Here is a 1,153,433-nt window from a genome sequence, read left to right as displayed (position 1 = left end):
AAATAATTGAAAGGCTGACATGAAGTCTGAGAGAGAGAAGATTTTCTTTAACTCCAGGGGCCAACTAAGATTAGGATGGAGGATTTCACCTCATTATATAACATTTTAACAAAAAATGATAGAATCAACTCTCTCCATGACACATGGGGGAAGGCAAGGCCCAAAGAGATGCTGGGAGTCACCTGAGACGACGTAGACAGGAGCAAAGCCAAGCTTAGAAACCAGTTGTCCAGATTAATAGTCTAAAACCCTACTGTGCTGAGAGGTTCTGAGCTCCATATCACTAACAGTGTCCAAAGAACACATAGGTGACCCAATGTCATGCTACTGGCATTTGAGTGCATCCCCACAATGACAGAGACTGGTCCAAGTCTCAAAGGTGGTCCAGTCTCCCCCACCCCATCAGAGATGCTACAATACCACAGTTTTGATCCCAAGGAGAATATCTATATCCACAATCTCCAAATATGGTATATACTTTGAAAGAATTTTGAAAAATTGTCTCCTTTCACACCTTTTAAAACTGACACCTAAAACTTTTGCTATATTATAAACACCACCATTTTAAAATAAAACTTTTATGCTACTCTTTTAAATGTGTACTCAGTGGCTTATAAACACCATAACAATTTGATAGCAATCATCACCTATTTAAAAAAAACCTCATGAACAAGCTCTTCAGTCAAATCATATTCCTTTCTCTACTTGAAAATGTATGTCCATTCTACTGCTCCATAGAAGTTTATCTTAATATATTTTCCTGTTTGAAAGTTTTTAGTCATTAGCTTTTTCATACTTCTCAGGAATAGTATGTCTTTATTGCGTATAAAGTGACTTTTAATGTTTTTATGTCCTGTGACCTTAAGGTTTTAAAAAAACAAAATTCTGGATTGTCTTATTGCAGCTAATAGTATATAAGTGATCAATAAACATACCACAAATAATTATTAAAGACAGGCAATTTTTCATTGGTTTCCTATAGACAAGTGGGACTTATGAAGCTTTTAAGACAGTAACATTTTCAAATGGTCCATTTGTTGATGCCGTGAAAGTTTCTACATGCTGGGGAAGCACCTTAAAAGATTCAGGTTGGTGAGAAGCAGGTCCTCTTACAAAGAGGATGGAGGGCAATCTTGACCAGAAGGGTAGGAAAAGAGAACTGGTGAGATCTGCCTTCAGGAAACACAGTTTTAGAAAGCAACAGAGGGAAGCCAAAGATGTGGAAACTGATTTTTCCCCAAATGCTCTCTGCTGTCACATCCCTTGGAAAGTTCCTGTGAACCCCAGGGCCAGCTGTCCTCTGGTTTTAACACTTTGCTGAAACAAGACGTGGTGTATACACAGAACATTTATTAATAAGTAATTTGGCATTAAAACCTCCAATATTAGGGTGCCAAGGAAAACAGCCAAAAATATTTCTGATATGGCTTTAACTGCTGTATCCAAGGGGCCAAATGAAACACACACACACACACACACACACACACACACACACACACACAGAAATCATAATTTAGTATTAACTGATCTTTAAGAATGCTTGCATCTAAGAGTGTATCTTCCACTCTGGAAGAAAGCAGTTCCTCATGGTGACAACAGTGACACCCGCCACAGAAGCCAGGCACCACCTCTGTTACTCTTTCTTGTCCACACACGCACTGTGGCTCAATTATATTTTTTCTTTACTTGCTTGTCTAAACATATTAAAAAAAAAAAGAAAACTAGTATTACTTATCATAGATGGTAACCATAAAATACACTTTCAAAGTTTGTCTGTATAACACATTAACTTTGCAAACCACCAGGCATACGGGGGCCCTACTGGAATGCTAGGCTATTTACCTGTTGCAGAGAACCAGGAGTCTTGCAGTGCTGTTGGATGGAAGGCCCTTGAACGCTGGCCCAAGACTTCTATGATGTTCAGATCGACTTCTAAGAGCCCAGTGTATCCTTGATTCCAGAGAAGCTATATTTCTTTTTTTTTTTTTACTTTTATATTGAAACATAGCTGCTTAACAATGTTGTGACAGTTTCAGGTAGACAGCAAATGGACTCAGCCACACATATACATGTATTCATTCTCCCCCAAACTCCTCTCCCATCCAGGCTGCCACACAATGTTGAGCAGAGTAGGGGAAGCAATATTTCTAAACCATGACCATTCCATGAGCCAGACCTGAAACCCCAGGAAAACCCAGAGGGTTCAGGGGACTAACGTGGATCTGTTCAACCTTCGTTGGTCTCCAGGCCAAGGCAACTTCCCCCATCTTCCTCAAGGTCGCACAGTGCTCCAACATCCTTAACAAAGGAGATAAATAGGGGAATCGCCAACTCACATACATTCATAATCCATAAAGTGTGTCAACATATCTACTATAGGACAAGAATGTCGCTGGCTATTTTAGAATGCTGGCTAAATGGTATCCAAACATCATTAACTGCTATCATCTCTGCTCAGAATAAGCAATTAATAAACTAGAGGAAGATGTACTGCTGCCGCTGCTGCTAAGTCACTGCAGTCGTGTCCGACTCTGTGCGACCCCAGAGACGGCAGCCCACCAGGCTCCCCCATCCCTGGGAGTCTCCAGGCAAGAACACTAGGGTGGGTTGCCATTTCCTTCTCCAGTGCATGACAGTGAAAAGTGAAAGTGAAGTCGCTCAATCGTGTGTCCGAATCCTAGCGACCCCATGGGCTGCAGCCTACCAGGCTCCTCAGTCCATGGGATTTGCCAGGCAAGAGTACTGGAGTGGGGTGCCATTGCCTTCTCCAAGGAAGATGTACAGCATCTCTCAAACACTTTAAAATAATCAAACACCTTTCTGACTCTCTCCACAAAGCCCCTCCATCATCCTACCTGTATAGATTTTATACCCCCAGAGATTCTATGTGCTATAGCTTTCAATGCTGGGAGCTGGGATATTATGATAAACTCTTTTGTTTTCTGTTTTTTAGGTAATATATAATCAAGAAACTTAATGATGTTGAATCTCATTGATTCAGTAATTCTATTTCCAGGAATTTCTGGAAACGAATCAGACTTGTGCAGAGCTTTGTGTAAAATGATGTTCAAAGCAGTGTTCTCTGTAAGAATAAAATATGCCACAACCTAAACATTCAGAAGTAAGTGGTACATAACACAATGAAGCGCCAGTTTACAAAGAGAACCAAATGACAGGAACATAGTCACAATATCATATGAAATGCAAAAAGACTCACTAGATTCACTCTAGCACACACAGTATTTCCTCAATTTTATTTTTTAACAAAAATAAATATAAAACTAGAAGTAAACAGATCAAAATGTTTCAGTGATAGGAATGTGGGCATTTAAAATTTCCTTTGTACTTCTCTATATTTCTCTAAATTTCTAGAAGGAATTAGTATCACCTTTATAAATTATGACACACACACAAACACTGTTACACCTTTTGACTCAGAAATTCTACTTCTAAGACCCTATTCTAAGAAATAATATAAACTCCAAATATAGATTTATATCTAAAATTATATATAAATTATCATACTATTTATAAAATAGAAATGTATACAATCTAAAAAACTAAACAATTAGAGAATGGTAAAAAAAATCATATTGTAACTTTATGATAAAATATCACAGTTATTAAAATGCTGGCTTTGAGGCATTTTTATGATAAGTTATGATAATGTGATGCTGATGACTTACATACCATTAAGTGAAAAAGCAGAACACAATTCAGTATCTTGAGCACATAAAAATACAAGTGCCTTGGAAAAGATGCTAAAATGTAAACAGTTGCAATTTATGCACGGTCAGATTATGGTGACTTGGAAAAGAAAACTTTAAAGAAGAAAATAAAAATTCCACAGGGGGTATGTGTTACTTTAAAAATTTGAAAAGTAAGCATAAGAATAATAAAACATATTCCCAGTGAAAATGTGAAATTACTCAAAAAGGGGGGAAGGAAAAGGAAGTTTTCCTACAGTTACAGAATTCTGATCTAAAATAACTGCTATTAACATCCTGCCATCTGCCATTTTGGTCATAAGTGAGTGTGTAAGTGTGCTCACGTGTGTGAGAGTTCATGTAAGCGGAGGCGAATGTGAATGTGCGTGCGCGTGCAGTCGTGTAGGCATCTCAGGCTCAGTCCCCGGGAATCAGCGGCTAAGCCTGGTGCTACCCACACACACTCGCCTGCTGAAAAATTAGAGCTGACACATAGGGCTGTGTCTGGAGAAAATGTTTAGCAATTTGGGAAAATCAAGGATTCCTCTCAAATCCAGAGATGTCTCAAGCTCTACACAGAAGATGAATTCAAGGCACACTAATTAATTCTGCCTGGGAACCACCTTCAGGTTCAAGTTAGGAGAAAGTCAGACCTAGAGACACTCCCCAACACACACACTGGACTGAGGTTTGTGACTGCTCTCCTTGCTCAGGGCAATTCTCCTGATGGTGAGAGATCTGGAACCTTCCTTCCTATTGGCTCCAATACAATCCCTGGCTGGGTTATAGACAGTCAGTGTCACTTCAGCTAAATGTTTGAGTGTTTCTTCTATACAGTTTATGTAAAAGGAGCTTCTCACAGTGCAAGGCAGTTAATTCTAGCAGAGAGGGGGCTGAGGGAGCTCCCAAACTTCCCTTGAGGTCAAAAAAGTCAAGTCAATTTGCAACTTTTGGGAAATTTTAATTCTTTTTCTATGACAGATCTGTGCAACAAAGGGCTCTCCTTCAGTCAAGGAGTGAGGAGTAGAGACCAGATTTTGACTGACTGATAAAGATCCTCCTGAGCTGGGCTCAGGGACAAGGGAAGGCAAGTGGCGAGATGAGCGATGGCTGAGGGGACCCCATGGCTATGAGACTGCAAAGGAGTGAAGCACAGGAAGCTCTGATCCCTGTGTGAATGAGGGCCTGTCTTCATCCTGAGAGGATTATTTCAGGACTTGGGCCTGAGAGATCATTTCAGGACATTCACTAGACACCCAGGAATAGCTCTTGGCTCTAGTCACAAGATTTGCCACCCAAACTCATCCCTTTTCCTCATGGTACAATCCTCCTCTCTATCCCACCTGGGAGACTAGGTCAGCATAGAGAAAAATGCTGATCCTATGAGAACCCACGCCATGGGGTGGCCAAGTGGAGAGAGAATTCTCAGCTCAGGAAAGGGAGAGAAGAAGGGGCCAATCAATCACACAGCATCCAGTAAACAACGATTGGCCAGACTCTGCGCCCGGCTCTGTGGGAACAAAGAGCCATCTAAGACACAGACCCCGGGCCTGGAGAGCGATGCACACACCACCGCTTGAGAGGCCTCAGGCCCAACACAGGCCCTTTGAGAGAAGGCCGGGTTGTATGGCTCCAGTGTGCGTCACGTTGGCTGGGGAAGTGAAGCAAGCTTGTTCTCTCCCTGGCAGTGCTACAGACTCACTGCTGTGACCACGGTGTGTGCGTTGTGGGGGGAGCCCCCGTGGGAATAAGTCCAGCCCTCTGCAGGCTCTCACCCAGGGGCATTCCAAAACAGTGAATGCCGTGTGTGTGTGCGCGTGCGTGCGTGTGTCTGTGTGTCAAGGCGTCAAGGCCCTGGGCATGGAAGGAAGGTGCTGGATCCCCCACACAAAGTAGACATAACCTGAACACTGACGTGACCTGGGTGCTGGCTCAGAAAGAGGCAGCACGTGCAGACGTAGCCCCAGTGCTGCTCAAAGAAACAGACTCCCTCTGCTTCTGAACCTTGTGGCTCTAGCTGCCTTGTTCTGCCTCATATTCTTATGAATTGTGCCAAGCAGGGAGTGGAGTGGACAGGGTAGGGATAGGAGAGAGAAAACATGCTGGGATTCCAGGAATATGTTCATGGCTGGATGTCTTTTGCCAAGTGCTTTGGAATTTTAGCTTTATGTCCCTCCAGGGACAACTGAGGCTTTTTAAGTCTGATGTGAAAGATGATTTCCTGGTGACCAGGGGACTTCTGTGTGCCTGCTCAGCCAGGGCTCCCAAACTCCTGAGAACCACGTGGAGGGTACTGCAGCGGGGGGTAACCAATGAGACAGTCGCGCCAGGAGGAGGAGACAAAGGGGGCTGATGACACGCCTGGAGCGGCTTTGTGAGCAGGGGCTTGAGGGAAAGAGAGCAGAGACACATGCAGGAACCCCAGCCTGTCACGGATTTCCACACCTGCACTTACACAGGAGGGAACAGGAGAGCCAGGCGCGGGGGTCCCATCAAGAAAGGCCCAGTAGACAGGTGAGTGACAAGCAAGCATTTCTGAGCCGCTGTCTGATTGTAGAGGTTCAGCTGAGCCTGCTCTTTGAGACAGAAGTTGCTGCTTCTGATGAAGAGTGAGGAGGGGGAGGAAAGGGAGTTGGCAAAATGCTGGCCTTGGAGGTGGAAGAGACAGAGAAAGCCTGACCCAGGAGGGGCCAGGTCTCAGCCAGCCCGGTGCTTCAGACCTGTCCTAATGCAGAGCTGAAAGAGAGGCTCAGACTGCAAGAAGCAAATGACAGGACTGTGGCAGGAAAAGGTCACCCACCACTGTCCCCCCTCCCTGTCCTACAAAAGCCAGGACATCCCTCCCTCCCGTCTCGGGAAATGCAGAGGAAGATGCAGGAAAGCTCTCAGCGCTGAGGATCAAAGGGAAAGCCCAGCACACGAGGCACTGTGGTGCATACAGAATCAGTGCTCCCGTTCACGGCGCATCCTCCCTGGCTTCCCTGAGAAGGAGGGGAGTCCGCTGCTCCTCTGCCTGGTGGGTGGACGTCAAACGGTAGGAGCATGAAGCCAAGAACAGCAGGAGGAACACGGGCGGCCAGGGAAGGACGGGGTGATGATCAGAGGGGAATTTCAAGAGCCTAGGAAGGGTAAAAGTTATCAGATCTTGGTCCAGTTGCTTGAGAGGGGGTAGATTTAAATGAAGACCGAAGAGCCATATCTCTGTCTAGAACTCAGCAAAGGGGATTAAAAACTGCAGAAGCCTCAGCAAGCTGTGCTGGGGAAGCTGGGTGGCCAGGCTGAAATGCACAACCTTTGGGTTGCAGCAACATCCATGACCAGAGGTGAACGCCCAGGACCCTGCCCTATTCAGGGCCCAGACCAACTCAGGCACAGCACAGAAGAAGATCCGGTCAGAGAGGCATTCCAAAATGTCACAATCAGTGGGGTTGCAGGGAGCCTGCAAGGCAGCCACTGACCTGCTTCCCTGAATTAGAGAAAGTAGGAAGACATTAGGCAAACATCCCTATCCATCTATCCATCGAGCCAGAGAGCAAAAAGCTGACAGATGCAAGGTGGGGAGGGAGCTGCAGCCCAGCAGGGACAGAACCCCATCCTCCTTCTGAAGACCCTCCCACTCAGCCCCCTGTGTGCTGGCCACCACTTTCAGCCCTGCCCAAAATGTACTCTACTTTCTATTAACTGTTCATTCACCTACCTGGGAGGGTGAGATAATTCATGCCAAGTGAGAAAGCAGATATGGACTGCACATATTGAATTGACTCTCTAAGTAAATGTTAAGATAAAACAGGGTACTGGCTCTGTCAATTTTTATACATGCTCATAAAACAGCACTAACTCCCCAAGCACAAGAGATAGGGCTTCCCCAGATCTCTTAGGGTATAAAAAGACATCTGTCTGAGCCTGTGTAGGGGATGCAGGTTTGAACCCTGGATGGGGAGGGTCCCCTGGAGGAAGAAACAACAAACCCACTTCAGTATTTTTGCCTGGAGAATCCACATGCCCAGAAGAGCCTGGTGGGCTACAGTCCATGGGGTCACAAAGTGTCAGATATGACTGAGCAGAGAGAGATTTGAGGCTGAGGAGGCCCTTTAAAAATTCTAAAGCAAAAGTGCAGGTGAGCAGCTTTAGAATCAAGAGACTCAATTTTACTGAAACTACCACCATTCACTTAGCACCTGCTTTGTCAAGGCCCCAAGCCAGCAGGCACCTCAGTTTGGGGAGGCCTACTGGAAGGGTGATGGGTGATAGGCACAAAGAGGGAATAAGGCATCCTCTGGCCTTGGAGACCTGGGCAGGGAGAAGGTTAGGCAGGACCACGGCAGCATCATTTAAGCTCAAATGCCACAGGCACTGGAGAAGAAAGATGCCACATCTGGGGCAGAGAAATCAGCAAAGCTTCGTTCTGGGGAGGTCTGGAAGGTGGGGGGAACAACTGACAAATTCCAGTGCGCCTATTTATTTTACGACCTTATTTCAAGGTCAAACCACAAGTCTGAGATTCTGTTTCAACTGCTAAGTCGAGATTGATGTCTCCATCCCACTTTTAGTTCCTGGGAAAAGCAGGTCGCAGTAAAAGCCATGTACTATTATTACCCTCGGGAAGAATGCCAAGAACAGAGCTCAAAGCTCTGCTGCCCCCAAATCCAAGCCCAGCCTGAGCATGTACAATGGACAGACCTCGGCCAGTCCCCAGAGTTTTGGTGGGAATGTGTTTAATTGGATGGCAGTGGCTTTGAGTGGACCCAGAGAATACTGGTTAGGTGACAATTGTCAGACCAACTAGCTGCAGAGCCCTAAGCCTGGCCCAAACAGGGGCAAGCCAAAGGTTTGCCTACAAAATTAGAGATGGAAGTGTCCTCTCAAAGTCTTAATTTTCTTTCAAGGCCCCAGTCTGACTTTCTCCTCCCAAGCCTTCCCACTGCCACACATCCCCAGACTGACCATAGCTTTCCAACTGCTCCACCAGATGGCCTGTATTCCAGTTATGTGCATGTTGGTCTCCCCCATAAGCCTTGGACCCTCCTCACAATGCCCAGCATAGCATGTTACATACAGCAAGTGTCCACTAAATGCTGATTGGTTGAAGAGAACCACCACTCCCCTCTCTCTTCCCCAGGAAGACCTTTCTGAAATCTTGTGATGGACTGCACTGGAGTTCAAGGTAAGATATTTTGGAACTGGGCAGTAGTCTGCTTCAAGGTAGCAGGAACAGATGCCCTGAAAGGCTGTAAAAACTGGGCCCTTAGTCTAGCACCACAAGCGAAGCTCTGAGGGCTCTTTGCTTAGGCAGCATTGCGTTATCTCAGGAGCCCAGAAGCAATTTTTTTTTCCTCCAGCCCGCAGCAGCCCCAGCTGAGCTGTCCTCAGCCAGCACCACAGCACCTTCCTCTGTCATTACCTACTCTCCCTCAGATTCAACAGAGTAACCTGAAGGTCAAGAAAACTGCCCTCTAGGACCTGGCCCTTTATCCTGGGATGTATTCAAAAGGAGAATATAGAAAGCACACATAAGACATACCGACGACTGTGTCTGGAAAGGTTCTGTGATGGAAATCTGAAACCCAGAACGAAACAAACAAAAAAAACCCTCACCTGTAACCACAGAGAGATTCAGTCTGATTCAGCGACTTGGAAACTGGTATCCAAAAACACCCCAGCCAGTGGGTCAGGAAACTTCTGCCCTCCCACAGGCTGCGGGGCCTGCAGTTGTCTCTTACAGACCCTCTGAGGGTGGAAGATAGAAAACCAACCAGGAAAGGGTATTTCCACCCCCCAACCCCGAACCCCCTCAAGCTACCTGAAGACTTCTTTCCAGCCAACAGAAGAGGCTTGCCCATATCGACACACAACAAAGGGGGCCTTCTTGAACCTCCCAAGTGTGTCTGAGGAGCCCCCTGCTGTCACCTGCCAAATTACCTAAGCCAGCCTCAGCTTTCATCTCGGCTCTCTTTGATCACCCTCCCTCCATCACACCCACCCAGCTTTCTGTTTTCTCTTTCTTCACAAAAAACAAACCTAGAATGGTTCTAAGGAGTGACTAGCCAGAGCAAAGTCTCAGTTCGAGCCAAGAACCAACCCTAAGGCACAGACGTATGACGCACCAGAAGAGTAAGGCTTTGGAATTCGAGACCCAAGTCATCCACTCAGTCTGAGCCTGTTTCCTCATCTGTGAAACAGAACAATAATTCCCACCTCAGAGTTATAGTCAAGACTGAGCAAGCACTGTTTGTAAAGTGCGTGGCCCATAGCAGCGTTCAGCTAGTATCTGCTGAATGAGCCCACTGCACCCCATTCATTTTCCCCATTCAGGCATGCCACAGTTTCCAAGATCTTCCCTTAAAAACAGACTCTTTCCTTCCCCATATGTAATGACCTAGGCACTCTCCTCAGAAATCTGAAAACAGTTCACTGCCCTGAAGGTATCTGAAGGTCTCTGCAGTGGGCCAGGCGCAGTGGAAAGCATATGGTAGGCCAGAAAGAGCACGGGCCTGAGAATCTGAAGGCATTACTCAGACCACCCTTTCGGTCCTTATATATTCTGGATCCACCACACAGGATAATCTCTGTGCTGGATGCTGGCAATCACATCCTTGAGAGAGCTACCCTTTGGGGAAAGGTCTCTTCAACTCTAAGTAGTTTGAACACTAACCGTGTTGGAATCAGTTGATCAACCATCAGCCAGAGGAAGAGAGCAGCATTTGACACAGCAATTCCTCCACCAGACCATCCTTCTTCATAAGATGCCCCTCACAGCAATGTTACTACTGCCCAAGGCTTCCCTGGGGAGGGAAGTTCTGGTCTGAACTGACTGCACAAATCACCTCCCCCTTTGCCACCATAAAGGGAAGAGTTCGCAGCAGCCAGGATGACTAATTAAGAACTGGCTCACGCTTTCTGAACACTTACTGTGTCCCAGGTACTGTGACTGCCTTACCCATGTTATTTCATCATGTTGAATCTTCACAATTCTATGAGGTAAGAACGACTGTTGTCCCATTTTACAGATGAAGAAATTGAGGCTTATTGGCATTCGGGAACTTTCTCAAGGGCACATAGATCTTACAAACAGCAGTGGGATACAGAACCAAGTCTACCACCAGCCCCAGCAAAAGCCACTAGGCTCTAAGAAGCCAGAAGGGAAGCTGTACTGAACTCACCTGGTAGGAAAGGCCATCTTTTCGGGGGTTGAGGCCAATTTCTTCCATGGATGGGGTGTTCATCATCACTTCAGTCATCTCGGCTGATCTCAGATAGTCAGGGCTGCCAAGAAACCCAGAACAAAAGTCAACAAACATACACACTTTCACATTCCTCCTCTCGTGCCTTCTGCTGTTAAATCAGGAAACTGTCTGGAAGGAGGATGAGAGGTGTTCAAAACAGATCTCACAGAAAAACAAGCTCATACCCTGAGGAAGCGCCTTACAAGCCCAGAGCATCAGGGCTTTCAAAAAAGCCCATTGTCTGAAAACCACTCTGGCAAACCTCCTCTTTCCTCCTCTCCTGTACTAGTCCCCACTGGCACAAAATGACTCTGAATTTTCTTTTAAGTGACAGAACTAGAAAAAACCCCAAAACAGTAAGTAGCGGAGGCCGTCTGTCTACATTAAAACCAATTCAACCCATCTCTATTGAAAACGAATATTGCTATTACATAATGATAATAGGCCAACCTCAGGGAAACCAAGTCCAGTACTGCTGCCTTCCTAAATTTCTATGTCTCTCTAGTGTTCCTTTTTGCAAAATGTCCCACATAAAGCCCCAAGGGGTCAGCTTTCCCCAAGCTTCACATCTGCCATCCAAGCCCTTTCTCTAGCCCTTGCCACAGCAGCTGAAAGCTCACAGCTTGAAAAACATCCCCTGGATTAAAAGCCTTAAGGATGCCCGGACTCTGATTGCAAAGGAAATTTCCAGAGGGGCCAAGTTGGCCCACCAATGGCTGACATGTGAAAGTGCTTTGTACTCTGTAAGCAGGATACAAGCGTTCCATTATCCTCACACAAGCCATGGGCACGTACAGGGTCCCGAATGTGTAATGCCAACGTACTCGCTACACAACACTCAACATTTTCACCATCATGCCTTTATACATGGTTAAAAATAAAAAGTAGGGTAGGCTTTAGAAAGACCACAGCTAAGGAAACAGGGGTACCAAACTCGTTTTCACTTTACAGTTTCTACATAGCGTAGAAATGGCACTGGATTTGGAAACAAAAGCAATAGATTCTGGTCCAAGGTAAGCCACTCAAGTGCGGTGTGATTCTGAACAAGTCATACACCCTCTCTGAGCCACAGGTGCCCTGTTAGTTACCATGACACTAATGCAGAGCTCACAGTTTCACAGTTATGCTCACAGGGCTCCACAGGGTGGGGGTGGGGCACTACAACCATGAAATGCTAATCAACTGTAAAGTGAGGCCCAACCTTCATCTCTCAGGGGACAATAACCCTGATGGGCCTTGACACACAACTCGGTGAGTTTTGAGTGGTCAGGGGAACACAGCCTCCAACGGCCTTTCGAGTCTCACCCATATGGTACCTGGATGTAGGACGGAAGGGGTCCTCCGCAGGAGGGCACAGCAAGCCTCAGGGGTGAGGGGATTTTCACTCTCTTTTGAGAATGCAGTCTCTTTTCTAAACAAGCAGGCTGGGTTGAGGGAGGGGAGACTAAGAGAGGATGCTAGGCTTCCGGGCAAGTCTGAGGTCAGGGACTAGGACTCCAAAGTCAGTTTCCTCCTAGGTTCGGGTAAGGCTAGTGCCCACCCGACTCTCGCCGGGCTCTCAGCCTGATGTCCCAGCGTTCACTCCTCTCTCGGCGCCGGGCCGAAAAGTTGAAGCAAGAAGCGTGAACTTTCCGGTTTCTGAGCTGAGCAGGACTGCGCGGAGCTGGAGCCTGCGGGGCCGGGCTCTCTGCGCCCGCACCTGAGAGAGCGCTCGGGGCCGCCAGCGCTCGCCCCCTGACCGCTCTTCCTCTTCTCAGCGCAGGAAGGAAGCAGCAGCCGGCACGCAAGTCCCAGCGGCCAGGGGCTAGCTCTTCAACCCGCCGGGCGCCTAGGACGCATCCCTCCCAGCCCCGATCTCAGGTTTGGTGCAAACCTGCGCCTTCCGCTGCCCGGCCCGGGCTCATCCAGGCGAGCCCGGGGGAGCGGGGAGGGCGGCTCCTCCCCAGCCTCGGCCCCCAGAAAGGCGCGTCGGGTTAAGGAGCTGTGGAGAGGAAAGGGATCGAGAGATGTAGCAAGTGATTGTGCGGCTGCTTGTGGCTTCAGTCGAGTTCTGCGTGGAGAGGGCGTTTTCCCCACCCCTCGGAGCTCTGCAAACACGGCCGCTGCACCAGCTCAGCCTGGCGGCCGCGGGCCTCGACGCCAAGACTTGCATGCAAACAAAAAGGAGAAGGGGAGGGGCCGGGAAGAGCTGGAGCCCCCTGCGCCAGGCCGGGCGCAGCCCTCCGCAGAGAGGGGGTTTTATTAGTCGGGTTCAGCCCTGGCCTCTGGTTCTTCTTCCACCCCACCGCGACCGTACACACACCCTCCCAGCCGTCACTTAAGTGAAGGCTGCGAGTTCACTTCCTTTGTCTGGATGCTCTCAGCAGCAGCACCACCACCCCCACCTAGGCAACCTTGACGTTGACTCCTGCACGGGCTTGGGCGGCTGGTTAGTGCCCGGTGCCCGCATGCCGCCCGCTGCCCTCCCAACCCAGCCGGTACGAGCAGACGCCCCGGGGCCCAGCAGCCACGGCCGCGAGACGGATGCCCGCAGAGAGTGCAGAAGATACTCACCAGTGAATGGGGAAATAAACAGACATGAAGTCCTAGGGTAGCCTGACCCACGCCCTTGTGATTTAAACACAGTCACTGCGTCCTGGGTAAGGATGTCAGGGGCGCAGAGAGGGGCGCCAGGCTGCCGGGCGCCGGCACTGGGCGTTCGCTGGTCCGCCTCCGGGAGACAGCCCCACTACCAGCGATGTCGGCAGCGCAGACGAGCTCGCGGCCCCACAAAGAGCCCGGGAAGCGGTATTTATAGGGGCGGGGGCGGGGCTCGGCTCCAGGAGGCCACGCCCTCCCTCTCCCACTCCTGGAATAACGTCACCAAAATCATGAATGGCTTCAGCGCTCGCAGCTCCGGCTGGCGGCGGCTGGGGGGCGCGCTCGGCTCCGCTCCGCAAGGGCCGTGGTTTGCTGCAGCTTTCTAGCCCGGCCCCCACCCCACCACTCACACACGCAAACACGCGCGTGGACATGGGCACGCGCACACCCGCACGCACGCACTAGGACCTGAGTTCAATGTCAACGCCGCTACCCGCTTAACAATCCCGCAGGCGTCCGCGCCCCTCTCGCTGCACACACCCCAGGGTCTTCTGGGCTGAGGACTGTGGCGTGAGGAGGGCGCCGGGGCCCGCTCTGGACACTACCGCTCCGCGGCCGCCCTGCCCTGGGGGAGGGCGCCATCCCTCAACCAGCGCCCTCTTTTGCACCCACGCGCCGTCCCCAGCCCACACCTGGGGTTCACCCCCGCTCCCCCAGATTAGGCCTTTCCCTGGCATCCTCTCCCGCAGCACCTGGATCGCTGCGCCCGAGGCGAGGCGCGTCTCTTTTGTCCCCCGGGAAGCTGCGTGGAAATGAGAGCACAACTCCAAAAGAGGCGGTGGGAAGGTGGGAGGGTGCGCGGAGCTGGGGCGACCGCGGCGGGTCACGTTAGCTTGCAAGGGGCTGGTCTGCAGCGCTGGGAGCCGTGGAGGGTTTGATCTGGGTGAGAAAAGATGTGGTGTCGTCGTAGGGTTTTTTTCCATTGGACACATACACACTCGGCCGGCGGGCGGGGGACCGGGGGTGCTGCGGAACGCGCCGCACAAGAACACACCACCCACCAGCCTGGGCTCGCAGATCTGCTCCAAGGAGAAGAAACAAAAGAGCTTCAGCCGAACCCTCCCACCCTGCCCAGGAATTGCGGTGCCGCCGCCGGGAGGCTCTAGGGCTCTCAGGCTGCAGAGCAGCCCCCATAGCAGGGGTGGAGTCTGCCCCTCTGTGGCTGGAGTGCGTTGCTTCACACCTCTGCCTCAAAGACTCCTGTGAAATAGCTTCATAACCCTGACAAGTGTACAGAGGATGTCTGTGGGGCGGTAGGGGGAGGTGGGGAAGGAAGGTATCCCAAACTAGGTAAAATGAAGTGTATGTTGAACTCAGCTCTTTGCAAGATAGTGAATGTATTGGGTCCATATGTTTGTACTTAAAAGTAGAAACATCAGGTTTATCTCGGGTAAAGGAGGATAGGATTAACGGTGAGGTTTTGACAGTGGCAGTGTCATGAGGGGGCCCTCATAATTTGATCAACTCTCTCAAACCAACCCAAATAAAAATAATCTATAAGAATGTACAAGAATAACTACATGAAAACCAATTTTGCTCTTTTTAGTCATTCATATATATAATCTGAATAAAAACAAAGGACTTCCTGTGAAAATGTGCCTCCAGGCCAGATCCCTAGTTGCTCTTCCCAACCAGAGAAATTCAGGAGCTTCTCACCAACTTGTCCTCCACGCCTACCCCACAAGATCTATCAGAAATTGATTTCAGCTGCCAAGTACCACCTTCATTCTGCTCCTTTGACGGTAGTATCCTGCTGAGGGTGATGATGCTTCTCTGGGCAGGTGTCATGGGGGTGGGTGGGGGTCAGATTCCAAGTGTGCGCTTTCTGCCGACAGGGGGCGCTGTTTGCGCCTTGTCTGCAAGGTAGGGAAGCTTCTCAAAGGATGCCTGTGAGGGTGACATGTCATCTACTCTGCCCAAGTAGAAGCCGGTGATTGGAGACCTGGTTTCCAGCCTGGACTTTCTGGGCACCTAAACAAGAGTTCCTGAGCCAGGGCCTGGGTGCTCTCTGCCATCTCTCCTCAGTAACAATCCGTGGCAAAGCCTGGCATGAAGGGCTGTCTTACCACTTACACAACCAACAGCCCTGTGTTGAATCTTTGTCATTATTGCTTTATGAAACTCTCAAAACTCAGAAAGCTACCCCCCCCCCACCCACACACACACTTATACACTCCTTAGTGTCAAAATGGCTTCATTTGGAGAAAAGGATGGGAAGTAAGGCCCCCACCAGCAGATATCTGGCCTATCTGGTCTCTGGAAAATTTTCCTGCATTGGAGAACATTGAGGTAATTATCTTATGCTCCTCTTGGGGAAACTTTGTATTAATACCAGTTTTAGCTAAATTTCATCCATTTCTTAGGATGGAGTTGAAAGTAGTCTTTGGGTTGGGACCTCAAATCTATACTTTCCGTTTCTCCTCTGGATCCTTGTGACATATTCCTTCATTTGAAAATATGGGAAGCAGGGGGCTAAACTCTGATACAAGTATGACAGCCATGCGTGCATGCATGTGCATGCTAAGTCGCTTCAGTCAGTATCTGACTCTTTGCAACTTTATAGACTGTAGCCCGTCAGGCTTCTCTGTCCATAGGATTCTCCAGGCAAGAATACTGCAGTGGGTTGCCATGTCCTCCTGCGGGGCATCTTTCTGACCCAGGGATCAAACCAGCATCTCTGTCTCCTGCATTGGCAGTTGAGTTCTTTACCACTAGCGCTAACTGGGAAGCCCATAACAGCTATACTGTTTCTCAATTAGAATACTCTATATAGTACCTTGCAGGTTTTCAAAGCATTTCCATGATCTCAACTCTCAAGAGAACATATCAATAGAAAGATTACCACAGCACAACTTTACAAATATTCCAACTGAATCTGAAACAAATGAAGGGGTTTTCCAAGGATTACACAGCCACTCAGCTACACTGCTGTGGGTAGAGACATAGGTTATTTTAACCTGCAGGCTGACCATTTCTTCCCAATATCCCATGTGATAGGTTTCTATCGCCTTTGAATAAATGAAGAAACAGGAACACAAATGCACGAAGTTGCGTAGAGGCCCGAAACTTTAAAGCTGAAACAGACTTTCCAAATCACCGAGTCCAGTCTCCTCATTTTACAGGTAAGAAGACATCGAAGATTAAGTGGCATGTCCTAGGTTGCCAGGCTGTTAAGGGGGTATAGATGGAAACTGAACACAGGCCTTCAGAGTGCTGGTCAAATGTTCTTTCCACTACAACCCCACACCTTGCATTGCACTTGCCAGGAAGTCAGCAGCAGAAATCAAACACATAATCTGGTCTCTCAAAACCCTCTCAGTCCACCACCAACATTTACCAAGCATTTACTATGTGCAGAACAGGGAATTAAATACTCTTCCGTATTCCCCTTCTCCTGTCTTTATCCCCAGGAACTAGAGAGGTGAATTGCAATTATGCTTCGATAAAGCATAATCAGAACTGCCTTGCTTTCCAACATTACATAAATCCAGTTTCCCAGCTCTTTCTCCTCTTGCCTAAAATAAGAATTGAAAAAAAAAAGAATAAAAGTACTTAGCTTTATTTCTCATTAGAGCTATCTCAGGCAGCACTGTGCCATGTATGCAGGACACGTAGCTGATTATTCATTGAGGAGAAAAAGTCTCCATCCACATTCATTTAGCAAAATACTTCCACACATTATCTCCCTCTAGCTTTGCCAAAAGGCAGTATTGCTTGTCATTTGCTAGAAATGGTGGAGCTGGTCCTTACTGGTGGAGTTAGAAGGGACTTCACAATGTAAGCATGCTGCTGCTGCTGCTAAGTCACTTCGCATGCTGAGGTACACTCATCTGTTAACACCCTTATTCTTCATAAACAGCTTGAAGACAGTGGCACTATTGCTTCATTTTATAGCTAAAAAAGAGAGGGTCTGAAAGGTTAAGCAACATGACTCTCAAATGGCTCAACTAAAATTTGACTTTGGGGCTTGTCGGTTCTAAAGCCTATGTTTTCCCCACAATACAACGTTTATTCTGGCCTCTGTGATTTTATTTGTTTTAACTACTAATCTATAAACTGAATACAAAAGTGTTGATTCTAATAGCAAAGATCAGGACTACTTTGTGTCCATCCAGTGGGCTACAGCTGGCAGAATAAACAAATTTCCTACCCTGGGGATCCAGGAACTTCTCAAGGTATCCATCAAAGGCTTAGGGCTTAAAAAAAAAAAAAAAAAAGTGAGTGGGAGATGGGGAGTTTCTAGCCTTTTTCAGTGAAACTCATTTGAGTGTATAAGAAATCTGAAAGGCAAGAATGTGTGTGGGTTGATGTGAGGATGAAATGAGATAATGTTATGAAAACACTTGGTGAGTTGGAAAGCCCTGAGCAGATGCGCAGCTTGTTTTTAAGGTGTGGGGCGGGCAGAGGAAAGGGGTGTTCAGCAGACATGATTGCATACGCTTCATTTTCTCACTTAGTTCAACCACAGACTGCCCCATTTTCCCCTGGAGCCCCTTGACTGAAATTTCCAGCTTTGGGGGCGGTGGGGGAGGGCAGACATCAGAGGCAAGCGGAGAAGCTCTGCCTGGTGGGCATTGCTGTGGCCCCAGCAGCACAGCAGCTCGCCTCAACATCCCCTGGAGTTTTTGGTGCCTCCCAGCATTCAGCTGGGTTCTGGGCACACGATGAATGAGCAGGCCTGAGAGTGTGGACACACTTTCCCACCTCACCCACTAGGGACTTAGCAGCCCACCATGCAGAGCAACCCTAACCCAGCAGACAGCACCCTCTAGCCTTCCTCTGACTTTGCTGTAAGTCCTCAGCACGTTGTGTGAACTCTTGGTCTCAGGCTCTTAAAGCAATAAAGCAGGGAATAGCGTCTCTTTTTGGCTCTCAGGGTGCTAATAAGGCCGAGAGAAATTGCTTCTATAAATGCTCAAGAGGGAAGTGCTTTGCATCCTCCCCTCAGAGCTCTGCAGCCCAGTATAAAGCCCGTGGATGCTCTTGCTGTGTGCCATCGTGAGAGGAGCCTTCATTGTTCTGCCCAGATTGCTCTCACTGCCCCCACCCTCCAACCAGAGAAGCCTGGGGTCTGGCAGCCCGTGAACTCTTGCCTTCCTAAATATCAAAGACATTCAACCCTGGCTTATTCTTTATTTCTATCAAGGGGCCTTTGAACGAACCAAAGGGATTTTTCAGAGAAAGAAAACTCTATGGAATCTTTAGGGTCCAGGCTCTTAAAAGAAAACAATGAAATTGGAACCAGTTCAAGGCTCTTATGTCCAATTAAGGAAATAGTCACATTCCTGTCCTGGCTCTGGCCCTAGCTTGCTTTCTCTCTTTCCCCATCTACACAGGAATGCATTTTAACAGCCAGAAAAGAGGTTACTATCACCAGGACGCAGATCACAGATCATATAGCTGAGGGCTCCTCAGGGTGGGCTCCGGTAGGCTGATACCTCTCTCAAATCAGACAAAGAGCACGCACCACAGAACAACCCAGATTCCCTTCATACCACCCTACACTCCACCCCCCACCCCTCACTGTTTCACCCACAACTCTGGACCCCAGAAACTCCGTGGTACCTGAGGGGTTAGGAGAAAAAGAGGAAAACACTTACAATGGTTTCTTGTGAAGAAAAGCGCTTTCAGTTTTCTTTTCGAATATACAGGATGTCAGCTAGCTTCCTCCAGGGGCAGCGGCGTCCCTGTTGAATTCACACCCACTGCTCCTCCTTGGAGGAACAAGCAGTGAATTATGCACAAGGAGCAGCTCCTTCGGAAGGCCCCTGCCAACTCAGTAATCCGAGCTAACACCAGAACACTGGAGTCCCTGGTGTGCTTCACACCCACATGGTGCCCAGTCTCGGAATCAGATAGCTGGGTCCATATTACACCTTCCTGACCTTTCAACAACTCCACCAACAGGTAGAATTAGGAGGTAATGAGCACTTACTATGTGCCAGATGGTGGAGTTCTAAGGAATTACTTCCGGAGATCTTCAGTTCTCTCCCACCTCCATCACCCTTGAAAACCATCCCAAACAGACACACAAACTACGTGATAACAAAGGATCTGACAGGCCAACACAGCTCTAAGACAAATCACTAAATTGCTTTCAGTTCAGTTCAGTCACTCAGTCGTGTCTGACTCTTTGCGACCGCATGGACTGCAGCACACCAGGCTTCCCTGTCCATCACCAACTCCTGCAGCTTGCTCAAACTTGTGTCCATTGAATTGGTGATGTCATCCAACCATCTCATCCTCTGTCACCCCCTTCTCTTCCTGCCTTCAATCTTTCCCAGCATCAGGGTCTTTCCCAATGAGTCAGTTCTCTGCATCAAGTGGCCAAAGTATTGGGGCTTCAGATTCAGCATCAGCCTTTCCAATGAATATTCAGGATTGGTTTCCTTGCAGTCCAAGGGACTCTCAAGAGTCTTCTCCAGCACATTTCAAAAACATCGATTCTAAATTGCTTTAGTGATCCTCTAAACAACGATAAAACTGAATAAAAACAGCACACGAGCTATGCAAGTACAGTTTGCATATAAGACCCCTAGCCTCTACCCTTCCTACCAGATTTTCTGTCCCTGAGTTCCTTATATAAAGAAATCAGGGGCTGCCTCTGGTGCTTGGCATGGTGTCTGTCCTTGGGGAGATGGGGCGAGGCCAGCACCTTCTAGAACCATCTGATAGGGTGATAGAGATGTGAGCATGGGGGGTTGTTGTGATTGCTCTTGTCTTGGGAAGATGGGTGCTGACCACCAGAACATAAGCTCTATAAGGGTAAGGATTGAGTCTGTTTCATTTCCTTCTGTACCTTCACTACCTGGAAAGGTACCTGGCACATAGCAGGCACTCAAGAAAAAGTGGTTGAATGATCGACTGAATGTTATCTGGAGAAGCTAAAGGGAAAGGATGCTACTGAGTCAGACACGACTGAGCGACTGAACTGAACTGAACTGAACTGAGCTGGCCTCAGAAGTGAAGTCGCTCAGTTGTGTCCAACTCTTTGCCACCCCATAGACTGTAGCCTACCAGGCTCCTCTGTCCATGGGATTTTCCAGGCAAGAGTACTGGAGTGGATTGCCATTTCCAGGATGGGGAAAAGTCAGAGAAGGGAAATCCTAGCAAAAGAGTGGCATAAGCAAAGACTAGGGGTGAGAAAGTGGCAGCATGTGCTGGGAACCAGGAATGAGCCAAAGAATCGAGATCTTGGGAAGGGGCATTGGAGGCCCCTGGGACCCCAAGTCTGCATGCTAATCGGATGCTTATTTGTTAGGAAAGGGCCGTGTGCTCTGCAGAGTGGACTGTGCCCGGAATTTCTGGCAGAAAAACAGTCTGTCACTTCTACTAGCCAAACCAGTCTGGTTTTCCTCGCCTCTCTGTTATTTGAGTTAATATCAGCATTTCTCCTCCAGCTGCGTGGGGCCTATGTAGAAGTGTTAAGTAGGTCAGATTGAGTTTATGTGAAATTGGGTCTTCTGAGACTTCCCCTTACATCTCCTCCTGTTTCTCACCTTTTTATGACCCGCCTCGGACACCCACTGATCTTAAGAAACCCATGCTCCCTCCTTCATAACAGCCTCCAAACTCCAAAACCATCTTTTTATTTTCCATTGAAATGTCTGCCCTTCACCTCCTAATCTCAGGCAGCTTCCAGGCAAGCAAACTTGATCTGCCAAATAAATTCACACTATTGTGAGAATGACATGCTCGAAGTACCTCCAGGGTCTCCGACTAATAGTGTCATTTCAGGCGGGCTGAGTGAGGGAGAAGGAAGATCTCTGTGGGCTCGAATGCTGGATGATGGTTGCTGGTTGAAGGCTGGGAACAGAGAAGGAAGTGCACCCCTCAGAGAGTCTGGGCGGGTGCAACCACAGGCACATATGGAAAATGATTTCCATAGTCGGCCACAGCCCTTCTGGAAGGATCTGATGCGAATCCTAGTCCCCAGCTCTAACCTGCCGACAGCATAGTAGCAGATTAACGCCAGCGAGGAGGGGTCAACAAAAGGTCTGGACAGATCATTTTCCTCCTTCCTTTTTACTAAGAAGGGATGGGATGGAACTTCAGACCAAAGGGAATTTCTCCAAGTGGACCCCAGGCACCCAGTGCCTCTGGTCAGGCCCAGGCCAGGCCAAGCAGCTCAGGTGTGCACCAGGATAGAGGTGGCCCTGACGTCACTGCTGAAATCCTGCACCAGCCTGAGCAAAGCCGATGACAGATCGGGATGATGAGAAAAACAAGTGCCCTTTCACCTGCTTGCTGAGGCCCCGGGGTAGGGGGGGTGGTGGGGGCAGAGGCTTCTGTGAAGGTTTCTAAGCCTAGCCAGCAGACAGTGTGGCACGTGAGCTCAGGCAAAGCAGGGAACAGCGCTGCTCACCAGCTACTGGGTACAGTGGGCAGCTGGCCTCCATGACCCCAGTCCTGATGTGTGACACCTGAACTCCTGCAGGAGTCTTGCCTTGCATCTCCGTTTGCCCTCTGAATAACCACCTGGCTGTCTTGTTGCTTGTTACCCTGGCCTTCTCTGAGGAAAGGAAAACCAGAAAGGTGGAAAGAGATTCTTCGGAGGCTATTTTCTAAATTTAATATCCTTGATGTTACTATTGAGGGCAGCTGGAGCATGAGTTGTGTTTGAGTCCTTCTGAAGGGTGAGGGGAGGGTGTGGGAGTGGGGTTCCCTACCCCCAGCCACGTGCTCTTTTTTTATTTAGGAGTAGGTGGAGAGCCCAGCAGTGAAAGCCCTGATCCACTTCACATCCCTTTCCTCACTAGAGGGGTCCCCTCCACACCTACTTCCCAGGGTTATTCTCACATTATTGCCTCCATCTGCGGGACCCTAATCTTCCACAGTAATTACTAATTTCCTCATTAAGCAGAAAACATAAAGACTAACGAATTACACACCAGATATGATGTTGTCTGACATTCTTAACAAGAGAACAAATAGGTCTCTTCACTAGCCTGGCCTCAGTTTGCCCCTCTGTAAAATAGGCCTGATATTCGCCGTCATCAGCTCCTCACACGTAAGGGTACAGTCATGGCAGACATGGACTTCCCTGATGGCTCAGTGATAAAGAATCCACCTGGTGTGCAGGAGAAACAGGAGATGTGGGTTCAATCCCTGGGTCAGAAAGACCCCCTGGAAGAGGGCATGGCAACCCACTCCAGTGTTCTTGCCTAGAGAATCCAGTGGATAGAGGAGCCTGACAGGTCCATGGGGTTGCAAAGCATCGGACACGACTGAAGCAACTGAGCATGCATGCAGGGGCTGACACTCAGCTTCCTTGGTGGGGTGGTGTAAATTAGCCTCTACTGGATCTGCTTAAAGATGAGCAGGAAAAAGAAGGGAAAGTAAAACCTGCATCAATTATTTCATTCTGTTGCTTGTTAACAGGAAAACATAGTAAAGGCAGCAACCCTTTTCTTATTTCCTGAGACAGAAAGGCCAAGGCAGTTGTCTTAGAAGAGAATGATGCCAAATATAATTGTTGATAACCCATTTCTCCTTCTTCCCAGCACATTTCATGGAATATTTGCGCTGGTCTCACACTTGCCAGTTCCTTAGCTAGAAGCGCATGGTATATGAACTGCTGCATTTCCATCAAAGCCCAGGGAGGTTCCACTGGCCTTCATTGGCAGGCAAATGGCTTCCCACCTTCACAGCCAGCCTGCCCTTTGGCACGCAGGGACATGGGCAGATGAAAGCTATTCATTCAACAAAGAACATTAAGAAATACCCTGGTATCGAATGCCAGCAAGTCACCCAGCTCTTCTTTTGTTCTTGGGACCTCCACATGTCCACACAGGCACATACACTTACATGCCAGGGGCACCTCAGCTGTTGAACAAATGCTCTGTTTTCTGGGTCTAAGGTAGGGAAATAACGCTGACCTCAGTCCAGATAGAAACAGAAACTTCTTATCCAATTCATGTTGTTTAACCACCTTTGTTTGTGTCTGAGTCTTTGTCACAAGCAGCAACAAATACCTCCCAGTGACTTCAGGGGAAACAGGTGTGAAGGATCAGTGTGACTCCGCTCTCTCTAATGTTCTCTCCCTTCTGTAGAGCGATGATGGGGAGCAGCCAGGGCTGTCTTCTTGACAGGAGCCCGCATGGGTATAACCATCCAACAGTAAGAAAGGAGGGGCAAGTTGGAGAAAGGGAGGTCAGAAGGAGATCTGGTGTGATGGCCCAAGAGGGAGGTTGTGTCCATGGGAGATGCAGATGACAAGGTGAGAGGCCATACAAAGATGAAGGCTTTAGAACTCAGTGATTGTTTGGAGGTAGGAGCAGAAGGCAGAGGGAATTGGAAGAGTCTTGGAGTCCTTGAGCTTGCATGACTGGAAAACTGTTACCATCTGCTGGAAAAGCAAAGCCCAGAACGGGCTGGTCTTGGGGGGAAGAGAGTCATGTTGGTTTTTAGATGGGTGGGGTGTCCATGTGATGACTGTGTGTTGAGATGCAGCTGTGGCTGCAAGTGCTGTCATACCATCAACGCTAGCTATTTCTCTCCCTCTGGTCCTTGGTGACTAAGGCTTCTGTTCTGAAGGTCAAGTGCCTGGCAAGTCTCTATGCTGTGAGTGCTTTGAACGTGTTTCTGATTAGGTTCTTCAGAGACAGCTGTAGAGAGAGGGCTTGGGACCAACACTGATGAAAGGAGGGGGAAGAAGTCGACTTGGGCTGAGAAAGAAGTCTAACATTGATGCAGCCTCAACAGATCTCAGCCAAGCCTATGGGGAGCTTTGGGGCAAATATTACCTGTTAGAGTATCCTGTGCTGTGCTGCGCTTAGTCACTTCAGTCCCGTCCGACTCCTTGTGACCTCATGGACTGAAATCTTCCAGGCTCCTCGGTCCATGGGATTCTCCAGACAAGAAATCTGGAGCGGGTTGCCATGCCCTCCTCCAGAGGATCTTTTTGACCCAGGGATCGAATCAGCGTCTCTTGCTTCTTGTGCATTGCAGGTGGATTCTTTACCTGCTGAGACATCAGGGAAGCCCTTAGAATGTCCTACACTGGGACAAAACTTACCTGGGCCTTTTTCCTCCTGCATCTGCAGTGTGAGTTGTCCTGAGGAGGGCCTGATCTTGGGAGAGGAGGCTTGGGGCTGACCTTGAAGGAGTCAGCAGCTGGCGAGAGTCTGCTCACCCCGCTTGCAGCAGCTGGCAGCAGGTCCTTTCCTGAAGGCGATCCAGGTGGCACGTTTCCATTTCCACCACAGACCCCAAAGCTAGCAGCCCTGCTTTCTGACTGCTTTTCAATCTGCCGTGCATCACATAGAACAGCGGCTGGGGGAATCCTCCGGGAAGGGGCAGATTAGATGCCAGCCCACCTTCTCCGTTTTGCTGGCAGCAGAGCTAAGGCCCAGAGAAAGGAGCTGACTTTCCTCAGTTCTGACAGCATGAACTCAGGACCAGCCCTGGCCCTCGGCTCCTCAGCCTGTGCTTGCTAGGAAAAGAGACTGCTCCGTGCCCAGCGAGCCATGGGGGCACACCACTCCCAGTTCAGGGAAGGGCTCCATCACCTTCATTGTCTGCAGATATGCCGGGAATGCTAAGGACTCACACGCCAAGGCATTGAGTGAGGTGGGCAGAAGACCTGGAGGACAGACAGAATTCATTTTCCCAGAGAGTCAGGCCTGGGGAGTGCTTAGAAAGCACACTGTCAGATTCCCAGAGCAGTTCTTTGCCTCTGATTTTTATCCTGGGACTAAGCCAACTCTGAAGGGGTCACTCTGGAACCCTTCACAGTTGCTCTCAATGGATTAGGCACTGGCACAGCCATCAGCCCACACTGGCTGCAGTAGAGGAAACGTCCCCAGGAAACAGCCTGTGGGATTCCCCATAGAGCTGGTGTTGAGGACACTGTCTATGACATTCTGCTGTGTCTTGATTCTCCATCCTGAAGCCCCATGGGGGAGCCTCAACACCAGGAGCAGCCACTGCTTCATTTTTACAGCGTAGGTATAGTAAATACTGTCGGTGTTTTTCTATTTTGCTTTGTAGGTTAGGATGTCACAGCTGGATTTAAGATACCTAAGTCCTGAGCATGGGACCTTAAAACATCTGTTAAGTTATTGACCACATTAGACTTAATCCTCTTTTATCTTTTATTTTCCCTTCCTCTCATAGTTCCACTGCTTTTTCTTTTCCTATTTTGTTCTATTTTATATGGTTTCTGAAAACTCCTTCAAATATCATTTCTTTCTGGGATGATGTAATATGTAAATAGCCAAATTAAGTATGAATTTTTCAGTTCAGTATCTCAGTCGTGTCCGACTCCTTGCGACCCCATGAACTGCAGCATGCCAGCTTCCCTGTCCATCACCAACTCCCAGAGCTTGCTCAAACTCATGTCCATCAAGTCCGTGATGCCATCCAACCATCTCATCCTCTGTTGTCCCTTTCTCCTCCTGCCTTCAATCTTTCCCAACATCAGGGTCTTTTCCAATGAGTCAGTTCTTTACATCAGGTGGCCAATGTATTGGAGCTTCAGCTTCAGCATCAGTCCTTCCAGTGAATATTCAGGACTGATTTCCTTTATGATGGACTGGTTTGATCTCCTTGCAGTCCAAGGGACTCTCAAGAGTCTTCTCCAACACCACAATTCAAAAGCATCAATTCTTTGACACTCAGCATTTTTTATAGTCCAACTCTCACATCCATACATGACTACTGGAACAGTCATAGCTTTGACTAGACAGACCTTTGTCAGCCAAGTAATGTCTCTGCTTTTTAATATGCTGTCTAGGTTGGTCATAACTTCTTCAGAGGAGCAAGCATCTTTTAATTTCATGGCTGTAGTCACCATCTGCAGTGATTTTGGAGCCCAAAAAGATTGTTTCTCACTGTTTCCATTGTTTCCCATCTATTTGCCATGAAGTGATGGAACTAGATGTCATGATCTTAGTTTTTTGAATGTTGAGTTTTAAGCCAACTTTTTCACTCTCCTCTTTCACTTTTATCAAGAGGCTTTTTAGTTCTTCTTTGCTTTCTGCCATAAGGGTGGTGTCATCTGCATATCTGAGGTTACTGATATTTCTCCCGGCAATCTTGATAGACTTTCCAGCTTGTGCTTCTTCCAGCCCAGCATTTCACATGATGTACTCTGCATAGAAGTTAAATAAGCAGGGTGACAATATACAGCCTTGACATATTCCTTTCCCAATTTGAAGTCAGTCTGTTGTTCCATGTCCAGTTCTAACTGTTGCTTCTTGACCTGCGTACAGATTTCTCAGGAGGCAGGTCAGGTGGTCTGGGATTCTCATCTCTTTAAGAATTTTCCTCAGTTTGTTGTGATCTACACAGTCAAAGGCTTTGGCATAGTCAATAAAGCAGAAGTAGATGTTTTTCTGGAACTCTCTTGCTTTTTTGATGATTCAACAGATGTTGGCAATTTGATTTCTGGTTCCTCTGCCTTTTCTAAATCCAGCTTGAACATCTGGAAGCTCACGGTTCATGTATTGTTGAAGCCTGGCTTTGGAGAATTTTGAGCATTACTTTGGTAGGTTGTGAGATGAGTGCAACTGTGCGGTAGTTTGAGCATTCTTTGGCATTGCCTTTCTTTGGGATTGGAATGAAAACTGACCTTTTCCAGTCCTGTGGCCACTGCTGAGTTTTCCAAATTTGCTGGCAGATTGTGTAGCACTTTCACAGCATCATCTTATAGGATTTGAAACAGCTCAACTGGAATTCCATCACCTCCACTAGCTTTGCTCGTAGTTTGGAGGGCTTCAGTTTGTCTTGGGACTTGTTTCTCAGAGTATTTTCTTCTGTGATGGAGTTATAATAGCCTCCCAGAGGGCCTGAACCTGGCCTTCTGCACCCTGCAGTACAAATCGCGGTTGCCTCTTAGAACCACCATGGGTGAGGTTCAGATACTAATGGAGTCCTACAGCAGTCCGGTTTCCTGAATGGTCACAGAATATAGGTCTTCCAAGGGTCTGGGAGAGAGTTTCATGTTTTTCCTGCTTTGCCTGTGTGTGGTGGGGACGAGTCAGACTGCCTTGCTTCTTGAGATGCAGACGTGATGCAAGTGCCTACCAGGAAGCTGTCTAGGTTTTACAAGGGCACATCACAGTTCTTCGAGGTATTTAAATATCTCCAGGTGGGTCAGTCAGTTATAATTGCCTTCACTCTGGTGTTTCCACAAGCTGGGGCATTTTTTTTCCCCTCCTGCAGTACTGAATGGCCCTTAAGAGGCATTCTTTCCAAGCTGACACATCAAAGCGTCTCCTCCTGGTATTAAGAATCTCAAACCGCATGTCCTAGGGGCAAACACATCAATACCAGAGGGATCTGAAATCCAGACATGTCCACCTTTCTGAGCAACTGTCTCTACTGAGACCAGGGATTATGGGCCAAACATTCATTCCAGGATTCCTGAATTCCCGTACTTGGCCCTGTTGACTCTGAACAAAAAGTATTACTCATTCTTGTCAAGAGGGCCGATCACCACAAGCAGACAACGCCCGGCCCTTCCATGGGGTGTTTGTTATCCTTTGTCTTTGGGTTATTTCAGATGGCTGCGAAGGGGAGGGAAGGCAGCAATGAAAGCTCTTGGAAATGACACTTACATAGCAGGAATTAACCTCTCTTAGACCTCAACTTCCTTGCCTGCCAAGGAAGGGGTAGGAATAACAATGCCCACCTTGTAGAACTGGTAAGAAGATTAAAAAAGCCTGAGGACAGAAAACACCTAGCATAGCACTTGTCACAGAGTCAGACAGAGCTCCTTAAATGGTAACTATTTCGACTGTAAAATGTACAGTCATTGAAACATTCAGGCTTTGCTAGCTCACCATGTGGTCCACAGGCCAGCACTATCAGCATCACCTAGCAGCTTGTTAGACATGCAATTTCTGAGCCCTGCCCTTACCTGCTGCATCAGAAGCTGCATTTTAATGAGATCCCCCTGGGGAGCCATATGTACATTACAGGTGGAAAAACATCAAATTAAAGGACATCAGTTTTACCTTTGAATCTGGTGGAGTTGATGGCATTTCTCTTGGCAACCGACAGTCAGTAAATGAGTCCGTCAGTAAAATCTAGGCAATATTTACTTAACATGGCCTGCTCGGGGCCAAGCTGACTCTGCACTGACTCCAGCCAGCCCATGGCTCACCTTGCTCACCTGCCTGCCGCAGTCACCTGCCCAGTGGCCAAGGCTCCGGGGAGCTGGAAGGCTCCCTGTTTACAGGGCAAGCACAGATAAGGTTTCTCACAGCCCCACCTGAGCTCCTGTGCCAAGGTAAACTTGCTCTCCAGAATCGCTCCCTGACTGGAAAATGTGTCAGTCTATTTATTTCTCACTCCCACTGGAAAAAAGGTGGGGTGGGGGGAGTGGTTGGTCATGATGTCATTCTTTCCACGGAACTTCTCAAAGGCATCGCATTTCACGGTGACTTCCAGGCACCACTTGGGTTTCGCTGCATGGTACAGGGCAGAATTGTCCAGAAGCACAAGTTTCTCTTCCTTCTGCCAGTATTCTGTCCCCTGCCCCCACCTCTGCCTGGGGTTGTCACTCCCTGAGGGTTTTGGAGGCAGCCCTGAAAAGCAACCTGGGAGCCACAAAGTTCGGGAAAGTTCTCTTAGCCTTTCTTGCAGAGATGACCTGCGTCTGGGGAAACAGTTGCTGATTGGTGGGGATGGAGCGCAGGCGTTGGGCTCTGAGGGGGTAGGGGAAGGACTCCCTGGGGGCAAGGTTAGCGTTTTCTGACACATCAGAGAATTAGGAACAAAGGGTGAAATGATTTTTCTAAAACCAGACAAAGAGTTAGCAACGGTTGGAACCATTGCATTCAGCATAATTCTTATTTACATTTCGCTGGAGAAGAGCTGAGACTTTCTAATTGAATTTCTAACTCCCACAAGCTGATGAGAGATGCTCTAGGCTACCAAACAGAGCTGCAGGAACTCTGGACTCAGGCTAGGAAGGCAAGCCCATCATTCATTCCCCCTGTCAAGGGATCTAGATCTCCTGTCATTCAGCATTGCTTCCGTCCACAGTCTGAGACACTAAGAAAACAAGCATCGATAAAATAAGAGAGGAGACCTACACAGACCAACAAAGATAATGTCATGAACTGAGAAATGTGATTAATCCAGTCCAATTTTAAAGCTGTTTTTAAAGCTGTCTTTGTAATATTTCAACATGTAGATAAAATCAGAGACTAATACAGTGAACCCCTGTGGACATACTTCCCAGCTATATCAGTCAGGACAGAGTTTGTTGTGCTGTGATAGCAAACATCCCCAAATCTCAGTGACTGAAAGGAACAGAAGTTCATTTCTCACTCATCTACCTGTCCTTCACAGGTTACCTGGAGATATCATGTCTGCTTAGGGCCTGAGGCTTTGCCCCTAGGCTACCATGTTGGGCAACACTTTCATGTGTGGGCTCATGAGACCAGAAATGCAAGTCACTTCCACTCCAGTTCATTGGCCAAAGGCTCCAGGCCACCCCTAACTTCAAAGTGAATGGAAAATGCAATCTGACCGTGGGCCTGGAAGGCAGAGAGCCAGAAATATTTGGTAGACAGCATTAATGATGGCCACATCAGCTTTAGCAAATATTAGCATATTGTCTTATTTGCTTCAGGTCTTTTTACTTCAAAGAAAGTAAATATTAGAGACACAACTGAGTTTCCCTCCGTACTCTTCCCCACCCCATTCTCCTCCCACATTTCCCAGGCTGAAGCACCATTTTGAATTCAGTGTTAAATCATCTTCCTGCATGTTTTTATATTTTTTACTATATTTATTGCATTTTTATGTATACATAGACATTATAAACTGTTATTATGCTGAGCCAGCTTTTAATATATGTATGTGTGTGAACATATATATTATCATAATCTTCTGCAATGTGTATGTCTCCCCTAGCAATGCAATTATGAGATTTTCCTCTATGCTGACACACACTGTATTGTATTCCATTGTATAACTATAATACAATTTTTTCATCCATTCTCTTGATGGGCATGCTGCAGCGAACATCTCAATGCATATCTCCTTGTGCACACATACAAGACAATACGCCTAGAAGTGGAATTTCTGGACGTGACCACCTACAACTTTACTAGTCACTGCCAAATTGCTCTCCAGCGTACTTGTATCAGTTTACAATCCCACTGGCAGTGAATGAGGCTCCATAACTTAGCATCTTTGCCAGCACCTGGCATTGGCTAACATAAATTTTTGCTGATCTGGTGGGTGTGTATGGTATTACATTACTATTTTAATTGGTATTTCTTTGATTAATAGTGAAAGCAAGCATCTTTCTGTATTTTTATTGACCTTCCAGAGTTCCTGTCTGCAAATCGATAGTTTATATTCTTTGCCCATTTCCCTCCATGTATTGTTTATCTTTTTCTAATTAATCTTAGAGATTTCTCTACATGTTATAGTCACCGTGAGTATCTTCCCCCAGATTATGGTTTGTTTTTCCCTTTGTTATAGTGGCCTTTTGTTATAGAGAAGTTAATTTTACTGTAGCAGCCAAGATTATCCTTTTTTTTTAATGGTATCTATTTGTATGTGTATGTTTCTGAAAGAAATCTTTATCTTAAAGTCATGAAGAATTTTTCTATACTTTCATCTTGTATTTTAAACTTGTGCTTTTTGTTTTTAGTTCCTTAATCTACCTGGAGTTGATCTAGGGTAGAAATCTAATTCTGTATTTTCCATATGGGTAACAGTTGCTCCTTAGACTCATTGATTAAATAGATGTACACTGATTTGTGACATTTCTGCCTTGTATTGTCTCTAAGTATGGGTAAGGTAGTGGCGGGGCTCTCTATTCTGCTCCACTGGTGTATCTTTTTTGCCCAAACAATAGTGTCTTCATTACTAAATATTTTGATAATAAGTCTTGATATCTGGTAGGGCAAGTTTTACCCTGTACTTTTTCAAAATTGCTTCTCCATTATTCTTGGCTCTTTCCTCTTCCAAATAACTTTTGGGATCAGATTGTCTAGTTCCAAATGAAACAAATCACCCTGTTGGACTTTGATTAAAATTCCACAGATGAATTTGACATCCTTATGATTTTGAATGTTCCTATTTACTCATTTCATTTTGTATGACATGTGATTATGATTCCAGACTCTCCATAAGACCCCTCATTTCCTCCTTCGCTCCCCTCTCTAACCTTTCTCACTTTGATTCAAACATTGCTTACTTCTTATTGCAGCTTCATAATTTGCACTTGCAGTTCTTACCTCCTTCGAAGGTCTCCTAGTTCTTCCAACTTTTCCTGGTGTGCAAAAGCTAAAACCCATACACAAAATGACAAGAGGCAAAGGAAAGGGTTCCAGTAGTCCCATATGAGGAAATATAAGAGCATAATTATATACAGGGGGTGCACAATAACCTCTTCTGAGCTTCAGGAGGAACTATGCATAGTGGGAAAGAAGCCATTCTGCTAAGCTGAGTTTGAATCCCCCAAGTCTATCATTTACCAACTTCAATTCTGGGCAAATGACTTAACCTTACTTGGCCTGTTTTCCCTTCTGTCATGTAGGGATGAAAGTATTAATTATCTCAAAGTATTATTATGAGAAATAAATAAGTTAATGAATGCAATGTACTTGGGACAGTGCCTGGTTTATTGTGTGTTATCTATGGTTGTCATTACTAAGAATTTCCATGGCACACTAGGAATGTAGTCAGTTTAAATATTCAACCTAGATAATGTCAGAGAAACTCAATAATCTTCAATTCAGTTCAGTTCAGTCACTCAGTCATGTCCGACTCTTTGCGACCCCATGAATTGCAGCATGCCAGGCCTCCCTGTCCATCACCAACTCCCAGAGTTCATTCAAACTCATGTCCATCTAGTCGGTGATGCCATGCAGCCATCTCATCCTCTGTCGTCCCCTTCTCCTCCTGCCCCCAATCTCTCCCAGCATCAGGGTCTTTTTCAATGAGTCTGCTCTTCGCATGAGTTGGCCAAAGTACTGGAGTTTCAGCTTTAGCATCATTCCTTCCAAAGAACACCCAGGACCGATCTCCTTTAGAATGGACTGGTTGGATCTCCTTGCAGTCCAAGGGACTCTCAAGAGTCTTCTCCAACACCACAGTTCAAAAGCATCAATTCTTTGGCGCTCAGCCTTCTTCACAGTCCAACTCACAACCATACATGACTACTGGAAAAATCATAGCCTTGACTAGACAGACCTTTGTTGGCAAAGTAATGTCTTTGCCTTTGAATATACTAACTAAGTTGGTCATAACTTTCCTTCCAAGGAGTAAGCATCTTTTAATTTCATGGCTACAGTCACCATCTGCAGTGATTTTGGAGCCCAAAAAATAAAGTCTGACACTGTTTCCACTGTTTCCCCATCTATTTCCCATGAAGTGATGGGACCAGATGCCATGATCTTCGTTTTCTGAATGTTGAGCTTTAACATTTAACTCCAACTTTTTCACTCTCCACTTTCACTTTCATCAAGAGGCTTTTTAGTTTCTCTTCACTTTCTGCCATAAGGGTGGTATCATCTGCATATCTGAGGTTATTGATATTTCTTCTGGCAATCTTGATTCCAGCTTGTGCTTCTTCCAACCCAACATTTCTCATGATGTACTCTGCATATAAGTTAAACAAGCAGGGTGACAGTATACAGCCTTGACGTACTCCTTTTCCTATTTGGAACCAATCTGTTGTTCCACGTCCAGTTCTAACTGTTGCTTCTTGACCTGCATATAGGTTTCTCAAGAGGCAGGTCAGGTGGTCTGGTATTCCCATCTCTTAGCACCAGATAAATAACTTACTGGTTAGGCTTGTTTCTTCTCATCAAGTAGATGGTTACCATCCACATCACTGTGGTTTAATCACTAGTGGTCCTCAGTGGTGCTGGTTTAGTGTTAACCATGTTGCAAATTTCAAAGAATCATTGAATTCAGGGTTGGATGGTGCCCAAGAAAATCAAATCCAGTTTCTTATCTCATGCTTGAAACCTCTTAAAGCTATAGAAGAGGAAGACATTTATGAAAAAAGATTAGAAAAGCAGGAATACTAAAAGGGCATCAGATCTACTTAAAAACTAAAACTGAAGAGGACTTTCCTGGTGGTCCAATGGTTAAGAATCCTCCTGCCAATGCAGGGGACATGGATTCTATCCCTGGTCCGGGAAGATCCTACATGCCTTGGAGCAACTGAATCCGTGCGCCACAACTACTGAAGTCCATGCCTACGGCCAGTGTTCTGCACCAAGAGAAGCCTCTGCAATGAGAAGCCTGAATTTCACAACTACAGAAAGCCTGCGTGCAGCAGTGAAGACCCAGTGTAGCCAAAAAAAGGAAAAAATTTTCTGACGTTGGCCACTCAGAGAAGTTGAAAGTAAGGGCATGGTTCTAGAGAGCTGATAGCCTTGGTCCAAAAGAAAGAATCTCATTCAGAAAGATGTCTGTGCCTGGGAAACCAAGGGCGTATTCTCAAGAGCCCACATTATTGCCTAACTGGGTTAGTTGAAGGGCTTGGAACAACCCTCTCCTCTCTTCCTGCCACCAGGCTGCCGAGAGACCTGGTATTTCTACCTTTTGTGTTAAGACTTTGGGTCTCCTATGGAAATAAAATATATATGATTTATGAGGAGTAAACCCATGTCATCCAAGGAACTCTTAGATTGAATTCCTCAGCTTAGGCCTACCTGAGAGCAGGTCATAAGGTATATACATAGCAAAGGCAGTTCTTCTGGGCAGAGGGGAAAGAAAATGCTCAGAACGTGGGACCCTCTTACAAGCAGGGAAGGCCAGAATGGAAACTCAATGAAACCAGAGCAGGACGGTGAGGGGATGGAGTTAGGGTTAGGGGTATGAGTGAAGGTGTAGAAGGGGAGGGTGAAGAGTGATTAGAATCATCCACCTGGAGTTGGCTCTAGCTCTCAGAAATTTCAAGTGATCTGGAAAGCCACAGACCTGTGGGGAGGCTTGCTCCTCTCCAAGGAAGCAGGATTTTATCAAGAACTATGTAGCACCATGTGGGCGCTCCCTTCAGAACACAGGCTCCAGGGTCAGAGATTTTTTACGTGCACTATGCTATGTCCTTGAGGACAGCAGCACCCTGTTCACAGACACTTAAACATCTATTTTGCTGCTCCTTACTCCCCTGGAAGCTCAATAGGATAGTGACATTATCCCCAAATTATGAAAAAGAAAACTGAGGATCAAAGAGGAGGGCAGTTTGCCATAGATCCCACAGCTGGACAGGGAGGACTCAGACCAGCAACCCATCGGGATCCCCATGGCTGTCTGAAAGGAGCTTTGGGCCGAGTGGAGAGCTGCTTGAAGATATGCTGACTCTTATCCCAGGTCATTATCTTAGAGAGTGACTGGGCTGTGCTGGGTGCTGCAGGTGTTTCCTCCCAGAGGGAGGGGTCTGCTAAAGGGGCTGCCACCCTGTAGAGGTGATACAGCCGGGTGTGGGCACAGTGTCACGAAGCTTGGTTGCTGCCCTGGCCCCACAGCAGCTCCTACTCCAATCCTGCGGCCACTGCCACTCCTCTGTTCTCTAAATTCATTCATTCATTCAACACACAGTGAGCACAGATGCAATAAGAATACTGAGGCAAAACAAGCCCCTACCACTGCCTTTCACGGTGTCGGGGAGGGAAGCCGCGCCTAAGCAGACAAGAGCAACAAAATGTTGGCTTAATTTTCAGAGAGGGAGGACACTGTAGTGGTTAGTATCCCAGGCTTTGAAGTCAGAATGAGAAATGAATTAAGGGGAGAGGATAAATTTGAAAGTATAATAACTGAGGATTTTGTATAAATAAAAAGCTTCTGTTGAAAGGATTCAGTGTATCTAAACAAGGTAGATGAAAAAGGAAGTCACACCTAGAAATATTGTAATGAAATTTAAGAATATTAACAACAAGGAAAATTCTCAAAGTATTTATAAACAGAAAATAGATGAAGTAAAAAGGAAAAAGAATCAGAATAACATGAAGCCACAATAACGAAAATGGATATAAGAAAACAATGAAGTAATATTTTAAATGTTGATGGAAAAAGACTTCAAACCTAGAGCTTTATATCCAATGAATATATCATTCAAATGCAAGTTTAAAAGATGCAATTAAAATCATATCAAGTATATAATTATTAAGATAGTTTATATCCAAACCCTTTTTGAAACATTCTTAGAGCTAATTTTTCAATGCAGGAAACTAGAAAAAAGCTCCAAAATAAACCTAGAAGAAGGAGGAGGAGAGGGAAAGAAAACATACATATAATGTCAGAAATATGATAAACAAAGAGTGCAGAAACAACAAGACATAGGACAAGCTGGTTTCTTTAGAAGGTTATAAAATATACAAATAATACGTAACAAAATTAGCGAAGGAAAGAAAGAGAAGATGTAAATATGCAATTAATATCGAAAGAAGCATGGACGTGAAAAATTTTGGATTAACAATGTCATGAAGAATTATAATTTGGAGACAGTAAAACTGATACAATTTTGGAAAAATATGAAATTCTAAAATTGCAACATTAAATAGCAAACTGAATTGTCAAGGGTTAATTAAGAATTACAATATAATCAAAGATGTCCCCTATTCCTGAAAAGCCCTAGGCTCCAATGATTTTATAGATAAGCTCTATCCACTTGTAAGAATGAGATAATACTGATATATACAAATTGTTCCAGAAAATAGAAGTCAGTTTCTCCTTTGCTATAACATAGGTCTAACCTTCATAGCAAAGTGAGATAAAGATGTTAAAAACAAACAAAAAACTATATACAGCTATTTCATGTTGGAATATAGATACAAAATTATAAATAAAATATTAGCTAATTTTATCCAACAATATATTTATAAAGTTATGTCCAAAGTAAGGTTTATTTTTAGAACATGGGAAAGTATGGTGTGAGAAAAAACTATTAATGTAATTTTTACCATTAATGTGCTGAAGAAGAAAATTCCCATGATTATCTCAATAAATGTTTTTAAAAATATTTGAACTTTTAATTTGAAAAGCATTTATATCAAATAAAAACTTCTGAATTTTTTTAAGTCTCTCACTAAGTTAGAATAAATGTATATTTTCTCAACTTGATGAAGACTGTATATTAAGTATCTGGGGCTTCCCCGGTGGGTCAGATGGTAAAGAATCTACCTGCAATGCAGGAGGCCCAGGTTAAAGATGTTACATGAAGAAAATTAGATTCATCCCCACAACCAAGGGTGGTTATTATAACTATTATGGTTCAGCTGAGTACTAGAGACTTAGCCAAAGCATTTATCAGAAGAATAAAATAGAGTTATAGGAAGGAAAGAGAGAGAATGATGACCAATCACATTGAAAATCCACTATATTATCAGAACTAATTAGACAGCTCAGCAAGTTTGCTCGATAAAGCTATCACAAATATCTTTCTTCTACATCACCAAAAATTATATTAAAATAGAAAATATATGAAAAGCATACTGTTTTCTTCAGAATAGCCAAAACAAACAATGGAGTATTTGAGTATCAGTCTTACAAAAAAGCATCACACCTTTAAAGAGAAGAAAAAAATTAAACAAAAAAATTTAAACCTATAGAACAGGAGAAAATATTTGCAAATCATGTATTTGATAAGGGGCTGGACATGACTGATGTGACTTAGCAGCAGCAGCAGCAGCAGAATCCCAAAGTGTAAAGAGTTCATACAACTCAATGGCAAAAACAAACAGAAGAACCACTCTTTTTTTTTTTTTTCTTTTTTTAAAAAAGACGTCTTTCTAGAGAAGACACATAAATGGCCAACAGGTGAAAAGGCATTCAACATCACTAGTCATCAAGGAAAGGTGGTAGTTTAGACACCAAGTCATGTCTGACTTTTGCAACCCCATGGTGGCCTGCCAGGTTCATTTGTCCATGGGATTTCCCCAGGTAAGAATACTGGAGTGGGTTGCCATTTCCTTCTCCAGGGGATCTTCCCAACTCAGGGATTGAACCTGGGTCTCCTGCATTGCAGGCAGTCTCTTTACTGACTGAGCTATGAGGGAAGCCCCAATCATCAAGGAAATTCATATCAAAACAACAGTAAGATATTACCTCACTCTTGTTAGAATGACTATCCTCCAAAAGGCAAAAGATAGCAAGTATTGGCAAAGATGTAAAGAAAAAGATATCATTTTATACTATTGGTAAGCTTGTTAATTGGTGCAGCCACTATAGAAGTTCCTCAAAAAAAATTAAAAATTGAACTACCATATGGTCCCAACAACCCCACTTTTAGGTATATATCCAAAGGAAATGGAAATAGGCTTTCAAAAATAAATCTGCATTCTCATGTTCCTTTCAGTATTTTATTCGAAATAGCCCAAATTGAAAACCATCTAAGTGTCTATCAACAGACGAATGGATAGAGAAGATGTGATACAGAGATAATCTCACATCTCCTCTAACCATTTGTATGTGAAATACAGATCTATGAATGCTACTTGGCCATGAGAAAGAGGGACATCCTGTCATTTGTGACAATATGGATAGGACTTGGGGGCCTTATGCTAAGTGACTAACAAGTCAGATGGAGAAAGACAAATACTGTATATCACTTATATGTGGAATCTAAAGAGCTGAACTCATGGAAATAGACTACAGTGGTGGTTCCCAGGGCTGGGGGTGAGGGAAACGGGGAAATATTGCTCGAAGAGTACAAACTCCTGGTAATAATATGAAATGGTTCTGCGAATCTAATATACAGTATGGTGATTATGGTTAAGAATACTGTATTATACACTTGAAAGTTGCCAAGAGGGTAGAACTCGAATGTTCTCACCACAAAAAAGAGATGGTAATTATGTGACATGATGCAGGTGTTAGCACTCCGGTGGTCATTCTCAATATACAAGTATATCAAATCAACACCATTGTATATCTTAAAAACTTAGACAATTATATGTCAATTATATCTCAATAGTTCTGGAGGAAGGGCAGAAAATTGCATGTGCATAGAAATCACATGGGGAATCTTGTTAAAATGCAGAGCTAATTCAGCAGACCTCAGTACGCCTGAGATTCCGCATTTCTAACAAGCTCCCAGCTTCCAGATGGCAATGCTTCTGGTCTGGGGACCACATTTTGAGTAGTAATGCGATAGGTCTGTGTATTCCACTAGGTAGTCACATGAGGCTATTTACATTTTAATTTAAATTAATTAAAATTAACTTTTAGCTCCTCAATCACAGAAACCACATTGCAGCTGCTTAAATAGTCACACATTGCTAGTGGCTACCTATTGGACAGCACAGCAGTATAAAACATTTCCATTATCATGGAAAGATCTACTGAACACCGCTGTTCCAGCATTCAACTATTACGGGGTACGTGAAACTTATAAAAGGATCAAGATCAGAGCAAGAGTTAAGTGATTTACTGTCAGCCTTGTAAGGAGTTTATGCAGACTTTAGGTGATGGTGAGGACTGACTAACGTGGCTGACTGTGGACATCACCATCACCAATGTGGATGCAGGACTCATAAGCATGTATAGCAAATAAGCAAATAATATAAAACGAGCAGAGAAATACCTCCGAGGTGATAAAGTTGAGAATAGTACAAAAAAAATTAGAAGCCAGTAAAAATAAAGCAAATTAAGTAGACACAAGTAGCAGGTAATACAATTAGGGATGGCAGGAGCAGGGAATGAGTAAAGCATATACATAGAAATGGGAAATGACTAGGAAAGTAAAAAAAAAAAAAAAATTAGAGTCCACGAGTTGTGAACAATACTAACAAAAAATGCTTGTTTTAATAACATCATAAACACAGTATTAAAAATGTTTCTGACTCAAGCCTACAAATGAATGAATGAATGACTCAATCAATCAATGAAAGAACCAATCAACCAAATGGGATGTGGTGCCCGTTTGGCGGGTAAGAAGAGGTGTTGAATAGGAACACATATTGGGGATGATGAGAAAATTAAATCAAATAAAACAAGAGGTCTTTGCCTAGCTTGACAAGTTGAGAATGACGATCTTTATGTCTACGTTGTTTTTGTTGCTCAGTTACTAAGTAGTGTCAGACTCCTTTGCAACTCCATGGACCGTAGCCTTCCAGGCTCCTCTGTTGGTGGGATTTCCCAGGCAAAAATGCTGGAGGGGTTGCCAGTTTCCTTCTCTAGAGGATACTCCCGACTCAGGGATCGTACTGTGTCTCCTGCATTGGCAGGCGGATTCTTGACCACCAAGCCATTTGGGAATCCCAGGAGTTTAAAAAGAGGGAGAGCAGACGGAGAGAGATGGAAGATCTCTGGTTTGAATCATTGGCACAAGGTGGTATCTTTAGGGCCATAAGACCAGATTCTGAGTTTGGGATTTTCTGGGTTTTGTTTAACCACTGCATTACTTTGGGCAAATCATTAAGCTGGCTGAGAATCTCTTTTATCTTAAAAAAATGGGAATTAAACCATATCTGTCCTATTGTCTTCTCAGGACTGTTGGGCTGATGAACAAAATCACGAATGAGACAGGAGGTTGTGCTCCTGGGAAGGACTGTAAAGTGCTGTTACATGACAAGTGCCGGGTTGGGGGTGAGCAGCCATGGGGCCCTTGGTCTGCTGTACTCAGCCTTACCGGCGGCATTTCAGTTCTGAGATGTCTGGCTGGGAGGGAACTCTGCCCAGCACCCGTGGGGCTGAGGGAGTTGGGCCACATCATTGAACCCAGCTGCTACCTGGGAGGTTCGGGGCTCTCCTCTGAGGACACAGGACCCCAGGGACAGGCAGCCCATGTGAAGCATGCCAACTGGAGAGCAGTGTCCTGAGGTCAGAGTGACGTAAACCAGAGAATGGGGGCAGTGGCATCCCCTCCTCTGCCTACCACCTCGTGCCAGCCCCGCGTCCCTCACCCACCTCCCACCACAGGTGTCAACCTGGCCTCCTTGTCAACAGCTCACGTGCTAGTCAGAGACTAGAGGGAGCAACCTTCCTTCAAACCCACCTCCACTAACCTGTCGGCACATTTAACAGTTTTCTTAACGCTTTAGCTGATTGTCCTAAGACTCCTACGAGGCAGTTGTCATCTTCTTTTCATGGGTGCATAGGCAGGCATCCAGAAGAAAAGTGACCCTAGCTAGACTCAGATCCAAACCTTGAATTATTCTCATTAGAATCCTGCTCGTGTTCCAGTGTCTTTTGCTGCTGCAGGCCTCTTTCCTTCTGGGTGCAGGGGACCAGAGTGGGGAGGGATTTTCTTTCAGTGCCCCTGGCTCCCAGATGCCATCTGAAATTACAGCAGTCCACACTGGCGCTTTTCTGCTCTTTCTTTGGGTGCCCTCTCAGTGAAAAATTCTTGCTACACTCATTCCCAGGTGCCCGTGGGCTTTCAAGGATGTAAGCATCTAGAATGGCAGGCTTCTGCCCTCTGCTGGCGACTCATGACATTGCCTTGAGCTAACCACCATTCCATTCCACCAAATCCATTTCTTTGAGATCATTTTCTTTCTTAAATAAATACTCGGGGATTTTTCCAGCTCTTACTGTGTCTGAATGGAATAGAGATCATGATATTATACTATGAACATCAGATTAAAAGTTAGGAAACCTGGGTTTGAACTGCTTGTCTTTTGTGGGATATTGGGCAAATCTTTCAGTTTTTTAAAGCCTCAGTTTCCTTATTTGTAAACTCTGGTGCTGCAGAAGACTCTCAAGAGTCCCTTGGTCAGCAAGGAGATCAAATGAGTCAATCCTACAGGAAACCAGTCCTGAATATTCACTGGAAGAACTGATGCTGAAGCTGAAACTCCAATACTTTGGCCACCTGCTGCAAACAGCTGACTCATTGGAAAAGACCCTGATGCTGGGAAAGACTGAGAGCAGGAGGAAAAGGGGACGACAGAGGATGAGATGGTTGGATGGCATCATCAACTCGATGGATGTGAGTTTGAGTAAACTCTGGGAGATAGTAAAGGACAGGGAAGCCTGGCGTGCTGCAGTCCATGGGGTGGCAAAGAGTTGGACAAGAACAACGAAAAACGGGTATAACATTTGCCCCCCGAAGAGACTGTGAGGGCTGAGATATAGGAAATACTTGACGTCACAGAATGAGATTCAAGGCAAATCCCAGCTCATGTTTATTCGTGCTCATTGCCGTGCAAGCTGTCCCTGCTCCTCTGCTTGCACAGAGCTGGAAGGAAGCTAAACACAGGTCATGAAGTGCTTTTTAGAGGCTCCCTGAAAGGCTCATTAAAAGTAGCCAACACCCTATTCATTGTTCAAATAGTCCTGCCCCCAAACCTCACCGCATATCCTCAGAAAAATTTTCCAATGCGGAAATTCAGCATCTTAAGAAGCAGCCCATTTCCTCTTTGGCCAACTCTGCCTGGAAGCAAGCTCTGTTTCGCTTGTGGGAGAGGACCTCACGAGACCATTGTTAGGATCAAACAGATGCCATGACAGGCTTCAGGGGGCCAAGGTAGGCCTAAGTCTCCTTCATAGAGGGGCTGAGTTATTCCCAAGGAGGAGCTGAGATCATCCTCCACTGGCACCAGAACTCGACCAATCAGTATACTCCCTGTAGCCTGGTTCAAGCTTATCAGGACAAGGACGAAAACCCCCTGAGAAAGCCCGCATGCGCGAAAATCTAGCCAATTAGTAGATGCTAAGGAACCCTTGCAACCAATCCGCCCCTGCCAATTGCCTGTCTTTGTCTTAACCCTATAAATACTGCTGTAATTCAGGGCTCGGGGCCCTTGTTCCACTCCACTGCGTTGGATGAAACTTGGGCCCTGGCTCGAGCTAGCAATAAATTCCCTTCTTGCATTTGCATTGCTGTGGATGTCTTGTTCTCTCAGTTCTGGGGATTGGGACCTTGGGCATAACATTTGGGGGCTCGTCCGGGATCCCCTGACTGAGAAGAACAACACTTTCCAGACATAAGGGAAGCCTTACTAGTAGGAAGTATATCTGGACGCTGGCATCAGGTCAGGGGGCGAAAGAGTCGCCCAGCCAGCATAAGTCTGGGGCCCAGCACTCGAGCTGGAAGGCAGCTGGTTCTGTGAGCCGCTCTGTAAAGGAACGGGGGAAAACGTTTCTCCTGATCCTGAGTCTGGCGGGCAGTGAACACCCTTCGGTAAGGTAACTTTGGGGAACAGGACAACAGCAACACGGGATAAACCTAGTTCAGTGTTTTCGGGCGATATTTGTTTGTCTATCTGTCGCTTGTCTTTGTGTGCTGGTGCTGTGCTTTTTGTGTGTTTATTGTGGGTGTTGCTGCCATGGGTCAAAGGTATTCTACACTGCTATCTGTAATGACTGACCATTTTTCCGATTTTAAGTCCAAGGCTCAGAATCTATCCCTGCTAGTAAAGAAGAGCAAGCTAAAAACCCTATGCTCATCTGAGTGGTCGACATTTCAGGTTGGCTGGCCGCTGGAGGGAACTTTCGGCCTGCCGGTCATCCAGGCTGTTAAAGAAAAGATAATGGCTCCTGACCCTTTGGGCCATCCGGACCAAGCTCCTTACATCCTGGTCTGGGAAAATCAGGTAGAAGACCCTCCCGTCTGGCTGAAACCCTTTATTCACAACCCCCCCAGTGCTTCTGTTCCACAGGTCCTGGTCATGGAGAGCTCTAAGGAAGAAAACCGGGAGGCACGGGAGAGCCGGAAGAAACCAATACCCCAGGAATCTTCTCTATACCCTAGTCTGATTGATTTAGACACTGAAATCTCGCCTCCCCCGTATATCCCGCCACCCTTGCTCCCACAGGTACCTCAGGTGTCCTCCGGAGAACAAAGAGGGAACTCAGAACCCTTGGCTCCTCAGCAGGAAGCGGGGCCAGCCCAGGGAACTCGCGGAAGGACCCGAGGGGGCAGGGACTCGTCTGACTATGGGAGCCGAGAGGCCCCTTCGCCTGCCGTTTGAGCACTTCCTGTCCGGGTCGGGCTGGCAAATCCTGATGGAGAACAGAATTACCAATATTGGCCGTTCTCTACCAGCGACTTATATAACTGGAAAGCTCAAAACCCCTCTTTTTCTGAAAAGCCCCAAGGCCTTATTGATCTTTTAGACACTATCCTGTTTACTCACAATCCTACTTGGGATGATTGTCAGCAGCTGTTACAGGTGCTTTTCACCACAGAGAAATGGGAGCGAATTCTGTCGGAAGCACGGAAATATGTTCCCGGAGCGGATGGGAGACCGACCATGCAGCCCCACCTAGTGGAGGAAGGGTTCCCTTCTATGCGGCCGAACTGGGACTTTGACCGTGCGGAAGGTAGGGAGCATCTTCGGGTCTTTCGCCAGACTCTAATGGCCGGTCTCCGGGCAGCCGCCAGGAAACTGACAAATTTATCTAAGGTGAATCTGATAAGACAGGAGCCCAGCAGCCTTCTTAGAGAGGTTAATGGAAGCCTTTAGGCAGTATATGCCCATGGACCCCCAGGCTGATGAGTCACACGCAGCAGTTCTGTTAGCTTTCGTGAACCAGGCAGCTCCAGATATCAGGAGAAAGTTACAGAAGATAGAAGGGCTGGGGGAACTGTCAATACAGGATCTGGTGAGGGCAGCTGAGACAGTGTTTAATAACAGAGAGACCCCTGAGGAGAGGGAGGAACGGATTAGACGGGAAGAAAGAGAATATGAGGAATGGATTAGACGGGAGGAAAGGGAATATAGGGCTGAAGAAAACTGGAGAAATCAGAAAGAGCTGGCTCAGATCCTTTTTGTGGGGATGAGAAAGGGGCCCAAAGCCCCAAGAACTAAAGACACCCGGTTGGGAGGAAAGAAAAAACCAGCTAGACCTGCCCTAAAGAGAGACCAATGCGCTTACTGCAAAGAGCTGGGACACTGGAAAAATGAGTGCCCCAAGAGAGATCTGAAGAAAAAGACTGTAAGAAAGGAAGAATCTTCCTCCGGGACCCACGTCTTATATGCAGGGGAAGATAGTGATTAGGGGGGTCAGGGCCTGGCACCTCTCCCTGAGTCCTGGGTAACTATTAATGTGGAGGGGAAACCGGTCAGCTTCATGGTGGATACGGGAGCCCAATACTCAGTTCTCAACCAAAAATTTGGGCCGATGTCCAAAAAGACTAGCTTGGTCCAGGGAGCCACCGGGACAAAGAGATATTACTGGGCTACTAAATGAAAAGTGGACTTGGGAGCCCAACGGGTGTCCCACTCATTTCTGGTGATCCCAGAATGTCTGGCCCCTGTATTAGGAAGAGACCTATTGGCCAAAGTCAATGCGCAAATTCACTTTGACTCTGGGGGGATATCAGTCACAGACGGGCTTGGACAACCAATTCATGTTTTATCCCTGGCACTGAGAGATGAATACAGACTATATTCACCAAAACCCCCTGCAGTGGTGGATCCTGCTATGCAACAGTAGATTCAGAAATACTCTCTGGCCTGGGCAGAGATAGCGGGAATGGGACTGGCTAAACAAAAACCTCCCATTGTTGTTGAATTAAAAGCAAATGCTATTCCTGTGAGGGTGAAACAGTATCCCATGAGCCAGGAGGCCCGGCAAGGAATTATGCCACACATCCAGCGCCTCCTAAAGGCAGGAATTCTCAAAAAGTGCCAGTCCCCATGGCATACTCCCCTGTTGCCTGTGAAAAAGCCCGGGGGAGCAGACTTTAGACCAGTCCAAGATCTTTGTGAAGTCAACAAATGGGTGAGTGGCATTTATCCCACTGTCCCTAACCCATACACCCTCCTGAGCAGCTTGCCAGCAGACTATGTCTGGTATACAATTTTAGACTTGAAAGATGCCTTTTTCAGCTTGCCTTTGGCACCCCAGAGCCAGGAAATCTTAGCATTTGAATGGGCTGACAAGGACAGCCAAACTGTGGGGCAGCTGACCTGGACTCGCCTCCCACAGGGGTTCAAAAACTCGCCGACGTTGTTCAATGAGGCTCTAGGCGAAGATCTCTGTGAGTATCGAACCAGCCACCCCGAAGTCATTCTGTTGCAGTATGTAGATGACCTAATGCTGGCCGCTACGACTAAGGAGGTATGCCTAAAGGCCACAGGCGATCTCCTCCAGACTTTGGGGACATTGGGGTACCGGGCAAGTGCGAAAAAGGCCCAAATTGCTAGACAGGAAGTCATTTATTTGGGATATAAAATAAAACAGGGACAAAGATGGTTGACTCAGGCTATGAAAGAGATTATTCTACGGATCCCCGAGCCAACAACTCCCCGGCAGGTGAGGGAGTTTTTAGGGATGGTTGGGTACTGCAGGCTATGGATTATGGGGTTTGCTGAAAAGGCCCGACCTCTATATGAAGGAAGCAGAGAAAATAGAGACTGGACTTGGACTGAGCCAATGAGGCAGGCATTTCAGGAACTTCGACAGGCGTTACTGGAAGCCCCAGCCCTTGCTCTTCCGGACCCAGCTAAGCCATTTCAACTGTTTGTGGATGAAAAGCAGGGAGTAGGGAAGGGAGTCCTGATGCAGCAATGGGGACCTTGGAGACGGCCTGTGGCATATCTCTCTAAATGACTGGATCCAGTAGCTGCGGGATGGCCACCCTGTCTCCATATCATCGCGGCCATTGCTCTTCTTGTCCATGATGCTGACAAGCTGACTTATGGACAGCGTCTCCTGGTCTACACTCCTCACGCCATAGAGGGGATCCTCAAACAGCCACCGGGTAAGTGGATTTCTATTGCTCGCTTAACCCATTACCAGGCCCTGCTGCTGGATACTCCCCAGATACACTTTAAAACACCTTGTTTTCTGAACCCTGCCACTTTGCTACCCATCCCAGAGGAGGATGGGCCCCTCCATGACTGTGTTGAAGTGTTAGCTGAGGTAACTGCCATACGAAAAGACCTCAGCGACTTGCCATTAGAAAACAGTGAGCTGAAAAAAAAAAAAAAAAAAAAGGAAACAGTGAGCTGGTATGGTTCACGGACAGGAGCAGTTATATAAAGGATGGACAGAGAAAAGCGGGGGCAGCCATAGTAGATGACACTGGAAGGACCATCTGGGCTGAGGCCTTGCCCCCTGGAACATCAGCCCAAAAAGCAGAACTGATAGCTATGATACAAGCACTAGAGAGGGCAAAAGGAAAAAGAATCACTATTTACACTGACAGCCGATATGCATTCGGCACTGTGCACATTCAAGGCCCCATATATAAAGAGCGGGGCTCTTGACGGTGGAGGGAAAAGAGATTAAAAACGTGCCTGAGATTCGCAGACTCTTGGCAGCGGTCCACTTGCCCCGGGCAGTGTCCATAGTGCATGTCCCGGGACACCAGAAAGGAGAGGGTGCCAGGGCCCGAGGCAACTGTGCTGCCGATGCAGCAGCCTGTGAGGCAGCTGCTGGAGACCACGAAGCCCATATACTGACTGTGGGATTGCCACCGCCGGGGATGGGAACACTCCTCCCAAGCCCCATATACTCCCCCTCTGATTTATGCTGGGTGCAAGATAATACCACCCGTCCTGCTGGCAAAAACGAATGGTATCAGGACCAAGATGACAACTTGTTGCTTCCTGCCAACCTGGGCAGGCATCTCTGTACCCATTTACATCAAACTACCCATTTGGGAGAGAAAAAGACTTCGACACTCCTATAAACAGCGCAGCTGCAGTTTCCCCAACAGAAGAAAACCATCCAGGATATAGTCCGCACCTGCAAGGCCTGCCAGATGATGAGACCAGGAAAAGGACAGCACGCAGGTGTAAGATATCGGGGGGAAAGGCCAGGACATCATTGGGAGATAGATTTCACTGAGGTAAGGCCAGGCAAGTATGGGACCGTTACCTGTTAGTTTTGGTTGATATGTTTTCTGGGTGGGTAGAAGCTTACCCTACTAAGAAGGAGACAGCGATAGTAGTAGCTAAGAAGCTCCTAGAAGAGATTATACCTAGGTTTGGGCTGCCGGCATCTATCGGCTCTGATAACGGACCTGCATTTGTGAGTAAAATTGTTCAGGGACTGGCCTCAGCCCTGGGGACCAAATGGAAGTTACATTGCGAATACAGTCCCCAGAGCTCAGGACAGGTAGAAAGAATGAATCGGACCCTAAAAGAAACTTTAACAAAACTGGCAATAGAGACTGGTGGGGACTGGGTGACCCTCCTTCCCTTCGCACTTTTTCGGGCACAAAACACCCCCTATAAACTGGGTTTGACTCCCTTTGAAATTGTATGTGGAAGTCTGCCCCCCGTTTGTCCAGCATTTGAGGGAAAAACCAAACCACCTCTCCCGCTACGCACTTTCCAACAGGAGATGCTAGCCTTGAGTAAGGTGCATAAACATATCTGGTCATTGGTACGGGAAATTCATGAGGGCCAAAATGAAGGAAAAATCCCGTCTCATAATATAGGCCCAGGAGATTGGGTTTGGGTTAAAAGACACCAGTCAAGGACCTTAGAACCAAGATGGAAGGACCCTTATGTTGTTCTTCTTACCACCCCTACTGCCCTCAAAGTAGACAGAATTGGACGCTGGGTACATTGCAACCACGTGTGACAGGCCACTCCAGAAGAACAAGAGAGGGCTCAAAGAGAATGGAAGTCAACACTGCATCCTTCCAGTCCCTTAAAATTGAAGCTCGTCCGATAGCAGATCTTGGACGGATCACTCTGACTCTCCTGATGATGACTGGCCTCCTCGACCCCGGAACTGCCAGCACTGACCCACATCAACCTGTCAAGATCATCTGGAGACTTCAAAATGGGCTGACGTGAGAGGTACTCAATACGACCACCGAGATACATCCTCCGAACACCTGGTGGCCTGACTTATATTTTGACCTCAAGGACTTAGTGGACACCCCTTGGTCAGTGCCTTTGATCCAATTTAGAGGTGGGGGCATGTCCTGGTCGTAAAAGTGACGAGGAAGCTTGTGGGGGTATACAACATTATTTCTGTAGGTCATGGAGCTGTGTGACTTCAAATGATGGGGTAAGGAGATGGAAAACTAGCAACTGAGATTTAGTCAACTTCTCCTTCACTCAGCCTATGTCAAGAGATGAATTCTATGAATTCTATGATCAGGAAGATGAGATACCTAAAGATGAGATTGCTCAGGTAAAATTAACGTTTAACCAGATGTTGGCTATGCAGGAAAAGTCTTGGGTGTCTGGATTATCTTGGGGCTTCCAGCTACAGGCCGATGGGTTCAGTGTAAACCCTGGGGGAATCTTGATTGTGAGTCAGATCATAGAACCTATCCAAACCCAAAGTGTAGGCCCCAATCAGATTGAAAATCCAGGCCCACAAAGGGTGTTTAAGGCAGATCCAACTCAGAGGGCTACAATTCTGAGCCCTACGCCCTCCGTTTCTTGACCAGGAGGCCAGCCTAATATAGCAGAGGCCCTCGACGCCTTGTCCTCCACCTCCAACCTAGAAACGTCGGACCCGTTATGGGATCTAGCTAAAGCAGCCTTTAAAGCGAAACCATTCTAATCCCAGAGCAACTCAATCTTGTTGGCTCTGCTACACTCTTTACCCTCCCTTTTATGAAGCAGTAGGCTTAGATGTTTCTTACAACCTGTCCACCAGCTCAGGTCCACCTCAGTGTCATTGGAGAAAACATAGGGTTGGTCTCACTATGAAAGAAGTTTGGGGAAGAGGACTTTGCTTAGGTAAAGTTCCACTTAAAAAGACTCCCTTGTGTGCCTGAACAGTCAGTCTCACAGAACTGGACCAAATAAAGTGGATTGTGCCTGAGGCAGCGGGATGGTGGGTCTGCTCACATACCAGGCTGACTCCGTGTCTATATGCATCGGTCTTTAATCCGAATAGAGAGTTTTGTGTATTAGTGACCGTAATGCCCAAAATCATATATCACTCAGAAGAAGCTATGTATGACTATTGGGCCAAGGAGACTATAGATCAGCTGGGGAAAAACAGAGTTAAGAGAGAGCCTATCACAACCATCACGCTAGCAAACATGTTCGGTCTCGGGATTGCCGGGGCAGGGACAAGAATAACATCCCTGACTATGCAAAATCAGGGATTCACTTCCCTACGAGCGGCAATAGATAAAGACATTACCTGTATAGAACAGTGAATCAGCCACCTTGAAGAATCCCTAACTTCACTGTCAGAAATGGTTTTGCAAAACTGAAGGGGCCTAGACTTGATCTCCCTACACCAAGGCGGATTATGTGCAACTTTGGGAGAAGAATGTTGCTTTTATGCAGACCACACTGGGGTGGAGAGAAAGTCTATGGCAAAAGTGAGAAAAAGATTAGCACAGCAGAAGAGAGAGCAAGAAGCCCAGCAAGGGTGGTTCAAGTCCTGGTTTCATCAATCTCCTTGGCTAACAACACTAATTTCTACCCTACTCGGACCGCTCATTATACTCCTACTCATTCTAACTTTTGGCCCATGTATTTTAAATAAATTAATAACCTTTGTAAAAGAACAAATCAGTACCGTTCAGGTAATGGCACTGAGGCAACAATATCAGGCAGTGTCTCAGAATGGAGAAGAAGATTCCTCTCAAGGATAAAAAGACAGGGGGGAATGTTAGGATCAAACAGACGCCATGACAGGCTTCAGGGGGCCGAGGTAGGCCTAAGTCTCCTTCACAGAGGGGCTGAGTTATTCCCAAGGAGGAGCTGAGATCATCCTCCACTGGTGCCAGGACTCGACCAATCAGTATACTCCCTGTAGCCTGGTTCAAGCTTATCAGGACAAGGACAAAAACCCCCCGAGAGAGCCCGAGCGCGCGAAAATCTAGCCAATTAGTAAATGTTAAGGAACCCTTGCAACCAATCCACCCCTGCCAATTGCCTGTCTTTGTCTTAACCCTATAAATACTGCTGTAATTCAGGGCTCGGGGCCCTTGTTCCACTCGACTGCATTGGATGAAACTTGGGCCCTGGCTCGAGCTAGCAATAAATTCCCTTTTTGTGTTTGCATTGCTGTGGATGTCTTGTTCTCTCAGTTCTGGGGATTGGGACCTTGGGCATAACACCATACTGACCATACTTGCAAAGACCCAGAAGTGAAGTCAAGGGAAATGCTTGCGGCATATGCTACTTTCTGCCAAAACCCATTTGCTTTACTCTTCAGTAGATTAATTTAAACTAGGGGTTACCTGGTTTTGCATTTATTAAAATATCCCATTCTTGAATTCCTCCATATTGGAGTGACTTTTGGAGGAATAGACTCCCTATTTTACACCACCAGAGTTTTTGAGTGGGTCTTTTGGCCATTCACAGCACCATACAGAAGCCAGCCCAGTTCATTGACACCTGCAGCATAGGAGTCAGAACCACCATTGGTGCAAGGTTATTTGGGGACAGGTAAGCCTGGATGGGGTGAGGAACATAAAGCAGCGAGGGGATCAGGGGAGGCCATCTGGGAAGAAGGGCACTCAAATCTGGAGGTTGGGCACTATTCAGAAAAAGAGGTAGAGAAAGCAACTTGAATTTCTTGGTAGTTTCTGCTGATACGCATCTCACACTCTTTGCCACTTGTGGGCAGGTTTTGCATTCCTGCATTAAGAAATCATCCAGTTTGGACGACTACACACCTCAGCCTCCCAGAGCCCTGAGCACTCACCCCAGAACTCAGATATGATTGCCAAGCGTCTGCCCTGTAGCTCATTGTGTTCCTACTTAATCCATCTTCTATTCCTTCTGGGGGGAAGGGAGAGGCAGAGTAACAACGATGGGAGAGAAACATACAGGCTCGCCTGTTTCTTCATCTTTTATTTGTGTATTACAGACAACAATTCCCTGTTTCTCTGTTTGTGGGGCCTCCAGGTAAAACTAATTCTGTATGCTTTATCTCCCTTGCTAGACTGTGGGTGCCTTGAAAGTAGGAACTAGGACTGATTTACTCATATATCTGAAGCCTCACACAGTGCCTGGAACTCGGCTGCTGTACAGAAATGTGTGCTGAATTTAAATGAACAGCAAGTCACCTGAAGAGTTTAAAGGTGGAAGCTTGACATCATTTAGGCTAGTAGCTCTTAAACCTGGATGTGTATTACAATCACTCTTTGAGCTTTAAATATAATTAGGACCCTACTTCCTCCTTAGACCAATTAAACTAGAATCTCTGAGAGCAAGATTTTCACAGTTAAATGACCAGAAAAGAGCTCATCACCTGATGGCATGCTGTAGTGATTCTATGAAACCAAGATCACTTTCTAATGCACAATGAATATCCATTGTATTATGTTTGTTTTACCATATAATGCATTTCCTTAAATTTGAGCCTATGTGCTCTAAATATATAGAACATGAATTTTTATATAAGCAACTAGCAAATACAAAAGGAGAAAGGTAATTTTCACTGGGTATTCAGAGACTTGCCCATTTGCAGAATAGCAAAAGGTTCAGCTTAATATCATTATTGTTGAGCCAAATTTCATTTTTCAAAAGGTGAATAACCCAAAGGATAGAAAGGAGTGAGAGAAAGAAGACCCCAATCTCCCATAAGAGTCTTTGTGTGACCTATGGGAACAGATTCTGGTCCAAAGACACCTTTTTTGGAAATGTGTATATCTGAACACCCTATTTATACAGAGCAGAACTGATAAGAATCTAGCGTGGGTTCTAACTACATTAAAGTGTCTGCTGAGAAGAGCTTGCTTGGTCAGCACTTGCCCATACAACTCCAGCTGCATGAAGATGGCAAGGAGGTTTTTATAGGTCACATAACTTCAGAACTGAAGCAGGGTAAGAGACAGGCAGTACATCAACGTGTTTCTCTGAGCGTGGTCCTGGAACTAGCAGTATGGACTTCCCTCATCCAGGTGCTTGTTAGACCTACTGAATCTGAATCTACATCGTAACAAGATTCCTGGATGGTGTACAAATATATGGAAAGTTAAAAACACTGTCTCTACGGGTGCTCCCCTCAGCCCTCATCTGATGTTTGCTGTTTCAGTTGCTCAGTAATGTCCAAGTCTTTTGCAACCCCATGGACTGTAGCCCGCCAGGCTCCTCTCCATGGGGTTCTCCAGGCAAGAATACTGGAGTGGGTTGCCATGCCCTCCTCCAGGGGATCTTCCAGACCCAGGGACTGAACCCATGCCATGCCTCCTGCAGCTCCTGCATTATAGGAGGACTCTTTACTGCTGAGTCACTGGGGAGCCCCCCTCTATCTGGGGACCAAGTCTATCTGGGAAGCAGGAAAGGGATGTAGAGTTTTGAGCTTTCTTTTCAGCATTCTGGTCAAGTTGTTTCTCTGAGAGAAAAGCCAGATCATTGTAATCAAGCAGCCAGCGTGCACTGCGGGGGTGAAACATGATGCAGGGTGGGAGGTGGTCAGAGAGTGGGGGGATTTGCCCTCAACTTAAGTCTCCCAGAAATCCCCGTGATCCATACCTGGATGGCTTCCCCATCAGGGTTCCCAGGAGAGATGACAGAGGCAAACCTGATGAATGTTACAGCTGTCTTCAGTGAGCTGCCCTGTGGGCCAAGCCTGATACCAGGTCCTGTGCACGCATTATCCCTGTTGCTCTGAACAGGAACTCTACAAGCAGGCAGTCCCCTGTCATACTGACAAGGAAAGCTGAAGCTCAGAGGGCAGGAGTACCGTCCTTATGTTCAAAGAATTAACACACAGCAGAGCTTGATGAGACCCTGACGTCTCTGGTCTTCTCCCTACTGTGCCTGCCTCTCTATCCAGTTCTAGTCCCAGCCCTTTAATAATTAGCCCTGTAACCTTAAGCAAGGCCTTCCATTTCTCTTGGCCTTGGTGTGCTCATTTGTAAAAATGGGGATTAATAGACTTCCCTTGTGTTGTAAAGTGCCTGGCAAACAGCAAATCCCCAGTGGATACTAGTTTTCTTCCTTTCAAAATGAAGGGATGGCTTTAGCACTGAGTCATAAGTCATGGAGGTTTAAGACTGACCACCCACAGGCAGGGCCACTCTCTCAGATGGAAAGGCTCCTCTGGCTGGGTTCCTGCATGAGCCAGCATCTTTGCTCCCCTTCACCACCACACCCAGCTTGATGCTCTGCTTGCTCTTGTCTTCCGCGGTAGCCCTGGGACCTCCAACCAGACAGGCTCACCTTGACCCAGAGGCAGTTCCCTTTACCCTGCTCTCAGTTCTGGCCAAGAGCAAACCTCGGATACAATTGGCCTTGGCATCATTGAATCCTGAGCCCCTGCTGGCACTCCCAGCCTGGAGGGCTGCAATGAGGAGGCTGCTGAGGAGCAGAGCTAGAACGGCTCCTGCGCTCGGCATCTACTCTCCACCCTGCATCCCGTCTCCACCGTCAGAACACATATCAGTCCAGCAATTCAGTACCGAGGGACCCCGAGCCAGAGTCCCCCGGCATCCTGAACAGGGTGCTCTCTGTTGCCTGGGATCGTGCCTTAATTACTCAAGAATCGGAGGTGGGCATCACTGAGCCACTCTTCATTCCTCACCAAGAAGTCTCAGGCAGACCATGTAATTAGGAAGCATTCCTGTCTTGGGGGTTGAAAGTAGGAAGAAACTCCTTCTTGGGATCGTTTTTCTAAATATTTGGGTTATCGTTTCTTTGGGGGATAAATGTTGGTGCTCTTTAACCAATAGTTCCAGGTTCCTGAAGACATATTCTGGGATAGGAACTAAGATGTATATAGATGTTCAAGACATTTCATTATCACTAAAGATAGTGGAAAACTGAAAATAGCATAGATGTTCAACAATAGGGAAAAGGTTAAATAAATTATGCTACAGCTTTATGATGGACACAGAGACCCATTAAAAGTGGTGTTTTCTAAGAATTTTATAGAAGAAACATGTTAAGAGGAAAACAAGTGGGATTCAGAACTGTATAAACAAGTTAATTATAGTTATGGAATTAAAAATATAGATGTGTGTGTATAGTACGTAACAGAAAAACATATAAAAGACAAAATCCTAAATGTTAACAGTACCTTCTGTGGGTTATTTATGGCTTTTTTGGGCTTCCCTGGTGGCTCAAAAAGACTCTGCCTGCAATGCAGGAAACCCTGGTTTGATCCCTGGGTTGGGAAGATCCTCTAGAGAAGGAAATGGCAAACCGCTCCAGTATTCTTGCCAAAAATCCTGTGGACAGAGGAGCCTGGTGGGCTACAGCCCATGGAGTCGCAAAGAGTCGGACAGGGCTGAGCGACTAACACGTTCACTTTCTTATTTGTTTGTTTATCTCCTTCTCCAGTTGACTCCCTGCCTGAGAACTGAGTGGAGAAACACTTAGCTCCTGCCCGCCGGATGGCTTTTCCCTGTTGCACGTTGCCTTCTGTGTCCTTTACCCAAATGCTCATGGGTCAGGGCAGTTTGGTTATGGTATATCCCCTGCTCTGAGGTGTCTGACTCCTGTTGCCCCAGGGGCTCCAAGAAGAGGAGGCTGAGCGAGCTGCTGCTGGCTGCACAAGCGGGGCCTAGTGTCCAGGATTCTCTGTGATCTACGTAGAGCCGCAGTTTTCCCTTCATCCATTCCAAGAGCAGCTGCTGAGAATCTTGATGTACAAATCCATCTTGGTGTGGGTTTAAGTGCAGAAAGGCCTAGGTTTCTGCAGACCAAGAGTCTGAATTCTATACCTGCTGTGCTTAGAGCCATGGCAGCGAGGTGGGTGCCCTGTGCCCGAACTATGAGCGGCTTTTCTCAGAGTCCCAGCAAGTGAACGGCTCCATTCTACCCCCTCACCCCACCATTTACAAACATTTATTGAATGTAAGGGCTGGAAGTGACCTTAGAAAAACAGTAACTCTCCATCTCACAGACATGGAAACAGACCTAGAGAGGTGCGGTGACCTGCCTAAAGCCAGGTGGGTGGGAATTTGTCATTTTAGCCAGCTGCCAACTGAATACTTCCCTAAGTGGGGAATTCCTGCTATAGCTTGGAAGCAGGGACTCCCTGCATCTTGGAAAATGGAAACTTCAGGAGGCCAGATAATCCCTATCTCAGCCCTGGCAGGTGGGGGATGGGCTGATCATCACCCATGGAGATTACTCCAGTGTTGCTGCCTTGTGGCTGAGAGGAGTGAGATGAGGCTGGACCAGGCGGCAGCAGCACAGCCCCCGGGCCACGGGGCCCACCGAGTTAGTGGTGAGGGTCCATCAGGGATAGTGTCCTGAGCAGGCTGTTCCTGGGGCAGGTGTCACTTGCACCTCGCTCACCTGGGCCAGATTCTCTAGCTCCCCATTGGTTCTCTGAGCTGCCTTCTTCCTGCTGTAGAAGTCTCTTAACTCTGCTGTAACAAATCACCTTAGTGACTTAAAACAACATGAACTTGCTAAAATTCTGGAGGTCAGAAGTCTGAAACAGGTCTATGTGTATGTATGTGTGTTCAGTTATGTCCGACTCTTTGCAACCGCATGGACTGTAGCCCACCGGGTTTCTCTATCCATGGGATTTCCCAGGCAAGAATACTGGAGTGGGTTGCCATTTCCTACTCCAGGGGAATCTTCCTGACGCAGGGGTTGAACCTGTGACTCCTGAGTCTCCTGCATTGCAGGCCGATTCTTTACCTCTTGAGCCAACAGATCCATTGGGAATAAAATCAAGGTGTTGGCAAGCCTGGTTCCTTCTGCATTAGGCTTTTTTTTCTTTTTACTTTTTGGCCACCTTGCATGGCATGTGGGATCTGTTTCTCTACCAGGCCTTGAACCCTCTCCCCTTCTTTGGAAGCGTAGAGTCTTAACTGCTGGACCAAAAGCAGGGAACTCCCGGGCTGGTTCCTTCTGAGGCTCTCAGGGAAAATCCATTTCCCTGCCTTTTCCTGCTTCTGGATGATGCCTTTTCCTGCATACCTTGATTCATGTCCTCTCTCTGTCCATCTTCAAAGCCATCAGACGAGTATCCTCAAATCTCTCTCTGACTTCCCCTTCCAATGTCACATCGCTTCCTCTGACTCTGACTTTCCTGCTTCTCTCCTGTAAGGACTCTTGTGATTGCATCAGGCGTACCCAAATAATTAAGGGGTACGCTCCCAACTCAAGATCCTTGATTTACTCACATCTGGAAAGTTCCTTCTACCAGGTAAGACAACATATTGACAAGACCAAGAGATTAGGACATGAACATCTCTGAGTACCATTATTCTGCTGACCATACTCTCCAATAATTCTCACTCAGTTACAGAAAACCAAGAACAGTTTCAATGGTTTACAACCAAAACCTCTGATTGACAGTCACAAAACTTGCAAGTGTTTTAGCTTGGTAGAGCTGGAATATGCTTTCTTTGAAGAAAGCAGGACCTACAGAGATTCAGCTCAACAGTAAAGAGAGTCTTTCCCATCCAATATCTTGCAGACCTGTTTGCTTCCAAAATCTTGAGTCATTCCAGCTGGAAAGGGAATTTTCTTGCCCAGTGTATAACCACAGAGCAGGCATGAGATCAGGGTTTCTGGTAAAGAAGCATCCTCAGGGATCTTCCCTGGTGGTCTGGTGGTTAAGAATCTGCCATTCAACACAGAAGATGCAGGTTTGATCCGTGGTTGAGGAACAAAGATCCCACATGCCAAGGAGCAACTAAGCTGTAATTAGAGAGCCTGCATGCTGCAACTAAGACCCGAAGCACCTAAATAAATTCGTATTTTGAAAAGAAAGAGAAGAAGAAACACCTTCGGATTCTATGACCCCACTTCCAGGAAACTATCCCGAGGAATGAGAGAATAGGGGTGCACGGTTACACTCCGCCGTTGAAGTCATTGGGGTCCAAGGCAATGGAGGCTGCAGAAGGCAGGATTTCTCTACCAAATCCAGGCAGGCAGTTACAAATGCAGATTCCAGGGCCCACCCCAGACCTATTGAGTCAGACTCTCTCGTGTGTGAGGTTGGAAATCTGAATTTTATACTCTGCCCAAATGTCTCCTCTACACCCTAAAGTTTAAGAAGCCTAACAGAGAAGAGTTGGCCTGCCTTTCCCCTCACTACTTGTTCAGATCTGTTCTGTATCTCTGACATCAATGCCCTTTGGAGGACATGCTTATCTCTTGCTTTTTCCCATCACCTGGGCTCCTTCCCCTGGAATGATTGACATCATTGGGTCAATGGGTTGACATCTGAAGGTTGGACTTCCAGGCCAGTTGCCTGCCTTCCAGAGATTCTGGGCAGGCCACCCATGCCAGCTCTGATGGAGGACAGCTGGTGGCAGCTGCACCCTGAGATGTTCTGGGGCAGGAGGGGAGTATGTGTCTGACCATGACCCTCCCCATACCTGAAATCAAGTCCTCAGGGGTGTTCCTGCAATGAGACCCCCTGGGCAGAAGATGGCAGTGGTTGCCAGACAGGAGTGGGGAGGGGCAGGCAGGCAAGGCCTGGGGCCCCAGGGGCCAGAAAAGAGCATTCTTAGGAGGCAGCAAGGGGAAGGACCATGAATGAAATCAGGATCCACTGTCCCATCACACTTCACTCAAAAATGCAAATGCAGAGAGAGAATTATTAAGAATTTCATGACAGCAACTGTAGAGCACTAAAGCAAGGGTGGGGAAGCCTCCTTGTAAGTGTGGAACCCTGTGTGGCTGCACAGGCCACACGTCCATTACGCTGGCCCTGCGCAGGGGGCCTTGCCTGTAGCCCTCACTTCCGTCCTAGAGCGCTCCATCCCAACTATTCACTAACGACAGTCAATGCCCAGTGAAGAGGGAATGGAAGACGTGAAGCGGGGAATCAGTGCCGACGCTCACAGAGGAGGCAAAGCCGAGGGAAGCCAGTGCAGACGCGGGAGAGGGAGGCAGAGACAAGACTGCATGTGGCAGCCACCGGGCTGGAAAGAGGTGTATTTTTTTACTGAGTAGCTTTCACACAGGCTAAATGATGTCCTGTTGTTGTTAACAAAAAGCTCTATTTTTATTTTCTGTCCCAGCAGACTGTCATTTGACATTCAAAACTACATCAGCACCATAAAAATTAATCTGTGGATGCTTGTTAGTAAACAGTTTGGGGGAGCTGTAAAAATATTTTCCACTGGTGAACGTTTTTTTGTAATCTTAGTCTAAATAAGGTTATTTGCAAGAATACATTTGTGATGTTCTCCTGGTTTTAAATGTCAAATTAAAAAATAGTTCTCTTTTTTTAAGCTGCCTATATTTACAAAGCACTGTTTTCCTTGTGTTGTTTACAAATGTCTCGTTATGTGATTCTTGTGTCAGCGCTGTGAGTTAAGGGTCAGGGCACTAACGGCTCCGAGTGCCTGCTGTCCTGTGGATGCTTATCCTAAAAAGTGCACTCCAGCTTGGCTTGAGGGTCAAGTTTTGGGACTTAACCCATCTGCCCTTGGTGTCTTAATCTGTGAAATGGGAACAGCTTAATCTCACACACGCCATCATTGGGCACTACGCTAGATGGCTGTGTGTTGGAACCATGGCATGATGGCTGTTCAAATGGCAGCTCTCCATTAAGTTCTTTAAATTCTCCCCTAAATCCTATGCAGGAGGTATGATTATCTCTGAGTGCAAGGAGAGGAAGAGACCTGGGGAGAAGAACATCAAGAGCTGCCCCACTCAGAGCCTGAGTTGTCTCCACTACTCCACACCCTCAGTAACCCTGGCAGGTGCTAATGTCCCCACTTCAGACATGGGAACTGAGCTGCAGAGAGTGTAAGTGATAGGCTCAGGGGTCCTTTCACTTACACATACAGGGAAAGGGGTCATCTCTAGACTAAGAAATGCATGTGAAGCAGACACTGAGAACAGACTTGTGGTTGTCAAAGGGGAGAAGGAAGAGGGTTAGAGGGAGTTTAGGGTTAGCAGATACAAACTATTTTATATAGAATGGATAAACAAGGTCCTATTGTAGAGCACAGAGAACTATATTTACTATCCTGTCATAAATCACAATGGAAAAGAATATGAAAAAGAATGGTATACATATATATTTTTATATATATGCTATATATACACACACACATATGTATTCACTATATAAATAACTGAATTAGTTTGCTGTACAATAGAAATTAACACAACATTGTAGATCAACTAAAAGAAAGTAGCAAGACACACACACACACAAATGCATGTGAAATGCTTGGCACAGCTCCAAAATGATGAGGAGGAGGCAGGAAAGGTGGGGGGCGGGGAGTAGGCAACACGCCTCTGCCACAGCTGCTTCCCTCCCTCTGGCTTTACCACCTTTAAGACACAGGGTATCTTTGGTGGGGATGGAAACTGTGACATTTCCCCTCCCTCAACTCTGGGTCATGCTTTGTCATCCAGTCCCACGGCCACAGCCCTGGAATGACTGACCCCCTAACCCCCAGCAGGATGTTCTGCCACCATCCAGGCACTTTCACTTCAGGGTGAAGGTCACACACAGCTCTGCTAAAAATATCGTGCTCCTATTTCAGTGGGTGTGCTTCTGCTAAAGAGCGCGCCCTGCTGGCCCCTCATCAAACAACACACAGACAAAGCACATTTCCTGTTCTTTCTTTCTTAAAATACTTATTTGACTGTGCCAGCAAGTGAGATCTTTAATTGAGGCAGGCTAACTCTTTGATATGGCATGTGGGATCTAGTTCCCTGACCAGGCATCAAACCCCAGCCCCCTGCATTGGGAGCATGGAGTCTTAGCCACTGGACAACCAGGAAAATCCCTCACCTTTGTGTTTTCAAGCTAACAAGTGAGGAAGGCAGCCAGCATGTTTCTTTTCCTATACCTGGACTCAGTGTTATCCCACCCACTGGCCACTGCTAACAGGAAACACTTTAGTGACTAGAGACAGAACTTGGAGAGGCATTTTTCAATTTGTCAAGAGATGAGCACTGGCTTCTCCCTCTCTCTCTCTTTTTTTCAAATAGACTATATGTTTTAGCGCAGTTTTAGGTTCACGGCAAAATTGAGCGAAAAGTACAGTGAGTTCCCATATCCCCTATGGCCCCCATATGCTCAGAATTCCCCCACATCAGCCTACCTGCCCCCACCCCCAGTGTAATATATTTGTTACAATCAATGAACCTACATCGACACCTTATGTTCACTCAGAGTCCATAGTTTGCATTAGGGATCACTCTTGGTTCTGTATACTCTGTAGGTTTGGAAAAATGTATAATGACATGAAACCATCATTATGATATCACACAGCATTTTCACTGCCCTAAAAGTCCTTTATACTCAGATTATTCAGCCTTCCCTCCCCTCTAACCCCTGGCAACCACTGATCTTTTTACTGTCTCCATCATTTTGCCTTTTCCAGAATGTCATACAGTATGTAGCCTTTCCAGATTGACTTCTTTTACTCAGTAATGGTAGTAGGTTTCCTTTATGTCTTCTCCCTCTACTTATAAGGATACCATTCACTTTGGACTTAGTGAAAGGGGCTTCTCCACTGGCTCAGAGGTTAAAGTGTCTGCCTGGAATGCGGGAGACCCGGGCTCGATCCCTGGGTCGGGAAGATCCCCTGGAGAAGGAAATGGCAACCCACTCCAGTACTCTTGCCTGGAGAATCCCGTGGAGGGAGGAGCCTAGGATACCAATCACTTTGGACTTAGGGACCACCCTAATCCTGTATCACCTCATTTTAACTTGATTACATCTGCAAAGATTCTGTTTCCCAATAAGGTCACATTCATAGATTTCAGAGGTTAAGACTGGAACATACCTTTTGAGGGGACAGAATGCAACCTATTGCACCGTGTTGTCCCCATTGTATCAGCTGCCTCATCTGAAACATGACTAAAATGTCAAGTGCTTCACTCGGGTGTTATTTGTTCTCAGTTCTGCTTGAGGATTTCACACTATGGCAGAAAGAAGAGTGTTATAGGCGTACTGTAATTTATTCAGCCATACCCTGGCAAATGGGCTGTATTTGATTTATTGATCACTTGTTCTTGAGGAAAAGTGGCTGAGAATTCTCTGACCTTACTGACAAATTATGCTGCCCTCATTTCCCACCCTCCCCCGTCTCTGCCCCTCAGCTGTCCACACGAACCTGCTGGTACTTGGAGTTCTCACTTCTCCTATTGAATTGGAATCCACGTGGTTCTCAATATGTCATCTTAACGGGATCCAAGGCTTTTAAACACGGAATCCAGACTTTCTGGTTTGTTTCCAGAGGAGATGACTTTTTACTTAATGACATCAACCCCACTTATCCTGTCTGAAATCTAATCAATACATCAGACAACGGAAGAAAATGCTGTTCCGTGAATGAAATAGAACCAATTTTCCACAGTGAGAAGTGTCTCCTCTTGATCAGGAGCCCTGAAATGTGTGAGGGCCAATCTCCAGGGGCCTTAATGAGCTGAGGAAGGAGGTGAAGGAGGTGGTCCTTGCCGGGAGGGGCAGGAGAGCCTGACCTGGGAGCTGGCCCTCCCTCCGAGCTGATGTCACTCTGCCTGGGGATGGTCCCTGCCAGTGCCCCAAGTCTTTAGCTGCATTAAGAGAGCAGCTTCTCAGTTGACTGTTGAAACTTTTTTTTTTTTTTTTAATATCCAACAAATTAGAGCCGGTTTTTCTTCTGTTTGCAAGGAAAGTAGTCTAGAGAAAGGGTTGCAGACTACAAAAGCATCATCTGTTTTTGTAAATAGTTTTTTGGGGGGAGAACACAGGTACATCCATTGTTTACTTCTTTTTATTTATTTATTTATGGCGGTGCTGGGTCTTCGTAGCTTCACACAGGCAAGCTGGGGCAAGCGGTGGCTCCTCTTCATTGCAGTGTGCAGGTAACTTATTTACAAAAACAAACGCCTAACTTAAGTAGATCCGGAAAGTGATATATGCCTTTATTAAAAAAAAATTTATGGAGCCAAAGAGAACAAAATAACAACCTCTCCTTCAGCCCAAAGGAAACGACTATTCATAGTGGCTTGTGTTTCCTCCAGAAGTTTTCTATGCAAAAGCATACGCAAATGGAATCAAACTATACCAACAGCTCTGAGCCTTAATTTTAGTTAAAAATATGTAACATACACTAAACTGTTTCCACATGGTCCAGATTCTGAGCAGTGTCCTGATCAAAAAATATCCCCAACAACCAAAAGTTAATTAAAAATGAACTCTAGTTCGTAATTGTATTTTTTGAACCACGTGAAGGATTTGTCTTAGAAAATCCTCCTTTTTTCTCTCTCTCTTCTCCTATATCTTGGTTTACACTCCTGAACTATCCTGAATTTCATTCCTCAAAATTCCATGAAAAACTTCTCCCTCGGCGTTGAGTCCTGGTTCCTATTCTCTTTTTCATGGTCCTTCTTTCCTCTTACAAAGGAAAAGCACATAGAAACCTCCCTGGCCAGACAAGACTCCTGAGAGCTTCAGAAAGAGGAAGAAACTGAGTCTTCTTTAGAGATGGGAGGGGCCAGCCTGGCGAGAGGACAGCAACAAGCAACAGTGAGGTGTCAGGCACTGTGGGTTTTAAATCTCACACAAACCCTATGAGCTGGGTGATGCTCTCATTCACATTTTACCACTGAGGAAACCAAAGCTCCTAACAGCTAAGCAGCCAGGTTAAGGCACTTATAATTTAAATAGCTACTGTGTTGCAAAGGCCAGGGTCAAAACCATAATACTAGAAAGATTCCTGCTCACATGCTAAGAGGTTTTGTCCATTTCCCCTTCCCTTCTGTTGATTCTTTGTGGACTTTCCCAAAGGGATGTCCCATGTCTAGCGATGCCTCCTATTAATGCCCTCTGTTTACAGGCTAGAACCTCCCTTTCTTACATCATAACCTTCTTCGGACCATATTTAATTCTTTTCTGAAGATTCTGTGGGTACTGCTGGCTGGAGCTGAGCAAATCTATCTCACCTCCTCCTCACATACTAGGCTGGAGATGGAATGGCACCATCTCCATAGCAAAAGTCTTAATGATACCTTTCAATTCCTACTCCCTACAAGCTTCAACACCTTAGTTACAGTGAGGAAAAGGAGCTGTGGGGAGCAAGCTGCTTTTCAGTCCCTATTTGTCCTAATCCATGTAACTCTGGTTGGTTTTTAAATAGATCCACAAATTCCTTGACCCGCCTCTTGTCAGAAGATGGAATCTAATCCTCCCTTTAAATACAGGTGAGACTTAGTGACTCAATTCTGACCACAACAAAAATGTGGCAGAAGTGATACTATGTGACTTCCAAGGTTAGTACATAAAGAGGATACGGTGTCTGCCTGGCTTTCTTGGGGTCCTTGTTCTTGGATCCCAGACGCCGTATTCTGAGGAAGCCCAAGGCACGGAAGAGGGTTCATGCTGGTTTTATGGGCAATAGCCCAGTAAAGGTATCAGCCTCTAGTCAGCCTCAAGAGTCAGCTGCGTGAGTGAATGAGCCTTTCTTTTTTTCTTTTTTTTTTTTTTTTTTTGATGAGCCTTTCTTGTCATCCCAGTCCCAGCTGTGGCTCCTTCCAGCTAAGGCCACAGAGAGAGTGGAGCTGAGGCAAGCTCTCCCCACAGTGCTTAGTCTGAATTTCTGAACCATGGAACCCATGAGAGATAATAAATCATTACTGTCTTAAGCCACTAAGTATTGGGCCACAGTGTTACACAGAGATAGACAAGTAATTACAAAGCCACTTCCAAGCTCATGGTGAAATATCTGAAGGTGAATGACGGGAGTACAGTGTTCCCACTTCTTATTCTGACACATGGAAAGCAAATTCAAGACTTATATTCCGTATTTGAGAGTGCTGGTCAGGGCAACCTGCTTGTCCACATGCCTTGAGACCTGGAATGTCAGGGATTGTCCTCAAAGGGTGGAGTCATCTCAGACTGGCTCTGGTGGAGGCCTGCCTGAACATCTCAGTCCTGCTTCTTGCTAGCTGCTAAGGCAGCTTCTCTTTCTTCTTCAGCTCATGGGCACTCACATTTAATGGCACCTCAGAATAACAATGAGGGCTAAAACACTGTGGTTTGCTCATTTTTTGGCTGCATATCATTGCCCTAGGAACCCAGGCAGAAAGCGCACTGCAGATGTCTGGGGAGATGTCAACATTCCCCAAGCCCTGGCTGTTAAGTTTTGAATTTGAAGTATCCATCCCAGTTGCTATGTGTCCTGCCATATGGCCATTTCCGAGAAGCAAGGGTGACCCGCCTGCCCAGAAAGGCCCTCCTGCCAACACTTCTCTGGCTGGGGGCCTTGGAAATGTTCCCACGGGTGGGCGGTGGCATCTCCCTGCTCCCATGTCTGTTTATCCTTGTCCTCTTTCTGTAGCATGTTCTAACCCCTTCTCAAACATTTCCTTTGCTCCCCAGCGCTGGGCTCCCCATGCATCTTCCCAGTGGGAAGAAGTTAGACCCTGTGCTTCCCAGATGTTCAGTCCCCGAGGTAGTGGCTGGTGGGCGAGCAGGTTGCTGGCCTTGAACCAGCTCGACCAGCTGATGCTGATTCCACAAGGGAGTCTCACAGACTTCCTCCATTTAGTGACTCACATAATCGCTCTCCCCTTGGAACACCCAGTTCTGAACTATGCCATCTCCCAGAAATTGTAATTCCAGTCTCAGGCTCATCTTTACAATGTCCCTTTGGCTTTCCAATGGTGTTCCAGGAAACTTGTTCATGCCGGGTCCTGTCTTGTTCCCTTTTTGGGAGGCCAGGATGCAAATGCAATGTCGGCTCACATCCAGGGGTCTGATTTTAATTCAAGATGCAGCTGAACTACTTCTTAATTCCAAAATTCTTAACAACAACCCCCACCCACAAGTTGCAACACTCACAAAACCACCCACATGGTACAGTTTTAGAGCCGTGTAACCATTAATGAAATACAGTGTATTGTTCTACTCCATTTAATTTAATGGCTGCATCATGTACCATGGATGTACCATAATTTGTTTAACTAATTCCCTATTGAAGAACATTAAGGTAATTATTATTGTTATTAGATGAGCAGCTGAACCTTGGAAACACACTCTTAAATGCTTTCCCTCTGAGGAAAATGAAGAAGCTGACTGTTTCTTATCAACCCACCAAGCCCTTAGGGATTATTATACCCGTGCCTAAGATTCACTGGCAGCCTCAGAGGCTGTTATTGACAGGAGTGGGCCACTCGGGGTGTTGGGGCTGAAAAAGGTTGACAGCCAGCACAGCCTCTGAAGACTAAAACTTCAAATCAAGGAGAGTGAAGGACAAAGTTCTAAAAGATCCACCGATGAAAAAGCCACCAAACTTCCTTGTATTTTCCTCTGATTAGAATCCTCAACACCTTCCTTTACCCGGTTATGCAATATGTCTTCTTGGATATGCTTATGGCTGGATGTCACTTCCTGTTAGATGTTCGGAAAGGGCTGCTTGCTGTCAAGGAGAAAGGCGGAGAGACTCATGGTGTGTGCACAGCCACAGCCCTCCTCAGGGCTGAAGATGGGTTCCTTACTTGCAGTGTGCCCTTTTGTGTCCTGCAGTAGTGCTTTGCAGCCAAGAGCAGCCATATAGAGGCAGACGAGAGGGAAGGCCTGTGAGAGCGCTCCGTTCAGGAGAACCGCTGCCCTGGACTGTGACGGAGAGACCCAATCAGAGCCCAGGCTTGGCAGGGAGACCACAGATAGATGGTGTCAACTGCAGGCCCTTGCCAAGGGCATCTGCCATCTGCCTCTGCAGGGACTGACTCCTGTGCTGCTGCAGCTGGTGACCTTCAGCCCACCCTGAAGGGAGCTCTGGGTGGAGAATGAGGCACTTGGTGTGCCAGGGAAACTGGTGAAACAGGTCTTTAGATAGCTGGGTATTTTCAGGAACTGATTTCGTGATCCCAATCCTGGCATCTTCTCATATTGAGAAAAGCACTAAATCCCTTCATGGTGACATCAGCTCCTCATGACTAGCAGAAAACCTTTTGTAAAATAAGCATTTGATTGGATTGAACTCCCTCTTCACCAAAATCACATATATTGATCTTCCCTCCCTACCTCTTTGGAGCAGACTCTCAGAGCCATCTGATGTGCTGTCTCCCAGGCTGCAGTCCTCATTTTGCCCCAAATAAAACTTTACTCACAACCTTCTATCGGGCAACTTTTTTAAGTTGACAGTGGTATAGAAGCAGGACAGCTATCAACAAGGAATTGTGGGCTAGATACTCTTCTAAACATTTGACATGTTCCAACAATTGGAATGTCTTACCAGCCCTATGAGGTAGGCGCTGTGATCCCCGTTCTGCAGTTGAAGAGACCCAAAGCCTAGAAATGTTACATAACCAGCTCAACGGAAGTCCCCAGTGGCGCAGAGATCTGGGCCCCTGTCTGACTCGGGTTCCTGCCGTGACGTGCAGTTTTTTATTGTAGTTGAAGCAGAAGTGGCCACAGTGACAAGCCATCAAGAGTAGATAATAAAACACACAGAGAGAACTTTGTGACTATTGGTGGGAAGTGGGGGGACTAGACTCAGAAACTAAGGGCACCCATGTCTGAGGGGAAAACAGGGTGACCAGGCCACCAGGACAGACATAGGTCCCAAAGGATGAGGAATCCTTGTTCCTGTGCTCCAGGGGTGAGTGGCACTCAGCTCTGCATTTTCTCAAACTCCCTTTCAGATTCAAGTAGGGCTCAAGAAACAGGAGCCGGTCATTTTTCCTTAGTGCTTGAAAGAGCGTAACTGACTTGCTTTATTATGTTAATTGTGCAGATAATCATTACGAGCTAAATGGTTGGAGAGAGAAAAAAAAAAGACTAGAGTAAATAAACCAAGGGCTCCAGGGCCCAGCTGAGCAGCAGATCAAAAGACAAAAGAACACACACGGGTCTTGGGACCTTAAAATCAGACAAAGCTCCTCTGTAACTGCAAGAGTCTGTGCATCCACACTCCTGCCAATTTACTCTCTGTTGTTTCACAGGCTCAATAGTTTTTCATGTTCTCTGTTTATTTCATTGTCACATCAATCCTATGAGAAATGCCAGATAGGTGCTACTACAGATGAAGAAGCGGAGGCCAGGGAGGGTGGGAATTGCCCAGGGGCTTTTGGTCAAGAATCTGCCTGCAATGCAGGAGATGTAAGAGAGGTGGTTTCAATCCCTGGGTTGGGAAGACCCCCTGGAGAAGAAAACGGCTACCCACTCCAGTATTCTTGCCTGGAGAATTCCTTGGACAGAGAAGCCTGGTGGGCTTCAGTCCATGGGGCTTGACTGAGTGACTAACACACACATGCAATTTGATTGCTGCAGGGCCAGAACTGGAACTCACGGTTTCCCAGTGGGCCTGGAACCGGGTCACACCAGTTCTTGAGAGATGACTGCATCGTCTTTTTCCCAACTCCATGTTGAGCAACATCATGTTGGTAGCCTGAGATCAGTCATGGCGGGAGTATTTACACCATGGAAATCAGGAAGCACTGCAGATCAGGGCCCCTTGACTCCCCTGGCCACCCAGAGCTGGTTAGTAAAGGTTTACCAGCACACCACTGAGCTGTCCCACTAATTTATCAAGTTATTGTTGAAGAAATTTTTATGACCCTTAAGACCATAGTGCGGTAAGAAAGGCCTATATTCCCCAAACCTTCAAGTTCTCCCTCCGTGGCAACAGAAGTCACAAAAACTAACATTTACTTCTGGGCTTGCTAAGTGCCAGGCTCTGTGCTTTATGCATTGTCTAATGTACTCCTCATTACAATCCTTTTCTATAGATGAAGACATTTGAGAACTTAAGTAAATTGTTCAAGGTCATACAGCTAGAATGTATTCAAATCGAGGTTTGTTGGAACTTCTTAATCATGGTACCACTGTCTTAGTTCCTATTATTTCTTAAGTAGAACAGATTTTTCTTAGTTCTACAGCACTCCTCCTTCTCCCATGCTGTAAACATATAATGGAATTATAACTAAAATCAATCAAGACAACTAATTTCTAACACACAGTGAGTATTTTAAGGGCTGTCTCAAATCTCAATAAAACTCCATAAGCTATTAGACCATTCTAGCCATTTATAACCATGGCCTATAGAGACTGTCAGAATTAATATTCTGCTCTCTTATTATTTCAACCATCAGAGATATTTCACATGATAATTGGCTCTTAGCAGCCATAATCTAATTTAATTTATTTATGAATACCTTGTATTTATATTTCATGGATATTGTTTTAATTATTAAATCACTACATCTTAGAAAGAAATGTAATTTTGTTATAGAGCAAATGTTCTTCCTGTGGACATCTGTAATGCCATTTTAAAAGTGTATGAGGATAAAAAGACTGCCTAGGCTTCAAAGACAAAATGTGTCACACTGTGCTGGAAAAAAGTTTGTTAGAAAATAAACACTATATGTGCAGAACTAATAAGAGTTCTAAAGTAATTACCTTGATGATTAAAGGGGGGAACCCACCTGATAATGCACTTTAACCTGTAGGGTCCAGAATTAATATCTTAATTCAGAGAGATGAGCCAACTTGAATTAGACAACCAAGTCCAAGGGGCAGCATCACTGAAACAACAGAGCAATGATTTGGTGTTGGTAGCAGGGACCTGACTTCAAATCCCCACTCTTCCATTTCCCACCTGACGTTGGGTGATTTACTGAGCCCACTCTGAACATTTGTTTCCCTGAGATCAATAATGCCCACCAAACTGAGTTATGGTGAAGATAGAACTGGTTATATAATCTGCGGGGTCCTGTGCTAAGGGAAAATCCCTTGCTCAAAAGTTAGTAAGACTCTTGTGATGGCAGCAACAGCAGAGCAGTAAACCAAGGGCAGCGGCCTTCCTGAGAGTGGGGCCCTGTGGACCGTGTGGGTCATATGCCCATGAAGAGAGCCAAGGGTAAGGATTGTATTAAATGCCACATGTCAACTGCATTCCACTTGGGTGCCTGAAGATGTCAGCTATTTATCTTTTGGCTCAGTGTGTCGCTTTATTTTTATATTCCATGGAAAAGAAATCTAGTAGTCACTCTATGTTTTGAAAGACAGGTGCCAGTCAAGCTTCACAGAATAGGCTTGTAGCTATCTAGCTCTGAAAAGGTTCAAAGGTTCAGGGTATAGTGGGGCATATCACCCAGGAGAGCCACGCTGCACCCCAGGCTGGTTCCCCCACCTCCCCACTCTACCTACCCCTACCCAACCCTCTATCCCCTGACTCCACCTACCCCTAGTCCACCTCCCCTGACCCCTGCCACCTTTTTGGCAATTTTTGGATGAGGAATAGAGAACGTAGGATTCCGTTTCCAAGCAGAGGTCTTGAAACCATAAAGTTAATCTGATTGGGCTTTGTACTACATTGAATTAAACGCCTAATTCTAATGTCACCAAATAGGGTTACTGGGAGACCAGGAAGTAAAGTTCAATAACTGAGTTCCACTGTTCAGAGGGAGTCAAGAGAGAACAGAAAATCAATTTCCTAACTGCACAGAAGTTCACAAAGCTATGCCGATCTGTTGGGAGTAGATTTTTTCTTTGTAAGGAGGCATGCATTTCTGATAGACTGTTCAACTGTTCACATAGAAGGGACACATATGGTTTTCTAAGCATTTTTCTTTGGGGATCCCCTTCAGCACAGGTTGATGGAGCCTCTGCTGATTGTCTTTGCTCTTAACCTATTGCCGGTAAGAGTACCCTGATGAAACTACGGATTGGAAAGGTGAGTGTCCCTGGAGTCAAGGCAGTCATCGACCTGATGTAGATAACTTCAGGGTTTCCTTTTTGGATCATTTTCCTAAAAACATGTGTTCAGCTTCTCCTCAAAGCCTACCACTCTGATTCTCACAGCTCCCTACTTTTTCCGTTGGGCCAGAAGGTGCCACCTCAACTTTTCCATGGTTTCAGGATACTATCCATTTTGCACACTACTGTGCATTTCTACTTGAATAACAACCTAGAATTGTATTGAGCTTCAGTTTCTATAGACCTCATCTAGCTGGTCGGCCCAGGTCTCCACTTCATTCTGGGTGCCTTCAAAGTGGAAATAAGGCCAAGTAGTTTATGTACATATCTGTTGTTTATTTACTCTAGGATCTTCCACTGCACTTGGCACAGTGCCTTACATGTAACAGCTGTTTAATCATCTATTGAATGAATATATTCCTATGGCACCATTTCTTTCTATCTATTTAGTTTATCATGTCACCATGACCATAAGCTCTTTGAAGCATTCATTTATAAAATTATTCACATGAAAAGATGCTCAACATCACTAATTATTAGAGAAATGCAAATAAAAATTATAATGATGTATTATTCTTTTTATGTATTATTCTTTTTATTATTCATTCTGACTGACATAATGGCCAACATCAAAAAGTCTACAAACAATAAGTGCTAGAGAGGGTGTGGAGAAAAGGGAGCCCTCCTATACTACTGGTGAGAATGTAAACTGGTGCAGCCACTATGGAGAATAGTGTGGAGATTCCTTAAAAAACTAAAAATAGAATTACCGTATGATCCAACAACCCCACTCCTGGGCATATACCCAGAGAAAACCATAATTCAAAAGAGATACATGCACCCCTATGCTCATTGCAGCAGTATGTACAAAGGCCAGGACATGAGAGCAACCTAAATGTCCACTGACTGATGGATGGATAAAGATGTAGTACATATAAATAATGGAATATTATTCAGCCATAAAAAGAATGAAACAATGCCATTTGCAGCAACATGGATGGACATAGGGGTTACTGTACTAAGTGAAGTAAGTTAGAGAAAGACAAATATCATATGGTATCACTTATACGTGGAATGTAAAAAATCATACAAATTAACTTTTTACAAAACAGAAACAGATTTACCGACTTAGAAAACAAATTCATGGCTACCAAAGGAGAAAGTTGTGATGGAGGGATAAATTAGGAGGTTGGGATTAACATTAACACACTCCTCCTACATGTAAAAGAGATAAGAACAAGGGCCTATTGTATAGTACAGGGAACTCTGCTCAATATTCTGTAATAACCTATGTGCGACAAGAATCTGAAAGAGAATAGATATAAGTATATGTATAATTGAATTACTTTGTTGTACACCTGAACCTAACACATCATAAATCAACTATATTCCAATATAAAGTAAACATTTTTAAAAATTTACTGAATGCCAGCTATGTGACAGGAAACTTTTTAAAAAAGGAATGAACATGATTAACTCTATTAAATATTAAAACATATGCTCTTGCACAATAATAATATGGCATACCTGGAGAGGGAAAGTGACTCACTGGGCAGAGAGTGTGTTCAGTCATCTAGTCACAGATCATTCCAGGGCCTGGAGTTTCTCTCACCACTGGGACTGAGATCTAGGAAGGGCAAGGGTCCCAGCGCAACATACAGGATGGAGATCAGATTTGGGACACTTTGTGACAATAACTACAGAATCAGACTTCTTGTCAACTGTGGGCTTCCCCAAACAAGTTGGAACTTGGTGTCTTAGTCCATTTGGGCTGCTATAATAAGAATATCATAGAGTTTGTAGCTTAAACAATAAAAATTTATTTCTCAGAGGTCTGGAACCTGAAAAGTCCAAAATCAAGGAGCCAGCAGATTTGGTGTCTGAGAGCCTGCCTCTGGCTCATAGGTGGCTGTCTTCTTGCTGTGTCTTCATAAGGGGGAAGGAGCCAGGGAGCTCTCTGGGGTCTCCTTTATAGGACACTAATCCCATTCATGTGGGCTCCTCTCTCATGACCTGTGTTCATCCCAAAGGCCTCACCCCCAATACCATCATATTGGGGATTGGGTTTCATATATGAATTTTGTAGGGGTGCAACCATGCAGCCTATAGCACCTGTCAAGTACAACTTTGCTCTTAGAAGCACCAGGGCATGCTGGGAAAACATGGCCTTCAGATCAAGCAGGATGATCTCTTTTATCACTTACTATCTGAGCTTCCACTTCTCTGACCTGCAGAATGAAGGCACCTAAACCTGTGTGTTTGTTAGTCACTTAGTCGTGTCCAACACTTTGTGACCCCATGGACTGCAGCCTGCCAGGCTCCTGTCCGTGGGATTCTCCAGGCAAGAATACTGGAGTGGGTTGCCATTTCCTCCTCCAGGGGATCTTCCTGACCCAGGAATCAAACCTGGGTCTTCTGCACTGCAGGCAGATCTTTAACCATCTGAGCCACTAAGGAAACCTCTCCATACATGTTGTTAGTGTTTAGTTGATAAGTCATGTCCGACACTCTTGAGACACCATGGATTGTAGCCCGCCAGGCTCCTCTGTCTCTGGGATTGTCCAGGCAAGGATACTGAAGTGGGTTGCCATTTCCTTCTCCAGGGGTTCTTCCTGACTCAGGGATCGAACCTACATCTCCTGCTTGGCAGGCAGATTCATTCTTCACCGCGGAGCCACCAGGGAAGCGCTCCTAAGCCCAGAGGACACCTAATAAGGAATAGCTATCACAATGTCTCACAATGTCTTGACAACGGGGTTGATACAAGGCTACGCTCAAAATGTAGTTAAAGGTTAAAGTACTATCTCTGCCTTTTCTTTCTTTTAACATTGAAGTATCCACTTGCATTTTCTGCTCTTCCCCTTATACGGCTTTTTGTTGTTGTTTTATTTTTATTTATTTATTAGGCTGCACCATGCCGGATCTTAGTTCCCAGACCAGGGATGGAATCTGTGGTCCCTTCATTGGAAGCATGAAGTCTTAACTATCTGGGCCTCCAGGGAAGTCCCCTAGCTCTACTTTTTCTAATCAGAACTTCATAAGGCTAAATGATAGCATCGTTTTGGAGCCTAAGAAATGAGTGCCTATTATAGAACCAAACTGTCAAGGGACGAGCTAAGGCAATAATCAATCCCTTTACTGCAGTGCTTCAACCATACCCATTTGTAATAACTATTTTAATGCTCTGTATTAGTCAAGGTTCTCCAGAGAAACAGAATCAATAGGATATATATAGATATACAAGAGGAGATTTATTATGGGAACTGGCTCATGTGATTATGGAGGCTGATCTGGAGAGTCAGAGCAGCTGGTAGGATAACTCAGTCCAGGTCTGGAGGCCTGAGAACCAGGAGCACTGATGCCTGGGGACAGGAGAAGATGGATGTCCCAGCTCAAGGAGAGAGAGGAAATTGCCCTTCCTTCACTTTTTTTTTTTTGATCTATTCACACCCACAAGGGATTGCATGGTGCCTGCCTGCACTGATGAGGGTAGATCTTCTTCAGATGCTAATCTCTTCCAGAAACACCCTCACAGACACAACCAGAAACCAGCTAACTATCAGCTATCCTAGACATCCTTTAGCCCTGTCAAGCTGACACATAAATGATTATGTGCCTCATTACAGTGTTGAAACTCGTAATTACTAAAACCTATCTATGTGTATAATTTCAAAGAATTCAAAATAATACTCTGCAATAAAAAGGAGAAATAAAAAGCAACATGTAATATTACTTATATGTATGTAGTTCAATGTGTAGATGCTTAAGCACACTACATCAGAAGAAAAAAAATGCCTTCCCTATATTTTCATAAGCCCCCAGGAGGGTGGTTCTGCCTCCTAGCCAGTTCTAAGGGCAAGTGAAGTAGGTATTAGGGGTCAGCCAACTCCTGGTACACAAATCTTCACCCTCTCACCCCCTCACATAGATGACTTCCCATCCCCAGCCCCTACCTTGACCCCAACACTAACAAGGAATGAGGTGAAGCATCCAGGATATGTTCTAGTTCTTTCTACCCTCCCCCACAAAGCCTCTCCAGGGCTGGGAAGATATAGCAGAAGATGTGGGAAGACCTTTGATACTCTGGGTTTCAGCCTCAGAGGAGAAGAGGGCCAGCAGGGCTCTCTGCTCTTTCTTGAGGACAGAAGAGAGCAGGGAGGTGGGCTTAACTGTCTCACCCATCTCTCACCACCCAGAAGGAACTAGGGACCTGCATTCTGACCCTAGCTATCTCCAGCTTGCTGGGTGGCTCTCTTGGGTTAGCTGGCTGTGTGGTCCTTGGCTTCCCAGCTCTTCTATGGCTGGGGCAGACCCAGTTGACAGTTCCTTACTCCTTGAGGCTGGGCCTGGGTCTGCAAGTATGTGATGCGGTGGTTTAGTTGCTAGTACGCGCTGAGGGGTCCCAAAGCCTCAGGCACAAGGACAGTGTCGACTGCCTTCTTGCAGCAGGACTCTCTCACTGGCTGACCATGAGGCCACCACAAGGGTGCTCACTGGCAGGGCGGGGCGCTGGGGTGCACCAGCACAGTAGAGGGAGCGAGGCCTATCACTTAGGACAGGCTCTCTTTGGTCCTTTCTTCTCAGGAGCAAACGAGTCACTTGGATAAGACTACAAACATTTCCCCAAAAGAGGCCTCATGGTCAGAGCAACCCTGATCAGGGTCTTTGCTCAAGTCCAAGAGCCGGAGCTTCTCTGGCCACTGGGGAGCTATATTAAAGCCTGCCCAGGACTTGCTTTAAAGCTAGGGAGCAGGATTCTGAGCTCTTCTCTGGGGTTCCTAGCTACAGGGGCAGGGGCCCTGCTCTGAGCTGATTCTTGGGGCTGGCTGTTCCGCAGGGACCACCATCAGCTCCATCCCACAAGCAGGGGCCTGAGATGGCTGGCATGCTTCCTGGGAGGTCTGGCATTTCCTCTGGCCCAACTTTGGTGTACCCACTGCTTGAGTGGGGGAAAAAAAATGCCCACATAGCCAGATAAGAAGATGGTCTAATGGTGTCCCCTGCTGGTCCTATGGAAGACTGCATGGATTTGAGCCAGAAACACCAACGAGTTTCTCACTTGGGAGAGGAGACTGACTTTTTTTTTTTTCTTTAAAGCACTGTATTAGGTAACTATTGCTGCAGAACTAATGAGTGGTTTAAAACAACAATGCTATTTCTATGAGTCAGGAATTTTGTTTGGCTGGGCACTTCTAGCTCTGAGTCTCCCAAGAGGCTGTCATGAGATGTCAGTAAGCAACTCAGGGACTCACTTCTGAGGTGGTACATTCACATGCCTGGCAAGCTAGTGCTGGTTGTTGGCAGGGGACCTCTCCACAGCTGCTTGCCTGATCTCACAACAAGGAGACTGACGTCCCCCAGAGCGAGTGATTCAAGAAGCTGAAGAGGAAGCTCAGATGGCTTTTATGACTTGGCCCTGGAAGTCAAACACTGTCACTTGCACAATAGTCACATGAACTCGCTGTGATTCAGTGTGGGAGTAAACGACATGAGGGTATGAATTCCAGAAGGTGAGGATCCCTGGTGCCATCTTGGAGGCTGGCTACAACAGAAACCCACCATGTGCTAGGGTGTATGCAAGTAATACGTAACAACTAGAGCATATGCATTGCAATTACTGCATCTTTTAATTTTGCTTAATTTCATAGCCGTAGTCACTATCTGCAGTGATTTTGGAGCCCCCCAAAATAGTCTCTCACTGTTTCTATCGTTTCCCCATCTATTTGCCATGAAGTAATGGGACCAGATGCCATGATCTTAGTTTTCTGAATGTTGAGCTTTAAGCCAACTTTTTCACTCTCCTCTTTCACTTTCATCAAGAGGCTCTTTAGTTCTTCTTCACTTTCTGCCATAAGGTTGGTACCATCTGCATATCTGAGATTACTGATATTTCTCCCGGCAATCTTGATTCCAGCTTGTCCTTATTCTGGCCTGATATTTCACATGATGTACTCTGCATAGAAGTTAAATAAGCAGGGTGATAATATACAGCCTTGATGTACTCCTTTCCCAATTTGGAACCAGTTCATTGTTGCATGTCCGGTTCTGTTGCTTCTTGACCTGCATACAGATTTCTCAGGAGGCAGGTCAGGTGGTCTGGTATTCCTATCTCTTTCAGAATTTTCCACAGTTTGTTGTGATCCACATAGTCAAAGGCTTTGGCCTTTGAAGTAGATGTTTTTCTGGAAAACTCTTGCTTTTTCTATGATCCAGCAGATGTTGGCAGTTGATCTCTGGTTCCTTGTTCTTGTCTAAATCCAGCTTGAATATCTGGAATTTCATGATTCACGTACTATTGAAATCTGGCTTGGAGAATTTTGAGCATTACTTTGCTAGCGTGTGAGATGAGTGCAATTGTGCGGTAGTTTGAGCATTCTCTGGTATTGCCTTTCTTTGGGATTGGAATGAACACTGACATTTTCCAGTCCTGTGGCCACTGTGGAGTTTTCCAAATTTGTTGGCATATTGAGTGCAGCACTTTCACAGCATCATCTTTTAAGATTTGAAATAGCTCAACTGGAATTCCATCACCTCCACTAGCTTTGTTCATAGTGAGTCTTCTTAAGGACCACTTGACTTAACATTCCAGGATATCTGGCTCTAGGTGAGTGATCACACCATCGTGGTTATCTAGGTCATGAAGATCTTTTCTCTATAGTTCTTCTGTGTTTTCTTGCCACCTCTTTTTAATATCTTCTGCTTCTGTCAGGCCCATACCATTTTTGTCCTTTATTGTGTCCATCTTTGCATGAAATATTCCCTTGGTTCCTCTGATTTTCTTGAAGAGATCCCCAGTCTTTCCCATTCTATTATTTTCCTCTATTTCTTTGCACTGATCATTGAGGAAGACTTTATCTCTCCTTGCTGTTCTTTGGAACTCTGCATTCAGATGGTTATATCTTTCCTTTTCTCCTTTGCCTTTAGCCTCTCTTCTTTTTCAGCTATTTGTAAGGCCTCCTCAGACAACGATTTTGCATTTTTGCATTTCTTTTTCTTAGGGATGGTCTTGATCCCTGCCTCGTGTACAATGTCACGAACCTCCGTCCATAGTTCTTCAGGCACTCTGTCAGATCTAATCCCTTGAATCTATTTATCACTTCCACTGTACAATTGTAAGGGATTTGATTTAGGTCATACCTGAATGGTCTAGTGGTTTTCCCTGCTGCTGCTACTGCTAAGTTGTTTCTGTCGTGTCCGACTCTGTGCAACCCCATAGATGGCAGCCCACCAGGCTCCTCTGTCCCTGGGATTCTCCAGGCAAGAACACTGGAGTGGGTTGCCATTTCCTTCCCTAATGCATGAAAGTGAAAAGTGAAAGTGAAGTCACTCAGTCATGTTGGACTCTTTGAGACCCCATGGACTGTAGCCTACCAGGCTCCTCTGTCCATGGGATTTTCCAGGCAAGAGTGCTGGAGTGGGTTGCCATTTCCTTCTCCAAGTGGTTTTCCCTACTTTCTTCAATTTAAGTCTGAATTTGTCAATAAGTTCATGATCTGAGCCACAGTCAGCTCTGGGTCTTGGTTTTGCTGATTGTATAGAGCTTCTTTATCTTTGGCTGCAAAGAATAGAATCAATCTGATTTCTGTATTGACCATCTGGTGATGTCCATGTGTAGAGTCTTCTCTTGTGTTGTTGGAAGAGGGTGTTTGCTATTACCAGTGCTTCTGTTTGCTTTTGCCCTGCTTCATTTTGTACTCCAAGACCAAACTTGCCTATTACTCCAGGTAGCTCTTGACATCTCCAGTAGCATATTGGGCACCTAATGACCTGGGGAGTTCCTCTTTTGGTATCCTATCATTTTGCCTTTTCATACTGTTCATGGGGTTCTCAAGGCAAGAATACTGAAGTGGCTTGCCATTCCCTTCATCCTACTTTTGCATTCCAGTTCCCTATAGTGAAAAGGACATCTTTTTTGGATGTCAGTTCTAGAAGGTCTTATAGATCTTCATAGAACCATTCAACTTCAGCTTCTTCAGCATTACTGGGAACTTGTTAGAAACGCAAATTCTTGGGCTCCATCCCAGACCTGCTGACTCAGAAACGCTGTGCACAGTATCAGGGCTCTGTGTCTTCACATACCCTGCAGTTAGTTCTAATATTAACATGTGCTGAAGTCTGAGAAACACTGATGTATGTTAACTGCATCATCCCTGTGCTTGCTTTTCTGGAAGCCTACATTACTCCTGAGAATAGAACAATCCAACTGGCCACTGAGCTCTGGCCTCTGCTCTGGCCCCTCTTGTTCTCCTTCTCGTCGGTCACTGCAGATGTGAGGCTCAGGAGGTCAGGTTGTGAAATCAGTATGCCTGAGAGGGAGATCCACGCCAGCTTCGTGTGTGTGTGTGTGTGTGTATGTGTGCCGATTAATGTGCATGCAGATTTCTGACCTCTAGTAAAGCTGTGTGACCTTGACCTGTTAGCAGGTGTTTCCTTACCTGCAAATGGAGGTGATGATACACAAGTCACAGGTGTAAGCGCTTTCCACATACTACCTCACTTTATCCTCAGCACAGCCCTATGGAATCAGTACTATCATTATCCCCTTTTTAGAGACAAAGAAGCCAAGGCACAGAAAGGTTAAGAAACTTGCTCAGGGCACAGTTCTTAAGTGTTAGAACTGGGATTCTGGCACAGGCCCTTTGGCCATGGAGTCCTGGCTCTTAGGCAGTCAGCCTCCCAAGGCTCCTCCTATGAATAATACACGCGACCTCTAGCTCATTCTGCAGTGCTCTGTTGTGCGACATGCCTCACCTTAAATGTAACCTCTCTGCTACTTACAATGAGAACGTGCCTTAGTCACATCTCCTCTCCTGGTCCTAGTTTCCAAATGTTTAAAATGAGAGGATGGACTAGGTGAGGGATGTAAGCAGAAGCTCTGAAGGTACAAAGGATAAGCTGTGTTTGGCCAGTTACTCTAAGGTGACTTAAACCAAACATCTGTCTGTAAGTGGGGTATGCGCCCACTCTTCACTCCCTTCAGTAGTACCACCACCTTCAGTAGTCTTATACCCGGCCCACTTTCCTTATTTTAACGAGATATCTGGGATCCAAGGGCATCTGAGTTTGAGCTCACTAATTAGATAACGCCTAAATCGGAGTTCCTATGAGTTTACAATTCTTTCACTTTCACCTTTCTTACCTCAATCCAATTTAAAGAGCAGTTTAAGTTTACTTGCGATGTTTCTTGTGCAAAGGCTCTGAGCCTTGGTCCTGCCTTTCACTGTGATGGAAGTCCTCTACTTGGCATAGAGGTTGTCAGAGGTAAGCTGGTGTTCCTTCTTTTCTCCATGTGCCCTGAAAATGCTGATTTACATTTGTTTCTGGAAGGGAGACAGATGAAGCTTTAGAATGTAAGGATAATCCAATTTCAGAATCCGTTGCACATGGAAGGATGATTTCTGTTATTCACATTTAATATGGGAGGTTTCCTCTTTTTCAAACTTAGAACTTAATCAATTGGAAGAATGAAGGCCTTTTATTCTGCTTTATGAGCTTGTGCGTCCCTATGTCGAATGCCTTCAGTTCCTGCAGCAGAACACATCCTGTACTGATAGAGTGGCTTTGAGGCTTTTTACTGGGCTTTGCAAACATCCTTCATAAGGCTTCTGGCAAGTGGGTGCCAGGTGTTGCTGACTAACAACTAGCATACTGCCTGACACATGTAACAGGCAAATATTGCTGAATATGGAAAAATGTATGAGCAAATACTTTCTAGCAACTGGAGCCTACACTAGTTAAATAATCCATTGAACCTCACTCAGTTTATAGGAATATATTTTATTTTTAGAATACTGCATGGCTTACAGTTTTCACACATGTTCTCTGGAAATTAGTTTCCATATTTTAAAGTTGGGGAAATGAAGCTTCAAGAAGTTAACTAACTTCAAAGTCACACTGTGATGTTTCTATGACCTCAGGTTGTCAAGACCAAAATAAAAGCCATTATAAAGTTAGTTGTCGGAAAAATTTCGAAGTTGTATAAGCTAAAACTTTAGATACTAAAAGAAACACAGCAGAAAAAAAAAAATCACTTATCAACACAAAAACAGGAAACAATATTAGTTTGTATGCTGCTGCTAAGTCACTTCAGTTGTGTCCGACTCTGTGTGACCCCGTAGACAGCAGCCCACCAGGCTCCCCCGTCCCTGGGATTCTCCAGGCAAGAACATCGGAGTGGGTTGCCATTTCCTTCTCCAATGCATGAAAGTGAAAAGTGAAAGGGAAGTCACTTAGTCGTGTCTGACTCTTTGCGACCCCATGGACGGCAGCCTACCAGGCTCCTCTGTCCATGGGATTTTCCAGGCAAGAGTACTGGAGTGGGGTGCCATCGCCTTCTCCAACTCTTTGTATAGTAATTCATAGTTTCTAGGGTATTTCTCACATATAATTTGATTTGACCCTCCCACAATAATTCAGCTCTACCAGAGTAAAATCTCTTCTTGCTTCAATCCAGCTGATTATTAACGACAATAACAGACTGCCTCCTGTTACTCTTCTCCAAGGCAGGTCAGGCTGGCACGTAAGTACTGAATATCCTGTGTACTCCTGCCACCTACTGGTGCTTTACTGGTAGCATGGATTTCAGCTGATTTTATGTTAACGTTTTTTATTCAGTGGAACCACTGGACTACTTTACACCTTATTACTCAAGTCCTTAAATATACCCCACCCCACCCCACCCGCCATCTTTGAAACTCATTTTCTAAGGAGTCTACTCAGAAACAGGACCTAAGACTTAGGAAGGGGATGGAAATACTTGACTCCTTTTGGCATACTGACAGCTTTCAGAAATGCCTCTGAGCTCCTTCCAGCTGGCTTGGAAGCTGGGGAAGGGAGGGGGTTTAGTTAGGGACATAGAATACTCATGGATTTTCATGCTTTCATAGTGTTGCCTCCACTTGCCCAGCATTTTCTGGGATGGCTACAGGTAGTCAGCAGATTAGCTGAGAAGGTGATGTGCCAGTTGTTGACAGCTTACTCCATGGCTCCTCAAGAGTTAACGGAAGAAGAATGAAATTCTGGGGACAGCTGAAGCCAACTTCCTGACTCACCCGCACACCAGTGGAGTTTCTCAAACTGCACCAATCCCTAAAAACTTCTGGTCAATACCTTTTTCAAAGCCGGGCTTTGCTCTGGATACAAGTTTTTAAAATTAGACAAAATTTGTATTTTGCTAGAAATCTGGGGATGAGAGACAACTTGTTCATCTGTAGAGCATATTGCCAGAGTAGGATTGAAACAAGATGATTTCGTATATGAACGATTTCTCACAATCTTATTATAGCAGTAGTGAGAGACAGGCTGAGGCAAACACTGGAGAAAGAAAGTTGGATTTGAAAACTAACTAGTGGAATTTTAGTGAATATTCTTGTAGTACTCTTTTCAAAAAGCAACGTTGTCTGACAGGGGTTGGGGGTGGAAATGGGAAGTGAAGTTTTAAAATTTTTATCATTGAGGCTGTATTTAATGAACTTTTTACCTTTTCTTCCTTCTGTTCCATGGTGGGAGAAAAATAGCTTTGATGATTTTTCAAAGTAAAGTGTCTATTGTAGCAGATTATAAAAGATTTCTTACGGTGAAAGGTCAAGACAGTAACATTTGATAAATAGCAGATTTCATGCCCTAATTTGCTTAAAGGTTTAGGAGTACATATCAAGACCAGGAAGGAGTTATAGCTTTGAAAGCATTCCAGTCATTCATTAATTTAGGGTAAAGGTTGGGAAGTGTTGTTCAGGATTATTGAAAACAAACATATAGCAGTTATTCTAAACATCTGCATGATACTTTACAGGTTTTTAGGCCATGTATCTCACTATTTTATAACCAGAATCACTTAAGATAGGGCTTGTTTTCATAATCCATACTTGAGAAAACTAAGGTTCAGAGGTTAAGTCACATACTTCCCAAAGTCACACAGCCAATAAATCACAGCATTGATGGCCAGTCCTTAAAGTCCAGTGATCTTTCTAGAAACTCTTTCCCAGAGACTTTTCCTCTCCTTATATGTTTATCTATTGTACTTAACTGTTTTAAAAAGCCACTGTTTTCAAAAAAGCAGGTGGAAACTGTAATTATCTGTTTTTTATTAGTCATACTTCTAAGTCTGTGGGCCCCCTGTGATAAACACCTACTTTTACCAAGTGGTAACACAACTATACACTGTTTGGATAACCCTTTGAGATTAGTGATTCTCATGTAATAGGAGATAGGTTATCTTTGTGGTTTGGTAAAATATCAGATTTTTTGGCTCCAGCTCAGAGACCAATCCAGTTTCATGGGAGGGAATGAAGACATAATTCACTGTTAACAAGCCCCCAAGAGGTCAAAATGCAGATGATTTTAAAAAACAAATACGTAAAGCGATGCCCAGGATCACAGAACCCTTAACAGTGCTTTGAAATGTATGTATTTTTTCCCTTAATATGGAAGTTTCAATTTGGGAAATACAAATATTTTAAAATATAGAAGCCATACAATTCATATCCAATTTACAATAAGTATCCATGCTAACTTCTCTTAGTTCTGCTTCTAATAGATACCTTCATATCATTGTAATGTGCTACCCTAACAGGAGTCTTTCAGTTTAATCTTGCTCTATTCTCAATTCACATCTTTCTAAGATTAGAATTAAGAGTTTTGGTTTTATATGGCTCCTGGAAAGCCAGTGTTAAAGACAGACATGCAATTAATTACTAGATCTGTTTCAACTGTGAGGTATTTTTAACTGTTCTAAAAATGATAATATCTCTGAATATTTTACAACGGGTACCTTTTATAACCTGCCTGACCAAAAATTACCTGTGAACTGATACAGGTCTAGGCTAGGGCCCAGACTTTGCATTTAAACACCCCATATGACCTTTATGAATATGTAATTTAGAAAAGTTAATGGTATAGCTATTTTCTCCTCCAGTATCAAAATAGCCACTCGCAATTGTAACTTAGATTATTACATAATTACTAAAAATTTTTAAACCTGGAATACTCACTTTAGGATGTAGTCACACTTCAGTAAGCCACTCATTATATAGTATACTCACCTGTATCTGGTTAACCTTCCCCCTTCCCACAACAAAATCATCCCCATTAGCGGTTTCCCATCTCAAGTCAACAGTGTGCTTACTTTTCTGTAAACAATCCAATCTGACTGGATCCTCCACATTGCTCTTTGTTTTTGCTTTTTTTTTTTTTTTTTTTGCCAAAGGAAGTTTTTAAAAGGAAGGGCAGAGAGAAACACGCTCTGGTGCAGTCACCTAAAAGTTAACCTGGTCCTATGACACTTTTATTTGTTCATGTACACTACAACTATAGTTGCTAGTGTCTGAGGCAAAAATCATCTCAGAGAAGTTAATATTGGTAAATTCAATATTTCCAGTTGTAAATTAGGTAGAATTAACTAAACCATAATGTCACCTTATCACTGCCTACTGAAAAAAGCAATAGCTACTCAAAGGTATGATGTATGTGTTCATAGATTAAAAATTAAGATGATCACTAGGAAAAAGGTCAGTGGAAAATAAGTAGCAGTTTTGCACCAATGCAAGACAAAATATACTTTATTGTGACAGCAAATGCACATAGTGCTAAAGGTAAGGCATGCTACTAGCAGTCTGCATATAATCAAAGGCCAGTATGGAAATGAATGGGAATCAGTGCTATTTCTTAATGCTTGAAGATTTAGTCCATTGTGAAGGAAAGAGAAGAATTTGTGTCCACATATCTCAAATGCAGTATTATACACCTACCAAATCAAGAGACATATGCCTCTAACCAAGAGCCCAAAGGCAAATAAGAGAAAATCCTAACTGTACTCAGAAGTCACTTCTAATATCAATGACAGGATGATTTTGCCAATTAATTTAGGACAAATTTCATCTTCAGACAGAGACTATATTTTTAATCATAACATTCACTGCTATAGAACCTAGAAATTGAGCAAGCAGCCATTCATTCATTCATTGAAGTATTTAGCCAATTTTAATGCCATTTATTCCACCAGAAACAAATACTAAAATACCTAGAAATGGTTTGGATAAAGAAACATTTACACTTTAATACTTCTTAATGCTGTAAATTTTGGGCTCAAATAACCCCTGAGTCAAATTTGATCCCTATCAACTTGAAGGGACCAAGTACAGTTTCGATTTCAACACCTAAACTTCTGAAGGAAGATCTGAGAAAATAATGCTAGGAGATCTAAATCCTTTGATGTAACTATCAGGCTCTACAGACTTGTCAAAATCAATGCAAAATTGAAAAGGATATGCTGAAATGCTTTGCAAAGCAGTATTTTTAGATAGGCTGCTTCACTTCCCTCCATTTAAAACACATGCAGAAGAAATGCTTTCTGCATGAATGCACAGACATTCTGTTCAGTTGTTTTCTAAATACAATACTGTGGATTTAAACAGTATGCTTTAATTTAAACGAAGAAGTATCTTATATACAGTCAATTTGGTTTAAGAGATGAAAAGAAACACTACTATGACAATTACTTATCAAATACTCTGCTCTTTCGAAAGGTGATTTTAAAAGCAACACAGGACCAAAAACATCCAACTATTACTTTATTTATATTACTATGCTTAAGTTACATGGAAAAGACAACCAAGCAGTTCTGCCCCATATCAGGAAAAGTTTCCAATCAACACCAATTATGTGGTGACAAATAACTAGGAATGGTGACATCTTTGGGTCAAGACTGACAAGGAAGAATGGGCTCTGATGCTACGGTTCATCTCCAACAAGAATATGGCACAATGGCCAGCACAAGCAACACTAACACTGAACCTTTAGCGCTGGTCACAAATTCGGATCTCTTCTCTGAAGCTAGCAAATCAAGTGAAATAACTGGTTTTTTTTAAAAAGTCTTAAAATGAAGCCCAAATAAATTTAAAAAACCATGCTCTTGACACATTTTCCTTTCAAAATTTACATAAAATACTTTTCACTCTTAATAGCCCAGATTTTTTTCCTCACATAGCCCACCATGTAGCTGCAGATAGACTATTCTGCCTCAAGATGTAAACACAGGGGGGAAAAAAAAAGGCATCTGCATAATATTCTCTCTACACACTGCTGTTGGATGGAAAATAGAAAATTAAAAAAAAAAAGGAAAGAAAGGAAGGTTCCATCATAGATTCTCACAACCTCTTGTTCCGCAGTTCATGAATCCGACTCTGATGCTAAGGTGACAGTGTATGTAAGTAGATTTTTGTTTTCAGTGAAGGAGACCTGGGAAAAGATGGATTTCTCTCTTTTTCTTCAAGAGTTATCAGATGGTACATGCTCCTCAAAGCCCTCACTTTCTCGAACTAGAGCGCGTTCCAGGATCACACGACCTTCTTTATAACGCTGGCTGTCTTCAGTGGCAAACTCATAGATCCATCCCAGTTTGCTATTGCAGTTTTTGCAGCTCACATCTCGAACCATGTGGCGGCCAGTGAGCATGACCCGATCTTGAACTTCACTATACTGTAGGTTAACTACCTAAGAAACACATGAAAACAGAATTGCAAAGGCATGTAAGTTATCTGCCCAAAATGGTACATAATATTTCTGTTGGTGAAAGAACAGCAACTTCAGAAAAGCAGATAGTTGTTTGTCAAATCTGCAACACACTTTCCAAGAGCTATTTTGACAAATTGCTGGGACAGATAAACACCTGTGCTGAACCGGATATGTAATGCAATCATGTATTGTATTGTTCTAAGTCACCCTATTTATATACATTAGTTACGCTTCTATGTTATAGTGAAGAGCCCTTAACTTGGAGTCATAAAATGTAGGTCTTGGTCCCACTGTTATAATTAACCATTCAATGCTGAGTGTAGACAAGGCTAGCAATACAGAAGAACCTAGTGCACAACAGGTATTCCTTAAAGAGACGTTTGTAAAATCTGTTTCTGAAACAATTTTATCTACTAACAGCCTGGGGGTAGGTTGTAATATACGGTTTTCAAGTGGGTTCAAAGAATCTATGGCAGAATTTCCAATGACTCTGAACATGGAGGATTCCAATAATCCTCCATGCTTCATTTTTCTATAAAGAGCCAGATATCTTTGGCTTTGAAAAGGGCTATCTGGTCTTTGTTATAGCTATTAAGCTCTGCTGTGGTAGCACAAAAGCAGCCATAGATAATACACAGATGAATAAACATGGTTGTGGTTCATTAAATTTTACTTACAAAAACAGCCTGCCATGGTGTGCCAACCCCTGCTCTATACCTAAATAAAGACCAAGATGTATATACACTATCAATTCTTTCAGAGAAAACACTTGTTTCTAAATGGTAGAGAGGAGTGTCCTCTGGGGAAGTTTAAGTTGAATATCTAAGAACAGTACCTTGGACTAGTTCTGTAGTTCAAGGATATTTGGAATATCTAGAAATTCAACTTTGCGAGTACCCATTAGACTCCAGGAGGCAGAATCACATCAACCAATTTGAAAGCAAGCCAGAAATGAGAGAAAGAGGCAGACTATACATTAATCTGTAAGTCAGGAAACACTTCGGTTAGCAAACCTATTAGCCAAATCATAATCAGAAAGATGACTGGTAAATTAGAGCAGGAAGTTAGATAGATGATCCTTATTCCCTTGCACTGTCAAACTACAACAGCTTAATGCAGCTATCTCCCTGTAAGGGTAAATTAGTGCTATGGGGGTGTTTCAGCCTCTTCAATAGTCTGTGAAGTCACTACCACATTCTTACCCTGAGTGTCTCCTGAAGCAATGGAGACCACCCTTATCATCACATAATCTTTAAAACTCTCAAGCCTAAAAATCACAGTCTAGTAATGCTTTCCTGAAGTCCCAAAGACAAACTAGCAGGCAATTTCTATGGAGTGCAGCTCTCATTCTGAATCTTCTTGGCATCTCCATGCTCTAAGGGGTATTCTGGTATTGCTATCAAATATTTCCACTGAACCCAGTGAGGAAATGAAACCAGTTTTCCCCACAAACCTTGTTAAAAAGAAATGCTCTGCCAGTGGCGCCTGTGAACCGAGTGGAGATGAGTTCTGAACGGTTGGTCAGGATCGTATCGCAGTTTGCACAGGAAAACAGACGGGTACCACCAATATGATCAAGGAAAATCCTGCCCATTTTTATAGCTGAAGCTCTAAAAACCTGGGAACAGATAAAAAAGGACAAGAAATGCATTATGATTTTTTAACTTGTTAGGATCTACTTGGTGGTGTCACAGAGAACCATTTATATACACATATATGATCTCTTCATAGTACTTAATACATGTATGATCTCTTCATAGTACTTAATACATGAAATAGCTGACTCTGAATGAAAGGATCCTAAGTTCACACATGGACCAAACAAATAGGCAAACTCAAGCTAAGAACACTTCAGAAGCAATGAGTCAAGAAAGTAAATATTCTCACTAGGAAGGCCAAAGAATATCCCTTCTCTTTTGATTGATATGAAAAAGGCAAGAAGACAGTGTACAATATCAAACCAAATGATCAGAAACACCAGCAGAGAGGTGAGAAAAAAGGTTTAGTACAGAGTTAAGTATACATTCTGGAGACGTGGCAACCCAATCCAGTATTCTTGCCTGGAGAATCCCATGGACAGAGGAGCCTGGGGGGCTATAGTCCATGGGATCGCAAAGAGCTGGACACGACTGAGCAACTAACAAGTATATACTCTGAGTATCTGAAATTTGAGAAAGACTTACGGGTCGAGAGTGTGTGACCTGGCTTGAGAGCACGGGTGCCTGGTTTCTCTGGTCATCGGTGCATCCACAACCATGCAGGGTGACGGCACTAAGCTGGTAAGCCTGAGGCTGAGGAGCACTATACTAGGTACTCTGTTGCGGTTTAGTCGCTAAGTCGTGTCTGACTCTTTTGTAACCCCATGGGCTATAGGGCACCAGGCTCTTCTGTCCATGGGATTTCCCAGGCAAGAACACTGGAGTGGGTTGTCATTTCCTTCTCCAGAGGATCTTCCTGATCCAGGGATTGAACCTGCATCTCCTGCATTGGCAGGCAGATTTTTTAATCACCAAGCCACCAGAGAAGCTTTACTTATTTCAAAATCCACATCAACTCTGTGAGGTTGTTGCCTCCAGTTCATAGATTATTCAAGGTTACTAACTGATCAAAGGTCACACAGCTTTCAAGTACAGAAAATCATGATCAGAATATGGCTCACTCAAGTCAAAGCCAAAATTTTTCTGTTACTCTAACACTGACTCCTCTAAGAAAAGTACATACAAGATGGTCTAGGCTGGCATAAGGCTAGAAAAATAAGAACAAAGAGCAAGATGAACTGTTATTATATAACTTACTATATTTAAGAAAGTCTTTTGATTCAATAAATCACAGAAGCGCTGAAACATTGGGGAAAAAGCTCTGAATCCAACTTCTGAAACAAGGATAATCACATTCCAATATTTTAAAAGTTGAGTTAATACATGCAACTTCTCAAATTCACTGCAGTTAATTTCCCAAAACAGCACGTTTTTAGAGATCTAGGTATAATCAAGAATACACTGTAGCTTTTCATTTTGAAAAGAATTTATTCCTTCATGTAGTGATCATCTCCTGTGTTTCAAATATTTAATATTATTTGTCTTTAAAACGCCATACAGAGCTGATACAGCTACTGCTACGGAAAAGAAAAATGTAGAATCCATGTGCAATCCAGTGTCATCTTAAACTTGGGGAAATTCCATTACAAATTAAAAAGAAAATCCCATTTCTTCTAACATCTGTCAACTTCAGCCATAAGGCAGTTTTAATGCCATCAGAAATGTGACATTTCTGTCACCAAGATAATTATGACTCCTACTAAATACTATGATATGAAAGTTTAATAAGTAATGAAAAACAAATAGTAAATATACTACAATTTATAGCTAGTAAACAAGGGTGTCAACGAATAAACCCTGGGTAAAAACATAAGACTTAGAAAATGACATTTAGCTTTCTTGATTATATTTCTGCAAAACAATAAAAGACTTGCTGCCTATTGTTTTAGTCTTTAGGACAGCATTACTTTTCCCAAATGCCTAAGAACACAGTATTTGTTACACAAAGCTCAAAGGGTACAAATCTGAGGCCTGCTGGCTGAATTCATTTGATGGCATAGGAACACAGCAGTGAACAAAACAACCCTTCCCACACCAAAACATTAGTGTTCAATTTGGCCCAGGGTTTTTAATTTTTAATAAAAAACAGTTGAGAATCATTTAAAATTTGAGAGATTTCATTAACAGCCTGTTCTGAGCCTTTCTTTTTAAACAATGGGGAGAGCTGGCAACACAGGACATATATTCTCATACGGCAACAACTGGCTAGAGTTGAGAGGTGCCTTCAACGCTTCCCACAAGGCCATTTCGTTTGCTTTTTATCTGTTTTGTGCCACATAATTACTTCACCTGTAAGACATCTGAGTTGATGACTCCTGATCCAAATTAAGCATTCAATGAGCCTGTGAGTAGTTGGTTTTGGTCATGTTTCTTACTACCAGTCGTTTACAGAAAGGAATCACCAGCAGGGTTTTATGGTAACACCTCTGAAGACGTACTCCTCAGTCTTTATTTCTCTAAAAATTAGTATTTGTCCTGTCATTTATCCTCCAGCTTGGGCTTCCAATGTTTCTTCAAACTTTTAAATATAATATTCATCTAAGTTACTTCAACAATAATTCAGGAATAACCAGATATTTTTGACTTGACTGATAGTAGATGCAATACTACCGAGGAAAATATTCTGAACTTCAAAACAAACTCTCCCTATACCTTCTGCCTATATTGTTCTATCTTTGGTTCAGTATTAATAGCTGTGACCATTTGCTCACTACTGGATACATGAAAACTATTTCTAAATGGGGTAAATAGACTTAACATCATGCTTTCTCTTTCCTGCTTCAAATTCAGACGATTTTTAACTTTTACCCAACTATTTTTACTGAATTCAGTTACATGATTCATTACAAGACCAAAAATATCTCTACAGACTCACTATTCCTAGCTGTGGTTGCCATGTATAGAGTTCTATATATGTATATAGAACTGTAAAATGTAGTTCTCATTTGCCAAAAGAGATAAGCTACAATGCCAGAGAATCTATCAGAAGTGAGCAAAATACCGCTTACTGTCAAAGGTCTCTGGAACACAGAAAAACCTTCGCAGGCCATTGAATTTCATATGTTAGGCCTTCACTTCGCCAGGCCAGGAGTGCAACCTGGTGCTCATTTCCCCCGTGCGTACTCAGGAGACTGACGGCAAGCACACTGGCACTGCACCACAGAAGGGGAAGGTCACTTAAAAGCTATGGCAAAACACCTGAATTAGGTTTCTCTGGACCTAGGCACTCCAGTACTCTTGCCTGGCAAATCCCATGGGCGGAGGACCCTGGTAGGCTGCAGTCCATGGGGTCGCTAAGAGTCGGACACGACTGAGTGACTTCACTTTTATATTTCACTTTCATGCATTGGAGAAGGAAATGACAACCAGTGTTCTTGCCTGGAGAATCCCAGGGACGGGGGAGCCTGGTAGGCTGCCGTCTATGGGGTCGCACAGAGCCGGACACGACTTAAGCGACTTAGCAGCAGCAGGCAATATATTGAACTCTGCCTGAGACTTGATATTTAGTATCAACATCATATGGGATACTGCATTCAGTACTTCATGTATCACATTCAACCTTAACAATTTCTTAGTAGGTATGTATTACCCTACTTTTGTAGAGGAAGACATAAAGGCTGTAACTTTATGAAACTGGCCAAGCTGGGATCTGAACTAATTCTGCTCCAGTTCTTTTAACCCCACCTACTCTCTAGTGACCGGAAGAGACAGCCAAGTTCAGTCTTTCTTCCTCAGCTTTCTCACACACCGCTCCTGCCTCCATGCTGAGCCGCCTACCTTCCCTAACTTTGCTGGTGGCAACTCTAATCCCTCTCCTAAACTAGAAACCCTGGCAACTTCTTTAAGAAACTGCAAAATTGAGAAGACCTCCTAAATCACTTTTCAAGGTCTTTCTTCCCCATTCTTCATCAATAACTTAGTTCACATTTTCATCACTTCTAGAGCTACGAAAGTAAGGTACTTCAGCCTTATGTACTTATGAAAGGCATGTACTTCAGACACCCCTTTCTAAGAGCTTATACAGAGCTTATCCTGTCAGAAACTTTTGACCTGATAGGATAGTATATAGCTCATTCTTTAAAAACAATTTTCTTAAAGGAATAATTGACATAAAATTTGGCCACTGTTGTGTACAAATGAATGATTTTTAGTAAATTTACAAAATTGTGCTACCATCACCACAAACCAGCTTTTTAGAATATTTTCATCACCTCCCCAAATCCCCACAAACCCTTCCACAATCAATCTCCTTCTAATTGTTTTTACATCCAAATTATTTCCCAGGTTATGTACACACTGCTGTGTTCAAAATGGATAACAAAGACTTGTTATATAGCACATGGACCTCTGCTCAGTGTTATGTGCCAGCCTGAATCAAAGATGGGTTTGGGGGAGAATAGATACATGTATATGTATTGCTGAGTTCCTTCACTGTACACCTGAAATCACAGCATTGTTAATTGGCTATACCCCAATACAAAATGTTTAAAAATAAATAAATTTTAAAAAAACTAAATTACTTCCCAGGTATGCTAATCACCTTGCTTGGACTTAAAAGAGTAACAGTATTTTCAGGGACACATTTGTAAAATATCTTAAGTATGAGCTGCTTTCACAGATGACTAACGCTCTCTGTGTTGATTCTGAGAGCACTTATTGTGCTTAAGTAATGTCTGTTTTGGAATCAGTGTTGAAGTTCAAGTTTATAACCAAAATTCTGCCAAATCTTTGGTTCTGTATTAAAGTCCAGTTGACCATATTTATGTGGGCCTGTTTCTGGGCTCTCTATTCTGTTCCACTGATCTATTTGTCTATTCCTTCACCAACACCATACTGTCTTGATTACTGTAGATACTAAGTCTTGAAGTTGGGCTTCCCTGTGGCTCAGCTGGTAAAGAATCTGCCTGTGAAGAGAGAGACCTTGGTTTGATTCCTGGGTTGGGAAGATCCCCTGGAGAAGGGAAAGGCTCCCACTCCAGTACTGTGGCCTGGATAATTCCATGGACTGTATAATCCGTGGGATTGCAAAGAATAAGACACAACTGAGCGACTTTCACTTTCTTTCTATACTAAGTCTTTAAGTTGGGTAGTGTCAATCTTCTGACTTAATTCTTCTCTTTCCATATTGTGTTGCCTCTCCTGGGACTTCTGCTCTCCATGAACACACAAATTCTTTCCACTTATTTAGTTATTCTTGATTTCATTCATTAGTTTTATATTCTTCCTCACATAGATCTTGTACACATTGTTAGATTTATACCTAAATATTTCATCTTGGGGGGAATGCTAATGTAAATTGTACTGCATTAATTTCAAATTTCACTTGTTCACCACTGGTGCCGATTTACACATCACACACACATATACACATTAACAAATATGACACCTTGTTCATTAGTCTGGCTTATTGCTGAATATTTTCTTTAAAAGCAAGGGTCAGAAAACTAAGGCCTACAGGCAATAATCAGCTCACCACCTGTTTTTGTATGGCTCGCAACATAAGAATGCTTTTTATATCTTAAGATGGTTGGGGACACCAAAAGACTATTTTTGTGACACACGAAAATTACATGAAATCCACATTTCAGTGACCATACATAAATTTTTATTGGAACACAGCCAGACCCATTTGTTGATACTTGGCTGCTCTTTCAGTATAATGGCAGAGTTTGAATAGTTGCTACTGAAACCTTACGGCCTACAAAGTTCACAATATTCACCATCTGGCCCTTGAAAGAAAGTGCACTGACCCTTGTTGAAAAACTTGTTCAGACAGCAAAAGAGCTCTTCATTTAGAAAGCAGGCAATCTTAGAAAAAAAGGAAACTTGGTTGGCATTCAGGTTTAAGGATCAACAGGAATATTTGACATAATCAATTTAGTCCCACTCCCATTTTCTTCATGGGTTTTCTAACTAAAGTCTTCAACTTTCAGTAGCAAGTTCAGCATGTTGAAGATTAACAATACATAGATTATAAAAACAGATAGTATAACCAACTGCTGCCTCCTCCTCTCTCCACCCCCAGGATTTAAACAATGTATCCCAAATACTGGAACTCTGGGTTCAAATCTTAGCTTTGCCACTTAAAAGTTGTGTAAACTTTGGGTAAGGTATCCTCACTTCAGTTTCTTCATCAATAAAACCGTGGTATCTGTATTCATCTCTGAGTTGTGGAAATTAAATAGCACTACACTGAGAACAGTGCCTGGCACACAATAAATGCTAAATAAAGGTAAATCTAGTAAAACTAGATTATCTTCAACATTCTCCACCCTAACCTCCCTCTATTACAGATGAAGAAAGCAAGATTCAGAAAGAAAATCAAATCAATAACAATTTAATTAACTAGCTTCATTTCTTGTTAACCATGTTAACGCTAAAGTGACCAAGTGACAGAAATGACATGCAGAAGGAAAGCTAGAAACTTCTGAAGCATCTCAAATTCTTAGTATCATAATTCTAGGTCTTAAAATAGGCACTTACCCTCCCTGTAACTAATAATCCAGTTCAGATTCAATCCTGGCAAGAAGAATTTACAGAAGGAAGAATCACACTTCCCAACCCTAAAAATACCAGGGAGGGATCTCTAAGAACCCTCTGGTAGGAAAACACCCAGTTCACAGACTTTATGGGGTTTTTTTTCCACTTATTTCCTCAGGGCAGTGCCACAGACAACAGAACACCCACTCCACCCAACTCTATCACTGGACAGGTAAGACGGGCTTTCCCACTACCATAGGAGTTGGTGGGTAAATGCAAGATGCAAAGATTCTCTCCTCCAGGGACTTGAGTGTGCAGGAGCCTAGTGCAGAAAAGGTTAAAGGAATCTGCCCTTCCAGGAGAGGCTGTGTGTTGCAAAAGTCTGGCTAAAACTGAAACTTGTGAAAACAAGCTGGTATATCTAGTTTTCAGTCTCCTCCCTCTCCAAAACAAAAGGAACAAAACCCAAAGGCAGCCCTTGGCTGATTACTATAATTAACACTTAATCTCTACTGTAATCTCATCAACTATTTCATACTGATTTATGATAAGTTCTATTGAAAACCTACAAGAGAAAATAATAAATTGAGTTTGATCCATAAAACCAACTCTCCAACTTTTGTACAAAATATTCAACAAGCCAAGGTTTTGTTGAAACAAGCTATGCTTTCCTCTAGTTCTCTTCTAAAACGTGACCAGTTTAGTTGGCTATTTCAAATGACATTCTAGTTGTGGCATCAGGTCTTCATTTGACAGTAACTTATATTTTTCTTTTTGCTCTCTAAATAATGTCTTGTTGTTAGACGTTTTCCAAGTTTATTATGTTTCTACAATTCTGTTTAGTCATCACTTGAAAATAAGACTAGTCATGTAACTCGGTGAGTCAGCTAAACAATCTGAGTTGGTAATCTCCCCAAAACAGTTTTTGGCAAGACAAACTCAGGATCTCTCTACTTTGTTGTGATGCAATACCATGAGTCAAAAAGTCTCTAATTGGATGGACTGGAGTGTAGTTCAACTGTCTGGTTTCCTGATTCACGTGCGAGGTAGCAAGCTTCATGTCACTACTAACGTTCAGTTCCTACACCAGCACCATTACTACACAGGATTACCAGAGAAACTGATACTGGTTTATACAACCATTTAGGCACTACGATACTCTCAGCAGGATTATACTCAGTAGGACTATCTTCACATCTCAATATTTAGGACTAGCTTCACGTCTCATGGACTGTTTTTTGGAGGGTAGTAGCTAGTTTAATCTCACATTTAGACTTAATTTTGGCCTTATTTCCCTTCCTTTTTTATTTTCTAAACCTTTTTTTATCTTCTCCTACCACTTAAATAAAGCAAAGGCAACTAAACCTAGGCAAAGGTCCTCAAGGATCCAACCAGATATTTCAGATGTAGCAACATATATTTTGTATGTTGTTAAAATCCAATTTAGGTTCCTGTATAGAGTTAAATAACTTACTTAAGCACATTTCATCAACATGCTCTCCTATACATAAGATGGCTGCCAGATATAAACTTAAAACAAAACATGCCCCGCCCCCCCCCCCCCCTCCAAAGCACCCCGCCTGTATTGGGCCTTGAGCTGGGTGAGAATGTGCTAAAGGAAGACACTGGTCACTTCCAAAGAGCATGACATTTGCTTGGTATTCTAGTACAAAAGTGAAAGTCTCTTAGTTGTGTCCCACTCTTCACAATCCCATGGACTATACAGTCCATGAAATTCTCCAGGCCAGAATACTGGAGTCGGTGGCCTTTCCTGATAGCTCAGTTGATAAAATCTGCCTACAATGCAGGAAACCCGTTTGATTCCTGGGTTGAGAAGATTCCCCTGGAGAAGGGATAGGCTCCAATATTCTCCGGATTCCCTTGTAGCTCTGCTGGTAAGAATCCGCCCGCAATAAGGGAGACGTGGGTTCCATTCCCGAGTTGGGAAGATCACTTGGAGAAGGGAAAGGCTACATCTCCGAGTTGGGAAGATCCCCTGGAAAAGGGAAAGGCTACCTGCTCCAGTATTCCGGCCTGGAGAATTCCAAATACAGTCCATGGGGTCGCAAAGAGCCAGACACTTCTGAGCGACTTTCCCTTTCTAGTACAAAGTACCAAATTCCTTTAGCTCCACCTTCTCACTATTTGTAAAGCCTCCAGGCCTTTTTTTCTCTCCTAAGCCTCTGTTTGCCCAATAGCAATCCAAAGCCTCTTCATTTTCTAGGTCTAATCAATACCAATCCACTTTATATAGAACGCTTCCTATTTCATTTCTCATTGTCCCATTTTTGAACTCTCATAACACTCATTTCATAAATTACTAATATTTAGCTGTTACCCTTCATTTCCCTAAGGCTTTTTACTAAAAATCATTAGTTTCTAGAGAAAAGTTGGCAATTTCTTTTCAATTTCCTTCTCATCTGACACACAGTACAAGTATGCAATGAACTTTTAGAAAAAGATTACACCAAGACACTTCACATCTGGCACAAATATGTACCCTGGATACACTGCATACATTTTGGGTCATCTTTGTTGGAACACAGGATCTACACTGTATGTGCGACTGCGCAAAGTTAGCTAATACTCTATTATCCTCAGTTATTTCACTAGCAAGTCTAACTTTCCGAAAATACAAGGTCGGCCTAAGATTACTTTGTTTTCCATCTGTCAAGGAGATCTGCAATAAAAATCCTCAGACTACCAACAGGGCTCTGTAAACAGAAAAAATTTAAAAATAAGCTGTACGCCTTCCCAGACCCTCCCTGAAACAGAAGACTAATAGATGTCGGGATAAAACAGATCTTTGTAGTATTTCAGTTTTCCAGCTTCCGCTGTCCTCAACACTCATTGTCCTACCTACAAGTGCAAAATAAACGAGCCAGAGCGTGCCTACCGCCCTACCTACGAGGAGAGGAAGGATGTAGCTCGCCGTGGGGACCGCAGGCGATCCCCGCGCCGGGTGTGAACAGCCGCAGACGCCCAGGCCCCGAAGCCCCGGCTGGCCCCAGCTGATTGCCGGCACGTGACGCCGCGGGCCAATCGGGAGGGGACGGGGCCCGAGCGCGGCGCGGCCCAGCCTCCTCCCGCACAACAAACAGGGGCCGGAAACAGCTGAGCGGGCCGCCCCGCGGCCAGGGTCGCCCGACGGCCGCCCAACAGTCGCGCCACGCCCTCCAGTCAAGCGGGCGCGGACCCCTCCCTCGGCCTGGGGTCTCCTGGGGCGCAGGAGGGCAGGGTGGCGGGCATCCAGCCTTTGCGGGACAGCAAACAAAAGCCACCACAGCCACACTGCCGGTGGCAAGTGCCAGCCGACTGAGGATGTGGCCCTTTTGAAGAACGGCCCACGCCGTGGCGTTATTATGGCCGCATATTTCAGAGTTTAGACTTCACTTCGTGGCCCCCGCGGCGACCTCCGCGACGCGGAGCCCGGGGCGCGCCCCCGACGCTGCGGCGGGGACGCGGGCCATGGGGGCGGGGCAGCCGAGGCTGTGGGGTCGCCGGCCAAACTGCCCGCGGACTGCGGGCCTGTGGCCCCGGCCGCGATGTGCAGGGCCTCCGAGGCTGCGCCGGGGCTGGAGGGCGCGGGCGCCAAGCTGGGGGTCGCGGCTGTTGCGATCGCGCCAGTCGCCCGGGTTGCGCGGCGGGGGCGGGCCGACGGCGGCCGCCGCGCCTGGGCCTCACAAAGAGGAAACAGGCCAGCTCGTCCGTCCGCAGCCCCGGCACCAGGGCCCGCCCTGAGGGGCGAGGGTCGGTCGCGCTAGGACCCCCGAGGGGGCGCGGCGAGGAAGAGGCACTTCCTGCCTGGGCCCCCCGCCCTGGGCCGATCCCAGAGTGTTTCGAAGCCTCCGATCCAGAGAGGAGCCTCAGCCCCTACCCGGCCCCGAACCCACCCCCCGCCCGCCGCACTCACCCCGAGCGGCTGTGAAGTCGGCGGCCGCCTGCGGCTTTCGCTTCTCAGCTGGGATGAAGCCCCTTAGCCACCAGAGTCTTCAGGTTTAGTCAGGCCCTGGCCTTGGCCCCGCCTCTCCCTGGTTTGGCCTCAACGTCAATCACCCGGTGTAGCTCCGCCCCTCGAACAGTCGGCTCTCCGGGTTGGCCCAGAACGCCTTTCATTTCTAGGCCCCGCCTCCCCCCGGGTATCCTGCCCCTTCCGCTAGGCCCCGCCCCTTCTCTGGCGCACCCTCCCCCACTCCCGCTCCAGTCTGCGTCGAGGCCCACCCCTCCCAGAAGCCGCAAGACCTGGGGCAATCTCCCTGAAGATTGCCCCGCCCCTGATCCAACTCCCAGGACCCGGACAGCCAATCAAAGAGGCTAACTCTGCCCACTCTCCCGAGGCAGCCAATGTGGAGAGACCTAAGATCCACCCCGCTTCCCAGCTGAGAGCACACAACATAGCGTCCACGTGAGTCAGCTTCTTAAAGGAGACTGCCCAGCCTTTTTAACAGAGGCAGCTGTGCGACATCCCGCGTCATCAGCGTCACCAGGTGGTGGCTAGGGCCTAGTTTCCTGAGGCCTAGTGATGACAAATGAAAACACTGTTTTTCTAGGCCAAGCAGGTACCCAGATAGCTTAAATGCACCATGTAATTGATTTTTTTGAGATTGTTTACTTTCTTGCCTTTATAGTAGGCCACGTTTTACTTATAAACCCCAAACCTTTAAGTGTGGGCATACAGAAACTCCTGAAGAAAGGATTTTCCCAAGTATGGCTGAACTTGATTTAAAACTACCTGAGTTCTTTCTTCGAGAAGGCAATGGCACCCCACTCCAGTACTCTTGCCTGGAAAATCCCATGGGCTGAGGAGCCTGGTGGGCTGCAGTCCATGGGGTCGCGAAGAGTCGGACACGACTGAGCGTCTTCACTTTCACTTTTCACTTTCATGCATTGGAGAAGGAAATGGCAACCCACTCCAGTGTTCTTGCCTGGAGAATCCCAGGGACAGGGGGAGTCTGGTGGGCTGCCGTCTATGGGGTCGCACAGAGTCGACACGACCGAAGCGACTTAGCAACAGCAGCAGCATTTGATTCTTCACCAAGCCCCAAAACTCACCAGTATTTTCCTTCAGTTCAGATAAAAACCTGAAAATTAAAGGCAAAAACAAATTAATGAGAAAAAACTTTAGAAGTTTAAATTTTCCTCATCTCATGAAAAGCTCACTTATCAAAAAAACCACCAGGAAAACCCCAGGTTTAGAAAGTTGATTTAGGGTAAAACCTGATGGGTCTGAACTGATGGTGGCCTGCCCTTTAGAAATAAAGAGTTTACCATTGGAGATAATATAATGAATATGGAAGAGAAATAAAAAGAAAATTTGAGAGATTTGATATTTCCTTGTTTGATTTGTGTTATATCTTTATTAACTTGAATTAATTGACAGTTCATACTATTGAAACTTTCCCACCAAGAACATGGTATGTCTCCCCATTTATTCAAGTGTTCTTTTAGGTCTTCCAGTGAAGCGTCATGATATAGCTATCTTCCTTTAGCTTGTTCTTATCTTCTTAGATTTAAATTTAGATATAGTATATATTTCTGGGGATATTATGGACTGGATTATGCTCCCCTGATTCTTATGTTGTAGCCCTAATCCCTATCTCAGAATATGACTGGATATTGAGATAAGGCCTTGGCCTTTAAAGAGTTTATTAAATTTAAATGAGGTTGTTAGATTAGGCCTGAGAACAGTCTGACTGGTATCCATGTGAAAAAAGAGATTGGGATATACAAAGAGACACCAGGGTGTGTGGGCACAGGGAGAAGATGGCCACTTGCAAACAAAGGAGAGAGGTTTCCACTAGAAACCAAACCTGCTGGCTCCTTGATCTTGGACTTCCGGTCCCCAGAACCCTGAGAAATTGATTTCTGTAATTTAAGCTACCCAATCTGTGGTATTTTGTTGTGCCAGCTCTAGCAATCTAACACAGGGGGTTACTGTGAATAGAAACTTCTCCTATTAGCTATTATAACGCTAATGGGTCATTTGTTATTTTTATAGTAAAGATAATGATTTTGTAGTTTATTTTTCCTGAATTTTCTGTGTAGAAATTTGAATATTTCTGTCAAACAAATTCCTAGAAGTTATTGCTATTTTGTAAAGTTTCTTATTTTAAATAAAGGATGGTCCTCTCTCGCCTCCGCGCTTCCAAGATGACCAAGAAAAGAAGGAACAACGGTCGTGCCAAAAAGGGCCGCGGCCACGTGCAGCCTGTTCGCTGCACCAACTGTGCCCGATGCGTGCCCAAGGATAAGGCCATTAAGAAGTTCGTCATTCGGAACATCGTAGAGGCGGCAGCCGTCAGGGACATTTCTGAAGCGAGTGTTTTCGACCGCTACGTGCTTCCCAAGCTGTATGTGAAACTACATTACTGCGTGAGTTGTGCCATTCACAGCAAGGTAGACAGGAATCGCTCTCGGGAAGCCCGTAAGGACCGAACACCTCCACCCCGATTTAGACCTGCGGGTGCTGCCCCACGTCCTCCACTAAAGCCCATGTAAGGATCCAAGTCCTTAAAGACTGAAGAAATATTGGTGTCTCTGAAAAGACAATAAAATGGAAATTATACTTTATGTAGCATGTTGAATATATGTTGCCAGATGGAGTGGGGGTTGTGTACATTTGGTCTCCCCAGTTTGCGTAGCTTAGGGGTGGGGGTGAGGAATTAGGGCATCTGTGTTTGATTAATTCAGCCTGGCAAATGGTTTAAGTTGGTGTCTTTAAAATGGGGAGGAAACTAGCAGAGTGAGGAGTGCATCAGGAAGTCACTTAGGCTAAGGTGTGCATTCCTCTTGTGGCAACATGAAGACTTTAATAAACGTCCGCAACTTGCATAAGGGGATCTGTATTCAGGTCCTTAACCTCAGGTCAAGTTTACATGCCTACCTTGGTCTGCTGCTAAGCTAATCACCCAGCCTTCATCTTTCTGTGGTACATTGCTTTATGGGGTGACAATGCCCTGAATGCCAGGCATTCGTAGAAATTTGTGGAAGTCCCATACGAGGGGGGTTTTGCAAAAAGTCTGGGAAAAGGCTGTAGTCTGTGTGATAATGGCTCATTTGTCTCAGAGTTCAGAAATTAGAGTTCCCAGCTAGCAATACACAGTTGACCCTTTAACAGCATGGGTTTAACTGCAGGGGGCAGGGGCGGTTTTGTTTTTAGTAAATACTACGCGATTCACAGTTGGTTGAAACCTTAAGTGTGAAAGTACAGACAGATTCAAAAGGCTAACTCTAAAATATATGGATTTTTGAAGAGATGGTGCCCCTAACCAGTGCTTTGTTCAAGGGTCAAATGTACACATATATTTGAAAAATTTATATGTAAATGTTTGCTAAGGCCTTTGCTGGTTAGGTTATATGATTTTTTTTCCTTAAGCTAAACTAGTAGCTTGGAAGTTTTGATTAAAGTACACATTGTTCTGGAAAAAAAAATAAATAAATAAAGGATGGATATGTAATTTTATCAAATACCTTTTTACTGTATTTTGGGATAAACATTTCCCCCTTTATTATATTTCTTTATATATTACAATTACCAGCATTGTAACCCAACGTTACACCAAATGTACATTTCTTGAAGAAAATTAATCACTTGACATATGCTAACTCTGACATTCTTTGAGTCCAGAAAACAAGAAACAGGAATATTCCAACATACACCAACATACCATGATGCTTTATTCTGGTTGCTGATTATACTTTCTGGCCTAAATTGTCTGATATTCCCCCAAATGGGTGAGTCAATATAACTGCAAACCCTGGGTCAGGCTTTCAGAATTCCCCTCTGTTGCTGTTTCCTTGGACCTCTCCTTTGCCCCAGTGTGACAATGGCAACCCACTCCAGTACTCTTGCCTGTAAAATCCCATGGACGGAGGAGCCTGGTAGGCTACAGTCCATGGGGTTGTTAGGAGTTGGACACAACTAAGTGGCTTCACTTTCACTTTTCACTTTCATGCATTGGAGAAGGAAATGACAACCACTCCAGTATTCTTGCCTGGAGAATCCCAGGGATTGGGGAGCCTGGTGGGCTGCCATTTATGGGGTCGTACAGAGTTGGACACGACTGAAGTGACTTAGCAGCAGCAGCAGCAGCAGCAGCAGCAGCAGCAGCAGCCTTCCCTTACTGTGACTTCCCTGGCTACCACACTGGAGCTACTGCTTTATAGGTATGACCACTTTTCAAGTGTGTGCTTCATGCGCAGTCTCCTATTGCCTCCTCATACTTCCCAAGACCTAGTAAACCTCCTTGCTCCACAAGCTTGAAACATGTGGGCCTCCACCCACCTGTCTTATTCTCTGCAGATAGTTATGCTTCATAATAAGTCAGATGAAGACTTGGAAGTGAACTACTTCAAAGTTTCTCCACTGTGTTTCTTCCTACATCACCTATTTTCTTGGTACTTTCTTCTGTGTTGGATGAAAACAGTTTTTCTTCTTTTCTAAAGTCTGATGGACATCTATACCTGGATAAAAGTCTGAAGCTTGACTTTTATCTCAGCTTGTCCTAAATAGAATCCATATTTCCTCTCTCAAGAGCAGAGACAAAAAAAAATTTGCTTAGGACTAGGATGGTCACTCCCTTCTCATGTCTGTTAATGGACCACAGTCCACAACAACCTCCAACATGCACAACTTCTACAATTGCTCTAAGTATTCATTGGACTCATATACATACATACAAGTGCCTTGTCCTCACATCTAACACTATAGTTTGTGGGACACCTTCTGTCCCACAAAGTTGTCTATTTTTATCTTTCCCCTTGCTTTATATTGATATCTGAGAGCCAAAGAATTGATGCTTTTGAACTGTGGTGTTGGAGGAGACTCTTGAGAGTCCCTTGGACTGCAAGGAGATCCAGTCTGTCAATCCTAAAGGAAATCAGTCCTGAATATTCATTGGAAGGACTGATGCTGAAGCTAAAACTCCAATACTTTGGCCACCTGATGCGAAGAACCGACTCATTTGAAAAGACCCCGATGCTGAGAAAGATTGAAAGCAGAAAGAGAAGGGGACGACAGAGGATGAGATGGTTGGATGGCATCACCAACACGACGGACATGAGTTTGAGTAGGCTCTAGGAGTTGATGATAGACGGAGTTCTGGTGTGCTGCAGTCCATGGGGTTGCAAAGAGTTGGACATGACTGAGTGACTGAACTGAACTGAACTGATACTGACATCACATTCATTTCCCCCCATCCATCCTGCTTCCCACAAAGTGAATGTGCCTAAACCATAAGGACCAGGACTCCATCCTAGGGAAATGAACACAGATCCTGAATGCTGCATAAAGTAGAGCTGCCAGACTAGCCTGGGATTACAGAGTTTTTACTTCAATGGCACCCCACTCCAGTACTCTTGCCTGGAAAATCCCATGGACAGAGGAGCCTGGAAGGCTGCAGTCCATGGGGTTGCTGAGGGTTGGACACGACTGAGCGACTTCACTTTCACTTTTCACTTTCACGCATTGGAGAAGGAAATGGCAACCCACTCCAGTGTTCTTGCCTGGAGAATCCCAGGGATGGGGGAGCCTGGTGGGCTGCCGTCTGTGGGGTCACACAGAGTCAGACAGGACTGAAGTGACTTAGCAGTAGCAGCAGCAAACTTATGAGAACTCTGGGTAATTTAAACAGAATAGCTCCTCTGGGAAGAAACAGATATATATAAATATAATTTCATATTAGTAGTTAACATAAAAATATTAATAACATTTTGAGTTACAATCCTGCCACTTTACTAAAAGCTGTCTCAAAGGTCACTGATCATAAAATTCTTTTTTTTGTACCTGAAATCATCAGCCAAACATCCTTCTTCAGACTTCTTATTCTCTTGGCTTTGGCAGTAGAATGATGATACCTTCTGTCCCACAAAGTTGTCTATGTTCTAATCTCTTGGATCTGTGTATGTTACCTTACATAGCAAATGGGATTTTGCAGGTGGGATTATGTTAAGGATCTTAAAATGGGGAGATTATTCTGGATTATCCTGGTGAGCCCAATATAATGACAAGGGTCTTTATAAAAGGAAGGGAGGATGACCAACAAGCATATGGAAAGATGCTCAACATCACTAATCATTAGAGAAATATAAATCAAAACAACAATGAGATGTCACTTCACGCCCATCAGGATTGCTATTCCTAAAAATAAAACAGAAAACAAAAAGTGTTGCCAAGAATGTGGAGAAATTGGAAGCCTGGTATTCTGTTTTAGGGAATGCAAAATGGTACAGCTGCTTTGGAGAAAAGTATGGAGTTTCCTCAAAAAATAAAAAAAATAGAAGTACCATATGGTCCAACAATTCTACTTCTGGACATATTCCCCAAGGAATTGAAAGCAAAGTCTTGAAGAGGTGTTTGTATACCTGTGTTCATAGCAGCATTATTCACAATAGCCAAAAGGTGGAAGTAACCTGAGTGTCCAACAACTGAATGTTTAAACAAAACGTGACCTATCCATACAGTGAAATATTATTGAGTTTGAATGAGGAAAGACATTTTGACATATGCTATGACATGAGTGAATCTTCAAGACATTATGCTAAGTGAAATAAAGCAAACACAGAAAGACAAACATTGTATCAGTCCATTTATATGTGGTATCTAGAGTAGTCAAATTCATAGAAACAGAAAGTAGCATTGTGGATGCCAAGGTTACAGGGAGGGGATATGAGGAGTTGTTGAAGTGGAGTAGAGTTTCAGTTTTGCAAGATGAAAAAGTTCTGGAAACCAGCTGCACAACAATGTGAATATATTTAATAAAACTAAACTGTACTTTTAAAAATGGTTAAGATGATAAATTTTATGTTGTGTGCTTTTCACCAACATTTAAAAAATAAATGTCTTTCTAACAAGAGAAAGACAGATGAGGTAGGAGAGTCAGAGAAGGGGATGCGAGGATGGAAGCAAAGATTGGAGTGAAGGTGAACCATGAATCATGAATGCAGCGTCAAGAAACAAGAAAAGGCAAAGGAAAGATTCTCCCTTAGAGCCACCCAAAGGAATACAACTCTGCCGACACCTTGATTTTAGCCACGTCAGACCTGTTTTGGATTTGTATTTTTCAAAACATGAGATAATTGGACTTCCCTGGGGGTCCAGTGGTTAAGAATCTGCCTGCCAATGCAGGGGACATGGGTTTGATCCTTGGTCTGGGAAGATTCCACATGCCACAGGACAACTAAGCCTATGTGTTACACTGTGTGTTACAACTGTGGAGCCTGTGTGCTCCAACTATGAAGCCTATGCACTCTAGAGCCCACACTCAGCAACAAGAGAAGTCACCACAAAGAGACGGTTGAACACCACAGCTAGGGAAAGCTGGTGCACAGCAATGAAGACCCAGTGCAGCCCAAAAGTATTTAATTAATTAATTTTAAAAAAATGAGATAATACACGTGTGTTGTTTTAAGCCACTGTACATGCCAAGTTGCTTCAGCTGTGTCTGACTCTTTGCGACCCTATGGACCATAAACCACCAGGCTCCTCTGTCTATGGGATTTCCCAAGGAAGAATACTGGAGTGGGTTGCCATTTCCTTCGCCAGGGAATCTTCCTGACCCAGGGATCAAACCTGTGTCTCTTACATCTGCTGCACTGGCATTGGCAGGCATGTTCTTTACAACTAGCACCACCTGGGAAGCCCCTTTAAGCCACTAGCTTTGTGATAATTTGTTACAGCAGCCATAGGAAACTAATACTTCATCTGATTTTCCTAAAGTCATATTTTGTATTGATTTCCTTATAAATTACATGGTGCTATTCATAATTAGTTTTAATTTTCTTACTTCATATATTATTTCCATAAATCTGACTTAGCAAAAGTTGAAGTGGTCAGGGAACAGAACCTCAACCAATAAACCTCCAACCCTTGTTTACACCAGGTTGTGTCAACCAAGAGGATATTATAATATCCTCCTCTAAATTTATCTTAAACTCAGCACAAAAGCGTTAGTAAAATTTCCACAAACTTTCCTAACAGTAAAAATGTTTACATTTCAAAATCTGAGTTTTGAGGTAACAATAGATAAACATTCCAAGTCAGGTGCTGCGGGGGAGCAAATTGGAGAGCAGAATAACTGGTGATGAGGAACACAGGCTTTAGGGTTATTTAGCTCAAGGTCAAATACCAGCGCTGACACTTCCGATCTGTCTGACTATAGACAAAAGCTTCAAATTAATTACTGAAAATACTGATAATTTTCGGAGAAGGCAATGGCAACTCCAGTACTCTTGCCTGGAAAATCCCATGGATGGAGGAGCCTGGTGGGCTGCAGTCCATGGGGTCGCTAAGAGTCAGACACAACTGAGCGACTGCACTTTCACTTTTCACTTTCATGCCTTGGAGAAGGAAATGGCAACCCACTCCATTGTTCTTGCCTGGAGAATCCCAGGGACGGAGAAGCCTGGTGGGCTGCCATCTATGGGGTTGCACAGAGTCAAACACAACTGAAGCGACTTAGCAGCAGCAGCAGCAGTGATAATTTTAGAGTTACTGTAAGGATTAAATAATACATCTGATGTCAAGTGCTTAGCCAGTGTCCCTGGTACCTATTAAGTACTTGATAAAAGTTGCTGTTGTGTTAGTTGTTATTATTTTCATAACTCCTGATTATGAATGTGAGTCCAGAGTGAGCAGGTTTTGTTTTCCCTGTACTGTTCACCTTATAAGCTCACCTTGCAAATTGCCAGGCAAGTGTCTTATAGCTTTGTCCCATGATTCAACCCTGAATCAAAAGAGTACTTGAAATACTGCCAACAGCCTGACATGGAAATGAGAAATCAACCATTCAACTTCTTGCAAAACCTGTCTGCACACAAAAAGTCGATTGCACAGGTCTCCTGGCTCTAATTTAGAATTCCATCAGTGAAATAGCACATACCCTCAGTGACCACCATTACCAATGATAGTCATTTAGGAGGACACATTTCAAACATAAACATTTAAAATACCACCAAGCACGGCTTCACAGCTGAATTCTACCAAAAATTTAGAGAAGAGCTAACACCTATCCTACTCAAACTCTTCCAGAAATTGCAGAGGAAGGTAAACTTCCAAACTCATTCTATGAGGCCACCATCACCCTAATACCAAAACCTGACAAAGATGCCACAAAAAAAGAAAACTACAGACCAATATCACTGATGAACATAGATGCAAAAATCCTTAACAAAATTCTAGCAATCAGAATCCAGAAACACATTAAAAAGATCATACACCATGACCAAGTGGGCTTTATCCCAGGGATGCAAGGATTCTTCAATAGCTGCAAATCAATCAATGTAATTCACCACATTAACAAATTGAAAAATAAAAGCCATCTGATTATCTCAATAGATGCAGAGAAAACCTTCGACAAAATTCAACGTCCATTTATGATAAAAACTCTCCAGAAAGCAGGAATAGAAGGAACATAGCTCAACATAATAAAAGCTATATATGACAAACCCACAGCAAACATTATTCTCAATGGTGAAAAATTGAAAGCATTTCCCTAAAGTCAGGAAAAAGACAAGGGTGCCCACTTTTACCACTACTATTAAACATAGTTCTGGAAGTTTTGGCAACAGCAATCAGAGCAGAAAAAGAAATAAAAGGGATCTAAATTGGAAAAGAGGTAAAACTCTCACTGTTTGCAGAACCTTGATCCTCTAACATAGAAAACCCTAAAGACTCCACCAGAAAATTACTAGAGCTAATCAATGAACATAGTAAAGTTGCAGGATATAAAATCAATGCACAGAAATCGCTTGCATTCCTATACACTAATAATGAGAAAGTAGAAAAGAAATTAAGGAAACAATTCCATTCACCATTGCAATGAAAAGAATAAAATACTTAGGAATATATCTACCTAAAGAAACAAAAGACCTATATATAGAAAACTATAAAACACTGGTGAAAGAAATCAAAGAGGACACTAATAGATGCAGAAATATACCACGTTCATGGATTGGAAGAATCAATATAGGGAAAATGAGGATACTTCCCAAAGCAATCTACAGATTCAATGCAATCCCTATCAAGCTACCAGTGGTATTTTTCACAGAGATAGAACAAATAATTTCACAATTTTTATGGAAATACAAAAAACCTTGAATAGCCAAAGTAATCTTGAGAAAGAAGAATGGAATTGGAGGAACCAACCTGCCTGACTTCAGGCTCTACTACAAAGCCACAGTCATCAAGACAGTATGGTACTGGCACAAAGACAGAAATATAGATCAATGGAACAAAATAGAAAGCCCAGAGATAAATCCACACACCTATGGACACCTTATCTATGACAAAGGAGGCAAGAATATACAACAGAGAAAAGACAATCTCTTTAACAAGTGGTGCTGGGAAAACTGGTCAACCACTTGTAAAAGAATGAAACTAGATCACTTTCTAACACCCCACACAAAAATAAACCCAAAATAGATTAAAGATCTAAATGTAAGATCAGAAACTATAAAACTCCTAGAGGAGAACATAGGCAAAACACTCTCAGACATAAATCACAGCAGGATCCTCTATGATCCACCTCCCAGAATACTGGAAATAAAAGCAAAAATAAACAAATGGGATCTAATTAAAATTAAAAGCTTCTGCACAACAAAGGAAACTATAAGCAAGGTGAAAAGACAGCCTTCGGAATGGGAGAAAATAATAGCAAATGAAGCAACTGAAAAACAACTAATCTCAAAAATATACAAGCAACTTATGCAGCTCAATTCCAGAAAAATAAATGACCCAATCAAAAAATGGGCCAAAGAACTAAATAGACATTTCTCCAAAGAAGACATACAGATGGCTAACAAACACATGAAAAGATGCTCAACATCACTCATTATCAGATAAATGCAAATCAAGATCACAATGAAGTACCATTTCACGCCAGTCAGAATGGCTGCGATCCAAAAGTCTACAAGCAGTAAATGCTGGAGAGCATGTGGAGTAAAGGGAACCCTCTTACACTGTTGGTGGGAATGCAAACTAGTACAGCCACTATGGAGAACAGTGTGGAGATTCCTTAAAAAACTGGAAATAGAACTGCCTTATGACCCAGCAATCCCACTGCTGGGCATACACACGGAGGAAACCAGAACTGAAAGAGACACGTGTACCCCAAGGTTCATCGCAGCACTGTTTATAATAGCCAGGACATGGAAGCAACCTAGATGTCCATCAGCAGACAAATGGATAAGAAAGTTCAGTTCAGTTCAGTAGCTCAGTCATGTTCAACTCTTTGTGACCCCATGAATTGCAGCACACCAGGCCTCCCTGTCCATCACCAACTCCCGGAGTTCACTTAGACTCATGTCCATAGAGTCAGTGGTGCCATCCAGCCATCTCATCCTCGGTCGTCCCCTTCTCCTCCTGCCCCCAATCCCTCCCAGCATCAGAGTCTTTTCCAATGAGTCAACTCTTCACATGAGGTGGCCAAAGTACTGGAGTTTCAGCTTTAGCATCAGTCCTTCCAAAGAAATCCCAGGGCTGATCTCCTTCAGAATGGACTGGTTGGATCTCCTTGCAGTCCAAGGCACTCTCAAGAGTCTTCTCCAACACCACATGATGCTTTAGTTCAAAAGCATCAATTCTTCGGTGCTCAGGCTTCTTCACAGTCCAACTCTCACATCCATACATGACTACAGGAAAAACCATAGCCCTGACTAGACAGACCTTAGTCGGCAAAGTAATGTCTCTGCTTTTGAATATACTGTCTACGTTGGTCATAACTTTTCTTCCAAGCGGTAAACGTCTTTTAATTTCATGGCTGCAGTCACCATCTGCAGTGATTTTGGAGCCCAAAAAAATAAAGTCTGACACTGTTTCCACAGTTTCCCCATCTATTTCCCATGAAGTGATGGGACCAGATGCCATGATCTTCGTTTTCTGAATGTTGAGCTTTAGGCCAAGTTTTTCACTCTCCTCTTTCACTTTCATCAAGAGGCTTTTTAGCTCCTCTTCACTTTCTGCCATAAGGGTGGTGTCATCTGCATATCTGAGGTTATTGACATTTCTCCCGGCAATCTTGATTCCAGCTGGTGTTTCTTCCAGTCCAGCGTTTCTCATGATGTACTCTGCATAGAAGTTAAATAAGCAGGGTGACAATATACAGCTTTGATATACTCCTTTTCCTTTTTGGAACCAGTCTGTTCTTCCATGTCCAGTTCTAACTGCTGCTTCCTGACCTGCATACAGGTTTCTCAAGAGGCAGGTCAGGTGGTCTGGTATTCCCATCTCTTTCAGAATTTTCCACAGTTTATTGTGATCCACACTGTCAAAGGCTTTGGCATAGTCAATAAAGCAGAAATAAATGCTTTTCTGGAACTCTCTTGCTTTTTCCATGATCCAGTGGATGCTGACGATTTTATATCTGGTTCCTCTGCCTTTTCTAAAACCAGCTTGAACATCAGGAAGTTCACAGTTCACGTATTGCTGAAGCCTGGCTTGGAGAATTTGAGCATTACTTTACTAGCATGTGAGATGAGTGCAATTGTGTGGTAATTTGAGCATTTTTGGCATTACCTTTCTTTGGGTTTGGAATGAACACTGACCTTTTCCAGTCCTGTGGCCACTGCTGAGTTTTCCAAATTTGCTGGCATATTGAGTGCAGCATTTTCACAGCATCATCTTTCAGGATTTGAAACAGCTCAACTGGAATTTCATCACTTCCACTAGCTTTGTTTGTAGCGATGCTTTACAAGGCCCACTTGACTTTACATTCCAGGATGTCTGGCTATAGATGAGTGATCACACCATCGTGATTGTTTGGGTCGTGAAGATCTTTTTTGTACAGTTCATCTGTGTATTCTTGCCACCTCTTCTTAATGTCTTCTGCTTTTGTTAGGTCCAGACCATTTCTGTCCTTTATTGAGCCCATCTTTGCATGAAATGTTCCTTTGGAATCTGTAATTTTCTTGAAGAGATCTCTAGTCTTTCCCATTCTGGATAAGAAAGCTGTAGTACATATACACAATGGAATATTACTCAGCCGTTAAAAATGATACATTTGAATCAGTTCTAATGATGTGGATGAAACTGGAAGTCGATTATACAGAGTGAAGTAAGCCAGAATGAAAAACACCAATACTGTATACTAACACATATAAATGGAATTTAGAAAGATGGTAATGATAACCCTGTATGCGAGACAGCAATAGAGACACAGATGTATAGAACAGACTATTGGACTCTGTGGGAGAGGGAGAGGGTGGGATGATTTGGGAGAATGGCATTGAAACACGTATACTATCATGTAAGAAATGAATCACCAGTCTAGGTTCGATACAGGATACAGGATGCTTGGGGCTGCTGGACTGGGATGACCCACAGAGATGATATGGGGAGGGAGGTGGGAGGGGGGTTCAGGATTGGGAACTCATGTGCACCCATGGTGGATTCATGTCAATGTATGGCAAAACCAATAACGTATTGTAAAGTAAAATGAAAAAAGAGAGAGAGAGAGAGGAAAAAAAAATATCACCAAGCTGATCTATGTAAATTAATGTATCATGATATCCAAAATACATTATTAAGTGGAAGACATAAGCTATAGGATTGACTCAAAGTCTGATCTAAGTTTTGGGAAGACAATTATTATATGTATTTATATACATACAGACAAAAATCTGAAATAGTCACTTTGTACACTAGCTTTCATAAACTTATTTTATAATACGTATGTTTAGCAACCAGAAAACTGATAAAGATAAATTTGGTTGCCGCAAGCACTTTTAAGTTTAGTGTGCCCTCAGCTTTTACTGAGGATTGATTTTTGTATCATGTGAAGAATTTAAATGATCATGTGAAGAATTTACATCTTCTGCAAAACTGTCAGCACCAGGTCACACCAGTAATCCAGGAATCCAACCTGAAGTAACTTAGGCATACAAAGGGAATGCCCACATCACCAGAGAACAGAACAGGAAGGGTGGTCTGATCTGGCCTAAGAGAACTTGGATGTGGCCAAGAATGATTAATTCTGTCTCTACTTCCTTTTCTCTTTTCCCTTCCCTGACATGGCCTCATGGTGCTCCATGCCTACATTATTATGGGTTCCTGACTGGAGAGGAAAGTCTTTTCCTTGCAATCTCCATTTAGGAAAGTCCTAGAGAGGATTCTGATTAGCCTGCCTAGATTTGGGACCAGTCACTGTAGCCAAATATGTGAGGTCTTACGATTGGCAACTCCTATACCTCCCTCCCTTGGACTGCAAGGAGATCCAACCAGTCCATTCTGAAGGAGATTAGCCCTGGGATTTCTTTGGAAGGAATGATGCTAAAGGTGAAACTCCAGTACTTCGGCCACCTCATGCAAAGAGTTGACTCATTGGAAAAGACTTTGATGCTGGGAGGGATTGGAGGCAGGAGGAAAAGGGGACGACAGAGGATGAGATGGCTGGATGACATTACTGACTCGATGAACATGAATCTGAGTGAACTCCGGGAGTTGGTGATGGACAGGGAGGCCTGGCATGCTGCGATTCATTGGGTCTCAAAGAGTTGGACACGACTGAGCGACTGAACTGAACTGAACTGATACCTCCCTCCGAGAAGGCGATGGCACCCCACTCCAGTACACTTGCCTGGAAAATCCCATGGACGGAGGAGCCTGGTAGGCAGCAGTCCATGGGGTTGTGAAGAGTTGGACATGACTGAGCGACTTCACTTTCACTTTTCACATTCATGCATTGGAGAAGGAAATGGCAACCCACTCCAGTGTTCTTGCCTGGAGAATCCCAGGGACGAGAGACCTTGGTGGGCTGCCATCTATGGGGTCGCACATAACTGTAACAACTTAGCAGCAGCAGCAGCAGCATACCTCCCTAGTTCCATGGGGTTGTAGTTGGGGAAATGGCTGTTCTAGTACATAACAAAGTCCCATAGATTAGATGGCTTATAAACAACAGAAAGTTGTTCCTCACAGTCCTGGAGGTTGGAAGTCCCGTATTAGGGGTGCTGGCACATGGTCAGGTTCTGGTGACAGCACTCTTCCAGGTTGCAGACCTGCCAACATCTGGTATCCTCACATGATAGAAAGACAGTGAGCTAGCTCTCTGGCCTCTTTTTTTAAGGGCATGAATCACATTCATTAGGACCCACCCTCATGACCTAATTACCATCCAAAGGTCTCATATCCAAATATCATCACATTGGGATTAGGGCTTCAACATATGAATTTTAATAGGAGGACACAAACATTCAGTCCATAATAATGGCATTTCCCCAAAGAAGTGTGGTCCTGTTCTGGGCAGATGGAGCCACATATTTTTATTGCTGAGTACATTGCCAGGTTGCATTCTAGCATCTGTTATAAAAGTTCCTTGGTGATCAATTTGCCCTTAAACTATGGCTCAGAGATAGGAAGTGTTAGTATTCTTGGGGAAAATGGAAGACGGAGGGACTCAGTTTTACAGAATAGCATCTGTAATGAGCAGTAGCCAAGTATAAGTTTGGAGACCTAAACTGACAATAGATTTAATAAACAGACCATAAAAGCCAGCCTAAAAAATTTGTCTGGACCAATACATTATTTTAGAGTATAATTAGAGGTACATTTGTTTTTAATCCCAAGGTCTGTAAGATCTTGATATCCTCAATTTCAAAATTTTCAAAACCTAGGTTTTTAGGAACAGAAGCCACACTATTTGAAAGGGAATGTGTGTGTGTGCTAAGTCACCTCAGCTGTGTCCAACTCTTTGTGACCCCATGGACTGTAGCCCGCCAGGCTCCTCTGTCCATGGGATTCTCCAGGCAAGAATACTAGAGTGGGTTGCCATGCCCTCCTCCAGGGGAACTTCCCAACCCAGGGATTGAACCCAGGTCTCTTATGTCTCCTACATTGGCAGATGGGTTCTTCACCAATAGTGCTACCTGGGAAGTCCATTGGAAAAGGAATAGTATATGCAAATTTGAAAATGAGTAAACATGTATTGGTGACAGGACTATTCTATCAAGGAGTTCTGTTAAGAAGCCTGCATTAGTCCAGAGAATCAGAACCAATAGAATGTAGGTGGATAGATAGATAGATAGATTAATTTATCATAAGGTATTAGCTCATGCAATTATGGAGGCTGAGAAGTACAACGTTTGCAATCTGCAAGTGGATGTCTAGGAATGTGGTGTAGTTCAAAGGTCTGAAAGCCAGATTGCTAATGATATAGATTGCAGTCTGAGTCTGAAGGCCTGAGATCCAGAAATGCCAAGAGCAGAAGATTGATCTCCCAGCTCAAAGGTTGAATCCAGTCTTCTTCTGCCTTTTTATTCTATTCAGGCACTCAGTGAACTGGATGAGGCTCAGCCACTTTGGGAAGGACAATCTGCTTTACTTAGTCTACAGATTCAAATGCTAATCTCTTCCAGAAACACCTCAGACACATCCAGAAATAATGTATAGCCAGATATCTGGACATCCTATGATCTAGTCAAATGGACACATAAATTAATGATCACGATACCTTTACATCCTTACTAAAATTCTGAACTTTAACCTGTGCCAGCTGAATAAGCTTTAATTGGAAAATATTTCATCCTACAGAGTTCATAGAAGTTCTTTTGTTTTGAAAAAGGTTGTAATTTTGTCAATAATCTTGGAAGTGGCTTAGGCTAGCACACTTTTGACCTCTGCAGAAATGTTCCCTGGCTCCAAAATGGACTTTGGAGAATGGGCAAACTTATCACTTCTTGGAAAAACAAAAGGAAAGAAAAGAGAGGCATGTGCTGGAAAGAAAGAAGATTTCAAAGATAAAAAGATAATGACACATAGTAGATAGAAACATAAATCAGTGCTTGTTTATCAGATTATAAATAGTCTTGTCTTTCCCCAGTGCCATGGCCATTGTGTTCCTGGGAAACCTCATGTCATTTAATATGTTCAAGGCAAATAGGGTTAACTGTACCTACAGTGACGGCTCTGTTTCACTACTGCAGCTGAGCTCAGTGGGAATTCTGCAGAAAGACTTCAAGCAGGGCTGAGCTTTGTCTTTCATGGATGTGCCATCTGTATTTCAAGAAGAACACACCATGAATAATAATCAGTGCCTTTTGGTGATGGTAGATGGCAATACAATACACTGGCAGATTAAAAAAATTTTTTTCTCAGAGCAGCACTATATTATGTTATTGTAATTTTTCCCCCTATAAATCATTGAGAAGTATTAGCGTTTCTTTTTTTTTTAACCCAGTTTTCGAGTTAAATATGTAGAATGTAGGTCATATGTAGTATTCTATATGACACATGAACAAGTTGAAAAGGACAACAAATTTAATAAAGGGTGAGAAAGCTCAAGTAAGGGGAAGCAGATGGTGAGAGAGATTTTCATAATTTAAGAAGATGTGAGGACTTCTTTTAAACCAAAAGAAGTATCAAGAAGTATTTGGTTAGCTCTGCTCTTCATGAAGTAATGCTTTGTATGGTCTCCAATAAATCACAGTAATAATAAGAATGATAGTATTTAAATTGTCTTCAGTTCAGTTCAGTTCAGGTGCTCAGTTGTGTCCAACTCTTTGCGACCCCATGAACTGCAGCACACCAGGCCTCCCTGTTCATCACCAACTCCTGGAGTTCACTCAAACTCACGTCCATCAAGTCGGTGATGCCATCCAGCCATCTCATCCTCTGTCGTCCCCTTCTCCTCCTGCCCCCAATCCCTCCCAGCATCAGAGTCTTTTCCAATGAATCAACTCTTTGCATGAGGCAGCCAAAGTATTGGATTTTCAGCTTCAGCATCAGTCCTTCCAAAGAACACCCAGGACTGATCTACTTCAGAATGGACTGGTTGGATCTCCTTGCAGTCCAAGGCACTCTCAAGAGTCTTCTCCAACACCACAGTTCAAAAGCATCAATTCTTTGGCGCTCAGCCTTCTTCACAGTTCAACTCTCACATCCATACATGACCACTGGAAAAACCATAGCCTTGACTAGACGGACCTTTGTTGGCAAAGTAATGTTTCTGCTTTTGAATATGCTATCTAGGTTGGTCATAACTTTCCTTCCAAGGAGTAAGCGTCTTTTAATTTCATGGCTGCAGTCACCATCTGCAATGATTTTGGAGCCCCAAAAAAATAAAGTCTGACACTGTTTCCACTGTTTCCCCATCTATTTCCCATGAAGTGATGGGACCAGATGGCATGATCTTTGTTTTCTGAATGTTGAGCTTTAAGCCAACTTTTTCACTCTCCTCTTTCACTTTCATCAGGAGGCTTTTTAGTTCCTCTTCACTTTCTGCCATAAGGGTGGTGTCATCTGCATATCTGAGGTTATTGATATTCTCCCGGCAATCTTGATTCCATCTTGTGATTCTTCCAGCCCAGCGTTTCTCATGATGTACTCTACATAGAAGTTAAATAAGCAGGGTGACAATATACAGCCTTGATATACTCCTTTTCCTATTTGGAACTAGTCTGTTCTTCCATGTCCAGTTCTAACTGTTGCTTCCTGACCTGCATACAGATTTCTCAAGAGGCAGGTCAGGTGGTGTGGGATTCCCATCTCTTTCAGAATTTTCCACAGTTTATTGTGATCCACACTGTCAAAGGCTTTGGCATAGTCAATAAAGCAGAAATAGATGTTTTTCTGGAACTCTCTTCCTTTTCCATGATCCAGTGGATGCTGGCGATTTGATGTCTGGTTCCTCTGCCTTTTCTAAAACCAGCTTGAACATCTGGAAGTTCACGGTTTAGGTATTGCCTCTTAGTATGTGTTATTCAATATTCTAGATATTTTACCCATATTTTAATTTACTTAATATTCATGACAACTCTGCGGGATGGCTACTATTGTTATCCCCATCTTATAAAAATATGACAATACTGAGGCATAGCAAGCTTAAGCTATCTTCCCAGGGCATACAGTAAACAGTGGAGCTTACATGAGCACTCAGGCAGTCTGGCTCCAGATCCCATTCTCTTAACTATGCCGTGTGCTGTACTGTGCTTAGTCACTCAATTGGGTCTGACTCTTTGCAACCCCATGAACTGTAGCCCGCCAGGCTCCTTTGTCTATTGGGATTCTCCAGGCAAGAATACTGGAGTGGGTTGCCATGCTCTTCTCTAGGGAATGTTTCCAACCCAGGTCTCCCGCATTGCAGGTGGATTCTTATCCATCTGAGCTGCCAGGGAAGCCCGAGAATACTGGAGTGGGTAGTTTACCCTTCTCTAGGGGACTTCTCGACCCAGGAATCGAAACAGGGTCTCCTGCTTTGCAAGCAAATTCTTTACCAGCTGAGCTACCAGGGAAACTCTGCTATGCCATACAACCTGATGAATAATTTTTCCATTTGTACAGAATTTTGTTTTCTAGAAGATGTTTACACGCTCATTATCTCTTATGTATAAACCCTCAATGTCACAGAGTGCTAGGCACATGGAAAAGGCTGGATTCATATACAGACCTTCTGAGCTGAAGTCTATGCTCATCCTCCCAGCCCACACTTTCTTTAAAGTTTGACTTTAGGTAAGACTCTAGACCAACAATTCCACTTTTGGAACTTAGTCTGTGAAAACACTTATCCAAGGGTATAAGAATATATGTAAAAGAGAGTTCATTCAAGCACTATTTGTAGTACCAAAAGAAGAAAAAGAAAAAACAAAAACAAACACCCAGGAAAAGATCTAAATGTCTATTAGTAGGGAAATGGTTCAATAAATTATGGTGCAAATATGATATGCTATCTTGTGTTAGGATGTAGGTTTACAATTTCAAATTTCACATAGTTGATTTCAGCATATAGTTTGGTAATATGCTTAACTCCCTTTGTCAATCTCCATTTTTAAGTTGGCGTATTTAGATTATTTGCATTTAGTGTAATCATTGGTATGTTAGGACTTAAGTCTGTGTTTTACCTTTTTTTTCTCTGTATTTGTTTTTTGTGTTTTTTCTCCCCTTCATTCCTGTGGGTTACATGAATATTTCTTTTAGAATTCCTTTTCTTCTATAGCACTTTTGAGTATTTGTCCTGGTTAGCTTTTTAAGTGGTTTCTCTAGGTAGTACATTATATATGCCTAACTCATTACAATCTATTATTGTCAACATTTTACCCTTTCAAATGAAATACAGAAATTTAAATTCTTTGCCCTCCCCACTTGTAATACAAATGTCTTAAACATTTCCTCTACATAAAGAGCCATATCAGATGGTGTTATAATTTTTGCTTTAGTAATCAAACAATTTAGAAAACTCAAGAGAGGGAAAAACTATTATATTTATTCATATTTTTGCTTATGTGCTCTTGTTTTCTTTCCTAATGTTCCAAGATTCCTTTAAAAAACATTTCCTTACTGTTAGAAAATTTTCTTGGCCATTCTTTTAGTGTAGTTCTGTCTATGAGCAAAAAAATTCTCTTAGTTTTCTTTCACCTGAGAATATCGGAGAAATCAAATAACTTGATTTCTCCTTCATTGCTGAAGGACATTTTCTCTGGGAGGACAAGTCTTTTCTTTTAGCACTTGAACAATGTCATGTTACTTTCCTTTTGGATTCCATGTATTATCTTCTGAAATCTGCTGTCATTTCAAATTGTTTTCTCCTATAAAGGGATGCCATTTCATATTAGGATTTTCTCTTTGTCTTTACTTTTCAGAAGTTTGATTATGACATGCCTTAGTGTGAATTTCTTTTTTAACTCTTTGGGGTTTGCTCACCTTTTAAAATCTGTAGGTTTATGTCTTTCACTAACTTGGGGCAACTTTTCAGTCAATATATATTAGGAGACTCTTTTAATTCAGTCCTCTTTCTCCTTTTCTTCCAGAACACTAATGTTAGATATTCTGTTTTTGTCCCATAAATATCTAACACTCTGCTTATTTTTATTTTTCAATATATTATCTCTCTGTTGTTCGGGCTGAGTAATTTCTATTGTCCTATCTTCAGGTTCACTGATTTTTTTTTTTTTTTTTTTGGTCTCCTATATTCTGCTGTAATCCCATCATTAGGATTTATTTCAATTCAGTTACTATGATTTTCAGTTCTAAAATTTCCATTGTTTACTCTTTGCAGCTTCTATTTCTTTGCTTTTCTCAGGACTTTATACCCTTATATCATCAGTCACAGGATGAGACTCATTCCAAAAAGATTTCGCAAGACAGTTTTCTTCACTGAGGTCACCCCTGGAGAGGGCTGACAGCTAAGGATGATCTGCTAACAGCACTCCAGCAGCTGGGAAACTAGTCCTGTATCCCGAAGGGAACTCTGGGTGACACATGGCAGCTGTTGCTACATGTTCTTTCCTGCACTGGGCCAGTGATACAGAGCTCTGATCACTATCCTTAAGTTTGTGGCTAGACATAGGGTTTGTTGGCTCCCATTGATTTTCTCTTTTTTAGACCAACGTATTCAAGGGTAAGATTGAATATGGGACGTCTTCTCTGGACACACAAGGCTAGATTCCACCAAAAAGCACAGAGTTCTCACCCTGTCCTATCCCACTGTGTCTGGCTCCAGCCAGCTTGCTCAATTTAAACTCTCTTGCTTTAAAACTGAGCTGCCACCAGTAAAGACATTATTGCTGATAGTACTAATGATATGACTCTAATTTATTGAGCATCACCACTTTTCTGTTATTTTACATATTTTATTTTATTGAATGCTCACAACTACTCAATGTGGTAAGAATTATTATATGGCTAAATAACTTGCCCCAAATCTACAAGTTACCAGAAAGCAAAGTCAGAATCGAACTCTTGGGCTTTTTCCACCATTCTGTGCCATCTGCCTCCTGTTCACTAGGGTCTCATTCAGATCAATAGAGCCGTTATTATGTAGCACATTCACTCTATATGCTCTGTACAAAACGAAACTGTCAAGTGCAATTTCAATTTTAAAAAAGAATTTAAAGGAAAATATTTAGAAATATTTACTTTGGTTATCTCCAGAATGCTAGGGGTATAGGTGATTTTGTTTTCTTCTATACTTTTCAGCATTTTCTAAAAAATTTTGCAAAAACATACAGGCGTAAATAGGAGAAAGCCCTCTTAAAAAGAGAAAATAAACAGGAGAAAAAGATTGTTCAAAAGTGAAGCCAGCTGTCAGTGGGCAAAGTGTTAAAAGGTTCCAAGAATAGACACAATTTATATACTCTGCCCTCTTTTGTAGAAATGATTTCACTTATGTACTAGATGAGTTTCTGAAATGTTGATTCTAAATCAATGTTTTTCAAGTTGAAGCCTATTTTAAGTGGTTTAGGGAAAGTACTTATATAAGTAAATATTGTAGTAGTTCCTTTTGTAAAGTGTGGATGAAAAGTGGTACCTGCCGAATCAGTAACAGAGGGTGCTGCAGTCATCAAGCCATCAGCCACTGGTGCCCCACTCCCATCTGTAAATGTGTATCCTGAGTGGATTCAGGACGCAGAAAAGCAGGATACTGGCCCTAGATAGTTAAGGTGCATATCAAAGGGATGATTTCTGAGTCCAGACTCTTGCATCTTCCAATACATAGAAAAGCGCTAACTTCATTAACTTGAGATGTCTGGTTTTTCTTTAATTAACAGTAATCTTTTTTTTGGAAGACTTTTTAGATGTGAACCATTTGAAAGTCTTTATTGAATTTGTTATAATATTGCTTCTGTTTTATGTTTTGGTTTTCTGGCAGCAAGACACGTGGGATCGTAGTGCCCCAACCAGGTCTCAAACCCATGCCCTCTGCAATATAAGTCTGGTGTCTTAACCACTGAACTTCCACAGAAGGCCCAAGAAGCGATTTATTAGAATAGGATGTTTGTGAGATTTACAAGCAGGTGGGCAAGAGGATGCCACCCCAAGAACTTAGTGGGCTATGTTTATAATCAAAGGGAGAGTGGAGAGGGGGAGAAGACTACTCTCTTCCTCATTCTTGAGTAGACATCAAGCTTCTATCATCAGTTCCTCTTCCATGTCAAGTGGGATAGTTTTCTTGTCCCTACTTGGTCAAACTAGGATTGTCATGACAAATGAAAATGAGTAAAAAGGTGGTAACATGTACTAAAGAATGATAAATCATCTCACGTTTCAGTATAATGTCACCTTTTCCATATATATATATATATATATATATATATATTTATATATATATTTTTTAAGTGTGTACAGAGTAACATGTCCTAGGAATCATTAACTTACTGACCCCACTGGGCAGGATGTGGGTCTCATTCCACTATTGCTTGGGGTCTGTCCCATGTTTCTGTGGCACAGTTTTGTTGCTAAGCAAGCCTGCCTGGTTTTGTGGTTAAGCAAACCTGCTTTCTTGAGTGACCATTAACTTTAAGGAATCTCCCATACGTTTTCTTTACTTATGATTCCTTAGTGGGATTAACTGTTTAATCACCTACTTTGTCCCTATCATTATCACTGTTCTACTCTCCTACTGAATTCACCCGACTCTGTCCCAAAACAAGATTGTAAGTTCTGTGAAGACTGAAAAGAGATCTCTCTCTCTCTCTCTTTTTATATACAACTTCTCTATACTCCCACCCCATCCATCCACCCACATTCAAAAGCACTGAGGCTATTTTTGTTAAATCATGACAGATCAACTGATACAGAAGGTAGGGGTTTCAGAAACACATAGGGGTTAGAATAAGCTGGGTTTGTCAAGTAACTGTAAAAACTAGCAGTAAGATTAGCTATAAAAAGAAAAAGGAGGCATGTGTAGGCCCTGCAGCTGGCTCACTGATACATCCCCACCAGCCCTCACCATCTGGGGCTTGGGGGCAGAGCTCCACATTGATGCTCTTGCTCACTTGCGTGAGTTGCTGGGAAGAAATGTGCAACCTTGCCTGATAGGCTCTATGAGAGTCTGGTTTCCTAGTCTGGAAGTCTTCTGGGATGAGATTTATTTGTCTGAATGGTCTGTATTTCTTACCAATGGTCCCACCCTAACTATATGCCAGAAAATTTGGAAAACTCAGCAGTGGCTACAGAACTGGAAAAGGTCAGTTTTCATTCCAATTCCAAAGCAAGGCAATGCCAAAGAATGCTCAAACTACCGCACAATTGCACTCATCTCACATGCTAGTAAAGTAATGCTTAAAATTCTCCAAGCCAGGCTTCAGCAATGCGTGAACCATGAACTTCCTGATGTTCAAGCTGGTTTTAGAAAAGGCAGAGGAACAAGAGATCAAATTGCCAACATCCACTGGATCATGGCAAATGCAAGAGAGTTCCAGAAAAACATCTATTTCTGCTTTATTGACTATGCCAAAGCCTTTGACTGTGTGGATCACAATAAACTGTGGAAAATTCTGAAAGAGATGGGAATACCAGACCATCTGACCTGCCTCTTGAGAAATCTGTATGCAGGTCAGGAAGCAACAGTTAGAACTGGACATGGAACAACAGACTGGTTCCAAATAGGAAAAGGAGTACATCAAGGCTGTATATTGTCACCCTGCTTATTTAACTTATATGCATAGTACATCATGAGAAATGCTGGACTGGAAGAAACACAAGCTGGAGTCAAGATTCTGGGAGAAATATTAATAACCTCAGATATGCAGATGACACCACCCTTATGGCAGAAAGTGAAGAGGAACTAAAAAGCCTCTTGATGAAAGTGAAAGAGGAGAGTGCAAAAGTTGGCTTAAAGCTCAACATTCAGAAAACGAAGATCATGGCATCTGGTCCCATCACTTCATGGGAAATAGATGGGAAACAGTGGAAACAGTGTCAGACTTTATTTTGGGGGGATCCAAAATCACTGCAGATGGTGACTGCAGCCATGAAATTAAAAGACGCTTACTCCTTGGAAGAAAAGTTATAACCAACCTATACAGCATATTCAAAAGCAGAGACATTACTTTGCCGACTAAGATCTGTCTAGTCAAGGCTATGGTTTTTCCTGTGGTCATGTAAGGAATGGAGAGTTGGACTGTGAAGAAAGCTGAGCGCTGAAGAACTGACGCTTTTGAACTGTGGTGTTGGAGAAGACTCTTGAGAGTCCCTTGGACTGCAAGGAGTTCCAACCAGTCCATTCTGAAGGAGATCAGCCCTGGGATATCTTTAGCAGGAATGATGCTAAAGCTGAAACTCCAGTACTTTGGCCACCTCATGAGAAGAGTTGACTCATTGGAAAAGATTCTGATGCTGGGAGGGATTGGGGGCAGGAGGAGAAGGGGACAACAGAGGATGAGATGGCTGGATGGCATCATTGACTCGATGGACGTGAGTCTGAGTGAACTCTGGGAGTTGGTGATGGACAGGGAGGCCTGGCGTGCTGCGATTCATGGGGTTGCAAAGAGTTGGACACGACTGAGCGACTGAACTGAACTGGACTATATGCCTCTGAAAAATTCAGTGAACAGAAGAGGTAGATGATGTTTGCTCAGTTTTATCCTTAGGAATAAAAGCAAATGTTCCAAATTAAAAGCTGATCATTTACTTCCAGCTCTTCTGGGGCTCCCCATCACCCTCAGAAGGAAGTCCAATGTCCTTATTAAGGTCCTGTGCTTTCTAGCTCCTGCCTCTTCTCTCTGTAGCGTCACCCCACACCACCCTATTCTGTCTTCTCTCCTTCTCTGAGCCCTGGTATCAGCCGTCCTGACTTTTCTCTCGAGGCTGGGAATTCTTTTCACCTTTCCCACTGCCCTTTTCTCATTCTTATCCTCATCTTTCACGTGTCAGTTTGAGTATGACTGCCATAGGAGATCCTACCTGGGACACAGGTTCATGTGTTCCAAGTTCTTTCCAAGTCCCCCTGTCTCTTGCATCACACAGTAATTTGCCTTTAATGACCAGTCTTCCTGAAGGCAGGGGCTGTGTTTATTCTGTGGTCTTCCTGCCTCACCCATTGTCTGGCACAGGACACACAAATCTTTGCTGAATGAAATGGATGAACAGCTGAACCAGGAAGGCCTTTGAAGCTGCAACTTAGGGGATCTCTAAGAAAACTTTGTTTTCTTTATTTCCGGCAATTGCTGAAATGAACAGGGCCTATGGCTGGGAAGGGGAAAGGCCAGATACAGTAACAATGACAGGAGTATTTTTAAGCTCTTAGCCTCAGGCTCTGCTCTAGGCTCTTTCTATGAATTATCTCATTTAATCCCCACAATTGCTATTATTATCTCCACTCTGCAGCCAGTCATGGGGAGGGGGAATAATACTATTTGGGAAGGAAATCAAGATGTAAAGAAGTTGCTGAAAACTTCAAATAGAAAGAAATGCAGGCTTAATCTGAGGTTTGCTGGAAAAAAGGGAAAAAAACCCCAGACTCTGGCTTCAGGTCTGGGAAGTGACTCTGGGATGCTTGGTCGACAATAAGGTTTACTCAGTGCTGACCAAATGCTGGCTGAGTACGATATGTGCATTCTCCATCCAATCTGCACAACAGCCCATTGAGGAGAGGAGCTTCAGAACAGTTGTCACCTGCTCAGTGTCATACTGCTGGTTAATGGCAGAATCATAGTTTGAGCCCAGATTGACTTCTGTCTCGGTCACCTCTGGCTGATATAACAAAATACCATAGGTTGGGTGGCTTAAACAACAGACATTTGTTTCTCACAGTTCTGGCAGCTGGAAAGTTTGAGGTCAGGATGCTAGCTAGTATGGTCAGGTTCTGGTGACAGTTCTTTTTCCTGGCTTGCAGTCAACTGCCTTCTTGTCTTCTTGCTGTGTCCTCACATGGCCTGGGGGTGGGGTGGATAGAGAGAGCTCTTCCTTTGGGGTGGAAAAGAATCTCTTTCTTTTCTTTAAGGACACTAATGCCGGGAAGGGGACTCTATTTTCATAATCTCATTGAAACAATCATCTTCTAAAGGCCTCACCTCCAAATACCATCCCATTGAGAATGAAACCAGATATGAATCTTGGAGGAAGCAAACATTTGGTCCATGACTATCCTGAAGTCCACATGCTTACTGAGGGATTCCCAAATGGTCAATAAAGCACCAGTTCTGGTTTACTTCTTGAATTACTTGAATGCATTTACTTGATGCATTAAAATTATATTAGGAATTTATGGGCTTCCAAGGTGGCGCAGTGGTAAAGAATCTGCCTGCCAATGCAGGAGATGTGGGAGACGCAGGTTTGATCCCTGGATCAGGAAGATTCCCCTGGAGGAGGAAATGGCAACCCACTCCAGTATTCTTGCCTGGAAAATTCCCTGAACGGAGGAGCCCGGGGGGCTACAGTCCATGGGGTCACAAAAGAGTCAGACACAGCTGAGCATACACACACACACACACACACACACACACACACACACACACACACACACACACACACATAGGGATTTACACAAACAATATACAGCTCAGATCAACAATTCCAAGTCAGTCAGTCAGTCAGTTCAGTCGCTCAGTCATGTCTGACTCTTTGAGACCCCATGAATCGCAGCACGCCAGGCCTCTCTCCATCACCAACTCCTGGAGTTCACTCAAACTCACATCCATCAGGTCAGTGATGCCATCCAGCCATCTCATCCTCTGCTGTCCCCTTTTCCTCCTGCCCCCAATCCCTCCCAGCATCAGAGTCTTTTCCAATGAGTCAGCTCTTCGCATGAGGTGGCCAAAGTACTGGAGTTTCAGCTTTAGCATCAGTCCTTCCAAAGAACACCCAGGACCGATCTCCTTTAGAATGGACTGGTTGGATCTCCTTGCAGTCCAAGGCACTCTCAAGAGTCTTCTCCAACACCACAGTTCAAAAGCATCAATTCTTTGGCGCTCAGCCTTCTTCACAGTCCAACTCTCACATCCATACATTACTGGAAAAACCATAGCCTTGACTAGATGAACCTTTGTTGGCAAAGTAATGTTTCTGCTTTTGAATATGCTGTCTAGGTTGGTTATAACTTTCCTTCCAAGGAGTAAGCGTCTTTTAATTTCATGGCTGTAGTCACCATCTGCAGTGATTTTGGAGCCCCAAAAAATAAAGTCTGACACTGTTTCCACTGTCTCCCCATCTATTTCCCATGAAGTGATGGGACCAGATGCCATGATCTTCGTTTTCTGAATGTTGAGCTTTAAGCCAACTTTTTCACTCTCCTCTTTTACTTTCATCAAGAGGCTTTTAGTTCCTCTTCACTTTCTGCCATAAGGGTGGTGTCATCTGCATATCTGAGGTTATTGATATTTCTCCCAGCAATCTTGATTCCAGCTGGTGTTTCTTCCAGTCCAGCATTTCTCAGGATGTACTCTGCATAGAAGTTAAATAAGCAGCTTGACAATATACAGCCTTGACATACTCCTTTTCCTATTTGGAACTAGTCTGTTGTTCCATGTCCAGTTCTAACTGTTGCTTCCTGACCTGCATATAGGTTTCTCAAGAGGCAGGTTAGGTTGTCTGGTATTCCCATCTCTTTCAGAATTTTCCACAATTTATTGTGATCCACACAGTCAAAGGCTTTGGCATAGTCAATAAAGCAGAAATAGATGTTTTTTCTGGAACTCTCTTGCATTTGCCATGATCCAGTGGATATTGGCAATTTGATCTCTGGTTCCTCTGCCTTTTCTAAACCAGCTTGAACATCAGGAAGTTCACGGTTCACGTATTGCTGAAGCCTGGCTTGGAGAATTTTAAGCATTACTTTACTAGTGTGTGAGATGAGTGCAATTGTGCGGTAGTTTGAGGATTCTTTGGCAGTGCTTTTCTTTGAGATTGGAATGAACACTGACCTTTTCCGGTCCTGTGGCCATTGCTGAGTTTTCCAAATTTGCTGGCATATTGAGTGCAGCATTTTCACAGCATCATCTTTCAGGATTTGAAATAGCTCGACTGGAATTCCATCACCTCCACTAGCTTTGTTCATAGTGATGCTTTCTAAGGCCCACTTGACTCACGTTCCAGAATGTCTGGCTCTAGGTGAGTGATTACACCATCGTGATTATCTTGGTTGTGAAGATCTTTTTTGTACAGTTCTGTGTTCTTGCCACCTCTTCTTAATATCTTCTGCTTCTGTTAGGTCCATACCATTTCTGTCCTTTATCGAGCCCAGCTTTGCAAGAAATGTTCCCTTGGTATCTCTAATTTTCTTGAAGAGATCTCTAGTCTTTCCCATTCTGTTGTTTTCCTCTATTTCTTTGCATTGATCACTCCGGAAGGCTTTCTTATCTCTTCTTGTTATTCTTTGGAACTCTACATTCAGATGCTTTTCTCCTTTGCTTTTCACTTCTCTTCCTTTCACAGCTATTTGTAAGGCCTCCCCGGACAGCCATTTTGCTTTTTTGCATTTCTTTTCCATGAGGATGGTCTTGATCCCTGTCTCCTGTACAATGTCATGAACCTCATTCCATAGTTCATCAGGTACTCTATCTATCAAATCTAGGCCCTTAAATCTATTTCTCACTTCCACTGTATAATCATAAGGGATTTGATTTAGGTCATACCTGAATGGTTTAGCGGTTTTCCTACTTTCTTCAATTTAAGTCTGAATTTGGCAATAAGGAGTTCATGATCTGAGCCACAGTCAGCTCCTGGTCTTGTTTTTGCTGACTGTATAGAGCTTCTCCATCTGTGGCTACAAAGAATATAATCAATCTGATTTCAGTGTTGACCATCTGGTGATCTCCATGTGTAGCTATCTTGTGTTGTTGGAAGAGGGTGTTTGCTATGACCAGTGAGTTCTCTTGGCAAAACTCTATTAGCCTTTGCCCTGCTTCATTCCATATTCTAAAACCAAATTTGTCTGTTACTCCAGGTGTTTCTTGACTTCCTACTTTTGCATTCCAGTCCCCTATAATGAAAAGGACATCTTTTTTGGGTGTTAGTTCTAAAAGGTCTTGCAGGTCTTCATAGAACCATTCAACTTCAGCTTCTTCAGTGTTACTGGTTGGGGCACAGACTTGGATTACTGTGATATTGAATGGTTTGCCTTGGAAACGAACAGAGATCATTCTGTCGTTTTTGAGATTGCATCCAAGTACTGCATTTCGGACTCTTTTGTTGATCATGATGGCTACTCCATTTCTTCCAAGGGATTCCTGCGCGCAGTAGTAGATATAATGGTCATCTGAGTTAAATTCACCCATTTCAGTCCAAGTGTGTAAGGGCAATATAGGATCCACCTTTGTCCAGGTTTCCCTTGTAGCTCAGTTGGTTAAGAATCTGCCTACAATGCAGGAGACCCAGGTTTAATCCCTGGAGAAGGAAATGCCAACCCTCTCCAGTATTCTTGCCTGGAGAATCCCATGGACAGAGGAATCTGGCAGGCTACTATCCATGGGGTTGCAAGGGTAAGACATAACTTAGCAACTAAACCACCACCATTTATCCAGGTTGGAGACTGATGATTTTAACTGAGATTCTTCAGTCTGGAGGACCCCAGAGAATCCCCTGAGTTCAGTCTAGTCTCCTGATCCCAGATATTTCTTGCTAGTGCGTCAGGTAATTTTTCTGCTCTTTGGTTGAACCTCTCCCCTGTGACATCCACAAAGTCTCTTCTATAAAAGCAAAAATTCTCTTTCTCAAGCTGAGTCTTCTCTCCTCAGTCAAACGCCCAAAGTCTCTTCTTTTTTCCAGTTTCTGACTCAAGGGCCATTTCATCTCTCCAGATAGGGTGACCAGATGGTCAGTTTGCCCAGGACTTTCTTGATTTTAGCATGAAAAGTTCTGTGTCTTAGGTCTCTGAGCAAACTGGGATGTTTGGTAACTCTATAACAGGAGAGGGCAGAAGAATGTTTTTTCTCAAATGCATACCATTTCTTTAGCACTTAATGAATACAGCCTGTCTCTGTGACAAACTTTTATCCTTGTTCCCAGAAATTGGCAGAGCAATGCACTTTTGCAGAAGTTGGCTAACTTCTTTCATGTCCACATGTCCCTTTTTGGACACTAGATGGCAGCCTGTCCTCCTTGTCTGAAGAAAGACTGTGACTATCACTTAATAGGCCTTTGGGAAGTGTGGGGGAAAACCATGCGGGAAAACTAAGGGCCAGAGGATTAAGAGAGAAAGAGAAGTGAAGTATATTTGTTTGCAAGACAGACTGGAATAAACAGATCAGTGTGAAACGGCAAGTGGTAAAAAAGCAAAAATAATCAGGTTCAGCTCAAAATCCTTCAAGCATTTAGAATTCAGAATGGGAAGACAGGCTTGCTGTTCTACTGCAGAGTGGGTCTACTTTTACCATCTCATCTGAATAACATGCCCACTGTGAACAGAAAGGAGGAAAAAAGCTAACTGGAGTTAGAGAAAATAAACGCAGGGAACAGAACATCTTCTGGGTCGATTTAACTACAATTACTGGTTCTCTGAGTGAGAGAGCCACATGGTACAGGAGACATCCCTTCCGGTATGTGTAAGCAGGCCCTGGTGACTGGCTGAAGACAAGCTGGCAAGCCGGGGGAGAGAGGCCCCTCTGGAGGCTGATGACTCATCCCACTTGCAGAGATCACACTTGCCATGAGCCTTGCTCATCCTCCTGCAAGCTCAATTTGTATTCTGAGAAAAGAACACAGTAGTGCTGAAGCTGGCAGGGGGGAGAAGGGGAAGGGATGGGAGGGGAGAATGGCATCATCTTGGGGTGGGTTACAACTGAATTTAAGCGGATTCACAATGTAAATGGAGAAATGGAATCTTCCCTGCCAGTCCTTCCTGTAACACGGATGTCACAGTTATCAGTGATTGCAGCCCTCCAGTATGAGTTGGTGAGCCCTAAGGGCACTCAGGAAGGAGAAGAATATCTGTGATCTAGCAGCCACCAGACTGCAGCCACTTCCTATGGTGAGCTCCAAGGGAGCCCATGACGAGAAAAACACAGGATACTGGCCCCAGGTAACTGAGATGCATGTGAAAGGAATGATTTCAGTGAGCCCAGACTCTTGCATCTTCTCATACATACAAAAGCACTAAATTCCTTAACTTGAGATGTCTGGTTTTCTTTAACTAACAATAATTTTTTGATGTTCAGACTACCTGCCCTTTGTTGCAAACTTCTATATAAACTGGCTACTTGTCCCTCTACCCTTTTTTTGGAGCAGTTCTCTCAGGGTTATTTCAGATGCTGTCTCCTGGCTTGAAGTCCTAAAAATTCCCACCAAATAAAACATAACTCTCAACTTTTAGGTTGTAAATTTTTTTTTTTTTTAAGTTTGACAAGGGTTTTGTGAGTCCAGGGAATTTTGTTTTTCTTTCATGGAGAAAGTAGTATATGAGCAACTCTGGTTTTCTCTTTAAGCATCTGCCCCCTCCCTTTAAATCTCAGTAAATATTAATAATGAATGCATGAGGCCCATAAATTATGCTACTGACACTGCCCATCCCCCTTGCCTTCAAAACCTTATTTGAGTTAAGCATTAACACACTGCTCTTCACAAGTCATACTCATTAACCCAGAGGATGGTGGTGCTGGGCAGGTGCCCAGTGGCCCAGTGATCTAGGGGCTTTTCAAACTGTTGGAGAGCCCTAGCTCTCCAGTTTCCCTAAAAAGTGATACATTTGATTCTGCGCATGGAATAACTTTAAACTGTCTAAAGAAACTGTTACCACTTTTATCTCTTTTATTATGGGCTCTGGAAAAATTTGGCTTGGAAAAAAAATCCTATTAAAAATAAAAGTTTGAGGAGTGTGGATCAATTTTTCAGGCCCAGAATGATGAATTCAAATAGCAGCCTTTCCCTAGAGCTGATCATGCAGGGGGATTAAACCCAAGTGGACAGGTTTGCTCCTGGAAGAGCCCAATCAGAAGGCACTCTTTTCCCATACTGGATCCCAAGTCCTTTGAACTCAGGGGAGTAAGTCAAAAGAAGTCTCCAGAGTGTGAGCCTGGAGTGGGGTTAGAGAAGTTGGAGATGAGACGGTTGTGAGGAGAAAGTTCTGGAGAGGCATCAGAGAAGGTGCCTCAGCTCAGATGCCAGAGCTACTCTCTGTCCTGTAAAGATTAGGAATTTGATACCTGAAGAAGTTGTACCTGCTTTTTCTTAGACTCCTTGTAGCTGGAGGAAGGTCTTTGCTCTTGTGCTTTAGAGGTGGGAGTCTGGTAGGGCATGAGTTGGGAACAGCCCAGAATTGTAGGGCTGAAGAATCGATGCTTTTGAACTGTGGTGTTTGGACTGTAAGGAGATCCAATCAGTCCATCCTAAAGGAAATCAGTCCTGAATATTCATTGGAAGGACTGATGCTGAAGCTGAAACTCCAATACTTTCGCCACCTGATGCAAAGAACTGACTCACTGGAAAAGACCCTGATGCTGGGAAAGATTGAAGGCAGAAGGAGAAGGGGATGACAGAGGATGAGATGGTTGGATGGCATCACCGACTCAATGGACATGAGTTTGAGCAAGCTTCGGGAGTTAATGATGGACAGGGAAGCCTGGCGTGCTGCAGTCAATGGGGTCACAAAGAGTTGGATATAACTGAGCAACTGAACTGAACTGAGATTGTTCCAGACTGGATGGAGTGTGACATAAGTGAAGGAGTAGCAGAGCGGAAAGAGGGATGAACAGGAGGAGATGCCCGGGCTCCTTCACACCCCTAAGCCTCAGTTTCTTCACCTGTAACATTAAAGATAATAATGGGGGTTCTATACCCCAAAGGTTGTTTTGCGAAACAAATCAAATGCTACATATGACCAGGAGTTTTAAATTTTATTTTTACTTTATTTTACTTTACAATACATGTCAATGTATGGCAAGACCAGGAGTTTTAAAACATAATGTTGAATATTGAAAGTAGCTGATAGTTTTTGAGCACTTACTGTATTAAACACTTGCCACAGCCAGTTCTCACAGAAGGGCTTGTCAGAAGCAGTGCCACTTTGATACAATGAATGTAGATGTCCTACACTGTATCACACTAGCTGAGAGCAGGGATTTTGGTATCACACAAAGGCCTGGGTTTGTTTCAGTTCCCACATATATGTGAGGCTGAATTTCAGTTTCCTCAAGGTAATACCCAGCTTATAGGATTGTGGTTATAGGGATCAAATGAGATAATGCATATAAAACATTTAGCAAAATGTTTATCAAGTACCTACAAATACAGGCTTAAAAATGCTACTTCTCTTTGAGCTTCTGTTGAGATTCTGTCCTAGTCACCAGGGGTATGTTCACATTAATAGAGCATTGTGCCTGCATCTGCCTCGAAGTGTTTACAACCTAATTGGGAAGTAAGACATAAACATGAGCAGATCACCAACATGAAAGGCAACTAGTAAAATATAACAAACAAGTAACCCAAACTTTATATGTTTAGAGGAACATAGAGTAAGGGAGTAGTAACTTTAAGGAGTCAGGGTAGGAAGAGTTTTTGCGAAGCCAATTATATGTCCATATATTTGACTTCTTGTCACCCTCAAAGCAACCATATAAGGTAAGTCATAGGTAATCAAAAACATCTTGTCCTTGTTTAATCAGGTTTCCTGCAGGCCTCTCGTGTTGTGGATATAGTTGACATGGGTGGACCCAGGCTATTGGGAGTAAACAGTGGGTATAGGATGGAGTAGAACAGAGCCTTTTCATACTGTTCATGGGGTTGTCAAGGCAAGAATACTGAAGTGGTTTGCCATTCCCTTCTCCAGTGGACTACATTTTGTCAGAACTCTCCACCATGACCCGTCCATCTTGGGTGGCCCTACGCAGCATAGGTCATACTTTCATTGAGCTAGACAAGGCTGTGGTCCATGTGATCAGTTTGGTTAGTTTTCTGTGATTGTGGTTTTCATTTTGTCTGCCCTCTAATGGATAAGGATAAGAGGCTTATGGAAGCTTCCTGATGGGAGAGACTGACTGAGGGAGAAACTGGGTCTTTCTGATGGGCGGGGCCATGTTCAGTAAATCTTTAATGCAATTTTCTGTTGATGGGCGGGGCTGTATTCCCTCCCTGTTGTTTGACCTGAGGCCAAACTATGGAGGAGGTAATGGAGATAATGGCGACCTCCTTCAGAAGGTCCCATGCACGCACTGCTGCGCTCAGTGCCCCCAGCCCTGCAGCAGGCCACCATCAACCCACGCCTGCACCAGAGACTCCTGGACACTCACAGGCAAGTCTGGGTCAGTCTCTTGTGGGGTCACTGCTCCTTTCTCCTGGGTCCTGGTGCACACAGGGTTTTTTTTGTGCCCTCCAAGAATCTGTTTCCCTAGTTCTGTGTAAGTTCTGGTGGTTCTATGGTGGGGTTAATGGCGACCTCCTCTAAGAGGGCTTATGCCATACCGAGGTCTGCTTCACCCAGAGCCCCTGCAGCAGGCTGCTGCTGACCTGCACCTCCACGGGAGACACTCAGACACAGTTCTGGCTCGGTCTCTGTGGGTTGGGTGTGCATTTTGCGCCCTTCCCAGGTCAGAGCAGCTCAGGTGACCAGGTGCTTGGCAAGCGCACTGTCCCAGGTGGGCCATGCATCTTAATCACCTCCCTGGTCCCTGCTGCTGGGTTTCCCAGGTGTGCTGTGAGAGCACCGTCTCAGGTGTGCCGTATGTCTCCTCTGGAGAGCTGATATCAGGCTGCAACCCTCTTGGTGGATGCCAACCATCCAGGATCTCAGGAAGATGTGGTTAGCGGCTGGGAGCCTGCTCACAGTTTGGTGGAAGATGCAGTCTCTGGGCTGAGATTGTAGCAGCCCCTTGCCTTCAGGCTCTAGCTGTCGCAAGCCTGCCTCTCTGCCTCTGGGTGGGGAGGGGCCAGTGCGCAGCTAGTTAGCCAGTAAGCAGCCAGCTAGCTCTCCACTGGTATTCACTCAATCCTTTGTTCTGTGAGCAGGCCAGGTTGTGCATTAGGTTGTTAGGTTAGAGGCTTTTGCAGCAAAGTTCTCTTTTCCGCAGTTGTGCTTAGGTGTGTATTCTATGGGTATTTTTTTTTCTCCCAGTTATGTTGCCTTCTGAGATTCCAAAACACCCCACAGACCTGCCTGTGAGAGGGTTTCCTACAGTGTGGAAACTCCTCCTCCTTCACGACTTCTTTCCCAGGACAGGTCTCCATCCCTAACTCTTTTGTGCCTCTTTTTGCCTCTTATATTTTGTCCTACCTATTTCGAAGAGAATGGACTGCCTTTCTGGGTTCCGGTGTCCTCCACCAGTGTTTGGAAGTTGTTCTGTGGAAGATGCGCAGCGTTCAAATGATCTTTTGATGAACTTGTAAGGGAGAAAGCGGTCTCCCTGTTCTATTCCTCCACCATCTTGAAGCCTCCAGAAAGAATGAAGAGATGGAGCCAAAGCAAAACCAGCACCCAGTTGTGGATGTGACTGCTGATGAAAGTAAAATTCTGATGCTGTAAAGAGAAATATTGCTTAGGAACCTGGAATGTTACGTCCATGAATCAAGGCAAATTGGAAGTGGTCAAACAGGAGATGGTAAGAGTGAACATCGATATCTTAGGAATCAGAGAACTAAAATGAACTAGAATGAGTGAATTTAACTCAGATGACCATTATAGCTACTACTGTGGGCAAGAATCCCTTAGAAGAAATGGAGTAGCCATCATAGTCAACAAAAGAATCTGAAATGCAGTACTTGGATGCAATCTCAAAAATGACAGAATGACCTTGATTTGTTCCAAGGCAAACCATTCAGTATCACAGTAATCCAAGTCTATGCCCTGACCAAGTAACACTGAAGAAGCTGAAGTTGAATAGTTCTATGAGGATCTACAAGACCTTCTAAAACCAACACCCCAAATAGATGTCCTCTTCATTATAGGGAACTGGAATGCAAAAGTAGGAAGTCAAGAGGTACCTGGAGTAACATGCAAATTTTGCTTTGTAGTACAAAATGAAGCAGGCCAAAGGCTAACAGAGATTTGCCAAGAGAACACACTGGTCATAAAAGGTTGTTGCTGAACCATGAAAGAAGCCAGGATTCTTGGCCTCTGGAGGAGAAGAATTCAATCCAGGGCCAGAAATGAGGCTTGATTGCTCAGAGCCTTTGTGTAATATAGTTTTATTAAAGTATAAAAGAGATAGAGAAAGCTTCTGACATAGACGTCAGAAAGGGGCAGAAAGAGTGCCCCCTCACTAGTGTTAGCAATGGAGTTATATGCTTTTTTATTAGTAATTACAGTGAATCAAAAGAATGTCTGGAGGCTGTAAAGACCTTACTAGACCCACTCCAATAATTTACATTTTAAGATTACAGGATTAGCCAGAGGTTTTTTTTCCAGAAACTGTCCTCAAGCAGGATACATTATTGTTATATAATCCTAAGGAATGTAGAAAAAAAAAAAAGTTTGTTCTTTCCTCCTCGAGAACCCCAGACCCCTATCTCCTCCTCGAGAACCCCAGACCCCTCTCTCCTTGGGGACCCCCAGACTTCTTATCAACCTGCCTAGGAATTGACTCTCAGTCACAGCAAACACCCTCTTCCAACAACACAAGAGAATACTCTACACATGGACATCACCAGATGGTCAATACCGAAATCAGATTGATTATATCCTTTGCAGCCAAAGATGAAGAAGCTCTATATAGTCAGCAAAAACAAGACCAGGAGCTGACTGTGGCTCAGATTATCAACTCCTTATTGCCAAATTCAGACTTAAATTGAATAAAGTAGGGAAAACCACTAGACCATTCAGGTATGACCTAAATAAAATACTTTACAATTATACAGTGGAAGTGACATGTAGATTCAAAGGATTAGATCTAATAGACAGAATGCCTGAAGAACTATGGACAGAGGTTCCTGACATTGTATACAAGGCAGAGATCAAGACCATCCCCAAGAAAAAAAATTCAAAAATGCAAAATGGTTGTCTGAGGAGGCCTTACAAATAGCTGAGAAAAGAAGAAAAGCTAAAGGCAAGGAGAAAAGGAAAGAGATACCCATTTGAATGCAGAGTTCCAAAGAATAGCAAGGAGAGATAAGAAAGCCTTCTTCAATGATCAGTGCAAAGAAATAGAGGAAAACAATAGCATGGGAAAGACTAGAGATCTCTTCAAGAAAATTGGAGATACCAAGGGAACATTTCATGCAAAGATGAGCATAATAAAGGACAGAAATCGTATGGACCTAACAGAAGCAGAAGATAGTAAGAAGAGGTGGCAAGAATACACAGAAGAACTACGCAGAAAAGATCTTCAAGGCCCAGATAATCATGATGGTGTGATCACTCACCTAGAGCCAGACATCCTGGAATGTGAAGTCAACTGGGCCTTAGGAAGCATCACTACAAATAAAGCTAGTGGAGGTGATGGAATTCCGGTGGAGCTATTTCAAATCCTGAAAGATGGTGCTGTGAAAGTGCTGCACTCAATATGCCAGCAAATCTGGAAAACTCAGCAGTGGCCACAGGACTGGAAAAGGTCAATTTTCATTCCAATCCCAAAGAAAGGCAATACCAAAGAATGCTCAAACTACCACACAATTGCACTCATCTCACACGCTAGTAAAGTAATGCTCAAAATTCTCCAAGCCAGGCTTCAGCAATACGTGAACCATGAACTTCCAGATGTTCAAGCTGGTTTTAGAAAAGGCAGAGGAACCAGACATGAAATTGCCAACATCCGCTGGATCATGGAAAAAGCAAGAGAGTTCCAGGAAAACATCTACTTTTGCTTTATTGACTATGCCAAAACCTTTGACTGTGTGGGTCACAACAAACTGTGGAAAATTCTGAAAGAGATGGGAATACCAGACCACCTGACCTGCCTCTTGAGAAACCTGTATGCAGGTCAAGAAGCAACAGTTAAAACTGGACATGGAACAGACTGGTTCCAATAGGAAAAAGAGTATATCAAGGCTGTATATTGTCACCCTGCTTATTTAACTTCTATGCAGAGTACATCATGAGAAATGCCTGGCTGGAGGAAGCACAAGCTGGAATCAAGATTGCCCTGAGAAATATGGGTAACCTCAGATATGCAGATGACATCACCCTTATGGCAGAAAGTGAAGAAGAACTAAAGAGCCTCTTGATGAAAGTGAAAGAGGAGAGTCTTAAAGCTCAACATTAAACAAACTAAGATCATGGTATCTGGTCCCACTACTTCATGGCCGATAGATGGGGAAACAATGGAAACAGTGAGATACTTTATTTTTTTGAGCTCCAAAATCACTGCAGATGGTGACTGCAGCCATGAAATTAAAAGATGCTTGCTCCTTGGAAGAAAAGCTATGACCAACCTAGACAGCATATTAAAAAGCAGAGACATTTCTTTGCCAACAAAATCTGTCTGGTCAAAGCTATGGTTTTTCCAGTAGTCATGTGTGGATGTGAGAGTTGGACTATAAAGAAAGTTGAGCGCTGAAGAATTGATGCTTTTGAACTTTGGTGTTGGAGAAGACTCTTGAGAGGCCCTTGGACTGCAAGGAGATCCAACCTGTCAATTCTAAAGGAAATCAGTCCTGAATATTCAGTGGAAGGACTGATGCTGAAGCTGAAACTCCAATACTTTGGCCACCTGATGCAAAGAACTGACTCTTTGGAAAAGACTCTGATGCTGGGAAAGATTGAAGGCAGAAGGAGAAGGGGATGACAGAGGATGAGATGGTTGGATGGCATCACCAACTCGATGGACATGAGTTTAAGTAAACTCCTGAGCTGGTGATAGAGGGAAGACTGGCCTGCCAAAGTCCATGGGGTTGCAGAGTCGGACATGACTCAGGGACTGAACTGAACTGAGAGTAGAGCTGCTCAGACTTGAGTGTGCTCAAGACCACCTGGAAGGTTGTTGAAAACCCCAAAGACTTCACTCCAAGAGAGGTCTGGGGTGGGGCCCATGGGTTAGTATGTGGGTCTGGGGACCACACACTGTGGGCAGTGCTGGAATGAGAGGAGTCAAGGGCTGCCCTAGGACCAGAGTATGCTCACCCAGGTCTCTTACTTACTGGTGTGACTTCCATTTGTTCCTGGAACTTCAACTTGTCTCTATTCAAACAGCCTTACTGCTTACCTCTTAGATGAATTTGGGAGAATTTCTCAGTCTCTCAGAACATCCATCTCCTAATTTGAAAATAGAAGTCATATCTGTATCACAGGGTTGCTATGAGAATTAATGAGGTAATATATGCAGAAGAATGCTGGGCTTGCCCACTTGTCATGGGCCTCGCTTTTTCCCCCACAGAACCCACCAACTTTCTCTTCCTGGCTTCTCTGGACTCTGCATCTCGCCTGCCATCCCCAAGTGTGTGTCCACCCTGTCCATCTTGGCTGACTCTTTCTGGTCCTGTAACCTCTTCCAGGACTTGGTCTGACATACCTGACTTACAGGTCTGTCAGAACTCTCCTCACTGACTGAACACCTAGTCATAGTTCCTCCTTCACTGGTCTTTCTTGTTGTGATTATTCAGTCAGTTCAGTGAACCCTTCTTGATTAGTATAGCTAAGACTCTGGTGTCCAGAATGACCAAAACATGGGAAGTTCTATTTTATAGTGAACGCTTGTCATTTGGCTATTTCCCTAACCAGAGGCAGAATGAGCATTAAGCAGGCGAGGCTCTTCATTGCAGTTCATCCTCCTGGCCACCATAACTGGTCAATGGAGTGAGCACTGACCGAGGCAGGTCAGTCAAAATTCTTCCCTGGGATTTTTCATACAATGATTGAGAAGATCTGATATCTCAGGGGATGGACTGTGGTAGATTGTATTTTTCAAAATGCTCACAACAATGTCTCCCAGACTGTAGCTCTTTTTACTGTGTGATTTTTGATTCCTCCTATTGAGAAATGGGGTTTATGTTGCTTCTTGAATCTAGGTAAGCTCAGGACTATGGTAGAAATGACTTTTTTTTGGATATCTGAGGATATGTAATAAAAGATAATGTGCTTTCCCTCTGATTCTTTTGGAACACTTACTCTGGGAACTCAGTCACCATACTATGAGGAAGCCTGCAGCCACATAGAGAGACCATGAATAGGTGTTCTGGCTGATAGCCTCAATGAGGTTTCAATCAGCAGCTAACATCAATCTCACCAGACAAGTGGGTGAGGGATCCCTTAGATGGTTCCAGATCTCAACTCTCAAGTCACCTCTAGTCTTTGAATCCCAGCTGATACCGCAAAGACTAAAGATGAGAACCCTGCCCAAATAGTAGGTAATAGTAATAATTATTACAGGCTTCCCTGGTGGTTCAGTGGTAAAGAATCTGCTTGCCAATGCAGGAAACACGGGTTCGATCCCTGGGTCGGGAAAAACCCCAGAAGGAAATTGCAACCCACTTCAGTATTCTTGCCTAGAAAACAGAGGAGCCTGGCAGGCTGCAGTCCATGGGGTCACAAAGAGTTGGATGCACTTAGTGACTAAAACGACAACAATAATTATTTTGGATTCATGAGCAAAATAAATTATTGTTGTGTTAAGCCACAAAGTTTAGGATGGCTTGTAATATAGCAATAAATAACTGAAACATGGATCCCCAAGGTCGTCAGAATTTCACTCACTTCTGCAACTTTTCCACTTACGCTGTGAATTACCTATTCCAGTATCCTTCCAACAAATCCATTTTCTTACTTAAGATGGCCTGACTTGGATTTCTACCACCACTTCTGCAAAAAGGTTTTAGTAATATATTCTACATAATTTCTCCTCAAGGCATGGTGCAAAGATCAGCAGCACCAGCCTCAATTGAGAGACTGTGAGGAAAGCAAATTTCCAGGCACCATCTCAATACTGAATCTGTGGAGATGGGGTCTGGGAATCATATTTTAATGAGCTCTTCAGGGGATTCTTACCCATATTAAAGTTTCAGAAACTCACTCTACATTTTAGCAGTGACTTATTTTATTATTACTTTTTACCTTCCCTAAAGTATGGACTAGATCTGATGACAGAGTGCCTGATGAACTATGGATGGAGGTTCGTGACATTGTACAGGAGACAGGGATCAAAACCATCCCCAAGAAAAAGAAGTGCAAAAAAGCAAAATGGCTCTCTGAGGAGGCCTTACAAATAGCTGTGAAAAGAAGAGAAGCAAAAAACAAAGGAGAAAAGGAAGGATATACCCATTTGAATGCAGAGTTCCAAAGAATAGCAAGGAGAGATAAGAAAGCCTTCCTCAATGATCAGTGCAAAGAAATAGAGGAAAACAATAGAATGGGAGAGACTAGAGAACTCTTCAAGAAAATTAGAAACACCAAGGGAAAATTTCATGCAAAGATGGGCTCAAAAAAGGACAGAAATGGTATGGACCTAACAGAAGCAGAAGGTATTAAGAAGTGGCGAGAATACACAGAAGAACTATACAAAAAGATCTTCATGATCCAGACAACCATGATGGTGTGTTCACTCACCTAGAGTCAGACATCCTGGAATGTGAAGTCAGGTGGGCCTTAGAAGCATCACTACGAATAAAGCTAGTGGAGGTGATAGAATTCCAGAGGAGCTATTTGAAGTCCTAAAAGATGATGCTGTGAAAGTGCTGCACTCAATATGCCAGCAAATTTGGAAAACTCAGCAGTGGCCACAGGACTGGGAAAGGTCAATTTTCATTCCAATCCCAAAGAAAGGCAATGCCAAAGAATGCTCAAACTACCGCACAATTGCATTCATCTCACATGCTAGTAAAGTAATGCTCAAAATTCTCCAAGCCAGGCTTCAGCAATACGTGAATCATGAACTTCCAGATGCTCAAGCTGGTTTTAGAAAAGGAAGAGGAACCAGAGATCAAATTGCCAACATCCTCTGGATCATGGAAAAAGCAAGAGAGTTCCAGAAAAACATCTACTTTTGCTTTATTGACTATGCCAAAACCTTTGACTGTGTGGATCACAACAAACTGTGGAAAATTCTTTAAGAGATGGGAATCCCAGACCACCTGACCTGTCTCTTGAGAAATCTGTATGCAGGTCAGATTAGAAGCAACAGTTAGAACTGGACATGGAACAACAGACTGGTTCCAAATAGGAAAAGGAGTACGTCCAGGCCATATATTGTCACCCTGCTTATTTAACTTCTATGCATAGTACATCATGAGAAACTCTGGGCTGGAGGAAGCACAAGCTGGAATCAAGGTTGCTGGAGAAATATCAATAACCTCAGATATGCAGATGACACCACCCTTATGGCAGAAAGTGAAGAGGAACTAAAAGCCTCTTGATGAAAGTGAAAGAGGAGAGTGAAAAAGTTGGCTTGAAGCTCAACATTCAAAAAACTAAGATCATGGCATCTAGTCCCATCACTTCGTGGCAAATAGATGGGGAAACAGTGGAAACAGTGGCAGATTTTATTTTTGGGGGTTCCCAAATCACTGCAGATGGTGATTGCAGCCATGAAATTAAAAGACGCTTACTCCTTGGAAGGAAAGTTATGACCAACCTTGACAGCATAGTAAAAAGCAGAGACATTACTCTGCCAACAAAGGTCCATCTAGTCAAGGCTATGGTTTTTCCAATAGTCGTGTATGGATGTGAGTGTTGGACTATAAAGAAAGTTGAGTGCTGAAGAATTGATGCTTTTGAACTGTGGTGTTGGAGAAGACTTTTGAAAGTCACTTGGACTGCAAGGAGATCCAACCAGTCCACCCTAAAGGAGATCAGTCCTGGGTGTTCATTGGAAGGACTGATGTTGAAGCTGAAACTCCAATACTTTGGCCACCTGATGCGAAGAACCGACTCATTGGAAAAGACCCTGATGCTGGGAAAGATTGAAGGCGGGAGGAGAAGGGGCCAATAGAGGTTGAGATGGTTGGATGATATCACTGACTCAAGGGACATGAGTTTGGGTAAACTCTGGGAATTGGTGATGGACAGGGAGTCCTGGCAATCATGGGTTCACAAAGAGTTGGACAGGACTGAGCAACTGAACTGAACTGAACTGTAGGTTTGGGTTATAGAATGGTACAAATGACAGGATTTTATTTATTTATTGTTTCTTATTGTTTTTACCCATGCAGAGTTGTTTGTGGGGTCTTAGTTCTCTGACCAGGGATTGAATCCATGGAAGCATGGAGTGCTAACTACTGGACCACCAGAGAATTCCCACAAATGACACAGGATTCCTGTGTCTACTCTTGGAGCCCCCCCAAAAATTCCTGACTCTACTTCTCCTCTGTCTCACTTATATGAGCTGTATCCTAGGGGTAAGGTGTTCACAGAAGAATAGATAAGTATGTGTGGATGATGGTGATACTATATGGGAATTATTTTCCCACAGAAATTATGAATTTGGAGTTATTTATTCATTATCAGTTTTTTGATCTATAGCTCTACCTAGGTGTCCGGAGTAAATCTAGGTATTGATATAGTGACTCTTCCCAATGAAATTAAAGCTGAGTTTGGGAAAAATAACATGGATAAAAGCATTTAATAATGCACTGTATGTAGCTCATACCAAAAGCTGAAGGACAAATACAATCATGCATCCTGAATGCCCTATCCTATCACCATTTCAAATATTCTGTTTGCTGGCCCCATTAACTATCAAAACAGTCTCCAGAGTCCAATTTTTGAGCATTCAAGCAACATTTCCCAGACTGTCTTTCACATCTGTCAACAGTAGAAAATTCCACATCCACATGTCCCCATTTTGGGTTCAGAAATATAGTCTCTATAGATAGGTTTTTAATGAAAGGAAAGATAATTTATCATCTAGTGGTGAAGCCAAGAATGGATTTGCAGAGGATGTGAAATCAAGTTGGGTCTAAAAGGATGGGCAGCTTGGATTCGAAAGGAGAAAGGAGAAGGACAGCCATGGAGTGGAAAGGCACGGTGTAACCTCGGGATTGCTGAGGACGTGCTGGGGAAAGCCAGTGGGCCTGTTAGACTGGATAGTAGAGGAGAAAAGTTGGGGACAGGCGAGGCAGGTATTGTACTCATCCACATACGACATGCAGGACCACAGGAAATGGGAGAGCTCATGGTGAAAGTGATCTCTGAGAAAAACGATTCTGACAGCAGTACACAGGATGGGTTAGAAGTGACTGTGAAACGACTCCTCTTAAGGATTTGTTGTGTTTCAAGTCATTTCTGTCCCATTCTCTGGGGGGATGGCACTTTCTTTTAAAGGCCTTTAATCCCATATAAAAATAGTTCCAGGTTTATTTTAACAGCAGTCCTGATCAGTCACTTTCCTAGGAGATTTATTCCTTTTACCATGTCCTTCAAAATTCTGACACTCCTTCTAATCTATGCACATTTTATCCTACATTTAATCTCCTACCACCCCCTCCCCTTGTACCCCCACCCCATATATGGCATTCTTTACCTGGATCAGTGTTAATTGATATACAATAGATTGTGCCTATTTAAAGCATATAATTTGATGTTTTGACATAGATACATATAGACTCAAGATAATGAACTTATATATGATTCCTGGAAGTTTCCTCATGCCAATTAGGGGGAATTTTTAGCTGCTTTTTGCAGGAAGAGTATCTTACTGATGGGGGAGTGATGATCAAAATTGAAAATGGATCCCCTCTGGGCAGAAATGTGGACTCCATGCCATTTCATGGGCTATTCCATCTACTATTCTCTTATGCCCCACAGCCCCTGCAGATTTTATGGAATGGTTCTGAATAACCATTTCATTGCAATATTAGGTTGGCAGCAGTGGAAATCATATGTTGAAACAAAATGCACAATGCCTCCCCAATGGCTTTTATTATTCCTTCTTTTTTTTCTTCACTAAAAATAAAGAGAGTCATAATTTTTGATTGCCTACCAATGCAAGGTACTGGGCTAAAGGTTCACATACCATTTTCCACTCAATTCACTTTTCTGAGGTGTATATTTTTTTTCTCCACATACTCTTTCCAAGGTAGATAAGTTAATGACTTACATAGAATCCTATAGTAGGTAAGTAAAAGCATTGGCATTTGAACTTTGCTTTAGTGACCATAAACAGGGCCCCTGCACAGGTTGGGCACTGCAAAACTCCAGGGAATCTTATGCCCATGGACTGCAAGGGCCTGCTCCTTAGCCCTTTCTCTTTGTTGTTTCCTCCTTCTACATGAGCCAGGCAAGATAGCAGCTGTTGGTGCAGAAGAATATTTCTTGGGCGAGTCTGGCTGACCATTAGGAAACCTCTTGCAGTTGTATGTACTGTGATGAATTCACCAAAGTCCAGAATCTGGGTTTCCATTTTGTAGGTGCAGCCAAAAGTTTTCAGTCTGGAGCATTCTGACCTACACTGCTTATGTCATAATATTTAATGTGCACCAAGTATACTAAATGTACACCAAGGAACTAAAAATCCTCTTGATGAAAGTGAAAGAGGAGACTGAAAAAGTTGGCCTAAAGCTCAACATTCAGAAAACGAAGATCATGGCATCCGGTCCCATCACTTCATGGGAAATAGATGGGAAACAGTAGAAACAGTGTCAGACTTTATTTTTTTGGGCTCCAAAATCACTGCAGATGGTGACTGCAGCCATGAAATTAAAAGACGCTTACTCCTTGGAAGAAAAGTTATGACCAACCTTCATAGCATATTCAAAAGCAGAGACATTACTTTGCTGACTAAGGTACATCTAGTCAAGGCTATGGTTTTTCCAGTAGTCATGTATGGATGTGAGAGTTGGACTATGAAGACGGCAGAGTGCTTAAGAATTGATGCTTTTGAACTGTGGTGTTGGAGAAGACTCTTGAGAGTGCCTTGGACTGCAAGGAGATCCAACCAGTCCATTCTAAAGGAGATCAGTCCTGGGTGTTCTTTGGAAGGAATGATGCTAAAGCTGAAACTCCAGTACTTTGGCCACCTCATGTGAAGAGTTGACTCATTGGAAAAGACTCTGATGCTGGGAGGGATTGGGGGCAGGAGGAGAAGGGGACGAGCGAAGATGAGATGGCTGGATGGCATCACTGACTCTATGGACGTGAGTCTTAGTGAACTCCGGGAGTTGGTGATGGACAGGGAGGCCTGGCTTGCTATGATTCATGGGGTTACAAAGAGTCGGACACGACTGAGCGACTGAACAGAACTGAACTGAACTGAACTGAACTGAAGTATATTAAGTTTTCGTGCTGGCGAGACCAGTGCATTTCCTTAAAGATCACTGAAGGCAAGAATACTAGAAGGTGGCTTGGGGGGCAAGGGCTCTGGACACAGAAAAATAGTTGTCTCCTTTGAATACTTAAGGATACTAGGCTGAGGTAACCCAACCCATCAATTCCCCCACTACTAGGAGCTGAATTGTGCCCCCCACCAGTCAAATGTCAAAGCCCTAATCCGTAATATGACTTTATGTGGAGATAGTCATTAGGAGGGAATTAAGGTTAAGTGAGGTCATAAGGGTGGGGCCCTAAACCAACAGGACTGTAGTCTTATAAAAGAGGAAGGGGACTTTCCTGGTGATCTAGCAGCTAAGGCTTCACACTCCCAATGCAGGGGGTCTGAGTTTTCTGCTTGGTCAAGGAACTAGATCTCACATGCCACAACTAAGAGTTTGTACGTGGCAACTAAAGATCCCACGTGCCACAACTGAAGATTCCACATGCTCAACTAAAGATCCTGCATGCTGCAACCAAAAGGATCCAGCATGCTGAAACGAAGGTCAAAGATCCTGTGTGTTGCCAGCACAGCCAAATAAATACATAATAAAATATTAAAAAGAAGATCTATTTCTCTCTGTGTCATGTGAAGACGCAGCAAGGAGGTGGCTGTCTGCAGGCCAAGAAGAGAGTTCTCACAAGAACCAGACCATGCTGGCACCCTGATCTTGGACTTCCAGCCTTCAGAACTGTGAGAAATAAATGTCTATTATAGAAAGTAGAAAAAAAAAAAACACAACAAAAAAGGAAAATATCACAAACTGGATTTTGTAAAAAACAAAACTTAGAGAACTCACCATTGGGTAGCTCCTTGTGTCATGAGGTCTCTAGTCTGCTTGTCTTTTCTGAGTCTACGGTTTTATTTGTACTTAGCAGAAAACATAGGGAAAAATATGCCTGTTCCTTTTTCTGGAAGTAGTAGCCCTAGGTCAGTTTTAACTATGCAATCTATGGGTCTTTGACCCTGGAGCCCTATGGAGTTTGCTTGGATTCAGTGCCCTACTGGTGCCTCATGGCTGAAAGTTCAGATCAGTTCAGTTCACTTGCTCAGTCGTGTCCAACACTTTGCGACCCCATGAATCACAGCACGCCAAGCCTCCCTGTTCATTACCAACTCCTGGAGTTCACTAAGACTCACGTCCATAGAGTCAGTGATGCCATCTAGCCATCTCATCCTTGGTCGTCCCCTTCTCCTCCTGCCCCCAACCCCTCCCAGCATCAGAGTCTTTTTCAATGAGTCAACTCTTCACATGAGGTGGCCAAAGTACTGGAGTTTCAGCTTTATCATCATTCCTTCCAAAGAAATCCCAGGGCTGATCTCCTTCAGAATGGACTGGTTGGATCTCCTTGCAGTCCAAGGGACTCTCAAGAGTCTTCTCCAATACCACAGTTCAAAAGCATCAATTCTTCAGGGCTCAGCCTTCTTCACAGTCCAACTCTCACATCCATCCATACTACAGGAAAAACCATAGCCTTGACTAGATGTACCTTAGTCAGTAAAGTAATGTCTCTGCTTTTGAATATGCTATATAGGTTGGTCATAACTTTTCTTCCAAGGAGTAAGCGTCTTTTAATTTCATGGCTGCAATCACCATCTGCAGTGATTTTGGAGTCCCCCAAAATAAAGTCTGACATTGTTTCCACCGTTTCTCCATCTATTTCCCATGGAGTGATGGGACCGGATGCCATGATCTTCATTTTCTGAATGTTGAGCTTTAAGCCAACTTTTTCACTCTCTTCTTTTACTTTTATCAAGAGGCTTTTTAGTTCCTCTTCACTTTCTGCCATAAGGGTGGTGTCATCTGCATATCTGAGGTTATTGATATTTCTCCCAGCAATCTTGACTCCAGCTTGTGTTTCTTCCAGTGCAGCATTTCTCATGATGTACTATGCATAGAAATTAAATAAGCAGGGTGACAATATATAGCCTTGACATTCTCCTTTTCCTATTTGGAACCAGTCTGTTGTTCCATGTCCAGTTCTAACTGTTGCTTCCTGATCTGCATACAGAGTTCTCAAGAGACAGGTCAGGTGGTGTGGGATTCCCATCTCTTTCAGAATTTTCCACAGTTTATTGTGATCCACACAGTCAAAGGCTTTGGCATAGTCAATAAAGCAAAAGTAGATGTTTTTCTAGAACTCTCTTGCTTTCTGCATGATCCAGCAGATGTTGGCAATTTGATCTCTGGTTCCTCTGTCTTTTCTAAAACCAGCTTGAACATCAGGAAGTTCACAGTTCACGTATTGCTGAAGCCTGGCTTGGAGAATTTTGAGTATTACTTTACTAGCATGTGAGATGAGTGCAATTGTGCAGTAGTTTGAGCATTCTTTGGCATTGCCTTTCTTTGAGATTGGAATGAAAACTGACCTTTTCCAGTCCTGTGGCCACTGCTGAGTTTTCCAAATTTGCTGGCATATTGAGTGCAGCACTTTCACAGCATCATCTTCCAGGATTTGAAATAGCTCCACTGGAATTCCATCACCTTCACTAGCTTTATTTGTAGTGATGCTTTCTAAGGCCCACTTGACTTCACATTCCAAGATGTCTTGCTATTGGGCACTCTATCTATCAGATCTAGGCCCTTAAATCTATTTCTCACTTCCATCGTATAATCATAAGGGATTTGATTTAGGTCATACCTGAATGGTCTAGCGGTTTTCCCTTCTTTCTTCAATTTAAATCTGAATTTGGTAATAAGGAGTTCATGGTCTGAGCTACAGTCAGCTCCTGGCCTTGTTTTTGCTGACTGTATAGAGCTTCTCCCTCTTTTGCTACAAAGAATATAATCAATCTGATTTTGGTGTTGACCATCTGGTGATGTCCATGTGTAAAGTCTTCTCTTGTGTTGTTGGAAGAGGGTGTTTGCTATGACCAGTGAGTTCTCTTGGCAAAACTCTATTAGTCTTTGCCCTGCTTCATTCCGTATTCCAAGGCCAAATTTGCCTGTTACTCCAGGTGTTTCTTGACTTCCTACTTTTGCATTCCAGTCCCCTATAATGAAAAGGACATCGTTTTTGGGTGTTAGTTCTAAAAGGTCTTGCAGGTCTTCATAGAATCGTTCAACTTCAGCTTCTTCAGTGTTACTGGTTGGGGCATAGACTTGGATTACTGTGATATTGAATGGTTTGCCTTGGAAACGAACAGAGATCATTCTGTCATTTTTGAAATTGCATCCAAGTACTGCATTTCGGACTCTTTTGTTGACCATGATGGGTACTCCATTTCTTCTGAGGGATTCCTGCGTGCAGTAGTAGATATAATGGTCATCTGAGTTAAATTCACCCATTCCAGTCCATTTTAGTTCGCTGATACCTAGAATGTCGACGTTCACTCTTGCCATCTCCTATTTGACCACTTCCAATTTGCCTTGATTCATGGACCTGACATTCCAGGTTCCTATGCAATATTGCTCTTTACAGCATCGGACCTTGCTTCTATCACCAGCTGGGTATTGTTTTTGCTTTGGCTCCATCCCTTCATTCTTTCTGGAGTTATTTCTCCACTGACCTCCAGTAGCATATTGGGCACCTACTGACCTGGGGAGTACCTCTTTCAGTATCCTATCATTTTGCCTTTTCATACTGTTCATGGGGTTCTCAAGGCAAGAATACTGAAGTGGCTTGCCATTCCCTTCTCCAGTGGACCACATTCTGTCAGACCTCTCCACCATGACCCGCCCGTCTTGGGTTGCCCCTCGGGCATGGCTTAGTTTCACTGAGTTAGACAAGGCTGTGGTCCTAGTGTGATTAGATTGACTATATTTCTGTGAGTATGGTTTCAGTGTGTCTGACCTCTGATGCCCTCTTGCAACACCTACCATCTTACATGGGTTTCTCTTATCTTGGGCGTGGGGTATCTCTTCACGGCTGCTCCAGCAAAGCACAGCTGCTGCTCCTTACCTTGGATGAGGGGTATCTCCTCCCACCACCCTTCCTGACCTTCAACGTGGGATGGCTCCTCTAGGCCCTCCTGCGCCCGGGCAGCCTCCACTCCTGAAAGTTAGCTTTGCACAAATGGTGATTCTGCCCCGACTGCTGTATGACTCTGCCTAAGTGATCATCTCTCTCAAATTTCCTACATGTACTGACCTGGGTTGCTAGAAATGTAAGGTCCTTACTATCAAAACGTTCTGCTCTTTCCTTCTTGCTTTCCTTGACTATTAACCATGGCCATGTTCCTTTATTGTTTGCCAGCCTCTTTTGTCTTTACCCTTCTTTCTTTTCCTTCTTATCTCATTTCCTTCCCTCCTTCTTTGCTCCCTCTATCCCTCTCTCCCTTGCTTCATTTCTTTTTTTCTTGTTTCTCTGCCTTGACTTGTAATGTAGGAACCAAGCAGCAGGTCAGCACCTGAAAATACACTTTTTATTTTCACGGGGTTAGGGGAGTTGAAGGACACTTTTATGTTGTGATATTCATCTTTGTTCTCCCCAGCATATTCCAGGGTACTTATCAGTGAAGGGCTTTTCCTTGCAGGAGCTTGACAAAGATGAGGGGTTGATACCCTCAAGGATCCCTGGTAAATACATCGCTTTACACCTAACTTTGCTGAATACTGCCACCTTGTGGAGTGAGTGGAAAATTCAGATGAGAGAAGGAGATTCAAGGACAGCCGGATATTCGAAAATAGGAAAAAGCTGTCCCTTGAGTAAACTACCCTTCTTGGATGATGTTTCTTTCCTTGATGTTGTATAATCATTTAAACCAGTTTGTGATTCTGATTCATATGCATCCTTTTGAAGGGAAGAGCTGTGGAAAGCATAAAAGTAGACTCGAATTCCAGAGAAGCAGGGTTGAATCTCAGCTAAGCCTTGCAGGAGCTATGTGACTTTGAGAAAGTCACCTGACATTTCTGAGCCTCTGTGAAAGAGAGAGTCATCCCAGGGTTATTCTGAGAAGGGTCAGGTAAGAGGAGAGTGCCGGGAAATGTTAATTTCCTTCCTGCAGTGATGAAGGAAGAAGGGTCCACAAGTAAAACATGGGAAAGTTTTCCATCTGGGTCTGGGGTTGTGGCTGCAATTGGATGTCTTGAGTCAGGGGAGGACAGAAACTGACGCTGACTAAGATATAAAGTGCCAGGTGCTGTGTTAGGTACTTAAATGATTTCTGTTATCCATCCAACAATCCTGTGCAAAAGATACTGTAATCTTTACTTTTTAGGTGGTAAATGGAAGCTTGGAGACATTAAGCATCATATCACTTGGCTAATAGGTGGTCTAAGTGGTGGCATCAGCTTTTGAAACTTTTTTTCCCCTTTGTCACATTCACCTGAGAAATGTTGGAAAGGATAGTATTCTGTTGAATTTGTCCTGGATTACTCTAGGGTTACCCATGACATAGCTTTTAGAGTTGCTAAAAAGTAAAGGTAAAGGGGCTAATAATTTGGTTGCTGCCACTAGGTTCCACTTCTTCCTCTACCAGCTGCCAGGAGGGTTGTTTAAAGAGACTGGAGTCCTGGGCTGAAATGGGGATAAAAGGGGGCCGAGAAGCTAGGCTGAGATGGAGAAGGTGAGGTCTTGAGTGAAATTTGTTTGACTAGGGAGGGCTCTTGGTGGACCAAGTTTATTAGATATCCCTGGAGGTCTGCAGAGGGGAGGGTTCTGTGCAAGGGGTGGCCCTGGGAGACTGGTATGTTCAAGATGTTGGGAGCACTGTGACTTAGGTGACCTAGGAGAGCTCAGCTGTGCTGGGGATTGTTGTTCTTGATTATCGGTTGGCTGATTGGATATTTGGAGATATCGAATTGGCCAGGGAGGCCTGGGGAAAACTTTTAGGTTGAAGCGTGGTCCTGTTACAGGGGCACTGTCTAGAGCAATACCAGTGTGGAGAAAGAAGAATGTATAAGTCAGAAAATGAATGCAGATTCTTTAACATTTGTGTCATACTTGCTAGTTTAAAAATGTTCTCTCATATTTATCATTTGCTCTATCATTTAACCATCAATGTTGGTTGAGTTTACTATGAGCCCAGCACTGTCCAAGATACAAGGGTTCAAATAAGTAATGAGATAGACATACCCTCTGCTTTCCCAAAGGATTGTCGTTATAATTCTGTTAGATGGGCAGATCAAGAATGATCCCATTTTCCAGATGTGGAAACAGTGGCTCAGCAAGGTTAGGAGACTTGCCTGTTAGGGTACAGTACACCGGAACCTGAGCCTAGGTTTACTTGTTCAGGGGACGAGTGCTCATTCTAGTGTTCTATGTAAACTCTGTCAACATTTGTGTATGTTGTGACTTTTTGTTGTGGAAAATACTTAGTTCAGGCCATCACAACGTGGTTCAGACCACAACAGACCTCCTGCAGTGTGTATTAACACACAAATCCATCCTCTTACAGCTTGAGGATGAGCAGTAGAGAATGGCAGAGAAAAAGGTGGATATGGATGAGTCCATCCTATTTCTTTGCTGAATTCCCTTCAAATATGTTTGAATAGCCTTTCTGGAATGTCCCAGAGTCCTACAAATAAACCACCCATTCTCTCTTTTTCATGTCTCTTGGCATGAACTAAGAGCTTAAGCTGACAGTTTGGTACGGAAAAAGATTGAAGTATATACACTTGGTGTGTATATACATGCATATATATATACACATACACATACATACTGAGATTATAGTTACAAAATTATCTATATATGTGTGTATATATACACACATGTATATATACTTGAACACAAACACAGTCAAGTCCTTCTCCAAACTTGAAGGCCAACCAGCATCCTTCCTCTGTTGGATGCACTCTCAAATATCTTGCCCCCCTTCTGCCTTGAAGTATTCTCAGAGAAAAACTTTAACCTTGGTTAAATGTAACTCTGTCTTTATGCCTATACTCATGCAGCTGAAGATGGCTGGAAAGATACAGAAAATCATGCTGATTGGCCTTACTCTAAGTTCATACTACAAACTTCAATGGAGCCTTTGCACCTGTTCAGCAGTCTTATCATAGTCTCATAGTCCATTTGCTGTCTCTCCCTTTCACAGCTGATATTTTGCTCATATTTTTTATTATAACTATTAAAGAATATTCACAATAGCTTTATTGTAATAGCCCAAAATGGAAACCATCAGAATAGTCGTCAATAAGTTAAAAAATAAATGCTGGTGCATTCATATAAGAAATACTACACACCAGTAAAAGGAATGAACTGCTGATACAGTTCATGCAAGGACATGAAAGAGTCTAAAATCATTATGCAGAATGGCAGAAACCAGACAAAAATAATAAATAATATAGGGTTCTATTTATAGAAAATTCTAGAAAATAAAAGCTAATCTGTAGTGTCAGAAAGTAAATCAGTCACCTGACTGGTAGGGGGAAGCCAAAAAGGGCAGAATGGAGGTGTTACAAAGGCACACAACAAAACTTTTAGAAGGGCTGGATATACTCACTCTTTCCATTGTAGGGTTAGTTTCACAGGTGTATGTGACTACATGTCAATTATACCTCAACTAAACACTTTTTAAAGCCTTTATTGAATTTGTTACAATATTGCTTGTTTTTTTTTGAGGCATGTCTGATCTTAGCTCCCTGAGGAGGGATAGAACCTGCGTTCCCTGCACTGAAAGGTGAAGTCTTAACCACTGGACCACCAGGGAAGTCCGTAAAATCTTAAATTTTAAAAACTATATATATTAAAAAAAAAAATCTGACCAAGGTAAAGCCTGCTTTATATTGACTCTGTTTTCCTTTTGCATCTGAACAAGGAGCTACAAAACTTGACTTACAGTTTAAGTATCAAAACACACTTAAGTCTTGGATCTGAGGTCCTCTGGAATTTTCTACAACTTAAACTAGGTGCACTAGAAAGGAAATTTCACATGATTTTGATAAGACACTGGAGATTGTTTCAAAAGGAAAGGGTAAATGGAAGACATTATGAAAATCATGGTATCTTGGGACCTGCGCGTCAAACACCACGTGACTACTGATGTATCCATTTCACCAGTGAGCAAGGAGTGTGCAGGGGACTGCTGTGTTGGGTGGGGAGGGGTGGGCAGGGTGTGCACTCACACTAAGACCTCCTCAACCAGCCTTACCGAGTCCACATAAACAAACTTCCTAAGGCTTCTCATTTTCCTGCTATACTGTATGTAGGTCCAAAGTCCTCGTGCATTCAGGTTAAAGTTGCAGGTTTCCTCCCCGCTCCTCTCCTTGTTCCCCATTTGACCAATCCCCCATCTATTTCTGATCATTTCTCCACCCGAGGCTCAGTGAAATAACTTCCGCTGCCCACACTGCCCTGGCTTGTTCGCATCGAAGGGTTCCGGGGAAGCCTGGCCCAGGCTGGCTCAAGCGCGGACACTGGAGTGAGGTTCATTGTACCTAAGAGAGGAAGGATCTCTTTCTGTTTCCAGAAGAGACAGAAGCCTGGGTTTTCAGGATGTCCTGCTGCCCGCCCAGGATGGCCCGTCAGCGGAAACTAGGCGGAGGTTACATCCCAGGGCGGGGGAGGGGTGGGCGCCGGTCTCGCGGGTCTCAGCGGTCTCGTGGGTCTTGGGGGTCTCATGGGTCTTTGAGTGGGAGAGGGGTGTCTCGTTGATTCTTGGCGGTGGGTGGCGGTCAGCTGAGGGCAGGACCCCGGGGAGGAGATGTGGCCCCCCCAGTGACGGATGGATCCCCAGCAACGTTGCAACATCCCAGGGTCTGAGTGGAGGTGAGTTTCCCTGCTTGCCTCAGAGAGAACCTGCATCTTCTGAGGCGTGCAGGTTGCTTGAGAGGAACGTTCTAGAACACAAAGCTGTTGCGCGGGCCCGCGTAGCTTCTCTGTATCTGGCCAGAGGACCCGGGTATCTTCCTTTGTGCCTGGCCAGGCACGTCTGAGGGGAGGCGGTCCGCGCGGGGCGTTGGGCCTGGTGGGCCTCTGCAGTTTGCAGGGGCAACCCTGGTTTGTGGGGGCTCCGGAACTCTCTCTTGTATGGACCAGTGTTCCTCTTGAATAAGTGGTGTCATACGTACAAGCAGCTTCCCAAAGCTTCAGCTCCCGCTCCGCAAGGCCTGGCAGTGGCCCTGGCCTTGGCTACTTGGCGCTCCCCTCTGACCTGTGACCCTTGAGAGCTCCTGGCCTATTTTTCTGAGACAGTGGAAGCCGCTAGGAGAGAACCTGCAACCCCACCCACCCCTGCCTCCGCCCTTCCACCGTATCTGTCCCCTTCTGCTCCCTCTGCCTTCCTATTATTCTCAATTTAATCCTCAGGCTCCTAAATTTGGCCACCTCGCGTCTACTGGGAGGCATTGCTTCTGCAGTCGCCTTCATTTCCAATCCAGTTCCTGCATCATCATTTTCCTCTTCACTGGGTTTTCCACTTCTCATTAGCATTGCCAGCCTGCTCTTTCCCATCCCACCCTCCTTACTGCTTTTTAAAAACCTTCTTTTGATTGCAGTTCTCACTTCTGATACTGCCCCATTTCTCTGATTCCCTTAACAGCAAAACTCCTTGAAAGGATTTTTCTATACTCACTTTCTCCATTTTTCATTCCATTCTCCCCTCAACCAATTACCAAGAGAACAGTGTAAGCTATTTTCTGAATTTCAGGATTAGTTTTCCTCATCTTACTTAATCTGCTATCAGCATTCCCCTTGGAATGATTTTCCCCCCTCTTGGTTTCCAGAACCTCACACTCTAACTTGCCTTCAGCCTCACAGCCTGTTCGTCAGTGTCTTCTCTCATCAGTCTCCGTGTTGGTACACCCCACAGCTCAGTCCTCTTTCCAGACTCAATCTTCATGGTTTTCCAGTCCCAAGTATTAAAATCTATTTGCTGGTGATTTACAAGTTTTAATCAACAGCCTAGAGCTGTCCCTTTAATTACATAGTTATATACCCAGGTGCTGTCAGAAATATCCCTACTTGGATGTCTAACAGACATTTTAAGTTTAACATGCCCCAAACAGTCCTCCTGTCCTAAAACTGCTTTATTTTCGGTCTTCTACATCATAGTTAAAGACAACTTCAGTCTTTCAGTTTCCAGATCAAAGTCCTTGGGGGGAATCATCTCTGATTGTTTCTCACATTGCATATTAACTGTCAGGAAATTATATTGGCTCTACTTTCAAAATAAATTCAGAATTTGACCATTCTTACATCTGTACTGCAACCACTCTGATCTAAACCTTCTTCATCTGTCATTTAGATGATTGTAACAGCCTCTGAGCAGGTTTCTCTTTGGGTAACCTTGTGTTCTTACAATCTGTTCTCATCAGAGCAGCCTAAGTGATCCTTTAAAACATGGGTCAGATGATGTCATTCCTTTATTTAGAATTCTATAGAGGTCTTCCTGGAGAAGGCAGTGGCACTCCACTCCAGTACTTTTGCCTGGAAAATCCCGTGGATGGAGGAGCCTGGAAGGCTGCAGTCCATGGGGTTGCTGAGGGTCGGACACGACTGAGCAACTTCACTTTCACTTTTCACTGTCATGCATTGGAGAAGGAAATGGCAACTCACTCCGATGTTCTTGTCAGGAGAATCCCAGGGACGGGGGAGCCTTGTGGGCTGCCATCTATGGGGTCGCACAGAGTCGGACACGACTGATGCGACTTAGCAGCAGCAGCAGAGGTCTTCCAGTTTCTTTCACTGTAGAGGCCAGTGTCCATACAGTGGCCAATAAGACTCAATACCATTTGGCCAATTTTACCTTCCTCCCTTCATCACCTGAGCTTTCCTTCTTCTCTGAACTCATCCACACTGGCTTCTTTGCTTTCCCTGAAATGTGCCGGGAAAGGTCCTGTGACTGAGCCTTTGCAGTGGCTGTTCCCTCTGCCTAATATGCTTTTCCCCAGATATCCCTGTGGTTCAGTTTTTCCTCATTTAAATCTTTGCTATAATGTCACTTCTTAGTAGACCTGAACACTCTATTTAAAATTACTACTCTTTCCTCAGCCCTGACTTCTGGTACCCCTATCTTCATTGTCTACTTTATTTTTGTTTATATCACTTACACCTTCTTTAATACTAAACACTCTACCTATTTTGTTCTTTTTCTGTCTCTATTAGAATATAAGCTCCAGTAGGACAGGATTTTTGTTTTGTTTACTGTTATACCCAAGACTGTCACTTATGGCACGTGGTCTGTGCATTGTAAAATCCTAGGTAGCCATTCTGATAGATCACCAAGCACTGGAGTGGTTCTATACGGCATTCCTGGCTGTATTTCTGTTAGATCACGATGTGAATGGTTGCCTGAGAACTTGTGCCATGTAGCTAGCCCTGTGGCTGTATTCCCAGGGCTAGAAAAATGCCAAGACACATGTTAGGTGCTCAACAAATATTTCTTGAATGAAAGAATGATTAAATGAATGAATTTATAGAGGTTTCTTTTATGGCCTAATACAAAATCTGTTTTTGTAAATGTTACATGTATGCTAAAATTTTCTGTTGTTGAGTGTAAAGTTCTAAATACATTAAATAGCCAGCATGATCTATAATTTGTTGTCCAAACTATGACAAATTGGAGAGAGATACTATTAATAATTATCCAGGGTAATAGGCATTAAACCAGTACTGTCTGGGGACAAATTGGGGCATAGAGTCATTCTATTGATAGTCCAGGTTTATTAATTGTGTTGTCCTAATCGTCAATATCTTTGCTTATTTTTGTCTGGCTTGATTTATGAGCTTCTGAGAGGCATATATTAAAATCTCTAATAGCAAATATTAATTTATCTATTTCTCCCTATTTTGATATTCTTATGTATCACTATCATGTTTGCTGGTCCTTGAACCCTTTCAAACTTGTTAATTTTCTTTCATTATAGGAAATTTATTTTTGCTTTTTTCTTCAAATAGTTTCTCATTTTTTTTTTTCTTCTGGAGCCCCTACTTTCTTGATGTTTGGCTTCTACCACTATTTGGTAGATAATTTATTTTTTTATTTTGGGCTGTGCCACCAGGCTTGCAGAATCTTAGTTCTCTGACCAGGGATCAAAACCTTGGTCCCCTGCAGTGGACGCAGAGTCCTAACCACTGGACCACCAGACAATTCGCATGGTAGATATATATATATATATATATATATATATATATATATATGTAAAAGTCTTCTATATATTTAATTTTTTTCATGCTTGATTTTGGGACAGTTTATCAATCTAATTTTCAAATTTACCAATTCATTTTTTTAGTTGAATCCATCCTTCTATTTATTCCTTTATTGTGATTTTTTAATTTCAACAATTATAGTCACCAAATCTAATAGTTCTACTGTGTTTTCGAAAAGTAATTTCTGTTTTGCATTGTTAATATTTTTTTTATTACTTATACTTTTAATGCTTATTAAAAAAACAAACCTTGGTTCATCTGCTCTGCTCTATTTCAGATGGGTATATGTTTCTTCAGTTTGTTGACTTTCTTCTGAGGCTGTTATAACTCTCAGGTGTCTAGTTATTTTTGCCTCTAAGTTTGAGCACCACTGGAGATATCAACTACTCTCTTTGGTAGTGTGCATTTTTAATGCGCAAATAAAAGTGGTTTTGTTCATTTTTGGTTTTTCTGAATTAATTGCATTGTGATGAGAAAATGTTAACTATTTTGTATATATTCCTTGAACTTTATAGAGACATGCTTTGTGGTCTCCCTACTGTCAATTCATGGTCAGTTTTTTGTAATAGTTCAACAACAGATTGAGAAAAATGCATATTCTTTAATGGTTGGGGGAAGGGTTCTACAACAGTCCATTAGGTCAAGCTTCTTAATGTATTGTTCAAAATCTTCTATAGCTTTATTAGCATTTGAGTTTTTGATCTTTTCAGTAACTGAGAAAGGTACATTAAAATATTTTTATTGTGATAATCAGTCAATTTTTGCTCGATATGTTTTGTAGATAGGTTATTAGTTGCATGGAAGTGTAGAATAGCTCTATCTTCTTGAGAATTGAACTTTTACCACTAGATAGTGGACTTCTTCATCTTTAACAGTGTTTTCTGTGCAATTATATTTTGTCTGATATTTCTAGAGAGCTATCTATCAGTTCTGTCATTTAATGTGTGCGTGGTACATCTTTCTCAGTCTTATTTTCAGCTACTGTGTGTCATCTTTTAGGTATATCTCTTATAAGTGGCACCTAGTTGGATTTTGTTTGTTATCCAAAATGACAGTCTTTTTAAGTTTGAGTGTAATCAGTTTTTCTTTTTTATAGTCACTATTTTTTTATACTATATTTATATATAATTTTGGGGCTTGCTGTTTGCCCATATTTTCAGTGCATTTCTTAGCAATCTTAGGATTTATTTACTTTTTGTTGGATTCAATTTTGTCTGTACTGTTTTGGAAGTTATATAATTTTATTTTTGTTTTTACTCATTTAGTTTTTTTAATTGTTGCTCTTCATATTTTAATTATATTTAGCTTAAAATTGAAAATGATTAAGTATGTTAAAGATTTTCCTGAAATATGCGAAGATATATTATTTTACCTCAACCCCAATTGCCCTTTCCCATGTTAGATGTTTTATGTAGTATTTTTTAAAAATCATTTTAAAACTCCCAAAACTAGATATTACTGCTTTTTACACAGATATTGCATATTTTTATAGAGTTACACACATATATCAATTTCTTTTCTCACTTTTTCTTTTTTGCAATGGTTTCTTCTTCTTGAAATATTCTTGGAGAGTCTTCTAGTGAAAATAGTTGATAATAAAAATTCTTAATGTTTATTTATCTGAAATTGTATATAATGTCAGATCCGGGTTGGACTTTTTCGTGTTACTTTTTAATATGGTTGTCTAATTGCTCCAGCACCATTTGCTGAAAACATTGTCTTTTCTCTGTTGAATTGCATTGATACTTTGTTGAAAATCAATTAATCATATATGTGTGGGTCTCTTACCTGTTCTGTTCCACTCATCTGTATGTCTTTTTTTTCTCTAATATCAAACTATTTGATCACTATAGCTTTATATTGTTTTGAAAACAGGTAGTGTGGGCTCTCCAATTTTGTTCTTCCTTTTCAAAATTGTTTTGTTTAATTTGATTCCTTGTGCCTTTCTATGTAAATTTTAGGATCAGCTTGCTAGAAAAAAAAACCTACTAGGATTTTGGTCTGGATTGTATTGAACCTATAGATGAGTTTGGGGAGACCTGACATCTTAACAATAATGAATCCTTAAATTCTTATTTCATTTTAAAAGTACCATTTAAAAAAATAAAAAATAAAAGTACCATTTAATATAGTACTCCAAAATGAAATATGTGGTCCAGGTCTATCAAATTATGTGCAAAGTTGCATTCCTTCAATTATACAACAGTGAAGAGAAAGTCAGAAAAGACCTAATTGATTGGAGAGATATACCAGTTATTTTAACATGGAGAATTGTAACTGAAGAATTGTTAATCAGGTATAAATTTGTTGCCTAGCTTTCTGAAAAGAAACCAAAAATGAGGGCTGTTCAACAGGTAGCAAGTGCAGACACCATCCCTAAAGCTGGGGGAGCAAAGGTAAGAAGCTAAAATTACTAAAATTTGCACACTTAGAGGAGGGGTCTCCTGAAGCTAAAGTGTAGGCCATTGGAGAGAGGGTATTGCTCATCTCCTGCTAGTGGACCAGAGAGGTAGGCCCTTATGAGTTTTGGATCTAGACCTCTCTGATGCTGGTGTTTTTGAGGGTATCCAGTGAGTCTTGTTGTGCTGCAGCTGAGAAACTGCAAACCTAATGCAGCTGCTGCTGTGAGAAAGAACTCCTGCTGCCTGAATGAAGGTGTGTTGCTAAGGTGATGCTCACAGGAACAGGAAACAGATAAGAAACCAACAGGAGAAACTCCCTTCTTCCTCCTGTATCCTTGTACTCTGCCTCTGGCACCTCCTATTGGCAGAGCTCAACAGGAAGCCAGCTGGTAAGGCAGAAATGTGATTTACAGAGTCTCAGCTGCAGCATCAAAGAGCAAAATATTGAAGGCTTATCTTAATAACTGGAATAATCAGCAAAGGAAACCAGGTACTAGAGTATTTATAGTATAAAAATACATGATTTTGTAGCAGTTGAGATACTGACATCAGTATTAAATAAAGGCAAGTTTTTGTAGCAACTTAAAAAAACTCAAGGGAGGAACTATGCATGAGAAAATTAAGGGCAATTCAGCAAATTTAGAAATATATACAAATCACAAAAATGGAGACATGTCATAATACAAGCCTTTAGCTAAGTTAATAATAGTTGTAGATAGTAAAATTAGATGGCACTCCACTCCAGTACTCTTGCCTGGCAAAACCCATGGACAGAGGAGCCTGGTAGGCTGCAGTCCATGGGGTCGCGAAGAGTCAGACACAACTGAGTGACTTCACTTTCACTTTTCACTTTCATGCATTGTAGAAGGAAATGGCAACCCACTCCAGTGTTCTTGCCTGGAGAATCCCAGGGATGGGGGAGCCTTGTGGGCTGCCGTCTATGGGGTCACACAGAGTTGGACACGACTGAAGTGACTTAGCAGCAGTAGCAGCAGCAGATAGTAAAATTAGATTTTGCAAACATTTCCTAGGTAAGTTTCTACCTGAATATCCATTTTTAAGGAAGATATCATTTGTTGATATGTACAAGAGTACAAAACTCTTGGTTTGTGCACAGACTTTTTTTTTTAAAAAAATACTGTTTTGGCAGTGAATTCTTAAACCTTTTACACAATTTTGATCTTGAATATGGTGGCTCAGTGCTAAAGAATCCTCCTGCCACTGCAGGAGATGCAGGTTGATCCCTGGGTCAGGAAGATCCCCTGGAGAAGGAAGTGGCAACCCACTCCAGTATTTTTGCTTGGGAAATCCCATGGACAGAGGAGCCTGGTGGGTTACAGTCCATGGGGTCATAAAGAGTCAGACACAGCTTAGCGACTAAACAATAACAACAATTTGGTTCATTTAGCAATTTCTGTATTCCTAATATGATATGTTTAGTTGTGACTGCTGGACTATAGTCCTACATCCCTCTAAGATAATCAGACACTTTATTCCTGAAGGAGAGCATTGTGTGAAATAATGATTTATCTTACGGTAGTGAGAATGGAAAAATTATCCCTGAGAAATGTAGTTGGACCAAGTCTCTTTTCAGTGGAATCTCTTTCCCCTCTTTCCTGGAATGGCACTCTCCCAGTCCATGAAGCTGATCCAGTCATCTGGAATTTTTGGAGATACTACCACAAAACCAAATAAGGGGTCAAATTTTTCTCTCCTGAGAAAAGTTTTCTCTCCTGAAAAACATTTCCATCTTATGAGATGATTCCTGTTATACTTAGAGTTCCCCTTTCTTCTTTTGAATTGTAAGTTTCCTAACCTTATTGAGCACAGTGAAGGTGCTCGAGGAACCAAGTAGGCATTGAAGTGGTAGCCAGCTGTCTTGGATGCCCTCTGGGACCTTTGCCCCATTTTTCAAAGAATGAAAGACATTGTATTTGAAAAATAGTGAAAATAATTTGAGGCTGTGGATAGTATCTTCCCCCAGAGGTGATTTCCTTTTGCTTCAGTCAGGCGATTGTGCTAGGTGAAGATTTAATCCATTTTGAAATTCACTTGATCTTTGTGAGGGCTGTTACTCTTACTCTGAGGGTATACCTCTGCTAGGTGCCCTCCTGGGAATACTTTACAGAGTTCCTGTCTCTACTATTGATTTCACTAACTCTCAAGACTACCAGAAGCTTTGCTTAGTTTCTCAGCTTCTTTGTTGTCACTTCCAGTAAGTAGTGTGGGAGGAAAAAGCATCTGTTTTTCTGATTCCCATCTCTACACTTCTTTTCTCTCTGAGTTCTAGGTTCAAGTTCTGACTGTTTTGGTAGCTCTCTGATGTTTGGAAACATCTTTTTAAATAACAGATGTGTTCTCCTGATTTTTGAGTATTCCTGATAGAACACTTGGTTTGATATAAGCCACAGCTTTAAGCAGAACCTGTTCAGTTTTTTAGTTCGGTGATTACATTTTTATTTCTAATTTCTTTCTGAATCTTTATAAAATATTCTACATCATTTTTCATAGGTTGGAACATGATTCCCATTTCCCTTTTCATTACATGTTTATGTATATTTTATCACAATGTAATTAATATACAATAAAATGTATAAATCTTAACAGTATAATTTAGTGAATTTTTACAATTGTATATCCTAACCTCTCTCCTACTCTATCCTAATCAACATATAGAATATTGTCAACATGTACAATATTGTCATAGTTCCAGAAAGTTCCCTTGTGTATCTTTCTAGTTAATTTTCCTCTTCTCCCTGAAATCCTCTGATTTTTATCTGCCATAGATTAGTTTTGCCCTTTTTTGAACTTTGTGTAAGTAGAATCGTATAGTATGTACATGTGGCTTTTACATCTGCCTTCTTTTCCCCAGCATAACTTTTTGAGATTTATCCATGTTGTAGTTAATTCCTTTAATTCATTTCCTTGTTATTGTTGAGTAGTACTTCATTGGATGAGTACACCACAGTTTGTTTATCCATTCTCCTATGGATGAACATTTGGGTTGTTTCCATGTTTCACCATTATTAATAAAACTGCCATGAACATCACTAGGTAAGTGTTTTTGTTAACATATGTCGTCTTCTATTTTCACTTATTTTATATTTTCTTTCTGATAATTTAAATATTTGAGTCACTTGGGATCTAAATCTTTGCTTTGTTTGTTTATTTTTTCCTGGTGGTTTGTTTTTGTGTTTTTGGTCATTTTGATTTGATCATATTTTGCTGACTGTGGGAATCCTGAGAGATTCGAGCAATTTTGTATTTGCACCTGTCAGGGACCCACCCAGGGTGATTTTTTTACGAAGAAGCACTTGAAATTTAATTTTCCCTTTGGGGTTCCCTGCATATAGATAGTATATTTTCAAGTTCCTCCTCTGGGAGGGAAGACTTCTGCTTATAAATTCCCAGGGGAATTTATAATTCCCCGGAAAAAAACTTCCTTTTTTTCCAACTCTGTGCTATGGCCTGAGACAGACAGTTTTCCCTTTCAGCTCTCACATTAACATTTCCCTCTAGCTTACCCCTCTGCAAGGGTGTAGCTCTTCAGAGATCCTGGGTACGTACTGAAGTCTCACTTCCAGCCCTCCATCTTGGGTTTCTCAGTGCTGGTCTTGGATCTTCCATGGGACTGTTCAAACAGGGCTTCTGAGTTCTGTGTAGAAAATCCAGGGCAAGCCTAGGTTTCTCTCGTCAATCTGTTTTCAGTTAGCCTTCCATTTTTATTTATTTATTTTAAAAATATTTTTTTATTTATTAAAGATAATTTTATTCATTTTGGCTGTGCTGGGTCTTCATTGCCTTGTGGACTTTTCTCTAGTTGTGAGAGTGGGGGCACTACTCTGAGCTTCGGTGTGCGGGCTTCTCATTGTGGTGGCTTCTAAACTGTTGTGAAACACAGGTTCTAGGTGTACGGGCTCGGTAGTTGTGGCTTCTGGGCTCCAGAGCACAGGGTCAGTAGTTTTGGCTCAAGGGCTTAGTTGCCCTGAACCAGGGATTAAACCTGTATCTCCTACGTTGGCAGGCAGATTCTTTACCACTGAGCCACTCGGGAAGCCCATACTTGCATTTTCAGACCTGTGATTTCCCCCTTACTTTCCTGTGAGCTTAGCTATGCAATCAAAAGATGTTTGTTACACCTATCCCATACTTTTACATGTTTGTAGGACAAGCTCCTCTCCCCCACAGCCTGTTCCCTGCCCTGGAGTGTGTCTCTGCTTCATGTTTTCCATTTCCAGTATTCCTGTTTTCAGAGTAAGCAGGTTTGCTGCTTACTCATCATAAAATCCTGCATCGTCACAGGACTTTTTTGGATAGCATTTTAGCATTTAATTCTTGTCATCTGTCTCCAATCAGAAATAGCATAGCTGTTTGCTACCTGGCCCCACGGAGTGCTAGTTTTTATGAAGAGTTTTGAATTGGTCTAGTTTCCTGCTTCCCCTCTCCCTTTGTGGTGTTGAGCTGAGTTCTGAGACGCCTCTCCTTCTTCACTCAAGTTAATGGTTGATGGTTTGGCCTTTTGTAATGTTTGCAGATTTCACCAGAACTGTGTACCGTCCAAAGGCGTTCTCTTTCTCCTCCCTTGGCTTGGCTCGGATAACAGTTACTCCCCTCCACTAGGCTTTGGGATTTTGGCTCTTCTTAATTTTGTTGAAGGCAGATTTTCTTCATTTTCCATCCTTTTTGGAAAGAGGTGGTTTGATGCCCCAGAGAGAGCCCTTGTTAAGCTGCTGGTGGCTAAGGCCTCCTATGTGTCTGGAACAGAGGCTCACCCTTCCAGGCTTTAGTCCTGCTCGTAAAGCTGTGTTCTTGCTGTACCCTGAGCCCCATCCCATTTCATCCCTTCCCATTGTGCTTGTCTGCTTCCCTGGCTAGATTAAAAATGTCTTTAGGACAGAACTGTTTTTTGTTTTTGTACATACAGTGCCTGGCACATAGTGTGTGCACCAGAAGTATTTGTTTACTAAAAGACTTTGGTATCACTCAGAGAATATGTCTTAGCATTTAGAGCTCCAGATGTGGGACTGTAGATCGCGACCCCCACATCTAAGGAATTTCCCTGGCCAAGTCCTGATGATGTGATGTTAAGGAATGACCACCTGCCTTAGGACCAGGAAACCTGGGTTTGTACATAAATATGTTAATTTCTCTGTGGCTTAGTCTTCCCTTAAAATGGGACTGTGATGGCTTGCTCTGCCTGCCTCGTGAGTTTGTAATAAGGATCAAAGTGAAAGTGAAAGCGCTCAGTCGTGTCCCACTCTTTGCGACCCCATGGACTGTAGCCCACCAGGCTCCTCTGTCCATGGGATTCTCCAGGCAAGAATACTGGGTTGGGTTGCCATTTCCTTCTCTAGGGGATCTTCCCAACCCAGGGATTGAACCCAGGTCTCCCACATTGCAGGCAGATGCTTTAACCTCTGAGCCACCAGCTCAAATAAGGATCAAATGTGGTCACAAATGTGAAAGTGCTTTAGAGATTGTAAAACTCTCTCTTTTCAGCTCTCATCATGGCAGAGGGTCTGTGTGTTTCAGAGTTTAGGTAATTTACCCACTGTCACCTAATTCTAATCACCCTTCAGCCTTACACGCACATGTTACATGCACATGTCACCGGAGAGCAGCCCCAGCTTAATGTCTGGGAGTAAACTCTCTTGTGCCCTGAACAAAAGGGAATGTCGAGAGCCTGGAGTGATTGCCGTGACCACTGGGTGTCACTCTTGTCCTTAAAACAGTGTATTATCCCCCACCCTATAAATTTTTCTCTTCCTATCAGCTTCTGGGTATTGAGCATGGCAGATCTTATATATCCCATATATTTTGAGTATGTGTTCTTATGGTTTTAAAATTCCTAGCAGCAACACTTCAAGCCATCATCCAGCACATATTTCAGGCTTTACTTTTAGGTGGCTCAGACGGTAAAGGATCTGCCTACAATGCAGGAGACCCCAGTTCAATCCCTGGGTTGGGAAGATCTCCTGGAGAAGGAAATGGCAACCCACTCCAGTATTCTTGCCTGGAAAATCCTGTTGTTGGAGGAGCCTGCTAGACTACAGTCCATGGGGTCGCAAAGAGTCGAACACGACTGAGCGACTTCACTTTCACTTTTCATGGGGATATCTGTGCAATTCTGATTGACTTGTTCAGTCGCTCAGTGTCTGACTCTTTGTGACCTCATGGCTGCAGCACGCCAGGCTTCCCTGCCCTTCACCACCTCCTGGAGCTTTCTCAAACTCATATCCATCGAGTTGGTGATGCCGTTCAACCATCTCGTCCTCTGTCATCCCCCTCTCCTCCTGCATTCAATCTTTCCCAGCATCAGGGTCTTTTCTAATGAGTCGGCTCTTCGCATCAGGTGGCCAAAGTATTGGAGTTTCAGCTTCACATCAGTCCTTCCAATGAATATTCAGGATTGATTTCCTTTAGGATTGACTGGTTGGATCTCCTTGCAGTCCAAGGGCCTCTCAAGGGTCTTCTCCAACACCACAGTTCAAAAGCATCAATTCTTCAGCACTCAGCCTTCTATCTGGTCCAGCTCTCACATCCATATGTGATTACTGGAAAAACCATAGCTTTGACTAGATGGACCTTTGTTGGTAAAGTAATGTCTCTGCTTTTTGATATGCTGTCTAGGTTGGTCATAGCTTTTCTTCCAAGGAGCAAATGTCTCTTAATTTCATGGCTGCAGTCACCATCTGCAGTGATTTTGGAGCCCAAGAAAATAAAGTTTGTCACTGTTTCCCCATCTATTTGCCATGAAGTGATGGGACTGGATGCCACGATTTTAATTTTTTGAATGTTGAGTTTTAAACCAGCTTTTTCACTCTGCTATTTCACCTTCATCAAGAGGCTCTTTAGTTTCTCTTCACTTTCTGCCATAAGGGTGATGTCATCTGCATATCTGAGGTTATTGATATTTCTCCCAGAAATCTTGATTCCAGCTTGTGCTTCATCTAGCCCAGCATTTTGCATGATGTACTCTGCATAGAAGTTAAATATGCAGCGTGACAATATACAGCCTTGACATACTGCTTTCCCAAATTTGAACCAGTCTGTTGTTCAGTGTCCAGTTCTGACTGTTGCTTCTTGACCTACAAACAGGTTTCTCAGGAGGCAGGTAAGGCGGGTTGGTATTCCTGTTTCTTTAACAATTTTCCACCATTTGTTGTGATCCACACAGGCAAAGGCTTTGGTGTAGTCAGTGAAGCTGAAGTAGATGCGTTTCTGGAATTTTCTTGCTTTTTCTGTGGTCCAACAGATGTTGATCTCTGGTTTCTCTGCCTTTTTGAAATCCAGTTTGAATATCTAGAAGTTCTCGGTTTCTCTACTGTTGAAGCCTAACTTGGAGAATTTTGAGCATTACTTTGCTAGCATGTGAAATGAGTGCAATTGTGTGGTAGTTTGAATTTTCTTTGGCACTGCCTTTCTTTGGGATTGGAATGAACACTGACCTTTTCCAGTCCTGTGGCCACTGCTGAGTTTTCCAAATTTGCTGGCAGATTGAGTGCAACACTTCACAGCATCATCTTTTAGGATTTAAAATCACTCAGCTGGAATTCCATTACCTCCATTAACTTTGTTCATAATGATGCTTCTTAAGGCCCACTTGACTTTGCACTCCAAGATGATGATCACACCATTGTCTTGTCTACAGTGAGACAAGAGAGACACCCAGAGGCAGGACCTACTGTTAGTTAGAGAGCAATCTCTGAGTCAGTGAAATGTTAGAGCAATTTAATATCAGATTTGTGTTGAATATTAGAACTATGAGCTCCCTAAAGTCTTAATGTCTTCTAGTTGCCCAGCTGGGGCAATTGGCCAAGGAAACTTTTGATTAGCTGGAGTTGTATGGGATGAAACATTTCCTATGACTGTTTTTTTTTCATGAAAGAGGACATAAATGATTATCAAAAAAGAAAAATAATAGTCATAAAAAGAAGCATTTTTCTTGCCCTTCTTTAATAGATGTTCTTGTGTTGCTGTGCTGTGCTTAGTTGCTCAGTCGTGTCCGACTCTTTGTGACCCTATGGACTGTAGCCCACCAGGCTTCTCTGTCCATGGGGATACTAGAGTTTGCCATGCCCTCCTCTGGGGGTCTTCCCAGCCCAGGGATCGAACCTAGGTCTCCTCCATTGCAGGTGAATTCTTTACTGTCTGAGCCACCAGTTGGTAAAGAGTCTGCCTGCAGTGGGGGAGACCCAGGTTCAATCCCTGGGTTGGGAAGATCCCCTGGAGAAGGAAGTGGCAACCCATGTCAGCATTCTTGCCAGAGAATCCCCATGGACAGAGAAGGCTGGTGGGCTACAGTCCACGGAGTCACAAAGAGTCAGACACGAGTGAGTGACTAACACTTTCTTTTCTTGTGTTAAATAATGTTGAATCTCAATACTGTATATTATTACAACATGAAAATTTTGTTTTGAGTGGAAGATCAGTGTTTTTCTTAGTCTATATCATGATAGAAAGATTGAGAGCACAGACTCTGGCCTCAGACTGCTTGGGTTTGAATCTTGGCTGCAACACTTACTAGCTATAAGATCTTGGGCAATGTGCTTTGTCCTTCTGATCCTAGGATCTCTTCCTACCTCATAGGCTTATTTAAGTATAAACTGATACCAGTAGAAAGCACCTAACATTCTTGAACTTTTTAAAGCCCTTTTATTTCATTCTTATAAAAACCCTATGAAGTAGGCAGGATGGGGATTGTTGTTGCTTTCTTGACAGAGGAGGAAATTGCAGTCCAAAGAGGTTAGGTGATTTGTGAAACTCCAGAGTACTAATAAAGGACAAGTCTCCTGGATGCCAACCCAGGCTGCTTCTCTTTAATCCATTTTTTAAAAAATATAAATTTATTTATTTTAATTGGAGGCTAATTACTTTACAATATTGTAGTGGTTTTGCCATACATTGACATGAGTCTGCCATGGGTGTACATGTGTTCCCCACCCTGAGTGCTCCCTCCCCTCCCCATTCCATCCCTCTGGGTCATCCCATTGCACCAGCCCCGAGCACCCTGTCTCATGCACTGAACCTGGACTAGTGATCTGATTCACATATGATAATATCATGTTTCAATATTTCAATGCCATTCTCCCAAATCATCCCACCCTCGCCCTCTCCCACAGAGTCCAAAAGACTGTTCTATACATCTGTGTCTCTTTTGCTGTCTCGCAGTAGAGAGTTATCATTGCCATCTTTCTAAATTCTATATATATGCGTTAGTATACTATATTGGTGTTTTTCTTTTTGGCTTACTTCACTCTGTATAATAGGCTCTGGTTTCATCCACCTCATTAGAACTGATTCAAATGTATTCTTTTTAATGTCTGAGTAATATTCCATTGTGTATATGTACCACGGCTTTCTTATCCATTCGTCTGCTGGTGGACCTCTAGGTTGCTTCCATAAACAGTGCTGTGGTGAACATTAGTGTACACATGTCTTTTTCAATTCTGGTTCCCTTGGTGTGGATGCCCAGCAGTGGGATTGCTGGGTCATATGGCGGTTCTGTTTCCATTGTTTTAAGGAATCTCCACACTGTTCTCCATAGTGGCTGTACTAGTTTGCATTCCCACCAACAGTGTAAGAGGGTTCCCTTTTCTCCACACCCTCTCCAGCATTTTTTGTTTGTAGACTTTTGGATCACAGCCATTCTGACTGGCGTGAAATGATACCTCATTGTGGTTTTGATTTGCATTTCTCTGATAATGAGTGATGTTGAGCATCTTTTCATGTGTTTTTTAGACATCTGTATGTCTTCTTTGGAGAAATGTCTGTTGAGTTCTTTGGCCCATTTTTTGATTGGGTCATTTATTTTTCTGGAATTGAGCTGCATAAGTTGCTTGTATATTTTTGAGATTAATTCTTTGTCAGTTGCTTCATTTGCCATTATTGTCTCCCATTCTGAAGGCTGTCTTTTCACCTTGCTTATAGTTTCCTTTGTTGTGCAGAAGCTTTTAAGTTTAATTAGGCCCTATTTGTTTATTTTTGCTTTTATTTCCAGTATTCTGGGAGGTGGATCATAGAGGATCCTGCTGTGATTTATGTCTGAGAATGTTTTGCCTATGTTTTCCCCTAGGAGTTTTATAGTTTCTGGTCTTAACATTTAGATCTTTAATCCGTTTTGAGTTTATTTTTGTGTGTGGTGTTAGAAAGTGTTCTAGTTTCATTCTTTTACAAGTGGTTGACCAGTTTTCCCAGCACCACTTGTTAAAGAGATTGTCTTTTCTCTGTTGTATATTCTTGCCTCCTTTGTCAAATATAGGGTGTCCATAGGTGCGTGGATTTATCTCTGGGCTTTCTGTTTTTGTTCCATTGATCTATATGTCTGTCTTTGTGCTAGTACCATACTGTCTTGATGACTGTGGCTTTGTAGTATCGCCTGAAGTCAGGCAGGTTGATTCCTCCAGTTCCATTCTTCTTACTCAAGATTACTTTGGCTATTCGAGGTTTTTTGTATTTCCATAAAAATTGTGAAATTATTTGTTCTAGTTCTGTGAAAAATACCACTGGTAGCTTGATAGGGATTGCATTCAATCTATAGATTGCTTTGGGTAGTATACTCATTTTCACTATATTGATTCTTCCAGTCCATGAACATGGTATATTTCTCCATCTATTAGTGTCCTCTTTGATTTCTTTCATCAGTGTTTTATAGTTTTCTATATATAGGTCTTTTGTTTCTTTAGGTAGATATATTCCTAAGTATTTTATTCTTTTCGTTGCAATGGTGAATGGATTTGTTTCCTTAATTTCTCTTTCTGTTTTCTCATTGTTAGTGTATAGGAATGCAGGGGATTTCTGTGTGTTGATTTTATATCCTGCAACTTAACTATATTCATTGATTAGCTCTAGTAATTTTCTGGTGGAGTCTTTAGGGTTTTCTATGTAGAGGATCATGTCATCTACAAACAGTGAGAGTTTTACTCTTCCAATCTGGATTCCTTTTATTTATTTTTCTACTCTGAGTGCTGTGGCAAAAACTTCTAAAACTATGTTGAATAGTAGTGGCGAGAGTGGGCACCCTTGTCTTTTTCCTGACTTTAGGGGAAATGCTTTCAAATTTTCACCATTGAGGATAATGTTTGCTGAGGGTTTGCCATATATAGCTTTTATTATGTTGAGGTATGTTCCTTCTATTCCTGCTTTCTGGAGAGTTTTTATCATAAATGGATGTTGAATTTTGTCAAAGGCTTTCTCTGCATCTATTGAGATAATCATATGGTTTTTATCTTTCAATTTGTTAATGTGGTATATTACGTTGATTGATTTGCAGATATTGAAGAATCCTTGCATCCCTGGGATAAAGCCCACTTGCTCATGATGTATGATCTTTTTAATATGTTGTTGGATTCTGATTGCTAGAATTTTGTTAAGGATTTTTGCATCTATGTTCATCAGTGATATTGGCCTGTAGTTTTCTTTTTTTGTGGCATCTTTATCTGGTTTTGGTATTAGGGTGATGGTGGCCTCATAGAATGAGTTTGGAAGTTTACCTTCCTCTGAAATTATCTGGAAGAGTTTGAGTAGGATAGGTGTTAGTTCTTCTCTAAATTTTTGGTAGAATTGAGCTGTGAAGCCGTCTGCTCCTGGGCTTTTGTTTGCTGGAAGATTTCTGATTACAGTTTCAATTTCTGTGCTTGTGATGGGTCTGTTACTATTTTCTATTTCTTGCTGGTTCAGTTTTGGAAAGTTGTACTTTTCTAAGAATTTGTCCATTTCTTCCAAGTTGTCCATTTTATTGGCGTATAGTTGCTAATAGTAGTCTCATATGATCCTTTGTATTTCTGTGTTGTCTGTTGTGATGTCTCCATTTTCATTTCTAATTTCATTGATTTGATTCTTCTTCCTTTGTTTCTTGATGAGTCTGGCTAATGGTTTGTCAATTTTATTTATCCTCTCAAAGCACCAGCTTTTGGCTTTGTTGGTTTTTGCTATGATCTCTTTTGTTTCTTTTGCATTTATTCCTGCCCTAATATTAAAGATTTCTTTCCTTCTACTAACCCTGAGGTTCTTCATTTCTTCCTTTTCTAGTTGCTTTAGGTGTAGAGTTAGGTTATTTATTTGACTTTTTTTTCTTATTTCTTGATGTATGTCTGTATTGCTATGAACCTTCCCCTTAGCACTGCTTTTACAATGTCCCATAGGTTTTGGGTTGTTGTGGTTTCATTTTCATTCATTTCTATGCATATTTTGATTTATTCTTTTATTTCTTCTGTGATTTGTTGGTTACCTAGCAGTGTGTTGTTCAGCCTCCATATGTTGAAATGTTTAATAGTTTTTCTCCTGTAATTGACATCTAGTCTTACTGCAGTGTGGTCAGAAAAGATGCTTGGAATGATTTCAGTTTTTTTTTTTTAATTTACCAAGGCTATATTTATGGCACAGGATGTGATCTATCCTGAATAAGCTTCCATGTGCACTTGAGAAAAAGGTGAAATTCGTTGTTTTGAGGTGAAATGTCCTATAGATATCAATTAGGTCTAACTGGTCTATTGTATCATTTAAAGTTTGTGTTTCCTTGTTAATTTTCTGTTTAGTTGATCTATCCATAGGTGTGGGTGGGGTATTAAAGTCTCCCACTATTATTGTGTTATTGTTAATTTCCCCTTTCATACTTGTTAGCATTTGCCTTACATATTGTGGTGCTCCTATGTTGGGTGCATATATATTTATAATTGTTATATCTTCTTCTTGGATTGATCCTTTGATCATTATGTAGTGTCCTTCTTTGTCCCTTTTCACCGCCTTTGTTTTAAAGTCTATTTTATCTGATATGAGTATTGCTATTCCTGCTTTCTTTTGGTCTTTATTTGCATGGAATATCTTTTTCCAGCCCTTCACTTTCAGTCTGTATGTGTCCCTTGTTTTGAGGTGGGTCTCTTGTAGACAACATATATAGGGGTCTTGTTTTTGTATCCATTCAGCCAGTCTTTGTCTTTTGGTTGGGTCATTCATCCCATTTACATTTAAGGTAATTATTGATAAGTGTGATCCCATTGCCGTTTACTTTGTTGTTTTGGATTCTAGTTTATACACCCTTTCTGTGTTTCTTGTCTAGAGAAGATCCGTTAGCATTTGTTGGAGAGCTGGTTTGGTGGTGCTGAATTCTCTCAGCTTTTGCTTGTCTGTAAAGCTTTTGGTTTTTCCTTCATATTTGAATGAGATCCTTGCTGGGTACAGTAATCTAGTAATCTGGGCTGTAGGTTATTTTCTTTCATCACTTTAAGTATGTCCTGCCATTCCCTTTTGGCCTGAAGAGTTTCCATTGAAAGATCAGCTCTTATCCTTATGGGAATCCCCTTGTATGTTATTTGTTGTTTTTCCCTTGCTGCTTTTAATATTTGGTCTTTGTGTTTGATCTTTGTTAATTTGATTAATATGTGTCTTGTGGTGTTTTGCCTTGGGTTTATCCTATTTGGGATTCTTTGGGTTTCCTGGACTTGGATGACTATTTCCTTCCCCATTTTAGGGAAGTTTTCAACTCTTATCTCCTCAAGTATTCTCTCATGGTCTTTCTTTTTGTCTTCTTCCCCTGGAACTCGTATAATTCGAATGTTTGGGCATTTAACATAGTCTTAGAGGTCTCTGAGATTGTCCTCATTTCTTTTAATTCTTTTTTCCTCTCTGCTTCATTTATTTCTACCATTCTATCTTCTACCTCACTTATCCTATCTTCTGCTTCTGTTATTCTACTGTTGGTTCCTTCCAGAGTGTTTTTGATCTCATTTATTGCATTATTCATTTTATATTGACTCTTTTTTATTTCTTCTAGGTCCTTGTTAAACCTTTCTTGCATCTTCTCAATCCTTGTCTCCAGGCTAGTTATCTGTAACTCCATTTTGTTTTCAGTATTTTGGATCATTTTCACTATCTTTATTCTGAATCCTTTATCAGGTGGATTCCCTATCTCTTCCTCTTTGGCTTCATGGGCATTTATCCTGTTCCTTTACCTGCTGAGTATTTCTCTGCCTTTTCATCTTGTTTAGATTGCTGTGTTTGGGGTGGCCTTTCCGTATTCTGGCAGTTTGTGGTTTCTCTTTATTGTGGAGGTTCCTTGCTGTGGGTTTGTTTGGATGGGTGGCTTGTCAAGGTTTCCTGGTTAGGGAAGCTTGTGTTGGTGTTCTGGTGGGTGGAGCTGGATTTCTTCTCTCTGGAGTAAGTTTTGAGATGTCAGTGGGTTTGGTGTGACTTTGGGCAGCCTGTATATTGAAGCTCAGGGTTATGTTCTTGTGTTGCTAGAGAATTTGCGTGGTATGTCTTGCTCTGGAACTTGTTGGCTCTTGGGTGGTGCTTGGTTTCAGTGTAGGTATGGAGGCTTTTGATGAGCTCTTATCGATTAATGTTCCCTGGAGTCAGGAGTTCTCTGGTGTTCTTAGGTTTTGGACTTAAGCCTCCTGCCTCTGGTTTTCAGTCTTATTCTTACAGTAGCCTCAAGACTTCTTCATCTATACAGCGCTGATGATAAAACATCTAGGTTAATGATGAAAAGTTTCTCCTCAGTGAGGGACATCCAGAGAGGTTCACAGAGTTACATGAGGAAGAGAAGAGGGAGGAAGGAGATAGAGGTGACCAGGAGGAGAAGAGGGGGAATCAAAAAGGGAGAGAGAAAGCTAGCCAGTAATCACTTCCCTCTGTGCTCTCCACAGTCTGGACCCCTCAGAGATGTTCACGGAGTTACACAGAGAAGAGAAGAAGGAGGAAGGAGACAGAGGTGGCCAGGAGGAGAAAAGGGGGAATCAAAAGGAGCGAGAGATCCAGCCAGTAATCAGTTCCCTAAGTGTTCTCCACAGCTTGGAACACAGACAGAGATTCACAGAGTCGGGTAGAGAGGAGAAGGGGGAGGGAGGAGATAGAGGTGACCTGGTGGAGAAGAAGGAGAGTCAAAAGGGGGACAGAGCAGTCAAGCCAGTAATCTCACTTCCAAGTAAAAATGGGTACTAAGATTAGGTTCTTAAAGGTACAAAATTGATAACAAATACCAAAAAGCAAAGATTAAAAATTTCGAGTAGAGGTTAGATTCTCAAAAACACAATATTAAAAGAACAAAATAAAGTCACAAAAATTAGAAAATATATATATATGAAGTTTGCTTTAAAAATAGGGTCTTTTTTCTTTTGCAAGGTAATAGTGGGCTATAAAAATAAAAATTAAAGGAGTAATAGAGGACTTAAAAATAAAAAAAATTAAAAAAATGATAATAGTATAAATATATCTAGGATTTTCTCTGGTGCTGTTGTGGACAGTGTGGGGTTAGTTCATTTTCAGATAGTTCCTTGATCCAGCTTATACTTTTCAAAATCTATAGGCCTCTTCTTATGTAGTCGGTGCTAGCTACAACATTTTAATCTGTTGCACCTGTCACTTCCAAAGCAGTTCCCTCTGTTTATTTTAGCTTCTTCTGTTGCTGGTCTCTTCAGTGTCTCATTTCTGCCCTGACACAATGGGGCAATGGTGGTCACTTTTTTAGGCTCAGTCGTGCTGTGGGGAGGGAGGAACACTGCAAACAAATATCACTGGCGAAGTGCTCGCAGTGTCTCGGCTGCACTGGGTTTGCCCTCGCTCACGGTGTGTGTGCTTTCATGGTCTACACTTCTCAGGCTGTAGGTTGCTCTGCTGGGAACTGTCTGAGGCGGGCCCTGGGCTGTGCACACTTTCCAGGTCTAAGCCGCTCAGTTTCAGGTTCTCGGGTATTCCACAAAGCGCAGACTCAGTGGGCCTGCGTTTGTGCCCTTCCCAGGTCTGAGCAGCTCAGGTGACCAGGTGTTTGGCAGGTGTGGTCACCCCCAGGTAGGGGGTGCATCTTGTCGCCTCCCCCATCCCAGCTGCTTGGTTTTCTGGGTGTACAGTGGGCGCACCTTCTCAGGTGTGCCGTGTGTCTGTTCTGGGGAGCTGATCTCTGGCTTCAACCCTCCCAGCGGATGTCAACTGTCCAGAATCCCAAGAAGTCTTGGTTAGGAGTGAAGCCTGCTTGCAGTTTGGTAGAGGATGCCTCTCTGGGGCCGTGATTGCCTCCTTCTGACTCTGGCTTCCCTCACCTGCCTGTCTCTGGTGGGGAATGGGCCGGTCTGCAGCCAGCTAGCTCTGCTCAGTCCTTTGTTCTGTGAGTGGGCCTGGCACTTAGGTTAGGGCTTTTCACGGGATAGTTCTCTCTCTGTCTTTCTCTCTCTCTGGCTATCCCACAGTCTAGGTTACTATCTCAAGTTAGTTCCCTCAGATTGCCCTCGGGGCATTCAGGCCCCAGTCCTTATCCTAAGCAATGCAGCCAGCGCCCCCCTGTCCAGCCTCTGCTTGCAAGTGCCAGATGCAAGCATCTGGGCTGCTTCTCTGCTGGGAGTTGCCGTTAGGCATGTAATCTGTGGGGTTTGTTTATTTATTTATTTATTTATTTTTCCTCCCAGTTATGTTGCCCTCTGAGATTCCAAGACTTGCCACAGATCTGCCGGTGAGAGTGTTTCCAGGTGTTTGGAAACTTCTGATCCCTACCTCTTTTGTCTCTCTTTTTATTTTTTATAGTTTGTCCTACCTCCTTTTGAAGACAATGGGCTGCCTTTCTGGGTGCCTGATGTCCTCTGCCAGCATTCAGAAGTTGTTTGGTAGAATTTGCTCAGCTTTAAAATGTTCTTTCAATGAATTTGTGGGGGGAGAAAGTGGTCTCCCCATCCTATTCTTCTGCCATCTTAGGACTGCCCCCCTCTTTAGTCCATTTTTTATGAAGATAGTGGAATTGGAAATTACTGCTGGAGAGTGAAAAAGTGGGTATGATAGGGATTTTAGTCCTTCTCTCCTATTCTTCCTGGTTTGGAGTTTGTCTTCACTGGGCTCTAGATTTTGAGTAAGAGTCTGAATATCAGTTGAGGCTCTAGAAATTAGATTGTTATGTATCAAACCCTACTGGTTTTACTGGTTTTATGTATGAAGCCTTTGTTATTTTTATTGATTTATTCTTTGAAGTGTTTTGTATACATTTTATTCTCAAGTTTTAAGTATTTACAGCTGGAGTTTATTCCGGTCTTTCAATAAATATTTGTTGAATATCTCCTGTGTACCAGGATATGGGCTAAAGGATTTCACATTGGTTTCTCATTTAATTCTCAGAACAACACTATACATTATGGTGAGTTGTCTCCATTTTACAAAGCTATTAAGGTCCATTGCAAGAAAGGAAAATTATAGGTAAATCACTCTTGGATAATGATACAAAAATTCTGACAAAATATTAGCAAACTGGTTCAACAACATAAAGAAAAGATAATATATCATGACCAAGTTGGATTTATGTAGGAAATCAAAGTTGGTTTGACATTAAGAAATTAGTCAATGCAATTTACAAAATTGACACGATAATGGAGAAAAATCATATGATAAGTTCAGTAGATGAAGTACATTTGATAAAATTCAGCATTCATTCATGATAAAAAAATCCCCCCAAACTCTTAGCTAATGTGGAGTGAAGGGAAACTTCCTTGCTGCTGCTGCTGCAGTAAAGGCTATAGTAAACATAATGTGAAATTTTGAAAAATTTCCTGAAAGATCAGGCAGGAGACAGTGATGTCCCCAATGCCACTTCTGTCTTACATTGTGGTGAAAGTACTAGCCAGGGAAATAAGGAGGAAAACAAAATGAATGGAAAGGAAGAAATAAAACTCTCATTATTTGAGGAAGATATGATTGTACACACAAAGTTCAGAAGATCCCACAGATGTGGAATTTGAATTGTTAGATCAAATTGGTAAGGCCACTGGATACAAGGTCAGTGGTGAATAGCAACAAGTGATTAGAAAATGGAAATTAAAAAAATACTTTCAGTACACCCTGTGTTAGGAATAAATTTAAAGAAAGATATGTAAAACTTCTATTTTGGGTCTCTCTCCTCTGTATATATAATTTTACTTAATGCTACTGTTTTCACAGAGGTACCTAATTTTTATTTTCTGATAAGTCTTATGTGCTCAAGAGAGAACTGGCAAAACCTCCAATCTTCTACCACAGTAGAGAATTGTAATCACTTGGGTACTTGAGTAGGCCTCTCTGCAGCTCTTAATCTTGTTTTCATCCCCATCCCTTGCCCCAGTCATTTGAGTTTTCTGTTTCCTGCAAATTCAGAGCTTTTGTGTGGTTCTGAGGGATAGATTGGTTTGCTTCTTAATGACTTCACTTTCTTCATGCTTAATTCTCAGCTTTGCTTAATTTCAGCTTTCTGTGTATTATTATTAAGTCAGCTATCACTTCCATTTTCCGAAGCCTTGCTGATATCTTTTGACTGCCGTCGTCCTGTTTTCCCTCTTTGTCCTTTCAGATTCACACTTAAATTCTTTCATTGTCATATCACTAGTGTTGGAGGAGGAAGTAGAGATAAATGCATGGTTTCAATGTGCTATGTTTAACCAGAAGTTCTACACAAAGTTATAAAAAGCAAAATCACTTTGCAGTGTTTGTTGTGCTTGATTCCTATACAGGCCACTTCACACCTGCTGTCCCATACCCTGCCTACTTCCGCAGTTCTCTTAGCTGCTCTCCTTCACAGGCCTTTGAGTTTGTTGCTGCTGGATCAGGAGATCTCTGGGGCCCAATTCAGCCTTGAAAACCTGTCTTCATATTGCATCCCCAGCCATGTTTCACACCATGAGGATCTGGGGTTGACTGACAGGAAGGACTGCAATCCTTGAGTCGTCAATCCCCTGGTTCATGAAGTTTTGGGCTTGAAAGAACACAGACCAGCTTGAACAATGCCATTAATTAAAGCATATTCTAATTGATTGGATAATCCCAAGGTAGCTTAAGTTTAAGGGAGCGAAGGGATAGAGGAAATAGGAATAGATGCAGAAATTTAGAGAGAAACCTCTCCTTCTCTTAGGCTCATTCCAGCTACAAGTACCTGATAAAAAAGGTCTCCTTATCCTGTTGTTTGCTGAGTGAGTGGCTTTCCTTTCTACCCTCTCTTTGCCCTTCCTCTGCCCCCAGACATCTATAGTGTCTCCTAACTATGAGGCTGTAGGAGTATAGTGACCAGGTGTGGGAATGTCAGCAATTCTAGTTATGCTTCCACTGCTTACCAGCTCTGTGGCTTTGGGCAAGGAACTTTACCTCCTTGTGCCTCAGTCTCTTCATCTTCAAACTGAATCAAGAATAATGCTCACCTCATATAGTTTTTGCGAGAATTAAATACATTAATATGTAAAAGTACTTAGAATTGTGCCAGCCATGTATTAAGCACTTGGTGCACAGCTGTTTATTATTATCATGTGCTTTTCTCTATACTCAAGAGATCATGGTCTACATGAATAGGCAAGACAGATTAGTATTTGCATGCAGGGACTTCTATGAGGGCAAAGAAGTATAGTAACAACTCAGTGGGGATTGCTGACTGGTGGTTATGGAAAGTTGATGTGTAGAGGACATTTGGGAAAGAATCCTAGAGCTAGCGGTGATACTTGAATTGAGCCACAGAGGGGAGAGTAGGAGTTAGCCATCATCAGAATGTAAGCTTCATGAGGGTAGCAACTTATCCTTGGTACCTGCCCCATAGTAGGTACTCAGTAAATATTTGTTGAATGAATGGATTGAGTGATAAACTGAAAGAGTGGGCCAGGGGAATAAAGAATTCCATACAGGAGAAGCAGTATATGGGAAGGCACAGGGTTCAGAGAATGCATGGCACACAATTGAGGGGAGTGTAAGGGCATAGTAGAGCATGAGCTCAAGGTCTGTGTCAGAGGGAGGAAGCCAGAGAGGAGGCAGGCCCAGGACCAGTGAGAACGTGGAAGTGCTTTTCGTAGGACACAAAACCAATGAACTCATTTTCTTAGATAATGTCTCACACAATTGATAATGTCTCACACAATCCCAAATAATATCAACCAAGTGTTTTTTCTTTTAAGTCGCTCAGTCGTGTCTGACTCTTTGTGACCCCATGGACTATAGAATCCATAGAATTCTCTAGGCCAGAATTCTGGAGTGGGTAGCCTTTCCCTTCTCCAGCGGATCTTCCCAACCCAGGGATCGAACCCAGGTCTCCCGCATTGTAGGTGACTCTTTACCAGCTGAGCCACAGGGGAAGCCTGAGAATACTGGAGTGGGTAGCCTACCCCTTCTCCAGCAGATCTTCCTGACCCAGGAATTGAGCTGGGGTCTCCTTCATTGCAGGCGGATTCTTTACCAACTGAGCTTCAAGTTTACTCTTTTATAATGCTTTCATTATAAAAATGCTTTCATTTGTTCATTGCTCTACAATGAACAAAGCATTTTCACATGTATTATCTCAAGAATCATTGTACCTTGTGATATCTACATTTTACATATAGGAAAACTGAGGCTTAGGGTTATAGGATTTACCAAGGTTACTCCCACTCCAGTATTCTTGGGCTTCCCTTCTGGCTCAACTGGTAAAGAATCCACCTGCAATGCAGGAGACCTGGGTTTGAACCCTGTGTTGGGAAGATCCCCTGGAGAAAGGAAAGGCTAGCCATTCTAGTATTTTGGCCTGGAGAATTCCATAGACTATACAGTCCATGGGATCAAAAAGAGTTGGACACGACTGAGCAACTTTCACTTTTCACTTTCACTTTCAAGGTTACTCAACTGATAAGTTGTAAACCTGAGATTCAAATTAGGGCTTTGGAGTTTAGACCCAGTACTCTTTCTCTCCCATAACAGTGGTTGCATTGATTTGCATTTCTTTGGAGAGCATAGTGCTTCACTGTTGTTGCAGAAATGCAAATTTATAGTATACTGAATAGTATAAAACACCCATGTGTCATCTAGCAATAGAAACATTACCCACCATCCCAGAAGTTTTTTATGTCCTCCACTCTGGTCTCAGCCCCCTTCTTTCCTCCCTCTAGAGGTAATCACTCTCATGACTGGTACAGTAATAACTTTGTTCCTTTTCTTTCTAGTTAAAGCATCTATGAATGCAGACTGTTTTTAGATCAGTCAAATAAGCATTTATAATCTGGGCATATTTTCATTAGCCTGTAATAGAGGGACCACTTTTGTGGCTTAATGCATAATTATTCTTTTGTTAAATGTTTAGTGAGCATCTCCTAAGAGCCCAGAAGTTGGGTTCTGAGGTAAAAGTAGACCCTGTCTTCAGGTTGGAACAACTTTACTATCACTGCTTTAATAATTGGTTTGGTTTTTAATTAGAGATAAACAATAGCAGGAACAGTAACTAACCCACAACTGTGGAATACGAACACTTGATGTCACTTGAGTTTTCACAGGTGTGCCTTCACCCCACCTGGCTAGGTTATCCGTCTGTGTTCTGTGATTGATGGCAGGGCAGTCAGAACACCAGCTCCTCATTTTGACCACTTGCTATCATGTTGGCAGTTGGAATCTTTGGAGAGAAATTTATTTTACAGTGTTTCTCAAATATGAAAATTCATAGCCTCTTGAGAATACATCTGCATATTTCCACTTTGAGAGATCCTTTACTAAAAGTTAAGCACTTGTAGTTCTGGGTAATCACGTGGTATCAGTATGTCAGTACCCAGTTATGACACTAACATTGAAATCTCATGACAGTATTCAGTTATCAGTGGCCATCCATGAGATACAGAATAAACTTAGATTGATATGTAAAGGTTATCATAAAAAATGGAAATAGAAAAAAAATTCTTAGAGCTTTGAATTCCTGAGGCTGTCTCTACAAGCCCCAGTTTGAGAAACTCTTTTATACTTTGTTAATGAAGAGCCGTGAACGTCCGTGTTGACTGGAATTATAGATAAACCCATGACCAGTCTGCTTTTGCACTTTGATATCATCAAAGTAGATCTACCATCTGGTTGTGTTTAAGTTTTGTTCTTGTAACCCTTTTTTTTTAAAAATTATTGGCACATAGTTGATTTGCAATGTTGTGTTAGTTTCACGTGCATAGCAAAGTGATTCAGTTATACACATAGCCATTCTTTTTCAGATTCTTTACCCATATAGATTATTACAGAATAGTGAATAGAATTCCCTGTGCTATACAATAACACCTTGACTCCAAGGGAAACTGCTCAGTGCAGAGGGTGGATGACTCAGGGTTGCATATTGTTCCTAGATAATCTGTGAGTAATCAGTAGCAAACTAAGTCAAGAGACCTGTCATTGTATCCCCAGCAGATGTTATTTTAAATTTCCACTGAAGAACTGGGAGACGATCTGTTTTTCTAGTCTGGTTACTTGTTAAAGTAGATGTTTCAGGTTTTGCTCTGTTTGTTATTTCTCTGACTATCAGCCCCAATGGATTAAATAACTCACTGTGCCAGTTTGACCTATGTTTGTTCTGACATATGGAACAGAGTTAATGAGCTTGTTATGATTACCAGCAGGATCCGACCCAGAGGGTAATGGAATTTCTGAACAGAACAGAAAAGAACCAGCATTGATTAACTGACTGTTGCAGTAGCCTCCTATCTTGTTTCCCTGTCATCACTCTTCGTCTGCTCCAATCCATTTTCCTCACAGCTCACCTATTTGTGTCAGGTTCCCTAGAAGCAAAGCCTGAGCTGGGGTTTGAGGATGCTAGTGTATGAGCTTTATTGAGAGAATGCTCTCTTGAGAAGGAGAATAAGGGAAGCAGGACATAGGAGGAAAAAAAATGTAAGGATGTGGTCTCAGCTAGAGCTCTGCTTCAGCTTGATCCTGTGGGATGTTCTGGAGTAGAAATGGCACCACAAAAGTGGTCCCATCTTGAGGCAAAGGGGCCATTCCTTTGCACCCCATGTCAACCATTCTGTGGCTAGTGGAGATGGGCCAAGGACAGTTCTTCAAAGAGGAGGGGCAGCTGTGAGCATTAGCAGCCAGTACTCACAACAGTGGGACATGGGTGATGTGCTAGAAAAGATGATCTGGCTGGGCTGGAGCTGGGCACATGACACTAGGTAATCTTAAAATGCAGATTTGATGCTGATAGCTGGTAAGTTGACTTGCTTAGGAGCACACATCTAGTGCTTTGCAGATACAGCCTGCATTCCTTAAAGTTTAGCCTAGCTTCTGTGGTATTTAGTGATTTTCCCAAGGCCATGTAGCTTATAGTTAAAATGCTTCTTTTGAGATTGTTTGGGGTGGAGCTATAGCAACAACAACAGAAACCCCTCCACCCTCCAAATATTTCTCATAATTAGGACAGGCTTGGTGGTGAGACACTCTGGGACTGGACTGGCCCTACTGGAATTGACTAGTTACAGCATAGTCTAGGGAGGAGAGTAGCCTGTGACATCCAAAAGACACTAATCCAGTGAGTTGGACAGCATTGGGGTCTCTATAAAATGGTGTTCTTATAGTCAGGTGGGTAACAGAGAAATTCTGACATGAAGGGCCCAAGCATCCTCCCAAACCTGTGTCAACATAACTATCCTGTCCACTGAGGGTGATGCCCTTGTTTTTGTCAGGGTTAGCTTGGGGACTCTGTGGGGCTGATCCTTAAAGACTTTGTTGAACAGGGGCTAACAAAGGGAAAAAAAATTCTTAGAGCTTTGAATTCCTGAGGCTGTCTCTACAAGCCCCAGTTTGAGAAACTCTGTTACACTTGGTTAAAGAAAAGCCATGAACTTCCATGTTGCTTGGAATTATAGATAAACCCATGACCAGTCTGCTTTTGCACCTTGATATCATCAAAGTAGATCTACCATCTGGTTGTGTTTAGGTTTCCTTCTTGTAACCCTTTTTTCTTGTAAGGCAGGGGCTAACAAGAACTATACTTTGATTCAAATCTTTAGTAAAATAAAGAATTCTTAAATTTCCAATTTAAGACGCTCAAATGAGGAGCTGGGTCCCAGAGGGAACGATATTATTTTGTTACAAACTAGTTGTTGCTTCGTTTTCGTGACAATTAAGCTTCTCCCTGAAGTCACTGGATGGCTTGATGATCTTCATAGCAATTGAAGATGCAATTTGGAAGCTGGTGCCGTATGAGAGGAGCTTTCCCTATGGTCCATATCCCGTGTGCTCTATTGACTGGCAAATATGACACAGAGAATTTCAAGCATAATGACTGCTTATTCAACTAGATCAAATCAAGTTTCTGAAAGCTTTTTTTTTTTTTTTTTGAGCTAATACGTTTGTTTCTGACTCATTCTGATTAGTGGGGCATTGAATTGTAAGGAACAGATTGGAAATTATTTTATTGATTTTTTAATCTTTTTCATTTACCAAAGATGAGAGTGAATTTCTCTTACCTTAGTGTTATTCAGCTGTGAGTAAAGCAAAGGATGTTAGGAGGTTTGGGTACAGTCAGTTTGGAAACATTATAGTCTGACTTAGCTGCCCTGGCCCATAAATACTCAGGGAAGTGCATTGTGGAGCAAAAGAGAACTTCACTCTGCTGTCTAAAGGGCAAAGTCAACTTTTTTTAATGGCCCTGGCTGCAGTAGCCATTGGGAGAACTCAATGGCCTGTGTAAGCAGTGCTCAGCAGAGGTCTCAGAGCTTCCCAAGCCCTTGAGATCATAATGTGGGACAGCAAAGGCCATTCTCTTGGCTCAGATTCTTTGGGAATTGTCTGATTCAGGTTATTCCTTTCTGCCCTGGCCTCCAGTCTTTTATCAGGAGGGAGAATGAGAAGAGTTTATTTCTGTTGGGTCCAGGAGAAACAGTTTTTTTTCACTATTTACAAGAAGGAGGCATTGGGTGAGGGACAGGAAAACATTATTTTCTTTCAGTTTTTTCTTTCTCAAGGACTCTCTGTATTTCCACTTCTAAATTGTTTAAACAATTAATAATAAAAAATCATGTTTAGGATGTCTTTAGAGTGTCCTCTGTTTTTTGTTCTCCTAAATGATTTCTAAAGTTATGCAAAGTGGAAATTGTTATGTGCACTAGTAGCAAACAGTAATGAGTTACTTACATCAGTTCAGCTCAGTTTAGTCACTCAGTTGTGTCCAACTCTTTGTGACTCCATGGACTGCAGCACGCCAGGGTTCCCTGTCCATCACCAACTCCCAGAACCTGCTCAAACTCATGTCCATTGAGTCAGTGATGCCATCCAACCATCTCATCCTCTGTCATCCCCTTCTCCTGCCTTCAATCTTGCCCAGAATCAGGGTCTTCCAATGAGTCAGTTCTTCGCATCAGGTGGCCAAAGTTTTGAACCTTCAGCTTCAGCATCAGTCCTTCCAGTGAATATTCAGGACTGATTTCCTTTAGCATGGACTGGTTGTATTTCCTTGCAATCCAAGGGACTCTAAAGACTCTTCTCCAACACCACAGTTCAAAAGCATCAGTTCTTAAGCACTCAGCTTTCCTTATGGTCCAGCTGTCCCATCCATACATGACTACTGGAAAAACCATAGCTTTGACTAGATGGACCTTTGTTGGCAAAGTAATGTCTCTGCTTTTTAATATGCTGTCTAGGTTGGTCATAGCTTTTCTTCCAAGGAGCAAGAATCTTTTGATTTCATGGCTGCAGTCACCATCTGCAGCAATTTTGGAGCCCAAGAAAATAAAGTTTGTTACTGTTTCCATTGTTTCCCCATCTGTTTGCCCTGAAGTGATGAGACCAGATGCCATAATCTTAGTTTTCTGAATGTTGAGTTTTAAGCCTACTTTTTCACCCTCCTGTTTCACTTTCATCAAGAGGCTCCTCAGTTCCTCTTCTCTTTCTGTCATAAGGGTGGTGTCATCTGCATATCTGAGGTTATTGATATTTCTCAAGGCAGTCTTGATTCCAGCTTGTGCTTCATCCAGCCCAGCATTTCACATTATGTACTCTGCATATAAGTTAAATAAGCAGGGTGATAATATACAGCCTTGACATACTTAGTTACATAGACACTTTGCTACATAGATGATGCTGTGAAAGTGCTGCACTCAGTATGCCAGCAAATTTGGAAAACTCAGCAGTGGCCACAAGACTGGAAAAGGTCAGTTTTCATTCCAGTCCCTAAGAAAGGCAATGCCAAAGAATGTTCAAACTATCGCACAATTGTACTCATCTCACATGCTAGTAAAGTAATGCTCAAAATTCTCCAATCCATGCTTCAACAAGATGTGAACTGTGAACTTCCAGATATTCAAGCTGGTTTTAGAAAAGGCAGAGGAACCAGAGATCAAATTGCCAATATCCGCTGGATCATCAGAAAAGCAAGAGAGTTCCAGAAAAACATCTATTTCTGCTTTATTGACTATGCCAAAGCATTTAACTGTGTTCAGTTCAGTTCAGTCACTTAGTCATGTCTGACTCTTTGCAACCCCATGAACCACAGCACGCCAGGCCTCCCTGTCCATCACCAACTCCCGGAGTTCATCCAAACCCATGTCCATTGAGTCGGTGATGCCATCCAACCATCTCATTCTCTGTTGTCCCCTTCTCCTCCTGCCCTCAATCTTTCCCAGCATCAGGGTCTTTTCAAATGATTCAGCTCTTCGTATCAGGTGGCCAAAGTACTGAGTGGATCACAATAAACTGTGGAAAATTCTGAAAGAGATGGGAATACCAGACCACCTGACCTGCCTCTTGAGAAACCTGTATGCAAGTCAGGAAGCAACAGTTAGAACTGGACATGGAACAACAGACTGGTTCCAAATATGAAAAAGAGTATGTCAAGGCTGTATATTGTCACCCTGCTTATTTAACTTCTATGCAGAGTACATCATGAGAAATCCTGGGCTGGATGAAGCCCAAGCTGGAATCAAGACTGCTGGGAGAAATAGCAATAACCTAAGGCACGACTGGGTGACTTCACTTTCACTTTTCACTTTCATGCATTGGAGAAGGACATGGCAACCCACTCCAGTGTTCTTGCCTGGAGAATCCCAGGGATGGGGGAGCCTGGTGGGCTGCCGTCTATGGTGTTGCACAGAGTCGGACACGACTGAAGTGACTTAGCAGCAGCAGCATGCATATGACACCACCCTTATGGCAGAAAGTGAAGAAGAACTAAAGAGCCTCTTGATGAAAGAGGAGAGTGAAAAAGTTGGCTTAAAGCTCAACATTCAGAAAACTAAGATCATGGCATCTGGTCCCATCACTTTGTGGCAAATAGATGGGGAAACAGTGGAAACAGTGGCAGACTGCAGATGGTGACTGCAGCCAGGAAATTAAAAGACGCTTGCTCCTTGGAATAAAAGCTATAACCAACCTAGAGAGCATGTTAAAAAGCATAGACATTACTTTACCAACAAAGCTCTGTCTAGTTAAGGTTATGGTTTTTCCAGTAGTCATGTATGGATGTGAAAGTTGGACTATAAAGAAAGCTAAGCGCTGAAGAATTGATGCTTTTGAACTGTGGTGTTGGAGAAGGCTCTTGAGAGTCCCTTGGACTGCAAGGAGATCCACCCAGTCTATCCTAAAGGAGATCAGTCCTGAGTGTTCATTGGAAGGACTGATGTTGAAGCTGAAACTTCAATACTTTGGCCACCTGATGCAAAGAGGTGACTCCTTTGTAAAGACCTTGATGCTGGGAAAGATTGAAGGTGGAAGGAGAAGGGGATGACAGAAGGTGAGATGGTTGGATGGCATTACCAACTCAATGGACCTGAGTTTGGGTACATCCAGGAGTTGGTGATGGACAGGGAGGCCTGGCGTACTGCAGTCCATGGCGTTGCAAAGAGTCGGACACGACTGAGTGACTGAACTGAACTGAACTGAAGTAGCCTTACATGCATTACTTCATTTAATCCTCTAAAGAACTCTATGAATTAGGTTACTATAACCATCTCCAGTTTACATAGCCAGAAAGTGTTGAAGCTGGAATTCTGACAGAGGCATATTACCTGAGACTTCAGGGCCAATGCTCTTTACCATAAAATGGTACCACATTCCATTTCACTGAAAGTGAAGACAGTTAATCAGTGAACCTGCTCTGGGGTCCTGGCTTCGTGGTATAATGACACCTCTCCATTCCAGCCAAGGTCTTATTGTGGGGCTAACACAGTGATAAGAGTCAGGCAACCTCACAGAGGTGCTGTGAGTTCATTTCTGACTATTTATACTACCCCATATGACATGCCCCATTCATTGAGAACAGGTAGTAGAAGACAATTCTTAAATATATAGGTTGGCCTGCAAAGAGCACTTCATCATCATGATGGAAAGAAGACAATTTATTGCATTATTGAATGCATGGGTTATCTCTTGCTTCATGTTGACCCAAACTATGTAAATAGATTTTTAATTGTAGCTGCTAAGACCTCAGAGTTCTGGGAACGGTAGAGACTCTGGAACTAGTGTTGAAAGACGTACCCAGCTTTGCATCCCCTGGGCACTCAGACTATGAGCACTATAAGAACAGTTCTTCAATGCTATAAACATATTAAGATGTGCTGACATACTCCGTTAAGATGAGTCAGTATCCTATTAACTTGTGTTTGATGTGGCCTGTTAAGTTGATAAGCGTCACCCATGCCTCTCATATAGGTAGAGACATAAAGGTAATAAAGCAGTAGTTCTCAACCCTGGGTGCACATTAGAGTCACTTGTAAAGCATAGCCATACATGGGCCCTACCTGAGACCAATTAAAGCCTCTCTGGGCATGAGGTCCAAGCATCAATATGTTTTCAAAGCTCTCCAAGTGATTCTAATGTATCCAGGGCTGAGAACCACTAGAGGAAGGTCAACTGTGAAACTGTGTTAATAAACCGTGTCATGAGTAAACTATGATACATGTGGGAATTTGAGCATTAGTGTGCAATCAACTGACTAGCCAGGAAAAGGTCTCGGTGATGGCAGTGGAGTTGCCCACAATGATAGCTTTGTGGAAGTGAGGTAAGGGAAGAGTAGGGTGTGAGGGATAAAATGATTATCTGGCAGACAATGCTACAGCAGCTTGGAGCTCTGGTGGAGTAACTGGCTAAGACTATGCAGGAGATGGAGTCAGTTAGCTATAGTTCTAGCCAGGTGGTGCCATTGATGGAATTATTGAGTGAAGATTTGGGGTGTAAGGGTGCAGGTACATAAGGGTGTAGCAGCTGTTGGAATTATGGTAGCCTTATTGAACAAGATTGCAGGCCTTGGAGCCATATAGGGCAGTGGCAGCAGCCTCGGACCAGAAACAGTCAACATGGATCTAGGAGGGATCAGGAAGCCCAGGCCTCACAGGTTTCCAGGCTGGTCAGGCAGCTTCAAAGATTGCTGTCCTACTGGAATCCCTGTTGGATGCCACCTTTTGACATTTAATGATATGGCTTACTTTACAAAAGCATCTCTTAGGAACATTTAAAATTGTGCATGTACAGGTTTATACAGTGTTAGTGAAGTGAGGACATTGTAGAGAATGTTATATTAAAATTGTTTGTTTGCTTACTCTTCATTATTTATGTGCAACTCTGTGTTTGACCCTCTCACCTCCCCATCCTCAACATGATTAATAGTACATTGTAATTAACCCAGAATTTAAGACTACAAGGTGGCAGAGGTTTGGAGACTCCTAGAGGGAAAATAGGAGAAAAAGCCTCCATCCCAGAACCTAGACCTGTGTCTTATGAAAGTGAAAGTGAAGTAGCTTAGTCGTATTCGACTTTTTGCAAGCCTGTGGACTGTAGCCTGCCAGGCTCCTCCATCTGTGGGATTTTCCAGGCAAGAATACTGGAGTGGGTTGCCATTTCCCTCTCCATGGGATCTTCCCAACTGAGGGATCAAACCCGGGTCTGCCACATTTCAGGCAGACTCTTTACTGTCTGAGCCACCAGGGGATCAAAAAAAACCTCTGATCTGAGCAGGAAGAGGAAGACTCCTGTGAGTGCAGACACTGGAAGAAAGAAGGTCTTCCCTAACCAGGAACTGAACCCAGGCTGCAGCAGTGAAATCCTAGCCACTAGACTGCCAGGGAACTGTACACAAAAAGAAAAGGTCGACCCGCTGTGTTGGCTGCTACGTGTGTCTTGTGGAATCCTGCTTATTCAAGCAGTTGCAAAGGAGCTGGAACTGAGTGCAGAGATGTGGCTCAACCCATTCTGCATTCTGCACATGAATGGAGACTGGTCATCCAAGTACTTGCTGTGCTTGGAATCTTCCAGATCTGAGGCCCAAAAAGGCTAAGGCGGGATCCATTGTCATTTCATAATGTGATGTCATCTCCCATTACCATATCACTGTTGCTCAATGGATGTCCCTTAATGGATTCCAGATCCTCCCTTCAAGGAGCCCGCAATCAGGTTAAGAGGACATATAATGCACACAGCCATCTATAGGACAATGCAAGTTTAAACAACTGGGTAATGCATCTGCCTGCATCCCCATGGTGTCATGAGAATCCATTAGCTAACATAAGTATAATGTACAATAACAGTTAAGGTATTAGTATTATCAAAATTCAGAAGATTAAGCTATATTTCAGCTGTACTGCTATATTTTTCATGTCAGAACCTGATGTTTAGTGCAGAATCACTTACACTTTAGAAATAAGGAACAGGAAGTTCTTGAGCATTATGCCAAGAGGATGGCATTGCAATATTTATATATTCTCTGGGTTAAACTATCTCCGTAACTATAGTGTTCTTCCCTGCCTTCCTTCCTCCAACCAAAATGATGAGACCAACTTTGACATATGGAAGAATTTCTGCAGTACAAATTATTCTGGAGGAGAAAAACAAAACCTGACTTGCAAATGCTGTCAAGGAAATGTTTCTTTCCAAAGACTACAAGCAGAACAAAGAGTGTATTGGTGTGTGAGGGTTGTCCTGTGGCTATGAATGCGCGGACCGTGGTGATGCGTGTGCCAGAAATTTCATCCATGTTCTCCACCTAGATGTTTTTCTATAGTACTTTTATGATGCCAGTATTGTCACCTTGAAATCCTGAAGAAATCAAATATTCCAGGGAGTGAAATTCCTACACTTCTGTTGTCATTGTACATAGGATGATTTACCTTGGTCATGCAGTTCCAAGAGTTCTCTATTCTTGAATGCTACACTGAATAGCCTTAAAAACATCCTTAGAAGGAATGTTTAAATTGTGAAGACTGTCTCGTTTTTGCTGAAGGCTCTTTTTGAGTGAATGTCTTCACAGTCTTACTGAGTGGGAAATGGCATGGAGCAAAGGAGAAACAGTGATGCTTTTTCTCTTAGAACACTTATGCATATAGATAGACGATATGTGGGGAAAGGAGTTATTGCTTTGCTGACAAAACCCCACCTAGTGTGGTGCAAAAGCACTGAAACAGGAAACATACACAGCAGAACAATTTTGCTATGAAGTAGAAGCAGAATAATGTAGTGGATAGCACCATAAATTTTGAAGTCTGACGAAACTGACCTCCTCATTTACTAGTTGGATGATTTGGGATGCAGTATTTAACCTCTTAAGGCCTGAGTTTCCTTAGCTGTAAAATGGAGGGTAACAGCATCTACCTCATAGAGTTGTTAGGATTAAGTGTAATAACGCATAGGAAAAGGCTTTAGCTCAGAGTGTGGTGTATGATGAACACTTGACACAGGTTAGTCAGGTCCTACTGAAGATCTAAAAATAGTGAGCCTAGAGAATTTGCTTTATGAACCAATAAAATAAGTACCATTATGTCTATAGCTGGATGGGAGGTTATAATAGATAAATATTTTTGTGTGACTACAACATGGTATTCATCTGATTTAAATATTTCTTTATGAAATGAAGAACCTCGCTTTTGCCTTCCCTGGTAGCTCAGAGGTTAAAGCATCTGCCTGCAATGTGGGAGACCTGGGTTCAATCCCTGGGTTGGGAAGATCCCCTGGAGAAGGAAATGGCAACCCACTCCAGTATTCTTGCCTGCAAAATCCCATGGACAGAGGAGCCTAGTGGGCTACAGTCCATGGGGTTGCAAAAGAGTCGGACACGACTGAGCGACTTCACTTTCACTTTATGAAATGAAGTTGGGAATTCTCCAAGTGATATATATAGGTGTACAAAGAGTGATACAAACATGTAAAACTTCTAGTTAACCGCTTGAAGCTGTCTTCCTACAATAAGAGCAAAAACATTGGGTAAAATAGAAATTAAAAGTTCTTTTAAACAAACAAATAGTGGCTTCTTAGAAACATAATTTTAATTTTTGTCAAATTAATACATATATATAATTTTAAAAAATCAACGAATACTGCAAAGTTTATGTTGAAAAACTGTAGTTCTTTGTTTACTCCACTCACCTTAGAGTTCTCACTGTTGGTAAAAACTTCCAATTCTTTAATTTGATTATCTTCTATTTCTCTTCTGTTTATATTAACATACAATTTATGGCTCTTAATGTGTTCTCAGTTTTATATGCTATCTATTGACTTTCATTTCCTCAAGTGACTGGAAATTTTTGGCCAATCATTTATGTTGAATGAGGTCTTAGAAAGCAAATTTGATATACCTCTCAATTAGGGAAAGTAGACAAATCTGAAATCCAGTTTAGGATTTAAAGACACTGGTTGACTTGCTTTTCATCTTCAGAGAACTTTGTTGATATTGTTTTCTTTGTCTTTGTGGGCCACTGTCCTTTTTATTCCTTTAGTCCAGTGGCCTTTTATTCATTTTAGTGAGGCTTGAGATGAAATCAGAAATAAATGCTAGGACTCCATCTACCTGGAAAAATCATGCCCAAAATTCTCCAAGCGAGGCTTCATCAGTATGTGAACCGAGAACTTCCAAATGTTCAAACTGGATTTAGAAAAGGCAGAGGAACCAGAGATAAAATTGCCAATATCCATTGGATCATAGAAAAAGCAAGAGAGTTCCAGAAAAATACCTACTTCTGATTTATTGACTGCACCAAAGCCTTTGACTATGTGGATCACAACAAACTGTGGAAAATTCTTCAAGTGATGGGAATATCAGACCACCTGACCTGCCTCCTGAGAAACCTGTATGCAGGTCAAGAAGCAACAGTTAGAACCAGACATGGAACAATGGACTGGTTCAAAACTGGGAAAGGAGTATGTCAAAGCTGTATGTCGTCACCCTGCTTATTTAACTTTCATGAAGAGCACATCATGTGAAATACTGGGCTGCATGAAGCACAGGCTGGAATAAAAATTGCCTTGAGAAATGTCAATAACTTCAGATATGCAGAAAGTGAAGAGGAACTGATGACCCTCTTGATGAAAGTGAAAGAGGAGAGTGAAAACTGGCTTAAAACTCAGCATTCAAAAAGCAAAGATCATGGCATCTGGTCCCATCACTTCATGGTAAATAGATGGGGAAACAGTGGAAACAGTGACAGACTTCATTTTTTGGGGGTCCAAAATCACTGCAGATGGTGACTGCAGCCATGAAATCAAAAGACACTTGCTCCTTGGAAGAAAAGCTCTGACAAATCTAGACAGCATGTTGAAAAGCAGAGCCATTACTTTGCCGACAAGGTCCATCTAATCAAAGCTATGGCTTTTCCAGTAGTCATGTATGGTTGTGAGAGTTACACCATAAAGAAAGCTGAGTGCCAAAGAACTGATGCTTTTGAACTGTGGTGTTGGAGAAGGCTCTTGAGAGTCCCTTGGACTGCAAGGAGATCCAACCAGTCCATCCCAAAGGAAATCAGTCCTGAATATTCACTGGAAGGACTGATGCTGACGCTGAAGGTTCAAAACTTTGGCCACCTGATGCGAAGAAAAAGACCGTGATTGGAAAAGACCCTGATTCTGGGCAAGACTGAAGGCAGGAGGAGAAGGGGACAACAAAGGACAAAATGGTTGTATGGCATCATCTACTCTATGCACATGAATTTTAAGCAAGCTCTGGGAGTTGATGATAGACAGGGAAGCCTGGCGTGCTGCAGTCCATGGGGTCACAAAGAGTTGGACACGACTGAGCGATTGAACTGAACTTGTTAGTAGACTTTAAGAGGCTACTAAATAACAATTTTTAAATATTACAAATAGCAATCAATTTTTTGTTTGTTTGTTTGTTTAGGCTGTGCTGGGTCTTCATTGCTGCTTATGGCTTTCCCTAGTTCCAGTGAGCAGGGGGTTCTCTTTGGGTATGTGGGCTTCTTATTGCGGTGGCTTCTCTTGTTGTGGAGCACAGACTTTAGGACACTTGGGCTTCAGTAACTGTGGCATGAGGGCTCAGTAGTTGCAGCTCGCAGGCTATAGAGCTCTGATTCTAGAGCTCTGACTCAGTAATTTTCCTGTGGCATGTGGAATCTTCTTGGACTAGGGATCGAATCTGTGTCTCCTATATTGGCAGTTGGATTCTTTACCACTGGACCACCAGGGAAGTCTGCAGTCGAATTTTAATCAGTAGTTTCCTCTGGGAAATGACAATTTAGGTAATGTGAAGGGAGATGATTTTACTTTTCTTGCCACATGCTTAAAAATACATATTAATAGTAGTATATATGCATATATATATACACACATACATATATATTAAATTAAAGTACTCATGATTAATACAAGGACACATCAAACAAGTTAGTCATTTACAATAGTTGTTGTTCAAAAATTAACACTATACCAGAGGATCAGATTGTGGTTAGGATTGAAATTTCCATTATTTCATTCCCATTTTGAGTTGTTTAAAGTTCTGAGGAGAAACTTTTTTAGGCCATTTTATGCCAGCTTAAAATGGCTTTTGGGATGTGAAAAAATATTTTTACTCAATTTGAACAAAAATTTATCAGGCCTTGCAATGAAAAATAGTATTTTGTATGATGATATCTTTTGGACTCTAACCACATACTAGCTACAGAGTGACTGAATAGGTATTCAAAAGGTACTGAAGAGAGTAAAGTGAAGGCATAAAAAGTAGTTTACCTTTATCTGCTGTAGTTGTCTTGAGTCCAAGAGTGAAAGGCATAAAGGCAGTTTTATCAGCTGTGCTGCTGCTGCTAAGTCGCTTCAGTCGTGTCAGACTCTGTGCGACCCCATAGACCAGGCTCCCCCGTCCCTGGGATCCTCCAGGCAAGAATACTGGAGTGGGTTGCCATTTCCTTCTCCAATTGTATCAGCTGTAGTAACACACTAAAAAACCCAGAGCAGAGGAGAATCAAGGCCAAAATTTTGACCTCTATAGTTCCATCTTGGTTTTAGCCACTACTCTAAACATAAGAACTAAGTTCTTTGGAACAGAGATGAGAAGTCAGAGGGTGTCATTCTGCCTGGGATGTTTGGGAAAAGCTTTATCAAGAAAAGGACTTCTAAACCAAGTAATACACTTCATTGTTTATATGGGCAGGGTCTCCTCAAGCCTTTGTGAGTTTTAGAAGAAATATATGATTGTAGGCGGAGAAGGCGATGGCACCCCACTCCAGTACTCTTGCCTGGAAAATCCCATGGATGGAGGAGCCTGGTAGGCTGCAGTCCCTGGGGTCTTGAAGAGTCGGACACGACTGAGTGACTTCACTTTCACTTTTCACTTTCATGCATTGGAGAAGGAAATGGCAAGCCACTCCAGTGTTCTTGCCTGGAGAATCCCAGGGATGGGGGAGCCTGGTGGGCTGCCATCTATGGGGTCGCACAGAGTCGGACACGACTGAAGTGACTTAGCAGCAGCAGCAGCAGCAGGAAGCAAAGGACTTGCTAGTACTTGTCCTATTCCTTGTAACGATATTCTTGTTTTCCATGTAAGAAATGACTCTCTAATTGGAAACTTAAGACTCACTGGATTGTAAAGTTACAGTGATCCCATCAGTATGGAATTGGCATTAAGATAGACTTGTAGATCATTGGCATAGAATTGACAGTCCTGGAACAGATCATCCTTATATAATCAATTGTTGTTCAGTAAAAGTGTCAGGTAATTCAGTGGTAAAAGGAGAGCCTTTTCAATATGTGGTGTGGGAACAATTGGTTATTCTTGTTGGCGCTCCTCCCTTTTCTCATTGCATATAATAAAGCTATTCTTGATTTCCATAAGAGAAGTGACTCTCTACTTAGAAACTTAAAATTAGTGGACCACAATGGAATTAAATTAGAAATCAACACTTTGCGTATTTGAAAAACTCCCCAATATATGAACATTTAAACAATAGACTTCTAAATCATATGTAGATCAAAAAGAAACTACTTAGGAAATTAGGGAATATTTTGAACTTAAATGAAAAATGAAAATACAATATATAAAAATTTGTAAAGTGCATCTAAAGAAATGATTAGAGGGAAATTGATAGTTTTAAATGCTTGCATTAGCAAAGCAGAAAGGACTCAAATCAATAAACTAATCTACTATAAGAAGTAAAGGGCAAATTAAGCCCAAAGAAAGTAGAAGGAAGAACAAAGATCAGAGAAGGAATCAATGAATTTTTTAATGGACAAGTATTTGTGAAAATTAATGAAATCAGAAGCTTATCTGTGAAAAGATTAGCAGTTGATAAAACTTTTGTTTTAGCACAGAGAGGGAGAGAAAGAGAGAGAGGAGAGGGAGATTAATGAGACATTGAAAGGGAGAGAACAGAAAGTCAAATTATTAGTATCAAAAATGAAATGGATGTCACAACAGATTTTACAAGCATTGAAGGATAATGAAGTAATAGTATGAAAAACTTTATGCCAGTCAACTTGACAACTTAGATAAAATGGATAAACTTCTTGGAAGACATAAATTACCAAAGCTTATTCATAAAGAAATAAATTGTCTCAAATCTATTTGAATATATTGAATTCATAATTAAAACCACAAACCTTCCAAGCTGAGAAAACTTTATTGGTGAATTTGTTCAAGCGTTTAATGAATAAGTTATCACAATCCTATGTAAACTCTTGCAGAAAATTGAGGAGGAAGGACTACCATGCGACTCATTTTATGAGGCCAGTATTACCAAACCTAGATCAGTTATCAAGAAAGAAAACCACAGATTAATATCCATCATGGACACAGACTTAAAAATCTTTACAAAGCATAAACAGACTAAATCCAGCAATATGTAAAAATGTCTGTATATCATGACCAAGTGGAATTTTTTCTAGAATTGAAGATTTGGTTTACCATTACCAAATCAATCAAGGCATGCGCCATGTTATTAAGATAAAAGGTAAAAACCATTTAATCATCTAAATAAATGGAGAAAATACCTTTGAGAAAATTCAGCAAACATTTATGATAAAACTGTCAGCAAGCTAGGGCTAAAAGGGAACATCCTTAATTTAAGAAAGGACATCTGAGAAAAACCTGCAGCTAACCTTGCACTTAATGGTGAGTGTGTTCCACCAAAGATCAAGAATGAAGGAAGAATCTGCTGTCATGACTTCAGTTCAACATTGTAATTGAGGTCTTAGTGTAGTATGGCAAGAAAAAAAAAAGCATAGAGATTTGAGAGGAAGAAATAAAATGTTATTTGATAATAAAGTTAGCACGTATATAGAATATTCTAAGGAATTACAAAAAAAAAATTAGAAGTGAATTTAGTAAGATGGCATGATATAAAATCAATAAGCCAATATTAACTGTATTTTTGTATACTAGCGAATAACAAGGCAGAAATAAAATTTTAGAAATTATGCACACATTACACAAAATACCCAGAAATAAGTTTAACAAAAGCTTTGCAAGACCTCTACACTGAAAAAATATAAAAACATTGTTGAGAGAAACTAAAGAACAGCAAAATATGTAGAGAGCTATGTCAAGTTTATTGATTGGAATACCCAATATTGTGAAGATGACTACTCTCCCAAAATAGATCTATAATTTCAATGTGTTCTAATTCAGTATTCCTGTAAGCTTTTTTTTTTTAAATGAAGTTGACAAGCTGATTCTAAAATTTATGTGGAAATACGGAGGACTCAGAACAATCAAAATAGTTAAAAATAAGTTGAAGGATTTACATTTCTGATTTCAGGAATTACTCTCAAGTTACAGTGATCAAGCCAGTATGGTACTGGCATAAAGATAGACTTGTATATCTTTGGCACAGAAATAAGAGTCCTGGGACATAGCACTCTTATGTGATCAGTTGATTTTCAGTAAAGGTGTCAAGATAATTCAGTGGTGAAAGAATAATTTTATCAGTGGGTGGTGCTGGAACAAATGGTTGTTTATATGGAAAAATGAACTTTGACCCTTCATGCCATACACAGATATTAATTAAAAATGAATTAAGAAGTGTAAAAATAATAACAAATTTATAAGCAAACATAAAATCTTTTAAGTAACATGGATGCAGCTAGAAATTATCATACTAAGTTGAGTCAGAAAGATAAAGACAAAATACCATGTGATATCACTTTTATGTGTAATATAACATATGACACAAATGAAACTATCTGTGATACAGAAACAAAATCAGAGACATAAAGAACAGACTGGCGGCTGCCAAGGGGGAGGAGGATGGGAAAGTAGGAGTGGGAGTTTGGGATTAGCAGATGCAATCTATTATGTATAGGATGGATAAACAGTGAAAACAGTGTCAGACTTTATTTTTTGGGGCTCCCAAATCACTGCAGATGGTGATTGCAGCCATGAAATTTAAAGACGCTTACTTCTTGGAAGAAAAGTTATGACCAACCTAGATAGCATATTCAAAAGCAGAGACATTACTTTGCCGACTAAGGTCCGTCTAGTTAAGGCTATGGTTTTTCCTGTGGTCATGTATGGATGTGAGAGTTGGACTGTGAAGAAGGCTGAGCGCCGAAGAATTGATGCTTTTGAACTGTGGTGTTGGAGAAGACTCTTGAGAGTCCCTTGGACTGTAAGGAGATCCAACCAGTCCATTCTGAAGGAGATCAGCCCTGGGATTTCTTTAGAAGGAATGATGCTGAAGCTGAAACTCCAGTACTTTGGCCACCTCATGCGAAGAGTTGAGTCATTGGAAGACTCTGATGCTGGGAGGGATTGGGGGCAGAAGGAGAAGGGGACGACAGAGGGTGAGATGGCTGGATGGCATCACTGACTCGATGGGCGGGAGTCTGAGTGAACTCCAGGAGATGGTGATGGACAGGGAGGCCTGGCGTGCTGCGATTCATGGGGTTGCAAAGAGTTGGACACGACTGAGCGACTGAACTGAACTGAACTGATGGATAAACAACAAAGTTCTACTGTGTAGCACAGGAAGTATATTCAATAACCTGTGATAAACCATAATGGAAAAGAGTCTGAAAAAGAATGTATGTATGTATAACTGAATCACTTTGGTGTACGGCAGTAATTAACACAGAATTGTACCTCAACCATACTTCAATAAAAATAAAAAGCACAACAAAAAAGGAAAAATTTTAATTTTTATTAATTTTTATTTTTTTAATATAAATTTATTTAATTGGAGATTAATTACTTTACAGTGTATAGAACAGTCTTTTGGACTCTGAGGAAAAATTTTTAAATCTTAGGTTAGGCAAAGATTTCTTTAATAGGACAAAAAAGCTTAAATCATAAAGAAATTATAAATTAGATTTCATCAAAATGTAGAACTTTTATTCATATAGAAACTAGTAAGAAAGGGAATGAAAAGCCATGCATGGGGAAAAAATATTTGCAAAATATGTATTTGATAAGGCACATGCAAAAGAGCAAGGAACTTTTATATAACTCAATAATAGAAGACAAACAATTTAAATAAAAGATTAAAACATATTTTACAAAAGAAAGTACAGAAATGGTTAGCAAGCACACGAAAAGATGCTCGACATCATTAGTTATTTGGGAACTGGAAATAAAACCTCCATGAGATATTTTTCATATTGCCAAGAGTGGCTGAAAAGATTGACAATAGTGAAGTATTGAAAATAACATGGAACAACTGGAATTCTCATATTGCTAGTGGAAATGAAAAATGATACAGCCTTCTTCAAAACAAGTTAGGCAGTTTTTTTTTCCTAATCAAGCTAAATATACACTTTCCATATGACCCAGAAATTCTGCTTGCTGTCTATCCAAGAAAAAAAAACAAAAACACATGATCATATATAGAGGCATTATTCATAATAGTCTAAAATTAGAAACAACCCGATGTCAATCAGCTGGCGAATGGGAAAACAAAATATGAAGTATCCAAAATATGGAATATCTATACAATGGAGTATAACTCAGCAATAAAAATGAAAGAACTACTGATACACACAACATGGATGAATCTTAAAGCCATCATGCTAAATTGAAGATGTCAGACACAGAAGACTCCATATCACGTAATTCCACTCTGGCAAAGGCAAAACAATCATTGGAGAAAGTAGATAAGTGATTGCCTAGTGCCCCAGTGCCAGGCATTGGCTGCAGATAGGTAAGGGAACATTTTAAACTACACCCTCTAAATGGATGAATTACAGGACTTCCCTGGCGATCCAGTGGTTAAGACCCTGCACTTCCACTTCGGGGGCCAGGGTTCCATCCCTGGTCAGGGAACTAAGATTCTGTATGCCTCACAGTAATTCACAGCCAAAAAAAAAAAAACAAAAAAAAACCAAGTGAACAGAAAGAAATAAATGAATTATAAGTAATTTATACTTCAGTAAAATATAGAAAAATACTGGTTTTCTGCAGAAAACACACAAGTAGTTGGCTTTTATTCTAGGACTTTTAAAAAGTGTTTTGTTTTAGCTGTGATTGTTTTCCTTCCTTCATGGTGGCAGTATGTGGTGGCATGAATTTTTGTGGCTAGTTTACAGTACAGGACTCTGAGTAGTTCTGCATGTGAACTCTTAGATGTAGTTGAGCACACCTTTCCTGGAAGTATTGGAGGTAAAGTGGGATAAAAGCCTAAATCCAGATCAGATTTGATTATTTTGAAAAACACTTGAAAAACAACCCTAGTTTAGGTCACAAAAAATTTATCTGAAATTTTTGACTAGCATTCTTTTCAGCAAAAATTTGCATGCTTGTTTATTTGCATTTTTAAAGATGCTATAGTACCCCATTCTCCACACCCCCTGCCACTCCCCACTTTGCCTTTGTTTAATGTGTTGGTGAGGAAAATGATTTTTCCATCTGTTTCCACAGATGGCAACATCTTATGCTTCTGGAGAATGTAAATGTTCCTTATTGAATGACAGTATTTTGCTTACTGTGGTTGATGATTATTTTTAAGGAATCTTCTAGAGGTCTAGGGCTCCACATTGAGAAGAAATAGCAAACTTTTCCTATGCTGGGCAAATAAAAGTTGGAACAGAATAGGAGTTGGATTAATGCTTATGAGAAATAATATATTTCTTGATTTCTGTGTCTTTCTTCTTTTCTTTCTCTCACTATCTTCCCTTCTATCTTTTTTACACACAGACACATCCCTTTATAACAGCTGTGACATTTGGAGCTAGAAATGAAGAGGACAAAATAGAAGTCAAAAGCATAACATTAAATGAAATATTTCCACTTCCATGATTTTATCCTAAGGAAAAATTAAGTACATGAACAAAGTTTAAGTTGTATTTCATTTTGTATGTAATAGTGAAAAACAAATCTAATATTTTTAGTGTTAACCACTCTAAATGTCATATAGGGATTTTATTAAATAAACTAATGGAAGAAGCACAAGCTGGAATCAAGATTGCTGGGAGAAATATCAATAACCTCAGATATGCAGATGATACCACCCTTATGGCAGAAAGTGAAGTGGAACTAAAAAACTTCTTGATGAAAGCGAAAGAGGAGAGTGAAAAAGTTGGCCTAAAGCTCAACATTCAGAAAATGAAGATCATGGCATCCGGTCCCATCACTTCATGGGAAATAGATAGGGAAACAGTGGAAACAGAGGCTGACTTTATATTTTTGGGCTCCAAAATCATTGCAGATGGTGACTGCAGCCATGAAATTAAAAGACACTTACTCCTTGGAAGGAAAGTTATGACCAACCTAGATAGCATATTAAAAAGCAGAGACATTACTTTGCCAACAAAGGTCTGTCTAGTCAAGGCTATGGTTTTTCCTGTGGTCATGTATGGATGTGAGAGTTGGACTGTGAAGAAAGCTGAGTGCCAAAGAATTGATGCTTTTGAACTGTGGTGTTGGAGAAGACTCTTGAGAGTCCCTTGGACTGCAAGGAGATCCAACCAGTCCATTCTGAAGGAGCTCAGTCCTGGGTGTTCATTGGAAAGAATGATGCTGAAGCTGAAACTCCAGTACTTTGGCCACCTCAGGCAAAGAGTTGACTCATTGGAAAAGACTCTGATGCTGGGAGGGATTGGGGGCAGGAGGAGAAGGGGACGACAGAGGGTGAGATGGCTGGATGGCATCACTGACTCGATGGACATGAGACTGGTTGAACTTCGGGAGTTGGTGTTGGACAGGGAGGCCTGGTGTGCTGTGATTCATGGGGTTGCAAGGAGTCAGACACGACTGAGAGACTGAACTGAACTGAATGTAATTTTATACAGTGGAATAGCATGCAGCCATTAAAAACCATGTTATAGAAGAATATTTATTCTACTACATGGGTAAATGTTATTTTGCTAATAAGCATAAGGTCAGTGACTGGTGTGGGACCAGTAACTCTGTAAAACACAGAAGAGAAAACGTCCCACTGTGGTGCAGCAGGGATTTCCTTTCATGGTTTTAGAATGAACCTGTGAGTGCTGGCAGCCCCCGATGTCAGAGATGCTCTCACACTTGCTTCTTGAAGTGATATCTGTGGACTAACGGCATCCTTACACCTGAGTTTTGTTAGGCATGCAAAAATCTCAGCCCTACCCACCCTACGCCAGACCTAATGAGTCAGAATCTGCATTTTAACAAAAGTCCTAGGTAATTCCCATGCACGGTAAAGTTTGAGAAGCCTTGCACTAGCCTGATTCTGTAAGGCCTGCACAGGTCATCAGACTTTGGGTGCCCATGGAGAGCTGCACTAACTTATTTGTGCCCTTAGTCTTGTGAGTAACTGCACTGCACGATTTGCTGGTTTGGAAGGTCAGTCTCAGTGGAAACATCAGTGGAGTTCAAGACCCTGATTTCTCCTATCCTTGAACCAGATCAGCCTTTGTCATCTGGACTTATTGGCTCTTATATATGATTCTAGATCCTAAAATGATTCTAGTTCCTAAACTTTGTTCACTGAGACACTAGTTCATTCATTTTCTCATAACCATTTATTAAATCCAGCTCTGTTATAGGCACTGGTGTTACAGTAGGGAACCAAACAAAATCTGTACTCTCATGGGGTTTATGTTATAGTTGATTTAGTATGAACAGGTTAAAAAATAGGAGATAAGTGGGATTTATGGCCATATATATTAACTGAAGTTTCTCACATGCATTAATATACTATTGTATATTTCTAAGTTACTAGGGGGTGGAGGCAGTAGGGTGGGCAGAGGTTGAAAATATTCTATATAGCATTTTAAAAACTGATTTGACTGGAGCTTCTTTATTAAGGGGATCCTGGCACGATTCATGTTTTGCAGAAAATGCTTTGACAGATGTAATTCCCAAATCTTAAGAGTGAGAGTATTTCTCATAGTTGTTATTGTTATTCAGGAGCTCGGTAGGGTAGAAATCCATTTTTTTCATGAAATTTGGAGATACTTATTTCTTCTCTCCTTCACCTTCAAGTAATGATATTTTACACTTATTTAACAACTAACTCCACTGATGCTTAAAACCTGCTGACATTATTCCATAATGATGTTAAGGGCAAATGAAGTGAGAGAGACTGGTATCCTTACCCACATGTAATAGATGAGAAATGGTGAAAAGAGAAAAAAGTATTGGATTAATAACAACTGTAGTAGAGTGTGACAGCCAGAATTCTAAGATGGTCCCTATAACCTTCACTCCTCATGCTACTCCTGTGATAACATATCTTACATGGCAGAAGGGATTTTGCATATGTAATTAACAAAGCTAGTCAGTTTACTTTAAGATAAAAGATTAGGTGGGTCTCACCTCTAATCACATGAGCCCTGATTTTAAAAGCAAGAGCTTTCTCAGGCTGATACATTGATTTCAGCCTATGATACCCTGAGCAGAGAATCCAGTCATACTGGCCTGGACTTTGAACCTTCAGAACTGTGGGTCTTGTTTTAAACTGCTAAGTTTGTGGAAATTTGTTCCATGGCAGTAGAAAAGCAAAGCACAGAGCTAGAAAGTGACCATGAGCAATAAATGAAGGAACTGAATGAAACCTGTGGAACTGAAGTGGTTTACCTGATGTGAGTGTCTTAGAGGGCCTTTGTGGTTACCTCCGGCAGTCACTTCAAACTTAAGATGCGGTAGTTTTGTTTTCAATTTATTTTACTGAAGTATAGTTAACTATAGTGTTGTGTTGCTATACAGCCAATGATTCAGTTATACCTGTGTGTGTGTGTGTGTGTGTGTGTGTGTGTGTGTATACATATATATATAGTGTCCCTGTGTGTGTGTATATATATATATATATATACACACACACACACATACACACATATGTATACACATTCTTTTTCATACTCTTTTCCATTATGGTTGATCACAGGATATTGAATATAATTCCCTGTGTTATACAGTAGGACCTTGTTATCCATTCTGTTTATCCATTCTATAATAGTTTGCATCTGCTAATCCCATATTCTCAATCCACTCCTCCCCACCCCTCCCCCTTGGCAGCCACAAGTCTGTTCTCTGTGTCTGTGAGTCTGTTTCTGTTTTGTAGTAGGTAAGTTCATTTATGTCATATTTTAGCTTGCACATATAAGTGATATGTGGTATTTATCTTTCTCTTTCTGACTTAGTTCACTTATTTTTAAAAAAATAAAAAAAAAATTGACTGTACCATGTGGCATGTCGGATCTTAGTTCTCCAACCAAGGATTGAACCCAGACCCCAACAGTGGAAGTCTTAACCACAGGACTGCCAGGAAATTCCTCGACTTACTTCACTTTGTGTGACAATCTCTAGTTCCATCCACATTGCTGCAAATGGCATTACTTTGTTTTAATAGCTGAATAATATTACATGTGTGTATGCACCACATCTTTATCCATTCATCTGTTGCTGGACATTCAAGTAGTTTCATGTCTTAACTGTTGTGAATAGTGCTTCTGTGAACATAGGGGTGCATGGATCTTTTTGAAGGATAATTTTGTCTGGTATATGCCCAGGAATAGGATTGCTGGATTCTATCACAGAATTGCACTCATCTCACACGCTAGTAAAGTAATGCTCAAAATTCTCCAAGCCAGGCTTCAGCAATACGTGAACCGTGAACTTCCTGATGTTCAAGCTGGTTTTAGAAAAGGCAGAGGAACCAGAGATGAAATTGCCAACATCCGCTGGATCATGGAAAAAGCAAGAGAATTCCAGAAAAACATCTATTTCTGCTTTATTGACTATGCCAAAGCCTTTGACTGTGTGGATCACAATAAACTGTGGAAAATTCTGAAAGAGATGGGAATACCAGACCACCTGATCTGCCTCTTGAGAAATCTGTATGCAGGCCAGGAAGCAGCAGTTAGAACCGGACATGGAACAACAGACTGGTTCCAAATAGGAAAAGGAGTACGTCAAGGCTGTATATTGTCACCCTGCTTATTTAACTTCTATGCAGAGTACATCATGAGAAACGCTGGACTGGAAGAAACACAAGCTGGAATCAAGATTGCCGGGAGAAATATCAATAACCTCAGATATGCACCTCAGACACCACCCTTATGGCAGAAAGTGAAGAGGAACTAAAGAGCCTCTTGATGAAAGTGAAAGAGGAGAGTGAAAAAGTTGGCTTAAAGCTCAACATTCAGAAAATGAAGATCATGGCATCTGGTCCCATCACTTCATGGGAAATAGATGGGAAACAGTGGAAACAGTGTCAGACTTTATTTTTCTGGGCTCCAAAATCACTGCAGATGGTGACTGCAGCCATGAAATTAAAAGACACTTATTCCTTGGAAGGAAAGTTATGACTAACCTAGATAGCATAGTCAAAAGCAGAGACATTACTTTGCCAACTAAGGTCTGTCTAGTCAAGGCTATGGTTTTCCAGTAGTCATGTATGGATGTGAGAGTTGGACTGTGAAGAAAGCTGAGCCCTGAAGAATTGATGCTTTTGAACTGTGGTGTTGGAGAAGACTCTTGAGAGTCCCTTGGACTGCAAGGAGATCCAACCAGTCCATTCTGAAGGAGATCAACCCTGGGATTTCTTTGGAAGGAATGATGCTAAAGCTGAAACTCCAGTACTTTGGCCACCTCATGTGAAGAGTTGACTCATTGGAAAAGACTCTGATGCTGGGAGGGATTGGGGGCAGGAGGCGAAGGGGACGACAGAGGATGAGATGGCTGGATGGCATCACTGACTCGATGAACGTGAATCTGAGTGAACTCTGGGAGTTGGTGATAGACAGGGAGGCCTGGCGTGCTGCGATTCATGGGGTTGTGAAGAGTCGGACACGACTGAGCGACTGAACTGAACTGATAGCAACTCTGAGTTTTCTGAGGAACCTCCATGCTGTTTCCATAGTGTCTACACCAATTTACCTTCCCACCAACAGAATGTTTATTCCACATCCTCTCCAGCATTTGTTATTTGTAGAGTTTTTAATGATGACTATTCTGACCTGTGTGAGGTGGTACCTCATTATAGTTCTGATTTGCATTTTGCTCATAATTAGCATTATTGAACATCTTTTCATGTGCTAATTAGCCATGGGTGTGATAACTTTTTAACATTCACCTCTGTCTCTCCTGGGAATTTATCTAGCAAAGTGTTTTCCATCCTCATATGGTATGCATTAGACACAGCCCCTCCCTTCAAAGAGCTCACAAGTCTGATGAGGGGAATAGTCAAGTGCACAGAGCTGGTGTATATAGAAAGCCACACAGAGCTATGCATAGGAAGGAGAGGGTGGCCTCTGCAGTCCTTTGGTGGAAAAGTGTTTGCTTTTTACTAGGATTTTGGTGATTTATAATGAAACCCTATTATTACCTGCAAGGACCTCTAGGATGAGTTCATGGGTATCAGTCTGGGAACCATTGTTCCTTGTATTGATGAGGAAACTGATACCAGGAGAAGGGTTGTGACTTGCTCAACATCACATTGTGGAATAGTTTAGAACCTGTTTATGAACTCTGACCCCCTGACTCTAGGATAGCGTTTCTTCTGCTGTACTTCCCTTCTTTTTCCCTAAAAGGAAGCCATTTCTTCCCCTTTATCTGCAAGGCTCTGCAAAGGACAGCAGAGGACTGTTAAAAATTTCCATAGCAGTGTACTGATTTAGTAGGCTTCTCTTCAGCAATTCATGAATTGGGCAGCATCCAATCTAGCAGATAGAAAGGAACTCTGAAAAGCTATACAAGGTGACAGATTCTCACCAAAGTGAGACCAAAGTGAGCGGGAACAATGAAGTTACACTGGGCATTCATTGAGTGGTTAAAGCTGGGTCAGGAGCAAAGGGAATCTTGGAGCCTGGTCAGGTAACTTGTGCTGATCAGACAAGCACTGATTGCTTGACTAGGCCTGCCTTTTCTGAGAGAGCCAAGCATAGAAACTTGGTTAAGTTTTGATTTGCTGACTTGGGGCTTAGCATGAGGGACTCCATCTTGGGCCTAATCTGGCTAGTTTAACTGGACAAAACCCTTTAGTCCAGAATTGGTCCATTTCAAAGAAGAGAAACTCATTCAAACAAACTAAAATTGTAGAGGGCGCTCCTGATAATAGAACTTGGCTTCTCAATGGAGTCAGAGGAACCTATGTTGTCAGCCTAGTCTTTCTCTGCCCTTCTGAGCATCTGTTCCTACATCTGTTTGCTCAGAGTCCATCCTGGCTTCTACAGAGTGGAGCCTCTGAACCTAAACACTGCCCAGCTTGACTCCTCATGGTTGACTGGCTCAGTTTCTGATTGTCCTTATTTGGTATTGCTGGTCATTTAGGGGCAGAAATTGAGGCATCTGGAGTCAGGTATCTACTTTTGCCCTGTGGATGGGGCAATCTTGAGGAAGTCCATTATGGAGATTGCTAGTATAAGTGCCAAATGAGGGTGGCTGTCACCTGGTTCTGTGCAGCTCTTTTAAGAAACTGCCTCTGTCCTGGCAAGACACACCATATTATAAAGATTCCATTTTCTTCCCTTCTATTCTCTATGAACCCTGTTATTCAGAGATCATTTATGTTATTTCCTTTATCACTTAAATCTTTACTTCAGTTTTTTCTTATTGATGCTTTTGTCTCTCCTTTGATTAGACTATCTGGAGGGCCTTTAGGGGCATACATTTTATGATTCCACATGGTTCTTGGAAACTTCCCTTTCTTTATCTGTTGTAAGAGCAGCCCCAGCCTCCGTGTATCCTGGCTTTGAGGGCAAGGACCAAACAGGCATGGCTGGAATGATGGTGACCAGATGGATTAACTCTGGTGATATATGTTCCATAGGCCCAGCTGCTAGGCTGATGTTAATGCCAGGTGATGTCCATGAACATGACGACTATGTGGACTCCAGGGTCATATTCAGCCCTCTAGCTCTTCCTGTGATTCACCCTCACTGGGGGCTGTTGAATCACCACAATCAGGAAAAGGTACTAATACTTGGCACTGAAATTTAGTAGCTCTACCAGCCTAGGGACTTCATTAACTGGAGGGAAAATCAATGACAGGCTCTTTAAAACCCGGGACTTCCTACTTAGTGCTCCCTAGGCCATTCCATCCAAGAACAGGAACTGTGTCATCTTAGAATGGATGTTTGAGAGATAAAAATTTCTTTTTGTGGTTTTATATTGAAGAGTAACTAAAGAGCCTCTTGATGTGGGTGAAGGAGGAGAGTGAAAAAAGCTGGCTTAAAACTCAATAAAAAAACTAAGCTCATGTCATCTGATCCCATTACTTCATGGCAAATAGAAGGGGAAAAGGTAGAAGCAGTGACAGGATTTCCTCTTCTTGAACTCTAAAATCATTGCAGATGGTGACTACACCCATGAAATTAGAAGATGATTGTTTCTTGCAGGAAAGCTATGACAAACCTAGATAATGTTTTAAAAAGCAAAGACATAATTTTGCTGACAAAGGTCCATGTAGTCAAGGTTATGGTCTTTCCAGTAGTCATGTACAGATGTGAGAGCTGGACCATAAAGAAGGTAGAGTGCCAAAGAATTAATGCTTTTGAACTGTGGTGCTGGTGAAGACTCTTGAGAGTCCCTTGAACAGCAAGGAGATAAAACCAGTCAATCCTAAAGGAAATCAACCCTGAATACTCATTGGGTGGACTGATGCTGAAGCGGAAGCTCCAATCCTTTGGCCACTTAATTAAAACACTGGACTCATTGGAAAAGACCCTGATACTGGGAAAGATTGAAGGCAGAAAGAGAAGAGGGTGACAGAGGATGAGGTGGTTGGATGGCATCTCCGACTCAGTGGACATAAGCTTGGGCAAACTCAAGAGATGGTGAGGGACAGAGAAGCCTGACATATTGCAGAGAAGAGTCAGACACGACTTGGTGACTGAACAAAAACAATGATATCCAAAATATTTATTCCTCTTCTCTACAACCCAGGTATACATCCTATATATCAAACTGATTATCATCTGGCCTTTGGAAAATGGGCAAACAATTGATTATAGATGTTTGGGAATGTCTAACCTTGGCAAGCTAGTAGCTATGATGTTGTTTGACTCCTCATTCTGTCTTTGGGTAAGTATGTGTTTAGTAGCATTGTCATTCTATGTTTGCTTGCTTAATTGCATCTCTGTGCAACCCAGTTTGGGGCTTCCCAGGTGGTGCTAGTGGTAAAGAACCTGCCTGCCAATGCAGGAGATGTAAGAGACACCCATTCGATCCCTAAGTCTGGATGATCCCCTGGAGGAGAGCATGGCGACCCGCTTCAGTATTCTTGCCTAGAATGTGACACAGCTGAAGTGACTTAGCACACATGAAACCCAGTTTATGGTGTTAAAACTGCTTTTTGCTTTCTTTGAGTCCATTCCACACTTGTTTTTAACTTTTCTCAATTCCCATCAACTCCTCAAAACATTTTTTGCTAAGAATTCTGTTGGATTGCTGTAGATTAAATGTCTGTGTTTGGCTTCAGACGATATGGATTCTAAGTCTTGCTTGTCTGGTAACTCAGAGTGAGCTTGGGCTAGTCCCCCTGAGGAGGTTAAAGATAAATAGCTTTGGCTCTCTTGGCATTAAAAGAGAAAACTTATTGGAAATCACTTCATTTTTCTGAGCCGGTGCGCTCATTTTCAGGAGTTGTTATTACAAACAAGAGCTTTGGAACAGCAAGATGTGGGTTCAAATCCCAACAGAAGCATTGATTAGCCATGTCCTCTTGGGTCAGCTTGTGAGTCTCATTTTTTTTTTTCATCTTGGAAGTGTTGTTGTTGTTGTTTAGTCATTAAGTCCTGTCTGATTCTTTGTGACTCCATGGACTACAGCAGACCAGGCCTCTGTCCTTCACTATATCCTGGAGTTTGCTCAAATTCATGTCCACAGAGTCGGTGATGCTATCTAGCCATCTCATCCTCTGCTGCCCTCTACTCCTTTTACCTTTAGTCTTTCCCAGAATCAGGGTCTTTTCTAGTGAGGGAGCTCTTCACATAAGTTGGCCAGTGTACTGGAACTTCAGTTTCAACATCAGTCCTTGCAATGAATATTCAAGGTTGATTTCCTTTAGGATTGACTGGTTTGATCTCCTTACAGTCCAAGGGACTCTCACAAGTCTTCTTGAGCACCACACCACAATTCGAAAGCATCAATTCTTTGGTGTTCAGCCTTTTTTATGGTCCAACTCTCACATCCATACTTAACTATTGGAAAAATCATGGCTTTAACTATATGGATCTTTGTTGGCAACGTGATGTCTCTGTTTAATATGCTGTCTAGGTTTGTCACAACTTTCCTTCCAAGGAGCAAGTGTCTTTCAATTTCATGGCTACAGTCACCATCCACAGTGATTTTGGAGTCTAAGAAAATGAAATCTGTCATGGCTTCCACTTTTCCCCCTTCTGTTTGCTATGAAGTGATGGGACCAGATGCCATGATTTTAGCTTTTTGAAGTTTTAAGCCAGATTTTTTCACTGTCTTCTTTCACCCTCATCAAGGGGCTGTGTAGTTTCTCTTTACTTTCTGCCATTAGAGTGGTATCATCTGCATATCTGAGGTTGTTGATATTTTTCCTGACAAGCTTGATTCCAGATTGTGATTCATCTGGCCTGGTATTTTGCATGAGGTACTCTTCATAAAAGTTAAATAAGCAGGGTGACAATATATAGTCTTGTCATACTCCTTTCCCAATTTTGAACTGTCTGTTGTTCCATGTACAGTTCTAACTGTTGCTTCTTGACCCACTTACTGGTTTCTCAGGAGACAAGTAAGATGGTCTGGTATTCCATTTCTTTAAGAATTTTCCAGTTTGTTGTGATCCACACAGTCAAAGACTTTAGCATAGTCAATGAAACAGAAGTAGATGTTTGTCTGGAATTCCCTTGCTTTCTCTATGATTCAGTGAATGTTGGTAATTTGATCTCTGATTCTGCCGCCTTTTCTAAATCCAGCTTACACATCTGGAAATTCTCAGTTCATGTACTTCTCAGGCCTAGCTTGAAGGATATTGAGCATTACCTTACTAACATATGAAATGAGCACAATTGTATGGTAGTTTGGACATTCTTTGGCATTGCCCCTATTCAAGATTGGAATGAAAACTGACTTTTTCCAGTCTTGTGGCCACTGCTGAGTTTTCCAAATTTGCTGGCATATTGAGTGCAGCACTTTCTCAGCATCATCTTTTAGGATTTGAAGTAGCTCAGCTGGAATTCCATCACCTCCACTAGCTTTGTTCATAGTAATGCTTCCTAAGGCCCCCTTGACTTCACACTCAGGGATACCTGGCTTTAGGCGTGTGACCATCGTGGTAGCACCATCGTGGTTATTCGGGTTGCTGACCTTTCTTGTATAGCTCTTCTATCTCTTGTATAGTCTTGCTATCTCTTCTTAATCTTCTCTGCTTCTTTTAGATCTTTACTGTTTCTGCCCTTTATCGTGTCCATCCTTAGGTGATATGTTCCTTTGATATCTCCAATTTTCTTGAAGAGATCTCTAGTTTTTTCCACTTTATTGTTTTCCTCTATTTCTTTTCTTTTTAAAATTTATTTATTTTAATTGGAGGCTAATTTCTTTATACTATTGTAGTGGTTTTTGCCATACATTGACATGAATCAGCCATGGGTGTACATGTGTTCCCTATCCTGGAACCCCCTCCCTCCTCCTTCCCATCCCATCCCTCACTGTTTATTTAAGAAGGCCTTCTTATCTTTCCTTTATGTTCTCTGAAACTCTGCATTCAGTTGGGTGTATCTTTCCTTTTATCCCTTGCCTTTTGCTTCTCTTCTTTGCTCAGCTATTTGTAAAGCCTCCTCAGACAACGACTTTACTTCTTGCATTTTTCTTGGGGATAATTTTGGTCACTGACTCCTGTATAGTGTTACAAACCTCTGTCCGTAGTTCTTCAGGCACTCTGTCTACTAGGTCTAATCCCTTGAATCTATTCATCACCTCTACTTTATAATCATAAGAAATTTGATTTACATCATACCTGAATGACCTTGTGGTTTTCCTTACTTTCTTCAATTTAAGCCTGAATTTTGAATTAAGATGCTCATGATCTGAGCCACTGTCAGCTCTAGGTCTTGTTTTTGCTAACTGCATAGAGCTTCTTCGTCATCTGCTGCAAAGAATATGATCATTCTGATTTCAATGTTGACCATCTGCCCTTACGGCAGAAAGTGAAGAACTAAAGAACCTCTTGATGAAAGTGAAAGAGGAGAGTGAAAAAGTTGGCTTGAAGCTCAACATTCAGAAAACTAAGATCATGGCATCCGGTCCCATCACTTCCTGGCAAATAGATGGGGAAACAGTGGCTGACTTTATTTTTCTGGGCTCCAAAATCACTGCAGATGGTGACTGTAGCCATGAAATTAAAAGATGCTTATTACTTGGAACGAAAGTTATGCCCAACCTAGACAGCATATTAAAAAGCAGAGACATTACTTTGCCAACAAAGGTCCATCTAGTCAAGGCTATGGTTTTTCCAGTGGTCATGTGTGAATGTGAGAGTTGGACTGTAAAGAAAGCTGAGCACTGAAGAATGGATGCTTTTGAACTGTGGTGTTGGAGAAGACTCTTAAGAGTCCCTTGGACTGCGAGGAGATCCAACCAGTTCATCCTAAAGGAGATCAGTCCTGGGTATTCTTTGGAAGGACTGATGTTGAAGCTGAAACTCCAATACTTTGGCCACCTGATGAGAAGAGCTGACTTATTTGAAAAGACCCTGATTCTGGGAAAGATTGAGGGCAGGAGGAGAAGGGGGTGATGGAGGATGAGATGGTTGGATGGCATCACTGACTCGGTGGACATGGGTTTGGGTAGACTCCGGGAGTTGGTGATGGACAGGGAGGCCTGGTGTGCTGTGGTTCATGGGGTCGCAAAGAGTCGGACATGACTGAGCTACTGAACCGAACTACTGAACCGAACTGAACTGATGTGTAGGGTCCTCTTTTGTGTTGTTGGAAGAGGGTGTTTGCTATGACCAGTGCATTCTCTTAGAAAAACTCTGTTAGCCTTTGCCCTGCTTCATTTTTGTACTCCAAGGCCAAACTTGCCTGTTACTCCAGGTATCTCTTGACTTTCACTTTGCATTCCAATCCCCTATGATGAAAAAGACATCTTTTTGTGGTGTTAGTTCTAGAAGATTTTGTAGGTCTTCATAGAACTGGTCAATTTCAGCTTCTTTGGCATTAGTGGTTGGGGCATAGACTTGGATTACTGTGATGTTACATGGTTTGCCTTGGAAACGAACCAAAATCATTCCATTGTTTTTGAGATTGTGGAGAAGGCAATGACACCCCACTCCAGTACTCTTGCCTGGAAAATCCCATGGACAGAGGAGCCTGGTGGGCTGCAGTCCATGGGGTTGTGAAGAGTTGGACACGACTCAGTGACTTCACTTTGACTTTTCACTTTCATGCATTGGAGAATTAAATGGCAACCCATTCCAGTGTTCTTGCCTGGAGAATCCCAGGGATGGGGGAGCCTTGTGGGCTGCCATCTATGGGGTTGCACAGAGTTGGACATGACTGAAGCAACTTAGCAGCAACTGCATTTTGGACTCTTGTTGGCTATGGGGGTACTCCATTTCTTCTAAGGGATTCTTGTCCATAGTAGTTGATATAATGGTCATCTGAATTAAATTTGCCCATTCCTGTCCATTTAAATTCACTGATTCCTAAGATACAAATGTTCACTCTTGCTGTTTCCTGCTTGACTACCTCCCATTTATCTTGATTCATGGACCTAGCATTCCAGGTTCCTATGCAATATCGTTCTTTACAGCATCGGACTTGACTTTAATCACCAGACACACCCACAACTGAGCGTTATTTCTGCTTTGGCCCAGCTCCTTCATTATTTCTGGAGCTATTAGTAATTTCCCTCTGCTCTTCCACAGTATCATATTGGACACCTTTTGATGGGGGGTGGGCGGTGTCATAACTTTTTTCCTTTTTGCACTGTTCATGGTTCTTGCAGCAAGAATATTGGAGTGGTTTGCCATTCCCTCCTCTAGTGGACCACGTTTTGTCAGAACTCTTCACTATCTTGGGTGGCCTTGTGTAGCGTGGCTCATAGCTTCATTGAATTAGGAAGTAGGGAGAAGATTACATCATTGCATAAATGTTGTGATTCAGTGGAGTGATTTAGATAAAGCATGATATGAATTATACTATAACCTCTCCCCAGCTCCCCAGTACATCCTGCCCTTTGTTCACCTTCATTTTTTTGCATAGCACTCATCAATTTTTAGATTCTACATCATTTACTTATTTGTTTAGTATATATCTCCTCCCTCTAGCTCCACAAGGATAGAGTTTTTTGTTTGCTTTGTTCACTGCTATACCCCCCAAACCGAAAAAATCATTCCATAAATACTTGTAGAATGAATGTTAAATGAATGTGATTCTTGTAGAAAAGAAAAAGAAAATAAGACTTTTTCTGCAAAGGACCAGATAGTAAATATTTTAAACTCTGCAGGCAGTACAGTCTCTATCCTAGAGACTTAACTTGGTTGTGTAGCCTGAAAGCAGCCCCATAGACAATATATAAACAAATGAGTGTGGCTATGTTCCTATAAAATTTTATTTGCAAAAAAAAAAAAAAAGGACTTAAACTGGATTTAGTCTGTAGGCTATAGTTTGCCTATCCCTGCTGTAGACTCATTGAATAGTTCTGAATTCTGATGCCTTTCCTGTAAGTCATTAATTCGGGAACAGCCACATTTGGCCTCCTGTGGTAGGAAAGCCCATCCTGGCTATTTTCTGCTTGCCCTCCAGATGCACTCTCCTCACTTGTCGCTACTGCCCCTGTCCTAGCAGGCTAACCCTAGGTAGCTTTATCAACTCCCTTTGCGCTCTTGCCTCTGGTTGATTTCAGTATCTTAGAAGCACTGGCAGGTATTCAGAGCATGAGAAGGGAGGGGGTGGGGGATTCAGGGTGCCTGTTTCTCAGCTCCCTCTCTGCTGCAGTGGACTGGAGAAATAGTTCCTTTCCTATAGTCCCAAATCTTTGCAGCTTCCAGTCCCATTATTTCTTGACTCAGGATTATCGTTTTTCTGTGGTGTGGTCTCTAAGCTCTTTTCACACTTTTGTGTAAACTGTGCCTTTATTAAACTTGCTTTTCTTACCCACTTTAGAAGGAGCTGCCTGTTTTCTGCCAGGTCCCCGACTCATGTACTGTCCAAAGGAAGAAACACATAGTGGGAGCCAACTACAGCCTCCCTAATTCCCCATCCATAACTGCAGGGGATCTCAACTCTCTTGTGGCAGCTTCAGAACTTTTTTTTTTTTTATAGAGACTTTGTGTTTTCTCTTCTTTTCCTGCCAGCAAAGGCAGATAAAAGAGGAAATGACTTGCCTGAGGTGGTAGATTGACAAGTGAGAGATTCAACTTATTTCTCAAATTCATCAAAAACTAGAACAGAGTATCTGAATTTTTTAGTTCTAGACCCAGACTTTTCACTCAGTAGCTCTGTCTCTTTGGACAAATTATTTAACTGCTTTGAGCCTCAGATTACTTATCCTCAAAATGGGTGTGATAATCCCTGATATGCATATTTGTGTATTTACTATGATTAAAGGTTAATGAAAAACTCAACAGAACTCTTAGAATGTGGTATACCTTTAAAAAATGTTAAGCATGAAAATCTATGGGTAGTTTTTTCCTTTCCTGTATTTTCCCAATTTCATGAATAAGTATTTATTATTTTTGTTTAGAAAAAAAGAAAAAAGCATAGTCTCTGTCAACTATACAGAATTTTTCAGTAAATGAAACAAAATGTATTTAGATGCACTTTGAAAACCATAAAGTGTCATGAGGGTTACCCTTGTGGGTTTGAAGCACTGTGATTCAGTGGGTCTCCCTTCGCTTGTTGAAGGGGTACTTTTTTGGCTAGGCCCTTTACCCTTGGGTCCTCAAAACTCAAGGAGATGTTATAGGCACATCTTAGCAATATTGTGGGTTTGGTTTCATATCATTTCAATAAAGCAAATATTATAATAAAGTGAGTATTGCCATAAAGCAAGTCATATGAATTTTTTGGTTTTTTAGCATGTATAAAAGCTATGTTTATACTATATTGTAGCCTATTAAGTGTGAAGTAGCATTATGTCTAAAAAAATTATACCTTAATTAGAAAGTACTTTATTGCTAAAAATTGCTCACCATCATCTGAGGCTTCAGCAGGTTGTGATATTTTTGCTGGTGAAGGGTCTTGCCTTGCTGTCGATGGCTGCTAATTGACTGACTGATCCAGGTCATGGTTACTGAAGGTTGGGATGGCTTATTGCTCAAAATAGAAATGAAGTGAAGAAGAAGTGAAGTCGCTCAGTCGTGTCCGACTCTTTGCGACCCCATGGACTGTAGCTTATTGCTCAAAATAAGACAACATTAAAGTTTGCCACATTAGTTGACTCTTTCACAAATGACTTCTGTGACATGCAATGCCGTTTGATAGCATTTTATTCACAGAACTTCCTTTAAAATTGGAGTCAATCCTCTTACATCCTGCTCAGCTTCTCAGCTAAGTTTATGTAATATTCTTAAATCCTTTATTGACATTTCCAGTCTTCACAACTTATTCACCAGAAGTAGATTTCATCTCAAGAAGCCACTTTCTTTGTTCATCCATAATAAGCAACTCCTCATCTGTGAAACTTTGGTCATGAGATTGTAGCAATTCAGCTATATCTTCAGGCTCTACTTCTAATTTTAGTTCTTTTGCTGTTTCTACCCCATCTGCAGTTACTTGAACCCCTCAAAGTCATCAATGAGGATTGGAATCAGCTTCTTCCACACTTTCATTAATGTTGGTATTTTACCTCTTCCCATAAATCATAGATGTTCTTAATGGCATCTAGAATGATAAATAGATTCTAGGAAGTTTAAAAGTTGATGACCATATTCATCAGGGGAATCACTGTATATGGCATCTATAGCTTTACAAAATATATTTCTTAAATATGACTTGGAGGTCAAAATTACTCCTTCATCCATGGGCCGCAGAATGGATGTTTGTGTTAGCAGGCATGAAAACAACATTAATCTTATTGTACATCTCCATCAGGGTCATCAGGTGCATTGCCAGTGAGCAGTAATATTTTGAAAGGAATCTTTCTCCTGAGCACCAGGTCTCAACAGTGGGCTTAAAATATTTGGTAAACCATATTGCCAGACGTGCTCTCATTCAGTCTTTGTTGTGCCACTTAGAGAGCACAGGTAAAGTAGATTTAGCGTTCTTCTTGCGGGCCCTAGAACTTTCAGAATGGCAAACTAGCATTAGCTTCAACTTAAAGTCACTAACAGGAAAGTCCGTGCCTCTCCTTTGAAGCCTGGCATTGACTTCTCTCTAGCTGTGAAAGTCCTAGATGGTATCTTCTCCAATATAAGGCTGTTTTGTCTACATTGAAAGTCTATTGTTCAGTATAGCCATCTTCATTTAGTGACCTTAATTAGATCTTCTGGATAACTTGTTGCAGCTTCTACATCAGCACTTGCTGCTTTACCTTGTATATTTGTGTTGTGGAAATAGCTTTTTTCCTTAAACCTTATGAACCAACCTGTGCTAGCTTCCAACTTTTCTTCTGCAGCTTCCTTACCTCTCTTAGCCTTCATGTAACTGGAGAGTTAGGGCCTTGCTCTGGATTAGGGAATGTTATGGCTGTTTTGATCTGCTCAGACCACTAAAACTTTCTCTGTAGCATCAAGAAAGTTGTTTCTTATCATTGTGTGTTAACTGAAGAACTTTCCCTCTGCATTTGCTACGTGGGTGTAAGAGGCCTAGCTTTCGGCTTAACTTTTGACCTGTCTCAGCTTTTGGTGTTCCTTACTCACTAAATTTAACCATTTTTAACTTTTGATTTAAAATAAGAAACATACGACTCTTCTTTTCACTTGAACACTTATTAGAGGCCTTTATAGGGGTATTGATTGGCCTATTTTCATATTGTTTTATCTCAAGAAATAGGGAGACCTGAAGAGGGAAGTGGGCAGCCAGTCAATGAAGCAGTCAGAACATACACGTTTATCATTAAGTTTATCACCTTAAATGGGCATGGTTTATGGTACCCCAAAACAATTACAGTAGTAACATCAAAGATCCCTGATCACAAATCAACATAACGAATATAGTAATGAAAAAGTTCGAGATATTGTGAGAATTACCAAAATGTGACATAGAGACACAAAGTGAGCAAATGCTGTTGAAAATAGAACATTAATAGACCTGCTTGACACAAAGTTGCCATAAACCTTAAATTTGTAAAAACAAACAAACAAACAAAAAAAACACACTATTTTTATAGTGCAAAAAAAGCAAAGTGCAGTAAAATGAGGTATGCTTGTATTAGAGGTTGGCAGAGACCCTGATTCTGTTTCACTTTTGCTGTGGTACCTGCTACCTACCCCTCAGGTTGCCCTTTCCTTTGGAGTGTCCTAAGGGATTTCCAGAAACACCTTCCACAGTTTCAGGCCCTAAGGTCTTTTTGCCTTCTGCATGAGTTTAGACCCTGCTAGACAGGGGCAGCTTTATCACATTCCTTTCCCTGAGCTCATCCTCTGCATGTGCCCTAGTCCTCAGGATTGAGGGAGAATGAAAGAATGGGGCACCATGGGCATTTTTCACTGATGCTATTTCCTTGTGTGTTTTTGGATGAATCCTTTCCTTTGGGCCTGTACTGCATGATTGATGGTGTCTGCCCACACTTATTCATCCCAAAGAAATGACTTTCATGTAGGTGTCCCTTTGATCTGAATTTTTTTTTTTTGTTATACATGCACACCTATAGATAAAATTGAAGTTCCATTTTCTTCCCTTCTTAAAGCCAACCGCTGTCATGAATTTGGATTTATATTTTATATTAATGTTGTCTGATTTAGAAATGATAGATTATGTTTATGTTCTTTTAATCGTTGCCTTTAAAATTCTAAATAAAAATTTTCTCGAAATGTGTAACAGAAGTTGTACGAGTTCTAAGTGTACAGCTTGGTCAATAGTAGTGTGGAGGGGGTAGTGGGAGCAGTTCATTGCAGCTTTAGGTGATAAAGAGGGGTTCGTGTCCACAGAAAATTAGAAAACAAGAGAAAAGCAATCAGTCTGCTTTTTATTATCACTGTACGTTGGCTGTTCTAAACAATGTCAGTGATAGAATACTCATCTTTGCTGTGATAGACCACCCTCATGGTCCCCCTTCCTTGGGATACCTCTTTAGGTTGATAAATATCACACAGTGAGCACACTCATGAACCACCACCCATCAGCGCCCTGGAAGACTCGCCTGTAATACTGCAGATTTGTTTTGCCGATATTTAAATCTCATATAAACAAGTTTGGCTTCTTTTGCCCAGTATCATGTTTGTGAGGTTCACCCATATTGTGTGTTGCAGTAGTTTGTTCATGTCCATTGTTGTTCATATTTCATCGTGCAAGTGGACTGTATTTATCCATTCTTCAGTTGATGAGCATTTGGGTTGATTCTATTTTTGAACTATTCTGGATGCTGCTGCCCAGAATGTTATTGTGCATTTCTTTTGCTGCACATATGTAGGCATTTTTATCAAGCATATACTGAGAAGTGGAATTGCTTATAGAGTCTACAAATGTTCAACTTTAGTTGATATTATCTCTTTCTTAAAATGATTAGACCTATTTTTACCCCCACCAGCAGTATCTGAAAAGCTCAGGTATTCCACATGTTCATCAATGCTTCATGTAGTCAACTCCCCAAATTTTAACCATTCTGAAAGAAGTGTAGTGGTATTGTATTGTGGTTTTAATGTGCACTTCTTTGATCCCTAATGAGTTTAAGAAACCTTTATGGTTATTGGCCATTTGGATACTTCCTTTGTAAAATGCCTGTTTAAGTCTTTTGCTTCAGTTTTAATTGAGTTGTCTGTGTAACTGATTTGCAGAAGCTATTTATATAGTTTGGATAAGCTTGTTTTTTCAGTTATATGTAATGTATTTTCCTCTATCAATGTTGTGATTTGAAGCACAGCAGTTCTTAATTTTAATGTATATCAACTTATCAATTTTTAAATTATGTTTTGTGCTATTGTATCTTGTTTAAGGAATCTTTGCCTACCACTAAGGTTTATGTTATTGTCTAGAAGCTTAATTGTTTTGCTTTTTATATTTCCACCTGTAATCCACCTGGAATTGATTTTTATGTGTAATGCGAGAGGGGGTCAATTTTTTCCCCAGGTGAATATCCAGTTTACCCAGTAATTATAAAATGAAAAGAGTAATCATCTTGGTTTTGCTCCTAGTCTCAGAGGAAAAATTTTCAATGGTTCAGTTAAATGCAGCGTTTGCTGTAGAATTTTTGGTAGCCATTCTTTCGTAGTAGGAAATGGCAACTCACTTTAGTATTCTTGCCTAGGAAATCCCATGGACAGAGGAGCCTGGTTGGCTATAGTCCATGGGGCCGCAAAGAGTCGGACATGACTGAGCAACATCCTTTATTGGATGAAGAAAGTTCCCTTCTAATCCTTGTTGGCTAAGTTAGTTTTTTCTTTTAAATCATGTGTTGATTTTCATCAGATGATTTTTTTCCTTGTTAAACTGATTTTTAAAAATTATTTTCTATTACATTGGAAAATTTTATTGATACATTTTCAAAATGTTAAATCAGTTTTACTTTTTGGAGTAAAACTGCCTTTGTCTTGATGTCTTATATTTTTCTTGTATATTGTATTTTAATTGTTGCATAAATGTGAGTCTTGTCCCTGTTGCTTTGAGAACAGGGGTTTGCCTTGCACAGATTTGATAGCCCTCTCCCAATAGTGCTGGATGCCCAGTGAGCTGTTGTGGAGGTAAAGGGCCGTTAATCCAAGTAGAGTCAGTCATTTTTCCTTCCTGCAGACTGGTGGATTTGACAGTTTGGATGGTGTGATTCTCCTAGTGGCTAATGAGCAGCTCAGGAATGCTAATGAAGGGTTTCCTTTGGTAGTCTCTTGTGAGTAAGCAAATGAGCTCTGTAACTTGGAGAGCCAGAAGTTAATTAGTGACCCAGTATAGATAGACCCTGATGAAAATAAGGTAATTTTGGTCTGTTAGAGCAGAGCACTAAGAAGCTTTGAAGACGAGGCCAGGGTTAGGGACGTGAGGAGAAAAGTGAATGGAAGCCAGAGCTAGGGTTTATGAATAAATATCAGTAAGGAACCTGGAGAGGCCAGAACATGAAACCTACACAGGAAGAGGGAGGGCCCAAAATCTGGCTATCACTGACATCAGAGTTGTTATTGATTCACATCTCTCCCTGGTAACAGAATAGAAGAGAGAAATGCAGGAGTTTTGTGCTGTATGAATAACTGAAGCAGATCACCTGCCAGTGGGCAATGATGGATGAGGGATTGTAGGTGTCTTGTGTTCCTTGTCCATTTTTCTTTGAGACAGGATGGAAAATCTAAAACCCCTCTGCTTACAAGTTTACTACCGTAACCCGAAGGATGAATAATTTGGCAGGTAATACCATGGATAATGTTCTTCAAATGAAGTCCAATAGACTATAGATACCAGGTGAAGATGAAAGATCGGGGCCTTCCTAGTCAAGCTACATAAACAATGTCCACTGTAAGTGTTGAACTTGGATATGCTGGGCATGCTTATGATCCTAGAAGGAACTTCAGCCAGAGAAAGTGGCACTTCCTAGGCAGTTCCCTAATTAGGTTGGGAGAAATGGCCAAAAGCAACCTATTAAAAGCTAAACTGTTGCAAGGCACTGTCTATAAAATATGCAAAATTCCATGGAGGCAAAAGGAAGGAGGCCTGTAGAACAGGTGCAACAGAGAACTAATCTGCCAACGAAGTTTTAGTTCTGTTTCCTCTTGAAATGAATATAATCTTTTTTTTCCCCTCCTGTTTGGAAGCTCTGTCCTTTTTACCAGAACTCCCCATTCTCTCCCCACTCAAATTTTCATAGTAGGTTGAAAACGGAAAGGAGGCTCCTGGTGGTTCCATGTCCAAGTCAGGTGTTCCAGCCATTCTATGTTCCCTAGGAAATGTGCAGAGTGGAATGGCGAGGTATTAAAGTTCTGCCTGGTTTAAGCTGGTTTAAGCCCATTCTTTAGAAGTTTAATTATTTGAATGAAATGTTCCTGATGTGCTATACCCCTTTCTTACTGAAACCACAATAATGCAACAGTGATGTCACCTGGGGCCTCTGGAGCCCAAGGAAGGCCTAAGCCTCTCCTCTCGGTTTATGCAGATTCATGGTCCTAAGTTGCACGGGATTGGCCAGATGTAAAATGCAGCCTCGTGACATACTCACACCCCTCACTTGTACCAAGGTTTTTTATTGGTAATTTTCCTGAAGATTTGAGGCATGATGGAGTGGGGTAGGAAGGGGGGTCAGGAGGTTGTGTTCTCCTGTCAGAGCCACTGGCCATCTTCCTAGCTTTCCCTGTCACGCCCTCATGCTGTTCTTTGCCTTTTCTTTTAGAAATCTTTTTTCTTGTCACATGCAGAGAAGTTTCACTCCCTTCTCTGAGCTCTTGGTACCAGCGATATCCATGCTTTACAGGTTATGTATAACCCAGGTGAGCTTCTCAGGGCAGCTTTCGTACAAAGGAATCTCTCCCTAAGAGATTTGGAATCAGCTTCTTTTAAACCCTTTGAAGTGGGCGTCATTATCCGCTTTTACACTTGAGGAGACTGAGGCTTGGAATGAGTTCGTGAATTGCTTAACACCACAGGGCCACGATCCTAAATAAGGTTGCTTGATCTCAAATCCTGTGCTGTTTTCACCGTTTCATGCTGCTTTTAAGGTCCTCATAAGGATTTCAAAGTCCTTTACCTGCATGACCTCTCTCATCATCAGGTAGGAAGAGGGTGCACTTAGCCTTCATACCATATTGTTGTACCTTAAGTCACTTTGTTTTATTAAAGCCCGTGAGTAATCCCTTTTTAAAGAGGTTAGCTCCTTTTTAAAAGAGGAAGCTGAAGGTGGAGAGGAAAATGACTTGGCTAAAGTCCCACTACTGGTAAAGAGCATATTTAAGTCTAAATACTGGGCCTTTAACTTCAAGTCCACCGCTTCCTATACTCCCACTTGGCAGAAACCCAAGGGTTGGAAGTTTGTAGAATACTGCTGATTTCCGCTTGTTTTTTCAAGATAATGTTTAGGCTAGAACAGAAAAGATAATTGGCTAAGTCACACATGTGGGTTTATCCTATACCTGACCCCAGGGCCCAGCTCAGGTCTGAAGCTGTGTCATCTCTAGGAGTAGCAGTGTGTATTGAACCTTGGGAAGGCCAGAGGAGACCTGAAATGGCTGGACTTTCACACTAATTTTCTTTCCTTTCCTTGGCTTTTTGTGAAGCTGAGTCTGTCATTAATCAAGCTGTGAAGTATAGGAAATTAAAAAAAAATGCCGTGGAAAAAAGCCCTTATTTATTTAAATTGAGGAAAAAACCAACTCACAAAGACTGAGCTGTGTTTCCAATGTATGGATTTGATTATCTGGCTGTGAACAAGGGGACCTAGTCATTTAAAATTGAAGTTTAGGTATTTGGTGAGTTTGTCTTGGTCAGTCAGTTGTTCTGGGTGGGGCCCCATGATCGTCAGGCTTCCTTCACCTTCTGTCTGTACATTCTGAGATGCTTAATTGTTTTAGTTGTTTGATGTCACTTTTTCAGGAGGGCCAGGGTAGGGATGAGTCAGAGAAGCCCTCCGTGTCTCTCCTCCAGGTTTGAACATGTCTGTCCTCATGATTTTAGAGCACTGGTGAAATGATATCATCCGAGCAAGGGAGTCCTGAGTGTCTCTCTGCAGGAGTGGCCATTAGACCGCCTTCCTCCTGGCACCCAAATGTGCCAGTACATTCGCTTTTGCCTTTTGATGGTGAGTATCCCTCAGAAACAGGCCTTATCCAGCTGGGAGCAAAGATTAATGCTTCGTTGAGACAGTGGAACAGAATGGAGGCCATAGGAAGCTATGGATATCATTATTGTTCTCTAGGGCAGCTCATAGAAGAGAAAACCTGGCAATGAATGCATAAGAAGTAGTAACTGGCGGATATAATTCTGGCAATATGAACACTGGGACATATTGTTCAGCGCTTGCAGTTGAATTGCAAAATAAAATCCGGGTGGACGGAAGACCCCTCTTCCCATGAACTCATGCCCTCTCCTCCCTCAGGCTGCTGTGTTTACAATAAGATTCTCTATTCCTCTGCTACTGATTAATTTTCCTCAAGTGCAGTTCTGGTCACATCCTTCTCTTGTTTAAAAACCTGGAGGGGTTCTCTAGCATAGAGTGAATTTGGCACTCAAGTTTACCATTCTCTGCTTGATTTTTCCACTTCTGCCTTTCTACACGTCACCCATACTTCCCTTTTTGTGCCCTGCATTTCAGCCACTGTTTTCTGCATAACTTCTTTCCCTGCTTTTTTAGTTCATGTCTTTTTTTTCTTCTCCAAATGCCCCAAATCTCATCTTTGCATACTGCCATTTTCCTCATGATTTTAGAACACTGGTGAAATGATATTTCCTTCTTTAATTCCTCTTCTCAAACTAGACATGCCTCTTCCTCCTCTGGGCTCCCACAGTATTGTGTCTTTCTTACCATAATACTCATCATCTTCCACTTTGTGTTATAGTTTCTTGGTACAGTTTCTTTCCTGTATGTCTTTACCTCATATATTCTTTGAAGGCAGGAGTACAGTGATTCCTTATTGTGTCTACTCTAGGGTCAGGCAGGATGTCTTGGACTGAGTGGTCCTCCTAAAATGTTTGACAAATGAATGAGAGGTTTATTGAGGCAAGGGTTAGCAGTCTTTGGCCCATCCTGGCACCCAGTGGTTGCTTCTGTCTATCTTTCCCTTCCTTCTCTATTTAACTCTTACTTTTCCCTCTTCTTTCTTTACCTTCTTTTTTTCCTCTCTCTCTCTCTCTTTTTTTTTTTTTCCTTTGTGACACCTGCTTCTAAGCGTTGGTCTCTAAATAGTTCTGCTGGGCATACCTGATTTCTCCAAATGGTGATTCCTTCTATATGGGGAGTTTTTGATGGTTCTAACAATATATTTTTGGAGTTTTAAATATTGAAGTGTAATTGACCTGTAGCACTGTGTTAATTCCTGGGACATAATGTAGTGATTCAGTATTTCTATATATTGCAAAATGATCACTGTGATAAGTCTAGTTACCATCTGTCACCATACGAAGTTACTGAAATATTATTGGAAGTATTCCCCATGTATATTTCATTCATATGACTCATATTTGTACCTGGAAGTTTGTACTTCTTAATCTTTCTCACTTATTTTACTCATTCCTCCACTATCCCCTCCGACAACCACTTGTTCGTTTTCTGTATCTATGAGTCTGTTTCTGTTTGTTATGTATGTTCATTTGTTTTTTTAGATTCTATATCTAAATGAAATCATATGATATTTATCTTTCTCCTTCTGACTTGTTACATTTAGCATGGTTTTCTCTAGGTCCATCCATGGTGTTGCAAATGGCAAAGTTTTCATTCTTTTTTATGGTTTAGTAATACTCCTAGAGCCAGGCATCCTGGAGTGTGAAGTCAAGTGGGTCTTAGGAAGCATCACTATGACCAAAGCTCGTGTAGGTGATGGAATTCCAGCTAAGCTATTTCAGATCCTAAAAGACGATGCTGTTAAAGTGCAGCACTCAATATGCCAGCAAATCTGGAAAACTCAGCAGTGGCTAGAGGACTGGAAAAGATCAGTTTTCATTCTAATCTCAGAGAAAGGCAATGCCAAAGAATGTTCAAACTACCGCACAATTGCACTCATTTCACATGCTAGCAAAGTAATGCTCAAAATTCTCCAAGCCAGGTTTCAACAGTACCTGAACTGAGAACTTCCAGATGTTCAAACTGAATTTAGAAAAGACAGGGGAACCAGAGATCAAATTGCCAACATCTGTTGGATCATATAAAAAGCAAGAGAGTTCCTGAAAAATACCTACTTCTGATTTATTGACTGCACCAAAGCCTTTGACTGTGTAGGTCACAAAACACTGTGAAAAATCCTTAAAGAGATGGGAATACCAGACCACCTTACCTGCCTCCTTTGAAACCTGTATGCAGGTAAAAAAGCAACAGTTAGAATCAAACATGGAACAATGGACTTGTTCCCAATTGAGACAGGAGTATGTCAATGCTGTATATTTATACCTGCTGATTTAACTTATATACAGAATACATCATGAGAAATGCCAGCCTGGCTGAAGCACAAGCTGGAATCAAGATTGCAAGGAGAGAAATATCAATAACCTCAGATACGCAGGTGACACCATCCTTATGGCATAAACGGAAGAGGATTTAGAGAACATCTTGATGAAGGTGAAAGAGGAGAGTTAAAACGCTGGCTTAAAATTCAGCATTCAAAAAATGAAGATCATGGCATCTGGTCTCATCACTTCATGGCAAATAGATGAGGAAACAATGGAAACAGTGAGAGACTTTATTTTCCTGGGCTCCAAAATCACTGCAGATGATGACTGCAGCCATGATATGAAAAGACAGTTGGCTCCTTGGAAGAAAAGCTATGACCAACCTAGTTCAGTTCAGTTCAGTCGCTCAGTTGTGTCCGACTCATTGCCTAGACAGTGTATTAAAAAGCAGAGACATTACCAACAAAGGTCCATCTAGTCAAAGCTATGGTTTTTCCAGTAGTCATGTATGGATGTGAGAGTTGGACCATAAAGAAGGCTGAGTGCTGAAGAACTGATGCTTTTAAACTGTGGTGTTGGAGAAGACTCTTGAGAGTCCCTTGGACTGCAAGGAGATCCAACCAGTCCATTCTAAAGGATCAGTCCTGGGTGTTCTTTAGAAGGAATGATGCTAAAGCTGAAACTCCAGTACTTTGGCCACCTCATGCGAAGAGTTGACTCATTGGAAAAGACTCTGATGTTGGGAGGGATTAGGGGCAGGAGGAGAAGGGGACGACAGAGGATGAGATGGCTGGATGGCATCACCGACTTGATGGACATGAGTTTGGGTGAACTCCGGGAGTTGGTCATGGACAGGGAGGCCTGGCATGCTGCAATTCATGGGGTTGCAAAGAGTCAGACACGACTGAGTGACTGAACTGAACTGATGGTAGTTATATCTTTAATTTTTTGAGGAATCTCCATACTGTTTTCTTTTTTTTTTTTTAGTTTTTTATTTTTAAAATTTTAAAATCTTTAATTCTTACATGCATTCCCAAACATGAACCCCCCTCCCACCTCCCTCCCCATAACATCTTTCTGGGTCATCCCCATGCACCAGCCCCAAGCATGCTGCATCCTGCGTCAGACATAGACTGGCGATTCAATTCACATGATAGTATACATGTTAGAATGTCATTCTCCCAAATCATCCCACCCTCTCCCTCTCCCTCTGAGTCCAAAAGTCCGTTATACACATCTGTGTCTCTTTCCCTGTCTTGCATACAGGGTCGTCATTGCCATCTTCCTAAATTCCATATATATGTGTTAGTATACTGTATTGGTGTTTTTCTTTCTGGCTTACTTCACTCTGTATAATCGGCTCCAGTTTCATCCATCTCATCAGAACTGATTCAAATGAATTCTTTTTAACGGCTGAGTAATACTCCATTGTGTATATGTACCACAGCTTTCTTATCCATTCATCTGCTGATGGACATCTAGGTTGTTTCCATGTCCTGGCTATTATAAACAGTGCTGCGATGAACATTGGGGTACATGTGTCTCTTTCAATTCTGGTTTCCTCGGTGTGTATGCCCAGAAGTGGGATTGCTGGGTCATAAGGTAGTTCTATTTGCAATTTTTAAAGGAATCTCCACACTGTTCTCCATAGTGGCTGTACTAGTTTGCATTCCCACCAACAGTGTAGGAGGGTTCCCTTTTCTCCACACCCTCTCCAGCATTTATTGCTTGCAGATTTTTGGATCGCAGCCATTCTGACTGGTGTGAAGTGGTACCTCATTGTGGCTTTGATTTGCATTTCTCTAATAATGAGTGATGTTGAGCATCTTTTCATGTGTTTGTTAGCCATCTGTATGTCTTCTTTGGAGAAATGTCTATTTAGTTCTTTGGCCCATTGTTTGATTGGGTCGTTTATTTTTCTGTAGTTGAGCTGCAGAAGTTGCTTGTATATTTTTGAGATTAGTTGTTTGTCAGTTGCTTCATTTGCTATTATTTTCTCCCATTCAGAAGGCTGTCTTTTCACCTTGCTTATAGTTTCCTTTGTTGTGCAGAAGCTTTTAATTTTAATTAGATCCCATTTGTTTATTTTTGCTTTTATTTCCAGTATTCTGGGAGGTGGATCATAGAGGATCCTGCTGTGATTTATGTCTGAGAGTGTTTTGCCTATGTTCTCCTCTAGGAGTTTTATAGTTTCTGATCTTACATTTAGATCTTTAATCCATTTTGAGTTTATTTTTGTGTGCAGTGTTAGAAAGTGATCTAGTTTCATTCTTTTACAAGTGGTTGACCAGTTTTCCCAGCACCACTTGTTAAAGAGATTATCTTACTCCATTGTATATTCTTGCCTCCTTTGTCAAAGATAAGGTGTCCATATGTGTGTGGATTTATCTCTGGGCTTTCTATTTTGTTCCATTGATCTATATGTCTGTCTTTGTGCCAGTACCATACTGTCTTGATGACTGTGGCTTTGTAGTAGAGCCTGAAGTCAGGCAAGTTGATTCCTCCAGTTCCATTCTTCTTTCTCAAGATTGCTTTGGCTGTTCGAGGTTTTTGTATTTCCATACAAATCTTGAAATTATTTGTTCCAGTTCTGTGAAAATGTGGCTGGTAGCTTGATAGGGATTGCATTGAATTTGTAAATTGCTTTGGGTAGTATACTCATTTTCACTATATTGATTCTTCCAATCCATGAACATGGTCTATTTCTCCATCTATTAGTGTCCTCTTTGATTTCTTTCATCAGTGTTTTATAGTTTTCTATATATAGGTCTTTAGTTTCTTTAGGTAGATATATTCCTAAGTATTTTATTCTTTTCGTTGCAATGGTGAATGGAATTGTTTCCTTAATTTCTTTTCTACTTTCTCATTATTCGTGTATAGGAATGCAAGGGATTTCTGTGTGTTGATTTTATATCCTGCAACTTTACTATATTCATTGATTAGCTCTAGTAATTTTCTGGTGGAGTCTTTAGGGTTTTCCATGTAGAGGATCATGTCATCTGCAAACAGTGAGAGTTTTACTTCTTCTTTTCCAATTTGGATTCCTTTTATTTCTTTTTCTGCTCTGATTGCTGTGGCCAAAACTTCCAGAACTATGTTGAATAGTAGCGGTGAAAGTGGACACCCTTGTCTTGTTCCTGACTTTAGGGAAATGCTTTCAATTTTTCACCATTGAGGATAATGTTTGCTGTGGGTTTGTCATAGATAGCTTTTATTATGTTGAGGTATGTTCCTTCTATTCCTGCTTTCTGGAGAGTTTTTATCATAAATGGATGTTGAATTTTGTCAAAGGCCTTCTCTGCATCTATTGAGATAATCATATGGTTTTTATTTTTCAATTTGTTAATGTGGTGAATTACATTGATTGATTTGCGGATTGAAGAATCCTTGCATCCCTGGGATAAAGCCCACTTGGTCATGGTGTATGATCTTTTAATGTGTTGTTGGATTCTGATTGCTAGAATTTTGTTGAGGATTTTTGCATCTATGTTCATCAGAGATATTGGCCTGTAGTTTTCTTTTTTTGTGACATCTTTGTCAGGTTTTGGTATTAGGGTGATGGTGGCCTCATAGAATGAGTTTGGAAGTTTACCTTCCTCTGCAATTTCTGGAAGAGTTTGAGGAGGATAGGTGTTAGCTCTTCTCGAAATTTTGGTAGAATTCAGCTGTGAAGCCATCTGGACCTGGGCTTTTGTTTGCTGGAAGATTTCTGATTACAGTATCAATTTCCGTGCTTGTGATGGGTCTGTTAAGATTTTCGATTTCTTCCTGGTTCAGTTTTGGAAAATTGTACTTTTCTAAGAATTTGTCCATTTCTTCCACATTGTCCATTTTATTGGCATATAACTGCTGATAGTAGTCTCTTATGATCCTTTGTATTTCTGTGTTGTCTGTTGTGATCTCTCCATTTTCATTTCTAATTTTATTGATTTGATTTTTCTCTCTTTGCTTCTTGATGAGTCTGGCTAATGGTTTGTCAATTTTATTTATCCTTTCAAAGAACCAGCTTTTGGCTTTGTTGATTTTTGCTATGGTCTCTTTTGTTTCTTTTGCATTTATTTCTGCCCTAATTTTTAAGATTTCTTTCCTTCTACTCACTCTGGGGTTCTCCAACTCTTCCTTTTCTAGTTGCTTTAGTTGTAGAGTTAGGTTATTTATTTGACTTTTTTCTTGTTTCTTGAGGTATGCCTGTATTGCTATGAACTTTTCTCTTAGCACTGCTTTTATAGTGTCCCACAGGTTTTGGGTTGTTGTGTTTTCATTTTCATTAGTTTCAATGCATATTTTGATTTCTTTTTGATTTCTTCTGTGATTTGTTGGTTATTCAGAAGTGTGTTGTTCAACCTCCATATGTTGGAATTTTTAATAGTTTTTCTCCTGTAATTGAGATCTAATCTTAATGCATTATGGTCAGAAAAGATGCTTGGAATGATTTCGATTTTTTGAATTTATCAAGTTTAGATTTATGGCCCAGGATGTGATCTATCCTGGAGAAGGTTCCATGAGCACTTGAAAAAAGGTGAAATTCGTTGTTTTGGGGTGAAATGTCCTATAGATATCAATTAGGTCTAACTGATCTAATGTATCATTTAGAGTTTGCGTTTCTTTGTTAATTTTCTGTTTAGTTGATCTGTCCATAGGTGTGAGTGGGGTATTAAAGTCTCCCACTATTATTGTGTTATTGTTGATTTCCCCTTTCATACTTGTTAGCAATTGTCTTACATATTGTGGTGCTCCTATATTGGGTGCATATATATTTATAATTGTTATATCTTCTTCTTGGATTGTTCCTTTGATCATTATGTAGTGGCCTTCTTTGTCTCTTTTCACAGCCTTTGTTTTAAAGTATTTTATCGGATATGAGTATTGCCACTCCTGCTTTCTTTTGGTCTCTATTCGCGTGGTATATCTTTTTCCAGCCCTTCACTTTCAGTCTGTATGTGTCCCTTGTTTTGAGGTGGGTCTCTTGTAAGCAGCATATAGAGGGGTCTTGTTTTTGTATCCATTCGGCCAGTCTTTGTCTTTTGGTTGGGGCGTTCAACCCATTTACGTTTAAGGTAATTATTGATAAGTATGATCCCGTTGCCATTTACTTTATTGTTTTGGGTTCGGGTTTATACACCCTTTCGTGTTTCCTGTCTAGAGGATATCCTTTAGAATTTGTTGGAGAGCTGGTTTGGTGGTGCTGAATTCTCTCAGCTTTTGCTTGTCTGTAAAGCTTTTGATTTCTCCTTCGTATTTGAATGAGATCCTTGCTGGGTACAGTAATCTGGGCTGTAGGTTATTGTCTTTTATCACTTTAAGTATGTCTTGCCATTCCCTCCTGGCCTGAAGAGTTTCTATTGACAGATCAGCTGTTATCCTTATGGGAATCCCCTTGTGTGTTATTTGTTGTTTTTCCCTTGCTGCTTTTAATATTTGTTCTTTGTGTTTGATCTTTGTTAATTTGATTAATATGTGTCTTGGGGTGTTTCGCCTTGGGTTTATCCTATTTGGGACTCTCTGTGTTTCTTGGACTTGGGTGATTATTTCCTTCCCCATTTTAGGGAAGTTTTCAACTATTATCTCCTCAAGGATTTTCTCATGATCTTTCTTTCTGTCTTCTTCTTCTGGGACTCCTATAATTCGAATGTTGGAGCGTTTCATATTGTCCTGGAGGTCTCTGAGATTGTCCTCGTTTCTTTTAATTCGTTTTTCTTGTTTCCTCTCTGATTCATTTATTTCTACCATTCTATCTTCTATTTCACTAATCCTATCTTCTGCCTCCGTTATTCTACTATTTGTTGCCTCCAGAGTGTTTCTGATCTCATTTATTGTGTTATTCATTATATTTTGACTCTTGTTTATTTCTTCTAGGTCCTTGTTAAACCTTTCTTGCATCTTCTCAATCCTTGTCTCTAGGCTATTTATCTGTGTTTCCATTTTGATTTCAAGATTTTGGATCATTTTCACTATCAATATTCGGAATTCCTTCTCTGGTAGATTCCCTACTTCTTCCTCTTTTGTTTGATTTGGTGGGCAACTCTCCTGTTCCTTTACCTGCTGAGTATTCCTCTGTCTCTTCATCTTGGTTATATTGCTGCGTTTGGGGTGGCCTTTTTATATTCTGATAATTTGTGGAGTTCTCTTTATTATGGAGCTTCCTCACTTTGGGTGGGGTTCTATCAGTGGCTTGTCAAGGTTTCCTGGTTAGGGAGGCTTGTGTTGGAGTTTTGGTGGGTGGAGCTGGGTTTCTTCTCTCTGGAGTGCAGTGGAGTGACCCGTAATGGGTTATGAGACATCAAAGGTTTTGGGATAATTTTGAGCTGCCTGTATATTGAGGCTCAGGGGAGTGTTCCTGTGTTGCTGGAGAATTTGCGTGGTATGTCTTGTTTTGGAACTTGTTGGCCCTTGGGTGGAGCTTGGTTTCAGTGTAGGTATGAAGGCTTTTGATGAGCTCCTATTGCTTAATGTTCCCTGAATTCAAGAGTTCTCTAATGTTTTCAGGCTTTGGGTTTAAGCTTCCTGCTTCTGGTTTTCAGTTTTATTTTCATAGTAGCCTCTAGACTTCTCCATCTATACAGCACCGATGATAAAACATCTAGGTTAAAGATGAAAAGTTTCTCCACCTTGAGGGACACTCAGAGAGGTTCACTGAATTACAAGGAGAAGAGAAGATGGAGGGGTAGTTAGAGGTAACTGGAATGAGATGTGGTGAGATCAAGAGAGGAGAGAGCAAGCTAGCCAGTAGTCACTTCCTTATGTGCGCTCTATAGTCTGGACCGCTCAGAGGTATTTACAGAGTTATACGGGGAAGAGGAGAGGGAGGAAGTAGACAGAGGTGACCAGGAGGATAAGAGAGAGGAATGAGTAGGAGAGAGACAAATCCTGCCAGTAACCAGTTCCTTAGGTGTTCTCTACCGTCTGGAACACACAGAGATTCACAGAGTTGGATAGAGAAGAGATGGGGGAGAAAAGAGACAGAGGCCACCTGGTGGAGAAAAAGGAGAGTCCAGAGGAGGAGAGAGTGGTCAAGCCAGTAATCTCGCTCTCAGGTAAACTGGGGTAGTGAAGTTTGGGTTTTAAATGTACAAAATTGACAACAAAGATTAAAAATCTGGAGTAGAGGTTGGATTTTCAAAGATACAATATTAAAGAAAAGCAGAAGGAAAAAGGAAGAAAGAAAAAAAAGAATTATTAAAAACAAACAAACAAACAAAAACCAAAACAAAACACCAACAACCATCCAAAGAGTATATATGGTGTTTGCCTTAAAAAAAAAAAAAAGTCTTTTTTTTTAAAAATAGTAATACTAGGTTATAGAAATAAAAATTAGAGGAGAAATAGAAGATTTAACAATTAAAAAAAGCTCGGAAAAAAAGAAAAAAGAAAAGCAAAAGGCAAAAAAAAAAAGAATGATTTTAAAATATTAAAAATTAAAAATATATCTGGCTCTTCTCTGATGTTATGGGCTGTGTGGGCTCACTTCCAAGGTGGTTCCCTCTGTTTAACTTCTTCTGTTTGCTGGTTTTTAGGCTCACTAGTTCAGTCGCGCTGTGGGGAGGGGGGATGCTGCAAACAAATAGCACTGTCGTGTGTACACAGTATCTCTGCCCCGCTTGACCTGTCCTTCCTCGCGGCGCACAAACCGCTCCGGCTCTATGATGCTCAGCCGGGAACCGTCTGGGGCCGGCCCTAGGCTGCGTGCACTTCCCCGGTCCAAGCCGCTCAGGTTCGGCCCTCAGGCAGCCCTCAGAGGCACAAATGCGGCTGGGACTGCGCTTTGTGCCCTTCCCAGGTCCGAGTAGCTCAGGAGTTTGGCGAGCGCGATCGCCGCGGCTTGTCACCTTTTCCGCCGCTGCCGCTCAGCTCTCTGGGTGGACCGCTGGCGCACCCCGTGAGGCAGACTGTGACTGTCCAGCACCCCCAGAAGTCTTAGCAAAGGAGCCTGCTTGCAGTTAGGTAAGTAAAGTCTCTCTGGGTCTGCAATTGCCCCTTTCCAGTCCTTACGGCTCTGGCTGCCTGTCCCCGGCGGGGGATGGTCTGCAGCCGGCTTTTTCCGTTCCGTACTTTGTTCTGTGCTCGGTCCTGGCGGTGTCTTATGTTCGAGCTTTTCGCGTGGTAGCTATCCCACAGTCTGGTTTGCTAGCCCAAGTTAGGTCGTTCTGGTTGCGCGTGGGGCGTTCCTGCCCGATTCTTACAAAGCTCTGCAGCCCGCGCCTCCCGTGCGTCCCTGCCCTGCCCCCACTTCCCAATGGCGGATGCAGGCGTCTGTGCTGCTTTTCCGCTGGGGGAGTTACTGGTGGGCTTGTAATCTCTTGGTTTTAATTATTTATCTATTTTTCCTTCCTGTTATGTTGCCCTCTGTGTTTCCAAGGCTCGCCACAGACTCGGCAGGGAGAGTGTTTCCTGGTGTTTGGAAACCTCTCTTCTTAAAATTCGCTTCCCGGGACGGGCTTCCCTTCCCGGGACGGAGCTCCCTCCCCACCTCCTTTGTCTCCTTTTTCGTCTTTTATATTTTTTCCTACCTGTTTTTGAAGACAATGGTCTGCTTTTCTGGTTGCCTGATGTCCTCTGCCAGCCTACAGAAGTTGTTTTGTGGAGTTTGCTCGGCGTTGAAATGTTCTTTTGAGGAATTTGTGAGGGAGAACGTGATCTTCCCGTCCTATTCCTCCGCCATCTTTCCCTCCCTCTCTCCATACTGTTTTCTACAGTAGCTGTACCAATTTATATTCTACCTACCATGTGTAAATGTTTACTTTTCTCCATATCCTTACCAGCACTTACTGTTTGTGGTACTTTTTTTAAATGGAATTTTAAAATTTATTACTTTTGGTCTAAGGGTTTAAAAAAATTTTATTCATTTATTTGGTTGCCTTGGGACACCAGATCTTCTGCTGTGTGTGGACTCTCTAGTTGTCCATGCACAGGCTCCGGAGCACATGGGCTCAGTAGTTGCCCTGCAGTGTGTGTGTGTGTTAGTCACTTAGTCATGTCTGACTGTTTGTGACCCCATGGACTGTAACCTGCCAGGCTCCTCTGCCCATGGGCTTCTCCAGGCAAGAATGCTGGAGTGGATTGCCATTTCCTTCTTCAGGGGATATTCCTGACCCAGGGATCAAGCCCAGGTCTCCTGCATTGCAGGCCCTGCAGCATATGGTATCTTAAATCTCTGACTAGGCATCAAACCCGAGTTTGAGTTTTTTTCAAACTCAGTTTTGTTACTGGTAATCTGTCCATTCATATTTTCTTTTTATTCCTTATTCAGTCTTGGAATATTGTATGTTTCTAAGAATGTATCTGTTTCCTCTTGGTTGTCTAATTTATTGATGTACAGTGTTTGTTACTTTCTTTTGGTAATAATCTTTAATGTTTTTCATTTCTGTAGATCAGTTATAATATCTTATCTTTCATTTCTGATTTTCGTTATATGGTCCCTGTCTCTTTTTACATTTTTCTGGCCAAAGGTTCATCAATTTTGTTTATCTTTTCAAATAACTAGCTCTTAGTTTCATTTTTCTGTGTTTTTAGAGTCTGTACTTCTGCTATGATCTTCATCACTTCCTTCCTTCTACTAACTTTTGGTTTTATTCTTTTTTCCTAGTTTTTTAGGTGTAAGATGGTTTATTTGAGATTTTTCGTGTTTCTTGAGGTAGGCTGTATTGCTCTAAGCTTTCCTTTTAGCACTGCTTTTCTTGTGTCTCAGAGAGTTTTGGTTTGTTATGTTTCCATTTCCATTTGTCTCTAGATTTTTAAAACATTTCTGTGATTTTTTTCAGTGACCTATTAGTTTTTTCAGTGACATATTTTTTAGTCTCCATATATTTGTGGATTTTTGCAGTTTTTTTGGTAGTTGATTTCTAGTCTCATGCTATTGTGGTCAGAAAAGATACTTGGTGTGATGTGCTTGGTATGATTTCAGTCTTCTTAAATTTATTGCGACTGATTTTGTGGCATACTTGTGATTTATTTTGGACACAAATAGATCTTCTTTTTTCTGTACATGAAAAGAATGAATATTCTGCTGTTTTTGAATAGAATGTTCTCTATCTAACCATCTATCTTAACTCCATCTGGTATAATGTGCTTCTTTTTAAGGTCTGTTTCCTTATTAATATGTGTGGGTTTGATGTAAAGGGGTATTTAAGTCCCTTACTGTTATTTAGTTATGTTAATTTCTCCCTTTAGGTTTTTGCTTGGTTTATGTATTTAGGTGCTCCTTTGTTGAGTGTGCATATACATTTACTACAGTAGGTCTTCTGCACATGAACAATTTCTATTCCAAGAGTGCATTTGTAAGTCCAATTTGTTCATAAGCCCAACAGATTTGGCTTAGGCACCCAGCTAACACAATTGGCTATGTTCAGTTCAGTTCAGTCGCTCAGTCGTGTCCGACTCTTTGCGACCCCATGAATTGCAGCACCCCAGGCCTCCCTGTCCATCACCAACTCCCGGAGTTCACTCAGACTCACGTCCATCGAGTGAGTGATGCCATCCAGCCATCTCATCCTCAGTCGTCCCCTTCTCCTCCTGCCCCCAATCCGTCCCAGCATCAAAGTCTTTTCCAGTGAGTCAACTCTTCACATGAGGTCGCCAAAGTACTGGAGCCTCAGCTTCAGCATCATTCCTTCTAAAGAAATCCCAGGGTTGATCTCCTTCAGAGTGGACTAGTTGGATCTCCTTGCAGTCCAAGGCACTCTCAAGAGTCTTCTCCAACACCACAGTTCAAAAGCATGCATTCTTCGGCGCTCAGCCTTCTTCACAGTCCAACTCTCACATCCATACATGACCACAGGAAAAACCATGGCCTTGACTAGACGGACCTTAGTCGGCAAAGTAATGTCTCTGCTTTTGAATATGCTATCTAGGTTGGTCATAACTTTTCTTCCAAGGAGTAAGCATCTTTTAATTTCATGGCTGCAGTCACCATCTGCAGTGATTTTGGAGCCCCAAAATAAAGTCTGACACTGTTTCCACTGTTTCTCCATCTATTTCCCATGTAGTACTATACAATAATAGGTTTATAATACTTTTCACACACACACACACACATATATAAATAGAAACACAAAAATACAGAAAACATCTTTAATTTTACAGTTTGGTACCTGCAAAGTACAGTACTGTACAACAGCTGGCCTACAGGGTCTGACATCAAGTGAACAGTCAAGAAGAGTTTACTGACTGCTGGGTGGAGAGGAGGTGGGAGATGGCAGAGCTGAAGGATCATCAACAATCAGGAGATGGAGGCAAGCCACAATCTCACCCACACCTGACATTGATGGCACAGTTTCTGGTTCCTTGATGGATTTGATTCTATCTACTCTCTTAAAAAATCAATTCAGTGGTGTCTGGGTAGTGGCTCTTCTTTTCTCATCATAAATGACAGGGTCATACTGGATTGCATTCTGAATGGCTACTTTAACCTTCATGTACCATTTTACCTTCAGGTCTTGTTCCTAAAAAACTACCAGTGTCTCCTAAAATAAAGAACATCCTCTTGTCATTTCCTGTGTTGTGAATCTCTTTGGTTCTTCAGTTCCTTCTTCTTCCTCTTGTTTCTTTTCGTCCTTTCTCTGGGCCTCCAGTTCCATCAGGTCTGTATTAGTAAGCTTCCTGTGTTTTACAGCAGGAGTTCAGTTAAGTTGTCCTCTTGCAGATCTAGCTCCAGCTTCTTGCTGAAGGTCACTAAGTTGCTGAAGACCTCTTTAGACTTCTCAATGACCTTCTCAGAGCCACAAAAATCATGAACAAACTGCAGCAAAGATCCTTCCAAGCCCCATTCATGGTGATGACTGTAACCTCACACCAGGCAAAGTCAGTGTTCTTTTTTATGGCCTTGTGGATGTTATAGTCCTTCCAGAATTGTCACAAGATTGTTTGTTCCTGATTCATCACTGCCCTTACTGCCTGATCAAAAGTGTGACATAAGTAATATTTCTTGAAAGTTGCTATACCTCCCTGGTCCCTAGGTTGGATGAGTGATACTGTTATGTGGTAGCAGATGTACTATTTTTACAATGAGATGAAAGCTGTCCATGAATAGGGGTGGCTCAGAAAAGAATGTTGAATGGGATGTCCTTCTCCAAGCAATATCTCTCTACCTCCAGGATAAAGTGGTGGAAAAACCAGTCTTAGAAAATGACCTGTGTTACCCAGGCTTTGGGGTTAATCTTCCACACAACATGAAGAGAGCCCTTGGTTGTTTTTAAGGACTCTTAGGTTCTCTGAATGATAAACTAAAAGAGACTTAGCTTCATTTCACAAGAAATATTGTCACCAAACAGCTGAGTTAGCCTATACTTTGCTGTTTCACGGTCTGACATCAAATTTTCCTCCTTAGTGATATAATTTCAGTCTGGTATCCTCTTCTAGTACAGTCCTATCTCATCCACATTAAAATCCTGCTTGGGTAAACTTACACCTTCATCAATAATTTCTTGAAGCATTTTAGGAAATTCCTAAGTAGCTACTGTATCTGCACACATGGCCTCACTGCTTGCTTTTGTATCGTGAAGGTTGGCTGTAGCCTTGAACTGATGAAACTAGCCATGGCTGCCATTAAAAGAAATGCCCTCTGATTCTTCCCTGTATTTTTTTTTCAAGTCATCATAAAAGTTTTTAGCTTTCTCTTGAATCAACATTCAGTGCAAAGAAATAGAGGAAAACAATAGAATGGGAAAGACTAGAGATCTCTTCAAGAAAATTAGAGATACCAAGGGAACATTTTATGCAAAGATGGACTCAATGAAGGACAGAAATGGTAGGGACCTAACAGAAGCAGAAGACATTAAGAAGAGGAGGCAAGAATACACAGAAGAACTATACAAAAAAGATCTTCATGACCCAGATAATCACGATGGTATGATCACTCACCTAGAACCAGACATCCTGGAATGTGAAGTCAAGTGGGTCTTAGAAAGCATTACTACATACAAAGCTAGTGGAGTTGATGGAATTCTAGTTGAGCTATTTCAAATCTTGAAAGATGATGCTGTGAAAGTGCTGCACTCAATATGCCAGCAAATTTGGAAAACTCAGCAGTGGCCACAGGACTGGAAAAGGTCAGTTTTCATTCCAATCCCAAAGAAAGGCAATGCCAAAGAATGCTCAAACTACCGCACAATTGCACTCATCTCACATACTGGTAAAGTGATGGTTAAAATTCTCCAAGCCAGGCTTCAGCAATACATGAACCATGAACTTCCTGATGTTCAAGCTGGTTTTAGAAAAGGCAGAGGAACCAGAGATCAAATTGCCAACATCCGCTGGATCATGGAAAAAGCAAGAGAGTTCCAGAAAAACATCTATTTCTGCTTTATTGACTATGCCAAAGCCTTTGACTGTGTGGATCACAACAAACTGGAAAACTCTGAAAGAGATGGGAATACCATACCTCCTGACCTGCCTCTTGAGAACTCTGTATGCAGGTCAGGAAGCAACAGTTAGAACTGGACATGGAAGAACAGACTGGTTCCAAATAGGAAAAGTACATCAAGGCTATATATTGTCACCCTGCTTATTTAACTTCTATGCAGAGTACATCACGAGAAACGCTGGGCTGGAGGAAGCACAAGCTGGAATCAAGATTGCCAGGAGAAATATCAATAAACTCAGATATGCAGATGACACCACCCTTATGGCAGAAAGTGAAGAAGAATTAAAGAGCCTCTTGATGAAAGTGAAAGAGGAGAATGAAAAAGTTGGCTTAAAGCTCAACATTCAGAAAACTAAGATCATGGCATCCGGTCCCCTCACTTCATGGGAAATAGATGGGGAAACAGTGGAAACAGTGGCTGACTTCATTTTTCCAGGCTCCATAATCACTGCAGATGGTGATTGCAGCCATGAAATTAAAAGACGCTTACTCCTTGGAAGGAAAGTTATGACCAACCTAGACCGCATATTCAAAAGCAGAGACATTACTTTGCCAACTAAGGTCTGTCTAGTCAAGGCTATGGTTTTTCCAGTGGTCATGTATGGATGTGAGAGTTGCACTGTGAAGAAAGCTGAGCACCGAAGAATAATTGATGCATTTGAGCTGTGGTGTTGGAGAAGACTCTTGAGAGAACTTGGACTGCAAGGAGATCCAACCAGTCCATCCTAAAGGAGATCAGTCCTGGGTGTTCATTGGAATAACTGAGGTTGAAGCTGAAACTCCAATACTTTGGCCACCTGATGCAAAGAGGTGACTCATTGGAAAAGACCTTGATGCTGGGAACGATGGAAGGCAGGAGGAGAAGCGGATGACAGAGGATGAGATGGTTGGATGGCATCACTGACTCAATGGACATGGGTTTGGGTGGACTCTGGGAGTTGGTGATGGACAGGAAGGCTTGGCATGCTGCAATTCATGGGGTTGCAAAGAGTCAGACATGACTGAGTGACTAAACTGAACCGACTGACTGAATCAACATTAAGCCGAGCAGAACTTGGCACTAATGCTGATCCTGTATCCACAAATTGATAAATTTCTCTATTTTCTCTATCACTTTTCCATGCTCCTTTGATATTATTGTTGACATAATCAGCACAGCAGACTTCACACTTTACATGATATTATCCTTATTATTTAGAATTAGTGCCCATGGTTGTGACAATTCATGTTATAAGAATGAGCAATATCTACCTTCTTTTTGCCTTGCTCTGCTCTCTCAATTATTTTCACTTTTGTTTCTATCATTATTGTTTGGTGCTTGTTAGCAGAACCAGCTGCATTACCACTGCTTTTACACTTGCTTGCAGACGTCCTGGACTTGACCTAAAGATACTATACTGTTGTACTCTATATAGTACTGTACAGTAAAGTACTCAAAAGCGCAACCACTTCTAGAAGATGCATGCACATGATAATGTATGCCAGACACGTAAACTCACATGATTGGACATATGAATGCATGTTTGCATCTTTGAAGGTTTGCAACTTGAAGATTTGTATAAAGGGACTTACTGTATTGTTATATCTTCTTGTAGGATTGATCTAGTTATCATTATTGTAATGTCCTCTTTGTTTCTTTATATAGTCTTTGTTGTAAAGTCTATTTTGTCTGTCTGTCTATACGGTTATTTTATTTTATTTTTTTACTTTACAATACTGTATTGGTTTTGCCATACATTGACATCAATCCACCACAGGTGTGTACATGAGTTCCCAACCCTGAACCCCTCTCCCACCACCCTCCCCATATCATCTCTCTGGGTCATCCCAGTGCACCAGCCCCAAGCATCCTGTATCCTGTATCGAACCTAGACTAGCGATTCGTTTCTTACATGATAGTATACATGTTTCAATGCCATTCTCCCAAATCATCCCACCCCTCCCTCTCCCACAGAGTCCGAAAGTCTGTTCTTTACATCTGTGTCTCTTTTGATGTCTCACATAGAGGGTTATTACCATCTTTCTAAATTCCATATATATGTGTTAATATACTGTATTGGTATTTTTCTTTCTGGCTTACTTCACTCTGTATAATCGGCTCCAGTTTCATCCACCTCATTAGAACTGATTCAAATGTATTCTTTTTAATGGCTGAGTAATACTCCATTGTGTATATGTACCACAGTTTTCTTATCCATTCGTCTGCTGATGGACATCTAGGTTGCTTCCATGTCCTGGCTATTATAAACAGTGCTGTGATGAACATTGGGGTACACGTGTCTCTTTCAATTCTGGTTTCCTTGGTGTGTATGCCCAGAAGTGGGATTGCTGGGTCATTCGGCGGTTCTATTTCCAGTTTTTTAAGGGATCTCCACACTGTTCTCCATAGTGGCTGTACTAGTTTGCATTCCCACCAACAGCGTAAGAAGGTTCCCTTTTCTCCACACCCTTTCCAGCATTTATTGCTTGTAGACTTTTGGATCGCAGCCATTCTGACTGGCGTGAAATGGTACTTCATTGTGGTCTTGATTTGCATTTCTCTGATAATGAGTGATGTTGAGCATCTTTTCATGTGTTTGTTAGCCATCTGTATGTCTTCTTTGGAGAAATGTCTATTTAGTTCTTTGGCCCATTTTTTGATTGGATCATTTTTTTTTTTTTTGGGAATTGAGCTGCATAAGTTGCTTGTATATTTTTGAGATTAGTTGTTTGTCAGTTGCTTCATTTGCTATTATTTTCCCCCATTCCGAAGGCTGTCTTTTCACCTTGCTTATAGTTTCCTTTGTTGTGCAGAAGCTTTTAATTTTAATTAGGTCCCATTTGTTTATTTTTGCTTTTATTTCCAGTATTCTGGGAGGTGGATCATAGAGGATCCTGCTGTGATTTATGTTGGAGAGTGTTTTGCCTATGTCCTCCTCTAGGAGTTTTATAGTTTCTGGTCTTATATTTAGATCTTTAATCCATTTTGAATTTATTTTTGTGTAGGGTGTTAGAAAGTGTCCTAGTTTCATTCTTTTACAAGTGGTTGACCAGTTTTCCCAGCACCACTTGTTAAAGAGATTGTCTTTACTCCATTGTATATTCTGGCCTCCTTTGTTGAAGATAAGGTGTCCATAGGTGTGTGGATTTATCTCTGGGCTTTCTATTTTGTTCCATTGATCTATATTTCTGTCTTTGTGCCAGTACCATACTGTCTTGATGACTGTGGCTTTGTAGTATCGCCTGAAGTCAGGCAGGTTGATTCCTCCAATTCCATTCTTCTTTCTCATGATTGCTTTGGCAATTCGAGGCTTTTTGTATTTGCATACAAATTGTGAAATTATTTGTTCTAGCTCTGTGAAAAATACCGCTGGTAGCTTGATAGGGATTGCATTGAATCTGTAGATTGCTTTGGGTAGTATACTCATTTTCACTAAATTGATTCTTCTGATCCATGAACATGGTATATTTCTCCATCTATTAGTGTCCTCTTTGATTTCTTTCATCAGTGAAAGAAATAGTTTTATAGTTTTCTATATATAGGTCTTTAGTTTCTTTAGGTAGATATATTCCTAAGTACTTTATTCTTTTCATTGCAACGTTGAATGGAATTGTTTCCTTAATTTCTTTTTCTGCTTTCTCATTATTAGTGTATAGGAATGCAAGGGATTTCTGTGTGTTGATTTTATATCCTGCAACTGGTCTTACATTTAGATCTTTAATCCATTTTGATTAGCTCTAGTAATTTTCTGGTGGAGTCTTTAGGGTTTTCTATGTAGAGGATCATGTCATCTGCAAACAGTGAGAGTTTTACTACTTCTTTTCCAATTTGGATTCCTTTTATTTCTTTTTCTGCTGATTGCTGTGGCCAAAACTTCCAGAACTATGTTGAATAGTAGTGGTGACAGTGGGAACCCTTGTCTTTTTCCTGACTTTAGGGGAAATGCTTTCAATTTTTCACCATTGAGGATAACGTTTGCTGTGGGTTTGTCATATATAGCTTTTATTATGTTGAGGTATGTTCCTTCTATTCCTGCTTTCTGGAGAGTTTTTATCATAAATGGATGTTGAATTTTGTCAAAGGCTTTCTCTGCATCTATTGAGATAATCATATGGCTTTTATTTTTCAATTTGTTAATGTGGTGAATTACATTGATTGATTTGCAGATATTGAAGAATCCTTGCATCCCTGGGTAAAGCCCACTTGGTCATGGTATATGATCTTTTTAATGTGTTGTTGGATTCTGATTGCTAGAATTTTGTTAAGGATTTTTGCATCTGTGTTCATCAGTGATATCAACCTGTAGTTTTGTTTTTTTGTGGCATCTTTGTCAGGTTTTGGTATTAGGGTGATGGTCGCCTCATAGAATGAGTTTGGAAGTTTACCTTACTCTGCAATTTTCTGGAAGAGTTTGAGGAGGATAGGTGTTAGCTCTTCTCGAAATTTTTGGTAGAATTGAGCTGTGAAGCCATCTGGACCTGGGCTTTTTTTTTTGCTGGAAGATTTCTGATTACAGTTTCAATTTCCGTGCTTGTGATGGGTCTGTTAAGATTTTCTATTTCTTTCTGATTCAGTTTTGGAAAGTTGTACTTTTCTAAAAATTTGTCCATTTCTTCCACGTTGTCCATTTTATTGGCATATACTTGCTAATAGTAGTCTCTTATGATCCTTTGTATTTCTGTGTTGTCTGTTGTGACGTCTCCATTTTCATTTCTAATTTTATTGATTTTATTTTTCTCCCTTTGTTTCTTGATAAGTCTGGCTAATGGTTTGTCAATTTTATTTATCCTTTCAAAGAATCAGCTTTTTGGCTTTGTTGATTTTTGCTATGGTCTCTTTTGTTTCTTTTGCATTTATTTCTGCCCTAATTTTTAAGATTTCTTTCCTTCTACTAACCCTGGGGTTCTCCATTTCTTCCTTTTCTAGTTGCTTTAGGTGTAGAGTTAGGTTATTTATTTGACTTTTTTCTTGTTTCTTGAGGTATGCCTGTATTGCTATGAACTTTTCCCTTAACACTGCTTTTATAGTGTCCCACAGGTTTTGGGTTGTTGTGTTTTAATTTTCATTCATTTCTATGCATATTTGGATTTCTTTTTTGATTTCTTCTGTGATTTGTTGGTTATTCAGAAGCGTGTTGTTCAGCCTCCATATGTTGGAATTTTAAATAGTTTTTCTCCTGTAATTGAGATCTGATCTTAATGCATAATGGTCAGAAAAGATGCTTGGAATGATTTCAATTTTTTGAATTTATCAAGGCTAGATTTATGGCCCAGGATGTGATCTATCCTGGAGAAGGTTCCGTGAGCACTTGAGAAAAAGGTGAAATTCATTGTTTGGGGGTGAAATGTCCTATAGATATCAATTAGGTCCAACTGGTCTATTGTATCATTTAAAGTCTGTGTTTCTTTGTTAATTTTCTGTTTAGTTGATCTGTCCATAGGTGTGAGTGGGGTGTTAAAGTCTCCCACTATTATTGTGTTTTCCCCTTTCATACTTGTTAGCATTTGCCTTACATATTGTGGTGCTCCTATGTTGGGTGCATATATATTTATAATTGTTGTATCTTCTTCTTGGATTGATCCTTTGATCATAATGTAGTGGCCTTCTTTGTCTCTTTTCACAGCCTTTGTTTTAAGGTCTATTTTATCTGATATGAGTATAGATACTCCTGCTTTCTTTTGGTCTCTATTTGCATGGAATATCTTTTTCCAGCCCTTCACTTTCAGTCTGTATGTGTCCCTTGTTTTGAGGTGTAGACTGTATATATAGGAGTCTTGTTTTGTATCCATTCAGCCAGTCTTTGTCTTTTGATTGGGGCATTCAAACCATTTACGTTTAAGGTAATTATTGATAAGTATGATCCCATTGCCGTTTACTTTATTATTTTGGGTTCGGGTTTATACACCCTTTTTGTTTTCCTGTCCAGAGAAGATCCTTTAGCATTTGTTGGAGAGCTGGTTTGGTGGTGCTGAATTCTCTCAGCTTTTGCTTGTCTGTAAAGCTTTTGGTTTTTCCTTCATATTTGAATGAGATCCTTGCTGGGTACAGTAATCTGGGCTGTAGGTTATTTTCTTTCATCACTTTAAGTATGGCCTGCCATTCCCTCCTGGCCTGAAGAATTTCCATTGAAAGATCAGTTCTTATCCTTATGGGAATCCCCTTGTGTGTTATTTGTTGTTTTTCCCTTGCTGCTTTTAATATTTGGTCTTTATGTTTGATCTTTGTTAATTTGCTAAATATGTGTCTTGGGGTTTTTCACCTTAGGTTTATCCTGTTTGGGACTCTCTGGGTTTCTTGGACTTGGGTGATTATTTCCTTCTCCATTTTAGTGAAGTTTTCAACTCTTATCTCCTCAAGTATTCTCTCATGGTCTTTCTTTTTGTCTTCATCTTCTGGGACTCCTATAATTTGAATTTTGGAGCTTTTCATATTGTCCTGGAGGTCTCTGAGGTTGTCCTCATTTCTTTTAATTCGTTTTTCTTTTTTCCTTTCTGATTCATTTATTTCTACCATTCTATCTTCTATTTCACTAATCCTATCTTCTGCCTCTGTTATTCTATTTGTTGCCTCCAGAGTGTTTCTGATCTCATTTATTGCATTATTGATTATATATTGACTCTTTTATTTCTTTTAGGTCCTTGTTAAACCTTTCTTGCATCTTCTCAGTCCTTGTCTCCAGACTATTTATCCGTGATTCCAGTTTGATTTCAAGATTTTGGATCATTTTCCACTGTCATTATTTGGAATTCTTTCTCAGGTAGATTCCCTATCTCTTCCTCTTTTGTTTGGTTTGGTGGGCATTTATCCTGTTCCTTTACCTGCTGGGTATTCCTCTGTCTCTTCATCTTGGTTATATTACTGCGTTTGGGGTGGCCTTTCTGTATTCTGGAAGTTTGTGGAGTTCTCTTTATTATGGAGTTTCCTTGCTGTAGATGGGGTTGTATCAGTGGCTTGTCAAGGTTTCTTGGTTAGGGAAGCTTGTGTCGGAGTTCTGGTGACTGGAGCTGGATTTCTTCTCTCTGGAGTGCAATGAAGTATCCAGTAATGAGTTATGAGATGTCATTGGTTTTGGAGTAACTTGAGCTGCCTGTATATTGAAGCTCAGGGGTGTGTTCCTGTGTTGCTGGAGAATTTGTGTGGTATGTCTTGCTCTGGAACTTGTTGGCCCTTGGGTGGTGCTTGGTTTCAGTGTAGGTATGGAGGCATTTGATGAGCTCCTATTGATTAATGTTCCCTGGAGTCAGGAGTTCTCTGATGTTCTCAGGATTTGGACTTAAGCCTCCTGATTTTGGTTTTCAGTTTTATTTTTACAGTAGCCTCAAGACTTCTCCATCTATACAGCACCGATGATAAAACATCTAGGTTAGATATGAAAAGTTTCTCCACATTGAGGGACACCAGAGAGGTTCACTGAGTTACATGGAGAAGAGAAGAGGGAGGGGGGAGTTAGAGGTGACTGGAATAAGATGAGGTGGGATCAGAAGAGGAGAGAGCAAGCTAGCCAGTAATCACTTCCTTATGTGCACTCCACTGTCTGGACTGCTCAGAGATATTCATGGAGTTAACAGAGAAGAGGAGAGGGAGGAAGGAGACAGAGGTGGCCAGTAGGGTAAAAGAGGGAAATGAAAAGGATAGAGACAGATCCAGCCAGTAACCAGTTCCTTTTTCTCCACCGTCTGGAACACAGAGAGATTCACAGAGTTGGGTAGAGAAGAGAAGGGGGAGGGAGGAGACAGAGGCAACCTGGTGGAGAAAAAGGAGAGTCCAAAGTAGGAGAGAGTGGTCAGGCCAGTAATCTTGCTCTCAAGTAAAAATGGATACTGAAGATTGGGTTTTTAAAGGTACAAAATTGACAACAAATACCAAAAAGTAAAGATTAAAAATCTAGAGTAGAGGTTGGATTTTCAAAAATACAATATTAAAGAAAAGACGAAGAAGAAGAAAGAAAAAAAAAACCAAGTCACAAGAATTATTAAAAAACAACAACAACCGCCACAAAAAATATATATATATATGGCATTTGCTTTAAGAACTTAAAAATTAAAAAATGTTAAAATTAAAAAAAAGAAAAAAAATCAAAACAAAAAAAGAATGATCGTAAAAATAGTAAAGGTATATCTGGGACTTTTTCTGGTGTTGTTGTGGGCAGTGTGGGGTCAGTTCGTTTTCGGATAGCTCCTTGGTCTGGCTTATATTTCTCAAGATCTATACATCCAAGGCAGTTCCCTCTGTTTTAGCTTCTTCTGTTTGCTGGTCTCTTCAGTGTCTGTTTTCTGCCCTGACACAAGGGAGGCGGTGGTGGACACTTTTTTTTAGGCTCAGTTGTTCAGTCGGGCTGTTGGGAGGGAGGGGTGCTGCAAGCAAATAACACTGGCGTGTGCTCGCAGTGTCTCAGCCCCGCTGGACCTGTTCCCTGCTCATGGCGCACACTGCTCAGGCTCTAGGTTGCTCCGCCGGGAACCGTCTGAGGCCAGCCCTGGGCTGCATGCACCTCCCCGGTCTAAGCCGCTCAAACTCAGGCACTCACGTAGTCCTCAGAGGCGCAGACCTGGTTGGGCCCTGTTTTGTGCCCTTCCCAGGTCTGAGCAGCTTGGGAGTTTGGCGAGCGTGGTCGCTGCGACTTATCGCCTTTCCCGTCCCTGCTGCTCAGTTTTCTGGGTGTACCACTGGTGCCTCTTTTTAGGCAGATGGTGACTGTCTGGAACCCCAAGAAGTCTTAGTTAGCAAAGAAACTTGCTTGCAGTTTGGAAGTTTTTCTGGGGCTGCGATTGCCCCCTTCCGGCCTTTCTGGCTCTGGCTGCCTGTCACCGGAGGGGGATGGTCTGCAGTGGGCTAATTCTGTTCTGTCCTTTGTTCTGTGCGCGGTCCTGGTGGTGTCTTATGTTAGAGTATTTCGCATGGTAGCTATCCCACAGTCTGGTTTGCTAGCCCAAGTTAGTTCGCTCTGGTTACACTTGGGGCATTCCAGCCCGATTTTTAAAAAGCACTGTAGCATGCGCCTCCCTGCCCAGCCCCCACTTGCTAGTGGCGGATGCAGGTGTCTGCGCTGCTTCTCCACTGGGGGAGTTACCGTTGGGCTCGTAATCTGTTGCTTTTAATTATTTATTTATTTTTTCCTCTCTGTTATGTTGCCCTCTGTGCTTCCAAGGCTTGCCACAGACTTGGCCGCAAGAGTGTTTCCTGGTGTTTGGAAACTTCTCTCCTTTTAAGACTCCCTTCCCAGGATGGAGCTCCCTCCCTACCTTCTTTGTCTCTTTTTTCCGTCTCTTATATTTTTCCTACCTGTTTTTGAAGACAATGATCCGCTTTTCTGGGTGCCTGATGTCCTCTGCCAGCATTCAGAAGTTGTTTTGTGAAGTTTCCTCAGTGTTGAAATGTTCTTTTGATGAATCTGTGAGGGAGAACGTGGTCTCCCCGTCCTATTCCTCCACCATCTTAGGACCGCCCTCTATATGGTTATTTTAAATTGATCTCTTAAATGTGAATGCATCCTAACAACCCTGCATTTTTACTTCCCCTGAGTGATGTTTAAGTGTTTTACACTATTCAGTTCAGTTCAGTTCAGTCACTCAGTCGTGTCCGACTCTTTGCGACCCCATGAATCGCAGCACACCAGGCCTCCCTGTCCATCACCATCTCCTGGAGTTCACTCAGACTCACGTTCATTGAGTCAGTGATGCCATCCAGCCATCTCATCCTGGGTTGTCCCCTTCTCCTCCTGCCCCCAATCACTCCCAGCATCAGAGTCTTTTCCAATGAGTCAACTCTTCTCATGAGGTGGCCAAAGTACTGGAGCTTCAGCTTTAGCATCATTCCTTCCAAAGAAATCCCAGGGCTGATCTCCTTCAGAATGGACTGGTTGGATCTCCTTACAGTCCAAGGGACTCTCAAAAGTCTTCTCCAATACCACAGTTCAAAAGCATCAATTCTTCGGCGCTCAGCCTTCTTCACAGTCCAACTCTCACATCCATACATGACCACAGGAAAAACCATAGCCTTGACTAAACGGACCTTATTCGGCAAAGTAATGTCTCTGCTTCTGAATATACTGTCTAGGTTGGTCATAACTTTTCTTCCAAGGAGTAAGCGTCTTTTAATCTTATGGCTGCAATCACAATCTGCAATAATTTTGGAGCCCCCAAAAATAAAGTCTGACACTGTTTCCACTGTTTCCCGTCTATTTCCCATGAAGTGATGGGACCAGATGCCATGATCTTCGTTTTCTGAATGTTGAGCTTTAAACCAACTTTTTCGCTCTCCTCTTTCAGTTTCATTCTCCTCTTCACTTTCTGCCATAAGGGTGGTGTCATCTGCATATCTGAGGTTATTGATATTTCTCCTGGCAATCTTGATTCCAGCTTGTGTTTCTTCCAGTCCAGTGTTTCTCATGATGTACTCTATCCTTTAACTATATCATAGATATAGATAATTTTATTACTTTTGTCTTTTAACCTCTCTGTTAACTTTGTAAGTGGTTGATCTGCTGTTAGTGTTAGTTGCTCAGTCGTGCCCTACTCTTTGTGACCCCATGGACTGCAGCCCACCAGGCTCCTCTGTCCATGAGATTTTCCAGGCAAGGATACTGGAGTGGATTGCCATTTTCTTCTCCAGGGGATCTTCCCAACCCAGGGATCGAACCTGGGTCTCCTGCACTGCAGGCAGATTCTTTACTGACTGAGCTTCAAGGGAAGTTGTACTATATATTTGCATTAACCAGTGGGATTTTTCCTTTCATAAATTTTGTATTTGTGTTTTTGGTCTTTACTTTTCCACTTAGAGAAGTCCCTTTAATATTTCATTTAAAGCCAGTTTAGTGCTCCTAGCTCTTTTAGCTTTTGCTTGTCTTAAAATTCTTTATTTCTCCTTCAAATCTGAATGATAGTCTGGTTCAACAGAGTACTCTTGGTTATAGGGTCTTTCCCTTTCATCTCTTTAAATATATTGTGCTATTCCCTTCTGGCCTGCAAAGTTTCTGGTAAAATGTTGACCAGCGGTCTTAACAAGAGTTGCCTTATACATAACTAGTTGCGTTTGACTTCTGCTTTTAAGATTTTCTCTTTAAGTTTTGCCACTGTAATCGCAGTGTTTCTTTGCATGGATCTCTGGGTTCATCTTATTTGGGAGACTCTCTGGGCTTCCTAGATCTGTAAGTCTAGTCCTTTCCAGTTTAGGAATGTTTTCACCTATTATGTCTTCTAATAAGTTCTCTTCCCTTTTCTCTTTCTGGAATACCTATAGTGTGAATGTTAGTATGCTTGATATTGTCCCAAAAGTCTAATCCTCATTAAAAATTTTTTTTTCTTTTTCTTTTCAGATTAGGTGATTTCTATTATACCTTCTTACAGTTTGCTGATTCATTTTTCTATATCCTCAAATCTACTCTTGATTCCTTATAAATAAAAAAAGTATATGTATTTGTTTCAGTTATTACATTCTTCAGTTTTATTTGGTTCCTTTATATATTTTCTAACTCTTCATTAAACTTCTCACTGTATTCATCCATTCTTTTGAGTTTGTTGAATATCTTTATGATTATTACCACGAACTCTTTATTAGGTAGATTATCTCCCCTTTGTTTAATTCTTTTGTGATTTTATCTTGTTCCTTTGTTTGAAATATACTCCTCTGTTTCCTCATTTTGCCAACTTGCTGTTTTTATTTCTATGTGGTAGGTAGATCAGGTATGTCTCCCTATTGTGGAGAAAGGGCCTTATGTAGGAGGTGTGCTTTGGGGCCAAGCAGTGTATTCCTCTCTGGGGAGGGTCATATGCTCTGGGGCACCCTGTGTGTGGCCTGCATGGGCCCTTCTGTCTTGGTGGGGACACTGTGGGTACACTGGCAGGTGGGGCTGGCCTCTGGCCCAGTTAGCTGCTAGACCTGCCCCATGTGCAGGTTGCTGGGCTGCTGCTAAGCAGGGCCAGGTTCTCGTTTGGCTGCATATGGAGCTTTGGGGGAGGGGGTGGGACTGGCGAAGGCCCACTGGTGGGTGGGTCAGGCCCTAGGCATGCTGGTGGGAGGGCCCTGTCCTAAGGTATCCAGCTATAGGGCCCAATGTAGGGTCTTTGGGCTGGTGTATCCCTGCTGGTAGGGGCTGGGTCCCCAAGTGGCTGGCTAATCAACCTGGGGCATCTTGGGACTGATGCTTACTTACAGGTAGGCAGGTAATCCTTGGTACTTTTAGGCTACAGATAGGACTCCAAAATAGTGTGTGTGAGCAGTAGTACACTTGTGTTAGAATGGTCTCTCCCAGGTGACTGGCACCTGGTTATGTCTCCCGAAGAAGGCCTAGTTGCTTCCCGCCTCTCTGGGAGCCTCTGTAAGATCAACAAGTGAGTTTGATCTAGGCTTCTTTAAAGTCACTGCCTCTGTGCTGGGTATTGGAGTATGTGAGGTTTTGTGTACACCCTTTAAGAGTAGAGTCTGTGTTTCCTACAGCCCTTTGACTGTCCTATATTTAAGCCCTGTGCACTTCAAAGCCACATGTTTTGAGGGAGTTATCTTCCAGCACAGGACTGCCAGGCTAGGGAGAACCTCTGCAATTGTGATTGTTTTCCTTTTTGTGGGTTGCTTACCTGGGAGTGTGGGTCTTGACTATACTGTCTCTGCCCCTCCAACCCATGTCACTGTGGTTCCTTCTTTATATCATTAGTTGTGGAATTTTTTTTGCTTGTCTCTAGGTCTATTCTCATTAATAGTTGCTCTGTAAATAGTTATAATTTTGGTGTGACTTTGGGAGGAGGTGAGCTCAGTATCTTGTCCATACTCCAAACAAATTTTAAAGGAGAAGAACAAAGAAACTGTAAAGTCAACAAGGTCTGGTATCAGGAAGATAGAACCTTTTTCTATAGGATGTTGTTTGCTTTGGAGAGTAAAATGTGCGTTTGTGGAGCATTCTCTACTCTCCTCTGGAAAGCAGCAAGCACTCTTTGTTGGCCAGTGTTTGTTTCCCTCCAGTAGAAGGTTAAGCATGGAGGAGGCAGATGGTTACAGCACTGAATAGCAGCCAGGCTGCTTTTCTTACAAAGATCATTCTACAAACCTCACCTGCCGCAGCAGTCAGGGTTACTGGATATAGTGGTTTGGCTTAAAGAAGCTGGAAACCTGCAAGGTGCTTAGGGAAAGCATTAGGTTGGACTTGACTGTGGCTTTGCCACATATTAGGGTGCATGTGTGGGAGCCTGGCAGCATCTAAGGGGCTTAGTTTCCCCTTCTGCATAGTGGAAGAAGGGATTGGATAATCTCTGGGGTCTCCTTTAGATCAAACTCTTCAGAATTTGTGATTTGAGATTCCAGATCCAAGAAAAGACTGCCAATGGCTGGCTCAGACTGAGCAGGGGCCACGAGGTGGCAGCATCTGCCCTGTTCAGAGCCCATTGCCTCAGCTGCAGCCTTGGGTTCTGGGCAGTTACTGCTGTAGAGCTTTCTGATTGGACTCGTCACTTAAGTCCCACTGCAGGTTGTTTGTAGTTTCCTGGGTCATGACTGCCAGCAGACTGCCAGGCCCTGAGTACAGGAAGCACTGATTGCTCCCTCTCTGCTTGCGTCTGACTTCACCTGGCATGACACACACAGACCAGGGCACACTCATCCCCACTGAGGCCCTGGTGATGGGCTCATATCCGGGCAGCTCTCTGGAGCTCCTTGACGCAGACTGGGATCTCCCCAGGGCAAGTGAGAGCAGCATCCATGAGTAAGCGCCTGTGTTCGCCCACACCGAACTTATGCGCCTATCTCCCAGGGACCCTTGTGCCATTCCTAACAGATGTATTTGCTCATGGCAGAAGTGGAAATGCCTGATGCCTGGCATGATTGATCCAAGCACAGAGAAAGTGACTTGGAGCTCCCTCAATTCATGGGGGAGCTTTTACTAAATGAGGATGGATATAGACAGGGAAAATACAATGGAATGTTTGTATTGCAAGGGACCTATAAGATGATCTAGTTCAGTCTGCTGGGCATCACTCAGGAAGCTTTTTAAAGATAAGTAGCTCCAGCCCCACTGAATAAGGATCTCTGGTGTTGGAACCCTGGAATATATATATTTTTAATAAGCTCCTCATGTCTGTCTAATGTAGCTGGTCTATAGAAAGGCATTTAAAAGCCTCCATACCATCTAGTCTGTAACAGTGCATGCAGAAAGCTAATTAGAAACACAAATCTAAGGGTGAGGCCTAGCACTGTTTTAACAAGCTCTTCAGGTGTAGAGGTGATCAGGTCATCCTGGTTTGCCTAGAACTTTCCTGGTTTTAGCACTAAAACTCCGATGTCCCAGGACCTCCCTCAGTCATGGCAACACCAGATGGTTGGTTCCTTCATGAGGTGACTTTTGTGCATGCTAACGTTTGAGCAGCACTGGAAGCAAAGTTTATTTCCCAGTTGAGGAGATGGTGGCCAGAATGGAAGCAGTTTGCTCGTGGACATGCAGTGAGCTAGTGGAAGAGATGGGACAAGGCCTCCAGGCCAGCATCCTTGCTATTCTTAGAAACACTTTGCTGTAAGTTTCTGCCTCCCTATTTCCTACTTTCTGCTAGGAGCTAACCCTGGAGGGGCTCATTATGGAGTGGCCATATTCAGGGTGAATAATCTGCATTCTGTGGCCTAACTAGAGTGAGATGTGCAACAATGACAGGTTCAGGTGCCATCAGACTCTAATGAATTCTTCTAGGGCTTCTCTTGGCTCAGATGGGGAAGATCATTTACAATTTAATGCATTTTCATTTGACCATAATCCCTGGCATATCAACATTACTGAGATGGAGAATCTTTGAGAAGGGATTATAATCCAGGGGCTTTGGTCCAACCGAGTCAGGGTCCTTGACTACTCTGCTACCTGTAGGGTCCCCCCAGAAGCCCTGGGATAAATCCTAGATGACTCCCTTTGTTCTGTCACTTTTGGCTGACAAGACATAACAGGCTGTGCCTGATTATCAACACCAGTTTTGATTTGTTTATTCCAGAGTGCCTACTACATTGCCAATTAGCTGGGAATGGAGTAACAACAGTCCAGCAGGCTCTTGTGATACAGTGGTTTTCAGACTGGAGCATGTGGCAGACTCACCTGGATGGCTTGTTAAAGCCCTGCTGCCAGATCCCACCTCCAGAGTGACTGGTGATTGGCACATTATTAGTATTTCTAAGTGACTTTGTCCTGTGATACTCATTATTGGTGTCACCAGTTTGGTCTTAACTGTATAAGGTAGGGCACTAGATAATTTCTAAGGAGTCTCCTGGCAGCAGAAATTTTTACTTATGGACAAAGAATATATGTCTTGATATGTGATGTGCTTGCATTATCACTATTCCCCCTTCCCCTCAGCACCTGGTATGTAGGCTAATATTTAAATCTCACAAATAGAGAACAGTTCTTTTGATGTAAAGGTTTAGCATATAAGTATTATTAACGTATGAATATCTAAGTCTCGGGAAGAAAGAAAACTAACATCTATTCAGAACCTCTTGTTTCAGCTATCACAAGAACAGAAATATTAAGCCTTTTGTAAAACCTCTTAATCTTGGTGTGTCGTGCCAGAGTCTCCTGATATCTTTCTTACCTCCCTGGCCACCCTCCTCAGCTCCCTTTACTAGCTTCTCCTCTTCCTGACTTCATGCTCAAAGCTTGCTTGTAGGCTCTCTCTCCCTGGGGAATCGGAGAAGGCAATGGCAACCCACTCCAGTACTCTTCCCTGGAAAATCCCATGGATGGAGGAGACTGGTAGGTTGCAGTCCATGGAATCGTGAAGAGTCAGACACGACTGAGCGACTTCACTTTCACTTTTCACTTTCATGCATTGGAGAAGGCAGTGGCAACCCACTGCAGTATTCTTGCTTGGAGAATCCCAGGGACGGGGGAGCCTGGTGGGCTGCCGTCTCTGGGGTCACACAGAGTTGGACACGACGGAAGCGACTTAGCAGCAGCAGCCTGGGGAATATCATCAGTCTCCTCAGTTTAAAATCCTGTTAGTATGCTTCAGGTTTCTCAACTTACCTGGAGCACAAGATCTAGTCATGAGCCTGCTTGGGAACATCTCACAGACCTTCTTATTGGGGATCTTATTCTTATTCCTGAGTATCTCAGTGGTTTCTCTTGTGGTCCTACATGAGGTGGCAGTATTTTAGTCCATCACAGGTCTGTGCCTTCTGGAATGAGTTTAAAGAAAGGAAGACCTTGCTTGTGCTGGAGAAGTGCCCATGCAGAGTGGGCAGACAGTTCCTGTCTCTGCTTGACTTTCTGCCTCTCCTGTGCCTGGAATACTCAGCCAAGAAAATGTTCCATATCTCAACAACTAGTGGGGTTGCACAGAGTTGGACAGGACTGAAGCAACTTAGCAGCAGGAGCAGCAGAGAGGGTAAGAGATATGAAAGTTAGTATTGTGCATTTGAGGAGCAATAGGAAGAAGCAGCGGAGAAGGCAATGGCACCCCATTCCAGTACTCTTGCCTGGAAAATCCCATGGACGGAGGAGCCTGGTAGGCTGCAGTCCATGGGGTCGCTGAGAGTTGGACACGACTGAGCGACTTCACTTTCACTTTTTACTTTCATACATTGGAGGAGGAAATGGCAGCCCACTCCAGTGTTCTTGCCTGGAGAATCCCAGGGATGGCAGAGCCTGGTAGGCTGCCGTCTATGGGGTCACACAGAGTCGGACACGACTGAAGCGACTTAGCAGCAGCAGCAGCAGGAGGAGGAAGCAGTGGGCTTCCCGGGTGGTTCAGATGGTAAAGAATCCACCTGCAATGCGGGAGGCCTGGGTTCGTTCCCTGGGCTGGGAAGACATCCTGGAGGAGAGCATGGCAACCCACTCCAGTATTCTTGGCTGGAAAATTCCGTTGGCAGAGGAGCCTCATGGGCTACAGTCCAGGGGGTTGCAGAGTCGGACACGACTGAGCGACTAAGCACAGCACACAGCACAGGAGGAAGCAGTAGGTTCTGACTGTGAGGGAGTAAGAGAAGATTGAGGATGCAAAGTTCTGCTTTGAAAATGACATGTCAGCTCTTTTAGCTAGGTCTGAGCCTGGGTATGAGTACCACAGGGTGTCTTGGTGTCTGCTTATCATTTATTCATTCCTGTATTCCTGTAGTCATTCATTCCTTCATCACATATTTATTGAGCACTTGTGATTGGCACTTTCCTAGGCACTGTGGAGACAAAGAAAAATTGGATACAATTCCTGCTCTTGAGAGTCACAAAACTCATTACAGTCATTATGGTAAGAACAAGCATAGCTGTATGCATAAGTCCCTGTGGGAACACAGAAGAGGAGTCCTAACTCAGCCTGTATGGTCAGAGGAAGCTTCTGGAAGGAATTAACACTGAAATTGAAACTTGGAGCAGAAGTTAGCTAAATGGAGAATAGGGGAAGGAAGTGCAGAAGTGTATTTATTCACTCTATAATTATTGATTGAGCCCTGCTCTTGGCCAGGCACTGTGATAGTATCTCCTGCTTTCAGAAATACCCAGTAAACAATTGAATGTGTAAGTACTAAGCTTGAGGGGTGGGGAACAAGGACCTGTGGGAGAAGTGTAGTGTAGTGACTTAAAGCATGGATTTAGATCAGACAGAAGTGGAATTGGTTTCAAACCTAGGCTTTCACCACTCACTGTGTGACATGAAGTCCCTTCACTTCAGGTTTCTTATCTGCACAATGGGGGCAGTGATAAACACTTACTGTTGTTGTGAGGCTACAGTGAAAATTTTATATTAGTGCATTTAACATGAAGCCAGCACATAGTAAACAATAAATGATAACTGTCACTGTCATTATTATCATTGTAGTAAATTATACAATTAACCTCAATTTTTCCCCTCACTTCCGAGTAAGAGAGTTCAATGTCATCTCCTGTTTCTTTGTCACTTACTGTGTCTCTTCATGGGAGGAGTATACATCTCAGTCTAATGACAGTGAACTTGTCTATGTGACATAGTTTGGTCAACAAGTGTTAGCAGAATGTCATGTGTACCATGTCTGAGCAGAAGTTTATTAGAAGCATTCTATATTTCCAAAAGAATGTCATGTTATAGATTGGGACTGCTCCAACAGTCTGGGTCTTCAAATGAGAAGACTCAGGGAAGAGCATGAAGCCACTGTCATGGGAAAAAAGTTAAGAGTTAGTCATAAGTCATTAGATTTTGCAGTTGTTATTGTAGCAAAGATGACTGATAATATTATCATCCTTTCATAGGAGAGGAGAATTAAGGAAGATTCTTTGGAGAGAAGTATTTCTAGGTTGAGCCCTGAAGATATTCTGAATACTCTTTTGACGTAGAGAATCTGGATGGCGAGTATCCCAGGAAGAGGGTAAAAACCTATGATGATCTTGAATTCAGGAGGAGTGTTGCTCATTAGAGGAATGGAAAAGAACTTGAGAATGGCTGAAGAACAGGAAAGGGAGAGTGGAATCAAGTACATTGAAGAGAGAGTTGGGGCCACTTGAAGTGCCTTGTAAGCCATGATAAGAAATTGGCACTTTTTTCCTAAAGATAATGAAAGACTATTTCATGATATGCTTTTGCATTTTAGAAAAATCATGCTGACTAATTGCAAAGACAAGGTTAGTGAGGCAAGGAGACTTAAGTCTGGCAGAAGTCCAGGAAAAGGATTATGAGCATGAGGGCACAGAGGGAAGTGGATAAATGTGAAGTGTGTTTAGAAAGACATGACAAGTTCTTATGTGAAATTTGAGGATAAGGAGTCAACGATAAAGCCCAGAGTTAGACGGGTGGTGTTGATGGAGAACATAGATAGGAAAGGAGCGTTATAAGGGAGGCACATGAGGGATATGTTTTGGCCATTTGGGTTGCAGGTACCTGAGAAACATGGATATTCCTTCTAACAGCAGCAGTGTGCCCAGGTGAAAACTACACTTTACCACTTTCCTTATAGCTCAGGAAAGGGGAAATGTCAAAAGGAAGTGATGGTGCCAGTGATATACGAAAATGCAAACTTGTTCTGAATTCTCCAGCAGATTTCAGCTTTTCACTTACTGGCACGAACAGCGTTGTATGTCATCTTTGGTTTGTGTTCTCCACAAACATTTTTCTTGTGTGATGTTACTTTTGTTATGCTGTAACTTGCTCTTTTTTTTTTCTTCAGTTCAGTTCAGTCGCTCAGTCGTGTCTGACTCTTTGTGACCCCATGAATCGCAGCACGCCAGGCCTCCCTGTCCATCATCAACTCCCGGAGTTCACTCAGATTCACGTCCATCGAGTCAGTGATGCCATCCAGCCATCTCATCCTCTGTCGTCCCCTTCTCCTCCTGCCCCCAATCCCTCCCAGCGTCAGAATCTTTTCCAATGAGTCAACTCTTCGCATGAGGTGGCCAGAGTACTGGAGTTTCAGCTTTAGCGTCATTCCTTCCAATATGTATTAGAATCTATCCATGTTGTCACATACAGACCTAGATCATTCTTTTTAAGAGGAGCATGGTATTCCAGTATGAATGTATTACTGGTCATCTGATCATTCTCCCATTGATAGATGTATATAGAGTTAGGTTTGTTTGTTTCCAGGTTTTGCTTATACAGCCAATGTCGTGAGGGCCTCTTTGTACTTGCCTCTGTTTTCTAAGAACTTTGTAAATGTTTCTTAGAAAAACAATCTAACAAATAATGCTTGAGACAAATGGAATTTTGTTAGATTGTTTTTGTAAGAAATATTTACAAATAATGCCTGAGACAAATGCAGTAAGGGCCAGCAGATAGGCATGTTTTTAGTTTTAACAGACGCTGTCAGTTGACCTTCAGTGTTGTGTTGACCTGTGTCTCCTCCTAGTGATGCAGCGGAGTACCCGTTTCCCTGTATTCTTCTCCCACATGATATTGTACTACTTACCGTTTAGATCATCTGTGAGTTTACCTTTTCATGTCTATTACCAAGATTGTTCATTTTCTTTTTATTTATTCCTCATTTATAAATCACCTATGAACTGTTTGCTCATATCCCCAGACAGTACTTTTTAACTAGGCTGTATTTTTCTTGTTGATTCTCCAGGGTGTTTGAATACTCTGGATGCTTGTCCTTTTTTGTATTTACAAATGCTTTATTGCAGTTTTTAAATAATTATTTAGTGCTGTATTTTAGTATATAACATTTGAAAAAGTTAGATTTATTTATCTCTATGATTTTTACTCTTGGCATCCTTATTCTCAAGGACATCAAAATATTATCTTATATTTTCTTCTACTTGTTTTATGGCTTTCTGTTTTACATTTTATTCCATCCAGAAGTTATTTTTATTATCATATGACATAGGTATATAACTGTTCTCCCTCCTCAAAGAGAGTGCCTCCTGCTCTAATACCACTTTTTCAGTAACCCATCTTTCCTCTACTTACTAGAAATGCTCTATAATTTATCAAATTTCCATACCTACAAAGGTCTGTTTCTGATTCTCTATGTGTTCCATTGATCTATTCCTTACAATAATAGATGGGTAATGTTTACCTCTTCAAATCCATTCCCTACACTTTTTCACCCTGCCAATTGCCCTGCTTCCCAGGTGGTGCTCGTGGTAGAGAACCTGTCTGCCAGTGCAGCAGATGTAAGAGACGCTGGTTCTGTCCCTGGGTCTGGAAAATCCTCTGGAGAAGGAAATGGCAACCCACTCCAGTATTCTTTCCTGGAGAATCCCACGGACAGAGGGGCCTTGAGGGCTACAGTCCCACGGGGTTGCAGAGAGTCAGACACGACTGAAGTGACTTAGCGTGCACATGCATAACTGCCCTGGGAAGCTGTATGGAGTACATGGACTATATTAAGAGATACTACTACACTTGGACTTCCAGGTGGGTTTGGCCAATAAAGGGCCTCCAGTAACGGAGGGAGTGAGCAAGATGAGGTTGGGACATTCTCCTGGCTCTCTTCCTGCCGGGTTGCTCTTTGGGCTGGCTGTGTCCCGTGCTATGGAAGGGTGCACATCCTCACAACTCCTTTCTTCTAGATTTTGGATTATGGATTATCTTCCTATGAGGTAATGGCCCCATTGTTGCATGTTCTGGCATAGGGATGGCATTCTTCTTTGTGATTTCCCTAGACCTGATCTATATTGTGTGAATAGCTGGTGTGTAAATAGTCCCTTTATCAACATCTCTCTCCTCTGCCCAGAATCATCCTAATTCAAGTGTGCTCTTAGTCTCTTACTGGGACCCTGAATGATACAGTTACTTTGAGATTCTGATTGGGATTGAATTGAATATATAGATTGTTTTGGAGAGAGGTGAAATACAGTATTAAATCTCTACATAAACATGATTGGTCTTTGCTGCTGCTGAGTCGCTTCAGTCGTGTCCAACTCTTTGCGACCCCATAGGCGGCAGCCCACCAGGCTCCCCCGTCCCTGGGACTCTCCAGGCAAGAACACTGGAGTGGGTCGCCATTTCCTTCTCCAGTGCACGAAGGTGAAAAGTGAAAGTGAAGTCGCTCAGTCGTGTCTGACTCTTTGTGACCCCATGGATTGCAGCCTACCAGGCTCCTCCATCCATGGGATTTTCCAGGCAAGAGTGCTGGAGTGGGGTGCTATTGCCTTCTCCGGATTGGTCTCTATTCATGGCTTTAAAAACTTTTCAGTAAAGTTTTATGTTGTTTTTTTTTTTTTAATAAAAAAATGCTTTGCATTATTTTTGTTAGGTTTATTTTTAGGTAGCTTTTTCTGTCATGGGTAAGATTTTTCTTCTAAAATATTTTAAATTGATAAATCCTAGTTTATAGAAAAATCATTGATTTTTGTGTAGTGATCCAAGTACTTTGCTAAAGTCTCATGAATTCCAATTATTTTCCAGTTGATTTTCTTCAATTTTCTAGGTATATAATCTAATCTGTGAATAATAGCAGTTTTATTTTATTTACAATTTTTAAATAACTTTCTTTCTTTGACAGTTTTTCTTCTTTGGCACTGTGTTGAATAATAGCAATGATAATAAACATTCTTTTCTTACATGATATTATTGTTAAGTGTCTTCACCTAATTAAGAACTTTACCATCTGTTTTTCATTTGCTACAAGTTTTCAGAATAATAAACAGCTGTTGACTTGTATTAGCTGCTATTTTTAAAATCAGCATGCTTTTTATTAGTCCACAAATGCACTTTATATACTTTTGAAAAGTATTAGTACATAATAGTAGAAGAGATATTCTATTTAAAGACAGTATTTGAAGTGGACTTTCAGAAAACAAGTTAGGAACCATGGAGTCGGAAATGCTCTCAAATGTGACTTCCAAGAAAAACCCATAATAGCAACAACCATATAGTGAGTGCTTACTTTGTATTAGGCACTGTTCTAAGTGATTAAAGAAAAACTTTTAATGTTTATATAATTTTGGGTGTGTAGAAAAGTTGCAAAAAATAGTACATAGAATATAGAATATTAGTACGATCTTCGTCAAGCTTTTTGTAAATGTTGACATCTTACTGTAACCATAGCACAGTTCTCAAAACCAGAAAATTGACACTGATGCAAGACTAATAACTAATCGACAGACCTCATTTGAATTTCATCAGTTTTCCCACTAATGTTCTTTTTCTGGTCCAGGATCTAATCCAGGATTTCACACTGAATTAGCACATGTCTCTGACTCCTTCAGTCTGATGGTTTGTTGGATTTTCTTTGCCTTTCATGACCTTGGCACTTTTAAAACATCCATGCCAATTACTTTGTAAAATATATTTCATTTTAGGCTTATCTGATGTTTTCTTTTGAGTAGACTGATGTTAATCATCTTTGTCAAGAATACCACGGAGGTGATGTGCCCTTTTTAGTGCATCGTATGTGGGGACATGTTGTTGGTTTGTCATATCACTGGTAATGTTAACTTCAACCATATAATTGGGATGCTGCCTGCCAGGATTATCCAACAGAGAAGTCATTCTTTTCCTCTCATAATTAATAAGAAATAACTAGTTTATTAATTTGCAATTAATTATAATTATAATTAAGTATAATTTGTAATTAATTAATTATCTCCTCTCATGGGGGAGATACTGTCCTGTTTCTCATCATACTTTTTCATCTACCATACTCTTATATTTTCTGTTCTTTGTCTTTCATTGAATTCTGGATATTGTTACAGATTTATCTTCAAGTTCTCTAATTTTCTCTTCAGTTATGTCTCCTTTACTGCTAAACACTTACTGTATTTTTAATTTCAAAATCTCTTACTGGTTCTTTGAAGAAATTACTCATTTGAAAACCTTTAATTCCTATTTTATTGAAAAACATGTATATTTAATTTTTATGAAGATTTTAACTGCATCTTTGAAAAGTCCTTTAAATTTTTTCTATTAATATTTCCCCCACATGGAACTTCTTTGCATTATTGGAGAGTTACCTTTTATGTTTACCTTCATCTGATATTTAATAGTTCTTGGTTCTCATTCATTTTTAGTGAGAGCATTCTTCCCTGTGACCCTGGGACATGCTGACTTCTTTCCAAGTATCTAGATGCCCTCTCAGCTGGTGTCATCAGGTATTGGCATGGCGGGTAAGACAGCCTCCTGTGCTTGCTGTTGTGGTGACCCACCAGTTTCCCATGTTAGTCTTGCATTGTCTTCCCAGGTAGTATTAGGATACCCTGTGGAATATTAGCTTATAACATGCTTTCCTTTCTACTTTTTTTCCCCCAGTATGCCTCTCAACTTCAGATTTACCAGATTTTTTCTGTTTGATGTATTTATTAAAATAAACTTTTAGGGGTTTAAGATAGAATGATAGGGAAGTTAACAGTTACATGACACTTATTTTGCCGACAAATGTCTGTCTAATCAAAGCTATGGTTTTTCCAGTAGTCATGTATGAATGTGAGAGTTGGACTATAAAGAAAGCTGAGCAACGAAAAATTGATGCTTTTGAACTGTGGTGTTGAAGAAGACTCTTGAGAGTCCCTTGGACTGCAAGGAGATCAAACCAGTCACTCCTCAAGGAAATCAGTCCTGAATATTCATTGGAAGGACTTATGCTGAAGCTGAAGCTCCAATACTTTGGCCACCTGATGTGAATAACTGACTCATTTGAAAAGACCCTGATGCTGGGAAAGATTGAAGGCAGGAGGAGAAGGGGACGGCAGAGGATGAGATGGTTGGATGGCATCACCAACTCTTTGGACTTGAGTTCGAGTAGGCTCCGGGAGTTGGTAATGGGCAGGGAAGCCTGGTGTACTGCAGTCCATGGAGTCACAAAGAGTAGGATATGACTGAGCGACTGAACTGAACTGAATGTATGCTGTGTACTTACTTAACATGCACCAGCTTATTTATTCCTTGCAACATTGCTGTAGTGGGTATTCTTTATCTACATTTTATAGACCAGGAGAATGAGGCACAGAGATAATAAGTGGCTTCCCCAAGATCACAGATCCAGCATATCGCCAAACTCAGGTCTTTAAATCAGATAGAAAGCTTCCTCTTGCACTTCTCTCCTCATCAGCCAGTGGGGCCAGCAGCTTCTATAGCCTGACTGTCCCAAGGCATCATCCTACCACTCACTTAAACCCTATAACCATAGAAGGTGGAATTGTAAGAGCTGCAATTGGTTCTGCTAATATAACTCACATGACCCTTAGGAATGACAGATGGGATTTCGGACCTTATTTTTCCTGCCTCTGCTTCCCTGCTTCAACTACTGCTCTAGGACTGTGTTGTTGAAATAAGATTATTGTAGGAGTCAATTCCTTGTGAGACCTTAGGAAAGTAATTTTTCCTCCTCTGAGCCTGTTTTTCTCATCTTTTATAAATAAGTAGAGGATTGAGGGTGAAATGCATAGCGTGTGCATGCATGCTCAGTCGTGTCTGACTCTTTGCCGCCTCATGGACTGTTGTAGCCTGCCAGGCTCCTCTGTCCATGGGATTTTCTAGACAAGATTACTGGAGTGGGGTTGCCATTTCCTACTCCAGGGGATCTTCCTGACCCAGGGATCGAACCCATGTCTCTTGTGTCTCTTGCACTGGCAGGCAGATTCTTTACCAATTGAGCCATCTGAGGTAGAAGAGGGAATTTTAAGATTTTTTTTTTTCTTCTCTAGCTCTAAGAATTCTCTGATTCTAATTCATAAATACTCATTTTTTACATTGTGTTTTGATTTTTTAAATTAATTAATTAGTTGATTTTTGGCTAGGCTGGGTCTTCATTGCTTTGCATGGGCTTTCTCTTTTTGAGGCAAGCAGGGGCTACTCTCTTGTTGGGGTGAGCAGGCTTCTCATTGTGATGGCTTCACTTGTTGCCAAGCACAGGCTCTAGGTGTGTGGGCTTAAGTAACTGTGGCATGTGACCTCAGTAGTTGCGACTCCTAGGCTCTAGAGCACAGACTCCATAGTTGTGGCACACAGGCTTAGTTGCTCCACAGCTTGTGGGATCTTTGCAGACCAAGGATAGAACCCATGTCCCCTGCATTGACAGGCAGATTGTTATCTACTGTGCCACCAGGGAAGTCTGTGTTTTGATGTGTTTTAATCTTCCTTTATTTACTTATCTTTTTGTATGAATCAGTCTAAAAATTCAATTAATACATTAAATTTTTGAATAATATATAAGTGCTTACAATGAAAAAAGTGTCTGGCTTCCACCTGTTATCCTCCCAAATATTACTCCCTGAAGATAACCATGCCTGACTGTCTCTGGTTTTAGAATTCCTGGAGGTTATTTCCATATCTCTTAATAATGTATATATTCCCATTACTTGATTTATGAGCTCCAGAAGTAATCTATTGGGCCCTTCTTTGAAAGATAAGGATGTACCTCCCCTATGAGGTGAGAACCAGCTCTGTGATCTCAGGTAAATCCCAGAGGTGGTGCGTCTGCAAGATGGGAAATTCCCCACGTTTGGCTACTGAGGCAATGTGGGTACCTTATTCAGGTTTGCAAAGATGCAAATGTTACCACAGCGAGACACTGGAGGCAACTTATGACTGAAGAGGGGCTTTCTACCCTGGGATAGTGGCTTGATTTTTAAAGAAGTTAATCAAGGGGAAGTATAGTGATTGTCTCAGATCAGTATACAGTTTATTGCTCTCGAGAAGGCCTTGTGGCACTGGGGAGCCAAGGAATAGGAGCTACTTCACTACATTCATGCTCTTGTTCCAAGCAGTGGGAAACAGCAAGGTTATCTGAGATAGCAATAGCTGAGCTTCCGGAAGTTCTCTGGCTATGCCCAGGGACTGGTACGGGAAAAGTTTTGACCTATGCCATCACAGTAGGTCGAGTTTCCTCCTTCCTGCCAGGGACCAGGAGAGCATCCTTTGGAACCTTTGGACACAGGGACTGTGTTTGGGAACTGGGAGAGGTGGCTGCTCTCTGACAATTAGATTGTGCCACAGGAGACCTGGGGAGGAGTAGGAACCACAGAGAGGACAGTTCTACAGCTCTGATAATCTTTCTTACCTTGGTGGTCTTAGTAGTTGAGACAGTTGTCACATGCCTGTCACCTGTCAAGCTCTACCCGTTTAAGGGTCATAGCTGCCACTGAATTTTACATTGGTATTCACTTCTCTGTGAGGCAAGGGCCTTCATCCCTCAGAGTTCCCTCACTAGTCCCTTCACCTCACTGCTGTCACCACCTATAACTCAAGGACTGCTATCACACACAGTGTGATGCTGGGACAGTCCTGCGGACCTCAGCAGAAGGGAGACTGGGGGAAGGCCACACACTTCCCTGCATCTTCCATCCTCCAACCCACCTCCATACAAAGCTGAATGGCTGGTAGCAATAAATTAAGGTAGTTAGGCTATGGTTTTTCCAGTGGTCATGTATGGATGTGAGAGTTGGACTGTGAAGAAAGCTGAGTGCCGAAGAATTGATGCTTTTGAACTGTGGTGTTGGAGAAGACTCTTGAGAGTTCCTTGGACTGCAAGGAGATCCAGCCAGTCCATCCTAAAGGAGATCAGTACTGAGTGTTCATTGGAGGGACTGAGGCTGAAGCTGAAACTCCAGTACTTTGGCCACCTCATGCGAAGAGTTGACTCATTGGAAAAGACTCTGATGCTGGGAGGGATTAGGGGCAGGAGGAGAATGGGACTGCAGAGGATGAGATGGCTGGATGGATCACTGACTCGATGGACATGAGTTTAGGTAAACTCTGGGAGATGATGGACAGGGAGGCCTGGCGTGCTGCGATTTATGGGGTCACAAAGAGTCAGACACGACTGAGTGACTGAACTGAACTGAACTGACCGAGTTAGAGGTAAAATGGTGATGAACCAATGCTTGCTTTGACTTTTTCCATAGTCCAAGGGGGGAAAACTCAACCAGGTAATTAAACTTTTCACTGGAACCCCCCTGATACCTAGCCTTGCCTCCTGTGCTTCAGTATTCTTCTTCAACTCCTTTCTGAAAGACTTTTTCCGTTATCCAACATAAAACTTCCACCTTTTGAAAACATAGAACTCATACGCTGTATCACAGAAATTGATCTCATCCCAGAATCTACTTGTTTCACTGTACCTCAAATCAGGGACTTGATCTGTAACAGCGTAAATAGGATGGGAAAGAGATACTTTAATGGGATATTTCAGGGTGGAGTTTGGCAGTGCAAGGTCTGATGCCCACTGGAGCTCCATCATTGCGACTGTAGGTCCCTTCTTTATTCCTTGTCTTCAAACCTGCACACGTGTGCATGCACACACACACACACAGACATCTCACAGAGACACACAGTATTTCTCTGAAGCAGTGGTGTAAAGGAAAAATGACATCATCTTTTCTGCAATATCATCTGCATAGATTATGCTGTCAGGAGCAGAGAGTGCTGTATCAGTTGTTCTTTCTTCATCCTTCCATGCATCCCAGGTCCATTGCTCTAAAGAGAAAGGTGGTCAAAGACCTTGGATATTTTATTTTTAAATAATAATATCAAACTATAATATTAGTGATTTGATAATGATGTAATAATTATTTAATAATCTTTTAAAGTAATCATTTGACCTGAATGAATTCTTAGATATGGTGTCTTCCTCCCTCAGTCTGTAGCAGTCATCTGGAAGTGATGGATGTGGTGAGAGCAGTAGTATTCCACCTACACATACGAGCTGCTCTCATGGTGCAGCACTCCCTGATGACTGGGGTATTACCTCGTTTTATGTATCAGAAAGAGGAGACTCATAGAGGCTTTCTGGTACCCCCAGAGTCAGATGTGGTAGAGCTAGGACTAGAATTTTTTCTACCACATTAATGTGGAAGACAACATCACTGAATATGTATCTTGTTAAAATAGATTATGACTCCAGTAAAGAAGAAATTAGTGTGAGAATATACAAAACAGGGGAATCTAGAGTTTAAAATAGATCAAGATATCATTAAACTTTATTTTCTAAGAGAAACTAAGGAAGAAGGATCTTGTCTGTTAGCTTGGCTTAGGAGGAATTGTTCACACTCTTCAGCCAAATGTTATATCAGGTACTTTGAAGATTTTAGTTTATCTAAAGACAGGAAAGGTCGGATTATGATCCCAGTATTCTGCGATATAAAATTTAACAGAACACATAATATGAAGTATAGAAAGTGCCTTCCTTGTTACCTGGTGACTCAGGAATGATAGAGTCAGGTAGCAACACAACTGACCTTATTGCTGCAGTGTGTCCAAGGTCATTGAGCTAGCCTAGCCTTGCAGCCACAGTGAAAAGAAGTACTTCATTTCATGATTGTAGGAGATGATTGGCCATTATTAGGAACAGAGAACTCATCAAATTCTCTGTGAGGTTAAACAAATGTAAAAGGAAGCTTAAGTGGGTCGAGAAAAAGAGCTGTTGGCTGACACTGAAGAGTCCAGAAAGGTCAGATACACCTGGGAAGTGAAGGCTCATCATCTGCAAGGCTGACAAAAATTTTAAAAGGTTGGAAGTTTGGTTTGTACAAACAGACAACTATCTGTAAGAATGATGGTTGAGGACTTAAACTAAGATGATAGATTCATTTTGAGAGAATGCTCAAGGAAGAAAGTTTCTGTGACCATTGTGCTGTGCATTTGATTAATGATCAGAAATAGCCAGGACCTGGCATTCATCTGGATCTCTCAAGGGAAGCCAGATACAGCAAAGGATTTTGAGGAAAATAGTGTCTGGTCAAGCAGTACCTTTATCTCTGACTCACCTCTCTAGTCTAGTCATAGTCACAATTCTTGATCTGGAAGCCCTTATCAAAAACTATGGTAGTATCCATCTCACAGGTTGTTGTGAAAATAAAATGTATATAAAATATGTATGTGTATGACAGGGTGTGGCAACCTGAAAAACCGTCAACTAATATCGTTACTATGCTTTGTGGGGACTCTCAAGGAAAGGAGGTGAGGAGGCAGTGTGGTATTTTGGTGAGAGCTGTGACTTTGGTATCAGGCAGTGTGGGTTCTGATCCTTGACCTATAGATAAATCACTCAACACCTGGAGTCTCATAGTCCTCATCAGTAGAATGGGAATAACAGATCTTACTTGCACAGGTGTATGACTTAAAGCCAAAATGAATAACTTAAGGGAAGACTGCAAGTGCTAAAGCACTGTATGAGTGCAAGGAATTATAAATATGATTATTACCACTTGGGTCCCTGGTTTATGGGTTTAAAATTCAATGCTGGAGGAGAGGAAATACATAAATGATTACCTTCAAATTATACTCTTTCTTCTTGCCATCTATCACCAATAAATATTTGATTTACATTTGAAATCTTGCAACCCTGAAAGCCATTAATCCAAATAAATACTCAACACTCTGTAAGGCAAAAGGTTTCCCAACCAGAGCCTCTACCTGCTCTGTGACATTTGCCTGGCACAGTCTCATTTGCTGCTGGTGTGTCTGTAACGACCCACCCCTCAGACAGTCAACAGCCTGGTGTTGGTGGTCACTGTGCATGCAGCAGCTTGCAGCAATCTGTAGGTAACCACAGAGGAAGGACAAGCATTGTCCTTTGTTGTTGTTCACTCAGTCATGTCCAACTCTTTGCGACCCCATGAATGGCAGCATGCCAGGCTTCCCTGTCCTTCACTGTCTCCCAGAGTTTGCTCAAACTCATGTCTATTGAGTTGATGATGCCGTCCAACTATCTCATCCTCTGTTGCCCCCTCTCCTCCTGCCCTTAATCTTTCCCAGCATCAGGGTCTTTTCCAATGAGTTGGTTCTTCACATGAAAGTACTGGAGCTTTGTTTTGGACATGCTAAATTTAAGGTACATGAGGGATGACTGGATAGATAAATCCATCAGGCAAATGGATATATGAATTTGTGGCTTGATAGAGAGGTCTGGGTTGGAGAGAGACATTCAGCAATCATCATATAGTTAAAATGATTATCTAAGGAGAAAAGTGGGGAACAAAGAGTCGCACGTTCGAGAAAACCCCTGAGTATACCAATACTGAAGCATTGTGCTGGAGTTAAAAGAGCTGTCAAAAGAGGCCCTGAAAGAATGGTTGGAAAGATAGGAGACAAACTAGGAGTGTGTGGTCTCCTAGAAATCAAGGAATAGGACTTCAAGATGGAGAGGGTGATCATCAATATCACATGCAGTAGCATAGAGGGGGAAAAAAATTCCCAACTGCCTATGGTATGTGAGTCATCTAGTGGTCGTAGAGTTGGTTCAGTATAGGAAGGATGGGAGTGGGAAAGAGAGTAGAGGAAGTTGAAGTTCATAGAATAACTGTGACCATTCTTTGAGAAGTTTACCTAAAAAGAGAGGGAAAAGATGAGATTGTAAATGGAAATGGATCCAGTAGCAAGGAAGATTTCCTCTTAAGGACTTGAGCCATCTGAGCATATTTTCAGTATAACAAGAAAGAGAGATATACCGGAAAGGGAAGTTGGAGATACAAACTGAGAAGGTTTGGGGATATAGCAAGACTTTAGAGCCTGGAGGGTGTATGGCCACCAACACCATGGATAGATTGGCTTTGGAAAGGAGGACATATTATGTATGATAATGGAAAGAAAATTTTTAAGGGGGGTATGAGTTTTAATTGGATTGGGAGATCTTTGGGAAAAATACTCATTTAAGCTTGGTTTCACAGAAGTAGGAAAGGGCAGGGGCAAGTTTGGAAAGTTGAGGACATAATACTAGATAACTATTTTTTCTCATGTGGCCAGTTATTTCTAGTTGGCCAGGAATAGACTATGACAAAAAGGATGAGTTGCTGAATGGCACATGGCCCAAAAGCCTTACCTTTGGGTAAGGCCCAAACCTTTCCTATTCTTGAGATATAATTTACTTGACATAAAATTTACCTTTTAAAAGTGTTTTTAGTCCATTCACAGTTGTGCACCTATCACCACCACTGTCTAATTCCAGAACATTTTAGTGACCCCCGCAATAAACCTGTGCCAGCTAGCAGTTACTGCCTGTTCCCCCATCACCTGATTCCCTGGCAGCTGCTGATCTATTCTCTTTCTATAGATTTGCTTGTTGTGGACATTTCATGTAAATGGAATCGTGTGATATGTGGTCCTCTTTGTTATCAACTTCTTTCACTTAGCATAAAGCTTTCAAGGTTCATCCCTGTTGTAGCATGCTTTATTTCTCTTTATTGCTGAATAATCATTCATTGACAGATTCTCCACATTTTGTTTATCCATTCATCAGTGATGGATATCTGATTTGTTTTCATTTCTGGGGTACTGTGATAAAACTCTTATGAACATTTGCATATAAGTTTTGTGTTGCACATATATCTAGGAGTGGAATTGCTTTATCATATGATGTTTAACTCTTTGAGGACATGCCAAACTGTTTTCCAGAGAAGCTGTGTACCATCTTATTTTCCCACTAGCAGTATAGGGTTCCAATTTCTCTACATCTTCACCAACACTTGCTATTATTAATTTTTCAAATAATGATCTTTAAAATTGTATATTGAAGTGGCATTATATTTCTATGAACAGCACCGCACAGGGTCCCTCCCATTCCCAGGGTAAATTGGGGAAAGATGGTTACTCATTCTATTCTCATTATCATGGGGACAACCACTGTAAAACTCATAGGACATGATGGGACTGTTGTGAGGGAAATAGCCAGGACAATAAATGTCATACCACTTCAGACAGTTATGCCTTTAAGATAGGCAAATACATGCCTGTGGAGTGGCCACTGTACCATTAAAGGAAAAGCAGTCTCAGGGATAGCTGCAGGCTGGCTGCATTTCACAGATCCATTGTCATTTCCTTTTATTTGACCTCTGACCCTGGCTTCTACCTCTCCTTACTTTCTCAGGATCTGGCACATATTTGGGATTGAGGACTTGAGAAACATTTTGAATAATAGCCTTTTTTTTTCTTTTTTTTCCCATGCAGTCAATATAGAACTGAGCCAAACACTGAGCATGGACGAGCAGGTTCAGGAATGAGAGGGTCCTTCTGTCACTTTATGGCCAGAGCACCGGCACTGGTTCCTACTTTCCTGGCTGGTGTTGGAGGCTGGCTGGTGGCCCCATGCACTCGGCCTCTGGTTGAGAGATTTATATTCCCTTGGACCCCTGACAGAAGGTAGGAGTCTGTTCACTGCACCTCATGGGCCAAGCAGTATTGGGAGGATATCAAGAGAGGCAAGAAAAACCTAGCACTGAAGAGTATTCTGTCCTTTGGGAGTATGTGCTCAACATGAGTGTGGAACCCTGAGTATGACTGCAGGAATTTTAGCAGTAGGAATTAAAGCAGTAGGGATTAGGGTGCAAGTGTGGATTCAAAACAGTAGAAATCACTTTTAAAAACACTGTGCTGCATACTACCACCAGCATGACCACAGAAAGGCCCATTCTTCTTCCTTCTTTTTGCTCTCTTCCTCCTCCTCTTCCTGTTTCCATCCCTCCCTCCCTTCCTCCATCCTTTCTCTCCTCTCTTTTCCTTTCTTTGTTCTGGGACATGAACCTGCCAGCGTATCTTTGCAATCTATCAGAGCCTAGATTTACACCACTCAGAAGTTTTGCATGGCTGTCACCTCATTAAGGTATTTATGTCCTGGCAGAGGCTGAACTTGAATCTACCTTGAAGGTGTAATTGTGTGTTGCTAATGTAATGGCTAAAGTTGCCCATGCAAAGAGTAACATGGAAAAGGTCACGGGAGGAATGCAAGGTCACAGAGCCACCTGAAGTGTGCTCAGGGTTGATTTGCTCATTTCCTCCAATCCCTGGGAGGAGAAGTCTCATGATGTCAGGTAGGACTGGTAGAGGGAAAGGTTTGTAGTTTGGCCTATGCAGATGGGAATAGAGAGGAGGTTATTGTGCTTTCCAACTGGCTGAAACCTCACTGAGATTCTGAGCACACGCAACAATAGCCCCAATGCAGAGGCCCATAAATATGGATGAATATAGGGGAGAGTTGCCTCTCCCCTGAAGATGACATATTGTTTCCCCAGCATTAGTAGATTTATCTGCAAAACAATATAAGAAGATTTTTCAGAATAGATACAAAATCCAAGCTTGCTCTCCAGTGTTCAGTCTACTTCCCAGGTTCTTTGGGGGTGTGTGGCATGAGAGCTGTGGCTATATCCAGCACTATGATGCTTTTCTTTTCCTTTCACCCAGGAGAAGGTAGCTGACAGGGGTCACCCTGTCACAGGGGCACTCTGCTCCCTTAGATTACATCACATTTATGGATTCAGTGAATATTTATCTCACCTGCCATGAGATGTATCAAGGGGCTCCCCAGGCGATGTAAGAGATGCAAGTTCAATCCCTGGGTTGGGAAGATTCCCCTGGAGAAGGACAAGGCAACCCATTCCAGTATTCTTGACTGGAGAATCTTATGGACAGAGGAGCCTGGCAGGCTACAGTCCACAGGATCGCAAAGAACCAGACATGACTGAGGTGACTAAGCAGTGGCAGCATGAAACGTATCAAGTGCTGGGGGTGCTGCAGGGAACAAGGCAATCATGAAGCCTTCCTTGGTGCTCATCCGCTAGCCCAGGATACAAGCCATTGCAGGGTAGTAAGACCCCACTCCAGTACTCTTGCCTGGAAAATCCCATGGATGGAGGAGCCTGGTAGGCTGCAGTCCCTGGGGTCTTGAAGAGTCGGACACGACTGAACGACTTCACTTTGACTTTTCACTTTCATGCATTGGAGAAGGAAATGGCAACCCACTCCAGTATTCTTGCCTAGAGAATCCCAGGGATGGGGGAGCCTGGTGGGCTGCCATCTCTGGGGTCACACAGAGTTGGATATGACTGAAGCGACTTAGCAGTAGCAGCAGCAAGTGCTGCCATGAAGGACTGAACAGGGTTCCAGGGCTGCACAGAGAAGGGATATCTCACTCAGAGCAGGTAGCACAGGGAAACCTTCCCAGAGGCAGATGACCCTACAAATCCTGCATTATGAGAATCATGAAAGAAACTTTAAAATTCATCTTGTCCAATTCTTGCAACAGTGAAGAAATTGAGTCCCAGAGAAGTAAAGTAAAACCTCAAGTTTATAAAAGCTGGTAAGGGGAAGACCAACCAAACTCAGGCTTCTTTTCTTCACCCCGTTATTCTGTTCCAGAAGTAGATGTTCTTCTGGAATTCTCTTGTTTTTTTCTATGATCCAACAGATGTTGGAAATTTGACTCTTGATTACGCCAAAGCCTTTGACTGTGGAGGTCACAATAAACTGTGAAAAGTCCTTAGAGAGATGGGAATACCAGACCACCTTACCTGCCTCCTGAGAAATCTGTATGCAGATCAAGAAGCAACAGTTAGAACCAGACCTGAAACGAAAGACTGGTTCCAAATTGGGAAAGGAGTATGTCAAGGCTGTATATTGTCACCCTGCTGATTTAACTTATATGCAGAGTGTATCATGCAAAATGCCAGTCTGGATAAATCACAAGCTGGAATCAAGATTGCTTGGAGAAATATCAGTAACTGCAGATATGCAGATAACACCCCTTTATGGCAGAAAGTGAAGAGGAACTGAAGAGCTTCTTGATGAAAGTGAAAGAGGAGAATGAAAAAACTGGTGTAAAGCTCAGCATTCACAAAACTAAGATCGTGGCATCCAGTCCTATCACTTCATGGCAAATTGATGGGAAACAATGGAAGCAGTGAGAGACTTTATTTTCTTGGGCTCCAAAATTACTGCAGATGGTGACTGTAGCCATGAAATTAAAAGATGCTTGTTCCTTGGAAGAAAAGCTATGGCCAACCTAGACAGCATATTAAAAAGCAGAGACATTACTTTGCCAACAAAGCCCTGTCTAGTTAAAGCTATGGTTTTTCCGATAGTCATGTATGGATGTGAGAGTTGGATTATAAAGAAATCTGAGCGCCAAAGAATTGATGCTTTTGAACTGTGGTGTTGGAGAAGACTCTTAAGAGTCCCTTGGACTACAAGGAGATCAAACCTGTCAATCCTAAAGGGAATCAGTCCTGAATATTCATTGGAAGGACTGATGCTGAAGCTGAAGCTCCAATAATTTGGCCACATGATACGAAGAACTGACTCATTGGAAAAGACCTTGATGCTGGGAAAGATTAAGGCAGGAGGAGAAGGGGACGACAGAGGATGAGATGGTTGGATGGCATCACTGACTTGATGGACATGAGTTTGAGTAAACTCCTGGAGTTGGTGATGGACAGGGAAGCCTGGTGTACTGCATTCCATGGGGTCGCAGAGTCGGACATGACTGAATGGCTGAACTGAACTGCTTTTGTTCCATTAAAGTTGTGTGATTCTCTTTCCATAATGTTGGGTGTTGAGCCAACTGAATTTTAAGACATCAGATGAAAGAGTTGATGGGGACCACAATATTGCTATTAATCACATAATTGACATTAGAAATGATGATTGTCCTTTAGGTGGAGGCTGAACTCCATTACTAGGCAAAGCTGTTCACCCTGTCCTAGAGGTACTGGAACCGAGAGAATGCATGCACCCATGGATGCCTCACTTTGAAGAGAAAGAGGAGAGAAAAGGGCTAGGCTACCCTACCCAGGTTTGTCTTCCAAATGCAGCGATTGGATGGGCCATTCAGTATACCTCCCAGGGCACAGTGAGTGATGGGACAGGAGGAACCAGTACTGCTGTGTTAATGGGAAGAAGGAAGAAACACAGAAAAAAGGAAGAAATACTCTCTCCAAACTCACCTTCCATACTCAATTCATTTGTCCATCAAATGTTTTTAAGCATCTTCTCTTTCTCTGTGCTATATGACAAGGATTTAATGATGTTATCTTGGCTACTAGAGAAATTATGACCTTAGTAATAAGTAGTATTTTCTTTGAAATCTAACATTGTGTGAGGAGGGGTTATTAAACATGAATTCTAAGCAACTCAATCAGTGGTTCACACAGTGCTTTCTTCTGTCGTTTGAGTTTCGAAAAGAAATCCACGTGGGGCATCACTTGCTATTTTAATGCCCTCATCTCAGCTTTGTGTAATCCAAGTCACCACAAGGTGGTGAAAAAGGAACTGAGTTCTGTCTTTCTATGATGAGAGTGAAACAATTGTTTTCCTTCTTCCCTGTGGCTGCCGGCTGCTCCTGTTACGCAGTCATGACATCATTCCCTGTTCCATCCACCTCCCCTCGTACTCCTCTTCCAGTACAAAGCTTCTCTCCTCATCACTCTCCACCCCATAAAGAACGACCACCAGCCTTTGACTCACTTCTCTTCCAAAATTTCAGTGACTTGTCTCTTTTTTGGAGTATATAACTGATGTCACAGACTCCTCATTTTGGAGTTGTCTCACTATTATGTATGTTGACCTTAATATAAGTGAGTTTTCTATGGTCTTACTTTTGCCTCCCCCAAAAGGAAACTCTGAGATAAAAATATAAATTCAAGTTATTTATTTGGTGGGGGGGAGCTTCAGGAAGCACCAGTAGGGGAGTGAGAAAGCAATAGAGGGAAGGGAACCAAGCCAACCAAGTGTGGGGTAATGAGTAAGTCGTTGCTGTGGAACCTGGGGCTCTGTTCCCAGACCCTGAGAAAGCCTGTGTGCAGTGTGCCTCAGAATTATCTCCGAAGGCTGAGAAAGTCAGCATATTTATCCACAGCTCTCAGCCCTTACTTGGTAAAGATTGTTCCTAGGGTACCAACTGCCAGAGCAGACTGGAGGCCAGAAAATGCTTTGAAGCAGAGAAACAATGCAGAAAGCCATCCACATGGGAAAAACTGTATGGTGACCTCTGGGGTAAGCTGGGAATGTGGGCAAGGCACTGACCACCTAGGCCATGTCTTTGCTAATCTCTTAATCCATCCTTTCTTTCATTAAAAAATATTTACTACACTTATTGCACTTCTCAATTTTCTATTAATTGGTCAGTTCATATGTCTAATACTTGTCTTATTTGCTACGGTATACCCAATACTTAGCTCAGTGTGTGGAACCTGGTAGAGCCTCAGTAACTATTTGTTAATTCAAAGACTAAATTAATGAATGAGTCCATGCCCCTGTCTTAGGTTTCTGTTCTTGGGGCATGTATGGGACTACCTCTGGGGCTTTAATTACTGGAACAAGGGAAGAGGGAGGTTTGAAGCTATACCAATGTCCTCTTAGGTAGTTTTTTCCCTGAAAATCTCTATGGGAGTTGGGCATGGCTGTCATTAAAAAGATGTGCCTTCCCTACTCTTGTACTGTAAATCTGTGCTTAGTCACTCAGTCGCGTCCGATCTTTGTGACTCCATGGACTTTAGCCCGCCAGGCTCCTCTGTCCACAGGGATTCTCCAGGCAAGAATATTGGAGTGGGTTGCCATGTCCACCTCCAGTTAAAATCTATAGGGAGAGTCTAAGATCACTTCAATAGCTCACTCATTTGACAAGTATCAAGCAGCCAATAAGGATAATATACCATATTCAGAGCTATAACATTTACAAGGAAGGTACGGATACAAGTCTTTTCCTTACAGAAGAGCTTACGGTCGAGTTAGGGGTAATAATGTAACCAATGTGAATTACAGAACACCTTATAATCAAGAGATGGATTGCATATCTCAGACTAAGAATTAAGTAGTTGTAGGGTTCAGAATCTTCAGGGGAATTCACTACATCCAGGGGAGTGGAGCAAGCTCTTAACTTGTGATGAAGTGACGTGGGTTTGGGTTCCTTCTTTATTACTAGGCTCTAAGACTCTTGAGGACACAGACTAAAGCTGATCCTGGGAGAACTACTTATATTTGGAGCCCACAGAAACCACCTCATTCTCTGCCCCAAGGCTGAGGTGTATGGATTACATTAATGGTGCTGATGCTGTCTGGTTTATAGTTGGCTTTGACCAATGGAGAACCCAGTTGGTGGGAGGAGAGAGAGGCCAGGGTATTGGCCTACCATGGCTCCTTTTCTGTGGTTATCTTGGCTCAGCTACTGACTCTTTCTCGCTCTTTCCTTCTGGGATCCATTTGCCTGGCCTCCTCTCTTTCCTCTGAGTTTCTGCTAGCTCTGGATTTCCACACTGTCCTTTAGGTTTCCTGTGTCTTTCCTGCATCATGGTAAATAAACCCTCTTTGAATTATCCGGTTTCAACATGCCATCTGTTTTCTTTTGGGACCTGTTACAAAAACTCAGACCCTGCTCTTAAGAAACTCTCAGTTTAGTAGGAGAGAGAGTTCCAGACAAAACCATTCTTAATCAAAGACAGACGGAAGGCAACATGCTAATGGCTGAAGAAGATGTGATGATTCAGATTATAGGTAGCTGGAGGACCTTTTCAAATTTGCTATGGAATGTACGGGTGATTAAAAACTGTTGGAACAGACATTATTTCCTATAATTGCACTTATTTAATAGTGACAGCATGATTTTTGGTACCATTAGTACCAGCAATGGTAATTGGGGCTTTATTGCTAAAGCTATACAGTGGACATTTTCTGTAACCCACCAAGGCCTCTTTTTCTTCATCCCAGGAGCTTCCTACTCCTCAGAAGACAGTGATTCTCCTGGCTTTTGTTTTGCCAAAAGCTGTGCTTCAGAGGGAAATGTGTTGAGCTTCAAGAGAAGGGAAGACAGTAGAGGCAAGTGCTTGGCACTCAAGAGGCTCTCGATGTTGAAACTGCCAGAGGAGAGAGAAGATTTTTACATATCCCTGAAGGCCAGGAGAGAAAGGAAAGTTCTTGGGTTCATAGGAGAGTAGGCACCAGTGCATGGCCCTGGAGGGTACTTCAGGGAGGAGGGGGAGTCTCAGAAGAGAGGCTCATGGGGCACCAAACAGGCAGGATGTGGCGCTCTGGACACTCAGCCTCGGCCATGAGCCCAGGAAAGAGGAGATGCTCACCTTTGTGAGATTTCATGAGCGTGTTAGTGATAGACCATGGGCCATAGAACATTTCTCAATGATGCACACTGTGCCAGGTCCCCAGAAACTCTGCCAACCCTGAGTGAGGAAACTGTGCCACAGTTGAATTTGAAACTGTGGCACAGTTGACACTATGTTGAATTTCCTACCAACTCAATGGGATGGGGGCTCAGAAAAGATTAGTTTTATTTCAGGAGATAAAAGTAATGTGAAATTTCTTATGTTCTATTTTGTGGAATAAATTCATACACATGGGATCCTCATCTAGGACTACTAAGAATCCCAGTGTAAAACATATCTGTGCCACAGACTGTTACTGCCATAGCAGTGAGACCGGTTGGTTTTGAGGAAATCGTCATTTCTCTATTGGAAAACTGGTAAGCACAGATGTTCACATTTCTGAGTGTGAACTCTTAGAAGTCACTGCTGATTTGGGGAACACCATTCACTAGTGATGAAACACTGTTTGAAGGGTGCCATAGAATGCTTTAAACCTTTGGGTTGATATAAAGTGGCTTATTCAGTGTTTGGAAGGAAGATAATACTAAGTGTAGCTTTGTTAAATTACACCGACAATTTCTCTGAAATTTCCTGGAGGATACAGAGACATTTGAAACTCATAGAAGGAGAAATTTAAGGCCCTATCTCTGATTTAATTTTTGAAAACAAAATTTAATCTCTTTCTAGGATAAAAAGACATCAGAGACTGATATCACCAGAGTCCTTAATAAGAAAACTATCTCCCAAGGGTTATGATAGGCAGAGAACAGATGTCTGGGGATGATTTTACTGGCAGTCTTTCCAGCCAGGGCACACGGGGTCTTAAAACGTGTGCCAGAGAGAGAAGAGCTTGCACCTTATTTGATAAGGCTGCTAACAAGAAGTGGGCTGAGTATGTATATGATAGGCTACCCCATGCTGTACTCCTTAATGCAAGAGGTTATAGTCTCAGACTCCAAGTTCCATCAGATGAGTCCAGAGAAGTCCAGATGAGTATAGGGACCGCCACACCCAGGTTTGGCCCAGAGCCTAGAGCGGGGTGATGATTTAAAAGATGTAGAATGAATGGTTGGATATTCTATTGGGATGTGCCTGGTGGTTCAGTGGCTAAGATTCCATGCTCTGAACACAGGGGGCCTGAGTTCAATCCCTGGCCAGGAAACTAGATCCCACATGCCACAAATCCCACATGCTGCAACAAAGATAGATTCTATGTGCTGCAGCTAAGACCTGGCACAGCCAAATAAAAAAATATTTTAAAGTTGATGTATGGCAAAACCAATACAATATTGTAAAGTAATTAACCTCCAATTAAAATGAATAAATTTATATTTAAAAAAAAAAGGAAAGACTTATTAATGAATAAAAATATCTGTTGAGCACTTATTTCCTATTAAATGCTTGTCTATATTTTGGGGATATAATACAAAAGAGGCAAAATGTCCCTGCCTTCATGAAGTGTGGCAAATTGTATTTTCCAAAAGTGACTCAATATTGTTAAGATAGCATTTCTTCCCAACTTGATATGTATATGGAAAATATGTGAAAAGATGCTCAACCTCAGATATCATCAAGGGTTACAAATGAAAACTATAATGAGATATCACTACACACCTATTAGAATGGATAAAATCCAGAAACCTGACAACACTGAATACTGATGAGGATGTGGGCTAATAGGAACTCTCAGTTATTGCTAATGAAAAGGCAAAATGGTACAGTACAGCTACTTTGGAAGGCAGTTTGGCAGTTTCTTACAAAGCTAAGCATAGTCTTACCATGTGATTCAACACTTGTGCTCCTAGATACTGACCCAAATGAGTTGAAATCTTATGTTCACATGAAAACCTACAAGTGATTATTTATAGCAGCTTTATTCATAATTACTCCAAACTGGAAGCAACCAAGGTATACTTCAGAAGATGAATGGATAAACAAATCATAGTACATTCGTACAATGAAATATTGTTTGGTGATAAAACGAAATGAGCTATCAGGAAGGCCAAGAAAAGACATGGAAGAAATTTAAATGCATTTTACTTAGTGAAAGAAGCCAGTCTGAAATTGCTACATATGATTCCTACTGTACAACATTCTGGCAAAGTCACCATTTGGAAGGCAATCCCAAGTCCATGGAGATGTTGTATGATGGTGTTCCAGACAACAGTGCCAGCTAATGTCCCAGTTGACAGCATCAACTACTGGACACATGAGTAATTCTTCAGGTAATTTTAGCCCCTTGATGTCAAGGCATTCTCAGCTTTCTAATCTTATAGCTGGGGACCCACATACTGTGAGCAGAGGCAAACCATCCCCACAATGCTTTGTCTGAAATGCTGACCCACAGAATCCATAAGCATAATAAATGCCTGTTTTGTACCATTAAATGGTAGACTAATCTGTAATGAATGACTGGAATATCATATCTCTTGTATTCTGGCTACCATTTCATTAATTCTTAGATGGTGGCTATGAAGGAAGACTCAGAAATAAAAATATTAAGAAAAGAAATTTAAGAGAAGTACATTTGCAGAGAAGAAATTTGCAGAGAAGTACAAGATGATAAGAAGGACTGTCTCTCCAAATTATAAGAAAATAACAAACTAAATTTTCTGTTTGTTTCCTATGGCTGCCATAACAAATTATCAAGAACTTAGTAACTTAGAACAACATCAATGTATTATCTTGAGCTCTGGAGGTCAGAAGTTCAAAATGGGTCTCAGTCTCAGTAGGCTAACATTAAGGTCTCAGCAAGGCTGCATGCCTTCTGAAGGCTCTGGAGGAAAATCTATTTTCTTGTCTTTTGCTTGTTCCCCAAGACAGCTCACATTCCTCAGCATGGATACATTTTCCATCTTCAAAGGCAGCAATATTGGGCCCAGTCTTTCACATGCTGCTGTCTCTTTGGGCCTCCTTTATGCTTCCCACCTCCATTTATAAGGGCTCTTGTGATTTAACTGGAACCACTCATAAAATCGGGGCTTCCCTTGTACCTCAGTTGGTAAAGAATCTGCCTACAATGCAGGAGACCTCAGGTTAGATTCCTGAGTTGGGAAGATCCCCTGAGAAGGAAATGGCAACCCACTCCAGTATTCTTGCCAGGAGAATCCCACAGTCAGGGAAGCCTGGCGGGCTACAGTCTATGGGGTTGTAAGAGTTGGACGTGACTTAGCGACTACACCACCACCACCTATAAAATCCAGGAAGATCTTCCCATTTCAAGGTCAACTCATTAGCAAACAATTCCATCTGCAACCTTAATTCTCTTTTGCTCTATATACTTACATATCATAATTTCTGGGGATCAAAACAGATATTATTGGGGGCCATTATTCTGCCTTTGGGCAGACTTGGCCCAAAGTTTCAAACTAGCTTTATAATTGGTGGATGGGTAGGTATTTCCATTCCCTAAGGTAGTTGAGAGTGTTTTCACACACTTTTGTATCCATCTACAGACTCTCCCTGTGATAGGTTCCCAATAAATGTTGATTGCTTCCTGCTCCAAAAGAAGTACAAAAGCAAGCATATTCACATATAAATTATATTGTTCTGTGGAGAAAGAATAATTAAAATGACATGCAGTACAATCTGAAACCCACGTGGGATGCAGAAACCTGCTCTTCTTGTTCTTATTTTTCTGTGAACTCTAGAGTAACTTTGTGAAGTAGGTGGGATGGATCTGTTACCCATATTTTACAAATGGGAAAGGAAGTTGCAGGGAAGGTGAATGACCTCTCTACGGTCACCCAGGGGTCACTGTAGAGCTATCCTTGAATTCTGTCTCATGTTTCCAAATCTAATGCTTTTCTTCTATACACTCTGATGCCCAAGGATCCCCTTGGTCTCTTTCTAAGAAGATGGATTCCCTGCATGTGTCAAAATCTTACATTTGCTTTTGTTTTCCCCTTTTCATCCTTTTGTGGCCTAAGGGATTTCTATTTCCCACTCTGTTCTATGATTTAATTTCCAGCCTGTTCTTCATATGAAGCTTGTAAGTTTGGGGCATTGTCAGGGACCTGCCAAGAAAAGTCAGCACAGAGCAGCTGTGTGTTTTATCTTTCCACTATTACTAGCAGATGCTCTAAATTTTATGCCTTTATACCATTGTGTTTGGACTGGCATAGATGATGAAGTCTGAACTTATTCTTAAGTCATGACCAAACTTCTAGTTGTCTTTTAGAATTGTCAAGGGGCAGAGAAAAACAAAGTTACCAACAACTTCCTCATTTGAGCATTTACTAATATAACCATCCATCTAGCTATTTAAAAATATTTATTGGACATATTTGGAGAAGTAGAATTGTTCACAGTTATTCAGCCAGTTAGCAGCAGAGATGGAATTAAGAGAAAAAAGAGATGGAATTAGAACACGGTCATCTTCCCTAGTTGTACTCAGCACCATCACTAGACCATTAACAGAACATTATTCCAAGATGGTGTGGTCAGGCTGAGAGAGCTGCTCATCTCCATCAGTATTCAGAAGCCATTTTCTAAACACTTTGAAATTCAGGCATTTGTGACTTTGGAAGGTCATAAGGTACAGAGCAAAAGACAAAGGTTGGGGTGATAGTGGGGTTTGAATCCCAGCTCTACCAGATATTAGCTGTGTGCAAGTAAATAATTCTGAATCTTACTCTCTTCTTTGTTTAATGAGAATAAGATAACTATCTTTCCAACACAGTTGTGAGGAATAATGATATGGTTCACATGTAAACATGAAAAGTATGTGATACATATCAAGAACTCAGTAAATACCTGCTTCCTCCCTTCTTTCTGTCTGCAGTGCGTTCCGCTACTCCTCAGCCCTGTCCCTGAGGAGGAAAACCCTGAGAGTAGGTCAGGCGTAACTGTTAACTGAAATTGTAGTCTTGGTTCTGCTGTTGATAAGATGCAGCCTTATTCTGTACATTTTTTTTTTAACATCCTTAAAAATGTGAGTGAAGTGAAGATTGCTCAGTCGTGTCCGACTCTTTGTGACCCTATGGACTGTAGCCTACCAGGCTCCTCTGTCCATGGGATTTTCCAGGCAGCAGTACTGGAGTGGATTGCCATTTCCTTCTCCAGGGAACTTCCCGACCCAGGGATTGAACCCCGGTCTCCCACATTGTAGACAGACGCTTAACCATCTGAGCCAACAGGGAAGTCAAAAATGTGAGTAGTCAAGCCTATTCTTCCCAACCCCATGAGGTTTGGTAAATGTGTTGAGCTCCTTGGACTGAAAAGTCTGTAGAATGATTAAAAAAAAAAATCAACAGGAGGCTCGGCTTCTAACATCTCTATTGCAGTGTGTAGAAAACAAGCAACCAGAGCAGCTTGCCAGTGACTAAAAACTGTAAATATTGTTGTCTAAAACAAATTTAAAATTGGTCAAAAAGCATTTGCTGAATAGCTCCAGGAACTGAAATCTCTTATCAACCTAGTTACTCTCATTAATAGACAGCTACTGAACCACAGCCATGCTCTAGACAGGCTACGAATAGGAGTACTTAAACACAGCTCCTTCCCAGATCTACGATTAAAGGAGATTGAAAAATAGGACCAGCATGCGTAAATGAGAAATGTACTAAGGGGAGAAGGGGTGTAGGATTAGACTCAGTGTGAATCAGGGTATCCTCTGAACACTGCATATGCCATGGGACTCAATGTCCCAGAAAGAGAGGGGGGCACTGATCCAAAAGAAAGCAGTGAAAATGATAAAATGAGCTTTGAAGGAAGGTTAAATACCTTGGGTTGATTCCAGTGCAGAAGAAAAGGTTAATGAGACTTTGGCTGTCCATTGTACACATACTCATTCATCCAACTCACAAATATTTCCTTCTCTATTCCTCTGCCCCTGTTGTGGTCAGTTTCCAGTTTTACCAGACTGCAAGTCCTCTGAAGACAAAAATCGTGTTTGTCTTTGAATGTCAGTCTTCTGGTGCTTGTACAGAGTAAGGTTTTTATTGCATGTTATTGGACTGCTAAGTCACTTCAGTCATGTCCGACTCTGTGCGAACTCATAGACGGCAGCCCACCAGGCTCTGCCGTCCCTGGGATTCTCCAGGCAAGAGTGCTGGAGTGGGTTGCCATTACCTTCTCCAATGCATGAAAGTGAAAAAAGAAAGTGAAGTTGCTCAGTCGTGTCCGACTCTTAGCGACTTCATGGACCGCAGCCTACCAGGCTCCTCTGTCCATGGGATTTTCCAGGCAAGAGTACTGGAGTGGGTTGCCATTGCCTTCTCCGATGTTATTGGACTAGTGAGTTATTATAAGGGAGGGTGAATATAGAGTGGTGAGGCCCACAGCTTGCTCAGAGGAATGAGAAAGAGCTTTGGTTGCTCATGTAACACATACTACTGCCTTCCCCACCTTTCTGACAGTACAGTTTATTTCTGTGCTGAGGTGGGGATTACTTCACCTTCAGCCAGTTACTTTAATCCCATCTTCCTGGGTGTTGATCTAAGTGAAAGTCGCTCAGTTGTGTCAGACTCTTTGTGACCCCATGAACTATACAGTCTGTGGAATTCTCCAGGCCAGACTACTGGAGTGGGTAGCTGTTGCCTTCTCCAGGGGATCTTTCCAACCCAGAGATCAAACCCAGGTCTCCTGCACTGCAGGTGGATTCTTTACCAGCTGAGCCACAAGGGAGGTCCAAGAATACTGGTGTGGGTAGCCTATCCCTTCTCCAGGGGATCTTCCGGACCCAGCAATTGAACCAGGCTCTCCTGCATTGCAGGCACATTGTTTACCAGCTGAGCTACCAGGGAAGACCAGGTGAAAACCCAGGATAATCATCAGTGTGTGATGTACCTTGGCTGCTTTGATTCTTTCAGGTTTGTCTAAATCAGTGAAGATTATTAGTCTGCTCCAGGTTTTGGGAAAGAAGTGTTTCAAGTCTTGTCTTTTCCCTCTGGATGATGTAGAACATGAATATTGTATTGGAATGACCATAATCACTTTGCTTCCATCAGAGATGAAGCAAGTACGTGAATAAGGGTGAAACCTGAGAAATGGAACACAATTCTGAATCAGATGACCCTGAAGACAGCTCTACATTGTGCTTCTCTGTATGAATCAATACATTTCCTTCATGCTTAAGTCAATTTGATTTGGATTTATATTAATATTTATAACATAGTGCATGCTAAGTGATGCAGCTGTAATCCTGCCATCAGAGTTGGAAGCTGAGTGGCAGTGGCATGGTGGTTAGGAATTTGGGTCTGGCTCCACCACTACTCCATCACCAGCTCTGATACTGGAGGAGTTATTTGCATTTTCTGAGACTCAGTATTTGTCATACATAGAATAGGTAAGGATAAGAAGCTTGTGAGGATTAAATGAGATAATGCATATCACTACTAAGCATATACTAAGAGTTCAGAGTAAAGTAGCATAATAGTACTGATATAAACTACACCACTTTGAAGGATCCTACCTGGGATTTTGAGTTTCAATGACATGTCCTGAGTTATAATTGAACTTCCTTGTCACACTTCTCTTAGGTTCACTCACCTAAAGTTTTTGTGTCTACCTCTAAGAAGGTCAAGTCAACTCAAATGGTTAATTAATAACAACACGGTCCATCTTACTGTGCTTTATTCATTGTCTTTAAGTTAGCATTGCGAAGTTTTTTGTGTCTACCTCTTAAAAGGTCAAGTCAACTCAAATGGTTAATTAATAACAACATGGTCCATCTGATTGTGCTTTATCCATTGTGTTTAAGTTAGGTATTGAAGTTAGTTAACAGAACCAGTGAATGGAGTAGAGACATGGGGCTCTCTCTCTCTGTTTATTTATTTATTAAGGAATTGGATAACACAATTACAGATGCTGAAAAGCCCCAAGATCTGCAGTAAGTAAGCTGAAGTCCCAGGAAAGCTGGTAGTGTTAGTTCCAATCTAGGCTGAAGGCCAAAGAACTCGAATTGCTGATGGTTTATGTTCTAGTCCAAGGTCAGGAGAAAACTGATGTCTCAATTTAAGCCAGCAGGAGGCTGAAGTTCCCTCCTAGCTTTTTGTTCTATTCAGACCTTCAACTGGTTGGATGAGGTCTACCCACATTAGGGAAGGCAACCTGTTTTACTTAATACATCATTTCAAATATTTTAATCTCATCCAGAAACACCCTCACAGACACACCCAGAATAGTGTTTGACCAAATATCTGGGCACCTTGTACAGTCAAGTTATATATAAAAGTAACAATCATGTAATCCAAAAATATTTATTGAATATCTGTATGTTAAGTGTTGTTCTGGGCCCTAGGAATATGGGAATAGAAGAGTGAGAGGAAGAAAGGATGGAAAGCGAGAACGGAAGCAAAGAGTAGAGAGAGAGGAAGGAGGGAAGGAGGGAAGGAAGGAAGGAGAGAAAGGGAGAGGAGGAGAAATGCAGAAAGGAAGGAAATCCCTAGCCTCATAAAGGTTTTTTTTTTTTTTGTGAAAGTTTCTTCATAGTTTAGCAAGTTCTTTCTCTTTATTGTCTCATTTAGTCCTCATAATAATCCTGTGAGTTGTTTTGACAAGTTTTATATCTTCACCATTCAAAGGAAAAGATAGAGACAAAGAGAGATTAATTTGTTGACTTGGTCAAGGTCACAGAGCTGCTAAGCAGTAGAAACAAGACTTGAATTGAAATCTTCTGAATCCAGTGTAATGTTACTTTCACTATACTGGATTTTTATATACCTATTTAGCCACAGAAGTTGCAAAGTTGAGAAGAGTCCCTTTACAGAATGTCCTGTCTCCATTCTGCAGTGTGTTTAGGGACAGACAGTGCAATACAAAGTGTCAAATCATGTGTAATTACTATTATTACTCTTTTGCCAACACACTGTAACAGGCTTTCTTGCCTTTGTCCAATGGGCAAATGCACTTGAGAAACACACTTGGGTTGGCATCAGTTGACCACTTAATTCTCAACTGAAGACAAGCTCTTGCTTTGTTTAATGGCTCTCAAAACATTGGCATGCATGGGAGCACAAACTAGCACTCTTTCTTGTTTTTCCCTCCTTCCTAAACTACAAGAAATTATTTAAGGAAGTTTTAATGAAATGCATCTGTCACTTATTAAGATGGATGGCTGGAGTGCAGCTTTCCATTACTGGAAATGGCAGAATCAAATTAGGAAATAACAGTCCTCAGCATCTTCTCCAACTGGCTTTAGCATAATGTGTTGGGAAAAGTGCCATCTCTGCAGAAAACTGCTATTGTGTGGGCCAGGGTTTTTTCCCCAAAAGGGTTGTGTTTACCAGTGAGGTTCCTCTTCTCTTTTGCAATTGAAATGGCTGGGTTTGAGAAGCAAGATTCCTTGTCTAGGACACCTTGCCTTGGCGTTTGGAGACTGGGGCCTCTATTTAACAGCACCCATTTAACAAATACTGGATGTCTACTGTGTGGCCAGCGCTCTTGACCTTGGGGTTTCCAGAGAGCAAAACTATGTTCCTGTTTCATGTTGCTACTACACATGGTGAGGACACAGTTAATAAAGTTCAGAAAGTGTTTTTGCTGTCAAGGTAATAAAGCCAAGCCACAAAGGTAAGAGTGGGTGGAGGAGGGGTTTATTAGGAAGAATAAAATCTCTTTCACAAGTCATGAAATCTGGGCCCTTATTTCAGGATAACTACTGTATTTTATGTCTCTAGAGGAAAACTGCAGGTAGCATTTGTTGTTACCATTGTTGTTGTTAAAAGAATTTTTGAGATCATTTAACTCATCTTCCATCTAGATAAAGGAGTCTCTTTTTCAACAACCTGATAAATGATAGTGGACTTGTCACCTTTTCCTAAATACATCTAGACTCAACTTGTATTTCACCAGGAAGAAGTCAAATCAACTCACAATATCTGTTGATCCTTATAGTCTTTCAGCAGATAGTTACTGATAGTAACTATCTACTTTCAGCAGATAGTTACTGTTTAATGCGCTGGGCCTTGAGGAGGAAACGGTGAACAAGGTGCAGGCCATCAGCACACTGTTCATTTTCATAGCACTTTACCCCTACGAAGAATTTTCACACGTGACTTTGTCCTCTAATCATCCTGCAAAGTAGGCAGGGCAAGTACAATCAAGACATGAAGTGTATGCCTATCCTTACTTAGTGCTAGTCTCGAAATGTTGGTGGCTTTCTGTTTTCTGAGCACAGCTCTTTTAAGTAGTTGTGCTGGTGTGACATGCTCTGGCCAGTGAAAGTTGAGGAAGGATCATGTCATCAATGGAGAGGTTTTAAGGGGACCTTTCCCTTCCCACTTTTGTGGTGATCAGGGTGCCTGTGTTCCCATCGCTGGCTCCTTGAGGAACCATAGTGAAGAAAGATCCCTTGTGCCCCACACTGGATGAGTAGTGTGAGCGAGAAACTAAACTTTTGTCATATTAAACCGCTGAATTTTTCAGTGTTACAACTGCCTCCTAACCTGGCCCCAACTAATACAGGGTTTCATCTGATCACTTTTCCTCACTGTGAGCTTACTCTCTTGTGGAACAATTTAGCGTCTCAGAGAGAGTCCATTCCATTGCTAACATTTCTAAGTGTTGGGAAGCTCTTTTATCAAAATTGAAATGAAATCTACTTTCCCATTATTCCCCCCTAACTCCTCACTCTTCCCTCTGGCACATCAACAGAGAAACCTACACCTCCTTCTACATGGCTGCTCTGCATATAATATGACAGCTGTCATGTCTTCTGTCAGAGCTTAGCTCTCCAGGAGAAATTAACTGATCCCCTCAAACTGGCTCTTTGATGACGTGGTTCCCAGATGCCTCATTATTCTTGTTTCCAGTCTTTAGATTCATGTAACGTAACACTGTAGCTTTTAAATGGGGAGATCATACTTTCAGGTGTTTTATGTTCACATCTACTACAATGAAACCTCTTTATTTATTTTTATGCTCAGGTACTATAGCTAAAAAACTTTAAAAAAAGATTTAGTAAACTTTTAAGACAAATTCAATCAAATGCTTTCTGTTTAAAACCCTTCAATAGCCCCCCATTGTGTTTAGGATAAAGCACTTACAAGACTATAGGCGATCTGACCTTACCTTCTGTTTTCAATTTTCCTTTTACTGTGATAGTCTTTTTTCTCTTTGCCCTCTGATCTGTTCCTTCCCCTCTCTGCATTATAATGGGGCTGACAGAATGCATTCCAGGGCCCTCGTTTTGGCTGGATTTTACCTCGGTTTGGCCTACCAAAGACACTGGTGAGGGATGAGGGGTCAGCAGAGTTCTTTCTACTCTCCCGCCACCCCACCTCAGATGGTGTCTCCAGAAATGGCTGTTTCCTCTTCTTCTGGCTCCAGTTCCCACCAGGCTGTCGTGACCGCCATAGCCCTGCTCCTGACATTGTGCCGTGGCAGTTAAGACCTTGCCTGCACAGACTGAGTGAGGTCGCAGCACTGTACGAACATGCAGATGGGACACATGATCGGCCAGGGCATTCTTTAGTGCTAAGGTGGCCACATGACAGTTAGCCAGTTGTGCTGACCTTGGGGATGACTTTGGCTAGGGATGTCCTGGATGGGGGATACAGGCTTTATCATGTGTGATGGTGCCACTGCCACCCATAAGTGTATAGACTCCCCTTGCTGGTCACTCAGTTGATTTCAAGGGACCCTCCATGTGGCTGTGGGGTGTGGGAGAGGGATTATCACCTTTGGTGCCATTGCATCTAGCAAGGTATTGAGGAAAGGAGACTATCTCCTCTTGTAAGTAGGATATTCCAGAGGGCCCAGGTTTGGCCCTAACCTTTAAGTACTATTTCCATCTCAATAAGGAGGCCTCTGTGGCTATGCTGAACCTGTAAGATGCTGCTTTGGTGACTCAAGACATAATGGGCAGCTGGATAAAACTTGGTCTGGTAAAGCGGAGTAGAATCTGGGCCCAGGGCCTGTGAGAGCTTCCACACATCCCAAGAGGAATCCATTATGTGGCCAACAGTTGCTCTTTTACTATTGTATAGTATGAAGCTGAAGAGTGGCTTCCGCTGGAAGCCCATAAGCAGTTTATGGCCATCATGGGTGGTCCAAAACCTTCAGGAAGGGGTTGCTAATGCCTGTATAGTGGAGGAGTCTCCAGAGGGCACTAAAAGGATCGCCTGTTGCATTGCAGTTTGAATAGATTCTAGAGACTTTGCTGATTTGTGAGTAACAACATAAATGGGATTTAGTAAAATTTGTAAGTGAGCAATATGTTGCCTCCAAATTTGAGTAGATCCAGTAACTCTTGGGTCTGCCTTAAATCAGTGGGTACAGATAAGTGAGGAGTTGATTCCTTGACCAAATAATGCTCAGAAATGTTGTTGAAGTTGTAGAGCTTTGAATCTTTTGTAGAACAATGACTCAGCCCTAATTGGAAAAGTCTGTGATGTATGTTTATATCTCCTGTGTGAATGTGTCCTTTGAATCTCTTCAAAGGAGGAAGTAGTCAGTGTGGTGTCATACTTGAGTTCTGGAGAAAATGGAATGCAGTTAAGATCTTGCCTACAAAGAATGAGTATGATGGCAGGGCTGTAGAAACACCCTATGGGGAGGCAAGCAAAACTATTTTGTGTTCCTTCAAAGAGGAGGGCATATTTCCATTGAAAGGCTGTCAGAATGAGCAGTGAAGAGAACATATTAGCCAAGTCTATAACAGCATAATACTTTGCAATTTCTGATTGAGTAGAGTCAGTAATATCAATGATATTAGATATGGGAACCTTAATTGAAGGAATTATGATATTAAGGTTAGGGTAAACCACTGCTGAGTGTCATTTGTTTTCATCAGGTTTGAGTACTGGCCAATTTGGCTTATCAAAGAGGGAGACAGTGGAAACAATGACCCCTTCCTTCAGTAAGTCTTGTATAATGGCTATTGATTCCAGTAGGTCTTGTTTCAGGAGAAGGCAATGGCAACCCACTCCAGTACTCTTGCCTGGCAAATCCCATGGACAGAGGAGCCTAGTAGGCTGCAGTCCATGGAGTTGCTAGGAGTCGGACACGATTGAGTGACTTCCCTTTCACTTTTCACTTTCATGCATTGGAGAAGGAAATGGCAACCCACTCCAGTATTCTTACCTGGAGGATCCCAGGGGCAGGGGAGCCTGGTGGGCTGCTGTCTGTGGGGTCACACAGAGTTGGACACGACTGAGGCAACAGCAGCAGGTCTTGTTTCAAAATATATTACTCTATGTTAACCACTTTAACCAGGTTTAGTGGAGGTGTGGAGAGGTCTATGGGATCCTTTTTTGTGAGACCAACTTCAGGTGCCAAAGACTGTTTTATTCAAACTTATTGCTTATTGAGTCAAGTGTCCTTGCCCACTATGGGATATTTTAGGAAAATGAGTGCTATGACCTTGGGGAATTTAGGTAAGACAAATAATACTGATGGTTAAGGTGAGTCATTGCTATTTGCCCTATATTTTAATGTCCTGTAACTTCTTTAAGTGCATAGGTGAGACCTTGTTTAAATTTCTTGGGACCCCTGGTATTGTTACTTGAGCCCAGTGTTGACTAAGGCCATAAAGATTTGCCAATTGTGGGGATACCAATGAACCACTAGAGAGAGATAGTGGCAAATTGTCCCCAGCTGGTGGCTTATACCTCTGGGAGATGCTGAGTATCTAGCAGGTTTGTGGCAGTTGCCACTGCCTAAAATCAAGGCATTGGGCAGTGGGCTCTTGGGGTGTCAGGGGCATGAGAGTCATGGAGGTCTGGAGGCAACTTGCTGTATATCTGTGAGGCCTGGCATTGGATACCCTGTAGCTTTTACATAGTTTGCTATAATGAAACTTGTATCTCCTCAGGGGTTGTGCCCAAGATTAAATGATTAAGGAGATCTAGACTTCAGAATCTCTAATATTAGGCCTTTTGATGAGGTTGTTGTTTAGGGGGAGGCTGATTGCCTGGAGGTCCTTTGTGAGGCAACAAATAATGCTAGGCCATCTATTGCTTTCTTTCTTTTTATAAAAAATAGTGGCAGCCTGGTTAAAAGGCATAAGTAGGTCTTCTTGATTCTTTGGGGGTGCTGTTGAAAAAAAAGTCTGATACAGAATCAAGAGGCCCTGCTTGTGAGTGGTTCTGGTTAATTGGGATGTTTCACAAAGTAATAATAAATACATTGCACCATGCCAATTTTCCATAATAACGATTATTATTCTTTCAAGTTTTTCCAGCTATTGAAGGCAAGAGAATTTACAGTGGTGGCAGGGGGATGGAGTCATTTCCCTGGTGTGAAGACCCAGTAGATGGGAGGAAAGACAGGGAGATAAGTTCTATTGTGCTGTGGGAGGATGCATAGTATGGTCCTTTTCAGTAGATCAGTAGGTTGCTCAATAAATTATTAACTTGGGGGTCATGAAGTATGCCTGCCAATGAACAAATCTCAGCAAATGTTAACATTAATTCTTAGCTATGTTCAGTCTCAGTCTCAGTTCAGTCGCTCAGTAGTGTCTGACTCTTTGTGAGCCCTGGTAGCACGCCAGGCTTCCCTGTCCATCACCAACAAACGGAACTTGCTCAAACTCATGTCCATTGAGTTGGTGAGGCCATCCAACCATCTCATCCTCTGTTGTCCCCTTCTCCTCCTGCCTTCAATCTTTCCCAGCATCAGGGTCTTTTCCAGTGAGTCGGTTCTTCGCATCACGTGGGCAAAGTATTGGAGTTTCAGCTTCAGCTTAAGTCCTTCCCATGAATATTCAGGACTGATTTCCTTTAGGATTGACTGATTAGATCTCCTTGTAGTCCAAGGGACTCTCAAGAGTCTTCTCCAACACCATAGTTCAAAAGCATCAATTCTGTGTTTGATATAACAATTAATTGTCTTGTAGAGGCACAATAGCCAACTTTTCATCTTCCCATTGAATAAATTCTTAGAGTTACTTTTGAATTTCCAATAGGACAAATCACAGACTTCTGTTTTAGTTTCTCTTTCCTCCACCCTGAATAAAAGATCTTTGAGTAGTTATATGGAACTCTTTGGGGGAGGTCTTGCCCTGTCCTGTCTTTAAGTTTTTCCATCCGGGGAATTCTAGCTGGTGTCAGGAATTTCACCCGCACACATAATCTTACCCACAAATACCACTTGATTTGTTGACTTACAAGGCTGTGCTCCAAGGTGGGATTGGAATGGTTGCCGAGCATGCTGAAAGATGGTGGTACCCAGAGTCTTTGGTGATCACTTTTCAATTTTCTAGTAATGTAGAGTTTCCTCTGGCCCCTTCGGGAGTTGGGATGACATACTCTGGTATGCTTTCATTAGTATCACAGAGCATCACTCATTTTCCTTCTCCAGTGCTGAGATTCAGGATCCTTTTTTCTGACAGAAGCAAAGCAGCAACAGAGGTGCTTTCAGCCACACAGAGACCTGGTGATCCAGGTGCCCTGTGGGGCTTGTACCTCAGTGCGCCACGTACTTATTTGTTCTTTCTACATGAGTAACCACCAATGGCACAGTTTATCCCTGAGTGTTCTCCCGATAGTCATTCTGTGAGCCAAGAGTTGGTTAGGCTCAGTTCAGTTCAGTTCAGTCGCTCAGTCGTGTCCGACTCTTTGTGACCCCATGAATCACAGCACACCAGGCTCCCTGTCCATTACCATCTCCCGGAGTTCACTCAGACTCACGTTCATCGAGTCAGTGATGCCATCCAGCCATCTCATCCTGGGTTGTCCCCTTCTCCTCCTGCCCCCAATCCCTCCCAGCATCAGAGTCTTTTCCAATGAGTCAACTCTTCGCATGAGGTGGCCAAAGTACTGGAGCTTCAGCTTTAGCATCATTCCTTCCAAAGAAATCCCAGGGCTGATCTCCTTCAGAATGGACTGGTTGGATCTCCTTACAGTCCAAGGGACTCTCAAAAGTCTTCTCCAATACCACAGTTCAAAAGCATCAATTCTTTGGCACTCAGCCTTCTTCACAGTCCAACTCTCACATCCATACATGACCACAGGAAAAACCATATCCTTGACTAGACAGACCTTAGTCAGCAAAGTAATGTCTCTGCTTTTGAATATACTATCTAAGTTGGTCATAACTTTTCTTCCAAGGAGTAAGCGTCTTTTAATTTCATGGTTAGGCTCAGCTTATGGTAATATCAAGACACGTGGTTCACTCTGAGACACAAGGATAGATCTGGGCCGTGACATACCGCCCCAGAGTAACTTTGAAGAAAGCACTAGTCCCATTTAGGGATTCCTGTACTTAACTGCCAATTATCAGAGCTTCTGATGTAGGTCAGTTAAATTTTATAACAGAGTCTTAGTAGAACTCAGCCTGTGCAGCACCAACTAGCCCAGCTCAGAATGTAAGCTTATCAGCAGGCCACAGCAGAGCTCAAAGGTCACAGCAGCCAGCAGGCAGCAGTTCCAAATGCTACTTCTCCACAGGCAGCCTTCTATTTTGTCTCTGGTTATGTTGGCATTTATCATTCCTTTCTGCCACCTCTGTCACCAGGTGCTCTGGACTGCTGGTTTGCTGTTAGGGTCCTGGATAGCCGGCTTCCTGAATGCTTCCATTCATTCTCTGCATTATATGGTACTATATGGCACCCTTTTATCAGCTGAATGCTCAATACAGACAGCTTTGTACCATGTAATTTTTCTCTTTTGACTTCTTTTCTTCTCTCTGACCTCACACTGAGAATGTGAGGTCTTTGAGGGTGAAAACATCTCTTTTCCTCTCTGTATCCTCAGAGTCTCTACATAGTGGTGCCTCCATGAATTCTGGTCTTTGTTTTGGCTGCGCTGGGTCTTCAAAGCTGCACAGGTTTTCTCTAGTTGCAGCAAGCCAGGACTACTCTCTAGGTGAGATGAATGGGCTTCTCTCCTTGCAGAGCCAGAGCTGTAAAGCACTGGCTCAGCAGTTATGATGGACAGGTTTAGTTGGCCAGAGGCATGTGGAATCTTCCTGAACCAGGGATGGAACCCATGTGCCCTGCATTCACAGGTGGATTCTTAACCACTGGACCACCAGTGCTGTGCTTAGTCGCCTAGTTGTGTCCAACTTTTTGCGACCCCATGGACTGTAGCCTGCCAGGCTCCTCTATCCATGGGGATTCTCCAGGCAAGAATACTGGACCGGGTTGCCATGCCTTCCTCCAGGGGATCTTCCCAACCCAGGGATTGAACCCCGGTCTCCTGCACTGCAGGTGGATTCTTTACCATCTGGGCCGCCAGAGAAGTCCTCAATTCATGTCCTTTTTAATGCTAACGAAGGTGGCATTGAAGTGTACATTGTGCCCATTGCCTGCAAATTGATATCTCTTGGGGTTTCTTTTCTTCCTGTATCCACTCAGCCCCTCCCTCCTTCTGCCTTAAGATAATCAATGAGCTGACAATGTTTACTCATTTGTGAGCTCTGCTTCTAGGGCTCTAAAGCTGGAAATGACTTATCTTTTTCAGACCTTTTTTCAAACCTGATTCTCCTAAAATCCCTAAAGCAAGTACAACCAGTTCTTAAGCATTTGCAAGGTTTTTCTCCTGCATGAGAGCAATCATGTTGCTGAGTGAGTTCTTCCTTCTGCCTGGAGGGGCTTTGTATGAAGTGAAACACCACAAAATGGGGGCTTTTCCATGTGCCTTGTCCAGGTGTGTGAAAGAGCAGGGGACCCTCATCCATGCAACACTGTGCAGAATGGGAGTTTAACAGATGATCCTTATTATTTGTGTCCAACTTTTTCTAGGAAGAATTCAGGATAGTTTACAAAGAAAAATAAGTTAATCATGAGAAGTAAAAGAGGCAAAGAAAAAATGTAAGCTGAAAAGACATTAGTGCAGAAATGTGCACTGTGATCCCGTACACTTGCAAGGGCGGACCATTTATTTGCTTCTTGCTTTCTTGCAGGACACTATAAATTGGAACTGTCACAGGGTCACAGTTCCCAGAAGTTAAAATAATACAGTCAACTGTGAAGAACAATTGTTGTTATGGAATTCAGAGAGAAACATCTCCCAAGGATTTCCATAAAGAGAATCCCTATAGTAAACAATGTCCTCAACAGAGTTCTTAAAATAGATTCAGTAGTGGGTTTCTTAGGGTTATATTTTATCATGGCCCAAATGTAGCCTTAGAAAGGGAGGAGGATATTTTGGGGAAAAGAGACTTCTTTGAGTCAGGGGGTGAAGGGGGTTGGTGGCAGCAGATAGTGGTGAACTAGACCAAGGCAGGACTGGGAAGGGCTAGGCCAAACAGGGCTGGCTGGGCAGGATTGAGCAAAACACGAACTGGTTTGGTCAGGGCTTAGCTGGGCAAGACAGATTGGACAGGACCACACAGTGCTGAGCAGTACTGGCTGTGCTGTGTTCAGCAGGTGCGAGCAAGGATGCCTAAGCTAGGCAGTTCAGGGTAGACCTGGACAGGACTTCTAGAGCTGAATGGAGCAGGGCAGAGTCAGACAGGGTTGGGCAGAACAGAACAAGACTGAGCAGGTCTGGGCAGGGGACAAAAATATCAGAGGACTGGGGCTCAGACTCTGGAAGGAATTGCTAAAAGGAGGAAAATGTCCTCTGTTCCCAGTGGTCTCTAGAAACTGCAGCCGCAGAACTCATCCTCCCTGCAGGAGGGAGGCTGCTTGCCTTGTTTACATTATGGATTGTTGATCCCTAGCAAGGGTAGATCTCCCTGAGGATACTGGCTGGATTGTCATGCTCTGAATGAATAGTATCATCATGGTTGGGGAAGACAATCTGAATCTAATATGTCCTCTCCGTGGAAGGCCCTTCTTCCCTGGAAAAGTCCTTGTCCTTCAAGACCCAATGTAAATGGCATGCTCTCTGTGCCACCTTCCTGATGCTTCAGCTCTGTAATTTTCTAACCGTTTATCTATATCAACCAATATTGATGCATTTGTGTCATTACTAGTATTGGTTTAAGTTCATCCTTTCTTTCCTGTTTGTTCATCATAGTGGAATGAAAGTGATGTTATACAGATGGTCTCTAATTTGGCACACTTAGTAACAAACTGATTTGTAGTATGCTTCACAATTAATATGTTAGGACATTTCTATTACAGGAAATAAAGTGGGGTATGAGGCCTGGTCATGTCCCAGGTCTCAATCTAGTCCCTGTGAAGGCTACCAAGTGTGGGTTCTTGGCTTCTTGTAGGAAAGAATTCAAGAGTGAACCATAGTGAAGTGAAAGAAGGTTTACTCAGGGAGATACACTCCATAGACAGAGTGTGGGCTGTCTCAGAAGGCAAGAGGCCCAGGGTATGGGGTTTCCAGTTTTTATAGGAGTGGTTAATTTCATAAGCTAATGAGTGGAAAAGTTATTCCAATTATTTTGGGAAAGGGGCAGGGAATTCCAGGAATTGGGCCACCTCCCACTTTTTGGCCTTTTATAGTTGGCCTCGGAACTGTCATGGCACCTGTGGGTGTGTCATTTAGCTTGCTGATGTGTTACAGTGAGCATATACTGAGGCTCAAGGTCTAGGGGAAGTCGACCCATCTGCCATCATGGACCTGGTTAGTTCTAACCAGTTTATGCCATGCCCTCAATGGCTGTGTCATTCTTTTAAAGGTTGTGCCCTGCCCTCTTCCTGTCTCATTTCTACTGGGATCCGTTTTCATGGACTAAGATAGATTTGACTACAGGATCAGGAACTAAAGCTGGAAGGATCATTAGGAAGTCTTATTAGGAAACTGAGACTCAGATAGGATAATTGACTTACTGGAAGTCCCGAGAGACTTCAGGAGAGAACCTGGGCAAAATTCTTTTGACTCTTGGCCTGATGTTTTCCCCTGAAAGACTTTTCAAAAATATGTGACTTTATATCTCAGTGTGCTCTGGATTAATGGCTCTGAAACCAGATTTTCAAAGTGCGCACCAGTAATGCCCAGGATCTGGGGTTTTGTAGAAACTTCTCTGGAATGATACTTCCCAGCCTGAACTTCCAGTCCTTTCCCCTGTAATCCTGTAGCTTCTCCAGGAGAGGCTTCTCTTTCTAATGAGGAGCCACTGAAGTTGAGTGAGAATCCCAAATAAAAACATCCAGATGAGCCTCATGGAAAGGGGATAGACTCTAGAGTCAGACACATGTGGGTTTGAATTCCAGTTTCATAACTTGAGTGAATCATTTACCATCCATGAGTCACAGTTTTCTAATCTGTAAACTGGAGGTAAGAGTACCTGCCTCATAGGACTGTCATGAGGAATACAAGGTAATAAATGTAAAATGCCTAGCACAAAGTCGGGGCTTAATAGATGCGTTTTGTCATTCTCCTTCAAAGAGCCCTCAGATATAATTTAGTTTCTGTTCATGTCTGGGAGTCAGTTCAGAACAGCAGGCTGCTTAGGAGTATAGACTCTAAAGTCAGACCCCAGCCCTAGTTAAAGCTTTGTTGTCACATAATGATAGGGTGTGTCGGCTTGCATAGGTGAGCCTCAGTTTTCTCACTGTCCTTCCTTTCTAGAATCATTTTGAAGATTAATTGAAATACTGCATGCACATGGTTTAGCAGTACAGTGCTTAGTATTCATCAATGCCAGCTATCACCAACAGTATTATTACCCTATTAAAACACTTTAGACAGATGACAGTGAGAATCTTCCAAAGACTCGGGCTCCCTACAGCAGACTGGCAACTCCTCCAGCTCTATCACCAGGCCTACTGAACCCTACAGATGCCTCCTGTCTCTGGGCTTGATCTTCTAGCCATTATGAAACTGGAGGGGGCCTCCTAGCAGGTGCCTCTCCCTCCCTGGATGTGGTGAACCTCACTTCTATAAAGCCTCAGAAGCACATTTGAAAACTTACACCAAGTGCAGACAGCCTCTCCTGCCCCATTTCCTAACTCAGGGTGTCCACAATCCTCAGCCTCCTCTTTATTCTCCTAGGGCTGCTGCTCTAATGCTGGATCCAGGATGGCTTCTTAATCCACCCCACCCCCAGCCCCTGCTTGGCTGTCCCTTGTTAGTGGTGCAGGTTTTCCCAGCCAGGAACTGCCTAATCCAGGGCTTGAAGCTTTACCCAGATAAACATTTAATGAGCATAGAATGCAGTGGACTCCATCCAGAGGGGTCAGGAAGAGGGGGAAACAGACCCTTGGGGCTGGGAACAGGAACTGGAGGAACAGCTGCTCCTCACATCTGTGCTCGTTGCACACCGCCCCTCCTCTCAGTCTTTGCTGCTCTAGCAGGCTCCATGGGGGCATGTGCTGGGCCAGCTTCTAGCACCTCAGAGCAGTGGTAGTGGCTGTGGCTCTCATTAAATCAGGTCATGAGCTCCCCTCTGCACCCCCACCAATGATTGAGGCAGAAGCACGTGGTGCAGGGGAGGCCAGATCCATGATGTATTTGGGGAGCCACTGGCAAGGCTGTACCTACAGGGCAGGAAGAGCCTCCAGGAGTAGTCTCATTGACCACCCCTGGGGGAAGGTCAGGGCACCAGCAATGCACTTTCTTTCCCCTGGCTGGCCCCTTGGGGGCTTGCAGTGACTGAAGGATGATGTCATGTCCCAAGCATGACATAGACTTTAAAAGAGGGCATCTCCAGGGGCCTGTGAGACACAGTGAAATGAAGCCACTGCCTTGGAAATAATTTTCATATATGTTATATATGTATCATGTGGACTTCCATAGTATATGCCTATGAGGTGCTCAGAGCACATTTACATCCCTAATTTATAGATGGGGAAACTGAGGCCTAGACAAGATGAGTGAAAGGCCTGATGTTGCTAAGTGAGTTAGGAAGGGCCAAGACTAGAACCAGAATTTAGGTCTTCTGACTGTAATCAGTGCTTTTTCTAAGGGTCATCTTAGAGTCATCTGCTCCAGGCACCTTCACCAGAGGTCTCATCTGCTCCTGGGGAAGGTCCTCAGGGAGACCCTAGAAGGTGGCTAGGCTGGGATGTCAGCGCCTGATATGATATGAGTGCTGGGAAGACTGGTTGGGGAGCAAGAAAAGCAGCCCGGCAGCTTGGGTAATCAGTTACTCCATGGAGCCTGTTTCATCCTCTGAAGAATGGGTACAAAAAGAACTGTCCTCCAGATATGCTTGAGAGATGAGTGCAAAAGTGTTTTGTAAATTGTAAACAGTCATAAAAATGAATATCATAACACGGAGTCAAGGAACCAGGTCGGCAAAACTTACAGAGAAAAAACATGATAAGAAGAAAGAATGTTAAAATAAGGCTGGTTTTCTTTCCTTATCTCCTTCTATCTTCTGACTATAGGCTGTCTACTCTTTGTGTGTGTGGGGGGGTGCTGATATTATTTTATTTGATCCAGATATTCCAAGACTAACTTTAAGATAAGAATGGTTTTATGAGATAAAACTCCAACATATATTCATAACTTTCCTTGAACTTCAGATTTTAAGCATGCTATTATATTGATAGTTTTAATACCATTCTTTCTACCCCCAAGAATACAAATTAGGTATTTATCTGTTTGACACTATGCATTAAAATAAAAACAATTTAATTTGGAAATGCTAATAAAATTTGCACACAAATACCCCGTAAAAATCATGCCTTAAAAATGTCAGACTTACCTTGAACAAGTTTCAGTGGGAATATATTGCAAAGCAGAGGGAATAAATGCATCATATAGAAAGCTGTAAAATACAGACACCATAATCAATTGCAAATGCAAGTTTAGACTCCAATAAAGGAGAGTAACTATGTGGTGGTGAATAATTAGTTTAAATATATGTATAATTGGGATTACCTTTGGCTTATACAAAATGTTTTAAAACAGCAAAGACATTTTGTCATCAAAATGAATACTTGTTAATACTCATAGAATACTGTTGGAGGAGGAAAGACTTTTGCAGTGACTGCTTAGAAGGATGTAAGGGAATGGACCAATATCATTAACCGTTACCTGAAGAAGGAACTGAAGCCTGAAGAACTTAAGTAACCTGCCACTGTCATTCACTAGCAGGGGGATTGTGTAGCCCAAGTGCCCTGACTTCCCAGTTTATGCACTGGCTGTGCGTGCTTGATAAGTCACTTCAGTTGTGTCCAACTCTTTGCGACGCTGTGGACTGTAGCCTGCCAGGTTCCTCTGTCCATGGAATTCTCTTGCTCCAGGCAAGAATACTGGAGTGGGTTGCCATGCCCTCCTCCAGGGAAATCTCCTGACCCAGGGATCAAACCCATGTCTCTTGCCTCTCCTGCATTGGCCAGTGGGTTCTTTACCACTAGCACCACCTGAGAATCCCTCAAGTTAAAATGTTACTTTTCACTATTTTTTAAGGAATGTCATCATTCCTAAATGGTGCTACAATCTCCCTTTTTTCTTTTTAAATCTCATTTGTAGAGGTAAATATTTCCTCCTGTCCAATTAGTTTCATATTATGTTGCAAGGAAACCCAGGGTTCTGTGACTGTGACTTCTCCTTGGAATGTGAGCATAGAAAGGACTGGGGGCGGGGAGTGGTGGTAAATCAGCAGAGTCCTTCATCTGCAATCCCCTCTTATCTAGAACTTCGTTGTTTTTGTTCAGTCACTTAGTTGTGTCTGACTTTTTGCGACCCCATGGACTGCAGTATGCCAGGGCTCCTTGTCCTTCACCATCTCCCAGAACCTGCTCAAACTTGTTCACTGAGTCAGTGATGCCATCCAACCATCTCATCCTCTGTCGTCCTCTTCTCCTCCTGCCTTCAATATTTCCCAGCATCAGGGTCTTTTCTAATGAGTCAGTTCTTTTCAGCAGGTGGCCAAAGTATTGGAGCTTCCGGTTAGCATCAGTCCTTCCAATGAATATTCAGGACTGATTTCCTTTAGGATTGACTTGTTTGATCTTGCAGCCCAAGGGACTCTCAAGAGTCTTCTCCAACACCAAAGTTCAAAAACATCAATTCTTTGACACTCAGCCTTCTTTACAGTCCAACTCTCACATCCATACATGACTACTGGAAAACCATAGCTTTGACTGACAGACCTTTGTAGGCAAAGTAGTGTCTCTGCTTTTAATATACTGTTTAGGAGCAGCTGTCTTTTAATTTCATGGCTGCAGTCACCATCTGCAGTGATTTTGGAGCCCAAGAAAATAAAGTCTGTCACTGTTTCCCCACCTATTTGCTATGAAGTGATGGGACCAAATGCCATGATCTTAGTTTTTTGAATGTTGAGTTTTAAGCCAGCTTTTTCGCTCTTTTCTTTAACCTTCATCAAGAAGCTCTTTAGTTCCTCTTAGCTTTCTGCCATATCTAGAACTGCTTCACTACTATTTGTCATGTAGCCTGGATATCAGAAAAGATTTGAATTTAAAACGAGGATTCCACTGCCAGAAAAAGAAAAATATGAAAACCATCACTGAGGGGAAACCATGCCCCTTTTATTGCCAGTTCCAGGGCTTGGGGGTCAAAGGTAATAGTGAATAGTGAATAGGTGGCAGTAGCTGTTGTTTCCAGTTGATAGTAGGGAGAGGAGGTCTCAAAGAATGGGACTGCAAATATTCACACTCCAGGTGTGAATCTGGAGGAGTCAGGATGCACCTGCTTCTCCCAGCTGCTCTGGGAGGTTCTGCTTGGCTCAGGGAATCCAGAGCAGCAGCCAGGGGCTGCCTCAGAAATGAGCAGGCTGTTTTCTGAAAATAGGACATTTGGTGTCTTTAAGGCAGTATACCCCAGCTCCCCACTTTGAAAGGGAGCAAGATTACAGAGATGTTCAGAGCTGAATAAAGGTTCAGAGATAATATACTGTCAAGTGGTCCTAAACTGGAGAAGGCAGTGGCAACCCATTCCAGTACTCTTGCCTGGAAAATCCCATGGACGGAGGAGCCTGGTAGGCTGCAGTCCATGAGGTTGTGAAGAGTCGGACATGACTGAGCGACTTCACTTTCACTTTTCACTTTCATGCATTGGAGAAGGAAATGGCAACCCACTCCAGTGTTCTTGCGTGGAGGATCCCAGGGACAGGGGAGCCTGGTGGGCTGCCGTCTATGGGGTCGCACAGAGTTGGACACGACTGAAGCGACTTAGCAGCAGCAGCAGCAGCAGGTCCTAAACTCCATGTTTGGGGGTCCAAGCCTTTGTCTTAGGATCTCAAAGCACCTCACCTGGCATTAAGTGTGATTACTTCAGCTGTGCAGAGTGAAAAGAGAGACAAGAATGAACAGAGCTTGAGGGATGAAATAGGGAATGGAGAGTCATGAATAAATCCTGGGCTACAGGACGCCTTGAAATGTTGTTGGAAATTTGATGGGATTTCTTCCTACCTCCTTTTAGAGCTTGAAATTAAGACGAGGGAGATTATGTTTTGGATCTGAATTTTATTTCTTATTCCTCAAAATATTGCCAATGAAATAATCCTAAAGTGGGTGTTAGATAATTATTAGGAAAACTGAAAAGCAAACATTGCACCCTTTGAATAGTTTCTGATACAAAATATTAAAAAATACATGTGCTTCATTGTTTATGTACCAGTTCTAACCCCACCAATTTATTGATAAAGTGTCGATAAGAGATCCAGCAGATGTTGCTGTGAGGATAAGCAACAAGGAAATGAAAGCTCAAAGTCCAAGAAAAGGGGGGTGGTGGTGACAAGTTTATGTGCAGTTTATATGGACTGTTTTATTTTTCCCTTACAATATCCTTTAGAGGGTAGATTTCATCATCTCCATTTTATAGGTAAAGAATCTGAGGCTCAGAAAGGTTATGATTTATTTAAGGTCATGTGGTAAAAGAAGAAAAAGGGTCAGAATTTGAATTCCAGTTTAGCTGACTCTGAGGTCCATATTTTTTTTTAATCACATCATGGATGAGTTTTGAGGCTAAAGATCAGTGCTATTAGAATTTTAAATGTTATTAGGACAACAAAAAAAGATATATTCTTTTGGAATAAGCTTAAAAAGATATGTGCAAATGTTATATGAAGAAAACATGAAACACTTCTGAGGGACAAAAAAGTAGATTTGAGTGAGTAGAAACACATCCTTTGTTCTTGGATAAATATCTCAATATCATCAGTATACTATGTTGGTTCTCCTTAAGTTAACATATAAATTTGATGTAACTACAACAAAAATGCTAACATACTTTTTTTTCCTGTAGCTAGACAAGCTGATACTGAAAGTTTAAGTAAAAAATAAACAGGAAAGAATAGCTGTGTGTGTGTAGTGAGAAGAGAAGAGAGAAGGAACCAGGCTTATTGGATATTAAGCACACTACAAAGTCTCTATAATTAGAATAGTACTGGAACATATATAGACCAGTGGAATAAAATAGAAAATCCAGAAGCAGACCAAGTATGTACAGAAAGTTAATATACATGATAAATGTGGCATCTAAAATTACTTGGGAAAAGACAGCTATTTTAATGAGTAATATGAGGCAGTTGGATAGCCATATAGTGAAAGATAAAATTAGATTCATACAGTATGTATTAATAAACTAAAGATGGTTCAAAGGAGAGCAGAACTTCTGGCTATGGTAGCATCAAGAAATCAACATATCTTTTCCCCTCAAAATAAGTATAAAACTGGAAAAAGTTTAAGCAAAATAGTGTCAGGAATCTAGAGATTGACCAAAGGCAGAGAGAAATTGAGGTGCATTTATTTGTGAAAAACTGCAAGAGATTTGGATGAAAACATTAGAGTCTGCAGCCTGTATTCCAGGATCACTATCATCTTTCCACCATCATCCCCACCTCCCCACATAGATCTGTTGGCAAGAATTGTGGTTTTGCCATTGGAGAGTTGGCCAGCAAGAACAGACAGTTTTGCTGCCAGAGAGATTGAACTTAATAAGGAGCAGAGGGCAGGAAATCTGGGTATTTTCAGTAAAAGTACAGAATTCAGTATAAAATGAATTGTGGAAATCTATAACTCCACTAACTTAGGTATGTTGTGGTTGCAGAGAGAGTCTGAACAAATGGTGTATCATCAGATATTTAAGAAGGAAATTCTGGAAATGAGAGTCCACAGTTTGAAGGGCTCGGTAACCTCTCCACCTACCCTTGACTCACTGTGAAACTAGGTGCAGACTAAAGACAGTCTCAGGAGAGTCCAGTGGAAAGTGAAAGTCAAGGCAGACTCGAGAACTGGCTGAATGTTTAACTCTTCTTAGCCCATAGGTAGGTAAATTGGCAGAGGGATGGGTGGACACTTTCAGAGATCAGAGTGTTTGAGAGCAACCTGTACTCAAATTGTTGGTTGTCCTCAATCTATATAAGCCATAGAAAGCCAGATTAAAAAATGAGGAATAAAAACTGATGAGAGATATTAGTGTTTGTTCACCATGGCAAAGAGGAATTTTGCAGCTCAACTCAAGGCATGTTAACTGCTTTCACTAAAAACAAAAGAAAATCATTCCTCAGGGAAAAAAATCAGAATTGAGAGTTGTTATAAAATACTATCTACATATTTTTTAATGAGGCATGCAAAGAGACAGGAAAGGATGATCCATACTCAAGAAAAGAAGAAGCTGATAGAAATGGATTCTGAGTGGGCCCAGAATGTTAGTTTAGCAAACAAAATCTTAAAGACCTATTATAAATACATTCAAAGAAAGGAAAATAAGATGATAGTGACTCAGCAAGTAAAAATTTCAAATAGAGAAAGCAATAAAAAGAACCAAATGGAATTTTGAGGATTGAAAAGTACAATAATTTTAAAAATCACTAGGTTTGCTCAAGAGCAGAGATGAAATAGAAGAATGGATCGATGAAGTAAATCACTTAATGAAGTTATCTAAGCTGAAGAGAAATTAATGGAGTCTCAGATACCTCTGTGACAATATGAAATATACCAAATTATCTGTAAAGGATTTCCCAAAATAAGAGAGGAAAGAGTGGAACAAACATTTATGAAATAATAATTGAGAACTTCACAAATTGGATTTTAGTGATGAATTTATGGATCCAAGAGGCCAAACTAATCCCAAGTAGAATAAACACAAAGAGAGTCATATCTTAACACAACATAATCAATGACAAAATTCAAAGACAAAGACCATCTTGTAAGCAATAAGGGAAAAATTGCTCATCATATACAAGGGCATAATAATCTAATTAATGTCTAACATAAAAATGAAGGTCATAAAGTATAATGACATAACACAAAAGTGCAAAAAGAAGAAATAAGTATAAACCAAGAATAATCTATCCAGCAATACTATCCTTTCAATATGAAGACAAAAATGAAGATTTTCCCAGATAAGCAAAAATAGAGAATTTATTGCTAGCACATCTTTCCTGCAAGGAATTCAGAGGAAAGCTCTTAGGACTGAAAGACAATGATACTTGATGTTAATTGAATATATAGGAAGAAATGAAGAGTGCCAGAAATGGTAAATGTGTGTATAAAGTGTAAAGAAGAGTAGAGAAAATTAAACTATATTGAAGCAAACTTGCTACATTTTCCTGGGTTAAGATAGTATTAACTTGAACTAGATTATGATAAATTAAAGAAATATAATACTACCATTAGAGTGACCACAAAGAAAATAGCTGAAGAAAGTATAGCTGAAAAGTATTGGTACACAAAAATTATTTGTTTAATATAAAATCCACTAAATGTGGAATAGAGAAGACAAAAGATGTAAAGATAAAAATAGCAAAGTGGTAGATATAAATACAAATGTATCAATAATTGCATTATATATAACTAGATGAAAAACTCTACTTAAAAGGCAGAGGATATCAGATTGGATTTAAAGAGTAAGTTCAACTCTATGACACAAGAGAGCCACCTTAGATTTAAAAACACAAGATGTAAAGAATATATCATGCAAACTATAACCAAAGAGAACTGGAGTGGCTATGAATAATATCAGACAAATTAAGCTTGTGTGGGAAATTTCATAATTATACAAGGGTGAATATATTAGGAAAATATTACAATTATAAACACCGTACAACAGAGCTCCAAAATACCTAAAAGTGGCAGAATTGGAAGGAGTAATAGACAATTTTTAAAAAAATACTGATTTTAATTGGAGGATAATTACTTTACAATATTGTGGGTTTTGCCATACATCGACATGAATCATCCATGAGTGCACATGTGTCCCCCATCTTGAACTCCCCCTCCTACCTCCTTCCCCACCCTGTCCTTCTGGGATGTCCCAGAGCACTGGCATTTGAGTGCCCTGCTTCATGCATCAAACTTGTGCTGGTCATCTGTTTTACATATGGTAACATTCATATTTCAGTGCTCTTCTCTTCTATCATTCCACCCTTGCCTTCTCCCACATAGTCCAAAAGTCTGTTCTTTGTGCCTCTTTTGCTGCCTTGCATGTAGGACTGTCATTACCATCTTTCTAAATTCCATCTTTTTATTCACAGATTCAGCAAACATTTGGTGAATATTTCTTATTAAGTGGTTCTAAATCAAATGGGGAAAGGGAGTTATGAAGTAATAATCACAATATAATAAATGTGTTCTGAAGTTTTCTGAACATAGAATCTGACAACTAAACAAATAAGTCTTCACCAAAGGGGATTAAATGCCTACTATTTGTCTGCCCCCTCTATAGATTAACTCAGTGGATTCTCAGAATCTTTTGTTCACCTTACAAGTGTGCCTGGGTTCCACAACCAGTAAGTGACAGAGGCATCACTTCATCCAGTTCTTCTGACTTTGGACTCTTCTGCTCTCTCAAGTGTCGGATACCTGCCACAGGTAACTGTCTCCTAGAGCTTAACTCTGCTCATATATAAGACTGGTGAACAGTTTGATTTAAAAATGTTGTTCTGATTATAACTAATACCCTGGGGGCCTTCAGAGGAAAACAAGCCCGTGTTTATTGGCCTCACATGACTCTCTTAGCCTTAGAAGCTAGCTTCTGTTCTAAGGAAGCCTGATTTCCCCATCTTGCACCTGTGGGGCCCAGCCCCACACAGCCAGACTCCAGCAGCTGGCCCTAAAGGAAGGTGCAAACACAGGCTCCAACTTGCAGCTTACCCATGCTCTGGACATTGGCTTTGCATCAGCTGCAGGGCTTTGTTTAATTATTGCAAACCTGCTGACTTTTTTTTTTTTTTTTAAGTACTGGATACTTAAAGTTCAGTAAAGAATCTGGAAGAAGCAGTAAAACTTTTATCCATCACTGCCCATGTCAGTACAAAAGCAGTTGATAATTTCTAAGCCAAGATTGTGCTGGAGCTGGTCTTCATGGAGTCTAGAGCCCAGGGGTCCTAGGAGCTCTGAGAGACTGCGGAGCTACCTGTTGCGTTAGCAAGCATTCAGACATCGAGGTGTAAGGCAGGGGCCTAGCAGTGGTGGGGTGAGAGACACAGGCCCCAAGAGTCAGTCTAAGGGGCCCTGCAAAAATGCTAACTTTGCAAAGTGTGGCAGAGAGAGAGCACACAAACCCAGTACCTTGCCCTTTAAAACCATGTGCCTTTCTTACTGTGCCACCAAGTACCTCTGGAGGGAGATGCCAGTGGGAAGGCACAGTTGCCCATGCTGTTCCTGGCAGTTTGCCTCCGGGGTTCATGTAACCCTTCTGAGCATATTCAGCCCCCAACTTTACCTCTTATAAAAGCTCCCAGTGAATGATGGGTGAGCATGTCTCAGGTTGGAAGAGAGAAGCTCACACTGTTCCAGGAAGAGAAGAAGTGTATGTAGAGATCAGGAGCATGAACTTGAACATCAGAATAAGCACTTTCCCAGTTTCACCTGGAGTCACTTATTATCTGCCCAAGCTTGGGCAAGGAACTTAAGTTTCTCTAAGCTCCACTGATCTATGCCTGCATGTGTGTGCTCATGACTCTTTGCGACCCCATGGGCAGTAGCCCATCAGGCTCCTCTCTCCATGGGATTTTCCAGGCAAGAATACTGGCGATGGGGCTAAATCTACCTACCTAGTAGTTTGTTGTCGGAGAAAGCAATGGTACCCCACTCCAGTTCTCTTGCCTGGAAAATCCCATGGACAGGAGCCTGGTAGGCTGCAGTCCATGGGGTCACTAAGAGTCGGGCACGACTGAGCGACTTCACTTTCGCTTTTCACTTTCATGCATTGGAGAAGGAAATGGCAACCCACTCCAGTGTTCTTGCCTGGAGAATCCCAGGGACGGGGGAGCCTAGTAGGCTGCTGTCTGTGGGGTTGCACAGAGTTGGACACGACTGAAGCGACTTAGCAGCAGCAGCAACAGTTTGTCATAAAGAATTAATGAGATAACATTTAAAAGGCATAAAATACAGTGCAAGCGCTTGTTGAATCATGGCTGTTATATGAGTAAAGGACTCAGTCTTACCCTAAGAATAGACTCAAGGGATTCCTCTGTCTTCAGTGGATCCCAGACTAAGCATCCATGCACATTAGATCTTCTACATGAACCCACACCTTCTTGCTCTTCTTGGGTTTGGATGCGTCTTAATGATCCTAAACTACTCAGATTAAGCATTTTTCTTTGCCTGGAATTTTCCCTGAACCCTACCAGGCAATAAACTCCAGGAAGGCATGGACTATATTTTTCTTTTTTGCATTCTAGCATCACTTACAGTGTGTGATGTAGGAAGGTTTAATACGAGCAGAACTGAATTCAGGGTACAAGTTTGTCCCTTTCTAAGTCAGGGTCAGGTGCCTGCTGGAGGAGGTAGATTCAATAGCATCATCTGTGCCTTTAGCAGAGTAGGATCCAAAGGAAAGGAAACACTTATTCCTTCAAGCTTTGTCTGAGCTGAGAATACCTTTGGGTGCTTTAGGTAGATGTAAGCCATTAAAGGGAGAAGAAAAAATTAAACGAGAGAAAAATAAGAGGAGAAACAGGAAGAGGAAATGTAGATTTGTAATGGGCCCATTATAGATCTTTGCTGACTAAACAAAAAAATCATTGCTTGATTGTATATGAAAATGGAAGAAGAGAAAGTAAAGAAGAGTATTAGGGAAAGGACGATCAAGCAGTGCCTCTCAGGCTCAGGTCTGTCTCTGTGGAAACACCTGGCTCTGTGCCATGCAGTAAACAAGCTCCAGTGAGGCTTTGACAACAGGAGGAGCGGAGTATGGGGCTGTGGGGCTCCAGCTCTGGAGTCAGATTTTCTGATTGTGGGCTCCCAGTTCCAGCAAATGGCCGCTCAGGTGTTATTTTAAAAGCCGGTTTTCTGAGTCATACAATGTGGATAATAATAATTTCCTTTTGTTGTAAGGATTAAATGAGATGATGAGTGTAAAATAAGTTGTGAGACTTCTTGGTACATAATAAGTGCTCAGTAAATTATATCAATTATGTGAATGTTGATTTTTTTTTTTTTCTGAATGTCCCAGACCTGACTCGGAGAGTTTGGGGAAAGTGGGATGAAGGGGAATCTTTGGATATAGGGTAATATGGCCTAAAACAGATCTTCTCCTCTCCTAGGTTATGTTCATTGAGATACCCAAAGCATTTTTCACTATGGATCTAAGGAAATTAGTCATATGGAGAGACAGAAATAGAAATGGCAGTGGCAAGAATGGTTGTGGAGTCATAACACCTGTGTTTTCATCTAAATCCCACCGCTGCTCAGTTTTGTGACCTTGGAAAGTTCCATAAGCTATCTGAGCCTCAGCCCACTCATCTGCAAAGAAAAGAATTGGTCTGTAAGGCCTTTTTTTCTATAGCAGTCATTGACTCTCATATCCAGCCAAACTGAGCTGAAGCATTTTTTTCCCTTCTCTTCTACACTTGCTTGTTACCCTATCCACTTGGCTGGGGGCTACAAATTGACTAATAGACAAAGCAAACCTCACCAGACAGGCTCTTTGTAAAGGGACCTGATGGCTGAATAAGTACAAATTATATGTAACACTATGTGTTTAAGTACTTAAGTCTAATAACCCAAAGATTTCTGGGGCAGAGGTAGCTGAGAGGTGGGAGTAAGCATGAGAAATACAGAGCTTCCTTAGAATGCAGAGCTTGATCAGGCAGGGGTGTGTACTGGCTCCCTTCTAAAATACCAGCAGTGAGTGAATAAGACAGGGGTTTCCATCTCAGGGAAGAGAGAACCAAGAGCAAACCACAATATTGATTATACGTACCAAAGGATTGTCTGATGGAGGACAGGGGTAAGCTGTCTGATGAAGGAGGACTTAGCCTCCCATGGTACTCCAGGGGAGAATGACAGCCAACAGGGCAGATTGCAGACTTCAGGGTAATGTAAGAAAACTCACCCATTTCAATAAAAGCAGGATTTGGAAAACTTCTCAGTAAAGGGACAGACAGTATTAATAGATATTCTAGGCTTTATGGGCCATACAGTCTTTGTCATAGTTACTCAACTCTGCAACTGCAGTGTTAAAGCAGCCATAGACAATACATAGTAAGCATGACTGTATGACAATAACATTCTATTTACAAAAGCAGATGGCGGGTCAGATTGGGTCCATGGGCCATAGTTTGCTGACCCTTCCCTACAACCTCTCAGGGAGGCCAGTGCTCCAGTAGAAGTTGAAAGACTGCCTTAATAGTGCCAAGGTGTATATCCTGATTAGCTGGCCGGCAGGGTCCCTTTTAACAATAAATCCTATGCTTCTTGGAGGGCAGACATAAGGTGAGACCATGGGGTCCCGAGTGTCTGAGAGGAGGCAGAAGATCTTGGAAGGAGAAGCTGGGGCTCAGAAGGCAAACCACAATTAACCTGGAGCTGCTGCAGTTTAGGTTTTGACACTTCAGTTTTTATTTTTTTCCTCTTCGAAAGAACATTGGAAAGAATTTTTATATTCTTATGATTTGGACAGATTTAAAGGGGATCTTGTAGAAATGTTCAATTACTAATATTGCAGATGAGAAAACAGATTCCTCTTTCTGTCTTCTGATGTTTTGGTTCTTCCCTCACTCCGTTTGCCCAGCACACACAGTAGTTGTATTCACATTTCCATGCAGACCAATTGGGTATAGAACAGGCGTCTAAGAACCCAAAAGGAGCACAGCCTGAGCAGAAAGCTGTGCTTCTATTTTACCCCATGGCCTCCTTTTCATATTTTGCTCCTCCAGAATACCATGCTCTTCACTGATTTCCTTAATAATCTGTTTGATGTTCCTTAAAAAATATATCATGCCTTGGAAGCAGAAGGAAGGTTTTGGGGTTGCTGCAGGGACTGTTAAGGGTACGTACACCAGGCTGCTATTATCTGATTCCAGGCCGCTAGGCTCTACTCCATGTGGAATGTTAAGACACAGCATCTCTTGTGGACCCTGTAACAAGCCACTGATAATCCTAGTCTTTGTAAAGCCCTGCTCAGGTGGAGCCACACAAGATTCTAGCACTTTACATGGCTGTCCCTCCAATCAGGAGTCAGCCAGGCATCCTTACAGAGTTGCACTGAATTGTCTTTCAGTCATGTGGCATGGCTGACTGCACGTTTCTAACACCTGGCCTGCTGGACACTGGCATTTCTGTTATTTTAGCATCTGCAGTGTTTCATAGTAGAAATATGTGGAAATTGGGGGCCACGCCATTTGGCTTCAAGTTCTGGCTCCATCACTTAGTAAATATGAGCCTTGGGCAAGGGAGCCTTGTGAGACTTTAGATTCCTGCGTGCATGCTCAATAGCTCCTGCGTGTCCAACTCTTTGTGGCCCCATAGACTGTAGCCAAGACTCCTCTGACCGTGGTAATTTCCCAGGCAGGAATACTGGAGTGTGTTGCCATTTCTTCTTCCAGGGGATCTTCCTGACCCAAGGATTGAGCCCGTGTCTCCTATATTGGCAGGCGAATTCTTTACCACTGAGCCACCTGGGAAGCCATTTTGGTTAACCATTTGGGAAATGCAAATTTAAAAGTGAAATGAAACAAAACTGTGCCAAGTACAGTGGATTCTTTTTATTTGTGGTAGTTATGTTCTATAAAGTCACTGCAAACTCTGAATTAGTGAATACTGAACTAGTACTCCTAGGGGAAATGCAGAATTAGGTTCCTGTGAGCCTCTGGCCACAATAGTTTAATTAATATATCAATACATAACCTTGTTTCATTTGTTTTTCTATTTCAAAACATTTAATATATATTGTTGATGCATTAACATTAAACTCATGACAGTAGTACTGTAACTCATGCCAGAGTGCAGCCCATCTAACACATTTATTTCCTCTGTCTCTTGCTGTGCAGCACAGTAGCAGTACACTTGGGGACTGTTTTAAACAGTGAAATCACTAATACAGAGCACAAAACATGAAAAAGGTGACTCTAAATAGATAGCAGAAAGGGCACTGGTTTATAGTATGAGAGCTGAAACCAAAAGAACATCTTCTTGTTTCACCTCATCTGGAAATGTACATAAAAATATCTGCTGCTCTGCAGGTCTGTGAGTGACAGAGAAAGTCCTGCAAGTATTGTTTTGGGTGTTACAAATAAATTTTAAAAAGTAGGACAGTTTGCAGATATCAAATGTATAAATAATGATGACTGACTGTACTTGAGATTTATCATGAGGATCTATTGTGATAACATCCAAAGGACCCCATCTAGTGTGCAAAGCCCTCCACGTTCTGTCTTCTGTCTGCTTTTCCAGTCCTTTCTGTGCATGCCGTCTGACCCCATTTTCCAGTCATCCTTGCTGTTCTCTGGTCATGGAAGGCTGTTTCTTGCTTCTGTGCCATTGCACACACTATTTTCTGTCTAAAATACCCTCTTTGTCTCCACAGAGGTAAACCATTATTCTACTCAAGGGAGGTTGATAGGTAGGAAATGTGGTCTTCACACCCTTCACACACTTCTGTATATTTGCCTCAGAATAAAAGCATTTGACTTTTTAGATATATTTTTAAAGTCATATGTAAATCATGGGACAAACACATGAAAATTTCCTTTCATTAAGTACCAGTTTCTTCTGATTCTCCTAATCATCAGCTGTCACAGAACCTCAGTCCGGTGCATGCACTCAGTATCAGGGGTTGGGAGGAAATTCCTGCTTCATTTTCCTGGCTTTTATGCTCAAGATTTGGGAACTCTTACTCTCAGCCTGTGGTTTCCACCCTTGATCTGAGCTTTTATCACTTGAGACCTTTTAGAATGGTAAGGTTTGAACAGGCATAATCAAAATAGCATCAGAAGTCAAAGTCAGTCCTTTTATATCTCAAAATGATAGTCCAGCCCTCAGTCTTGGTCACTCCAGGTCAGAGCTGGACTTCCAACAGTGTTTTGGAATCTGTAACACAGTGAGTCCCATGAGTCTGGATCCCAGGTAATTGCCTCTAAGCAGCTTGGCTCGATGTCCCTGCCAGCTGGGTTTGGGCTCCCATCTGTTCTCCCTACTCTTTGGATAGGTCTGCCCCATTCTTGCCTTGTTTCATGCCTGCCTCTATCTGTTCCTGGGGCTTGTTTTGTGTTTGTTTCATCTTCAGTATAGCCAGCTATTTTCCAGCTGCTCCTGGCTTCTCCCACGTGCTCAGGCTTCCTTTCTGCCACTCTTCCTGCCAAGACTCTGACCATGCCATCTGACCGCAAGAAGAGGTTGCACCGGGTAGTGAAAGAACACTGGATTGAGAGTTAAACAGACATGGGGTCTGGCCCTGTTCCCACCTCTTATTATCTTGGTATTGTGCAAATCCTTTCTTTTCCTTTGCCCCAGTTTCCGTATCTATAAAACGAAAAGATTGACCAGATTGCTGAGGGCTTTCCGACATTCACATTCTATGATGGTGTGAGGTTTTTGGAAGAGAGATGGGTAAGATGGACCTGATTTGTCCACAGGTGGCAAAACTACCTTTGACTAGCTCCAGGGATAATGAAAATATGCTCCATGACTGGTTGAAAAGGTCCATCCTCCTTTCCACATTTCCTAGGCTTGATGGTGACAATACCAGTATGAATGCTGTTGACAAAAATAAAAATTGGGCAAAAGCAATAACAATATGGAGAGTACATTATTTCGTTTTCAAAGTAACCTCACATTCATTCATTGTCTTTTGAAAGAGAAAAGCCTCTCAGGGTGTCAGTAGAAGCCTTACTTATCACTTTTCTAGTGCTGTTCGGTGGTTTAGAGGTTGGCTCAAAAGGAAACTCAAGCAGCCAAATTCTCATGAATCAAAGCAAGAAAATGTTCACTAACTGGGAGCATTTATAATTTAAAATAAATGCAGCATGTTGATAATGATGCTGATGGTGGTGGTGGTGATGATAATGATAACAGTATTCAGCATATACAGAGTTTACAGTATCTAGCACATACATTGTATGCTAGGTCCTGTGCTAAGTCTATATACATAGGAACTCATGTAACCCTCAGTCACATTGTATTTTCCAAGGTCACACTAATATTGTATAAACAAAAATCCAGATCTTCTTAGGGGACAACACTATGTGAGTAATAACAGTATTTTACATTTACTCTTAGTTCATAAGCCGTTGCAAATAGATGATACCATTTCTGATTTGACTTTTGCAACAACTCTAAGACATGGAGAGGGTAGATGTATCTCATGTTATGGATAAGCTTGTAAGCTGAGATTCGCAAAGGTAAAGTGACAGGCCAAGAATCTCCTCAGAAAGAAATGATGAAATCACTTCAGGGGACTGCATTGGTGATTCAACAGGGACAATTCCATCATTGTGATTTGCACAACAGCAAAGAAAATAAAGTGTTCACTGTTATGTGGCAAAAGCAGTTGCTTAATTGCATGTCCTTTGGCTATGTTGAAACCTGATTTGAAAATATCTGAGACTGTGAAAAGTTCTTAAAATTCTTTTAAAAGAAAGCAGAAAAAGAAAGCAGTTCCAGGTACTTCCCTGGTGGACCAGTGGCTAAGATGCCATGCTCCCAACGCCAGGGGCCCAGGTTCAATCCCTAGTCAGGGAACTTGATCCCACCTGTCTTAAGTAAGAGTCCACATGCTGCAACTAAAGATTCCACATGCCACAACAAAGATGGAAGATCTGTGTGTTGCAAGTAAGACCTGATGCAGCCAAATAAAGAAAGAAATAAAAATATTTAAAAAGAAAAAAAGAAAGCAGTTCCCCATCTCTTCCATGACCTTAGGCTTGGTGGTGGTGGTGGTGGTTTTTTCCCTGGTGGGACTCTGGCCCTGCCTGCCCAAATCCCTTGGGTCAGCAGAGCGGGGTTTATAGTATGATTGCAGATACTACTGCTCTCTACCCCTTAGTGATTGCTGCTTTTTCTACTGAGTTTTTCTTTGAAATCACTGACCTTGGAATTTTTAGGCCTGCTTAGTCTTTAGTCTGTCTTGCCTTGGCTGCAGCCAACCCTTAACTTAGGTGCTGTGCAGAGCGGGGTGATGGGCAGTGGAATGAAGTCTAGGCTGGGGTTCTTCTCACCACACTGCTTTCATTCCCCCGGAGGTCAGCCAGAGGGCTGAGGCAAGAATAAAGGATGATCTCAGTGCGCTTGCTTCCAGTGTCTACATTCAGGAACTTTATGAACTCATTCTTTTCATCTCTCTTCACATTTCTGCTTTGTCTCAGCTTGCTACCATGTGCTTTTCTGAGTGACTTTCTTATTATTTCATCTTCTAGGTCATTCAAAAGGATGTTAATCATTTAGAAGGATGGGAGCTTTACCTGCCTGGAGAATGCTTTTTCCTGAACTCATTGAAAGTCTCTTTGATTTGCCAAAGAAGCAAGAAAATAAAATCTAGACTAAGTGGGAAAATATTCTGTGTGAATAACATATTTATAAGCTCTGGGTGTTTTATCAAAATTTCCACATTGTGGAGAAGCCTGCTGCCTGCTCCCATTGGCAGAGCATGTGGTTACCTATATAGTGTGTTTTAAAGTTTGCTAGAAAAAGCTTCCTGCCTCTAAATATGTTGCCTTGGACACTGCCATTATAAATACATGCTTTAATATTAAATAGTTTTGCCCTCTGTGTTCTTGTGATGGGGTGAGAACCTTTTTTTAAAAAATCAGAATACTCCTAAGGTGATTTCAGCTTGAATTGTGTTTGGGTAATAGAGTCTGGATTGAGTTTACCAGGTGTAGCAGATCCCGCTGGTACCACATTCATGTCAGTCTGTATGCTTCTCACTGCCACTGAAAATACCCCCAGTCTTGATCGCAGAGCTTTTTCAGGCTGTGGGAGTATGTTTGACCTGTATGTAGGGCAGGCCAGTGTTCTGGAGAATTAATGCCCTACATGGCTTAATTCTCCCCCTGCCCCCAAGAGGGTGGGACTGCCTGGGTGCATTAACTCTCTACCCTCTTGGCGGGATCTTTCTGGTGTGCTCTGCACGGTGTCCTGGACTTCCCCAGTGGGACTAAGATTCAGTTCCCCGCTGAATAGATGACATACCATTTTTGGCTTCCTTCTCTTCCCTGTGTCGCTTCCCATCCCCCTACTGGTGTTTCATGGGATTACTTCCTAAATAAACAGCAGGCCAGTTCTTGTCTCAGGGCTACTTCTGGGCAAACCCAAACCTAGACACCGAGAAACGGCAGAAAGGCACAGTCCACAAGGGATGAAGGATCCAGGCTGCTTCCTCCAGTTCCATCATCATGACTGTGGTTTTCCATGTCATGGTGGCAAGAGAGCTGCTGCCCCTTCAGGCATTAGGTCCGTGTTTCAGGCAGGAAAAAGGAGAGGGAAAGGCAAGACAGGAATGAAGACCTTCTCTATCAGAGGTTTTGCCTTTTTAAACAGGAATGGATACCTTCTCCAGAATGTTCTGTTTGCACTTTTTTTGTCCAAATTGTGTCATCTCCTCCAACTCCCCACTACAGTGAATACCGGGGAACTAAACAGTTAGCTGAGCATATGAGCCTACCAAACAAAACTGGGATTTCAGTGTGAAATAAAAGGAGAAGATGTTGGGTAGGCAAGGAGCAGTATTTGTCACAGAACTTAATGCCTTATAATGTGTCATTAGCATCTGACTGTGGCGTGGATTTTTAGATCCCACAGCTCAATGCTGACTAGCAGCATTGGAATCACTTAGGAGCTTTTTAGAAATGCAGGATCTGAGGCCAGTCCTGGACCTACTGTATCAGAATCTGCTTTTTAACAAGACTTCTCCCACCAACCGATAATTTGCATGCACAATCAAGTTTAAGAAGCCTTGTCTTAAATCACTTTCCTTGGTGTTGAGGTGAATAGGGGCATCCCTGGCTGTGGGTGTCCTTTCCTTGGCCTTGCCAAGTGCCTTCACAGTGGTAAATTTCTGCAGAGTGATTGACTAAGTCCTGCCAACCCAGGGTTGGGGGAGAAGCCTCCTCCCTCATCCCTCCCCGTGATCCCTCTCCCCAGGCACTTTGCATCTCTCTTTTCTGTATCATAGTCAGTTTTGAACTTCTCTCATTGTTCTCTTGGACCAAAACTATCTAGGATCTTATCTCATTCATCTTAGTGGCATTCCCACTCCATTCTCTCCCAACACCCAGCTGAGTCCTTTGCTAGGTTAAATTGAGCTGAGTGAAACCTTCTTTATCTAGTTCCACCTTTGTTTTTTCTCATTGCTTTGACTATTCATTTACATGTTCCTTTTCTTAAAATAAAGCAACTCCCATGACTAACAAGGTAGTATTTTCTTTCTGGATTTTTCTAGCATTGTTTTAAGTGACTGTGGTATTGCATAAATAGAAATGTGTAGTGCAGAGATTTCAAACATTTTTTGGCAGCAGGATTCTTTCTGCAAACATAGAAACTCAGTGTGTGCTCAGATTCTAGGCAAGCTGGTGGTGCTTTGGTGGGCCTTGACTCCCATCCATGGGCCTTCCAACTTCCATAGTCCTTAAGTGTTTTTCATCGTAGTCCACTTGTATGAGGCAAAAGACTCCATGGCCCACCCAACCCCTCTTTTGATGATGGATAGAAGTTGGAGAGGATAAAAAAGAATTGGAGATGAACAAATTGTGATAAATTTGTTGCTAGTGAGAAATACTTCTTACATATTATTCACATTATAAAAGAAGAAAGTGAGAATATAAAGTCTATATATGCTTAAACAGTACCTTGTAATTTTAAAACAACTTAGTGATTTTATCACACTTTCTTTGACAGAAGTTCAAGTTATTCCAGTGGCGCAAATTCACAGGCAGCACATAACGTACTGTGTCCTTATAAAAGCAAATTAGCCCAGGGATGTGGATGATTAATGTTAAACTTTAATTATTGGAAAAATTATAGGCCCCAAATACTGTTAATGCAACCATATATCACTACACACTGTAGGGTTAACAGAATAATTGATAATATTCTAATATTAATGAAGAGCTTTCCAGGTGGCTCAGTGGTAAAGAATATGCATGCAAGGCAGGAGATGTGGGTTTGATCCCTGGGTTGGGAAGATCCACTGGAGAAGGCTCCAGTATTTTGGCTTGGGAAATCCCATGGACAGAGGAGCCTGGTGGGCTACAGTATGTGGGGTTGCAAAAGAGACGGATAGGACTTAGTGACTGAAGAACAATAACAATATTAATGGAGCTAAATGAGCAACAATTCATATTTTGAAAAATTAAAAGTAGCAGCTCTTGAAAACCTCACCAGCTCGCAACAGTGTGGTAATCTTGATGCTAGTAGAATCACCTGGAGTATTGTTTGCATTCAGTGCAATTCACAGTGGCACTGAGTACCTGGTGATAAGAAAGCCGACTTCCTGAAGATTATTGGAGTACAATTTCCTCTAAGGCATTGCACTCATAGTTAGCTGGAGTTGGGAAATGGGGCCAGGCTTTGCAAAGTGTACTCACTTTTTAGTGGATACTGAATTAAACTCCCCTGCAAACTCTAATAATGAGCCATTTTTAGTTTATGAACGCCAACATTTAATAACCTCGATAACTCAGTTTGTTACTAAGTACCCCAGAGTCCCATGTCATGATGAAAGTCTACAGAACAGCTCATCATTCCCTGAAGGAAGGGAGACCTCTTGCATTCATCAGGCTTTGAAACTCACTGCTGTAAAGAAGTGGAGAGACAAGTTGGAAAAATGCTTTGCTTCCCTCAAAGGAGCTTCCTTCATTATGTCATGCTGCTGAAAATAGAAGCTAAACTTACCAGATGGGCTCCCTCAATGGGCCAGGCATGCATTCACGTCCCTGCAAACTCACCTTGATGTGGTGTGACTTGCAGGGAAGTAACTGGTGTAGCTGCTGGAGGTTCGTTAGTGGAGTCCCTTAAGGCCCTGGGAAGCATGTCAGTGGGACAGCTTCTGAGTGAGGGTTCCTTAATGGGCTGAGCTGCTTTACTCTTTTGCTTAAAGACCAATTTAAAAGCAGTTCAGTAGTGCTGTCGCTTCTCACCACCTTTGACTCTAACCACAGGAGTTGCCTATGGGTCTTCTGGGTGTTCAAAGACCACTTTTCAAAGTGGCCCTGGCATGGTGCGTGAGAGCAGTAGACAGTGTGTAGATAAGCCTGTCCATCTGCAGGGCTTCTTGTCTTTACCTGTGACCATAACTCAGGTGGGCTGCCGGTGAGACTTGCCCAGCTTAAGCAGGCTCTGGAAAATAGAGGAAACAGGAAGAGGGCAGACCTAGGTCAGGTATGGATAGCAAGGTGAGTAGTGTTGGGGTCAGGTACACCTGTGCTTAGAGAGCAATGTCTAGGTAGGATCTCAGTAAGGAGTTAGTGCCAGGAAGCACTAGTGGGAGAGAAAGGGCAGTGTCCCAGCTTGTCTTAGTTTGATTTGTCAGGAACAGAGTCCATCCCAAATTTTCTAAGTGAGATGTTCATTTAAGACCTGTTGGAAACCATCAGTTTTTAGGGGGCATTCTGATGCCCCACTGTTAATGATTCACATGTCAGTTGCACATAGTCTGCTTCCTAGTTGGAGAGGAGAGGTGATTGGCTCCACCCAGCCTGAGGATGGGCCTCTCTGGAGTCAGGTGTTCACTTCTTTTCTAATCAACCATGGTCATGACCTGTGTCCCATAGTAATAAGCAATGCTTACTCTTGGTTGTGGGTCCAATCAGAAGAAGGAGGAAATAGAGGAAGATAGCATCTCTAGTTCACATCCATGGGAGAGAAAACTGAGAACTAGTATACACACAGTTGGGCTGGCAAGAGACTGGCTCAGAGCAGCCAGTCAGTGGAGAGAGGAATTCAGAGAGAGGGTATTGATTAGGGGGAGAGTCCTATAACAACAGGCTAAGCTTAGCCCTTTAAGAAATTAGGAATAAGGTGTGGCTTGGTCGCTGGACAAGACAAAAGAAGCAGTTATTTGAATAGGATTCAAAGTGATTAGCATGAAAGGCAATTGATGATAAGCCATCTGAGCTAAGCCATTAAGATTCCTCTTGTTGTTGTTATTCCGTCGCTAAGTCCTGTCAGACACTTTGCCACCTGTGGACTGTAGCACAGCAGGCTTCCCTGTCTTTCACTATCTCCTGGAGTTTGCTCAAACTTAGGTCTATTGAGCTGGTGATGCCATCCAACCATCTCATCCTTTGTGGCCCCCTTCCTCCTAAGTAGAACCAAAATTTGTCTCTCCATCTGGGTAGGGCTCAGTCAAAGGTGTTTAGTCACCCCTGGGTCTGAATAAGGAAGAAAGTCAGGGAGAGAAGACCAAGCAAGACAATGCAGATGTGAAATGATGAATCAGATAGGACTGACAGCTGGGGCAGGTCAGCTAGATGTAATCTGTTGCTCAGAGATTGATCTGCCTATGATTGATCTGATCTGTCACAGAGATGTGATTAGGATCTAAGATACCAAAGGCGGCTTCTTGATGTCGCTAAAAGTCACAGGCCAGGACACTAACCTGTGTTGGCTGAAAGTCAGAAAAAACTAGATGGAATGGATACTGTGTTGATTTGGAGCCCCTGAAAGGTTTTCTAAAAGGACTGCATTGATAATCAAATTACCCCAAAAGTTTTACTTTCATCTTCCCTGGCCAAAAAGGATATTTAAAAAGACAAGAAAATATTAGGCCAGCAGCAGGTGATAAGACCAGCACATGCAGTTGTAGTAACAGCTCACGGCCTTCTTCCCTAATGTACTGTGCTTCAGCAAACACGGGGATTGCTGTGAAATACATAGTGGTGAACTGTTTGCTTTGATTTCTCCTGTTGTTTCTTTTCAGTAAATGTGAGATTGTTTATAGTTTCTGGGAGAGAGCTGTCACTCTCTGGTGTTTGAGGAGGGCTTTTATTGTGTCTGTGCAGCCTCTTATATCATGCCTTGTGAGGATGAGAGCAGACCAAGCTTTTCTGTTGTTCCACAATGACATATGGACACAGTGAGAGGCCGTGTGGCCTCATGTGGCTGGGCTCTCCCATTGGCTGTGGATCTCAAGCAAATTAAGATCATATTTTCTCTGGGTAACACCAGTCTTCTAGACCCTACCTGGTCTGAGTCATCTAAGGCAACACTTCAATAGGTTTTCCTTGGACATCACTGAGGTTGTTTGCTGGATATTTCTGACTCTCCACCTTGTGGACTTTCTCATGACAGAAGAGGTCCATATGGTTGTTTCCAGCCAGAGTCATGAGTAAAAAGGATGTGACATTTCCAGGTTGAAATTTTTTCGTTCAAAACCCTCCAAGTTGACAATAATAGCTCCTCCATAGCCTGGATCTGATTATGACAATCAGAGCTCTCTGCTGACCTGAAATAGATATGGATTATGAGATTATATGTCATCATTAGTGAGATTTTTGTTGTTTTTGTTGTTATAACAGCATAACCTAGCTATCCTGACTGATATATTTTCTTTATGAGAGTTAAATTCTATTATTATTTATTTTACAAAACTGTTAAAAGGTAGTTGTAAAAAGAAAAAAAATCACCCATAATTTGCCATGCCCAATAAGTTTATTTATAAATAAATCTATTTATGTTTTCCTCTTTTTTTTGTTTTATATTTGTAATTTTTGCTTAGGTATAGCATAGGCATGAATTCAATTTTGCATTCTTGATTTTTTCACTTAATTTTTATCAAGACCTCATGCTAATAGGAACTTTGTTTTATTCATCACAGTATCTCTCCTTGGCACCCCATGTAAAGCCAAGCAAATAGTAGGTGCTTAGTAAATAATGATTGAATTAATATTTCTAACTACTTTTCTCTTAGTATGATGATTATTAGAAAATATCATGTATGACTGGTCAGTAATTGCAGATATAGTTTCAGAACTGAACTCTATTTACTAGTAGAGATACATTTTTGGAAATAAATCTTTATTTTTCCTCTTTTCAGCATTAGGTTCAAACTCTTTCCTTGGTTCCCTTGGAAGTTCATTTTCTCTTTCTCTGTGTGTGTTAGTTGCTCAGTTGTGTCCGACTCTTTGTGACCCCGTGGACTGTAGCCTGCCAGGCCCTCTGTCCATGCGATTCTCCAGGTAAGAATACTGAAGTGGATTGCCATTATCTTCTCCAGGGGATCTCCCCAACCCAAGGATCAAGCCCAGGTCTCCTGCATTACAGACAAATTCTTTACCGTCTGAGCCACCTCAGCTCTGGTCCTCAGTCTTGGATGAGACCTTTTTGGCCACTTGGAGAATCTCACACAGAATTCAGAGTGGTCAGTGTCTTAAAGCTATACCTGGTTCTTCTTCTAGTTTGATGTATTAGCCAAGAGAAATCAAGGAATTCCCCAAGATTCATAGAGCCTCTGAGAAGCAAGATGGTGATTAAAATCTGGTTTCCTGAATACAAATCCACATTCATTTGAATGTTTTTCCTAGATCACACTCCCTGCTCTTGTCCCAGGGTAAGATAACTCTGGCTGTGAGTTTCCAAATGTCTTAGCAGTAAGCATCTTCTAATGACTAGCTTCAGCTCAACTTACGATTTTTCTCCTACCTTCTTTTCCTTCTCTTGCTCCTCCTGCTCTTTTCCTTCCCCCTCTCTTCTCCTATTCCCCCCTTCTTTTTGACCAACTGAATGCTTGACTTAACTCTGTAGGTCTCAATCAGATTTTCCAGTTTTGAGGTGTTATGTCACACTGCCTAGATTTGAAATGCTGTTTTTATTACTGCTTTTCTTATAGAGAACTCAAACCCCTCCTTTTCAGTGTTATTTACTTTACCATTACCAGAAACTGGGAATTTCCAGAGGAGGGTCTTGGTGCTTTCAGTGTCCATCTTGGCCCTTTCCTTTCTTCCTTCATGATCTCACTTTCCTCCCTCCTCAACTTAAGTGCCCAAGTTATCAGCAAGGTGACCCAGAGCAGCCCATCTTATCAAATGTCTTCATGGCTTCCATTGTCTCCTGTCCGCTCTCACTGTAACTCCCACACCTTGTATCTCTCTTTTTGAGTTGAGTTTTCAGTTTTTTCCTTGTTCACCTCTGTCCATCTCAGTCTATTCCACCATACTCCATCTTCTGTCTTGTGAGGTCATCCAGGATTTGATACCATGGACTTGTTAGTCAGATATCCAGGTTCAAATTCTGTAACAAATTTTGTTACCTTTTGTAGTCTGTTGTTGGGAATTTACCCTCTCTGAGCTTCCATTTGTAATCTGTAAAATAGAGATATTATTACTTCCCCTCATAGTGTTAGTGTGATTCCTAAATGAGATAATACATGAAAATTATTTGTATCTGACTCTTTGCGACCCCATGGACTGTAGCCTACTGGGCTCCTCTGTCCATGGGATTTTCCAGGCAAGAATACTGGAGTGGGTTGCCAGTTCCTTCTCCAGGGGAACTTCCCAACCCAGGGCTCGAATCTGGGTCTCCCACATTGTAGGGCAGACGCTTTACCATCTGAGCCACAAGGGAAGCCCCATATTTTGAAATATGCTGGTCCATAATACGTGCATCAGACCATGTTAGTTATCATTGCTGCCACATTTTAAATCTTTCTATCTCTGTTTTCCCCCACTTGTTTTTAATTGCTCTTTTCCATCTGCTGTGCTCTAGATGGAAATGATATAAGGTAGAATAGATGTGCTTGCTCAGTTGTGTCCAGCTCTGTGCTACCCACAAACTGTAGCCCACCAGGCTCCTTTGTCCATGGGATTTCCCAGGTAAGAATACTGGGATGGTTTGCCATTTCCTCCTCCAGGGGATCTTCCTGACCCAGGGATTGAATGCATGATTCCTGTTATCTGCTGCATTGGCAGATGGATTCTTTACCACTGTGCCACTGGGGAAGCTAATGACATAGGGGAGAAGTGGCAAAATTATAACTGTATACATGAGCAAGAGGTCAAATTTATTTCAGTGAAATGTGTTAATTTTGGAGGGAAAAAAATCACTGGTTTGAATTCCAACTCTTATTTATTTGCTGTTTGACCTTGGGCAAATTATTTTGCCTCTCTGAGCCTTAGTGGTTTTGAGCCTTAGTTGTTTTGTCTCTGTAATGGAAATAATAATACATACCTTTTCTCAAAAGGCCACTGTGTGATGTGATACACACACACACACACACACACACAGATGCATATGTATATGCATATACATACATGCCTCATATGTGACTGATAGACTATCAATATTCACTTCTGCCTCTTTTTTCTAAATTATTTAACAAGGGAAAATTTTTTGGATTCATTGTGATTTAATCTATACAGAGATGCACTTGTCCTTCTTTTGGGGATATTGGAGAAAATTTATAAAAGCATGAGAATTGAGACCTTGTGTTCACTAGGTGCAGAAGTGGCAGTGATCTTGGTGATTACCTGGGAAAATGTTCAACCCTGGCAGATATCTCAAGTTGAAAGTCTCTGCAGCCCCCTAGTGGCTGTTGATTGTAGCGGATTCTTAGTTACTAACAAATGCCTGGAGTCAGTTTGACTTTGGACAGAATTAAACAGAGAAATAAGGAAGGGCTGGGGTGGGGAATGAAAGGACCGGTGTTTTAGTCTTTTTAATATGTCACATAGAAAATTATTCTCTCACTAGTGTGCATGCCAGTGAAATATGATGAAGATCAAAACATATATGCTCACATACTAGGAAGCTATTAACCTTCATACCCTTCCCTTCCTCTTCCCTTTTCTACCTCTTTCTCTTGCTCCACCAAGGTAAGAGCATCATTTCTTCGATAAGTCAGGTCATTCTTTGTTGCTCAGTGAGGGAGAATCAGCTCCACTGTGTGCATCAAAGATTGTAGTTTGTCTGCGATTCCAGTGAACCACTTGTTATAAACACAGCCATTATCCAGGTTCTGTGATAGCTGCTCAAGAGAAATGAAGTGAGAGACTGGAGATACAGCCCTGACTTCACAGGGCTATAGAAATGGCCTGCAGTTTTGAACTGTCTGTCACTCCCAGGACTGTGAACAGGAATGCCAGATCATTCTTTCTAGCTAAGTCACTTCTAGACTTCTTAGCCTGTTACTCATAGAAGGGTATGATTAAGAGCAGTGGTTAAGAGGCATGAGTAAGAGCTCGGGAGGCACGTAGGACTCTGTGATCCTAGGAAAATCAGTTAAGATCTCTGTGACTCAAGTTTCCTCAAAAACTAGAGTTTAAAATATTTACCTTGCAGAGAGTAAAGGAAGTAACACATATTTAAGCACCATTCTGAGAAAACACGCCGTGACTGCGGTCTGAAATATTTGTTGTAGCTGAATCGCAACTCTGCAAGATCGCGAGCCACTTCCACCCTCCCCCTTAACCCCCCAAAAATGCTCCCTCCGACCTCCGCACCATTTTGTCCTGTGTGGATGGTGGGATCACCAGGTTCCCCAGGAATGCGTTCAAATAATGGAAGAGTCAGAGAAGACTCTGTCTAAGGGCCCTAATCCAAGCCCAGAGTTGGCAGTGTCACGCTGCACCTCCCTTCTCCCCTCCCCTGGCCTTCAGTTTTATTCCAGAACTGCTTTTCCTAAGTCGGATTCGTTTACTTGCCTTAAATGCTAAATTAGAATACTTGATTACAAAGGCCTCTTCCAGTCCTACTATTTATCTAATACACGATCCTGGTCACAACAGAAGCGACATAGGGCAGGGAATCTGGCAGAGGTGGAGCGAGAGAGGGAAGAGGGGTGGAGGGAGGGTAGGGCGGGCTCTGTGCTTTTCTCAATGAAAGCGGGGGGGCCTGTGCAGATTTGCATAAGAAGTCGACCTCGCCGCACCATTGGCTGGCGGGCGAGCGGGGCGGGGCTGGGCTGCGTGGGCCCAGCCGCGGTGAGGAGTTGGTATTCGAACCCCGCCCCTACCTCGGCCCGGCCCCCTTCTCGGCGCGCGCTCGCGGCTCCGCCAGCTGCAAGTGGCGGGCCACCAGGCAGATGCGATAGAGCGGCTCCCGGGGCTGCAGCGGCAGTAGCAGCTGGCACCCTGGCTGCCGCAGCCCAGAGGGTCGCGGGGCACAGAGGCGACTTCCGGCCACCTTCTGCCCAGTCATTGAAGCCGCAGGAGCTGCCGATGAGTGAGGAGGGGGCAGCAAGATTTCGGGCTTTTGGTCCCTGAATGCTTTCACTCCCTTCTGCCGCTGGGGCCGGTTTGGTGCCCGAGAACTCTGAGACCAGACGCGGGAGGATAGCAAGGACGGTGTAAACTTGCGCGGCGGCGGCCTGAGCCTCTGCTCCGCAGCGCGACGGCTCGTTTCAGGTCCAGAAGTTCAGCTAGTAGTGCAGACCAAAGACCTCCCGATGCGGAGGGTCGCAGGAGGGTGCGCGAGAAAACAGCTGGTGCCCTCGTTTCCCTGCTAGACGCGGAAGAGGAGGTCAGAAGAGCCGAAAGCAGCTCAGGAGGTGGCCGGGACACCAAATACCAGCTCGGAGCCACCGTTCCTGGCACAAAAGTTGCAGAGGGTTGGAGGCCGCTCAAGAGTGGACAGACCACAGCTCAGGCCGCGAGGGGCAGGAGAGGACGGTACCTAATTGCCATCTCCCGTCAACCATAGTAGTCTCTCTCATTCCAAAGCGCGGCGATCAACGGACGGGGGCGCGGCATTCTGCGCGGCGCGCGAGAGGCATAGGGTCCCAGCTGCTGAGCCCTTCGCGCTTCAGGGTCTCTTGACACGCCCCTGAGCTTCCAGCCCCGTTTTATTGAGATTCCTGCTCTCCTCCTTGCAGTTGGAGGAAAGGAAATCTAGTGCACGGACAGTCCCCCGATATCTGGTGGAAGGAGCCTGTCAGGACCAACGACTGTTAGGAACCCCTTCTCATCTGAGGGGGAGCGGAGGGTGAGGCTGGATCCCGGGGAGTCGGAGCTCTAGCATAAACAGTCATCCTTTGGCGGGATGGGAGCCATAGGGCTTCTGTGGCTGCTGATATTGCTGCTGCTTTCACCGGCAGCCTCAGGCTCCGGGACTGGGATCGAGACCGGCCAGCGCATGGGCTCTCCGGCCATGGGGCCGGCCCTGCAGCCCCGGGAGCCGCTTAGCTACTCTCGTCTGCAGAGGAAGAGCCTGGCGGTGGACTTTGTGGTGCCCTCGCTTTTTCGCGTCTACGCCCGGGACCTGCTGTTGCCGCCGCCGTCCCCCTCGGAGCCGAGGGCTGGCCGGCTGGAGGCGCGCGGTTCGCTGGCTCTCGACTGCGCCCCACTGCTTAGGCTGGTGGGGCCACCACCTGGGGTCTCGTGGACAGCAGGCTCCAGCTCTCCCACCCCGGCTCAGGCACGGACGCTGTCCAGGGTGCTGAAGGGAGGCTCAATTCGCAAGCTTCGGCGCGCCAAGCAGCTGGTGCTGGAGCTTGGAGAGGAGGCGATCCTAGAGGGCTGCGTCGGGCCTCCAGAGGAGGCGACTGCGGGGCTGCTTCAGTTCAACCTTACTGATCTGTTCAGCTGGTGGATTCGACACGGCGAAGGGCGGCTGAGGATCCGCCTGATGCCGGAGAAGAAGGTGTCGGAAGTGGGTAGAGAGGGAAGACTGTCCGCCGCAATCCGAGCCTCCCAGCCCCGCCTTCTCTTCCAGATCTTTGGGACCGGTGAGCAGCTCCCGCTTGAGTGGTTCTGGATTTGTTTTTGTTTTTGTTGTTGTTTTAACACATCAATTTACAGCCACTGTCAACTAACCCCGATTTCCAAAACCTCAGCCCATGGTTCTTAGCTCTTTTTTCTCCCTCAAATCGCCTTTACCAGTTAGACTATATTTAATCCTTGAACTCAGTCACTCCCCAAGGGACTCTCCCTTCCTTCTCAGCAACCAAGTCAGGGGGGAAAAAGTTTCCTGTTCTTGATAGAATGACTCTTTCTACTGACAGACACAGGGTTGCAGCCAAGATTGGATGTCCTTTATTTGGGGCTCCTAGGACAGTTGAAATCCCTCTATTACTTTTGCATTCTGAGAGCTTAGTTCTAGATCTCAACTGTTACCTTTCTTCTTTTCCCTTTGTTACTCTTCCTGGCCTCCACAAGTTTAGGGAATGTGATACACTTTCTCAGGGAATATAGAACTACTTATTATTGAATCCCACCCAGCTATCCTCTTCAAATGTTGTCTTACCTAGGAATGGCCTCTTCTTCACTAATTCATTCTGCTCTCCACCTAACCCCAGTTCCTGTCCACTCACAGACTCTTGTTCTTCCTCTCAGATGTATTGGGAGAGCCCCAGAGGAACTAAGGGACAGGCGACAGGGAAAGGGTGGGAGATGTGGAGAGAGGGAGCAAAGCAGCCAAGATTATTTTCCTCTGGGGGAGTCACTCTGAAGCCAGGGACAGTAGTTGATTTCCCTTTCTCTCCCTCTCCCAGTTCCTTCACTGCAGTTCTTAGCTTGAGTATCTGTGTTAGCAAATCTGAATGCCTGTTTCTGGAAGGCCCATTTCTCTGCAGATCTCGCTGCTGGAGACTCCTGAAATGAGGTTTATATTTCATTTACTCTCATTTTCTTCCCATATTCACTGAGTTGGGGTTGTGTATTTAGGCACTTACTTCTACTCTTCCCATAATATCCTTTGACTGGGAAAACCAGGTGGTTTTGAATGGATGTTTCTTTTGTAAGACCATTGGGGAAAGGCTTGTGAATAAAATATAAAATGTAAATGAATGAGAAAGCATAGAAGAGAAAGCATGCCTTTTAAATGCCTACACTAATTTCATTGAGTAAAACCCGGCATCTTTTCTATCATTCCTGTTGTCAGAAATAAATGAAATTCTCATGCTCCACTGGTTACTAATGTCTCTGTATTAATTGGATGGAAAGCATTGAAAAACAGCCTAATATAGAGCTACAAGTATCCCCCATGCTTATCCCAACACACTCACACACACATACACACACACACACACACACACACACACACACTCCCACATATACCCAGTAGTCTTGTGAAGGGATATTCTGAAGCTGAGATTTCTCAGTCATTGCAGAGAAAATATACCAATATGTGATCCCCATGGAAAACATGGATGAGTTGAGTCTGGATGCATATTTCAGCATTAGCACTAGTGGTATTGACACCTAAAATGACCCCTTTATGTTCAGTGTTGGAATTTATACTAGCCTGTGGCAAGAGCCAGGATCTGATGAATTTGATAGTGCTTTCTGTGAACTGAGGTAGAGACCAATACTGTTGCCTCGCTGCAGATACTTTTGTAAAGAACAGCTGTGCTTTAATGTTGTCTCGGCTTCCGTGGTTTATACATGCGGCATTCTCTTTTAGTGCCTAATGTTTGTGTAATGGATATAAAAATTACTTCTCTGGGAATGCAGATTTTCTCCCACTTTCTGTCTCTGAGCATCTCTGAAACTTTCCTCTCATTTCTTGTTATATAGGCAGGCCCTAGCAGTCTAGATGCTGATGATACAGGCAAAGGGGTCCTTTCTACAGCTCTGAACTTACCTATTATAAACAAGCAGGTTGCTTGAAGTTATCACTGGTGCCTCTGGAGAGTCACATACTTAATGCTTTTGAAGAATATACTCCAGTCAAACATTAGATGAGGAGTTGGAGCTGCTGAGTGAGGGAGTTTCATCTAGAGATTAGTGTGCTCTGGGAGCTGCTCTGCTACTGGCTATAGGGAAGCACAGTGAACATCCCAAATCCTCCCTCAGCAACACAGTCCATTTGGCAGCAGGACGAAGCCCTTATGCATCATTTGACACGTCTAGCAATGCTAGTTTTAGAAAGAGCCAGGATTCTGCCATTAAAAGGCTAGAAATTTTAGCCAAGCATTTTTCAGCAGTATTGGGATCAAATGATTATTGATGGGATCAAATAAGACACTAAGTGTAACTGGATGAGCTCCCCATGACCTCCAGAGAGACAGACAGCTTATTGAAAAGCACTTCAGGCCTTGTGGTGATCACACTTGGAACAGACTGGACTCTTCTGCTCTGAGACATATGCTGTCTGCAGTTAGGCAGCTGGCCATGCAGGACTAGCTTCTCGCCTTATCACTGCTTCCCCAGCCTCATTTAGATAACAGTCTCTACTGCAGGCTTCCTGTGGAGGGACTGGGCACACCCTTCTGTATCATGTTTTATGTTTGGGCCAATATATATTATTGTGGTTTCATTCATTTTCTTGTATCAAATTTTATTGTATCAAAATTGAAGTTTAGGTTCTCATACTTGGAACAATTAGTCACACTTGGACTAATTTTGCTATTTATCATGTTTGAGGAAATGGATTTATTCTTTTATATAGACTCTGACTTACAGAAAAGGCATTTAACTCTTCTGTGACATAGGATCTTTAGTTAAGTGAAGAATAGGCAGAGCTCAGTAAATTTCTCCCTGTTTCTGCTTGAGTAACTGATGGTCTAATCTAGAGGGGGATGGTCTTGCTGGTGGGGCTGTCTGTGGGGAAGAAAGTGGAGAGGATGGGTCTTCTGCCAACCCTTGTTTTGAGGGGCCTGGGGTAGCCCATTTGTCTCAGACTAAAGGTAGGGTACCAAACCTGAGCAGACCATGACTAGCAATGTGGTAAGAAATAGAAAAGCACGTAGTTGGAACAAAACGATACCTTCATATCACTTGCAGTTTGGGCTATCTGAGAGAACAAAAGGATGTCTGAGAGACTTTATAATGCATGCCATGTTAATGGTGTTTCTTTGAGGGTTATTGTGAATTCATAAATGGGATCAACATATGAAAAGTCTGAAGTAGTTCCCCAGGACACCCATTCATTGAAAAGAGGTACAGAGAGTTACTGGGGCTATACAAATGGTGTAAACTGTCTTGGGATACCCCAAACCTCAAAAATGATGTCTGCCTGGAGGCTACCACATTGCCCATAGCTCTACTTTGTAACCTCTTGTGTAAATGTCTTGACATCTTGCTTCTGCCGTCCTTCAGGCAGAAGCCTAGAGGATAATGATCTGTGGGATAAGAGGGCTTGTTTCACTGTTAATACCTGCCTTCTCATTCCAGGAAAGGGGATATATGACTTGGGACTTTATATGTACTATGGAGAGGCCTAAGCAATTTAGAGTAGGTATATACAATGCAATATTCCTGACCCTTGACCTCACATATCTGTTGGTCCCTTCCTATTTCATTTCTGGAAAGAGCAAAGAGAGGGAAGGAAGATAGAAAGTAAATTGGAGCTCCCAGAAGGGATATCAGTTATTGGAGGTGAATTGGGAGAGTTGGAGTTAGTCCAGAGAAGAGCAGAGAGCTGATTTAAGAGTTGAATGGACTGATTTATGACAAAAGATGAAAAAAATTAAATATATATGGCTGGTCTAAGTGGTGATGAAGGGGAAGCCATGGTAACAATCTACAAATCTCTGGAGAGGGAGAGTGGCAGTGAAGGGAAAGAGTTATTTAGTGTGGCCCACAGAAGTAATAGGATGAGACTTGGAGAGGGAAACTTCAGGTTAGAGATCAGGGAAACCTTATTTTCTGAAATTGATATTCCTCTGACTATGGACTGGAATTCCAAAGGAGCAAAAGAGTAAGGTGAGATGTGGGTCAGACAAGCCACAGCATTCATAATTAATCAGTTCTATATTTTCCAACGTTGCGAAGCTGCAGAAGTCAGGAGAGCTGGGATGGAGAACAGTGTCAGGAGTCGGGTTATTTGGGATGCAGTTCTGGAGAGCCTCTGGGTTTTGATGTTGCCAGGGAGAAGAGAAAATAATTGCATATGTATCTTTGAAGTTTGTGGGAAGTGCTTGCAAGAACATTGTTGGTATCTTGAAAACACTATTTTGAAATTAATGAGTTTATTCTTCTTTGTCCCTAGATTCAACAGAGTGTTCTCTGGGGTTTTTGTATATTCAGTAGGGGGAGTCACACTCACCCAGCACTATACATTAAAGATATATTTATTCACGTGTGTGGCATCAAGTCACTGGGCCAGACAAAAGGTACTTGGATCTTGAGAAGATGAGATCAGTTCTAGATTTGGTGAACTCTTACTGGCTACTGAAAACCTTTTGAAATGCTGAGAATATATACAGCTATTTGAAAAATGTGCTTCTTCTAAATCCTATTGATCCTTTCACAAATTTACAAAAGAAAAAGAAGGTTCATGGGAGGTTTTACGTGGAATGTGGGAGGAGAGTAGTATCATTAATAAAAATGAAAGCTTCTATAAGGCAGTTTGTCTACAGAAGATAGAGGGACTGGCCTGTGGGGAGGAGAAAAGAAGGAGTTGTGTGAGCGAAAGTTGCAGCCTGTTGCCGCTCTCAGGATTACTGCCTGACAACACTCCATAGAGATTTGCCCAGCCTGATTTGGAAAGGATATTTTGCTTTTTAAAATAATCATTATTAATGTCCTATTACAGTTGTATGGGACTTTATAATTTATAAATCATTTCAACATTTGTCATTTTTACCAATCATACAGTAGGAAGGGCAAATATTTGCTTTATTTTGTAAGTAGAGTAATTGGAATCCAGAAATTTGATAACATTGTTTCAAGGTCATTTAGGTAGAAAGTTTTAGACCTGGAAACTTTCATTTATATGTTGAAAGGTTATGACTTGCTAAAGGATGTGTTACAATACTAACTGGGACCACATATCCTGCCTTCAAATCAGAGCTCTTTCCACTAAGGGAATCATTTCAAGGTGCATACTACAAATAACCCAGACATGTAAATAGACAAAAAGCTTTACATTATCTTTTTCAGAAGGTCATACAATAAATATTTGGTGGGCAATAGCCATGACTTGGAAACATTTCTTAAAATCTTTAAGGCCTGGTTTGATCATTTGAAAATGGTTATAGTAAACAGTTCCTATCTCAAGATCATGTCCCGAATATTAAATTAGGTGATGTATGTAAATCTTAGGGCTTTCCTGATGGCTCAGTTGGTAAAGACTCTGCCTGCAGTGTAGGAGACCTGGGTTCAATCCCTGGATTGGGAAGATCCTCTGGAGGAGGGCATGGCAACCCACTCCAGTATTCTTGCCTGAAGAATCCCCATGGACAGGCAGGCTGCAGTCCATGGGGCCTCAAAGAGTCAGACACGACTGAGCGACAAAGCACAGCACATGTAAATCTTAATCCAAAACCTGAAACATCATAAACTGCTCCGTCAATATGAGCAATTATATTTTTTCCTAGAAGCAGCAACACTCCAGCATCTGGTTGTGCACTCTGCAATTACAAGGGTCCTATATACATTTTAGCCTATTTGAATGGTGCCATCTGGAGTTGTGCAGTCCTCGTATGTGGCAATACATGGCAGCCCTGGCAGCAATTGTGATACTGTGTGTTCCCCATACAACTAACTTCTAACTCCTAAGAGATGAGAGGTGAGATCCGGAGGAAATGGGGAGTGACCAGGATGACAGTTTCTATTGTTCCATCACGGAAGACCTGTCTTTGCCAGAAATGTAGATGAAAAGAGGCGTTGAGGGGTGGCGTTTACTTTATTCCTATCAACTATTATCCTCTTATAGGCCTTTTGACCTTGGATTCAGTCCAGAGAATCAAGTGGCATATTTACAATCCAATCCTTTTTTTTGTTTGTTTAGAAATAAACAAAGTCTTATCTTTGTGAAAGTAAGGAAACAAATGCTGAGAAAGAAAAAGATAGAGGCATTAAGAGCAATAGTTTTCAGATGGTGGATCTTCCCTCAGAGTGATCTGTGCAGTCCAGGCCTTACCATGGCCATAGACATGCTGGACCACTGACCTCTGGCAACTCCTTTACTGTAATTAGCTGGAGCTGTGCCCTTCCTGTACATTTCTAGCCTCATCATTCATTGTCAGATGTGTACTGTGCTTAGTCGCTCAGTCATGTCCCACTCTTTTTGATGCCATGGGCTGTAGCCTGCAGGCACCTCTGTCCATGGGGATTCTCCAGGCAGGAATAGTGGAGTGGGTTTCTTTGCCTTCCTCCAGGGGATTTTCCAACCCAGGGATCAAGCCCAGGTCTCCCACATTAGATGGATTCTTTTCCATCTGAGCCACCAGGGAAGCCCCCCATTGTCAGATGCAGTTCGGTTCAGTTCAGTGGGTCAGTCGTGTCCGACTCTTTGCAAACCCATGAACCACAGCACGCCAGGCCTCCCTGTCCATCACCAACTCCCGGGGTCAACCCAAACCTGTGTCCACTGTGTTGGTGATGCCGTCCAACCATCTCATCCTCTGTCGTCCCCTTCTCCTCCTGCCCTCAATCTTTCCCAGCATCAGGGTCGTTTCAGATGAGTCAGCTCTTCACATCAGGTGGCTAAAGTATTGGAGTTTCAGCTTCAACATCAGTCCCTCCAAAGAACACCCAGGACTGATCTCCTTTAAGATGGATTGGTTAGAACTCCTTGCAGTCCAAGGGACTCTCAAAAGTCTTCTCCAACACCACAGTTCAAAAGCATCAATTCTTCGGCGCTCAGCTTTCTTTATAATCCAACTCTCACATCCATACATGACTACTGGAAAAACCATAGCCTTGACTAGAAGGACCTTTGTTGGCAAAGTAATGTCTCTGCTTTTTAATATACTGTCTAGGTTGGTCATAACTTTCCATCCAAGGAACAAGCATCTTTTAATGTCATGGCTGCAGTCACCATCTGCAGTGACTTTGGAGCCCCCCCCCCCAAAAAAAAAAAGTATGCCACTGTTTCCACTGTTTCCCCATCTATTTGCCATGAAGTGATGGGACCAGATACCATGAGGAAATGCAAAAACCTAAGTGGTTAATAGACATGAGCCCATGAAAAGCAATTAACTCTTTGAAATTCCATGGAGACACATAGCCCAAGGACTTGAACGGGAGGCTGTCTTAGGAAATTCAATTCAGTTCAGTTCAGTCACTCAGTCATGTCCGACTCTTTGTGACCCCATCAATTGCAGCATGCCAGGCCTCCCTGTCCATCACCAGCTCCTGGAGTTCACTCAAACTCATGTCTATCAAGTCAGTGATGCCATCCAGCCATCTCATCCTCTGCCGTCCCCTTCTCCTCCTGCGCCCAGTCCTTCCCAGCATCAGGGCCTTTTCCAGTGAGTTAACTCCTTGCATGAGGTGGCCAAAGTACTGGAGTTTCAGCTTTAGCATCATTCCTTCCAAAGAATACCCAAGACTGATCTCCTTTAGAATGGACTGGTTGGATCTTCTTGCAGTCCAAGGGACTCTTCTCCAACACCACAGTTAAAAAGCATCAATTCTTCAGCACTCACCTTTCTTTATAGTCCAGATTTCATATCCACACATGACCACTGGAAAAAGCATAGCCTTGACTAGAAGGACCTTTGTTGGCAAAGTAATGTCTCTGCTTTTTAATATGCTATCTAGGTTGGTCATAACTTTCCTTCCAAGGAGCAAATGTCTTTTCATTTCATGGCTGCAGTCACCATCTGCAGTGATTTGGGAGCCCAAAAAAATAAAGTCTGACACTGTTTCTACTGTTTCCCCATCTATTTCCCATGAAGTGATGAGACCAGATGCCATGATCTTCATTTTCTGAATGTTGAGCTTTAAGTAACTTTTTCACTCTCCTCTTTCACTTTCATTAAGAGGCTTTTTAGTTCCTCTTCACTTCCTGCCATAAGGGTGGTGTCATCTGCATATCTGAGGTTATTGATATTTCTCCCGGCAATCTTGATTCCAGCTTGTGCTTCTTCCAGCCCAGCGTTTCTCCTGATGTACTCTGCATATTAGTTAAATAAGCAGGGTGACAATATACAGCCTTGACATACTCCCTTTCCTATTTGGAACCAGTCTGTTGTCCCATGTGGAGTTCTAACTGTTGCTTCCTGACCTGCATATAGGTTTCTCAAGAGGCAGGTCAGGTGGTCTGGGATTCCCAGCTCTTTCAGAATTTTCCACAGTTTATTGTGATCCACACAGTCAAAGGCTTTGGCGTAGTCAATAAAACAGAAATAGATGTTTTTCTGGAACTCTCTTGCTTTATCGATGATCCAGCGGACGTTGGCAATTTGATCTCTGGTTCCTCTGCCTTTTCTAAAACCAGCTTGAACATCAGGAAGTTCATGGTTCATGTATTGCTGAAGCCTGGCTTGGAGAATTTGGGGAATTACTTTACTAGTGTGTGAGATGAGTGCAATTGTGCGGTAGTTTGAGCATTCTTTGGCATTGCCTTTCTTTGGGATTGGAATGAAAACTAACCTTTTCCAGTCCTGTGGCCACTGCTGAGTTTTCCAGATTTGCTGGCATATTGAGTGCAGCACTTTCACAGCACCATCTTTCAGGACTTGAAATAGCTCAACTGGAATTCCATCACTTCCACTAGCTTTGTTTGTAGTGATGCTTTCTAAGGCCCATTTGACTTCACATTCCAGGATGTCTGGTTCTAGGTGAGTGATCACACCATCGTGATTATCTGGGTGGTGAAGATCTTTTTGTATAGTTCTTCTGTGTATTCTTGCCACCTCTTCTTACTATCTTCTGCTTCTGTTAGGTCCATACCATTTCTGTCCTTTATCGAGCCCATGTTTGCATGAAATGTTCCCTTGGTATCTCTAATTTTCTTGAAGCGATCTCTAGTCTTTCCCATTCTGTTGTTTTCCTCTATTTCTTTGCATTGATTGCTGAGGAAGGCTTTCTTATCTCTTCTTGTTATTCTTTGGAACTCTGTATTCAAATGGGTATGTCTTTCCTTTTCTCCTTTGCTTTTCGCTTTGCTTCTTTTCACAGCTATTTGTAAGGCCTCCTCAGACAACCATTTTGCTTTTTTGCATTTCTGTTCCATGGGGATGGTCTTGATCCCTGTCTCCTGTACAGTGTCACGAACCTCATTCCATAGTTAATCAGGCATTCTATCTATCAGATCTAGCCCCTTAAATCTATTTCTCACTTCCACTGTATAATCATAAGAGATTTGATTTAGGTCATACCTGAATGGTCTAGTGGTTTTCCGTACTTTGTTCAATTTAAGTCTGAATTTGGCAATAATGATTTCATGATCTGAGCCACAGTCAGCTCCGGGTCTTGTTTTTGCTGACTGTATAGAGCTTCTCCATCTTTGGCTGCAAAGAATATAATCAGTCTGATTTCAGTTTTGACCATCTGGTGATGTCCATGTGTAGAGTCTTCTCTTGTGTTGTTGGAAGAGGGTGTTTGCCAGGACCAGTACGTTCTCTTGGCAAAACTCTTATTAGCCTTTGCCCTGCTTCATTCTGTATTCCAAGGCCAAATTTGCCTGTTACTCCAGGTGTTTCTTGACTTCCTACTTTTGCATTCCAGTCCCCTATAATGAAAAGGACATCTTTTTTGGGTGTTAGTTCTAAAAGATCTTGTAGGTCTTCATAACACCGTTCAGCTTCTTCAGTGTTACTGGTTGGGGCATAGACTTGGATTACTGTGATAGTGAATGGTTTGCCTTGGAAACAAACAGAGATCATTCTGTCATTTTTGAGATTGCATCCAAGTACTGCATTTTGGACTCTTTTGTTGACCATGATGGCTACTCCATTTCTTCTAAGGGATTCCTGCCCGCAGTAGTAGATATAATGTTCATCTGTGTTAAATTCACCCATTCCAGTCCATTTTAGTTCGCTGATTCCTAGAATGTTGATGTTCACTCTTAACCATCTCCTGTTTGACCACTTCCAATTTGCCTTGATTCATGGACCTAACATTCCAGGTTTCTATGCAATATTGCTCTTTACAGCATCTGACCTTGCTTCTATTACCAGTCACATCCACAGCTGGGTATTATTTTTGCTTTGGCTCCATCCCTTCATTCTTTCTGGAATTATTTCTCCACTGATCTCCAGTAGCATATTGGGTACCTACCCACCTGGGGATTTCCTGTCTCAGTATCATATCATTTTGATTTTTCATACTGTTCATGGGGTTCTCAAGGCAAGAATACTGAAGTGGTTTGCCATTCCCTTCTCCAGTGGACCACATTCCTAATTTCTTAGGAAATTACCTTAACCTAAAATAAGTTGTTGAGTATCCACACTGCATTTTATAGATGGTGTTTTTTTGTGAGCTGTAGATAAGCTGCTGCCTCCAAAAGATGCACATGGATATCATCTCTGCTTGAGAGTAGTTGAACGTGAGTTTTGGTGAGGATGGTTATAGGTCCAGGCGTTATGTAGAGAGAATAGCAAATAGCTAGTAAGGAGCCCTGTGAATGCCTTCTTTCTTAGAACCTTTGCTTTTTCCTCCAATCTAGGGTATGCCCAGTGCTTCTTAACCTAGTGATTACCTGGGTTATTTCACACAGTCAAGGTGTGAGATTGGAGCAGTTCAAAGCAAGTGTTAGCCTGGTGGTGAGATAGTAAGGGGGTGGGAGGTACCCCATATATTTTTGGGTGAGCCAGATTTCTCAGAATAGGTTTTTTTTTTTCTTCAGCAAATATTATGATTATTTTTTCAGCAGAACTGTTCTTAGCTTAGGCCCTTTCCCAGGGAAATTTTATCAAATCCATTTGGTGATATAACATAGACATTCCAGAAAGTGGGAAGCCCAAGAACATGTCAGAAAGAGAGCTCCTTTGAGGCAGATACACCTAACCACATGGTTAATTAAGAGACTTTGTTCCTTGAATCATCCCTTTCTGGCTAACTGACAGCAGGTGCGTGAAGAGGTAGGTAGTCTGAATTCCCTTGAGTAAGGAAAAGGCTAAAGGGTAGGTATGAAAGTAAAACAAAGCAAATCTAGGCAAGCTTAAAGGAAATCAGGCAAATAACCAAAGGAAATCAGAAGGAAAATTTAAACCATTGGTTATGGTTTTTTCTCTCATTTATATTTTATTCAGTTTTCATCAGAATATGGATTTGTGAACTTGGGCATGGGTGGAACTTCTTCGTAGATCTTTTTTACATTCTTAGCCCACATAATTAAAATAAATATTTTTTTGGTGACTAGAACACTGGATTAGGAGCTAGGAGGCCTAGATCCTTTTATGATATTAGTCTTCATTGGATTTGAAATCTTGTGCAATCCCTTAAAAACCTTAAGCCTCTGGGTTTTGTTTTCCTAAAGGAAATAACACAGATCTTGTCTTGACTACCTCACAGAGTTGCTGTTGCATTGTATGAGATAACCTATGTGGAAGGCTCTACTCTAGATTATTCAGAAATAAATATATAAGGCAGTAGAAAAATGAATATATAAGAATCATGACAGGTGCTAAGATTCTACTTCATCCATACGTAGTTCCCCCAACCTTTGGCATTCAGAGCAACTATGTAATGCCCCAGACTTTGATGCAGGCCATAAGGTTCAGTTAACAGCTCAGAAGCATTGAAAAGTGTTTGTAAAGCCCCTCCCCAAGGTTCCTAAAGTGAGGTTGTTTCATTGAAATCAGTTTGCTCAATTTCAAACTTTTCTGGAAATGGATCTCTGGTAATGGGACATAGGACCTGTGTTTTAGCATCAGAAAATGATTTGTTTTTTAATTGAGGGATGACAAAGTGGATTGAGTGTATTGATCTTGTGTACAGCTTGATGATAATTCACATGTACAGCATCCACATAATTATTACCCAGATGAAGATACGGAACATTTCTAGCATCCCCAGAAAGTTCCCACCTGTCTTCTTGCAGTCTGTATTCAACCCCTAACCAAGATAACCATCCTTATCATCCATATCAATTAGTTTTGCCTATTTTTGAACTTCATGTAAATGGAATCATATAGTATATATTATTTTATGTCTGACTTTTCTTACTCAGCATGATTTATGTGGGATTCATCCGTCATTTTGTGTGCCAACATTCAGTCTTTCTTTTTCTTAATTTGCTGTGTTGTATTCCTTTATATGAATATAACACCATTCATTTATATATTTTCTTAATGAGGAATTGGACTTCTGTAAAGTCAAAGGTAAAAGGTCCTATTCTAAATAATGGATTGTTGTTGTTCAGTTGCTCAGTCGTGTCCAACTCTTTGCAACACCATGGACTGCAGCACACCAGGCTTCCCTGTTCTTCACTATTTCCCAGAGTTTGCTCAAACTCATGTCCGTTGAGTTGATGATGCCATCCAACCATCTCATCCTCTGTCATCCCCTTCTCCTCATGCCCTCAATCTTTCCAAGCACAAAGGTCTTTTCCAGTGAGTTGGCTCTTTGCATCAGGTGGCCAAAGTATTGGAGCTTCAGCTTAGCATCAGTCCTTCCAATAAATATTCAGAGTTGATCTCCTTTAGAATTGACTTATTTGATCTCCTTGCAGTGCAAGGGACTCTCAAAAGTCTTCGCTAGGACCACAGTTTGAAAAAATAAATTCTTTGGTACTCAGCCTTCTTTATGGTCCAGCTCTCACATCCATACATGACTTTGGATAAACCATAGTAGAATAAGTAAAAGATCTGGGATTGAAGCCCTCCTATACCATTTATTGGCCCAAGGCTTCTTTGAATTTCGGCTTTCCTTATTTGTAAAATGAGAAAAATAATACCCATCTCCTGAGTTACTGTAAGAATAGGATAAGGCATATAGTAAGTCCTGACACACAGTTGGTATTCAACAAGTATTAGTTTTTTTCCCCAGTTCTTGATTGCATTTCTTCCATTGGTGTCCAGAATGGATGCTTCAAAAGCTTCCTAAAGCAGGGAAAGGGAGCCCTGTTACAAGTGAGGTCATTAACTCAAAGAGGGAAACGTATCAACCAAAGACTATGTAATAAATTGTATAATAACTCTTAATAATTCCATTTTAAATAAAATAATTTAAATAAAACACAAATATTTCTTGCACTCAGTCTTAAATTTAACAAAATATTCAAGTAATAAATCAAAATTTCAAAATTCTTTGGTCGTACATTCAAGTGAGTTAAAGAAGAGAGAAAGAGTTTAGAGGGGACGGAAAAAAGTGGGCAGAAACACAACTATATTTATATAAAGATAAAAATGAGAATGACAGAGATATAAGTGGGAAAACAGAGAGGAAAGTGGAGAAGAGGTAACCCAGGAAAATAGAAGACAGAGATTATTTTCTGGATATGGAGATGCACAGATATAGTAAAAGAAACCGAAAGAGTGACAGAAAGAGAATAGGGGTAGGGGGAGGGAAGGAAGTGAGAAGGAACACTTGATTATTTTTGGCCTGGAAGGATTATTTTTGACCTGGTATCTGAACTTATGACCAACATTATGTAATGGTTATTTTCCATTTTATTGAAGTAGAATTCACATACAATAAAATGCACCTATTTTAGGGGTTTTGTTTGATAAATGTGTACACCTGTGTAACCACCTTCCTAATTAGTATACAGAACATTCCTATCAATCCCCGAGTGTCTTCCTTGACCTTTTGCAATGAACCCAATACTTCCTGCTCTAGGCAATATCTGATTTGATTTCTATTGTGGTAGATTTGTTTTGTCTGTTCTGTGGATGAAAACATACAGTATATTCTTTTGTATCTGACTTCTTTCACTTAGAATTCTAATGCTTTTAAGATTTTTTTTGTGTAGTTGGTGTGTATTATAATAGTAGTTTGTTTCTTTTTATTCATCTCATTGTATGAACATACAGTTGATTCTTGAACAACATGAGTTTGAACTTAGAGGAGGTCCACTTATGTGTGGATTTGTTCAACAACAAATACTACACAGTCCACAGCTGGTTGAATCCACTGATGTGGAACAGCCGGTATGGAGGAATTAAACCCTGTATTGGAAGGGCCGAATATAAATTATATGCAAATTTTCAACTGCAAGGAGGGTAGGTGTCCCTAACTGCTGCATTGTTTAAGGGTCAGCAATTTGTTTATCCACTCATCTGTTCATGGACATTTAGATTGTTTCCAGTTTGGGTCTCTCATGACTAAAGCTGTTATGAACATTGCGTGTATAATTCACTTTGTGGACATATGCTATAGATGATCTTAAATCCATTATAGAACTGTTGGGTTGTGTGGTGAATGCATGAAATTGAAAAAACATTTCCCCAAGGTATATGTATTGTATTTTGCTCCCGTCAGTAATGTATGAGAGTTCTACTTGCTCCATCCACATCCCTCAAAATATTTGGCATTGCTAGTGTGTGGTGGCATCTCATTGTGGTTTTAATTTGCATTTCTAGGTATTGGTTATCTAACATTGCATAGGAAATCACCCCGAAAGTTAGTGGTTCAAAATAATGATAAATAAGTATCTTTTATAGTTCCTATGTGTTAGGAATTTGGGAACAATTGACTTGGTGATTTTTGCGTGGAGTCTCTCATGAGCTATCAGCCAAAACTGTAGGCATCTTAAAGCCTGACTTACTAGGTGCTTTACTCACATGACTGGCTATCTGATGCTGGCTATTGGTGGGGTCTCAGTTCTTCACCAGGTGGTCCTCTCCACAGGACTATTGGAACATCCTTGTGTCCTGGTGTCTGGCTTCCCTCAGACTGAGCATCTATTGAGATGATCATGTGGTTTTTCTTTTTCTTCTTTGATAAATGTGAACTGCACTATTTAACTTCCAAATGTTGAATTTGCTTTAAGTTCCCTGGATAAATCCCACATGGGTATGACTTATCATACTTTTTACATATTGTTGGATCTGCTTCCTAATACCTGGTGAGAATTTCTTCATGTTCATGAAAGTTATTGGTATAGTTTTCTTTTACTATCTTTGACAGACTTTAGGGTCTAGGTAATCCTGGAATCATAAAATGAGTTGGGAAGTGCTCCCTCTTCTTCGTTTTTCCTGGAAGAGAATTGTAGGTTTTTCTTTCTGAAATTATTTTTGGTAGAATTCGGTACTGATGCCATCTTGGCCTGGTATAGTCTTTGCTGGAGGGATTTTAAATACTAAATATATTTATTTAATACTAATTAGAAGATTATTCAGATTATCTGTTTATTTTTTAGTGAACTTTAGTCATTTGTATCCTTAAAGAAATTGGTTCATCTAATTTGTTGAATTAATACAAGTTAGGTTGTTCATAATATTCCCTTGTTTATTCATCTTTAATGTTTGTACGCTCAGTGGTGATGCCCTTTCTTTTACTCTTGATGCTGGTAATTTGCATCATCTTTTTCTTTTCTTTTTCATCATTCTGGGTAGAGAATACCAATTTACCAATTTCATTGAATTTTAAAGAAATGACCTTTGTGGCATTGATTTCTTCTGTTATTTTTCTTATTTAAATTTCACTGATTTCTGCTCTTAATTTTATTGTCTTTCTTTCATTTTGTTTGCCTTGGGTTTAATTTGCTCTAATTGTTTCTAGTTTCTTAAGATCATTGATTAAATATTTTTTGCCCTCTATTTCAAATATAATCATGTAATGTTAAAATTACCCCCTAATAATTACTTAAGCTGCCTTGTACAAATTTCATTATATTGTAATGAAACGTCATTTACACTCAGTTAAAAATATTTTCTAGTTTTTTAACCTGTAGTTATGTATAAGTAGGTTTTATTTCTGAATACTTGGAGGATTTTCAAGATATCTTTCACTGATTTCTAGTTCAATTCTGAAATGGTCTGAGAACATACTGAGTTTGATTTCAATTGTTTAAAAGTTTTTAAGGTTTGTTTTATAGCTCCTATCTTGCTGAATATTCCATGTATACTTGCAAAAAACACATTTTCTGTTATTGTTAGGTGGAATGTTCAATCAATGTCAGTTAGGTCAGTTTGGTTAATAGTGTTGTTTGGTCTTTTATATCCTTGATTGTCTCTCTGTTTGTTATGTGTATTGCCGATAGAGGAGTGCTAAAGTCTCCAGGTTTTTGTTTGCCTCCTTCTCCTTTCAGTTCTATTATGTTTTGCTTCTCTATCTGAAGCTCTAATTAGGTGTCTGCATATTTAGGATTGGTGGAGAAGGCAATGGCTACCCACTCCAGTACTCTTGCCTGGAAAATCCCATGGACGGAGGAGCCTGGTAGGCTGCAGTCCATGGGGTCGCTAGGAGCTGGACACAACTGAGCGACTTCACTTTCACTTTTCACTTTCATGCGTTGGAGAAAGAAATGGCAGCCCACTCCAGTGTTCTTGCCTGGAGAATCCAAGGGATGGAGGAGCCTGGTGGGCTGCCATCTCTGGGGTCGCACAGAGTCGGACACGACTGAAGTGACTTAGCAGCAGCAGCAGCAGCATATATTCATGATAATTTGACTCTTTGATTTTATGTAATAGATGGGGGAACAGTGGAAACAGTGTCAGACTTTATATTTGGGGGCTCCCAAATCACTGCAGATGGTGACTGCAGCCATGAAATTAAAAGACGCTTACTCCTTGGAAGAAAAGTTATGACCAACCTAGATAGTATATTCAAAAGCAGAGCCATTACTTTGCCGACTAAGGTCCGTCTAGTCAAGGCTATGGTTTTTCCAGTGGTCATGTATGGATGTGAGAGTTGGACTGTGGAGAAAGCTGAGTGCCAAAGAATTGATGCTTTTGAACTGTGGTATTGGAGAAGACTCTTGAGAGTCCCCTGGACTGCAAGGAGATCCAACCAGTCCATTCTGAAGGAGATCACCCCTGGGATTTCTTTGGAAGGAATGATGCTAAAGCTGAAACTCCAGTACTTTCAGCCACCTCATGCGAAGAGCTGACTCATTGGAAAAGACTCTGATGCTGGGAGGGATTGGGGGCAGGAGGAGAAGGGGACGACCGAGGATGAGATGGCTGGATGGCATCACGGACTCGATGGACATGAGTCTGAGTGAACTCCGGGAGATGGTGATGGACAGGGAGGCCTGGCGTGCTGCAATTCATGGGGTCACAAAGAGTGGCACTTGACTGAGCGACTGAACTGAATGGAATGTCTTTTTATCTCTGATGGTATTCATATTTTGAAGTTTACTTTGATATTAATATAGCCATCAGCTTTCTTTTGATTAGTATTTGCATGGTATATCTGTTCTGTCCTTTTACTTTTTTTTTTTTTTTAAATCAGCCATAGGTATACATATATCCCCTTCCTTTTGAACCTTCCTCCCATCTCCCTCCCCATCCTACTCTTCTAGGTTGATACAGAGGCTCTGTTGGAGTTTCTGAGCCATACAGCAAATTCCCACTGGCTATCTATTTTACATATGGTAATTAAGTTTCCATGTTACTCTTTCCATACATCTCACCCTCTCCTCCCCCCTCCCCATGTCCATAAGTGTATTCTCTATGTCTGTTTTTCCACTGTTGCCCTGTCAGTAAATTCTTCAGTACCAATTTTCTAGATTCTGTATACATGTGTTAGAATACGGTGTTTATCTTTCTCCTCCTGACTCACTTCACTCTGTATAATAGGTTCTAGGTTCATCCGCCTCAGTAGAACTGACTCAGATGTGTTCCTTTTTATGGGCAATATTCCATTGTGTATATATACTACAAGTTCTTTATCCATTCAAGTTCTTTATCCATCCATTGTGTATATATACAAGTTCTTCATCCTAGCTGTAGATGGACATCTAGGTTGCTTCTGTGTTCTAGCTTATTGTAAATAGTGCTACAATGAACAATGGGATACATGTGTCTCTTTCAATTTTGGTTTCCTCAGGGTATATGCCTAGGGGTGGAATTGCTAGGTCATATGGTGGTTTTATTCCTAGTTTTTAAAGGAATCTCCATAGCGTCTTCCATAGGGCTATATCAATCTACATTCCCACCAACAGTGCAAGAGTGTTCCCTTTTCACCACACCCTTTCCAGCATTTATTGTTTGTAGACTTTTTGATGAGGGCCATTATGACTGGTGTGAGGTGATATCTCATTGTAGTTTTGATTTGCATTTCTCTAATAATGAGCGATGTTTGTCCTTTTACTTTTAATCTATGTATTTATTTAAAGTGAATTTCTTGTAGAAGACGTATTGTTGGATTTCATGTGTCTTTTTAAAATTCAGTCTCACAATGTCTATCATTTACTTGCTGTGTTAGACACATCTATTTAATGTTATGTTTGATATGGTTGGATCTGGTCTACCATTTGTTACTATTATTTTCTCTTTCTGTTTTTTGTTCTTCTGTTATCCCTTTCCTGGCACCTTTTGAGTTGTTTGAATGTTTTTTTGTTTTAATTTTTGTCTTCATTACATCTTTTTATATTATGATTTTAGTGTTTGCTCTTGGGATTTTATTTATGTATGGGCTTTCACAGTTTATTTTGAGTTGACATTTTAATACTTCAAGTAAAATATAGATGGCTTACAACTATGTGTAAGGCTTCCCTGATAGCTCAGTTGGTAAAAAATCAGCCTGCAATGCAGGAGACCCCAGTTTGATTGCTGGGTGGAGAAGATCAGCTGGAGAAGGAATAGGCTACCCACTCCAGTATTCTTGGGCTTCCCTTGTGGCTCAACTGGTAAAGAATCTGCCTGCAAATGTGGGTAACCTGGGTTCGATCCCTGGGTGGGAAAGATCCCCTGGAAAAGGGAAAGGCTACCCACTGCAGTATTCTGGCCTGGAAAATTTCATGGACTGTCACAAAGAGTCACATATGACTGAGCAACTTTCACTTTCTACAACTATGTATGTCCTTTTATCCTCCCCCTTAGTGTTACAGTTGTCATATATGTTTTATCTACATAATTTAGAATCTTGCTAGACAGCAGTTTTAATTTTTTCTTTCAGCAGTTATTCATATTTTAAATAAGAGGAGAAAACTCGTCCTTCATATTTACTCAGATATGTAGCATTTCTTTGTTTTCCCATCTTTATTAAAATTCTAATTTTCCCTATTTTATCATTTTCTGTCAACCTAAAAAGCTCCCTTTTGCATTTCTTTTAGAGCAGGTCTTCTGGTGACAAATTCTGTTAGTTTTTCCCTTATCTGAGTGTCCTTATTCCATCTTCACTTATAAAGAGTATTTTTACTGGGCACAGAATTCTGGGTGGAAAGTTTTTTTTTTTTCTCTTCAAGAATGATGTTCTTCTCTCCGCAGTTTCTGTTGAGAATTCTGTCATTAAATTGTTGTCCCTTATATGTAGCTATTTTAAAGATTTTTCTTTGGTCTTTGGTTTTCAGAAGTTTGATTATAATGAATCTGTGCATGAAATTTTATTTGATTCTGTCCTCTTTGTGATTTGTTGAGATTCTTGATCTGTAAGTTTATGTCTTTCATGATATTTGAGTCTTCAGCCATTCTTTCTTCATTTTTCCCTTTTCACCATTATCTTTCTTCTCCTCCCTGGTACTCTAATTGAACACTATTTGACCTTTTGCTACTGTCTCACATGCTCCTGAGGCTCTGCCCAGTTCATTTTTCAATTTTTTTCTTCTGGTTCTGCAGATTGGACAGTTTCTATGATCTGTCTTCAAGTTTACTGAATCTTTACTCTGTTATCTCCATTTTATGATGATTTTTTATTTTAGATATATTTTTTAGTTTAAATTTTCCGTTAAAATTTTTCTGTTTACTTACTAACAATTACCTTTCCATCTATTTTTCAGATATGTATGTTTAACTCATGGAACATAGTTATAATAGCTTCTTTAAAGTCTTTGATAGTTTTAGCATCTTATCATCTTGTTATTGGCATCTGTTGATGATCTTTCTCCTTAAGACTTTGTCCTTTTTTTGGTTGTTGTTCTTTATATATTGAGTAATTTTAGGTTGTTTTCAGGAAAATTTGACTAAATGTTCTTAGGTCTGAGACTTGAGTATGGTTTAAACCTTAGTCTTGTCCTTAAGGCCATTGTTGTGTTGCGTTGAGTCTGTCCTCATGTGTGCTGCTCACAGGTGAGCTAGAACCTGTGGCCAGTTTCTTTACAGAATTAGCGTATTTCCTTCTCCATCTCTCTCTTCTTTTAGATTTTCCTTAAACTCACAATTTTACCCACTTGTACTGCTGCAGCACAACTCATTTAACTAAGGTTACCTTCAGGCAAAACAAAGAGCTAATAAAGATAAACAAAACAGGGATTCCCTCCATACTCTTAGGCCTGAAGGGGTCCCTTCTTGAGCCCTAGCGCCCCCCCCACCAACCCAGTCTTCTGGTCTGAATGATAACGATTATTATAGGATTTCTATTAGAGTTTGGCTGTTGACATCACCAGGCAAGCTAACTCTCCTGAGGACTTATCATGAATTGAGAGAGAAAAAAAAGAATGCCAAAGATACATGTTCTCTGGATCACAATGCCCTTTACCTGGCCTCTTGGCCAGAAAGAAAGGATTTCTCCAAGAATCCTTAGGAGTTGCTTTTCCAAGTTTTTCCTTTTACTTGCTTCCTCAATATTCCTGGTTTTATTTATTTTTCAGAGTCCCTTGATAGTTGTTTTTGTATTTTGTCCAGAGTTTTTGGTTGTCAGCCGCAGGGTAATAGGATTCTGTCTTGGCTGCAGAAGCTCCTTGTTCTTTTTTGAATCACTTTCCATCTACAGTATTTTTCTTTCATCCATTAATATTTAATGTTGTGCCATTCTTCTGTATTTAAATTTTCTCAGATTCTGTTTGCTGAAAGTATCTTTATTTTGCTTTTATTTCTGAAGAGTTTCACTGGATATACTTTTAGGTCGACAGCACTTTAGTATTGTTCTGTTGTTACATGGTTTGTCTTGTTTCTGATCAGAAGTCAGAGAAATTTTTATCTCTATTTCCCTTTTTGTTTCCCTTCCCATCATCCCATGGTTGCTGTAGGATTTTTTGTTTATCAAGGAATTTCCACAGTTTGATTATAATGTATCTTGTGGTTTTTGTGTTTTTCTTGCTTGAGATTTGCTTAGAGACTCTCAGTTCTGCAGGTTTATATTTTTCATCATATTTGGAAAATTTTCAAGTAGTTTTTTCTGTTCCCTCTTCCTAAGAATTTAATTATAATTATGTTATACAATTAATGTATTCCCACATTTAATTAAGGGTCTGTTCACTTTTTTCCAGCCCTGTTTCTCTCCCTGCTTCTGTCTGGATAGTTTTTTTGCTTGTCTTAGAGTTCATTCCCTTTTCTTGTACAATGTCTAATTTGATGATAAACCAGCCCATCTAATATATTTTTAGTTTAGACATTATATTTTTTAGCTCTAGAATATGTATTTCCATTTGTGTTTTTTTCCTCATTATGTTTTTAAAAAGTCCTTGAATGTATTTATAATAGCTGCTTTAAGTTTCTTTCTGAGGCATTCTGGTACTATGGAAAAGAGGATAGCCATTAGAATCAGATTTTCTGAGTTCAGATCTTGGCCTTAATATCTGAAAGCTGGATTGATCATAGGCAAGTTGCTTACGAACCTTACTGGGCTTTAGTTTCCTCAAAATGGTACAAAGAGATTATCTCTCTTAGAGGACTATTTTGAAAATAAATGAGATAATACCTAACGTTAAAACAGTAGTACCTTGCACATAATAAGCACTCAATAAACATTGGCTCTTATAATTTTTTAAAGTTTCTTTCTGTTACTTAAGTTATTTTGTCATTTCTGTGTCTGTTTCTATTGATCAGTTTTTCTCTTAGTTAAATGTCACATTTTCTTTCTATCTGGTATACCTAATAATTTTTTTATTGGATGGTGCATATTATAAATATTACATTGTTGACTGCATAGATTTTGTTGTCTTCATTTAAAGACTGTTGACTTTTGTTTGCCAGGCAATTAACTTTTCTTGCCCGTCAATTTGATACTTTCAAGGATTATTGTCAAGCTTTGCTAAAGGAGTTTAGATGAGCCTTTATTCTTTTGTTAAGTTAGTTCTCATTTTAAGGTTTATCTTTCTAGGGTCTCCACTGAAAGTCTGAAGTGTACAGTGAGGTTCTTCTCTCTGGTTAAAGGAAGGATACACTCATCTGCATAGGAAATGGCAAAATTTCACTCCAGTATTTCACTCCAGTATTCTTGCCTGGAGAATCCCATGGACAGAGGACCCTGGCAGGCTACAGTCCATGGGGTCGCAAAGGGTCTGACACAACTGAAGTGACTTGGTGCACACATATCCATCTGAATGCAAAGTTCCAAAGAATAGCAAGGAGGGAGAAGAAAACCTTCTAGGGTGAATAATGCAAAGAAGCAGAGGAAATAGAATGGAAAAGACTAGAGATCTCGTCAAAAAATTAGTTACATTTCATGAACATTTCATGCAAAAATGGGCACAATAAAGGGTAGAAATGGTATGGACCTAACAGAAGCTGAAGACGCTAAGAAGAGGTGGCAAAAATACACAGAACAATACAAAAAAGATCTTAATGACCTGGATAACCATGATGGTGTGATTACTCACTTAGAGCCAGACATCCTGGAGTGTGAAGTCAAGTGGGCCTTAGGAAGCATAACTATGAACAAAGCTAGTGGAGGTGATGGAATTCTAGCTGAGCTTTCAAATCCTAAAAGATAATGCTGTTAAAGTGCTGCATTCAGTATGCCAGCACATTTGAAAAACTCGGCAGTGGCCACTGGATTGGAAAAGGTCAGTTTTCATTCCAATCTCAAAGAAAGGCAATGCAAAAGAATGTTCAAACTACTGCACAATTGCACTCATTTCACATGCTAGCAAGGTAATGCTAAAAACCCTTCAAACTAGGCTTTAAACTATGTGAACCAAGAACTTACAGATGTACCAGATGTATGAGCTGGATTTAGAAAAGGCAGAGGAACCAGAGATCAAATTGCCAATGTCTGCTGGATCATAGAAAAAACAAAGCAATTCCAGAAAAACATCTACTTCTGCCTCATTGACTACACTAAAGCCTTTGACTGCGTGGATCACAGCAAACTGGAAAATTCTTTAAGAGATGGGAATACCAGACCCCTTTACCTGTGTCCTAAGAAACCTGTATGCAGGTCAAGAAGCCACAGTTAGAACCATATATGGAACAGTGAACTGGTTTAAAATTGGGAAAGGGATATCAAGGCTGTATATTGTCACCCTGATTGTTTACATTATATGCAGAGTACATCATGTGAAATGCTGGGCTGGATGAAGCACAAGCTGGAATCAAGGTTGCTGGGAGAAATATCAATGACCTCAGAGATGCAGATGACACTACCCTAATGGCAGAAAGCAAACAGGAACTAAAGAGCCTCTTGATGAAAGTGAAAGAGGAGAGTGAAAAATGACTTAAAACTCAGCATTCAAAAAACAAAGATGATGGCATCTGGTCCCATCACTTCATGGCAAATAGATGGGGAAAAAGTGGAAAGTGAGAGATTTTATTTTCTTGAACTCCAAAATCACTGCAGACGGTGACTGCAACCACAAAATGAAAAGACAGTTGTTCCTTGGAAGAAAAGCTATGACAAAGCCTAGATAACATATTTAAAAGCATGGACATTACTTTCCCTACAAAGGTGAAGCTGTGGTTTTTCCAGCAGTCATGTATGTATGTGATAGTTGGACCACAAAAAAAGGCTGAGTGCCAAAAGAATTGATGCTTTTGAACTGTGGTGCTGGTTAAAACTCTTGAGAGTCCCTTGGACAGCATGGAGATCAAACCAGTTGGTTTTAAAGGAAATATAGTCCTGAATATTCATTGGAAGGACTGATGCTGAAGCTGAAGCTCAAGTACTTTGACCACCTGATGCGAAGAGCTGGTCATTGGAAAAGACCCTGAGCTGGGAGCAGGAGGAGAAGGGGGTGAGAAGATGAACTCATTGGAGAGCATTGTAGACTCAAAGGACACGAATTTGAGCAAACTCTGGGAGATAGTGAAGGACAGGGAAGCCTGGCATACCACAATTCATGTGGTCACAAAGAGTTGGACAGGACTATACGGCTGAACAACAACAAAGCATTTTCTAATTCAGTGTGAGCTACAGAAGTTGTTCAGATTGCAGTTCCCTCATATGTTCTTTTCCCTTTAGCTATTGTTTACCCAGCTTTGTGTAATCTCATCCTATGAATGCAACTTAATGCTCAGCCAGAGACTCAAGGGGACTCCTGTGCAGTTTTATGGAGTGTTTTATGTCTTTCTCTAGATGCCTCTTCTCTGGTTTGCTCCCTCATAATTCAAGCTGCATCAGCTTTCCCAAACTGCTGTTACCTCAGGCCTGTGAGACCACCATGCTCTACTTGGATTCTTCCTTCCTGTATCAAGGGCTTCCGTGGTGACCCAGATGATGAAGAATCTGCCTGCAGTGCAGGAGACCCAAGTTCGATCCCTGTGTCGGGAAGATCGCCTGGAGAAGGGAATGGCTACCCATTCTAGTATTGTTACCTGGAAAGTTCCATGGACAGAGGAGCCTGGTGGGGTATAGTCTGTGAGGTTGCAAAGAGTCAGACATGACTGAATGACTAACACTTCAGTTCACTTCCTGTTTCAGAGTGTAGTAAATTCCTCCAGACAGAAAATCAGGGCAATGCTAAGATCTCCCACATTTTATTTTCGTTCTCTCAAAGATTATAATTCTTTGCTACTGAGTATCCAAGAAAAATAGTTTTTTCATATATTTTGTCTAATTTTATTGCTTTTTATGATAGAAAGGCTAGTCTGGAAAGGCTAGACAACAGCGCTTGTTTAGTACTCAGTCATGGCTGGGAGTCTGTGTGATGGATTTGGAGATCAGAGTCATAATGGCTTGTCTCTAGAGACACCATATATGTATTTATGAGAGAGCTCACCAAAGTGAAATAAGACAGAGGGATTCTTTTTTGGATATCTGTAAATTTGGACTTTTGCCTGAGGAAATGCTATTTATTGGTTTGGTTTTTATTGAGCACTTACCGAGTTGAATGAAATACAATCTCTTTCTCCAGGGGAGTTCACAATGAGTTGAGGGGAAAAGGCAGACAAGGCATGCTAATAAATAACTCCAGTGAAAGGTAGCACTCAAATGGTGAACAAATGATGCAAATGGTTGTAGTGGTTCACTGGAGGCTTGGAGAGGTCACTTCCTGCCGGGGTGATTGGGAGCAGGTTCATTCTGAACCTCCAGATCTCAAAAACCATTCCTTTAAAGTCAGATGAGCTCCAGTTGCTCAGTGTATGATGGGAGTGGTGAAGTTCCTCTGAGACAGGAAATTATATCTCTGAAATTTTAGAAAGAATAAGCTTATTACCTTTTGGCAGGAAGTCAAGGCAAAGGATATCTGCTGAAAATGATGGTTTTCTTTTGGGACTACAATAGAAGTGAGTTAGAAAATAGTCTAGAAGGAGGTGATTTGAGACATCTTAGAGTGAATACAGGGTTTCTCAGGGCTTCCCAGTGAATACAGTCCTCAGTGATAATCTGCTTGCTAATGCAAAAGCTGCGGGAGACGTAGGTTCGATCCCTGAGTTGGGTAGAGCCCCTGGAGGAGGAAATGGCAACCCACTCCAGTACTCTTGCGAGTATAATCCCACACACAGAGGAGCCTGGCAGGTTACAGTCCATGGGGTCTCAAATAGTCAGACATGACTTAGCAACTAAGCACTCAGCAGAGTGAGTAAATAATTAGACTTGGAAAAGAGAATGGCAAAGGACTTTCAAGTTGGGAAGATGGGACCTTCCTCATTTTCTGACAGAAAATAATGCCCAGAGGAAAAACAACTGGTTAGGGAGAGAAAGAGAGACAGACTGATTCTGTGTGTGTGCGTGTGTGTGTATGAAAGTAGGACTAGCCAGAACAGAAAACTCTAAGGAATATTGGGAGTTGAGAGGATGGGTGCTGAGTCAGATACTCTGAATTAGAGGTGGGGCTGGCTTATTGAGTCAGGACTTTACATTTGATGTTGAAGAGTCAGAAAGTGTTTAATTCGTGAGTAGGGGTGATGCATGTTGATTGCCTGTTGACTGCAGATTCTTTAGGAAATGTAGTTTGGGCATGCATTTCAGGCCTGGACCACTGGGAGAGCTAGTAGTTGGATTTGAGCCCTGAGAGGCTGTACCCTGGCTCAGGAGTTGGGGACTCAGAGGTGCCCAGATATAAGGGAACAAAAAGGAAGAAGTCAAAGGTCTACAGTTTGGGGCCAGGGACCCTGCAGACTGGTAGTGTTGCTGATAAAGCAGTCAGTTGGAATGAGGATCTGATCTAGGAGAGAGTGACTGGCATGATAATAGTTGTAGTGGGCATCCATCTGAGGATCAGGTTATCTTGTATGCACATGAAGATATAGAGTAGAAGCAGGAACAGGTGAGAGGTCCAGGCAGAAGATATGGATATGGGAGCTATTTGTATGGAAGGAAGGTCACACCTAAGATTTAAGAAAGTTCATAATTAGGAGGTGGAATGGAGTCAATGATGTCACCCCAGAGAACCTTCTTACAAGAAGGAGGAGAGGCTACTGGATCCACCGGTGTGATGGAAACTGAAGGAGGAGGATGTTCCATAGATGGACTGGAAAGGTCATTGGGTTTGGCCAAGAGCTTTCTGGAAAGCAGGCATCTGCACAAGGAAGTTTAAGGGTAGTGTTAAAGAAATCAGAGCACAATGTGCTTAGTAGTTCAAGAAGTCTATCATCTGTGAAAGGAAAAAGGGAAGAGAGAGAGACTGAGATATCAGTGATGCTAAAAGGTTGAGAAAATGAATAAAAAGTGTATTAAAGATGAATGAACCTTCTTTATGTTGAAAATCATAAGGGTAAAAGCTAAAGAGAAAGGAGATTTCAGATACCAGAAACAAGGAATAATTTACAAAATTATTAAAGACCACTCACCCTAGGCATTTCAGCCTCTTATACAGGCCTCAGATGCCACTCCACTCACGCTTTGTCTGCTCCTGCAGTCTATTCTTTGATAGTGTTCCTGCAATCTCATCTTTTAACATATTTCTGGAAGATGGGGAATCACTGTTTTATGAGGCTGCCCTATTTTTTCTGGGCAGATATGTTGAAAAAATATTTAATAATGGCTAAATTCTACTCCTATGTAACTTAATACTAATGGTAATAGCTACCATTGAACAATTTTCACAGATTACAATAGTTAGTCCTCACTATTACAAGGTTGATTATATTATTATTCCTATTTTCAGATAACTAAGACTCAGAGAGATTAAAGGTACTGGCAAAGATCACATAGCTAAGGAGAGAAGGATCTGGTATTTAAGTCCTAGCCAGTTTAACTCTTGTCCATCATTCTACTTGATGACTGTTATTCTTTCCCCAGTATGAGGGCCCTTTACATCAGTCAGTTATCCTACATATGCTGGATAATTTCCTTTGTCTCCTCCTTCTTTTCTTTCTTTTCCTTTTTCTCACCTTATGTTTCTTTTTTTAACAGTTGTTAATTCAATAAATAATTATTGAGCAGCTTCAGAATATCAAACACTGTGCTAGGTACTGCACAGACAGCAATGAATAAAACAGACCAGGGCTCTGGCCTCATGCAGTCTGTAGACTAGAGGGAAGCATTTTAAGTATGCAGAGTAACAAATGCATAAAATAAGAAATGATGATGAGTGCTATGAAGGAACCATACATCCTAGCTTCCCTTGTCAGCCTTCTTCATAAACTGGGTTCTGGAGTGCTCACTGTGTTTGCTTATTTACTCCTGACATCTTCTCCTTTTAAGGGGTCTCCTTCAAAGGAAGACAACTTCTGCTGTGATCTGACCATTGTTGAAGCAATTAACTAGGAATCCTTGCGTTACTGCAGCTTAGAGGTAGGAATGGGCAGAATCGCAGGCCAGGGTGACTAGAGAGAAGACAGATATGCAGAGGGCTATGCAGAGATGAAGGATGGAGAGCCCAGGAGTGGGGCCAGATGGTCTCAATCCATTCCATGAAGTATGAGCAGAGGTCATGCCGAATAGATCATGAAACCATGCGTCCCCTTCCATTCCACAGATCCTGCCTTTCCTTTCATGCTCCAGCCTCTCTGTACCCACACGTATCTGCTTGACAAATGCGGCTGAGGAGGAAAGCACTGAAAACACAGGTGTCACAGTGGGCAGCTAAGGTTGGAAATGTGCTACAAGGGAAGTTTTTCCCCCTTCCCCCCTTCCCTCTTTCTTTCCTTCCCTTCTAGTCCCCTCCTTCAGCTCTCCCTACCCCTCCCCTCCCTCCCTTCCCCCTTCCTTCTTTCTTCCTTCCTTTTTTTCTTTCTTTCATAGTATTAGTCTTAATACCATAGTTTGGAAAACTGTAGTTGAAGAAAAATGTCAAGAAGTACAAATGCAGATTTGATACATCTGACCTTTCTCTTCAGAACAATAAATGTCAAATAGCTTAAAATGACAGCAGGATGGATAGGGATTTTTTATGTCCTTAAATATTTAGAAACATAGTTTAGATTTACGTCTAATTTACATGAAGATTCTGGCCTATGAGAATCATAAACATTTTTAAGAAAGCAATATATAAGCCGTGATGTTTACATTTCAGAAAACAGAAAATGTTTTGAAAAAGCATTCTGAAAAATCAGAAGAGAATGAAGTGGTAAGTGATTCCTGGTAGGTAATGAGAATGCTTGATAACATCAAGAAAGTATTTTGTGACCCAAAATTGTGTTTGTGTTTTTTTATATCTGTGTGGTGTGGTTTGGTAGCATGCCAGGGAAAGATCCACAATCCACATGGCCTGTTCTTTGATTAAATGAAAAGTATTATATATATGCATTTTTACTTGAATCACTTATCCCCATTTTACTAAAGACCTTTTATTGTTAAAACAGAAGCAGGGAGAATTATCTTGCTCCAGCTGTGTAATTCCTGATAGAAGTATACTCCTTCCGCCTGGAGTGTCATTCTGTAGTCCACCTCATACTCAATTATCATCAGAAGCAGCAGTATCTCTTTCAGAGGGTAGGCTCTGAAAGGTGGTTTTTTTTTTTTTCTTTTTTTTAAAGAATGTTAGTTAACCCATTCACTTCTGAAATGACACAGTATTTCAGTGTATTAAGAAAATGGAATCTGAACTTAATTCTGGGTCTGGTACTCAATTCCAGAACTTATTATATAAAAGTTCTTAAAATAATGAGACAACAACTTACTTTTCTGCTCTTGGAAGTCTTATCTATAGAATAGAGATTATGAAGTAACAGAGATTATAACACTTGCTTTATAGGGTTCTTATGGGAGTGACTTCACTTTCATGCATTGGAGAAGGAGATGGCAACCCACTCCAGTGTTCTTGCCTGGAGAATCCCAGGGATGGGGGAGCCTGGTGGGCTGCCATCTATGGGGTCGTACAGAGTCAGACACGACTGAAGCGACTTAGCAGCAGCAGCATGGGAGGCAAATGAGATAATTTTAAAAAGTTTAGTGTAGCACCTGCCACATGGTTAAAAGGTTGAAAATATTATTTGTTATCTTCTATTTTAGCATTATTGTTGTTTTATTAATAAAAGCATCCCCTAACATTTTTGTGTTTTTCTTTATATCATCTTTGCTGAAATTTAGCTATATTCAAAATTAGAGTTTATCCTATGTAAAATACAATTAACAAAGGACCCAAAAGAAATCTTGAAATGTTGTAGACTAAAGCAGTCTGTTTGCTCAAAGAACTAAAGTCATCAGAAAATCAGAGCCATCGCATTGTGCATTTCCTAAGAGTTGCATATGGATCCAGCAAGTCTTTTCTTTATTTATGTTTAATGTCAAATAATTTTAATTAAGTCATGAAGATTATTTTTAAACTCTTTAAGATATTCATTGTAAGATCTTTTACTTTCATAACAGAAAAAATTCTTAACTATGAAGTTTGAAAACCTTTGTAAGTTGAACCAGTAGAAGGTGGGAAGAGTTTTGGACCAGGAGTCATGGGATTAGATTTTTATCTTAGGACATGCTGACTTGTCCTGTTTGAACCTAGGCAAATCACCTAAACTTTCTCAGTCTTTGTTTCAGTCATGTGAAATAAATTAATTCTAATTTCTACTATCCCTTTCCTGTTAAAATTATGTGATTCTAACCTATTTCCAGGGCTGGTTTGGAAGTGATACTGGAAAAATCCTATTTCTAGAAACAGTTGCAGGCTTAATTAGAATTTCACAGAGCAGTGGTAGGAAAGGATAACGTTCTTTGATTCTTATGTGTTTGGTAACTAGCAGATTAAGCGATGTTTACTGCTAACTAATATGCCTAGAAACTATAAGATTAAATAAATTTATTTTCATTTCTACCCCAAAGGAAAACCCAAGTGTTTTGGATGCTTTTCTGAATATGCAGAATATATCCAAGATACTCTGTTCTGGTTTTCTGTTCTATTAGCGACCAGCTGTGGTGGACAGAGGTGATAGATAAGAAGCTAGATAGACAGACAGATAGAGCGATAACTAGATTGATCAATACTTATTATTTACCTACCTTCATGTATTAAAAGCTGAACTTCTTCCTTATTTGGATAGGGATAATGTTAGAGGCAAAATTGGGAAATAAGGGACTACTTGATTCATCTATCTCAGTGTGAAGGACAGGAGGTATGGTACATTTAATATGCTATTAAGAGGACTACTTAAACAGATCCTTTCCATCTTTAATTACCCATACCCCAATGAACACAGTGTGTGTCTTACAAGGTTATTCACTCACATTTAATTTTTTTTTAAATTGAGGTATAGTTGATTTACAATGTTTTACTAATTTAAGGGGTACAACATAGTGACTCCTTTTACAGATAACACTTCATTTATTGTATATTTTTGCCTCCTTTGTCCTAGATTAGTTGACTGTTAAATGTGTGGATTTGTTTCTAGGTTCTCTATTCTGTTCCATTGATTGATGTGTCTATTTTGTGCCAGTACCATAGTGTTTTGATTACTGTAGCTTTGTAGTTGGGAAGCATGATACCTCCAACTCTGATCTTTCTCAAGATCATTTTAGTAATTAGAGTTCTTTTATTTTTCCATCCATTAAAAAAAATTTTTTTAGCTATGTGAAAAATGCCATTGATATTTTGATAGGTGTATTGCCTTGGGTAGTGTGGTCATTTTATCAATATTAATTCTTCCAATCCATTAACATGGTATATAATTCTTAATGGCTTATAGACTCTTTCCTTGACTTTGTTCTCCATTCAGTAATTATTAATAGAAACTTGTGTGTTTAAAACTTTGTAAAGTTCTACAGGGTAAAAGATAGTAATTATAAAACGTGATACCTGACTTTAAATAACTTATAGTCTAATAAGAAAAACCAAAAATATGGGACTTAGAGTCAAAAGGTGGAGATTCAGTGCTTGAATGTATTGTCAATGCTTGAATGTATTGTCAATGCTTGAATGTATTGTGAAAGGGTCTTGGGGCAAAGAATAGTGAGTATGGAGTTAGTGAGTTGAGACTTGATGGAGCTGAGGCTTGATGGCTCCTGGAGATGAGTGGGTTCTGGATAGTCAGAATGAAGGACACCATTCTAGGTGGGAAGAATAGAATATGGAGCTTGAAGTGAAGGCTGCTCAATTCAGTTTGGTTAACTCAGCCAGTTCTCCTGGATTACCTAATATGAATGTCATGCTCTGCTGGAACCTTTCCATTTGGAGAAGAGATGTGTTGGAAAGAACAAGATGGGATCAAGTCATGATAGGAGAGCCCTGGAGAGCAAGCAAGAATGTTTAACTTCCTCATAGCAAGAAATAGGCTGCCATCAATAGGTCTGATATGAATAGCATTTTAGGAAAATGAAACTGGTAAGAATTCACAGTCTGTATTAGTATTGCAAAGACTAGAGTCAGTATTCTGGAGTGGAGGGTGGGGAAATATTTTGAAAGTGGGATGGTGGAGAAAAGAATGAGTCCAGAAAAACTTAACAGATTTAGGTGTCAGAGGCAAGAGGGGGGAATCCAATTGTTTTTAAAGCTTTTTGCCAGTAAGATTAGAATAACAATGATTCGTTTGATAGGAAAGAAGAATTGGGAAAGAAAAGAAATTTGGAAGGAAGAGTTGAGTTCTTTTGGCACATGGGGAGCTGAGATGAGAGCTCACTCAAGGCAGCAACATTCTGTAGGAAATTGGAAATATGAGACTAGAACTCATGTAAGAAGTCAGGGCTAGGCATGGGGATTTGGGAATAATCAGCACAGAGACTTATAAATTATGCACTTTGCTTAGAACTTAATTTCATGGTTATTTTTTTAGAAGATAAGAGAAATGAAAAGCTTGCTGAATTATGGATTATGCAACTGTATTAAAAGTAATTCTCCCCGTTCCTCCATCTCCCTGATGATTTTTGTGTTCTGTTTTTCTCTCTGATCCACTAACCCTCCCCCTAATACTTTATAAACTGAGGGGCACAATAACCTCTATTTCTATCAGATCAGAAGATTGTCAGTGAAGAGATTAAGGTGATTGGGAATGTTCACCAGAAAATGTGCGATCTTCCTGGCACCTTCTCCAGTCCTTCAGAGATCAGAGGGATACAAATTTTCTCTAGAGGAAAGCAACCATTTTTATTTATTTATAGGAGGAAATGTTTAAATAGCTAAATTTTCAGTTCCCTGGACAGCCCTGTTGTTTGATTTGCAGCTTTTCATAAGTAAAGCAGTGATTCTCAGCAGAGACAGAGCTGCTTGGCAGATAATTTAATCAGATGAAGTAGGGTTTTCAGACCTGGTGGATGGACTTGAAGTTGGGACTCCACTCCTGGCATCCAGATTTCATGTGTGGTTTGAATTAACTTTGCACAAATAGCAGGTATAGAACTCAGAAGTTGAGTTTACTTTATCCTCATCATCCTCCCCTTCAAAGAAAAAAAATTTTTCAATAATTTGCTTAAAAGTTCTCAAACATTACCTGACACAGAGAGTATCAGACTTGACTTCAGAAAAGGTATTGAGGAGGAAGAAGTTGGAGAAATAAAACACATGTTGCTAACATTTATTGAACATTTATTATATGCCAGACATTTTATAGTCATTCTCTCATTTAATCTTCAGGACTGCAAAGGATGGATATTTTAACCTCAGTTTCACAATGAGGCTCTGAGAGGTTATATAATTTGCCTAAATCATGCAACTAGTAGGTGACTGAACTGGAATTTGGATCCTGTAACTGGGATTAGAAAAAGCAGAGGAACCAGAGATCAATTGCCAGCATCCTTTGGATCATAGAAAAAGCAAGAGAATTCCAGAAAAACATCTACTTCTGCTTTATTGACTACGCCAAAGCCTTTGACTGTGTGGGTAACAACAAACTGTGGAAAACTGTTAAAGAGATGGGACTACCAGGCCACCTTATCTGCCTCCTGAGAAATCTGTATGCAGGTCAAGAAGCAAAAGTTAGAACTGAACATGGAACAACAGACTGGCTCCAAATCAGGAAAGGAGTGCGTGAAGGCTGTATATTGTCACCTGCTTATGTAACTTATATTCAGAGTACATCGGAGAAGGCAATGGCACCCCACTCCAGTACTCTTGCCTGGAAAATCCCATGGATGGAGGAGCCTGGTAGGGTGCAGTCCATGGGGTTGCTAAGAGTCGAACAAGACTGAGTGACTTCACTTTCACTTTTCACTTTCATGCATTGGAGAAGGAAATGGCAACCCACTCCAGTGTTCTTGCCTGAAGAATCCCAGGGATGGGGGAGCCTGTTGGGCTGCCGTCTGTAGGGTCGCACAGAGTCGGACACAACCAAAGTGACTTAGCAGCAGCAGAAGCAGAGTACATCATGCAAAATGCGGGGCTGCATGAAGCACAAGCCAGAATCAAGATTGCTAGGAGAAATATCAATAACCTCAGATACACAGATGACACCCCCCCCTTATGGCAGAAAGTGAAGAAGTACTAAAGAGCTTCTTGATGAAAGTGAAAGAGGAGAGTAAAACAGCTGGCTTAAAACTCAATATTCAAAAAATGAAGATCATGGCATCCTGTCCCATCACTTCATGGCAAATATATGGGGAAACAATGGAAACAGTGACAGATGTTATTTTTGCAGGCTCCAAAATCACTGCAGATGGTGACTGCAGCCATGAAATGAAAAGATGCTTGCTCCTTGGAAGAAACGCTATGACCAACTTAGACAGTATATTAAAAAGCTGAGACATTACTTTGCCAACAAAGTTCTGTGTAGTCAAAGCTGTGGTTTTTCCAGTAGTCACGTATGGATGTGAGAGTTGGACCATAAAAAAGGCTGAGCACTAAAGAATTGATGCTTTGAACTGTGGTGTTGGAGAAGACTCTTGAGAGTCCTTTGGACTGCAAGGAGATCCAACCAGTCCATCCTAAAGGAAATCAGTCCTGAATATTCATTGGAAGGACTGATGCTGAAGCTGAAACTGCAGTACTTTGGCCACCTGATGCAAAGAACTGACTCACTGGAAAAGACCCTGATGCTGGGAAATACTGAAGGCAGGAGGAGAAGGGGACGACAGAGGATGAGATGGTTGGATGGCATCACTGACTCAATGGACATGAGATTGAGGAAGCTCAGGCAATTTGGTGATGGAGAAGGAAGCCTAGGGTGCTGCAGTCTATGGGGTTGCAAAGAGTCAGACACTACTGAGAGACTGAATTGAACTGGGATTAGGTTTCTAAACCTGAATGTTTCTTTCTTGTTCCAAGCTTATGCTTCCTTTCTATCCCTATTATAAGGAAAAATTATTTTTTAGAGAACACTTGATTATAATTTTACAGAGGGCTGTAGGGTAGGATGAAAATCCAGTAGTGCTCCGATCCACATACTCCTCAGCTAGTTTGCTTGATTCGCTTATCCCTCTAACGTTCCTGCCTTCTCTTTTGTTTATTCTCCACCTATCATAATGGGATGCCCTCTTCCCTCCTTATAGTTCTCCATCTTGAGATGAACAGGCTGAAGGATGAAGTAGAACAGTAAGGAAATACAGCGCCAAGTTCTTCATTTCTCAGGGTATCCTGTGTATTTTTCATCAACCTTCTGTGGAGCCTGGTCAAGGGCATGTGGCTACTATAGTTTGGCTGTATTATAGCTTCTGATTTTCATGTTGACTGTGGACAGACATTGATAGAAATACCTACCATATACAAGGTACCATAGTGGGTACTAGGAAAATTACTTTTAAGTGACTAAATTGAAATTTCCTTAATATTAAAATAAAATGTGTTTAGGTATTGCATTCTTTGGGATTGGAATAAAAACTGACCTTTTCTAGTCCTGTGGCCACTGCTGAGTTTTCCAAATTTTCTGGCATATAGAGTGTAGCACTATCACAGCATCATCTTTTAGGACTTGAAATAGCTCTACTGGAATTCCATTACCTCCACTAGCTTTGTTCATAGTGATGCTTTCTAAGGCCCATTTGACTTTGCATTCCAGGATGTCTAAATCTAGGTGAGTGATCATGCCATCATGGTTATCTGGGTCATGAAGATGTTTTTTGTATAGTTCTTCTGTGTATTCTTGCCACCTTTTCTTAATATCTTCTGTTTCTGTTAGGTCCATGCCATTTCTGTCCTTTATTGTGGCCATCTTTGCATGAAATGTTCCCTTAGTATCTCTAATTTTCTTAAAGAGCTCTGTAGTCTTTCCCATTGTGTTGTTTTCCTCTGTCTTTGCATTGGTCACTGAGGAAGGCTTTCTTATCTCTCCTTGCTATTCTTTGGAACTCTGCATTCAAATGGGTATATCTTCCTTTTCTCCTTTGTCTTTTGCTTCTCTTCTCTTTTCAGCTATTTGTAAGGCCTCCTCTGACAACCATTTTACCTTTTTGCATATCTTTTTCTTGGGGATAGTCTTGATCATATTTCTTAAGGCACTCAATCAGATCTAATCCCTTGAATCTATTTGTCACTTCCACTGTAGAATTGTAAAGGATTTGATTTAGGTCATACCTGAATGAATGGTCTAGTGGTTTTCCCTACTTTCTTCAATTTAAGTCTGAATTTGGCAATAAGGAATTCATGATCTGAGCCACAGTCAGCTCTGGGTCTTGTTTTTGCTGACTGTATAGAGCTTCTCCATCTTTGGCTGCAAAGAATATAGTCAATCTGATTTCGGTGTTGATCATCTGGTGATGTCCATGTGTAGAGTCTTCTCTTGTGTTGTTGAAAGAGGGTGTTTGCTATGACCAGTGCATTCTCTTGGCAAAACTCGGTTAGCCTTTGCCCTGCTTCATTTTGTACTCCAAGGCCAAACTTGCCTATTAGTCCAGGTATTTCTTGACTTTCTACTTTTGCATTCCAGTTCCCTATAACGAAAAAGACATCTTTTTGGGGTGTTAGTTCTAGAATGTCTTGTAGGTCTTCATAGAACTGTTCAACTTCAGCTTCTTCAGCATTACTGGTTGGGGCATAGACTTGGATTACTGTGGTATTGAATGGTTTGCCTTGGAAACGAACAGAGATCATTCTGTCGTTTTTGAGATTGCATCCAAGTACTGCATTTTGGACTCTTTTGTTGACTATGATGGTTACTCCATTTCTTCTAAGGGATTCTTGCCCATAGTAGTAGATATAATGATCATCTGAGTTAAATTCTCCCATTCTAGTCCATTTTAGTTCACTGATTCCTAAAATGTCAATGTTCACTCTTGCCATCTCCTGTTTGACCATTCCAATTTACCTTAATTCATGGACCTAACATTTCAGGTTCCTATGCAATATTGTTCTTTACAGCATCAGACTTTACTTCTATCACCAGTCACATTCACAACTGGTCATTGTTTTTGCTTTGGCTCCATCACTTACTTCTTTCTGGAGTTATTTCTCTATTCTTCTCCAGTAGCATATTGGGCACCTACTGACCTGGGGAGTTCCTCTTTCGGTGTCCTATCTTTTTGCCTTTTCATACTGTTCATGGGTTTCTCAAGGCAAGAATACTGAAGTGGTTTGCTGATCCCTTCTACAGTGGGCCACGTTTTGTCAGAACTCTCCACCATGACCTGTCCATCTTGGGTGGCCCTACAAGGCATGGCTCATAGTTTCATAGAATTAGACCAGGCTGTGGTCCATGTGATCAGTTTGATTAGTGTTCTGTGATTGTGGTTTTCATTCTGTCTGCCCTATGAGGGATAAGGATAAGAAGCTTATGGAAGCTTCCTGATGGGAGAGACTGAATGTGGGGGAAACTGGATTTTGTTCTTATGGGCAGGGCCATGTTCAGTACATCTTTAGTCCAGTTTTTTGTTGATGGGTGGGGCTGTGTTCCCTCCCATGACCTGAGGGAACTTGATTGTTTGACCAGCTTGATTGTGAGACCAAACTATGGTGGAGGTAGTGAAGATAATGGTGACTTTCTTCAAAAGGTCCCATGCATGCATTGCTGCACTTAGTGCCCCCGACCCTGGAGCAGGCCACCGCCGACCCACGCCTCCGCTAGAGACGCCTGTTCACTCATAGGCAAATCTGGGTCAGTCTCTTGTGGGGTCACTGCTCTTTCCTCCTGGGTCCTGGTGCATACAAGGTTTTGTTTGTGCCCGCCAAGAGTCCATTTCCCCAGTTGTGTGTAAGTTCTGGCAGCTCTGTGGTGGGGTTAATGGCGACCTCCTCCAAGAGGGTTTATGCCATACCCAAGTCTGCTGCACCCAGAGCCCCTGCTTCTGCGGCAGGCCACTGCTGACCCATAGCTCCACAGGAGTCACTCAGACGCTCAAAAGCAGGTCTGGCACAGTCTCTGTGGGGTCTCCTGATGTGCACAAGGTTTTGTTTGTACCCTCCAAGCATCTTTGGCGGGTATGGGGTTTGATTCTAAACATGATTTTGCCACTCCTGCCATCTTGCTGGGGCTTCTCTTTTGCCCTTGGACATGGGATATCTTTTTTGGGTGGGATCCAACATTCTCCTGTCAATGGTTGTTCAGCAGTGTGGTGTAATTTTTGAGTTCTCGCAGGAGAAGATGAGCACACGTCCTTCTGCTCTGCCATCTTGAGTCATCTATACTTTTGCAACTCAGGGGTCTGTCTGTCAAGCCAAGCAGCCATCATGCACAGTACCATCCTCTTTTGAAAATTCCTGTATCCAGGCTTCAAACTTCCTGTATTCAATGCTCAAACTTCTCCAAGCCATGTATCAACAGTTCATGTACTGTGAGCTTCCAGATGTTCAAGCTGGATTTAGAAAAGGCAGAGGAACCAGAGATCAAATTACCAACGTTTGTTGGATCATTGAAAAAGCAAGGGAGTACCAGAGTGCTACTTTATTGACTATGCCAAAGCCTTTGACTGTGTGGATCACAACAAACTGGAAATTTTTTAAAGAGATGGGAATATCAGACCTCCTGAGAAATCTGTATGCAGGTTAGGAAGCAACAGTTGGAACTGGACATGGAACAACAGACTGGTTCCAAATCAGGAAAGGAGTATGTCAAGGCTGTATATTGTCACCCTGCTTATTTAACTTCTAGGCAGAGTACATCATGAGAAATGCTGGGCTGGAAGAAGCACAAGCTGGAATCAAGATTGCCGGGAGAAATATCAATAACTTAAGATATGCAGATGATACCACCCTTATGGCAGAAAGCAAGGAAGAACTAAAGAGTCTCTTGATGAAACTGAAAGAGAAGAGTGAAAAAGTTGGCTTAAAATTCAGCATTCAGAAAACTAAGATCATGGCATCCAGTCCCATTGCTTCATGGCACATAGATAAGGAAACACTGAAAAAAGTGAGAGAGTTTATTTTCTTGGGCTCCAAAATCACTTCAGATGGTGGCTGCAGCTATGAAATGAAAAGACACTTGCTCCTTGGAAGAAAAACTATGACCAACCTAGATAGCATATTAAAAAGCAGAGACATCGCCGACAAAGGTCTATCTGCTCAAAGCTATGGTTTTTCCAGTAATCATGTATGGATATGAGAATTGGACTATAAAGAAAGCTGAGTGCTGAAGAATTGATGCTTTGAACTGTGGTGTTGGAGAAGACTCTTGAGAGTCCCTTGGACTGCAAGATCAAATCAGTCAATCCTAAAGGAAATCAGTTCTGAATACTCATTGAATGGACTGATGTTGAAGCTGAAACTCCAATCCTTTGGCCACCTGATGCAAAGAACTGACTCACTGAAAAAGACCCTGATGCTGGGAAAGACTGAAGGCAGGAGGAGAAGGGGACGACAGAGGATGAGATGGTTGCATGGCATCATCAACTCGATGAACATGAGTTTGAGCAAACTCCGGAAATTGGTGATGGACAGGGAAGCCTGGCCTGCTGCAGTCCATGGGGTTGCAAAGAGTCAGACATGACTGAGTGACTGAACTGAACTGAACTGAAATACTGAGTATTAAGAACCATGGCCCAAGGAGAAAGGAGTGGTGAAGAGAGAGGAGCAGATAGCAGTTCTTCTTAGAAGCTAACAAGTTCCTGGGATAGAAGGCAAGGGCAGGTTGATGTGTGGCCCTGGCCACCTACCTTGGTTCTACTACACAGTCACTTTTTTGTCCACAGTTATCACGTGTTCATGACTGTCTATTAGGAAGCCCATTTCCACTGATATCGCTCGGGTGGCATTTCATGCAGATGCTTTACTTCCCTTCCTCTTTCCCTTTCCTCTGTAATCTAATACATGAATCAATGGATGAATTGACCTATCCTTAGGATAGATGGAGGTGCAGAGGACCTGTTATCTGGGCAAGACAGGGAGATTGGACTGGGCCAGGGCTCTTCAAAGGACTCCTAGGTTAGTCAGTGCATGTTGACTACAGCCTTCCAGAGAAGTGTTGTTAATGGTCAAGGAGGAGGCAAGGCCAGCTGTGACAATGAATTGAGAGGATGCACATGAGGCAGACTTGGCACATGATAAGTGCATCCTAGATGTTATCTGTATTGTGATTATGCTTGTTCTCATTGAGATCAACTAAAATACTTTTGTCTGAAAATAACAAAGACCCACCTAAAACTAGCTGAACAGTCTTATATAATGAGAATTCAAGAGCTGGTGTGTCTCTAGGGTTTGTTAATTCAGGAGCATTTGATAATCTAAAGGACCCAGATCCTCTCTGTCTTTCCACTCTGCCTTCCTCAGGGTGTGTGGTTGCAGAAGCTCTAGGTACCTTCACATGAATCTGAAAAAGGGCAAGCGTTTGTCTTTTGTTCTTTCACGAGAAAAAGGAAAACTTTTCCAAAGAGTGCCTAAATCAAAAAGAAATCTAGAGGAAATAACATCATTCCTATGGTCTCAAACTTGACCTTGTGTCAGAATCACTGGGAGGGCTTGTTAAAACAGACACTGCTGGCCTGCATCCTCAGAGCTCCTGGGTCAGTATGTCTAGGGTGGGCCTGTGTACTTGAATTACTAAGAAGTACTCTGTTAGTGGACCATGTATGCATGCATGCATGCAGGCTAAGTTGCTTCAGTCGTGTCCAATTCTTTGCAACCCTATGGACCATAGTCCACCAGGCTTCATTGTCCCTGGGATTCTCCAGGCAAGAATACTGAAGTGGGTTGCCATGCCTTCCTCCATGGGATCTTCCTGACCCAGTGATTGAACCTGTGTCATGTCTCCTACGTTGGCAGGTGGATTCTTTAGCACTAGCGCCACCTGGGAAGCCCCTGTTAGTGTACTAGTGTAGGGGCCTTACTTAATAACCATTGCCTTAAACTGTTCAGCACTCATGTCTCAGGTCTAAAATAGTGCTCTTGAAGTACATAGGTGTTCCAAACCTGATCAGAGTTGAGACCCTGTTAGCAAGAAAGAAGGGGAAAAATGCCTGATGGGTAGTCAAATCATCATTTTTAATTTTTGGAGTTACAGAAAGGGCAGAAGGTTTCATATAAAGCTTTTGTTTCCCTCTGGGTCATATCTTGTAGGGGGCTTTCCTTTCATTTAGGACAATCCCATATAGTGTCTGAATTACCAGTTCAACTCAATTGAACATGGGATAAAATTAACTGTCAGGTTGTTACATAAGCTCTTGGGAAAGCAAATATTAAGATTAGCAGACCCCTGGAGATGGTGGTGGCTGCTCTTCTTCCCCTTCTTCCTCATCCTTGTCATCTTCCTCTTTGTCTCTACAAACTTCGGCATCATATGAAACATCTATATTTCAGAGGACCAAATTGTTCCTTGTCCTGGATGTGTCCATTCCAAGCTTCCCACTTTGGCGCTGTGCGGCAGCAAAGGCTGAGGGTTTTACAGCTAGTATCTGAGCAGTCACAGGCTCAGTCATCAGGGAGCTTGACGCTGTGGTTACTTCTAAATGAATGCTCATTATTGATGCTAATTGAACTTGAAGTTAATGAAAAAGGATTATTTTATAGGGCTTAAGTTGAGGCCAAAATTGTTATTACAGGTTAATTATTCTCCTTAAAAGACACTATTAACAGCCATGATTGTTTTTTATCAGCTTTTTCTCTAGCGCTGAAAGAGATTTCTTCGAAGGCAGATTCCTGATATAATTATTCACCTCATCTAATTCTTAATCACCAATCATTTCTCTCCAGATAAAGGTTAATCAAAGGTGTATGAATTGGATATTCTACCTTAATTGCATTTGATCAGTTTCAAAGAAATCCTTTTCTCTTCCATCTTTGGTTAGAAATGTGGCCTTTCTCTGCGCTTTTAAACATTAACCTCCAATTAAAATAAATAAATTTATATTAAAAAAAACACCTAAACCTGGAAGAAGGAATCAAAATGGGCTCACTGAATAAAATGGACCTGTTCTAGTTCTGGTGTCAGTAGGAGATGGACAACTCTGGGTGTGTCTGGGGCCAAGGGAGGGTGCAAGAGAGAGTGTGTCTCTATGGGTCTGTTGTTGGGAATCAGCAGCATAGAAATGAGGTCTTGTTATTCTTTTCCCTTACTTTCCTTCCCTCTTCCAGATCTTTTTATATGGGGTTTCAGTCTTCAGCATATGAATTTGGGGACAACACATTTTGATTCATGTTGACACTCAATTCACCATCACAGCTCTGTGCTTTTGTTAAATTATCTCCTCTTTTCGGTGCCTTTCCATTCTGTTCCTACTGGGGAAATGCTCTTCATACCTCAAGTCTCTATGTAAATTTCAGTTCTTCCAAGACATGTAGTGACTATAGCCCCCTCCCTGCCTCCTTCAAGAGAGATTTACTACTTCAGAGCTGTGAGTGCATGCCTTGCCTGGTCATTTCTATGGCAGTGTCTGCTTGCATCCCCTCTGCCATTCCCATAATCCCATTGCAGGAAACAGTTTGTGCCCCCTCAACCCCGACCCCTGGGACATTTAGTATAGTATATGTGCCTGTCTTCAGAATGGAGAGACATATGCCAGAATCTTTTGGCACCAAACACAATGCCTGTGAAATGCATGGAAGGCCAGGAAAAGCCACAGGTCCATAACCTAGAGCTAGCCCCTGTTTTCACTCCTGCCATTAGCAATTCCGGAAAGCCATTGGCTCACTCCTGTCCTCCTCTCAGATACCCATTGATCATAAAGAAAGTCCTGTGTGTTAGTCACTCAGTCGTGTCCGCCTGTTAGCGATTCGAAGGATGCAGCCCACCAGACTTCTCTGTCTATGATAGTCTACAGGCCAGAATATTGGAGTGGGTTGCCATTCCCTTCTCCAGGGGATCTTCCTGACCCAGGGATTGAACCTGTGTCTCCTACATTTGACTGTGTGGATCACAATAAACTCTGGAAAATTCTGAAAGAGATGGGAATCCCAGACCACCTGACCTGCCTCTTGAGAAACCTATATGCGGGTCAGGAAGCAACAGTTAGAACTCCACATGGGACAACAGACTGGTCCCAAATAGGAAAAGGAGTACGTCAAGGCTGTATATTGTTACCCTGCTTATTTAACTTATATGCAGAGTACATCATGAGAAGTGCTGGGCTGGAAGAAACACAAGCTGGAATCAAGATTGCTGGGAGAATATCAGTAACCTCAGATATGCAGATGACACCACCCTTATGGCAGAAAGTGAAGAAGAACTAAAGAGCCTCGATGAAAGTGAAAGAGGAGAGTGAAAAAGTTGGCTTGAAGCTCAACATTCAGAAAACTAAGATCATGGCATCTGGTCCCATCATTTCATGGGAAATAGATGGGGAAACAGTAGAAACAGTGTCAGACTTTATTTTTGGGGGCTCCAAAATCACTGCAAGATGGTGATTGCAGCCATGAAATTAAAAGATGCGTACTCCTTGGAAAGGAAGGTTGTAAGTTACAACCTAGGCAGTATATTGAAAAGCAGCGACATTACTTTGCCAACAAAGGTCCGTCTAGTCAAGGCTATGGTTTTTCCAGTGGTCATGTTTGGATGTGAAAGTTGGACTATAAAGAAAGCTGAGCGCCAAAGAATTGATGCTTTTGAACTGCAGTGTTGGAGAAGACTCTTGAGAGTCCCTTGGACTGCAAGGAGATCCAACCAGTCCACCCTAAAGGAGATCAGTCCTGGGTATTCATTGGAAGGACTGATGTTGAAGCTGAAACTCCAATACTTTGGCCACCTGATGCAAAGAGCTGACTTATTTGAAAAGACCCTGATGCTGGGAAAGGTTGAGGGCAGGAAGAGAAGGGGACGACAGAGGATGAGATGGTTGGATGGCATCACCGACTGAATGGACATGGGTTTGGGTGGACTCCGGGAGTTGGTGATGGACAGAGATGCCTGGCGGGCTGCGGTTCATGGGGTTGCAAAGAGTCAGACATGACTGAGCGACTGAACTGAATAGAATTCCTGCATTGGAAGCAGATTCTACTGTTTAAGCCACCAGGGAAGCCCCAGAGAAAGTCCTAGGAGAGTCAGTAACTTGACTGATAAACTAGTAATTAACCAAATTGAGGCTCACAATTAACTATTGAATTGAGATGGTGAAGGGCCTACTGAATTAAGCCTCTGGAAATACTGTTAAGCTGTAGATATTATCTAGAAGGAGAAACTGTGGCCAATCTTGCAATACTCATTTACAGAGTCCATGATTTCTTTTCCACGTTATTTAATCAGTCACCTAGTCGGTTTCCAAAGGAATGGTAAAGGAGCTGGACCACAGTTTAGCAAGGTTAACAGCCACAGCACAGACTTTTCTGGAGCTGCAGCTTCATTTTCAGTTTTTGTCTCTCTGCCAAGACTTTCAGTCGTGTAACTTTCAACTCCTAGCCCATTCTCTTTTAGAGCAAAGCTTTGTCTTTTAACCCTTGTTCACACTGTGTCTTTCAGAATGAAAAAAAGATCTCCTAATGGAACCCTGATTCACTCCAGTGTGGTCTGCCTCCCCAGGTTGTCACTAATTCACAGAACAAGATGGCAATGAGGAGGCTATCCTGAATAATTACTTTCAGGGCTAATTGAGGTTTTAAATCATCCTAGAGAATTAGAATCAACCAACAGTCCTCATGTGTGCCACTGTAACATGCCAACCCCAAATCCCACCTTATCTCTAGGCATAAAAGCCACATTAAGTTTTAAGACCTGATTCAAAAACGCATTATGGATAATGATGGTTCCTGGATATTAAGTTTTCAGAAAGGAGTCTGGGCATATGATTTGACATGTTGAGGTTTCACCACTGATAGAAATGTTAGTTTTTATAGGTTCCATTGATTATTAAGCAAATACTGTATCTTTCTATAGAAAATATTTTCTCAAAAGTGCATTTTAAGAGGAGTGTGTGTAAATGGTATGTGTGTTTTGGTGTGTGTATGTCTGTGTGTGTTTGAAATATTGTCACACTTAGATACTGGCATTTTCCCTGCCTTCCTCCAAAGGGAAAAGAAAAATACTTGAGAATTTAAAAAAGTTGAAAGTCAAAGAACATACTGCATTAAAACAAACACTTAGGAATAAGAATGAAACATTAGATAACATTAGAGCAACCTGATTTTTTAAAATTTTAGAAGAAAATATCCTGACTAGAAGTCATGCTACTTGGGTTCTCACTGGTCTCTCACTACTTAATTAGGTGATCTTAGGTAAGGTATTGAGAGTTTAAGTGCTAACATTTTATTGGTCATTTTTTTGTGTGTGTTGTGTTTTGAGTTGAGTTCTGTTTCCATTTCTTATATCACCCTCCTAAGCAGCCCTATGAGGGAAGTGTGCATGCTTCTCCCATTTCACGGAGGCTTAGAGAGGTTAAGTCACTTGCCAAAGTGGTAGAACTAGTCTCTTGCTCGGGCTCTCAGGCCCTCAACACCCACCATCAGCCACCATGCTGTGCTACTATCTTGAGTCTGACAACACCGTCCACAGTGCCATACTCACCAGGTGCCTCCTGTGAGCCAGGAACGGGGAAAGGATGGAGATGGGGTGACCCCTGTTCTCAAAGCTTGCAGATCAAGACAGTCAAGGCAGTTAAATTCTCTCTGGGTTTCTTGATCTTCTCTCATAAGCAAAGAGTTCTGGTCCTTGATATCCCTTCTAACCTGAAAGCTTCTGAGCATTTAAACTACTTGCAATGACTCTAGTCTTCCATTCCTTTATTAATATTAATAACATTGTACTTTTATTGGTGGGTTATCATGTGCCAGACATTCTGCTAAGGATTTTTATAGGATTACTGAATTTAGTCCTCATACCAAAGTCCAGGGAGAGACTGTGGATGAAGAAATGGTGACTCAGAAAAGTCACTTCGGCCAAGGTCATTTCATTTATGAATGGCACAGCAGAATTTGAACCCAGCTCTATTAGTTCCATGATCTTTCCCATGTAAGCAATTTCTTGAGCTACTGTTCTGAAAATTTAATAAGCTGCATTCTTATGACTACAGATACCATGAAAACAAAATTCTAGATAACTAAGCAAGCTGGAAGCCTGGACCACGGCCTGCTTATTATAGGCAGCACTGTACACCAGAGAATTCAGACCTAAACAGCCTCAAATGTGGGGTTTGGTTTGTTTGAAGCTGAGAATGAATCTGGAAACCTTTACCGCAGTGAGAGTTAACATTTCACCATGATGAATTGAATTTGGGAAGTTGTTAGTTATAAAAACAACAACAACAATAGCAAAGGACTAATATTTATACACCTTCTTATAGGTTCCCAGGCCTTTCCGCATCTATTATATCATTTGATAAGAGGAAAGGAAGAATGGAATAAGTTGGAAGCCTGCAAATATATAAAATGATATTGAGTTTGCCAAAGAGAAACTCAGAACAGTGAGAAAAAGGAGCAGGGTCACTTGTCAGAAGTAGACAGGCTTATCTTTAAATACCTGATCAGGATGGTGGCTGAGCAGTAGATAAATGTAAAAAGACCATGAAGCTGAGAATAAATGGAGCAATCTTTTTCTGAATGGAAGGCAGCTGAAATTCCAGAGCCAGGGAAGGGGAGGGGTGGAAACATTCAGAAGTTATGGCCTGAGAGGAATCCCTAAAGCTGTCAGACAGCAGGGAATGAGAAGGCCCATCAGGAGTGGCCCAGAATAGATGGAGCTGTAAATCAAGGAGAAGCGCTACAGCCGTCACAAGGCACTGCAGTGCCTTAATGGGGAATGGGCTGGAGGACTTTATAAAAGCTGGGTCTCCTTGGCTCTGGGGCATGATGGAATTGACCGTGTCAACCTTGGGAAGGCTTGCAATTCAACTCAGTTTTTAAAATGGACCTGAGGGGTTGCTTAGATTATTCTGAAGATGCACAAGTCACTTTTTCTCTTACCAAAGAGCCTATTTAAAATAAAAAGATTATATTCTGTTGGGAAATAACGTGTGTGGGAGCAGAGGAGAGGTTCTGAGCATTTAGGCTTATGTGTGTTTGAATTCCATCAGTGCCCATAGAAGCAGTCTGGAGTGGTGCTGGTGGCAGGGATGGTGTTTTTCCAAGTCCCAGATAGGCCACCAGTGACCAATCCCTTCAGCTCTCAGCTCTCATTTTCCAAACCTCAAATTTATCATCTGTAAAATGGTGACAATAATATCTCAATTTTAGTTCATCATGAGGATCGAATGAACTAAGAATTATGAAGCACTTGATACAGGGTCTAGTGCATAGTACATTACTAGAAGCCATCATTGGAGAGGGAATTAGGCATATCTCTCCATTCAGAAATCACAATTAACAAATGAAGAGTATAGCAGAAATCTTTCTCTGAGTTATGCTGCATAAATAACCTCAGAGTCTTGTTGCTTTACAAGATTGCTGTATTTCTCAATCATGCTGCCTCTTGGTGCCATGGGTGGCTACTGTCTGCTCCAGGCTGTCAGTAGGTTCAGATCTACTTCATGCATATTCTCATTCTGGCATTCATGATGAAGGGGCACCTCTTATCTGACCCTCCATATTCTCATGGCAGAGGAAACAAATGGAAGAGAACTCTCAGACCTTCTGCTTGGATCTGGTACCTCGCCACTTCTCCATACATTCCAATTGCCAAAGGAAATACTAGGCCAAGGCCAACACTGATGGCAGGCAAGTATATCCTCCCATAGTGGATGGGAAAGGGAGAGTGAACATTTGCAGGACAATAATAGAGTCCACCTCAGGGGGTATGCTTGGGACCATGGCTGTGTGTTTAAAGTCACCTGACTGGATCAGGAGGAGACTGATTGAACTCAGTCAAGCCACTGTTTACCTAAGAAGGTAAACAGTGGATGTGCATTCAGAGAATGGGCTTTTGTGGACTCTTGCTCTTGGCTTTGGCGTTGTGTGGAGAGAGGCTGGATGTCAGGAGGGCTGTGCCTGGTTACCCTCACCACTATTGCCCTTAGGTTTTACTGCATCTGTGGCTCCATCTGTGACATGGCAGTGACTTCCCTAACTTACCCTTCAGCTCTCAGCTTTCTGATGGCAGTTCCTGGTCTGTGTGAGTTGTTGGTGAATCAGTGTCTCCTAAGCAGTTGGATGTAAGTGTTCACACTTGTTCCCAGGCAGCATCAGAATCCAGTGATTTTTTATAGTTTTCCCCAGAATCATAAACTATCCTTCTTTATGGGCCTCAGACTTGTCATTTTAAGATGAGAAATGGCAGAGTGATCTCTAAGGCCATTTCTAGTTTCTATGGCTTTTGACCATGATGATTTGACAAGTGTTTAGGAGGCATGTATGAAATGCTTGATCTGAAACTTCCTAATACTGATGTGTTAATGGCAACATTATGCTCACTAAAGCTGTGCTATACTACTCACATTACTATAAAAAGAGTAATTGTCACCCAACACCCTTCCCAGGTTGCCTGTTACCCTGGGGTGCTGGTTTCTCTTACATCCTGTTTCAAATCTGCTGAAAGGCTTCAGGGTGTCATGAAAATGTACATGATTGGTCATTATGTCCTCTTGACCTCCCAAGGAATGACTTTTAAATACCATGATGTGACAAGCTTGAAAAGGAAGACACTTAGGCTTTATTGACTATGCCAAAGCCTTTGACTGTGTGGATCACAATAAACTGTGGCAAATTCTGAAAGAGATGGGAATACCAGACCACCTAACCTGCCTCTTGAGAAATCTGTATGCAGGCCAGGAAGCAACAGTTAGAACTGGACATGGAACAACAGACTGGTTCCAAATAGGAAAAGGAGTATATCCAGGCTGTATATTGTCACCCTGCTTATTTAACTTCTATGCATAGTACATCATGAGAAATGCTGGACTGGAAGAAACACAAGCTGGAATCAAGATTGCCAGGAGAAATATCAATAACCTCAGATATGCAGATGACACCACCCTTGTGGCAGAAAGTGAAGAGGAGCTATAAAGCCTCTTGATGAAAGAGGAGAGTGAAAAAGTTGGCCTAAAGCTCAACATTCAGAAAATGAAGATCATGGCATCCGGTCCCATCACTTCATGGGAAATAGATGGGAAACAGTAGAAACAGTGTCAGACTTTATTTTTGGGCTCCAAAATCACTGCAGATGGTGACTGCAGCCATGAAATGAAAAGACGCTTACTCCTTGGAAGAAAAGTTATGACCAACCTAGACAGTATATTCAAAAGCAGAGACATTACTTTGCCGACTAAGGTCCGTCTAGTCAAGGCTATGGTTTTCCAGTAGTCATGTATGGATGTGAGAGTTGGACTATGAAGAAGGCTGAGTGCCAAAGAATTGATGTTTTTGAACTATGGTGTTGGAGAAGACTCTTGAGAGTCCCTTGGACTGCCAGGAGATCCAACCAGTCCATTCTGAAGGAGATCAACCCTGAGATTTCTTTGGAAGGAATGATGCTGAAGCTGAAGCTCCAGTATTTTGGCCAGCTCATGCGAAGAGTTGACTCATTGGAAAAGACTCTGATGCTGGGAGGGATTTGGGGCAGGAGGAGAAGGGGACGACCGAGGATGAGATGGCTGGATAGCATCACGGACTCGATGGACGTGAGTCTGAGTGAACTCCGGGAGTTGGTGATGGACAGGGAGGCCTGGCGTGCTACAATTCATGGAGTCGCAAAGAGTCGGACACGACAGAGCAACTGAACTGAACTGAACTGAACTGAACTAGGGAAGGAAAGCCCCTCTTCTTCTTTTCCCTAATTTGATAAATATTTATAGAGCACCAAGCCCCATGCTTACATTTATGTTCACTTATTTAACCCTCAAAAACACCTTCTAAAGGAAGTATCACCATCTTACAGATGAGAAACCTAGTTCCAATGAAAGGAGCTTACACAGTCATACAGCCAGGAATGGCAGATCTAGGTTGCAAACTTAGGTTTATTTGATTGCCGTTTCCATTCCCTTTTATTATGTTTTGATGAGATGTGACACCGAGCTAAAGCTGGGGGTCTCTTTCTCAGACTTGAGTCTGCTTCTGGCCTGTGTGGCCTGAGGCAGAACTCTGATACTATAGAATTGAGGCAAGGGAACATTTAGCTACTAGGAGACTTCTGTTTTCAAATCCAGTTGATAGTTTACTAATTCAGTGACTTTAGATTTGTTACATTTATATAACAGGATTTATGATACCAGCTGTGCCTACCCCACTGAGATTCTGGGAGAGTCTGAGGAAATAATAAATGTGAATACACTTTGTAAACTGTTTAATATTATTCAAATATAAGCATTGATGATGGTTCTTCTTAGAAGGAAATGAGAACAAAGCTGACTACCACTTCCCCTCTTAAAGAAGGTTCTGCCTGAAAAGGAAATCCTACCCTAACCTGGTCATAGCAAACACCCTCTTCCAACAATATAAGAGAAGACTCTGCACATGGACATCACCAGATGGTCAACACTGAAATCAGACTGAGTATATTCTTTGCAGCCAAAGATGGAGAAGCTCTATACAGTCAGCAAAAATAAGACTGGGAGCTGACTGTGGCTCAGATCATGAATTCCTTATTGCCAAATTCAGACTTAAATTGAAGAAAGTAGGGAAAACCACTAGACCATTCAGGTATGACCTAAATCAAGTCCCTTATGATTACACAGTGGAAGTGAGAAATAGATTTAAGGGACTAGATCTGATAGAGTGCCTGATGAACTATGGATGGAGGTTCGTGACATTGTAGAGGAGACAGGGATCAAGACCATCCCCAAGGAAAAGAAATGCAAAAAAGCATAGTAGCTGTCTGAGGAGGCCTTACAAATAACTGTGAAAAGAGAGAAGCAAAAAGCAGAGGCGAAAAGGAAAGATATAAGCATCTGAATGCAGAGTTCCAAAGAATAGCAAGGAGAGGTAAGAAAGCCTTCCTCAGTGATCAATGCAAAGAAATAGAGGAAAACAACAGAATGGGAAAGACTAGAGACCTCTTCAAGAAAATTAGAGATACGAAGGGAACATTTCATGCAAACATGGGCTCAATAATGGACAGAAATGGTATGGACCTAACAGAAACAGAAGATATTATGAAGAGGTGGCAAGAATACACAGGAGAATTGTACGAAAAAGAGCTTCACGAGCCAGATAATCACAATGGTGTGATCACTCACCTAGAGCCAGACATCCTGGAGTGCAAAGTCAAGTGGGCCTTAGAAAGCATGACTACAAACAAAGCTAGTGGAGATAATGGAATTCCAGTTGAGCTATTTCAAATCCTGAAAGATGATGCTGTGAAAGTGCTGCACTCAATATGCCAGCAAATTTGGAAAACTCAGCAGTGGCCACAGGACTAGAAAAGGTCAGTTTTCATTCCAATCCCAAAGAAAGGCAATGCCAAAGAATGCTCAAACTACCGCACAATTGCATTCATCTCACACGCTAGTAAAGTAATTCCCCAAATTCTCCAAGCCAGGCTTCAGCAATACGTGAACCGTGAACTCCCAGATGTTCAAGCTGGTTTTAGAAAAGCTGGAGGAACCAGAGATCAAATTGCCAACATCTGCTGTATCATCGAAAAAGCAAGAGAGTTCCAGAAAAACATCTATTTCTGCTTTATTGACTATGCCAAAGCCTTCGACTGTGTGGATCACAATAAACTGTGGAAAATTCTGAAAGAGATTGGAATCCCAGAACACCTGACCTGCCTCTTGAGAAACCTATATGCAGGTCAGGAAGCAACAGTTAGAACTGGACATGGAACAACAGACTGGTTCCAAATAGGAAAAGGAGTACATCAAGGCTGTATATTGCCACTCTGCTTATTTAACTTATATGCAGAGTACATCATGAAAAACGCTGGGCTGGAAGAAGCACAAGCTGGAATCAAGATTGCTGGAAGAAATATCAATAACCTCAGATATGCAGATGACACCACCCTTATGGCAGAAAGTGAAGAACTACTAAAGAGCCTCTTGATAAAAGTGAAAGAGGAGAGTGAAAAAGTTGGCTTAAAGCTCAACATTCAGAAAACGAAGATCATGGCATCCGGTCCCATCACTTCGTGGGAAATAGATGGGAAACAGTAGAAACAGTGTCAGACTTTATTTTTTTGGGCTGCAAAATCACTGCAGATGGTGATTGCAGAAATGAAATTAAAAGATGCGTACTCCTTGGAAGGAAAGTTATGACCAACCTAGATAGCATATTCAAAAGCAGAGACATTACTTTGCCGACTAAGGTCCATGTAGTCAAGGCTATGGTTTTTCCTGTGGTCATGTATGGATGTGAGAGTTGGACTGCGAAGAAAGCTGAGTGCCGAAGAATTGATGCTTTTGAACTGTGGTGTTGGAGGAGACTCTTGAGAGTCCCTTGAACTGCAAGGAGATCCAAGCAGTCCATCCTAAAGGAGATCAGTCCTGGGTGTTCATTGGAAGGACTGATGCTGAAGCTGAAACTCCAGTACTTTGGCCACCTCATGCGAAGAGTTGACTCACTAGAAAAGAACCTGATGCCGGGAGAAATTGGGGGCAGGAGGAGAAGGGGACGACAGAGGATGAGATGGCTGGATGGCATCACCGACTCAATGGACATGAGTCTGAGTGAACTCTGGGAGTTGGTGATGCACAGGGAGGCCTGCTGCGGTTCACGGGGTCGCAAAGAGTTGGACACGACTGAGCTACTGAACTGAACTGAACCATGCAAAATGTTTGTTTTGAAGTTTCTAGGATGCAAGAGAAGGAGTATGACATCTGTAGCTACTTCTGAGAGATGAAAGGTAGAATTTTTAACTCACTTGTAGAAAATCCAATACACAGCAATTCATATTTTCACCAAAGGCATTCAGGGATTCAGGCCCAGGCTTTTTTGGCTTGGAAACTCCCACTTTTTCATCCCAAAACAGTGCTTAGGCTAGAAATTAACAGATTTTACCACAGATAACACGGTCTCTTGATTCTAGTGACATAGAGTCTGATTGGTCATGGGGAAAGGCACACTTACACAACACAGTTCAATCACAATACAGAATGGTATGGGGTATTGGGTTTGTCACCAGAGTGAATGTCTTGTTAAGAAAGAGGGTGGAGCTTGCTTCTCTCCTACTCTAGGTAGGTGCTCTGTATCCTACCTCAAAGTGTAATGGCCTAGAAATACTTGTTTAGAGGACTAAAAACCTCAGGATGAATATGTTTTTGGAAACATTGCTCTATAGTATTTGTAAAGCACCCTCTTGTCTTCTTTTATCAGCTTATTTGCACAATAGAATACAGTAAGAGCTGATTAGCTGGTTGTTGTTCTTTTCCCTTAAGAAGCTGGATCATAAAGAGGTGAAATGACTGCTTGGTCATCTACGTCTAGGAGTACTCGAGTCCATTTTCATCGGAGAGTCTTTACCTTGCCTGACTGTCTACCCAATGTGTTCCCTCTTTCCCTCTCTTTCATTCTTTCTCTTTCTTGATAGATCTTTCTTTCCTCCTTTCTCTGCGCTCTCCCTTCCACAGAGAAACCATTGTACAGCTCTGCAATCTTTCGTTCTATTCAAATGTGCTTTTTTGTGTTAACAAAGTAAAAAGATAGAACTTTTTAAAAAGAGGCTGCCAGATTATTGTTTATTCAAAGTCACTTTTTGGTTTAAATAAACTTTTGAACATAGATGCAAAAATCCTTAACAAAATACTAGTAATCAGAATCCAACAACACATTAAAAAGATCATACATTATGACCAAGTGGGCTTTATCCCAGGGATGCAAGGATTTGTCAATATCTGGAAATCAATCAATGTAATACACCACATTAACAAATTGAAAAATAAAAGCCATATGGTTATCTCAATAGATTCAGAGAAAGCCTTTGACAAAATTCAACATCCATTTATGATAAAACCCCTCCAGAAAGCAGAATCAAAGGAAAATACCTCAACATAATAAAAGCTATATATGACAAACCCACAGCAAACATCCTCAATGGTGAAAAATTGAAAGCATTTCCCCTAAACTCAGGAATAAGACAAGGGTGCCCACTCTCACCACTACTATTCAACATATTTTTGGAAGTTTTGGCCACAGCAATCAGAGCAGAAAAAGAAATATAAGGAATCCAAATTGGAAAAGAAGACGTAAAACTCTTACTGTTTGCAGATGACATGATCCTCTACATAGAAAATGCTAGAGACTCCACCAGAAATTTACTAGAGCTAATCAATGAATATAGTAAAGTTGCAGGATATAAAATCAACACACAGAAATCCCTTGCATTCCTAAATACTAATAATTAGAAAATAGAAAGAGAAATTAAGGAAACAATTCCATTCACCTTTGCAGCGAAAAGAATAAAATACTTAGGAATATATCTACCTAAAGAAACAAAAGACCTATATATAGAAAACTATAAAACACTGATGAAAGAAATCAAAGAGGACACTAATAGATGGAGAAATATACTGTGTTCATGGATTGGAAGAATCAGTATAGTGAAAATGAGTATACTACCCAAAGCAATCTATAGATTCAATGCAATCCCTATCAAGGCTACCAACGGTATTTTTCAGAGAACTAGAACAAATAATTTCACAATTTGTATGGAAATACAAAAAGCCTTGAGTAGCCAAAGCAATCTTGAGAAAGAAGAATGGAATTGGAGGAATCAACCTGCCTGACTTCAGGCGCTACTACAAAGCCACAGTCATCAAGACAGTATGGCACAAAGACAGGACTATAGATCAATGGAACAAAATAGAAAGCCCAGAGATAAATCCACGCACCTATGGACACCTTATATTTGACAGAAGAGGCAAGAATATACAGTGGAGAAAGGACAATCTCTTTAACATGTGGTTCTGGGAAAACTGGTCAACCACTTGTAAAAGAATGAAACTAGATCACTTTCTAACACCATACACAAAAATAAACTCCAAAGGGATTAAAGATCTAAAAATAAGACCAGAAACTATAAAAGTCCTAGAGGAAAACATAGGCAAAACACTCTCGGACATAAACCACAGCAGGATCCTCTATGACCCACCTCCCAGAATATTGGAAATAAAAGCAAAAATAAACAAATGGGACCTAATTAAAATTAAAAGCTTCTGCACAACAAAGGAAACTATAAGCAAGGTGAAAAGACAGCCTTCAGAATGGGAGAAAATAATAGCAAATGAAGCAACTGACAAAGAATTAATCTCAAAAATATACAAGCAACTTATGCAGCTCAATTCCAGACAAATAAACGATCCAATTAAAAAATGGGCTAAAGAACTCAACAGACATTTCTCCAAAGAAGACATACAGATGGCTAACAAACACATGAAAAGATGGTCAACATCACTCATTATCAGAGAAATGCAAATCAAAACCAGAATGAGGTACCATTTCACACCAGTCAGAATGGCTGTGATCCAAAAGTCTGCAAGCAATAAATGCTGGAGAGGGTGTGGAGAAAAGGGAACCTTCTTACACTGTTGGTGGGAATGCAAACTAGTACAGCCACTATGAAGAACAGTGTGGAGATTTCCTTAAGAAACTGGAAATAGAACTGCCATACGACCCAGCAATCCCACTGCTGGGCATACACACAAAGGAAATCAGAATTGAAAGAGACACATGCACCCCAATGTTCATTGCAGCACTGTTTATAATAGCCCGGACATGGAAGCAACCTAGATGTCCATCAGCAGACAAATGGATAAGAAAGCAGTGGTACATGTACACAATGGAGTGTTACTCAGCCATTAAAAAGAATACATTTGAATCAGTTCTAATGAGGTGGATGAAACTGGAGCCTATTATACAGAGTGAAGTAAGCCAGAAAGAAAAACACCAATACAGTATACTAACGCATATATGTGGAATTTAGAAAGATGGTAACGATAACCCTGTATGCGAGACAGGAAAAGAGACACAGATGTATAGAACAGTGTTTTGGACTCTGGGGGAGACGGTGAGGGTGGGATGATTTGGGAGAATGGCATTGAAACATATATATTAACTTATATGAAACAAATCGCCAGTCCAGGTTCGATGCATGATACAGGATATCCCGGGCTGGTGCGCTGGGATGACCCAGAGGGATGGTATGGGGAGGGAGGTGGGAGGGGGATTCAGGATTGGGATGTGTACACCCGTGGTGGATTCGTGTCAATGTATGGCAAAACCAACACAATATTGTAAAGTAAGTAGCCTCCAGTCAAAATAAATAAATTTATATTAAAAATAGATAAATAAATTAACTTTTACCGAATGGTTTTCAAACTGTGTCTGGAAACGGAAATGTCCCCTCTTTTGATTCTGTTATAGCTACTGATTTTCATTAGTTTTATACACTGAGATTATCTTAAGACTTCACTTGACAAAATGTGTACCAACAAACAGACTGCATGCAAACCCCTCTTTTATACCAATAAGTGAGTTTCCCAGGAATCAGTAGGAAATGCTAGAATAGGAGGTTAGCGTTAAGATTTTTCTAATGGTAATGAAACCATTTTAGAAATTGACATGTAACTTGGTATTTTTTCCAAGTGCTTTTCAAATGAAAGTATAAAAGATGTAAAGATTTTGGGTATAGTAAGAGGAAATCCTTTTTGGGAAATTAATAGGAAGTTTTGACTTTGACTTCTGTGAAATTAGTGCTCCAGAGCTACTATGGCAAACTGAAATAAGCATTCATGATCCCTTTTGTGTAAATTGCAACCTGTTTCAAAACATCCAGAGCCCTGTGCTTCTGAGTTCTGAATTACTCCAGGTTCAGTAACTAGAGCAGCACCTGGAAGTTCTAGCACAGGATAAAAATCTGTGCTTAATTTGGTTGAACAAAGGGCAAAGTCCATTTCAAAATAGGTGTTACAAGATGTTAATTCGTAACAGTTGAGAATTAGTCCAGAAATTGCCATATTCTATCTAAAGGTTTGTATTTCTTTGAACCCTGGTTTGAATTTATCATTCCTTAAGTAAGAAAACATTAATATAGTTGTGTTAACTTAGAAACAAAATTGATTGAACTGTGTGCTCAATGCCTCCAGGCCCAACCCTTCACACCCAGGAATAACCATGATAACTGGGACATTGACTTCTGTGACCAGAACCCAAGGCATCAATACTTCTTAGTCAGCAACTAGCTCAGTCACAGATATCGTCTGAGTCTCCAAGAGGTGGTAAACCACCAGTGAGTCCTCTTCTCGTAGTCATCTTTTTGGATGTGTCTGTATTCAAATGCTGGAGAAAAACATACCCCAAATTCTTTATGGTTACCTGACCTGACATCCTCATTTGCCAGAGGTTTTCCTGTTAGCCATTTTAAGCTCCCTGTGAAATCTAAACACAAGGATGTTTGTTTCTTTTAAGGTAAAGGTCTTTGAACATAGTTGCCCTTCCAGTAAGTCTGAGAAAAGATTGGCTGGATGAGTTCTAAATTAAAGGAAGCTACCAGAGCATAGTAAAGAATCTGACTGCCAATGTAGGAGACATAAGAGACGCAGGTTCAATCCCTGGGTCAGAAAGATTGCCAGAATAGGAAATGGCAACCCATTCCAGTATTCTTGTCTGGACAATTCCATGGACAGAGGAGCCTGGTGTGCTACAGTCCAAGGGGTCACAAAGAGTCAGACACAACTGAGCATAGGATAGCACCAAAGAATGAGACAGTAGAAACAGGATTTGGATATAACAGGAGAAACAACATAATGGTTGTCAAAACTGTTTCCTCTCAAGAGTATAATATATGAAGAGCAGTAACTCCTAACTTGGGAAATTGTTAAAATGTGGAATCCTAGGCCCCACCCCACCTCTGCTAAACCAGAATCTGCATTTTTATAAGATTCTCAGAGTGGCAGTTTAAGGCTTGGGCCCCAAATCTTGGATACTTTCATTGAGAGAGGAGGAGCCTATGTTCTGTCTCCTTGAATCCAGGCAGATTTGGGACTGTCTTCACCAACAGTTAATTTTGCAGAAGTGACCCTGTGTGATCTTCTGAGAGTAGGTCAGAAACGGCCATGTAGTTTTCTCCTGAGATGTTCACTGTGAGAGAAACTAGTGATAATGTAAGAAATCTGAGCACCCTCAGAAATTCAGTAAGGCACTTTGGTAATCTGTCTCTGCTAAGCCTAGTCTTCCAGACACCCTTGCCGAAATGCCAGATGTATGAGAGAAGCCACCGTGGAACCCTCCAGACTAACACACCCACCAGCTGAAAAACCACCAGGTGACTCTAGTTGGTGTCATAGGGATTGGAAGAGTCACCTAAGCCAAGTCCTGCCTAAATTTCTGAATCATTTAATTTGTGAGATGTAATAACATGGTGGTTGTTTTAATCCACTACATTTTTTGTGGCAATTTGTTATCTAAAATGTATCTGTGTCAGATGTACTGTATGCCTAATAAAATTTTGAGACTAGACAAATGACAACAACTAATCACTCAGAGAGGCATTAAAAGACATGTCAAATGCTAGGGTGGGTTAAGATGTTCCTGATTTCAAGTGGGAATGCTGCTTTTTCAGTCTCTCTTGTCTTTACTGTGTAAACCACAGAAAGTCTTATAAAAAGAATTTGAAAACTGACATCTATTAAGTGTCTACACTGACATGCATTGAGCTAAGTGCTTTACTGGGTTGTATCAGCTATTCTTCGTGAAACCCTATGAGTGAGGTTCAATTATTCCTATGTCATAAATGATGGAACTAAAGCAAAAAAAGGTTATATAACTTGTTCAAGATAAACTATCATAATTTAAACGTTGGTCTCTCTGATTTGAATTTCCCTTGATAGTACATGGTTTTCTCTTCATGGCCATGGTTGAGATGTATTTGCCCTCAGGCCAGACAATGTACTGTGAGCTAAAGGCACTCTTTTTCCCTCCTGGGAGGAAACAGACATGGCTGTAAATAGCCTGAGTTTTGAGTTTTATCTTTTTTAAAATCCAATATCTGATGGAAGGGCTAAATAAAGACCAAGATGCAGGTAACTAGAGAGATATAGGACTAGGGTGCTGCAAATGTGTTGAATTGTTCTCAGGCAACAGGTTCAAATGAACTTAATTGGCTTAAGAGAAAATTCTATCTTAATCTTTGATAAGTAAGTAGATCTGAGCCTCGATGTTAGCTCTGTTGAGTTGGAGCTTCTCTGTATTCATCTCTTAGGAGAGAAAAGTATTTCAGTTCAGCATCTTCTATTGAGTGCCACTGTGTGCTTGGTGGAATTCTGGCACTGTTAGAGGTAACACTGTGGGGATGAAAGAGATTCAACACCCTTGTCAGGAATTCCTCATTATGCACTAATGAATATCACTGGGCAGAGACCAGAGGATGGACAGTGTGGGAAAAGCAAGGAAGGTTTTCTAGAGAAGTTGGCCTCAGATGGGCCTTTGCAGATTTCACCAGACAGAGATGAGATTAAGAGCATCCAAGGAGGGGGATACTTACAGCAAAGCCCTCAAATGAGGAAAAGGCCAGAAAGGATTGGGAAATGGCAAAGAGACTTCAGTGGCTAGAGTTAGCTTCAAGCTTTGCATTGTGTATATGGATGGGGGAGGGTGCAGCTAGGACGGGGAACCCCCATCCTATTGACCTTCCTAACAGGGAGATTAGGGAGGCTTTAAAACTTTTTATAATGTTTGGATATTAGCTAGAACTGCCAGATTCAGCAAATAAAAAAATACAGGATGCCCAGTCACATTTGAATTTAAGATAAACGTGTACCATAAGATATTTGGGATAGTTTAGTTCAGTTCAGTCACTCAGTCATGTCCAACCCTTTGCGACCCCATGGACTGCGCACTCCAAATGTTTCTGTCCATTACCAACTCCCGGAGCTTGCTCAGACTTATGTCCATTGAGTCTGTGATGCCATCCAACCATTTCATCCTCTGTCATCTCCTCCTCCTGCCTTCAGTTTTGTCCAGCATCGGGGTCTTTTTCAGTGAGTCAGTTCCTCACATTACATGGCCAAAGTGTGGGAGTTTCAGCTTCATCATCAGTCCTTCCAGTGAATATTCAGGACTGATTTCCTTTAGGATGCACTGGTTGGATCTCCTTGTAGTCCAAGGGACTCTCAAGAGTCTTCTCCAACACCACAGTTCAAAAGCATCAATTCTTTGGCACTCAGCTTTCTTTACCGTCCAACTCTCATGTCCATACATGACTACTGGAAAAACCATAGCTTTGACTAGATGGATCTTTGTTGGCAAAGTAATGTCTATGCTTTTTAATGTGCTGTCTAGGTCTATCATAACTTTCCTTCCAAGGAGCAAGCGTATTTTAATTTCATGACTGCAGTCCCCATCTGCAGTGATTTTGGAGCCCCCCCAAAATAACATCTGTCACTGTTTCCATTGTTTCCCCATCTATTTGCCACAACATGATGGGACCAGATGGTATGATCTTAGTTTTCTGAATGCTTAGTTTTAAGCCAGCATTTTCACTTTCTTCTTTCATCAAGAGGCTCTTTAGTTCTTCTTTGCTTTCTGCCATAAGGGTTGTGTCATCTGCATATCTGAGGTTACTGATATTTCTCCTGGAAATCTTAATTCCAGCTTGTCTTTCATCCAGCCTGGCATTTCACATGATGGACTCTGCAGAGAAGTTAAATAAGCAGGCTGACAATATACAGCCTTGATGTACTCCTTTCTCAATTTGGAACCAGTCAGTTGTTCCATGTCCAGTTGTAACTGTTGCTTCTTGGCCTGCATACAGATTTCTCAAGAGGCAGGTAAGGTGGTCTGGTATCCCCATCTCCTTAAGAATTTTTCACAGTTTGTTGTGATCCACACAGTCAAGGGCTTTGACTTAGTCAATAAAGCAGAAGTAGATGTCCTTATGGAACTCTCTTACTTTTTCAATTACTAGTGCAATTGTGCAGTAGTTTGAGCATTCTTTGGCATTGCCTTTCTTTGGGATTGGAATGAAAACTGACCTTTTCCAGTCCTGTGGCCACTGCTGAGTTTTCCAAATTTGCTGACACATTGAGTGCAGCACTTTCACAGCATCATCTTTTAGGACTTGAAATAGCTCAGCTGGAATTCCATCACCTCCACTAGCTTTGTTTGTAGTGATGCTTCCTAAGGCCCACTTGACTTCACACTCCAGGATGTCTGGCTCTAGGTGAGTGATCATATGATCGTAGTTAGCTGGGTCATGAAGATCTTTTTTGTATAGTTCTTCTGTGTATTCTTGCCACCTCTTCTTAATATCTTCTGTTTCTGCTAGGTCCATACCATTTCTGTCCGTTATTGTGCCCATGTTTGCATGAAATGTTCCCTTGGTATCTCTAATTTTCTTGAAGAGATCTCTAGTCTTTCCCATTCTATTGTTTTCCTCTATTTCTTTGTATTGATCACTGCTGCTACTAAGTCGTTTCAGTCGTGTCTGACTCTGTGACCCCAGAGACAGCAGCCCACCAGATTCCCAGCCCACCAGTCCCTGGGATTCTCTAGGCAAGAATACTGGAATGGGTTGCCATTTCCTTCTACAGTGCATGAAAGTGAAAAGTGAAAGTGAAGTCGCTGAGTTGTGTCCAACTCTTAGCGACCCCATGGACCGCAGCCTACCAGGTTCCTCCGTCCGTGGGATTTTCCCGGCAAGAGTACTGGAGTGGGTTGCCATTGCCTTCTCTGATTGATCACCAAGGAAGGCTTTATTATCTCTCCTTGCTTTTCTTTGGAACTCTGCATTCAAATGGGTATATCTTTCCTTTCTCCTTTGCCTTTCGCTTCTCTTTTTCTCAGCAATTTGTAAGTCCTCCTCAGAAAACCGTTTTGCTTTTTTGCATTTCTTTTTCTTGGGAATTGTCTTGATCACTGCTTCCTATACAATGTCTTCAAGCACTCTGTCTATCAGATCTAATCCCTTGAATCTATTTGTCACTTCCACTGTATAATTGTAAGGGATTTGATTTAGGTTATAATTGAATGGTCTAGTGGTTTTCCCTACTTTCTTAGGTTTTAATTTTGTAATTAAGAGTTCACGATCTGAGCCACAGTCAGCTCCTGGCCTTGTTTTTGCTGACTGTATACAGCTTCTCCATCTTTGGCTTCAAAGAATATAATCAATCTGATTTTGGTATTGACCATCTGGTGATGTCCATGTGTAGAGTTGTCTGTTGCGTTGTTGGAAAAGGCTGTTTGCTGTGACCAATGTGTTCTCTTGGCAAAACTCTGTTAGCCTTTGCCCTGCTTTCTTTTGTACTCCAAAACTTGGAGTACATTTTGTAGTCCAAGGACAAATTTGGGATACAGATATGCTAAAAATGTATTATTTCTTTCATCTGAAATTCAGATGTAATTGAGTATTCTGTATCAGACAACTTTTCATCAGGAAAACATAAACAGCCCCTTGGATGCCTCATGTCTATTCCACAAATGAGGTGAAACCTACTTGGTTTAATTTAATTTTTCTAATAAATTTAAAAAATTATATTATTTTTATAAATAAAAGAAATTTCTGTTTAACCCAGTGTAATAGTTTATAGCAAGACATTGTTTTCTTCATACATTATTTATTTCTTTTTAAAAAATGACCTATTTGCAACCTGTCACTTAGTCTCCTTATGTCTGCCTTTATTCTCTTTATTTTAAGACTTTCAAATGTGACAGTTTCAGAAGGTGTTTTCCTTCAAGCTAAGATTTGCTGTTGAGGGACACCGAGGCTCTCATATTGATAATCCTTCATTGTCCTTTGCATTTCCTGGAAATGTTTATGTATTTACACAGCCTCAGAAAGTGTCCCTGCGTGCAGATGGAGACATAGAGTGGGAGCTGTGGTGTGGTGGGGGGGGGGGGGGTCTTCACCAGGCTTCAGATCAGGTAACACAAAAGGACATACCCTATCCCAGAACTCACGGGACTGAGGAGCCTCTAGTTTCTCTCTCCAATTTGACAGCATAGAAATTGTAGAGAATTTGAGGTTTGAGACCAGGGAAAGGGGAGGAGGACATGCAATGAAGATAATGATGAGAGTGATACATTTTGACCTGGAGAAGGTAAAGGAGAAGAGGGAAGGTGAGGAAATAGGAAAAGTTTCATGGAAGAAATGACATTTCAGCTCAGCATTAAGAAGTTAAGCAGAAGTTTTACCCTATCCCTTGCCTGTGGAATCTTATCCACTCCCAATTCCATTGTGTTACTCTTGTAAAGACTACAATTTGGCCCAACTTGTAACAGGACATGGAGGAGTCAGGGAGACAGCCAGCAGCCTGTTGTGTCTGGATGAGCTGGCAGGGGACCCCGCCCCATGGACACAAAAGTTTGCTGTGCCCAACAATGGCACTGTGGCCTTTGCTCCAGGGTCAGAACGGTTCAGCCCCATGTATCTCTCTTGCTTCCTATAGCATACAGAAATGCTGCTCTTTGAAACTTGATAAAAGCACCGACCTGCCAATCCGAAGTTGGAAGATCATAATTAATGATAATAGCCCTGTTTTAATTATAGCTATTTAGCAAGTTAGCAGAACAATACCAGTAACACAGCTTGACACTGAATGGGTCGGGAGCAGCCTGCTGTTCTTCTCAGCATTCATGCGGTGCCCCTGAAACTTGCAAGGTTCAGCTCCCTGTAACTGGAGGGACTGCAAGAGAAGACTGAGTAGCCTGCAACTTTCTTTAACCCAGTGAGGTCGTTCTTCCTTGCTCTCTTCCACACTACTTGCATTTCATGCCAGGTGCATCTGACTTGAGTCAGTGGCCTCTGAGGCTTCAAGGTTGAAGACAGACCCACATTACATTCTCTGGGGGGTAGAGGCAAGAGATAGTGTATATAGATCCCAGTGAGCCTTCTTTTAAATCATCCATTCTTGGCTCAGCTCTCTGTCCTGGCCAGACTGAGCATCCTAGAAAGGTAGCCCTGAAAGGGACCTTAGAGCACCTCCAATCAAGAGACTTTCAAATTTCTTAAGACCAGAAGAGCTGCTCTAGTTGAAGGGGAGGGGTAAGAATGCCAAGAAACCCTTGCTCACCTCACTTCCGTCTTGGCTCTCATAGTCCCTGGTTGCTCCATGGAACATTTAAGACACCTTGAAGAAGGTGTTCATTACCTTCATTTTTAAAACTGCGGGCCTAGAGGAAATACAGCTTTCTTTTGTTTGTGTGTGTGCTCAGTCATGTCAGACTCTGTGACCCCACAGACTGTAGTCCATAGGCTCCTCTATCTATGGGATTTCCCAGGCAAGAATACTTCAGTGGGTTGCCATTTCCTCCTCCAGGGAATATTCCTGATACAGGGATCAAATGTGCATTTCCTGTGTCTCCTGCATTGCAAGCAGATTTTTATTTATTTTTTTCGCACTGAGCTACCGGGGAAGCCCCACAGCTTTCCTACATCTAAGCAATTAGATTCAGGAAGAATTAAAATGCAGATCTCCTCCCTGTCAAGCATGTGCTCTTATAATAAACCCACCTAAGTTATTGTTTCAGTGCTGAAAGTCCAAATCCATGTTTCCATAGATCCCCAAGGACCTATAATAGAGGAAAGGAGGAGCATAGGTAGGTCTTATGGTGGAGGGAGCCCCTATGTCAGTGACTCTTAAGCTGTGTTTCACAAGCAGATTGGAGAATCATTTTGTGTGTATGTGTGTATGACACTTATGGGTGCCTTTTTTGATTTGTTGAGACGTCTGTAGTTTTCATCAGATTTCAGTAAGACTGATGACCCCCAGTATTTAAAAACTACTGCTTGAGGTTTCTCTGCAAGTCAGTGAAGGGCTCTGACAAAACCCAAGCTGCTGGAACTTCTCTGATTGTCCAGTGGCTCAGACTCTGCACTCCCAAAGTAGGGACTCCAGGTTTGGTCCCTCATCAGGGAACTAGATTTCACATGCTGCTACTAAGAGTTTGCATGCCTCAACTTAAAAAAAAAAAATCACACAAAAAAACCCAAAACCCAAGCTGCTGCTTCCCTTTTACATCATATCAGCACACCCTCCTGCCCTGGGCCACATCAGCCTTCCTAGTGGGTTTCTCCTACTTCACAACTAATTCCAAGTGACCACAATCCAGTTGAGACAGAACCTGACAGGCAACAAAGGTGTGGAGCAGAACGGAGAGGAGCAGATTCTTCCCCAAGGCAGCCAGGGGGGAGTTGGCTCTGAGAGATGACTAAGTGACCTTGTCATTAATGAGGCAGATACCTCTGCAAGGGTGGGTCTGCAGAAAATACAGCATCTCCTCAATCTCTTATGACAAGATCCAGTCTTTAACAGACGCTGAAGACTTCTATAGGATTGGGTTTCTTGGATCTGCTTTGAATCTACCATGGCATGTTGATGGTCAGAGAAAATCATCACAGGTGATAGAGAGTTGATTAGCATCAGATAACTGTGAAGCAATAAACTGTCCCTTTGAGATGATTCAGGTGGGCTTTCTTCCCTGACAAATTCAAACTTGAAGTTTCAGTCTTGTTAGTTACCAGATTTACAGGAAATGTACTGGTTGTTTCTTACCAAAGGGAAGAGAAATTTCTCCCTAAGACTGGTCTGGCAATCTTCCTTCCTCCTCTAGATTCATAAGTGGGCCTGTGTTTGTTTCCAAGGAATGATAACTCTGTTGCTTTTCAGAGCGAAAGGACAGAATAAGCTGGTGCATTAGAGCCACCCCATCTTTTGAACCGAATGAATACACCATTGTCCTCGAAACCCCAACTTTCTATGTTGTCAGTCTCCTGGGACCTGGTTTGGGAGGGGAGGGGAGGGAAGGCATTAGACCAAGGAGCTGGAGCAGAAGAGTTTAAAACAGGCTGTCCAGTCACACACCATTACCAGTCATTGATGAGGTAAGGATCTTGCAGCAGAGTATAAATCACCTTCATCACTGAGTTTGCAGGTTAGTTCAGCTGATATATACATATATATATATATATATATATATATATATATATATATATATACACTTTTTTTTTTTATTGCAAGACCTTCTTAAAGGAGGATGCAATGTGTTTCTGCTTGCTTGGTATACACTTCTTAATCCATCATGGACTGGCATTTTGAGAAGCACTGATTGAAAGTAAAAGTATTTCCTCAAACTGCTTTATCAAGAGGTTGGAAGTTTGCCAGGCCAGTTGCTCTCAGGATCCAGGAGAACTGATTGGAGTAGGACTTCTTGTCCACTGGGTCAGGTCTGTGTGTCCTACTGCTACCATGCAGGCCTGAGCTACCTGTGAATAGTAGCCCTTCAGGACCATACATGGGAAAGCTGAGTGCCCTATCATCGAGTGCAAAGGACCTCATAGTCCTGGAGTCGTTGTTGGCAAAGGATGTTGAGTAGAATTACCTTCCTTGGGGTCACTGGGGCCCATTAGGGTGACACTACTTAGCATCAGTCCTGTTTCTTGCCTATTCTCTGCTTAGCCCCTCTGCCTAGGCTCTGCCCAGCCAGCCTGCTGTGTTCTTGTGGAGCTCCTCGCTCTAGCCTCTCTTCCTGCTCCATCTACCAACCTTGTCTTCTTGACTCTGGATTCCTGGCTGATGCTGTCTCCTGATGCCACTTTTCTCATCGACCAGTGACCTGGTGCCCCATACCCTTGCCAACTGTAATGGTTCCCAGTCTCTCAGCCCAGCTCTCTACTGGGCTTGGTGCCCTGTGTTGGCTTAGCTCCCCTACTTTGAAATTCTCTTTACTCCCTAATCCTATGGCCAAAGAGTTCATTCATCATAGTTATTAGCAACTGCTTCATTCTCCGGAGTGGACTGGAAATTCCAAGACCCCTGTTAAAGACCTGGATCTGTGGGTAACATCTAGATCTGAGCTGGGCAAAGATTATGTCAGAAAACGCCCCAGCAGGACAGTGAGCTGGGCAAAGTTGTGTTACAAAATGCCCCAGCAGGACAGTGAGCTGGGCAAAGTTGTGTTAGAAATTGCCCCAGAAGGACAGTGCAGCAGACTTGCCAGAGAACAAAACTGAGGCTTGGAATTAAATCTGAGGTTAATGCTGTTGCTGTTGCTGCTAAGCTTCAGTTGTGTCCAACTCTGTGCGATCCCATAGACGACCGCCCACCAGGCGCCCCTGTCCCTGGGATTCTCCAGGCAAGAACACTGGAGTGGGTTGCCATGTCCTTCTCCAATGCATGAAAGTGAAAAGTGAAAGTGAAGCCTCTCAGTAGTGTCCAACTCTTAGTGACCCCATGGACTGCAGCCCACCAGGCTCCTCCGTCCATGGGATTTTCCAGGCAAGAGTACCGGAGTGAGGTTAATGGCTTACCAGCTTTTGGAGCTTAGTCAAGTCATGTAACAACCAAATCTCAATTTCTTAATCTGTAAACTATGGACAGTCACAGGGACATGTTAGGACAATAGATGCAGTGAACACACACTTAACACAGGCTTGGCTTATTACAGTTTCCATTATTATCATTCAACCTCCCAAAGATCTAATTTCCCTAAAGACTCACAACTTTCTTCTGTTTTTCCTCTCTAGTTTCTGTACCTTCTATACTCCTCAGTGGGTAGAAAATTGAAGCTCCATGCTAATATTTCTCAGAGGCAATCAAGTTCCTTTACAAATGGTAAACAGGTGGTTTCCTGGTAAACAAAAAGCTGTGTACTTGATTTATCCTGCAATCCAACAAAATGAAAGAGATGGCTTTTTATTCTGTACAATAGCAGAAAAACCCTTCTCACCAAACAATACTCTCCTCAATTTGTCTCCCAAGTTGAGGTGGATGGGATAATTGCCCATACAGACTGCAGTAACCATTAAGTAGGTTGCCCCCCAACCCCTGCCCTCTGATCCAGTGGTCATGTTTCTCCTCTGGGCCTTGGAAGGAGACCAATGTTCTGGTGTTGGGTAGGAAGAAGAGGGGCTTCCTTGCCTCTGCTTCACTGGGAGCCCCATCTGGTCATGCCTCAGGAAATGGCAGCCTCCAGGGCAGTCTGGCACATCCTCCTACCACTGAGCCAGGGGCAACCACAGGAGTAGCCTCTGTGTAGAAAGAGTGCTGAAGTGCCCATAATTTGCCTCTACGTTCTGTGAGATTTTTGGCCAATTAAATTAATGGTGGACTAAGGCCTCAGGAATCAACCGGATAGTTTAAAGAATGAATGAACAAATGAGGAATTATTTATTTAATGTCTACTGTGAGACATCATTCTAGGCACTAGGAATACGATGGTGAACAAAAAGGGAAAAAGTTCCTGCTCTCATATTCTAGAGGGGAGAGCAGGCAATAGACCAAGAAATACATAGCATATCAAGGGGCAGTAAAAGTTTGGGAGAAAGTGAAACTGGGAAGAGGGTGGATAGTGATGTTAGTACTCATTTACATAGGATGAGCAGGGCAGGCTCTGTGACCAGTGATGTTAGAGTAGGAATGGGAACAACGTGAGAGATGGAGCCGTGAGCATGCCTGGAGGAAAGATCTTTAGGTAGAAGGAAGAGCAAGCATGAAAGTCTGAGGTGGGAGTGTATTTTAGTCCATATCAGCCTCTAACTTCAGCTTTAAAAGAAGCAAAAAATTGCATATTTATTTCCAACATGTAAGTATGATCCCACATGGGTCAAAGGAGGCCCTGATCTTTGAGCAAATTATTTCATTGGACCTTAGTTTACTCACTTATGATGTATTGATAAATGCGCTAGATTAGGTTTGCTCCTTCTATAAGATGGAGTTTAGAGACTGCTTTTTGTTATGGGTACTGGGAGGCTATAAAAGCAGAGAAAATCTGGGATCAAGGCATTGTACATAGGGGTGGTATCTTTGTTGGCTTCCACCCTTTAACCTTCATATCTGGTAAAGGGACACTCAGTAATAATATTTGCTGAATGACCTTGAAGTCAGGAAGACAGATGAGGGATGGGAAGAAAATCTAAACTCAAGAATGAAGCAGGCACTTGGGAAGGAAAGGGCTGGGTGGTTAGATTTGATGACCTTTCAGGTCACGCTCAGTCCTGAGAATTTAGTTCAGCTCCAGGGCTTGTTTGATACAGGTTTTGATGTTTATCAAATTATATCAACATTTAGCAGCAGCTTAAAGCAGCAAACATTTATCAACTCACGGAGTTTTTAAGGGTCAGGAATCCAGAAATGACTTAGCGGTGGCTCAGACTCCCCTGAGGTTGTAGTCAGCTGCCAGTCAGGGCCGAAGCCACCTCAAAGCTGGAGCGGGGCTGGAAGACCTGCTTCCAAGATGGATCCCTCGTGTTAGCGGGGCCTTCAGTTCCTCACCATGAGGGCCTCTCCATAGGTCTGCTGGAGTGTCCTTCCCAGAACAAAGACCAAGATGAGGGTTGAGACTAGGGCGAGGCAAGCTCTGGCTCTGCACCTCATGATGGCAGCTAGCTTCCCCCAGCAGGAGTGACTCGAGGGAAAGAGCAAGCTGGAGGCAGCAGCACTTTATCCTATTAGTTGAAGGCCAGTCCTTAGGGTCCCACTCACACTCTAAGAAAAGAGTGTGTACGAGTTTGTGGACTTTCAAAAATTACTACATCCACTTTTTAGCCATGGGTGCCTCCTCAGGTTGTTATCTTTCCATCCTTGGAGTGCTCATTTTTAGCTCTTAGCATACTGTTCAACATATGCAAGGCATTCAGTTAGTGCTCATTCGTTTATCTAGGGGAAAAGGCTAGACTGGGTGAACAGAAGGCTGAATGGGTGGTCAGATGTTTAAAAACACCTGCTGCTGCTGCTGCTAAGTCGCTTCAGTCGTGTCCGACTCTGTGCGACCCCACAGACGGCAGCCCACCAGGCTCCCCCATCCCTGGGATTCTCCAGGCAAGAACACTGGAGTGGGTTGCCATTTCCTTCTCTGATGCATGAAAGTGAAAAGTGAAAGTGAAATGGCTCAGTCGTGTCCAACTCTTAGCGACTCCATGGACTGCAGCCTACCAGGCTCCTCCATCCATGGGATTTTCCAGGCAAGAGTACTGGAGTAGGGTGCCAGTCCCTTCTCCAAAAACACATGAACCACACCTAAGAAATCATAATTCAATTGATATTAGGTGAGATTGGAACACAGATACAATTTAAAAAAATATTTCTTATTGTGGTAAAATATAAATAACATAAAATTTAACATTTTAATCAATTTTAAGTGTACATTGACATTTAATGCATTTGTAACATTGTGTAACCAACACCACTCTCCATTTTTAGAAGTTGTTCATTACCTCAGACAAATTCTGTGCTCATTTAACAATAGCTCCTCATTCTTCCCTGCCTTCATCCCTGGTAACATCTGTTCTATTTTATGTCTCAATGGATTCACTTCATCTAGATGCTTCATATCCATGGAATCATGTAACATTTGTCATTTTGTGTCTGTATTATGTCTTAGCAAATGTTTTCAAGGTTCATCCATGTTATAGCATGTGCTGTAATTTCAGTACTTTCAAAGCTGAATAACATTACATCGTATGCATATACCACATTTTGTCCACTAATCCATTGATAGACATTTGGGTTGTTTCCACCATTTGGCTTCTATGCACATTGGTGTACAAGTATCTGTTTGAGCCCTTACTTTCAGTTTTGGGGGATGTAAAGCCAGAAGTGAAATTGCTGGATCATATAATAATTCCATGTTTAACTTTTTGAGAAACTGTTGTGTGTTTTTCAAAAGCTCCTCAGGAAATCCTGATGTGCAGCAAGAGTGATAAAGACTGATTATAAGTGAGGACTTCTAAGGAGGTTCATCTGCTGGAAGGGGAAGGACAGAACTAGGAGTCAAGGCAGCTCTTGGTAGTTAAGTCCATGGTATTTGTATCTGGGCAAACTCACCTCCAATATCACTTATGAAGTTGCCCCTGATATTAGAATAACGCTATGCAAGTCCATAATCCACTGTTGGCTTCTGCCCTTGGCTTCTTGTCGAAATTTCTGGAATGATTTCTGCATATGTGTCTCAGCTTCCACATGTAAGAACGCATGTCATGCCTGCTTTCCTTCTCTCTTCCTGGCATGTTAAAAAATGACATTGGTAATTTGGAGACACACTCTCTGAAGCTGCTTGAGTATAAACAGTTTTCTCCAGATGTGTGTGGGCCATGAGTTCCTGACCATGATGTGGTAACTGCTTTAGGTAAGCATTCCAGCAGTGTCCCTTGCTGTACACATCTGAGTTTTCTTATCAGTTTTTGAGTTCCTCTCAAGAGGGAGGGAAATGTCTGATATGATATGTCCGATATTTCACTTAGTCCCTTTGGATTCAGCTTGTCATTGCCAAGTTTTCTTTCAAGTATGTCAGCCTTTGTCATACCAGGAGAGCATTTTTTGTTTTTGTTGTTCTGGGCTTCAGCTGACAGATGTCAAGTGATGCTCTGTTCTGGGTGATAGGGGTGGAGACCAGTGAAAGAAACCATATGAGGTTTCCAGATGAAGAAATAATCTTACAATTTTTTAAAACCACAAAAGCAATCACACCAAGTGTGTTTGAATGCCCAAATCTTGGGGCAGGGAGACAGGAGGATTTGTGCATACATTTCTTTGCCTCATAAATTTGGTCAGTGGTTAGTGGGTGCTTTGAGGACAGAGCAATTTCTATTCACAGTTGAGGAGGTCATTGTGGAATGGCCCTTTTTGGTTCTTGTGTTTCTCTACTGCTAAATTTGGGCCATGCAGAAAAAGAGCTTCTAGAACAAACCAGGTTTCCATGACACATGAGCAGATAGCTGCTTTATTGGCCAGAGGCCATACTTTGTTGGGAACATTTAAAGAATCAGGCTTTTGAGGCCCAATGCAGAGTGGAAGTGCTTCCCAGGCAACTGTGATCTGGATGGTGAGGAAACAGTGGGGGTTCTGAATTATTCTGGCAATGTTTCCATGTCACAGCCACCCGAGAAGAGCAACTCTAGTCAGTTGGCTGCTGCTCTGCTTAAGACGTGGCCCCCGGGAGGCATCTGCTTCTTCCTGTCTGGCTTCCATTAAGATGCTGCTCTGACTCCTGATGCTCAAATCTCTTCCTAGAGTTTGGCTCTAGGCATCATCTAGTTTCTGCCTCTGGGCAGATTTCTAGCTTCTTGGTTTGCTCCACTGATTTTAGTTGCCCCTCTACTTCCTATCTGAGCTGGAACCACCACGTGAACACAGTTATTATTTCTGTCTCCCCATCATCACCACTAGGTTTTCCTTTCTGAGGGCCTGGATGCGTTAACTGTCAGAGTTCTGGTTGCGCTTCAGCTTTTGTTGCTCCCTTGGCATATGCTGGCCTGTTGTATTGATAAAACATCAGGGTCAGTGGCAAGGGCTGCAACCTAGAGTGGACCCCAGCCATGCCCCAGGTTCCTGGAGGGTGTATGGATGGGGACACAGCAAGTTGAGGAGCCCACATAGTCTAAGTCACTTCCAAAGTAGACTTTGGAAATCCTCTGGAGCTCTTCCAAGGAGAGATATTGTGTATCTCTTAAACGGCTTACTTTAAAAAAAAATTTAGAATAATTTTATTTCTTTATTATCTTCAATCATATTCAAAGTCTTGAAGAGTGGATATTTGCTGGTATTAAATAGTAGAATTTCAGTGTGTTGCATTGTTGACCATTTATACATGGATCATCTGTGTCACATGTTATATTTTCTATTGAAAATATGTAAGGGAATTCCCTGGTACTCAGTTGGCAAAGAATCTGCCTGCAGTGCATGAGCTCCAGGTTCAATCCCTGTGTTGGGAAGATCCCCAGAGAAGGAAATGGCAACCTATTCCAACACTCTTGCCTGGAAAATCCCATGGACAGAGGAGCCTGGCGGGCTACAGTCCATGAGACAACCTACTTTTGACATTTAAATGCACTAGCCAACTTGAAAGTGAGGAGAAGTGCTGGTTTTGAACAAACCTATAGCAAAGATGAAGAAAAATTTAAAACCACATAGTTATAAGAGACCTTACTGAGTATCTAGTTTGTCCACCTGTGTTGTCTCCTCACCAGATGAGAAAACAGGCCCAGACAGATCACAGAATGTCCTTAGTGTCATACAGCTTTTTACCAGTCAGCTTTTTCCCCTGGCTGGTTCTGTTCTTAAATTCTTTGGTCTTTTAAGGTCTTCAGGTCTTCTGAATTAGGGATGTTCTGGAGAGACCAGTTCAGTCAACCTCCTGTCATTATTTAAATATTTTAGAGGCTCTTGTATGAAAGTATCTAGAATTTTATATACAAGAGAGGCAGCTAGAGAGTGTCATGTTTCCTGAAGCTTGAGGGTCATAGGATTGTTATCAGCCCTATATGTAATGATATAAAACTTGGGGCTTGGAGGGCAACAGGCTGCATGATTTCTTTGGCAAGGAGGCGGTGTTAGAAGTCAGGCCTCTCTACCAGATATGCATGGTTTTTCTCCAGTCTATTGAGGCGGGTACTACTATCATGATTCTCATATTGTGATTGCTTTCTTTAAAACGAATTCCAAACTTCTGTCAGGGTTGGTCTAGGTCTGAACCAGGGCTTCCCTAGTGGCGCAGATGGTAAAGAATCTACCGGCAATGCAGGAAACGCAGGGTTGATCCATGGGTCTGGAAGATGCCCTGGAGAAGGGAATGGCTACCCACTCAAGTATTCTTGCCTGGAGAATTCCATAGACAAAAGAACTTGGTGGGCTACAGTCCATGAGGTCACAAAGAGTCAGACACAACTGAGTGACTTTCACTTTTTTACTTTCACTTTTTGTGCTGTGAACAAGTTGTATGACCTTGAACAAGTTGCTTTCTCTCTTTGGGCTTCAGTTTTTCTCCTCTGCAAAACAAGGAGAATTGTTTGTTTGGGGGTCCATGATTTTTAGGAGTCCATGATTTCATGACCCATGCAATATCAATAGCATTTACTGTAGAGTAACCTCAAACCCTTTTTAAGCACATCTTCAATTTCTACATGTCTCACAGCCTTTTTATGGCCAGGAATGTAACTGGAACCATTGGTTAAGAGTTAATTTCAGAATCAGAGGTTTTATTGCTCTTAGATGCTAGACCTACTCTGATTTTACTTTTCCCTTTTCTTGTTGCCTGTTTCTAATGGACCTAAGCTTCTCACTGCCATGTGCTTAGCGGAAAGAAAAAAAACAACCAGTCTTGAACTTCTGTCTTTGGAGGACTGACTGGGCAACAGTGGGAGGATCTCCATAAGGGAATGTAGTGGCTGATCCCATGAAGCCTGTCCAGGACATTCTGTCCAGTAGAATTTAAGGGGTCAGTGCACGAGAGCTGCATGGATATATTATGGTCTTCAGTCTATTTGGAGTTAACACCAGAGGAGCCTGGATTAGTCTAGATACAAATTTCTGCTAGACCAGAGGAAGCCTGCAGGGGTGTTTGGCTGTAGGCTTGGTTTCGCTGGTATCTCTCATCCGCAGTCAGGTCTCCTATTCCTCACCACTTGGCTTCTACAAAATTCCGTGAAACCAATGAGCTCTTTACTCACTGAGCAACCAGAGAAGCCTAATGAGGTCTGTACCAAGGTTCACGTGTGTTGACTAGTCACACCTCTCTGTTCCCACAGTGGACTGGAAAAATGACATGAAATACACCTATCCAAAAAACTGAAGGCTGAGGTGCGATACAGTCCTGGAGTCATTATAGTTGTTCTCCTTTACTCCAACAGTGGTCATGTGACCTGCCCGATGATTTGGCACAGCCTTGTAGTTCTTGTGAGCAATGAGGGTTGCTCTTCATCACAGACCTATAGCACTTAACTCCTCTTACAGGGGAATTGGGAAACAAATCTTAATCAGTCTTGCCCTGATTTTTTTTTTCTGTAATGTTCTACCAAAACAGAAACTTAAGAAATAGATCAAGAAAATTCATTAATAATCCCTAGAGCTAATCAGAACTATAAGTTTGAGGCACATCTTAGGTTTATTTCTTTGCAGAAGTATACATATATTTGCATATTTTTATTTATTTAAATTTGATTACATTTTCCACATCTTTAAAATATTTTTATAAACATGATTTTAATAAATGCATGATATTTTATGAAATAGATATGTCACAATTTGCTTAACTATTTCTCTAATGGTGGATGTTTACCCTGAATTGTTTTCAAGTTACTCTTGTTTAATTTGCTGGTATACATATTGCCAGTTTACCTCACCAAAGGTTTTTTAAATGTACACTTCCACCAGCAGTGTATGAGAATACTCAGCTCACAGTACACCATTATTGTCATTTTGCTATTATTGCAGATGAAGATCATTATTACCTCATTATTATTTTAATTTGAAATTCTTTGATAACCCATCAAGTTGGGTATTTACCATTTGAATCTTCTCATTTAGAATTTTTCTGTTTGCATTCTTTGCCCATTAATCAATTGGGATCTTAGTGTGTTTGTTTCATTTGTTTGTTTCTTGGTATTTGTTCTTTGCTTATAATCTGTTACAGATATTATTCCTTATTTATTGTCTTTTAATATTATAATTTTTGGCATTCAGTCTAACAGTATTTGCCTTTGTAATTTTTTGCTTTTAAATTTAGAAAGTCTTTACCCTCAAGAAATAAAGTATTGCTTTATCCAGATTTTCTTCTTTATTATTTTATTTTTAACATTAAGCTCTTTGATCATATTGAATTTCTTTAAGTGTAGGATCTAAATTGATTTTCCACTGAGTAGTTAACCAGTTCTTCCAATATCAATTTTTAAATAATCTTCTCCACTGATTTGTGATACTTCTTTTGAACTTTTTAATAAGGTTTGTTTCTGGCCTATTTGTTTTTGTTGTCATTGCTAATCTCTCTAAGGGGTAATGTTGGGATCAGTATGCAGTTAGGAGGTCAAGGGACAAAGAAACACATTAATCTTCCCTGTTAGCTTAACCACTTTTCCTCCCTTGTGGGGTATCTAAGGAAGGTATAGGCACAGAGGACAAGCAAATTAATATTTTATTATTGGCTGGGGTAATATACTCTACACCCTAATATGGATGCTCCAGTTGTCTCTTGCTGTATAAAAACCACTCAAACTTAGAGGCATGAAATAGCTACTTTATTATGCCTATGGATTCTATGATTCAGGAATTAGAAAGGGCACTTCAAGGATGTCTTGTTTTTCTTCCATGATATGGAGACTTTAGCTCAGCTTCAGCTTCAGCTTAGAAGACTCAAAGGCTGGGAGAGACTGATGGCTGGAGATGGAATATTCTGAGTGATTTGTTCACTCACCTGCCTACTGATTGAAGATGGCTGTCAACTGGGATCTCAGCTGGAGCTTCCAGTTAGAATACCTACTTGTGGTCCCTCCAGGTGCCTATGTGGGCTTCCTCACACTGTGGTGGCTGAGTTTCAGGAGTGAGCGTCCCTGGAGAACCGGGCAGATGTTTTACTACCTTTTATGGTTTTGCCTCAGAAGTTATTGCCATTTCTGCCATAGTCTCAAACCTGTCCAGATTCAAGGTGATGGAAAGAGTGTCAAAGTTGCATTGTAAAGAGAGCATGTGGGATAGGAGATCCTGCTGTGGGCATTTATGAATGAGGTGCATTGCCATAGCAGGAGACTTTGACAGGCTGGGCTAGAATGTGAGGCTTAGGGTATCTCTCCTGCTTGATACTCTCTTCTCTCGGATACCCACATGGTACATTGCCTCAATAACTTTAAATATTTGCTCAAAGCCACTTTCTTAATGAAGTCTCTCCTTATCACTCTATTTAAATTTGACCTCACCCACATCTTGGAACACTTTTTTTACCCTTCCTTGATTTATCTTTTCCTCAGTAATGCTTATCATTATTTAAATGCAATCTCATTAACTAAGTTATTATGTTATTATTTTTTAGTTATCTCTTCTGCATAGAATATTGCCTTGACAAAGGCGGAATATTCATCTGTTGATGTTTATGGGCGTCTCATAAGTGCTTAGAATAGTGACTGGTACTTAGTAGGTGCTCCAAATTATTGAGTGAATTAATAGATGAATGAAGGGCAGGGGCTCCTCATCCTTCTCCTTTTTCCGGCCATCTTACTTCTTGGGGCTCCTTTTGAAGCCAAAGGAAACAACCAACCCATCTGTTTTCCTTCCTTTCCCTGGCTCCTGGAATACATACTGCCGCCTTCCTGCTGTAACACTATAACCGTTCTGCTCACTGCTCCCTCCATAATGAGTAGTCCTCAGTCTGTTCCAGCTGAAGCATGAGGAGTACTCTCCATCTGGGCCTCCCAGGTCTCTTACCTGCTTCCGCCACCCTTGCTCTTCCCCTCAGGGCCTATGCCTTCTCTGTCCTCACCCCTCAGTGGGAACTAAAGGCACTGCTGCCTGGGTAGCTGCCTGTTCCTCCATCCTCACCAGCTGTGACTGTGTCACCTCCTCCTTCCACACTCCGCACTCAAGCAGCCCTAGGATGCTTTGTCCTCAGGACAACCCCGGGAGGCGGGAAGGCCAAGTTTGGAAGCCTTCATTTGTAAACGAGGAAATTGAAGAGCCAGTGTAGTGAAAGAGCTTGCCGAGGTAACAACAGTGGCTAGCGCTCAGATGCTTTCACCTGGAGTCCTTGTGCCTCCACTTCCCTTTGGTGTGGTGATGGTTTTACTCTGTGACTCTGGGTCACTTCTCAGGCTCTTTGTGTTTCAGTTAGGGCTTCCCTGGTGGCTCAGCCCGTAAAGAATCTGCCTGCAATACAGGAGACCCAGGTTTGATCCCTGGGTCGGGAAAATCCCCTTAAGGAGGGAATGACTACCCTACTCCAGTATTCTTGCCTGGAGAACTCCATGGACAGAGGAGTCTGGCAGGCTTCAGTCCATGGGATGGCAAAGAGTAGGATACAATTGAGCATCTTAACACTCCTTCACCTTCAAAGGGAATTACAAAACATCCTAAGTCATAAGACATTTGTAAGCCCTCAAGTTGTCAGGGACGAAACAGCATTATTGCAATTCATCGATCAGCTGAATAGCACGAGCAGAACAACAAAATGGTTGAATACCTCTTTAGGATAAGTGAACCTTGTAATTTGATCAGATCACCTTGCAGAAATATCATTCTGACTATACTTAATACAGAAGCTACATACCAAGCAAACGATGCTTTTGGTGATGGTACTTCTCCTCCAGCTACCTTCAGTCTGGACAACATTTCCTTAGAGTCTCTCTCTTTTTTTTTAAGGACTAAACTTTTTTGAAGGGATGTAAGGACACAAGAAAATAACTTTATTTTGCCTTCTTTGATGTTCTCATCTGAGTTCTGGGCCTCAGTGAAACGGGGACTATTTTCTAGAAGGTTCCCCTTCGACCTATCATTCTGCTGCTGTTCAGTGGCGTGTCCTGCAGGATGTAGAGTGGGCTGCAGGCTCTCTCTATGTAAATATATTAATCTTTCTACTGCCCTGGAAATTGTCATGTAGTGCCAGCCAGATAATGAATTTTGCTTTCAAATATTGAGCCAGTGTATGTATTTTCGCCAAAAGGTAGAAACTGGCTTGTTTGCAAGTGGCAAACATGCCTAGGAATGCACAGTTGTGACAGGCACCCTGGGTTTCCATTACACACTGCTGCCTATGAACCACGGATCAGGGAGAGCAGAAGCAGAGAGCTCCCAGGAACCACACCAGGGTGCCTGGTACACTTGTTTTGCCCACAGAGCTGTTGCAAGAGTTTCGGATTTTCAGACAGGTGACTTGTACTCCACGTGGCATATTTTCGATAGGTCTTTAAGAACTTTTTCTTCAGTCCCTTCTTTGTTTCCATCTTTGTTGACTGCTTTAATCAAGTAGTTCTTTTCATCTGCAAACTAATTCCTCTGCATGTAGATTCTCCCTAGTCCCTGGTAAATCTGCATATCATAGTGATCAGCCTGGGGTATAGGGATGTAGCTCATAAGTTAGCCTGTAAATAGAACTGGAGTTTAAGCTCCTTATTACCATAGAAATTAAAAATTCTTCCACTCCCATGTAGTTTTGGTCCTTAGACAAGGTCCGCTAAACCTGCCAACTCCTAGTGGGCTGTGAAAGCCTTGTGCATGCCACACACTGAGCTGGCATCTCTCTGAAAGGTGGAGATGCTGCCAGCTCCCCCTGCTCCACACACCCACAGTGTGTTGCTCATCACACTGTCAAAAGCCGCTCTGTAGACATGAACAGGTTTTGCTGCCCTTCCTTTCACTCCAGTTACCAGAGAGTTGGAGTGAGTTCAGTTCCTGGAGCTGAGATAGAGATGGGAGATGACATGGAGGAGGAAGACCCCATCTCCTGAGAATCCGGGTGACCTCTTTCCACTTCCTGAAGAGCAGGAGTGGGAGAACACCCCTACAGCCTCCAGGCTGCTCAGAGTCAGGCTACATTTTTTCCCCACATCCTTGTCTTTCTATGCCCTGAGAAGAACTTTGATGTTGCTGTGTTTCCAACAATAGTGGAAACAATTGTTTATTTTTCAAAAAGTAAAGAACTAGTTTACTGCCAAGCACTAGGCTAGATGCTAAGGATACAATGCTGAATAGATTGGTCCCTGCTCCCAGAGAACTTTGGGCCCTGGGGAGAGACACCTTGATCATCCAGAGACCTGGTTTCAAGTTCTGAGTTCTCTCTTACTGGCAATATGACTTTGGACAATGATAACTATGTCAATAACAAATTTAACTTGTATTTTGGAGCAGTGGCATATACTAGGAAGAATAATAGGTGATTTCACACACATTATCTATTTAAGTGAATTTGTCCCTGCAACCCTCAGTTTCTGTATACTAGACAGACTTTTTGCCAGCCTAGGTTTCCCTTCACACAGTCCCCACCCTCACGCTCCCAGGGCCATGGTCGTGATCTAGGGGTGGATATCTGAGCAAAGATGGGCCAACAGTTTCTTATCCTGGCACCTGGGGGTAGGAGTGAGTTGTGTCAGGAGCGAAAAAAAGAATGTGAATGAATCCATGAGTATCTGGATATGTGAATTGTTACATATCAAACTGAGGAGTCGCTGAGGAGCAGAGGAAGTCAGTTCACAGATGAAAAAGAAATAAAGCAGATTGGCAGAAAGGTGGAGATGAAAGAAGGTGAGAAGGGTTGTGGGAGTTTCCCAGGCCCAGGTACCAGTATGCTCTGGTACCAGTGTGCCCAGCTCTTTGCCTGTTCATGAGCTCTCTGAGATAGCCTGAGTCCTAGCAACATCTTCGCTTTTTGGGTGAAGGTAGTAAGAACTAGCACTCTAGCCATTGTAACAAAAGTCCTAAATAGTGCATTTTTTTTATGAAAGGAGAATTATTGTCAGAGTTAAATGATACCATGTGCCTGAAGACACTTTAAGGATATGTTTGAAATGCATGGGATTATTGGATGATGAGGATGACCATGACGAAGGCAGTGATGAGGATGGTGATGATTACTGTCATACAATCTAGACAAGTGAAATTCTCTGTAAGGTGTAAGATGACAGTACCAATAGAGGTCAAATAATGCTGGTATTACTTGATGTTGGGTGGAATAGATAAGAATTTGGTGCTGGACCCAGTGGCTTCCAGGATGATGTAGGAGCTGATCTAGGTGTTTGAGTTCAGTGAGGAAGAAGCTTGCTCCAGGGAAGCAGCTGCATTTCCTCTTGAAAGTCTCAGGAATTATTGTCGTAGATCTAACAGAAAGGGTCTCCCTCCCAGCTAGGAAAGGCAGGGTGTGTTTCCTCCTTCTACCTCTGGCAACCCTAACTCTAACCCCACTGCCTTGAAAGAGCTCTCGCCAGCTGCTCAGTAAGAGTGGGGGCTAAGTAGCAGGCCCGCTGAGTGCACATGCCCTGAAAAGGTCACTTTAAAGTGGTAAAGAGGTCACAGTCATGTTGAGTAGATGTCATTGAATTAGCCACCAACTCTGCCAATTTAATTGTCAGCAGCGGAGTTCTGTCCTGGACTGTCAGGCAAACCCATTGAACTTAGTAGCATCAAGCCAGAGTGTGGCTGAGAGGACTCGGCTGACATCTCTGACATTTTTGATGGATATCAGCCCTGCTTGACCTCCAGTGTCCTTCAGGGTTGAGGATTAGGAGGTGTTTGTTGGCACAATGTGACTTGCATGAACTGCTGGCTTTATATATATTCCTTCCAGGAAAAACACTGTAATTTCTCCCAAGATGGACTTGCCCTCTCAAGCTACAGATTCTCCCATTATTAGAGACACCCTGGCACCTGGGACCATTAGAGAAATGTGAAGCATGATTTTTTTCTCCCAATCCAATGAATTTAACCTCTTCTCTTTTTGTTCTCTTTGCTTTTTAAAGTGAGAGAATATATGTGGTAAAGTGCTGTGCAAATATATTGCTTTATTCAGCACACATATGTATTGATAGACTGTGTGCCAAGCTCTGAGTTATGATTTATCAATGCACTAGAAAGAGAAAGACATTTTACTTAGTATCATGAGACTTGCATTCTAGGGGCAAAAACAGAGAAAAACACTATGCAGAAAAGCAATGAGAATAATCGTATATTGAAGTGAGTGTTGTGGAGGAAATAAACCAGGGGCAGAACTAGAGAAAGGCAAAAAAGATCAGTGCTTAATTCAGGAGGTCAGGGAGTACTCCTTTGCCAAAACCCAAAAGAGAAGAAGGAGCCTGTTTTCTAGAGAAGAGGAACATTTCAGATAGAAGAAACAGTGTGGGCCAAAGGCCAAGGCAGACTAACCAGGTGTGTTCAAGACATGAAATATGGCCCGTGTAGCTGCAGCGTGACAGATGATGGAAAGACTGGCAAGAGTGGGTAGCTCGGGAGATGAGCACAGACTCTTGTCCGGCGCACATGGTTTTGTTTGAATCTCAGCTCTGCCGATGAACTAGCTAAATGATCTTCTGCAAGCACTTAATTACTCTGTGCCTCAGTTTTCTTATCCGGAAAATGGGAACAATAGTATGTATATCTTGGGTTATCATAATTGCGGAAAGGGATAAAGCATTGTTTCTGTCCAAGTCTTCTGAGAAGCAGATGCCAAGACAAGATTACATGTGTAACAGATTTATTGGGAGGAATGCCTTGAAAGAAAAAGTAAAGGAAGCCAGAAAAAGTGGTTGGTTTTCAGATCTTGATGCAGGTCTGACATCTACAAAGGCAAGCAAGTGGAAGGAAGGCATTCCAATAAAGATTTGGCCAGGCCAGAAGGGAGCCCTTGAGCCAAAGCTACTTGTTGGTAGACTCTCACCCCTCAAAGGACAGGGCTGATAGTAATATTATTATATCACTGCTTTTCTCAGTCATTGTCTGGCTGAAGCATGACCTTGCTATGGAGCCAGAGGAATGGCTGTGAGGCTTTTGGTCAGCTGTACTCCTGTAACAGGAGATCTGAGCAGTGCATTTTCATGGCTGCCAACAGTATATAGGCCTTAGTAGACCCTCTAGTGCATAATAGATGTTAAAATTAAGTGTAGATTTTGCTAATAAATTATTACTACCAAGAAATCTCAATAATAACTGTTGTTATCTTGTTTTCTTGATTTTTTTTTTCTCCTCTGCCTTGACTTTTCCATAGCCAGCTGGTAGAACTTCTGGACGTTATCCATCCTCATGGGTGAGCAAAGGCATTCCTAATAAGAGAGAGCCGGTAGTTGCCATATGGTGGGATTTGAGAGACACTAATAAAATTGTTTGTTGTTATTTAGTCACTAAGTCCTATCTGACTCTTTTCCAAGCCCATGGACTGTAGCCCGCCAGGCTCCTCTGTCCATGGGATTTCCCAGGAAGAATACTGGAGTGGGTTGTCATTTCCTTCTCCAGGAGATCTTCCCAATGCAGGGATCGAACCCAGGTCTCCTGCGTTGGCAGGTGGATTTTTTTACCACTGAGCAACCAGGAAAGCCCTCCAATAAAATTACCTTTTCTTAGCAACAAAAAACCCCTCACATTACCAGAAGTTCCATCATTAAAATTTCTTCCTTTGGATAGGCCACGGCTCCCAAAGGGGAAGATTTCGAAGGCTTATCCTTGTCATTCTTTCTCTCTTTTTTCCTTTTCCACTATTTGGAATATTTCTTAACCTCTGCTTGAAATTCTCACCTTCCTTTTCATGAGTCCATGTTGTTTTGAGTCCTTTGTTAACCCTTCTCCCTATCTTTTAGTCCATATCTCTATTCTCTGCTGTCCTTTTTTTCCTCATCCTTCTCAAAAGAACGTTATGGCTCTCTTAACACACTTTCCCTCAGGAATCTTCCCTGACTTCAACTAGTTACAGTTTTACTTTTTCCTTTCTGATTTGGATGCCTTCTATTTCTTTTTCTTGCCTAATTGCTCTGGTTAGGACTTCCAATACTATGGTGAATAAAAGTGAGGGTGAGTATCCTTGTTTTATTCCTGATCTCAAAGGAAAAGTTTTCACTTTTAACTGGTGAGTATGATGTTTGCTGTGGGCTTGTCACATATAGTCTTTATTGTATAGAGGTATCTTCCCTGTATACCCACTTACTGAGAGTTTTTATCATAAAAGAATGTTGAATTTTGTCTAATGCTTTTTCTGCATCTATTGAGATGACCATTTGATTTTATCTTTCATTTTGTTAATGTGGTGTATCATACTGATTAATTTGTGGATGGTGAACCCACATTGCATCACTAGAATGAATTCCCACTTCATCATGGTGTCTGAACTGGGAACATGATTGTCAAAAGCAATCTCTTTTATCTCTTCCAAATTTCATATCACATCTTTCAACTTCCTATCACATCTTTCAACTTCCTATGGTCATTTCTTCTAAAAGAAGCCCTCCTACAAAGTCAGTCTTAACATGACCAAACCATCTGGCCCTCCCCTTAGTCTTTTCCCACTTCTGGATTTCCTGTTCACTCAGGCTGAAACTTTGGTCACTTCCATCTTCTTGTTCACTTGGGCTTGAAATTTGGGGTAAGTCATGTATGACTTTCCCCTCATATATGACTTTCCCCTCCCTTTCCCCTACATTTCTAGTCACTCTTGAATCTTCTATTTATTTTCTCACAAGTGATTACTCTCTTCTTGCCAGCTTCTCTGCCATTATCTTAATTCACGTTATCTTCTTACTACTGTGGCCTCCTCCCTGGTCTTTTTGCTCCCTGCCTCTCTTCCATTTATTTGGAACTATCTGTTGTTTATTTAATACATACAGTGAAGTCATGTATTTAAAGGTTTTGAAATGGTTTGTTTTCAACAACTTCAACCTTCTTTACACACATCTCTAATGCATAGGTCTGGCTCTTGAGTGAACAGAGGCCGATTTCATCTCCACGGTCTTTCTTGCAGTCCCAGCCTGGATCCTACCCAGACTTGACCACTTGTTGAACAACCTGTTGTCTACATTGGACCCTCCAGACCCTGCATCTTCTTGTCACTCCAGTTACTGTCTATAGGGCTGTCCTGTCTCCAGTACATCGCCCCTCTAGTGAGACATGGATGCTCTGCATCCTGCCCCATCCACTCAAGTTGTTAAATAAAACAAAGTGGGCATTTCCTGTGAATGTCAGAAAGTTCAACTCCATAAGACCTATTGTTTCTATGTAACCCCCTGTTAACACATAAGAGATACTTTGTGAAAAGGATAGTTCAACTTTGGTTTTGAATTATTACCTCAAGGGATGTTCCTCATCTTTAATTATATGCTGTTATCCATAAAATGTTAGAGCTCCTATGATTCCACTTATGTAACATTATTAAAATGAAAAAATTATAGAGTTGGAGAACCAATTAGCAATTGCTGGGTGTTGGGGATGGGAGTGAAAGAGAGGTGGGTGTTATTATAAAAGGGCAACACGAGAGATCCTTGTGGGGATGGAAATGTTCTGTACCTTGACTAGTGGTGGTGGCTACAGGATGTGATAAAATTGCATGGAACTAACCGCACATACATGTTCACGTACGCACACACGAGTATAAGTAAAACTGGCAGAATCTGACTAAGACGGCTGGATTGTATCATTGTCAGTATTCTGGTTGCACTGTTGTTAGTTTTACAAGATATTACCACGAGGGCAACAGGGTAAAAGGTACCCAACAGGATCACTCATTATTTCTTAACAACTACATGTGAATCTACATTTACCTCGAGATAAAAAGTTTAATTAAAAAAAATGTTAGCACTCCTAATTCTAATTCTCAATGGTATTTGTTGAACTGAACCATTTATTCTTTCAGCCAGTTCTGCCTCGTGGGAGTAATAGGTTTCATGGGGTTTTGTTCACTTAATTAAAGATGTTTCCACTTACTTTCTAAAATATCCCTCTGCCTTTAGTTTCTTCAGTGTTCTTATTTTTATAATTTATAATTCTGTAGACATCACTTATACCTCCCCTAGTGCTCTTGCACATGGACTGAAGAATCCCAATAATTTAGAGTAACCCCCGTGTTCCTTTTACTGTTGAAACTGCTTGTCTCTGGTTTCCCACCTGTGAATCTTTTGCTTTCTAAAGTGTCAGGGATCAGATCACACTCAGCTACAGCCCAATGGTGTTTGTACCATGATTTGGTACAGTCAGAATGAGATCTTCTGTTTGGTTTTTATTTTCCCTTTTCCTTTTTTCCTTTCCTATGTTTTTGGCTATAGAAACACATTACATAGAAGCCTTTGGGGTCCAATCAAGGAAAGACCCCAAGATGAATTGCATGGGTTTTAACTGAGAACTCTGAATTCTTAAAGTTGGGAGAAAACTCCTCCTCCCACTTTCCCCACCTAATCACATAGTCTCAGAGGATCCTGTGATTTCTTCTCATCCATTTGCTGATTTAATACCCCAAAACCATATCATCTGCAGTATGTGAACATGTATTACACATCCATATTCTCGGTAATTTATAAACAAGTAAATAATCTTGAACCCAGTTCTAATCCCACAGAGATGCACATTCACACCTTCTAGATGTTTCCTACCTCAGGTCAGGGTTCTGAGTTTGCTATATACCATCCACACAGTTCTCTGCCCAGCACGTGCAGTTACATGAGAACAGTTACGATTACCTGGCTGAAAGGTAAAACTAAGAAATGCAGTCTAACTTACTATAGAATCCTAGAGGCAGAAAAGACGTGAGGTCACCTTATTTCCAGTTAAGCATTCCTTCTAACTCATGAACTTCACTTGTTAGACATTCTTTCTTGTACTGAGTTCTCAGCTGTGTGCCCTCAGGAGGGACACAGGCCCTTCTACCTATGATGCATCTCTGCAAATTGAAACCACCGTCAAGGCTGTATATTGTCACCCTGCTTATTTAACTTCTATGCAGAGTACATCATGAGAAACGCTGGACTGGAAGAAACACAAGCTGGAATTAAGATTGCCAGGAGAAATATCAATAACCTCAGATATGCATATGACACCACCCTTATGGCAGAAAGTGAAGAGGAGCTAAAAGCCTCTTGATGAAAGTGAAAGAGGAGAGCAAAAAGTTGGCTTAAAGCTCAACGTTCAGAAAACGAAGATCATGGCATCTGGTCCCATCACTTCATGGGAAATAGATGGGGAAACAGTGGAAACAGTGTCAGACTTGATTTTGGGGGGCTCCAAAATCACTGCAGATGGTGACTGCAGCCATGAAATGAAAAGACGCTTACTCCTTGGAAGAAAAGTTATGACCAACCTAGATAGCACATTCAAAAGCAGAGACATTACTTTGCCGACTAAGGTCTGTCTAGTCAAGGCTATGGTTTTTCCAGTAGTCATGTATGGATGTGAGAGTTGGACTGTGATGAAGGCTGAGCACCAAAGAATTGATGCGTTTGAACTGTGGTGTTGGAGAAGACTCTTGAGAGTCCCTTGGACTGCAAGGAGATCCAACCAGTGCATTCTGAAGGAGATCAACCCTGGGATTTCTTTGGAAGGAATGATGCTAAAGCTGAAACTCCAGTCCTTTGGCCACCTCATGTGAAGAGTTGACCTATTGGAAAAGACTCTGATGCTGGGAGGGATTGTGGGCAGGAGGAGAAATGGACGGCAGAGGATGAGATGGCTGGATGGCATCACGGACTCGATGGACATGAGTCTGAGTGAACTCTGGGAGATGATGTTGAACAGGGAGGCCTGGCGTGCTGTGATTCATGGGGTCGCAAAGAGTCGGACACGACTGAGCGACTGAACTGAACTCTCCCTTCTGTCAAAGGGAGACAGATAACATCACCAGTCCTTCTTTACCCACTTAAATGGGAGGTGTGATTTGGTGAAAGCAGCCTGATGGTGGATTAACATTCATCTGGGTTCAATATCTGTTCCTGTACCTACTAGCTGGTGACCTTCAGCAAATTACTAACTCACCCTCAGACTGCTTCTTCACATGTAAAATCCATCTCAATAGATAGGGGAGAAGTAAGTGAGGACCTGTATGTAAAATGCCTGGCACACAGTAGATGCTTTCAGTATGACAACTTACATTACTAGCAGTAGCTGTAGTAATTTACTGAACACTTATTATGAGCTAGATGCTGTACCGAACACTTTATATGCAGTATTTATTTTACTCCTCACAACAATCTTATGATCAGTTCAGTTTAGTCACTCAGTTGTGTCCGACTGTGACTCCATGGACTGCAGCATGCCAGGCTTCCCTGTCCATCACCAACTCCCAGAACTTGCTCAAACTCATGTCCGTCGAGTCGGTGATGACATCCAACCACCTCATCTTGTGTCATTCCCTTCTCCTCTAGCCTTCAATATTTACCAGCATCAGGGTCTTTTCTAATAAGTCAGTTCTTTGCATCAGGGGGCCAAAGTATTGGAGTTTCAGCTTCAGCATCAGTCCTTCCAGTGAATATTCAGGACTGATTTCCTTTAGGATTGACTGGTTTGATCTCCTTGCAGTCCAAGGGACTCTCAAGAGTCTTCTCCAGCTCTATTATAATTTCCTACTTTACAGATGAGAGATCTGGGGCTGGGTTAAGTCACTTACCCAAGGCCGCATAGCTGGAAGGTGGTAGAGTCAAAATTCAACCTCAGATTTTCCTGATGCTAGAGGAAAGAGTCCTGACCTACAGCTCCATGTCATCCGTTTTCGCCCTACCTCTATCAGAGAAGTTCAATATATTAATCAGGCAGTCTCCTCACATCTTTCTTGGAATGAGACGGCATATCAGTAAAGAGAATATGCATATTTTAACTGGAAGGAGTCACAATACCTCTCACTTGATGTCTGTGTAATCATGAATTTAAATTAATGTCATCTGAATTAATGGGGTCACACAGTAAAGAAACAAAACATGATCTTTAGGGTACTTTTGATTTTAAAATTTGATGATTCTACACACATAGAAAATTACAGGCAAATAAACAACTAAATAATTGAAGAGCTGGAAAGACTAAACAGTTTTGATGAGGATTGGCCTAGGACCTGTAGAGCCATGGACATGCAAAATAGGTGGGGCCTCTATTTTTTCCAGTCCACTTAGAGCGAGAACCAGAACTTGTAAACTCCTGCAACCACTTATTTAAGGGAAGCAGGGAGACTTCTGTCAGTGTGTTGATTTCTACTAATTAATTTTTAGGAGCTCTTCTGTTAATTTTTTCAAAAGTTCAAGGATGTGATCCTTGAATATTGACCAATTAATTAAAGGTTATATATGAGCCTAATTAATCAAGATTCTTATCTTTACATTTCCTTTTTCCCAGCAGCGTGAGGCAGCAGTCTCTTCACAGCAGAAAGAAGAGGGTAAATCTTCCATTGTTCTCAAGAAATGAGGATGGCACTGCATAAACAGATGGGTCACTTGGGCATATAAGTGCAGCTTGCGCGACGTGAGCCCAAGATTCAGACTGACTTAGGCATAAGTCTCTTTAACTGTGGGCCTTGCTGTGTTCAAGTGTGGAGAGGAAATGATGATAGCCTTACTATAGGGTGACTGTGAAGAATAAACGTCATAATGTATGTTAAGGGCCAAGGTGCCTGCTCCTTCATTGGTTCATTTCATAAATATTTATTGAGCCCCTTGTATCCCAGGCCCATGACATGCACCAGAATTAGAGTGAGCTACACTGTTTACAGGGAAAATAAGGTAGGTTTTTCCTGTCCTCTCAAGGACTTCCAGTACAATGAAGAAGACAGACCAAAAAAAAGTCACAAATAAAATAAATAATTACAAAATATGATAAAGGGCATGGAAAAGAAAAAGAACTATAAAAATGAATATGCCAGGGGCTAGAGGGAAAGGGAAATGGGAAGTTGTTGTTCAATGGGTATAAATTTTCAGTTACAGACGATAAATTCTGGAGAGCTGCTGGACAGCACTGTACCAGTAGTTAGCAATCATGTATTGTGCTACTGCTGCTGCTAAGTCGCTTCAGTCGTGTCCCACTCTGTGCGACCCCATAGACAGCAGCCCACCAGGCTCCCCCATCCTTGGGATTCTCCAGGCAAGAACACTGGAGTGGGTTGCCATTTCCTTCTCCAATGCATGAAAGTGAAAAGGGAAAGTGAAGTCGCTCAGTCGTGTCTGACTCTTTGCGACCCCAGGTACTGTAGCCTACTAGGCTCCTCCGTCCATAGGTTTGCCAGGCGAGAATACTGGAGTGGGGTGCCATTGCCTTCTCCTATGTATTGTGCAGGACTGTTAAATTTTGTTAAGAGAGTAGAGCTCATGTTAAGTGTTCTTAGAACGGTAAAATTATATATATGTATATGCTTAGTCGCTCAGTCGTGCCCAACTCTTTGCAACCCTATGGACTATATAGCCTGCCAGGCACTTCCATCCATGGGGATTCTCCCAGCAAGAATACTGAAGTGGGTTGCCATGCCCTTCTCCAGGATATATATATATATGTATATGTATGTATGCATATGCGTATATATGTACATACATACGTACATGATATCAGTTCAGTTCAGTCGCTCAGTTGTGTCCGACTCTTTGTGACCCCATGAATTGCAGCACGCCAGGCCTCCCTGTCCATCACCAACTCCTGGAGTTTACTGAAACTCATGTCCATCGAGTCGGTGATGCCTTCCAGCCATCTCATCCTCTGTCGTCCCCTTCTCCTCCTGCCCCCAATCCCTCCCAACATCAAAGTCTTTTCCAGTGAGTCAACTCTTCGCATGAGGTGGCCAAAGTACTAGAGCTTCAGCCCAACCATTATTCCTTCCAAAGAAATCCCAGGGCTGATCTCCTTCAGAATGGACTGGTTGGATCTCCTTGCAGTCCAAGGGACTCTCAAGAGTCTTCTCCAACACCACAGTTCAAAAGCATCAATTCTTTGGCACTCAGCCTTCTTCACAGTCCAACTCTCACATCCATACATGACCACAGGAAAAACCATAGCCTTGACTAGACAGACCTTAGTCAGCAAAGTAATGTCTCTGCTTTTGAATGTGCTATCTAGGTTGGTCATAACTTTTCTTCCAAGGAGTAAGTGTCTTTTCATTTCATGGCTGCAGTCACCATCTGCAGTGATTTTGGAGCCCATATATATACATGTGTGTATATATATAAACTAGTGTCAGTTCACTATACATATATACGTCACTATACATATATATGTCAGTACATAAATACGTACACATATGTATACATATATAAACTAGTGTCAGTTCAGTTCAGTCGCTCAGTCACGTCTGACTCTTTGAGACTCCATGGACTGCAGCACGCCAGCCTTCCCTGTCCATCACTAACTCCCGAACTTGCTCAACTCATGTCCATCAAGTTGGTGATGCCATCCAACCATCTCATCCTCTATTTTCCCCTTCTCCTTCTGCTTTCTGTCTTTCCCAGCATCAGGGTCTTTTCCAATGAGTCAGCTCTTTGCATCAGGTAACCAATGTATTGGAGCTTCAGCTTCAGCATCAGTCTTTTCAATGAATATTCAGGACTGATTTCCTTTAGGATTGACAGTTTGACCTCCTTGCAGTCGAAGGGACTCTCCAGAGTCTTTTCCAACACCACAAATCATCAATTCTTCAGCATTCAGCCTTCTCTATGGTCCAACTCTCACAGCCATACATGACTATTGGAAAAACCATAGCTTTGACTAGACAGACCTTTGTTGGCAAAGTAATCTCTGCTCTTTAATATGCTGTCTAGGTTGATCATAACTTTTCTTCCAAGGAGCAAGCGTCTTTTCATTTCATGGCTGCAGTCACCATCTGCAGTGATTTTGGAGCCCAAGAAAATGAAGTCTCACTGTTTCCATTCTTTCCCCTCTACTTGCTGTGAAGTAATGCTATTGGATGCCATGAGCTTTGTTTTTCAAATGTTGAAGTTTAAGCCAGCTTTTTCACCCTCCTCTTTCACTTTCATTAAGAGGCTCTGTAGTTCCTCTTCACTTTCTGATATAAGGGTGGTGTTATCTGTGTATCTGAAGTTATTGAAATTTCTCCCAGAAATCTTGATTCCAGCTTGTGCTTCATCCAGCCTGGCATTTCTCATGATGTACTTTGCATATAAGTTAAATAAGACGGATGACAATATACAGCCTTAATGTACTCCTTTCCCAATTTGGAACCAGTCTGTTGTTCCATGTCCAGTTCTAACTGTTGCTTCTTGACCTGAATACTGGTTTCTCAGGAGGCAGGTCAGGTGGTCTGGTATTCCCATCTCTTTCAGAAATTTCCACAGTTTGTTGTGATCTACACAGTCAAAGGCTTTGGCATAGTCAATAAAGCCAGAAGTAGGTGTTTTTCTGGAACTCTTGCTTTTTCTGTGATCCAATGGATGTTGGCAGTTTGACCTCTGCCTTTTCTAAATTCAGCTTGAACATCTATAAGTTTTCAGTTTGCATACTGGTGAAGAATTGCTTGTAGGATTTTGAGCATTACTTTGCTAGTGTGTGAGATGAGTGCAATTGTGTGGTAGTTTGAATATTCTTTAACATTAAATCTATTTGTCATTTCTACCTTATAATCATAAAGGACTTGATTTAGGTCATACCTGAATGGTCTAGTGGTTTTCCCTACTTTCTTCAATTTAAGTCTGAATTTTGCAATAAGAAGTTCATGATCTGAGCCATAGTCAGCTCCCCATCTTGTTTTTGCTGACTGTATAGAGCTTCTCCATCGTTGGCTACAAAGAATCCAATCAGTCTGATTTCGGTATTGACCATCTGGTGATGTCCGTGTGTAGAGTCATCTCTTGTGTTGTTGAAATAGGGTGTTTGCTATAATCAGTGTGATGTCTTGGCAAAACTCTGTTAGCCTTTGCCTTGCTTCATTTTGTACTCCAAGGTCAAACTTGGCTGTTACTCCAGGTATCTCTTGGCTTCCTACCTTTACATTCCAGTCCCCTGTAATGAAAAGGACGCCTTTTTTTGGTGTTAGATTTAGAAGGTCTTGTAGGTCATCATAGAACCATTCGGATTCAGCTTCTTTGGCATTACTGGTTGGGCATAGTCTTAGATTACTGTGATGCTGAATGGTTTGCCTTGGAAACAAACAGATCATTCCGTCATTTTTGAGATTGCATCCAAGTACTCCATTTTGGACTCTTGTATGAGGGCTACTCCGTTTCTTCTAAGGGATTCTTGCCCACAGTAATAGATATCATGGTCATCTGAGTTAAATTCACCCATTCCAGTCCATTTTAGTTCGCTGATTCCAAAAATGTCAATGTTTACTCTTGCCATCTCCTGTTTGACCACTTCCAATTTACCTTGATTCATGGACCTAACATTCCAGGTTCCTGTGCAATATTGTTCTTTACAGCATCCGACTTTACTTCTATCACCCATCACATCCACAACTGGGTATTGTTTTCATTTTGGTCCTGTCTCTTCATTCTTTCTGGTGTTATTAATACACTCTTCTCCAGTAGCCTATTGGACACCTACAGATCTGGGGAGTTCGTCTTTCAGTGTCATTTCTTTTTGCCTTTTTATACTGTTCATGGGGTTCTAAACTTGTGTATTTAACTATAAAAAAAAGTGTGCACATACCACTCGTGAAGGAGCTCATATTAGTAAAACATTTCAAATATTGCCTGGTACAGAGAAAGTGGTAATCAGTGGGTGTCAGGTAAAATAAATGTGTATGAATATAGGGCTTTATTCTAAGAAAATAATCATGGGATGTGCAAAGATTTAGTTGCAAGGATATTTAACTCAGGGTTATTAATCTGAAGTTGTAAACAACCTAAATGTTAAACAGCAGATGACTAAGTTGCTGTTATTTGTTGTTCAGTCACTATGTCATGTCTGACTGCTTGTGATCTCATGGACTGTAGCACACCAGGCTTCTCTGTCCTCCACTATCTCTTGAAGTTTTCTCAGTTTCATGTTCATTGAGTCAGTGATGCTGTTTAACCATCTAATCCTCTGCCACCCTCTTTTCCTTTTGCTTTCAATCTTTCTCATTGGAAAAGGCCTGGATGCTGGGAAAGATTGAAGGGAAAGACTAAGTAAATGATATTAATTTGTGAAATAAAAGAGAACCCAGGGAGTGTTAATATAGATTTTGCATGTAGTGAAGGCTCTGAGGATATGAAAACTGATATATGAAAGCTGAGAAAGACCCATCCTGTTCAGGTTGAGTGGGGGCTTGGGAAAAGAGGAGAATTTTCTGGTCGAGGGAACAGTATATACAAAGGCTGAGAGGTGGGGAGAAGCCGAACAAGTTTGAAATATGACCCCCAAGCAAAGGGAACACAGAAGAGGCTGGGGAGCCAGGCAGGGTCTGATATTGCCTGATCTTCAGGCTGTAGGACTGAGTTATTTAAATGAGTTTATTCCACACAGTATAGATGAAAAGCCATTGAAAAGCTTCAAAGTGGGAGGATGGCACAATCTGATATACATGTTAAGAAAACTGCATAGATGGTTGCGTGGAGGATGAATGGGGAGGTGGGTAGGGGTGTGGCCAGGAAGCCAACTGAGAGGCCGCTGGACCAGCATAGGTGAGACATGATGGCAGCTGGGCTGGCGTGGTCCAAGTGCAAAGAGTGAATGGGTGGCTCTGAGATACTGTTTGGAGTCAGAACCAACAGGACCTGTGACAGACTGGGCATCCAGTGAGAGCAGGTAAAGAGTTAAGGGTGAAGCCTGAATTTCTGGTTTAAATAATAGGAAGAACCAAGGTGTCATTTACAAAGATGGGGAAGACTGGTTTGTGAGGAGAAAAAAAATTCAGTCTGAATATGTTGGATTTCTTTGAAGTATCTAAGTGGAGGGATCAGACAGACTGTGGAAGCATTAGCATTGGAGGTATAAGTTTGGAAGTCCTCAGTCATATTGACAGTGCTTATAGTCTTCATCAGTAAAAGTTGCTTAACATTCCCACTTAATAATAGCAGCCACAAGTTTATGCGTTTTCTCTATTTTGTTCTCAGTTCCAGCTGTCAAATATACCCATTAGATTGTGTACCATTAGGAACTGTAACTGAGTGACTTAGGACAGGGAGAGTATTTATCGAGGAAGGTTCCAGAACTGTTGGAAATCTCTGCTGGGAGTCTGCTGCTCCAGTCCTGACTCCTACAGCTTGGATTTGAGACATCTGTCCTATGGTGTGAGAGACTTTCTCCACATTTCAGAATGAATCAACAGGCACTGTCACACTCCTTGACCCATCTTGGGTGGCCAGTCTTGGTGAACCTAGGTGATGGTCATTGAGGCTGCCAACCTGATTACAGCCAGATTTACAGCCTGATTTACAACCAGAGGTTAGGAGGCCACATAGATCTCACTGCAAAGAAGGTTCACAGCTTCGCCTCTGACACACCCCATCTGCCTGTCTTATTGTCACCTGGGTGGAAAGCTGTGATGCTGAAGGAAAGGTGAGAAAGTTTATGAGTTATTAATGCATTACTATGTTAGCTAGCTTAGCATATGCCCCTCCATGGAATCAAGCTTTGTGCCACAGGTCATGGGATTAACACTACATAATGGGCTGGTGTTCTTTCTGCTGTAGAAGCACCTAAGTGAAGGAAAGAGAAAAATCGATAATAGTTTTTGCTCTGTTCTCTGTGTTCCCCCACAGGCAGATATGGCCAGACCAGAGTAATAAAGTGAAAAAGTTCTCCAGGTCTGAAACACAAGACAAAGCAGGTTTTAATTCATATTCTCCCTCTTATTTCCTCTCTGCCTGTTTACTTCATGTGCCCTGAGCATCCTGAACCTCAGCTGGTCCATCTGAGGAACAGGAGCAATCTCCTCCTGATCTGCCCTTCTCCAGAACTGCCTTAAAGGTCAAACGAGGCAACAGGTGAAAGTGCTTTGTTAGAGTGCCACAGAAATACGCGAGTTCTGTTTTCATTTATTCAGGTACTCCCTTGTCTTCATGGAAGTGATAGTCGCTGAGGAGGCTAAACACTGAACAAACACTAGCAAGTACAGACAGAAGGGCAAGAAGAGATGTCCTTGGAGACTGTAACATGGGAGTGGGGCACTTCGTCTTGACAGGTGGTTCTCAAAGTGTGGTATCTGAGCAAGAATCACCTGGGAACTGGTTAAACACGCAGATTTCCATGTTGAACCTAAGAAATCAGAAAGACTAAGGGCCTGTGTTTTAGCAAGCCCTTCCAGGAGATTCTGACCCCTGCCAAGGACTGAGAACCACTGGTCCCAGGCATTTAGGGAAGGTCTTCCTGAGAAAATGAGCTCAGTGAAACCTGAGAGAGAATTAAATTTGGTCAAAGGAGGGGAAAGTGTGGGGTTAAGAATACTGTTTCAGGGGAAGGTCCTGGCACAAGTGAGAATGCGGTCTTTTTGAAAAACTGAAGTCAGTGCAGTGTGGTAGAAGCAAAGGAAGAGCAAGTGGAGAAGGACAGGAACGGAGTAGCCAGGTGGAAAGGCCCTTGTAAACCTCGGGAAGGATTTTGCAGTTTATGTTCAGGTTAATGGGGAGCCATTAATGGGGTTTGAGCAGGGAAGGGCTTTTTCTGGTCAGTAAGTACTATTGTAATTTTAAAACATTTCCTTACAATCCAATAAGGCAGTCAATTGTCTTAATTAGAATTACCACTGTAATTCAGGAAAAGACACAATGTAACTACCAGGCCAACAAATGGAAATATATTCACCTCTAACTGTGTGTTTGGCACTGTGCTAGACACGACAGAAAGGATGCAGAAAAAGATATCTCCTTTCAAAGGATTGAGAACCTGGGTGAGAAGACAGATGAACGCACACACAAAGCTCCTAGTGAAGAATCTCTTCACATTAAACCACTGATGGCCTGGGTTAGCTGTGGCAGGATTCCAGAGACTAGGTAGTTAAGGAAGTGCTGGGGCAGTGAGACAAAGCTTCCTGGAGAAGGTGGGTGTAATGCGTGGCAGGGCAGAGGAGGAGGAATTGGGAGAAAGTGTAGGGTCAGGGATTGGCAAGGACTCTTTCCGTATCCTGAGGAAACAGCCTTGACAGGAGTTTGCAGTTCCCATTGGGAAGGACTGGGAAACATGCTTGGGGAAGCAGTCTGAGACCAGATTTTACTGCCACGCCCAGAGAGGGGAAGCCTCTAAACCATCCTGACCCCAGATGAAGCCATCCTTGGGGTTGTGGGCAAGGGCCCTGCTGGGAGACCTCAAGCAGGGAATTATGGCCATTTTCTGCAGTCACCACTGAGAATGTCTTTTCTCTCTTTCTTTCCCAGGCTCTTGGGCATCCTTGATAGTTGACTGCTTCACACTTGTTTTTAAATTCTTTTATTGCAACAAATTAGTCATAGAAAAAATTAACAACATAAAGAATTTTACCAAATGAACATACCTGTGTAACACCCACCATGATCAAAAGCAGGACATGGCAGCACCCTGAAATTCCCTGTTCCCATTATTTCCCTTCCAGGTGTGTCTCTGTCCTAGAGAATCACTGTCCTCTTTTTGTATCTTATGCACTCTTTGTTTCTGGCTTCCCTAATGTCATATTTGTAAGATCCATCCGGACCATTGCCTGTAGTCATAGATTATTCCTTCTCATTGCTGTGTGCTCATCTGTTGTGTGAATGCATGGCTGTTCATTCATTCATTATACTGTTGATGAACATTTAGGTAGTTTCTGTTGTGAGGTTAAAATGCAACAAAATAATACCTCATATCAGAGCTATCAACTATACTTCAGTTTTGAAAAAAAGAAAAATGTTTATGGAGAACTTGGTCTTGTGCCAGGCACTTACAAGGTGTTTTACATCCTTTGCCTTCTGTAATTCTTTCATAGCCTTGTGGAGATAGGCACTCTTCTTGCCCCCATGTGCAGATGGGAAACTGAGACATGACTGGCCCAAGCCACCTCCAGGTCCATGCTCATGATTCATGAATGTGTCATGGGTGACATGGAAAGCCAGGAGGCCAGGCTCTGATCTGTGCTCTTTGCCACCACACGGCTGGCATCAGATGAGCACAGCCAGTGGTAAGGGCTGTGGAAGGATGGGCAGACTGGGAGCCATTCCCAGGTGGGCTGTAGCGGGAGAGGTGGAGTTTGGGTGGGACCTTGAAGAAGGGATGATACTTACGCAGGTGGAAGAGAGCAAGCTGATCCTGGGATATGGGTGACCAACCTGAGCGCCCTCCTAGGGTGGGCAAGGAGCAGGACTGATGGGGGTGTGGAGAGACTGCCAGAGGAGGTGAGACCCTGGGGAGAGTAGGCATATCCTGGTTGTACTCAGAATACAAACCCTAGGAGGATATTGTGGCAGATCAGTCCACCCAAGTGCTGCCTGAGCTGATATTGCCCAGCCCAGGTCTCTGCCACTTGGCCACTACTTGGCTGTTTGGTGGCCAAATCTCTGTGGCCCTGACTTGTGCCCTTACTAAGAGTTCAGGTGCGGCCCACCACCCCCAGGACCGGCCTCCCTTTGGAGAGGCTGCCCCATTTTGTCCTCCTGCACCTGTTGTAGAATCCCATCTGCAGGCAGCTCAAAGCCTAGACCTGCCTGAGCCTTTTCCTCCCCACAGACCTAAGAGCTTAACCTTCTCTCCATCCTGGGGAGCCCTCTGGACAACAAACAAATCCATTAACACTTACTGAGACTTTAGAGGCTGGGTACTAAAGCACTGTGCAGAAAGCCCTGCAGGCTAGCAGAAACACTTGAAAATTCTCTGCTCATCCCCTTTTCACCACTAGCAATTTAATAATTATCATGAAGACCATATGGTTTGAAAGTCCATCATCTGCATAGAGATGATCCTTTCCTTCTTCCCTGTATATGTAGCTCAGTGGTTCTTAAACCATCTTGTGAAAAAAGCCTTTCTGAACCAGGTGGTAAATATGAAGCAGAGCATGTATGCTGCACTTCATAGACAATTTAAGGGATTTTCAAGTATAGTTTTTTCTCAATGCAATTTGTACCTTTTGTGCTGGCTTCAGAATTGAAGTCCCACTGTATTGCTGACTTGGCTGGGAAGAAAAGCTTCCTCCTGCCCCCTCCCTGGGGAACCAAGGCACACTCATGCTCTGAGTGTGAGTCCACTCTGTCTCTGAGTCCCTAGGGACCCTGGCAGCTACATACCCAGTCTTGCCAGCAGCCAAGAGGACACTTCTTGGAGACTTGGAAATTCTTGCCACTTATGGAGGGATTTAGATCCAGTTGGCTCCTGAGCTGAGCCTACAGTTTTGGAGCCAGGAGTCTGTCTCCCCCACTAGATAATACACTCATCTGAAGGCAAGACTGTTTCTTCTTCTCCACCCCTTTTTTTCCCCCTTCTCCTCTTCCTTCTCGTCACACCCCCACCCCCTGCAGTCCATATTTCCACCATGGAGCCTAGTGCCTGGCACAAAACAGTTATTGTATGAAGTCTGATAAATGAATGAATGAATGTCATTATTTGGCTTCAGAGGAAAGTTCACTCTTTTTTTTTTCAGTCTGGGATGTTTGGAACTGTATTGTCATTCACCTTTCTGTCTTTTTCATTATTCCCTGAAAGCACAAACTCAATTTAGGCTTCAGTGAAAAATGAAGAGCATTAGACCAACCTTTTAAAATTGCTTGGTCAGTACTTCCTGCTCGCTTGTACTTCATAGGGCTGTCATCGCTGGGTAATTATAACATTAAGTATGTACCTGATCAGCAAGTTGCTTTTAATTAAAATCCCCTGTTGGTTTCCTAACACCTCAGGGCTCCTGGAACATTTGTTCAGCTCCTTGGGCTGCTGGCAAAGTTTCAGCTCCAGGGGGGCAAGGAGTAGGCATCCAGAGGTCCTGGTCAACATATTCCCCCTACTTCCAGCTGCAGTACATTGCCTGCTGTGGTGAGCAGCTCTATTCACCTCCAGAAGAGGGATAACTATTCATAAGGGAGTTCTGAGGCCCCCCGAGAGAATGGGAGGGGACCCCTGGAACCAGAACTTTTCTGGGCAATTCCTGAACCACATCCAACCTGAGTGAGGTTCTCCCTTGTGGCTTAGCCGGTGCTACTGGCTTCTCTTGGTTTCTCTTCCACTTGGCTTCTCTTCCTATGTCCTGTGCCGGGGAAATGACAAGGATGTCAGAGCTGTTTCTACTCCTACTCCCTTCATGTGTGTTTATAGATTCTATAGCTCAGCAAGAGTAGTTCTAGAGGTAGGTTGACCTGCTTATAAATCCTAGAGCAAATGGTGTTTTCCAAACTTCATTTCCTCATCTGTAAAATGGAAATAATAGAGTCAATCTCTTGGAATTCTTGTGGTGAGTAAATGATATATACAAAAAGAGCATCGCATAGTTGCTGGCATGTAATAGTATACTCTCACTAAGCGGTGTCTGTGACTGTCATGACGAATGACTACTACTTCCATCACTACAACCACCGCCAGTAGTAGCAGAAGTAGTACTCTGCCTGGTAAAGAGGTTGCCCAACTTTTGGCAGTCTTCAGAGGAACATGGCATCCCTTTCTTGCAGTGTTGAATGTCCTTTAATGCCAGGGAGAGGAAGTGGCTGTTGGGCCACTCAGAAGACCATGAGTGGAAAAGGAAGCCACTCACCAGGGTAGACAGAACAGGCTGTGGAGACTGAGAAAGTCTAAATATGGAATAATGTCAACTTTTGGACACCAACATACGTGTCAGTAAAATTCACTAATACTTAAAGTAAATGCCTATTTCTTTTTGCCAAAGGATTATGTCCCCCTTACAATATAAACTCAGACGGTAAAGCGTCTGCCTGCAATGTGGGATACCCCAGTTTGATCCCTGAGTTGGGAAGATCCTCTGGAGAAGGAAATGGCAACCCACTCCAGTACTCTTGCCTGGAAAACTCCATGGAGAGAGGAGCTTTGCAGGCTCCATTCCATGGGGTCGCAAAGAGTCAGATACAACTGAGTGACTTCACTTTCACTTTACCATATAAACAAAGAATGTATTGTGTTACTGTTTTATTCAATAAATATTTATTGGACACTCACCAAATATCTAGTAGATGTGATAAATGCTTATTCATTCACTCAATGACCTACTGTGTGCTTACTCTAATTTGGGTGTAGGTGTACAATGGTGAGTTGCTATGCAGAAGCAGAAACTGAGGCACGGAGAGGTCAGGAGCCTTCCCTCAGGGGACACAGCGGCAGGATACGATTCATTACAGGCTTCCTCTCACTTACCTTGGATCCCTTTCTGCTGTAGCGTACTGATATGTCCCCATTTTCAAGAGGATTGTAATACTTCTTATGAGACAAAAGTTATAAGCCACAGATGATTGAAAGCAATCATTCATTCATTCAACAAATATTTATACCCCTACTATGTGCTGGGTTGTAGGTGACAGATGAGACAAGTTCTTGTTTTCATGGAGCATATATTCTAGAGGGGAAGACAGGCAACCAAGAAGCATATGTATATATGTGCAAGGCAATTTTTCATAGTAGTAAATATTGTGGAAAAAATAAAACACAAGAGACTATTAGGACCAGACCGTAGAATAAGACATTACATTTCCCAAGTCCTGAATTTCTTACAAACATAGCCCAGAATGTATGATCCAGTATACAAACACTAAATGTAGACTAGAGCATTGGCGAAGGTTTTCTTCATGAGGTAGCATTTCATACAAATCTTGAATGGGAAATAGGGGCTCTCCATTGTGTTAGAGATAGTCCTGAAATGGTCAAGAAAGCCAGGGCAAAGGTCTTTTAAGAGAATTTGGAGAGCCAAATTTCCCCAAATCTGTCTTATAGTACATGTTTGAGATGCTTCTCAGTCAAAGGCTTCTGGGAAAGTATTTTAACAGTTTCAGGAAATTAAAACTAGAATTCCTTCTCCAGGGTTGAAAAGATGCCATGAACAGCTGGGGACTTCCTGCAAAACAGATACCTCTCTCACTTTTTATAATCCAAAGTGTCCCAAGCTTACTTGACCATTAGTTCAGTCGCTCAGTCCTGTCTGACTCTTTGGAACCCTTGGACTGCAGCATGCCAGACTTTTCCGTCCATGACCAACTCCTGGAGCTTGCTGAAACTCATGTGCATTGAGTCCTTGATGCCATCCAACCATTTCATCCTCTGTCATCCCCTGCTCCTCCTGCCTTCAATATTTACTAGCATCAGGGTCTCTTTCAATGAGTCAGTTCTTTGCATCAGGTGGCCAAAGTATTGGAGTTTCAACTTCAGCATCAGTCCTTCCAATGAATATTTAGGATTGATTTCCTTTAGGATTGACTAGTTGGATCTGCTTGTTGTCCAAGGGACTCTCAAGAGTCTGCTCCAACACCACAGTTCAAACGCATCAATTCTTTGGCTCTCAGCTTTCTTTAAAGTCCAACTCACACATCCATATGACTACTGGAAAAACTGCAGCTTTGACTAGATGGGCCTTTGTTGGCAAAGTAATATCTCTGCTTTTTAATATGCTGTCTAGGTTGGTCATAGCTTTTCTTCCAAGAAGCAAGCATCTTTTCATTTCATGGCTGCAGTCACCATCTGCAGTCACCATCTGCAGTCACTTTGGAGCCCCCCAAAATAAAGTCTCTCACTGTTTCCACTGTTTCCCTGTCTATTTGCCATGAACTGATAGGACCAGATGCCACGATCTTCATTTTGTGAAGGTTGAGTTTTAAGCCAACTTTTCGCTCTCCTCTTTCACTTTCATCAAGAGGCTTTTAGTTCCTCTTCACTTTCTGCCGCAAGGGTGGTGTCATCTGTGTATCTGAGGTTATTGATATTTCTCCTGGAAACCTTGATTCCAGCTTGTGCTTCATCCAGCCCAGCATTTTGCATGATGTACTCTGCATATAAGTTAAATAAGCAGGGTGACAATATACAGCTTTGACAGACTTCTTTCCCAATTTGGAACCAGTCTGTTGTTCCATGTCCAGTTCTAACTGTTGCTTCTTGACCTGAATACAGGTTTCTCAGGAGGCAGGTCAGGTGGTCTGGTATTCCCATCTCTTTCAGAATTTTCCACAGTTTATTGTGATCCACACAGTCAAAGGCTTTGGCATAGTCAATAAAGCAGAAATAGATGTTTTTCTGGAACTCTCTTGCTTTTTCAATGATCCAACGGATGTTGGCAATTTGATCTCTGGTTCTTCTACCTTTTCTGAATCCAGCTTGAACATCTGGAAGTTCACGGTTCACATACTGTTGAAGCCTGGCTTGGAGAATTTTGAGCATTACTTCACTAGTGTGTGAGATGAGTTCAATTGTGTGGTAGTAACATTCTTGGGCATTGCCCTTCTTTGGGATTGGAATGAAAACTGACCTTTTCCAGTCCTGTGGCCGCTGCCGAGTTTTCCAAATTTGCTGGCATATTGAGTGCAGCAATTTCACAGCATCATTTTTTAGGATTTGAATAGCTCAACTGAAATTCCATCACCTTCACTAGCTTTGTTCGTAGTGATGCTTCCTAAGTCCCACTTGGTTTCGCATTCCAGGATGTTTGGCTCTAGGTGAGTGATCACACGATCGTGGTTATCTGGGTCATGAAGGTCTTTTTTGTATAGTTCTGTGTATTCTTGCCACTTTCCTTAATATCTTTTGCTTCTGTTAAGTCTATACCATTTTGTCCTTTATTGTGCCCATCTTTGCATGAAATGTTGCCTTGTATCTCTTACTTTTCTTAAATCTCTAGCCTTTCCCATTCTATTGTTTTCCTTTTTTTTTTTTTTTTTGCAACAATCACTGAGGAAGACTTTCTTATCTGTCCTTGCTATTCTTTGGAACTCTGCATTCAAATGGGTCTATCTTTCCTTTTCTCCTTTGCCTTTAGCAAACTCTCTTCTTTTCTCAGCTATTTGTTAGGCCTCCTCAGACAACCATTTTGCCTTTTTGCAGTTCCTTTTTCTGGAGGATGGTCTTGATCACTGCCTCTTTATACAATGTCACAAACCTCTGTCCATAGTTCTTCAGGCACTCTATCAGATCTAATCCTTTGAATCTCTTTGTCACTTGTACTGTATAATCGTAAGGGATTTGATTTAGGTCATACTTGAATGATCTATTGGTTTTCTTCAATTTAAGTCTGAATTTTGCAATAAGGAATTTATGATCTGAGCCACAGTCAGCTCCCAATCTTGTTTTTGCTGACTGTATAGAGCTTCTCTGTCTTTGGCTGCAAATAATATAATCAGTATGATTTCAGTATTGATATCTGGTGATGTCCATATATAGAGCCATCTCTTGTGCTTTTGGAAGAGGGTATTTAAGCAACTTCACTTTCACTTGTGTTTTTGGAAGAGGGTGTTTACTATGACCAGTGCGTTCACTTAGCAAAGTTCTGTTGGCCTTTGCCCTGCTTCATTTTGTACTCCAAGGCCAAATTTGCCTGTTACTTCAGGTATCTCTTGACTTCCTACTTTTGCATTCCAGTTCCCTATAATATAAAGGACATCTTTTTTGGGTGTTAGTTCTAGAAGGTCCTGTAGGTCTTCATAGAACAGTTCAACTTGACCACACAATTGAATTTATTTTCAGAACTCCTGTTAACATCCCCTAGCATTAAGGTACCAAGGAGCACTATTTGGGAATCATTCCTGAAATAAAAACTCAGGTTTTCATGTGAAGGAATGATCAGTAACTTCAGCCCTGGGATCCCAGGGTGGATGATTCACCACTTGTGCCCACGATGGCCAACCCTGATGATCCTCTCCAGTGACTCAGATCACTGAGTGTCAACTGTGCCTTTTTCTTCCTTGATCCACTTGCTGTTAATTTCACTTTGTTAGTAGATCAAGCGGAGAAGGCAATGGCACCCCACTCCAGCACTCTTGCCTGGAAAATCGAATGGGTGGAGGAGCCTGGTAGGCTGCAGTCCATGGGGTCACGAAGAGTTGGACATGACTGAGCGACTTCACTTTCACTTTTCACTTTCATGCATTGGAGAAGGAAATGGCAACCCACTCCAGTGTTCTTGCCTGGAGAATCCCGGGGACAGGGGAGCCTGGTGGGCTGCTGTCTATGGGGTCACACAGAGTCAGACCGACTGAAGCGACTTAGCAGCAGCAGCAGATCAAGGAAGAGTCTGGAGAGAGGAAGTGAGTAGACATGCATTCATAATCCACCACCCCCCTGCCAACCCCCCCACCCCAACCCCCGCCCCCACCACACACACACTACCACACAAATGCACCAGCCTGGCTGTGACTGAGCTGGTTATGAAAATGCTTTTGGGCCTTAGACAACAGCCCTGGGAACCTCCAGTGCCAATGTTCTGAAGGGGTTGATATCTATAGCCTTTGAGAGGCCTTTCCTTGGGAGGGGCAGCATGTGTGTGAGTGTGTGTATGTGTGAGAAACAGAGAGAGTCAGAGAGGCAGATAGACAGAGACACAGACATGGAGGCAGAAACCAGTGTGAAGATGAGTGTATTCTTTGTTATACTTTGAGGCTAAGTTCACTGTGGTTCGTTTTTCTACAGGGCCTTTGCATATGCTGTTCCCACTACCTAATATGGTCTTTCTTCTCCATCTAGAAGAAGAACTAGTGATCCCTCAGGCCCATGCAAACCCTGATAAATCCTTCTTATCCTTCAGATAGCTGCTCCTACTGCTGCTAAGTTGCTTCATTTGTGTCCGACTCTGTGCGACCCCATAGACGACAGCCCACCAGTCTCCCCCATCCCTGGGATTCTCCAGGCAAGAACACTGGAGTGGGTTGCCATTTCCTTCTCCAATGCATGAAAGTGAAAAGTGAAAGTGAAGTCGCTCAGTCATGTCCAACTCTTTGCAACCCCATGGACTCCAGCCTACCAGGCTCTTCCATCCAAGGGATTTTCCAGGCAAGAGTACTGGAGTGGGGTGCCATTGCCTTCTCCATCAGATAGCAGTTCAGGGGTTAGTTTCTCTAGAAGGTTTCTTTGACCTTACAGGTCCTATATATTAGATTGTCCATTCTGTGTTCTCATAGCACTTGCAGATTTTTTTTTTTAAGTGCTTGTCACAGTTGAGTTTTACCTTTCTTTGTGAGATTAATTGGTTGATGTCTGGATCCTCACTAGATAGTAAGCTTCATGAAAGCAGGAACTGGGTGTTTGGTGCCTAATGATGTGCCTGGCACACGGTTGGTGCTTCATGGTAACTGTGTGTGGGATGAGAGAATGCTGTTTGGTCACCAGTGTGCATTATATCTCTAGACAGCACATTCCATGGTCCCAGGGTTTCTGTTGACTTCTGGTTTTGGTTAATGACTATTGCTTGTGTCCATTATATTGACAAATAATGAGAAGTTTTGTTCTTCTCTAGGTAAATCAATGAGCATTTTAGTTTTTACGAAGCTGTTGGCCAGGTCTCTACAATGTGAATTTCTGTCAATAATTAAATCTAAAGACAGAACTTAAACTTCGCTCTGCCCATTCTTTGCTGTAAGAGTGTGATAACCGCATCCGTCAGCAGCCGTCCACACAACCCCATTTGCAGCTTGTTCCTTCCTTCCTTCCTACCCTTTTTCTTTCCTTATTTCCTCTCTTCTTTCTTTCTATCTGTCTCTCTCCTTTCTTATAGAACTTGCATAGCCACCTTCAGGAGATAGGGAGTTGTACACACATACAACTCTTGGAGGAAATTGTGTGTGTCTGTGTGTACCTTTTGAATGGAAGTAGGTGCAGAGTAGGGTACAGTTTCACTACCAGTAATTCCAGTTCATAGTTGAAACCAACTCTGTGTGATGGTGGGGCACTAAAGTCCTTCTCAAGGACAAGTTCCTTGCCCTCCACCCTCAGTCACATTCCTCTTCTCTCCACCCAATGTCAGTATTTCAAGTCTCAAGTCCTGCTTTCTTTAAAGCTTAGTCATCCTTACTTGTTCACCCTTCACTGGCCATTTGGTCAATCTATGTCCTTGGTATTTCACACAGTGCAGAGGACAGATTGTGAACCTAGCCTCCCAAGAGGTGAGAAGTCAGAGGATTTCCCTTTTATCATTTTCTCCACCTTTAATGTTAGAACATTCACTAAAAGTTTCCATTCCCCTCCTCATCCCACTACCCAAATATCTATGGATTTTGAGCCCAAAGTTCCCCAGATATAACTTATTTCCCCACTTGCAAGAGAAGAGTTTGCTTGGAACTAGATGTGAAAAGGGATGTTTCCATAGCGCCAGCTGCTCAGGGCACACTGTTGTTGTTGTTGAGTCTACCAGTCAAATATGGCACTTGGCAGAGCTGCTGTCATGAAAATGAGCCCTGCTTACTCAATACTGCCTCAGCTTCTTCTTTCCCCAGTGACTGGTCCATGCTCTGGAGGCCTGGAGGGTGGTGGTAGTCAGATCCTGCCCTGCTGCTGTTGGAAATGTCTGGAGCCCTTACTGCCCCTTACCTGCAGCTGCCCTAACCCAGAAGCATGAGTGTCTATCCTTGGAGAGTTGAATGGTAATTGTGTAGTGGGTGAGAAAATCCATTGTTAAGTGAGAAAAAAAACCAAAAACCAGACACAGAGGATGTACCTGTGCACCCTGGTGGTGAGCTCCTAACCACCCCCCCACCCCGCCCCAGCCCTGCCCAGTTCAAATTCACCCTCCAGTTTCTGCTTTTTCTGAGATGTGATTTTAGGGCTCTTTTGAATTCTTATGCTCAAGTTTCCTTCCATTCCTTCCGGTAAATCCCGTGTTACCTGAGGTAACTCATTGCAACCACAAGAGTCTGTCTAGATAGAACCTTTTCTGTGCGTATTCTGTTGTTCAGTCATGTCCGACTCTTTGAGACCCCATGGACTGCAGCCCACCAAGCTCCTCTGTCCATGGAATTTTCCAGGCCAGAGTACTGGAGTGGGTTGCCATTTCCAACACCAGGGGATCTTCTCAACCCAGGAATCAAACCCTTGTCCCTTGTGTCTTCTGCATTGGAAGGTAGATTCTTTATCACTGTGCCACCTGGGAAGCCCCAGAACCTGTCCTAGGATTCTTAATATATTCTTTGTCATAAATATAACTGTCATGTTTTTCCTTTTAGACTGTAAACTTCAAGAGGCAGGTTTCAATTAATAGTCATCTTTCTAGCTTCTGATTCAAATTTGTTAGAATAAAGAGAAAGAGATGGAGGGGTGGAAAGAAGAAGAGGAGTAGAGAGAGGAAGAGAGGGAAAGAAGAGAGAAGAGAGGAAGAAGAGGGAGAAGAGAGGACAAGGAAAAAGAAGGATGGAGGGAGGAAGTGGGGGGAAGTGGTTTTAGGAGTCACGTGACGTTTACAACCTGCATGTCGTCGTACTGTACACCATGGCTGGGCAAGAGTGAGGAGGAGGTTTGATGAAGGTGAAGAACAGTTACTGGCTGAAGAAAGGCTTGACAAGCCCTTGATTCAGAGCAGAGTTTTATTTTTGGAGAAATTAGTTCTGATGGATATTTTTGGAAGTTGAGAAAATGGAAGTCTATTTCACTGCCAAGTCTGTATGTTTCAATTGGCAAACACAGATTTCTTCCCCGTGTTTTGTGTTTCAGATGGTGCTGAAATGAGCAGCGCTGGTTGGGCTGTACTGACTGGGCTGGTTGCTCAGTAAAGCTGTCTGAGACTCATCAAGCACAGTCCCCAACAGAGGCTGCCTGCTATTCCCCAGAAAGCCAATAGAGGGCTCTCAAGAATACTGAGCAAAATCGGGTGGAAGTCATCACCCAGAGAGGTCTATAAGGGCAGTAATTATTATGCTTAGAACTGGATTCAGATGGTAGAGGTGCAAGTGAAGAAGAACCTGTCATGAATGCAATAGAGTAGGTTGCTACATTGGAGGGAGTTCAGATTAGATTAGCTGGTATACAGAATGCATATAGTATGCTAGATGTGAACTGTTGTCTGGGGAAAAAATAATCACTGAATTCCTCTAGGCTTTACTTCAAGAAAATGATAAGGTGCTACTGAGATAGAGCCTGGCTTTCTAAGACTTTTGCAGGTGTAACCTTAATGTTGTTATATTTGATGGAAGCCACATTCAAGAACAATCCAACAAAACATAGCTTGCTGTTTTGTTAAAGGAACGGGGTTAATGCTGACCCCCAAAACAGGCCTAACGAAATGGTCCTATTATACATTTAGGTTAACAGTTGAGTGCAGTAATGAGCTAGAGACGATATGGTGAGTGGTGAGACTGAAAGATGATGTTAATTTTAACCAAAAGAGAGCTTCCCTGGTTGCTCAGATGGTGAAGAATCCGCCTGCAATGCAAGAGACCTGGATTTGATCCCAGGGTTGGGAAGATCGCCTGGAGAAGGGAATGGCTGGATTGTTGACTTTATTTGGTAGCTAATCACTTTATTTCTCTGAATCTCAGTTCCTTCACCTCTGAAGTTGGGTTAATACAAATTTCCTTGCCTACTCCAAAGTGTGAAGATCAGATAAGATGGTGCAGCAGAAGTACTTTGCCTATTACAGTGTCACACAAGTGTCCATTTATTACTAGGTAATGTGCATGGTTCCAATTTAGTGACATAGTATGTGTGGAAGCCTCGAGTCCTTTCTTTCCTGAGCTGAAGATCTCATACAAACTACACTATTGCCATAGTTTTCCTTAGTAATATTCTTTCAATAGAAAATGAATTAGGAAGGAAATATTTCTGAAGTGCAGAGGAACAGGAACTAGATTTGCAGATCTTAGAACTGGCCAGGAGACCAACCAAAATCATGTGATTTATACCCAATCTTGAGACTGTGATTGAAGTAGGAAATAAAATTTTGGGGGATCTGTTTATTTATTTATTTATTCATTCATTTTGGTTGTTTGACACTCTAGGAATACAATTTTTGAAATTAGGGAAAGAGCTAGAATCTTGCAATGGGCTTGTCTGCCTTTCCATCCCTTCAAGCATGTTGAGATCTGCCTATTTGCCAGAAACCATGTCAGATGCAAGAAGCAATACAAAGATGTCCTAACCATGCTTCCTCCATTCAAGGAAAGCATAATATTCTGTCTGTTACTTAGTAAATGATGTAGAAATAGAGATAGATTTTGTTTTTGTTGTTTTAGGATTAAATGAGACATGGATGCCAAGGAGATAATATAGTGATTAAGAACAAAACCTATGGAGTTAGACAGCCCTGGTTGTAACCCTGAATCTGCTTAGTAGACTGACTTTGTCCTTGAGCAAATTATTTGGTTTTTCTAAGTCTTTGTTTCCTCTTGTGTAAATCAAGTTAATGCTGTCTCTCTTGAAGAGTGGTTGTAGAAATTGCATGACCTGATGTATGTAAAGCACAGTGAGTAGCATATAATAAACTACCAATACATAGTAGTTATTATCGGAATCGTTGTTGTTGTTGTAGAGAGTCACAATACCAAGCCATGCTAGATTTCGTAAGACAGACCCTGGAAACCTTGGAAGTTCAGAGAAGGGAGCGTTCAGTGAAGGACTTTTCGGGAATGACCCTTGGGACACGTAAAGGATAAAAGGATTTTCCGTTGGCAGATAAGCAAAAGGTCATTCCAGAGGAGCAAAAGCCCATCCCTTTGAGAGGGATATAAGCAAAGTAGGGAGGCAGGAGAGAACTTGGCAAGTTCTGGGAATGGCGAGACATTCATTTTGCCATGAACAAAAGGCTCATGTTATGATCTACTTAATGTATTCATTCCGACTTTGAAATTTCCATAAAGATAGCTTGTCATGTTTCTCTATGTAGGAAATTGCCTCAATTATCCTAATGTTTTGCTGGTCTGAATTGGAAGGCAGTTACTTGAAATCTTGAAGATGATGTCATTTTTCTTCTGGAATTCTGAGCTACTTTTTCCTCTGCCAGTTTTCCATCTTGCTGGGCCACCCACCCTACCCAGTCAGCTAGGATCTTCATTTATTTAAAAAAACTTCATTCATCTTTATATATAAAATATGTTTATTGAGGAGAAATTAAACACAGAGAAAAACTGTCTCTTATAACCCCCATGGTATTTGTTTCAGCCATCCCCACAAAAACACGTTCTTATACTATAGGTGCAAATGGTTTTCAATGTGACTCTCATTTAAAGGCCATTTGATTTTTGAAGAGGCATAGGGCCTCAAAGTAAATTACTTGGAATTTCAGGCATCCATAGGCACACAATGGAAGTCATTTTGGGTGGTAAAAAATGGTACCAGATACTTAAAAAAAATAAATAAATAATGGTACTAGACCACTTATATGCAGATTTTTATTTTTACTTTTAATATTTTTATTGAAAAATAATATATATTCCATGAGATGCACATTTCTTTAGTGTACAAATTCGTTTTGACAATTGCATATACCTGTAGAACCCTTATGCTTCTCAAGATGTACATTACCATCATCACAGAAAGACCCTTCTTTCCCCTTACCTGTAACCCCTCCTTCATAGGCGACCAGTCATATTTCTTTCACATAGACTCATTTTGCCTGTTCCAAAACTTCATATAAGTGAAATGATATAATATGTGTTTTTTTTTTATGTCTGGCTTCTTTCATTTAGCATATCTGTGAAATCCATAAGTTATATATATCAGTTTATTTCTTTTGATTAGTAATATTCCATTATATAACTATATCAAAAATTATTTATATATTTTCCTGTTGACAGACATTTGAGTTATTTACAGTTAACTCAGTTATTTAGAGTTATTATAAAGTTCTTATGCACATTTGTATACAAATCCTTTATCTATCATTAATTTTTAGCAACTTGACTATGATGTGTCCTGGTGTAGCTGTCTCTGTGATTATTTTGCTTTGGGTTCATTGAACTTCTTAGGTCTATAAGTCAATATTTTCCGTAAAACTTGTAAAATTTTTTTTTATTATTCCTTCATGTATTTTTTTCTTATCCAGCCTTTCTTTCTGTTAAGCCTGTTGCATATATGTTATAATACTTAATATTTTCCCATAGATCACTGAGACTGTGTCCATTTTTTCTTGTCATCTTTTTCTCTCTACTTTTTAGTTTGGTTAGTTCCTATTGCTTCGTTTCAAATTCACTGATCTTTTCTCTTGCAGAGTGTCATCTGTTATTAAGCCCATCCAGTGAAATTTTCATTTTGGATAGTGTATATCTCTATTCTAGAATTGCCGTTTGGTTCTTTTTTTCACTTACTATTCCTCTATTGTGATTTCTTCTTTGTTTTCTCATTAAATTTATCTTTTCCTTTTAATCCTTGAACAAATTTATAATATCTGTTTTAGAGTCATTGACTACTAACTTATTCTTCTGTATCATTTCCAGTGTGTTTCTACTGACTGACTTGTCTCCTGAAGATGTATCACATTTTCTTGCTTATCTACTTATTTATTTATTTATTTTTTATTTTATGCTGGGCCTTATTGTTGCTATATCATTGACTGCCTGGATTTTTTGTTGCCTTCCTTGATAGTTTTATTTTGTTCTGGTAGGTAGTCAATCAGTTCAATCTTTTTGAGGCTTATTTTTAAACTTTCCTAGTAAGGACCTTTAACCTAAGACAAGCTTAGGCCCACTGTTAAGGCATGAACTTTCTGAGGTCTATGCTGAATTAACTCAGGATTTTCCAGTGTGTTTGGTGAGGACTCTAATGTCTCTTAGTCCTGTGCAACCTTCATTAGACTGAAATACAATCTCTAAGATACAAGGGAATAGTTATCCTCTTGTTATCCTCTTGTACTTTTTGTTTCTCTGGTAGATGTTATTTTCCTGGCCCTGTGAAGTCTTTTCCTGCACAAGTGCAGTGTAGTGTTCAGCCAAAGACTAAAGGAGACTTCTCTGCAGATTTGTGGATCACCTTCTTGGTATAGTTCCCTCTTTTCTGGTACTATATCCCATGATTTCCAATGACTTCAGTACCCCTGAACCTCAATATCTGTCTCATGGGCTCCGCAGGATCATGTTTGAATTTCCCTGTGGCAAGTGCCTTTAGGTAGAAAACTGAGTCTGTTGCAGGCCTATCTCATCTGCTGTCCTTTTCCCAGGGATCACAGTCTTTTGCTGCTTGCTGTCCAATTTCTGTAATAGTGGTTTCATATGTATTTTTCTGGTTTTGTAGATGTTTTCATTAACCATATAGCTCCATACTAGTTATTCTATCCTGACCAAGTAAAAGACCACACAGAGTAGTTCATTTTGAATATGGAGAAATAAAGAATCTGCCTGCAATGCAGGAGATCTGGCTTTGATCATTGGGTCAGGAAGATCCCCTGGAGGAGGGCATGGCTACCCACTCCAGTATTCTTGCCTGGAGCATTCCATGGAGGAGCCTGGAAAGCTACAGTCCGTGGGGTGTTGGGCACAACTGAGAAACTAACACTTGCACTTTTCACTTTTGCAAGACACTCACCATGGATTGTCAAAGATCACTATATTACTATATTGTCACTGTATTACCAGGGAAAGCTGGAATAATAGCAACATTTTTCATTTCTGGATTTCCCTAAACCTACCACAAAGTCTTTTGTAGAAAGTATCTGTAAGCAGATTACAGCGATAAATTGCTGCTCATGGACACCAAAGCATGTTTCATAAACAGGCAACAGATATCAGGGTTCTAAGCTTTGATTTCCTATCATAGTCATTAGTAAAGTTCATCCCTGGATGCTTTTGGTCAGGTGGGGCCATGAAACTAGTTCAGGACAATGAGTTGTTAGCAGCAGCAACGTGTGTTAATTCTGAGTGAACACTCACTGCTTTCTGAGTCTCCCAGTTTCTCTTTTCCTTATGTTATGGTAACTGGCAATGTTCAAGATGATTCTTCTGCAAACCAGTGTCTTTGAGTGATTAAGATGAGCAGAGACAGCTTAACTCTCAGCGGACAGGTGGCATGAACAAGAAATAATCCTTGTTTTAAACTACTGAAATTTGGGGTGTTGTGTGTTTTCATGATATAACTATCCTGAATGTTAGGGCACAGTTCCCTCAGATGGTACTGCAGCCTGATTTTACAGGGGAATCCTTGAACTTAAGTTATGTCTTGGTGTTTTCCCAACTCAGAGCAAGGGAGTTAGGCTTTATTATGCCTACACACAGCCAAAGTTGGGGAGGGGAGGCTGCTGCATGTGGATTCGGTAGAAATGTACCTAGGTGAAGCAGCACTGGTGGGGTCCATAGTGTGATCACAAGGGAGGAAGAAAAGGCTGCGAACCTTCATTTCCAGTTTTGTACAAGAAAACTCATAAATTTATCTTCTAGGAATGTGGCATGGAATAAACGCATGGTAATACTGCTTGAGGATAGAAATGCTAGTGGTTGCAGAATTCTCAGATGGAAAGGCCATTTCTTCCTGATGTCAGTATGTTTTGACTGTCAATATATATTCCATAGCAGAGTCACTGAATTTTTCTCCTAAATATTTCTAATTTCTCCTACTCTCTCAGCTTCTGAATCAATTTAGAATAAAATAGAGTTCAAGATTTGCCTTCAGCTCATGTTATTTATTATTTGCTGACTGCCAGCAGGGTACTTAGACCTTTTTCCTATACAAAAAGACATGGTCACAATTGCTTGTTTCCTTGTCAACACTTGATTTACCCCCTCACTACCCAGCCTGAGTGATGGCTGCCTTTTATTTGGCTTAGATCATGATTTGGGGGAGCTTGTCTTAAGGGGAAATTTTTCTTAACTAAGAGAGTTGAATAAGTTACAATGCTTTTTCTGCTCTTTTGAAAGGTAGGGCACACAAAAAGTTGTGTGCTTTTTTAGCTGTAGTTGATGGTATAGTTAGTGCTCAAGGTGGATTGAGGAACTCTGATCTTTGTGGTTTTGGTGTGAGTGATGTGAAAAGACTTCTCAATTAGGTGCAATAAAGTGATTTGGGATCAACTGCCAATTCTGGAGTATAGAATCATAGCCCTCTTTTTCTTTCCCTCCTTTTTCTGTGATCTCCCCTTCCATATCTGGACAGAATATTTCCTTTTGCAATCTCAGTTCTTCATCTTAATCTCTAACCTGATAGGATGTTTATTATGTTGGCATTATAGCTGATATCTAAACCAACTTCACAATTAAATTTGGTAAATATCTACTGTCCCTTCCCACTTTGTCTAGTTTCTACATGTTAGTGTTGCCCTAATTGTTTAGAGTTGATCCTTACTCTAGAATTTTCTGCCTTCAGCTCTGTCAACCTATTTATCAAGACAACCTATCAAACGAGTTGAGAAAATTGATGAGACTGACTATTTGGCATTGTGTCAAGTCCTCAAAACCTGGCTCACTCAGCCGAATTTTTCGCTGTTTTGCTAACTGGGTGGGTACCGTATAGACCATAGACATACCACATTATTAGAACTCTCAGTTGGTAAGAAGCATTCTTCTCACATTGTCCCCAGACAGCATTAGCTGAGAAGCCAGTGGTTTTGACCTTACCAGATGTGTGACCTTACTGGACACATTATCTAATTTTACTAGCATTTTGGAATCTCACATTCCTGATGTGTATATTAGAACACTTTTAATAATATATCAAATATTTGCATGGCCTTTTGCAGTCTACAAAGTGCTTTTGACTGGACTGGGGCATTTGTGTAGGTCCTAGAATCCACATGCCTCTCTCTCACGTGCATTTTACATATTCCACCCCTCCACAGGCAGCCAGTTTTGGGTTTCTTGGTTGTTATTCTGTTGTGTGCCCCTTTGAGAGATCCACCCCTTTCTCTTCACCTCCATTCCCTGGTTCCGATGCATTGAGCGCTGTCTCTGCTTCTTGGACATGCTCATCCTTGTGGAACCTCCTGCCAGAAAGTGCCCCGTAATCTTGCTTTGCCCTCTCTTTTGCTGTCATTTGTCCAGAGTCCTATGTAATTGACTTCTGAGCATCCAGAATTCCAACCCAGTCTTTTCATGATGTTGAGCAAGGTGTCTTACATAACAGTCCCTTGCTTGTCTATTTCCGCAGAGATGACAAGGCAAACAAAGGACCTCACCTCTCAGTATAATAGTGAAGATTCACCCTTACTCAAGGTTCCTTTCCTGTTGCTAGAGGTTCTTCAAATAGCCTGTTAAGTACATTGAAGTATCTGAATGATAAAACATTACCCAGTTGAGAAGCCAAGTGAAACCACAACTTTTCCAGCAGTCTCAGAATTAAGCATGCAATGAAGATGGTTAGCTTTTTCAGGAGATAGTGGCCATTAACCCAGACAGATGCTCAAACAAACTATCTTGCACTTGCTGTATAATAATGAGCACTATTAAATATGAATGACCCCATTTGTCCTCCTGGCATGTGTATCCCATAGAAAGTGACACACATATATAGGGCCATTTAGCATCTGGGGAAGCCACAACATAGACAGGTTAAGTGATTTTTATAAAAAACCAAGGTTAACCATTAGGTCTTGAACCTTGGGAAGGCATTGTGTTTGGTAGACTTGTGCTGCAGAAGCTGTAAGTTAGAGTGAGTGTGGGATGAGAAGTCAAACATGTAAACTGACTTAGGTCAACAGTGTTGGGACACAGTGCACATGGTCAAAACAGAAAAGGAGCTGATTAGGAATTAGGGTTAAACTTACAGTGGAGTTGTCATCCTTAAGGGCACAGAGGAAAGGAGATCTAAAGCATGCTTCTCAAAGTTTAATATGTCTAACTGATCTCTGGGGATCTTGCTAAAATGGAGATTCTGATTCAGGAAGTCATTGTTGAGGCCTGGGACTCTGCATTTATAACGAGCTCCCAGGTGATGCTGCCAGTTACTGGATCACCTTGAATAGCCAGGGTCTCAGGCCCTGGGCTTGGGCCTGGAGAAGACCTTGCTTAAAGAAGTCCAGTGGGATTCCTGTTGAAAGCCCCAGACCTGGTTCTAGGGTTGGAAAGTAACGGCTGTCAATGGGGCACATTAGCTTATGCCACATCCTGGGAACTGGCTAGTGATCTTTCTCTTAGACTACCTTAGCAGCAACCCTACTGTTTGAAGAATTTCCCCCCACCCCCTGCAGTTATTAATTCAGTTGAAAGGAGAGAGAAGTTTTTGCTGTCAGTGTCTTTGTGAAGGACAGTGTGTGTTTGTTCACAGAGTTGAAAGAAATGACTGAAAAAAAAGGTTTCCTGAAGGTATTTACAGCCAAAAGCCCCACTAAGACATCCACTACACATTGAATAGAGGGGGTGATAGGCTACACAAACACTCTGTCTCAGCAAATTGGAGCCAAGTCAGTGTTAAACTTCTCAGCAGCCAGTGGCTCCATGCCACTTCAGTTTGCCAAGGAAGTGATGAAGGATGCCCAGATTGGAAAGCAGAGCCTTGGGAGAGACAGCAAATCATGGCATCAACTTAATGGAAATCTCAAATCTTCACCCAGAGGCTGACAGCTTCTATGCTCCCATCAGCCCAGAGTATTTTCTGAGACTTGTAGCTACAGAGAAGAGGGATCAAATCGAGGAATGGGAAAGAGCCTCACAGATCCGGGCCATACCAGGCTGAGAAGTAGGTATATACACTCATAGCTTGCAGCAATAGACTTCAGATAATCTAGATAAGCTTTGCACTGGTACCCAGGGATTTTCCTAACATGAGAACTCAGTAGTAAGTAGTAGGATGGATCCACTGTTCACTGAGAATTAATCTAATGAATAATATATTTCCTTCTGTAGGTGGAAATGATCTTAATAGTGGACTCACCTTCTTCACAGAAATGTAGATCTGTAATCTGATTTTAAATAAACTGTACCCAGAACAACCAGCCTCAGGCACGTACAGCCTTGCTTGGTAATGATCTCAGGCTCTATACAGTAAGACTGAGGGTAGGGGTGTTCTTGCTCTCTGATCTTATAAGCAGACATCTGGTCTGCTTCTTATCTAGCTCTCTGGTCTTGCGAGGAACACCAGAATTTACAAGCTCAGCTCCAACAGGCGCTAAGGATAGAGCGGGTTAGTTTAGCCACATACACCCTTCATCCCAGGGCTCTTTGCAAAGCCAGTGGTGGGAAGCTTTCTCAGGCTTCTTCTTTCTGTGGAGCTAGCTTCTTAGAAGGGATATTGAGTCATCTCAGATGGAATTCGGGGCTGGCAATTAAGTCCCTGACCCTGCCCTCAGCCAAGAGAGCTCACTAAACAAATTAGACTGGAAATAATATCTAAAAACATCTCTAATATATAAATTCTGCAAAGCACTCATCATTTGATAGCAGTTCATAGGCAGAGAAGACCTATACATCAGAGAACATCACATCATTGCAGCGAACTCTGTGGAGAAAGTGTGTTTTCTATTGGAAATGTTTGGCTTGCTCCTTCTTAGAAGGTCAGTGTGTTTTGCTTTAGACAGTGAATCACAAATTAGGGATTTTGAACAAATTCCTTAGCCTCTCTGGATCTTGACTCTTTACATATAAAATAATCTTAGAAGCCTACTTTTTCAGCTCTGATATTTTAATTTTCCTGTGCTGGACAAAAACTATAAAATAAAAGCTGCTTCTGAACTGTATACACTCCTGAGACTGTTACCTGACATCTCTAAGTCCCTGTTTTCCTTCTAGCAGTATTTCCCCCATCATATATCTCATGCTCATTGGTTGAAAGATACTGGATTGAGACCAATTTCTCTGTTAGTCTCCAGCACTTGGATTTGAGTTCATTTATTTGGAAATCAATCTCTGTAAGAAAATAGCAGCTGAAGGCAAACCTTTCTGAAATGTCACACCATTAACATGACCCCTTAGATGGTTTAAAGTTTGACATCTGATTAATACCAGCATAGCATGTGCCTGAAGACTTGAAGCTGTGAACTTAGTTAAAAGCATTCTGACTGGCAGCCCAGTTCTCTGTTTCTTACAACAAAGTAACCAGTCAGTGCCCTCTCCTCAGTGTTCAGTCAATGCTTGGGGTCCCCAAGAGGTGGCAGGTAGCCGGGGAGAACGAGATCTGACTTATTGCACTGATTAATCATGGAGGGCAAGGCAGGCATTGCTCTGGTGTTGAGTTTTCTCTCAAGAGTGTGAGAACATTATTCTCCTCATTCCTTGCACACCAGGAACATTTGCTGCTGCTTCAAGCACAGAAAGGGTTGCATAAACATTTTAATATTGCATGAGGCTTGTATAAGACTGACTGAGTATGTGAATGTTAAACCCTGACACATAAAGAGACAGAGAAAGAGAGAGAGAGAAAGAGAGAGTGAGCCTGGTAAAGACTTAAGATTGCCTTTTTTATCAACTGGAGAGACGGTCTGTAGTTACTCAGAAGGTTTTGATGATTCTTATTGTAGAATTTGGTATGGTGATATATTGAAGCCCATGATAAATCAAGCCCCAAATGTCACAAACTAAAAATGTTTCTGTTTTTGGTTGATTTTTTTCACACCCAAAAAAGATCTTATAAAATCCCAACCACTCTGTCTTCCTTTTCCTTCAAGAGTTTGGAGGTTTATAGTTGAATTTCAGAAGAAGGCTTCATATAGATGGTGAAACTGTGGTGTGTTTGTCCTCCCTACAAAATTATAGGGCCATGACAGAGCTTCTGGGGAGGATGTGATAAGGCAGCACAGGGCAGGCCAGTCGCAGGTGGGTATCTGTCACCTGAAAGGGCCTCAGGGAGGGCAGCTGTGTGAGGAAAACCTATTTTGTTTGATTTAGCATTCACTGAGTCACAAAAGCAAGCCATGGATCACCAGGCATCCTTAGAAATGATTTCTCAGCCTCCTGAACATCTTCCTTTTAATCACTGTCTTTCAAGCTCCACCACCTCCACATCTAACTGCTCTTTTTTGTTGTTTTGATTTTTCTAGCTTGTAACTATTTGTCGGATGCTTCCATGTTTCTTCATCTCCTTCCTAGTCCAAGTTCAAATCATCTCCTGCCTGAACCATTCATTGGCCTCATTTTCATCTAGTCAATCCCTGGTACACAATAGTGATCTTAAAAAATTTAAACATAAAATTATCTTTTCAAGATAAAAACCTATTTCCATTATAATCATGATTAAAATCACCCAGTGATCTCTACTAGAATTCCTTTACACAAAAATGATCTTGAAGCTGAAGTATATGGTCCTTCAGATCTGGCTCCTGCCAGCTCTTTAGCTTCAACTGCCACCATTCCCTACCTTGCACTTCATTGTAAAATCCTATTGCTTTACATTCCTTGAAGTACCAAGGTCCCTTATTCCTCTGGCTCTTGGTACACACATTGTGATATTTGGTTCTCTGCTTCTCCTTCTCAAATGTAATTAGCACGTGGACTGAGCCGTGTGCATCGTTCTCATTGTTGTTACCAGTGACTAACAGAGAACGTGGCCACATGACAGTCACTCAGTACATATGTGACGAATTAATGGATGGACAGATGAAGAGATGAATCAAAGGAGAGTCACTGTCTGGAGAAAACCTTCTCTACTATAGCTCCTTCCACATACAGTCACTGAATTTAGAGATAGATGCCAAACTGGAAGGAACCTCAGGGCGAATATAGCTAACCATCTCACTATATAGGTAAGGAGACCAAGTCAGATGATTCACTCAACATCAGACAACCGCTAGTGGGCCGAGACTAGAATCAAGGTCTTTTGCTACCTGTTCTGATAATCCTATATCCCTTGATATATCTCTAAAATGTTCATATTTGTCAACTCTTAGAACTTTAGAGCTGGGAGGAATTTCTTTGTCATTTTATGAGTGAGGAACATTGCTGAGGATCAGAGAGGTAAAGAGACTTCTTCCAGGCCAGTTTTTGCAAATTGCACAAGTCCTAGAGAACAGGCTGGACACCAGTCAAGAAGAAATGAGCCAGTTCTTGAGCCAACAGCACATGACTTTTGACTACTCATTAGGCAAGGATGGTACCCCTAGCAAATAGAGTTAAGATTCAGCTATGCTGGTTTCTCATTTCCTCTGCCCTCCCCTAGCTGAGAGCTGGTTCTGCCTTTGTCTTCCCTTTGCCTAACTGTTATGGCACTGTAGTACTCTTGGCAGGTCCTGTAAATTGCCAACAGATTCTGGGTAGTGGTTCAGAATTCTGGTGGATTTCAGAATTCAGAACTCAGAATTCAGGTGGAATTCCGAATCTACTTCTTGGGCAGTGGGGAGCCTTGTAACCACTCACCTTCCTGTGCTTTGATTCCTCCCTTGACTGAATCAGGAGGCATCCAGGGTCTGGGAGGTGACTTTACTGGATTACTATGAAAATGTGCATAAGAACCTTTGGGCTTATTAGGGGAAAAGACAGTGTAAAGAAGACGCAATGTAAGGTTTATAAGCTTAGCAAATAGGGACTGAGAAGCTTTCTGAGATTCTTTTGCTTACTAATAGACCATGAGGAATGTCAGGAGAACATGGAGAATAGTCACTTTGGAGTGACCCATTAGCCTTCACATTCCCTGCCTGTGCTCATCTTTGGGGCGGGGGCAGTTCAGACAAGATTGATTTTCCTTTGCTAGAACTTAATCTGGCCGGCAACAGGAGACTGAGTTTTCCTCTGTTCCCCAAGGTCTGAGGAATGGTAACGACAGAGGGAGGTCAGGACAGCTCAGTTTGTGAGATGCATTCCAGAGGTCTTCCCATCAGTGCTGGGACGATGTCAAGACCTGAGTGGTCTGGAGCAACTTAACTCCCCAGGACTCCTCCAGATGTACCTGATCAGGATTGGGTGGCCAAGACTGGGGGTGATGATTACTTCTTTTCATTCTCATTTGTAGGGGCTAGTCTTGGCCCTTTCAGGGAAAGAGGACTGAGGAAATTCAGGGATCAGAATTTCTTATTGAGAAGCCCCAGGGTCCTAAGTTCAGAGTTTCTTTGCTTTTATCTCCTATGCAAGATAAACCTACCCAGATTACTTCTAGTCCTCCCAGTCTTCCTAGGAGGTAGATTCTTAGGTAGAAGGGTACAGTAACAGAGAAAATGAAAACCAAATAGGGTGGGAGAGGGCAGAAGGTGGCGCCAGGGTGAGTACCTTCCATTACTCTCATGATCTGGCACCACTGGGTGGAAAAACATAAGGTGGTCTCTACCTGGTGCCACATATGATCTGCTTATCATATCACAGTTTTTTTGTGGGTCAGTTGTCCAGAAATGGCTTGGCTGGATGGTTCGGGCTCAGGGTCTCTCCTGAGGTTGTTGGTCAAGGCCACAGTTATCCATAAATTTGACTGGGGCTGGGGGGTCTGCTTCCATGATGGCTCATTTTTGGCTTCAGTCACTCCATATGCATACCTCTGAATAGGGCTACTCGACTGAGCTCATGACATGGTAGAGTCATATGCTATCACTTCCACCACATTCTATTCATTCACAATGAGTTGCTAAAAAAGAAAAAGGAAAATAAAGAAGTGAGTTGCTAATTCCTGCTCACTTTCAAGGAGAGAGGAATTAAACTCCATCTTTTGAAAAGAGGAGTGTTATTGAACTTGTGAACAGCCTGTTATGCAAGGCATCTCAATCTTAGGGATAGATGTTTTCCATCTTCATGCCATGAATGTGGGCATTGGAGTTTTCTGTTCCTTATCTGCAATAAGGAATTTTTTGTTCTTCACCAACCCCAAGAAAGACACATTGTGTTGTGGCCCACTGAGTTAACATCATGGACCAGGGACGTGGATGATGTAGAGCAAGCCATCGCTTCTGGTAACATCTTTCTGTGCCCGGCTGACTGTGGAGAGTCTGCCTCTCAGAGTGAATGTTCTTTTAGCAAAAGAGAACAAAGATATAGTGTTGTAAATCAGCTATACTATAATAAAAATGATAATAATTATTAAAAAAGAACAAAGGTACATAAATCCTCATGCTGCATTGACTTGTTTTAGCCCTTTCCTAATACCTTGACATAAGTGCTGCCAATCAAGTGGTAGCATCAATGTGGCATGGCAGTGAATTTTTCTGTATACAATAGGGGGATGTGAAAACATCAGGGTGGGTAGGAGTCTAGGACTTCACCCAGTCATCCCTGTCATGGTAATAATTGATAATGCTCTGCTGCTGCTGCTGCTAAGTCGCTTCAGTAGTGTCCGACTCTGTGCAACCCCATAGATGGCAGCCCACTAGGCTCCTCCGTCCCTGGGATTCTTCAGGCAAGAATACTGGAGTGGGTTGCCATTTCCTTCTCTGATGCATGAAAGTGAAAGTGAAGTCACTCAGTCATGTCCGACTCTTAGCAACCCCATGGACTACAGCCCACCAGGCTCCTCCGCCCATGGGATTTTCCAGGCAAGAGTACTGGAGTGGGGTGCCATTGCCTTCTCCAAGAGAACAATTAAAATGAACCAGGCACTGTTTTAAAGTGTTAACTAATTTTCTTCACTCAGTAATTCTCTAAAATAAATGCTGTAATTCATTTACAGATGAGGAAACTGAAACAAAAAGAGGGCATATAACATCCAAAGTCAAGTAAGCAGCAGAATGGTTTTGAGCCCAACAGCATTTGGTTGCTGAATCTGGGCTCTTACTTTTAAGTCCTAGTGGTTTTACACATAGCCTTGAATGAAAACAACAACAAGGGAAGAAGACAATGTTTCTGGATTTGTAATGTGAGTATGCATCTCTTAAGAGTCCTGGGAAATCTGTTAAAATGCAGATTCTGATGCAGTAAGTCAGCTGGGAGCTGAGATTCTGCGTTTTTAACCGATTCCCGGGCGATGCTGATAGGGGCTAAAGAGGGTGGGAACATTTTGAGTGACAAGATGTCCCTTCCCTTTCTCAGTTCCTTTGGGATAAAGGTTCTTCACCAGATCTGGACTTTAGAATCACAGGGGTGGAGTGGATGGAGGAGGGAGATACTAAAGAAAACAGAAATGAAAACAATTCTGCCCATGTTCCACCTTTAGAGATTCTGATTCACTTAGTCTGGGGTGTCTTCCTGGGGAAACAATATTTTTAGAAGCACTCCAGGTGACTGTCATGTGCAGCTAGGATGTAGAACCAATACTGTGGGGATAAATCTACAGTCTGGGACAAGAAAAGACTTTTTTTTTTTCGTCAGAAGCTGTGGCACAGGGTCCCTAAGATGAGGGCTGCCCTGTGCTGGGCCAGGCATTATTAAACCCTTTATCTGCTCTGGAGCTGCTGAAGGGGTTAGGAACAGAGTGGCTCAGAGCTGCATTTCTTATGCAACAGAATATTCTTGGAGCAGAGCGCTAATGGGCTGCCTTGCTTTGGGGGAGAACAGCAGGTCCCAGGCTGGAAAGCCTGTGCACTGTTCTGGCCAGCACACACTGGGGATGCAGCGCACGTGCCAGGCTGGGCTTTCTCTAACGCCTCATTTTGCATAACACTTTTTGTTTTCATTATGCCTAAATTTGGCCTGCCCAGAGTGCGTGATTAAAATGAAAACCTTATTCTAATAGGGCTCAGAAAACGGGAGAAGGAATCTAAAAATAGGCCATGGAAAAGGGGAAAGCTCAAATGGTATAATGGCCAAGTGGGTTCAAATGCACACACTTGCAGTAATTTTTCTTGAAGAGACAAAAGAGTGGTGACATCCATGCAGGTGTTTGTATAATCCAGGTCACATCCGAACTCCTATCTGTTTTACAAATTCAAAGCCCTGGACAAATGGAAGCAAACAGTAATAGGAGATAATAAGAGGAATAATAAATCTTACTCCCTGCTTCTTGCACAGTGGAGTTTGGTGTGCCACGTGGGTGCCTGTATGCACTTTCGTTCTCTGCAGAGAAATACTAGATGTTGGGAAGAAACAAGTCCTTATCTTTTTAACACAAAGCCTGAGGAGAACTGTCCATGGGCACCTCGTTTCTAGTTTCATTTCTTGCTTTCTATCTATAATTAAATAACTCACTCTTAAGAGCTCAGCTTAAATTCTTGAGTTAAGTTCCTTAGCTCCACGTTCTCAACATCCCCTCCATTTCCCCGTTAGGAGACTTGTTTCTTGTTTAATCTGTGTTTAGCTCAGCCCTATACCTTCATGGCCTTGTACAATACAAGACACTTATTAGATGCTTAGTATGAATGAATGAGTGAAGTCCTGAGAAACACATTTAAGCTCCCTAGGCTTCTCTGTTCAAGTCAGTAAAATAAGGTCAGTTTTCAATCCAATCCCAAAGAAAGGTAATGTTAAAGAATGTTCAAACTACAGTACAGTTGTGCTCATTTCACATGCTAGCAGGATGATGCTCAAAATCTTCAAGCTAGGCTTCCACAGTAGGTGAACTGTGTTTGGGCAGATGACTTCAAAATGCTCTTTTTCTTCTGACTCTCCACTTAAAAGTCTTTACTTTTTTTGGCCTCAGAGTTCACTCTGCAGGGACAGAGTGGTTGGCTGGACAGAGTAGTGGCAGAATGCATGATCTGGCCTTGTTACTAAGAGGAGCAGGAAAGATCCCTAGAAAACATACCATCTTGCAGTCACATTGTGTATTCATCTCACAGCTCGTCCCCTCACCAGATTCATGCTATGTGACCTATTATTTATTCTAGTGGCTTGTTGTTGAGTGTGTAGGCTCTGGGATCATCAGTTCAGTTCAGTTCAGTGTCTGACTCTTTGTGACCCCATGGACTGCAGCACACCAGGCTTCCCTGTCCATCACCAACTCCCAGAGCTTGCTAAAACTCATGTCCATGGAGTCGATGATGCCATCCAACCACCACCTCATCCTCTGTTATCCCCTTCTCCTCCTGCCTTCAGTCTTTCCCAGCATCAGGGTCTTTTCAAATGAGTCAGTTCTTCACATCAGGTGGCCAAAGTATGGAGTTTCAGCTTCAGCATCAGTCCTTCCAATGAATATTCAGAAATGATTTCCTTTAAGATGGAATCCCTTGGATTGCAGTCCAAGGGACTCTCAAGAGTCTTCTCCAACACCACAGTTCAAAAGCATCAATTCTTTGACAGCTTTTTTATAGTCCAACTCTCACATCCATACATGACTACTGCAAAAACCATAGCTCTGACTAGATGGACCTTTGTCTGCAAAATAATGTCTCTGCTTTTTAATATGCTGTCTAGGTTGGTCATAGCTTTTCTTCCAAGGAGAAAGTGTCTTTTAATTTCATGGCTGCAGTCACCATCTGCAGTGATTTGGGAGCACAAGAAAATAAAGTCTCTCACTGTTTTCATTTTTGTTTCCCCATCTATTTGCCATGAAGTGATGGGACCAGATGCCATGATCTTACTTTTCTGAATGTTGAGTTTTAAGACAACTTTTTCACTCTTTTCATTCACTTTCATCAAGAGGTTCTTCAGTTCCTCTTTGCTTTCTGCTATAAGGGTGGTGTCATCTGCGTATCTGAGGTTATTGATATTTCTCCTGGCAATCTTGATTCCAGCTTGTGTTTCATCTAGCCTGGCATTTTGCATGATGTACTCTGCATATAAGATAAATAGACAGGGAGACAGTATACAGCCTCGATGTACTCCTTTCCCAATTTGGAACCACTCTGTTGCATATCCGGTTCTGACTGTTGCTTCTTGACCTGCATACAGATTTCTTAGGAGGCAGGTCAGGAAGCATGGTATTCCCATCTCTTGAAGTATTTTCCACAGTTTGTTGTGGTCTACACAGTCAAAGGCTTTGGCTTAATCAGTAAAGCAGAAATATATGTTTTTCTGTAATTCTCTTGCTTTTTCTATGATCCAACAGAGGTTGGCAATTTGATCTCTGGTTCCTCTGCCTTTTCTAAATCCAGCTTGAATATCTGTAAGTTCGCGGTTCATGTACTGTTGAAGCCTGGCTTGGAGAATTTTGAGCATTACTTTACTAGCGTGTGAGATGAGTGCAATTGTGCAGTAGTTTGAGCATTCTTTGGCATTGCCCTTCTTTGGGATTGGAATGAAAACTGATTTTTTCCAGTCCTGTGGCCACTGCTGAGTTTTCCAAATTTGCTGGCATATTGAGTGCAACATCTGAACAGCATCATTGTTTAGGATTTGAAATAGCTCAACTGGAATTCTGTCACCTCCACTAGCTTTGTTCGGAGTGATGCTTCCTAAGGCCCACTTGACTTCACATTCCAAGATACCTGGCTCTAGGTGCGTGATCACACCATTGTGATTATCTGGGTCATGAAGATCTTTTTTGCATAGTCCTTCTGTGTATTCTTGCCACCTCTTCTTAATATCTTTTGATTCTGTTAGGTCCATACCATTTCTGTCCTTTATTGTGCTCAACTTTTCATGAAATTTTCCCTTGGTATCTCCAATTTTCTTGAAGTGATCTCTAGTCTTTCCCATTCTATTGTTTTACTCTATATGTTTGCATTTATTACTGAGGAAAACTTTATTTCTCCTTGCTATTCTTTGAAATTCTGCACTCAAATAGTGTCTTATTTATCCTGGCTCAAATCCTAGGCCTTACTCTGCCAAGCTGTGTGACCTTTGGCAAATAACTGCTTACCTCCCTGTGGCTCCATCTTGCTCCCTGTAAAAGAGGGAGGATAATTTTTCTGTTTTATAAAGTTCTTAATGAGGATTCGATGAGTTAATACACAGAAAGCACTTAAAATGATGCAAACAAAGAATGGTAAATGCGAGCGATCTCTTCAAGAAAACTGGAGATACCAAGGGAACTTTTCTTATAAAGATGGGCATGATAAAGGACAGAAACAGCAACGACCTAACAGAAGGACAAGAGATTAAGAAGAGGTGGAAAGAATACACAGAACTGTACAAAAAAGGTCTTAATGACCCAGATAACCACAATGGTGTGGTCCCTCACCTAGAGTCAGACATCCTGGAGTGTGAAGTCAGGTGGGCCTTAGGAAGCTCACTACAAACAAAGCTAGTGGAGGTGATGGAACTCCAGCTGAATTATTTCAAATCCTAAAAGATGATGCTGTTAAAGTGCTTCACTCAATATGCCAGCAAATTTGGAAAACTCAGCAGTGGCCATAGGACTGGAAAAATTCCATTTTCCTTCCAATCCCAAAGAAAGGCAATGCCAAAGAATGTTCAAACTCCCATAAAATTGTGTTCATTTTACACACAAGCAAGGTAATGCTCAAAATCCTTCAAGGTAAGCATCAGCAATTCATGAACCGAGAACTTCCAAATGTGCAAGATGGATTCAGAAAAGACAGAGGAAGCAGAGATCAAATTGCCAACATCCGTTGGATCATAGAAAAAGCAAAAAAATTCCAGAAAAACATCTGCTTCATTGACTACACTAAAACCTTTGACTATGTGGATCATAATAAACTGTGGAAAATTCTTAAAGAGGTGGGAATACCAGACCACCTTACCTGCCTCCTGAGAAACCTCTGCGCAAGACCAGAAGCAACAGTTTAGAACCAGCTATGGAACAGCAGACTGATTCAAAATTGGGAAGGGGATATGTCAAGGCTGTATGTTGTCATCCTGCTTATTTAGCTTATATACAGAGTACATTATACAAAATGCTGGGCTGGATGAATCACAAGCTGGAATCAAGATTTCCAGGAGAAACATCAGCAACTTCAGATATGCAGACGATACCACCCTAATAGTAAAAAGTGAAGAGGAACTAAAGAACCTCTTGATGAGGGTGAAAGAGGAGAGTGAAAAAAGCTGGCTTAAAACTCAACATTCAAAAAAGGTCATGGCATCCAGTCCCATCACTTCATGGCAAATTAAGTTAAGTCGCTCAGTTGTGTCCGACTCTTTGCGACCCCATGGACTGTAGCCCACCAGGCTTCTCTGTCCATGGGATTCTCCAGGCAAGAATACTGGAGTGGGTTGCCATTTCCTTCTCCAGGGGATCTTCCCAACCCAGGGCTCGAACCCAGGTCTCCCGTATTAGAGGCAGACGCTTTAACCTCTGAGCCACCAGGGAATGGGAAAAAATGGAAACAGTGACAGACTTTAATTTCTTAAGACTCCAGAATCACTGTAGATGGTGACTGCAGCCATAAAATTAAGACATTTGTTTCTTGGAAGAAAAGCTATGACTAACCTAGATAGCATATTAAAAAACAGAGACATTACTTTGCTGACAAAGGTCTGTACAGTCAAGGCTGTAGTTTTTCCAGTAGTCATGTATGGATGTGAGAATTAGATCATAAAGAAGGCTGAGCACCAAAGAATGGATGTTTTTTAATTGTGGCACTGGAGAAGACTCTTGGGGGCTTCCCAGGTTGTGCTAGTGGTAAAGAACCTACCTGCCAATGTAGGAGACATAAGAGATGTAGGTTTGATCCTGGGTCAGGAAGATCCCTTGAAGGAGGGCATGGCAACCCACTCCAGTATTCTTGCTTGGAGAATCCCATGAACAGAGCAGCCTGTTAGGCTACAGTCCATAGGGTTGCACAGAGTTGGACATGACTAAAGCAACTTAGCATGCATGCACAGATGATGCTTGAGAGTCCCTTGGACTGCAAGATCAAACCAGCCAATCCTAAAGGATTTTCATTGGAAGGACTGGTGCTGAAGCTGAAGTTCCAATACTTTGGCCACCTGATTCAAAGAGCCAGCTCATTGGAAAAGACCCTGATGCTGGGAAAGACTGAGGGAGGGGGAGAAGGGGGCAACAGAGGATGAGATGGTTGGATGACAGCACCAACTCAATGGACATGAGTTTGAGTGAACTCCAGGAAATAGTGAAGGACAGGAAAGCCTGGCATGCTGCAGTCCTTGAGATTGCAAAGAGTCGGACCCAACTTAGCGACTGAACAATAGCAACAGAGTAGGCAGTCAATAAGTACCAGCTTTTTTTTTTTTTTAAACTCTCTTTCTCTTGTATATTCCTGTCTCTGTCCCTGAATATTTATTCATGAGCTCCTACTCCTCTACTAAATTCCGATTCAGCTTTCAAGGCCCAGCCCCTCATAGACCATAGATCACAGCCTGTCAAGCTAGGAGGAGCTGTGCAGATAATTAAATCCAAATAACCTCATTTTACAGATGAGAAATCAGAGGCACAGAGGGGCTCAGCCAGTTGCTCAAGGTCTCAGAGTTGGCTGGTAGAGCACCAGCCCCGAACCCCAGGGACCAACCCTGCAGTCCTGGTTTTTCTTCTGACACCAGGAAGCCTCCCTCTTTGGAACTCAGGGCTCTTCATTTTGGTGTCTTTCCTTTTGCTTGTTTTCTTGTGACATCTTTTTTAGTAGGATGGGATTAGTAATCACTTTTAGAATACACTTTCTTGCTTAATCTTACATGCTCATGTGTTAAGCAGGTTGTTTCGGTCCATAGTTGGTATCACTAATAATAAGAATAAGGTATATTGGATTCAGTTCAGTTCAGTTCGGTCGCTTAGTCGTGTCCAACTCTTTGAGACTGCATGGACTGCAGCACCCCAGGCTTCCCTGTCCATCACCAACTGTCTGAGTTTACTCAAACTCATGTCCATTGAGTTAGTGATGTCATCCAACCATCTCATCCTCTGTCGTCCCCTTCTCCTCCCACCCTCAGTCTTTCCCAGCATCAAGGTCTTTTCCAGTGAGTCAGTTCTTTGTATCAGGTGGCCAAAGTATTGGAGTTTCAGCTTCAGCATCAGTCCTTCCAATTAATATTCAGGACTGATCTCCTTTAGGATGGACTGGTTGGATCTCCTTGCAGTGCAAGGGACTCTCAAGAGTCTTCTCTATCACCATAGTTCAAAAGAATCAATTTTTCAGTGCTCAGCTTTCTTTATAGTCCAACTCTCACATCCATACATGACTACTGGAAAAATTGGATGAGGACACTGTTATTTATAAAGTACTTCCTGATAATGTTGCTATCGTGATGTAACAATGCTAAGAGGCAGGGATTAATTTTTATCTTCTCCAGAGAAGAGGAAGCAGGTTTAAAGAAAGGAATAGGATTGCTCAGAGCCACCCAGCCAACACAGGGGAACTTGTCTGTCTGCAAATGGCCCTACTTTGCCTGTTTGCAAATGAAGGAATCTGTTACTTAACATTTCATGTGGATTTGTCATGTTTCCTTCACTAGTAGGCCTGGGCCATGTGTTAAGAATTATTTATATTTTCAAAGCGTCTACAGTAATCACAACAAACTCAAAATATGTGTTTGTTGAAGAAATAAGTAACAGTTTTCACTGCTGCTTCCATCCCTAAAGAGGTAGAGTCTGTCCAGATACACACATATTGTTGGCTGTGCAGTGTTAATCCACTTTCTGTACTTCCCGATCTGTGATCTCTCTATTCTTCTGTACAGTGTGGTTAAAGCTGTTTGCCTTCTTTCAAATTTTTGATCATGCTTTAAGATCAGGCTAACAACTAAACTTTTGTGGACTCCACAAGCTGTTTCAGCATAATCCCAGGAGAAAGAGCATGTGTGGGCGCCTCAGAGGCTGTCATTGGATAGTCTTTCAGGATTGTGTCAGGAAAAAGTTGGGGGGGGAGGCATGGGTAGGAGGTGGGAGGGAGGCACAGGACTAACCCACTCCCACACCCTGTTCCTTCAGTCTTTAATTACATCCTTGTTTCATGAATTAATGATGACACTGCCACCTTAATATTATTCATTAAAGCTGTTGATTCTATGCAAGTCGGCACGGCCTCCTTTCTGAATCCCACAAGAGGGACCTCTCCACAGTCTAACAGCAGAAAGCTTCCAAGAGCAAACCTCTCCTCTCTCAGAGCACGACCAGCCCAGGAGGGGGCCAGTGCAGCATCCAGGTGCCTCCCTCGCCTCTGTGGTCCCCACAAAGAGGTCTGTTTACATTAGATGGATGGTGGACCAAGAGTACTGGGGTAACTCAAAGACTTGAATGAACAGCCCCTACCTCTTCCTTTTTAAATAAATTAGGAAGATCTGTAGTAACATGGAAAATTTTAATTGAATCCAATGGGGTCACAAATTTCAGTGCCTATAGGTGTGGGTGATTATGCAATGAAAGAATGAAAAAAGCTCAGCCAGATAAAATAGGACAAGCTGACTTCAGTTAAAGAGATCAGGCTTAGGTAGACTCTTGCCCTATGGGCATCTGGAGCCGTAAATGAAGACTCTGCTGTTAAGTGTTGGCAAGTGATGTGAATAAAAACAAATTAAAATGACCAAAAGACTGTAGGATAAGCAAGACTTTGGGGGCAGGATGCAACCTTGACTACTAGTTTGAGATATTGGATGGGGTGACCACATTCATGTGACTGATACCAAAGGCCCTAGCCTTGGGAGGGAGAGAAGCTTTTGAACATGTTTTGGAGGTCAGAAAGTTTTTACTATGCACTTCTTTTTTTAAAGTACACACTTAAGTGGTGTTTAGTGGTGACTTTATAAAGAAATGTAGGTACTCTGTTAAATAATGTCCAAAGTTCGACATCCTCATGGCACAGCAGATTGGCTATTATCATCCACATTTGATAGAGAAGAAAATAAAGGCTAAAGAAGCCTAAGTTACTTATCCAAAGTCACCTAATTATTGTGACAAAGAACTGCTGTGCCAAAAATATCTCTGGTTCCAGACATGGTTTACAAAGTACTCTGGATTTTTATGGTTCTCTGCTTATAGCCTGTAACATGCCAGAAAGTATGTTATAGTACAGCTGGATCTGCTCATGTATTATCTTTTCATTCATCCCAGGTTGGATCAGAGGGTCTCTAAGACTTGAAATTCTGTGGTTCCGGGACATAACCACCACCACTAACCACTGCCACTAATGTTTCCCTGCATTGACAGCTTACTAGTTGCCAGGCTCTGTTATGTGCACTTAATTGCATGTAATTCTCACACCAGTCCATGACATAGGTATCAGTCCCATTTCACAGAGGAGGAAACTGAGATTCAGAGAAGTTGAATAACCTGCTCAAGTTCATACAGTTAATAAAGCAGACCCAGGATTGGGCCTAAGGTATGTCTGACTCTTAACCCCTGAGCAAAGGTGAGGTACAGGGTTGGAGAACGGGTGTGGTCTAACTTCCCAAGGGCCCGGGAAGAGCACTACTGAACCACAGCTCCAGCACTTACATTAAGTACAGTGTGACATGAGCAAATTACTTAGCCTTACTAAGCCCGAGTGCGTCTTCCGTAAAATGAGGTAATAGTAGCACACCCACCTCTTTTACTGCTCAGTTCACCTGTCGAGGGTGTTCAGAGCCATGCTGGACAAATACTGAAGTGTTCCATGTTGTTTCCTTTTCTTTTTCCATAGCCCAGAACCTTGCTCCCTCTCCCGAGGAGGTCAGCTGCATGTCTGTTCCTCCCTTGCACCACTGGGAGGGGAGATTCAGCTCAGACTTGTGAAGAGAGGCTTAAAAGATGTTACAGAAGCGTTAACTTATCCTTTCTTCCTCTCCTTAAGTTTCTTTCAGCCATGACAGCCACAGACTTAATAGAATTTCAGTTCACTAAAGTTCTATTAGTTCTCGGTATGAGTTATAGAAGGAGGTTTCCCAGGCAGCTGTTTATGAGACTGGCAGGGTAACAGCTATTTGCCACACAATTATGGATTAAAGGATTCTGCAGAGAGAACATGCTCAGGTAGTTTAGATGGGGGCTCAGGGCTGGCAGGGCAGGTGTGGCTTTCAAGGGTGTGCTGTAGAGTTCAGCACGGGTCTAGGTAACAGGTTGTCAAACTACAATGGAGCATTAAACAGGGCCTCCCAGTTTTTGAGGGGACATAAACCATAGCTCTGCAAGTTTTGGGAGGTTGATTTTTATGCTTTTTTTTTTTGAAAATCTAAGTAATGAATTCAATACACTGTCTTGAGGGAGACCTTTCCTCCCATTTGTGATGTAACAAGAATGTGTATTCAACCTTGAGTCCTTGATAGGTTTATTTCCTTAGCCTGCTTTCCTCCTCCTCTATTTACTCCCTAATTCTTCTTACACCTCTATCTTTAGTGCCAGAGATTCTAGCTTGTGAGATCTCTGCTGTGCCCTTTTTTGAAGCTTGCTGGCCAGACTGAAAGGGATGATGGCACCTTCACCTAAATATAAGAAGGAGTACACCATCAGAGGGTGGGGGGCCCCAGAAGAGACATCTTTGTATATCTCCTTTGACATCTGGAAGTGTGGAAATGTAGTCAGTGCTCAGCACATGCTGGCTGGAGGAAGGCATGAATGTGCTCTGCTCAGAATCAGCCGCATTTATGAGATACTTGTCCGTCCTCCATCACCTCCCCTAGGAAGTCTTTCCTGGTTGCATCTTCATTAGAAATAATGCCTTCCAATCTAAAAATCTCATGAAGTTTTTTACCTCTTAAGAGAGTGTCACACTTTGCTTTTGTCACAAAAATGTCTTGTTTCCCTGGCAAGACAGCAAACATCTTCAAGTCAGGACCAGTTTGACCCCATCTTTATTATCTATATGGTACTCACCCTACAGGCCCTGTTCCATTAATTCCTATTAGGGCTTCAACCTATACCTTCTGGGGGAGTAAAATTCAGTCCATAACAGACCCTTAATATAAGGCCTGAGCAGTAGGATAGGCGTTGTGACTACCATTTTATCAGCATAGGATCTGAAGCTCAGAAAGCTCACAGTGTTATCAGGTGACTTGCATAGGTTGCCAGGCTGGTCAGTGTCAAAACTAAGGAGAGAACCTGTTTTCTAACTCTTCCCATTGTTCTCTGAAGCCCTTCAACACAATTTATCCCCAATACAAAACCCAGTGGTCTTTTCTCAGTCTTTAACTCCTTGACACCATCAAACAATATGACTGCATGCCCATTATTTTTTAATGATGAATCTTTTTTAAATCATAAAAGGAGAAACTGTACTCCAAACACCACCATCTTGACATCATTGCTCTTCTTCGTCTGTATTACCTTTCAAGTTTTGTCTATTTATATTCATTAGACTCAATTGTAATGAGTAAATTGGAACAGGAAATCCATGGGCTTGTCAAGCTCTTCCAATCAATGACTTGGGAGGATTCCAAAGCCCCAGGAAGATCCAAGTCCAAGTAGTAGAAATTGGTTGCAGATAGACTGGTCCTTTCCCATCAGGCTGGACTATCCGGCAGTTACCTTGTTGCTCTCTTCACAAACCAGCTGGCCAATACTGGTTGCTCTCAGGAATTTTCTGGCCTTTTGTATATCTCTGGGAAGTAATCATTTGAATTCAGGACAGGGCAGCAGAAGACACACTGAAAGCCCCATGAAGCCTATGAATATGGATAGAGTCAGACCAAGTATCGTTCACATTCTGCCATGCACCCATTCGTTCTTTCATATCCTTTCTTGTTTCGGGGAAGATTTAAAAGATCTTGCTGCCTTGCTACTTGCCAGGGTGGTGACATTTATAAGATACTTAACTGACTTCTGACTCTCTGTATAATGGAGATACTAACAGTCACTTTGCAAGGCTATTTGGAAGATTAAACAAAATAGTGTGTAAAAGTTCCAAGTACAACACGTGGCACATAGTAGAAAACAGTATCTATTATTTAAGAAATGGATGTGTGTGCTAGGCTTATGTTTGCAAATCCTTGTATAAGAACATGTCCCTCATCCGTATTCTTCTCTAAAACTCGTATGCTCTTGGATGCACTTAAGCTTCTGCATAAAGTTTATGCTCCCCTGGCATCATCAATAAGGGACTCATTGGTTTGGTAAAGTAACCCCTGGAAAGGCTTTAGGATTTGAGAATGGCAGGTGATTATGGATGGGGCTAAATTATTTACTTCATCAAAGTATCTCTGGGCTTTATCATGCAGACCTGTCATAGGAAGCTGTACATAAAGATGAATAATGGATCCTTTAACTCAGGGATCTGAAAGGTCACTGGGGCCGTGGCAGATATATAAAGTTGTGTTTGCTGCATCCATCAAGGTGCAATTGTGTATGGATGTGATGCATGGCAGGCAGCGTGAGGCTGGACTTTTGCTTTCCACTTTGTATTCTGGCCACACTGGGCTGCCACGTAGAAAGGCGGTGGCGATCAGCTCTCCAGAGTCTCACGATGCTGTACTCACACCATTCTTTGCAGCCACTACCTCCTGCAGTGGCGCATTCAGGACAGCAGGGGTTTTGGAGAATGGGCCAGGGAGTGTAAGATAATGCTGTGTCTGTTTTTCCATCTGAGAGGTATCCTGGTTTGAGCTCACTTTTTATCTCTCAGTGATCTAAGAGACTGATGGAAAAGGAAAAGAAAATGAGGCAAAGTGACTAATTCTGTCACCACCCTGTGACGCACCCAGTGCATCAGTTGACTGTTGGTTGTATGCCTAAAAAGGAAAGACTGACTCCTGCTCCAACTCCTGGGACCCAGAGCTTTAGAAAAGTCATGTGGCTTCTCTGAGCTCCACACGCTTTTTGGACGAAGGTGACTTTCATCTTCTCTCTCCTTCATAGAGGCCGAGCAGCAGGAGTGGATGACATCAGCCACATATGCCATTGTGGGCAAGTCATTCCTGCTCTGGGCCCAACTTCCTTGTTCTCTGAGCTCCAGTCACGTTAGTGCCTCATCATCCATGTCCTGTCTGTGTAACGTGTACTTAATATTTTTTTAATGGACTAATTTTTTACTTTAATAAACTTATGTTTAAAAAAGAAACTTTATATCTTTGTAGTAAAGTATATGGAAAATATTAGAATAGATAAAATGAAAACCAAGCAATGAGATTGATTTCTGCCTAGATGCTTTGACTAAATCAAAGTTTCTACACCTGAATCTTGCTCACTTTTTGTTAAAAAGGGAGCATGGTAGGGCTTCCCTGGTGGTCCGGTGGCTAGGACTCTGCACACCCAATGCAGGGGGCCTGCATTTGATCCCTGGTCAGGGAACTAGCTAGGGGTTTGCATGTCACAGCAAAAAGATCCCGCATGATGCAACTAAAAAACACCCTGCATGATGCAGTGAAGATCAAAGACCCTGCATACTGCAGCTAAGACCCAATGTAGCCAAATAAATAAAACCTCCTTTAAAAAAAAAAAAAAGCTTGGTAAGTGTTAGAGACATAATAGCACCCAATTGAGACTTTGTTTCTGAGGTACTCAGAGGATAAAGAGAACTGAAGCAGGAGTAGTTTTCTCACAATGTAATTTAATGATATTTAATAACTTGTCCTTGTGTCACCTACAGCATTTTCTGGCCCATCTAAAATCCTAAGATACTAACAGTGGTATGAGTCCTATACTTGGGGGAAAACTGTGCTAGGAACCTTTAGTTCCCTTTTAACTCCAGATTTTTATTACTGCCATATATTATCCGTAATGGTCACCTAATCAACTGTTTCTACTTCCACTTTCACTTGCTTACTGGCTGTACTAAACTGATATTTGTTTGAACCACCTACCCAGCACTTTGCACCTTCAAAAAAACCTCCCACGTGCTAATTAAAAACTATTGACACTTAAATAGCAAATTACTGGAACCTGGCAGCAGGCCAAGGATGGAGCCCCTGAGAATCCCCCCTGCACGCTGTTCCTGCTCCCAGCATGCCTTAGGCACTTGAGTGCAGAGCCCTCCCTAGCGGAAGGAAGCCTCTGTTCCCTTCCCGAGGGCTGCTGCCATTCCAGTGAGTAATGTTTTGAGACAGATGCAGAATCGATAGCACTAGACTCACACTGCTCCAGTTATCTTCCATTCTTTTTCATTCAACCTCCTTTCGCTTCCCTAGAGGAGAGTCTGGGGAGAGATTCATCTCCTCCCTTGTTTCTTATTGTATCACTGTTGTAACCGCATGAGGAGAGTGACAGATATTTCTAGGTTGTCAAGGGAGAGATAAGAGAGATGAGCCCTTTGTCGCACCTGACAACTCACCATAAAGACCCAAAGTGCTATTTGTGGTTTTTTAAGAAAATTAATGTTTTAATTGTCATCTTCAGTCTGCACACATTGTAATCCTTGCTGAGGATTGCTCCCGAGTGAAGTTTAAAGCCTGAAAGTGCTTTAGGTGATTGAATTGTCTGAGATCTCTTTAATGAAGGGGAGTGTGTGTGTCTTATGTTTTCCCTGAAAACTATCTAATATGGACCTAAGTAAGATCTTTTCCTTCAAGACCCCTGCTTGTTGTTTTTACCACCATCTAACTTGAGACCTTCCTCTGTGATTCCCTCATTTTGCTTCATGGCAACCCACTCCAGTGTTCTTGCCTAGAGAATCCCATGGACAGAGGAGCCTGGCAGGCTACAGTCCATAGGGTTGCAAAGAGTCGGACCCAACTGAAGCATCCTGGCTCCCTGTCCAAGCCTGGATGTTCCTTCTGTGGTGGGAAAGTTGTCGTGAATTAGTCATTTTGGCACAATTATTAACTTATTTTATAGGTAATGGATCTCAGAATCAGAGAGGATAGGCATATTCTGAAAGATCAAAAGTAGGACTAAAATGGCACCCCGACTCCTGGTGAGCACCCTAAACCCAATGCTGGCCTTCCTCCAGAAAGTGGAAAGCTCCAGAGGTCTGGTGGGAGCCATGAGCCCTACCTCCAGGTAAGGAAGTTATTAGCTTGAGGACCTCTCTGAACTTCTGTCGCCTTATCAGTCAAATACAGACCATCTTCCAGGCTCTACTTGCCTCACCTCATAGTCACAGTCACAAGCTGCATATGAGGTGAGGGTATGAAGGTTCTTTGTGACCTAAAGAATGCTGGGCAAAATGTGGGGCTTCAAGGATCAATACATACCCTACCCCACCAGACCCTCTCTCGTTCCTAAAACCTCACTAGTTCCAGGTGGATTGAAATGGCATGAAGGGGCCACAGCACTGGCTGCTTGTGACCCTCACTCGCCTGTCTGTGGGGCCAGGATGGCAGGCATGCACGCTTAATGTTCATTTAAAAAATTCATCTGTAAATACAGTAGTTAGCTCTTGCAGGATGAAATTACTGTTCTGAAAATATTCTAACTGCTAGCTTCACACACAGGCAGTCTTTTACATTTGCAATACAGTAATGAGAAAATAAAAGAGATTTCGTTTTCCTGGTTTGCCTCTGAGTATTGTCTAATTGTCTTAAAAAACAATTGACTTGGTGTTTCTTACTCAGCTTCTAATACTCAGCGTACATATATTATGTCTCCCAGCTTCCTTATCTATTTACCGCTGTTGCTTGGGGAAGGTTAATTTCCTCAGTCTAAGTTGTTTGTTCCCTGAAAATGCTGCCTTCAGGGGACACTGAGGCTGAGCCCGTGGAGATGGAGAGGGAAATGGAGAGCTGTGTGATTTACTGAGGCACAGATCCACGCAATGGTTTGGGCCCCCTCCCCTCACGCCTGCCCAGCCTCCAAGCTTGGGATCTTTGTACCTGTCTGCATAACTGTCTTAAATCTACGTTTCACTATAGACAACCTGAAACGATGTTTTTTTCCTCCATGAGTCAATGCTGGTGCAGTCAGTTTATCTTTCTTATTTTATTTTTTAGTTTTTTATTTTTTAAATTTTAAAATCTTTAATTCTTACATGCGTTCCCAAACATGAACCCCCCTCCCACCTCCCTCCCCACAACATCTCTCTGGGTCATCCCCATGCACGAGCCCCAAGCATGCTGCACCCTGCGTCAGACATAGACTGGCGATTCAATTCTTACATGATAGTATACATGTTAGAATGCCATTCTCCCAAATCATCCCACCCTCTCCCTCTCCCTCTGAGTCCAAAAGTCCGTTATACACATCTGTGTCTTTTTTCCTGTCTTGCATACAGGGTTGTCATTGCCATCTTCCTAAATTCCATATATATATGTGTTAGTATACTGTATTGGTGTTTTTCTTTCTGGCTTACTTCACTCTGTATAATTGGCTCCAGTTTCATCCATCTCATCAGAACTGATTCAAATGAATTCTTTTTAATGGCTGAGTAATACTCCATTGTGTATATGTACCTCAGCTTTCTTATCCATTCATCTGCTGATGGACATCTAGGTTGTTTCCATGTCCTGGCTATTATAAACAGTGCTGTGATGAACATTGGGGTACATGTGTCTCTTTCAATTCTGGTTTCCTCGGTGTGTATGCCCAGCAGTGGGATTGCTGGGTCATAAGGTAGTTCTATTTGCAATTTTTTAAGGAATCTCCACACTGTTCTCCATAGTGGCTGTACTAGTTTGCATTCCCACCAAGAGTGTAGGAGGGTTCCCTTTTCTCCACACCCTCTCCAGCATTTATTGCTTGCAGATTTTTGGATTGCAGCCATTCTGACTGGTGTGAAGTGGTACCTCATTGTGGTTTTGATTTGCATTTCTCTAATAATGAGTGATGTTGAGCATCTTTTCATGTGTTTGTTAGCCATCCGTATGTCTTCTTTGGAGAAATGTCTATTTAGTTCTTTGGCCCATTTTTTGATTGGGTCGTTTATTTTTCTGGAATTGAGCTGCAGAAGTTGCTTGTATATTTTTGAGATTAGTTGTTTTTCAGTTGTTTCATTTGCTATTATTTTCTCCCATTCCGAAGGCTGTCTTTTCACCTTGCTTATATTTTCCTTTGTTGTGCAGAAGCTTTTAATTTTAATTAGATCCCATTTGTTTATTTTTGCTTTTATTTCCAGAATTCTGGGAGGTGGATCATAGAGGATCCTGCTGTGATTTATGTTGGAGAGTGTTTTGCCTATGTTCTCCTCTAGGAGTTTTATAGTTTCTGATCTTACATTTAGATCTTTAATCCATTTTGAGTTTATTTTCATGTGCAGTGTTAGAAAGTGATCTAGTTTCATTCTTTTATAAGTGGTTGACCAGTTTTCCCAGCACCACTTGTTAAAGAGATTGTCTTTACTCCATTGTATATTCTTGCCTCCTTTGTCAAAGATAAGGTGTCCATATGTGTGTGGATTTATCTCTGGGCTTTCTATTTTGTTCCATTGATCTATGTGTCTGTTTTTGTGCCAGTACCATACTGTCTTGATGACTGTGGCTTTGTAGTAGAGCCTGAAGTCAGGCAAGTTGATTCCTCCAGTTCCATTCTTCTTTCTCAAGATTGCTTTGGCTATTCGAGGTTTTTTGTATTTCCATACAAATCTTGAAATTATTTGTTCTAGTTCTGTGAAAAATATGGCTGGTAGCTTGATAGGGATTGCATTGAATTTGTAAATTGCTTTGGGTAGTATACTCATTTTCACTATATTGATTCTTCCAATCCATGAACATGGTATATTTCTCCATCTATTAGTGTCCTCTTTGATTTCTTTCATCAGTGTTTTATAGTTTTCTATATATAGGTCTTTAGTTTCTTTAGGTAGATATATTCCTAAGTATTTTATTCTTTTCATTGCAATGGTGAATGGAATTGTTTCCTTAATTTCTTTTTCTACTTTCTCATTATTCGTGTATAGGAATGCAAGGGATTTCTGTGTGTTGATTTTATATCCTGCAACTTTACTATATTCATTGATTAGCTCTAGTAATTTTCTGGTGGAGTCTTTAGGGTTTTCCATGTAGAGGATCATGTCATCTGCAAACAGTGAGAGTTTTACTTCTTCTTTTCCAATTTGGATTCCTTTTATTTCTTTTTCTGCTCTGATTGCTGTGGCCAAAACTTCAGAACTATGTTGAATAGTAGCAGTGAAAGTGGACACCCTTGTCTTGTTCCTGACTTTAGGGGAAATGCTTTCAATTTTTCACCATTGAGGATAATGTTTGCTGTGGGTTTGTCATATATAGTTTTTATTATGTTGAGGTATGTTCCTTCTATTCCTGCTTTCTGGAGAGTTTTTATCATAAATGGATGTTGAATTTTGTCAAAGGCCTTCTCTGCATCTATTGAGATAATCATATGGTTTTTACTTTTCAATTTGTTAATGTGGTGAATTACATTGATTGATTTGCGGATATTGAAGAATCCTTGCATCCCTGGGATAAAGCCCACTTGGTCATGGTGTATGATCTTTTTAATGTGTTGTTGGATTCTGATTGCTAGAATTTTGTTGAGGATTTTTGCATCTATGGTCATCAGTGATATTGGCCTGTAGTTTTCTTTTTTTGTGGCATCTTTGTCAGGTTTTGGTATTAGGGTGATGGTGGCCTCATAGAATGAGTTTGGAAGTTTACCTTCCTCTGCAATTTTCTGGAAGAGTTTGAGGAGGATAGGTGTTAGCTCTTCTCGAAATTTTTGGTAGAATTCAGCTGTGAAGCCGTCTGGACCTGGGCTTTTGTTTGCTGGAAGATTTCTGATTACAGTTTCAATTTCCGTGCTTGTGATGGGTCTGTTAAGATTTTCTATTTCTTCCTGGTTCAGTTTTGGAAAATTGTACTTTTCTAAGAATTTGTCCATTTCTTCCACGTTGTCCATTTTATTGGCATACAACTGCTGATAGTAGTCTCTTATGATCCTTTGTATTTCTGTGTTGTCTGTTGTGATCTCTCCATTTTCATTTCTAATTTTATTGATTTGATTTTTCTCTCTTTGCTTCTTGATGAGTCTGGCTAATGGTTTGTCAATTTTATTTATCCTTTCAAAGAACCAGCTTTTGGCTTTGTTGATTTTTGCTATGGTCTCTTTTGTTTCTTTTGCATTTATTTCTGCCCTAATTTTTAAGATTTCTTTCCTTCTACTAACTCTGGGGTTCTCCAATTCTTCGTTTTCTAGTTGCTTTAGTTGTAGAGTTAGGTTATTTATTTGACTTTTTCTTGTTTCTTGAGGTATGCCTGTATTGCTATGAACTTTCCTCTTAGCACTGCTTTTATAGTGTCCCACAGGTTTTGGGTTGTTGTGTTTTCATTTTCATTAGTTTCTATGCATATTTTGATTTCTTTTTGATTTCTTCTGTGATTTGTTGGTTATTCAGAAGTGTGTTGTTCAACCTCCATATGTTGGAATTTTTAATAGTTTTTCTCCTGTAATTGAGATCTAATCTTAATGCATTATGGTCAGAAAAGATGCTTGGAATGATTTCGATTTTTTGAATTTATCAAGTTTAGATTTATGGCCCAGGATGTGATCTATCCTGGAGAAGGTTCCGTGAGCACTTGAAAAAAAGGTGAAATTCATTGTTTTGGGGTGAAATGTCCTATAGATATCAATTAGGTCTAACTGATCTAATGTATCATTTAAAGTTTGCGTTTCTTTGTTAATTTTCTGTTTAGTTGATCTGTCCATAGGTGTGAGTGGGGTATTAAAGTCTCCCACTGTTATTGTGTTATTGTTGATTTCCCCTTTCATACTTGTTAGCATTTGTCTTACATATTGCGGTGCTCCTATATTGGGTGCATATATATTTATAATTGTTGTATCTTCTTCTTGGATTGTTCCTTTGATCATTATGTAGTGGCCTTGTCTCTTTTCACAGCCTTTGTTTTAAAGTCTATTTTATCGGATATGAGTATTGCCACTCCTGCTTTCTTTTGGTCTCTATTTGCATGGTATATCTTTTCCAGCCCTTCACTTTCAGTCTGTATGTGCCCCTTGTTTTGAGGTGGGTCTCTTGTAAGCAGCATATAGAGGGGTCTTGTTTTTGTATCCATTCGGGCCAGTCTTTGTCTTTTGGTTGGGGCTTTCAACCCATTTACGTTTAAGGTAATTATTGATAAGTATGATCCCGTTACCATTTACTTTATTGTTTTGGGTTCGGGTTTATACACCCTTTTGTGTTTCCTGTCTAGAGAATATCCTTTAGAATTTGTTGGAGAGCTGGTTTGGTGGTGCTGAATTCTCTCAGCTTTTGCTTGTCTGTAAAGCTTTTGATTTCTCCTTCGTATTTGAATGAGATCCTTGCTGGGTACAGTAATCTGGGCTGTAGGTTATTGTCTTTCATCACTTTAAGTATGTCTTGCCATTCTCTCCTGGCCAGAAGAGTTTCTGTTGAAAGATCAGCTGTTATCCTTATGGGAATCCCCTTGTGTGTTATTTGTTGTTTTTCCCTTGCTGCTTTTAATATTTGTTCTTTGTGTTTGATCTTTGTTAATTTGATTAATATGTGTCTTGGGGTGTTTCGCCTTGGGTTTATCCTATTTGGAACTCTCTGTGTTTCTTGGGCTTGGGTGATTATTTCCTTCCCCATTTTAGGGAAGTTTTCAACTATTATCTCCTCAAGGATTTTCTCATGATCTTTCTTTCTGTCTTCTTCTTCTGGGACTCCTATAATTCGAATGTTGGAGCGTTTCATATTGTCCTGGAGGTCTCTGAGATTGTCCTCATTTCTTTTAATTTGTTTTTCTTGTTTCCTCTCTGATTCATTTATTTCTACCATTCTATCTTCTATTTCACTAATCCTATCTTCTGCCTCCGTTATTCTACTATTTGTTGCCTCCAGAGTGTTTCTGATCTCATTTATTGCGTTATTCATTATATTTTGACTCTTTTTTATTTCTTCTAGGTCCTTGTTAAACCTTTCTTGAATGTTCTGAATCCTTGTCTCTAGGCTATTTATGTGATTCCATTTTGATTTCAAGATTTTGGATCATTTTCACTATCAATATTCAGAATTCCTTCTCCAGTAGATTCCCTACTCCTTCCTCTTTTGTTTGGTTTGGTGGGCAACTCTCCCGTTCCTTTACCTGCTGAGTATTCTTCTGTCTCTTCATCTTGGTTATACTGCTGCGTTTGGGGTGGCCTTTTTATATTCTGGTAATTTGTGGAGTTCTCTTTATTATGGAGCTTCCTCACTTTGGGTGGGGTTCTATCAGTGGCTTGTCAAGGTTTCCTGGTTAGGGAGGCTTGTGTTGGAGTTTTGGTGGGTGGAGCTGGGTTTCTTCTCTCTGGAGTGCAGTGGAGTGACCCGTAGTGGGTTATGAGACATCAAAGGTTTTGGGATAATTTTGAGCTGCCTGTATATTGAAGCTCAGGGGAGTGTTCCTGTGTTGCTGGAGAATTTGCGTGGTATGTCTTGTTTTGGAACTTGTTGGCCCTTGGGTGGAGCTTGGTTTCGGTGTAGGTATGAAGGCATTTGATGAGCTCCTATTGCTTAATGTTCCCTGAATTCCAGAGTTCTCTAATGTTTTCAGGCTTTGGATTTAAGCTTCCTGCTTCTGGTTTTCAGTTTTATTTTTACAGTAGCCTCTAGACTTCTCCATCTATATAGCACCAATGATAAAACATCTAGGTTAAAGATGAAAAGTTTCTCCACATTGAGGGACACTAAGAGAGGTTCACTGAGTTACAAGGAGAAGAGAAGATGGAGGGGGTAGTTAGAGGTAACTGGAATGAGATGTGGTGAGATCAAAAGAGGAGAGAGCAAGCTAGCCAGTAGTCACTTCCTTATGTGCGCTCTATAGTCTGGACCGCTCAGAGGTATTTACAGAGTTATACGGGGCAGAGGAGAGGGAGGAAGTAGACAGAGGTGACCAGGAGGATAAGAGAGAGGAATGAGAAGGAGAGAGACAAATCCTGCCAGTAACCAGTTCCTTAGGTGTTCCCCACCATCTGGAACACACAGAGATTCACAGAGTTGGATAGAGAAGAGATGGGGGAGAAAAGAGACAGAGGCCACCTGGTGGAGAAAAAGGAGAGTCCAGAGGAGGAGAGAGTGGTCAAGCCAGTAATCTCGCTCTCAGGTAAACTTGGGTAGTGAAGTTTGGGTTTTTAAATGTACAAAATTGACAACAAACACCTAAGAGCAAAGATTCAAAATCTGGAGTAGAGGTTGGATTTTCAAAGATACAATATTAAAGAAAAGCAGAAGGAAAAAGGAAGAAAAAAAAAAGAATTATTAAAAAACAAACAAACAAACAAACAAAACCCACCAACAACCATCCAAAGACTATATATGGTGTTTGCCCTAAAAAAAAAAAGTCTTTTTTTTAAAATAGTAATAATAGGTTATAGAAATAAAAATCAGAGGAGAAATAGAAGACTTAACAATTTAAGAAAAGTTAGAAAAAAAAGAAAAAAGGAAAAAAAGCAAAAAAAAAAAAAAAAGGAATGATTTTAAAAATAGTAAAAATATTTCTGGCCCTTTTCTGGTGTTATGGGCCGTGTGGGATCACTTCCAAAGTGGTCCCCTCTGTTTAACTTCTTCTGTTTGCTGGTTTTTTAGGCTCACTAGTTCAGTTGCGCTGTGGGGAGGGGGGATGCTGCAAACAAATAGCACTGTCGTGTGCACACAGTATCTCTGCCCCGCTTGACCTGTCCTTTCTCGCGGCGCACAAACCGCTCTGGCTCTACGATGCTCAGCCGGGAACCGTCTGGGGCCGGCCCTAGGCTGCGTGCACTTCCCCGGTCCAAGCCGCTCAGGTTCGGCGCTCAGGCAGCCCTCAGAGGCACAAATTCAGCTGGGACTGTGCTTTGTGCCCTTCCCAGGTCCGAGTAGCTCAGGAGTTTGGCGAGCGCGATCGCCGCGGCTTGTCACCTTTTCTGCCGCTGCTACTCAGCTTTCTGGGTGGACTGCTGGCGCACCCCGTGAGGCAGATGGTGACTGTCCAGCACCCCCAGAAGTCTTAGCAAAGGAGCCTGCTTGCAGTTAGGTAAGTAAAGTCTCTCCGGGTCTGCAATTACCCCTTTCCAGTCCTTACGGCTCTGGCTCCCTGTCCCCGGCGGGGAATGGTCTGCAGCCGGCTTTTTCCGTTCCGACCTTTGTTCTGTGCTCGGTCCTGGCGGTGTCTTATGTTCGAGCTTTTCGCGTGGTAGCTATCCCACAGTCTGGTTTGCTAGCCCAAGTTAGATCGTTCTGGTTGCGCGTGGGGCATTCCTGCCCGATTCTTACAAAGCACTGCAGCCCGCACCTCCCGCGCGTCCCTGCCCTGCCCCCACTTCCCAATGGCGGATGCAGGCGTCTGTGCTGCTTTTCCGCTGGGGGAGTTACTGGTGGGCTTGTAATCTCTTGGTTTTAATTATTTATCTGTTTTTCCTTCCTGTTATGTTGCCCTCTGTGTTTCCAAGGCTCGCCACAGACTCGACAGGGAGAGTGTTTCCTGGTGTTTGGAAACCTCTCTTCTTAAAATTCCCTTCCCGGGACGGGCTTCCCTTCCCGGGACGGGCTTCCCTTCCCGGGACGGAGCTCCCTCCCCACCTCCTTTGTCTCCTTTTTCGTCTTTTATATTTTTTCCTACCTGTTTTTGAAGACAATGGTCTGCTTTTCTGGTTGCCTGATGTCCTCTGCCAGCCTACAGAAGTTGTTTTGTGGAGTTTGCTCGGCATTGAAATGCTCTTTTGAGGAAATTGTGAGGGAGAAAGTGGTCTTCCCGTCCTATTCCTCCGCCATCTTTCCCTCCCCCCCAGTTTATCTTTCTTAGTAGGATAAAAACATAATTTCCAGTTTTCAGATGGATCTGAACAAATATACAGCCATCTGAATTAATGGTTAAGAAGATGAAGAGCAGCACCCTGACGGCCCAGTGTTATTTTTATCTCTAAACAGTTAAAACTCTCTATTCAGTTTTCCACACTTGACTATGAAGGATACCCTAAACACGATAGTAAGGGTGGTAGACACTTGCAAACAACCAGTTGCTATTTTTAAAAGTTAATGAAGTTGCTAGTCATTTAATGATTGTTAAACAGCCAATTGAATTCAACAAACAAGGGTTTGCTTGTCCATATGCTGCTCTTCAATACTAGCTTGAGTGAGCTGGACCATCTCTGGCCCACTCCCTGCCCCAGGTCTCCTGCCTAATGAGCTAAGTTGTTCAGAATCTCAGGTTAATGGAGTTGTGGCAATGGCATATTTCTTTGATCTGAATTACGTGGACATTTGCCCAAATTACCACTTTGTTTTGCTGGCAACGACACAGCTCATTGAGAGCAGCTCATTGAGGTTGCTTTAAAAAAAGATTTTGCATTTAATAAAAGCAATTCCTTCCTTGTGTTATAGTTCAAGACATTCAGATAATTAAGAAAGAATTTCTTTGAATACATCTTAACTACTTTTAAAAATTCACTTATTTTTAAACACCCCATTTAGGTTATTTGCACATTCAAAGGGAAACAGAGAAACTGGACATAAGCCAAAATGCAGGTTTAGGGATTAGTATAGAGGAGTTGGCTATAATTGTCTAGAATATGTGTTGGACTTTAATTTTGATTTTCAACCTTCTCCTCTTTTGTCATTGTTGCTATAAACCCAACTGATAACCAGATTAGTTTCAGTGTTTTGTTTCTTTCCCCCTTTGTAGTGTAGGTACAAGGAAATAGAATAAAGATCTGAAAATCATGTTGACAGAGAGTAATGGGAAAAACAAAGATCCTGAATAATCTGCCGACTTGATAACCAGCCCCTGAATGCAGAATTGGTTATAGAGGGCCCACCCCCTTTCCCTTCAGTGATAGGCTAGACCATGGCCTTGCCCACTGCAGTCAGCTGTTAAGTTTCTCCTCTCATTCAGTCTCCATACTTGACTGAACTGAAATGCATGACTATTTGGGGAGACATGAATGGGTTTCTTTTGTGACTGAGCAAAACATATTTGTACTTAATTAGGTTTAGGAGATTTCATTTCATTTTGTTTTGTTGTTTAAACCAAGTCAACATTTGAAACAGGACTATTTTGATAGTACAGTTTACCTCATAGAACTAAAGGTAGGTTTTCATTTGGACTTTATTATTATTATTGTCATCATTATGATTTATGCCCTTCTAGACCTAGGGGTTAAGAAATTGTTAATTATACCATGTCCCAAACTGACTTGCCCTGAAACTGCATAGCAGTGCTGTGGGAGAAAGAATCTTAACATAGGAGTTAAGCAACCTGGGATCCTAGCCTAGAGCTGACTCTTCAGTCAATGCCTATGACTCAGGCTGTGATTTCTCAGCCTCAATTTCCTCAATATGAAATGATGGGTTCCTGGAAGATTTCTAGAGCCTCTTTTAACTTTAATGGTCTGTGTACTCCTGGCAAATTGAGAGATACATTTCGTTCCTCCTAGAAAAAGAAAGAAGTCAGAGATTGAGAAGAAGGAAAGAAAGCAAAAATGAAAACATTAAAGGGAGACAAAAGGAAGCAAAAACAGACAATAGAGACCAGTTTCTACTGTAGCAGCTGTGTCATTTCTCTGATCTTTGAAGGCTGAGGGCAGCACCGCAACGGCATACACAATGCAAGAAAAACTTATATGTCTTGGAGCTGAATTTACAATCATTAAAAGTAAATGAGAAAACCGAAGTGTTGCTCAGTACAGGTAGCAACTAGAATGATCTCGTTCTCTCTCTCTCTTTTTTTAAACAAAACAGTCTCTGGAACCGAGCGATAGATGACTAGTCATTGAGCTTAAAAAATTCTATGCATTTTTCAAATTAGATGCAATGAAGGGGAACTGCAAATTGGGAAAGCAAATGGGTTTTTGTTTCCTGTGTTTCCTGTTTTCTTCTCTTTCTCTTGGTAGTAGACATTTCTCACACCACCCACTGGTTATTACATATAGTTTTTCTTTCCCTCCATTAAGTAGGTATGTGGGGGGGGAGTCTCCTTCTGCTCCATGATCTTTCCTAAGTTAAATGTTGTACATGTCTTGCTATCTGTGAGTTCCTAGGAGCCTGGGTTGACTGCTTCAACTAATCTGTTCCTCTCTGGGGAAGGAGTAGTCTGTGCCTGTTTTTAGGGCTGATGTAGGACACACTGGAATCTAGATGAGAGAGAAAGAGAGCACACATAGGAATCAACAGCATGGATACCTTCAGCCGGAAGGCTCTGTTCTGTTATCGTCTCTCAGAGTTGTGAAGTGACTAGCCTGTGAGTTAGCTCCCCAAATTGTTTTGCTTAGGACCTGGAGGGCCCGAGCCTTGGAAAGGAAGTCAGTTCTTCCTTTCTGCCTGCATTCCTTAGTGGAATAGATTTGCACCAAAGGACTTTTCTTGGGTCTCAAAGAGAAAAACTGGCTATCAAATCCAATGTGGGGGAAATTTGAATGCCTCAGAGCCAAAGCCCTTCTAAAAGATCTCCAGTTGCCAGCTAGACACTTCAGGGCACTTAATCTCAATGTTTTTTTTTTGTTGTTGTTGTTTTTTTTGGCGTGGGTGGACGGTTGTTTTAAGGGGTTGTGAGCAACCTGTCCCCACTGAACAGCTGCACCTAAAAGGTATCCTATTCCGTAGCAATTTATTCTCTGTGTAGACCTAAACTTTTATTTCCAACTCACTTTTATATAACCATGTTAGATTGCTTTTAAAACAAGGCAGGGTGTAAATAACAAATAAGTTAAAGAATGGCTTCAGAATTCCTGGAATGATGAAGGTACATGCAAGGATTTATTGGCGCTGAGGTCTGACCTGTAGCCTTTCCTCTGGCAGCGTGGTGGTGGCTGCACCTACCTTAGGTCTTTCCTCTCTGAGAGATTGATCCTGCTGTCTTTTGGCCGTGAATTTCCTACCCTACCTTTCTCCCTTTTTAGACTCAATTCAGGCATCACCTCCTCCAAGTGATTTCTTCCCTCTCCCGTTTTTCTCCCCACCACTTACCTCTAAGCACTACAGATGTCCCTTTTGTGGGCCATCATTCTTGAAGTTTCTAATATACCACAGTGAATTACTGTTGTTACTCTGCCATTTGCCTCCTCTATTTGGAGGCAGGGCCTTTTGTCCTGCTCTGCACCCTAAAAGCTGCGCAGTGCCTGGTACAGAGAAAATTCCGAACACAGATGCACTGACTGAATATATGAATATATAACTGTTGACGTCATGCCTTTTGGAGATCCACTTTCACACTCTTTGTTCAGTCAAATTTGATTTGTTAATGATAGTACAATAGTATGTCTCTCATTTTGAAATCTTTTATCGTGACTTTTTAATCCATTTTTCTTTGGGGCCAATTATTCTCTAACGTATACGAGACAGCAAAAGAGACACAAATGTATAGAACGGACTTTTGGACTCTGAGGGAGAGGGAGAGGGTGGGATGATTTGGGAGAATGGCATTGAAACATGTATACTATCATGTAAGAAATGAATCGCCAGTCTATGTTCGATATAGGATACAGGAGGCTTGGGGCTGGTGCACGGGGATGATCCAGAGAGATGATATGGGGTGGGAGGTGGGGGGTGGGTTCAGGATTGGGAACTCATGTACACCCGTGGCGGATTCATGTCAATGTATGGCAAAACCAATACAGTATTGTAAAGTAAAATAAAGTAAAAATAAATTTGTTTTTAAATGCAAAATTCTAAGGTTCTAAAGTGACACCTGGTTATTCTCTCCAACCCATTTCTTCCCCACGCCCCGTTCAGAACCAACTCAGCATCCTTTTTTCTTCCCTGGCTGGATCTCAGTGGATCATTCAGGAGGGTTTTTGTTTGTTTGTATTTTAAGTTAGACTAGAGGTTTCTGAAAATGTTTCTTCTTTGGTCAAAATAAAAATGAAGTTAAAAAAAAATGGAAAGAAGATCTCTGGAAGTTTTATTGATTCTATTGCTATCTATCTGGTAAGAACTGCCATGTTAAAAATAACTAGCTGGGACTTTCCTGCTGGTCCAGTGGTAAAGAATCCACCTGTTAATGAAGGGAGCACAGGTTTGGTCCCTGGACCAGGGAAGATTCCACATGCCTCAGGGCAGCTAAGCCTGTGTGCCACAGTTACTGAACCTGTGCTCCAGAGCCCCCAAGGACTGCAGCAACTGAACCATGGGCTCTAGAACCCATGCTCTGCAAGAAGAGAAGCCACCACCACGAGAAGCCTGAGCACCACAACTAGAGAAAGCCTGCATGTAGCAGTGAAGACCCAGCACAGCCGAAAAAACCAAAAAGCTAGCTGGTGCAGCCAGGGTTTTAGATTTCAGGTATTTTCACATCCTCACATCCCACTTGTTGTTCAGTTGCTCTGTCATATCCGACTCTTTGTGACCCTGTGGACTGCATCACGCCAGGCTTCCCTGTCCTTTACCATCTCCTGGAGCTTGCTCAAACTCAAAATCCATTGAGTCAGTGATGCTGTTCAAGCATCTCATCCTCTGTTGTCCCCTTCTCCTCCTGCCTTCAATCTTTCCCAACATCAGGGTCTTTTCTAATGAGTCGGCTTTTCATATCAGATGGCCAAAGTATTGGAACTTCAGCTTCAGCATCAGTCCTTCCAATGAATATTCAGGACTGATTTCCTTTAAAATTGACTGCTTTGATCTCCTTGTAGTCCAAAGGACTCTCAAGAGACTTCTCCCACACTGCAGTTCAAAAGCATCAATTCTTCAGCATTCAGCCAACTCACATCTATATACATGACTAATGGAAAAACCATAGCTTTAACTATACAGACCTTTGTCAGAAAAATGATGTCTCTGCTTTTTAATATGCTGTCTAGGTTTGTCATAGCTTTTCTTCCAAGGAACAACCATCTTTTCATTTTGTGGCTGCAGTCACCATCTGCAGTGACTTTGGAGCCCAAGAAAATAAAGTCTCTCACTGTTTCCATTTTTTCCCCATCTATTTGTCATGAAGTGATGGGACTGGATGCCAGGATCTTTGTTTTTTGAATGTTGAGCTTTTAAGCCAACTATTTTGCTCTCCTCTTTCACTTTCATCAAGAGGTTCTTTAGTTCCTTTTCATTTTCTGCCATGAGGGTGATGTCATCTGCACATCTGAGGTTATTGATATTTCTCCTGGCAACCTTGATTCCAGTTTGTGCTTCATCCAGTCTGGCGTTTCGCATGATGTACTCTGCATTGAAGTTAAATAAGCAGGGTGATAGTAAGCAGCCTTGATGTACTCCTTTCCCAATTTGGAACCAGTCTGCTGTTCCATGTCTGGTCTAACTGTTGCTTCTTGACCTGCATACAGATTTCTCAGGAGGCAGGTAAGGTGGTCGTATTCCCATCTCCTTAAGAATTTTCCATAGTTTGTTGTGATCCACACAGTCAAAGTCTTTGGCATAGTTAATGAAGCAGAAGTAGATGTTTTTTCTGGAATTCTCTTGTTTTTTCTATGATCCAACAGATGTTGGCAATTTGATCTCTGGTTCCTCTGCCTTTTCTAAATCCAGCTTGAACATCTGGATGTTCACGGTTCATGTACTGTTGAAGCCTGACTTGGAGAATGTTGATCATTACTTTGCCAGCATGTGAAATGAATGTAATTTTGCAGTAGTTTGAACATTCTTTGGCATTGCCCTTGTTTGGGATTGAAATGAAAACTGACCTTTTCCAGTCCTGTGGCCACTGCTGAGTTTTCCAAATTTGCTGACACATTGAGTGTAGCACTTTAACAGCATCATCTTTTAGGACTTCAAATAGCTCAGCTGGAATTCCATCACCTTCACTAGCTTTTTTTGTAGTGATACTTCCTAAGGCCAACTTGACATCTCACTCCAAGATGTCTGGCTCTAAGTGAGGGATCACACCATCATGATTATCTGGGTCATTAAGATCTTTTTTGTATAGTTCTTCTGTGTATTCTTGTCACCTCTTCTTAATCTCTTCTGCTTTTGTTATGTCCATACCATTTCTGTCCTTTATTGTATCCATCTTTGCATGAAATGTTCCCTTGGTATCTCTAATTTTCATGAAGAGACCTCTAGTCTTTCCCATTCTATTGTTTTCCTCTATTGCTTTGCATTGTTCACTTGGGAAGGCTTTCTTACCTCTCCTTGTTATTCTTTGGAACTGACATTCAGATGGATATATATTTCCTTTTCTCCTTTGTCTTTCACTTCTCTTCTTTTCTCAGCCATTTGTAAGGCCTGCTCAGACAACCATTTTGCCTTTTTGCCTTTCTTTTTCTTGGGGATATTCTTGATCACCACCTCCTGTACAATATCACGAACCTCAGTCCCTATATCTTCAGGCACTCTGTCTATCAGATCTAATCCCTTGAATCTATTTGCCACTTCCACTGTATAATCTTAAGAGATTAAAGTCATACCTGAATGGTCTAGTGGTTTTCCCTACTTTCTTCAATTTAAATCTGAATTTTGCAATAAGGAGTTCATGATCTGAGCCACAGTCAGTTCTGGGTCTTATTTTCGCTGACTCTGTAGAGCTTCTTCATCTTCATCAGCAAAGAATATAATCAATCTGATTATGGTATTGACCATCTGGTAATGTCCATGTGTAGAGTCATCTCCTGTGTTGTTGGAAGAGGGTGTTTGATTGTCTTGGCAAAACTGTGTTAGCTTTTGCCTTGCTTCATTTTGTACTCCAAGGCCAAACTTGCCTGTTATTCCAGGTGTTTCTTGACTTCCTACTTTTGCATTCCAATCCCCTATGTTGAAAAGGACATCTCTTTTGGGTGTTAGTTCTAGAATGTCTTGTAAGTCTTCATAGAGCTGTTCAACTTCAACTTCTTTGGAGTGGCATCTCACTGATTCCTTGCAATAGCTCTGTGATATAGGTGAGCAAGTCTTGATATTCCCATTTTCAAGCTGGTAAAGCAGATGCTCAGAAATGCTCAGTGTCACAAGAAATGCTTGTGAGCACAGAGGCATGACTGGAGCCAGGCCCCATGATGGAATGCAGTGTTCTAGTCACTGTACTCTCCAGTGCTGTCCTCCTCCCTCCACCCCCTTTTTTAAGGAAAATTCTATAGCAAGATCAGTATTCCTCCCCCTTCAGGAGCAAACTTTCTGTGCACATTTGCCTCAGGGGCAGGATAAAATCTTTGCTACCTAAGTGGGATTTGAAGGATGAGTAGAATTGTTTGGGTTATTATCATCCTACCTTTGGATATTCGTGGGGACATGGCAGGTTCTAGATGTGGTGGCAGTTTATAAAACGTGGCCAAGCTTCTTTTCTTTTTTTGATTGTACCATGTGGCATCCGGGATCTTAGTTCCCTGTCCAAGGATGGAACCCATGCCCCCTGCATTGCAATTGTGAAGTCTTAACCACTAATCCTCTCTACTTCTTGAGAGTTTCACTATCCCTTAAATGCACATGAAACTACCTTTGCTGAAAAAACCTAGACACTAGGAGCGGGGAGTTTGTAGTTTGTGATGGGAAGACTAAATTCTATATATTTTCTATCCAACACAAAACCTATATAAGGTATTATTTTTAACTTCTGACTGATGATTCTCATTCCAAAAATATTTGAAAACATAATTTTCCAGCTGCAATAAAAATAATTCTTGGTTTCTTAGATTTCCTTTCAGGGGACAAATGTGGATAATTTTTTCCCTGTGGATGAACCTATGGATGAGAGTACTTGGCTATATCAAAGTGGATACAATCTGATGAAAGTACTGATTTCATAATAAAATACCCCAAATACTTTCATGCACATAGAAGAGGAGGATTTGGCTGCCTTATAATTACCAAAATGGTGGCAGTTATTCCCCTTCTGGATTTAGATTTCTGAGCTCATTTCCTGATTAGCTAATGTAGTAAAGGATACTGGCAGTGTGCTCCTCTCACCTTCCCAAATGAGTGCTTGGTGACAGTTCCAGTGCAGTACTTCCCTTGGTCTTTATCAAGCAGTCTCACCCCTCCCACCCACCAACTTGCTTACTGACCAGGGAGATCTAAAGTTCACCACCCACTCTCACTTACACATGGATCCACCCACTCATTTATGCCTTCCTCTTGTGTCCTTTGGATGGCCAGGGCTAAGCTTACTTGACTCAAGCTCTCGGATCAGTAGCTGCATGAATATACAAGTCTAGTCCTTTGGTGAAAGTGAAAAATTCCTCACATTTCCCTCTCTTTTTAAATCTTCAATTCAACAAATATTTATTGAATACCTACCTTGTGCATGGTTTGGACATGAGTAAGAAAGATCTTAAGGAGATTTAAAATTCTAAGAGTAGACAAATTACCAGTGTGTAAGTAGTTGGTTCATTTAACGAATATTTGGTGGTACTTCTATGCCAGGCCCTGTGTCAGCATTTTGGATATATTGATAAATGAGGCAGACAAAGCCCCTGCATTCAGGAAACCTATAGTCCAGAAAGGCAAAGAGACAATTAAACAAGCAGTGGCAGTAAGGAGTAATAAGTGATTTGATAGGGGTGGAGGATGGGCTGCCCTGAGACCTTCAAGCCAAGAAGGCTATTATAATCAGCTGGGTCTTAAGGGAGATTCAAATGAAAGAAACCAAGGAGTGTTTGGGAAAAAAAAAATCTATGAAAGATTGGTAAACCATAGCAGGAAGAGGGGGATAGCATGAGCAAAGGCACGGATGTGGGGAAGCAAGAATGTGCTCAATAAATAGAGTTATCTGGACTTGTTAGAATACAGTTGTTGTTATAGAATACAGTTGTTGTTATTTTTGTTTAGTTGCTAAGTTGTGTCTGACTCTGTGACCCCATAGACTGTAGCCTGCCAGGCTCCTCTGCCCATGGGATTTACCAGGCAAGAATACTGGAATGGCTTGCCATTTCCTTCTCCAGGGGATCTTCCCAACCCAGGGATCGAACCCACAGCTCCTGCTCACAGGCAGATTCTTTACCACTGAGCCACAGGGGAGCCTTATAATAACAGTGCATACCCCCAATTAAGAGGGTTACATAACGAATAGCTTATAAATTTAATTTATTTTATAAATCTTTAAAAACTGATTAAAATCTAAAGAAAAGTGGCTAGAGTAGTATTATAAACCTCCATATACATTTCCATTGCTGCTGCTGCTAAGTCGCTTCAGTCATGTCTGACTCTCTGCGACCCCATAGATGGCAGCCCACCAGGCTTCCCTGTCCCTGGAATTCTCTAGGCAGGAACACTGGAGTGGGTTGCCATTTCCTTCTCCAATGTGATTTTTCCAATTCTTGGTATTTTGCTACATCCTGTGTGTGTGTGTGTGTGTGTGTGTGTGTGTGTGTGTGTGTGTGTGTGTGTGTGTAAAGATGTGTGTATATATATGTATATACTTATATATTTGAAAAGGAAGACTCAGCTTTTTCCCTTTCTATGTAAGGAAAAACATAGTTCTTACCTACTGTGCCTTCCGTCATCATGTGTCTCTTTTACCTTCACAGAGAACACTTTGCTTCTCAGAATATATGTGGAAGATTTCCCCCTCAACATAATTTAACATGATTCTATCTACACAAAGACAGCATCAGATCTGACACGTGAAGGGCTCAGTCCCACAAGCCTGCCCGTTCAGCGCCCCCACGCATAGTTAAGACCACCAGTCGCAAGCCCAGGTTATCACCTGAGTTTCTGTTCCCCGCTTGGGTTCAATCAGTTTGCTAAAGTGACTCGCAGAGCTCAGGGAAACATTAGCTAACACTTGCCAGTTTGTTATAAGGGTATGATAAAGGATATGGATGAACATGCCCATGGAAGAGACACGTACGGCAAGGTGTGTGTGAAGAGTTGGGCGCTTGCGTTCTCTCCGTGAGTGTGCCACTCTCCTCACACCTCCGTGTGCTCACCAACCCACAGGTCCCCCTAGGCCCACTGCTATTGGAATTATGCAGAGGCTTCGTCACATAGGCACAGTAAATAACTTTCATTTCCAGCCCCTCTCTTCTCTCTGGAGGAATGAGGGAGATGGTGAAGCTGTAAATTCTGAACTTTTAATTATGGCTTGCTCTTTCTGGTGACCAGCCACCCACCATTCAGGAGCCGTACAGGAGCCCACTCAGAGTCACCCCATTAGAACAAAGGATGCTCCTAGAGTTCCTATCAATCAGGAAATTACAAGGGTTTTAGGAGTTCTGTGCCAGGAACTGGGGGAAGAGACAAATACATATTTGTGAACCTCTATATATAATTTTTTGTTATTATTGCTGTCATTGAACTGAAAGTTGTAGATACCATGACCCTGTGTCTATCTCCTAAAACCAAATAAGTAGGATTTTATTTTTACTTATTATTTGATATTAGCAAAAATAACTTATTAAAAGATAGCTCAGCTGCCCCCACCCCATGACATTCATCATGCACATTTCACAACCCACCCCCGCCAGCCCCAACTTTCCTTTAGGGTAGTTTCATCTCCCCCTGCATCTTTTTGAGCCTTGAAATGAACAGCTGCCCAGTAGCCAGGTTGCTTGGAGAAAAGGAACAAGTTTAAACAACTCCAAAGTCGTTTGCAGTCTCTGCTGGGTTGGAGCAGACAGGGCCATCTGTGCTTTCTGCTCATACCTCAGGACCTGAAAGAAAGTATTCTGAGGCTTAGGAGAAAATGACATAAAATGAATCCATTCCACTGTCATAGATCATAATGAAACTGAAGAAGAGGTACAAAATCAATTCATTCTTATTATAATTTCCAGATTGCCATCTTTCTGTTTGTTCAGATGTAAGTCTGATGGCTCAAATTGGTCTTTGGAATATTTAAGGAGCTTTTTTGGTCCCTTAATATTGGCTTATCAGTTCCAGTAATTTTACCTCCTAGAGTGAAATTGGCTGCTAACACTTGGAGGAAATCCATGCTGTATTTTTTGGTAAGTTTTGCTGATCATCACCTACCAGGTTATATAGTAAATGTGCTTCTGGTTTATTTGGAAGACAGCCTTGGAGACTGAACGCTTTATCACAAAACCTCTGGTCATTCCAGGAGCTCTTCCCCAGCAGAGAGAGCCTTTGTCAAGCGTTTATCTATTTTTCTTCCTGTACAATGCCTTAGACCTCCTGTTTAGAGGCAGTTTTCCCATTTGGCCGCTGGGATAAAAGAAAAATCAGGCCTGCAACAAGCAATCATTTTATTCCTCCTTCAGGGCCATGTGTGTGGGCTTAATAGAGAGAGATTAAGACGCAAGAGAATGGTAGAAAGAAAGATCGACTGAATTTGAAGACCCATCCCATTTTTTAAGTGTTGCAAAGTAATAATTGGAATGTGCATCTATGTTTATAAAACTGTTTGTAAAAATAATATGTATTATTTTTGAATGATGGAAAATACAGAATAAAATAATAGTCCATAATTCTACCAACTAAATATAATTATTTTAACAACTTAATATTTCCTGTCAGTCTTTACTTTGTGAATTTTAAACATAGAAGTGAAAATATATTACATGTAACCTATTAAAGATTATATTTTCACTTAACATTGCATAAACTCTTCATAAACATCTTTTTTAGAGGTTATATAATAGCATACCTTGTGGATGTCCATAATTTACTTTGTCATTTCTTATTTTAGGCAGCTAGTTTGCTTCCTCATTATTCTGATTTGTGTTTTCTATAAAGATTGCAGCAATGAATATTCTTATGCAAAAAGCTTTTATGTGTACATCAGATCATTTTCTTGGGATGGATTTCAATAAGATACTGGGTCAAAAAGTAGGAACATTGTAAGACTATCTATATTTGCCTTCAAAGAGTTTTTAAAAATGCTCTACCAGAACAATTTGTACTCCCACTAGCGTATTAAGAACGCTTATCTCACTGAACACTTGCCAGAACTGAATATTACTTTAAAAATATTTTTAATTTAATAGGTAAAGAAAAATGCAATCTTACTTTAAATTGCAATTCTTAACTTACTTGTAAGTTTAAACAATTTTTCATGTTTGTTAGTAATTTGTATGTGTGTATGTGTGCTTTTTGTTAATGTCCACAGACTTTAAACCTGCTAGTCTGTGTTTTTCTAAATTATTTGAAGGATGTCAGGAGTAACTATTGTTTGCTGTAAAATTTCCCAGTTTGAAAGCCTTTTACATAATTTTTATGCAGTTTTAAAATTTCATGTTGTCAAAGTTTTTTCCTTTTTCTTTTAATTTTTTAAATTGCTTTTAATCTTAGAAAATCCTTTCTTTTCTAGAGATCCATAAAATACTACTTTGTAGTTCCATTTTTTTTTTTTGCTATAGATTCATTTTCTAAACTTATTTCATTCTATTTGCCATTTATTATGGTGAAATGATTTGGATTGAGATGCCAAATGAACTTTTTCCCAAATAGTTAACCAATGGCTCCAGCATTATTTATTAACTAATCCTGACCTCCCAAATAAACTGAGACACTCTGTTTCTCATGTGTTCAATTCTTACATAGACCTGAGTCTGTTCCTGGGGTCTCCATGCAGTTCCACTGGTCTATTTTTGTTGTCAGCATCACGTTTTTCAATTTTCTTTTTCAAACAAGTTTAAAACCCTTTTAAATTATTTGTTGTAACAGAGGGATTTTAGAATAATTTTTCCAAGTTCCAAAGAAAATCTATTGGTGTTTTTATTGAAATGATTAAACCTATGCATGAATCCAGCCTTCTTCAAGATTCCAAGTTAATTTTTATTTCATCAGTTCATGTTATGATCAGAATTACTGATTCATAAATAAAGCAGTAAGACAAATTTTCAGATCACTTGCTGCATCCCAATTGTTTGAAAAAAACTCTAAAATGGTGTGTTTCAAATTCCTTAAAATGTCAATTATTAATTGATTGTTAATGATTAAGTCAGTGTCTGGGTCTATATTAGACAAAACATAGAAACTAGTTGAATGTAAGTTAATACAAGGATGAATTTGAGATTGTAGATGAGCTATGAAAAACAAAAGATCTGGCTTACCAGAGGCCTTCAGTGCCATCTGGGCAGAGTGACTGTTACTTGGAAATCCCTGATTTCAAGTCTGATAGTATCCACCAGTGGTTCCCCATGTATGACGCAGAGATTGGAAACTAAGTATTTATTGAGCTATGCTAGGCATTTTTCTAGGTGCTTTCCATGTGTTATCTAAGAGAAGAAAAGAAGCTAGAAGAACGTAAGAGACTTGCCAGAAATCATGGAGTTTGTAAGAGGCAGAGCCAAACATAAATTCACATCTCTTGGTCTCTAGTCTTTTCAGTCGTATGTAGTGTATGCATGAGCAGGTCAAATGAATCAGTTTTTTAAGAAGATTACTTCATCTCTTCTAACTTTAATGTGTCAAAAACAGCAGATAATAACATCTTAGATATAGAGTCCCACTGATGATTATTTATTCTTGGACAAGACTCACAAGATTAATCTTTTGTCCTTATTACATGGAAGTATTTCCACAAAGATGCAGGTCAGAAAGAGGTCTACTAGGGATGTGCTTGAGGACCAGAGGACTTTGCATGGATTAAAGTCCAGTCCATATCAATTGTGATTGCATAGACATGTCTCATGAAGTCTTGACCTGGCATCTAGTCTTAACAAGAGCAGACCTTCTTAATCTACTTTCCACTCTGCCTCTCTCCATGCAGGCAAGATAGTCTAATTATGGCAGACACGGGGTTGTGAACTGTGGTTTACTCTTCCTTAAAAAAAAATGACATTAATGTTGCTGTAATCATTCTTTAGCTGCATATATTAGAGATTCCTTCCCTAGAGCCCCAAATGCTTTGCAAATATGATCTCATTAACCCACATGCCAGCCCTCTATGGTAGGTCAACCATCTTGGCGGCATTTGGGAATTGAATTATGCAGACAGAAAGTGGGCTTTTCAGAGCTGCCTGCCAGCTGGGATGGGACCACAATTAACAAGGACTCTTAGAATTGTGAGGGCCCCAGATATCACCTGGTCTAATATCCTCATTAAATAAATAGGAAACTGAGGCCCAGAGGGGACATATCACTAAAATCCAGGGTTCTCAATCATGGCTATTTATTATCATCACCTCAGTCTCAGTCTCAGTTCCGTCACTCAGTCGTGTCTGACTCTCTGCGACCCCCTGGACTGCAGCATGCCAGACCTCCTGTCCGTCACCAACTCCCGAAGTTTACTCGAACTTGTGTGTATTGAGTTGGTGATGTCATCACCTGGGAAGCCTTAAAAACATGTAGTCTTGTCCAGGTTCCACTCCAGATCAGTTTAATCAGTGTCTTTGGGACCTCCCTCCATGAATGGTTTTAAAAGCTTTGTAGATGATTCTAATGAGTGGCCAGTTAAGATTTAGTTGGATAAAAGCAAACCCAGGAAGAGAAGCAGTGTTGTACATTCCAGCCTAGGGATCTACCCATGACGTCCCTTTGTCATTCTGTGTCGTACAGGTTGGTGTTTGGCAAAAGTTCTTCAGCTTTGACAATCTAGGCTGGCATCTTTGAAATAGGAAGTATTTGTAGTAATTTCATTGCTTTTTCACTTCATTTCATCAGCAGAGGTGCATTGCAAAGCTGTGGCAACATGATGCTGAAGTAACTGTGTTATTAAAAGACTTAAAGAGATAAGTCTTTGACAAAATCAGTCAAATCAGTTGGTGGTTGACTTAGCCATTTCAGGTAGAATGGTCTGGTTAGTGGTCTAAGTGTAGACATTATTTTCCTAGACCTTGCCTTTTACAGGGAGGTGTGGTGATACTATATTCATATATTATATTATTTTCTATAATAAGCTCAGTTCTGGAGAGCACTGGAGAGGTTCAGCATTAGCCTTGTAAAGGAATAAATGAATAAATGCAGGTACATACATATATAGTGTACAGTATGGAGCATGTTTTTAGACTTACCTCTTTGCAAACTTGGCTAAAGTTGAAAGTGGGAAGAAGAAACAACAATCTATTCATTCTTTTACCTCCAGGAAAAAGTAACAGCACAGAAAGTGGCACTGATTGGGGAACTGGAAACACAAACATCTAAAGCTCTGTCTGAATAAGAAAAAGCAGTTCTTTTTAGCCTTGTGTGAGTTACACCTCTGGTGGGTCCCGTGGCTCCTGCTCCTTAGCCCTTGGCTCCTGAAGCCAAAGTCCCTTGACCCCAGAATCTGGGATCACTGTCCCTCAGCTCTGTAGTTCTGAATGCCCTTTTCAGTTTTATTGTCTTTGACAATAAGCCAGTCTCGTTGAAGTCCTGCCCAGTGATTTGAGTCTCACTAGGTTGCCTGTGTGCTATCTCCTCTCTTACTCCAAAACTGATCTCTGGTCTAGTTCTCTCCTTTTGCCTTTCTTATAAGTCCCTGAGTCCCTGTGCAACCTCAGGTCTCACCAGCGTGTGCATCACACAGCATCAAAAATGAAAAGAAAGTGTTTGATGTTCTCAGGTCCCAAGGCAGGCTGTTGGGAATCTGTCTAGACTTCTCTGGTTTCAGCGTCTAGACCTCTCTGGTTTCAGTAGCTAGACTTCTCCCTTCCTTCCCTGATGAAGTGTGTTATTTCACTTGTCCACTGGAACATCCCCTCACTGTCTGCCTCTCACAACCCACTAGCTCTTCTTGTCTCAAAACCTGTCTTTGCAGATGCTGTGGCTATGTGACCAGGTCATGAGCCATATCACTGAGGCACTCAGCAAGTTATCACACTAGGCTCCTTAAACTAAACAGCTATTTCACCGCCAGATGGTTGGATGAGCTAAATAACTGAACTAGCTGTCCATAAACATAGGTCACAGCCTAAAGGCCAGACAGAGGCTCTGGAGCACGTCTTATAAACTGTAATCAGTGTTTGCTTTCAAGAAACTCTCTTACCTTCATAGAAGTCCTTAATGTCTGCAGCAACTGATGATGTGTTTCCATTTCTAAAACTATGCTTACATGCCTTGGCTAACCAGTATTTTCACATACCAGTTCTTTCAATAAAGGCATGGACTCTTGTCTCACTTTAGTGGAATTAATGTTTGCAGGAGAGTACCAAAGATCTTCGGTGACTTTGATTCCATTCTTTGGTGTAAGGCAGAGTTGGTTATGTAGTCCCAGATACCTTATTAGCATCATTTCCTGCCTGTTCTTCAGCATGCATGCATGCTAAGTTGCTTGGGTCCTGTCCAACTCTTTGCGACCTTAGGGACTGTCCAACGCTTTGTGACCCACCAGGCTCTTCTGTCCATGGGATTCTCCAGGCAAGAATACTGGAGTGGGTTGCCATTTCCTCCTCCAGGGGATCTTCCTGACCCAGGGATCGAACCCACATCTTTTGCATTTCCTGCATTGGCAGGTTGGTTCTTTACCACTAGCGCCATCTGGGAAGTCCCTCTCTTCTTCAGAGAACTACTGAGATGTTTCCCCTTATGGAATTCACCCTACTCTCTCAAAGCTCCATATCTTTACACTTGTTGCTTCCTCACTCTTGAATGTCCTTTTTCCATTCTCTTCCTGGCAATTCTTACTCATCCTTCAAACCTCAACCCTAATATGAGCTCCTTTGTAAAGCCTTCCCTGAACTATCCTTCTCCATGTCTGAGTACCTTACATGATGTATACAGTATGAGTGAAATAATTGTTTGGGCACAAGTGAATACATTTGAATGCAAAGTAACAAACATGGAGCCTTGGATTGCCATCTGTTACTTCTTGATCAATCCGTAAGTGGCTTAAGGAATGAAGCCCTGATTAATTCATGTTTGTATCTTTCACCCAGCACCTAGCACTGTGTCTAGCACATACAAATATATAATATATATTTTCCAGATGAATAAACAGTTGCCAAATGGCTCTTGTTATGCCAGTATGCGCTATCTAAAAATGGTGTTTGTTTGGGTTAGATTGAACTGGCATAGAATATGCAGGAAACTGGACTTCAGGAAACTGGACTTCAGGAAACTTTTTCCGTTGAGTCAGTTTCAGTCCCCTTTCAAAGGCTTTCAGAGCAATCTTAGGGACATCTGTTTCTGCAACCTCAAGAAATAGAGGGAAACTTTTTATTTGCATTTACTTTTTGCCTTGATTTTGGGCTCCCACCACCTAAACTCCAGTCTGGGGACTGTGTATTATTTTCCCTTGAACTCTAATTTCCTAGTTTAGTGCCTGGTACGCAATCAGTGCTTTATAAATATTTATTGAATGAATAATCACATGGTGATCTCTACATTTTTCAGCAAACCCTTTAGCACCATCTCTCCTAACATACGTTTATTTTGGTTTAACATCAGTCATTATGAATGCCTCTCTATGCAAAGTTATTTGTTCAAGTGCAACTTGCTTGCCTTTGAATTGTGCTCAGAAAAGAATCTCTGTTGTTTGTACTGATGTTTAATTAAATGGAATGAGGTGCTTCTATTTTCATAATATTTGAACTGCCACTTGTGTTGGCTCATGGGTTATGGTGAGGGCCAGGGAAGCCGCACCTGTCCTTTTAGGGCTCTATGGAAGTTGCAGATAATTCAAGGGAAAGAAAATATTAGATGGAAGAAGGGGAAAAACTAAGTTAGGTAAAGAAAAGGAATATGAAAAAACTTACCAAAGGACACAAAAATTGGTGGCATTCATCATTAAAAAGAGCAGCATCAATCATTCTCAGTCTCATTTTATTTTCATTGTGTGTGTGAGTGAAGGCGCAAGTGGAAATGACAATGGTGAATAACGTTTAAAAGCCACTTTATCCAGGAACAGTGAATAAGAAGGATATTTAGTTCCAACCTTGCAGATAGGGTAAAAAAGAAATCTATCTACTCGAAAATGTTCCCAGGTAGATAAAATTCCTCTGAATCTTTCCTGTGCTTCCTGATCTCAAGGCAATGGAAGTAGTCAGAACCCATAAGGAAAAGCTAATGGGGAAATCAGAGTAGGGGCCAGCGGAGGTTCATGGCTGTGCTTCACAGTAAATTCTTTTTCCTGCTACAGTATTTGTTTTCAGTCTCATCTGTTTTCTTTCTAGGTCCTAGCCTCATGGCCTGCACAAATTCACTTGCCTTGCTTCTTGTTTTACACGTGTTTCCATATCACATGGACTCATACCCGTGTAGCTCTTCTTTATTAATACAAGACTGTGTGAAAGGTTGTAGACAAATGGAACTTTTGTAAACCTAATCATCTTTCACATGTATTCAGGAACGTTCCATTTAACAGGAGCCAGGCTTGAGTCTTGCACAAAATGAAAAAGACTTTAGCAATCCCACTCACATACCAGTTTGTCTTCACTGAAAAGTAGTTTTTTTGTTTTTTTGTTTTTTTTAAAGGTGAGCCTGCCTCTCCTGAAGCAATGAATAGGTGTCTGCAGTTTGTAGGACCTCCCTGTACTCTGCTAAAAGAGCTCTGATCTCCCCTCTCCCCTCACCTACCCCCTTTGCTTGTATCCAGCCCCTCGTATCTAATAGCACACGCACCCAGATGTTCTGCAGTGCTTGGAGTATGTAGGGCAGGTAGGGCTCATGCACAGCCCTTCAGGAAACTTGTAGCAAGAATCCAGACCTTGTTCTCCTGATTTCTAAACAAGCGCTTGTCCCTCTCTTTGCTATACCATCTCCCTATAGTAGGATTCATCCCACGATGTAGTACTTCTGGTTGATTTCCAGAACGCTCACCTTGATCCTCCCTTTCTCTGTCAGAGGCGCATTCAGACCTGCTCTTGGTTACAGATGCTGCCTTCTTGGATTCTTCATGAATCCTCTACTTGAACTATGCTTTATGAACTAAAGCAGAAGAGAGCACTGGATCCCTTGCTAAACAATTGAGAGAATGGTTTAGGAGGTAGTGTAAGATAGTGGAAAGGCTGGCTTGGGTTCCTGGGTTCACTTATGTATGGTCTGATTAAATTAATTATTAGCAGTGTGAACTTTAAACCACTCTGAACCTCAGATTCCTTATCTGTAAGATGGATATATTAATACAACCTCAGAAAGCTGGGAATATTAGAGAAAATGTATATATACCTTGGTAGATGTTGAATGAATAGAAACCATCACTATCATTAGTGTTTACTGGAACTAAATAATTAAAGTTGTTTTGACCTCATCTTTATTTTATCCTCCCCTGCCCACTTTGTCTCCCCTTCTGTTTCCTGTTATAGTACTCTTTTGGTTTTTTATTTCCTGTCTCCTAACTTCCTGATTTCTTCCTCTGTCTTACATCTAATATTAGGTATTCCTATTCTCTCTTCCATGTAAGGGTCATAAAATTTGAAATCTAAATAATCTCTTAGATGTTCTTGGATCCAGCTCCTGTGTGTCAGATGTGACAACTGGAGCCCAAGGGAAGAGACATTTACGCAGGATCACCAGACAGTGGGATCCTGGAGCACACAGGGGGCTCTCAGCCTCCCTGCTTCCTTATGGCTCTGTCTCTGGGGTGAACATGTGCGGGGCGTCTATCCCCAAGGAGCCTCTCTAGGACAAGGATGTTACAGAGCTCAGTCTCCCTGAAGGATGGTGTTTTTCTTCTTTCCTTTCTAACCCCTCAGGAGCATTTTATATTTCAAAGTTCTTTGATAAAGCAGCTAAACCAGCTCATCTCCTGGGGCAGCAAAGCTCAGCTGAGATTTCTCTTGAAATTTTCTTGTTGTTGAACTTAGGGTATTTAAAAATTTTTTTGTCATTAAAAAAATCCACAGTTGCTCAGCAGGGGTAGTACATCATGAATGAAAAGTAGAGGGCCTTTGATCTAATTTTTGTGTGTGTCTGCTTTCTCAGTAGTAAATCGGCTTTTGTTATGAGACAGGTTGACACTTATTGAGTTTGCTTTTCATTGGTCCATGGTGAGTTGGGAGCAGCTGAGGCTGTGTTCTCTTTTCTCAGTCCTATAGCAAGACTGTGACTTGACACCTAATTGGACATTGTTGCTTAGATCCTTTCAATATTCCAGGCATTGAAGACGGAGAAAATTGTGTTCCCTCTGAGAGACTAGCATCCACATTAAATGTCAGGTGACAGTTTAGCATAGTGGTGCCCGATAGGATCCATTACAAAGGAGAGATGAACTATTGATTATGATGCTGAAAAGAGAAAAGCACATCCCCAAGGAAAAAAAGCAGGAAAAGTGGGGAGCCTATAATGTAGCAGCTATCTTTAAGTCAATGTCCTTGAGTAATGACATATGTCTTACATTGGCTCGGATTTCTTGGACTCAGACAGGAAGTCGAGCCCAATGCCTCCACCATCAAAGGCAGCAGGAGTTATGCTGTTAAAGCTGTTTTGAGTAATGTTAATGTTGAGGAGAATGGCTTACACAACAGCACATCCGTCTAGAATGCGGTCAGAGGGCACTCTGCAAAGGGGTCTGAGAGTAAGAACAGGGGAGGGAGGGGAGAGCTGGCATAAACAAGTCAAGAAGGCTCATTTATCTGTGCTCTCAGATGGATGAGGTGAGAGGCAAAGGCACAGGGAAGGCTGCCCTGGGGAGCAATAATGGTGTTTGGAGCCTTTCAGTTCAGTGCAGGTCACTGGTTCAGTTCAAACCCAAACTGCTGGAGTTGTTACGGCTTGATGGCTGATGAGAAATCAAGTCCTGACTTTCACTCAGCTTCCTAAAAGTAGTCCCTCTAATTGGTCTCCTTTCCTGGAAGACTGCTGAAGTCTGGGAAGGGCGACAGGTACAGAGCTGTCCTGAGGCCAAGGGAGACACTGCTGGGATGGGGAGGGAATACATGACGGGCGGGCACGGAGATGAAAGGCAGTGCAGTGGAGGGAGGAATGTGCTTTACTCCTTTGGCCCCTGAGTGTGCAAGGGTTGCTAGGATTCTGAGGCCAACCTGTAGACAGACCAGCTTGTGAACAGTGGGCAGAAAGTTGGACTGAGTCCCATGAAGAAACTTATGTCTGATCCACCGGCCTATTTCTCTCTCTCTAATTCATCTTTAGCACAATTCCAGAGAGTCCAAATCTTGATTTCAGGGCGTGAGAGTGTAACTTGTGAGCCAGCTTCTGAATCCCTTGTGTAAGCCTCCAGCCTTTCAGATTTAGGCTATTGTAAAGCCTAGGCTCTTGCAAAGCTCAAGATCTGGCTCTTGGATTTCAGCTGTTTTTCTTGGTTTTTCTACTCCTTTCCTGATGCAGTAAATGGGGAAGGGAGGTGTTAATAGGTAAGCAGAAATATATGAAATAAAAAACCCATCAGTTATTATCATGAACTGTCACCTGCTCCACTTCATATGTGTTTCTTTCAACAATGACCCTATTCCTGGGCTTTTGAAGCCTGTACCCAGATCAGCCGGTGGACCCGCACATGGGTCCATCAGCTTCTTGTCAAGGAGAAATTCTCCCTGTGGACAACTCACACATCCCAAAGTCCTGCCATGGTCTATTTTGTAGAGTGAGATAGGGTACAGAGGAAAAGGCCCATGAGAAACGTGGCTGAGTCTAATATTCTGTGGTTTACAGCATTTTGGTCACATGATGGGAGATGAGAGGGAAAAAATGCAACTCATTACCCATCATAATGTATGCAGGTTAGGAAACAACAGTTAGAACTGGACATGGAACAACAGACTGGTTCCAAATAGGAAAAGGAGTACGTCAAGGCTGTATATTGTCACCCTGCTTATTTAACTTCTATGCAGAGTACATCATGAGAAACACTGGCTGGAGGAAGCACAAGCTGGAATCAAGATTGCCAGGAGAAATATCAATAACTTCAGATATGCAGATGACACCACCCTTATGGCAGAAAGTGAAGAAGAACTAAAGAGCCTCTTGATGAAAGTGAAAGAGGAGAGTGAAAAAGTTGGCTTAAAGCTCACCATTCAGAAAACGAAGATCATGGCATCCGGTCCCATCCCTTCATGGGAAATAGATGGGAAACAGTAGAAACAGTGTCAGACTTTATGTTTTGGGGCTCCAAAATCACTGCAGATGGTGACTGCAGCCATGAAATTAAAAGACGCTTACTCCTTGGAAGGAAGGTTATGACCAACCTAGACAGCATATTAAAAAGCAAAGACATTACTTCGTCAACAAAGGTCCATCTAGTTGAGGCTATGGTTTTTCCAGTAGTCATGTATGGATGTGAGAGTTGGACTATAAAGAAAGCTGAGCGCCCAAGAATTGATACTTTTGAACTGTGGTGTTGGAGAAGACTCTTGAGAGTCCCTTGGACTGCAAGGAGATCCAACCAGTCCATCCTAAAGGAAATCAGTCCTGGGTGTTCATTGGAAGGACTGATGATGAAGCTGAAACTCCAATCCTTTGGCCACGTGATGTGAAGAGCTGACTCATTAGAAAAGACCCTGATGCTGGGAAAGATTGAAGGCAGAAGGAGAAGGGGATGACAGAGGATGAGATGGTTGGATGGCATCACCGACTGAATGGACATGGGTTTGGGTGGACTCCGGGAGTTGGTGATGGACAGGGAGGCCTGGTGTTCTGCGGTTGATGGGGTCGCAAAGTCGGACATGACTGAGTGACTGAACTGAACTGAACCCATCATAATAAGTAGTCAGTGTCATTTTTATATAGATGAGAAAATTTATTTGTTTGCTTTGTATATTGTAATGATTTTATGTCACTTTGCAGATGCTCTGTTTCTGAAGCATGTGCCGAGCCTGTCAATTGTGTGATCTTGGTCACATTCTCTCTCCTTCCTGGAGGTGGGGATCCTGGCTTCTGATCTGGAAGGCCCATGGGAAACTGTGTGCTAGGGCTAGTGGTAAGCATGCAAGAAGCCCAGAGAGTGGTTTCCAGGTGTCTCTAGAACATAGGATTTGCACAAAAGCTTACATGATGGGATATATTTCTTTGAGGGGCTGGCCCTGCCAAGGCAGAGAGTAGGATGGAAAACGAGGTCTATGTTTTCCAGATCAAGCTGCTACCCTTGTGCCCAGTCCCAGAAGAGGGTGGATATGCTTTAAGTGTTTGTGTATATGTTTCTCCTTCATTATACCTTGAACTCCCTGAGGTAGTATCAGAATCACTTCTGTCTCCTTCATCCCTGGCAGCTGCCAGACACATAGCAGATACACAGAAATTACTTTGTTAAAAGAGTGCGTAAAGGGGGAGAGCAGAGCGTGGGGTAGTTCTGTCGTTTCTGAAGATGATGCTTGGCTACCTTGGCGTATTTTTAGTCAGTTCCTACCTGGCCTCCTCTTCAAACTACACTTAAGTGTCTAGAAAGTCATCAAAAACATTTTGCTGAGTAGGCAAGAAACAGATCTTTAAAAATTAGAACTTAGGCTTCCATGTGATGATAAGGTTAAAGCTTTGACAACAGAAAGGATGTTGGATGTATCTGAAGAACTTCTCACCAACATCACATTTCAAGTAACGTAGACTCTTGCTTGTGGCGTCTGTTCCCCATAGAATCCTTGTGTTGTGCTAACTGAACCATTCATTTCAGCCAAGAGTGGAGCTCAGACCTCCCTTAGGTATCCAGAGATTGGCTTTCCACACCTGGCTTCCTCTGCAAGCTCCTGACCCCATGTGAGCTTGTCATGTTGCAGTTAGGTCCAATCAATAGTCATTTAAAGTAAGCTTTGCCCTTTGAAAACCATCCCTAAGCACTTTGCATTCCTTCCCTGTTTGAAAAGTTCATTTTTGTTCTATGTTCAGTTCTAAAAATATCCAAGCGAGTGGGAGGCCCAAGCAGCAAGCAGTTCAAAGCTGTTCCTGTAGGTAAGGGTCTGGAGAGCCTGATGTTGCACTCATTGAGATGATTCCATACCTCTCATGGCTTCAGGAAATGAGCTTTGTGAAAGACAGAATAGGAAGGTGGGCATTCCGTCACTTGGCAGTCTCAGCTCAGTGGAAGACAGGAGGGCACGAGATAAGATCCTGAAAGTTGTTGAGATGACTGAGTCAAAGAGGGCCGTCACATGTCTCGAATATATTTTTCCAAGATAGAGCAGTGTTTAGACAGTATTGACTGCAATTCTATTGATAATCTTCTGTGGTTTTGAGTGTGTATGTGGGGATCAGGAGTCAATATCCATTGTCTTCAGGGCTGGGATGCTTTATCCATAATTGATGCTGGTTATTTGTTTCTCAGCATTCCCAAGATCAAGGAGTTTTGTCCAAAAGCCCCATGAATAAAATAGTGTTTCTGGGTGTGAGTGAAGTAATATACTTGTCCCCTTTACTTCTTAGTTGTCTCAGAGTGGGTAGCAGAGGCCTAATCTCCGTTTTGACTCTGTGTCTTTAGAGAATAAAAGCACAGTGAGATACATGCTGTTCAAACACTAGGCTTTTTACACTCTGTTTATCTGATTCTTTGGTCTAATTAAAGTTACTTTCAACACTTGATTGGATTTTAAAGCCCAATATTTAGCAATGAAACCATCTTTATTCTAACAACTGGGTGGCACTTGCCTGAGTGATTTAGCACATGATGTTTTATCTGCTAAACGAAGAACTGGCTTCTTGAGAAGAAGAACTTCTTTTGCACAATTTAATGTTTCAGTGGCCACTATGAATGCCCACTGAAGAATCTGCGGAAAGAATTGTGTGGATTCAACTCAGGCATCCATGCAGCAAGTGTGGGGAAATCCTTGATTGAATTATGGATTGGGAGACCTGGTTTAATCCCCACTGAGACCAATTTTCTAGAGCTTCCTCAATGTCTTTGAAGGTGTGCTTTTATCCACGTCTATGAGTCATAGCCAGAGAAGCTCAGTGGGTGCCGGAAGGAAAGCTAGCCTGCCTCAGGATGCTGGCCAGTCATCTCCACCTGCTCGTTCCTGAGAGCCCAGTCCGACCACCACAAGGCTTTCCTTTATTCCCTATCCTTTCAGATAGGAAGACCTGTGACAGGATAGGCAGGGAGTTACGGGGCGGCGGGGGGGCGCGGGGGGGGGGTTGGGGGGAGGGTGGTGGTGGTGGTGGTCAATGTTATAATCATAACCTCTCCTCTCATCTCACAAGAGTACACTCTATTTCCTCTTCATGTTTGATAGATTTTTGAAGGACAGAGTTTTGGTGTCATCTTTTCTAGGGAAATAAAGAGGAGGATGTTAAGGAGATGGCAGCCGTTTACAGAAAAAGGATCAGTGTGTTTACCTCTTCCTCCCAGCCTTGCCCCTGCTGCCCTCCCAATAGACACACACACACAAATGTAAGTGCATGTGTACACCCACGCATGCAGGCACACGTGCACAGACGTACAGCCTTGCATCTTCAAAGCCATCCAGAAATGCCCATGTGCTGTCCTTCTGGCCTGTTCTCACCCTGGTGGCAGGACATCTTCTCCAAGTCTAGCATTCCTGCTGAAGTTTTCTCAGTGACCGTGGCCCTTCCTGGGATCCTGGTCCAACCACAAAAGGCATTCTTTATTTGTTTGAGAGTGTTTTCAGTCTTTTATCCTCATATGTGAGTCCACAATGATGCTTAAGGGAGGCTAAATTTCTGCCACCAAGCTGATCAGAGAAATGAACACCATCCAGGAGCTTGGTAGTCTGCAGAATCGCAGCCTGCAACCTAGGCATGCTGAATTAGAATCTGTATTTTCACAGGAGCCCCGAAAGATCTGTAGACCCGTAAGAGAAAATGGCCAGTCAGCTCCCTCTTCTTATGGGCTATTTCTAATAACTGTCCCTCTGAGACATATTGTATTGAGAAAATGTCTACATGGGGAATGGAAAAGAAGAAAGCCAGCCAAAATCTGTAGCATGGATCTCTGACTCTGGGGTCTCTAGGTGGCAGAAGGACCAAAGAACCCAGAGGTAGGCAAAGGGATAGATGGTGGCATGAAAGGATACAGTGGGAAGGTTTGAGTGGACACAGACTTCCCTGACATCCCTTTCTCCTCCTTTTACTCCCCATAAACCCTCTGCAACTAACCTCGTGGGTGCCCACTTCTCGGCTAGATGGTGATTTTAAGAGACCTTGGTCTCTAAGAGTGTTACAGTGTGCTTATTTCCTAACTCTTGCCATAGAACTAAAAATAACAGTAAGCTGAAATCAGGTATAAAAAATCTAATGACGTTCTGGTTCTCCCATTAATAAATAATTTGATCTTTGCTTTCAAATAGCAAATTGGAGCTTCATGTGTGAGCCCCACCTTTGCTGGTGCCCCAGGCACTTGGCTGGGGAGTCAGACCCCTGTCCAGTGCACCCTTGTCTTGGCCTTGCTATGGTTTGAGGAGACTCATTCCTGACACTAGATGAGGAACTAAAGTCTCAGCTCCATGACTCCCTCCCAGTGACAGAGCCACTTACCGGTACACTGGGGGGCCAGAGCCTAGTTTCTGGGCTCCACTTGTTGAGGTGCTTCTACTCAGGTCACCGATAATCCTGTCCACCTTGGCACAGCTGGCAACTTGTATGGATCATGAAAATAATGTTGGTTTCCAGGGCTTGACACTAACTAGGACCTGTTTTGACTTAAGCCACAACTTGGTATCTGGATGCTGATGAGAAGCAGAACTGACTCAGACTTGAAATAAGGCAACTAGTCATTCAACAACCAGCATTTCACTCTATGTTTGAGAAGGATCAGGGGGACACACTAGCTCCCTGCCAGATCCATTCAGGTCAATGTAGCCAGGAGAGAAAGGGGTAGCTGCCCTACCAAAGGCCATCTTTAACCTCTAGTTAGCCACTTCTCTCTCAACACTGACTCTAGGTTGGGATTGGAAGGACTGTGGAAGTGGTTAAGAATCGTGGCTGCTTGTGACTTGTCAGTTTTGATGAACATCCTTCTTGTTCATGCTTAAAGGGCCAGCTTACTTGTCACAAAGTCTTACTAGCAATAAACTCTTTTCCTGAATTCCATTGTGTTTTTGTTTTTTCAGCAGTAAAGCTATTATGTATCTATTTATCCATCTGCATACATGCTTCTTCAAAGAGGCACTGAGTATAATTAAGCTTTGTGTGTGCCTAGCACCATGCCTGGCAGGAAGAGGATCAACATATGTCTAATTCAGAGAAGGGTTTGTTACACCATCAGTCACATGGTTCACTGCTTCAAAAGTGGAAATTAGAAAATGTCTTTCTCTGCTGCCTTACAGCTGTTACTCTAGTGGACCTGGATGTTCTCTATTCTTTGAAAAGTCGTGTAACCTTTTCAAAATGATCAAGACTTTGTGAAGCACCCCATGATACCAAGACTTTTCTTGCCATGAATGTTATGGTTCTCCTTCAAGGCAACACTTTCTCACCAAAACTTTCAATTACAGCAAATGCTCATTCTCATGTTCATTGGATTGTTACTATATTTTAGCCAGGAGGCTAAGCAGCTCTAATTAAATTAATTTAATTGAGTCAGTACTATTATTATCCCCATAAATGCCTCAAAGTCACCCAGTTAGTAGGTGGGGACACAGAGATCTGAACACAGAGAATTTTATCTAGTTGAGCCCAAGCCATTAACCACTGTGTTATCATCTGTTAAAGGTATATGGAGCCCCCCTTTTTTTCTCTTTTGATTTTTCACCTCTGCTTTGACTTTTTTGCAGGGGAGACTACTCATATCCTACATGGTGGAAGTGGTTTCCAGGTATGAATAAGAGGTTTGGGATATGACATCTTGGTCCTCCATCTCATTTTTCCAGTATTCAGCTACTTGGGAGAGGTTTCCTTCTCTCCTGCTGGTAACTATGTTCAGTTTCTTTGGTTAGCAAAATAATAAGACAGTGTCACTTTCCTTTAGGTGAAGTGTTTGGGTAACAGAAATAGTTTCAGTGAAGCATGACCCTGACGCCCAAGTTAGAGAATGGTTTTACTCAGAGTTAATCAAGACCTGAGTGTTAGAAGAGATTTTAAAGGCCCTTTTGTCCAAATTCCCATCTAATTTATGATTCCCCTTTATAACTTTCCACCAAGCATCATGTTGTAATTTGGTTTATCTTTTAATCAGTCAAAGGTTGCCTTGTGCTTGTTGACACTTCCAGTGATTAAAATAAAAATCTTTTCTTTTGCCTTTTTCTGAATTTTCAGTCTGGCTTTCTTTTCTTGTCTCCCTCTTTTCTTAGAACCTATTTGTCTGCTTAACATGAATATCCAGGTTGATTATTTCCAGAGGAAAGAAATCCCTATTTCAATCATAGAATGATTAACTATGTAAATTTAAATTAACCCATCCCAAAGTCAGTATTTTGAAATCATCTTTTTGGCAACTCTTTGGTGAAGCTTGTTTCAGGTAATGATTTTTCTTGACAGTGTAATTAATACCATCCATTTTCAGAGAGAGGCCATATACACACAACCAAAGTCATTTAATTGTTGTCTCCAGTTTTTATTTCTCTTCTGGCTTAAGGAACTATACCTTTTGTATTTTATTGGAAGAAATTTATCAGACATGTGGCATTCTGTTTTTATGTCTTAGGTTCACCTCAGAGTCCAAATGTCAGCATTTTATGGAAAAAGCACTGGGCTAGAAGCCAAAACAACTGAGTGAGTCCTAGGTTGGATTCTGCCCTGACACCTCGGTCAAGGCATTAACCTTTGGGAATCCCCAGGAAAATGGGCATTCTGCCAGCTCCACTCTTGTCATAGGATTATTGAGAGGCTCAAAATAGGGAATCTATGTAAGAGCACTCAGTAAATGGTAATACAGAATGGAAAATACAAGGCCAAAGCCCTGGGTTCACAGAGTGGTTATGAAATAGATAAGTATGGAGGAGTGGAGGCAGAGAGCATGAGAACCTCAGACTCTCAACTTGACAGTTGATTCTTATCTACCTGGAGCATGTGCCTGCGGATGTTAGGGAGGGGTTGAGATTAAGTTGGCTCAGAGCTGAGCATTCCTTTCAGTAAGTAATGTGTCAGTCAGGGTGTTGCCAAGTAGCACTGAGAGAATGAGCTGACAGCCGCTTGTACCAATTTAATGAACACTAGTTAAATATCCTGTTTGTAAATAGCACTGAAAATAGTATAACAGAAACTGTACCTGCGCGTTTCAGGAGGCGGCGTTAACCAGGGTTGTGTTGCTCCTGCCACCACTGTTCATTGCTTCCAGTGGCTCTGAGCACTGTCAGGCACCATGTATCTTTTAGACATTTTCCTCAACAGGATTAGCTTTCAGTTGAATATTGTCCTGCCAAATTGTATTTTTTTCCCAATATTTTTATAACTCTGATGTCACTGTAGTTCCAAGACCTTCTCTTTAAAGAAGTCTTCACATTAAAGGTATCTTCACAGAATCTGTTTCTTCTCCTGTTCCTTTCAGGATTATAAAATAATTTTTTTCTCCTTTAAGTTCTTTTTTTATGATGCTTTTTAAAAATAATATAATTTTATGAGGAAATTCATGAAACAAAATCAGCCCAAAATGCATGTAGTGCTTAATGCAATAAATAGTTCAACTGTCATTTCTTTCATCCATTCCAATGGATAAATGTTTTACTTGTCTTTCTTTGAAAAATAATATCTTTAAGTTATCAATAATTCTTAATTTTATTCCAAAGAAACCCATCCTTATGTAGTAAGTTTTGCCTTCTGTGGGCATCAATGACAATGCCCTTGGGGGAAATCTATAGGTGGTGCTAGTGGTAAAGAATCTGCCTGCCAAGGCAAGAGATATGAGACACAGGTTTAGTCCCTGGGTTGGGAAGATCCCCTGGAGCAGGAAATTGCAGCCTGCTTCAGTATTCTTGCCTGGAGAATTCCATGGACAGAGGAGCCTGGTTGGTGACAGTCCACAGAATCACAGAGAGCTGGACATGACTGAGCATCTGAGCACATCAGCACCAGGGTATTTACTAATCTGTGAAGTCAGAGCTGACCCTCGCAAGAGGCAGAGACTTCCTTCCCCCAAGTCGTAGAGAACAGAGGGAAGGGTAAAAGTCACTGTAAGAGTACAGGCTCCTGAGGGATCATTTGGCTAAATTTCTCTAGTCAGACTTCCTTATTCCTAACTCATTCCTGAGCAATAGCTGTAGGTCCAGTGGTGTGCCCATAAATGTTTGTTGACACTCTGTAAAGAAAAACTTGTGTGTATAGACATACGCATGCATACAGATGCACAGACTCATTTAATATATATTTTACTGATAAAAAAGATATGTAGTGCACAATTTACAGATAATAATAAATAGTTTTTCTTTATAAATTAAACTTAATTCTCACAGAATGCTTCTGTTGATTTTCACCCATTGGGAGGCCTTACAAATAGCTGTGAAAAGAAGAGAGGCGAAAAGCAAAGGAGAAAAGGAAAGATATAAGCATCTGAATGCAGAGTTCCAAAGAATAGCAAGAAGACAAAAGAAAGCCTTTTTCAGCGATCAATGCAAAGAAATAGAGGAAAACAACAGAATGGGAAAGACTAGAGATCTCTTCAAGAAAATTAGAGATACCAAGGGAACATTTCATGCAAAGATGGGCTCGATAAAGGATAGAAATGGTATGGACCTAACAGAAGCAGAAGATATTAAGAAGAGGTGGCAAGAATACACAGATGAACTGTACAAAAAAGATCTTCACGACCCAGATAATCATGATGATGTGATCACTAATCTAGAGCCAGACATCTTGGAATGTGAAGTCAAGTGGGCCTTAGAAAGCATCACTACGAACAAAGCTAGTGGAAGTGATGGAATTCCAGTTGAGCTGTTTCAAATCCTGAAAAATGGTGCTGTGAAAGTGCTGCACTCAATATGCCAGCACGTTTGGAAAACTCAGCAGTGGCCACAGGACTGGAAAAGGTCAGTTTTCATTCCAATCCCAAAGAAAGGCAATGCCAAAGAATGCTCAAGCTACTACACAATTGCACTCATCTCACACGCTAGTAAAGTAATGCTCAAAATTCTCCAAGCCAGGCTTCAGCAATATGTGAACCATGAACTTCCAGATGTTCAAGCTGGTTTTAGAAAAGGCAGAGGAACCAGAGATCAAATTGCCAACATCCGCTGGATCATGGAAAAGGCAAGAGAGTTCCAGAAAAACATCTATTTCTGCTTTATTGACTATGCCAAAGCCTTTGACTGTGTGGATCACAATAAACTGTGGAAAATTCTGAAAGAGATGGGAATACCAGACCACCTGACCTGCCTCTTGAGAACTCTGTATGCAGGTCAGGAAGCAACAGTTAGAACTGGACATGGAACAACAGACTGGTTCCAAATAGGAAAGGGAGTACATCAAGGCTGTATATTGCCACCCTGCTTATTTAACTTCTATGCAGAGTACATCATGAGAAACGCTGGACTGGAAGAAACACAAGCTGAAATCAAGATTGCCTGAAGAAATATCAATAACCTCAGATATGCAGATGACACCACCCTTATGGCAGAAAGTGAAGAGGAACTCAAAAGCCTCTTGATGAAAGTGAAAGAGGAGAGTGAAAAAGTTGGCTTAAAGCTCAACATTCAGAAAACGAAGATCATGGCATCTGGTCCCATCACTTCATGGGGAATAGATGGGGAAACAGTAGAAACAGTGTCAGACTTTATTTTTTTGGGCTCCAGAATCACTGCAGATGGTGACTGCAGCCATGAAATTAAAAGACGCTTACTCCTTGGAAGAAAAGTTATGACCAACCTAGATAGCATATTCAAAAGCAGAGACATTACTTTGCCGACTAAGGTCCGTCTAGTCAAGGCTATGGTTTTCCTGTGGTCATGTATAGATGTGAGAGTTGGACTGTGGAGAAGGCTGAGTGCCAAAGAATTGATGCTTTTGAACTGTGGTGTTGGAGAAGACTGTTGAGAGTCCCTTGGACTGCAAGGAGTTCCAACCAGTCCATTCTGAAGGAGATCAGCCCTGGGATTTCTTTAGAAGGAATGATGCTGAAGCTGAGGTTCGAGTGCTTTGGCCACCTCATGCGAAGAGTTGACTCATTGGAAAAGACTCTGATGCTGGGAGGGATTGGGGGCAGGAGGAGAAGGGGACGACAGAGGATGAGATGGCTGGATGGCATCACAGACTCGATGGACGTGAGTCTGAGTGAACTCTGAGAGATGGTGATGGACAGGGAGGCCTGGCGTGCTGTGATTCATGGGGTCGCAAAGAGTCTGACACAACTGAGCGACTGAACTGAACTGAAAAAATTTGTAGTCAACATATGGTTGTAATTAACAAATGTGCAGAGTTCATGCATCAATGTTGGTTGATATTTTTATTTATGTTAACAAGTAAGATAAACATGAAACAGCAAAGATATCGGTTGGAAGTCCATCCATTCCATTGCTATGTGAGTCCCTTTCCCCATGTCTAGCCCAAAGCCCTCATGTTGCTCGTTAAGCCAGTCCTCTGCTTTGAACACAAAAACAGATAGGAAAACACGATTATGATCTGGGAGAGGAAAGGGCACTTGGAGAACTGGGATTCACTATTTCCTTACGTTTTATTATTTTATCAAAATTTGTGCCTGCCTGTAGTTTAAAATAGCAAATAGTGTATAAGACTTGTTAGTGAACACATCAGTCCTCTGCCCTGCTCATTTGTTTACTAGGCAAGCCAAGCCATGCCTTTCTTTCCCTCCACTCTCCCTATCATGTTACATTTTAATTTTGTTCAAGTCAATATTCAGTGTTTATTGTATATGGCAATGAAAATTAGATTCATGGCTAAACCTTTACTTTTCCTTTCAGGCACAATCTTTTGTTTTCCCTAGGGGTTTGTTTTATTTTATATTTACATTTAGATTGCATTATACCATTTTATATTCCCTTAGTTTCCTCTGAATGTATCACTGCTTCAACCCCAAACTCTGCCAGTTGTCTAAATGTCTTTCCACACATCAGATGTGTTCATTCACCTGCCAATCACATCTTCTTTAAGAAATCTCTTCTGGAGCCCTCTCCCCTGCTCTCAACTGGGGGCCTTACCCTCTGGCATCCTGGGTCCTCCCTTCTGCCTCATCCCAGGAATTCCCTTTGCCTGCCCTGTGTTCCACCCTTCTCTGCCAGTGTGCTGCTGAATCGGGTGGAACGCATCCCCGTGTAGCATCCTGAGAAACAGTACCAGAAGGTAAAACACTTGAGACCTTGTATATCTGACAGAGCCATTAATTTATCTTCAGATCTGATTGGTAGTTTCTCCTAGTATAGAATTCTAGGTTGAAAGTCATTTATCTTCAGATTTTTGAAGGCATCACACCACTGTTTTCTATCTTCCAGCATTTCTATCTAGAAGTTCAAAGCCATTCAAATTCACAGTCTTCGGAATGGGATTTGTTTTATTTTTCTCTCTCTCAGTTATTTGATTGTGTCTTTGCCCTCTGTGTTTTAAAATTTCATGACACTGTGCCTTTTGAGTTTATTTTAACATTGCTGTATGGACACCCTTTAATCTGGAAAGTCAAGTCTCAACTGAGAGACATTTCCTTGAATTATTTTGTGGTTGATTTTTTTCTCTCTCTTACTCTCTGTGTTCTTCCTTTCAGGAATGCTTATTATTTGCATGTTGGGCATCCAACATGGATTTGTCATTACTTTTCTCCACTTTTCTGTTCTATGTTCTGTCTCTTTATCTTGTAACCCTCTGTTGACTTTTCCCATTTTTACCATAATATTTTTAATTTCAATAATTCTTTTTTTTTGCTCTCTTAGTGCTCTTTTTCTAAATTATCCATTTATTGTTTGCATAAATGCAGTATATCTTCTTTTGTATCTTGTAGGACATTAAATATATTCTGAATATAAAATGTTTTCTTTGAATAAGTCCTGTTAGGTTGCTTTTCGCCTGTGTGTTTGTTTGATTTCCATCTTTCACATTAGAGGTTTTTCTCACATGTCTGTGAACTCTAATTTCTGCTCTTGTTAAGAACAGAGCACTCAAGTGCTGTCTGGAGGCTCTGAGCTTGCCATTGAGGCTTGTCACCTGTGGGCTTCACTGAAGAGTGTGGCTGGGCTGTTTTGTTGGAGAAACTCAGTGTCAGTGTTTTTAGGTCTTTCCTCTTACCCTGTTCATATCCCCCTGGGAAAGCCCTGCCAGTCCCCTGCTTACAGGTATAGGCCTGGTAGCTACATTTGGGAAACCCAGTGAGGAAGAAGGTTGCAGGTCTCAGCATTTAAGATGCGAACACTCACTCTTTCCTGCATGTCCAGTACTCTGCTCTCTACCTCTGGTTTTGCCCTGTATCCCCTGGACCCAGTGGGTCGCCACCTCTCCTAGTCCGGAGAGCAAATGCACCTCTCAATCATGCTGTGGATACCACTGCTTCTTTTTTTATTTTAATTAATTTATTTTTAAATTGAAGGATAATTGCTTTACAAAATTTTTTTGTTTTCTGTCAAACCTCCACATGTATCAGCCATAGGGATATGTATAGGGATACATATATCCCCTGTCTTTTGAACCTCCCTCCCATTTCCCTCCCCATCCCACCCCTCTGGGTTGATACAGAGCCCCTGGACTTTGACCAAGCTTCCTGGCTTAGCTTCCCTTCTGTCCCATACCTGCAGAGGCAGTAGAGTCAATTTCTCATTCTTTTGAGGAGTTCTACTGGGAAAATGGGGCTGCTTCTAGGCCCCCATAATGTCAGCTGAGGATACTACTGTCTCAGATCTGGTTAAATATTAGTCTAGTTGCCCATTTGCTGCCCAGTTTCCAAGTTGTTGCTGCTGCTGTCCGCTTTCTCATTCTCTTTGTCCTTGTATATTTATGCCCCCAACTCTTTCTTGCCATGGCATTTCAGTGCACATTCATTTCAGGGGACCTCTTTTTGTGTGTTATAGTTCACTGTAAACCTGTTTAATCTCTCCTCTGAAGACGGAGCTCCTTTGAAGGAAGAGATGCATCCCACATATTCAGTAGCCTTCAGTATTTAGCAGTGAGAGACAGCGTGTGCTGAAATGTACCTACACTGAGGTCACTTCAGTGGCCTGGCCAGCACAGGCCTAGCTGCTGAGGCCCAGGCTGTGCCCTCAAGGAGTTTATGGATGAGTGCTATTTTCCTCCTTCCAACCGTAGGAGGTCTGGTTCTGACTGTTGGCCTCTTAGTGGCTAAAGAAAGAAGTCATGGTTCTAACCACAAGCTTTCCTTGCTCTCTCCTTATAGGAAAAGAAACATGGATGGATGTGAAAGAGAGCCTAGAAACAGACACAGTGTCTGTAGATGGTTAAAAAAGAGAGGAAGGGCTAGTGTGAGAGTGAAAATCAAGAGACCCCAGCCCCTTTCCATACTCTTCTTTGCCTTTTTTTGTATGAAAGAGTATTTTCTGACTATGCAGTAATGCAAGGTCATTCCGTATTTGATAACTGTTGTTGTTTAGTCACTGAGTCATGCCCAGCTCTTTTGCAACCCCATGGACTATAGCCCACTAGTCTTCTCTGTCCATGGGATTTTTCAGGCAAGAATACTGGAACGGGTTGCCATTTCCTTCTCCAGGGGATCTTCTGGACCCAGGTATTGAGCCCATGGCTCCTGCACTGGCAAGTGGACTCTTTACCACTGAGCCACCAGGGAAGCCCCATATATACAAATATGCACACACACAATTTAGAGTCATACTGGCTACAGTATATTTACAGCTTTTATGCTCAGTATTACATTGTGAGCTTTTTTCACACCACTAAATTTCCTTTGAAAGCATGATTCTTAATGATTGTAAAATTCTACTTTGTAGATGTATTTTATATTTTAAACTATTTAGGCTCCTTAGATTTTTCACTATGATAAATAATGCTTTAATTGATAATCATCTACAATATCATTTTACCCATTTCTAATTATAAGTTTAGAATTTATGCAAATGATTTGCTGGGCTATGGAGAATGGATTTTTTTAGAGACCATAATGCCTATTATCAAGCTGCTAAACATAAAAGTTGTTCTCATACTTAGTACCACCACCCAAAGATAAAATGACTGTTTCTATAGTCCCTCACGCTGTGTGTGTGTGTGTGTGTGTGTGTGTGTGTGTGTATTTCAGAATCAAATTTCAATTTTTAGGTTTGTATCTCCATATTAAACTTTCCCCTTCTTATTTTTTTATGTTACTTATTTACTTATGCTAAGTATCTATTTCAAATCACTATTTTACTTTTGCCCATTTTATTGTTCTCAGGTTTATAATTTTTAATTGATGATCAAGAACTTTATATGTCAATGTAATCAAACTTTTGTTGTATCTTTTCCTTTGGTTTCTTGTTTCTGTTTTTACTTTTGACACCTTCTGATGTATACCAATTAGTAGATTTTTATGTAATCAAAGCTGACTTTCTCTCTATGCAATTTCTACTTGCTTTATACTAGGAAAGTATTCCGAGTAGATGTCCGAAAAAGGACGTGAATAGGTTTATTTCTCAAAAAGCCATCAGACTTTCCTGCAGTTGCTCAATTACCATTTATGGGACTCACATTTACTTGGAATCTACCGGCTGGCTCAGATAGTTGTGAAAATTAGTTTGTATGGGGCTCTGGCTCCCTTTGCTAAATGTGTCCGTTGTTCCTTCTGCCACTTTCACAGAGAAGATGTGCTGGCTGCTGGCAGAACCACAGACATTGCCACAACTGTCATCAGTTCTCTAAACCATGAAAATTCCCTGGGTAGCCCCTGGAGATATCCAGTCTATAATCCACCTCAATTTAAAAGTCTTGGTACCCTCTCCAGAAGACTTGCTTAAACAAGAAATAGCAAAGGCTGCTCCAGGCACCAACTGACAGCCGGACGGTAACCAGTCATTTTTCTCTCTTTGTAGCTATCTAATGAGTAATCGTTAGAACTTCCCCCAGACTGGGGCTAGAAGATGAGCAGTGTTCCTTGGAGTTACGTCCTTTCATCTTGCCTGCTTGACATCCGTGTTGACAGGACACGAAATGCTGGGCCAGATGGCTCTAGGAGCATTATACACATGAGTGGCAGGAGTCCAGGTGTGCTGAGCAGAGGGGAGGAGGCAGGGGAGAGACTGGGCATTTCATCACTAGAGTGTACGAGAAAGAACAGTTCCAGCTGGGGTCTGTCTCTTCTTGAGAGCTAAAGTGATTGATGTTATAAACAGATTCTGAAATGCCTGTTTCACTGAGGGCCCAGAAAAAATGAATACATGCATCCTAATGACTTCATCTTTCATTATTAAGAGAGAAAGTACAGTTTGTGATGGAAAGAGCACTGTACTAGTACTCAGAGATCCTGGGTTCTACCCTCTCATAGGATGACCAACTGTGCTAGTTTGCCTGGGACTGATGGTTGGCCCAGAACACAGGATGCTTCATTTTAAAATTACAGTAGTCCTAGGCACACTGGAATGGTTGGTCTCCTAAACTAGCTATGTGGCCTTGGCCATGTCATTTATCTGACTGAGCCACTGTCTCCTGATATCTATCCCCGCTCTGCCTTTAAAAAGTTGAAGTAAGAATCACCAAGGTATTGGGAAGCAGAGCAACATTAAGTTGGGTGACCTTGATCGGGTTACTTAACCTTTAAACTAGATTTTACTTCCTTATCTCTACAGTTAGAGTAACACTAGTGAATACCTCATAGATTATTCTGAGAATCAAATGAAAAATGAAAATTATATGAACATTTCTGATCACAGTGTTTGGCACAAAGTAGACCCTATTATATGTTAGCCATGGTTGTCATTATTAATGCATGTAGACCACTGTCAAAAGTAGATTAAAATGATGTCATTATTACTGGAAAAACCCTTGAATTTAGGGAAGTCTCTTCTGCCCTTTTTGAGTTGGATTGCCCTCATCTAAGAGCCAGGAGTCTGAGGATGTACAGTGGCTTCCAGAAAAGCCTTCTGGAAGCTGGACTCTGGGATAGTTAGGACCTACACCCAGAAGCTGGAAGTAAAGATCTCTTCCTCTTCCCCTGGACAGGTGTTCCAGTTTTGTCAAGGACACTTGCATGCTTCTTATTCAAAAGGAGGGTGAAGTTGAGGTCTTGCAGGTTAGGTATATAAAGTATTCTATTTAACAATAACTTATTAAGTCCCAGCTCTAAGCCTGGTACTAGTGTTAGTTGCTCTGCTAAGACGCTTCAGTCGTGCCCGACTCTGTGCGACCCCAGAGACGGCAGCCCGCCAGGCTCCCCCGTCCCTGGGATTCTCCAGGCAAGAACACTGGAGTGGGCTGCCATTTCCTTCTCCAATGCATGAAAGTGAAAAGTGGAAGTAAAGTCGTTCAGTCGTATCCGACTCTTAGCGACCCCATGGACTGCAGGTACCAGGCTCCTCCATCCATGGGATTTTCCAGGCAAGAGTACTGGAGTGGGGTGCCATTGTCATGTCAAACTCTTTGCAACCCCATGGACTGTAACCCACCAAGCTCCTCTGTCCATGGAATTCTCCAAACAAGATACTTGACCCTTCTGCTACAGCCTGTGACCTGTCAGGCGAGGCCAACTGGTTTCCTGAAGCAGAGGTGCTGTGAGTGCCTCCAGAGGCAGCTGGGTCTCCAACATCCAATAAATGTGGGGGCTGAGCTTGGTTTGATGGGGAAACTGTTAATTTCCTAGTTCATGAAGCACTCATTTTTATTAACTCTCCTATTTCATTAGGTCTCTTTCATGGTCTGGGAAAATACCTATCCTTAAAGCTATCAAAGCCAGGATTGCCATACAGACATAGAAATGCTCAAGGGTCACACCTCCGGGGGAAAAGCTGACTTTCAAAATGACTAGAAAGAGATAATAGCATTTATAATCAATGTAATAATACTAGTTTGGTGCCTACTAGGGGTCTGATCCTAGACTGATACTTTATATGTCATCCAGTCCTCAGAGCACCCCTATATAATGGATATCATTACCCCTGTTATACAGGTGAAGAAACAGGTTTAGCAAGGGTATACAACTTGCTCAGTGTCATACATCCTGATAGTGGTGGTAGAAACCTATACTCAAGTCACCTGACTCCAGAAGACATTGTTGAGGCACTGCCATAGATTCCTGGACATAGGAAGGGCCTTAGAGCTCCCCCACCCCAGTCTCCTTTTGTGGCTGGATGCCTTCAGCTATTTGCTTAAGCCTCCCTATATCCCCGTGTCCTCTTCTGCTTCACAGTTTAGAGACACAATAGGGTACATCTGCAAGAGCTGGTATATTTTAAGCACTGACATCATCTCAGTCATAACTGAGTTCTAACCAGTCTTTTACTCTCTCTCATGCAACATGGATTTGGCATGGTGCCATCTCTTGTCGGGTAGATCGAGGGCTACAAGTTGCTCCACAATATATACTCGAGGGGCGACTGCAAAAAGCAACCCTCTGCTCAGCTATTAAAATAACCTTCCCTCTGTAATGGATTAGTTATTTCAGCAATGAGGCCCATTTGAAGGGAGATCATGAGATAATTGACTGTCAAGCAGTTGAGCAATGTTAAGGTCAATTGTAGTGGAGGTCAATTCGTTTGAACAATGGGCTTGCTTCTGTCAGGCCTCATAATGTTGATAATAATAACTTTGGTTTAATGGAAGTGTTCAATGATGTTAGAAAAGAATGAACTATTAGACGTCCAGATTAAGTATTGTCTAAACTTAGAAGATTTTGGAGCTGGTTTGGTCATAGCAAATGTAAAATCCTCGGCTAGGGAAAACCGACTTTAAAAGAACAGCTGGATTTAATGTCAAAGGCAAATGATTTTCTTTCCCCCTTTACCGATTGACTTGAATTTACACTGTGCAGACCGTGATTATTCCCTGACTCTATATTTATAGCTTCTCATTTGCATTTTCCAGAATAATTAAGAATTTAACCTAGAATGGGCCATTTTTGAGTAGAGGTGAATGCTTTCTGATTTTTAAATGAACCGTCTAAATTAGATACTAAATATACATTGTATTCTCATTGCCTCCTATTTAAAGTCCTTCTAAACTTCTGAAATCATTACTGGAACCCAAGGGAAGAGACTGCTCACCCCATCCAGAAGTCTGTTTTTTTGTCGAAAGAGTGACTCTCATCCACAGAGGGCAAGCTGTTTCACAAACATTCCCTTCTACCTGATGTGTGGAACCAGAGGACAAGCTCAGTGGTTTCTTCACTGGGGGCACCTAGGGACTCCCCAGTGAGTCCCCAGCAGGCAGCAGCAGGGAAAGGCAGTGCTGTAGTTTTTGCTTAAATTCCTTTAGAAATCATTTCTAATCTATTTCTGTCTTGTTTGCCAATGCTGGCTCATCCTTGTGCCTTTAAAGGATTTACTTCTCCAAAAAGAGTGTTACCTGCACTCTCCCAAGTAAGGCTGCTCTCCAGGTCAGCTGAGAAGGAGAGAACTACTCCTCAGGAGTGCCTGCCTTTTTGGTAGGGAGTCCTCATCCTTTTCATCGCCTCCATTTAGACAGGAAGGCTGAGGCTCCAAGGATTTCTAAACCACTTCAGGAAGTGGCTGGAAAAACTAGGAGTTCTACCCACATCTGTCTGCCTTAGACTTCTGCTTACTCTTCCTCTCTACTATGCTACTTCCCACAGTTATAAACAGGGCCTGGTGTCTTGGTTCTTCAGTAGTGAAGCCCTATGTCTGCCCCCTAAGCTTATTCTCTGTTAGTGGCAAGAGGCCCCTAAGTCATGTTACCCTGCAGTTGCCAGATTCTACAATGTAACAGTAGTTCCTAAGAGAGGGATGTTCTCTCTTTGGTGGGCTCTGTGTCCCTGGAAGGCAAATCAGAGGGGCAGAGATAATTCACCAGAACTTTCTGGGAAACCTGTAGCCACAATCAGTTGTTTCTTTCCTTAGACAACAAGGGAAGGAGGGGGGAACCATCAGGCTCTGGGGGGCGGGGGTGTAGGCATGAAAACAGAGGCACCTTCAAAGTTCCAGGATGGAGACAAGGGCATGCTGAGGCATGCTGAAGACAGCTCACTGATCTTTCTGTCTGTAGATTAGTGAGTTGTCTGCAAAGCTCCTTGCATTCCAGGGTCTCAAACACTTCTTCCACACTAAACAAAAATTAGCAGGGATCCCACATTTGTGTCTATAATGTCTGTTGCAGAAAAGGCAAATGCCCGTCAAACAAGGGCAACTTCTGAAATCCATGGCACTCACCTGGACCGGACCATAGTTAAGATTAGTTAGCAAAGATCACAGGCGAGGTCTCTATGGAATCTGATAGGTCTATTTAGTTTTTGAGGTCTAGTGTTGGGATATCCCCTGAGATTCTGCAGTGGGGGAGCTTGGCCAAAAATAATAATATTGGCTGCTATTTGTAAGCCCTTACTATGTGCCAGGTGTGGCAGCCACAAGTATGACATGCATTTTCTTACTTCATCCTTACCCAATAAGGATGCAAATACTATTATTATCCCCCATGTTCAAATGAAGAAACCAAGACTTGGAGGGTTGATTAGCTTGCCTGAGGTCACTCAGATAATAAGTGTGGGAACCAAGAGTCTCATGCCAGTTGGTCACTCAAACTCCGGAGACAGGCTAAGTGTCTGTGCACTTGCACACACACATGTGCACAGGGCTGGGGGTGGGGCAGTGATGAAAGGGGAGATTTTATGGAAAAAACCAAATATGTATATAGATATTCACGAAATGAACTGTATTTACCATCCCTTTCTTTCCCACAGTTACAGATATCAGACAAGATTCTCAGTATAAATGGTGATCAGTCATTGCTATATGGACCTCTGTTTATCTGGAAGGCCAATATAAAATTCATAGCCAGAGTAAAGTAGTTATCAAAGCTAGTCCTCTAATATCAACAAGAAAAAAAAAATCATACATGACTGCTGACTAGAGCTGTCCTGAAGATCTAAGTAACTCTACTTTAGAATTCATCCTCCCACTTTCTGGCTAGACAGAATGAGGCCAGACATCTTGCCTGGTCTGAAAGCAAGAGTAGAATGGTAGCTGAGTAAAATACTTCTAGCTTAGTCACACTTCCTGTGGCTTTCCCTCCATGAGAATGATAGGCAGCAGTTAAAAAAAATCCTATAATACTTCCTTTGTTTTGTCTTCAAACATGCTGTTGATAACAGCTGTTACTAGTGTACAGTGTGTTTATTGTTGAGTAATTATGTTTTGCTTTCATATTGGCAAAGCTATTATTTGCACTCTTAGGAGCTGTGGACATCTTCTGTGCACAAATGAATTAATGTGACAATGGCTTTTGACTTTGGAAGCAGTGACTTATTAGTGTTTTCATCGGCACTATTGTTAAATAGTTATTCAGATCTGTTCAGCATGGCACCCATCACTAATGGGTTTCTCCAGCTCCATATTCCACAGGATGAGGTAACCCGAGGGACCAAGTTATAGAAAAGAGAGACAGAAATTATGGTCATCTTTCTTATTATTTTTAAATCCTGTCCAAACACCATAGAGTGTTTCTGATTTAAAACAGTCAGATTGGTCATAGCCAGACACTGAAGTTCCCCAGAGAGGATGTCCAGGGGAAGACCTCCTGTGCTATATCCTGTCCCTAGAAGATTAAATCGAAATGACATCCCTTTCCATACGCACTTGCATGCACACATACATACATGCACACACATGCTCACACACACATGCATATGCATGGATCTTTTATTTCTCTAGAACTTTCTAAGTCCCTGGTGGAGGGCTCAGTCAGTAGTATTGCTTGGCTATTTCATTATTACTTACCAGTTCTGGTACACCAGGTCCCATAGAGTGAGCTAAATCACCCACTAAATTGGATAAATGGAAAGGCAGATGGAAAACCTAAGTTAGATGAGGGATGATGAATGTTTTCACGGAACAGGAAAGTACAATAATGAAGAAAAAGATCTTGTGTGAGGATCCTTCAGACTTGCATTTAAATTGGTTAACTTCAGAAAAGAGATGGGGCTGGCAAGCAGTGAGGAGACAGGTTAGAAACACAAAGAAAGGGGATGGGACATGAAAGAATTCCACTTGGAAAATAATCTAGTGCCTTCATTATGTACAAAGTGAAGTGTGGATTGCAAAGAGAGAGAAAGATAGCTTTTAATTCTTGGAGAAGTTAAATTGTAGGACAGTGTACACCAAGCATATAAAGAGGCAGTGGTTTCCACACACACAAAGGGACTTGGTAGGACATAGTGAGAACAAAAGGAAAACAAGACTTTAGCTTTGAGACTCTTCCAGGCAAATCTGAAATCCAGGAAATGGGAAACTTGAAGGTCTAATGGAGTAGGAAATGTATTTTGAACTGAAACCTTTTTAATAAGGAGAAGAAAAAGAAAGAAACAGTAGAGGCCTGGAGGAGGTCACCCATGGGGATGAATAAGACAGACGCAGAGCATGGGGAGGGAAGAAGTTGAGGTAAGCCCATGGTCCCATTTGCACACACACACACACACACACACACACACACACAGGGATGGGGAGCGGAAAAGAGCCCAAGGAGACTGGTCCACAAGGTACAGATCCATGACCCTTGGCATGGAAGCCCTGGGGCCATATCACCAACCCAGACACAACCAAGACACCCCTGATCCTCAGAAAAGGCTTGTCCAGTGCCTCATTAGCAGGAGCCATGGTTGCACACTAATGCCAAATCGAGTCCCAGCCCTGAGGCCACCCGGCAGCCAGTCCTCCAGCCAATGCTGAACCAAAAATTAGCAACCCTTCCACGCTCCCCCAACAAGAGTACTGTGGGTAGGTGGTAAACACTTTCTCTTAGGAAGGTGTGAGTTGATTCTCGAGCGCACAGAACCAAGGCCTAAGTAAGATCATGTCTGTCTGGTACTTAGAAGCTTCTAGATCAAGGATCAGAAACTGCAGAGGGCATGCCCTATGTGCTGAGAATGTTTTTTTATATTTTTAAAGGGTTGTTAAAAACAAACAACAGCAACCAAAAAAAGAAAAAAGCAAGTGAAAAATGTGAGACAGAAGGTGTATGTGGCTTTCAAAGCCCAAAATGTTTACTTTCTGATCCTTTGCAGAAAAAATTTGCTGACCTCTGCTCTAAAGGATTTTGGAACATTTAGGAAAAAATCCAGGTAGTGTTGACAGACCTGAAAAGAAAAAAAAAAAAAAAAAAACCACACACACACACACACACACACACACAGAAGCAAAATACCAGTAGCAACAACAGCAAACACAGGATGCCCACAAAATATCTGAGATATTCTTAAACTAAAAAAGTGCCTGTTGTTTATCTGAAACTCATATGTGACTAGGCATCCTGTATTTTATCTGGCTACCTATGTACGGGGCATAACGGGATAGTATAAGATGACCCTGTCCTCTGGAATCAGATCACCTGGGTTCAAATCTCAACTCTGCCACTTATATCACTGGACAGGCAGTTGACCTTTCTATACCTCTGCCTCATCATCTGTAAAATGGGGATGATGGGTTCTCATAGGGTACCTGGAACAGTGTCTGGCACCAGCTGCTGTTGCTGTATCATTGTGCTCCAGGCCACCCCTCTGAATTCACCTCCTAATTCTCTCCCCTCCCAGTCTTCACTTCAGCCACAGTGGCCTCATGGCCTTCCCTGGATCTTGTCACACAGGCTCCTGCCTTAAAGTTTTTGCAACCGTAGCATCCTCTGGTGCAGAACTCTTTTTTTTTTTCTAGATGTCACCTGCTGTTTTTGACCTTCATGCATATAAGATTCTGATCAACTGCAGTCTTCTTGGAGGTCTTCCCTGGCCACCGTGTCACTCTTTAACCTCGGATCTACTTTGTCATAGCTTTTACCTTACCCTGACATTATACATATGTGCTCTTTGCTCCTGATCTGCTCTCTCACTTAGAATGTCAGTTTCCTGGGCAGTGGGATCTTGCTGTTTTTATTTGTGAAGTTGGTGATGGACAGGGAGGCCTGGCGTGCTGCGATTCATGGGATCGCAAAGAGACACGACTGAGCGACTGAACTGAACTGATACCTCTAAAGCCCAGTACAGTATCTGGCATTTATCTGAAGAATAAATGAATGAATGAGTGAATGATGGATTATACTTCCATACTTCGTTGAGAAGTATGCTTCGTTCAGAGTCCTGAGGCAGTTCTAAAGCCATCAACACATGTTTTCAAGGGTCTACTATGTGGTGGGAATAAACAGATGGGTCTCGGTCCCCTTTTGAGTTCACAGCCTGGCTGGGAAGGCAAATATTACACAAGCCCTTAGGAACAATGAAGTAGAAAATCTGAGAAGGACCATCAAGGAAAAGTCTTAAAGGCCTTGGGAGCATTTGCCAGGGACGTCAGGGAAGGCTTCTTCCAGGACAGGCCTCTGAGCTGAGTCCTGAACAAGACCAGAAGTTAGCCAGGTAAAGTGGGGAAAGAGTTCTGGTGGCCAAGGGAACAGCATGTACAGAGGCCTAGAGGCATGTTTGCAGAGCACAGAGGTGGGCTAGGAGGTTGGCAGATGTGGGCTGGGTGTCTCATGTTCAGCAACCTATCTGCCCTGTGTGTGGCATTCAGATTTCTTTTTGTTCTGATTCCACGCTCTGTCAGCACTGCAAGGATGAATCTGGGCTAACAGAAGCCTCCTAGCAAATATTTTAAAAAATTTGTGCATATTATTCTTTTTGAGTCATTTTAGCACTGGTGGAAAGGTAGGAATTGGCACATCTGAAGATTGATCCATAGGTGGACAATGTGGCATAGATCCTGTGAGGGCCCCAAACACCCTTCATTGAAATTTTCTTACATCTGTTAAGAAGAGCACAGGCTTCCAGCCATGACTATGTTCTTCTGTCGATCAGCTAATGACCTTGTGCAAGTTAGTTATGCTTTCAGAGCCTCAGTTTCCTCATACACAAAATGGGGAGATGGGTGTTAATTTGTGCCTCACAAAGTTAATGAGAGAATTACATGAGAAGGGATGAAATGTGCTCAGTTTGTTGCCGGGCACAGTCAGGGGACCCAGGCATGGCCAGCTCTCGTCTCCTACTTCTCCCTTCTGAAACTCAGCCCTGTTCTATAGGCAGGATCCATTTGAGGAGAATGAAGATGTCAGGTTAGCATTTTCCACCACGTGCGCTTTGAATCTTGGTCCCCTGAGACAGTCTGCAGACATAGATACCATAGTAAAATTGGTCCCTGGAGAACACATACTCCAAACATCAGGGTTCCTTCTCAAAGCACCAACCAATGGCTTTGTCTCAGAACAGACCTGAGGATATTTGGATATTTGACCCTGGGGCTTCTTGGCCAGTTAGAGAAGTTAGTGTTGTTAGAGAAGCTGATGGAGAAGAAACTTCATAACCATTCCTTCATAGGAAACTGAGCTCAAAATCACCCACTCATACATGCTCCACACCAGCTCTGGGAAAGAGCCCATCTCATGTCCATGCTGGCTACTGTCAGCGCCTTAGGCTGAGGGGCTATTTTGTCCTGCATGTTTTATACTACTTTTCTTCAAATGAATTTAGAAGCTGTGCTAGTTAGAAAAATATTAACTCACTCAGAATCATTTTTCTTGTTGATAAATAATAATATCAGTGGCTACTCAGGTACAACTAACATGCATAGGTTGGCAAGTGTTTAGCCTGAAAATAGATCTTCATTGTCATATAGTTCTGGAACATCACTTTAGAATATCCGGTATTCCCTCATCAAAGGTGAAGAAACTGAGTCAGGGAGTGGCTAGTGTCCCACCTAGTCATAAAGGTGGGTGGGGTGTGTGTGAGAGAGAGACAGTGCTGGGCCACTCCTAAAACTGCCCTGTTCTTCTCCAGATCTCCTTCTACAGAGAGATGTGTCTGGGGGAGAAAGGATGTTATATCCTGCGTTCTGCCACGCCTGCTCAGGATCACCCTGGACAGCCTGGCTGTCTTATCTGATAAGCCCACTCCCATGTTAGGGCTGGCAGCATCCTGCAAAGGAGCATGGCAGAGCAAAAAGAGGACTACATTCCATTCAGTTCAGTTCAGTCCCTCAGCCGTGTCTGACTCTTTGAGACCCCATGGACTGCAGCATGCCAGGCCTCCCCATCCATCACCAACTCCTGGAGTTTACCCAAACTCGTGTCCATTGAGTCGGTGATGCCATCCAACCATCTCATCCTCTGTCGTCCCCTTCTCCTCCTGCCTTCAATCTTTCCCAGCATCAGGGTCTTTTCAAATGTGTCAGCTCTTCCCATAAGGTGACCAAAGTATTGGCGTTTCAGCTTCAACATCAGTCCTTCCAGTGAACACTCAGTGCTGATTTCCTTTAGGATGGACTGGTTGGATCTCCTTGCAGTCCAAGGGACTCTCAAAAGTCTTCTCCAACACCACAGTTCAAAAGCATCAATTCTTCTGTGCTCAGCTTTCTTCACAGTCCAACTCTCACATCCGTACATGACCACTGGGAAAACCATAGCCTTGACTAGACGGACCTTTCTTGACAAAGTAACGTCTCTGCTTTTTAATATGCTGTCTAGGTTGTCTAGGTTATGGCAGAAAGTGAAGAGGAACTAAAAAGCCTCTTGATAAAAGTGAAAGAGGAGAGTGAAAAAGTTGGCTTAAAGCTCAACATTCAGAAAATGAAGATCATGGCATCTGGTCCCATCACTTCATGGGAAATAGATGGGGAAAGAGTGGAAACAGTGTCAAACTTTATATTTGGGGGGCTCCAAAATCACTGCAGATGGTGACTGCAGCCATGAAATTAAAAGACGCTTACTCCTTGGAAGGAAAATTATGACCAACCTAGATAGCATATTCAAAAGCAGAGACATTCCTTTGCCAACAAAGGTCCGTCTAATCAAAGCTATGGTTTTTCCAGTAGTCATGTATGGATGTGAGAGTTGGACTGTGAAGAAAGCTGAGCGCCGAAGAATTGATGCTTTTGAACCGCAGTGTTGGAGAAGACTCTTGAGCATCCCTTGGACTGCAAGGAGATCCAACCAGTCCATCCTAAAGGAGATCAGTCCTTGGTGTTCTTTGGAAGGAATGATGCTAAAGCTGAAACTCCAGTACTTTGGCCACCTCATGCAAAGAGTTGACTCATTGGAAAAGACTCTGATGCTGGGTGGGATTGGGGGCAGGAGGAGAAGGGGACGACAGAGGATGAGATGGCTGGATGGCATCACTGACTCAATGGACATGAGTCTGAGTGAACTTCGGGAGTTGGTGATGGACAGGGAGGCCTGGCATGCTGCAATTTATGAGGTTGCAAAGGGTCGGACTGAACTGAGGTTGCAACTGAGCGACTGAACTGAAGTTGGTCATAACTTTTCTCCCAAGGAGTAAGCATCTTTTAATTTCATGCCTGCAGTCACCATCTGCAGTAATTTTGGAGCCCCCCCTGCCGGGGTCCAGCTCCGGTGGATCCAGGGAATTCGAAGGGTGGACGGTGTCGGCGTGGAAAGACTTGTTTATTTATTAACGTAAGATTAGATTAAGAAACTATAGTGTAGTAAGAAGATTAAGTGGAGGAAGAGGGCTGAATAGCTTGGTTTACGCAGAAGACCAATAAAATTCCAGACAAGGAATTTGCACCATCTACGTTGGGCCACCTGTGCCCGCTTGAATATCTAAGGGTGCCTCGCCTTAAGCTCCCTTTCTCGTGGGTCTTAACAGCCAGGGCAAGTAAGTAGACCTGGCAAGCCTCCGCGCCCCAGGTGGAGATTCAGCCTGAAGTTAAAGTAAGGAACAGAGAGAAGGAAAGGGAGAGAAGAAGAAAGAGAGAGAGAGAGACACGGGGGGAGCCAGAGCCCCAAGAAACCAGGCCGGGAGACTAGTTAGAGAAGCTGGTCCAAGAAGCTGGCCCCAGAAACTGGCCCCTGGCCCCTGGCCCCATCCTTTATTGTTCAGAAGGCCTTTTATACTTTTGATAAAACACAGAGATCAATGGGTAACACAAGATTATGTAGCATTCGCAGCTCAGGCTCTTTCTATACATCATTTGGTATACAAAAGGTCTCAGGTGATTTATATTATCTTCTGGCCAAGAGGCTTGTTAACACTTTTGGCTCTCTTCCTTAATGAATGTTAATCTTGTTTCCCCTGAAGTGTTTTTCTTTAATCTACATCTCCTTAAAGCATTAACATTAAAGTTACATCTCTATAGAACAAAGGTGCAGTGGGATATAACAAAGAAGGTACTTAACTCAAAGATCTAATGTTGCTAATACCAGGTCTACTACTTGTTTTTCTGTATACCAGCTATATCTACCAATAAAGGATGTGAAAATTTGGCAGCAAATATTGATTCAACAAATGAAACTTTTAATCAGTCCTATTTTAAAGATTTTGGCTCCTCGGAAGCTCCTACATTCCTAGGATGTTTTAAGCTTCCTGTGCCTCCTGCAGTCAGGAAGCCTCAAACAATCACAGGCGCAGCTGTAGGAGTCCTGCAGGCAGGCTAGAAAGCCATCAGAGGGTTTTTTGGATTGAAACACTCTTTCAAATGCAGAAGACTAAAGCCCTGAATTGACTTTTTCCAGAAAATGTCAGAAGAGTAGAAAAGCAGAGCACAAAAGCCGGCAGATTTTTGTTGGGGTACATGCTTAGGAATTTCCAGAGGGGTCCCTGAAGTCTGAGCACGCCTTGCGTATGTCAGCTTCCTTCCTCATGACCTTGTCACGGGCGGGATTCCTCACACTGGCTCCCGGCACCCCCCAAAATAAAGTCTGACACTGTTTCCACTGTTTCCCCATCTATTTCCCATGAAGTGATGGGACCATATGCCATGATCTTCATTTTCTGAATGTTGAGCTTTAAGCCAACTTTTTCACTCCTCTTTGACTTTCATCAAGAGATTCTTTAGTTCTTCTTCACTTTCTGCCATAAGGGTGGTGTCATCTGCATATCTGAGGTTATTGATATTTCTCCCAGCAATCTAGATTCCAGCTTGTGATTCTTCCAGCCCAGTGTTTCTCATGATGTACTCTGTGTATCAGTTAAATAAGCAGGGTGACAATATACAGCCTTGATGTACTTCTTTTCCTATTCGGAACCAGTCTGTTTGTTGTTCATTGTCTGGTTCTAACTCTTGCTTCCTGACTTGCGTACAGATTTCTCAAGAGGCAGGTCAGGTGGTCTCATATTCCCACCTGGATTCTAATCCAGCTTAACCACTTATCCTTGAGATTTGGGGGTCAGTCAGTTCATCCTTCTTTTCTTTTTGGTTTCAACACACATGTCTGTATAATAGTGGGTAAAACTCTCCCTTGCCTTCCCTACAAAGATGCCATAAGATAACAAGAAAGTAAAACACTTTGAAAACATTTAAAGCAATTCAGCCATATTCAGGTTGCTGATTGTGTTTAGGTGTTAGTGCCAAAAGTAAATGTTTTCTTTTGGCATGTTTAGGATCACGTTCATGGCCTGGGATTATAAAAAACTGACCAGAAAAAGTTTCTTTCAGTCTTTCAAGGGCACCCCGTTATAGTGCAGTCCAGTTTAAACCTTGGGAATTTGCAGTCTGAGATTGGAAATCGCCCTGGGTAATGGAGAGCCAAATTGGGCCTTAGAGTAGAGAGCAGGGTGAGTTATTTTTTAATGTTTCCAACATGAAAGAACACAATTGATTTTTTTTCCTCCTTAATCCCTCCAACTCCCTAGCTTTTATTGTTTCTAAAATAAGATAAACCAAGCAGGTGTTATTTCAGCTCTGTAAACAATCTTTATTTTTCTGGCCGATAAGAATAGAAATTGAGATGGAGACCAAGCTTGTGAGAGGGGGAAGCAAGATAATCAAGGAAATCATTGATCTTAACTTAGTCGACTCCTACCACTTCTGGAAATGCTCACGGTGGTCGCGCTCCCCCACCCCGCCCCCCCTATAACTCACCCTCCAATCTTTGTCGATAACATCATGAAAGTGTAGAGCCTCCGGCAGCAAAATCTTCCAGTGCTCTGGTTCCTTGCTCAGATCAAATCACATTCGTTATTTTTTTTTTTAAGATTAGTGGCTGCTCTGAAAATGACTTCACTTTCTCGATCCAAGCAAATAATTGTCAAATGATTTTATTTTAATGCCTCAGTGCTGGGAACATGGGAAGGGTTTCCGTTTTATTGCACATTCTGAAGTTCTCAACCTGTTTCTCTTTCCCTTTGTGGGCAGAACCATGTTAGCTTCAAAAGCCTTGTCTGAGTTGGCAGACTCTTAGCAGGATGTTAACAAAAGGAGAAATGAGACTGATGGGCCTAGCAGAGGAGACAGGCACTTATCCTGGATTTGGTATGAGCATAAGGGTGGGAACGCACACAGCTCCACTCCCTCTAACCTCAAATGCCCGTGGCAGCTGGACATGTGCAATGCACAGGGTATCTCCTTTGGCTTCATTGCAGACCCTGGCAGACACTCAGCTAGCTGCTGCTGAAGGTTGGCCATCTAGCCAGATGAGCCACAGTCCTTGTTCTCGCTCTGAATCCCCTTGCTCAGTCTTAGGTGGGTCCCTTGAATACTTGGAGAGCAAGGTTGGCATAAAATAACAAAACTGTTTTTCCTTCTTCCTACCTTTGAGGGCCATTCTATGGTGTTGGTGTAATTTTGTTTGTTTTTGCTTATGAAAAGTGTTTATTAACTGCATGTAATTGAATTTTCTTGAGAAACACAGTAACCTCGATTTAGGAACTCTCTGCCCATATATATAATATGAATTATGATAGGGAATCTGTGATATGAATTATGGTAGAAAATCTAACTCTACATTGTCAATGGACAAAGAGTTGAACTATTTACCCGTCTTTGAAAATAAAATAAAAACATCCTCTTCCTTAGACCTAGACATTTGTAAAGTATAAATGCTTTTGTAAATTCCACTGTGTGTGATCCTCAGTGTGATAGCTACAATGGAAATTTAGTAGCCTTAAGATCACTCAGATGGTCAGATGACAAGACCATTTTTCCTTCTTTCTACCTTCCAGGACCATTCTACCAAGTTAGTGTCCTTAGTGAGGGCAGAAGCAGCAGGGTATGGAGGACTAGGAAGGTCTTGATGACAGATAGACCTGGGTTAGACAGTGGTAGCTTTATGTAATTACCTTTGCTTTTTGAGTCTCTGTTTCCTCATCTCAGAAGTTGGAATGACATTACCTATACCACATGAAATTCCCATATATTTCCTTGCCTCTTTTGTGCTTTTAAGAGTTGTGTTAACCAAACCCTGAGATTTTGTATTCAGTGTTTTTGGTTCTAATTTTCAGAGAAAGACAGTTTTTTGCTAACAACATTATTTAGGTTCTTAACATTTGAGACATTTACCATAAATGAGAAATATAAGTACAAAATATCTTCAAATTCTTAATTTCTTAAAAATTTAAAATTTCTTATTTTAAAGCATTTAGTATTTCCAGTGGTGGAATTATCTTTAACAGAATGAATTGAGATATTATGAACCAATAACTGAGAACCTACAGCTCATTAAAGAATATGTTCTATCTCAAAAAAACACAAAACCTGAGTTTCTAATATGATACCCAGGTGATTCATACACATATTAATATTTGAGAAGCATTGCCTTAGACCATATGCCTGGAGCACCTGCTATATGTGGGCAGCTGATTCTTAAAGTCTTGAGTGGGAAGTGCCACTCCAGAGTAGACCAAGGACTCACGCTACCAGCGTCTTGTGTTTCCTGACTCAGATGTCATGGAGCATTCTGTGATGTGTAATTAACAGGATAATAGATAACCTTGCAAGCCATTGGAGAGCTGGTCACCTAATGAGTATAGGATTGTGGGTCCTGCATCTTTTAAGAAGGAAAGTTCACTCAAGCATTCTTGCAAGCTACTGTTTTTCCCTCAGAGAAAAGAGGAAATCCCAATTCACTCATTATGACCTAGCCCAGAGAGGCAAGATTTAGGACTCACTGGACTCATTCTTTTGTTTGTAGTTGATTTCATGTACTGAATAGCTTTCTGGAAAATGCCTGCCAACAGTTCTTTACACCTTAGTGTGAGTTAAGATGAATTCATCTTTTCTTTGGGTCTTGACACTTTTGAAGGGAAGGCTTGACAGTGTGTGCTGGAACTGGCTACTTTTCTATTCAAGGAAATTTAGGTGACAATAGCAGATGGAAAGATGTTTGGAGGAGGGGACATTCAAATAGTGAGCCTTTCAAGAACTCCAAGGTCATGTTCAGTACCTAGACTTAACCTATGAGTATTGCTGAAGATTTGTTTCTGTTCTGTATTTCCAGAAGGGAAGTAGTTGGGTTGAATGGTCCCTGAGGCTCTTGGGGCACTTTCTTTTTTTAGAAATTCTCTGGAGTATTTGTTGAACATTCATTCTGTGCTGGGCCCTGTGCTGGATATTGAGGAGATGGGAAATTGAAAATGATGCTTATTCTGTTCTCCCAGACTGGGGTTGGAGATGGGGACAGAGATTCTGCTTCTCTCACTTCTGACTGGATGTGCCTGGAGTGACCCAGTAGTATCTCCAGAGAATATAATGAAAATTTCCACATTTTTGGGTGTGAAGAAACTCATTTATTCATTCATTCATTAGTTCAGCAATTTTTAAAAAATATCTACTACTTGTAGGTAATTCTTCCTGAGATTTGTTCTTGGGTTTGATTATAGAAGCAATCTTTTTTAAAAGCACCTGCTTCCAAAGATAAGTTTTAAAAATTTCAGACTAGTTGGAACATATTATAATGAATAGAGCACTGATTAGAAAAGAAAAACTATTTTCTCTCCAGTTTCCCAAAGGGCAATTTGGGAGCAGTCAAATTGTAATTCTGAATGAGGAGGACCTTTCCATCAGTCAGTATTGGCCACTCATGGATTAGTGACCACCACCCCCCCCCCGCCAACACACACACACACACACACACACACACACTCACACACACACATGAAACTGGTGGAGGAGAGACAGAAGTGTCAGCCATCATTGCTAAGGGCTTTGAGAGGAGACATGTACTTTGTGGTCTCCTAAGCAACCCACTCCAGTATTCTTGCCTGGAGAATCCTAGGGACGGGAGAGCCAGGTGGGCTGCCGTCTATGGGGTCACACAGAGTCGAATACGACTGAAGCGACTTAGCAGCAGCAAGTATCTTCCGGCCCTGAAATTTTGTGAGAAATACAGGACTGGATGAGATTCATCTTAAGAGCTGTAGTTTTTGTAGCATAACACATGTATATGGCTTATTCCATTATGTTTCTGCAGGATGAATAGAAGGGCTGGCAAATGCAAGACAGATTCTATTTTTCTCTCCCAAGTGAGATGATGTTGGGAATATGGTTCAAATATAATGAACTGAGTAGAACACATAAGAGAATTAGAATTAAAAACAGCATAAAGGGCAATAGACATCTCAAAACTGGCAGCTGATAAAAATTATAAGAAATTTTCCTCCTAAATTGGCCTAAAGTACTATAATTGTGGAGAAGCCCAGAACGCTTCAGGCTTCTTTCACCAATGGGTCTCTAAGTTACTTCAGTATGTCTCTATAGACCCAACTAGGGAGTTGGCATGGGAGCTGATTTCTGCATAAAACCTTATCAACTCAGTAGAAAACTGAGAGTTTGGTGTAATTTGGATCAAGTTGTCCTCTTATTTAAAGGGTCCCAACAAAGCCAAATCTTATCATATCACTCTCTATTTGTCTTCTAAAGATCCAGGCTTGAAGATAAATGGTTCTCCTATAATTTGGGTACCTATCACCAGCATGCAGAGACTCAGTCCAAATTCTACCTTTGTGTCAGGAATGCATTTCCAGAGAGTTTTGTACACAATTCTTATTTTTCACAAAAGATTTTAATGGTTCAAAATTGATTTCCAACTGCTTTTTAAAAATAACATCTTTAAATAAACCCATACTTAGTGGTCAACCTGAATATTCAATATTCAATATCAACCCTGAATATTCATTGGAAGGACTGATGCTGAAGCTGAAGCTCCAATACTTTGGTCACCTGATATAAAGAGCCAACTTATTGGAAAAGACTCTGATGCTGGGAAAGATTGAAGGCAAAAGGAGAAGGAGATGGCAAAGGATGAGATGGTTAGATAACATCACCAACTCAACAGAAATGAATCTGAGCAAACTCCACAAGGTAGAGAAGGACAGGGGAGCCTGTGTGCTGTAGTCATGGGGTCGTAAAGAGTCAGACATGACTTAGCAACTGAACAACAACAGCAACATTCTTAGCAGTGTTGCCCACTAGGTAAGGGATCAGGCTATAGAGTCAAACAGACCTCAGTGAGAATCTTATCTTTGATTCTCTTTAGCAGTGTTAAATGAGGGCAGGTTATGTATCTTCTCTGGACCTCAGTTTTGTCACCTCAAAAATGGAAATGGTTCTACTATCTATGCCATAGGGCTGTTGTAGGACTAAATAAGATAATATTCACAAAGTACTGGCAGAGTGTCTGACTCATAGCAAGAAGTACTTCATTAAGATCACTTTTCTTAAACTAGATTGTTTCGTAGTGGGGCCTGAGGATGTGGACTAATGTCCTAAAATCCTAGAGGTCATAATTGATCTCAAGATTTGCACAGTCTAGGATTCCTTCCTTCTTTCATTTCTAATAAATATTTATTTAGCACCTACTCTCTGCTAGATTCTATTCTAGCACTTGGTATAGATGCATAAGATAGATACTATCCCTGCCCTCAGTGGGGTTTGTACTCTGGAAGGGGAGTCAGACAGTGAGCAAGTGGATAAACAAATATGTGATTATAGATTGGGATGAGCAGCGTGAAGAAAGCAAATAATGGGCAGTGATGGATCATAACAGTATAGGATGATCAGGGGAGGACTTTTTAAGGAGGTGACATCTAAGCTGATCCTGAAGGATGAAAAAGATTCAGCCAAACAAAGAGCTACTAACCTCTCCAGTAGCATACAAGGTAGACAGAGTTTCACCAGGAGTACTCGATACAAGCTGGTAGTCCCAGCTTTCTTCTGATCTGTAAGGAAGTGGACTTTGCAGCATCTAAGAGAGTTTTTGTAATTTTATTGCATATGATGAAAAGTTCAATCATATTGCAGTTCTCTAGGGCTTAACTATTATTCATATTGTTTAAAAACGTTATAAAGCCATCATTTTAATTGAACTGTTTACTGGAGATTAAATTTTCCTGTGTCATCAGAAAATTTTGGAATCCTTACTCTGAGTTGTATTGCAGAGAGAACACTGCATTTGTAGAGTTTTCCAGGCATCATTATGCTTTTTAATAGATGAAAGATTTTCTGACTTCTTGTAATTCTGCCTCCTTATTTGAAAAAAATGTATTTTCCTTTCTCCCATATCCTAGTATAGAGAAGACACGAACTTTGGATTGGTTAGAATTGTGTATAAATCCTGATGTGCCTTCAAAGCTGGTGACCTTGAGATTATTTTCCAGGGCTTAATTTCTTCATCTATAAAATGAAAGGTTTCTACTAAATCATCTTATAGGGATTTTCTAGGTCCATAACTTTGTTTCCGTCAATAGGAATATTTTTATAAACTTTTTTGAATATTATCTCTTTATAGATCAAATTTTTTGTTTTCAAGTTCATGGGGAATGAAATATTTAAAAGTTATCTAGCATGTCATTTTGGAGAAGGCAATGGCAACCCACTCCAGTACTCTTGCCTGGAGAATCCCATGGACGGAGGAGCCTGGTAGGCTGCAGTCCATAGGGTCGCTAGGAGTCGGACACGACTAAGCGACTTCACTTTCACTTTTCACTTTCATGCACTGGAGAAGGAAATGGCAACCCACTCCAGCGTTCTTGCCTGGAGAATCCCAGGGATGGGGGAGCCTGTTGGGCTGCTGTCTATGGGGTCACACAGAGTTGGACACGACTGAAGCGACTTAGCAGCAGCAGCAGAGAAACAGAACCAATACGAGATATATGTGTATGTATATACATATAAAATGAGATTTATGATAAGGAATTGGGTCATAAGAATATGGAGGCTGTGATATCCCATCGTCTGCCTGAGCTGCAGACTCAGGAAAGCTGGTGGTGTAAATTCTAGTCCAAGTCTGCAGGCCTGAGAACCAGGAATAATGCTGATGGTTTAAATTCCAGTCCAAGGGCAGGAGAAGACTGATGGTCAGCTTAACTAGTCAGAGTAACTTTTCTCTGCCTCTTTGTTCCATTCAAACTCTCAATGGATTGGATGGTGCCCACCCACATTGGGGAGAGCCATCTGATTTATCTAGCCCACCAATTCAAGTGTTAATCTCTTCTGGAAACACTTTTACAGAATACCCAGAAATAATGTATAACCAGATGTCTGGGCATCCCTTGGCCCAGTTAAGTTGACTCGTAAAATTACCCATTACATATCACCAAGATACAGTTCTTACCCACTGCTGAAGAAATGTAACTTGTGAAAAGAGATTTAGAACCAGAATATAGCCTTTTTGTGCCACTTGCTAGTTGAGTGAGCTTCAGCAAATTAATCTCTGAGTCTTAGTTTTCTCATCTGTAAAATGTGAGTATAGCTTCTTTTGTTGTTAGAATTGAAATGAGATACTGCATATAGAGTGCTCAGTATAGTGCCTTAAATATGTTAGTCATAGAGTAAAGCAAATTTTCCTGTTCAGTTCAGTTCAGTTCAGTCACTCAGTCATGTCCGACTCTTTGTGACCCCATGAATCGTAGCACGCCAGGCCTCCCTGTCCATCACCAACTCCCAGAGTTTACTCAAACTCATGTCCATCGAGTCAGTGATGCCATCCAGCCATCTCATCCTCTGTCGTCCCCTTCTCCTCCTGCCCCCAATCCCTCCCAGCGTCAGAGTCTTTTCCAGTGAGTCAACTCTTCGCAAGAGGTGGCCAAAGTACTGGAGTTTCAGCTTTAGCATCATTCCTTCCAAAGAACACCCAGGACTGATCTCCTTTAGAATGGACTGGTTGGATCTCCTTGCAGTCCAAGGGACGCTCAAGAGTTTTCTCCAACACCGCAATTCAAAAGCATCAATTCTTCAGCACTCAGCTTTCTTCACAGTCCAACTCTCACATCCATACATGACCACTGGAAAAACCATAGCCTTGACTAGACGGGCCTTGGTTGGCAAAGGAATGTCTCTGCTTTTGAATATGCTATCTAGGTTAGTCATAACTTTCCTTCCAAGGAGTAAGCGTCTTTTAATTTCATGGCTGCAATCACCATCTGCAGTGATTTTGGAGCCCCCCCAAAATTTCCTGTAGGATTGTTTAAAATGGTGTAAAGTCAAATGAAAGTCTCTCATTTGTGTCTAGCTCTTTGTGACCCCATGGACTACTTAGTCCATGGAATTCTCCAGGCCAGAATACTGAAGTGAATAGCCTTTCCCTTCGGCAGGGGATCTTTCCAAGCCAGGGATCGAACCCAGGTCTCCTGCATTGCAGGTGGATTCTTTACCAGCTTAGCCACAAGGGAATCTCTAAAACAGTGTAAACTACCCCTATTTTCTACCTCATGTGGTTAAAAAAAGTCTTTGGCATATGTGGTGGCTTTGAAAAATGTTTGCCAACTCCTTTTATCAAAAGCTGGGGTCTAATTCCCTTCTTAAAAGTGGACTTATCTGAGTGACTCACACCTAACTAACAGAAAGCAGCAGAAGGCACACTGAGTGACTTCTGAGGATATATCAGAAAACATACTAGCTTCCACTCGGCTCTGTCCCTTTTGGGGTGCTTCCCTACTACCACCCTTGGCACTCAGAAACCAGGCTGGGATGAAGTCAGGAATCTACATGGAAAGTCCACTTACAGATACTCCAGCCACTGCCTTAGATAAGGTCCCAGCTAAGAGTCAATTATCAACTCCCAGACGTGTGACTGAGTAAGACTTCAGGTAATTCCAGCCCCCTCGCAGCCTTCTCACGGCCCTACTGACCCTGAATGGAGCAGAAATGAGCTGCAGCTGCCAAGCCTTGCTCAAACTGAAGATTTGTGAGCGAAATAAATGTTGTCATTGTTTTAAGCCCTTTGTATTGTAGTGGTTTGATCCATAGCAACAGGGAACTGAAATATCAGTCTTCCCTCTCTTGGTCAATCCTACGCCCTACCATAGTGTCTTTCCTTCCACCGACCATGGGTCCAGAGTGGCAGAAATAATTAGGAAGGACATTGTATTGTAATGAGATCTTGTTTCTTGTACCAACACCCTGCCAAGTTTTGGGCATGTAGCGTCTTCTCTGTGGGCTTTAGTTCCCTCCTGCATGTGGTGGCTTTAGACTTAGATACTCTCTCAGGCATGTGCTAGTCCCAGGGTCATGCAGGAAACCACTATGGAAATAGGAAAAGTTACAGTCTTTAGTCATTTTGGATTGTATGTCTAGGTTTTGCATGTTGTAGTATAGAAACCCAGTGTTATCCAAAAGCCTTCGTCATGAATTTTCAATTAAAGAAAATATAATCTTACCACTTTTGATTTGAGAAGATTTTATGTCTCAAGACCTCCAAGTGAATCATGAATGGGCATGGTTGGAGCCTTGCAGGTCTGTCTTGATCTGGTTGTCTAGTAATTTTCACAGAGTCCTCTTTGGAACCTGTGCCCTGAAGAGGCTTACAATCCTGGAGGGCCTGTTTAACACCTGTAAATTTTCTTAAAGTTTAAACAAAGACTGGCAGGCTACAGGCTGACAGAGTTTTAAGCCCCCGTCTATTGAATGGTTTCTGGCAGATGGTCTCTAAAGGGTGCTATGTGTTTTATCATTTCAGTTTCTTCTGAGAAAAGATTTAAAATCAATTTAGGGGTCATGTTCGGGGACTTTGTCAAAACGCCAGGCTCCAGCTCAAACAGGAATCAGTCCTCAGGGACTCTCTAATGACAAAGTGAAAGTGATCTGGGCCCTTCTGCGGCTCCTTGTTCTCATCTCCTTCCTGTGTTGAAGGGTTGACTTTTCTTTTGAAGTCTATTGCCTCCTTCATTTATTCTTTAATTTCATACCACTGAGGTGATTCCCACTCTGTCTTGTGTATGTAACTAACTGTCACTGGCTAGGCTTCTCTGATGAACAAAAGCTTAGCCTGCCTGAAAGGAGTTGCTTTGAAAACCAGGTCTCCAAGTCAAATATCACACCTCTAAATGAAACAGGAGAAACTCTTCTAATTAAAGAGAACTTCTGGGCAAGCTTTGGAGAAAACAAAAAAAAGATTGCAAAGGCTTTAGAGATCTCAGATAGCTATGGGATATCAATATGGAAAAATGGATTTATTTGTTTATCTAACCCCCCAACCACGCATAGGCAGATCACGAAACTCAATGTCAGAAAATCTTAATACTGAGAGCCCAGCAGGAATGTGGCTTGTTTCTCTTGGTCTGTTTAAGACTGCTGAGATTGGATTATATCCCTGGGATGTTGGATTTTCTCTCCTTCTACTGCCTGGAACTTTACCATTATTGCAGTATTGGCAGAGATGTTGCCAAAGTGCAAGAAGTGCTTGGTGTTATAAGTCCATAACTGAGGATGGCTGGCACACGAAGAACCCTGTTCCTCAGCTGGGCTTTGTCCTGGTTGCAGCTGTATGTAAGGCTGACTCTCACTCTGGGATGCTTTATCTATCTTAGAGCAAGGGAAAGGGAGGGATAAGAGGTTTGGGGTTGGCAACTTAATTGAGATTGAAACCTAAGGCATCTTTGCTCACCTGGCTAGAATGGGCGAGTAGGTCACGTTCGACATGCCAGAGGTCTCCTGCCTGGGCATCTCTGGCCCTGAGCTGCAGTCGTTGGTTTCAGTTGGTTAGAGCACTAGACTAAGGGGCTGACATCCAGGGCTGGATCCTTAGCTGGGTAGAGGATCTAAAATGTGTATATAAAGGCTGTAGGTAAAATAAGAGCCAGGAGGGACTTTGGAAAACAATTAGTCAAGCCTCTTTGTCTTATGAATGCAGAAACTGAGACTCACAGCCAGGGAGTGATTTTCCCAAAACCTGTAATATAGGCAGGACTGCCCATCTCTTCTCTCAACTCCAGCCCAGGTATCAGTCTAAGTTGGGCAACCTGTAAACAGAGGCCATTGATCACAAGAGTGATCAGAGAAAGTGTTAGAACTAGTAGCCTATGCCTGCTATGGGAAGAGCAGTTTAGAGTGCTTGCCTGATGGGTACTTGTCACCAGTACCCACCTTAGGGTTAAAGATGGCACCTTACATAATGAACTTGGCCTTGAAGTCTCCTCTAGCAATAGGGACCCGGGCAAAAGAAGCACCCTCCCCAGTTCATCCGTAGTCATTCAGGCCCTGCCTGAGGAGAGGCCAAATGAAAGCTCAGGCCATGTCAAATGACAGAGACTGACTGTCTCCAAGCCCCAGGGGAGCCTTGTGGCTGTGAAGTTGTTGGTGTGGAGGAGACCAGTGTGCTCACTGATAGGGGAGGCAGATTTCAGTTTTGTGGTGAAAATATTTAACTTGTTTTTCATGAGTGTCTGAGACCTTGAGTGCCAGCACTTTGGCTGAGTGACTCTCATCCCTACCACAGCTCCTCCTCCAAACTGCCTTTGGACCCCAGTCATGTAATTGCCAGGCCTTACCAACCAAAGTCCCTCATAGCTATGCAGGACCCATGCAGCTTGAGCCCAATTCAGTCTACATATGTGACTACTTCAACTTGCCCCAGGGAGTTTGTAAGGGAATGGAGGCCAAAGAGGCTTTTGCCTTGAAAGAATCATCAGAATGACTCTCTAATTTTAATAAGGGAGTAGAGCTTTGTCCCTGCGAGCTTCCCAGTGACTAGATGAATGTCACTGGGGGAAATGTGTGCTGGTTAGATTTATTAACCAAGCAGCTCAACCAAAAAGTTTAGAATGAATTTGACCTCTTCTTAGATTTTTTGAGACTATTGATTGGCTTCAGTGCTCAGATTATAGGAATTTTAAAAATCAAGCATTCTTATGGTAGTGTGATTTGTCTGTTTTATTTGACATTTAATATTGACCCTCTGCTTTCTCTCATTTTTAAAACGTTTGTTTCAGTAGCCCATGGAATAGTTAAGAGCTGTCATGATCAAAAGATAAGAGAACAAGAGGGTAAATAAGAGTCTCTGTAAGTCTGTTGACTGTCCCTCTGTGTGTCTAACCAACTGTCCATCTATCTGACTGCCCTTTTTATCTCTCTTTCTGACTGCCTTCTGTATGTTTGTGACTGACCAAGTTTCCCTCTTCCTCTCTCTTTCAGAATGTCTTCCCTTCTTCCATCCTTTCCTTTTTTCCCTTTTTTTTAAATTGAATAAGTGTTTGATCTACTATGTGGGAAGCATTATTTTTTGTTAATTCATGAAGCTGGTAGAACCCAAAGTAGAGCTTAATGGTCAAATAAACTGGCCCTGCAGAGTTGGGGCTAGGAAAGTTCTCAGTGTCAGAACAGGAGATGTGAAACACCAGTCTCTGACCTCACAGAGAGATGCAATAGCTCTTTGAAGTTCACTAAACTAGAGAATGAATATGGATGGTGTAGGCATTCAATAAATGTTTGCTGAATTGAATGCAATAAAAATGATAAAAGAGACATTACAAATGCATTTTTTAAAACTTCATTACATGCACTGAAAGATGTTTTTGACATTTTATCTACATTCCTAGTTATATCCTGAGTGCCAGGCACATATGATGATAGACTCCCTTGCATTGTTACCTTGTGAATCAGTGGCTGCAGTCAAAACCCATGCTGGCCTCCTACAATTTTGATTCTAATAGAGGGTGAGAAGGAGATTTAATGACATTAAAGCAGTCATTAATATATGCTTGGTATTCACAATACACATCTCATGAAATCTTTTAGTAATGACAGAAGGTGAAATTTTCATCCCCCTTCTGTTTTTTTAACAGATGACAAAATTGAGACTCAGATACGTTCGTTAATCTGACTCTATCACATACCTAATAAGTGGTAGGATAAAGATGTAAATCCAGGTTTATCAGGCTTTGCAAAACATCCAACCATGTTCTTTCCACCCTATTCGGTGCACCCTTCAAGTCACATGTCACAGAAATTATTTTTTGCTATGTTGATATGTAAGTAATCAGTAACAGCTATTCTCCCATGTTCTAACTTGTAAACATTTAGTTTCAAATGAAGCTTTTCATAGAGCTTCAAAATATTGGATAGGGCAAATGATATCCTTATGTCAGCTTACTCTTTAATGAATCAGTTCCAATCGGGGTTAAATGAGTCTATCTCCAGTAGTCCTTGTCTGACCATTTCAATTTTTCATTTGACACCCTTTTCCCATGTTGAAAGTTCTAAGATATGTATATCCAGAGCATGTCTCAAAACTTTCTTAGTCTTGAAAACCTGGGCAGCCTCCTCTAAATATGAGCAGGGACTGCTTCATGAGCTGCATTATCACCACCCTGTAATTCTGGAGTGACGACAAAATAATACATGACTGTGCAAGTGAAAGAATTTGCCCCGTGGGCTAATATGCTAAATTATGCTGTCAGGACATAAACATGAAAGCCTAGTTTGTGATAAAAAGTAATGATACATAGAATTTGAGCATGATTCTTCTGCAAAAAGAACATGTAAATTTGTAATGTGTCATTTACTTCTCAACAAAGTCCATTTGGTTGCTCTTTTACTATTGACACACGCGCCAACCTCCATGAGGGCTAGGGTCACTTGGGTTTTAAACTTAGTTTTATGTCTATAGCACTCAAATCCTACAATAAAACATGAGCTCCTCCCTGATCTGAGGCTGTCCAAGCTATCTTTCTGTCTTCTTTTTGCTGGCATTCTTTCTGTTTCTCAACTCTTCTCACCCCAGGCTTTGGGTCTCTGCACTCTCATTAGCCCCACCAGGCTTGTATTTTTACTCTTGTCCCTTCTTGTTCCTATCTTTTTCCTTCTCAGTTTAGCTCAGATATTCTCATCAGGATTATTCTGTTCCTCCTGGCTCTAAATTCCAGGGTCTAAAGTTCAATTCCAACCATTGCCCGACCTCCTTGAAGACATAGTATGTTATGCTTGGGAATCAGCCCAGGATGGTTCCTAGTGGTAGATACTCAAGGAGGATTATGTAAAACAAAACAGATACCAAGCTGGGAAGGGTGGCAGAGCTAACACCTCTCAACAGACTGCTCTTTCCAGCACAAGCCTTGCTCCCAGCAGATGTTCCTGCCAGCTGCTTCTTCTGCTCTGGACTCCGTGGCTTGTTGGGTTTTTCCCTAAAACAATGTAAGAACTGAATACAGTTATTATCAATGTGCTTTGCTCACTACAGAGCCCGAGGGAGTGACTGCTACCTATAGTTTGGAGGTTTGTCTTCTAGTGGTGTCAGTTAAGATTGGAATTAACGTCTTTTTAGCTACCGTGCTGCCTTGCTAGCTGTGTAAGAGCTTAGGGCAATCATACATCCAGGCTTTTTTTTTTTTTTACATGAAATATTGTAAAATCAGCACCAACTACAACACCCCAAAACACATTCTATAGTTGTATGAGGATATTTTTACTTAAAAGTAACTCACATTCAATAGAGCAAGATGAAAAAAAATAGTATATAAATTACCCATAGTTATACCATGCGATGAAGCTTCCTGCTAACATTTTAATGTATAACCTTCTGATGTGTATTCTTGCATTTATCTCTAGCTATCTATCACTTATATAATAATATATTAATATTATTACATATTATATATTAGTAATATATTACTAGTAATAATGTTAATAATATTACTGTATCTATCACATTATTATAGTTATCTATAACTGAATTAGAATTACACTGTTTGTTATGTAATAACTTGCCTTTCTTACTTAACGTATTATGAAAATATTTCTAAAACAACAATTTAAATTTCTACAATATCCTGTTATTGAATAGTGTTCTATTTTAAGGAGGCCCACAGGATATGCGACAGATCATCACTATTATATATGTTTCTAATCTCCAGGTGTTTCCAGGTATTACCAGGGACATCTCTCAGGCTAAGTCTTTGTGCATATTCTTCTCTGTGTTCTTGGGATGTTTCTAAAGTTAGAAGCAAATCAATGGCTAAATCATTTTAAGACTTTTGATACATCAGCGATTGATATACCGGAAACTTCAAACGAGTATTGCATTTCCTCTTGTATTTGGCTTAGATAATTTCAGATCTTGACTCTGCTTTCTGTTGTGTCAGTTGTCATTACAAATTTCATAAGCATTTCTTCCCTGCCTTGTCACTGATTTTTTAAAAAAATATTAAACAAGACACTATCACTCACTTGGCAAATATTTGCCAAAAGTTAACACTATATAAGGCATTCTGTTACATACTGGAGTAAAGGGAGTAGAAATTCAAGAGTGTGTAAGTTTTAATCTTGATCCTCTTTTATTTACTTAATATAAGAAGTATTGTTCCATTAATAAATAATTCAAGATATCTCATGTTGTGCTTGTTCCCTTTCTTAATGCACTAAATATGTTACTTTGTCAAATTCTAAAATACATTGTTCAAATGGAAATAAGAATTATTTGGCATGAATATGACTTCCTTTTTCTTCACCCTAGATTTAAAAAAAAAATAAAAATATAAAAAGCACAAGCTTATTTTAGCAAATTAGAAAAATTCATAAAAGTATAAAGAAGAAAATAAATGACTCATAACCAAACCATTCAAAGACAATTACTGTTAATTGGCATATTTCCTTCCAGGCATTTTCTTTGTATATTTTTTACATAGCTAAGATCATACTATATAGGCAATTTTTCAAGCGTATAATGTAAATATTTCCTCTTGCTATGAAAAACTCTCTGAAAACATTATCTTTAATGAGTTTGTAATACTTTATCATGGAAATAAATGTATAGAATTTGACAGTTAGTAGTGAAAACTCTGGAGTAAAATTGCAGGGGTTCTAGTCTGATGCTGCCATGGTTAGTTCTGATCCTGAGGAGTTACTTTTCTCTGGCTCAGTTTCCTTATATGCAAAATGAGGATAATTAGTACCTCTATTTTTTAAAGTTTCTTTAGAGAATACATGAGACAATTCAAGTAAATCTTAAACAGGTGCCTGGCACATAATGAACATACAATAAAAGTTATTATTATTCCTATTGCTACTTAATCATTCTACCTATTGTTATATATTTAACTTGTTTCCCATGAGATAGCATTTACTATTATAAAATTACTGTAGAGTATAATTCTTCACAAACCTTTTTATAACCTGAGAATGTTTTTGTAAAACAGAATCAAATTCAGAGAGGAACACTGTAAGGAACACTGTTAAGATTCTAAATATTGCCCAAATTGCTTAGGTACAGTGTGATGCTTTTGAACTGTGGTGTTGGAGAAGACTCTTGAGAGTCCCTTGGACTGCAAGGAGATCCAACCAGTCCATTCTAAAGGAGATCAGTCCTGGGTGTTCTTTGGAAGGACTGATGCTAAAGCTGAAACTCCAGTACTTGGGCCACCTCATGCGAAGAGTTGACTCACTGGAAAAGACTCTGATGCTGGGAAGGATTGAGGGCAGGAGGAGAAGGGGACGACAGAGGATGAGATGGCTGGATGGCATCACTGACTCGATGGATGTGAGTCTGAGTGAACTCCGGGAGTTGGTGATGGATAGGGAGGCCTGGCATGCTGCAATTCATGGGGTCTCAAATTGTCGGACACGACTGAGCAACTGAACTGAACTGAACTGAACAGTGTGATGCAGTATTGTTATTCTCATCAGAGAGATAGTTAGACTTTTTAATCTCTCCTCTCATCCTCTCTGCACCCATCTGTATCCTTTCTTTGTCGGATGACATGTGAAATCAGAATCTCTGGGGCATCTGGAAACTCTTATCCTTTTCATTTCTTGATATGCAAAATGAGGATATCAGTATCTATTTCATAGGGCTATTGTAATAAATAGCAATGCATGTGTATAGGACTTTGGAGAAGGGAATGGCAACCCAGTCCAGTATTCTTGCCTGGAGAATTTCATGAACAGAGGAGCCTGGTGGGTCACAGTCCGTGGGGTTGCAAAGAGTCAGACACGACTGAGCGATTAACACACACACATAGCACTTTATATATAGTAAATACTCAGTGATAGCCATCATTAAATTATTATTACAAATAACATTAAATTTATAATTTATACTCCTATCAGTTCAGTTCAGTCTCTCAGTTGTGCCCGACTCTTTGTGACCACATGGACTGCAGCACACCAGGCTTCCCTGTCCTTCACCCACTCCAGGAGCTTGCTCAAAATCATGTCCATCAAGTCGGTGATGCCATCCAACCATCTCATCCTCTGTCGTCCCCTTCTCTTCCTGCCTTCAATCTTTCTCAGCATCAGGGTCTTTTCCAGTGAGTCAGTTTTTCACATCAGGTAGCCAGAGTATTGGAGTTTCAGCTTCAGCATTAGTCCTTCCAATGAATATTCAGGACTGATTTCCTTTAGGATTGACTGGTTTGATCTCTTTGCAGTTCAAGGGACTCTCAAGAGTCTTCTCCAACACTACAGTTCAAAAGCATCAATTCTTCGGTGCTCAGCTTTCTTTATATATATTTCTATCAGGAAAGTATAAAATTTTCTGTCTCCTTGCCCAGTGTTGAGCATAATTATTGTAAAATTTATTTTAAATTTAGTTTAACTCAAACTATTTAAATTATTGGTGTCTTTAAATATTTTCTACTTCAGTAAGTAAAAGGTAGCATTTCACTGTTTTAATTTGCTTTCCTTTCATTACTGTTGGAGTGGAACTTTCGTCAAATATTTGTTAGCCATTTGTGTTACTATGTGTGACTGTAGGAAGAGGAGGGACGGGGAGACAGACTGACACGACACAGGGAAGGAGGGAGTAAGGGAAGGAAAGAGATCAGGATCTATTTATTTTACAGGGGTCTTAGTTTTATACTTCTTTTTTATTTTTGTGAGGAGGAGATGTGTTGTTCTTTGGATAGTAAGAATGTTATCCTTGGTCTGACCATGGTTTATCCCTACTGAATTAGTTTTGTTTCCCTATGATGAGTATATGTTTCTAAAGTTTTCCAAGCCATCTGTTTAATTACCCATTTTAGAATTGTGCCAGAAGAGCATTGTTAAACTTTTAAGTCTATGGTCTCTGAACTCCGTTCCTTTTTCTCAATTAAAAAAAAAAAAATCAGAAAAGATTAGCCAGTCTCCTATTCTCTAGCACAATTTGACATCTCTGTGATTGCTCAGAGCTCCCAGATGGTTATGGAGACTGTCTGCAGCAGAACTGTTTGTCTGGGCCTGAATGTGGGTGAGGGGAATGAATGTAAAGAGCACAGATGACTCAGTTGCAGTCAACGACTCCAGGGAACAGGGTCAGAAAGAGGCTGACACCTGGGTTGAGGGTTGGTTCTGTGCCCTGTCACACTGCTTATTCTCCAAGTCTCCTTCATAATTGGGTACCTAACTTGGTTTTCCATGCCTGAGTTCTCACCTTGGTAACCTAATTTATGCTTTATTGGCTCTCAGACTGACAATGTGTCTGATCCTCTCCACTCCCTGTAAGCATCAGAACTCTACATTAAGGCCATCGACTCTTGGCCTTTCTGACAACGGTCAATAACCTGCCAGAATCTGCAGGCCCAAGCTCTCATCGCCATGTTTTCCGGAGACCATCCCTTCAACCCTCCTGTCACTGCCTACACAGTTCTGAAAACCTGTCCTATCCAAGTGGCTGTGTATGCATTCCATGTCTTTGCCTGCTGCCCTCAAAACTCATGTTCTCCCTCTGAGGCACCATATGGACTCTCCCTGAAAGTTTAGAACTCAGACTTAATGGATGGCCTCAAATTTTGTCCAGCACTTCCTTCATTTACTCTAATAATAATACATTATTGTTTATGGTGCTAGAAGTAGCATTTACTGTATGCTTACTCTAGGCAAGGCATTGTGCTAAGAGGTCCATAAGCACCTTCTCATGGAATCTTCAAGGCAAGCATAGAAGTCTGGCTCTATCATTGTTTCCACATCACAAGTGAGGAAAGCAAAGCTTAGGAAAGTTGAATAAGTTGCCTGAGGTCACCCTGGTGGTAGTTTAGTGCTGAGGCTGTGAATTAATTTCTGGTCAGTCTGATGTCTAAGCCCATGCGCTAAACTCCAAGATGATCCGGTACTATCTGGGATTCCCCATCTAGCCTCCTCTTATTAATCTGGTATATAGCCCATTTTATAAACCTGCACCTCCTATCACATATCTCTATAAATAATGACAGTTTCAAAGCTGGGAGAGGCCCTGGGTGCCATTTCATTCTCCTAAGGTGACATCAGGTTTTTGTCCTCCCGATCATGCTTGTTGGTTTCCACGTGACTTCTGGGGAGCCTGGCTGGGTTATTCTTCTTCAGGTCCCCCTTGCACTAGCAGGGTGAGGGCCTCCTAGTCAGTCGTATGTCTCTCTCTTTGCTGTCATGCTCTCCTATTTGTTCTGTGAGTAGATTTTCTTCCACTCACTTCCTAGCTTTTTTCTTGCTTTCGCTGGCAGACTGCTTCACATTCTAGAGCTTCTTCCTGTTGGTCTGATACATTCCACTTATATCCACCCTGAAAGGTCAGGAGCTCAATGTCTTTGTTTCAGGGGTTTCTCTAACAATTAGCAACCCACAAGCATGCCTTCCTTCAGTCTTTTCACCTCACGAGTGAGTTAGCCCTATTGTGGATATAATTGCTTCTTGTCTTAGACAAAAAACTGCAGAGATCTACAAATCTGGACGATGAGAATGCCACAGAGAGAAGTTCTGTGTGCTAACAATTCTTGCCTCCCCTTGCTTGTTTCAGGGTCTGGAACCCCAGCATACCCCCAAGGTACCTAGAAAAGTAGCTTTTGGTCATGTTTTTCCCCCCATAACTTTTATATTCTGACTACAGCAACTTCTTAGTAGTGGCAGATTTTAAAGTCACAGTTTCTACTGTTTGCAAGTGTCTCCAAATTCCACTCTATGTAACAAATCATTTTGTTGAGGTAAGAATTTGAAAGCCTCATACTCTTAGGCTAAGTGTGGTTATAACTCATTTAGACCTGTGTGATTTGTTGTTTCCTATTTATTCTGGCAGTACATTTTATGAAGGAAATGATATGGTGCTAGTTGACAAATGTTGGGATTCTAGAAGTCTCTGGATGCCTCCAGCACCAAAATGCAGGAGTATATTTACCGTGTGTGCAAAGTGATGTGTAAAGGCCCAGGGAAAAGTGGTGCCTCCTGCCCTCCCACTGCTAATCCTATTGCTGTGTGAGCAATTGGTAGGGAATTGATTTCACCTGCCTACAATACCTTTCCAGGTCATGGACAGCGCCTTGCTAGAAGTCAGGCATCCTCTTTTTACACAGTTATAAGTGATACAAGTAAGATTACCCATTTAGCTTGGGTTTCATTCATCTGGTCCAAATACTTTTAATACTCAATCCCAGCTGCTCTCTCAGGTTGGATCAATATAAGGCACGCTATCCTGATGAGAATAGAAACCTTTGGTTTACATTTGGAGACAGGGAACCGAGGAACTATTTTCATTTCCCATCCAGAAGCTTGATGTTGTGTAGACGCTGCCTGGGTGTAAACCACTCTTATTGAATATAACCTTCCATTCAGCAGGATTTTGTTCACAGGGTTTAGATTCTCATTTGCATGGTGCTGGTAGCCATCATGTCCCAGTGCTGCCCAGCATCTCCACTGACAGCAAGACCCAGGAAGTCTTGGGGAGACAGAGTTTCACTTATAGAAAAAGAGTCCATTATCTTAGAAGCCACTCCTGGAGTCATTGAAAGTGAAAGTGAAGTCGCTCAGTCGTGTCCGACTCTTTGCAACCCCATGGACTATAGCCTACCAGGCTCCTCCATCCATGGGATTCTCCAGGCAAGAATACTGGAGTGGGTTGCCATTTCCTTCTCTGAAGGCAATTTCTCAGAGTTTATGCTCAAACTTTAGAAAACTCTTCCTGCCACTTTGATTGAAGGGGCAAAGGAGGGAGCCAAGCCAGCTTGGTCGGCAAATGTCATCAGTTGTGATGAGCCACTAATCCTGACGAGGCTTCTGATAAGACTCTGGTATGATGACAGATGAGGCCATGTACAGCAGTTAACGCAGTCATTTGTAATCATTACTTCTGGGCCATTCAGTAACCATCCTGCGAAATTATTTTCTGAGTTTCCCAGGGTACAGAAAGGAGCTAAGTTTTGCCCCTTTCCTTTGGTGAAGCATCTCAGCACTTATAAACGCTTAATGCGAACTTTCTACAGTCCTGTCAGATCCAACTTTAAGACCCTCATTCGCCCGAATCACCTGCTTCATGGAGGTGATGATGTAGTGTTGGGCACACTTGCTCTTTTCCTGACTCTGCCTGAGGAGTCGGAGAAGGCAATGACACCCCACTCCACTACTCTTGCTCGGAAAATCCCATGGATGGAGGAGCCTGGTAGGCTGTAGTCCATGGAGTCGCTAAGAGTCGGACACGACTGAGTGACTTCACTTGCACTTTTCACTTTCATGCATTGGAGAAGGAAATGGCACCCACTCCAGTGTTCTTGCCCAGAGAATCCCAGGGACGGCAGAGCCTGGTGGGCTGCCGTCTATGGGGTCGCACAGAGTCGGACATGACTGAAGCAACTCAGCAGAAGCAGCAGCAGCAGCAACCCGCGGAGTAAGCCCTGGATCCCTCTGTGGCTAACATCTCTGATTTTGTTTCAAGACGTCCCAAGGACGCTGCTGTCTGTCACTTCTCCCAACTGTGACTGTGGCCGTATGTATTGGCCCACAGCTTTTCTTCCCCAGCAGTGTGCCATGTCATGTATGTGCTACAGAAGCTCACCAGCATGCAGAGATACCAAACTGTTGAGGCCCTAGGCACTCTGGGAGGCTGACATGGACCAGCTATGGCTGAAGCTTAACCCCTACCCGAGTCAGTTGCCTTCTGGTTAACCCAGATTATTAATATCATTTTGTCTGTGTCATGATATAGAAAAATATTAGGAAGCACTGACTTAACTTCTTTGATTTTCATTTTCTTCCTCAGTTGGGATTTTAAAAATTATCTTAACAAGATCATTGTAAAGATCAAAGGCTTGAACACACATGAAGGGGTGTTGTTGTTGTTTAGTTGCTAAGTTGTGTCCGAACTCTTTTGTGACCCACATGGACTGTGTGGCCCACCAGCCTCCTCTGACCATGGGATTTTCCAGGCCAGAATATTGGAGTGTGTTGCCATTTTCTATTCTGGGGAATCTTCCTGACCCTAAGATTGAACCTGTGTCTCCTGCATTGGCAGGGGGATTCTTTAGCACCGAGCCACCTGGGAAGCCCTGTACAAAGAGGCTTTGAGAGCTACGATATGTTTGTTGGGTATATCACTGGTCACAGAGAGATAAGACTGTATCTTTAGTTCATTGATTGTCCCTTTGAGAATAGGATGGAATTCCACTTTTAAAAGATCTTTTCTAAGTTATAAAATTAAAGTAGTGCATCTATCATTGATGTTCAAGCCCTGAAATACATTTTATACAATCTTTGGTTCTTGTGACTTCTTTGAAGCATCTACTGGAACAGAAGTTCTTTGCTTCTCTGCCCAGTGAGCTTACACAGCATCTCCTGACTTATTGACATTCACATCCCAGCTGCTGTTGAGTCTACCAGGCCAGGGTCCCGCATTCCCACTAAAGACTGGCTTGTGTTGCCCTTGACTGTAGGCCCATGCTCTGGGCAGAGAGCATCTCAAGTTTTTGTGGTTTTAGCATCTGTGTTCCAGGGTGTGAGCTGGCTGGTGATGGTCCACAGGGCTTCTAGAGATGACTTCTCTCAGTCCTGCAAGCAAATATCTCACAGGGAGGGAGGAACTCTCCTTCTCCTCAACAGAACTTAAGCCAAACGCTACCTTGATAAACCTGTGAAAACCAAGTCACAAAACAATATACCATAAAACGTTAACACTGGCTTTCTGGATATGGGATATGGGTCGTATTTATTTTCTTCTTTAGACCTTCCTGATTTTTTTTTTCAGATTTTCTATAGTGAAACTGGAAGAGTATTTTAAATTATCTTTCTAAAAGCACTCAAGATGTGCTGCATGAAGGCAAATAACAGCTCCAACATTCCTTCACACTTGCTGGCTCCAAATTACTGCCTCTGTCTTCAGAGCCAGGCGATTTGGAGGCGATGGAAGCCAGGAGGCAGGGGGAGGAGGCAGTAATGTGGGCCATTGAATTTCCTCTTTTCAGACATTGCTCTGGCAGCTAATTCCAGGGTGCTCATCTGTATGGTGGCAGCATGACTTTCATGTTTTCCCCAAGGTGCTTTATGGCCTTTTCACAAAGGTGCCTTGAATAACTTTCTCTCGGTTACTTCCAAATAGTGAAAATATCAGGTGAGTTCTCTCTCTCCACTTTCTTCCCTTTTTTGTTTCTGCCCATTCCTTATTCCTTGTCTCTTCACTGTCTTTTGCTTTACCTTCCTCCCTCTTCTTCACTCTCTTCCTGCTGCACCAGCCCAGTCCCCCTGTTTCATCTCTCTTCATTTAATATTTAAAGAAAAATAAAACACAGTAGTGAGAAAAAAAAAAAAAAGATTTGATGGTATTGCCCAGGTTGTGGTGAGGGGAGAGTAAATATGAGTTTATCATTAGGAGGTCAATGGCTTCAAGACTGGTTCTAGAAGCAGTTTCATCCCTTTACTTTTCAGTTTTCAGACCTGTAACTAATACATCTTAATTTGCTTTCACCCGTAAGATCAAGGGAAGATTGCCTGGGAAATTGATGTTTCAGTTGTGGCCCTAAAGTGAATGAGGGGAGTTAACTAGTTAAAGAGAGTGGGATGGGGTGGGTGGCCAGAGAGGGTAGGGGTCTCGATGGGGCCAAGTCTGTCTCAGTCCAGAGCATTTGCTCCTTATTTGTCACCAAGAAAGGACCTACTGTATAGACCAACCAGCGATTCTACAGTCCCACTCAGAATCTCCTGGAGATGATGCTGATTATCCTGGAAAACAAGGACCTTGAATTATGTGCAGCAGAAAGATTGATCAAATCACAGACACCTGCAGCATTCTCCCAACTGAGGACAGGACTTCCTTCAGGCCACCCAGGGAGGTCCCCTAGAATTGACACTTAGAATGACTTCATCCCTTTGGCAGGACTACCCTGTACCATTAGTCATCCCCCTATCTTTTATCTATTGCTTGACCTGTTAGCCAACCTTCCTGTAGAGAGGGAGCCTGGAATCCAGACACCAGGTCCCAGCCCTTCCCTTTGGTGAATGATGGTGTGTTTGAGTTCTGAGGGTCTACTCCACTGTGTTTCCTTCTCAGCATCTTCCATCAGACCGCCAGGCCTCTGACAGATTTCACACTAAGCATCCTCCTCCTGGGTCAGGCAAGGCCCTATCTCAAGGGGCAGGCATCAGGCCTGGTGTTGGTGTCCATAGAAAGAGTGCTGTCTGAGCTTGAGGCCTTGGAGAGGGCTGACATAACCTATACCTGACTACAGGTGTATGTTTCTAGGTGACCTTCCTAGATGATCTTATAGGAGAGACAGTGAAGAGGTTAGGGGGCCCTCTCTGGCTCCCCACCCCATCTCACTCGCTTTCACTAGTTAAGTCTACTTATCTACTTTAGAGCCTTGGCTCAAGTGTCAGTTTCTCAGGGAGTCCTCTCCTGGCCTTAAGGATGAGTCAAGTCTCTCTTCTGTACATTCTCTTAGGGCCATTTATCTCTCCTTTATAACACACACCAACACTGAGTTGTTATAAGGATTTGTGAGGTTGTTGGACTGTTGTCTGCTGCTACCTCAGCACACTCAGTTTACGAGCTCCTTAACCTGTGAGATTTAAAAGAGGGGTGTTTAATTCTGCTCACTAATATATCCTAACTATCAAGGGTAGAGCTTGGCACATAGGAGATACTCAATAAATATTCATCAAATGAAATGAATCTTAGCTGCATCCCATTTGGCTCCAAGACCTTGGGCCATTTACTTAATCTCTCTCTGAGCCTCAGGTCTCTCATTAGAAATGGGGATAATAATCCCCCATTGAGAAAATTGTGAGATTTACATGGAACAGTGGTTATAAAATACCCAATATAGAGAACAGTGTAGAGATTCCTTAAAAAACTGAAAATAGAACTGCTGTATGACCCAGCAATCCCACTGCTGAGCATACACACCAAAGAAACCAGAACTGAAAGAGACACATGTATCCTAATGTTCATTGCAGCACTGTTTACAATAGCTAGGACATGAAAGCAACCTAGATGTCCATTGGCAGACCAATGGATAAGAAAGTTGTGGTACATATACACAATGGAATATTACTCAGCTACAAAAAAGAACACTTTTGAATCAGTTCTAATGAGGTGGGTGAAACTGGAGCCTGTTATACAGAGTGAAGTAAGTCGGAAAGAGAAACACCAATACAGTATATTAGGGAAATCAGAAAGATGGTAATGGCGATCCTATATGCAAGGCAGCAAAAGAGGCACAGATGTAAAGAAAAGACTTTTGGACTCTGTGGGAGAAGGTGAGGGTGGGATGATATGAGAGAACAGCACTGAAATATGTATATTCAGTTCAGTTCAGTTGCTCAGTCGTGTCCGACTCTTTACAACTCCATGAATCGCAGCACGCCAGGCCTCCCTATCCATCACCAGCTCCTGTGTATATTACCATATGTAAAGTAGATGACCAGTGCAAGTTTGATGCATGAAACAGGATACTCAAAGCTAGTGCTCTGGGATAACCCAGAGGGATGGAGTGGGGATGGAGGTGGGAGGGGAGTTCAGGATGAGGGGACACACATGCACCCATGGCTGATTTGTGTTGATATATGGCAGAAACCACCACAATATTGTAAAGTAATTAGCTTCCAATTAAATTAATTAATTATAAATAGCTAATATGGGGCCTCTGAGCATAATAGGCACTCATGAAATATTGGTTTTTCCCTTACTTACTTTTTCATCCTTGAGTATTGCACAAAGCAGTAGTTGAAAGGCTTAAAGGACAAAAATATATGTTTCTGTATTTCTTTTCCTTCCTCCTCTCTTTATTACTTTCTTTCATGGTTCGGTGAGACACAGAATGAAGGGTCGGAAGATCAGAGTCTTGAGTTTTCACTAATGAGATGACTTTGGGGAAAGCACTGGCCCTGTGTTTCAGTTGCCTCATATATGTGATGGGAAGACATAGATAAATGGTCTTTACAGTCCTTCCCAGCTCTCACCATGGGTCTCTGCATAGGAGTCAAGGGTGACACTGACCGCTGTTGTTCACAGTGCAAGATGAGTGGGAGTAAGAGGGAAACGCAGCACCAGAGACAGAGAAGCAAATCAGGTTATTGGCCAATCTAGTTTACTGTGAACTGAGTTTATTTTAGTAATACAAGTGAAGAATGTTTTTAAAATATATCATCATGACAGTGCCCCTCGGTAACAGCACAGGATGGCTAGTGTATTTTTCTTCAAAAGAGCCTGAAGGCTTTGTAGGTACTGTTGCAGTAATTCTCAGAGCATTCCTAAAGTTGGAAGGGAAAGCATGATGAGTTCAGTTTTAAATGCAGAGAAAAAAACTTCAAAAAATGTTAAGTAGCTAGCCCAGAGTTGCACAGTAACATCACGGTTCCCAGAAACCCAGGTCTCTGTCTAACATACCAACCTGTTAGAGCATTCTGCTTCCAGTTTCCAGAAATGTGTCCAGCCATGGGTGAGAGGTCTTTGTGCTGAGCAAATGGTACTTAAAGTGTGGTTTCCTGGAGGATAGACTCTTTTTTGCTGAAATGAGTGGAGTGATAAGTAGATAAAGATGAGTTGAAAGGCATGCAAGTTAGTAAAAAGTGTTCTGTCCCTCTCCATCTCTCCATCCCAAACATCGTTTCTCTGGACCAGCCAAGGCCCCAATTCAAGGCCAAGCATCAGATCTGGTAGTTGTCATGGAAACAGTGCTAGCTGAGCTTGAGGCCCTGGAGAGCCAGCTTCCCTGACTGAAGTTGTGTGTTTCTAGGTCACCTTCCTGGCTGACCTGAAGGGATTCTATCATCCTCAGGAGAATGCTTCAGGCACCTGCAATCTGATGAATCTTTCTGCTGTATTAAACACAATGTCACTATTTTCCAGGGAAGTCAACATCATCTCCAAGAGGTTGTACTGAAGAGTGGCATTTCCGGTTGGTCCATTTATCAGGGTCTTCAGCTGAATGTCCTATCTTGATTCTCCCTGTGTGACCTTGGGTAGGACAGTTGTGCTTTTGGAATTTCAGTCTTCTCATCTGTAAAAGGGGTTAATCCATAGGACCATTGTGAGGATTATGAGAGTGAATGACTCTAAAAGGCGTCAGTAAGTCATAAATCACAGTGATTGTGTAAATAGTTAGGATCTACTCTTCTATGCTGGAGGCCACGTCTTCTGGTAGAAGTGGGCCATGCCTTCCCCAGGGGTCACCCTGGTAACTGTTACTTCCTAAATAGAAATATCAGGTCAAGAGAAGACTTGTTTCTGGATAGTCTGTAGCTTCTTGTCCAACTTACCCAGAGACTACTGGACCTGCCGGTGGGTGGCTGTTCCCACAGGCATGCCCTCATTTGGAAAGAGAAAGGTCCTTCATTGAGGGACTGGTTCCCTCCGCTGCCTGGGCTTTGTGTCACTTGCAGTACGTTAATTATTTAGTGCCTGGTAAAGCTTTCTGAGATCACAAGATAAAAGGCCTAGTGGTAGTTCAAAGTCTTCCTTTTGATTATTATTCTAGTCAATAGACTTTGAGGCAAGAAGATAGGATTGAAATAACAGTGGAGTAAGTGTCGTAGAGTACAAGCAAGCCACAGAAATGGACCCAGAACATAGAGTCCTGTTGCCCTGCTAATGGAAGCGCTCAGACATGGTGTGTGTGTGTGTGTGTGTGTGTGTGTGTGTGTGTGTGTGTGTGTGTGTGTGTGTGTGTGTGTGACACACACACAGAGAGAAGCATCAGGCTACTCAGAGAGTGGTATCCTCTTCATTGCACTCTTGGATTAGTAGAAATGCCAATGAGCCTTCCTCCACTACTGAAAGCCAGAGAGTCCACCTGGGCTAGGTAAGTAGGGCCAGTAACCAAGCACACCTGGAGCAGAGATTCCAGAGCAGTAGATATAGCAGGGCTCACAGGCCAGTCAGGAGCTCTTCCTTGGAATGCTGAGGTCATCTCCAGAAAGGTCAAAATGTAGCAACTTGGGACACAGATTCTAAAGGGCAGCATTGAATGTCTTATTACTTTCATTATCTGGCTTTGGCTTGATTTATGAGTTACTGGTGGCCTGCACAGATGTGGTATCCCTGGGGTCTATGCCCCTGATCTGGCCTTGGCCTTGACCTTGGAAAGCATGTCAATATGTCCCACATGAGACAGAATAGCAGCCCCTATGAAAAGCTTTTGCTAATTTCTTCTAAATCTGTGCACTTGAAAGTTGTGAATTAAATTAATAAACTAGTTTACTTCATTGTCGTGAACAACCAAGGTAGTTTGAACAACGTGTTTGGTAAATGGTCTAATGGCACATTCTGAAGTGACAGGTGGTTAAGAAGGCCCAGTCACGTTTTGCTTTGGGCCACTCTGAATCCCAGCTCAGCTGCTCTGATGAGACTGCAGCTCAGAAAGATGGGAAACCTTGGAGAAGGAGGGATCTGGTTTGCCCCTTTAAGAAAGGATAGGATTTAAGAAAGCTGCAGGTCAAGAAGGACATTCTAGGTAGAGATCAACTTGGGCAAAGGTTTGGAGACTTAAGTGTGACAGAGATAGAATATGAAAGGATTCTGTTTCGAAAATAAGAATGAAAAAGCAAGTAGTGGCCAAAGTGTGTTTGTTGGCTTCACATTGACACATTTCAGCCATTTCTGCCAGAACCTCTTTGTAATTCCCTTTTATGTGTGGGTCTAGTATACCTTGCAAGTAACCAATCCCCAAGAGCTGGGACCATGCTGACAATTTCCTTTGTGTTCCATCGATATTCCTTAATGCCTTGCCTTGGGAAGGAATGCCTGCTTTTATTTGACTGACAGATGAGGTTCACCACTGGATGAACTTAGTAGTTACACACAGGTCCTTTTGGGCACTGGGGAGAGAGACAAGGAACATGTGTTGAAACTATGACTTTCAATGGTACAAGAGAACTTTATGAGAAATAATAATTTTGCTTCAGGACTTGAGCTACCAAGAAAGAGCACAGACCTTCCTGGCAGAGGGGGAGTGGAGTTTAGTGAAAGGTAAGGTGAAATGGGGGGCTTTTAGTTCTATTCAAATTCTGCCCTGACACTAATAGCGGCTCTCTGAATGAGCCAACTGGAAGGAAATGTGAAAGCAAACTGCAGAAGAGTTGATTCCCTGAACTGGAGAGGAGCTGACTGAACCAGAAGTTCAGCCCCCTCATGTTCCAGGCCTGGAGAAGGTGTGGGGGGGGTCTGTGTGTTTAGGACAAAGGGCATAGCTGCTAATTCTCCCTCTTGCGTCTGAAAATCACATCTGTTTTTCAGACTAAATGAACTGCCTGTCACCGCTCCAACATCACTGCTGACTCTAGTAGTCATGTAAATTCACTGAGGTTTCTTTGGCTGCACAGGTGTGGGCTCAATCCTGTGAATACGGAAACGGTTTCCCTGGGCTGCCAATCCCAGGCGGGAGCCCTCCCCTGTGCCCAGCCTTGCTGTGCCTGCTCACCACTGTTTGACATCTGGATGGCTATTTATTTGGCCACATTAAGCTTTGTTTTGTGTGACACAAAATCATTGTTAAAGAATGCATTATTAAGTGTGTTTTCAAATAAGGGGGAAAAAAACTAGCAGGCAGTCACTGATTGTTTTATTGTTGGGAGGAAAATAAATAAGCAAAACGTGTGCAAGGCAAGGCAGGAGCCGTTCCAGAGAGCATCTAGAAGAGAAGCATTTTTACATTTTATTGATGGAGGTTTGTAAAACATGCTTGATAGTGAACCCAGGGCATTCATGTAAATAACCATCACACACACATAGCTCTTTATTATTTATGCCAATGCAAGTATGATATATTCATTGTATTATGTACATTGGCTTAGAGATAAATAGACACACAGTAAGACGTATAATAATAAACACTGAATATAGAGACATTGCCAGTTGGCTGAAATTGGGGTAGTAGAGACTGTAGACAGTTGGCAGAGTTAATAATTAACTAGTGAGTAACAGAGAAACAGCGCTTTTGGAGCACTTTTGATTTTTGGACATTGTATGTATCCTAGATCTTCAGATAGAAGAGGAACCAAGACTCTCATTCATTTTGGATTCTGAAACAGAAATAAAAGCATAAAATTTCAATAGTGGTGTGACTGATACATCATGTGTACATCATTTCATCTGGCCTGTCCAAAATCCTGAGAGTTTGCATCCATTATTCTTGTTTTTATCATTTTTTCAGGACATTGAGATTTTACTGAGTATGTGATTGGCCTGAGTTAAACAGCTAATAAGTATCAGAGCTAATAATTTGCTCCAAAACTCTGGTTTCATTATTTAACAAATATTTACTGAGTGCCTATTATGTGCCAGGCATGGGGACATAGCAGTGACTAATGCAGGAGAGACACAATAAACAGGCAAATATAAATATAAGAAACAATAAATGCAGATCAATGTGATATAGAGTTATTAATGGAGTGTGTGGGCTTCCCTCATGGCTCAAATGGTAAAGAATCTGCCTGCACAAATATATGTATATATAAGTAAAGGGTATTGGGGAAGCCTCTGAGTTATCTTTGCAACTTTTTCTGTCACTTTAAAAATATTCTAAATAAAATTTAAGAATAAAAATGCACAGCAAGAAAATTTAAAGTTGATAATCAAATACTAGCTTTGGAAAAAGATGTAATAAAAATATAACTTAATAGCTACAATATGTAATATATAACTTTCATGATAGCTATAATATATATCTTTATTGCAATAAAGATATCTTTCAAACTGACAATGAGAAAACAACTCAAAAAATAGGCAAAAATATTAGTCAATTTAGTGAACGGCAAATTAATATCACTATTCCCCTCCCCTAGTAAATAGAAGGCCACACAAAAAGATGTACAAATTCACTCATAGTCAGGGATATGAAAAATCAAGTAATAGATATTCCTTTATACCAAACATCCTTGCAAAACCATAAAGCTCCTAATATCTATTATTCGTGGAATACAGGGGAAAGGGGACTCATGTATTATTAGTGGAATTGGAAATTGTGACAGCCTTTGGGGAAGGCCATTTGATAATCCTATTAAAATTAAAAATACATTAAGAAAAAAAGAATCTGCCTGCAATGGGGGAGACCTGGGTTTGATCCCTAGGTTGGGAAGAACCCGTGGAGAAGGAAATGGCTACCCACTCTGGTATTCTTGCCTGGAGAATTCCATGGAGAGAGAAGCCTTGCAGGCTACAGTTCCTAGGGTTGCAAAGAGTCAGACATGACTGAGCGACTATAGAATGACTAGGAAGATCTCTCTGAGGAGGTGACATTTGGGCAGAGACCTGGGTGGAAAGATGGGATGATTTCGTGCCAGTAAGGCAGAGGAATTTTTAGGCTGATACCCGCCAGTGCAAGAGCCCTGAGATGGGAGCCTGCTTGTCGAGTTTAGGAATAGCAAGGAGGCCTGTGAGGCTGGAGCTCTATGAGCAAGGGAAAAGTGGTTGGAAATGAGGTCAGAAAGAGACCAGGAGCCAGATCATGTGGGACCTTAAAGGACTAGGTCCTGGCAAGAAATGTTAACCCTGTTTCAGGGCTGAAGTGCCAATCCAACTGCTGTGTGGAGAACGTATTGAAGGTGAGCAATAGGAGAACCAAGGGACCAGCTGGGAGCTCATAGCGGTCGTCAGAGTGAGAGGTGATATGGGGAGAGAAGAGAGGGACATAACGTAGGTGAGCCACTGAGATTGGCTGATGAATTGGTGCGGGCCATGGGGGAAAATGTCGAGGATTCCTCCTTGGTTTTGGCCCAAGGAAGCAGGAGAGTATTGCCACCGCTTTCTGAAATAGAGAACACCTGGGGTTTAGATGGAGAGACATCACATGTTTATTTTTGCATGTGTTAAGTTTGTAATACTTACCCAGGAATAAAATGAAGATTGCAGACCGGCAGTTGGATATATGTTCTGCTGTTCAGGGGAGTGCTTGGGCCTTGAGATATAAATTTAGTGGCGTTAATATATAGATGATATTTAAAGCTGTAAAACTGGATGAGATCATTTTGGGGAGTGAGTTTAGATGGCGATGAGACATGTCCCAAGTTACCCAACTTTCAACACCTGTAAAATAATAAAACAGAAAATCCCTCCCCCATCAAGTTTTTAAAAAAGAAAAACAGCTGAGCCTATTTACATGTCAGGCAAGAAATTCACTGAGCAGTTCTCTAAGGAATAAAATTCAGAGTTTTTAGAGCCCTAGGAAGAGTTTCATGGTGGTCATGCTAATTCAGAATTGAAAATCAGCACTTTAGATAGGAGAGAATGGATTCGTAAGTCTGAACATGCTTGGTTAAAGCAAATCCCTTGTTCATGGGTCAAGAGATTTTAGTGAAGTTTAAGGGTCTGGTGTCCTGGGCTCACTTGAAATTCATGGTCAGAGTTTATTGTCAGCTGGTTAAAACTACTGTGATGAAATTGAATATTCAGCCGTGAAATCTCCTGGGCAGTTACTGCTAGGAAATGGAGAATGTTCCTTTTGTACAGTCTGGAAAATGGGGAAGATCTGGCGAAGAGGAGTAGAGAAGACCTGCCACTGAGGTAGGAGACAAGGGCTATGGCAGCCAAGGGCTGCGTGTCACTGAGTCTTGAAGAATCTCAGAAGCAGTGAAGATCAGCGTGATCCAGTGCTGCTGAGTGGTCCAGTAAGAGAAGAACCAAGACTCATTCACTGTAACCTGGGGTCTTTGGTGACCTTGACCCAGCCAAGTGCAGATGATCCTCATTTAATTTAACTGAAGAGGAATGAGAGAGAAAAGTAGAGACAGAAGCACAGACAGATCTTTTTAAGACGCTTAGCTGTGAAGGAGAGCAGGAAATGGGAGGATGGCTGAAGAAGAGTGTGCAGGTTGTTTTTGAAAGATGTATATACACTTGCTGCAGATGAGATTGACTTGGGGGTGGGGGGGACTGTTGATACAGAAGAAAGGGCAAACTACTGCACCAGTGGATTTCTTGGGACGTGATGAGATTAGCAGCTAGGTGGAGAGGCTGCCACTGCTTAGAGTGTGGTCAGCCTGTTTTAGCAGGAGAGAAGGTAGTATATAAAGTTACTGATACCTCTGAGTTGGTAGATTTGTTTCTCTTTTTTCAATAAAATAAAAAACAAGTTCACTAGCTGAGAAAGTGGAGGAATGAGGGTCAGGCATTGGAGGCTGGAGGGGTAAGAAAACCTTGGAATTAGTGAGACTAGAAGAGCGAGGGTGAATTGAGCCCATCAGGGAATTCAGAAGAATTCCTGGGCAGTCCTGAGGGTCCTCCTCAGGTTTGTGGTCATAATTTTAAAGTGAAACTTTTAAGCATCTGGTATACTCCTCCCCTCCTCTCCTACTACCACATTCAGATGCTCAGGACAACTGTGAAGAACGGAAGGACAGGATTGCAAGGGGATTATTGTAGTGGAATTATTATTGTGATGAATCCTGGAATCTAAGTTGAGGATGCAAGGGGGGGACACATGGTTGGAAAAGAGTAGAGTTAAGAAGTTAGGGGTTTCGCTGTGCCTAGATAACCTGTGGTACCTGGAAAGTAGATCCCCCTAATCCCCTCCAAAACCTAAAACAATCTTATCTGTAGCCAATCAAAAATGTCCTCAGTCCAGAGTACATTACTTTTCCCCTCAGGTGGTTTTGGCTATTACTTGGACTCCTGGAAGCCCTTGCTCCTACTTTCTCCTCTCCTTTCTTTTCTACCCCTCTCCCTCAGGGTCCAAGATACACTCCATTTGAACCAGAGGGTCTCAGTTCATACCTTCACCCAAAGCACCAAAAACCTAAGCTTCTTTCTTGCTTAAATGGATTACTTCTTATGCATAGCTTTTCTCTATGCTGGAAACCCCCATTCCCATCAGGGCTGAAGGTGGGTAGGAGGTGGAAATGAAGTGTAAAGGGAGCAGAGAGCTTCTTCCCTGCACTTAAATGCAATGCTTTCTTCTTTCTCGTCTACGTTTATGCATATTCTATTAACATTAACTAGAACCCACTTCTGTGTCAGTGCTTCTGATTTTGACAAACAACTTCTTTCTTGTAGACTGTGCTTTTTCTTAGTCTTTATGCTTTCAGGTGAGGAGACCCATCGTTTTGGTTGACCTCCATCAGTTCCTCCAGTCTCATGCAGCAAATCATTATCCACTTCCCTCTGGGGACCATGTGTGACCCTGGCCTACTAGCAGAAATTCTGAGAATTCCTGTAAGGGTGGGCTAAAAATGCATGCTTTCTCTCCAGTATTCAACTTTGAAAGTGCTCAGTTATTTATTGGCATTTTTGGTAGCTCAGAATCTGCCCACAATGTGGGAGACCCAGCCTTGATCCCTGGGTCGAGAAGATCCCCTGGAGAAGGGAATGGCTACCCATTCCAGTCTTCTTGTCTGGAGAATCCGTGGACAGAGGAGCCTGGCAGACTACAATCTATGGGGTCACAAAGAGTAGGGCATGACTGAGCGACTAACACTTTCACTTTTGGATGTAAAATGGTTTAAGTTTACGTATTTAGGAGTGACCCACAGTGAGGTCCATGGCTCCTTGTTAGGCCATGACTCAGCCCTCGGAGCCCTCCTTTTGAATTATTTCAGATATTTTTTATCCCTGAGTATATAACCTGAGACTTATCCATATTAACTTATCCATATTAACTTAATCTGCCATCCATGCCCACGCACAGATTCAGAAGTGCCTCCTGATGTCTAGCCCCATCCGCTTGGTGCTTCACATCCAGGAAGAAGTTAATACCATTCCCAAACTGTATGGCTAAGAAAAATGACATAATTCTGAAACTGGGAAATATCACCTAGACTTGATCTTCCTGTTGCTTCAGAATTATTTAAAATTTGAGCTCTGCTCATGACTCAGACATAGAGGTGCCAATTTTTATTCACATGGGGTTCTTTGCAAGGAGTTGATTGTCAAAGCCTTCTCATAACCCTCATCCTGTTGACCCAGTCTGGAGCAGACTCTTATCTCTGATCTTGGCCATTGACCAGTGGGGACGCTGAAGGGCCCTATAGAGAACTGATCACCATGGAGTAGTTTGTGGGAGCCCCTGCAGGACGGTATGAGGTGCGAGGGCTATAGCATCAGGCCAGCCTGATCTGTTGACTCTGTGGTCTCCTGCCTGCGGGTCACGTGGCCACAATCAGGGCCTCTAACCTCTCTCAGCCTTTGTTTCCCTGTTCTCAAAATAAGGCCCAATAATAGTGTTGATTCACAAGGTTGTTGTAGGAATCGAGTGCAATCACACATTTAAAGCACTTACCACAATGCCTAGTCCATGTGTGCTCAGTTAGCGTTATACTTTAATAACCTCAAGCCTGCTCTTAAGTAGACCTGGGTGATCTTGGACCTCAATTCTCTCAGCCCCATTGCCCATCTAAAAAACAGAGTTGATATGAGGGTGAAATGAGGTGGCTGCTCTCTCAAACTTACTAGTATAACATCTGACTCCTTCCAGTGCATTCCTCTGAGCCATTTTGGAGAAATGCTACAAAAGATGTATCTAGGCACCAACCAATTCAACTCGTTTCTGTTTAGATCACGTGTGAGAGAAAATTCAAAAAGTCTTTTCTAGGTACTCAGGCCAGCACTTCCAACTCCAGTCTTCGGAAGGCAGAAAGAAGAATGTTTCTTTGGAAGGAGAGTATAGAATGCCCATTCTGTTCTAGTTATAGGGACAAGTGGGCTTCACGAAAGGGCAGCACCTGTAGATGAAACAGTGGAGCAGCCTGGAAACAAAAGGCTGCTGGGACCACTCAGAGCAATGATTTCCTTAAAGCATATGCAGAGGGACTGGTACTGTAAGGGGACTGAAGGCATAATAGGGCCTGGAGGAGAACATGCTGGAAGTGATGTGGGAGAATCTGCAAAGCAAACAGGCTGCTGCTACTGTTGCTTCCTTTCCTTTTTTCTTTTCTTCCCCTACTTCCTCTTTGTGAAATCACTCCAGGTGGTTTAACACTTTCTGTTTGAGTAGCAAGCCAGCCCACTCATGGTAGAGCATGGCTTCTTGAGGTCAGGCAAACCTGGCTTCAGTTCCTGATTCCGTCATTTGCCCTCTAAGCCTCAGTTGTTGCATATGTAAAACTGAGATGGTAATGGTTATCTCAGGGAGTCATTGTGAAATTATGTGAGGTAAGAGCCCAGCATGGTGCCTCATCCATGGAAGCTGCAGAAGAAATTCTAGTTCCCTTCTTTGCCTCCTGCCCACACTCAGCCTATCTCCTAAACAGATAGGCTCAAACCGGTCAAACTGGTGCTTTAATAGAAAAAGTTTTACCTGTCTTAAGACATTAGCAAATAGCAATGGGTTGGGGATTTCTGGGAAGAACTGCATAAGAGCATGCAGCCTATGTTCGTTTGATTTGTAGATATATTATAATTACTTTCCACCACATGAAACCCACTTGAGGTACTTTTAAGCAAAGGAATAATGGTGCTTTTACTCTTTTTCTCTCAATCCTTCTTTCTCTCATGCAAATCAGAAACATTAATCCTTTGTGGCTCCCCTGGACTCTCAGCTATAGGAAAACTCATCACCTAGCATTTTCCCCCCGAAAAGAGCATAATTGTCAAAACTCATAACTTCTGAGTGCGGTTTCAACATTCTTATTGATAAGTCAATAACCCAAGCAAACAACATTAGATGAAGTTACAAGTCTGAACATAAAGTAGAGTGGAGGCATTATTTGAATGCAATGAATTAAAATTCTCTGTAAAGTTGCTCAAATTCTCATAGGCAGAACAGACTTTGGATAGGACTATTAGACCAAACCAGGAAGTATCCTGGCTTCTAGTTCGTCTACTATACATTTTTGGCATGGCCTAGTCACAAGATTCAGACTTCTTAGATCTTACTGCCCTTGGTAGAAAATGTGGATTGAGGTCCTGAGGTCAATTCAATCTACTAGTGGCTCAGTCTTTTTCCCGCTCATTTTCTAACTGATGTCATGAAAGCCTCCTCTGAATTTTTTCTTATAAGCCATATGAGTGACAGCTAAAAGACACATCCCAAGCACAAAGATCAGTATTCTCTTTGTCTTTTTTATGTTCAGGTCAGAGCTCCTTGGAGTCACCAACAAACCTGCCTTCTGTTCCTCCCGATTCTTTTGCATGGAATCTGACCTGGATAATGAAAGATTCCTTCCCTTTCCTGTCTCATCGCAGCCGATACGGTAAGTATATTTTGTTAGTTATTTGTAATGTATAGTCACCGTCTCATAATTAGAGAAGCTGTGAGTTGCAATTAGTGATGTATGGCTGGTCTTTCTGTGCCCTTAGTCTTCCCTTGACAGCCACCTCCATTGGACCATTGCCCCCAGGCCTGGCCTCTCTAGACTGTCAGCCGTCTTCTGTATCCGAAGGAAGCCAAAGGCTTTGTGGCTGCCACGTCTTATCCCAGCTCCCTTTATGTGTGTGTGGTATTCCTGACTGCCCCTTACCCACCATGAGATGTAATGCTTTGACTTAATTACATCAAAATGTAATGTTTGCGTTTTGACTGTGGCTTTCTAGATACATGGTTCTAATCCATGAGTGTCTCTATAGTGATCTCTTGAGAGAGGATTATTATGAGGGTCACGGATCTTCTGGGGCCCCTCAAGTGATTCCCTGACATTTAGGTACTTCCTTAAAAGTACCCAGACATGTTCCTAGATATTATTTCAGTTCATTTGATTCTGCGACAACTTTGAGGGTAAGGAGGCCAGGTCCCATTTCATTTTTACAGATGCAGAAACTGAGCATAAGATCATACAAAGTGGATTTTCTAACTACAGAAGCAGAATTCTTCCCTTCACTTTTTCTTCTAGGGAGCTACCTACTCACTCTGTTAGGCTGAGGCCAGAATTACATGGTATAGCATTCCTCATCCTCTGTCCTTATCCTGCTAGTTCACAGAAGCTGGGCCTCTGCAGAGGAAAGGGAAGGTTTGGAGGAGAACTAATGTATTTCTACTTGGACACTTTTTTCTTCTCTTGAACTCCTCTAGGGTGGACTCTGTGAGGGCAGGCACAAAGCTCTGTTTGCTTCTCACTTTAACCTATCACAAAGAAGAAACTCATAGAGGCTGGTCCCTGATAAATGAATGCAGAGGCCTTCCGGGATGGAATTAACTCATCAGGCCTGATTCAATTAAATATTTATGAACCTAGTACAACACTGAGTTCTAGATTCCCTTCTGGGCATATTTGCCTATTCTTGCCGCTCGGTTTCTGCCCCTGGGCTTGAGCTTTTTAAAGTGCACCTAACAGAGGTCTTCCATGTGCTAGTGTTTCCATTTGTAAAGCAGTAAGTCTGGGTTCAGATTAACTGTAACTTTCAGTTCAAACTTAAAAAAGAAATGCATCAAAACCCCTAGGGCAGTTTAGAATGGTACTCTTCTAGGATGTTTTCAGCTACTCCTAAGCCGCCCCTGGTAGGAGGGGAAGGTCATTAGTTTTCGGGAGATTCCAGATAAAAATTACTTCTTGATTTTATTTAGGCCAGACACTGAGTGTTATCTTAGGATAAGAAAAGGTGTTTATAAATAATTGAAATCTGGTCCTTTGTACTGTTATTGCTTCATAAACCCAGATTTGTGATAGAAGCAGTCTTTGGATAATGTTTTTGTATTTGCTCTCAAAGTCACTCAGTATTTCCATAACTTTTATAAAACGTAATGTCCAAAAAAGTCAGGTCTGCCTCTTGCATGACACAGAGCACTGCATTTATTCTCTCTGAAACATCCAAAAAGAGGTTTCAGGTTAAAAGAAGAAAACCACTGGAGCTTATTTAGACTGCTGGCGCTCCACTGCTTGACTCTAATATACCTACTTCCCCTTCCTGGGCCTCCCCTTTCTCATACATAGAATCAGGGTGAGGTGGCATGCTCCAGAGGGGAAAAGAATAGATCAGGGCGATTCCCAAGATTCCTTTCAGATGTTCCTTGAGCCTGGAATCCTCAGAATTTCCCTTCTTGGCAGAGGAGAGAACCAAAACCATCGGTCAGACATTGCCCAAATGCTCAACGAGGTACCGAAGTCAGCACCATCATTGCTATCGATTCACAGGGTGAGAAGAGATGATCCTTGGTTGGTGGCTCCTTGACTAAGTGCGGTGGTAACTTCACAGCCTTTTCGTCTTCTTCCTGTATTTAATTCAGCTGAGACCATAGAACTTAGCTGTCTCCACCACCACCTGTGTGAGCTTGGTCCCGTGCCACGTGTTAGAGGTGATACAAAAGCAAACACGAGCGAAACTTACTCTTCCTCTCTTTGAGTTCACTGGCCAGAGAAACAGTTCTGTAGGCAGTTCAACCCGGAGAAGGCAATGGCACCCCACTGCAGTACTCTTGCCTGGAAAATCCCATGGATGGAGGAAGCCTGGTAGGCCGCAATCCATGGGGTCGCTAAGAGTCAGACACAACTGAGCAACTTCACTTTCACTTTTCACTTCCATGCATTGGAGAAGGAAATGGCAACCCACTCCAGTGTTCTTGCCTGGAGAATCCCAGGGACAGGGGAGCCTTGTGGGCTGCCGTCTCTGGGGTCGCACAGAGTCGGACACGACTGAAGCGACTTAGCAGCAGCAGCAGGCAGTTCAACCCACTGCCACAAAGAGCACCTCTGGGGCATGGAGGTTGAAGACTAGTCCCGAGACACACAGCAGAGAGAACTGAAGGCTGAGACTCCTGTCGCCTTAAGGATGTTTGCAGGGCTCAGCCTGTGTCTATGAACCAAAGAGGCCAGCAGGCTCACTGGTCATAAATTCACAACTTTCAACTGCTATGAAAGACATTTTAAGAAATGTTAACAACTTCATTAATTTTAAGACCTCAAACTTGGGTAGAGAAATTTGACTGGAAAATTGCTGCCCAAAGGGATAGTTCTTCAGACAATAAGAAGTAACTAAGACTCGGCAAGTCAGTGTGGGCCTTGAGTGATGGAGCTTGGTGCTGGCTGACTGTCCTCACCTGCATTCTGGGGTGAAGGTGGGAGGGAACGGCTGGTGGGGAGGTAGGAGAGGGCGGCAGTGGTAGGCTTCAGCAGCACAACCACAGGCATCATGATAGACAGTGGCGGCCAGCCCTCTCAGGCAAGCTGTCCAGGACTGAATTGAGTATGGCTTTCTTCTCCACTGGTGTTTTATGAGAAGAGACGAGGTGGATAGAGGCTAATAAGATTTACTCACCCCAGCCTGTAATTATCTGCTTGAGGAAAATGTTTGACCTACCTTTTTGAAGTCTCCCCATATTTCTTCTAATTTACGTTGGGGCCTTTTATGTTGTGTAAAATATATTCTTTTCAATGGCATTTTGTATCAGATTCTAGCTCTTTCTCATCTTGTCTTGAATGATGGGAGCCTGCTAATTTCATCATCAACAAACAGAGCTGCACATTCTTCCCTCAAGGCTTTGAAGAAGGGGGGGGGGGCTGGTGTATAAAGAAACAATTTTTTTTTTTCCTTTTATCATCCAGCTCTGATGCCTTAGGACTTATTTATAGGCTTGGTTAAAGGACTGGGCTCCAACTCCCTACCCAGATAAAAATCTGTTTCGTTTGGAAGCTCCAGGTAGTAAGAGATTACAGGGTTTTGATCACCTTGAGTTCTAGAGCCACAAAAGCAGATCGTATTCCCCCCCTCCCCCAGCTTTAATTCATGTTTGCCATTCTGGGTTTAGGAAGAATCAGATCATGTTTTAGAGCAAAGTAACCAAAGTTTCTGCCCAGATGAGAATGAGAAAAAGAATTTTCATTTATTGGGAAAAGAAGTTTGATACTTTGCCAAACTTTTCCACAGCCCCCTTTCTCACTTAAGTGTGTTAAAAAATTGTGGTGGGTGAAAATTATTTTATATCCCACTCTGTAGAAATGTAAACTGAGGGCTCAAGATATTTGTTAACCATGTTACCAAGTTACTGAGCTGGTGAGCATTAGAAAAGACTGAAGTCAGATTTTCTGACTGCAAGTTGGGTGCTCGTTCTACCACATCAAAAAGTTAATTCAAAGGTAAAGTCCTCATTCTATAGAAAGGGCTCTCATTTCCTGAACAGCCTGACCACTCAGTTTGGACTAAATGACCAATCAGATATCCAAGATCTGGGCAGCTCTAAGACCAAGACTCGATGTCCCCAAATTGAGACTATTCCAGGGAAGCTAGGGTAATTCACCTCTTCCTAGATGTGAATGTAACCGCCCCCAACCCAGGAGCATGGGCAGTCTTGCCTCCCCTACTATAGACTCTGGTTCAGTATACCAACAAGGTATATGGAAGTCTTTACCCCCACTCTCTGTGAGTATAACCTTAGTTTAAAATAGGGTCTTTGTAGGTGCAGTTGAGTCCGCACTGGATTAGAGTGGGTCCTAATCCAATATAACTGATGTCTTTGTAAGAAGAGAAAGCAAAGATACAGACACAGACACAGAGGCTGAACATCATGTAATAATGGAGGCAGAGATTAGAATGATGCATTTTCAAGCGAGGAATGCCAAGGATTGCCAGCAACCACCAGAACTAAGGGAAGCCATTGGACAGATTCTCTCCTAGAGCCTTCAGAGCATGGCCCTGTTGATGCCTTGATTTCAGACTTCTGGCCTCCAAAACTCTGAGAGAATAATTCTCTGCTATTTGAAACCAGCCATTTTGTACTATTTTGTTATAACCGTCCTGGTAAAATAATGTAGTGCTTCATCCCTCCAGTCCTCCAGTGTCCAGAAAACCGAATCATGGAAAAGAAAGGTTCCTCTCAACATCTCAACATCAGAGCACAACAAAGTCATTGTTGGACTTTAAATAAAAGTTCTGTTAAAACTTTGTCTACTTTCAAGCCCATTGGGACCTATCCAATTTAGGTACTGGTGTTTTTGGAAACAAAGAAAGATTAGACTTTTTAATTACTTCCCTTGCTGCTGCTACCACCATCACCAGTCTTGTTAATGTATCAATTTCTTTAAAAAGACTGGGTAATTTAAATCTCTCTCTCTCTCTCTCTCAAAAAAAAAAAAAAAATCAACCTCCCACAGAATAAAGAATGGTAAACAAAAAGCCCTCCAGCCCCCTGTGGGATATACTTCATAGCTCCGGCAGGAAGTCAGTCTGATCACGTTTCTGAAATTACACATGTGATGTGGCTGGCCATGGTCTGACATACTGCCCTCAAGAGCCTGGCGCTTCCAGTGAAAAGCAGCTCCACAAGGGAGTCCTAGTGGGCCCTTGTCACAGCTGAATGCTTTCTTACCAGGTCCTCTGCCCTGATAGGCCAGGCCTTTTCCTGTTCTCTTACCGGTCCACTGAGCCAGGAAGCCAAGTTCGTCCCTTGTCCATGCCTCTGTATGTTTCTCTATTACATGATAAGCCAAGGCTCTGGATGTAGTCTCCAGAAAGACTGAGTCCTGTGGGGAACAGCAGTACCAGCAGTCATTCAAGACCAAGAGCAGGCAACGTTTGTCACCATGAGGACCAGTGGCCTGCTGGGAACCAGTGAGCTCAGTCTGTGGAAGTCAAGTGGAAAGTAGTTGGCTTAGATGTTTTGAGGAGAGATTTGTTTAAAATGCTCTACTCGATCATATCCCTTGCCTTTAAAATAAAGACACATGGATCCACTCAATAAATACCAACGAATTACCTCTATGTTAATGGCAGACTGAAATGGAAAGGAATCAAGTCAGATTAAAAGGAAATAAAAAATGATAATAAAAGAATAATTGACCAACTGACACAAAAGCAAGAAAGGCAAATCAAAAGAGATCCATTTAAAATGACTGTCACAGAGAGAGCAGGAGAGAAATTAACAAAAGGGAAAGAGTGAGATGGGTGAGGAACAGGGACAGACTGACGGATAAGCAATGTGGAGAGCATCACTCAGTGTTGTGTGGTCTCCTGGTCATGCATTCATGCTCCTGTTAACATAGTCTCAGCTCTCACGCCTGGGAAGGTGGCTCCCCAAAGCTTTCTCTGATCTTGAGCATCATCCTCCTGAGAGCTGTTTCTGCACCCCTACCTATCTGCCTGCATCATTTCCCCCTTAGTGTGTCTCTGACACACAGAGAATGGGATAATGGATATAAACACTCTACAGTTGAGCACTAACTGTATGCCTGGTTCTGCTCTAGGCATAGCCATGCTAAATGCCAATAGCACAAGAAGTCTTGAGGATGAGGCAGACCTGCATGCTGTAAGACAGGTGCAGTAACAGGCGCATGTCCAAATCTCCCTGAAACACAGGGAGGGAGAGCCAGTTCTATGAAGGACTTCGGAGGGTAGACGTTCAGGAGACAGGGACTGCTGAGCTGGGCCCTGGACCCTGGTGCCACTTAGATCTCTGGGAAGGGCTTTGCAGGCAGAGGGAATGAATGCGCAGAGGGGTGATGAGAAGCAGGTCAAGCCCAGTGACTCAGGGTAAAGATGGTCTGGGAGAGAGGAGCCTGGAGAAACAGTTAGTTCTGGGTATACTAAGTGTTCAGTTATGATCCTATGTGTGAAGCATAGGCTGGAAAAGGAAGGGCAGGCGGGGAACCTGGGAGAGATTCCAGCCATAAGGTGAGAATGACTAGGTTGCCCTTGTAGGAGATCCAACTTGAGTAATTGAGTAGATGAAGATCCCACCATCAGAGTACAGAGGAGGAGAAATATTTGACAAGGAGAGTTGGTGACTATGACATCTAGAGAGAGAGGAGACAATGGAGAGACTATATTGAACCAGTTACATTTGAAGTGCTTTCAGGACACCCAGGTAAAGATGGTCAGTAGAGAATTGTAAATCTGTCTTGGCTTTGAGGAGAGAGGTGTGATAGACAATGGTTAGCACAGACTATGATGGATGCTGTGATTGAAGAGGAGCATGACAAACAGTCACAGATGGAGAAACTGAAAAGATAGGAGGGGAACCAGAAGGTGGAACAGCCAGAGAAACCAAAGGGATAAGAATTTTACATGCGGGAGTCACCAGCAATGTCAAAGCTGCCTAGAGAACTGCCATTCTGGTAAATATCCTTTCTCTTTTACATCCCCCTCCTTTCCCCATGTTTCCTGCTTTCTCATTCCATTTTGTCCCTGGTTAATTTGTTTTCTTTTCCTTGAACCTGTCTCCCTAGATCCCACTGCTCTAGCTTGCAAAGCCCAGCTCAGTCCCTGCTTCTACCTCAGGCCTTTTTCTGAGTACCCAGGCTATCCTGATGTCTCTTTCTCCCTGTAATTTTTTTTTTTTATGGAGAAAGTTAATGAAAATGTTTGATAATACTAGGGTTGCATCATCCCCCTCTTGAAATCTGAAAAGAATCTGACTTGTACAGGGAATGGTTATTTCCTGAGCATCCCAAATTCTCCAAGAATCCCATCACATGATACCCTCTCCACAAAACCTGGGGCTTTCCTGATAGTTCTTATGAACCAAATTATTTTCCTAGTTTGTATTTCATCCTTTTTATGGTCCAAGTGTAAACTAGGTCACCTGATAAAGCAGTCATGGATGGGTCTAATTTATTCAGCCCAAGGTAGAGATGTTAAATGTCACTTTTCATCTATCTATTATACATTCATTCATACAGTGGGTATCTACAGTTTGCCAAGCTCTTTGTTCCTGCCCCTCATAGAGACTCTAGCCTACTTTTAAAATTTATTTATTTACTTTTTAATTAATTTATTTTTAATTGAAGGATAATTGCTTTACAATACTGTGTTGACTTCTTTCCATACATCGGCATGAATCAGTCATAGGTATACATATGTCCCCTCACTCCTGAACCTCCCTCTCACCTCCCAGCCTATACCGCCCCTCTAGGTTGTCACAGAGCACCAGGTTGAGCTCTCTGTGTCACACAGCAAATTCCCACTGGCTATCTGTTTACATATGGTAATGGTAATATGTATGCTTCAATGTGGAGAAGGCTATGGCACCCCACTCCAATACTCTTGCCTGGAAAACCCATGGACGGAAGAGCCTGGTAGGCTACAGTCCATGGGGTCGTGAAGAGTCGGACACGACTGAGCGACCTCATTTTCACTTCTCACTTTAATGCATTGGAGAAGGAAATGGCAACCCACTCCAGTGTTCTTGCCTGGAGAATCCCAGGGATGGGGGAGCCTGGTGGGCTGCCTGTGCATCTACGGGGTCGCACAGAGTCGGACACGACTGAAGCGACTTAGCAGCAGCAGCAGCATGCTTCAGTGCTGCTCTCTCGACTGGCCCCACCCTCTCCTTCCCCCACTGTGTCCACAAGCCTGTTCTCTGTGTGTGCGTCTCCACTGCTGCCCTGCAGATAGGTTCATCAGTTAGCCTAGTTCACTTTTATCATAGGTCACAGGTCTAAGGTGTTTCTAAATATCCGTCTGAATGGTGCTGCTTAAACACTTGTTGTATGATTGTTTTGTATCTGTACCCCTGGGTCTGATGAACTGTCAGACCCGTAGGAAGGTTTACTTGGGAAATAAGACTTTCCGCTTTAGCAAAGATACTGTCTGCCTATTAGATTTAGTAGCGCTTCTTTTTGAAAACCATGTAGTGAGCATTCATACCCCACAGCTAGTGACCAAATTAACCCCAGATCAGGACAACCTGCCAAGTTGTAGACCTCACTGTTCCCATCTTCTCAGCAAGAAAGGTAATATAATGTCTTTCTGGAGCACTTGCACGTCTGTGCCACACTCTCTTCATATCTTAGTTATGTATGGCCCCGAACCATCCTGATTCCTAAACTGGAAGTTCTGAGGGGTTAGTAATCCACATCTTATTTCCTTTGCATCCCGAGTGTTTTGTACTTCGTTGCATTCTTAAACATACACTGGATGAAACTTCAACATGTGCTGAATGGTCCAGAGGTCGACTAGGAATATACTCAAGTCCCTCAATTCCCAGTCTTTTCTGCTCCTGGGGATCTCTATTTTAGTAAAAGGTACGGATGTTCCCTTAAGCCCTGTTACTCCTAATGTCATATTAATCAAGAAAGACATGTGTAAGGCGAGAATAGTTCCTAGGCTGGACATATTTTCATTTAGAAATAAAATCTGTGTCTTTAACTACTTTGAGCAGGCTTTTTTTTAAAAAAAAAAAATCTCAATCTAAAAAAGCACATTCAGCAGACATGAGTGAGCTGAGGAATTTTTGTTTTGACAGCTTTGGGACATCTGAGATATTGTATACAGAGCATTTCTAACCAGTCTATAAAGACATGTGTCCAAAACATATGCAGGAAAATGACTGATCAACAGTGAGAAAAATGAGAGGAAATCCTCTTAAAGTGAAATGTTATGGGAAGAGCTACCTCAGGGGCAGAACTTCATGACAGAATGGACTTCAGATTAACAAGACTTTAACCAGCCCATTTGAATAGATGACTAGAATAATTTGGTCTGTGAAAAATTCACAGAAATGGTGAGCTTTCGGGGCCCACAGCAGTCTCATCAAATAGCCTCATCTTACAGCGGGTAAATTAGGCGGAGAGGTCATTGATCTGCCCAGGGCTAGTAACACAGCTGAGATTCAGACCCAGGCCACCTGCTTGTCAGACCCTACAACTGTCCCCTGCTCCTGCCCCCTGGGTGGTGGTTCATATTTTCTCAGTACTTGAGCCGCAAAGTATTTCCTCACATGTTACTCCCAAATATTGCTTTACTCATATTATCACTTTAACTCTGTGGGTCTCTGTCAGCCTGGCGGTTCTTGCTGCCCTGAAGCTTACATCAGTGTAGGGTCAGTACCATCCTGATGTGGGTAAGCTCACATACAAGCTCAGTCTAGTTGCTTCACCATCACCTGGAGAGCTTCTTTTTAAAATAATTTTTTAAATATTTGTTTTATTATGTATTTGGGTGTGCCAGCTCTTAGTTGCAGCAAGTGGGATCTCTGATCTTCGTTGCATCATGAAGGGTCTTTTAACTGCAGCTGCAAACTCTTAGTTGTGGCATGTGGGAGCTAGTTCCCTGCCCAGGGACTGAACCCAGGCTCCCTGAATTGGGAGTGTGGAGTCTGAGTCACTGAACCACTAGGGAAGTCCCCTGGAGAGCTGAAAAACAAGATTCTGGGATGTGGGGACTGTAGGATTAGGTTTGGAAGCTATAGATCTTTCATTCACCTCCTAGTTGCCAATGAGAATCTCCTCTGTGACATGGAAGCAAGACATCTTCCAGCCTCTGTTTGAATGATGGGGAAGAAGCTCAGTTGGGATCGAGATGTGAATTTCATTCTCAGCTCTGATTCTTAAGAGTGATTTCACTGTCAGTGACAACCACTCTCCTTGATTCTCTTTGTCATCTGAAGAGTGGGAATGGTCATGATTCCTAATTGAGAGCATCACATGGAGAAGGAAATGGCAACCCACTCCAGTATTCTTGCCTGGAAAATCCCATGGACAGAGGAGCCTCTTAGGCTGCAGTCCATGGGGTCGCAAAGAGTCAGACACGACTGAGCGACTTCACTTTCACTTTTCTTCACTGTTGTCTTATGCTTAGGCTGCCATAGACCCTCCAGAAATATTTGTTGAATAAAGAATTAAATGATAAAAAAAAAAAGAGAGAGCATCACTGTCAGGATTAGCTATGGGGACAGAGTTCCATGTGTTGGAGCATAGGTACTTCCCTAATGCTCTCTGAAGAGGAATGAGAGCTGCTCCAGTGAGAGGCCAATAGCCTGCATTTTGGTGGCATGATTCTATTTGCTAGAATATTTTTCCTTAAAACTCTTAAGTCCCTAGTTTTTTCCTCTGGAACCTGAGAGCACTTTGAGCTGGGATTTAATGCTGAGCAGTCCAGCTTCAAAATTCACATGATTGCATGAAAATAAGCAAACTATTCCTCACCCTCCCTGGAATAACCTCATTCCTTCCTCTATTCTTAAACTTCCTAGCTAGATCTTTATCATCTGCCAAAATCCTTTCACCCTTCAAACTGCAGCCCCAAAGTTGCCTCTTCCGTGAGCCCGTGATCCTTCCAGCCAGGTCTCTCTCGTTCTGAGTTCCCATGGCTTCCGCAGGTCTGCTTATGGTGAAAGTCAGGTGTGAGTAAGTCTTTCTCTCCCACCGGATTAGGAGTTTCTGAAGGTCACAGAGTCTGTGTTAGGGAAGCCTGTGTTTTGAGATTGGCACCGGAGAGGAACCTCATGATCACCTCCAACACTCAGGAGGTCCTCACCGGCAGATACAGATGAGTGAGTGGGGAGGGCCATCTTGCATGAGGTCGGGACTTCCCAGGACCCTCAGCCTTCTCCGGTTGTTGGGGCTGCCACACTACTCATAGATCTCCTCCAACCATCTAGTTTCAGGAATGATCCCATTTGGGTGGATGCCATGCTGAGCAGTGTACAAAGAACATGTTTTCACCATGCTCTCTAGATCTGGCCTCATTCTGCTAGAGATACCATGTTCTGCATAAACGCTTCCTGGAAATTGCAGGCAGAAAACTGGCCTAGAAGCCCAATTTGGACTTTAGTCTTAGCTTTCTGCTCCTCCAGAACCTGGGCTATGCCACTTTGACCAAGTTATTTCACCTTCCTGAGCCTTAGTTTTCCTATCTGTAAAATTAAGAGGCTATTAACTTCAGAATTTAAATTATTTCTAATTTTGTGTTCTGGAATGAAGAGCCAAGTCCCATTTCTTCAATCTGTAATATTGTTATGGCCACAGATAAGGGAAATGAGAATTGAGCTTTCTGTGCTGATCTCCCACCCTTGTGGGCATGCATGCACACACACTCCCTCCTCTGAGACTGTCTTCTGAGGCTGTGTTTATATAATTGATTGATTGAAGGAGACTTGGCCCTTTTTTGCTGCATCTTGATTATAAGTGAGCCAAGCAGATGTCTTAAATTGGGTGGTTGGTTCCCAGATACATTGTAGGGAGGATGCTGGTGGGGAGGAAGTGAATGATTTTAGTTCTGGGGTCCCTCCAAGTGAATAGTGGTGGGGGAGTGCAAGCAGGGGGCAGGTCTCATAAAGAGTGTGACCAGAATGTTGACGGTAGCTGGTGGATTAACATAGAAGATGACTGGTAGGCTAAGTGCTCCTTAAGAAGAAAACCCAGAGGAGAAAGGAGAATGGAGCCTGAGCTGGAAGTCAGGACTCTTGGGATTCTGCTGACCAGCTGGCTAGCGCCAGATTAGAAAGCTTGTTTCAGCCATGCCCAAAAGGTGAAATTAGTCTTAGGAGGATGGAGATGGATGAGATCTGAGGATCATTTTATTCCACTACCTCGTTTTTCAGATGAGGAAACTAAGGCCTAGAGAGGTTAAAGGACTTGCTTGAAGTAATATCTCAAGCCAGGGCTTGAACCTAGCTCTTCTTAGTCAAGATTTAGCGTGACTTCACTTCCAAAGGAAAGCTTCATCAGCCTGTCAAAGTGAGGAGGAGCTTCAACAAGGTTTTACATAGTTCTGCCTTCATTGCTGAACATGCGCCCCTTTATTTCTGCTCAGTGGGGACTGAGCCTGGAGCCAACTGGAGAGCAAGAACAAGGCTTGCCGTCATTTAGTAAGAATCAGACTGTGTGTGAGTCCCCAGTGCCAGGTGCTTGATGTGTATATTGCATTTAATCTTCCTCATAATTCCCTGAGGTGGCCCCTGTTTTAATCCCCACTTTAAAGTGAAAACAAAATCGAGCCACACAGAAATTAAATAATTTGCCCTGAGGTAACAGCTAGTAAGTGACAGAGTCAAGCTTTCACCTTGAGCAGTCAGACCCCAGTTAGGAGCTTATGTCTCTGTTTACTCCCCAGACACCCTGGTGCCCCTCTGAGGTTTTCATATAAAACAGGACAAAAGAGGATCTTCCTACTTCACTCCTAGACCACCCTTTTCTCTTCCCTTTGTTTTCACATAGCTTCTGGCCTGCGCACAGACTTGCTGTCCAGCAGGAGCTTCCAGCAACCACCAAAAAGCAGCTTGTTGGCAGAAGAGAAGCCAGGAAGCCTTATTGGAGATTATTTTAGCCATTAGATCATTGTGGAATATTTGAAACCTAGCTATGTATGCTTTTGCCAGCTTATTCCAGAAAAATGCAGTATGGGTTTTTTAGAATTTTAAAAATTGTTTTAAGGTATCATTTAACTTGTTTGTCACTCACAGCTTTGAGTGATAATAGTAAAAGTTACCAGGTTAGGAACTGGAATTTAGAACAATTCTAAACTCACCCACTGTGCATCCTTTGGCAAGCTCCTCTATAGCTCTGGATTCAGTGTCTTCCTCTAAGATGGTCCTCAGGGTCTTTCATGATCTTGAGGTCAACATTTGGAAAGTTCTGGGAAATCTCCTGAGAAAAGGAGACCCCACCTTGTGCCTCAGGATTGGTGGCAGCCAAGGGAGTTCTCTTGAGCTGGATTCAATTCTTAAGGCCTGACAGTATTTCAAGACTGCTGGTTCCTGGAGCTTTATCTAATGAACTGAAGTTTCAAATATGAAGCTCTATTTTATGACCTCTAAAGGTCACCTACAAGAAAATTGCCACATGTGTATGGTGCTTCATATGGTTCTTTATTGAATACACAAATCAAGCTTGTCAGGAATACATTGGCATTTGTAATGCCACCCATGAATCATTACAGCCTTAGCTTAAATGTGCCAATAAGCCAAGCCTGAGGAGGTGAGAGCTGGTGATTCAGTAACTAATTTTCAACCTGGCTCAGGCCTGGTGCTGCCTGGAGAGGAGGCCATTCGGAAAGGCCTCCACAGCCAGGAGAGATGTCCTCCACTCTGTATGTGAAGGACTCCCTGACCAGCCATATGATCCTGGGTAAATCTTCCCTGGCCTGGGTCTTGATGTTTTCACCTGCCCAATGGGAAAAACAACCTCAAATGTTGCTTCAAGTTCTAACAGCTGACTGCAAATATCACCTTAAGGCAGAAACACCAACCTTCCTGTGGTACAGCAAAATACTAAGGAAGTGGTCATGTGCTATTGGTTGCCTGCCCCATGTAAATACTGTTTCTCATGGTGAACAGAAAGCTGTGTTCAAAAGGGCATGGGTAAATTCTGAACCAGCTAATGTGCATTGGGGATTTCTCCATTCCAAAGACATGCATCATTCTCATTGAGTGCTGCTCCCAGTCCTGGGAAGCTAGCCTTATCACTGAGATGGCTAGGACTCAGAGAGAAGGAGAGAGTGCCCCACACTGCACAGCTGACAAGTAGCAGGACTGGAGTCAAATCTCAGGACTTGTGCTCTATCCCCGAGAAACAGTCCTGAAGGTGTTAAGTTGCTTAATAAGACCCATGGGCAAGTATGCATAGGGAAAGACTGCAGAGCTGGGTGGGGCCATAGAGACCACCATTCAGGAAATGAGAGACTTCAGGCCCCATGTCAGGCTTTCTGCATCCTGGCAGCTAAGCACTGGATCAAGACTAGAGGGAGGAAAATAACCCCGAGGCAAAAATCACAATTATGTTGCTGTATGTTAAACTAGTAGCAAGCCTGTTAATTCTGTTTTCAAACGCAGATCCCAGGGCTGAGTATACAGCTGAATAAACTCTCTCATGGGCCCCTGATAATCCAAAAACCTTGCCCATCCCACTCTCAGTTCCCTTAATGGAGACCCTTAGCCTGGCCAAGAAACGCAAAGGACACCGCAGAGGATATCAGGAAAAACAGACATGAACATGGAGTCCCAGACTTTAATGCCGCTGTAGGTTTGACTTTCTGAGTCATGCCCACTGGGAGTAAGACTTGGCTCTTGGGGATGGACACACTGGCTCGGTCCTCGCCTAGGGTATCCCAGGGCTGGCTTTGTGAAGCGGGGAGCAGGACACTCTTCAAGGACAGCTTAGGTGCTTTGGTTCCTGTCTGGCCTCTATCTTGACCCTGCCTGTCCCAGCTCCTGTCTTGCCTCACTGCAGGTCTTGACTGTTACTGGTGTCTGTGGCTCTGAACAAGGGGAAGTCTTTCTACTGCCTTTTCAATTCATAATTTCCTGTTAGTGAGCTACTGATGTCAAGGCCTTGGGGTCCCATGGAGGAAGCAGGTAGGTGGAAACCAAGTCAGTCGCTTCCTATGTGAGTAACCTCAGATGTGACTTTATTTCTCTAAGCTCCAGTGTCTTCCTCTATCAAATTGAGATACGAATCCCATTTAGTTCATAGGAATTCAATAAGATAGTGATATAGGGTGCCTGGCATTGTGTCTGACCATGTTAAACTCTCAGTACATGCTATCCATTATGAGGAATTATTCTCCATCTCCCGCAGGGAGAGATGGACTCTTCTATAAACATACACTCCTTGCTACCAGAGTCGAGAACATAAGTCCAAGCTTGACTCCTGGGACACTTGTAATAAGAGACAAATGAAGAAGGGTGAAGTATCATGGGGTTGATAAACATCTTGTTTCTCTCTTTTTCCTGTGACTCTGCTTTTCACTCTGTGGTTTTGCTTTCACTCTTTGTGCTGGGTTGAGGCTGGGCAACATCATCCAATGGGCTCTTATGAACCTGCCCAGGCTGGCACCTGCCACCTGTGGCCTCTAAAAACCAGCCAGCCTCAGAAGACATGTCTTAAAGTCTAAAGGAGGCTGTTGGTCCCTTAATTTGGGTTGTCTAAAGGAAACTTAGGAAACTAGTGGGAGGTCTCTGCATTTATAGGGTTAGGGTGAAGGAGGTACAAAGGATCTTGATCTAAGGGATTTGGGGAAGCTTGAGGTCAGTCTGGATATAAAGGAAGACTGTGGGATTTTCTAAGTACACCCAAGAGAAGACTCTAGAGTCCAAAGTACACCTGCTATCCCTGTTATGCTTGGACAGTGCCTGAAACTTCCATGCAGTCTCCTTCCTGTGGCTCAGGCTGGGAAGATTCCCACCTTTGCCAGAGTAGCCACGGCTGGCTTCCTAGGCTCCGGCCTTGAGCGTGATTGCTGTGGTAGTCACACACCTTCCCAGAGTCCAGATTCAGTCTCAAAGTGCTTGGTCACTGCCAGCTCACCACAGCCAAGGGAACTGGGCATCTCTCTGGGAAGGGCCACCATAGGGCTTTTCTCATGGGTTACTGAACAATTCTTCTGAATGGCTGTGTTTTATACTAGAACAATTTCTTGAAGCTGTTAATTCAGTTTTAGAAATATAACTCATATCCTGGAAGATTTAAGAATATGGGTACAGACAGATAAAAATGTGTGAATACACACACACACGCTCACCCTGGCAGTCATCTGTAAAATCTGCCTGAACTCTCCTTCTTAATTCTCTGAGAATCTTGACACAAACTGAGTGCCTGTGGAGTGTGCTGCACATTGCACCTCCTTTCCTGGGGAACCCACTAGAGATAACGGCAGGCCCTCATTTAGAGGCAGACAGAGCGAGGGGACCAACAGTCTGTAAGTCTGGTTGTGTTGGCTCACGGTGAGCTCTGTAGAATCACCGACTTCAGAAATGGAGAGCATCAGAGAGGGGATACGCACCATCATTTTCAAATTGCAGAAAGCCAGGTGCAGAAAAAGGAGTGGACATGCTGAGGCCCTTCAGCTGCTGTGTGCAGGACTGAGCCTGGAGACACCCTCACTGCTCTACCAAGACCTTTGCCTTGGTAGCATTTGATACTCCTCTCAGCAGGCCAGTTATTTCCAGAAGATTCCATTACTTTATCTTTCTTCCATGATGGAAGTGACTTTCTGTTGGTCGCAGTGATTTCAACTATGTGATTAGCAGGTTCTGGAAAGTCTTTTTCTCATTGCTCTTTCTCAGTGGTTAGATTCTCCTGGTTCCAAACGGATATGTGAAAAGTACAGTCTTGGACCTGACACAGATGAAATATAGATCTGTCCCCTTAGGGTAGTATAGAAGCCTTTATGGATATGACAAAGTTACAGACACAGTATCTAATAATAACCAAAACATAGCACTTCATAGCTTTCTCATATATTATTTAATTTGATCTGTTGGCCCTGGATTAAAATTCTGAAGCTGTGGAGGTGTGAGCTCTTCAGCATTAGTTGGCCCTGGGTCACATTCTGGCTCTGCCTCAGGGCAGTCCTTTCATCTTTGTACAAGTAGAGTAAACTTTCTGAGTCTCAGTTTCCTCAGCTTTAAAGAGAAAACACAATTCACTTGTTAATTTGTTCAGCAGATTAAATATAGTGATATAAGAAATCTCTTTAGCACAGTCCCTGGCGGACAGCTGGGGTTGGTGAATGTTTGTTTCTACCCCTCCCCTTGGGCATGGGCCTGTTCAGCCATTTTGGGTTGCTTAAGGCTGAACACTTCACTGAAGCCCTTAGTTCTTCTGAGTCCTATTTGTAAGAGGGGCTCTATAGCGCCCATCTCCTGGGGACAGAGTCAAGGAGGGCTAAAGAGAGAGATCTAAGAAACACCCTAGATCTAGAAACTCAGAAAAGGCCTAAGGAAAATGAGCCTTAATCTGCCATTTTTAGGGAAGACAAGTCCCAGATATTATTGCTCAAAAGGCACTAAAGCTAGGTCAGAAGAAACCTGTGTTGAAATTTTATAAGAAATTAAATCAGAATGTAGAAAAGCCCAATCTAATTTCACCCCAAATAAGCAATAATGTTGGCTCCATTTCTATATAAAGCACAAAGTACATCTTTGACAGCTAAAGAGAAGCTGCCTCAGAGTATGAATTTCAAAATGAACCTATTTGATAATAGGAGTATCTGCCTGGCCTGTTTTACTAGGCAGAATCTGATCCATACACAACCGATCGTCAAGTCTCTCCAGAGGTCAAAGATTCAAGGACTGATGATGCTTGAGGCTGGGACTGCACGTTCTGTTGTCTGTTTGTGTATCATGCGCACAGGGCATTGCTAGGCAGCGTCTGAGCTGGCATGCCGCCCTTCTGTCCTATGTGGAAGCAGGATGACTTTAATTGGAGAAGAAAAGTCAGGATGGAGGATGGGCTTCAGAAGTTGAAGCTCTGGGAAAGGCGCCGATAGTTGTCGATGTGGGGTGGAGGTGGCCACCTTCTGACTTGATCTTCCGCTAATGTGGTTGGGTCTTTTTGATCGACAGAGGAGCCAGGCTTAATGGCTCTACTTTTCATTATAAGATACATTTCATTAAAAGGATAATTTTGTGCTACAAAGCACAAAGTGTTGGTTTTTTTCTTCTCTTTGCATTCTGTTATTGAAACTGGGGACCTAGCAAGCAAGTCTTGAAGATAAAGGCAGCCTACAATTCATGGACACTAGCTCATAGCAGTAGCTCAGCCCTCAGAAGCATGTAGAAAGTCTTCAAGGCTGATAAAATATGTAGGCAGCAAGTGGCATGTCAACTCAAACAAGCCGAGCTCTGCCTGTTTCAGCTTGACATTATAAAGGTGAATTGTTTGAATCATGAAAGGGCGAGTGGTATTAACCTTAGGACCAGGAGGATGGCAGCTCTGGAGAGCAGCTGGTACATAAATCTCTGCTGGTTGAGAAGTAGAAAGATACTTAATAGAAGGATAATTGAAGAATTTTTTCCTTCCCCCCTAAACTTAGTTTGGCCAGTGTCAATAGGAATTATTTTACTCCCAGTCCAGGGCAGGGCCAGCTTCTCTGGTGTTACTAAAGGACATACCAGTGACTGGCACTAGATTTGGCACTACTTCTCCTCTGCCTTCTGAAATTCCCAACAGAGAACTTGTCTTGGAGATCAAGGTAACAGTAGCTCCAGAAGCAGCTATTACAATGCACAGTGATAATTGGGAGTTAGTACCCATTAGTGGCTTGCCTGGTGGCTCAGAGGTAAAGAACCCCCCTGCCAATGAAGGAGACGCAGGTTCGATCTCTGGGTCAGCAAGATCCCCTGGAGAAGGAAGTGGAAACCCACTCCAGTATTCTTGCCTGGGAAAGCCATGGACAGAGGAGCCTGGCAGGCTACAGTCCATGCGGTCTCAAGAGTCAGACACAACCTAGCGACTGAACACTACCCATTAGCACCACCAAACAGATTGATTTAATAAATTAGATATAATGCTTTAAGACTACGGACTTTGGAATCTTAAAAAAGTCAAATCAAGAAGGAACTTTAGAAGACATCTAGTGTGGGTCTCACTCTGTATTTGAGGAACTTAAGGCCCAGAAAAGTAAAGTGGCTTATTCAAGGTAACCAGCAAATCAATGGCAAAGTTGGAGCTGGAACCTAGGTTTCTCTGGGTAATTGTTTCTAGAATCATTGAGTCTAAACCTCTTATTTATGAATGAGGGCACCAAGTTCTACATGTGAGAAGAAGATACCAACCAAATGTGAGAAGCCTGGATACCAACAAAATTCCCCAAAGTCCCATTCAATGGTCTTTATATCAAATTTTCCCTTTCTTCACATCTCCAGGGCTAAAAGAAGATGGAGATGATGAAGTAAAGAGTAGATGACTAATTTGCTTTTTGGCACATATTCTGTTGATCCATGAGCAAGCATTGAGAGCCTTCTAGGTGTACAAACACTTCAGCCACTTTGGGTAGAAAATAATGAGCAAGGCAAGGGAAATAGAAGGTGAGTATATCCTAAAAGTAGGGTAGCAGATGTGAAAGGATTGGACCCAGTGATGATTCTTGCAAAGAAGCCTAGAAAAGATGATACAAAGTCCCAGAGCACAGCCTCTTCTTGCCTCTTCTCTCTCTCCCTAATCAGTGACCTTCCCTATTCCCTCCCCAAGAGAGAATAGAACTCAGATTAGCTATCCTAGCCTTGGCGCTCCTCCCTGGAGGGTGGTTGAAGAATAGATGATATGGTTGGCAAACAGGGCTGTGAGAAGCCTAAGTTCCCTTTGGCCTTCTCTTCTTATTTAGGAACCTGAGAAGAATCTTTGGGGAGCATCAGTTGTGCACCAGTTGTGTGTGTAGATGTTGTGTTATCCTGCTGGTTCTTAGAACAATCTCCAGAGGTAGAAATGATCATCTCTAATGTACAAGAGAGGATGGTTGAAGCCAGAGAGGTTAATTTTCTTGCCTGACTTAGATTCACACCTTTCTGGGTGCAAAGCCCAGCTCTGACCAGTTGACCTCAAGCCTTCTTCATGTCACCAAGTAACTTGACAGGATGCAAATCTTTTCATGGTTCAACCTCTTAGCTCTTTTTTCCTACTTGCCTTCTCTGAAGACATCTCTCATAATCTGAGTTATACAAAGCACACTATTTCTCTCTCTTAGTCTCCTTCTCATCCATATGGAGCTAAGCTGCCTGTGAAATTTATAGCTCCTCACACCTGGATCAGGTGAAGGTTGTGGATGAGATCGAGGCCAACTTCCCGGAGTGGAGGAGTGGGGCTGGAAGGTCACATCTGGGAGACAGTTTGCCCCACTGACCGTGGACTGCTCCTTGCAGGTCTGGAGTGCAGCTTTGACTTCCCCTGTGAGCTGGAGTATTCCCCTCCACTGCACAACCTCGGGAACCAGAGCTGGTCCTGGCGCCATGTTTCTTCTGAGGAGGCCTCTCAGATGGACCTGTTGGATGGGCCTGAGGCGGAGCATTCCAAGGAAATGCCCAGAGGTAAGGATAGAGGACACTGCAAAGTGTCCTGAGTGGTCCAGGATGTGGATGGGATGTCTATTTCTTTTGAAATTTGTGAATTTTCCATCCCTGTTCTATCCTGTTTCCTTTGAAACCTGTTTTTAATATCTGTGCCTTTCCATGCCTTGGACTATACAAGGGAGAGGAGGCTACAAGTTCAATTTCAAGATCAATCCAACCCTTTGGAACAGGGCTCAAGGAAGCTCATGAGGACTGAAAACTAGTAACTAATGCTCCCAGGCTTCCCCCTCAGCCTGGAGCCCTGAACTGTGAGGCCTCTTTCTTTTATTCACACTCTCCCAGGATGACCTTTTCTATTTTTATGACACTTCTGACATTTCTTGACTTTGATTTGTATTTAAAGCTGCTTTCACCTGGATACTGATGTGTAATGTGTGTGTGTGTGTAAGTGAGTGGCTCTTACCCAAAAGTGCATCCAAATCTTCTGGAGAACTTATAAAAATACTGTCTAAATGCTATAACCTAAGATTCTGATTCAGTAGATGTGAAGTAGAGCCTAGGAATCTGTAGATTTTCAAACTTTATTGTAAAATCAAGCATGTACAAAAAAGTAGACATAAAATATATGAGTGGATTAAAGATTACAATATAATCAGTACTTGTATTCTCATCACCAAGTGTAAGAATTTGAATGTGGTCAGTTCCTTTACAACCTTTTCTTCTCCCACCTAGATAAAAAAAATCTCTCCTTTTCCCCAGAGGTAACCATTACGCCACACTTTGTGTTTAATCATGCATTTCCTTTTCTCTATGGCCTTACCCCTTATGTATATAGCCTCAAACAACATATTGATTAGATTTGCAACCTGTTGGATAAATGGAATAGTGTTTTGTGATTTGCCCATTTTAATACATATAGCTGTGGTTCATTTTGTATTGGATCCATAACATGAAAATACCACAGTTTGTCTCTTCCACTGTTATTAGATATTTGGGTTGTTTCTGAGTTTATGCTATTACCAACAGCACCACTACGTGCCTCTTGGAGTCTGTGCATGTCCAAGGGTTTCCCTAGAGCATAGAACTTGGGGTGGAATTTCTGAGTCACATGGTTCACCTTCCATTTCAATACATGATCCAATGTATTTTCCAAAGTTGTGGCACCAACTTATATTCCCTTTAGTGATGTATTAGTACATCCAGGATTCTACGTCTTTACCAGTATTGGGTTTTGCCAGGCTTTGTCATTTTTGTTCATCTGGCAGATGAAATACAGTATGTCACTGCAACTTTGATTTCCATGGGGCTCTTATTTTATGATTGTATAAGTTTCTCAGGTGATTCTTAGGTTTCTTGTACTATTGATGTGGACCCTTTTTCAAGCTTACTCACATTCAGCCACTGCTAGTGATGTCTCTGGATCCCAATGCCTAACCTGTTGAAACAGTCCTGTGTATACATGCATTTTTGATCATAGGTTTTTTATTTGATAACTGTTGAATTATGATCAAAGTTGACTGAGATGAGGAGAGAAGGGCAAGTGGCAATTATCCGCAGATATGGTGGTGTCAGACTTTATAACTTTGAAAATCAATGCTTTTTACATTTTTAAACAGTTTTAAAGCAGTGCCAATAGATTGTGTTTTGCCACACTCTGACCTATTTCTCCTCCCCTATGCTCTGTCTTATGATTTTTAGCATCTGCATGTTATGCTGAGTATCGTGAAAGGGGGGAAAAAAGGAAGGAGAGGAGGGGAGGAAGAAATACTGACTTTGCAGTGGTCCTGAAAGTGGATATATGTTGAGGGCTTTATGTTTCTAAAAAGCTAGATCCCAAGGCCAGGACATGCACTAAATGTGAACTTTCCCATCGTATGAATCACTCAGTTCAGTCCAGTTCAGTTGCTCAGTCGTGTCCAACTCTACAAACCCAGGGACTGCAGCATGCTAGGCTCTCTGTCATCACCAACTCCTGGAGCTTGCTAAACTCATGCCCATCGAGTCGGTGATGCCATCCAACCATCTGCTCCTCTGCTGTCCCCTTCTCCTGCCTTCAGTCTTTCCCAGCATCAGGGTCTTTTCCAATAAGTGAGTTCTTCACATTGAGTAGCCAGTGTATTGGAGCTTCAGCTTCAGCATCAGTCCTTCCAATGAATATTCAGGATTGATTTCCTTTAGGATTGACTGGTTGGATCTCCTTGCAGTCCAAGGGACTCTCAAGAGTCTTTTCCAACACCACCGCTCAAAAGCATCAATCCTTTGCCATTCAGCTTTCTTTCAGGATCAGTCAGGATTTGAATATCCACTTTTTAGCAAGTGTTGCCAACTTTCATCTCTCTAATTTCATCTCTCTTTCATTGCTCTTCCTAGTGTGGTAGGATCTCACATCTCTGAAGATACTGATGGAACAACCGTGACAAAAGCTTCTGTGGATGCACCAGTTTACTTTATCAAGTTTTTTAGTGAACAAACACATCCAAATGTAATCTGGGGGACTCTCACCGTTGTCAGATACTTGTGTTTATTTTTCCTGAGGTCTAGTAGAGGGATCTGTACTCTGTCTTGATCAGTCTTAGAAACAAAAGACCAGCCTCCCAGCTTTTGCAGGGCTGCCTCTGGCCTCTGGAAGGTCACTGAGAGGTGCTCAAAATTTCAAGTAATGGACCACCTGTTGTTTTTAAAGTCAATCGATTACATTGCTGCCTGTTTGTTCCCTGAAGTAGGGTTGCTTCTCGTGACGCATTAGTCCCTTGACCTTCAGGAAAAGAGTAGAAGAAGGTAAGGGAAGAGAAAATGACATGTCCAGTCCAGACAGGAGCAGAGCAAGGACCTAACTCTCAGCTGTTTAGAAGCTTATTTCTCTGTCATTTGGACAGAAAGAATTGCTGTTGATGGAGATAAGGGGTGATGGAGTACCCTTCAATAGAGGGTTTTCCCCTCCCCCCCCCCCCGCCTTTTTTTTTAACTCAACATTTATTGGTTGGATGGTATTTAGACTCTATTGCAATATTTCTTGTCAGGGAATATAGAGGGGCCAGAGAAGGTGGTGAGATAATACCAATCATAGATAATGAACTGTAGGAGTATAAATTCTGAATGATTTTAATTTATGGCCCCTGTAGCTGAGAATAATAAGGGAGATACAATGCAGAGCAGCAAGATAATAAAAAGTGATGATCTTGATGGAACATAATATTATAAATTAATAAAATCTTGAGGAATCATCAGGTTGAGGCGTTCTATGACTTTTTAAGAAGTGCCAGGGGCATGTTCAATGTCTTCTCCTTCCGGTATTTTGGAATGCAGTCAAGGGAACATATTTTTCTTCTTCAGCAAGATAAGATTTTGATCTCTAGCAAAATCCTAGCTTTAAAATGGGAAGCAGATTAGCAGTCCCCCTCCCAAACGCCTCCCCAACCCTTCACGCAGATGCACACACAGTAAGACCAGGAGTTGACTCAGCTGGGAGGGGCTAACATTCTTCCTGTATCAACTGAATTCTCGTCCAGGGCACTGATTCTCAGGTTTTTGCTTTGTTTTGTGTGGGGGCCTGAATGAAACTCTGCTCCTGAGATTTTTCTGTTTATCTGGGTGGCATAATAGTTTTCAAAGAGGTTGAGAAATACTGTTCTGGAGCTCTGAAATGCCTAGCGAAGCTGCCACGGGTGATAAGGGGACCACAGTGGTAGAGTGGGGTCATTTAGTCTAGGTTCACTCCTGTTTTACCCTTTTGTGTTAGTTTCTTGTAGCTGTTGCAACAAGTAAACACAAACTGGGTGACATAAAACAACAGAAATTAATGTTTTCTCAGTTCTGGAAGCCAGCAGTCTGAAATCAAAGTGATGGCATGGTTGGCACCTTCTGGAGGCTCTGCAGGAGAATCCCTCCCATGCCTCTTTCCTAGCTTCTTGTGATCAGTAATTGCTCCCCTCACTTCGTCTGTATAGCAGTCTTTAGCAAAGACCTCTGGTTTTAGCAGTTTGTTGAAGCTGGGAGAATAGTCAAGAGAGATAGGCAAACTGGAATAGAAGAAGAATGTAATTGGAATCACACACATACACTCCAGAACAGAACGATGTGTCTTTTCACGTGTGTCAAATGGGGTGGTCCAAACTGGGACTGTCTATGTCAAGTGGTTCCCAGAATCTCCCTACCTGTTCTGTTCCCTTTGTCTACTATGGAGCTCCTGTTTCAAGGCAGTGGTTTCTAAACTTTATTTTATTGTATTCCTCACTAGTAGCATATTTCTGAGCACTCTTGCTATGTGTGTATTTATCAATTATATGCATATATATTTTTTCTAGCTATATAATATTATTGGTAAAGCTTATTTTGCTTCTTACTTCTTTATTTTTTTTTATTTTACTTTACAATACTGTATTGTTTTTGCCATACATGAATCCGCCACGGGTGTACATGTGTTCCCCATCCTGAGCCCGCTCCTACCTCCCTCCCCATACCATCTCTCTGGGTCATCCCAGTGCACCAGCCCCAAGCATCCTGTATCCTGCATTGAACCTAGACTGACAATTCGTTTCTTACATGATATTATACATGTTTCAATGCCATTCCCCCAAATCATCCCACCCTCTCCCTCTCCCACAGAGTCCAAAAGACTGTTCTATACATCTGTGTCTCTTTTGCTATCTCACATACAGGGTTATCATTACCATCTTTCTAAATTCCATATATGTGTGTTAGTATACTGTATTGGTGTTTTTCTTTCTGGCTTACTTCACTCTGTATAATAGGCTCCAGTTTCATCCACCTCATTAGAACTGATTCCAATGTATTCTTTTTAATGGCTGAGTAATACTCCCTTGTGTATATGTACCACAGCTTTCTTATCCATTCATCTGCTGATGTGCATCTAGGTTGCTTCCATGTCCTGGCTATTATAAGCAGTGCTGTGATGAACATTGGGGTACACATGTCTCTTTCAATTCTGGTTTCCTCGGTGTGTATGCCCAGCAGTGGGATTGCTGGGTCATAAGGCAGTTCTATTTCCATTTTTTAAAGGAATCTCCACACTGTTCTCCATAGTGGCTGTACTAGTTTGCATTCCCACCTTCAGTGAAAGAGGGTTCCCTTTTCTCTGCACCCTCTCCAGCATTTATTGCTTATAGACTTTTGGATCACAGCCATTCTGACTGGTTCTTACTTCTTTAAAATAAATGTAATCATGCACATACTTTGGAGCCTCTGCAGGACATGTGTCCTCTATAAATGGAACTGAACTTCAGGATTTGCTAAGACATGTCACCCAGCCCCAGAGTCACTGATGAATCTGTCCCTTTCCAGTCCTTTAGGAAGTTGCCTGGGCAGATTTCTCCCTGTCTGTTCACTTCCTATCTCCTGAGCTATGCTGCCTGGGTACTCTCCATCAAGAAGGCCTTACAGATAGGGTTAGCTCTTGTGGTCTCTCTGAGTTTCAAAGACCATTTAGTCTCTTTTTTCAGAATTAATATGGTTTGAGGAGGAAGAAATCACTTCCTGTCTAAATACTATTAACATACTAACTCACCCTCAAGAATAAAAAAATATTTTTCTCTAAGATTACCTGACAGACCTGAGGGACAGGGTTGCAACCAAATATTTTCTACCAGCTTATCTAAAAAGGTATCTTGGCAGTGAAAAACTAGAATTCATTTAAGTGCTCACACAATAAGGATTTAGTTAAATAAAATATTATTGTTTTTTAATTGCTAAGTCATATCTGACTCTCACAACCACATGGACTATAGCTTTCCAGACTCCTCTGTCCATGAGATTTCCCAGGCAAGAATATTGGAATGGGTTGCTAGTTCCTTCTCCAAGGGATCTTCCCAATCCAGGGGTCAAACCTGAGTCTCCTGCATTGCAGGCAGTATACTTAAATATACAGCCATTATATGTATGCCATGTAAAGACAATAACATGGGAAAGTATTTAAGGCCTATTACTAGATTTTTTCAAAAGATTAAACAATGTATGTTACTTAAATTGTTTTGTAAAAGAGAAAAATGTATATGTATGTAAAAAAAGTCTGTAAGGAAATATACTAACATAGTAGCAGAGGTTATTCTAGATGACTCAGCTTTCAGTGATTTTTATTTTCTTCTGTGTACTCTTAGTATTTTCAAATTTGAGTCCATTATTATGTATTACTTTTATAATAAGATAAAGCATCATTATTTTTTAATATAAGGGGATAAAAATTCTCATTTGAAGGTATGTCTTATTGAATTATTTTAGACTTTCCTGGGGAAGGGAACATATTAGGTATTTTCTGCCACAACAACCACGAAAAAAGCCTGTGGTACTGGCTGGAGTGAGAAACAAATGGGCAAGCGTGCCTTCCTGGGTATGGTACAGGGCACCAACAGTTCACTTCAGCTCACAAATCCAGAGCACCCCTGCTGGACCCTATTTGTGCTTGATTTATGCTTGGAGGGTTACAAAAGGTAATCACTTGTGCATAAGGTTCAGGAATCCACCCAGGGACTAAGGGCAGCACGTAAGTATGAATGACGTCAACACATTTCAATTCAATTCACATTCGTATTTCAGTTCAATCTTTGCCCCTTCAGATGTATCAGAAGGATTTCGGGTGGTTGTGCCGTGTGTGTGTGTGTGTGTGTGTGTGTGTGTGTGTGTGTGTGTGTGCTTGTTGTTTTTTTAATTGAAGAATGATTGCTTTACAATGTTGTGTTGACTACTGCCGTCGATGGAGAAGAGGGAAACCTGTCGCAGTGTAAATTGATACACCCACTGTGGAGAACAGTGCAGCGGATTCCTTTCATTTTTTTCTAATGGGATTTTAAACTTTACTTTTAATTAATTTATTTATTTGTTTTTATCTGTGCTGGGCCTTCATTGCTGTGTGTGGGCTTTCTCTTATTGCAGTGAATGGGGGATACTCTTTAGTTGCAGTATGCAAATTTCTCTTGTTGTGATGCATGGCTCTAGAGTACACAATTCAGTAGTTGTGGCATACAGGCTTGGTTGCCCTACAGTATGTGGAACCTTCCTGGACCAGGGATTGAACCCATGTCCTCTACACTGGCTGGCAGACTCCTGTCCATGGGACTATCAGAGAATTCTCATGTGTTACATTTGAACACACTTCTCATCATACTAAAGTCAGTGGTGTTGTTTGTGGCCTCTTACCCCTGCCCTTCCCCTGGAACTCACCATGAGAGGCCACATTGGTTCCCTGATTCTGCCTACAGAAATGTAACCCTCGTCTCCCGAGAAGTGAGGTCACCGAGCTGTGACTTGTGATTATTTCATCCTAATGAGATTCTGGTGCCAGCCTGGCAGCTGGAACTTGAGCTCCAGAGAAGAACTTGCCTTAATGAGTTGGCATGCTTTCAGGGTATCTAGTGAAGTATTTCTTGCCTCCTCATCAGTATAAGCCTCTTCCAGGGTGTTTCTTCTGCCATCTATGGAAAGCCTTCAGTGGCAAGGGATGAATTGTGGTTGTCTGGTGATGATTATGCCCTTCCTTAGCTGAATCTAACAGTCCTGCCCATGGAGCACGTGGAGTAAGAAAGGAGGACAAGAATTGGAGGGAAAAGGGACCTGGACTCTCATCGCAACTCTGCCATTGGGGATGTCACTTTACCTCTCTGGGCTGTAGGTTCCTCATTTGTAAGGTCAATGTCTTACACTAGATTACCACTAAGGCTCATTCCCACTCTGATACATGACTGTGTGTAGGCATATCCGACACGAAGGACAGCCATGTACCTGACACAGAATCTGTGAGCCACAGAAATCCTCATCAGCCTCAACAGATATACCCACTCCCCAAGATTTAGCCATGACTTCTGGAATCTGGACCGTTTCACGGCTCAAGTCACTCTTCAGACCACAGCATCAAGATGGGGCACTGCCTCTGGAAACCTATATGGCACCCTGGATGGATGAAAGAAGAGCTCCTTGAGAGGCTAGGAAGCCTATGGGTTGGTGTGGCAGATAAAATGGAGGCCACCAAAAAAAGTCCTAACCCCCAGAATTTGTGAATATGTTGCCTTACATGGCAAAACTCAACATCAGAAAACCAAGATCATGGCATCTGGTCGCCTCACTTCATGGCAGATAGATGGGGAAACAGTGGAAAGAGTGACTGACTTTATTTTTTAGAGCTCCAAAATCACTGCCGATGGTGACTGCAGCCATGAAATTAAAAGACACTTGCTCCTTGGAAGAAAAGTTATGACCAACCACATGCTAGTAAAGTAATGCTCAAAATTCTCCAAGCCAGGCTTCAGCAGTACGTGAACCGTGAACTTCCAGATGTTCAAGCTGGTTTTAGAAAAGGCAGAGGAACCAGAGATCATATTGCCACATTCACTGGATCATGGAAAAAGCAAGAGAGTTCCAGAAAAACATCTATTTCTGCTTAATTGACTGTGCCAAAGCCTTTGACTGTGTGGATCACAATAAACTGTGGAAAATTCTGAAAGAGATGGGAATACCAGACCACCTGATCTGCCTCTTGAGAACTCTGTATGCAGGTCAGGAAGCACCAGTTAGAACTGGACATGGAACAACAGACTGGTTCCAAATAGGAAAAGGAATACGTCAAGGCTGTATATTGTCACCCTGCTTATTTAACTTATATGCAGAGTACATCATGAGAAACGCTGGACTGGAAGAAACACAAGCTGGAATCAAGATTGCCAGGAGAAATATCAGTAACCTCAGATACGCAGATGACACCACCCTTATGGCAGAAAGTGAAGAGGAGCTAAAAAGCCTCTTGATGAAAGTGAAAGAGGAGAGTAAAAAAGTTGGCTTAAAGCTCAACATTCAGAAAATGAAGATCATGGCACCTGGTCCCATCCCTTCATGGGAAATAGATGGAGAAACAGTAGAAACAGTGTCAGACTTTATGTTTTTGGGCTCCAAAATCACTGCAGATGGTGACTGCAGCCATGAAATAAAAAGATGCTTACTTCTTGGAAGAAAAGTTATGACCAACCTAGATAGCATATTCAAAAGCAGAGACATTACTTTGCCAACTAAGGTCCGTCTAGTCAAGGCTATGGTTTTTCCAGTGGTCATGTATGGATGTGAGAGTTGGACTGTGAAGAAGCCTGAGCGCTAAAGAATTGATGCTTTTGAACTGTGGTGTTGGAGAAGACTCTTGAGAGTCCCTTGGACTGCAAGGAGATCCAACCAGTCCATTCTGAAGGAGATCAGCCCTGGGTTTTCTTTGGAAGGAATGATGCTAAAGCTGAAACTCCAGTACTTTGGCCACCTCATGTGAAGAGTTGACTCACTGGAAAAGACTCTGATGCTGGGAGGGATTAGGGACAGGAGGAGAAGGGGGCGACAGAGGATGAGATGGCTGGATGGCATCACTGACTTGATGGACGTGAGTCTGAGTCAACTCCAGGAGTTGGTGATAGACAGGGAGGCCTGGTGTGCTGCGATTCATGGGGTTGCAAAGGGTTGGACACGACTGAGTGACTGAACAAACTAATTAACTAGACAGCATATTAAAAAGCAGAGACATTACTTTGCCAGCAAAGGTCTGTCTAGTCAAAGCTATGGTTTTTCCAGTAGTCTTGTATGGATGTGAGAGTTGGAATATAAAGAAAGCTGAGTGCCAAAGAATTGATGCTTTTGAACTGTGATGTTGGAGAAGACTCTTGAGAGTCCCTTGGACTGCAAGGAGATCCAATCAGCCAATCCTCAAGGAAATCAGTCCTGAATATTCATTGGAAGGACTGATGCTGAAGGTGAAACTCCAATACTTTGGCCACCTGATGTGAAGAACTGACTCATTGGAAAAGACCCTGATGCTGGGAAAGATTGGAGGCAGGAGGAGAAGGGGACAACAGATGATGGGATAGTTGGATGGCAATGCTGACTGAATGAACATGAGTTTGAGTAAACTCTGGGAGTTGGTGATGGACAGGGAGGAATGGTGTGCTGCGATTCATGGGGTCACAAAGAGTTGGACATGACTGAGCGGCTGAACTGAACTGAACTGAACTGACATGGTAAAAGGGACTTCACAGGTGAGATAATCCTGGGTTTTCCAGATACATCTAATGGAATCACAAGGATCCCAGTGACTGAAAGAGGGAGACAGGAGAGCCAGAGTCAGAGGAAATGTGATGATGACTCCAGATGAATCAGAGAGAAACAGATTGAAGATCAGTTAATTACATGCTATTTGTATCATCACAGCACTGTTTATAATAGCCAGGACATGGAAACAACCTAGATGCCCATCAGCAGATGAATGGATAAGAAAGCTATGGTACATATACACAAGGGAGTATTACTCAGCCATTAAAAAGGATACATTGGAATCAGTTCTAATGAGATGGATGAAACTGGAGCTGATTATACAGAGTGAAGTAAGCCAGAAAGAAAAACACCAATACAGTATACTAACACATATAAATGGAATTTAGAAAGATGGTAATGATAACCCTGTATGTGAGACAGCAAAAGAGACACAGATGTATAGAACGGTCTTTTGGACTCTGTGGGAGAGGGAGAGGGTGGGATGATTTGGGAGAATGGCATTGAAACATGTATAGTATCACGTAAGAAACGAATTGCCAGTCTATGTTCGATGCAGATACAGGATGCTTGGGGCTGGTGCACGGGGATGATCCAGAGAGATGATATGGGGTGGGAGGTGGGAGGGGGGGTCAGGATTGGGAACTCATGTACACCCGTGGCGGATTCATGTCAATGTATGGCAAAACCAATACAGTATTGTAAAGTAAAGTAAAAATAAAAATTTAAAAAATAAAAATAAATAAATAAAATTCCATTTACTCTTTGAATTGTGTATTTCTTCACTAAATCAATAATTGGTAATTCCCTATTGTAATCTACAATGCAATGCACTGTAGACTGAAATCTAAGTCAAGGGAACATCCGAAATCATGGCGGTGGCCACAGTTCCGTGTAAAGTGGCAACGTGGCAGCTGATGGTGTTGAAGATGTAGGAAGAGGCTGTGAGAGAAGGAATGCAGGCCACTTCCAGAAGCCAGAAGGGGCAAGAAAAAGGATTCTTCCTCAACTTTCATCAAGAAGGAATACAGGCCCCAACTCATTTTAGGCTTCTGACCTCCTGAACTGTTCAATAATGAATCTATGTTGTTTTAAGCCATTGCATGCTTGCTAAGTCGCTTCAGTCATGTCCAACTTTTTGTAATCCTATAGACTGTAGCCCTCCAGGCTCTTCTGTCCATGGGGATTCTCCAGGCAAGAATGGTGGAGTGGGTTGCTGTTTCCTTCTCTAAGAGATCTTCCCTCCCCAGGGACCGAACCCTCATCTCTTAACATCTCCTGCATTGGCAAGCTGGTTCTTTACCACTAGCACCACCTGAGAAGACCTTTAAACCATTAAGTTTCTGTTAATTTGTAAGAGTAGCCATAAGACACTAATACTGCTGGTCCTGAGCAAGTCTGGAGGAAAACTGATGCTCTTTAAGGCCCTTTTCTAGAAAGGGCAGGGCTCAGAGGACTGACTAGGCCTCAGAGACACACTTCCTTATAGTTACTGTAGGTGTCCTTTGACTTATTGCTAGGAGGGCAGTCTGTAGATTTCCTCCTGCATGGGGAACAGGCAAACAGGACCAGAAATAGAACAGAAAGAGCAGCAGTAGGAACTGAAGCTAGAAGTATGCAGCTGCATCTGAGGGTCTGGCTCCTGTGGATAAGGAGGACAGAAAGCACCCAACAGGGCGGTCTGGGGAGGATTGGGGGAGCTTGGGTGAGGCGACGTCACCTGTGGAAGGAAGCTGTGATGCTGCCCAGTACAGTATCTATGAAGTTCTTGTCAAAGGTGGCTGGATGATGCAGTGAAAGTACACGTACAGGGCCTGTGGTGAGCGGCTGCCAGTCAGGCCCAGCAAGTCAAACTGGAAAGAGCTATAGTCTGTGAAGTGTTTTTCTATTCATGATCACCTTTGATTCTCATAAAACAACAGACAGATAGTGTTAGTGTACCTAATGTATAGGTTGGTAAACTAAGGCTAACCAGTAGGCTTTGAAAAGAGGAAGCTGGGTCTTTCTCATTCATTATGATGTCCCACGTTTACTCAGAGGAGACTGATCTTGCATTGTGATGTCCCAGGAGCCTGGCCCAATGCCCAGTATAAAATAGACATTCACTAAATATTTATTGACCCACAGATGGAAGCTTAGAGAGATGAAGTAAGTTACTCATCTATAGAGTCTACAAAGCTGGAATGTGAGAGTCAAATCTTGAATTCTAGTTTTTGAATAACAAATTTTATGTTCTTTCCATTACATCAAACTCGTGAAACACAGTGTTTCCCAGGCTTCTCCTACATAAGACTCATTAGATGTCTGGCAGTATTCAGAAATTCAGGGCATCGTCCTCACACCAGTAATGCTGGGGGACTCCTTCTGTTCGATAACACAACCGAATTATATCCACTGTGGTACCTGTGGGGCTTCCCTGGTGGCTGAGATGGGAAAGAATCTGCCTGTAATGCAGAAAAAGCCAGAGACCTGGGTTCAAACCCTGGGTCGGGAAGATCCCCTGGCATCTGTGAAGGGCAGTGTCTTCAGATGGAGCCTGGGAAGCCTACTCTCACCCATGTCTTCTCGGCAGATGGCAAGGTCAAGGAGCGCTTCCTAAGGCAGCCACAGCGTGAAGCTTGCCATCTGGGCTACATAGTAAGGCAGTTGGTGTGGAGTCAGGTTATTGAGACTCGGATCGCCCTTCTAAAAATATAGGGAGCACTGTTCTGAGAGTCGGGAGTGGTGCCCATGTGAACCCAGGCCTCAGTTTTTCAATTGGTAAATTGAGTGGGTAGGGACCAGATGGGCTCCAAGAGTATGTGAAGTTGTCTTTCTGATTTCCTACTTCCTCTTATTAATACCTTTTATTACTGTTATCTGGATTTTTTAGCCTCACTGATTTCTATATATCAAATGGTTCAGATAAGACACATCTTAAAGAAATATGGGTTCTGTTTAAGAAAAGCTATGAACCGCTCAGAATTTATGTTTGAAGAGCATTGAGGGAAAGCCAGGACCTTGCAAAGAGGAATAAAATAAAATTCTCTTGAGTGGAGATAAGTACAGTGTAATTCTCCTTAGAGTGGAAAGATAATCTTTACTCATTTAAGATGGAGAAAGACTGGTCTGATATAAGTTGAAGAGAGATCTGGGGGTCATTTTACTTCTGTGGTTTTTTTTTTTCCTGACTTGTTATAAAAATGAGTGGAAATAGTGCACAAGAGGCCACTCTGTAAACAGGGAAACGGCGTAGTAGAGTAACACGAGGCCCAGCCTGATGGTGGACTTCCCAGCCATAGCCGTCTGAAGCAGGGGCTGCTGCTCTGGCTTGATTTAAGAATCCTGACCCTCTGGGACTTCCCTAGTGGTCCAGTGATTGAGACTCTGCGCTCTGAAGGCAGAGGCCCTGGTTTAATCCCTTGTCAGGGAACTAGATCCCACTTGCCTCAACTAAGGGTTAGCATGCCACAACAAAAGATCCTGCATCCCACAAGGAAGAACAAAAATCCCATGTGTCACAACTAAGACCCTGTGCGACCAAATACACAACTATTTAAAAATAAATATTTTTTTAAAAAAACTTAAAAAATAAGCAGTCTTGACCCTAAAAGACAGGAGGCTTACTTGGCCCAGGTATCCATGCATAACATATTTAGGACTTTTGGGATATGACAAAAGAATTTCCTGAGAAGAATTGAGCACATTTACATGTGGAAATACATCAGGTTCTAGAAATTGCATGGGGGTTCAGATCCAGGGTCCAGCTCTCCCGTTGAAGAATACGTAAGGACCTTTTACCTGGTGCTATCGTGGTAGTCTAGTTTTTCTTACCTAAAGCATTATGATCAATTTTGACTCTTTCCAATTCTTGCTTTATAATTCTTAGTACTATTTGCTAGTCATACTTAATAAAAACACATTATTGGATATCAGGTCTTAGTTAATTTTTATGGAAGCTGTTATTATTTGGAAGTATGCTGGATTTACTCGATTTACTAGGCTTACTTTTAATGAAACTGGCTGCATACATGGTGTGGAAGCTCCTTGTGTCTTTGTTGTGGTACTCTGACCTGAACTTGTATTTTCTTCAGCAACTGTCTTCTCTCTGATATGTTGGTATGCCTTCACCAGGAAGCATTGGACAAAGTAATAAGAGATATTATGCTGGCAATAAGGAATTATTTCTTTATTCCTCGTAAATAAAACAAGAATGGTCTACAATGAGAATGTCTCAAATAAGAGTGGCCTGTTTATTCTGAAGTAGATAGAAATTAAATTCACTTTTGTAGCAATGGCATAGAATGCTCCTGTTTAATATCTTCACCTTCAATATTGCTTGTGCTACACAAATAGAAAATATTGTTCGAGTATCATTCCTCAGATCATATACTCTGCTTTGCCTAAGAATGATTCTTTTTCATTGACTAAGACACTGTGTTTATACCCCAAAAGAATCCATCCCAACAGTGGTGTGTATTCAGGGAGCTGCCGAGTGTGGGAGGAGTCAGCGCATTTGCTGCTGCTGCTCCTTCATCCAAGCTTTTAACACTGATTCTTCCCTATTCATTCCTTGACTGTAAATTATATCAGAAACATTGAGCGTATTAAAAAATAGTGTAACCTAAATAATTAGTGCTTTCAAAATGAAGAACTGACAGAAGGTAAGAGTTTCAGTTCTATGGGATCGGCAACCCTCCAGTGCAGTTGTCGAGCCCTCACACAAGTGCTTCATTCCCTTCTCTTATTTTTTCTGTCTTTGCTTTTCCCTCTGTCTTCTGTCTTGTTTTAGTGGCCCTCTTCCCTCCTCAACCTCTATTTTCTCCTTAAAAGCAAATGCATCCTTCCCATCTATAACTCTGGACACAGAATAGGCATGAAGAGCCAGCACACAGACTGGAAGTGGGCTTCCCCTACCAATAAAGATTAATTCAGACTTACTGTCTTTCCTGTGACACATGTACAAACATAAATTTAAGAAATATTGCTTGCTAGAGAAACAAGAAAGTTTAGCAAATTCTGGAAGTCTTGTGCTCCATGAGGAAATGATTATAATTGAAACCTCGTGTAAGAAAAGAGTAAGCTGAGTCAATTGGCTTCTTTACCCCTGAGGTCAAAGTCAAGATGGAAAGTCAGCTTTCTTCAAAAGGCAACCAGGTGCTTAGATGGAGTGGAAGACTGATTCCTAACGACTCCTGTCTTTCAGAAGGATTTAGAGATTAAGTTTCTGCAGGAAATGTAATTAGCAGTACTTTTCCCAACACCTCTCAGCAGCAGGAGCAGCCCACAACTTTTTAAAAATTCATGTTCCCATAAATGCATGAGTAAAGTCATTCAAACCTTTTACCCTGAAAAAGGAAAAGGGAAAATAAAGTGAAAATAGGGGAGAAACAACCAAAAGGCATGAGATTGATAAGGAGCTTTCCTGTGAACATGTTGAGCCAGCTCAAGAAAAAGGACTTAGCCTGCATCGTGAAGGACTAAGATTGACGAGAGGGAATATGACGACCCTGAGACCAACTAGACTATATGGCACCTCTGTGTGAGTCTGAAAGCATTACCTCCTCTGGGTGAAGGAACTGGGAAAAGATGCCTCTTCTGGCTGGGTGCAGCCAGTGCTAGAGCGTGTAGCTTGGCAAGCAGAACATGAACTGACGCTCAGCCTCATTTCGCCCCTTCGCTTAACACATCTGTACGGGGCACAATCCACCCAACTGCATACAATAGTTCTATCAGTGTTTACCAAGAACTTACTTTATGCCAAGCACTTATCATGAAAAGAGTGAAAGTGTTAGTCACTCAGTTATGTCTGACTCTTTGTGACCCATGAACTGTACCCTGCCAGGCTCCTCTATCCATGGGATTCTCCAGGCAAGAATACTAGGGTGGATAGCCTTATATTATGCTTTATATGATTCTCAAAATAGCTCCATAAAATAGTTTTAGAAAGATGAATATCCATCTTTCAGACTAATAAAATAAAATTCAAAGAAATAATGTGAGGTGGGATTTCCAGCTATGACCAAATGAAAAAAAGAGTTGCTCAGTCTTGTCTGACTCTTTGTGACCCCATGGACTATAACCCCAGGCTCCTCTGTCTATTGAGATTTCCCAGGCAAGAATACTGGAATGGGTTGCCATTTCCTCCTCCAGGAGAAGGAAAGAAGATCCAGGAGATCTTCCCAACCTGGGGATTGAACTTGGATCTCCTGCATTGCAGGCAGCTTCTCTACTCTCTGAGTCACTCACTACTTGCAAATTTTCTCCCTCAAAAGTAACTTTTAAGCTGGAAAACAGGGCTTCCCTGGTGGCTCACACAGTAAAGAGTCTGCCTGCAATGCAAGAGACCCAGGTTCAGTCCCTGAGTCAGGAAGATCCCCTGGAGAAGGAAATGGCAACCCACTCCAGTATTTTTGCCTGGAAAATCCCATGGATGGGGGAGCCTGAGGCTACAGTACATGGGATCTCAAAGAATAGGACACGACTGAGTGACTGAACAACAACAATCAGGAAAAAGTGAGTGGTCTCATAGTGTGAGTTGAAATGTTCATTCCTCTATTTTCTGAAAGAGTATATGAAAAACTAACAATACTTGCTCTCTAAACATTTGATAGAATTTACCAGTGAAGACATCTAGGTTTGGGCTTTTCCCTGATACTAAACCTAGAAAGAGGCATCACAAGGAGAAAACAAAAACAAAACCCCACTATCCCTCATAGACATAGATAGAAAAAAGCCTTCACAAAATAAGCAAGCAAATTTAGCAACATATGAAAAGGATGATGCTGTGATCAACTGGAAATTATCCAAGAATATAAAACTTAACATTCACAAAGAAATCAATATAATGTATTAATAGGATAAAGGACATGACTATCTAAATAGAAACAGAAAAGGAATTTGAGAAAATCCAACATCCATTTATGATAAAATCTCTCTACAGAATGGTAGTAGTAGGAAATTTCCTAAATTTGGTAAACAGCATCTATGAAAAAACCCACACCTAACAACATACCTGATGAAAGACTCAAAGCTTTCTCCCAAAATTGTGGAAAAGGCAAGAATGTCTGCTTTCATCATTTCTGTTCAACATTGAACCTTACCAGTTTAATAAGGACATGAAAGAAAGATGAAAGAAGGAGGGAAGGAAGAAAGGGATGGAGAGAAGGGAGAAATTAAAGACAAACAGATTGAAAAGGGAAAAAAGAAATTTTAGTATTACCAGGTGACATGATCCTTTATTTAGAAAAACCCAAGAGAATTCACATGAGAAAGCAAAAACTAAAAGAACAAAAAAAAAAAAAAAAAGAATTTGGGAAGATCACAAGATATAAATTGATATACAAAAATTAATTATATTTCTTATTTCTATGTTCTAACCAAAAACAATTCCCCAAAGGGAATTAAGGAATCAATTCAAATGATAAAAGTGTCAGAAAAACATAAAATTCTTAGGAATGGATTTAACAAAAATATAAGCCTTGCACACTGAAAATTACAGAGCATTGCTGAAAGAAATTAAGGGATAATATAAATAAAAAAAGAGACATATTTTCATGCATTGGAAAACTCAATAGTGTAAGATAGCATTACTCTATAAATTGCTCTGTAAATTCAGTGCAATCCTGATCTCTTCAAAAACCCCAGCAGGCTTTCTTCCCCCCTTTCCTTTCCTTCCTTCCTTTACTAAAAATCTATATGAAGATGCAAAGGACCTAGGATATATAAAACAGTTTTTTTTTTTTAAAGAAGAAAAGAGTGGAGGATTTACATTATCTTCTTGCAAAACTTTTTGTAAAGACAGTGTGATATTGGGGCGAGAGGGATATATATCAACAGAACAGATTGGAGAGTCCTAATGTTTATGAGCAGTTGATTTTTTACAAAGGTTCCTAGGCAACTCAATGAAGGAAAGGTAGTCCTTTTAACAAACAGTGCTGGGATAATTGGATATCCATACTGAAAAAAAAAAAAAAAAAAAACTTAGACCCCAGCCTCATACCATATACAAAAATTAACTCAAAACAAATATAGACCAAAGTATGAGAACTACAACTGTACAGTTTCTAGATTGAGAGAATAGATTTTCCCTGTGACACTAACATCACAATCAATTTTTAAAAATTGACATATTGTACCTCATCAAACTTTAAAACTTTTGTGTTTAAAAGACACCATTAAGAAAAATGAAATAAGCCCCAGACTGGTTGAAAATATTTGCAAATTATATATTACATAAAAGGTATGTATAACAATACAATTCAATAATAAGCCTGAAAATCCAGTTAAAATGAGAGTCATATAATCTACTTCAAAGGGATTTAGTGAAAATTAAACAAGTTATGCACTGAAGCTCTCTTTTGGTACAGTATTTGGCATATAGTGAATAATATATGGCAGTGATAGTTATGATTAGAAAAGTTATCACTATTTCATAAATAAGCAAGTTGAACTCCAGAGATGGTAAAGAACTTGCCCTAGGACACTCAGGGTATAAGCAACAGCATGAACCAGGTTCTACCTGGCAGTACCCAGGAGAATTTAGAAACTTTCAGAGTGAGCTTCACATTAGGTGATTAAAAGGTGTTCCTTTGTACCATCCCATCATTCATGGTGACCAGGGATGCTCCACCTCCAGTATCCCTGTTCCATCAGTTCTGCTATTAGGGAAGCTTGTGGGGAGAGGAAGAGGAAGAAGCAGCTTGCCTTTAGTGGGCAGCCCTCATGGTTTCACAGTTCTCACTCATTCCCTCAATTCTCATGAATTGTTTAGACATTATTGTAGTTTATTATCATTAGCATTTGGAATAGAGAAAACTTTGGAAGCTACTTTAAATGTCTGTTAGTAAGGACTGGCCAAATTAACTATGATTTAACCATAACAAATTTAATTACAAACCTAATAGATACTTATTGTGAAAAAAATTTGGATAGGTGTGTGTACTGTCATAGAAATATATTTGATATATAGTTAAATAAAAAATGTAAAGCAGTCTGAATATTATGGCCTTATTTTGATTTATATGCATTTATTTTTTATAGAAAATATCCTAGAAGCATGTATGTGTGTGTGTGCTTGCTAAGTCTCTTCAGTCGTGTCCAAGTCTCTGCGACCCCATAGACTGTAGCCTGCCAGGCTCCTCTGTCCATGGAATTCTCAGCAAGAATACTGGAGTGAGTCACCATGCCATCCTCCAGGGGATCTTCCCAACCCAGGGATCGAACCCACATCTCTTATGTTGCCTGTATTAGCAGGCAGGTTCTTTACCTGTAGCATCACCTGGGAAGGCTGGAAACATGCATATAGAACCATTATCACTGGTTACTTTTACAGAGTAAGATCTTGATTGTAGAGCCAAGGGGATAATACACTTCTGTGTCATTAGAATTTCTCATATATTTATTTTGTAATTAAAGAAATATAATATTTAAAAATGTTTTTATTTTAAAATTCTCATTTTTGTCTCATTTAAAAAGAGAAAGTTACTTAAAGTCACACAGCTAGTAAATTGCACATTCAGGATTTGAACTCAGTATCAGATCTATGCCTTCTTCACCATAACTTCCTCCTTTAGAAGGATATTGGATGAGAAATTTGGAAGTGCTTCCTAAGCATAAAGTTGTGAATCACTGATTCAGGTACCAATAGAGATCTCAAATTCTCCTATTTGGGAAATGCTAAAAAATGTATAGTGTTCTGGAATGGTTCAGGAAGGTGATGAGAGCCTGTGTGTGTATGCATTGACCAAATGACTTCTGAAAGGCCCTTTCGTATTCTTTTGTGATATAACAGAATAAGGAAATACCCTTATGCTGATTGTATCAAATTAGGTAGCAAACTTTCAAAATAGCAAGGTAGCAATCCTAGAAATGGCCATCTAGTAATTCAATCCCTGTTAAAATAGTGGAACAAATATTAAGAGGAAAAAAATACTATCTAAGATAATGGAATTATGAGCAATAAGCATTATGGGTTTTAAAAGAACAAATCATGCCAGACAAAGTTGATTGCTTTTTTGATTAGTTGACTAAGGGGATAGAGTAGATGTAATATATCTTGATTTTAGCAAAAGGTTTGATAGTGTCTCATGAAATTTTACTCAGGAAATTAATTGAAAATGGCCTAGAGATGAGCACTGTTGCGTGAACTTCAGAGTGGTAGCAGGACAGCAGAAGGGAATGAGAAACGGCGATGTATCATAGTGGGGAGACGTGGGGCGGGGAGGTCCAGGTTAGGGGTCAGTTCTATTTAATTATTTCATTACTTCTCAGGAAGAAGGGGAGGCAGCTCTTACGTGAGTGAAATTTATATTATATCTTATCTCTGTGCTTTCATGAAAAAGATCCATTGAAAGCTAGCAAGTTTACCTGGTTTCCATTCCCAGGTATAGCCTTGGTCTGGATCCCAGAAGAAGCCTTTTGTATGCAAGCAATACCATACAGTGTAGTCCCGTAATGAAATTTAGTTCTAATTCTGAAAAGTGAAAGTGAAGCCACTCAGTCAGTCCTACTCTTTGTGACCCCCATGGACTGTAACCTACCAGGCTCCTCTGTCTGTGGGATTTTCCAAGCAGGAGTACCATTTCCTTCTCCAGGGGATCTTCCCAACCCAGGGACTGAACCCAGGTCTCCCACACTGCAGGCAGATGCTTTACCATCTGAGCCACCAGGGAAGCCCTTCTAATTCTGAATGATGAATTAAACATAACAGTCTTAGCCAAGAGCCCTACCTATCTTTGTCACCATGCCCTTATCCTACATAGGCTTCCTCTCAACCCCTAAATACCTGGGAACCCCCTAATATCTTGGAGCCCAGCATTTAACTCTAAAATCAACCCTCAGTACCTACTGTTTGCCAGGACCATGGTAGATATAAAGGATAAAGAATGTCATAAATGCAAAAGACAGAAAGGATAGTTCATGGTTTACAGTAGGTGACAGACACATTATACTGATAATAATCACTGCAGTAATCAAATGTAAAGAACATTCTATGGAAAAATAGAGAAGTCTAAGAGTAACGTTAGATGGAGGAGAAGGGAAACTAGGGAGAGCCAAAAGGTTGTTGAGGCCCACTTCTAAAAGGAGGTGCTATTTGACCAGAGTCTTAAAAAATATGTAAGATGGGGAAGGAAAGGGAAATGCAGGCTGAAGATAGAGACAAGTTACCCAGCCTCCGTAACTGATCTGTGTAATTCTAACAGTAATCATTTCAGCCCTAAGTGTTGTGGGGAGGATAAAGTGAGAGGTCTGTATAGAGCATAGCACTGTGCAGAGCACAGAATAGAGGTTCAACAGTTGGAAGTATTATGCTGCTGCTGATGGTTAAGGGTGGGGTTCGGCAGGACACAAGGATGGAAAGACAAGTTTAGAATCAACTTGTAAAGAAGGATCTTGAAAGTCACATTAAGGAATCCAGACTTCATAAGGTAGACAATAGGAGGACATTGATGGGCTTATAAACAGAGGAGGCAACTTGGCCAGAACTTGTTTTACCAAGATCAATCTGATAGTGATGGAAGAAGAATATAAGGAAAGAGTGGCCAAAACAAGGCCAGGTAAGAGGCTACTTACTCAAGTACAAATGAAGACCCAAACTGGGGCAGTTCCATTGGGAGCTGGTAAAAGGCTGTGAATCTGAGGTCTGTCTTAATAACTGAATGAAAGAGAATCAATATTAACTTGATCATATGATTTCAGCAACTAGATATTTTGTAATGCCATTATCTGAAAAATGGAGCTTAGAAATGGAAAGAGTGGATCATGAATTTGATTTTCTGTCATCCCATGGAAAGTTTCTGTGGACTTATGCAAATTGTGTCTCAGAACTGTGGTGAGAATGCCTTTCCATCATTACAACCTTTCGTATAGAAGTGAGATTTTAATAGGCTGACACTGAGCTATCTCTCCCAGGTCTCAGTATTTGACAATTGGGGTGGTGTTATAAGAGAAACATCTCAGGAGGTTTTACCTCGGGAAGAATTGGAAAAACTATACTAATCAAGAGGAAATAAATGAGGAACTAAGAAAACAAAGGAGTTCCCAGAGATATTAACCTTCTCTCTTTTTTCCCCCTCTAATTTTTTTGTTTCAACATAACAAAAAAACATTTTCAAAAGTCCCTCTCAGGGTGTTTTTAGCATAGAGCCAAACATTTCATTGTTTCTCCATTTGACACATAGGCAAACAAAAGAGAGAAACATTATATCCTGACCTGAAACATGTAAGGTTATATATAGACTAGGTCTATTTGCTGTAATTTCTCTGCTTTGTTACCTATGGAACCAAGTCTAAACTTTCACAGCCCACGAGGTGAAATCCAGTGTTAGATTTTGTCCTATGCTTTCCTTTAAACATTAAACAGAAGAGGATGAAAACTAGCAGAAGAGATTGTCTGATTCATTGAACCCTGTTGTGAGAAGATATTCAATATGCCTTAGACACGTGACACGTCTGTGAGTCACCCAAAATATAATCCAGTCCTCTGCAGATGGACCGCACGAGGTTTACCTCCGTGAAGGGAAATTGCTCCAGCACAGCTGTCATCACGGTCTGTGCTCTTCTTTGGGTAAAAGTTGCTGCGAGAACGGGGGAGGGAATGAAGGAAGATGATGAGAAGGAGAAAGAGAGGGAGAGCAATCATTTTGGGACCAAGAATTTTCTTCCAATTTCTTCTCTTAAAGCCTTGACTGATTATGTTTACTTTAACTCACCTGAAGTGATTAATAAGAGCATGGCTTCATGAAAGAATTTTGTGTCAGCGTAATCAAGACATTTATGCTTAAAGTTTTTTCAGTGTCCTTAAGACATGACCACTAGGTCATTTTAGAATCATGTTTTATGGTTTCTTAGGAAGATGAATATTATGAGTTTCAAGGGGAGAAGTTAGGCACACAGTTTAGTCTGCTCTGATTTATGAATTGCCCTTTAAGGAAATACAGTGATAGTTGAACATGGGTTTATGGAAAGTCAGTGTTGTTCAGAGAATGTGAAGTGCATATTAGTCAAACTAACAGTCAAACTTTTTGAGTCCACATTTCTTTGAATATGTGAATCTCGGTTTTCTTGTCAATCATCAGACAGTTCTTAAGCACTTAGTATCTACTAAACACTGTTCTAGTCCTGGTGGGAAATCCATAGCAACAAGGTATGTAAAGGCATGTAACTTTCTCCAAGGAGCTCATACTTTGATGAGAGTGATGTCACGAACTCATGGCAAGGATTCCAGTGTATTGTAAAAGTTGGCACACAGTTTCCTTTGGGGAAGAAGCTCTCTTTATTTGGAAAAAGAAATATCTTCATATAAATTGCTTGACAGGTAAGCAGCAGACCCCTCAAGCAATTTATACAAAGTCATGGATGTCTGTGTGTCCTGATGAAAATAATGAGGAGACATTTCCTGAAAGGAGAGAGAGGGGCGAGGATCGGTGAAACCGCCTTTGATAGTTTCTACTGAAGGAGTGCTTGAAGGACTGTGGGGCTGGCATTGCTGATGTTCATTTTGAGCTTATTCACGTTCCTCTGACGTAATGCTTTCTCCGAAGTTATTGTTGTCCTTGCCAGCAAAACTAGTTTTATAGTAAATACACACATTGCCCTATCTTTTTTTTTTAAATTGGAGGATAATTGCTTTAGAATGTTGTGTTGGTTTCTGCCATCCAACAATGTGAACCAGCTATAAGTATACATATATCTCCTCCCTCTTGAGCCTCCCTCCCACTTCTCCCATCCCACCCCTCTGGGTCATCACAGAGCACCAAGATGAGCTCCGTATGTTATATAGCATCGAAATATATACATTACCATGTTTAAAATAGATATCTACTGGGAAATTAGTGTATAAGTAACCTTTTGATAGATTTCAAGGAAGGGATCAAGTTTCACCTTGGCGACAACTTGTTACAAAGCAGGCATGGCATTGGCACAAATGGACAATCCAATTTGAAACCAGAAATGGTCATGAGCACCTGGGAATTTTGGAAATCTTAATGAGAATTTGAAAATTTTAAACTTCCACAAGGTGTGGAATTGAAAGTTTAATCTCATCTTCCCCAAACCTCAAAGGATGGGAAAGATGGCCCTAGTTGACTTTTTTATGGTATGTGCATTGAAAAGGCAGCTACAAAAGACATCGTATGAAACCTGCTGCATAAATAAGAGCTTAACAGATAAGGTCTTTTCTTACATTGTCCTCTGTTAAAGCAAAGGCCTGTTTTCTGTTACGCAGAGTCTAAATGATGTAGAACAGCTATTTCAGTAAGTGTGTAAATACAGAGTGGATACAGGGACCATGGAGTCAAACTACTTGAGTTCATGTCTTGGCTCCATATTTATTAGCTGTATGACCTTGGGAAGGTCACTTTACTTTTTATATGCACAATGCAAATAAAGAGTCTCCCTTACAAGGTTATTGTGAGGATTAAATGGTTGTTACATGGCAAGGCCTTAGAATAACACCTGTAAGTCCTAAACAAGCATTGTTCTTTCTGTTGTTAGAGTTCAGAGGGATTTCATATTCACGTGTTCTCACAACATTGCCATAAACTTTTCTTATCTCAATCATAGAAATGGAAACATTAGTTTGTTAATTTATTTATTAGTTGATAAAACTGTTTTTGCTGACTGTATATAGCTTCTCCATCTTTGGCTGCAAAGAATATAATCAATCTGATTTCGGTGTTGACCATCTGGTGATGTCCATGTGTAGAGTCTTCTCTTGTGTTGTTGGAAGAGGGTGTTTGCTATGACCAGTGTGTTCTCTTGTCAAAACTCTGTTAGCCTTTGCCCTGCTTCATTCTGTACTCCAAGGCCAAATTTGCCTGCTACTCCAGGTGTTCCTTGACTTCTGCTTTTGCATTCCATTCCCCTATAATGAAAAGGACGTCTTTTTGGGGTGTTAGTTCTAAAAGGTCTTGTAGGTCATGAGAAACACTAGGCTGAAAGAAGCACAAGCTGGACTCAAGATTGCCGGGAGAAATATCAATAACCTCAGATACGCAGATGAGACCACCCTTATGGCAGAAAGTAAAGAGGAACTAAAAAGGCTCTTAATGAAAGTGAAAGAGGAGAGTGAAAAAGTTGGCTTAAAGCTCAACATTCAGAAAACTAAGATCATGGCATCTAGTCCCATCACTTCATGGGAAATAGATGGGGAAAGAGTGGAAACAGTGTCAGACTTTATTTTTTGGGCCTCCAGAATCACTGCAGATGGTGATTGCAACCAGGAAATCAAAAGACACTTACTCTTTGGAAGGAAAGTTATGACCAACCTAGATAGCATATTCAAAAGCAGAGACATTCCTTTGCCAACAAAGGTCTGTCTAGTCAAGGCTATGGTTTTTCCAGTGATCATATATGGATGTGAGAGTTGGACTGTGAAGAAAGCTGAGTGCCGAAGAATTGATGCTTTTGAACTGTAGTGTTGGGGAAGACTCTTGAGAGTCCCTTGGATTGCAAGGAGATCCAACCAGTCCATTCTAAAGGAGATCAGTCCTGGGTGTTCTTTGGAAGGAATGACACTAAAGCTGAAACTCCAGTACTTTGGCCACCTCATGCAAAGAGTTGACTCATTGGAAAAGACTCTGATGCTGGGAGGGATTGGGGGCAGGAGGAGAAGGGGATGACAGAGGATGAGATGGCTGGATGGCATCACTAACTCAATGGATGTGAGTTTGAGTGAACTCCGGGAGTTGGTGATGGACAGAGAGGCCTGGTGTGCTGCAATTCATGGGGTCGCAAAGAGTCAGACATGACTGAGTGACTGAACTGATAAAATTAATTTATCATCTGTAAAATAGGACTAATAATAATAATACCTACTTGTAGGACTATGATGAGATTTCAGAGTCAAAATATATATTATATATATAATAAAGATATAGATCTATATTATATATAATATATATTTTTAAATATATATTATATAGATATAGATGTATATCTATATCTATATAATATATAAAATATGTATTTTAAAATATAAAATCCCTAGCCCAGTGATTAATCGCAGTGCATATTGATGTCTTCCCTTCTTTCCATAACTGTGTTACCAGGAGATAAAGAAGATCGAGGGGAAATGAGTGCATTTGATCACATAGGAAGATGCCTACCATGAGGGGTTCATGGGAGAAGTCAACCAAATGAATGAGTAGGGTGAGCACCATGGTTTTAGTCAGGGCAATGTGCAGTCTAATTCTTCTGTGCCTTTATGGTCAAAGCAGTACTTCCAGGTTGGGGCCAGGGGGAACACTGTGTAATCATATTTAGGAGGAGACAAGAAATGCAGAAAATAATGGAAATGAAGCTCTCAAAGAGAAGAGCAGTGCACTTTGGAGCAGCTGTGCACACTCTTGGCTAGAAGGAAAGTTCCAGCCTTCCTGACTTTCTGCAGCTGTCGCTATCCATACTTCTTACCAGCCCTCTTTGTCCTCTTTCTCCCTTCCCCCTTGGCCTTATCTCTATTTCTCCTCTTTTTCTTCTTCCCAGTTTTCTCCTGATTTTCTTTACCCCTTTTGCCCTCACTTCCTCCTCTATATCTTTCCTTGTTCCCTGCCTCATCACACACCATCTGTTGGAAAGAGGGGCCAGCGTTAAGCACTGGTATGAGAGTTGACAGCTTGGTAGCTGGCATCCAGGGTGGCCCCAGCCTCATAGGTGGCTTCCAGATGAGAGTGACCTACAGGGGAACGGCTCAGACCCACCTTGGCCACTTTTCTTGGACTATTTGTTCCCTACTCCTCTGAACACGTTGAACACAGAGGACTCAAGTTTTAAAGTGTTCTTTGGTCTGTGTTCACAGTTAGTCCATGTGCTTTCCTCATTCAGCTGGCACAGCATCTCCTGGACCAGAGTTTAATCACATAACCAGTCAGCCAGCACGTCTGAGAGTCTATGAGTGCAGAGCCCTGTCTGGGCCTTGGCCTCAGAGGGACCCATCTCACCTCCATTTTCCACCTTACACCAGGGACTTGCTTACTAAGGTCAAGGCTTCCTTCCAATATATTAATATTAAAGGGTTGTTTATTTTATGATGTCCTGGGAAGGGTGTGTTGATCTTTTCAAAAGATATATTCTCGCTAATAATACAGAAAATGAGGATATATAAGAAAGGGCCACATTAGGGCAAAGAATAGGGCAGAAGATAGGAGAGATGAGACCAAGTGAGAAGATGGGAAAGAATATAGAGAGTGCAGATAGGAAGAGAATGGAAGGGAAAAGCATATTCCTAAGAGACTGGTTAGATTACTCACATAAAATTTGTTATGAACACCAAGACTCCCAAATAAAAATAGATGCACCCATTCATGCATACATACATAAATACATGGATTTAATTTTTTAAAACTATACTCACTTTCCAGGTAAATATTGAGTTAGAGTGAATTGTTAGACGTTCCTGGTCCCTGATGACAAATATTATAAATGTGAAGATGGGTTTGCTTTTATTTTGGCATCTGTTTGCCTGGAAGATTTGTGCAGTTTGTTTGCTTGCTTTTTTAATATATTGAGTCTAGTCTCAGACCTGAGAGACTAGGTAATTTGCTTTATTTCCCTTAACTTTCAGTCTCCTGATGTAGAACACAACTTGAATGTTTCATCTTCCTGCTCATATAAAGTGTCTGGCAAGCTTTTGAGTAGTCCAGGTACTATGACGTGCTAAGTCACAGTAGACATCAGTGGCAACTCATAGAGGAGACTCCATCCCATCTCTTCAGCCCAGTTGCCCAAGGCAGAGGAACCTGCTCCCAGTTGCAGTGATGTTAATCTTACGCACTACCTACCTGGGACCCTCACCAGCTAATTTGCCACGGGGCATGAAGTGCTCTCTGTAAATGCAATGCTTCTTTCTTAAGTAGCATTGTTCCTGATGAAATTGCAGATCTCCTTATCAGCCACTATTTCTTTTGTTTGAATGGGTTTGTTATTCTTGTTCAGTCACCAGGTTGTGTCCGACTCTTGCAACCCCACGGACTGCAGCATGCCAGGCTTCCCTGGCCCTCACTGTCTCCTGGAGTTTGCCAAGTTCATGTTGGTGATGCCATCCAACCATCTTATCCTCTTTCACCTTCTTCTCCTTCTGCCTTCGATCTTTACCAGCATCAGGGTCTTTTCCAACAGTGGGTTTAGAGGATCCCAAGCATTCCTATTAACTACTTGCAGTAGGCTTAACAGTGAATGTGCATGCTGGGAGATGGCAGGAGGGGGACTCCACAGTTCCTGAGCACCTAGATAGACATTAAAACTTGGGCTTTATTTATAAAAAGATACCATTATTTGTCAAATAAACAATGACGCAAAAAACTTAAAACAAAACAAAAACTTTGGCTTTAACTTCAGAGCTTGGTAAAATGTATGTGAGGACTTGAGATAATTAGCCCCTCCTCAGTTTGATTTTTTTTTTTTTTTTTTTTAGTGAAAACTTTATAATCTTAAAATATAAGAGATTTAAAAACCACAGAAGCTGAACAGTAGCTTCTGGCCTAAGGAGGGGACTAAACTTATGGGCCCTGCTTCAGTGTAGTTTATGAGCCTCTTTATCTTGGTCTATTCTGGGGGTGAGTGTACAATAAATATTTTATATGTATATTATATATTATGCAAAGCATATAATTAAGAAAATTTGTATAACTTAATCCACCCTAGAAAGTAAATATACTAGCATGAATATGCATGCTCAACAAAATAGCTTCCATTGTATTTGCATATCACATCTTTAAATAAAAAATTGTTAGTATTTTTTGAGGCCAGGTCAACTTCTGTACAAATACATGGTTATTTTATTCGAGCACTTTCTTCACCCTCGTTTGCCCATCTCCGAAGAGGGGCTCTACCAAGCCGTTGTCTTTCTGAAAGGGTATTCAGCAATATCTCCCAAAGGCTTGACATTTCTTTGAGAAAGGATGTGTTTATTAACTCAAATTTCCTAACACTAGAAGAGATGCCAAAATGAACATCTCTGCATGCAGCTGGGCAGTTCAGGTGAGCTAAGGGAGGCCTGGAGAAGTTAAGCAACCTTATCCTGGCTCTAAAGCTCTTTGGTGGGAGAGGAGGGCCTGTAGTCTGGACTAGAACTTCTGCTAGCACTCTGTTCCACATTTAAATGATGTATTGAGGCAGGAATAACCTCATTCTAAGTATTTTTGTTTCTTTTGCTTCTCGTGGAATTACTGCAGTCTTGACTCGCCTTGAGTGGATCATGGAGCCACGGAGCGGTGGCCAGTGGCGGGGGCTGGGAGCAGGAAGAACCCCAGAAGCTCTTGTTTTTTCAGCCTTGTGTTTGGCCACACCTCCTACTCCCAGAACCAGGACAAATGCATGTCTTGGAGACACGCCTGCCATCCCTCCAGCTGTTCAGTTGAGTGAGACAGATGCTCTGGCCGGCAAGTGACCTGAAGTGACTGGCAAAAATTAATTAACTTGCTGTGGAACTAATAAGCTGCTGGTTTGTTTTCTCTTTCCCTAACACCAGTTACCAAAGATTTCTTCATTAGGGGGCTGAATGCTTCCTTTGTAATCAGAATAACCTCATTAGTTACAGTCCCATTGTGGCTGGGAGATAGACAACAAATCACTGTCTCCTCCTCAACCACCGTGACCTAACTTGTCATCTTTCCTTGTCTTGCTGGGAGGAGTTTCTCTCCACCCCCAACATCCTCCATCCTTTATTCAAGGTCTCTTTCAGAAATGACTTTCAAATACATCTACTTATAGTTGTTGTTGTTGTTTTTCTTGACAGCAGAGCTTTCTTGTGTCTGTTAACCCAGGCATGTGTTGGAAAGACTGTAATTCTGGCTGATCCATGTCCATACTTCTGACTCCCCTGGCCGCTTTATCCAGCCACCTTGGGTTGGTACTCTGCTATTTTAATTCAGATTTGCTACGTGATTTACAATGTTCACATCAATTTCAAAGACATCTTTAGTCTTCACAAAACCTTATGTGCTATCCCCATTTTACAGATGAGGTCATTGAGGTTCATGGAGGTAAAATATCCAGAATTATACTTCTATAGAGAGATGCAGCTGGTATAAAGACCAAAACTTTTGACTCCAAGTCAAGTGTTCTTTCTAACCTACCATAGCTATCTCTTTGTCCCTTGTTTGCCTCTGTTATCTTTACGGTCCAGATTTTTACATTCCCCTCCTCCCACCTTTAGCCCTATCACTAAGAAACTTGACCTCTGGCACTAACTGAGACTTTACAACACAAGGTGAAGATGGTAGAGTCCAGAAATCTATAGACTAGAAACTGAAGGGTTATCTTTCTGCCCAATTTGTTCATTTCTGAGCCCTTCTAGGCCTCCCTGGACATAGCTCAGAATAATCAGAGGGAGAACTTGAAGAGTTTCTCATGGAATCTGTTTTTACTGAGATTTCAGTGTTAGTGTACATCTCCTACAGGTTTCCCAGGTGGTGCTAGTGGTAAGAACCCACCTGCCAGTGCAGGAGATGGAAGAGATCTGGGTTCAATCACTGGGTCAGGAAGATACCCTGGAGGAGGGCATGGCAACCTACTCCAGTATTCTTGCCTGGAGAATCCCATGAACAGAGGAGTCTGGTGGGCTCCAGTCTACAGGATCGTAAAGAGTTGGACACAACTGAAAAGACTTAGCATACACACACATACATCTCCTAAGATACTGTTTTCAGTATCTTTCCAAGCACCCAGAAGATTGGCTTGGAAAAACACCAACATATGGTGTTTCCCACCATATTCAGTCTCTACCAACATTTCTACAATATTCCAAACTTGCCACTTTTCCACCAGCAGGAATATCTTGAGATCACTTTTCTCCAGTCCAGACACACAGAACTTTCTTAGATTTTGAAGGACGATAAATCAGAGAAAAACATGACTCGTTCTCTTTGGTTTTTGCATATTCCAAATAGTATTTTTGGATAGTTCTCTGAATTTTTTTTTCTGGAAATCAATATCTGATCTTCAGCAGCTCTGATCCATTTAGCTCCTTGAAAATGTCTCTAGTTGGTAGAACAAAAGAACTTGTTTTATTGGCCTACAGTAAGTTACCAATGACAGAAACAGCCGGTTTATCATCTTTTCTTTATTAACAGACATCAGAGTAATTGATGAGGACTTTTTTTCAATCTCTGGTATATTTTTTGAAATGGATTGAGTCTAGGGCATTTCAGTTCATTTACTGACAATGTCTTAAGGAGTAGAATGTGACTGTAATCAATTTTCATTATCATTGTGTAGCTAATAGGGCTAAAAATAAGAACTCTTAATTTGCTATGGCATGATTGATTATCCAAGAAGAATATGGAAATAATGTCTTTTAATATGCCTGGAGAGTTATATTAGACCTTTAAATTTTTCATCCTCAAAACATATCACTTCCTATAATTTTCTAACCACTAATATAACAACTCAGGACCTATAACATCACTTTTATCTGGCTCTTAATATCAAGTGATCTCCAGTTTCAATTTTCATATTCGGTGTTCCCCTGCAAACAACCTCATGGCCAAAGCTTTTCTTCTTCATAGGTTCTCTTCATCTTTGTGTCTCTTGAAATAATTCTCTGAAGCCATGCTAGATTTGGAAAACCCAAAGCAGCTTCCTCGACTCCCAATTCTGCTCATGTGTGTTGTCCTTAAACCGGAAGTAGGCCGTCTGGAGTATGGGAGTCATCACAAAATCCCCAAGGTGGTGTGGTAAAGACAGAAATTTGGAGACTGTGTGGACTCATGAGCAAAGTATTAGGCTGGGAATAAGGAGACATTGGGTCTAGTTCCAACTCTTTTCTGACTTAGTCAACTCATACTCTTTGGGACTGTAGCTTCCTCATCTGTAAAATGAGTACTAATGCCTTTCCTGTCTCACAGGGTTGTTGGGATATGCCACTGATGGTGGTGGTGGTTTAGTCACTAAGGCACGTCTCACTTTTGCAATCCCACGGCCTGTAGCCATGGGACAGGTTCCTCTGTCCATGGGATTTCCCAGGCAAGAAAACTGGAGTGGTTTGCCATTTCCTTCTCCAGGAAATCTTCCCAACCTAGGGTTGGAACTTGCATCCCTTGCATTGACAGGTGAATTCTTTTACTGCTGAGCCAAGGAAGATGCCTATACAGCGTGCATAAATATGCTCTATAACTGTAAAATTTTGTATATTATTTCTACCACTCCTTCTCATGTTCTTTCTCTCTATATTTTGAATCTTTGGTTTCTTATACCTTACATCTTTCCCACTTCCTTTACTTTCCAATAAAATGTTGGTTACCTTTTGCTCTTGCCTAATAGTTACTTAGCATCTACACATTTCTGGTCCCTTGGCATACATTGAAGCATTTAATCCTCACATTACCTTGGTGGAGTACTTATTGCCATGACCTTTTACAGACTGATGTTCAAATTAGGTTAACTTGGGTAAGCAGGTGGTAGAGTCATGATTTGTACAGAAGACTGTCTGATTCTAGGGCACTTTTCTTTAACAGAGTGTTTCTCAGGTATGAATAAGTTGCTATTTCCTGGTCTGATCTGATTAAAAGACATGGTGTACTCAAAGGCTGAGCCAAAAGAACAGGAATTGGAGAATGTCTCAGATGGATAAACTGATGACTTTCTTCCTCTTTAGAGATCCATGTTTCTTGTGATCTTCAAACTGTTCAGAAAACTTATTATGGTAAAGGGTGGCTCATGGTAGAATACTTTTGTCCTTCTCCCCATGACTTTAAATCACTGTTAGACACAGAGAATTTCTTACCACTGTATTAACCAGCCTCAGTCATTCTTTACTATGGGCAGGAAACTCTCAGCCAGGGAAGGCGGTCCCAACCTGAGGACTGTTCTGCTGAGGAGCTATGATAAGGAATCCCAAAATCCATTTGTAGAGTAAAGAGGTAAAATGTCTCACCCCTGTAGATGGTATTTTTCAAAAATATGTAGAAGGAAAAGTAGAGAACAAAATATAAATTCATTTAAGAGCATCCCTAAATTCACAGGACAGTAGAAGCTCTCTTAATTAACTTTCACTTTTACCAACCCGCTATACGAATGGCTCCCTCTGTAAAACATCCTGATTGATGCGCACAGTGTCCTGAATACTCGAGGTCAACAGGCTGCTCTCTAGCATACCTGCATTTCCTTGTGGCCATCAGTTAAGATGTTAGCTTCCCAAGAGTCCCCTGTTGTATTTGTTCTCAAAGATATTTATGGTAATTACAAAATTCAATTACAATGCTAGAAGAGAGCTATTGTTTCTGTAAAAATTCAGTTGAAAAGAGTCAATAAAGGCAAGCCACTAAAAAAGAAGTTGCTGTCAAATGATGCAAGGCCACTGAGAAAGGCTCTGTAGGTTGTCACAGTACAGTTCTGAGGGACATTCTGAATGACACCCCCTCAGATTGCATAGGGCACAACAGCAAGGCAGTGCACAGAGCCTTTGCATTGGGAGTAAGAAGACTATAAAAGTTTGAAGGAAGAGCATGAGTATCTTTAAGAAGTCTGCATTCAAAATTTTCTGCAAATCCTTTTAGGTTCCTGTTCTTCTTTATATAAACCTAAGTGGGAAATTATAAGCAATAAGTTATGGATGTGGTGATTGTAAGAAAGATGACATGGAGGACCCAAAATTTTGGCATTGGCCCTACATCAAGATCAGTATATGAAAATCTGTACATGTTTTCTAGTTAAAACAGAATGTTTATGGTATCCTGTTTTACAATTCTCTGACTAAGCTGCCTTTTGGGATTAATATATGAACTGCTAGTCCTTGGGGACTCTAGCCTTTACTTGCTTTACAAGTTTTCAACCAGAAGATACTCAAAGTATAGACATGATTAGGTCATGAAGGGTGGTCTGTGAAAAGTTTTGAAGTTAAAAAGATTTATTTTAGTGGCACTCAGCTTACTCTTAACTGAGCACAGGACTGAGTAATGCTGTCTTTGTCAGAGAGAAGACCTAGATTCCTACAAACACCCATATCAATTTCTGTGCAGGCCACACACTCTCTGAACAGCCCATACCACTGTTGTTTCAAAAGCTCCAAGTCACTAGCAGACTCTGCATTCTCCATAATTACACCCAATTTTCCAATTGAATTATCACATGATTTAATTCGTTGGCTGCATCTGGAGAGCATCAGCATTGTGCAGCTGTTGCAGCTTCAAGAGCTAATTGTTGCTAAGCATATTAAAAGTAGCCCTATTGCAGTGCACTGGAGTCAGAAAAGGAGGGGGTACAAACTTTCACTTCCCATTTTCTCTTTGGTTGAATCATCACCCAAAGAGCCTGAGGGGTAGAAAACATTTAAGCCCTGTTAGCATGGAGACCTCATTGGGTATGGTTACTGTCACTGGATGAAAGCCCTTAAGTGAGTCAGACATATCCAGATACCAAAATACATAGAGACCTGAAAGCTTTATTTGGCATGTCTCAGAGAATCATGACAAATAAGATTAGGTTAGAAATAAAGGCTCTGTTAAAGGAGAGGCAGTGCATCATCGAAAAAGGAAGCCAATTGTTGATGAGGCACCAAGACATCTGAAGACCCCAAATCTTAGTTTTGGTAAGAAGCTACCATATACCTACCACCCTACATGTGTTAAATTCACCTTAGTATGTTTCCATAGACCATCTACTATGTGCATCGTCACTTGAAAACTTGCTTCCGTCTAAATATTTCCTAATGATCGTCTTCAGTCTCTTGTTGTTTGGTATCTTAGAGTCGGGGATCTGAAACTCTGAAAGAAATGAATTGGGTATTTTCCTTTCTACCTTCCCTTCCTTGTTATTCCAAGCATTTTGAGTTTGACTCCAAAGAATCTTCATCCCCTGCCTAGATTTAGGGGTATACACATAGGCTCTATTTTTATGTGAAAGATAAGAACTGAAGGCTGGCCGGGGAGGAAAACAGGCCATGGGGGAGCCATATGTAAAAGCTGAAGGGTGGAAATGGGTGACATGAGGGAAAGAACAGAGGGACCCGAAACAGAATCTAAGGAGAGTCCAGGAGACAGGCAGAGGTGAGGTCATGGGTTTATACCATACCACCTACTAGAGGATTAAAGGAGAGTCTGTATCCTGAGTGGTGAGATTCCCTAGCTTATTCTGTATCCTAGAATGGTAAGATTTAAGAAGAGTGGGAGTCAGGCTTATGGCTTCTTAGCCAGGCAAGAAAGCAGAAGGTGACAGGAGGATTGTTTACACAATCCTGTGAAGTTCACAAGGCAGTGGCCCCCATCTATGCACACAGAGATTCCAATTGGCTTTAAATTTCCCTCAATCTTAAGTTAGATAGGACAGCCAAAGACCAAAAGACTTTTGGTGATAGAGTTCTAAAAGAAAAAATAGAGACCAAAGCCAAAACCAAGAAGCAAAATAAAGAGGGGGAGAGGATTGTCAGAATCAATGTGGAGAGCAGGAATAAAACTTAAACACACACACACACACACACACACACACACACAAATGATAACTGTAGATAGTATCCAGGACAATTAGCTCCAAGATATAAAAGGTATACATAATAGCACACAATTGTGAAATTTTTAAAAACTAGAGAATAAGGAAAGATTGTATATCTTTCAGAAGAAAAAATATAGATCATATATAAATAATAAGAAATCAGAATAGTATCTACCTTAACATCTGCAATTGGACTTCACAATATCAAGAAGTCAATTGATAAATGCAACCAAAATCCCAGGGGAAAATAATTTTCAACCTAAATTTTCATACCCAGTCAGTTCAGTTCAGTTCAGTTCAGTCGCTCAGTCATGTCTGACTCTTTGCAACTCCATGAACCGCAACACGCCAGGCCTCCCTGTCCATCACCAACTCCCAGAGGTTACCCAAACTCATGTCCATTGAGTTGGTGATGCCATCCAACCATCTCATCCTCTGTCCTCCCCTTCTCCTCCTGCCCTCAATCCTTCCCAGCATCAGAGTCTTTTTCCAGTGAGTCAGCTCTTCACATCAGGTGGCCAAAGTATTGGAGCTTCAGCTTCAACATCAGTCCTTCCAATAAACACCCAGGTCTGATCTCCTTTAGGATGGACTGGTTGGATCTCCTTGCAGTCCAAGGGACTCTCAAGAGTCTTCTCCAATACCACAGCTCAAAGGCATCAATTCTTCAATGCTCAGGTTTCTTTATAGTCCAACTCTCACATCCATACATGACCACTGGAAAAACCATAGCCTTGACTAGATGGACCTTTGTTGGTAAAGTAATGTCTCTGCTTTTTAATATGCTGTCTAGGTTGATCATGACTTTCCTTCCAAGGAGTACACGTTTTTTAATTTCATGGATGCAGTCACCTTTGGCAGTGATTTTGAAGCCCCCAAAATAAAGTCTGTCACTGTTTCTACTGTTTCCCCATCTGTTTACGATGAAGTTATGGGACTGGATGCCACGATCTTCGTTTTCTGAATGTTGAGCTTTAAGCCAACTTTTTCACTCTCCACTTTCACTTTCATCAAGAGGCTCTTTAGTTCTTCCTCACTTTCTGCCATAAGGGTGGTGTCATCTGCATATCTGAGGTTATTGATATTTCTCCCAGCAATCTTGATTCTAGCTTTTGCTTCTTCCAGCCCAGCATATCTCATGATGTACTCAGCATAGAAGTTAAATAAGCAGGGTGACAATATACAGCCTTGACGTACTCCTTTTCCTATTTGGAACCAGTCTGCTGTTCCATGTCCAGTTCTAACTGTTGCTTCCTGACCTGCATACAGGTTTCTCAAGAGGCAAGTCAGGTGGTCTGGTATTCCCATCTCTTTCAGAATTTTCCACAGTTTATTGTGATCCACACAAAGGCTTTGGCACAGTCAATAAAGCAGAAATAGATGTTTCTCTGGAACTCTCTTGGTCTTTTGATGATCTAACAAATGTTGGCAATTTGATATCTGGTTCCTCTGCCTTTTCTAAATGCAGCTTGACCATCTGGCAGTTCACGTTTCACTTACTGCTGAAGCCTGGCTTGGGGGAATACCCAGGGTGAGTTGCAACTGTAGCATGTTACAACACAGATGAACCTCTAAGTCAGTATGCTAAGTGAAATAACTCAGGCTCAAAAAAGACAAATACTGTATGATTCCAGTTCTATAAGGTACTTTGATTAATAAACTCATAGAGACAGCAAGTAGAGCGGTGCCTGGTAAGAACTAGGAGGATGGGGAAATGGGGAGTTACTGTTGGATGGATATGGAGCTTCCGTTCGCGATAAAAAGAAAACAGTTCAGGAGATAGATCCTAGTGATGGTTACACAACATTGTGCCACTGAACTCTACACTTAAAAATAGTTAAAATGGTCAGTTTTATGTTATGTATATTTTACCACAATTTAAAAATAATTGAAAGTGTTTGTTTTGAATAGTGGGAATTAGAAGGAGGGGAAAACTGCTTTCTGTTGTATGGGTGTGTAAGAAGTTAATAAAAAATGTTTTAACTAAAACCACTCCAGTACTCTTGCCTGCAAAATCCCATGGACAAAGGAGCCTGGTGGGCTACAGTCCATAGGGTTGCAAAAAGTCGGACATGACTTAGCAGCTGAGCACACACGCAAGTATTAAGGCAGTAGGGTTTCTAGGCAAAGGGAACTGCATGAACAAAGTCAAGAAGGCATGAGACAGCATGGGAAGAACCACAGGAAGTCGTGTCTTCCTGGAAGGTGTTGAAGAGGCCATGGGGAGGAACTGCGGCTTTATTTTCCAGGGCAATGTTTCCACAGGGTCATGCGCACTTACCTGATGATCTTTGTCATTTGAATAGTTACATATTTACTTTTAAAGTACCTTCCATTCATAACAAATGACATTAACTGTTAGTTGACGGTGGTGATAATAGTGATACAACTTCCCGAAACTAAATTAATTTTATAAATATGAGTTGGTTTTAAGAAAAATGTTAATATTAATAATAAGAGACACACAGTTGTGGCAAAAAATCATGAAGGTGACGCGTGGGTGATCAAAGTAGAGGAAACACTTTTTGAAGTGATAGACAACCCTTGATTATTTGAATGAGGCAGCGTGTCCAGGCTGAGTTTTGAGTCCCATATCAATTCAGGGAATATGAACTGCCTTTTACAGCTCTTTAGGACCTAGAGACATCTTCAGAGGTGGTCCTAAGGTGAAAGTTAGAGCTTCAAATAACAACTCTTTGTTCTTGAAGCCTTTCTATGAGTAAAAAACTAAAGAGTTGCCATTAAAAAATAGAAGATTGAAGACCACTGAAATAGATCATTCTGGTTGGAGGTGGGGCAGGGAGAGGATTAAAGAAGAAAGCCTGAAGAAGAGGAAGACAAACAGCAGCCTCTGCAAGTGACCCAAGAGGAGACTATGGCCTGGTCTAAGATAGTGTGTAGGGAGAGGAGATAGATTAGAGAGGTAGAGCTCCTGACTGCAGGCCCAGCGTTCTACCTGGTAGCATGCCATCTGAATTGCAAGTATACACTTACAAAGAAATGCATAGTTCTTAGAGAACAGACTTTATCTTCCCAAATAAAGAAGTTATAGAAGAAGTTTATTGCTTTTTTTTGAATCTTCCAATATTAATTACAGTATTAGGAGCGGTGGTATTAGAAACTGATTTTTCCAAGCCCAAAAGAATATGAACGTAGAAGAGGAACCATATGCTATAACAGCAGACTAGACTTGGAGCCGTTCATTCATTCACTGCTTCACTTGTTCATTCACTCTGTCCATCCATCCATACCACAGCTGTTTATTCAATACGTATATGTGAGGAACTGTTCTATAAACTGGAGAGCTAGCAGTGAACAGACCTGACATCAGTTCCTGCTTCCTGGTACTTATATTCTTGTAGAAAGAAACAGAAAAAATAAGTTAGTAAAACATACAATGTGTTAGAAGACAATAAATTTTTAATGACAAAACTGAATTCATGGTATGAGTACATTAGAAATTTGAAACCTCTGTTAGATATTCAAGTGGTGATCTTAAGAAGGCAGAGAGATAAATGGACCTGGAATTCAGGGAAGTGGTTTGGGCTGAAGATACAACTTGGAGTCTTTAGTAGGGAGATGGTATTAGCCAAGAATACATGTAGCAAGAAAAGAACTCAAACAAGAGGATCCAAAGGCTGAGTTTTGGTGAACTCCAACAAGTTGGTGGTGTTGGAGTAGACTCTTGAGAGTCCCTTGGACTGCAAGGAGATTCAACCAGTCCATCCTAAAGGAGATCAGCCCTGGGATTTCTTTGGAAGGAATGACGCTAAAGCTGAAACTCAAATACTTTGGCCACCTCATGCGAAGAGTTGACTCATTGGAAAAGACTTTGATGCTGGGAGGGATTGGGGGCAGGAGGAAAAGGGGACGATAGAGGATCCAGCGTTCTTGCCTGGAGAATCCCAGGGACGGTGGAGCCTGGTGGGCTGCTGTCTATGGGGTCGCACAGAGTTGGACACGACTTAAGCGACTTAGCAGCAGCAGCAGCAGAGGATGAGATGGCTGGATGACATCATCGACTCGATGGACGTGAGTTTGAGTGAACTCTGGGAGTTGGTGATGGACAGGGAGGCCTGGCGTGCTGCGTTTCATGGGGTTGCAAAGAGTCGGACACGACTGAGCAACTGGACTGAACTGAACTGAACAAGTTGGGGAGATAAGGAGCAACTGGCAAAAGAGACTGTAGAGAGGACAGTGAGTCAGGAAGACACCAAAAGAGGTCCTGTGTCCTGGAAGTCACAGGAAGAAAGTGTGGGAATGGGAGTGATCAGTCACGGTAATGCTTCTGATGGTCCAGGAGGAACATCTGAGGCTGAGGACTGACCGCTGGGTTTAATCACAGGGAGGTGACCAGTGACCTTGACAGGAGCATCTTAGTGGCAGGTGGGGACAAAAGCCTGATTGGAATCATAGCTGCTGAGCTCTGGTTAGAATCAACGTGCTGGATGACTTTGGATGAATCATGCAACTTCTCTGGAGTCAGTTCTCTCATTTGTCAAGTGAGGGTGTCTGAAGATCTCTAAAGCCTCTTATCACTCTAAAATTAAAAAGATTTGTGATGACTCCAATGAAACAGGTTATTCTTTCCATAAAACTGATACCCCAAAAGTATTTGGAATCTGAAACTTACATATGAGGCTTCTCTTTCCTCAGAGTACAGAAAATGTGTGTGGAAATTCAAGACATTCAGCAAACTGACCATTGGGTCTAATGTAATAGAAGCCAAGTTAATTCGTAGTTTATTTCAAGATAATGGAACACACCTGCACGCACACGTTTTCTGACTTTTCCTGCAAGGAAGGACACCTCATTTGCATTTGTGTGTTTGTTTTTGTTCTGTGTGTAATATTGATCCTATTTAATTAAGATTTTCAGACTCTCATTAAACAGAGCTTGTTTTGGTAATTTCCTGAAAGAGAGCATCTGATAGCTCCACCTTTGCCATGGATACACTTACCTACTACCACCTGGTGGTAGCAAAAATATTACAAAATAAAGGAAAAGAGGAAAAGCAGAGTCTTTCTTATTTCACTGCTCCCAAGGACTGGTCCTCGGTCTTTCCAGGCAGTATTGACTTCATGAGGTCTTAAAGGCCCTCAAGGCTGTGGGAATCTGCATGACCCTATGGAGCCCTGACACCTGGGACTTGGTGTGGGTTCCTTATATCCAAAGCCAGTGAAACCTAGACATGTTGAAGAATCAAGAGTATTCCTGAGGAAATGAACTGAGTAAGTGAAGGCCTTCAAAATTAATCCTGGTTTTCTGAAACCACTTCAACTCCCTATTTAAGAACTTATCTATTCAAGCATTGTTTTTAAAATTACCTTTTTGAAGAAGTACTCTTAGAAAACTGTTTTTAATGGAAGTTGAGTTTTGTATATTTAAGGTCTTCCATTCATGTCAGAGACAAACTGTGAGCATACCTGGTTGCTAAAGGATATAAACTTCTTTAAATTATCAGTAAACATAATAGCTAACAACTGGATTCCTGCATGAATGGAAAAGATTCTGCTATCCCTGGAGAGTCAAAAACAAAGCAAAACAAAACAATAACAACAAAACCCTTTAATTTGAAAAAATAGTTACTGGCTTTTATTCTGCTAGTACAAGGACACACCCAATGTGGCTATAATCTCTGAGTCTATGAAACTGCAGGGAAAGCGGAGAGCAACTTTAAGCAAGGAGTAAAAAAGATAACAGGGGACTGCAGGATTTCTATCACTATCGAACCTCACTGCCGCTCCTCCCCTGATTTTTCTGAGTCAGCTCAGAGAAGAGAGTCTGAGTTATAAGACAGAGGATGCCAGAGTTGTGGGTGACACCGAGAAGATAGATTCTCCCAGAAGAAGTCTGTATTGCTCCTGAACAACCCTAGGATTCAATAACCAATCAAATGAGTAAGATAAAAATGCTGGAGTTTCTGTAAATAAAGCAAAATTAAATATCATATGAATTTAAGATCACTTGAAAGGATAACTTTATGTGGATGTTTATTTCTTGAAATAGTTCTGCATGAATGTGTAGAGTAAGGGAGTTAGAGAAGGCGAGGTTCAGAGTAAGAACGAGATCGGCACTTTACAGGAACAGATCACCTTTAATGAGGCGAGAAGGGGCAGTAGTCAGATTAGTGAGCAGCTTCGCTTACCCAAGAAAAGAGTAAGTATATATAGGCATGTTGTGGAAAGCTACTGTCTTAAGGGGGCCTGTTCTTCTGCAAGGTTGTTCAGAGTAGTTATCTCTTAAATGGCTGGGGCAAGGAATTCTGGAGACTGGCCAGAGGCTGGACCGGCTGGGAGCTGGACATAATCAACCTAATGTCCATTTTTTTCCTTCGGGTGAGAGAGTTCTTTGTTTTGCATAGAATGGTGGGGAGGACCCAGAGGGGAGTTTTAACTCCAGGCTATTTTGAGCCGTGTAACTTTCCTTCAGAATGTATAGCATAAATTTTAAAATTGTGCTACTTGATATCATGGTAGAAAATGGGAGGAAACAGGGACGACTCAACTAATGATGGGTCATTATTAACAGACCTACTACATACTACAAATCAAATTTTATAGTTTGATATAAATAAGAAATAAGTCATAGGAAACCTGAAATGATCTTAGTTGAAGCAGTGGGCAGGCCAAATAAATTTAGTGATAGAAGTGTCAAATGATCAGTGACTTGGCATTGGAAAGGAGAAAATGTGGTATATACGAGTGATATCACAGAGAGTGAAACATCTGGTCTTCATAAACTCCTTCATGTCACAGTGGAAAGATTCATAGACTGTGGATCTTCTGGTTTATTCCTCTATATTTTAGATGCAAAGTCAAGATCAGAGAAGTAGAATTATCTACTCAAGCCTCAAGGGAATTAGAGCAGAACCAAGACCAGTGCTTCAGTGACATCTTTAAGCCCTCTGTGAAGTTTAAACCTTAAGGGATGTTTCTGAATGAGGAACTTTGGTGGAGATGGACAAGGAAAGCTGCTGTGAAGGGTAGAGGGAGGGTAGGAAGGGCTCTTTAGCTTTGTTATCATATTGATTTTAGAATATCCAACTAAACACCCTTGGTACCTTCCTCTTTTTTCTCCAATCTTGTTCAATCCTGTGGCCTCAACTCCCATCTTTAAGATAAATGATCCCCAAATCACTTCATTCAGTCTCTTCCAGTCTCCAGTTCCATATTTCCAATTGCTTGTTGGATATTTCCTCCTGGATTCCCAGTAGGATCTTAGACTGAAGATGCTCAATATGAATTTATCACCTTTCCTTCAAAACATCTGTCTTGGTTCCCTAAGTAGTACCATTCTCCTCCCAGACATCCAGATCTGAACTTTTAACATTATTTTTACTCCTTTCTCTTCCTTGAAAATCCCAATAAACTGCAATCTAGTTAGATGCCATCAGGGCTTCCTTAGTGGCTCAGACGGTGAAGAATCGATCTATAATGCAGGAGACCTAGGTTTGATCTGTGGGTTGAGAAGATCCCCTGGGAAGATCTCACTCCAGTGTTCTTGCCTGGAGAATTCCATGGAAAAGGGGAACCTGGTGGGTTACAGTCCATGGGGTCCCAAAGAGTTGGGCATGACTGAGCGACTAACATCCACCTTTCTTAGACGCCACCATCACTGCATCTCTTGTGGCTGCCCCTCCTTCTCTGCCTGCTCTTAGCTCATGCCTTCGTTGGCTGTACCAGGACTCTGATGATGCCCTTCCTCTGGACTTTCAATGTCTGATACTCTTTTATCAGGATTTTACTCCAGAATCTGACTTGGTCGTGTCACTCGTCTATTGAGAAAGCCTCAGTGTCATTGTTTCAGGATATTTTCCCATTACTTTACACTGACGTTGACTTTGCTAGATTCAGTTAACCCCATATATGTGTTAAACCTTTGCCATATGCTGTTCTGTTTGCTGGTGATGTCTTTCTTTCTAGTGCCAGCCCGGAACATTAAATATGTACCCATATTATTGTTATTTTCACTCTTGAATATATGTTTCAAACCCACTGTAACTCTTAAAAAATTTTTTATTATTCTTCCCCTAGAGAAAAGGATTCTCTTCCTTGGCTTTCTCACCATTTTATCTCTTTTGCTCTTTAGAAATCTTTACTTTTCACTTTCTGTTAGCTATTACTATTCCTGAAGTTTAAATTCCTACTAAATTATAAACCCCCAGAGGGTAGTGATGGGTTTAACTTAATCTTACCTAGTAAAATACTTAGGGTATCATGCTAAGTAGGTGCTCAATAAATGTTAATTGAGTGAATGACTAAGTGAATGCTAATAAGTAAATTTCTGAAGACAACAGGCAAATTGGATTAGAATGAAGTAGAGAGGTAGGAATGGAAAAAGATTTGGGGTATCTTCAATTCTATTGATGGTGAGAATTACACAGGTTTTTATGGTTGCTGCTGCTGCTTTATTTTTTAAGAGTAGATGAACAGGTGAGATCCAGGTCTGAGTCAGGGAAACTGCAGAACATAGCCCAGGATGAGAAGGGTCTAGTGAAAAAGGAAGCTGAAAGGGGAAAGGATATACGGTACCCCTGAGAAGAAATTTATGCAGACCCAGATCTGGAGTCAACCTCCGATTATCTACTATTTATATATTTTTGAAAAAATGTGCCCCAGATTTTAGTGCTGCTTTGTTGGTCTCCCTATATATGCATGAGCCAGCACAAATCCTGGACTTGATTTACCTTTGCTGATTCGGCTTCTTTTCTCTGAACTTATTTATGGCTGTGAGAGAGGCATTGTGTCCTTGCTGATAAAGGACAACTGAACTGTATTCTAGGCTTAGCTGCCTAGTTGCCGTACAACTCTTGGAAAGTTGCTTTCTTACCTAGCTGCCAAGTTTTCTGAACTATAGCAAATGAGGACCACGTTATAGCAAATCTATAGCAAATCTAGACCACTCTAATCTAGAGTCCTAGACCAGAGATCTCAAAATTTAATATTAAATATTAAATATTCTGTCTCTAGGATACTTGTTTAAAAAGTCTTGTTTCAGTAGGTCTGGGCTGGGGCCTGAGACTTTTATGTCTAACAAACTCACAGATGGACCACACTTAATAACAAGGTCCTTTTGAATACAGGAGAAACCCTAGAGATCAGCCAAGCCAGTCGTTCACAGCCCCAAGTCATCCTCAGAGATAATCTGAGGAGCGTCTAAGAATACAGATACCAGTGATAGCTTCCAGTGAATGATGTCAGATTCGTGATCTCCAAAGAAGATTTTAGCTTTGGGACCAGGGACCAGGCTTGATCACTCAAGAGCTTTTGTGTAGCAGAGTTTTATTCAAGTAAGAAAAGGGACAGAGAAAGCTTCTGACACAGACATCAGAAGGGGTACGGGGAATGCCCCCTCACTAGTCTAAGCAAGGGGGTTATATACTTTTTAAATTAGTTATTACAATAAATCAAAAGAATGTCTCAAGGTTGTAAAGATCTTACTAGACCCACTCCCATAATTTACATTTTAAGATAACAGGATTAGTCAGAAGGTTTTCAGGAGGGAAAAACTGTCCTTAAGCAGGATACAATGTTGTTCTATAATCCTTAGAACAGAGTTGAAACTGAGTTGTTTATTGTGTGATTATCAGTTCTGGGCTTAAAGAAAAAAATGTTTTTTGTGATTAAGTAAGGAACATAGAGAAAAAATAAGACATTTGTCCTTTTCTCCTCCTTGAGAATTCCAGGCCCCTATCTTCTCCTTGAGAGACCCAAATCCTTTTCTCCTCCTTGGGGACCCCAGACTTCTTATCAACCTGCCTAGGAATTGACTCTCTCAGCAGGCTTTCCAGCCAGAGGCTTGTATGGGGCCCAAACAGCTGAGTTTTTAATAAGCTCCCAGCTCATTCTGATGTAAAGCTAGGTTTGAGAACTATAGCTAGGTTTGCGAACTACAAATATTGTCTGACCTACATTACCCATAGGGATGGCAAAACTGAGGACCAAAGACTGTTTGAATTCCATGAAGAAAGATTTTGTTCATTTGAAAGGGGTTTTCCTGAAAACCTGCAGCCTGGTATGCTGCATTCTACAGGGTCACAGAGTTGGATACAACTTAGCGTCTGAACAGTAACATTCCTGAAAATAGTTACTCCTATGCATTTTGTTACTGCTCCCCTTTAAAGCCACAGAAATAACTGGATCCTGTATATAATTTATTTCTTAGATGCTACTAACATAGAAAACCAATGTTTTCAATCATTTTTAGAGTGATAAATACTCTAGATTATTTTAGTTTCATCCTAATGGTAGGGGGTGGTGGTGGGTGGTGGTAAGGAATGGCCATTAAGCAATTATGAAATTCAAACACATCATTATTATTATTACCCTGATGAGTGGGCTCATTACAATCGAACAATAAAAGCGTGAATGACTTTGCATCATTATTAGTGTCTGTCTCAGGGCCCCTGCCTTTCCCAGGGGCTATTGCATTCAGCAGACTGATTGACCATGTACGTTCTTGCAGTGCTCAACTTGTAAACTACTGGATTAGTTTTCAGAATCCAGTGTGGTCATCTTTTCTTTCCTGGTGCTGACCTGTTGTTCACTCAAGATTCTTGCTTCCTCCACCCACAAGTAACCTAATCTTAGGAAGCCCCTGGTCTCCTTGTATTCACCTTTGTTGTTCTCCCATCCTTTCTTTCTCTCACACTGCAAGTAGTGACCCTCGGAATCTGAACCAACATTATAATCCCCTTGCTTAAAACTTGCCAATTGTTGCCTGTTTCTTCTAGGATAAAATAAAAATCTTTGGCAATTCTTCCCAGACCCTTAATAAACTGTCCCACTTCCTTTCAGCGGCCTGATTACCAGCCAGTCTTCCTCTCCCTCTTGCCACACTGTTTTGGGCTTCTGGGAGATTCTAACATCTCCAGTTTTTGGAAGCTTTTAACATCTCTCGTCTAGGAACTCTATACATGCTCTTCTCTCCGTTTGCAAGATTTTACCCAGCTACACTGTCCTCATCCTTCAGCTCTCAGCTTAAATTTCTGTAGCTCAGGGAGCCTTCCCTAATCCTCTGACAAAATTAACACCCACAGTCATTCTCTCCCTTAACACCTGGTGCTTCTCCGTTGGCAATAGTGATTATACCAGTAATCACTTGTTCAGTATCTATCTTCCCTCACTCATGATAAACCCCAAAAGGACGTGGCTGTCCTTTCAAAGCTAATTCCTCATTGTTCAACACTTACCTGGTTTAATAGTTGTTGGAGGAATGAGTGTAAGAATCACCAGGCATAGGACTTCCCTAGTGGTCCAGTGGTTAAGAATCCACCTCACAATGAAGGGGACACAGTTCCGATCCCTGGTTGGAGAATTAAGAACCCACATACTGTGCAGCATGGCAAAAAAAAAAAAAAAAAGAAAGAAAGAAAGAAAGAAATCACCAGGCGCTTGAACTGACCATGCAGAATCCTGGAGATCTAAGGGGAAACAAAGGCACTGGGCCTCCTCCTGTCTAATTCTCTGAGTGAAGGACTGCCCTCCCTTTCCCAGATTCATATCTACCCTGCCCCTCTCAGTACATTTTTGAATGCTCTAATTGAGTAGAATATTTTGTTCGTAAATTGAACATCAAGTCCAGCATGTTGGATCTCACTTACTAGAGCCTGTGCCACAGGGTCACTCTCAGAGGATCTGTGAGTGAAGCTCTGCAGAGCCCAGAACTGGACTTTTGTGGAGATATTGTGGTGGATGCCATTAGCTACAGCACTCTGTGTCCCCTATGGAAAGACCTACTCAAGAAATGGCTCATTTAGATGTAATATCAGGAAGAGCTTTGCATCCTTGGGAAACTGATGAGTGTTTTCCTTATGTCCACTGGATTTCTGTACCACGTTTTTCTCTCTGCCAAGAAGCTCAAAGTCACACTCTCAGCTCAGCTTTTATTAAGTGTGGAAGTCTATGGGGTCACAAAGAGTGGACACAGTTGAGCATGCGTGGTTGCGGGCGCATGTACTTTCAGTATAACTTTGCCCTGGGGTTGATTTTCTATTCTAAATATATTTTCTCTGCTCTTGATTTATTAAATATTTATAGCTTTCTATTTTAAAGTATGAAGTCTTCTAAGGTTCCTCAAATCCTTAGTGGAATGAGGCAGGGAGATATATGAAAGAAAGAAATTCATGAGGCTCTGAGATACATTCCCTTTAAAGTCCAGAGGGTTCCTTTCTACAGGTGGTATTGGCAGGAGCCATGAATAGCGAGAGTCCTGCAGGTAAGGGTGTTCCTTGCCATGCAAAGACATGGCAGAGCTTCTGGGAGAGGGAACCCTTTTGAAACAGCTTATTGAGGTGATTTTGCTTCTGATCTCTTGCCAAAGCTATCCTCAAATGACCCAGAAGTGTGAGTGGCCCTGTCCTCCCCTTGGAGTCTGAATCCTTTTGGGGAGAGTGGCTAAATAGAGTGAGCCTTGTAATCTGTTCTGAAATTCTATATGAGAGCTAGATTTTCATTGGCATAAGTCTTCTATTATGAAGTCAGAATTAGAATACTTTTGTAGGCAAGACTGTAATTTCACCTACTTTCCAATTCTACTTAAGTGTCCAACATTTTCTATAAGAATCCATTTCTTATAGGAAGGGAACCAGGAATGAGCATATGTTCCATGTGTGCTGTATGCCGGATACTATGTATGTACCTCATATGAGCTATTTTAACTCTTGTATCCACCCTGTGCACTAGGCTCATTATCTGCTTTTTGTATGTGGATAAAACAAGGCTTGGAGCGACTTGGCCAGTGTCACCTGGATAATGGAAGATGGTGCCAGGATTATAGTCATACCTTCTGAGCCCAACAAGGCTGACCTTCTACAGTCTACTGGGAAGATCACATGAAAGCAGAATATGTTTAGGGCAGAAAAAAAGACTGCTCAGTGGGTGAGTCACACATAGATCTGAGGACTCAGAGGCAGGCAGAAAAGAGAACATGCTGAGACCCTGACCTCAAGACAGTGCTCCAGCCCAAACCCGCTTCCATCTCCTTCCTCCATTCTGTCACCTTTGGTATACTGCTATTGCTGCAAACAAGTTCCCCGATACTCTAGGCTATCCTGGCTGTAAGCATTCTTGCCTCTTAGAAATTAGATAGAAATAGATATAAACACATAGATATATCCACAGCATTCTTCTGGGTAGGAGATGCATTTTGAAGGTGAATACTAATCACTGACTCTTGATACTGGCAAAAGTTGCTATGTATTGAGGTACTGTCATGTTCTGGATCCTTTAGAGGTCGTATCTCATTTAAGCTTTACGAAAACCTAGCATGGTAGACATTATTATCTCTGCATTGCAGGTGAGATTTTAATCATGTACATGGTTACATGGTTACAACATTACACGTTACATGGTTACAGAGGTTGTCCATGGTCATGCTATAAGCAAAGAAACTGATGCCCCAGTTTCCTGCCTTCACTTTCCATCATTGCTGAGATGCTAGCTATGATCAGGAGAGTTCTCTAAGTATTAAGGATGAGGTATCCCGTTAGGGAAAATGGAGTCAGTAAAGAGGAATGAATTTCACAGACCTCCGTAAAGCTCTGATTTGAATATAAGTTCTCTCCGCTCACTTCATTGACATGCATATTGAGTTTTAATAGCAACTATATATTTTTAATTAAACTTTTAATTTTGAGATAATTATAGATTCACATGCAGTTGTAAGAAATAATGTAGAAGATTCCATTTGCCTTTTACCCAGTTTCCACCAATGGTAATATCTTGTAACACTGAAGTGTAATATCACAATAAGGATGATGAGATTGATAAAGTTAAGACAGAACAGTTTCAACATTACAAAGATGTTTTATAACTGTCCTTTTATAGCCACAGCACTTCCCTTCCATCCCCGTTTTTTCCTTTACTCTGGCAACCACTATTCTCTTCTCCATTTATATAATTTTATAATTTCAAGAATACTACATATGGACTTCCCTGGTGGTCCAATGCATGGGATGTGGATTCGATCCCTGGTTGGGGAACCAAGAACCCACATTTGTTATTGTTGTTTAGTTGCTAAGACAGAGGTTAAAGCATCTGCCTCCAATGTGGGAGACCCGGGTTCGATCCCTGGGTCGGGAAGATCCTCTGGAGAAGGAAATGGCAATCCACTTCAGTATTCTTGCCTGGAGAATCCCATGGACGGAGAAGCCTAGTAGGTTACAGTCCATGGCGTCACAAAGAGTCGGACACGACTGAGCAACTTCACCTTCACCAGCAATTCCAATCCTCAGTATAAATCGGGAAAAAATGAAAACATTAATTAAAAACTTCCATCTAGTCAAGGCTATGGTTTTTCCAGTGGTCATGTATGGATGTGAGAGTTGGACTATAAAGAAAGCTGAGCACTGAAGAATTGATGCTTTTGAACTGTGGTGTTGGAGAAGACTCTTGAGAGTCCCTTGGACTGCAAGGAGATCCAACCAGTTCATCCTAAAAGAGATCAGCCCTGGGTGTTCATTGGAAGTACTGATGTTGAAGCTGAAGCTCCAATACTTTGGCCACATGATGCGAAGAGCTGACTCATTTGAAAAGACCCTGATGCTGGGAAAGATTGAGGGCAGGAGGAGAAGGTAATGACGGAGGATGAGACGGTTGGATGGTATCACCGACTCAATGGACATGAGTTTGGGTAACCTCTGGGAGTTGGTGATGGACAGGGAGGCCTGGCGTGCTGCAGTTCATGGGATCGCAAAGAGTCGGACATGACTGAGTGACTGAACTGAACTGAATTAATTAAAAAAGATGTATGTATCCCAATGTTCATAGCAACACTATTTACAGTAGCCAAGATATGAAAGCAATCCTAATGCCCATCAACACATGAATTGATAATGATGATGTGGATGTGACAATGTAATATTGCTCAGCCATAAAAAAGAATGAAATTCTGCCATTTACAGCAACATGGATGGACCTAGAGAATATTATGCTTACTGAAATTTGAAAGAAGTCAAAGAAAGACAAGTACTGCAAGATATCAATGATATGTGGAATCTAAAATATAATACAATTGAATGTATTTGCAAAATATAAAGACTCACATTTATAGAAAGCAAACTAGTGGTTACCAAAGGGGATAGATAAGAGGAGAAAGACAAATTAGAGGTGTGGAATTAATAGTTACAAACTACTATGTATAAAATAAATAGCTAGATATACTGCATAACATAGAAAAGTGTTATAATAACTATATTATGTATATATAGCTATGTAATAACATAGCATAGTTGTTATAATAACTTGCAATGAGGTATAATCTGCAAAAATACTGAATCACTATCCTATACAGTTGAAACTAATAAAATATTGTAAGTCAAGTATTGTTTTTGTTGTTTAGTTGCTAAGTTGTGTCTAACTCTTTGTGACCCCATGAACCGCAGCACGCCAGGCTCCTCTGTCCACGGAATTTCCCAGGCAAGAATACTGGAGTGAGTTGCCATTTCCTTCTCTAGAGGATCTTCCTGATCCAGGAATCAAACCCACCTCTCTTGTATCTCCTGCATTAACAGGGGGATTCTTTACTGCTGAGCTACCAGGGAGGCCCAAATCAACTACACTTTTTAATAAAAGTTCCATTATAAAAATAAGAACAATATGAACAACTGTATTTCTTCCTCGTTGATATGTATTCGATTCTACCCACCCCTACTTTTTTGTGCTTTATTGTCCTTGCTGTAGCTTTCAGTACTGTATTAGTTAGCAGTTGTTAAAGCGGACATCTTGCCTGTTCTTAACTTGTAAAGCATTCAGCTTTCTTTTTTAACCATTAAATATGGTATTAGCTATGGGATTTTTGTAGACTTCTTTTATCAAGTTAAAGGAGGTCCCCTCTGTTCTTAGTTTCCTGAGAGTTTTTGTCATGAATGGATGTTCAGTTTATCTACTGCTTTTTCTACATCAACCGATAAGATTATGTGATTTTTCATTTTTAACCTGCCAATATGATGAGTTAAATTGATTGCCTTTTCAGTGCTGAATCAGCTTTGTATCTCTGGAATAATTCCCACTTGGTCATGGTGCATAGTTATTTTTATATACTGATTTTTTTGCTGATATTTTTGTTAAGGATTTTTGCACATATGTACATATATATGCATATATGCAGGAGGGACTTTGGTCCTCAGTTTTCCTTTTTTGTACTGACTCTGTCAGTTTTTGTATCAGGGTAGTTTTGGGTTTATAAAATGAATTGGGAAGCGAACCTCTTCTATTTTCTAGAAGAGATTGTGTAGAGCTGGTAGTAATTCTTTAAATGTTTGGTAGAATTCTCCAATGAAACCATCTGGGCCTGGAGATTTCTTTGGGGGAAGTTTTTAGATGGTAAATTCAATTATCTGCATAGTTATAGAGCTGTTCAAATTGTTTCATATTGGGTAAGTTATGATAGTTTGTGATTTTGATATTGGTCCATTTTATCTACATTGTTAAACTGATATATGTGGAATTGTTTGTAATATAATCTTATTATTCTTTTGATGTCTGTGGAATCTATAGGATCTTTTGATTTGGTCCTCATATTGATGATCTGCATCTCGCCTTTTTTCCCTGTTTTTCTACTGGAAGTCTGTCACTTTCATTGATCTTTTCAAAGAACTAGCTTTTTGTTTTATTGATTATTCTTTTTTTTTTCTGTTTCCAATTTTATTGATTTCTGCTCTTAGATTTATTATGCCCTTTATTGTGCTTGTTTTTGTTTTTTTCTTTTTAATTTCTTTTTTTGGTTTCTTGACTTAGGATTGAAGATAATTGATTTGAGAATTTTATTCTTTTCTAATCCAAGCATTTGGTGATATATAATTTCCTTTCAAATATATTGGCTTTATCTGTGTCCCACAAATTTTGATATGTTATTTTTGTTATTTTGTCCTTCATTTTTGCTCAGTTCAACATATTTTTAGGCTTCCTTTGAGAATAATTTTTTGACTCCCCTGGTAGTTTTTGACATGATAAAGCTACCCCACACCTTCTGATCACATATTCAAAATGGAGCCTCTTCATGTTTGAAAGATAATTTTTGACATGATCATTGTCATGACTATGATGAAACAGATTCTACCAGAGAAAGAAGTAAGAAATGAAGCCCATTAAACTCATGAAGTAGGTCATCGTAGACTCAGTTCACCTCCAGCCCAAGGTATGTATGTATGTACTCCTGCTGTTTTCTGCTAAGGATGCCATAACAATGCATCATTGACAGGGGGGCCTTAAACCATGGAAATTCATTTTCTCCTAGTTTTGCAGGTTGAAAGTACAAGGTCAGAGTGTTAGCATGGTTGGTTTCTGCTGAGAGCCCTCTCCCAGGCTTCTCAATGGTCATCTTTTCACAGTGTCCTCACACAACAGAGAGATTCTTCCTCTTAAAAAGACCACCAACTCTATTGGATTGAGGCCCAACCCTTCATTACCCTTTTAAACCTTACTTATTTAAGCTTCCTTGGTCTTCTCTATCTTAACCCTATTCATCCTTAATTGAAACTTTATTATTTAGCATTAATTACTTCCTCAATCACCTAAATTTGACCTTAATTGCTTTCTAATGTTAACCTTATTTATCTCCTAAATTACTTGAATTTAACCTTAATTACCCCTTTAAAGCTGTATCTCCATATATACGCACTGGGGTGGGGGTGGGTGGGATTTCAACATATGAATTTGGGGTGAGTGACATAAGTGCGTGACCCCTCCGTTCCCACCAGCCCCACACCCTGGAGATAACCTGTGCTCTCAGCTGTCACAGGTTCAGGTCAGCATTACTCATTTTCACTTTTTTGTTAATTTTATGCAAAGTTCTGCACTAGACAGCACAGAGGTGGAGAAGGAGGAGTTCAGCCTTTAGGGATTTACTACCTACTCCAGGAAGAGACTTGCAGAAATTCTCTACTGCAGGCAGCTCAAAGAGACAGACTCACCTCATGACTCCACCGCTTACTAGTGGCGTGAGACCTTATCTGCTAATTAGAGACAATCCCTATTTTATCTGCCTCAAACCATTAGGCTGATCATGCATGGGAAACAGAATTAAATACTTTGCAAAGTTGCCACTGGGTGAAAATGGAGATTTTTGAGGGTATGTTCTTCAGTGGCGAGGAAACTGAGGCAGGGTGCGTGGGATGGGACTGGATGGCGTAGGGCATTGGAGGCTGTGTTGCAAGATCTAAGTTTTATTCTTTAAGCAGCTTTACTGTGGGGTTCAGTGCTTGTTTTACAACTTTCAGAAGATCTTCAGACATCCATTTTCATTTGATGTACAAATGATCCTTTGAAATGTGCAGAGCAGATACTATTTTCTCAGTTTTAGTCATTAAAAAAAAAATTCAGAGAAGTTAACTAATTTGTCAAGGTGTCACATTGGCAGAGCTGGGATTTCGGATTCCTCTTCTAGTCGTTTGTCTGTTGTCCTGCCAGCTACCGTAGAAATGCACAACCAGTCCCTGCGTGGGATCTGGAATTAAAGCCCATTATCATTCTCAGAGATTCACATTTATTAGCAGAGCCAAAAGTAGAGGCTAATCCTTGTTACCAAGATTTCCCTAACTGATCTCAATTCACTTGAATGTATGAACAGCTTAGACTTCTACCTGGAATTATGATAAAGGCTAGGTTTACTTTGATTTGTTTTAGAGTTTTAGACTTAGTCTTTATCACCCTCATCATGAGATATGGCCCAGGGGCCAAAATCATCACTTGTTCAATGACAGCTATTAATGAAAAATTTTCTTAAATGAATCTTAATAAACATTTGTGATGCAGAGATTGCATCAGTGCTTTATAAATCTTAAAGCTCTCTATATAGCTGTAAGAGCTTGATATTCTTTTATGTAGTTTGCATATATTTAGTACAGTTTCACTTTGATCATTTTATCTATAGACCCACTGAGTTGACTTTATTTGGCTAACTTGAAACTGTTCATTTTTATATCCTCATCTTTCATAAAGAACCTAAAGTGGCATGCACTACACAAATCACACTTTGGCCAGTGTGATTCTGCGGCTTGAAAAGTTAGCCCACAGGAAAAAATAGATTATCAGTGTGTAACTAGGCTATGAGTCGTGTGGGGTGAATGCTCAAGTTTCCTAAAGAAACCAAATTTCAAAAGATCACCTACGATAACTATTGTATATATTTCCTCCTCTATGTGTTTACTAAGATAGCAAAGCATTAATCTAGGATGACTGCATACTATAACACTTACTGTGATACCCTTAAGAATAACATTTTAAAAATTATATTAAAATTGTAAATACCTAGTACACTCAGGTACTCAATAATGACAACCTTAATTCCACCCCTCTTTTCCTTCTCTGCTTTCAGTGAAAGCATTTTCTTCTCATTTATGGTAGTTTGAGTGTCAGAGTCCCTGAGCTACTATATAACTCCCCAGTGTTTGAAATTAGAGACCCTGTGCTTAGGTAATATCACTTTCAAAAAAATTAAGTAAAACTCTTTATCTGTGATGGCTCTATTACTAGAAAATCCCTAACATCCCCTTTTAGCTACTGTTTTATTTTCCTCCCTCTTTGAGAAGAGATGCTTTCATTTTCTCCCCACTGGCTTTGATAGAAGCCGGAGGAGGAGGAATATCTATGATCCACTTAGGGTACCTTCCTGTGCGTCCACAGCTACTGTTCTACCAAGAGCCTTCCATCTCACCCTCTTCCGTGGTGTTGCTGGCACTCTAAGGTACATGTGGCTATTAACATTCAATCAGGTTTCTGTCTAGACTCTGAATTGTAGCTGTGGTGCCTGGGGAAGTCAACTGACATAAACTACCTAAAAAATAATGTTTTACTATTTATTATTAAAGAACTTTCATAGGTACTGGTGGAGCACTGAATGGGAGCTGCATTTGTTGGGTACACTACTGCCTCTAGGGCCCATCATTTTATAGATTTAGAAATACGAAATGACCTCTTCAGAGTCAGCTTGTTTTCAGTTAGCTTAATGGTTAAAACTATGGGTGTGGGGTCAGGCTGACCTGCATTCAGTTCCTGTCCCATAACCTGCTGCAGTGTGACTTATTGCTCTAAGACTCCATCTATAAAATGGGAATAATCGCAGCACTCACTTCAGAGGGTGGCTATCAGGATTAACAGAAATCACATATGTAAAGGACTGCACAGGGCCTGGCAACTCCATAATGTTAAATGTTGCTGTTGAGAGATAGATAGTGGTTATTAAGTGGACAACAATGCCTTGGACTGTGATTTCTTGTAATCTCTGCTTGATGTAACAGAAAGAATTACAAGAACAATTTAAGATTATTCAATTTAAGATTCTCCTGTATGCAATACCTTAGCTTTAAACATCCTAAAAGAAAACTCTGACTACTATATAAGGCAATTCAATACTCCACTTAAAGAAAGATTCAAACAAATAAAACTCCTGTTGTAGGCCATTGTATATCTGTTCATTATCATAGATAGCAATTTTCTGTGATAACTGGTTAGAAAGCAATTTCCACTTGTTCCATTCTTTCCTTAGACTCTTGAACTTTCTAGCATTTGCATATGGTTACTTTGTTAAATATAATGACAGATATTTTAACCATAGTTAATAGGCAGTAGTCTTGTGGGTTGACTTTGAATGTGAGGCTTCTTAAGCACTCAGAAACAGGGGTGGGAGGGAGATTCTCCCACGGTGCCCAGGTCTAGATCAGATCCCATTGCTATAGCACACATATAACTGGGCAAGCTCTGTGCGCCAAGTTTACATAACAATTTGCCGCTTATAATAGAAAGCATGTAGCTTTGCCTTCTGAATGCTGTCATGGCAGGTGTCATCCCAATTTTTAAGCTGGTTCCTTGAATCTTCATTAGAGAGAATGACATCCCTGTGTATGGGGTCATTCTCTGGCGGTGCGCTCCAGCATCTGTGGAGAGGCAAATCATAGAGTCTTGAACATACTTAAGCTGTATTATATAAGTCTTTTATTATGGTCTTTTTTTTTCTTACAATTTTTTTTATATGGATAGCTTCTTCAAAGCTTCCTTAATTTAAAAATTGTTTGTATTGAATTGCTTGGGATTATACAAGAACTATTCAGCAAACAGGTTTTGCATCCTGGTCTCTGCCAAGGGTTTGGTTTTAGTTATTAAGGTAGCCAGATATATTTTTCAGGCTCAAGCACTTTAAACAGAATTCTACAAAGTTTTTTTTTAAATATACATTTATTTTAATTGGAGGCTAATTACTTTACAATATTGTATTGGTTTTGCCATACATTGACATGAATCTGCCACAGGTGTACATGTGTTCCCCATCCTGAACCCCCCTCCCACCTCCCTTCCCATACCATCCCTTTGGGTCATCCCAGTGCACCAACCCTAAGCATACTGTATCATGCATCGAGACTGGACTGGTAATTCATATGATATTATATGATATCATATAATATTATACATGTTTCAATGCCATTCTCCCAAATCATCCCACCCTCTCCCTCTCCCACAGAGTCCAAAAGACTGTTCTATACATCTGTGTCTCTTTTCCTGTCTCGCATACAGGGTTATCGTTACCATCTTTCTAAATTCCATAAAAATGCATTCGTATACTGTATTGGTATTTTTCTCTTTCTGGCTTACTTTACTCTGTATAATAGGCTCCAGTTTCATCCACCTCATTAGAACTGATTCAAATGTATTCTTTTTGATGGCTAAGTAATACTCCATTGTGTATATGTACCACTGCTTTCTTATCCATTCATCTGCTGATGGATATCTAGGTTGCTTCCATGTCCTGGCTATTATAAGCAGTGCTGCGATGAACATTGGGGTACACGTGTCTCTTTCAATTCTGGTTTCCTTGGTGTGTATGCCCAGCAGTGGGATTACTAGGTCATATGGCAGTTCTATTTCCAGTTTCTTAAGGAATCTCCACACTGTTCTCCATAGTGGCTGAACTAGTTTGCATTCCCACCAACAGTGTAAGAGGGTTCCCTTTTCTCTACAACCTCTCCAGTATTTATTGCTTGTAGACTTTTGGATCGCAGCCATTCTGACTGGCATGAAACGGTACCTCATTGTGGTTTTGATTTGCATTTCTCTGATAATGAGTGATGTTGAGCATCTTTTCATCTGTTTGTTAGCCATCTGTATGTCTTGTTTGGAGAAATGTCTGTTGAGTTCTTTGGCCCATTTTTTGATTGGGTCATTTATTTTTCTGAAATTGAGCTGCAGGAGTTGCTTGTATATTTTTGAGATTAATTCTTTGTCAGTTGCTTCATTTGCTATTATTTTCTCCCATTCTGAAGGCTGTCTTTTCACCTTGCTTATAGTTTCCTTTGTTGTGCAGAAGCTTTTAATTTTAATTAGGCCCCATTTGTTTATTTTTGCTTTTATTTCCAATATTCTGAAAGGCAGGTCATAGAGGATCCTGCTGTAATTTATGTCAGAGAGTGTTTTGCCTATGTTCTCCTCTAGGAGTTTTATAGTTTCTGGTCTTATGTTTAGATCTTTAATCCATTTTGAGTTTATTTTTGTGTATGGTGTTAGAAAGTGATCTAGTTTCATTCTTTTACAAGTGGTTGACCAATTTTCCCAGCACCACTTGTTAAAGAGATTGTCTTTTCTCCATTGCATATTCTTGCCTCCTTTGTCAAAGATAAGGTGTCCATAGGTGCTTGGATTTCTCTCTGGGTTTTCTATTTTGTTCCTTTGATCTATATTTCTGTCTTTGTGCCAGTACCATACTGTCTTAAGTCAGACTGTACACCAGCTTCTTTATAACAACATAGTAAGTATTTGCTATGCAATAGCAAATAAATATAGTACAATACTTGTGGAGTGGTACAACTGAATTCTGGCCAAGAAAATTCTGCCATATGGTTCCTCTAGCTCATAAGTTTGGCTGAAATCCTGAAGCATTCTCCTGGTAACTATGGCTGTTTATACACTTAAGTCCCATGGAGTCATGAAAAATTGCAATGAAGTGAAAATTAGTTATATAACATGCTTTAATGGGGAATACATGTGATTCATCCTGAATGTACTAAGATTATATAGAAAAGCATATGTTTTTCTTACGGTTTTGTAGGACGATTTAATGCTCATAGATTGCATGTTGACAAAGGTAGAATGCTTGCAGTGAATCATAAGAGGACTAAATGATGCTTTTATTGTATTTTGGGGTCTCAAGGAAACATATCTCTGAAATCATAATGGAAGTCAAAGGGAAAAGAATATAGCTTAATACATACTTTTTAACTTTACACATGGATGTTTGGGGACTGCCTGAGATGCATAAAGTAAGATGAAGCTTCACTGAATTTACTAATTCTTCAGTTGAAGAATTCTTAAACTAAGCCCTGTTGATTTCTCCACTGAATGCTGAAAGAGAATTAATGATATTTCCCAAGCCAAATCAAAGTTTGATACTCTGAAGATTACTTCACTCCTTTTCCCTTTTTCAGCACTTTCTTTCAACTTGGGCCCTTTGCAGTGCCATCAAAAATGGAGCACACTAAACTTTTCTGTCTTTAAACACATAAGCTCTCTTTTTGCTTAAATGGTAATGAATAAATTACTTTCTGCCACCTGACAGAAAGATGAATTGTTTAGCACTTATTATGCAGCCATCTACTTTAAGCCCTGATTACAGTTCAATTCATATTTGATTCATAGTTGAAGTATTCATCATTCCACCCTCTTTCCTACTTCAAAAGGTCCTGGGACATTTTCGTGTTGTAACAAACAAGACGTGACTCATGCCTTCTCCTTCCTCTCTCCTGCTGGGGTCTTAGCAGTAAACCAGCCAGAGACACGTTTGCAAGAAACGCGACTTAAGTTGGATGAATCAAATGCTTCACAGTTCCCTGGCCCACTGCAGTTCACACAACCTAAATGCAATAATCATCTTCATTTGCTAAATTAGGGAACGGAAATGGGCTACCTGCCATGTAACGGAGAAATTTGCAGCATCAACAGTGAGCAGTGTTTGGGGAGAAGGGGGAGTGGAGAGCAGGCAAGTGTTCTTCCTTGCAAACAGCCCTGCTTTAGAATGCTTGAAATGATGTGTTATTCTCTCCGGGTTCTGTGTAGAGGGCAGCTGGGGCCGGAGAACAGAAGAGAATTTTCTGTTATAATTGGGCTAGAGAGAAATCTTTTATGATACAGGGCTGTGGTGGTCTGGAAAAGCCTGCTGTTAGCCTTCCGGAGTGTGTTGCGCACAGTCGAGCCTCCTTGCGTCAGCTGGGCCTCAGAGCCACCTTGGCGCCTGGCATTAAGCATCATTAGGGGATGATGAGCACGATTGCCTGACACGGGTATCTTTCTCTTTTGGAAACGGCAGCCAGGCTCCTAAGAAGCAGGTCTAATAACTGCAGTGGGTAGATTGTGGGTGGTTTAGGGGAGGCCCTGGGGAAGGAATAAGCAGAGGTTTCTTTGCACTGCAAGTCTCTCCTACTCCTTGGGCCTCCATCATCCTCTTTGCAGAGATAGAGGCCTGTCTTACTAGAGGCAACTGTGGTCGAAACAGGAAAGTACAGTGAAAACAGCATACTGTCACGGTCTTCTCGAGCTGCTATAACAAAATGCCTTAGATAGGGCGGCTAAAAATTTATTTCTCACTAATTTGGAGTCCATGAAGTCCATTATCAGGGTGCCGGCATGGTCAGGTTTTTGCTGAGGACCCGTTTCCTGGCGTACAGTGGTTTTCTTCTTGCTATGTCTTCACATGGTAGAGAAAGAGGGAGCTCCCATTTCTTGTACAGACACTAATCTTGTCATGGGAGCCCCACATTCATGACCTTATCGAAACCTAATTGCCTCCTAAAAGCCTCATTTTCTAATACCATCACATTGGGGGTTAGGGCTTCAATATATGAATTGAGGGGACGCAAATATTCAGCTCCTTACACGTGTCATTACCTGTTGTTCAGAGCCCTGTGCTGCTTCTCACTTCTTTGCCTTTGTAAAGGTTTCCTCTGATGGAAATAGCTTCGTCTATCTTGCCTCTCTTGGCAAACCAATGTTTAAGATGCAGATTGAGGAGTCCTTGAAGTGCTTCCCAGCCTTATCCTAGCTCCCCAGGTAGACCATAAAACCCGCCAGTACATGCCCCAGCCCAGCACATGGTCTAACTTCCCCACTGGAGCACAAAGTGCAACCCTCCTTACAGGGAGGGGTGTGGAGAGTTGGGGTCTGGGAGAGGGAGGGAAAGTCAGATAACTCTCTGTGTCTCCAGGGTCGGGCCCTGCCTGGCCTACCAGCAGCAGTCAGAGAATCTTGGTGGCTGAATGAGTGAGTGTAGTAAGCATGGGTTTACTAGTAAGAAAAAATGGGTTTACATGTTTACTTTGCCACTTAACCAAATTTACTTATTCCTCATACTCTTTGGTTATCAGTTTTCTTATCTGTTGAATTGAGGTAATTAAAATTGCTGCTTTTCTGGGCTATTGAGAGGATCAAATTAAACTCCTGGAGGAGAAGATCTTTGTAAATGGTAAAATATTGTTTGATTTAAAACCTTTGAAAGGCTTTTTTGGAATATATATGTACATATACACACACACACACATACATGAAGGGGTATTCTTCCACCTATGGATTTGGAAGTCAAGCAGTTAATTTTGAAGTTGAACTCTAGTCCCTTTCTAACTATGTAATCTTTAATAATTAGCTTTCTCATTTGTAAAATCAAGAAAATAAAAATAAGCTGTTGGTGAGGATAACACAATATGAAAAAGTGGAATCGTCCAGCATGGTGCCTGCAGACTGTCTAGAGCCCGTCCTGTTTCCCACTCATGCCCCAAGTGTCACTGACCTGGCACCACTAGTGTCTGCACTGCTCAGGCATCGTGAATCCCACACAGCACGGGATTGCCACTTACCTTTCCCCTGGGTCTTAATCTTACTTTCCCAACGGCTGGTAGACTTCTGGAGATGAGGCACCCTAGCTCACCTAGCCCCAGACTCTGCCCACAGTGAGTACCTCCCCCTAGATATCAGCTAAATAAATGTCCTTATTTATAGTGCCTGGGGCAGAACACAGAAGCAGCGAATCTTAGGTGTTGAGTGACCCTGTCTTTGATGTTCCTCCTTAGGCTAGTCCATAGGAATAGTTCCTCCAAATCAAGATCTGTTCACCTTTCTTGCAGATGTGAACACCACAGTGGAAGATGGGCCTTCTTTCCCTACCCTTCATGTCTATGTTTCCCCTCTCTTCATGTCCTCACTCTCCTTAGAATTGCTGTTACTCATCTACAGACATTAAACCTCTCTTTGTTACCCAGAAATATTTTTGTGCAAGACCTCTGCAGAATTGATGTTGCCTTTATAAAAGACCATAAATCAGATGAACCTGGAAGGAAGGTAAGGCATCCTTAATCTCTAGCTGCATCCTTGTTGTTGCAAATGGCATTCTTTCTTTCTTTTTTATGGCTGAGTAGTATTTCATTCGGGGAAGGCAATGGCACCCCACTCCAGTATTCTTGCCTGGAAAATCCATGGACAGAGGAGCCTGGTAGGCTGCAGTCCATGGGGTCGCTAAGAGTCAGGCACGACTGAGTGACTTCACTTTCACTTTTCACTTTCATGCATTGGAGAAGGAAATGGCAACCCACTCCAGTGTTCTTATCTGGAGAATCCCAGGGGGCAGAGAAGTCTGGTGGGCTGCCGTCTATGGGGTCGCACACAGTTGGACACGACTGAAGCAACTTAGCAGCAGCAGCAGCAGTATTCCATTGCATACATGGACCACATCTTCTTCACCCATTCATCTGTCAATGGGCATCTAGGTTGCTTCCAGGTCTTAACTATTTTCAAAGTGCTGCTGTGAACATTCAGGTGCATGTATCTTTTTGGATTAGAGTTTTGTCAGGATTTAAGCCCAGGAGTGAGATTGTTGAGTCATATGGTGATTCTATTTTTAGTTTTCTGAGGAACCTCCATACTGTTTGCCATAGTGGCTGCACAAATTTACATTTTGACCACCAGTGTAGGAGGGTTCACTTTTCTCCATACCCTCACCAGCATTTGTTATTTCTAGATTTTTTAATGATGGTCATTGTGACCTTTGTGAGGTGGTACCTTACTATAGTTTTGATTTTCATTTCTCTAATAATTAACAATGTTGAGCATCTTTTCATGTGACTGTTGACCATCTGTATGTCTTATTGGACAAATGTGTATTTAGGTCTTCTGCCCATTTTGTGATTAGGTTATTCCATGACTTTCAGTGGATGGAAAACATTGCATCAGACTGCAGTTTAACCTCTTCTCTGATAAATGGACGTTTAAGTTTCCAGGTGGTGCTAGTGGTAAAGAACTCACCTGCCAGTGCCGGAGACATAAGAGACCAGGTTTCATCCCTGGGTTGGGAAGATCCCCTGGAGGAGGGCATGGCAACCCACTTGAGTAGTCTTGCCTTGAGAATCCCATGGACAGAAGAGGCTGTCAGGCTATAGTCCATAGAGTTGCAAAGAGTCAGATACAACTGAAGAGACTTAGCAAGCATGCAAGTTCATTCCAGATATTTTCTATTTTAAATAATGCTGCCCTGAATGTCTTCATGGTGGTCGCTTTTTCATAGTTTATATTATTTTCTGAAGAGAGGTTCTCAGAAGAGGAGTGTCAGGGTCAAATGCTATGAAGTTATTATTGTTTGTGATATGTCTTGCCCAATGGCTTTCTAAGGGCCTTGAGTCAATTTATATTTCCACCGCAAAGTAGAAGATGAGTGCTTCAACTCATTCTCAGCAGAGTTGAGTTCTGTCTTTTTAAAAATCATCAAATTTGGCAGGTGAAAAAAAAAAAGGCTCATTCACAGTAAATATTATTCACCATTTCCTAGGTGCTAGGAACTGGGTCTCCCATCAGGGATGTCAGGAGGGAGACCATTGGCTATGCTCTCAAGAAGGAATTGAAAACTAACAATTACAAGTGCTACGGGGTGCAGGGAAGTGACCCTCACCTAGCCTGGGAAATCAGGGAAGACTTTCTGGAAGGGGTGGGCTTGAGTTTAGTCTTGAATAAAGAATAATGGTTAGCCAGGTGGCAAGGGCCATGAAGGGGATTCCATACCAAGAGAACAGCATGTGCAGGAGAGGTGTGAGGGGGCTGGCTTATTTGAAGAACTACAGGAGATTGGATACAAGTATTTAGGATTTTAAAGGGAGTCACTTGGAGATAGAAATTCTTGCAACCAAAAAAAAAAATCTCTAGTGTTGGAATATCAGGTCAGAAGACTGGCCAGGGAAGGAACGATTTAAGGTTGGGCTGAACAAGCTGTGTCTCCCCAGCCCCTCCATCATCCAGCATAGCAGAGGGTCTTTGTACAAGTCCAAACCTGGATATAACCATTTGTCTCATGCCCAAAGGCTGACTTCCTTCATTCAGTTGCCTGCTTCATCTTGCCTTCTAGGTGGAATATGGGATCAGTGTCCTGGGATAGAGGGTACGGTCAGTTATCTCTGAAAGCTGGTCAGAATCAGGATGATGGCCAGTAGCTGGGGTTGGGGGGGGGGATCTGTGAAATGGCCACATTTCCAAGTCTCAACCTCACCTACCTTTTTAGCCCTGTATAAAAAAATAGCATCTTTTTTCCACCTTCTAGGAAGCAAAAAAAAAAAAAAAAAATCATCTAGGACAGTGTTTTTCACAACTCAGGAAAACATTGTAATTCCCTCCCGGAAGATTTCCTAGATCTTAAATATCAGCTCAAACCTTTATGCATGAAAAATTAGAGGCCATGAATGATGCATGTGTTCTGGAAACTCTGCTCGTAAATCTCCCCTCCCTCCTTTGGAAAGTCCCCCAGGATGGCAGCCAAAGCCTCATTTCCAACCCCTATTCTGAAGCCACCTGAGATGAAATCTCCTATTTGTTTCCAACTTGCATGGCCTTTGAATATTCAGCCCTCTCTTGCGGCAGATGAGTCTGCCATTATCTTGTCTGAGATATTGTTCTTTTACTTGACCAGATTATAGCACAATTGTCAGTTTACTCTTTAATAATACTGCTTCACAGGGGATTTGTAAGGATTAATGAAATAATGTTTGAAAACCACTTTGAACTTGTCTGCACTTTTTCTATGGAGGCTCCAGGGTTATTATTTCTTAGTGTTTATACTGTATCTTCCACGTGAGAAGTTTTAAATGCTTTGTTAACATTTGGATCTGTTTCAATTAGATGATGAAGCTATTCGCTGTTAGAGCTAGAGGGGCCTTTGAGACGGTCTGGTCTTAAATCTTTAGACTAAGGGGATGAGGAAGAGCCTGAGGCCTAGAGAACCTACTCAGCATACCCTGTACCACAGAGCTGCTTAGAAAAGTTGGTTCTAGAATCCAGCTTCCCTGACTGCTTGTTCAGTTCTTCAAGTCTGTAATGGAGTGAAGTATGCCCCTTCAAATATTCATATATAGACGTCCTCACTCCACGGTACCTCAGAATGTGGTCTGATTTAGAAGTAGGGTTACTGCAGTTGTAATTAGATAAGATGAGGTCATTCTGGAGGAGGTTGGGACCCTCATCCAACTGCCTGATGTCCTTATAAAAGGGAGAGATCTGGACACAAGCACACATAGACACAAATTCGGACAAACTCATTTCTCAACACCAAGCAGAAAGGCCTGGAAGGGATCCTTACCTCACAGCTTTGGAGGAAATCAACTTTGTCATCACCTTGATTTTGGACTTCTAGCCTCCAGAATTGTTAGACAATAATTTTCTATTTTTAAGCTTGTGGTACTTCTTTATAGCAGCCCTAGAAAACTCCCGCAAAGACTTTCCTACTCTTAATACTAATTATTGCTGGTTAGCACATTAGGAGATTGAGACAGGAAGAAAGGGAATCACTTGGCCCTGTCAAACCCAGAAGCCCATCTGCTTATCCTCACTCTCCCCAGGCTTCTCTTGGGGCTGCTGCAGTTGGGTAGCCACCCTTGCTTGATGTCCCTCGGAAGCCCTCACTGTGGGTGCAGGCACCTGAGTCAGCCTGTCACATAAGCCCCAGGAACTGCTTCCTGGCATTCCTCCCACATCCTTCACCTCATCAGAAGGCAGCAGCGGTGCCAAGTGAGGGCAGAAGCCCAGGAACCCTTGCTGCATGTTGTTTGACAATCCAGGAGGGGTCATTAAACGCAAATGAAGGGAGATAGGTTCTGAAAGTCTTCCTGTAAATGAGATGCTGGCAGCTCAGAAATCATCCTCCTGGGATAGAGTGATTGTGCATTAGGATGGGTTCCTAAGCCTGTCCACAAAGTTTGTTTGAGTTGTATTGTTCCAGAAGCTGCATGCTAGCAGCCCTACTTTTGAAGTCACAGTAACATTGAAGGGCTCTTTCAGTGGAGTTGTCAGGCTGGCAGGCAGATTGTGGGGCTTTCAAGAAAGGAAAAGGATGAAAAATACAATACCTCAGAATTCACACAGTAAAACAGGAGGGAGAGAACCCAGAGAGCTAGAACTTGAGGGTTCAGCACGCCCTAGGAACAGTTTGGGGAGACTGTTTGTAAACATACTGGGAAAACCGAGTACATTTGAAAATCAGGAAAGGAGCCAGCCCCAAGAAATGACGTACAATCCCAGTGGAGGCCCAGAGAGGTTAAGGTATGTGTTTGAGGCCACATGGAGGATGAGTGGCAGAGAGGGGACTCCTGGCTGCCAGCCCAGGGCTCTCTGCTGTGCAGACCTGCAAACTTCAGCCCATTGTTTCCAAAGCCTCATATCACTCCCACTGTCATTTACTTGGTATTATTATAAGTCAATCTGCCTTTTTAAAAACGTACATATATTTAGCTTCACTTAAAGCAGTAATATCTGCAAAACTGTGTTTGATGTGCTAGTTATATAATTTTTTCTTAATACAAATTCGAATTAAATGCATAACTATTTTGAAGTGTTTATTCTTAATCATCTTGACATTACTGGTAGTAACCACTTGTTCAAAATTTGGGCAACTCTGCACCAGGAGATGGCAGGTGATGGGAAGAGGAGTACCAGGGGCAGGGCCAGTACCTTCAAATCCTGGAGGAAGAGAGAGAGTGGACAGGTTGATAGCACACAGGGAGGGGGTTATCTCTGGAAAGAAGGGACCTTCTTTCCCCGAAATGAGGGCTAGTGGGTTCAGGGACAGAGCAACACTGAAATGGAGGCGAAAGAAGAGGACAAAGCTCATGCCCACTCACCTTGAGTTTTTTCAGCAAAGCAGTGTGGCAAACTGATGACAGCTTGAAAGGAGCACAGAGCTTTAGACTTTAAATTAGAATTGTATTATAGTCCCCTGAGACTCAACCCTGTTTGTCAAAGGGTGGAGGCAACTTGTTTTAGGAAAAAGAAAAAAAAAAAGGTTGAATTTTGAACCTCAACTGTGATTCTTAAAACACTGCTATAATTGTTTCTGGATTGGATTTTGAGGTTGACCTTTGATCAGAAACATTGGTTTTCTAAGATGAAGGCTTTCCCTGAAAAAAGGCTGATTTGATTACAATGAACTAGGTTGAACGTGGTCAGAGACTAGGAGCATTTCTAAAGAACTGCCCAGCCCCTCCCAGGAAGTGTACCATACTGAACCCCAGGAGAGGGATTGAGGAATGTGCTGATGCAGGCTCTGTACCTGCCCCTCTCTTTGAACCCCAAGGCACCTACCTGTAGTTATCATATCAAGGTAGGTCTCCCCAGTCCAAAAGTGATGCCAGGAAGGTAGAGTTTCCACATGATTGTGGAAGTGCTGCTTTTTAAACTAGGAACTAGATAGAAAAATTCCACAACCTCTTGATCCCTGGAAAGGAGGAAAGATAATGGCAGTAATCATTGGCATGTACTTTTAAAGAGGAATGATTCTAACACTTGTGGAAAACGGTGAAGAAGACTTTGTTCAAGACTATTGCAATAGGGAAGAAAGATCAGGCTCAACTCCAAATATGGGAAAGAGAAGGGGAGACATATAGTCAAGGAGCAGGGTGTGGGGAGGGGTTCAGTGAATAAAAAGTTCTAAGAGGAGACATCAAGAGTAGAGGAATTCTTGCTTACTTAGCATGATTCTTGCTAAAGCTGAGCTTGGCAGGCTGTAGACAGGAAGGGGTTCAAGGTGGAGGCTGAGTGGAGAAGTGGACTCAGGGGAGCCTGACCAAAGTTTGGTCAAAGAGAGTCTTTGTCAGTACTGAGCGCACACCCAGTGCCAGGCATGGGGCTATATCCTTTGATATCAATCATCAGACCACCTTATTAAATAGGAAGAGGAAACAGGCACATCCATTGCCCATGGTCCATAGCCAATCAGATGTTAGATTTGATTTCAGTGTCTTCTGATTACCCAAGCCCAAAGCTCTCACCGCATAATGGTCCCTCACATCGTGGGTGGACAGCTCCTTCCTCAGAAATGTTTGTAGAAAGAGAAGACACATGTTTGGATTGTTCAGTGCAGACAGGAGGGATGACCTAATACATTTGTCTCACAGCTTCTTCAAACCCCTCCATCCCTGACTCCAAAACTGTCTTTGAGTAAAAGTCATTTAGGTGAGGCCCAAGCCCTGGCATTCACATGGATGATGCAGTCATACAGTAAATTAGATTTGGAGGTTAGGCTCAAAAGTGTCTGCCTCGTCCTCCTCAATATTAGATAATTTGACATCTGAGGTGACTTGCGAAAAGTGTTCCTAGTCGTGCAGGCACTGTTTGAAGGCTGCTATTAAGCTGCACATAAACTTCTGCATTTTAGATTTTAACCGCTCATCAGATATATAGTTTTCAGATATGTTTTCCCATTCCATAGGTTACCTTTTCATTTTGTCGCTTGTTTTCTTTGCTGTGCAGAAGCATTTTGGCTTCATGTCATCTCATTGTGTTTGCTTTTGTTTCCTGTGATTTTCCTGTCGCATCCAAAAGATTGTTGCCAAGACCAATATGAGCCAACGGTCCCACATTTGGATATATATCCAAAGGAGCTGAGCTCAGAATCATGACGTATTTGCACTCCCGTGTTCTCTGAAGCATTATTTACAGTAGCCAAGATATAAAATCAGCCTATATTTTGGCAGATGAACTGATAAAATGTGATACAGAAATAAAGGGAAAATGTATATACACACACACATACATACACACACAGTGGAATATTTTCAACTTTAAAAAAGAGGGAAATCCTGATATTTGCAACACCATGGATAGAACTGGAGGGCATTATACTAAGTGAAATAAGCCAGACACAGAAAGATAAATACTGCATGATCTCACTTGTAAGGGGAGTCTTAAATGGTCCAACTTACAGAAACAGAGAGTAGAATGGTGTTTGCCAGGGACCAGGAGAAGATGGAAATGGCCAAATAACACAAAGTTTAAATTATGTGAGATGAATAAGTTCTAGAGATATAACGTACAGCATGGTGATAGTATTTAACAGTACTGTATTGTATACTTGGAGAAGGGAATGGCAACCCACTCCAGTATCTTGACTAGAAAATTCCATGGACAGAGCAGCCTGGAGGGCTACACTCTATGGGGTTCTAAAGAGTTGGACTGGAGAAGGAAATGGCAACCCACTCCAGTACTTGCCTGCAGAATCCCATGAACAGAGGAACCTGGCAGGCTACAGTCTGTGGGGTTGCAAGAGTTAGACATGGCTGAGCAACTAAGCACAGCACAGCGCATTGTATACTTGAAATTTGTGAAGAGGATAGATCTTAATCTCCTCACCACACACACACATACACAGTGGTAAATATATAGAGGTGATGGGTATGTTAATTAGCTTAATTGTGGTGATGTTTTCACAATGTATATCAAAACATCAAGTTGTATACCTTAAGAATATACAGTTTTTATATATCAAAGATATCTCAGTGAAAGTGTTGAAAAAAATACAAATAAACTGCCAGAGAGATCATTTTTGCCACCCATCAACACTTGCTATGAATCCTTTATCCAACCAGTTGTTGTCAGCCCAGGGGCTTAGTGATGTATTGTGAGCCATGGTGATGTGAAACTGGAAGGAAAATGCAAAAATAAGTGAGACCCACATATGCTATTAAGGAGCTTCCTTGTCAAGGATCGAGGGTGGGGCAGGGCAGATAGTATTAATAACAATGATCATCATAAAACATGAGAAGAGATAATAACAATGGTAAAATTTATTGAGCACTTGCTATGAGCCAAATACTATATCCAAGCACTTAATAGAATTAATGCAACAACAGTCCATGTGGTGGGTAGTATGGTGGCTCAGACGGTAAGGTGTCTGCCTGCAATGTGGGAGACCCGGGTTCGATTCCTGGGTTGAGAAGATCCCCTGGAGAAGGAAATGGCAATCCACTCCAGCACTCTTGCCTGGAAAGCCCCATGGATGGAGGAGCCTGATAGGCTACAGTCCATGGGGTCGCAAAGAGTCGGACATGACTGAGCAATGTCACTTTCACTTTCACTTTCATTGATGGGGGAACTGAGGTACAGACAAGTTAAATAACTTTCCCAAGGTCAAAAATTAAAGAAAGGTAGAATTGGAATTTGACTCCAGGCTGTCTGGTTCCAGAGTCCTGTACTAGACAGGATGTGGCAGTAGAGGTGGGGGTTGTCCAGTGAAAATTGCACAAGGAAGCTGACATGTATAAAAGTGAATATCGTTTCACCAACTAGGCAAAGCAAGAACAGGGAGCCGACTTTCTCAAAGTCACAAGTGAGAACACAGATACTCGAGGTCTTGTTAAAGAAAAGAATTTTTCATGACACTTTTAAAGAATGGTAGAGCAGGCCTTATCCAAGACTATTGTAATAGAGAGTTTACAGTACGAGAGAGACTGGGCCCGATCCTGAGTACAAGGAGAAGTCGGAGCTTATGGCCAAGGATTGGAGGGGTGGGTATGGAGAATTAGAAAGAGGAACTATCAGGATGAGGAAGCATGAGGAATTCTGACTAAATGGGCATAACAGGAGTCTTGCTGAAGGCAGGCTAGGGTGATCAGATATTGAGAATGAACGATTCTGGATAAACCATCTTGACAGAATTCTTGCTAAATTGGGCTCTTAGAGGTTGAGGCCTCATTGAACTTAGAGGTCCTGACTACATTTTGGTCAAGAAGAGAATATGTGTCAGTCTTTGAATCATTTGTAGTGGATGGATTATACTGTCAGTCTAGAGGGGAGAACCTTCAAGAAGAGAGACAAGCTAGGTGAGTCTGCAGGGAGTGAGGGCTGGAGGATAGAGAGGGAAGGAAACTAACCATAACTGACCCTTTACTAGTGCCCCAACATTTTGTCAGTCACTTGAAATAGGTTAAATTAAAAAAAAAAATTCCCAGCTTTATTGAGATATAATTAACATGAAACATTGTATATGTTTAAAGTGTACAATATATTGATTTTATATACTTATATAATGCAAAATGACTACCACAATAGCTTTAGTTACCACCTCCATCCTGTCACAGTGTTATCATTTCTTTTTTGTGATAAAAGCATCTGAGATCTACTCTCTTAGAAACATTCAATTATATGATACGGTGTTATTAGCTAAAATCAATCACCACTGTACATTAGATTTCCAAACTTCTTAATCTAATAAGTATGAGTTTGTGTCCTTTGAGCAAAATTTCCCCGTCCCCCCCGTCCCCCAGCCTCTGGCAACCACCGTTCTACTCCCAGTTCCTCTGAGTTTGCCTCGCTTAGTTTCCATGTATAAATGTCATCGTACAGTATCTGTCTTTCTCACGTGGACTTATTTCACTTAGCATAATGCCCTCAAGGTCCGTCTCTGTTGTCACAAAATGGCAAGATTTCCTTCTTTCTCACGGCTGAATAATGTTCCATTGTATGCATGCGTATACACACATATGTGCATGCATGCATACGTACCACAGCTTTATCCATCCATCCATTGACAAGCACTTGAGTTTACACATCTTGGCTATTGTGAGTAGCACTACGACAAACCTGGAGGTGCTGATATCCTTCTGACATTCTGTTTTCATTGTGAAATGCATTCAAATTTAATCATGAGGTGGGGATTATTCTCACCGTTGAGCAAATTGAAGTTCAAGAGGTCCAGTGTTACAGAGCTACAAGTGGCAGAGCTGGAGTGACAAACCAAGTCCCACAGGTGCCAGCACCCCTGGAACTAGCTGCAGGGGGGTGCTGTCAAGGGGAGGGTAAGAAGGCTAATGGAGCAGGCCATCGGGTGTCCAAGGGCCCAGGGATCCAGGAAGAGGAGGGCACTGGTTTAGGGCAGGAATGACGGGAATGGTGGAGCAGAAGGAACCCTTCCTTCCCCTGGCTCCTCCTCACTTTTTAAGCTCCTTGGCATCCCTGGTGAGTGTCTTACAGTCTGAGCTGCCTGGACCGGATCTGCTATAGTTGGAAGCAAGATGATGGAGCCAGGGAGCACACTGGCTCTGCTCTGTTGCCCATTAGGCCCTATGCTGTGGAGCTCCTCTTTTCCTTGACTTGCTGGAAGTGGCCCTGTCTCTGCTTAGCCAAAGAAGAAACAAGTCCAGCTGAATCTTCACAAAGCTAAGTAGCTAGGTTACTATAGGGCAGAAGTAAATCAGTCTTGATAATCACATTTGGCAGTATTCGAAGCCATTCTGCTGGACAGTGCAAGTTCACTTAATGGTACAAAATGCTATTTATTTGTTATGGAAAAACACTGAAATCAGGCCTACTAGCTGGTGTTCAAAACCTCTGTTCCATAGAGAAGAGGGTTTATTTCTTTGGTGGAGGAGATACGGATATGTAAGATGCATGTATTCCTATGTGACAGTCGTCCAACTGGAGCCCAGGTGTCTACTGGTATCCACAGCAGGGAAGAGCAGTGTGCGAGCCCGTGGATTGTGTTTCCATTTACCTTCTGTTTCCAGAGATGATTTCTTACAGGAAGGGGTTATCCTCTGAAAGAAATGTCAACATCTGAAAATATTAGCTAATTTGACTTCCTGAGTAGAAATGCGAAAGGGATTGAGGCGATTTATTATGTTAAATTTCAAATAAACCTTGACAATTAAAAATGGAAAGGAAGCCAAAACTAATTAAAAGGAGAGGAGAATGAGAAATGCCAGGCATCTGGGATAAATTTATGATTGCGGTTGAACACTAAATTTAGCTCCAGGCTTCCTTTTGGTGCAAACATTCAAAAAACAATTTGGGTTAATAAAGTTTTTTAGGTTCATTTACAGAAAGCTACTGATGATGACCACAATTGTGGCAGAACACTTATGACTAGACATTTAATTTGGGTATTGAAATGTGAATAGAACTAGAATTCATGAACTTGCTCTCCATTCATGTACCTTAGCATGTATACGCACTCCAACCACCCCTTATGTGAGCACACCCAGAGTGAGAGGAGGCCATGCCTTCGAAGATTTATGTTTGCTTTGAATTCTTTCTTCCCAAACTGGTCTGGCATTATTCTGAGGGAGGTGAGTATTTGTAGACACATCAAGGAGAACCAGAGCTGGACGGTGGTGACAGCAGTAAAAAACAGATTTTACTCAGGAAGAATTGCAGTAGGATAAAAGAAACCTCAGTACAGAACCGGGCTCGGTTCTGACTACGACAAGGAAAGGTGGGCATTTATTGCCACAGAGTGTCTTGTGAATGGAGAATTGCTAGGAAAGTAGGTTAACTCCTATTAGGTTTTAACAAGATTCTAGCTGCAGGCAGGCTGGGGTGACCAGATATCACCTAGATGGGGAGCAGTCATGAATAATTTGATCAGAAATCAAAGGATCAAGGGTAAGGATCTGGATAAGCTGACCTGGCAGGATTCTTACTAAATGTGGGCTATGTAGGCAAGACAAGGAGGGACAGTGAAGGTCAAGGTGTAGGAGGATTGAAAGTCTTTTTCAGAAGATAGGAGGGGAGACAGCAAAACTGCCTGTTCCCACATTCACCTCCTCCTTAACATTAACTCTTGCCTGGAAAATTCCAGGGATGGAAGAGCCTGGTGGGCTACAGTCCATGGGGTCACAAAGCGTCGGACAGGACTGAGTGACTTCACTTTCACTTTCACATTAATAGCCCAACCCCTCAGTAAGCACCATGTGGCCCTGCCACTCCCACCCCGTCCCCTTGGTGAGCTAAAATACCTGGAGAAGTCACCACCCTGGATTCCTCCACAGCAGGTCAGTCTTCAGGGCTTGAGGCTGAGAGAAAAGAAGGAGGAGGTGAGAAGAGAAGTGGCTGAAAAGAGAATGACCTCCAGGGAACTCTCCTCAGCTGACTCAGCGCTGGTTGATCTCATGATAACTCTGGGGACAGGAGAGGAGTTATCCATGTTGGGAGCAGAATTCCTACATTTGTCTTAAGCATGAAACCCTGAGACGTGGGCATGACTGTCAGAAATGAGTGAGACCAGGAAAGCAGAGTGAGAGGAAACTTATCAGGTAAAAATGGAAAACAGACTTGGGAAAGGCTCCTGGTGGCCACGTGATTAGGATTCCAGGGTTGCACAGTCATGACCAGGGTTCAGTTCCTCGAAGGAAACTGAGGTCCCGCAAGCTGTGCAGTGTGGTCAAAGCCAAACAGCAAACTTGAAGTTACTTTCTTCACATTTAAAATTGAGACATTGCTAGAACACTACTGAGATGGGATTACAAGGGTACCTCTTAAGTACCCAGGTGTTAAACAGATCATTAACATGTAAGGTGGCGGGCTGGGAAGAAGAGGAAGTGTGGGTCCCGGTGCCTGCCCTGGTGTGAGGTCCCAGCCCTGTCACTTCCAGGTCATGTGTTGGGCAAGTCATCCTGCCTGGGTCTGCTCTGGTAAGGATTCATTTTGTAGAGGAGAACTTCTGTGTCTGTCTGCTGTTTGTTCACTTGTTTATCTACCCTTCCTCCTGGTAAGATTTAGGATGGCTGACATAGCCATTTAATCAAATCACTTAATAGCAAACAAGCAGAGCAAAACGCCCCCAGACCAGGACATTACAACTCCGTCTCATTCACAGGGTTGTAATGAGGATTAAATGAAGACCTGTTTATGAGAATGTTTACTTTTTTTGGATGGGCACATAGTATATACTCGGTAAATGTTTGTTGAATCTGAAAATGTGCTTCCACAGCCCAGGGAAGCAAGGCATCGTGGGTATTTGCCCACAACAGAGCCCAGGAGAGCTAGAGAAATAAATACCCTCTACGACTTCCTTTCCCTGTACAACGTTGCACACCTTCCAGCCCCTCAAGCCTGCACCTGTGATGGTGGTGGTCTTGCTGCCATTCCCCTGCAGCCCAGCCATCTCTTAGTGACCCAGATCATGTGGAGGAAGCTTCTGTCCTTCCTTAAGAGCTGAAGCCTGAGAAATGGACTACAGCAGGGGTCTGGGAGAAGAAATGAATGGTCCCTCAAACACATTTTTCAGTGGGGTCCTAAAGAAACTACAGTGTCAGCAACTCCAGACTGATTTCGGTATAAGCGAAATGTATTCACGTAACGAAATACACAAGCAGACCTACAGCATGATTTCACTGAGTCATTTTTTTAATTATTGTTGAGAGGCAGAATCTAGTTACAGAGAAATGATTTGACGCTGATACCCAGACTCCAGTTGAAAAATGAGATACAAGGTACCATTTGCCCAATGACCTTTTCCTTCCTCAGGACAATTAATAAATCTTATTTTTGTAGAGCTATGATCTTGTCAGTTTAAATCCGGCTTGCTGACCAAACTGGAGAGAAACCATTGTCTCCAACAGACCAAGTGCCCCTGTCTGCTGCTGCCTGGAGTTGAGTTTGCTGGCTCGTGTGAGTGGAATTTTAGCTTTAGCAGGCCATCACTGGAGCAGAAATAATAAACATGGAATTTGAATGAAGGGAGAGCAGAAAGTAGAACTCATCTAAGGAGAATGAAACCCTTTAAATGAAAGTACATCTTTCTCAGTAATAGGAATTCTAATGTTCTTGGAGTTGTTATTATAATAGCTTTCTCTGGAGTATGTACTACATTAGGGAATCCAAGTCAGAGCAAAGGACAAGCAGTCTTGAATCCTGAATCATTTGTCCACTGAGCCTACAGTGAGTCATCTGCCATCCGTATGCCTTGGTTTCTCCATCCACACCATGGTAATGGCAGTACTTTTAACTCTCTTACTGCCTGAGGGTATATAGAAAGATTATTAACCTTTATTTATTTTAGTAGCCATTCAACACAAATGGATCAGATGTATTTTTCTATACTCACAGGCCTATTTGAAAACCTGGCCAAAAAAATGAAAATGAGGTTTATATGAACTAGGTCTAAAGACAAAAACCATGACCAATGTGTGGAGGCTTTAGGAAGGCTGGTTTTGACTCAACCTAAGGAAAGTTGTATGAGAGTAAAAATATTTTGTTGATACAGGGGCTCAAGCAGAGGTGCCCTTCATGTCGCAGATGTTTCAGGGGTCACTGGATTGTTGCTAAATGTTGGGACACTATGACATTTGAGATTCCATCCAGATATAAGATTCTGGATTATAAGATGTTATTCACTTTGAAAGGAAAGATGAGTAAAGGAAGACCTTGAAACAATAATTCTTAACATTTTTCTTATGTGGGCCACCAGTTTGGACTAAAGATCTCACAGAGCCCCTGCCATTTCCCACTTGCCACCATATAGAAGGGAAGGGCAAAATCACAGTATTTTGGACTAGACTCTGGTGAAGGTAACAACATTAAAACCATGCACCTTGATAACCAATGAACATTAAAAAACTAGAAGTACAAATATGAGAGACGAGCCAGGAGACACAGGGACTCCTCACAAACCTCATAAAATGAGACTCAACACTTAGTAACATAGTTTACAGAGATGAAAAAGTTCTCTTAAATGTGAGGTAAAAATTCATTTCATGCATCAGAATCTTGTAAGATTTATACCTTAAGAAGGAGTAATGGCTGTTTAAGAATAAAGACCTTGGTCTCAAAGGATCATTTTGATAGTGATAACAAGAAGCCAATGGAAAGAACCTGGCCTAGAGGTCAAGGGGTGAGTTGCCAGTGCCTGTTCAAAGTCAGACTGAACAGCTCTGAAAAATTGAAAAACCACTGAAAAGCTCCATGAGAGCAGAAATGGAACCTGTGTCTACCCCCCATCAATCACATGACCAGGATTCATATATCAGCTTTGCCACTTACAAGCTATGTGATTTGAGGTCCCCCAGGAGGAGATCAGCCCTGGGATTTCTTTGGAGGGAATGATGCTGAAGCTGAAACTCCAGTACTTTGGCCACCTCATGCGAAGAGTTGACTCATTGGAAAAGATTCTGATGCTGGGAGGGATTGGGGGCACCAGGAGAAGGGGACGACTGAGGATGAGATGGCTGGATGGCATCACTGACTCGATGGACGTGAGTCTGAGTGAACTCCGGGAGTTGGTGATGGACAGGGAGGCCTGGCATGCTGCGATTTATGGGGTTGCAAAGAGTCGAACACGACTGAGTGACTGAACTGAACTGAGCTATGAAATCTAGCTCCCCCAGCTATGAAATCATGTTGACTCCTAGAATCCCAACATAGACAACTCACACCTCTATTCATTCATCCTACAACGTTACTATGTGTCTTCCAGGGATCTAGGCCCTTGTATTAACTCTTTTGGAGAACAAAAGAGTACCTGCATTCATAAAGCTTATGTTCCAATAACTAAATATTTCTGGTATTAATAAGTTCTGAGGAGAAAAAAAAATATGCTAAGGGAGCACTGGCAGGCAGGAGTGAGGGGTGAGGGTGTTATTTATACATATATTTGTAGAGTGGTCAGAGAGCACTGTATGGATACTGTAGTAGTTTAGCAAAAACATGAAGTGAGCCAAGCAAATTTCGGGGTAACAGACATTCCAAACTGAGGATAGAGATAGAAATGTGGGAGTCATTGGCATTTAAAGCTGTGAGACAGGATGAGCTCATGTAGAGACCATGTAGATGGAGAGAGGCATTCTAGTGGGGGCCTTGGGGAATTCCAGCATCTAGAGGTCAGGGAGATTCTAGTGACCCAGGGAATGGCCGAGAAGAGGGGCCAGTGAGGTAGAAGGAGAGCCGTAGGAGAGCAGGATCCCGGAAGCCTAGAGGAGGAAGTGTTTGGGGAGAGGAGTCATTATCTGTATAGAATATGCAAATATTACGAGTACAGTGACTGAGCCTTGACCTTGCGTTTAGCCTCACAGAAGTCATGGTGGTCTTGACAAGAGCCATGTTAGGGGAGTGGTGGAGAAAGTCTCACCAGAGTGGATTCAAGAAAGAGTAGGAAGAGGGGATTGGAGGGGGTGAGTATAGACAATGCTTTAGAGGAATTTGGATGCAAATGTCAGCAGAGGCATGGGTGTAGTGGCCTAGGGATGGCATTCAAGAGAGGGTTGGTTTGTTTTTTGAAATGAAAAAACTATGTTCTTTGCTTATAGAAATAATCCAATAAAGAGGGAAAATAAGATGACATTGGAGGGGGACTCCTGCAGGCCACTGAGGGTTCTCCCCAGTTTCTAGTGTTGCCACTTCCTCGGACTGAGAAGCATTACTCACTGTACCACTCTGGCCTAGAGGAAACACCTCAGCCCTCCCCTCAGATCTCATCAACATAACTGTCACTAGACTGGAAAATCTAAGCAAGGTGCATCCCTGGGCTTGGGGAAAAAATAGAAAATCAATTCAAAGAACAGTAATAAGCAACAAGATTGGTATTTTGCGAGTGTGCTCCTATGCTGCAATGGAATGTTGATAGGGTCAAGTGAGTCTGAGGAGTGCTGAGTTAAACAAAGTTAAACAGACATGTGTGCTGCAGGGCTTCTTGAAGCCTCTACTCAATTAGTAACACCATGAATTTTCAAGAGGGGCACCTAGTGTGAAGAATTACCCCCCAGATTTGTTGCCTTACCGCATTAGTCACTCAAGACTAATGCGGTAAGGCATTCAATACTGGAAATACTGAACTGTATCACTGGTGGCAGACTTTTTCTGTATTTTTTTTTTTTTAACTAGGCACTCAGTCATGTCCAGCTCTTTGTGATCCCATGGACTATAGCCCACTAGGCTCTCTGTCCATGGGATTTTCCAGGCAAGAATACTGGAATGGATCGCCATTCCCTTCTCCAGGAGATCGTCCTGACTCAGGGAATGAACCCAGGTCTCCTGCATTGCACGTAGATTCTTTACCATCTGTTCAGTTCAGTCCAGTTCAGTTGCTCAGTCGTGTCCGACTCTTTGCGACCCCATGAATCGCAGCACGCCAGGCCTTCCTGTCCATCACCATCTCCTGGAGTTCACTCAGACTCACCTCCATCGAGCCCGTGATGCCATCCAGCCATCTCATCCTTGGTTGTCCCCTTCTCCTGGTGCCCCCAATCCCTCCCAGCATCAGAGTCTTTTCCAATGAGTCAACGCTTCGCATGAGGTGGCCAAAGTACTGGAGTTTCAGCTTTAGCATCATTCCTTCCAAAGAAATCCCAGGGTTGATCTCCTTCAGAATGGATTGGTTGGATCTCCTTGCAGTCCAAGGGACTGAGTCACCAGGAAAGCCCTTTTTCTGTGAAGGACTAATAAATATTTTAGGCTCAGTGAGCCTTAGTCTCTGTCACAACTACTAGGCTCAGTTACTGTAGCACAAAAGCAACCATAGTTAATAGGTAAATCACAGGTATGACTCTGTTATTCATAAAAATAAGCAACAAGTCAGATTAGGCCAACCATCGCACCAGACAATCTGCATGGAGAGGTAGACTCATTCTCCTGACTGCCCGCAGGGATGCCCAGTCTCTAGCCATCTCTACATGGCAAGGGCTGTTGTTTCTTTTCCTTATATTTAAAAGTGCTCTCAAATACACTTACATTCTTTGAAGTTTGGCACAGGGGCCCAAAACCTGTAATGGCCCATTTGGTTTCCCATTTCCTTCCTATGGTCTTGTCCCTTTTCTCCATGACTGACACCAGGAAAATCCATTCTTTATGCCATTTTAACTAGACAACCTTTTGGGTCTAAACTGAAAGCAGCTCTTCATGATCCACATTGTAACTTACCCAGTAAGCCTTTGATTTACTTGCAGCTCATTTCCTCACTCCTGGGGAGGAGTCAGGGCACGGAAATGAAGTGGGCATTTACCATATCGGCTGCTTATTTTCTAACGTTGAAAGCTTCAGTGGAAAAACAAATTTTGGAACCATGTCATATAAAGAATGATCAGGAAATATTAGCTTGTTGGGCCTAGAAAAGAGAAAGCTGGTACAGTTATGGGGATGTGGCAACGGGGGTGAGAGTTAGGAACACATGGCTTGGTCGTGGGGCTGTTTCATGGAAGGGAAATGTAATCCAAGGGAGGGAACCAAGAACATGAGGTCAGACTTAGAGGGAACAAATTACCACTGATGGTCTGCCATTTTGATTCTGGCAGAGGGGTGGGGGGGTACCATCACAAACATATTCAAGCAGAAGTGGTGGAGAGGACGCTCAATATTCAGATCGTGGATGCGCTGGCTTTTTAGTCATTGTGGGCTGCTATAACAACATCTTGAGACTGGGAGGCTTTAACAGTAAACATTTATTTCTCTCAGTCTGGAGGCTGAGAAGCCAAGATCAAGGTACTGGCAGATCCAGCTCTGAGTGAGAGCTCTCTTTCCGACCCATAGGTACATAGTCTTGCAGAGCTTCTCTCTCGGATGCATCACATGTTGAAGAGAAAACTCTGGTCTCACTTCCTCTTCTTCAGTGCAGTTCAGTCAGTTCAGTCGCTCAGTCGTGTCCGACTCTTTGCAACCCCATGAATCACAGCACACCAGGCCTCCCTGTCTATCACCATCTCCTGGAGTTAACTTAAACTCATGTCTGTCGAGCTGGTGATGCCATCGAGCCATCTCATCCTCTATCGTCCCCTTCTCCTCCTGCCCCCAATCCCTCCCATCATCAGGGTCTTTTCCAATGAGTCAACTCTTCACATGAGATGGCCAAAGTATTGGAGCTTCAGCTTCATCATCAGTCCTTCCAATGAACATCCAGGACTGATCTCCTTTAGAATGGACTGGTTTGATCTCCTTGCAGTCCAAGGGACTCTCAAGAGTCTTCTCCAACACCACAGTTCAAAAGCATCAATTCTTCGGTGCTCAGCTTTCTTCACAGTCCAACTCTCACATTCATACATGACCACTGGAATACCCATAGCCTTGACTAGATGGACCTTTGTTGGCAAAGTAATATCTCTGCTTTTCAACATGTTATCTAGATTGGTCATAACTTTCCTTCCATAAGGAAGCTAATCCCATCATAGGGGCCTCACTCTCATGACCTCATCTAAACTAATTACCTTCCAAAGGCCCTACCTTTACTATCACTTTGGGGTTTAGGACTGCAAAACATGAATTTTAGGAAGACATAAATATTTTGTCTTTTACAGCTAGACAATCTTTTAAGACCTCTTCCAATCCAGAGAGTTTATGAGATTGAAGCTATCAGTTCAAACATGGTTTCCTCTGGGCTGTAGATTATTCTCTTCCCCCTAGCTTCTTCCAACAATTTTCATTGTCTTTAAACATCACCTGTATTTATTAGTTGGGATGAAATATGCCTGAATGTTCCAACAGCAATGATTGAAGGGAGGATTCATTGACTTTCAAGAGACTGAAATTAATACCAGTATTGCCATCTTAATACAACTGGCTTGAGCAGGGCACTCTAATCCAGGGACATTTGTTTGCACAAGCCTGTGGCTTTGTTCCCATGTCGGAAATGTGAGCAGGAACAAAAGCAAGATCTGAAAGCAGAGCGATGTGGCATCAGAACATGAAACTCCTGGGGTTGTTGCGTTTTGTAACAGAATGGAAAGAAACCTCAACTTCTGCATAAACAGAACACATCAGGCCTCTTTTCAGCAGAAATGCTTTTATCCCTGTAAGTATCTTTTCTCAGGGAGGTATTTAAAGTGGCTTTTAACAAAGCACCTTTTATCCCAGGTCCTCAGGGATATTTACCTATCATGGATATCTAGAAAACCTCCTGCGGGGCCCAGGTTAGATTCTGGGCCATGGTTTTTGCAGTCCCTGTTGTCAGTTTGGAGAAATCCAATAAGTGGAAACACTGCAGGAGTTTGAAAGGTCTGAGTTTAATCCCTGACACATGTCTGAACTTTAGCATGGCCTTTCTCTGCTTTTCTTCACTGTTGTAGCTACTCTCATGTTACAACTCTGCCACTGTAACTTGAAAGCAGCCAGAGTTGATACATAAATGAAGGAAAATGGCTGTGTTCCGATAAAGCTTTATTTATGAATGTTGAAATTTGAAGTTCATATAATTTTCATATCACAAAATACACTTCTTTTGATATTTTCCCCAACTATTTAAAAGTGTAAAAAGTATTCTCAGCTCTTGGTTCATACAGAAACAGGCGGCAAGCCAGATTTGGCCCACAAGCTGTAGTTTCCCAACCTCTGTGCTTGACCTTGCAATGATGGACAAAGTCCTGGCCTCATGGCACTTACTGTTGATGGGAGAAATGGATATTGAAGAAATAATTTGAATAGTTTTGTAATTGCTAATTGCATAGGAAGAAAAATATAGGGTTAATTAGGAATTATAACAGGGAAATATCATTTAAATTGGTGAATCAGGAAATGAAATGAGAACAGAGACCTAAAGATGAGTAATATCTAGCCAGGGAAGAGTGGCTTAAAAAGGAAGTCTTCCAGGAAGAGGAGAATTATAAGGTCAGACTGATAAACTGAATGGTGGGTTTTATCCTTCGCAGTCCTATTAGGTAGGCAAATGCTCCAGGAAGTTTTCAGAGAGAATGTGGCGCCTGGTGTGCTGGGGACAGTGTGAGGGAACCACCTCCTCTCCGAACGTGATGTGGGAGGAGTTCCTTGTAACTTCCTTGCTGTCATTCTGTGTTTTCACAGGAGTTCTGGCCTCTTCATGCTGCTCTTCTTCCTCCGCTGGGAGGCAGGTGAGAGGCAGTGACATTATGAAGCAGAACAGGGACTCCCCAGCTGAGAGTCAGGCCGCCTGAGTTCTGGATTCAGTGCTGTTACCCCTTGTCATGTGGTCCAGGGCACATTGCTTAACCTTACTTAAACCAAAAGACAACGTACTTTTATACATCAAGAGTCCACGCAGGTGACTCCAGGCCCCTTCAGAGCAGTTCATTCAAAACTAGAGTTCCATGAAAGGCCACTGGACTTGGTGACTGCAGGGTCCTCCCCAGGCCTGGCTCTCAGTGATTCTGTGAGAAGAGTCTTTTTCTCCAGACCTGTCCATGTTGGATCCTGAGGTAGGAGGGAACCCAGGTCTGGCTGCTGCCAGGCAAATGGAATGTGGAAGTTTCCATCCCAGCCCTCCCTAACAAGAATCAGGGGAAAATCAAGCCCTTTTCTTCAGGAAAATGGTAACTGCATCTTGTTGGCACACTATCAGGAAAAAAGCAAAAGTATATGATTCATATCGAGGTTGTTTCGGATTTGTATCGTTTCAGTGGCACCACAGGCAATTGGTAACATAAACTAGGTAGCAGGCCTTTAACTTCCTGGTAAATAAGCATCCTACTGTGAGAGGCTCCCACTCCAGTATTCTTGCCTGGAAAATCCCATGGATGGAGGAGCCTGATATGCTATAGTCCATGGGGTCGCAAAGAGTCGGACACGACTGAGTGACTTCACTTTCACTTTGTCAGAGGCTCACACCCTAGAGAATGCTGAGCCAGGCTGAGTTCCTGTCCCCTCACACCTTCAAGTGTCATAGGAGGCAACTTCAGGGCCTCTGGCCAGCCCTGTCCAGCTTCCTTCTGTGTCACCTTAAGGCTGTTCCCATCAGAACATCTAACTGCCCCTCGGCTCTGGTGATCTGGTAAGCTTTGCATCTGGGTCTGCTGAGGGCCATCCAGGCCACAAGTGCAATGACAAGGTTCTGGACCCTTTTTGTTGGAATTTGCCCAAACTGTATTCTGAGTCACCTGAACCCAACACTGCTCCCCTGGACGTGTTCTTCACACTTATTCTTATGACTTTCCTGCCCCCTTTGTTTTGTTTTGTTTTTTACTTCTGGTAATCTCTTTCTGTGGCTCTCTTAACTCTACAGGACACTCAAAGAAGCTGAGGGAGCACCATTTTTCTGTCCTGCCCTCTCCGTATAGCCATCACACAAATCTACAGTTACTCTTGATGCTCCCACTGAGAAGAATGGAGTCTATAATCTAGGCCTTGAGTTATAATTCCTCCTTCCCCTGGGAATGTTCCCCCAAGTCACTACCCTGATTTTACATCCCAATTAATAAAGTCTTTTCATTTATATCCTTGCAAAGTGAAAGTGAGAATCGCTCAGTTGTGTCCAACTCTTTGCGACCTCATGGACTGTATAGTCCATGGAATTCTCCAGGCCAGAATACTGGGGTGGGTAGCCATTCATTTCCTTCTTCAGGGGATCATCCCAACCCAGGGATCAAACCCAGGTTTCCCTCATTGCAGGCGGATTCTGTACCGTCTGAGCTACCGTGGAAGCCTAAGAATACTGAAGTGGGTAGCCTATCCCTTCTCAGGGGATTGTCCCGACCCAGGATTTGAACTGGGGTCTCCTGCATTGCAGGTGGATTCGTTACCAGCTGAGTTATTGGGGAAGCCCTATATCCTTGCAATAGATATTCCAAATACCCTCATAGGTAGGTGGAGGAGTTATGATTATCCACTGGGACCCATGGGGAAGCTGTACACCAGGACTGAGTCATTGAATCAGGATGGAACTATGACTGGTATCCAAGATCTTGATTAAGTATGAAATTAATATTTGTAAAGTACTTAGAACTAGTCTGGGGGCTTGTTTCAGCTCTAGGCTCCCCATCTCTGGTCTTCCCTGATATTTCTGTACTGTTCACAGAAGCCATTTGCCAAGCTCTGAATTGGCTAGTTTGAAACTACTTGTAGAAGAAGCATCAGACAGAATAAATTTCTCTGCATACAGGCAGAGCTATGTGCAAATGCAATTTGGTTATTTTTGACTATTTTACAGCAAATTTGAGCTCCAGAACTGAGTGATTTCTGAGGAATTATAAATAAGTTACAAATCCAATTTTGAAACCTTTAACCAGATATAGTCAGTGACCCAAGCAGCCCTCTCCATTTCCACCTAGATGGATGTCCCCTGGGCTTGCCTGTTAAGGAATTTTCCAGTAAGCTTCAGTGGAGACATTTAGCCCTTTCTTAGTTCTCCAAGCTAAGCTGCCTATTTCCAAATATATGACCTGAGTTCCTTCCTACCTCACACTAACCCAGCACCATGCCTCTGTGCTCTAATTTCTATTTTATAGTTTGTTCACTAGCCCAGCTGTTAAAGTGCCTCCAGCCCCTCCCTTTGAGTCATCTCTTCCTACCATCCACCTCTCACAAATTTCAGCCCTACCCTAATCCAGTGAGTTCTCAGGGCCACCGCGTCACGCCACCAGCACAGCATACAAGCAATGCCTTGTGCCCAGGCAGCTCCATGGTCTCAGCAGGACATCTCTCCTGGTCCCCCTGCCTATATGAGAGTCTACTTCCTTCATCTCTATCTTCTTCTTTTCTTCTCTCCTGATGCCAGGAGCTATGTCTTCAGCTTCAACGTTTCATTTTCCACATAAACAATAATTTAATTTCTTTTCTTGCAGCCTTCATTTCCAAAATTTCTAAGGGTTTTCTTTCTTGAAACCCCCTCGTGTTATCCCATGTCTTATATTCTTTTCCACGAATGCTCTTGCCTCCTTTATCTCTTTGAGTTTCTTAAAGATAGTCAAAATCTCATCAGGGTATTCTAGTATCTCTATTCACTTCAGATAAGTTCTTCTGTTTGTTGTCTGCCTTTCAAGGTGTTATTCTCCCACACAGGCTGGAGGATTTTTGCTTTGTGAACTCATCTTCCACCAGAGATTTCACTTCTTGAGTATTTTAAGGTGATACCGCAGGAAAACAGTCTTGCAGAGTCTCAGCTCCAGGCTTGAAAGGAAATGGCTCCAGGTCAGGCCTGTACTGGTTACTGGTTTAACCCCTTCCTGGATGGGTGGTGTGGTTCCAAGCCCATCCTCACTGGTGCAAGGCAGCTCTCGGTTCTGGTCTCATATGACTGAAGATTTCCTAACCTTGACATTGATGAACAGCTCACCACCACCCCAGCCCCAACCTTTGGATGATGGCAGGGATGCAGAACAGTTTAGTTCTCTAATACCAGTGAGCACCACGACCAAACTTCCAGACGCCTGAGAGTGGTCTTGGCTTCATTGTAGGTGAAGAGCATTGGCCCTTTTGCCCATTAAGGATTCCCTTTTTTATTTACCTCTTTCGAGGTTTAAGGAATCACTATTTGTCTAGTGAGAAGTCTCTTTTTTGGATTTCAATGTTAGATACATGTTAGTTAACTCTGATTATTCAAAGATTGTTTTATCTTTTCCTATTTTCAGTGTGCAAAAATGAAGTGCTCAATTTCCCATCTTGAACAGAAAGTACAAATTCAAATACTACTTTTATGGTCCCAGCAGATCCCTGGGAGCCTGCATTTTCCTGCCAACAAAGCACTGGTCACATTCTTATACCCCAAAAGCAGACTGATTCAACAGCTTAATCTAAAAGCCCCCTTGGTACCTGATGGTTGAGCCTCTAGCTTCCTTAATGACAACTTCTCATCTCTTGCTAAGGGATTTTTCAGCTTAAAAACATATTATCAAGTGAAAGAGCCACCATCCTATTCCTAGCAGTCAGTTCCTCTTTGCCTTTGAAACATTAAAAAGTACTTAAGAGCTCACATTTTTGTTTTATCACATTTGGGATTGTCCCTTATACTAAGGATGTTCTTGTTACACCATAGGCTTTTCAATTACATAGTACTCCTCTAGGACAGAGTGTAATATTTTTTTTTTGCAGAGTCAGATATTTAAGTGAATTTTATTGTCAGGTTTTCTTTTTAGTCATTTTAAAGCCAGCCACTGTTTCTTAAGTTACCTCTGAGGGTATCTTATCTGTTGATGACGCAGCTATATCTTTTTACAGTGTTCCACACCATACAACTTAAGTGCCTGGACATTGTTATTTTAAAGTAGAGATTTTTTTTTGGTCTGTGATTTTCTATGTGTCCTTTTACTTGTAGTTTTAGGGTTCCTGTATTTTGTTCCTGTATTTTGAGAACAGAGGTAAGGCTTAAGTTGCCTTATAATTTGAAACAATGCTTATTTGAATAATAGAAGTGATATGTTTACAGTATTTTCAATTCATACTCATTGTAGACTATTAATTGAATATTTAAATGTATAAGATAAGAAAATAAAATTGATTGATACTCCTATCAACCAAAGGCTTTTAATCACTATTAACAATAGGTAGCATTTCCTTCTAGCTTTTTTTGAATGTATGTAAGTGTGCGTGTATATTATATATATGTATATTCCATATATATCTATATGGAATCAGTACATGTATATATACACTATGCCCATGTATACAGATGTATCATTTTTATTTTGCACTATTTTCACTTAGCATCATATAATTTAAAATCAGAAGCTAGCTGCCTTTTGCTTTCTAGATCTCTTGCAGGTCTCTTCCTTTTGTAAACTTAAAATAATTTTTTAATTCATTTCTTTTGGCCACACTGTGCACGTGGGATCTTAGTTCACTGACCAGGTATCACATCCATGCCTCCTGTAGTGAAACCGTGCCGTCCTAACCACTGGACTGCCAGGGAAGTCCCTCCCTTCCCTTTTTTATGAAGCGATGAAGCCATGCACTTTCATGGTGTCCCTAATGCGAGGTATTAGGATGAGAGCAATCTGCTTTAGGGTCAGGCGCTGCCTGGTGTCACCCCTAGGTCTCTGTACTGAGTCCTATTACACCGATCCAGGTGCAAAGAAAACAGAACGAAAGCCGCAGGAGTGTGTGTCTTTAAGAGTACTCTCTGATCCTCCGTTGTTGTTTTTTTTTCCCTCCATTACAGTGAGGAGATAGGAGAGGGGATAAAATTCGGCCCAGCCTCCTTTGGCAGAAACTGGCCTTGGCACCAGCAGAGCCCTCATGTGAACACTGCTTGGCCATTCTCCTCTCCACCTTCCTCAGCCCTGCATCCCCTACCTGCCTTGTCCTCTTCCTACCCTCCGGAGGCATTCTGCATCTCCTTATCTGGTGAAGAGGAGAGAGAGCTCTCTAGGAGCTTTCAAGGTTTTAATTAAACATGACACCAGCTGAACAGCAGTATGTATTAAAACTTTTATTAAAAACACTGCTAAGGTTCCACGTTAATCAGGAAGCCACATCTTCCCTTAATGGACAGAATTACTCATTAGATCATTAGAACCAGTGAGACCTCTTGGCTGTCAGATTTTTTTTCCCTAATGTAAAAATCTGTATGAGTCACTCTCATGTTAGGAATTAATAAATTTATTATTTGATTGGTTATGTAATTTTAAGAAAAGGGCACCTGGCTTTGTTGAGGTATTTCTGACGATTCCACGGCAAATGGAAGGACTCAGCACCAAATTAGCAGCATCAATTCATATTCCTATATGATTTATCATCTTTCACATGCTCTGAAGCACAACAGATATGATGGCTCTGGGAATGAGCACTAAATCTCCTCTCCCTCACCACCCTGTTGACAGTAGCTACTTACGTACAGTCTGATTTGTGAGGCTGGCCAGGCTTGCTGTCCACTACCTCTATCACTGCCAGTTAGGGGATTGGATTTCCAAAAGACTGTCGCTTTTCTTCAGATTTTCTTCATTTAACTTTTTATTACTAGTCTCATATTTCCCAGGTACTTTTCTGTGGCCTCCAAGAATTTCACTGACTTTATCTTACTCCCAGTGTTGGAGTGGGTAGCATCTTCATGTCTACTTTGAAGTCTGGAGGTGCTAAGACATATAGGTACTGACTGATCCACAGATATGCAAACTAAACCCAATGACACAGACTGGAATGTTCTCACTGGGGAGAAATTCTTTACCAGCGAGGCTCCTTTGGCTCTCACCGAAAAGAGTAGTGATGAAAGACCTCATGGACCACTTTATGAGGTCTGACGTCATTCAGGATGCACTAGTCAGTATGCGCTCCAAAAACGTCCCTGGGAGGCTCCATACATGCTCTTGATGCTCCTTATTAGGAGTCAGATCTGCCCTAGTGTGGCCAGGGAAATTTTCAGGTGGCCAGAGTCCTTGCTGCCATGCCAATACTCCTCTGGAGTCTGTTTTCTCAGATTCTTTTGTCAGTAGTTAGCTTCTTACTGTTAAGAGGTCCCCACTAGGTTTCATGAGCAACTCATAAATCCTTAATGTGGCTCCAGGATTTCAGAATCTGGTCCTGATCATCCCTTCCAGGCTCTGCTTCCCGTCTCCATCTCCCAGTCATCCTGAATTTCTGTCATTTCTTTAGACATACACATTCCTCTCTTCTTTCAGTCTTCAGATATATTTCTTCCTTTGCCTAAAAGATGTTGCCTAGAAAATAAAAGATGGTTTGGAGAAAGAGATAATGAATTGTTTGGGACTTTTAAATATGTTTGTTTTTGGCTTCATCAGGTCTTCATAGCAGCATGCAGATCTTTCATTGTGGTGTGTGGGCTTCTCTCTAGTTGTGGATGGGCTTAGATACCCTGCAGCATGTGGATCTTAGTTCCCCAACCGTGGATCAAACCTGCATCCCCTGCATTGGAAGATAGATTCTTAACCACTGGACCACGAGGGAAGTCCCTGGCACATGTTGGATGAAGCTGACAGCAAAATAGTCAGGATTCCTAGAGGCTACAAAAAATACAGGACACAGGGAATGCAGGAGACTGAGTCTCAAGCTGTGGATCTAAGAGTCATTTTCAAAGAGAGGGTGATTAAACCCATCAGTGGGAATATAGGGAGAAGTGCATAGGTCTCAGAACAGAGCTTCTAGTGGGGCTTGAGGAAAGAAGAATCTAGCAAAAGGGTGAGGTAGAAACAGGTTCAACTGGTGACATCAGAGGTGAGAATAAAATAATAGTGTGTTATTAGAAGTGAGAGAGGAGAGCTAACATTTGTTGAGTGTCTTGTAAGTGCCAACTCTATTTTGGGTGATTTGTACACTCGTAGCTAAAACTCAAACCTAAAGTTCAGGTTCACCCCAGAGATGATTCCAGTGCCAAATATTGCAGAGACCAGTAGGATGAAGGTTAAGAACAGTCATTAAATCAAGCTAAGGAAGTCACTGATAATTATTAACAGATGGGACCCTTGATATGAGGTCTAGTTTTTATTAGTATTTATCATCTTTGAAGTATAATAGAAGATGGACTGAACTAGAAATACAGAGGATCTTTTCTTAATTCTTCAATTAACTAACTAAATCACCAATGCATTTGACTTCATTTTTCATCACTATGAAATGGGATACATTATTAAAGGATTTGGTCCACCAACTCTTTCTGGAATCCATAATCCTATCCTAGTGAATTTTACAGGAAATATACATACCAGATATACTGCTATATTAGGCAGAAACATTGCCGATTTTGTTCACTGTTGTGTCCACAGAATGTAAAACTGTACCTAAAACATAGATAATAAATATTTATCAGTAGACAATAAATAAAAGATAATCTAAAACAAAAATATAGGCATTATCACATTTCAGAACTTGAATAGTTAGGACAGTATATTAAAATTCAAACTTCAAGAATAACAGGTAAAAATTACTGATCTGCAGTATAGGAAACCCAGGTTTGACTCCTAGGTTGGGGAGATCCCCTGGAAAAGGGAATGGCTACCCACTCCAGTATTCTTACCTGGAGAATTCCATGGACAGAGGAGCCTGGAGGGCTGCAGTCCATGAAGTTGCAAAGAGTCAGAGATGACTTGGCAACTAATACTTTCATACACTTTTTCACTTCATTCAAATAAAGTGAATATTCAAATATATTTTCATTCTAGTTAGAAAACAGTGGGAATTAGAGTTGAAATTGAGGAGCTGGGCAAAGAAATGTGAGAATCACTGGTCTAAATTGCTCTGCCTTTGAGGTATTAAAATCAGGTAGATGTAAGTCAATCTGAGTCTTTACTAAATAACCAAAGTATCATTACTTACAGTGATCATGAAATTAGGGAAAACAAACCCAAATTGCAACAAGGACAATTCAGGGCTGTTTCAGGCTGACCATCTTGGATTATACTACAAACTGGAAAGACATACGTGAAAAGACACTTTTACATATACTGACTGTGTTCACCTTTTCCTTTTAGAACCAACTTTTTTCTTTTTGGTTATAAATTAGCCCCTGTTGTATGCAGGTCAGGAAGCAACAGTTAGAACTGGACATGGAACAACAGACTGGTTCCAAATAGGAAAAGGAATACATCAAGGCTGTATATTGTCACCCTGCTTATTTAACTTCTATGCAGAGTACATCATGAGAAACACTGGACTGGAAGAAACACAAGCTGGAATCAAGATTGCTGGGAGAAATATCAATAACCTCAGATATGCAGATGACACCACCCTTATGGCAGAAAGTAAAGAGGAACTAAAAAGCCTCTTGATGAAAGTGAAAGAGGAGAACGAAAAAGTTGGCTTAAAGCTCAACATTCAGAAAACGAAGATCATGGCATCTGGTCCCATCACTTCATGGGAAATAGATGGGGAAACAGTGGAAACAGTGTCAGACTTTGTTTTTTGGGCTCCAAAATCACTGCAGATGGTGACTGCAGCCATGAAATGAAAAGACGCTTACTCCTTGGAAGAAAAGTTATGACCAACCTAGACAGTATATTCAAAAGCAGAGACATTACTTTGCTGACTAAGGTCCGTCTAGTCAAGGCTATGGTTTTTCCTGTGGTCATATATGGATGTGAGAGTTGGACTGTGAAGAAGGCTGAGCGCCGAAGAATTGATGCTTTTGAACTGTGATGTTGGAGAAGACTCTTGAGAGTCCCTTGGACTGCAAGGAGATCCAACCAGTCCATTCTGAAGGTGATCAAGCCTGGGATTTCTTTGGAAGGAATGATGCTAAAGCTGAAGCTCCAGTACTTTGGCCACCTCATGCGAAGAGTTGACTCATTGGAAAAGACTCTGATGCTGGGAGGGATTGGGGGCAGAAGGAGAAGGGGACGACCAAGGATGAGATGGCTGGATGGCATCATGGACTCGATGGACGTGAGTCTGAGTGAACTCCGGGAGTTGGTGATGGACAGGGAGGCCTGGCGTGCTGCAATTCATGGGGTCGCAAAGAGTTGGACACGACTGAGCGACTGAACTGAACTGAGCTGAACTGAACTGAACTATGATAGAACATTTTAGAAATACAAAACTGTAGAAAGAAGAGAATAGGAGCTACCCATAGCCCCAGCTAGTGGAGATGCCCTGTTTTATATTTTGTAATGGTCCTTCCTGTCTTTTTTCTAGGAAACTAATTTTTCATGTAGCCGGCCCCTCAAGGTGAAGCTGACTTGACCACTGGTAGCCTAACATCTCAGACGCCCAGCAGGAACTGGTGCGCTCTCCACCCACTTCCACCTTCTGGAGAACAAGGACTAGGGTCAGTTATCTGCGTTCACAGGATCTGAGTGGACATTCTCCTTTACCCACACCTCCTCAAACACAGTCCTAGCCCCATTTCCTCACTGTTCGGCCAACTCCCAGCTCCTGGACTGCAAGATACCTCATCTTTGATCACAGTCCACACCTGTCAGTGTCCAGGGCCCTCCTGGCTCTCTGCCAGGAGTTCAGAATTCTCTCAGCTTCAGAGAAACTTCCCCCAGGCTTTGCTCTCAAAGCCACCACTTTATCTCACCAGACTTATTTCGTTCACGTACTCAGTTTTAAAATTCATACAAATTTTCCTTTACTTTAAAATGTTTTCTTTTTTTTCTTGTTGTCTTCCCCTGTCACCCCATCATGTTTTCTTATTGAAGGAGGCTCTTTAAGTCTGTTACCACGCAGAGTAATCTCAAATTCTACATGAGCCACATAGGCAAATTTGTCTAGTGCCCTCCCTGGTTTCTAGTTTGGGTCATCCTGAAGTCAAGTTCTACTTTAGTAAAAGTGAAACTGCTTTCACATATCTAAACAGCAGGAAAAAAAAGTGGAAACTCATCTTACTATTTCCTAGTATTTAGATATTATGCTTCATGGACTCTGAATGTTCAAGTATTCGTCTACCGGTATCACTCAGAAAAGATATCTGGGTGAAAGATTGATTTTTCAGTTTTCACCCAGATGTTCTAATAGTGTAAAAAGATAGATTTACATGCATGACTTACTTTCCATTAACAATTGTTTCTTGTAAACACCTTATTTCTTCCATTTCTTTCTTTTGCATTTTTATATGAGACTTCATTTTTCCAGCCACCTTTGTACCCCCTCCCAGTTTTTGTTTAGAAAAACGGAGATCTCCATTTCACTGTGATCTTTTGAGAGAAGTGAAAAATGAAGGAGGAGATCCCACCACAATTCAGGTACACTATACCTATATATATATATAGGAGAAGGCAATGGTAACCCACTGCAGTACTCTTGCCTGGAAAATCCCATGGACGAAGGAGCCTGGTAGGCTGCAGTCCATGATGTCGTAAAAAGTCAGACATGACTGAGCGACTTCACTTTCCCTTTTCACTTTCATGCATTTGAGAAGGAAATGGTGACCCACTCCAGTGTTCTTGCCTGGAGAATCCCAGGGATTCTCCTGGTGGGCTGCCATCTAAGGGGTCGCACAGAGTCGGACATGACTGAAGCGACTTAGCAGCAGCAGCATACCTATATATACCTGAAGTGGTTTACTGTAGAATACTTAACAACTGGATCTCCAAAAACAAGGGGAGACCTAGTAGGTAATGTTTGCCTATTCCCTTGGTGTAAATCCACCCACCATGGCTAGTTTGAAGGTACTGACATGATTTACTGAATGTGGACTTGGGAAGAGAGACACAGTTCACACCATGATAAAGTGTTTCTCCATGCACATGCAGTACGTGCAGAAATCTGTAGCCTCAAATGATAGATACTAATAAATAATTAGGAAGTGATGAATTTGATGTGCCGTTTACCTGTTTTTTATTTAATTGATTTAATTCAGGATTTCTCACCCTTGGTATTGTGGATATTTGGGGCTGGGTAATTTTTTATTAGGGATCTGGCCTGTGGTTATAGGATGTTCAGCAGCATCCCTTAGCCTCTACCCACACAGACTAGTAGCCTTATTCAGTTGTGACAATCAAATACCTCTCCAAACATGGCCAAATGTCTCCTGGGTTACAAAATCACCCCCCAGCAAGAAGCACTGATTTTAATTGTAAGCTTTATGCATTAATTTTAATAATGGCTGTACTGAACAGCATTTTCTCAAAATTCCTGAAAATTAAACAGTCAGCTGTTGCTCGCTCACTGCTCTGTCTCCCATAGAGAAGCTTGTCCAGACAATATACTGCTTCTCCATGGTCACATAGTGTATCAGAGGAGATAAAAAGAGGAGTATTCAACTACACTTTCTGACATTTTTGGTTTCTGCATTTAACCACTAGGTTTGTCCCATACCAACAAGCATCACAACATCTTTCTTTCATTTCTGTGAATTAAAGAGTGTCTTGGTTGACTGTCTAGTTTTCTTCCAAAGTGGACTTTGCTTTGCACAGAGCCCCAGAGTTCCCTCTAAGTGAATGTGATTTTCTGCTCAGCCAAACTCAAGAACCTCGCCTAGATTTTTATATGCTTTCCAAGGAAGCCAGCTTTGGAGTGGCGGGTAAGGAGTAGAGAATGAAGGGAGAATGAGCCGCTAAGGCAGTGATAGGCAGTGATCTAGGTAAGGAAGGGCCTGCTCTCCCAGTCTTGGGAGAGACTGTGTCCTGGAATAAGAAATTCTAGTCTGTCTCCATCTCTCCACTCCAGGACAAGGGGGGAGTTGGAATGTGAAAATGTGACTGAGAGCTCTGCCAATCTATGGGGGCTGAGCAGGGGGCACGGGGATTGAGGGAGGGGACCCTTCCTGTCTCTAGGCAATCAGTTTAGCCATTGTAGTTATTTGAAGTCATCTCCAACCATCTCCTTTTCTGGGATTTTCCTGACCTCATGATGCCCTCATGGGGTTTTACTCTAACCAAATACCCAATGACTCTTCACAGGCCAAAATCACCTTTGGGTAAAACCTTCACTGTACATGCCAACCAGGCACAGGGGTAGCATAACCTGTGAGTTAATTCATCCCAACTTGTGAGAACCAATTTGTAACCCACTGTCCGTTTTGTATCAAGAGAAATTATTCTACTCTTGGTAGAGTTTACCTAGGGAGATATATTAGTTTCCAAGGGCTGCCATAGCAAATTACCACACACTAGGTGGCTTAAACGGAGAAGGCAATGGCACCCCACTCCAGTACTCTTGCCTGGAAAATCCCATGGATGAAGGAGCCTGGTAGGCTGCAGTCCATGGGGTCGCTAAGAGTCGGGCACGACTGGGCAACTTTACTTTCACTTTTCACTTTCATGCATTGGAGAAGGAAATGGCAACCCACTCCAGTGTTTTTGCCTGGAGAATCCCAGGGACAGGGGAGCTTGGTGGGCTGCCATCTCTGGGGTCGCACAGAGTCGGACACAACTGAAGCGACTTAGCAGCAGCAGCAGCAGGTGGCTTAAGAGGGGCTTCCCTGATGGCTCAGAGGTTAAAGCACCTGCCCGCAATGCGGGAGACCCCGGTTTGATCCCTGGGTCGGGAAGATCCCCTAGAGAAGGAAATGGCAACCCACTCCAGTATTCTTGCCTAGAGAATCCCATGGATGGAGAAGCCTGGTAGGCTACAGTCCAACAGGAATTATTCTCTTATGGGTCTGTAGGCCAGAAGTCTGAAATCAAGGTGTCAGTAGGGCCAGGTGTCTTCTGAAGTCTCCAGGCCTTCCTTGTTTCTACCAGCTTCCTGTGGCTCCTGGTGGTGTTTGGCGCACATCAGTACTCTAATCTCTGCCTCCATTGTCACTAGTCTTTCTTCCTATGTCTCTGTGTCTCAGATTTCCCTTTTCTGTCTCTTGTAAAGAGACCATCACTGCATTCAGATGCCATCAAAACTAAATCATCTGCAAAATCCTACATCCAAAAAGGGCACCTTCACAGGTGCTGGACTGTAGGACTAGGACACATCTTTCTGAGGAACACTATTCAACCCACTTCCAGGAGATTGGGTATGAGGGTCCTTTCTTCTGCTCCACCCAACACTCAACCTAGCCAGGAAGTGAGCAAAAGAAAGCCGTGGCCTCCTGTGATCCTTCTCTCTGGGTGTAGGGAGAGATGAAACACCTTTGCACTGCTTCCTTCTTCTGCCAGCTTCATGTCAGGGAACAGCCCTGAGACCTCAGCCAACAGGGACCCTTTCCAGCTCCTAGCTGTCTGCTTAAACAGAGCAGATTAAGGAAGCAGAGAAGGCTTGCAGTGTTACTGGCCTGACCTGCAAGAATCAGGAAACTAGACCCCAAGGTACACGCTGTTTCACCAGCCAGTGCCCAGATCAGCAAAGAGACTGGGTGATGTGGCCAAGACTGGAAAAGAGCCTGTGGTAATACAGAAATTGGGGATTTGGAGGGATATAAGGAAACGAAGGGGCTTCCCAGGTGACTCAGTGGTAAAGAATCTACCTGCCAATGCAGGAGGCTCTGGTTCAATCCCTGAGTTGGGAAGATTTCCTGGAAAAGGAAATGGGAGGAGCCCTGGAGGGGGCAGAAGGTGCTCTAAGATCCCTCTGAGCACCCAAGGAGCCATCAGCTGTGGTGACTCAGGGAGGCCTGGGCCCTTCCCCATTCTCATTCCTTTCCCTTAGGCCCTTAACTGAGAATTTGTCATCTGAGCTTGCTTGGGGTCAATTCCCCAGTGACAGTTTCCTAATCCTTAAAAGTTGGTAGCCTTGGCTTTGTACCTGAGGTAAAAAGGGATCTTAAAAAGACAGGCAAAAAGAGATCTTAAGCCAGCAGGCCAAAGACGGACCTGTGAGAAGGACAGCGGAAAGACTAAACCCCAGAGTGAGTTCAGGCCCTGAAAAATGCTAGCGACAGCTTGTGTTAGCTCTGATAACTGAAAATGAGAGGGCGTGGGCCGCTGCTTGGGGAAGATAATGTAACATACGTACCTAAGGTCCGGGGCACTGATTCCTTTTTTCAAAAAAGCCTTCCTCTTTCCTCCCTTCTCCTGCCCCCTTCTTCCTCTACTCCCTGTTATGCTACTCTGCTGCTTTCCTTCCTTGCCTCCCTTTTCCATCTGACCGTAAGGAGGAAAAAGCCAGAACACAGTCTCCAAGGGGTTGCTTTAGTGCTCTCTGTTTCTATCTCTTTAAATTCTGACAGAGTCCATCCTCTGCCTCTGCTCCTCTGGTGTCTTATACTCCCCTGTCTCTCCAGCCAGCAGCATTAATGATTCATGGCGTTGTGGTTCAGTGGAAGAGGCCCACTTGCCGAAGTCCAGCCCTCCTGCATGTGCCTGTCTTGTTTTCTATGCTTCCCTTTGTTTACCATACTGGCTGTGGCTGGCTGGATGCTTTCGTGAGCCTGATATTCTCGGAGATCCCAAATTTAAGAGGAGCTGTAACTCTTTGAACTTCTCTCCGGTGACAAAAAGGAATGAGAGGAACGTTTAGTGTCAGAATGAGGAACTTCAAAGGACCTAATAAAGGAAAGTGTTTATGTGGCATTGGACCATTTGGTTTTAATATGGGGGCTGCTGAATAGGAACATGAGCTTGGATGTAGAAAATTCAGCCTTTAAAAGTAACCAGCTGAAAACAAACTCTGGAGCCACGCGTGATTTGGGTATTTCACTGTAGACTAATTGTTTAAGTCATGTCCGACTCTTTGCGACCCCAAAGACTGCAGCACACCAGGTTCCCTGTCCTTCACTATCTCCCAAAGTTTGCTCAAACTCATGTCTATTGAGTCAGTGATGCTATTTAACCATCTTATCCTCTGTCGCCCCCTTCTCCTGCTTTCAGTATTTCCCAGCATCAGGGTCTTTTCCAGTGAATCGGCTCTTCCCATCAGGTGGCCAAAGTATTGGAGCCTCAGCTTCAGCATCAGTCCTTCCAATGACTATTCAGGGTTGATTTCCTTTAGGATTGACTGGTTTGATTTCCTTGCTGTCCAACAGACTCTCAAGTGTCTTCTCCAGCACCACAATTCAAAAGCATCAATTCTTTGACCCTCAGCTTTTATGTTCCCATGCAATGCAAATTAGTGACCAATTTTCAAGGAATTAAAACATAATAAAATTATCAATAACATGATGTTTAGAAGAATTAAATGGTTTCATGGTTAAGGATACATGTGTCCTTCTTAGAGTGCTCTTAGTCATTATGCACATGGTCATTCTTACCCTGTAGATGTGGGGGCAGGTTGGCTAGGAAGAGTCCTTTGGATGACAAGCTGACAAAGCGGCTTTGGTTGGATGGTGTTCATGGATGACTCTTCCCTAGTGTGTTTAATAATGTCCTGTTCCCTGGGACATAGAGAGTTTGACATGGGGACCCCAGAGTCCTTCCAGACTGGCGATTTGACAAGCCTGCTATAGGGTCCTTTACTGTTCACTTTCCATTCTATCGAAGAGCTTCCGCTTGGCACAGAGGTAACCACTCTTTGGTCACCAATTCTGTCTTTGCAGAAGTACTTTATACCAGTTTTCTGAATATCAATTGGATTCTTTTGATCTAGGTCATGTGCTGAAAATGTTTACTTATCCATAAAATGGGAATAGTGCAACTTTCCATGTTAGTACCAGAGGTGAGAAGGCCCAGACTCTGTACAATAGGGGTAGAATTACCCAGTGCTTTGGAATATTGTTATTGCAATCAGAGCCTGAAGACAGCAGACTGAGTTTTTGAGGTTTCTCTGACCCCTGTGATACTGAAAACTGTGTGCTGTAGCAAAGCCCACAAAGTTTAGGACTCTAAAGACCAACATTAGAGTTCCAGGTCTACTGCTGATCAGCTGTGTGACCCTGAGCATTTTGCTTTGCTTTGCTCCTCAGTTGCTCTGTGTGCAGACTCAGGCCCATGACATCTTTTCCTGGACCCTTTCTTATGCAGGGCTGCTGTGAAGACCTTCACCCATCTGAAAAAGAATGAGGTTGGACTAGGTCAGAGGTTTTCCACCTTCACTTGTCATGCGGCTGTGGAGCATCTCTGACAGTTGGTCCTGCCCGTGAACTTCACCTGTCATTCATGTGTCGGCAGAACCCCTCTTAGAACCCTAAGAGAGCAGATCAGGATGAAGTGAGAGAGAACAGCACTCTCATAATGAAAACGTCAAATGTGCTCTAATTTATGAGTAGGCATTAATCACTTGCAAGCTTTGGTAGTTTATTACTGGTAGCAAATTATGATACACTTCACCTATCACCATTCCATGTTTGAAAACTGAAGAGATAATAAGATTTTTCCACCTCTTAAGATCTCAGACCTCATCGTGTGTCCAGACGATAAATGTTAATTCTTGACTATGATGATAATAAATGTATACAGACAACAGAGCCAACAGAGCCCTTCCCAGAGCAGAACAAGGGGCTTGTCTACCAGGACCCAAGTATGTTCACACAGGTGCGAGAATAGCTCAGGGAGTGGCTATGACCTGCAGGCCAAATCTGTCCCTTGACTTAAGAATGACATTTACATTCCAAATGGTTAAAAAAATACATCAAAAGAAGAAAAATATTTTGTGACAGGAAAATTATGTGAAATTGAGGTCTTGGTGTCCATAAATAGTTTTATTGGAACACAGCCAGGCACATTTGTTTACATGTTGTCTGTGACCACTTTTCCTGCAAGAGCCAAGTTGAGTTAGTTGTAATAGCAACTGTCTGGCCCATGAGGCCTAAAATATTTACTATGTAATCCTTTACAGAAAATGTTCACCAACTCCTAAAACAGTGTTCACTAATTTCTGGAATGGTGTGTGACTTGTTTTACCTCAATCCCAAATCTAGAGAGAATGAGAGTTTAATTCATACATAATCTCTTTCTCTACAAATAATTAGGGTAACTATATAATTTATTGTCCAAACTGAGACTTTGTGAGAGTGCCTTAGTCCATTCAGGCTGCTGTCACAAAATGCCACAAACTGGGTAGCTTATAAACAACAGAAATTTATTTCTCACAGCTCTAGAGGCTGGCAGTCTGAGATCAGGGTCCCAGCATGATCAGGTGAGGGCTCCACCCTTATGATTTAAGCACCTCCCAAAGGGTCACTTCCTAATACCATTTGTTGTTGTTCAGTTGCTGAGTCATGTCCAACTCTTTGTGACCCCATGGCCTGCAGCACACCAAGCTTCCCCATCCTTCACTATCTCCCTGAGTTTGCTCAAACTCATATCCATTGAGTCAGTGATGCCATCCAACAGTCTCACACCCTCTTCTCCTCTTGCCCTCAATCTTTCCCAGCAATAGGGTCTTTTCCAACGAGTTAGTTCTTTGCATCAGGTGACCAACGTATTGCAGCTTCAGCTTCAGCAATGGTCCTTCCAGTGAATATTCAGAGTTGATGTCCTTTAGGATTGACTGGTTTGATTTCCTTGCTGTCCAAGGGACTCTCAAGAGTCTTCTCCAGCACCACAGTTCAAAAGCATCAATTCTTCAGTGCTCAGCCTTCTTTATGGTCCAACTCTCACATCCATGGGCTTCCCTGATAGCTCAGTTGGTAAAGTATCCACCTGCAATGCAGGAAACCTGGGTTCAGTCCCTGGGTTGGGAAGATCCCTGGGAGAAGGGAAAGGCTACCCACTCCAGTATTCTGGCCTGGAGAATTCCATCGACTATATAGTCCATGGGGTCGCAAAGAGTCAGACATAACTGAGTGTCTTTCAATCTCACATCCATACATGACTCCTGGAAAAACCATAGATTTTACTTGAAGGACCTTTGTAGGCAAAGTGTTGTTGTCTCTGCTCTCTAATACACTGTCTAGGTTTGTCATAACTTTTCTTCCATTACACAGGGCATTAGAATTTCAGCACACGTTCAGACCACAGTAGAGAGTGAAAGGAACAGTGGTGTAAACTGAGACAGACCTGGGAAAGCTGGGACACATGGACACTCTACTTAAAATCCGTGTGAAAAAACTCTCTAGAGTAAGTTTGTCTGGGGTGGGGACAGAAGGCTTTGGTGACCCAGACTCTAAGGGATTTGTTCTCCGGCTTCCTGAACTAGAAGAAGCATCTCTGTTCAGGATTGTAGAGTATGACTGGACCTGGGACAGCTGACTTCCCCTCACTCTGCCCACCTACTTCTTTCCTCTCTCCCACACCCTCATTGTTTAGGAGATATTTCAATATTTCTATACATTCTTGCTTTTGGAGGGATAAGCTACTTATTTTCTTCTTCTTCTTTTTTTTTTTAGTACATAAGAGAATATTGAACACAACATAAATGCAGTCTCTCACCTTTATTCATTTTTGAAATTAATAGCTATCACACATCCTGTAGTTGTTTGAGAAATCTGGAATGAAAGAAGTTAGAGAAAGAAATATGAAGCTGCTGTCACTTAGGCTTTTTCCAGAAAACCAAAAGCAAAATGCTAAGTCTTTGCCCCAGGCCAGAGAACTGACACAGGAGCCTGTGGTTGAACTAAAATAGGAAGTGGTTTTCAGGTGCTGAGACCTTTGGTTCCTACAACTAATCCATCTCAGGGGAGAAGGAAACCTGATTGACTCTGGTAGGGGCAGAAGGAGAAGTGATCTCTCGAGAAAGCCAGGGCCATATCACTTGGGACTTCATATTTCACTGTGAAATCTGTGCTTTGAGTTGTGCTTAGAAATAAGCCCACAGCCTCAGCCTGTTATGAAAGATAGATATAACACATCAGGGAGCAGCCAGGGGTCACGGGTCTGTTGTACAGGAGACCAGGGACTTAGTGTCTGTGGCTGGGCCTGAAATGTGGGAGCATCCCATCCCCCTTCCACATACAGGGGAGTTATATTACCTTCCCGCCAGTTGCACTGGGATGACTCCTAATTCAGAGTGGAAAAAGGCCCACTGTAGGAACAGAGCTAACTCTCAGGCTAAGGGGACTAAGAAGCAGGAAGACTCAGATACAAAGACTCAGATTTAGGCCCCACCCTCACAAGCAGGTAAGGCTGTGCCCAACCCCATCCCAGTGCTCCTTCATCCTGGATTTTGTCCTGTTGAATCTGGAACTCTTAGCTAAAATTCTTGGAAAACAATCACCCCTATCTCTGGGAACCGTCTCAAGGATTTTATTTCCCTGGTTTTGGGGTTTTGTTTGTTTGCTGTATCCTACTAGAGAGAAAAGGAATATGTGTATAATGGGAAAATTCGGGTTTTGTCCCTGGATGCTAAATGTACTGTATGTGACAATGAGTTGTGTGGGGGAGATCATCCTTCTAACCACAATGATTCACTTCTAACCACAATGTATAAGTTGTTACCTGCATTACTTTCTTCAAAGAGGCCAGCTTAAATGAATATTAAAAGTGTTCTCATTTGCCAGGTTAGATAGCAAAACCAGTAACTGAGAGCATCTTAGAGAGGACTGATGCACTGCTGTGGCTCAGGGCTTGAGTCTTCAACAGAAGCCCAAAATATACCAAAATAAATTCTAAAATTTAGCTAAATTTAGTTAAACTTAAAAGAGCAAAACACTTTTCAAAACTTAAAAAAACAATGTGTGGATAGTTATTTTGTCCTCAAATGTAGGTAAGAATTAAATTGAACAGATCTGTTGAGATAATTACATAAGAAATAAAAAATGGCAATCAAAAATGAGAAACAAAATACAAACACAAGCATATTTTCCAAAAACACATTGGAAAATAGTTGATGTATTAGATATATGTAAAAAGCCTCATGTAAATAAAAATGAAAAGTGTTAATACCCTAAAAAGAAATATGAGCAACAATTCAAAGAAAAACACATGGAAAAGATTAATAAAGAGATGAAAGATTATTTAGATTCTAGTAAGCAAAAGTAAAAATTAAATTTTTTAACACTGTATGGCAGTGAATGTTAAACAATGAAAAAATGCAAATTAAGAAATTATTTTCAACTATAAAATTAATAACATTTTTTTAATGATAATAACATAATTCCAGTGAAGTCAGGATGAAATAGGCGTGTTTCCTATGCTGCTAGAAGGAATGCAGACTGATGCAATATTTTTGGAAAGCAGTTGTATAATATTTATCAAAAACATTAAAAATGCTTATATTCTTACAGAGGACAAACTAATGGTTACCAGCTGTAAGAGGGAAAAGGAGAAGGGGCAGGATAGGGATTGGAAATTAATAGATTCAAACCATTATGTATAAAATAAATAAGCTATTGGGATTTATTGCACAGCACAGGGAATGTAGCCAATATTTTATAATAACTTTAAATGGTGTATAAGCTATAAAAATTTTGAATCACTATGTTGTACATGTCAAACTAATATAATATTTTGAATCATCTCTACATCAGTAAAAAACATTTTGTATCCTTTAGACTACTAATTCTCTTAGGAATTTATCCTAAAATAATGATTTAAAACTTGAACAGAGATATGTTATAGAGAGATCTTAACACAGTATTATTTATAACATCAAAAAACAAAATAACCCCCTGAAAATGTGCTAAGTGCCTGCAAATAGGGAACTGTTAAATATAGAGACTATTTAAAGTAATAAGAAAATGCTCATGATTCTATCAGTGGAAAAAGCAAGATACAAAGTTGTATATGGTATATGATTCTAATTTTGTAAAAATGATTGACAGAAAATACATCAAAATATTAGCAGTGCAGAACTTTATCTAGATGTTAGGATTACAGTTGATTTTCTTGATTTTTTTGTATCATCACTTAAAGTGAGCTTTAAAATTTTTTAATTATGCATTTATGCCTTGCCTTATTCCAAAAAGAACTTAGGTCTTAAAAATATGAATAACTGAGCTAGACAGAATACATTAAAAATGAGAAATTAAGATGAAGGAGAGAATGTGGATAAAAATGTTACCATGTACCTTAGAATACCCCCAGTACAAAATCTATGCCATATATATTATAATATACTGATAGAGGAAACCACAGATTTGGCTGTAGGCTTCTAGCAGCCCACATGAAGCATGAAATGCTTTTAATTACAGGTTCACAGTGTGTCTAGAGTAAAATCAAACCAATTGCTAGTCTGAAACTATGACCAGAGAGAAATGTTTTACATGGGTTCTTAAAGAGAGATGAAAACACTCAACATCATCTGAATAATAATCAAAGAGGTGCATTTTATGCAGCATTGCTTACATTAACCTTTAAATACAAGCTGATGTCACCATACCAAGATGTAAAGCAGAAAAGCAATTCTGATCATTCAGCGAAATCCCTGAGTAGACTCCAGGACGTGCACCAGCCATTCTAGAATGAGTTGTGCAAGTTCTTTTTTTTTAAATTGGGGTACTGTTCATTTGAGTGAAAAAGTTGGCTTAAAGCTCAACATCCAGAAAACTAAGATCATGGCATCTGGTCCCATCACTTCATGGGAAATAGATGGGGAAACAGTGTCAGACTTTGTTTTCATGGGCTCCAAAATCACTGCAGATGGTGATTGCAGCCATGAAATTAAAAGACACTTATTCCTTGGAAGGAAAGTTATGACCAACATAGATAGCATATTCAAAAGCGGAGATATTACTTTGCCAACCAAGTAATGAAACTATGACCAGAGAGAAATGTTTTACATGAGTTCGTAAAGAGAGATGAAAACACTCAACATCATCTGAATAATAATCAACAAAGGTCCGTCTAGTCAAGGCTATGGTTTTTCCAGTGGTCATGTATGGATGTGAGAGTTGGACTGTGAAGAGAGCTGAGCACCGAAGAATTGATGCTTTTGAACTGTGGTGTTGGAGAAGACTTGGGAGTCCCTTGGACTGCAAGGAGATCCAACCAGTCCATCCTAAAGGAGATCAGTCCTGGGTGTTCATTGGAAGGACTGATGCTAAAGCTGAAACTCCAGTACTTTGGCCACCTCATGCGAAGAGTTGACTCATTGGAAAAGACCCTGATACTGGGAGGGATTGTGGGCAGGAGGAGAAGGGGACAACAGAGGATGAGATGGCTGAATGGCATCACCGGCTCGACAGACATGAGTTTGAGTGAACTCCGGGAGTTGGTGATGGACAGGGAGGCCTGACGTGCTGTGATTCATGGGGTTGCAGAGTCGGACACAACTGAGCGACTGAACTGACTGACTGTTGATTTACAATATTACATTAGTTTCAGATGTACACCATAGTGAGTCAAGAGTTTTTATATATTATACTCCATTTAAGTTATGTAAAATATTGGCTATATTCCCTCTGCTATACAATATACCCTTGTAGCTTATTTATTTTATCCTTAGTAGTTTGTATCTCTAAATCTCCTGCCCATATCTTGTAGCTTACCCACTCCCTTCCCACACTGGTATCCACTAGTTCTCCAGGTCCGTGAGTCTGTTTGTTTTTTGTTATATTTATTAGTTTGTTTTATTTTTTAGGTTCCACATATAAGTAATAACATACAGTATTTGTCTTTCTCTATCTGATTTACTTCACTAAGCATAATACCCTCCAGATCCATCCATGTTGTTGCAAATGGCAAAATTTCATTCTTTTTTATGGCTGGGTAGTATTCCAATATATGCTAAACAGCATATTAAAAAGCAAAGATATCACTTTGCCAGCAAAGGTCCATATAGTCAAATCATTTTTCCAGTAGTCACATACAGATGTGAGAGGTATACCATAAAGAAGACAGATGCTGCTGCTGCTGCTAAGTCGCTTCAGTCGTGTCTGACCCTGTGCGACCCCGTAGATGGCAGCCCACCAGGCTCCCCTATCCCTGGGATTCTCCAGGCAAGAACACTAGAGTGAGAGCCAAAGAATTAATATTTTCAAATTGTGGTGCTGGAGAAGACTCTTGAGAATCCCTTAGACAGGAAGGAGGTCAAACCAGTCAATCCTAAAGAAAATCAACACTCAGTATTCACTGGAAGGACTGTCGCTAAAGCTGGAGCTCCAGTACTTGGCCACCTGATACAAAGAGCTGATAAAGACTCTAATGATGGGAAGATTGAAGGCAAAAAGTGAAAGGGGTGGCAGAGGATAAGATGGTTAGATAGCATCACTGACACAGTGGACATGAATCTGAGCAAACTCCAGGAGACAGTGGAGGACAGAGGAGCCTGAGATGCTACAGTCTATGAAGTTGCAAAAAGTCGGACACAATTTAGTGACCAAACAACCAGAAGTATTTCTCTATCTATCTATCTATCTATCTGTCTCTATCTGTCTGTCTTTATCTACCACATCTTCTTTATCCATTCATCTATTTATGGACACTTAGGTTGCTTTCATATTTTGGATATTATAAATAATGCTTCTACGAACATGTGGGTACATGTATCTTTTCAAATTGGTGTTTTTATTTTCCTCAGATTACTCTCAGGAGTGGAATTGCTGGATGGATCATATGGTAGTTCTATTTTTGGTTTTATGAGGAACTTCCATAATATGCCCACAGTGGCTGCAGAAATTTACATCCCCACCAACACTGTACAATGTTTGCCTTTTCTCCACATCCTCTCCAGCATTTGTTTCTTGTGGTCTTTCTGATGATGGCCATTCTGATAGGTGTGAGCTGATATCTTTCTGTGGTTGTGGTTTGCATTTCTTTGATGATTAATGATGTTGAGCATCTTTTCATGAGTCTATTTGCCACCTGTATATCTTCAGGGAAATGTCTACTCAGATTTTCTTACCCTTTTTTAATTGTTGTTTGGTTTCTTTCGATATCAAGTTGTATGAGCTGTTTTGACATTGAATTATATGAGCTATATTTTGGCAATTAATTCCTTATCATTCCTATCATTTGTAAATATTTTCTCCCATTCAGTAAGTTGTCTTTTGGTTTTGTTGATAGTTTCCTTTGCTGTACAAAAGAGTTTGTTTGATTGGGTCCCATTTGTTTATTTTTGCTTTTGTTTCCTTTGCCTTAGAAGACAGATCCAAAAAAAAAAAATCATTGCTATAATTTATGTCAGAGTGTTCTGCCTATGTTCTCTTCTGAGAGTTTTATGGTTTCCAGTTTTACATTTAGATCTTTAATCCATCTTGAGTTTATTGTTGTATATGGTATGGGAAAATGTTCTAGTTGCATTCTTTTACATGAAAGCTGTCCAATTTTCCCAGCACCACTTTTTTTTCCCATTGTTTTTTTTTTTTTTTTTGCCTCCTTTGTTGTAGATCAATTACCTATATAAGCCTGGGTTTATTTCTTGGCTGTTCTGTTCCATTCTGTTCTATTTCATTGATCTGTGTGTCCATTTTTGTATCCATACCGTACTATTTTGATGACTGTAGCTTTGTAGTCTGGAGTTAGGGAGCATGATACCTCCAACCCTGCTCTTTTCTCTTAAGATTGTTTTGGCTGTTCAAGGTCTGTTGTGTTTAAATAATTTTAAAATTATTTGTTCTAGTTCTGTGAAAAATGCCATTGGTATTTTGATAAGGATTACGTCGCATTTCTATATTGTTTTTGGTAGTATGGTCATTTTAACAATATTAATTATTCCTAACCTTAACCTAAAGGAACTAGAAAAAAGAAGAACAAACAAAATCCACAGCTAGTAAAAAGAAAGAAATCATCAAGATAAGAGCAGAAATAAATGAAAAAAGACAAAAAAAAAAAAAAAAGGAAAAGATCAAAGAAACAAAGCTGGTTCTCTGAAAAGCTAAACAGAATTAACAAACCTTTAGCCAGACACTTCAGGAGAGAAAGAGAGAGGGTCCACAGTAGTAAAATCAGAATTGAAAATGAAGACGCTAAAACCAACATCACAGAAGAATAGGAATCATGAGAGATTACTAAGAACAACTATTAATATATGCCAATATAATGGAAAACCTAGAAGAAACTAAGAAATTCAGTGTTCAATCTTTCAAGACTAAACCAGGAAGAAATAGAAAATGTGAACAGGCCAATTACCAGTAATGAAACTTAATCCATAATTTAAAAACAAAAAAAAAAAACTCCCAACAAACAAAAATCTAGGACCAGATAGTTTCACAAATGAATTCTTTCAAACATCTAGAAGAGCGTTGACACCTATCTTTCTTAAATTATTTAAAAAACTTACAGAGGAAGGAATGCTTCCAAACTCATTCTCTGTGGCCAGCATCACCCAGTTACCAAAGCCAGACAAAGATATCCAAGAAAAGAAAATTGCTGGCAAATATCACGATGAACATAGATGCAAAAATCTTCAACAAAATGTTAGCAAGCAGAATCCACAATACATTAAAATGATGATACAACATGATCAAATGGGGTTTATCCTACGGATGTAATGATGGTTCAGAATCTATCAATGTACACTGCAGTAACAAGTTAATGAAAAAATCATATAATCATCACAATAGATGCTGAAAAAGCGTTTGACAAAATGCAGCGTCTGTTTATGATAAAAGCTCTCAACAAAGTGGCCTTAAAGGGAACATACCTCAACATAATGAAGACAATTTGTGATAAGCCAACAGCTAACATCCTCAATGGTGAAAAGGTGAAAGCATTTTCTTTGAGCTCACAAATAAGACAAGGATGCCTACTCCCACCACTTTTATTTAACATAGTATTGGGTGTCCTAGACACAGCAATCAGATAAGATAAAGAAATACAAAGAGTCCAGATTTGAAAGAAAGAATTAACACTATCACTCTTTGCAGATAACATGATGCTAAACATGGAAAATCCCATAGATGTCATCAAAAAACATTAATGACCTCATCAATTTTCTATACATAGAAAATCCTATACATGTTACCAAAAAAACAACTAAAGGTCATCAATGAATTTGATAAATTTGCAGAATATGAAATTAATATGGACTCTATTGTATGTCTATACACTGATGACAAACTATCAGAAAGAGAAGTTAAGGAAACAATCCGACTTATAAGCACATTGAAAGAATAAAATACCTAGGAATAAACTTACCTAAGAAGATAAAGGGCTTCCCTGACTGCTCAGTTGATAAAGAATCCACCTGCAATGCAGGAGACCCCAGTTCGATTCCTGGGTTGGGAATATACCCTGGAGAAGGGATATTATCCTTGTATTCTTGGGCTTCCATTGTAGCTCAGCTGGTTACGAATCCACCTGCAGTGGTGGTTGGGAAGATCCCCTGGAGAAGGGACAAGTACCCACTCCAGTATTCTGGCCTAGAGAATTCCATGCATTGTTTAGTCTATGGAGTCGCAAAGAGTTGGACACAACTGAGCAACTTTCACTCACTCACTCAAGGAGGTAAAAGACTTGTACTTGGAAAAGTGTAAGACATGGATGAAAGAAATTGAAGGAGACAAACAGATGAAAAGACATACTGTGTTTATGGATTTCTGCAGATCCTTGATTACCACATTTCTCTAAGAAAAAGAATCATTTCCATGATAGGAATATAAAGACACCTGTGTACTCCTTGTGCCTTTCTGAGAGTCCTGGTGCATGAGTACTACACCAGATTTTGTTTAATTCAGGTTTGCCCAAATTTATTTGACTAATATCTTTGCAAAATCCCTGTTGAGATCCTGATGAACCAGCCATTAGTTGTCATATTTTGCTTTGGAAAAATTCCCAGGGAACATTTATTGCTTTTAAAAGTAGAGGAACAACATTTAACAGATAATGAAAGCAGAAGCTCCCTATATAGATGGAGTAACTGTAAATGTGGTTTCTTACGGATTTACTACCTCCATGACCTTACATTAAATCCTACTGGATTTGACTCCAGGAGTCTTCCTAGAGACTCATTCTCAACAGAAACCCCATTCAGATTTGGTGAGTTGGTGCCTTTGGAAGAATGGGGGCGGAAATGAGCTCTGTCTTTTGAGCTTCCACCCCCACTCACTCGTCACATCTTGGCTTTGCCTTTAGCCCTCTTCTTCCTGCTGCTTCAGAGCCAAGATCCAGGGAAGACAGAGTTCATTTTCCTCGTTGCGTGCCCTGGCTAGAGTGGCCAGAATGCAGAGCTGGAGAAGGTGGTGAGACCCTGATAGACACAGAGTAAATACATCAGGCCTCTAATTAAATTTGCATGATAAATAAATAGGTTGTCTCATTTATTTAGTAAACAAATTTAGGCAGATAATGAGATTTCTACTGGAGGCCGTGCAATGCCCTAGAGGCATATGCCAGCTATCACCCTGTTAACATTCCAGGGTTTTCTATAGAGGGCTTATCTGGCTCATCAAGTGGTTGTGTCTATAGGAAAAGGGACAAGTGACAGCAAGCAAGCCACATGCTGGTACTCATGGGAGTCTGTCTTTCCATTTATGGCCACAGAGGAAACCAGAGAAAAGCACCTAAGAAAGGTGTTTTTGTTTTTGTTTTGTTTTTTAGGGCAGAAGGAAGCAGATTTGCCATGGTAAAGGAAGAGAACAGATTTTTATCTCAGTGTTAAAAATCAGGAAACTGAGGTCAAGAGAAACTGGAATTAGAATCAAGACCTATTCTCTGCTCAGGGCTCTGGGGTGACTGGAGATCTACAGAGGGCCAGGATGTTTGGTTTCATGGGAGAAGCTTCCCTGAATTAGAGAGACAGGAGGTGGAGTTTCCTGTTGGCCAGTGGTGTTGCCCTAAGCAGATCACCCCATGTCTGTGTGACTTAATTTCTTTGTCTCTAAATAGAGACTAATGGTGGTGGAAGAACCACCAAATGATAGTGAGATTAGGAATGTTTTACAAATTGCAAAGCATGATGCAAATGTTTCATTTTATTATAACATTATGTAAATAACAGCAGGAAGCAAAGTGTAGTGGAAAAAACGATTTCTCTGGATTAAGAAGAGTGCTGGCCTTGAATTCTGACTTTTCATTCTTTTCTTTGTGTGAAGACGATGTTGGAAAAGATTCTGCCTCTCTCTGATTCAGCCTGCCTGTCCTTCTTTGTATCCATTCTTGTACTCTATTTCTCTAGTTGTATCTATGAAACAAACGTGGCCACTCATTGGAAGGGAGTCTTGATGGCAGACGTTGGAGAAGCCTGTTCCCTAGAATTACTGTGCAAGTGAACGTTCTTTTGAGCATCAGCATAGGAACCAACAAAATGAGATGGCATTGCTGTGTCCCTTTAATTTGTGAGACTCTCTAGCCCTGGAAAAACTGGCAGTTACAAGACAGGTGAGAATGTCTAGGAGTGGTTTCTGAACAATCGGAAATGTTCATGGCTCTTACCCAAACCCAAGGCCTCAATTTTAGGTCCTAATGATGAGACTGAGCCTATAAGCTTTCTGCTTCAAATTCCCTCTCTGGGCCTTGTTGTTTAAAATACAGAGGGAAAAAAAAATCCATTCTGCATTTAGAAAAAATAAAAACACATAGAAGGAAAGTGAGTGAGATTCCCATTTTTTTCAGGGTTTGGGATGGAGTTCCTAAGCTCTAGTCAAATCTCCCTCCTCCTTGAACCTTAAAGATTGCCTTAGCTAGAAAGCCATTCCCCTTGGTTTCACCTGCATGGTATATTGCTTCTGACACTCTTAGGCTCTTGTCCATCTCTCTCCTCCAGATATGGTTCTGTCCATGCAGATCTTCTCCTGTATAAACAGTGCAAACAACAAAAGATCAGGCCTTGCAAACAGACAGAGCCTAATAAATGCTTGCTGAGTCAATGTTCAGCTTGAGTCTACACTCAGGGACAGGGGAGAGAGAATTGTGCCATGACGATTACCTTGCAGTCCACTCTGCAGAGGTCCCATATATTCACCTAGGCCCACACTACCCTTATCCTGACTCTGCTTTCTCTTGGCTTTAGAGATGAGGAGATGAGGCAGGATGGGCATTTAAGCCATCACTGGGCGAAAACTTAGAGCCAAATGCCAATCTTCTCAAAAGTTATTCTAATTTGAAAGGAAGTAAAAAGAGAAAAGATCATGGCATCTGGTCCCATCACTTCATGGGAAATAGATGGGAAACAGAGGAAACAGTGTCAGACTTTATTTTTTTGGGCTCCAAAATCACTGTGGATGGTGACTGCAGCCATATTTCGCCTTCTGCCTGTCTCCTCCTCCAGTGCTCTGACTATAGGAAGTGCTGAGCAGAGCCTGGTGGGATGTGGGCACAGTGAAGGGGTCCTTGCAACTGTTCCCCTAGCTCTGGGACTCCAGGTGGGTTCCACCAGGGCAGGCCCTTCCTCTGAGCTGTTGCTACACACAGGCTCTGCACCAGGCAGTTCTTGGTAAGGACTTAGAGCTGCGGAGAAGAACTCGACCTTGGGGAAAGAGACACCATATGTTCACCAATACTAATTCACCCCTGAGTCCTGGCCTTGATACTTGTTTCTCTCTGCCTGAGATGTGAGGAAACTAAGACAGAAAGGCCATTATGCCATCACTCAGCAGAGCCTGACAGAGCTGACCACTGCAGAGCCCATGGGCGAGCACTTTGACTTGCTGCCACTGGGCAGCAGGATGGCGTAAATAGCCCCAAACCACGTCAGGGGCTGTCTTTGTTCAGGCTGAACTAAACTGTCATACGGATGGCAACTTTCCCCTCCACAGCTGTTTAGCGTAATTTAAAAATCACAGCCCTTGCACCTACACGATCGGCACCACATGTTGTTCATCTTCCTTATTATCCTAAATTAAAGCGTTGCCTGGTGTCTGGATTTCCTGCATTGACCGTAATGATGGAGCTCTAGTCTGACTCCCAGTCTAACTTTGGGGGAAGGCGTATTGAATCAGAGGGGAGTTATGTGAACCTGATATCCAGTGGCCGCAGCAAAGGAGACCTCCATTGTGACTGGGCCTAAAATCTCAGGCTTAGGCTATAATGACTTTCAGATGCCAGTGCTGGCCTTGCGGTTTGGCTACTGTGCGTGACAGAGAGAGGGAGGGCGAGAGAGGACACGGAAGCAAGTACATCTGGGCTTCATTAGTGCAATGTAATTTACAAAAGGCAGCTTTTCAGATGTTGGGATAATCAGCAGGCTGTTATCGAGGTAGTGCACGGTAATCATGGGTTGACATGAGCAATCCATGCTCAGTGAGATAAATGGGTTTGACTGGCAGGGCAGCGGTTGGACTTTAATAAAAAACAAATTGAATTTTTTTTCCTGCAGCTTAATATAAGAATCATCTGGATATATGCATAAAACCCACACAGTCGCAAAAACCCCTTCAGAAAGAAAAATGCCACATCACTGGGTCTCAGAGCCAATTCCAGTGTTATAAATTCTGTGAATGTTTAGGCAGTGGTTGAGATGGGGGTGGATGGGGTGAGGAGGAGAAAGCAATGCAGGGACCTCTCAGACTGATCCCAGCATAAATCACAAAATAATGGACAAGTAATTTAATACCATCCTGAAGCCTCAGAGTGAATCAGTATTTTTCCTACAATGAGGCCGGGCTCTTGTGGGTGAAGAACTTGAGGCTGTTGAACCCTAGAATTATGCCTTCTTCGGGAGCCATATATCCATGTGCGTTGCTTGGTCAAGACTGGAGTCTTCGCTGAGGGGTTTGTTCGCCTTTCCTCTGACCCAGTATCCAGAGCGCATGGAACTGCCTTCAGTCTGTGACATGCACCATCTCCACAATCCTAAGAGCTCCACAGGGGCCCTCCGGTGCCTCAGAGCAGCTGGTTCATAGTTTGACTAGTTGGGGGTATACACAGTTTTTCAAGTCTGGCACGTAGCAGGTGCTCTTGGACAAGCCTTGGGGGTGGCTCACATACCCTGAGTCCGTTTTCAGGGCACAGAGGAGAAGGGCAAAACTTCAGCAAAGAGCACTGAGGACATGGAAGAGGCTGGGCAGGAGGCCACTGGAGTTTCTGTGCAGATAACAACACAGGTTCTCATCAGAGCTAGGCTGAGCATTTTCTCTCATGTCACCCCCATGTGGACCAGAATGTCACCTTTTTAAAGGTCAGAGTAAATAAGCCATGAGCATCTTTAAGACACCTAAAGCTTGTGAGGACAGAACGGAGGAATAGACTTATTTTTCATTGCAAGTTGATCTTAAATATAGACATCGGTACAAGCATGAGGTCATCATTAAAGATCAGAGAAAGCCTAGAATTCTAAAGCTGGAATGATATTAGAAATAATCCATCTGTAGATGAGGAGACTCAAAGACAAAAGTACTTGTCCAAGGTCACACAGCAAATTGGCTACAGAGGCAGGGCTAGAACCCTGGATGTTGGGCTCTCTGGTGCTTCTCCATGTCCCATAGAGTCCCAGACCCATTCAGCAGGGCTACCTACAGATGCTATAGAAAGGGCCTGGCAAACCAAGAACTCCCCAGAGTAGCTCACAGCAGATAGCTGCTGCTTCCTCCAGACTGTGCAGTTCCCTGTCGATGCCGTTCAGACCCCCTTCCACTTCCCACATTCTGCTGTCCACGACTGGAGAGCACAGAGACAGCACTCAGATTGCTTGCAGGGCAGGCCAGGGAAAGAGCTCGACTAACCAGCCAGGATGTGTACTAACCAGCTGGGGGGCCTTGGGGAAGTCAGGCTCCTTTGCTGTGAAATGTGGAGATGAAATAAACTATCTCTGGGAATTCCGTGGCAGTTTTTGTTTTGCTGCAGTGGAATCCTTTTATACCAGGTGAACCCTTCATTGGCCATACCCCCAAGCACTAAGAAAGAGATGGGGTTGAGTGGTTCTGTTCAAAGGTGGGAAGAAACACGTGCCTTCTTTCTACTCTCTGCACACCCCAGCAAGACCCCGAGATCCCTTCTGAAGCACAGGACTTTGCAGAGCATGGGTTAAAAAGCACTGGAATAAACTGCCTCAAAGGCCCTTTTAGCTTTCACAGTTTATAATTTTATTAATGGTCAGAACTCAGGGGTCTGAACAGAGACCATATTAATATAGGGCACGATACCCTATGGGCCCTCCCGGAGCTATTACAGATCAAGATCCTCTCTTGCTTTTCCTTGACCAGGCGAAAGAGCCCAATGCAGCCAGGGGTTGCTGCCCTGGGCCTGCCTACCTCCCTGGTACCCAGTGCATCTCTCTCAGCTTTTCCCTGATCCCAGAAGCAGCATAACTTCAAGGACTGAAGATCCTATCCTGCAAGAAGAAAGGCCTGAGGTGTCTTGAAAACGGGACTAGGCTGTCCGTTTAGGTTGCTGGGAAAGACTTGTCCCCTGCCAGTTCCCTTGAAACTGGAGCAGAGGTTCACCAGGTACACGCACTGCTCTCGCATCAGTGTTCAAAGCCGTCTGGAAACAAGGAGGCTGTGAGCCACGCTCCTGTATTTGCAGAGCTGAGGGCGGACTGCACATGCTAGAATGGTGGTCCCATGATGGGCAGGGATCACAAGCTGCAGCGTCCCCTCAGACAGGACCCTCATCACCTCTCTTTGCTTTTACTAATTCTTCACTGTCTCAGCCCCAAAGTCCCTCCATGTGGACTTAGCAACCCAGCCCCTGCACCCATATTTGTTATCCATGTGTTGTTATCTATGTCAGGCAGTTAGATGCACTGCCAACACCGGACTGCTCACCAAATCCCTTCTTGCTTTTGTTCACACCTCAGGAAAGGAAGTGCAAGTTATACAATGACTGCTGGGTGCCAGCACAGGGCATATAGAGACTGCTATGAAAAGTCCTATGTTTTAAGCTCATCTGATGTGGATATCTTTATTTTCAAGTGAGGAGACTGAGGCTCAGAGAGATATAATGACTCAAAAAGAATAAAGGGCAGGCCCAATATTTGAATCCAGACACACCAGACTGTATTTGATGAACTTCAGGGTCACTTCACCCAAGAGGATGAAGTCTTGGGCTCTGAGGAGTGTCAAAAGGGCTGACAGGTAGCTTGGAAATTCTCCAAAGGACTGGAGAAAGGATTGCCAGGGGCATCTGCAATCAGCAGGTTGCTCTCCTGAAGGCACTAGGTGCACAAAAAGAGATCTGAGCCAGGAGGTTTCGAGGGCTGGGTCCTCCTGGGCAAGCCTGACAGAGCACCTGCTAAGAACACCAGCTCCTCCCTCACCACATTGGCACTGGCATAGAGAGGGGGGTTCTGCCAGGCTAGCCTGCAGTCCCAGGGGGGCTGAGGGGGCGGGTAATGGAGAGCACTGTCCAGACGGGGACCCGCAGCCATGGCCCTGGAGGAGGCAGGCAGGGCAAGTTGGAGTTCTGCTCCTGGCTTCTGAGATCTTGAAGATCAGGTGAACCTAGGGCAAAGCACACTTGTGAACCGGGCCATTTCTGAATACACTTTGATTATTTGGGAATAGATAGGCCACCCCCGCTTTTTATCAATGCAACATATTTCTCCATTTCATTCATTTCATGGGAAATGAAATTCATTAATTTCTCTGAAATGTACTTTTAGAGAATCAGTCAACCACACCCCTGTGCACCTACCTTTTCACAGAAGAAGGGACTGCTGGCTCTTGCCTGCAGCTCCTGATTCTTTATTCAGCAGTGAGACGGGCAGGAAAATATAGGCAGTCTTGAACAAGGAGGCTGCAAAAAGGTGTTCTCAAATAAAAACACCCTCGCCGCCCCCACGACACTCTGTAGCTCCCAGGGTGCGCCTTTCAGGAGCACATCAATGTGCCCGTCACCAAAGCTCCCTGCACTCTACTCTACCTATGTTTTGGGCGAGCCTGGCACTAGGCAGACTTGGCTGACAGAAACACCACTCCAGGGCCACTGCACTGTAAAAGAGCAATCTTCTGCCCAGAAACTTTCCAGAAGGCTGGGAACTCACTTATCTGCTGGCAAAATTGCCAACTTGGGGATTCAGCGCCGCTTTTCTGCAAAACAGGCACTGAATTACCCCGCACTTAACAAATGGTTGCCCTGCTCTCCTAAAGCTGCCAACACAAATTGAATTGTATTTTTTCATTGGTGTATACAATGGGTGTGCTCTCGCCCCGGCACTAATTTCCCCCAAGCAAGATAAATGCACAGACACAAGCCTTCCTGCTTACATCCTGTCTCATTCCAGCAAATTAAAATGTCACAAAGCTCCAGGATTCTTTAGGAGACCCAGTCTGTTGGGAGTGGTGCAGTAGGGGTGGGGAGGCTCTCATTTGGTGTCACACCTCAGCCACCACTTAGAGGAGTAAGAATGAGCACTGATCAAAACAGTTAAAACACTCACTGCTTACCTTGAAATGAGCATCTGAGGAAGGCGGTGTCGATGGAATCTTGCAAGAAGCAAAAAGCTATCATTTGGGCAGTTTTCTTAAGAGTTGTTTTGGCATTACTGGTGTCCTGTCGTGAATTTTCCCCCCGCTCACTCTTATAATGAACGACAATCAATTTGGCTAAATTCAGTCCTATAAAAATTTTCACCTAGAGTGGCCACTTTGTGAATCGAAGTTCATCAGCAAACAAACTTCACACAATGAGAACTGGAATTTGATTTTGAGAGGCTCTCAGAGGAGAATTGCAGTAGGAAATGGAATTGCATTTGCAGCTGAAATGCCCCTGGTTGTGCCCGCCTGGATTCTCTGAAGTTGTCAAAGAACGGGTATTAATAATGTAACACCTGGTTTACGCATTCTCCTTTTCTCTTGCATTTCCCATCAAAGGGCACTGCAGCAGCTCACTTTTGTCCCTCAGGCATCCTTTTAGGAAAGGGGGTATGTAAGCTTGTGTATCATCATCCCATTTCCCAGAGCAGAAAACACAGGCCCATAAGAAGCTCCTGAGTACCTGAGCAGTACCTGAGAGAAGAGTGTAGCACTGCCCCCCACCCCCTAAAACAATGGTGGAAGCACTGACCTCAAAGCAATTCTAGGGAACTTTTCCCTATTCCCTGCCCAGAGGTCAGGCTGTTCGCACCAAATTTTCATTAACAAGGGTCTGCAAAGGGGCAGGCACTTCATGTGAGAAGCAGTCAGGAGATGTAGTTTGGAGGCTGAAATATGAGACTTTCTGGGACATTTCAATAGTTTATAGAGCCAGTGGGACCACACACATGAAATCAAAGCTGTCCCAGAAAATTCAAGATAAATGGTAGCCAACCCAGGAGGGCTTACAATCAAAAGCAGGGAACACCAAAAAGGCAGGCAGGTATAATAGAAGTCCGTGGTAAAGATACTTAACCCCCTCATGTGCATTTCCATTTAGAAAGAGACTTCATGTTCATCTTATTCAACATGGGGCAGGGGTGGAGGTGTCCACTCCACTTTACAGGTGAGGCGGCTCAGGAAGATGGACTGGCAAGAGCGAATCCCTGAGCACAGCTGAGGTCCTGTGACCACTGCACCACACTCCCTCTCCCTCAAGATGAGAAACAGAAGTGCTTGCTGGCTCTGCACCAGCGTCAAGGGTGGCTGTAGGGAAGGTACCCAAATGGAAGGTTCTGGCCAAGGACTCTCCTCCCTTGAGGCCTTGACACTTGAGTTTCTCACTGTCCGAAATCCTCTCCCCCATACATCCAGATCTTCCTCCTATATATCCCTCAGGTCTCTGCTCCAATGCCAACTCACCAGGGAGGTCTTTTCTCAAACCCACCCTTACCCATCAAATTTATCCTCCTTACCATCGTAAACTTTTCTCCATAGCATTTCTCACTTTTTGTCAGTGTCCTGTCTCCTTCCTCTAAGTCCAGCCATGAGAGCTGAGACCTCATCCTGCTTTTGCTTTCTACCTCTGTCTAGATTAGGAGTTGGCTATTTCTATAAAGGGCCACAAAGCAAATACTTTTGGCTCTGGGGACTGTACATTCTCTGTTGCAACCATTCAGCTCTGTCACTGTGGCATGAAAGCGTCCACAGACAAAGCGTAAAGGGGCATGACAGTGTCCCAGTAAAACTTTATTTATGGACAAAGAAATTTGAATTTTATATAATTTTTATATGTCATAAAATATTCTCCCTGCCCCCTCAACCATTTCAAACTATGAAAAGCATTCTTACCTTTTCTATGGGCTGTACAAAACAGATATTGGCCTGGATATGGCTTCAGGCCATAGATTGCTGCCCTCTGGTCAAGAGACAGGATGATTAAAACAGACTCACGGGTATAGAGAACAACTGGTGGTTACCAAAGCGGAGAGGGCAAAGAGAGAGAGGCAGATTAGGGGTATGAGATTAAGAGGTACAAACTACTATGTATAAAATTAATAAACAACAAAGATATATTGTATAGCACAGGAAATTAGAGCCATTATTTTATAATAACTTTTATTAGTGGAATATGATCTGTAAAAAAATATTAAACCACTATGTTGTACACCCGAAACTAACATTATATTGTAAATCAACTATACTTCAATAAATACTTTAAAAAATACTTAAAAAAAAAAAAACAAAAAAACAACAGAACTGGGTAGCCAGGGCCTGAGGGGGGCAGTGTTGTCTTGGAGGGCTGGTTCTTTAAAGGAACACTGCTGAATGCTTGCCCCTAGAGACCCAGACAACTATAGTAGTGTGTGTTTGGTTTGGGGAAGGAATGCACTGGGAAGGCAGGGAAGAGGCCCCTCCTACAGGTGGGGAAACAAGGTGGATCAGAGACAGTCCTCAGAGGAAATAGCAGAGAAACACCTTCATTCATATATTCAAGTACCAAATGTTGAGAGGTACTAGGGTAGGAGCTCAAGATAAAGACAGGCATGACCTTTGCATTTAAAGTGTAAAGTGAAAGTGTAGTCGTGTCCAACTCTTTGTGACCCCATGGACTGCAGCCCGATAGTTCCTCTGTCCAAGGAATTCTCTAGGCAAGAATATTGGAGTGGGCTGCCATTTCCTTCTCCAGGGGATCTTCCCGACCCAGGGATCAAACCCAGGTCTCCCGCATTGCAGGCAGATTCTTTACTGTCTGAGCCACAGCTCAGCAATTGCAAGGGGTTCATCAGTTCAGTTCAGTTCAGTCGCTCAGTCGTGTCTGACTCTTTGCGACCCCATGAATCGCAGCACGCCAGGCCTCCCTGTCCATCACCAACTCCCAGGGTTCACTCAGACTCACGTCCATCGAGTCAGTGATGCCATCCAGCCATCTCATCCTCTGTCGTCTCCTTCTCCTGCCCCCAATCCCTCCCAGCATCAGAGTCTTTTTCCAATGAGTCAACTCTTCGCATGAGGTGGCCAAAATACTGGAGTTTCAGCTTTAGCATCGCTCCTTCCAAAGAAATCCCAGGGCTGATCTCCTTCAGAATGGACTGGTTGGATCTCCTTGCAGTCCAAGGGACTCTCAAGAGTCTTCTCCAACACCACAGTTCAAAACCATCAATTCTTCGGCGCTCAGCCTTCTTCACAGTCCAACTCTCGCATCTGTACATGACCACAGGAAAAACCATAGCCTTGACTAGACGGACCTTAGTCGGCAAAGTAATGTCTCTGCTTTTGAATATGCTATCTAGGTTGGTCATAACTTTTCTTCCAAGGATTAAGCATCTTTTAATTTCATGGCTGCAATCACCATCTGCAGTGATTTTGGAGCCCCCCAAAATAAAGTCTGACACTGTTTCCTCTGTTTCCCCATCTATTTCCCATGAAGTGATGGGACCGGACGCCATGATCTTCGTTTTCTGAATGTTGAGCTTTAAGCCAGCTTTTTCACTCTCCTCTTTCACTTTCATCAAGAGGCTTTTAGTTCCTCTTCACTTTCTGCCATATCTATACTTAGGGCTGAGCAAACCCCAGTCCGTTCTGTGATGTCAGCTGAGATAGTCTAAGCAAAGTAGCAAAATTTGGAAATGATACTCTAACACAGACCTGATTTTCTTTAAAACAGGATGTGATTCTACCCATTTTGCAGGATGAAAAGTTCAGCGTTGTCTCCAGAGAAAGTGAGGATAAAGTGATTTCCCTCAATTGGTTCTTAACCTGTTATCAGTCACTCTGACACATTCTTCAGCTAGATTTTCTTCGTGTTCGCAGGTGTCCTGGTTTATCAACCACCCCCTTTGCATGACTGAGCCACTGTGGGTCTCTGGATACCTCTGAGTATGTGGCTCAGTCTAGGACTCCTTGGTCCTTCTGCAGAGTATTCATTTCCATCTTTCTCCCTGAGTGGAGAAAGGAAGCCTGTGATGCCCTGCTGCTCCATGCCCTCTGGGTCTGTAGGCTCCTTCTGTGGCCCCCTGTTTCCATTTTTCTCTCCAACTGTCTCTTTCCCCTCTTTGGCCCCCCACCCCATCCCCGCCTTTCTGTTCCACAATTATCCATAACAGAAACAGAAGATTTTATTATTTTGTTTTAATTATTTGAAAAGATTTTTTTTAGGTTTCCTGTTTCTCTTTTAAAAGGCCGATGAAAGAACAGTCTTATCCCTCAGAAACCAGTAAATAAAAGTTTTTCTTTGTGGATGAACCCCCACTGGCTAAAATGTTGGCCATCTGCTCTCTACATAAGATTGCCCCAGGCCAGGGAACTCTGTCCTCATAAAAATCACTCCTGAGGAGCCAGCTTTACTGTGGAGAGAATGCAAACTCTGAGAGAGAACACCAAGGATCCTTCCCCTGGAGCTGCAGTCACCACGTTCAGAGGAAGAACTTTCTCCAAGGACTCAGCCTTGGATTCCTCTCCTTATGAGACTGTTCCCAGTTCTGTGTGAGATCCAGGGGTCTGGACTGGATGCTGTGACCCTGTGGGCCTTTCCAACCCAGAACACTTTCTCAGACCCGCATACTTTCTTCTGTTCAAATGCTTCCCTCTTCCAAGACAGCATTCCCAGAATTTTCACAGTCTTGAGCACCTTCAGTCCTACCTGAGCAAACTCGCTCCCTTAGAGGAAAAGTCCTGAAAATAAGCTGATTTCACATTCAGAGAGGGTCTTCCTGGGTAACTCATACCGTAAAGAATCTGCCCTCAGTGCGGGAAACCGGGGTTCAATCCCTGGGTCCAGAAGATCCCCTAAAGAAGGGCATGGCAACCCACTCCAGGATACATGCCTAGAGAATTTCATGGACAGAGAAGCCTGGTAGGCTACAGTCCATGGACTTGCAAAGAGTCAGACACAGCTGAGCGACTAACACACACATATAGAGACAACTACATATGGCATCACTGACTCGATGGACATGAGTTTGAGCAAGCTCCAGGAGTTGGTGACGGACAGGGAAGCCTGGTGTGCTGCAGTCCATGGGGCTGCAAAGAGTCGGACACAGTGACTGAACTGAACTGCACATACGCGCGTAACAACTCTTTTCCTTAGATCATCTTTCAGGTCTAGTGTCTCTAATATCTTGAGAATCAATCTTAGTTGTGTTTACCTTCTCTTCGTTTTTAGAAATCCATTAGAATCCTGGGTTTTAATAGTTGCTTCCTTGATATAAGGAGTTTAATTGTGCAGCTCTTAGCATGCCCTGGAGAGTCCGATGAAGATAAATAACCTTAAGTAGCCTCCCTTGGGGATGAGAGATAAGCTCTTTACCCAGAGGCTCTTGTTAAGGAGATTTGCTAATTGTTTCAATGGTGGTAGACTACTCCCCAACTAGGTAGGAGGCTCCTTCAGGGCTGGGATCATTTCTTAGCCTCTGAGATTGTTCCCCTGGAGAGGCAAATGGCAACCCACTCCAGTATTCTTGCCTGGAAAATCCCATGGACGGGGGAGCCTGGTGAGCTGCTGTCCATAGGGCCACACAGAGTTGGACACGACTGAAGTGACTTAGCAGCAGCAGCAGCAGAGGTTGTTCCCTTAAGTCCTAACACAGGGCTCAGGCATAGGATGGATTCCAGACTGTCCCCAGGAGTGCTTTTGTGCCCTCGGATTGTTTGAGCAATGGCTAAGGAACCCTATCAATTTTTTTTGCTGCCTTCTTGTCCTCATCTGTGAAAGGAGACACTCTCTCTCAACCTCATTTAGGGGAAGAAAAGGGAAAGAAAGTCACATTTACTGAGCATGAGTGACATCCTGTGTTTTCCCTTCTGCTATTACCCCTGATTGCTACGAAGCACATTTTAGTATCCATCTCACTGTACAGACAAGGAACTCAGGTTCAGTAAGGCTTGTGTGTGTGTGAGTCGTATCTGACTATCTGCAGTCCCTGCTGCAGACTGCACTTAGTCGTATCTGACTCTTTGCAACCCCATGGACTGTAGCCCACCAGATTCCTCTGTCCATGGGATTCTATGGGCAAGAATATTGGAGTGGGTTTCCATTTCCTTCTCCATCAGTAAGGCTTAGTGACTTACCGGTAGAGATGGGACTACTCTTCAGTGATTTATTCCAGGTAAGGACCTAAAATAGCAATGGTAAGGGGTCAGTAGGTGGTGATCACTGTTGCCATCACTGCTGTAGTTACACAAAACCAGGCTGTTGGGTTTCCAAGCCCATGCTGTAAGGGTGAATGAGAGGAAACATTCAGAATTCGCTGGGTTAGGATGAGGAGCCTCATTCATTGGATGAAACTCAAGTAGTTTAAGCCACATGCAGTTGCAAATTAAGTCAATATCCAGAGGGTTTGCCAGTGTGGCTGTATGGGTGGAAGCCTCCCTCCGTAGGGTCTTTTGTCTCCTTCCTCCAGTCCAGCCTCCTTCCTTGGGTGGAAAGAGGGCCTCTACATAAGGCCCAGGCTATAGTCTCAAAAGAAAGACTCGTTTTCTCCCCCATGGCAAGACGTGGAGAGATGCATCATAATCTTGGAGCATGCTCTGTCAGTCCCTCCTGCAGACTGCACACAGGAGTCCGGTTGATGAAATGCTATTGCCCACAACCACTCCAGTGCCAAGCAATTGCTTTTCCTACCCAGTCCCACTGAGAACACACTGGCAACACATACCAATTTTACAAACAAGGAAATAGGACCCAGAAGGAAAGAAGGGTTTTCTCCCAAATTCAAGTTAGTTCTTTCCTCCCATTTTTACCATTATTTCTGCTGGCCACGCACTCAGCTGCATTTTCCCTTTCTTCACTTCAGAGGCTGTGGGATCAGCGAGCAGGTGGAGCAAGGGACGGAAAGGGGGACCACTTGGCACCCAGGTTCCAGCAGCTTTGCTGTGCCCAGAGACCACTGGGAACCTGAACTTAAAAGGCCTGCCCTATGCTTTGAGTCACCTGCCCCTAAAAAGCACACACATATTCAAAATCACCGACTGAAACTGGTTCTCATTTGGTTTTCTCTGCCCCCTCTCATTTCCCTGGCTAAACCTAAGCATTGACACTTGTCACCACTATGAACATGTGGCTGTGGGGGAAAAAAAAATGTCTCTATGCCATTGACAAAAGAGGAAAGGCACTCTGTTCAATCAACTGTGGGAGAGACAGAATTATTTATACTGCTTTTGTCAGTCACTGGGAAAGGTAATTTCATTGCTGAATTCTAAGTTTTTCATTAATTAACCACTTTTTCAGTTCAGTGCTCCGCAGCTAGGCAAAAACTCGCGGCAGAGCCATTTTGCAGAAAGGCTGGGGGGAAGCTTGGCTTTGGCCCTGCCGCTCCCAGGACATAACGGATGTTTTCGTGTTTTTGTTTTTTGCAGTTTCTTGGGCAGTGTTCTGGTGCAGATATTAGATGTTTCGTTTAAGACTTGGTCTCGCCCAAACTGTCTGCAATTTAGTGTGTCATAATATATACTTGGGTAAATCATCTCTGTGTCATCTCTCTCAACATTCTGTTATTAAAGCCCATTTTTCATGGTAAAATATTCCTCCAAGAGATGACACGAGGTGCACACGTCCCCAAGTCTAGTATTTAACGCTAATAGGCTGAGCCTTCTCTCTGAAACTAAACTAGGAGTTGAGAAAATGTAGCAGAATGAATCAGGAAAATGCTTTCTTAGAAATGGAATGAGATTTAGACTAGAAGGAGGATTCAGAAGAAAGCTGACATTTTGCCTGAACCCTCCAGGTAATTGCTTCATCTTTTCCACTTCGCTCAGAAGGTAGAAACCTAGCAAGACTTGCCTAGGGAACAGCAAGTGACTGGTTTCGGGGAGATGGTGCAGTGGTTCTCAGTGAGGACAAGGCGTGCAAAGTTGTCAGAACTCAAGTGTAGCAATAAATTGATGATATTATGGGACTGTGAAATTTCTGTCTGTAGACATCCTTTGGGATCAGAGTCTTTGAAATGTCACTCCTGCCCCAAACAGAGAGCTGATAAAAGCTTTGTTGATTCCAGAAAGACACCTGAATACCTATTTTGTACAGGTTCAGGACAGGTGCTGGGCGAGTGGAGAACATGAGCTTGGTCCCCATGAGTTTATAAGTGAATGAACCAAGATGGACTATGTTAGTGGGGCTGCCAGTTGGCTCTTAGCAAGGCCAGTATTTTCTGGACCCTGGTCACATGATCCCTCTATATCAATAGGGAATCAATTATCTAAGCCATGGGTAATCAATTTGTCAGCCAGGCTGTACTGAGTAGCTAGTGAGTTTTTAATGTGTGCGAATACCAAAGGCAGTGAGATGGCCAAACGACATGATCTAGTTTCTGTTGCCTTTGGTCACAGAGCAGCTGGCTTTACTTAAAGGCCCCTCCTCTCTAAGACTTTTTTATAGAAAACACCACCCAGAGTTCTTACATATTAAAAAATAACTTTTTTTATATAAAAATTATTTATTTTGATGAGAATAGCTAACATATTCATTGTGAAAATTTGAGAAAACAAAGCCTAAAAATTCAGAAAAACTACTTGTAGCTTTATGACTTAAAAATGACCACACTTAACATTTTGTTGCATGTCTCCCCAGTCTCTTTTTCTTTCTATTCATATATTTATGTTACATAGTTTATAGATCACAGTACAATTCTGTTTTGTGACTTTTTTAATCACGTAGAAATATGTCATGATCATCTTCCAGGTCATTAACTGTTCTCCAACCTTATTTCTAGTTCCCAATGTATGCCTGAATTACTTCACTTAACCATTCTCCTTTTTAGGCTGTTTCTTTCTTTTCTTGGCATTATCAGTAAATCATATTCTTTAAACTAAATTGTACTTACCTCCAAACCATTTTTATTAAACAAATTCTAAGTTTTGAATTGCTGAGGCTACGGTTTTTGCCAAATTTTAAGGTTTTTGCCAAATTTTCCACCAAAAACCTTCAACCTGTTTACGTTCCTACCCACAATGTGTATGATGACAACTGTTTCTCCACATTCTTGCCTTGGCTGCTTACAAGGTTTAAAGTCTTAACAACATGTGAGTGCTTTGAGGATGCCTTGCCCCACAGTAATATCAACTTTCCATGTGGACTTGAGTCAGTACACCCAGGACATCATATTTCTTGTATTGGAAGACAACATGTCAATTCTGCTATTATTAGTGGTCTCTTAAATATGAGACAAGCTTGCAGTGCTTCCTTGACGCTCTGGTGAGTTCTGTGTAAACCCAGGATGTCCTGACAAAGCATGATGTGGACACTCAAATCTCCGGGACCCTAATGACTGATTAGAATTCAGCCATGGTGGGTGCCTCACCAGTGGGCCCAGATAAATTGGGCGGCCCATAAACTGATCCAGGCGGGGTGGCCCTGGCTGGGTCTTACCTGTTTTCCTGACCTGTCATTCCTTCCTGCAAGCTTGTAGCTCAAGCAGGGGCCGCCAGGTTCAACTTGCCATAAAGGGCAGCTCCAGGAGACCCTATGTATCTAGCCATACAGGAAAAGTTCCTCAGTTCAGTAAAACCTGATCTGGTACTGATACACAAAATTGTGAGTGTCAGCAGTGGTCCCCACACATGCCTAGAGATTCTTCTCTTTCTTTTCTCTTCCTCTTTTCTTCTTCCTCTTCACCTCCCCTTTCCCCTCCTTCCTCTTCCTCCTCTTCTTTTTCTCTAACGGCTCCAATTTAATCTCTCCAAGTACTGAACTCATATGCAAAAGGTAATAAAATCCTTCTAGGAGAAAAACAGAGTTTATGTTCAGAATAACAATCTCTGTATTTTGCAAGATGCTGTGAAGTTGCTGCTGTGCGATGGGGAGGGACTGGGTGAGGAAAGGCCGGCTGCCTTTGTCTGGCTGCCCTGTTTTTCCATGTGATAAGCTAAGCCCGGGGAAACGTAGCTGCTGGCGGTGAAGAGAGCTGGGCCACTGCCTTAGGGATTCTCCACTGAATAATCTGACTGAGAAGATCCCCAGGGCTGCTCTCATTTGTTTCGGCTCTGTTGTTGTTTATTCAGTAGCTAGCAAATATTATTTTTCCATAATCGCTTGCTTGATGCCTGGTTTCTAACACTCAGTTGGTTTTCTTTGCCTCCCTTTGCTCTTGTTACCCTCTCACTAACTGCAAGTTTCTCTTAGGCTTGCCCAACAGGGTCCTGGGATATCTGTGTGTGTGTATATGTGTGTGTGTGCACGCTCAGTCACTCAGTCATGTCCAGCTCTTTGTGATCCCATGGACTGTAGCTTGCCAGGCTCTGCTATCCTGGGATATCTATCCATATCTATCTATTTATCTATATCCATGTCTCTATTTATCTATCCATCTATCTTCCTGTACTTCAGTCCCCTTCATGCTCACCATTAGGAAGCTGCTGCTGCTGCTAAGTCGCTTCAGTCGTGTCCGACTCTCTGCGACCCCACAGACGGCAGCCCACCAGGCCCTGTCATCCCTGGGATTCTCCAGGCAAGAACATTGGAGTGGGTTGCCATTTCCTTCTCCAACCTGGGCTTCAATCTCCATTTCACCATCTGGGGTCTTTTTGTTCTTAGACTTGAAACTTCTTTGCCTCACATTTCATCGAGTTTAATAATCTTCTCTCTGAGGGATTTATGTAGGGATTAAATGAGAATATATTAAATCATTCTGCCATGCAAAGCCACAAGAGCACCCAGACCCAGAATTCACTTTGGCAGCTAGAGTTGTGCTGTGCGGTCATCTTCTCATGCTCCATGCCTGGCATAGAGCAAGTGACCAGTAAATGGAAGCTGTCATGATGATGGTGATGATTTTCTGCTTTCTTCAGAAAACAGCCTCAGGTCAGTAGGCTGCACTGTTATCCCCAAAGGGTATTCTGATGAATGCCCTTGGTTATACACAGCCTGCAAGTCTGGGTCCCAGGGAGAGGGTCAGCTGTCCTGCCTCTCTGGAAGGTCCATGAATGGTGGACCTGAAGACAGACAAAGTCTTCTTCTTCCCAAGGAAGGGAGCAGAGTGCTTCTGAGTGCACATCACATGTCCATTGTCCAGGCAGAGCAGTCTCGTAGAGATTCTACATATACCTGTGAGAATGAAGCTGGTTGCCTTACCTGAGGTGCCCCAAAGTCCCCAGAAGATTGCCGAGGTTCACTCACTCAGAGTTTGCAACTGACCCAATTATCAAACTCTGCAACCCCTGGATCCCTTCTAGAAACAGTGCTTCCCATTGATTCATCCTAGTCGTTCTGACATTTATCTGCACATTGGAATTTCCTGGAAATTTTTATTTTATTTTATTTTTATTTTTATTTTACTTTACAATATTGTATTGGTTTTGCCATACATCAACATGAATCCGCCATGGGTGTACATGTGTTCCCAATCCTGAACCCCTCTCCCACCTCCCTCCCCATACCATCCCTCTGGGTCATCCCAGTGCACCAGCCCCAAGCATCCTGTATCCTGCATCAAACCTAGACTGGCGATTCATTTCTTATATGATATTATACATGTTTCAATGTCATTCTCCCAAATCATCCCACCCTCTCCCTCTCCCTCAGAGTCCAAAAGACTGTTCTATACATCTGTGTCTCTTTTGCTGTCTCGCATACAGGGTTATCATTACCATCTTTCTAAATTCCGTATATATGTGTTAGTATACTGTATTGGTGTTTTTCTTTCTGGCTTACTTCACTCTGTATAATCAGCTCCAGTTTCATCCATCTCATCAGAACTGATTCAAATGTATTCTTTTTAATGGCTGAGTAATACTTCATTGTGTATATGTACCGTAGCTTTCTTATCCATTCATCTGCTGATGGACATCTAGGTTGTTTCCATGTCCTGGCTATTATAAACAGTGCTGCGATGAACATTGGGGTACACGTGTCTCTTTCAATTCTGGTTTCCTCTGTGTGTATGCCCTTTTTAAAAATTGTCAAAGCCCAGGTCTCATCCAGACAAGTTAGTCCACAATCTCAGGGGTGAGACACAGACACCAGGGTTATTTCAAGGCACCAAGTGATTCCCGTGGCGAGCAGTTTGAGAAGCACTGGCCTAGCCTAATGTGAAAAGAAGGTGAAGACTGTGCAGTGACTCAGATCCCAGCATGGTCCGTGCGTACCGTTATCTGGTCCACCATAGCACTGCCTGTCCCCCAGAAGGGTTGCTGGGAAATTCACTATGGTGCATGTTTTGTTCCATTGATTGGATGCTGTTATGTCTTTTTCTAAGGTTTCCTTACCATGTGCATCACAGACATAACATCTAATCTCTATTTTCCTGGGGAGAACTCAGAGGAGATTTTGCAAATACCATAGTGAGAACCTTAAGAGAAAGTGAACCGGTATAGAAGTTTTCAATCACTTTGCCCTCAGCAGGCAGGACCCCCTTCCCCGGTCTCTCTGTAATAAAGCACAAGGCCCAGGGGTCCTCTCGGATCAAATCCTGGAAGAACCATGGGAAAGCAAAGTGATAGCAGTATAAACACACCAAAAGTAAAGCAACAACCCAGAGATAATAAGAATAGCTCAGCCTGTCTCTGACTCAGAGCAGAGCATCTTGAGGCCTCTGACTCTTTACTTGTGAGGATCTCAGTGGACAAACTGAGCTCTTCCATTCCAGGACTCTGCAAATATGGGTGCTTTTTATTATTACCATTTATCTCTTAGGAGGGAAGTGGAGAAAGAAAAGAAATAAACGGAAGACTGGACCAAGCAACTCAGGGAGAGGCCTCTCCACAGATGACCTTGGTAGCGACAGGACATCTCGGAGGAGATGAGCATATTGCCACATTGTCTCAACAGAGCTGGGAAGCAGTGGTCTTTCCCTTTACTAGGGTGGGAAGTGGTGGTGGAGATCCTTCATGCCAGGCATGGGACTAGGTGCTCTTTGAACACCCATTTGACAGTGTCTGCACCTCTATTGGTTAGATAGTATCACTGACTCAAAGCAAATGAATTTGAGCAAACTGGGAGATAGTGAAAAAACAAAAGAGCCTGGAATCCTGCAGTCCATGGGGTTGCAAAGAGTCAGACATGACTTAAAGGCTAAACCACAAAAATGCCTCTGTTGATTTGTTTTTGTTTCAATTTTGATAGCTAAAAAGATAATATAGGTAAGAGACAATGTCTGTCACTCACATAATACTGGCCTTTGAAAGTCCAAGTTGGAATAGTCTGTTTCCAGGGTTCAGAAGGAGTATCCCCGAGAGGAAGTTATATTATCCTCAGCAATGAGGGAGGCAACTCCCTACATCAGGAAAAGGCTATTGGTTTGTGTCACAAAATCATCGATTGTCCTACTTCCCCGGGTATGTCATTCATCACTCTGCCACGTCTGTCTGCCATAAGGGTGGCGTCATCTGCATATCTGAGGTTATTGAGATTTATCCCGGCAATCTTGATTCCAGCTTGTGCTTCTTCCAGCCCAGCGTTTCTCATGATGTACTCTGCATAGAAGTTAAATAATTTGCTAATTGTGGTGAGGGGGCGGTCTATGTCCATGCAAGCAATGGCACTGTGGACAAGGATGCATTCAGTTCAGTTCAGTTCAATTCAGTCACTCAGTCATGTCCGACTCTTTGCAACCCCATGAATCGCAGCATGCCAGGCCTCCCTATCCATCACCATCTCCCAGAGTTCACTCAGACTCACATCCATCGAGTCAGTGATGCCATTCAGCCATCTCACCCTCTGTCGTCCCCTTCTCCTCCTGCCCTCAATCCCTCCCAGCATTAGAGTCTTTTCTAGTGAGTCAACTCTTTGCATGAGGTGGCCAAAGTACTGGAGTTTCAGCTTGGGCATCATTCCTTCCGAAGAACACCCAGGGCTGATCTCCTTTAGAATGGCCAGGTTACCCACTTGAAAGCATTGAAAGCATTTATATAATTTTAAAAAATGTGTAAAAGCACCCTACCTATCTAGCACAGAGTGCATATTCAATATAAGTAAATTGAATTTGAAATAAATTATTTTTGGAGAGAGATGTGGGTAATTAATTGTTAAACAGAAGATATCTTCTACTATGTTTTAGGCCCTATGACATGACAGAGAAGTCAAACTGGCCACTGCTCTTTGGGAGGCTATGTTTTTGTAAGCAAAGCATATAAGGACCAGCTTCAGTTAACAGCGTGGAATTAAAAAGGCCTGTCCAGGCAGGGGATATAATTTGCCTTTGCTCTTATCTTTGAGAACCAACTCAAGTCTCTGCATAGAAGGTACCCTACCCAGGACAGACTAGCCCTTTCTGATCTGTTAAGCCCTTTCCTGAGTATTGTCATTTTGCCAATGATCCCCAACTTTGGTCACTGGAGCACTTGTTAGAAGGTTAATAGTTTAAGTTAGGAAAAAGAGCAACCTTTTCTCTGCCCGTAAGTCCTCCATTCTCATAAATTGGGTCCACATTCACTCCAGGGCATATTTTGTGAAGTACCGTACTCAAAATGTGAGCACTATACAGGTGAAACATTTCAGGAATCTAGCTCTCATTTTTTTCCCATTCTTTGCTTTCCTCTTTCTGGTGGCCACATTACTAGGATGTAATGACCTTATCAAGGAGTGAAATTGTTCTTCCATACTCAGCCCTGGGAAGACACCATCTGGAAGATGGGCATTTGGAGTCTCTACATTTTAAAGAGGAAATTGACAAAGTTGTGCTTAGATAGGTTGTAGGCCTGGAGAAGGGGCCATGTCTGATCAAAGAACTGGGAGTATATAGTATAGAAAAGAGAAAAATTTGAGGTGCTAATAATTGTTTTCAAATAGTGGAAAGACCATCATGTGGGGAGAGGATAGACTGCCTTAGTCCTGTCCAGATGGCAGGATAGGAGATGTAAGTAGATGTTAAAATACAGCAGGTTTGAGCTTGGACTAAGTCAGACGCAGCTCACAATGAAATCTCGTCCAACACAGGAGGTGCTGTCTCGTAAGCTGTAAGCAGCATATTCTTAGATGGGCAGAGAATTGCAAGGTTCACGTGGCCTGTGGGAGTCAGTGCTTCCTGTTTGTCCATTGCTTTCCTCTCCTTCTCTTTCTCTTAATTCTAAATCCATTATTAAATTCTTGTTGAGCAAAGCCAGGAATCGGTGACTCTCACCCTGGCCTATACTAGACTCTCTTTGAAAAGCTTTCCAATAGCATTACCAAGACTAGTTAAATCCAAACATTTAGGGATGAAACCCAGGCATCTGTACATGTTTACAGTCCCCCAGCTGATTTTTGAACATGATCCATTTTCAGACATGATGGATGCTCCACTGACACTGGACTGGGTTTCCCCTTAAGCTCCTGTACCTGAACCAGCAAAGGGTCACAACTTCTTCTATGCCCAGCCCAACACTCCTCTTCCAGCCACCAAGGTGCTGTTATATAGTCAGTCACATAAACAACTGTAATCCAGGCTGCTGCTGCTGCTAAGTAATCCAGGCAGTTCCCTCTTATTTTAAAGTCTGTTGAAGGGTACAAGCACTCTGTTCCCATACGGGGCTTGTTGCGAGCCAGAAAGAAGGCAAGCACATTCTCTGAAATTGTAAGGAGCTGTGGACCTGTGCCTAGTTGGTATCATGGGACCTTCTAAAGTTGTGCTGTCCAAGCACCATAGATATTTGAAATTTTCTAGTAGCCATATTAAAAAAGTCAAAATGAACAGACAAAATTAAGTTAACACGGTATATCCAAAACACTATCATTTCAACCTGAAAATGATGTAAAATTATTACATTAAAAATTACATGGAAATATCATATAATATGGGCCTCCCAGGTGGCACTAGTGGTAAAGAATCTACCTGTAATTTATATACTACAGTATTTTCTCATTTTAAGTGTAAGATTCAATGATTTTTAGTATTTTACAAAGTTGTGCAACCATCACCACAGTCTAATTTTAAAACAGTTCCATCATCTCCCCCAAATCATTCAGCCTATCTGAAGTCATTCTCAGTTCCCATCCCCAGCCCCAGGCAACTGCCAATCTAGTTCCCATCTCTATAGCTTTAAAGGTAGTTGTAAACTATGTGTCTTCTGGGTTTATCTTCTTTCGTTTAACATAATGGTTTTGACATCCAGTCATGTTGTAGCATGTATCAGAACATTGTTCCTTTTTATTGCTGAATAATAGTCCATTGTAAGGATATGCCACAATTTGTTTATCCACTCACCAGTTACTGGACATTTGAGTCATTTCTAGTCTTTGGCTATTACATATGAATAAAGTCCTGTGAACATTCACATACAAATTTTGTGTAGACTAATGTTGGGTTATGTACCTTGGGTAGGTACATAATGGAATTGCTAGGTACATGTCAACTTTATGTTTAACATTTTAAGAAACTTCAAAGCTGATTTCCAAATAATGAGATATTTTACATTTTAAAAAATGTATTTAAAATCTGCTGTGTATTTTATAGTTATAACACATTCAGTTTGGACTAAACACATTTCAAAACCTTGATAGTCGCATGGAGCTTAGGGCTATTGTATTGGACAGTACAGATCAAAAGCGTCTCCGCCCAGACAGACATCCTATTCAAATCCAAAACCAGCTCAGAAGAGCACACACAAACACACACACACCTACATACATCTCTAAACATACACATATATGGTCATCATAAACTGATACACAGCAGTTCCACTCATACTGCTCTTCTTTCATGATTTATCCATTTGCCTTTACTGAATGTTGCAATAATTATATTGTACTAAATAAATATGCTTTACAATAATTTATCCATGGCTTGCTGAAATACATTTCTCATGGGACAGAAGGTGATAAATTAACAGAAGTATATCCCCTAAATGAAGATATAGAACCTCATTAAGAGTTGATGGCAAATATTAAGAATATAGAGAGACAACGAAGATTAGAAAGCTGAACATATTAAAAATCCTATCATAATTCTGGAAATCTCTATTACTTGTCAGTGATGACAAGTGTTTAGCTAGGGCCTCTTCTGGCAGGAATTACAAACTACTTCTCCTATCTGCTTCATCACTTCGACCCAGTTATCCAAGATCCCAACATGTGTGGTCTCTTGGCTCTCTGAATTCCTAACAAATAGCCCTGGATATAATTCTTAGTCTTCAAAACCACTTACAGAGCAAAGGTCTCAAGACCATCAGATGGTCCCCCTTCAATACACAGATTTCTGGAAAGGCTGTTGAAGTTTGGTTTGGGGCTATCCATACCCTGAAGGCAGCTAAGCTAACATCCATCCAACTTTCCAGGAACTCTCTTTGCTTTCATATCTGGGTACATTGTCAGAACCTTTCAAAGTGAATAGATACTGGATGTGTCCTGACCAGAGCAGTAGCTTTGCCACCTGTGCACATGATTATGGTAGTGTTTATGAACAGGAAATTATAGGCTACCCTCTTAAACTTTTCAAGTTTGATCTGTTATAGCAATTAATGAATTATTTCACATTTCTAAACCTAAATTCCCTGTCAGTTTAATTCAGGAATCACTTGTGGGTATCTGCTACGTGCCAGGTCTGGGATAGAATGCTGGGGAGAATGAATGAATCAATTGAATAGGTGAATGCTGAATGAATGAATTGTGATGTACACCCTTGGGGAGAATATAGGCTACCTGGAAACGTGGGCACAAGTCATAATAAGGTACTAAGTTTTGGAAAATGTTATACACAAAAGTATGGATGTAGGAAAGGAAAATAAGACTGACTTTGCTTGAGGAAGTTGGAAAAGGCATACCAGAAGGGCAACCTTTGAATAGGCCTTGAAGAGTGAGTAGGAGATTTCGAGGTGCAGAAGAGGAGGAAAGACAGAGAAGATGGTCTGTAAAAAGCCTTGGTGTCATGGAAGAGAAGAGCCCAGGGTAGCAATGACCAGCTCTCTGGATTGCAGGCTGGGTCAGAGAGTGAACCTAAGAACTGGGAGGAGAGAGGTGTAAAAATGATGTTGAATCAGGCTAAGGAGTTTGGGCTTCATTATATAGGCAAAACTTAAGAGTAATAAGGACTCCTGGGAGAGGCAGACTGAAAGCATTTAGTCAAGGATTAACCCTGAGATGAGCAAAAGTGTGTCAAAAAAGCTTTTCAAATCTAGGAGTCCAAAGTTCTCTGATTCTGTGAATGACCTGAAGCATTATAACACATGCCAGAAACAGACCAACATGTTTGAAAATGAAGAAGAGATAGGCCCTTGATTAAAGATGATCATGTAGTATTTATAGAAACCAGAAAGAAGGAAGAACTTTTCAGATCAGATTTGGTTGGCATCGGTCTTTCCCAGCAACCAGCAGGGTTTTTGAAACGTTAGGACTCAAATGAGGAGTGCAGTGCATACATCATTAGGCAGACATGGGAGGAGGAAAGAGACAGCCTTTCATCTCTTTAAAGGCACTATGGACTCTTAGCTCAGAGGACCCCTTTTCCAGGACTTCAAAAGAACACACGCATGAAAGCCCAGATTCCCTGAGTCAGCTTGGAGGAGAGGGCAGAGGAGATTGCACATATGCAAATGTCTATCTTAACCCATATCCCAAAATCCCAGCATCAGTTATTTTACAACTCTTTGGCACCCCCATGGCCTACCTGTGCTTTTTGTTTTGCTTTTGTTTCATCTATCCTATATTTTCCCTGATAACAAGGAGAGTCTATATACAACCCACTCAATATAATGTAGTATATAGTAGATGTAATGTCTATTTTGTAGCCTATCAGTAAGTGTTTCAGATGAAGGGAAATGCTTTCATTTGGGGGCCCTTGGTCAGTTTTATCTAGCAGCTATTTGTTAGTTAAAGGGTTAAAGTAAAGGTTGTTGACCTATTTCTACTCCCTGTTTCCAGTTCCCTGCTGAAACATCCCTCTTGCCGAGTGCCCCAGGATCTGAGACCAGTGAGCTCTGAGCACTGAGCCCTGAGCCCTGAGGATCTGATTGGAATTACTTAAAAAGTCGTTCCCTGAGAAAGTCTCAGCCTCCTTGGCTGGACAGGAAATACCCACATTTCTCACTATCATTTGGTTCCTGAAAACCAAGTACTTTCAATATGTCTTAGTGTTTCCAAATGGGCTATTTGATGATCTGCCCTAGGCTACTTACAAGCAGAATTTAGAGGATATGTCTCAATTTCAGGGTTATGCTTAGTGTTCTTATTCTTTTCTTTTTTCCATTAAAAAAGGTTGTGTTTGTTTGTTTTCAGTCATGAATTAATCAGTTAATATCTAACTGTCTAAGATGCAGAGTACTTAGAGAACAAAATATATATGATTTTATCATACATTTGTATGATAAATGTTCTTATCCATGGAATACACATTGCTGTATGAAATATTGTAAACTGGAGTCAGATTATAAAACTGAAACATTTGTAAAGATATTTCTGAATTAACTAGTTAGTGTTAAAAGAAGGAAGAAATAAAAATATGGGACTGTAATTTAGGTTTTCTGGAAGAGAGATATTTGTAACAGGCTAAACCACCTAAGTGTATACACTGCAAATGGAGGCTAGCTTAGGCCCCTGGAGGCCTAGTAACAGCCTTCTAGAAACCTAGAATATATCATCAGTATAAACCTGGGCAGGTAGAATATTGCTCAGAAAACTGGATGTCATCTCCAGGTTTAAAGCTGGATGTCATCTCCATGTTTAAATGAAACCTGGAGAGTTCATAGGCCCCACTAAAGTTACTAGGGAAACCTAAGACTTCTTGATAACAACTTTTATTTAAAGGAGAGTGAACCCATGAAATCACAGTGGCTGCCTTTCTTGTACCCCTCCCTGGCCCACCTCCATTCAGGTCCCTAAACAATGACTATGACCTTGGAGAATGTGTCCCTGCTGCATTTCTTGTATCCCTCGTCACTGAAAGTTGTCAACAACAACGTAAGTGCTCAGAACAGTCTTGTTGGTGATAGTAATGATTGTGATGACAAGTAATAATGAGAGTGAACACTTACTGAGTCCTTGATGAAGACCAGAGAGGGTGCTAAGTGCTTTTACATAATTTTCCTCCAAGAAGTCTCACCACAACACTATGGGAGGGTCCTCTCACTGTTCCTATTTTACAAATGCCTTAGAGAGGCTGTTTTCATTAAGATCACACCTCCTATAATAGAGCCAGGATTTGGCCCAGGGATCAGAGTTCCCAGTGCTGGGGCAATACCACTCCGGGCAATAGCATTCTCTCAGGCAAGCTCCTGGACCATTGCAGGTAGAGTTCTAATGCCAAATTTCCCTTGGGGTCAGTTTTGACTATCTCCTCACTCAATAGGGGCGTAGCTTCTCAGGATTCCAATCCCTCTCTCCTACGTCATGATCCTTTAGCCTGACTCTTAAGGCAGTTTCCCTTTGTACAAACTTACACCTCTAACAGCCTGAAAAGCCATTATTTCTTCAATAACCAAATATTTTTCCTAAATGATTTTTATAAATATTTAACAACTATCCTTTTTTTTTTTCTTTATTCCTAAATAACTGACTGGTTTTTTTTCTTCTGATTTTTGAAAATCAAAGCGTCCTTGTTTTCCAAATAAATTGAGAGCCTGCCCTTATTTATTTATCGTCATCACCTGTGATTATTAGGATGTAAGATACAGCTGCATCTTCAGACTCTTACAATGAGTATCGTTTAATCATCTGCTTTTTTAGCTGGGCTTTAGTTATAGAGCATCTAAATTGAAGTAAAAATAAATCATATTCATTAGGTCCAAACCAAGGGATCAAGGACGAGAGAGAAATGGTGGGTAGGGATGGGAAGCAGGCAGCAAGTTCCACTTGTATAAATGGGCAGATCAAATACTCAGATTGACTGTTTCCAGGACAGAAGCACTGAATTTAAAATGAATCCTTGTAGCTCTATGATTGAGATTATCACACAGATTCCAGAGCCTGATCTGATGTCATAAACTAAAACTCAATCCCGTGGCAGTCTGGTAGACAAAGTGATTGAGCAAAATGAGCCAAGGGTAAGATGATAATGACCGCTGGCCTTTATTCCTCAGTGATGGGACACTAGAGAGTGGTGGGGATCATGGGGAAGTAAGAGTGTCCCGAGAGCACTGAGAGGGTCAACTATTGCCACCAAAGCACCAGGCCCATTCTTGCTAGACCTTCTTTTCTCCCTCAGAGCAGCTGGATGTGCAGGTATTAATGTGACTGATGTTACCTGACTTTTAAACATTGACACTAATCCAAATTTAAAAGCCAGTGCTGACCAAGACTTGGGCCAAAGGAAAGCTACCCATGGAGAGTGGCTTCTGGGAACTGATGATTCGCCCTTTCCTAAACCTTCTTCTCCAGGCCTGACTGTTGTTTTGCAATTTAGATCTCACTTGAAATTTAGAGCCTTTCTGCCTCCCTGACTGCAATAGCTAAGGAAGTCTTAAAGAAAGGTCAATTTACAATATAAGTTCAGTGACTTCACTTAGGTTTCCTTTTTTTTCACCTAATGATTTCCTTGGATATAATTACACTTAGACAGCCCATTCAATACCCATAAAGCAACTGATATACTTTTAAATATAGTAATTATTCTTATCAAATATTATTGAAGTTAATACTAAGGTAAGCCATTATAGAACATTCAAGTTTATTAATATAAAAAGGCAAATTGATAAACTTCATATGTAAGATTTGATAGCATAAAATGATTCAAATTGTTTACATTAAAAACAAAATTAAATGACAAAGACTAAATGGGAGTAATTTCTTTTAGCAAGTATAATAGACAAAGGGTTAATAGCCTTGTTTTAAACAGTTTTTACAAAATCAATGAGGCAAATACTAAACTTCCTATAGATAACTGAACAAAAGAAATGAACAGACAGCTCACAAAAGAGGACAGATAACTAATTAAAGAACATATGGGGAAAAGATTCAGCCTCACTAGTAATTAAATAAATGCAAATTGAAACAACAAATATAATTCCCATTGTTGACAAGACTGCAATGAAACAGGTACCTCCATGCATTGCTGATGGACAAAATAGAAAGGCTTGTTTTGTTAGCAAGCAATAAATTAATAAAAACCAAGAGTTCAATTCTGTTAAGTAAATATTGAGCTCCTTCTGTGAGCTAGGCATTGGTGTAAGCCAATGACAAAGGCCTACCCTTATTCTCAGTGAGTGAGTCTGTCTTGTGCAGGAGACAGACACACATAACTCCATCATTAAAAGGTAAGTGGCAGAGGCATCCACAACATGTGGCAAAAGCATGAGTAAGATCATCACTTAGCCTGGAGGGTTTGGAAGGATTATTTGAAGAAATAACCCTGAGCTGACTCTTAAAGGGTGGTTAGGATGTAGCTGGATAAAGAAGGGCAATGAGGAGGAAGAAAAGAAGGGAATGCGGTCTCTACAAAATGTAGAGCATAGGCAAAGAGACCTGATGTCTGCAGGAAGTTTGGAACACCTGCAGCATCCTGTGTGAAGCAGGAGGCTGCAGATGGAGCCTGGCTGACCTATACTGTGATAGTATGAACCTCAATCCAGAGGCAACACGAGGTATAGAAGTAGGGAAACACCCAATTAAATATGCATTTTTTAAATCCTTCATAAAAGTCACTGTAGTTTACTTTCTAATTTAAAAAGTGACAGATGAAAACAAACAACCCAATTACAAGCTGGGCAAGGGACTTAAATAGACATTCCTCCAAAGAAGATATACAAATGACCAATAAGCACATAAAAAGATGCTCAGCATCACTAGCCATTAAGGAAATGCAAATCAAAACTACAGTGGATGCCACTTCATTCCCATTAGGTGGCTATTATTTTTAAAAAAGTAAAAAAAAGAATTTGGGTTAAGAGTGTAGAGAAATTAATATTGTTGTACAATACCAATGGGAATGTAAACAGTTTGGCAGTTCCTCAAAAATTAGTGTTTCTTAAATATGGAATTATCATATGACCCAGCAATTCCATTTCTAGGCATATCCCCAAAAGAATTGAAAGCAAACACTCAAACAGATGCTTGTACACCAATGTTCATAGCAACATTATTTACAATAGCCTGTTGGCTATTTACAACAATCCAAATGTCCAGCAACAGATGAATGGATAAACAAAATGTGGTATATATATATATGCACAATGGAATATTATTTAGCCTTAAAAAGAAATGAAATTCTGACACATGATACAACGTTGAAGAAATTATGCTAAATAAGAAATTTAGCTAAATATCTTGAAGAATTTCTTGAAGAAATTATGCTAAGTAAGCATCATAAAAAGACAAAACTATATCATTGCACTTATATGAAGTACCTAAAGTAGTCAAATCCACATAGACAGAAAGTAGAATAAAGATTACCAGGGGCAGGAAGTGGATAACTGAGTGATGAGAGAGTTCTCGAATTGTATGGTTGTGACAGTTTAATGACAACATTGTGAGTGTACTTAATGCTACTGATTTGTACACTTAAAATAGTTAGAGTAGTACATTTGATGTTGTATACATTTTATTGCAATAATAAATACCAAAAAAGTAGCAGATGTTTTGGAAAATTCAAAAAAATATAAAGAAAAATATTCCACCATCCAGAGCTACCCATTTAATCTTTTGGTGAATATCCTCAAGTATTTTCTTTTTCCATATACATATATTTATTATATGTATTTTACCATACCGAGATCATATTATCAACATTATTTTGCAAATGCCTTTTCTATCTAACAATAGATGGTGAGCATCCTGATTATTAATATATCATGGTGATTAATGGTGCAAGCCCTGGAGATAACAAGTTTGTGTCTTGGTTCTGTTGCTTACCAGTTTTTTGGCCCTGAGAGGTCACCTAACCCTCTAAACTTATTTTTGTATCTGTACAAAGAAGATGATAATAATAGTACCAAACACATGGGTTCTTGAGGATTAAATTAGATCCTAAATATGGATAAGCACAATGTCTGGTAGTCAATCAAGGAAAGTTATCATTATTATTAGTAGTAGTATTTAACAATCCTTCAGTTCAGTTCAGTCGCTCAGTCATGTCCGACTCTTTGCGACCCCATGAATCACAGCACGCCAGGCCTCCCTGTCCATCACCAACTCCCGGAGTTCACTCAGACTCACATCCATCGAGTCAGTGATGCCATCCAGCCATCTCATCCTTGGTCGTTCCTTTTCCTCCTGCCCCCAATCCCTCCCAGCATCAGAGTCTTTTCCAATGAGTCAACTCTTCGCATGAGGTGGCCAAAGTACTGGAATTTCAGCTTTAGCATCATTCCTTCCAAAGAAATCCCAGGACTGATCTCCTTTAGAATGGACTGGTTGGATCCCCTTGCAGTCCAAGGGACTCTCAAGAGTCTTCTCCAACACCACAGTTCAAAACCATCAATTCTTTGGTGCTCAGCTTTCTTCACAGTCCAACTCTCACATCCATACATGACTACTGGAAAACCATAGCCTTGACTAGACGGACCTTTGTTGGCAAAGTAACGTCTCTGCTTTTGAATATGCTATCTAGGTTGGTCATAACTTTCCTTCCAAGGAGTAAGCGTCTTTTAATTTCATGGCTGCAATCACCATCTGCAGTGATTTTGGAGCCCCCCAAAATAAAGTCTGACACTGTTTCCACCGTTTCCCCATCTATTCCTTATTTATTTTTAAGTTTTTTTTCATTTTTTAAATTTTAATATCTTTAATTCTTGCATGCGTTCCCAAACATGAACCCCCCCTCCCACCTCCCTCCCCATAACATCTCTCTGGGTCATCCCCATGCACCAGCCCCAAGCATGCTGCATCCTGCATCAGACATAGACTGGCGATTCAATTCTTACATGATAGTATACATGTTAGAATGTCATTCTCCCAAATCATCCCACCCTCTCCCTCTGAGTCCAAAAGTCTGCTATACACATCTGTGTCTTTTTTGCTGTCTTGCATACAGGGTCATCATTGCCATCTTTCTAAATTCCATATATATGTGTTAGTATACTGTATTGGTGTTTTTCTTTCTGGCTTACTTCACTCTGTATAATCGGCTCCAGTTTCATCCACCTCATTAGAACTGATTCAAATGTATTCTTTTTAATGGCTGAGTAATACTCCATTGTGTATATGTACCACGAAGACATACGGATGGCTAACAAACACATATATCCACTTTTTAAACTTACACGGACATATTTATTTATGTATGTGGCTGCGCCAGGTCTTCGTTGTTGTGTGCAGTCTCTTTTTAGTTGTGGTATGTGGGGTCTTGAGTTGTGGCATGCAAACTCTCAGTTGTGACATGTGGTTATCTAGTTCCCTGACCAGAGATCAGACCCAGGTATCCTTTGTTGGGAGCACAGAGTCTTAACCACTGGACCACCAGGAAAGTCCCTACATGTATCATATATCTGCTTTTAAGACAGTATTTGTAGTGTTTTCATGAAGTACTTCATCACATGAATACACCATACATTACTTATCTAATCTTCTATGTCCAACATTTACCATTTCTGAATATTTGCTCACATAATTAGTGCTAAGCAGCTTTGCAAAGAAGTATTTTTGGATAACTGTTTTTTCAAAGCAAATTCCTAGAAAGGAACTGTTGGGTCAAAGAATATGCATAGTTTAAAGTTTTTGATACATGTTGAGGGACTGACCGTCCAAAAAGACTACTATTCAAGGGAGCAAGAGAACAACTTTTTCTATAATCACAAAAAATTGGAAACAACCAAATTATCTAAACTAAAAGAATAGTTTAAATGTTATGTCCACTGAATTGGAATATTATACAAGTATATATATATGTGTGTATATATATATGTATGTGTATATATATATATATATGTTTGGAAAGCCTACATAAATAGCATATAGAAAATGCTTATAACCTAATGTTAAAGGAAAGAGCAAAGGGAAAAGTATCCTTGGTGAAATTATAAATTTTTAAAATTCTATGCATATGGGGCTTCCCTGGTGACTCAGACTGTAAAGAATCTGCCCACAATGTGGGAGACCTGAATTTGATCCCTGAGTTGGGAGGATCCCCTGGAGGAGGGCATGGCAACCCTCTCCAGTATTCTTGCCTAGAGAATCCCCATGGATAGAGGAGTCTGGCAGGCTGCAGTCCACGGGGTCTCAAAGAGTCAGACACGACTCAGCTACTAAGCACACAGACATATGGAAGAACGAAACAAACACAATACAAAGTTCGAGTAGCAGAGGCACAGATGAATTGTTTTGTCTTACTTTTTCTTCCTAAATTGTACTTAATGAGTATGCACAGTGTTTATAACAAAATAAAAATAATTTCATGAGGAAAGTATGATTTGTCCCTATATTTGAAAGCTGTTATTAAACTTAATTTTAAATTGCAAATAGATCTTTAAATAAGCACCCATAGTAATGAAGCCCATATTTCAATTTTCTGGTTGAAAATTTTTCAGATACAAAGTCACCTTCTTGAGCCTTATCTGTCTATTCAAAGACTGTGGCACTTAGAGATTTCTACTATATGGTGTTGGAATCAGCAGCAAGATCAGCAGACATTATTTCCCAAAGGAAATTAATCTAACAGGATTCTGGGAGATACAGCTACTTGTTACCCACACAGAGCCCAGATGCTTTTGTGATGGCCATCATCTCGGGAAAGGGTTTAGTATTCAGTCATTTGTATGGACCTCCCAGGTTCTGGGCCCCTCAGACTGTGCTGCCTTGAGCTGATAGGCAGATTAATTGGTATCTGCAAACCTTAGTTTCCTCATCTAAAAAGTGGATATAACAATCACATGCCTCCTTACCAAGCTGTTGTAAAATCAAATGCAGTAAATCTTATTAAACGTTAACCTATCACCCAGGACATGTTAGGCACACATGAAATGTTAGCCATCATCATCATTATATTATTATTGTCCTACAGTTCACCCCCACTGTTTTTAGAGGTAACAATGAGGCCTGTTAGAGATGTGACTTGTAGTTTAGCAAAAAGAGCCATGAGTTTTGAGTCACATGATCTGGATCATAACGGTGGTTGAAGCACTTGACTCATCCAGTGGCCTAGGGCAAGACACTTGATCCTCAGAGCAGTGCTGACTAGTAGAAATATAACATGAGCCAAAAATGTAACTTTAGAATCTGTAGAAACCGCATTACAAAAAGTAAAAAGAAACAGATGAACTTAATTTTAATAATATATAAACTCAATATATTCAATATTGTCATCTCAACATGTTATCAATATAAAACTATTCATAAAATACTGTGTATTTTTTCTGTACTAAATCACTGAAATCTAGTATATGCTTTAATTTACTCAATTTGAGGCTAAATTTTCATTTTAAATAGTGGGTCTGTATTTCATAAAATTTATGATTGAAAAGTTAGATTCACATATCCAAGTTGTTCCAAACATGTTTTTCTAATGACTAAATCAAGTGTTGGCTTCTAAGTTTAATTTTTAAATTAAATTTAAAGTTTTAAAAATTAAATAAATTGAAAAATTCAGTTTCTCAGTTTCATCAGCCTCTTTTCAAGTACTCAGTAGCCACATGTGGCTAATGGCTGCCGTGGCAGGAATAGCCACAACTGGGAAAGCATCTTTCATGGAGTTGTTATAGGATTGTTTGTGTGGGCGAGTTTTATAAATCACAAAATTCTGTCCAAATAGATTTCTTCTCCCCAAATCACCCACCTAATGAGAGGTAGTTCAGGGAACAGACCCACCCAGTATACTTTCCATGTATGAACATTTGAAATTTGAACAATACTCATCTTGAGCCTTTCAATTATTTTTAACCATAACCCACAGTAAGAAATATATTTTATATAACAGCATAGTATACAGAAACGTGTGTGATTTTGTGTGTGTGTGTGTGTGTGTGTATATAGATCAGCAGCCATTATTTCCCAAGGGGAAATTACAATATGGATATTTTTTAATTTCTTTTTTTCCCTCTTCCTTTCTTCTTCCTTCCTATCTTTTTTATTTAATGCTGGTCATGACCCACTAAGTTGATTTCATGGCCCACTAAAGGGTTACAAACCATGATTTGAAAAACACTGACGTTAAGTGTCCAAACTTCCAGACATTTAAAAAATTATTTGTTTTGTGTGGCAAGTAATACTCCTTCTATAACCACCAGTCAGTTCAAGAGGGGAAATGTTCTTTCTAACATAAAATAAGAATGACACTATTTTAGATAAGATACAAGGAAATAAGTGAATTACATGCGTTTTTGTTAAGTGTAATGTCTTTACCCATTTAGGAAATGTTTGTTGAAGGAGCACTGTCCCTGTCATTGTGTTAGGCACTAGACAGCTGGCCCAAGACAGACAAGATCCCTGATCACAGAGCATCAGTTATAAAAACAGAAGCCCTCACCACAGTGGCTTAGCCAGATAAAGATCTTGGGCAGGCAATGGTACAAATGTCCAAAACACCATCAGTGACAACTCTTGTTACCTTTCCAGTTTGTGTGCTTATGCTTGTTGCTTCATAGTCACAAGACAGCTACCACACCTCCAGGCATTAAGTCCACATTCCAGGCAAGAAGAAAAAGAGGCAGAGAGGGAAGGTTTTCCCCAAATTTTCCAGAACATGGGCTCGCCCGATAAAATATAGGCTGTCCAGTTAAATGTGAGCATCAGATAAGCGATAAATAATGTTTTAAATATAAGTATGCCCCCATGTAATATTTTTGTGCTGAAAAAATTATTCATTATTTTTCTGAAATTTACATTTAACTGAGTGTCCTGTGTTCTTATTAGCTAATTCTGGCCACCTTATAAGCACAATTCTGCTTACATTTCATAGGCTAGTACTGTGTCAGTGGTCTATAAGGAAGGCCTGTTAAATCAAGTCGTTTTTAAACTTCCAGTCTCAGTAAAAGAGAAAGGAAAGAGAGAAGGAAGTTGGTGAGGGTGCTAAGTGAGCCAACCTATGATATCTGCCACAGGTTTGTTCCCCTCTGACCTTCCTTGTAAATCATAGGAAGGAACTTGAATTTAATCTATTGTCAGTGGGACACTATTGAAGAGTTTAAAAGGACTGTGACCAACTAAATCCTATTTAAGAAGATGGCTCTGGCTGCTGTTTGCAGAATGTATGGGGGGAGCGTGAGTAGGAAGTGAGAAGACCAGTTAGAAGAAGCCAGATCTTTCTAGAACCTTTGAGAGCTCAACCTAGCCATTTTCCTCTGCCTAACCCTCTTCAGACAGTTCCTTCACCTTCCTGCATGTGAGCTCCCTCTTCCAAAGGACAAAGAGTTGGGTGGGATGGCCTCTTGGTGCCCTGTGGGTCATTCCCAGAGTGGCATGTGGTGACCTGGTGGCCTTCCCTCGCTTCCCTTCCCTTGTCAGCATTTGCCCAGAGTTTGTGTTCCTTCCTCAACACTGGAGTGTCTGAGAGCCACAGCACACAGAATGTCAGAAATTATTATAAGAGGCTGAGATCCTGTTACACTCCCATAAGAACATGGGTCCAAAATTGCTTTAAAATTTTTTTAATTTTAAAAAATTCAACGAACTACACAAATAAAGTGATAAAATCTGATACCTCTTAGCAAAATTTTAAAAATAACATGAAAGATTTTTATACCCTGACATCTGGGACTTAAGGCAGAAATTGAACAATCTGATTCCAGAGCTACAAACCTACATGGAAAAGGGAAAACTTGATTTCATGCTTGTCTCCATCTAAAGTGGATCTTGTCACACCAAAGGCACTTTGTCCCCTAACTCCTCCCTTCCCAACCCCGATAGCAGCAGATACTTTTACCTCTCCTGCCTCTTGCTTCTCATTGAATTAAATCAATTGTTTAGTTTTCATCTGGCTTCTCCTTTCTCCCTCTCATCAGATCAAGTGCTGTTCTATTTTCCTTGAGGATTACCACAATGAGCTCTTAGGGAAAAGAGGTTTCTCAGCACTTCAGCTTGTTTCCTTCTATTTATTGGCTTTGCCTTTTATTATCTTTTTTTGCTGACTCCCCAGAACACAGAGGCAGTATATAAAGATTTTTGGTCTGTTTTTCTTAAATGAAACCTATGGGTTAAAAAAACAAAAACAAAGAAAAGTATGTCTCTCTCCCTGCCAAAAGATTTGTTCTTTATAACAGGATCAGAGATCTAAAATGGGGTCTACCTGAATATACACACATATACAGGATACACACACACGTGTGTGTGTGTGTATGTATACATATATACACACTATAAAGTATGTATACACATACACACACAAATATGCATATATTTACTGTATACACACATAAGCATAAGTGTATTTTACCATTTCTAGGCAACTTTTGCCACAGTTAGCCTGGACCTGAGAGGTAGTTTACAGCAATCCACCAAATAGGCAAGTGTACTACCACTTTTGGCTACAGCTGAATTCATAATGTTAAGATTAATAATACTGTTAAGAAAAATCAACTGCTACCTCCCTTTCCTCCCTTAATGAACACACTTGTTCATTCTGTCATTAGACCTCAAAAATCAGTTCCATTACTCTTCAGGTGCTTCCTCATAAAGGCGCAGTAAAGCAGTACATTTAATTCCTGGTGGTGGACGGTAGTGGAGCTTATACCGAATATTTGACACCGTAGCAGTGTGAGACAGTAAGGGTGCACCAGTCTGGAACTGGAGGAGCCGGAGCCTAACACAGCTCAGCTGCCTGCTGTGGAACCCAGGGACATCTCTTCAACCCTCTGGCCTCAGTGTCCTCACCTGCAAGGTGAAACAGCTGGGCTAAATAACTAGCAAGAACTCTAGGTCTAGATTCCTAAGTTATCCCACTTTTAGACAAGGCATGGCGATAAGGACAATCCTAACTACTCCTTCCTATATATTTCAAAAGTCTGAACTAAAACCTAAAACCTGAGTTGAGATTACATAGGGTAGCAGAACTCAAATTTTAAAAATAAACAATAAAGGAACTTTTTCAGTGTTCCCAATCTGGTTTGGTACTTCATAAGACCACATGAACAGAGGAGACCCTCAAATACTTCCCAGACTTGAAGGACCACCCTAAGCCCCCAGGAGTGATTTCCAGAGGATACGTCATCTGTCTGGGTGCCCCCTGCCCAGGCTTTAATCTGTTTCCTTCAATCTGAGATAGGCAGATAGATGGGCCAGATCCTTAGAATTGTGAAAGTGAAAAGAAAGAAAGTGATGTCTGGGACAGCTGGAGACCAAGCCATAGAACATTTGACCAAAACACCATCATAGACCTCTGACACGGGCAGGCGGCTACTGAGTGTTCCACTGGGCAGGATCTGAAAATCTGGCTGTTAGTTCCAGATCCACCACTGATTTGCTGTATGACCTTGGGCAAGTCCTTAGCTTCTTTGCTTTCTCCCCGTTAGAGCAAGGGGCTAGCTATGTGACCATCATGTCTGTTTCTAGCTCTGACATTCTGAAAGTCAGATATAGAATGTAGCATTTTTAAGTATCCTCAGGTAGAGAGACCAAAGTAGTAACCCAGAGGAGCCTTTCCAAAAGCATGATTCTGCCACAAGAATCTTAGATGTTGATGGGAGGACAGTTTGAAAGTCATACAAACAGAGCTTTACAATTTAAGAGATGGTAGAGATATGTTATTCACTTCTATACTACTTTAATTCTTATCACGATGGTTTTTTTTTCCCTTTCTCACTTTCTGCAAATGGTCTCTAGAGCACAAATGGAATAGAGTCGGGTTTTCAAAGCATATTCCGTGGTGCATTATACACCATAGCAAAAGATTCTGTTCCCTGAGGAGTTTCGGAAATCTTTGTTTTATGTTTCAGTCTCAAAGAGTCAAAACTCTTATTGGCGTATTAAGTTTCTAGGAAGTCCCACAAGGAAAAAGCCTGTCTACTTTTGTTTAACCCAATAATCCTCAACCTTTCTTGATCCCAGAGCTTTCCCATAATACCTATTAACACCTTGTGGGGCTAGTGTTCTGTGGAACACACCCTGGGGGATGGCACGGCATCATTCCCCATGCTACACCTTGCACCATGTTGCACTTCTGTCCACATTCCAGCCAATAAACTTCTGCTATTCCTTAAGCCCCGCCTAATACAAATGGAATTGTGATCAAGTAATAGCTTGAAATAATGATTTAATAGTTTAATTTCAATATAGACAACCAGTGGTGCCAGAATCATGTGATTTATTGAGATAGAAATCTGTCCATTCATACATTTGTTTATTCATGTCCTCACGCAAAGAATATGATTAAGAGACTTCTGGTTCAGGATGGTGGACTGAGCACACTTTTTTCTTCTTCTCTCCTGTAATCCCACTAAAGTGATAATAAAAGATTCAAAGGAGGAATAAACCTTGAATGGCAAACAGAACAGGAGGGGATCTATGAGTGACTTCTAGAGCACAAAGAGGAGATGGAAGCTGTTGACAGAGGAAATAAGATGAGAAGATGCTCGCTTTGGAGCAGAGGAAGGGGCCTTCCTCTGCTGGGCAGCACCACAGTGGGTACTGATAAGTGATTCTCTGGAAGGAAGGATGAGAGTCAGGAGGAAGAATGTGATTTCTCTGTGGTGTGTTAACTCATATGGTCACTTCCCTTCAACCCCAGTTTACCGGATGAAAAATTAGTAAGATACCTAACCACAAGGGAGAGAAACAAAGACTTTTCTCTAAAAAATTCAAGTGGACCTAGAAACCCAGGGCTACTCTTGGGAGTGTTCATTGCTCATGCAGAGAATGAAGATGAGTCCACGATGCTGGAGTTGGGGAGCAGGTGCTGCAGGGTGGCCGGCTCCCCACAGTCCATCAAGCCAATGCTGACATGAAGGGCAAGCACTAACTATGGGTAGAGAAGTTTCTAGAAGTACTCCTAGCCTCTCCTGTTTCTATATGAGGGGCTGAGCCAGGACCACCCTACATGTGATAGCCCAGCAGAATGAAAAAGAAATATCAACATTAAAAAACTGACCCTAGAGAAAACAAAGATAAAGTCGCTAACAAGTTAGCTTGAGAGATAAATGTCTTCAGAAAGATTTAAGACTGAGAAGAGGGCAATGAAAATATCAGAGAAATAATACAACAGATTTACCAGAAATAAAAGAAAGAAATGTATTTTCAGATTGAAAGAGCCTACCAAATGTCACTGCAGAATTTTTATAGAGATCCATTCCTAGATCCATTGTACCGAAATTCAAGTACCTCAGTATTAAAGAAAGGTCCTGAAGGTTTCCAAAGCGGGGAAAAAAAAAAAAGCAGGTTGACTATAAAAAAAATTACAGTAAAACCAGCCTCAGACTTCACCTCAGTCACACAGATGCTCAACAACACTAAAGCTAGACCTTTAAATTTCTGAAGCAAAACTTCTGATCTGGAAACTATAGCCTAACAATCTATCAACCAAGTGTGAAAACAAAATAAAAATATTGGAGATAGCCAAAGATTCTCAAAGAAGTTTTTGAAATTTCCCAGGATGGTGGGACTAATGGAAGAGAAATTCCATAATAGCTGTATTGGAGGCCCAGAAAACAACTGGTATAAATTAAAAACAGAAAGTCAGAGTCTTCGAGAAGAAGGGAGAGATTCTTCAAGGAATTTGTAGAAGCGTTAGTGATATAGTGCAAAAGGCGGATAGAAAATAAAGAGAAAACCAATCAGAAATTTCTGGAAAAACAAACTGCACAGGAGACTCCTGATTCAAATATAAGGCAAATTATAATGTGCCACAATTTTGGCAGGTGACAATGTTAAGACCAAGAGAGAGAGAATGAATATTCATTTCATCTTGATATTAGAAACATTCTCTGTGGAGTGGTATGTATTACTGGACCAATAAAGACATTTATAAATATAACTTTGTTCACTGCAGTGAAAATATGTATATAGTTTACAATATAAAAAGCTCTGTTATTAATTTTCAACATTTAGCATCAACCTGTAAGCAAAACACAAGACTTAATCATTCTTCCACAACCTTGACAATATAGAGGAAAACACAGCTGCTTTAGGAGGTGGATGTGAAAAAGTCTGGAAGAGCAGGAAGGCTAATGGCGTCATCTTCCAGGGAGGAGAGTCAGGTGATACTGTGTAAAGCTGATGGAACAAATGATAAATTTGCCATGAAGAGTTAAAAAGGAAAGTAACTTTAAAAAAGTAAAAACAAATTTAAGAAATAAAGAATTATTAAGATCATGCGGAAAAACTCAAATGAACTTTTTGACCAACCCAATAGAAGGGGGATAGGATCATTTTTCTTACTGTACCATCAACGTTAATGAGTCTAAAGTTGTTGCACCAACAAATAACACTCTGATCATAATATCTAGAATTATGAAAGCAGCTGGTCAAAGACATTAGAAATCCTTAAAAGTATTTTTGGGACTTGGTGTGAGGAGCATGATTGGGGATAGTTTTATTATTATTATTATATGAGCCACTCTGAACTACTTGACTCCTTGCTTTATGTATATATTACTTTGATTTTTAAAGGCATTGAGTGCTTGCCATATGGCATGCATTGTGTTAAATATGAAACATTTAGAGGTGGTACCAGTCCTGTAACAAGTTCGTGTAAATTAGAAGAGAGGAAGCAGAACCGGGAATCACAGTTCACAGAATATTTGGTCAATTGATTGAAACTGTTGGTTTAGAAGCCTCAGAGAGGTAAATTAGGAGAAGAAGTCTTTAGGACTTAGGGGCTTGGAGACTTGACATGTTTCCTTTAGATTAATAATATTCTAGGCAGGCAGATAGAATTACTGACAGTTTGGAGCCCTAAGGGTCCTCAGAGAGATTCTATCCAACCTTTTCATTTTACAAACAAAGAAACCTTGGTAGTAGCAGAGCCAGGGCTGAAATTTGGTCCTCTGACTTTAAGTTTAGGGATAGATAAAAGGAACTCCAGATTGACACCCCTCAAAGCAGGAAATCAACATTCATCACGTATCTACTAAGGGCCAGACACTGTACTAGCCACTTTCACACATGCAGTTCAGTTTAATCTCCATGACAGCCATAGGAGGTAGGCTCTAGCCATATTAAATCTGAGCAAACTAAGGTTTAAAGAGGTTAAACAATTTGTCTAAAGCCTAGAATGGAATAGAGATAGAGCCTGAATATAAAAGAGTCTGTCTGATCTCAAGATTCATGCCCCTTGGTTTCTGTCTCATAATTTGAGCCCTGCTGGCTTGGATGAGAGTGACACATCCCTATGCCTGTGACCAGAGGTAAAAATAATAACTATTTCATATTTAATCACTGAACACATCAACACAGTCCCGTAATAAGGAAACCATGATCGTGGCACCCGGTAAGCAGGGCTCTTTGATCTGCTTCTCCACCCCCTATGGCCCACTCTGGGAGAAGGTCTGTGAGCTGCCAGGCCATCCTTCTTAATTAGAAGGGAGCCCAGGAGCCTTCCCATAGCCCCAAGCTATTCTGAGCAAAATAAACAGGAAATGGGAAAGAGGAAGAGGAGAGATAAATTCTCACTGACTTTAAAAGATTTATACTGACAATATCCCAAGGAGCTTATGAAATGTATTTTTTCCTTTTATTTTATTTTTTAGGGGTAGAGGAAAGCTGCTGATGAAGAGATAGCTCTCAACTATAGAGTTTTATTGAGAGTGAAAATACTTTAAGCTCAGTCCCTTATTGATAGTCCAGTTGCACAAAATAAAATTCATATAAACATCATCTCACGTATTAGAACTGGAAAAGTAATCCATCTTCCAGTCAGCTTTGAAAGAGTCTCATTATTGAGGTACTGAATCACAAGGACAGAATTTACATGTGTTTTCACATCCAGGAGGGAGGGACAGTGGAGAGGATGAGCCCCAAGCCCCAGCAACTTCAGCTTGATTTGCTCCTATTGGGAGCTCGAGTTTCCCAGGGTTTAAACGAATATCTTTAATACCCACTCATCAGTGTGTACTCACTGACAAAAAAGGGAAGCACCTCTTTTATTTTGCCTGCATTCTTTCTCTCAGTAGCTCAAAAAGCTGGTTTCAATCCAACTTTTTCCCAAAGAAAAATACCAGCGTAGTGTCTCAGACCCAGACACACTACTGTTGCTTCCTTATATGTGGCATATGTGGCTTCATCCTAAGCTCAGAATGCACCCCAAAGTATGTGGTGCCCCAGAGGTACTTCCAGAGCTCTCATTTGCTCTGAACAGATAGATGGTTGGAAGCCTCGGTAGATTCCGGAGTTGTCCCTAACACAGCACCTTTGCTTACAACATAACATACTAAACACATCACATTTGCATTGAGTCTTGTCCTTGCCTGGTGTGGACGGGTGGTGGAGGTTGAGGTTGGGTCAGTTTTGATCCTGCCTCTCACCCACCATACCAGATTAATCTTCCTGAAGCACCACTCTGATGAGGTCCCTATCCTGCTCAAAAATCTTTTCTGGCTCCCTATTGTCCAAAGTATAGATGAACATTTTCAGCTGGGAATGAAATGTTCTCTGTGGTCTGGTCCACACGCGTCACCCTTCCTTATTTCCCAGCCTTCTCTTCATGTGCCCTACTCTGCATCCAAATGCCATGACACATTTTCTACATTTCTGCCTTGACTCCTCTTCCTCTCAAATCTTGCACAGTCATTTCTGCCAATATCTTTGTTTGTCTCTCCTTTAAAGACCTACCTCAAAGATCATCTTCTTTATGAATCTTCCCAACTGAACCTAATATCTTTTGTGGAGCCTCCCGAAGTACTTTGTCTGTATGTGTCTTATGACTCTATAACCTCTACCTTTGATTAAAGTTAGTGCAGACGTCTCATCACCCCTATGGGACCTAGAGTTTCTTGAAGTCCAGAACCGTGTCTGGTTCATATCTGTGTCCCCAGGGCCGAGCCAGTGCTTGGATGTTTACTCAAAGTAGGCATCTAATAAATGAAATCTGAGGGCAGAAAGGAGTGAGTAAAGAGGCCAGTGAACAAATGGATTTGTTCTGGAGTGGAGAGTCCATCTGCCTGTCTTTCTCCTGTCCCATCCTTCTCGGCTCCTGTGTTATACAACTTGGCCACAAGGCACCCTGCTTACATTTCATTTTAGGATAAAGAATACAGTGGGGCAGTGAGAAAGATGCAAGGGAAAGAGCTTGGATTAGGGACCTGGAATCTGGTTTGGACTTTCAAGTTGAGACTTTATACAAGTTATCTCCCACTTCGGATCTCCAGTCTGCTTCTCTAGAAAAGCAAGGGCATTACACTGGATCATCCTAAAGTGCTTTCTAATTCTGAGTCTTTGATTCTAACTATCTTTTTTTTTTTTTTTTTAACCTCTGTGCCCATAACAAGAATGTCTCCCCATGGTAAAATAGGATAATAATACAGATTATTTACTGAGGGTCAGAAAGCACTTTTCAAAGGCCTGTGCACCATGCTGAAACTTCCCACTAATTACAGAGGGTTTAGTTTCCAGTACTGACCCATGTCCCTGATTCAGTTCAGAAACAGTCTTGTGCTGACTTCATCCTGATTGTAACTAGAAGTCATATTTACCTACTTCCAGAATATAACAACTCTCCAAATTCCTGACACAATATGTGTCCTTGGAAATACTTAGCTTCTGGTATAAATCCCCTTCTTTCCTCCATATCATTCTTTATCAATGAAAAGTACGGTTCCTTTGCCTACTCGATAAATTGGGTTATCTGCAAAGGAGACTAATTCTGTGTGCTGGGAGTGGTTAAAGAAGCTGAACACTCGTTAGCTGGTTCCCACAGGAGAAATCAAGGATGTTAGGAGACAGGCTTTCACTGCAAAAGGAGCAGCATCTAATGGTCCAAAACTTCAATGGAGAAGTGTGGCAAGTGATATTAATGCATCAGAAGGAATACCAGGAACAATAAAATAATGCTGTGGTTTTATGCCAACAGTAATCCCCATAAATACAGGTTTTGTGCAGGTCACTTGGCCTGTGCTGCTGGTATTACGGTTGGCTTGCCCCAGAGGGAAACTTTGCCACAGACATGGCACCAGGATGGATTTGTAGGGCTCTCTTTGTGGAGAAAGGAGTTCGCTGGTAGCTCAGACAGTAAGGTAAGGTAAGGTAAAGTCACTCAGTTGTGTCCGACTCTTTGTGACCCCATGGGCTGTAGCCTACCAGACTCTTTGTGACCCCATGGGCTATAGCCTACCAGGCTCCTCTGTCCATGGGATTTTCCAGGCAATAGTCCTGGAGTGGATTGCCAAAGCGTCTGTCTACAATGTGGGAGATCTGGGGTCGATCCGTGGGTTGGGAAGATCCCCTGGAGAAGGAAATGGCAATCCACTCCAGGACTATTGACTGGAAAATCCCATGGACAGAGGAGCCTGGCAGGCTACAGTCCATGGGGTCACAAAGAGTCGGACATGACTGAGCGACTTCACTTTGTGGAGAATAGTTGCAGATTCACATGATTCATAGACAAAGGGGTTGAAATGTGTCTTAAGAAATTGTTGAGTTTGGCCAACCCTTCCCACGCCATTTTTATACATGAGGAAACTGAAACAAGAAAAAGTTAATGCTTCGCTCTAGATCATGTAGCTAATAAGCAAAGGAGTTATAGCCATGATCTTAGCTACAAAATAAGTGACCAAAATAGGCCACACAAAGAAAATCTTGAACTGGTCATAACTATTTGAGAGCCTGGAGCCAACCCATACATTCCTCAGAAACTCTGAATTGTCCAACAGATATCAGTTGAGTCTGAAGTTGGCTTGAGTGTCATATGGAGAACTCAGGTCAGCTCAGATTTAAACTGTGACCCACTGGGTGGCCTGAGATGCCCCAGAGTGTTCTGGTTAGTGAGGTTTGGGGATCCCACACCTGGAGGTTTATGAGGTGTAACTGATGTCCTAGCTCCACTCTGGGATCATACATGGAGTGAGCGACTCTCTTAGGCTGCCCGTGTTACAGATGAAAACCTGAGACTCAAAGATAGAGAACTAGTGCCTAGGGAAGCTGAGGTGAGAAGCTCGGTCTGCCTAATGATAAGCCCCGGATCACCATCTTTGCCTCAGGCTCTACTTTTTATAGAAACAGCCTAAGAGAGCGGGGAAGAGATTGGCTGTGTGAAGATGGTGAGGGGCTGGAGGAAGACTTCCAGCATCGCTGACTCTAATGCCGTTGGTCTCTCTAATCCCACCACAGATCTGACGCTGGTCCTCTCATCCGGACACACTGCAGACTCATTCTCCATGTCTCTTGGCAGGCGCCTTCCTCCTCCTCAACACCTCGGCAAACTCCAAGCACACGATCCTGAGCCCATGGATGAGGAGCAGCAGTGAGCACTGCCGGCTGGCCGTCTCGGTGCATCGGCACCTGCAGCCGTCGGGCAGGTACGTCGCTCAGCTGCTGCCCCACAACGAGGCTGGAAGAGAGATCCTCCTGGCACCCACTCCTGGAAAGCATGGGTGAGTCCTTCCCCGTGTCCCAAATCCAGTATGTGAACGGAGATGTGGTTTTGGCTACAAATTTCCAGACTCTATGACATCTACTTAAAACTCACAATCGTCCTTTAATGGGTAGGGTCCAGATTGAGCCATTACTGCTAATATTCCCTGAGTGGTATCTCAGGCACTGATCTGTGGGGTCCTCTGGCTGCCCAGGCTGGCGGTCCTTCCAGAGGCCAGAGGACCAGCTGGCAGAGTGGACATTTAATGAGTGGGTATTAAAGATATTCGTTTCCCAAAGTCCAGATGGAGCCAAGAAGAAAACAGCCAAGGGGAGTGTTAAAAGGCCAAAATGAAAGTAATTTAATATGCTGGAAACTGGTTTTTACCAGAGGAACTTTGGCAGGAAGGGAAAGAGCAAACTGTTGTGGCTATCTGAGCAGTCCCATAGCAGTATGGGACCCCACAGTGGAAGAGATCAGGGCTGCCACACGGTGCCAATTGAGGAGAGGAGCAAGATTTATTCTAGAAAGGCTTCACAGCATTGATGTCATACCCAGTACCCTTGTCATTGAACTTAAGCTTCCTGGACATACTCACTTGCTTCCTCAGTGATCTGTCAGGCCTCTAGAAGCAGTGACTCTGGGAAGCAAACTTGAACAAGGGAATCTCCGCACTTGCCTTTCTTCTCATTCCAGAAGACCTCAGTTTTGAGGGGTCCCTGCTTTGATAATCAACAAGAGTGAGAGAGGCATGTGTGCCAGTAGACCTCACATTTCTAGTTAAGCTTACAGGGCTTAACTTCCCTCTAAGAAAATATCCTTCAGAGAGGCTCCAACTGAACAGTGATGTTTCCCATCTCAAGCTCCATGCTGTGCTGGGTCAGTGGGGCGAGCTTACCTACCACCATTCCAATAAAACTATACCGCCTCTTACTCATTTCTTGAAAGACTTCACCCTGCTCCCCCTGCTACTGGCCCATCTGTATTTATTTGTGTTTCAAAGAACTGCTACTACTGTCCCAGCAAGAATGAAATCTTGGCTTCAGAAAGGATGTTCTACTCATATTGAAACTCGCATACGTCTTCTTGCCTCAGAAATGTCTCGTTGGCCTGGCTGGGATGGGCCCAGCCACCAAGTGTTTCTTGCAGAGTTCACAAGAAATCAGGAATGCCAGGTGCTAGGGGGTGAGCCATGGGCATGCCTTCCTCCATCATGGTCTCCCTTTCTTGTGAGAATACCAGATGGCAAAGTCTCCCATCCATGAGTGGGGCTGGTGGTGGCCCCGGCTGCAGTGCCATCCTGTATGTGTTTCCTCAGTCCCATGAGCTGCTTATTTTGCTTTCTGCTCACCATTCCTACCCCACCAAGCCTGGCAGAGTCCAGAGAATGCTGCCTGGCGCTGCTGGGACTTCAGGCTGTCAATCTCTTAAAGTGCTGGAGGAGTGCGGAGCAGGTAGAGGGACTCACTGATGTCGCAGGGGGACGTGGAGTTTGGGGTCTCCCTGAAATGCCAGCTGAGAACATGCATGCATGCAAGGGGACAAGGGCCGCAGGACTTCAGTGCTTCCTAAGTAGCAGGGCCTGGTCCCTGTCCAGCATCCTCAGGAAGATGATTGCTCCTTGGTGTGACTCGCTGTGGGCGCTTACAAAGAGTCGTCCCCTCTTTATGTTTCTATGCTCATAACTATCATCTGAAGTCCCATTTCAGTTCAGTCGCTCAGTCATGTCTGACTTTTTGAAACCCCATGGACTGCAGCATGCCAGGCCTCCCTGTCCATCACCAACTCCCGGAGTTTACTCAAACTCATGTCCATTGAGTCGGTGATGCCATCCAACCATCTCATCTTCTGTCACCCTCTTCTCCTGCTGCCCTCAATCTTTCCCAGCATCAGGGTCTTTTCAAATGAGTCAGCTCTTTGCATCAGGTGGCCGTAATATTGGAGTTTCAGCTTCAGCTTCAGTCCTTCCAGTGAATATTCAGGGCTGATTTCCTTTAGGATGGACTGTTTGGATCTTGCTTTCCAAGGGACTCTCAAGAGTCTTCTCCAACACCACAGTTCAAAAGCATCAATTCTTCGGCGCTCAGCTTTCTTTATAGTCCAACTCTCACATCCATACATGACTACAGGAAAAAACATAGCTTTGACTAGACAGATCTTTGTTGGCAAAGTAATGTCTCTGCTCATTTAACAGATAGGAAAACTGAGGCAGAGAGGAGATAAGGAGCCTATTTATAGTAACCTAAATGAGACCCCTAAATGAGACTCCCCTTTCTTCATTTGGGGTCTTTCTGGGTCATTTCTCCTCTTTCTGGGAAACCCATAGCCTCTTGGCAGGAATTCAGGGAAAACCTATGAGTTTGGGAAAGAAGAAATGGAAGGTGAAGGAACTTTGTGAAAAGAGATAAGCTAGCTTCTTTGACAGAGAGGGCAATGGCAACCCACTCCAGTACTCTTGCCTGGAAAATCCCATGGACGGAGGAGCCTGGTAGGCTGCAGTCCATGGGGTTGCGAGGAGTTGGACATGACTGAGAGTGACTTCACTTTCACTTTTCACTTTCATGCATTGGAGAAGGAAATGGCAACCCACTCCAGTGTTCTTGCCTGGAGAATCCCAGTGACAGGGAGCCTGGTGGGCTGCCGTCTATGGGGTCACACAGAGTCGGACACGACTGAAGTGACTTAGCAGCAGCAGCCGCTTCTTTGAAGATCCAGGGAGCGTGTGATGGTGACCTTCCCTCCATATGTGGTGAGAACACGGAGACCAATACTGCACAGTGCAGGAGGCTGTGACACTCCCCCGAGGCTGCCCTGGCTGCCATTTCTGTGTCCATTCCACAGGCCAAAGCATGACTCTTTGATCACTGGCAGTCGTCTGCCCCTTGGAGGGAGGGAGCTGAGGCAGGGGAAGGGCTGCAGGGGTGATGGGCAAGCCCACTGACCCTGGCTCTGGTAGGGCTGCCCCTGCGTCCCAGGGGCTGTGCGTCCGGCCGGGCTCCATGAGTCTTGTGCTGCACTGTTCTCTCCTAGTCGTGGCAGAGTCATTTTGGAGTTTGATGATGAGCAAGAGTGATGTCAGTTTAAATTAAAGACGCCTGAGCCAGCCCCCCTTCCCCCTCACCCCACATTGACGAGATCAGCGTGGTAAGGGTGCTGCCCTGGACACCCTGGCAAGCTGCAGGCCACAGGCCCTTTCCAGCAATTCAGAGAGCTCTAGCTGTTCATGTCCAGCTGGATCTGGTTTGCTCAGTCTTGATACTATTGACATCTGGGGCCAGACAGTTCTTCTTGTGGGCACTGTCCTCAGTATGTCCCCTGCCTTCCCAGGCCTGTACCCACTAGATGCCAGTAGCAGCTCCCCAGGTTATGACAACAAAAATGTCTCCAGACATTGCCAGATGTCTCCTGGGGGGCTAAACTGTCCCATTGAGACCACTGAAATGGAGCATTTTAGAGTGGGGAGGAACACTGGAATTTACCTGGTCCCACCATGTCAGTTCACAAGTATTGGGAACTGAGGCCAGGAGGGGTAAAGGACTTGCTTCCTGTCACATATGTATCAGTTATTATGCACTAATTATGCACTAATTATGCCAGTCACTGCTATGCATTTTAAATGTGTTTTCTTATTTAATACTCAACAACACAGGTACTGTGTTACTATCTTCAACCTTGATGGTTTGTGAAAGGATATTTCATGAATGAGCTCTATGAGTTCAGGCACATTCCATCCCTAGCTAAGCCTCAGATTTACCATCTGTAAAGTGGGAATGATGGTGCTGCCCTTCTCACACAGTCATGTGGGGTCAGTGCAGTTAAGGATGTGAAGGGTTTTGCACACTCTGATCAGGATGCCATTTACTTAATACCCTGATCTACTCCGCTCTGCTTACAATTTGGGATCACACAGGATTGCAACTCATCTGTTTTCTGATTATGAGGTCAGTGCCACTCTCAAGAATCTTTTGATTTTGAGATCCTTGGCAGTTTGCCTTGCTGGAAGCTTTTTCCCTTTAATGTCAGAGATGACCCCAGGAGTCCAGTGATCAGTGCAGTGAGGGGGACATGGTGAAATTGTGGTGGTGATGACAGTGATGACTATGGATAAGGCTGGCTTCCTCTCAGAACAGAACACGGTGGTTTGGGGACTGCTGCTGGGAAAACGATAGTCAGCATTTGTAGTAACAAGGGAGGAAGTTGTCATAATACTGTTGACTCAGGAGAGCCTGACTCAGAGAAATGACAAGTCAGAGGCCAGCAAGTCCCTGGGAGACCACTCAGTGCAACACCAGCAGGGCGGCAGCCTGCGAGGAGGCGCAGGAAGCAGGGGCGGCAGTTGGGGAATCCCAGCAGATGCTCCCCTCCTGGTCGCCTGAAAAGCAGCAGCAGCAGCAGCAGAGTGCATGAGATCTAAATGATTCACAGGGCGAGAATGCCTGAGTCTGCCAAGGCAGTCAGGCTTTGCCCGGAGTGTCCCAGGGGACAGCCAGCAATGAATGCCTGGCCTGCTCATCTGCTCATCTTCTCAGCCAGAAAGGCCACAGACTCAAGGAAGCAGAGAAATGGGCTGTCAAACTGCCCAGCCCCGCTGACTGCAGAATCTAGCAGGCAGAGGACATGCTAACTGGAAATTAGAGGCCACAAAGTTCTGTGAATTGAACGAATATAAATGGCACCCCACTCCAGTACTCTTGCCTGGAAAATCCCATGGACGGAGGAGCCTGGTGGGCTGCAGTCCATGGGGTCGCTGAGAGTTGGACACGACTCAGTGACTTCACTTTCACTTTTCACTTTCATGCATTGGAGAAGGAAATGGCAACACACTCTAGTGTCCTTGCCTGGAGAATCCCAGGGACAGGGGAGCCTGGTGGGCTGCCGTCTATGGGGTCGTACAGAGTCGGACATGACTGAAGCAACTTAGCAGTAGCAGTAGCAATACCTATTTAACATGGTGTACTATGAAATGCTCCAGTATTTTGGCCACCTGATGCAAAGAACCAACTCACTGGAAAAGACCCTGATGCTGGGAAAGATGGAAGGCAAAAAGAGAAGGGAGCAGCAGAGGATGAGGTGGTTGGATGGTGTTACTGACTCAATGGATGTGAGTTTGAGCAAACTCTGGGAGGTAGTGAAGGACAGAGGAGACTGGCATGCTGCAGTCCACGGGGTTGCATAGAGTCAGACGTGACTGAGCAACTGAACAACAACCAACTGAAATGGCATGAGGAAGATGGCACACACTGTGCCCAACTGCAGTAGATACTTAATACATGCTACTAATAAGATCCTTCTCAGTTTATAATTCATGTAACCACCATGGATGGAGTGCCACCTGCGTCATCGGTGCTGGGAATACACAGCCGGAGATGGCAAAGGCTTTCTTTCAAGAAGCATCCAGTTCAGTAAGGAAGACACAAGTTAAACAGCAACAGCAGATGCTTATGCAGATGTTTTTAAATTAGGCCCCAGAAATTGTAAGAGTCTGAGCTAAGATCACTGTCCAGGAAAGTCAGCACAGGCATCTCAGCTCCTTCTTCTGCGCTCCCCTGCCTTTCAACTGAAAGCTGTTTTAGGAAGAGCAGTCTGTCCAGCAGCAATTGGCAATGTAAAATCAGCAGCTTCTTGGACTCAAGAACACAAGCCTAAGTGTTGATGGTGTCTCGGACTGTAAGAGAGACTCTCCAAGACTGCTTCCACGACATTCATCACAAGCCTGCCTTCCTCTTGGCACACACAGCTTTCTCCTGCAGCCCTGGGTATCTGGGGACTTTTCTTATGTGTGACCAAAACTACAGTGTGTGGAGGGAAGAACTGGGCCTGGGGGGATAGAAGTTGCCAATCGTTTGAATTACTAATACTTGAAAAGATGTTTTAAACTTAAAGGATTTGGTGATACCCGGGCTTGAGCCAAGATAAGCTGTCAGGGCCTTTTCACAACACAAATGAGACTCATTCCAGAGAATAGCAGAGAAATAAGATTCTCCACAGCACAGAACTTCACCTATCTGTGGGAGCTTAGCCCCTACACTCAGAGGAGACTTGAGTTCCATCTGTCCCTTTGTCTGTCAGGCTCAATGCCTGATGAGGTGTGATAAAGGTCAAAGTGCAGGCTCCTGGCAAAGCCAGGACCCACGCCCATGTTGGACCCCAAAGCCCCATCCTCCAGTGCTTCCATTTGTCTGCTTCCCAGCTAAACAGAAAAATCTCAATCAAGATGTCCTCAACCTCATTGCCCTGAGATTAAAATCTGCACTCCTCTCTCAGTTGAAGAAGAACTCACATCTGTGCTGGGTACCCACACGGCTGCCATGTTTATTTAAACTGATCGGTTCTGACTAAGGATCCCAGCTTTAAAACCAAAAACAATCCTAATGGGAGACCTGCCAAAGGAATTTAACCCAAAGCAATATTGATTCCTGGGCATCAGGAGGTGTACTGTCAGTCCTAGCTGCACTGCTAGTTTGCAGTGCGGTAATAGAACCACCACAGCCTTCCCGGCCTCAGCTTCCTCCCTCCTGAAGTGGAGATTTCACTGGCTGCCACCCCTTCCTCCATCGTGCAATGCAAGCGCCCCTGCCTCAGGTTGCCAGTCAGGACAGGGGTGCAGGAAATGGTAGAGTCTGCTTCATGGGCCCACCAGTCTGGCACACGGGTCAGTTACCTACTACTGACCCACAGAGACCTTTCACCACTTTTGTACAGAAACCTGGATTTCCCTGTAAATAGACTGGATGGTCTCAGAAGGCTGAGTGAGGGGCAGGAGCGGGGGAGCGCAGTGTGGAAAGATGACACAGGGCATTTGCTTCTGAAAGGATGCCCGACTGCCTCTGCCCAGCTGTGCTGGGTGTGCCTTCAGTTGGTTCAGGGCACTGTGGCAGGCCTGGCCAGCATGAAGGAATTAGAGGCCCGTGGTACTCAGCATCCCGGGCAAAGTTCTCCTCGCATCCTGCCCGCATGACAAACGGGATCAGGAGTGAAAAGAAGGTGATCATTTATTGAAATTGATGCCCTCGAGTGGCACTGTCACAATGATTTAATTTCAGGCCCCGGTTCTTCTCACTTTCAAAGTCATTCGTAGTGTCAGCGTCTCTCTTTTCCCCCTTGGTCTGAATAACACGCTAATAAATATACAATAAGGGCTTTAATGTCCGGGTGATTTACACTAAAAAGAGAGAGCCATTCAAAGGCTTTAAAGATAATTTTTTAAAGCCTTAAAACTCACACTCAGCCCTGTCACCATGTCACAGGAACAGTCATGCAGCTGGTGACTCTCTAGCAGAGGCAGTCATGAGACTCCAGTCCTAGGCGAGCGGGGAGGCACCCCTTCCCCCAACACACACATGCAGTGTGCTCTTAGGCTCGTCTCTGGAGCCTCAGCTTTCCCCTCCGTATAATGGTAATAACTAAACCACTTCATAGGGTGGTTGTGAAGTAAAATTAAGTGATGTGGAGGGGGTGTTCCCCTCATCCCCTACCAATTGTTCCTATAAAGGTAGCCAGCCTTCCTCCAGACTGCTCAGCATTTGAGGAGAGTGGTTGTGAGAAGGGCCAAGTTTATCAATTTCATACCACTCGGAATGACCTAGGTGGTACCCCCAAAGTACCAGTCCCACTGGCTATGCCTGGATTTATCGTATTTCTCACCCCTCTGAGCAGTAATATGGAAGCAACGACTAAAATGCTAGTCTTCTCCAGCATATGGACCTTAAGCCATTGAAATGGTAGGTCTCAAGATTTGGGGGTACAAATCAGAACTACACAGTTTACAAAGTCCATATGGCTAAAGGCTATCCCAATTGATTCTGATTTTACTAGTCTTGGGAAGGGGCATGAGCATAAGTATTTTTAAAGAGTGCCGCTGGGATTCTGATGTGCATCAAGAATTAGTAATGACAGCTAGCATCTCAGCTTGACTTGCATCATCACAAGACAGGTGGCTTTCTACAGTTGGAGAAGACTCTTGAGAGTCCTCTGGACGGCAAGGAGATCCAACCAGTCCATTCTGAAGGAGATCAGCCCTGGGATTTCTTTAGAGGGAATGATACTGAAGCTGAAACTCCAGTACTTTGGCCACCTCATGCGAAGAGTTGACTCATTGGAAAAGACTCTGATGCTGGGAGGGATTGGGGGCAGGAGGAGAAGGGGACGACAGAGGATGAGATGGCTGGATGGCATCACTGACTCGATGGACATGAGTCTGAGTGAACTCCGTGAGTTGGTGATGGACAGGGAGGCTTGGCGTGCTGCAATTCATGGGGTTGCAAAGAGTCAGACACGACTGAGCGGCTGAACTGAACTGAACTGAACTGAAGGAAAAAATAAAAAAAGAAAGCTTGGAGAGGTGAGATGGACTTGTGTGCAGGGTGGAGAGTCATTTTTCACCCCCCTATGGGGAGACATGCTAGTGACAAGGCGGTCTAGGCCTGGCCTGATCCTGCCTGCTGTGCTCCCACAAGCTGGGAAAACCGTGTATCCCAGGACATGGATGGCTCTGGTCTCCTCTGCTGGGTCTTCTCAGGACACATCTGTTATTCTTTCTCCAAAAGGACTGCAGTGTTCAAGGCCATGGAGACTGAGAAGAGTACACAGTGGACTGGAGAAAGCCTGACCTTTTAGAGTCAGAGGGGATCTCCATCCCATGCATCCTTTCATGCGTTTATCCATCCATCCATCCACTATCCACACACTATCCTCCATGCCTCTTGTTCTTCACAATGTCATATGTTGACTCTCATCTCATTTTCAGATTAACAGCAGGACCGTGGCACTCCTTTGTGTTCTTAGGAGGTAGACACTATGTTGTCAGTATTCACAGTAAATATCTGCACTGTGTATGTTGAGGGTACCAAGTACATCAACATCCACCGACTCATTGTATCTTCACTACAATTTATGCCTAAGATGTTGTTAGCCTCATTTTACAGAGAAGTAAATGGAATCTCAAAGAGGTTCAGTGATTTGCCCATAGTCGTGGGTAACACACAGGGGGGAACACAGATCTTCTGCATCATTTTTTTATCTCATGTTATTTCCCCCAAGGAAGCCTTGCAATTGAACCCTTGTATCCCACCGGGCTCTGAGGAAATTAAGACTTGTTCTCAATCAGGCAGGAAAATCTCATCTGATATTTGGTCATCTGGCTCTAGGCCACACACCTTGAAGCTAGATCCTTGGTTTGTACACCTTCCTATTCCTTGCAGTGCCTGGCACAGCATCTAGCACACAGAAGATATTCTGTGTTAGGTGAACAGATACCAGATCAGTTTATGGTAGTTCTGTGATGCAAGTCTTCCTAAACCTAAGCTGTAAAAACTAAAAGTCCAGGCCAAGATCAAAGAAGAGTCTCCAATCAGTGAAAAGATAAAAAATACTTCTCCCCACCCTTTGCCCACGCCCAGGGATAGATGTGTGATTCTCCCTGGGGTTCAGGAAGCAGCTGTCAGAATGCACCTCAACTGTGAAGGTTGCCACTAAGTACAAAGGACAATTCCTTTCCTGGCAGGTACAACTTTTACTCACGATTGCCTTCATTGATGAGCGTCAAGAAAAATAAATGAAAAGACCATCGGCTTCTGCCAGCTTTGACCTTCGAGATTTGACAGCCCAAGGCTTGTAGTGGGGCTCTTTTGAGCTGGTTGCTTTCGTTTTTCCACTCTGCCCTGGATATTTGATGGATTGAACACTAGGAAGATAAGAGAATTGTGAATACCTATAAACCCCTCGGCTTGTCAGAATGGCATCCTGGCAAATCCCATAATGATAAATATATGTTGTATACAAAGAGAAGTCAAAATGCATAAAAACAATCACTTCTCATCTCAGGAGTGCCTACCAAGTACTTACAGTTTCCCAGTAGGGAGGGAGATATTAAAAAGAGATGGAGGAATTAGGTGATACACCACTGGTGTCAAAGAATTCACACATTCATTCCATCATGCGTTGTGGCAGCAAATGTTTACAACTCTCACTCTGTCCCAGGCCCTGGTTGGGCTCTGGTGGCTCTTCCTGCCTTCAAGGCCTCAGAGTGAGGTTTGGTGTTGGACGACAAGGGACAGTTCTGACGCTGTGATGGGTGTGTGCACCGGTGCCACAGGGGTGCTACCACCTGCATAATCTCCCAGGTCCGCCTGCGTTTGCTCCAGGCCTGTGTTTCATTACCTGGCCTGCTCCTGAGTTTCCCTTTTTGTTTTGTTTGTAGTTCCACACTCACATGTCCAACTAAACTCCTTGCTGTTAGAATAGAAATGCATTCTCCTATGGTTCAGAGCCTTAGTTAAGAGCTGATCAACGATGGGATTTGGCATTTAAAAGGCTTTACAAAATCTGCTCAGGGATTTGGTGCAATGTCTATGCCTGAGAGACTCTTACATCACTGAACTCCAAGAGGAGAGTTCTCACCGCTTTCAAATTACTGATAGCTTTCCCTCTGCCAATGGGTAGGTCTTGTGGTGGCAAGAAAGGGGAGGCCGTGGAAGGAAAGCCACAGCTTGCAGCAGAGCAGGCCGAGCCCAGGCATGAGAACTAGCGTCCCCAGTGGCTTGGATGGTCCTTGAGACTGTTCCCTCCAGGTCACCAGGTTACCTGAGGGTCTGGAGCCTACCTCCACCCCACAGGGCAGCTTTGCTCGCAGGACTGCTGAGCAGTGGGCCCCCGAGGAGAGAGAGCCGTGTGCGGTGCTGTTCATCTTTGGCTCAGCTCCGTGACTCAGATTTCCAGTCCCTCTGAAGGAGTGTGAGGGAGAGGCCAGAGCCAGATTGTTATTTTGTGGTGTTCTGTTAATTCTGTGGAATGCTGCGTAAAGCCTCTGAGGATGATAACCTCAGTGACTCTTCCTGGGTATTAGGAAGTCCCAAATGAAGCACATCGAGAGCTTGAGGAGAGAAGTGGCAGGTGGAAACTGAAGGCTGTTAATCCTCCATTTCAAACCCTTCAGTGAAACCATGTCTGACCCAAGATCAAGTCTGAGCTCCTTAGCCTGGCACCAACCACCTGGGCTGCACCCCTCTTAAGCCTGGATCACCCCATTCCTTTGGACCCATACTTCATTTATATCAAACTGTTCAGTTACCCTGCTGAGTAAAGCAAGTTGTTTCAAGCCTTCTTGTCCACCTCCATACACACCCCACATGGCAAAGAAAGAAAAAAAAAAAAGTGCTAACTAAAGGAACAAATTATCAAAGTAATTGGGCCAGGAACTCTTCAAGAACTTGAAATATGGTTTTAAGGGTGGGCAGGGGAGGGCGGGGAACACATCTAGAAAGCTACTGACCAAAATTCTACCCCTGTTCTTATATAGCAACTTACTTCTTTCTATCCACCTCAGATATATTGACTGTCCTCAGCCTGAGTCATCTTCCTTTGTAGCCCTAACCACCTCACACTGCTAAACAAAGGCTGACATATATCAGCCTTGGAAATAGGTGGTTCTGATGTTTTCTGATTACCCGCTCTGTGATCCTTTTATCCTCTCCAATTTTCTAAGTAATTTCCTACATATTCTTTCTATATGTTTCCTCATCTTCCACAAGAGACTTCTACTTGGCACTTTCCCTCCACTTTCTCCCTTTCCTTAGTATACTACTAGTCTTTACATCCCTACTTAAGCACCCTGGCTCCTGTTGAGTTTTTTATCTTTTCACATAAGCTAGGGTGAATTCCAGTTGCATGCTCTTCAGTGTTCCTTGAATATTCCCTCCATTTATCTTGTTTTTCTCTCCCAGGACTACCATTCCTCCCTGACTGCATGAAATTTTGCTTATTATTCTGTTGCACATCTACCTGCAGGCCTCAGAGAGATTTATCTGTCTGGAGTTTTCCACCCTGGTCGCTTTCCCTAGGGAGTGTCTTGATGCTCTTTGGGGTCATCCTCGCAATAGACCTAGATGACTTCCATTTCTAAAAATCCCCCCTTGGCTCTTATCTTTCTTGATTAACCTTCTGTTACCTTGTCTAAATTGTCTCACTGGCCTCTGAAGTTTGGGGAGCCAGTGCCAGCAGATTCATTGTGTATGGAATGTGAGCCAGGAAATTTGGTGGTGGACAAAGTCAGAATTCAGATAGGAATAAAAACTCCTGGATTTCCGTGTGTGTGCATGGTCCTTGGGTCCTTGGCCTTCTTCTCTGGCTGCCTCTCCAAGTTCACATTCCCACTGAGCCATTTATGCTAAGATGAGTTAAAGGCATGGGCTAGCCAGCCAGCAGAACTTGGAAAATATTTCAGTCATAGAATTATCAAGCATTAAAGAACCTTAAAATTATTGAATTCAACCCCTTTACTAGTCCAAACCAAAGCAAGAGCCTCTCCTAAGCTCCTCTACTTCACCTCACCTTGCTCCAAGCAGTAGAACACTCATCACAGCCCAGCAGACCACCCCACCGTGGGGCAGCTAAAGCTGCTCGGAACAACTTATTAACGGCCCATTCACTGGATTTGTAACCTTATAAAGTTACTGAGTGTCTCTAAAAAATTATTTAATTTCTTCAAACATCTGGTGTCTCATCCATAAAATGAGAATAGTAATACCTACCTTGTGGGATCTTTGAGGACTATTGCTTTTAACAATGATAGCTATACTGAGTGCTCACCATGGTCTTAGCACCAAGGCATACAATTACATTTAATACCACAATTTCCCTATGAAGTAGTACTATGATAATGTATACAAGGCACCTAGGATCATTTGAGTAGACAATATCTCTTAGTCCCATCTCGTTTCACCATTATTTTGCCAGTCCTCTTTTTCTCCTCTAAAATTGAACAGAACAAGCCTAATTTCTCCTTACATAGCAGTTTTTCATTTGAGGATAGTTTCCATGTTTCTTTTTAACTTTTTTCTCCCCAGGCTAAACAATTTTACTTTCTTCTGTAGCATATATTTCATTTTTTTTTTTTTTTGTAGCATATATTTCAGAGCTACATCCTTCCAATGTGGCCAGTGAAGGGGTCAGGGACCTATTCTTCAGTGATCTGGAAAACCCCACCCACCACTGTAGGGGAAACTTGGCTCTCTCTTCCACTTTCTGCATCTGCTGTTTGAAGCCCAGGTACACTGAAGTTGACACCATTAGGAATCAGGGAGGCTTCGGAGCAGTCCATCAAAATCACGTCTCAGACTATTTGCATTGGTTTTTGCCAATGGAGAATCCTCATGTTTCTCTTGAAAAGAATGCTTTTGTTTACTATTGACATTCCCAAAAATGTCTGATTCAAAAAGAAATTTAATTCAGGCCCCAGCTTTCATGTCGTCCTGCTTTGTTTGTCATCCTTGTGGTCTGCCAGCTTTGCCCCTTTGTTCCCCTAATTGCCAGAGACATTTTTATACTGAGTAAATTGCATCAGGCTCACTGCAAAATGAATCAATTTGGAAAGAGTATGAGCTGCACTGTTGTCTTAAGTGTGCATTAACATTTAGATGCGTTATTTAAAACGGGTCTGGGGTTAGTGCCAGAAGGACAGCCTCCTGACTATTCTGACTCATTCTCTGTGGCTGGACTTCACAAAAAGGAACTAGGGAACCCTGTAACCCACCACCAGCCCTGTCTTACTCTCCATCCCTCTAGGGAAGGCTTGAACTAGGTGAGATCTTTTAAGAGCTCAGATTTGGGAACTTGATTGACAAACTGAGTTTGACTTGGTGATCTCAGAATGAAACAGCCGGGAGTAGGAGATGATGAGAGGCAAGCATCACTCCCTCTCTCATCATCCATCAGGCACACGTATGACATCTAGGTTTAAGTGCAAACCAGACGGCCGAAGCCCTTGGCAGTAAAGCAAAGCACGCACAAAGAAACAAAAGACATCAGTAGCCCTCTCTAGTGTAAAAATTAAACAATACTATGGAAACTGCTGAAAAAGAGGAGCTGCCATCCATGTGATCAGGTGGTGATTCGATGAGCTAATTCTTTTATCATTGAGAGGGCCAGGTAATATCTCCATTATTAGCAGAAGGTTTAAAAATTGGAGAGAGTGGCATCACCAGGACAACTGCCTGATTTATGCTTTTTCAATCACCTGGGCTTGTGGCCTAAACTGGTAATGGACTCCATCCATCAAAAAATTATCCCATCTGGCATCCTGGTTTTTGAAGAAATCCGGACGTCCTCGTAGAGAATTGGCTAAATGATATAATGCGTGTGAAAGCCCTTAGCACAGTTCCTCAGTGAAAGGATGTTGAGTCTATTCAGTCTTTTAATTTTATGTTCAGAGATATGATGATGCATTAGGTAACACAAGAGAAAATATCAATTGTATAATGCCACCATTAAGGTCTCAAAGCCTGAAATAAACAACTGTGAGAATTGTGAGGATGGCACCTTCTCAGGGAAATCTGCCCGGTCAGCTCTGTCCCTGTGTGTCCCTTCTCTCTCAGCCCCTAGGGCCCCTTGTAAGTAGTGGCTCCAGTGTCATGGAAACTCACCAGCTATGTGTGTTTCTGCCCATTTCTCTCAGTAGAGCCCCAACTTCATGCAGGCTTTCATTTTGAATGTCTACCAGGTCCAAAACAGTGCCTGACACACAATACACATTCAGTAAATATTTATTGACTGAGAAATATTTCCAAATAGAACTAAAACACATGGTCATGCTAACCTCTTAGTTGAAGCAGATGATAAGTAAGGGTATGTGCCTCTGTACCAGGAGGCAGAGAACAGTAGAATCTCTGACCAGAGACAGAACATCATGTATAGAAAACACTGCTGCCACTTGCTGGCACTTATTATTAATATATGGTGGGCATCATTCTAAGAGCCTCTGCCTGCATTTACCTATGTAACCTTCACCATAGTCCTGTGAGGTGACATTATTATTTTCCCCATTTTATGGATGAAGACATTGAGCTTGCCCACAGTCCCACTAGGAATGATCAGAGCTGGGATTTGAACTCCAGAGTCTTACTCCGGAGCGCATAGAGATGGAGTGGGAAAGAATCAGATCTGCGCTTCTACCAAGTCCCCAGCAGTGCCCTTGGTCCTTGCCTTATTTGCAGGCGAAACTGAGTAACAGACTACTATGGGAAGGGACAGATCCATGACTTCTTATTGGATAAACCAAGGCGGGATGGAGATAAGGAAGTCTGCATGCATGCTGCCACTGTATGCGAATCCCTGCTGAGGTGAGACCTCCCGCTGCCACAGACTCCTATTGCCTCACTGCCCGAGCCCCCACTCAAATCACTGGACCCTGCCCGCCTCAGCCCTGCTCAGTCAGGCTTGAACTGACTCTTTGCATCTGTGTGAATAGGATTCCCAAAAGCTCTAGAGGAAAAGTGAAACTTTTCCAGTTGGCTTATGAAAATATCTTCCTTGAATTGAACTTTCCCCTTTTACTAATGCCTTTTGATGCCTGCACTTAATTGCTTTTAAACAGGAAGCCGCTGAGATCAGAGAATTCAGTTACATCTGCATCTTTTGTGCTGAAATTATTTTACCATATGCTCCTAAAGCTGTACAGGTTGATTTTGATGGGAGCAATGTAGGTCTCACCAGTCTTGCTATAATTAGTTGCCTGCTTACATGATTGGGGAAAGAAAATTATCTATTGATTCCCAGTTCCAAAAGAAAATTCAACAAACAGGTTTCCCATAAGCATGTAATTCCATTCTAACCCCCATCTTGGTGTGATCTTGCCCCATGGCCCACCTCCACCCCTCTTCCGGTCCAGAGTTGCCTTTCTCTTTGTCTTCATTCATTCACTTATTCATTCATTTTCATTTATTTACTAAATATTTACCTCCATAAGTGCTCCTCTACTGCATGAAGGGAAATAGATGGTGGGAAAAAAGACTGAGAACCAGCAGAAACAATTGCTGTCCTCATGAAGTTTGCATTCTAAAGGAAGAAATTAACATTATATTACTAATTGCATGTATAATCATGCAATTACCATCGTGATACATGGTATAGGAGTATATTGGAGAAGGAAATGGCAACCCACTCCAATATTGTTGCCTGGAAAATCCCATGGAGGGAGGAGCCTGGCAGGCTCCAGGTTGCAAGAGCTGGACATGACTTGGCGACTAAACCACCACCATAACGGAGTATAGACTTCTGTGAACTCTTCAAACGGGACGGGACCCCGACCCAGGGATCAGATGAGCCTTCCAGAGGAAGTGGCCTTTGAACTGAATCTGAAGAAAGAGCTATAGTATGACAACTGAGGAGATTCTGGGAGGGGAAAAAGCATATGAAGGTCCTGAAGCTGAGATATTTTTGAAGAAATCAAAGAAAACTGATGCATCCGGGCGTGAAAATAAAGAGAGACCTTGCTGGGGTAAAGGATGGGGAGAAAGGCAGAGGAGCCATCAGCCATAAAGATCACAGTCTTTATCTTAAGAGCAAAGGAAAGCTAATGTAGAGTTCTGTATATATTGTGAGAGGGGCTACTCTTCGTTGTGGTGTGCAGGCTTCTCATTGCAGTGATTTCACTTACTGTGGAGCATAGACTCTACACAAGTGAGCTTCAGTAGTTGTGGCTCATGGGCTCAGTAGTTGTGACACACAGGCTTAGTTGCTCCAAGGCATGTGTGATCTTCCCAGACCAGGGATCATACCAGTGTCCCCTGCATTGCACTCTTAACCCCTGGACTACCAGGTACGCCCTAATATAGAGTTTTAAGGAGAGAACTAACTGTGAGTGAATTGGGGATAGGACAGAAGTGTCTGGAAACTCCAGACGTCCTCAGTGGTCCAGAGGCCAGGGAGGGTAGTCCTGTAGTCAGAAAGTGAGGTATAGAGAGATATGAATAGGTATGTACATGTATATGTACCAGATACAATGGACAAGATTAGTGCTGAATTGGATACAGGTGAGAAAAAGAGGAAGGTATTTTTGCCTTGATCAGTTGGGTGGATGGAAAGATTCGTTAAAACAGGCAAAAGAGAAGGAGGCACACATGTGGAGAGGAAAGTAGAAATCAGTTTGGAGATGGACTTTTTAGAAACTTATAAACACCTCAGTGGATATGCAGGTGAACAGGGGAGTCTGGAGCTCAGAAAAAAAGATCTGGGCTGGGGAAAAAAAGTAAATTTCGGAGTTGTTGATGTGTTGGCTTGACTTTGAAGCCAATGGGAATGTATAAAAACGCTTAGGAAATTAGCTGGTAGTGAATCATTGACCTAAATGTAAAATCTAGAACTATGAAATTTCCGGAGGAAGATAGAGAAAATTTTAGCAAACGTAGGTAAGCAAAGATTTCTTGAATAGCACACAAAAGGCATAAACTATGAAACAAAATATTGATCATTTGAAATTTATCAAAATTAAAAACTTTTCATTTTCAAAAGATTCCATTTAAAAATGAAAAATCAGAATAGGAGAAATATAATATTTAAGATTTTATCTATATCTGGGCTTCCTTGGTGGCTCAGCTGGTAAAGAGTCCACCTGCAATGTGGGAGACCTGGCTTCGATCCCTGGGTCAGGAAGATCCCCTGGAGAAGGGAACAGCTACCCACTCCAGTAGTCTGGCCTGGAGAATCCCATGGACAGGAGTCTGACAGGCTACACTTTATGGGGTTGCAAAGAGTTAGACAGAGCTAAATGACTTTTACCTTCATTTTTCACGCTTTTATCTATGACAAAAGGCGTGTTAAGAAATGGTCAGTTAAGAAATGGTCAAAAGACTTTAATGGACACTACACAAAAGCAGATAAATAAATGGCACTTACAGGTGAAGAAGCGGGTGTGCAGTCAGTTAACTTGGGGCTGGTGAGAGATGGAGGCTGGAGGGGCTGAGGAACCAAGACCACTTACTGTGCCCCATTTGTTCCTTGGTCTGACCAGCAAGGCTCAGATACAGCTAGTCAGGATGGAAGCCCCACCCTCATGAAGCTTCCTGGAGACATCAACCCACTCTGTTCTGCTTCCAGGAGACGTCAGCCCACTCTGTTCTCTTTATTTCTCAGTTCCCTACAACGATCGAAACTGAATGCACGCTGGTTTCCCATCCCGTCAGAGAGTGCCTGCAGGTCGCTATACTCAGCTGTCTACTTGCTTAGTCCCTCGACACTCGGTGCTGTCTTTGTCCACAAGTCGTTTTGTGTGGGTGCTTCTGGTTTCCTTGATGCAACTGTTCTTCCTGCTTTTTTGCTACTAGTTATTGAACGTTTTTGTGTAAGTTAAGCACTTTACAAATATTGTACATATTGAATACTTTCAATTCATATTGAACAGTATATGAAGTAAATATTACTAACCTCAGTTTTCAGGGAAGACACAAAAGCTAAGGGAAATCAAGTAACTTCCCAAAGCAGCAGAACGAGATTCGAACTTTGGTCTTTGTGAGTTCTGACTTCTCTGCTCTGAGTTCTAAATCCTATTTGTAAGCCCTGGAGACATGGACCTCATTTTATACTTACTTTGCATACCTCTGTAACTGTTACGGTGCTAAGCACATGGCAGATGCTAAAGAAATATTGATTGATTTCCTCAACTAATATTTTTATGCTTTGAAATAGCAACCATCTGCCATGTGGGGCTCCTAAGGGGCTTTAAGGATGTCATTTATTAGGTACACATCATCTTTGCCAAAGCAGATGAAGAAATTAATTAAAGGAGCTCCAGGCTTCTTGTCACTGCCTTGGTGAGACAAGATAAAGAGCATCTTCCTTCTGTCTCCTCATTCCAGCTACCTTTCCACCTCCTTTGGGATTTCTCTTTCCTTCAAGAAAAGCCGCAGAAATGTCAAGGGATTGACTGGCCACCTTGACCCAGGACCAGTGGAGGAACTCCCACTCCATCCATGACTCCATAAGGAATTCTAGAGCAGGGAGTGGTGACTACAGCCACTGTTTTGTCTTCTTCTGATTGCAAGGTGACAAATCCCAAATGTGAATACAAGCAGTTAACAAGTACCTTGCAAGTAAAGCTCCTTCACTTATAATCTCCTAATCTCTCCTTCTCTCTTTTTCTCTAACACTAGTTTTGTTCTTTCTGTCTTTCCTCCTGGCTCTCTAAAGCCCAAACAGGTCTCCATTACAAATGCTTTATCCAGAAGATTTTCTTTCTTTTCATAAAAAGGCATTCTGTTAGAAATATATTGCAATAGATTCCAGTTAGATGGCCTTGACTTTTGCATAATTTAGGGTGAGTTACAGAAGAACTGGGCTTCCTTGATAGCTGATTTGGTCTCCTGCAATGCAGGAGACCCTGGTTCTATTCTTGGGTTGGGAAGATCCACTGGAGAAGGGATAGGCTAACCACTCCAGTATTCCTGGGCTTCCCTCATGGCTCAGCTGGTAAAGAATCTGCCTGCAATTTGGGAGACCTGAATTTGATCCCTGGATTAGAAAGATCACCTAGAGAAGGGAAAGGCTACCCACTTCAGTATTCTGGCCTGGAGAATCCCATGGACTGTATAGTCCAAGGGTCACAAAGAGTCAGACACAATTGAGTGACTTTCACTTCACTTCACTCTTCACAGAAGAACTATACAAAAAAGATCTTAATGACCAAGATAACCATGATGGTGTGCTCACTCACCTAGAGCCGGACATCCTGGAGTGTGAGGTCAGGCGAGTCTTAGGAAGCATCACTACAAACAAAGGTGTCAGAGGTGATGGAATTCCAGTTGAGCTATTTCAAATCCATAAAGACGATGCTGTGAAAGTGCAGCACTCAATATGCCAGCAAATTTGGAAAACTTAGCAGTGGCCACAGGACTGGAAAAGTCAGTTTTCATTCTAATCCCAAAGAAAGGCAATGCCAACTACCACGCAATTGCACTCATACCACATACTAGCAAAGAAATGCTCAAAATTCTCCAGGCCAGCCTTCAATAGTAGAACTGAGAACTGCCAGTTGTTCAAGCTGGATTTAGAAAATGTAGAGGAACCAGAGATCAAATTGCCAACATCCATTGGATCATTGAAAAAGCACTTGAATTCCAGAAAAACATCTACTCCTGCTTCATTGACTATGCTAAAGCCTTTGACTGTGTGGATCACAATAAACTGTAGAAAAATCTTACAGAGATGGAGATACCAGACCACCTGACCTACCTCTTGAGAAATCTGTATGCAGGTCAAGAAGCAACAGTTAGAACCAGACATGGAACAATGGACTGGTTCCAAATTGGGAAAGGAGTGCATCAAGCCTATATATTGGCACCCTGCTTATTTAACTTCTATGCAGAGTACATCATGCGAAATGCTGGGCTGGATGAAGCACAAGCTGGAATCAAGATTGCCAGGAGAGAGATCAATAACCTCAGATATGCAAATGATATCACACTTACGGCAGAAAACAAAGAGCTAAAGAACGTCTTGATGACTGTGAAAGAGGAGAGTGAAAAAGCTGGCTTAAAACTCAACATTCAAAAAATCCAGTCCCATCACTTCATGGCAAATAGATGGGGAAACAATGGAAACAGTGATAGACTATTTTCTTGGGCTCCAAAATCACTGCAAATGGTAACTGCAGCCATGAAATTAAAAGACGCTTGCTCCTTGGAAAAAAAGCAATGACAAACCTAGACGGCATATTGAAAAACAGAGGCATTACTTTGCCCATAAAGGTCCATATGGTCAAAGCTATGGCTTTTCCAGTAGTCATATATGGATGTGAGAGTTGGACCGTAAAGAAGGCTGAGGACTGATGAATTGATGCTTTTGAACCATGGTGTTGGAGAAGACTCTTGAGAGTCTCTTGGACTGCAAGGTGATCAGACCAGTCAATCTTCAAGGAATCAGTCCTGAATATTCATTGGAAGTACTGATGCTGCAGCTGAAGTGCCAATACTTTGGCCACCTGATGCAAAGCGCCGACTCATTAGGAAAGACCCTGATTCTGGGAAAGATTAAAGGCAGGAGGAGAAGGGGACAACAGAGGATGAGATGGTTGGATGGCATCACTGACTCAATGGATATGAGTTTGAATAAGCTCTGGGAGTTGGTGATGGACAGGGAAGCCTGGTGCGCTGCAGTCCATAGAGTTGCAAAGAGTCAGACATGACTGACTGAGCAACTGAACAACAGCTTTGTTCTTTGATGAATCAGTGCAAGGATAAGAATTCATTCATGAATTAAGATGTTTCCAGGGATTCATGAAGACCCAGAGCAATATATTTACCAAAAAGGTAGAAGGGCTGTCTTCTCCCACATTTCAGACTTTATATTCACTGAACAGCATGAGGGTAGGTGGGCTGAAGGGATTGTATAAGTAAGTACAGAAAGTTTTTGCTAATCTAATTTACTCTTAAAACAGCCTTCTCCATGGTTGAAGGAATCCCTGTTCTCTTTGAAGCCTTTCTATTTTGGCTACATTAAAAAAAAAAAAAAGCTTATTTTAGTGTTTTGGGAAACCAGGGACATGATAAGATGAAACAGAGAGGAGGCTGAAATCAATAATGCTGGAAAAAGTCAGAATCAAAATTATTATTTAAATAGTGAATACCCAAAGTTTGCTACAAGTTGCTTATAAACATTCACAAAATTCAATGCTCTTTTCCTCTGGAAGCTTTCATTATAAGGAAGCCTCCTGAACATAATCACTGGTACCTTGGTCTGTGTGTGTGTTTCCCAGAAACAAGTGTCTTTTTATTGCATGACTTAAGTCAGTTTTCATTCCAATCCCAAAGAAAGGCAATGCCAAAGAATGCTCAAACTACTGCACAATTGTACTTATCTCACACGCTAATAAAGTAATGCCCAAAATTCTCCAAGCCAGGCTTCAGCAATACGTGAACCGTGAACTCCCAGATGTTCAGGCTGGTTTTCGAAAAGGCAGAGAAACCAGAGATCAAATTGCCAACATCCGCTGGATCATTGCAAAAATAAGAGAGTTCCAGAAAAACATCTATTTCTGCTTTATTGACTATGCCAAAGCCTTTGACTGTGTGGATCACAATAAACTGAAAAATTCTTTAAGAGATGGGAATACCAGACCACCTGATCTGCCTCTTGAGAAACCTATATGCAGGTCAGGAAGCAACAGTTAGAACTGGACATGGAACAACAGACTGGTTCCAAATAGGAAAATGAGTACGTCAAGGCTGTATATTGTCACCCTGCTTATTTAACTTCTGTGCAGAGTACATCATGAGAAACGCTGGACTGGAAGAAGCACAAGCCGGAATCAAGATTGCCAGGAGAAATATCAATAACCTCACATATGCAGAGGACACCACCCTTATGGCAGAAAGTGAAGAGGAGCTAAAAAACCTCTTGATGAAAATGAAAGAGGAGAGTGAAAAAGTTGGCTTAAAGCTCAACATTCAGAAAACTAAGATCATGGCATCTGGTCCCATCACTTCATGGGAAATAGATGGGGAAACAGTAGAAACAGTGTCAGACTTTATTTTTGGGGGCTCCAAAATCACTGCAGATGGTGACTGCAGCCATGAAATTAAAAGACACTTACTCCTTGGAAGAAAAGTTATGACCAACCTAGATAGCATATTGAAAAGCAGAGACATTACTTTGCCAACAAAGGACCATCTAGTCAAGGCTATGGTTTTTCCAGTGGTCATATATGGATGTGAGAGTTGGACTGTGAAGAAAGCTGAGCACCAAAGAATTGATGCTTTTGAACTGTGGTGTTGGAAAAGACTTTTGAGAGTCCCTTGACTGCAAGGAGATCCAACCAGTCCATTCTAAAGGAGATCATCCCTGGGATTTCTTTGGAAGGAATGATGCTAAAGCTGAAACTCTAGTATTTTGGCCACCTCATGCGAAGAGTGACTCATTGGCAAAGATTCTGATGCTGGGAGGGATTGGGGGCAGGAGGAGAAGGGGATGACAGAGGATGAGATGGCTGGATGGCATCACTGACTTGATGGACGTGAGTCTGAGTGAACTCCGGGGGTTGGTGATGGACAGGGAGGCCTGGCGTGCTGCGGTTCATGGGGTCACAAAGAGTCGGACACGACTGAGTAAGTGACTGAACTGAACTGACTAAGTATCCTTCTTTCCTGACTGTTAGCACACGGTGGTACCTGCACACACTGTTCACATCCCGTTTCCACTACTGAGTCAGAATCTCCTGGAGGAGGAGCCTGGGAATCTCTTTAATAATGCACCCCTGGTGACTCCCATGACTGTCTGAGCATGGGCAACATGAATGAATGGTTTTTTGTGCATATGAACCACCCGGAGGTCTAGTTAAATCCAGATTCTGTTTCAGTAAGTCTGGGATGGAACTGAAAATCTACATTTGTATTAAGAGCAAACTCTCCAGGTGATGCTGATGCTGCCCCAACCACTTTGCTTAGCAAAGTCTAAAGGAGTATTACTCAGCTGTTAAAAAGAATTTATTTGAATCAGTTCTGATGAGATGGATGAAACTGGAGCCAATTATACAGAGTGAAGTAAGCCAGAAAGAAAAACACCAATACAGTATACTAACACATATATATGGAATTTAGGAAGATGGCAATGACAACCCTGTATGCAAGACAGGAAAAAAGACACAGATGTGTATAATGGACTTTTGGACTCAGAGGGAGAGGGAGAGGGTGGGATGATTTGGGAGAATGGGAATTCTAACATGTATACTATCATGTAAGAATTGAATCGCCAGTCCATGTCTGACGTAGGGTGCAGCATGCTTGGGGCTGGTGCATGGGGATGACCCAGAGAGATGTTGTGGGGAGGGAGGTGGGAGGGGGGGTCATGTTTGGGAACGCATGTAAGAATTAAAGATTTTAAAATTAAAAAAAAAGAAAGGCAGTGAATGTCCACACACAGGTGGATGGGGGCCAGAGAATAGTTGGAGAAGGCAATGGCAACCCACTCCAGCACTCTTGCCTGGGAAATCCCATGAACGGAGGAGCCTGGTAGGCTGCAGTCCATGAGGTCACTAAGAGTCGGACACGACGGAGCGACTTCACTTTCACTTTTCACTTTCATGCATTGGAGAAGGAAATGGCAACCCACTACAGTGTTCTTGCCTGGAGAATCCCAGGGACGGGGAAGCCTGGTGGGCTGCCGTCTATGGGGCTGCACAGAGTCAGACACGACTGAAGCGATTTAGCAGCAGCAGAGAATAGTTAGAGAGGGAGCAAACAGACCCTCTGCTCTCCTTGCGTATCTGATGAGTGATGGTAGAAACAATTCTCAATTCTTAAAAAAACCCAGCAAGGCCCTGCAGGGTGGCAGTTTCTTAGCACACTCACTGAGTTCTAGATCAGACCTTCAGTTTTGCAGGCCAGACATGCTCAGGACTCAGGCATACCACACATACCCCACCCCCCAAGTAAATTAGTCTTATATGTGAATTTTTAAATGCTTAATAAAAGAATGGTTAGACTCCTCTCTTTGGCCAAGATATGTGTTCTCTGCCTACAAGCAGATCCACATGGGTAACTAGAACTCAGATGGTAATCAGCAGGCGGCTTTGGCCAGCAGCCCTTCAGAAGCCTCAGCTGAGTGGAAGCAGTGGCCTCTCTCACTGCTGTGTGGGCACACTGTATGTCATGACTATCAGCTTGGCCTGCATTTCCTGCCCCTGCTCTGAGATGTTCTTGCTTCTCTTGAAGTGTTTTGTTCCACTCATTCCTTCATCCCTGAAGGTATTGTACTGGGCCCTGAATCATAGAAATATTAGTGAAAATTGAGCCTATTTCTCCTGATTTGCATCTGGAAGCTTTCATATCTCTTACTTGTTAAAAATAATTTTTATTAAAAAAATTTAATACTAGTAAAATATACATTAAGCATTTTTAAGTTCAGTTGTGTGAAGTACATTTACAGTGTTGTGCAACTGTTACTATTTGTCTGCAGAATTTTTCATCCCCAAATTGAAACTCTGTATCCATTTAACAATGACTCCCTATTCCCTCTGCCCCTAGTCCCTAGCAACCACTATTCTGCTTTCTGTCTCTTGAATCTGACTACTCTAGATACCTCAAATATAAGTAGAATCTACACTAGTTGTCTTTTTGGGACTGACTTATTTCACTTAGCATAATGTCCTCAAGATTTATCCATGATGTAGCATGCATCAGAATTTCCTTCCTTTTTAAGGCTGAATAATATTCCACTGCATCTTTTTTCCATGCATCTTTATACTGCATTTTATTAATCCATTAATCTGCCAATGGACATTTAAGTTATTTTTACAGTTTGGCTACTGTGAATAACATGCTATGAACATGTGTGTATATATACCTTGGATTGCAGGGAGATCAAACCAGTCAATCCTAAAGGAAATCAGTCCTGAATATTCATTGGAAGGACTGATGTTGAAGCTGAAATTCAAATACTTTGGCCACCTGATGCAAAGAACTGACTCACTGGAAAATCTTGCTGGGCAAGATTGAAGCCAGGAGGAGAAGGGGACGACAGAGGATGAGATGGTTGGATGACATCACCTACTCAATGGACATGAGTTTGAGCAAGCTCCAGGAGTTGGCGACAGACAGGGAAGCCTGGTGTGCTGCAGTCCATGGGATCACAAAGAGTCAGACACAACTGAGCGACTAAACTGAACTGATACCTTTGAGACCCGCTTTCAGTTCTTTTAGGTATATACAGAAGTTGAATTATTGGATCATGTGGTAATTCCTTGTTTTAATTCTTTGAGGAACTACCATTCTATTGCCATGGTGGCTGCATCATTTTATGTTCCCATTAACAGTGCACAGGTTTCCAATATCCTTGCCAATACTTCTGCCTCTTACATCAGGCCACTTCCTTAGCTATAATCTGGGCCGTTGCAACAATGTCCCACTCAAATTACTCTCTCAGTCTTCCCCGTCCCCTCCAAATTTTGCTCAGTCTCTAAAGATAACTCCCATGTTTTCTAAAAAGTCCAATGACATCAGCCTCTGATGAACTCACTTCATTTTCATCTGGGACCCTGTTTTCTCTCAATGATTAGTTTCTTATTCTCTAATCACCTCCTTACTCCAAGTCGTGTTGTATGCTCACTGCTTTCAGTTGGCATTTGTTATAGCCCATTCAATATAGTAATAATGAAAAGCAAAATGCTGACAAAAAGGGATGAAGTGCACAAAGCTTGATTCCTGATCTGAGAACTCTACATGGAACAAAGAGACTGGGTCCTGTTGCCCCAAAACACTGTCTCTGGTGGAGGCTTACTAAGAGCCTTTGCACCGTCTCATCAGACAGCCTCCCCCAGCCCCCGCCCCCCAGCCACAGTCACCTGGGAGAACACTGAGCCTAAGGTCACCAGTCGAGGAGAGAGGCTCCTCAGAGGAGAACTGGCTCTGGGAGTGCTAACCACCGATCATAGCAAGCCAGAATTCATTAGTTCAGGGGATTGCTGTAGAAGTCCACATGAGTTTTATTACAATATCTGCAGCCATTTACATTACACAAGGGCAGGGTTTTTTCCCACATCTTACCCTGTGCTGGATGCCAGCAAACAGTCCCAGTGGGGCTGCTGCTGCCAAACCAAACAAACCTTACTTTTTTCCCAATTAATCTGCCCCCTTTTGAGTTTGAAATCTTCTCAACCTTTCATTTGTTCCCTTTAGTGGTGCTATAGAAACCCCTGGCTGCCTTATGTGACAGAAAGAGCTGAGCACTGCTGGAGTTGGCCTCTTGGAACGATGATTTTTCTGCCATCACCTGAATGCTCTGATATGTGATGTGGCCTCTGCTGTCCAGGGCTTGCCCTGCACCCATTTAGCAGCATGAAGCAATTCCTTGAAGCCCCAGCCATCACTAATAACAGGCTGCAGAGGGCTTATTTCCAATGTCCCTTCAAGCTCTTCCACCCAGAATGGAATTTCAATCATGTCAAAAGTGCCTGGCCCAACACACATCTCCCAAGCTCATCAGAACCAGAGGGGAGCTAGAAGCTCTGCCAGGAGGGAGACCTTTAAGACATTTAAGACAACTTCCAGCTGGTATTTGAAGTCCCTGCTAAGGGGCTGTCTGTCTACTTGAACTTCGTAACGGGGAACTCACTGCCCCCAAGACAATTCAGTCATCTCTAGACAGCACTTTTGTTCTGGAGCTGTTGAGGCCCCAAGAGTCTACTGAGAAGGAGCTGGTGTGTACGCAGGAGCAGTCCCCTTCCCAGCTCTGGGGTAAGAACCGATCTATGAGTTCCCTTCCTGGTAGCCCTGGGAAAGCTACGTTGAGGATGGTGTGTGGCCTAGGTGCCCCAGATGGTTATAAAACTGCCATCAGCAGGCATCATCCAGTAGGGAATTCATAAGCCTTCCTGCCCTGAGAACCACAGAGCATCCCAGCTGCTCCCAAGTTATGCATCATCGAGAAGCCCCAGAGGTTTTGGAGTTATTCTCAACCCAGCTGACTTCCCTTACTATGGTTCAATTACTAACCACTCCCCGAAGGGAGGGCTTCCCAGGTGGCACTGGTGGTAAAGAAGCCGCCTGCCAATGCAGGAAAATAAGAGACACAGGTTTGATCCCTGGATCAGGAGGACCCTCTGGAGGAAGGAATGGCAACCCACTCCAGTATTCTTGCCTGGAGAATCCCATGGACAGAGGAGCCTGGCAGACTACAGTCCGTAGGGTTGCAGAGTCAGACATGACTGAAGTGACTTAGCATACACAGCCTAATGGGAATCACATTTTCTTTCATAATTCTAATAGCTGTACACCTTGGGTTGTCAGCAGACCATAAGCATCCTGGGTCTCTGTCCTACTTCAAGCCCTCATCACCTCTTATCTGATCATTACATTCACCCTCAACTCACCTCTCTGTCTCAGGGCTCCTTGCTTCCTCTCTCTACCCAGTTGTCAAAACAACCTTCTAAACGCATCATGGCATCCATCCTCAATGAAATCAAGACCGATCTCACTGCCAAACCTTTAGGTCACTTCAGTTCTCCGGGTTAGGGCACCCTGGCTGCTTCCTCCACTCCATCCCAGAATTACCCAAGCCTGCAACCCCTCCTTGCCTCCTCCTTCACCCCTCACCCATGCCCACACTGAGAGCAAGTCCCATTCATTCCATCTGCAAAATACATATTTAGCCACTTTTCTCTGTCCGCCACCACTCTGGTCCACGGCAGCATCGTCTCTCAACAGGTGACAGCAGTAGCCACCAAACTCATCTTCCTACTTCCGCTTTTGCGCCCTTCTAATTCATTCTTTACGTAAGCGTCAAAATAAACTTTAAAAATATGATTCAGGGACTTGTGGTCCAGTGGTTACGGCTCCACACTTCCACTCCTGGGGCCATGGGTTTGATACCTGGTTGGGAAACTAAGATCCTGGGTGCCGCTGAGAAGTGTGGCCAAATACATACATACATATATATATATATATATATATATATATATATATATATACACACATACACACACATGTATATACATGTATATATACATATATATAATTCAAATTATATCATTTCACTATGAAATAGTTGAATGGCTTCTTATTGGTCTTAGAATAAAATCTTGACCAAAAGCCCTGTATAACCTGGTTTTGCCCACATATCTGACCACCTCTCATACCATTCTCCATAGTCACTGTCCATCTGTCTCTACCAACCACAGGCCCTTTGCACTTCCTACATCCCCAACATGGACCTTGATCTGTGCTCTCATTTGGTGCTCATCTTTTAGGTCTCAGCCGAAACATCACCACCTCAGGAGTGTTTGATATGACCTGTTTTTCTCTATTATGCCACCTTGTCTAGTTTGTTTTAGCGCTACTCACAATCTGTAACTAATTAGTATACTCAGTTTCTTGTCTGTTGTCTGATTCTGTTACTGAAAAGAAAGTGTCATCAGGGCAAGGACCTCTCTCTTTCATTATATCCACTGGATCAGCTATATTGAATGCAGTTCATAGCATGTGGCAGGCTCTCTATAACTTTTGTCCGTTAAATGCTAAATGAATCCAAACCCCTGCTGCTCCTTCAGGCTTTCTTCTTTACCACTTCTCACCCTTATACCCACATTCCAGCCATGCTGATTGGAACTCCCCAAAGATGCATGCTGCTTTCCCTCTCTGTGCCTTTGCACATGCCCCTGGGCTGGGACTTTTGATGTGTGTGTATCTAGAAAACTCCTGTGATTGAAATATCATCTCTTCTCCAAAGCCTTTCCAGCCTCACAAGGAAAGGCCTGCATGTGCCACAGTGTGGTGCCCAGGCCTTTGTTCTTGCTCTCAGCAACTTGGTGCTAACGATTCATTTTCATATCTGCATCCTCTGTAAACTCTGTAGTCCCTGAAGAAATAGAGCACGTCTCCATTTCCCCAGCTTTCATCCATGATCAAGTCAAGGACCTGGGACACATCAGCTGCTCCACCAACATTCACTGAAAGATGACTGAATGAAGTGGAAGAGCAGTCCCGGCATGTAAACTCAGCAGGCCAGGTTCCTAATCTCAGCTCCCTGGTGATCAGGTAACTGATAATGTCACATTGTGTCTCAGGTTCCACCTGTAAACTGGGAATAATAAATCATTACCTATCTATTCCATAGGCTAGTTTAAGAATAAAACAAAATAGTAAATGCAAAACAGTTTGAAAAATATAAACTTATTCATTTAAAATATATATATAGAGAGAGTCCTTCCTCAGTGGTGAGACACTCAAGTTATAGAAATAGAGACGTGATCCCTTAAAGGGTTCTGCTTCTTCAAGATGGCATTAGTTGCCCACCGTAAAGATGAGTCTGCCTCTTCCTGACTTGGTTCTTGGCCTGTTGCATCTTTCTGTCTGCAGTAATGCTTTGGTTCTGGATTCACTGCATACCAGTATAGTCTAGTTTTACTGAAGGTCTCTGCTTGCTTTCCATCTATAATCATGGCTGAACGATCCCCTAACCAATCCTGGTTCCACTTCAGGAAAACTGTCAGCAGCACCCACAGCACCAAGCCCATCCATCTGTGTATGAGATAATGTAATTCTAAGACAATATTTAACATTGTGGGACGAAGCATAAACTCAATATGTTTTCAGGCGAAATGCAAAAAAGTGTGTGCCTCATCTCATTAATCACAATAAGAATGAGGGATGGGGCAGATACCCGGGCCGGAGCTGTTCCCTTCAAGTTAATCTGTCTTAATACGAGGTCCTTGGTGAAGAGAGTGCACATGACATTGTTCTGCTTGTTCAGTGGCAGTTTACATTGGGGGAATGCACGATATATAGAGTAACAAGATTCTCTCAGTAACAAACACTTGAGTGATCCATGCTGAGTTTGGAGGTAACTTCAACTGGAAACACTCTCTGGGGATGAAACTTCAAGAGAAAGATTTCAAAGTAGGTATTATAAAACTGATCTATTCGCAAATGCTTACTGAGTTCATTCATTCACTCACTCCACACATTTTTTTCTGGGCATTTATTTCTGCAAGAGGCTCTGTTAGGGGGTTTGAAGCTGCCAAAGAAACCAGCTATGCCCTGTACCCTCAGGGGACCCCCCTAAGAGAGTATGCAACTCATATCCAATAATGAGGGCACCATATGGATGGCAAGCTCTGGTGTACACCAGTGCCTATCAAAGAAAATCTATCATATGACAGTGTGGAATATTATTGGAATATTATTATGGAATATGTTATGGAATATTGTTCAGCCTTAAAACAAGGAAATTCTGACAATACTACAACCTAGACAAATCCGGAAGACATTATGTTCAGTGAAATAAGCCAGTCACAAAAGTACAAATACTATACAAGTCCACTTATATGAGAAACCTAGGAAAGTCAGGTTCATAGAGACAGAAAGTAGAATGGTAGTTGCCAGAGGCTGGAGGTTGGAGGGAATGGGGAGTTATAGTTTGACGGGTATAGAGTTTCAGTTTTGCAAGATAAAAAATATTCTAGAGACAGATGGTAATGATGGTTGTAGATCATAGTAAATGTACTTAATGCCAGTGAACTATATATTAAAAATGGTTAAGATCCTAAATTTTGTGTTGTGAACATTTTACCACAAAAACAACAAATTTTGAAAGACTATCAGATGTCCAGAGAGAGCTTGAGGCTGGAGATGCAACAGAATGTTCCATGAGAAGGGAATCACTGGGAGGACATGTGCTTTCCCAGGGAGAGAAGAAGAGGACATAGCATTGGGCTGAGGACTCACTCCAGAGGGGAAAGAAAGTAGGCTAAAGGCAGTGTGGTTGGAACTTCCAGGAGCAGTGGGCCACTTAGGGATGTGGAAGTGGAGGATCAGAGAGTTCCAAGGAGATTGTTTTAGAGCACGGCAGTCATTGACCAAAACCTCTGCTTTTGACAAGAAGGAGGGAACATGCAACCCTTAGCAGAACTTCTTCGAAGAACTGTGAATGTGGCGATGAAGCTGCAAAAGGTTAAATGCCACATGAATAGAGAATAGGAAAGGAAGGAGAATGATGGCAGAAACTTGAAGAGATCAGTGGATGGGAGAGAAGAACAATTTAGCAAGGGACACGGGGACTGAAAGTAAAGGAGAGAGGTTCTGGAAGGATCTGGAATGGTTGGGAGAGATGCCTTGGGGGATTCCCTCTCCCTTTGAAACAAGAGGACAGGATAAGGAGATGGAGGAGGTACCAGGAGGAGATAAGGCAGAAAAGAGGGAACTGAGGGTTCATGTCTCCTCGGGGAGGCAGGAAACAAAACCAAGTTGGAGACGGTATTGTAGTGCGTGTGAGCTTGGATCCAGCTGAGATTAGAGCCCCTGTGCAAGTGGGGAGCCTCTGTTAGCTGAAGGAAGAGAGCGCGTGGAGCATTTCCCAGCCGGGGAGACAGAATCAGCAACAGACCAGAGAGACAGGCTTCCCAGGGTGGCCAAGAGCATGGATAAAGCTGACGTCCACCAGGTCTGGACTGGATGGCAAGGAAATCAGGATCCAAGGAGCTAGGAAGGCATGAAGTCAGGGACTGAAGTTCCTGATGAAGGTGAGGAGATGGTTCTGGAAGAAAGAGAAGGAGTTTTGGAGTCTGAAATCCTGGTTGAGGAGCGTCTGTGTGGGAGGGCAGCACCCACGTGAGAGGTGCTGACAAGTTGTGAACACCATCCCAGTACAGGGACTGTGAGGTCCACGTATTTGCGGTATGTTGCAATGTCCCCAGGGACAGTGACAGGGTGATGAGGTGGGAGCCAGTGTTAGATGAATGAGAAAACCAACCACTGAGGAGGGAAGATAGTGCGAGGAAAGTTTACTTGGCTGGCTAGGAGGGGAGAGGAAGAACTTGTGGAAAGACAGAGGCACCACCATGGTGGGTGGAAGCTGAGGGCGCCCGTCAGTTAGTCAGCAAGAAACGGGCTGAGGGCCGAAGTCTGCTTCCACTGAAGAGGGTTCACTGGGAAAAGCTGGGCTACCCGTCAAGAAAGGAGGGCCAAATGGGAAGGTGTTGGTGTTTGCAGTCTACAGCCTGAGCAATAATTGTGAATAAGCTGGATGAGGAGTCAGGCTAGAGGAACTAGAGGGGTGGGAGGGGATTGCAGACGGAGGGCTCAGGGTGAGGTGTGGTGAGGAAAGCACTCAAATTCCAAGTGGCTGTGAAACCAGCAAGCCCTCCACCTGACCAAGAGGACCCCCAGGAAAGAGGGCCAGAGGAGGGCCCAGGGGGTGGATTCTCCAGTGCCTCAAGACCACGGTGACAAGCATATATCTTGGGACTAGAGGACTCCTTCTAATATGCAGGCCTGCCAGTCAGGACATCAGGGTTCTCATTCCAACCACCACCAGCTAGCTTTATGAACCTAAGTAATAAACCTTCCCCCCCACCCCCTGCCTTTGAGGATGAGAGAAGTTACTGTGAGTCCTGGACTCCTTTTCTGCAGAATGGGGGTGTTTGGAGTAGGTGATCTTCCAGCTTCAAAATGCTGCAGTGCTGTGAACCTGTGTCTTTGGTCCCCTCCTGCCAACACTTAGCCTGTGTTCAGTTGTAATGATCCAACTCCACACTCTGTCCACTGGTGGGAGAGATAGATGCTCATTAGAAAAAAGTAGAAGCCTTTGACTGAATAATAATGTCATTACATACTTAATCCGGGTGGCTGTGAGCACAAACAGCTCCTTCTTCCAAATTAGAAGCAGCCCCCCAGCTCTTGGGAGACAAATGAGCAAAAGGCCGAGGCTTGGCAAGTAGAGCCAGGCTGGACTGGATTGGAGCCAGGCCCTTCTCCTCCCCTCAGCAGGATGCTCCAGCACAGCCCCAGCCTGCACAACTGCGACTTTGATTCTTGTGGCAACAGAAGTGTCATTGATTGGCAAGTCAGTGCTCCCATTTCACAGAGGAAGAAATCAGAAACTAGTAATTTCTCCTGCATCTTGTGGCCCTTCCACACGTATATCCCAACTCTACTGCTTTAAAAGTGAAAGTGAAGTCACTCAGTCGTGTCCAGCTCTTTGTGACCCCATGGACTGTAGCCTACCAGGCTCCTCCCTCCATGGGATTCGGCAAGCAAGAGTACTGGAGTGGGTTGCCATTTCCTTCTCTAGGGGATCTTCCCGACCCAGGGATCAAACCCGGGTTTCCTGCATTCCAGGCAGACGCTTTAACCTCTGAGCCACCAGGGAAGCCCCAAAGTGAAAGTCGTTCAGTTGTGTCTGACATGGACTTTTTGTGATTCCATGGAATTCTCTAGGCCAGAATACTGGAGTGGGTAGCCTTTCCCTTCTCCATGGACTCTTACCAACCAGGAATTGAACCCAGGTCTCCTGCATTGGAGGCAGATTCTTTATCTACTGCTTTGGAGTCCTGAAAATGGTCACATTTCAAAACTCTTCTGGTTTTTGCATGTTGTATGTCAATGAGTAGCTCAGCGACAAAGAATCCACCTCCCAATGCAGGAGACACAGGAGATGTGGGTTCGATCTCTGGATTGGAAAGATCCCCTGAAAGAGGAAATGGCATCACACTCCAGCATTCTTGCCTGGAAAATCCCATGGACAGAGGAGCCTGGTGGGCTAGTCCATTGGGTCACAAACAGTCAGACACAATTGAGTGACTGAGTGTATCAATGAGTATTTCCTTGTCAAAATAGCTCAACACTTCATGGACAATATCTTCTCCACACCCCACAACCTGGTCACCGTGCCTCCATTTCCATTTTCCAAACCATATTTGGACATTAATCCCATAACCCACAGTCAAAATGCCATCTAATCTGGAAGGAATATGGCTGCAATGTTAGGAGAGCAGAGAATAAATTCTGAAAACCATAACTCTTTATCATCCTCTCAGTTCCCATATGCACTTACTAAAATGCATTTGGCCAAATGAGAAGGGGAGAGAGAGACATTAATCCTATAGAAGTTAATAGTGATGGCATGAAGAAATTGTATTTTGACTTATACTATTATTGCTTATTATAAGTGATAGTATTATAAAGATCTCAGGTGCTTTCAATTAGTTCTGTGTTTTTTGGACTTAAAAAGAGAGAAAAGAAATCTCAATTTACTCTCTGGACCAGGAGAGTAATAATCCTTTTATGACTATGTATATTCATTTTCTTAGCCTCAGATGAAAAAGGTGACCGGGGACTAGTTATAACAAATGCTTTATTTGCTTTATTTGTCAAGGCACCTTACATGCCCAAAATATGGTTTATGGAGTTCCCATGAGAGCAGAGTATTGAACCCAAGTGGAGGAAAGAGATCCCGTCTTTAAGGGACCTGCCTTCTTGGTGAAAATACAAGGCCTCGACACATTAAAGAGTTATAATTAGTTTCACAGAGACTTAAAAATCACCACCAAGTGCTGATTAGTAGTGAACAACAGCATGGGCCTGTGTGGAGCTTATAGAATAGGAAAGGACCCCGAGTGAGCTGAGCTTGGTGAGGATAGAGCTGGGAATCTAGGTCACTCTGGGTCACAAGCACAATGTCTGACACAGACCAGGCTTCATTCATACTCGATCAATGTTTGAGGCAGAGCATAGATTGGTGGAGAAGCAAGCACCAGGTATTGTAGAGAGAATGATAGCCAAGCCGTGGATGGCATTCCCAGAGCTCTGGGAACTTTATATTCTCCTGCAACAACAGTCATCATCATATCCCAGGCACTGTAGATTCCTCATCTTGAAATCCTTACAACTATCCTCTCATGCAGTGATGACCAATGGCATCAGCCAACACGCCAACCCCCAGCTGGTTGGTAGCAATTGTCTGGGACATCAAGTGGGTGGCATCCAGACTTGGTGAGAAAAGGAGTCCTGATGGGCTGCTGAGGTCTGCCATTGGCTGACAGTGATGTGGTACCCATGGCAAGTATTTGCCTTCTCTATTCTAAAAAATGCCAGCTGATTAGATTAGGAAATAAGGATTAAGTTAAAGAAATTTCATAAGCTCATATAGTTGCTTTTTGTGAAGCATATTAGGAAAAGGCATCCCTTTTTCAAGACATTTTACTTTATGTTGTAAAATTGCCATAATATAACAACTTTAACAGGGCAAGCCACCCTACTATGATCTCCTGGAAAATTATCATAAAACACATAAAGATCTACAGCATCTGTGATGTGAATGTCTTAGATGTGGCGTCCTTATTCAGGACCCAGCCTGCACAGCTATACATGATGACCCTGAACCATTGAATGAGATGATCTGTATCAGTTCCCCTACCCCATACTGCCTTAATGAAAAAGTGAGGCAATTGTAGAGGAAAGGCAGTAAGTTTTTAGAGGGCCTTAAAATTTTGCCTAAAGAGCTTGGATCTGATGTAATAGGTAAATGTGCAAAAGGGCTGTTTATATGCATATGCTCTCCTTAAATCAGACATTTATAGGTTGAGTACCTATAATGTTTCACATTTTGTGAGCTATGTTATACTTTTAAAAACACTTTGAATAGTTTATTTCGTTTGATCTCTACATGTGGAACTACAGTAGATTTCTTGGCAAAGAATTGTCATCAGTTGTCAGGAAGAGGGAGGAGGTGGGTGGATCTTAGAGCAGAAGTTATAAAAAGCTTCCTTTTTTTTTATAAAGGCATGTAAAGTTGTGCACCTTTCTTAAACTAGGTTTGGATTCTCTTAGCTGAAGCTGAAATGTGCATTTCATTATTCGATTCATCAGCATCTCGAGTAGACTTGCTAAATCATAGCTCCATTCATTGGATGTGCCAGCATAATTAATTATGCTGTGACTCCTCCTGACAGCATTTTCCAGGGACTGAGGGGAAAAAAAAAACTAAACACAAGGAACTAGGAAAATCTGGGTCAACTTTCTGTATATTTATCGTGGACTTCTTCCATGTGAGTCCTGGCTTTCAGTAATTGAGTGACCTTGAGCAAGTCACCTCCTGAGTTTCCTCCCCTGTGAAAATGAGGTGGGAGTAGATGATTTTTATCATTCAAGGTGGAAATGAGATGATATATTCAAATTAGATAATTTGAAGTGAGTTGAAGAGAGAAGCTTCCTTATAAAGGTGTAGGCAAAGTAAGGACACTACCAGGGATAAAGCAGTGGCCCAGGGGCCAGTCACCCCAGGCCACTCCTACCCCAGTCCCGAAGGAGAAGGGGCACTTCTAGCACTCTGGGAATCCAGAGGGACAGAGTTGTGGAGAGAAGACTGCCTTGAGAAGGGCAGTGACCACTGCTGAGGGATAGACAGGTGTGCAACAGTGGAGGAAATAGAGACGTAAATTCCCCAATGCTACTCTCCTCCTCCCTCCCTCTCATCTCCTGCGACGACAGTCTGCATTGGCCAAACCCAACCAGAAGACAGAATTCAAGGGGGCTGAGGATGTATTCCATGCAGCTCAGGCCCCTGCAGCACAACCGAGGGAGGAGAGGGGCAGAGAGGGAGCCTAGGAGTGGGCAGGAGATGCCCAGCACTCACCCAAAGTCCACCCAATGTGAACGTACTTAATGTACATCAAACACCCTGTCCCCTTAAACATGCCTAATGAAAACATGTTAGAAGAATGTTTTATTTTGTTTTTTGAGTAGAAAATGTGCTGAAAACTTAGAACATGGCAAAAAGCATGGAGTCTGCCATAACAGGAGAGCAGAATACATTTACAGAATGAATAAATACATGAAAGAAAGGAAATAGCTCTAACTGAGGTCTAACAGCAAAGAACTAGGACCCTCTACACATGCACACACATACCGCCTGCACGTGCACTGAGAGCCTCTAAAGGCTTTGAGCATCTCACAATAGCATGGAATTTACTACGCGGTGAGTCACTTCTGAGATTCCAGACTTGAGACAGGATTACTGAGGTACCTGAAAGGTTTATTGTTGTCTGTGTCACAAGACTGGGCAGACCTGGAATCCCAGGATTCTAGGTCCTGGAAGGACTTGAGGGAGCAGCTAGTCCAATGGGCCCCTTTCTGTTGCGGTGGTGGGGGGGGGGGGGTTCCTTGAGCTGCAGAAGGGTCTGGCTGTCAGTTACCCACCTGGATGGGGCAGAGCCTATGTTGGAGCCATGCCCAGCCCCCTCTCCCCACCAGCCCCCTTTAGGACTCAATGTCTCACTCTAGTGTGGCAGCTCTTGTGAGTGTGGGAAAGGTTGCTGGTTAAAAAAACCTTAATGTCTTAAAAGATCTCAGAGCCCCAAGCTTTGTGGGCCTTCTAAACACCCTCTCTTTTGCCAAAATCTTTGCCAAAATCCACCTCTCATCACTATTTTCCCACAGCTTCTGCCCAAGTTGTCTTAGCTGCACTCCCCCTCACCATTGGCCAAGCCAGTGAAAGTCGCTCAGTCGTGTCTGACTCTTTGCAACCCTATGGACTATGCAGTCCATGGAATTCTCCAGGCCAGAATACTGGAGTGGGCAGCCTTTCCCTTCTCCAGGAGATCTTCCCAACCCAGGGATTGAACAGAGGTCTCCCGCATTGCAGGTGGATTCTTTTACCAGCTGAGCCCCAAGGGAAGCCTGAAGTGGACTAGTACCAGGTCTGAAAACCTAAAGGCTTGAGCTGTTCTTGATACTAATATTACCAAAAACCCTGCCATTTATTCAGCACTTTCTGGGCTGCAGGCTGTGATCCAGACAATCTCACATTCCTCATTCAACTGGCCCTTCCCAGACCCATCAAGTTGGGGATTCTGCTTCTTATCTTCATTTGAGGAACTGGGACAGTTTCCCTAGATGCTGAGCCTGCCAAGTCAGAGAGAGAGTTAATGTATCTCACTGCACTCTGTCCACTGTCTCCCCTCTGCTCTGCCAAAATCAAAGACCTTCCGGGGTAGGAAGAACCTGCTACTTCACAGTGTTTGGGGACATTTTGCCCTGGCAATGATGGCCCCGCAAAGAGGGATTGTGTGGGCTCTGCAGTGCCCCAAGGGCTCTCCAGGGCACTTCTCAGGGAGCCTTGTTCAACCTCTTTACCACATGCATGTCCTAGACCTGGGTGCTGGGATATGGAGGGAGCTAATGTTTATCGAGGACCTACTCTGTGCTTTGTGCTTCAGGTAGTCCACGTGACTTACTCTTTCCACAACCTTGGGAAATAGGAATTATTTCCATTGTACAGATGAAGAAACTGAGATTTACCAAAAGAATATAAAGAGAAGTCAGTTCTGTTTTAAAAGCAAATACTTTTTTCATTACACACTATCCCCTCAGATAATGAGAGACAAAAGGGAAGACAGGAAAGCTTCAGAGGTCACCTGGATTGACCTGTCACCGATGTAGGGACCTCCTAAAAGGCAGCTCATTCTGCTATGGGATGACTGGAGAAAACGTTCTCTGATAAAATATACCTTTCTTTGGTCTTTGACTGGGTTGAGGGACAGAGTCTTAGAGTGAGGGGAGATTAGGGCCTGGACTAGAGGACTCCCTTAGAAAACTGGAAATGCCAGAGTTGTAGGAGTGAGTTACCCAGAAGAGTCATTGCAAATCTGATCAGCTGGCCTTCCAGTCTTCATCCCAGTGTTGGATAAAAACCTCCAACAGGCCAGGGCAGAGGCCAGAGAGACATTAATCCATACTCCTTCGCTGTTGAAACTCAAGTAACTGTAAATCCACTTAATGCTGTTGTCAACTAATCCACATCTATCTTATTACTTGAAAGCACAGCAAGAGAGATTTCATCAAAAGCTGAAATGAGATGCATGTTCTCTATGTTACTCCCCAACCTGTGCCAAGCCTAACAGTGAGAAAGTGAGATTGGTTTGCATGCCTAATTCTGAGTTTACCCTTGGTAGCTCTTCGGTGATCCCTGTGTTCTTTTCTAAATGCTCCCAAACCATCTGGTTGGATTAAAAGTTGGCCAGGTTTCTATGCTGGTATTCCCACTATAAAGTTAGTTTTTCAGTTCAGAACACTTACCTACATCTAATCTTCAGCAGCATCTGTGTAACCAAGACAGCCTTGAGTTACCTCCGTGGCTTAGACAACCACACCCTTGATGTTACATCCAGCCTCAGAAATCATCTTTAAAGATCTTTATGAACAGAAGGAAGTTCCCCCATCTGTACTCTCAGTTTTATTCTTGTTCGCAGAACCACTGGACCAAAGTAAAGACAAGAGTTTCTGCTAAGTTCCTACTTTGTGCCTGACACTGAGCCAGGCCCTGGAGAAGCCAGAACTGAACAGGGTGCAGGCCAGGCAAATGCCAAGTCTCATCTTAAGGCCCTAATTCTTTGTCTCCCTCCTAATGCCTCTCCCACTCTTTTTAAGCAGCTCTGATCTGAACCACCAAGGACTATCGTTTCTTCTTTCCTCAAGGGCAGGATCTGTTTTATTTTTCCACGTCTCTCTAGTGGAGAGCCCCACGTCTTCTTTGGAAAAAGCACTCGATGCGCTCTTGTGACAAGGATAACAGTGTTGCTCATGGGTTGGGGAAAGAAGATACAACCTAAAGATAATTTAATTTCTGATTCAGAAGTAAAGGATTATAAAACTCATTAACTATAATGTTACCAATTAATATGACTGAGTATTAAAACAGATCTTGTAATACTATAATTTGGAATGGTAACCATGGCATATTCTTCCAGTCAGGCCAAGAGTGATATTTTCCATGATTAACTTTTGATTAATCTTTTGATTGATACTTCATTTACAGCCTATATGTTTGTTCTTAAGGATTTAATTGCTGTTATGTTAATGAATTTTTCAGCATCCAGTTCACCTTTAAGGTAATCAAATTAAGTGTGCTTAGTTAAGAACACTAGTCTTCTATGAAAAGTGCCTGATGAAAATTTGGTTTGTTCAGATGAGAAGGCGGCCTTCTCTGTTTCTTTTCCCTCGTTTTGTTTTTCTCCCAGATTCTGGGTCCTCCGTGTCCCCTCCCATCTTCCTTCTCTCCCGCTGGCTCCGACTACTTTGCCAGTTAAAGAAGGACACATGTTGAGTGAAAGAAGCAACCTGCTTCATAAACAAGCTCAGCAGCTTCCAAGAGAAAGCAGAGGGACTCGTGTTCCTTGCTGAGACGCTCCTCTCCTCAATTTGTTGAATTGTTTTCCAATTTTGATGGTATAATGTTGCTTATAATCTGTGTATTCAACATGAATTTTAGAATCAAAGTTCAGCAGTCGGGTCTAGCAGATTAAGGAACTGAACTTACCTTTTCCTGACTTCTGGATAAATATGAAGAACATGTCCCATCTTAATAGTAGCATAAGGTGGTTGGGGAGTAGAAAGAAATGGGCTTTTGAGGTAGGTAGGCTTGGCTTTCAGCCAGTCTGGTGCAGTTCATTCACTCATTTAGGAAATGCTTATTGAGTTCATATCAGGAAGCTGGCCCTCTTCTGGGAATTGGGAAGAAACAAGGAAAGCTGCATTTCACAGGGACTCTGAACCTGAACTCTGTGTCTTACTTGCTGTGTAAGACATTGGATATATTTCTTCAATTTTCTGAGCCTCAATCTCCTCACAAATAAAATGGGAATATTAAGGATAATATTGTTCAGAGAATAAAATTATACTTATTAAGTGCTTAATAAGCAGAAGTTGTAGTCCTGGGTCCATGGATCCTTAGAGATCTGTGGATATAACTGAAATGCCTATGAACTTGGAAGGGAAAAATTACATCTTTATTTTTAGAACTTGTGACAGAAATTTAGTGTTTCTACAATTGTGAATATAGGAAAATAAATCTGCTACTACTGTAGTAGTATATGTGACTTTGTCACAAATACAAATCTCATTACAACTGTTGCAGACATCATGAAATACTGTTGAAGCTCATCACTACTTCAAATTGACAGACATTATTAGATCTGCCATGAGATACTGTTATTAAATGTGTTAATAAAGAGGCATACAGATTACTATATCATAACTTTTTAGATATTGATAACTATATTTCAGTTTAATTGGTTTCCTTTGTAGCGCTATGTATTTTATTTTATGTGTTTGAAATTTGGAAACATTACTGTAAGAAGGATTCTGTAGGTTTCATCAGACTGTCAAAGGGGTCTTTGTGAAAAGGGAAGAACATTGACTTAGTGTCTACTACAGTGATTTTGAACATTGAGCTGTGTTGAAATCTCTTAGAGGCTTTGTTAAAACAGACACTGTTGTCTACTCCCCTCAGATTTCTGACTCTGAGGCAGGGCTGATGTTTCACAAGGACCACACTATGAGAGCCCTGGCCTGGTACACACTAACTGTGACATGCTTCTTCCCCGCTTGACCTGGCACGTGAACAGTTTCAGGGTGCTGGAGTGCTAGCCAATGATTCAGAGCAGTACAGGAACACACCCTCTGACTCTGCTAGTCAGGCCATGCTGAGCTGTAGCCTCCCCTCTCTCTGCCCCTGGCCAAGGTCTTGTGACCCTACTGATTGTAAGCTCAGCCCTTCTTTTGCCTCTAACTCCAATTCTGGTTTAGGCAGGGGCAATTTAAGAAGCACTGAATGTTCTGGGATTCAGCATCAACTCATACACACAGCCTCGCCAGCCCTTGTCCGTAGGGATGATACATGGCTTCTCCTTTATTCCATGGTACATGAATTCTTGACTCATGCCCTAGTCCCTATTAGACAAGTGCCATGCCTGCCCTCGTGCTAGGGTTTTGTAGTCCTAGTCTGGATAATGCAATGACGGAGTCCCTGTTACCTCCTGGAATTCCTGCATTTGTTAAGCATTGCCTTCTAGTGTCTTCTTTTTAACATGTTTCTGCCTTCTGTGGGTCTATGTCCTCTTCAGAATACCTGCATAACCAGCTATACCTTTCCTTCAGCAACTGAGACAGCTCCTCATTTTGGAATAAGCTTCCTGGGCCTAGGTTCTGCCTCTTCAGTTAACCTATCCTTCTGGAGTTCATAGTAACACAACCTATCATGCCCCAGATAACACATTAGTCATGCTTTGTGATTTGAGGCACGATCAAGCCCCAGAGATTAATATAACATCTTTGGAGGTACTTATGCTTGTGGAATATTTAGCTCAATTAATCATTTATTGAGCATCTATTAAGTACTAGGTATCATGCCAAGCCTTGGGACTATAAATAAGAAAAACTCCGATACAGACCTTGGTTTAAGAAATGCACAGACTAATATGAAATGTAAACATATAAATAAATAATTATGGTCTCTTTTCATCTCCTTTGCATATTCATTTGCATTGTTGTGCTCTAATTAATAGTTCATCTCTAATTCTTCTTTAAGAGGAGTTTGTTTTTTCTTTCCAGTCCTAAAGATGAGTGGTTATGAATTCTCCTTTGGTAAGCTTTTAGTCCTTTGCTTTCTTCTCAGAGCTTCTATAGTTCATTCACCGCCCCAGTGATCCCAGTGATCACCGCTGTTGTGTTGGGGCTAATAAAGTGATATGCCTCTCTTTTGCTCCATGAAACCAAAGTCATGGGCTTTCCCAGATGGAGGAGGACCAGGCTGTGACCCAAAGTTGCTCAACTAACTTCACTTCTAGTATCAGCTGTGTCTACCTGATATTCGCACTCCCAGTGCCCTCACCTCCCTTTGAAGATACACCATGATTATGGGGCTCTACTGGATCTGAAAAATCTTATGTTATCCCCATAGACCGTCATTACCAAATGAGAGGTGGAGATCATGAGTAAATTATGAGGAAAGAAAATTAGATGTCAGTTTTTTCCCCATCCTTTGCTTTTTCAACTAACCCCAGTGTAATTTTTGAAAAAAGACCATGAAGGCTATATGGACCCTTACCAATATTATCTGACCTAAGCCAACCCTACAGCTCCAATGCAATCAGCCATGCTGGGGGAACTGCTTGACACCCCCTGAACTGCTCCAGTGCTGCTGTGATTAATTAGGAGAGCTGGTGGAGTCACCAGTGTTTGAATATCAGTTTAGGAAGTGACCCCAGCATTCTGCTGAATATAACAGCAGACTTATATAATAGGGAGTAGGCACCTGGTAGAGCACAGTGACAAATTATCAAGGAGTAAATAACAGGAGCTTATCAGTTGCCCGAAAAGCAGCCTATGAAGCGAAGAGAATGCAAGAAGTTTAATCATTTACATAGGTGTATATTCATAGCACTTGCTTTGTGCAGAGAACTGTCCTGGGATTACCTCGACCTGCTTGTGAGGTGACCCCCACTGCTATGAAATCTAAGTAGGACAGGCAGCATCGAAGGCTGCTGGCGTGTCTATGTATGCACGCATGTGCGCATAACTATTATGGAAGAGTCCAAAAGAAACAAGAATAACAATCCAAGAAAAGAGGCTGAGCAGAGAAGACCAAAATAACTCCAGCCACATGAGTCCCTCTTGCCTTTGAATGTGGGCTGAGATTCAGGAGCAAGGCCAGGATAACATACAGCCTGCAGGGAGGGGGTCAGACACACGAGATGTGAATGCTGGGTCCGGCTCTGTCTATGATTCTGTCTCTGTCTCATAAAATGACAGATCAGTAAACGAGCAGAAAACCCAATGAAATAATGTTTAATACCTAGTAAGGAAACGGCAACCCACTCCAGTGTTCTTGCCTGGAGAATCCCAGGGACAGGGGAGCCTGGTGGGCTGCCGTCTATGGGATTGCAGAGTCGGACACGACTGAAGCGACTTAGCAGCAGTAGCAGTAGCAGAAGGTGACTGGTACATAGAGCGCTTTGAGGAAGTGTCTCCCATCTCCTGAATCATCTACCGTTATCCTCGTTTTACAGATTAGGAAGCAGCTTCCAACAGGTTAAGTGAGCTGCCCAAGGTCACAGAGCTGTTAAAGCTGGTGCTCTGGACGCTGTACCATGCTGTCTCCATTTCACATGTTCATGGGTTAAACCATCTCATGTCGAGTCCTTTCTTCAGCTGACCTTAGAGTTCATAAACAGCATCATTCGAATCAGAGGCAACCACCTTTCCTCAAAATCCAGGCTGGGACTTAGAAGAACAGTCCTCACCTTATTTTTTTTAACCAGAATCCTGTTCCCTTAGCTTTAGACTCAGTCAGAGCCACAGACCATGTTTGGGGGCTCAGCAGTTCCCTCCCACACAGCTCTCCCACCTCATGCTTGGCTGCTGTTCTGCATACAGCAGAGAGCTGAGAGGAAGCATCCAGTCGATCTCCCCCAATATCTACTCTGTTTATTAATATTTCAGTCCTTTTAGACCATGATCCCAAACTGACAATCCTGAGAACTCCAATTTTTGTCTACTTTTTTGATGACTCTGGAGTTCGGAAAGTTAAGAGTATTGCTTTTTAATTAATTCTACCTTCTAGAAGCTCGAAAACCAGAGTGCTGCTAACAGTGACCCCCTCTAACTCTTCTGGAAAATGAATATGGACCTGTTCATTGGTATTGTTTTGGGTCATTATTTTTCTCTTAAAACTCTACTTTAGAAAAACTTGCATTTTTGAAATGGCTGTCATTTAATTCCATAGGCAGTTGATTTAAGCTTCATTTTTTTTCCATTAAGTGAAAATTAAATTAAGCTCATTATTGTATTAGACAGGCATTGATTGTACTCACTTTGGTTTTAATTAAATGCTACTATTCATTATTTCCTCCTGTGTAGTGCTTTTAATTTTCTTTGGTATATAATTTGGGGTAACAACAATATCAGTAAATTATCCCTCATAAATAATATTCAAAGAGAAAGACGAACAAAGCACACTGTGAAGCAATTTGAAGGTATTTGCTTATTGTTTTTAATTTACTGGTAGGATATTTATCAAGGGATATTTTTTCCATGTTGCTCCTTTGTGATAAAACGGGGCATGCTCATATCTCTCTTAAGCAGCTCTGACTTTTGCAGTTAATGGCTGACTTCAAGACATCATTGATCTTAAAAATGTGCTGACTTTATGTGCAACACTGAAGATATGGTCCAGGGGGTAGATGTTTGAATTTAAGTCTAAGAACATTATCAGAAAGGTTCAGAAAAATGTCCAGAGAAGCTTATTTATCTATAGTTTTTTCTAAAACATTTGTGAGGCACTTATTTCATGCTAAACAGTCTCCAGGGGTCCTGGAAATATATGGCATGATAAAAGACCATAGACCTTGTCCTTCTGGTGCTTGTATTCTAAAGGGTAGGAGATAACATAATATGCACTGACTCCAGCCCTCCAAGAAGACAGGACTCCCATTAACTTGCTGACAAAGCCTGGGCCATTCTCTTCAAGTCTAGACTTTGAGCAAGATCATGTGTTTTGCACTCTCCTCCACCAAATATTTTATAATGAAAAGCACAGAACAGCTTAGCTGAGCTCAAAAGGATAGACAGATACCACCTCTCAAATCCAGATCAGAAATAGAAAACAGAATGAACAGATCAAGCTGCTGCAGGTGTCCAGGGTTCTGGGTAGAGAAGCAGTCCATTCAGCTAGGACTTCGGTCACTTCTGTTAAGTAGTTCTCAGGGCGACCACCAGGATGTGAGTTCAGCAGTCAGTGCTTACAGCCAGGGTTGACAATGGGATAAGTTCCCCAGGCATACAGGGAGCCTAGACTAGTGTTTTTTAGCAAGCTGTAGTCCTATGGACAATGTCTTCTGACTTGAAATTGAACCAAATTGTCAGTGATTGGATCTGATTCTGGCCTTTAGGGAGTTGCAAGTTCAATGCAGACAACTACACAAGGAGGGGTGAGCCTGGCTGGGAAGAGGACGACTTGTAAACAAACAAACTACTCCAAATGAGCTTAGCCTTCGAGTCAAAACTTCAAAATGTGAAATCATGCCAAGAAGACAGCCTAAAAACAATGATCAGAATATGAATACTCTTCAGATGAAAAGAAATTTATGTACCAGTCTGAACTGGTTTTAATATGAGAATGTTTAGTATATACTCAAATAGATACATAGATACATAAAGGAAACTTCTGTTTAAAAAGTTAGGAACCAAAAGTTATGAAAAAAAATAGGCTGACATGAAATGAAAACAGGGAGATATGGAAAGGAACCCATTTTAAATATTAGAAATAAAAAGATAGTCATTGAAAAGTGAATAAAGGTAAAATTTTAAGTAAAATTTAACAGCTTTGTAGATAAGATGAACTCTGGAGTGGTCTTCTTCCAATAGAAAATTAGTGGAATTTATGATTGCATTCAAGTATTCACCGAGAATAACAGCAGAGAGAGACAAAGAGATTTTCTCAAGTCTTTGAAAAGCAGTTGAAGATATGGAAGGCAGAGAGGGTCTTACATAGTCAAACAGGTGTCAGGAGAGAGTAGAGGAAATAGAGGAGAATCAATACTTGGAAAAATAATATAAGAATTTTATAGACATGAAGAAAGGCAGAATTATTTAGATAAAAAGTTCACTCCAAGTATGTAGCGCAATTAAGGAATATATCTATATGTTCAGATTATCAAGGATAATAAAGAGAAAAACCTTTAAAAACTAGTAGAATATCTTTAATGAAGCATAAGTGGCATGTAACATTGCATTTATTTCAGGAATATAACATAATGATTCAATATTTGTATACATTGTCCAAGTAGAATATTTTTAAAGGGATTAGCTATAATCAGAGTATCAGACTTCTCACCTAGGACTGATGCCATAGAAATCATGTACTCTGATCACAGTGCAGTTAAATTAAAAGTAAATATAATAATAAAAGTTAGTTACAAGAAATACCAAAATACGTTTGAAAACATAAACATGTCCTATGACCCATAGATTAAAGACACAACCACAGTGGAAATGACTAAATATATAGAAATGAAAGGCAGAAACAGTACTAAGGAAAATTGGTGAGATGCAACTACAGTGAATTCTGAGGTCAGATTTATAACCTTATGTACATTTTCCAAAAAATTTATAATATTCAACTCAACAAGATACAAATATAAAACCTAATAAAACAGAGAAAATATAAGAAAAAAGGTAATAAAGAGTGGTCAACAGAGCTGGTTCTTTGAAAAAAAAAAAAGAATAAATCAAGCAAAAGAGAAAAAGAAAAATCAGACAATAGCTACAGATAAAGTAGAACTTTTTTTAAATAAATGAACTCAATAAACAATTTTATGTTAATAAATTTGAAAACTCAAATGAAACACGGTTTTCTGGAAATAGATAAATTGCCAACATTGACTCAAAAACAAATAGAAACTCCAAATAAACTGATATAAACAAATGAATATTATTTCATCAAGTATTATTTCACTATTAAAAAAGTGAATCAATAATCAGCTCCTTGAACACCCCCCAAAGATGCAAGATCCAGATGGTTTTAGGAAAACCTTTCTAACTCCCCAGAAGCAGATAAATAAACCTAATGGTTTACAAAGTACTTCAAAGAATAGAAAAAAAGGTAATACTACCAAGCTCATTTAATACAACTAGCATACTCTTGACAACAAAACTAACACTAAAGGAACACTTCAGACGAATCTCATTTAATACCATAGTGAAAGTTGCCCAGTCGTGTCCAACTCTTAGCAACCCCATGGACTGGTCCATGGAATTCTCCAGGCCAGAAAACTGTAGTGGGTAGCCTTTCCCTTCTCCAGGGGATCTTCCCAACCCAGGGATAGAACCCAGTGTCTCCTGCACTGTAGGTGGATTCTCTACCAGCTGAGCTACCAGGGAAGCCCCCTTAATAAGGCCTAAATAAAATACAAGCAACCAAATCCATCAGTATATTTCTAAAGTATACATACCATAACCCATTATGATTTGTCCCCAGAATGCAGAGAGAGATCAACAGCAGAAAACCTATTAAATAAACAAAATCATTTTATCTACCTATTTAATTACCCACCTATGTAATAATAATATAAAAACATTCGTGAAATTAAAAAGTACCAAATTCAAGATAGTGACTACATCTATGAAGAGAGGGAAAAAAATGGGATTCAGGAGGATAAATAGAGGTGCTTTGATATAAAATATGTATAAAAATTTGTCTATTAGATTAGACAAAACCTAAACCAAAATGGTGAAAAGCTAATGAAAAGCTGAGTTGGGTGCATGGGTGTTACTTAAATTATTCTTTAAGGGTTTCCGTGTGTTAAAAATATTTCACAATTTAAAATAAAATATTACTTAGAGATCTGTCTTCAGCTCAGTTGAGTTCAGTTGCTCAGTCATGTCCGACTCCTTGCGATCCCATGGACTGCAGCACAGCAGGCATCACCTGTCTTGGGGCTTCTCAAGCTTGGATGTACATGTAAATCATATGAGAATCTTATTAAAAACTGCAGGTGCACAGTGGGTAGGTTCCTGGATTGGGGCCTGAGATTCTGTAATTCTGAAAAGTTCCCAGGTGATATTGATGCTACTGGTGCATGAACACCTTTTGAGTAGAAACAGTAGTTCTCAAACCTGGACATACATAGAGTTGGATGGGGAGCTTCAAAGAGAACCTAACGTTTATGACCCAGCCTCAGGGATTTTGATTCAGTTGGCTTGGGGTGGTAATGCCTAGACATTGGTACTTTGGGAAAGCTTCTAAGTGATCCTAGTACGCAAATGTGGTTTAATTGAATGCAGCTCATTTTGTAGCTAAGGAAACTGACTCAGGAGAGGTGGAACACATTGCGCAGACTGCTGGCCACTAGATTCTACTTGTGCAATTCCCATTCCAGTCCTCTTTCCAGGCACAAAATGTTTACTTCAATCTCTTCCAAGCTTCTGCCCTTCAGGTTTCCAAGTGCCTGTTGCTCATTCGCTCTTAGCACAATTACTGGGTGTGTGAGTGCTCAGTTGTGTCTGACTCTTGGCAACCCCATGGACTGTAGCCCACCAGGCTTCTCTGTCCTTGGAATTTTCCAGGCAAGAATACTGGAGTGGGTTGCCATTTCCTACTCCAGGGGATCTTCCCAACCCAGGGATGGCACCCGGGTCTCCTGCATCTCCTGCATTGGCATGCAGATTCTTTACCACCTGGGAAGCCCAATAACTGGGTAGGATAGTTATAAAGCAAGACAGGCTGCCAGTGGCATTCTTCAGCTACCCCCCTTCCCTTCCATTGCCCCCTCCAGGCATAAAAGGAAACACTCTTGGGAAAGTTCTTGCCTTGGATTTGAGTAAGTGACATCATGAAAGAGTAAAGAACTTTCTTCTCCCAAGTTTTCTGTTTTTGTTTCGTTTTGCTTTTTTCCTCTTGCACAGCACTCTCCTGCTCTCTCATCAGCTGAAATGTACAACACTGCGATCATTCCGCTGCATCAGTGACACTTAGTTATGCCCGAAGCACCTACAAGATCCAAGGGTGGATCCTATGTGGGAGAAAGCCCTAGTGCATGACCTCATGTCACACCATGAGCCCAACACAGTTTTAGAATGTTAGGTGAAATTTTCCCGAGTGTTCCCAGCTTTTATTCTTTTCTTCTAGCTTTAATCTCTATTTTTCCTTACTAATCCACCCTGATTTGATAACCCTTCCTCGGATGTACGCATCAACAGTATTCACCCTCACTTCTCCTTGACCTTAAACAAGTAGGATTTATGCCTGGACTTCAACTCCACCTTCAGATACAAAATACTTAGAACTATAGACTATTAGAGTTTAGAAACTAGAAAATCTTGCAAATTAAAAACTACAGCTGTGGGGTAACTTACTCCTACTCATGGCATGCTGTCCAGTGGTATATCTCATACTGAACAGCTGTATCCTACACCTTGGAAAGCAATACCTTTCCAAGCCCAGAGAGAGCCTTATGGTTCCAACACTAATGGAGTTTTCATTTCTAATATTGGTCTTATACCAGAACTGTCTCAGGGGGAAAAGGTAATGACTGGTTAGAATTCACCCAGGGGTTACACTAAAGGTTTATGGTTTGTCCATTTGAGATCTATGGTCATAGATAGAGAGGGAAAGGCACAGTTGGCTTAATTAGACTTTCTAACAGGCCCACTGAACTGACCATATTCTTTCTTCTGAGGCAAATAGTCTGTGGGGCAATTACTTTTTTTTTTGCATGTGTGTGAGAGCTGAGGTTTAAGAGCCTTTGAAAATCAATGCATAAGTCACTCTGTTGCTGGGTTTTAAATAGTACCTTGACCCTCTTTCCTGAATATAAAGTACCCGCTGTATCAATAGTCCTTCCTTTTGCTTATCACTTTTCTGTGCAGGAAAGCTGTGAACCATGTAAAGAGAAAAATGACAGCTGCAGAGAGGAGTCCCAAAAAGCTGTATTTAAAATATACAAAAAAGAAAACTTTAGACTCAAAATTATTAAAAATGAAAAGACTTAGAGACAATGAGTCCAACATCTTTGAAGAAATTGAAGCCTAAAGAAGTAGCTTTGCCAAAATCAGAGACTGTAGAAAACTAAAGAAAGACAGGGACCTAGGGTCTGGCAGACACAGAATCAGTTAAGATGGGCCTTTATTTATGTATGTTAATAAAATAGTACACATAAATTGATTCTAGTAAAATCAAATGATAATCAAAGTTTATTATAGGGGCTTGTAGTTTATAGGAGTCCTATGATAAAGATTGAAAAACATTTTTCCCTTCCCCATTGCTCTTTTATCTTTAATCTGGGTTTGTCCACAGGAGAGTTGCTTAAAGCCCAACATATTGGCAAGTTAATGAGTTCTTACTGTTGAGTTTGTTTTCTTACTAAGATGAAAATGATGAAATGGTAAAATAGTTAAAGCAATGAACTACAGGTCAGAAATCCAAATTCTAGTTGTGCTCTACCCCTAACAAGTTATGTAGGCTTGGATGCGTCACCGAACCTCCATATGCAGCTATTTCCTCACCAGCTGTTCTAGAATAATCTCTAATATTTTCGTTCCCTAAATCTGATGCCCATCCTCAGGCACAATTCCCAGTAGAAAATACACTCAGTTGCTACATGCAGTAACTCAAAGGACCACGCTCAGTCTTTTTCCTGATTTAAGATTTCGACCAATGTGTGATCCTTGCTCATCAGCAGCAAAGCATCACCTGGGAGTTCATTAGAAATGCAGAATCTCAGGCCTCATGCAGACCTGCCAGATCGCAATCTGCATTCTAACAAGGTCTCTAGAAGATTCATAAGCACATGGAGAAACACTGGCTTAGGACACCTTGTCCAGCTTCCCAGATGATAACTGGCTCTTCTGGACCTTCCTCGGTGCCCACTTTAGCATCATCTAGTGCCCACCACAGCATCATCGCCTGTGGCGCTCTAGCTGACCTAGCAACCCCCAGTTCTGCTCCCTTCCCTTTGTCTGACTGACCTCTCCTCCAGGCTGGTGTGTGAAGTGAGTGAGTAGATTGACAAACAGCAAGAAAGGTCAACATGTCGTGGGGCAGGGGGACAACAAAAGAGCAAAGACAAGAAATATAAACAGATGACTTGGAACCAGTGAGTTCAGAGATAAACAGTCCCATAAAACTCAACCAACTCTGAAAATACATACAATATAAGCTATTTCTGTTTAAGGAGTTGTTAGACAAGTTTTTCTAGGTCAAGAATAAAAAGCACAATAGACAAATAAAAGAAAAATAAGAATATGAATAGGCAGTTCACAAAATAGAAGTAGAATGGTCAGTAAATCCCTGAAACTATGCTCAACGTCAGGGAATTCAAATTAAAGTAACAGGATACCATTTCAGCATCTCTCCAAATGGAAACAATATGCCTGTTATTCTTTTTTAAAATAAAACTTTGCTTTTAATTATGACATATTACAGAACTACAGAAAATAATATAACAAGCACCCATGTATCCCCTGCTTAGAATGGATATTAACATTTTGCCCTATTTACTTTCCTCCCCACCTTTTTTTAAATTTTTTATTATTATTATTATTATTTTTTTTACTTTATTTTACTTTACAATACTGTATTGGTTTTGCCATACATTGACATGAATCCACCACGGGTGTACATGCGTTCCCAAACATGAACCCCCCTCCCACCTCCCTCCCCATAACATCTCTCTGGGTCATCCCCGTGCGCCAGCCCCAAGCATCCTGTATCCTGCATCGGACGTAGACTGGCGATTCGATTCTTACATGATAGTATACATGTTTCAATGCCATTCTCCCAAATCACCCCACCCTCTCCCTCTCCCTCTGAGTCGGATAAAGCATCACTCCACTCTCTTTTACCTCCCCCATCACTCTCCTGCAGTTACTGGGTGTTATTCCATGTGTGACTTGGCACTTTTTCTACAAATGAATGTGTCCAAAGCCAATGCATATTCTGTTCTGATGACACTATATATCTTTCAGAACTTGTATTTCTTCACTCCCCATTGGGGAATTTTTCTGTGTTGATATATAGGGAGTTTGTTCATTCTTTTTAAGCTGCTTTTTAGCATTTAATTGAATGAATACAACAGTGAGTCACAGATTAAAGGAATGAAAAAAGAAAAACTTATCAAATTCGAATGCTTTATCTAGTATATTTTAGGTCTGGTATAGAAATTCTTTATCAGATTCCAAGAATCGCATGCTCCTTTGCCTGGTCTAAACTTGTGCTTTCCACCCCTGAGTTGAATGAATGCTCTCCCCTACATTTTCCTAACTTCTCCGAAGGTCACTTCCAGAACAGAATTACTCATGTCTCTTGGTGATGGCAGAAGGCCAGAGAACCAGCAACCCCTGGGGCGCACAGTCCCAGGGATCAAGCTGCCTCATGGCACCCTGTTTTACCCTGTGGTCTGCAATCTAAGTGTCCATGACTGGGAAAGGCTCAGCTCCCTTCACCCAGTGATACATGGAAAAAATGCAAATACTTTATTGCTACAATTTATCCTAAAGGAGATTTGCAAAGCCACATGCCTGAGATTTATGGTGTGACATCCAGAGATTTCATGCACTGTATTTCTCATTTATGGGCCTCAATTTAGTTAAGAGAAAAGACGCTATCTAGAGCAAAAACACCCTGAAGCTTTGGTAAAATAGGATATTTAATTAATTCCAATATCATCACATGGATAAAAAGTGAGTTTCAGATCCATGTGTTCAAGCATCCCCTGGCCTTCTTATTAACTCCCTCCTAGGTCTTGGTGACCAAGCTGTGCTCCCAGAAACCTATCCTTGCGACCTCAAATCCTACAGCACTCGCAGGCAGGCCTGGAGCCTAGAAAGCTCAGGGTGGAAACTTTCCCCTAAGTGACCTGGTTGTGTGGGTTGATTTGCATATGCAAAGAACTTGTTCCTTGTTGGTCTGTAGAAGCCTGGAGAGCACAGAGGTCCTTTACTTCAAAGCTCTCCTACAAAAGCACACAGTAAGGAGTAGTGGAGAGAAGGCGGTGACCATCAGGGAGTTAAGTCCTCCGCCTGCCCCGGCTGTTTCCAGGTGCATACGCGGCAGACAGCACCCTCCCACCTTTCTTGGAAGGAGCTTGTGTGACATTGGCAGACAATGGATGTGAGGGCTGTTTGAGGCCACATTGCCCTTTATGCAAGATAAGGTCATGATAGTCGGTCATGATATTCAGTCATGTCCACAGAACAGGATGGTTTGTTGATCGACCCTAAAAGGAAGTTACAGGAAGGGAAAGGTAGACGACATTTATTTATATGATCATGTTTTATATGTATGAACATATTTATGTTCACATGTTTATATTCATATTTGTGATTTTGTTAATATTCATATTTCTATTTATTTGACCAGGAGCCAAAAGCAGGGAGCCTAGGGGGAGCTCTCGGAAGCTGAAAGCGAGGCAGTCTCTTCATTTCTGATGGATGGAAAAGCATACACCACGTGGGGCAGTGCTTTGCACAGCTTATCAATATTGAGCTCAGACTTGGGAAAATAGCCTTTTTTCTTTTTTTGTTTAAATCAATGTGTTATCTGCTGGCAAAAGATCTTGACTCGCCTCGCCTCTATGCTCTCAAACGGCACCTCCAAGTGAGGACCCGAGCTGTCAGATTCTAAGTCACACTCAGAAGCAGCTCACATTTCCTGACCACCAACCTCGTGCTGGCTGAGTGAGCACTCTGCCCTAAGTCATCCAGAACCCCTCTGAAGTCCCCGCCTTTCTCAGTGCCCCTCACCGTACTGGGATGCCGCTTTCCTTTGCATCTCTCCACACTCCCAATGTTTGCCATCCCTGCTGGTAGCCTCTATCACCCTCTGAACTGCTGTCTCCCAGAGCAAAAGAGCTGGAAATTTCAAGATGTTACCCCCTTTTGTCTATGACCTTCAGAATCTGGAAACCGTTCTGCGTTATTAAGAATCATATAATGTCTCTGATGAAGCAGCCTGAACCTCAGGGTAGGAACTTACTGACTTGCCTCGCTGGGAAGAGAAATGAAGTGAAGTGAAAGTCGCTCAGTTGTGTCCAACTCTGCGACCCCATAGAATATATAGTTCATGGAATTCTCCAGACCAGAATACTGGAGTGGGTAGCCAGTTCCTTCTCCAGGGGATCTTCCCAACCCAGGGATCGAACCCAGGTCTCCCACATTGCAGGTGGATTCTTTATCAGCTGAGCCACCAGGGAAGCCCTTAGCTGGGAAGGAAAATATCAATCAGCAACTGAATACATGCTGTGTACTGGGCACTCTCCTAGGCAATTTCATAGTTTCCCTCTTAAAGCCTCACCACAACTAGAGAGGCAACTGTTGTAGTTTACTTTATAACACAGAATCTCAGAAAGGTGAATATTGTGTTCCAGACCACACAGCTGGTAAGTAAGAGAGCAGCTTTCTGTTTTGCGTGGTGCGCCTCTGGCCTATGGGATAAGGTGGTTCTAAGCATGTTGATTTTTGTTTAGTCTCTCGGTCATGTTCGACCCTGTTCGACCCTTTTGCGGCCCCATGGATCATAGCCCATGAAGCTCCTCTGTCCGTGGGATTTCCCAGGCAAGAATACTGGAATGAGTTGTCATTTCCTCCTCCAGGGGATCTTCTCGACTCAGGAATTGAACCTGCATCTCCTGCACTGGCAGGCCAATTCTTTCCCACTGAGCCATCAGGGAAGCCCAAGCATGCTGATATGGGCATATAATTTCCAGGCCCCCTGGTTCATTCTGACCTCTGTAAACTACTCAGACCTTCTATGCCAGGCGTCATCTCCCTATTCCTCTTCAGTTAACCCAGACCTAACCCAGCCAGCACTGCTCACCTCAGCTCTGATGGCACACCTCTTCCTGTAGATCCGCAGCCTTTCTAGCCTGATGTCCCACTCTATACTGCGTCCTCCACCCACCAAATGGTAAACAGGAATCCCACCTCCCCATGACCCAGTCAAGTCCCTGAAGGTATAGTGCAGGGCCCAGAACATCCATCTGGGGGGCTGGAATTCCATTATTAACATTCCATTATTTGGCTTCAGAATTTATCATTGTGAATTGGGGAGGTAATAACGCACTAAGCCTTATTAGGCATTTATATCATGCTTTGATTTCACTTTATGAAGGCAGTTTTGATAAGAAGAGAATGTTAAGAAGCCCGTTGGATTTGCTCAAGGACAATTAAGAAAAGCAGTTGAGAAGAAGATTGGGTGGGGGAGGGATGGCAGGAGACTAAGATAACCTCACTCCCCTGCCGAGTCTGCCTAAGGGCCAGGTAGTTGCTGACTGATCAGTCAAGGATTCTGGAATGGGAGAAGTAGAATTCTTAGGGATCATCTAGGCCTGTTCCCAGTAACTACAAAAAAAAAAAAAAAAAAGAAGCTAAGATCCAACGGAAGTAGCGGTCATCTTTCGAAAACACGCATCTGACTGTGCCCCCGGCACTCTGCAAGCCGTTCAGCTGTTGGCCACAGCAGCCAGGTTTGGATAGAGACAGACTTCATGAAGTCGCACGTCTATTGGCATATGCAGACTTTGACTTCTCTTCAGTATATAATCATTTGGTGCCTAGTATATTCCAGCCCCTTTAGGAACCAAGTGAAGTGTAATTTCCTCACTGATTTCTTCATTGCTCCCAGTCTAATTATTCCTCCCATGCAGAACCCCTGTGCTGTTCCTCGATAGAACTTGTCACTATTTGTAATGAAACATTTATTGGTGTGTTTATTCACTTAAAAGCTGCCCCTCCCACCCTGACTAAACTCCACGAATCTGGGAAGCGTGTTCAACAGTGAAGTGAGTTGATTGTCCAGTGCAGAGTAGACATTCAATAAATACTTATTAAAGCAATAAATGAATAAACGAAATGTGCTAGGGGCTAGGGATATAGCAAATGGTAAGACTGATATGGATTCTACCCTAACAGAGCTTACTCAGGGCAGGAAGGGGAGAGAAAGGAGACAGTTATCAAAGGGGCAGACCCGTGACGCTGATGCTCATTTCCGGGGAATGGGGTGGGGGCACCATCCTGGCTCTGCTCTATCCCTTTCCCACCTACTCTTGAAACTGATGAGAATGCAAGTGAGTCAGAGTGTGGTGCACAGTGACTGCCCTAATGAAAAACAACTATAAAAAGGCATGTCCGTCAGTATCTGAGGAATCATTATTAAGGAATTACTAGCAATGCATCTCAACTAAGTTCTGCATGCAAAACTACAGTGAAAAAGGCTGAGGATGAGATCCAAGTTCTTTCTGGAGGAGGGACTCTTTTGCAGCCTTTCTGACCTGTCTCTACGGACTTCCCCGGTGGCTCAGACAGTTAAGTATCTGCCTACAATGCGGGAGACCCCGGTTGGATCCCTGGGTCAGGAAGATCCCCTGGAGAAGGCAATCGCAACCCAATCCAGTAGTCTTGCCTGGAAAATCCCATGGACAGAGAAGCGTGGTAGGCTACAGTCCATGGGGTTGCCAAGAGTCGGACACAACTGAGCCACTTCACTTTGCTTTCACTTCCCTTGACCTGTCTCTTCTCTCCTCTTACCTCTTCTCCCTGAGTGCCTATGCATACCTTGAGTCCCAGCCCACACCATGTTTTCCCACGCCCTTGCTGTACTGCCCCCCAAGGCAAGCACCCCCTCCTCTACCTGAAAAGCCCTCCTGACTGCCTGGGCCACCAACTCCCTCTCTCTTCTGTGCTCCTCCCCGCTTGCTGCCTCTTCCACCACGGCCTTGGTCATGACCTATATGCGCATTCACGTGTGCTAAGTCGCTTCAGTCATGTCTGACGCTTTGCAACACTATGGACTGTAGCCCGCCAGACTCCTCTGCCCATGCAATTCTCCAGGCAAGAATACTGGAGTGAGTTGCCATGCCCTCCTCCAGGGGATTTTCCTGACTCAGGGATCAAACTCCTGCATTGGCAGGCGGGTTCTTTACCACTCGTGTCCCCTGGGAAGGCTCATGAGCTATATCCCTAAGTAAGTGCATTCGTTATTTCTCTGTAGTGGGATTAAGTGTGGTTTTTATTTCCTCCTGGATACTTCCAGATATTTTCCATTTTTTCTACAATGTATCTTTCCTACAATTATTTTTTTTTATAAATAGAGGGAAAAACTGCTGGTATTTTAAAAAGATTGTGGTTATTTTATGTCTGTCACTTCTGCGATATTATGGGATCATCAAGGCCAGAAATCAGGTCTTTTTTGTTTTGTTTTCAAAGCTTAGAACCTATTGTGTGCTCATTATATGTCAGATGGATGGATGGATGGATGAATGGAGAGAAGAAGGCAGCGATTGAGTTGGCAACTAAAGACATGAATTTGAACCTCAGGTTAGTCAAGAAAGTGAATAACAAATCCCATTGGTGTCAGCATCATGAATTAATAGATCATTCCCGGGGAGTCTCATGACCATTTCCCAGAGGAAGTGCTGGTGGGCTTGCAGCTCCCTGGGATCTTCTGAAGTTACCCTATATGGCACAACTGAGACTCCCCTTTCATTGCAGTTGTGGAACTTGCTGTCACCAGTCACATTGCCACCTGTCTGGGATTTTACAGACATGCTTTCTCTGTTTATTGCGATGTCAGTTTGCACAGTTTCTCTTCAGGCGCTCAGAGTCTTTCAAGCATGAAGCTCCTGGAGATGAATGAGCCTTTATCGGGGCTCAGTGCTGTTTACTCAGTGGGAGCTAGCTGTGCTCTCGGCTGTCTTAAATTTTCAGCCAGAATTCTCAAACCTTTAACTGAGAGGCCAGGGCCAAGTGGAGACTGGCTTCAGGGTTTGCCAATATCTCCACAGAGCTGGCTGGGATTCGGCCACTCGCTAATGGGAGGGAGTGAGGATGGTGACATCTGCCTCCCTCTGGTGCCCTCTGGGATGTCATCTCATGCAGCTAACCTGAGACGCCCCGAATGTTCACCAGTGTGAGGGCTTGGAGGAGGGAAGCCCTGCAGAGTAGGGAGGGCATCTGGGATAAGCTGGAGGGAAAAGCAGATTCTACCACCTACAAAGTATGTAGCCTTGGGCAGGGCCTTTCACCTCTGTGAGCCTATTTCCTCATCAGTCAAATGGGAATGGTGTGAGCTGAGATCACAGGGAGCACTAGGAGACATGCAGAAAGGAAAGCTCTCCTCTTTCATTGCTGCCTTTGGATTCCCCATGGCCCCATTGTCCTCTGAAATGTGCCTCTTGTCCAGCAAGGAAGGGATTCCTGCAGGACCGGTGGCTCACCCGCCAGCTGCCTGGCTCACTGTCTGCTCTCCACTCGCCTCGCTCACTGCTTCTCCAGAAGGTGAGCTGAACAGTTGGAGGCAGGGTTGATGCTGAGTGGGGGAGATGGGAGAGGATATCAGATTAGACAGAGGAGCCGAGGCAGCTGCTTCTACAGGAACTTCAAGGGTCCCCTAAGGTCTCCCTTCAAAGTGACGCCAAAGCCTGGGCCCTGACAAGTGGCAGGAGTGGCAGACGGGCCCGACTGGCAGAGCACTCTGAGTAGGTAATTAGTTCAGGCTTTTGGGCTCCTCTCTCTTTGCCTTTCAACTTGATCTGATGAATCACCCCTCCCCACACCCATCTTTCTCCTCCCGCCCTGACTGACTTTTATTCCTCTAGAAGACTAGCCTGGACTAAGCTTCCCCAAATCCAACAGAATAAGAAATGAATTCAGGAGTAAGTTTCTATGCTGCAATGCCATCTTGTGAAAGAGAGCGTATTCCTGAGTTCACAAATTTTGTTTTTCCTCCAGAGGCAAAATATTCAGGTATTGCTGTGGCAGAGTTAGTTGCACAGTAGTAGCTGAAATTCTGCACGTGAGGCTTGTGTGGTGCCCATTCCTTGGGCATTTGGGAAAAGAGATGCTGTTCTTCTGCAGAACAGAAAGTCATCAGTGTTGCCATCAGCACTCCCAGCTACCACTTATGTTTTTTCTTCTTTTTATTCTTTGAATGTTTTAAATGAAATATGATATACATACACTAAAAACCATATATCAATGCATGAATTTTTACAAAATGTAATTATTCGTATATTTTTTATGAATAATTACCTCACATTTCCCAGCAAATGAGAAGCCTCCCTATGTCTCCCCTAGTCATTACAAATTTCTTAAAATAATCATTATTTAGGCTTCTTTCCCTATAGATTAGGTTTTCCTGCTTTTAAAATATATACAGCTTTATATGAATGAGCATATGAATAGTAGTAACTGTTTTTTGTCTGTGAGTTATTTCCATTTAGTTGTATGTACTAATTCAATTTTCATTGTGTAATAATATTCCATTTTATCAATGTATACCAGTTTATCCAGTGAATTAGATTGTACATGTACAGGACTTTTATTGCACATATGTATACATTTTATTTTGGATATTTACTTAGGAGGGTCAAAAGTGTGTGTTCATTTAGCCTTAGAAGATACCGCTAAGCATTTTGCCAAAGTCGTGATACCAATTTACACTCCCTCCAGCAATATATGAGACATCCAGCTGCTCTGTATTCTCAACTTGGTAGGGTCTGGTTTTTGTTTATTTTGTTCTGTTCTGTTTGTCCTTAGCCATGCTACTGGGTGAAGTAGTATTTCATTGTTTAAATCTGCATTTCTTTGATGCTTTTCATATGCTTATTGAACCTCTGCAAATCTTTTGCTCTTTTCGATGTTCTTATACTGTAGATTTTGTTTTCTTATTTATATTAGGAGTTCCTTCTATATTTTGAACGGAAGTCCTTTTTAAGATGTATGCATTATGGATATTGCTCATATTTTCTCCCAGTTCGTGACTTGCCTTTCCAGTTAGTTAACAATGTCTTCTAATGAGAAAAAGTCTTAAGTTTTTGTGAACTCCCACCTACCAATTTGGAATTATGATTAGTGCTTTTTAGGTCCTGTTTAAGACTTCTTTACCTATGCCAATGTCATAAACATATTCTCCTGTGTTATCTTCTAGATGCTGTATTGTTTTGCCTTTCATATTTAGGATTATAATTTATTTAAGTGGACTTTTATGTATGGCATGAAGTAGAGATGCAAACTTGCTTTTTCTTAATCCATTAATCCGGCACTATTTGTTGAAAGATTATCTTCTTGTCATTGTATTTCAATGGCATCTTTGTTATAAATCAGGTGATTATAAATATAGGTTTGTTCCTGAACTCTGTTCTGTTCAGTTGCTAGCTATGTGTCCATCTGTGTGTCAGTACCATTTCATTTTCATTTATGCAGCTTTATAAAATGTCTTGATATATGGTATTCTAAGTACTCCAACTTTGTTCTTCAAGATTGTCTTTGCCATGCTTCAGTTCAATTCAGTCTCTCAGTTGTGTCCAACTCTTTGCGACTTCATGAACTGCAGCGCGCCAGGCCTCCCTGTCTGTCACCAACTCCCGGAGTTTACTCAGACTCATGTCCATTGAGTCGGTGATGCCATCCAACCATCTCATCCTCTGTTGTCCCCTTCTCCTCCTGCCTTCAGTCATTCCCAGCATCAAGATCTTTTCAAATGAGTCAACTCTTCCCATCAGGTGGCCAAAGTATTGGAGTTTCAGCTTCAACATCAGTCTTTCCAATGAATATTCAACACTGATCTCCTTTAGGATGGACTGGTTGGATCTCCTTGCAGTCCAAGGGACTCTCAAGAGTCTTCTCTAACACTACAGTTCAAAAGCATCAGTTCTTTGGCACTCAGCTTTCTTCACAGTCCAACTCTCACATCCATACATGACCACTGGAAAAACCATAGCTTTGACTAGACAGACCTTTGCTGGCAAAGTAATGTCTCTGCTTTTTAATATGCTGTCTAGGTTGGTCATAACTTTTCTTTCAAAGAGTAAGCGTCTTTTAATTTCATGGCTGCAGTCACCATCTGCAGCTGATTTTGGAGCCCAAAAAAATACAGTCTATCTCTGTTTCCATTGTTTCCCCATCTATTTGACATGAAGTGAGGGGACCAGATGCCATGATCTTCGTTTTCTGAATGTTGAGCTTTAAGCCCACTTTTTCACTCTCCTCTTTTACTTTCATCAAGAGGCTCTTTAGTTCTTCTTCACTTTCTGCCGTAAAGGTGGTGTCATCTGCATATCTGAGGTTATTGATATTTCTCCTGGCAATCTTGACTCCAGCTTGTGCCTTATCCAGTCCAGCATTTCTCATGATATACTCTGCATAATAAGTTAAATAAGCAGGGTGACAATATATAGCCTTGAGGTACTCCTTTCCCAATTTGGAACCAGTCTGTTGTTCCATGTCCAGTTCTAACTGTTTCTTTTTGACCTGCGTACAGATTTCTCAGGAGGCAGGTCAAGTCGTCTGGCATTCCTATCTCCTAAAGAATTTTGTACAGTTTGTTGTGTTCCACACAGTCAAAAGCTTTGACAAAGTCAATAAAGCATAAGGAGATGTTTTTCTGGAACTCTCTCGCTTTTTGATGATCCAACAGATTTTGGCAATCTGATGTCTGGTTCCTCTGCCTTTTCTAAATCCAGCTTAAACAGCTGGAAGTTCACGGTTCATGTACTACTGAAGCCTCGCTTGGAGAATTTTGAGCATCACTTTGCTAGTGTGTGAAATGAGTGCAATTGTGCAGTAGTTTGGCATTGCCTTTCTTTGGGAATGAAAACTGACCTTTTCCAGTCCTGTGGCCACTGCTAAGTTTTCCAAATTTGCTAGCATATTGAGTGCAGCACTTTCACAGCATCATCTTTACGGGTTTGAAATAGCTCAACTGGAATTCCATCACCTCCACTAGCTTTGTTTGTAGTGATCCTTCCTAATGCCCACTTGACTTCACATTCCAGGATGTCTGGCTCTAGGTGAGTGATCACACCATCATGATTATCTGGGTCATGAAGATCTTTTTTGTATAGTTCTTCTGTGTATTCTTGCCACCTCTTCTTAGTATCTTCTTCTGTTAGGTCCATACCATTTCTGTCCTTTATCGAGCCCATCTTTGCATGAAATGTTCCCTTGGTATCTCTAATTTTCTTGAAGTGATCTCTAGTCTTTCCCATTCTGTTGTTTTCCTCTATTTCTTTGCATTGATCACTGAGGAAGGCTTTCTTATCTCTTCTTGCTATTCTTCGGAAGCCTGCATTCAAATGGATATATCTTTCCTTTTCTTCTTTTCCTTTCACTTGTTTTCTTCTCACAGCTATTTGTAAGGCCTCCTCAGACAACCATTTTGCCTTTTTGCCTTTCTTTTTCTTTGGGATAGTCTTGATCACTGCCTCCTGTACAACGTCATGAACCTCCATCCATAGTTCTTCTTGCCATGCTTAGCCTTTTACATTTACATATACATTTTAGAATCATCTTAAACACACAAACACACACACACACACACAAAATCCTGCTGAGATTTTGATCGAGATTGCATTGAATCTATAGATTAACTTGAGAATTGATATGGTTACAATATTGAGTCTTCTAATCCATTTGCATGATAAAGCCTTCCATTTATGTAGGTCTTCTGTAATTTCTCTCAGTAATAATTTTGTAGTTTTCCTTGTGTTCTTGCCAATATTTCTTTAGGTTTATTCCTCTGTGATCTTTAAATGCTTTTGTAAAAGTTGTTTAAAATTTTTATTTTTCTTTTATGACTAGTTTTTTTAATATAATTTTTGTTGTGTATCGATAGTCTTTGGATACAGATCCAAAGACCATGCTAAATTTACATATTGATTCTAAAAGCTGATATATCATTTTGGATTTTCTATCCTGTTATCTGTCGAAGTTGACACTTTAATTTTTCTTTTCTATTTATTTCTTTTCTTTTCCTTGCTTTATTATATTGGCTAAAAGAGCCAATGAAATGTATATTTGAAGTAGTGATAATGAGTATTATTGTTTCATTCCTTAAGTCAGAAGAAAGATTTCAGTATCTCATCATTAGATATCATGTTAGCTGTAGAGTTTTCACAAATGTCTTACATCAGATTGAGGAAGATTCCTTCTGTTCTAGTTCCTATGGTTGCATCCCAAAACTTATTGGCAAAAAAAAAAAGACCATTGATTATGCTTGTAGATTCTGAGAATCAAGAATTTAGACAGAGAGCAGTAAGGGAGGTTTATTTCTGCTTCACAATGTGCTGGAGTTGGAAGACTTGAAGCTGAGGGAGTGGAATCATTTGGAAGCGTGTTCCCTCACATCTGATGTTCGATGCTAGCTCTTGGCTGGGAGCCTCTTTACTTGGGTTTCTCCATGCAGTCTCTCCATAGAGGCTAATTTCAACTTTCTTAGAGCACGGTGAAGAGTTTCCAATAGCAAGTGTCCTGCAAGAGGTCAGAGTGGAAGCTGTACTGCCTTTTATAGTCTAGCCTCAAGAGTCACACAGCAACATTTCTACTGTATTGTATTTAACAAGATAGTCGTAGAGTCCTGCAAGTTCTGGAACAGCATGGAGAGATGCAATATGGCTGTGGCCCAGACTCCCAGACTTTTTATCTAATGTGCTAAGGGTTTTAATCATGATTGGGTGATGAACTGCATCAAATTCTTTTTCTGATTCTATCAAGTCATTTATAGAATGTTTACTATTTTTTCTATTAAAAAAGTAGTGAATTACACTTATTGAATTTTGAGAATTAAACCAATCTTTTATCTTAGAGTAAGCTCAATTTGTTGTGATGGATTATCTACTTTATATGTAACTCATATTGTTTTGCTAATATTTTATTTAGAACTTTTACATCTATGCTCATGAGAGAGAATGGCCTATACTTTTTACTTCATTTAAGCCTTCAAAGCTTATGCTTTTGTTTTCAAACAAAATTATGCTAACCTTATAAAACAAAATGGGAAGTCTCCCTTAATATTTTTATTTGCTGCTGACTTCATATGAAATTGGTTTTACTACATATTTAACTATCTGCAAGAATTCACTGGTAAAGCCATCTTGGCCTAGAATGACCTTTGTGGGAAGGTACTTAATTATGTATCATATTGTTGTAGTTGTTCAGTGGCTAAGTCATGTTAGACTCTTTGCAGCCCCTTGGACTATAGCTCTCTGTCCATGGGGTTTTTCTAGGCAACAATACTGGAGTGAGTTGCCATTTCCTTCTCCAGGGGATCTTCCTGGACCAGGGATAGAACCCATTTCTCCTGCATTGGCAGGCAGATTCTTTACCATTGAGTCACCTGGGAAGCCCAGTTATCATTTTACTGTGCTGTTAATTGTTATCCTGGAGATCACTAGGGTATATCCTGAATTCATATGCTTACCATTCCCAAACAAGGCAAGGACCTTAGATTATTTACATTCCATTTACTCCAGCACTATCTTTTGTCCTTTTTTGTTATATATTTTATTGCTACACATATTTAAAATCTCTCAAGACAGTATTACTATGTCAAAATAACAATATATATATTTTTTCTTTCCAGTGCTCTTGAGCTCCTTACATTATTCAATGTCTATCTGGGACCATTTTTGTATTGCCTCAAGAGCTCTTCTTAATATTGCTCTTAGTGAAGATCTGCTGGGAAAAAAACTGTTAAGCTATTTTGACTGAAAATGTCTTTATTTCACCTTTATCTTTGAAGACAGCAACCACCGGGTAGATAACTCTTGGCTGACAGTTATTTTCTTTCTGTGCTTTATGTGTATCACTCAGTTCTCTCTGGCCTTCACTGCTTCTGTTGAAAAGTCAATTTTCAGCTTTATTGATGTTTCCTTAGAGGTAATAATTTTACCCCTCATGGTATTTTGAAGATTGTCTTTTTGTCTTTGATTTTAAATAGCTTTATTATGATATGAATAAATTTGTTTTACATTTATTCTGTTTGGGGCTTATAAAGAAACATTTGTTTGTTCATTTTTAAAAGAAAATCTCTTTTTCTTCAGATATTGCCTCTGTCCTTCCCTCCTTTTCCTCTCTTTCTGGGACATCAAATTCATATATTTTGCACCTTTCATTGTGTCCCATACATCTCTTTGACTCTTGCATTTTTCATCCTTTTTTTTTCTGCCTGTGATTCAATATATTTATTTTCTACTGACCTCTCTTCTAGTTTACTAATTCTCTCTTCTGCTGTGTCCAATGTACTGTTAAGTCCATCTATTGAATTACCGATTTCAGATATTATATTTTTCACTTCTAGAATTTCCACTGATTCTTGTTCCATAGATTCATGTTCTCTGATGAAATTCTTTATATTTCATTGATTTTCTTGAATATATTCTTCTGAAAATAATTTTTAAGTATGTATTTGATTACTCCAGTACCAGGCTTCAAGGTCTGTTTTTCTCTTTGTTTTTTATCTTGGCTTTGGGTCTTTTGGCTCTGTTTCCTGACATTCCTGGTAATATTTTATGAAATGCCAGAAGTTCTGGATGATAGTGTTCTTCTTCAGAGAAGTTTTATTTTCTTTGACAGGCAGATTCATATTGATCCAATCAGGAGTAGATGATTCAGGGCTGTGGAGTCTCCATGAAAGTCTGGGTAGAATTGGTAGAAACCAGCAACTTATTGAAAAACAGAAATAAGGGTGGCTGGAACAAAGAGGGTGGTTAGGATTAGCAAGAGAGAAGGAGAAGTCAAACACCCTAAGTTGAGAACCTCAGTAACAAAGAGGATGATGCCATTAAGAGAGCTGCAAGGAAGACCAAAATTGGGAAAGAACAGGGATGGATTTGATTGTTGTGGAGCTGGAGCATACCTATGAGACAATGTTGGGGCTGAATAGATAGTGATTTTAACTTTGTGGAGAGAACTGCCTTAAAATACAAGTCAAAACTTAAAGTGAGAGAGATCTTATTAAAATACTTAGGCTAATAAAAGCTGTAATATCCAAAGGGCTTCCGCTGTGGCTCAGCTGGTAAAGGCCACCTGCTGCGTCCTTACTTGATATTCCTGTTGTCATCACTGGCCTTTTCAGTCCCTGTCAATCAAAGGTGCTGGATATTGAGAAGTCACTTTAGCACAAGGTAATGGCCAGTGATCACCAATTTGGATAACTCTGCAGATGTGGATAGATTGAACACTTTAACCTTTCATTAGCCTGTTGACAGGATACTTCTTCCTTCATTCAGAGTGTCAATGAGAGTAGCTTCTTTTGGAAAGCTTCTTAGCACCATCTTTGTCTCCTCAGTCTTTGCTAGGGCTGATTACTTCCAAGACACATCTGTCTGTGCCATTAATAGTGAGGCAATTATTGCAGTTTGTTTTGTGCCAACCCAGTGTGAACCAGTACTTTTCATCTATAAGGATAAAAGGGAGAAATGTATGCTCATGAACTAAAATTGCACTTATACCTCCAGTGAGTTGGCATTCTTCTTGTCTGTATCACCATGGCTCCTCGGTTTCACCACAAAGTATATTAACCCACCAACTGTTCAGCACTGGTCTCGATTAACACGTCTCAAACATTTTTGTCCCAGGATCACTTGAGAGTCTTAAAAATTAATGTTTGTGTGGGTTAAATACGTTGACTTTATCATATTATTATTAAACTCAGAAATTTAAAAAATTTTATCTACTAATTCATTTGCAAACAATAATAAATCCATTACAAGTGAACATAACATAGTTTAAGGAAAAGTAACCATTTTTACCAAAACCAAAACAAATATATTGAGAAGGGTGGCATTGTTTTACATTATTTTGCAAATCTCTTTAAAGTCTGGTTTAATAGAAGTCATGTAGTTTCTGGAAAACTCGACTACACAGTCATGAAAGAATGAGAGTGAAAAAGGCAAATAACATCTAAATATGATTATGAAAATAGTTTTACCCTATGGATCCCCTGAAAGACACTCAGGAACCCCCAGGGATCTCTGAACCACTATTGTAGAAGCCCTTGCCTAGCTGATTGGTTTTACTCCAGACTGAGTGAGAGGATTCCAAGTTCTTATCTTCAGTCAGGCTCTTCTTTTTAAATGATCCTCTCAGTTTTTAAAATCAGAATTAAGAGTGTGTTTAAACTCTTTCAAGTGACAGAAATTAAAGGTAAACTAATTTAAGTGAAAAAGAAAGATTAATTGGCTCATGTAACCGCAAAGTCTAAAATACTAAGACTAGGCTTCTGCTGAAGCTGAAACTCCAATACTTTGGCCACCTGCTGCAAAGAACTAACTCATTTAAAAAGACCCTGATGCTGGGAAAGATTGAAGGTGGGAGGAGAAGGGGACGACAAAGAATGAGATGGTTGGATGGCATCATCGACTCAATGGCCATGAGACTGAATAAACTCCAGGAGTTGGTGATGGACAAGGAGGCCTGGTGTGCTGCAGTCCATGGGGTCACAAAGACTCAGACACGACTGAGCAACTGAATTGAACTGAACTGAAGCTTCAGATTCCACCCTGTCAAGTAGTTCAAGAATTCCCTAGAATATGTTTAGAGGTCTTGTTCACTGTCACCCCCTCAAGGCCAGGAACAGTGCTAAACACATAATAAGTACATAATAAACACATAATAATGTATGCTTGCTGATTAATTAAACAATAGATTAAATATTGTTAGCAGAACTCTGTTTCCATTCCTCAACTCTGCTGCTGCTGCTAAGTCGCTTCAGTTGTGTCCGACTCTGTGCGACCCCATAGATGGCAGCCCACTAGGCTCCCCTGTCTCTGGGATTCTCCAGGCAAGAACACTGGAGTGGGTTGCCATTTCCTTCTCCAATGCATGAAAGTGAAAAGCAAAGGTGAAGTCACTCAGTTGTGCCCAACTCTTAGAGACCCCATGGACTGCAGCCTGCCAGGCTCCTCCGTCCATGGGATTTTCCAGGCGAGAGTACTGGAGTGGGGTGCCATTGCCTTCTTATTTCTTTCCCTTATCTCTAAGACTCCCTAGAAGCTCTGGTCACACGTGGTTCTTGGTGCTCAGAATCTTAGAGAAGTCATCCTTTCCTTCACACGGCATCCATATTCCCAAGAAAGGAAGATTATTGATCCTTCATGGGCCATGAACCCAAACTGAATCAATTATTGTACACGAGGGGAATGGGTATTATCAGCTTAGAAAGGGAGGGGCCGGATTATTAGCAGCTCCATCAGAATCAAATCAAGTGAAGATGTGGCAATTCCTAAAAAGAAAGAGCACTGAGCATACATCACACAAAATTACAGATGTCTACTAAAGATACTGTAATAACCTATCAACAAATGGCTTATCTAATCACATAACTCAAATTATCATATGTACAATATGTGGTCTGGTCACTCAGTGATCCAGAAAACTGTATGCCAGCCAAGTTAACAACTGGGTGATTGATTTATGATTATTCAATTTAGTTTTAGTCCCTGAGCTTTAGAACATACTATCTGACTTTTTTCTATCTCATGTCATCTAACCTAAAATTTGATGTGAGAGCATTGCTGTCAGTGTCATCCCCTTTATAAACCATCAGTGATTGCTTGTTACCTTTCAGAAAGGATCTCAAACTCTTTAGGCTAAGTTCTTTCATCCAACACAGTGGTTCCGTGGTTCTTGGCCATTTCAAAATTGAGGAACCCTTTTAGTGACTCCCATATTGTAGAAGTAATTGTTTTAGTCATAAACATTAACTGATTAAAATATAATGACAGCAAGTCTTATCAATTTAGTAATACTTTAGAATAAATTTTTACCATTAGAACATCAGCATATATTTGAATATTATTATAATATTTGATGTGAATATTTGTTATATTCCCTTAAAGAGTGCTGGATTTCATTCTGGCATGCAGTTAAGTAACTTGCAGATCAGTTTGATCCTTTCAAGGATTTCTTTTAAGTTTTGCTCTGTCAGATTCAGAGTAGTCTTTATTCTGAGGCTTGTTGTTCAGTTGCTAAGTCATGTCTGACTCTTTGAAACCCTATAAACTGCAGCACGCTAGGCTTCCTTGTCCTTCACTGTCTCCTTGAGTTTGCTCAAACTCATGTCCATCGAGTCAGTGGTGCCATCCAACCATCTCATCCTTTGTCACCCCATTCTCCTGCCATCAATCTTTCCCATTCTGAGGTTAATTTAACTCTGTTACTACTAAAGTGTGATTTTACTGAATGGTATTACTAGATCTGTCCACTCTGGCTGATTGGAACACAGACTGTGTTCACAGGCTTGCCTCCAGGAATTGTTTAGCCTCTTGCTTCTTGGTTCTTTCTTGTCCTGCAATGGTTTTCTTACACGCATGCATGAATTCAAACTCAACCGAAGGGATTCCCTCTGTTCGTGTTCTCTCGCTTCCTCTCCCTTTCTCTCGAGCTTCCTCTTTAGTGTGTTGCCTGAAAACCATAGCTTCTTTGGAACCCCCAAACTCCCATTTCAGTCTCAAGTCAGCTCGCTCTGTTTAGTTTTGCTCACTCTGAATTGCAACCTAGAAGTGGCTTCCAGGAAATAACCTGGGGAAATTCTAAGGCTCATCTCATTTCTTTTCCTTCTCTCCTGTACCAGTCTTGTGATGTCTGCTGTTCAATACCTGAAACCCACCACTTTGTATGGATTTCTGGTTTTCTATTTGTTTATGACAGGAGGCTAATCCTTGTAGCAGTTAATCCACATAGGCAGAAGTGGAAGTCTTGTGAGGAGCTTTGAATAAACCAAAGCAATAGCAGACTTTTACATTTAAAACATTTTTTCAGCATTAAAAATCCCACAACCTGCTATTGTGGATCTCCAAATAACAGTCATTATTTTTCATGGTATTTCAAGTGAATCTTTGGAATACATCTGCTTGCTGCAGGAGTCAATCCAAATTAAGGGAACGCATGAGTACTGATTTATTTGGCTATTTCACCCTTATAAAAGAAGTGAGCACTTAAATTATCCTGTCCTGTAAAACTCCATCTACAGTCTCAAAGAAGCATATACAATTATCACTCATTGCATGTTTTCAGTTTATTGTTGATCGCATGTTAATTTTAGGTCATATTTATAGTGTAGATTTTTATGTTTGTATTATATGACTACTTTGATTATACGGTAAGCCCAAATGTGCTATAATGTGTTCAATATATTTATTTCCATTTTATAGGAGTTGGAACATCATTTTATTATTCCAAATGATGTTACATTTTGCTCTTGAGCCTTGTTATTGGCTATATTTATAATTAATTGGATTCTATGTCTTTGGTTAGGAGCACAACCCTTTTTATGACATAATTCCTATGGGAAAAATAGGAATCATTTTATAATTATTTGCTTTATAACACTGTTTTCAGAGACATATTGTAGCAAAAGTAGCCTTTGCTTTAAACAGCTTTAGTTTAACTCTTGCATTGCTCCTCAACATGGTATGTGTGTATGTCTTGTCTCCTCAACTAGGTAACAATGTGTGAAAATCAAAGATCAAGTACTGTACTCTTTATAATGCCTTATGTATCAGAGGAAAACTGCATGGCATAATGCTATTTTATTTTAAACTATATTTTTAACCAACAGAACACTTTCTTTAAATTATGTTTTATGTGAAAGTCTAATTTATAAAATGGGTTAGTGAGAATTATTCTAATTGACATGGGATAGGGAGCTCAGACCCCCACTTACTGGCTTCCTTCCACTTCTTTTGCATGGTAGTCACTGGAACCCCTTCATTGTACAGTGAGGCTCCAGGGTAGACAGTTTAGGAGCTGGAGTTAGTCCATCTGAGTTTCAAGTCCAGGACCCATTATTTATTTGTTGAGAGATTTTAAACAAGTAACTTAACCTCCTCTTTGGCTATTCTATATAAAATAGGATTTTAATAATTATAACATCTCTGGATCAGTTAGGGATGATTTTGGCTAAAGGTGACAGAGAAAATCTAATTTAGATTGCCCTGCCCCCCCAAAAAAACCCAGGGATTTCTTTTTTGTAATTAAAAACAAGTTCAGATGTATATAGTTGCTGTGGGTTTTTTTTTCTCACAATTTAAATGATGTTGTTGGAGGTCTTTTTATCTTTCTGCTCCATCGTATTTAGCATTTTGGCTTTCATCCTTGTGCTTGTTGCATTATAGTCACAAGATAGCTATTCATTTATGAGTTTCAGAAAACAAGAAGGGGCAGGCATTCACCTCAGGAAGTTGTTTTTTAGTTCAAAAAGGGAGATTCTCCCCAATACAGTTCTTTTTATAACTCAGTAGCCAGAACATGCCCATTCTTTGCCAATCAGTTTCCTAAAGTAATTTGTTTGGACCTGTCAAAAAGTTTTTCCTGGGTAGGATAGAGGACCCATGTTTCCAGGTTTCATGGGATCTCCAGCCCAACCGATGAATGCAGAGGATAAATTACTACAAAATCCTTGACAGAAATACTGAAAAGTTTCATGTACCATAGCAACATACCATGTCTGAAGCTAAGTATCTGGGTATAATTGAGCAAATCCTTTCCCGGTTGATCTTAAAATAAATTGCTGCTGCTGCTAAGTCGCTTCAGTCGTGTCCGACTCTGTGCGACCCCAGAGACAGCAGCCCACCAGGCTCCTCCGTCCCTGGGATTCTCCAGGCAAGAACACTGGAGTGGGTTGCCACTTCCTTCTCCAATGTATGAACGTGAAAAGTGAAAGCGAAGTCACTCAGTCATGTCTGACTCTTAGTGACCCCAGGGACTGCAGTCCACCAGACTCCTCCGTCCATGGGATTTTCCAGGCAAGAGTACTGGAGTAGGTTGCCATTGCCTTCTCTGTAAAATAAATTAATCAAGTCCAGATTAATCAAACTGGCAGAGAAGAAGAAGAGAGCTCGCTGGTGTCTGCCACATGTGCCCCCATACCTACATGATGGAGTTTAGATGGCTACTGTGAGCTTCAAACGAGGGTGTGTGTGGAAATTATTCTCCAACTGTAAAAGCACCATCCAAATGAGATTCTCCATTATGTTAACTGCTTGGTGAATGTTTGAGTGGTGAATGAAGGGGGAAATTTCAGTAAAGAATAAGAATGTCTTTGCAAGTCCTGAATCAATGATTATCAAAGTATATTCCCCAGACGCCTATATTAGAAGGCATCAGAAAGATTAAGTAAAAATATAACTTCAGACCTACTTAAACTTTAGATGGGTCCCAGAAACCTGTATGTTAATACATTTCCCAAGTAATCCTTGTGCCCCTTAAAATGGAAGCTCATGGGCCCACATGACTGGTACAAAGTGAGGCAGAGCCAGGTTTTCTTGAGTAGATGTGCACATGCTGTGGGTATTTTGAAGCCCAAGAGACGGGAACACCAAACAAAGGAGCAGACTGCTGAACAGCAACCATACCAACTCTTAAACCCCAAGCACAGTGTAAGCACTCAATAATGTTGGCAACTTTTATTCTTATTGACAATTTTCTCCAGCACCAGGAGACCTAGATCTTAATGAAAACCTCAGCCATGGTTCAGTTGCTTAGTCACCGTCTGTGAAATGAAGTCACTGTTGCCCAAGCCTGCTAGCAGTAGACACCATTGAAGTCTCCTAATTCAATCCACAGGGAACAATAGGAAGTTTCCAATGCCTTCCATAAGTCAATAAGAAATCTTGAGCCTCAGGATTGTTTTGAAGGTATTGCAAGACTTATGTAGTATCTTTTGAGTCCCTCAAAAGAAAGACAGCCTAAAACAAATTCAAGCCGTAATGATTAGTGCCATCTCCTTAGCTCAGAGTGTTGGGAAGGACAGGTGATAAATTATTACAAAATCTTTGACATAAATGCTTAAAAGGTTTACATAACATAACATAACATCATAGTATGTCTGAAGCTAAATATCTGGGTATGCTTGAAGCAGATCCTTTCCATTGATTTTAAAATAAATTAATCAAGTTTATAGGTGACCGTTTTAGGCTGTATGTCCTAAGTTGCATAACTGGACCTGAAAAAATTTGTTTATATGTGTGTATATATACACACGTGCACACATATATATGCAGACATGTATATGCATATATTTTTAAATGTGTGTCTCTATATATACATATATATAATACATGCACATTTATACACACATTGTAAAAATTCTATGAGGGTCACATGGTGACCATGGTTATTGGTTTAAAAACGCAGGTTCCAAATGTTCATATGTTATTCTTTGAGCCTTTTTCCCACAAGCTTAGCATACCTCTGGAGCTTGCACAAAGGATATTTGTAAGCATGGCATATGAGAACTTCCTAAACTTTCTGTTAATAACATGATAATGGTACCTTCAAGGTGCTGAAAAGTTAGGAAGGAGCAGAAGTGGATGGAAATAAGGAGGATCTTTACCTTGAACAAGTCACCTAACCTCTCTCAACTTCCATTTCTGCACTCATAGGATGAGAATAATAATACTGACAACACAGGGCTCTTACGGGGATTGAACTGAATAATGAATAGAAAGCACCTAGGATAGTCACCAGTACATAGTGAGCCCTTGATAAACCACTATTATTTTCACTTTTACTATCCTCTATAGGGTGATTGTTTGAGGAAGTGATTTGAGCCTAAGCTCCCTGATTCATAGTGTTCAAAGGCACCCCCTGAGAAAAAAAGGAACAGTCCCAGCCTGGCCTGGCCTGTTGGAAGAGTTCTCCATGAAACCCACAGGCTGAAACCTGTTCTCCAACATGGAGGGCACAGACCCAACAAAGGTTGGATTTGGAAGGAGCCTTGGAAAAGTACTCTTTGGCATCGTCTTTAGAGGTCCAGGTTGGGCCAGGTGCAGAACCCCTCGCCACTCCTGCCTCCAGCAGGGACTGGCCTCCAGTGTGCTTCTTCATCCTGTTTCTGAAGGTCACCTGAGCATAAATGGGCAGGTGTGGTGACTCCCCACCCAGAAACACCATACCTCAGGGTGGGTGAGATTCTGGTTCTCACATCTGAATCAAGCTGGTGCTGTTTGTTGGCCTGCTGAACTAGGTAGGTAAAGATGCTTTCCTTCACTTTTGAGACGTAGAAAGGCATTTCTCCCTTCCTGTTTCAAACTCAAAAGAGATTTGCAATGGTCCCTCTGGTGCATCTTTCTGCATTTGGTTTGCTGTAAGGACTAAATTATTCTTAAGGCATAAAATAGAAGGAAGCAAAGTCTCCAGACTGACCTATAATTAACGTCTTCCTTCTTTGAGTGTGATCATCTTTGTGCAGAAATGTTATTGTATGCCATCTCTATTGTGTGGCCACTTTTCAGTTATAATCTTCTAAGAACGCAAAGAGAGGCTCCTTGTAAATTAAATATGCTTGTGGAGAAGGAAATCCCTGTATGTGGAACAACTACAATGTGACAGGCATTGTTCTAGATATTTTGCATATGATATCTATTTTAATCTTTAAAATAACCCATAAAGTTAGTGGTAATATTCCCATTTTTTTCCTATGGTAAACTATACATAAAATTAACCATTTTAAGTGTGAAGTTCAGTGGCATTCATATTGTTGCACAACCATCACTACCATTCATCTCCAGAACTTTTTTCACCTTCCCAAAGTGAAACACTGTACCCATTAAACACAAACTCCCCATCCCCTTCTCTTCCCAGCCCCTGGAAACTACCATGCTATTTTCTGTCTCTTTAAATTTGACTCTTCTAGGTACCCCCATGTGAATGGGGGACAGCATTTGTTCTTTTGTGTCTGACTTATTTCACTTAGTATAATATCTTCAGTGTTCATGTATGTTGTAGTGTGTGTTAGAATTTCCTTCCTTTTGAAGGTTGGAAATATTTCACTACATGTACATACCACATTTTGTTTACCCATTCATCTGTTGAAAGGCACTTGGGTTGTTTCCACTTCTAGATTATTGTGAAACTGTTTCTATGAACATTGGTGTACAAGTATCTGTTTGTGTCCCTGCTTTCAGTTCTCTTGGGTTTTTATTTAGAAGTGGAATTGCCGGGTAATATAGTAATTCCATATTTAACTTTTTGAGGAACTGCCAAACCGTTTCCACAATGGCTACATTATTTTATATTCCTACCAACAAGACATGAGGATTCCAATTTCTCTGTATTCTCACCAACACGTGTTATTTTCTGGTTGTTATTGTTGTGTGATCATAGCCATCCTAATGGACATGAAGTGGCATTACCATTGTATAGGTGAGGAAGCTGAAGGTCAAAAATCTGGGGTGTCTTATTCAACATCAGGAGAAGGCGATGGCACCCCACTCCAGTCTGTTAGTAAGCAAAAGGGGCTCAGTTCTAGTCTAGAGCTCTTAGGCATCAAATTTTTGATGCATTCCTTGCCCAAGCACCATGCTAGGAACTGAGGACCCTTAGAAAAACCATAGAGGACAGAGTCCCACTTAAAAGAAGAGCTTGGTTGAGTCTGTTTTTATTTCCAATAGCCATCCAAGGATGGACAGGCTGTTTCCTGGGGTAATTGCCAGGTCAAGAGCACAATTCGGAATTTCAGTTTCCATAGTTATAAATAGAGGCTTTTGAATTTTCATTTCTCTTACTTCTCTTGGTCAGTCAAGTGGTTTTTGACCTTGTTCCAAACAAGGTTCCTGCTAAGGACGTCATGCATGTTCCTTTCTGCAGCCAATTCAATCGTTCTGATTGCGGAGCTAACGCACAGTTCTTATTTGAAAATTCAGAGTGAGAGAGAAAACACTATGAAATAGAAGCAGTAGGGAAAGAAAAAGATAGCATATTCTGAGGTTGGTGTAATTAGCGCAGCACAGCATTTCAGCCACTTGAACAACTTCTGTGTCTGTCCCTGGCATACAGGATGATGGGAGTCTCCAATTGCAGACCAGACACAAGGCCCCCGCCTTGCAGCTTTCCTGGGGTAGGAGAGGCTTCCATATCTTTGTCATCTGACAGAAGGCACAGCCAAAGCTTGAACAGAGCAAATGCCTTTGTCTGAGATCCCACTGCTAACAATATGAGAGGCTAGAAAGGCCTCCAGTTTGCTGGCAGTTTCTCTGGGCTTCTGGACTGTGTTCCACTGGCCTCATGCTCCGACATCTTGTGAAAGATGGTGACCAGGGGGACCCCTTTCTCTTAAAGTCTAGTCTGTCTCACCTGCTAATGCCTGTCATTAGCAGCATGGAGTATGGGGCAGAGCAGTGTGGAGTCAGAGTAGATGATGTCTAGGACCTGTTTCAAGTGCTTTGGATGAGAGGGAGCTGGGCCTAAGTTTATGACTTCAAGACTTTCAGTTCAGTTCAGTCACTCAGTTGTGTCTGACTCTTTGCGACCCCATGAATCGCAGAACGCCAGGCCTCCCTGTCCGTCACCAACTCTGTGTAAATTAGGACTGATCAAGCTTCACTGAAAGCTCAGCTGATAAAGAATCTGCCTGCAATGAAGGAGACCCCGGTTCGATCCCTGGGTTGGGAAGATCCCCTGAAGAAGGGAAATTTCAGTTTCAACTTGATTTTCCTCATCTGTGAAGCAGAGATATTAACTTAATTTCAAAGGGTTTTTATTGTGAACTAAGGAAGTATATAACTAGATGCTAGGCACATCGGTAGTCATTTATACAGAGAATTAAAATAATGGTCTTCGGTGAAATTTCATCCCTTCTATTGGAAAGACACCTCAGATTTTGAGCCCGTCTTATGTCCTTAAGTTTGGAAAACAGCACAGCACATGATTTTATACATCCTGCATTTGAAAATAAATTCAGTTCTGTAGGCCACCGCAGGATAGGCTCTTTCACTGAGTTAATTTTGCTCCAATTTTCAATAATCTATAGAGACTCATTTACCCAAGCCCTCAGGACCCAAGCCTCAGACCGTGCCAGTTCCATTCAGTAGCCAAAGTTATTAACCTGCCCACCAAAAGCTGGAGAATTCTCTTGGGAAAGCATCGCATGCGTTAATCCAACCATTGCATCTAATCCAAGTCATTAACTACTTTAATTAAATCAAATTTAGTAAATTTGTATGAACACCTAGAATGTGGCATAGGCACTAGGTCCCAAGAACACAAAGATGAATAGCCACAGCCCCTTGGGGATATCCCCAAGCCTCTGTGTACCTAGGGCATATGTATGACAGATGCTGTGGGCAAGCCTCTCCCTTGAGGGCCTTAACAGAGCTGTTATGTTCACATCTTCAAGAGACACCTTCAGTCTTCCCAAAGCCACACTCTCCCTCCTTCCCACACTTCCTCCAACTCTTCTCCCTCCCTCGCCTCCCTCTTTCCCTTCACCATTTCTTCCTTTCCTCAATTCCATCCTCCTTTCTTCCTTCTCACCTTCCTTCTATTCACAAATGATTAGCTAATACCCGCTATGTAAAAGGTACTGTTCTAAAACAAGACAGATATGTCTCTCCTCTCAAAAGCTTGTATTTTTTTTTAAGTTTTACTTTGAGATAACTCTAGACAACATAAAAGTTGTAAAACTAGTACAGTGTTCCTATATACCCTTCACCTAACTTCCTGTTCCACCAACATCTTATATAAAGATAATGTAAATATTAAAACCAGGAAATTAACATCGATACATTTCTATTAGCAATCCCACCAATACTATTGTGTTTTTTTTTCCCCAATTTTTTCTACTCCTTTTTCTGATCCAGGAAACAATATAGGTTCTTGTATCATGTTTAAACATCATTTCTTATTTTCTCCAGTCTCACAATCCTTCGTCATCACCTTGATGCTTTTGAATAGAACTGGTCAGATATTCTGTGCAGCGTCACTCAATTTGAGATTGTCTAATGTCTCATACTTAAACTGAGATTCTTCATTACTGGGACAATACCACCGAAGTGATGTTTCCTCAGTGCATCACACCAAGGGGGTATATGATGTCAAATGTTTTGTCGCTGCTGCTGTTAACCCTGGATTACACTTGTCGGGTTAGCACTTGGTAAAGGTGGTGTCTAATATGTTTCTTCTCTGTAATAAAAATAGCCTTTTCTCCTTTATAGTTAATGAGTGTCTTGTTGGGAGACAGTTTGAAACTGTGCAAATATCTTCCTTCTCATCATGTTTTCACTCACTGATTTTATTACACACTGGTATTTGAGTGCTTCCTTACTCAAGAAGCTCATCTTTGATTCGGAAGAGTTAGACAGTAAAGAAGTAATAAAATAAATTCTAGATAGTGAAAGGGTTGTAAAGAAAATATAAGGAGGTGGGCTAACAGAAAGAGAGGTCTATTTTAGATGGCACATCAGGGACATTCTCTCTAAGGAAGTGATATTTGAGCTGAGACCTGAATGACAACCCAGCTGAATGAGAGCAGAGAGGAAGGCACTCCAAGCAGAGCACAGGGCAAAAGCAAGAGCCTGGAAACCAGAGCGAGCAAGGCCTACTTGAGAAAAGGAAACTAGCCAGGCATGGCTAGGTGGAGTAAGGGGGGAGGTGGTGGGAGCTGAGCTAAGGATGCAGAGGTAGGGAGGACCAGATCAGGTGAACCCTGAGGGTAGAGAAGCAAGTTTAAAAGTTTTCTAAGTACAGTGCATCCTCCTTCATTAAATATGTTCTCTGTGTGTGCTGTCCCATAGTCTATTCATTAGCCACATCTGCTACTTAAATATAAGTTTTGATCAGCTGAAATAAAGTAAAATTGAAAATTTAGTTCCTTGGTCACCGTAGCCACATTTTAAGTGGTCAAGAGCCACTATTGTGGCCAATGACTCCCCTATTGGATGGCGCAGGTGTATAAAGTTTACCTCATGGCAGAAAGTTCTGTTGGGCAGCAGCACTCTTACATATGCCTTCTGGAGGTCGCTTTACCATGTTGTTCTATGGGCGATACAGAGTGGAGTGTGTTACGGGACGGAATGAGTGAGTGAGTGAAGTCACTCAGTCATGTCCGACTCTTTGCGACCCCATGGACTGCAGCCTACCAGGCTCCTCCATCCATGGGATTTTCCAAGCGATAGTACTGGAGTGGGGTGCTGTTTTCTTCTCCAGCTATGGGACTGCTCTCCAGTAACTTTAAGTCTAGTAGACAAATAAGCAATAAGTACAATACCAGGTATTGTGTGTTAAGACCAGGGGCATAGCACAGAAACAGCGCTGTAGAGTCTGGATGAAGTTTTGACAACTGGACACCCAGCACTTAGATGTCTGGAGATCTAGAAGGATGATAGGATTCTGATGAGTTGCGATGGGCAAGTTTGGTGTGAGCTAAAGTTTTGGAGACATAAAGTGACAGATGAGGATGGTGAGTAGTCCAGATTGGCTGGCATTTGGGTGTATGTGTATAAAAATGTGAGAGAAAGATTAGCTGGTAGGTGGGCCATATAGTGTGAAAGACCTGGAAGCCAGGCTAAGCAGTTTCATCCCATAGGCAGTGGGGAGCCATTCATGGTTGTTTGTTTGTTTTTTCACCAAAGGAGTAACCTTACCAAAACTGCTTCAGAAAGACTGGTCAGTCTGTGGTATATGAGGTGGACTGTGGTGGGGAGAGAGACTGCAGGGAGAATGTTGGAAATCCATTTGCAGCAGAGCAAACATGAGATTGTTCCTATTCCAGCATATAATTTTTCTAAAACCTAAAATCATTCTCAAGCAGATAAAGTCAGACTGCTTGAAATACAACATTCTGAAATAAACTTTGAGAGTTGAAAATACACTATTTTAATTTGCCACAAGGAGTATTTAAAATACTCATTATAGCAAGCAGATATGTTACATAACCACAGTATAAATACTGAAACCATGAAATTAATATTAACTTATAAAGCCCACAGGATCTGATTTGGGTATTTGATTAACAGGTGCTCTTTGTGTACGTTTATTCACCCAAATCAGAAGTTAAATATGTTTAAATATTACACTTCATAAAAATCACCTGAGCAGCTTGTTAACAGCACAGTGCCAGGCCACATTTCAGGTTCTGATGTTTTAGGTATGGGATGGGGTCTGGAGACCTGGATCTTAACAAAAGAAGCAGTAATCTGAGGGAAGTCACACAAGAAACACTGCCCAGTCCTATTTCCTTAGAAGTTTTCTATCTTACAGTTAATAGATTCTCCTCATTATTTATAGGCTATAGCCCTACAGATATTAAAAAAGAAATGTTCCCCTTTCATTATACCTTTTTCTTCCACCTCCATGAAGTGGTAGATTTAAGAGAACTGTAACATATTTTTCCCCTTACAATTTCTTTTTATTTTACCCACTTTAAATAGGCTTAAAGAAGTATCCCTTCAATTTTCTCTTTTTCTCCCAAGTGTTGACTTCCCAGAACTTGATCATCCACCCTTCTCTCATGCTTCCCTTATAGAGACATTACTTTTGCATTGCCCTGTCTGCCCTGTACCACTGAAAACTCTGTGAGGACTAGGACCTTGTTTGAGTCACTTCCACGAACCTCACAGGGCCTGGCTGGGATCACCACGACTAACACTTGTAGGACCCTCAGAGCTCTGGCCCAGCTGGTACCACAATGCTTCTAATAACCCTGCCAAACTAGAGTCTCTACCGAAGCTGTTTTACAGATGAGATTACCCAATCTCAGTGAGTTTAAGTGACATCCTTAAGGGCACACAGCAATTAACTGAGTTATTTTGAACATAGGTCTCTGAACCCAGCATCCCGTACTGGTTTTGCCCTTCACCACATGGCCCCAGAGAAAATAGTTGTTTGGTGATGATGTTTTTTTCCCTGGGGTCCCAGGAGCCCTGTTGTCAAGGGGAGAGCAGGAGGGTGACAGCATCTTCCCCTTTGCCCTCAGGGTTTTGCTTGTTGTCATTCACGTCCTCTAGTACTTTCTCTTCCTATTTCTCCAGGGCCTCACACCCAGGCACGATCTGCCCTAACAGTCGGTTCTTCCATTAGCCCACCTTCAAGAGGAGTGTTCCCAATTCACATGTCCCTGGGGAGTCCAGAGGGTGATAATTACAGACCTTTCCTCCAAATCCACACAAGTAAGGCACTTTCACAGTTAACACGGCCCCTTTCTTCCAAATGTGTCACAAGCAGACAAACTGCTTACAAAAAGATGCTTTAAGATTTCCTTCGGCGATCCATGTCTCTGTGAAACAGACGGGGGTTTTGACACAGGAGCCTCATCTGCACAGACAGTTTCTGCAGGGAAGTGACTGGGGAGACCAGTAACATTCAAGAGCCCTTGGGTCCTACAGCCAGATCCTCAGGAGCATCGTCCTCTCCCAAGAGCTTCCTTGCTCCAGATGCAGAGCCTCCAGGTTGCAAGACCAGTGAAGCAACTTGTGTCTGGACTGTGAGCAGAAAAGTACCTAACAGCTGAGACTGTCAGAGTCTACATTAATGGAGACTCCAACACAGTGACTGGGCACACCCTGATGTGCAAATCCTCTCATGAGAAATTAGGAAGCAGCTTGAAGAGAAGGTAGGAAACATAACCCTGGGAGTCCAAGACCAAAACCACCACCTTGGGAGGCCTTCTTTGCTTCCACCCACCAACCTCCCACTAGGCAAATAGCTGTGCTTTCCCTTAGGCCCCCAGGAAATTGTTTAGATCATCATTTAACCACAGCAAATTCGATTAATTTGGTAAGGTACCGGGAGCCAGCACAGGAGATCCCAGCCACGTCATCCCCACTTCGAATTACCCTGGATCCACTGGGGCTGGACCCCGACAGTAAGGTACCCAGTGGTACCTTACAGTAGTGCCCTACTGTATGGTGACGGCAGGTTCTATGTTCTCCACTTCATAGCCTTGGACCCTGCTTTCTGGCCCATAATAGATGGTTCAGCTAATGAATGAACAAATAAATAACATGGCTGTCACTGTTGGAAGATTGTCATGCCAAGAGGGATTATTTTTGCTCTTTGTGCAACTAGGATCGAGAGCTAGGATCAAGCAGGAGATGCTATGATTTTTAACAACATAAAGTAGAGGGGTTTGTTTCATTTTGCTTTTTAACCATCTGGACACTGGGAAGTTGAGATGGGTTAATCTCCTTGGAGGAGGCAATGAGATCCCCATCATGGAAGGGATTCGAAGCAGAAACTGGAGGAGAATACACAGAGATGCTCAGAGGACGCAGGCATGGGTGTCTGGACAGGTGGCTGATCTAGACGTCTTTCAAGTTTCTTCCAACCTTGAGACTCTGATTTCTGAATTTGTTTTTATTTACCTGCATGGCTGCTTTATTGGCTGAATATATACGGGAATATTTTTCATCTTCCAAAGTCATCTGAAGGCAGCCTCTCCACTTACCTAAGGAGCTTTTGGTGGGCAGCATGGATTGACTTATGGTAGGGCTGAATCACATGTTGCATGATTCACTGTGCTCTATAGATGCCCCCCAAAACATATATCATTGTGTCTGCTGTTCCAAGATGACACTGTTATTTCCCACCTGTGCAAATACAGCTGTAAAAAAATGATGCATGGCCAGCCATCCCTTCCCCAGGGTGTAGACAGAGAGCACACACCCTCTGGCTTAACACGCCCAAGAGGCACACACATACCCTCTCCTGAATTTCAATACTCATTTTCAATCCGGCTGAGAAGGGAAGAGAATTGCAAATGAACTCACATTACCAGCAAAACCAAGCCTTTCTCCTAAATTACTTTGTATATTAAGTCTGTGGACTGCGGAAGCCCCTGCATCCTCCGTGGCTTCTTGAAAAATCAAAAAGGTTTCCAGCAGTTTCAGCAAACAAGCAGGCTCTGAGCCTTCTGTCTTTGTTAGAGATTTGATTCAAACTGTGTCCGCTAGCAGTGAAACACAAAAGGAAAGAAAGTCAGTATGGTATAACTTTGAAATTTTTAGCAAGCGCCACGGGAAAGAATAATAAACCATAAATTGCTGCATCTGGCTTTAAATTTATAAAGAAAACAATAATACCAGAAACTAAAAATGTTACTCTCCATTGTCATTTTAAAAAAATGGTTTCTGGCTTTTCATCCCTTTTCATTCACCCTTTCACTTCACCAATTGTTGAAATTGCATCAAAGGCAACATCACTCTCTCCCCACCCCTCCCTTAGGCAATGCACTTGTGTGGAAAACTCCACCCAAATTCAAGCAGCTGAGAGATGGGGAGAAGTTGAAAGTGATAAGGCCCTGCACCCCAAAGACCAGAGGTGTGTGGGGGTTTCTGATTAGGAAGCAAAGGAAGGAACTTTCCTGGAGGACCAGTGAGATGTACCGTTGACCCTGTCCGATTGACCCTGAGATGTAAAGTGCCATCTGTGTTCAAGAGGAAATCCTGCCCTCCTCCCCCAGCCACCCTCTTTTTCACCAGAGGTGCCACTGAATCGTGTCATTTCCTAATAGAAACAGACTGTGGAGAGAAGGACAGGGCCTGCCTCCATTTTCTCTTCTTTTATGTGTGCTCAGCAAACCAGGACCAATTCTATTCTATTTCGTTCATTCAGGGCAATCATCTTGGACAGCATTATAATAAACACATAGGATTTTTTTTTCCCCTCCTGAAGCCATTGCTTGCTGTGCTGCTCAAAATAATTTCCCGAGCTGACAAAAGCACCACATGTCAGCAGACCTGTTCTGTGTGCACTCTCCATCCTCATCCTGCCGAGATGTGGTGGCAGACTCTCCATCCTCATCCTGCCGAGACGTAGCAGCGGCTTAATCTGAATGCCGCCTGCCCAGTGCTAGTGTACCCGCTAGAGTGGTTTCTGCAAGAAATCATAACGGACTGCTCTAACAAACCGACAGCAAATGACCAGTAAATATGGTTTCGCCCCAGACAGTCGGGGTTAAGAGAGGTCTGTGCCCTGCTTGCTCTGTTAGCCCAGGATGGGTGGGAGCAGGAGGCTGGATGACACGTCACTGCAGCTGGGCCATCACCATGGGGAATGAACCAAGTGGGTGGCAGAATCAGTGGGGGCCTAGAGCCTGTCTCTGGGCACAGGGAAGCAGCTGCCTCATTTCGCCTCTGCAGCCTGACTCATCCAGGTATATGAAAAGTATTGATGCCTTGGCCTTACTGCTGAGATTCCGTTTAATTGGTCAAAGTGGAGGGTGAGCATTGATAGGTTTCAGATCTCTCCAGGTGATGTTAGTGTGCAGCCAGGGTTGAAAGCCTCTTGTCCAGACTTTGGAGGAGCAGAAGGTTGCTTAGTGCCCTACTCTCATTACCATTATTGTTAATACAAAAGCTGGTTGCACATCCAGGGAGCATCTGGATTATAATGACCTGGAAGGATGACCTTGTCCCAGAACTTGTGTCTCCTCACTAGTCTCCACCCTGGGAAGTGTGTGGTTAACATAGCCTGATTTGTTAAGGTGACCCCTAGAAAGCAGGTCAACTTGATTCTTATTTTGTGATTAAGGCTGTGAGCCATGACTGTGATGCAGTTGTTACGGAGCCCTGGAGCTGGATGAGCACACTTGGTACTGGTTCCAGCTCTATCACCTTGATTAAGTCCCTTCCGTTTTCTTGGCCTTGGTTTACCCATTGGTAGAACAAGGGTGTTGGATTATTTAGTTGATCACTAAAGACTCACCTGCTCTGTCTTTGGCTTTGGAAGCATAAGTTAGCAAAACACTCCTGTTTGTCTGTTAGCAGGAGACCCAGACCAGAAGCAATGATACGTACTAATAATGCACTTTGGTATTTAGAAAATAAGCATTATCAGAGACACAGAGTAGGGGAGGGGTAAATGTATTTGGAAGAATACTAAATATTACATACTAAACACATGAAAGCAGAGGTCATGTGAAGAAGGGTCAGGGGAGAGATTCTGGTAGAAAGGTCAATTTGGTCTAGCTTGCACAGAGTCTTGAGTGCCTTGCGATCAGCTACTTGGACTTTATTCAGAATGCAGTCAGGTATTAACCATGAATATGTGTCAGAAAACTGATGCCCCAGCTGTGTTTTAACAGCCAACTTTGGCGTCCACATGGCCGGAGAGTCCTTGAGGAAGGATGCATACCTTACTCTGCTAATCATCAGATCCCTGGCACCATCATTGTTAAATGATTAATGAATGGGAGACTGCTTAACTGATGTCGGATATCCTGATGAATACTGAAAAGGGGTCATAACCAGCTGGTAAGTCACATACTGAACACGAGGTTCCTTAACATCCATATTTTTTATACACCTGGAAGAGTAACTGTTGTGTAAAATATTCTTCCTGATTCTTTCGAGGATATAAACAAACAGCCTTTGGCCATCAGATTTTTCTAAGCAAACACACGGACACTGTTTACTCATTATTTGCATGAAATATAGTCATTTACATATATTTGCATAGTGCTTTCAAAAACCCTTAATTCCAAGTATCTCAAATAAATAAAACAAATTAGTGTAATCTACTGCCATTGTATGGCAGCCCAGCTTGGGGATCTCAGTGGTGACGGGGCCAGCTTTTAGGAAGCTATGACCAGACCACCCCAGGGGGCAACAGACACAAAGATGTCTGAGAACAGGGGACTCTAGGGCAGGGTCAAGTTTCAAGCATCTGGATAGTGCTCTGTAGCTCACAAAACCAATTTATATCCTTTATTTCCTTTAAGCCTCACAAAAACCTGTGTGCTTGGTAGGGCTGGGGTTGTTATGAGCTTTTCATTAGCAAGGGGATTACAGAAGTGAAGTGACTTGCTCGTATCACAGTTGTAAATGGTCATGCCTAGATTTATTCCACATCTAGGCCTCTTGGTCCTCAGAGGCTTGATGCTTTGAGGATTGATTCAGAGTTCCCTTGACAAGAGGCAAAATATCCCCATTCACTGATAATCCAGTGTGTTCTCTCTAGCCTCCACACTGCCATTGGGAAACTGTACAAGAGAACCCCAGATGTCTCCGAGACAGTGTCGCCTAGCCTGTGATGTGTCTGGCCCTAAGTTATTGCCTTTTTATTGTTTGAGACAGTTATTTGAAAGTTATGGTAATGGGGTGAAAATATAAGCAGCTTACAGTTTACTGGAACATTAATCCTCTGGGGATGATGTCTTTTTCCCTCTGAGTATCTCTGTGGGACCTTTTCCATTGCATTATGTAGACTTTATTTTCAGACTTTTCTGCTATCACCTATCCATCTTGCTTAATTACTAATTTCCATATTTGCTAAGGTATAGATAGTTATTTAGAAACATCTACATCTGTAGATAGAAACATCTACATCTATGTAGATTGCAGATAGATACATCTATCTACATTTAGAACCATCTATCTCTGTAGATAGATAGATGTTTCTGGTGTAGGTCCCAGACAGGAAGATGTCTAGCCTGGAGAGTGGTGTTCAGTAGCAGCTCAGATACACACTGTGGGAAGTAGGAGTCAAATCAAGGGCTTTGGGGAGAGACAGAGTTAAGTTCAAAACCTGACCCCTCCATCTTTGATAATTCAACCGTGACATCTTTGAGCTTCAGTATCTTCACCTGTAAAAGCCGTGAGGCATCTGCACCTCCAAGAAGCTCAAACTGATGCTTTGAGGCTGATTCTATGAATTTAAGTGAGCCTGGCCCAGATGGGCTTGGGCAGACCGTAGGGGTCAACTATGGTAGCTGGTCATTCTAGGAGGCAAGGAATGCTCTCATGCAAGCTGATTAATCCCTGAAGCACAGCTGATGCAGTGCCTATGGCCCACATTACTCTTAGGGCCTCATGAAAACATTCTAATTTCTTTTTTCTTTTGGATGTGCTGTGTTTTTCTTGCTTTGTGAGGGCTTTCTAAGATCATGGCATCTGGCCCCATCACTTCATGGCAAATAGATGGGGAAACAGTGGAAACAGTGGCTGACTTTATTTTTCTGGGCTCCAAAATCACTGCAGTTGGTGATTGCAGCCATGAAATTAAAAGACACTTACTGCTTGGAAGGAAAGTTATGACCAACCTAGACAGCATATTAAAAAGCAGAGACATTACTTTGTCAACAAAGTTCCATCTAGTCAAGGCTATGGTTTTTCCAGTGGTCATGTGTGTATGTGAGAGTTGGACTATAAAGAAAGCTGAGCATAGAAGAATTGCTGCTTTTGAACTGTGGTGTTAGAGAAGACTCTTGAGAGTCCCTTGGACTGCAAAGAGATGGAACTAGTCCATCCTAAAGGAAATCAGTCGTGGGTGTTCTTTGGAAGGACTGATGTTGAAGCTGAAACTCCAATACTTTGGCCACCTGATGCAAAGAGCTGACTCATTGGAAAAGACCCTGATGCTGGGGAAGATTGAGGGCAGGAGGAGAAGGGGACAACAGAGGATGATATGGTTGGATGGCATCACTGACTCAATGGACATAGGTTTGGGTAAACTCCAGGAGTTGGTGATGGACAGAGAGGCCTGGCATGCTGTGGTTCATGGGGTCACAAAGAGTCGGACACAATGAGCAACTGAACTGAGCTGAACTGAACTGAGGGCTTTCTCTAGTTTCAGTGAGCAGGAGCTACTCTGTGTTGCATGCATGGGCTTCTCATTGCGATGGCTTCTCTTGTTGGAGAGCACAGGCTCCAGGTTCACGGGCTTCACTAGTCGCAGCACACAGGCTCAGTAGTTGTGGCTCCTGGGCTCTAGAGTACAAGCTCAGCAGTTGTGGCACACAGCTTAATTGCTCCCAGGCATATGGAATCTTCCTGGACCAGAGATTGAACCTGTTCTCTGCATTGGTAGGTGGATTCCTATCCATTGTGCCACTAGAGAAGTCCTCCAGTTCACTTCAGTCAGTTCAGTCGCTCAGTTGTGTCCTACTCTTTGCAACCCCATGAATCGCAGTACGCCAGGCCTCTCTGTCCATCACCAACTCTCAGAATTTACCCAAACCCATGGCCATCGAGTCAGTGATGCCATCCAGCCATCTCATCCTCTGTCATCCCCTTCTCCTCCTGCCCCCGATCCCTCCCAGCATCAGGGTCTTTTACAGTGAGTCAACTCTTCGCATGAGTCAAAGTATTGGCGTTTCAGCTTCGTCCTTACTTTCTTTTAAAATCAGAAGGAAGGAAAATGAGGCTTTAGTTTGAATAAAGTGTTTTAATATATAATATCAATATATTTGTACATCAATGCAGTAGTGAAATAGAATTTTTAATTCGTTTTGTGAAGGAATGGTCCCATGACAGCGAAAGTACCCAGGCTCAGAAGTCATAATGCAGCCCTGGGTGCTACAGCCTGACTCTCTTTGCCCCCTGGGCATTCAGTCTTCATCTTTTCATTTACAAAAGAGCATCCAAACTGGGGATCAAGATGCCCATTGAGAACTGACCTTACTGAGAAAGTCATTTATATCAAAATTACCACTGGCTTGTCCAGACTTGGCTACTTGCTTACCCTGTGTTTTGCGTCTGGCAGTGTTTTCCCATGTTCCTCAGTTTCCCTCATGCTCCTGTCCATAGCCCCCCAGCTCCCTCAAGCCAAGCAAGAGAAGGACAGAGAGAGAAGAGGGTGCAGAACCAGGAGTCCCTGACGCCCTGTTCCATGGCACACCTCTGTCTTCTCCCCTCTTCATTCAGGGACTATTCGAACCTAATAAATATTTTTTAGCCTAAATAAATATTTCATTAGCAGTTACATTGTTCTTTGTTGTATTTTGATATAAACTTGTGAGAACATAGGAGAACAAATGCCAGCCATGATGTGACTTTCTCTTTTCCGTGACTCAGTTTCCCCATGTGCAAATTGGTGCTAATAAGAACAGCTTTGTAAGGAGCAGTGGAAAAGAGAATGAAATTATTGCTAGATAGATGCAGAACCTTCAGAAGAAACATTATACCTGAGCTAGGAGTTATTATTAGCCTGATTATCAGTGAGCTCAAGCCTCTCAGAGTGCCCAGGCATAAGGACTTCCTGTGTTCATAGGACTTAACAACCTCCTCCACGTCCTTCCCGAATTGCCTTCCATTAATTTCATCACTAGTGAAAGGGTTCTGTTTTTTTGTTTGTTTGTTTGTTTTATTACTCTCAGCCCACCCCCATACCTTGTGAAAGGCTTGTGAATCAGTGGTTGATTCAGCTTGGAGAGTTAGCAGTGCCCTTTCCCAACCACTTCTGAAATCCTTGGCCAGCCTCCTGGCAGGGCTGAGGTCTAAGGGTGAGGAAACAGGAATGAGAAGGGGAGAGAGTGAAGAGAAAAGGTAAAGAAGGAAGTCACAGGAAAGGGCAAGGACACCCTGACAGCCGGCGTGTCACTCTAGGCCTGGGCCCTCATTCTCCATCCCACAGTCATCATTGGAGCAGGATGCCACCCAGGAAGTTCTCTTTGCCCCCTGCATCCTTGTCGAATTATCAAGTGACAACCTTGGCCAGTGGTAGAGCTGTGACTTTGCCCCTTTCATGTCTGAGTTAGAATTAGAGGCCTTTGACCCAGGAAGGACACTGGAGATCATTTGTTCAAAGTTGTCTTTTTTACAGATGAGGAAACTGAAGTCCAGAAGCCTAAGAAACTTGTCCAAGTTCACACAGCAAAGAAACCAGGACTAACACCTAGGTGTTCTGATGCGCCCCCAGTGTCCATTTCACTGTAGTACATAGGGTACTAAAAGGTATGTGTGCGTATGTGTCTGAATACATGCACACACACACACACACATTTCCACATGCTTGTGAGTCTAGGTGTGCTTTCATTATTTTATTCATAATTACAGTGACTAAGCCAAAGCCTTTGACTGTGTGGATCACAATAAACTGTGGAAAATTCTTCAAGAGATGGGAATACAGACCACCTGACCTGCCTCTTGAGAAACCTATATGCAGGTCAGGAAGCAACAGTTAGAACTGGACATGGAACAACAGACTGGTTCCAAATAGGAAAATAAGTACGTCAAGGTTGTATATTGTCACCCTGCTTATTTCACTTCTATGCAGAGTACGTCATGAGAAACACTGGGCTGGAAGAAGCACAAGCTGGAATCAAGATTGCCAGAAGAAATATCAATAACCTCAGATATGCAGATGACACCACCCTTATGGCAGAAAGTGAAGAGGAACTAAAAAGCCTCTTGAGGAAAGTGAAAGAGGAGAGTGAAAAAGTTGGCTTAAAGCTCAAGATTCAGAAAACTAAGATCATGGCATCTGGTCATGGCATCATGGGAAATAGATGGGGAAACCGTGGAAACAGTGTCAGACTTGATTTTGGGGGGCTCAAAAATCACTGCAGATGGTGGCTGCAGCCATGAAATTAAAAGACGCTTACTCCTTGGAAGAAAAGTTATGACCAACCTAGATAGCATATTGAAAAGCAGAGACATTACTTTGCCAACAAAGGTCCGTCTAGTCAAGGCTATGATTTTTCCAGTGGTCATGTATGGATGCGAGAGTTGGACTGTAAAGAAAGCTGAGCGCCGAAGAATTGATGCTTTTGAACTGTGGTGTTGGAGAAGACTCTTGAGAGTCCCTTGGACTGCAAGGAGATCCAACCAGTCCATTCTGAAGGAGATCAACCCTGGGTTTTCTTTGGAAGGAATGATGCTAAAGCTGAAGCTCCAGTACTTTGGCCACCTCATGTGAAGAGTTGACTCATTGGAAAAGACTCTGATGCTGGGAGAGATTGGGGGCAGGAGGAGAAGGGGATGACAGAGGATGAGATGGCTGGATGGCATCACTGACTCGATGGATGTGAGTCTGAGTAAACTCCGGGAGTTGGTGATGGACAGGGAGGGCTGGCGTGTTGCAATTCATGGGGTCGCAAAGAGTCAGACACGACTGAGCGACTGAACTGAACTGAGGCCTGGAAAATAGTAATACAGCCCCATTTTTACCAAAGAAGACTCTCAAACAGGCTGAAGTATTCAAGATCACCCAGGTTATAGAAATGCTGGCATAAAACCCAGTCTCCTGACCCCCAGCCCCACACTTCCCAACACCCCTCACTGCCTCTGAGCCAACTGTCCAGAGCTCTTGGCTGTGGCTATTATGAAGGAGCCAACATTTCCATCCATATTTATAGGAAAACTTTTGGCTCAACTGCATTCATGCTTAGAAGTCTCAACATTTTTTTAATTTATCAAAGGAAAGAGAGTAACAATGGAGCTGATGGGCAATTTGTGTAATTAACACCCCAAAGCTCCCTGTACTGTAAGGTTTTTTGTTTCAGTGCATTTTTCTCGACAGATGCTCTTTTTACTGGTCAAGTGGCATTATCAGGAGGATTATAAAGGAAGGGTAAGATGCCTGCCAGAGGAGAATGGAGGAGAAGGCATGATTTGGGTTCATCATTAGTAATCTTAGGTACGTTTTGATGTACCTATGAGCCTGCTTCCTGCAAAGATTTGAATGATGAAACCAGTGAGAAGCAGACAAGGAGTTGGACATCTGCTTCTAAATTAGTGCTAATTTAGCTTGTTTGGAAATGATTGTGCCTCTACAAGACAGCATAACTGAAAGTTGTTTTCTTTCCTATGACCATAATGTTTTACTCTTCTCACAATGGGCCAGATGGACACATCAGAGGGGACTTGCTGGCCTTCAGAGGAACGATGGATGTTCCTGTTCATCCCAGTGTTTGAAAAGATATTGCTCCTCCTTAATCTCAGTATAATCATGATACCCAAATTGAGATCTTGAGAAATCATCCAGCCCCTTCCAAAGGACTTCATGGAAGCATGTAACCAGCTCTCCTGTGATTCTGAAGCCAAAGTTGATGGTTAGGTGGTAGGTACACACCAAGACGGGGCTTCCCTGGTGGCTCAGATGGTAAAGAATCTGCCTGCAATGCAAGAGGCCCAGGTTCGACCCCTGGGTTGGGAGGATCCTCTGTAGGATGAACTGGCAACTCACTCCAGTATTCTTGCCTGAAGAAATGCCATGGGCAGAGGAGCCTGGGAGACCATAGTCCATGGGGTTGCAAAGAGCTGGGCACCAGACACAACTGAGTGACTGAGTATACACGTCACACATGTTTCAAATAATTATTGAATTATTCTGTTTGGCTTTAGTCGTCATGTAAAAGCTATAAGCATAAGGAGTTTATACCCACTTTTATGTTATACATTTTAAAATAACATTATAATACAATTTGTCAGCTCAGGTAGTCCTTAATGATTTTCATTTGTTCTATTTTAAGTAACTGCATGTTGTTTCAGTACTAGAGCCCCTGGGGTCTATGTGAATGCCAGATGTGAGAGGAGATGATAGCCTTCCAAACTTTGTATGTGTGAGTAAATGTGTTAAAAGCAGCTTGCCTGGGAACATTGTCAGGTTTCAGATTCCCTGCAGATTTGTGTACGTATTATGACTATGTCTAAGAATAAACGGGCTTTGACATGGCCTGGAGCCAAGGCCAGTTCCCTTAGGGTCCTCTCTCACCCCTACCCATGCCTCTCAGCAGTAATAGCTGGTCTAGAGAGGGACCAGATTCTAGCTTGAGTCCCCCAGGGAGGTCAGGTTTGGAGATCACGAAGCTGCAGAAAGCTGGATGACCCCTAGAACCTTAGGGAAGAACTGGCTCCCAGGGAAAGTCCACAGCTCGCCTCCCCCAGAGTCAACAGGGGCCCCAGGGGACGCTTAGCCCTACTCCATTGAGCCTAATGGCCCCAAGGACAAGTTTGCCCTCAGCACTACAACAAGAGCACTTGAAAGTCAGTCCGAGGTGTTTGCTCCATGCCTTTGCATCCAAAGATGAATTGTAGGACCTTAGACGAAATTCTCAGCTCTATTTTAGTATCCCTAAATGCAGACCCCTGGAGGGTGGGGACAAGGCCTGGGATAGTAGCCTTAAGTCACTTGCAGCAAATAAAATTTTTTGCTCTCTTTTTATTTTTCTTGAGTTCTGTTTTAATTCTATAATGTTTAAACCTTATTCTTTTTTTAAAAAAAGTTTAACTTGTTTCCTCAAAAATCTTATATTAAAATCAATGATTCTGAAAGATATTTCAGGTTTATCCCAGAATGTTCTGCCCACCACCAACCTCATTCCCTTCTCACCTACAGTCTTCAGTTGATGAAGTACTAAATTACAAATAGTTGAGGGATTTATTTCTTCTAGGACCAGGCACAGGGAAAAAGCACAGAGTATGGAACAAACAGATTTGTCTCAATCCCTGTTTCTAATACTTAGTAGATGTTTTAACTTACTTAACCCGTTTAACTACATGGGGCCTCAGTTTCTTAATCTGGAAAATGGGTATAATAATACCTTCCCATCTTCCTCATAGTCATGAAGATTGAATAAAATAGTGCTTGTGAAAACTTTCAAAATGTAAATTGTTACTTAAGTGTGAGTTATTTTTATCATTTGTCAATGTCCTTCAAGCAAAGGCCATCAGTAACCTACCTGTAACTAAACAGACTGGGTTTATTACTAGCTGCAGTACAGAACAGACACCATGGGAAACATTGTGGGTCTCAGTAAGAGAGTGCTGAAGGAACCTACTATAGGATTTGGGCTTTGGTTGGATGATTTGCAAGAGGTTTAGGGAAGAAGGGGGTTGCTCTAAATTGGATGTTGTCCAAAAGTGGGAGCAATTATATGCTTGTGTGTCTCAATAAATCTTCTCAGGGAGAAAAGACTAGAAATGAGGATCAAGCTGTAATTGTAATTGGTAAAGAAGCACTAGCAACTCATCTTGGTTGAGAGAGACACATTTGGTATTTTGTATGCAGCATAGTTATCTGTTTTTTATCTGTGCTTAGAAGTGGCCATGCTTTGTCTCATTTTTATCATGATCTCAGAGTAACCTTGCCTGAGCTCAGTATCCTGTGTTCATGTCTGATAGAATAGCATGACCAAGCTGTGGAGTGCCAGGTCAGCTTCTGCATGTCAGGGGCTGCTCTTCTTTCTCACATAACACATGTTACAACAGTTTTTCTGTAGGACCACGGGCCCACATGGGGTTTCCAAAATAGATGCACTTAGAGTAAGTAAGAAAGAGAAGGAAGAAGGGAGGGAGAAGAATAAGGAGGAGGGAATGAGGCACTAAGAGGAGAAAGAAGTTGTGAGGCTACTGTAGTGTGTCTGCTCATCCAACCCAGGACTCTCCAGGAACAGAAGAAGAACTTGAACTGAGTTAATTCCATTTCATAATTGGCCACCATTGGAGGCAGCATCCAAAGGTCAGCCTAGGATACACCAGTGCTACTCGATTCCCTCATGGGGCTCCAGTGCCATCCAGTCCTGTGGCTCTGGTCCTGACTACCTCTCCCACTCCCCCTGAAATCTGTGTCACCTAGCTCTTGGGGTCTGTGCTTCCTAATGCTTTGAGGAAGATTCCAGAGACATTTTCTCCTCTGGACTACAATCAAAGTGCACAGATGTTTCATAAAACTTAAAATGACTAAGCCATTTACCTCAGGTGGCTAATCAAGCAGGTTTAAAGAATTTCAAAGTATCAAGGAACCACAAGTGCAGAGTGGAAATTGAATTGCGGTCACAGATACAGTTTGGCCATTAAAAGCTGAACTTGATGGGCTAATAGAGAGTTACCAGCTGATGAGTGAAAATCAGTATGATAGCAACAAATTGGCCTCTGTTGAAAGGGGCTTTTCTCAAAGACCTCATGATACCCAGTAGAAGATGAACTCTTGATACCTGCTATGTCTCAGTTAATAGCGTCAGTTGAATCAGATTAATTTAAAGGGGCTAATGAAAATGATGTAGGAGAAGAGTTTGGAGGTGATAATTTGATGCAGAGATATCAGCTGAAAGATGATGACATTCTGAAACCCGTCCCCTTGGGAACAGGCACTTGTGATGGAAGTTAGAAGGGAGCAAAGGGTTCCTGCCTCATTTCTGTCAGCCATGTCTCAGGAAAATGTGGCAAAATTGGTCGACATTTATCAGTAAAAATTTTTAAATGGCTCCCTGATTTCTAAGGAGTTCAAGTCTTACTGATGGGTTTGTAACAAATGGGTTTTACGGTTCTCTTGCATTACTAAAGAAGTTCTCTGGATGTACTTGCTAGGCCTTCTTGGTCTCTAGCTATCTTTTCTTGTAAGCAGAGTTACACTCAAAGCCAAATCTTAGCATTATTAAGGCCATGTCTTATACAGAAAAATAGAAATATCCAAACCAGAGGTGGAAAATTAAATGGTGAACAAGGAAGAGGAAAGAGTCTTAATGACTAAATGGATCCTGCCTTCTAGGTAGGATCTGCTTGTGCTACTTGTGGTAGTACATGCTGGCTACTATGATAAGAGTACCGCAGACTAGGGAACCTAAACAACAGACATTTTTCTCAAAGTTCTGGAGACTCAGAAGTCTGAGATCAAAGCACCAGGAGATTCGCCATCTGGTGAGAACCTACTTCCTAATTTGAAGACAGCCACTTTCTGGCTGCATCTTCACATGGTGAAAAGAGTGAGCTCTAGTCTCATCATCCCCCTGTGTTAGTTGCTCAGTCATGTCTGACTCTTTGCAACCCCATGGAGAGTAGCCCTTCAGGCTCCTCTGTCCATGGGATTTTCCAAGCAAGAATACTGGAGTGGGTTGCCATTCCCTTCTCCAGGGGATCTTCCTGACCCAGGGATTGAACCTGGGTCTCCTGCATTGCAGGAAGATTCTTTACTGTCTGAGCCTCCAGGGAATCACTCTTATAACACCACCAATTCCAACATGACAGCTCCACCCTCATGATGTAATCACCTCCCAAAGGCCCTGCCTCCAAATACTATCACATTGAGAATTCAGTCTTCAAAATAGTAAGTTAAGGTGGAGGATAGATACAAACATTCAGTCTGCAGCACTACTTTAAGGCTTAATGTTGGCAATATCTGTCAGGCGACTGCTCTGGACACAGTTCTTCAATAAAACTGGCAAAAGGGTGAAACCTGTATTGCCTTTGGAGCAACTTGGTGGTGGTTGTTCAGTAGCTAAGTCATGATCGACTCTTTGCAACCCCACGGACTATAGCATGCCAGGCTCTTCTGTCCTCCACTATATCCTAGAGTTTGCTCAAATTCATGTCCATTGAGTCAGTGATGCTATCGAATCATCTCAGTCTCTGCCACCCCCTTCTCTTTTTGCCTTCAGTCTTTCCAAGCATCAGGGTCTTCTCCAAGGAGTTGTGTCTTTGCATCAGGTGGCCAAAGTATTGAAGCTTCAGCTTCAGCAATAGTCCTTCCAGTGAATATTCATAGCTGATTCCTTTAGGATTGACTGATTTGATCTCCTTGCAGTCCAAGGGACTCTTAAGTCTTTTCTATAGCATCACAGTTCGATAGCATCAGTTCTTCAGTGCTCAACCTTCTTTGTGGACCAATTCACACATCCACACATGACTACTTAAAAACCCATAACTTTAGCTTTATGGACCTTTTTTGGCAAAGTGATGCCTCTGGCTTTGTAATTCACTATCTAGGTTTGTCATAGCTTTCCTTTCAAGGAGCAAGCGTCTTTTAATTTCATAGCTGCAACTTTACCTGTATTCAAATCTTAGGTCCAGATTTTATTACCTCTGTGACCCTGGATTGGATTCATAAAACTTGTGCAAACTTCTGCATTCTTACCTTTAAATATATATGGGAGAGGGCAATACTTCACTGTGTAATGCCAGAACCAGATAAGATCATGGATATGAAAGCACCTGACATTGCACTGGGGGGTTCAGAAACTTTGAGATGTTATATTGTTCTCAGTTATGTTCTTGTTTCTAACACCTGGCAGGGCTACCTCTGACAGATGCATATAGGGATTATTCTTGAAGTAGATTAAGCAGGGTAGTTTTGGTGGTGCTGAACTCTCTTACAAGTCTTTATGTTGAGACATGAACTTTGGCATTCCAGATGAGAGAGTTCAATGACTATTCAGGATTTCATCATTTGAGTGCCAGGTACATCGTAGGTTCAGTATATTTTTTATGAAATAAATGAATGGCAAGTGGTAGAGACACTTAGTTGTTTCCTTTAACTATTTAGTTCATTTCCATTGTGTTTTGGGTCAAAGCCACAGCAATCTGTTTGTAGAAATAAAAATGGCACAGTAAACTGGGAGTGTCCAAGGGCATTGCTTAAAACAAGGCAGGTGCTTTCTTGAACTATATTGGGTGCTTGAAATAGTTGTGTAACCTTGGGCAAATCAAATCAGTTTTCTAGCCTTAGTTTTCTTATATACTAAATGACAGGTTCGGGCCAAAAGTTTTCTATTATTCCTTTGAGTTCTAATGATCTGTGATCCAAAATTGACTGTTCCCTTGCAAATAGATTGCCTATTGACCTAATGGGAAAAATACAATTGCCTCATCTTTCAACCATGAGCCCAGCAATGTCCGTTAGAATTGGAAGGCAAGTCTCCATTGTAAGTGGTTATTACATGTGTTAGGGACTGAGCAATGCCTTTTCTTTGTGGGTGAAGTGTTATTTTGATAAATGCCTGCCTTATGAATTTTAATCATGTGGATTGTCAGCACTCTTCAAACTCTAAAGACCAAACTATTGTTATTACTCATTGACTGATTTAGAACCAGGTCAAAGAAACAAGTCCCAAACATTGACAGTTGAAATATTTATGATGCAACTAGTGTTGCTTCCAAGTAATGCACACTGTATTCAGAAAAAAAACACATTATGGCAATCCAGGCCTTACATTGATGACCATGTTTCCATTTTAACCATGCAAATCATTCATCAGAGAGCAACCAATATGAATTTGATATTCCTTGGAGACAAAGTCAGGAGGAAAGTGAGCCTTGGTACTGATCCTGCTTTGTCAACTTTCAGAAAAGGAATAGGCGTCCATCACATCCCATTAATAGCCCCGGTCCTATTTTCATTAGTCCATTATCCCTACCATCCTCCTTTTTAAAGGACAATACACCTACTTCAGCAATACGTGAACCGTGAACTTCCAGATGTTCAAGCTGGTTTTAGAAAAGGCAGAGGAACCAGAGATCAAATTGCCAACATCCGCTGGATCATCGAAAAAGCAAGAGAGTTCCAGAAAAACATCTATTTCTGCTTTATTGACTATGCCAAAGCCTTTGACTGTGTGGATCACAATAAACTGTGGAAAATTCTTCAAGAGATGGGAATACCAGACCACCTGACCTGCCTCTTGAGAAATCTGTATGCAGGTCAAGAAGCAACAGTTAGAACTGGACATGGAACAACAGACTGGTTCCAAATAGGAAAAGGAGTACATCAAGGCTATATATTGTCACCCTGCTTATTTCACTTCTATGCAGAGTACATCATGAGAAACACTGGACTGGAAGAAACACAAGCTGGAATCAAGATTGCTGGGAGAAATATCAATAACCTCAGATATGCAGATGACACCACCCTTATGGCAGAAAGTGAAGAGGAACTAAAAAGCCTCTTGATGAAAGTGAAAGAGGAGAGTGAAAAAGTTGGCTTAAAGCTCGACATTCAAAAAATGAAGATCATGGCATCCGGTCCCATCACTTCCTGGGAAATAGATGGGGAAACTGTGGAAACAGTGTCAGACTTGATTTTGGGGGGCTCCAAAATCACTGTAGATGGTGACTGCAGCCATGAAATTAAAAGACGCTTACTCCTTGGAAGGAAAGTTATGACCAACCTAGATAGCATATTCAAAAGCAGAGACATTACTTTGCCGACTAAGGTCCATCTAGTCAAGGCTATGGTTTTTCCTGTGGTCATGTATGGATGTGAGAGTTGGACTGTGGAGAAGGCTGAGTGCCGAAGAATTGATGCTTTTGAACTGTGGTGTTGGAGAAGACTCTTGAGAGTCCCTTGGACTGCAAGGAGATCCAACCAGTCCATTCTGAAGGAGATCAGCCCTGGGATTTCTTTGGAAGGAATGATGCTAAAGCTGAAGCTCCAGTACTTTGGCCACCTCATGCGAAGAGTTGACACATTGGAAAAGACTCTGATGCTGGGAGGGATTGGGGGCAGGAGGAGAAGGGGACGACAGAGGATGAGATGGCTGGATGGCATCACTGACTCGATGGACATGAGGCTGAGTGAACTCCGGGAATTGGTGTTGGACAGGGAGGCCTGGCGTGCCGCGATTCATGGGGTCTCAAAGAGTCGGACACGACTGAGCAACTGAACTGAACTGAACTGCTACCTACTTGGAGTGTAGAGAGCTATTGTATATGATTGACATAGGAGTTTTTTAACATATTCAATTAAAAATTGCATGCATTCTCTTTGGAAATATAACCAAGAATAACATGTTAGGAATTCTTATCCAGGCACAAGTGGTAATATGATATGGAAAACATTCTTTATAAAATTGCTGGCAAAACTGTGTATCTGTGTGCCTTCTACTTCTTCAAACTTTTCCTTTACAAATGCCCGTTGAATGGTTCCAACTGGTTGGAGTCAAAGAAGCTCTGAATTTTAAAACATCTTGTAAATGTTCCTTTAAACTTGGCCTAAGAGATCCAGAAAGTCTTAATAGAAATTTCTAGCAGGATGGCGTGTGAATATACCAGGTTGTTGTTTGTGTTTTTGAGTAGATGAGTCATCTTGGAATCTTTTGTGACCACATGGACTGTAGCCCACCAGGCTCCTCTGTCCATGGGATTTCCCAAGCAAGAATACTAGAGAGTAGGTTGCCATTTCCTTCTCCAGGGGATCTTCCCAATCCAGGGATCGAACCTGCATCTCCTGCATTGTCAAGCAGATTCATTACCACTGAGCCGGCAGGAAAGCCTTAATACCAAGGAGGAGAAGCCATTTGGGTTTAATTGCCCTAGATAATGAAGAGCAAAGAGATACATTTTCTTTTAAACTTTAACAGAAGAGTAAAATCCAGCAGTCAGTGAGCAAGCACTTGCTAAGCACCTGCTTTGAGCAAGGCCTTGGGGAAAGCACTTAGAGAGAAAACAAGTTAGCTGAAATTTGGTATTCTTAAGTATCAAGCCTTCTAATACTGGTCTCACGTCCCGTCATCAAAACCCTCTAAAATCTTGCCACTCAAAGTGGCATATCACTCAAAGTGTGTTCCATATCAGCATTGCCTGGGACCTTGTTAGAAATACAGAACCTTCAGCCCCACCCTACATCTACTGAATCAGAATCTACATTTAAACAAAATCCCTCCTGTGACTTACATGAACATTAAACTTTAAGAACTGCTGTAGACCAGTGAGTCTGAGAAATCATCACTTCGTCAATCAAAGAGTATTTACAGGGGGCATCCCGAAATATCTACTGGGCATCTGGTATTGTTGGAACAGACTTTATAGTTGTTTAACATTGCCTGGTCACTTGGGAGACATATTTTCTCTACAAGTCTGACAACGAGGACATTTTTATTGATCATATGAAATCATATATGATACAGCTGGTAGGATCTTACTGACTACAGACTCCCTCCTGATAGAGACAAGGAAACCCAGAGTGGGGAAACAATCAATGACTCATGGCTAGTAGGTGGGAGAGCTGGGGCTGGAGCTGAGGTTTCTGAACTCACTGTCTAGTGCTTACTCACCTCCTCTTCACTGAGAAATGACACAGAGGCCCAAGGGCATGTCTGGATGACTCACTTACAAATCAGTTGCTAGTCAATGGATCATATCAGTAAAAAAAAAAAAAAAAAAAAAGACTAAATATAGTTTACCATTGGATGATCCATTGCTCAGAACCAAATTCTCAAGGGAAAAAAGTGGAATCATAATAACACAGTCACTGGTACCATAATTAATGCCATGGCATGGGGAGAAAGAAAATGGAGACTGGCCACGTTTAATCATCAAATAAATGACCAAGTCATCATTACAATCGAAAGTTATTTGTCCCCTGACAAGCCCAGGAAATAAGTGTGTCAGAGAGAGGCCTGCCTACCTGTAACCTAGGCTACCTAGGCTATAGGGATTGAGGGGGTCTGCCCAGAGTTCTTTTTATGCTAGAAGGTCCACCTCAAGTTCCGTCCTTCAGGGGCCACCTAAAATGCCACCCCCTCCACTCAGTGAATGGGACAATATGGGGCAGTACACTCACTCTCGTATCGACCTGGGAGCTCCTAAAGACAGGACACACGTCTAACTTATATCTGCTTCCCCAAAACACCCAGTCCCTAGTAGGCCCTCAATCCCTATTTGCTTGGTGGAAACTTCAGGGATGCTCATTTGTAAATTGCAGGTCACTTCAGCAGTCAGTCTTCAGCAAGAATGACTGCAGCAGCCTCAGGGAGCCCCAAATCACCAGCAGCCATCACCAGAGGCATAGACCTACCCCTGCTGCTGCTGCTGCTAAGTCGCTTCAGTCGTGTCTGACTCAGTGCGACCCCAGAGACGGCAGTCCACCAGGCTCCCCCGTCCCTGGGATTCTCCAGGCAAGAACACTGGAGTGGGTTGCCATTTCCTTCTCCAATGCATTAAAGTGAAAAATGAAAGTGAAGTAGCTCAGTCGTGTCCGACTCTTTGCGACCCCACGGACTGCAGCCTACCAGGCTCCTCCATCCATGGGATTTTCCAGGCAAGACCTATCCCTGGATACCCCCAAAGTCCCTATTGCTATTCTCACTTGGAGTTGGTGTGGCACACGCACTTGTCAGTCAGCCGAGTCAAGGGACAAACAGAGAGCTGGCTCGGAATCCTGAGCAAGAAGAAAGGTTGGGCCAGACCGGTTTGTCACTTCTCGTGAGCCTAGAATAGATCATTGTGAATGAACAAATCACTTCGGTAGTTTTATCTGTGATTTGGTTTCTGCTAAAATTCAGAGTCAGTGGCTTACAGGAGTCAAGAGATTTGACTCCCATCTCCTGGTTAATCCATTAGCCCAAAAGTTCTGCTTTTCACGTTGTTTTCTGTCTTTCATACATAGCCTTAAATACACAGTAATGACTCTTGGGGGATGCATGTTATCATCTCATATTTATCATTTCGTTTGATTTTCCAAACTCCTAGGTCCCTTTGTGCCTTACATGAGATATCATTTGACTGCATCATCTAAATCCATTTTCCTTCACTTTCAGCTAACTTAGTGTTGTCCTTTCTGGCTTATTCTTCACAATAATTTCCTAGTCTCTGGCATCTCCAAATTTGTCTTTTGTGGAAGTGATTATGTTTCCAAGAACTCTTACTCTTACCTGCCCCCTAGTTATAGAAGAAAGCCATCCCTTCACAGCATAGCTCCTTGTCCTCACCTTGCATTGCAGCCCAACCACACTTCATCTGGAATGCTGACACAGTGTACCAGCACTGCCCCTCCTGAGAGGTTCCAGAACCCAGGATCAGGAGCTGGGGACAGAGGAAGCCCTGTGTTCTTGGCTGAACGTGCCTGGAGTAGAATATCCATCATGCTGAGCAGGGAGAGGGATGGAGGGGTCAAATGTCACAGATTCTCACTGTTCTTACCAAGTTTCAGTCGATTTTCTTGAATAACCACTTTTTTCTTTTTCATGCACTGAATGCCCTTAAGATAATTTTCAGAGGCTTTACATGATTAGGTTTTTAAAAACAATTTTCACAAGTTATGCTTCTTTCACTGAGGAACAGGTCTTCAGAACTCCTCATATCACCATTTCAAATGTGGAAACCCCTCTGTAATTCTTCTCTTTCTCTCATACCAGATGGTGAGCTCCTTTGGAATAGGGGCTGTATCCAAATAATAATGCTGCCTGCGTTTACTCTGTGTCAGGAAATATGCTTGGCGCTCTGTGAATATTATTTCTAACCCCCTCAACAGTGAGTTGGTTAGTATCATCCCTCCACAGGTGGGGAAACTGAAGCTAAAGACTGTAAATGACTTGCCCGAAATCTCGCCATTAGTAAGTGTCAGAGCCAAGAACCCAAACTCTCTCTAAAGTCTGTCTGCATGTTGCCATTGTGCTCTAGTGTCTGCACAGTGCTTGGAGTACAGGTGCTAGCTGAATGAATAAAAAATAATTATGAATGAATGGATAAATAAGTGAGTGCTTAGGCCTAAAAAGCCCAAGAGTATCAGCACATAGCTATCCTCACGCCCTTCACATTTTGGTTTCAGGATGATTAGAGCATCTTCACAGCAACCTTTCTGACTTTGCTAATTAGTTCCTTTGCTTAATGACAATCATAATACGTAAAAACAGCTTTAATCCTAAATTTACTAAATCAGTGGGTATTATATAGTCATGTTCAGGAAGTATAGTACTAAGCTGTCTGGAATTTCCAAACGGTCTTCCTTTGAGTTTATTTCTGTGAGAGCATAGTAGTATTATTTTTTGTGTTATTTGATTTTTGTATTATTAGTCAGTTTGAAACCTTTTAGGTGGGTGATCTTTAATGCTGTGTTATTCAGAAACTCAGATCAGATATGTTATTCACAGTATGATTGTACCTGAGTCTATTTCTGACAAATGCAGTGATCTATTGAATACCTTAAAAGTTCAATCAGTATCTTCATTCCTAAAGTAAGCTTTATTTTCCCTAAGTTCCATTTTTTATTTCTCTCCTCTTTCTTTTTTCGAATTAAATTTTCATTACCCAAGTAACATATGAATTTATTCTTCTTGTGGAATTTCTATAGATACATATTTGTGTGTATGTTTGTAAGACACATGAAAAAAGACCTAAAGAGATATATCTGAGCTTAATATAGCAATGACCTCTGAGGATGGGAGGGCAAAGAAGGGAGTCTGCTGGTCAAAGAGGCCACTAGGCTCATCTGCAATGTTTTAATATTTTACAGAGAGAATGTTTCCTCTTTCTTTTTGTTCCCTTCATTCTCTGTCATTCTTAGTACAACATGTGAGAATGTGTAAATCCCTACGCGAGATAAATTCAGCCAAAAGCTCCTACTGAGCCTCGCCAATGTCCAGAGGAACCACTCACCCCTTCTTAATTGTTTTCTACTGAGTTGGAGAAATGGGGTATCATTATTCTTGCCTGTGACTTTTTCATCTTCAATGTACATTTTCTATCAGCTTGGTCTGCTGCAGTTTATGGCAGTTTTATTGCTTAGAGTATTTGCCTGTAAACACCAGCTTGATCATGAAGAAAAAGTGGAGAGAATTGAAGATGTACTTCTAAAACCATATTCCGTTGCCAATAGCAGGATGCTGACTTGCTTACATATTCAACCTGAGGGAGCCTGAGGAAGACAGATTGAGATACAGCATAATCCAGGCATTCACTTTGACCATCTTCTCAACTGATGTTAATTGATTCCACATAGTTAGTCACAAAAGGATGCAGGTTGTTACTTAGCTCAATGCGAGGTGTTGGAGCAAGGACTTCAGGGTTTCACTCCTGATACAAATCCTAGTTTCATCTCTAGCTGAAGGGTTCATAGCTAAGTCACAGTTCTTAATCAGTTTTAGTTTCTTTCCCTCTTCCCCCACCTCCTTCTTCTCCTCCCTCGCTTGCCCTGCTTTCTCCTCCATTTCCTCCTTCTCCTCCTTCTTCTAGAATTAAGTGAAATAACATGTGAAAGAATATAGTTTCATGAGTGCTGGGGAACAGAAAGATAGTCTATGATTGACTGCCAGATTTCTTTCCCTGTGCTAAGACGAAAACAAAACAGAAGCAAAACTACAAAGCAAAACAAAAAACACAGCACCAACAAACAAAACTCTTCTTTCCATACTAATGTGCTTTCCACTTCTCTTTCTGAAAATGTGCAGAGCAGTCCTCACCCATGCCCATCTCCCCTGACACTTACAGATAAGATCCCTTAGACTAAACAGAAATTTGATGAAGGAAGAAAAATAATAAAGCACCAAATACTGTTCTGATTGAGGCTTGGGGTTATCATAGACCCAGGCACCACCTCTGAAGCAGTTTCTGAAAAAGCTTTTAAGGTGAAAAACTTCCAATATCTATGAAAGGAATGAGACTCCGGACCCTTGAGGAGCCATAACCACAGGCCATGCTGAATGCTTCCATCCTTAGATGGGGACTCTCATGGAGAAACAGCAACTGGCAGGAGATGCCACTGGCATTTTTTATTTCCATTTGATAAGCTTGGTGTAAAGCATATCCAACAAGTCTCAGAAAGGAGAAAAAACTAACTAAAAATGTCTTGATCAATCTGTTACCTTCATCAGACATTTCTTTGGTTAGGGCAGCTGGAGGACGGAGAGGGGAGCATCACGTTTGACTCGCACCTTGAGAGACACTCAGCTCTGCTCAGGCTGAAGTGCTGCTCCAGGCTGTAAGAGGCCTGGGACCAGAGAAGCCTCCCATAAGAAAAGGGGTGAGGTTTTTCTGAGTGAGCAGATCCCACCAATTTGGGGGCCTGCAGTCATTCCTAAGTCTGTCCCTGTATAAAGGGGAACTGTGTCTTTTTAGTGATCTGATCTTACCCAGTTTTGCTGGGTACCATTAGCTTCTTCTGAAAAAGACTTGACTGTCATTAAAGTCAGCCTGTTGCCTCTGATCCTGCTCTAGAGGGATGGAGTCACACCTGCCTTACCTCCAGGCTCTTAAGAGACCACCCAGTTTCAGTCTCAGACTCTCATTCCTTGGCCTCTCCTTGTAGACAAAGCCCAAGGAGCCTCAGTGTAGAGTGAAGTTGTCTAGGAAAATTCCAGAATGGAGAGTTCACATAACAGTTGATCCTAATTGTTATTAGATGTTAAGAAAAAAGAAGTTGACTATAAAATGAGTTGCTTTTCCAGAATTTCTAGCAAAGAGAGGCTCTTCCTTAAGAATTAACAGTGGGGGTATTCCGTAGAGTTTATGATTTACAGAATGGGGCTTTGCAGGGAAGTTCAAATATAAGGGCTCTTCTTTACCCTCACTGTGACTGCGATCTGGGCAGAGGTTGCTCAAGATATCTGACCAAAGTCCAGCACTTAGGGTTCTCCTGCTTGACTCAGATAGTCTGGCTTTCTGAGACATAGGCAGCAGCCAAGCTGAGCATGAAACTAAAAATTTGGAATCAGGACCCACATCTCTAACCCATTGCTCATCTCTGGTAGGGTCAGAGAGCCCAGCCTCCCACAAATAGACTCTTAGAGGAGAAAGGGGCCTTAGAAACTGGTCAACCACTTGTGAAAGAATGAAACTAGATCACTTTCTAACACCGCACACAAAAATAAACTCAAAATGGATTAAAGATCTAAATGTAAGAACAGAAACTATAAAACTCCTAGAGGAGAACATAGGCAAAACACTCTCAGACATAAATCACAGCAGGATCCTCTATGATCCACCCCCCAGAATTCTGGAAATAAAAGCAAAAATAAACAAATGGGATCTAATTAAAATTAAAAGCTTCTGCACAACAAAGGAAAATATAAGCAAGGTGAAAAGAAAGCCTTCTGAATGGGAGAAAATAATAGCAAATGAAGCAACTGACAAACAACTAATCTCAAAAATATACAAGCAACTTATGCAGCTCAATTCCAGAAAAATAAACGACCCAATCAAAAAATGGGCCAAAGAACTAAATAGACATTTCTCCAAAGAAGACATACGGATGGCTAACAAACACATGAAAAGATACTCAACATCACTCATTACTAGAGAAATGCAAATCAAAACCACAATGAGGTACCACTTCACACCAGTCAGAATGTCTGCGATCCAAAAGTCTGCAAGCAATAAATGCTGGAGAGGGTGTGGAGAAATGGGAACCCTCCTACACTGTTGGTGGGAATGCAAACTAGTACAGCCACTATGGAAAACAGTGTGGAGATTCCTTAAAAAATTGCAAATAGAACTGCCTTATGACCCAGCAATCCCACACCGAGGAAACCAGAATTGAAAGAGACACATGTATCCCAATGTTCATCGCAGCACTGTTTATAATAGCCAGGACATGGAAACAACCTAGATGTCCATCAGCAGATGAATGGATAAGAAAGCTGTGGTACATATACACAATGGAGTATTACTCAGCCATTAAAAAGAATACATTTGAATCAGTTCTAATGAGGTGGATGAAACTGGAGCCAATTATACAGAGTGAAGTAAGCCAGAAAGAAAAACACCAGTACAGTATACTAACACATATATATGGAATTTAGAAAGATGGCAATGATGACCCTGTATGCAAGACAGCAAAAGAGACACAGATGTGTAGAGCGGACTTTTGGACTCAGAGGGAGAGGGAGAGGGTGGGATGATTTGGGAGAATGGCATTGAAACATGTATACTATCATGTAAGAAACGAATCGCCAGTCTATGTCCGATGCAGGATACAGGATGCTTGGGGCTGGTGCACGGGGATGACCCAGAGAGATGTTATGGGGAGGGAGGTTCATGTTTGGGAACGCATGTACACCTGTGGTGGATTCATGTCAATGTATGGCAAAACCAATAGAGCATTGTAAAGTAAAATAAAGTAAAAATAAAAATTAAAAAAAATAATAAAATTTTAAAAAATAAATAAAATTAACACTGTAGATTTCAAAGAAAAAAAAAATGTCTAACATCTTTGCTTTTAAAGGAAACAAGCCCAGAGACATCAGTTGGCCTTCCCAGTGCCTCCTTTCCCAGATTGCACCTCAGGGTATCAAAATTCTCAGCTACCAGCCGCTTCCACACATATGACAGGTGCTCAACAAACATTGAATGAAGGAATATACATTGTGGTGGGAACTCAGTGGCAGAGCTAAAATGAGCACGCAAGACTGACTTTCCTACCCCATCACTCATCAAGTCAACACTTAGCACAAGTTAATCAGCACGTTCGAGCACAGTCATTTGGAGCCAAAGGCAGACTCACAAAACATGGCCCCCTGCTTGCACTCAATCTGGAGAGCTTTTCCTCTCTTTGCTCGGTTGACCTCTGGATTGAGGGCTGCAGCTTGCAGGACCAGCAGATGATACCCATTGACCTGGGGAATGGCGTGAAGCCAGTTTCCCCTCTGGATACCAAGAGGAAAGGAACCAACAGCACTGTCCTGCCAGAGCCATCCTGGGCTGAACATGGACTAACAGTGTGGAGGCAAGAGGGGTCCTGAGCCATCAGCAGCCCCCTTGGCTATGGTTTTCCCTGGCAAGTTCCATGATGGAGGAGGGCACAGAGCCTCCAGATTGCTTCTGCTGCCGTTCTGGGCATGTTATTGCAAAGCTAAGGAGGCAAGTGTGTCAGTATAAAGTTAAGGTCTGGCCAGCATTCCATTTCTGCAGACTTTTTTAAAAATAACAGGCTGCAGGGCTAGCATTTCTCCTCTCTGTGGTTATTATCTGTTTCTTTTTGCAAAGCAAGACATTCTCATGAAGGGCGCTGAGACCGTAAGGCAGGTCATAAAGAGTGACATAGCAGAAAGAGAGCCGCCTGCAGTCTCCTCTGATGGCGACTCACTCTGCCTGGTTATTCATCCGCACAGGGAAGTCGTGGGCCTCACTCTTAAATGGCTTCATTCATGATGATTGACTTCAGAGATTTGCCTGTGCCTTTTGCAGAATGTTAAGCAGGAAAGGATTTTTCCCTCCTTTGAACCAGCTATGTTAGGAAGCTCTGGTTTCACAGGCTTGGAGTGGGTGGCTTGAAGGAAAAAATCAGCCCTTGTTAGGAAGGTGTTCCTCAAATAAGAATAACCACTGAATAAATACGGTAATGAACCTGGGAGCAGCCCCATCAGGGGGAAATTCTTGCCTCTGGGCACTCAGCTATTTTTCTGATCAATTGTAAGCAATATCTAAACCCTTAAAATACCAGTAAAAATGTGTTTTATTAATATATCTTCACTTCTGTCTACTGACTATCGTTGGTCCCTGTATTACAGAAGTTGGGGAAGGTCTGAACTTAAACATTGTTCTTAAATGATGTGATGCCTTGGATACTTTTCCAGGGCAGCCCCATCCTTCTAAGCAGACTATCACCACCTTAATTCAACCCTTCTCTCCCCAGTGCTACCATTGCATTAGTTTCCCCAAATGCGTCTGTCTCCGCTCTTCCCTGTTCCTTTATCCCAAAATCTCTTCACTGCTGCTAATCCCAAGACTTTTTTCCTACGGACCACTTTGCTTGATGATGCTGAACCTTCAGAAGCTCCCCCACTGCCTCTCAAACAAAACCCAGACTCCTTCACAGTGTAAATAAAGTGTTTTGCTTTTTATCTTACTAATACTTTGCACTTTCCACTCCAGCCAAGCAAGTTCACTCCTCATTTTTAACCAACCTTCACACTTTTTCACCCTTCAACCTTTACTTATTATGATTATGGCTTGTGAGTATAAGGTAAGAGAAGAAAACCAGGAAGCATGTACCCCCAATTGTAAAGCTTTTAAGTCTCTTCTGTTGATTTTGACAAACAGAATTGCAGCTGTATCTGTGGCAAATAAACACATAAAATAAACATGTCCTTAAGCATACAGATTAACAGCCCAGCTACTAGGGTAAGGCACTGTCAATATTAAGCATGGTATTTGGCTAGATTCCAATAAATGGGACCTTCTTACTTAGCAGCTGAAAGACTAGAACACAGCAGTTCCATTGCTTATGCATGTAAACCACAAAGGATGGGACAGCATTGGAGAAGAATTTCTTCCTGTTGTCCTATCTGGTCTTTATGTTTGGGTTGGAAATTGTCTAGTTGGTGATTACAGGATGTAGGCTCAGTTCAGTTCAGTTCAGTCACTCAGTCGTGTCCGACTCTTTGCGACCCCATGAATCGCAGCACACCAGGCCTCCCTGTCCATCACCATCTCCCGGAGTTCACTCAGACTCACGTCCATAGAGTCAGTGATGCCATCCAGCCATCTCATCCTCTGTCGTCCCCTTCTCCTCCTGCCTCCAATCCCTCCCAGCATCAGAGTCTTTTCCAATGAGTCAACTCTTCGCATGAGGTGGCCAAAGTACTGAAGTTTCAGCTTTAGCATCAGTACTTCCAAAGAACACCCAGGACTGATCTCCTTCAGAATGGACTGGTTGGATCTCCTTGCAGTCCAAGGCACTCTCAAGAGTCTTCTCCAACACCACAGTTCAAAAGCATCAATTCTTTGGTGCTCAGCCTTCTTCACAGTCCAACTTTCACATCCATACACAACCACAGGAAAAACCATAGCCTTGACTAGATGGAACTTTTCTTCCAAGGAGTAAGCTTCTTTTAATTTCATGGCTGCAATCACCATCTGCAGTGATTTTGGAGCCCAAAAAAATAAAGTCTGACACTGTTTCCACTCTTTCCCCATCTATTTCCCATGAAGTGATGGGACCTGATGCCATAATCTTTGTTTTCTGAATGTTGAACTTTAAGCCAACTTTTTCACTCTCCTCTTTCACTTTCCTCAAGAGGCTTTTTAGTTCCTCTTCACTTTCTGCCATAAGGGTGGTGTCATCTGCATATCTGAGGTTATTGATATTTCTCCCGGCAATCTTGATTCCAGCTTGTGCTTCTTCCAGCCCAGCGTTTCTCATGATGTACTCTGCATAGAAGTGAAATAAGCAGGGTGACAATATACAGCCTTGACACACTCCTTTTCCTATTTGGAACCAGTCTGTTGTTCCATGTCCAGTTCTAACTGTTGCTTCTTGACCTGCATACAGATTTCTCAAGAGGCAGGTCAGGTGGTCTGGTATTCCCATCTCTTTCAGAATTTTCCACAGTTTCTTGCAATCCACACAGTCAAAGGCTTTGGCATAGTCAATAAAGCAGAAATAGATGTTTTTCTGGAACTCTCTTGCTTTTTCCATGATCCAGCAGATGTTGGCAATTTGATCTCTGGTTCCTTTGCCTTTCCTAAAACCAGCTTGAACATCTGGAAGTTCACAGTTCACGTATTGCTGAAGCCTGGCTTGGAGAATTTTGAGCATTACTTTACTAGCGTGTGAGATGAGTGCAATTCTTCGGTAGTTTGAGCATTCTTTGGCATTGCCTTTCTTTGGGATTGGAATGAAAACTGACCTTTTCCAGTCCTGTGGCCTCTGCTGAGTTTTCCAAATTTGCTGGCATGTTGAGTGCAGCACTTTGACAGCGTCATCTTTCAGGATTTGAAACAGCTCCACAGGAATTCCATCACCTCCACTAGCTTTGTTCATAGTGATCCTTCCTAATGCCCACTTGACTTCACATTCCAGGATGTCTGGCTCTAGATGAGTGATCACACCATCGTGATTATCCAGGTCATAAAGATATTTTTTGTACAGTTCTTCTGTGTATTCTTGCCACCTCTTCTTAATATCTTCTGCTTCTGTTAGGTCCATACCATTTCTGTCCTTTATCGAGCCCATCTTTGCATGAAATGTTCCCATGGTATCTCTAATTTTCTTGAAGAGATCTCTAGTCCTTCCCATTCTGTTGTTTTCCTCTATTTCTTTGCATTGATCACTGAAGAAGGCTATCTTATCTCTTCTTGCTCTTCTTTGGAACTCTGCATTCAGATGCTTATATCTTTCCTTTTTCCTTTGCTTTTTGCTTCTCTTCTTTTCACAGCTATTTGTAAGGCCTCCCGAGACAGCCATTTTGCTTTTTTGCATTTCTTTTCCATGGGGATGGTCTTGATCTCTGTCTCCTGTGCAATGTCATGAACCTCATTCCATAGGATGTAGGCTAGTGGCTGTTTAATCAGAAAATAAAGAGGTTTCCATGGAATGAAAATACTCTGTCATTAGCTATGTGGTCTTGGTCAAATCAGGTCTTTCCCTATCAGTCTCTTTATCTGGTGAACTAAGGGATTAGAACAGAGTATCTCTCTTTTCAACTCTCATTCTTGTGGATGAAATTCTATGAGTCTGTGAATATTTGTTCTTCATAGCATCTATAGGACTTGTAAATTAAGTTTGCCTCTTGAACAGATTCAGGAATTTTGAGGAAAAGAAGAAAAAATGTTTCAAAATTTGATTCACAAAGCAAAGGAAGAATGCTGACATTGGTTGACCTCACTGAATATTTTAAATGCACCAAACATCTATAAGACAAGAGTAATTCTTGCCTTAAGGACAAATATTTGTTGATGCATACTACTATGCAAGGCCTTCCCTGATGGCTCCAATGTAAAGAATCTGCCTGCACTGTGGGAGACCGGGGTTCGATCCCTGAGTCAGGAAGATCCCCTGGAGAAGGCAATGGCAACTCCTCCAGGATTCTTGCCTAGAGAATCCTATGGATGAAGGAGCGTGTAAGTTATAGTCCATGGGGTCGCACAGAGTCAGATATGACTGAGCAACTAACACTTTCACTATGCAAATTTATTATGCAAACTACAAGACAGGTGTTCAGTCAGATATTGAGGTGCAACATGAAGTTTATAGTCTAATGTGATTTTACATATGGATAAACTGACTTTTAGATAGGTAAAGTAATTGGCACAGGACAGGTAGGCATTGGTGAGTGAAATCAGAATTTGAGCCCTCATTCCTCTGACTGCTACAGTCAGAAGAATTCCTGGGAATTTAGACAGAAGGACCAAAAGGAGCAGTGTCTGAAGCCTGAGCCTGGATCTGAAATCTTTATATTGCTCCTCTTGGCTCCACTAAAGTGAGTTCTTTGTGCTTCCTGACACTATCCCCAGCATTTGATAGCCTCTGAAAATCTCTTTTTTCCCTTAATAATTTTTATTGAACCATCTTCTGTTAACACATACAATGTCTTAAAAAACTGCTTCTGGAAAAGTCAAAACCAAACCTCTGAAACCTGGACCTTGGGTGCCATAATTCTAAAAGCTAAAAGAGGACTGAGTCCTACGTCACATCGCAGATCGAGTACTTGACGAAATATCTAAAAGATGGCTCTCCTGTGAATTGGAGGTCCACTCCCTAATCCCATTCCCCAGTGCCCCCAGCTTCTTATTGGATTGGCCTATGGGCATTTGGGCACCTGACAGAGATTGTGAAGAGTGGGTTCTGTACTCCTCCCACCCTGCCTTGCCTGACCTGCAGCCTTTGGATCTCAACACAGTGATTCTGGCTGGGGATTCTGTTCATTCCAAACTCAATGGACCGAAGCAGTAATGCACTGTCCTACGGTCACTCCTTGCCTGCGGTTTCTTGTAGAGATGGAGAGGGTGGTGACCTAAAGGATCCAAGGGATCAGGGTGAGGCCTGGGGGAGGTCAATTACATGAGCTTGGACTGCATCTTATGCTAAAAGGATAAAAAGAGCTTTTGAGAAGAGCTCAAAAGCCAGGTTAGGTGACCAAATAGAGCTTCAGAACACGGAACTAGACTAAGGATAAAGAATGTGCTTTAGGGGCAGAGTGGAAAGAAAACGGCTGGAAAGCACGCTAACCATGTGCTTTGGGTCACTGGGCATCAGTGTCTATGTCAATTGAATGGCAATAATAACACTTCCTTTGGAAGACAGTCGCTAACAAAAGTCAAGTTTGTAGTAAAAGGTTCCTGCTATTATTTTGCTGTATTTGTATTGTATTATCCCTCATGAATCAGGCAAGATTTCAGACCCAGCATGTCAGCACCACAGCCTTCTGGATAGTCACTTGTTAGTGAGGGAAAGAAGCAGCTTAACTGTGAATAGAAACATGTGATTTTGTTTTATGTGTTATGTACATGTGTGTGACGTACATATGTGTGCATGTGTGAGTGTGCACATATTCTGTGTGGACATGCAGGTATGGGCGTGTCCCTGGGCCTGGAGACACACCTCTATGTGGCATTCATTGACGTGACCGAGGGATTTGATAACCTCCCTTCTCATGCAGCCTGCCTTGGATGTGGCAGTTTGAGAATCCCAATTATAGACTCTTGTCTCAAAACAGCCTGGAAAACAGAAAGACAAGCCGCACAAACACTGTCTCATTAGTTCAGTAAAACCTTACTAATTTACCCAAATTGTGGGGAAGGATCGTTTGCATGCGGGAAATGTCCAAAAGGGGGTTGCTTTAATAAATAGACAGGACTTATTTGTAATTAGTGGTGCCACTCGCACACAGACAATCAATGTGCTTGGTCCTTAAAAACACTTTGTTCTCGTAAGTGGATTGCATATTCCCACTGCCATCTTGAAGCTGCTAATGCAAGGGGTGACCTGGGAGCAAGGGTCTTTTATTTTCCTTCTTATTTCCAAGTAAACAACAATCTAACAGATGGCCGAGGGGATTGTACTAGGGCCACTTGCAGAAGACAAAGGAGAAAAGGAAAGATATACCCATCTGAATGCAGAGTTCCAAAGAATAGCAAGGAGGGATAAGAAAGCCTTCCTCAGTGATCAGTGCAAAGAAATAGAGGAAAACAATAGAATGGAAAAGACTAGAGATCTCTTCAAGAAAATTAGAGATACCAAGGGGACATTTGATCTCTGGTTCCACTGCAGTCCATGGGGTCACAAAGAGTAGGACACGACTGAGCAACTGAACTGAAGGGAATGTTTCATGCAAAGATGGGCACGATAAAGGACAGAAATGGTATGGACCTAACAGAAGCAGAAGATATTAAGACAAGGTGGCAAGAATACACAGAAGATCTATACAAAAAAAGACCTTAATGACCCAAATAACGACAATGTGTGATCACTCACCTTGAGCCAGACATCCTGGAATGTGAAGTCAAATGGGCCTTAGGAAGCATCACCATGAACAAAGCTAGTGGAGGTGATGGATTTCCAGTTAAGCTGTTTCAAATCCTAAAAGATGATGCTGTGAAAGTGCTGCACTCAATATGCCAGCAAATTTGGAAAACTTAGCAGTGTTCACAGGACTGGAAGAAGTCAATTTTCATTCCAATCCCAAAGAAAGGCAATGCCAAAGAATGTTCAAACTACCGCACAGTTGTACCAGTTGTACTAATTTCACACGCTAGCAAACTAATCTCAAAATTCTCCAAGCCAGGCTTCAACAGTACCTGAACCATGAACTTCCAGGTGTTCAAGCTGGAATTAGAAAAGGCAGAAGAACCAGAGATCAAACTGCCAACATCCGCTGGATCATAGAAAAAGCAAGAGAGTTCCAGAAAAACATCTGCTTTATTGCCTATGCCAAAGCCTTTGACGGTGTGGATCACAACAAACTGTGGAAAATTCCGAAAGAGATGGAAATACCAGACCACCTTAGCTGCGTCCTGAGAAATCTGTATGCAGGTTAAGAAGCAATAATTAGAACCAGACATGGAGCAACGGACCGGCTCCAAATTGAAAAACGAGTATGTCAAGGCTGTAATTGTCAACCAGCTTAGTTAGCTTATATGCAGAGTACATCATGCGAAATGCCAGGCTGGATGAAACATAAGCTAGAATCAAGATTGCTGGGAGAAATATCAATAACCTCAGATATGCAGATGATACCACCCTTACAGTAGAAAGTGAAGAGGAACTAAAGAACCTCTTTATGAAAGTGAAAGATGAGAGTGAAAAAGCTGGCTTAAAACTCAGCATTCAAAAAACGAAAATCATGGCATCCAGTCCCATCTCTTCATGGCAAATAGTTGGGGAAACAATGAAAATAGTGACAAACTTTATTTTCTTGGGCTTCAAAATCACTGCAGATGGTGACTGCAACCACGAAAAAGGAACAAGGAAAAGACATCTGTTCCTTGGAAGAAAAGCTATGACAAATCTACACAGCATTTTAAAAAGCAGAGACATTACTTTGCCAACAAAGGTTTGTCTAGTCTTTATGCTTAAAAAAAAAAAAAAAGCTTTGGTTTTTCCAGTAGTCTTGTATGGATGTGACACTTGGACCATAAGGAAAGCTGAGCGCCAAAGAATTGATGCTTTTGAACTGTGGTGTTGGAGAAGACTCTTGAGAGTCCCTTGGACTGCAAGGAGATCAAACCAGTCTATCCTAAAGGAAATCAGCTCTGAATATTTGGAAGAACTGGTGCTGAAGCTGAAGCTCTAATACTTTAGCCACCTGATGTGAAGAACTGACTCATTGGAAAAGACCCAGGTGCTGGGCAAGACTGAAGGCAGGAAGAGAAGGGGATGACAGAGGATGAGATGGTTGGATAGCATCATCGATTCAATGGACATGAGTTTGAGCAAGCTCTGGGAGTTGGTGATTATCAGGGAAGCCTGGCGTGCTGCAGTCCATGGTGTTGCAAAGAATTGGACACAACTGAGCAACTCAACTGAACTGAACTGACTTGCAGAGAGAAAGAGAGACAACAAAGGCAGAGCTTGAGAGTTTTGGCAAGAGTTCGGCCTCAGAAGACCTGAATTCTAACCTCAGCTCAGTCAAGTGACTTTATCTCTCTGGGTCTCAGTTTCCATCTCTCAAATGAATGAGTTTACCTCTCAGTGCTGTTAAATCATGGCATGTCAGGGCTGGAAGAGATCATAGAGACCATCTGATTCCACCCCTGGGTTTCCTTATGACAATAGTAAGGAGTTCTTCCCATATTGTGATTTTCTGAAGGTTTCTGAACTACAATTATGAAGACTGAATATACATTTAATGATATATGTGCCTGGAATAAAGGCTCAGGCAAGAGGATGGGACTGAAAGAACTTGACTGGAGTCAGTGTTCAAGCTGAGAATAGATGAGCAGCCAACAGTGCACACAGAGAATAAGCAACCAGAGAATCCAGAAATGGGCAATGGGGTTGAGAAGTCGGCATGAGACTGTAGACCTCAGCAAGCAAAGAGGTCACCAGCAGAGCAGGCAGGTGGGGATTCCTCTAGGAATGAAGGACCCAGAGAAGAACCTTAGCAAAGAAAAGCGAAACTCAGCAAAAATATTAGGCTGCCGTCCCAGAGTACCAAAGAAGAGAATGAGGCTTGATGGAGAGCCATTGGCCTTGCCAATAGTGGTAATTACAAGGCTGGAGGTCCAAAGGTATCTTCTCTGATTAAAGGAGATCGAGGAAGCCATGGGCTTGTTTCCTACCCTCTGGAGACTTGTAGAATAGTGAATGGAAGGACTGGCTGATTGAAAGGAATGCCATGTGGTAGAGGACAGCCAGGAAGAAATGGTTCCAAACAGCAGGAATGCAGTGCTGGTGGCCCACATGAGCCATCAGATCAGAGCTGGAGCTGAAAATCTAAAAGTCATCCCCACTGAAAGCAGCACTGATCCCTTGAGAATGGACAGCCTCTCTGCAGAGAGCAGAGAGAAAAAGGAAGAGTCAAAGACAGTCTGGCAGAACACCCTTATCCTGGCCAGATAAGCAAACTGAAAGGTGACCTCTCCTCTTACCTTGTGTGTGAGTGTGTGAAGTCACTCAGTCGTGTCCAACTCTTTGCGACCCTGTGGACTGTGGCCCGCCAGGCTCCTCTGTCCATGGGATTTTCTCACCTTACCTGAGGCTAATAGTGAAGTATGTATTGAGAACAGGCAGGAGAAAGGACAAGTGGCATTTTAGAAGACACAGAATAAATGGACTTTCCTCCTTGAGTTGCATATTATCAGGTCCACCTGTCTGTGCTTCCTCAGTTACATCACTGTTCACTCATGAGATGGCATCTCCGTTGTCTCTAGAGTGCAAACGATGACTGAATGAGTCCCTGGCTTTCTTTTCCTTTAGAGAATATGGGTTGAGATGTAGAAACCACAGGAATAAATCAGCCTCTTGATATGAATGTTTGTGTATTTCCTTCTTCCAGGGCAATTCCATTCCAGAGAAGATATCAGCAAGTCCTGCTTTTTTCTTGATTCAGTTTTCTAAATGAGTATTCTCATGCTCGAAATTGGTGACCTTGAAGCAGTCAGCTGGGGCAGCAATCTCAGAAAGGTCTGCCTGTCTCCCAAATGCTTGTCTTCTCAGCCTGAAATTCCTGAAACTAAAAATTATCTCATCTACTCATCCTATTTTTTTCTTTTTTTAACATGAAGAACTAGTCCAGGAGCAATGAAATGACCTTACTCAGGGTCATTAGTACATATAAAGATTAGATTGTTGTTGTTTAGTTGCTAAGTCATGTTCAACTCTTTTGCAACCCCATGGACTGTAGCCCTCCAGGCTTCTCTGTCCATGGGCTTTCCCAGGCAAGAATACTTGAGTGGGCTGCCATTTCCTTCTCCAGGGGATCTTCCTGACCCAGGGATCGAACCTGGGTCTTCTGCACTGAAGGCAGATTCTTTACCATCTGAGCCGTTAGGGAAAGATATTAATGGTTGAGCCTGGGTGAAAAATATGGTTTGCTAAGAAGATAAAGAACTGCCTCAGATGAGGAAGTTATGAATTCCAGGCAGTTAGAAGTGTTGGCTGGAGACTTGAGGGGCAGTTCTTCCTGCCCAGGATTGATCACAAAGCATAGGTGGACATGGAGTCCACGCACAGTATCAGATGTGCTGCTGATGGGGACAGCGGACACACAGACAAGATCAAAGTGTGCCTTGAATGGGGGAGCAGAAAGTTCTGCCTCCCCATCAATATTCAGGCCGATTCTTTCCTGAAAATTCTGTTTTAATTTCATAATACAGAAGGTCTGTAAATTGGGCAGTCTCCTCAGCTCCATGCAGACTCTGCAAATGAATAGAGAAACCATAGTGATGGGTGGACTTGGCTTCACAGTTGTTAGTCATCTGTCAGGCTGAGGCCCCTGGGCCTAGCAGAGACCTCATGCTTACTGAAGGCAGTCTTGAGAATGGGCTGGGAGCAATTCAGCTCAAAGCCTTAGATTCTCAATCCACCTCAAATCCTAAGGAGTCTCAGTGCAAAGGGGTTCTGGACAGAGGAATGGAGAGTGAAGAGGTGTGGGAGAGGGGCTGCAGGAGGTCGGGGTTCCCAGAGAAACCTGGGAAGACGCAGGCCAATTTGGTGGAATGATGTGTTTGTTCCCTTGACCTTTTCTGTAGAAGGTACCCTGGCTTTCCCTGAATTGCATCCCTAGGGAATAACTTGGGATAACTTGTCCCAAGGTCATGCTCATCAGTGATAGGGATGGAGAAATGTCACTCTGTGCCTTGTTGGCTCTGCAATTATTCAAATGCTTTGCTTATAATACAATCACAGCTCTCAGCTCTGATTATTGGCATCATCAACATCATCTATTAATGGATTCTGAGCTCCTCTGGGTACAGGGCATTGAACAAGATGCTAAACGGTGCCAAATTCAGAAATGAAAGCCACAAAAGAGCAGAAAGTGGACCAAACGAGGCATCATTCTGAGTAGCAAGATTTAAATCAGCCTGAATCTATTAATGTGTGCTAATCTTAAAGGGCCAGAGCCTTATAAATTTCAGAAAGGTATTAATTATTCCGCACTCCTTTTTATCATTCTTGTCTCCATTATTTTCAGCTGTATACTTTTAACTAGAAGTATTTAAACTTCTATTAGTATTCTTTTATCCATTTTGTTAAATAAACTTTCCTTTTTTCACCTCTCAGTCTCTCCCCATGTGGCTGTCTAGAGGAAGAGAACTAGCGAAAATCTAACAGAACAAAATAAATAGGTAAAGGAGGACTTGCCTCCAAATTGGCCAGAGCTTGCTGTGTTTGCACAGTGGCGCCTTGCTACCTGGCATTTCTACCTGACCATACCTTAGGAACCAAGCTCAGAGTGAGGAGGCACACTGTGCTGAAAACACCCGTCACCCCAGCATGAAAAATGCTCAACCCACTGCAGAGCTCCAAACATCTGTTTTGCCTTCTTTCATGCATGTGCTTTTAAGCTGATGGTGGGAGACAGCCTGCCAGAAACGTCTGAGTTTCCACCGAAGTCATATTGTAGGTTAGAAGGCAAACGGCATTGTTGTGTTGAAAACCTGTTCATCAGAACCTCCAAAATGAACAGATATGAAAGGTTCAAATGAACCCTTCAGGGTTTCTCCATCTAACCAGGCCTGAAGCTCTGCTTCTCATTAATCTTTAATGAACAACAAAGAAAATGCTTCGCTGGCTAATTATTGTGTAGGGTGGCAGATGCTGAGCGAGGAAAGATCCCCAGAGACCCATCATTAAAGGGACGCTGTCAAAAAGAAAGTCTTATTTTGAAATGGATTCCCTGACCTGTAACGTTATCTATTTCTTGTTCAACTTGAATTACGCCTTTCTCTCGATGCTTTACCATTGTCTCGGTCTCAGGGATTTGCACTTTGAGCTGCAGCAGTCAGGTGATGGAAACTGAAGGACCTCCGTGCTGCCCTTCCTTGTATCATGACGCCTACTTGGAGTGCCTTTCCCCTGCCTCTATTTCCTTCAAACCTCTTAATCTTATCCCATGCTGAGCTAGGCTCTCCCTGACTGAATTTTCTTAAGCAGTCTCGATGTGTGAATTCTGGAATATAAATCCCTTTAGGGCAGAAGCTATGTCTCATCTCTATCCAGTACCTACCACATGCCCGATACGTAATATGCTCAATAAGTGTTTACTGAATTCGGTGAAATTGATTGTACGTGCCATGGGCTTATCTATTTCTTGTTCCATGCTACTTCTTTAGCCTTCAACTGAAAATTTCCTTCAGGGTAGGATTCCTGTGTTATTCTTCCTTTGCCCTACTGCTAAAACACTTGCTACAGATTTATGTATATAACAGGATCTCCACATGTTTGGGTGGCCGTGTTAGTTGTTTTTCAAAGTCAGATTTTTTAATCTACTCAGTAAAAACTGGGCTTCCCTGGTGGTTCAGATGGTAAAGAATCTGCCTGCAATGAGGGAGACCTGAGTTCAATCCCTGGGTTGGGAAGATACCCTGCAGGAGGGCATGGCAACCCACTCCAGTATTCTTGCCTGGAGAATCCCCAAGGACGGAGGAGCCTGGTGGGCTACAGTCCATAAGGGTCACAAAGAGTCAGACAAGACTGAGCGACTAAGTACAGTATAGCATAAACTATAAAGTGTCCCATTGGAGTAAATAGTTACATGCTCTCTATCTAAGATGAAACTAGGCTAATCTGACTAGATTTCGTTTCATAGATAATTTTATTTTTAGGTTTAAATGCAAGGGTCCCAATACTATATTTTTAGAATTCTATTTACATGGAGTCAATCAGAAAGTTTTTTGAATTTGAAGATATTAATATCAGTTAAATTCTAAATAAATTGGTGAAGTGGTTTGGAACTTTTAGAAAAGAAGATGGTGATTCTAAGAGTCAACATAGCCTCATGTAAAGCAAGTCCTAGAAAACGCCTTCTTCAGAAGGGGTGTGAGATTAGGAGGATAAGGGGATATGACAGAGTATCTTGATTTAAGCACCCCACTTGACAGCGTTTCCCTTAATATTCTGGTAGATGAGTCTGTAACAAATTGAACACTTATATCCAAAGAGGCATAGTGAGTGAGCCCTGTTCATCTGCAAGTTGTCTGTAAGAGAACTGCAAAAGGGCTTTGCCTTGACCTCTGACTCTTCCATGGTTTTAATGCATGACTGAAATGGTAACAGGGGGAATCAACATTTGTTCAGACCTGTGACATTCTAGAAGCTGCATGATCTTTACCTCATTTCATGGATGGGGTGGGGGTGGGGCCTGGTCTACTGATGACACCAAGCTCGGTTGGAGGACTAGTACTACAGCTTCTAAATTCTGGAAACCAAATCAGTTGCTGCAGGAAATATGATGGTCCTGCACTCAGATTCAAAACAGTCTGCTGCTTTGAGTCACAACCTATAAAATATGGAAAATCTGGCTTGGAAACAGTTTTCGGGAAGGGGATTAGAGAGGGGTGGGAGTGGAGAGAGGTTCCGATTGATTAAAGTTGACATACAGCTACGGGTCTCCTGCAGCTGCCTGAGAAGACAACACCCTAAGGGGCCGCAGTGAGTGCAGAACCAAAGCCCAGGGAGGGTTGACCAGCATTGTCTGCGTCAGCCAAACCAGTGCATCCCAGTACCCAGGGAACGACCACATCGAGAGGAGTAGCTAATATCAAAACAATAGAAATCAATTGCAACATATATTTTCAAAGCTCTCTCCTATTCATTCTACCATGTAGGCCTTCCAGCTATTCTGTGAGGAAGTCAGTGAAATAAAGGAACCTTGAGCAGAAAGGTGGGGTGACTTGGCCGACCACCCAGCCAGTGCAAAAGCTACATCTCAAGCCAGGATCCCTGGACTCAAGCTAGTGCTCTTCCTCCGAGCCATGCTGCTTGTCCAAGTCAGCTCCCGGCCCTAGCCCTTATTTGGCAGCTGCTCCCGGCTGGCGGCTGGCGCAGAGCAGCTGCATAACAGACAAGGGCCCTGGCTCCCAGCAGAGCTGGAGCTGCAGTGCACTGGGGACCAGCTCTGCTGGGTTGTCACTCAACGCCCTTCCGCCAAGCCTGCCCTCCTCCCCGCACTGCTCCCTTGTGAAGTGAGGGGTATAAAACAACAACCAAACGCAAACCCGTGGCTCTCTGCCAGCCTGGCCCTCAGAGCTGCCCCTACTCCCGGAAACAACACCTGAGTATCATTCATTATTTCTGCTTCTTAGTATTAAAGCCCTTTTAATATGGCATTGGAGAGCATTGGGGAGTTTTAAATTTTATGTCAAATCAGGATTTATGGGCCAGTTCTGAAATGTTACCTCTGGGCTCGATAATTGCAATTCCCTTTTAATCGCTCTCTTAGACACCTCTGTTAAAAGACTTCAATTATATCCACACAGTGGCCCCCAGGATTGGGCCAATCTGAATACCCAGCCTGTGTCACCTCCTTTTGGAACCGTGCACATGAGGCTTTAGCCCTGTGTCCAGTTTGAAGATACCGCCTCTAACAAGCAGTCCCACCAGCAACCTGGGAGGGTTCTTAGGAATCTCTCCTCACAGGTAGTCATGAATTTAGTGACTGTGCCCCGGGATACCCCTCCCCCACCAATTTCCAATGCGTGCGTGCGCGTGTGTGTGTGTGTGTGTGTGTGTGTGTGTATGTGTGTGAGTCGCTCAGTCATGTCCAACTCTTTGCGACCCTGTGGACTGTAGCCCACCAGTCTCCTCTGTCCATGAAATTCTCCAGGCAAGAATACTTGATTGGATTGCCATCCCCTTCTCCAGGGGAGCTTCCCGATCCAGGGATAGAACCTAGGTCTTCCAGATTGCAGGTGGATTCTTTACCATCTGAGCCACCAACGAACCGAGAACAGGAGGCAAGAAATGAATGCATTAGGATGTACATGTTCCACGATGCTTGTAAAGGATGTACAATTCTGGAAACAGGCAAATGATATTGGAGATTTTTCCACAGGAAATCGCTTAAGGGAATATGATTGGAAGGAGGGTCAGAGAGGGGAGCAATCCTTCAGCTGAGCCCTAGGGAGCCTGATGATGTTTGGGGGAAAGGACAAGTAGATGCTATCTGAGTGGGTGTGCAGGATTGGAAAGGAACCCTCACCACCAAGGACAGAATGAGGGTACAGGAGGAGAAACTGCCTGTGAAGGGCAGCCATGTCACAGAGAGGAGAGGAGAGCTACAGTGGCAGCAGGCTCCTACCCTCGTCCCCAACACCCAGCTGGACCAGGGCATAGTGAAGGGGCTAAGACAGAATGCCTGGGGCGGGGGCAGCTGAGGGAGCCACCTCTGAGCTGTCACTAGTGCTCTATATCTGGTAACAGCAATATTTGTATGGGAGAAATGCCCAGCTCGGTGTCCAGAGTCACCAGCTGCTGAAAGGAGGTTTGATTGTGGGCCAAAAACATCTGCTTCTGTTTGACAGTGGGCTAGGTGGGGGAAAGAGTTCAGACTAGGGAAAGGGGAATTCACCGGAGTCTTGGGAAGCAAAGAGAAAGCCCAGGACTCAGGGCCTTAAACACTGATGCTCCAGGTCCTGACCTTGCACAGAGGCAGCCAAAAGGGAATGAGACTCCCAGACCTTGGTGAAGAGGTACCCAGGCCCTCCATCAGCAGCCCTTCACAGGCTACGCAGGAATTGCCTACACTGGCAGGCATAACCTGTGAGAAAGCAATTAGTGGACTGGACCAAAGCATCAAGAGCCTTCATCACTTGAGTGTGCCCTAACAAGGCAATGAGGTAAGGTCCATCTCCAAACAGAGTGCAGTCACCTCATGGGCAAAATGATTCATTGAAGGTACTATTAACATAGCAACTTACATATGTTGCTCATTTAAAAATAAGATAGTAAAATTTACTAATATTTGGTATTAGATTGAGAGGAATATCTGTAAATGCTCAAAAGACTTTTATAAAAGAGGAAAGAGGTAATAAGATCTTTTTAAATTAGATGATGTACTTGACACTAAAGGATACAGTGACATAAGATTTAATTCAATATGGGACCTTAGCCCCTGGTCCACCCCAGGCAGATTCCCACAAACCACAAGCATACATAGAGCCAAATCGTAGGTGAGGACCAAAGGGTCCCAATTACCTTCACTCAGTTCAGTAAGAGGCTACAAGGATTAGGTGTCAGACACTGGCCCTAGGATTCTAGCGTTTGTGATCTTTTTCTGTCAAAAAGACTAGGCTCCATTTCCTTCTGCTTTTCATGCCTCAATTTTCTCACCTGCAAAATGGGAAGAGTTGTGTATTATTTCTGTCCTAAAAGAACTGATGTTCATTTTCTCCCAAGTGAAAATGTCAGGGACAGAGGAAGCTCCCAACTCAGATTTTTCCCACCTCCCCACACCCATGCCTCTCATGCCCTTGCCAAGGGACGGCTCCAGAAACAGGAGACCTTAATGAGTGAGGCTCCACACATGCTAATGCCAGGCAGACATCATGGCAGACAGTCCCCACATGCTGAGGCCCTTTCTGTTTCTGGAGTCTTCAGGGGATGGAGAGGAGAGCACCAGCCTGCAAATCATGAGACCAAGCTCTGGTATTTCCTCCAAGCAAGCCCTGTAACCCTTTATTCTAGTCTACCTGGCTGTGGGACAGAGGATAAGAGCTCCTGTGTGCATGTTCCCCAGGTTAGGCGAGGCAGGGTGGGGTGCTGTAAGAATCAGATGAGAGGCTGTGTGGAAACATGGGTCCCCTCAGGTGGGAGCCAGTGAGCTGAGGCAGCAGTCCCATGGCTGTCCCTAGAGGCACTCACCCTGTGAACCTGAGGATTCTAGACTGGGGGTCCATCTTCACCCTGAGACCATCTCACCTTTAAATCTCCTGATACACACAGTGATTTCTGTGCTCTGCTCACAAGGGACCCTCAAGAAACTATCTCAACCATCTCAGCTCTGAAGTTGTGGGATCTCTCAGTGTCTGATGCCAGCCTCCCCTATTTCCTACAGCAATCCTGGCTGCACCCTGCTTCTGTGGGAAGCCAAGGCATAGAGAGACAGCCATGGACTTGAAGTTTGACATACCTGAGTTTGAATCTCAACTGGTTAAACATTCCTTACTAAATCGAGACGAAGATAATTCATCTGCTAGAATCTTAATTTCCTCATCTGTACAATGGACTACCAACTCCTACCTCTCACAACCCCTAAGGGAATAAATGAGATGGCTGTGAAGGGTTCTTTCAGGTCCAGGGAGTGGTATGCATTATAACAGTTATAATAATCTAATAGCAATGTAACAATTATTACCAGCATTGCCGGAGGACACCACTGGCAGGAGTCCAAAGCCAGAGAGGCTAGCAGACCACCGATCCCTTCCACATCCTTCAGGACCCCCAAGAGCAGAACCTGCCATCCAGCCCCTGCTCTGTGAGCATGAAGATCCAGAGATGAGTGGCTGCCACCTGCTCAGTGCAGAGTCTAGGAGCCCCTTGAACCAAAGGCTCAAGCTGTTTCGAATGATGTTTCTGAACCTCCTGCAAGGTGTTGGCAGAGCTTTGGAATCATCCACGGCATTCACACGAGCCAGGAGATCCTGTGCTGAACTTTGTCTTCCCAGTCTTTGTCGCTGTCTGCTCCTGCAGTCCTCTGTCCTTTGAGGATGTTTTAAACTGGGAGGAGAGAAGGGCTCAGCTCTCCCTCTGAGCTCCACAAGAAGCATGCTAAACACTTGAGTAGGCTCCAGCTTCAGTGATCTGTCGGTACAAGGCTTAGCAAATAGATGGGTCTTAAAGCCTCACCCCAGGAAGCTAGTTTTTATTGACTCTTTGGAGGTCTCTGCTTGCTTTGGTTTTAACAAAACTACACTGCAGGCTAACTAGTGACTATGGTGACGTTTATAATACACTGGGTATCCAGGCAGCCTTTTCTAAGATACTTTATATACATCTCTTGAGAGGAAGGTAAGGAAGATGGGCTATTCCTGTCTTAGAGGTGACTGTTCCCCAAGCCTTTATTGACTGAACAGATCATTGAAGAAGAAAAGGGGAACCTACCCTTTCCAGAAAATTGCAGCTTCCAGTATATAGGGCTGGGGCCAGTGTCAAAAGATTCTGAGTGTTCAGGGTTTCTTATTGTAAATATTCGAAGTCTAAGATGAACTGAGAGAGGGGAGGAAAGCCTGGCCCCACGCCTGGGGATTCCTGCCCACCCCAGCCTGAGCCCAGTTCTTTCTGGCTCTGCTTCCCATGTACTCTACTTCTAGTGCAGGCTCAGCCTCCCTTCAGAGTTCCAGGTCATTCTTTCAAGCTGACCCTTTAATGTCATGTGAAAATTGGTGGTGGAAATTGCAGCCCACAGATTGGCTCCCAGGTGAACATACCACTGGCACAGTCTTAGCCTCTCAAGTGGTTCTGTCTGCTACGTTCTGGAAAGCTCCCACATGGCTGACACAGTAGAATCCTTCAGTTCAAATTCCATTAGTTTCCTCAAGCATGGCTTAAAAGTATGAGCATTACCCAGGCGAATCTAATAGGCCCATGATTCCTGGGTTATTAGCAAGCACTTCCTAGTATCATTGTGAAGTAGAGCCTCCCCGAAGGTGAAGGTGATATTGTTCATCTGGGAGGCATAGGTAAATGTGCAGGAAAATGTCTGATGTTCTTTCTGGCCCCAAGGAAACCTGGACTCCTTTGAGAGAAATTAGTTGTTTTTCTCAGTCTATGGGCTCCTGTCCATGGCAGGGGTTGTCACATGGAAAGACGATGCCACCCATCATCCACAGTCGGTAAAAATAGTTTAAAGTCTGTTTCACCACTTAGTGGGGATGGTATTTTTTTCTTTTCCATTATGACTTATCATAAGATACTGAATATAGATCCCTGTTCTATACAGTAGGACTTTGTTGTTTATGCATTCCGTATGTAACAGCTTACATCTGCTAACCCCAGCCTCTCACTCCATCCCTCCGCCTCCCCCTTGGCAATCACGAGTCTGTCCTCTATGTCTGTCTGTTTCTGTTTCGTAGATAGGTTCATTTGTGCTGTATTTTAGATTTCATATTTAAGTGATGTCGTATGGTATTTGCCTTTCTCTTTCTGGCTTACTTCACTTCATATGATAATCTCTAGTTGCATCCGTGTTGCTACAAATGGCATTGTTTCATTCTTTTTTTATGGCTGAGTAGTATTCATATATATGTGTGTGTGTGTGTGTGTGTGTGTGTGTGTGTATATACATATATATGTGTGTGTAGGTGTATATATATATATATGCGTATACACACACACACACACACACACACACACACACACACCCCACCTTTTATTTATCCATTCTTCTGTTGATGGACATTTAGATTGCTTTTATGTCTTGTCTATGGTGAATAGTGCTGCTGTGAACGTAGAGATCCACGTATCTTTTCAGATTAGAGTTTTGTCTGGATATATACACAGGAGTGGGATTCCTGGATCATATGGTAATTCTATTTTTAGTTATCTGAGGAACCGCCGTATCATTTTCCATAGTGGCTGCACCAACTTACATTCTAGTGGAGATCGTTTTGAACTATCCACCTATATTAGTTTGCTAGGGCTCTGCCACAAGAAAGTACAAACTATAATAAACTAGAAGGCTTAAACAACAAACCTTTATTGTCTCACAGTTCTGGGAGTCTAAGCTCAGGGAGTCATTACCAGGGTTGGCACCTTCTGAGGGCTATGAAGGAGAATCTGCCCCACACCTCCTTGCTAACTCCTGGTGATTTGCTGGCCGTCTTTAGAATCCCTTGGCTTGTAGACGCATCATCCCAAACCTCTCTCTTCATCTTCATGTGGCAGTCTGCTTGGGTTGGTCTTGGTGTCCAAATTTCCCTTAATTACAACAACAGTGTCATGTCGGGTTAGGGCCCACTGTCATGATCTCAGTTAAACTTGATTGCCTTTCTAAAGACTCCACTTCCAAGTAAGGTCACATTCTGAGGCACTGAGGCCTAGGACTTCAACACCGGTTTTTGGAGGTATGCAATTCAACACAAAACACCCCCCTTTCTGACCATTTCTTCTAGGACCAGAATAGATCATCCGAAAATAACAGATGTCACTTCCTCCAAGAAACTTTTCTTAAAATGCCCCAGGCAGAGTCAGGCATATCCTCATCCTTGCTCCCCTATACCAGTCACCTGGTGCAACCTGGGAGTTGGATTCCTTAGTCAATGAAAAACAGCCCAATAGAGAAAACATACAGAAGGAATTCTGGGTACAGGGAGCCCCCTGATCACATGCACAGGGACAGGAAAGAGCCCTGGCATTTTCAGGGAACCAGAGGTGGCTCTTGAGGCCGATGGAGAGCACGGTCATGTTTGAGTTTAAAGAAATTGTTTCAGACACAAGGTGTAGAATAGAACCCTCCTCTGTCTGCAGAGTAGAGGTGAATAGTTCAGGCCACAGTCCTTCTCTGCCCTGTGAGAGGGTTAGACATGGGTATTTCCAAGATTCATGCCATATTTACATCTTCCAGCCCCACAATAGCACCATCATCTACTATACTTGCCACGGTACAGTACAGGGACGGCAGCAGGGCTACTTAGCCTCTCTGTGCCACGGGGCCCAGGACACGACCGATCAATGCCTCTGGCAATTGCCTCCACTCCCCTGGATGGCCACTTTGAAAAGGGCAGCACAGGAGCAGAGTGTAAAATGAGGCATCATCTTTAATAGGGACAATTCTGTGGGCTGTCCTGACCTCACCTGGCCAGGCCCCTCCATCCTTTTCCAGCTGACCACTGTCCCAGCTTCAGAATTTGCTTACAGGGCCACAGTTTTATGGCCAAGTCTACCCTACCATATGAGGTTTCAGCCCAGAGGCCTGGCTTGGCCAGAGATTTATGACTGAAATGGAGCCTCTGGGCTTGGGCGTCAGCATTTTGCTTGGCACAGAGGCTTGAGTTCATATTGAACCAATCAATACTATAACACATTAAATGGCATTTAAGCTGGCTCTCTAGGGAGTGGGATGGGAGACTGGCTGTCATTTGAGCCCAGGGGAGGAGGACAGCTTCCAGGCCTGGGAAACCCTGGGCCTCAAAGTGGGACACAAGATGAAAGCCTGCCCCTAATCCCACTCAGGACTCAGGGCTGAAGCTGGGGCAGACTGGGCTGGAGGAGGAATCCTCCAAAAAATGGCCACATTTCAGGTTTCCGTGTTGTCTTTATATTTCTTCATCTGGCTCTGGGGAGGATGTATTTAAAAAAAAGAAAAACCCAAAAAACTGCATTGAGTTGGCTTGAGAGAAAGGACTGTGTTTACAAAGAACAGATGGTGCTAAAAAGTTATTGAACAGAGAGGAAGTTAGGAAAACAGATTCGAGATTCCCACTGGCTGCTGGTGGGTGATGTGCCCAAATCTCCTTACAGAAAAAGTTCCAAAGACAGAATGATCACCTAGGCCTCTACTCAGAGAAAATCCACCACCCAGCCTGCCAAAGAGACTGTCTGGTAAATCTGTAGAATGGGGAACCCCACTGGGATCCCCTCTTGTACTTCCTTCTGTAGTTTTAAGTTATTTCTAGAAATTTGACACCAACCAAACTCTCTCTTTTCACTTCCCCTGCTCAGCATCCAACCAGGTCCCTCCACACAGTCCCCTGATCAGGGAAGTTCATCAGATGCTGAAGGAGGTAGTGACTTACCTAAGACCTAATCCAGTATTCATAGAAACAGAAAGGAGAGTATCAGGATCCTAAAGCTCCCTACTTCTGATTTGAAGTTTTCTCTCGTTTGATTTTTTGCCTAAATATTCAGTGTTCCCTCCTTTAAAAGAAGAAAAGCTCTAGTGAATCCTCTTTGGATTTTTAAATATGTGCTTGCATGCTGAATCACTTCAGTCGTGTCCGACTCTGTGCAACCCCATGGACTGTCAGTCTCCTCTGTCCACGTCTCCTCTGTCGTGGGATTCTCCTGGGAAGAAAACTGGAGTAGGTTGTTATACCCTTCTCCAAGGGATCTTCCCAACCCAGGAATCGAACTTGTGTCCCTTAAGTCTCCTGCCTTGGCAGGTGAGTTCTTTACCACTAGCACCACCTGGGAAGCCCATTTTTCAATACATACTAGAGCTAAAAGAAATGTTCATAGACAATAAGCTTGAGACCAATAGTTGCTTGAGAATCAACTTACATCCTTATACATTTTAACCAGAAGTTTCTAAACATATGCTAATCCACCAGGCTCTTGCTGTAGGGCCCAGGCTTTTGCTTCCAGTGTTGGCCTGTTTCTTGGGTGTTCTACAGTGTCTTTCTGTATAAATCGCATTCCTGACACCACATCCATGATTTTCAGTTTCAATTTTTCTAAAATGGAAATAATTTTCAAGTCCTTATGAACCACTCTGAAGGTTTTCAGGATTTTTTTAAAATAAATTTATTTATTTTAATTGGAGGTTAATTACTTTACAATATTGTATTGGTTTTGCCATACATCAACATGTATCTGCCAAAGGTATACACGTGTTCCCCATCCTGAACCCCCCTCCCTCCTCCCTCCCTGTACCATCCCTCTGGGTCGTCCCAGTGCACCAGGATTTTTTAAGGTCTTTTTCTTAATCTTTTCTGTTGCCCTGAGTGAGTGAGTGAAGTCGCTCAGTCATGTCCAACTCTTTACGACCCCATGGACAGTAGCCTAACCAGCTTTCTCTGTCCATGGGATTTTCCAGGCAAGAATACTGGAGTGGGTTGCCATTTCCTTCTCCAGGAGATCTTCCCGACCCAGGGATTGAACCCAGGTCTCCCGCATTGTAGGCAGACGCTTTACCATCTGAGCCACCAGGGAAGATTAAACAAGAATTATTTTTAATAACTTACCTCTACTAGTCTTCAAAAAGTAATTCCAATTGTTCTTGCTCATGTTGCATCCACTTAGTGAGTACAGTTGGCATAGACAGAGTTGGGAATAAGCTAAACTAACTCAAGTGATAGGAGTGGAAGGTATAGGAGCATGAGAGAGTAACCTTGAACATTCAGTGACCTTGAACACTCAGAGCACAGGGTGTACCTTTGAAAAGAAAATGTAGAGATTATGCTAATCCAGCAAGCAGATTGGTCACAGGGAGGTCATTTAAGAACATTTCTTCTACTAACATTTTTTCTTACAAATGTGGCTATCATCAGTCTAATAGTCTCTGCCTCACATCCAGTGATCTAGGGGCGATGTCTGCAGAGGTCCATTCTCAGTCTCCTCTCTGTGCGTGGCCTGGTGTATAGAATGAAGAAAAGCTCTCTGGCAGGGAACCGAGTGGATGTTTGCCTGCCACAGTCCATGTATTCCCACATGGTTGTGACTATGTGGAGCTTGAGGGGAAAAGGAATAAGATGCCTGGGACAGCACTGGAAGAAGCCAAATATTTCTTGGATACAGCCTTTTCTGAGCACTGCTGTTCTTCAAATACTAGCCACCTCTGACCCACTATAAAATTCTTTTAATAAACAAGTTATTTACATTTAATATAAATTTACACCCATGTGCAATATAGTAGGAAGTGCAACAGTTTTGAAGATAAATTGTCTTGGATTCATATCACCTTTTACCATTTACTACATGGGCAAGTTTATAAGCTCTCTGAGCCTCGATTTTCTCTCTTATAAAATGGAGATGATCATATCTGTCTCATGCATTTATTGTGAAAATTAAATGAAATAAAGTAAAATAGCTGCCTTAAATCCTTTCTGGAATGAAGCAGAATGTAAATGAACACACACACACACATACAAATAAATGAGATGTATATCGAGTGCCTGGCACAATGTTGGGGTATTTGCATTTGTGCATTTGTCTCTTCAGCTCTGAATGGGAGACTGGAAAGAATCCCCAAAGTTTGGGTGTTCTGGGGTGGGAGGCTCCCCCCAATCCCTGAAATCCCATCATACTCAGTCAATTTCCTGTTTCACCCTCTTCTAAAGTCCTTCCTCGTAAGGTCATCTGCCATAGCGGGTATAAGAGAGAGAAGAAACACTAACCTAATAGTAACAGTATTAGCTAATGCTTCCTGAGTGTCAGCTAAGTCCTGTGCATGTCTTAATTCACATGGTCTTCAACACACGTCTTATAGGTTCTTTTACTATCCCTACATCTTAATGATGGAACTTGGGCACAGAGAGATTAGGTAGGTAGCTGGCCAGAAGTCACAGTCAGTAAGAGGTAGAATTGAGATTATAAAATGGGAAGTCTGCCTCCAAGGTTTGTACTCTTAATCAGTATACTTCTCCTGAAGGAAGGAAAGAAAAAAGGAAGGGAGGAAGTAAATGAGAAAGGAACTAAGGGAGGAAAGGAGGGAGGGAGAGAGGAAAGGAGATAAAATTAGAAGCTAAAGAGAGTCCAGGAAGAAGAGCCAAAAACCATTCAAATTTTTTCTTTGCTCAAGAGCATGACAGAAGAATTAGGGGAAAGGCAGCTTGGGAACATTTTCTTAGCCCCCACCTAGGGAAAGCTGGGCCACCTTCCAGATCCCTGTCACCCACACAGCATCTCTGATAGAAACCAAAACTGCTTTCCAATCATCAATGCTAAGGTCTCTACCGAGTGCACTGTGGCCCCAGTGAGCCCATCCCTGTCCCAGCACCTCACTGCTCCCACAGTTCCCTCCAGAAGAGCCAGAAGCCACCCTCAGCTTCAGGGCATCTCTTTCCACCACAGGCTGGCGGGAACCACATCCTGAATCAACTGGAAACCTAGTTTCCATCCAGCCCCAATCCTCTCCAGGGCACACACATCTAACTTCTGGGAAATCTTGAAGGGCAAGGAATAACAAAGCCAGGGCTACTTGGGTAAAAGACCCCACACCACATACCAACTGTAATTATTGTTACAGAAAATTAACTAGCAACAAAGGAATTTACAGTAAAATTTACACTGATCTGGCATTTTCTCCCCTGCTATCTCCCATAAAAATGCTTTAAACGCAGGCTGATTTAATGGAAACAATAAAAAATAGTGCTGAATGGTTTATATTTGCTGTAGAATTACTACAAAGTCTGTTTCTAAAAAACCTTGAAAGTTATGTGTGCTTCTTTCCTTTAGGATAAGATTAGGGAGAAAAGTGCAATTGACTTTTTTTTTTTAATCGATCTAGATGAGCTGCCACAGGCTCAATCCCTTATTTCTAATGAACCTTCACACCCACATCGCGACACTTGTCAAAAGAGAGTCTTAGCAAGGGGATATGTGAAGGATTGTCAGCTGTGTGGCCTGAACCTTGACAGTCTTATGCTCAATAATAATAGTAATCATGTGACTAAGCTCCATGTGAAAAGGACGTGGCTGGTTGTCTAATTTGTGTGGTTTCCATCATCCTCAATTAATCCATGAGCTTAGCTATCCTGGCAAGGGGGTAGTCACCATCTGAATGACTTGGCACTTGTAGCCGCTACAAAATGTGGGATGACCATATCTTTTAGCTTTGAATCCCTAGCTGTATTCATCAGGGCCAGAAATTGAAACAAAGGCCCAGGAAGACATGGTTTCTAACCTCAAGAAGCTTAAAAGGACAATTTAGGAAGGTGTTCATAAAATCTATGGAGTCACATGACACTAGGTTTAAAACTCAACTAGAAGCAGAGCACAGAGTAGGCCCTCAATAAGTGTTAACTGTTGTTGCTGACCACATTATTAGTGCAGTTATTAATGTCATTAGAATTGTTGCCTTAGCAAGGTTCAAGGCTGACCTGGGTTCTAGAGGGTGTTCATGCATGAGGTGGGACCTCTCCTAGTTGAGCACTCAGGTCCCCTCCATGTCTCAGTTACTGTAACTCTGATTCCTTCTTTGGGTTCTAGGTCCTTGAACAAAAGCTAGTTTGATGGTTTTCCATGGCCCTGCCCCTTTAAAGATGGAGCCTATGTGTGGGCAAAGGGATAGCCAAGAACTATATAGTGAAAAAATCCCAGACTTCCTTCAACCCCCCCCCAAATTTCCCAGTCTTTAGGTTCTTCCTAAGGGAAAGTATTATTACCACTTGAATGGATGAGCGCTAACAATAATGAATTGACTTGAACTTTCAGATTAACTCAACTTCACTACTGTAGGGAAAGAACAGATTAGGCAAGATAGCACGGTCAGGCTTTCTTGCCCCGCGGCCTCTCACTCTTGCCCCATGTTTTGTAAATAATGATTATGTAACAGGTGAGACCGCTTACAGCACTGTGCATGTGGGTCACCAGATGCCCGCTTGGCCACAGGCTGCTTTGGGCAGTACACCTGTGTAAGTTTCACCATGAACGCCCTGGCTGCTGCTGCGTCAGGGCTACACTGGAGCAATGTCATGGATATGTTATATGAGGTTATGCTATGGCTATGTTATGGCTGCTGCTGTGGCTGCTGTGTCAACCAGGAGAGAGGCTGCGTTATGGCTGCCATGCCCGTCAGGAGAAAATAAACGTTTCTGCAGTTCCTGTGGCTCCTTGAGTTTCCTTCCAGCCTCTTAGCTCATGTCTTGCCTACCCAGGGTTCAGCAAACAGTACAAACTGCAATATAAATTTTGGCCAAGAATGTCAGAATCCTGTCTCATTTAACAGAAATCTGTTGGTACATTCGTTCTGTTATTCAACAAATACTTGCTAAGTGTCTAAAATGTATCAGGCCTGGAAGACTCAATGATGAATGATCCATCACCCTGGCTATAAGGAGGTTGAGGTTGGGGAGAGTTGGGGAGTGTGGCAAGACACAGAGGACCCCCTTCCTATAGAAATCAGTGAAAAACATTGACTCCTACCCGTCAGAACCACGTGTTTTCTGTATACACAGTCTGTATAGGCTCTGCTCATGTGCTCAATGCCAGCCTCTCTTCCTGCATCACCCTCTTCCCAATTCCTGCCCCTCCTTCACAGCCCATCCTCAAGTTATACCTCTCCTGATCACAGATTTAAGACATCATTTTGCTCTCTGTGATTCAACAGCATATAGTTCCTGTGCTGCTCATTCAGCTCCTCTCTACTGTTGTTCACTGTGAAGTTCAGTTCATACTTTTACTCTCCCTCACCAGTCTGTAAGCTCCTCAAGGACAAAACTACATTCTCAACTGTAAGGATCCTCAGAGCGTTTAATATGTTATCTAGTACACAATAATGCACCAATAAACACCCGAGAAATGGAATTCAATTCAACAAATCCTAACCAACATCTAGACATAAGGCATCTTTTCACATGCTACAGAAAGATGTGAAGCTAAATAGAGGATTTGACTCCAAAGTGAGATGGGGCCTTTAGAGAGTTCTGGGCAGAATATTGATCTGCTAAACTGTGGAAAATTCTGAAAGAGATGGGAATACCAGACCACCTGACCTGCCTCTTGAGAAATCTGTATGCAGGTCAGGAAGCAACAGTTAGAACTGGACATGGAACAACAGACTGGTTCCAAATAGGAAAAGGAGTACGTCAAGGCTGTATATTGTCATCCTGCTTATTTCACTTCTATGCAGAGTACATCATGAGAAACGCTGGACTGGAAGAAACACAAGCTGGAATCAAGATTGCCGGGAGAAATATCAATAACCTCAGATATGTAGATGACACCACCCTTATGGCAGAAAGTGAAGAGGAACTAAAAAGCCTCTTGAGGAAAGTGAAAGAGGAGAGTGAAAAAGTTGGCTTCAAGCTCAACATTCAGAAAATGAAGATCATGGCATCTGGTCCCATCACTTCATGGGAAATAGATGGGGAAAGAGTGGAAACAGTGTCAGACTTTATTTTTGGGGGCTCCAAAATCACTGCAGATGGTGACTGCAGCCATGAAATTAAAAGACGCTTACTCCTTGGAAGAAAAGTTATGACCAACCTAGATAGTATATTCAAAAGCAGAGACATTACTTTGCCGACTAAGGTCCATCTAGTCAAGGCTATGGTTTTTCCTGTGGTCATGTATGGATGTGAGAGTTGGACTGTGAAGAAAGCTGAGCACCAAAGAATTGATGCTTTTGAAGTGTGGTGTTGGAGAAGACTCTTGAGAGTCCCTTGGACTGCAAGGAGATCCAACCAGTCCATTCTGAAGGAGATCAGCCCTGGGATTTCTTTGGAAGGACTGATGCTAAAGCTGAAGCTCCAGTACTTTGGCCACCTCATGCGAAGAGTTGACACATTGGAAAAGACTCTGATGCTGGGAGGGATTGGGGGCAGGAGGAGAAGGGGACGACCCAGGATGAGATGGCTGGATGGCATCATGGACTCGATGGACATGAGTCTGAGTGAACTCCGGGAGATGGTGATGGACGGGGAAGCCTGGCGTGCTGCGATTTATGGGGTCACAAGGAGTCGGACCCTACTGAGTGACTGAACTGAACTAACTGATCATAGTCCAATCATAATATATTTGGTTGTAGGAGTTTTTCAACATAGTTTCTTTTTGTTCCAACATAATTTCTTTTAACTAAAAAGTTTTCCTCATTTCAACAAAAGGTGGCTGCTATTCATAAATTGCTAATGCCTTTCTTACCTTCTTTTACCTACTTTACTCTCCCACTTGAATCTTATAAATGAATTGAGATGCATAGTTTCATGGCCCAGTGCCATTCTATGGAAAAAAGATTGGTCTTCTGTAAGAATAGCTCCCATTTATGGAGCCCCTTGATGAAAGTAAAAGAGGAGAGTGAAAAGTTGGCTTAAAGCTCAACATTCAGAAAACAAAGATCATGGCATCCGGTCCCATCACTTCATGGGAAATAGATGGGGAAAGAGTGGAAACAGTGTCAGACTTTATTTTGGGGGGCTCAAAAATCACTGCAGATGGTGACTGCAGCCATGAAATTAAAGACACTTACTCCTTGGAAGAAAAGTTATGACCAACCTAGAAAGCATATTCAAAAGCAGAGACATTACTTTGCTGACTAAGGTCCATCTAGTCAAGGCTATGGTTTTTCCAGTAGTCATGTATGGATGTGAGAGTTGGACTGTGAAGAAGGCTGAGCACCGAAGAATTGATGCTTTTGAACTGTGGTGTTGGAGAAGACTCTTGAGAGTCCCTTGGACTGCAAGGAGATCCAACCAGTCCATTCTGAAGGAGATCAGCCCTGGGATTTCTTTGGAAGGAATGATGCTAAAGCTGAAGCTCCAGTACTTTGGCCACCTCATGCAAAGAGTTGACTCAGTGGAAAAGACTCTGATGCTGGGAGGGATTGGGGGCAGGAGGAGAAGGGGACAACAGAGGATGAGATGGCTGGATGGCATCACGGACTCAATGGATGTGAGTCTGAGTGAACTCTGGGAGTTGGTGATGGACAGGGAGGCCTGGAGTGCTGGGATTCACGTGGTCGCAAAGAGTCGGACACTACTGAGCGACTGAACTGAACTGACTGAACTGAACTGATAAGGACATTTCTTGTATACATCTTTCTCAGAAATCCTCACAGCAATGTAGAAAGCTAGGCATTATAACTTCTACATTAAAACTAAGGAAATAGGAAGTGAGAGAAATTACATCATTTGCCTATGGTTGCTTAGTAGATCATGGAGCTGAGAAGTGAATGTAGGCCTCTTGATACTGAAGCAGCTAAAACTATCTCAGAAAGGTATTCCATTGACCAGCATGTAGGTTTGATGGCTCACTTTTGTGAGCCAGCCCTACATCACCATCATGCCTATTGGAATATCACACAGCAGGAAGTAATACACATTCCTCCATCTTGTCAGGTGCCACCCATGGCCCTCAAGTGCTGTCAAAAAGTGCCCCTTCATTCTGGACTTAAAATAACTTTCTGCCTTCATCCTTTTGAGACATGCTGCCAACCCTTGAGTCTCATCAGCAGCTTGGCTCACATTCGAAGTGCCAGTCTCCTTTAAACTTGGAGAGACTGACCTGGTATGGGGCAGTAGGAACCTTAGAGTTTCTGTTTCCACGTCATATCTTCTTATGACGTTTTTTCTTTTTTGTGTGCATTTTCTGACAAGGTATTTCACTGTCTGACTGGCCTGTCTGTCCTCGAAACCCAGACTGGTGATTCCCTGTAGCAATGCTAAGTCAACACATCCTTCTTTATCACCATGATTCTAGCAATATGAAATGTGACTGAATATACAGACTGATTCATGGGTCACATTGTCTCCTGTTCTTGCAGTTGTGGAGCAATAATATATTTGATTTTAGTCTTTGGTCTTCAGATAACCAAATGGGTGACCTTGAACCAGTCTATTCATTTCTCTGAGGGGGTGGAACTGAGTCTCTTTGGAGAAATAAGTTTGGGTTATTTGAAAAATCATTCTTCCACCTTCTGTAGAATATTATTGGCCCACTGAAGCTTTCAGGGTTTTAGTAAAGTGTTGGACTTCCCTGGTCGCTCAGACGATAAAGTGTCTGCTAGCAATGCAGGAGACCTGGGTTTGATCCCTGGGTTGGGAACATCCCATTGAGAAGGAAATGGCAATCCACTCCAGTACTTTGGCCTGGAAAATTCCATGAACTGAGGAGTCTGATAGGCTACAGTCCAAGGGGTTGCAAAGAGTCAGACACAACTGAGCGACTTCACTTTCACTTTCACTTTGTCACTAGGACTTGGGTGATCTGCTAGAGAAGTATTGTATCAGATCAGTATGAGACTTTGGAGAACTCTTAACATTTTGCTAATGAAGAAAGTAAAACCCAAGTGGGCTCTGGTACCCCATGCAAGTCTAGTACCAAAATCTGGGACTCAGTTCCCAACCTGATGGCCTTTGAATATACAACTTCCAACCTCCAGGTCAGAAATGGACCTTGATATTCACAAACCAACCCTCCTGCCTTCTTCAGTGGACCTTGATTTATTATGATGCAGCCACCCAGCAAAAAATGTGTAGTCAGTTGTTTTCTCAGCAAATTTACACAAAGTTGGAGATACTTTCTGTGGTTGAGAATACAACTGATTAGAAAACATTTAAAATTTCAGGCATTTGGAGTAAAATGCCTTGTTCAAAGTCATCAGGCAAATGGTGGGCAGAGCCAGAGCTGGAAGTGAAGAGCTCCAGAGAGACAACTGGAAGATAATGGATGGTGACAGGCCATCCAGACCGTGCTTCTGGCTTCCTGAAGTCCAGATGGACTCCCCACAGTGTCATGTTGATTGATCGAAGCACCAGAGCTGAGATGACTGCAAATCCCTGGCACGTGGGTATAGCTGCACATTTGTCTCTAGGAGGCTCTAGGTTAGAACATCACCTCCCCCCTTGCAAGCACAAGTAGAGTTGCCACCAACTAAAGAAGAAAATAGGACCCTAAGGAGCAAGTTTCATGACCATGGGGATGTCAGCCAAGAAAATGGAGGCAGAGAGAAAAGAGAGTGTGTGGTATTTTTCCCCTCCATAGGGTTTTTGCTGTCTCTTAAACAAATCTGACCCTAGGTATAAGCTTGCCCTTTTTCAGTCCCAACTTCCCTGGTTATAAAATCATGTTTGGCAACTGCTCTGAAAGTTATTAAAGTTGCAGCAGTAAACTATGGGAGGCCAGAGAATTTCAGACAAAAGTTATTGCATCAGTAACTCAGAAACTAATTCCTAAAACTCTTGACACATTTATCCAGAGGGCTAGTGCCAATACAGAAATGGAAATCATCATCAAGGGCCACTGTGTACCTGGAATTGAAATCCATCATTCCTCAGAGCAGAGAGCTATGACTGTGGAAGAATATGAATAGTCATGCCTTTTCACCACCATCTTCCCTCAAAAATAGAACCCTTTATGTTTCAGAAGAACAAGAAAAATTCTGCTCTCTTTGTCTGTTTTTCCTTAAGAACCCCTCATTTACATTTTCTTTTCAATTTTTTTCTTTGACAGTTCCACATTTAAACGGAAAGGCCTCCTTTTCCTTATTCAATTGCACTGGTTTTATTTTGGATAGAAATCCTGTTGGGTACAGTAACAGAGAACAAACTTCACAACAGCAGTAGTGCCTTCTACAGCATCTATTGTGGGGAAACTAAATACACTTTTATCAAATGGCGGAGGCACTGGCTCCATTGCTCAGAATTAACTACAAAAGAGCATAGAAAGGGAACAGCACTGCCTTCTTCATCCAGCAAACCTCACTGCATGCCCAACAACATGGCAAGAACCAGAGACACACACTCCCCATCCAGGAACACCCCCCTGAAAGACCATAGATTGCTTTGAGTGATGCCTTCCTCACCAAAAGTTAATGAATGGAAGAGATTTGATGGGATCCCATGTTAACAAATGGAGAAATGAGCCCTCTAATTCAGTATTAGAGAACTGACAATATCCTCAGAGTTTTAAATGCATATATGCTTTGACCCAAGTTCTAAGAATTTGTCCTAAGATAAACTCTCAGGGCTAGCCTCAGCATGATCATAAAGAGGAAAAACCAGGAGCAATGCACAAATCGTTAAAATGCAGTCTTTGACCTAATCATGTAATTTATATTGATTGTCTTGTGACAAACCATTGAGGGAGCATGTGTGTGTATGACCTTATTTGTGTAAAACTGTAGCTACAATGCTGCTTACAGAGATGTTTACCGTGGTAGTCTCTAGATGAGTTTCCAGGTGACTTTTACTTTCCTTTACCAACTTTTCTGAATTTTTAATATTTTTATACTTGAAATTTGGGATGTGCTTTAAAATTCTTTTAAACAAAAAGCTAGTCTTTCCCTAAGTTCCTTAGCACTCGTACTACCATACCTAAGCCCAACCTAGTGGTAAGACATTATGAAACATTGTGATGAGTTAAGGTGAATCCACATGTCAAAATTCATCAAATTGTACACTTTGGGATGTGCAATTTATTGTGCATTATACCTCAATAAAATTGTTTTTCTTTAAAAGGAAAGAAAATATGTAATAGTCCAGGTAATTTCCATTCTCCGCACAAAGTTATCAAAATAATTATATATTTTAAAAAACCTGAATCAATGTTGGGAAGTAAATTTGATGTTCCAATCAGTGACAGGAGGCTATTCCAAGAGGTTAATAGCCTGAGTGAGGTGTAAAAATGTTCATTTAGCTTATTCTCTATTCTCTGGCTGTGTCAGTGTCCTTGATTATAGACAGATGCAGAGCTCACATTTGACCTGCTTCTGTCTTCTTCTGTTTGCACCTTTTTGCAGAGTCCACGTCAATCTTAGGTAGCTTTTACCCCAAAATACATGCTTCAATGCACTTTAATTTTCCTGCAGTCAATAAATAGCACTTGCCTGCTTCCCTTAAGTAACTATATAGCAAACCCGAGGATTCTGAGATTTGAGGATCAGATAAAATTCCAAAAACCAAGAATTCTTTCCAGAGATAATTATTAGTACACTGATAAATGCTTTGAAGACTGTTCCTTCACTCTGCTGGCAGATTTTCTCAGGTGTACATATTTTTTCCTGTATGAAATAGTCCAAAGGCCTGGAGTTGCCTAAAAAGTAAGGCAAAAGACACACCAGTGGCCACAGTAGGTTTAAGAATTGGGTTTCTGAGTTAGTTGGACAAGAAGGAAATAAATGTGTGTGTGTGTGTTGCTGTCAGAGTGACCATCCTCAGAACCACTTAGGGTTCCACCTCTTCGTATGGAATGGAGAACATGGGCCCTGAGGTCAGGGCAGGCTTGAGACCTCTCTGCAGGTTAGGTCTGCTTCTCATCACTGTTTTTCTGTGTTTTTCCCCTCTGCTTTCCAATGCAACCAGTTGGACTGTGCTGCAGGGAAGAATTGGGCGCCCAGAGAACCCGTTCCGAGTGGCCCTGGAATATATCTCAAATGGAAACCGAAGCTTATCTGCAGTGGACTTCTTTGCCCTGAAGAACTGCAGTGAAGGTATCTGAATCTGGCTTTCCCCCTCCACTCCTTGGTCTCTTGTTGTCGTAAGTAGGTCAGTAATCTGCCACCATAATTAGCTGGAAATGTGCACACTTATACAGAAGTGTCTCCAGTGCTTTGGGTCTGATTCTGAATATTGCCAAGTGGTTCACAGCCCAGCTGATCAACTTTCAAAGATTGAGTTATAATATTATATCTACTTAACTTAAAGCTATATCAAATAGAATACAGTCTTTGTTGGATAACACATTAGCTTAACTTCCCTGGAGTCCACATGCTTTCATCTATGGTTTGGTTTTGTTTTGTGGAAATTTTCAAATGTTTGCAAATGAATAGAATAGTGCAATGGGCTCCCATATACCCTCAACCCAGTTTCAACAATTATCAACATTCTGCCATTTTTTTTTCACATATATCTCCATCCCACTAACTTGATAATGATTAGTACTTTACTTTCCCCGCCCTGACCCCCCGCCAAGGTAAAATTTACAATTAAGTATTTTTAATGATTTGATTTAAGCTGTTATTAAGGGACAATGTGGGAAATGGTTATATGTGAAAATTCTTGCTTATTTTGTAAAAATCATTAAGGCATGTGTCATTGAATTCCTTTTGCATAATCCACATTGTGAATTTAGTTCAAGATTTATTACCAAGAGAAGACATCTCTCTCCTGAAGAGTAATTTGTCAATTTTTTTTTGTCTTTGTTGCCAGGAAACTCTGAGCTAAATGCAATACTCAGTCACAGTAAATTATATCTGTGTAGTTATTTGATAAACTTATTTTCCCTTCCCTCTACAGAGTTTTTGATCTTCTATTCCTATTTTCAAGATCATACTTTATATATATTTTTCATTAGACTTTGCTCCAAGTGTGACTGGTATGCAAGAGAAGACTGATCATTGATACAGATATGAGGTTGATCTTTCCTTGATTTTTCAGAAGACCTAGGGTCATCATTATAAATACCCTTTATTATTTTTCCACATGTAAAGGGTATATAAGATGGACTTGAATTATACAAATCTTTAGGAAAGAAGTTGCTTGAATAGCCACTGCCATGCCTGCCTCTTCCTAGAGGTTCACTAACCTGTGCTATGGAACCTGTGATCTGGAGGCCCAGGAATGAAGTACAGACAGAAACGGAGTCTGTGGCACTCCCAGGCCTAACCTCTCCATTTAGAATGTTCATCAGCAGCCATGAAGGCTCATAACACATAGCCACTGGTTGCATGTTGAGGCCCAGTTTTTAATATAAAGCTGAATACAAAAGGGACTCCATTATGTAGGGACCCTACTGACCACCCAGTTCCATACCTTGCTGTTGCTCTTCATTCACTGCTGGCCTTGCAAGAACTTTCACAAAGTGGTTTTCTTTCTTTCTTTCTTTTTTAATCAAAACTGGTTTATGTGTCAGGAAAAGAAAAATCTGTCATAACATGATAGATTGAACTTCAGTTCAAATTGAAAAGGTGCCTAGCCTGTGATGTGAGACGCTGTACAAGAAACATATGGTTTGGGAGAAAGCCAGGAGCTTGTACAAATGTTTCCACACTCACGAACTTAGGGATTTGTGAATGTTTCTGGACATCGTCAGTCCTCACCAATGTCAAGGGTCCACGTACCGTCCAAAAGAGGTCATGTGTTGAAATGGAGCCAGTTATCAAGAATGTGTCAGGAATAAGGTATGAGTTCCCAGAATTGGCCTAATCTCATTTCAGCAGCATCAGAAGGGAATAAGAGGCTATAAAACTCCAAGTATTAGGCCCAGCACAAATACTCCTGCAAAAATTCTTTGCACCTTTGAAAGATCTCAACCAGTTGTGCACATTTTTCCTTCCTTACTCTTACAACTTCCTTTCACCTACAGTATTCTTCCTCTAGTTTATCTTGCGTTTGCAGCAATCCATTGCACAGTTTACAAGATATGTTCCTTTTCTGCTTCTCTACCCTTACAAAACCAAGAGAGTTGACCTCACTAACTTTCTCTAATGGTCCAGAAAGTGTTTCTTCTGGCAGGACACTCTCTTAAGGAGGAAGAAAGAAATATGTCTCTGATTCCTTAAGGAAAGTGGACCTGCCAAGAGACCCAGGAAGGTTCTCATGGCCCAGCTACCTTCCTTCAGAGGCTCCAAGTCCAAGAACAGATGGTTTTCATGGGTAAGCAGGTGTCCTCTGTGCTCCTTCTCAGGTTTGGAATCCTGTGGCCACCAAGAGGTATGAAAGGACCACTGTGGATGTGTGAGGCAGAGAACAGAGTGATCCCAGTGTTTCCTGAGAACTTCTAACTCTTCCTTCTATAATGGAACAAATTCAGGTGCACATCAGGTGGTGTGGACAAGTTGAAAACCTAAGAAGTATCCTAAAGCTACCCTCATATATTTAAAGAGACGGAGTTGTTTTGCAGGCATACCCAAGGCCTATTTGATGTAGACAAACGTCTGTGTTTTCTGAGATCATTACTTCAGTTAGGTCATGAAAGGGAGGAGCTAAGAGAACTAGTACATTTGAAGGAGCTGATCAGGCTGATGACATGCTAGCCAGGGTTGTTAATAGGTTTGTGGGATATCTAGTCTACTTTCTACCTGGGTTTGATCCCTGGGTTGGGAAGACCTCCTGGAGAAGGGAACGGCTACCTACTCCAGTATTCTTGTCTGGAGAATCCCATGGACAGAGGAGCCTGGTGGGCTATAGTCCATGGGATCACAAAGAACTGGACATGGCTTTCACTTTCAGCTTTTCAGCTTGTAGGGCATCTGGTCTGCTTTCTTCTAAAACCCTTCCTTGTCCCACAAGAAAAGAAGTGCCATTTTAACTAAACTGGAGATGGGGTCGTTGGGACAGTTCTGCTCGCAAAAGAGAAGATATCTATCTGTGGGTGCCATGAAGGCAGAGGTTGTGACTCCCTCCGAATCCTAACACCTGTTATCATAGAATGTAACAGTTATTAGCTGATCAGTTAGTAAGCAATGAAAGCTCATGTCTTTGGAGCATTTTGCATGTGCACAGGTAGAGAGCTGATCCCTTTACACGTGCTAGTTATCTCCTGCAAGCTTTACAATAACACTAAGAACTAGGTACTATCATCCTCATTTTACATATGGGGAAACTGAACCTCACAGATGTTTCTAAAGTTGCCATCATTGTACAGTTAGGGAAAGGTAGAGCCACACTCAATCCCAAATCAGTCTGATCACCAAGCCAGTATTTCTGTCCATGACATCCTGCTGCCTTAATGGAATGTGTAGAGGCTGGAGTTTTGTTTAGCTTAGAATTATCTTTGACTCTTCCTCTTATCCCTACATCTAGATGATCAAGCCTTGGGCTCTAGGCTTGTGGCTGCCTCACATTCTATCTGTTGCTGTCTAGATGCCACTGTTACTGCTTCTTGAGTTTCTCCTTCTGACTTCATTTCCTCAGCCACGTGCTTTATTCAGGCCTTCATACATGTATTTTAGGACTTTAGCAATAGCCAGCTAGTCTCCCTGATACCATTATCCATCCTTCACACACTGCCAGAAAAATCTCCTCCAAATTCCCTTTGCTTGTGGCATTTTCATGAGGTTCCGGTAACTTCTTATTGTCTCAGTTCAGTTCAGTTCAGTTCAGTCACTCAGTCATGTTCGACTCTTTGCGACCCCATGAATCATAGCACGCCAGGCCTCCCTGTCCATCACCAACTCCCGGAGTTCACTCAGACTCACGTCCATTGAGTCCATGATGCCATCCAGCCATCTCATCCTCTGTCATCCCCTTCTCCTCCTGCCCCCAATCCCTCCCAGCATCAGAGTCTTTTCCACTGAGTCAACTCTTTGCATGAGGTGGCCAAAGTACTGGAGCTTCAGCTTTAGCATCATTCCTTCCAAAGAAATCCCAGGGTTGATCTCCTTCAGAATAGACTGGTTGGATCTCCTTGCAGTGCAAGGCACTCTCAAGAGTCTTCTCCAACACCACAGTTCAAAAGCATCAATTCTTTGGCACTCAGCCTTCTTCACAGTCCAACTCTCACATCCATACATGACCACAGGAAAAACCATAGCCTTGACTAGACGGACCTTAGTCGGCAAAGTAATGTCTCTGCTTTTGAATATACTATCTAGGTTGGTCATAACTTTTCTTCCAAGGAGTAAGCGTCTTTTAATTTCTTGGCTGCAATCATCATCTGCAGTCCATATCAGAAATATGAAGGTTGGGCTGGACCACTTCACTCGTTTCTTGGGGCCAGAAGAGTGATGGCTGCAGAATCACCCAGCTGGTTGATGGTAGAGCTGGGATTAACATCAGGACCACCTTGACTCTGACCTTGGTGCTTTCACCACTTCTCAATCCTGCCTGGGAAGCCACAGTGCCTCTGCCTGATTTCCAGTCGTTTACAATCCGGCCCTTCTGTACCTGCCCAACATTATGCCCTCTGTTTCCCCACACCTCTCCTCTAGCAGACTGGTGTTCTCTACACTATGCCAATAATGCCTACTTGATCCCAGGCCTTATGTTTTGAACACTAATTCATCATTTAAGATCCAGCTTGGGGCCCAAACCCTCCAGAACGTCACTCACAGCTAAAGAAATTATTCTTGGAAGACTTTGCTCTCTGCATCTAAATTTAGTAGCTATTTTATAATTATTTCTCAGTTAGTCACTTTGGAGCCCTAACGAGGTTCAGAACCTTATCTTATATTGCTTTTGTTTCTCCAGGGGACAGTTAACACTATGCTAAACATATAAGAAACACGATGTAAATATTTGTTGACTGATCAGCTAATCAATCAATTGATAAATGCTGCTCCTGCTTTTATAGCTTTGGGCTATTACCCTATTACTCCCAAAAGAAAGTAGCAGTGAGTGGAAATTACTTGGAAGAGGTTTTTCCCTCATCTTGAAAGAGCAGTGTGTGTATTCAGTACTGAGGGCAGGGATATCAACCCTTACATGCCCAGACTCCCAGGGAACCCTTAACCCTTTCATAATGACCTTTCTTCAGCAGGAAGTTAAAGCTTAGGATTATGCAGTACACCCATTGGGACCCCTCATGTTCAGAAGAACCTGCTGAAAAATATGTCAGAAGAGCAGGACTAGCATCTTGAAAAGGACTTGAAAACAGTATGCTCATAAAAGTACATATTGCAAACACCCACCTGGCCCCTTCTATGTGCCTGGTCCTGTTCTGTGCACATTCTTATATTAACTCATCAATCCTTCCAGCAACACTGTGAGGTATGCATTATTATTATCATCACTAGGCACCGAAGTCACGTACCCAGAGTCTCACAGCTGATATTGGAATGGAGGCCATCTGGCTCCAGCATCCATGCTGTTAGCTACTACACACTGGTGCTGCCTGTGGAAGGTCACTGCTGGTAAGGACCCCAGAAAGCATCTAATCTGCCTCCCTCACCGTGTGGAAACTGAATGCACAAACACTCAAAAATTTACCTTGAACTTTAACACACTAAATTACTGAGTAGCCCAGTATGCTTCCTACCTCCATCTTATGGTTGTCAAGTTTTCAGTTTTTCTAAGAAACCAGTTCAGAATTCCCCTTTCCCTGCCCAGACGGGTCAAAGGCAGTTTAAGAGGACCACCACACCCTTATCAATAGTGGGTCCCCCATCCGTGAAAATCAAGGATGTAAGCCTAAACACATTTTATTGCAAGTGACCATAGTTCTTTCATGAACCTATAAGAATCAGAATGGAGATTTCCCAGATCAGAGCCACATTCAGCTCACTAACAGACCTCTTACCAAGAAGCACTCATGGTCCCTTATTCTACCAAGACATTGTCATACACATTACCTCTTCTAATCCAGTCAGAGAGGGTGTCAGAATCCTCACTCACACTATCCATGGTGCTAAGGGTGATTTCACTGACTTCTGTACTTCAAGAAGGGGGAGGAATCCAATGCAGTCAGACCACTACAGACACCTTAAAACATGAGTCCCAAAAGAGTGGGAGATGACAGCTATCTTAACCTCTCTGTGCCTAAAATGAGGACACGTAAACTAGATCCATAGTCTTCAAACATTTTTTAGAGGTTTAGCTCTTAATTCAAACAAAGTATTAAATAAAAATCCAGTATATGAAATTACACAAGTACAGCTGCCCTAGAGGAAGTGAGGTGAGGAGCCCACCAGTTCCACAGTCTTTGACAAACCTTCCAAATGGATTTTCATGAAGCACAGCTTGAGAGTTGCTGGGCAGTCTGATTTTTAACTCTCCCATTAACCCCAGCTTTTTGATCCTATTATACCATACTTGTTTAAAATGTAATAGCAAAATGGAATTACATTAACCAGACCTTCTTTAAATGATTAAGACTAAGCCCAAGGCTATTGTACTTTGAATATGGGCCATTTCCCCAGACAGATTTTTGTCACTGTGGGTCCTGGCTTTGAGATGCTAAGTATGGAACTGGTATGGTTGTTTCCAATAAAATACACATGGCATCACCTGGCCCTCTCTCCCTTCTCTTTCTTCTTACTTCATCAAAGACAGTGATGGGCACTGGAGGATATCCTCCTTAGACCAAGAGGGGACAAGATGAAATGAGAGAAGCTACACAAATAGACTCCAATATTTGGCCAGCCATGTGGCCTTTAGAGTAAGATCCAAAATCCAACTGGGTAGAATGAAGGATAACCTCATGGGCTCTTGGCAGCCTGGCCCAAACTGGGCATTCTCTGTTCCAAAAGCAAGCAGCACCCCAGCACCCTCCTTAGTCTGTGCTTGTATTAATAAAAGGAAATTACTTTGGAATGCTGTCTTCGGACTGCCCGCAGAAACCTCTCTGTGTAGCAGACTCATTCATCCAACTGTCTGTGCATTCGCCCATTCATACAACAGGTATTTACTGAGCAGTGTTAAACTAAATGCATAGTGACCCTGATATAAACTTGTTTCTGTCTTAAGACTGAGTTTTGATGTTATGGCTTTAAGATCTCTATTCTACTTGGGACAAACACTACTCCCCAAAAGGCATCCCTGACTTATATTTAGTTTGCCCAAGGTATTGAATAGGTGCTCCATTTGTAGAGATGTCTTCCTCCAAACTAGTTACAATGCACCTTTCGCAGAAAGAACACAGAATGAACGCTGAAACAGCAGTCAGGGAATTTAAGTCACATTTCCACCTCTTCCTTGGTGGCTCAGACAGTAAAGAATCTGCTTGCAATGCAGGAGAACTGGTTCAATCCCGTGGTTGGGAAGGTCCCTTGGAGAAGGGAATGGCAAACCACCCCACTATTCTTTCCTGGAGAATTCCATGAACCAAGGAGCCTGGCAGGCTACAGTCCATGGGGTTGCAAAGAGTCAGACATGATTGAGCAACATTTTCATTTCTTTCACTTCCACCTCTTTAGGCTTCCCAGGTGGCACTAGTGGTAAAGAACCCACCTGCCAAGCTTGAGAAACATTTTTGACCCCTGGGCTTTTCTGTCTTCTTTACTGTCTGACTCAGACAGTGAAGAATCTGCCTACAATGCAGGAGACCCAGGTTCGATCCCTGGATTGAGAAGATCCCTTGGAGAAGGGAATGGCAACCCACTCCAGTATTGTCGCCTGGAAAATTCCATGGACAGAGGAGCCTGGTGGGCTACAGTCCATGGGGTCGCAAAGGGTTGGACACAGCTGAGCAACTAACACTTTCACTTTCAAACTCTGAGTCAGGAAGATCCCCTGCAGGAGGAAATGCAACCCACTCCAGTATGCTTGTTTGGAGCCTTCCACGGACAGAGGAGCCTGGCTACAGTCCATAGGGTCACAGAGAGTCAGACATGACGGAGCTACTAAACAACAACAGACAATGCAACACCGTGGATCAAAAGGGACATCAGGTCTCCCCCAGAATCGGCACACTTTTTTAAAAATTTAAAATAGGAATAACAATATGTCAATGGCTGACCCCAAATTGACGTTAATCATGAGGGTCAAAGGAGAGAATGGCTGTGGAGGAGTGTTTGTGGATGTTGCTCTGAGCTCCCTGACTGCTCTGGCCTCAAGTCTTTGAAAATGAAGCTACTCCCTCTCTGCTGCTCAGTTTCTTACGGTGAAACTACCATCCACAGAAATAAACTGATGCAAACATTTCATGTTAATGACAACAACGTGCCATGTGGGTGATGCGAGCTGCAGCATCGCCAACCTGATGCCAGCACCTGGTGGCCAACACCTGGGTTGGTGTCTTCAAGGGACGGACTCAATCATGCAGTGGTGGACCCAGTGCTCAGAAGTGAAAACCAGAGAGGAACCCGAGCCACAGCCTGGTGTCCTCACTTAGTTCTTAGTGTGACTTCCGGGTGGAGGGTGAACCTCGTTTACCAAACATTCCCCTTCTTGACTCCCGATCTCTAAAACTTCTTGCCTGTAATTTATCTGTGGACTGTGCTCTTTAAAAGATAGGCATTAGAATGACTAAAATTTCATTTACCCACTGAGATCTACTCACATTGTCCTGAGTACCTTCCCACCTTTAAGCTTTTATTTTTTTTAGCTATGCCCCCTCCATTCCCAATATCTGCTTTGCCCAGTCCTCCACATCTTTCAGATTTCTGCTCAAATATTATCTTCTCCCAGAAGTCTCAGCCCAGAATTGTGTTTATATATATTTCTGTTTTAAAACAGCCTACTTCTTTCCAGGGTTATTTGTCTTGCTCAATAGATGCTAGGTTCTATTTTTTAAAAGACTGTGTCTTAAAAAAAAAAAATCTCTACAACCCAATTAACAACTAACAGTGTTTTTCCCATAGTAAGTAGTGAATAAAGGTTTTTTTGTTACAATGTAGGAGAGAGATTACAGGCTTTGGAATCAGAATGAGTGTGGAATTCTAGCTCCATCATTTACCACCCTTTTGATCTCAGAAGAGTTCCCCCCCCCCAATATGTGAGTTTTGTTTTCCTCCTAAGTAAGTGGACTCAGTTCAGTTCAGTCGCTCAGTCATGTCCGAATCTTTGCGACCCCATGAACTGCAGCACACCAGGCCTCCCTGTCTATCACCAACTCCCGGGGTTCACTCAGACTCATGTCCATCAAGTCCGTGATGCCATCCAGCCATCTTATCCTCTGTCGTCCCCTTCTCCTCCTGCCCCCAATCCCTCCCAGCATCAGAGTCTTTTCCAATGAGTCAACTCTTTGCATGAGGTGGCCAAAGTACTGGAGTTTCAGCTTTAGCATCAGTACTTCCAAAGAACACCCAGGACTGATCTCCTTCAGAATGGACTGGTTGGATCTCCTTGCAGTCCAAGGGACTCTCAAGAGTCTTCTCTAACACCACAGTTCAAAAGCATCAATTCTTCAGCACTCAGCTTTCTTCACAATCCAACTCTCACATCCATACATGACTACTGGAAAAACCATAGCCTTGACTAGATGGACCTTTGTTGGCAAAGTAATGTCTCTGCTTTTGAATATGCTATCTAGGTTGGTCATAACTTTCCTTCCAAGGAGTAAGCGTTTTTTAATTTCATGGCTGCACTCACCATCTGCAGTGATTTTGGAGCCCCCAAAAATAAAGTCTGACACTGTTTCCACTGTTTCCCCATCTATTTCCCATGACGTGATGGGACCGGATGCCATGATCTTTGATTTCTGAATGTTGAGCTTTCAGCCAGCTTTTTCACTCTCCTCTTTTACTTTCATCAAGAGGCTTTTTAGTTCCTCTTCACTTTCTGCCATAAGGGTGGTATCATCTGCATATCTGAGGTTATTGATATTTCTCCCGGCAGTCTTGATTCCAGCTTGTGCTTCTTCCAGTCCAGCGTTTCTCATGATGTACTCTGCATATAAGTTAAGTAAACAGGATGATAATATACAGCCTTGACACACTCCTTTTCCTATTTGGAACCAGTCTGTTGTTCCATGTCCAGCTCTAAATGTTGCTTCCTGACCTGCATACGGGTTTCTCAAGAGGCAGGTCAGGTGGTCTGGTATTTCCATCTCTTGAAGAATCTTCCACAGTTTATTGTGATCCACACAGCCAAAGGCTTTGGCATAGTCAATAAAGCGGAAGTAGATGTTTTCTGGAACTCTCTTGCTTTTCCATGACCCAGCAGATGTTGGCAATTCGATCTCTGGTTCCTCTGCCTCTTCTAAAATCAGCTTGAACATCTGTAATATATAATTATGGGTTTTGGGAAATTAAAACTGATATTGTGTATAGAACCCCTAGCACAGTGCTTGGCACAATAAATACCATCTCCCTCTCTCTCCCATGTCCCCTGTCTGAGCTGAATGTCCCCATTCAGGAACCAGGGCTGAATAATTCTGTAGGACTAGCCCATGCTGTGTTATATGTTGGCAGGGTCCTACCCACCTTTCATTTATGTTGTTGCTGTTTGTTTTCATTTATTATACTATCTTTTTAATCATATATTTTATTTGTCAGTATATAAAATTTAATTTTCAGTAGTATGTGTTTACCAGCTCACTCAAAAGATTTCTGAAAATGTAACAATCAGCTCTTACCAGTGAGTGTGAGCTGGCTTTAACCCATCACTGCACTCTTCCTTTCCCAGATTGTTTTTCCTAAATCCAAGATATTATATTATCTTATCCATAGACATTTCAGCATATACCTCTTAAAGATAAAGACTCTTTAAAAAACTATAATATCCTTATCACATATAATGTTAATAATAATCCCTTAATATTCCCTAATAGTTTTCTAATTGGCGTGTAAATTGAATCTACCTTTTACTTTCACTTTGGGCCTTGTCTGGACAGTTGGGCCAATAGAGATCCTGACAACCCAGATCTACATTTTGATTTCCAAGGCAGCTACTTCTGTATGCTTTTATCTTTAATAAAGTCAGCTTTTTCTTTTGTGACTCAGTGCACAGAATCCATGGTTTCCCCAAAGGAAAAGGACCATTTAATCCCATGGGGATGGCTGAAGTCCAGGGAAGATCCTAAAAGTACTTTGACCTGCCTATCACACTGCCTCCTCAAGCCAACTAAGCGTGCAGTCTAAAACAGCCAGGCCCCAGCTGGTGGAACCAGAAAAGAACTTTGTCCTCCCCTCCTTTCCCTTCTGATGCATAGCTGCTGTTGGCAGAGACTTTTATACTCTGGAATGGCTTACTCATAATCACTAATAAAGCCAATTAGAAATGCCCCCACAAAGTGCTTAGGAACAAGAATGATTGCTTGGGTAACTGTTTTAAATATTCCAGCATTGAAAAATCACCTGGAAATGGGGGCAGACACAAAAGGTTTTAAAATATAAATAAATAAGGAACCAGTGTGCTGAGGTCATTGTACTCCCAAAAGAAAATTACTTTCAAATTACAGCTACATAAAAGAAATAATTGAAAAGATTAATCGCACTAAAATAATTGGTCTATTTTACAAGTAATTTGGAGCAATATTCAGTCATTGACATCAATGTCTAGTAGTAAAATAGCAATGAATTCCATTCTCTGACTAATGTATTTATTTTATTAATGGTACTAAATGTTGTTGTTACTGCTTATAAATATTTCATAATTTTTAATTCATTAAAATGTTCAAGGAACTTCCAAAAGTATTTATTAGTTTAAATCAATCTTAGTATTCAATATGCGATTGCCACTCTGCTTGGGTAATTAAAAAAATTATTGTTTTGGGTAATGGGAGTCTCTTTGAATTTGGAGGATTAAGCCCCAGTTATTAATGATGAGACTACTGCTCCAGATGGTGATGAATGAGGGGCTTGGTGAAACCGTGTTCCCTTTTTGGATCTCTAAGGTTCCTCTGTAGCCATTTCGTAAAACCTGGCGCTGGAGCTGTGAGACAAACAGGGTGGACCCAGATAAATTAATTCCAGAGATAGTAAGAGGAGTGTCAGTTTGGACATTGGTTTCAAATCACCACCTCTCCCACCCCCATTTCATCTTCCTGAAACAGCTCACAGCAAAATTCGTATATTCCAACCTCACCTCCTATTTCTTTTATTCTTTGATAGAGGCCATAACAGGTGAAATGAACAAAGAGATGCAACAGAAAGAATGGACCCCAGATAATGAATAGCGGAAGGAGGATAGGACTTGGATGAGGAAAACATGGATTTGGGTCCTGAGTTGTTTGGGTGCCACGTGTCCATTGTATCCTGCAGTCCTAGATCATCCACGTGTGAAACGAAGACGATGGATGGTGCCTGCCCCAGGGTCCCTGTGGGGTTTGACTATGTTCGTCTGTATGCCTTTGTAAAACAGTGCCTGGAACCTAGTGGGAAACCAAACAGGATTAGTTCTACTCTTCTCTAAGTCCAAAGAGTGTGTCATGGTGGTGTTGCGCCAATGGCCTCGGCAACTCTTAACTAACTGTGTTATTACACAAGCAGTTGGTACGAGTCATCAAGGAAAATCAGCCACAGTGAATTGTACAACTCAGGGGCTCAGTGAAATCTAAGGACATCCGCTAGAGGAGGGGCAGGATAATTCTGCCCAGTAGGTTTGAGATCAGGTCCACTGCACTGCCTCCAGGGTGTCATCCATACAGGAAATGGCTCATCATTTGGCTATAGGCAAATTGGGAGGGGGCAGGATCCAATAAGTGGCTTGAGGTGAAGTGGGGCCAATGCTTCTCGAACTTGGATGCTTGTGTAGTGATGTTCTGGGAGTGTCCAAACCCACAGAATCAACATGGTACGTCTTTCCAGACTGGAGCTGGGGGACATTTTCTATTGAAGTTGGCAGGCTATATGTTGGGCTCCAATGCAGACTGTGCACAATTAATAAAATACCTTTTCTGTTCATAGCGATCCCCCAGATTCTGGAAGGTGACTTCATCCTTCTCTGCCATTGGGAGAACATCAGAGGACATGTTGGTGAAGCACCATTTCAAGGGGACAGAGGGGACATGGGTCAGAGGAAGTACAGACAGGCCTAGGGTCAAGCAGGTACCAAAGGGAAGGTATCCTCTCAGTGCAAGCCACAGAGGATGGGCAGGATGGCAAGCAGAACTCCAGTGACACCAGAAACCAGCATCAGGGGGCACTGAGCTACCTAAGCTACCAGAAAGGCTCAGTTCCTAAAATTTAGGTACCAGGTCAGGGACAGACTAACCAAATATTAGACTGCAAAGTCACCTGTGCATTGACCTAAAGCTTCTTAAATTTCCTCAAGGACAGAATTAATCTCAGAGTTGGTTTGGTTTGGTTTGGTTTGGTTTGAAGGAGGGTACAGGGAGGGGATTCTAAACCTTATCTGAAGACCTGGGAGACATTTTACTTCCTCTCTTCTGGGACCCCTGCACAGGGCTCCTCACTTCAGGGGCTCGGCAACTTCCGGGGTGGCGTGGGCTGAAGGAGCCGTTTGCTCTGCTTGCCGAGGAGCATAGACTCAGAGCACTGGAACCTGAGCGGCTGGGATGTGAGGCCTTTTCTCTCTTCCTTCATGGTTATTTTGCCATTTTTGGCATTCTTTGTCTTCCAGTTGTGCTGTGGTCATGGTTTTTGTGGACCTTTAGTTTGCCTTTCTTGTGATTTGTTTGGGGAAGAAACACTGAGAGACTAGTCGCTCCTGCGGCTGCCTGGAAAGCCCTGCAGTGTAGAGTTTGCAAGCCACAGGACAGACGGTCTCTGGGGTCCCTCATTCTCTCAGCTCCATCATTCTGGGATTCTCTTAGCAGCGTGTGGGTGAATGCAAAGTCTTCTGGCTTTTGCTTCTTCATTTAGCTCCTAGCCAGAATTTTGTATCTAGAAAACGCTTAATGAACATTGACTAATTACCCCTCATTAATCATTCATGCAGCTGGTAGCAGGGTCATACCATTTCCTTTAAGAACACGGGTGTAATAGCCTATCTGGACCCCAGCTCCCACTCAAGGGGCAATGGGGTCATCATGGCGGCACTGGGATACTGCAGAGCTCACTGGGGGAGTGGGCCGGAAGGTGGGCATGGGCTCTGTGAGGCTACAACCACACTGGGATACCCTCTATTCTAATGAACAGGAAGGACGAGCCACATTGCCAGCCAATGGCAGCTGAGAGGCAATAAGCTTTAATTAGAGGCTTCTTCCAGGAAATTCATATGAACATAATAAGTCTGTTGTCCTAAAAGGCCCAGAGAGGTTGAATGCCTCGCATTTCTTTTGCTTTTATAAGCTGATCATTTCACTCGTTTGTGAAATGTAAATATAGTGAGAACATTGACTCTGATGAGCTCCGCATTGCTCCAGGGACAGGTAGCCCGGGTCTGGGGTCAGGAGGCAGCCTGTCTGTAGGTTTCTGGCTCAGGAGCACAGAGCAGGGCAGGCGAATAAGCTGCCACAGCTGGGCGCAGCAGTAGAAGGAAGAAGGTCACTTGGGTCTCTGGGAGGGCTGGAAATGAAGCAAGCTCCCTGTGCCTCAGGCCCAAGAGGTCAAGGCGAGCCTGTGAGTAGCCCAAAGTCTCTGTCCTATGAACTTGGGCCCACAAGTATATAAAGCTAGGGTGAGAAATGCCCAGAATTACACTATATGGATAAGAATGGAAAGTATTCCTTGTAATGGAAATTACAAGGAGAGATGTTTTTCTGCTTGTCTTACCATCTCAGGAATGATATTTTCTTTCCTGTTAGTATGCAACACAGACTTTTGCTCACTGGCTGTCATGTGCTCTCAGGTTATACACATGGCACGTATGTACAGTTATGTTAGAGGCCTGTTGTCGGGCCATTCTCTGCCATCCTTCTCCTGATGTGGCCCTTTTCCCATTCCTTTCTCTCATCCCTTACCTGTGGCATGTGCAATGCCAGAGTTTCTACTCCATTCAGAGTCCTACCTTTTGTTTACTCTGTGATACGAAATAAGTAAAGGCAGACAGATCATTTCCCTTCTCAGTTGTTTGTTTGGGCATCCTGTGGACAGCCTGTCCCTACATCTCCCCACTCTCAGCCTCCTTCCTTCTGTCTCCCCTAGGCTGTGGATGCCTTCATCTTTTTGTTTGTCTGTTAACCCAGTCTCTTCTCAACTTTCTTCCTTTCCTTGTGAGAAGAAGAAAATCGGGCCATGAAATCGCTGTGGCCACTTCAGTTATCAGTGAGCCTGCTCTGCTTTCCCTCCAGGCACAGACCTCTGGTTCTGCACCCATGGACAGAAGCTGAGACAGACAGGTTGGATACAGACTCTGGGATGGATCTGGGGCGTGCGTATATAGAGTCTTCCTGTCTTTTCCTGCTTATGCTAAGCAGAGATTTTCTCCTCTCCTCCTTTTTCCCTTCCCTCATGTTTCCTCCTTTCCCTTCATGAACCTGTCACCCTCCCATTCAAGACCTCACCCACCCGCAATACATATGCTCTCTCTTTCTCTGTCTCTTACACAGACACACACACACACACACACACACACACACACACAGAAAGAAAGAAAGAGAGAAAGGCATGAACATGCTCAGGAAGAGGGAGAGGTTTTGAGGGACATTCAGGTGTGGGATTCCTAAAGAGTGCCTAAGGGACAAGATCACCATCTTTAGCTGAGTGAGGTCTTACCTAAGACGGAAGTCTTTCCTGGTGTTGATCACATGGCAAAGGCAAGGATCTAGATAGATAAAAGGACCTGGTATTTTTCTCTGAGCATCAAGAAATGAAATGGGAGTGAGCTCTTGGGTACTGGAGCTGAGGTTGCACTCTCACTGCATGGAAGACACTAGAAGCTAGGAAGGAAATGTCAGTGGGCTTAGGAGAACTCTCTTCTGGGGTCAGCAAAACAGAGAGTCTAAGCTCATGGGGCACACCTGAAGTTTTGTCCCTTGTCTTTCCCAGTCTTCAGTAGAGTCACACTGAACATTCCAGCCTACCCTGGTTGTAGTCCAAGAGTTTTGTATAGGGACTGTCTAGGGTCTTAAAGGGTTTAAATGTCACTCCTGAGACCAGACTGAAGATGGAAGTAGTGATTTATAGGAATCTCCAGAGAAATGACTAATCTTCAAAAAAGAGGGAGGAAGGGAGGGAAGAAAAGAGGAAGGGAGGGAGCCAAGTCTTGAGATCTAGCCACTCCCCCCACTGTGACGTTCTCTTTCTGGACCAGAGTTGAAGATTCTGATCTTCACTGATTAAAGAAGGTGGGATCTCCTTACCTGGGATATGTGCAGATGCATCCACTGGGCTTCCCATCTTCCCACCATCTCATAACTGGATTCCACAATAGAAACCCAGCCTTCCAGAACCAAGGCTGGAGACCTTATTAAAGAACCCAAACTCTTTAGGCTTTTGTAGATTTTAAAAAATCTTTCTTTGCTCTTCCATGTTTGTATATTATCTAGTACAACTTCATCAGAGGCTCCGATGACATATGAGGTTCCCCAGTCTCTAATTGTTGGTTGTTGCTTTTCAGAGACAAAGAATAGAAAAGGAGTCACACAGTCACACCGCTATTATGGGCTCTTCTGTCCTCCTTCCATACCCCACCCCAGCCTTTGGTTCCAGTGCAGACAACTCCATTCATGTGGTATGAGCTCTGTCCACAGAGCTCAGCAAGGCTTTGTAGGACTCATGTGGACCATCCACAGTCTTTTTGATCTTCGCTTCTGTTATTTTCCCCTCCTGCTAAGTTGCAAGCCTTCCACCTCATCTCTGTATCCCTGGCACTTGGTTCAAAGCCTGCAACACAATAGGGGCTCTTTGAGTTTTCCCAGAGTGTTAAATGAGTGAATGAACAAATGAGTCAAGAGGGAGCAGTGTGGGAAGTGTCTGTGAATGCAAAGCCAAGTGGAAAATTGAGATCAGCAGCTGGAAAGTGTAAACAAGGCAAATGTATAAATGTTGCAGATGATTTCAGATGTCCCTTTAGTCATTTAGCTGGACCTTCTACTTTGTAAGTATAGGCAGACAAACACACCCATAGCATAAACTTAAATTCCAGATTTTCCCTGCCAACATAATAGTAATAGTCATTAATACAATTATTGTTATTGTTATCATTATTGCAAGAGTGGACCCGCCAGTATACACCATCTAGAAACCCCTTCTGAAGTCCTGAACGCCACCAGGACTAGACAGGTTGCTGACCCATGATGTACTCACCGCTACATTATCTACTCAAAGTAGGACTTTGAGGTGGCTCTGAGGATGTTACAGAGGAATCAAAGAGCAGAGGTGCTTGTAGCGGCTGTATTCTATCAACTCTCTTGCCTTCTGTGGCTTCAGTGAACTCTACAGTTCTTCACTTTTGAAAATCACAAGTTTTATATCATTTAGCATCTGGAAAGGAACTAAATTAATCCCCCCACACATTACCCCAAGTTTTACAGGGTAGCATACTGGGACCCAAAGAAGTTAGGGTTCTAAAATTACCAAGTGGCCAAGTCATGGCTTTTCACATCCTATCCCATTTTTGGTTTCCTTCAGTCTCTTCCTACTACTTCTCAGCATTGGAAAGATCAGAAATTGGCTTTAACATCTTTAACAGAAATATATATATATATATATATATATATATATATATTTCTGTTCCCCACTGCCCACAGAGCCTCATGCCAGATCCTCACCATCCAGCACAAGAGCCTGGCACAGACCAGATGTTCAATAAGGTTTTAATTGAAATAAATGGAATGCACGGCATCCTGATAAAGTATTCATGGGTGATGAGCATACTGGAACCTTCTGCCTCAGCTTGTATTTTCAGAGAGAAGACCAGCCCACACTCAGCCCAGGGAAAGGGCATGCCTAAGAGGAGAGTTATGGCAGGGAAGAAAATCCAAACCAGGTTATGAGGAGCAGCCCATTGGAAAGAATTTTAATATCACATGGAGGATGTAAATTGTACAGTCTATATGCAAAACTTAAACTTCACATGGCTCCCATTTCTGTGGATGGCAAATAGCGTAATTGAAAGTCAACTCTAAGAGTCAGCTCTGAACCGGAATTTTCTTTGTCCCTTTTGGCTAGTTCAGACTCCTTCCCTCTGCCCTTCCCATTCCTCTGGGGAGCAAGTAACAGTGGGAAGGCCCTGTGCCAGTTGGTAATGAAAGAACCATGTACTCTGGCCTTCCCTAAGAGACTCATTCACTCCCTGTTTGTCTTCCGTCATTGAGCCAGGCTCCTGAGTGTGACTGAGGGCGTGAGTCCTGGCTTGCAGGTCCATGTGGATCACTCCAGCTCCATCCACAAGCCTCTCCCGCTCTGTCCACATCCGCTTAACCACCTCTGGACTCTTCGAAGGAGATACTGAGGCTCCTGACACCCTCCTGTGCCGCTCTGGGTTCACAGGCCCTTTCTGCCCTCAGCCTCCCAGCTGACCCATCCCTCTCTCCTGACCCTACTGAAGCAGCCCAGTGCTAACCCAGGGCACACAGGTCTTCCTGTTTGCAAATATCCTCAAACTTCCTGGTCTCAGTCTCTGCCCCATGCCCTCATCAGGCCAAGCCTTTCCCCAGGTAGGAAATGCATGGCCCTTGTTGCCCTAGCAGAGCCACATCATTTGTCTTCTTTTCTTATCGTCTATGGGGGTCTATTCCGCACCATTGTAGGTTCTATCTCACTCTGTGATTTTTCTTTATGGGGTTTAAGGCCTATGTTTTAGGAGTCTTATCAATTCTTGGTTCCAGGTATTCAAGACTCAATTTTTTGACTCCAAGGTCTAGTTTGCTCTTGAAAAAGTCCTGATCTTACTGTTGAAAATCTGTATTTTCAACTGTATGTGGCCTCCCCCATCAAAGGCAATGCCTGGAGAAAGCAATAGCAACTCTCTAAATGGAAGTAAGGGCAAGTGTCTGCAAAGCTCAGGAGAAAGACACCTCAGAGGATGTTCAAAAATATCATCATAATTTGAATCATAATTTTCCTAATCATGATAATGCATGCATACTGAGTCGCTGTCATGTCCAGCTCCTTGCAATGCTATGGACTCCTGCCAGGCTCCTCTGCCCATGAGATTCTCCAGGCAAGAATACTGGAGTGGGTTGCCACGCTCTTTTCAGGGGATCTTCCCGACCCAGTGATTGAACCCATGTCTCTTACGTCTCCTCCATTGGCAGGCAGATTCTTTACCACTAGTGCCACCTGGGAAGCCCAATTATGATAATATCATATTATCACAGATCCTGACTCCAATTGTCCAGCTGCGCCTCCAGCTAAATAATCCCCAGAGAGAGCTTTCAGTTCCCCCTTTTCAATGATCTTCCTGGAAAGTTCCCACAACTATTTTGATGGGAGACAAAGACCTCTAAATATTTCGAAGTTCTACGATGGTACAGCCAACATCCATTGCTTCTGGATGTGGACTGTCACCCTGCGTCAGGGTCAGAGCCCCCAGTACAGTGGGTGCATCTCTGTGATCCACCCCAGGGTCTCCCCTGACAAAAGATCTCAATCTAAAGCAAACCCAGTCTGGGTTCTGTGATGGTCAGATTCATTTTTTGAAAGCACCTTTTCATCTGTTTCCTCCTCAAGATTCCTATAACCTGTAGAGTCAAGCTCAGAGACCTTGAATTCTCTCTTCTCTGTCCCAAGCTGTGTGCCCAGACTTCTCCCATCTGACTGACCTCTGACTACTAAATCCCACTCCAGCCCACCAGATCAACAACCCGTCTGCTGAACAAGCTAGGGATGGTCATTCCACGGGTCCCATCCCAATGTGTATTCATCAGCAACCATCAGAACTCTCATATCATCTCATCTCATCATCCCCCAGCAGCTGAGGACTTCCTGCAGTATCATTGTTTAAACTGCTCATTTGGCACTAACTAGCCTTAGGCATCCACTGCTCACGGCTTCTCACAGAAAGTGATTTCACTTTTATAACTAGTCTGTTTGAGGTAGAGTGTATATAAACTCTTGATTCTTCCCTGAGAATGTGTCCCTGCGCATCTAGATGGCACACTCTCTGAGGACCATGCTCCATGGTGAAGACGATTTTTGGAGCCAGACACAGCACTCATCGAACTCAGCCCCTCTAAGCATTGCCTACTTCTCTTCATAAAATGAGAATCATTTTAATGCCAACTCTTCAGGGATGGGCTTAGACTCAATGAGACAACCTGTGTAAGAAAATGGCACAGGAAATTTTCAAAAAATTCTCTTCCTTCTTTGTTTTTAGAGTTCTGTATATTTCTTCCTCCTTCTTGCCCCTACTCACCAAAATGGATCCTACCAGCTCACACAATGGCCTGATACATGAAGCATAATAAATCCTCAATAAAAATGTGTTTGATGGATGAACAATAACTAGATGAATTAATTAATGAGAACAAGCAACATGTTAGGGTCACTCTATTACCCACACTTGCTCCCTGTTCCACCTTTGGTCTCTACCAGGGCAGCTTCGCCCAGCCTCTGGGAGGCCTTCTGACCACCGCTTTGAGCTCCAGCTCTCCTTCATTCATTTTGCTAAGGAAGGATCCCTCAGCAGGCTTCAGTTTCCTTGACAGTGAAAACCTGGGCACTTCTGAGGAATGATCATTGGCTATTTTTTAAAGGACAGTGTGTCCTTCAGAAAGAACTGGCAGAATTTCTTACTGCGGGTGTGCTAGGGGCTTCCAGCTTTCCTAAGCAGTGACATGAGGCCCACAGCAAGCTAACCTCGTTATCTGGAACCTTCCCTAGGTCAGCACCTGTCCTTTGTCTCGGAGAAATCACCATAGCTCTTCACACCACTTCATTCCCCTTTCCCGGAGCCACAAGACAATGTGACCATTACCCAAGCTGAGCACTTCTGTTCTAGGCCTGAGAATGCCACGTGTTGGCCATGGAGGTGGGGTAGCTCTTAGATGTAGGAGTCTGGGTAGAAGCCTCCCTTTAATTAGTCTCTCATCATGAAAGTCTTCAATTCAATGTAGAGCATTAACCCAGTCATATTTAGATTTTTCCCATTTTGAATATATGTTTATGGCCCATAATAATGAGGGACTGTGAGGCTGGATGACATTTTTAAGGGCTTAGATTTATTTCAGTGAGATCATTAGAGAGTTTTGTAATCTCACTCCCAAGACGGGAGGAAGAAGGAAGTCTTGTAGGGGTGGGGATGTCAGTTCACAGCAGCAGTACCCTAGTTTCCAGCTAAGGTATTATATTCTCCCAATGCTTTTCACAGGTTGCAATCTGGTCTCTTCTATACATTTCTTAATAACCTTTCTGAAGAGATGACTGAGTCTGAATTGTTGACTCAAACTGCACAGCTTCCCAAATATCCTGCTTTCAGAGTAGGGATGATGAATTGAAGTTATTTATTTCTCTTTTTAAAATGTGTCCATCATTGAGTACAAAGATTAAAAGACACAATTCCTTCAGCAAAATACCCTGAGTAACCTCTACATAGGCCACATGAATTACAGTCCAGACAAGCAACAAACCTGTGTCTCAGATCCAGGGCAACAGTGGTTCGGTGGGCTCATCAACCTAGCAGACATGTCCCAGTAGAAGTGAAGCTTTTCTGAGGAGGACAGGTGGCTTCCACCTACACTTGACTTCTGAGTCAAGAGACCAGCCTCTTCGGGGCTGAGTGGTATGAGCTCAGAAAGGCACCACTCCATAGAAAGGGTCATGCTTTCAGTTCCCTGGATATGCTGTTTTCCAAAAAATAGCCCAGCGGCAATGGATAAAGTCCCCAGGAATGAGGACGCCAAAGTGGGGTCTGTGTTCCCGGGAAACAGACATTCCCAGAGCCATCGATTCATTATGTTAGTACACAGCCCGAGTTGTACCTGAAGAGATCCCTGAAACCTCACACTCATAGGGAAAGGCTCTAGACAGCCAGGATGAAAGGGAAACAGGCTCACCCACTTCCACTCAGGATCCCTAGAGAGGGCAAGAGGCAGGTGCAAAAGAAAAGGAAGTGAGAGGTGGGGAAAAGATGGGGAAAAGGTGTGGATGTTAATGAAAGCATTCAGAGAAACACCTTCACCTTTTTCCACATAAAATGTCAGCAGTGTGACAAAAATACTGGCTAGAAAGTTAGTTGTTGTGGTAACCCATGTAAATGGGAACCATTGGAAGAGATATTATATATGCCTAATACTTCCAGTCAATGTGGTTTTGTTACTGTTTTAGGGGGTTTGGGGTGTAGGGGGTGGTTTCTTTTGACATCTGCTGTTTGCTGGCTCCATGCTAGGTCCTGGGCAATATAAATACAAAAGCAATTAAGCCAAGTTTCTAAGCTTTAAAGAGCTTAGTCCAGTGAGTAAGACAGACATGAAAGGAAGTGATTACAATACAGTGCAGTGAATGCAGATAAAATTGTTTCACAGCGTCATGGAAATATGGAAACTAGAGTGACTAACTCAGGGCTTGTATGAAGATAATTCAGCAAAGCTATAGAGGGGAATCTGCATATAGAAGAGCCCAGAAATTCTTCCCATCTTGAGACCCATCCATCTCCCTGAAGCCTCCCTGGCCCTCCCTCTGCCAGCAGAATCGACCCACTCCTTTCCACACCTAGTCTTTCCACACCTAGTCACACAGTAAACACTCTGCTTGCTCCTAGTATACTGTGCGCTCCTTGCATGTAAGGAACATGTTGTGTTCGTGTTTGCCCCTTTATCACCTAGTCTATTGATGTAGAATATCGTGTGTCAGGTTGTGGGTTCCTAATAAGTGTTTGTCAGAAGCAAAGAAGGAAGAAAGAGAAACAAGAAGGGAAGGAGGGAGTGAATTTCTTAAACTTTCAGCACTGACCTCCGTGTGTGTGTGTGTTAGTCACTTAGTCATGTCTGACTCTTTGCGACCCCATGATCTGTGCCTGGCTGTCCGTGGGATTCTCCAGGAAAGCATACTGGAGTGGGTTGCCATTTCCTTCTCCAGGGGATCTTCCTGACCCAGGGATCGAATCCGGGTCTGCCACACGCAGGCAGATTCTTTACTGTCTGCGCCACCAAGGAAGCCCATAGCCTCTGCCTTTTTCCTGTATTTGGCCTCCTTCCAGTACCCCCTTCTCCATGCCTGTCCCGCTTTCTCCCACACTCTTCTAATTCTCACCTTCCCTCTATTCCTGCACCCCTTTCCATCCATACTCTCCCTTTCTCTGTTTCTCCTCCATATCCCGCCACTTCCCACCTCCTGTCTTGCCCCCCAAGCCTTGGTGTCCTTTCTCCGTCCATCTATCCCTAATTTCCCATTACTTTAGTGGGGTCAGGGGCCTGATATGGACCATGAATTGAGGGAAAGGAAGAGCCTAGTGTAACTTGTTTCCTCTTCTTAGGCCTTAGGTCAGTGAGGAACAAAGAAGAACTGGGGCCTCGTGCCTCCACAGCCCTCACTGTCTGGGCTGCTGACAGTGGATAGACCACAGTAGCCAAGGATCATGTGGCCAATCCATTTTGAGTGTTCCCAGCCCAAAGCAAGAGTTAGAGCCCCTGCTCTGCTAAAGAACGGCCCACCCAGTGAGCCCGAACTGTGGATCTCACAGGCATCACCTCCTCACTTCACAGCAAGCCAGGCGCCAAGTCACTAAGTGACTGACCCAAGGTCACACAGCAAGTCACGACTGAGCCCAAACCAGAAACTGGCCTCTAGACAAGGAGTGCAGTGTTCTTCCCACTACGATGCATTGCCCACGCTGCCGGCGGTCCATCCCTGCATGCCAGGATTGAGGCTGCTGACACACACAGGGAGTCGTTCTTCCTGCAGAGAAATGCGCCCAGTTATGGGAAGGAAAGTGACAGCTGTTTAATAGCAGCTCTGTGGGATGGTTCTGGACTTAGAATGTGGAATATTATCTCCCGCTAATGCGTTAGAGGAGACTCGGGGAAACAGAATGTAATTACGCAAACGGCTGTTTTTCCCGGATACCAAAACCAATTCTCCCGCCCTCGTGAATAATGCTGAGGGGTCTTTAACAATTAGTTTATGCCCCGTCTGAAAGCTGTCACCAGTGCTAACAGCGTGGGGATCTGTTTTGCCAATCAAGGGTATGGATTGGAGGAGGCTCATCAGTTTCCTGAGGGCTCCTGAGAGAGTCCCTCCATCAAGGAGGATGTGGGCGACTTTGCACTCCACTTCTGACAGCGTGGCCTCCGGGAGCCCCTCTCAGATGTGGCTGTTCTTCTCCATTTCTCCTTGCTTCTCACCGAGCCCCTGGCAGCTTCTCTGGTTCCAGCCACCAGTGACAGGCTGTATGGAGAGCGGGGATTCAGAGAAAACACTTTATTCTGGGAAGAACCAAGAACGAGTAGGCTTCCTACCACCCCTCTTCAAACAAACCTCATGCACAAGGATCTCAACCATAAAGCACATAAATTAAGCATAATTAATTCATCTCATCAACCTAGAAATAACATCTCCTCTTCTAAATGCCTGTGGGCTTTTATTTTGACCACCATTATGGTACTTACGGTTTACCACAGTCCCTTATTATTTGTTCTCCTGTCATATCTGCCCTAAGATTGCTACTCTTTGAGGATAAGAATCCATGAATCACCTCTGTATTTCTGCAGCACCTGACACCCACCAGAGCTATACACAGGGAGGATGCCCAATGAATAGAACCTTAACATGAAGTCACTAACAAAACAGGTTTAACACATGGCTTTAGAGAAAAGTGCCCACTGTGTGCAGGATGAGCTTGGTGTAAAAGCTCTGGGTAATGTGTGCCCTTTATACTTCCTACTCTTGCAGAGGACAGTAGGCTGCCCAGAGGCTAAACCTGTGAAAGGGGAGGGTTGACTGGCCGGCTCAGGACAGTGCACAGACTCCCCAGCAGCTCATTATCCCGAAAGAAGGGAAATGGAGCCCACTCAGGCTAAAATGGACACTCTGACCCAGAAGGCTTTCTCTTGGCTGTGTGAACTCTGCCTGGGAAGGGTTGTTGGCAGCAGGAGGCCAGGGACCCTTGAGCTAAGCTGGAAAAGTCACAACTCGTGGCTTATAAATCAGCTATTCAGACTGTGGACACCCACTTCCCTGGAGATGAAGAGGGAGTTGAAATGCACATCTTCTTCCCCACAGCAAGAGGAAACATTTGGACAAATTCGGCAAATATATAGGCACCACCAAAAGGCCAAGCTGCAGAAACTCTGTATTAGGTAGAATTGTCTCTGAGATGGAGAGAGGAGGGCAGAAGCTGGTGAGACCACTCAACCAGACGGCTTGTTCATGAGATTTGCAGTCTGAGGAGCTGGGTGGCACCAGCCACCTTCTGGGAGGTGAGCTGGCTGGTGCAACCAACTAATGATACAGAGAGCCTATATGAATTGAGTGTCTGGAAGTCCAACTAGAGAGTGTATTGATCCCAAAGTCACCCTCAGGTGGAACAGCCATAAATTGCCAGTCAGCTTTTATTATGTGAGAGACTTTCACATTCTGAGAGTTTGACATTCTCACTTTTTATTATCCTAATGAAACACCATGACTTGGCCCAACTGCAGGAAAGCACCAATGAAGAGGGAATAGGATTTCTTGGCTGACTGACTAAGCTCCTCGATGAGAAGGCTGGGACACCAGTCCTGCCAGGAACCCTGCTGCCTGGGTGGGGAAGGGGTGCAATCTGAGAGCTACATCACACAGCCTCAGTGGGTCTTGAAGGGGGCGGAGGTTAGGAGGCAGATGCCGAAGAGCACTGGGCCGGCCTGAATAATATCCTCGTCAAGGCATGGGATCCGTCTGCAGTACAATACCTGATTTGATGATCCAGGGAAGACACCAGCCCCAGCTGGTATGAGTGTCGATACTATAGGGCAAATTGAAAGGCTTCCTTTAAATCCGGATCATCCTTCTAGATAAACTTAGAATATTTCTAATTGCTCATCCCTCAGTTGAAAAAGTCCTGTACTGGCACCATTTATTTATTAATCCCCCAGATATGTATTATTCATCCAGGAATGTGTGTACTAGGGAATCGTGGATCCTCACAGAGCTTGTGCCATTGTCAAGAAGGATAGATGACAACCAGTTAAAACCAAGCGAGGTGCCACCATGGGGGAAGCTGTGGGCACAGGGCAAGGAGCAGGGGGCCCCAAACAGGAGAGGGGGCGTCGGCCCCGGCCTCTTTCTGAGGCCACACATCCACACCACATATTTTATGGAGATGCAGATGAGAAGATATACAGAGAGGCCGGCATCCGGCACCCACAGGCAGAGTGAATGCACATTCAAGAGGGACTGGTGAACAGTCGACTTTCTCGACGCTTGAGCAAACTTGAGATTGAAATGGTTCCTCCGGAGCCCTTAGAAGAATTTACTGTCAGCCAGACTGCTTCCTGGGGGCTCAGTGCTGGGAGACTTTGGTTCTTATTTGGAGACAAACAAGACGAAGAGCCCTGCATGGCTGGCTAAACCTCTAACGGTCCTCATGAGGCTCACATATTTATCTGAGTAAGAGATCTTCATCTTTACTTTTCACCTTAGACTAGAACATTTATTAAAAATCAGGAATTGAATTCATCTATCAGTCATCATTCAGAGAATTAAATTTCCAAATAAATAAAATAAAATACGTTCTGAATACATCATCGCGTAAATCAAAGAACAAAAGCTATCATTGGATTTTTTCCTACACTTGCAGAAGTTGTTCATGACACATACACAGACAAATTCAGTGATCCCCTGACAACCTTAGTATCATACTGGGTAAGAACTTTGGTTCTAGAGTCTGATATTCTGGGCTCAAGTCTCCATCCTGCTATTTACTGGCACTGTGGACTTGGTCAGTTCCTTTTATTCTCTTAGTCTCAACTTAAAGCAAAATGGCTGTCTGGGGAGGCCTTACAAATACCTGTGAAAAGAAGAGAAGCAAAAAGCAAAGGAGGAAAGGAAAGATATAAGCATCTGAATGCAGAGTTCCAAAGAATAGCAAGGAGTGATAAGAAAGCCTTCTTCAGCGATCAATGCAAAGAAATAGAGGAAAACAACAGAATGGGAGAGGCTAGAGATCTGTTCAAGAAAATTAGAGATACCAAGGGAACACTTCATGCAAAGATGGGCTGGATAAAGGACAGAAATGGTATGGACCTAACAGAAGCAGAAGATATTAAGAAGAGGTGGCAAGAATACACAGAAGAACTGTACAAAAAGATCTTCATGACCAAGATAATCAAGATGGTGTGATCACTCACCTAGAGCCAGACATCCTGGAATGTGAAGTCAAGTGGGCCTTAGAAAGCATTACTATGAACAAAGGTAGTGGAGGTGATGGAATTCCAGTAGAGCTATTTCAAATCCTGAAAGATGATGCTGTGAAAGTGCTGCACTCAATATCCCAACAAATTTGGAAAACTCAGCAGAGGCCACAGGACTGGAAAAGGTCAGTTTTCATTCCAATCCCAAAGAAAGGCAATGCTAAAGAATGCTCAAACTACCGCACAATTGCACTCATCTCACACGCTAGTAAAGTAATCCTCAAAATTCTCCAAGCCAGGCTTCAACAATACGTGAACCGTGAACTCCCTGATGTTCAAGCTGGTTTTAGAAAAGGCAGAGGAATCAGAGATCAAATTGCCAACATCTGCTGTATCATGGAAAAAGCAAGAGAGTTCCAGAAAAACATCTATTTCTGCTTTATTAACTGTGCCAAAGCCTTTTACTGTGTGGATCACAATAAACTGTGGAAAATTCTTCAAGAGATGGGAATACCAGACCACCTGACCTGCCTCTTGAGAAATCTGTATGCAGGTCAGGAAGCAACAGTTAGAACTGGACATGGAACAACAGACTGATTCCAAATAGGAAAAGGAGTACGTCAAGGCTGTGTATTGTCACCCTGTTTATTTAACTTCTATGCAGAGTACATCATGAGAAATGCTGGGCTGGAAGAAGCACAAGCTGGAATCAAGATTGCCGGGAGAAATATCAATAACCTTAGATATGCAGATGACACCACCCTTATGGCAGAAAGTGATGAGGAGCTAAAAAGCCTCTTGAGGAAAGTGAAAGAGGAGAGTGAAAAAGTTGGCTTAAAGCTCAACATTCAGAAAACGAAGATCATGGCATCCGGTCCCATCATGTCATGGGAAATAGATGGGGAAACAGTGGAAACAGTGTCAGACTTTATATTTTGGGGCTCCAAAATCACTGCAGATGGTGATTGCAGCCATGAAATTAAAAGATGCTTACTCCTTGGGAGGAAAGTTATGACCAACATAGCATATTGAAAAGCAGAGACATTACTTTGCCAACAAAGGTCCATCTAGTCAAGGCTATGGTTTCTCCAGTGGTCATGTATGGATGTGAGAGTTGGACTGTGAAGAAAGCTGAGCGCCGAAGAATTGATGCTTTTGAACTGTGGTGTTGGAGAAGACTCTTGAGAGTCCTTTGGACTGCAAGGAGATCCAACCAGTCCATTCTGAAGGAGATCAGCCCTAGGATTTCTTTGGAAGGAATGATGGCCAAGCTGAAACCCCAGTACTTTGACCTCCTCATATGATGAACTGACTCATTGGAAAAGACTCTGATGCTAGGAGGGACTGGGGGCAGGAAGAGAAGGGGAAGACAGAGGATGAGATGGCTGGATGGAAGTACTGACTCGATGGACATGAGTCTGAGTGAACTCCAGGAGCTGGTGATAGACAGGGAGGCATGGCGTTCTGTGATTCATGGGGTCACAAAGAGTCGGACACGACTGAGTGACTAAACTGAACTGAACTGAACTGTTCCATCTATAAAATACTGATAATAATGGTACTTACCTCATAGAGATCCTCAGTGCAGTAAATAGGATATCTCATATTCTGAGTTTAGCACAATGATTAGTACATAGGGAGATTTGATAACTAGTAGTTATTGTATTTTAAAGACCCAGGGTATGACCAAGCCCACATGACATAACATTAAACATCTGAGAAATCAAGGGGATGCACCCTTGACTACTGTGTGCAAATAGAGAGCTCTTTCTGCCCTCCCATCAAGGAAACCCTGCTAAGTCAGCCTGCAGATTCTGCAAAGGGTAATTGTCAACATAAAGGAACATGTCAGGTTGAATCCCAGCTAGAGCCTGGCATGTCACACGAGGTACCTTGAATATTCCAAGGGACAGAGAAAGCAAGGAGATTGCCACCATGAGCAGGAGGACAGAATGGTATCTGAAATCTGGCCATGGTATGACCCTAAACTGCAAAGGCATCTGTCATGAGAGTTTGTCAAGACTGCTGAGACTTCAGAAATAATACAGCTGATCTTCCTGGATGTGAGAAGCCGTGCTGTGACATGCTGTGTGAAGGGAGAGACCACTTCTCCCTGGAAGAGCCACCGGAGAAGAACTGTATGAACTGGGCTTTGCCGGGGTTAAAACTCAGACAGGGAGACGTGGAGGGTGACCAGGAGAGGGGACAGTGAGAATGACGGTGAGGAGGAGACAAAGCACCCATATCCACACTGTCACCATTAATCAGTGATGAGCCACGTTCAGTCCTGGCCAGGTTCCAAACCCTGCGCTAAGCACTTTAGATGGGTTATCTCATACTCCTCACCATAAACCCACATGGTGGCTCACTATCCCAATCTTGATGCAGAGAACAGGAGATGCTGAGGCTTTAATTAGAGCTAATATGCAAGAACAAAGTGACAGCCCCCGGCCTGACTAAATTTTTTCATTCCGTTCTGTGGGTAAATAGCCTGGGACTTGCTTAAGAAACTGACTAGGGGGCAGGGTGGAGGGGGTGTCTGCAAGTCCTGACGGTGGGATGGAGCGCTTTTGAGGATAGGTAGACTTGGAGCAGTTGAGGGGCCGGGAGTTAAACAAATGGTGGGAAAGGCTTCAGGCATTAGTAAGTTTCAGTTCCTATCCAGGAACGTGGAAGATTCCTTACCCTCAGGTGAACTCAGGTCCCTCCTTCCCTGTCCAAGACAGCCCAGAATAAACAGCACCCAGCAGCTGCACGGGAGCCCATGCTGTGTGCAGAGCCCAGATGGTGTGCTTGATTTTCTTTGTTTATTTCAATGTCATTCTCAGTGTGATTGAGTGACTCCACCACCCCAGTGGGTCTGCTCAGTCTCCCATCCCAAAATCAGACAGGAGGAGTGGAGCAAGTGTGGGGTTTCTGAAGTATACTTATCATTTATTGATTGAGCCAGCTCTGAGCAAGCAGCTTCTTCTAAATATAGAACCAGAGGCAGCGAAGTGCAGGAGCGTAGAAGGGAGTACTCAGGCCCCTCAATGAGTACTTTAGTGAAAATGTTAATTTTGTAGCATTTTTTTAACCTGGGAGTTTTTTCCCCAAATTAAATCTAATGTGGACAAACAATAGCATAGAGGTTAAGAGTGAGGATTAAGAGTCTACCTGCCTGAATTCAAATCTTGATGCCCCCTTTGCTAGCTGTCTGCAGTGAGTTACTTGACTTCTCTGGGCCTCAATTGTTTCATCTGCAAAAAGGCAGTTAATAATGCTACCTACTCTTAGGGTCATAGGAGATAAAGTGGGTCAATGCTTGTAGAGCCTCAGCACAGAGCCTGGCGAGTGTGAGCGCTCAGTAAAGGTCAGAGGCTATCAGTCCAGTCCATGGAACAGACAAAAGGAGGGCTGCCCGGGTGGCACGGGGACTGAGAGGTCTCTGGTTCTGCGCCTTGAGCCTCCACCCACAATCACCACTCAGACTCCCGTGGTCCCCCCGGGGGCCCTGGGCAGTGGTGGGCCAGCGCGTGTTTAATAGCTGTCTCTCTGGAGGGATGGGAGAAAGGGCCCTCATGTTAGAATTTGCCAGTTTCTGCAGTATAAACCATCTCAGTCATGGCTGATTTTTAAAATACCATCCTGAAGTCACTGTATGTGGACTTGAAAGGAGATGCGGGCACCTAACTGGCTCCAGTGTACCACTGGCCCTAGGACTCTGAGGAGCCTAGTGAGGAACCCAGAGAATCTTGTTCCCTCCTAGCCCTGGCTTTGTATATTCTGCCTCAGGGTAACCCAGACTTTGGAGCTAAGCTTCCCCTAATGTTGGGCAAATAGCACGGAATGGGTAGAGTATGAAGCAAGAAGAAAAAAAGTTTGGAGACTTGAGGTCTTAATTTTATGCCTAATCCAAGAGGCAATATGTCTGACAGTTCAGTGTCTCTTAATTAGATGAGATTGAATCAGCAGAACTGCTTCCTGTGGCTTAAAGGCTTTCCCTTTGAGTGCAGCCATTCAATTACTGCCAGGGCCCATTGGGCAATGAGCCTCAGTGGAGGGGTGAGAGCGCGGCATAATGGTGATCGTTGCAGAGACTGCCAAGGATGAGTGTGTGTGTGTGTGTGTGTGTGTGTGTGTGTGTGTGTGTGTGTGTGTGTAGAGGGGAGCACAGGCCAGGATAGACACAGTGTGTGAGTGTGTGTGTGTCTGTGAGTAGAGGGGAGCACAGGCCAGGATGGGCTGGAAACCCTGGACTTACAAACTGAGGACTTAGATTAGTAGAAGGTAACCTTCTGAGAACGTGAGACTCGTGATACCCACCATGCCTTCTTCACAGGAGTGTTGTAGGATCCAGTGAAATGATATCTGTGAAAACTCTATATGGATGGAAAGGATTAAGCCTTACTCATTACAATAGAGGCAGAACACTCATGGGTTGGATAAAGGCCTCCCAAACCAGACAGCTGCTAGAGCGGGTATTGGACCCACACTCATGTCACCACCAAGAAAAATGGGGGCTTTGTAAGGGTATTCACGGCCTGGGACTGGAACCAGAACCCACCAGGCACCAAGGTAGTGACTCTTCATCTTACTCCTCACAGGAGAGGTGTGAGCACCTCACCTTTGCCCCTGTGAGGCAGGGATAATTAAAGCCTCTGAGTTTAAGTTCTTCTGTCTAAAACCGGGATGAGGAGGAGAAAGGATAAAGAGCAAGGTGAAGAGTTGGCCGATGTCCCCTGCACCTCTGATGGGATGCTGCTGTCTCCTTGCTCTGCTAAAAAGCTGCTTCTTAACCTCTGCTGAACATGGCTCAGAATGGCTGCCTTAGCCCCCAACCCATCCCAAGACCTTCAGCTGAGCCCTCAGCCACCAACCCACCCCAGGACCTTCAGGTGAGTCCTCAGTCCCCAACCCACCCTAGGACCTTCAGGTGAGTCCTCAGTCCCCAGCCCACCCCAGGACCTTCAGGTGAGTCCTCAGTCCCCAGCCCACCCTAGGACCTTCAGCTGAGTCCTCAGCCCCCAACCCACCCCAGGACCTTCAGCTGAGTCCTCAGTCCCCAGCCCACCCTAGGACCTTCAGCTGAGCCCCCAGCCCCCAACCCACCCCAGGACCTTCAGGTGAGTCCTCAGTCCCCAGCCCACCCTAGGACCTTCAGCTGAGCCCCCAGACCCCAATCCACCCCCAGGACCTTTAGCTGAGCCCTCAGCCCCCAATCCACCCCAGGACCTTCAGCAGAGCCCTCGTAGGCCACCACCGCTACCTCAGTCTCAAGTTCTGAAGCAAGGCGTCTGAGTGGCCCAGACGCCACTCAGGTGGTGTTAAAGGTGAGCTTTTCAAACAAGGCCACCGAAATCACAGGTGGAAGGCTAGCCTGTGGAGGGGCTACCCTTCAGTTCTGGTCAGGAAGGAGTCCCACAGAACAGAGAAAACCCGGCCAGGTCAGGCAGACAGACTCCTTTAGAGCCGGTATAGGAAGCAGACTCTCTGCAACTCCCTGCCTGCCTTGGACACATTTCTAGTCTTTGTGTGGCCCCTGTACACTCAGAAATAAAATTCTGAAAGATCTTGTGGCCGGCACATGAGACCACCTGAAGGTCACACAAAAGGTGCAAGTGTCAGTGGGAGGATGGTGTGGGAGGTGTGAGCTGAAAGTGAAAGAAGCACCTCCGTCTCAGAGGCAAGTGCTAGTCGCTCAGTCGTGTCCAACTCTGTGCGACCCATGGACTGTGGCCCACCAGGCTCCTCTGTCCATGGAATTCTCTGGGCAGGAATACTGGAGTGGGTTGCCATTCCCTGCTCCAGGGAATCTTCCTGGCCCAGGAATCAAACCCAGGTCTCCTGCATTGCAGACGGATTCTTTACTGTCTGAGCTACCAGGGAAGCCCCTCAGAATCAAGGCCCTTCTGTAAATAGGCACCAAATGGCTGTCCTTTGTTCAAAGTTTCAGCATTCGTCCGTTCCTCTCCCTCCGTTTGTGTCTCCCTCTCCTAATCAGACAAAAAGCAGTGGAGATGTTTTCCTTGTGAAGTGTTTATGAAGAATTCCACAGCATCTGTCTACATTAGGTTGACCCATATGAAATTGTGATGTCTGTAGGTCGAAAACGGTTCATTGTCGGCAGTTGCAACCTAATCAGAAGCTTTCAATAAATACTTTCCCATGAGCCCTTCACTTCACCATGACCTCCTCCACCAGGAAATTTTGAAACCATAGCACTCTGCCTTCAGGTCATTTGTAGCTGAACACAAATATGTAACGGGCGAAACACCTCTCCCCAGTGTGCAGACAGGCAGCTTTAGTGCAGACAGCGCCTTGTAACTGCCCTGCCCTCTGCCCTCTCGAGATGGGGACTCGCCGAGCATGATGCCAGACCCAGACTTGGCCGCACAATGGAAGCTCTGTTGGAAAATTCCAGAGATGAGTTTGCTTTTCAATCATGGTTTTCCCTCTCTCTCTCTTTCCTGGAAATTAGAGTAATTGCATATGTAAATACCCAAAAAAGGTTAAAAAATTGACAGTTGATTGATAGGGAAGAACAAGGGACCCAGCTCATTACCTTCCCTTGGAGCAGCCCTTGGCCAGCCCAGCAGCTCTTCTCAGCCACCATGGCCCAGCTGGGCCTGGTGGGGGCGGTGCCCTGAGGAAAAGGAAGTTGCTGAGGCAGAATGTGGAAGATGCTGGCCTGGGGGCCAAGGCAGCTCCTAGTACCAGGGGACGCAGGACTAGCCCCTTTCCTCTCTAGGCCTCAGATTTCCTCATGTGCAAGATGCGCGATCAGTCAGGTGCACTCTCACTCCAGTTCAGCATCGTGATCTCTGAGACAGGGGTGCCCATAGTCAGATGCCCTTCAACAAGAGGTGGCAGCCGGTGAGCCCTGTGCCAACACTGACAGTGAATGAGCGGTCCCTGCCCATTCACCCCCCGCTCTCTTGACCCCTTCTCACCCTTTTCCCTTCCTAGAGACCCCTTCCTCCAGGCACCATTGTGTTCTGCCTGCTTCCTACCCCTTTTTCCTCACTGCCCCCAGGATACCACCTCTGACCTCTCTTCCCCTTCCTTTTGCCCGCCACAGTCTCGATGCCCTGGAGTCACTCTTCTACAGATGGAGCTGAAGGACCTGATTTGCTAATTGCTGATTAAGTAGTCAGCATCATGATCTCCCATGACCCATCCACTTCTCAGTTTTCCTACCCGATACGCTGTTTTCTGTACCTCCCCTTGAGCATATTCAAGACCAGCCCTGGACAGGCATGTGACTTCAGGGGGTGACGTAGGAGAGCAAGACTGAGGTGGCCTCCTGTAGCAATTCCTTCAGGACCTTGTGGTCCACCTCAGCTGGAGACCGGCTCCCTGGGATCCCCCAAGTATCACTGCCCCCTGCATGGCCTTTGAAAGCATCTCTGCCCCCTTACCTACATCCCATGACTGATAATAGTAATAAATCTGTGCCCCACTTTGATACAGGTCTTTTTTCATAGGTCTTCACCCCTACAAGAATATGTAATATCCCAAAAGAATGTTTCGTCTATTTGTAGTAATTCTATATATTAACTCCAAGAAAAGCCAAGATATAATTTAGTACCTCTAGTATAGGACTGCTCAGAGCCTTTCATTTGCTAAGTGTGTGTTAGTTGCTCAGTTGTGTCTGACTCTTTGCAACCCCATGGACCGTAGCCCGCCAGTCTTCTCTGTCCATGGGACTCTCCAGGCAAGAATACTGGAAGGGTTGCCATTCCTTCTCCAGGGGATCTTTCCCAACCCAGGGATCGAACCCAGGTCTCCTGCATTGCAGGCAGATTCTTTACCATCTGAGCCACAATGCAATGTAAATCTCCAATTTGAGCATAGAATATGTAACATTCTTGTATTTATTGCCACAAAATTACCTTTTCATGAAACAAAAGAAGTCGCTCCCAGAACCAATATTTTGTGCAGAAAACATTTGGGAGATACTGATACAGCAGAAGTTGTTTAGACTCAGGTGTGGACAAGTCATAGTTCACATCTGGCTCTGTGGCTTTGGACAAGTCACTTAACTTCTCTGGGCTTGGGTTTCTTCATCTACTCAACAAAGATAATACCTACTCATACATGCCAGTAGGATGACGTGATATACAGTGTAGGCAGCGTGACTGGCGCTGTGGCTGGCCCTGGGCAGATGCCTGATGCATGGTTTCTGCTGGTTTCTTGGTACCTCTCTGGGCTGAGTTTGCTCTGGAGCAGGTATTCAGGCGGTGCTCACTCAGAAGCACAATTCAATGAAGGCCCCACGTAGCCAACAAGACCCAGCAAGGCCACAGCTGGTGGCAGCCAGCACTGTGGGATGAGCTGACTCAGATACACACATCTCCGTGCAGTGATCTTCCCACAGTCCGCCTCCCTGCCCTCCCCCTTACCAGAACCAGAGATCACCAATGCACTACTGACTTCTTTCTGGCCACAGCAAATGCCCTCTGGCCCTTGTCCACTCTCATCCAGCACTCTGAATAAAATAACAAAGTCACTTGTATTTGCACAGATATTTCAAGTTCACAAAGAACTTTCCTTTGTGACTTCTATCTCATCACCTCAACCAGGTCCTCGCACAGACTTCACCTACAATTCCCTGGAGTTGTGTTACAGGACAATTCTGATCCCAGCAACCCTGTAGAGTATTTAGGACAAGAATTATTTCTTTTACAGATATGAAAAGCAAGCTTGGAAAGAGTAAGCCAGTTGTTCAAGTCATTGCCCTGAGATCAACAGTCTGTCAGCCTTGCCCAATGGGCATGTTCTTACTGATGCTCAGTCATCCTCCAGGGCCCAGGGGCCTGCCTACCTCCACCCCTAATGTGGGGTCTTCCTGTCTCAGGGGGCCTGACTGCCTAGCCAACTTCTTCTGATCAACTGTCTCCAGTAGCCGTGGTGACATGGTCCCTGCAGGCACTGATTCTCCTTGTCTGGCTAAAGCCTCACCCCCACCCCAACAGGCTTCACCACATCTTCAGGCGAATGTGTAATCCATGCCTCCATCCTTCCCCCTGTGATTATATGATCCCTCTCGATGAGCTGACACCTGGCCAACCTCCATGCATCCTTGATGCTACCTGCAAGGTATTCCTCAGGAGCCAGAAGTAATGAAAGGAGAGATCACCAGCCAGGGAACAGATTGCCACCAATTACTGCATTGGAGGGTTATAAACAGCTCTGGTGTGCTAGAACCCTGCTTTGTGGATGTGGAATTGTTTTGTGTATAAATGAAACTCTCTCTTCAGTCACTGCCCCTTACCCTAGTAAACACCATGTCAATTGCCTCCACATAATGCACTCTGATTTCCCCACTGTGATTCATAATGGACTGTTAAGCCAGCAGCCCCATGAATCTTATCCTATGAGGCAGCGATCATAAGCAAGCAATTTGAAATTACTTTCCCTGGATGAGGCCACAAACAGAGGCCAGAACTCAGGCTGAGGTCTGTTGTCAAACATGAGTCACAGTGGGGTTAAGAGTGAAGGGGAAGACTATGTTGTGGGCCATGGAAACCACTGGTTTCCAGTAATTAGGGCCCATCAGGCCGTACAGAAGAAGGCAAGACTCCACTGTCTTCTCTAAGCCTATGGAGATAACAGCCCTGCAACCCATTTCATCAGGGAGGGGAGTGATGGTAATACAACCTCTGTTCATCAGGTTTGTCCTAGGTCAGACATCGCTGAGAACTTTATGGACACTGGTTCACTTGCCCTTCTCCATGACCTGATGAAAAGTTTCTCTTATTATCCCCATTATACGCATGAGAAACTGAATCTGGGTGAGATTAGGCAGCCAGTACACGGTGGAGCCAAGAAGCAAACTCAGGCAGCCCAAATTCAGAGGCCAGTTCAGGACTCACTGCCTCATTCCTTCCATGGGATATGAACAACAACCAAACCTCAGAGTGATTTTATAATGACTTACAGAATTATTACAAAGATTAAATTTCATAATACAGGTCAAAGTGCTTCAGAAACCATGACGTTGACCATATGATCCAATAGTGCTTGCTGTTAGATGAAGGACCAGGGTGTGAAGATCTCTGGTCCTGTTACCAACTGGCTTTGTGAATTGGTACCTCTGAGCTTCAGCTTTTCAACCATAGAATGATCCCACTGATACATGGCCACCTTCTCACCTTGTTTCCTTCCAACCTGATTGTCCAAGTTGTTGGAAAGCCCCAGGGAGCCGAGGCCCATGAGAATCCACAGTGCGCCATATGAGCGAAAAGCATTAGTTATGACAGTGATTGGGCTGAGATGCCCTCTCTGGAAAGCTGCCAGCTCTTTACAGACACATTTCATTCATTCTCCTAAGCAGACCCATATGGGCCACCCTGGGGGACCATCTGGCTGGGTGGATATGCCAAGTCAGCCTGGGAGAAATGAGGAGACTGGCTCACTGGGATGGGGCGGGATCCTGTAACTCATGCTTTCCACCCATGCCCAACCTGGCACAGATGGTGTTGTCTCTGAGAGAAGAGAGTAGACTTCCTCACTCTCAAATTTCCCCAGTCCTTAGGGACCAGTTTGTCAGCCGATATCAAGTTAATGGGAAGGTCCCCAAGGTGACACAGCAAAGAAGCCCTGTAGCTGTTCCTTGTACCCAAACCCTTACCGCAGAGGTTCTCAAGATGTGATTAGAGGACCTGAACCATCATAATTTGTATAGTTAGAAATACAAGTTATTGGGCTCTCCCCTAGACCTACTGAATGAAAGATTTGGGGGATTTTAAGAAGAGTGATTTTGATGCTAAAATTTGAAAATCACTTTCTTGGAGTAATTCGCAGTTTCAGGTGCAGAGCTCATCTGTGATCATGGAAGGCGCTCTGTAGACATGGAGAGTTAGCTCCATGGCAGCCCAGTTCCCAAGCAGTCATTATTCCCAGGGCTGGAGGCTGAAAGGTGATTGGAGTTAAAGTCTCCCCCCACAACCCCATTACTGCCCCTTCCTTCCCCCTTGGTGCCCAAGTAGCCCCTGCATCTTAGGAGTGGATGGTACCATAATCCAGTTCTTTTATAATTAATTATTTTAATTATACTATTTTATTTTATATTTTATACTATATACTATATTTTATATTATTTTATTTTTATTTTATATTTTATAGTATAATTATTTTAATTATACTATTTTAATATTATAAAATTTATTTTAATATTATAAAAACTAATAATTTTCTCAAATCATTTTGCTTAGGGGCCCAGAATCTGGACCTGAATCACTTCTCTTCCCTCTAAGAAATGCACCAAGAGCTCGGCTGCAGGCAGACCTCAGCAGCTCAGAGCATCAGGCCTGTCACTCCCTCCCCACCCCACCCCTTGCCATCCAGACCAAATGATTATCTCTACTAGTCCTATTTGGTATTTCTTCCAGGTGCTAATGGAACTGCTCCCACCTCTCATTGCTAAGCATGGAAATCTGCTCTGACAGGTAGCTCCAGGTTAATTAATAACCAGGATGAGATCAGAAGCAAGTAGGTACACTTTCTGTTGAGCCCACCATCCCCCAGAAAAAGTGTCTTATCTGACTTTGGAACCTCAGGGCCGAAGACCATGCTGTGTCTCATTTATCTCTGCAGTCCCACATGGCCTGTGGAGGGGGCTCTGTAGCTGTTTTGATGGGAGGAAATCTGCCCTGGGTTCACCAGAGTGTTATCAGCAGAGCCTGGGCTGAAGAAACACAATGTTCAGTGCTAAACTGGCAGGCAGCAACCCTGGGAGGGCTGGGCTTTGCTGAAGTCAGTGCCTGCAGGGATGTGGATCTGACTCATGACGCAGGTCAGGGAAAGCTTGAGACTGGCCTGCGGCAGAAATTACTGACAAAGATCTTGGCATTGTCTGTGGCAGAGAATCCATTGCCATCCCCTGTCTGCATCATCAGAGACTTGTCCACCCATGAGGAGGCAGGAGGCAAGGGGAGGAGCCCAGGTTTTAGAGCCCACAAGGTGACTCTAAAGCTAAACTATTGAGTGGTCCTTGGCAAGTTATTAGATCCTTGAAAATTGTTTCTCATCTGGATTAGGGAGAAAGCAAAACATACATTGCAGGGTTGCTGTGAGAATCAAGTAAGCTATCATATATAAAACACCTTATGCCATAGGGTCACTTTCTCTTCTCCCCAGACCCTCTGGGGACTCAATATTTTGAGATAAGGATAATAGGATTGTGGAGTCCTAACGTATGAGTAAAACAGATTTCAAATTACTTGCATAATGACTTTTGCAAAGTAAAAAAAAAAAAAAGGAATGATCTGGCCACACCAATCATTGAAATTGGTGTTGGCCACTCGCTAATTGCAATGGCTTCTTGTAAGGTTGTCATGAGTCTTTCCACATGTGGAAACACTAAGCCCAAACAGAAGCTCCCCCATTGCAGTCCCCCCACCCAGCGTCTGGGCACTGAGCTCAGTGAGTGGCATCATCAAGAATGAAGGAGAAAGACTCTGTACTACTTGATTCCATTTATCTAAAATGCAACCGAATCTAGAGTGACAAAATGCCGGACAGTAGCAGGGCCCAGGGCTAGAGGGAAAGGATGAACTGAGAAGGAGCATGAGGAATTTCTCAGGGGTGATGGAGAGAGTCTGTATTTTAATTATGGCGATGTCATCACAGGTGTATATCACTGTCATCATACTTTACCAATTCGTACACTTCAAAATGAATGTCACTTATTATCCATAAAATCTTCCTCGATAAAGTTGACAGAAAAAAAGAGGGAGAGATGTCTTAGATCCTGCAAATTATTATGAGGATGATTCAGCAAATGTAGGCTACATGCTTATTCTATTTTTAGAAAAAGAAGAGTCAAGATTTGAATAAGTATTTGTATACCACTATTCATAGTAGCATCATTCATAGTAGCCAAAAATGTAGAAGCAACCCATGTCCATCAGTAGATAAACAAATTGTGGTATGTGCATAAAGTGAATTATTTAAATAATGAGACTGAATACCTTAAAGAAGAATGAAATTCTGACACATGGATGGCCCCTGAGGACATTATGCTATGTGAAATAAGTAGGGTCCATCCGTGAGGACACTTACATGATTCCACTTAAATGAGATTCCACTCCAATGAAGTACTTAAACTAGTCAAATTCATAGAGACAGAAAATAGAGGAGTAGTTTTCAGAGGCTTAAGGAGAGGGCAATGGGGAGTTAGTTTTTAATGGATACAGAATTTCAGTTTTGCAAGACAAAAAGAGATGTGGAGATGGATAGATGGTGGTGATGGTAAGACAATAATGTGAATGTATCTAATGCCACTGAACTGTACACTTAAAATGGTGATTTTATGTGTATTTTACAGCTATTTAAAATTTTTTTACATATAAAGAGGGAGGGCCCACTAGCTGGCTAGCTTACTATGTCATACTGCTTGGTCAGTGTGTCCTGTACCAACATAGAAGTCCATCTGGAAAACCAGGTTCCAGCAGAGGGAGGGCATCAGAGCTTCAGAGGAATGGTCAGGGTTCCTCTGTTCCAATAGAGTAAGCAATTGCACTCTTAGAAGATTCTAGAAGGTTCTAGGAAGTTCTAGAAGGTATACTGGATTGGCAATCAGGAGATCATGATTCTAGTCCTTCTCTATCCCTTATAACCTATCTGACCTTGAACTAGCTTCCTCATCTCTAAAATGGAGGTGGACAGTAACATCTCATAAAGTTATAGACAAGACCAAATGAAATAATTTATGTTATTGAGCTTCAAAAAATGAAGAATGCTGTGCAGATGAAGGTCTTTATTATTCTAAGTCACTGCTCTCCAAGAGAGCCAAGGGAAGTCAGTGGAGCAGGTGTAGACAAGTCTGACCATCAGGGCAGAAATTAGAAGTGAAATTATCCCACTGATTGCAAGGAAAGCATGTTGCAGAGTGAATGACCAGCTCTTAGGGACTGCCTGGCCAGGTCAGCTGCCTCTGACTCATTCATCTCCTCCCAGTTCAGGAGCTGACAGATGGACATAGGAATTGCTTCCTAGTTCAGTGAGTGAAATGGACATGGAGAATAGTTTACAGTTTACCCCTGAGTTAGTAAATCCAAACTCCTCTGCACTGTGTTGTGCCTGGAACACATTCAATCTGGCAGAAGACAGGACATAAAATGTATCGGAGTTTAGTTGATTTGTTAATTTAGCTGTCAAAGGAAATCAGATGTGAGATTCACTGCAGTGCAAAGTAGCAATTTGTGCCTCTGACAGAAGTGTGGGTCTAAATGGTGATGTGGAAGCCTTGCCGGAGCACCATGGACATCTTGGGCACGCAGTAGCCCTGAGACGTGCATGCTACTGCGTGCCCGAGACGTGCCGACAGCTTGGTGATCCAGCTGTGGGTAACGCCCATCTCCCCATCCCTACCTACTGCAGGGTTCACTGTACCAGCAGATTTTTGGGTGAAAGTCAGAGGTGTGGATGAGATGTGGATTCCTGAAAATAAAACAGACACTCCATTCAAATGGTACCTTGCTGAGTATCATGTTTTCCTCTCTAAAAATGCATGGAATCCCTACCCTGCCTGCCTCCTGGAGTGATTGTGAGAAACTAGTAAGATAATGGCGATGAAAGTGTTCAAATAAAAATGCAGGATGAACAGTCTCCTTAGAATGTGAGCCTTGGTCCAGAAGAGGGGAGGATTGATTCTCTCATGCTTCTTTTAAGGTAAATTTACTTCCTTTTTTCTGATTACAGACGATATATGCATATTATAGATCACATAAATTCAGAAAGGAAGGAAAAAGAAAACTCAGACCATTCAAAATCCTCCAGCTCAGAGGCACCTGTGGCTAGCAATTTGATGTATTCCTTCTAGTTTTTCTCTTTGCGTGTATAAATGGGTTTTGCCATGCTGTACCAGCATTCTTAGATACAGATGGAGTTTGTCTTTTTGTTTAGTTAATTTGTCATGAAAATGTTCTCATGTTAGTAAAAGTGTTTAGAAACGTCTCTTTGTGTGATACAGGTGTTTCAACTTTTATTACCACTCCCTATCATTGGATTTCTTGCTTCTGTGTTTTTCCTTTTATAATCTTATAATCCACTGTGAATGTCTTTGGGTCTAAATATCTGTATAACTCTCAATTTCCTCAAGGATGTTTCCTAGAAGGGGAACTATGGGGTTTTAGAGTCTGAACAAAATTTTTGAGATTCCTATAACCAATTTCCAAACATTTCTAGAAAAGTTCTATCAGCTCATATTCTCACCAGTGGTACATAAAAGTTCCTAACTCATTACATCCTGGCTAGTTACAAATATTATTTTAAAATCTTTGCTAATTCAGTGCAGCCCAACCTTCTAGTCTAACCCTCGGTTGACTTAGGTGCTTCAGAGATAGCACTATAAAAATGGCTAAATGAACGTGCTGTTGTATTGGCTTTTCAGATGCAGGTGAGGATGTTAACTGCAGCACTTAAGAGGACTGGGAAACAACTTCTGTTAGAGCTCAATGTCAGAAAAAGCATTCTCCTAAGAACTCTTATAATTGATCCTGTTTCCCTCTTTGCTTTGGCCACTAGGAAACACGGAAACATACTTCAGCCTAATTTTAGTTATCATGTAGAAATCTTATGGCACATTTGTACTAAAATATTATCCTTAGATCACCCTGATTTATTCATTTATGTGCTTTTATTGCAGATAATTGCAAGTCACTTTAAATCCTTTTTTGAACAACATAGAAGCAGTAGAACTTTTTTTCTGTTATCTTCAAGGACTTGAGCTTCTTTATTCTCCCTGAAGACAGTAACTTTGCTTCCAGTAAAGTGCACTTTATAAGAAGTTCTGGCTAGTGGTCTTTACCTTCATTTTCTTTTTTTAAATATAAATTTATTTATTTTAGTTGGAGGCTAATTACTTTACAATATTGTATTGGTTTTGCCATACATTAAACTCAAAGTGATTCACACAGAGGTCTCCAGCACCAGAGTCTTGGCAGAATTTAAACGTGCTGAACAAGTCCCACCTCACCACACCTACTATGCCCATCCCCTCCCCGCTTCTACCTTCAGTTGGTGGGAGGCCTCAGAAGTTTGACATGACCGTTGCAGGAAGTAGTCTGCTCAGCCTAAAGATGTCGGTTCTCAGGCATGATCCTGAAGAGTCTTCTCTTTGCTTGAATCTACTTTAGACATAAGACATCTCAAGCCAGCAGAACCGGTCCTACCGACAACTTGGATGAGTCCCAGTCATCAAAACTAATGGTGTTGGTCCTCAGCCTGGAGCCTGCAGTAGGCAAAGATGCTGTTCCACATTCCAGGATCAGACCACAGAGTTGTGCAGATCTGTGATCTGAGCCAGCATCCTCCTCCCACCTGGCACCTGCCCTCTCCCCTTGGTGGTGCCAAGCATTTCAACCAAGAGCCATGAGACAAAGCCAGCACAGAGCAGCCCCCTCTGAAGCCAGGGCCTCAAATCGTCCATCAAGAGGCAGGTGTGCCAAGCAAGGAAGAGGTGCTCTTGTCTACCCAAAAGTGCTCGGCTGACAAGGCAGACCAGTGACTGCCAGTCCAAGCTCAGAACAGAGCTCCTTGCCCATTCTCCTCATTGGGAAGATGGATTCCCAGGTGGGAGGACTGGAGAGGGAAATGTTTTGGGCCAGCCTCTCTCTGACTGCTCTGCTAAGTGCTGCTTAATCAATTACCTTGGGAAAAAGAAAAGAAAAAACTGGACACTTTTTTTCTCATTTTAAAGAACAGGAGGAAGCTGAGGCTCAGAGAGGTTGGCCCACTCAAGGTCACTCGGAGAGTAAGTGGCTGAGTTGGGCTTGAATGTGATCTGCTACCTCCAGAGCCTTCGCTCCCTCCACTCACTGTGCTTGAAGGCAGGAGAGGGTGGCAGCAGCTGAGAAGGTTGGGACCCACAAGGAGAAACCCTTGTGTCTTCTCCACCACATCTCTAGCCAGTGGGAGCAGGGCCAAAGCCATGATGTGACTGCCCACCTCTCCCCAGATACCATGACTGAGTCACGCTAGGGCTGGGTGGGCTACACAGACTGCTGGCACGCAGTGCAGGTGGTGAGGAAGAAGAAGTAGACCCTTGGAGCAGAGGAGGAGAGGGGAAAAGGCACCCCTACATCTTCTAACCAGTCTTAGCTTCACTAAGAACCCACAACACATAAACCACTGTGGTGACTGCGAGGTCGGGAGAGCCTGTGCAGCCATCTGGACCACCTGTCATGACAGGGAGCTGGGGGTGGGGGGCAGCTGGGAGGTGCTTGTGGTGGGGAAGCCGAGTTAGCAGGAACCAGTGCCAGCTGGGTCACCAAGGCTCTCTCGCCAGAGAGACAGCCAAGGTGTGTGTCCACCCGCAGGACCGCTGCGCTGGCCCCTTTAGAGCCCTGCCTTCCCAGAATGCTCGCTTACCTCCTGCGCGTCCTCTGCTGAGCCACATTTGCCGTCCTCCTGCATTCCCCAAGCTCCCTGAAGTAACCCTGCCCAGGGCCCCGATCCCGCAGCAACCACCCTGGGAGGCCTCGGAGGCCCTGCAAGAAGAAGGAGTGCAGGTCATCCAGCTCAGTGCCCCTCGGTGCTGTCCCAGCCAGCAAAGCCTGCTCCTCTCATCTGCCTTTGCAGATAAAGGTCCACTTTGCCAACAAAGGTCCATCTAGTCAAAGCTATGGTTTTTCCAGTGGTCATGTATGGATGTGAGAGTTGGACTATAAAGAAACCTGAGTGCTGAAGAATCGATGCTTTTGAACTGTGGTGCTGGAGAAGACTCTTGAGAGTCCCTTGGACAATGAGGAGATCCAACCAGTGCATCCTAAAGGAAATCAGTCCTGAATATTCACTGGAAGGACTGATGTTGAAGCTGAAGCTCCAATACTTTGGCCACCTGATGTGAAGAATTGACTCAGTGGAAAAGACCCTGATACTGGGAATGATTGAGAGCAAGAGGAGAAGTGGGCAACAGAGAATTAGATAGTTGGATGGCACCACTGACTCAATGGACCTGAGTTTGAGCAAACTCTGGGAGATAGTGATGGACAAGGAGGCCAGGCGTGCTGCAGTCCATAGGGTCGTAAAGAGTCAGACACAACTGAGCAACTGGACTGAACTGAACTGAAGTGCCCAGATGCTTAAGCCTCAGTGGCATCTTGTACCTCTTCCTCCGTCTTTCCATAATCCTATCCTGACAACTCTACCTCTGAAAGAGTTCTCACCAGCGCCCTCCTCTCCACCCCCACAGCCTGTCTTTCCCTGGGTCTCCCAGACCCCTGTGATGGCCCTCTGGTCACTGCCATCTCTGTACCCCCTGACCCCCCCATGCCTTTCTCCACACCCTCTAGGACATAGTCCTAGTCCTGTCTCCTGCTCTAGTCTGATCCTGTCCCTTCTGAAAGTGTTTTAGATATTCTTTGTCATCTCTGGTCTTGCACTCCCTCTTGTTTATTCCCGAGACTTCTGAAATGGCCTTTTCCACCCTAGCGGGTCTACCATATTGATTAAGGGCCTGGGCTTCAGAGTCAGTCAGACCTGTTAACATTCTGGCTCTGCCAATCCTCTGTGACCTTGAGATGCACTATCCAAATGTTTGGATTGCAGTTTGCTTTTAGTAAAGTGTAGCTAACAAACACTTCATATAGTTGCTATATGGTCTGAACAAGATAATGCATATAAGGTCTGAACTCTGATTTTTCATGAATTGCTTCTGGCTTGTTTTTCCAGCTTGTCCCAACCCCCCAGCTCATACTTGGGGTCACCCAGAACAACTTGCTGTTCTCTGAACATGCTGTCCTCTTCCTGGGGTTCCCTTGTCCCTTCTCCTTATTTGATGAATCCCCACCCATTCTCTGAGGAGAATGTTACAAGTGTTACATCTTTCTAAAGCCTCCCTTTACCCCATAATTAGACTCTTCTCCTCTGTGTGTCTGTCATTCATACGTTCAGTTATTCCTGGTAGCAAATACTCCGGGGTACAGCTGCTTAACACAACAACTATTATACCTCACAGTTTTGTGGGACAAGAATTCATGCAGGGCTCAGCTAGGTAATATTTTTGGTACCTCATAGCATTGATAGGGGCTTCCCCAGTGGCTCAGCGGTTATGAATCTGCCTACAATTCAGGAGCCACAGGAAATGTGGGCTCGATCTTGGATAAGAAAGATCCCCTGGAAGAGGGCACGGCAACCCACTCCAGTATTCCTGCCTGGAGAATCCCATGGACAGAGGAGACTGGCAGGCTACAGTCCATAAGGTCACAAAGAGTTGGATGCGACTTAGCGTGGCTTGGGACGGCACTGATAGAGCTCCGCAATGGTATTCAGCTGGCAGATGGACTGATGTGCAGGGTCCAGGACAGCTTTGCTGCATGTCTGCTGTGTTGGCCAAGATGGCAGGGAGGCTGGGCTCTGCTAGGACTGTCCCCTGAGTGCCCACACGTGACCTCTCCAGCCTGGTAGTCTTGGAGGAGTCCATCTTCTTATGTGGAAGCTCCAAGGCCAGATGTATCCATGAGCAAGTAATCTAGCCTCAAAAATCACATGGTGGCTTCTACCATACACAGTTAGTCCAACCAGTCACAAACCTGCCCGGGTTCAAGAAGAGAAAACCGACATCCCCACCTCCCAAGAACCCTCTCAAGAGGATTCTTAAAGAATTTACAGACTAGTTCTAAAACTGTCACCGTACACATATGTTATCTATTTTATCTCATCAGATGATGACAATCATGATGGTAACTATTTGTCCACATATTTGCCCCAACATGGGGCTTCCCTTGTGCTTACTGGCTTCAGACGGTATAGAATCTGCCTGCAATGTGGGAGACCTGGGTTTGATCCCTGGGTCAGGAAGATCCCCTGGAGAAGGAAATGGCAACCCACTCCAGTATTCTTGCCTGGAGAATTCCATGGACAGAGGAACCTGGCGGGCTACAGTCCATGGGGTCACAAAGAATTGGACATGACTGAGCAACTAACACTTTCACTTTCACTTGTCCCAACATACAGGATGGCCTTAAGAGGGTAGACTGTTTTCTGCATCATCTACTATTTATTTGAACACCTACTATGTACTAGGCACTGACGTTTACTTATAGTATTTCTAAACCTTGAAATTGCCCTGCAAGATGAATGCCGAAGCTCAGGACAATAGAGTACTTTGTACAAGACCATGTAGTGAAGTCAGAATTCAAATTTGGTCCATTTGTGTCCAAAACCACAAATTTGGTCCATCTGTCTCCAAAACTACAAATGTGGTCCATCTGTCTCCAGACCACATGCTTGGCAAATTACAGAAACCAGTGGAGATTGAGGACAGTCAGACAATTTAAATGGACTTTCCATCAGGTCCATCTAAAATGGGTTGTCCTTGTACTCTGAGGAGTTCGCCAGCAGAACTGTTTCTCTGGACCCTCCCTGAGCTGAGAGAGGACACTTGTGTCTGTGCCCCTGCGACTTGGCAGGTCTGCCTGAGACCTGTGGGCATGAACAGTCCTATAGGTGTCCTCACAGATCTCTTCCTTCAAATCTCATTTCTTTTCTCACCTATTTTCTTGAAACAAAATTGTAAGCTCTGTTAGGTAGCAACTTCACTCTCAAACTTATAGTACCTGGCAGAAAACCCCCTAGGTGTTCAGGAAATACTCATAAAAGTGGAAATGGAGCCCTGTGTGCCTGGGAGCCTGCTGGGCCTGCAGCAGCCCTCCACGTGACATGCTCCACATTTAACTGCAAGTGTGCAGGTTGAAAGGACTCCAGCTGACCTGGGAGTCTCCCCACAGGCTTTCCAAGTTGTCATTCACGTATGTCACTATTACCAGGGCCTCTACTCCCCCCAGCTTGCACCCTCCTCCTGCATATCGAACTCTTCTCTGCTAGTCTCTGTTGATGGCTAAGACCTTGATCCACGATAGTGGGGAGGGAACCCCCTACAGCTCACCTGGTTCAGCCCCATCACTTCAAAGATTAGTAGACTCTGAGACCACGAGGGCACAGACCTTGTCCAGCATCACTTGGCTAGTACATGGCAGCAACAGGCAGGCCTGAGACCTTCTCCCTGCCAGGCCAGTGTATTCTTGCTGTATCCACTGCCTCACACACCAGCATATTCCACTGGAAGCCAAATGGAAAGGAATTTTAAAAAAAGAGGAAAGAAGAAAAACCTAAATGCCTCAGAGAGCCTCTCATGAGGCCATACTGATGTCTTCTTGCCCTGCCATCCTGCCATCTCAATTAGGGTTTATCTTCAAGGCTGGCATAATCAATAGGCTGATAATCATACCTGGGAAGGCCAGCATAATCATCTTCTGCTTTTTTTTTAAATTGTGGTAAAATAACATATAACATGAAACCCTTTTTAAGTGTACAGTGCAGTAGTGTTAAAAATATTCAGGTTGTGCAACCAATTATCAGAACTTTTTCCTATTGCAAAATTGAAACTCTGTACCCATGAAGCAATAATTCCCCATTCTCCCCCTCTCACCATCCCCTGGAAACCAGTGTTCTACTATTTGTGGAATTTGAATTTCTATGAATCTGGCTACTCTAGGTACCTCATATAAGTGGAATCATACAGTATTTGTCTCTTTGTGACTGACTTGTTTCACTTAGTGTAATGTCCTTAGGGTTCATCCCTGTTGTAGCATGCGTCAGAATTGCCTTCCTTTTTCAGGTTGAATAATATTCTATTGCTTGTACATACCACATTTGATTTATCCATTCATCTGTTGATAAACATTTGGGCTGCTTTCATCTTTTGGCTATTGTGAATAACACTGCCATAAACATGTATATATAAGTACATCTTCCAAACCTTGCTTTCAGCTATTTTGGATGTATACCCAGATGTGAATATCTGAATCACATGGTAATTATATGTTTAATCATTTGAGGAACCACCATACTGTTTTCCATATGACTACACGCTTTACATTCCTACCAACAGTGCACAGCTTTCCAATTTCTTCTCTACATCCTATCAACACTTGCTATCTTCCATTTTTTATAGTAACCATTCTAAGTCACTTATCTTCTTATATATTTCAGTTATGTCCATTGAGAGAATCAAATGAATGATAATAAACACACACACACAAAATGGCTGGTGCATAGTAGGTACCCATTGAATATCATTTCTTCATATTATTTTTTTTAACCTTCTTCCCTGTCATCCACCTTTCCTATTTCCCTAGATTTCTCTCAATTTTGTGGTTCTGAGAAGGTCAGACCCCAATGTAAGAGTCTTAGAAAAGAATTAAAAACCAAAAGATGTAGAGATTCTTGACTCCTAGCTGAAGTAAGTGACACTGATCTTTTCATAGAAGACTCTCCCCGCTTTCCAGATTTCTTTGCCTATCAAACCGAGTAACCTAGAAGCTCTTCAGATTTCCTCCCAGAAAGCTCTAGTTCATCTTGACTCTGACTAGAACGAGCCCATCAACTGCACACTCATAGCCTGGGGCCTGGTCCCAGCCTCCCTCTTAGTTTTGAGCCTGGGATAGAAAATACTTTCTGACAGGCTCTCAGCCTCTCATTCCTTACTGTGAATTGGCCAACACTTCTTTCCTCCCTCCATGTGTGGCGAGGTCCCAGCAGCCCATGCCTGTTGCAGCTTCATCCACACCCCCGCTTCCCCAGGTAGTGCTTCATTGTACTTGTGAGTGTGCAGCCATCGTCCTGAATTGGGTTGGCAGCACTGAGCAAGGTCTTTAGACAGAGAAGGCCTCAATCACTGCAGTAAGCCTCTTACGTGATTTGGTTTTTATGTGGACAAATCCCAGCTATGTACACATGTAGCCGTGGGAGTTGGGACTACATGAAGTTCTCCTCAGTGAAATGCCTTTTCTCAGAACTACCAGTTTTAAATCATAAATAAAACATAAATCCTGCTTCTGAAACCATTGCCCAAAATTACTTATAAAAGAGCATATGTGTATATGTATCCCCTGATCCTGAATGCCTCTCCCACCTCCCTCCCCACCCCAATTGATTCACGTCGATGTATGGTAAAAACCAGCACAGTATTGTAAAGTAATTAGCCACCAATTAAAATAAATTAGTTAATTTTTTTTAAAGAGCATATGTACCTGTTCTTTTAACAGACTAAGCTCTCCATCCCTGTAATGCTAGTGGAGGAGAAAGACTATAAGGAAAACTAATAGGGAAAGCATATATTGCCCAGTCGTAGGAGAAACAGTACAGCAAGGAAGGGAGACAGGAAATGTCTAGGGTGGTGTCTGGGGAGAAAGTTTGCATAAGATCACCAGGCTAGCTTCTCACTGAGAAGGTAACATTTCATAAAGACAAAAGAGGAGAGGAGTGAGCCTCTTGAGACTTTGGTGAGAGCCTATGTGAATGTCAGGTAATAATAAACATAAAACTTGAATCATTTGCTAGCAAAGCTATCTCCTTTGATCCCAAAGTCTCTGATAGAGATGGGATTTTTGCCCAGCCCAGGGGATAAACTAGGAATTCTGATATTCAAGTCCAGTCTTGTTCCCCTTTGTCTGGAACTTGCCTTAGCCCCTACCTGGTGCATCACACCCCTAAAAACATTTTACCGACATTTGAGGGGCTAGAATCCAGTCCAGAGCCCCAACCAGTCTCACTGTCCATCCTTCCACATTCCCAAGACCAGGGTCTCTCTCTCTCCCTCCCCAGACTGCTGCTCATTTTCTGTCTGGCACTCCACTGATTTGCAGTTCACCAGCCTCCTTGTTTATTCCTGGGCTTCTAAGAAGGCCTTTTCCACCTGGTGGGTCTAGCATATTGATTAAGAGTGTGGGCTTCGTTCAGAGTCAGGTAGACTTAACCTCTGTCTCTGTGACTGTGGGTCCCAGTTTCCTTCTCAGTGAAATGGAGCTAATAACTGTCATAGAGTTGCTGTAAGGTCTAAATAAGTCACTGCATATAAAGCCTGTAACATAGTCCCTAGAAAATGCTAAGTGCCCAGTAAACAGTGAGGGTGGTTGTCATTCTCACTGTGATTGATTTCTGCATCAGCACTCAAGACTACCTTATCTCTTCAAGCAGTCATCCTTTACACCATGGCTTCCATAGATGGAATGGAGGCAAGATGACCTTGCATCTGTCTTCAGGAAGCCAAATCTACCCAACTTCCTTCCGTGGAGGTGCTTCACAGGGCCACTCCCCATAATCAACACTCCTGTCTCTGCTCCTCCAGTCTCAATGATCCCGGCTTGCCTTCGCTCTCCATTCCATGCAGCCTTCTCCACCGCATAATCTGCATAGTCCCTCCAGGGGGCTCAGTTGTAGCTGTGATTTGTTAATGATTAGTATTAATTCTCCAAGGTGCAACCGGGATTGTTCATTGTTTACTGAACAAGCAAGAGGAGAAAATGACATAGTTTATAGGGAGCTATGGTGCAGACTGGTTAAATGTCATCACTCTTCAGGGAGATTAATGGTAAATGTGCACAGAGGTCATTTATAACATTAAAAATAAAATTACTGCTGTGTCTTTTCAGCAAAGCAATGAAGATAAATGTGGCCTAGAGAAACCTTGGGAAGAGGACTATGCAATGAAATCAAGGGATATTGGGGCCACAAAGAGATAAGAAAATTTTTAATTTCTTTGGAGAGCTCAACTGCAAAAAATGAGACATACTGCATCCCACTGATGGCCCACAGGCATCCTTGTGGTTCTTCATAAGGTTATACGAAGACTGGCTTTGAGGAACTTGGATTTTGAAACAAACTCTCAGTGGTTCTGTCCTGTCAACTGGCAGCCATGGTTTCACCCCAGCACCATCCTCTTCCTCAGCCTCACCTCCAGGCCACCAGCCTGTTCTGCCAGTGTCACCTGAGACACAAAATCCATCACTCACTTCTCTCCAGCTCCACCCCCACCAGGCTCAGGCAAAGTGCCTCCATCACTTGCTTAGGCAGCTGCAATGATCTATGAACTCGGTTCCCCACTTCTATTGCCCTCTGTGATCCATTCTCCCTAAATTCATCTTCCCAACCTGGGGATTGAACCTGGATCTCCTGCACTGCAGATTGTTACCAACTGAACCACTAGTTCAGTTCAGTTCAGTCGCTCAGTCGTGTCCAACTCTTTGTGACCCCATGGACTGCAGCACGCCAGGCCTCCCTGTCCATCAACAACTCCCAAAGTTTACTCAAACTCATGTCCATTGAGTTGGTGATACCATCCAACCATCTCATCCTCTGTCGTCCCCTTCTTCTCTCGCCTTCAATCTTTTCCAGCATCAGGGTCTTTTCCAGTGAGTCAGCTCTTCGCATCAGGTGGCCAGAGTACTGGAGTTTCAGGTTCAGCATCAGTCCTTCCAATGAACGAACACTCAGGACTGATCTCTTTAGGATGGACTGGTTGGATCTCCTTGCAGTCCAAGGTACTCTCAAGAGTCTTCTCCAACACCACAGTTCAAAAGCACCAATTCTTCGGTGCTCAGCTTTCTTTATTGTCCAACTCTCACATCCATACATGACCACTGGAAAACCATGGCCTTGACTAGATGGACCTCTCTTGGCAAAGTAGTGTCTCTGCTTTTGAATATGCTATCTAGGTTGGTCATAACTTTCCTTCCAAGGAGTAAGCATCTTTTAATTTCATGGCTGCAATCACCATCTGCAGTGATTTTGGAGCCCCCCCCCCAAAAAAATAAAGTCTGCCACTATTTCCACTGTTTCTCCATCTATTTCCCATGAAGTGATGGGACCAGATGCCATGATCTTAGTTTTCTGAATCTTGAGCTTTAAGCCAACTTTTTCACTCTCCTCTTTCACTTTCATCAAGAAGCTCTTTAGTTCCTCTTCACTTTCTGCCATAAGGGTGGTGTCATCTGTTTATCTGAGGTTATTGATATTTCTCCCAGAAATCTTGATTCCAGCTTGTGTTTCATCCAGCCCAGCGTTTCTCATGATGTACTCTGCATATAAGTTAAATTAGCACTGTGAAATATACAGCCTTGACGTACTCCTTTTCCTATTTAGAACCAGTCTATTGCTCCATGTCCAGTTCTAACTGTTGCTTCCTGACCTGCATATAGGTGTCTCAAGAGGCAGGTCAGGTGGTCTGATATTCCCATCTCTTGAAAAATTTTCCACAGTTTATTGTGATCCACACAGTCAAAGGCTTTGGAATAGTCAATAAAGCAGAAATAGATGTTTTTCTGGAACTCTTGCTTTTTCCATGATCCAGTGGATGTTGGCAATTTGATATCTGGTTCCTCTGCCTTTTCTAAAACCAGCTTGAACATCTAGAAGTTCATAGTTCACGTATTGCTGAATCCTGGCTTGGAGAATTTTGAGCATTACTTTGCTAGCGTGTGAGATGAATGCAATTGTGCGGTAGTTTGAGCATTCTTTGGCATTGCCTTTTTTTGGGATTGGAATGAAAACTGATATTTTCCAGTTCTGTGGCCACTGCTGAGTTTTCCAAATTTGCTGGCATATTGAGTGCAGCACTTTCACAGCATCATATTTTAAGATTTGAAACAGCTCAAGTGGAATTCCATCACCTCCACTAGCTTTGTTCATAGTGATGCTTCCTAAGGCCCATTTGACTTCACATTCCAGGACGTCTGGCTCTAGATGAGTGATCACACCATCATGATTATCTGGGTCATGAAGATCTTTTTTGTACAGTTCTTCTGTGTATTCTTGCCACCTCTTCTTAATATCTTCTGCTTCTGTTAGGTCCATACCATTTCTGTCCATTATTGAGCCCATCTTTGCATGAAGTGTTCCCTTGGTATCTCTAATCTTCTTGAACAGATCTCTAGTCTCTCCCATTCTATTGTTTTCCTCTATTTCTTTGCACTGATTACTGAGGAAGGCTTTCTTATCTCCTTGCTATTCTTTGGAACTCTGCATTCAAATGGGTATGGCTTTCCTTTTCTCCTTTGCTTTTTGCTTCTCTTCTTTTCACAGCTATTTGTAAGGCCTCCTCAGACAGCCATTTTGCTTTTTTGCATTTCTTTTTCTTGGGGATGGTCTTGATCCCTGTCTCCTGTACAATGTCATGAACCTCTGTCCATAGTTCATCAGGCACTCTGTCTATCAAATCTAGTCCCTTAAATCTATTTTTCACTTCCACTGTATAATCGTTAGGGGTTTGATTTAGGTCATACTTGAATGGTCTAGTGGTTTTCCCTACTTTCTTCAATTTAAGTCTGAATTTGGCAGTAAGGAATTCATCTGAGCCACAGTCAGCTCCCAGTCTTGTTTTTGCTGACTGTAAAGAGCTTCTCCATCTTTGGCTGCAAAGAATATAAGCAATCTAATTTCGGTGTTGACCATCTGGTGATGTCTTCTCTTATGTTGTTGGAAGAGGGTGTTTGCTATGACCAGTGTGTTCTCTTGGCAGAACACTATTAGCCTTTGCCCTGCTTCATTCTGTACTCCAAGGCCAAACTTGCCTGTTACTCCAGGTGTTTCTTGACTTCCTACTTTTGCATTCCAGTCCCCTATAATGAAAAGGACATCTTTTTTGGGTGTTAATTCTAGGAGGTCTTGTAGCTCTTCATAGAACTGTTCAACTTCAGCTTCTTCAGCGTTACTGGTCAGGGCACAGACTTGGATTACCGTGATATTGATTGTTTGCCTTGGAAATGAACCGAGATCATCCTGTCATTTTTGAAACTGCATCCAAGTACTGCATTTCAGACTGTTTTGCTGACTATGATGGCTACTCATTTCTTCTAAGGGATTCTTGCCCACAGTAGTAGATATAGTGGTCATCTGAGTTAAATTCACCCATTCCAGTCCATTTTAGTTCGCTGATTCCTAAAATGTCGACATTCACTCTTGCCATCTCCTGTTTGATCACTTCCAATTTGCCTTGATTCATGGACCTAACATTCCAGGTTCCTATGCAATATTGCTGTTTATAGCATTGGACCTTGCTTCCATCACCAGTCACATCTGCAGCTGGGTGTTGTTTTTGCTTTGGCTCCATCTCTTCATTCTTTCTGGAGTTATTTCTCCACTGATCTCCAGTAGCGTATTGGGCACCTCCCGACCTGGGGAGTTCATCTTTCAGTGTCGTATCTTTTTGCCTTTTCATACTGTTCATGGGGTTCTCAAGGCAAGAATACTAAAGTGGTTTGCCATTCCCTTCTCCAGTGGACCACATTTTGTCAGAACTTTCCATCATGACCCATCCATCTTGGGTGGCCCTACACGGCATGGCTCATGGTTTCACTGAGTCAGATGAGGCTATGGTCCACTAGGGACGCCCCAGAATTGCTCAGAACAACCTTTTTAGAAATCAAATTATTTTCAGTCTCTTGTCTAAACTCCTTAAGCAAAATTCACACCCCTTCCCACAGCCTGCAAGATCCTGCTTGACTGGGCCTCTGCCTCCGTTCCCACCCACTCTTCATGACCCTCCTGGCCCTTGTGATCCTTCTGAGCCACACTGGCCTTTGCTCTGCCTCATTAGTATCATCAGGTCATTAGCACCATTTCCCACTCCCGGCAATGCAGTCCCTGCCGCTCTACAGCTTTCCACACGGCTGGCTGACTTCTCTTCTCCTTCAGTATCAGCTTGAATATCTCTTCCCCAGAGAGGGTTCCCATGGCCTACCCATCAAACCAGGTCACCAATGTCACCTTCTGTTCACTACCCTAACCCCAGGGTCTTAGTAGAATCTCTGAACATTGTTCACTAATCCAAAGCTTGCATGGGATTTTGGCTGAGAGGGGAAGATGTGTGTATGGAATTACTACAGTGCAACCTAAAGGAACTAGTAATTTCCAGAATGCCAGGAAATTCTACCTCATCCCATCTTTCTACTTAAACTTGGTGATCTATTTTGCACTTCTTCAGCATACATTTATTAGCACTTACTATGTGCCAGGCACTCTCCGGGAGATAAAATAAGATAGACGCCCTGCCTCAAAGAATTAAGAATTTAGTGGGAGAAGTTAGCAATGCAAACATAATCACCGATGGGGGAGATGAGTTCACCGTTAAAGGTGTATAGTGATTACCAGAGAACCCCAGAGGGAGGCATACATCTTTCTTCAAGGGAGAAGAACAAGCAGTCGGGGAAAGTGACATCTGAGTTAGGAGGAATTGCTCAGATGGAGAAGATGAATCTAGCCCACCAAATTGCGTTACACAAAGGCTGTAGCCATGGCTGCATGTTCAAGAAACTGCAAGTCATGGTCTTCAGCTAAAGATGCAAAACACACAATGATGCTGGGAAAGTGGGCTGAGCTGGGTGTGCAAAGGCTCAGTTTGAACCGAAGGCCATGGAAACCAGTGAAGGTTTAGGATTAGGACCTAAAGGGAGCTGGGCTCAGAAAGCTAACTCTGGTGGTAGGGGTGACACTAGAGACAGATAGTCTTAGAAATTCTTCCTTGCAATTACTCTTCCTAGCTATTATTTATGTCACAAATTACTATTGGGTTTGTTTGCACCTTTGCTTTGCTGAAAGGGTTTCATCTTCTCTTGGGATGTGGGGGCTTCCCTGGTGGCTTAGATGGTAAAGAGTCTGCCTGCAGTGCAGGAGACCTGGGTTCAATCCCTGGGCCAGGAAGATCCCCTGGAGAAGGAAATGGCAACCCAGTCCAGTATTCTTGCCTGGAAAATCCCATGGATGGAAGAGCCTGGAAGGCTACAGTCCATGGAGGTGCAAAGAGTCAGACACGACTGAGCAACTAACACATCAGGCATCAGGGATCTCCAGAGATACTGCCTGCCTCCAAAATTTGGCCTGGTCAACCCCTTCGTTGATAACTTTCCACCCAACCTCTATGGCCAATTCTCCCAAACTCTTTGGGATGCTCTTTAGCTCCTAAGAAACCCACATATTGTTTTATGTACCCAATATCATTTGACCCTCACAAAAATGCTGTTTATTAGACAGTCTCCCTGATTTATAGAAGAGAGAAGCCTGTGAAGATATGTCTGAGTTTACACCATCAGCTAGTAGAAGAGGAGAGTGGAACCTCCTTGCACTTGGAACCTAGTCTCTCTGCACCTTAGGGGTCTCATCAACACAAACTGAACATAGTGGTGCCTTGGGTCTGCTGGAGTCATAACAGAAATGAAAGCCCTGGATCAAGGATGGAATTGTCACCGAGAGAAAGGGGTGGTGCTAAAAGGGGTGGTGCTAGAAGGCTTGGGATTCTTCCAAGAAGAGAAGGAACTAAAGATCAGTTAACGTTTGTTTTTTTTTTTACTCCAGTACTCTTGCCTGGAAAATCCCATGGACAGAGGAGCCTGGTAGGCTGCAGTTCATGAGGTCACTAGGAGTCGGACATGACTGAGCGACTTCACTTTCACTTTTCACTTTCATGCATTGGAGAAGGAAATGGCAACCCACTCCAGTATTCTTGCCTGGAGAATCCCAGGGACAGGGGAGCCTGGTGGGCTGCTGTCTCTGGGGTCGCACAGAGTCAGACATGACTGAAGCGACTTAGCAGCAGCAGCAGCAGTTGTCACCCAGGGAGCTTGTGGAACATGCTGGATCTAGAGCCCCACTCTGAGATCTTCAAACTCTGTAGGTCTGCAGCAGTGCCTGGAAGTAGCATAATTACCAAGCTCAGTGTGACTTTGATGCAGAGAGTCTGCAAACACAACTAGCCCGTGGTAAATATGAGTGATTGGCTGTGGACAGTCTACAAACAAGGAAACTGAGGCCCAGAAGAGGGACTGGCTCATGCTCCCATGAGTCTTACTAGTGGTAAGACAAGTCCTCGAACCAGCTCTCCTGACTCCTAGAACAGCATTTCCTCATCCCGCCCTCTTGGCCTCTGAAGCCAGGCCCTCTCCACACCAATTTACATTTTGAGTAGGAACTGAAGATGCCAGTTCTTTAATGAGGTTGTCCGCACTACGATTTATGAGGCCAAAGCCCTCAACAGGACTGGTCTCTGCCAGGCTTAATTTACACAGTTCCCAGGCCTTCCAACACCTCCATTAACATCAGCGTGGTGGCGGCGGCTGTTAGACTGTGCGCATTGTTTGACTACATCCTCATCATGTCACCATCCATTTTCATGTCTCTGGGCTTGTTTACCCTTGAACACCTGATTCTTCTCATCCTGGGAAACGGTAAGTTTCCACTGGGAGCCTGGCTCAGATTCCAGCCCCACTCCTGACCTCCCCACACTTTAGAAGCTGGCCTCCTCCCACCATAGTCTCTGCTTCTCTTTCATTTAAGAGCAAGATCTGCAACCCCCCCTCCACTGATGCAGCACTCAAATTTTCCCCCTTTAACAAGTGTCATCAGTTAGGCAAGAGCAAGCAGGTGGGAGACAGCCCAAAAGCTGATACAACTGTGCCTTTTTTAATGTCACATAAATCACCGTAATTAAAAATTAATTAAGTGCCCTAAAATTTGACATTCGTTTAAAAAAGAAATTTGAGTTAGGAGAGTTGTGTACATTTTGTAGCATGAAGTCTCTGAGACACGATTGAAGGAGGGGCGTAGGTGTGGGTTTCTGTTTTGAATGAGCAATTAGGGAGAAGGAATCATTCCCAGCGAGCAAACCCAGTGAATCACTCAGTGTCAAACGGCAGTTCATGTAACCTGAGCAGGGCTACACGCATCTCAGGTGCAAGTCTGCACTGGCTTCTGCCTCACCCAGAGAGGAGACAAACAGGCAGGCAAGTGTGGGGTGCTGTTTCAGGAGAGATATTCCAAGATGGAAATGACAGATGACCGAGACGATGGCAGGAGACAACAGGGGAAGCTCGCTGGGTGAGTGACTTGGCAGCAGGCTCCAAGGAAGCCATTAAGTGGTCAGCATTAATAAAGACAGCACGAACCCTATCCAAGCAACCCTTTAAATAGATAGTTACCAACAACCACTGCTCAGAACCCCAGAATCAGTATGTTGCGGACGGAAGGGGTCTTGGAGGTTAGGTCTGAGACCACCCCCTCACTGTACCAGGGGGCAGTGGAGAACCATGGAAGTAAAGACCCACCTACAACACATAGGTGCTCAGGGCCAAAAGCTCCAGCCCTCCAAGGAGGTGGCCCTCAACCCTGCACTCATGAGAATCATTCCAGAAGCTTTTATCTGCTTATCTTCTTCTCGGCTGTGCAGGGTCTCCCTTGCGGCACACAGGCTCTCTCTAGTTGTGGCAGCAGGGGCTACTCTTCATTGCAGGGCACAGTCTTCCCTTTGCGGTGGTTTCTCTTGTTGCGGGGCACGGGCTCTAGAACGCAGGTAGTTTCAGTGCACGGGTTTAGTTGCTCCGTGGCTTATGGGATCTTCCTGGACCAGGGATTGAACCTGCGTCCCCTGCATTGGCAGGCGGATTTTCAACCACTGGGCTACTAGAAAAGTCCTCCAGGAGCTTTTCATACCCTGGTACCAAGAGTCTGTCCTCCAGAAATACTGGTTTCATTGGTCCATGCGGGGCCCAAATATCAACAGTATTTCTAACTTCCCAAGTGATTCCCTGGGCAGTCAGTGTGCTGGTTCAGAAGGTGATCTAACATAAGTGATGGGAGAAGAACACCATCTGAGGTCACCTGACCAAGTTCTGGGCCTTCCCTGTGGTTTACTACCTGTGAGACCTAAGGCAAAGCACCTAGCAAATAACTGGTTGGATTTTGTACTGCCTTGCTGTTTAGAAAGTGTTTCTTTCTCCGTTATTTAATCCCTTGAATCCTCATTCTTCTGATTAATCAAATGGGAATAAGAATAACTGCTCTGCCTGTTTTTTATGAGGTTCAAACAGAGACGGATTTGGAAAGCACATTCTAAGCTATTACAGTGCTGTACAGAGGTAAGGAATGATGGTGGCTCACTAGTCCCTTGTATGTGTGCTAAGCTGCTTCAGTCATGTCCGACTCTTTGAGACTCCATGGACTGTAGCCTGCCAGGCTCCTCTGCCCATGGGATTCTCCAGGCAAGAATACTGGAGTGGGTTGCCATGCCCTCCTCCAAGGGCATCTTCCTGACCCAGGAATCAAACCCACACCTCGTGTGTCTCCTGCATTGGCAGCTCGTTTCACCACTAGTGCCACCTGGGAAGCCCACTGACTTAGATCATTTTTCTGGAAAGAACTGCCTCCTCAAAGGTAATAAATAGATTTCCATAGAGAAGACCCTTACTAACAACAACAACAACAACAACAAAAACCAGCATCAGTCTCCCCGAAGTGACTTGATCTTAGCTCTCCATAATCTTTTTGTGATTAGGGCATTTGGTGTTTCAGTGGTTTCCATGAATCACCAGAACCTGTGGCTGGAAGACCTCAAGAAGTGGGTGTTGGATCTTCTTTTCCAGGCTCTGTCCCTTCCTTGCTGCACTGAGGCAGGCTGTGACCATCCAGGGCCTCAGTTTACCCTATTCCACAAGCCAGAATTATCATTTCACAACCACAGAAAGGATGTTGTTTCAGAAACTCGGGCCCTTGATTAAAACCGTTCACCAAGGGTACTTTCCTCCTTGAAATTTATGGGCCCCATAAAAAAAGAACTTGAGAAGGCAGAGCGGTTGTTTTTTGTTGCGCCTCATTAGTTTTGAGTTTGGGCTGGCAGTAGAGATCAGAGTACCAGGCGTCCATCTAATTGAATCTCTCACAAGCATAAAGTGCCCTGTGGTATGGAGGAGGCTATGCCAGGGAGCCTGTAAGTATCCAGCTGGGGAAAGGAGATGAGGAAGAGTTGGTAGAAGCAGGGCTGGAGGAGACGGCTTCTCTGGACTGTGGCTGTGCAGCAGAGAGGTCCTGGGGATAAATGCCAGGGCACCCAGAGAAAACACTAGGGCATCCAGAGAATGAAAGCAGCACCCCTTCCCATGACTGGACCCCTCCTCCATCCAGGTGTGTGAGTAAAGGACAGGGTACTGACCCCCTGCCCTTTTGTACCCATTATCACCACTCCTGAGCACATCCTCCAAACCACCCATCACCTGGTAGGGGGACCCCGTAGACAGACAGGGTGCAAAAGATAGAGATCAAGGTGTGAAAATGTGGGTTTCCACCAATCTCTCAGCAAGCCATGTAACCACCCTGAACCTCTGTATTCTCAACTGTCAATATAAAGCGGGCATGATGATCACATCCGTAGTTAATACACACCACAGTTCAAGTCCCAAATATTGGGGCGAGGAGACCTCTACACCAGGCACTGTTGTAGATTCATGGAGGGAAGACTTGATCCCTCCCTTCAAGTCACTTACAGTTCGGTGAAGAAGACAGGCATCCAAACAACTAGTTGTGTGCTAAGTCGCTTCAGTCATGTCCAACTCTGTGCAACCTTATGGACTGAAGCCTGCCAGGCTCCTCTGTCCATAGGGTTCTCCAGGCAAGAATACTGGAGTGGGTTGTCGTGCCTTCCTCCAGGGGATCTTCCTGACCCAGGGATCTTTTATGTCTCCTGCAGTAGCAGGCGGGTTCTTTATCACAAATGAGAGGGCAACCTTGCAATGAGAGAGCAACTCAAAGACTACAAAGGGCAACCCACACCTTACTTACTGACCCCACACGGAACAGACACTCTAAGGCACAAAAGAAGAAGAAAACACCAAGGAAAATATGTAGGTTTGGACTACATACAAGTTTTAAAACTCCTGGATGTCAAGATGTATTATAAACAGAATGAAAATACATATACAATACTGGGGGGAAATGCCAAGCATGTGATAAATAGTTTCACATCCTTGTTAATAATCTCATACAATTCAGTACGAAAACATGGAGAACCGAAAAGGTAAATTGGCAAAAGGAAGTGGGCAATTCCCTAAAAATCAGAGTAAGATAAAGCTAGTAACATGTGGAAAAAAATATTCGCCCTCACTAGCAAAGAAATACAAATAAAACAGCAGGGAAATACTTTTAGTTAAAAATCACGATAATGTTCAGAGCTGGCCAGGATGTAGTAAGAGGGGCATGCATGTATGAACACAGCTGGTGAGAGTATAAATTGGATTAACTTCTAGAAAGCAATTTGGCAATATGTATCAAGGGCCTTTAAAATGTTTATACCCTTTGATTCAGTAATTCCACTTCTGGGAATCTATCCTATGAAAATAATCTGAAAGGCGGGTAAAAATTCATGCTCAAAGATATTCTTCAAAGTGTTATTATAAACAGTCTAACAATCTGATCATTGAATAATGTTGAAATAAATTATGGTACATATCACGTAGTATTGTAGCCATTAAAAAGTATTCTTCTGGGAAATTTTTAAACCCTAGAAAAAGCTTGCAATATAACCTCAATTGATTTAAGCAATTCACACATATGACACAACTCTACACACTTTTAAAGCACAGGCCGAAAACAAAAGAGAAATCTCCCGAGATGTTAAAAATTATGGCCTCTGGGTAGTGGGATTCTGAGCATTGTTTTGTTGATTTTTACCCTGGTTTTGAACTTTAGACAATAGGCATATATTTTTTCAAATGAAGGAAAGTAAACGAAACTGTGAAAGTAACAGCTATTTGGGGAATGACAAGTAATTGGCGTACGAAACACGCACGTGTTCATGAAAACACATGATGAGAAACAAGGCCTGATCACACGGCTTGCATTTGTTTCATAGGCTGGGGAAGACTTTACAAGCGTTTTATTTTGCTCATGTTTTCTTTGGTAGGACTGAGGATGAGGGCAATAAGGTCCTAAGTGTATTTCCTGAGCATGTATAAGGCATAAGAAAAAAATACTTTGGAAACTAGAAATCACCAAGCGAAAGTGAAGGAGAATTTTTCTTGTTATCCTAAATCCCTCCAACCTCTTCCTCCCAGGACTCCAAAACCTTGCTGGCCGTCATCAGGTCTGATTCCCACCCTGACTATCTTGTCACCGTCTTATAAGAACCCTGTGATTACACTGGGCCCACCTAGATAATCAGGATAACCTGCCACCTAAAGATCGCAACAAGTTACATAAAATAACGTATTTCCAGATTTGAGGGATTGGGATATGGATGTTGATAGGGAGGCGTTATTCAGCCAGCCGCTGATGGGTCACCCAGTGTTCACAGTTTTTATGAACTGGACACTGGCTAGGGCTGGAAACACACAGAGGCTCAAGCAACTTGGTGGAGAAGATGTTCTGGGAATGGGTATTCTAGCACCAGGTTGCATCCAACCAAGGCCAGGAGGATCTGGAGGCCAGGGGTCGTGGGGAGAGACCGAGAGAGGTGAGACAGGAAAGGAAATTTGGACCCAGATCACAGAGGACGTTTAAGAACAGTTAAAGAGTTTGGATCCAATTCCCAAAGGAAGCAGGGCCTGTGTGTTTCCCGTGCCCAAGAGCTACTGAGAATGTCCAGCTAGGCTGGGGGCCGATCTGACAGTGACAAGTGGTCACCTGCCATCAGCTGACAAACGGAGCCCTTCTGGGCCTAGCCTGTGGAGAGGGCCCAGGGCCACCTCCAGCAAGCCCCTGCCGTGAGAGGGAGAGGGCAGCTTTGTGGCCCTGTAGGCTGTCCACCTGGCACACTAAAGCCACAGGTTGGAGGACCCCACAGTGTTGGGGGCGCATGGCTCAAAGCTCAGGCCACTCTACCACTGACATCACAGCCAGGGGTCTGTGGGGTCAGGGCTCTGACTTCCTCTCTGCCTCCTGGTGTTAACCCTGGTTTGGGCCAGACTGAAGCTGGGGTTGTCTCAGGCCGTGAGATATGAACGGTATGGAGAGATGCCTCTCTACAGCCTTCCTGTGGGACTGCTGAGCTGACCAGGGTTGTGTCTCTGTGTGCGCTCCAGGATCATCTCCGGGCTCCAAGATGGCCTTGCAGAGTTCCTTCACTTGCTGGAACGGAACAGTCCTTCAGCTGGGGCAGGCCTGTGACTTCCACCGGGACTGTGCCCAGGGAGAAGACGAAGGCCAGCTGTGCCGTGAGTAGATGGGGCTGCCCCACCCACCCCACCCTGTGCTCACATCCCCTCCTTCCCCCCACCACCCAAGGTAGGCAAGCTTGAGCAACCTCCCTTATGTCCCGTGACACTTGTGTTCTCTCAGTGGCAACTTTCAAAATTTACACAAGTCTTCAAAAGATGGAGCTAAGACCCATGGTCTAGAAAAAGCATATAATTAAGAACCAAGCCAGATTTTATGTTATGCTCTCAGCATCCTCATGTATAGAGAAAATGTGTAGACTGCAGCCCAACTCGAACATGACGTGCGAAACCTTCGAGGCCCAGACCTCCTTCACTTTTTAAGCCTTTCTTTCATCACCCACATGCCTCCTTTATCCTCACAGCCTTCCATGTACCCCAGCTCCAGCCACATCAAACCTCCTCTGAGCATCCTCACACCTCCTGGCTTTGTTTGTGTCCTTTCCCTTCCCAGAATGCCCTTTCCCATCTTAAGTCACATCTGCTTTTCCAAGATTCACTTCAAAAGTCAGTCCCTCTGAGAAGCATCTTCTGACCATTGCCATCCAGTACAGTTTATTCTTCTTCCTCCGTGCAACCCCGCATCCATGCACCATAATATTCATTACTTTTTAACATCTTTTGAGCGATATAATTTACATACCATACAATTCACTCATTTAAACTGTACAATTTAAGTGTAGTCAGAACTATGCAGCCATTACCACAATCTAATTTTAGCACATTTTTATCACTCCAAAAAGAAACCCTTGGCAATCTCTCAATTCCCTCCAATCCCTCCCCCTTTGGCTTCCTCCCCCTCTTCCCTCCTCAGCTCCCCCGAGCCCTAAGTAACCACTAATCTACTTACCGTTTCTATAGATGTGCATTTCATACAAATGGAATCGGATAATATGCGGTCTTTTGTGATTAGCTTCTTTCACTTAGCATAATGTTTTTGAGGCCCATCCATGTTTTAGAACATGTCAGTACTCGATTCCTTTTTATCTCCAGAAACTGTTTTATTGTATTGCTGTACCATATTTTGTTTATCCCTTCATCAGTGGATGAGCATTTGGGTTGTTTCCACTTTGGGGCTGTTGTGAATATTCATATACAAGTTTTTGTGCAGACAGATGCTTTCATTTCTCTTAGAAATGAGGTTTCCTACCTAGGAATAGATTTGCTGGGTCATATAATAACGCTATATTTAACATTTTGAGGAACTTCCAAGCTGTTTTCCAAAATGGCTACACCATCTTACATTCCCGCCAATAATTTATAAGGGTTTCCAGTTTCTCCATATCCTCATCAACACTTACGGTTGTCTGTCTTTTTTATGTTAGCCATGCTAGTGGGGGTGCGTCCATTGCATTTCTTGGAGGTGGTTTCCATGCCTCTCTCCCCTGATGTGGACAGAGTGGGTCTGGTCCTCTTCCCCCATACCAAGATCTCAAATGATTGCTGGTGCAGCACACGTGCTCACTGACTCCCTGTGGACTAAAATGAGGGCGTGAGTTGGGGAACCTGGGCTCCCCAGAGGACACAGCTTGCTGAGGTCTCACCAGGAGTTAGGGGCAGAGTTGACGCCCAGCCCAGTGCTCACTCCACTTGAGGACGGTGTTCTCAGCAGCTGCCTGGGGAGGAGTGAACACTCTAGACATTTCTTCCAGGAAAACCGCAAGCACTTACAGAACACATGTAAAGTGAACTGAAAAGTGCACTTGATCCTGGAGCACAGACGAATAACACAGCCTCTGTCTTCGTAGAGCTGAAAATCCAACACACAGGCAGGGAGTGAAACAAGAGGACCATGGCTGGGAAAGGACACAGCAGCCTGGGGTGCTCTGGGGCCCTGGGCAGCCAAGTCAGTGCCCCTTCAGACACAGTGGCTCCAGGACGCTGGGGCCTGCCTGCCAAACAGCTCTAAGAAGTTCAGTGTCCCCAAGGTCATTTGGAGGACAGAGTTTTCCCTTAACAGAAAAAAGGTTTTATATATTCCCTTTCAAGTGAAATAGTAAAGAAATCCATTTTTCAATTTTAAAATCTTCCTTTTTATACAAAACTTTCCAGTGACATTTTCCAATAACATTTTCCAATAATCATGGAATAGTGGTTGTTTAGATAAAACTTGGTAATGAGCTGCAGGTAAGCCCTTGGCTTGTTCCACACTGGTCTGCTCCTGGATTTTTCTCCAAGCTCTCACTACGCACAGGGACCAACAAGAAGCCAGGCCCAGCCGTGCTGCCCCGGACCCAGCCTGTATGCGCGTCTCTCTCTAGTTATTTGTCTCTATGGTGTTTCCAGCAGTGCCTCTGAGCTGTGTGACTTTGCCTTGGCCTTTTTAAAGTTTGTGATATCCACTTCCCAGCTGGGACACAGGTCAGGCAGCCCATGCCCTGATTTACAATTGGGAAAATGAAAGCACAGAGAAGGTAATTGATTTGTTTAGGGTCACGCAGCGTGTCGGGAACAGAGCTATGATTAGAGCTTTGAGCCTGCGGGATTCAGCTCATTACTGTGGGTTTAGGGCATTTCCCACCATTTGGGGGCTTGCCATTAATGGATTTTCAGGGCCAACTCCAAGCTTGAGGGCAGCCTGGTTCCAGTAAGGAGGGCGGGCACCTGAAGCCCAGAAGCCTTTTCAGCCAGACTTGAAAAGTTGTTCTGACCAGCTGTCAGAATGACCAATCCATCCTGGAGAACACCCCACCGAGCTCTTCGCTACAGAAGTCAGTTGATAGAAGGAAAGTCCAATTAGAAAGAGGGTTATTCTGATCTTTTTGCCACTCTGATCTTGGTTGTACTCTTGGTAAATATCCTTTTTCTTTTATGGGCACCCCTATTCTCTCAGCATTTAAGCTGTTTTCCCCATCACATTGGCTAATGTTGATTCTGGAAACCAACCCCATGAAGATAATAACAATAGTCATAGTAACAACTAACACTGAGAATTTTCTGTATGCTAGGAGCTCCTCTGAACACTCTTCATGCATTAACTTATTCCACCCTCACAGCAATCCTATTGCAACAATGCTATTGTGCCCATGATACAGATGAGGAACCTGGAGTCCATCAGCCTGCTGGCCAGTGGCTGAGCAGTGATTCAGATCCAGGCTGGCTTCAACTGCAAGCCGGACCCACTAGTTACATGAGTTTCTGGCAATTTCCAACACAACTCTCAGCACATATCCACGCAGGAAGAAGAGGCCAGGAAGAGGCAGGGAGGTCCAGAGCTCTTCTAGGGGTCACTCAGATCACTCGCCTCCACCCTCTAGGCCTCAGTTTCCTCATCAGTAATATGAGTTGGAACATGATGCTTGCTGAGGTGCTGTTGTCCATGATGTGTTAAAGATAATGCTCTTGACCTCATCTGGTCCTTCCCCAGGTGGTCTGGAACTTGTTGGAACATATTCTCTGAGCAGTAGTCATTTTAAGATTGGTGGGGATGTCCCCATAAGGATCACTAAACTTAAGCCGGGGTGTTCAACCATGGTTGAAATTCAGAGGGAAAAAGTAGGCTGTATCCTGACAACTCCCAGCCTCAACTCCCGACACTTTCCCCATACTCACACTAAGCTTCATTCAGATTTATCAGGCTCAACCTTGAGGGGCATTTCTGACTGAGACGAGTTGGGGACCTGAAATGGAGGTGGCACTGCTCTTGTCCTTCTCATCCAATCAGGAACGTGTCCATTCACATCCCATCCTCCAAGCCCACCACCATACACCATACACCTCTTTCTAATTAAACATAGCCAGTTCATGTCTACATCCCCGAATACAGACCCACTGAAGGGTGTCTTCAAGGTTCCTTCTGTGTTCTGAGCAATGGCCTTGAAGGCACGCAGTGTCCCAGAAAAGGGTCAGGTTGCCCCCCTTCATTCCTTGGGTGGGTGGTGGATTCACTCAGTGCTACAGGCAGCTTACTCCCCCTCCACGTACTCAATAATCTCATCTCTTTATTGGGATACTCTTCCTGTTGGGCGAAAACAGTCTGTTTGTTTGTTTTTTTAGGTTTATTTCTTTATTGTAAAATAAAACACGTTGGTTGTAAAATATTTGGAAAATCAAAAAGTACACGGGAGAAAATAACTATTGCCCCAAACCCTCCCTTTTAGACACTCAGAGATAACCATAATATTTTGATGTATTTCTTCTAGCATTTTCCCCATGACTCCATATTTTCAAGGAAATGTATAACACATATTTATCAAAAATGTTAACAGAGTTGTCACACAGGAAAGAAACGGAGTAGTGTCGTTTGGCCTGGAGTTTATACTTGGCAGCTCCTGCAGCTGCTACTGAGGTCACATCTCTGTGACCCGACCAATTTGTCTCTCTTAGAGTGGAATCAGGTGTCATAATTGCCGAATGTTGTGGGATTGACTGACCCACACATAGCCAATTTGGCCGTCTAGCCAACGAAGTACCTGGCTGCAGCCCAAGAAGAGGGTGGGTTATAGCAGTGCCTTTCAGATATTAAGGTGTCTGGGCGTCATGTGAAGAGCATTAAAAATGCAAATTCTGATTCAGTAGATGGGGGAAGGGAGGGGAGACCTGAGATTCTGCACAGCTCACAATTTCACTGGTGATGCAGGTGTGGCTGGCTCCTGGACCACATTCTAAGTGGAAGAGAGTTAGGGGACTGAAGAAAGTGAAAGTGTCAGCACTCACTCTTGCCCTCACGCTTTGCAACCTCATGGACTATAGCCTCCCAGGCTCCTCTGTCCATGGGATTCTCTGGGCAAGAATACTGGAGTGGGTAGCCATTTCCTCCTTCCCAACCCTGAGATCGACCAACTCCCATTTCATTCAGCAAGTAAGTATTGAGGCCCTGCAACATGCCAGGCGCTGAGTAGGTGCTTGAGATGGATGAGGTAACATAACACCTTAGATCCAACGCGGGGTGCCAACACTGCTCAGCAATGGTCTTAGCAGCAATTTTCCCACCCCAGCCTGATCCACCAAGGGCTTGATGCTGGCACCCACCCCACCATCTTCCTCAGGACTGGCTCCTGGCTGAGCACATGCTCTGATGTTCTTACAGCAGTAGAAACCCTCTCAGGACCACTGCCCACCCTTCAAGGTTTTAGTTGTCACATAAGTTGCCCTTTGACCTATTTTGGCCTATTTCATCTCCCTTTATTCAATCATCCAAAAAGAAAGGGGCTTCTGGCCTCAGCTCACCCTGGATCCTATGCCAAGTTAGGACAAGAATGGGCTTCCAGAAGGTGGAGAATGCCAATGGCTTTCCTCAATCCTGTCTCAGTGGAAGACCCAGGCATTTCCAGAGAGGAGCAGAGGGACCCATCTCTGGCCCCTAGGGCAGTGTTGGCAGTTTCAGATGTTGAGTTTCCCTTCCTAGATATGAATGATGATTCATAATGCCACCGCTGCTGTGTTTACAGAATGTTTCCATACTCTCTCTCTTACATTGTCCTCAAAACAGCCCTGTGAAATATGCACGACCTTACCCCACTTTACAGATGAGGGAAGGAAGTGACTTGTCTGAGGTCACTTACAGAAAGCAGAGGTTGGGACCAGAGCGCAGGTGTCTGGTGCTGATGAGGCACCAACACCAATAAGTCAGGCTAAGTTCTCTCCCTCCACTTATTGGAAGAGTGAGGAGGGGGCAATATGCTGTGCAGGACCCAGCTCAGCCCCGTGTCTTCCTTCTACCTGAAGCCCGTCGTTGCCTGCTGGAATTTTCTATCTTGGTCTTGGTTTAAGCATATGTGTGAAGGATGTTTTCTGGAAGGTCGCTTCCAGCTACCAGTTAGTTTTTGCTAAAGAAGTGAATGTGAAATTCCTTGAGGGGGGCATAAAAAATAAAATAGAAAGATCTCCTTTGCTTTTGGATTTTTAATCAGAGGAACATGTGGGGCTGCTGGGGTGGGGGGATGGTTTCTTCAGGGGGGTATAAATGGGAAGAGATGCTCAGAGTCAGTGACAGCCTGTTTTAATTTATAATTCTGCCTCTGTGTGAAATGCACAGAGAATCAGGGGAAAATGAGTAATAATTCACTAAGGTGCTGTCACAGCCAGGAAGTGTTAGGGCCCTCGTTGTCAGCCTGCTGCTGCCAAGAAGGCTGAGACAAAGAAAGGACACTGGAGGTGCTGGGCCCTGCTCGAGAGCTCCCGCATGGAAACAGGCCTGGCCGGGGTTGTTGGACACCATCAGGATAGTCGGGAAAACCCACTAGCTCCTCAGGGCTGAGAGCCTTCCAGCCATTCTATGAGCGAGCTGAAGCAAGGGAGCTCTCTCTACCCCTCTGCTCCTGTCCTTCTCCATGGGCCGTGGGGAAATATATGGTCTCTAGAACTGACGGTGGCCTCTTTAATGGGACCTGAGGTCGGGCTGATAAGGAGAGAAGTGCTAACAGGACCGTTTATGCTGAGCCAACAGATGATATAAAGAGGCCCCAGGGGCTGGGGTTGCTTAGTCAGGATAGGCTAGGTTATGCTGCAGTAATAAACCATCCCCAGATTCCAGTGGCTAAAAATAACATTTACGGTTCTTCCTGTCCACTGAGGGTTGGGGGGAGGGGCCTCTACCCCACAGGATCTCTCCTGCTGGCAGAAGCGCCATCTTCCTGCAGCAGCGCTCCCAGGAACGAGAATTCTCGTTGGTCACTTCAGCAGGAGAAGAGAGAGACTGAAATCTACACCAGGGCTTTTCACAGCCTCACTCCAGAGGAGATGCACATCACTTCCACTCACATGTCACTGGCCAGAACCAGCCATGGGGCTTCACTTAACTTCAAGGGGATTGGGAGACAAAGGGAAACAGATAGTTTTGAGCAGCATGTCTCTGCAGACAGAGGTGATTTGAGGGACCCAAACCAACCACCTCCCAGCCAACACTACCACTGCCACCACCACGCTGATCACTGGAAATGTACTTCAGTGATATATATATATATGTGTGTATATATATATATATATATGTATATATATATATATACACACACACACACACACACACACTGGCTTTTCTAGGGTCCTGTTCATGGTGGATCTGTGTGAAGAGCATAGAATTTACAAGCAGAAGAGGTAATTCCCTGGTGATCCAGGGGTTAAGAATCCGCTTGCCAGTGCCAGGGACACAGGTTGGATTCCTGGTCCAGGAAGATCCCACATGCTGTGGGGCAAGTGAGCCTGTGTGCCACAACTACTGGAGCCTGTATGCCCTTGAGCCTGTGCTCGGCAACAGGAGAAGCCACCACAATGAGAAGCCCGACTACTGCAACAAGGAGTAGCCCCTGCTCTCCACAATTAGAGAAAACCTGTGCACAGCAGCAAGCACCCAACACAGCCATAAATAAATAAATAAATAAAGCAGAAGCTGCTGCTGCTGCTAAGTCGCTTCAGTCATGTCCAACTCTGTGCGACCCCATAGACAGCAGCCCACCAGGCTCCGCTGTCCCTGGGATTCTCCAGGCCACAACACTGGAGTGGGTTGCCATTTCCTTCTCCAATGCATGAAAGTGAAAAGTGAAAGTGAGGTCCCTCAGTCGTGTCCGACTCTTCGTGACCCCATGCACTGCAGCCCACCAGGCTCCTCCATCCATGGGATTTTCCAGGCAAGAGTACTGGAGTGGGTTGCCATTGCCTTCTCTGAATAAGGCAGAAGAGCTGGGTTCAAATCCCAGCTGGGTTACTTGTTGACTCTGTGACCTTGGTCAAGTTGCTTAACATCGCTGAGCCTCTGCTTTCCCATATATAAAGCTGGGTTAACAATACCCCATGCTGTGAAGTTATTATTATTTTCAGAAGATCAGAAAACAGAAGACCAGCACATGTACAAGTTAGAGATTAGGCTTCTCTTCACTATGAGTGGCATTAGACACTGTGGGTCTGGTTAGGGAGCTGTTATTAAAGAGAATGGTCATGCCTGGCTAATTTTACTTGATGTTTTGGGTTTAGCAGTCCCGGCAATGACTGTGCCCCTCTGCTCTCCCTGCAGGTAAACTCCCTGATGGTTTTTACTGCGACTTCGAGGACGGCTTCTGCGGCTGGACCCAAACTTCACCATCACCCCACACGCCCCAGTGGCAAGTCCAGACCTTAAAGGATGCCCAGTTCCAAGACCACCAAGGTACCACCCTCTCTTCCCTTCCTTGGTGCCTACCTAGCCACACGACAGAATTGGGGCACCACCCTGAGCCACTGGACCTCTCCGCCTCTGCCCTGGGGTATGCCCACACAATTTCTTCAGACCCCCTTGGCATTAGAGTGATTAAATCAAGCCAAGGCTGATGTTACCTTTTGATCCTTTGATCCTTAAAATGAGAACTTTAATAAAAGATTAGCTAAAAAATAAGAACAATAACAATAGTAATAATCTGACAAGTTTGTTGAAACCTGCTGTGTATTAGGCACAGAACTCACTGAGAAATAAGGAAAACTGTTATTTTTCCTTATTGCACAATCTTTGCTTGGAAAGAGAGGAATTTTGTATAACGGACTCCAGCTGGAGCAAGTAAACACAGGGGAGCAGAGGGGAAGGGAGAGAGACCCCCTCCATCCTGCAGAGAGGTAGGAGACTTTATAACGTGGGAGACTGGGGCTCAGGGAGGTCCTCCTGTCATTTGCCCCAGGATCGTGCCTAGGAACTTTGCTGTATCTAGATCATTCCCTGGGGCCCAAATTCTTCAGCCAAACCCTACCACTACATCCAGCTGAAACTGGCAACTCCCACCCTTCCCACATCATAGCCCATCTTCTCACAGGCCCTGCTTGACTGCCAGGGGGGCATGGGGTCTCCACATACCCAAGAGATGCCCCCCACACTGGGCTGACTCCACACCTGGGAGTGCTGGCCTGGACATGGGGTCAGAGGTGGTCTGTGGGGTCAGTGTAGCTCCCAGAGCTGGTCCCCTAAAGAGGCCACACCATCCAGTCATGGGCCTCTCCTTGGCCTGTGCACCATGTGGGACTGAGCCTCATGTTCTCCAGGTTTTCTGGCCAGCGGATGAGGCACAGGCTGACCTGGGCTCCGGAGATGGGAGTAGACAGTGAAGGTTCTGAGACCATTGGAGGGCAAAGCACTGGCATGACTGGAAACGGGGGACAGGGGTGGACCTGGGGAAGTCCAGCATGTCTCAGGCTGCTCCTGGGCTATGAGCTAAAGCTGGTGGCCATGGGAGATCAGGGAATGCAGTAACCCAGATGTACGGTGCTGGAATGTCACAGGCTGTTTAGAACGAAGACCTCTGCACAAGCCTAGTCTCACAGTCAGTGATAAGCAGGCTATCTTACCCACTGGAAGCAGAAGCAACAGCGTCTTCAGTCCCGAGGCTAGAGAAGAATAATGCAGGGCCCGTTAACCTTGCGCCCCAAGGCCCTTCAGTGCACGAGAATGGTGCAGTTTTGACTCCTCTCCTCTCTGCCCAGGCCACGCGCTATTGCTCAGCATCACTGACGCCCCCACCTCTGAAAATGCCACAGTGACCAGCGCTACATTTCCTGCGCCCATGAAGAACTCTCCGTGTGAGGCAAGTCTTGGTGTTCCTCTAGTTCTCTGCCTGCTCCTCCCACTTCCGGGCACTTCCAGGTGAACGCGCACAGATGAGCAAAATAGACTGATGGTCAGGCTGCTGTTCTCCTGTGGGAGAACCAGAGGACCGTTTGTACCATTTTCTAGGCAGACAGTAGCTACCAACATGGTAAAGTCCCGTCTTTACCATGGCAGAGAATTTCACCTTAAACACCACACTCAGCTGCACCGAACTATTTGCAATAGAACTTTGATGGCAGCAAACCTCCAAAATATTTTCAAGACATAAGAGGTGATGGTAACAGCAACTTTCTACAGAATCCTTTTAAAAGATGTCGGTCTCTTACAATACATTTCAAAGTTTCAAAGCATCAACACTTTGACTTACATAAATATCATTAAGGCATCAATGACAGTTGGTGAAGTGCCTCCAGAGCCACTGGGCCAGACAGACAGTGAAGCTGTTACCCCTTCAGTGTGGGAGCTGAGGGCCTGGTGCCAGGATTCTTAGCCCAAGGTCATATTCTCTAGGGACCAGGAGATGAGCTTAGACCCCCAGGAAGGCCCAGTGATTAAGCTTATGGACTCTGGAATCAACTACCTGAGTCCAATCCAGGTTCCATCCCTGACTGGTGGTCTAATTTGTTGTATCCATTAATAACCTTTCAGTGCCTCAGTTTTCCCACCTGGAAAGTAGAGACTCAGAGTGCCTCACCAGGGAGGTGAAGCTTAAATAGGTTAATATTTGTAAAGGGCTTGTCATGCAGTCTAGTACAGAGTAAGGAGCACAAATATTAACCAACAGTGTCTGAAACTCTGTATAAATATGCAAAAAAGAATGGGGGCGGAGGAAAAGAACTTTAGCCAACAACCAGACTGTGCTTCTCCACGCCGGCCCAGCATTGCGACAGTACCGCGCACATTGTAGGAATTCAGGACTGAATTTAAATTTGGCCAGTCCTCTCTTTCTGGAACCTCACAGGAGAAATTCCTTCCTAGCTCCTTTCAGGAAGAGCTTTGTGCTCTCGGAGCAATTTGTTGCCTTTCAAGTTGTGGATATTGTGAAACTGACCACATTCACATCCCCTCAGCAGGCTGGTAGCAGTGCCTAGCAGGCGGGGCTTTGACCAGGAGAGGTGCAGGAAAGAGGTGATTTAGTCCCTGAATCCCGACTCTTGTGGCTCCATGGACTGTAACCCGCCACAGTTACCCATGTAATACCACAGTCTGTCCATGGTATTTCCTTGGCAAGAATACTGGAGTGGGTTGGATTTCCTGTACAGGCAAATCCAAGCCCTCTAGTCTTTTTGTGAAATAAAAACTCACAGACATAAAGCAAAGGAGAATGGAAAAGATAGATCAACGATGGTTTTTTAATCAGAAGAATGGTGGAACTAAGTCTGTCTTTACCCAGTAAGTTTGCAGCAGCCTTGCTCCTGATTAGCTTTTATATTGTCACTTGACATCTACCCTGTCACCCTCACCTTCTAGTGCATGTTTTACGTATCTCTGTGCACCACCTTAAATCCTTTCTGGAAGAAGTCAGGGCACAAATAAGTGGATTCATTATGTTAAATTGTATTTGAGAAACCGTGCTCTCCGCTGCAAATGGTGGAATTACTCAGTCATCGTTGATACTTCTCGGGTGTCTCAGAGCATCACCTAGAAAGGGAGGTTTCTTAAGAGGAAGTCTAAATGAGGAGAGGTGATTGGCCTGTCTGACAGGCAAGGGGAATCCTTAAAATCACTTCACCTTCAAATTTATTTTCCACTAGATTTAATGTGAGCCTGATTTCAAAAAAAAAAAGAAATGTCAAGGTAAAAATGATATTTTTCTAATACTTCATCATTTCTCTAATAACCTTTGGGTTGATCAATAGCTTAAACAGGTGTTTTGTTTTACTGGCCTATTTTATTATTCCCCCAGTCACATTTGCTCTGGGCGTTTTCTGCTATTTCCTGCCCTTTTCCAGAGCTTGGCTCAGCATGAGTGAAAGGAAGGCAGGGAGACCACTCCGTTTTCAGCTCACAGTTATTTCACATTCAGGGTTTCAGATCATTCATCTCAGGCTGCTGGGTCTTTGAATTCCCAATGTTGGAGAAATGTTTTCATCAGAAAAATAAATGGCCAAAATAGAAATATGCATTTCCAGGTTTGTAAGCCCTGCCATCTGTTTCCCTCGAATCCTAAATACAGAAGGCAGGAAGTTGATTTCCTTCTCCCAGGTTGGCTGAATGTCGTTGACAGAGAAACAGATGTTGCATTGCTGTGTGGGACTGTGTGAGGTTAACCTCCCTCCAACCCTAAAGGGGCCTCCACTGGCTATAGGGCCCCGGTGCAGGAAGGTGGACACTAGATAGAGCCATGGGTGGAAGTCTCTGGTGAGAGTCAGGCCCATGGGGACAGGCTGGAAGCACTGAGCTCCCAGCTGACACCCACCCCTGAGCATCTTCTCTAAACCCTAACAGTCCTGGTCCATGGCCTCTAGAGAGTTGAAGTAATTGCCGAATAACTTAAAATACTCTTGAGAAACTACAATCATCAGTGGATCCCAAAGGGAAACTGGTGTTGCCTTCAATGCATTTCCTTGAAAATCTGGCTACAAGCTACTGGTAGGTCTGTGTTTCTCCAGTTGCAGTCACTTGGAAAATATGACAAATGCAGATTCTTGGGCCCCACCCCAGATTTCCTGAATGACATCACTGACAAGGGCCCAGGAATCTGCATTTCCAAGCCCCACCATTGGTGATTTGGATGCACACTGAAACTTAAGAGTGACTATCCGTAGGCGTCCTTGCCTGTTGTGACCGAAATTCATTCTGAACCCAAGCTGAGAGCTATCCTCCGTTACCTGGGGTGCCAAAGATTATGATGTAACTTGCCTTTTTGGAAAGATGAGTCCGAGGAGGGATTAGAATTGACTGATGGGGTGGGGGACAGAGGTGGTGGAGACAGAAGGGGGAGCCACTCTGAGAGCCACGTGGATCTAGGTCAGTGGCCTACCGATGATGGAGACATACCCAGGTGTGTCTTTGTGCCAACCAGCTTCCAGGGCATTTCAGAAGCATGCCAGCTCTGGCCTCCTCCCCCCAGATCCCTGCAGCCACTGTCGCCAGGGCCTCTCTCCACTGCCTGGCCTTGGTGCAGACACTGCCGCCTCCATGGCTCTGCACGGTGGCATGTGGGGCATGAATATTTAAAGACCTCTGCCCAGCCCTGCCCCACTCTCCTACCCACAAACTACTCTCTGCAAGAAACTGAGGAGCCACTTAAAACACATTCAGATTTTATTTTATTTTAATTTTGCTGAGCTCCAGTTCAAATAATTAAAGTTGCCACTGGGGAGGAGAGCCTTGCCGTGGCTTTCATGCGCTTGCTTGCTGTCAGAACTGCTCGCGTCCCCCGGGTAGGGAGACACACTGGGATGTGTCTAGCATTGCAGCTGCTGGTAATAAAAAGGACGGGAGAGTGGCAGGGGCCGTCTCTGCCCCTCCCCCTGCCTTTCACACATCCTAGCAGACTGAATGTCTCAACAAGCCCCGTGTGGTTTGAAATTCTATTTTATTTGAATAGTCTGAGCTGTGACTAGAATATTTTAAACCATGTTCTCAGGACAGAACAAGGCCTGGGGGGGAGAAGGGGGGGAAGTGGGCTTCCTTCAATCTCTTTCCCCCTCCACAATGTAGAAGTAGTTTTCCTTCTATGAGCTGCAGAAACGAAAGGGACCCAGGAAGTGGGAGGTGACCCACTTAATTTGCGCTGACACCCTAGGGCAGGCCAGTTCCCTGCTACTGGTTTTCTGACCTTGCTGAAGCTGCAGCCACCTCTGTCCTCTCCATACACACATGTGCAAACACTCAGACACACACACCCTGGGGCTGGAACACACCTGGCCTTTCTGTCTCTGGCATCTGCCCTGTAGTGATAACAGCTTTGATTAGCGACTGGGAGCTGCTGAGACCAGGGCAGAAGGTGACCAGCGGGACTCCTCCATGTCGACATGGGCTATCTAATCCACAGGAAGGAGACCTCCATTCTGTCATTAAAACCAACGAATATGGCCAGAGGAAGGTGGGAGAGGAGTTCGGCCTCTGGAATTGGCCTCTGCTGTCCATTAAATTCTGTGCAAAGCCCCACTGGGAAGGAGACTCTTGTGGCAGGAAGCCAGGGAGTTTTTCAGCAAATTGCTCTCTGGTTGATATTGTAAGGCTTTCCAGACTGCTGGCACTTATTCCTGGACACAGAGCCCATCCTTCCTGGGGATTTGGCTGGTGAGATGCTCTCCAGCATCTCAGTGTAAACCCGCATCTCGGTGAGTGTCATCGCTCTGTGGATGGGCCTTAGTCAGGCTGGCCTCACTCCCTCCCCTTGGGCAAACAAATAGGACTTCCAGATAGGAAGAGGAAAGGAACTTTGAGACCCCTGGGTTTTAACAGTTTATTAATTCAACGGTAAAATCCCCCTTGGAATGGTCAAGAAAAGAAAAATAAGAGTAATCATAATTACTACAGGATGACTTGGGGCAAGGGAAAATACAAAAGCTGAGGGGCTCTTCCTTTGTCAACCCCACCAAACCCTCACAAGCAGGGGCTAAAGATGCTGAGAATATTCTATGTAGCTCACTTCCTGGAGAAGATCCTGTGTGTCAGGGGTTGCCACGCCCGAGATCTGGGTCAGGGTGCGTGCAGGGCGGCCCAGGGAAGAGAACAGCCCATCTCCGCAAGACAGGAAAGTAATGTCCCCAGTGTGCACAGCCAGTACATGCAAAATCAGGATCAAACTCAGGCCTTATGACTTGAGCCCTGTGCTCTTTCTGTCACATTACTCTGCCCCTGCCAGGGGCAGATGGTACCTTCTCAGCTTCCAGGGAGCTGACGTGGGCCTTGGAAGCATCCTTGAGGACTGGCATGGCTCCCACCTCACCCAGAGACCTCATCCTCCTCACCACGGGGTCCTCATCTCCAGAGACAGGGAGGAAAGTCATACCAACCATTTTGTGACAGACTAGTTACCTGCTTCATCTCTCCTCAAGCTGGGACTGGTCACTGGGTCTAATTCCTAAGCAACCAAGGGGACATTGCCGCTTACCCTTGGAACCCAGGTGTTGTTTGTGCCTTGTGTGTGCGTTGTTCCTAGCCTCACGTGCTCTCACTTATTTTAGCAAATCAGGAAGGAAAGGCTATTTCAAGAGGCCTCATGAGCTTGATCCTGAATAAAGCTGTTGTGTCCTGAATCCATCCCATCTTCTGCATTGAACCTGTGCCCGCCTTGGGGGAAGGAAAGTGCCCCTTGCCCTCTTCCTATTCACTGTCCTCCCCTGGGCCTCTGCAGAGTGTTGACTGGTAGAGGAACAAGCAGTTTCCTGCTGAGTCTACCTAGGACAGCCTTTGCCCCTGTGTGGCCAAGAGATGCTGCACAGATACCTTTGGTGACCATAGAGACCCTCTCTGTAAACAGTGAGGGCCCGGTGGCAAGCTCAGGGGCAGACTGCGGCAATACCCTCCCTAGATCCCTCCACTAACCTGAGTTGGACTGGATATCCAACTCCCATCTCTTCTAACACTGTAACGTCTGCTGCGGTGACAGAATGCTCACCAACTCAGCAGCAAATCCCTCTCATCTTTGGATAGTTCTAGGCTTCAGTGTTTGCCTAAATCAAGAGCAAATGCAGCTAGACTCACCAGGGCTTGTGTTCACACCCTCCTGTTCTCTGCACCCCTCCTCTTCTTGCTTTGGGGAGCCTTGAAGAAGCAGAGACAGAACTCCATGGTAGCTATGCAACACCCAGCTGGGTGGTCCATCCCTGCCCAGGACATCATGGTGGGCCCGGCAAGAAGCACAGTTTCCCTCTGGCTCCCGTGAGGTGATGCTGACATCTGAAGCAAGTCAGAGCAGCATGGTGGCCCCAGGCAACTGCCTCCCTCCTGTTCCATGGCCCAACAAGCATGACATCTCCTGTGTCTAGAGGAACCCAGCTGATCATTTGGGGCCAGAGCAAAAGGAGCATCATGAAGGCAGTGTGGTGTGGTGGTTGAAACAGCTCCTTGAGGTCCTGCAGTCCTTGGGAGAATCCTGCCACTTTCTAGCAGGGTGACCTTGGGCAAGTCACCTCATTTTTCCCAGCCTCAGTGTCCTCTGCAGGGCTGTTGGGAGAAACAAGTAGACAAGTTAGAAAAGCGCCCAGCCTGGATCTGGCCACAGCAGATGTTTAATAAGTGTGGTTTCTGCTTCTCCATTGCTGTGTGAATACATGTGTGCTAAGTTGTGTCTGACTCTTTGCGACCCCATGGACTGTAGCATGCCAGGCTCCTCTGTCCATGGGATTCTCCAGGCGAGAATACTGGAGTGGGTTGCCATTTCCTCCTCCAGGGGATCTCCCTGACCCAGGGATTGAACCCACGTCTCCTGCAGCTCCTGCACTGCAGGTAACTGCTGCTGTTACTATTAGTATCTGACTTTTGTGATGACTCCAAGATCAAAGGCTGGACCTGCTCTATCCGACGACCCTCAATCTGGCGAGTTAAGCGAGGGTCCTCACCCTCAGGACAAGAAGTGTGGCAGCTGCCAGGACAGGGCCAGAAAGGCAGCATGGCACTTGGCTGGGCTGGACGGACACACAGAAGGCTAGTGGGAGGTCCTCACTCAGGCGGTGAGCCAGCAAATGTTCCTCTCAAACCCACCATGTAACCAGCCAGGAGACAGACCACAGGAATCTGGGATCTTTTTAGAATGTTTATTCAGCAGAAAACTAAGAACACTGACTTCCAATATGACAGGTCCTGGTCTCCAAGTTACTTATGAATCACTTGGCTATGTTACAAAACGCAAGCCAAAATTCTTAACTAGAGCCCTCAAACACCCTAAATCTTTGTACTCCTAGGAGAAAGAAACCTTCCCTTAGTCTGGGGCTAAGGGAGAGACCCTTAATAACCATAAAGTAACTAAAGGAGTGCAGTACCCACCCCCCATCAAAGAAGGGGGATACGCTCTAAGACCACTAGCAGAGGCCTGGAACCACGGACAGTGCCAAACCCTGTATACCCTATATTTCTCCTATACTAGCAGCTGGGTATGTGTACAGCATCGACACAGTGGCCAAAGAGATGATTCATGTCTCAGGTGAGACAGAGGGGGTCAGCATGAGTTTTCATTGTTTCGAGCTGCTACTCAGAGTGGCACAGAATTTAAAACTTAAGAATTGTTTTTTTCTGGAATTTTCCATATAATAGTTTTGGACTGAAGTTGACCTCGGGAAACTGAAACTACAGACAGTGAAATGGCTGAGAAGAGGACTACTGTTTTTTTTTTAAACAGTGATCCCCTCCCATGTGGCTGGCACTGTGCTAAGAGACTTGTAAGGAATTGCTGCCCCATTTACTGAAGCAGAACCTGGGACTTCAAAAGCTTAAGTGACTTGCTAGTGACTTGCTATTAAGAGGCAGAACCAGGATTCAAAACAGGTCTGTCCAACTCCTAGGCCAGTCCTGCAAACACTCTTAATGTCCCTGGACTTGACTCAGGTCACCTGAGTGTGGGTCTCAACACTGCCATGTAATGAGCCATAGGACCTCAAGTCAGTCAGTGTCCCTAATTGGGAATAAAAATGCCTGTGTTACTTGCTGCGAGAATTAGATTCAAATGCAAAAACTCTTTGTATTCTCTTCAATCTTTTATGAATGGCAGCAATTATTACGATCCCTCTTCTTACTCTGCATAGGTGTGAAGAAGTCGCTGCTGACATAAATTCAGACAGGCTATATTCTTATTTCTCCTCTGAGTCAATTAGCAATGCAGGCAGCTTGGGAGCATTATTTTGCACAATGCCAATCATTAGCGCCAGGGGGATGTGCCCAACGAACCTGCTTCATCCTAATTAATTAATTAATTGTGCAGCCTCTCAATCGTGAGCATGGCCATGGTCCAGGATGAGCGCAAACAAGGTGACTCCTCATTGAGTCTCAAGGAGCCGACAAATACGGCCCTGCTGAGATCCGGGGCCCAAATCGTTCTTACCTTAGCACCTAGAGCCGGGAAGCCGCTGGAACCTAGCATTCTGCCACCACTTCCTGCGATGTGGTTGATGCTGCCAGAACACATACTAATGGGCTAAAGTAATCAACAGTCATTGTAATTACAGTCGGACATAATTAATTTAATACCTTTGAGTCATTCAAAATTAATACCTCAGCCATTACATGATGAAACTGAGGCATAGAAGAATTACTGTCAAGGCTCACGGGTGTGAATAAAAAACCTCCCGGGCACTTGGCAGATTTAGGTTTAGGTCCCATTCCAAGTCTATCTGTTAATCAAACGCCCTCGTGGCTCCCACTAGTGGCGATCATTCATGTGGCCAGGATGCATAGGGGCCAACCTGTTGAAAGCACAATCTCCCCAGGGAATAAATATACTCCCTGAGTGGCTATGGGTCCTGCAGACAACTGGAGATGCCTAAAGTCCATTCTTTTTCTTTTTTTTTCTTTTTTATCTCAGTTTTATTTATTCCTTTTTTTTTTTTTACTTTACAATATTGTGTTGGTTTTGCCATACATTGACATGAATCTGCCATGGGTGTACATGTGTTCCCCATCCTGAATCCCCCTCCCACCTCCCTCCCCATCCCATCCCTCTGGGTCATCCCAGTGCACCAGCCCCATGCACCCTGTCTCATACATCGAACCTGGACTGGCGATTCATTTCACCTTTGATAACATACATGTTTCAATGCCATTCTCCCATATCATCCCACCCTCACCCTCTCCCACAGAGTCCAAAAGACTGCTCAATACATCTGTGTCTCTTTTGCTCTTTTGCATATAGGGTTATTGTTACCATCTTTCTAAATTCCATATATATGCGTTAGTATACTGCATTGGTGTTTTTCTTTCTGGCTTACTTCACTCTGTATAATAGGCTCCAGTTTCATCCACCTCATTAGAACTGATTCTTTCTGATGGCTGTTTATGAAGATTGTAGGAGTTTCATTTCACTGAATCAATCCTGTTCCCCAGTATAAGGATTTCTAAAGCTATTTCTCAGCATCATCTCTATCACCCACAGGGAAACTGAGGCACAGAGGAGGCTGTCTGCTCAAGATCACCTCATTATAGTGTAACTCAAAAGAAAACATTGTTTTCTTCACATAGACTGGAAAGATAATCCTCCAGGGGACCCGGAAGATAAAATACTGGACTGAAAATTTTAATACAGCATCCTTCATCCTGTCCTATTCTGTTTGTGTGAGCTGTTTATTTCTAAACTTATTCCCTGCCTGCTTTTTCCAATACAGGAGGAAGGAACTAACATTGATAAATGTATTTGGTAAGTTGGGTACTGGGCTCACATAATCTTACTAAAGTCTCCCAGCAACTCTATAAGGAGAGTATGATTAGCCCCACTTCACAGATACAGACTGAGGCCCTGAGATTTGTTGTTGTTGCCGTTGTTCAGTCCCTAAGCTGTGTCCAACTCTTTGTCACCCCATAGACTGCAGCACACCAGGCTTCCCTGTCCTTTACTATCTCCCAGAGTTTGCTCAAATTCATGTCCATTAAGTCAGTGATGCTATCTAACCATCTCATCCTCTGCCACCCTTATCCATTTTTGCCTTCAATTTTTCCCAGCATCATGGTCTTTTCAAATGAGTCAGCTCTTTGCATCAGGTGGCCTAAGTATTGGAGCTTCAGCTTCAGCATCAATCCTCCCAATAAATATTCAGGGTTGATTTCCTTTAGGATTGACTGGTTGGATCTCCTTGCTGTCCAAGGGACTCTCAGGAGTCTTTTCCAGCACCACAGCTCAAAAGTATCAATTCTTTGGCATCCAGCCTTCTTTATGGTCCAACTCTCACATCCATACATGACTACTGGAAAAACCATAGCTTTGACCGTACAGACCTTTGTCGGCAATGTCTCTGCTTTTTAATACACTGTCTAGTTTGGTCATAGTTTTCCTTCCAAGAAGCAAACATCTTTTAATTTCATGGCTGCAGTGACTATCTGCAATGATTTTGGAGCCCAAGAAAATAAAATCTGTCATTGCTTCCACTTTTTCCCCTTCTATTTGCCATGAAATGATTGGACCAGATGCCATGATCTTGCTTTTTGAATGTTGAGTTTCAAGTCAGCTTTTTCACTCTCCTCTTTCACCTTCATCAAGAGGCTCTTTAGTTCCTCTTCACTTTCTGCCATTAGAGTGGTATCATCTACATATCTGAGGTTGTTTATATTTCTCCCGGCAATCTTGATTCCAGCTTGTGATTCAATATTATGTCATAAGTAAAGACAGAATTGAAAGAGACACATGTACCCCAATGTTCATCGCAGCACTGTTTATAATAGCCAGGACATGGAAACAACCTAGATGTCCATCAGCAGATGAATGGATAAGAAAGCTGTGGTACATATACACAATGGAGTATTACTCAGCTGTTAAAAAGAATTCATTTGAATCAGTTCTGATGAGATGGATGAAACTGGAGCCGATTATACAGAGTGAAGTAAGCCAGAAAGAAAAACACCAATACAGTATACTAACACATATATATGGAATTTAGGAAGATGGCAATGACGACCCTGTATGCAAGACAGGGAAAGAGACACAGATGTGTATAACGGACTTTTGGACTCAGAGGGAGAGGGAGAGGGTGGGATGATTTGGGAGAATGACATTCTAACATGTATACTATCATGTGAATTGAATCGCCAGTCTATGTCTGATGCAGGATGCAGCATGCTTGGGGCTGGTGCATGGGGATGACCCAGAAAGATGTTATGGGGAGGGAGGTGGGAGGGGGGTTCATGTTTGGGAATGCATGTAAGAATTAAAGATTTTAAAATTTAAAAAAAAAAAAAAAGACAGAAATGTCCTTTCTGATTCCAGAGCCACAGCATGACCCAACCTCATTCCCCAGAAGCTCCCACTTCCCCTTAGTCTTCCTTGCAAAGCCCGCAGTTCAAGCAAGAGAACTAGATCCTCCTCAAAGTGGTAAAAAGATGGTACTCTTTTCCTACTTTCCAGTGATATCAGAATCCTCCCTTGATGCTTTTTTTAATATAGCATTTATTGTTTCTTCTGATTACAGAAGTGCTCTACATTCATTGTAGAATATTAGGAAAATATAAAGAAGAAAATTGAAATTGCCCACAACCTTACCCTCCAAAGATAACCCTTATCACCATATTTGTACATTTCTGTCCAGACAGATAAATGTCGATTTGAGCAGAGGGATAGATAAAGGATTTCTATAAATTTGATATCATACCATATAAGCATTTTGTATCTTCTTTCTTTGCTTAATATTATTCTTTCCTAAATCAATATTATTCTTCAAAAAATATGCTTTTACACCGAGTTTGTTCTAGTTATCAAAAGTAATAGATGTTCATTATAAAAATATTAGAAAAGAAAAGGCCAAAGAAGGAATAATATAGCCATAACTTTGTAACTTCACCAGCCAGGGATCCCACAGTTATTATTTTTGTATATAATCTTCACTGCTTGCTGTGTTTTTACTAAGGGGGCATGTGGATGACCCTGTCTGGGTGTTCTCTGGCTTCATTGTGATGCCTGAGAAAAAAGGAAAGACATGGGGTGCTGTTTTCAGAAACAATCTCAATCTTTTAAGTCTCTTACATGGCCAGGAATCCAGCATTCCTTAAGCCTCTGTAATTGCAAGTATTTCCCAGCATATTTTATTTGCTTGTTATCAGAAATCCACATCTGGCCTGCCTCGTGCTGAGTTGGGTTGATTTCCCATTAGGCTATTTATAGCTAGAGAGTTGTTATTTATTTTTTCCAGGTGAATTAGAAGATGGTGTACAAAATATTGGGTTTTGCAGTGTCAATAGTCTCAGTTAAATTAATAAGACCACATTAAAAACTCTTAAAGTTACAGGTTCACACCCAGAATTACAGCCCTGGCATCTTAGATTAGAAAGAAGCTTTAACCTCCATTCAAAGCTTGGATGTCCTTAACAACATCCCCAATCCTGGCCATCCAGTCACTATTAGATGACCCCCAGTGTAGGGAATACTGGGGGAGTACCCATCCCACCTACTAGGAACTAGCTCATCTCTGAGCATCACAATCTGTTAAAAAGTGTTTTTTTCATCTGTTGAAATGAAATACACACTAGAGCATCTGTCCTTGGTTTTGTGTCTACTGCTGGAATATATACCACCCTTTAGAAATTCAAAGAAACATAGCACCTCCCCCTCATACCATTCCCTATGTTTGAGAGTGCTGCATGTTAATGGACATTATTGATACCATTGGGTCTCTTTTGTCTAACTTCAGCCTACATTCCATGCTGATTTTTTTTTATGGATTCAAGATAATCTTGTGAAGTTGCCCATGAGATAGTCATAGCAAACACGGGGCATATTCCAGACATAAAACTGCAGTAATTACCTGTGGAGGAGGAAAGGGCCACGAGAGAAAAAATAGCGTAAAGCCTAGCCACAAGGCTGGTCCTGCTTTACATACAGAACTTTAATTAATAACATGACAAACACTGGTGGTGCATAATTGGAAAGTCTATCAGGGCCCACCAAGAGATGGGGGGAAGGTCTGGAAAGGGCTGGCTGGAGCCAGAAGATATAATTGCTGGTGGCGTGCTCCTGGCATTGTCTCTTTTCACTTGTCTCATTTGCTGTCAGCATGTAAAAGAATTTATTAGTCAAAAGCTGTCACTTATAGCCTATATCTATTAGAATGGGTCTTGGAAGGATAAAAACTTTATTGTTATAGGTTCCAACAAGTTTTACATCCCATAAATATTATGTAGGATTTGTATAGCAATTCTCATATTTGTGTGAATACATTTGAGATACCCATAGACACACACACATTTGTAACTATTAATTTTCTGGCAGAGGCAGAAAAAAAGGTTGCAAATGGCTTAAAATCCACTATCTCCATTATTCTCCCCAATATTATTTCTGTGATAATACCTTGTTAAAATATAAAGTCTGATCCAGCAGGTCTAGGGTAGGGCCTGAGACTCTGCATTTCTAACAACCTCCCAGGACACACCAATACTGATGATTCATAGGCCACACTTTGAGCACCAAGTATCTAGAAAACCTTCACAATAACACATCCAAAAGATTTAAGTATCACCATAGTATGTTACACTTGTATAGTGCTATAGACATGGTGGAAACAGCATAGCACACAGTATGGAATCCAGGTCTGCAGTACATGAGCTTAGTGCCGTGCAAGATGTGCATGGTCTTAGATTCCACATCCAAAAAATGGGTATGATCATTTCCGTAGGAAGGGATGTTATGAGTGTAAAACGAGACAGAATATATACAAGTCCATAGTACAGCTCTCCAATATTTAATAAAAAGTCAGTTAATGAAGTGCTTTATCCTATAGGTAACCTAGAGAGAAATTGGTCTTACTAAGATCAAATTCCAAGACTGCTTTTTGCCTGCTCTGGGTTCCTGAACTTGACTGTCAAGATCAAACCAGTCTACCTGATTTGAGTATCTGTATAAAGTGATATCAAAAGGGTTTTTGAACCTAGGACTATATAAGGAAAATGGAAGAGTTTGAAAAGGACTTGAGCCTTCTGTCTATTCTGGGAATCGCATATAGTTCCTCTGTATAGTTGCATGCTCAGTTACTAAGTCATGTTCTTAGATACAAGTAATTAATAAGAGATATTCTGTAAGAGCTGACATCAGTCGTGCAGTCCTTCTAAGAAACTGGAGAGGACCTTACGCTGTAGGTCCAAGATGAAAGTTGTGGTCCTGTTTGCATCCTCAGATCATCCCTATTCACTCTAAGCCCACAAATCTCTCACTTTCAAGGTCATTCTGAGTCTTTGTCCAGGGGTAATGTAGCAGCCATGTGAGGACCTTCTGCTGAGGAATACATCCTCCCCCACTGCAGGAAAACCACTCTTTACCTTGGTGATGGTGGGCACATCATAAGTCATTTTTTAGCTATTTACGAATTGCTTCCTACTCAAAGTCCAAGATGAAAATGGACCCCCCACCAAGAAGGGCAGGCTGCTTCCTGCACAAAGTAGCTTGCTCTCCCCAGTGGTCTCAGCCTAGGCTGCACTTTAGAATCACCTGGAGAGATCTGAAGAGTGGCCAATGCCCAGGAGCTATCCAAGGCTAATTAAGTCAGAGCCTCTGGGGGTGGAGTACAAGGTGTGGGGGAGCAAGAAACTTCCAGGTGATTCTAATCTGCCATGAAGGTTGAAAACCCCCTGTTTAACCATTTCATTCACCATAGTGTGAGCTCTACTTTCATGTTCTTTATTTCTTTCAATCTTTATAACCACCTTTTAAGGCCAACAGGGAAGATATGGTTATTATCATAAGTTTGTCTCTAAGAAAACAGAGATTCAGAAAGGGTAAGTGGTTGGCTGAAAGTCATACAGTTAATTTTTGTTGGCCTTGGAGCACAAACTCCAAGTAATCCCATTGTCAACAGGCAAGGAAACAAAGATAGTCTGACAAGCCACTGGAGAATGAATGTTGATACAAAGATTCCTCTAGTACGTTCTAGAAAGGAAATGGAGTGAGTGGTAGGAGCACAAGGACAAGGCCCTAGAGGTTGCTGTCTAGTACTAGGCTTCTCTGCAGATTTTAATGCAGTAGGGTTGGGGCCAGGCCAAAGATTCTGTACCTGTAACAAGTTCCCAGGTAACATGGATGATACCAGTCTGAAGATCACTCCCTGAGTAGCAAAGCACTGACTGACTCTTAGCAGCAGAATCTGGAATCACTGGGAAAAGTACAGGTGAAGACGGTTAAGTGAAAGACTATAGGTTCTGTGCTGCCTGTATCTTGAGAAAGAACAGCATCTGCCTGGATACATCATCTTACCAAATAGTCAATGGATAAAAACATAAATGGCCAAAAAACAAGCTTTGCTGGCTGCTCACTGGCTACCAGTAGGCAATCTTACTCCAAACCTTTTGCATTTGTTTCTAGAACTAGACTTTGCTGAAACTCAGACAGTGCATCCCTGGGCTTGAGTTTGGCTATAGATATATGTTTTCTAAATAGATGATAGTACTGTAAAATGAAAGTTTAACTCTTCTCTTTATCCATATCACTGAACAGTTGGATCAAGTGGCCATCTTAACCCAAGTCCTGACTATCTTACGTCAGGAGTCTTGACTGTCTTATGTCTACACTGTCGAGTGGCTCTGATTATTTCCCTCTTGCCATACTCAGCACAGTTGCCATTATTCATTTAAATTCAGACTTCCTCACCAGATAATAAACTCCTTGAAGGCAGGGAAGATCTGTGTAATCAGTTCAGAGTAGATACGCAATAATCATTTGCTGAATGAGTGAATGGTCATCTCAAGAGGGATCCTGGGTCACCGCCTCAGGAGCTCAGGACGCCATCCTTAGCACCATCTCTTGGCAGCCATCCCAGTTCTCTCTTGCCCAGGCTTCCTGTCATAAGATATAGTGAATAGTGCAGAAAGATGGCGAAAGCTCAGCAGTCACTGGCCAGTGGCACCCAATGTCTATGAGACAGGACTGTATCTCACCAACATGTTCATACCACTAACAGAATCAACTTCAAATGTAGTTTCCTAAGAGCAGCCGAGAGGTATGCAGTTTTGACTAGAGTCATTGGCTGTGAAGTGGGTAGACCCTCCCCGCTTTCCTGGAACCCGACCCCTGGAATGCAGGAAAATGCTAAGGAGCATCACAGGATGCAGAGCTGGTTTGCGTCCCTGAGAGGAGGACCTGGTAAAGAGGAGGGTTTTCCTGCGTATGTGTACATTTTTGTTCCTTTTGACATCGATTTGTGCCTGTCATGTGCGTACACTTGACAACCACTGTGAATTCAAGGTCAGTAAAGCAGTCCCTGCTTTGAAGGAACTAGTGGCCCGAGAGGGCTGACGGGAGGGAGGGAAAGCGAGGTGGCAGAGCTATACCCTGTGATGGCCCCACCAGCCTCGGTTATAAGATTTCAGATGAGTGGGAGGTCATTTCTGAGACAGATAAGAAATGGCTCCATGAACAAAAAGGTTTATTTTTTATAAGTGGCAAGAAGGAAATAGCAGGTAGAAGAATGGAAGGATCAAAAGCACAGAAGCAGAAAAATGAATGGCAAGTGCAAATCTGGCATGTAGGCTAGTGGGGGGGATCTAGGAACCCACTTCACTGAGCCTCCGCGTGTGGACTCCTGGGTAAAAACTTGAGCAGATCCCACTACTTACCTGGTCACTCTAAGGAAACGCAGACCTAAAGTCACTTCAAAACCCCAAACACAGGCCTATGTAGAAAACAAAACTTCCCTCTCACTTTGATGTCAGGGCTTCGTCCTTTTCCCTCCATCCACCATGCTTGGCCTTATTGCAGATGAAAAGCCTGAAATCGGGGAGAGGGTGGTCATTGATCTCTCTCTTCATCACCCAACTCTCCTCCTCTTCTTGCTAACTGACCCTTCAAGATCTTAAGTGTGGGGAAGGAGAAGAGAAAAGGGGAACAGGGAATCTCTTACTGGGCCCAGCCTGTTGTGGTGATCTTCACTGGTATTCTCCAGACATGACAAGTATTTAAGGATTTACTATTTCTTACAGGGGAGATATCTATGGTTTCTTTGGAGATCTGCTTTTTCCCCAGTCCCTCCGCTGTGGCTGGGCATCTGTTGCCTTGGCTAGGGCATATGTGTCTCTCCCATCCAGGTGGACACTTAGTCCTTCCCCTGCCCTTGAGCATCTCAGTATACCTGCAGCTGCTTTCTGCTGAGTTATATTTTCCCCTCCAAACAGCCCTCTCAGGTGAGATCTGAAATGACTGACATGGGCTCCTCTGTACGCAGCTCACTCTAGTGTAGCCTATGTGCAAGGCTTTTTTTTTTTTTTCCCCCTTTTGCCTCTGCAAAGTCTGGGAATGCAAGCCACCCAAAATTGTCACTCTGCCTCTGTTCTGCCATCAGAGAAGCTAACCACCCTCTTGTTTACACTTCAGGTTTTTCCACATGAGAGATAGACACTAATCCACTGTGCTCCCAAATTGCAGGGGGGGAATGTCGAGTACTTGATGTGGGATCCTTGAAACCACTCTCTCATCAGTTGGGGTGAAGAGACAGCCTTCCTCAAAGTGAGGTGGAACTCACGATACACCAAAAGCACTTTCCCAAAACTCTCTCCTAGTAGTCAGCCACCAACTTTTTTTACATCCAGTGTATGGACGAGGGATAAAGAATTGTGTACCCTGTTTTCATCCACCTCTCTTGAAAGCCCTGTACCACACTGTGCTGTCAGACTTTCCATTGAAATGCAGTATCTATTGCCTCTGTGCTTCAACCAGAATTCCTTGTTAACCTTTTGTTCCACTATTTATTACCTCATTCAGCTGTCTCTATAACCTTGTAAGTTTAAAATAATTCCCATCTTAGAGAATAGAGAACTGAGCTTCACATTTACCGAAGTGGCAGGAACAAGTTTTGCATCCAGATCTCTCAGACTCCAGAGCTCTTAGACCATCCTAGGATGATACATGTAGCTCAGCAAAAGTACTCAATAAACATCTATTGAATGACTGGAAAGTTGATTTGCCTAGATTATAGAGGAATGTGAATGGCTTGCTATTAATTGATACAGAGTGAGAAACCATTGAAGAGTCACAGATGGCAGTGATAAACAGGAAAATGTGACAGAGATACAAAAGAATTTAGAAGGGAGAAAGAATGGATAGAGAGGCACGTTTGGAGGCTATGGAATCTAGAGTACAATGAGTAAGTTGTAAAGGACATGGTGAATGTTACTTTAGACTAATGAGGATAAAAGACAGGTTGAAAGGATTTACGAGAATGGGCAACAAGGAAATTGAAGCAGTGGTTACATACCAGTTTTCCAAGATGTTAACATGTGAATTGACGTATAGAAATAGACTGTAAGCCAGAGCAGCCAGCAGGATCAAATAAAGGATATTGTTCCAGGAGAAGTGAAACCTGATCTTGTTTATAGACAGAGGAGCCAGAAAGTAGAGAGACGTCGAAGGTGCTGAAGAATGGAAGGACAGCGGTTGCAGGGTGAAAAGAGAAAGGGTTAACATGGAAGAAAGCGGAGGGCACATCCTCCTCTAAAACAGGCAAGGAAGAGAGAAGATGGATAAATAGATACTTATGCTATGGAGGGAAAAAGAGATTGAAGGAGAATGCACTTGATGCAGTAAATCTTCATCAGTACAGTAGGAATCAACAGAATAAATTGGGTGTTGGGGACCAGAGGGTGACAAAATCGACGTTCTGGAAGAGTTTGAAACACCCATTGTACCACATGTGTTAAGAAATCAGCTGTGGAAATCACCAGCAGATGAATAAGTATCACCAGTCATCCAGGACACTGAGGCTCCACTGGTCCAAATTAGCACCATTCTGTGGCCAGGGAGCAAAAAAAAAGCAAAAAGTATGTGGCAAGCGTCATCCCAAGCTGGGCACTGCAGGATGATGAGCTGAGGGCAGAGGGAGCTTCATTAGCAAGAGAAGGGTTAAAATTTCCAACCATGGCATCCAAACCGCTCAAGAAAACTGAGTGGAGCCAGTGAAAAAATGTAACAGATTTGGGAAATTACGCTAGGGATGTGCAGTGGAGACAAGTATTTGCTACACAGGATGCAGGGAGATGGGAAAGATAGAAGTGAAGAGGCTATGGTTATACAGACCAGGCTCACCAGGCTCAGCTCTCAGAAATAGAAGAGCACATGGGCACCGCAATGCCAGGGGTGGCTTGTTAGTGAAGCGTTGGTATGCAACAGAGTGAGGGGTCTTCTGCTTCAAGTGCTTCATGGTATGCAACCTCCTTAATCAAACTGTGAGGCAACCGTGAACTTAGAGACTGAGAGAAAAGGAGTAGTGATTTACAGAGAAGCATGTCTCCAGACAATGAGAATCAGAGAAAGGAGGCACCATAGCCGATGAAAACTCCAGGTTGCTATAGGACATATATTGTCTTCCTTTCCTTTTTTATTACAAGGATCTGAACAGGAATATTTAGGGCAGTGATATGCTGTAGTTGTCCTAAGTTTTAAATGTTGCTATAGACTTTCTATCAAACATACAACCTCTATTATTTTAAGCACAAAGACCAGAGACCTTGTTTATAGTATATACTGCCTCTGGGCATGACTGTACTGAAACTTTCTGAGATAAATTAGTTATTCCCTTTCGTATGTCTTAGGGTACAATGCCATAGAAACCTTTAATAAAGACACAATGAAAACATATAATTGTATCTTGCTTTAGGCAAAGTGTACACCCTCATTCTGAAAGAAATCATATTTTAAAATGTTGATAGGTAGATTCTTGTCTCACCCTTGCCCACCAATGGCCACAGGTATTGAGTCATAGGGTCTCCAGTTAGCTAACAAATGACATGGTACCATTCAAATAAGATTATTAGTCTTTAAAAGGAATAAAAATCAATGATACCTGAATCACTAAAAGAAATTGCATCACCAAATCACTTGCCTAAGGTCACAAAGTGAATTGGGACCACAGACAAGACTGTTTGAATCCTCTTTAGAAAGTTCATTTAATACCCCACTGATCTTAGAAGGCAGAAGCCTGTGAAATTTAGGATGATGCCATCAACCTGAACAAAGTTCCGAAATTGCCCATCAGTTTCCCCTCCCAGCTCCTTGAACCTTGGTGAAAATGTGAGACAATGAATAAAGTCAGGCTACGGTTGGCCGGCTCTCCTCACAGGAAGACCTGGGCTGAGTCTCCAGCAAAATCCTTGAGAATTCCAGAAATGTGACCTACAGTTTCCTTTCAACAGTAACACCTTGTCCTTCTGACTCTTCTCTTCCTTGCAGCTCCGAATGTCCTGGCTCATCCATGGAGTCCTGCAGGGAAATGTCTCCTTGATGCTGGTGGAGAACAAAACCGGGAAGGAACAAAGCCGAATGATCTGGAGTGTTGCCACCCTGGAAGGCTTGAGCCTGTGGCAGCGGACGGTGCTGCCTCTGCTCGAGGTGGCCGACAGGTGGGCCTTTACCCGTCCCTTCTGTCCCTCTTCCTCTGTCAGCCAGAATGCAAGAGGGGGCCTGCCCGCCCTCCTGCCACTCCTACCCAGATCTCACACACACATGCGCACACACACACTTTCTGGAGACCTACAGGAAGCACTGACACTCTGAGGGATTTCCATGCTAATGAGCACTCATCTGTCGCACCTCTGGCCTAGCCTGATTGGCTCCCTCTTGTATCTGTAGGAAAAAGTAACACCGAACAACTCATAGGATAATAATCAGGCTTTATATGTGTATGGCATTTTCTCTTAATTAGTGGATATTGCCTTACTTTCCCATTTGACATTTTAGTTATTCCTTATTAGCGACAAGGAAACCTGTGACATAGGTGGGACATGCCTCATGTATCCCCGTTCCTGCCCTTTGACAAGGTTCTCCTTCACTGAGAACCAGAGAGATGAAGCACCAGCAGGGCAGCACTGGAGTGAGGACAGGTGCTCCAGCCAACCCCAGTCCAGTGCTCCTAGAAGTCTGGTCCCCAAGGCAGGTGAATAAGAATTATTCAGTAAACAAGGGAGTGCTTGTACCAGAGGCCCAGATTCCTAGTTAGATTCTAAGACTAATGACCTTTGTAACCTTGAACTCCTCTGGGCCTCAGTCTCCTCATCTTAAACTGAGAGGGTTGGATTACAAGATCCTTAATGCCTTGTGGCTCTGAAATGGAGCGGTAACTGCTCGGCTGCCACTTGTCTGCCCAGGATGGCACCAGTCTGCCACCTGCAGTCAGCCTGGAGCAAGCAGCGCCTGACCACCCTAGCTGCTCACGTGGTGCTCTGCTGTGTCACACTGAACCCTCAATGACTGGAGCTGATCTGTTCCAGACCAAAAAGTAAAGGAGCAGGGAGGGAGTCATGTATATAAATGGGCCCGGTAAATGGATCCCAAAGGGATCTTTAAGCCATCTTTAACAGGCTAAATGTCAAACTGGATGATCCAGAGCAGCCTCTGCGTTCGACTCCCCAAACAATTTGCCATCCTAGTGGATCCTTCGATAAATGAGGGCAAAGGGCTTCAGGTAAAGGGGAGGGTGATGCCAGTTGGTACAGTTTGTAAAGATAAAGCTGAGTCTCAAATTCTTCACCCAGACTTCAGTCTGCTGGTTTCTAAGAGCTCATAACTCAAGCTGAGCTGTCACAGGAAAACGCCATCGGCCTCTGAGCACCAGCTCCCCACTTCTTCGGATGTAAATGGGTTAAAGATCAAAGCTCTCGGACATCCCAGGGCTCAGCGCTGCCCTCAGGACAAATGGATTTAATTAAAGTGGAGGAAGGGGCAGCGTGGGCACCCTCACCCTAGACTAGTCTTTTGTCCTTTGGGATTGTGGGGGCTGTGTGCAGGGGATGGAGAACAGGCAGGTTATGCCAGAGTCCTCCCTTCTGGGAGATGCTAAATTAATTCAGATGAATCAAAAGGTTTTTTTTCCCTCAATCCAGCTAGTCCTCTCTCTTTCATAGCCACTCCAGGGGATTTAAGGCCAGTAAGATGTTGACTCTGTTCACTTCCATCGGCTCAAGTTTTGTTTGAAGGAGACTTTGTTCTCAGCCTCCCTCCTTCCTGTTAAAAGATGTTTACCAGCCTGACATTTCCAATATTAATAGTGAGACCAAACTGTCCAGTGGGGATTGAGACAAAGGCCAGCCTAGTTGGATGATGCCTCATGACCTAATAAATGTGCAATTATGTGAGTGGTCCTGTGCACCAGGAGCCTGCACGCCACTGACATGCTCTGATGTGGGAGGCTGGCCTCCCCCTCCCTGGAACTAGAGGTGATAGAGGAAGGCATCCAGACCCTGAGGCAATGGAACTGCAGGAGAAGGAGGCAGAGCAGTTTTCACATGCTAAAATCCACCTCGACTGTATGTGTGGCTGCCCCATAAAACTGAAGAACTGTGGATGGCAGCGCACAGGCTTTAGAGTCAGAGAGTCCCAAGTTTAAGAACTGGCTCAGCCACCTACTAGCTGTGTGACCTCAGCCAATTGAACCTCTCTGGGCCTGTAACTGCACCCACAACTGCAACATGAGCATAATACCAGTACAACTTTGCAGGATTATTATAAGACTAAAATGACTGTCAAAAGCATCTATGTCTAGTACATATCAGTAAGTTTTATTTCCCACACCCTCCATCATCATCCCTTAGTTTATGGTCTCAGATAATTTATTGAATAAATGGAACAAACCACAAACTCCAATCTTCTAAGTCAAGCCATATTCAATTATACAGAGATAATAAAGTCTACCTCTTAGGCTTGGAGAAGTAAAGTGCTTGGTGAGCTGCCTGGCACACAGTAAATGCTTAGTAATAACTACTAATAATAACAATGGTTTAGTAGTAATAATAATATCTCCCCATCTAATGCCTCAGAAGAGGCTAAGATGGCCAATTTAGCAATAGTAACCAATAATGAAATCCTAGGATGGGTGTTAGGGTTCTTAAGAATTTGTGATCATCAATGCTCTGTAGGCGTCTTATAAGGGAAAGCACATTATCCTTCTTACTTTCAGACAGTGTACTGTAGCTGCCTGGATCTCCAGAAAATGAAAATGGGAGGATGGTGAAGGTAGAGGAAGGAAATAAATGAGGGAAAGAGAAAAAGAAAATGGATAAAAACAAAAACAACAACAACAACAAAAAAGGTTAACTCCCTTCCTCCTGACCCTGAGGTAGGTGTTAGCACCTTACCGTCTGCCCGCATCCCATGAAGTATCGTTAGGCAAGTCCTTGCTTCAGTTATTCAGCACCTGCCTCCTGGACAGCTCCCCAGTCATGGCCCTTTAGAGGGTGAGGACTTCATTCCCTGTGCTGTCCCAAACCACCATCTGCTCCGAGGTTGCCCAACCTCCGCACATTACCAAGTTTTAAAAGCAACTTTATTAGTGCTTAAAGATTAGCCCTAAAGAGCTCCCAGGCTCTGGACATTTCTCATAGCCCCCGGGTATTACATGAAACTAGTGCCTGCCTAGACATGGGAGTGACATCCAGTCTTGTCTCCTTGCCTGCATGTCTTATCCCCACCCAATCCAGTCTGCACAAGGAAGCTGGAATAAACTTTTTGAAATGTAAATCTAATCATTTCCCATTTGTAACTTGCTTCCATGGCTTCTGTGGTTTTTTGAGTGCCTTTCAATTTCCTTTAAAAAACTCTTCATTTAGCCCCACATGTGATCTATCCAACCATAATCTCACCAGCCTCTTTTTATACTATTCTTCTGTTATTCTACCTGCTAACCTCATTAAGCTTCTTTCAACTCAATTGCACCGTGGTAAGTTCTTACTTCCAGACTTTTGCACCTGCCGTTCCCTCCACATGCAATGTTCTTCCACCTTCCATCTTCCTGACTGCTACTTTTCCTTAGCTTTTCAAAGAAGCCTCACAAAATCCCTAGACTATATAGTATACCTACAATATAGTCTCATGGTTCTTGAAACACTCCTATAATACCTTGTCACTCAGTGATATCTGTTTTTTATTATCTGAATATACACATCAACGAGGCAGGAATCAGGTCGAACTTATACTGTACTGATTCCTAATCATCTAGTACCATACCTAACACATAGTATGCCCAATAGATGCTTGTTGACAGAATAAAGTATTGAGAGAAATTGCTGTATTCTCAAATTCTGGCTGAATTAAGTGAGAATTTCACTTGTTGGAATCCATCTAACATTCCTCCACTGTTCAACCTGCATCTAACAGAGCAGATAAAATCACGTTATAAGAAATACTACTACACAGAGTTCTGAATATCAAAGCAATGCCTTTGTCCCATCAGATGAACCCAAACAGCAATTGTTACTCTCGTGACAAGGTGTTTCCTTTAGAGACTTGCCTGGTGCCTGCGCTTCCTTTGTCTCTGGGCACTGACCTGTCAGGATCACTTTGTAAAAAAGACTTTGATCTTAATTGTGTGCCCTGGTCCTTGTAAGTAGGGAGATCCAGAACTGAGCACTTGAGAGCTATATTCAGATGGTTCCCACCACACAGTAGTCCTTCCATGAAGACTCAGAGAATATGCCATAGGTATATAAAGGCCGCTGACAGGGAGGCATTGATCCATGGAAGGATGTTTCTCCTGTCCATTTACAAACAGGCAAAGTAATAGAAATAATGCCATAGTCTGTCATTGTTATGAAATGGTATTAACTTTACAACCTACTATAAATAGTAACAAGAGAAATCTCCAAGAGCAGTAAGTGCCCAAGATGTTTTGAGCAGTGGTAACATCCCTGGAATACAGATGTGTGCTCTCAAGGTAATTTTGAAGGACAGCACTAATTCAAACACCGGCTTGATGTGGACTTAAAAGTTATCTTGTTACTTTACCTCTAACTCATATAGCCGCTTTCTCTATTCTCTCCCCACCTCATCAGCTTCCCTCCTCGCCCTGCCATTCAACTGCCACTCTTACCACTAGAATTAATTCTACCTTTGCTCAAAATAGAAAAAAAAAAAAAAAAGGACGAGTTCTCTCCCCTTATTCTAATTTTTAGCCTCTTGCAGGGACATACCCTAGTTTTCCTCTTTATAATGATATATCCTAGTAAGTTAAGCACAGTGCTCCCACACCATGCTAAGCTTTGACATGCTTACAGCACAGAAGCAGGTGCTAAGTTGAGCTCATTATGAAGTGGATTTGGAAACACCATGGATCAAACTGTGCCCCACAAATCACTGCATCGTACAGCCAGATAGAACGTACGTAGCTTATCACACATGTGTAGGCTTCATTCGCTAGCATTATCATTATAAAGGCTTTTAGCTGCTCACTAAATACACAGTCTAACAAGAAGAAAATGTTCCCTCTGGAGATATTTACATGTCTGTTCCCTCTGCAGCCTTTGTCCTAATGACAAGTGGTATGCTTCACAAACACATCTTTTAAATGGGATCAGTTGGGCTGAGAGTTATGGCTTCATGTACTTAGCCCAGAAACTCCACAGAGGCAAGGTTTTTCTCCTAATATGCTCTTGTTTCTCATCTACAGAATCCCCATTTTACGTACACAATACTCTTTGTGTAGTGTCTTCTGTGATGAGACCCGCATGAGAGGGACATTTTCATTACTTATTCTCACCTGAATAGAGAAGTACACAGTGAGTGGAAATCCAGAGATTTCCAACAAACCTTATTTTGCAGGCCTAGGTACATTCCTGAAAAAGTTGTATTTGATTCATATTTTTGTAAGTTGAATGACAGCTTCCTCATAGAGCCATGGAAACTGTTCTAATCATGGACAATGATTAGAACTAACATTTGTTGAGTACTCACTGCCTGCCTGTCACTGTAATGGGTGCTTAACATGCATTATCTCATTTCAACCTTAAAACAGTTGCTTGGGATAGATTCTATAATTAATCCTCTTTTAATAAGAGGAACTGAGGTCTAAAGAGGAGAAATAATTTTCCCTTGATCCCAAGGCTAATCCGCTTCCTATGTACATATGTGAAGAAATGTGCTTGACATGTAGTTGAAAACTTGGTAGATGGTAGCCATTATAATTAACAAAATATTTTGGTTTGGGTTTTTTTTTTTTTAGGCTACACCTCTTACTCATTTTGAGTTAGTTTCCTTTACCTCATCCACTCCTTGAAATCCATCATCTTAATTCCCTACCACCAGCTCCTGCTAAAGACCTCTCCCTGCCCAGCACTACCCTCCCTGCCTTCCTTCTTTCACACCTCCAGCCAACCAGCATCACCACCAAAGAAGATTCTACCCACTTCCTTCCAGGCCATTGTGCCGGTCAGTTCAGTTCAGTTCAGTTCAGTTGCTCAGTCGTGTCCGACTCTTTGTGATCTCATGAACCACGGCTCGCCAGGCCTCCCTGTCCATCACCAGCTCCCAAAGTTTACCCAAACTCATGTCCTTTCAGTCAGTGATGCCATCCCACCATCTCATCCTCTGTCATCCCCTTCTCCTCCTGCCCCCAATCCCTCCCAGCATCAGGGTCTTTTCAAATAAGTCAGCTCTTTACATCAGGTGGCCAAAGTATTGGAGTTTCAGCTTCAACATCAGTCCTTCCAATGAACACACAGGACTGATCTCCTTTAGGATGGACTGGTTGGATCTCCTTACAGTCCAAGGGACTCTCAAGAGTCTTCTCCAACACCGCAGTTCAAAAGCATTAATTCTTCAGCGCTCAGCTTTCTTTATAGTCCAACTCTCACATCCATACATGACTACTGGAAAAATTGTGCCGGTCACCATGTGCCTGTTTAAATCACCACTCTGGTATGCCTTTGATGCTTCCCTGGTGGCTCAGACAGTAACGAGTGTGCCTGCAGTGCAGGAGATGTGGATTTGATCCCTGGGTTGGGAAGATCCCAGAGAAGGGAATGGTAACCCACTCCAGTATTTTTGCCTGGAGAATTCCATGGACAGATGAGCCTGGCGGACTATAGTCTACGGGGTCACAAAGGGTTGGACAAAACTGAGTGACTGAGCATGCACACCCAAGCCCATCAAGCTCAAGCTTTTCACGAGTCACTTGCCCTTGCTATCCTTAACTTCCCAGAGGGAGGAGGAACTAGCACCTTAGAGCACTAGACCCCACTCCTTAAAGCCCATTCTGCCTCCCCCAGCTTGTCCTTCGTCCTGCAGTAGTGCAGATGTGCAGGGAGAAGCCTGCAGCTGCAGGGAGGCCTGCAGCCAGCTTAGGGCTAACTTTATCCTGCACCCCACCCCCAGAGTTGGTTAGTCATTGACCCAACCATGTTGGGTGCATTGAACACACTTTGGTAACTAGGCTTGTGATACACGATATGGTAGTTGGGATAACACTACCCAGAATAACATTAAACCTCCAATCCTTGGGCTGTACAAAAAGAAACATATTTCTGACTCATATGAAAGCAAAAATGAATGTGCCAGTTGGCGAGTAGCCTTCCATCTGGTCATTCAAAGATCCAGCTTCTTTCTCTGCTGTGGATCCATCCTTTTCTCCAGTTCTGGCTCCTTTGCCTTCAGACAGCCAATGAGGAAAGAGGACTGGAGGATCCTTGCATAGGAAGATTTTTATGAGTCTTCACATCAGCTCGCTTTCCATTAGCTACAACTCAGTTACCTAGCCATCACTAACTGCATGCAGCAGATGCTGGGGTATATAGAAAAAAGGGAAATAGGTTTGATGAAAAAATACGTATGTGTGTCATACGATGGGTCAAACCAAGGAATCGAGCCTCCATCTTTGGCATCAATCAGACTGTCATTCAAGAATACTGATTCCTTATGTAGCTACTCTGAGCATTGATTAGTCTTCTCCAAGAACCTTCATAATTCAAGGCTGAAATCAATTCCAGGATCTATTCTAAGGTGCGTACGTGCATGCATGCTAAGTTGTTTCAGTCATGCCCAACTCATTGCGATCCTATGGACTGTAGCCTGCCAAGCTTCTGTGTCCATGGGGTCCTCCAGGCAAGAATACTGGAGTGGGTTGCCATGCCCTTCTCCTCTTTTCTAAGGTATGAATGTTGTATTCCCCAAATTTTATGATGTAGCAAAACCTCACTTTCTCACTTTTAGGGAGAATTTCTCTCAGTAAAATATTCCTTCTAAAAATTAATTAATTAATTAACTAATTAAGCAAATAATAGGAAAAGTATTTTGAAAAGACTTTAGCAGGGCATTTTAGGACAATTGTTTCCAAAATTGGCTGAACATTATACTTACCTAGAAAACTGGCTTTCAGAGAAGGCAATGGCACCCCACTCCAGTACTCTTGCCTGGAAAATCCCATGGGCGGAGGAGCCTGGTAGGCTGCAGTTCATGGGGTCACTAAGAGTCGGACATGACTGAGCGACTTCACTTTCACTTTTCACTTTCATGCATTGGAGAAGGAAATGGCAACCCACTCCAGTATTCTTGCCTGGAGAATCCCAGGGACAGGGGAGCCTGGTGGGCTGCCACTATGGGGTCGCACAGAGTCGGATATGACTGAAGTGACTTAGCAGCAGCAGCAGAAAACTGGCTTTAATGCAGTCTTGGACCCCATGCACAGAGATTCTGATTGAGCAATCACATACTGGACCCAAGAATTTTTTTTTTTTTAAGTTTCCTAAGAAATTGAGAGGGTCAACCGCATTTGGAAAGTCACTGGCATAAAATGTCAGATCCAGCTGTCTTATGGACAAGAGAGGGAATCAAGTGACTGGAGAAGTATCACTGGCTGTCACCTTGTCAGCAATTATGTACTAAGCCTCCATCAAGCACAGAGGATGGAAAGGGGTGTATGATGCAGCCTCTTGCTGGGTCACAGAAGCTGCATTGGGGGACGTGGAGCATACACACTTAGAGGCCAACAGCACACACAGAGCATTGTGCTGGGTCCGACAGAGGTGGCTGGTCTTTAGGTGGCTCAGTGACTTCCAAGTGTTAGGGGAGCCATCATGGAGAAAATGGGTTTATTATATATATGCTGGACCTTGAGGACAATTTAGGTCTTAGGGAAATGGGAAAGGGACAAGGGTATTCCGGAGATGACCATCAGGACAAGCAGAGGCTTAGAGTCAGGAATGTTTTATGCAGGTTCAGGAATTCTCAAGAGGATTCTATGTCAGAGAATTCTGAACAGTCTCCTTGGAGAGGGTGGATAGGAAGTCAAGTATTTTGGACCCCAGGCTGTGGGGTATAGGGAGCCATTGGACACAGAGATAAATGGAGGATGGGAAACCGGAGCGTGGGGACTGTTGGAGGCTCTTTCGAGGGACCAGATATGAACTGCTGTGAGCCTCAGAGTGCAGCTTAGAGGAGGAGCAGGAGGAGGAGGGACCCCTTCTGCCACTGCCTACCAAATGGCACCATCGGCCAGGACAGGCTTGGGTCAGGCAGAAGAGCGGGAGAGTGTGGCTGAGATCTTAGCAATGCAGTGTGCAGCCAGGCATTGATACATACAAATCAAACATTCTTTGCAACAGTGGGAGGATCTGGCCTTGTTTCTTTCTCAGAAAACATCCCAGATCATTGGAGCAAGGAGTAGATTAGCAATTCCGAGCTCTAAATCCTATTTCTAACACTGATTTACTGTGACATTTGAAAAAAGTTGTTGCTTTTGATTGCTAAGTTTCCACAACCAAGAGTGCAGAGCGGTGCGATAGATCCAGCCTGTGAGCCTGGTTTAAGAAGTAATCACTCAAAACAGCAGTAAGTGAACCGCTTTAGAATAACAGGATGTTCCGATCTGCTCAAGATTTTCTTGGTAACATCCGCAGCTTGGTTTACAAGTCAACAGAGGCATATGTTTTTCATAACTTAGTGCCTCTGAAAACACAGCCGTGTATTCTCAGTCCCTTCTCTCCCCAGGCACGAAGTCTGGAATTGAGGAGACACCTGGGCTGCTGACATTTGAAGCAAAGCAGCTAGACTTCTGCCCTCACCCTACTCCTGAATGATTCTCCTGTCCCAGCTCTACCATTCTTTTCTAGGCACTCAGCTCTTCAAAGTCTGTCTTGATTCCTCTCACTGCCCAGATCTGATGTTTTCTCAGGTTGTGAAGGCTCTAGTTCTGTGGGGGGCAGAACCAGTAAGGACTTTAGAAATCTCATGACCAGTGAATAATATGAATTAAAAATCTGTCCATATTCCCTGAGGTCAAGATCCATGTCTTATGCACCACTATACTCCCAGCTCCAGACACAGCGCCTGACTCACAGGAGGTACTCAATAATCTTTGTTTGAAGGCAGAGGAGGAGAGGAGGAGATACATAATTTGTAATACTTCTCGAGGAGGTACAGATTTTTAATAGAAAATAATATATACAAGAAACAATGAACTAGACTCTTCCATACTAAAGAGAGGCGTCCACTATGAAAATACTATTCTCCAAGCTAGGCTTCAACAGTACATGAACCGAGAACTTCCAGATGTTCAAGCTGGATTTAGAAAAGGCAGAGGAACCAGAGATAAATTGTCAAGATCCATTGAATCATAGAAAAAGCAAGAGAATTTCAGAAAAAAACATTTACTTCTGCTTCATTGACTATGCCAAAGCCTTTGACTGTGGATTATAGCAAGCTGTGGAGAATTCTGAAAGAGATGGGAATACCAGACTACCTTACCTGCCTCCTGAGAAATCTGTATGCAGGTCAAGAAGCAGCAGTTAGAACCAGACATGGAACATTGGACTGGATCCAAATTGGGAAAGAGTATGTCAAGGCTGTATATTGTCACCTTGCTTATTTAACTTACATGCAGAATACATCATGTGAAATGCTAGATTGGATGAAGCACAGGCTGGAATCAAGATTGCAGGGAGAAATATCAATAAACTCACATATGCAGATGACACCGCCCTTATGGAAGAAAGTGAAAAGGAACTAAAGAGCCTCTTGATGAAAGTTAAGAGGAGAGTGAAAAAAAAAAAAAATGGCTTAAAATTCAACATTCAAAAAACTAAGATCAAGGCATCCAGTCCCATCACTTCATGGCAAATAGATGAGGAAATATTGGAAACAGTGACAGACTTTATTTTGGGGGACTCCAAAATCACTACAGATAGTGACTAGTCATGAAATTAAAAGACGCTTGCTCCTTGGAAGAAAAGCTATGAGAAACCTATGAGAGTTGGACCATAAAGAAAGCTGAGCACCAAAGAACTGTTGCTTTTAAACTGTGGTGTTGAAGAAGACACTTGAAAGTCCCTTGGACTGCAAGGAGATCCAACCAGTCCATCCTAAAGGAAATCAGTCCTGAATTTTCATTGGAAGGACTCATGCTGAAGCTGAAGCTCCAATACTTTGGCCACCTGATGTGAAGAACTGACTCATTGGAAAAGACCCTGATGCTGGGAAAGATTGAAGGTGAGAGAAGGGGACAACAGAGGATGAGATGGTTGGATGGCATCACCGACTGAATGGACATGAGTTTGGGTAAACTTCGGGAGTTCGTGATGGACAGGAAGGCCTGGCGTGCTGCAGTCCATGAGGTTGCAAAGAGTCGGACATGACTGAGTGGCTGAACTGATGAAAATACTCACATTACATACATTAAAAAAAAAAAAAAAAAAAAAAAACAAGATTGCACCTGACAAGTTTCAGTGACTTCCCCGGGGTCCCACCAAGTATACAATCCATTCTTTGTGTCACTCTGCCTTTTGAAACTCTATCTCCCTGAACAGAGCGCCAAGGCCACTTATTCCCTCTCATGAAGATACTTGTATCGAGTGAAGGGAGCCAGCAACCACCCTTCCCCTGGATCTCCTCTCCATGGCAGGTGGGGGACGGGGGGCTGCCACCATCTCTAGCACCACCATCTAAGGCCTCAAGCCACAGGCCACACAGAAGCAGGAGTGGAGGATGAGGCCTGTGTTGGAAATGCCTGTGTGTCCCGACAAAGGTGAAGCACATAGCCCAGTATTTCTGAAATGAGAGGGTATGGGTGCTTGCCAGCTCTGGATGGCCCTCCAAGCCCCCAGTGGTTCCCATGGGCTGGTTGTACTCCACCAGTAGTATGAAGGACCTATGTGCATACTCAGTTACTCAGTCACGTCTGACTCTTTGCCCCCGCATGGACTGTAGTCTGCCAGGCTTCTCTGTATATGGGATTTTTAGGGAAGAATACTGGAGTGGGTTGCCGTTTCTTACTTCAGGGATCTTCCCAACCCAGGGATTGAACCCGCATCTCCTGCACTGGGAGACAGATGCTTGACCACTGCCGCCACCTGCGGTATGGAAGACGTAAGAGGATACATGATATTAATGAATTTCGATGGTTCTGCAAGGGATGGCAAAAAAAGTGATCTGGGAAGCAAGGGGCCTGAATTCCCATCTTCCCTTGGCTACTGTCTCCCTGTGTGACCTGGCAAGTCAGACGATGCTCCCAGAGGTCCCTGCCCTTCCTTCATAAGCTCTATTCTTATGCTGGCATCCCAGAGATAATCTAGCCTCAGTAACTCAGAAGGGGACATCCAGCCCAAGAAGCTGGCTCTCTCTCAAGTGTCCACACACACACTCTCTCTTTCCCTCCCTCTCCCCCTGGGAAAATGCATTAATTCTCCTTCCTTGGGACACATGATACCCTCAAGCTCGTGGGACAGGTATTTTTGTGCACAGGTACTTCCCCTGATGGGCCAGGGCTCCAGGAAACAAGATCTCCCTTTCAGCTTTCCTCCTGAAAGCCTGGGGCCCAGAGAGAACTCAATACACGGGACCCAGAATGAGAGAGTGGAAGAGCAAACTGGGAACCAGCTAGCGCAGGGCTGCTCCCCGCCATGTGGTCTGGCAGAAAATCCTTGTTCCTTTTTGATGGGTGGCGTGCCAGAGCAAGCGTGAGAACCAGACTCGTAAGTGTCAGCCTCCAAAATGAGCAGAGACAGCACCTGGAAGGCTGGGACCGAGAACATTGAAGAGTCTGAGTGATTCTCCACGCTTGCGCAGCCGAACTGAAAATTCATTTTCTCCCCTATTCCACTCCAAAGGGCTTCCTTACGGAAGCCAGATGCACTGTGAAAGAGCTCTGTGGCCCTTATTAGCCCTGGAATTGCTCTGTATTGACTACCACCCGCCCCTGCCTCCCCTGCCAACCCTGTTCTTGGTTTCATTTTGCCCGGAGAGGAGACCAAGTCAGGAGATGGTGAATTACTCTGTGAGTGGGACCTTGTAGGGCAGAGGGATCTCCCAGTAATGACTCTGGCCTTGAATGTCCAGCCCACCCCTACTCTCCTGTGCCAGAGCCAAAGATCCCTAGCATCCGGGCACAAGAGCCCAGCCCTAGCCACTCTGATCCTGGCCAGGGCTGGCTCCAGGCCCCCAAGGCTGGCCATCAGCCCCTCCTCTTCCAGCGGTAACTGAAGTCAATTACACAGATAATAGGATGGGTGCAGAGGGCTTTGTCATCACATACATTATTCTAATAGAAATGCATACAGTGGCCCAAGCTTTGTGACAGTCCATTTTGGAAGACTTTTGCAGAGCAAATCAAGTGCACAGTGAGAAAACGGAGAAGCATTTTTCCTCAGCAGCACCTCCCCTTCCTATCCTAAGCAGACAGAGCCCAGATGAACCCCAGCTGCAGAGAGGGAGGTGGCGCGCTCTGCCTTCCAAGCACACTAAGTGCTCTACTGAGGAATCCAAGACACTGTGCCATCCATTAAATGCCTGTTACCCAGCCCGGCCATTCTTTCTAGTCTCCCTGCAAAGCCTCCCTACTCCCTCAGTCCACATTCAGACACACACCTTTTTGTCAGCTACTTAGAATCATTAAGGGAACTTAATTAGGTTTCTCAGTCCCTCAGGCTGGCAGGGTAGCAAATAAGGCATTATATCCACTGTCCATTAACAGTCTGATGCCTGAGCAGGATTGTGTGTTTTCTGAGCTAGGTGTGAGTTGCCTGTGCATCGCCCAGGCAGAGATTGGCCCCATATGTTTGGGAGGCAACAAGTACCAAGGCCGCCCCTCTAAACCTGGCCCTCTACCCCAATGGCTAGCTTCCCAGAAACCTCCAACCCCCAGGTTAGTTTTCAACAGGGCTCTCTGTAAAGCTAAGAAGGATGGAGTCAGGGGATGTGTTCTTTATGCAAAGCCATGCTCCAACCAAGATCTCTAGCCAAGCGTGTTTTAGCAACAAGCTCCAAACGCCACTGGAAAAAGGCAGCACCACCCAGGCCATCAGAAGTGTCTTCTTTGGAGAAAGAGAAAGAGCTGAGCAGGTGTGAACCATGGAGGGGCAAGGAATGAGATCCCCACTGTGGAGGGCTGGACAGAGGGTCTCAGCTGCCATGTTCTGAAATGGCACAGCTCCGTAAAGGAGCTGGATGAGCACCAGGGAGCTGCCTCTTCCTTCTCCCTGACCAAGGTGCCCGTGGAGAGGGAAAGCAAGGCTCGGCCAACCATGAGGCTCTGCTTCCTTTCCCCACACAGAGCAAAGGCTTTGGGGCAGCAGAGTGACCTGTGCACATGTTAGAACCACCCAGCCCCTGCCATCTGGGCAGTAATGTGGCATGGGCCTTGTTCACCTCAGACCCAGAGCAGGCTGCCTGGTATGTGCAAAACCCAAGAACCAAGACCTTGGCTGGCTGTGCAAACTGATTTAGGGTCTGTACTTTGCGAGGGCTCAACAGTGAAGAGTAGTTAGACCAGAAAGACTCTGAGAGCCTTGAGGACTCCCACCATCTCCAGCAAGGAAAGCGAGCAAAGCCAGGAGCAGACTCTTCTTCACTTGTTGCTGTTTAGTTGCTAAGTCGTGTCCAACTCTTTGTGACCCCCTGGACTGCAGCACCCCAGGCTTCCCTGTCCTTCACTATCTCCCTGAGTTTGCTCAAACTAGCGTCTGTTGAGTCAGTGATGCCATCCAGCTATCTCATCCTCTGTCATCCCCTTCTCCTCCTGCCTTCAATCTTTCCCAGCATCAGGGTCAGTCGGCTCTTTGCATCAGGTGGCCAAAGTGTTGGAGCTTCAGCAGCAGTCCTTCCAATGCATATTCAGAGTTGATTTCCTTTAGGATTGACTGGTTTGATCTCCTTGCTGTCTGAGGGACTCTCAAGAGTCTTCTTCAGGAAAGACACACAATCTGATGCCATCCAAAGTAGAGAAGCCTGAATCTGGGTGGCCCTGATGGCCACCTGATCTCTTGGCCAGTTCCCCCACCAACAAGAAGCTCCCAGACTGGGTCTTCTGTCCCGTCCTGCCCCATCACCAACATCCCCAGATCCCTTTCCCAGACTGTCTTGCTTCACCCCTGCCCTCCTTTGCTTCCCAGCATGGCCCACATTTGTCCCACCCATCCCTTCCCTGAGTTTCTGGAGTCTGGAGCATTGGGGAAGAACTGGCAACATGGCCTCCTGGGTGGACAGAGGCAGCATCACATGTTTACATCTGATTCGGCATCTGATTGAGTCTTCCCTGATTGTTATGAGTGTTCCTGACTCAAAATATGTGCAATTCTCAGTGTCAATCAAACTCTTTTAAACAGCAGCTGCCACTGCCGTTGCCTTGCAGAGCACTTTAGAAACTCTTCTATTTAGAAACCGTTCGAGCACCAGCTTGCATCCTGCCATCCATGCTAAGAGGCCCAGGGGCTGGTTGAGAACTTTGCAGCTCTCAGTCACTCAATCATAAGAAAGAAGGCAGGAGAGGGGCAGGGAGAGCAGAGGGGCAAGAGGAGACGTGCATTTAGGGCAAGGGCTCAATTAGGGGTAACAGGGATTCTGGCCCTCGCCCCCATGCTCCACAGGTACCGGATGTCACTTGCTGGGGCACCTAAGGCCCTCCCGGCAGGTACTCCCATGATGCAGCTCAACAGTGAAACCAGTGCCTGACCTGGCCCCTTGGCCTCTGGAGGTCAGACTAGGAGATGACAACCAGAGTGGAGAACTGGGAAGGTGGACAGAGGACCCCTTCCCCACTGCTGTGCGGGAGCATCAGGCAGCTTGGCCTCCCTGCTCTTCCACCTGGGAGCAGGGTTCTTTCTGGTCAGCCTCTCCAAGTAGACCGAAGTACCTGTTTTCCTGCTGCCTCAGAGCTGTGTCTCCTTCACCCTCTGGAACTGCAAGACTGCACTATTAGAGCATGCGCTTGTCACTTGAGAATCCTGGGTCTGGCTGTGTCGGAGGGTTACACAGGCTCCAGTCCAGAGTCCATCTATACACCATGTCCTCTGGGGAGATCCAGGGAAACCATAGCTCTGACCTCACCAAGACTCTTGGAGCAATCCGATGCAGGGGTATGAGACCTACGGGCCTCTCACCATCTTTTCCTCCTTCCACAGCCCTCACACTGGAGCTCGGGGGGCCCTCTCCCGCTCTGACCCAACCCCCGGTCCAGCTCCTCTCCTGGAGACCCCCTCTGCTCACTGCTCTCCATCCCCATGTCCGCATATTTGAGTCCTTTGTTTCCTTCAGAACCAACCTGAGGACTACCTCCTCTGTGATGTGCTTGCACCCCCCAGCCTGGTGGGATGCCTCCTTCCTCTGAGCTCTCAGGGCACCTTACCTGCAGCTCTCGCGTGGTATCCACCTCCTTCTAACTGATTCTGCCCCCGTGGTCTCTCCCCTGGGAGAGAACTTGAAGGCAGCATTCCTGTCTGATTTCTTTTAAAATCCCTTAGAGATCTAAAGTAGGACCCAGTGGATAGACATGAGAGGTCTATGTGAAATGAAAATCCTTTCAGTGGGTGCTTTTCAAGGCCATAATGAAAGATGCCTCTCAGGGGCAAGTGCCAGGTGCCAACAGCTGACCAGGCAAGTCAGCTGGGTTCATGTGCTGCCCACACCTCATGCACAGTCATCCAGCCCAGGGGTCCGAGAACAGGCTTTGGGGATCCTCCACCAGGCATGCGTCTTTCCACACTCAGCCAACCACCAACCCTCTTCACATATCTGTCCTAATGGGGCTTGTGACCCTATCATGGGCAGTGTGGCCTGAGGGCACTGTAGGGTTGGCCATGAGTACAACAGACTTGGTCATTTCCTCTTTAGAACTGACCAGATTGAGGCCATCTAAGTGTGACTTTCAAATAAGAAGGACTGTTGGTGAGTGAGCAGATTTCATCTGACAGATGAAGGCATAGATGGAGTTACTGTGTACAAATGCATATTTAGATAGAAGTTTGCCTTTGATTTCAAGTCTTTCTCCTGCCAGAGACAGTAATTCTTCTCTGACCCCAGCGTCTAACCCTTCTGCATGTGGAGAAGATGTCATCTGCTCATGGGCACAAGGGCGGGGGTGGGGGGGGGGGTTCTACCCCTGTGGCCATTCACTCACTGACTGACTACTCTGCTTTAAATCTCTATAGATTTGCCTACTTTAAATGTTTCATATAAATGGAAAAATGTACATGAATAGGGTCATGAGGTCTTTAATTACTGTCTGGCCTCTTAAACGTAGTATGGAGCTTTTGAGACCCATCTGTCTTGTAGCCTATAACTACATGCTCAGTCACTCCAGTTGTGTCCAGCTCTGAGATTCCAGGCACTGTAGCCCCCTGGGCTCTTCTGTCCATGGATTTCTCCAGGCAAGAATACCGGAGTGAGTTGCCACGCCCTCCTCCAGGGGATCTTCCTGACTCAGGGATTGAACCCATGTCTTCTGCATCTCCGGCATTGCAGGCAGATTCTCTATGACTGAGCCACTGAGAAATCCCCGCCTAGAACTACACCCAGTCCTTTATATCAGGGATAGCATTGCATTGTATGTGGTTCATCCAGTCACCAACTGATGGGCACTGGTTGTCTCTCTTGATATTTTAACATCCACACCAGAGGCCATGCATGTTTCTGCAGGTCCTCTAGGACTGATTTTCTGAAAGGTGGGAGAGTTTTTTAAGTTCTGAGGAAATTCACTTTACAGCAGGTCAGGCCTGACTGACTGAAGTCTTCCAGGAGCATGACTTCCAAGGAAACAAATGAATGAAAGGTATTTTCCATTTATCAGACTCTATAGCCTTCCCTGGCCACAGTTCCAGGATCTGACCCTCCAAGGGTGTGAAAGAAATGGAAAGAAGCAGTATCTCATGGGTTTACTGTTAACACTTACAGTCCACTCTATACTGCTTACAAACACCCCCAAATATCATAGTCAAATCACTTAATATTTAGCAATCAGTCAGGCACTGCACAGACCAACCCCAGTCATCTCTGATACTGAACAAGCCCCAGGTTTCTAGAGACCCCGCTTTGTGTGAGGAGTTAACCCTTCGGTTGCTGGATAATGAGGAATCAGGGGAGGCAGGGGCAGATCAGGCTACCTGAGGTAACCAATAAGCGCAGGACACATGGGGGACAGAGGCCTTTCTCAGTGGGCACAGTAGCATCTCAGTAGCTTAATAATGGCTTCAGCTCTGCCTGTGAGTACCAGAAGATATGGAGCCCAGCCCTCCCATCCACCCTGTCCACACAGAAAGCAGAACGAGTCTCCTCAGACTATTGGGGAGTCCTGGTCTCAGGCCCCAAGCCCCACATTTCATTAACCTGTGGAGCCGTCCCTCAGAGAGGGAAGTGCTCTTTGCTGTAGGGAGACACTTACAACTCCCCCTCACCGCCTCCCTGGAATTAGGCGAGCTGGGTCTTCACAATTAAATTGGGCAGGATGTTGAGTCCTAAGACGCGACACACCCCAGTCGTCCCTCACGTGTTTTCTTGACACACATGCAGGTTCTGGCTACAGATTGTCGCATGGTGGCGACAAGGATCCAGAGCCGTGGTGGCCTTCGACAATATCTCCGTCAGCCTGGACTGCTATCTCACCAGTGAGCGCTCCCTGTCCCCGGCACTTGTCCCCCAGCCCAGACTATCCCAGCCGCACCGTCCCTCCCCAACCCAAGCCCTGGCCTCTCCCACCTTCCCTGGGGTGTACTCCTCCCTGTCCCTTAAGCCAAACCTCCCTTAACTCAGCCCATGGACTCTTCTCTACTCTACAGTCAGCGGGGAGGACAAGATTCCACAGAACACAGCACCCAAGTCAAGAAATCTGTTTGAGAGAAACCTGAACAGTGAGCTGAAACCCTGGGTGAACCCATCGAAAGAAACCCCCATCTTTGACCCTACAGGTAAGAGTTCAACTCACATATCTGAGTGAAGTAATTTTTTGTTGCAAAAAGTAGAAAAATATATATATGCTGTGATTGGGGTGGGGAGCTGCGTTTAAAGAATAAACTTGTCAACCTTTAGGAAGAACATCGCCTACACCCTGGTTAGTGGGCTCCAAGAGGAAGCTGTTTCTCTGGGAAAATAAAGTTTCTGGAAGTTGTGCAAAGGAGCAACTGTCCTCCATGCTGGGGAAATACCCAGGCCCCAACGCAAAAGGGAGAAGCAAGCTGGTATCTGTTTCTCAACTCAGTCCTTCGAAACCACTCCACACTTACTGAACAAAGCAAACTTTCCATTGATTTCTCCTCATAAAGAGGGTTGGGCCCAAGGTCAAGGATATCTGTTGCACAAAGGCAGACTAGCTCATCAGTGGTGAAACCCCTAAAGCTTCAGGTTCAATGAATTTCCCCAAAGCTTGGCTCCCCTTTGAGGCTGTTCAGTTCAGCCTCCCATGGGCTGGAAGACCTCTCATGGGCCCTTGCTGCCTCAAACACAGGGGTCTTCAGCATCTGGCCCTAAACCATGGATGTGACTTCTCAGGTGTTCTGTACCAGGAGGAAGTCTCTTAGAATGAGTCTCCAAACCCAGTATGAGGTTGGTCAGAGATTATTAGATCTGTGAGAAGATTATTAGAAGATTATTAGATCAGCCCCAGAGAAGCTGATGAAGGCCACTAGGCCCAGCACTAGCAGGTTGAGGGGATCACCCAGGGGGTGCTGGCACATTGAGGTGTGAGGCTCCGTCCAGCATGAGTAACTCGGAGAGGCAGGGGTACAGCCACAGTCCACCCATACTCTCTTTCCTGTAAAAGGTAATTCTATATTAAGATAGCAAGAGATAAATGATAGTCTCTAATTTCTACTTTTAATGTGAAATCTTTGTTGAGTGCAAAGTACAGAAAAAGAAAGTAAAGGCTATGTCTTTTCACTAAATTCACTGACCCTCAACTTATTAAACAAATATTATTAGCTTTGCTTTGTCTTTGAAGAAAGAAACCCTTTCCTTTCCTTCCCCTAAAATGCTGTCTCAGGATTAACTCTCATCCCTTCCAGTTCCCACCGGATCTAATCCAGCCGCAAAACCAGAGGAAAGAGTTTGCTGCTTTTCCCATCACCTTCCCTCTTTCCTCCCTTCACCTGAGCTAGAACCTCAAAAAATCTGGTCTTTTTTTTTTTTCATGCATCAGGGAACCTGGTCTCCTAAACCATGATCTCTACTTCCTCCTCTGCCCTGTGGTTTGCAAAAACATCTAACATGATGGGGGCAGCTTTCTATTAATCATTCAACACCCTCCCCACCCCTCATCCCAGCAACTCACCTCCATAGCCCTTGGTTAACCACTGCTTCCCTGTGATAAATACAAGACATGCCCAGCAAACATGACTACGAGCCCCACTTCTCATCACCACCAGCCCTGATTACATAGCAGCGGCTCCAGAAACACTTATTGATTGACTGTAGGCGATTGATGCTTGAGCACAATCCTCCAATGTCAGCAGCGCCTTCCTCGCAGCCAGCATTTAGGAGGCAGCCATCCACCCTGCCTGACTCCCAGGTTTATTGCCATGTAACTCCCACTGGCCCTAAAAGGCTGATCAGTAACGGTCTGTCCAGTGCCCACTCAGACTAATGAAATCTCGAAGCGGCTCAAAAGTGGCAGTGCCCCACCACCACCTCCAAATAAAACTAGGAGAAAGTGGATGCCTGAGAGGGTGGAGATACCCAGGGCTGGAACACGACCTTCGCCAGCTGCCTGACCCCAGCCTCAGGGCAGGAGTGTCAACAAGTGGCTGTGGGTCAGTGTTCTGTCTCTAGACCCCTTCCAGGGTGACCCCAACTCAAAAGGAAGAGGACGCTGAGGCAAACACGTTCCCAAGCAGCCTTAGTAGCCTCCTCGGGCAGGTTTTAGAGAACTGAACAGAGCCTGTGCTTCCCCAGGAGCCCACTGCCACATCAGAGAGCAGCTCAGGTGAGCGAGGAGCTGAGGCGGGCTCCTGACACCCCTTCCCAGCTGTGTTCCTGTAGCAGGAGGCATCTCCCCATCTGATGGGCCTGCCATGGTGAGGGTGTCTGTCTTCATCTGGAGGATTAATGAGGGGAGAGGGAGCAGGGCCTCCTTTCCCTGCCTTCTGCACGACAAGGTCCACTGAACCCTTTGGAGTGGCACTTAGCCAGGACCCAGCTTCATGGTCAGGGAAAACAGGCCATCCCCTGGGTTCATGCACAGGCCCACCCTCTTGGCTTTCATCTAACCTCCCCTCCCAACACAGTTCTTGCACACTTCCTCTGTGGGCAGTCCAGACTGAAGAGGCAGAGGGAAGGATCAGTGTATATGGGATATTGGTGAAAGGGGGTACATGCAATTGGGCACACATTTCTGTAGGTCACCACTAGGCTCGTGAAGGTTACTGGTAGCCACAAGGAGTAGATGTCACCATGAAAGATTTTAGTGCTTTTTTTAGATGTGATGAAATGCAAGAACTGGGCTCATAAAAACTTCTCCTGAAAATACCTAACTATCTGATGGCCTGTCCTGCCACCTTTTCCAGAGCGCAGTGTCTCATTCTTGATCTCCACCCTGAACTCCTTTCAGGGACTGTTAAAGGCCAGCAGTTGCAGCAGCAGTGATGTGGCCCTTGTAGAGGTAGATGGCAAGTGCCAATCTGTAGATGACAAGCTTAACCTAACTCAGAGTTTCCACCCAGGGAGGGCCTCTGGAGAGAAAGTGGGGGCTGAGGCTGGGGGGAAAGAAAAGGAAAGAACAGTCAGTGAGTATGATTGCCTCTGGGCTGGGGGGGGGGGGGGGGCTCCCGTGCACTGACCCCTCTAGCCCTCACTCCAGCCCAGGGCCCGCTGCTGTTGTTAGCACTGCAGGGATAAGGGAGGTGATGGGGAGGAACATAAGCATTCCATACAGCTGGTGGGAAAATGAGCCAGGATGTGGCCCTGAAGTCTGCATCCTTCAGCCAACTGAACTACTTTGGTATCCTACTCCCTCTCAGAGATCAACACTCTACATGGAAAAGAGCTGGGAGAGCGTCCCAGACAAGAGGCCCTGTATGATCAGTAAACAAAGCAGCTCCCAGCCATCCCTGTAAAGGACGGAGGAGGCTGGATAATAAGATTTTCTCCCCAAAGTTCAGCGCTGTCAGTTTCTGCTCGACTGGAACAGAGGTGGCTGGTGGCATTTCATCTCTCCTTCTGGCAGGCATTAGAGCAGCTCCTGGAAACGCAAAGGCCAGTCGGGTCTTCCAAAAACCATCACTCACAAAGCTCCCAAATTTCTAAACACACCTCACATCCTCCAAGCCAGCCCTTCCCTCTGATGAGGGCCTAACTCTCTGGGTCTGGAGGTTTCCTCTCCCCCAGCCTATGGGGCAGAGCTGAGCCACTGGAGCATCCAGGCAGGAAAGAGCCTGTCCAGGTGCTTCATGGAACCTTCTCAGAAGCTTCTGAGTCACTTCAGCTAATCAGATGAAGAAACTGGGAGAGAAAATGGGGCAAGTATTAAGGCTGGGAAATTACATTTGTCAGCTTTGCACATAAAATTACACTATCCAAACGGTTGGGATAATGCGATCATGGGTGCAGAGCTCTTCTCTTCCTCCCTCTCTCTGCCTGCTCCCCACCCGGCAGTAATGAACATTAGGGGTGAAGAGGTGCAGGCAGGCTCTGTCACCTTCTCTCTCTCTCTCTAAAAGCCCAGATAAGGATAGGCAGGATCCCCCCCCCCCCCCCCCCCCACCCCCACCCTGGGCCTGAGGACCCTGCCTCAGCTTTCTAACCTCTCTCTCCTGTGAGCTTACATGTTATGTAGGAGGGCAGGATGGAATCATCTCAGTTTGTATGAGAACCAGCCCAACCTATAAGTATCCATAACTCGCAGAATCCTGGCTTCAAGCCAAAGTCTTGCCTCTGAGTTGGCTGGTGACAGTTGGTTTACTGTTTTCTGAGTACAGTTTCTCTTGCCAAAGGTGGTAGGGGGAGGGATGGCAATTTAAAAGGAGTGGAAAAGAGCATTGGACCAGGAGTCAGAACCCTCAGCTGGCCTACACTTGCTGGCCTCCACTGTGCTCCTGGGGCAGGGCTCACCTCTCCCTGGCCTTCCGTCCCCTCATCTGATGGCTGATGCCTGTCAGCAAAGCCCCAAGTAACAGCTCGTGTTTGCGGGGCCAACACAAGCACAAACAGGCTAAAAATCTGCTGCATTTAAAAGGCAGGGTTAAAGTAGACTGTCTCCAGGCCCCTCATCATCCCCAGCTCTGTGGTTCTGCGGGCGGAAGGGACAGAGTATAAGCGAGCCAGAGCTCACTAACCCATGGCACTGCTAACGTGCCCAGAAGTGAGGGTGACAGGCTGTCCACACACACGCTCCTATGACTCAAGGACAGATGCCAATTCCAATGAGAAAGTTTTATGTGTTTCACATAAATTGATTGGGTCTATTTCTGCTAAACGCATTATCCATTCACCACAGAACAACTATTAGAGTTAATAGAATTTGTAGCTAGAGCCATTATGCTCCAAGCAAGCCCTTCTGGGGATGACAGCATTATTGGAAGGCAAGCCTCACAGGGCCCGCCTCCCTCACTCAGAACTGTCTTTTCACTCACTGGGGGTCTTTGTTTCCATCAGAGCCTTCCACACCCCAGCCCTGCAGGCCCAGTAAAAAACACCTATCTAATCTGGTTCCAGAAAATCCTGTTGTCTTGTCACCGGTGGGCACTGCCGACAACCTCGTGCCAGGCTGGAGGCAGAGACGAAGCTGGGACCCCTGTGTTAACTGTGGCTCTTTACTATGTGCCAGTTTTGAAGGCAGGAGGCCCCCAGAGAACTGGGAGGGAGGCAACAAGTAAGGGTAGAAGCCCACTCACTCCAGGGGGGCCCAGGATTAGACTCCTGGTCTCATTGCATCGTTAATGGAAAATAACCAGTGACCATCTGGGAGTGAAGAATGTAGAAGCGAGCAGGCCGGCTGCTGGGGACCTAGATCCAGCCCAGGGTTCATCCAGGTGTGTTCTCACGTCATCTGTTTCATTCACCTGGCAGGGTGAGGGGGCACCCACGAGTGCTCCTGGTTAAAATGCAGATCCCTGGGCCCAGCAGACCTGTAAAATCATCATGTCTGAGGATGAAAGGGCAAACGCTGCCTTTTTAACAAACTCACAAGCAAATCCTGGTTTAAAACAGAGTTTAGGAGCCCCAGACCACAGCCTGACAACCTCGATACAGATAGGTGTGGACCTGGAGATGGGGAGGAGGCAGGCTCAGAGCCATGCAGCCCGCTCCGAGGGTTTAGTTCACAGGCAGCAAAGGCCTTGCCTCCTGTGTCTCCTCTTCACACAGCAATAATAACCACGATCCCTGAGCACCGCCAGGTGCTGGAAGTATGCAGGATTCTTTCATATGCATCGTCTCATTTGCTTGTATGATGATATTATCCCCCACTGACAGTTGAGGAGCATGATGTCCGCAAAGAGGAAGTAACTTGCCCTAAGTTATGCCAGTTGTGTAAAAGGCCTAAGAATGTTTCTTTAAAATCACGTGAAAAATAAAAGTTTCCTAAGCCAGATAACATTCGGAAGGGCAAAGTTTCCTTAAAGAAACCTTAAAAGGAATCCCACTGTTGAGTGGGTCTTCTGGAGGAATCACTCTTCTCTGAAACACCCTGAACTGAAAATGTCAGTTTTTGTTTAAACAGAACATAGAGGCATCTTCACTAACATGCACAACAGTGCAGCAGGCGTACAATGCACTCCCGCACATGTAAGAAAGCTGACCGTTGCAGTCAACCGGCGTCTTTCTGCGTACCCCAGCCTTCACAGGTGCACACGAAAGGCGCTTCTGTTGGCACTCGTTCGGTTGGAGGGAGCACCTGTTTGAGAGTTGGGCAGATTCTGTAGATATAATCCTTGGAAACCCTTCGGTCACTGGCCGTCTCCCTGCTCAGCTGGCCTGCTGTTAAGCCATGTGCTGCGAGTTCTCTCATTCACTAATTTTAGATTATCACCTATTTATAGTCTGCTGTGATGACGCAGGAATCACGAGCCCTAACAAGACCCATGGGTCCTAGTCACTGCAGCAGCTTCGGCGCCCTTCCTGTTAGGTTGTCATGCTTCATTTGGGCACAGACTCCTTTCACCAGGAGCCAGCGTGGCCATGCTCCAGGGAGGCAGGTGGCGTGGAACTGACTCGTGACTCAGCACTCATGATCCCTGCTACTCAAGTCCCTCCCAGAGTAGTCAGCATCCCCAGGAGGTGGCCGACACCAAAGCCCAGGGGCTGCTTGGTGGCTAAAGGAGAGGCAGCACTTCCGCAGGGACCTGGTGATGGTGGAGGGGGGCACCAAAGCCTGGAAGAGAGGCTGAGCTCCCTCCCTGGGCAGCGGAGTCTCATGGGTTTGCAGATGCCCCCTTTCCTCTGCATACCTGTGTCTCCAGCTACTCAGTACGCTTGGGGTCACTTATATGATCCTTACAGCCTTTCCCCTCACCCAGTCCCCCAGGATAGATTTCACTATTCGGGTCCCAACTCTGCCACTTACTTAAAGCCATTCCCTTCTCCTTCCTGTGCCTTTGTTTCTTCACATTAAAAAAAGTGGAGCTTATGTTCTTCGGGCTTCCATCGCACAGGTCTGAGGAAAGGTTCACATGAGTGAATCGGTGTCAAGGGCTTAGAGAGGTGCTTGACCCAAAGTGCACTGCATGAGCCATCGTGATTTTCCCATTCTAAAACTCAGGAGACGTAATCAGAAGGGTTATGCCGCCTGCCCTACCATTCAACTGCAGAGCCAGGGTTCCCACTAAGTCAGCTCACCCCGAAGTTGTCAGCTTCCATGCACATTAGGAACAATCCCAAACACCACACAGCTGCTGACCACGGTTAGGGAGGTGCTCCTGCTACATCCAGACTGGCTACATCCGTCTTCTCTTTCCACTTCTCTTACATTTCCACTCAGAAATGCAACTGAGTGTTCAACACAGAAGACATCATTGCTTTCTAGTTAATGTGTTCACAGAGCCCTGAATCAGTCCCAGGGGGGGAAAAAAAAGTCACACGAAGCTGAGTTTAATTTAACAAGTCTGTATTTGTGCCTGCTCTGTATCAAGCCCCTTGCTGGGTGCCTCGGGGCCTGCAGCTGGGAACAATCCAAAGTGCCCCTCATGGAAAATACACCACCCAGAGCTGGGCCCACATAAGCCTGACAGGAAGCCACTGCTACCCCAACGCAGGGAGTCTCCAGGTCCCTTTCCAGCATCCTTCTTGAGCACAGCTAGTAATCAGACGGGTCCCCCAAGCCCTGGCTCCGACTTTATTCTGCCCTGTGGTGCAAAGTTCTCTATTCAAGATTGGAGCATTGCCAATTATGCTGAACTGAGCATTATTTTTGAAGCGAAATCCAGTGTCAGTTGAGAAAGCAATGAATCAGTAGTGGATTCATAACTTCCCAATAACCTTCCGACCCTGGGCCCCACTGGAAAAATAGTGCAGCAGCATCCAGCTCTGACAGACTCAACAACGCCTCAGGAACCTCCAGTCTGACGTGATGTGCTGGTTGGCATTATAACGAAGCTGCAGACAAAACGCCTTCACACCATCCCGCGGCCCTTTTAGCAACAGAGAGGACCCATTGCCTTTCTCTCTCTTCTTGGCTGGCCTGAGAAAACATGTTGTTTTTTCCCATTTGTTTCAGTGAAAGGTTACATAAATGGGAGACAATAAATGATCCGGGAACTCCGATTTCAGCACGCCTTAGCATCGTTTAGCTCCAAGACCAGCAGGACACAAAGGCCCCTCCATCAGTGCAGGTGCATTAAACACTTGTTATTTGGGAAGCCCACTTTTAATTACCATCCTTCCTTCAGACTTGCTGGTTCTGCCTGCAAAACAACCCCACGTCCCTTCAGAGCCTATTCAGCTCTTTGCTTTTTGCAGCAAAACTTCAATGATCCTGGACATAAAGACTTTTTTTTTTATTTGTTTGGGCACAGAACTGAACAGAGAAACTATGATAGGAATGCCTGAAATGCTAATGCTAGGTCCCAAAAGTCAGCTCCTCTTTGCCTGCCCCTCCATTGCCAAGAAGTGTAGGCTTCACTGATTCAGGGAAGAGAGAGAGAGCACAGAGAAGAACTCCTCCGAGCTGGGTGCTCACAGAAAAGAGGAGGCCAGAGAAAGCACTGGCTTCTGGGGAGGAATTTGGGTTATGCAGATAGTTATCTATTGCTCTGTATCAAATTACCATAGACACAGTGGCTTAAAACAACACAGATTTATTATATCAGTTTCTGTGGGTCAAGAAACCAGGTACAGCTTAGCTGGGTCCTCTGCTTCATAGTTTCTCATAAAGTTCTGTAAGGTGTTCACCAGGGCTGGGTCTCATCTGAAAGCTCAACTAGGGAAAGAATTATTCCCAAGTTCATGTGGTTGTTAGTAGTTCCTGGAGAAGCTGTTGATGAAAGAGAGAAAGAGAGACAGAGAGAGTATAGGGAGTCTGCCAGCAAGATGGAAGTTACAATCTTATCACATAGTCATGGAAATAATATCCCATCACCTTTGCCATATTCTTTTGGTTAGAAGCAACCAAAAGTCTTGCCTGTACTCAAAGGGAGGGGATTATGCAAGGCTGTGGCCACCAGGAGGTAGAGATCATTCGGATCCCCTAACAGCCTACCTGCAGTGGCTTTTGTATGTGGGAGAGCAACCAGTCACCAGGAAGCTCTGAGAGTTCATTGTGGATTCTGATGGGCCAAAATCTTGGCAGCAATCTTAAGCCTCTATGTTCAATATTCCATAGACACTCAAATATCACAAAGTACCTACTGAGTGCCAATCCATGGCCAGATGGAAAATGAATCAGAAAGAATCCTAGAGACCGTGGTTCCAGCTAGGGGACTTCAGGAGAATCAAATATTCTCAGCCCCAGTGTTTTCTTTATCCCTAAAGTAGGAATAATAATTACCTGCCATGGTTCTTTCTCAGAGCTGGCTATTGTGGTGAGCAAATGAGATCATTTGCTCTGAAAGGTATAAAAGACTGTACTAATATAAAGTGTGCGATATTATTTTTAACATTATCAAACTATATTACAGAAAAGATTGGGCCAATTCACTTCTCCTTCATAGACTGCCTTCTGTACCTTTTCAGTTCATTTATAATCCTCCTCCTCCACCTGTGAGCTGTGCAGCCTTTTATTTATACATAAATATATATTCTAGGCATATTTTTCCTTGTTTTTTGCAAAACTTTCAAATACATTTTAATTTTTGACCTCTTAGAACCAACCGTGTTAAGGGAAAAGGGGGACAGCATTTTGCATGTGGGATCCTTTTGTTCAATCAGTTCCTCCAACCCAGTTGATCGTCAATTTGTAGATGAAATCCTCACACTCTACTTCGGGGAAACACATAACTTGAGTGAGGACATAGAAGAATGCCTCCAGAAGACCCACTCCTTAATACAAATTGAAAGAGGGTTTCTAGTCTTTCAAAGCTTGTCAGAGTCCCAGAAATAATGGGGACTCCAGAACTTTCTCCAGGACAGCTTTCTAAGCCAATCCAGGTGGTTGGGTCTGAAAGGCCTGATTTGGTTTTTATAGTGAATATTGACAGTGACTTTGTAATAATGTAATAACATATTTTATTCATTTAATTTTTATTTATTATTAAGTGACTGACAGAATAATCCAATTCTGGAATCAAGGCTCATAAGTAAGGAAAATAAGGCACAGCTTGGGCTTGTCCAGCAACACAACTGAAAGTCAGAAGAGCTCCCTGAAAAAGAGAAGCACTTCTTTTCCTTCACCCAGATTTCTGACTTGGATCCTACTAACTAATTCACTCAGTCTATCAGCCAATCAGCTCCATCAACCATGGAGCCAGGGGTATGTCCATACTGCTAAAGAGCAGGATTTGAGCATTTCCTTAGAGACTCACTTAAGCCCACTTAAGCCTCAGAACCAAACCCGCAGTGTGTAACCCCCATATGAGTGAGTCCACAGCACCCATCTCAATATCCAATACTTTATTAACACAGCTCTGGCCTGACGCCAACTCGGGAAATAACCAAATTAGCCCCGAGACCTCCCTTAACTTAATTTTTACAGTGCTGCTTTCAGGATAGTGTTTTTCCTGTGGCATTTCTTCTCTCATGGGTTACTCACTTTCCCTCAGGGAACAGAGGGTGGCTGAGAACACAGGCAGCCATCACAGGAGCCATTAAAAACTGCCTCAGATGGCTGGGTGTCAGGGCTGTTTAGGGTAATCCAGTCCTGAAAGCTGCTTTTATCTCAACAGCCCAGACTCGCTGCCCTGTTGATGGGGAGCTGGCTCATTCCAAAGTTCTTCATGAAGGGATGTCTGCTCCCAGCAGAAGGGGATATGGGCCTCTGATCTTTGCTCCCCGGGAGACCTCAGCTTCTGCAGGCATCCTGCCCATCCAGAAGGACTGTGTGAGGCACCTAGGAGACAAGGATGTAAAAGTGAAAACAGATCATTCTGTGAGCATGTTTAGTACGAAAGGCAGAGCTGCTGTTATTATTACCACTGTTACCCACTCCTAACTTCTCATCATCAAAACAGAATAAGAGAGAAATGACCAGGAAGCAATGCATGAACAAACAAGGGGTGTGTGTGTGTGTGTGTGGGTGTGTGTGTGTGTGTGTGTGTAGATGCAAAATAGTTCAGTGTGAGAAACAAGCTAGAACAACATGGAAAATTGATCAAATGAAAAAATGTTGTAAAAAGAATAAATGTGATGGTCCACTTTTCTCTATAATCACAAGCCAGTTGTTAAACTTTTCTGCCTGGTTGACCATCTTATGAGATGAGATAAAAGTAACAGTTCTTCCCCATTCCCTATCTACTGCTCTAACATGTTTTAAAGACACTAAACAAACCAGAGAGTGGGAGTGACCCATCAGTGTACTATAATTCAATACATTGAAATAGAGGGCTAAAGAGCCCCAGCTCTGTTGGTGAAAAGTCACAACAACATCCTTTCATCTGAGGTTAGCAGATTCTTCTAGTACCTTCCACCATCCACCAAATATAAGTATCAAATGTGAATACATTCCAAAACCCTGAAATAAAGATTTTGTGCCTCTAGCTGCCCCTCAGTCTAATGCCCAGAGATTCTCTGTGCTTTCTCACACCCTCACCCAACACTAGATACCAAATAAGACTAATCATAGAACATCCTGAAGCCCTAAGAAAGTAAACCTGATAATAAAGAAAGTGAGTTAATAGAAAATATTTATGTCTGCAGTCATTTAGTAAAGGGTCAAATAGCCCCTAAGTCCAAATGGCACTATCGTGAAGAAGTTAAGTTACACTCAGTGGGCTGTATCGAAAAAAAAAAAAAAAAAGGCAGAATATGATGCAACAGTAAGTCATAGACCACAGTCACTGGGGATGTCCCCGAGATGAAATCTGAAAAAAAAAACCCTGCAGTTCCAAGAGTAGAAATAAAGGTGAGGAGCCTGACCAGAGAGATGTCAAGTGATTCCTAAATTTAAAAACAATTTAAGCATCCTGGAATGATGCACAGCACCATTGGTGGTAACAGCATAGTTTTTTTTTTAACCTCTCTGAATCTCTATGCAAAAATTGAGCAAATGTATATCAAAACTGAAAACCCATGGATATTTACAGCAAAAAATTTTTGGTAAGGTAGTCCCTTCCAACTCCCAAATACTCACTCCCAAGGGAGTGAGGACAAAGCAACATAAAGTGTATGAGTAACTAGAGAATATTCTAATTCCATTATCACTTTTGTTCTTGAGGAGCAAGATTTGCAGTGTGGAAAAATAAATACAGATGTAATATAGAAGAGATTAAATTAAAAACCCTGTAGTTCTGAATTTGATTTGGAACTGTCAATGTAAACTCATGGATACTTTGTCATATAAATGTGTATACACACACACACACACACACACACACACACACGCACGTTTGTATACAGCCTATGTATTTCCTAGCTCTGTCCACTAAAAAAGCCTAGAAACAATCACAAACCCACTAGCAATAAGTGTCCATAGCACCCAGATTGTATACCTAACATGCTTTTTTTCACTAAAAGAAACCAAAGTTTTTGAAAAATGGCTGAGCGCAGGTCTGGGTAAGGAACATTTCTTCACACCAGATAGCAAGGGGCCAAAGGACACAGCTTAACTACTAAAAAACAACAACAAAAAAGAACTCAGGAAGCTACCACTCACCAAAAATGTGATAGTTTGAGCTATTAAGAAATAATAATTATTAATTAAAACTCAAAATATGTTTAAACTCATGTACTCATAGTGATATACAAACAACTAGTCAATTTCAGAGCATAGTAGATGACCAATTCATTACCTTGAATGCTCCAAACAAGGAGAAAGAATGGAGCATTTATCTGCCTTCCCTACATGAACTGTATCACTGGGCAACCAAATAGTAGGTGAGAAGAAGCACCTCTTTAAGAATATATTCCAACTAATAAATATGGAAAAAGGATGAAATCTGAATATCATTATTTTGTAACTCTCAGTAAATAAACATATCTAGGCATTATGCTTCAACAACTGCTAACATCAAAAAAAGACAGAAATAATCAGACATTGATCTGGCATCTGGAAGGGGTTGCTGTTCCATTGTTTAAAGAGTTGAAATGTTTTAACCTCACAATAGCAACAGTATGTGTTATTATTTTCATTTTGCCCTGATAAGGGGAACAGCTGGTTAATTTTCATCACGTACTCACAAAAAGGGTTACTTTCTCCAATTTATAATAAAGAATAGCATCAGATACATTTATGGATGGTGAATGACTGTATTTGCTTGGATTTGGGGTCATTATTTAGTTTAATGGGATCTACAGTGGCCATCAAAATGGTTCAGTATGCCACAGCTCCCATGAAGTTCAGCTCAGTCAACAAATATGGATAAAATTCAATTCCATGGATCAGAATCAAAATAGTATAAAAGAGCCACAGGAGCCGTTGAACTCACTTCCATGGCACAACCATATCGGCTTCGGCGTGAGGCAGACCCTTATTATTGTGATTAATAGTGATAGTTGAGAACTTATTTTCCTTTGTGTCACGCTTTATTTCTTTGCATTCAATTGAGCAGATGAGATGGCTTAGGAACAGTAATAAAACCAGCACAATCACTATCTAGCCTATTTTTTTTAACATTGTGCCGTATATTACTAATTGATTTGTTTCTTCTCAGAGGATGCTACAATATAGGTAAAATGAAACCCAGTGCTTAATGGATTTTTCTTTACTCAGCTGTCTATAACCAATCAGTATTTTGATGTTTGTGGGTTCTTTACACAATTTAGATGTGAGTGAGTATTAAACTAGGTTTCCAGTGTGTGGTATAAGTAAGAACAAGATACAGCAGTTCTTTTTTCTCTCTTTCTCTCTCACACATAAATGAGTTTTAATAGAATAGTTTGGTTTTTGTTGTTGTTGTTTTAAGTAAGAGAAGAGGAAAGAGCTGGGCTTCTTTCCTCCCTGGCTACTTCCCTGCCGTGCTTCCAATCCAGGATGCTCCTTGGGGGCCAGCTAATCCTCCTGCAGCTCCATGGAGCCTCTGGGATTAGTGTAGACTCTGAGCTGGGGAAATGCGAGGACCCTTGGACTCTCAGATTGGCAGCTCACATCAAGCCCACCTCACTGCCAGTCTCACTATGACCTTGATCTGTTTAAAAACAAAGATTTTACCGCGTTGCTTTTTACCCAGTCCCTCTCATGTGTCTGCTGGTTGATCTTGTAAACACTCCAGTTACTGGAGTCTTTTGACACCCCCTGGCTCCCCATGACCTCTCGGGGGACCAGAGTCCTGACACTGATCACCTGCTTTCCCTGGTTTGTGCCTGTGACTCCAGTACCCACACTCTGCTAGGCTAAGCCACTGTGGTACCTTCTAGAACTGAGGGTCTACCTACCACATGCCCTGAGCAACTCACCTCTCCCTTCATGGTGGCCTGCCTGCTCTCTGGGCCTGAGCAACCTTGTTGGGGTTTAACTAAGCCCTGGGCGCATGGATTTATAAGGAAAATAAAACCAGACTCACAGAAAGTTTCCGTGAGGGTTTTAGGGTAGTTGCAGCACTTTTTCAAGTCTTGAGCTTAAACTCTGAAGATCCGTGTTTCACTCCTAGCTTGACTGTTAATCCACTCTGCACACAGCAGTCTGGCTCTCCTGGGAAAGTTTTCACAAAATGCAAATATTGTCCTTCCTCCATATGAATCTGAATCTTCAGGGCCCTGGAACTGGTATTTTTAAAGGTCCTTAGGTGGTTTGGGAACCACTAAATTCAGAGATCTCCAGGGTCGTCCCATCTTGCTGTGGCATTCAATGGTGTCTGTGAGATTCCAGGCAGATGAGCAAAGAGAACCAACAGGATGAAGCTTCAGCAAGGCAAAGCCATACACAGCAGAAGCAGGACAGCTCTTGTTCAATAAGCAATAAACTCAGAATCCCCATACCCCTAAGAAGTGCTGCTCATGGGACACAGAAATTAATTCCAAACAACCTTGGGCAGATTTATGAGAATCAGAGCCATCGAAGGGAGCAAAGAGGACCTCCATGCCGGAAAGGCTGTGAGCGCAACAGACCTCGGCTGGATGAATCATGGGTCTGACCTGGGATGGCGAATCCTCATTCTGCGGAATCCACTTCAGAAAGAATTCCCGCTCTGGACCTTTGCATCTGCAGTTGCTGCAAATTAAAACAGAATTTTGTGTATAGAAACCACCTGAGACTAATAATATATGTCCAATGAGTTGGGAAAATACTGTTCCTTTTATTGAGAAACAGCCTTAGAGTCCCTTCTTTATGGACTGAGGAATGTAAATCTTGAGACTGGGTGTCTCTGCTTTCCTACAGTCAAAAATTAAACAGGAAGTTACACACTTTATAAAGTATATTCTTTATGAATCTCTAATGCAAAATGTCCTTCTAAGCACTTTGCTTAGGTCATCATTTAATACTCACAGCACGTCTAAGTACTGGGTATTGTACCTCCACTTGTTCAGCTTAAGAAACTGAGGCTCAGATAGGCTACAGAGTTTACCCCAGTTTTCACACCTCATCAGGGGTAAAATCCAATGAGAAAAGTTGGCCCATCTGGATTCAAAGCCCATGCCCCTCTTCCTACCTCATCAGATGCCCAACTTGACCAGGAAGTAAAAACCCAGACTGTCTGAGAACATCTCAGAACCTTCAGAACAATGTTAAGCGAGGCTGGCTTTAGAAGAGGTCCTGCTGAAAACAGATGCTCAGGTAGGGTGCCAAGTCCATGCCTTCTTTCAGCTGTCTTCCTCAGCACACTCTCCAGGGGGAAAAAACATATATGTATTTATGTCTGAATTCTTGGTTTCCAGGACCAAACTAACTAAATAAACCACCATGCTTCTGCCCCAGATTGACAAGGCTGCCCCCAAACCCAGGCTGCATGCTATAGGCACAGACTGACCTGCAGAATAGACTTGGAGGAGCTAGAGACCATGGGGTGGAATAGACTTTTAAACTTCTTTTCTGAGCTTTTCTTTTTCTTCCTGCTCCTACCCTCATCCCCAGTTCACTGAGTTTAAATTCCTAGGTGCTGTTGGCAGGGGGATCCATATTCACAGAAACCCTGGCCACATTTCCCATTGTCAGGAACAGCACCAGCCTTGGGTTGTAGGCAGGAGTCAGCAACATAGCTTATTACATTTTTAGAGTTTTATATTTCATAATAACCTTTCATACACCTCATTTCCCTTTAATTCTCATACCAATCTAGCCCCTTTCACAGACAAAAAAGAAGATGATCAAGGTCCCATAGTCAACAAGTGATGAGGCTGCTCCCAAGCCCAAATGTTCTTGCTGATTTCAGAGTCCGTGACCTTACCACATCTCCCCCGGCACAGCCCACACGTGTAATTTGAGCACTGGAGAGGGTGAAAGGTCAACTGGCCGTGACAGCTCTGCTGAAAAGCTTCCAGTAAAGAGTCAGTCCTTTGAATTAACAGATTACCCCCTTACAATGCAAACAGATGAGAAAATTAACACTCAAGCATTCACACCAAAGATGAATGGATTCATCACCTTCTTGCCCTTGAAACGACCTTCAGAAACCAAATAGAAATCAACATCTTTCTTTGGAGAAAATGAAGCCAAGAAAAGCCCTGAAGGCTCAGTATTGAGTAGCTGTGTGTGCACTGGAACCTCCACTAGAGCTTTGCTCTCCTGACCCCGAGCTGGGGCAGCATCACAAAAGCCCACCGCAACCAGCCCGGTTTTTAGGTTATCAAAACTGCCCCCATGTAATCTCAATCTGATTGATGATAATTAGCAACCCAAATTAACCTTTCATTTTTTCATCAAGTTCGTTGAAAGTCATCAAAAGAATTTTATGTTTTAGCGAACAAAGCTATATACACCCAAATTAATTTTTTCATAATTTTCTGTAGGAAGGATTCAACTTCATCTTTTTAAAGGGAAGTCATTTCTCCAATCTTATAATGAGATTTTTGTATTTTAAGTAAAAGTAACTTTATCAAGAGCACATTTGGGGGAAGTCTTTATAGGTTTAAACATGTTAGAATTCCCGCCAGGATGAAATCTGACAATTCTCCAAGGTCCAGCCTGACTCAAAGATAAAATGTATGGAAGGAAATGGTCCAGCGGCTGTGGAGGGGTGGAGGTGTGCTGAGTATTCCTGAGACCCCCCTGAAAGGCCACTGGAGAGCATTGGGTGCTCTGGGTGAGGACAAACCTCCAGACAGCGGTGAGGGGCTTGGAACAGGAGGACATGCGCCAGAGGCACAAGTGATCATTTCCTATTTTTTACATTAAATAGAGAGCACAGAGCTGTTTCCAATGTGTTTCCAAGCCCAACCAATGAGAGGAAGGATGGCATGGAGCTGACTCTGTGCCCAGTTTACTCTTTCGAACTTCTTCAGGCTGAGAGGATCCTGTATGCAGAAGTCAGGTTAGATCCAGTCACAGTAGCACAGATTGAGCACCTCTTGTTTGCCTAGCACTGTCCTGGACCTGGTGAGAACCAGGAGAGGACCTAGCCTCCGCTTGTGCCTGTCTCACCTGAGAGGAGTCTTCTCTCCCTCCTCAGAACTCTCACGGTGCAGAGCTAGCTGGGCCCTTCTGTGACTCTTTTTCCCTGACTGGCCTGTGTTGTTGTATCCCTTTGGGTCTCCTTTTAGTCGCCTGTAAGTCTGTGAAGGCCAGGGTCCAAGTCTGTTCCGTGTGTGTGTCTCTACCTCTGGTCCAGGGCCTGGCACACAGCAGATCCTCACAGAAGCTTCCAGTTCAAATGACTGATTAGTGTTCCTTGCCCCAGCCTTGGTGCCATCTTGGAACAGGGGCTTGGCACCATGGAGCCAACAGCTCAGAGGCAGCGAGGGAGACCCCTGGAGAAGGGAGGGCCAGGCCAAGTGAGTGATTGCCTTTCCTCTTGTGTGCAGTTCACTGGCTGTTCACCACATGCGGGGCCAGTGGGCCCCACGGCCCCACGCAGGCCCAGTGCAACAATGCCTACCGGAACTCCAACCTGAGCGTGGTGGTGGGGAGCGAGGGCCCCCTGAAGGGCATCCAGACTTGGAAGGTGCCAGCCACCGACACCTACAGGTGGGTATGGAGGAGGGGAGGGTCAAGGGCAGACCCACTCTCCTGAAGAGGACTGGGGTCCTGCCTGTGGGTGCATGCCTGACCCACTGGGCTGCCCAGGCAGGCCAAGGCCAGAGGCTCTGGCCCACACTGGAGGTGAGGGCTGGAGACGGGAAGATTGGGGATAATGGAATATGGCAGGAAAGGTAGCTATGTCCTCTGTCTGCCAGGCACCCACACCACAAATGGTCTGAGACGATATGCATGCATGAGCTAGCTTCAGAGTGTTCTCTAGTTTTATTAATAATTATAATTTGAATGGGCTGTTCTTTGACTATTACTTCATGCTGTTCGAATGAGGCAATAAATGTCAAAATGTTTGGGAAACAAAAGTATGATGCACATGAAAGATGTTTCTTATCCTTGAGCCTCCTTTCCTGGGCCTTCATTGTTTGCTAGTAAAGCGACTATTCTTGAATTCTCATCCCAGGCCCAACCCCACCTTAGAGCATTCCACTAGAGCAAGGCCAGGCTGAGGGAGGCCCAACTTCAGCAGTAGGCAGCTAAGCCAAGCTAATGGCAAGGCTTCTAACCCTGAATGGGCATCAGAATGACACAAAGGCCAGTTATTTGCATGAACGATGGCATAATTACGCCTTTTATTTAAGTAGCCCAGCCATGTGCTGTACAAGGCCCAGACTGCTGGCCCTACTCGCAAAGTAAAAAAATGAAGGTGTTAGTCACTCAGTTGTATCTGATTGTTTGACTCCTCTGTCCATGGGATTTCCCAAGCAAGAACACTGGAGTGGGTTGCCATTTCCTTCTCCAGGGGATCTTCCTGATCCAAGGATTGACCTCATGTAGGTCTCCTACATTAGCAGGCAGATTCTTTATCATCTGAGCCACTAGGGAAGCCTTGCGAAGAGCATGATTGTATAGGTCTGGAGTGGGGCCCAAGAATATGCATTTCATTTTTATTCATGCTAAATATTTTTACATTAATGAAGCAAATATGACAACACATTGGTGTTTACTAGATGCAGGTTGAGGAGGGAGACATAAACGGTATTCATTGTACTCATGGAATCTATCCACACATTCGTTCATCGAGAATGTGAATTTCTAGCAAGTTATCAGGTGATGTTGATGCCACCCCCAAAAACCACTGGGTTCGTCACACCCCAGACTGTCATCTTCTCACAGATCGATGATGGGGGCAAGGTCAATGCCGCAATCCTCCTTTTACAAAGGAAGAAACTGAAGCTCAGGGTCAGGAGCCTCCCCACAGCCACGGGATCCAGAAATTGCCTCCAGGCCCAGCCTTCTGAGGCCCAGCCAGTGGAGGCTCCTTGCACAGCACTTGTCTGGGCTGCATAAACAGGAAACATAATTATGCCATTGTTCATGCAAATCCCCCCTCCCCTCCCCTCCGCAGAGGGGAGTGGGAAATGAGCTGCTTCCCTTCCTGCAGCCCCCACCCACCTCCCGTACAGCCTCAGCCCCCCGGGGAAGGAAAGGAGCTTCTCAGGTTGCCCCGTTTTCTGTGCAGTCCCACCCCCTGGGACCTCGAGTAAATGCGTTCTGGGGAAACCCTAAGTGCTTTTTAAATGACATTCTGGGGAGGAGTGCAATAACAAGGTTTGGCTGCAATGCGATTAGCAGCTCCAGGTCCCACAAATCCCCAGTAAATGGCCAAAGACATCCGGCTACCCCTGCCCCTACCGCACTGAGCAGGCCAGACCTCCCTTCCTGCCTGGCTGATTTTCCAGAGGTCACCCACTGTCCTAGAGAGAAGAGGATGCGTGTCTGTTGAGGACCCACTAGGTATTTCTCCTCCTTGTAACAATGAGGAAGATGTCATTATTATTGTATTTATCTGTATTCCCTTATTTCCATGTGAAGAAACTGGAGTCAGGAAGTTAAGCAACAGATCTAAGGCCGCATGTCTGTGTCTGCATGCACACGTGCTAAGTCACTTCAGTCGTGTCTGACTGTTTGTAAGAGCTGAACTGTAACCCATCAGCTCCTCTGTCCATGAGATTCTCCTGGCAAGAGTACTGGAGTGGATTGTCATTTCCTCCTCCAGGGGATCTTCCTGACCCAGAGATCTCACCCTCACCTCTTACATCTCCTGCATTGGCAAGTGGGTTCTTTACCACTGGCGCCACCTGGAAAGCCCCCTTAAGGGCCCCCTAAAGAGGCCCCCTCAGTGACAAAGATGGAATTTGAACCAAGAACCCTCAGGCTCAAAGTCTTTGTGTTCCCTCCATTAAAACTCACATCTGGACTCTGAGACGTAAGAAACAGGAAATGGGGGGATCCATAGGACCCACACAGCACCCACCTTCCGGAAGCCTCCAGAAATGAGAGCCTGGGAGGGGAGGCCCCACTGCTTGAAGGAAGACTGGCCAGCCCAGCACTTGATGTAAATCCCCACGTATGAAAAGCAACATGAGGAAGGCAGCAGAGGAGTGGCAAGGCAGACAGAGACCTCAACAGTTACCTCCACCAAGACCCACTGTCCCATCTTTGCCCAGGGCGACTCCCAAGTTAGACTGGTTCAAAGTCCCCTAAGACTTACGGAGGTTCTCTTAGGCTGTTTCCCCTAAGATAGGGTGAATCAGACCCACTTCCAAATTTGGGCAGGTCACTGAATCTCTTGAGACTCTGTTTTCCCATCTAAAGGTGAGGGTTGGGAGTTGCTGACACCTGTCCAGCCGGTTGCAAAGATCATGTACAAGTACCTCGCACATGTCTTGCACACGATAGGTGCTACCCAGCCCAACATCTGCAAGAAATCTGCTGGAGTAACCATGGTGTCAGGCAGTGGCCAGACAGCATTTCCAGAACAGCAGTAGTTCCCAACTTCTTTGCTTCTGAGGACTTTTTTCTGGTTTTTTGAAAGATTATGCCTGCCAAACTACACTTCAGTTCAATTCAGTTCAGTCCAGTCACTCAGTAGTGTCCGACTCTTTGCCATCCCGTGAATCGCAGCACGCCAGGCCTCCCTGTCCATCACCAACTCCCGGAGTTTACCCAAACTCATGTCCATTGAGTCAGTGATGCCATCCAGCCATCTCATCCTCTGTCGTCCCCTTCTCCTCCTGCCCCCAATCCCTCCCAGCATCAAAGTCTTTTCCAATGAGTCAACTCTTTGCATCAGGTGGCCAAAGTATTGGAATTTCAGCTTTAGCATCAGTCCTTCCAATGAATACCCAGGACTGATCTCCTTTAGAATGGACTGGTTGGATCTCCTTGCAGTCCAAAGGACTCTCAAGAGTCTTCTCCGACACCACAGTTCAAAAGCATCAGTTCTTCGGTGCTCAGCCTTCTTCACAGTCCAACTTTCATGTCCATACATGACCACTGGAAAAACCATAGCCTTGACTGGACGGACCTTTGTTGGCAAAGTAATGTCTCTGCTTTTGAATATGCTATCTAGGTTGGTCATAACTTTCCTTCCAGGGAGTAAGCGTCTTTAAATTTCATGGCTGCAATCACCATCTGCATTGATTTTGGAGCCCCCCAAAATAAAGTCTGACACTGTTTCCACTGTTTCCCCATCTATTTTCCATGAAGTGATGGGACCAGATGCCATGATCTTAGTTTTCTGAATGTTGAGCTTTAAGCCAAATTTTTACTCTCCTCTTTCACTTTCCTCAAGAGGCTTTTTAGTTCCTCTTCACTTTCTGCCATAAAGGTGGTGTCATCTGCATATCTGAGGTTACTGTTATTTCTCCCGGCAATCTTATTATTAAACTTATTAAACTACACTTAAATAATAATTAATTCATTTCCCCATTTTTTAGTAATCACAGCCATATCTAAGTCTAGCCAGGTTTCTGATCTACATGAATTGCCACAATATCACCACCCTGTGTTGCTATGAGCCCAGCCCAAATGGGAGAACTGTTTTCATTTCTCTCTTTGGAATGTTGAGACTAGGTAGCTCGAAGTCCCTAGCACTCCCTACTGCACACTGACCAGAAACACACACAGGAGTTGTTTTTCTGTTGAAGCAAGACACTGAAATGCTCACATTGCTAAAGGGGACTTTTTTGAACTGGCCTGAAAAGCACCATATCAAAATGAAAGAATCAAAACCCAAAATGTTTGGTTTGGGTTTTGTTGTTGCTGTTGACTCCTTGTTTTTTAACCCAACAAAGGCTGTTACAGATATTCTTGACGCTCATCTAATCCTTGACCTTAGCTGAGGCTTGAAACTTGGACAATAATGTCTGTTGGTCACATAATGTCACATGAAAGAAGCAGACCATTAAATGATTCACTATAAATCATTATAGCACATCAAAGTGCTATGCGTGCATGCATGCTTAGTCGCTTCAGTAGCGTCTGACTCTTTGCAACCCATGGAGTCCACCAGGCTCCTCTGTCAATGGAATTTTCCAGGCAGGAATACTGGAGTGGTTTGCCATTTCCTCCTCCAGGGGATCTTCCCAACCCAGGGACTGAACTTGTGTCTCCTATGTCTCCTGCATTGGCAGGTGGATTCTTTACCCGCTGAGCCACCTGGGAGGCCCCAAAGTGCTATAGCCTACATCAAAATGTCCCCCAGTCAGAATATCCAGGTTGAAGGGTCAGGTGCCTTTTTTCTGGAAGATATTTCCTCCGTAGTGACTAGTACTAATCCTTATTTAGTAAGTACAATTCATCTAGTGAGACAAACAGGACACCCAGAAGACAGATGTGATAAAATGTTCTTGAGAATAGAAAGGTTGGGAGCATTCCTTAGGGAGTCCACCTATTCCTGGAAGAGTGGCAGTCAGCTAGTGTTGTCTGACTGCAGCCTGAGACCTGGCACTATTATTGCTCCAGTCAAGGTCTCTACCTATTGATCAGAGAGGTTAAGGAAAAGAAACTACTACTTCCCAAGCACCTACTGTCTGCCAAGGTGGGGCATCATTGTCTGAGGCTTCCTCGGGGATGCATACAGGTGAAAACACCCCCACTCTTTGTTTGTAATTAATTTGTATTGGAGTATAGTTATTACAGTGTTGTGTTGGTTTCTCCTGCATAGCACAGTGAATCAGCTATACATTTATCTGCTCTTTTTGATTCCTTTCCCATATAGGTCGTTACAGAGTACTGGGTAGAGCTTCCTGTGCTGTATAGCAGGTCCTTGTGTGTGTGTGTTAGTCGCTCAGTCGCATCCAACCATTTACAGCCCCATGGACTGCAGCCCAGCAGGATCCTCTGTCCATGGGATTCTCCAGGCATGAATACTGGAGTGGGTAGCCATTTCCTCCTCCAGGGGATCTTCCCGACCCAGGGATCAAACCCGAGTCTCCTGCACTGCAGGCGGATTCTTACCATCTAAGCCACCAGGGAAGCCCAGGTTCTTATTAATTACCTATTTTATATGGTACTGAAAGCCCCCACACACACAAACACGCGCGCACACACACATACACATACATGCACGCACACGCACGTGCATGCACGCACAGAGAGATGCGCGCACGCGTGTGCACATGCACACACACATATACATGCACGCACACGCATGTGCGTGCACACACAGATGCACGCAGAGATACATGCATGCACGCGTGTGTGCGTACATACACACACAGAGATGCACGCACGCGTGTGCACACGCACACACACACATTGCTGTCCTGTCCTGAGCTTCCCTTTCCCCTAGATTTTCGACTTTTTCTGACAAAACAGGAAAGGGGTCCACACCTGCTCTCCTCCTGCTTTGCAAATCTCAGAGAACCGTACTAAGCACCTATTAGGACACTGTGCCTGACACCTAAGTTTGTAGAGGGTACAAGATCCAGTCTCTGCCTCCAAAGGAGCCCCAGCCAATGGTGGACGTAGGAACAAAGCATTTCCATGTGATGTACAAATGCCACACCGGAGGTTTACACACCGCCCTGCCATCAGAGGCCAGGGAAGGGCCTGAGTTCACGGGTGGCTTCCGCAAGGAGACAGAAGCCCGAGTTTCAGTCTTGAAGGTGACAGAGTTGTCTATGAAGAAGAGGGGAGGGCCTTCCTGGTGGAAAGAGCTCCTGGGGGAGCCGGGGCCTGCAGAAGCTGAGGCCAGACCTGGTCCTGAGACTGGAGCCTCACCTCCCAGTCGCATTGTGCTCCTTCTGGTGATGGTGTGATGAGGAGAGAAAAGAGCAGGGAGGCAGGGAGAGCAGAGGGAAGGCTGTTGAGGTCATCTAGGCAAGAGTCAAGTGGGGCTAGACCAGGGCAGGGGAAACATGGCGAGAGGGGTTGATACGTTTGGGAGGTAGAGTCAGCGTGACTGGAGGACTGAGTGGATGGGGGATAGGGGAGCAGACGATACCAGGAGGACAGTGAGTCAGGGACTGAGGAAGCCAGGACAGTGAGTGACAGCTCCTGTCCCAAGGAGCCTGACTGGGAACGACAGGCAAGGATAACAGGGAGGGGGGCACCTGATTTGAGAGGTTTCCCAGTTTGGTTCTGAGTGCCCTTGGGGGTGGGTGACTGAGGTGGGTCAGAGCGCGAGCATGGACTGTGGATCGTGCTGGGGCAAGAATCTCAGCCTCACCGTGAAATGGAGGCACGCGCCCAGCTCTGAGGCCTGGGGGTATTTAGTAGGATTCCATGTGTGACACACCCGTGCTGGGGCAGCCGCACGCCAGAGGTATCGGCCAGCCAGCCTCTCACTCTTCCTGACTTTTTCCCGTCTTCATCCTTCTCTCCCTCCCCCCAGCCCACCTGCCTGTCTTCCTTCCTTACTACCTCTCCAGGGCTCCACATCCTTCCCAGCCCTCCTCCTCCCCCAGCTTCCCCCACACACACACGCACACACGCACGTATATGCACGCACACACAGATTGTCCATAAAATCATTGGTCTCATTTGTCAAGCACAGCCCACAGCTCCTGACAGCAGCTCTCACATGGTTCACTTGTTTCTCAGACATAGCGTGCAGAAGGTCCCAGATCGCAGCTGCAGCCAGCCAAGCCCGCCTGCAGACCTGGCCGCAGCTGTTCCTGATGGCCTCTGTCCCTGACACTCATTTCCTCACCTGGCTCCAGAGACCAGCAAGTACAGCTGGATCACACCATCATTCAGATCCACCCTCAGCCATGAAGCACCTACTGCATGCTCGGCTCTGAGCCAGGGAAAGGGTGGGGGTGGTGTCCACTTGTCTGTCTGGAGCTGCAGACCTTGTAGAGAAGACTGAGCCTCTGGTCTTTACAAAGACTGCAGAGCAGAAAAGTTCAAGAACAGTTCACAATGCCAGGACAGTTCTAGACAAGCGTAGAGCAGAGTCACAGGCACAACTCCTTGCCAGGGTAATTGTGCAGATAGCTATCGCCCTAGAGAGCTTAGAGCAGGGCAAGTCAGAGTGTGGGCCTGGGGGGCGGGGGGTGCATGGGGCCAAGATCCATGAGCCACAGGCAGAATGAAGCCTGGGTTCTACCTCTGATACACTGTGTGACCTCCCCTCTGCTTTAGGGCCTCATCTGTCAAAGGAGGGGTGAGAAGGAGAGGTCACTGAGGTCTCTTCTAGCTCTCATACTCCTGGTCAGGAAGGCGGTAAGGAACACGAATGGACAATAGGTCTTGTTCATCGGTGCAAAACCGGAATGGAACAGGGACAGCCTCTACTGCTGACCTGGGTGTCACCTGATGGCTCGCAGGACCCATCTGAGTCATCCGACTATACAACTGAACAGAGACCTCGTGCTGCCAAAGCGCTGCACACATCCAGCGTCTCTGAACACACCCAGCATCTCTGCGCTCTCACAGCACCCCAGAGCCTGGATGGATACACAGGGTGGACCTTCCTGTTCTGATTTCCCAGAGGAGGAAACCAAGCCTCAGAAGATAGAGGGACTTGCTCGAAGTCCAGCGAGGTGTTAAAGGCAGAGCCCAGATTGGGTGTAGGAGAGAAATGAGGTATCCCTGCTTTTCCAAGTGGGGTCCCCTCGCCCCCTCCCCTCCACCGTCCCTGGCAACCCCGTGCTGCACACCAGCTGTGCTCTCCTTTCAGGCTCCGGCAGGCAGCCACTTTGATTTGCTGCTAATTCTTTATTTAAAAAAGATTCACAACTCAATTACATCAGGTAACAATAGCTCACAGTCAATAATACAAAACACAAACCCAATAAACATTCATTCTGACCAGGGGACATGGATTTAGATGAAGAAAAACAAAAAAATTACAGCATCAGCTCGTTGAGAACAGTATCCTGTAATTTCCAGTAAATTGGAATCACAGCGAGTCATTTTCCCCACTTGAGTGGCAGGTATATTAATTTGTTGGCATTTGTCAACCATCAAAATAAGCTGTTTACAAGGGATGGGAAGAAAGCTTCAGAGAGTCAGGCTGAGGTTATCATCCTGGCAGGAGGTTGCGTAACGTGACTCACGTGATTCGAGGGTCTTCGGAAGCGCCAGGGCTGGCCTGTACTCCCTGTGGAGGTGGGTCCAGGGTGAAACTGAACTCCTTGACCCTGGCCCCTTGGCCACACCCTACTCCACCTACTGCTCTACTCTCTAGAATCCGGGGCCTCACCCAGTCGCCCCCTTCTGCCTCCCAGAAGTCACTCCAAGAGAGGAGTGGACAGGCTCACCAGGGGTACATTAGAACAGTTACCATTTGTTACTCACTAGTTACCCGCCAGGGGCTGAACTAGGCCCCTCAGCATGCCTGCATACTAAGTTGCTTCAGTCGTGTCCAACTCTTTGCGCCCCCATAGATGGTAACTTGCCAGGCTCCTCTATCCATGGGATTCTCCAGGCAAGAATACTGGAGTGGGTTGCCATGCCCTCTTTCACAGCATCTTCCCGACCCCAGGAATTGTACCGATGTCTGCTGTGGGCTCCTGTATTGCAGGCAGATTCTTTACCGCTGAGCTACCAGGGAAGCCCCAGGCCCCTTATAAGGGGCATTATCTCACGGAACTCTCACAACAACCTTTCAAGCTAAGTATTATTATCCCTCTCTTATAGATGAGGAAACTAGAGCTCAGAGAGAGTACATAATCTGCCCAAGGTCACAAAGCTGGTGAGTAGCAGGGCCAGAACCAGAAGAGGGAAGCAAGGTGCCTTGAACACAAAAGTCCAGGCGGCTCTGGCTCTCAGGGCAGCCCAAGTGCAAGGCTGGCACCTGAATGGGGGACGTCTCACCCAGATCCTGAGTGGGGGATGTCTCGCCCAGCTCCTGGCCATGAGGGACAGAGCTGGATCTAGATCCAGAGTTCCAAAGAACAGCAAGGAGAGACAAGAAATCCTTCTTCAGTGAACAGTGCATAAAACCAGAAGAAAACAGTAGAAGGGGAAAGACTAGAGATTTCTTTAGGAAAATTAGAAATACCAAGGGAACATTTCATCCAAAGATGGGCACAATAAAAGACAGGAATGGTAGAGATCTAGTAGATGCCAAAGAGATCAAGAAGAGATGGAAAGGATAACCGTACAAAATAACATGGAATAGCCATCCAGAACAGATCTTAATGATCCGGATTAGTATGAAGGTGTGGTCAGTCACCCAGAGCCAGACATTCTGGAGAGTGAAGTCATGTGGACTTTAGGAAGCACTGCTGTTAATAAAGCTGGTGGATGCAGTGGAATTCCAGCAGAGCTATTCAAAACCCTAAAGGATGATGCCATCAAGGTGTTACATTCAGTATGTCAGCAAATCTGGAAAACCCAGGAGTGGCCACAGGACTGGAAAAGGTCAATCCGCATCCCAGTTCCCTAGAAGGTCAGTACTAAAGAATGTGTTAACCATCGGACAGTTGCCCTCATCTCCCATGCTAATAAGGTCATGCTTAAAATCTTGCAGGCTAGGCTTCAGCATTATGGAAACCGAGAACTTTCAGATCTCCAAGCTGGGTTTTGAAAAGGAAGAGGAACCAGAGATCAAATTGCCAACATTCACTGGATCATAGAGAAAGCTAGGGAATTCCAGAAAAATATCTACCCCTATTTCATTAACTATGCTAAAGCTTTTGACTGTGTGAATCATAACAAACTGTGGAAAGTTCTTAAAGAAATGGGAATATCAGACCATCTTACCTGTCTCCTGAGAAACTTGTATGCAGGTCAAGAAGCAACAGTTAGAGCCCTATATGGAACAGCTGATGGGTTCAAGATTGAGAAAGGAGTATGACAGGGCTGTCTGCTGTCACCCTGTTTGTTTAACTTATACGCTGAGCACATCATGAGAAATGCCAGGCTGGATGAATTACAAGCTGGAATCAAGATAGTGGGAGAAACATCAACAACTTCAGATATGCAGATGATACCACTCTAATGGCAGAAGGCAAAGAGGAACTAAAGAGACTCTTGATGAGGGTGAAGGAGGAGAGTGAAAGAGTTGACTTAAGACTACATATTAAAAAAAGTAAGATCATGGCATCCAGTCCCATTACTTCATGGCAAATAGAAGGGGAGAAAGTAGAAGTAATGACAGATTTCCTCTTCTTGGGCTCTAAAATCACTGTGGATGGTGACTGCAGCCATGAAATCAGAAGACAACAGCATGTTGAAAAGCAGAGACATTACTCTGCCAACAAAGGTCCTTATAGTTGAGGCTATGGTCTTCCCAGGGGTCACATATGGTTGTGCGAGTTGGACCATCAAGAAGGCTGCTGCTGCTGCTGCTGCTGCTGCTAAGTCACTTCAGTCGTGTCTGACTCTGTGCTACCCTATGGACAGCAGCCCACCAAGCTCCTCTGTCCACAGGATTCTCTAAGCAAGAATACTGGAGTGGGTTGCTATTTCCTTCTCCCTCAAGAAGGCTGAGCATTGAAGAACGATGCTTTTGAACTGTGGTGTTGGAGAAGACTCTTGAGAGTCCCTTGGACTGCAAGGAGATCAAACCAGTCAATCCTAAAGGAAATCAGTCCTGAATATTCACTGGAAGGACTGATGCTGAAGCTGAAGCTCCAATATTTGGCTACCTGATGCAAAGAGATGACTCATTAGAAAAGACCCTGATGCTGGGAAAAATTGAAGGCAGGAGGAGAAGGGGTCGACAGAGGATGAAATGGTTGGATGGCATCACCGACTCAATGGACATGAGTTTGAGCAAAGCTCCAGGAGATAGTGAAGGACAGGAAAGGCTGGCGTGGAGCAGTCCATGGAGTCACAGAGATGGACACGACTGGGCGGCTGAACAACAGCAACAACTGTCTGCACCAGCCTGTGCTTTTTTCACTGTGGTATAGCTACCTGGAAGAGATGGGCCTTGTAGTAGCTAGAAGCTTCCAAGGGAGTGAAGCTCAGTGGTGGAATTTCAGGCCTCACCAGACTGACCAGAGAGGCACTATCCCCTACAAGTGGTCCAAGCAGGTAGCTGCCAGTTCCCCGTGTCTAAATGTTAGTCCAGGTGAAAACGTGGGGCTGAGGCCATCACACAGGAAAGCAAAGACCAGCTGCTGACACCTGGGTGCCAAGCTCCCCAGTCTCCCCGGCCCAGAGTCCCCCAACCTTGCACTTGGCAGCAGTTTGCCGTCTTTTCAAATCCACTACTTACCCTCATGAGGGCAGGGGTCCTTGTCCTCGTTTTTTCCTTGGCTAGGGGAAGCTGAGACTCCAAGAGTTTAACCAAGTTGTCCCAAGTCACACAGCCAACAGAGTGCCCGGATATGACTCAGAACTCAGGGCTTTTTCCATCTACCTCTCTACCAAGAACTAGGTCAAGACCCAGATGGGGCTGGAGTTCAGACTTAGTTGGGGGCAGGAGAAATAGGAAAGAAGGCTTGAGGGCTAGGGGGAAGTGTCAGGAACAAACAACATCTAAAATATAATGCTTTGGCTAAATTTAAACATGTGAGAGAGTTCAGAATGATTCATAATACATGCAGATTGATGCAAATGACTATGCAAATGAGGCAGAAAGGAGGAGAAGGGTACAGCTCACCTCTCAGCCATAGCAGGAGTGGGCAGGGCAAGGACTCCCTCTTGGGCAGCAGTCTTCCAAGCGAACCTCACCTTCAAAACCACTTTCTGAGGCAACGTGCCAATGGCCCTGGGGCGGCAAGCTGGACAGATGAGGCAGGTACACATCCACGTCAGTATCTCCACACTCGACCAGGTCTCTGGAACGCCCACCACCCCCACCCCCCGGCCCTAGTCTGCCTTCTCTGAGCTAAATGATTCTGCTGCTTTCCTTTCACCAGTGAGCCTTCCTTTATCCTCAGCCTTTTAATCATCCTCATCACCACTCTGTTTCTAATGGGTTGGGAGCGAGGGTTTGGCAGACAATCTGAGTGAGTCAGGATGGGCCAGTAGCTTCTCAGACCATATAAACTGCAGCAGTGTGCTGGAGGGCAGATGGCCTCCATGAGGGGAAGTGTAGAGCTTTGGACCAGGGTTTGCTTGGTCCAGTGAATCCCTCTGTTCCTTGGTTTCCTCATCTGTCAAATGAAACAGCTAACAGCTCCTGTGTATGGCTATTGGCTGTTGGATTCGGGGGTTGGGGGGGATGCCATATGCATTCACGCCTAGCACATGGTCAGGAATCGGCCCTACTTCTCTCTGCAGACCTCCCAGCCCCCTCTTCCCTACCCCAGCCCCCTGACTTTTCTCCCTCTTCATTTCTGCTCACACAAGCCTGACTGCTACCCTCCACCTCTTTCTGCTTGTCTGAAAGTCCTACCCATCCCTCATCTCCATCACAAAGCAGACCTCAAATGCACACCCCGCACCCCCCCCCCAAAAGCAGCCAGGGCCCCCAGCGCTGCTGCCGCCTTGCCTGTCACAGTCGTCTGCCCCTCCTGGGCCCGGGCACCTGACAGCCCTGATTTGCGCAGAGAGCTGCCGGATCTCCTCCTGACGTTGACTCTCCCCATGCCCCTGTATGTTTGGAGAGGAATGAATGGTTCTTCCTTGACAAGGGAAGAATCTGGGACCCTGAGCGGACACACAGCAAGGAAATGGTCCACTGGGCTTGGAAGCCCAGAGCCCTTTGGTGCTTCCACTTTGCCTCCACAGTCTCAGCACTCCCACAGGGAGATTTCTCTGGTCATAACTCTATCTCCCCAGTTTCTTTGTAAGCCCCTCGAGGGCCTGGAGCCCATCTCCCATCTCCTTTTAGGCACATGCCCTACACCAATGTGCAACGAGCTCTCAGGGGAGCTGGCCCTGGAGAAAGAATGATGGGCTCAACTCTCCTTCACTCTCTACGGAGATCTTGGTTTCTCAGCTGCCACGTCAGCCATCAGCTGGCCCTCCAGCCTTGTCTCTGCAGAACAGGCCTGAGTTCTGCCTCAGGACAGCCCCCAGGAGCCCCCTCCCATGCTGGGAACACAGGACATTTCCTAGAATTAAAGGTGGAGAAGCCATCACATGTGCATGTGAACAAAATCGCCTTGCAGCTCTCCCTCGAAGCTTTTCATAAAGGACCTTGGATCTGAATATGCAGGGACTCGAAAGCCCCCAAACCCCTCTTCCTGGTAGCCAGTCTCTGGGGAGGTACGTGTAGTGGACACAGGAACTGTCTCCATGGCACACTGCTCTTCTCATACGGTTCACCAGTTGCGTTCTTTGTCCCCCATCCTTGCTTGACTTCATCTCAACAGCCTCAGAGGCAGCAGGAATACCCCTGCATCCCCACACTCTGGTTTTATTTTCATCACGATTGCTTGCTTGTTGTCTGCACACACATGGCTCCAGAAGGAGTTACTGGCGAGATGGGAATAAACAGTCTGTGCTCGTAAACACCACTCTCCTCAGTCATTCCATGTGGGAGTCCTTGTGTCTAGAGCCCGTGGGGAGACTTTAAAACTTCGTACCAAGTCAATTACTGCTACTCCCATCAGTAAGAATAATAATAAATACTCAGTGAGTGCTTCTATGTGCCAGCCACAATTCTGAGACGTGACCTCATTGCTTTAAACTTCACCACACACACGGGCTAGAAGGTAGGTTTTTCTCATCCCCATTTTATAGATGAGGAGCAGGAAAGTTCAAGAACACTTTATAGATGAAGAACAGGAAAGCTGCTTCTCTAAGGTGGACCACATGAGTCCTTTGATCTTGGACAGGGAGAGAAATCCATAATAGGAGACCCCAGGTGTTTGGGACACCATCACTGCAACACCCCACCTTAATGCAGACTCTCCCTGTCTTCTCTTCTCTGTCTCCCCTGTCCCTCCTCCCTTTCCTTCTCTTGTACCCCTTGCTAGTTCTTTATCCTCCTAGCTCTGTGAATGACGTGATTTCCTGTCCCTTTCTGAACTTGACAGCCCTCTCCTGACAGTAGACAGAGGACCCTCCTTGCTGACCTCATGGGCTGATGCAGGGGACAGCCCTCCAGCACGAGGGCAGTGTGCTCAGCCTGCTGGGAGCCATGGGGTGGGCAGGAAGGGAGTTGGTCCTCACACCCCATGATAGGAGCCCGTGTGATCTGTCCTGTTGCAGCATCTCCGGCTATGGGGCGGCTGGCGGAAAAGGTGGGAAGAACACCATGATGCGGTCCCACGGAGTGTCTGTGCTGGGCATCTTCAACCTGGAGAAGGATGACACGCTGTACATCCTGGTTGGGCAACAAGGGGAAGACGCCTGCCCCAGCGTAAGTACCCAGAGCGGGAGTTTCTCCTCCACCTTCCCCAGGACCCAGACAGGTCTCTCAGGGACACCAACGCCAGACACACCCCATCAGGGAGCTCTCGTTCAAAAATGGCAGGACTCACCCCTTGTTCTGCCTGCAAATGCTCCTCCCTTTCCAGGGCCATTTGGGTGCCTGAGAAAGTGGGTGGTGTGGCTTTGGGCACTGCACATCCATATGGAGATGGAGGCTGAGGCATGGGTTCCATGAGCAGTCCTTAAAACTGAAGTCCTGAGTTCTGCTTAAATGGGCAAATGGTTGTTTCTGTCAGCACAAGTGTGAGTCAAAGCCCCCTTTCTAAGCTTTCTTGCAAGGGCATAGGTTTTTTTTAGCCATATCATAAAACAGGAAAATGCCAGACCAAACATGTCTTATTCAGCTCGAAATCACAGACTCATAGCCAATATATATATATAAAACCGCAGAAAAAGTTCTGAAGGACACTCCATAATATCTGATATTGTTAGAAAAAGAATTCATTCACATATTATTTGTGTGATTAATTTTTTTAAGTTTTTTTAAGCATGGAATCAGAGCTGGAATATCATGTAATCCACTTCCCTCCACCCCCATTTCACAGATGAGAAAGTGGAGAGGACGGAGGGGAAAGGATTTGTCCAGAGTCAGTCATAATGCTCACAGAGACTCTGCCTGCGGTTTCTGATGCCCCGAATGTGCTGGGGCTTCAGTTTTCACCCCCTTTCTCCCTTTTCCTCTTATAGCACACCACCCAACAAGCTAGACTGTCATCCTCTCCAGCCTGAGACAGCCCTTCCTTCTGGTGTCTGATCCCACTGGCGTGTCCAGCTGTCAAACACAGAGCGCTCCAAGGGCAGCACTTAAGAAAGCCAGTAGTGATCTAAGGTGGCCAGCAGGGGGAGACAGTGGGGACTAACAAAGCTGCAGCCCTGCCTCTCGCCTGTGCTGGGGGCGGCAAGAACCCTCAGTGCTGGCTGTTCCGCATGGGAACTCAGCACTCCACAGGGCAAGTCTCCACACTGGGCAGGCCACACCCTCATCTGATGGTGAACTTCTGCACCGGGTGAGGCCGGGGCAGGGATCCAGCTTCTGGGACCCAGGACACAGGGCTCCTTCTCCAGAAATTTATTCAAGAGCAGATCTGGAAGACCGAAGTGGTAACAAAGGTGACGCGTTCCATTCCACAGAATAACCTCAGAGCTCCTAAGAATCGGGTGTCAGGCTGGGAGCCAGGGGTAAAGTACGGCGTCCCACCCCCAACCCCACACGAAGCAGCAGGAGTAAGCTTCACAGGTGCAGCCTCGTGCCTGAGAAACGCCTGGACCCTTTTATTTAGCAGCTATAATCAAGACTTCCAACCTGATATAATATATTAAGTCATTAAATTACAAGCTGCTGTAATTTTCACAGGAATTTATTGAGTGCTAATGTAATTCTTTCATCTAAGCAAAAAGATTGCATTGACTTCTGCAGAGGACTTTTACTTGATTGGATCCTAATCAGTTATGTCTTTTCACAAGACTTTTTCCTTCTTTTTTAATTCAGTTGTAATCTACTTGTTCCTCTGAATTGCTGCATTTTATCATTTTATTAATCAATCTGAAAGTGTTAGTCACTCAGACACGTCTGACTCTTTGCGACTCCATGGTCTAGTCATGGAATTCTCCAGACAAGAATACTAGAGAGGTTTGCCATTCCCTTCTCCAGGGGACCTTCCTGATCCAGGGATCGAACCCAGGTCTCCTGCATTACAGGCAGATTCTTCACTGTCTGAGCCACCAGGGAAGCCCCATTAATCAATCTGCTTGCTCTTAGACTTTGAGGATGTGCAGGGCAAGTTTCAGAGAAGCCAGCGACAGAGGGCAGCCCCCTCTGCTGATCAGGCTGGGCATAGCATGGGCATGGGGAAAGGAATTCGTCTTCCCAGTAGCTCCAGACCTCTGCTCCCCGCAGGGGCCTATTTGAGTAAGGGAGAAAAGCTTTCACAAGCACCACCTCAATCTCTGGTCCTCCCTAGGCTGAAAAATGGTGTGTAGAGAGGATCTTCTAGAGAATGAAGTGGACCGTAAGAATTAAACTGCAGGTTTGGCAATTCTGCTGGTGCTGTGTGCCAGCAGAATTCTTCCTGTGTGCCTGGCCAACCAGAGCCTGGAATGGGCTCCAGCTGCTGGAACCCCGCCTCCCATCCCACACACGCATTCCTCAGTCCTGGTCCTGTGCCCTGCAGGTTGTTTAGCAGCATCGCTGGCCTCTACACCCTGTTTAGCAGCATCCCTGGCCAGTATGATCCATCAGAAATTACAATCAAAAATGCCCCCAGACATTTCCAAACATCTCCAGGACAGCAAGACCATTGGTCTAAAAGTCAGTTCCCACCACTCCCATCACTCTCAAGGCAAAAATTGTGAAGGGTGAGCCCACACTCACCCAGCTCCCAAGTCTTTCAAATGTATTCAGGACCTCGCGGAAGTCAGAAAAAGAAAGCAAATCATGAAAAAGTGATCTCATCCAAATGCTGCTGTGGGCCCAGCAAGCTGCAGACTGAGACTCAAATCAAGGGGACACCTGACCCAGGGCAGTGAGGCATGGCCATGAATCCGGGCTCTAGGAAACCAAAAGGCCATCCTTTGGCCCAGTTGCTTCTTCCGGCGATCTCCAGCCATCCGCAGGTTCTGCTCAGGAGAAGAGGGCCTCCCAGGGAGTGGGGGTCCCCACTGCTGCCGGACGGAGGACAGGAGGAAAAGGAGCGGGGCAGAGGGACGGACCTTCTTAGCACCCTGGGCAGCTCCCCAATTTACGGAGGAGGCAGATCCAGGTAGGGGCCAGCAAATCTCCAGTCAGGAAGCTAGACTGGACCCTGAACTCTGCTCTGCTCTGCCCGGCTGGCAGCACACATTTCCATCCCCTGTCCCTGGCTCTGCCCACAGGGAATGCCCCCAGCATCTCAGGGCCTCTCCCAGGTGGCAGTTAGCAGGGTTTCCTTCCAGCAGACTCCATGCCACTCTGGCCTCACGCCGGCCCTGACCAGCACTGCACGTACATAAGAGAAATGTCAGCTGTCTACAATAGCAAATCACAGCCTTTCAACCACACTAAATCCACTCTAGAAAATATCAAATTATTTCCATCATTAAATCCAAAATGCCATAAAACAAATTGCATCTCAGCTATTTATCTGGAAATTTCTCTAGTACTCATTCCCGGCACCCCTGAGTGCTTTAGCATAAGGAGTGGCTCGAGATGAATTGCCATGTCCGCTGGCTGGTTACCCAGCCACATTTGATGAAAATTTGATGTTTTATTGGCCTTTTTTCTATTAAGTGAAAGAAAATTCGTTTTCCCCTGAGGTCAGACCGATGTGTGGTGAGTTCATCTCAGCCGCTGTGACCTACAAGGATAATGGCTGTTCTTGAAACCCTGCCCTCTTTGTTCAGGGATTACAGGATTCTGGGTCACAGGAATTTCCAGCATGTCCCCAGAGACTCCCAGATGCCTAGGCCTGCATCAAGTGGAATAAAATCCAAGTCTGGCTACCCACTGTTGTTTTTTTTTTTTTCCTCTTTACATGATGCTTCAAACTGCAGCTTCTCAAGAAACCTCAACGGCTTCCCGCTGCTTAGAGAATGAAGCGCAGCCCCTCTCTGTGTCTGAGGCCTCTGCCCATGATCTGACTGTTTGGTTTAGTCTCCTCTACCCACTCCCATTTGGACCCCCTCCCGCCCTGTCTTAGCTCCTGGGGCCTTTGTCATCCCCTCTTCAGAATCCACAGGGTCCTAACAAGTCGTCCTGGATCACCTCTCTGTCCTAAGATGGACTTTTCTGAGCTGAAGAAACTCCTTACACTTTTCCCCCAAATACCCCCACTTAGCACCTTCCCTCTGAGTTCCTACTGATCTCCTCCCCTGAAATGTCATAACTTTCCCTCATTCTCAGTGTTTAAAAAGCTCCGCATCCTGCAAGGCCCAACTGAATGCCACCTACCCCAGGCAGTCCTCCATGCTCAGCAGTCCAGCAACAAAGCCTCACTCTGCCTCCTCAACTTCCCATTCATTTTCTGTCTAAGAGGTCCCTGTGGTCCTTCTCCAATATTTTCCAGAGTGACAGTTATCCATGTGTATTTTTTGTCTCCTCAACTCAACCATAAGCCATCTGAGAGATGGTCAGACCATATCTTTTAGCATAGAAGGTCTGTCTGCTGGGAGGCGGAGGACCTTGGGCACAAACCTGAGATGTTTTTGTTTCTCCAGGCAAACCGATTAATCCAGAAAGTCTGCATTGGAGAAAACAACGTGATAGAAGAGGAAATCCGCGTGAACAAAAGCGTGCACGAGTGGGCAGGAGGGGGCGGAGGAGGGGGAGGAGCCACCTACGTGTTTAAGGTGAGGTCTGTGCGCTGTTCCCCAGGGCAGGGGCCTTCTCTGCGTTCTGGCTTTGAGTCCACAGGACAGACCAAGGAACCACGCACCTTGGGTGCTCTTAGCTCCATTTAAAGTCGAGGAAGCGGAGACCCATAGGGATATAAGGTTCCCTGTCTGTCCAGGAAAGGGCAGGCCCTTCTCATGCTGATGTCCCAGCCCGGTTTCACTAGGCAGGCCTTCAACATCCTGCTTCAGAGCCCCAGAGGGACCTACTGTGCCCTCCTGTGTCCTCAGGTGGACTTTTCTGATCCATCGAAGATAGACAAAGATTTCCTGTTGGGTCCTCCTGCAGGGCCAGCGGTTCTGAGGGCTTAATCTTGAAGTTGTGGGGTCAAAGCAGAGAGCCCTGCGTGCAGAGGAAGGAGAGAAGAGAGACCTGCCCTGAGCACCAGCTCCCAGATCCCTGAGACTCGAGAAGCGCTTCAGGAAAGGGGCGGTACAAACAGCCCCAAAGACTGATCCTTGCCTCCCAGTGTTCATAAACATTTATATCTCCTGATGCTTTTGCTTCATTTACGAACTCGGACTGATACAGGAGCTGGGGGTTGAAGGGGACAGAAGAGCTCATGGGCTCTTGTAACATGAGATGGGAGCCCTCGGACCACCGAGATGTCACCCACTGCCCAGCAGACACTCAGACATGTTTAAGCATTTAAATGGCTCAGAGGTCTCCAGGGTGAGAGCCCTGCTCAGCTTCTCAATCTCCGAATGTCTCTCCCCTGGCAGATGAAAGATGGCGTGCCAGTGCCTCTGATCATCGCGGCCGGTGGTGGTGGCAGGGCCTATGGGGCCAAGACAGACACGTTCCACCCAGAGAGACTGGAGAATAACTCCTCAGTCCTAGGGCTGAACGGCAATTCTGGAGCTGCAGGTAAATCTCTGCAAGCCCAGCCTCTCCCAGAACGGTCCCCGAGGACTGTGTGAGCTTCACCTTGACTGGGCACCATCACATACCTGTGGGCATCTTAGTCATGGGCCCTTGAGATGCTGGGAGCCCTGGATATTGGTACTGGCATCAAAAAAGGAAAGACAGGTCACACCTTGGGGATCCAGAGGCCACCTCGCTGGTGTGGGGTTTGGACTTGTAGAAGGTCATTGACAAAATGAGGCAGGAGGCAGCGTTCTGACTGCCAACCCAACCCTCCCTGGGATTTATCAAATGCAACTAGATGTGAGCAGATGGAAGAAATCTGAGCGGGGTCGGCCTCCCAGGTCCCTGTGGTTTGTTTGTACTTCCAGGCCCTGGGCTGCCAGCTCACACGCTTCTCATATGGAAAGAAAATCTCTGTCCATGGTAGGGCTGTCTGCCTCCTTAGTGAGAGCCAGTCACACAGAGATGGGGGACAGACTCTGAAGGAGATGTGAATTCCCTGATTCCTCTGAAGTCAACCATCCATCTTTGTGTGTTCTTTTCTCCACACTCAGACCGAGGGAGGATTTTTTAAGGCATTTAGAGATTTGAGCTTAAGTAAAATAAATACTCAAACTTTCTCTTCAACTGAGAGATGGCTAGAGAAAGAGGAAGGAAAAACAGTCATTGTGTCCACAGCGAGGAATTACCCCAGTGATATATACAGCACCCCTTATGTCAGTCAGCATTTAATAAATTACGAAACATTTCCACATCTATCATGCATGTTCTTTTCAAAACAGTCCTGTAGGGTTTTCCAAACATATTATTTTCATTTTACAGAAGTGTCAAGAAGCTCATTGAACGTTGTAGGGGTTTTTTCCCCTCAGGATGACCAAATAGTTTCATACTTAATCCATTTTTTAAAACGTTGTTGTTGATGTGTTTTCACTTTCACGACCATTGTTTTCTTTTCCACACATTTGCTTGAAGGCTGGGATGTGCAGAATGCAAGGGTAGGGTGCTGGGGGCAGGGGAAGGGGGGCAGGCTCGGTTTCAGGCCCATCTCATCCTAATTTATTTATTAAGTTCATGGCCCCACGTAGCCAACCAGAGCCTGCTTCCCGCTAATGAAGCTGCCTTCCCTCCACCACATGACTTGGACAACAGCCTTGACAGGCCCACACCCACTCTCCGGCTGGCAGAGGGAGGCCAGATTCTTGAAGTCCTGCCACTTCCAGAACTGGCAGATGGTCCCCATGACTTGCCCAGGGCTCTGGTTTTCCCTGTTCTAGACACAAGCTTATTCGTGACCTTGACCTAATTTCCTGAAACCCGTCTCCCTCTTGCTAGCACCAGAGTCAGCCCTGTCTGCAGCTTCCCCCCACCTACACGTCCCTCTGCTGCCCCCTCTGGGTCCAGAAGAACCTTGGCCAGGAGTTCTCCCGAAGAACTGAGACGTGTCCAGGCAGATTAACCCTTACAGTCCCAGCAGACGCAGGCACTGTTATTTCTCTAGGTTCCCGCCCCCGACCTTCTGCTGGAGCATAAAGGGTTTTGGAGTCTCTGGGAGTAGACTGCCTCATGAAATGTCATATGAAACAATAGGGGGAGACAAAGTGGGGATCCTGGAGTTTCAAGGACTTCGGGAGAGATGTATTGCTGTCTGCCTATGGCCTTAAGATAAAGTTGCAATCAAGCTAGCTCTGTACAGACCCTTTGCAAGAGTTCAGGGCAGGCCCAGGTGTAGGGAAGCACAGCTCCAGCTGCTGCCCTTGTAGCCAGAGCATCACCGCCTCTGCCTCCAGCCCTCTTTGCTCTTGACCTTAGAGCAACTTAGACGCCACTGGCAAGACCCTGCCTGGGCTTCCGGGTGTGAGGCCTTCTGCACGTGTGTGTGTCTCACAGATGCCCAACGATCCCTCCCCTTGGTGGTTTATAAAACATCTCACACACTCCCTTTCTCCTTTGATCCTAACGTCCACCCCATAAGGTGAGTGTCCTTATCTCCAAGTTTCAGGTGAGGAAACCAAGGCTCAGACCAGGGAAGCTCTTGCCTAGTAAACAGTTATATCCCTTTGGGTTATCTGGTGCTTAATCCAGGATTGCTGCTAGGAATTTCACTTCTGCGATCTTGGTGGGGTATTGACAGCTGGTCCTTGTTCTTGTTGGGATGAGAAGTAGTTAACGCTATGAAAGCCAGGAGCTTCAAGAGTTGGCAGGCCCAGAGGGAAGGCAGAGGAACAGATTTAGTCGCCATGCTGCCTGCTGCCCCCCACCACCCTCATCCCTTAATGAGCACAGTTTGGGCTTTTGAGCCAGAAGCCTGACAGGAAGCAGGGGTACACGGCCCACTTCCATCTGGACATGCACGGCTGTGGCCAGAGCAGGTCTCCCTCCAGCAAAGGGCAGATGCCTGGTTTTTTAGCCGTGGACTCTGAAGGCCCCAGGCCCCACTGAAGACAAACCCCCTGGGCGCTGGATAGGGACAAGTACCCAGGAAGACACCGAGCCCTGCATTCGTTGCCAGACCCAGCAGCCGCCCGAACCAGCCGGAATCCTCTCTTAGGCGTTTCTCTGTCTCTGCCTACAGGTGGTGGAGGTGGCTGGAGTGATAACACTTCCTTGCTCTGGTCTGGAAAATCTTTGCTGGAAGGTGCCACCGGAGGACATTCCTGCCCCCAGGCCATGAAGAAGTGGGGGTGGGAGACAAGAGGGGGTTTCGGAGGGGGTGGAGGGGGGTGCTCCTCCGGTGGAGGAGGCGGAGGATATATAGGTAAAGATGATTCGTGTTCAAGGTGTCACTCCCTCCCCTCTTAGTCCTAGGCACCTCCCTCCCCTGTCCTCTCCCCAGCCCTCGCCTGCCCGCCCCCGGCCCACCCCACGTGTGGACTGTGATGTGACCATGCACGCCTTCCTCCCAGCCCGCCAAACAAGCCAGAGGTAGGGTGCTGGCTCCCGAGCCAGCATCCTGCCTCGAGGTTTCGGCAGGACAGCATCAAGATCCCAGTGACTCTTGATCTCCCCCAAAGCTGATGATAAAGGGGCCTTGGCTTCCCAGACTCCTCTCTGAGCCACCCTCAAGGATGCATGAGAACCCTGGAGGCCAGACTCCTCCCTTTGGATGGCCTGGCCACAGTCCTTGCCAAGCCAGCTCCCCGAGGGCCTGGTTTGCACTTTCTGGCCTCAGGGACTCCCTACTCTCCCTTCCCTACCCCAGCCCACCAGCTTCCAGAAGGGGCACTATCCCCCATGCTGATGGGGGCTACTCCTGAGAGCAGCCGTGGGCAATCCCAGCCCAGCGCTTCAGCACGCAGCTGGCCCCTGGCCCTGGCTCTCCTCTGGGCTTCGGAGCAGAGCAAAAGAGCCTTCTGAAGCTGAGAGGCTGGGAGATGATGGCTCCAGCGCCCCCCAGATTAGGACACGATGCATGCACGTGCTGTGATGTGCTGTCTGTGTTTTGCTTTAAGGCTGTGTGTAAGATGCTTGTGTTAACCAGATGCTCTTCTTTTCCGAGCCCTGGGCGGGTGGGAGGAGCCCAAGGCGGGGAGCCCAAAGATAACCCAAGCCCTGCTGAAAGGAGGGACAGGAGCCTAAAGGCACAGGGGCCCATCCCCCTGCCCCAACCCTCACCGGATGGGACAGGAGAGCCACCCCCAGGCAGAGGGGCCAAGGGGCCAACCCAGCCTGGGGAGACTAGAACTTTTCTGACTCTTGATCACATGGACTGCTTCCTGGGAGAGCCCAGCAGAGCAGCAGAGGAGACCGTGGCCCTGGAGGAGACAGTGGCCCGCACACCCAGCAGCTACTGAACCGAGCCCCAGCTGCATCCTGTGTGCCATGAGCTCCCTTCCCTCCCACCGCCCCGCCCTCAAGGCCCCTCCCCGACCCCGCCGCTCACCCTGCTGATACGCACCTGTATCCAGACTCAGGCACCCACCTCTCTGCGTTAAACTCTTCTCTGGTTTGCCACAGGTGGCAATGCAGCCTCAAACAACGACCCCGAGATGGACGGGGAGGACGGGGTTTCCTTCATCAATCCGCTGGGCATCCTGTACACCCCGGCTTTAAAAGGTACCCCCTCTGCCAAGTAGCAGAGCCTGCTTCCCTGGGCTCTCTCCCAGTGCTCCCTCCCTCCCAGCTGAAACCCCAGGGCTACTCAGTGAGTCCAGGACTCACAGGTGTGATCGTGGGTCCCTTGCAGGCAAGTCTTCCTAGTGGTCGCCTCACCACGTTTTCTGGAAATCAGGATGCGTGATCTGATACGTTCACAAAAAACTGACTCCAGGCAGGTCAGCCCTAGGTGAATGCAACAATAATGGGCCCTGTGCTTTGTGGCAGCCAATCTAAGGGTCCTTAGTGTGGACCCTCCCGCCTGCCTACAGGTCCTCTGAGTTTCGCTCACCAGATGCATCAGGGAGCCACCTGCACAGGCGGTGCTTCCAGTGGCAGTGGGATGTAGGAAGAGGGACCGGCAGCTGGAGATGAAGCACAGAGCCCAGGGGTGGGGTGCAGGGTGGCCTCCACCTGAGGCTGACCCTTCCTCCTTGTCACCAGTGATGGAGGGCCACGGGGAAGTGAACATTAAGCATTACCTAAACTGCAGCCACTGCGAGGTAGACGAGTGCCACATGGACCCCGAGAGCCACAAAATCATCTGCTTCTGCGACCACGGGACCGTGCTGGCTGAGGACGGCGTCTCCTGCATTGGTAAGGGGCTGGGCGGTGGGCGGGCACAGAGCTTGAGCCACAGCTAGTTTCCCTGGCTCTGGGACACCTCAGACGCAGCTTTGTAAACTTCCTGACACTGCTGTCTGCCCCCAGCATGGGTGCTCGGACGACAGGCAAAGGGACCTGTGTGCGAAAGGTGGGTCATGGCTTGGGAAGGAGTCATAAGTCACCTGGTCCCACCACTAGCCCAGGATGCGACCCCACATCCCCACCAAGGGGCCAGCTCATCTCCACCAGACACCCCAGCACCAAGGACCTCAGTACTCCTAAGACACAGGGTCTCCCGTTGGGGAGTTACGGAGCCAGACCCATTCTCCTCCCGACTTCCACCCCTCAGCTTCCTGCTTGTAGTGGCCCTTTACGGCGTCTGAAGAGCATGCTGCCTTCCTCCTCCTCAAGTCTCCTCCAGATTAAACAGCCCGTTTATTTCCATCCAGTCTATGGGACATGAGTCTATATCTCTTTCCCATCCTGTTGTTGCAGTTGTCCACGTCCCTTTTGAAATGCCGTGTCCAGGACCAGGCTCGGTGCCTGGTGTGGTCAGTACCATCACGCACCCAGCTCTCCCTCCCACGCGCTGGGCCCAGTGCTCTCGTGGATAGAGCATCAATTCAGCCTTGAGTCTAACTGACAGGCATACTCTATCTTTGGGTCAAACTGAGTTTGTAGTCACCTAAGGCCCCTGATGGCTTCCCTGGTGGCTCAGAGGGTAAGCGTCTGCCTGCAATGTGGGAGACCCGGGTTCAATCCCTGGATCAGGAAGATCCCCTGGAGAAGGAAATGGCAACCCACTCCAGTATTCTTGCCTGGAGAATCCCATGGATGGAGGAGCCTGGTAGGCTACAGTCCATGGAGTCACAAAGAGTCAGCACGACTGAGCGACTTCACTCACTCACTAAGGCACCTGAGGGGCTTCCCAGGTGGTGCTAGTGGTAAGAACCCACCTGCCAGTGCAGGAGACATAAGAGATGTGGGTTCGATCCCTGGGTCAGGAAGATCCCCTGGAGGAGGGCATGGCAGCCCACTCCAGGATTCTTGCCTGGAGAATTCCGTGGACGGAGGAGCCTGGTGCGCTACAGTCCATAGGGTCGCACAGAGTCAGACACGACTGAAGCGACTTCACACGCACACACAGGGCACCTGAACCGCTTCTACAGCCCCTATCGGCTCACTGTCCATCCTCATCCTGTCATGCGCAGCTGATGTTTCAGGTCAGTGTCAAGATTGTGATATTTATCCCTGTTACATAGTGCCTCTCCACAAAAGCTGTTAGAAGTTGTAAAACCAGGATGAAACTGCCCTCATCCTCCAAGAAGGCTGCCGGTCTGTGGGTCCGGGGCTGGGAGGGGTCTTTCTGACATGGGGGCAGCTCAGAGGAGAATCAATGTGGTCATTCGTGCCCCGTGGGGACTGTCTTCCAGTGTCGCCCACCCCAGAGCCCCACCTGCCACTCTCGCTGATTCTGTCCGTCGTGACCTCTGCCCTGGTAGCCGCCCTCGTCCTGGCTTTCTCCGGCATCATGATCGGTGAGTGTCCCAGAGCCCCAGCACTTCCAGAGCAGGGCAGGGAAGGAAGATCTGGCAGAACAGAACGGCATCTCAGGCTGTGCCTTCTCAGGCTGAAGGGTCATTCTGGGCGGCAGTAATGAGGGCAGCCCAAGCCAAGCCAAAGCAGAAGCCCCTCTCCTTCTGTCTCCAGCACACTCCTGGCTCCTAGGAGCCCTGATTCTGAACCTCAGCCCCGTGTAGAGCCTGCTGGCTGCTCAGGGAGGGGTCTTCTCAGAGGAGAACACCATGGCTAAACTTACCACCGCCCACCCCCCACCACCCACCCCCCCGCCCCAGCCTCCTCCAGACCTCAGTTTAGCTGTCATCAGACATGGACTTCAGTGGACTCTTCTAGTCTGGTTCATACCTCCAGCCCACCCTTCCCCTCTCCACAGAGAATGCAGAGCTGGTTTCTCAGTATTTCCCATTAGGCCTGTGAGCCATGGGGCACTGATCTGCACATCACAGAGGGCCCAGGTGCTGGAAATGCCCGGGGCAGGTGGGCAGAGACTTGAGGGGAGGCGGAAGGAAAGGAAAGGAAAGGCTCCAGTCAGCACTCTGAGGCCAGCCCCATGGGGCTGGGGGAGTCTGGGGGTGGACAGGGATTCCCTGTTCTCAGTGGACCTTTGTGATTCCCATGACGCCATCCTGCAAAGAGCAAGCCGACAGGAGCTATCTTGTTGCACACTCACCACATGCTGAGCGAGTAACATATTTTAGTTCACTAAACCCTCAAAGAACCCTGTGATCACAGTTGGCCTGTTTCATAGAGGAGGAACTGAGCACACAGAAGTTGACTCACTTGCCCTGGCCCGAAAGTGGTGGGGCCGAGCTTTAAAAGCAGAATCCACCCTGTGAATCACCTCCCATGGAGTTTGCCTTATATACAGAATGTTCTCACATATAGTAATAATAGTGATAGTGGTCGCTTGTATTGGGGAGCTCTTTAGGACTTTCCAAAACCATTTCTTTTGACCACATTACTCGGCATGTGGGATCTAAGTTCCCTGACCAGAGATTGAACTCAGGCCCAGCAGTGAGACCACTGAGTCCCAACCACTGGACATCCAGGAAATGCCTCTGAAACTATTCTGTTTTGGTGAATTCATTTCATTATCACAATCCCAGGGGATGGAGAGTGGAGGTTTAGGGAACAGGGCAGGTGTTACTGTCCCTGCTTACAGAGAAAGAGACTGAGATCCAAAGAGGTCACATGTCACTTGTCAGGGTCACAGCTTGTAGGTAACCAAGGCAGAATTATAACTCAGGTCCTCGGGCACCAGCTTAGAGCCAGTTTAGAGACCTTCCACCCTGCAGTTGTCTGCAGCTATGTGGCTTGGTGGTTCTTCATCTGTAGGAAACACAGGTGACCAAGAGCCCCAGCTGTACTCTCAAGTCTATTGCTATATTTGCCTCATGCAGCACCTGGGCAGAGCAGAGCTACTAAGGCAAGGCCCCTCCTGGAGACTTGGGACTCCTCTGACAGCCCACTTTGACTCCAGAACTTCCCAACAGCCTTGCTAGAACCTTTTTAAACTGAATGGCCATCTAGGGTCTTTGCTCAACCTTCCCTCACCCTGTCCTTCACATGGAGTCAAAACAGTCTAGTGGCTTCCCAGCCTTCCTGGATTCCCCCTGGATCATCTCTCATAGGCATTTCTCTGAATGAAATCCTTGCATTTCTAATCCTGTCCTGGGTCTGCTTCTCAGAGGACCCAAACTAATGTGCCTCTGCCCCTGCATGTTACAATAAATCTTTTCATTCATATGATTTTAAGCTTTATATTTGCTTTAATCTTTCAATGAAAGGTATACTTTCACATCTATAACCATTTTGTTAGTATGACTAAGAGTGATGGAAAAAGATTTAGACCCCAGCGGAAGAGCTAGAGATTAAGGAAGGCTTCCTGGAGGAGGTGGCCTGGCCCAGGCCACCTTGTATGGACCGGCATCTGTCTGCAGTGTACCGCCGGAAGCACCAAGAGCTGCAAGCCATGCAGATGGAGCTGCAGAGCCCGGAGTACAAGCTGAGCAAGCTCCGCACCTCCACCATCATGACCGACTACAATCCCAACTACTGTTTTGCTGGCAAGACTTCCTCCATCAGTGACCTGAAGGAGGTGCCACGGAAAAGCATCACCCTCATCCGGTGAGTGCCGTCTGCTGGGGCAGTCGAGGGTGGAGGGAGGCAGAGAAGGGAGCGTTCTAGGTGGCCGGATGTCATCCCTGGACCACAGATTCCTCTGACAACAAGAGGCCAGCAGAGCCACCCCTCGGAGCACCCCCGGCCCTCCCAGGGGGAGAAGGTTTAATGTCCAGGGCCATTTGGGGGTCTAATTATTTAATTATTTAACTTACGGGGTTGGAACAATGAGAGGAGGACTAGATGGGAGAAATGGGGTGCTCCTCAAAACCACCCAAATGCCTCCCCCAAGCATTGCTCCCCTCCCCCTCCCAGCTCCCAGAGAACCCTTCGCACATGTCTGTCATTCTCTGAGCGCTCTTCAGGAGGTGTCTGCCAGCCCTCGGTCCTCTCCCACCAGATCCAGGTCTTAGTCACCTCTAGGACCCGGGCAAATATTAGGGACTCAGTGAGTGTTCACGGAAGGAATATCAGCCGTCATGAAGCCTGGCTTGGAACGTTCCTTGCCCATAGAGCAATAGAGGCTGGGGATTGCGGGGCAAAGCCACACTGAGGGCATTACTCCTGAGGGTGTGCGTGACTCCCTGCCTCCTGTGAGTGGCCACTAAGTGTGCCCCTGCATCATCACACCTTCTCCTCTGCACAGGGGTCTAGGCCACGGTGCGTTTGGGGAGGTGTATGAAGGTCAGGTGTCTGGAATGCCCAATGACCCCAGCCCCCTGCAAGTGGCTGTAAAGGTAAGAGGGGGCTTCCTCGTGGGCCTGACCTTGGCCGGGATCTCTGTAAGCACAGCCCTCTGCCGACAGCCTCTGACCTCTGTGGCTCATAGCCTCCTCCTCATTCCCACCCTCCCTTCTGTGCCCAGACGCTGCCGGAGGTGTGTTCTGAACAGGACGAGCTGGATTTCCTCATGGAAGCCCTGATCATCAGGTAACGGCCCAGAGGGACGCCCACACCACCACCCCAAGCCTGTGAGGGACACAAGATATTTCTAACAGGCATATCTCCAAGGGAAACATTGCAGGGCACCCCTTCTCTCTAACTGGAGACCTCCCCCAGCCCCCGAGGTTCTTAGCACATCTTACCAGAGTGGACCAGCCCCCATCTTGTTTCCTTGTAGCCCCAGTCAATGTCACTTGGCCTTCAACCAGCACCCCTATGTCACCCATTGGTTCTTTCCCCCCTTTTCTTAAGAAACAGAGTGTGCTTGTTGTTGACAGTGGAAAATACAATCTTCCTCCAGGTAACTCTTCCACCAGGTCCTTCACCCACCCCAGCTCCCAACTCTCAAGTAAAGGAAATGGGCCCCCACGTGATGGAAGGGGCCCACCCTGGTCCACCCAGCTGGCCCGACTCTTCAGCTGGTGGATCTGAGGCCCACCACTGGGAGTCACAGTGTCCAAGGCTCTGACAACAGAGGTTCGACCTTGAGAGCTGGCCAGGCTCATGGCCTCCCGGTGCACCGGGAAGCCTCAAACATCCTGACAGGCTAGGGAGGCCTTGGCAGAAGCGGCCGAGGGAATGAGGCCAGAGCAGCGTGTGTGATGTGCTGTGTCCATAGGAGGACACGTGGCAGCCTCAGCTCCTGCTTAAGTGCCGTATTTGCTGGTTGCCCATGTAATAGTGATCACTGAGTAAAACCTGGAAAGTAGAAGAGTAGGTGGAAGGAGACCCGCGTCACGCAGTCTCCCTACTCTGCAGCGAGTGGGCAGCACTGTATTTGGGTGCACGGTCACCCAGTGCATCAGCTCTGCCCAAGTGTGCCAGCGTGGAGCTCCCTGGCCCCACTGCCTCACGTGTCCTCACAGGATCACGTTAACAAGAAAACGCGAATCTCAGAGCCCCCGCAAAGAGTCCATGGTGGGATCCAGCGGCCCTCTTTCTCGTTCTCTTCGGCACACAGTCAGCAGGCAGGTCTCAGGCAGGCCCTCGGGGAAGCAGGCCCTCCAGCTTCCACTTGAAGCCTTCCTCTATGACTCCAACCCCCAAAATGTGAATCCTGGCCAGCAGTCCTGGCGCCAGCCTCCTGGACACCCTCGTCTCCCTGCCCACCTCCACCCCAGCCTTCTCGCTCAGTGCCTATGCATGGCCCTCTCCCCCGCTCCCCAGCCCCCCACTCCAAGCAAGAACACTCCATGCGTGTTGAACCCCCACCAGGCCTGCCCTCTGGTTCTTCCAGCTGCTCAGCAACCAGATTCTCCTCTCCTTAGGCCCAGCCTGGGACCCCTGCTCCCCGTATTTACAGAAAGCTTTTACATAATGTGGCTCTGAAAACATAACTCTGTACCCAGCTTTGCCCAGTTTTTGCAGACTCAGCTCAGTTAAATTCAGTTACTCCCTCCGCTCTGCAGCAAATTCAACCACCAGAACATCGTGCGCTGTATTGGCGTGAGTCTGCAAGCCCTGCCCCGATTTATCCTGCTTGAGCTCATGGCGGGAGGAGACCTCAAGTCCTTCCTCCGGGAGACGCGTCCTCGTCCGGTGAGTGAGAAACACCTTTCCCAGCCAGGGTCAGCCCCTGGGCTCTGATCTGGGGGACAGATGGGAGAGAAGGGACAGAAGGTATCAACCAGGCTGAGCCTGGTCCGAGGGAGCTTGCCCAAGCCTTGAGCAATGTCTCCTCTAGCCAGTATCTATTTTTATGACCCGCTGATTGTGGAAAACCAAACTAGGGACAAGCACGGAGGGGGACTTTCACGCCAGCTGTGTCACTCACTCAACCATCTGACTTGGGCAGGTCACTCTGCTCCACCCCTTGTGAACCCCAGTGTCCTCATCTCTCAGATGGGAACTTCCTGACCTTGTAGATTTACAATCAAAATGAAGGGCTGAGGTATTTAGGAAAGTGCTACATACATGTTATGGTCAAAGGGCTAGAGTTTGGGGGAGTGAAGAAACCTAGGTGGGCCCACGCACACTTCCCCCTAGTTGATTATTAGACAACCTGGTTTAGGGCAGCCAACCCCCTCTAACCTGAGGATCTGCGATGTGAACTCTAAGGGTCAGGCTAGAACATCTCGGACAGACCTGGTTTATAAAACACATCTCACTGGGTGAGCCCAGAGGCCGGCTGTCCACTCCCGTCACTGCCAGGGTCTTCAAGAGGTCCTGGGCCCAGGGAACTGGAGCAGAGCAGACACCCTGAGTTAGGAACTGCCATCTTGAAGTTGCTGCTGAACTATGAGGACCGCAGGGAAGACTTGTACCCTCCCCACCCCCAAGGAAAGCAGGGAGAGGCCGACAGCCACGTGACCACAGGAAGACCAGGACTGAACACCCTCCTCACATGGACCCAAAGTGGTGGTGGAAACCTCAGAAGTTTGCACCTGCTCCAATTCCCACCTTCACTTGGGCTCTTAAGAGCCTCCACACCATTCCTGCAAGGCTCTGGCTGACCGTCTAAGAGGAATCCAATCTAACTTATTGAGAGGATGAGCGTGTGCACCTGAGCACCCCTGGCAGGAGGAAGGGGCCTGAGGAAGGGGAGAGCAGGAAGGGGCCTACCTCATGATAACCCTCATCTGCAGCACCGTCCTCCTCCTCCCCAGAGTTTTCACATTTCTCAAAACCACCCTATGAAGTAGACGGTACAGATCTCACCTCATTTTGGAGACGGGAAAACAGGGGCTCAGAGAGGTTATGTGACTTGCTGAGGTCACACAGGAAGTGGAAGAGCTGGGACTAGAACTCAGGCCTTATGGCTCCTCATTCCTTGCTCACTCCAGCCTGCTGTGCTATTGATCCCTGTGGTCCCCATGGGGAAGCCCTGAGGGCCAAGGTGAGGGCAGGTGGTTGAGAGCAAAGGTCGCCAGCTACGCAGGCATCTCTGCCAGGGTCTGGGCACCAGTCTCAGCTTCCCCACCCCTACCCAGCAGAGCAGAGCCTTCAGCCTCGTGCCCTGAGCATCTCAGCAGTGCTTCCAGCAGATGTCCAACAGGGAACATGTGACATCACTCTCTGGGAGGAGGTCCAGCTCTGGGTTTCCCATTGGACATTCCTAAGGCTTCAGGACAAGAGAGTATTGTGACTTCCTCGTAAAGGGAATCTGAGAACCCATTACTTGGCAAGACCGAGAACCTTCAGGGAGGGGTACTTCCTTCTCTCACAGGCAAGGGTATCTCTCTTGATAATGATTTGGATGTTGTCTCAAAGAACAAAGCACCAGTGAGGAAGACAGATCACTGACATCTCCCACCACCTCCCTGCCCAAGTGCCGCCTCAAGGAGGCTCACGGCAGGAGCCTGCTGCCAGCTTCCAACCTCTGGCTGCAGGTACCACCCCAGGGATGCCCATAGCCAGGGGAAGGTCAATTCTACTTGGGAGAGAGGTGCTTCTAAGGATCAGGATCCCCCCGACCAAATCTTCCCTTTAACCCTTGACCCTGATCTTCTTTGTGTGACTCTCTGGCCAACCATGCTCCCAGATCTTGGCGGCAGTCCAGGCATCCTCCTTTCTCCTTTACACCCACTCACCTCAGATGAGCTGGTCCTTCCTGAGGCACTTACTGCCCATGATGGGTGATGTGAAATGTCAGATGACAGCCCTCCAGAGTGACCCCATGCAAATGTGTTTGCAGCAGCAACTTCCAGCCGGGGTGGGAGCAGGGCATGTGGGAGGTTGCTGGGTGTCCTGCATGGATTCTCAGAACCACAAACTCCAACTTAGTGAGAGAGGACCAAGTTGACTGAAAAAGGACCAGGATTTATAGTGGACTGAGGTAGCTAATATCAGTAAATCCTGATGAAGGAGGGAGGGACTGGCTGATGGACATAGGGGCTGGAGACATACACACACTGAGGAGGGGGCGGGCAGAGCTGTGCCTCCAGGCTAGAACTCACTGAATTCAAAGGTCTGAGGTCCACCTGGTTCATTTGTTTGAAGCTCCTGAATCTCTCCAGGCTTAACCTGCTGTGTGCAGGCTCCCAGCCGCGTGCTCAGAATCAGACGCACACTCTGTGCCCACTTCCTGCCATCCCTGGGGTTCAGCAGCTAGACATCTAGACATCAAGATGGAAGGACCTCAGAGAGGGTCTAAGAGGCTCTGGCTTCAGATAATGCATGGATATGAAGTAATGATAGATACACGGACTCAAAGGACAGAATGGGTGCCAGGGCCAACTATGTCTGTCATGGAAATGAAATTCATGGGTACAGAGGGAAACATCATTCGGTCCCAGGACCCCGCCACCTCAAGAAGGAAGGACCCTTTTAATGTCAATATAATTTTGCAGACCCCCCTCTTTACTGAACAAAATTTTACTGAGGATTTAATATATGTCAGATATAGGCTAGTAGCTATCTTTTAGTATCAGTTGATTCAATCAATAATGACAAAGGCCATCAAGGAGTCAGTAATCTCTGTATTAAAGGGGGCAGCCATTGCCCACTATAGCATCTACACCTGCTTGGGGAATGGTAGTCTGGTAGGTAGTGGCTCTGGAGAAGATGCTGCATATGCATGGCGGCTCCTGGACGCCAGAGAGCACAGCATAGAGATGAGAACCTCTGATTGCCACTAAAGCTTAGGTTTTCATCTTTGGTTTCGATTTTGCCAAGTACTAATGTTGCCTCCACAAATCGTTGAGTGCATTTTTTTTGACCATGTCCAGAGCCAGGAATCTGAGGCCCAGCACCATTCTCATCACTTTTCAAAATGGATTTTTGCCACTTTTCATATCTTGTGTCCCTGTCTTCATTCTTTGCTGCTTCCTTTCATCTTTCCCTCTTACTCTCAGCCATCAATTTAAAAATGTATCCTTATTCTGCTTTTCCCTTGGTGAAACTGTTCCTCCCCCATGTCCTGTGATCCTTCGTTTCTAAATGCAGGAGCTACTTAAGGAAGTATTATTATTATTATCAATATTATTCTCTTCTATCAGTATATACATTATCCTTTGGAAATAGCACCTCAGGAACTGTGAGCCAAAGTAAGATATTGGTCAAAACAGTGTCCTAATGGGAATAGCAGAACCCTGAGTGGTACACACTCACAGGCATGCTCAAAAGAATTCCATGGTCAAGCCAGTTTCAGAGCCACACAGACTCCCCTCTGATTGATTCTCAATACACACTAGTGTGTAGCAAAGACTCTGATAATTCCTCTGATGAAGAAGCCTATTTAATCCAGGAATTTCCATACCTATTTGATTGAATTCCATCCTACAGCCTGCTTCGGGAGGTACTGGATAAAACCCTCTCTGAGTATTGGACAGAATAAAAACTGCCTGAAGTTGTCAAAGGAAGTGCCACACTCAGTAGCAAATCAAGGAAAAAGAGCCCTGGTTCCAACTCCTCCTTTGGCCGGGCTGGATACAGATGGCACACTGGCTATGCTCTGCACTGCTCGTTTTCAATATCGGTCTTGTCACAGCATCCACAGACCCCCACCACCACACACACACATACACACACACACACACACACACACACACACACACTCACACACACATATGCAGACACACCTCTTGGGTTACAGACGATCTGCTTCTGTGAAGACTGATTATTGGTGCAGTTAATTTGCTCTGAACAGCCACAGACAGGGAGCCCCGATAAACGCGGCCCCTGGGCTAATGCCTGAGAAGATTTAGCCCCTGCAGTGCAGCAGACTTATGGAGCATTTGAGACATCAATGGTCCTTGCGTCCTGAGTGATGGGGGCTAAGACACAAAGAGACTCCAAGAGCGCTAGGAATGGTCCTCTTTGGCAGGAACAGAAAGAATTTTCCTGGAAAGAGAAAATATTGTCCTAATATTATAGCAAGATGGATGAATACTTCTCTCAAAAATATATTACTTTTCTTGTCCCCAGGAAATGGAGACTCTGTCTCTCCCAGTGCCCAGTACTTCTGACCCTAACAAGGTCCTGGGAGAAGCCAGACACATGAGCCACTTCTCAAGTCCCCAACAGCGCCCTCCACGGAGTAGCCCCCTCCATGAATGCAGAGCCCCCTGTGAAGCACTCACTCTGTGCCTCTTGCTGAGTCCTCAGAACAACCAGGGAGGCTGAGAGTGTCACAGCACTGTCACACACAAGGACACGGAGGCTTGGACAGAGGGAGTGCCATCAGCCCCAGGGCACACAGCCAGTAAGGGACCCAGTAGGATGAAGCCCAGCTCAGCTCAACCGAGCACTGAAATGTACTCTGTGTGCTGTATCTGTGCTCGCGCGGGTGCCGTGCACTGAGTCCACGGGAACGCCAGCCCTTCTCAGACATGCCCTCCTAAGAAACTCAATTTTAACTCCCAGAATCCCGCCTCCCCCAATCCAAACCCTAAAAGCCCAGGTCAGGGCAGTTTCAGCTCCACCCTACTAGCTGAGCCTCTCTGAGCCCTCAGCCCTCTCACCGTCAATATGGAGGTAACCTTGCTTGCCTACTGACCACACAGGACATTGCATCAAAGGCCCTGGGACTTGCCCTCTTACAGGTAGGGGACTGCCTGATGGTCCATGGGCAGCAAATGCTCCCCTCCCTGAGTCGTCTCCCCTGGAACTGAAGCAGGCCCCACACAAACTCCTCACCACCTCCCCCAACCCACGCTATTGCTCCAAAGAGTCCCAGGGAGGCCCTGATCTGTGGCAGCATCTGGAAAACCCTAGTTCGGCTGTGATCAACCAACAAACCCCCTTGTTCACTGAACCTCGGCAGTGAGCTAAGCATTGCGCTGGAGACCATGGAAGTGGACGCCAAAGGCCCTGCCTCGGGAGCCTCGAGGTTTCCTTGGGGACGTGGTGGAACAAGCCCTGAGCAGCACAGTGCACGCGACACTGCCTGAGGACATGCTGCTGCGGACTCGGGGGTTAGGGATTGAGAAGACACCAAGAAGGGCGCAGCCCTCAGGAAAGACTTCTGGCCGCCGCACCAGACGGGGGAAGGAGAGCCAGGCTGCATCCCAGGACGGTTTGGGGAGGGGGGTGCAGCAACTTTTGCACAAAAGGGACCTCATGCAGGAAAGCCAGAGACAGCTCTTCAGCTGCCCAGTATTTTCTGGAAGGTTCGCTTTTTCAGTCCACTTTAGATCTAGGTCTTCTTGAAGAAAGTTAATTTTTTTTATTTTTAAATAGAGCATTTTAAAGCAACACTACCCTGCCTTGATTTCCTCACAGGCCTGTTTGTATGTTTAGTGATTCAAATGTTTATGAAGATAGTGGTGGAAGAGTGGGCAGAAAGAAACACGAAGGGGCAGGACGTCTGTGGTGTAGGTTCCGGCCCCACTCACCTGGCAGCTGTGACTCTGTAAACGCTGTGCCCGCACAGAGGTGGAGTCATTGTTCCGGGCTGAGGCCCAGGCATGTGCATTTGTATGCATCTGCCGGTGATCACAAATGTGCAGCCAGGGCCAAGACCCCAGGGTGACGAGCCTGCATTTGACCTCCTGGTGAGCACGGGAGTCCAGTGTTTCAGACCTCCTCTCCCCTGAGAGCTCCTCACCAGCCGGTCACTACTGTCTCCTACAGAACCAGCCCTCCTCCCTGGTCATGCTGGATCTCCTGCACGTGGCTCGGGACATCGCCTGCGGCTGTCAGTATCTAGAGGAGAATCACTTCATCCACCGGTGAGTCTAAGTGACCTTGCTCTGCCCTCACCTTCCAGATGCTCCACTACGTGTCCCCAGGGCTTTGTTTGGCCCCTATGTAAAGTGGGATCATGTGCTGTGCTGTGCTTAGTCACTCAGTCCTGTCTGACTCCTTGCAACCCCATGGACTGTAGCCCGCCAGGCTCCTCTGTCCAGGGGGATTCTCCAGGCAACAATACTGGTGTGGGTTGTCATGCCCTCCTTCAGGGGATCTTCCCGACCGCAGGATCAAACCCAGGTCTCCCACGTTACAGGTGGATTCTTTAACAACTGAGCCACCAGGGAAGCAAAGTGGGGTCATAAAACATCTATATCAGCACTGGAGACCCGGATGAGCTCTGCCTGGCCTCCTGCAGGGACCCCCGCCTGTGTCAAGTCCTAGGTCATGTTAATGTTTCCGTATCTAGAAGACTGAGCTTCCTAGGTGGCTCAGTGGTAAAGAATCTGCCTGTCAAAGCATCCAGGGTTCAATCCCTGGGTCAGAAGATCCCCTGGAGAAGAAAATAACAACCCAATCCAGTATTCTTGCCTGGAGAATCCCCACGGACAGAGGAGCCTGGAGGGCCACAGTCCATGGATCACAAATAGTGAGGCCCATCTAAGTGACCAAGCATGCCACATCATCTAAAAAATTGGGTTCCCTAAGGGAAGTTTAAGTTTGTATTTTCTGGCTATGGATAAATCAAAGGCAACAACCCTATTTTATTCATCTTTACATCCCCAGCATATAGTGGCACACAATAAATGTTTATTGGATAAATTATTTTTTTTCTAAAATACTCAGAAATGAAGAATGAGAATTATTTCCTTTACCTCTGTACTTCATTTCTTCTACTCTATATGACTGACCCTTGTGTTTAATTGATGTTTGCACTCGTACATCAAGTCCGTGTGTAACGCTATAGACATAAAAAATGACACAAATTTCTTTCCACGTGGCTATCCATGGCTTTCTCAACAGACAGCTTGATTCTGCAACTTGAAAAGTTAAATAGATTGTTAGACTCTTTGCAAAGCTCTTCCTAATGATTTGTTTCTCATTTAGTAAATAATAACCTTACTCTTAAACTCTTACTCATGAACTCTCAAACATTCATGAACCCATCAAAGAGTATAAGACATGCTGCAATCCTTAGAGTATGTAAAAATAACGTAGAGAATGAGAGACACTGTGAGAGTGTAGAAAGAGAAGAGCATGGAGGTAGATAACAAGCTATGTTTTCTTCCCTAATAAAGGGGATAAAGATCAGGAAATACACTGGCCTAGTTTACTGAAATCATTCTGAAAACAAGGCCAGAAGCTCACACTGGCTCATCCTTTGTAGCTTCATCATTTTGGCCCTCAGAGCTTCCTCTTGAGTCTCAGCCTTTCCAGCTTGCAGATCCCTGTGCTTGATAGAAATAACAGAAGCAAGAGAGAAGCCGAGCCCCAGTTCTTCTGTTCTCACCCAAAGCCACACTCTCTGCTTCACAGCACAGGTCAGCCCTGCCACTGTTGTCCTTGCCCTTTTTATTGTGTCCAGAACTTTCCATAAATCTCAGCTCTGGGCTTTATTGTTGCTCAGACGTGACAGGGTTGTGCTCTTTTTAGAATAAGTCCTTGGCTAGAGCCATCTTTCCATCTTTCTTTTTTTTTTTTCTTTGAAGTATAGTAGAATTACAATGTTGTGTTACTGCTGTACGGCAAAGTATGCATTCTTTTTCACATTCTTTTCCACTATGGTTTCTCAGCTTGGTGCACCTGGAAAGAATAAATGTCTCTCCATCTCATGTCTACCTCCGCTAAGTCTGAGCCCATCTGAGAGCAATGTGACCCATCCCCTTAGTGACTTCAGATCTCTCCCTTCACTTCTCCTCGAGGTCATCTCTGCCTTTTCATCTCCACACCCACGTTAATCACCAAGTGTCCAGATTCTCTGACTGAGGGATCGTGTCTACTTTTCCTCTGACGTTTTGAAATCTACTTTCCTGAGGGATGATACATTTTGACTATATCCAGTGCCCTGTTATTACTGAAAATAAGATAACAAGGAGCAAAAATTCACTCAAGATTCCTATTGCTTCCATATCTGTAAATAGTTGCTGAAGGTCACAATAAGATCCCAGAGTAATATTTTGTTGCTTCTTTTATCTTTTTCAAGAAATGAAATTGTCAAAGATTGAATCAACAGTATGTTCGATGATCTGCTTTATAAGCAAAAGGTGACGATTAGCAGAAATTGTCCATCTCAGTCAAAGCTGTCTTCCGGGGTAATTGGTTTTAGGAAAGCATCTTTTTATATCTTCTAACTGGCTCGAGGCTGATGGCACCCTCCCCCCATAGGTTTACCTTAATTCTCTCTCCTTCACCATCTGCCTGAAGATTCACAGACTCCCATGCGCACACACCTCCTGAATTCAGAGTGGACTCCCTCGCAGATCCACACACTCCCATTTTTCTATTAGATCTGTTTCCTTTGGACATGGTTCATTGCCATTTCAAGAAATATGTGTCATTCTACCAATTCTTGGTGTGTTCTATAATATTACATTTACTTTCTTGCCATTAAATTCAAGATCAATTTTTTAAGCAACCATTCCATGCACATCAACGGAAAGACCTTTCCAGAGCTATAAATATTGTTGTTGGTTGACTTCACTATATTTCTCTTGAGAAGCAATGGCTATATATCCTCCTATATTTTCTTCTTTTTGATGTCATATATGTTATGCTTTTATGGTTTTCTTAGGGCATTTTATGCACCATTGCTCCTCAAAATTCAACTTAAAACTTCTGAATTGGGGCAGTGGCATTAATAACACCCATCTCCCACCCTGACCAATTGTTCTGCTATCCTAAGCCATGAACCCCCATCCAGATCTATTTTTTTAAAAATACTATCCAGCTGTTTATTTTCCATGATCCTTCTTTCTCAGCCAATGATCATGAAACCAGTTGAAAGTATAAAAACGCCACCCACTCCCCCCAAGAAGTACTATTTTTTTCTGTCCAGGACTTTAATATTATTAGAAACCCATTCCATGAGTTTGAGCAAACTCTAGGAGATAGTGAAGGGACAGGGAAGCCTGGTGTGCTGCAGTCCACGGGGCCACAGAGAGTCAGACATGACTTAGTAACTAAACAACAACAACATTCCAAACTTCGTCTGGCTACATCTTTAACCCCCACGTGCAACTCAAGAATGGGTTAGCAGTCAGTGAGTAGAAGCTGATGAGTCTTGGAAAGCTTCTGATCCAGCCTTACATGCATGCTATGGAAGAATAGGCCCTAACAACTAGAACGTAATGACTAAGACAAGATAACTTTATAACAGGAAAGAAGTGATTCTTTGGCCTCATAGCTATGATGCATACAGCTTAACAAAGGCTTTAGATAAAATCATGGATGTAAAAACTATGATGGCGTATTAAAATATAAAACTAGAAATATTTGGGGAATGCCTTGACCTACTTGAATCTCATGGGAACCATGCTGTTCCAGAACACTCTGTCACACAACCGGCAGAAACCAACCAGCAATCGGTACAGAACAATAGCCAAAGGCCAAACACATTTCTATGTCCCTCTATTATCTTCTTTTAAGCTTTTTGATAAAATAAGGATAATACTAGCACCTTGTGTCTTACAGGGCTATGGTGAGAATTAGATATGAAGCAGTTAGAACAGTGCTTAAGTACCTGGTAAAAGGACAATCAATTTTCTAGTTCCTATTATAGTTATTTTCATTATTATTATCCCATTAAACGTTTTCAATCATCTCCCCTAATCCTTTTCCATTTCCCTGTTGGTTCTGAGACCTAGAATTGCTTAGCTATTTCTTTCATACTGAAGTCTAATGTAGTAAAGGAAATACAGAGAAGAAAAGGGAACTATTTGAACTTTAGATTGGAGGTGAAAATTCTTGTGATTCTTATACCTTTATCTTTTTAGGAATGAAATTACGAAATGCATTTTCTCTTTTTTTTTTCATCCCAGGGACATTGCCGCCAGGAACTGCCTCTTGACCTGCCCAGGCCCTGGAAGAGTAGCCAAGATTGGAGACTTCGGAATGGCCCGTGACATCTACAGGTGAGTGAAGACTGCCATCACCCATCAGAGCTCACCTTCTCAAGCGCATCCCTAGAGTACTCTGGTGCCTTGTCAACCTGCCGCCTAAAATGGCATTAAGTTCCTTTTCAGCACAGGGGCAGCCTTAATTATTGTTCATGCCTGAAGGAGTAATTCTAGGATCTCTCTGCCTGCAATAATTGACACTAACCTGTTAATTAGATTGTTTTTCTGGTTCCAACTCTTTAATCCTAGCATGTTCTGAGACAGAATAACCTGGATACTTCACTTGGAAAAAGTTTCTAGGTAAACTTTAGCTTAATTAACCCCTTTCCTCAATACTCAGGAATTCCAAACAGACTTAGCTTCCATTACCCTAGGCAAGAGCTCCTTAGAACTGAGAGGAGACTGGGCCCAGCACATTGCTCTGCATTTCCCACGCCAGGAGACATGGAAGTATAGTTCAAAGCCCGTCAGTACTTAGCTCAGCTTCATTTCTTTTTTCCTGTCACATTCTCGAGGCTACATCAAACAAACAAAAAAACAAAACAGGGGACTTTCTTGGTGATCCATTGGTTAAGACTTGCTCTCCTAATGCAGGAGGCCTGCGTTTCGTCCCTGGTCAGGGAACTAGATCCCACATGCCACAACAAAATTCAAAAATCCTGTGTGCCACAACTAAGGCCCAGTGCAGCCAATTAAGTAATTAATTAAAAAGAAATCAATAAAATAAAAATTTTAACTGCAAAGAAAAAAAACCTCTATTGTATACTATCCCACACTTCTCTTCCCAACCCCTAGTTTCATCTTTGTCTAATTATTAACAACAGTGACTCACTCCATGAGCTGAGCGAGCCACTCTCTGGCATAGTCACCAATTACACTAATTACAGTTCCCTAATCCAGCAGTTGAGTAAGGAGAGGGGGTCAGGTAGACCTTTCAGTCTTCAGACAACAAGGGAGACCCCTGTCAGCCTCCCAAGGAACTGGTAGCAGTCTCCTAGGATGAGAATGCTGATGGCATCCTGTTAGCGCAGGGCAGCAGCGCAGGGAAACTCAGGGTCAGCAGTGTTTCACCTACTGTTATCTACCACTGATACCCACCACATACCTGGAAAGCTCCGCTCACCCTCTTCCACCACCCAGAGCCTCAGCGTTCCTTCACCTCCTGTCTCGGAGCACCCAGGACTGCCTGTGCTCTAAGACTCAAATGCTGCAGCGAGACTAAACGAGTCACGTGGTCTGACCCTTCCCTTACGTCCTCAGCACTGACAGGTCCCAACTCTAGACTTCAGCACCCTAGCTTCCCTACAGCCCCCTGCTTCCCACAGGCCCCGTGCAACAGTGTGTGTCACGAATGTTTCCTGCGAGACTTTCTTTGGCATTCAGCTTCATCAGCACCCCCAAGAAACTCTTCCCTGCTTTTCCACCCACCACCCCCACCCCAGGTGAAACAAACCCATTCTCCTTTGGTCACTGAGTTTCCTCTTGAATACATACTTTCGTCATCATATGTGTGTTCTTATTGCAGTTAATTATGTCTGTTTCTTCCACCAAACCATATCCTTGGAAGAGAGAGACTATGACTTATTTCTGTCCTCAGCACGTGGCAGAATACCTCACACGTTGTTGTTCAGTCACTCAGACGTGTCTGACCCTTTGCAACCCCACGGACTGCAGCACGCCAGGCTTCCCTGTCCTTCACTATCTCCCAGAGTTTGCTCAGACTCATGTCCATTGAGTCAATGATGCCATCCAACCATCTCATTCTCTGTCGACCCCTCCTCCTCCTGCCCTCAAACTTTCCCAGCACCAGGGTCTTTTCCAAGGAGTCAGCTAACCACTCAATTCATATTTCAGTCAGTTATTTTTTGAAGTAATTAATCTAGGCAGCTGGTAGGAATCCACCTCCCATAACATACCAGGCACAAGAACACAAGGCTGGGGTGGAGCTGGCTTCAGAGGTAGGAATGAATTTATTAGTTTTTTTTTTTTTATCAGGGAGTCGCATTAATGATGTCACTGACAAAAACTAGTTACCTCATCCCTCAGACGCCAGCTCCACCCCAGGCCTGTATTTTCCCTGGGGGCTGTGCTAAAGGAAGCAGCTTCCCACCAGCCACCTAGAGGACTTGGAGTCACGTGCCTGTGTTGAACTGGATGCTGTGTGAGTGCCGAGGAGGACCCAGCCTAGTAGGACACCAGCCCTGCTCTTTGTCCTCCCATTGTGTATCTCGCATTACCGTGGATCATCAGGAACTATACTCGTAAGGTTGGAGTAATGGTATTCACTGTGAGTTACAGTAAACAAAATCCATCAGGGAAATCTAACCATCTGCTAGCGGGTATTTTAGCCATTGCATAGATCTTTTCTTTCACACCTCCGCTGTTTCGTCTCCTATTAAGTGACACTAAGGTTGTTAACTAGATGATCTGTGTCCCCTGCTGTCCCCCCGAACCACAAGAGCCCCTCGTTAATTTCAGTTCATAGACCTTGCTTTTTGCCACTCTCTCAAGGTACCTGGCTCAGAGCCATCTCCAGAACCGAGTCTTCTCTCTTCTCCCTGCAGAGCAAGCTACTACCGAAAGGGAGGCTGTGCAATGCTGCCAGTCAAGTGGATGCCCCCGGAGGCCTTCATGGAAGGAATATTTACTTCTAAAACAGACACGTGGTGAGTCTTTCTGCTGCCCTCATCCAGGTCTCACCATGAGCCTTCAAGTAGAGCTCATGAGTCAAACAAGCCCACACTCTCTTGTGGAAGGATAGGAGAGAAGACAGCATACCTCTATAGCAGGGCCCACATCAACAGAGCATCAGAGTCACCAGGAAGTCTTGGTAAGACACAACTGAATGCTGGACCCCACCCTGAGAGCTTAGGATTTAAGAAGTCTGAGGTCACTGAGAAGTTCCATTTCTCACAAATTCCCGGGCTGTGTGGTCTGCTGCAGGCTGGTGGACCACACACAGAGCCACATGTAATTTTTTTTAACATAATAACAAAGTTGGATTTATCCCAGGAATACAACATTGAGTTAAGATTAGAAAAATGATCAATGAAATTCTCCAACTGACAGAATAACAGAGAAAAAGAAATTATTATCAGCACAGGAATATCAGTGATGGTGATCTACAGCTAAAAATCAGTTTGGAAAACTGTCTGCACATTAGATCTCCAGAAATCATTCATCCCGCAAAACTGAGACCTGTACTCCTTGACTAGCCTCTCCTTCCCTGGCAATCATCATTCTATTCTCTGTTTCTGCGAGTCCACTGATAAGTGAGGTCATGTGGCACTTGTCTTTCTGTGCCTGATTTATTTCACTCAGCATACTGTCCTCCAGGTTTATCCCTGTTGTTGCAAATGGCAAATTTCCTTCTTGTTTAAGGCTGAATAATATTCCTGTGTGTGTGTGTGTATGTGTAAAATACATGCCACGTGTTCTTTATCCATTCATCCATCCATCAGTATTTAGGTTGTTTCCATATCTTGGCTATTGTGAGTAATGCTGCAGTGATCATGGGAGTGCAGATGCCTCTTCAAAATACTGATTTTATTTCCTTTGGATGTATACCCAGAGGTGGGATTGCTAGATCTTAAGGTAGTTCTATTTTTAATTTTTTGAGCACTCTCCATACTGTTTTACATAATTCCTACTAGAGCAACACGTAATTTTAAATGGCAGTCAACCTGTGTTCCCTCCCAAAATACACACACTCACAGAGGAATCTTTTTTGCATAAAAATCCACAAGGACACAGACAACGATGACACAGTTTTGGAAACTGGAAAGTTTACAGACAAACGGTCCCTTACTTGTGTGTGTGTGCTTAGTGGCTAGGTCGTGTCCAGCTCTTTGTGACTCCATGGACTGTAGACTGCCAGGCTCCTCTGTCCATGGAATTTTCTAGGCCAGAATACTGGAGTGGGTAACCCTTCCCTTCTCCAGGGGATCTTCCCAACCCAGGGATCAAACCCATGTCTTCTGCATTCCAGATGGATTCTTTACCATGTGAACCACCAGAGAAGCCCGGTCCCTTACTTTTGAGACTAGAAAGTTGACACCTACGTCCATCTTGAAGTAGCCTGCTTCACTCTGCCTGGTCAGGAGCCCCAGAAAGACCCAGGAATAGAAGGTGCCAGCACCTCCAAGTAGAGGTGCAGCAGATAGGAAAATGAGTTACAGATCTGTTTAGAAAGTAACTAGATCATTCCCTCACCTCTGCCCCTCCTCTACCATCACACAAGGCTAGGGGTTCCCTCTCTGAAGAATTTAATTCTTTCTGACCTTGGGGATATCAGACATCAGCAAGGGTGGATTCTCTACTATAAGCATATATAGTAGAGTTTAAGAAGTCTGCCCACTTAAAGGCGCATGCCTCCTCTCTCCCCTCAGTGCCGAGCACACGGCAACTAGGCAGGATGAGATCAGAAGATTCTCATTGAAGGAACTGACCCATGCAGAGAAAAACTTTAGACATCACAAGTGCTAGTGGGCTGAAAAATGGCCCTCCGATGGTATCGGGCTCTCATCCCAGAAACCCTCATTAGGAGAAGGAGTCTGCATCACCAGTGCCTCACAGGAGGCAGAGGGAGATGTGCCTCACACCCAGAGGACAGAGGCAGAGGTTGAAGAGATGTGGCCACAAGTCAAGACGTTCCAGCAGCCTCCAGAAGCCGGAAGAGGCAAGGAACAGTGTGGTCCCGCATGCACTTCGCTTTCAGCTCTCAATACTGACTTCAGACATCCAGCCTTCGTAACTGTGAGAGAAAAAACTTCTGTTGTCTTAAGTCATCAAGTCTGTGGTACGCTGTCATAGCAACCAGGAAACGAAGGCCCCTTGTGAAACAAGCAAGTCAGTTACCCACCAGTTAGCAAGCCTCATCTACACAGAGCTTCCCATCTTGCCGGGTTCCAATCTTAATATATGAATAGAGAGCCAAGAATCCACAGATACTTGAGAAAAGATTCTGATCTGATGGAAGCAAACATATGCAAAGGAACTTGGAGGGAGAAGAATGCAGAAAGTTTAGGAAAACTTTTGAAAACAATATCCTCAGAAAGTTAACCTTATTGTAACCATAATCTTAAGGACAAATGATTATTTAAAACAATGTTTTTGGGACTTCCCTGGCAGTCCAGTGGTTAAGAATATGCCTTCAATGCAGAGGATACGGGTTTGATCCCTGGTTGGGGAACTAAACTCCCACATGCCAAGAGGCAACTAAACCCGCGTGCCGCGAAGACTGAGTCCGCACACCGCAAGGAAAGATCCTGCATGCAGCAACTAAGACCCGGTGCAGCCAAAAATTACTTACTTAATTATTTTAAATGTTCTTAGGGAAAAAGCTCCTGGATAGAAATATGTGATAAGAGAGCCTTCAAGGAGATGGAGTCTAGTTCCCTGGAGCCCATATGGCCAGCACACAGCAGCATTTTTTTCCAAAAGCACAGAGAGGGAAAAGCAGGGGGAAGAAAGAAACTTGGCAGACACTACCTCTGCTAGGCAGTCAAGGTCAGCATCAACAGCAGTACATCATGTTGACAGCACGTACCTTGACATATGATGAAATGGTAGTTAACCTCTGAGGTCTTTCTCCCCAGACCCATTAACTCCAGTCTAATCATAAGGAAAACAGACAAATCCTGATATGACATTCTATAGAATTCCTGACCAGAATTCTTTGAAACTGTCAAGGTCATCAAAAACAAGGAAAATCTGAGAAGTTGCCAAAGTCAAGAATAGCCTAAGGAAACATGACCGCTAAACATAAAGTGATATTCTAATGGAGTCCTAGAACAGAAAAAGGAAATTCAGCAAAAGCTAAGGAGACCTGAATAAACTATGGGCTTTAGCTAATAATAATTCCTTAATATTGGCTCATTACTTGTAACAAATGTGTCACATTAATGCTAACCATGGAACTGAGTGTGAGGCATGTGGGAACTTCCTGTGTTATCTTCATAATTTCTTCACAACCTAAAACTGTTCTTAAGAAAATAAAGTGTTTTTTTTTAAAAAAGATGATAATAGATGTGTGAAAGTAATAGAAAAATTGGAAGACAGAGTTGAATAAATCTTCTAGAAAATAAAATGACTATAAATAGATGGGATAGATAGGAAAGGAATGACAATTTAAAAGGATTAGACCATTAGACCCAATTAGCTGACAAATAGGAGTCCCAGAAAGAATGAAGAGCAGAAATGAAGGGAATAAAAACATCAAAGAAATAATTCAAGAAGATTTCCCAGAAGGACATACGTTTTCAGAATGAAAGCATCCAGCAAGTGCTAAGTGCTGTGAATAAAAAGAGCAACCACATGAACACATCATTGTGAAACTCCAGACCGATGGTGATCAAGGTGGTAAAAGTTTCCAAGGATACAAATAAAATCATAGTAAAAAATTATCAGAGATGAGAGACAGGGAATCCAAACAATTGAATTTCTCAACAGCAAAGTGGGAAACCAAGAAAATGGGCAAGAGTCCTCCAGATTCTGAAAGCCTTGCATTGAGATAAGGTCAGAAGACAGAGGAGCCATGGTGATCAGAGTCCCTCCTCTGGTCCATTTTTGGATAATGTGCATAAGAGGTTTTGTTGTTCGAAGCCACTGAGATTTGACTTACCCAAACCCAGTGGGTCTCAATGTGTGGTCCTCTGATCAACAGTATCAGCATCACCTGGGACCTTGTCATAAACTCAAATTCTCAATCCCACCCCAGGCCTTATAAAGCAGAAACTCTAGGAGTGGGGTCCAAAAATCTGCATCTTAAGGAATCCTCAGGTCATTCCATGTGCACCCAAGTTAGAGCACCACCCACCTACCCTCTCCAGGTACAGATAGTAATTTGGGTAACTGTGTAATTTTTTAAAATTGGAGTATAATTTCTTTACAATATTGTGTTAGTTACTGCCATACAACGAAGTGAATCAGCTGTATGTATACATAGATCCCCTCACTCCTGGACCTCCCTCTCATCCCTGTCCATCACACCCCTTGAAGTCATCACAGAGCACCAAGCACTTGCATATCCTGCTGCTGCTGCTGCTGCTGCTGTTGTTGCTGCTGCTGCTAAGTAGCTTCAGTCGTGTCCGACTCTGTGCAACCCCATAGACGGCAGACCACCAGGCTCCCCTGTCCCTGGGATTCTCCAGGCAAGAACACTGGAGTGGGTTGCCATTTCCTTCTCCAATGTGTGAAAGTGAAAAGTGAAAGTGAAGTCGCTCAGTCGTGTCTGACTCTTAGTGACCCCATGGACTGCAGCCCACCAGGCTCCTCCATCCATGGGATTTTCCAGGCAAGAGTACTGGAGTGGGGTGCCATTGCGTTCTCCATTGCATATCCTACAACCCAGCAATCTAAGTGCCTGAATTAGAGAGACTTGGGTAAAGTGTTCATCTGCAACATTGTTTACAATAAAGAATAAACAAAGATAGCCTGTCACTCAAGGGGAGGATGGAAAAATAAAATTGTGGTTTATTTATATCATGGAACTTCCCAGGTGGTGCAGTGGTAAAGAATCTGCCTGCCAATGCAGGAGACACAGGAGATGTGAGTTTTAAAAGGCTGATAAACATAGCACTGCTGCTGCTGCTGCTGCTGCTGCTACGTCACTTCAGTCATGTCCGACTCTGTGCAACCCCATAGACGGCAGACCACCAGGCTCCCCTGTCCCTGGGATTCTCCAGGCAAGAACACTGGAGTGGGTTGCCATTTCCTTCTCCAATGCATGAAAGTGAAAAGTGAAAGTGAGGTCGCTCAGTCGTGTCCGACTCTTCGCGATCCCATGGACTGCAGCCCACCAGGCTCCTCCATCCATGGGATTTTCCAGGCAAGAGTACTGGAGTGGGGTGCCATTGCGTTCTCCATTGCATATCCTACAACCCAGCAATCTAAGTGCCTGAATTAGAGAGACTTGGGTAAAGTGTTCATCTGCAACATTGTTTACAATAAAGAATAAACAAAGATAGCCTGTCACTCAAGGGGAGGATGGAAAAATAAAATTGTGGTTTATTTATATCATGGAACTTCCCAGGTGGTGCAGTGGTAAAGAATCTGCCTGCCAATGCAGGAGACACAGGAGATGTGAGTTTTAAAAGGCTGATAAACATAGCACTGCTGCTGCTGCTGCTGCTGCTGCTACGTCACTTCAGTCATGTCCGACTCTGTGCAACCCCATAGACAGCAGACCACCAGGCTCCCCTGTCCCTGGGATTCTCCAGGCAAGAACACTGGAGTGGGTTGCCATTTCCTTCTCCAATGCATGAAAGTGAAAAGTGAAAGTGAGGTCGCTCAGTCGTGTCCGACTCTTCGCGATCCCATGGACTGCAGCCCACCAGGCTCCTTCATCCATGGGATTTTCCAGGCACAATGTGACTTTAAAATTTTTTTATCAGATTATCTTTATTGATTCAAATTTCTAAGATAATTTCATCTGCAATCACTCAAGCTATTTCTATAATTTTAGGAAGAATAGGTTTTATATCAGAAGAAACAATGTGGGTTTTTTTAAAATATTTGTCTTATTTGATTTTTGAATGCTTCGGTGCAAAGCTTTGGGCCTTGTGGCTCATATTTGAGACAGGCTTACCTTATCAGTGATTTTAAAAAAATTGGCATACAAAATATATATTTACTTGATCTGTAGGATTACTAGATAAAATACAAAATGGCCAGTTAAAATGAAATTTCACATGAACAGTGAATAATTTTTTGGTATGTCTCATGCAGTATTTGGGATATGAATGTGTGCTAAGTCGCTTCAGTCCCATCCACCTCTCTGCGACCCTGTGAACTGAAGCTCCACATGCTTCTCTGTCCATGGGATTCTCCAGGCAAGGCTACTGGAGTGGGTTGCCATGCCCTCTTCCAGGGGATCTTCCTGACCCAGGGATCGAACCCTCGTCTCTTGTGTCTCCTGCACTGGCCAGTGGGTTCTTTACCACTAGTGCCAGCTGGGAAGTCCAACTGGAATATGCTAATACTAAAAATGTATTTCTTGTTTATCTGGAATTCAAATGTTAATGAGTATCCTGTATGATTATCTGCTAAATTTCACAACATTCAGTTCAGTTCAGTTCAGTTCAGTTCAGTCGCTCAGTCGTGTCTGACTATTTGTGACCCCATGAATCACAGCACGCCAGACCTCCCTGTTCATCACCATCTGCCGGAGTTCACTCAGACTCACGTCCAACAAGTCCGTGATGCCATCCAGCCATCTCATCCTCCGTCATCCCCTTCTCCTCCTGCCCACAATCCCTCCCAGCATCAGAGTTTTTTCCAATGAGTCAACTCTTCTCATGAGGTGGCCAAAGTACTGGAGTTTCAGCTTTAGCATCAGTCCTTCCAAAGAAATCCCAGGGTTGATCTCCTTCAGAATGGACTGGTTGGATCGCCTTGCAGTTCAAGGGACTCTCAAGAGTCTTCTCCCAACACCACAGTTCAAAAGCATCAATTCTTCGGTGCTCAGCCTTCTTCACAGTCCAACTCTCACATCCATACATGACCACAGGAAAAACCATAGCCTTGACTAGACGGACCTTAGTCGGCAAAGTAATGTCTCTGCTTTTGAATATGCTGTCTAGGTTGGTCATAACTTTTCTTCCAAGGAGTAAGCGTCTTTTAATTTCATGGTTGCAGTCACCATCTGCAGTGATTCTGGAGCCCCCAAAAATAAAGTCTGACACTGTTTCCACTGTTTCCCCATCTATTTCCCATGAAGTGATGGGACCGGATGCCACGATCTTCGTTTTCTGAATGTTGAGCATTAGGCCAACTTTTTCGCTCTCCTCTTTCACTTTCATCAAGAGGCTTTTTAGTTCCTCTTCACTTTCTGCCATAAGGGTGGTTCATCTGCATATCTGAGGTTATTGATATTTCTCCTGGCAATCTTGATTCCAGCTTGTGCTTCTTCCAGCCCAGCGTTTCTCATGATGTACTCTGCATAGAAGTTAAATAAGCAGGGTGACAATATACAGCCTTGGCGTACTCCTTTTCCTATTTGGAACCAATCTGTTGTTCCATGTCCAGTTCTAACTGGTGCTTCCTGACCTGCCTACAGATTTCTCCAGAGGCAGGTCAGGTGGTCTGTATTCCTATCTCTTTCAGAATTTTCCACAGTTTATTGTGATCCACACAGTCAAAGGCTTTGGCACAGTCAATAAAGCAGAAATAGATGTTTTTCTGGAACTCTCTTGCTTTTTCAATGATCCAGCAGATGTTGGCAATTTGATCTCTGGTTCCTCTGCCTTTTCTAAAACCAGGTTGAATGTCAGGGAGTTCACGGTTCACGTATTGCTGAAGCCTGGCTTAGAGAATTTTGAGCGTTACTTTACTAGCATGTGAGATGAGTGCAATTGTGTGGTAGTTTGAACATTCTTTTGCATTGCCTTTCTTTGGAATTGGAATGAAAACTGACCTTTTCCAGTCCTGTGGCCACTGCTGAGTTGAACTATGGAATGCAGTTCATGACATTCTGCAGGAGACAGGGATCAAGACCATCCCCATGGAAAAGAAATGCAAAAAAGCAAAATGGCTGTCTGAGGAGGCCTTACAAATAGCTGTGAAGAGAAGAGAGGTGAAAAGCAAAGGAGAAAAGGAAAGATATAGGCATCTAAATGCAGAGTTCCAAAGAATAGCAAGAAGAGATAAGAAAGCCTTCTTCAGCGATCAATGCAAAGAAATAGAGGAAAACAACAGAATGGGAAAGACTAGAGATTTCTTCAAGAAAATTAGAGATACCAAGGGAACATTTCATACAAAGATGGGCTCGATAAAGGACAGAAATGGTATGGACCTAACAGAAGCAGAAGATATTAAGAAGAGGTGGCAAGAATACATGGAAGAACTGTACAAAAAAGATCTTCTCGACCCAGATAGTCATGATGATATGATCACTAATCTAGAACCAGACTTCTTGGAATGTGAAGTCAAGTGGGCCTTAGAAAGCATCACTACGAACAAAGCTAGTGGAGGTGATGGAATTCCAATTGAGCTATTTCAAATCCTGAAAGATGATGCTGTGAAAGTGCTGCACTCACAACATTACTTACCTGAAATTATCAGCGTTCTGTAACCAACATGACTTCTCACTTCCTCGAACGCCAAGAAAATAAACATCTATTTGCAATCCATACAATGATTCTCTCAAAGAATACTCCAATTTGTCTCCCTAACTATCCAGATAGGCAGAAAGCATATTGCTGGGATTCTTTAAGCCCTGCTACTTAGTTTCATCCACGATTTTGCTTATTTTATTTTGCCTTGTGGGGGAGGCAGAAAGGCCACCAAACAGAGAGGAATAATATATGAACCAGGCAATTTGTAGTTAGTTGAATCAAGAAATCTAGTAACGTATTCCAGTCTGTCTTGAATTAACTGTATAATAATCTCTGCTTCAGCCTTCTCACCTGAAAAATACAGAAACTATCTTTGCCTAATTCTCCTCAAAAGAATCTTTGAAAGTTCACTTAAATGATGTCAATAAAAGTACTTTGTATAAATCACTTCCTACATGTCCGACTCTTTGGGACCCTGTGGACCGTGGCCTGCCAGGCTCCTCTGTCCATGGGATTCTCCAGGCAAGAATACTGGAGTGGCTTGCCATGCCCTCCTCCAGGGGATCTTCCCAACCCAGGGATCAAACCCACGTCTCTTAAGTCTCCTGCATCGGCAGATGGGTTCTTTACCACTGGTGCCACCTGGGAAGCCCAGAGAAGCTTTTGTTGTTCGGTCGCTCAGTCATGTCTGACTCTTTGCAACCCCATGGACTGCAGCACACCATGCTTCCCTGTCTTTCACCATCTCCCGGAGCTTGCCTATCACCATCTCCTGGAACTTGCTCAGACTCATGTCCATCGAGTTGGTGATGCCATGCAACCATCTCATCCTCTGTTATCCCCTTCTCCTCTTGCCTTCAATCTTTCCCAGCATCAGAGTCTTTTCCAAAGAGTCGGGTCTTCACATCAGGTGGCCAAAGTATTGGCGCTTCAGCTTCAGCATCAGTCCTTCCAATGAATATTCAGGGTTGATTTCCTTTAGGATTGACTAATTTGATTTCCTTGCAGTCCAAGTGACTCTCAAGCGCTATAGTTTCAGAGGAGCTATAGTTCCGTAAATTTTTGAGGTAATATTACATCAGAAAACTGCAACCAGATACTAAAACAAAGATAGCCCTTTTTTTGCTAAAAAAAAACTAATTATGAAATTAAATGTTTTAAAGTTTTAGTCAAAATATCAAAGGAGATGATTTTGAAATACAATAGAAATCATTTTAAAGTTCATTTAAAACAAGTCAAATACATTTTTTTGTATTTTTGATTTTGAGAAATCAAAATACATTTGATTTGATTTTGAGAAATCTGATACATTTCTTTAAAAAGAGAGAAGTAAGGAAAAATGCCCTACTCGATATTAAAACCTAAATACACAAAAAGTAAAAGAGACTTCCCTAGTGGCACAATGGTTAAGAATCTGCCCGCCAATGACAGAACACAGGTTCGATCCCTGGTCCAAGAAGTTTATACATGCCAAGGGGCAACTAAGCCTGTGTGCCGCAACTCCTGAAGCCCACGCTCTAGGGCCCGGCTCTACAAGGGAAGCCAGTGTAGTGAGAAGCTCGTGCACCGCAACTAGAGAAAAGCTTGCGTGCAGCAATGAAGACTCAGCACAGCCAAAAAATAAAGTAAAAGAAAACGGTATCGATGCAAGAAGCACACAAATAGATGAAGTGAATCGATATCCTGGAACAGACCTGTCTTACTCACAAGCCAATAGTTGATGAGAAAATTATTTGGGGAATATGTAGTGTTAAACAGTGGTTTTAGAGGAGCGAATAAAATGAGTTCCTTACCTCACACTTTACACCAAACTCAACTCCAACTGGATGTGAGAAGAAAGAAAAAAGAAATATTAATACAACTGGAAGAAAATAGCAAACATTCCTCTAGTCATTGGTAAAGAGAGGATTGTACAATCTCTGAAACAGATGGACAAAATCACAGAACTTTTTCAAATAGATTCAACTACATAAAAATAAAAATCTTTGGTATGCTAACAAGGAAAATTAGAAAGCAACTAATAGAAGTGTTTGAACTTTGAATAAAAGATTAACATCTTTGATAAAGTATGTTTATAAATCAAAATAAAATATGTGGTTTAGGGTGGTTATATGAGGTTAAACAGGAAACATTCACAGGAAAAAGAGTGAATTAACAAACACATTCAACCATGTTAATTATCCAATCAATAATCATAATTTAAAATAATCTACCATTTTTTACCTTAAAAATCAGCAAAAGTTCTCATTTTTAGTAAGAAGACTCGGTGTTGGTAAGAGTGTCTGATGCACAGTGCTGGTTGATGATCAGCAATGCACTGGAAAGTCACATGGGCAATAAGCAGAAATAATTTTTCTGCATTCATATTATTTTGATCTAGTAATTCCATTAGAATTATCCTAGATTTTACTAGATTATTCTTATCCTAAATTTTACTAGATTATCCTAATCCTAAATTCAGGAAATTTATTCTAAGGAAATTGTCCTTTTAAAAATGTATAAAGATGTTCATCACAATGTTTTTAAAATACTTTAAAAATTGAAAACAATATGGAAATGATACAGCAAATTATGGCACAACTACTCAGTGGAATTTTTTATAGCTATGTCAAATTCTGTTTATAAAAGGGTTTGTATTAGCATGCAAAATGTTTATGCTATAATGGAATTTGCCAGAAAAAAAAAAAATCACAGCAGTTATGTAAAAAAATTCTAAGCCCAGAATCTGTAAAGAAGAGACAACATGCTGGTTATCCTTTTATGGATCTTCACTTGTGGCTACTTTCTCATTCTTTTCTATTTCTCCATATTAAAAACTTTTATTGTGGAAAAATGAAATTAAGCAATTAAAATTTTCCATGTGTGCATGTGTGTGTGTGTCTGTGAGAATGTCACATGTTTATGTCGCTGTGTGTGCGTATACATACGTCTCTGTGTGTGTGTCGGGGCGTTTCCATGTGTGCATGTGTGTGTGTGTGTCCGTGAGAATGTGCACATGTTTATGTCGCTGTGTGTGCGTATACGTCTCTGTATGTATGTCGGGGTGTTTACATGTGTGCATGTGTGTGTGTATGAGCATCTGTGAATGTATTTGTATGTGTGTGTGTGTGCACGCCCACACCCACACCTCCCGTCCTGTGTGCAGGTCCTTCGGAGTGCTGCTATGGGAAATCTTCTCTCTTGGATACATGCCATACCCTAGCAAAAGCAACCAGGAAGTCCTGGAGTTCGTCACCAGTGGAGGACGGATGGACCCACCTAAGAACTGCCCAGGGCCTGTGTATGACTCTGAGGATTTTCTACAATTTACTAAGCACAATTTTCCTTTTCAAAAAATATCTGCAGCCACGTATGCTTTTTGATTTTCAAGATGAAGGAACAGATGGCTGGCCTCATTTAATATGCCCCAAGATAGGAGTGTGCCTCTAGTTTCAATGAGATGGTTTATTCTTCCTGCCCCTTGACAGCAATAATGCCGCACCCCAAAAGGTAGACATTGTCTGGACGGAGGCTGTGGACTCACCAGGTTCACTCGCCTCAGGCACCTCCTAGGTCTGTGCTGTGGGCTCGTCCCTGCTGCCGTACTCCACAGGTCTTGAGTCTCCCTGAAGTATCTCTATTGCCTGGGTTTTCTGCGGTCTTATGTGTCTCACCATGGACTCCATGCAGGCCACAGGGTCGCAAAGAGTCAGACACGACTGAGCGACTGAACTGAACTGAACTGATCTGTCTCACCTCCTTCCCACAAACAAGACAGATGGGAAATACAGTTAGAATATTCTGCCCCAGAGGTGACCTTAATTCAGGAATGGAACAAACGAGCCCTGTATGATACCTTCACACCCTGCCCATCAGCAGAGGGCAGCACGTGCAAACATGGGGGCAAGATGAGTCCCTACCCTAGAAGACAGTGCTATTCCAGTCCCATTAGAAAAGCACTGAGGGGGGGAAAATGTATTTTTCATCCCGTTTTTCTTGATTTTAATTTATGTCCGTGTTCTTTTAGATACCGGATAATGACCCAGTGCTGGCAACATCAGCCTGAAGACAGGCCCAACTTTGCCATAATTTTGGAGAGGATTGAATACTGCACTCAGGTATACACATCCCACCCCACCACCACCCCCCCCACCACCACCTCCTTCAGCTAGTGTTTATATGGAAAAGTCTTGAAGATGGCAAATACCAAAATGTGAAATAATAGTTACACCAGCCAGGAGAAATGAGTTATGCTCTTGAAGACTAATGTTAATTATCTATAAGTACAATGAGTGGTATCTCAGTCTGCCTGTTTTGTAAACAAATACTAGTTGCTGTCGCTTAGAGGAGTTGAGCTGGGAGAGGGTCTGTCCAAGCCACGCAGCTTCCCGCAGTCCTGCTGGTCCCTGTCCAGATTCCACTCCCACTTCTGTCAGTAAGGACTGCATGTTTCCTGTTTTGATGTTAATAGAAATGGGGTACATTTTCAGCAGATGACTATGCCTTCTACCTCCTCAAGAGTGGAGGCCATCAAGTGAGAGCCCCGGCTCCTGATTTCCTCCATGTCTGCACTGTCCTCGGTGGAGGGGTGTGCTCCCTTACTTCAAGGTCTCAGGGGCCTTCACAGCCGACACTTCTCACCTCCAGGCTGCGTGAATTTTCTTCCCCTCTTTTTTTGCCCCTCATTCTGCCAGGATATCAGATTCTGGAGAACCTTTTAGAAGTCAGACAACAAACCACTACCTCTCTAAATTCCCTCCCCTCTTAGTTGTGACAATAGACATACACATTTTCACACTGGAGTCATCTCCTGTCCTCATGATTCCATTCTTTTGGGTTCTTTGAGCTCAGAAGGCATTTATCTATATAGACTTCAAGTTATTCGGGGTTTTTTTGTTTGTTTTAGAGAACTTGATGTTCAGTGGCTTTTAGGTTATTATGTTGTAATATTAATGGGATGCATCCACTTAAGTACATATACTTTGGAGTAATTTTCTTCTCCAAAGTACATAAGATCCCTCTTAAAGGCTGGGAGCTCTGTACAAGCATATTTTGAATGACTCGTTCTAGAAATTAATAATTAATAGGGAAGGAACGAAAGACTAAAGCAGATAGAATTAGAAGGTAGTTATTTTTTATGCTTAAACTCTTTACTGATGAATACTGGACCTATGTGCTTTTCTATTAAACGGAAATAATGGTTTTCCCAATTTGCACTAAATAGTACAGGATTAAGTTTCCCCAACTTTAAGCTTTCTTCCACAAATCTTCCTCAGATCTCTAGCAACTGCCTTCTGCTTTTCTATATCCGTCTGTCGCTGTAAAAATGATCTAGCACAGAGCTGATTTTGTAAGTTGTTTTCCTCAAAGCACATCAGTATTTCCTGGGTTTCATCAGATCCAAACTTGTTGAAAAACCACTGCATTGTGATATCAGCATATGTAATGAAGCGATGATATAACCCAGAAACGTTATGATCAAGTGCAGCCTCCATCCAAAGGTGATGGAAATGCTGGGAGAACCAGAGGTTAACCTTGTCAGCCAGCATGGTGTGTCCTTCCTCCCTTCTCCTCCCCTCCTTGCACTCTCAACAGACGTATTTTGAAGTCAAACATGCAGATTTTTTTTTTTGTAAGTATTTCACTGGGAACTGGGCTTCCCTGGTGGCTCAGAGGGTAAAGCATCTGCCTGCTATGTTGGAGACCTGGGTTCGATCCCCTGGTCGGGAAGTTCGCCTGGAGAAGGAAATGGCAACCCACTCCAGTACTCTTGCCTGGAAAATTCCATGGACAGAGCCGGGTAAGCTACGGGGTCCATGGGATTGCAAAGAGTCACACATGACTGAGCAACTTCACTTCACTGGGAACAGACGGTAACCATTTTAAAAACTAATTTATAATTTTTTGAATCCACTCCTCTGTAAGTTTTGCCTAAAGCTGGTCTCTGCAAAGCCTCTCTTTCCTGAGTCCACTCCCCTTCCCCAGGCAGCGGGGCCGCTTCCGGGCCCCCTGTCCCAGCACGCTCTTCTGTAACAGCGCCTCTCCTCTACGAAATGAGGACGTTTTCGCATGTGCTTCTTATTCTCCCGTGCTTACAAACTAATATTCCCAGTAAACCCTGAATGGTTTCCTCATCTGTGAAGTAAGTTTGGATGACATCATCGCTAAGGTTATCTTCCCATCCACACGTTTGGCTTGTGCTTCAAAGTCCCCATCCGTCCATCTCTCCCGCCTGTAGGACCCAGATGTGATCAACACCGCTTTGCCGGTTGAATACGGGCCCCTCGTGGAAGAGGAGGAGAAGGTGCCTATGAGGCCCCAGGACCCCGAGGGAATCCCTCCTCTCCTGGTCTCGGCGGCCCAGGCCAAGCGAGAGGAGGGCCGCGAGCCGGCCGCCCCCGCCGCTCTGCCCTCGGCTCCGCCCGGCAAGGCCGGCAAGAAGCCCGCGGCCGCGGAGGCCGGTGTCCGAGGCGGCGCCCGGCCGCCGGCCGTGGACGGGGGACACGTCAACATGGCCTTCTCGCAGTCCAACCCGCCCTCGGAGCTGCCCCAAGTCCAGGGCTCCAGGAACAAGCCCACCAGCCTCTGGAACCCCACCTACGGCTCCTGGTTTACAGAGAAACCCACCAAAAAGAACACTCCACCGGCCAAGAAGGAGCAGCGCGAGCGGGGGCCCCCGGGCGGCGAGGGCGCCCGTGCTGTCCCGGCGCCCGCGCCCGCCGCCCGCCGCCCGGGCGCCTCGCTGCTCCTCGAGCCGTCGGCGCTGACCGCCAGCCTGCGGGACGTGCCTCTGTTCAGGCTGCGCCACTTCCCGTGCGGCACCGTCAACTACGGCTACCAGCAGCAGGGCTTCCCCCCGGAGGCCGCCCCCGGCCCGGGCCGCTACGAGGACCCCGCGCCCAAGAGCCAGCCTGCGCCCTGAGCCCCAGCTCGGCCCGGGGAGGGACAGGTAACGGCTCCTCCGCAAACCACTGACCAAATGTCACTCTTCATTCTGTGCCAACTTGTTTCGAAGTGCCACATCAAAAGCCGTGTTTTCAAATTGCTTCTAAAGGTTCGGAGCACGCGTTCATCCCAGTCTTGCAAAAGGAGAACATCTCATAAAAAGGAGTGATCAATGCGAGGCCGGGACGCGGCTGCGTAGGGTTCTGACGGATGGCTGGTGTCCACCTGCTCCTGCTTCTTTCCCTGTCCCGCGTGCTCTGCTCCACGCTCGCAGAGCTAGCCACTCCTGTGTTTGCTAGTCGGAGTCATAGGTTTTCCCCTGGTCAGTGTGGGCCTGGACCACTTGAGAGCAGAGGGAACAGAAATAAAGTTCTCTGTAGTGTCAGGGTGGGGACATTCTTTACTTGGAAAAGAAAAATCATAGACAACTCACTGGAAGGTCACTGTGGATGCTGGGTGCTTTCACTTGGGCTGTGTCATCGACGATCATATCATAAAAATGTGATGAACAGTTATAGTAGTAGAGAGAAAATGTGTATACACTCACCTGAATGAATCACAAGTACTCAAAAGCGCTTTGAGGATGGTAAGATCCAGAGAGTCCAACATCCTGGTAATATACCTCAAGCCTTAAGAAAACCCTCCTACTAACAGTGAACAGCAGAGTGTGAGGTTTCCTATTGCGTTGAAAATTTGAGATTTAAAATTTTAATTACTTATTTTAAAACTTAGCACTAAAATAAACTCCGATGATATAATTTAAAAAAAATTTTTTAATGTAAGCAACGGTGATACATCGACGCATAAAAATGTATCCATTCATGGGCATTAGTGTCACACTTTCTAACAATTTCAGTCATGAAGGTTACCAAGTTGAAGTTTCTACTCCTGGAGATGAATCAGGGGAGCAGCAGGCCCTTCAGTGGTCCTAAGGAGAGGTATTGATTCAGTATCCTTCCTTCCAGGCTTCACCCCAGTTCCGGCTCCTTAATAGTGTGTGATTCTAGCACATATGGGAACAGAAATGGACTGAAACACAAGGTATAATTTGTATACCTGTCAAATACAGAGTAAAACAGTTTTGTTCTCTGGGTGACATGCAGTGAAGGAATCAAGGGACACGTGAAGTGCTGAGGTTGGTAGTGACATGTTACAAAGAGAGTTCTGAACTTGGTTTTCACACGTGAAATTTATCTCCATTGCAGACAAGTTGGCAATCTGTTAAATCTTACACACAGACATATGCAATGATGCTTTATCAGAAAGTTTTCATCTCTTTCTTTCTGCTCCCCTCAATTCTCTTTCCCAGTTGCATTTCTGGTGGTAGCTGTGCCAGAACCTCACTTTGGGACGAAAGCACTTTTTATCACTTGTTAAGCACTAAAAATTCCCAAGCAAAGGACTGTGTCTATCCACCTTGCCCTGCCTTCTCAACTCCACTTGCATCAACAGTCTAATCTGGACTCAAGGCCATTCTGTTCTAAGCCAATACCAGACCAGTGAGTGTGATTCCCCTATGGCAGAGCCTTGCCTAGTCAGTAGTTCTTCACATCTTGAGAAGCTCAGATACCTTGGACATCACTTTTCTTTATCTTCTTGACTGCCAAAAGTATCTTCATCGGACACACATGAAGATCTCATCAATGAACTCATCTCTAAATACTTGTATCAATAAAGTTTTAGCTCATGTCCGGCACAAAGTAAATAGTCTAATTATATAACCATTAACTCATAAACCACCTGAAGGTGTTCAAGAATCACACTTTGAAAGATATCCTCCTAAAAGGATGACAGAGCAACAGTCATAACAAGAACAATTTTACTTTATACTTGTGACACCAGTAACCAATTAAACAGGGAGCATGCTATGTGGTTAAATAGCCAACTCTTTCATTAACAAGGGAAAAATCTTATTCTTTTCTCTTCTTAAAAACTACACATCCACTACATTTTCAGGTTGTGCCTTACTACCACGGAGATTGATTTGTTGATTCTCTCTAATCGTCTTTATTGGTATCAGTTTTCATGTAAATGGTAGTCCAGTCTTAAAAGCCTGTATACATGGATAATAAACAACTCCACACTGAGATATGATGACCTCAAGATGTTTCATTTAACTTGCTAATCGCCCAGGTATCAGCACTCCTGCCATATGGCTCCAGCAATTCATACTGATGCTATGGACTCACATATTTATTAATTATGATGGAAAATTCCACCTAGAACATGGACAGGCACAATTAAAGTCTGTAGAAGTTACATTAATTAAGCCATAAGCTAGTATAACTATTCATGTTCCATATCTATAAAGAAGCTCATCATAAGTTCATAATCATTCCATTGGGAAACTGACAATTTGTGAGGAATGACTAGTTTATCAATAGGTGGTACTTCAATATTTTAGCAAATCAATATATCAGGAACAAACTTTTATTTTTTTAGAAAGAGTAAGATCTACGTGGTAGTTGAAAGACCAGATTCTTCAGGTCCAGTTAGGATGTGCGTCCTGGCTGTCTATGGGTTCTCAGATCTGTCTGTACCTCAGTGTCTCCATATACAAAATGAGGATAATAACGTCCCTTTCTCCCTGTCCCTCAGGGAGATTATAAACTGAAAGCACAAGCACTCCCTCTCACACCTCTTGAATTCCTTAATGAATTGGGTTGATTGTGGGGAGAATTTCAAAAGACGGCATGTGTCTCTATACGCCTGCCCTCCCACTAGTCCATCTGGTCCTCCCAGCTCCCCTTCTGTGCCGAGTGTGCTTCACCTGTCAGCTGTTTGATGACAGTAGCAAAAACTCTACCAGAACCAAGTCCTTTCAGCTCAAAAGAAGAGTGTGAAGACTCTCTGCTACACTTAGTGTTAAGAAATGAGCAACAGAGGAAGACATTTAATCAATTTGATGAATTCTTTTTCAAGTGTCTGGCCTCTCCATATAGTTTTTGATAAACTCTACAGCTCTAAGATATCACATAACCACAGATTAACTTTATTCCATAACACTTGGGGCTTTTACCTCCAGATTCACTGGGCGCACCACCAAAAATCCCCAGCGGCTCAGTGGTAAAGGATCTGCTTACAGTGCCGGAGTTGAAGAAGACACGAGTTCAATTCCTCGGTGGGGAATATCCCCTGGAGGAGGAAATGGCAACCCACTCCTGTATTCTTGCCTGGAGAATCTCATGGAAAGAGGAACCCAGCAGGGCTACAGTCCATGGGGCCGAAAAGAGGCAGACATGACTGAGCACACGTGTACCACTAAAAATTCTAAGTGATCAGGCTATTTTAACAGATTTTCCTCTAGTAATAGTAGAATTAAAATTCACATGAGCTTTGTAGACCTAAAACATGATGCTTATGAATTTAGACTACTCTGAATAACAGACTTCCCATGGCAAGATTCATAAAATGTATGAAGTGCGTTGTCAATCTGTCTTTAGCTAATGACTTTTTAATTGGGTCCCCAAAGAACACACAACTTGACTTTGCTAATTTCACTGCAGCAGATGGTTCCCTGTGCTATTGTGTGAACATAAAAAACAAAAACCAGAAATTCCTATAAACTTCCACAAGATGCCCTAAAATAAAAGATAATTATTGAGAACAAATAGTAAGGCTTCTATTGAGATTCTGTTTTGATTTAGTATCCTGAGTAGGTGTATTTAATTTTTAATGCACCACTCAAACACAAAGCTATTTTTAGCTCTAAGTTAATAACTTTTAAAACATTTGAAAAGCTCAGTGTAAAGAAATAATATGACATATTGTTTGTCCCCATTGTGTTGGGGGAGGGAGGAACATGGCTTCAGCGTTCAGTAAATGTAAATGAGCGTGTTACCTTTCCACGTAAAGATGGCACCACCAGGCTCGCCTCAGGAGAACCCCAGATACCGCATCTATCTGCAGTACTCTGCCCTGTCCATTCCGCAGATCCCTCTGTTTGACCTGTGCTCCAGCAGTTACCCCACTCCATTCATCTACAAAGGCCTACTGCCTCCCTGAAAGCAATTACTCAAAATAAGTTATCCTGCCATCACTAAAAGCCTCATTGGGCAGGCGAGTTTTTCAGCCAGTGTTAGTTGAAAGGCAGTCTTACTAAATGAACCCACTAAGCCTTAGTATATTAGTGCTCCCTAGAGCACTTACATTGTGAGCGGTTATTTGCCAGTACAGACGATTATCAGACTGATAAAAACCTCACCCGGTTGTAATATTTTGCATGGCTTAGCACTCATCGATTATTTGAGAAGTAGCATGCAGACCGAGTACAGGAGTTGAGTATAGGTATTAGACAGCAATTACCTACCTACATGACTCCAGCAAGTTAAAGTCTCACTTTCTCATTTAAGAACATAAGCAGTTTGGTCTCAAAGGCCCCCTTCCAGCTCTGAAGTCTGATTCTGCAAGACTTCACTTCTGTGTAAGGTAAATCCCAACATCTGGCCCACAGTTGGTAGGGGTGTGTATGTGTGTGTGTGTGAGAGAGAGAGAGACAGAGAGAGAGACTCTTAATTCATTCAAAGCGAAAGCCAATTAATTCAGTGCACAATGCCAGTGATGCAAAGTATATTTAATCTTCATTCAAAAGGAGACCAGAAAGAAGTTTAGCATCAGTTATCTGTTTATTGTTCTATTCAAAGATGTCTTTAATAAATCACAAAATCATTAACATAGCAAAATGAGGTTAATCCTAGATGGTTTCCTGGAAGAAGCAAAGCTGACACAGGACTATGAAAATCATCGTAATGACCTTCACACTCACCATGACACCACTTATTTCTCTTTTGTTACATGTGCTACAGTGGCAGCCTCATGAGCAAAGTAAAATCACGTGACTTATCACTTGAAGGTTCTCTTTCACCATGCCTAATACTCAATGACAGAGCTCATGTACTGTCTGTCCATGACCATTCCCAGAGTAACAGAGCCCATGATGAGCCACTTGTTGGAGACCAGGCGTGTCCATGGAGTCAGGCCTCCCTCAACAAACATCGTGGAACCATTTATGATGAGGAATTCATAGTAACTAGAGTCCTCTCTCCCAACCACCATCAGATTGGTTAGAATCTCTCTTCTCAACTTTGTGGAGACACCCACTGCCACTGGAGGGCAATTTTTAGAAAACTGCTGGATTAAATAGCTTTATAGTGGATCTAGAAATAAGGAATCCCCAAAAGATAGCCAATTCAAGGGCTATCCAAAACAGAAGACTGTGACAACTGCAGGCAATTTTCTACATGTTAGTGTATCTAACAGTTGAGAAAAAGATTTTTAAATGTTTTTTCTTTATTCCACAGTAATATTTATGTGGTATTTCTCAGTTCTCAGCGAAGTAAGATTAAAGATCAATTATTTTTCTTCATGAACGTAACCAGTAAGCAGCAGGTGATGTTTTGTAAAAGAAAGCGAACTAAAGCAGGACATGGACTGGATTTTCCTCTGTCTCAAATCAGGGAGTATGAAGTGAGACCCCAAGAAACCTCATGCTATTTCTTAATTCCCTAAGCTTTAGTCCCTGCAAGAAAGAGAAAAGATCGCTTGAGAAAAATCACAACATTTTTAAGAGGTACATATAATCTATTGGGATTCTTATTAGAAATTCATTTTTACTGGCAGGTTCAATAAAGGAGACTGAAAATGTTTACTTTCATCCTCTTCTCTGTTGTGTATAATGCAAAATCCACTTTCCCCTGCCATCAATATGGAATTTTTATGACTATTAAAATTCATTCAAAAATCCACATTAGGATATTCTCCCAAAGATATTGCATAGCAACACCTATCCTTCATAACGAAAACTGTCAGGGACAGCCAATATCATCAACACTGTTGACTAAGACTTAAGCTGAATCTCAGAAGTCACAGTAGACAAAGAATAAAAAGGATGACTTGAAACTGTGCACGTAATTTTAACATGATTCATTTCCATGTCAGTCTTATTTGATTTGTTACATGAAAAATCATTGATTTGGTCTTTGGGAAGGTAAGGGTTCTTCAAGTAATGCCTCTCTCAGGCTGGAGCTGAAAGAACTTAGCTTCTATGAGATCAACACAGGTCAAAGAGAACACTGCATGTAGATATTTAAACTTCCTAAACTTTAGGGATGCTTCAAATTCAGTTCAGCGCAAGTAGCTTCCTGAGACTCCCTATTTAATTTAATTTAATTTAATTTAATTTAATTTATCCAATTCAAACAACTCTGACAAAACATCCAGTCCTGAGACCGGTTCCTCTGAGAACAGAGGCATACAAAGTGTGCATGTGAAGACCTGAATATTTACAGGAGCAACAAGCTTGACACTTGGGGGTTCGTGAAGGATTTTAGAGCTGAAATTAAATCATATTCATGATCGATGGTCAAATGATGGTAGTGATCACTGGACACAGGTTATGTTTTAGCTAAACAGCCTCATTTAAACACCTAGAGTGTCTTTACTAACACAGCTCAGAACTTATAGCCAGCCCCTCCTCGGCATCAAGACCACACTTTCCAATTGGAACTAAAAAATGACAAGACCTACTGCTGCTTTATCATGAAAATTCTGTTATATTTTAAAGAATGAGAAGAAAAAAAGGATCCTACCCCTAATCCGTGCCTTTCTCCTCAAGGGAAAAGGCTATGAGCAGAAGAGTTTCATTTCTACCACACATAATGAAAATACATTGTCGTCAGTAATGTGCTCATCCACTCTAACTCCTCCACATAAATTTCTTTCTCCCTCCTGTAAAAAGGAGAACTAGCAAAAATTTTGCTATAAGAAAATTATTTTTGCCTATGCAAAGGCATCATATTCTGCTTGTAATAAAATCTTAACACAACTTACGTAACTTGTTCAAACCCCACACAGTCTCCATTAAGAATGTCTGTTGTGTATTCAAGCAGCTTATGTGACATTGTTTGTAAATAAGGGCCTATGTACCAAGGGATATTACTAACCAGTGACTAAAATCATTTGTGATAATGTGAGCTTTGTATTAACTACTATGTTTGTATAATAAATGAGTGTAGTAAAGCAAAGGGCATGAAGAAAAATAAAAAATTCTCCTACTTGCTTGTCATGCAATGAAATGTATTATATGTCTCTGAGTCAATCATTTAGATAACAAATGTCCAGTGAACAGTTAATTACTGGATCTATAGCCTAATTAAGATGATCCTAATGGTAGGTCTCTAGCCATTGGTCAATGTGGTTTAAATAACATCACATAGTCTAAATAGGTAGGTCCAAAATAAAACTCTGAAATAAAAATGCTTGACTCCAGAAACCAATGCTGTATACACGTGGCTGAGATCCAGTCCACCCTCTCTGTGTTAGAGCACACATGTTACTGTGTCCTCTGAATTAGCATCATAGCACAACGGAAATTCAGGGCTGGCCCAGGGAAAACAGATAGGCAATTAGGTGGCCACACTGTCCTTCCTGTCCCCTTTTCTGCCCTTGACACCCAGCACGTCACTGTCTGGGATGAAGGTGGGCTACCATGATTCAAACCTTTCTTGTCCCTTGTCCTCCCTTCCCAGCAAAACGTACCTGTCCGTGGCCTGGCCTCTCAAGCCCACCTGGCCGAAGCTGGTGCCCTCTACTGTAAACCATCGACGGCCTCCACTGCCTCGGTGCATTCAGCAGCATTTCCTCAGCAGGTACTAGGTACCAAGTACTATTCCAAGTGTTAGGGATGAAGCCATGAACAAAACAATTAGAACCCACCCCTCAATGAGCACAAAGCTGAACATAACCAAGGGTGGTAAATGCTAAGTAGAATGATAACGCGTGAGAGCGCTAAGAAGCTCAGGAGAGGACGGTGTGAGGGACTCACCACGGTTAGTGTCTCAGCTTAGACTGCAAATGTCTGTTTCTGAACACGTTTAAAGCACTTAAACATACTGCCACCAAATTACCTTAAAATACAGAAACAAAAGCCTTTCAGTAGGAGGTAGACACTTATTTATATATAATTTTAAATCTGTAAACTCAAAGTTTTCTATCCTACTCTAAATAAATGAAATCCCACTGGTATAAAAGGTAAGTAAGCAATTTTAGAAAACCACAGAAATATATTAATTTCTTAAATGACTCTCTGTGCATCAAAACAAAGGAGTAAGAAAGTAGCTGAAAACATAACTTTATTTGCTGAGTAGAAGCATGGCACTTTTTAAGACTCTCAATAGGTATAGGACAAATCCAAGTCATTACTGTAAGAAGAAAAAAAATTAAACACAAAGCATATGTAACCTGAGTACCTGAGAAAAGGTACGGCAGGCAGGGTCAATGACAACATGCCACTCCAAACCAAAACAGCTTCCCTTTTTATTAATGCTCAAGATGTGAACTTTGAATGACAGAAGCAAAACACAAATGAAAACACCTAATTTTTATGTTCAGTATATGTAAACATACACATTACATGGATTTAATAATCCTAATCTAATATGAGAACAATTGGTTGTCTAACCTCAAAATAAATTCAGTATTGACATTACTAACTTATAGGGTTTTGCATTTAACAGGAAGAATTATGGACACCCAAGTTCAGTGTAGTCATGGATTTCATGGTAATATATAAATAGAGTTTTTAAGAAATAAACTATATAATAAAATAAGTTTACTTTTGAATCGTAGTACAGTCACTTTCTTCAGTCAAAAATATTCCTTGATTATAAAGCAGCCTTACTTTGCAAATGTATTTCAGGAAAATAGCTCTAGCAATATTTGAAATTTCATACTTTTTAAAAAAAGGCAGCAAAGCAACAGAATTTAGATTTTAAACAGTATATTGCAAAATAGTTCAACGTATTCTTTCTAAAGCACACAGCAAGCTCCATTTTGAAGGATGCTTTTTATCTTATAAAGCAAACTGCTCTGATATTTCTGTGGTCATTTAGAGTCTGAATATCTACGATAAAAGATAAATCTTTGCACATATAGGACAAACTTCAATACATATCCACAACACAAATGTTTTGCATTATTACATCACTCTATTATGAAGCTTAGTTTGTTAACATGTACTCAAAAGGAAAATAAAGACATGATACAGCTCTGCAGCTTTATAACAGGCTGAATTCCACAACAATCGAAAACATGAAACCAGCAGCAACAGCAAAGGCAACACCAATCTTATGAATAATAAAACAAAACACCAAAAACCATAACCATTTAAATGAATAGCTACTACATTCTTAACATGTCTTAATTTGCTCTGTCTCAAATATATATTTTTTTATATTTTTCATCCCCAGAGGAAATGATGGCAAATTCTCCACAAAGAGGAAAGTGCATCTTGTTTTATTTTCAAAGTGCTTCGCGTGTGTGTTTTATAGATATGCCTAGTAAGGAAGTTAAATATGTGCAAATAGTTCCAATTGTGACTTGAATTCAGGAACCTAATCGTGGGAGTTGAAGCTCCTCCAGATGAGGCGGTCACCAACACAGAAAAAGATCTGAGCTGACACACTGGGCAGCAGCAAGAGCCCAGGCCACAGGTGGGGAGACCTACATTCCAGCTGGATGGTCTGGTGACCAGCTAGCTCATGAGGTCCTCCTCACCAGCTGGGAGGAGGTGAGGAGCAGCAGCTTCAGAACCCCGCGGCAGGAGAGGTCCAGCTCCAGAGCCCCGGGGGCCATCTACCCCCACAGCTCTTAAGTGTCTGTAGGTGGGATATTCCCAGAAGGGCAAATAACTAAACCCAAAGACAAGAAAAACGCACATCATCCAGCTGCTACTCTCGCCTTGTCCTCAATGGTACAGAAAGAAAAAAAAACTCCAGACAAGGCCATGTGATCGTCTTAACATTAACCAAAGCTAGTGAAAACCTGTACAATGATGGTATATGGAAAATCCACTATTCTGTGCAAAAATGAGACACAATAAGCAACATCAGTCAGTCACTCTTGGCACATTTTCCCCAAGTTTAAGAATTTTCTTGGGTCTAAAGCTTTAAAAGCTTTAAGGAAAAAAATCTTATTTTTACATTGTTTTAAGAGACCCATAATTCCTACAGTTCACATTTCGAGCTTTTTAAAGGGGTCTCTCTGAATTGTTATAATGTCTATATGAAGATAGTTGTATTTTCAAATTTTAAATAATGGCTAAATGAAGTAAACCATTAGTCATGGACTTTTTAGTGTGTGTGTGTGTGTGTGTGTGTGTGCGCGTGTGTAAGCTCATTTATTATAATACTGTAGAAGCCTAACTCAACAATTCTCATCCACCAACTTGGACCCGTTTATTCCCCGGTAGGTCACTCTGCTGGGCCTCACAAGCACCCCGTGGTTGGGCTTGCAGGTGAAGTACCGTTTGTCTCCCACTGCCCCGTCATTCTTTCCCTTGGGGCTTCGAAGCTCCAGGCCCAGCCAGATCCCTGAGGCGAAGTCAGTGGGGCCCACGTACCTCACGGTGGCCATCTCGTTGGAGCTGGTGAGGAGGACCTGGGAGCCCTCGTGCAGCTTCACGCTACCCTCCAGGCCGCCGGCCGTCGAGCTGCTGCTCCAGCTGCGGTGCAGGGGGGGTTTCGACCTGCGCACAGGGGACCGAGGGAGATGCTTCAGCATGAAGCCACGCGACGCCGTGTGCCATGCTCCCCTCCACGGCCAGGTCCACAAGTCACTCACCACACAGCATGCTCAGCATTCACAACTGGATCTTTCCTATCCTACGCAGCAATATTAGGATATACTGTTGCTTAAAGTTTTTCTCATTGGGCAATTTTAATGCTACCCTCACCTGGATTTAAGATTTCACTAGCAAATTATATATGTGCACACACATTTTATACCTATTTAATGAAGCAAAAAGAATGAAACCTGGTATTTGGCCGTGGTAAATTAAAATTACCTTTTGTTTACCTTTCAAATATTTCTTTACTTGAAAACCATTTTTAAAACTTAATCCACAGCTTTGGACATACACATACACCCCTTCTACGAAGGAACTCCAGTTACATTTAAGGGTTCGCCACTCCCCCTTGTCACTAACATCAGGAAGGATCTTAGTTGCCTAGAACAGGATTCCTCTCCTTTCCTCTACAACAAAACATTACTTACAAGGTACTGCCTCCAAGCACCTGCCACCCACATGACCTGATGACACAACTACCAGGCTTCCACATGCAGCCCAGACACGGCCTTATGCCAGTACTGCCTAGAGCTTCTTCCAGTCCCTGCAAGTAGCTAATCCTGAGACCTGCCCCCAGTAGAAATATGACCAGGATCTTGCTGCTCTATAACCTGAGACCTCCCAAAACAGTCACCCAGAAACCACCACCATGAAGCCATCCACCCACCGTCCACACCATCTCTCCACCAAGAGAAACCCTTATCCTGGCCACACAGCAGAGATAACAAAGAACCTGTTACCAAAACTACATGGAGCCTGACTGTGAGCAGAATCTGGGTCCTGCTTGTTTTCCATTTTATTTCACTCTCTGTATTTTTAAATACATTATCACACACTGCGTCTCATTTCTACATACTTCTACCTATTAATGCTGGAGAAAGAAAGAGCACTCTAATTTTCTGGGTAGGAAAACTGAGGTAAAAAGCCTGTCCTATGCCACATCCGATAAATCCGAGTTTTAAAATGCAATGGGAAAAAAAGATTATTTACCACGTTGAATGTACAAATATAATGATAAAGTTAACAAAGAAATACATAATACATGTGTGTGTGTGTGTGTGTGTGTGTGTGTGTGTGTGTGTGTGTATCCTCCCCAAAGTGATTATCTTTTGGCAACTTGATGAAATTACTCTGAATTTTACGTGACAGTATCTACCACTTCTTGAGCACTTACTATGTGCTAAACACATATATTATCTCATCCGACCTCACCCAACCAGTGAGGAATTAAAACAGTTAAGCTATATGCACAAGGTCAGAGAGGTGGCAAAGAGGAGCGCTGGTGTTCAGATCCGAGCTATTCAAGGACAAAGGCCAGGCTCTTGCTCACAACCACAATGAGTATTAATAATTGAGAAAATGTTGAAAGATAATAATATGGCAAAATTTACATTTTAAATAGATTATATTTCCTCAATAAGAGTATGCTTTAAAAAAAAAAAAAACAGAAAAAAAAGTTAAAAAAATTAAAAAACAGGTACTAGTGTCAATCTGTAGAAGGATGAGTAAAGCATCCTTTATTTTTATTTTCAAGGAAAACCAAAAAAAGTGTTGATATTTTCTTCTCATGTCAACACATCATCTTGTACATATCCATGCCTGCTGTATCATCCCCACGGTTCAGATCTCTCTCTCCTTCCCTGGTTTCTCTGTATCATGCTCTTTCACTCACCAACATCTTGCCACTGATTTTGATACCTCTCCCCCTTCGAAATTCTTTATATCCTGGTTGTCTCTTCTTAGTAATTTCTTCCATTCTGCCTAAGAACTCTTGAATATCTTCAACAAACTGGAGCATAAAGTTATTGCCCTTAAATTCTTTCAGCTAGTCAAGTGAGGAGACCAATTTCAAAATCTCACAGTCGGTAAAGGTTGTGAGGAAGGGGTAGAAACAAAACCAAATCCACCCAGCTCTGCTCAACTGTACCTGATAGTGCCTCAGTTCCCGTCAGGGTTCTCACGTGACATCTCAGCTCTTTGTGAGGCTTCCCAGTAACTTCAGACCAGCTGATTACATGAACTGCCTGACTGGTGCTCATCTGTTTGGTAAGTTCTCATGCATGGGCTGTAATTCCAGGTGGCTCTGAGGACCCCACATCTAGTGCATGTCCCTAACTCAGCTAGACGCTCCCCACTGCCTCCCGGGGCACAGTTCACAGAGTAACTGGAAGAATTTAAAATGGAAAAAAATAAAAAACTCCTTAACCCAATCAGTCTAGAAGAGCCTCATATTCCTCAAAAAAAAAACTTTTTTAAGTTTCTGAAAGTTTCAGATAACTATTAGATGAAATAAAGTGGGCCTGGGGGAAATAAATACAAATGAGAAAGAGAAAAAGGAGATTCTATCTACAAAGAAACAACAATAAAAGCCTTTTGAGCAGTACATTCTACAAGAGGAAGCAGGAATATTTTTTAAAATAATAGTAAGATTACCTTATGCAAATAGGCCTGACATTTCTTTTATGGACTCCCCAAAATAGTAAGTCGATTCTCTAATTAAGTAAACAGAGTGTAAAATCAATCCACCCTATTCAAAGATAACACAAAATGTAAATTCCTCCAACTTTTATTAATAGTACTAAGCCTCTTTGAAAATATATTCAGGATACTACCTTTAGTCATTGGTGGCATTTTTAATTGAGCTTGCAAAGGAGAGACGAAGAATTCTTCTCACTGACACACTCATCACACCTTTTCTCCTAGGTGTTAAAATTCTACCATGCAACGTAAAAGATACAAAATTCTACTTTTCTTCCTTCACAGAATCCTGTCATGTTCATCTTCAAAGATGTTTTTCTAAATCTTCTTAATACTCACTTGGCAAAAGCATTTCTTCTGTTAAGCTCTTTTTGGGAAGAAGCAGAAGTTGTACTGAAACTTCTCCTAAAACCTAAATATGAGAGTCAAGGTCAGAAGAGGAAAAATAAATCACAAATTCGCAGTTCTTGTTGAAAGTTCTTTTATCATTTCTTCTATAGACTCCTGTTTTACTAAATGGCTCTCTGAAAACAGGCAGAAAAGAAAGTAAGTGCATGTGGAGTGTAACATGAGTGCAGATTTCTTGACAACTGCTATTTCACCTTTCTTATCAAACCATGCACTACGTGATCATGACGCTACTTTCGGAAGCTTTTATTATAAACTTTCCTGAATACCAAACAAAATCAGATTATGCACTGATAGAGTTGAATCTTTTTACTCTCAAATATTATAATCTTGATAAATCACATTTAAAAATAGGATAAAAATAGTTTTAAGAACACTATTACTAAGTATATTGTGAACAATCAATTTCAGAGCTTCTGGTTTTTGGCATCCCCAAATGACAGAGTTCTTTAAAAAATAAAAAAAAAGAACAAGAAGACTTCACAAAAGGTAAATTTTTTAAAAGATGTGTTTAAAAAAGAATGGGATTTCCAATTCTGGCAGTTACAGCACACCAGATGTGCTGAATGAATCTCTTGAATGAAGCAAGTATAATTTAAAACAACAATAATCTTTAAAAAAAAGAAAAAAGAAAAATACTGTTGAGCTCATACAAGTGGCACAGTTCCAAAAAGGCCAAAAACCAAAAGAGAAACCATGAGAGGTTCCCCCCAAACAATCCACCACCCTGTACCCCAGGACTAGACTGACCCTCTGGAGAACCTGGGGCCTGCCAAGATGGGGTTCTGACAAAAGCGAGGGTCTTAAGCAGTTCATCCTCAGTGTAAAGTTAAATGAGAAACACAATGAAGCACCACTCAGATGAACACAAAGGAAAGCAGCCTGTGTCAACCCCACCAGGCAGAAGGCAATTCATTTTATCTGTGTAATATACAGGCAACAACACTGCAGAGAATGTAAATAAAGTTGGCAGTGCCTTGTAGGCAACTGGCAGAAGTAAATATAGGCGCACCTCAGAGATACTGCAGGGTCGGTTCCAGACCACCACAATAAAGCAAATATCTCAACAAAGTGAGTCACAGACTTTTTGGTTTCCCGGCATATATAAAAGTTTACACTACACTGTAGTCTATTAAGTGTGTGATAGCATTATGTCTTTAAAAAAAAATGCATGTACCTTAATGTAAAAATACCTTATTGCTAAATACTGCTATCCATCATCTGAGCCTTCAGTGAGTCACAATCTTTTTGTTGGTGGAAGGTCTTGCCTTGATGTTGATGCCTGTTGACTGATCAGGGTGAAGGTTGCTAAAAATTGGGGTGGCTGCAGCAATTTCTTAAAATAAGGCAACAGTGAAGCTTGCCACATCAATTGACTCCTTCACAAATGATTTCTCTGTGCAGCATGCCTGCTTGATAGCATTTTACCCACAGTAGAACTTCTTTCAAAATTGGAGTCAATCCACTCAAACCCTGCTGCTGCTGTATCAACTGAGTTTATGTACTGTTTGAAATCCTTTATCGTCATTTCAACAATCTTCACAGCATCTTCACCAGGAGTAGATTCCCCCTCCACAAGCCACTTTCTCTGTTCATCCACAAGAAGCAATATCTCATCTGTTCCAGTTTTATTATGCTGCTGCTGCTAAGTCACTTCAGTCGTGTCTGACTCTGTGCGACCCCATAGATGGCAGCCCACCAAGCTCCCCTGTCCCTGGGATTCTCCAGGCAAGAACACTGGAGTGGGTTGCCATTTCCTTCTCCAATGCATGAAAGTGAAAAGTGAAAGTGAAGTCACTTAGTCGTGTCCGACTCTTAGCGACCCCATGAACTGCAACCTACCAGGCTCCTCCATCCATGGGATTCTCCAGGCAAGAACACTGGAGTGGGTGCCATTTGCTTCTCCAATGCATGAAAGTGAAAAGTGAAAGTGAGGTCGCTCAGTCGTGTCTGACTCTTAGCAACTGCAGCAATTCAGTCACATCTTCAGGCTCCATTTCTAGCTCTCTTGCTATTTCTACCACATCTCCAGTTACTTCTTCCACTGAAGTTGTGAACCCCTCAACGTCATTCATGAGGACTGCAATCAACTTCTGCCAAATTTCCATTAATGTTGATATTTGAACCTCCTCCCATGAATCATGAATATTTTTAATGGCACCTAAAGTGGTGAATCCTTTCCAGAAGGTTTTCAATGAACTTTGCCCAGATCTAAGAGAAGAATCTCTATCTCTGGTAGCCATAGCTTTATGAAAAGAATTTATTAAATACTAAGAGTTGGAAGTATCAAAATGACTCCTTGACTCACAGGATGGATGTTGTGCTAGCAGGCATGAAAACAACATTAATTTTATTGTCCATGTCCATCATGAGCTCTTGGGTGACCAAGTGCTTTGTCAATGAGCAGTAATATTTTGAAAGGAATCTTTTTTTCTGAGCAGTAGGCCTCAACAGTGAGCTTAAAATATTCAGTAAGCCATGTTATAAATAGATGTGCTGTCCTCCAGGCTTTATTGTGCCATTTATAGAGCACAGGCAGAGTAGATTTAACATAATTCTTAAGCACCCTAAGATTTTCAGAATGGTAAATGGGCACTGACTTCAACAAAGTTACCCACTGCGTTAGCCACTAACAGGGAAGTCAGCCTAGACTTCCTTGATGGCCCAGTGGCTAAGACTTTGAGCTTCCAATGCAGGGAGCCCTGGTTTGATCCCTGGTCCGGGAACTAGATCCCACATGCCACAGCTTAGAGTTTTCATACCACAACTAAAGAGCCCACATGTCACAATTAAGACCTGATGCAGTCAAATCAATCATTTTCTTAAAAGGCTACCCCTTCTTTGAAGCCTCATATTGACTTCTCCTCTTTAGCTGTGAAAGTCCTAGATGACATCTTCTCCAATACAAGACTGTATCATCTACACTGAGGGATTCCCAGGTGGCTCAGTGGTAGAGAATCCACCTGCCAAGGTAGGAGACATGGGTCCAATCCCTGGGTTGGAAAGGTCCTCTGGAGGAGGAAATGGCAATCCACTCCAGTATTCTTCCCTGGAAAAATCCCATGGACAGAGCAGCCTGGTGAGCTACAGTCCATGGGGTTGCAAAGAGTTGGACAGGACTGAGCACACACATGTACCCATGTCTACAGTGAAAACCCACTGTTTAGTGGAGCCACTTTCATTAATGAGCTAGCCAGATCTTCTGGATAACTTGCTTCAGCTTCTACATCAGCACGTGCTGCTTCACTTTGTGCTTTGACCTTATGGAAACGGCTTCTTTCCTTAGACCTCATCAATAAACCTCTTCTGACTTCAAATCTTTTCTTCTGCAGCTTCCTCACCTCTCGCGGCCTTCACAGAATTGAAGAGAGTTTAGGGCCTTGCTCTGGATTAGGTTTTGGCTTCAGAGAATGTTGTGGCTGCTTTGATCTTCTCTCCAGACCATTAAACCTTTCTCTGCATCAGCAATAAGGTTGTTTCTTACCATCTGCATGCTCACTTTAGTTTCCTTCAAGAACTTTTCCTCTGCAGTCACAACATGGCTAACCGTTGGTACAAAAGGCCAGCTTTTGACCTATCTCTGCTTTTGACGTGCCTTCCCCACTAACTGTAATCATTTCCAACTTTTGATTTAAAGTGGGAGACGTGAGACTTTTCCTTTCCTTGAACACTCAGAGGCCATTGTAGGGTTCTTCATTGTCCTACTTTCAATACTGTTGGTTTTCAGGGGACGGGGAGGCCCAAGAAGGGGGAACGAGATGGAGTAACAGCCAGTTGTGGAGCAAGTCAGAACAACAACATGTATTGATTCAGTTCAGTTCGGTCGTTTCAGTTGTATCCGACTCTTTGTGACCCCATTGACTGCAGCACGCCAGACTTCCCCGTCCATCATCAACTCTCGGAGTTTACTCAAACTCATATCCATTGAGTCGATGATGCCATCCAACCATCTCATCCTCTGTCGTCCCCTTCTCCTCCCACCTTCAATCTTTCCCAGAATCAGGGTCTTTTCCACTAAGTCAGGTCTTCGCATCAGGTGGCCAAAGTACTGGAGTTTCAGCTTCAGCATCTGTCCTTTCAATGAACATTCAGGACTGATTTCCTTTAGGATGGACTGGTTGGATCTCCTTGCAGTCCAAGGGACTCTCAAGAGTCTTCTCCAACACGACAGTTCAAAAGCATCAATTCTTTGGCACTGACCTTTCTTTATAGTACAGCTCTCACATCCATACATGACTACTGGGAAAACCATAGCCTTGACTAGATGGACCTTTGTTGATTTATTGATCAGATTTGCCATTTTATATGAACGAGGTTCACCATGCCTCAAAACAACTACAACAGTAACGTCAAAGATTACTGATGGCAGATCCACCACAAAATATGTCATAATAGCAAAAACGTCTGGGGCTTCCCTGGTGGCTCGCTGGTAAGGAATCAGCCTGCCAATGCAGGAAACATGGGTTCAATACCTGGTCTGGGAAGTTGCCACGTGTTACGTAGCAACTAAACCCATGTACCATAGCTCTTGAGCCTGTGCTCTAGAACCTGGGAGCCTACGTGCTGCAACTGCTGAAGCCCACGCACCCTAGGCCTGAGCTCTACACCAGGAGAAGCCACCACAATGGGAAGCCGCCATCTGCCACAGCCAGAGATATGCCTGTGCAGCAGCACAGACCAGCACAGCCAAAAATGAAACTTAAAAAAACTGATGTTAAAAAAGAGTTTAAAATTTCAAATTTAACCCCTGTCTCTGGGTTAAAATGCAACCCAGAGGCATAAAGTAAGCACAGTGCTGCTGGGAAAATGATGCTGAGAGACTTGCTCAAGGCAGGTTACCACAAACCTTCTATTTGTAAAATATATATATATACATATATATATAATATCTGAGAAGCACAAAAAAAGCAAAGCACCATAAAACAAGATATGCCTGTATAATCTTCTTGAGAGGCATCAACTCAGGCTTCAGAGAATTTCCATATATTAAATTCTAAGTAGGTAAAATAAGTATTTCACAATAAATTACAAAGCGCACAAGGAAAGAAAGTGCCACAAGTTAGGCTCAACAGAAGTAGATGGCAGAATCAAACTCATTAAGATTTCAGATATTAAAATATTAAACATAAAAGGTAATAATATTTAAAATGCTTAATAACATAAAAGAAAAAAATCTTGAAAATATAGAAAAAGAATAAGTGACAATAAGTAACAACCACACAGACTTACAAAAAGAAAACAAATGAAAAATGTATAATTAAAAGCCTTTGTGGCTGAATTAGGCAGTAGAATAAACATAGCTGAAGAAAGAAACAGAAAGGTAACTCTGAAAATATCCAGAATGTAGTCAAGAAAGAGAATGTTCTGAGAAATGTAAACTAGGCATGGGAAAGTGAAAAACTGGACTATCCCACTCATCAGAGTTTCAGAAGGAGATAATAAAGAGCATGAAGAAAGAAATATTTTCAGGATATGAAGAAGAATTTTACAGAGTAAATCAAAGATACTAATTCCCAGATCCAGGAGGACCCAAGATGCCAAACAGAATAAACAAAGGGAAGTCTCCACCTAGACACAATGAGAGTAAAACTGTACAAAATAGAGCAAACAGAAAGGATCTTAAAAAGCAGGCAAAAAGCGAAGATAAAACATCTACCATCACTTCATGGCAAACAGATGGGGAAACAACAGAAACAGAGACAGACTTTATTTTCTTGGGCTCCAAAGTCACTGCAGATGGTGACTGCAGCCATGAAATTAAAAGATGCTGCTCCTTGGAAGAAAAGCTATGATCAACTTTGACAGCATATTGAAAAGAAGAGACATTACTTTGCCAACAAAGGTCAGTATAGTCAAAGCTATGGTTTTTCCAGTAGTCATGTATGGACGGATGTGAGAGTTGGACTCAGAAAGCTGAGCGCCGAAGAATTAATGCTTCTGAACTGTGGTGCTGGAAAAGACTCTTGAGAGTCCCTTGGACTGCAAAGAGATCCAACCAGTCTATTCTAAAGGAAATTGGTGCTGAATATTTATTCATTGGAAGGACTGATACTGAAGCTGAAGCTCCAATACTTTGGCCACCTGATGTGAAAACCTGACTCAGTGGAAAAGACCCTGATGCTGGGAAAGATTGAAGGCAGGAGGAGAAGAGGACAACAGAGGATGAGAGGGTTTGATGGCATCACCGACTCAGTGGACATGAGTTTGAGCAAGCTCTAGGAGTTGATGATGGACAGGGAAGTCTGGCGTGCTGCAGTCCATGGGGTCACAAAGAGTTGGACACAACTGAGTAACTGAAATGAACTGAACTGAAACCACCTACAATGGTACAGATTAGACAGACTCATAGCTGACTCCTCAAAACACTCTCAGAAGACAGAGACAGAAGAATGATAATGTCAATGTCCAGGGAGAAAACAGCTTTCAAACTAAAAATTCCATCAACTTTTATTTTTACCTGGTAAAACTATCATTAGGAAAGACAGTTAAAAACTGAGAGCATTTGCTACCAATAGAAATTTTTAAGAATACAAATGAGTTAAAAACAAAATGATTTCAAGAGGAAATTCAGAGGATTTACGACTGAAGATATTGGTAAATATGTATAGGCAAATTAAATAAATAACAATTATATAAAAACTATTATAATAATGTGAGATTTTTGAGGAAAATAAAGTAGAAACAGAAAACTCAATTTATAAGGATTTTCTATTATGTGGAAAAGAGTAAACATAATAATTGACTTTAGGCTTTGTTAAGTATGTATGTCAAAGTACCTACAGTAATTACTATGAAGCATATTTATAGAGCATAACTTTTATACAAGTAGAAAACAAAATGAGAAAAATAGAGAGTAGGAATATAAACAGATGAAGTCAAGAGAGAAAAACATTTAAGTACAAAAAAGTTGAAATACTAGAAAAAAATAAATAACATAAATAAATCCAAATATATTAGTTATACAATGAATGCAAATAGGTAAAACTCTCAGATTAAGTGACAAAGATTGTCATTTTTTTAAGTAAATCCAGTTATATTCTATTTAGAAGATATTCCAAAAACATGAGGATATAGAAAGATTAGGCAATGGCTAGAAAAAAAGTTTTTAGACAAAAACTTAACCACAAGAAGGCTGATACAAGGTAAAGAGAATTACTATAAAGCAATACCACTGACATTAACACCAAAATGGAAGAACCATGTTGGTATAAATATAATAAAATGCACATAAAATCTATATTAGGAAAACTATAAAACTGATGAAAGAAATCAAAGATCTAAATATATCAATGGGTAGGAAAATTCAATACTGTTAAGCCATCAGTTCTTCACAATTTCATCTATACATTCAATGCAATCCCAATGAAAATACCAGCAAATTATTTTGTAGCCATCAATAAACCAGTTGCAATGTTTACATAGAAAGGCAAAAAGCCCAGAATAACCAACACTAAATTGAGGAAGATGATCAAAGTCTATTACTACAATTGAAGAATTTCTATAAAGCTATAGTAATTAAGACAATGTGGTATTAGCAAAGAAAAAGACAAATAGATCAACAGAACAGAATAAAGGGCCCAGAAATAGACTCACACAAAACACAGTCAACTGCTCTTTGACAAAAGAGCAAAGGCAATTCAACAGAGAAAAGACAGTCTTTTCAACAATATGCTGGACCAACCAACATTTGCATCCCAAAAAAAAAAAAAAATCTAGACATAGACTTATACCTTTCACAAAACTTAACTCAATGAATCATAGATATAAATGTAAGACACAAAACTATAAAACTTCTAGAAGATAACATAGGAGAAAATTAGGGTAACCTTGGGTTTGGTGAAGACATTTTCAATACAAAACCAAAAGCACAAGTCATGAAAGAAAAAAATTGATAACCTGGACTTCATTAGAATTAAAAACTTCTGCTCTATGACAGACACTGTTAAGACGATGAAAAGCCAAGTCACAAAATAAGGAAAAACATAAGTTTGCTATTTTGACTACTTAAAAATTAAAAGCTTCGCTCATCAAAAGACATCAAAAAGGGGAAGGAAAGGGGACAAAAGACAAGCCAAAAAAAGGGGAAAGATTCTTGCAACAAACAAAACTGACAAAATATTAGCACCCAAAATATATAAAGAAACCCACAAATTAATAAGATAAAAACAAACTAACCCCTCCCAAAAAATAATGAGCAGAAGACCTGAACAGGTATGTCATAAAAAAGGCAATGTATGGGGTCCATAAACATGGAAGCGGGCTCAACTTCATTTGTAATCTGAAAACCGCAAATTGAAACCACAAGGAGATGCCAGATACATCCTTCAGATGGGCAAAGACTTCTAAATCAAAAGGGACTACTGTTGCTGAGGTGAGGAGTGACAGAGACTCTCATTCATTCCCATGTGGACAGTCTGAGACACTAGGAAGGCTGACGATATGGATATCCCATGCCTGGCAATCCTAGAGGAACTTTTGTAAATGTGGATAATGGCATAGGTTCTGAATAGTCAAAAACAGGATATAACTCAAATATAGAATGGATATTGCATTTTAGGGCTTCTCAGATGGTGCTAGTGGTAAAGAACCTGCCTGCCAATGCAGGAGACATAAGAGACGTGGGTTCGATCCCTGGGTTGGGACAATCCCCTGGAGGAAGGCATGGCAACCCACTCCAGTATTCTTGCCCCATGGACAGAGGAGTCTGGTGGGCTACAGTCCATAGGGTCACAATGAGTCAGACATGACTAAAGCAACTTAGCAAGCACAATATATTTTAATGGAACATTACATAGCATGACTTCCCAGATGGCTCAGATGGTAAAGAATCTGCCTGCAATGTGGGAGACCTGGGTTCGATCCCTGGGTCAGAAAGATCCCCTGGAGAAGGGAATGGCAACACACTCCAGGATTCTTGCCTGGAGAATCCCATGAACAGAGAAGGCCAGCAGGCTATAGTCGATGGGGTCACAAAGAGTCAGACATGACTTAGCAATTAAACTACCATCACCTCTACACAACACATACAATGCAAGATACCTGGAGACAGGGTATATGAAAAAGGGAGGCAGATGAGACTGGGCAATACTCAGGACTTACAGGTAATCATCTTTGGCCATGGGGTGGATAATAGATATCACTTTATGATTACATAGCTATACAAATATATTTCATACATTCTTCTATATACACATACACTTTACAATTAAAAAAATGTTCAATAAAGGAAAAGGAAAGAAATAATTATTAGGAACACAAAATCATAATCTTACCAGGATAAGAATGATTCTGTTTATTTGAAGAAATTTCTGAAAGAGTATCCAGGGAATCTGTTACTCTGTGAATAAAAGAAGGAATGCAAATCTAAGTAGAAGCAGCTGGTCTTCATATTTAAGACTGGTGCTTAACTGAGGGTTTCACAACAATGGCTATATTGCTCTTTTTTTAACTTTTTGATTTGTATTGGGGTATAGTCAACTGACTGCTATGATAGTCTCTGGTGGGCAGAGAAGGAACTCAGTCATACAAATACATGTATTCAATGGTCATTTCTTGTTTTACTCACTGAACAAGCATTTACTGAGTATTTGTTAATAAGCCAGAAGTGAATTTCAATTTAGCACCAGAGATAGGCACTAATCAGACAGAAGAGGTCCTTGTTATATAAGGATAGCAAGTACAGAGAAAGTCAGCTTCAAGTGAATTCATTTCAAATAGGGACCCAACTTTGCTTTTTGGGAGTTTTATTTTCAAAGATGGAACTAAAAACGGTGAAAATTTATTTTACGTTAAATATAACAAATGTTAGGTTATAATTATAAAAACATTACATTTTTATATTGAAAAAAGACGTCAGCTGAGTCTGTGTATATATGTGATTTTTCTTATAAAACCAACATCCTTTATGTTATACTTGACTCTAAGCACAATCATAAAGGACATAGTCTTTACGCGTCTATTTTCTTGATATTCAAATCATTCCTTATTTTTCAAAAGCCAATCCTATCTCATTTTCTTTCAACTGTTTACTGACCTAAACCAGAAAAGTCTTCATTCTGTCCATCACTTGTTCCAGCACACTTTGTTACCATAAAGAAATCCTGCAACTCTTGCATTAATTGTAACTTCATCTTGCAATCCACGTGCATCATCTTCACATGACACATAACACAGAGCAATCAATGAGAAACTAATGAACGCAGAGAATATGACTTGATGAAGCAGAGAGGTACTTGAATTTAGTTGTGATGGAGAGTCGAAAACTTAATTCTAAAAGTGATCAGTTCATTAGTAAGAAGTACCTAATGGTATGAACTACGAATAAGAAAATTAATACTATGCTGATAAAAACCACTTGAGCAAAAAAAAGAGAGAGAGAGAGAGATTAGATCTAGTCACTGAGTCTCAGAATTTCTCTAAAGAAATACTGGCTTTTATATATGTTGATAGAAGAAAAGGAATTAGCTAGATGATAGTTGGGTAATAGTAGAAAGCCATCCAAGCAAAGGAAGTAATCTGTGCAAAGATTCCGGGACAGGGGCACGTTTTTTTTTAATGGAAATGTTTTTTTTAAAAAGAAACAAACAAAAAAAAAGGCCAGCAACAATCTGGGGAGGAGAGTGATGCAAGGTGAGGTTGTGATTGGTCACTATCACAGTTAACAACTGTTCTCAGGAGTCCCTTCATGAAGATCAGTGTGATCGTTAAAGAGCTCCCAAGCTGGTTTAAATTAGAAACTCCTCAAAATCAGGCATCATGTCTGTTTTATTTGCTTATAGAATGCCGAGCACAGCACAAAGTGCTAAAAGACACTTAATAGTATTTGATGATGATGAATGAGACAATCAGAAGATGACAGGAAGACAGCTGGTTGGAGACAGCAGTTCATTTAGAGAGAGCCGTGCTTCGTCTAAGATGAGGGGGCTGCTTTTAAATGAATCACCTTAAAGAAGACCAAATAGATACCAAAAAAAAAAAAAAGAAAGCAAAAAATGTGTGTTCTATAAACAAAGCAAGAAAAAGAAGATAAAACTTGGAGAAAGCAGCTTCACAATATAACAGAGAAGAAAGCTGTTATAGCATAAAAGACACGGAATGAAAGCTGATCAGTATTTACTGTGTGTACAATATGCCAAACTATATTCCTTGGGTAGTCAAATATGAAACAGAGAAGCCCAGTCCTCATGACTAGGAGACAAATCAAACTTTTAAGAGACTGTAGCAATGTGTTAATGAAGATTAGTTCAAAGTAATACGAGAACCCAGAAGACTGACTGGTGACTCAGTATGGATTTCATTCCCAAATCAATCACTTATAAGATATAGGTCCTAAAGAAAGTCATTGAGCCTCTTTTAACTATAACAGGATAATGGTTAAGAGCACAGATTCTTACACTAAACTCTCTGGGCTCAGATCTTCACTTGGGCCCTGGGCACAATTGTGCACCTCACTTAATCTCTCTGTGCTTTATTTTCCTGCTTGTGAAATATGGATAGTTATGGTACCTGACACACAGGATTGCTACAGAAGAGTAAATAATACATATAAAGCACTTAAAATAGTGCCAGCACATCTAAGTGCCATCAGTTACTGCCTCTTTTTCTTTATTTATAAGATAACTACCAAAAGCCCCCCTGCAAACTATCTAAAAGCAAGGGCTTAGGAAAAAGCAAAGTAACAAACCTGGGCTGAGTCCAGCTCCACCATTAACTAGTGTGGGAGATCAAAATACCTTACCCCAAACAGGCTGCTCTAGCACAAGGGATTATTTTGAGCTAAAGACATTCGAGAATAAACAGTTACAAAAAGAGGCTTTCCCTGAACTCCCGTTATCTGCCTAAAACAGATCTTCCCACGGAAGAACTCCACTGTCATAAATCTCCTCCCCAGAATTTCATCAAGCATGGAAGATTGACTTGCATCACAGGAGAGGAGATGAGGAGTTAACACCACACCCAGACAGACACTGTCACAGACTACCACATCCCCATCCACTTTCCTAAAGGCCCACTGATCTTCCCTAACATTATCTGCTCTCCCATAAGCGGCCTTTCTCCCCTTTTCCCTTCCCCCATTAAGATGGTCTATAAATTCTCCAATGTCACCATTCCTTTGGGCATTCCACACTTTCTGTGATGCCCCCATGCATGTAAAGTTAACATTTAATAAATGCTATGCCTTTTCTTCTGTTTATCTGTTGTCAGTTTTATTCACAGACTCCGTCGCCTCCAGTTAGTGAATGTAAGATGGTATGGGACAAGTTTTTCATCCCCTACACCAGCTACATGACTTTAGCAGTTATTGTATCTGGTGAAACTTTTCTTTACCTGTAAAATAGGGATAATCATAATACCTTATATCTCATAGGTCTGGGGGAAATTGATGAAGTACATGGTACAGAGCCCACCACTCATTAAATACTCAGTAAATATTTGTAGAGATCCTCAACTTACAATGGGGTTATGTCCCGACGAACCCATCTTGAGTTGAAAATGCAATTGATACACCTAACCGGCTGGACATCATCGCCTAGCCTTGTCAACCTTAAACATGCTCAGAACACTGTCATGAGTCTACAGCTTGGCAAAACCATCTAACACCAAGCCTACTTTACAATCAAGCATTGAATGTCTCATTTAAGTTATTGAATACTGTATTTATTTTTTTTTTATTTTTTTTTTCATGAAAAGGCATTTTATTTTAAATATAGTAATGTGTACACATCAATCCCAAACCCCCAAGTTATCCTTCCCCTCCTCCCTTCCCCTCTGGTAATAATGTTTGTTTTTTTTTTTTTTTTTAATTTTTTTTTTTTTTTAAGTTTCTTATTTATTTATTTTTTAAAATTTTAAAATCTTTAATTCTTACATGCATTCCCAAACATGAACCCCCCTCCCACCTCCCTCCCCATAACATCTTTCTGGGTCATCCCCATGCACCAGCCCCAAGCATGCTGCATCCTGCGTCAGACATAGACTGGCGATTCAATTCACATGATAGTATACATGTTAGAATGGCATTCTCCCAAATCATCCCACCCTCTCCCTCTCCCTCTGAGTCCAAAAGTCCGTTATACACATCTGTGTCTCTTTCCCTGTCTTGCATACAGGGTCGTCATTGCCATCTTCCTAAATTCCATATATATGTGTTAGTATACTGTATTGGTGTTTTTCTTTCTGGCTTACTTCACTCTGTATAATCGGCTCCAGTTTCATCCATCTCAACAGAACTGATTCAAATGAATTCTTTTTAACGGCTGAGTAATACTCCATTGTGTATATGTACCACAGCTTTCTTATCCATTCATCTGCTGATGGACATCTAGGTTGTTTCCATGTCCTGGCTATTATAAACAGTGCTGCGATGAACATTGGGGTACATGTGTCTCTTTCAATTCTGGTTTCCTCGGTGTGTATGCCCAGAAGTGGGATTGCTGGGTCATAAGGTAGTATTTAAAGTGAGAAACAGAACGGTTGTGTGGGTACAGAAGGGTCGGAGGTGCCTTGGTTGTTCACCCTCATGATCACGGGGCTGACTGGGAGCTGCAGCTGCTGCCCTGCCCAGCCTCATGAGACTGCATCATACTGCGTACGGCTACCCCAGGGAAAGATCAAAATTCAAAACCTGAAGTACAGTTCCTGCTGAATTCTTACCACTTTCACACCATCGTAAAGTCTAAAAATCGTAAGCTGAACCATTGTAAGTCAGGGACCATCGGCAGTTATTCTTTTCTACTTTACCTAACTAAATACTTATTAGAATCAAACAAAACATTTAATTGAAGGTACTTCGTCAAGTTCTTTGCAGTTAACTTGTAACTGCAAAGCGTTACAAGTTAAATGTTATAAAATCATAAATAACAAGAAAAGGATTATATCAAGTATATCATAGAAGAAGGAAAAGAATACAAAAATTATATGTAACTATTCAGTTTTTAAAAAAAAGAGAGAAAGAAAATGGATATGAAAACTGGTACATTTGCCAGGAGGCAGTCACACAGTCCAGTTGGAAGGGGATGAGACAGGACTCCCAGTTTGAGATGGCAGGTCTATTCTCATGAATGTGATGGTACCATATGTGTTATTGCCTACTTAAAGATATCAGGCCAACTGCTTTCAGCACATTAAGTCATTTCACACAGTGTACCTGGAATTTCATAAGGACTTGTTTCTGCTCAACTTATTTTTTAAAACCCAGAGTGAGCTGGAGCAAAAGTGTACTATCTTCAGAAGAAACACCGAGGAGGTATATTATATATAAATACTTGAAGCTTCACTTCCCCCCAAAGATGTACTGCCTATCTATTTTTGAAAACTAAAGAAATGAGAGGAAAAAGCCATTTTGCTTCCATTAGGTTTGTAGGAGAATGAATGGGGTGCCTGCTGGCAGGAAATTTAATGTAGTTAGGATGTGACTGAAGCAATCAGAGAGCATTTTCACTTTTGTTTGCATGACAGATTAAGCTTGCTCCTCTCACTGTTCTGAGCAGCAAACACCACTCCTAATAGCCTACACATACTCACAGGGTTTGCAAATGAGGAATAAAGGAGGTTTTTAAAATTGCAAATCCTCAGCAAAGCAAATTTAGCTTACCATGAGCCTACCCTCTGAAGAAGGTGGTTGGTTAACCCCTTGAAAGAAGACACGGTCTGTAGTTAGTGCACATCTTTCATACAGAATTAGTGACTCTAACTCACTGCGCATTACAAAAAGTTCTTGTTAATAATGTAAATTTCATTTTTTTCTCACCTTTGAACCCTGGATGGGGGAGCAAATATTCCATATCTTGGGGAGCAACTAAAATACTGCACACCTCCAACAGAACCATCATTCTTGCCATGGGGTTTCTCAAGCTCTATCCCGTACCAATATCCTAGAACAAGAATACTGGATTTTAAAAGCATCTGTACTTTATCCAGAACTGTTATGTTATTACGCAAACCCACAGTCTAGATGGTTTAACATTCTCACACATGACCAGAGTGATGGAAGATCATTGTGATCATTAAGCCTTCAAACAATAAAATTATAAAACAAATTTGAAAGTTTCAGAAATGAACCAGAAAAACATTTCACAAGCATAATTGCAGAGTTGTACATTAAGGAAGACAAAATGCACAAACACAAATTTGGCAAGGATTAGCTATTATGCAAGTAGTGTTTGACCAAAATATATCTAAAAGCTATAATAAGAAACTGCCCTTAACTTGGTAATACAGTCTGTTTGAGATGGGAACAATGTAGCATAATACTGAGATGCATAAGTCATAAAATGAACATGCAGTCTTTTCATTTTACTCTCCCAACATGAGAATACCACAAACAGTTCTTCAATAATTAAAGAGGGACAAAAATAATACGGAAAATGGCTAGACTTCACGGTGACTCTTCTTTTTCTTTCATTTTTTCCCTGCCCAAGATGAAAAAAAAAAATCATTTTTAACCTAAAAGATTTAGGTTAGCTAATAGGAAGAATTTTCTAAAAGGCTTTCAAGTATTTAAAAGGGCACTCTGAGGAGAGTAATAGGATTTCCTTTTCCAGAGAGCGTAAAATTAAAACACTGAGGTTGCTTTTAGTGTGGCAAATATTAAATAAATGGACACAGACTCCTAGAGTAATGGCTCTGGATGAAGGTACCTCCAGATTAGTTAAACGCACCTGACAGTCCATTCATTTCTTATTTAAAAGGAGAATACAATAGTGATTGTATTTGGTCTCAGAATCAGTATCAAATAAAGATACGGATACTGAGAAATTTGCTACAAGTGACAAAATACGGAATATTGTTTCCTTCAGATTAATAATGCAGAGAGTCAATTATATAACCTCTAAAATGACAATCCAGAAGTTTTTAACTTTTTTTTCCCTCTTATATTCAAAATGATGACACGAGTTGATTCCCGATACTGGAGTTTGAGTTGGGAAGACTAGTATAAAGCATGTGACAGTCTTTTATACTGAAACAACCTACTCTGCACAGGTACAGAGAGATGTATACAGACCTACTGCTTGGCCATACTAATGCTGGGCATTGCGTTTCTGAATGTCATTAAACCGGTTATTCTGGTTGCCATTGTTACTTCTGAGTGCCACAGTTACAATTTTCCAAGTTTTATATCCTCCTGCCTTTGATGCTTTCCTATATAATTTGTACATTTTCCCATTTTAATACACCATATCACTGCTACATACCTCTTGAAAATATAGAGCACACAGCAGGGAGGTATTACAGCAAGTGTTAACTAGAGGGACTTCCACACTGTCTGGCAGTGGTGAGGGATGGACATCGCCCCATGTAACCAGCACCTTTCTTTCAAAGATAGAAAGTTCTATAGAACTGTTCTATAGAACTGACTGATGTACATTTTGAGGCCACAAGAAATATATCCTACTACTTTCTGACAGGGCAGGACTTTAACAAAAAATCTCCAATTTTTATACTGTTTCTTTGTTGGACAGTCGCTAAGTCATGTCCAGTTCTTTGCCGCCTCATGGACTGGAGCACACCAGGCTTCTCTGTCCTCCAGTATCTCCCAGAGTTTGCTCACACTCATGTCCAACATCTGATTATTACTTTTCAAATTTCTAAGTGTTCTGTGTGTGCTCAGACACTCAGTCAAGTCCACCTTTTTGCAACCCCATGGAAAACTGTAGCCCGCTGGCTCCACCCATGGAATTTTCCAGGCCAGAATAATGGAGTGGGTTACCATTTCCTACTCCAGGGAATCTTCCTGACCCAGGGATCTAACCCCTGTCTTTTGCATCTCCTGCATTGGCAGATGGATTATTTATCATTGCACCACCTGGGAAGCCCTAAATGCTCTTTACTAGGAGTTCAAAACTTAAAAGTCAATCTAAAAACAATTGTATCCATATGAATCAAACCATTTAAGCCTTGTTTAATAAAACCAGAGAAAGGAAACTGGGAAGACATGGTGACTGTGGAAAAATAAACTACCTTTGTGATTTCTAAGCTTTTATCTAAGAACCATATTAAGAACATTCTAACTAATCTCAGTTACTACCTTAGTTACTACCTCAGTTACTACTACTATTTCGAGGGACATGAATTATAAAACATACAGCCCATCCCCAGTCAATTAGTAACTGGTCTGCAATTATAAATTGTACTAATGAAACGAGAATGTGCTAGGAGACCATTCTCTGTCCATGTCTTATGGAGAGAGGTGCTGACCATGTGTCCACAGATGTTTCTAGAGAAGACAGCCTTGGGAGATGGAGATCGCCTCCCCTAGCAAGAGGACAGGTATACTTACTGTCTCTATAAAGGTTCAGATTGCTTAAGCTTGGGGCTCCTCTCCTGTAGCACAAACTCCTGGGTGCACAGGGGTCGCCTGGCCCTCCTCCCTGTCTTACTCTCTGGGAACTGGGGCCCAGGAAACCAACAGAAGAGAATGTTGCCACTCTAGCCACCACTACTGATGAGAGCACTGAGGTTCTCTGTCTCTGACCTTCTGCTACCATCGATGGAACCATGGTCATCTATCTTGCAAATAGGGTAAAATCTCAGATCTTTCAGAGTTCCTGACAGAAGGCTACAAACTTTTTTTTTTTAAAAATCAATGTTCTCAGTAACCTTTTCCTAAAAAATCCTGCAATGCCACCATGTGTCAACACAGCATACTGCTATTTAAAAATACAAATGTTTTATTCAACTGGCTTCTATTTGAAATTACAATCACCAAAAATGCAAAAGAAAGTTTATCTTCACTTTTGGAAACGCAGTATTAAGTTCAGATTGGAATGAATATATAAATACACAAACATGCATCTTTAAGGTCCCAGGGTGTGCAAAACCTTTTTCATCTCCCTTTGAACCTCTCTGTTTGCTTTTCTCTCTAAGCCATTCTGTTAAAAGCTATATGCAATGAACTCATTATCCACTCATTTCAAAGATTGTGCTTAGCACAAATCTAATCCTAAAATGTTTTCTCTGTTATTTAGCACACTTGGCAATCAGGGAGAGTGAAACTGGAGAGTAACAACTGATTTTAACTTTAGACAATTTAAAACACAATTGGCAAGAAAAATTCATAAGAAATAATCAACCTTAGTGAAAACAGTCTGCATCTGAATCAACATTTTGTATTTTCTGTGCCAGAGCAACCATCCATAAGAACTATTAATCAAGAATTCTACGTTTTATTTACATGTAAATTCATAAATCTTTTGTGTTCTAAAGAATTCAAGTTGAGCAAAGACTATACAGGTGAGTTACCTGGAGCAAAGCTTGTTGTCCCAAAGAACTTAATGGCACCAATTCTCTGGCCTGCCACCAACACCCTGTCTCCAATTCGGAGGTCTCCTTCACAGCGCCCACTATTTGCTACAGATGCTGCTGAGGAATTCAAACCTGCGTGGGGATTGGTTGGGGAAGGGAGTGGGACAGGAAGAGAGAGAAAAAAACAAAGGGAAACTCAAAAACCACATTAGGCAAAAGATTACCATGTATTCTAACCAGTCTAGTTAGTTGGAGGTTTCAATATATGCTGCTTTCTTCCTTACACACAGTATCTACAGTTGTGTTTCTCACAGGTGAAGGAAAGCTACTCAAATGAACTTTGAAGGGTTTCCTGAGACAATCATTGCTCGGGGAACTTACACATGACACCTGGTGAAGCATCAACTTCATCCTGACTTCCTGGGGGCACTCTCTACAAGAACAGAGGTCAGTACACCCTTTCTGTAAAGGGCTATGCAGTAAATACTTCAGGCTTTGCAAGCCATGCTACTCTGTCACAGCTGTTCAACTTTGCTGTTGTAGCTCAAAAGCAGACAGAGACAAAATGAGCACAGTGTGTTCCAGGAAAACTTTATTTACAAAAGCAGGTGGTAGGCTGGATTTGGCCCATGGGCTGCAGTCCACCAATCTCTATTCTAGGAAATAGAATAGAGAATCATAAGAGTTCAGTGGGACTTGGTGTAAATGATACATACACAAACGTAATTTAAAGGTGGAACTGTTATAGGGTTCCAATTACCCCCAAACTGATTTCCTTATTAGAAACAAAAGCACACATCAACCTCCCCCTCAGACCTTGATTCAAACCTGAACCCTGAAGTGCCCACTACTGAACATCAGACATTCTAGAGCAACACTATCTAGAAAGCTGCTCAGTTATAACAGAGGACAGGTGGACGTCTGAGGCTTCTGCCATCAGTCCAAAAAAGAGACTGGAATGGCTGTCATCTGAGAAGGGCTAGGGAACCCTCCATGAGGGTACTGGATACAGGGCAAGTCAGGCTGTGAACAGGGAGAAACTAAAAACATGGCAACAACTGAGGAACACAAATTCAGGGAGAAGGAAGATCTAGATCAACTGTACACTAAAAAGTCCTAGGCTCTCAAAATATCTAACATTTCCCAAGCACTTCACAGTTTACAAAGTGCTTATCATGAGAATTATAATCATAGACAAGACACAAACTCGGGAATTAATGGAGACATGGTGTTCACGGGAGTAGGCGGCACACCTGACTTAAAACCCAGACCTGTGGCCAGAAACCCTCAGGCTTCTGTCCGCAGATAATGGATCAAGACAATGAGTTCAACGTGGGACACAGCCGGCTGAGTTCACAGACTTCCTGCCCACCCTCCCCATCCCCCAGCCCCTTCTTTCTGCTCCTCTTTCTCTTTAATATTTTGTCCTTAACTTCTAATAATGTCCACTCTCTGCAGTCCACGCCTCCCCAAATGCAAATCACTCAATCTAGAAAAAAATTTAAGGAAATATTTTTGGGTTTGGAATATGGACTTTCTCTCACATGTGACCTATTCCATCTCCCTCCCTTTTTAAAAGGACCTCTTTCTTACTCTAACTGATAACTCTCTTCATCTCTATTATTTAAACTTACAACCCCCTCAAATTTATAAAAAGAAAAAAATGTTAAATAAGAAGGCACACTACAACTACTTTATATAAAGGGTTAAAAAGACAATTCCATACCCATACATAAATTTTAAAATCAAGTCATTGTCAAAAGCCTAAATTCCAAATGAAGAAGGCCTTAAAATGTAGTTAAAATGAGGACAAACAGGATTGTCTCACCTCTGTTCCTCACAGCATTAAAGAGAAACTGGTTTCAGGGGAAGGGGAATCTATTCAGAAAATAGATATTCAAGCAAAATTTCCCGGTTTTCCACTTTTGGAGAACGTTTACATTTATAACCTCAATGTTACTATCAAGGACTTTGTTTTTTTCCCCCATACAATAAAATATCTTTAAGAAAATCCTATCCTAAAGATTTTTCACGATAAAATACTGATTCAGCACAAGTATTAAAAGTATTAGAAAAAGGATCTAGTAATTACTAATTACTTATTAAATGAGACTTATTAAAAACAAGTTATGTTAAAATGACCTGATTTCCTTTCTGTGTAGGCATATAAAGTGAAAGAAAGTGAAAGTCACTCAGTCGTGTTCAACTCTTTGTGACCCCAATTCCATACAGTAAATGGAATTCTCCTCACCAGAATACTGGCGTGGATGGCCTTTCCCTCCTCCAGGGGATCTTCCCAACCCAGGGATCAAACCCAGGTCTCCTGCACTGCAGGCAGATTCTTTACCAGTTGAACTACCAGGAAGCCCATAGGCAAATAAGTGAACTGCAATAAATTCAGTATTCATGTGTTGATTCCAACAAGAAAAAGTGTTTTCTATATCCTTACACATAACTGAAGAAATGTGGATTGAATGGGATCATGCAGGCTTCACAGCGAGCTAAACAGGTTATCATTGTCAACCTCTCCTACACAGTTTTAAACAATGACTTGACTAAAAATAGAGAAAGCATGCTTTTTTAAATAAGAAGATAACTCTAAAGTGTGTGAAAAGCTACATGCAAGATGTAAAAAACAAAACTCAGAGGGATAAAAATTCTACCATTAAATTAAATGAAAATAAATGTAAAGTCCTACGTTGAGCCATAAACTGAAGAAACTTAGCTTCCAGCTCTATTTGAGTCAATGATACAATGTGGTCACCAAAACTGCATGAGCAGCCTCAGGCTGGACTTGTACTAAAAGGCAGAGCTTCAGCTCTCTACCAGCTAGCCGGGAGGGTCCTAAGGACCCTATAGCACAAGGAAAAGCTGAAGGTACTTGAGACAGAGGTGGAGTTTAACAATAGCAGAGAAGCATCAGACAGACCGGTGGGTGCAGCCCAGGTGTGCACTTAGAAACTGCTGTCATGCACCAATACCTGACCTCCCTAAGCCTCAGTTTCCTCATTCATAAAGTGAAGGTGGTCATGATATTTCATTCATTTTGAGAATTAAGTGAAATAAGATATGCAAAATGCCTTTAATAGATATGAAATAATAAATAATGCATATTGACCTGTTAATTATTAATATTAGGTTTAGATTACAAAAGAGATACATAAAGAAAGAGAAGAGATCATACAGTTTCCAAGTATCTGAGGATCTGTCATAAAGTTCTAATAGGAACCTTACAGAGGCTGGAGTCCTTAGATACACAAGGAAGAGAAGAAATCCAGACAAGGGAAAATGGCAGGAGCGTGAGGAGAAAGGCAGAGAGATCCATAGTGTGCTGACAGAGAGGAGAGGTGTGAGGGCTGGAAGAAGGACAGGAAAGGGGCAAGTAGTTCAATCTGAGTGAAGTAAAGGGTTCCTTCTACACATTTAAAAAGAGCAAATCTACTTACAAACAAACCAAGATAAAAAACACCAAGAAAGCCTGGTTGAAAAAGCCATAGATACCAGCACTGGCTCTAGATGAGAGAGAAGGGCTTTTGCTCATTGTCTTCTTGTTATTGCCACGTGCATTCAGTTTCTTGGAGAGGCTCTGTTTGTGCTCCAAAGAAGATATAGAGGAGGAGCTGCTGATGGATCCAATCAGGGGAACTAAAACAATGGTAAAGGAAAGGAATACATCAAAGGGTGGCAAACAAGCAGTGAACCAATTAGATGCTTTTCCAGGTAAATCCTCTGAAACTCTCCATTCAGCTTCTTCCACTGTGGATTATCTTAGTGTTGAGTTAAATGCCTGATTCCATCAAAATACACTGTAGTTCATACACACAAGATTTTAGAGCCCAAGCAATTTTAAGGATCCAAAGGATCCACACCATATAATGACAATCTTATACAGAAAAGTGTTGTCATGTAATCAATTTAGACCAATTACTTATTCTAATCACCACTGTCTCTCACCTCTCACTTGAGATGAGTTAGTAGAATCACAACTTATTTATATAAAAAACACAACTAATCTATTTTTACGGTAACAAAAGCTTAATTTAAAATGTTCTGAGTTAACCTGAAGGCAAGCAGGAATACTTTTGAATTTTCTATTCATGCTCTATTCACCCAGTGATTTGACAGCTAAAGACAACTTAATTTTTTATCTAGTTCAAGTTTATTGAGTAATAATTGATAAATATAATTGCATATAAAGTGTACAATATTATGATTAAAAGATATAGTGGAATGATTAACAAGATCAAGATAACACTTTCACATCCATCACCTCACATAGTTCATTTTGTGTGTGTGAGTGGTGACAATGCTTAACATTTACTCTCAGCAACTTTCAAGTATAAATTGTAAAGGTAACTTTAAATAATTCTATCAAGCCATCTACACTATGGAATTTCACTTTATTCTCTGCATCTAGTCCTATAATTCACTACATGTATGTAAGAATCACAACACAGGAATTTATACAAAAAATATATATGTGTATGTGTGTGCACTTTATTATGAGATGTTTAGGGGATTTTCAAGTATAAATTTTTACTATACCGAGTCTTCCCTTACAAACTTTAAAATTTAGCCTCATATAAGCTATATCACTATATTGTTTTAAAGTTCCATCAGTACACTAAATTTTAAGAACAGAAGTTATAAACTATATTACCATCTTTCTCTGCTCCAGTTTTCAACTCTTCACCAGGAGCCAATGAGAGTGTTGATTCTAAAGCACTATCTTTTTTTGATGTCATTAATCCTAGAACACAGAAACAAAACACATTCAGCAAGAAAGAATTTTAATGTTAAACATAAATACGGATTCACTTTTCAAAGTACAGACAATCCTCACTGAAATCTTCTCTACTTCTGAGAACACACTGGATAATAAATTCATAGACATCAGGGGCCAGTATTTCATTAAGGGGAAAGGAAAGAATGTATTCCTGGCCCATCTGAAAAGCCCAATCAATTTCCCCAAATATCACTAAACTATCTTTAAAACTTATTTTAAAATCCACTTAGGAATTCTATATAATATAAAGCATTTAAAATACAGCTATCTAACCATCTGATACTTAGTACACGCCTTAGTGCTTGCAGGTAAAACAAACTTAACATGCCTGTGACAGCTGCATACTTATTAACATCTGCACACAACTCATGATTTCACTGGTGTGTGCAGGCAAATTCATTGGGGCAGACTGCCTATTCAGATAGTGGATTTGTGGTAAAAAAAATTTGCAAATCATTATAGAAGCTTTTCATTTAAGTGGAAGTCAGATATTAAGAAACCCTGTACTCTCTGTCACTGGTATTCTGAAAATGACTACCTCTCACTACACTCAACTCCCACCCAAAAAAAAAAAAAAATGCAGTTTAAAAAAGAACAAGCTCGTGAATAATAATCTACTTTATTAAGACTTCTCTTTTAATGCTACAGAACCAAACCATTTAAATAAGAAACCTAATGAATGACATCCAGTTTTGAATTCCATCTAGAATCCATTCCAATTCTACTTGCTCACGAAGAATTCTGGGTGGAGAACGGAGCTTGTCACTCTGAGCATCACAAACAAAGCAAGCCATAGTCTCAGTCCTAAAGAAAGACCTTTTCAATTTGGCATGGCAGAAAGACATGAATAATCAAAATACAAGGACATGTTTGATACAAGCCCTAGCATTGAGGGAGGAGACGATAATCATTGCTGTAAAGATAAATTAACACCTCATCAAGAACATCACATTCCAGTACGCGTCTTGAGAGACAGGTCGGATTTCTTGCAGAGAATACTGGAGGTGTGGTCAGGAAGAACTAGGGTAGGCATTATGGACAGACAAAGAGAAAATAAAGAAAGACAGGGTCAGAGAAGAATAAGTGGATTTGGCTGGAATGAAGTGGACTTTGGGGGGACACAAGAGAAGTAAACCGGATGGATGGGTCACATTATAATCTTAGAGGGTGTCAGGGTTGGCACTCTTCAGTAAGGAACAAGCCTCTGATGGGCTGTGGAAAGGAGGGCTGAAGTGACCACTCACAGATGGATAACGTCAACTGGACAGCAAAGTCTAGGAGGAACCAAAAGGAGGAGAGACAGGAAGCAGAGGCCGGGAGTGAGGGCCAGAACTACAACCACAGACCCTGGATGGATGGGTTGGGAAGAGAGACTTTGTGAAGGCAACCCATAGAGTAAATTTCTTACTTTCAGTTATATTTGTCAGTCCTAAAATAGCCATTTGAGTCTTTCCTTTTATTTGAATTATTAGAGATAACTGGAAATTCACATGCAGTTGTGAAAAAACAGTATTGGGCAATGTCTCACACACTTTGCCCAGTTTCCCCCAAAGGTGACATTTTACAAAACTATAGCATAAAATCACAACCAGGATACTGACATTGCTACAATCCACCAAGCTCAGATTACCTCAGTGCTACTTGTGTTCCTGTGTGTGCTCGTGTGTGTGTGTGTGTGTGCACATGCATTATTTGGGTCTTCCTTTTATCTTCATGTCTCTGCTGAAATCTTCCATTTGTCTCAAGAGGGTTCACCCATAATTCTCAGAGGGTTATAATATAGTCTTTGAAATAGTTACCTGATAATTGTTCTTCTCAGGGTTGGCATCTTTGATTGCCTTTTTCCTTCAGAGCTGTCGAGATTTTCCCGGTTTTTCCTATTTAGAACAACTTTTCATTGTATCCTGTATATTATAAACATTATTTTATAGGACTCTGAGTCTTATTTAAAATTCATGGAGAATGTGGATTGTTTTGTTCTGCTCTGTTTTCGCAGGCACTGGACAGTCAGCAGGCAGGTAAGTTCAGGCTGGCATTTCCTACCCACCCTCTGTGACTGTGGTTCCAATGTCAGTTTGGTTCCCAAAGTCTCTTTGATCTGGCTTGTGTGTTGTGCCACCCAGTAGGCAGCCTGAGATCTGAGTGGAGGTCTGTGCAGACCAAAGCCGGTGGTCAGATGCATGTACACACAGCTTGGCAGTAAGCCCCCCCATTCTGAAAGCACTTTCTTGAGCTCCCTCCTCACATGGTCTCCAGAAGACCCTCCTCCTGATATTCTGGATAGAATGCCTAGGCTTTCATTGCTCTGCTCTGTCATACAATCTCTTGAGAACCAAGCAGTGAGAAAAAAAAGAAAAAAAAACTAATGGGGACTCCATCCACGTTCTCAGGACCACAGTGTCTCTGGCCAAAAACAAGGGTTCCCTCCCTTGGGGGTTTAGGTGCCTGGCCATCCTGTGCTGCTACTACAATATGCAGGATTGCTTAGGGACTACCATGTGAAAGAACCAAAGAGATTTTTTAAAAAGCAATTGAAGAGGAAAACAGGGATTTCCTCCACTTTGTCTAGTAGGAGATTCCTTTTCCTGCTCCTCAGACCAGAAATAGAGGGCTCCTCTTTGAGGTTTTCTTCCACACCTGCTGTGTACTGGGCTTCACGTTAAAAGGATACCATTTACAGAGCATCAAAAAGTACAAAGTACCTAAGAACAGACCTAACAAAACAAGCGCAAAATATACAGAAAATCATAAAATTTTACTGAGATATTCTTTAAGGATCCAATTAAATGAAGTGATATCCCAAGCTTATAATTAAAAGACTGACTATCATAAATGTCATTTATCAAATTGATTTTAGGCTTAAATGCAATACCAATTAAAATTTCAATATATAATTTTTTAATTTTTGACACTAAAAATAGCATTAACATAATTTGTTAATTCATTTGCCTAGAAAGTAATTTTCTGTTGAGGGGCAAAATAACTCTTGATTTTTGGACAAGCACTTTTTTGAGATATAATTCCAGTTTGTTGTTGCAAACTAATATTCTCTCACCCTGGGGATACATTTATCATCTTACTTACTTATTTTTCCTTTTTATTTTTTTAACTGAAGTATAGCTATATAAATAATATATTATCTTCAGGTGTACAACACTTCTATATATGACATTATGAATCAGTTGCCACAAGAAGTCTAGTTACCATCTGTCACCACAGAGTTGTAACAGCATCATTGTCCTTATGCTATGCACTACATCCCCGTGACTTATTTTTTAACTACAACTTTGTGCCTCTTAACTCCCTTTTTCCCAGTGCCCTACCCCTCTCCCAACAGATTTTTCTTTAAAGAAACTTAACAGCTTATTCTATTAAGCAAGAGAGTTCCAGAAAAACATCTATTTCTGCTTTATTGACTATGCCAAAACCTTTGACTGTGTGGATCACAACAAACTGTGAAAAATTCCGAAAGAGATGGGAATACCAGACCACCTGACCTGCCTCTTGAGAAATCTGTATGCAGGTCAGGAAGCAACAGTTAGAACCAGATGTGAAATAACAGACTGGTTCCAAATAGAAAAAGGAGTATGTCAAGGCTGTATATTGTCACCCTGCTTATTTAACTTATATACAGAGTACATCATGAGAAACGCTGGGCTGGAGGAAGCACAAGCTGGAATTAAAATTGCCAGGAGAAATATCAATAACCTCAGATATGCAGATGACACTACCCTTATGGCAGGAAGTGAAGAACTTAAGAGCCTCTTGATGAAAGTGAAAGAGGAAAGTAAAAAAGTTGGCTAAAAGCTCAACATTCAGAAAACTAAGATCATGGCATCTGGTCCCATCACTTCATGGCAAATAGATGGATAAACAGGGGAAACAGTGGCTGACTTTATTTTGGGGGCTCTAAAATCACTGCAGATGGTGACTACAGCCATGAAATGAAAAGAAGCTTACTTCTTGGAAGGAAAGTTGTGATTAACCTAGACAGCATATTAAAAAATAGAGACATTACTTTGCCAACAAAGGTCCATCTAGTCAAGGCTATGATTTTTTCAGTAGTCCTGTATGGATGTGAGAGTTGGACTATAAAGAAAGCCGAGCACCAAAGAATTGATGCTTTTGAACTGTGGTGTCAGAGAAGACTTTTGAGAGTCCCTTGGACAGCAAGGAGATCCAACCAGTCCATCCTAAAGGAGATCAGTCCTGGGTGTTCATTGGAAGGACTGATGTTTAAGCTGAAACTCCAATACTTTCACCATCTGATGCAAAGAACTGACTCATCTGAAAAGATTCTGTTGCCAGGAAAGATTGAAGGTGGGAGGAGGAGGGGACAACAGAGGATGAGATGGTTGGATGGCATCACCGACTCAATGGACATGAGTTTGAGTAAACTCCGGGAGTTGGTGACGGACAGGGAGGCCTGGTATACTGCAATCCATGGGGTCACAAAGAGTCAGACATGACTGAGTGACTGAACTGAACTGAACAGCTTATTCTAAAGTTTATATGGAAGTTTGATTTATAAAAAAGGCCAGTAATCAGAAATCTTTCAACAAGCAAAAGCCCAGGACCAGACGGCTTCACAGCTGAATTCTACCAAAAATTTAGAGAGGAGCTAACACCTATCCTACTCAAACTCTTGCAGAAAATTTCAGAGGAAGGTAAACTTCCAAAGTCATTCTATGAGGCCACCATCACCCTAAGACCAAAACCTGACAAAGATGCCACAAAAAAAAAACACACAAAACTACAGGCCAATATCACTGATGAATATAGATGCAAAAATCCTTAACAAAATTATAGCAAACAGAATCGAACAACATATTAAAAAGCTCATACATCATGATCAAGAGGGCTTTATCCCAGGGATGCAAGGATTCTTCAATATCTGCAAATCAATCAATGTAATACACATTAACAAACTGAAAAATAAAAACCATATGATTATCTCAATAGATGCAGAGAAAGCCTTTGACAAAATCCAACATCCATTTATGATTTAAAAAAAAAAAAACCCTCCAGAAAGCAGGAATAGAAGGAACATACCTCAACATAATAAAAGCTACATATGACAAACCCACAGCAAACATTATCCTCAATGGTGAAACACTGAAAGCATTTCCCCTAAAGTCAGAAACAAGACAAGAATGCCCATTCTCACCACTACTATTCAAGATAGTTTTGGGAGTTTGGCCACAGCAATCAGAGCAGAAAAATAAATAAAAGGAATCCAGATTGGAAAAGAAGTAAAACTCACTGTTTGCAGATGACATGATCCTCTACATAGAAAACCCTAAAGACTCCACCAGAAAATTACTAGAGCTAACCAATGAATATAGTTAAGTTGTAGGATATAAAATCAACACACAGAAATCCCTTGCATTCCTATACACTAACAATGAGAAAACAGAAAGAGAAATTAAGGAAACAATTCCATTCACCATTGCAATGAAAAGAATAAAATACTTAGGAATATATCTACCTAAAGAAACAAAAGACCTATATATAGAAAACCATAAAACACTGGTGAAAGAAATCAAAGAGGACACAAATAGATGGAGAAATATACCGTTTTCATGGATCAGAAGAATCAATATAGTGAAAATGAGTATACTAGCCAAAGCAATCTATAGATTCAATGCAATCCCTATCAAGCTACCAACGGTATTTTTCAGAGAACTAGAACAAATAATTTCACAATTTGTATAGAAATACAAAAAACCTCGAATAGCCAAAGCAATCTTGAGAAAAAAGAATGGAACTGGAGGAATCAACCTGCCTGACTTCAGGCTCTACTACAAAGCCACAGTCATCAAGACAGTATGGTACTGGCACAAAGACAGAAATATAGATCAATGGAACAAAATAGAAAGCCCAGAGATAAATCCATGCACCTATGGACACCTTTTTTTTGACAAAGGAGGCAAGAATATACAATGGAGAAAAGACAATCTCTTTAACACGTGGTTCTGGGAAAACTGGTCAACCACTTGTAAAAGAATGAAACTAGATTACTTTCTAACATCATACACAAAAATAAACTCAAAATGGATTAAAGATCTAAATGTAAGACCAGACACTATAAAACTCCTAGATGAAAACATAGGCAAAACACTCTCCAACATAAATCACAGCAGGACCCTCTATGACCCACCTCCCAGAATATTGGAAATAAAAGCAAAAATAAACAAATGGGACCTAATTAAACTTAAAAGCTTCTGCACAACAAAGGAAACTATAAGCAAGGTGAAAAGACAGCCTTCAGAATGGGAGAAAATAACAGCAAATGAAGCAATGGACAAAGAATTAATCTCAAAAATATACAAGCAACTTATGCAGCTCAATTCCAGAAAAATAAATGACCCAATCAAAAAGTGGGCCAAAGAACTAAACAGACATTTCTCCAAAGAAGACATACAGATGGCTAACAAACATATGAAAAGATGCTCAACATCACTCATTATCAGAGAAATGCATATCAAAACCACAACAAGGTACCATTTCATGCCAGTCAGAATGGCTGTGATCCAAAAGTCTACAAGCAATAAATGCTGGAGAGGGTGTGGAGAAAAGGGAACCTTCTTACACTGTTGGTGGGAATGCAAACTAGTACAGCCACTATGGAGAACAGTGTGGCGATTCCTTAAAAATCTGGAAATAGAACCACCATATGACCCAGCAATCCCACTGCTGGGCATACACACCGAGGAAACCAGAATTGAAAGAGACACGTGTACCCCAATGTTCATTACAGCACTGTTTATAATAGCCAGGACATGGAAGCAACCTAGATATCCATCAGCAGATGAATGGATAAGAAAGCAGTGGTACATATACACAATGGAGTATTACTCAGCCATTAAAAAGAATACATTTGAATCAGTTCTAATGAGGTGGATGAAACTGGAGCTGATTATACAGAGTGAAGTAAGCCAGAAAGAAAAACACCAATACAATATACTAACACATATATATGGAATTTAGAAAGATGGTAACGATAACCCTGTATGCGAGACAGCAAAAGAGACACAGATGTATAGAACAGTCTTTTGGACTCTGTGGGAGACAGAGAGGGCAGGATGATATGGGAGAATGTCACTGAAACATGTAAATTTTCACATGTGAAACGAATCGCCAGTCCAGGTTCAATGCATGATACAGGGTGCTTGGGGCTGGTGTACTTGGATGACCCAGAGGGATAGGATGGGGAGGGAGATGGGAGGGGGGTTCAGGATGGGGAACACATGTACACCCATGGTGGATTCATGTCAATGTATGGCAAAACCAATACAATACTGTAAAGTTAAAAAATAAATTAATTTTAAAAAATAATTAAAAAATAAAAAAGGCCAAACAGGTAGGACACTATTCAAGAAAAAAGAAGAGGCTTTCCTCTAATGGAGATCAAGATTTTTTTTAAAAAACCTATAGTAATCATGAAGTGCAGTACTGACACAGGGATATTCAAATAAGTCAATGGAACACAGTAGAAAGGGCAACCCAATTCCTGGACACACTCCTTTATTCACGGTAGAGAGCCCTCCTGCTTCAGCTATTGATGGGTTCAGTTCAGTTCAGTTCAGCCGCTCAGTCGTGTCCAACTCTTTGCGACCCCATGAATCACAGCACGCCAGGCCTCCCTGTCCATCACCAACTCCGGGAGTTCACTCAAACTCATGTCCATCGAGTCAGTGATGCTATCCAGCCATCTCATCTATCACCAGTCACATCCACAACTGGGTATTGTTTTTGCTTTGGCTCCATCCCTTCATTCTTTCTGGAGTTATTTCTCCACTGATCTCCAGTAGCATATTGGGCACCTACCGACCCAGGGAGTTCCCCTTTCAGTATCCTACCATTTTGCCTTTTCATACTGTTCATGGGGTTCTCAAGGCAAGAATACTGAAGTGGTTTGCCATTCCCTTCTCCAGTGGACCACATTCTGTCAGACCTCTCCACCATGACCCTCCCATCTTGGGTGGCCCCACATGGCATGGCTTAGTTTCATTGTATTAAGCGCCTATTCTGTGCTATGTGCCACAGTGAATGAAAAGTGAAAGTGAAGTCGCTCAGTCATGTCTGACTCTTTGCTAACCCATGGACTGTAGACTGCCAGGTTCTTCCATCCATGGGGTTTTCCAGGCAAGAGTACTAGAGTGAGGTGCCATTTCTTTCTCCAGGGGATCTTCCCAACCCAGGGATTGAATCTGGGTCTCCCACATTGCAGGCAGACACTATACCATCTGAGCCACCAGGGAAGCCACAGTGAATACGAAAGTACAAAATACTCTCACAGTCCATTTAAAGTTTAAGATTTTGCCAACAGAATAAAAGATCTGCATTGATAAGGCAATCAGAGGACAAAACCCACGGTAAAAAATAGCAACTAGGTAGTGTGGATAAGAATGAAGAGATCAAAGAGACCTGGGTCCTCAGGGGGTCCTCATGGAGAAACAGGATGTGAATAAGGAGGTACACAAAGACACAGACCTCCGGGAGAGGTCAAACATTGCAGAGTAACAGCTTGGGACAAGTATGAAGGGAAGAGTCAGAACAATATATACAAAAGAAAGTGAGACATGATCAACCACAGCTCAACTGCAAAACAGTAAGACCCTCCATCAGCAAAAGGTCTCTGACAGCCAGTTTCAAGAGTCATGACTTTCTCTAATTAAAAAAAAAAAAAAACTCAGTAGGGACTTCCTGGTGGTCCAATGGTTAGGACTTTGCCTTCCCTGGTCGAGGAGCTAAGATCACTCATACCTCTTAGCCAAAAAAAAAAAACAAAACATAATAACAGTAGCAATCCTGTAACAAATTCAATAAAGACTTTTTTTTAATGGTCCATATAAAAAAAAATCTTAAAAAAGTCACTAAAATTCTTGAATAGGTGAGAAACATAAAGCTAGTTGTACTGCATAAATATTTATCAGAGGTGTAAAGTCTAGCTTTGAGGTTAGATAAAAGTACGGAGATAGATGGGGGGAAAGGGAAGGAACATATCTGAAATACTCTTTTAGGAATTAAAATCATAAACCAAGTACTTTGCAGGCAATAAATTCAGGTTTCACAGGTAGCTAAACAAAAAGTCTGAAGCAATATAAGGTATTCCATGGATTAAAATTAAAACAAGATATCTAACATTCTGGTTTGACCTACCAGTATTTACTTTTGATGTTACGTGAGCTACATCAATTTTCTGGGACCTGATGAGAGGTCCAGCTTTTGTAGAAGAAGTGTGTGCTATATTCTTCCTTTGATCTTTTGCTTTACTTATCTTTGAAAGAGGTGCAAAAATACCTAAGAGAAAAGGCAGAATTTTAATATTAAACAATTGAAGGCATTTCAAATAAAGGGACAAGTACAACCATTCAGTAGCAAAACATCTTTAAGTTCTTTTTGAGTGTCTACTAGGTGTCCTTGTAGTGAGAGAGAGAAAAAAAAGAGTAAGAATCAGTACTTGCCCTCAGAGAGGTTACAATCTAGTTGTCAAGACTAACAACATACACAGTAATTCAAGACGCACATAACATAATTAGGCACTATGTGAAACTAAGGAAAAAGAGGAATGAGTAGAAGTAATAATTATACTTTTATATATAATTACTTCTAAGTACCAGCAAATAATAATGTACTATATCAGCAGTGGTCCCCAACCTCTTTGGCACTAGGGATCAGTGTTGTGGAAGACAATTTTCCCACGGACTGGGGTAGGAGGGATGGTTTCAGGATGATTCAAGTGCATTACATTTACTGTGCATATTATTTTTATTTTTATTACATCAGCTCCACCTCACATCAGTAGGCATTAGATCCTGGAGGTTGGGGACCCCTGCTATATAGTATAAAAACTGTTCTTCCATGTCACTTTCTCTATAGCTCCTTAGGACATATTTTTTCCCATATTATAACTTTTTATGTCCATGTTTTATCTCCTTTCCAGACTTTAAAGACAAAATTCAAGATTACTCATCTCTGCATTCCCCCAAAGTACCTAATTATAGTGCCTGACACATAGTTGGGATATAAAATACTTTTGAATACAAAATATAATCTTCCCCAAAGGCTTATCCCTTAACATCTGAAAATCAGAAACAATACAGTGTGTGTTGGGGAGGAGAGGCATGGGGGGGATGGGGGAGGAGGCAGCCTCTCTGCTGCAGCTGAGAGTATAAAATTCCATTAAAAAACAAGTTTATCTGGGCATAAAATTCCAGTATATATAAACAGGCAGACATTAGAAACAGTAAATATGAACTGTAAATACCAAGATTATTTGGCTAAGATATTTAAGAAGAAAAAAATAAAGTCATAATATGTGTACTATGCATTTCCATTCAGTGTTTACACCTAAACTAACAAAGCCACATTATGACCAAAATGTAATACATTAAAACAACTTGTTTTAAAATAGGTTTTAAAGGACAACAAAAAGTGAGTGCTCTATTTATAGCTAACAAGTACAAACTATACTGCTTTTCTGACATTCTTTCTTTCCTTGGATTCTCCAGTACTTCCTTCTGATCTTCCCAGATCTTTTGACTTCTCCACAGTGTTTTTTCTCTTCTGTCTCCCGACTATCAGATTTTTCTGACTTTCTATTCTTTTCTGTAAATTATTTTCCTTGCCAAATACACATACATTCTCAAATCAAGGGCTTGAAGAAATAAATTATTTTATACTGTGGGATGTACATTTGTAAAATCTTCCTGGAAGACAAGAATTCTGCCCTAATTTACTTTATGATACTAACTATAAGGAAATACTCATATTTAAGAGGTACGAACAAGGTTACACAGGTATATTATAAGGAGAAGATAGATTTCAAGAATAAAAGCAACTCCTAGTTTTCTACTATGACCCAATCACACTTTTGGAAATTATAAGAAAATAATCCAAATTGGAGGAAAAGACTGTATACCTGAATGAGCCAACACTGCAATATTATAAGTAAGAGAAAACAATTATTTGGCAATAGAAGGAATGAATCAACTATATTTATGAACTATTACATCACCATTAACAACTAGAACAATAAAGATTACGTAGAAATATAGAAAAATATGAAAAGCAAATTCAAGAAAACAAAAATTGAACTGTAAGTTTGACTGCATTATGATTATATCTGTGAGAAGTTATATGTGTGGATATAGGAAGGACTGAAAAAAAATCAAAAACCAAGGGCAGACTATGAATTATTTTTCAAATTTGTTTGTGTCACTAAAGTCACAATAACATGTTCAATGAATGAACTATATAGCTCTCATCCTCCTTGCTTTTTTTAATTAACTAAATCATTTGAGAGAAGCAAAACTAAATTTAAAGCAATGATTGAATACAATCAAAGTCCATATACATGCTAACCTTCCTGTTTAGAATCTCATGCTAATCAAAACAGTGATGGGATTCTCCTCAGATCCTAACATATAACTGTAAGGCTTAACTAAAAATAAACATCTAAGGAAGAATTATTTTTAAACAGAAGAGTAATGAATTTCTAGATAAACATAACCCATTTTGTTTACTCACAATTTCTCCTAAAACTCTACTACAATTTTAGTAAGAAATAAAAACATAAACACTAAAGAAAAAATAAAATTTTAAAAAAGAGAGAAAAAACACTAAAGCTTCCAAAGAAGTTTCCAAAAATAGGGAAAAGGGAAAAGCAGAAGAAAGACTCTGAAACTTGTAAACAGCAACATGGAATCTCAAGATAAGAGCCAGGTCCTCCCTGCTGCCTTCTTCTGTAATGTTCTGTTGGAACACCGCCACACCCATTTGTTTACATATTGTCTATGCCTGCTTATTCACTACAATAGGAGAGCTGAAGAGTTGCAACAAGAGACCGTATGGCCCATCAGTTCAGTTCAGTTGTGTCAAACTCTGTGACCCCATGGAGTGCAGCACATCAGGCCTCCCTGTCCATCACCAACTCCCAGAGCTTGCTCAAACTCATGTCCATCCAATCGGTGATACCATCCAACCATCTCATCCTCTCTCGTCCCCTTCTCCTGCCTTCAATCTTTCCCAGCATCAGGGTCTTTTCAAAGGAGTCAGTTCTTCACATCTGGTGGCAAAGTATTGGAGCTTCAGCTTCACCATCAGTCCTTCCAATGAACACCCAGAACTGATCTCCTTTAGGATGCACTGGTTGGATCTCCTTGCAGTCCAAGGGACTCTCAAGAATCTTCTCCAACACCACAGTTCAAAAGCACCAATTCTGTGGTGCTCAGTTTTCCTTATAGTCCAACTCTCACATCCATACATGAGAACTGGAAGCTGTGGTATTGAAGAAGACTCTTGAGAGTCCCTTGGACTACAAGGAGATCCAACCAGTCCATCCTAAAGGAAATCAGTTCTGGGTGTTCACTGGAAGGACTGATGCTAAAGCTGAAACTCCAATATTTTGGCCACCTCATGTGAAGAGTTGACTCACTGGAAAAGACCCTGATGCTGGAAGGGATTGGGGGCAGGAGGAGAAGGACAACAGAGGATGAGATGGCTGGATGGCATCACTGACTCAATGGACATGAGTTTGGGTAAACTCTGGGAGTTGGTGATGGACAGGGAGGCCTGGCGTGCTGCGATTCATGGGATCACAAAGAGTCGGATACAACTGAGTGACTGAACTGAACTGAACTAGGTTGATCACAGCTTTTCTTTCAAGGAGTAAGCATCTTTTAATTTCATGGCTACAGTCACCATCTGCAGTGATTTTGGAGCCCAAGAAAATAAAGTCTGTCACTGTTTCCCCATCTATTTGCCATGAAGTGATGGGACTGAATCTTAGTTTTTTGAATGCTTAGTTTTAAGCCAGCTGAACACCTAAAATATGGCCCACAACTCTTTGCGACCCCATAGACTGTAGCCTACCAGGCTTCTCCATCCATGGGATTTTCCAGGCAAGAATACTGGAGTGGGTTGTCATTTCCTTCTCCAAAATTATTTACTACCTGGCCCATAACAGAAAACATTTGCCAAATTGCATTAGACAATAGTGTATCACCTTCCAAATATTGAAAGAATGTGAATTTCAACCTATTCCTGATCCCACTAAATTATCATATGAAGTGTAAGGGTAGAAATATACATTTCTGGAATGGAAACTCTCAAAAAATTTACCTCCCATGAGTCCTCTATGAAAAAGCTACTGAAGGGATGTGATCCACCAAAACAAAGAAGTCAACCAAAAAAAAAAAACCTGACTTAGAATAGTAAGAATATCAAATCTTTCTCTTCATAGTATGAAGTCAATAGAGTCTAAAATTGGAAAGATTCCTATAAATATATTAGTCAAAATATTAAATGAACATCAGAAGATAACAGCTAAAGAAGTAAAAAACATTCTTGCCTCTAAAGAACGGGACTTGGAGTGAGGAAGTGCAAGCCAGGGGAGGGTTTCATTATTGTTTTACAATACAATTTGACTAATTAAACTAGGCATTTGTGTTTACTTTGGTAATTATTAAAAGGAATAAAAATAGTTTTATCAAATATTGAAAATTATTATAAAATTTTCACAATTGCCTAAACTTAGAAGCAACCAAGATATCCTTTAGTAGATCAATGGAGAAATAATGGAAGTCTGTGATACCTCCAGACCATGGGAGTATTACTCAGTGCTAAAAAGACATGAGCTATCAAGTAATGAGGAGATATAAACGCAAATTACTAAGTGAAAGAAGCCAATATTAAAAGGCTACATACTGTATGATTCCAGCTCTATGACATTCTGGAAAAGACAAAACTATGGAGACAGTAAAACAATCATTGATTGTCAGGGGGATAGTGGAGGGAGGGTGGCTGAATAGGTGGAGCACACAGGGTCTTGAGGGAAGTGAAAATACTCTATAATATGGCATTGGTGGACACATGCCATTATATATGTGTCCAGACTCACAGAATACACAGCATGAAGAGTGCATCTTAAGGCAAACTATGGCCTTTGAGTGATTATGATGTGTTCGTGTAGATTCAACAATTGCAAGGAATGTACCCTCTGGTGAAGGGATGTTGATGAAAGGGGAAGCCATGCATGTGTGGGGCAGGAGGTTTACAGGAAGTCTCTGTACCCTCCTCTCAATTTTGCTAAGAACCTAAAACTGCTCTAAAAAAAACTTTTTAAAAATTGTTATAAAATTTCTATAATTAAAAAATCTAATATGTGCTATAATTAACAAATCAATGGAACAAAACAATCCTGAAACAGACTGTAGCATTTAGAAGAACTTAATTCATAATAAAGAAAGCACAACAAGTCAAAGGGAAAAGGATAGATTTAGAGAGAAGGAAAAAAAAACCCTGTTGCTGAGAAACCTTTGGCTTCTGCTTCACCAGGGGGTACTCCACCTCTCCTGCTCCCAGCACCTCAAGTAATTTAGCAAAGACTGGGCTCAGACTGCTGAGCTGGTTCGGCAGGAAGGACTATGCCCATTTCTATATAATCCAAGACATGACCCTTGCCCCCAACTTTCCATTTAAATAGGTAAAGAGGAATGGAGGAAGGGTTCTTGGGGATCCACCTCTGTCCTAATCATGCATGCCTCTCCTTGAGATGATGGGGTTAGGGAGGCCACAAATACTCTGTTACCGTCTAAGCCCCTCCCAAGGCTTTGATCTACATCGGCTCTCTCTGCTGCTAATGGTTTTGGTCTTGCCCTTCATCTGCTGGACAGTTGCCAAAATTAGCTAATAAAAGAAAATTAAATTCTTAACCTGATACAACTAACCAAATAAACTCCAAATTAATTGACTAATACAGTATTTAAGAATAAACACATTCAAAAGAATAAAATATATAACCTATAATGAATCCTTGGATTAGGACGAATGACCTACCTTAGCATAAAAGCAATCTTAAGAAATTATAAAGGAAAAGTCTTTTTTAACTGCATAAAATTACATGTCCAAAAACACTGCAGATGGAGTTCAAAGGAAAATGACAAACTAGGCAAAATATCTGTGGTAAATATAAAGGCTTAACATCCTAAACATGTATGCATATTTTAAAAACTGTTACCAGTTTAAAATAACACTAATATCCCAATTTTTTAATGGACAAACTATAAGTAATTATTTCTTGGGAATTAGCAAGACAATACAAAAAATACATGGGCTACAAAAGAACATTTTAGACAATCCACTTCAACAAAATCAAGAGAAATATGAATTCAAACAAATTTCACCTATCAAATAAGAAAAATTAAACGAAATGGAATCATATTAAAAAAATCATTCTTTTAAAAAATGTTTAAAGATTTATAGAAATTCTAATAGGATGTCAGTTAAAAATGCAGGCTATCTACTTATAATCCAAATTTTATGGAAAAAAAGAAACAGAAAACATATACAGGCCATTTTACATTTTTTCTCCTTTTTTATGTTTTTTAAACCTAATATCATGGACACTCTTCGTAAAGAAAAATTTTAATAGAGCTAAAAATGAGGCTCAGCTTAAGTGTATGATGAAAGGAAACTGGTGAGTTTCCCAAATGGCCAGGCTCCAAAACGAAACCACTCCAAGCCACACTGCACCCTTGGCACAGAGGCCATGTCATGACCTTGGACATGGCTTTAGAGATAGCAGCTACTATCATACCTTCTGTCCTGCAGTAACAACACAATCCCCCATTTGATACATTTACAAGAGGTAGCAGGTAGTTAATATTTTTCGGGTGCTTACAGGGAACCAAGCACTTTTCTAGGTGCTTTCTGTATTTATCAATACACTTAACTCTCACATGAACTCTGTAGGTTTGTTATCCTCAATTTACAGAAGAAAACGGAGGCAACACAAGAAGAGGAAGAAGGTCCCATAGCTGGTAAAGAGAACAGCTGATTCACACCCCAGCCATCAGGCTCCAAAGCCTGTACTCTTCAAACACTACCCTGTACTGCCTCCGTATCGAGCTGCAAGATGAAATACTGTGCAAAAAGGGAAATTAATGTTCTGGGAAAATATTCTCAACATAGTAAGTGACAAAAGCAATTAGAAATCAATGTGCCAGAGTGTGTGTGAGAGACAGAGAAAGAAACAGGGAAAATAAAATTAAGCAAACATTCGTCAGAGAAAGAAAGAATCATTCCAGCTCAGAAGCACAGTAATAAAGTTGGCCTCACTTGCTTTTCTAATTTTTCAAGTTCTTTAGCCTCTAGAGTACTGTAGTTCTTTGGTAATAAAGAATAAAAGCCCTTCTTCAGTCATGACACCACCACCAGCAGGATTTAGGAAGGTCCACAGAGCTGGGTGCACTCCTAGTAAGACATACTCTATCAGTCACAAGACTGCTCAGCAAGAAAAGGGTAGACTCTTCATTCACTTACAACCAGGGAGAATGCTTTATTTAAAAAATAATGAAAAGGGGTGAGATATATGAAAAGGGTAACATGGAAACTTACATTACTACATGTAAAATAGATAGCCAACAGGAATTTGCTGTATGGCTCAGGAAACTCGAACAGGGCCTCTGTATCAGTCTAAAGGGGTGGGATGGGGTGGGAGATGAGAGGGAGGCTCAAAAGGGAGGGCTTATATATATACTATGGTTGATTCATGTTGAGGTTTGACAGAAAACAACAAAATTCTGTAAAGCATTATCCTTCAATTAAAAAGCAAACTAATAACAGAAAAGAAAAAGTCTATGAAATAGTTGAAATGGGTCATTAAATGCTGTGCCTCAGCATTACAGATCAAATTCAACCATAAAAAAAATTTTTTTTAGTCAAAGAGTAAAACTGTATTACTTTAAATTAATTCTCATCAAATTAGGCAGTATCTACCTTACCATATTTGGGGGCACACTTAAAATACTGGACTTTCCCAACACTTCCATTGTTTTTTCCTTCTGGTTCATCCAACTCAATGCCAGCCCACTGTCCACTTGCAAATTCAGTTGTTCCACAAAATCTCAATGTTCCAACCTAAAGAAATATAAATCAGGGTAACTTTTGAGTATTACTTGTAATCCTAAATTTTCTACTCTTGTAACTTTATCACAGAAGTCTTTAAAAAGCACTCACTCAAAGCGGACTTCAGAAGAAGGAAAATATTACCAGGGATACAAATAGACGCAAAGAATCATAAAAGAGTTGATGGACCAAGAAGGCATAAGAATCCTAAATCTATATGCACTTAACAATTAAGGCAGAAACAGTGAGAGTCACGTTTGCTGCATTTTCATACAGTAGTAATTTGTGGGAGACAACTACTCAGGAAGAGGGAGCTGCAAGGGGAAACGTGCGGACTGGAAGCCTGTAAATTCACTCAGCCCCTCCAATATTCTCCCATTTAAATACAGATGCCTTCATCATTCAGTTTGACAAATAGTTTATATTCTTAAGTTATACTTTATAGTAACCGTGCATCTAAATCTCATGTTTTCCATTGAGTATCTTTCTACCTAAACATTGAACTTAAAAACAAAGCAAAAAAACACCCCAAGCCACACTGCACCCTTGGCACATAAGCCACATCGTGACCTTGGACATGGCTTTAAGAGACGGCAACTACTATCATACCTTCTGTCCTGCAATAACAACACGATCCCCCAGCTTCAGGCCAAGTGACGTCAGCATTGCCTTGCTAGTAACACGATCATAATTTGGAAGCAAGGGCTTTGAGAGATCATATGACAGAGGCGCAGCGTCCAGCAGCATCTGCTTGATTTCCTTAGCAGTGGCCGCGGCATCAGCCATTTCCAAGGGCATCTCTACCGGGTCTGGGACAACATCAGCGGGGATCTGCCCTTTGTCATTCTACAGATAAAGAGAAACTTTTCAATTCATATCAGCTCAGAGCTCTACATAGCCATCTGAAAGTTTTCTGGGAAAAAAGTTAAATTAATCATTTATTTATTCAAAAATATTCACTAAACACCTACTACAAACACTTACTACAAATAGCTGTGAAAAGAAGTGAAAAGCAAAGGAGAAAAGGAAAGATATAAGCATCTGAATGCAGAGTTCCAAAGAATACCAAGAAGAGATAAGAAAGCCTTCCTCAGCAATCAATGCAAAGAAATAGAGGAAAACAACAGAATGGGAAAGACTAGATATCTATTCAAGAAAATTAGAGATACCAAGGGAACATTTCATGCAAAGATGGGCTCGATAAAGGACAGAAATGGTAGGGACCTAACAGAAGCAGAAGATATTAAGAAGAGGTGGCAAGAATACACAGAAGAACTATACAAAAAAAGATCTTCACGACCAAGATAATCACGATGGTGTGATCACTCACCTAGAGCCAGACATCCTGGAATGTGAAGTCAAGTGGGCCTTAGGAAGCATCACTACGAACAAAGCTAGTGGAGGTGATGGAATTCCAGTTGAGCTATTTCAAATCCTGAAAGATGATGCTGTGAAAGTGCTGCACTCAATATGCCAGCAAATTTGGAAAACTCAGCAGTGGCCACAGGACTGGAAAAGGTCAGTTTTCATTCCAATCCCAAAGAAAGGCAATGCCAAAGAATGCTCAAACTACCACACAATTGCACTCACCTCACACGCTAGTAAAGTAATGCTCAAAATTCTCCAAGCCAGTCTTCAGCAATATGTGAACCGTGAACTCCCTGACGTTCAAGCTAGTTTTAGAAAAGGCAGCGGAACCAGAGATCAAATTGCCAACATCCACTGGATCATGGAAAAGCAAGAGAGTTCCAGAAAACATCTATTTCTGCTTTATTGACTATGCCAAAGCCTTTGACTGTGTGGATCACAATAAACTGTGGAAAATTCTGAAAGAGATGGGAATACCAGACCACCTGACCTACCTCTTGAGAAACCTGTATGCAGGTCAGGAAGCACCAGTTAGATCTGGACATGGAACAACAGACTGGTTCCAAATAGGAAAAGGAGTACGTCAAGGCTGTATATTGTCACCCTGCTTATTTCACTTCTATGCAGAGTACATCATGAGAAACGCTGGACTGGAAGAAGCACAAGCTGGAATCAAGATTTCTGGGAGAAATATCAATAACCTTAGATATGCAGATGATACCACCCTTATGGCAGGAAGTGAAGAGGAACTAAAAAGCCTCTTGATGAGAATGAAAAAGTTGGCTTAAAGCTCAACATTCAGAAAACGAAGATCATGGCATCTGGTCCCATCACTTCATGGGAAATAGATGGGAAACAGTGGAAACAGTGTCAAACTTTATTTTGGGGGGCTCCAAAATCACTGCAGATGGTGATTGCAGCCATGAAATTAAAAGACGCTTACTACTTGAAAGGAAAATTATGACCAACCTAGATAGCATATTGAAAAGCAGAGACATTACTTTGTCAACAAAGGTCCATCTAGTCAAGGCTATGGTTTTTCCTGTGGTCATGTATGGATGTGAGAGTTGGACTGTGAAGAAGGCTGAGTGCCAAAGACTTGATGCTTTTGAACTGTGGTGTTGGAGAAGACTCTTGAGAGTCCCTTGGACTGCAAGGAGATCCAACCAGTCCATCCTAAAGGAGATCAGCCCTGGGATATCTTTGGAAGGAGTGATGCTAAACCTGAAACTCCAATACTTTGGCCACCTCATGCGAAGAGTTGACTCATTGGAAAAGACTATGATGCTGGGAGGGATTGGGGGCAGGAGGAGAAGGGGATGACCGAGGATGAGATGGCTGGATGGCATTACCGACTCGATGGACATGAGTTTGAGTGAACTCCGGGAGTTGGGATGGACAGGGAGGCCTGGGGTGCTGCGATTCAACGGGTCACAAAGAGTCGGACACGACTGAGCGACTGAACTGAAACACCTACTACCTGCCCATTCTAAGTGCTAAAGACACACACAGTGAAGAAATCAATAGCTCCACTCTCAAAAAGCACACAGCCTAGTGAGGAACAGACTGTAGTCACATAAATAAAATGTATGGTGTATTAAAGGGTGAAAAGTGGCAGAGAGAAGAACAAGGCAGAGAAGAGGAACGTGGATACGGGGGCAGAGAAGGCCTCAGTGCTGAGCGGCACTGGTGCAGAGGCCTAGGGAGGTGAGGGAACATGGGGCAGGTTAGCTGGTGGGGATGGCAGTCCAGGCTGAGGGAAGAGCAGGAGCTCAGGCTGTTAGTGGGTGGCGTGTGTGGAGAAGGCACTTCTGGAGATAGAAGTTACGGGACTGCCTGGCTTCCCAACCCCGGACCCAACACTACCACCAGTCTCCTGAGCCTCCACCTAGGCTCCGTGACCTTGACCCACCCTGCCCACTCATGGTGCAACTCAGATTTTGAGAACAGAATCCATAGTTTCAACACTTCTAAAATTCGAGCTGGGATTTATCCTGCAGCCAAAAAAAAAAAACAAAAAAAAAAAAGGTCAGTCACAAGGCCCACTAAAATTTGCATGGTGTTTATATAAGCAAAACTTTATCCCATAGATTCTCACTTGGTTATCACGTCAAGGAAAAGCTTGTGAATGACAGAGATAAAAATCCTTGCCTGTTACAAATTTGTTTTTATTGCAGCAGGATGGACCAACTAAACAAGTAAAATATTACTACCATTTCCAGTTTGCCAATTAGGAGACTTAGGCAAGGAGAGACGACTGAGTGATGGCTCAGCGTCATCTGCATGATTACTGCAGAGACGACATTCAGTCAGCCCACATTCAGCAACCACTGGACCCTCAGCTCTTCTCCTGCTCCAGGCCGTCCTTCCCTCAAACAAGCCCTCTTTCGTCTCTGCTCCCTAGCCAACAACTCAGGTTTTATCAGAAAGATTCCAGACTGTAATCTTCTCTTCATGAGATGAACCAAGATTCTTTGGCTCAGAAACCTTTTTCCCTTTACTTCTCCTCTGATAATTATCTTCAAATGATCCACATGGATAAAAGAATGAGGCTTTTAGAACACTTAGTCTGCAAGGGCCTCACATGTTTTATTTTAAAATTCAAGTCAGTTTGGTTCTAAGTAAAAATATGTTAGGAAGACATGTTATCAAATTTGGGGGATGGTGATGAACTATTTTGATCCCCAATTTCAAAGTACAAAATATAAAGAAAATCATCTATAGTGCTAATATGTACTCTTGAGAAAAAGAAAGAAGGGAAAAAAACTTTTTTTAAATCAACAAACCTGTTCTGTTAAGTGGTAGGCTACTTTTACAATGACTATTTTACTTCAGATTTTTAAGTTCTCACCTTTCTGGAGTAAGTCACACATTTCTATTAATTCCTACATAAAATTTAGCAACTAAAACTTCAGTGTTTAAAAAATACTAAATAGTAATAAAATAATAATGATGTCATGTTAACATAAGAAGATTTGCTCATGATTATAGAATTTCACTTTTTCTAAAGTAGTGGCTAAGTTAGGGTCTGATCCAAGGGCTACTGCTGACCCACATGTAGATATCTTTTTTTTTTAAGTATTAACTACCAAAAGTGGGTAAAATCTATTAATTACTTTGGGCTTGAATTGGTAATTTATCTCCGTGACATACCTCACTGCATCTTACTAGATTCAAACTACTCTCTCCATTAATGGGGTCTTGCCAAGAGTTGCACTAGCAAAAGCAAGCACCTATCACCTTCACACTCCAACCAACTCCTGGCCTTTGTGCACGCCACTCTCTCTGCCTAACGGGCCTTCCTCAGCTTCCTCCTATACCTGGTTAATTCTCAACTCTGTTTAAGTATTCAAGTTTACCTATGCCAGGAAGGAGGCTTCCTAAGGCTTGAACAGACTCCCCTCCCATGCAACCCCATGACACTCTGTGCCACACCCCGCCTGTCCCCCATCCTAACACACTCAACTTGACACACTACAGTAAATCTGCCTGCTCTCATTTGTCCCCCTCTCTAGATGATATTCTATGTGAGACAGAGACACATTTATTGTCCCAGTGCCATATGTATTGTCCCAGACGCATGTATTCTCCCAGTGCCTAAAAAACAATAGGATGCGAAGGATGGAGGGAGGGAAGGAGGAACAGAGGGGTTGATTAAATAATCAATGGGGTTAAACAGAAAGAAAAGTGGCAACGAACTGGGGTGGGAAGGCAAAACAAGAAAGCAAGGAAAAGAAAAGGGGAGGAGGCTTTTGCTACCACTGCCGCCACTTCAAGAGAATGCACAGACCCAGTGAAGAATCCCTGCCAGAGCAAGTCACTGCTATTAATGCAACAGAAAAGAAAACGCATAGCCACTTTGGTGAAGACAATAAAATACCAAACGATTTGAAGTTTATGAAGTTCAGTCTTGTGTGTTAACTTTGTAAGTATGTAACTTGATCATGAAAAAATAAATTTTTCCTTTAAGTCAATTTTAAAGGTTTACTCCATTCTTAAATAGGCCTTTTTTAGACTGTCTGAAATAAAACTTCTTTCCAAAATAATTTAAAATGTGGTTTAATGCAGAAATATAAACTTTAATATATGCATTTTTATTTAATAGCTAAAGGATTTATAAATAAAGCAAAAGCCTAAACGAAAGATACTTTTAAACTCAAAGATGATAAACTGTAAAGAGCATTTTATTTAGCTGAATGAAAGTAAGGCTAGTAGAGCTTATCGATATAAAAGGACTGAAATTCACCGCTATGCCTTAAACTTATTTGAGATAAAAGTTTATAATTATTACTCTTTATATGCAGCACAAAAAAATATAAATTATTTACTCATATAAGAGTTCCACAACAACATCCAGATTCAACTCTTTCCTGGGAGATAATGTTAGATGTTTTCATTCTTTTTAATATTTTTCACTTTTAATTTAACCTCTTACCCTAAATGCAGGATTGGCTCCATGCTCCAATAAGCATTTCACGGTACCTGCACACAAGTTATATGCAGCAATATGCAGAGCTGTTCCAAAATTAAAGTCGCTGCAAGTGGCATCCACATCTGTAATTGAACATCACAAGTGTATTAACAAAAATTTTAGTTAATCTATTATAACGTGAAAAGAGGCAGGTTGGGTTGGATTTATTTGGGGGAATGGGGTATAAGCTATTGACGAGACTTAAACCAACCCACTAGAAGGACCATTCTCACAATGGAATAAAATCTGCATATTACAATCTGGTTAACTAATTTTTTTCTTAGTATAATAAAATTTCACTATCAAATAGACTCATGTTATGTGTTTTCTAACCATCACAAACTAAAGTATACTTAAAAGCAATTAATGGCAATAATTCGTATTTATAAAAGTAACTATCTTAACACACTCTTTCACTAAACCTCTTGCATATTGGCCACAACAATGATAATGTAGCATGGTTTAGTCAGGGACTAGCAAACTGTGGCTCATGGCCAAATCCAACTCATCATGTTTTCATAAATAAAGTTTTATTGGAACACAGCCACTTGCATTCATTTATATATTCTCTGTGGCTACTTTCACACCACTCTGTAGAATCAAGTAGTTTCAACAGGGACCACGTGGTCCACAAAGCCTAAAATATTTACTATCTGCCTCTTCATAGAAAAAAGAAGGTAAAACAACGGAGACTTCTCAAACCCGGAATAAATTAAAGTGTAATTAAACATATGCTACATGCTGTATTCATTCACAATACTTTATGAAGAATTTGTATGTCACAGTAAGAATGAGAATCTTGCAATTCTAAGAACATTTTAAGAACTTTCAACAAATCATCAGGATGTAATACATAAATACAAGATATACTCCAGATTTGGATATTCCATTTCGACTGTTTTTTATAACATGGGTTTAATATACCTCTGGTTCTGCTAATCCTGCCTGAATCAAATGACTGCTTCACCACCTTACATGCCCTACCCACACTGCAAACAAACCAAGACACACTCAGAACACTGTCCTCAGTTATGAAAGACATGGGGTCGCACAGAGTCGGACACGAGTGAAGCGACTTAGCAGCAGCAGCCGCAGTACCATCAAGAGAGGCGTTCTTCCTAACATCATTCAAAAAGTGAAAACATAAACAGGGGGGAAAAAGCTGGATAACTATATGAAGCAGAGGTTAGAAACAACATTCTGGGAGATTTATCTACTGAATCTCTAAAACAAGTCTCCTACAAATGGAGGAAACACTGCACACAACCTTCAACATAAAGTAATACTACTGCACTTGTTGTCATTTTTTCTCTAAAGAAAACTGCCCACTGAAAGGAACCAGGACTGCGATTTAGACATTCTGATGCTCAATTTTGGGACACCAAGCACCATCAAGACAAGAAGAAAAAAAATGAAAAATCTGCCCTATAATGGAATCACAGAATTTCAGAACTGAATACCACCTAAAATAAATATTCTTTCATGATTTCAGTGCTCAGCTCTGAAGGTTTTATTGCTCTAAATTTCTAGCTACCTAAATAATACCAAAGAACTATACATAGATTCAACTACACTTTATAAAATCCATGTTCTACTGGGGAATGTGCAGAGATATAAACAAATGAGATAACACTTTATTTTGTATGTCTCTGTACTAAATCTTTTGTGAAAAAATAGCAACTAATCTTCAATTTTAAAAAATTCAAACTATTTCTGAAAAATAAAATGGGCTTGGAAGTCATATGGAACAAGATGGATCACAAGTAAAAATAACTTTTAGTTATAATTTTTCTGCCATCAATAATGTGTTCAATTAATAACATCCAGGGGTGATCTTGTAGTACTTGCCTTTTGGTTTAGATGTCTTCAAAATCACTCTTATAAGCTCAGGAACATCAAAATAAGCAGCATAATGCAAGGCATTCATGTTTGTCCATCGACTCCGCAAACTAACATCTGCTCCCAGATCAATAAGCTGAGTTGCAAATTTTACCGCTGTATCAACATCACCTAGAGAAGGTTTTCTAAATTACTTTCCTTCAATACAAATGTTAAGTTCCAATGGATGCCGTCTACTACCTCATCTAAAAAGCCAAGGCAAACAGCACACTGAATATACACTTACAACTCAAAAACTGTCACTTTTACAAGGAATTTATTCTTTCTAACAAAATAATCATACTCAAGGATATTGATAAACGCAGAGCTGTAAAGATGTTCATCAAAGCGCTTTTTATTATGAATAAAATTGTGAAACAACCTAAAAGTACAATAATAAGACACTGGTTAAATAAGTTATGAGACATCCATATAATGGAATACTACAGAGCCATTAAAACCAGTGTGCCAGACCCCTGCTAACTGTAAGTTGTACTTTTGATAATGTTTCTCTTTTCCCCTGCATAATCATTTCCTCTGAATATATTAACTGAAATGAAATTTTATGCTTTTGAAAAATTCTTGGGCTTGTATTTTATATGTCTTTAATTTCATTTTTCTATTACAAGATTCATTTTTATTTTATTTTACAAAACTATCAGTCCATGATGGACTGCAGAAAGAAAAAACAGAAGAGTCCTTCATCATCAAGTTTAAGAAGCACTGTCTCAGACTACTGAACCAGGGAGAGGAATTCACAATTTATCATTAAAAGGCAGTGGTATAGCACAGGAGAATACCAGTTTTGGAAACTATACACATATGTATGTAGGAACAGACCTTAGACAGACATAAAGACCAGGGTCTGTAGAGAGCGGGATGCCTGGAAAAAAGCATGGACTGTTAAACCTTGCTGTAAACCCTCAGAAAGGTTCTAGGTGTTAGTAGTTACTCTCACCTAGCAAGCAGGCAGGCATGAAGCCTGTTCCAGAAAAGTTGGGAGGTACCAGGAGACTATAAAGACTCCCTCAAGGAAAGGGAGGAACAGGAACAAGGTGTGGGGCGGACCTAACTGAATCCTCATCTATTCAGGGAATATTATCATCATCACCTAGGCCCCCTTGCAGGGACTCTGGCTGACATATACAAGCACAAACATAGATGTCTCAAGCCTTTAACAGACTCTCCACATACTCACCAATACCGTGAGCTCCAGATTTGCATGTATAATGCAAGAGAGTCATATCTGTCAATCCATCTCTGTCATTCACATTGCAACCTCTCTTAAGAATCTGAGGAAACCAAGGAAGATATGATTACAACACAATAGTCTACTGATTTCAAACCAATACTGAGGAACCAGGAAAGTCAGTCTTACTGAATTAGTTCTCAACGAATCCTGAAGGAAGAAATGGCAACCCATTCCAGTATTCTTGTCTGGAGAATCCCATGGGCAGAGGAGCCTGGTGGGCTACAGTCCATGCGGTTGCAAAGAGTCAGACACGACTTAGCGACTGAGCATGCATGCACAAAATGAGTAGACAGAACTGACTTCTCTTATGGATGAATTTTAAGTCTGCACCCAATAACAATAATGAAAAGGGAACTTGTCACCAGGCCAAAGGAAACTCTTGAAGAGTATTCCCAAGTAATCTGTCACTCAAAATAGGTTCCTTAACCTCTCAAAGGACAAGCAAATTTCCTTTCTAATGGGAGTAACAGTATTTGAAAAAGTAAAAACCCCCCTTCCTTAACACATGACAATAAGCTGGTCCAGGAACCCAGCATTATTCTTTTACTCCTCTTGCAAAAAATTCAGTTTTTAAGTTATATTGAAGTCTACATCTTTACCAAGCCACCCAAACGTATAGATAAACATGATGGTAATCAAATTCCCTCATGAAAGGGTTTTTTTAATTTATAAATTAATTTGTATGAAAATATGAAAAATGCCTGCTCCCATCAAGAGTCAAAATATCAGGACTCCAGACAGAAGGAAGTGAGGAGCACAGGGGAATGATGGAAAGACTGTGCTGTGTGCGTGCTCAGTCACTCAGTCGTGTCCCACTCTTTCGCGACCCCATGGACTGTAGCCTGCCAGCCTCCTCTGTCCATGGGATTCTCCAGGCAAGAATACCGGAGTGGGTTGCCATGCCTCCTCCAGGGGATCTTCCCCACACAAGGACTGAACCCATGTCTCCTGCACTGCAGGTGGATTCTTTACCCACTGAGCCTCCCTGGGAAGCCCCGATGGAAAGACTACACAGCACTAATCCACTTTTGGTGAAAAATCCAGATATACAAAGAACAAGCATCAGCATCTTTAAAAGGTTGCCCCTTTATCACCACCTTTTCATTCCAATGGGGGGGGGGAATATTTTATAATTAACAACCCTAATAACATAAGATTTATGATATAAAAACTGCTTACCTCATTTCCAATAACATCAATGTTTTGCTGGACCTGAGGAACCCACTGTCTTAAAATGGCAAATAATTCTGATACAGAAGTTTTGGGATCAAAGAGAATTTCCTGGCATGATGTATCATTAGGATCAAAGAAAGAAAACTCTGTTTAAAGAATAATAAAAAAAAAAGGCATGTTATATTTATTAAAATTTCCAAAAGCATATGTTAAAAATAATAAACAACAAGACCAGGACTCAAATGACACAAATACTTTTAGGCGCTAGAAATATTTTACCTTAAGCAAGTCTCAAAAGCAAGTCAGGATCACCAAAAATTATGAAGCACTTCTGAAGTGCTGTGAGAATGAGATTTCCACGCATCACACCACGTCTTATCACAATTGAAACAAAAATCTGAGTGCACTGATCGCAAACCCTAAACTGTCCAAGAACTTCCTCTAAAGCACAGAAAATCTGTCAGAGTTTACAGGTATTTTCACCTCTCAAGACATAAATATGTCATGAACAACAGGTTCACATCCATGATCAAACATGCACAGTAGAAAGACACATGCCAGAATGTTAGCAGTGGTACTAGAATGATGTGTGATTTTAAATACTCTTGTTACTTCTCTGTAGTTTCCAAATGTTCTATAGTAAACAGGCATTACTTTTTACCCCCTGAGAAGCCAGTGGGGAACTGCTATGTACACACAATCAGGAAGCAATATGTGATAATGCAGAAAGGAAGCATTGAGGCAAAGAGATTGGGTTATTTGGAATATATATTAGTAAAGATGTGGAATACTGGACAAAATTAAACATGATTTTTAAATTCCTTAAAACTTCCTTAAGATTCAGAGAACAGATTATCCTATGGCCAGAAAATAAAAGAGAACAGAAGAAAATCAGATTCTTTAATCTTGAAAAAGAAGCTAGGGACTCTAAAAAATCAGAAGCATCTAAAGAAGAGACGCATTAGAAAAGCAGTATTTGCTGAATGCTTACACTTTACCAAACACCTTACCTGATAGGTATTAGTCTCATTTTATAGATAAGCTCAGACTAACTAATACTTGCTCAAAGTCAGACAGCTACCAAGTGACAAATCTGGGGCAGAAAACCAGGTCTGCCTCCAAAGTCTATCGTCTTTCCTCTATGATGTTGCCTCCTCAAGAAAATTCACTACTGAGCTAAAATTTACAGATTTTAGCAGCATACATAAGTTAAATTATTTAAACTTTAAAGTTTAATTATTATTTAAAATAATTTCAATTCTAATCAATCAAAATTTCACCAAGATTTCTTTGTAGGAGGAGACAGACAAAATTACATTCCCATTACATTTACAAAAAAATACAAACTCCTTTCTGAAGCCTAAATGATCCTGCCTGGTCTGGTCCCTGCCTTCCTTCCCAATTTCATCTCCTGCCATTCTGCCCGTCAACCACTTTGCTTCTCAGCCACAATGGCCTTCCACTATTTCTCTGGATACACCAAAGTTTTTCTCCCAACTCCGTGTCTTTGATTTCCTGTTCTTCTGCCTGGAACACATCTCTCCAGGCTCTTCTCTCAACCAGATGCTTCTGATTCTTCAGATGACCAGCCCACCTAACAACCACTCTGCTCCATTATCCTCTGTCCATTTCTTTTCTCCACAGAATTCATTATCACCTATAAAACTCACATTTTGTTTATTTATGTGTTCATTTATTGTCTGTTTTCCTTCCCAGAATGTTGCTCTTGGTCACTGTGCTATCCCCAGCACCTGGGACAAGACCTAGCACATAACAGGCCCTCAACACTTACTTACTCAACAAACACAATTCTGGATGCCGTGTTTTAAGAGGACACTGACTACAGCATACTAAAAAGAGAACAGCTGGAGTGAAAAGGGTCTAGAAATCCTGATGATGAGGGCCTGGTAAAGGAATCAGAAATGTGTAGCCCAAAGAAGTACAGACTAATTTAAAATATCCAAATTATCTTCAAACATTTGAAGGTTATCATATAAAAAAGTGTTTGTTCCACACACATATCAAACCATTTTGCCAAAATTTTAAGGAGGCATACTTTGAGCCATATACAAATACAAAAAAGCCATATATAAAAACAATTTTTATCACAACTAAAACTTTAGCAATGAAATAAACTATTAGTTTCCTGCTACTGAAGATATCCAAGTGGCTGAATGGTTACCTATCAGAGATCCTGAAACAGAATTTCTATACTAGGAAATGAGTAGGGGAAGCTGAACTGTAGGTCCATTCAGATTCTAAGGATGTATTAAGAATTGAGACAATGTTTAATTTTGGTTATACAAAGGGATCAATACCCATTTTCACCTTTCAATGTATTTATTCAACAAACACTGACTGAGCAACTAATACTGACTACCTTAGCCCAATGAGATAATCAAAAACAAAATGTGATTTCTACTCCATCCAAAGAGCTGTAGTCCGGGAAAGGAAAGAAGACAATTATGACTCAAGATAGAACAAGGTAAGTGCCATAAGCAAGGTACAAAGTGCTTTTCAAGGTTTTTCCTGCATAACTGATTTTTTTATATCTGAAAATCAATCCAGTCAGTTTTTGTAAAAACTGCAAATAACTCCCAAGACCTAGGCACAGGTTTTATGTAACCCCCTTGATGACTACAAGGCAAGCTGCTACAGAATCTGAACATATAAAAATAGCATACTTGGAGATGAGTAGTTATTAGAATGGATATGGCTAAAAAGACAAATTCACAATCCAATCATTATATTTTCACTAATGTTTAAAAACTGCATTATCTCTACCTCCAAAGACAATTTGAAATGGTGACCCCATATTTTACTTGAAAAGCTCTATCTAAATTAAAAATGTAACACATCCATCAAGTTTACCTTCCAGTTTTCTTTTATTCCTTTATCACCTATCTGATAAAACACGGTCCCAGGAAAACAAGTCTAAATAGATTAAAAACCAGAATACTACTAAATTTACATTTTACAAAGAATATTTAATGAACCAGTTTAAATATGAATCAATCTCGAGCCACATTCCCAGGAAAGGTCTCACCCTCTTTGCATAAGTACAGGGCTTTTCTGGTTTTGTTTTACTATATTTGTGTACACACTGATAATTACAATGGGAGACAATTGAACAGAATCCAAATTAGGCTTGTTTGTGTATTAAAACACATTACTTTTTGTTACATGGTCATCCAAATTTGGATCATTTCAGCAGTGATTACTTGGCTTGTTAATTAGAATCCCAGTATTTCAGAGATAACAGGGTCCTTAAAGAAGGCTACCTCACAGTGTTTTTACATCTTTTTCTTTTCACACATGGCTTTTTAAACAAGTCAATATATTTAACCAAAATATATACATCAATAGCAAAAGGATGCTAGGTGTCTAAGCACTACCGCATTTTAAAAATAAAATCTTCTGAGTCCACCGTAGTGCTTAAAATGAACATTTTTACGTAGTAAAAATGCTGACGGCAGACATAAAGTGTTCAGCTTAAAAGGCAGGAAAAGCAACAAGTAACTGTTATTTTTGAAAAAGTAAAACTTTAGCAATTTTATGAAAACCACAATAAATGGTCTTAGGAAAAATTAGGAATACAAAAAGGTATAAAACAGAAGTCAAGTTACCAGTTCACGGAAAATAAACACAGCTACTTAACATACCACAGTCTGAAGGCATTGGTGCTGCAGAAATGGAAAAGATAACTGGTGTATCAGAACCTTGAAATAAAAATGGGTATTTTCCAATCAAAGAACTTCCCGCTAATGGAAAATCTGGAAGATCTTCTATGGTCATCTTCTAGAGAGCCACCTTTAGTGAGAGAGAGGAAAAAAGCGTATCTATTATATTTGTATGCAACTTAGAATAACTGCCTCCAATCACAAATAGCCTATTTTTAAAAATTTCTAACCTATTGGCAACCTTCAAACATCTCTTTAGAGAGTGGCGGGGCGGGGAATCCTTTTAGCAAACCACTGTTACTGAATATATATATTGCTTCACACTGTCTCTTAGGGTCAAAAGCATACGTAATCTTTTTGGACAAAGCTCAGGAATAAAAAACTGCTATGTATTTCCCAATAATAGGCAAAAACATTTTCTAAATGCTGAACTAATCTAAATGGGTGATGTCCTCTTTACTTGCAGTAACAAGCGAGGAGATAGTATCCCTGGTAGATGCATCTCAAACTTCTCATAGGACCTGACACAGCTTCTATCAAATGGTTCGTGCCATCTGCTCATCATATGAAAATAATCTAGTTTAGAACATCATTATTTTCTGACATGCCAGAAAACTTAACTGAAAACTGACCACATCACTTGTACAAATCTAAATCTAGACGCTTACTGACATTGTTCCCCTTCTTAACAAGGTAGTGAGGTGGAGGATCTGTTTAGTCCATCCAGCGGAAGATGGAAGGTCATGCCTTTAAGCCACATCACTTATATCACCGCTTTATCCCAGGAAACATGAGCACTCAGGATAAATTTGCTCCAAATTAGACAACAGCTGCACCCTGACCCACATATCAGAGATGACACAGAATGAAGAGAAAATGTTAGTAAACCTGAACTATGAGGCTAAAAGCCTTCCAGTTTCTTCTGCATCAAATCTTTGAAGTCTGAAATATTATGAATCTCTGTATCTATTTAAAATAAAAGCAGAAAACTATATTGCTGCTGCTACTGCTGCTAAATCGCTTCAGTCATGTCCAACTCTGTGCGACCCCATAGAAGGCAGCCCACTAGGCTCCTCTATCCCTGGGATTCTCCAGGCAAGAATACTGGAGTGGGTTGCCATTTCCTTCTCCAATGGATGAAAGTGCAAAGTGAAAGTGAAGTCGCTCAGTCATGCCCGACTCTTAAGCTAAATAAAAATGAGTATAGATTATTTCAGTAGAAAGAACAGAATAAGTAAAGATAGTTAACTGATAGTGTAGCAGATAATGCTAGGCTAGATACTACTCAATGTGTGCTCTATTCTACTTGGTTAACCAGCAGTTTATCACCTTAACATATCATGCTTCCCTACCACCACCACCCTATTCCAAGCAGTCACCTTTCTGAGATAAGTGGTTTCTTTCCAATCAGATTCATATGTTTTCTAAATACTAGCAGAAAGTGGTAAAGAGTAAGGCAATTTCTTTTTTTCATAAGGTACAGGTTTACATGGTCATGGATATTATATATTAAATAACTTAATCCATTGTTACTTTGTTAAAGGCTCTCAAGGTTTCTTGGATGCTAAAATGTCTCACCACTCAACACTTTGAATCATTTTGACATTAACCTGGCCACATAAATGGGAAAAATTGTTGCCATATGGCATAGTGAACTTCCTCAAATACTAACAATTCCAAAAAGTAGCGCCTACCACAAGGAAAGCTCTCCTTCAATACTGCAGCTTCCCTGTATTCAAAGTCAGTCAGGATTTCTGCTTGTTGGCCTCTACAAATTAGCAGTAAATTTGGGGAAAACAGTCTATACCAGGTATGAAGTGTCCTTTGAAGCCAAGGAACAGAAATAAAGCTTAATAATATTAATCTGTACAAGGCACTACACTATTCTAGATGTTTCAGAGAATACAAAAATGAGTAAAATATGGCCCATGCTTATTAGGTAGCTTACAATCAACTAGGGTGAATAAAATAGTACTAATAACTATAGTTGATAAAACTGAGTTAAATATCTTCCATAATCTCAGTACAAGGAACTTTTGCAGCAGGAGCTCCTGAGAATGAGAAACGGTGCAGTGAAAAAAGCATTATTTGAGAAGTGTCTTGAAAGATGAGTAGGCAGAAATTTAAAAGCAAAGCCCATCAAAGGAACAGCAGGCTGGAACTGGGCACATCTAGAAAGAGGTAAGGCTGTCATGGTTTTTTAGGACTCTCCTCAGTAATGCTTTATATACCTGATCAAATACCAACCATTTAATTCCATGAGCAGTGGGAAATCACTGACTTTTTAAAAGGAGACTGTCCTAATTCAAGCTGTTTTAGGAAGATTAATCTTTGACTACAGTCACACTTTGGGACTCAGCCATGCTTTTCATACTCTTAATTCTTCAATAAAATAATTCAGTGGTTTTCTTCCTGAGTTGGTTAAGAAGCCACTTTTCAAAACTTCCCTTTCAAAAAGTGGAGTTTCCCATTCAAAAACACATTTAATAATGATTTATTAAATATACACATTTAATAAATATTCAAGTCCTAGACTCAAGGTGGAAAGATGATTCATTCAACAAGATGTAATCAACTTTATTTTACATGTTAGATATTTCAAACCCAAAGAAGCTACAATATTACCTGAACAATGTAGTGAACATTCTTAAAAGGTATTTTGTGTCTACATTGCATTTTTTTCCCCGGTCCCATTTCCTTTCTGTCATGAAAAGCCCAACCTTCTACCTTTTGATCCACTTAAGAAAACTATACATCTCTACAAACTTCTGTATAGTTTTAGAATCCTTTCCTAAAAGTGACTTCTGGATCTAAAGATCTGGGAAAATCTTGGTCAAATCTAGAGTTGTGATGAGCTGGATTGAGCACATATTTTCATTTCAAATCCTACTATGGCTAATTGGTGATAACGGGTTATGCAAAATAACCTAAGATAAAAAAAAAAAAGGTGGCCCTAATTAACTGTGTATGTAACAGAAGCAATAACAAGAATCAAATTCCCTAAACTATGATTTATATAGGAATTCCATCACCCCAAATCAGCTCTGAGTAAAAGCAGCTTGTAACATGGTTCTAATATTTGGTGATTTTTTTTCAGAGATTCCTGGTCAATGCCCTAACACTGAACAGTGGTGAGTGGAGTTGCCCATTAACTTCTTCAGAGTGGTTCACGGCTATTAGGACCTCACTAAAGAACCTCACGGAGACCAAGAGATGCCCTCAGATTTATTTGGAATACAGTTCAAGGGCATATTACTCAAACTCATATCTTTGAGTTGTTACTCAAATATCAGGAAATCCAAGCTGCATCCACTTGAGTTGGAAACACGGGGCCCTTTCATTCACTTTCATATAGTATTCTGAGTATTTATTTTCACGAGATACGAAAAAACATAATCTTACTAAAATAAGCATTTTAAGTATATTTCTAATAACCCATTTATTTGTTATCTACATAAAATCTATTTAATCATTGAGCAAGTATGGTGTGCTACAGTCCGTGGGGTTGCAGTCAGACACCGCTGAGCGACTGAACAACAATGGGCCTTACAGAGAACATGAAAGGTACCTGCCCTCAACAAGTTCATTTAGTCATTCAACAAATATTTATCAAGCGTTTCAAACTAAGTCTTAGCCTGGCATAGGAAAGGTAAAGAAAATAGATATGTCATCAAGTAGATTACAGGTAAGAACAGAATTCCTACAAGAAATTTGAAATTACTATATAATTGAAATAAGTGCTGGATTTAAGGGGGCCAGTGAAAGCTTCCTAAGGGAATAATTTAAAACTGCAGTGCCCAACCAGATAGCTATTAGCCACATGTGTCTATACAAATTAAACGTTTAGTTCCTCCATTGCTAGAGCCCCATACAAGGACTCAAAAGTCACCGTACTGAACACTGCAGAGGAATACTTCCCTCAGAATAGAAAATTCTGTGGACTCAAATTCCAGATGAGAAAATATACAAATGCCTGAAATGATGAAAAAACAGAGGCTAACAAACTAAGCAAGCCCATGGTGGTACTCAATTATACATCATTAACAAGGGAATAGCAAGTCTAAAAGTAATCAGATGTTCACAGATTTACACAGGGCTAAAGAGTTCAGTTGATTCTATTACATGAAGATCACTAGTATGTTTCAAAACTGGAGTTGTTACAAGCCACGAAAGACATCATATAAATATTATTTTTTAAAAGCCTTGCTGGTGGGATTGTTTCTGGTAAATATGAAACGTCTGAAATAAATCCTATAAATAATATACCATATGCCAAATCTTCTGTAAGACAGAAATAAACATATTCATTCCATTTCAAGATTCACTCTTTCCGCCCAGGTTGTCCATAACAAACGAAAGTATTTTAAAATGCCTAATTATGGTAGCAAAACAGGGTGGAACCAGGATGGCTTTGCATCATGAAAATGCAGACTTCTGCCAATTCCAGTTCTCTGCTTTCTCTACACAGTTGCTCCATGTCCTTCACTGCGTGATCTTCTGCCATTTAGACGACCTTAAGTTGTGCAGAAGATACATAAATGACAAGTGTCAATGTGAAAGTGAAGTACGATTAAAGTATTTGGCGGATATTTCAAAAAAGGAGGGTGTTTCTTCACTGAAATATTTAAAAGGCATCAATTTACACTCTGATACTGCTACAATGTGAGCCACACTCAAGCAGGGAACATACAGCAAGTTATTATCCCATGAGAATATCCTCCTCTGATACATATCAAAACATTGTCTCAGAGTTAAAATCCAAATTGCCTACATAGTCTCTAGATTAATGAACAACCTGACATCTAATTCAAAAGAAAGCTGACGTTATAAACCCATCAATCCAGCTCACAAGGATGAGGTCTAACCCGCGTCTCTGTCGAGCAGTCTCTGAGCAAGTGTTTTCCCCCAACTTCCCATGATTTAGAATTAAGGAATCTGGGGGTAGCGAACGACTGGAGGCAGAGTCATTTATCTTAGTCATTTATCTTTGAATTCTCTCCGGCAAAAGGTTTCTCAAACAGTTTAATAAGCAAAGGGGTGGCAGGAGAGATGCGAAGAGGGCCCTCTCAGGAAAACCACGAAGGGCTGGGCACAGCACGCTGCGCATCACTGCGCGCGAGAGGCTCTCCCAAGGGCGCCGGGGCGGTCAAGGTTGGGGCGGCGCAGCAGGGTCCGGCCCGCCCCACACACCTGGCGGTATCTCATCCCGAAGTTAAACGGGCGGCGAGAAACGGAAACCAGACACCCACGTCCCGGCCCGTGGGCCGCTCCAACCCCGCCCCCGCCCCAGGGAGGCCTCCGGGAGCCGGCGACACTGGCGCCCACTGCAGGCGACCGGGGGGCGGGGGGTCTCCCAGCGCCTCCGCGCCGCCCTCCCCGAACCGCCAACCGGCCCTGCGGCCCCCGCGCCCCCACCCGCCCGGCCCGGGGCCCCCGCGCGCTCCCGCCCCACCTGCCTCCTCCGGGCCTCTCCGGGCGGCCGACGGGAACGCAGGGGCGCGGAGAGAAGGCCAAGAGGCGCGCTTCTCCGCCCGGGCGCCTGTCTCCAGTAGCCGGCCGCGGGGCCTCCCGCCGCGCCTCTCCCCGCCCTCGTCCGGCCCCTCCCGCCTGCCACCTCCGCGTCGCGCGCGCCGGAGCCGGGCCCCACGCGGGGTCGGTGCGCGCGCGCAGTGCAGGCGCCCGGGCGGCGCGCAGGCCCCGGTCCCGGCCCCGCGCACGCGCCGGGGAGCGAGGACTGTAAGGGAGCGCGCGCCCGTGCTCGCTGCCCGCTGCCTGCGACCCCGCAGCCGCTCCGCAGACCTAGGCTGGGGTTCGAGGACAGGAATGTCTGGTGAACTTCATGCGTTAATCTTGCGAGGGTGAGACGCCACTGGGATATTTCCACCACAACACAAGGCAGGCTCTCTGCAGAACCCCACCTGGCCCTAGGCCATGCTTGGGGAGGCAGCCTGTGGCCTGCTGTACAGACGCTCCTCCATCAAAGCCTTTAACTAAAACAATCTGACCTGCCTCTCTGTCTCTCATCCCTGGACTAGAAGCGCTCCAACACTCTGCTTAGGAGCAGGCACCACGTCTTACCCTTTTGGGGCTCCCCCATATCCTTCCATGCATGGCCCAGAATAGGACCATTAGTCAATTACCTGCTTGCAGTTCTTGCTGTAAAAAGCCTAGTCAAGGCTATACCCAAGTGGGATAATTACACCCAAGTATGTCAGTGTAGGGAGAAGGCAATGGCAACCCACTTTAACTTTTCACTTTCATGCATTGGAGAAGGAAATGGCAACCCACTCCAGTGTTCTTGCCTGGAGAATCCCAGGGACAGAGGAGCCTTGGTGGGCTGCTGTCTATGGGGTCGCACAGAGTCGGACACGACTGAAGCAACTTAGCAGCAGCAGCAGCAGCATGGCAGTGTAGACGCAGAAGAGGATGCACCAGTATTCGTCCCAGAAGTTTATTTCCCCTGCTGCGTTGCTCCCTTCTCACCCCTTCTCTCCTGGCCCCTTTCTTCATCCCTCCTAAGAACCAGAAAGTGGTGATGAATGCTGGCATCCTGCTTCAAAGTAAAGGTGTTATTTGACAGTCCCTTAATGAAGGGACTGAATAAGTCCATGTTTTCCCATGACTGAAGCCTGTAACCCTAAGCCAGTAGTGTTAAACATCGTAACAACTCCCTCTGAGGTCTTTTTGATCCGATACACCAACTGCTACACTGGACTTCACTGGACTTCCACGCTGACCAAACACAGTGCCTGGCAAGAGCTACCCCAGCTCTCCGAGGCTCTAGAACATCTTTTCCTGTTAGAATAATTGGCTCCAGACATTAGAAAACGTGCTTAAGTCCCTCCTTACAATATCCTCCCGCCAAGTAGCCATAGTTGAGCACCTCCAGTAAGCAGGAATGCATTTCCTTTGAAAGCGGGTATTTTATCTGTGATTAGCCTTGTTGAAAAGTTCTTCCTACCTTGAGAGCTAAAATGCTGTTCCCTGCATCTCCTCCCTAATGGGTTCCATTTCTCCCCTTCAGACTTCAGATCATGCCCAACTCCAAGGAACCCAGGACAAGCATGCTCAGTGCTCCTAGGCTGCTCCATACATGACTCTGTTAATATCCACTCACCAGCATTTTAAGGGCCTCTTTATGGTGCATCCCAGCTTGTCTAGAGCTCTCTTAATTGTGACGCCCAGGAATGAATGGGATGTCCTGTTGAGTGCAGAGAGAAGAGACTGCCACCTCTTTCTTGGTCTTGTGCTTCTATTAGCATAGCTCAGAATATGAAAGTACTCACTTGCAACAGTCACATCACGTTGTCGAATCAGGTTGAGCATGCTGTCAACTAAAAATCATAGTGCTTATGCAATATGTAAACACCATGACCATCCCCCAGTCCCTGGTCAGCTGCCAGTCTCGCTGTGCCTGCAGGTCCAGCAGCTCATCACACTCAGAAAGAAGTAACACAGATGCTCCCTCCTCCCTTTGAGGTTTCCTGCTCCTTCTCTCTGCTCTCACCACACCCAGTTCTTGTCTGACCCCACCCACCTGTTTAACTGGTTGAAAGAAGGAAGGCAATCTGCGCTTGGCTGACTTTAACGAACTGTAAATAAATAAGACTTTATTTTTTTTGGGGGGGGGGGCCTCTAAAATCACTGCAGACGGTGACTAGAGCCGTGAAATTAAGACACTTGCTCCTTGGAAGAAAAGCTATGACCAACCTAGACAGCATATTAAAAAGCAGAGACATTACTTTGCCAACAAAGGTCCGTCTAGTCAAGACTATGGTTTTTCCAGTAGTTATGTATGGATATGAGAGCTGGACTATAAAGAAAGCTAAGCGCCGAAGAATGGATGCTTTTGAACTGTGGTGTTGGAGAAGACTCTTGAGAGTCCCTGGACTGCAAGGAAATCCAACCAGTCCATTCTAAAGGACATCGGTCCTGAATATTCATTGGAAGGATTGATGTTGAAGCTGAAACTCCAATACTTTGGCCACCTGAGGGAAAGAACTGACTCATTTGAAAAGACCCTGATGCTGGGAAAGATTGAAGGCAGGAGGAGAAGGGGAAGACAGAGGATAAGATGGTTGGATGGCATCACCGACTCAATGGACATGAGTTTGAGTAAACTCCAGGAGTTGGTGATGGACAGGGCTGCAGTCCATGGGGTCTCAAAGAGTCAGACATGACTGAGTGACTGAACAGAACTGAACTGAAATAAGCCCTATTGTCAGTGAGCCACAGAAACTCATAAAGTTCTCTATGTAACAAAAGTTGCTATACTTTCCACCTATACAGTTCACTTTTATTGCTGATTTAAATTATCCCTCTGAGAACACTCCGAGTGGGTGACAGGGTGTGGCTGGCTGCGTTGTTCCTCACTATAATGAAAGTCTGTGTTAGAACCAGCCAGGCAACTGGGTTTTTCTGCCTTACCCAAATACTGTCTAGTACATTGGCAAATTCCAAGGATACGAAGCCATTAGAGAAAGAATCTCCCACTCACCTGCTTGCCTTTACTCAAGAAACCGAGGTTACTCCCTAGCCCATGATCACAGATGCAAACACTCATTGGAGTCCTGCTTCTTGAAACACCCCATGGGCTATACAGTTCTCAAACCAAGAGTCGGGCTGGGCACTGATATGGAGCCAGAATTTGGAACATGAATCAAAGGGGTGGGAAAGCACATGGGGAAATGGTCCAGCCACAGCTGCTGAGGTTCAATTATATCTGAAGGCACAACAAGGTTCTTGGACAATATGGCAATAATCCGCAGTCCCAGAAGTTGACCAGAATCAGTAGTCAGCATCAGTGTGGAGACAGGGGCATTATTGACTCATTATGCTCAATATGAGCACAGTTTGATTCCTATCTTTCAGATCTTACTTGTTTTCACTTTACCAATGAAGACTCAGATTCCAGGAGGCTGTGGAGCTCATTCACTGTATCCTTGGACAGAAATAGGATTCAAACCCAAGTCTGTGTAACATGAAGGCCTGTGTTGATTCACTGCATTGTATTATCTACACAGGTGTCCTTTGGGGGCATTCAGGACACAGGAATGCTGCATGAGTAGCAGGGATCTTTGAGAAATTCGGGTGGACAAACAGAACATTAGCATCCAGGTCTGTTCAGTGCTTAACAGGACTGCAGTCCGTGAGAAAAGAGTGGGGGAAAAAAATCAAAAGAACACAGTGTTACTTCCTGTACGTGGGCTCAGGGCTGGATATGATTCACAGGGGAGGAAGACAGGGGCTCATTTCCAGAATGCAAGTGAACAAGAGACATCTAACTATTAGAATTGGGGTGCCAGATTGGAGCCCAACTTGCAGAGGTAGTTCTCAGGTGGCACTAGTGGTAAGAACCCACCTGCCAATGCAGGAGACGTAAGAGACATGGGTTTGATCCCTGGGTCAGGAAGATCCCCTGAAGAAGGGAATGACAACCCACTCCAGTATTCTTGCCTGGAGAATTCCATGGACAGAGGAGCCTAGTGGGCTGCCATCCATGGGACTGCGGAAGAGTCAGACACAACTGAGCAACTAACACACACACACGAACACACACACACACACACACACACACATTTAACACAGAGGTAGTTAAATGTAGAATATCAGAACACTGTGCAAATCCTAAAATCCCTAGCATGTTCACAGAGAGGGTCATCAGCATATAAAAGCAACAGAATCAACTATTAGAAGTTATAGGCCAAGGTAACAAGGTTGCCAAATACAAGATCAGTTTCTAAAAATCAGATGTTTCCTCTACTTCAGCAGTAAACACCCAGGAAATATAATAGACAATAAGAGACCATTCACAATATCAATAAAATCCTAAAGCATAATATTAAGAATTAACCTAGCAACTTACAAGATCTTTATGGAGAAAATGTTTAAGTTCTATTTAAGGACATAAAAGAAGATTGAATAAATGAAGATATACTATGGATAGGATGACTTTACAGTGTAAAAAAAAATGTCCATTTAATCTTTAAATTCAATGTTATACCAACCAATATTCCAACAGGAACTCAAATTTTAAGAAACTTCAATAAAGTTCAATAAAGAAAACTTCCATAAAGAAAAACCAAATGTTAAATAAATCAATTTTGAAAAACAAGAGCAAAGAGAGAAAACCTACCCTGGCAGATCCTATGTCATTACTACATAGTGATAAAAATAGTATGCTACTTGTACAGGAACAAATAGAACAGCCACACAAAATAGAGCACTCAGCAGACCCTGGGACCTCAATATATGCAAATATGGAACTGCAAATTAATGAGAAAAGTTGCAAATTATTTAGAAGATGGTTTGGGGAAAATGAGAAGAAAAAATAGAGTTGAATGCCCCATGTCTACCATATTCAGAGTGAACTCCAGATTAATTGAAGATCTACATTTGAAAAATAGGTCGGAAGTAGGAGAAATGTGGAAGAAAATCTTTATGTATGTCGGGTAGGGATTTACTTCATAAAACAAGATTGCAAAAGCACAAACCTTCAAACAAAAGACTAGGAGATTTGACTGTATACCCATGGTTTCTCTACAGTGAAGAATACCATGGAAAAAGTTAACAGCTGACAAATTGGAAGAAAATAGATATTCAAAAGCAGCAAGGGACTCATATCTAAAATAGGTAAGTAACTTGCAAATCAATAAAAAGACATCAGAGAACCCAACATAAAAGTAAAAAACGGGTAGGAATAGGCGAATTCACAGAAGGAGAAGTTAGAACGGCAAGCACTCATAGAAGAGACGCTCAGACTCACTAGTAATGAGAGAATGGAAAGATAGATGGTGTGATATTGCTGATAGCCACTGGTTTGCTGGTATATATAGGAGTTGAAGGAGAGTCCTAATTTGCAGTGTTTACTAATTTCCAAGGTACAAATACTCTCATCCCTGATGATTTCAAGCTTCCAGTGTGAAGCCACTGAAAAGTAATTGGGAAGAAATGTGCTCCATCAGTTCTCATGGGTCAGCTCCAACATGTCACTACTTTACCCATTAGCCTGGCAAAATTCAGAAAGATACTCTCCAGTGCTCACAAAGATATGGGGAAATGGGAATCTTCAAGCACTGTTGATGAGAATTTAAACTGCATTCTGTAGAACAATCTGGTAATATTTAGTGAAAAATTATCAGCATTCTTTATGACTCAGCAACCACCTTTGTAGATATGCCTCAGAGAAACCCTTACAAGGGTCCTGTAGGAATCTTGTTCATGTGGTTTCCATGAAGCCAATTTCTCATTTTCTAGGTTATCTTATCCAATCTATGGCTCTAAATACCATCTCTGTTTTCATGATACCAAAACGTCTGCCTCCAGCCCTGAATTTCAGACATGTATTCAACTGCCTACTCAGCTTCTAATCTAGAATATGCTTTAGAGTAATAGACATCTGTTCACTAATAGGCATCTCAAATATAACATGTTCAAAATAGAACCCTTCCCCATAACCTTCCCATATCAGTAAATAGCAACTCTCCTCTGCTGTGGGCTCATAAAATCATCCTTCCTTCTTTCATAATTTTGGATTCTACAAAGCAAAGTCCCCCTTGTCATTCTTTTAAAAAAAAGTTCATAACATAATTTATTAATAAAGAAATTCATCAACACCGCTGAAATCCTTACAAATCGATAGCCACCAGAGATCCCAGGAACTTCCTACTGATGCTTCTTTTGGGCTTGCCTTTCCCTGATCTACCTCTTTTTCTTTCTCAGGACTTCAGCTGGGGACTGCCTGCTGAAGATCTCACAAGCCTTATTAATCTGTGGGTCTCAGTCCTGGTTGCACATTCCAATCACCTGGATATCTTTCACAAAATACATAAATCCTAAAGACCCTCAGATATTCTAGTCCAACTGATCTCATTTAGATTCAGTATTTTCTCTCTTTTGTTAGCCTGCTTTCCAAGAAGTCAATATCTAAATGAATTTTTCAAAACCACCTTGTTCCTGTGTGTGACACCGCTTCTGGGGCCCTCCAGTTGGTGCCACTCACAAACATCACGTGACACAACCACTGTTAAATTTTCTTTAGAGTCAAGCATAAAAGAAGAAGGAACAAAAGGAATTTTTCATAGCATCAGGATCAAAACTGCTACTGTTGTACAAGAGCTTAGTTTTTCATACTGATCACCCAAATGTTTGGACTTTCCTGGTAGCTCAGATGGTAAAGAATCTGCCTGCAATGCAAGAAATGGGGGTTCAATCCCTGGGTCAGGAAGATACCCTGGAGAAGGGAATGGCAACCCACTCCAGTATTCTTGCCTGGAGAATTCCATGGACAGAGGAGCCTGGCAGGCTACAGTTCATGGGGTTGCAGAGAGTTGGACGCGACTGAGCAACTAACACACACACTCAAATTTTTGGCCATGAAGACACCTCCAGAAACATCTGTAGCACACAAAAACAGCATCAGGCCAGTTTCAACTAGGAAATTAGTTCTAATACGCACCACCACCACCACCACCCCCACCAAACATACACATTGAAACTGACTCTAATCGAGTTTCTAGATATATCTATCATCCTATAGAAAATGTGAGGCATAAAAGAAAATCACAAACATCAAAAGGATTCATTCAGCCAAATCCAAACTGTGGGAACTTCTCCAGGTTGAATAACCACATCCAAAAAATAGCTTAGGGGAAGTGGTGTAAATCAAAAGAGATATATGAGCTATCTCCACAACCTATAATATCATACCCTGTCTGGATCTGGATTCAAACAAAGAAATATAAAAAAACTCTGGAGACAAGGAAAATTTAGTCCAAATTGGATAGTAAATGATATCAAGAAATTTAGCTAATTTTGTTAGGTATAATAGTAACATGATTTTATTTTTATTTAAAAAATTCTTATCTGATAGAGATTCATACTAAAGTATATTTATGATAAAATATTTAATATCTGGGATTTGCTTTAAAATGCTCCATTTTAAAATAAAAAAAGTGTATGGTGGGAGGGATACATGAAAAGAGAATGACAAAGCATTGATAATTATTGCAGCCAAATAATAGGAAAATTATTCTTTCTCCTTCTATGTATGTTTGCCATTTTTTTCCCCAATAAAAAGTTTTAAAAGAAGAAGCTTGAGGATGGCAGAAGTTTTAGTCTATTTCTGTTACTGCTGTAGCTTCAGTACCTACAACAGCATCTGGCACATAGTAAAAATTTAATAAAATATTTGTTGATCAAATGGGCCTGGCTCTTTAAGATTTCTCAGTAAAGACAGATCATTATATGCAAGGAATTTAGAAATCTCAGAAGTTGCCTTTGTATCACATGCATGCATATACTCTGATGGCGGGGAGCATTCATACATCACTAAAGCTACACGAAGTTGTCTTTCCAGCAGCTGTTTACAAAACCAATACAGTTTCATCCTTGTTCACTGTAAATCATCAGCTGCTTTAACAACATCTTGATTAGGGGTTGAGAATGTCAGAACCACTGGAGCTTCCTGAGAGTGGGTAGAAAGCAGCTTGCACCTTGTCAACAATGGATCGAATGACTCACCTAACAAAGAAAGCCACTGACAGACCAATTAGCTGGTACTGAGTCATGGGAAAGTCTCCTTTGTGACAGAAACAGCACTGATAATAAAATCGGTTCTAACATTCCATATCTAACTGTATTTACAGCAGCAGGGAACATTTCAAGTAAAAATGAATGTGAACTGCTTTCTCAGATCCACATGGGGTTCAATCCAAGAGGAATAAGTTATAGTCTATCTTTTCAAAGCCCGTCAAAATTTTTCATGCAGAATCTTTATCAAGTTGATCACAACCATAATGCACTACTGAATGACAGTTATAAAGGCAACCAAACTGCATATTGATCCATTAAACCACCAGAAAAGTACACTGAGTGCCTCCTACCTTAAGGGCAGCCGTGATGTAAGATTGACTTGTTTTCTAGTAAAGGAGGGAGAGTGAGCAACCTCGGTTGGAAGCCCAGAATCATCAACCCTTACCTCTGAAACCCCAGCAAATCACTTAACTCCTCTGAGCCTTAATTTTCTCCTTTGTCAAATGACATAAAGAGGGTTGCCTCCCTGTGATGCCTTGGGCACAAGGCCTGATGCAAAGGGACTGCTCAACAAAGAGCTGGGTGAACACCCCGGTGAGTGGCTGGAGTGTGTGTGTGGCTATAAGACATAAGCAGGTGAAAAGAACATTAACCACCTGCCAAAGAAACTGTCAGTAACTAGGGATTTCCCAAGAGAAAGAGCACACAGCAGGATGAGGTGATCTGGAAGAGTTTCAAGGAGGGTATTTATTTATTTTGAAGCTATATATATATTTTTTAATCCATATGTATTTATTTTGAAGTTTTATATATATATATTTATCCTTGAAGCTGTACATATATTTTTAAAATTTTTGTTGGAGTACAGTTAATTTACAATGCTGTATTAGTTTCAGGTGTTCAGCAAAGTGAATCAGTTATGTGTATACATATATCCACTCTTTTTAAGAGTCTTTTACCATATAGATCATTACAGAGTATTGAGTAGAATTCCCTGGGCTGTGCAGTAGGTCCTTATTAGTTACCTATGTTCTATGCAGCAGTGTTATATGTCAATTCCAATCTCCTGATTTATCCCTCTTCCCACCTTACCCCCTGGTCACCATAAGTCTGTTTTCTACATCAGTGACTCTATTTCAGTGTTTTGTAGATAAGTTCATTTGTACACTTTTAAAATTTCTCTTTCCTTTTTGACCACACTTCATGGCATGACCTTCCCCAACCAGGGATTAAACCCATGCCCTTTATAGTGGAAGCGCAGAATCTTAACCACTGGACCACCAATAAAGTCCTGTAGCCTTTTTTTTAGATTCCACATATAAGTGGTATCATATGATATCTGTCTTTCTCTGCCTGACTTACTTTACAAGGAAGAGATTTATTTTGAAGTAAGTTGAGAGAACAATGAGATCCAGCAATATAAATGAGGAACTAGCATTTACCGAGTGCTTAGTATATGCTGTGTATGTTCTAGGCACTGACATGAATTATTGTGCCCCTGAAGGAGAGATATTTTAGTTTCACTTTCTAGTTGAAGAAATCAGGACATAGAGTAGTTAGATAACTTTCCCAAGATCATGTAGTTAGTAGCAGAACCAGCATTTGAACCCAGAAAGTCCAGTGCAAGAGAGTGAATATATAATGATTCTTCATAAGAGAAAGACTTGGAGGCAGAAAAATTAAATTCTCGTTTGTTTGGAAGACAGTAAAGAGTCTAGGTGGAGAAGGGTCTATGGTGCCTACTGGTTGGAGATGAGCTGAAAAGGTAGGGTGGAGCTAAACCAGGAGTGGTTTTGAATGTCACACTACAGACTGAGAGCCTGTCCTGTTGGGATGAGGAAAAGACACCTGAGTTTCTAACGAGGGAAAGATGAAAGAATCTGTCAGCGCTCTTCAAAATGGAAACTGCACCTAAGCTTTATGCTCCATATCTGGTATCCTCTCTTAATACAAAGTCTGAAACAAACGTGCATTTTAAAACTCAAGCATTTTGAAGTGAAATTTAGCACCTAAAAATAGCTACCTTAGGAGTCTTAGTCTTTATCAGTTCAATTTCAATATTTTTTTAAACAGCAAATGATTTTTATAAATGATTTCTTTATGCACAGCTTAGTTTTTATATTTAACACATGCTCAATAATGACCTGCATTCAAAATGAGGTTGAGACAAGTTTTACAGATGCCCCTAGTTGTATTAGTTTTAGGTGTTCATTTCTGAACACTATTTCTACTATTTCTGCCTTTTCCATCATATCTCATAACCACTTTGCAGTATAACAAGAAGACCTGCATATCATCGTTTTAACCACTTGGTTATTACATAATAATGTAATAATATATTAATCTTTTGGATATGTGCCTATTGCACAAAAGCACTATCTCAGCAAAAAAAAATAAAACACCAGCCACTCAGCTTCCCTGGGTGCTGTCCATCCGGCAAGGTGCTGATGTGCTTGCTCCCACCATATGGGATTTCACTCCTCTTGGCGCCTTGGTTTATATTTCCCCAGGCTCATCCTGTCCTAACTCAGAATTCAAATAAGGAAGTCTCTCCAAGTTCAGCCTGTCATGTGAGGCACCACACATCTAATAAGGAGCTGCACTTAGAGGCACTGCTGCTATTAATAGTAACAATAGACTGGCATCTTTGCAAGCAAGGATGGACCTGCGTGGCTCTGTTGCAAAGGCAACTGGTTATGCACAAATCTCAGTGGCATCTAAGACTGAGCATCTCCAAGCACACTGGTCCACATAGTCTTCAGCTCCTGCCATCCAAAGAGGCCCAAGAAAAGAGGTATGACAAGTGAGGGGAGCTCCTGGTTCTCCTCTGACAAGCATGTACTAAATAATTCTAAGTATCATAAATGCCATTAGATACTACCCTGAAATTAGGGACATTATAGCCTAACTTAGACAAAAAATTAAAATTCTCAAAAAAAAAGGAAGGAGGATAGGATTCTAGGCTTTGAAGTTGGACATATAGGGTTTCCCTGGAACCAAGAGGGCTCCCGGGATACGGCACTTTCTGTTTTAAAGCCAGAACAGTACCAGGGATACCAGAACAAGTTGGTCACTCCATGGACAAATGAAAGTTGAAGTTTTATTAGTTTTGAGATCTTGAACAAATAAAATAACCTCTCAAAGACTCAGCTTCCTCATTTGTAAAATGGGTATCAGAATAGTATCTACTATATCACATATTTATTCTAAGAATTCAATAAGCTATTGTATAAAAAGAACTAAGCACAATGCCTAGTATTTAATAATTGACCAACAAGCATTAATTCTGTGTATACAATCAATAATACAAGATAGCTTGTAATGAAAGACTGAATTAGTTGTTTGTAGAACTCAAAAAAAATGAGATCAGAGATAACTGGATTGGGGAATTTCCTGGTGATTCAGTGGTTAAGATGTCATGCTTTCACTGCCAAGGGCCTGGGTTCAATCCCTGGTCAGGGAACTGGGATCCCATAGGTCATACAGAATAGCTCCACAAAAAAGATAATTGGGTCATGTAACAAGAAGTTTCCATAGTGGTAGAGTGAGCAGATAAAACATAGGTTGCCCAATTCAGTTTGAATTTCAGATAAACAAGTAACTTTTTCAGTGTAAGTATGTACTATACTTTTAAAAAATTATTTGTTATTTATCTGACATTCTAATTTACCTGGTTATCTGGGCATTTTATTTGCTTGAAATGGCAACCCTAGATAGAGGAGGTAGAATTCCAATGTTCTTTAGAGGAAGAAGAAAGGAAAAATGCCAGGTAGAGGGATACACATGAGCAGCAGTGGACCAAAGACAGGAGCAATGCATGGGTCTTGTAAGTTTTTGGAGCAAACCCCTTGGATCCAGGTTAAAGAGCCTAGATGTGATGCATAATATATGGGAGAGTTAGCGGTAAGGTGCTGGAGGCTGGGGATAAGGTGAGAATCAAAATGAAGAGATGCTTCAGAGAAAGAATGAATAAGACTTTATGAAGGAAAAGAATGGATTCAATATTTTGAAACTGAGTCACTATGAGAGAGACTACGCAGCCAAGGGGATCAAGTATGTGGCCACCTTTATAGTCCGGTAGGCAGTCTGAACACAGCTGGTGGTAACAGCAACAGAGGGGTGGGAAGAGTCGGATGCAGAAAGACATTATGAAGGAAGACGATGTCTGCGGAGAAATTATTGACTTAAATTCTGAATGTGAATGTGTACTTTCACTGTGAAAAAAACTTTTAATCCCTGCAGGGTCATTATTGGTGACCTGAATAAGCAGCCTCTTGTAAGTTAACTCAGACCAAGAAGAGAAAAAACAACAACAACTGTATTTAATGTCCTATCTGCTCTTCTCTTAGTAGTAAGAAGAGACTCAAGCTATGGGTTTCATGCTTTTGCCTCCTGGCTTTCCCCACTCTTCAGAGACCCCACCGAGGTCTCTGCCTGCCAGAAATGACAGAGATGCAAAGAGAGTGAGTTCAGTGCAGCCAGGCAGTGGGGCCTGGGGAACGCAGGGCAACTTCCCAGGGGGGTCTTGTGGCACTATTTTTGACCTCTCAAGCAAGTTACATTCTTCCTGATGTGTGTACATGAAATTCTATTCTTGTACCAAATGAAAAAGCTACAGACCCTTTTGGTAGCTTTTCCCCAGACCGTGTTTCTCTTTAGAAACACTCCCTGGAATGAGCCTGTAATTCTGACTCAGGGAAGCAAAGGGTTCAAAATATCTGCCCTGAGATATATGTGAAAATCGAATCCCAATGATCCTAAAAGAACTCCTAAAACCCACCGAATTCTGGCAAGACTTGGGAATATCTGGAAACCTCATTCATTTCTGGTGGGACTGAAAAGTGGTACAACCACTTTGAAACACAGTTTGGTAGCTTCTTAGGAAGCTAAGTATAGTGTTATCAAATGATACAGCAGTCTCACCCAAGGTGCACACTCAAGTGACTTGAAAACACACATCCATACAGAACACACACATAAATGTTTATAGCAGCTTTATTCATAAAAACTTGGAAATAACTAAGACATCCTTCAATAAGTGAATGGATAAACAAATTGTGGTACAATGAAATATCATTAAGCAATAAAATGTAGTGAGCTATCAAGCCACAAAAAGATTTGGGGGAATCTTAAATGTATATTGTTAAGTGAAAAAAGCTAGTCTGAAAAAGTGATATATGTGATTTCAACTATATGACATACTGTAAAAGACAAAACTGGAGAGTAAAAGGATCATTGGTTATCAGAGGCTGGGGAAGGAGGGAGGAAAGGACAAATAGATGAGGCATGGGGATTTTTAAGAGCAGTGAAATTATTTTTTATGATATTATAATGGTGAAGACACAACATTATGCATTTGTCAAAACTCATAGACTGTACAACACAAAGAATTAACTCTAATGTAAACTATGGACTTTAATTAAAAATAATACATTAATATTGGCTTATCAGTTATAAAAAGGGAATAAAAGGTGCATTTTGAAGCTTTTTTACTACTCCATTCAGGTTTTTAGCACTGAACTAACATTTTGACTTTTTGATGCAATGATAAAAGAGGATGCATTTCTATAAAACATGTCTAAATTGCCTCATAGTTTATGTCCAATCACTGAAATCCCTGTTAATTTGTCTAAAATAATAGATGCGGGGTTGCCCAGTGATTAGGACTCCACGCTTCCATTGCATGGGGCCCAGGTTCAACCCCTGCTCTGGGAATTAGGACAGAGGAATCTGTCATGCTACCATCCATGATGTCGCAAAGAATTGGAGATGACCTAGCAACTGAACAACAAAGCCACGAGGTGTGGCCAAAACTAAATAAATTTATTTAAATTAGAAAATTAAATAACAGTGTGCTTTGTCCAGGACACTCACCTGTGCCTTACCAGAAATGAGATTTCAAGAGAGGCCCAGGTGGGCACAAGATTCATTTCATGATGAAACTTACCCAAATCATGTCACGGTCTTCTCAACGTCACCCAGAAAAAAAATTTTCAATTTCTCATGGGGCTTCCTCAACAAGAGCACAAATTGTTTAGAGTGTTGGTTGGGAGCGTATGGAAATAGGTGTTTTCATAACGGGCTCCCCTGGGCCCATATGCAGATTCCAATTGGAGAAAGCCTGGGTGGTGGTGGCAGGCTTTGATTTGCCTCCCTGGGGTGGAGTCTTCCTTTGAGTACTGCCAGCGTGCTTCCCTACAGGCAGCAAATACACAATAATGACATTGCCTGTGGTGCTATGGATACCAGATTTAAAGGGCCAGAGGCCATCAGCTATGGCCCTTAACCTACCGCTGAAGGTCCAGCAGCAATGGCAGAGGAGGCAGAATGGCCTGGCCCTTCACTTCATACCAAGGAAGAGGCCTAGGAAACAGAGGAGACTCCCCCAAGGGAGATGGGAGAATCGATACCCTGACTCATTCTTCTCCCTCTCTCCAGGTTCCTGCCAATATCCCTCAGAAGCGGGAACCCTAAGGCCCTGTCCCACCCACCCCCAAACCCCACAATCCCCACTCAGCACTGAGTCTTGGCAGTGGGTCTAGAAGATACACTCAAGAAGATATTCACAGCAACCTGCAATTGCGTACCTCCTGTTTTTAGAATCATAGGGTTATAATCTGGACTGATCCTCTTCAGAACTTCAAAAAATGTACTTGTTCCACCAACAAGCATTAGCTCTGCTTTCTAACATAAAGGGAACATTTTGAACAGAAATTTGAAAGGATTTCATCGTGATTTCCGATGACGAGACATTGTGTGGACCTTCTGCACTGCGGCCACAGATGAGGTAATAACTTGGAAGCGCAGCCCATAATGATTCTGTGATCTATTCTTGAGGCTTTACTAACACCTGGCTGCCTGGAATGATTGGAGCCAGTACAAATTTCACCGTCACTGACTCGAGTGTGCAAAAACGTAGTTTTCTCTATTCTCCTATAATTGAGTGTAATCTCTGCCTTGAGTCTCCATTCTGCCTCAAAGCAGAGAACATTTAATCTAGTTACTCTCAGATAAATTTGTTTGAATTCAGTCATTCTGTAGTCAATTCAAGTTTATAATTCAATTAAAATT

At 42.8% G+C, this 1,153,433-nt stretch overlaps 5 protein-coding genes, 1 long non-coding RNA gene and 1 pseudogene across 17 annotated transcripts in view; 3 read left to right on the top strand and 4 right to left on the bottom strand.

Annotated features, from left to right (window-relative positions):
• LBH (LBH regulator of WNT signaling pathway) overlaps positions 1–14,451 on the bottom strand; it is a 26,805-nt gene extending 12,354 nt beyond the window's left edge. The window contains exons 1-2 of one of the 2 annotated variants that reach the window (XM_060413843.1): positions 14,263–14,451; positions 10,868–10,970 (exon numbers count right to left, since the gene is read on the bottom strand). In XM_060413843.1, the coding sequence (XP_060269826.1) occupies positions 10,868–10,945 (78 nt within the window). In that variant the 5' untranslated portion in view covers positions 10,946–10,970; positions 14,263–14,451. Of the gene's footprint in view, positions 1–10,867; positions 10,971–13,483; positions 13,699–14,262 lie in introns of those variants that run through there. The other variant, XM_004005797.4, reaches the window with a different exon arrangement.
• Positions 14,452–32,142: 17,691 nt separating this feature from the next.
• Positions 32,143–69,291, bottom strand: LOC132659575 (uncharacterized). The gene is made up of 3 exons (XR_009600133.1): positions 68,626–69,291; positions 60,999–61,134; positions 32,143–33,523 (listed from the first exon to the last, which is right to left on the bottom strand). It is a non-coding gene; the product is annotated as an uncharacterized LOC132659575 (long non-coding RNA).
• On the top strand, positions 46,400–50,351 carry LOC121819023 (uncharacterized; annotated as a pseudogene).
• A 14,145-nt stretch (positions 69,292–83,436) lies between the features above and the next one.
• On the bottom strand, positions 83,437–97,486 carry YPEL5 (yippee like 5). 4 transcript variants are annotated; one of them, XM_027966647.3, is made up of 5 exons: positions 97,400–97,486; positions 92,757–92,814; positions 88,204–88,280; positions 86,862–87,026; positions 83,437–85,387 (listed from the first exon to the last, which is right to left on the bottom strand). In XM_027966647.3, the coding sequence occupies exons 3-5, from the start codon at positions 88,252–88,254 to the stop codon at positions 85,163–85,165; spliced, it is 441 nt and encodes a 146-aa protein (XP_027822448.1). In that variant the 5' UTR covers positions 88,255–88,280; positions 92,757–92,814; positions 97,400–97,486; the 3' UTR covers positions 83,437–85,162. The 4 variants fall into 4 exon arrangements, with proteins under 4 accessions (XP_027822448.1, XP_042101875.1, XP_060269825.1 ...); XM_042245941.2 differs by lacking the exon at positions 88,204–88,280; XM_060413842.1 differs by lacking the exons at positions 88,204–88,280; positions 92,757–92,814.
• A 2,141-nt stretch (positions 97,487–99,627) lies between these two features.
• Positions 99,628–100,056, top strand: LOC105613145 (small ribosomal subunit protein eS26-like). Its single transcript, XM_015094282.4, has one exon. It carries the CDS (start codon positions 99,637–99,639, stop codon positions 99,982–99,984), a length of 348 nt encoding a protein of 115 aa, XP_014949768.2. The 5' UTR covers positions 99,628–99,636; the 3' UTR covers positions 99,985–100,056.
• Positions 100,057–326,394: 226,338 nt separating this feature from the next.
• Positions 326,395–1,067,646, top strand: ALK (ALK receptor tyrosine kinase). Its single transcript, XM_015093875.4, has 29 exons — positions 326,395–328,062; positions 560,177–560,296; positions 580,327–580,491; positions 735,762–735,963; positions 877,279–877,406; positions 940,954–941,085; positions 949,034–949,165; positions 950,464–950,564; positions 970,380–970,549; positions 988,683–988,777; positions 988,949–989,077; positions 1,006,578–1,006,740; positions 1,021,099–1,021,249; positions 1,025,512–1,025,643; positions 1,026,409–1,026,553; positions 1,029,126–1,029,308; positions 1,030,508–1,030,606; positions 1,031,090–1,031,242; positions 1,032,685–1,032,789; positions 1,034,773–1,034,959; positions 1,035,600–1,035,690; positions 1,035,819–1,035,883; positions 1,037,305–1,037,434; positions 1,043,408–1,043,505; positions 1,047,502–1,047,594; positions 1,050,144–1,050,245; positions 1,061,779–1,061,913; positions 1,062,640–1,062,730; positions 1,064,851–1,067,646. The coding sequence occupies exons 1-29, from the start codon at positions 327,378–327,380 to the stop codon at positions 1,065,532–1,065,534; spliced, it is 4,866 nt and encodes a 1,621-aa protein (XP_014949361.3). The 5' UTR covers positions 326,395–327,377; the 3' UTR covers positions 1,065,535–1,067,646.
• Positions 1,067,647–1,073,669: 6,023 nt separating this feature from the next.
• Positions 1,073,670–1,142,998, bottom strand: CLIP4 (CAP-Gly domain containing linker protein family member 4). 8 transcript variants are annotated; one of them, XM_060413840.1, is made up of 18 exons: positions 1,142,965–1,142,998; positions 1,140,116–1,140,163; positions 1,139,947–1,140,030; positions 1,132,812–1,132,959; positions 1,129,156–1,129,295; positions 1,127,923–1,128,016; positions 1,126,695–1,126,856; positions 1,124,811–1,124,929; positions 1,119,617–1,119,853; positions 1,118,884–1,119,019; positions 1,111,259–1,111,399; positions 1,101,968–1,102,057; positions 1,100,809–1,100,952; positions 1,097,305–1,097,439; positions 1,093,814–1,093,937; positions 1,088,337–1,088,401; positions 1,078,996–1,079,068; positions 1,073,670–1,076,079 (listed from the first exon to the last, which is right to left on the bottom strand). In XM_060413840.1, exons 4-18 carry the CDS (start codon positions 1,132,942–1,132,944, stop codon positions 1,075,758–1,075,760), a joined length of 2,115 nt encoding a protein of 704 aa, XP_060269823.1. In that variant the 5' UTR covers positions 1,132,945–1,132,959; positions 1,139,947–1,140,030; positions 1,140,116–1,140,163; positions 1,142,965–1,142,998; the 3' UTR covers positions 1,073,670–1,075,757. The 8 variants fall into 8 exon arrangements, with proteins under 8 accessions (XP_060269823.1, XP_060269822.1, XP_042101874.1 ...); XM_060413839.1 differs by lacking the exon at positions 1,140,116–1,140,163; XM_042245940.1 differs by lacking the exon at positions 1,142,965–1,142,998 and having other exon boundaries at positions 1,140,116–1,140,280.
• Positions 1,142,999–1,153,433: the final 10,435 nt, after the last annotated feature.

Source organism: Ovis aries, chromosome 3 (assembly GCF_016772045.2).
Source record: "Ovis aries strain OAR_USU_Benz2616 breed Rambouillet chromosome 3, ARS-UI_Ramb_v3.0, whole genome shotgun sequence".
NCBI lineage: Eukaryota > Metazoa > Chordata > Mammalia > Artiodactyla > Bovidae > Ovis > Ovis aries.
This window is presented reverse-complemented; position numbering and strand designations above follow the sequence as displayed.

Bases quoted from the DNA above. Each gene is read 5' to 3' on its own strand.
- LOC105613145 (XM_015094282.4), top strand. From the start codon at position 99,637: ATGACCAAGAAAAGAAGGAACAACGGTCGTGCCAAAAAGGGCCGCGGC.
- YPEL5 (XM_027966647.3), bottom strand. From the start codon at position 88,254: ATGTTTCAGCGCTTCTGTGATTTATTGAATCAAAAGACTTTCTTAAAT. The intron at 87,027-88,203 runs GTAAGTTATATA...ATCTGTTCCCAG, and splicing joins AAAAGACTTTCTTAAATATA to GTTTTTAGAGCTTCAGCTAT. The intron at 85,388-86,861 runs GTTTGTGGGGAA...TGTGTTTCTTAG, and splicing joins GAGCATTTCTTTTTAACAAG to GTAGTTAACCTACAGTATAG.
- ALK (XM_015093875.4), top strand. From the start codon at position 327,378: ATGGGAGCCATAGGGCTTCTGTGGCTGCTGATATTGCTGCTGCTTTCA. The intron at 560,297-580,326 runs GTAAGTATATTT...TGCTCCTTGCAG, and splicing joins GTCTCATCGCAGCCGATACG to GTCTGGAGTGCAGCTTTGAC. The intron at 988,778-988,948 runs GTGAGCGCTCCC...TCTACTCTACAG, and splicing joins CCTGGACTGCTATCTCACCA to TCAGCGGGGAGGACAAGATT.
- CLIP4 (XM_060413840.1), bottom strand. From the start codon at position 1,132,944: ATGACCATAGAAGATCTTCCAGATTTTCCATTAGCGGGAAGTTCTTTG. The intron at 1,119,020-1,119,616 runs GTATGATAGTAG...ATATTTCTTTAG, and splicing joins TTGTTATTGCAGGACAGAAG to GTTGGAACATTGAGATTTTG. The intron at 1,097,440-1,100,808 runs GTATCTATGGCT...ATCCCCACGCAG, and splicing joins CTCATCTAGAGCCAGTGCTG to GTTTGAATTCCTCAGCAGCA.